The 1,059,894-nt window shown below is 46.5% G+C and overlaps 9 protein-coding genes across 22 annotated transcripts in view; 6 read left to right on the top strand and 3 right to left on the bottom strand.

Annotated features, from left to right (window-relative positions):
- DNAJC11 (DnaJ heat shock protein family (Hsp40) member C11) overlaps positions 1 to 36,947 on the bottom strand; it is a 50,623-nt gene extending 13,676 nt beyond the window's left edge. The window contains 7 exon segments of the mRNA XM_048519403.1: positions 17 to 88; positions 90 to 143; positions 938 to 1,066; positions 15,761 to 15,862; positions 20,165 to 20,238; positions 23,552 to 23,681; positions 36,829 to 36,947. Of these exon segments, the coding sequence (XP_048375360.1) occupies positions 17 to 88; positions 90 to 143; positions 938 to 1,066; positions 15,761 to 15,862; positions 20,165 to 20,238; positions 23,552 to 23,681; positions 36,829 to 36,903 (636 nt within the window). The 5' untranslated portion in view covers positions 36,904 to 36,947.
- Positions 36,948 to 85,822: 48,875 nt separating this feature from the next.
- On the top strand, positions 85,823 to 593,465 carry LOC125445459 (calmodulin-binding transcription activator 1-like). The gene is made up of 5 exons (XM_048518495.1): positions 85,823 to 86,284; positions 104,395 to 104,513; positions 307,853 to 307,920; positions 406,003 to 406,138; positions 593,284 to 593,465. Exons 1-5 carry the CDS (start codon positions 86,260 to 86,262, stop codon positions 593,428 to 593,430), a joined length of 495 nt encoding a protein of 164 aa, XP_048374452.1. The 5' UTR covers positions 85,823 to 86,259; the 3' UTR covers positions 593,431 to 593,465.
- Positions 593,466 to 782,831: 189,366 nt separating this feature from the next.
- On the top strand, positions 782,832 to 841,030 carry CAMTA1 (calmodulin binding transcription activator 1). Of its 3 annotated transcripts, XM_048518482.1 has the most exons (18): positions 782,832 to 782,966; positions 787,731 to 789,586; positions 793,655 to 793,781; positions 794,877 to 795,011; positions 814,251 to 814,387; positions 815,023 to 815,219; positions 816,076 to 816,154; positions 816,445 to 816,757; positions 816,930 to 817,444; positions 818,903 to 819,090; positions 819,808 to 820,054; positions 821,128 to 821,199; positions 822,191 to 822,211; positions 824,398 to 824,591; positions 825,249 to 825,323; positions 828,673 to 828,703; positions 833,582 to 833,650; positions 837,390 to 841,030. In XM_048518482.1, the coding sequence occupies exons 2-17, from the start codon at positions 788,075 to 788,077 to the stop codon at positions 833,612 to 833,614; spliced, it is 3,876 nt and encodes a 1,291-aa protein (XP_048374439.1). In that variant the 5' UTR covers positions 782,832 to 782,966; positions 787,731 to 788,074; the 3' UTR covers positions 833,615 to 833,650; positions 837,390 to 841,030. The 3 variants fall into 3 exon arrangements, with proteins under 3 accessions (XP_048374439.1, XP_048374438.1, XP_048374440.1); XM_048518481.1 differs by lacking the exon at positions 833,582 to 833,650; XM_048518483.1 differs by lacking the exons at positions 828,673 to 828,703; positions 833,582 to 833,650.
- Positions 841,031 to 844,199: 3,169 nt separating this feature from the next.
- VAMP3 (vesicle associated membrane protein 3) lies at positions 844,200 to 852,284 on the top strand. Its single transcript, XM_048518497.1, has 5 exons — positions 844,200 to 844,344; positions 847,715 to 847,796; positions 848,825 to 848,983; positions 849,697 to 849,748; positions 850,698 to 852,284. Coding segments are annotated over exons 1-5 (315 nt in total). The 5' UTR covers positions 844,200 to 844,342; the 3' UTR covers positions 850,718 to 852,284.
- An 805-nt stretch (positions 852,285 to 853,089) lies between these two features.
- Positions 853,090 to 878,422, top strand: PER3 (period circadian regulator 3). 6 transcript variants are annotated; one of them, XM_048518491.1, is made up of 24 exons: positions 853,090 to 853,214; positions 854,343 to 854,476; positions 857,026 to 857,372; positions 859,714 to 859,859; positions 861,205 to 861,317; positions 862,255 to 862,456; positions 863,094 to 863,142; positions 863,508 to 863,644; positions 864,356 to 864,434; positions 865,695 to 865,801; positions 867,084 to 867,240; positions 868,128 to 868,233; positions 868,404 to 868,532; positions 869,171 to 869,285; positions 869,521 to 869,653; positions 870,315 to 870,439; positions 870,994 to 871,197; positions 871,527 to 871,775; positions 872,324 to 872,569; positions 872,735 to 873,021; positions 873,369 to 873,558; positions 874,767 to 874,872; positions 875,891 to 876,041; positions 876,564 to 876,745. In XM_048518491.1, the coding sequence occupies exons 3-24, from the start codon at positions 857,122 to 857,124 to the stop codon at positions 876,684 to 876,686; spliced, it is 3,405 nt and encodes a 1,134-aa protein (XP_048374448.1). In that variant the 5' UTR covers positions 853,090 to 853,214; positions 854,343 to 854,476; positions 857,026 to 857,121; the 3' UTR covers positions 876,687 to 876,745. The 6 variants fall into 6 exon arrangements, with proteins under 6 accessions (XP_048374448.1, XP_048374447.1, XP_048374446.1 ...); XM_048518490.1 differs by lacking the exon at positions 876,564 to 876,745 and adding an exon at positions 876,758 to 878,422 and having other exon boundaries at positions 872,324 to 873,021; XM_048518489.1 differs by having other exon boundaries at positions 869,171 to 869,270; positions 872,324 to 873,021.
- A 1,557-nt stretch (positions 878,423 to 879,979) lies between these two features.
- LOC125445461 (urotensin-2-like) lies at positions 879,980 to 884,370 on the bottom strand. The gene is made up of 4 exons (XM_048518496.1): positions 884,149 to 884,370; positions 882,528 to 882,647; positions 880,933 to 880,976; positions 879,980 to 880,264 (listed from the first exon to the last, which is right to left on the bottom strand). Exons 1-4 carry the CDS (start codon positions 884,249 to 884,251, stop codon positions 880,160 to 880,162), a joined length of 372 nt encoding a protein of 123 aa, XP_048374453.1. The 5' UTR covers positions 884,252 to 884,370; the 3' UTR covers positions 879,980 to 880,159.
- Positions 884,371 to 891,980: 7,610 nt separating this feature from the next.
- Positions 891,981 to 924,393, top strand: LOC125445458 (coiled-coil domain-containing protein 50-like). Of its 4 annotated transcripts, XR_007246305.1 has the most exons (13): positions 892,192 to 892,473; positions 900,606 to 900,725; positions 905,471 to 905,533; positions 909,175 to 909,304; positions 910,014 to 910,104; positions 914,153 to 914,240; positions 915,346 to 915,464; positions 916,664 to 916,726; positions 918,603 to 918,731; positions 918,878 to 918,972; positions 920,119 to 920,216; positions 921,012 to 921,480; positions 924,382 to 924,393. XR_007246305.1 is itself a non-coding variant. In XM_048518493.1 (12 exons), exons 2-12 carry the CDS (start codon positions 900,677 to 900,679, stop codon positions 921,152 to 921,154), a joined length of 1,068 nt encoding a protein of 355 aa, XP_048374450.1. In that variant the 5' UTR covers positions 891,981 to 892,156; positions 900,606 to 900,676; the 3' UTR covers positions 921,155 to 922,320. The 4 variants fall into 4 exon arrangements, 3 of the variants coding, with proteins under 3 accessions (XP_048374450.1, XP_048374449.1, XP_048374451.1); XM_048518493.1 differs by lacking the exons at positions 892,192 to 892,473; positions 924,382 to 924,393 and adding an exon at positions 891,981 to 892,156 and having other exon boundaries at positions 921,012 to 922,320; XM_048518492.1 differs by lacking the exon at positions 924,382 to 924,393 and having other exon boundaries at positions 921,012 to 922,320.
- Positions 924,394 to 932,736: 8,343 nt separating this feature from the next.
- On the top strand, positions 932,737 to 940,883 carry PARK7 (Parkinsonism associated deglycase). Of its 3 annotated transcripts, none has more exons than XM_048519542.1 (7): positions 932,737 to 932,901; positions 933,984 to 934,109; positions 934,529 to 934,630; positions 935,511 to 935,570; positions 936,715 to 936,784; positions 939,106 to 939,192; positions 940,476 to 940,883. In XM_048519542.1, the coding sequence occupies exons 2-7, from the start codon at positions 934,020 to 934,022 to the stop codon at positions 940,634 to 940,636; spliced, it is 570 nt and encodes a 189-aa protein (XP_048375499.1). In that variant the 5' UTR covers positions 932,737 to 932,901; positions 933,984 to 934,019; the 3' UTR covers positions 940,637 to 940,883. The 3 variants fall into 3 exon arrangements, with proteins under 3 accessions (XP_048375499.1, XP_048375501.1, XP_048375502.1); XM_048519544.1 differs by having other exon boundaries at positions 932,872 to 932,990; XM_048519545.1 differs by lacking the exon at positions 932,737 to 932,901 and adding an exon at positions 932,967 to 933,101.
- Positions 940,884 to 958,249: 17,366 nt separating this feature from the next.
- Positions 958,250 to 977,495, bottom strand: ERRFI1 (ERBB receptor feedback inhibitor 1). 2 transcript variants are annotated; one of them, XM_048519420.1, is made up of 4 exons: positions 977,403 to 977,495; positions 963,206 to 963,400; positions 962,749 to 962,825; positions 958,250 to 960,933 (listed from the first exon to the last, which is right to left on the bottom strand). In XM_048519420.1, exons 2-4 carry the CDS (start codon positions 963,325 to 963,327, stop codon positions 959,738 to 959,740), a joined length of 1,395 nt encoding a protein of 464 aa, XP_048375377.1. In that variant the 5' UTR covers positions 963,328 to 963,400; positions 977,403 to 977,495; the 3' UTR covers positions 958,250 to 959,737. The 2 variants fall into 2 exon arrangements, with proteins under 2 accessions (XP_048375377.1, XP_048375378.1); XM_048519421.1 differs by lacking the exon at positions 977,403 to 977,495 and adding an exon at positions 970,725 to 970,836.
- Positions 977,496 to 1,059,894: the final 82,399 nt, after the last annotated feature.

Here is a 1,059,894-nt window from a genome sequence, read left to right as displayed (position 1 = left end):
ACACTGGTCTTCTCACCTCTCCCCATCCTTTGGCAGACGTCACCACCGCGTACAAGGGCAATCACGTTTAACCGGCACCGCTCCCATCTCCTCATGCGGAGGTTTCCTGACAGGATCGCAGTGTCCGTGGCAGTAAGCGGGGCCTACAATACAGACAGACCATCATTACAGATGTGAGCTTCAGATGGGACAATACTTTGTCAAGAGAAGCCCACTTCAGAACATCTCCAAGACAGACTCCACACATTCTCTGTACTTCACTCCAATGGTATCTCATCACAGTTTGGCCAGGTGCATGTGTGGGGCAGGGTGGGAAAGCTCACAGGGAATGAAGAGACAACAACTCTCCTTCAACCTTGGGGCCAAAAGGCTTCTAAGAACTTAAGAACATATGAAAGAACCTTGCTGGATCAGACTAGAGTCCATCTAGTCCAACGCTCTGCTACTCACAGTGGCCCACCAGGTGACTTTGGGAGCTCACATGCAGGATGTGAAAGCAATGGCCTTCTGCTGCTGCTGCTCCCGGGCACCTGGTCTGCTAAGGCATTTGCAATCTCAGATCAAGGAGGATCAAGATTGGTAGCCACAGATTGACTTCTCCTCCATAAATCTGTCCAAGTTCTTTTTACAGCTATCCAGGTTTGTGGCCATCACCACCTCCTGTGGCAGCATATTCCAAACACCAATCACACGTTGCGTGAAGAAGTGTTTCCTTTTATTAGTTCTAATTCTTCCCCCCAGCATTTTCAATGTATGCCCCCTGGTTTTAGTGTTGTGTATTCTGAAGCTTGGCCACCCAAAACAGGCCATCTGAAAACAGCACGTAAATCAAGAGCTGGAACGTCAGCATATGAACCCACGTGGGATCTCTTGGCGAATGGTCTGGCTCCAGTTCTCCCCACTGTTTGCTCACATAACACATGCACACATAGCTTACTTCAATGGACTGGGATATGTGCATTTTGTTGATTTCGATCTGGGGGAAACTGCTCCCGGACACATCTTCATAGTCCTCGTCATAGCGGTCGAAGAGGTCGGTGGCATCTATTCCAACGCTAATTGTCCCCTAGGAAAAGAAAAACAGCTTGGCATTTAAAGAGATCCCCGGATTGGACATGTATGGAGGCCCTTAGCTTCCTAACCGCCTCTACCTCGCCTCTGAGTATGCTAATTCTGGCCCCAGAGGATCTTCGTGGCATCTCACTCCCCACACCAGAATCCTGCAGTCCTCTGAAACTTTGAACGTAACTTTGTTGTCCTCACCCCCAACTAAAGCAATCATTGTATTGTCGAAAAGTCACAGCCAGATCATTTTAGTTAGATCGAACATGGGTGATTCAGGATCTGATGGTGGTAAAGCAACTTGCTTTTCTACCATCAGATCCTCTGAAGATGCCAGCCACAGATGCAGGTGAAACGTCAGGAGAAAATGCTACCGGAACACGGCCATACAACCTGAAAAACCCACAACACCCTAAAAACTCTCAATGCCCTCGACACTTGTGCATTCAAGCCCCTAGATCCTTCCCCCCCTTCCTTCTTGCCTTTGCCGTCTCTCTCTCTCTCTCTCTCTTTCTCTCTCTCACGTCCACAGTCCTTTCTTGATGACACTTAAGATTGCCAGCTCTTCCAGGAAGGATTCAGTCTCCCCCACCTTTTTTTTTTGCTTGCGTGTACTGGTGGAACAGCGTCAGACAATGCTATTAAAGTATAATACTGATTGCATACCCTGTTCTAAGGGCCATCTCTCTTGTGTCTCATGATGGAAACGTGAAGCAGAAACCTGGGCAGGTGGAACAAGTGGTCAGAAGGCCCAGCGAGGCCAACGGACCCTTGTATTTCTTCAAACATAACTCATGCATTCAGCCATGAGTCATCAAGAGCGGACTAATCAAACAACACCTACAAATCAGCCCTAAATGACTGGAAGTTGAACTGCATTCTAAGGAAAACCCTGTTCTGAAACTGTTTTATCTCTGATTGGATAAAACAGCGAAAGAGCTCAAAGGGTGGTTAAAAACCAGGACAATGTTTGAGCTGCTTGCCTTTGAAAGGAAAGCAGGTGGAGGACTGACAATAGAGACGTGAAGGCATTTTCAACAGGAGGTCACTAGTTATCCCTTTGGTTTCAGAAGTCTACCAAACCGGTTTTGACTGAGTGGCAAACAGAGCTAGGGAAGACCTCAGGACTGCGTGCCATCTTGAAAGAATCACTGCTAAAGCAGACAGGCCAATGGCCTGATGATATAATGCAGCTTCAGAGGCTCACAACTACATTTGTCACATTTGTCCTTCATTTCTCCTTTGCAGACAATTTTGGACGGTGAGCCCCATGGGACAAGGATCTGCCTTTTGTCCAGAATGCAACCCCCTTTGCACATTCCACAGGATAATGTGCAAATTATATTTGCTGCACAGAAACAAGTAGCCCAGTCACACTATATTTCAGAGGCAGACCTTGGCACAGGATAAGAAAAAGAAGAAGAGTTTGGATTTATACCCCACCTTACTCTCCTGTAAGGAGACGCAAGGTGGCTGACAATCTCCTTTTCCTTCCTCTCCCCACAACAGACATCTTGTGAGGTAGGTGGGGCTGAGAGAGTCCTGAGGGAACTGCAACTAACCCAAGGTCACCCAGCAGGAATGTAGGAGTACGGAAACACATCTGGTCCACCAAATAAGCCTCCATCAAATAAGCCTCTTCCACTCAGTTAGAAAAGTGGGGAATCAAACCTGATTCTCCAGATTAGAATCCACCTGCTCTTAACCACTACACCAGGCTGGCTCTCACCCTATCCTCCTGACCAGAACTGAAATACCACCTCCCATACACACCATGCAGAACTTTTATCTTTTCTCCATGTGAAATCCTTAGTGTTCCCAAATCTCACAATCTGCCCCCTCCCTTCCCAGTGCTTCCTTTGCTTCCTGAGACTGAGTTAGGGCATCCACAGTTTTGGAAACTGCCTGGGACAGAGGTCTGTTGAATCCATGCCTCTTGGAGGCAGGTAAGCAATCCTAAGGCTGCTTTCCGGGGAACAAGTCCCATTGAGTATAATTAGTGGCCTTGCTTAAGACAGCACTGCATGTCACACGAAAAGAGTCAGATCCTTGGAGAACAACTGACCAAGAGAAACATGCCAGGAATTAATCAGAAATGCAGTAGTTCTCACCAGGGTCATTTGCAGACCAGAATTCTGCAGGGGACACAGAATTTAGAAGAAGAAGAGTTTGGATTTATATGCTCCCTTTCTCTCCTGTAAGGAGACTCAAAGGGGCTTACAATCTCCTTTTCCTTCCGTTCCCCCCCTCAACAACAAATACCCTGTGTGGTGGGTGGGGCTGAGAGAGCTTCGAAGAACTGTGACTAGCCCAAGGTCACCCAGCTGGCATGTGTTGGGAGTGCACAAGCAAATTTGGTTCCCCAGATAAGCCTCCACAGCTCAAGTGGCAGAGCAGGGAATCAAACCCGGTTCTCCAGACTAGAGCGCACCTGCTCTTAACCACCTCCCATACACTCTCTAGCTTTCCCCAGCATGGAATATGGATTTCTTCGGCCCGCCCTGAGCATCATACTAGCAAAACTGGTTACTTTCACCCAGAACAGCCAAGCTCAGCAGAGTGCTTCTACTGGGGGCAGTAATTCACTTTCATCTTCTATTGAATATGCTTTAATAGTATTGTGGGGGGTGGGGGGGGGGAGCATAGCCAACTCCAGTAATGAGCAAGCAGAAACGGTCTTGGATTTTGATTGGGAATAAAGGCAGAAAGCTGCAGCCGCTGCCAAGGGGACGTGTGGAGCGAGATGCCACAAATTGAACTGTGGAGCTTGCCAAACGAGGCGTGTCTCCTGCTTCCGCAGACCTGCCCGCTATTCAGGCTCTTGGCAGAGCTTCAACCCCGTTTTGCTTCGGCCCACGATTCTGGAGAACACCCGCTTGTCAAGTCAGGGCATCGAGACCCTTTGGAAATAAAAACGGCTTCCTGAAAATGCAGTGCCTCTTAAAATGTTTATGTCCTGCCATTAAAAAAGAGGCAGGGATTTTGCAGCCTCTGGATTTCTGAATGCACATGGAGCTCCCAGATATGGAATATGGACCATTGGAACCTCAAGGTCAGCACTGTGTACTCAGTGTGGAAGTGGCTCTTTAGGGTCTCACCTCACCTGCTGCCTGGTCTTCTTTAATTGAGACCTTCAAGAAGAAGAGGAGGAAGAGGAGTAGGAGTAGGAATTTGGATTTATCTCTCTCTTGTAAGGAGACTCAAAGGGGCTTACAATCTCCTTTCCCTCCCCCACCCCCACCACAAACACCCTGTGAGGTAGGTGGGGCTGAGAGAGCTCCGAATTAGCTTGTGCACTCCAGATTAGCTTGTGCACTCCAACACATGCCAGCTGGGTGACCTTGGGCTAGTCACAGTTCTTCAGAGCTCTCTCAGCCCCACAACAGCACAGCCCCATGTGTTATCAGGTCAGCCTTGCAAGCAAGTCTACAAAAGTTACTACCAACAAAGTTCATCTAGCTGGCTTGTCCACATGTTCCTATGTCAGCCGCCTATGACACATCAGCAGCCTCAAATGGAAAAAAGAGTCTAATTCCCTTCCAGTTGACAAAGGCTTCCCTGCGCGCTCACCTGAAATCAATTCTTTCTCACCCCAGGTTCCCAGTCAAAAGGCTATTTACAAAGCCTGCTCTAGGCATCCTCTGCTGATGCAGTCTTTTTAACATCCGAGCAGCTGGAATGTTCATAAATATTCCATACCACCTCTGCAGTAGAGCCAATAACCAGGAAGGCTACCATCAAAAAGAGTTCTAATAGCCAGCAGCTATGGAGGTTTTGAAGACAGTGCTCTGCAGTGCCGTTCCTTTTTGTGACATTTCTCTGATTTCTGACCTAAGCTGCAGACAAACAGCATCTTTCATCAAATCACTGCACTTTAATCTGATCCCACGTTTGCCCCTGAGATCACATCAGCACTGCAAAAGGTTATTGGCACATAACAATTATCACTATTGGTGATTGGTACAATTCCGTTGATCTCATTTGATCGGATCCTCTGGGGCAAGCAAGAAAATTAGTGGGTCGTTTCTCCCTCCCCACCAAAGCCCTTGTTTCTTTCACTTCCTCCACAAGGGTTATTTCAGTCACATAGGTGCCAGGCAGGCACAACAAATGCCAAGGTACTGAGAAAGAAGGCAAAGCTACTCTTAGGAGCCGGCATTGGCCCTGGCAAGGAAACCTGGCTTAAGCCACAAGGACAGGAAAAAACAACAGATGGTAGGTGGTTAAAAATAATCCTAGGGAATGAGAGCACCCCTCGTGCCACCTGATGGTGGGGGATGGGGGATGGGGAGGCATTGCTGTCCCCTCACCCTCCTGTTCAGGGCGGAGCAAATCAAAGCTCCAAATGACAGAGGGGGCAAGGAAAACAAGGTAACGCATATCAACTTGGCACGACTCCTGCACCTTGTAGAACTCAGCAGGAAGAAGAAGAATTTGGATTTATATCCCCCCCTTTCTCTCCTGTAGGAGACTCAAAGGAGCTTACAATCTCCTTGCCCTTCCCCCCTCACAACAAACACCCTGTGAGGTGGGTGGGGCTGAGAGAGCTCCGAAAAGCTGTGACTAGCCCAAGGTCACCCAGCTGGCGTGTGTGAGAGTGCACAGGCTAATCTGAATTCCCCAGATAAGCCTCCACAACTCAAGCGGCAGAGCTGGGAATCAAACCCGGGTCCTCCAGATCAGAGTTGACCTGCTCTTAGCTACTGCTCTTAGCCACTACGCCACTGCTGCTCTCAGGAAGGGGAAGGAACCACCTTGGAGCAAAGCAAGAGCAGGAGGATCGCTTGGGGTTCCTTTGATAAGCCACACCAGGTTCAGTGCTAAAACGCTGAGGTCCATACTGCCGCACGCTGGCTAGGTTCAGCCATAAAGACAAACCACGGGTGTCATGAGAAAGAGTCTAGGCTGGCCCCATAATGGCACTGGGAGTGGCAAGCTGACTCACGGCAGAGTGGGGTAGCTGCCTTGAAAGGGTTTATCAGGCCTGCGAGCGAGCTGAGGTAACTCCTCCTTGTTCCCGATCTGAACTAGCGAGGCCAAATCGGGACTGGGGAGGAGGGAGTTGCCTCAGCCGGCTCACGAGTTTGATAAGCCCCATCGAGGGGTCATATCTGGCCCCTGGGCTGCTTGTTTCCCTCCAGGTCAGGCAACATTGTTTAAGCTGAACTCTACAGCACTACTGTGAATGCCTGGTCTTCAGCGGTTTGCATGGGCTGGTTTTGAAAGTCCAGAAGAGGTGGAGCGGGCAGGCATGTCACCAGTTGGCTTGAACAGGCAGTTTGGCAGAGATGGACTAAACACCCCCAGGAAAGCTACAAAGCGGGTTCTGGGGCAGCCTATTTTCAGGAGACAGATGATGATCATAACCCCAAAATTGCACATCCATTGCGATTTTTTCCTCTTTTGCTGCGCTAGAAACCTAGTCAAAGAAAGCTGCTTTTCACAGTTTGTTTTTTCCAAGTTTTAGCGTGACATTCCTAATCTGCTTAAAAAAACCCCTCTTAATTAAATCGTTTCACAAAGAATTGTTCGACAGATCTGAAGAAACAATTCCCACCACGGTTCCCCTTTCTTCCTGCAGAACGCTAGATGCTGCTAGAAGCCTCAAATGCCTGGACCGGCCAGGAAAAAACCTCCGTTTTTAGGAAATAAAGAGAAAGTCTGCATCAGGCTAGTCACGGACACAGGTCGAGGAACAAACAGACTGCTGAGGGTTGGAATGCAGTAATTGAGGGACAGTCCTTGTTCCAAGGTCACAGACATAATAAAGACAAGGGGAAGAAAGGAGGACAAAGGAGAGGAAGAGAAACATCAAAGCTGCAAACAACCAGCCCTAAATTAAAAGGTATTTTCCCACAAGGGCCAAAAGTGAGATTGTTATAACCGGAACGTTCGGGGGGGGGGGGGGAATCGGAGGCTTTGGCGAAGGCAGCAGCAGCAGCAGCATTTCAAAAAGGCAGAGAATGACTCCATGCCTGGTTTATCGGTTTGGTACAGATTAAAAGCAAAGTGATGATTATTGACAGATTAAGCAACAACAGAATAAATCAACGTCTCGGTATAGATAGTAGACCTAATGCAGGGATGGCCAACGGACTATCCACTGGCCACGTCTGGCTGCCAAGTATGGTTCTCCCCCCATCTCCAAATCCTATTGAGAGCCATAGAGATTGGAGCTATGGGGCGTGTTGGCAACCACAGATTCACAGACCTCTAATACGTCGCATCCCCAGGCCCCTAGAAACGGTAGGGTACACCCTTCCAATCTCTGCATACACAATTAAGCCAATATCCACCAGCAACCCACAATCCTGACTGTAACAGAATTCTTACCCACTAAGGCCTGGTCAGAGGTGTATCTAGGGAAAATGTAGCCTGGTGCAAAATCTGAGCCCCCTCCCCGTAATGGCAGCCGCCCTCCCCCAACATGACCAAACTTTTTTTGCATGGACCCAGGGGGAAGGAGGAGGGGTATGGGGGTGATTTTCCGGGGGGAAGGAGGAGGGGTGTGATTTTCCTCCTCCCATGTGACTAAATGGCCGCAGCCCGGGGACATTGGACCCCATATGTCCCCCTGGGTGGTACGCCCCTGGGCCTGGTTCATACATGCATGGTCAATGCCTGATGGACTGCAAGGTCAAGGTGTGGCTCTGCTCGTGTGAACGCACCTTACGGAGCAAAGAGACGGGACTTCTGCATCACTTCACAAACACAGCATTTCTGCAGCATAATCCGTTCGTACTTCGAGGGGAGAATCTAGTGTTGTGGGGACATACCTGAATCCGCCTTGGATGCTGGCAGAACCAAACCCCACAGCTGCAAGAATTAAAAGACTATTGCATGCTTGTGAGCATACACAGGGAGTTAATGTCGACAGCAAAGTCCAAGTGAGCACAGCCAACAAAAATGTCACTGTGGCCCCTCTGGGAATCTCAGTTCAGGAGAAGCACATCTTTCCATTAAACTAAATCCACTAGTGGTGGCAGAAGCAGTATTAGAGAGGTCGGTCAAGAAGATTTTTTTAAAAATGTCGATATAGAAGAAGGTCACTGTGCAATTTTCTGTTGCTGCAAGGAAACTCTCCAAGAGGTGCATTCCATATTACTTCTACCAACCTTTGTGCTTGTACACTGTCTTTCAGAGAATAGTGCTTTGACCATCAGAAATCCCCTTTTATTTGCACCAAACTGAAAAAGATAATCTCAGGGCCAAGCTAGAATTATGGCATCCGTGGGTCTGACATAAAGATGCTGTAACATCTAAATGGCTGCGTTATCTAAGACAGCTCTGGAAAACTGGGTAGGAGATATCTTCACTCTTTGCATCCAAATGAGAGTGAGAGCTGTTGGGAGTGGACCAGAAACGCACCCAAATGAAGCTGTGTTCATAAGCCAACCATGGCAAGTAACCTTCGCACGTAAGCAACCAACTGCAGTTGGCAGGACATAAGACTGGCCAGAAATTGTTGATTTTAGGGGACCAGGTTATTTTGCAGCCATACAGGCTTCCAAGAGCTCACAGGATATTCAAGGATGGCTGCTCTTTGCAGGGGCATACCACCCAGGGGGACATATAGGGTCAAATATCCCCAGGCTGTGGCCATTTAGTCACGTGGGGGACAGAAAATTGCTCCCCACACCCCTCTTCCTTCATCCTGGGGTGAGATGACCTGGTACAAAAAAAAATTGTTTGGCCGTGGTGGGGGAGGGCGGCCGCTTATACGGGTAGGGTAGGGTGGGGGCAGAAAACTCAGATTTTGCACCAGGCGACATTTTCCCTAAATACGCCTCTGGCTTTTTGCAAAAATAAAATGCAGAAGGGTGTGTGTGTGTGTCTTAAATGTACCCTTAATGAGTCACCTTGCACGTTGCAAGGACACAGGAACAAGGGAAGAAAACATAAGTTAGCGCTTGGAGGCGTTCAGTTGAAGACAGGGGAGAAGGCCAGGTAAGATTTCCAAATGCCACCTGAGGCAAAACGTCATTACAGGTTTGTTTGTTTGTTTTTAAAAAGCACTGCGTTCAATAGCACCCTAGATATATCTGCCTCATTGTAGAGGCACCCACATTCTGCGCACACCCCTACCCACTAAGTCCAAGCAAACTGCTACGGAAAGTCCTTGACCACTAGATGTGTTTGAGCAAAGCCCCCTTTCCAAAGAGTGTATTTGTGGAACTCATATCGGCACAAACACTCAGCTTGCCCACTGGGCAACAGTACGCAAAGCAGATGTACCTTCCTCCTAATCGGAATTTAACCACTCTCCTCACAGCAGATCACTGACTTCCTCCAACCTGCCAAGTGCAGCGTATCAAAACAGTGAAAGAGTTTTTATATATATATATATATATATATATATAAAATATATTTAATATATATATATTAAAGACCCAGACAACTCGCAGTCTGCCAAGCTGCATGCGTCTGGTTATTACTCCCCGTTTCTGGTTAGAAATGCTTACTTATTTGGAGCCATTTTATAGAACTAATAAACCGTTGGAAATTTTAAAATAACTTGCGTTCTTGTATGAAACGATCACAGCTGCGCTACCTAATTCCACAGGAACGCTGCCTGGAGAGGCATTTCCATAGAATGCCAATAAGCAATTGCTGTAAACACCCAGATGGCTGATTTTTATCACCGGATGCAGAGGCTCCAAGCTTTCCACGCGTCTCTCCTCCTTTATGTTCAGCCGTCACGGCTAAAATGCAGCCAAGGTGTTGAAAATGTCGAGTCCCCCAAAGCCAAAGGGAAAGAAAAGGGCAACAAAGTGCCCCATGCGCAAGCAGATACGGCAGACTAGGGGTGGATTTTTTTTGACTGCTGCAGAATTCCTTTAAGGTGTGTGCTGGTTTATTTATTTATTTATTTTTTAAACTTTTATACCGCCCCATCCCAGGTGTAAGGTGCTGCAGGCAGACATGATGAAGGAAGAATAAGAGTTGGATTTATATCCCCCTTTTCTCTCCTGTAAGGAACTCAAAGGGGCTTACAATCTCCTTTCCCTCCCCTGCTCCCCACAACAAACACCCTGCGAGGTGGGTGGGGCTGAGAGAGCTCCAAAGAACTGTGACAAGCCCAAGGTCACCCAGCTGGTGTGTGTTGGAGTGCATAAGCTAAATCTGGTCCCCCAGATAAGCCTCCACAGCTCAAGTGGCAGTGCTGACTTATGGTGACCCTGTAGGTAGGGTTTTCAAGGCAAGAGATGTTCAGAGATAGTTTGCCGCTGCCTGCCTCAGCATGGGCTGAGTGAGTCTGGAGAGAAGGGTGACTGGCTCAAGGTCACCCAGCAGGATTCATGGGAAAGAACGGGGAATCAAACCAGATTCTCCAGATTATAGTCTGCTGCTCTTAACCACTAGGCCACGCTGGCCCTCTGGCGTGGTATAGTGGTTAAGAACAGGTGGATTCTAATCTGGAGAACCGGGTTTGATTCCCCACTCCTCCACTGGAGTGCCGAAGGCTTATCTGGTGAACTGGATTTGTTTCCTCACACCTACATGCCTGCTGGGTGACCTTGGGCTAGTCATAGTTCTTCAGAACTCTCTCAGCCCCACCTACCTAAACTGGTGCTTGTTGCGGGGAGAGGAAGGGAAAGGAGCTTGTAAGCCACCTTGAGTCTCCTTACAGGAGAGAAAGGTGGGGCATAAATCCAAAATCCTCCTTCTATTTCTCTTTAGATGTTGCTAATTTGAATGTTAAGACAGACTGCATGACGAGAGAAGGTGGAAACATTCTTTTATTCAGAAGCATAGGAGGGTGCTTGTTGCTGGGGTTTGCATCTCGGTTGTCTGACAGGATGTACTTGCTAGTGCTGATCTGGGCAAGGGAACCTTTAACTGAAATTAGTATTTGTAAGCTTATGCAGAATTATTTATGCCTAATAAAGGTTTACTGTACTGTACTATTTGTAAGCTGCAATGCCCAGTCAAAAAGTTCTTCCATCTGCAGGACAATCCCCCAGACAGCCCAATTTGAGAATACAAAGGCTTGATCTGTTGGCACCCTTCCTCTCTTCCTTTCACCTGTTTATTCGTTGCTTAGTCTCTGGAGATGCTCACCAGTTTACAGTTTATAATTTAATTTTTCATTTTCTTTTCTCTTCTGTTTTTACAGCAGCCTTTCCCTTTTTTTGCTCCAACAGTGTTATTGCTGGAAAATTGAATTAAGACAGGTAAGGGAGCAATCCACCAAGTGCTACTGAGGCATGGAAACTGCTGAAATGAATGGCAAATCGAGTGATTGTAGGATGTGGTGGGTAGATCCCCTCACAATGGGTGTGGCTTGGTGTTCAAGACCTGCATCTGTTTCTGCTAGATCTTGGGAGCCAGCCACCAGCTTGTCACCTCTGGGATATCAGGGCAATCTCAATTAGCGGCAGGAGCAGCAGTGGCGTAGTGGTTAAGAGAAGGTGTACTTTAATCTGGAGGAACTGGGTTTGATTCCCTGCTCTGTCTGAGCTGTGGAGGCTTATCTGGGGAATTCAGATTGGCCTGTGCACTCCAACACACTGGGTGACCTTGGGCTAGCCATAGTTCTTTGGAGCTCTCTCAGCCCCACCTACCTCACAGGGTGTTTGTTGTGAGGGGGGAAGGGAAGGAGTTTGTAAGCCCCTTTGAGTCTCCTATGGGAGAAAAAGGGGGGATATAAATCCAACTCTTTTTCTTCAATCTCACCTGCAGTTCTGTTTGGGGCTTATTTCTGTTGCAGGTTTATTTTTGCAACATATTTGTTGTTTTATGAAAACTTTACCTTTTGGAACATTATGGATTGAATATGGATTTCAAAATGCACACATTTCAGCATTCCCAAGAAGCTGAGGGCACTGGGTCCAGACTGACACAGCCACATTGCCGACGTGGATATAGACCAAACCATTGACGCAGCCTCTTCAAAAACCAGGTGGCGAGCACCCCGCATTAACCCAAAGCCCAAGAGGCAGTTTCTGCCTGTGACCTTGGAAGGCTTAGGAGAAAATCACTGATGCAAATGTTATCTCTTTTGAACATCAAGAAGAAAGAAGTAGATGCCTTATTATGTCCAGATGATGTATCCCAGATCTTTGGATTGTGTGTATGGCTGGGAGCCCAGCACCAGAGACTCCCAAGACTTAGAACATCAGATCCCAAAGATAAATCAAGCCTCACACAAAGTGAGTTCACTTGGGTCTCAGAAGCTGCTTCCAGCGCAGAAGGTAACAGGATATGAAACACCAATATCAGCAACAGGTATAAATACCAGGAGCGTAGCTTTGTGATGGTACGCCTGTTGTACTTCAGAATCCAGCCCAAGTTGTGGAATTGAAAGATCCTGAGCTTAAGGCACTCAATTTCTCAATTCGTGTTGGGGCAGCCAAAGTCCGGCACACTGTAAACAATTATCAGTTGCTGAGTAGTACTGGGGAGAAGTGAAGCATCAGTTGCGCCTCTTCACCCCACCACATGCAATGTCATTGTAGAAGGGTATGTACTGGCACTGTGGGTCACAGCAATGGTGCTCTGCCACAGTTCCAGGGGTAAGAAGGACAGCCAACTGCAGTGCAACATGGGGGGAAGAAGAAGAGGAGAAGGAGGAGGAAGAGTTTGGATTTATATCCCGCCTTTCTTTCCTGTAAGGAGACTCAAGGTGGCTTACAAGCTCCTTTCCCTTCCTCTCCCCACAACAGACACCTGGTGAGGCAGGTGGGGCTGAGAGAGTTCTGAGAGAACTGTGACTAACCCAAGGTCACCCAGCAGGAAAGTAGGAGTGTGAAAACACACCTGGTTCACCAGATAAGCCTCCCCCACTCAGGTGGAGGAGTGGGGAATCAACCTCTGTTCTCCAGATTAGAATTCACCACGCTGGCTCTCATAACTGCTGATTTGAAGAGAAACGTTAAAACCTCTTTGGCCGTGTGCTTGGGCTCAAGACCTGCAGGGAAAGGGACTCTGCGTACTGCAGCTTTGTTTGTCAACTTGACTTCTTTAAAATACATGCGCTGCAAATACGAAACATGCGAGTGTATAGTTTCTCAAGCCGAGAACAGCATCATCCATAACCACCGACTGTCCCAAAAGCATTATGAAGTTTTCTCTCTCCCTTTCGTTTAAAAGGGCACTTGCTGTGCCTCTGGAAGGGTTCCAAAGTTTCTTGCGCTTATTTTGCAATTCTAAGTTAACTGCTGGAAGGTTCCCGCAGCACAGCTGGGGGCCCGCTCTGCTTCAAGGATGTCTCCAACTGCTGCTGCCGGAGGGGAGGGGCCCCCTCCTCAGAGAACTGTGAGACATTTCACCTGAAAGCTCTCCACGGCCTCGTCCCCACCTCTTCTCAGTTAAGAAGGAGAAAAGTTTGGATTTATATCCCCCCCCCTTTCTCTCCTGTACGGAAACTCAAAGGGGCTAAAAATCTCCTTTCCCTCCCTCCCCCACAACAAACACCCTGTGAGGTGGGAGGGGCTAAGAGAGCTCTGAAGAACTGTGACTAGGCCAAGGTCACCCAGCTGACATGTGTTGGAGTGCACAAGCTAATCTGGTTCCCCAGATAAGCCTGCACAGCTCAAGTGTGCAGAGCGGGGAATCAAACCCGATTCTCCAGATTAGAGTGCACCTGCTCTTAACCACTATACCACGTTGACTCTCCCCCAATCCTGCAAGCAAACGTAACTGGGGCAGCACCTCCACAAATCTCCCCCCTAAAGCCCATTATCACGGACCAAACCAAAGCCTAAACATGCACAACTGCGTTTTCTTTCATCCACCTCTTGCCTCTACCCATCCGCACCCTTTGCCTCTCCCGTTTCACCCCTCTGTTGTTTCCCCTGCTTTCTAAATTTGGACTGTAAGCTCCTTGGGGACAAAGAACTACCTTAAATGGTTTGGGAAAGAGGAGCCAATGGGTTAGGGTTTCCAGTGACCATTTGTAAATAAGCCACATGTCTTCCTAGTGATGCTTTTAGTCATCCATTTCTGCCAAAGCCCCTCTTTTACTCAGCCTTTTGATTCTGGTTGCTACCTCCTCTCTCCAAATCGTGACCCACATTCACCCATCTCCCGCTGCCTCTTCTCCTTCCAATTCCTCTGGAATCACCACTCTACAATCTAACAAGCCCATGTCTCCCGCCCGCCCCAGTTAGTCAGTATCATATCTCAATACATCTGGACAACTCTTGCTCTACCAGTTCTACCACCCTCAGCGGTCTGAAGGTGTCTAGCGGTTGATAACATTTCCACACACACACCCCGCTTGGTACCCCGTTGCTGGAAACGACACTTGCACGACGCTACTTCTCATTTTGTTGAAATCCCTCCTCAATATTCGCTTGCACAACACCTTGGATCCACCCTCTTTCACTAAAACAAAAGTGAAGTAATTTTAACTGTTTCCCTTATTCACGCCCCCCCACCTCACCCTGGATTCTACCTCTCTTATATCTAAGTTTGTTACAAGTGCTTAAGGGAAAGGACCCGCTTTCTTGTTCTCTGCAGAGCACTCTGGTACACTGATGGTGCTATGTGATTATTATAAATCCAGAAGAAACCACTGTACCCTGACTCAAGACTCTTGTGCAAACGTTTTAATAAAAGTGCAAGTGCAAAACAACGTGATAAAGGGCTAAGCGTGCAAATTATTATATACAAAACAGCAGCATAAATGTCTAGGAACAATCATTCAACACGAAGTCAAATAAGTTCATATATATAGACTGCCTAATCCGGGATCTCATTTCCACAGTAACTGATGTTACAAAAAGTTCATAAATGTTAAAAGAAGTTTAAAGGACCCAGTTCTCTCAACTGGAAAACTGCTATCCTTCCGTTACATGTAGGGAAATAGGAATTGAACCAACCAATAAGTTAGCATCTAGTAAAGAACGGATCTCCTGGTCTGTCGGCAATCAGGAATAAAACTGATCTCCTGGTCAGTTGGCACCAAGCAAAGCAGAACGTATTCCACAGTAAAGTCACATTTTCAGAATGCCTTTCTCTGCGATTATGTGGCTGTTGCCATCTTATTTCAGGGTTAAAAAGTAGAAACGATTCTCAAATCCCTGAGGCGGCTAAGATGCCCTTGCCATTTCGTGCTGTAGTGAAGAATTCTGGTGCTGCCTCAAAACATAACTCATAAGAACATAAGAAAGAGCCTGCTGGATCAGACCAGAGTCCATCTAGTTCAGCACTCTGCTACTCGCAGTGGCCCACCAGGTGACTTTGGGGGCTCACATGCAGGAGGTGAAAGCAATGGCCTGCTGCTGCTCCAGAGCACCTGGTCTGCTAAGGCATTTGCAATCTCAGATCAAGGAGGATCAAGATTGGTAGCCATAGATCGGCTTCTCCTCCATAAATCTGTCCAAGCCCCTTTGAAAGCTACCCAGGTTAGTGGCCTTCACTACCTCCTGTGGCAGAAGGTACTTTTAAGGCAGGGAGGTATATTAAGGACATTTAGTATAACCACGTGTACAACACTGCAGAGGTGGTTGTACACAAGCCTGCCAGAATGGCTTCCCCCGAAGCGCTTGTAACCCTCCGTGAAAACTTAACTTCACCCTCACCGTGCCATCTCCACGCTGCAATGGGAAATCACAGAAAATGTGGCCAACTTAAACTTAAGGGAGGTGGCAATTTCATCATCTATTTTCACACCTTTTTGCGGCTAGAAGATACAAGCGTGCGCGCACACACACACACACTCACAGCCAAGTGGGCCCCTCCAGCTTTTTACCTTGGGGTTAGTCCGCTGCTGAAGCCTTCTCTCCTCCCTCTCTCTCTGCAAGCGTTCGAATTCCTCCCGGATTTCGGCAGGCGTCCTCCTCCTCTCCACCACCTGCGAGAGAAGGAAATTGAGAATGAGAAGCTCAACAGCTGTGGGACAGCCAGCAAACAATTATGGGGAAATTTGATCAGGGATGCAACTGGAAGCTCTCAAGAGCTTCCCAGCCTCTGCACAGACTGGCTCCAGGGGGCTTTTCATTTCCCCTCCTTCGTGATTCAGTGTTCTCGCTCCTAAATGAAGTCTTGGAAGTTGAGGGTTATTTTATTCAGATTTACAGTCAAGGCTCCTGCCCGTCATCGGCGCTTTGGTACAAAAGACTACAATCTGATTACAAATGAATGCTCTGGGCTGCCATTTTAGCAGGCAACCAACACAAGCATCGAAAAAACATCGGAGCAACACTAAGGCGGTAACAAGATGAACGGTCTACTCCCCACCTGAAATGGATGATTGCTTGTGACTGGCTAGTCCCAGCACCACGATTAATTAATTCAGAGACACTTAGATTTATGGGCCACCCAACACCAGGAAGGTGGCGCATATTACAGTAAAAGCAAGTGCACATATGCACACACATATAGAGCTTTCAGGCCAGGGAACAGCCATGCAGATGACGGGCAGGGCTAAACACACAAGAGTAGGCTCCTTTATCAGTCATCAATGGCTGAATTTAGTGTCTATCATCAAAATGGGAGGATACCTTTTCTCTCTTCCTTGGGGGATGGCGTACTACTGCGTTCAGGGATGGTGACCTTGTGAAACCTGACACTGGGTGAACAAGGGGAGGGGAAAAAGAAATATGCCCAGGGCCCAGAGAAATGCTGCACACCCCAGAGTCATTTCAAAATCAGTGCAGTACAGTGGTTAGAACATCAGGGCTAGCATTTGGGAGATTTCAGTATCACTTTGCCGAGGAAGCTTGCTGGGTGACCTTGGGCCAGTCACGCACACTCACCTAGGCCTAACTCACAGGGTTGTTGTGAGGATAAAATGGAAACAGGAAGAACAATGAAAACTACTTGGGGTCCCTACTGGGGAGACAGGAGGGGCATGAATGAAGCAAACAGAAAATCAAATAAATATGTGTCTTCTCTACACCCACAAATCCTCTTCCCAAGAGGATTCTTGTCCAGAATGCAAACCTCTTTGCACATTCCACAGGATAATGTGCAAATTATATTTGCTACACAAAAAATTATATTTGCTACACAAAAAGAAGAAGAAGAAGAGGAGGAGGAGGAGGAGGAGGAGGAGGAGGATTTATATCCCACCTTTCTCTCCTGTAAGGAGACTCAAGGGCTTACAAGCTCCTTTCCCTTCCTCTACCCACAACAGACACGTTGTGAGGCAGGAGGGGCTGAGAGAGTTCAGAGAGAACTGTGGCTAGCCCAAGGTCACCCAGCAGGAATGTAGGAGTGCGGAAACACATCTGGTTCCCCAGAGAAGCCTCTGGAACTCTGGCACTCAGGTGGAGGAGTGGGGAATCAAACCCGGTTCTCCAGATTAGAATCCACCTGCTTCAAACCATTACACCACACTGAGAGCTTGCCATAGTACCTGCCTGGTCACGTTTGGTCTGATCCTGAAAGACAATTCTGAAAACAGCACAAACGCTCTCCAGCCCAGCCGAGGGCACCAGCAGATGAGGAGGGAAGAACACACCCACCCACGCCCAGTGTCGCTGCATCCAGACACCCTCCCTCCACATTCACCTATTACCAGCAACTGCGCTCATTTGAAGAGGAAGCCAGCACAGGGCAAGAGAGTTTAATGGCACTTAAAATACTGGCAGCTGTTTTAAAAGTAATACCCACTGCCTCCCCAGAGTGAAAGCTATTACTGAAGTGGGATGGGATTGTATATTAAACAATTCATCCAGCAGCTGCAGGAACACTCCTTGAAGGCTGCCGACGGCGGCTCCATAAAACGAGCTCTGCTGGTTAGATTTGGCTTCACAGTATAAGTAATGGGCTCATTTTATCTACAGCGCATTATCCCAATACAGTTCTGAGTTAATACCCGGGGAGGCGCTTTGTATGCCGCCCGCTAAAAGGCCGTTCCTTAATCTTTCGGCAAAGGCCTCGCCACGTGTTTTATCACCGTCATCATCAGAACTTCGGATACGGCTCCGATGCGGGGGAACGAAACCGGCCCGCTCTTGCCTCTTCAACCTCAAATCCAGTTTATTAAAAGCCCGATTTTCGAAAGAACGTTTATCAGCAACGAAGCGCTCTTTATTTTCTTGACAGCAGCACGTCATTTTGTAGTGGAAGGTGGTTGTGGTTTTTTTTCCCCCCAGGTTGCCAATTTGCTTTGCCCTTTGAAAAGCAACAGCCAGCTGCTCAATATTGGCTCGGGAGAAGGAGACGGTGCAGTATTCCTGGGAAAGTTGGGGGAGGGAGACTGTTTCGGCCCCTGACACTACTGCCAAGCTCTGGGTAGAGAAGAGAATGCCAACTCGTTTCTGTCTAGAGCTAGTGGATGGTGGACTACCTGTGGCCCATCCCCATATCAGAGCACATTTTATCATATAGAGCAGTGGTGGCGAACCTTTGGCACTCCAGATGTTATGGACTACAGTTCCCATCAGCCCCTGTCAGCATGGCCAATTGGCCATGCTGGCAGGGGCTGATGGGAACTGTAGTCCATAACATCTGGAGTGCCAAAGGTTTGCCACCATGGATATAGGGCAAGTAAAACCTCATGCCAGTCTACCCTCAGAAGTGCCCACAGAAGGTGATGCTGCCCAGAGCAGAATGATAGGTAGGTTCTTAAACAAGTGCAGACATTTTTCAACTTTGAGGGTGACACCTGTCATGGCTGAAGCATGTTTCGAAGCTTCTTATGGCAGCCAGGTAATCTTAAGCCAGAGCCAGGGTAAAATAGCAGAAAAAAGATGTGTTCTGAGCCAGAAAGGTCCTTTAGAAGAAGAAGAGTTTGGATTTATACCCCACCTTTCCCTCCTGTAAGGAGATTCAAGGTGACTTATAAGCTCCTTTCCCTTCCTCTCCCCACAACAGACACCTTGTGAGGAAGGTGGGACTGAGAGAGTTCAGAAAGAACTGTGAGTAGTCCAAGGTCACCCAGCAGCAATGTAGGAGTGTGGAAACACATCTGGTTCACCAGATAAGCCTCAGCCACTCAGGTGGAAAGTGGGGAATCAAACCTGGTTCTCCAGATTAGAATCCACCTGCTCTTAACCATTACACCACACTGGCTCTCAAATCTCAATCATCAAGAGGCCTTCAGCAAGCCTCTCTCTCCCTCCAACTCAGAAATATAGGTCCAGTAAGACTCACCTTACAATAGGGGTTACTGAGACAAGAAAATACTTGGAATGCCTGAAGGGTGCTATATAAACCAAGTATCAAACCAAAATACCATGTTTAAAGGAACCCTACTGCTGCAGTGCCTTTCAACAAAGATCAAAGGAACATTCTACAAAGGTCCCCAGTTCAAGCCCCAGAATCTCCAGTTAAAAGGATCAGACAACAAGCAATACGAAAGGCCTCTGCTTAAGACCCTGCAGAGACTCTGCCAGTCATAGAAAACGGCGACCTTGATAGATCAAGGGCCGGATTCCATACAAGGTAGCTTTGTCTGGTCCCCGGCCCACTGTAGACCCCTCCCCAGAAAAATAAAGCTGTCAATGGACCCTCAGGAATAGTATAAGGGTCCTGAAGAACTGGGGAATTGACAGGTCCCCACCCCCTCTGCTAAAAACACCCTGCTTTGTTGGATCAGTGCCAATAACAGGACAATAATGCTAACATAAAACAGCACGCCGCCAAACAAAACAGCATAAAATGAAAACAGCATAAAATCTTCCCAGCGTAAAAGTTAGAGCAACAGCTTACTTTGTAGTGGCAATTAGAATATCTTTTTATATAGCGGCAGGGGGGCAAAAACCCTTAGGAGTAGAGTTTTCACAGACTCTATGACTTCAGGTTGCAGGCATATTGGACAAAATTAAGACCCCACTTGACAGATTAATTTCTTTGTTAAAACTAAGGCTACTTGATGCCCAGGTTGGAGTGCCCGAGGCAAGATGGACTATTCCAGCCTACAAAATAGACTGTCAAGCACTGCCTTGCTCCTTGGTGATCTTGATGCAGGGGTCTGCAACCTGCGGCTCTCCAGATGTTCATGGACTACAATTCCCGTCTGGCAGGGGCTGATGGGATTTGTAGTCCATGAACATTTGGAGAGCTGCAGGTTGCAGATCCCTATCCTAATGATACCACTGCCACAGGGATACTTGAGTGTACATGGTGACGTATTAGAACATGAACAGCACATGGTGGGGGGAGAGAGGGAGATGAGGCAGGTTTCTTACAGATGCATGTTCCTTACCTCCCATCCTTCCATTTCGAGGCCTCTCTTTCCATATATGTCATAGATGGCTCTTGTCTGTGGGTCACTAAGCACTGAAAATTAAAACCAAGACAACATTCAGAGCCTGCAGAATTCAAAAAGAAGATTGGATTTATACCCTACCTTTCTCTCCTGTAAAGAGATCCAAAGGGGCTTACAAATGCCTTTTCCCTCCCTCTCCCCACAACAGGACACCTTATGAAACAGGTGGGGCTGAGAGAGTTCTGTGACTAGCCCAAGGTCACACAGCAGGGATGCAGAAGTGGGGAAACAAATGTGGTTCACCGGGTAAGCCTCAGCCGCTCATATGGAGGAGTGGGGAATCAAACCCGGTTTCCCAGATTAGAGTCCACCTGCTCTTAACCACTACACCACGCTGGCAGAGTTCAATCGGAAGCGCACCACACTTGTCAGTCCAGATCAACAAGAATCCACAGCCAGTCCTGGCTGAGCACCAAGTGCACACCTGTTTATAAACGCTTGTCATGTTCACCAATTTACTTCTCTGAGTGCGTATCCTTCAGTGCGTGACAGGAGCGGCAGGGTGAGGTCCAAGTGCACTCCTAGAGCCGATTTCTCGAATCCTCACCCATTTCAAGGTCTCCCTTGGCTTCGCCTCTCCCCTCTCAAGCTCATTCCCACACATCCCAAGGCCTAATTAAGAAAGCTGTAAATGATTCCGCCCACGTTCAAGCCTAATGGGAGGAAAGAAATGCTGACCATTCAGAAAACACCAGAGCCAAATTTCTTTAGCTAATCTCTGGGATTTAATAAGAAATCATTTATTCACCATTTCACTTTAGCTTCCCCTCTGGGCCAAACCGCTGGGCGACAAAGTCTGCTGCTGCTGCAGTTTTCAATACAGGAGAAAAAAAAATTCTGGCCCGTTCCTAATTCGCTTAAGTTTTCATTTGCTTCTCCCCAAATCTCCAAAAACGCAGCAAACAAACTATCAATAATTCACACGCATGCAAGATTCATTCAACCAAACCAAGATAACGGAATATAATCAGGAGGGCGACCGTTTCAATCAAAAAACCTAACGGAAATGCACTCAAGCCCATCTGCCTACGACGGCAGAACTAAAAATCTGGTGAGATCACATTATTTCAGCTACGCAGATTCATCACCCAGCATTCTCTGAGTTTTCCAGAGCCATTAATGTCTAAATTTTCAGCGAAAAAAACTGTAAGCCGAGATACAAGATAAGCTTTTATAGGAGATTGGAAAAGTCTTTATTTTGGAAAAGAGCATCTTCCTTGATACTTAGTTAGTCTAATTATAGGAGAATTGCACGCCGAGCTTTGCAAACAGCCTCTCGAATGAATTATAGCCCGTGCTTTCTCCGGTGGAAGAAAATCTCATCTCAGCTATAATCCTTCACCGAAAGCAAAACTGCCTTGATGGGAAGCACTTACAGTTATGACTCCTTTGGATGACAATTTCAATGCTGACACAGTTGGATCTTTTTAAAATTTCCTTTACAGATCATGAACTTCTGTCTACTCGATATTGAACAAACAAAAAAAAAAACACGGAGTCCCTGATTACACATCATCTTTGCATCCCAGGGCAAAAAAACCTCACCAGGGAGTCTGGCACTCACAATAAGACTCTGGCTTAGCAAGGAAGGATGCTGCTGCGCTTGTGGCACTCAACCGGGAGTCCAGAGGTCTTGATTTTCAGCAGAAACCCATGGCAGCATCCCTGTATCCACCTCAGAAATTTCTGCACCTTGCTTTTTTTTTTTTTGCCAAGGGTCACATGGAATCATTGCCAGCATTTTAGCTAGCGGTGGCCTCTGTGGTTAAACGTTCTCAAATATCCCTCGGCATGTTCTTTCTGCCCTTCTTATACGGACTCCCGTGAACACATCTCTTTCTGCCCTTCTTATACGGACTCCCTTGAACACATCTCTTTCTGCCCTTCTTATACGGACTCCCTTGAACACATCTTGCTCTTCTGCCCAAAGTAGGGCAGCTTTAGGCCTGACTTCTCTGCCTTAACCTCTGTCGGGTTTTCAGGCCTTCAGACCAACGCAAAAATCACTTTTTTGCTCAACAATCCCGAGGCTGAAACAACGGAAACTGTAGCCAAGTTTCTGCTGCGCGTTTTGGACTAGGTTCCCTTGGCTTCTGTTCACATTGCTCATGCTGTTCTTTACTAGATTTACTCCTATTCTTTGTCCCTATGTTGCATATGCTTGATAAAGGTCTCTGAATCCAACTGAATCTGAATCTAACTGGTTAAACGTTTGCAAATAGTGCAGAGGTCTTTGCAGAATACTCTTGACTAAATCACTTATAAACATGATCTGGCTGTGAAATTCTGCCACTGTGCATGGAGCTGTTATCCAGGAGGTGCCAAGAACTGGAAGCGTGTGAGAATAATAACCCATATGGCAAGTGACCAGTATCAGACCTTGATTTTACAACAGTCTTGCGTGGGTAATATTTCCATCATTCCCTGATTGCTGATTGGGGTCCAAGGCATGTCTTTGGCCTCTAATGGACACAGCCTTCTGGCTTTAGGAACTGCTCCAGGACTTTAAAAACATGCTCAGGAACAGAAACCTACATTTATGGAGGGACATGTAAAGAGTTCTGGGCTAACCAGCACAGAGGAGAGTTCTGGGGTTTTGTAGGATGAGGGGGCCAGTGACAGCCCGAATAGCCGAGGGGTTATCTGTTCCCTCGTTTCTGAGATTCAGTCGGTTGCTTCACCTTCCCTGGAGATGGTCCATGTTGGCCCGCAAGGAAGAGGGATTCACAATTTCCTTTCATATATTCCTAACAAAACCTGGCTAAAGTGTGGAATGTGAAGGCTTCCTGATAGCATTTATTGAAGCCCTGGGGCTACTGGACTGGGGGGCTGCCTCTAGCCCACATGCATCCAAGTTAGCAGCACCTGCATTTGAGCAGAGTCCAGAGAGTGGCCATTAAAGACACATCTGAACTGCTTCAAAAGGGTGGACAGCTTGAGTATTGCCTTGGAGGGGGGGGCACTTCTCCTCCTGCGCTTCTGGACTTCCATGACAGGCAACCTGGTCACAGGAAGTGCCTAGCAGACTTACAAGATGGTCAAGTCCCGGGTTTCTCCAGGTTGTAGTCAAAACACAATACCGTCCAATCAGGCTCTTATTTAATTGTGCGTCTGGCATCCACAAACACACACGTTTTCAACTCGTTGGGCAAATACTGATAGTTCAAGTATTGATTCTTTGGAATGAGAAGTGCAAAAAAAGGGGGGGAGGAGAAGAGAGCATCACCCTCTGGACTCCGAGACGTGCCAGCCGGAAAAGCCAATATCGGAGGGCGGGCGGGCGAGCAGACAGACAGCGGCTGCAAATCCAAGGCATGCACTGACCTTCATAAGCCTGATGAAGAAGGTTAAAGAGCTGCTCAGCCTGTCTTTTAAGCTCTGGGTCTCTGTGCTTGTCTGGATGGTACAACATGCACAGCCTGCGATAGGCGGCTTTCAGCTCTTCCTGAGAGGCCTGGGAGAAGAAAAGAAATCCAATTATAGCACAATCAATGCAGTTAAGTCACTATCATCTTCAGAATCTGCCCTGAAACAGGAACCCATCAGACACACTCCAGCGCATTTTGTGCTACTAAACGGGGAGCATAATGAAACGGTGTTTTAGTTGGGGTTTTTTTCCCTCCTCCCAGCATAGTGTAATAAAACCATCAGTTATGCACATTGGTATTATTATGATGCTTTTGCTCGGAACGTTTTAGCATTCAAAGCCATTCACATTAATTGCCTTTGTAGCGCTTTCAAGAGCCCCACTAGTGCAGTCAGAACAATGACTCCCTCCCCATGTTCGGGGAGCACCGAAGAAAAGCGTGGCTTGGCTTAAGCCAGCTCATGTAGATGATCTGTTACCTGTAAGGACCCCTAACCAGGTAAGGAAGCTTCATGGGAGCTTTTGGGAGGGGAAGGGGAGGGGGAGGGGAAGGTGCATAAAACAATTAACTTTTGAATCCGCCGTCAGGCAGGTCTAGAAACATTTGCCAATTTCCTTGTAAGGCTGATGCAGCAAAGTAAAGCTTGACCCAGGAGCTTCCAACAGATCATGCCCTGTCACCACAACATAACAGTCATTTTACTGACTGCTTTTTAGGAATCATCAGCTCAACCTGGGCAGAGGGGGGCAGCAGACCCTCTTCATGCTGGTTATTTAGCTAACAAAAAAAAGAGAGCAGCAGTGATGTAGTGGTTAAGAGCAGGCGCACTCTAATCTGGAGAATCAGGTTTGATTCCCCACTCTGTCACTTGAGCTGTGGAGGCTTATCTGGTGAACCAGGTTAGCTTGTGCACTCCCAACACATGCCAGCTGGGTGACCTTGGGTGAGTCACAGCTCTTCGGAGCTCTCTCAGCCCCACCCCCCTCACAGGGTGTTTGTTGTGGGGGGTGGGGGAAGGGAAAGGAGATTGTAAGCCCTTTTGAGTCTCCTTACAGGATAAATCCAAATCCTTCTTCTTCTTTTCTGTCTTGCAGCATCTGGAAGAACCAGGGAGCAAGTAGGATCGGATAGGAACTGAAGTATTTCACTGCAAATTCCAAGCACTCATGGGGGGGCTGTTACCTTGTGTCTCACCCCACCTCACAACAACTGCTTTATAAAAACCGAAGACAACTTTCAAAAACATTTTGAGATACAGGAAGTGCTGTGGTGAGGGTGAAATCTGGCATTAAGAAAATGTCAACATCCCAGTAGACATACCCAAGTCTTTGGGGTGCTCCTAAAGTAGCTCTCTGGGGCTTTGCCAAAATGCTGATGAGACAAAAACACGAAGGCGAAGGTAACCCATAACTAGCAAGAACGAGTCCCCCAACTGCCTGGACAAGGCAACAAGTCTGACTCAGAAGCTTTTACAGCAGTTAGTGTTTGATGTAGCAATGTCTAATGTGCAAAGGAACTGAGAAGATGACGCAGCAGAGGGCGCGCAAGTGGTCAGCTAGAGAGGCCTGTAAAGTCAATGACTCCTCCATCCTCTTGTGTCACCTCTTGTCTGTCCTTAGACTGATACTCTCATAATAGCTTGCTTCTTCTGGAAGGCAGCTGCAGAGACTCTTCCTAGCTAGCAAGGCAGCAGCATGCTACCGTTCCCTCTTTCCTATCCTAAATGTAGTTCATATTAAACATTTACCTTTTCCCCGTTTAATCAGTGTGTCAGCTGCTTCTCTGTGTGGTAAACCCCAACAGTCAGGGCCCACTTAGACCTAGTGGCTGGTCCCCATTTCCTCCTTTGGTTGACCTGCTGTTCACTGTTGCTCAGGGCAAGAGACTGTGGCTCAGTCAGAGTTGAAGTCTCAGTAGCCAGACACTGAAGACACCTCCTTCCACGCTCTGACTTTCAAAGGTCTCGGAAAATCTCTCACAGCAAGGTAGAAGGGGCCAGGGTGAACCACAAGGCTATAAATAATAGCTTATCTCAGTACCATTCAGATCTCATCTGGAATACTGTGAGCAGTTTGGGGCACTGCAATTTAAGACAGGCATAGACAATCCAGAACAGATTTGACAAAGATGACTGGAAGTCTAGGAAGCCAGCTATATAAAGTAAAGTCAAATAATCTTGGGTATGTTTCGCATGGAAAAGGCTGGCAGGGATTGTGGGGCGGGGGTGGGGGGGGGGGAAGAGAAGATCACATTCTTCAGATAATCGAAACCATGATTCACGGAAAGGGCACAGACTCATTTCCGTGGTACTCCAGAGAGCAATACCAGATCTAACACACTTGAGTTGCAGGAAGGTTGGTTTCAATGGAATATTAGGAAAAATTCCTAAGGGTGAGAGTAGAGAGGAGAATGCCTGGAAAATATGGGGCAACCCCCCCCCCCAAAAAAAACACTTTACTTTATCCATCCCATTTTTTAAAAAATTCTCCAATTAGAAAAGGAATCTTTTCCCATGTTCCATGGACCAGTTCCTCTTTTGGAAGAAATAAGGTGTTTTTAGACAAGGTTTCACTCCCTGGAAATATTTAGCATGGATTTTTAAAAATGTAACATAATTGTCACCACTAGATCATGAGCATTCCTATACAAACCTCGCACATAGACAAGATATTTCCAAGGACCTGTTTGATTGTTTAAATCAAGATAATTTTGATAACAGCTAACTGCAATGAGTTTGACGAAATGCACTATTAAGAAGTTCAGCATTTCCAGTGTTTTAAAAGTGTTATCTTGATATCCAAATATGCCGGCAGTTCTAGTGTGAACATGCAAGACTGTTCTCTGGCCAGATAATACAGTTCCATTTGTTTCAGGTTGCTGAAGCAATAGAATAGGTTTAGGTTAGAGTGAAAAGTAAAGTATCCCATACTTTAACATCTGCCCAAATTTCTGTACTTTTTTCCTGCCCCAGGCCCCCCAAACAAAATTTTCCATGGTTCAAAGTTTCCGTACATTTTACATCTACAGATCAGAATAGTCTGACAATGAAATCAATTACCGGGTTTTTGTTTTTTTTTGGGTGGGGGGGTTGCCCTTTGCCAGAGGTCTTCAAGCACAGGCTGGACTCTGATTTGACAGAAATGCTCTTCTTTTGGATCTTTTTAAAAATTGAGCAGAAAATTGCCCTCAATGGTATATGAAGCTCCCTTTCAACTTTATAACTCAATGACCTTAAGTCACAACCAATTTATGGTGACCCAGTAGGGTTTTCAAAGCAAGAGATGTTCAGAGGTGCTTTGCCATTGCTTGCCTCTGCACAGCAAGCCCAGAATTTCATTGGGGGCCTTCCATCCGAGTACCAATCACAGCACACTCTGCTTAGCTTCAGAGATCTGACAAGATTGGGCTAGCCTGGGCTACTCCAGTTAGGAAACTAAAACGTTAGGATGACACATCCATATTGAATTCCATTTTTCCTTCAAAATCTACACATACAGTAGCAACCCTGATTCCTTAAGTGCTAAGTTTTAAGAAGTTCAATGAAATGAAGATTGTTTGGAGTGAAATAGATCTGCACAAGGAGCTAAATGTGAAGAGGGAGGGGCAAGCAGTAAAAATGAAAGTAAAACTTTATTTCAGCAGAACACTCCACAAGCCTGGTAATCTTTGTGTGTACAGCTTGAGGTTTATCATATAATTCTCTCCCTGGAGGAGAAAATCTATGATGGCTGCAGGCTGTAAAAGAGACCCGGTTTGGGAATATTTTAAGGCAGTTCTCCTGCTTATGGATAAGGCAGCCATTTGTGGAAAAATGCAAACACTGCAATAAAGATATGCAAGACCTATTGGCCCGAATGAAACTGTAGACAGTTCACCTCACAATAATTTCATAATTATCTATTTGTGTATTTATAACAGTATAACCAAATTTAACTGTAAAACTAATCTGAAAAGTCATTAGTCTAAAAATGATACTTTCAGCTGGTTGAAAATATTAAGATTATACCAGCAAGAATTAATCTTTATGTCGAAAACCCTGGTTTAAATTGTGATTTAAATTGATTAGATCTAAATCTAAATTGATTAGATCTAAATCAAATGCACCCTTAGTGACATGCACTTTGGCCTTGTTCGAGTGAAGGGTTCCAAAGAGAGTACAAGAAGGGAGCACTCCAAAGGCAAGTTTAAAGGAAGGATTATAAAGATGACAGTGGTGCCATCGGGTGGGGGGGAAGAGGAGGAGAAGAAGAGTTTGGATTGATACCCCACCTTTGTCTCCTGTATGGTGACTCAAGGTGGGTTACAAGCTCCTTTCCCTTCCTCTCCCCACAACAGACCCTTGGTGAGGCAGCTGAGGCTGACAGAGTTCTAAAGAACTGTGACTAGCCCAAGGTCACCCAGCAGGAATGTAGGAGCACGGAAACACATCTGGTTCACCAGATAAGCCTCTGCCACTCAGGTGGAGGAGTGGGAAATCAAGCCCGGTTCTCCAGATTAGAATCCACACCTCTTTCAAACGAGGAATATTTCCACTGGAGAGTGAAGAGGAATGGTAAGCCACTGGGTTTTCCTTAGCAAGTTTGTGGTTTCATTCTCCTTCATGTTTTCCTTCTTCTTAGAAGGTGTAAAGAGGGAAGCATTCCTCTCAGCTCTGCCTCTTGGGGCCACCATTTTGGGTTCAGCTCCACCCCCTGTAGCAGCCCTTTTGGAGCAATGTTCACCATCCTCTCATAAAGTTCCAAAGGGGCCCACATGCTCACAAAGGTTCCCCCCATTATGTAGACAAAACCCTCCAGCAATTTCTCACATGCTGCTTCCTTTATGACCCCCACCCACCCAATACCAGCTAGTTTCACTTCCATCTCTAAGGCGGCTGCCTGCGGGGTGGCCCAGCTAGAATCCAGGGCATCTGAATTTCACAGCTCATATAGACAGTAAGGATGAAGGAAACAAAGCACAGTGGAGAGCCGCGAATCTTGGTAATACAAGGAGATTGGATAATGAGAGCGATTACCTTGCAAAGACAGAAGTATGAGCAAAATTTTAAACTGGGGCATTCCAAGAACTTATTTTATAGTTTTACAGCAAAAGAAAAAAAGAATCCCCGGAGTAAAGGAGGGGTCTTAATCCTTCCCATCAATGCAGAGGTTTGCCCAGCTGTTTATCTCATAAACAAAAGGTCAGAGTGATTCACATACAATGTTAATCCTCTCTCAAGAACAGAGTTTATGGGCAAAAAAATAAAAGGCAAGCTGTTGGCATGCCAAAACTGATGCTAAAGTGGGGCTTGAACCATTTCTGGGGACAAGTTCACGGCAACCTACAGCTTTCTTCTGCTTCTTATTTAGTTCTTACATCAATGTCAGAGGAACCAGGTATACTCGCCCAGCTTCCAGCTTCCCAAAGACACGTAGCGCAAAAAAGGAGTAATTTTTTAAAAACTCGCCGCTATCTCTTTCCACTTGCTTGGTTATTAGAATTAAAGTAGATGAGAAGGGAGTGGAATTTCCAGCCGGCAATGACCTTCTTTAATCAAGTTAATGATAAATGGCTTAATGTGCTATTGATTAAGTAATAGAAATGAGCAGTTCCATTTTTCACAAATATCATGTTCAATAAAACGTTAGATTGGGCCTTTCATCATAAGAGAATCACTAAGGTCATCGGTTCAATATTTCATGAGCGATAACCTCTCTCCAGCCATCGCAGAAAATACTGACAACATTTCAAATTGTAATGAGATATATAAGTCACTAATAATGATATTTTAAACCATATTCTTATTACTCAAACTCAAAGCAAAATTAAGAGGCGCGCCATCATGCTATTCAGGGGATTAAGCACATTCATTTCACATCTCAATCATCTAGTTACATCTTTGCAGGATGTACATCTATTACAGATTAAATGGTCACATCCTAGCAAATTGTCAGAGACCGGGTGTTAAGTGTCGTCCCCTTCCTCTCCCCCAAGCTCATAAAGTTTAGCAACCTATTATTTTCAAATTAGCCGGTGCACTTCAGAATTGGATTTGCCCTCCAAAAGCTTGAAGCTGTGGAAACAAAGATGAAGGAAGTCTGGTTTAGGATTGGTGAAAAATGCCTCAAGTTTTGACCCCAGAAATAAAATCAATTATGGTGCAGAATTCTTTGGAGTGCCTTGCTGTAGGACTCCCCAGCTGCTGAAAGGGTCTCCAAATCGATCCAAGTAGGGCCATCCTTCACTACCAAGAGACCTGAGAGGATTGGATGGAACAGAGGGATCCTACAAATGATACCATACCTACGAGCCAGTTTCTTTGCTCCAACACCTTAGGATACAAAACAACAACAAACAAAACTAGGGCAGGACTATGCAGGAGAAAGGATGGAACTATGCAGGTAGGACAGTCTCACTTGAACAGCTCCCACTGAGATATATAAGGAAAAATACAGCCCTGGCTCCAGCCTAGTGGAACAAATTGCCTGGTGACGGCAAGGGCCCTGTGGGAATTATGTCAATTCCGCAGGGCCTGCAAGACATGGCTGTTCCACCAGGCCTTTTCCAACTAGCCAGCCAGATTGTCTGAACGTAATAATATCTTTTCGATCTCCGGGGGAGTGGGAGGAAGGATGGATGGTGGGAAGGGTGAATGTATGTCAACAGTTATTATCATTACAGCGTTTATTTTAAATTTTTTTCACATTTTAAAATCATTAATTGGTTAATTTTAAATGAGGATTTATATTTTAGTGCCTATGGACTGTTTGGATTGTGTTGTGACCCGCCCAGAGCCCTTCGGGGATAGGGCGGGATATAAATCCAAAATAAATAAAAACATTGAAATGGCTGCCATTTGGACATAATGAAGGTGGGTACAAGGGAAATTTAATCACCGAGGGTGTTTTTCCCCTTTCTCCACTGATGCGCTGGTTGCAGCTTCAAGACACTTTATTATTTTTATTATTCTATATGCTACTTCTCTCTGCAAGTTAGTGAAGGGCAAAAAGGCTGCCTGGTTTCCCACCCGTTACAAGCAGGCCTCACATATTTCTAATCCCTTGGAAGGGATGTCCAGAGCCTAGCAGGCCAAGACTCATATCCCCATTGCTTTGTCAAAGCAGATTTCTTGTCAGCCCTGGGGCCCGCTCCCTTCGGTGGTCCAGTTGGGATGGGCAACCAGCACTTGTGTTAGGACTTTACAAGTGCCTGCTTGATTCAGTCAAGCAAGAGTTAACTGTTGAAGTCACACGACGAGAAACACATAAGCTTTTGGAAAGATCTGTTTCTTCTTCCAGCAAAAGAGACAGACACAGTGGCATATATAGACTGCACGGACACCCAGACTCAGCACTTGCATAGATAGTGTTTGCTGTTGCTATATTTAGTGTAAATTCATTTGTTATCTAGGAAAGTTCTACAAAACAACTCACTGGCATCCCTGCCCTATTATTTACTCTGATCATTCATTGCAATACAACAACTTGCTGTCAATTTCACTGCAAACAGATCAGTGACCTCAATCAACATCAGTTGCAACTTGCCAGCTTACAGCACAGACTCAAGTTTGGGGCCCAGGCAGAGGCTACAGATGAATCACACTGGACCATGTAAGCGGTTCAAAGTGACTAAAATGCTGCAGTTCAAAGGTTATTCGTCTCCTCCAAAGCTGCACACCATCTCAAGACAGGCCCTCAAAACTACTATAGCATTAACAAGAAAAATAATCACTTGGGTTTGCAGGGATTCTTCTCAACTATTTTAAAAAATGGAAAAAACAATTATCACCTGAAATCCCATCCCTGAACTCGCAATTCCTGACTAGAATTGCTTAGAAGCCGCCCACTGGCTCAGTCTTGATTTATGAGCTATCCAATTAAATGGTTTGTCATAACGCTCTTCTATTTTAAAAGGACAATGACAGGTCCCATTTCTCAGTTCTCATATATTTTCAGTTTCATGGTGGCAGACAAATCTTTTGGGAATCGTGGAAGCTACACTCATGTCTCCTCCAACAACACTGTTTCTCCAATTTAATAAGCATGGTTTTTGTCTTCTGAATTGAATTAAAATTGATAGCTATGAAGAGTAACACCTTGACGGAGCATTTTGCTGGCACATGCTCCCCAAAACTACAGCACTCTGGGAACTGACATCTTTTCTCATAAAGCTACAGCAGAACATGTCACGACAAAGTACACCCTTTCCTTGACAGCAATCACGTTCATCTGTTGCTCTGTCTGAAGATGCCCAAATTTTATAACAGCGATGTCCGGTCATGTTATCACTGACAGCTCAGCTGATTAATGAATACATGGCATCAGGTGATTGTCTAATGTACAGAATAAAAAGACGCAAACAGACACTACACAAAAGAACAAACTGACATTGATATTAAAAACCACAATGTTCATAAACAAGTAGAACATTCTGACCTTCCAGAACATACAATTACTGATTTAAAGGTTATTAGTCTCCTTCAAAATAACTTCACAAGTAAGATCAAATAACACAAAAGTGCTGCTGAGCTAGAATTCATTCAGGCTGATTCCGCATGGGCCAAAAACAGCAGTGTGAAAACGGTGCGAAAACAGTATAAACCCTTTTACACCATTTTAAACCCTTTTACATCATTTTCACACTGTTTTCACACTGCTGTTTTTGGTCTATGCGGAATCAGCCTCAGAGACTTAAAAGACAATGTAGCCTCAAGGGCTCAATGGGGAACTTGGATTCCTACAGGTATTAAATAGCTTGTCGATCCCATCTTCTAGGGCTGTCAGATCTAGGTTGAAAAATACCTGGAGCTTTGGGGGCGGAGCCTGAGCAGGGCAGGGAACATGGAAGGACTTTAATTGAGTATAATGCCATAGAGTCCACCTTCCAAAGTAGCCATTTCATCCAGGTGAACTGCTCTCTGACATCTGAAGATCAGTTGTAATAGCAGGAGATCTCCAGGTAACACCTGGAGGTTAGCAAACAGACTTACAGATGTTAATTGCTTCCACCATCTATTTCATCCTGCATCAGCTCTATTCTACTACTGTTGGTTGTGAATGTCTCCCACCCACTCTGAAAGTAGTGCTTGGATTGGCTGGATCTTGTTTTACATTAACTCTCTTTATAACACTCCCCACACACCCTTAACTTATTCTATCTACTTACAAAATTTGTTTGTTGCTATTCTGCCCAATCAGGGCCACAAAGGAGGTAAGCAAATGCCCAACTAAAAAAGGGGGCCAGACCAAAAAAGGTAGACTGGCATCTAGACAAAGCTACAAACTCAAAGGTGACCTCAAGGTTTTCTAAAAACAAGTTTCTGGCACACGGCACACCTGATGATGCTCAAATCACAAGCAACTTGTCAGCCTTTAAGGTGCTAGATAACTTGGGAGGAGTGAGGGAACAACAGACTAACATAGCTGCTTTTCTAGAATCAACTGGAATATTTTCTTGAAGCTTTTTGACAACAGATGGCCATAGATTTCTTTCAAAACAACAGCTTTCAAACAGAATTTTAGTATGCAAGTATACCAATAGAAAACTAGACTCAAAGTCCATCATTAGGCAAGTGGGTAAAAAGAAGAAGAGTTGGATTTATATCCACCCTTTCTCTCATGTGAGGAGACTCAAAGGGGCTTACAAATTCCTTTCCCTTCCCCCTCACAACAAACATCCTGTGAGGTAGGTGGGGCTGAGAGAGCTCCAAAGAACTGTGACTAGACCAAGGTCACCCAGTTGGCACGTGTTGGAGTGCACAAGCTAATCTAGTTCCCCAGATAAGCCTCCACAGCTCAAGTAGCAGAGAGGGGATTCAAACCCGGTTCTCCAGATTAGAGTGCACCTGCTCTTAATCACTATGTCACACTGGCTCTTGTTAGCTCACTTGAGTTACTAACAGTCATGAGCAGGGCAAAGAAAAGGCCGTTTGAGAAGTAAGAAGTAAAAAAAATGAGGCTTGCCGATATGCCCACAGAAATTCCTAACCCACAGTCTGTCCGTGCAAATAACTTCATGTTAGTCACTCATAAAACAGAACAAATAACTACAACAAAGCACCAACACATTACATTTACAAAAGCTTCTTAGTCTGGAGGAGATTCTTACTCGCCAAGGCAACCCAAGAGACAGGTCGACTGCCCTTCTGGGAAAAAGCAAGAGATCAAATAAGCACAAGTCTGGATAAAACGTCTTTCTGCTGCTCTATTTGTTCTGCCTGCCAGCGAAAGGGTGACAATTCTGCTTTTTAAAATTTAGCCAGCTACGCTTGTTAGCCGTTTTTTTCAAAATTCTAAAGCAGCGTCCAACAGATAAAGTTCATAAATCATAATGACTGTGGGTTTAAACAAAAAGATGGATTCAGCAGAGAATGAAACCATGGAATAAAAATGGCGTAAAAGCTTGATTGGTAGCTCAGATTAGAACAGTCATATCAGTTAAAGGCTGTGATAAAACAGGCAGAAGGCAAGAATGGGGAGATGAAACTAGACCAGGGGTAGGGAACCTGCGGCTCTCCAGATGTTCAGGAACTACAATTCCCATCAGCCCCTGCCAGCATGGCCAATTGGCCATGCTGACTGGGGCTGATGGGAATTGTAGTTCCTGAACATCTGGAGAGCTGCAGGTTCCCTACCCCTGAACTAGACCAAGGTCTGGAATAAAGTGTTCAACAGCTCTTGAGCGATTATGGAGGAAGTAAGAAGGGGAAGCCTCTCTGCAAGCAGCAAACTTATCCTCTCTATCCATTCTGTGCAAGCGAACAGGCAAAACTTACTGTTTTAATGAAAATTGAGAATTCAAAGGAATCAGTACATATGTCAGTATAACATTATATTGATATCATGATAATCTAGTGCTGATTTTTTAAAATTCCCCCAGAGGCAGGGGGGAATTACTGTTGTGGAGACAAAGATAGGGAAAATGACTGCCACATGGGTAAGAATCTGAATTTTCCCACCCATTCAGTAGCCACTCAGGCTTTACTGCAATTTCCCCCAAAATGCTGGAACAAACCTTTGAGAAAGACTGAAGAAAAGCTGGCAGGAAAAAAACCTGCTTCCCCAAAGAACTGAATCAAGGCAGATAACCTGTGCCAAAATGGTCACAATGGAAGCCCCTTTCAATTGGAAAACTAAGCCACCTTCCAATATCTTTTCAGATTTGTCTGAAATCAGCCTAAGTTTATTCATTCTTAGTAAGGCCATTATTTGTTACAGGCATAGATTCAGAGTCAGCATAAGCTCTCTTGTGATCAGCTTGTATCATTAGATCTTCGCCATGTGAAGCCCAGAAACAAACTGGGAGTTACTGTGGATGGCAATGAACTGGTCTGATATGGTCATCCAAACCAAGACCCAGTCAGAACTCTAGCTTTGTAGTAGCTGAAGTTTTCATATTGCATTCAGGAGTAATACCACTTGGAAGGTATTACAGTAGTCTAACCAGTGGGCCAGATCAATGTTCTGCTGAAACGACTGCAGCTGGTGTCTGCAATCTGACCAGGAAAATACTGCCTGTCCTTCCAGTGAGGCATCCATGAACACCTTCAAGCTACACACTGGTTCTTTCAGAGGGAGAGTAACCCCATCCAGAACAGGCCAGCAACCTACTCTTGTATAAGCCTTACTCCCAAATGCATAGCACTTCCAACTGGTCTGAATTTATTCAATCTCATCATTTCGTTGCTGCTCCCAAAGATGGTCAACTATGTATTGTCGAAGGCTTTCATGGCCAGATTCAACTGGTTGTTGTGGGTTTTCCAGGCTGTGTGGCCAAGGTCTGGTGGATCTTGTTCCTAATGTTTCGCCTGCATCTGTGGCTGGCATCTTCAGAGGTGTATCACAGAGGGAAGTCTGTTAAACACTGTGTCTGTGTAACAGATGGAAGTCTGTTCCACAGAGGTGAATCACAGAGGGAAGTCTGTTACACACCTCTGAAGATGCCAGCCACAGATGCAGACGAAACGTTAGGAACAAAATCCACCAGACCACGGCCACACAGCCTGGAAAACCCACCACAACCAAAGGTCAACTATTTCCACTGCCTCCCTGGTATTAGATAGAAAAGAGAAATTGAGCTGTGTGTTATCAGTGTACCAATGGCACTTTGCCCTAGATCTCCAAATGACTGCTCTCAAATATGATGGAACCTTAAAGTGAGCTGTAAACCAAAGGCTACAACAGAAGTCTCCCAGCAACAGCTCTTAGATGCTTCTCCCCAAAAAGACCAATGCTAGCAGAAGACTATACCAACCAGGCTCACTGACACAAGGTGATCCAGGAGAATATAATGGTTAATGGGACTGAATGTCACAGGGACACAGAAGACCTGCATAAATCATCAATCAGGATGACCCAGGCAGTTTCTGTTAGAATCCAGAATCTGTGTCATCCAATAAAATCTACAGTGTGCTCTGTCTTTTGCTAGGCAATAGTACTGCCTGTAAAAAGGCATCCTGAAATTAGCAGGAAAGGGGGTCCTGTTGAACATCAAGAGCACAGATCAGTTGACTGAATAAAAAGAAGCTGCTGAAAGGAAAAAGCACTGAATTGGCTTTCTCCTACAGCAGGAAACATTGGAGAACTGCTAGACCTGGCGGTAAAGAAAAACCCCTATACTATTGTCATTGGAGTCTGCTTGCCTCATTCCAACACTTTCTATCCTCCTTCGCTTTCTCTTCCATTCATACTATTCTTTTCCAAAAAGAACAGCTACATGTTCCCAATCATATTTCAAAGCAGATCAGGCTTTGGGATCGAGATAGCTAAATTTGAATTTTATCTTCTCTCTCTCTTACATCAGCACATCATTCATATTTTCAGGAAATCCTATTAAAAGAGTTCAGCTAATAACGGACAGGTGATTTTTCGGAAAGTGAACAGTTCATACAAGCTGTTATTTAGAAAAGGGGGTGCAGAACTCGACAGAGGAGATGAGCGCCTTTGAACCACAGAAGCAACGCAAAGCTTCTAATCATGTTTCTCAAGGGCTGTTAGGGAGGTCATTCGTGGCCGGCAGGCCCAGAGGGGAAGGGGCGCCCAAAAGTGACGCCTCATTCAGCAAGGCGAGGTCCTCCAGTCACCGAGGCCACTGCCCCCTTTGGATAGCATGGCGGCCTGATGACAGCATCCTCACACGCGGGTCAATGAAGCGCCGGCAGCGACGTCCACCCTGACCCTTCTCCCCGGCCGCCGCAACCAATCGCCCTGAGATGGGCCACAAAGGGCGAAAGAGCCGCCGTCCCCAAAGCCTCACCTCCCGCCGCACGTTCAGCAGCGAGTAATAGTCCTCGTTGTCCGGCACCTCATCCCCTGAGGAGGCGGCCGCCATCTTGCCGACCTCTCACCCTTTGGCCCGCATGCGCCGGGAAGGCCGTCGCTAATCGGCCGCCGTTGACGATCTAGGAAGAATGACAAACGCGAGAGACCTCGCGCTGTAGCGCCCTCTATAGGGAAGTCTTACGGTGGGAAAGAGGGCCTTAGAAAGCTAGTGCATGCGCAAAGCGAAAGGGACGCTCTTCAACCATGGGAAGGAGTGTGGGAGGCGCGTGCGCGGATTGAACAGAAAGTCTGCCCTGACAGATCTTCAGAAGAGGGTACGGCGAGCGTCTTACTGCGCATGCGTTCCCTTAATTATAGCTGGTCCGGTTCTTATCTTAGTATTTGGTGTCCTGGTAGAGGAGACGGATGGATGTTAAACAATGTAGAAAAGGGAAAGGGATGTGCAGCCGGTTATGGTTAAATAATCCAAATATAGAGGCTGTGCTATAATGTTAAATAAAAATGTTAAATAGTGCAAACTGGGCGTAGTTGTATAATTGATGTCAAACACTGCAAGTGTCACCGTGCAATTACTTAACAGACGCTGATTAAAGCAAAAATTTAAAAAGTGAACAGAGGTCTCTTATTTGTCTGTGTTAATTCTTTATTTGCTTAGCAGCCTGAATAGTCAATCCGTCAGAGCTTGGAAGCTAAGCAGGGCTGGCCTTGGGAGAGCACCACGCAAGACAGGTTATTTTGCAGAAAAGTGCAATGGTAAACTTCCTGTGCTGTTCTCTCCCCATGAAAACCACATGAGGGGTCACCAGGACTCGATTGAGCAAGGTGAGCGTAGAGCAATGACCCCCCCCTCCCCGTACCAGTTGCTGTTGCCTGTGTCTCTGTTCTCTCACTAAATGTAGCACCTAGAAGGGGTTCTGCACCCCTAGCCAGATGTAATTTATTTCTTTACTTCCTTTATAATCCACCTTCATCCCCAGTGGGGACCCAAGGCAAAATTGCTTACATCCTCTCCTCCCTTTTATCTTCACAACAACTTTGTGAGGTAGGTAAGGCTGAAAGTGTGTGGCTGGCCCAAAGTCACCTATTGAGCTTTCATGGTACACTGGGGATTCAAACCTGGATTTCCCAGATCTTAGTCTGCCACTCTATATTATGCCAGTTCCCACTCTGGTTTTTGCCCCTTTTAGGTGAGCATAAGAGAAAGAGACTCCTGAACTGTGTCATCAAGAAGGTCCTGATGCTACAGGAGAACTGAACCCCAAGCTCACAAAAGTGCACACTTCATTTTGAACTAATAAATTCAGTATAATCCCTGCTCCATCTGTAAGAGTCCACACGACCTACAATCACAGTTTTGTATGTAGTGAAAGAGTGGCAATGAATTTGAGCAGAAAGACAGGAAAACTATTTTTGATCGTAATTACTCTGCAAACATATTGATTTTATCTAATTTTATTATATATAAAGATTTTTTTTTAAAGACCGGAGGGCCACAAAAATTATAAAGAACAAAGCAAACAATTCATGACGCTCTTCGACTCCAAGTAAGATCTTGCCAAAGAATATTAGAATTTAATACTGAAAATTCATTTTAAACGGTGACCAGACTTCATTCAGCTTCTGAACACTCCTTAAAGATTTCCTATATGCCATTAACTTCACTAAAGTAAATATTTCCCACTCTTTAAGTATGGTTGGCGAAGTGAACGACTTCCAATATATAGTGTAAACATTCTGCTTGCCCGTACAATACTTAATTCATGCGGGAAGGGGGGGGGGTGGCAGTAGAGAGATACATCATTCTTTACAAAATTGAGGGGATTCTGGTTCAAATGGAACACTTGGTATTTCTCTAATCAGAGCTGCCTTTACTTTCCAGAATGGTGGTGGTGGAAAATGCCATCTAGTCCCAGTCAATTTATTGCAACCCCGTAGGGTTTTCAAGGCGAGAGAGCTGATTTGTCATTAGCTGCCTCTGTTTAGCTCCCTGGTCTCCCAACCAAGAACTAACCAGTGCTGACGCTGCTTAGCTTGCAAGATCTGATGACATCAGGCTAATCTGAGTCATTCATATTAGGATATGTTTCATCATGTCTGGTTCTGTTACTCAAGGATGGCTTCCCTTAAAGGATTTGGGGAATTGTAGTTGGTAGAAATCACTGACAACTCTGTTGAAGACACCTTCCTAGTTTCCAAAATTCCCAGAGGACAGTCAGTGGCTGTTAAATCAGTGGCCCATATAAGAAGAGCCTTCTGGATCAGACTGCTGGTCCATCTAATCCAGAATCCTGTTTTATATTGTAGTCAACCACTGTAGAGGGCCAATAGCACCTGCAGAATAATGAACTTTCAATCCACTTTCAATGCACTTTGCAGCTGGATTTTACTGTGCAGAATAGCAAAATTCACTTTCAAATAAGTGTGAAAGTGGATTGAAAGTGCATTATTCTGCATGTGCGGAAGGGGCCATAGAGTCCAAATCCTTCTCTGATATTGCCCCTTGGTGCTGGCATTCAGAGCTTTTCTATCTCTAAATGTGGAGGTTCCCTATAGTCACCATGGCTGGCAGCCTCTCATAGACCTCTCCTTCATGGAGCCGTCTGTGCCAGCATTCATCATTACATCCTCTGGCAGCAAACTCCATATCTATCCCAGAAAGACTGCTTTGTGGCTATGTGTACACACACACACACACACACACACACACACACACACACACACACACACACACACACACACACACACACACACACACACACACACACAACCAGTGCTACCCAGTTGCTCACATCCCTTCCATGGTTTGCTCCCAAACTTTTCACAACCCAGGAGGGTGAGGATTCAAAATTGCCACCACTTTGAAAGAAGACACTCTAGGAAACGCACGCTGTAAACTAGCCCTTTTTCCCATGGCTTGCTCATTGCCTGCAGGCGGCACCCTTTCCCTCCCCTTCAGCTGTGAATATCCAACACTTATCAACACCGTTCTCCGTCTGCCCTTCTCTGCAGATGGCGGAAGGTCTTTCTCATTACTGCCACGCATTTTATAAACACCTTTTCATTATTTGCACAGCTCACATGCTGAGGCAGCATCCGTTTTGTCTCCTTGCTTAATTGCTTTGGGAACGTTTACATACCTACAGTCCTATATTTGGAAAGGTGATTTTCATGTACGTTTCTGCCTCTCATATATATTATATGGCAAGTTCTAATTAATTAAATTGGGTGTCCTTCCTTGGGAAGATTACTTACAATCTCCCTGTTCTATAATTTATGCTCTGCAAATGTTGTGAGAAATTACACAGTTGTGAAATGGGGTTTGCTAACAGCCTGATCCTGGGTGTGTTTACTCAACGGCAACTGAGATTGTACTCTCAGTTTGTGCCAAAGAGTTCTGCAGAGGGTTGTCTCCCCCCCTCCCCCAGTGTTCACAATAGTCACTCCTAGAAAGCATACCATAGAACTTATGTTACTGTGTTCTAACTCCTGGTAGTTCCATGAACAGAATGGGATATCGCAGTGCAGACTGAGCTATTGCCAACCACCCACAATGGCCTGGACAGTGCCCAAAGTGCATTCTCCACATAAACATCCATGTACATGTAACCCCCATGCCCAGAATGGGTTGAACCAGTAAGGGGGTGGAGACTCAGAGCAGCAGAAAGGCTGCAGAGCTCTTTGGAGAAGACAAGGCTACCAGACTCGGACCTTGGTTGTATAAGCCCTTGACACCTTGTTAAGGTAAACTGCAATGTTGTTGGGAACTACTGGGAAGGTAGTTTATTTTTGCTATGTTGTAAATGTTGGAGTTTATTGTTTCAGGGCTTCTTTTTGTGGTTGTAATGGGTGAGAGTTCTCCTGGAAACCTTCATCATGTTGCATCCTGTTCATCAAGCCCTTGGAGTCTTCAGGAGCCAACCCACTTGCAAAGAAGAATTGGACTTGGCAGTATCAGTAGACTGTAACTACAAGGACTTGAAATGCAACCTGAACAGGACCTTGAGTTGTAATGTTAAATGTTGATGTTTAATGTTATTTGTAAAGAGAAGTAAACTGTTTTGTTTAAATTTGGTTCTTTGCAACTCCTTCCAAGTACTGCCCCACAGAACCCACAAGCTGAGGTTACATACATCTGAGGTTCCAGTCTGTACCCTGGCCATCAGAGGCTAGGCTGCTGGATGAAAAAAGCTAGGCCTTATCTGTTGCGGCTCCCATCCTTTTATATTCTCTCCTCAGGGAAATGATATTCTCTCCATCAGTTCCTTTTATTTGTAAAAAAAAATTGGGGGAACTTGAATGTTTTATGGTACCTGTTTATTTTATTTTATCTTAATATTATTGATGCTTTCCTGTTTTTAATGTTTTAGATGCATTTTATGCTTCTTTCTAGATGACAATCTGCCTTACAGAGTCTAGTTCAGGTTAAAAGGCTTGGACCAGTCAGATGTTCTTGGCCAAGTTTATTTCATAAGGTTGTTGGGAGGATAAAATGAAATGGGTAAGAATGTGGTCACTCATAAGCCATTTTGAGACCCTTGGGGGGGTATAAAAGTGGGATATAAGGTCAATAAAAAGCCGAGTATAAATGGACGATGTGCAGTGTGACTCTTGTGTCTCCTGCTTTTTTTCTGACAATGTGGCTTTAAAAGATTGTCAAACAGGTGGAAATTCCATAGGTCGAGCTTTCCACAGAAGGGTCATTTTTAAAATTCAGTCTGAAACACAACTGCACTTTGAAGCCTTCTCCACTGAGCTCAGAGGTGAGGCGTACGGAGCTCTGGTGAGGCCCTGATTTATACAGAGCCATAAATCAGCGCCTGGCACCGAGATACCATGATGATTCATTCTTGTTTGCTGTCCAGATTTTACAGGCACAGACTCTCCATTGAGAAAAAACATAGCAAAGTGTGGTTATTAAAGGGGTACAGTGAATGTACAGTAAGTTCCAGCGCAGATATTTTCTTGGGATGAAGTATTTATGTATTGTTTTCCTGCTTCCATCTTCCTCCCTCTTCTTTTATTTGGCAATGTCCTATTAACATCATGGTTAGTATTTGGCCCCGTGGCACAGAGTGGCAGTACTACAGTCAAAGTTCTGCTTGCAACCTGAGTTTGATCACAACGTAATTCTGGTTCAGATTGCTGGCTGAAGGTTGACTCAGCCTTACATCCTTCCAAAGTCCATAAAATGAGTACCCAACTTGCTGGGGGTAAAGGGTAGACAACTGGGGAAGGCAATGGCAAACCACTCCATAAACATAGTCTACCTAGTAAATGTCATGATGTGATGTCACTCTCTGGATCAGTAATCTTGGTGCTTGCATGGGGGATAACCTTTACTTTTAACAAACCAAGTGTGGGGGATGCCAAGCTTTCACTCCATTGCAATTGGAAGGTGCTGCATCACAGTGGAAGAACATCTGCTTTTCTCACAGAAGGTGCCTTATTTGGTCCCGGTCATGTCTGATTAAAGGGTCTCAGCAGTGACTTTTGGAAATCCTCTGCTCCAGAATATGTAGTAAGTGAATCCATATTGTACACAAATACAAAGAGAGAGGCTGTGCAACTCAGATACAACAAACAAATAATTTGCACAAAATGTGGCTAGCAGTAGAAAGACTGACTAATGTAACGGTTTACTAGATTAACAATGTGAGCCACATCTACTATGTGGCTATGATGCCTCTCATGCCCCTAGACCAGGGGTGTCAAACTCGTGGCCCTCCAGATGTTCGTGAACTACAGTTCCCATCAGCCCTTGCCAGTATAGCCAATGCTCATGTTGGGAGGGACTGATGGGAATTGTAGTTCATGAGCATCTGGAGGGCCGTGAGTTTGACACCCCTGCCCTAGAACATACTTGTTCAAGTATGAGTCACCAATCAACATTGATAAGATTCATAACATTGCACAAGATTCTCTAAACTGGAGTGACCAGAATCCAGTGTAATCTGGCTTTGAAATGAGTAAAAAAAAATGTGGCCAGAAGATTAGCAGCGCAGAGATAAATGTGGTCCCACTTGAACTGTATGGAACAAAACTGTTGAATTGTGGAAATACCATGAGACTCTGAAGGTTATTTTGAAGCCAGATGACACTGGATTCTGGTTGAGGAAAAGAAGGGTATAAATCCCAAACTCTTCTTTTTCTTCCTCATACTGTCACGCCAGTGGGTTCAAACACCTCTTTACAATGCCCACCAATGCTTGCTTTCCTTCTCTCTGCATATAAAGAACCGGTTTCTTCCAAAATACACCACAAGCTCCCTGCACTGCCTTCTTGCAAGAAGACTAGCCCTGCAAACGGCTGACACCAGAGCTTCCTACAGCTCAGGAAAGTGGGTTGCACAGTTCAACCATGTCCCAGGGCCGCCACTAATATCTGAGCTGGGGGAAAGTTGTGCTGCGATGCTCAGCCACACATTTGCCCTCTGCGTGCAGTTTTCGACTGGGGCACTTCAGAGCACTCGTACGCTCCAGGAAAAGCATGCCCCAAACCCAGCCAAGGCTTGTGATGTGTTTATTAGGGCTCCTTTCTCTTCAGGAGAACTGGCGACTTCGTATCTCTGTGCCAAACATCATTAAATTAGGTTGCGGAGGGAGGGGGGGAGGGGGGGAGGAGGAGAGGGAGAACAGCCATATACAATTTTGTCACGCACCTTCGCGGCACAACTCTTGGCAACGGCCTGCCTCACATTTTCAGCCCCTCCTTGCCAATTTCCTCCCGCCATTTTCTCCCCACCGAAAGCTGAGTCGCAAAACAATTTATACCACAGCAGCGAAGCAAGGTCTAAAAAAATCCATTATTGCTGGTACTTATCTCCAAACCGGGAGTCAATTTATCCGCTCTGCTCCCCACTTCGCAGCGACCCGGGCCGGTGCTCATCTAGGGGAGAAAGGGGCTGGAGGCTTTGTGTGGGAAATGGGCCCTTTTGTCGGTGTGATAAACTGGAACCAGCTTGTCCCAAAGGTCATTGGATCAGGTCAGGAACGAGAATGCTGCGGTTGGGAGGGGGGCCACTGAGTGTGCTCTGCATGCCACCGTCGAATCTGAGCCCTCCTCTATAATTCATAAGGAGAAATTACCTATAATCTTTTTATTATTCTCCTGTCATTGAGTCCGGACGAGGATTTAAGGCTATTTTTGTCATTTCCCTCACTGCTTTTCCTCCTGCACGCTCAGAGATCAGGCAGGCAGACAGGAGGGGAGGGAGGGAGGGAGGGAGGGCAGGCAAGCAGAAACTGCTGATCAGGGGAATTTCCAATTCACCCACATCAGGGTGTCTTGGATAAAGGCAAAATGGGCGGGATGTTGACCAGGGTGGAAAGGGGTAATACAAGGGAGCCCCGTCAAATTTGGGGAGAAACAGAGATTTCAGGAAGGGACCAGAAGATTTTCTGTGATATATAATTAGGAGCTCTTAGATTCAGCCGGGACTCCTCTTTAAGGTGCTTAGAGGCCAGGAACCAGATGTCAATTTGAGGGACCCGCCTCCTTCTTGGTGCACCTTCAATGAGGGTTGCCAACTTTGGGCTAACAAATTCCTGGTGATTTGGGGGCAGAACTTGGGAGTGTAGAGTTTTGGAAAGGGAGGTGCTCAGCACGGTGCCTTCCAGCGTGGTGTAGTGGTTAAGAGCAGGTGCACTCTAATCTGGAGAACTGGGTTTGATTCCCCGCTTTGCCACTTGAGCTGCAGAGGCTTACTTGGGGAACCAGGTTATCTTGTGCACTCCAACACATGCCAACTGGGTGACCTTGGGCTAGTCACAGTTCTTCGGAGCTGGCCTGAAACGTACAGTGTCTGAAACACTAAGGCTCCTTCTGCTCATGTAGAATAATGCACATTCAATCCACTTTCACAACTGTTTGAAAGTGGCTTTTGCTATTCCGCACAGTAAAATCCAGGTTCAAAGTGCATTGAAAGGGGATTGAAAATGCATTATCCTGCATGTGCAGAAGGTGCCAAAGACACACAATTGAAGGATAATGTATCCATGCCCCTTCCTGTTAGCGGTGCTTTGTCTGCACAACACATGTAACAATGCAGCTCTGTTCAATAACTGTATTTATTTAATTATGTCCTTTATTTAAAATATTAATACACTAATGAGACTTTCCCTGGCTCAGCCAGTTCCACTGCTTGCTGCTTTCTCAGATCTAATTTATGGGAACTCAAAGGGAATCTCAGCTTGCTTCTCTCCTTTGCCGTTTGCCTTGGATCCACCAGGGTGAGATCTCAGTCTTCTCTGCTTCCCCTGAGAAACTCTGAGTCGGCTAGAAGTAGATGGACAGATTTGCCCTCCCTCCTGCTTAGGTTGGTTGGTCTGTGTGGAGTCTGGACTCATTCACTGAGGCTCAGCTGGGTTTGTGAACAGAAAGGTGGTGCCCAGCTATCGGAGGGGGCGGGGTGAGGGGAAGAAGAGGGAAACAGACATAGGCATCTTTCAGACCTTGGACAGCTCTAAGAGTGGCAGAGAAGTTGCTCCAGTGGCACTACAGAGAACAGTTGAACAAATCCTGTAGGGCTTAAAAGGACTGTTCCATTTACTCCTATGTAGTCTCTAAATTTGTTGGGGCCTCAGGCAAGGACTTAAAGGGAGTATGGAGTCCTAGCCATTTGGCTTATGTATCTGAACTCTGCCCACTGAACTCCCGAGAACAGGGTTGGAGGGTGGGGGGGTCTTCTTTTGCCCCAGACTTCACAATTTGCAGTTCTGCAGAGAGAGAGAGAGAGAAAGAGAGAGAGAGAGAGAGAGAGAGAGAGAGAGAGAGAGAGAGAGGGTGGTGCAGTGGTTAAGAGTGGCAGACTCTAATCTGGATAACTCCTCCACATGAGTGGCAGACTCTTATCCAGTGAACTGGATTTGTTTCCTTGCTCCTACACATGAGCCTGCTGGGTGACCTTGGGCTAGACACAGTTCTTTCTGAACTCTCTCAGCTCCACCTACCTCACCATGAGTCTGTTGAGGGGGTGGGAAATAAAAGGAGTTTGTAAGCCGCCTTGAGTCTCCTTACAGGAGAGAAAGGCGAGGTGAAAATCTAAACACTCTTCTTCTTCTTCTTCTTCTTCTTCTTCTTCTTCTTCTTCTTCTTCTTCTTCTTCTTCTTCTTCTTCTTCTTCTTCTTCTTCTTCTTCTTCTTCTTCTTCTTCTTCTTCTTCTTCTTCTTCTTCTTCTTCTTCTTCTTCTTCTTCTTCTTCTTCTTCTTCTTCTTCTTCTTCTTCTTCTTCCTCCTCTTCAAGTATGCACAATTTCCAGTGCTGCCATCCCAGGGTCCATGTCTGAGTTGCTGCACAGGGCCCAGGATATTACTAGACCTGTATTTCAAGAACCAATCAGCCACATCCATGTTAACATGTTATTTATATAGAATTCTGAAAGACTCTTTCTCTCCACACACATAGGCAGTGATTTCAAAGTGACTTGATCTTTGGAAAATAGCTGAAGAAAAGAGACAAGAGATTAAAGTTCAGAGGTTTGGAATTACCATGGCAATGCCCTACATTTCCCATAAAACAGTGTCCTGTAGTGATGGTAACATTCAGTTTCCTTTTGTCGTTGGGCCAAGGGAATCACATAGCCTTGGCAGGGGGCAGGGAAAGTTGTGTCATGCCCCCTCACTGTCAGATCTCACCCCCAGCACAGCAAGCAAGCAATGGGATTGTCCCTCAATTGCTCGGTTGCTCTGGGAAATAGGGATTTTGTGTCACAGTTGGTGCTTTTACAAACATTTGCGGTTGCGTGCAAGAAATGGGACAAACTTGCACATGCCACAGCAGAGAAGTGATTTCTGACTAGCAGTCTTGCAGCAGCTGACATGCAGCCATTTAGGGCACATGCAGGGCACTGACTATGAATTGGCAGACTGGCAGCAGATGCCCGTGACTGAAGAGGACTTGCAGAAGCTCATTCTGGAATCAGTGTACTTAGCCTTGAATGTGCCTTTGGACTTCGGTTTTATTTTGATACAGAAAAGGATGATCAAAAAATGGGAGCACTTGATCTGAGAGAAAAAGGAAGAGGTTGGATTTATACCCCACCTTTCTCTCCTGTAAGGAGACTCAAGGTGGCTTACAAGCTCCTTTCCCTTCCTCTCCCCACAACAGAAACCTTGTGAGGTAGGTGGGGCTGAGAGAGTTCCAAAGAACTGTGACTAGCCCAGGGTCACCCAGCAGGAATGTCGGAGCGCGGAAACACATCTGGTTCACCAGATAAGCCTCTGCCACTCAGGTGGAAGAGTGGGGAATCAAATCCGGTTCTTCGGATTAGAATCCACCTGCTCTTAACCACTACACCGTGCTGGTTAAGGGGGCACACTATGGCCATTGATGTGGAGGATTTTGTCAAACTCATGCCATGGTATTCATTATTGAAGTCCAAGCATGCCAGGCCATATAGCTGAATTTCTTTCCATCAGACAAAATCCGAGGCAGCGCAGAGCTTATACTCTGGCTCTCTTTAATGCTATGCCGCCCAGAGATGCCACTGTTATCTACATTGCAATCACAGTGAGAAAGGAGACATGAATGGAGAGATTCAGTAACACAAAGAGGCCCCAGACATTAAGCACACGCTGACCTATGGATACTTTGGACTGCCAAAACTATCAGTAGAGGCTTCTAGGTCAAATCAAGCCTACTCTGTTTCTAAAAGCTAAAATGACTAATCTGAGGCTGTGGAACTTTGGTCACATCCTGAGAAGAAAAGACTCGCTGGAAAAGACAATAATGCTAGGAAAAGTGGAAGGCGGCAGGAAAAGAGGAAGACCCAACATGAGATGGACTGGCTCTAAAAAAAAATAATCACAGGCCTCAGTTTTCAAGACTTGAGCAAGGCTGTCGAACGGCAGGATATTTTGCAGGACGGGGATTCATAGGGTCTCCATGAGTCTGAAACGACTTGACAGCACTTAAGACACACAAGCAAAACTATTTCAGCTGAACAGATGGATCAGCCCCCTGGTTAAAAGGCATATGAACAGACAATGGAACATTTCAGCTGATTTCTGATCCTTCAGTGAGGGCGCTGCATGTTCGCTTTGCAATTGGCAACGGCACACGAACACTCCGCGCAGGAATGCCAGGCTCTGTTTTGAATCTCGGTGGCTCAAAGGGTTTGGCTTCCAGTCGCTGCTGAAATGGATCAGCTCATAAGCAGGCACAAGGCCGTCCTGCTGTCTGCTGGTTAAAAGCAAGTTGGAAAACCACAAATGATTGCCACAGTTTTTTGGGGAGGGATTTTTTGCTTGGGGCAAGCTCCATTTACAGCTGGGGACGCTGATAAGAGGGTGACGTATCACCACCTCCTTGCTAAGCAGTGTGTTTGTTTCCTAAGGGCTTGGGCCGGGCCACAAGAGGCCAGTGAAAAGCTGTAGCTTGGCTTTAAGGAAAGGACGTCTTTGGGGACAGCCTAATGTGGACAACTGCTGAATCGTGCGAGCGGACCCATGGCTGATTGCCTAGTTTAGCTGGCAATATGAGAACGTCAAAATAATCCTGCTGGCTCAGACCAAACTCAGGGAAAATAGTTGTTGGGTGTTTTAAAACCTTTTTGTATTAGTCTTGATCATTGAAGAAGAAGAAGAAGAAGAAGAAGAAGAAGAAGAAGAAGAAGAAGAAGAAGAAGAAGAAGAAGAAGAAGAAGAAGAAGAAGAAGAAGAAGAAGAAGAAGAAGAAGAAGAAGAAGAAGAATTTGTACCTCACCTTTCTCTCCTGCAAGGAGTCTCAAAGCAGTTTGCAATCACCTTCCCTCTCCCAGCCGCAACAACCACCTTGTAAGGTCGGAAGGTCTGAGAGAGTTCATAGGGAACTGTGACTAACCCAAGGTCACCCAGCAGGCTTCATGTGTAGGAGCAGGGATCCAGTTTTACAGGTTAGAGCCTGACGCTCATGTGGAGGAATGGGGAAACAAACCCAGTTCTCCAGATCAGGGTCTGTCAGCTCTAAACCACTGTAACCACACTGACTCTTTTAAGTATTTTCATGATGTTTTATGTTTTTGTCATATTTGACAATGTAAGCACATTTCTTAGAGTGGTGGCATAGAGGTTTCCGAAATAACTAAACAAGAAAAAGATATGCATTATGGAGAAAGTCAGACACCCTCCTGTTTTGCAGGGTCGTCCTCACAAGAAGAGAAGAAGAGTTTGGATTTATACCCCCATTCTCTCCTGTAGGGAGACTCAAGGTGGCTTACAAACTCCTTTCCCTTCCTCTCCCCACAACAGACACCTTGTGCGGAAGGTGGAGCTGAGAGTGCTGGGGGGAAACTGTGACTAGCCCAAGGACACCCAGCAGGAATGTAGGAGTGTGGAAAGACATCTAGTTCACCAGATAAGCCTCCGCCACTCAGGTGGAGGAGTGGGGAATCAAACCCAGTTCTCCAGATTAGAGTGCACCTGCTCTTAACCACTACACCACGCTGGCACTCAAGGATGTCTGGACCGCTTCCAAACTAAGCAGATGCTACACCACTGGGTCACAGCCTTTTCCCATCAGCTCTTTAGGTCTGGCCCACTTCACAAGTTACACAGTTCTTGTACGCATGTTCAGTACAAAATCTGTGCCACACCATGAGCTTCACATTAGTTTCTGCACAGAAGTACTTTCCAGGTGGGGGTTTACTAATGTCCTCCGACATGGCTGAAGGTAAATGGGATTAAGCCGGAGCGTCTATTCCCCACAGACCCCAAATGGATGATCATGCCTCAGTTATAAAGATAATTTCTCTGAATGAAACTGCCAATAAGAAATGAGTCCCTTGGGCAGCTATAAAGTGTTTACGCAAAATGTTGTTAAAAAGAAAGAGAGAGAGAGGAGCTTGGAAACAAAAGAGCTAGCAAGCCAGCGTTAACACTTGTTTCTCAGTGTGGTGTGTTGGCTAGAGTTTTGGGCTAGCCGCACCCAAGAGAGGGATGGGTTCAAATTCTCCCTTGGTCATGAAGGTCATTGGATCCCTTGGGCTAGTCACTCTCTCTGAGCCTGGCCTCCCTCACAAGGTTGTTGTGGGGATGAAAAGCTAGGAAGAGGCATGTATGCTTCTTAGAGGAAAAGCAGGGTTGAAACTTATAGACAGAGTTTTGGCAGACTGCGCAGGAAAGTGTCGAAGAAGAAACACGCACTATTTCGATTTATTTATTTAAAACATGGCAGTGCTGTGTTTCCACTCAAATAGGGTCCCATTTCACCTCCTGGAACCATAAGGAAAAATGTAGAATGGTGCAAAATGAGAGCATCACTGACTCACGTTCTGTCAGCGCCCTCCTGCGTGTTCTACTTTGACTGGATGCTTTCACTGGCTCTTGGCTGTGCCTCCCATTCGACATACTCAGGTCTATTCCGATTGGCTGTTCTGCTCAGCTTTCCACAATCCACACAGCTGGGGTTGCCTGAGTGCAGAACTATTAATTCTTTTGCACATGGCGCTCAACAAGCCCTTCTCAATCTGTCCATCAGTGAGCATTTTCTGGAGGGGGCAAAGGATTCCTCTGAGATTGTTTCTGTATGGAAGTTTAACTCCAGTTTGGTACTCAAATTAGAGCAGGGGTTTTTTTTGGGGGGGGGGCATCCCCATGACATTATCTCCCAATGGTCTAGGGTTTCCCCTTGTTTTGCTGCAATCTCCCCCAGACTTGGTTTGATAGGGGTTTTTTTTAACCGTTCCAGTGGAAACTCTGCGTAACTTTCTGTACACTTTAGACCACCGTTCAGTGACTGCTTCAATGTTTTGTGGTTCTTCAAAAGTAAAGAGGGTCATAGTTTTCTGTCAGTAGCACAGAAGAGGAGGAGGAGGAGGAGTTTGGATTTATATCCCACCTTTCTCTCCTGTAAGGAGACTCAAGGTAGCTTACAAGCTCCTTTCTCGTCCTCTTCCCACAACAGACACCTTGTGAGGTAGGTGGGGCTGAGAGAGTTATGAACCAACTGTGACTAGCCCAAGGTGACCCAGCAGGAATGCAGGAGTGTGGAAACACTTCTGGTTCACCAGATAAGCCTCTGCCACTCAGGTGTAGGAGTGGGGAATGAAACCTGTTTCTCCAGATTGGAATCCACCTGGTCTTAACTACTACACCACGCTGAGGTCATTTTCTCTCCTTTTCTGATGTTGTTTTGGACCACTGCGTTCCTTCAAGAGCAGTAGGAAGCCACACTGTTTTCTGATCACCCCCCACTATGGTGATGATAAGCTGGCATTTGCCCAGCTTTTCCCCAGCAACTGACAAAGTGCAATGCAAGCCCACTGAGGTTGTCCCAAGGGGAGGGACCCTTGTAGGGCTCGTGACTCGTGAAATGACAACTGGAGCCCTACAAATGTCCTATGATGTAAAAAAACCACTTAATTTTTTTAAACTGAAAGCGTGGGCTAATAATAACTCAGAAAGCCAGACTCAAATGTGAGAAAAAGGTTCACTTGCTCCGTACCGATACGCCACGATTTGGAAAAAAAAATTAAACTGTGGGGAGAGAAATATACTGGCCCTAAGCAGAAAAATCCATTTGCTCAAACTGATCTAATGTAGAGGATTCCCAGGAGGCCTGACAAATTTTTGGAAGGAAAGCAAAAAAGATTATATTTTATGGGAAGGGATTCAATAACCATTCTTTCCCCATAAAGCCGGGGATGGAGACTTGTCACAGATGCATAGATTGTGCACAGCTCAGGATCACCCTAACAGGAAATCAATAGCATCTTTTTATATGGGAAGAGACGTTATCTCAACAGACTTCTAATACCAGCAAGCAGGGCCAAAGTAAGACTTTACTCAAATCCATCTTGGAGATAGGGTAGCGGGCAGGGGAGAACTCCAGAGTTTCAGAGCCAATCCATTGTTAGAGAGGCACCTCTGCTATTCTATTTCTAGCAGGTGTACTGTCTGAATGTGCATGAATTTCAGTTTCTCCAAAAGAGTTGCAGAAGCAGATTAAGTGTGGTGTAGTGGTTAAAAGCAGGTGCACTCTAATCTGGAGAATCGGGTTTGATTCCCCGCCACTTGAACTGTGGAGGCTTATCTGGGGAACCAGATTAGCTTGTGCACTCCAACACACGCCAGCTGGGTGACTTTGGGCTAGTCACAGTTCTTTGGAGCTCTCTCACCCCACTTACCTCACAGGGTGTTTGTTGTGGGGGGGGGGGAAGGGAAAGAAGTTTGTAAGCCCCTTTGAGTCACCTTACAGGAGAGAAAGGGGGGATATAAATCCAACACTACTACTACTACTACTACTACTACTACTACTACTACTACTACTACTACTTCTTCTTCTTCTTCTTCTTCTTCTTCTTCTTCTTCTTCTTCTTCTTCTTCTTCTTCTTCTTCTTCTTCTTTTCCATAAATGCAGTAATAGAGCACAGTGGCATTGGGGACTTTCAGACAGTTTCCTCTGGATGACCAAAATCTGCTCTGGAAGGAATATCTGAAGCCTGCATAAGAATGGACAACAAAAACAGTTTTGGTTGAGTTAAACTCAGGCTATGGTCTCTGTGCTTTGCACATTGTTCCCAGATGTATGTGAGTTGTGGACTCTTCCCAATTCCCATCTTTGTGGTACCTGATTAAGAAAAAGAGTTTGGATTTATACCCAGCTTTTCTCAATGGGAAGGAGTCTCAAAGTGGCTTACAAACTCCTTCCCTTCCTTATCCCACAGCGAAAACCTTGCAAGGTAGAGAGAGTTCTGAGAGAACTGTGACTGGCCCATCAGGCTTTATGTGGAGGAGTGGGGAAACAACCTGGTTCACCAGATAAGAGTCCATTGCTCATGTGGAGAAATTGGGAATCAAACCCAGTTTTCTAGAGTCCACTGCCCTTAACCACTACAACCATGCTGTGCAGAAGGAATGAAAATATTAGAACTGACTGAGATGGCCAAGTTAACTTTGCTACTTAAAGAAAAGTACTTCATTAAGTTCATGGAACTTAGATCCTTTAGATAAAACAGGGGGAAAATGACAACTAGTGGTTTTGAAGGTTAAGGACTGTCAAAATGAGATCCAACAAGTTAAGGGAGACTTTTTATTAGAAATGATGTAAATATTTGATTTCCTCTTGATTCCTAATGGCCACATGCTGAAATTTTAGGGCTTAAGGGCTAACATTTGACACAGAAGAAACTGAAAATCTTTTTATAATTTGGTAAACTTTTGTCTAGGTGTATGCTTTTGGATTTTGATTTTGAAGTGCAAATAAAAAATGTTGCTAAGTTTATTTATTTATGGTTAATGACCAGTAAAACAACAATTCATTTTTTAAAATTCCAGATTGTTTACAAACTAAGAGATTAGAAAGTTGAAATATAAAGCAAAACTTATTTTAACATTCCTCTATAGGAATTAAGAGTCTCCTATCCATCTGCTCTCCTGCATATGTTTACTAAAACACAAAACCGGGCTACATCACTAGAAAATCTTTTGTCCTTGCCCAACAGGAAATAGTTCAATTTCCATTTATTGTCTTTTCCAGCCTGTTCAGTCAAAATAGGACTCAGGATTTCTTCTCTAAGGCCCCTTCCGCACACGCAAAATAATGCGTTTTCAAACCACTTTCACAACTGTTTGCAAGTGGATTTTGCCATTCCGCACAGCTTCAAAGAGCACTGAAAGCAGTTTGAAAGTGCATTATTCTGCATGTGCGGAATGAGCCATAGCTTGTCATATAGAGGGCTCTTAAGCAACTTATGTTCTAGCGAATTGACTTCTTCCAAGGAGCAACCACTGAGCTTCTGTTCATAGGGGATTTTCTTGAATCTACCCTCTAAGGCAGCTTTAAAAAAAAGAACGTCAGCCCTAAAAGGGCTTTTGGTAGAGTTTATGGAATGTGTGAAGCAGACCTTCCGTTGCCCACACACAAGCCACTGTGAATGGGGATCTCTTGTGCACTGTCAGGTGGTTCACTGGTATCTCAGAGTCAGGCAAGTGACACTCAGTGACCTCTACAAAGGCTTCCAGGTCTGGTTTGCTCCTGTGCAACTTGGGAGCTGTGCTGGCTACGAACCTGCGTGGCCTTCACTTTAACCCCCTCTGCCTTGCAGACACGCATCTTCCAGCTTAGTAGGAATTGCGCTATGGAGATGAACTGGAGACGCGCACAAACATGTGAACTGTCGTGCAATCCCCGCAGTTGTGCGAGAGAGAGCTTCGGTTGCCAGCTGTTCAGGAAAAGGGAATGCTTGGGTCTGCTTCTGTGGCTTTTGTCAGCGGCGCAGTCTGCCAAAGAGCAGCAGGTGAGGCTTTTTTCACAGCTGGGAGATAAAAATTACCTTGTGTTAATGTTTGCCAATGAAGCCGTTGTTACCCGCACGGGAGCGAGGGCCTGTAAAAAAGCTGGCATCTTGAGACAAAGTCACAATGGCTTTTCAGAGCTGCCCCATGATTGGTGCATAGGATTACAAAGGGAACAAATGGCGAAAGGGAGACCCTGGCTTGAAGAAGAAGCATCCAAGGCAAATTATACCTACTGGGGGTCAGCAGCCACCGTAGTCCTGTGGCAAGGGGATGCTGTTCTTGATCTATTTTGATGAATGAATCCTGACACCTCAGTTCTCCCCAGATTACAGGTTTTCACTCGGGAAGCCATGGAGTCAGCTGTGTCTCGGGGGCCGAAAGGTCGCCCGTGATGAGAAGCCACCCAATAATTGAATGGATTTTTTTCCTGCTTCGTATATCAAACTAGTAAATATCCTCCCTCCTCTGAAGATCTGAAGGCATTACAACGACAGAAAACAACCCCAAACCACCCCTAATGCACTGAGTGCAACATTACTAACGCCCTTCCAGCAACAAAAGCTGACATTCGAAAGAACAGATGTTTTGAACAGTAGAGGTTGCTATGCAGAACGTCCGACCACTAATCCATCTTCTGACATTGCTCCTTTGCCCGGAAGCAGCTCTCCAGGGTCTTGGGGAGACAGAATTCTTCTCTAGACCTTCTGCCGAGTTCTTTTTAAAAGCTTCAAGGTTCTGTGGTCCCTTCCATAAAAAGCTTTATGGCACCTGACATTCTTTCTCTGTGAGCACTTCCTTCGAGTGTGTTGAGGCTCAGTAAATAGACATCAGTGACCACTCTCTGCTCATAGCCAATCTCATTGGTCTTTAGAACAGGACTCACACTGGGCTGAGGGGGTTGCCCATTATCTGGCAAGAGGGAGAGTTGGCTTTTCTGGGCTTGCAGTCTCCCTGTTTGGCACCCATGTGAGAAACCATGCAAACTCCATGATGGAAGAAGAGTAGAAGAAGAAGAGTTGGATTTATATTCCAAATTCATTTCCTTTTCCCCCTCACAACAAACTCCCTGTGAGGTAGGTGGGGCTGAGAGAGCTCCAAAGAACTGTGACTAGCCCAAGGTCACCCAGCTGGCGTGTGTTGGAGTGAATAACCCAGGCTAGCCTGATCTCAGAAGCCAAGCATGTTTGACCCCTCCAAGTATGTGGCTAGGAATGCCAGGGACATGACGCAGAGGCAGGCAATGGCAAACCACCTCTGAACATCTCTTGCCTTGAAAATCCACTAGGGGGCACCATAAGTCAGATGTTATTTGCCAGCAAAAAAAGGGGGGAGGAGGGAAACTAACCTTATGAATCCAGTGGAGGGATGACTACATAGGAAGGGACGAAACAAAATTAATTGAGTCTGGGGCAGCCAATCAGCATGCTTGCTGCCAGTAGCTTTCAAACTCCTGGGGGAGCTGGAGAGTATCTCATTTGGGATTGCTGAAGACTGGTCTACCCATCTTCCAATGAAATCAGCGACAATTTAAAGGACATAACTACAACTGGATGATGATATCCACATTTGGATGTTGTGGAAAAATGCACTAAGAGGTTTTGGGCTGGCAGTAGTAGCCTCCAGGTGGACAAAAGCTGTTCCACTTGAGATTGCTGTTGTTTGCATGCATGCATGCTTCCCATCTGCTCAACCTGTAGATCTGTAAACAAACAACTTGCTCCCTTAAATCTCCCAAGGAACTATTCACCAAGAAACTAACTTTGCGTGCAGATGGTGAGACCTTCTCCGGCAAATGATTACACTACCACGACAGGCTTGGAAAATGGATTGGGCCGCAGCCCAATTTATTAATTATTAACATAATTATATATAACTATATACATGAGAAGCTGGGCAGCAAACGGGTCGCAACATCCTGTGATCCCCAATCTCCATTGGGGCCACCGCAGGAAGCCGGGAGCCCCAGGGGTGAATCCCCGGCTCAACACTTCCTGCAACTGCTGAGGAGGCGGGCGGCTGGCCTAACAGCTGCCTACCAACGCATCCTCCCCAAGCTTGCTGGGAATTGTGGGGCACCATTAAGCCTACCGGCCGCCTACCAAGCTGGGAGGCCAAGCACTCCGATGGGGTGTCAGGCACCGGCTAAGCCTACCGGCCCGCCACACACCCCGGCCCTTCCACAGGGCACAAGCATGGGAGAAGACCGGCCGGATGGCTTGGCTTCTCCCCAGATGTTGCGACTCCCGTTGCAACCGCCGGGCTGCGACAAATTCTGAACAAAACATAAAATCGTAAACATGAACTTTTAGGGAGGGTGTGTGGGCCACGCCGCTCCTGAGTCTCGGCTGCCAAGAAGGCCGAGCTCGGAATGAAGCATCACCCTGCTCTGTAAGCTCCTCCCGCCTTTTAGGGCTCAGGCCAATCATTGCAAAAACGCGATTGGTCCCAAGCAATGCCTTTTGCAAGCAACCCCCTTTGCCTCTTTGCTCACCACAGCCGCAATGGCTGCCCCCGGTGATTCGGTTGCTGCTATTTATAAAAGCTTGCCCCCAGGAACTTCCTGCCACTCGGGGATGTTGCAGTCCTGCCAGCTGCTTTGAATGAAGAACTGAGCCAATCCCATGCCCAGAAAAGATATCCCCAGATCTTTTCATTTTTTTTCTTTTCAGCAGTAACGATCCCTAAAATCTTTCCTTCACAGGGACTAGGGTTTCACTCTGTTTGAAACAAACCAAAAAGAGAGAGCAGAAGGCATTTTTCAGGACGCCACGAGATCCGCAAGATTGTGTGAGAGAGGCTATATTCCCCGATCACTTTGTGCAAATGCTCCGAGCCATAAATAATGCAAATTCCAATTCTCATTAAACAGAAGAGACTGATTACATGGGCTACACGCAGGATGCGGAGGTGCTCGGTGTCTCTACCGGCTTTGCTTCACCTGCCCATTTGGCCGTACTTTCTCGATTAGAGCAATATATCATCCCCATGTGGGCTGGTTGCTGCTCCTGAGACAGCAGAGAAGTACATTACAGAGCATCAAAGCAGGGAAGTCTCGTGTGTTTGACGGGACCTTTGCCAAAGGGGGGCTATGGACAGGTGTGTCCAGTTTCAGGTCTGAAGAATATGCTCTCCAATTTGGAGTCCCAAATCAAGCAGCTTGAACTGGCTGCTGGCTCACAAAAGGCACAAAGTCCCAGGTGAGGCCAGCCTGCAAATATCGATCCCAGTCTGGAGGTTTGTTGATGCCTGCCAGTCCCCAGTAGGCAATATTGAATTGCCGTATTCTGCTGTGCATCCCATGGAGCCCCAACTGGCTCAGAGCCAGCCTGGTGTGGTGGTTAAGAGCAGGTGCACTCTATTTTGGAGAGCTGGGTTTGATTCCCCACTCTGCCACTTGAGCTGTGGAGGCTTATCTGGTAAACTAGATTAGCTTGTGCACTCCAACACATGCCAGCTGGGTGACCTTGGGCTAGTCATGGTTCTTCGGAGCTCTCTCAGCCCCACCCATCCCATAGAGTGTTTGTTGGGGTGCAGAGAGGGAAAGGAGATTTGAGTCTCTTACAGGAGAGAAATGGGGATATAAATCCAAACTCCTTCTCCTCCTCCTTCTCCTCCTTCTCTTCCTCCTTTTCCTCCTTCTCCTTCTTCTCCTTCTCCTCCTTTTCCTCCTTCTCCTCCTCCTCCTCCTCCTCCTCCTTCTTCTTCTTGAGACTGTTAAATTTGCATGGCTGGCTGGTGCATCATGCTTCTAGTGCATGTATATGTAAATACATATGCATGAGCACTGAGGCATTGGTCCAAAATTCCATACAGTATGACTGCTGAGATACATTTTGACTGGTTGGTAACAAATGATAAAGCAGTTGTACTATAGTTTGAATGTATGGTAACAGATGATAAAGCAATTGTGCTATTCAGATATATCTTTAACCAAAATCCCAGAACACTCTTGGCTTTCATGCTAATCGAACATTAAAAGAACATCTGTAAATGCAATGAGACAGAATGGCTAACACAATGATACCTTTGATGTTCGGCAACATATATTCTCTCCAGCAGGTCCTGAAAGTTTCACTCTACATCAGTTTTACAGAAAATCATTACAGAATTAAGCATAATTGGTACCTGGTGCCTTCTGAGATCCAGGGTTTTGTACAAGATGCTTGTAGGTGGTATGGAAAGGCTATATTTACAAGTGGGATAGATCTGTCCCATGATCGGGTGGGGGGTAGTGAAAAAGAAGAAGAAGAAGAAGAAGAAGAAGAGGAGGAGGAGGAGGAGGAGGAGGAGGAGGAGGAGGAGGAGACGACGATGTTTGGATTTATACCCCGCCTTTCTCTCCTGTAGGAGACTCAAAGGGGCTTACAATCTCCTTTCCCTTCCCCCCTCACAACAAACACCTGTGAGGTGGGTGAGGCTCAGAGAGCTCTGAAGAACTGTGACTATCCCAAGATCACCCAGCTGGCATAAGTTGGAGCGTACAAACTAATCTGACTCACCAGATAAGCCTCCACAGCTCAGGTCACACTAATATCTGAATTGATATTCTACATTCCAATGAAAGGAGAAAGCCAATATGTACTCACTTTCCAAACAGTTTGTTTCCTTTTATTAACTTAGTTAAACCATTTCATATTGTGATTTCATAATTCTGTCAAGCTGTAAGTTCCTAAAATTCATAACTGTTAAAATGGGAGGGAACCCTTTTGGCATTTAAATCAATGCAGAATAAGACTGTTAATTTAAAACATGTATCTGCCACGTTTCCTGACTGTACCAAGCAAATGATGGAACAGCCATAAAGATGCTCCGGAAAACTGTCAGCAAGTCTACTTTAGGGAAGCGAGGAGAGGGTTAGGTTTCCATATACACTGAATAAAATAAAGAAAATAAAATATTCCCAAATTCTTAATGGAGCCAGTGCAGATGGTCAGCTGTCTATTGACAATAGCTGACTGATTGCTGTCCATGGTCCTGAACTAAAAAATGAGGCTGAGGGTATCTTCTCTCCAAGCTCAGTGTACCTAGTGGTGATGACAAATAAAATTGAAATTTTCTCCTCCAGATTGTGGGCTCCCAGCCCTTTCTGTGACAGTAGAGCAAGGTGAAATCTCTCTTATAGGTCAGCACAAGTTGTTTCAAATCTAACGAGGGGGTGGAATTTGGCAACTTTCTGAGTTCATACAGAATGCTTTCTAGGACAAGGGCAGACTGTATTGACCAAAAGCAATTTTAAAAATCACCCATCAGCTGCCACCAACTTAAAAAAACAACAACCAGTACACCTTGTTCTCATCTTCCCATTTACTGAGGCAATGAAATTCTGATATTAACAGGAGACAAACTTTAATGGCATAACTAGAACAGCCCTCACATAGGTAGGCAGTATGTTCATGCACAGGCAGAACTTTCTACTGAAAGGGTAAATGTTATTCATTATGATAAGGAAAATCAGAAATGTACATGGCATTTTAAATAGAGTTTGAAAGCAGAATGCTCATAAAAATGCCAAAGGAAACAAAATTGGAAAAGATATACACATATATAAATTCAGCCAGTGTTCTAAAGTATTGATGAATTGCAGGTTTCATCCATTTGTCTTAAACCACCTCTAAGCTGGCTGTGGGTTATGTGGCTGAAATGGAAAAATAGCAGGAAGTTCAGACATATTGTCTCCCAGATATCCCCAGAAGCTCAGAGACCCCTGCTAGGTAGCCAAGTACCTTTTACTTCTCTGTCCTTCCTTACCATTAAATTAGCAAAGGAACCAAACTTAAGTATCCGAGTGAACCGAACACTCGCTGCTGGGATTGGCTGGCTAGTATGTCCTTTCAGCTCAAGAGAGGAAAGACTTGGCAGCCATTTGCAAGGGACTATGCCCAGGAAAGCAATTCAGTCTAAGCATCTGCAAATGAATGAGGCCATCCGGCTGATTTAGATAGGTCATTGGCTGTTCCTGCTAGGGAATGTCTGGTGGAAAAGGAGTCTCCTCCAGCAAATTTTAATAAATTAGGAAGGATTTTTTTAGACTGCAGACATCATATACAAGAAAGATTCCACACTTATGAACCTGTAAACACTTTCCTCCCTAAACACAGAGAGATTCAGTCTTCCTTCCTTTCTCTTTGGAGGCCAGAGGAAGGAAGATACATCAACACACATTAATCTGCATATACTGAATAAGCCTCTTGGTCCATCAAAGACAGTATTGTCTATTCAGACTGGCAAAAGCTCTCTAGGGTATCAGACAGGGCCCTTTCTCATACTTTGCTACTAGATCCTTTAATTGGCAATGCTGGGGGTTGAACTTGGGACCTTCTGCATGCTAAACAGATGCTATACCATTGAGCCATGGGCTGAGTGACAGCCAGCATGGTGAAGCAGTGAAGAGCAGGTGGACTTTAATCTGGAGAACCGGGTTTGATTCCCCAGTCCTCCACTTGAGCAGCGGACTCTTATCTGGTGAACCAAATTTGTTTCCCCACTCCTACATTCTGATGGGTGACCTTGCGTTCATCACAGTTCTTTGCGAATTCTCTCAGCCTCACCTACCTCACAAGGCATCTGCTGTGTGGAGGGGAAGGAAGGGAGTTTATAAGCTGCCTTGAGTCTCCTGACAGGAGATAAAGGGGGGTATAAATCCCAACTCTTATTCTTCTCTTCTTCTGTTCTACAAGCATTTCCTTTCTCTGCAGACATACAGGGCAAGTGTAGGGTGGGACAAGGCCTGCCTGCGCTCCTAATCAGTCAGGACGAGCAAGAAAGGTAGAAAGTCAGAAACCCACTGAATGAAAAAAGCCAGACATTTCCCTCCAAATGCCACAGCACCAATTATTCCTGCCAAGGGACGGGCAGCCTCTTCAGTGTTCGTTAATCATGGTTCCCTGCGTAGATCTTACTTTTAATGGGAATGCCGACAGGTAAGCTGGGGATGAAGAGTCCCCGGGAAAAAAAAAAGCGCCCTGCCTTCAGTGGAGATATAATGGCCTGAAGAATCTAGTTCAGTAAACACAAGGTTCTGGTTGCCTTGCGCTTTCCCAATGAAGTACACACTCTGGGATTAATTAAACCCTCTTCTTTCTGCTCACCAGCATAACCTTTCTTTTATGCATTTTAGTGGGTATACAGTGGAAAAAGTCAAGTCTATTATCTGCATGACTCCAAGGAAAAGAGTTATGCGCAGCCTTGAAAGGAGCAAGGTGTTTAATGTTGCCTGCGCACTTAGCTCTAGATGCTGCTGTCAGACTGGCCCAGGTTAGAAGCACGTTGCAAGACAGCTCAACCACTAGCCCACGCAGCCCCCACAGGAAGTCCCTGGCGTCCTTCACATGCCCAACATCATCCTGGCAAGCCTTCCCTCCCCGGTTCTTCTCTTATTTGGACCACTGCTAAATTTATTTACTCATTTAATGAGACTCTTCACCACGCTGTCCTGAGGAGAGGAGAGGAGAGGAGAGGAGAGGGAGGAGGTGTATGAATTTCTTTAAGTTTTTTTCATCCTCCCTCTCTCCCCCCAAGTGGGAACTCGAGTGGCTTGTGCAGTAAAATCTCCATCAATATCTATTGAAGCTAAAAATACAGCACCCAAGAGGCCATGATCCAAAATTGCAAACAGCGGAGGACGGCAGCCCTGTCTTGCTCAGACCGGGTCATGGGCTAACAGCTGAGAGCTCTGCTGGATGACAATGAAAGTTCCTCCTCGGGGCATGTAGTCCCTGGGAAAAGAAAGAAGGGCTTAGTGCAGCTCTTCTTCATGCTTAGTGCAGCTCTTCTTCTGCTCGCTCAGAGGTTCTCAGTTCTCTGAAGTTGTTCCGCTTACCGGGTGATCTTGTTTGCACTTCATTTTCTATGTCCTTCCCTCTCCCAACTCCCAGGGAAAAGTAACCGCTAAGAAGAGAGATGACAGCAGGGAAAAGGGTGGTTTTAAAAAGCAACCAATAGTTTCTTCTCCATGGGATAGATGATTTCTGTCCTCTCTGGTGTAATGCTTAAGAGCAGCAGAGTTTAATCTGGAGAACTAGGTTCGATTCTTCACCACCACCACCACCACCACACATGAATCCTGCTGGGTGACCTTGGGCCAATCACAGTTCTCCACTCCTCCACCTGAGTGGCAGAGGCTTATCTGGTGAATCAGATGTGTGTCCGCACTCCTACATTCCTGCTGGGTGACCTTGGGCTAGTTACAGTTCTTCAGAGCTCTTTCAGCCCCACCTACCTCACAAAGTGTCTGTCATGGGAAGAGGAAGGGAAAGGAGCTTGTAGGCCACCTTGAGAAAGGTGGGGTATAAATCCAACCTCCTCCTCCTCCTCCTCCTCCTCCTCCTTCAAGTGCCTTGTGAAAGGGTGGTGCCCTTCACAAGGGCATGGCCCCAATCCACACCTCTCCTGACTCACATACGTTCAAGGCAATCTTGCAAATCACTTCTCCCTCTAGTTTAGCTGAGATGAATACCTTCACCCTTCAACAGGCACCTGCACTGAGATGCTGTTTGGTTTACTCAGCCTTATGAGCAAATCAATCAGCCTCTTTTTTTGGGGAAAAGACAGATAATTGAGTTAAACCCTTTAATTGTAAAAGAAAAATAACTCCATTTTGGTTTCAGATTCCTGAACGGGGAAAGGGGTGTGTGTTTTTTCTGTTGTTGTAAAAGGACCTTCTTCTTGTCAAAGCCTGGCGAGCACTTGGGGGATGATTGCGAGCCGGCCATCTGTAACGTTATGTTCTGGAAGATCCCTCGAAGACTTTTAATATGCATTCTTAGGTGTCAGTAAAACCATTGTGGGCTTTTGTTACTTTTTCCGCAACCCAGTCTGCCCAAATCCTTTTCAACAGCAGGGTAATTGTGAAGGCTTCCATTTCATCCTCTCCCCATCAATATTTGATCAGATAATATTTCTTCCTAAATTGGAATTCAGAACCACCACGGAAGCAACTTGTAATGGGAAACTTTCCCCTAAGGGAAGAACCTGAGAGCTTGCTGAGCCGAGCAGAGCCGAATGAACCCCAAAGAGTGAAGCAGAGAGGCTGTCTGCCTTAAAATGTCAGCCACTCCTTCAGGCTGCCCGTAGGTCAAAGGGAACACGAGAAGGCCACTTGCCTCCCTCCCTCGGTCTGGGCCAAATTTATTTCTCAACTCCTCTGTTAACCAGCATACTAGCAATGAATCACGTCCATATCACTGCTGCAGGTGGGAGAGAGATGCACTGGGTGCTGTTCGTTTCCAGTCTCTTGAACTGCTTGGGGCATCCACACTTTGTTACAACCCCTGCCAGCGTGGTATAGTGGTTAAGAGCAGGTGGATTATAATCTGGAGAACCGGGTTTGATTCCCCATTCCTCCACATGAGCGGTGGACTGATCTAGTGAACTGCATTTGTTTCCCTGCTCCTCCATATGAAGCCTGCTGGGTGACCTATGGCTAGTCACAGATTCTCTCTGAACTCTCTCAGCCCCGCCTACATCACAAGTTGTCTGTTGTGGAGAGAGGAGGGGAAAGGAGCTTGTAATCTAAACTCCTTCTCCTCCTCCCCTCTGCTCCCCTCCCCCTCCTCCTGCTCCTTTTGCTCCCCCTGCTCCTCCTGCTCCTGCTCCTGCTCCTCCTGCTCCTTCTTTTTTCTCTTCTTCTTCTTGACTTCACCAGTCGCAGATGTTTTAGGCCAATGGGAGCTCTTCTGCTTTGAATCTCAGACCAGATCCTGAAACAGAAGGAGACGTGCACACTTAATGGGAGATAGCACAGTCGTTGTTTGCATTTTAAGAAGAAGAAGAAGAGCTGGTTTTTATACCCCCCCCCTTCCTTGTCTCTACATTTAAGGAGTCTCAAAGTGGCTTTTGATCACCTTCCTCTCCTCACAACACACACCTTGTGGGGTAAGTGGGCCACTGCGAGTAGCAGAGAGCTGGACTAGATGGACTCTGGTCTGATCCAGCTGGCTTGTTCTTATGTTCTTATGTTCTTCTTAAGTGGGGCTGACAGACTCTGGAGAGAACTGTGACTAACCCAAGGTCACCCAGCAGACTTCATGTGAAGGAATATGGACACAAACCTTGTTCAGTAGATCAGAGTCCGCTGCTCATGTTGAGGAGTGGGGAATCAAACCCTGTTCTCCAAATTGCAGTCCACTGCTCTCAACCATGACACCATGCTGGCTCTCCAGCTTGCAACCTAGAGATTCACCTTATGCTTTTTGAATCCCCAGGGCCATGAATGCCGGCTGCACCTTTGTGCATATGTTGCAAGCTTCCAGAGAAAAATTCCCAAGCTATGTGCCAGTAGAACTGCTAGCACACCACAAGAAACGATTGCATTAAGTAATTATTGAAGGACCCACAGAGGAGGCTGCCCGCTGTGCCCCTGCATGATTTACTGCTTTTGGTCCTGAATTATCCTTTCAGCCAGCTTCCACTACTGATTGGTCATTCTTTTGCTTATCTGCATTGTGATTGGGTCATTCAGTCCCACACAATGCAAGAGAGTTGGCTGTCTTCAGAGGAGACTCTGTCTTTTTTGCCTCCCTGTATGAGTCAGTCGTTTAGACAGAGCTCAGTGGGATCGGCCAGTCTTAGAGGCTCAGCATGTGGCAGGCTGCTCTTGGGAACAGATTAGTTGACTCAACGAATCCGTGTGATGACCCAGCTAGAGAATTCTGACATTCTTCCAAGTTTGCCTCATGCATGACTTGGCCTGAAATGCGGGGAGAGCTAGCCACCAAAGAGCAAAATGTCCCCAAGCATGAGGAATTGCCACTTTTGTTTTTACAGGTATCTTTCACACAGTTGCCTGACACATAGAAATGAAGCAAGGGAAGATTTTCCCATCACTTGAACTTCCTGCCGAGAAAATCTTCACGAGGCAGATTTCTGCACATCCAGCTAAAAGCACAGGGTGGGAAAGGCAGCAATCGTGGCCTCTATAGGAGCCCCCACTCTTTCACGCTCCTGGATGCCCCCCCCCCCACAGGCCCCTCATTTTGGGACTAGCTACTTTCCACGCTGCTGTTCATTCCTCCCAGGCCCAGGGCAGCTGAATAATGGCTCCGATGTAATGTGGGCAAAGAGAAGTTGTAAAGATGGGTGTTAGAGTATTACCTGTCATCAGAGCCCAAAGCATCTTACCGTCTCCCCTAATGGCCTGACATATATCTTAAACAAGAGACAGAACGGAGCTTCGAGACTCGCAGGACTCATGATCCTGGGAAAAAAGGACAGAGTGCGACTGATACATAAACAAGGCCCTTGACTAAGCAGCCCTTATTTTCAAGGTCTTTTAACAACACGGGGGGGGGGGGTCATTCTCTCCCTCCCTTTTCTTTCCAAACGTATGAATTGCACAGGTAATAACCTCAAACAGTTTTCAGATATGACAAAGCAACATCAGGTAGCAATAGCTGTTGTAAAGGGAGGCAGATTTTTCCCCCATCTCTATTCTTCTCTTCAGTTTTGGAATTTGCTGACCGATGATTGATTGTCTACATTTATATCCCGCCTTTCTGCCAGTCACCTTGAGGAGGCTTCCAGCTTAAAATAGTAAGCAACAAAAGAGATGGAGAAAAGACCCAAACAGCAGCAGCAGCAGTGGAAGAGGAGGAAGAAGAGGAGGAAGAAGAAGAGGAGGAAGAGGAAGAGGAAGAGGAAGAGGAAGAGGAAGAGGAAGAGGAAGAGGAGGAGGAGGAGGAGGAGGAGGAGGAGGAGGAAGAGGAAGAAGAGGAAGAAGAAGAAGAAGAAGAAGAAGAAGAAGAAGAAGAAGAAGAAGAAGAAGAAGAAGAAGAAGAAGAAGAAGAAGAAGAAGAAGAAGAAGAAGAAGAAAGGGAGAGGAGAGTAGTAGTAGTTTGGATTTATATCCCCATTTTTCTCCTGTAAGGAGACTCAAAGGGGCTTACAATCTCCTTTCCCTTTCCCCATGCCCAAACAACAAACACCCTGTAAGGTGGGTAGGGCTGAGAGAGCTTGGAAGAGCTGTGACTAGCCCAAGGTCTCTCAGCTGGCATGTGTTGGAGTGCACAGGCTAATGTGGTTCCCCAGATAAGCCTCCACAGCTCAAGTGGCAGAGCGGGGAATCAGACCCTGGTTCTCCAGATTAGAGTGCACCTGCTCTTAACCACTGCGCCACTGCTGCTCATGAGCTGTCAGCTATCAGCGTAGGGTGGTGACTCCATGGTGGAATGTTGACTGTGAGTGCAGAAGCTGACTGGGTGACCTGGGGTCCATCGCTTTTTTTGGCCTGACCTACCTTTCAAGGAGGATGTGCAGACAGAACGTGGGAATGAGCTCTTTGGCAGAAGTGTGGGTTGAAAACGTGAGAGATAAACGAATGGCTTTTCAACCACACAAAGAGATCCAACTATATGGAATTATACATACAGAAACCAGTGAGTATGCCCGCACGAGTGCTATCAGCAAGCCGTGGGGAATTAATCACAGACGCAAGAGAGTGTCAGCTAGTGGCTTTGAATGCATGAGAGAAGAAAGGGAAAGAGAGAGCTGCATGCCGGGCTCTGAAGGTCATCAGCCCAGCTAGTTTATCTTTGCATTTCTTTCTGTTCTAACAAATAACCTACACTCCTTCCCTCGCACATCCACAGCCAGCTCTCTGCTACCTCCCTCTCTGCCTATTGGCTTATGCCCCTGTCTGTCATCTCTCCCACTCCTCCCTCCTCTCTGAAAGTGCTGATTGGCCCCAAGGAATACCTGAGAGTTCTTCCCATTGCTTTCATGGAAGAGTCTCAAATCCCGTGTCAGAATGCCATGCACCAGCAGCAATGGACTGGCCCCTTGAATGCAGCAAGAAGGTTTTCAGTTGGCCACTGTCCTGGAGGGTCACTGGTGGCTGGAGCAAAGGAAGGCGAGACTCAGGGACACTAGCACTGCCTGGGGCAGACCTAGCTTGCAGAGGTAATGACAGATGTAGGTTCACCCCTCAAGTCACAGCTGACATGGCAATCCCATAGGGTTTTCAAGGCAAGAGAAATTCTGTGGTTTACTACTGGCTCTGCATCATGACCCTGATGTTCCTTGGAAGTAGCCAATACAGCCAACAAGGGCTGGCCCTGCTTAACTTTAACGAGATCAGGTTAGCCTGGGGCTATCCAGATCAGGATGGCACCCGTACATACATTTGAAATCACATTCCACAAAATTATATCAAGCATCCTCCCATCATCATTTATTTACAGAAAACATTTATGTCTTGCTTTTTTGGACCACAACTGGCTCTTAGAGAGGCCTACAAAGAATATATATATATATATTCTTTGTAGGCCTCTTTGTATGTGTGTGTGTGTATATACACACACACACACACATACATATATATGTATATGTATGTATGTATGTGTGTGTGTGAGTGTGTATATATATATATACACACACACACACACACACATATATACACACACACATATATACATATATATATACACACAAAGAGGCCTACAAAGTATGTATGTATGTATGTATGTATGTATGTATGTATGTATGTATGTATGTATACACACACACACACATATAAGTATATACACACACATGCACACACATTTAAAATAAATTAACTGTGTTATCTGCATTATAACCAGAATCTAGACTCATAAAAAAGCAACACCTTAAAATTCTATTAATGCAGCATTGAGACATTGAAAATGGCAGAATATCATATGAGCTGAGACTCAATAGTTAATCCAGACTCCCTGTATATGTCATTCTCAGCTCAATAATATTCATTTTCTCCCTGTATTATGTCATATAAACATACAGGATCCTAAAAGTGACTTTACATAGATTCAGGTGACTGGTTCAGCTGGTCCAGCAGGATCTATTCTGATCGGCCACAGCTTTCCAAGATTTCTAGCCTACTACCTGAAATCCACTTAATTTGTCAGTCGGAGATGCCAGATGGGAAATTCTGCAGTCAAAGCATGTGCTGTACCCCTCAGCTCTGGCCAAACTTCAGCTGTGCCAGAGATAAACACAATGTACCTACTTGTGTCTGTTTCACCTAACAAAATTTGCAACTCTATGATTCTTTTTGAAAGTATGGGATTTTGCATTTAGGTTTGTAGTTGGGGATTCAACAACAAGAATTGATTGGGTATCCTGACCCAATTCCCAAAAGTGATTCACATTTTTTTAAGAATTGAAATTTGCCCCCCATTCTGTACATAGGAACCAATGCATTTAGGTTGCAATCCTAAAGACACTATCCTGGGAAATAAGCCCCCTTTCAGATGGGAATTCATTTATTTATTTGATTTCACTTGTTGACAGCTCCTCTGATGTGGCTCAGGATGCATCCATGCAAAACAGACAATACAACATCAACTGCAGACACAAACCTGAAAAGCAACGGTGCAGAAACATGAATCATACGGCAATGCAACAACATCATCACAAAAGCCCTCAGTCACCTTAACCCAAGGGTTTAATCCAACCAGCTTTTTGGCTCAGGCAGCAAAGGAGGATGAGTCCCCTTTGACCACCCAAACAGGCTTTGCTGGGTATCAAAAGCATCTCCATGAACAAAAAAAAAATACGTAGGATGTTTGTGCTGTAGTGAGGAGGGGAATATGGTGGGATTACAGCAAAATTGGCAGGATTCAACCCCGCTCATAAAACTCCATAGCGATGACACCTGCGAGCTCCAGAATTTGGAGCAGAATGTAATGTCAGGACGTCATTCTCCCTCGCTTGGAGCTTTCTGGCTTGGCTTGTCTTCCCACTACCTGTAGTTTGATGACCAGCTTGCCTTCTGATTGGCTGCCGGGGCTACCGAACAAGCCACCTGGCGAAGGAGAAAGGCTATGCTTGAAGGGTTTAAAAACTACACAGGATGAACGACACAGGATGAAAAGGGAGGCCAGGTGTTGGCAGGCTGAAGTAGGAATGGGGTGGGAGGGATTCTTCACGCTCGGTAGACTGCTTTGAAGCAGCGCCTGATCTGGACTGTTGCTAGAGGGAACAGGCTTCATATAAATGAGGAATAGAGGAGACTATGTTTGCCAGGTTATGGCCATTGCCCTGCTTAGAGGTGACTAACCCGGCTGCCCTAGGCAGGTGCCTTCATGTCTTTGCAGACAATCCCACATTTACAGCTCTGACACGGTTTTACCCTTGCTCTGTCCCAGGCTGAAATATTTAATATTTAACCATCTTTATTCTGTAAATAATTGATGCGCTTGTCTCAGCAACCAAAGATCAGCAGCAGGGTTTATTGTTGACAAGAGGAAAAAGGCTTCTCTGCCATTCTTAACTGTTTGTTACATAAAAAAGATGGAGCCTGCAGGTAGCCACACTGGTCCATAGAAGAGGAGGGGAAATCTCAAAACGGCCCCGTCATCCTTTTTTTAAAATTATGGCCGGCCAAAATGCCATAAAGCAATAGGTAAGCTTTTGAGTTCTCCAGAAATCTTTATCAGGGTGGTGGTAAAAAAAAATGGCATTAAGTGGGAGAATGGGAGAGTTTGTGCTACATCCTGCAAAAGATGGGGGAAAAAACCCCTTACATCTGGCCTGAAATATCCTACCCCCTTAAAAACATCCAGTCTGTTAAAGAGTGTTGTAGAACCTGGAAACTTGCACATTCCAAAGCATGCAAAGAGAGAGTCCTGAAGTTTAAGGGGTTGTTCAGCACCATTGTTTACAGAGCAGAATTCTGAGATGCAAAATGGTCTTCCGCAGCCTTTTTTGGTTTCTTGTTTATATGTTCAAGCTGCTGTCCGTTCAGCACTATGGCTCTCCACTGATTCAAGGCTTGCAGGACTTTTTTCAATTTTGAAGACTTGAAACACAGCTGGGGTAAATTGGCTCTTGCTGACTGGTTTTGTTTTTATTAGTTTGTATTCAATTTCTGTTTATTCTTCATTACCCCCCCACCCCCCCACACACACAGAGTACAGTCTGAATTCATATTTACTTTCTCCCTTCGCAGCCTGGGGCCCTCATACATTAGGGACCATCTCTCCCCTTATGTCCCAACTCAGCCTCTGCGATCTTCAGAGACAAATTTGCTGGTAGTCCCTGACTATGATGTGACTAGCCTCTACCGGGTCAGGGCTTTTCCTGCCTTGGCCCCTGTCTGGTGGAACGCTCTTCCTCCAGCCATCAGGGCCCTGCAGGACCTTGGACAGTTTCACAGGGCCTATAAAATGGAGCTGTTTCACCAGGCTTGGGGTAGGGGGGGGGGGCGCTGGTCCTTGATGACCTCTTCTTCCTCCTCACCTGCCACCTACCTCATACCATCGTAACTGGTTACTTCTATATTGCATCCAGTCCCCTCCTGGGAAATAGGAGGTTCTTCCAGTGCTATCTGATATCAGTTTTTTTTCTGTCTTGTTCTGATGTTGTATTTGATTGTTTTGGTTTTAATTATCCTATTTTAATGATGTTTTAATGGTTTTATCCTGTACACTACCCAGAGCCCTCCGGGAAAGGGCGGCATAACAAATTAATTAAATATAAGATTCTTTTGACCCAGCGTGCCCTTTCCTGGGTTGCATCCCTATTAGCAATTTCAGAAAGAAAAGGACTGGATGAGCAGCCCAGATGGGTAGGAGTGTATGGCCTGTCCACAGTGACTCCACAAACAATGGCCAGTAGGTGCTTACACATTAGTGTACCTGTACAATATATGTATATATTGTGTATGTATATGTATATATATATGTATATGTGTATATTTATGTATATGTGTATATGTGTATGTGTATATGTGTATGTGTATATGTATATGTGTATATCTATATCCAAAGGCTGTTATATAAGGTGGTGGAGTCTCCTTCTTTGGAGATTTTTAAACAGAGGCTGGATGGCCATCTGCCAAAAGTGCTTGGATTGTGTGTTCCTGCATGGAAAGGGGTTGGACTTGATGGCCCTTGGGGTCTCTTCCATGATTCTATGACCAACACCCCCCACAAACCCCCCAGCAAAAAAACAAAACCCTGAAGACGACACTCCAGAGCAAGTCATGTTATCTCTTGTTCCCAGGAAGATTATCTGCCTCTTCCCCACCTTGGCCTGAAAGGTAACCCAGAAAGGGAAACACCACCCTCATGGAAAGAGATACAGTGACTGGACAGAAAAAAACGAGCTAAAAGCATGCATTTATTGGGCTGCAGATTGATAGAGAGGAAAAGCTGGATGCTTTCTGTGTCGCTATCCTTTTCTCTGGGTACTTAAAAAGCCCCCTCAGCAGCAAGGGGGAGGGAGAATTCTCCTGAAATAGCCTTTCTCCGGAGCCAGGGGCTCATTATTTATAGTGGCATCTTTTGCACTGTTTCTCCCACACCGCAGAGAGATGTCTGCCATGTTCCCCTAAGTCTGCCGGGTGGAGGCAGAATCATTACCCAAACTGCACAAGGTGAACACACACACACACACACACACACACACACACACACACACACACACACACACACACACACACACACACACACACACACACACACAGCAAGCCGGGTGTGCGTCCCATCTTTGTTGTCACACCCCTTTAAACAGTACGTTCGACCTTGGTGCTTGTTTTTTTTTTAATGTGCGCCACAACCATTGTGGTTGTGAAATGTGCTGAATATCTGTAGCGGGCTTCGAAACGCACACTTTCACACTTCTGCTGTGTCATCACATTAACCCAATTAACAGAGCTCATCCTGCAGCTGCCACGGAATGACAATTGGGTGGGGGGGGGGAAGGAGGAATTATCTTTAAACTTTTTTTTTCATATTGTAACCTTTCCAAGGAAAGGAATTTACTAGGGGAGCCGGCTGCCAGTATATGCAACACACACTCACACACCAACTTCATTACTCATCTGGTGACTCCTTGCGCTTTTGACACATTTGAGCACTTAATTTCGTGTCAGTGGCAGGCAGGCATTCCTACAGCTGCCTCTGTAAGGTCAAAACAAAGCTGAGCCATCACTCAGATGCAAGAAAAATGCTAGACAGTCGGAACCTCGGGTTTTTGCGGGCAGAAAGTCACATTTTCAAGGCAGAAATCTGAAGCCCTTCCGAAGCGATCCAAACCTTGGGACCGCCGACTGATGGTTAAATCATCCTAATGGATCAATACCCTGCCTTTTAATCAATGCATCAGCTATTATTTATATGAGGCATCAACAGTGTCCTTCACTGAGTCTCCCAAGAGTCTCCTTGTCCCAAAGGCCTTCCAATCTAAGCATCGACAGGGAGAAAGTCAACTAATGGACGGGAAGAAAGGGAGATGCAATTGCACACATTTAAGGCTTGTGGCAGTTGGGGTGTCTGTGGACTCTCCATTGGGTTGTTAGGAAATAAGAGGAAGAGTTTGGATTTATACCCCACCTTTCTCTCCTGTAAGGAAACTCAAGGTGGCTTACAAGCGCCTTTCTCTTCCTCTCCCCACAACAGACACCTTGTGAGGTAGGTGGGGCTGAGAGGGTACTGAGAGAACAGTAACTGGCCCAAGGTCACCCAGCAGGGAATGTAGGAGTGCAGAAACACATCTGGTTCACCAGATAAACCTCTGCCACTCAGGTGGAGGAGTGGGGAATCAAACCTGGTTCTCCAGATTAGAATCCACCTGCTCTTAACCACTACACCATGCTGGCTCTGATGAGCTAAGAGTTCCTGGTTGGTCTAGGGAAAGATCAGGGCCAGAACCTACATGTGAACCCGTATAGCTGCCTTCCACTGGATCAGACCAGATCTTTGGTCTATGAACATCAATATAGTAAATTCCAGAGTTCCAGCACAGTGCTCACAGGCATTATGGTGTCTACCAACACCTTCTCCGGTGCCCATCAAGAGATTTGAGAAAGTGAGTCAACCTAGGTTGGGGTTTTGTCTAGCAAGACTTCAGGATGGTCACTGCAGACTTCATTGGCCATGCAGATTTTTTTTAAAAAAAAGTTCCTTTGGCAGCAGTTGCCACCACAGCACCAGGATCTTCACCGTGTGACTGAAGGAAAGCTGCAACAGCCATTTTGTGGCTGGCTCCACCTTCTCTGACAGCCATTTTGTGATTGTGCTCATCCCATTGGGTCAGAATTCCAAGGAGGGCAACCACTCACCTACTACCTGGTCCTTTAAAATGGAGATGCAGAGACTGAATCTGGCATCTTCTGGATGCAAAACAGATGCCCTTCCACTGAGATGCCGTTTCCCCCTGTGCTAGAACACAGGAACCAAAACAGCCTCGACAATCACCTGACCTGTCAGTTAAAATTGCCCCTTCCATCAACTATTTGACCTAGGGTACAATTCTCTCCCCCATTCACCTGGGTGTCAGTGGGAACCCAGTCTCTGAGCCCACAGGGGCTCCCTTCCGTGTAATTGCACACACAATTGGACTCTACAGCTTTAGTTGATTAATCTACTCGTTTTATCAGACTGAAGCTCGCCACCCGGCAAGTTATATTGGGATTCAGATTCTGTGTGTAGAACCTTTGCTGCAGAGTCAAATGACAAGGAAACGTTCCGGACACCCGGGTAGAAATCTGACTTCAAGTCACATACTGCATCACTCGGACAGATTGCGGTGCCATAATGAACAGATCATAAATCATGGTTTAATTGAATTTTATGCGAGCAAGCCCCTCTGCGTATCTGGCTCTGCCAGGACAGGATGGGGCGCAAGGTTGGCAAAGAGAGCAAGGAGGGAAGGGAACTTTTGCACAAAAACATGCCTAGGAGGTTTCAGGGAATAGATCGACAGAACTTCAGCTCCTCCAGAGAGAAGCAGAATGTCACACTGAATGTTGTTTGTGTGTGCCTTGCTTGAACGTGCCGTGATTCTCTGTTGGCCAGGCTTAGCAGAAGAACGGACTTGCAGGAGCAGAGCAAGTTCCACATGCTCTGGCATCTTGTTTCCAACCTTTGCCATTCAGGCCTTTCTAGGAAGCTCATGCTTAAAGTTGGGAAGGCCTCTCCTATTATTTGTCCCTTGCTTCTAGCATTCAAAAGCCAGCATGGTGTAGTGGTTAAGAGCAGGTGCACTCTAATCTGGGGAACTGGGTTTGATTTCGCGCTTATCTGGTGAACCAGATGTGTTTCCGCACTCCTACATTCCTACTGGGTGACCTTGAGCCAGTCACAGTTCTTTGGAACTCTCTCAGCCCCATCTACTTCACAAGGTGTCTGTCGTAGGGAGGGGAAGGGAAAGGAGCTTGTAAGCCACCTTGAGTCTCCTTATAGGAGAGGAAGGTGGGATATAAATCCAAACTACGCCTCCTCCTCTTCCTCTTCTTCTGTTAATGGAGGTTCCACTTCAGACTGCTCAGACCATCATTGGGTGCCGTTGAAAGCCAACTAAAACTGTGGTCATCTCATCTTGTGGCAACGAGTTCCATCAGCCCCGAGAAGCTGCTGAATTGCCCATCTCAGATTCGCTTATTACATTTGTGGGGCAAAAACTGAATCAGGCTTCCTTTTGCAGGCTGGAAAGAGAGGCAGAGTCTCCCCCCACCCCCGCAAAGTTGCTTCAGCCATTGGCAGCAGCATAAACCCGACAGGCCTCTCTCTAAAAGAAGCTCATTCTTCCAAGGAGTGAGGTGGGAGGGGGGATATCCCTTTTGAGCATTTAGTTACACACATCAAAGGAAACAACCGTTTCAATCTTCATTTGCATTGTGCAGGCATTAGATGTGGTCCAGTTACAAGGCTCTGCTTGAGAAGGCAGAATTGCCAGTACGTCTGGAGGTTTGATGGCAGTGGAAAGAAAAGTCAGTCAGGCAAATAGTATATCACCCTGCCAAGGCAGTTTCCATTTTTAAAAGGACAGGAGCAATTTAATTTGTTTCTGAAGGTCTTTTTGTAGCAAAAGTTCCTTGACATCAAGCGCTAGGTTAGCTGGACCCAGCATTGATCCTTGGAGCATTCTGCTCCTGAGTGGAAAGAGAAGATGGATGTCAGGTTGCAAGCCGATGAATTGCTACCTCGGTGCAGGTCCCTGAATCACAGTGAAAGGGGGTCTGGAAACGCTTTCACTCTCCTGAAAACACACATATACTTTTCCGCCCTGGAATACATTCTGTAAAATACACACTCAGCATCTTGCAGAGAACCTGGATGTGGTGGGTGCCCATTGGCAGGTGCCCGTGCGATCCCCAATGTGCGTGCGTGCGTGCATGCTTGCTTGCTTTAATTTATATTTCTATCCCACCCTCCCCAACAGGGCTCAGGGTAGCAGATAGCATAACACCATCAAACAAAATAAATCAGTAACAATAACAGCGACCATAACAGCAAAAGCAACTACAGATGGCAAACAACAACAACACCCCACCCCCAAAATTGCACCCATGGGAGGCCAATGATGATAGCGGTCATGCCAGCTGGCTAGATGGAAATGCCTGGCGGAAAAGCTCCGTCTTGCAGGCCCTGCAGAACTCATTCAAGTTCCTGCGGGGCCCTGATCGCAGTGGGGACCTTATTCCACCAGATAGGGGTCAGGACTGAGAAGGCCCTGGCCCTCATGGAAGCCAGCCGGACATCCTTTGAGCCATCCCTTTTCCAACCTTAACACCTAGGACCATTTTAAAAACACTTGTGACTCTTGGTTGAAAGTGAAGGCTGAATGAGTATGCTCGTTTAGGCTTTCTGGGAGGAGAAATTTCAGTGCTTAGGCAGCGTGTACTGTTGGCAGGCTACAGCAGAGTCAGGCGGTCCAAGGTCAAGGCAGGTAGCAGACAGACGCGTAGTCAGGCAGATCTGAAGTGGCAGGTACAGGCATGGTCAGAATGGTCCAAGGTCAAGAGGTACGGGAATTCAGACAGGCAGACGGACTAGAAATGGTGCTGAACGAGGAAACCTGGGGTGCTGAATGAGGAAACCAGGTGTGAGAAACTTTGTGGCAAAACATGCTTGTGGAACCCGGGCCAAGCCATGCCCCAGGCAGGGCTTAAGTAAGATGCCCATGCTAATGAGGTCAGGCTTCTGCAGAGACTTGGTCCTCTTCAGACGCAGATGCCTCTAGCTCGCAGAGCCTTTTGCCATACCAAGCAGCAATACGGGCACTTCTCCTTTTAAATTGTACCTGCAGCCTCTGTCTTTGTCTAGTTCCTTCAACTGGCTCTTTAACTCAGCTCAGGTTCCTGAGTGTAAAGAATAAGCTGGAAACAGTATGGCTACTACAAGGAAAATGACTCTGCCTGGCTAAACAAAACAGCATCAAAACTACAAACTTTAATAGAGACGATTAAAAGTACTATACCAAATAACCCAGATATCAACACTAGAAAAGAATACAATACATGAGTAACATATAACCGATAAAGGGATCCCAAAACATACTCAAAAAATAATTTGTTATATGTTATTCATGTATTGCATTATTTTCTAGTGTTAATATTCAAGTGATTTTCCTTGTTCTAGTTCCTGATGACTCTCCCGACTGCTCAGCATCAGGCTCTGCCCTGCGAGGACCCAGTTCTGGGTCCATATCTGCAGGCTTCACTTCTGAGTCCTTCTTACCCGGGGACTGGCTCATGACACAGTACTAGGTGAGGCAAATCATCCAACCCAGTTTGTATCATTGTTACCTCTGAGTTGCAGTCAAAGAAACAGAATTTCAACCCAGTTCTTGTCGGAAAAGGAGAAACGGCTCCTTTTTCAATACCGGGTCTTGTTTAAACTCCGACTCTACTTGTACGGTGCTTAGCGCATTTCAGGTGTCTTTGCAGGTACTAAATCAATGTTAGCCACTTGTGGCTTGAGAGCGGCACTTTCACATGCCCATTTTTGTTCTTCTTCTGATTGTAGCTTCTGCGGAGTTTGCTCTGCGCCTCCAGGCAGAGCGGTGTAGTGGTTATGAGCGAGGACTGTAATTGGGAGGATCAGGGTTGATTCCCCACTCCTCCACATGAGTGGTGGACTCTAATCTGGTGAACTGGGTTCGTTTCCCTGCTCCTCCACATGAAGCCTGCTGGGTGACCTTGGGCTAGTCACTGTTCTCTCAGATCCACCTGCCTGAGGGTCTGCCATTCATGTGGAGGAGGGAATCAAACTCGGTTCTATAGATTAGAGTCCACCTCTCTTAAGAACAAGGCACACTGGCTCTCTCACCTGTTTCTTATTCTGTCCCAGCTCAAAAGAGCAATTTAACCACAGGTCAGGTGATACATTCTGCTAAGGATCTGAAAGACCCTCATCTGGAAAAAAATGAATTGCACTTAAGTCCCCATCAAAATTGATAGGCATCATGATGCATGACACCTTTTTCCTTCGGATCAGAGCTATTAATTCCTCAGTGCTCCTGCCGGAGTCTGACCTCAGGACTGTCACTTTTGATCAAGGTTACTGAAATGGTGTTGAAATCTCCCCCTGCCTCAGTTTCCCACCTGAAAAAAACACCCAGCTTTGAATGTCAGTGGATATACAAGGATAGAGCGAATCCCTCCCAGGGCTGATTCTGGCTTAGGCTCATTGGGCCAATGATGAAGCACTAATAGCTTTGGATCCCAGAAGGACTTTTTCTTCTGCGCTGTCCCAAACAGAACTAGCATTTTTTTCAGTAGCCCTTTAAGAAGAAGAAGGTTTGGATTTATATCCCCCCTTTCTCTCCTGTAAGGAGACTCAAAGGGGCTGACAATTTCCCTTTCCTTTCCCCCCCCCCAACAAACACCCTGGGAGGTGGGTGGGTCTGAGAGAGCTCTGAAGAACTGTGACTAGCCCAAGGTCACCCAGCTGGCATGTGTTGGAGTGCACAGGCTAATCTGGTTCCCCAGATAAGCCTCCACAGCTCAAGTGGCAGAACGGGGAATCAAACCCGGTCCTCCAAATTAGAGTGCACCTGCTCTTAACCAGTACACCATGCCATAGTTGTTTTTTTAATACCCCACTTTTCTCTATTGAAAGGAGTGTCAAAGTGTCTTCCAATCACTTTTGCACCCTGTGAGGTAGGTGGGGCTTTGATGCATCAATGAGGCTAGCAGGGCAAGAAGCTTTTCAACGCCACTATTTTTTCCCTGTATCCATGCAAACCAAGGGAGCCAGAAGTCAGACATCTTTCATTCGAGCAAACACCTTCATCAGTCAGTTCAAATAATCCAGTTTCTGCCAAGTCTCTTAGCCTCCAACCCAACTACTGGGCCACGGCGACTCTGGCAGGTGCTGACTCTTCTTCGGAATGCCGTTATTGATAAGGCTGCCAAATAGTTCAGATTCTCCTGCATTTCAATAGATTCCTTTGCAAGCGAATGCATTTGCTCGCTTTCTCTCCCCCAGCTTGCAAAATCAGGCTGAGATGGGACTTGTATATGCCAAAGAAGGCCGAGAGCTCTCAAGGGCACCCTGTTTCCTCCAAGAGACATTTTTTATCAGGTTCATCAGCAAACGATAATCTCTTATCACAGGAAAAGCTATTTCTTGTGGCAGCGCATTGTTCTGCATTCCCTTCAGAGCACAGATTCTCCAGGAAGGTGAGGAGGGAGGCAGGATTATGACTACAGCAAGTGCATTTTTTTCTTTTGAGAGAGCCATCAAGAATTCACCAGGATTGGCTGCCAAGACGTGCAGCCTGTCCTTGATGCCTGCTGTGTATTCCAATGGCCGCAAAATCCTGGTTGGGCTCAGGGAGACTTATTCCTATTTAAATATGTTTCGGCTTGCATCACTATTCTGAGTTAAGGTGTCCATCTAGGACCGTGGTGGCGAACCTTTGGCACTCCAGATGTTGTGGACTACAATTCCCATCAGCCCCTGCCAGCATGGCCAATTGGGAATTGGCCTGGGGCTGATGGGAATTGTAGTCCATAACATCTGGAGTGCCAAAGGTTCGCCACCACTGATCTAGGACATGGGAAACGCAGGTTCGAATCCCCACTGTCACTGTGGAAACTTGCTGGATGACCTTGGGCTAGTCAGAAACTTTAAAACCCTGTTTCTGCCTAGTATGTTTACTTACTAAAAGAAATACTGGCTTAAAAATATAACAGAAATCCTCAGTGCATAGGAAGAGTTCATCAGACAAAAGTAGAGGCGAAAAAGACCAAAGACAAAGGAAAGATGCTGCTAACGCAGACACGGTTAATTTATGGCACAAACTGGCCACACCAAAGAATGACCAATGAACCAATCAAATACCAAGTTAGTGAGAACTGGGGAGATGAGCAAGTCACCCCGCCCTTTTTGAAACTTTCAATTAGGGCTCTTGCAGACAGGTTGAATCCAGCTGAAAATAACTGGAGATGACTCCATGCCTGTAATGAGAAATCTGACCTTGGTGCTGGTACAGCCTATCTCTATCTACAAACACCTGCAACTAGGCCATGTGAAAAACAAGAGAGACAGACAACAGGATTTTTAATAAGTTTCCCAGAAACTAAATGGAGTCTCTTTAGATCTAGTAATGCGCGAGCAAAGTGGTTATTCTCTTCACACTGATATGGTCAATGATTTCAATCAACCCTTTCCTTTATCCCTTCAGTTGTAATTTGGTAGTTAGGTGGGATATGAATATTTCAAAAGATAAAGGGACACTGGGCATCATACAGTGATAAAATGGAAGTGGGCAGACAGATCCCTGCCAGATTTTCTCAGCGTCACTGGAAGGCAGGACTCAAAAGGAAGTAGAAGTGGATTAACAGCTATTCTGAACAGTTACATCATCTAAACCCGGTGCCTCCAGAGGACTTATAGGGAGTCTCAGTGCGATCCGGGAGGTAGGGCACAAAACCATTCAGGAGGCAGCGTGACCACAGTGCCGGTGTGAACGGCACTTGTGTCAACATTAGGGTCATTCGTACGAGTGCAGAGGCATTTGTGCTGAGAGCGAGGAGCTGTCTAGCAGCCTGACATTCAGGAGCCAGCACCACCATGTTCCCCATGCTCTTCCAGTGCAAGAGCCCACACCAGTGTCAATGGCACTTTTCGGCTTGGGAATGCTCCCATTTGCTGGCGCAGATTTATGCCAGCAAAATTAGTGGCACAGTCCATTGAACTCCATCCCCCCCCCCCACTTTCATAGGGGAAGGGTCAGCGTTAGCATGGTGAAGTGGTTAAGAGCAGATGGAGAGCCGAGTTTGATTTCCCCATTCCTCTACATAAGCAGCAGATTCTTATCTGGTGAACTGGATTTGTTTCCCTACTCCTACACATGAAATCTGCTGGGTAACCTTGGGCTAGTCACAGTTCTCTCAGAACTCTCTCAGCCCCACCTACTTCACAAGGTGTCTGTTGTGGGGAGAGGAAGGCAAAGGAGTTTGTAAGCCCCTTTGAGTCTCCTGACAGAAGAGAAAAGCAGTGTATAAATCCAAACTCCTTCTCCTCCTCCTCCTCCTGCTTCTTCTTCTTCTTCTTCTTCTTCTTCTCCTTCTCCTTCTTCTTCTCCTTCTTCTTCTTCTCCTTCTTCTTCTTCTTCTTCTTCTTCTTCTTCTTCTTCTTCTTCTTCTTCTTCCTCTTCCTTCTCCAGTTTGCTGTCTGCAGCACAGCTGCACCATGATTGTGCCATCTGCGACCATGGTACATTTACCACCCCACTCCTGTGCCAGAACTTCCCGGTAACTCTGCTTAAGAAGGCACTTGCAATGGCATCATAAGGACACTTCTCTGTGAATAATCCCCACTGAACAGACTTGAGTAGGATTCTGAGTAGACCTGCTTAGGACTGTTCTCTAAAGTGCAGTCCGTAAGCCTTTCACCACCACCCCCAGCCCCTGTGTTCCCCCCCTTTTTTTGGCTCGTGAGACTGAGATGTCAAAGACAAAGCAGTGGAACAAATTAATATAGCAAACTGTAATTAATCACAAATGCTATATTGTATTTATTCAAAGAATTCAGCAAGATTTTAAGAATTAAACAGCTGCCCTGCTTAAGAAAAGAGAACAAACTTAATCTATCATTAAAATAATTTCTTGAATTGGAGCCGAGCCAGAGCTTTGGCTGTTTGGAAAAGGCCAAAGAATGATCTTGGGAATTACAAGCCGGTAAGCCTGACTTTAGAACCGGGTAAATTAGCTGCAAAAAAATAATTAAAGATGGCGTGATGCGATAGGGGCAAGCAGCAGGAAAGAGGGTTGCGTTTGCAACCTAATAAGATTCTTTGAGGGAGCCAGCAACTCAGTGGAGGAAACGGAGGGCTGGCAGATAAAATGTATTAGACTTCTCCAAAGTCTTTGATAAAGTTCCTCAGAAGAGGCTATTAAAAAAAACGAGGTAGGCGTGGGGTGAGATGTGAAGATCTGTTACGGATTAGGAGCGGGCTAAGAGATCAGGGAAAACAAAGCAAGAATAAATCATCACGGGAGAAACTTCATAAGAAAGTTCTCCAAGTGTCTAGACTTCTACTGTGTTCTGGTTGTGAACGTATTAATTTCCTACAAAAACCTTCACTAAAACTCTATCAATTAATACAGTATCAAATCTGCAGAGAAGCACTGTGCGCAGGGAACGCTTGCAGATCCCAGCTTTATGGAATATTATATCTGTAAACTTTACCGGATTCAGTTTGGCTGGATTAAAAAGCTCCAGGCTGGGGAGTTGTGCAAGATTCTTCCTCAGACAGAATTTCAGGCTCTCATTTGACTGAGCAGTACAACGTTCTGGGGGCAGTGTGTAAATGACGGTTTGTAATATTTGTTTTGCTGCCAGTGTATAAGCTGAGCAGGAAACATTAAGCAAGTATGTGGGTAGATGGTTTTAAAACTGGATTACCCACCCCCCTCTAAACCCTGAAGCTCCACCTCTTTGCAACTTAGAAGAAGAGTTTGGATTTATATCCCCCCTTTCTCTCTTGTAAGGAGACACAAAGGGGCTTACAATCTCCTCTCCCTTCCCCCCTCACAACAAACACCCTGTGAGGTGGGTGAGGCTGAGAGTTGTGACTCGCCCAAGGTCACCCAGCTGGGGTGTGTTGGAGTGCATAGGCTAATCTAGTTCCCCAGATAAGCCTTCACAGCTCAAGTGGCAGAGAAGGGAATCAAACCCAGTTCTCCATATTAAAGTGCACTTGCTCTTAACCACTACACCACTGCTGCGCCTACTGCAAGACATGCACCTATCTTAATAACAGACTAGATTTCAGTTGCCAAAACTGTTTCTTTTAATCCCCGCTGATTTGGGGGATGTGTAGTTACATGTATCCAAGAGACATTACTGCTCATGCTCAGGACGATACGGAACAAACAAGTTTCGTTGGGTTCACTGAACATTACTGCCTCAGAAGTGTGTTTAGGAAGGTTGCAATCCAGAGAGAAATCTAGCCAGCAGTGCTTGTTGAAGAAGCCTCTGCAGCTATTTAGTTGAAGAAAATGCCATTTCCTCACTTGACACCTATGCAGCTTTCCAAGTTGCACAAAGCTGTTCAGTGAGCATTTGATTCAATAAAGATATCTTCTAACCTATGGGGATGATCCAGCCTAAGTTATCACAATTATATTCATCTCTGGGATAAACATGGCAACAGTTTTTTTACTTCACAATAAAGATTTTAACTTATGAAGAAAGGGACTTCACCGCAACCAGGCTGTGGTGTTTTCCACTACATGTGATGACCAACTCTCAGACACCGAGTGGACATTTTTGCTGAGCCAACCATCTCTTCATTAAATTGACCCTTATTTGCTACACTATCGCCCACTCACTGAACTTGCCGAGAAGAAGAAGAGTTTGGATTTATATCCCCCCTTTCTCTCCTGCAGGAGATTCCAAGGGGCTTACAATCTTCTTGCCCTTCCCCCCTCACAACAAACACCTTGTGAGGTAGGTGGAGCTGAGAGAGCTCCGAGAAGCTGTGACTAGCCCAAGGTCACAGCTGGCATGTGTGGGAGTGTACAGGCTAATCTGAATTCCCCAGATAAGCCTCCACAGCTGAGGCAGCAGAGCTGGGAATCAAACCCGGTTCCTCCAGATTAGATATACGAGCTCTTAACTTCCTACGCCACTGCAGAGACCCTTTTGCAGCTCCTCGCAATCCACTCTGGTCCTTACCATCCTGAATAATTTGGGTCATCTGCAAACTTGGCCATTTTGCTGCTTGCTCTGATTTATAGCTCTTTTATGGACCGGTCCCAGTAGATTCCTGTGGTACCCCACTGCTTACTACTCTTTATTGCAAGAACTGTCCATTTACTTCTATTCTCTGCTGCAGTTTCTAATTTACAACAGCACTTTTCTGATGATGTGATTCAGTCACTTAGGAAACTTTAGTGAGTGTCTTGGACAAAAGCTATGCTATTGGAATACTACTTTGATAAGCCTCTCAAAAACTCCAAAAACATGACGAGCCAGAATGTTCCTTTAGGAAAGCCATGCTGATTCTTCCTCCGAAAAGCTTGTTCTTCTTTGCACTAAGTACATTCTCTCTTTAGCAAGTTTCCCGGGAACAGAAATTAAGCTTGTCACTGCAGAAATTTCTTATGGATCCCTAGTTAAAAATAATGCTGTTTCTGCTACTTCCCTCTCCCCTCAAGGGAAAAGAAGGATCAGATATGCCCTCCTGTAGTTTCGCTCGATTCTTAACATCAAACTCTGGCTATTCCTCCACTTAACTGAGAAACTGCTCTTTTCCAGTAAGCCTCTAAGTGCATCAAACTGCAACCCCAAAGTACTATATTATCTTTGAAATTTTATTTGCTTTATTATAGAGTTTAAGATATTTACAACTATCAATAGTAAAGTAAAAGAAACAGTAAACATCAATTGTAATTTCATTCGTAATATTGTCCTAGTTCTTCCTCGTCAATGTACTATATCATCTGTGACTAGAGGAATGCTGCCGGATAGGTGAACTTTCTTACACCTACTCGGTGCATATTTATCCTGTCCTTTTCTCCAAGGAATTCAGGATGGCATTCATGGCTCTCCTTTCCCCATTTTATCCTCATAACAATTCTGCTAAATAGCTTAGGGGATAGCAACTGGCTGAAAGATACCAATGCAGTTCAGGGCCACGTGAATATTCTTTCTTGCAACAGTCTCCCTCCTCACCAAATTCAGACCCACTTCTGGCCTCTTCCCTACATCTCCTGGGGAATTCTTTTTTCCAACCTGGCTTTTCTAGACTCTTGCTTCTTTAATCACTTATTTCCCGAGATCTTATGATCAGATCTGGAACTAGAACTGCAAGCAGAAGGCATTTGATATACTCATCCTTCCTGGGACAGGCTAGCAATTGCCAGAGACTTCAGCAACACTGAAATCTCCACAATATCCAATGTATAATAATTATTGTCCTAACGGTGCCCAGGAGGGAAAAAAGCAAATATCCTGCCATTTGTGGCTGAAATACTTAATAGTGAGTATACCAAACTGGGCAACTCTGACCGCACTTACAGTTGATGGCATATAGTACATCCTGCCACACAACTTCAGGCATCGTGATCTGCCCTTTGCTGTCAATAGTAGACCCCAAGCTTTGAGTTTTTATGAATTATAATATTTGAGTAATCCACTGCTGCCAAAAGCAGGCAGGACCGATAAGTCACTGTTGGAAGAACACTGTTAGCTTCACTGTAGATATCAGGCATGCTTTGCAAATTGATTATGGGTATTTCAATTAGGGTTTAAATATAATGGCACCTGGCACTGATGTAATCCTTCACCAAGCACCTCTATATATTTTATGGTTGCATCATAACACTTTTGGCTTAACATCATAGAGCCCGTTCACCTACTGAAATGAAAAATTGGATTATTTGACTGAAAGGAATGCATCTTATTTCCCCTCCCTTTGTTTTTCTCTTATAGATATCTTGGGGGCTTATAGATAGATCTTGAGGGAGATTTATCGTCTTACACCTTAAGGCAGCCGCTACCTCATAACCTGGAGGGAGTGGAGAAATTCGAACTTGGGTCTACAGACCAGCAATTTGGCTTCTAAGCCCATCAACTGCACCAGGCTTCTCTAGAAACAGTGATATCAACAGTGGCATCAGCTCATCTTTTCCTTGGATGGCCAATTCATTAAACGTGTCTCAAAAATCACAGTGAATTATGACACACACCCTCCGCCAGGGTGAGAAGTCTAGACCCTCAAGGAGCAGCCCAGGCTATAAGCCGCTGACTATAAGCAGGCACGTGGGATCTGATGGGACTGTCTGGCACAGTGGAGTCCACGGAACTCTCTGTAACATGGTTCTTTGCAAAACAACGGAGCAACGAAAAAAAGGCAGCAGGCGTGTGAGAACCTTCCCTGCGCGCCACCCGGATCCATCTCTCAAAGTCCACCTAGACTACCTATGCACCAACATCAAGGATTCTGAATCCACTGGCACTTCTGAAGTTGCCTACCAGCAGGTCAACTTAATCAGACCAAATCACGAAAGTTACAACCCACCCTTCATCCTCCACTCAGGGCTGCGCTAACTGATTTGAGTGGGAAAGGGGACACCCAGGAGCGGACCGCGCAGAGAACCCTCCTCCGCGTCCAATGAGCGCTGAGGATCCGCCACACGCCTCGATTATTGGCCGCCGCGCCCTCCTCCACCTCCTCCAATCCCCTCCTTTGTTTAGGGTTAACGGGGTGAGGAGGGGCGCGGTTGCCCGTCAAGGCCTCTGGCCAATTAGAGGGCTCACCTCCTCGCCGGCCTTTGGTCCCGCCCCCCTCCCAATTTTCTGTGATTCCTCTCCCCACCTCTCACTTCGGCGCTGCGCTGCTGCGACCCTATTCGCTGAGTGGCCATTTGCGTCACCACCTTCCTCGCCTCTTCTTTCGCTGCACTCTCTCTCCGTATCACGATTGGCTGTCGCGGCTGTCAGAGGACACCAATTGCCCTACCTTGTAATCTGATTGGCCACCCCCTCCTCTGTCAGCCCTCACCGCCTCCGTCCCTCACACCCCTCCCAGCAATCATGGCCGTTGGAGAGCCTCCGATACGCCTCCCCTATCTTATCCCGCCCACCCGCTGAGCCAGGCGCCCGTAGGCTGTGGGCGCTATCAGTCAGGCCCATCCTCTCTTCCGGCCCGCCTCCTGTAGCCGACGATTGGCTGAGGGGGGCGTCAGTGCATTCAGGAGACCAATGGAAGGCCCGGGGTGTGTGTGAAGAGGCGGCGCGCGCGCGGCGGCGGCCGGCCCGGTGGCTGTGGTAGTGGTGGCGAGGGAAGCGGCGGCCGCAGCAGGAGGGGCCGCGACGGCAGGGGGGTGTCAGCAGTAGCGGCGGCGGAAACGGAAGCAGCGGCAGGAGGAGGAGGAAGAGGCGGGCGGAGAAGAAGAAGAGGAGGAGGAGGCGGTGGCGGCGGCAACGGTCGCGAGGAGGAGGCGGTGGAGGAGGATGTGGCGCGCGGAGGGGAAATGGCCGCCGAAAACAAGCCGGAAGGTGAGCGACCGAAAGGCAGCGGCGGCGGCGAAAGCGAAGGGACGGGCTGAGGGCAGCCGGGGCGAGCACGCATGCGCCCGACCCCCTCTCCTTTTCACTGGGGGGCTCGCCTGCTGGGGGGCGGAGAGTGGCACGTTGGGCCGGGTCCCGCCGGCCCAAAGTTCCCAGGAACTGCCGGCGATATTGCCTGTCCCGGTGGGCGCAGATGCCCCTTGAGGGAGGGGCTAGTGCGGGGGGGGGCACTTGGGCGGGTGGGCGGTCCCTCCCCTGGCCCCTCCCCCTGCTTTGCATGTCCTCTTCGCCTGCCAGGGGAGGCGCGTGTGTGGTCGTGCCAAGGGGCAGCCCCTGCTGGGAAAGCTGGCCGTATGGACCTGCCTCACTATTAAAAGCGTGCCCAAATGCCCCTCCTTTGGAAAGGGAGAGCAAAAAGAGGGGAGGGGGTGAAACACCTGGGCACGGGAGATTGAGAGAGAGTCCTCACCTTGCCTGGTCTGTAGGGCACAGTGCAGTGGGGCATGCTCTGACATTAGGCTGGCTGGGCTCTGTCAGGATGGGATGGCGTGTTGAGGTAAGGTCCTGTGTTTCCAGAGGAGGGGTGCCCGGCAGCTATCACATGCTCGTATGCGCTCTTGCGCGCCAGAGACGTAAGCATCTGGTTTCTCTGTGTGCAGGCTATTGCCAGTAGGGCAGGTTTGAAAAGGCAAGGGGGCAGCGGGCCACCTGTTCTCGCCTGACGCTGGGAAGGTTTGGGAAAGTTGTGCCTGAGCGCTGAGAAAAGAGAGGAACATGTTGGTGCTTATCTAAGGGGGGAGTGTAGGCTTGTATTCTCCCTAGTCCCAGAAAAGACATCCTTAGTCTGTGTTCAGTTTTTTTTAAAAAAAGATCTCATTGAATTAGTGCTCTTTTGTGCTCTCTTTAATCACAGGGATCACAGAGAAGGTGGTTTGTCCCTTTGCACTACTAGGAAGTACTGGAGGAATTAAGCATTTAACTCATCAAGACAGAGATCTAGCTGTGAAGGCAGGCTAAGACAGGGGTGTGCATTGAAGTCACAAGCACGCATTGCATTTTAGTGCACTAGGTGCGTAGGTTCCTGCCATTCTCAAAGCTGGGAGGAAAGGGAATCTTTCTGTTGGCTGCACTGAAATGAGATCTGCGAAGTGGTGGGGTAAGGTGCAGGGGGGAAGCTGAGCATCCAATCTTTTTGATAAGAAGCTGGCTTTCTGTTTCCTCTGACCAAGGCAGAACCTAGGAACATAAACCCTGTTTTTTCCTTGGCACTCAACATGGACAGAGTGAAGCCCTTCAACAATTCACTTCTTGAATCTGTGGAAAGTGGTGGGTGTATGATTGCTTATCGTTTGGCCGTAGAGGTGCGGGCTGTGTCTTGAAAAAATAAGTGTATGGGGCCGAAAGAGAAAAAAAGAGAGCGTGCATATGCATGAGAGTGATTCTCCCTGATAATATCTTGGGCGACTCCTGTAATACGTCTGGCGGTGGACAGGCCATGTGAGAATATTCTGTTTGCTGCTTCCTTCTTAGAGGTTATAGTAGATCTTGTGAGCGATGGATCATTGTATCTCCTGGTGGCAAGGGCGTTGCTAGCTTTAGTCCCTTGGTATCGTTCAAAGAAAAGATTATATTGCTGATTGGAGTTGCCTGTCCATGCACAGTAGGCACAGAGAAGAGCATATGGAAGATCTGATTTGTAGCGTATCTGTGGCCCTTTATATGGGTCTGTATGGTCAAGCGTGTGGTGGAGTGTTCTGTGCAGATATCTATCAAGAGACATCTTTTCTTATATGGAAAAAGGAACACATTTAACTATGTTTTCTCAGGCTGTGTGCATATGTTTATAATTGGCCTTTGTACTGCCTTTTCTTATTCTCACATGTTTTACATCTGGATGGTTTTTAATCCCCAAAGGACAAGGACGCGCAGTTCAGCCATCAGCTTTTTAAAGTTTTGCTGCTTGTCTTTCATGGCATAAAGCCTTCTAAAGGAGGACATACAGTAAATGTGATCGGTCAACTCTCTGCCATTTTACCTTCATCCCTTGGTGCCTTTTTTGTTTTCTCATACATTCTCCAGTAGGTGGGTTAGTAGAAGGTAGCTTCTTCTTTGTAGATGTTCTCCACCCATCTTCTGTTTTTGAGGCGGGCAGGACCTAATGTGGTACACCTTCCATGGGGGACTAGTGGGTCATGGCAAATGTCACCTGGGGCTGCAGGCCATTGATAGTGGCAGGAGGATGGGCATTTTTAATGTCAGGTGAGACTCCTCAAAGTTAGGACAGCTGTTTGATTTGTTCGTCTTCTGTGTGGTGCGTATGTGAATTACTTATTCATCATAGTTTTACGTATGTATGATGTAGGGTGTTAGCACCCCCCTCCCCTCTTTAGTGAGCAGTCTGTGTAGAAGGCAAAAGAGCATGTAGAGTTGGCCAACCAGTGTGCCTGGTTCTCCATAGTTAATGCTGCACATTCTTTGAAAAAACATTGTTCTTCTCTTGCTAGTAGAAGATGTTGATCAGCCCCAATCTCTTGCTACATTTTGAATTTTTTCTTTGCCCTTAAGGGCCAGTTTTCATCTTTCTCACCACTATCAAATTGATTTGAGTATGTATACTGCATGTGCAAGTCATGAGTTTTGTATTAAGAGTTTAGTTCAAGTGCAGTATATTCCATCTGGTGGGGTTGCTCTCCAGATATTTTTCCTGTGTGCCTCTGCCCCCTCCCCCATATCTGTAGGTTGTAATGGATGTTTGCATTCTCATAGTGAAATGAGTGTTAAATTTCTTCAGTACCACAAAACAGATTTGGAACATGCAGTAGCTTCAAAGTGAACATTCACTTTCATTCTTGCTTGAATTACTTGAGAGGTGGCTGCCTTGTGGTGGCAAAGGTCAATTTTAAAAAATTAAAATTGCGGCGTAATATGTATGGTGTGTGTGTGTGAAATGTCAAAAATATGATTAGCTTTGGATGTACTCTGTGTGCATTGTGTGTTTGATTAACTTATCTAAACAAACTGTTTGTTGGTTTACGAGATAAGATGCTGCAGTTTGACCACATTTTAAATAATGGTTTACAAGGACAATCTAGTAAGTGCATCCCTTGAACGGATGGTTGATATAGGAATGTAGATGTCCTTTCTAAAACTAAAACAGTATGTTAAATAATGTGCCTTCACGTGTTCTTTTTTTAAAAAAGGGTAAATCAAATTGCTTTTGTGGTTGGATTCTCCATAAGGAATCGAGAATTTTGCTTGGCGTGACATAATAAGTAGTGTTGTTTCAGAGTGCCATTGTGGCTTGGAATTACTGAACAGTTCTTAATAGCTACTAAATATGAACTGTGAGTAGCGGAGTTGACAGCATGGGCATTCTTTGTGAAATTCGAAGGAAGAGAATTCGGTTTTAAAAATCAGAAGATCAAAGATAAGGCTTGTATTGCATATCCACAAGGGGGTAGTGATGTACTGTCTGAAATATTTGTAGTAGAAGCGTTGGCCGATCCCTTTAGAAATACATTAAATATACAGATCAAGGTAGTATATTTGCATTTTAACTTAACAAAATCTTTTAAAAATGCAAAAGTAAATATTTTAAAGAAACAAACACTCGGATTTTGGTTGGGTGGCTTTCTGGTCCTTTGACTAGTAAAGTTTTCTGCCCACCCATTCAGTGCCTATGCCCACACATTCTTGCTAAGGGAAACCTTAAAGCTGTGAAGTGTTTTTTTCCACGTAATTCTTCAGATGCCGTAATATGGAATGAGGGGGTGGGGAGAGAAGCCATTGTAAAACTTTAGCCATATGGATGTAATAATAGGTTCATTAAGACAAGTAGATAATTTTTATTGTTGAGGCTGAAGATGAAACCCCAAACAGTATAAAAAAATCCCATATGTAGTTGTTTTGTTTTCTGTTTTAGTGTTTTCCCCCTTCATTTACAAAACATAGTCAGAAGCATAACACCACATCTTATGTTTGTGTAACACCAGCAGGGCTGGAAATATATTTTAGATTACTAGATGTCCGTCTCATTTTTTAAAACGTGTGTTGTCAAATTAAGTGCAAGCTCTGCCCTACATCACACAACCTGGCACACATGTTCAGACTTTTCGGGCATCTTGGGACGTTTCCAGTCCAATGCAATGAAACTGAGACAGGCTCTTGTGGAAGCCCTTTGCAATAACACACGTGTACATAAAGGCATGAAGTACCTGTTCTGTTTGGTGCTCGTGCCACAGCAATGTGGAATATGCTATTGTTGCTGTGTTTGCTTTATTCTGCGGTAGAAGAGAATAAGCAATATGCAAAGCTAACTTTTTAAGGTGGTAGGGGAAAGAAACGGCATTTATTTCTTTAATGTGGCAGGGGAAAGAAATGGCTGTGTGTAGAGCCCCTAGTGCATTAAAAGCTCTCATTTGCAACTGTCCATATTCGTCTGAAAAACCTTGATGCCTTTTCTGTTACACAATCACTGTCCTGAGCGTCCGAATCCATTATTTTTTCATGTTCTGGTTCTTTGATCTGTGGTGAGGCCAGGGCATGTACATCACAGTAACAACGGCGATGTGCATCAGGATAACACAGATGAAATGGAGAACACCATGCTGGGCTGCCTTTTAAGCTTTTTTTGGTGGTTGTGCAACAGTGTTTTCCCACATAAATGTACATTTTAATGTGCTGTTCCATCCAAAATGTTGAAAGTGAGTGGATTTCACATGGATTCGTAGTTATTAAATGGTAACATTGCTTGAATTATGTAATAAACTTCCTTGCTTTAATACCTTCAGGAAGTGTGGCTTTTTCTAAACTTCTTGCATCTGAAGGTAGCTCTGACCCACAAAAGGAAGCCCCATGTGCTTTTCTCTTGCTATCCTTCCATCATTAGGTGAAGTTTTTTTTATTTTGGACAGCATTTAATATTTAATAATGGAGATCTTAACAAGCAGTGATTTAGGTTTTGTAGGTGCAGTTCATTGTAGTTTTGTTTTGTTATACTGGGTGGTTTTATTGCTTGGCATTAGATTTCATTGTTATTGTGTTGGATTTTATTGTATTTTATAAACCGCCTTGAATATGGACAATAGAAAGGTAGGATATGAATACTTTGAATAAATAAAGCTTATGGCGAAGTAAATTTTTCTTAGTATTTTGCGTGCCACTGGATTCCTTTTCTGTTTTGAGATGTAAACTGCTGTTATGTGTTGATCAAGGTAGCATATTTCCACAATCTAGTACGGCAGAAGGCCTACCTTGATCCTCATCCTGTGTTTTTGATTTGGTGGCTTTGTGCAGCCTTGTTTATCATGTGCCGGTGTCTCCTGATGTTTTGGTAATTTGAAATGATCCTTACATTTTGTTTTTCCTGGTAACTTATTAGGTACATGCCGGGAGTAGGTATGGGGTGGGGTATATGCATTACTAATGAACATTCCGCCATGTGAGCACACTGTATTCCAGACTGTGTGACTTTTGGGTAGAGCATCTTGTCTTTGCTAGTATGTGTTGATGCTCTGTGTCAGAGTGAAGTCAAGCTTGTATTACATAATTTTAAAATAGGTTACACTGTCCTTTGCAGAAACCCAGATTATTCTTGACAACCTGACAGTCATTTTTCCAACTTGGCAAATATTTGTTGTAGGTTTAGTGAGCTAGCTTCTTCTCTTCCTTTTCCCCCTCCCCCCCCCCCCCCCCCGTATTTTTCCGGGAGAGAAATGACAAAATATTCATTGGTTAATCACATGCTACTTAACCTCTGTCAGAAATATAAAGGGAGCCGTTTCTCTCCTTTTAATGATTGTACGAAGGCAAGTATCTCACTAGTGGTGTTAATCGGAGATGCTGTTCCGGTTAACTTATAAAACTTAATGTTTAATATTAATCTCTGTACTTAACTGTGTGTGAAATCAGATGGGCTGACCATCCTCAAGACTGCTGTTCTTTTTATAGATTGGATGGGTAAGACATAGTTGGTAGAGCTGTACAATATTCTGTAAATGTTGGAGGGCAGGTCATTCTCCAGCTCTATATGTTCTTTGTCCATGGAGATGGTCTCTCAGAGTGCTTCTGATGTACACTTTGCTTGAGTTACAAACAACATCTTATTGACAATCAACTGTTTGCTTTCCATTTTCCTTTCTATTCCAACATGTAAACGCTCTGGAAGATATCCAAGGAGGAATTGCTTCATCTTTATGGGGTGTGTGTGGGGGGGTATTTTTTAAGAGGCTGGCAGGACCGTCCTATACATAGTTATTCCAGTCTGTTGGCATGGACTTTGAGTAACTCTGCATAGGACCGCATTGTAATTATTCCAGTCTTTATGGGAAATGACACCTGTTGGTATGGTGGGAATCTTGGATTGGCCGTGGCCATTTGAGCTGCAGAAGCTGCTGGGCTCTTGATGTGCGCACACCGCTGGAAGAGGGCTGACATAGGTTGACCTTGCTGTGTCAGTGCTGGCTTTTTGAGGGCTGTGTTTTTAATGTCGGGGCATATGGGAAGTTTTGGTAACCTAGGATGGCTAATACTTAAAGCATCGTTTTGTTTTTCCATTTCCTCATCATGAATTGGCCCCTGTTTTGCCATCTGTAACAGGGCTGACTAATTAAAAGCAAAACATTTCCTTTGGAAGGTTTGCAGGGCTGTTCTTGCAGCCCTAGAGACCTTAATGAACTACATTTAGATCTACCACCCTTTATCTCTGTGCCCGCAGTTCCCTACTGCTGTTGTGGGATGGTATCCAAGTGTCTTGTCTCTTTTTGGTCAAAGCAGTGTATTCTATGGTCTGTGCTGAAGTTTATCAGGAGAGAGAGAGAGCTTTTTTAAAAAAAACTGTATACATCACTTAAGGTTATATTGGAGTACTTGGGACCAACAATATCACCAGCACAGTTCTCCACTGTGGTAGAGTAAGAATATTCCAGAACTGCTTTTTCCAAAGGTGTACTTAGATTTTGAGGCACATAATATTTAAGTGAATATTTATGCTAGGGTATAAAATTTGAAAGGGCGACAATTAGTAGTTAACAAGTGAGTCGAGATGGGTGGATTCTCTGGATGAGCATTGCATGGTTTTGAATTAGTTTACTGCTGAGTTACAGCTTGAAATAGTTGTGCTCTTATGTTGGTATTTGGACAGTTAAAGCAGGAGAAGAATTTAGATTGATCATAATGTTGCAGCACTAGGTACAAAACCATCGGTCTGGTCTTCCAGTTTGCTGACGATGTCTGTTGCAGAGCAAAAAAACCCTTTTTTTCAAATTATCTGCAGTGCTTCCTTTATTGTACACTTTGGACTTGTTTGGAGTTTAGGCTTTGGAGGAGATCTTTTGGTTTGACTATTCTTTTAGTGCTGATATACACAGCTGCTCTTAAAAGTTACAGTTTTATTGACTGGTCATAGGCTGTGGGCAGCAAGTCACCAACAGAAGGATCTCAGCTGTGGAATTTGCTGTTAGGCTATCAGAGCTTACCTGATTACCTTCAGGATTTGCTGGAATCCACAGCTGTCCTTGAGCTTCTCAGCCATGGCCAGACTAGGAGCTACTGCTGCTTTTTTTTAGTGTTTTTAGGATTGGAGTAATAGAGCCATGTCTGCAGAAGATGAGTTTGAGCTCGACTTGAAAACTGGAAAACTCCCTGCTCTTCAGCCCAGTAAGAAATGGTAAATAACACTTTATTCTGCTGACTTCTTTTAAAAGCTGCTGAGTGTAGTTTGACCTGTTGGGAAATTAGAGGCTCTGAATAAATGCAGTTGGGATTTTTTGGATTGGTATGCTACTTCTGTCAGCTTTTTATTTCGTGGAAATGTCATTTGGCATTTTGAGGCTTAGGAAAATGAGGGAACTCAACCCAAGTTTGCCAGCCCAGTCATCAAATGGGTGTGCAGTCTAGGTCTTTAGTATCTCATCTGTTCTGGCCACAATAAGGAAGCCTCCTGGTCTCTGACTCATGTCCTGATACAGTCTCAGTGCTCGCAGCTGTTCAGCTTTTAAAAAAGGAGAGTAAGGAAAAACTTGATAAGAGGTCTATACAACTATGTAAGGAAGAAGCTCTTCTCCCTCTCTTGTGATATTAGAACACGGGGTCATATTCTGAAGCTAAAGGATGAGCAATTCAAAACAAAGGGAAGTATTTCTTCACACAGCGCATAGTTAAATTGTGGAACTCTCTGCTCAAGGATGTAGTGATGGAGGCCAACTTGGAAGTCTTTAAGAGTGGAGTGGACATATTCCTAGAGGACAGGGCTATCCAAGGCTGCTAGTCATGATGCATTCCTATACTCTCTATCAGAAGGACATGCCTATTAGATTAGTTGCTATGGAGGACAGGTGGGCTAATGCTGCTGCAGTTGTCTTGCTTGAGTGCTTCCTAGATTCCCTTGGTTGGCCACTGTGTGAACAGACCACTGAACTTGATGGGCCTTGGGCTAGTCACAGCTCTACGGAGCTCTCAGCCCCACCCACCTCACAGGGTGTTTGTTGTGAGGGGGGGAAGGGAAAGGAGATTGTCAGTCCCTTTGAGTCTCCTACAGGAGAGAAAGGCGGGATATAAATCCAACTCTTCTTCTTCTTCCTTAGTCTGATTATGCTTGGCTTTTCTGATGTTCTTACAAGCAGCTTGCAAGACTCCTGTGACCCACTGATCTGTTCCTGTCCATCATTTTTTTATACAGCTGAATCAGTGCGTGGGCTTGCATGGCCTTGCAACCACCCCTGTAGATTTAATATAGGCCGGGTTGTGGGATGGATACTATATCAACTTGGTAGTATATTGCCTGCGTAAGTTTTTCTCCCCCCCCCCCCCACAACCTTTCGTTCGCATGATTCTCATGAGCATCCTGTTCGAGCACCTGACTAGGCCTAGAAGATTCTTCTTTCACAAGTTGCGGCACCCAGGTGATGGATGAACGAGGAGGGTTACTCTCCTTCCAGGATTTGAGGGTGGCTTCTGCTTAAGAGTACCATCTTGAACTTGATTATTGTTTTGGGGGTAAACAAGAGCTTTCGCTCTCTGGGATATTTCATCTACCTGACTTCATTTGCAACAGCCTTCTTTCTATTCTGAAGCATGGTTTGTTCTTAAACTGGACAAAAGGCTAGCATAGACTTTGCTTTTGAAAACTTAAAATGCAGTCCAGGGCAGGGGAGGCAAAAGCAGTCAGGGGGCAACGTGGTGATTCATAAATACCACTTGTTCTGGCATATGTAGAGGAAGCATTTGGATTTATACCCCCCTTTCTCTCCTGTAAGGAGACTCAAAGGGGCTTACAATCTCCTTTCCTCCCCCTCCCCCGCCCAACAAACACCATGTGAAGTGGGTGGGGCTGAGAGAGCTCCAAAGAACTGTGACTAGCCCAAGGTCACCCAGCTGGCATGTGTTGGAGTTCACAAGCTAATCCGGTTCCCCAGGTAAGCCTCCACAGCTCAAGTGGCAGAGCGGGGAATCAAACTCTGTTCTCCAGATTAGAGTGCACCTGCTTTTAACCACTTCACCAGTGCTGAAGGACCTACACAAGTGCTAAAGAGCAGTGTGATGCAGGAGTGCCAGCACAGCCACTGCAGCATCTCATGCTGGCACAAAGACAGGTCAGACCACAGGAGGTGCCATCACCCAACACAAGCCTTCAGCTGATGCCTTGCTTGCTGTTGCCACTTTCCTGGTCAAGGTGTTGTATCCATTTGCCATTTGCAAGGTAAGCAATTGGCCTATTGTGGCTGAATCCACCATGCGAGGGAGCTGCTGTGGTTGGTGCTAGAATAGCTTTCAGCTGGTTCTGACCTGGGTTGGTCAGCAGCTGCAACGAGGCAGCAGTTTGGAGATGGGCATCTCCTCAATAAAGTTTAGCTGTAACTTCTTCATGCCTTCATGTGAGGAAGGGAGAAGGACTGGAGGGATGGAGTTAGAGGTGGGAGGGGGACAGAACAGGGAGGGTTCTGGCAGGTGGCAGCCAGGGGCAGCAGAATAGAACAACTGCCAAGAGCTGAATCCTCCCCCTTCCAATGGCCCTTGTTATTTATATACGCTGATGAATTGATTGGGATGAGCTGTGGTGGCTACTATCATGGCGAAAGCATGCAACAGTTCATGCTAACATTCGTGGTCTTCGAGCCATCCTGCCTGGAGAAGACATCCGAAGGTTGGTCTGGCCAACCTGAGTGGGAAACGCACTGGGCCAGGGCCTGAGGGCATGCTTGGGCTCCCTCCCCATGTCGGGGCTCTGTGTCCCCCACCCCACCCTGTCATGTTTTGCTGCCTGAGTCTTATCAGACTTTTTCGTAAGGTTGCTACTACCCTTATACCCATGGTGGCAAACCTATGGCACTCCAGATGCTCATGGACTACACGGGCTGATGGGAATTGTAGTCCATGAGCATCTGGAGTTCCATAGGTTCGCCACCACTGCCTTATACTGTGTCCTTGAAAAATTATTGCCCATCATATTAGGAGAAAACAATAACACCTTCTGATTATTACAGGGTACTTGAGTATCTGGTACTTTAATCTTTTGTCTCTCAAAGGTTTGTCAATCCTTGTCTTTTAATTATTTCGCTCTCTCTCCCATAATTATTGTTAAAGTCAGGATCTCTGTCTCCAAAATGAATTTGTCTCGCCTTTGCGCAAGACTGAAGAATGAGGGCCTGGAAGCAAATTTAGTGACTCCAGGGCTTTATAGAGAAAAGGCTAGCTGGCTGTCTCATGGAGCAGCAAACTACACTGGTGTGTGTGTGTGTGTGTGTAGTTGCTTTGTTCATCTCCAAGAGCTTGTTGAATTTGCAGCCTGTCACCCAGATGGCTATTTTTAGTTCTACTACTGCTTTCCAAATTTTGCCTTCTATGTTAAAGCTTTTTTTGGTTGTTGTTAAAGATTAGTCTAAGATGTGTTTGATCTTAGGCAATAATTGGAGTCTGTTTACTCACTGCAGTTCATTTCATTAATTTGGTGTTTACTTCTGTCTGAACTGAATGGAAGCTTGCAGGATGACCACTTGGTATGTTCAGCAGTGTTTGCGGCGTGGCCCAGATGGTGCTGCCCATATTGCTCTATGATCTAACAGCCTCCCTTCACAGGGGCTCAGCTGCAAAGTAAAAGTGTTGCACACATAAAAGCAGTGTACTTTGAATAGGTTGTAGTTAGTTGTACAAGAGCAATTGCATCAGGGGAGTCCTGCTGCCAGAGATAACTTAATTGAATTAATCTGATAGTTTTCTTGTGTCATGTCCTAGGCTGAAGAAGTGACAGGATGCTCAATCCAGCGTTCTTTTTCAGAGCTTCAAGAGACACGTCTCAAACTGGATAATCATTATGCAGTGTGTTTCCAATGATATCTTTATACCCTTTCCCCACAATACTTTTCTCTGTGCTCACATTGCCTGGAGGTATAATCCAGCAATTCTGTTCATGAGCAGTAACTTTGTTAAATACTTTTCACTGTTCCCTTTTGTAGGTCTGCTGCTGAATTTGGCGAAAAGTTTCCTGCTGAGGCTCCAATCGCTTTGTGCCCAACACTTATCTCATGGGGCAAATTATTTAGCTCGAAAACATAAATTTCTCCCTGTTTGTGACCTTATCTGAGTGTGTGGGATAATAGGGGCAGCGAAAGGCTGGCGCTGACACAGCTGGTTTTGTTAGCGTTGGAAATGTTCTGAAAAGGGCGGCCAAGCAAGTACACAAAGGTTTGTTAAACAAATATAGCATCAGGAATAATTCATTTTGGACCGACTTAATCATTCCAACTCTTGCTGAGACTGGTATTGCTTATGATGCGGGCCTATCATAAGAAGGTACGGTCATGTTTGGGCAGCACATTTTAGCCTGCAAGTGGGGGTTCATGCGATTGCATGCTCTTTCGTACACATTCTTAGGCACGAATTTCCACTTGCAGTCTGAAGCCGGATGTTCTAAGAGTATCCAAAATGCTGAAGTCTATCCGCTGTTGCTTTAGGACTGGGAAGGTTTATTTATTTATTGGATTTATTCGCTGCCCTTCCCTTAAAAGGCTCAGGGCCTTTTCCATCATCCGATACAGCAATACATAAAATCATAAATACTTTAAAATTACACTCTAAAATATAATTTGAATTTAAAATATCTCAACCTGGATTCCTGCAAGCTGTCAGTTCAGTTTGCACATGGGTCCACCTTCCGTTGTAAGTTTACTAATGGGACTTCTGCAGAGGGATCGGAGGAAACGAAGAAAGGGAAGGGAAGGAAAGTTATAAAAAGGGGAAAAATAAAACAAAGAACATTGGGATGGTGAAAGCAAGGAAAGAAGGGGGGGAAGAGGAGGAGAGGAATAAAGGAGTGCCAGAACCAAGCTCTGTTTGTGAGTGTGCTTGCACATGTACGTGTGTACCTATCTCCAAAGCAAATATGCTTTGTGGGGTGGGGAGGTAAGGGAGCAACCTTTCATACAGCAACATTGAGCCAGGAATATTTGGTGTTCTCCATGACTGGGGGCTGCAATCAACATTCTTCCAGCCCCAGTGAAATTTAGCCGAGGTTAAGCCACGGCATCTTGTTTTTACAAAGGAGACTGAAAATGTTGTGGATAAACTGGGAGGCTAATCCAGGGCTTGCATGCCTGAACTTTCAAGCAGATTTAGCTGGGCTGTAGTTGTAACTGTCTGCTAGATGTTGCTAAGTAGGTCACAAAAATGCAGTGTGGGTACAGCGTGATGGGATGTAAAAAGGGTATATTTTGCCCCACTCTGCAGAAATTCCTAATTTATTTATTTATAGTTATTAAAATATTTATACCCCATTTTCCCCTTGTGTCTCAAGGTGACTCAGAATTTCAGGATCAAACACAGATCAGATGTAATAAAGTCTGATTAATCTGCCTCCTCAAGAAAGTGCCTGTAGTTTAAACTCAAGGCAAAGCCCTCATAGTATTTTCGAAGGCTTTCGTGGCTGGAATCAACTGGCTGTTGTGGGTTTTCTGGGCTTTGTGGCCATCAGCTGGTAGTTTTTGTTCCTAATGTTTCACTCACATCCATGACTAGCATGTCATGGTTAGATAAAGCCCTCATAAATAACATGGTTTTACTGGACCTCCCCAGGGCTTTTCTTCCCAATTCTTGTAGCCTGGTCCACAAGATAGGAGCTGTCCTGTAGGAGCTGTCCTGTAGAAGGAATGGGTTCTAGTAGATGCTGAACATATCACCTGAAGTAGGGGAATTAACGGAAGGTGGCAACGCAAAGATTACAGTTGGCCCATGAAGATGTACAGACAGAGACCATCCTTTGGTAGGATTTGTATTGGCAGAGGTATGAGTAAAGCTGTTGTCAATTGGTTTTAACATAATTTGCATTTTACCACTTTTTATATGCCATTAAAGGTATTGTATTTGTATTTGTATTTGAGTAAAGCTGTTGTTAGGGGTGGTCTCTGTTCACGTGGTGTGCCGAAGGGCTGGCAAAATTGGTTTCCCTGTAGTTAGGACTTTGCATGGGTACAATAATACGAGCAGTTGGCTGGACCATGTGGCAGTTGCTACTGTATCATATGGCAGCTGTGTGGAGCTTTCCTTGCTTGGAATCAGGGGACAGCAGTTTGGATGTTGCTCTCCTAATGTTGGCTGCAACATTTTGGCAGATCTGCTGCAAGTTTGATGTGATTGAATGCCTAGTTCTCTTCAGTCACAAGAGGCCTTCACACTAGTGCCCACACTGGAAGCTGTTGTTGCAGTGCTTAAAATGTACATAAAAAGAGCTGTGCTGTACCAAATCAAATGCCCCCAACTACTTCAGCATTCTGTTCACACAATGGACAACCAGCTGCAACAGCATTTTTCCACCCATGTGCCCCAGCAACTGATACAGAGATGCATACTTGTACTGGAGGGAGTAGATATTCATCATGATGAGTAGCTATCCGGCCTAGTAGCCACTGGTAGCCTCATCCTTTATGAGTTTGTCCACTCCCCTTTTAAAGCCTTCCAAGTTGTCCATCACACCATCCTGTGGCGGCAAGTTCTGCAGTTTAACTATGCACTGGGTGAAAAAGTATTTCCTTTTCGTCTGTCCTTAATCTCCCATTCTTCAACTGCAGAGGATGACTCTGGGTTTTGGTCTTATGAGAGAGGGAGAAGACTGTCCACTTTCTCCACACCATGCAACTTCATATTTGCTTGCTGCCCTCAGTATCTACCTTGTTTCCCCAAAAATAAGACCTACCCTGAAAATAAGCCCTATCATGATTTTTCAGGCTTTTTGGAGGAGGCTTAAAATATAAACCCGATTCCAAAAATAAGCCCTAGCGGTAGTTACAGATCAGGATGGTGTTATCCAGCAGGGTGCTTCCTGCCAATGAGGATGCAGCTTGCATCACACATGACAGGGAAGCAACAGGGCTGCCGAGAGCCCGCCTTAATGAATTGTGAAGGTACCGTATTTCCCCTAAAATAAATCCTATCTCGAAAATAAGCCCTAATGCATCTCTTGGTTCAAAAATTAATATAAGACCCTGTCTTATTTTCAGGGAAACACGGTAGCTTCTGGCATTCCATATAAATTGCAAAACTGTGAATGTTTTCTACTAGGAACTTTGATCACCAGAGGCCAGGAGTTTCAAATTCACCTTTTTGAATCACCAGAAGATTTAAGAACCAGTAAAAAAAAGATGTGGGCGGGGAGGGGGCATGGGTGTGTGATTTGCTGTTGTGTGCTTTTAAAATTTTATGGTCCATGTTGCCTCCTTTGGGAGGACGAAGCGCAAGGAATGTGAATGCAGTGATAAAATTACCAAGACTTTATAGTATGTAATTAATTCAGAACTCTTTATGGACTTTTATTAGTTGGCTTTTTTGTTTGGTTTCCATTTGAACTTTAGTATGCACGGAACAAAATGTATTTAGATGAATTGACTCCAGATCTTGGGGTGCACTCCAGTCCCACTGTTTTCAATAGTATAGTCTTTATGACCATTTAGTGTGTATGGTTCCTTGATACTTTTGTCTTAGGGGCCCAGGTTCTATTTGAGCCGAGTTACTTGTAACAAGGCTATGGTGGATTCCGCACAGGCCAGACACAGTGCCCCAGGGATGGTTAAAATGCCGTTCCTGGGGCGCTGATAGCACAGCTGCCACCTCCACGCCGAGGCAGCACTGTGCTTCCCCTGCACCCGGAGCGGAAACGTTGTTTTCCTGCCTCATTCAATGAATGAGGCTTTGGGGAAACAGCTTTCCCCTGCTGGCACTGTGCAACGGCACCAGGTTGGAGGCGCCACTTTTTGGCGCTTCCATTCCCCCCCCCCCACTTACCTTTTCTCTCTGTGTGGGCGTGCCTCCCTGTCCCTGCAGAGCTCCGCAGCGAGAGAAGGTAAGTGTGGGGAAACAAAATGGAGGCGCGGGCTGCGGCCACTCTGGAGCCGCTCGCACCTCAGCGTGCGAACGGCCCTGGGGCTCCACTGGCATCATATATACTGGTGAGAAGCCGCTGTAATGGCCCATGCGGAATCCACCTACGAGTTGTCCTGCCAGGCTGTGCTCCACACTCTCTCCCCAGAGCCGGTGAGCTATTGTATCTTTTTCTCGCTATTTATTTCAAAGTTTTAAAAAACATATTCTGCTTATCAGCTCGAAAAGTGTCTTGAGGCAGCTATTTGAAAATGAATTTAGCTGTTTGGAGCTTCTTTTCCATGAACGATTTATATTATCTGCCCAGCAAGGTGAAGATCATGCGGAAAGAGATCTAGGAGGCTAAAAATGCAGATATCACTAAGAGGCCATCCCTTGGTCCCTTCTATCATTAGGTCACTGTGTGGAGTTAATAGGCTTAGAAGCTGTGTGAATAGTGGTGGCTCTGTCCTAGTCAATGTGACATCTGTGTGCAATGTCAGTATCTGGCATAAAAACTAGAATCTCTCATTTTCTTCTCTTGCCACCACCTTCCCCAGCATTGTCTGCTTTTTTGGAAAAAACAAATGGTTTTAAATCACCCGGAGAGGGTTGATTCTTGTAAAAATATGATTTCTGTGCATCCAATGTGATTCTGTTGTCTATTGAGCCCATGTTGACTTTACAAACAGGAAAGAAGGATTTTTAGCTGACATATTAAAACTCATGACTGGTAGTTGTCTCTCAGTGGAACATGCAAGAGGTTTTGACATTACATAAGTTATGTGTGTTATTTTGGGGGGGTATGTGTATATGTTGCTGAGATTTACTTTAAGGTTCTTCAATATCTCTGTTAAAAAACTCTTTAGAAACATCAGCTTGTGGTCTAAATGTCACAGATGCACTATTCTAGCTTGTATTCTCAAATTTGCAAATAGAAGCTCCCTCCCAGTTCATTAGTCATGTTGATGGTAGAAGAATACATTTCCAGGTTGCCCATATTAAGCTCCTGTTTATATTGCATAAGTCTTAAATTTCCTCTGTTCATTAGTGAGAGAAGGGGTCCTCTTGTCCTTAACTCTGTCTTAGAAGATTTATGATGCTCCTTGAATAGAAGGTGTTCTCGAGTCGCTGAGATAAAAAGCACACTTGCTGCAGGCTTAAAAGCTTCCTGTGCCATCATCAATTGGGCTTGCATCTCTGCCTGTCAATATAGCACAGTGATCTTCTACCCATAGGTCAAGACCTTCAGGTGAGTTTAGGACAATTCTCTGCTCTGTCACAAGCCCTGGCGCAGATGCCCTTCCTTGCTACCTTTTGGCTTGACCTTCTACTAATGTGAATGTAGTGCATGCTGCCCATGACATGTGTGCTGATAGGGGCAACAGGATGCAAAGGTAAAGTCATTCAGTAGTGGAGAGTATTATTTTGAGCACAGGTGGTTTCAGGAAAACACTTCTTTGCTTCTGTACACATTTCCTGGGTTGGCCACCTGCTCTCTCTGCCAATGTTCTGTCTGCACTTTGCAGGATGGAGTTTTCCTTCCTTACTGTGATGTCATAACTCCAGCTTCTCATCTTCCTAACACATGACACATGTGAGAGTGACTTCCTGTTGTTTTCTTCCTTAGCTCAGAGCGTCACACACTTTTCCCTGGGTAGTACAGGTTGGCCCTACATCCAGAAAGGATTAAGACTGCTGGAAACCCTAGATTCCTGTCTGGCCACATGGTCATGGAACCATGGGTATTGCAAAGGCTCATAGGTAGACCCGGTTTCCAGTATGGGGTGTTCTTTGGTTGTGTATCTCCTGGCAAAGCTGTTGAGACTTTGCCAAGCATTTGCAGCATTCTTGACAATCTGTGCAGTGCCACTGAGTCACACAATATTTCAGATGCATATGGGGTTTTCTGGGCCTTGGTTGCCTGTGTTTGCGCTAGGAAGGACCATATATCAGCACAGCCCATTGGGGCAGATGGATGGTACCTTTGAGCTATGTGATACATGAATTTTATGAAAGTAGTAAATGGGGGAAATTGTTCTGCACAAGATTAGAACTGCCCTTGTGTTTTGATTTGTGTCCTGCTCTGTCTTGAACTAGGGCCAAAGTTGCATTGCTTTAATGTAGAAAGTATAAAGGTTTGTTATCCCATGAGGAACTATTTCCAAAGACTTCTAAGACTTGCTAGAATACTGAATACCCCTGTGCAAGGGACAAAGAAAATTAATACAATGAAGAGGCTACACTTATGTACTAGGAAGTCTCAAATGGCTTAACCTACTAAGACTGGACTTTAATTTAAGCTGTATTTGATGGTGGTTGGGTCGCAGACTGGGAAAGATGTCAGCCTTTTGTTTCTTATGTGCAGTTGCTGACCTTGTGGAATACAAAGGGTGAGAACATGATTGAGGCAAAAGCTTTAATTCTGTATTAGCTGCTGGCCTTGGGTTCCTTGTCATTTTGAGAGGGAAAAAGCATTAACATGACATTATCTCACTGAATGTTTTTGTCCTTCATGTGCAAACTGGCTTTCTTGTATCAAAGAGAAGGCGTACATCAAATAGTTTCAGTGTCTTGGTGTTTTTTTTAAAAAAACAGCAATACAGAAAAAGGATATTGTTCTCAAACCGTTTTTAACAATTAAAAGATGCATGCACTGGGTTTCTTCTAAGAGTTTTCTTTTCCAGAACATAAGAAATGTAGACTAAATAGTCTTGTGGTTGATGGAAGCATTTCACTTTTTCCCTCCCTTTCAGATGATCATGGGAACAGCAATGGAAGTCATGTAAAAATCTTTTTACCGAAAAAGCTGCTTGAATGTCTACCAAAATGTTCCAGTTTACCAAAAGAGAGGCACCGTTGGAACACTAATGAGGTAGCTAGATCCAATTTATTTGTTTTCAATGGTTTGTTTGTGTGAATCTCAGAAAATGGGGGTAAAAAAATTAGAGAGACCTATCTTGGTCACAACGTTCGTAAGCAAGCCACAAGGGATGATTTAGAACGGCTATTTTGAATGGTTTGGTGTTTTATTTTTAAATACAGACAGAACATGGACTCTCCATGTGGCAGGTGTTGGCATTTGTTTGCATCTCTTGCATTTTGCTTCCCTCCAAGGTATAGTTAAAATCTGTGTGTATCTGATTTAAATGCTCTTACACTTGTCAGGAATTAATGAAGATGTAGCTTTGGTGTGCCACTGTCTTGAGTGTTAATTTGATAAAGACAGAGGAGGAGGACAATAAAACTTCTCAACATCAGAGCAACTCTTGGCCCTGGCTGCACGATAATCTTTCCTGCTTTGCGAAACTGATTTACTGTAGCATCTTTTTGAGCATGCAAAAAATGAATCTCAGTCACACGTGAAACATTAGGCAATATCTGCGAGAAGCTTTCTGGATTGGGGCTTTGTGGGGCGGGGGGAAGTAGGCTGTTCGGGCTGTGAGGAAGGTAGTATTTTTGGAGCACATATTTTTCTGTTCTAAGATAAGTTGGGACGTAAGATTCGTGGGTACGTTTTTGCTGGATGTAGTGGGGGCATGATCCAGCCAAAGCTAAGCACTTCTGGATTCTGTTGAATTCAGCTGAGTCAGTCCACTAGTCTATTGAGTTTCTGATACTGGGCATGAGAAACAGGCATGGGAGTGGGTTTGTGAAGGGTTGCTCGGTATGTGTGTGGTGGGAGAGATGAATGGTTGGAATGATCCTCTCACGAACACCGTAAGACACCGGAAGTTTGAGCAGGCTTGTTTCCTTCTCTTAAACCGATGTTCAACTCCCCTTAATATTCTGTGATTCTTCCAGGGCAAATGAGCATGTTCAGCCTTCCTCAGGCTGTGTTTGGGTTTCTCAGGTTAATCTGTTCTGTGTGTTGGGAATGGCACCCGGCATACAGAAACACAAGCTTTTGGTTTGGCAGCTGGCCCTGGTTTGGCATCTTTCTCCTATTTTTACAAACACTGCAAAACTTGGCGTTGGGACTTGTCAACTGCTTTCCTAAAGCACACCTTAAGCTCTGCAGTGTAGTGGGAGGGGTGGGCTTGCCTGTAGAAATGGTGTTTGTTGAGGAGTGGAGTGGGCGGGGGGGGGAGGTGTTTACTGTTCATCTGGGAGCTTTCCCAAAGCACCATGACTGACTTTGGTGGTTGTACAGGGCAATTGTCTCATAGCTCGTTCAGAGGAGAATGACAGGATTAATTAGGAACAAGCAGCTTACTTTCCCCACAGCCGATGACTGACAAAAACTGTCAGCCCTGCAGTATTGTGGGTCAATTTCCCCATTACACTTATTCTATCTTACTCCTTTTTTGCTAACTTAGTGGTGTGAGGAAACCCCAGCACTTTTCTTGGGGTAGGAAGAACTCTGTTGGAAGACTAGAGAAACTTTCTCTCTTTTTTTCCCACCCCCAGCTGTAGCTTAATATCCTGTGTGTTGCTAGGGTTGTGTAGCAGCATAAAGGTGTCTTTCGTGCATACTGTGGTTCTTGTTTTGGGAGATGCTGGAGGGAGCCATATTTGTTGCACGTCTGGTGTGTGTGTGTGTGGGGTGGGGGGAGGTTCTCTACATGCAGAGATTTCCATCTTCAATATTCACGGTTCCCTCTATTGACTGGCATAGCCTCCAGCCCCTTACAGGTAGAGGGTCCAAGCTGAGAGTCTGCAAGGAACTGCTAGAGGAGGGGATTTGGAAATCTCTTCTTAGGCCTCTTCCGCACATGCAGAATAATTCATTTTCAATCCACTTTCACAATTGTTTGCAAGTAGATTTTACTATTCCGCACAGTAAAATCCAGCTGCAAAGTGAATTGAAAATGGATTAAAAGTGCATTATTCTGCATATGCGGAAGGGGCCTAAGAGTCTGTAAACTCCCAGGGATTCCTCAAATTGACAGTCACCTGCTCCCTGCATTGCATGATATCAGAGCATATTCTGACTTCCCCAGATCATTGGAAGGGTAGTTAGCAGACACTTATATTTTCATGGGTGTGTTGACTTCCCCGTGTATATAGAGGCCTTTACCTAGTCTGTAAAAGCCTGGTTTAGCTGATTTGATTGACACAAGTAACTGACGCTTCAGAGTGATATAGTGACAGCAAGGTTTCCATTGATGTACCTTGGGGATGAACCAGATTCCATTATTGAGTCCACAGGAGTAGAGTTTGAGGTGACTGGTGACTCCTTGGCTGGTGACTCCTTGGCTGTTGGTCCTGAGTGGCCAGCATTGAGGAAGTGGTTGGTGTAGCTCAGGCTTCACGGCCACCATGACAACCACGCAGCTGTCTGCGTGTGTATCCTGTTCCAGACATCTAGTATGGTACATGCTCAGGTAGTTTTTCAGATCTGATGATGGGGTGTGGGATCCTTCATTGATTTCTTATGGACAAATCATTGCCAGGTGAGAATGGGATGTCACAGCATTCTTCCACCTCTGCGCAAATGGGAGAATCCAGTAAGGTTGTTTTTCTTCTGGAAAATAGCAGATTTTAGAATGCTATACATATTCCAGTAACCTGTAATGGTTGTATCCTGTTTATGGAGCAGTGCTTGAAGACTGCTCGTCTTCAAGGGGCCGATGGGAATTGTTGTCCATGAACATCTGGAGAGCCGCAGGTTGCAGACCACTGAGCTAGTTAGACCCTTCTCAGGGTATCATTGCAGGTGGATCTGTGACTGGCCGTTGCCTTTCCCCCTAGTGTTACAGAATTCTCTCTGCCAGAAGACATGCTTTCTCAGTCACTCTTCTCCATTATGAGAACGGCACAAACTTTTTAATTCCCTTTTAAAACTTAGAATACTGCCTTTCCTATGTTCAAAGAAGTTCACAATAAAATTCTCCAATGCAGTTGCAGTGTGAACTGTAGCATAGGGATTAATTAAACAGCACAAACCATCAAATTACGGAGTGGCCACTCTCTTTGCCCAGTGTTGCATTAAAGAAAAATGTCTTACATCCCTAGTGAGATCTGAAAGGGAATATTAGAGCCACCAGAAATCCTGGTTCTTGCCACCATTCATAGTTGTCAGATTCCAGGCCTGGCAGAAGGGCTTGTGTCCCAGTCTCAGAGCGTGGACTCACATGGGGAGGGATTCTTTTTCCAGTATGCCCACCAAGGGTATTGAAAGTTAAAAACCAGCTTCTTGAATTGACAGATGGCCAATATCATAGGCATAGGACAGACTGTATAGGAGAATTTGGATTTATATCTTGCTCGTGTCAACCATAAGGAGTCTCAAAGTGTCTTACAAACACCTTCTCGTTTTGACCCACCATTTGGGTAACACTGCCCTGTGACACTAACAAGCTGTTTGGGGAGGAGAGAAATTATGTATTTAAACAACGCCTTTCTCATACCTGTTGCTGTCATCAGGTGTTTGGGAATTTGCTTTAGATTGTTCCATTGCAAATATAGGGTGTAGTCTAGCAGATTAGGGTGAGTGAAAAATAGTAAGATCTTACCTGTGGTGTTTAGCATCCATGGTAACAGGTTTATACGGAGGCAGGAAAACTGCGTTGAAAAAATAACACATGTCAATTGATATTTAATCATCTTATTTTTTTTCCTTCTGGTTTGCACATTTCATGCCAGAATTTTTATATTCCTTTTTTTTAAGGTGGCAGTTTTATCAATATTTCTTTTAGCAGCTGTCTTTTTTTCTTACAGGAAAAAAAAACACCTTATAAAATAATGTTTGGTGTTACCTTTGTCTATCTGTCTAAGTTATTTGTGATTGAAATGGGTACCTGCGATTTAGTCTTTCTCACATTAATGGGTTCCCTTTGCTAACTGTTACAAACAGAATTAGGAACCCATTCTGCTTTTGTTACTAGATGGAATGAAAGCTCACTTTTGGAACATAAACCTCTGAGATATTATCAGGTGTCAAACTCGCGGCCCTCCAGATGTTATGGACTACAGTTCCTACAGTTCCTATCAGCGTGGTGCTGGCAGGGGATGATGGGAACTGTAGTCCATAACATCTGGAGGGCCACGAGTTTGGCACCTATGCTTGACCTCTGGTCTTTTTGGTAGTTCAGAGGCTGTAGAAAAACCAATGTGGCATTAATAAAGATTTGCTTTATAAAATAGCCATTTATAAAGCATAGCTTCCTTGGACCCAGAGTATTCAGAGGTACTGGTGAACTGTATTCTTCTTTCAGTTTAGCGGGACAGCAGTGGAATTAAATTGATGAATACTACTTCTAAGATAAAGGTTAGATGGAAAGGCTGACCTTAATACCATCCACATGAGCATAACAAGTCATATTCACTGCCTTGGAGTATGGTGGAATCTCCTTCTTTGGAGGTTTTTAAACAGAGGCTGAATGATAATTTGTCAGGAGTGCTTTGATCATGTGTTCCTGCATGGCAGGGGGTTGGACTGGATGGCCCTTGGGGTCTCTTCCAACTCTATGATTCTGTGATACAAAGGGAGGTAAAAATGCTTTTACCAAATTTGTATACAGTATTGCTTATTAGTTCTCACATAAAGCAGAATCTTTGATTTGCCTTTTTGAAGGTCATTGGAAGGCATTTGGAAGCACACAGTGGGAACAGTAATAGGGATGTGCGGGTGGTGCCCAAATGCATTGGTGAGGCTGGTGATGGCAGATCTTAGATCCAGCATAGTCAGCATGAGTCTCTCCCAGAAGGACAGCTTGCAACATCCTGCGTTTACTTGTGAGTTGTGGGGGCATTATGTTCAGGAACCCACTACAAGTGCAGTTGAATGGCATGGAGGTTTTGTCGCAGCTGTGTTGGAGAGACGGGGCCTTCTGTGTGCAGCTAGCAGAATGAATGGCAATTGCAGTCTCTGCTGTAACTTGCTTAGTTTCTGGGATGGTGTTAATCACAACTGTACGTTCTGCTTTGGAATTACGTAGCATAAACAGTTGTGTGATCAGGCAAGAAGATGGTCTGGCTTTGCAGATGGTGTTCTTGATGTTGAAGATGGGCCTTTATTGAGAGATTAAAGCAAATGACTTGAAGCTCTGAGCTATAATTTCATCTTTACTGCTGCCTCTCACAAAGAGCACTTGGTTGACCATAGAGTGTATTTCTACCTCTCTGAAATGGGCAGAACAGCTGTTGGCGTAGGGTTGTTGAGAAAGACGTGGAAAGAAAAAGGAAAATGATGTTTTTGAGTTGGAGAAAACCTTTAGTAATGTTTGAAGCAGTGAGAAATGGGGTATCATAACATGTATACAGCTTCCTGCTGAGAGATTTGCTATTGGTGAACACAGCTTTACATAAAAAGCTTGTTGGATATATATATATATATCCTCTCATCAAAATGCTGTCTCTTACTAAATCACCTCTATAGGCTGTTTTTGTTCTGAAGGAAGTGTTCCTTTAAAAGAAAAAAAACTACTGGAGATGGTAAAATATTATTGATTGATTGATTTGATTTGATAAACTGCTCTACCCCCGAAGGGCTCTGAGCAGTGTGTAGACCAAACAGAAACAAACAATAAATAGCGAAAAGTACTAAAGGAAGACAAATTGAATTGTACATTTAAAAATTCAATAAAATCCAGTAAAATCAGTAGCAACAATATGGCCCACCCATAATTTGTCTGGTCCTACTCCCAGGAGGGGACCAGCAAATTATCTTCATTTCATCCCATCCATTTCATTAAGTCCTCATGTATTTGGAAAATACTAATGGGTCTACATGTCATTCATTGCAAGGGTGAAAGTTGGCATTACTGATTGCTCAGTGCTAAATTCTGCTGCCAATTAACTGGTGGCAGATGTAGTAGTTTACATGATACTTGCCAAGTTATGTGGCCTAAAAGAGTTGCATGGAATTTAATACTATTGCAGCATGTGAGAAGCATCAGCTCAGAAAGGTCAGCCACATTGTGCTGGTAGCTACAATTTTTCAGAACTAAACTTCCAAGCTGTTTCTTGAATGGCTCATTCTGAACCAGTCATTTGGTCAAATGCTGTTCCCCATCACTGGTCCTGCAGATAGCAAAAGCAGATAGGATGTACAGAAGTGTGCACATGCTCCTTTATAACTTCTACTAGTGTTAAAATCTGCCTCCTGGGGCCAAACTATATAAGAAGTCTCTGTATCTTTAATTGAGCCCATTTATTTATGTGCTCACTGGCTGAAGCAATTTAGCTCAAATGCTGCTATGGTTTGAAGGAGGGAAGGGGAAGTGTCAGCCATCCATGTGTTGACTGTGAACCAGCTCAGTCAACTCTTGATGTGAATGTATATGCAGTTTGAAGGAGAGGGAGGTGAAATGACCAGACACCTTCACATTATTGGCTGCTCTTACTGACAGTCATCGGCTCCAAATTGCTCTGTTTTGGGCTAGCCCTGGGTTCAGTTGCAAAGGAGAATCATAGAAGAGAATGGTGGGTATTCGCATTTGCATCCTTGCAGGATGTTGTTGGTAACCGAAAGGTTCCATGTTTCGATGTACTGGACCACTCAAAAACCAGGAAAGATTCTATCCCCTGTATATATTCAGTGTTTAGTACACTTGTGAGAAACAGGAAAGTTATACCTTAATTTTTATTAATGCCTAGTTACCAGAACATTGGTTGGTTTAGGTCCTGGAAGAAATTACGGTAAGCCCTACCCTGGACTATCTTTGCTGGATTGAATTGGCAAATGCCCGTCCAGACTTCATAGCCCCGTTGATCAGGTGGGTGTCGAATAGGTACCCGGTGCTAAGCTACTTCAGTGATGACATTCTAGCGCATCCTTTTTGTGTTTATTTTTCCGATGTGCATGTTTTGTGGCAGCGAGCAGATCCACTTTTGGCAGATCTCATAGCCAATATTTGCAAAAGGGAATATCCCGACTGTACACATCAAACCGGCTCTTTGTAACTGCCAGAGAACAAATAAGCAAATCGGGTGCCAGCCAATGCTGCACACCCTCTGACTTCAAAGACGCCTGCATGAGTCCCTCCGAAATGAATGGATGCATGCCACCTAGCACTAGCGCTTAGTGGTTTGCCTGCATTGAATGCAGCATAATTTAATAGCCACATGATAAAAAGTTACAGCATATTATAAATGCTGTCTGCTTAACTTTAATTTGCCTTTGGCATTATTTTTTATTTGTAAAGTACTCTGGGCATTAATTTCTTCTACAGTAAAGCGTTCTCGTGGAGCTCAACAGAGCAGAGTCCTTCCTGGCGCAGCTTCTAAAATCCCTTTTACCCAGGGACATCTTGGCCAGTGGAGCCTCTTCCCCTTCTTGGTAGAGTTCATTAAATTGACAGAAACAGGGGTCACCTGCTGTTAGTCACAGACGCAGCTGTCTGTTGTGAAGTCAAGAGATAGAGCCACAGAACGTTTCTCTTTCATCAAAGCCATAGACTTTCTGTTTGCTTAAGAATCAATGTATAAGCATGTGCATTTGCACACCTTCAGTTCAGCAGTACAAAAGACACCCTCCTGTGGACTGCTGTTGCCGCTGGTCTGTAGAACACCAAGCCCATTTGTACTGCGCACAAAAGAAAATGGCTAGATCAAAGTTTTGCCTCAATATTCTGACAAAAACTTGATTGCTTTCCTCATTTAGCTTACTCCACGAGAGATCCTCCGTTCTGACCTGGGAGTCTCATCTCCACTTTAGTTGTCTTGCGTTGTGGTAACTCTAGAACCTTCACAGCTTGAGTCCATGATCTGATATTTTAGTACAAGACTGACATGGGTGATCATGGGTACTTCATGGGTACTTCAACGCTACAGAATGTGATACATTTTGCAGGAAGATCTAAGAGTCAAGCATAACAGCCTGTTGTTCCTTCGCTGCCTCCTGTGCAAAAGAAATATTTTAGTCTTCTCACTCATGAAGGGGCAGCTGGAACATAGTGGAGTCGGCACAGTTTTAAAAGAAAACAGACTGAGGTTTCATAGCTGGCCCGTCTTAAGAGACAAAGTCTCTTATGGACCGACATGGTACAGGACCGACATGGGTACTTCTGCCAGATAAAGGGTTGTAAGGCAACTGCAATCTTGATGGAAAATGTTTGGCACTGTGGAGCATGCCAGAGTTGCTTTGTGGCCATTCAGGTGTGCCACACAGCTCTAGTCAGTCTAAATCCCGAGCGTGGCCGTCCTCTCTTCTCCCATTGCTATGAATTCATTTTGCCTGCTAAGTGTCTCTGCAGCAACCAGCTGCATGGTACAGTCAAGATGTTGATGGATCAGGCAGCTGATATAAACCCCAGAGGAATATTGGAAATGTGGGAGGAATTCTGCAGCGGTATCGGAAAGCTCAGATGGAGGTCAATACCTGTTTGTGAGCTTCTCAATCACCTGCCTCAATCGCCTGAGGTATTCATCAGCGGCCTCCCTTCCCTTCTAGAATGACTTTGTCTCTTAAGATGGGCCAGCTACGAAACCTCAGTCTGTTTCCTTTTAAAATTGTGCCGACTCCACTATGTTCCAGCTGCCCCTTAATGAGTGAGAAGGCTAAAATATTTCTTTTGCACAGGAAGAGGCGAAGGAACAATATGCTGTTATGCTTGACTCTTAGATCTTCCTGTAAAATGTATCACACTCTGTAGCGTTGAAATTGACTGTTTCCACCTGACCTAATGTGTTGGGAGTTTTCCTGTGATACAATAACTCTAGTGTTTTGGGCCTTGGTACAAAAATTTGCTAAGAGCAGCTCTCTATATAGAATGTACTAGTCAGGCTAGCTGTTTGTCCTTTTTTGATCGACAAAAGCATTCACCAGAACAAAATACGGGCACTCCCTCCCCCCCCCCCCAAGTCTGGTGCAAGGTTTGTTTTTTTAAAATGATGTATAAAACAAATGTTCTCTAATAATATTATTCAGAAAAGTATTAACTTAACTTTTGCTTGGTGTGAGATGGCAGATCTCAGATCCTACTGCACAGTTAGTTGTTTACCTTCAGGAGATGGATGGTGTCCTAAAAGGGATAGGAGAAAAAAGACATTGGAGGCCAGAGAGGAATTTATGGGGGCCCTTGGCTATGCGGAAGGGAAATGGAGGTCTGTCTCTTTCAGATCTTATCCAGGAACAGACTATCATTGCTCATGCTTGAGTGTTCAGTGCTGGCACATTAAAGGAAAGACCCTACCAGAAACCTCCTGCAGCCAGGGCTTGGAGGCATTGCTTCTGCCCAAGATTTTGGAAGTGATGCAGGTTGGCCAGGCCAGAAATCTTATTTGTCCTAAACCAGTTAGAGCCTGACTTAGCATGTTCCTTATCTGTTTCCTTATCTCTTTAATCCAACACTATTTTAAAGGGTTTTTTCCCCCTTGCTAGCGAGAAGTGACTGAAACATTTGGCTAAGGAAGAAGAAATGTAATAAAGTATATGATGGTGGTTTAAATATTATCTTCAGGCAGTTTCCAGGTAAAGCTTAACATTTGCTCCTATTGGGATACTTGTATATATTGGAATAAATGGTAGCTTTTAAAATGGCCAGTTTTAGTATGGCCAATCAGGTATTTGCAGGGAACTGTTTTAGCAGAGCCTTAACATGTAGTTGTCCAGTTTGACTAGTGTGGTATTCCATTAAATGAAAAGTCCATGCTTTCTGGCAGTTTTCTTCACAGCGTGCACAATAATAAATTATCTGTCTGTTTCTCTCTCCCACACCATCCCACCCAATTTGTTCCTTCACGTAGAAAACCAGTCAGTGTGTTTGGAGAATCAGTGTTAAGAGGCCGTGTAGACTTGTATATTAAATCAGGTTAAATCTTTGAAAATGAATCAATTATATATACATCATTCATAAAAGTGCCTGGTTTGAAATGCAATCTGGATTTAAACTTCATTTCATTTCAATTTTAACTTATACCCCGTCCTATCCCCGAAGGACTCAGGGCGGCTAACAACATAATAAAACAATAAACATTATAATAGATTAAACAATAATAGCAATAATAAATACATCAAGAACTAAAATTAAGAATCAAAATACTCAGATGTTGACTTAACAACAGCAACAGCAGCACTAGAACAATACATCATTATAGAATCCCTATCATAGCAATACATTGATAAACCAATATATCAACAATAATACAATCACAATAACAATATATTAGCATGTGAAAAATCAGTATATAAACAGTCAGTACCCTTACAATAAATCAATACATTTAAGACAGTATGTTCAACAATATATAAACACATTAAAACTACTTTGATAGGACTAAAACTACTTAAAACCTTTTTAAAATCCCACCTGTTTCCCTAGAAACCCAAGGTGATGTGAAATATAATATGCTGAGAAATACTGACTAGTCTGGTTTTCTGATGTTCTTCAAAAACTAATTTTATTCATTGTGCCAGTAGCTTCCATGGTGAAAACCGGTATCCAAAGGATGCAGAGAAATGCACCATGTGCATGAAGAATTGGTTGTAAGACTTCTGAGAGCTTATTGACCAATGTTCAGTAGCTGAATATGCTTCTTTTCAGGTAGAACAAACTAGAGCTTGAGTCCTTTAAGACCAACAAAGCTTTATTCTTGTGTATCTGAAGAAGTGTGCATTCATATAAAAGCTTATACCAAGAATAATTGTTGGTTGAACTGAAGACTTTTCCCCCCTGGCTGCTTCAGACCAAAACAGGTACCCAACCTGAGACTAAAGCTTGTAAGGAGTGGGGTGAGCCTTGAAAATCCCCTGGCTCGCATGAGGCTTGTATGCTGAAATGTTCCTAGTTTCCAATAAACCTAGCTTGTCACTTCATCCAGTTGGGATATTACAAAGGCCTGTGGTTGGGGGAACCAGATAGTAATTGATAAACATGATGGGAAGAGAGGGGGAGTGTATGAACCCTGTTTGATTCTAAAGCTTTTAAAAATACTCTCTGTGTAAACAGATGTCATTGAAAATGCTTCTGTTTTTAAGAAGAAGAAGAGTTTGGATTTATATCCCACCTTTCTCTCCTGTAAGGAGACTCAAGGTGGCTTACGAACTACTTTCCCTTCCTCTCCCCACAACAGCCACCTTGTGAGGTGGGTGGGGCTGAGAGAGTTCCGAGAGACCTGTGACTAGCCCAAGATCACCCAGCAGAAATGTGCGGAAACACATCTGGCTCACCAGATAAGCCTCTGCCACTCAGGTGGAAACGTGGGGAATCAAACACAGTTCTCCAGATTAAATCCACCTGCTCTTAACCACTACACCATGTTGGCTCTCAAGGCAGTGGACAATTTTGTTAAAGATTGTAGGAAAGATTTTGGTTGCATGCGAGTGTCACTGTGATCTTGGCTTACATGTGCAAATGTGCTGTGACTACATCCAGCAGGGAGATGCATGGGTGAATCTTTTGTGAAATGCCATCTAGATATACTCTTAGGATGTCTGAAGCAGTCTTCTGAAAACTCTCTTGAGTGATGGCGTCTTTCCCGGCACCTAGCCATTAAAGCTTCCTGGCTGAGCGAGGACTTGAACCAGGATCTCTCACATTCTTTGCACTGACCCTGCATTAACGATGTGTTTGTTTTTAAAAGAACCTTGAGGCAGAATTGAAGCAGAGTTGAAATCCCTCTGCGCAGTGTTGAATTTACATAGTGCAAAACTTGCCATTAACACTGCCCCGCTGTACGTTTTCCAGTCATATTTAGAGAATTAGCAACCATTCTGAGTAGGCTGAGTCATTTCACACAATTGAAGGGTTATCATTCTGGTTGACTTTTAAACAAGCAAGTATCGCTAAGTGGTACGCTTCCAAAGAAGGGGGAACAAACAGGGCTGTCTTTTCCCTTTAGCTGCTGCATGGAAAAATAGCTTTTTGGGAGGACGGTTGTGCTCTTCGAGCTGTATTATTTTGTTTTTAGCCTTAGGCCATTACAACTCACTGTACTTATCTAACATGCTGAAATCAGTCACGTTTCTACATATCAACGAATGTAATATTTAGAAGAACTGCTAAGTGAGTTAATATCCTTGTCGTATGTATTAATTATAACTTTTTCAAATGTGAGTTGAGATAAAATTATTGTTAGGAACCCTGAAAATTGCTTGCAGAGGGACCTTGAGATCACCTGTTCCAGTTAAAAGGGTGTTACTGTCCAGCACGTTTGCTGGAGAAGAGTGGCAAAAAGTAGGGCAGTTGCAGCAAAGAGACTGGCAGATCCCAATTGGATGGTTCTCAAAAGTAATTTAATAGCTATACTGAAACGAAATCAGCTTAGTTTACAAGAATTGAGTTAGGTTACCACTTGATGTGCTGTTTCTTTAGCCTGACAATTTGTTGTTTTTTTCGGCCATCAAGTGACAGTTGACTTATGGCGACCCTGTAGGGTTTTCAAGGGAAGAGTCATTGGGCAGTGGTTTGCCATTGCCTGCGTCCATGTCAAACCCTTTGTATTCTTTGAAGGTCTCCCATCCAGATACTTTCCAGGGTCAGGCCTAAGAATGTGTGACTGGCCCCAGGTTACCAACAAGTGGAGAATCGAACCTGGGTTCCCTTGGTCCTAGTCCAACACCTTAACCATTGCACTGTGCTGGCAATTCTAGACAGGATCTTTTGAGGGATACATATACAGCAGCAAAGTCTGCGTTTCTCATGACTGGGTCTTTCCCTGCCTTTTTCTGTTGGATCATTTCAGTTTACTCTGCTTCGGATAAATATTTCTCAGCATTAAATAGAAGTTTATGGAAGTGTTTTCTCTGATTTACAAATTGAGTTGATCTTCAGAGGAAAGGTTTGTATGATCATAACTTCACTGCCAGCGCTTTTGTGTAGTTGCTTGTAGAGCCAGTGTGGTGTGAGTGGTTAAGGGCAGGTGGACTCTAATGGGGAGAACTGGGTTTGATTCGCCACTCTTCCACATGAGTCATGTACTCTTATCTTATGAACTGCATTAATTTCCTTACTCCTCCCAAGGGTGACCTTGGGCTAGTTCTCTCCGAACTCTCTCTGCCTCACTGACCTCACAAGGTGTCTGTTGTGGGGAGAGGAAGGGAAGAAGTTTGAAAGTCGCTTTGAGGCTCCTTAAAGGTAAAGAAAAGAGGGGTATAAATCCAAACTACTTCTTCTTCTTGTGACCCTTGGGGATAGCTATGAACATGCTGGATGGAAGAAAGACATTGACAGCAAGTCTGCCTCAGAACCATTGGCAACCTTGCTTTTTGCTCTTGGAAATTTGTCTTTGTTCAGCTACACATTTCTCATGTTTTTCTTTTTCTTTTCCATAGTGTCAGTCTTTGAGGGTCTAACTATGGTATCTCTGTGTACTGCCAATGAGGCCTATTTGCCCTCAAGGGGACTGTTTCATATTGCCCATTTCATATAGCCCATTTCATATAGTACCTATTTCATATAGCCCAGGGGTAGGGAACCTGCGGCTCTCCAGATGTTCAGGAACTACAATTCCCATCAGCCCCTACCAGCATGGCCAATTGGCCATGCTGACCCAGAAACTGATAGGAATGCTGGACCCTAATTTTATCTGGAAAACATGCTGGTTCCCTGACTCTCTGATATAGCCCATTTATCCAGTATGCACTCTATTAAGCATTATTCCCGTTCCTTTTTCTTCCAGTATTTCTATATTGCTTAATACAGTGGTTCTCAACCTTCCTAATGCCGCAACCCTTTAATACAGTTCCTGATGTTGTGGTGACCCCCAACCCTAACATTTATCCATTTTACAGATGGAGAACAATGATGCAGAGTCTCTTAGGAGACCCCTGTGAAAGGGTCGTTCGACCCCCAAAGGGGTCCCGACCCCCAGGTTGAGAACCACTGGGTTAATAGTTCATATCTCTTGAGTGTATTTCCCTTTGTCTTTCATTACATCTATATGATCTGCCTATATTAACCTCTGTTGCCACCGTATAGTCCAGTGTCTCTGTCTCTCCCTGCCATCAGATCTATAAGGAAATGAGGAGACCTATTTCCTCTTGAGATTAGAGTGCGGTGTCCCCCTCACTCTTTTGGCAGGTGCTGCTTTGTAGAACCATATAACAGTGTTGCATATGGCTTCGCCCCCTAAGTTGTTGTGTTCCTGCATGTCATGTAGAAGTTTGTGTTCTTGGCACACTTTTACACACCCTAATTGCCTTACTGTATTCCTAATCAGACAGCCTGGTATTTAGTGCCTGAGAAACATAATCCAAATGGCATCCCTGCCAGTGGTAAAAATGAACTGAATTGACAATCTTTTATTCGATTTCGATTTCGAATACCTTTAATGGCATATAGATTGTTTAAGATTAGCTTAGCAAGATAATAACAGCCTTTACAACTTTACAATTTCTGACGAGTTAAAATAACACCATTTAAAAATTTAGCCACCGCTTCCAACAGCTCGTAGTTGTGGCTGTTTAAAGATATATAACCTTCTGTTTATCTGTAATGCCTTCACTTCCATGCAGGAAGGGGATTATGTGCTTCTTCCTACCTATCTCATAAAAGGGACAATCCAACAGCATATGAGATACTGTTTCCACAGAACCCATGCCACACGGGCATTTCCTTTCTTTATGTGGGATTCCAAGGTGGCGTCCAAGGCTAAAGGAAGAAGGCAGGGCATTACACCTAGCTAAGGTGATTGCTCTACGCCACCGGGCCTCAACCAGGAGATAAAGGTACTGGGCTGCAATTAGTCTATCCATAGGTATTCCCAGAGAGATCGGGGAACAGGTTTTATTAGCTTCCTCTAGCATCTGTTGAAACTCTCTGTCAAAAAGTCTCTTCTTGATAGCCCCATAGACCTCCTGCTCTGTTAGCATTAGCAGGTCCTCCAAGGAAATGCCCAACTCATTAAGTTTGGCTTCGATTTTAACCCACCACTGGGTTGTGTGGAGATCGTTCTTCGAGAGTTCCCTATAATCTGCCACCAGCAGTGGGAACTTTACCTGCCTACTGGTAGAACTGGCCCCGGTCAGGGTGGTAAACAGTTTGCTATTACAGGGTGGCCATTTCTACCATTAAAAAAAAAGATGTGGTCAACTGTATTTAATATATTAACTTTATAATGAAAATGAAAACAATCCTTTAATTACTAAGAGGTTTCATTCTACTAATTACAGTAACAAATTAATAACGGTCACAGTTAACTGAGTTAAACGGTGAAGAATTTAAACAGTGAACAGTGAAACAGTAAAAGAGTGAAGAGTTTTAAAAAATGTAATTAACTACATAACTTTTAACTGCGATGAACAAGGGGAGTGTTTCACAGGACAGTTACAGTTCTCTCAGAATTCTCCCAGCTCAATCTACCTCACAGAATGACTGTTGTGGGGAAGGTAAGGGAAGGCTATTGCAAGCTGCTTTGAGACTCCTTAAAGGTAAAGGTAGTCCCCTGTGCAAGCACAGGCCATTACTGACAAATGGAGTGATGTGACATCACAACGTTTACTAGGCAGACTGTGTTTACAGGGTGGTTTGCCATTGGCTTTTCCTGTCATCTATACCTTACCCCCAGCAAGCTGGGTACTCATTTTACTGACCTTGGAAGGATGGAAGGCTGAGTCAATCTTGGGCCGGTTACCTGAAACTGACAGTAGAGAAAAACAATTCTTCTTTTCTCTCGGGCTTTTATCCTGAAACTCGAGGTCCACAAAAATTTCAGGTTGTTTAGAAGAGAAGCCAGTTAGTTTCAGCCATCCGGATCTTCCTGTTTGGCCATCTCTTTGCATCTAAAAGATGGCTGAACATTCTGCTCCGTTGGTGGGCTTCCTTCTCTTGCAGGGCTTGGGTGCCAGCAACTGTCACTTCCCACCTTTGCTAACAACAAACACTGTCCTGAAATGTCTCAAAGAGGCAGTCAATTTGATGGTGGGCCCTGCCTGGCTGTTTCCCCTCCTTCTTTAACTCTACATGCAGAATAACTAATCTGTCTTTATTAGTGGTAACGAGTGGAGAATTTGGAATGGAAGTATGTGATCTGCAGTACGTTTGCACCGTTTCAAGGGCCCTTTCCTTAACTGTAGCTCAGTAGCTGCATCAACCCGCTGGTGTTTTAAAATATATGGCTAGCATCTCGAGTTTCAATCAGATCATCTTGCCTGTAAGGACTGTAATAATGTCGTGCCATAGAAGATTTTTGTCCTGATTTTTTCTTAGGCCTCTCTTCAATAGGTGACCATTTTGCAAACCTTGTGATTTCTCCCACTGCAGCTTTTCAGGTAGCCGTAAACAGCATTTCTGCTTGACTGCTTTCCTCATGTACAGTTTTTCTATGTTTGGGATATATTTAGAATATTGGGCTTTTGCTTGCAGGAGTTAATTCTTCAGTGTTCTTCCTTGGCGGGGCTCTCATGCATGTCGCTCTATTTTCCCTGTACCTTTTTGCTTTCTGTGTGAAATTGTTCCCCTTGGAAGCATAGACCACTTGACTGAAAACAGAACATTTCAACAACTTAGGAAAATGTAATATTTTTTTCACTCCCGTCTTTTTCACTCGATACAAACCAATTCATTTGCTTTTTTATTTTAGCCCCTTTTCAAATTGTCTTCAGAAAACAGCTTCCTCGTGAAATAATGTACAAAATGCCAGGAGTCTGTAGGGCATAACTCGAGACGCAGTTCCTCAAGTACTTTGTTTTCCAGATTCTGGGTGTTCTGTAGTAGAAGCCAATGGCTATTTCTGCCCTGCAGATAAGCAGGATAAACACTTCTGTAAAAAAATCAAACAAATGACTGCGCCGTTACAGATTTTTGCATCTTTTCTGCAGGTTTCATCACATTTTGAAATGTTTGTGTGCTGGAGGAGGAATAGAATAATGAGCGACTTCTAATCATTCTTGCAACATACTAATTGCTGGATCCCACTCTTGTAGACATCAATTTACCTAGTTGCTTGTGGCAAGTAGGAACAGCATCTAGATGGGGAAGCTTCTCATATAGAGAAGTAGAATTTCTGAAAAGGCCGCAAAGACTCCTGCTCAGCTGTATGTTTGTAAGGAAATCTGAAATCTGTTTAATACGCCTTGACGAAATCTAACTTTTGTGTAACGTTTTCAGGGTGAAACTACCATTAACTTGTGGTCTGCCTCATTAACAAAAAACAGAAACCCAGTTAGTCACATGAAACTATCTACCGCTCCCCAGTTTATGATACTGCTGTTATTCACATGTCACCATGCTAGTTAAAACCTCTGGTAGGGGTGGGGGGGATTTGTCCTTGTGCCAGCTCTGAGGCAGATGTTTTTCTGGTTTTGCAGATGGAAAGCTCGGCCTGTGAAATACTGACTTGGCCATGGCTTCAAATAATTCTATTGCAGAGATTAAGTGGTTTTAGTCTGCTAGATAATAATCTTTGTAACTGTGCGAAAACGGCCGCTCAGTTATTCCACAGATTAGTGTTTGAGGTGGAAAATGTAGTAGAATATTTGGCATTCTTGCACTCTAAGCCGAGAGAGCCAGCATTGTGGAGTGATTAAGGCCTCATATCTGGACCTGGGAAATCTAGGTTCAAGTCCCCATTTGTGCGGTGGAAGCCTTCAAGAGTGATTTTGGGCCAATTACATACACTCAGCCCTGACCTTGGCTGGTGTTTTTTTTAATTAATTTTTTAGTAAGGCTTTAAAGTATGCATAAAGAAAAAGCCCCACACAAACCAAAAAAAACAAACTAGCAAAAAAGTGCACAATAAATACATAAAAAACAAAAGTGCATAAAAAGGCCCCCTATTTCATCTGCACTCAATATATATATACTTAAAATTTTACAACTTGCTCCCTGATTACAATGATAAAATTAATTCTTAATTATTCTTGCTAATAATAACGTTCATACTTTTATCTGTTATTTCTGTTTTCTAGTTCTTCTGTTCCACAGATCTGCAAATAATCAATTCCTCTCCCCCCCATCAAAATGTGTCAGGGGTTTCCAATTATCTGTGAATTTAGAAAGAAATAATTCTTTCCTCTAATCAAAGAAGTGAGTTCAGCCATTTCTGCCTGTTCCAAAAACTTCACAAGCTATTCTTCTGTTGCAGGTATAGATGCTGTTTCCATTTTTGCACAAATAATATTCTTGCTGCTGATATCATAAATAAAACAAAGTTCCATTTTTTTCAAACTGTCCATAAGACCAAAAAGAAGAGCCCCTGCTTTCATTTGCATGTTATTTTTTAAAAATCGTCTGAGTTGTTAAATGTATTTGTGTCCAATTAAAAAAAACACTTTTATTACAAGTCCACCATAAACCATAAAAAAAACACTTCATACCGTCCACATTTCCAAAACACATTCAAAACATTATAAGTTTTGCCAATTTCCCTGGTGACAAATACCGCCATTACATTATTTTATAAAAGTTTTCTTTAAGACTGCTACTTAAGGTAAATTTCCCCATTGTTCCATTTGTATAATGTACCCAAAATCCGTAGCCCATTTTGTCATCCGTTCTTTCATTCATTCTTTTTTTAATCTCAACAAGAGTTTATACATTTTGGCTAGCATTTGGATGGAAGACCTCCAAGGATGGGAGACGTCCAAGGAATACATGACACAGAGTCACAAACCACCTCCGAATGTCTCTTGCCTTGAAAACCCCACAGGATTCCCCAAGGTCAGCTGTGACCTGGTAGGGGGGAAAAAAGAGTTAATATACATTAAAGTGATCTTGTACATCCAACTAGAGCACTTGTAAAGTTATGTATTGCATGCTTCCTTACAGGGATGTCCAGATACTCTTTCTATTTCATTTGTCAGCCTTCATGGTGAAGAGCAGCAGACTCCTACATATGCAGCCTACTGGGTGACCTTGGGTCAGTCTCAGAACTCTCTCAGCCCCACCTGCCTCACAAGGGGTCTGTTGTGGGAAGAGAAAGGAAGGCAGTTGTAAGCTGCTTTGAGACGCCTTATGGTGGGTTGAGAAAAGCTGGATATAGAAACTGATTCTTCCAGTTGTTTTGCCCATTTTTGATGCAGGTTTCCCAATTCGTTTTAAATGCCAATTTAACTCTCTTTTTGCACATTTTTTGTCCAGCTGACTGAAAGAGGTCAATTTTAACAGTTTCTATCAGATATTGAATATGGAGAACATATAATTAACATCCTCCTGAGCCTGCAGAATCCATATTGGAAACTGAGGGATTCAGATTAAGGTAGCGCATATGCAAACTTTTGTACACTTCCTGGTCTGTGCCAGCCTGCAATGAAAGTTGCTTAATCCATGTTTTTAATAGTATGATCAGGTATATTTGGCAAAATCATAAGACTGCAACAAGGTATGTTGAGACTGTTTACAGTGTAAACTGCATTAGAAGAAGAAGAGTTTGGATTTATACCCACCCTTTCTCTCTTGTAAGGAGACTCAAAGGGGCTTACAATATCCTTTCCCTCCCCACCCACCCAGCAAACACCCTGTGACATAGTGGGCTGAGAGAGCTCCGAAGAGCTGTGACTCACCAAAGGTCACCCAGCTATCTAATTCACCAGATAAGCCTCCACAGCTCAAGTGGCAGAGCGGGGAATCAAACCCAGTTCTCCAGAATAGAGTGCACCTGCTCTTAACCACTATGCCACTGCTGCTCCTTAACACATCTTTTGTCATCTTTTTGAATGAACAATTTCGAAATGACTGAGGTGCATCTTGGATGGGTGATTTCCCAACCCTTTTTCAGGGAAAAGTTAAGGAAATCTTCAAATTTAGAATTCCAGTCTGCTTTGAATTATCCTTTTAAGTCTCAGGCCTCTGCCCCATTCCCCAGGAACCCAATAGCAATGTATAAAATCAATTTGTTGCTGACATATAGCCTGAACTCCCCTCCAGAGTGCACGTGATGCTAATTATTGAGATGCTATTGCATGCAAAGCTGTTCTGACTTTTCAGTTTGGTGTTAGCTTGTAACCCTTAATGCCTTTCTGCATTTGTAATTCACTTTGAACTCCGGTTGAGGCTACGAATAATTTTTACCAACTTAATCAAACTGCTTCATAGAAAATGTTCCACCTCTCCTCTCATAACGATGCGATGCTTACTGAGATGAATCCAACTTTATCATGCTTACTCTACTTATCTGGTTTCTTACCCCCCCCCCCCTTCAAAGACTAGAACAATACAAATAATGCTGCCTCTGAAGGATTGTATGCTTCATACTGACATTGTGATGGGATATTGATTCCTTCTGTAACGTTTAAAATAGCTTGCATGCCTCCCAGCAGTGAATACATATGACAAATGCAATATGTGATGAGAATTCCAGTACAAATAACATGATGGTGGTTTACATTCCTGTCCTAGGGGGCTAGCGAAAAAAAAGAGGGTGGGGCCCAGCCTTTCTTTTGTAGCAGGCATCTAAGGCTAACTGGAAGTGCTTTTAATAAGCAGTTTAAAAGAAGAGACTGGTTCGATTCTTCTGTAGCTTGCCTGTATGTATTTCTTGTTTTCCGGAAGCTAAGAGGGTTGTATTTGAGGATATATTCTGATTTTGGTCCATTCTAATACCCAAATAAGCTGGAAAGGCAGCTACTCAATGTGAAGTGGTGTTGAATCAGACTAGTGGTCCATCTAGTCCTCTTTTACACAGAGACCTGAGCAGTTATGCCGAAAGGCTGAAAAACAAGGTAGAGGTCAAGGCTTTTCCCTAGTGTGGCCTCATAGCATTGATATTCAGGGGTTTGCTACCTCTGCCTCTGCAGGTTTCCTTCAGTCACCATGGCGGGCAGCCATCGATAAGCCTCTCCTTCATGAATCTGTCTAACCCAGGGGTGTCCAACTCTGGCGCCCCAGATGTTCATGGACTACAAATTGGCCATGCTGACAAGGGGCTGATGGGAATCGTAGTCCATGAACATCTGGGGCGCCAGAGTTGGACACCCCTGGTCTAACCCCCTTTTAAAATCACCCACAGTTTGAAAACCAAACCACAGTTTGCTGGACTGTGTTTTGGTGCTTGCTTGGAGTGGTTATGTGGCTCTCCCCTCCCCCATTTTAGGCTTATAATAGTTATGGAGGTGGGTCAGGCTAGGAGAGAATAGTGTGTGACGGTATTAATTTGTACTGTGTGAATCTGAAAATATCAACTCAGGTCTATACGTTTCTCCAAAATTCGCTAGAACTTTGCTTAGTACCTTTATTAGCTGATACACTGAGAAATATAAAGCTGGGAGCAAGAGCTGGGGTTTTGTCTCTGTGTTGCAGCCCAAAGATCGAGAGTAGGAAGGGGCTTCTCTGTGCTGGGCTGAATTTTGGAGAAAGGTACAGGATGACTACTTGGGCAGTTCCCAGTTTTCTTCTGTAGCATAAAGGAGCTGGCCTCGTCTCAAGCTCACCATAGAGGGCTAGGTGGGCGGGTAATGGTTATCATGGCAAGCGAGGCAAAGAAATGCAAGGACTCTGGTTTTGCAATGACCATTAAGTTACTTCATTGGTAACTCGTCACTCAGATCTGAGAAGTCTGCTGACCTTGCCTTGTTTTTAGATGTTTTGAGCTTACAGTTCTTAAGAGGTCTTTCCTCCCTTTTTGAGTATAATGCATTGTCAATAGAAAGAATGTTAAAGGGTCTTCGACATTTCTCTTTCTAACAATATCTTTCATAAGATTACAAAATATTCTATATTTCTTTGTTGGTTCCATTTCAGCTGGCATAATCTAAAGTGTTTAGTTTAAGTGCATAATCCAGCTTGAACCATAGAACCAGGTTTTGTAAGAGGTTTACTTGGCTGACTGTGTACTTGCCAATTTCTGTCATCTCTTTGCCAATCTGTTGAATAAAAACCTTACAGTTTGGAGTTTGAGGGCAATGCAATAAAGTGAGAAACGACCTTTCTGTTTCCTGTAAAAGGCATAAGATGATATACCGACTGTTCTTCAGTTCATATGTAAAAAAATTCCAATCAGTATGTCACGAACGGTCACCGTAATGCAAAAGTCCCTTTCATTCCTGAGTTAAGCTGGTATTAAAACACTTGTGGATCATGTATGTGTCACCATGTATATTTCACATATACTTCCTGAATGCATAATAAGAGTCTTACTGATGTCAAGCCAATGCATTGGGTTAGCTGGGGTGGAATTGGGAGGTTCTTTATAAATACTGTTTACTGTGTGCAGTTCTATTGGCATTGTTTTTAAATGAAAGGTTTGCTAACCCACTGTTTAACCTGCTGGTGTGATCAAAATAAGTATAGGTTTGTTAAATGTTTTTTATCAGTCACTTAGGTCATGTGCAAAGTAGTTCTGTGTGTGGCCTTTTTCTTGTTCTTGGATTTTAATTGAAGCGTACCTATAAAATCAACCTCAAAACCTATAATTTCTTTTCACAGAACAGTTTTTATTTAATTTATCCAGATCATTTTCTTTTCTTAAAGTTTGATTCCAACATGAAGGTGATTGTATATGTCGTTTTTTTAAAATAACTGATTGTGTTTTTTGTTAGTTTCATTTTCAGGAAATGTGAATTTGTGTAAGGTCTTAGTTTTTTACTTACTGTAGCTCCTTTGTTTTGCAGAGATCTTGATGCAGCCGCCCTTTTGGATTTCTTTTTAATAATGTGTGACCCTTCACCTTTGATCCCCTGACCTGCATTATCTTGGTAACCATTTCATTTTTAATTTAATTTCATTTTTTTACTTTGGTGTGCAAGCTTGTAACATTTCACCTTCTTAAATTGTAACATTCTTTGACTTCCCTTAATTATAAGTACTCTGTTTACCTGTAAATGTTGTAAAATGTTAGCCTCATTTTCTGTATTAAAATTCATTTCAGTTAAAAAAAAATGAAGTTCTCATTGTTTTTCTTTGATGTTTAACAGTGCATGTTTTATATAGTACATTTCTTTTTTATCCATGTGTTTAGAGCACTTATAAACTAACCCACCATTTTTTTAAAAAAAAGCAAGTTTAAAACTTGCACTTTCCACAGTACCTTTTCCTTGCCTGAGTTATACATTTTCAGTTTTTACTGATGATATAAGAAAAGTTCAGGGCTGTGTTTGGCACATATCTCACGTAATTCACTGAGTTAGCAACATCCACAAATGTAACTTCAGTAAACTGATGTGTAAGAATATGCTTTTTTTTGGTTCCCTGTTAATTTAATTTTTCCTTTTGTTTTAAATTAAACTGTTGTGGGAATATTTGTTTCATGTCCAAGAACTCCACAGTTAAAGATATAAGATTGTTACCTGATAATAACACCAGACCAGTAGACTAGGCTACGTTGGAAGTTTTTACTGGTGTTTTGCCTCTGGGCCTACTATTGCAGTTGCCCTATTGCTGCTGTGTTCATTCTCCATCGTGGACTCTGGCAATTTTCATATGTAAGAACAAGTTTGAGTCCAGCGGCACCTTTAAGACCAGTAAAGCTTTATTCTTAATGTGCACAAAAGCTTGTACCAAGAACTTTTCTTTTGTGCATGGACACAAAAGTTTATACTAAGAATAAAACTTTGTTCTTAAAACTGAGATGTTTTTCTGCTGCTTCATACCAGAATGGATACCGCCCGCCCCCCCCTCCAAATCTCTTTCAGAGCAGTTGACCTGTCCGGAACATCCAGTGGAAAACTGATTTATGCAGATAGTTCTGGGATTTGAAGGAAGAATTTCTATCCCCTGGAGCAGAGGGTGTTGGGTAGACTTTTCTTTCAGCTGTGCTCCATGCTTGCTTATGTAATATCGAGAGAGTTTGGGATACCAGCAAGATTCTCATTGGGGCCGATGCTGGGGAAGAGATGGCATATTCAGTCAGAAAGGAACTGAGCTTGCAAGACTCTGTGGGAGAGAGGTGGCTAATGGAGGTAGTATTAGGAGTTCTAAAAGGCTGGAGCATGCTTGCAAATCTCATTGATTTCAGTGGCGTTTGCTTTTCGGCAAGAGTGCTTAGGAGTGCATAATAATCATGGCACCAGTGACACAATTGTGCTCTGAAACAGATTACGGAATAATTGATGCCAAGAGCTAGGATCATCAGACTCTGTAGAACCACAGAGTTTCCATTTTTTTTAAAAAAAGGTGTAGATGCTTCAGGCAGTCTGTTAGCTTTGGACAATGGCTGTGACTTTGGTAGAAATCTATTTTTGTCTTACAAATGAACTGATGAAATCTGTGCTGAGCATGGCCCAGTGGAGCACAGATTATTTTTTAAGTGCCTCATTATTTTATTCTCTAACATTTAATACTGAAGTTTTAATTGCACGCAGCTGAAGCTGCTAAATTAGTGCTGAAAGGGTTTAGGTCCTCTTGGAGCTGCCTTTGTTTGCAAAAGTATTTTGTTCATTACAGCAACAAATGACAATTTGTGTTCAGTGTTGAGGGTCGTGAGCTCCTGTGGGCCAGAGTCCCCATCATACTTAGTAGAATATCTTTGCCCTGCAAATGTGTCAGATTTATTACTTTGTCTGTTGCGTTGTCAGTGGATATGGCCCCTTACAGAGCACAGGAGGATGGGACCTTGCCTTAAGAAGCTTGCTGTCTTTTATTTGGACACAAGAGTGACAACAAAGTGGGGAGGGATAGGCCCCAATTTCCTGCCCTCAAGTAATTGAGGAGCAAGACAAAAATGGCTCCCACATAGTGACACTCTAGGAATTTCCCCTAGTTTCTGTAATAAGTACCATAGAGCAGAAGTCCCAGCTTTTCGGAACCTGTGCACACTTTTGGAATTTTGACGCAGGGTGGTGGGCACAGTTATAAAATTGCTGCTGCAAGAGGCAAAAGAAAACCACAAAATGGCTACTGCAGTTGCAAAATGTCAGGGACTGAGTTTATGCATGAACTCGAACAGTAACTCTTCAGCATTTCAGGCATTTCATCCTCCTTAACAGGATGCTTTTTTTTTAAAAAAAGGAACATATTGTTGAAAAATATTGTCTTGTATACACACACTTTAAGTCACACAGTAAAGATCTTTGCTGCTGCTAAAACAACCTAAAAAAATCTGCACAGCCTTTTAGTTCTCCCGCAGCCAGTTGGAAGCCCCAGTGACCAACAGCCCCATCTAGTCACGTTCACTTTGTTTAAAAAAACACAAACTTGTCAGAGACCAGTGAAGGTGTTGAGGCACAACACTGGAGACTGCAGTAATAGAGTCTAGAGTATGCAGCCTAGGCAGTGGTGGTGAACCTTTGGCACTCCAGATGTTATGGACTACAATTCCCATCAGCCCCCGCCAGCATGGCCAATTGGCCATGCTGGAAGGGGCTGATGGGAATTGAAGTCCATAACATCTGGAGTGCCAAAGGTTTGCCACCATGGGCCTAGAGCATCATCCGGAAGTAACATGTTCCATGACAATCTCCATCCTCCCCAAACCCTGCTTTCCATATCCCCTGGTGTTTACCAGTGTTGGAAACCTTAGAAGGGGAAGGAGTTGGAGATAAATGTGGGAAGAATAAGCTGCTTATATGTGTTTAGTTTCTCTTTCTACAGGGGAGCAGATATAATGGGTTGTGCCAAAGGTTTCATGGAAAGGAATTGAGAGAATGAATTTGAAGGAAATTAGAGAGGCGGCACCACACAGATGTCTGGGAGAATTTATGCTGGACGGGAGGGTGGAATGTAAGGATCTAGGAGGAACATTGTATGGTGATGGTGTGAGAGAGGTGAATGTTGGGGGGGGGGGTGGTTGCGGTAGGAGGAGGAGTTTGAATTTCTTCCCCACCTTTCTTTCCTGTAAGGAGACTCAAGGTGGACTACAAACTCCTTCCCTTCCTCTCCCCACAACATACCCCTTGTGAGGTAGGTGGGGCTGAGAGAGTTCAGAAGGAAGTGTGATTAGCTTGAGGTTTCCCAGCAGGTTTCATGCATAGGAGCAGGGAAACAAACCCTGTTCTCTAAAATAAAGTCCACCACTCGTGGAGGAGGGTGAATCAGAGTCCACCGCTCTTAACCACTAAACCACGCTAGCATGCTAGATGCAGGCAAATGGGGTGAGGCGAGACAATAGAAGAGGAGACAGGATGAAGTATGGCCACAGTCTTTGCTGAAGGGGACAGGAATACCTGTACGGTTTTCAGCATCGTAATGAGAGAAGCCAGATGAAATAGTCGTTGGCTGAATAGTGAGGGCAAAAGAGGACGAAGTCAAAAGATGACTGTGGCTTTGAACTCGTTTAGTCGACTAGTGATGTGGGCAACAGTTGTGGGAAGAATATGAGGAAGGGAAGGTAGGGATGAAAGGTGAGGGAGTTCAGACTTAGACATACTGAGTTCGAGAAGAAGATGAGAAGGGGTGGGGAGCAAAGGGCCAAGGAGTAGAACAGGGTATCTGAAAGCCCTGGGATTTAATGAGGTTACTAAAGTACAGTGTGAAGCGAGCCAATCTCCGGTGCCAAATCCCTGGGGAGATCCTGGCGGAGAGAGGAAAAGCATCAGAAGGAATTCTTCCTATAGAAACACTGAATGTTAGAAAGGAAGAGAAGCAGCTGCAGGCAGATTCACGGAAAGCTCAGGTGTGAAGAGAGCTTAGTAGTAGTAGCTGAGAGCCCAAGGGGAATGTGTTGAAACCTTTGTATTTGGCTCTGGGGATAGTGGTTTTGGTGACGATGGTTTCAGTGGAGCGCAGGGGCCAGCTGGTGAGAGAAAGTTGGCGCTGCAAGTTAAGTGAATGGCGTACTTTAGGAACTTGGGGGCAAAGAGAAGAAGAGAATTAAAGCCATAGTTGGAGTGGATGGTAAGTCAAGAGATGGCTTTTTGAGAATGGTTTGAGGGATGGGTGTAGATCAGGGGTAGGGAACCTGCGGCTCTCCAGATGTTCAGGAACTACAATTCCCATCAGCCCCTACCAGCATGGCCAATTGGCCATGCTGACAGAGGCTGATGGGAATTGTAGTTCCTGAACATCTGGAGAGCCGCAGGTTCCCTACCCCTGGTGTAGATGGTTTCAACTGTCAGTAACAGAAGAGGCAAAATTTTGAATGGAGGGCAAAGAGAGGTAAGAGGGCATCAAGATTGGACAAGAGTCATGGGATTCCTCCAGTTAACGTGAATCAGGAAGGGGCTGTATTCTTGCTCTGACACTGAAATGACAAGAGAAGGAACGGGTGGCTTTTTAGGGGGAAATAAGCTGATAATTTTGTTCAACTCCCAAAGTGTTCAGCTGCATGGGAACGTGAATGGAGATGTCGAATGGGGAGAGCCAGTGGTACAAGATGAGGGAAATGGCTTCTTGGGAGATGGGGCATGGCCATTTGGTAAGGTCTGACCTGACTTAGGGTAGAAGAGGGGACAGTATGCCCAAGGATTCCACAGAATTAATGAACTGGTCATGGACTTTGGGAAAGTGAACTGTGTGCAGTGCGGAAGAAGGTTAAGTAATGGTCAGGCAGTCTTCTCTGTAGTAAAGAGGTCAGAGATAGAATAGTTATTGGGGAGCACAGAGAACAGAGCAAAGGTTCTGCAGAAGTCCTACATCACTTACTTACTCCATCCTTACTCCAAAAAATATGGCACGTACATTGGATTCTCCATTTTATCGATCCTATGAAATAGGTGGGACTGTGGAGAAAGAGCAACTTCCCAAGGCCACTAAAGTCTTGTACCAGTGAACATAACACACTGCCTATGAGGTTTAGATATCAGGGGAGGAGCTAATGGCTTGCATGTTGAAGGCTAATACTGCTGACAATTAGCCTGGGGGTATTTGGAACCTAATTCTGAACTCAGGCCGAATCCCTATCCGAGAACCAAGGCCCATTCACCTAGAAAACTAATACATAGCAATATTAATAATCTCTGGGCGTCATATCTCTGCCAATTCCCACTGTGGGCATTTTGAAATGGGTTTCTGCATCTAGATCAAATGCTCCAGCTCTTGAGTTTGTTTTCTCCCTCCTTTTTCAGTTGGTTAACAGCTGGATTCTAAGATCTGCTGAAGGCTCCATTCGAAAGCGTTTTGCAAATAACCTTCGTTGAAGGCAGTGAGCAATTTGCTTAAGTAAATGTGTTTTCAGTGTGCCACTTGAGCTGTAGGAATGCCAAGTCCCTACTGCTAATTGAGCAAGAGGTTCCCCTGCCCCCCCCCCCCCCCCCAGCTTTTAGCTGGAGAAACTGCAGCCTGCCACATGACGAGAAAAGGGTTCCATTTTTGTGCACTGGGAGAATCACTTACAAGAAATGGAAGTGGATACTTTTTACAGAGCTCGATGATCAGATTTGCCAGCAGTGCTGCCGAGTGTGTGTGTGTGTGAATTTTACGGTGTGACAAGCAAAGAACCAGCCGTACGTCTCCGAGTCCAGAGCGAGCTTTACAAATGTTAGAGGTTTAAAAAGTGATTTTACTTGTAGACGAGAGATGTTTTGCTCTTGAGCCTGTGCTCCAAAGGAATCTCTTTCCTATTTATAGCCACTTCGCAGGAGAGAGTGATGCTTTGAAAGCGGCGCTTGGAAAATATGTGCCGCGCTCGATTCGGCTTTCAGCCGACTCTTAATTCATTGAGCATTGCAGGTTGATTTTGACAGAAAGCTCAAGGCTTTGAAGGTCACACCTCAATGTGTTTGTGTTTCCCTTCACTCTTTTTAGATGTTGTTTCTGCTGGAGTTGGCCGCTGTTCTTAATGCTGAACAGGTTAAGCGTTTTGTTTTTATGTCCTCTGTGACCCTTTTCATTGTACTTCCAAAACCAACTAGCAGCTGCAAAGAGCTACACAAACATCGACACCCCCCCCCCCCCCCCGCATCCTGGACTTAAGAATTCTTTAATTTGATTACTTCTGCAAAAGAAACAGGTTTTGTATGCCTTGAATCCTCCACCCACCCATCCCACACTCTTCCCTTCAGGAGTAGTACGTAAGAGCAGTTATGCATTTTAGATGGAACCTTTTAAAAGTATTTTTCTTCCTTAGGTTTCTGTTCACATGACAGCATTAAAAACTTTCTTGTGAAATAAAGTGGATTGTCTCTCAGCCCCATTCATCCCACTTCAAATAATTGTGTGGGAAGGAAGCTGAAATAAATAATGGGAGGTGTAGAAACGCCATCCTGTTTTACCAGGCAGTCTCTCTAGTTTTCAGAAGTGATTTTAAAATTGTAAAAGGAAATAGGATGATTGACGGGAGCCGAAACTCCTGTCTCGCTGGTGACTTTGTGGGTGAGAGGCGACCCCCATCAGCGTTTGGAAGTAAAATGCTTTTTAATGTGGGTCATATTTTGTGGTAAAACAGTATAAGTGTCTGACAACTCTTTGCTCTGGTTCATTAGATTTCATTAGGCCTATCCAACTTGTGACCCCATGAGTCAAGCGCAGCCCTGCACCCAATATGGTCATTGGCCTGGGATTTAAGCATCCTGCTGCTATTTTCCACTTAAGAAGAGAAGAGTTGGATTTATATCCCCCTTTCTCTCCTGTAAGGAGACTCAAAGGGGCTTACAAACTCCTTTCACTTCCCCCTCTCACACAAACACCCTGTGTGGTTGGTGGGGCTGAGAGAGCTCCAAAGAACTGTGACTAACCCAAGGTCACCCATCTGGCGTGTGTTGGAATGCACAGGCTAATCTAGTTCTCCAGATAAATTTCCACAGCTCAAGTGGCAGAGCAGGGAATCAAACCTGGTTCCTCCAGATTAGAGTGCACCTGCTCTTAACCACTACACCACGCTGACTTCGCCCTTAGGGAGCAAACACAGTAGGTGGTCCAAATACATTCAGCTTTGCTTAGTTCCAGCTCAGACATAGATTGCTTGGGGGAGCTTGCAGTGCAATTCTTCTCTGTACAAAAACAACCTAACTTGATTGATAGATGTACAAAGCCCTGTTAAAAATGCTTCATATTTGAACTGATAAAATGAAAAGGTAAAAAATGGTAAAGAACTGGAAGAAAAATGTAGAAAAAAATGTTTTTTGGCTTTATCAGTCTTCTCTAGATAGCTATTAAAGGCTGACTGTAAGGGGCAGGATTTCTGGTCTTTCCTCTTGTGCGCCAGCTTTCCTGTCCCCCCCTCGCAAAAATGTACACACACTTTTTTTTTGCCAGGTTTGAAAATGCCCAGCTTGTTTAAGGATGATGTGGTGCCTTTAGACTGGAACCATCTCTGAACGTGTCTGAACGCCAAAAGTGTTCAAGAATGTGCTGGTTATTTGCCAGTTTTCTTTCCTGTTCTTGGCACCCTGTGTTACATACTGGGTAACAGAATCATAGAGTTGGAAGAGGCCACAAGGGCCATCGAGTCCAACCTCCTGCAGTGCAGGAAGACGCAGTCAAAGCTCTCCTGACAGATGGCCATCCAGCCTCTGTTTAAATACCTCCAAAGAAGGAGACTCCAGCACCTTCTGAGGCAGCGCATTCAACTTTCAAACAATCCTTACTGTCTGGAAATTCTTCCTAATGTTTAGGTGGAACCTCTTTTCCTGTACTTTGAATCCATTACTCTTTGTCATAGCCACTGGAGCAGCAGAAAACAAGCTTGTTCCATCTTCAACATGACATCCCTTCAAATATTTAAGCATGGCTGTCATGTCACCCTTTAACCTTCTCTTCAAGGCTAAACATATCCAGCTCCCTAAGCTGCTCCTCATAGGGCGTGGAATCCAGACCTTCCACCCTTTTGGTTGGTCTCCTCTGGACCTGTTCCAGAGGACATGTTTTTAATGAAAACATTTATGTCATATTTGGAAGTCTTTGTCCTTTGGGCAGCACTGTCTCCACCCCACCCATGTTGATTATCTGAGTTGGTTCAAACGGCTAGACAGAGGGCCTCCCTCCCTTTGAAAGGTTTAGCTCTGCAACTTCTTTGTTGCAACTGCAGTGACGAGGTCCCGAACTTAGCATGGGCTTATGTGTGTGTGAGAACAGTTTCTAGTGTATTTGGAAATCCTCATTAGCCAGTATCGCATGGGAGATGGTGGCAAAATTGGGAGGAGAGTCTGGGAATTCCCGTCTTGTGTCGTGCGCAATAACGGCATGATCATTCTTGTTTACACCAAAAAGAACTGGTTCGCCACAATAGCTCTAGGGTTTAAAATGCCATATGAACAAGATTCATTCAGCTAATAAGCTCTGAGCATTCACCCTGGGTATCGATATTAGGAAGAAAACAATTTTCTTCATTAATGCAGTATTAAAATGGGAGGTAGCGTAAATGAAGAGGTTTTTTCCCCCTCCAAGCCAGTTTGGAGAGAGCCATTATGGGATAATAAATGTTCATTGGTAGCTTTCTGAGCATGCCCTTCTGCATGGAGTCACAGGGTATGTCAGCACCATGCAGTCTTAGTGCAGCGCGTCCCAGCGTTTGTGAAGAGCTGCACGCTTTGCAACTCGTCCCAGTTCATGTCACAACCACAACTTCCATGATTCAACTGTTATATCAATATCTCAGTAAAATAAGTACTAGCATTAGTGTGATATCAGCTAGCTGGTATGAATGGTTCGGTCAGGTGTGCCACAGTCTCTTAGAGGTGGCCTTCCTAAGGCCATCAAGGATCCCTTTGGATCTGAGCATAATGCTCTGACCAGTTGTTTATGTTGGTGCCCTTGTGGGACACTATCTGCCTTGCAAAGAAGCTTTTTCTAAAATCGGTAAGACAATCCAGTTGATGCCAGTTTGAGTATTGCTTTGTCCATTCATGGCTTATGTAATGATTAAATAGCCATGTCCAAAATGGTGGCACACATATGAGACATAGCTATTGCCATCTTGGATGTGGTTCTGCACACAAAGCATGTGATTGCTGCTCTTCAAGGTAAAGGTAGTCCCCGGGCAACCACCAGATCATTACATCCCACATTTACTAGACAGACTATGTTTACCTCCAGCAAGGTGGGTACTCATTTTACCGACCTCGGAAGGATGGAAGGCGGAGTCAACTTTGAGCAAGTGAAACCGACTTCTGTCGGGATCGAACTCAGATTGTGAGCGGAGCTTTGACTGCAGTACTGCATCTTACCACTATTTACACTGCCTTTATGCAACCAAAAAAAAAAAGACCTGCCAGCTCTCTGACTTAATCTTATGCATTGCATTCAAACAGTGAAAGCAACCTGCCCCTTAAAATAACAAAAGAGTCTTGTGGAACCATAAAGACTAACTAATTTATTACAGCATAAACCTTTGCGAGCCTGAGCCCACTTTGTCAGAAGGAGTGTTACATTCAGTTGACAGATTATACCCAGAGCTTACGGGTAGCAGAAGCAGGAGGAAGTATGGGGACGAGCTATTAAAAAGTCATGGCTGAAGGGCCAGGTTCCCGGGGAAAAGTGTGTTGCGTTATGCTGCAGAGCACAGGTGAAAGCAAGATCCAGTCAAGAGTAAACCGCTTAGAGTGGGTGCTGTTTGGCACTTTTGTGCAATGAAAGTGAAAGTGCAAGAATATGGAATGTTGGTACATCCAGTGGGTTACTGACAAATTAGCAAAACCTATTGTCATCTGTGCTATAAGAGGGAAACAATGCAGCACATAAGGATTCAGTGACACTGGTAGGGGGAAAATGTTGGGAACTAGGAATATGTAAGCTGCACTCCTCAATATTTTGTGTGTTCAAGATTTGCCACTTGGGAGAGATTCTGTGGCACAATATGGTGCAGACTTTTCCACTCTAGCGATGGACAAAATGGCAGCACCAGGCTCTTGGGCTGTCATGGTCTTGATGGGTTTCCGGTTTGAGGAAAGGCCGTTGTATCGTGGGGGAGGCCCCGAGATGCAAGAACTCGGTTTATGAATTGTCGAAGGCTTTCACGGGAGGATTCAACTGGTTGTTGTGGGTTTTCCGGGCGGTGTGGCCGTGGTCTGGTAGAACTTGTTCCTAACGTTTTGCCTGTATCTGTGGCCGGCATCCTCAGTGACACAGGGTGTAACATACTTCTCTCTGTGATACACTTCTGAAGATGCCGGCCACAGATGCAGGCGAAACGCTAGGAACAAGATCCACCAGACCATGGCCACACAGCCCAGAAAACCCACCTGTTCAGTTCTGAGGGACAAAGGGAATGGGGGGCAGAAAGAAGGGAAACAGTTTCTTGGCACTCTGAGCTCTGGGATCACACACACACAGTTCTTGCCCCTCTAGTGGCCTTGCCAGTTCTTTTTTCCTTATGGGATTGAAGGAGAGACATTCACATTGGGATTAAGTAGTGAAGCACTTGAAGAAAACTTTGCAGTGGAAGCAAAACGTACCCAGCACCAGTGAGTGGCCCTTGATTGTAATACCAGCTCAATGACTGGCATGACTGGAAAATGTTTTAATTGCATTGAACAGTCACAGTTCTCTCAGGACTCTCTCAGGCCCACCTACCCCACAAGGTGTCTGTTGTGGGGTGAGGAAGGGAAAAGAGTTTGTAAGCCACCTTGAGTCTCCTTACAGGAGAGAAAGGTGGGGTATAAATCCAAACTCCTCCTCCTCCTCCTCCTTCTGGCTATGAGTCCTCTGAGGCAACCCCCCCAATCACTCCCAGATGGGGAGTGGGGGTTGCCTCAGCGGGTTTGTGGGCCCGATAAGCCCCCTCAAGGGGCCAGATCCGGCCCCTGGGCAACATGTTTGACATCCCTGCTTTAGACAGCTGTGGCAAGAGTGGTTAAGAGTGCCCCAGGCTGCTATGAAAGAGGGGGAGACTGTTGAGCCCCCAGGTCTTTTTAATCTCTGAGACAATTCTGATCTGGAGTAGGAGAATCATTATTGAAAGGGGGAAAAATGATTGAAGATGGCTCCTAACTCCTATCTCACAAGGGCTGTTTTTGAATTCACTGTTTTTGTTTCTCCAGGCCTTTTAATACATACATATAAGCAAAAATCCAATAAACTGTTTCAAAAAGCTTGCTCATTAGGCCAATTTCCTCATTCTTTCGCAATTCTAATTATCTGGTGGGGGGGAGTATCTGAATGGTATGTTGAAAATCAAATGAAGAATGCGAACGGCAGTAGCTTTATTGCTGGGGTTTTTTTTGTGTGGGTACAAACTTCTAATTGAAGGCTTAACTATTATGAGAAGGGGGAAGGGAACCTGTCCCACACTGAAAAGGCAATTTTAACATCTAGTTTCACACTTGAGTCGTACTGGCCGTGTGTAACTAGAGGCTCTGTCAATTTTGCTGCCTCGTTTCGCTAAGGTTAGATTGCACGTTTTGTCTTGGCGAAAGCTAAAAACCCAAGCATTACCTTAGGGAAACAAGAAACTTTAAATGCCCTGCTGAGTTTTCGGCTTGGTTAAATTACAGATAACAAAGTCCGCCCTCCCCAAATCCAACTGGAGTGCCTAGTGGTGGTTTCTGTGCTGTTCATCTGAAAGGCCAGAATGCGGCCTTATCTGCGGCCTTATCTGCAGAGCGCAGCTTCCGAAGGAACTTCCATTTTGTATATATAAAAACAGAAGTTTCTGGCCCTCATGGGTATGAAATGCATGCTTGGAAGTGAGTAGGCCATTCGTGCTGAAGCCTTAGAAGCCAGAAGTAGCTACAGGAGGTTTCTAGGGACTAGAGGCTGAGCTTCAGTGATGTGTAAAACGGTAACACAACATAAGCTCTGCAAAAATAAGATTTCGTACATAATTTATAAACATGGCTTTATGTTTTCTCGGTGTAGGTTTCACAGGGTTGCTTTACATTTTCTTGGTATAGATTTCACTGCAATCGTGCCTTAGTCTGTGATAGCAGAGGTGAGTTATGAGGGGAAGATTACTTGGAACCTATGTGTACCCTGAACGCTGATGGTGAGAGTTGCACATTGGGATGTTGTCAATTTGGATCTTGCCTCTTAACTCCCTAGAACAGGGGTCTGCAACCTGCGGCTCTCCAAATGTTCATGGACTACAAATCCCATCAGCTCCATGCTGGCAGGGGCTGATGGGAATTGTAGTCCATGAACACCTGGATTGCCGCCGGTTGCAGACCCCTGCCCTAGAAGGCAAAGGTAGTCCCCCGTGCAAGCACCGGGTTATTACTGACTCACAGGGGTGATGTTTGCTAGGCAGGCTTTGTTTATGGGGTGGTTTGCCCAGTCGTTCACACTTTCCTCCCAACAAGCTGGGTATTCATTTTACCGACTTCGGAAGGCTGAGTTTCAGACCCTGAGAAAAAATATTTGAAGAAATTTTGCCAATTATGTTTGAGATGTGCTCTGGCACGTGTTTTCCCCACGTTCACCCCCTCCAAAGATCTGTAATTGAAAGAACATCCAGTAGCAGGTCTGAGACAAAAATAATACTTTGGGAAACTGCTGCTTGCTGGAATAGGCTGCCCTCCAGGTGTTCATGGACTACGATTCCCAGCAGCCTATGCGAGCAGGGCCAATCGGCCATGCTGGCAGGGACTGCTGGGAATTGTAGTCCACGAACACCTGGAGGGCCTGAGTTTGACACCTAAATGTTTTCAATTTGTATTTCCATTCGTTTTCTTAGGATTGTTTATCTGTTGCTATATATATTGTTTGCCCTCTTTGTTCTTTATCCCAATTTTTGCCTTCTCATCCTGCTCCACAGGACGAACCCATCATGGTACTGACGGTTCCTTCTGCCCCAGAGTGGGAAGAACCCCCCCCCCCAAACCTACTCCCCATATTGAGGTATTCTGGGAGCACACTCCATCTGTGGATGTCGTGTACACCCAGAAAAGGGAGGAAACCGTAGCCAGAGGGACAGATAATAATAATGTTTGTTTTTAATATAGTTTTGATAGATATATACTGTTAGTAGAACTTAGGTTTTATTCTGGTTTTCTGTAAAGTTTCTCTTCCTGCTGTAAAATGTATCATTCCCTGAAACCATTGTCTAAGTCAGTGATGGCGAACCTTTTCGAGACCGAGTGCCCAAATTAAAACCCAAGACCCACTTATTTATCACAAAGTGCCAACACGGCAATTTAACCTGAATACTGAGGTTTTAGTTTAGAAAAAACGGTTGGCTCCGAGGCGCACGTTACTCGGTCGTAAGCTTGGTGAAGCAACCGTACAACACTTCGAATGGGTGAATCACGACCCTAGGAGGGTTTACTCAGAAGCAAGCCCCATTGCCAGCAACCGAGCTTACTCCCAGGTAAAGGATCATGCCCAGGCTAGCCTAAATGTGTGTGTGTGTGTGTGTGTGTGTGGGGGGTGATTTTCTGCCCCCCACATGATGAACTCTGTGCGCTTGTGCCCACAGAAAGGGCTCTGAGTGCCACCTCTGGCACCCATGCCATAGGTTCGCCACCACTGGTCTAAGTCACAAACTTGCTGAAACAAAAGATTAGATTATGCTAGAGGTGGACCCAGAGAAACAAGATGCAGACAGTTAATGAATCAGGCAAACCCCTTTTGCATTTTGACATATAGCTGCTAGTGGATCAGATGGCCTTGAGTGGTCTAACTCAGTGTTAAGCCAGCTTCATATCCTCACGTGCTGAAGGAAATAAGTTGTGTAAATTATTGGCTGATGAGATCTAGGAACTTCAGTTAACTGGGGAGAAAATAAATAGCATCCAACTTGTCCCATTCCTGTCGAAGCACTGGCTCATTAACTGATGTCCACAACGGCCTTTTGAAGCAGAAAAGTGCCATACAAATGTTGTGTTGCTAGTTTTAATTCGTTGTGCAAATGAATAGATGAGCTTCTCCTTCTAGAACTCTACCCTGTCAAGGCACAGCTGAATTACTGCCCAATCTAAAGCGCGATCAATAATGTAGACTCAAGATTTATTCTGCTTCAATTTAAAAATGATCTGAAAACCTGAGGATAAAGTATGGATCACAGCTATTGAGCAGCTTTCATTTTTGTGTCGCTGCTTTGTGCTGTGGAACACTGTGGAGGGATAAATAATTGCATGGCTGCTGTGCATTTAGGGTTGGTTTTTTTTAAAATACTTTGATAATTATAAACCTTTTGAACATCAATTAAAATTCTTGCTCCTGTGCTGCAGAACTGGATGATACCCTCTGTTTTGTAGGAAAAGAGGAAAAAATGAGGTTCGTATGGAGAACATATCTGCATTAAAGATTAAAAACAATTCTAATAGCCCATGTTCCTCTTCTCTTAGGTATTCCATTCCGCGCACGCTGACAGTTCTCTACTGCATACATTTGCTTTCTGCCTTCAGTCATGTTGATCTGAAGCTTAAATGGTTAATGGTAAGCAACTGGCGTAGGAGGTTAAGAGCTCATGTATCTAATCTGGAGGAACCAGGTTTGATTCCCAGCTCTGCCGCCTGAGCTGTGGAGGCTTATCTGGGGAATTCAGATTAGCCTGTACACTCCCACACACGCCAGCTGGGTGACCTTGGGCTAGTCACAGCTTCTCGGAGCTCTCTCAGTCCCACCTACCTCACAGGGTGTTTGTTGTGAGGGGGGAAGGGCAAGGAGATTGTAAGCCCCTTTGAGTCTCCTGCAGGAGAGAAAGGGGGGATATAAATCCAAACTCTTCTTCTTCCTAACCTGGATAGCCCAGGTTAGCCTGATCTTATCAGATCACAGAAGCTAAGCAGGGTTGACCTGATGAATATTTGGTGGGAGGTTTCCCAGAAATACCACGGTTATGACGTCGAGGCAGGCAGTGGCAAACCACCTCCGAAGGTCTCTTGCCTTGAAAACGCCACCAGAGGTCGCCATCAGTCAGATTTGACTTGATGGCAAAAAAACCCCTCTAATGTTTGCTGCTAACCATGGGTTTGATAGTGTCTTCAATCTTTGATTTCCAGGACTAGTTTATGGACTGGTGTCAGTATTGCTGTTAACCCTGGTTAAGGTTGAGGCTCCTGTAAATGGAAAGAAACCACACACAAGCTTGTCGCCTCCTCCTGGTCCTTCTCCATGGTAGATCACTCATTGGTTCTGCAATGTCTTGACTGCATGCTATACATTTGATATGTATTGCAGAACATGAAGCCCTTAATAGAACTTTCACCGACGGAACTCTCTTGTGAATTAGGAGTCAAAAATTAGCATGCAGTCGGTTCGAACATGCACACAGCTTAACAGTTTTGATTAGGAAATCTGGGGCAAGAATTGCCTTTTATAGAGAGACTTGGCAGAAAAGGCAGCTTTGGAAAGGAGTTCTTTAAGAGATATTATAATTTAAAGCTTTTCTTAAATATGGGTTTCCCACCACCCCCACCTTCTGAGAAGTTTAAAGAAATCCCTCCCTCCCTAAATTGATTACCTCTCAGCATCAGAGCTCTTCAGCGTTAAATACAAGCTAAGCAGCCGCCGTGCTGATTTGACTGTTCCTTTCTGTAAAAATGCAAAGCAGGTTTTTAATCTTCTGATTTAGATGTCTTAATAGAAAGGAAATGTTTAACTTGCTTTTGGTTTCAGCTGAACCTGAATTTAATCCACATGAACATTATTGAAGGAGGAAAAATGAAAACGTGGTTTTCTTTGAATGGAAATACCTTATTGCTGCTGGACTAGCCACTTTTAAGTTTCTCACTGTGCAAAAAAATACCAAGCGAGGAAGCCCCCCTCTGCCCACCGTTTAAAAACTGTTTAATATTTCAGCAATATCTCAAGAAAATGGTGTTGACACTACTGGTTTGGCCCAGGGTAAGTCAAGGTATGGCCCTCCATTTGAAGACCATAGAATCATAGAGTTGGAAGAGACCCCAAGGGCCATCAAGTCCAACCCCCTGCAATGTACTCCTGACAAATGGCCATTGAGCCTCTCTTTAAAAATCTCCAAAGAAGGAGACTCCACCACACTCCGAAGTAGTGCATACCAGTACCAGCTTAATCTGCATCTATGACCTCACAGAGTTTATTCTTTCCAGTCTCCAAGGGCTTCTGGTCATACTGGAGGCGGAGGACATCTTGTGTGGGTGTCTTCTCCACCAGTTGCAAAGAGGCAGGAAATTAGAAAAACTTCCCCATGTCACTTCCTGCCGAAGTCCCAGAGGCCATTTTAACCTCAGTATTTTTCCTGCCTCTGCAGGGAGTGCACATCCACCTAACATTTTATTTGTGTTTGGAGCAACAAGATGAAACCCCAAGCCCCTGTCCCTGCCTTACCCTGAGTCCGATCATGGGACTCTGAAGGGCACTATTATCTCCTGCGGCCATGACTGTCCAGTAGGGGCTCTTTCACAAAACCTGCTACCTGATAATTTGAATGGAGGTGTGCATGAGAAGGAGATACCATCCCATCTTCTGCATAAGTATTCTGCTGACAATGTATTGTCGAAGGCTTTCACAGCCGGAATCACTTGGGTGCTGTGTGGTTTCCGGGCTGTATGGCCGTGTTCTAGCAGCATTCTCTCCTGACGTTTTGCCTGCATCTGCGGCTGGCATCAGATCCTCTGAAGATGCCAGCCACAGATGCAGGCGAAACGTCAGGAGAGAATGCTGCTAGAACACGGCCATACAGCCCGGAAACCACACAGCACCCATTCTGCTGACAAATTCTGCATGAGATCAGTTAGGCGGGGACAAAGATTTAGAGTTCTTTGAAGTCAACCTCTTGCAGGCTGTAAAGCAGAATCCAGTGCATAGTTATGTCTGGCATAACTGCTGTTGGATCTGAGACTGTCTTTGCATTGCTCTATCATGCCTCCCCTTATGACGAATTACAAATAAAAACCCAAGGAAGACTGTAGGAGAAGGTGGGCGTGCTTGTGCCCTTATTCCATTTGTCAGACTTAAATTAAAAATAAAACCTAATAATTAGGCCTGTTATTAGTTTTGATAAGTTGTGCAAGGGTTAATAGGTTTAAATCTGCATATATATTGTACAGACTGGAATTAAATGCCTGTTTAAAACTAAGAAGTGTTCTGCCTTTATAGGTAATGCGCATGAATTTCATGGCAGGTGAAAAGGCCTTCGGAAGAGGCATTCCCTCTAAAAGGGAAAATATCAATGATGGCCAATGCCATATGCAGGGTTTTTTTTGGTCAATTTGTGAACTAAATATTTTAATTGACCTGATGGGTCAAATCTACTCTTTTAATCATTTAGAAGATTTAATTGATTCACTTAACCCATCTGAAGACTGACCCATGCTTTATTATTTGCAGTATTTCTCTCGAGTGCCTTTGCTTGGGCTTTAACTAGTCCTCGGAGAAGGAAGAATCAGGGTAATGAAGCACTTGTCAGGAACAAATCAGAGAATCGCCTTGCTGCCCAAACTTGCCCAGTGGATGAAAACGCTCACGTAATTGTCGGTAGGCCTCAAAAGATCCGGATGAGAGACACGTAGGGAAGAAAGTATTCTTGAGGGTATGTGGGACGCCGGCCGGTTAACACTGTATCGTTCTGTTAGGTCAAGGGAAGCAGCTGGTTTTCTTTGTTGCGCCCTACAAGAAGGAAACAGATGCAGTTGCAAGGAGCTCACTGATACTGGGCAGAGGGCTTGAGGTTTTTTCTGGTTTGTTATGGGAATTTTGACATTGCCATATAGAGAAGGTTTCAGATTAATTACCGAAGGCAGAATCTGCTCCAGCATTTCTCGTACTGCCGAAGCCGTTAGATGCTCGGGTTTCAGCAAATTGTCTCCCCGACAAGAAAGCTGCTGGCTTCTCCTCTGAGACCCCTCTCTGCAGAAGAAGATTGATGGGGCACTCAAAACTGTCTTTGATTGCTATGCTGCTTAGTTGGCCATGCATTTATTATATGCTGCTCATGCCTGAATTGAATGTATCGAGGAGTTGAGAGTTGAGCCCTCCAGGTCTTCGTGGAGAGCTAAAATGTTCGGCGAGATACTTTTTAGACCTTGTGTTGAAATTAAAAAGAAGAAGAAGCCGTCTTTTTGCTGTAGAAATAATTGCAGGAATTTAGTTGCCCTTAGTATTCACTGGGATTCTCATGGTGCCTGGGACTTAGCATTTGCACGTAAAGGAATGTCCGAAAGTTTCCTACGATGGGTGTTCCTCACCTTGTAAAGAAATTTGAAGAGGTGTCTTCAATCAGCTTGTGGAGCTACCAGCAAGAGCCAGAAGAAGAAGAAAAAGAAGAGTTGGATTTATATCCCCCCCTTCTCTCCTATAGGAGACTCAAAGGGGCTTACAAGCTCCTTTCCCTTCCCCCCTCTCAACAAACAGGAGCAGCAGTGGTGTAGTGGTTAAGAGCAGGTGTACTCTAGTCTGGAGGAACTGGGTTTGATTCCCCACTCTGCCACCTGAGCTGTGGAGGCTTTTCTGGGCAATTCAGATTAGCCTGTACACTCCAACACATGCCAGCTGGGTGACCTTGGGCTAGTCACAGTTCTTCTGAGCTCTCTCAGCCCCACCTACCTCACAAGGTGTCTGTTGTGGGGAGAGGAAGGGAAAGGAGCGTGTAGGCCACCTTGAGTCTCCTTACAGTAGAGAAAGGTGAGATATAAATCCAAACTCTTTTTTTTCTTCTTCCTTAATAGTAGCTGTGTTTTGAATGGTGGTGGAGGTTGCTGCAAGGCAAATTGAAGCTGCACAGCCCTGCCGTTTGCATTTGATGGGCAAAACAAGATAGTGGATACCTAATGTGCTTGTTTGGCCTCCTAGATAAGCTTAGGATTTGTCTAAAACCTGAGGGGGAAACATTTCAAATAATAATTTTAAAAATCCAGCAAAAACAAATTGTGCCTTTGATATATTTAATTGTGTCTGGCTTGACAGTATCAAGAATTCACTCTGCATTGTCCCCCGTAGATAAGAATGAAGGCATCGGAGAAAGCAGTTTTTGGTGTTTGTCCAAAGTTACTGAATTTAAGACTTCAGAACTATTAATTGATTGTGACATATTTCTTCCTCGTTTTTGCCTATGAGGTGTCATAAACAAGGCTGGATTTAATCATAACTTAAATTAAAATCCTGGCTCTCCCGTTTTCTTCTCGGCTGTCTCCACAATTTTAATTAATAGCAGAAAGCTGCACGCCGGCTTCAGCGAGATCTGCAAAAAGGTGTAGCATTTTGTCCTCATGTAGTGTAACTGTACAGATGGAATGACCAAGATGGGAGAGCCGGTTGTCTAAAATTAGGCCCTGTTTTCTGAAAGCATTCCTGTACTAATGGTCACTTAATATAGTTTATGGATATTGTGAGATTTGCTGCTCCCAAGACACGGTGACTTGCTGGCTGAGATAACTTGGAGGAAAGAATGACCCAGTCATGGAAGAGAGGTCTTTTGATGGCCATTGGCCAGGATAGTTAACCAGGGTGCTCTGTTTTCAGAGGCGGCAAATCTGTGGGTATCAAAGTCAGTGGGCCAAGGGAGGAAGCCTGCATGTCTTGCTTATGTTCTTCCCGGAAGCATCTGTCTGCCTGATTTATCAGCACATGTTTATGGGGAGGCTTAGAATCAAGCCCTCAGAAACATAAATGGCCTGGCTGTCTTCCAGTGCTAGGCAACCATGATGGAACCATTGGTCTGATTGCTGGGGAAGGTTACTTGGGATGACAGTCACTCTCCAAGCAAGTAAAAGTAACCCTCCACCTTTCTCTTCCAGTCCTGCTGTAATCTTCCCTCTAAAGAATCGGCGTGGTGTAGTGGTGAAGAGCAGGTGGATTCTAATCTGGAGAACCGGGTTTGATTCCCCACTCTTCCGCCTGAGTTGGCGGAGGCTCATCTGGTGTCTGGAGTTGTAATTCCAGGAGATCCCTACCTCCCACCTGGAGAGAGGCAACTGTGCTTGCTAGGTTTGCAAAAATATAATGCCGGGGAGGGGGGAACCCTTAAAAGAATGTTCTGAGAAGGACTTTAGCTTTCTGCAGGAAGCATGGGATACTGTGAGCCCTTCAGGGGGAGTTAAAAGGGATTAGGAGAAGGGAAACTGGTGGGCAGTCAAACCCACAATAGTTTACAGAACAGCCATTCTCAACCAGGGTTCCGTGGTACCCTGGGGTGCCATGAGCATGTCCCGGGGTACCGTGGCAACACTACCGCCCCCCCTCATTTTTGTGGTGTCTCCCACCGGTGCCAGCAAGGACATGGAGCTGGCCCATGGGGCAGGGCCTGCCACAAGGTCAGCAGCCCCCCAACCCAGTGCTTCCCTTCACCCTGGGAGGGGAAGGTGGGGAGTGTGGCAAGCAGGGGCAATGGGAGGGGAAGGTGGGGGGTGGCGGCAGGGGTACCGTGAGATATGAAGAGTGAGGTCAAGGGTACCCTGACCTCGAAAAGGTTGGGAAACACTGTTATAGAAACTTTGAGAGAAGAAGAGTTTGGATTTATACTCCTCCTTTCTCTCCTGTTAGGAGACTCAAGGTGGCTTGCAAGCTCCTTTCCCTTCCTTTCTCCACAACAGACACCTTGTGAGACAGGTGGGGCTGAGAGAGTTCCCAAGAACTGTGACTCGTCCAAGGTCACCCAACAGGAATGTAGGAGTGCGGAAACACATCTGGTTCACCAGAGGGAAAATCTGGCTGTGTAATATGCGAGAAAGCATCCCCCTCCCCCATTTCAACAGCTGTGTCCCTGACTTGTTTGCCTTAATGACAAACTTCATTGTCTAATTAGGGGCAGATGCAAACAAGATCCAGTCGTCTCGTCCCCCCCAAGAAACAGAGCCCTTCCCCTCCTGATATGCAGAAATCTATTTGTAAGTTACAGGCAACCCTTCCCCTTATCAACCTGATGAAAACACAGCAACTTCTCAATGGCTTATCTTCCTCATCTCATGTGTGGTTCCCTGTGGGCCCCTGGAAGTGTGTGACAGAAGAATCGGTTTGAACTGAAGAGAGAGGTGCGCTTTGTTCAGAGATTCGAGCACCCTGGAGCTTTTACATTAGTCGGCGAATGCGTTGTCTGTAACATGCATCTGCAAATTGTTTTTAGACAGATGAGCAAGATAGTTCAGCCGTTGCTGAAAGGGTTATGGTTAAGATGCTGATATTCCCATGCCTTTTCCCAATATCCATTTGTATAACAGGAAGAAAGCGTCTTGTGATGCTGCGTAAACACGCAGTCCCATGCCAGCGTCTTCAATCCCATCTCTGCAGCCCCACCAGCTTCACAGTTTTGATCACAACCCTTCTTTAAAGATCTGATTTCAATCCAGTGTGATATAAATTATGTATTCCTAGCATTATTACTGGCAGAGCATATTGAGGAAAGACCTGCATTTTGCTGCCACCTGCGTGAGAGGGTTTTGACCGGATCTTTATTACCCAGGCTACAAGCCTCGCTCATTGTAGTATTGCCCATTTATCTCTATCTGCAAGTAATATCACCAGTTTATTCTGGTCTGACCTTGCTGAGCATCGTGATAAAATATTCCTCAGATATCTTCCGCAGCCTGCTGAAAATGTTCAGGACCAGAGAATCACATGAGCCAGATTCTCAATGAACTTATAGTCACACGATCAGATTAGAATCATAGAAACGTAGAGTTGGAAGATACCCCCAAGGGCCATCAAGTCCAACCCCCTGCAATGCAGGAACACACAATCAAAGCACTCCTGGCAGATGGCCCTCCAGCCTCTCTTTAAAAACCTCCAAAGAAGGAGACTCCACCACACTCCGAGGTAGTGCATTCCACTGTCGAACAGCCCTTACTGTCAGGAAGTTTTTTCTTATGTTTAGGCGGAATCTCTTTTCCTTCAACTTGAACCCATTACTCCTGGTCCTAGTTTCTGAAACAGCAGAAAACAAGCTTCCTCCCTCACCAACATGACATCCCTTCAAATATCTATTATCCCTTCACCAAACTAAACATCCCCAGCTCCCTAAGTCTCTCCTCGTAGGGCATGGATTCCAGACCTTTTACCATTTTGGTTGCACTCCTCTGAACCAGCTCCAGCTTGTCAATATCCTCTTGATTGACTCATTTTATGAGATCTCATTACAACAGCTTGTTATCATTGCCAATTCAGAACACAAGAACGAGCCTGCTGGATCAGACCAGAGTCCATCTAGTCCAGCACTGTGCTTCTTGCAGTGGCTCAACAGGTGCCTTTGGGAGCTCACATTCAGGATGTTCCACGCTTGTATGTGGCTGATTTAGAAAAACCTCCCTCCCTCTGCATCCCCATAGATACTGTATTCTGAACCGAAGTCACCTCAGCTTCTGTCACCTCAGCTTCTGTCACCTCAGCTTCTTCCAGGGATCAGTTGAAAAGCTGTTTTAATGTTGAGCGCCAGTAGCTTGGTTCCTTTTTGGTTAAAATGAAACACGTCCCTTTTGTACAGACCTGCCTTGTCCCAAAAGGTTCCCCAGTTCCTAACAAATCTGAAACCCTCTGCCTTTCACCACCTTCTCATCCATGCATTGAGACCCTGTATCTCTGCTTGCCTAGCTCGCCCTGCACATGGAACAGGTAGCATTTCTGAGAATGCCACCGTGGGGGTCCTGGACTTCAACCTATTACCTAGCAACCTAAATTTAGCCTCCAGAACCTCCCGGCTACATTTCCCAATGTCGTTGGTGCCAATGTGGACCACAACTGCTGATTCCACCCTAGCACTGTCTAACAGCCTATCTAGATGAAGCGTGACATCCGCATCAGGCAGGTCCTCACACCTCTCACAAACCCAACTCTCTGCATTCTATGTCTGGATAATTGTAAATTATCCAGACGTGTCTTAGTAAAGGCCTTTCTAAACTCAAAATTTGATAAATCAGTAAAATAGGCCAAGCTTTTTATTTTTTGTAAGCCCCTTTGAGTCTCTTTACAGGAAAGAAAGGGGGGTATAAATTCAAACTCTTCAGTGGCGTACGAGGTTAAGAGCTCGTGTATCTAATCTGGAGGAGCCGGGTTTGATTCCCAGCTCTGCTGCCTGAGCTGTGGAGGCTTATCTGGGGAATTCAGATTGGCCTGTACACTCCCACACACGCCAGCTGGGTGACCTTAAGCTAGTCACAGCTTTTCGGAGCTCTCTCAGCCCCACAGGGTGTTTGTTGTGAGGGGGGAAGGACAAGGAGATTGTAAGCCCCTTTGAGTCTCCTGCAGGAGAGAAAGGGGGATATAAATCCAAACTCTTCTTCTTCTTCTTCTACTTTGAGACTCCTTACGGCTGACAAAAGCAGACTTCAAGTCGCAGCTGACTTAACGGCGGCCTTGGAGGTTTTTCAAGGCAGGAGACAGAGGTAGTTTGCCGTTGCCTGCTTCTGCGTAGAGACCCTGGACTTATTTTCTGGTCTTCCGTCCAAATTGAGATGTGACAAAAATCGGGCTTCGAGTTGACTTACTGACGTGCTATTGACGTGTTCTTGTTCCGTTGAATCATTTCAAATCTGCTCCCTACCTCTGTGCCTAAATCCGCTCTTGTTATCTGAGCAGAGTGATTAGGTTCTTTCCTCCCTACTGTGGCTGCTGTTGAACAACATGCAGATACCCAACCTGCTGAGCTTACCCTGCAGGCAAAATTTAAATGACCCATCAAAGATTGCAGCTGTAAGTGACTTTCTTTGCCCTTGTTTCTTTCCCCAGAGGATGCAGGCTAGAAAGCCCATTTCTTTGAAATGATATTTTGCCTTTCCTTTCCCCTCCCCACTCAAAAAAAGTGTTAGTGGTGTTGCAAAATATTCTATGGATTACCCGTGGTTCCCCCTCCTTTCCCTCTTTTCCTTGATTGTTCAGCCATTATTGAAAAGACTCAGCGGTTCCTGACCCATATAGTTTCCTCTTGAAGTAGTGGAAAAAACCCAGCATCTTCCCAGATGACCTATATATGCACACCATGTTATGAAAGTACCTAGCAGTTATTCAGTCGGACATCCAGACTGATAGTGTTAAAAGCAACTGAACTTTCAGGTGTTGTCTAAAGCATCTTGAAATGTAAAGGGTAGTTTCTTTCTCCCTCTGAGTGTAATAACTATAGTTGATTGTCCTAATACTTCCTCGTTGGAAATAATTAAACTCAGCAGAGCAGAGCCTAAACTAGTCTTATAAGTACTGTGGTCCGGGGAGAAATCCTTACTTCTGTACCTTGCAATTGCCCTGACTTTGAGGCATCGGTGCCCTATTTTTTCATCTTCTTGGTACCTGAAGCACAGTATCCAAGGTGAATGATGGGAATGGAGAGAGCCTGTAAGCGTTGCCAAGTGCACACAGATTTGATTTCTAACTGTTTATGAGAGCCAGCATGGTGTAATGGTTAAGACCAGGTGGATTCTAATCTGGAGAACCGAGTTTGATTCCCCACTCCTCCATATGAGTGGCAGAGGCTTATCTGGTGAACCAGATATGCTTCCACACTCCTGCATTCCTGCTGGGTGACCTTGAGCTAGCCACAGTTCTTCGGAACTCTCTCAGCCCCACCTCCCTCACAAGGTGTCTGTTGTGGGGAGAGGAAGGGAAAGGAGCTTATAAGCCACCTTAAGTGTACTTACAGGAGAGAAAGGTGGGGTATCAAGCCAAACCACCACCACCACCAGTGGTAGTAGTAGCAGCAGCAGCAGCAGTAGTAGTTGTTGTTCTTTTTCTTCTTCTTCTTCTTTGGAAGGCAGGGGGCTGTGCTCACCAGTACCCAAGGAACACCTGCATAAAATGGCGAGTGGAGAACATTTCCAGGTTCCGGCCTAATATCTTCCCTCTGAAGGCCTAACAGTGGGCAGATTAATCCTACTGCACTATATGAATACGTTCTGGACCTCCTATCAATCAATTTCATTGGGTAACCTCAACCCGGTATGCTATTGATAACACAACCTTCCACTATCATCTCTCTCTCCACACCCATGTCCTCAAGGCACCAAACAAAGATTTCTTCTTGATAAGCAGCCAGTCATGTTAGTAGCAGAACAATAAAAGAAAAGCGACCCTTCAGAGATCAGCAGAAGTTATTCCAGGATGAGCTTTTCTGAGTCAAAGCTCACTTCATCCAATGCATGATGCATCAGAGTTGTTAGACTGACTCATTATAGGTTGCTGTATTTATTCTTTAGAGAACAATCCAGAAAGCCCAGCAATATACTACTTGTTTATGGGACCAACCAAATAATTACCTGGGCAAAAACAAGCTTTTGTGATCCCTAGAAATCTTCATCAGGCTGGATGTTGAGAATAAACAGTGTGGGTGTGAAGCCAGGAAGAGATTTGAGGGCAAGACGGAAAAGCCCCCAGATCTGCTGTCTACAGCTTTCTTGAAGTGGATATGCATAAGATTAGTCCTTAGTAAAAATCTAATCAACTGGTTGACTTCTATATTTTCAGAGGGAAAGAGGGTAATTTTGGTTTCTTTTTCCTAAAAGATTTTTGAGATCTCTTTTGCCCCAGCAACATTGAATCCAACAAAGTCTTGTCTCCATTTCAAGATGGCCACTGAGGATAGGTGGGTTTCCCCTTGTGAGATTTCCCATTTATCCTGTAGACCCCCAAATGGTTCTGTCCAGAACAGTCACCTGTTCTGTTTCCTGGGCTGGATCAGCCCTGAAACAGTCTGTGTTGGATACTGGGGCAAGGAGCAGTAAAGAGGAAAGCACAAAGAACCTTAAAAAACAAACAAACCAAAACTCCTGTCAAGCTTGTAACAAATTGTCTGGCCTTTCTCTCTTTTTCCTCTGTGCTCCAGTAATTGCATCATAAACTTTGTGAAGTTCATAATGTCACTGTATTAAGTGCAAATTTGTTTGAAAGTTGGTTTATTCAAATCTCAAACATGATTTCCCCCTACTTCTTTTTGGGCTGCAGCTGCCAGTTACCTATAATTGAAACCTTTTTATGGCCCTGATCTTTCCTTTCTCCCATACCTTCATGCTGAAAAATACTGCTGGGCAAACAGGCTCCCCAAAGTCCTTTATAGCAAACTTTGCAGTTAAGTTTTGCACATATATTTCATTCAAAGTTAATTGTTTTCCCAATCTGATGTACAGCAACTCCACTCGCGGTGCGTTATGATAAATCACTTTGATAACTTTGCACGGAGAGAAGTCTGGGTAGCTTCCTCTGAGTAATTCTCACCTGGATTTCTCTTTCAGGGCCTTTGTTCACATACACGACAGTGCACTTAGGTTTGAGACTTGACCGGAAGTTGCTCTTCGGGGATGTGTATGGCATTATGACACGCGTGCTTCTAAAGAAGTCTGTGTCTCTGTCACACTTTGCAGTTTTAGGTTACCATTTAGATGTCCACTTAAAAGAACCCCAGGTCTTGCTGTTTGGTTTTGCCGCTAATACTTAGAAAAATGTCTGAAGTCTAGCTACTTACATGTTTAAAATTCTGCATTGGTCTTTATGAACGCATCCATCCATCCTCAAATTGGTTTAAAAGATACACAAATATTATAATCATACCCGTTTTATTAGCTCAAAGTCACAGCAAAACAATAAAAACAACAAACAAATAAAACAATACAATCACAGTATCAAGTAAATCCATAAAATATCCATTAGCAGATTCAAATACACAGTAAACATTTAGAATACAAGCTTTATAGCTAAAAGAAGCAATATTTTACTGTTCCTATAATAATGAGTCATAAACCAGGATAAACCAATTCATTGACCAAACTTGCATGAGAGGATTCTGACTGAATCTTTATTATCCAGGCTGCAAATTTGGCCAATTGTGGGATTGCCCATTTATCTCTATCTGCATGTGATATCTGGTCTGACTTCCTTCAGCATCGTGATAAAATATTCCCAAAGTCATCCTCTGCAGTCTGCTGAAAATTTTGGGGACCACGGGATCACTTGAGTGAGATCCAGAATGAACCTATGGCAGTGATGGCGAACCTTTTTGAGACTGAGTGCCCAAATTGTTTATCGCAAAGTGCCAACTTGGCAATTTAACCTGAATGCTGAGGTTTTAGTTTAGAAAAAACGGTGGCTCCCTCTTCCTCTGCCCCAACTGCTCGAGAAGGGGCCAGTCTGTTCAAGCCTCCAGCAAGTCCCACGCACACCACTCTGTGCCTCTCTAGCATCTCTGCCTCCTCTGCACCCCCCACCTCGGGCAGGAGCACAGGCACCAGGTCCGCCAGCCAAGTCCTCCCTGCTCACCGCGGTGCACGCACGTTGTGCTCAGTGGCCCAGGCCAGCCTAGAGGTGTGTGTGTGTGGGGGGTGATTTTCCGCCCCCCACATGACGAACTCTGTGTGCGCGTGCCCACAGAGAGGGGTCCGAGTGCCACCTCTGGCACCCGTGCCATAGGTTCGCCATCACTGACCTATGGTCACACAATCAGACTGACTCATTATATGGGGTCTCACTATAACAGCTTGTTATCACTGCCAATTGTAAATTATCCAGATGTGCTTTAGTAAAGGCCTTCCTAAACTCAAAATTTGATAAATCAGTAAAATAGACCAAGCATTGGGGAAAAAACCTTGCAAAACTGCTTTGGGGGCCAAGGGGAAATATCTTGTGGACTAACAATTGTATAATGGTTAGAGCATAGGTGTCAAACTCGTGGCCCTCCAGATGTTATGGACTACAGTTCCCATCATCCCCTGCCGGGATGCTGGCAGGGGATGATGGGAACTGTAGTCCATAACATCTGGAGGGCCACGAGTTTGATACCTGAGGGTTAGAGTGTTGGACCCAGATCTATGAGACCCAGGCCGGAATCCCCCTACTCTGCCATTGAAGTTTGCTGGGTGACCTTGAACCAGGTACATGCTCTCAGCATCCCCTACCTGCTGTGGGGATGAAATGGAGAAGAGAATGATTATATCCATTGCTTTCAGTCCTTGTGATACGATGTCAGCCCATGGATCATCATTGACCCTGTGCTTGCACAGCGGATTCACCTTTACCTTTACCTCAAAAGGAAGAGGTACTTCTCATCCCTGTGTCTGAGAGGGAGAAGCGCGGGTGGGGATGGATGGTTTGCTGCAGTTTGCAAAGTGCAACTCCTGTAATCTGAAAAAAACAGATTTTACTTTGGCATTTGAAGTCCCAGAAGGTCCATCAGCCAGGTAATTCTACACATCCATCCACAGAGTTCTGTTTGTTGCTAATTTTGGTGTCAGCCTGAGGAAAGGGTCAGGAAAAATGGTGATTAGTGTGTAGGGAGTTCTTTATTTTCCACTTGCTTTTCATTACCGCTATGTAACAGGTAAAATCCTGTGGGCTTTCTTGTCTCTTCCCTCCCCTCCCCTCCCCCCAAACCTTAAATAAAATGACATGTAGCTGTAGGGTGCAGCACAGAGAACAAAATAAAATTGTTCCATTTTAGACTTGTTCTACCCCACTGATACAGAAAATGAGGTTAGACTGGAGTTACTGCAGGCGGTGAAATAACCTTGCCAGTAATCTTTGTCGTATACATTAGGAGGTTATGCATTTTTAATTGATCTACTTAAATGGAGACAGGTAAAATAAGATGATTATTTTAAAAAGAAGGGAGTGTTATATCATGCTTTGGGGACACCGGGCTATTCTCTTTGGAGCTTTCATATAGCTCATCAACTGGAGCCATAAATATTCAAACGCATTCAGCTTTTTATTAAACAAAGGAGTCTGAAGCAGTGCTCTCCGCTGCTTCCCTCATTAAGAAAAAACAAATAAGAAATGGGCAGGGTTACAGAAAAGTGAGTGGGATCCTTTCCTTTGTGGTGCCTCTTGCTCAGATTCTGAAGTCGGTGTTTGCAAAGCGCTTTGTGTCTGCCCGTGCATCCTACCAAGTGAAGGGTTAATATTAATCAAGGCTGTTTGTGTTCTGCACATTACAAAATTTGTGCCAAGGGAACCCAAATATTGTATTCAGAAAACTTTTGGCAAACACAGACGGCAAACAGAGACTCGATGCTGGAGGGATAGCCTCGTCCGTCTGTTGTAACAACAACGGCGAAAGCAACCTACACAGATTGTGTGGCACTTCAAATACTAATAAACCTATCGTCGTAGGAGGTTTGTAAGTTAGAGTTGACGTCATCAGGTGCATAAATTGCGTTTTCAGCTGGCGCCAGCGCACACAAACACACAGTCTTGTGGTTGTGACAAAAATAACCAAACTATGGGATGAGCAAGTCGTGAAACAAAACAAGTTCAGAATGAATTACGTTTCAAGATGGTGTCCGAAACTGGCAAGGTCTGCCTCTCTAAAGAGATGCCAAGTGTTTAGAGGTGGCCCCTGATCCTTAACACATGACATGATATATGTTGTAAAAGTGCTTTTGTATGGAGAAAGTCCCAGGTTCAATCAGTGGCATTTTCAGGTAAAAGGACTCGGCAGACAGTGAATGTAAAAGGCCTCTACCGGAGACCCTGGGGAGCTGCTTCCAGTCTGAGGAGACAATACTGACTTTGATGGACCGGTTCAGGCAGCTTCATGACTGAGTAGATGCTACCACGATGTTCTGGCTAGACTGGGGAATTGAGGAGGAGGGACTCTACATTTCACATCTTCTTGAGCAATTGGGCTGCCAAGGCTCAGGTGGCACCAGATTTGTGACAAAGATGGCTGCCGGGTGGCCCAGTATGAATCTACAGCTAAACTGGGGGCCAGGCCATACATTCTTTCCTCTTCTTGAGAGCCAACGTGGTGTAGTGGTTAAGAGCAGATGCACTCTAGTCTGGAGAACTGGGTTTGATTCCCTGCTCTGCCACTTGGACTGTGGAGTGACTTTGGACTTTAGTCACAGTTCTTCAGAGCTCTCTCAGCTCCACCCACCTCACAGGGTGTTTGTTGTGGGGGCGGGGAAGGGAAAGGAGATTGTCAGCCTCTTTGAGTCTCCTTACAGGAGAGAAAGGGGGTTATAAATCCAAACACCTCTTTTTCTTCTAGTTGTATAATATGTTGACATGTTAATTATTTCTTTGGGGGGGGGGTACATGGTGGACTGCCACTTGTCCTTCCCACGTTGCCACTCTCCAAGCTTGCTGAAACTGCAGCGCCCGGGCCCCCTGCTCTGTTATTTTTCATCGTAAGCTTTTATTGACAGCCGAATGTGCAATACTAATTCAGCAGCATTCAGCCTTCTTAAAAATAGCCCAACCATTGAAGTCAATGCCAGAACGGCTCAGTCAATTTCAATTTAATTAAAAGGCGTCAGATCAAAGGATAACATAGCAAAGCCCAATAATGGCCGGGAGTATGGAGATCAATGTATAATGATGAGCGATTCGGATCTGAACCTCACCCAAAGGCAGCCGGATTGAACAGTGCCTGGAGGAGGGGTGGGCTGGCTTCCTTTGGAATTCCCTACCTCTGGGATCACATGGCCCACCAGTGAGAGTTGCTTGAAAAGGAAGCTTAGAAGAAGCACCAGACAATGAGTGGGGGAATTTCTGAAATCCTGTGTTGGTCATCTTTTCACTGCCCCTCCCCCACGCAACCATGTACGCACTGACAATGAAAAGAATAGTTGCAGAGAAACCTCTAAAGCAGACCTGGGCATTATACGGCCCGTGGGTCACATACGGCCCGCCGGATGACCCTGACTGGCCCCCCTGCCATGCTGGGGAGCGAGGCGTCTTTGAAAGCCCTGCAGAAGCCGGTTGCCTTGGCTGCCGGCTTCTGCGGGGCTTTCAAAAGAGCCTCGCCCCCCTGCCTTTTGGCTCGGGCCTCCACAATATTTTCTGTTTCTTCTGCGGCCCCATGGAAAAAATAATTGCCCACCCCTGCTCTAAAGACTGCCCAGTTGGATCTTGAATGGGCACATTTTCATGGTCCTTTGCGTGCCCAAGTCTATGCCTTTTCTTTCTGCAGTTTTCTTTGGCAACTTTAAATCAACCAGAAGCCTAGCGTCACCCAGAGAGACATGTTGAGTAAAACCTGTTTACCTGATTTGGTTTGTGCGTATATGCAACTCTCCTCTTCCAATAAGCTGAAACAATTTCTCTGTTCCAGCCGTAGGGTTCCATCTGACTTAAAAGCTTATTTTCCCTTAAACTGGCAAAAACTGTTTTCGAGCAAAGATATCATTTTAACAGCTTTGCCTCCCGAGCACTGAAAGTGCACAGTTGTGTAGAACGCTGTTTGCGAGATTTCCAATTCAATTGGCTGGCATCTCTGTGTGTATATCAGGCCTTACAGAAGATGGGAAATCTGTACTTGAGTCATCTCTGTCCATTTATAAACAAGGATTTAGCCCTGTAACAAGAGTATGTACTAGACTATGATTTCTCCTGGATAATATATTTCTTATGGTGCTGGAGTGTCGGATCTCCTTTGACATCTTTTCAAAATCCATTTTTGGAAGATCAGGCAATTGCTTCAATATAACCAGAGGAAGAAATGAAGCATTGTGGAGGAGGGGGGGTGTTAGAGAGAGACAGAGCGGTTTTTTTGTGAATGAAATTTAGGCTGAATTAGCTTTCAGTTTGAATATCTCTACACAAATCCTCCATCGTCTCTCCCCCCCCCCCTTTTGGTAGCATGTCACTGTCAAGAAGGTCACATCATCCCCTCGATCCATCTCACGGTATCCTGTGTTTTGCAAAATGCTGCAAACAGGGTCATAAACTCAAGAGGAATATTTAATAGTAGCATCGACTTCCTCACCTTTTTAACAGGATTTCAGCTATGCATTCCCTTGTGACTACAGAATTACTGACAAGGGTATAAAAGGTCATGTTTTGCTCCTCCAGTCCCAGCAAAAGAACTCCTTGAGACGCTCCACTTCCAGACATCTTTCTTTCCCTTGTGTTGTTCTCACATTCCATGGGAAACAGGGAGGGGGTTTTATGGCGGGAACTCTGAGGGGATAAAAGCAACTGTATGTTCATAGTCTGGCAGAACCGGTTTTCTGATAGCCAGCTACAAGCGGTGATCAGTAAAGACTTCTAATGAAGTATCCAGAGTCCGCTTATTGTCTCCAGTTGTCAGACCTGACATCCTGCAAGGTCCCAAGCCTGCTATTTTTATCTGCATGAAAATGCTGGAGGTGGTATCAGAAAAGTGTGATGGTGATGATAACCTTCCATACATCCCTAGGGTCATCAGTAAGCCATCTGTTGGATACCCTACAGCTTCAGCAGGCCCATCTGGGGGAAAGAGATAGCCCTTGCTTCTTCTGAGAACTAGGCCAAAATGAGCTGGATGGGATGGGATAGAAGAGATCTGGCCAGGCTGCCTGGTTCTCCTCCCTCCCTGGTTGGGAGGATACGTGACATGGAAGTAAGAAGAGAAAAGGCACAAATGCATTATGCATTCTTCCCTCTGTGCTTCTGGTGTTGTGTGAAAAAACGGGACCTTAACGCCCCTCACCAAAAGCATGACTCAGTCATGCCTTGCTATTGCTTACCAAGCCACAAGGCACTCGAAGAAGAAGAGTTGGCTTCTATACCCTGCTGGGAAGGCACCAGGGTCGCTTCTAGTGTAGCTACAGTTACTAGCATCAAAGGAAAGCAAAAGAGCAGAGAAAAATCCATTTACATATCAGAAGGTGAAGACAACTTCCCCCTCCCCATAGCCAGGTTTGAGTAAGTCCTAGTCATTGATGTCAGGAGGGGCACATCCTGACACAGGACCCCGCAGGTCAACTGGAAAAAACCCCAATGATCTGCCAGCAGTGCCTTGAGGACCATGCCCTCTACAAAGTATGAGAACCATTACACTATGATGCTTTCCAGTCCCAATCTGGTGATGCATGTAGAAGGGTACTATGGTGAAGGATATCAAAAGTCACATAGTGGTGGTGGAGAATTAACAGGTAGTGCTTTCCTTGGGGTGCTGTGGGGTTTCCGGGCTGTATGGCTGTGTTCCAGTAGCATTTTCTCCTGACGTTTCGCCTACATCTGTGGCTGGCATCTTCAGAGGATGTGATGGTAGTAAAGCAAGTGGAGTATTGCTTTACTACCATCAGATCCTCTGAAGATGCCAGCCACAGATGCAGGCAAAATGTCAGGAGAAAATGCTACTGGAACACAGCCATACAGCCCGGAAACCCCACAACGCCCCAGTGATTCTGGCCATGAAAGCCTTCGACAGTACAGTGCTTTCCTTGTTCGTCATCCAGTGCGTGTTGGCAACCAAGGCAACGTGGCAGTCTGTTTTTCAGCCTTGTTGATTAGGATCCAGATAGCCAGTGTTATCAAAACAACCCTGGAATTGGAATTCAATCCACAAGCTTGATTACCTTTGCCCAAGAATGGAATATTGAAAGCCAGTAAGATGTGAGACACAAATAGACAAGATTTTGCACATGTGGCTGCATCATGGTTTCTTCAAATGTCACAATGACCTTTCTGTTCTTTAATAAAGTATTAGCAACCTCAGCTGTACGAGTGGCCATGAGCCAGGCAAGACAAGAGTCGCTGTCAGAATAGTATCTAGAATGTTGGACTAGTGCAGGAAGGCTTGGGCTGTTGTGAGTACAAATGGAGAGGGGAAATCTGTGCATGCCATCACTGGCATCTTACAGGAAGGGCAGCATTAAAATGTTATAGATAGCTGAGATAGGCAGTGTCACATTTCCAAGTATGTTGTCCGTATCTATAGCACAAACAAAAAAAAATCCATCAAAATAGTGCTGACCGACATTGTTTAAGAAGAAGAGTTTGGATTTATACCCCGCCTTTCTCTCCTGTAAGGAGACTCAAAGGGGCTGACAATCTCCTTTCCCTCCCCACCCCCAACAAACACCCTGTGAGGTGGGGGGGGGGGCTGAGAGAGCTCGGAAGAACTGTGACTAGCCCATGGTCACCCAGCTGGCATGTGTTGGAGTGCACAAGCTAATCTAGTTCACCAGATAAGCCTCCATAGCTCAAGTGGCAGAGCAGGGAATCAAACCTGGTCCTCCAGATTAGAGTGCACCCGCCACCTGCTCTTAACCACTACACCACACTGGCAGTCTAAATCCTGTAAGAAGCTTTTTGCATTGGGCTCTGTCTGAGGGCTTGCCAAAAACACAGTATTCTGTCCAGAGGCAGAGATGGTAACTCAATAAAGTTTTCAGATTTCATTGTCGGGCTGCTGTTGAGGAGTCCGTCTTTATAACCTTCTCAGGTCTTGGTCACCAGAGAGAAGCCAAGGAATCTTGTGTCTTGCCTTGGAATGAGGACCGCAGAGCCAGGGCACGTTCTACTGCGGCTCTCCAGATGTTCATGGACTACAAATCCCATCAGCCCCTGCCAGCATGGCCAATTGGTTTGTAGTCCATGAACATCTGATTTGTAGTCCCTAAACATCTGAAGAGCCGCAGGTTGCAGACCCCTGAGGGTCAGAAAGAGAAGCCAGCCTCCGCTGCAGCACCTTGGACAGCTCCAAGGCTGAAAATACGTTCCAGTGGCCTTTTTAATCAGCAGGCTCTTTTATATGCAAGCCGGCTTTGCTTCCATAGGCTAATCAGGTTTATACTTGCAGACTTGGATTCTTATGGCCCTCCTGATAGCCTTCTGGTGAGGCTGGCAAATGATGCTTGGCTTTGACACTGCTTAATGGACTGTCCATCCGGAGGCTCCAGTTAACGGTTCAAGGATGAGGCGCAGGCAGGCCCCTCCGAGTGAGGGTGATGTGGCTCAGCAGCTGAGCATCTGCTCAACAGCTGTTCAGTCCCCAACATTTCTTTTGCAAATGGTCAGGGAGCAGGCAGTGTGAAGGACTCTGGAGAGTTACTGCCAGGCAGCATAGACCAGCAGAAGGCAGCGTCATGTGCTCAGCTGGTTTCAAGTTTTTGGTCTAGAGGGGTCATTCCCACTCACTTTTCCTCTGTGATCCTGAGAGCCAGCATGGTGTAGTGGTTGAGAGCAGGCGGATTCTAATCTGGAGAACCTGGTTTGATTCCCCACTCCTCCACCTGAGTGGCAGAGGTTTATCTGGTGAACCAGATGTGTTTCTGCACTCCCACATTCCTGCTGGGTGACCTTGGGCTAGTCACAGTTCTTCGGAACTCTCTCAGCTCCACCTATATCACAACTAGTGGGGAGAGGAGGGGAAACGAGCTCGTAAGCCACCTTGAGTCTCCTTACAGGACAGAAAGGGGGGATATAAATCCAACCTCCTCCTCCTCGTCCACCTCTTATTTCTTCTTCTTCTCCTCCTCCTCCTCCTTCTTTATTTAACTGGGCCAGGTATCTTGTGATAATTCTAAATTCTCAAATTTCTTTCTTGGGATCATTACTCACACTGTTGACATCATCCACACTATGCATCAGGTGCTAGTGATGCATGTGCACTAGTATTCCACAGATGAGCTGTGATTGCCAGAAATATTCTAGCTCATGTGGATTTTCTGAAATGATTAAATAATGTAGTGAGTGCTGGAAGAAGTTGCAGCATTGGCTTTAGACTTTGATTTCAAAGAATCAAGTTTCTTAGCCCTGGATGCAGGTTCTGACATCTCAGTAGCTGGAAGGATCAATGGGTGGTCCTTCAATACCCGGTGTTTGCCAGTGTAGTGGTTAAGAACAGTGGACTTTAATCTGGAGAAGTCAGTTTAATTCCAAATCCTCCACATGAGTGGCAGACTCTAATCTGGTGAACCAGGTTTGTTTCCCCACTCCTCCACACGAAGCCCAATGGGTGACCTTGGGTTCGTCACAGTTCTCTCAGAACTCTCTCAGCTCCACCTATATCCCAAGGTGTTTGTTGTGGAGAGAGAGGAAGGGAAGGAGTTTGTAAGCTGCTGTGAGGCTTCTTACAGTTCAGAAAAGCAGGGTAAGAATCCATACGCTTCTTCTTCTCCTCCTCGTGTTTGTGAGCAGCAAAATGAATTATGCAACGAGAGAGAAGAAATGGTGCAGATTTGCACATTCCATGCATGTTTAAGGATCCTCCTTTGGCAGAATCTGAGTTAATGGTGCAGATTTTTTTTTTAATCAAGGGTTTTTAGTGCACGTTGCACGCAGCCCTGCTCACGGGCTAAAGTGGATTAGTGCCTCCGCTTTGCAATAGGAGCAGTTTCTGGATTAGAATTGTTCATTGGGCTGAAGGAAGTTTTCAACTGGAGCCAGATCATTGGCAAGATAGATGACGCTTGGCTGCGGTAGGAGCCTGGCAGAGCAGCAGCATCGAGCTACCACTTTCTCAAGGATAAATCTCTCCCCCACTCCCCCCGCTCCCCGCCTCTAATTCGCAGGATGCATTTTAGGCATGAAAGCTATCAGTAGCTAAAAAACAGATTGTGAGCCCTTCTGTCTGCCTCTTCCTTACTTGAGTGGCCCGGTTCTTTATTTTGCTTCAGGTCAAGGTACACAACTGATAACCGCTGCAGGAAATGTTACTTTGCAAATGTCGCCCGCAAATGGAGATTCATAAAACGCAGCGTCACCTGAGTGGCAATTATGAGCGGAGCTATAAAGTTCTGAGAAGTGGCAAGTTGGTGAGTTGTGTAACAGGGCTGATCGTTGTCGCAGAGCCGCTTCTCGGGAGCGTATGTCCTTATCTATTTGCAGGCATCATCGTAAATATATGAGAATTGCCTCCGTGGGTCATTTAGTACAGCAGCAGGCAGCCAGATGGTCCCTGAGGGGAACTCACAAACGGAGGCAGTGCCTTTCCCCTACCCACCCCCGCCCCCAGCATCCAGTAGACTCCCTCTGTACACTGAGGCTTCATTTCTCTCTCAAAAGACCCAAAATTCAAGAGTTAATAATACTTCTAAAAAGCTACTCCGTTGGTCATGAACATGCCTCTTTTTATTGTTAATCAAACAATGCGATAGCTCAACGTTTACAGGCAAAAACCCACACTTCCTTTTACAACCCTAGTAGCATACCATCTTATCTTCAATAGAATGTTTTGCAGTAACAACACAGCATTATATCTTTCATGTTGTTTCTTAAAACATGGTTTTAATTAGTTTGATTGTTTCCCAGTTCGTTAATAACCAGACAGCCAGTTTTGTGTCCTTTTTCCAAAACCCTGCAGAGGAGGTGATTTGGTTGTTACCAAAAGGATTAACTGTAATACTCTTGATTTGCACATATTTTTTTCTCTATATAGTTTTAAAAGATAACAGTAAAGGATTGCAATTTAGCTTAATTTCAAGCATTTCTTTTGTTATTTTATCAGTTTTGAAACTTCTACACTTATCCTACATTTGAATGGAATCGCCTTTGGCCATCTTTTTATTATTTAGTAGTTTACCAAAAAAAAAAAAAGCTAAAAATTACATCATAAAATTGTGAGGCTAGATCCAAAATTATGTTTGAATAAAATATACAATGGTGTCCCATAGAAGTGTTAAACAGAAAGAGGAAAGGGGACCAGCAGATTAAACCCCTGGAACAAAATACAGAGAAAGAGCATCTGTTTTTTAAAAATCTCACAACAAAAAAATCCCTGTGTCTCCAAAGAGCGGATTCAAATCCATTACAGTTGGAAAAGGTTGATAGAAAGTGACCAGAGTCCTTCAAAAACAATTTTTAAAATTCCCCTGGAAGGCCAGCAAGGAAACTAAGCATGACTCTCCGGAGAGAAAATCCCACAGTTTAAGGGTATGTTGGGAGGGTCTGGCCTCTGATAGCATGCAGCATGCTTTTCAGCAAATTCCTCCATGTCCAGGTGGGCTCACCCAAGGATAATAGGTACCCTTGGCTTGCATTGCTATCCTAACCAGAATTATGCCTTGCTAAGCCCTCGGGCTTCACGTCCAGCATCGATTTCTGCTCTTTCAAGTTGTTCCCCCTCCGCCCCTCATGCCATCTTTGCCAAAAAAAAAAAAGTCTTAAAGGCCAACAACATTTTTCAGGGTACAAGCTTTCATGAGTCAAAGTTCATACCGTTTGACTGACAAAAGCTTATACCCTGGACAATGGTGTTGGCCTTTCAGTGCTCCTGGATTTGAGTTTTGTTGCGCGGTTAACGACAGAGAACGCTGCTCACCAGAAATTGCATCTTGGTTGTGCTGTAGGCTGTTTTCACATACGTTGGATAATGTACTTTCAGCGCTCTTTCACCATCGTTTGCGAGTGGGTTTTTCCGAGGGGGGCAGGAAAAGCCAGTTTCAAATGATCGCTGAAGTGCGCTGAAAGTGCATTATCCAACATATGTGAAAGCAGCTGCTGTTTGATGTACTGTTCAGAGCTTGCTTTTATATGTCGACTGACTCATTCTCAGGAGCAGTGAAGTCTTGAGGGTCTTCCCTGATGAGGCACAATCCTGAGCATCCACACCGTCTACTGCTGCTCCCAAATAGCTAGAGCTCAACTGTGACCTGGATATCTTCAGCCCGATTCAGCTGCTTTTCCAGCTGTGTCCTTGGCACATCTGGCCATGGTCGTTCGTTCACACTACTTAGATAAGACACAGTGCATATGTAGCTACCTTAGAAGAGAGCTCAGAAACTTCGGCTGGCGCAAAATACATTTAGCAGAAAGTTGCTAGAGGCAAGCCACTCGGGAGCACATTATTCCTGTTACATTTGTTCTGCGTTGGTTGTCAAGTTAGGTTTTAGGCCTATTTTAAAGTGCTGGTTAGAACCCATTAAATCCTTACATAGTTCTGGGCCATTACAGGGTGTTCCATTCCCCATATAGATCTGCCCAGGCACTGAACTCAAAAATGGAACTTACCATGAACGTGTGAAATCACTTCTTTGATGATTGATATATCAAGATCAGTGTTCTCAAAGAACATAAGAAAGAGCCTGCTGGATCAGACCAGAGTCCATCTAGTCCAGCACTCTGCTACTCGCAGTGGCCCACCAGATGCCTTTGGGAGCTCACATGCAGGATGGGAAAGCAATGGCCTTCTGCTGCTACTGCTGCTCCCAAGCACCTGGTCTACTCTGGCTGGTGGTGACTGGAAGGGATGGCGTTTGTCAATTATTTTCCTAAAAAGCAAAATCTCTTCTAGGTCACCAAGAAAACTCTGGGCATATGTGTAGTGCAAGGCACTGTTTGGTGACTAGTTAAATCTGGCAAAGTGGTAATTTTGCCATCTGTGAGCAAAATCAGGTACAGATATTTTTTTTAAAAGGACAAATTGGTGCATGTTTATGCAGAAGTAAGTCCCATTTGAGTTCAGTGATCCTTTCGTCCAGTAAGTATGCTTTGGATTGCCACCTTAAAGTTGTTATCCTGAGAGTAAAGCATTCCCACTTGGCACAAGCCAAGCCTCTTCTGGAGTAGGAATGTCAGGCTGTGAATTCTGCTGCCTTTTCACACACTTTGGTGAGACTAAAGTTGCAGCCATACATCACTGGATACCATGTTGTCATCGTTCTGCCGCAGTCATTTGCACCTGAATTTGCTTGTCCATGCAGGATAATCCCGTTCTGACTGGTTGCTATCATGCAGAGACCATTCCGTACCCAATTAGGTGAGGAGACTTGCACCAGAAAGGGACTACCAAGAGACACTAGGAGTTGGGGGGTCTGTTCTTGCAAAACACAAAAAATCACTCATTGCTGTCATTTCATTCAGTTCAATGGGGCTATGAATTTGCTGAGCAGGATGTAGACCATGCATGTAGCTAATGCCCCACAGGACAGAGTCAGAATTTAAAATGACCTGGACAGATTACAGAGCTGGGCCAAAACTAACAAAATTAATTTCACAGAGATAAATGTAAGATTCTACACTTAGGCAGAAAAAATGAAATGCACAGATATAGGATGGGTGACACTTGGGTTGGCAACACTACATGCGAAAGGGGTCTGGGAGTCTTAGTAGACCATAAACTAAACATGAGTTAGCAGTGTGATGTTGCAGCCAAGAAAGCCAATGCAATTTTGGGCTGTATCAATAGGAGTACAGTGTCTAGATTGAGGGTTGTAATTGTACCTCTCTATTCTGCATTGGTTAGACCTCACCTGGAATACTGTGTACAGTTCTGGGCACCACAATTCAAGAAGGATATTGACAAGCTGGAATGAGTCCAGAGGGCGGCAACCAAAATGGTAAAAGATCTGGAGTCCATGCCCTACGAAGAGAGGTGTAGGGAGCTGGGGATGTTTAGTCTGGAGAAGCGTCGGTTAAAGGGGGACATGATAGCTATGTTTAAATATCTGAAGAGATGCCATGTCACAGAGGGAGCAAGCTTGTTTTCTGCTGCCTCAGAGGCTAGAACGCAGAGTAATGGATTCAAGGGGCAGGAAAAGAGATTCCACCTAAACATTAGGAAGATCTTCCTGACCTTCAGGGCTGTTCAACAGTGGAATTCACTGACTCAGAAAGTCATGGGGTCTCCTTCTTTGGAGGATTTTAAACAGAGGCTGGATGAACATATGTCAGGAGTGCTTTGATTGTGTGTTCCTGCATGGCAGGGGGTTGGACTGGATGGCCTTTGTGGTCTCTTCCAACTCTATGATTCTATGATTCATCCTAGATGTGTCCCCTGCTCCTTCAGGACAGTTTTCAGTCAAAGTGGCTCAAAGTAGTTTGAACAGATCTTGAGAGACAGGACTTCTGCCCCAAATTCTCCTGCAACCAGGTTTAGGACAAGCAAAACAACTGCTCAAACAAAGGGTGGTACGATACAGAACACCAAATGGATATCTCAAGGTCACCTGACTTTAAGACCCCTGCGAATACCAGATACACACTCACTCCGGCTGCAAACTTATCCTCATCGGATATTAATAGCCTTAGAAGGATGCTCACTTTGGCCAAGGGTTTGAGCACTCCCTGCAGCAGTTCTGGCGGGCAGATTTAGAAATATTCCCTTTTCAGAAAACATTATGCCTGTCTCAGTCAGGCGAAGTAGAGTTGATGGAGCATGTGTTTTTCACCGTCCACATTTTAACGAGGCACATATCAAGTTTATTCGCCTGTTATTACAAAGGTTCCCAGGCCAGTCTGAAATGACTGGCTCCTTTCTGATGAGAACGCTCGTGTTTCATGCCAAGTCGCCAAGTTTTTTGCTTTGGTTTACAAAGCTCGCAGGTTGCAATTTTCAGAGAGCCACGGAACCTTCAGATGTGTTGCGTGAAAGACACTTTAGTCTACTTTTTGTATATCTGATCTAAATTATAACTCTTATCGCAATTATTGAATGTCTTAAAATGAAACTGCTCCGATTTTGCACAATAATTTTATTGTTTATTAGCAATGCATGGGTTTTTTAAACCAGTTTATGACTGTATTAAAAATCAAATTGAATAGAAAAAGATGCCTTCCTAGATTCCAAATACTTTTAACCTATCTGTTGTAGTTACTGTTGAAATTCTGTTTTTGTCTCTCTTAAAGAGACATGTCAGTGCCAGACATGGGGGAGGGAGTGCCAGTTCTTGATGCCCCCCCCCCATTGCAGTAGGCATCATCTGATACCTGATCCACTTATTGATCAAGTTACATTCCAGAGGGCTAGACAAGCAACTCTGGGGGTTTTTTTGTAGCATCATCGGCAGCCAGATAAGGTTAAGCTGCCCTTTCTCCCCCTCCCCCCCACGGTCCGCCTTTTGCTGATGCTAATAAAAGGCCAGTTGAAGATTAATTTTAGACGAGCGTTAGGCTAGAACTGGACAATACATAGAATGCGTGAATCGCCCAAAACAGCTGTCCTGCACCCCCTCCTCTTTGCTCTCCCAGTTATGTTTTCCAGAACACAACGTAAGGAGCAGTGTAGTATGGTGGTTAAAATGTCAGAGAACAAAAAATATAAACAAAGTTACTGCAGTGGAAACTGATAAAGAACAACAAACAGGACACACCGCACTCTGCCTTTATATAATGCCAATTAATACAATATGTAGATGTGTATAAATTTAATCAAAACAAAGTGTAGACAATTAAAGAATCACTAGTCTATAACAAAATCCAGAAGTGACCTCCCAATACAGTGAACCAAATCAAAGAAAAACACATGTGTGTATCAGTATAAGCATCGTGAGTGTCCATACAAGTTCAGAGACCGATTCCAAGGTAAGCACCAATTTTGTGGACCCATTTCCACTTCATCGGTGTCATTGTTCATGCTTGTCAATAATGGGAACACAAATTCTAGATAATGAGCTTCACATCAAATGAGAGATTCTCAGGTTCGAAGTCTGCCCTAGGCTAAACTACAAGCAGGATGGGACACTTCAAACCAGAGAATCTCTCATTTAACATGAAGCTAAATGTCTGGCATTTGTGTACCCGTTATTGGGAAGAATGAACGATGGTACTCAAGGAGTAGTCAAAATGCCAGACAAATCTCTAGGAGACCTGGATGCAGGGAACATCTCTGGGTGATCTTGTGCCAGTCACTCTTTCTCAGCCTAACCTATCTTATGGGGTTGTTGGGAGAATAACATTTTCTTCTGGGGAACGATGAATGTTACCCTGAACTATATTGAGCAGCAGTGGCGTAGTGGTTAAGAGCAAGTGCACTCCAATCTGGAGGAACCGGGTTTGAATCCCTGCTCTGTTGCTTGAGTTGGGGAGGCTTATCTGGGGAATTCAGATTAGCTTGTGCACTCCAACACATGCCAGCTGGGTGACCTTGGGCTTGTCGCAGTTCTTCAGAGCTCTCTTAGCCTCACCTACCTCACATGGTGTTTGTTGTGGGGTGGGGGGAAGGGAAAGGAGATTGTCAGCCCCTTTGAGTCTCCTTACAGGAGAGAAAGGGGGGACATAAATCCAACTATTATTATTATTATTATTATTATTATTATTATTATTATTATTATTATTATTATTATTATTATTATTATAATACACATTACAGCACAGCACAAGTGTCTGGAATTCATCTCTGAATATCGAGTCCTTCCCAAGGACCTAGGATATTAAAGGTATTTGCGTAGAATATGTGCAGTTCCTAGAAGTGCTGCTTTCTGCAGCATGTGGACTGATGTTCTGTCTAAGTTTAGGCTTTCCAGATGTTTTTCAAGATTTCTTGGGATTCCTCCTAGAGCACCGACTACTAGTGGGATTACTGTTGTTCTTTTTTGCCACAGTCGTTCGACTTCAATTTGTAGGTCCTTGTATTTTGTGATCTTTTCCAGCTCCTTGTCCTCTCCCCTGCTGTCAACTGGCACAGCAACATCTATGATCCAAACATGTTTTTTCTCTACCACTGTTATGTCTGGGGTGTTGTGTGCCAGGTGTCTGTCTGTCTGTATTCTAAAGTCCCAGAGTATTTTTGCTTCTTCATTTTCTGTGATCTTCTCTGGCTTGTGCTCGTACCAGGTCTTGCTACAGGGCAGGCCGTACTTTTTGCAAAGGTTCCAGTGCACCATTGCTGCTAGCCTACTGTGACGTTTGAGATAGTCAGTTTGGGCTATTTTCTTACAACAGCAGATGATGTGCTCCACGGTTTCATCACCCTCTTTGCAGAGACAGCACTTTGGGTCATTGTAGGACTTTTCAATTCGTGTCTTTATTGCATTTGTCCTTAATGCTTGCTCCTGGGCAGCAAAAATCAGGCCTTCAGTTTCCTTCTTTAGAGTTCCCCTTCTGAGCCACTCCCATGTTTTCTTGCTGTCAACCTTCCCTTCAATGTTCTTAAAGTACTGCCCATGGAGTGGCTTGTTTAGCCACTGCTCCTTTCGTGTTTTAAACTGTTGGACTCTATACTTTTTTGATTCTTTGGCTTTCAGCATCTCAGCCTTGTGGACTTCTTTCAATGCTGGCTCTTGACTTTCTTGGATGTATTCTGTCAGGCCTCTTTTCTCTTCCTCTACTGATTGCTTGATGTGGAGCAGCCCTCTTCCTCCTTCTGACCTTGCTAGGTAGAGTCTGTCTACATCACTTCTTGGATGCAGTGCTCGATTGATGGTCATAATTTTCCTTGTTTTTCTGTCCAGGATGTCCAATTCGGCTTGTGTCCAGTTAATTATGCCAGCAGTGTAGCGTACTAATTATTATTATTATTATTATTATTATTATTATTATTATTATTATTATCCGTGACTACCCTTGCCAGAGGGAAGAGGTGTGAGAGGGTATCAGCTCTATAGTATTGGGACTACGGAGAGTTATGAGATCTGTGCCTTTAAGAGGGGCAGAGTTAAGAGAACCTGAAAACAGAGGCCCGTTGAGACAATCTGGCGGGAGGATTTGGCTGTCTTCTCACATGTAAACACAGAAACATAAGGAGACAATACTTCGGCCCAACCACGCAGCTAAAAGGCCTGAGGTAAGTGTTCCATGAGTAATGGGTGTCTGTGTGATTTTGCCCTTTTGTGGAGGAAGTGTTGTGTTTGTTGTCATTGTGCAAAAATGGAATTTGTGGGTAAAGAGAGGTAAAAACCAGTAGCTTAAGTTGCTGTGCTTACTGTACTGAACTTTCTCCAAGCAAGTCTGACTGCTTCTGATGGGTTCTGGTAAGTAAGTTAAGTTAGGCACTGGCTCAAACAAACGTGAGCTGAGTACAGAGCCAGGGTGGTGTAGTGATTAAGAGCAGGTGCACTCTAATCTGGAGAATCAGGTTTGATTCCCCGCTCTGCCACTTGAGCTGTGGAAGCTTATCTGGTGAACTAGATTAGCTTGTGCACTCCAACACATGCCAGCTGGGTGACCTTGGGCTAGTCACAGTTCTTCGGAGCTCTCTCAGCCCCACCCACTTCACAGGGTGTTTGTTGTGAGGGGGAAAGGGAAAGGAGTTTGTAAGCCTTACAGGAGAGAAAGGGGGGGGTATAAATCCAACTCTTCTCCTCTTCCTCTCTGTGTGTGCAGGGCTTAGCACACCTTACTGTTTCTCTTCAAAATAAGTCTCCACACGCCATTGCGTCAGGATCCCAGCTGCAGGAAAGGATGGAGGGAAAAAAATTCATCCTCATAGTTCCATGAGCTTGCTGTGCAAGGGATAATGTTCGCCACTTGTAAAATAGGGGTCCCTTTGCCCTGTCTGTCTGCTACGTAGCTTGGAGATGCTGCAATCTTGGGGGAGGGTTGCAATCTTTGGAAATTTTATCCCAATTGGGTAATGGATGGGGTACAAAAATGAGAAGCATATTTCAATGCTTTTTTAAAAAGTACTGCATTACCCTTTGGGGATTTTTTTTTTGTTTCCTGTTCCTGTGCTGCAGGCAGGCAGGGCGTGGAATGCTATGAAGGCGTGGTCAGGTCCAGTCTGCTTGGTTAGGGTGAAGCGAACAAGAACAGTCAGAGACAGTCCCTACATGGGTCAGGCAGGCAAAAGTAGTCATGGGTCCATTCCACAGGTCATGGCATAGGACAGTGGTGGCGAACCTTTGGCACTCCAGATGTTATGGACTACAATTCCCATCAGCCCCTGCCAGCATGGCTAATTGGCCATGCTGGCAGGGGCTGATGGGAATTGTAGTCCATAACATCCTGGAGTGGGTCTCACTCCCTGGCTTATAGGAGAGAGATCAGGCAAACGGGCAGTGAGCCAGCATGGGAGATCAGGCTGACAGGCGTGAACCCAGTAGCTCAGCAGTAGACCAGGCACAAGGAAGTAGCAGAGCACATATTGCACCCAGAGGCAGAAACAGAAGCTCATGGCAGGCTGGGTATAGAGAGCCTCGTTCAAGGGGCTGGGATTCTGCAAGGAGTTAATCATCATCCAATGCAGAGACTTCTATTCTCCCATATCTTGCTGCCAAACTAGCACTACTTCTTTGCTTCTGCAGCAGCTGCCTCATTACTGGGTTCCCTAGGAGGATCTGCAGGCTCCTCCACCTGCACCTCATCAGGCAGGGAAGGGCTGGGCATTGGCTCTGCTGCCGGGTCTTCCTTGGGGCAAGCCACTCCTCTGGCTGCACTGTGTCCTTAGGTTCTGCCTCAGAGTCCTCTGTGTCCTGGTAAGTACCCAGGGGCCGGCTCATGACAGTTCTCTTGGTCTTACAATTTCAATTTGAACAGAGAAGCTTCCTTCCAACTGCTTGAAATTAGGAAGGAAAGATCTTTTTTTTGGGGGGGGGGGGAGGGGGCAGGTACAGTTTCCTGGGAGTTTTGAGCACTGAGTTCTGTGTCCAATGCTGAATGGGCTGAGAAGCATCAGCATTAAAGTCTGTATACAGAGGCCTTTGGCCCATATTCTTTTTTCTTAGAGACTTCTTTCCTGTGATAAAAACTGCAAAACAGTTACGAATGCCAAGTTACTTTTTCAGTCCCTCATTGACACTAATAGTTATAAGCAGCGTTGAATAAAAGTCCTGATATATTTGAGGAGAATTTTTTTAATTCCCATTCAAATAAATCAAGAGCTCAAACTGGCAGTGCTGGAGCTCTGGTGCTTGGTTTTTTCTCCGCTCCCTCCCCCAAACTGGAGCATCCTTCAGATCAAAGTTTTATATTTTCCAAGAAAGGGCCCTCATAAAGTTGATCCGATTAAGAAACCAGATGCCAGGAACTTCCTGCGCCCGGGAGGAGGCGTATTACAGGAAGGTTCTCCCTTTTAATAGAAGTGGGATAGGACGTTTGGCTTAGCTGCAGGGTGAGACGTGCGGTTAATTTTTGCACATTTGCCCTGATGACGTTTGGATGTCATTTATTTATATATTCGATTTCATAAACTGCTCTACCCCCCGAAGGGCTCAGACATGCCAAACAGGAAAACAATACATTGCAACTAAAAAGAAAGAACAAATCGAATAACCCCAATAAAATCAATAAAATCAGTAGCAACAATGACCCACCCCCTGGTTAGGTGAATTAGGCCATTCTAACCCAAAGAGGGACCGGCAGATTTTCAAATAAGCAGATGGTACATAGGGCAACAGGAAGGGGCGGACTCAGCAGCCAGCTTCCACCCAAAACCCGAAGGCGCTTAATAACCGTTTGCAGGCCCTGCGGAACTCCTGCAAGGTCCCGCGGAACTAACTGCTGAGGGGAAGAGCGTTCCACCAGGCAGGGGCCAGGGCCGAAAAAGCCCTGGTTCGGGTAGAGGCCAATTTACAATTTACAGGCAAGTGGTCCTTACCCAATACTTCATTTTACAAACTGTAGTTTCCCCGCAGTTCACTACCATTTGCAGATCTTGTGTGTGTGTGTTTTCATATGTGCATGTCCTGTTTTCTGAAAGACAGTGCTCTGGAAAATGGATAGATTAATTAACTGCAGCTTTAACTGATTGGTGGGTAAGGTCCAACTTTAATGGTTTATTGTTTTCAGCTGCCTGGGGAGGTGGTGAGCTCCCCCTTACTGGCAAACGGTGGCTGGACACAAACACATCTCACAGATGCTCTAGGCTGGATCCTGCATTGAGCAGGAGGTTGAATTAGATGGCCTGTTTGGCCCCTTCCAACTCTGTGATTTTACGCTTCTGCACTTTCCCATTATCCGGATTCCCTTCCAGTTTATGAAAAAGGCATTTATACTGAGCTTTTCATAATATGTAAATATATTTAAATGCCATGTACTTAATTGATGGGTTTAAAGGCAGCCGATCAATCAACTAAAAATTCTTTAATTGGTTTTGTTTTTGCAAGTTTGTCAAAATGGTATCTCTTTTACATTCACCCTTTTTTCAGAAAGGAAAAGAAGGCGAGCGCTTTTGACAATGCACTCGATTACAATCAAGATCCCTGGCGTCGTTTTCCAAATGAAATCCGATTGTCAGCCAGCCCTAGCTGCTCGATGAATTACCCCTATTGACTGACAAATGAATAATCCCCCGGCCAATCAGATTTGCTTACTCCTGGTAGGACAGTGATTTTGACTGAGGCAGTGGCAGGCCCGTCCCCTCAGCCAATAAAGGGACAGTGTTTTGGAAATAATGAGTCCGCTTGCCACTCTGCAATGCCCCTATCCATCACAAAAAAATGACAACATTTGCATCATTAATCTTCAGCTGCGAGCACAAAAAGAAAGGCAGGGAAAGGCACCCCAGAGAAGACCCGCTTGGGGATGAATGGCTCCCAGTTGCAAATAAATGCTCTGTTGTTGTTGTTGTTATTTTCCTGGGGTGTTTTTAATGTTTGAAAAATGCCCTGGATCCACAGTGGCTCTTACCTGGCACCAGGAGGCCATTATCCTGACACAGTGTTCTGTTCTATTGACATTCGCTCTTAATTGCATGCCTCGGAGCTCTAAATCGGCCATGCTCTGCCTGCGGGAAGGCAAATGGAAGGGCCTGTTATGCAGAACCGGTTGTCTGCCCTTTAGGCAGGGCAGTGTGTTGTAAAGCACTTTGGAGACTTGGGAGGAGTTGGGAAAAGGGGCCGATAAAGCCTGTCAACGAGGTAAATTCTAAAGCAGGACTTGCCACCCTTTTCTTTGAGGAGAGTTACTCCGGTGTGGGAAAGATGAGAGCCCTTGTGGGTGGGCAGGGCTGCCATTTCAGGTTTGGGCAACAGGACAACATGTCCATCCCTCTCTCTCAGGAGACAGTGTAGGTGCATTCTTCCAAATGTGTCACTTTCCTGCTGCTTGGGGCCTGCGTTCTTTCTTTAGTGGGGCAGTCTTTTCTGTTCACTTAACGATGGGGAAAGAGCAGTGTTCCTCAATCCAGCTGGAACGGGTCCAGAGGAGGGCAACCAAAATGGCAAAAAGGTCTGGAGTGGCTCTGGCATGTTGTTATAAGCCAGTGGTGGCGAACCTTTGGCACTCCAGATGTTATGGACTACAATTCCCATCCAGGCCTACCAGCATGTGCTGGCAGGGGCTGATGGGAATTGTAGTCCATAACATCTGGAGTGCCAAAGGTTCGCCACCACTATTATAAGCTGATCAGGTCATGTGATCATTGACCATTCACCTTTAACTGGGCATAGATTGGACCCTGGTGGTGCTCAGTGGCCATGATTTTGCATGCGGGGAAGCCGGCAGTTGCAACTGGGCGGAGAAACTCAAGCTGCTCTAGGTTCAGTACACAGCTATTTGCTAGAAGCCGTTGAGAAGGCTTGTCATTTACCATCTTGACAGCGTGGCTGTTATTCCCCCAAACGGAAAAGAGGCCATGACCTAATTGAACACGATTTTGATAACTTGCCATATATCACATGACTTTGGATTCTCCTCGGGCATCCTTGTATTGTCAAGCTGGGTTTTCCCGCTGTCCTGTCCCAATTGGCAGGATGCTTGTGTGTGTGTGTTTAAAAATATATATATATACTGATGGTGCATTTCACAGCTTAGAAAAGACCTCAGGAAAAAAACTCCACCTCTTTTCTTCCTATATCCTTGAGATCCAAGTCGGTGATTCCAATAAGGGCAAGGTCATACAGCTCCGTGCTGCTATATTAACTCCCCTCACAGATATTTCCTTTGCAAAAGGCTACAAACTCCATTCTGGCAGGTCAGGTAAGAGGGTAAACTAGCCTGGAGCAGAGGCACCTCCCATTCCAAGGAGCTGACGGAATAGCAAAGAGAGAGAGAGAGAGAGAGAGAGAGAGAGTACAATAAATTGACAGCCATGACAATTATCTCAGGTTCCATAGTGGGGCGTAGGGAGAAGCTGGACAGCAAATTTAAGTAATATTTCACAAAAGAAATGTAATCACCTCCCGGCAGCCTTCCCTCCGCCTCCCTTGCATTTCCCTGGATATTTTAGTTTGAAATAATTAAGTTATTGCTCAGAAAACTATTTTTACCACTTGCAGGAGGGAGCATATGGCGAGACAGCCAGCCTGGATTTATTTTGGCAAGTGTTAGAATCAAGAACGGTGAAAAACTCGACCGAAAATAATTTTTAGCAAGCCACGCTTTATATATAGCAAAGCGTTTCTCGAAAAAGGGAGGGAATCGGCCTCTTTTATCTCGTTCGGTGCGAGAGATGTTCAGCACTTTCGAGGAGAAACAGTTGTGCATTTCTTCCGCAGGAGGAACAAAACTGGGTCAGCACCGTTCTTGGTTCTTTGCTTAAACAGGATACTGCCTGGGAAGGATCTTCTAGGAACCCAGGGTTTTTCGAACCCAGGGCTGCGGGCTTGTCGCCTCTAGCCGCTTTGGAGAATGTGCAAGACCTCTTAAGTTGTGATGCTTTGCTGTGCTAGCTGCAAGGCTTGTTATGCAAGCAAATAGGCTAGCGTGCCTCTTCAGCAAGGCAACACACGCATGCTTCTCTGTCCGTACCTTGAAAAAAAATCGGTGTGTGTGTGTAATGTTTTGACCTGGCTCCTGACCAGATAGTAAGGTGGGTGCCAGGTAAGCCTCAAGGAGAGGGGAGAGCATCACAAATGTGAGGGGTTACCACCATGCGGAGTGACTGTGGGATTTCCTGAAACTTCAAGGGGCTAAAAATTCTCACCGTAGGGGCTTCAGTGTCCTGTATGCCTCATTAGCTCTTGGTGATGAGCAGCTACCTTCAGCAAACAGAAGGAAAAGAGCTTTGGAACACGTTGATTGCGGGATGTTTTGTGCAGAGCTGCAACTCTGATTCCCGGGGCCATGGCAGAGATCTCAGTTGCGGCAGAAGATGACCCAGCCGTGGGGTATCTTGCACATTTACTGCAAGGCTCTATGAATTTCCCTCCATGTCACTTCTGTGCCCTGAGTCCTTGGGAGGAATGTATTATTTTCTCTCTCCCTGTGGCGTAGTAAGCATAGTGGTTAAGAGCAGGTGTACTCTTATCTGGAGGAACCGGGTTTGATTCCCCACTGTGCCGCCTGAGCTGGGAAGCCTTATCTGGGGAATTCAGATTAGCCTGTACACTTAACACATGCCAGCTGGGTGACCATGGGCTAGTCACAGTTCTTCGGAGCTCTCTCAGCCCCACCTACCTCACAGGGTGTTTGTTATGAGGGGGTGAAGGGAAAGGAGTTTGTAAGCCCCTTTGAGTCTCTTTGCAGGAGAGAAAGGGGGGATATAAATCCAACTCTTCTTCTTCTTTTTCCTTCATTCGCTGCTTATAGGGCAGACCTTTCAAAGCCCATCAAAATATCACCCATTTTCCCTTTTGAGCTTCTGGGTCTCTTTATGTTTGATTATTTTTTTTGGTCCTTTCTACAAATTGAGTTTTTGTATGTGCTTTGCCTCCCCTGTTGCTTCCCTGCCTTTGAAATGTGTCTTTCGACACACACACACAAAAATAGAGGAGTTTGCTAGGGGTTTTTCCCCTCCCCTCTTGCCCTCTCTTTGAAATTTAAATTTCACCCTAGCTCAGCTTTCTGCTGCCTTTGCTTTACTTTGAAGTGTTCTCCAGCAAAGTTATTTGAGGAAACCCTTCCTCTATTCTTAGCGATAAGGTAAACCGGGAACCTCGGAGGTGAAAGCGGCTTCGGTTTCTTTCTTCAGCATCTTTTTGAGACCTGCAGTTGCTAATTATAATGTGCCGCCATGTTCATCTAATGCAGCATTTCAGCCTCTTCAGACAATGAAAAGGCAAAATGTGTTCAGTGGCGGGCCAGGAAGCATTTTTTTTCCCCATGCACAGTTAAAAGATAACTGGTGACACTCCAGGTCTCTGCGGGTGGCCTCAAGGCATGTATGAGGCAGCTAGTAACTGCCTTCCATGACCAAGAACCGGGCGCCTTCCAGCGGAAGCTGGCTGAGAGAAAGGGGGAATCTAGGACCCTGCAGAGTCCAAGTCACCTCTGGCCCTGAATATAAACGTTGTTTGGGTGAGCTGCCTGTGGCAGAGGAGGGTCTGCCAATTATTGATTTTTTTTTGCTTTATTATTGAAAGCTTTATTCTTTTATGCTTGGGTGCCTTGAGAGGCTTTTGACAGAGAATATTGTGGGACAGAAGTTTTGCAAACAGCCACTCACCTCTGGTGATCTGAGAATTGCCTGCAGGTGCCAGGCGAGGAGTTTTTTTTGAAGGCTTATTGTATCTCCTTTTCAGTGGGACAAGAAACCGATGTAGCGATGGAAGGGCATTGTGGGTTAGCATTTTTGATGGGTGGACTGGTAAGTGGGAGGGGTTTGATGAGGTTTAATGTTATAGAGCCCACCCTCCAAAGCTGCCATTTTCTCCTGGCGATCTGATTTGTGTCACCTGGAGATCTCCAGCCACCCGCTGGAGGTTGGCAACTCTAGCAGGGACCATCTAGTAAGACAGAGAAGGGGGCTCAAAATCCCCGCTTGTTGCATTAGCAGGGCTTCACCCATTTGCATCCAAAGCGATAGGCAGATCTCATCAGGCCTTGGAAGCTAAGCTGGGACAACCCTGGTTAGTACTTGGATGGGAGACCACCACCAAGAAGAAGAAGAAGAAGTGTTGGATTTATATCCTCCTTTCTCTCCTGCAAGGAGACTCAAAGGGGCTTACAAACTCCTTTCCCTTCACCCCCTCACAACAAACACCCTGTGAGGTTGGTGGGGCTGAAAGAGCTCAGAAGAACTGTGACTAGGCCAAGGTCATCTAGCTGGCATGTGTTAGAGTGCACAAGCTAATTTAGTTCACCAGATAAGCCTCCACAGCTCAAGTGGCAAAGCGGGGAATCAAACCTGGTTCTCCAGATTAGAGTGTGCCTGCTCTTAACCACTATATCATAGGGTTGCTATGCAAGGCAGGCAAAGGCAAACCACCTCTGCTTGTCTCTCGCCGTGAAAACCCTACAGGAACCACCATAAGTCAGCTGCAACTTGTTAGCCCTTCCCGCCATCATGTGTCGATACACGGATCATTCTCACATAGGTGTCAAACTTGCGGCCCTCCAGATGTTATGGACTACAGTTCCCATGATGCTGGCAGGGGATGATGGGAACTGTAGTCCATAACATCTGGAGGGCCACGAGTTTGACACCTGTGCCTAAATACATGGGGGGGGGGCAACGTACAGTGGAGCAAAATTTACATGCAATATAAGCAAGTTACCAGTTAGGTCCTCAGGTTATCGGGGCCTCTAGATGACAAAAAGAATACTGTTAGAATAACGCACTGTGACGTGGGGACCTCTGAAGATTAACACAGCTCAGGGCTCCAATGTGTCTCCTCCAGCCCTGCAAGTGCACAGAGCCCTGCGTGAGCATTGGAGCCCCCACCCCCACCCCTTCCTGGACAATTTGCTGCACACTTTATTTGCAGTAGTCAATTCAGCATATACTTCATTTTCAGCCTCTGAATCGGGCTCGTTATCCTTTGGCTTTTCAGCTGCATTGAAATCCTTCCTTCTGAGTAGCGTTGCCAGTCTGAAAACCTGCAGACGAGCAGCCAAGCAGATAAATGCCCCTAGAGCAGGACTCGGAATGGGTGTGAGCGCTCTAGTTTTTGCCAAAATGCATTCATTTGTACAGCGTTCGCTCCGATTGCCAGTGCGGTGCCCTAGGGTAGCATAGCAGACAAGGATCAGGGGCTCGCTTTAAATCCCCCCTCTGCCATGAAACTCCCTGGGTTAGGCTGGGGCAGCTAATACATCTCAATCCTATGATGGTTTTATTTATTTATGCCTATTATGTTTATTTATGCCTGTTGGAACTAGGAGAAGAAGACCCAACATGAGATAGATTGACTCAGTAAAGCAACTGAGTCTGTTGTGGGGAGAGGAAGGGAAAGGAGTTTGTAGGCCACCTTGAGTCTCCTTACAGAAGAGGAAGGTGGGATATAAATCTGAATTCCTCCTCTCCTTCCTCCTCCTCCTCCTCCACCTGGAGGCTGTCATCCCTATGGTGGCAGTTATCTGGCTGGAACACTGTCCAAACCCTTACTTGGTTTTCTGCAGTCTAGCAGCTCATCAGACTGTGCTTTGATCCAGGTGACTCCTGGTTCAAACCTTGCCGTTCTCCTGAACTCTCCTGGTGGCGATAGCATCTCGTTCCCTCTTCTAGTCCTTCGTCTGTGATATGAGGATGATGATAATAATAATAATAGCCTCCCACACTGCGCAGATGTTAGCAGGATTACATAAATAAAAGAGCGGATAGTCATGGTAACGGTGATGCAAGCCACAGACATGCTTTCTCCCTGCAGGAGAAGAGTTCAAGGTTCTCCTTCGCCTGTTGTTCTAGCCAGAAGGACGGCCTTGCAGATCCAACGTCATCAAAGCCCCAGGAACCCGACTGGCTTCTCGTGGCCCAATTTGGCAGGTTTTTGGAGGGAGCAAAGCGCAGACCTTGCGACCCTCACAAAAGCACGCCTCCGTGTCCCTCTTAATTTGGCCCCAGAGACTTTGCCTTAAAACGGACTCGCTGCCGAGCGGCAAAAAAAGAAGGGGAGGCGAGCCGCGATTTACAACGCCGGCACCTGCAGTGGAGAAAATGACGGATGAGGAAAATGTCTTTAATTATCATTCAGTGCCACATCCCTGTCTGCTCTCGTCTCGGGCGCCGCAGCTGTTGGCGCACACTTTATTTTAAAGCCAATGTGCTTATCTTAGAGGAGAGGCCGATCTCCCTGGGCAAATTGACTTGTGGGAGACGGGAAAATGGCGAACTCTGCGAAGAAGCAGCTGAGCAAATGCAGATTTGGGGTTGCGTTTGCTCCTGTTAATTGTCTGATCCGTTTGACTTCACAGCAACTTTCTCCCCCTTTGCTTTTTGTAAATAAAACATTTGCAGGGAAACAAAATCGAAGACCTCAAACCAAATTGCTTTGCATGGGAGGGCTCACGCTGCGTGCCAGACTCCTTCCGCTCCCCACCCCCCTACACAACCTCGCCACCCCAGCACGCCCTGTGAATAAATAAGATTAATGTAAATTTGCTTGTGTTGTATAAGCCTTCTTTGCAGTGCATGGGAGATTTATATTTTGGAGGAATTTGGATTTGTCTGTGGGGGGGGGGGAGGCAAGGAGCACTGCAGTCGCAGGAGAGGCTGTGTGGTTAGGGATGATTACGAAAGAGGTGATGGATAAACTCAGCAGAGAAGAATACAAGCATATAAGAACATTCGTATGGATCAGAGCTCTCTTTCGACCAGCATCGTGTTTCCCACAGTGGCCAAACAGATGCTTCCAAGAAACCCGGGGGGGGGGGGGGATGAAGACAGTAGCATTCTCGACTCTTTCCTTTCCATCCTGTGGTGTAGTGGTTTCCGTCCTGCATGGTGTAGTGGTTAAGAGCAGGTGCACTCTAATCTGGAGAATGGGGTTTGATTCCCTACTCTGCTACTTGAGCTGTGGAGGCTTATCTGGGGAACCAAATTAGCCTGTGCATTCCAACACTTGCCAGCTGGGTGACCTTGGACTAGTCACGGTTCTTCGGCACTCTCTCAGCCCCACCCATCTCACAGGGTGTTTGTTATGGGGTGGGGGGAAGGGAAAGGAGTTTGTAAGCCCCTTTGAGTCTCCTTACAGGAGAGAAAGGGGGGATATAAATCCAAACTCCTCCTCCTCCTCCTTCCCTTAACTGATTTTCACAGGTCAGATGCCACTGAGGTTCTGTTTATAGCCTTTTGTATAGGGCTTATTGTCTTGATCTGGACTGCTCCGGGGAGCTTGTCCTTGTCAGATCTCAGAAGTTAAGCAGGGTCAAGCTGGCGCTAGTATTTGGGTGGGAGACCTCTAAGGAATACTAGGATTGTGGTGCAGAGGCAGGCAATAGCAAGCCATTTCCGAACGTCTCTTGCCTTGAAAACCCAATGGGGTCGCTATGAGTCAGCTGTGACTTGACAGCACAGCCTCAAAAAGGCCCAACCTCTGAAGTCAGAGAAAGGGAAAATGGTCGTTTTTTATCCACTCTATTTTACCCCTTGTGTAGCTGAGGTTAACCCAGTCTCCCTACATTTCAGAAGCTAAGCAGGGTCAGCCCTGGGTAGAATTTGAATGGGAGAACGCCAGGGAAGTCCAAGGTCACCGTGCAGGGGCAGATAATGACAAACCACCTCTGAACATCTCTTGCTTTGGGAGATCCCATAGGTCAGTGATGGCGAACCTTTTTGAGACTGAGTGCCCAAATTGCAACCCAAACCCCACTTATTTATCGCAAAGTGCCAGCCCGGCCATTTAACCTGAATGCTGAGGTTTTGGTTTAGAAAAAAACGGTTGGCTCCCTCTTCCTCTGCCCCACCCGCTCGAGCAGGGGCCAGCCTGCTCTAGCCTCCAGCAAGTCCCTTGCGCACCTCTCTGCACCTCTCTAGCATCTCTGCCTCCTCTGCGCCCCCCCCCCTTGGGCAGCAGCCACCCAGAGCACAGGCACCAGGTTCGCCAGCTGAGTCCTCCCTGTGCACTGTGGTGCGTACATGTCGTGCTCAGTGGCCCAGGCCAGCCTAGATGTGTGTGGGGTGGTGGTGGTGTGATTTTCCGCCCCCCACATGACAAATTCTGTGTGCATGCCCACAGAGAGGGCTCCGAGTGCCACCTCTGGCACCCGTGCCATAGGTTCGCCATCACTGCCATAGGTTCACCATGAGTCAGGTATCACTTGATTGATAGCAGTATGTATTGGATAGCTCAGACTAGCCCAATCTCCTCAGCTCTGGGAAACTATGCAGGGTCTGCTTCCTAAGCCAAACTGGGGCAGTATCAGCAGCCTAGTTTTTCACTCGGTCCCATCATGGCAGCTTGCTGGAAGAGGCTGCTTCTGCTGTCTGTGGAGCTTCAACGCCAGCATTTAAGATGGTTACTGAGAGATATTGCAGTTACCTGTTCAACTGGGATCATGTGACAGAAGGGACCTATAGGAGTTCACTGGGCCATATTAAAGCTGTTTCTGGCTAGATCCTCAGGCACAGCCTGGCCATTCTCACCGGCATCCTTCCCTGCTCTCCTTCCTAGATTAACGGTCCATCTTGCCGCTCAATTCCCATCTCTGGATGAGATGAGTACAATATGGACAGCTTTTACCATCCTGGTTGAGCCTGTCCCCCTTTTTCATCCTCTGCTCAGATGTCCACAAATTGCTTCGTTTCCCTCCGCCGGTGTCGTTTACCGTGTAGAACCAAGGCCCCTCCCAAATCATCTTCCTTTGTCCCGGAGAGCCCCGAATCCTGTCAAGGAAAACAAAACAGATACTCAGTTCCAATTATCTCAGGAAACATCCCCTTTTTATCTGGTAATCATTGCGTGACATTCGAGTAATATCAACAGCAATTGTGATGATGTGCAGGCAAATATAATTAAACAATCATGTGGCAATAATTGACTGGAGTTGTTAAAAAGAGAGAGAGAGAGAGGCGCGCACGTTTGAGAGAGTGCCTTACAAATTGCATCAAGGTCAGGAGAGATGAAAACGCGGTGTTACGATGCTCATCACAGGAACCCCGCCATGAAGGAATTAACACGTCTGTTCTCCAAACTAACACAGAGGTACACATCCCTCCCACATTAATTTTTATTAAGCATTTTATGGTTTTAATACAAAGTCTACTTACAGCAGCCGTGTAAGTCCGGTTTGTTTTATATGGGCAATATATTCCGGCAGTTGTTTGGACTTGTGCCTACTTCGAGTTAGTGGAAATCGGACATTTTTGTGGTGCTTTAACGAGAATGGAAAGTGTTGGTGGATGTCCCTTTCAACCACAGGAATCTCTCCTGAGCTGCTGTTTGAACCTGAGAGGCAGGTGATGATGATGATGATGAGGAGGAGGAGGAGGAGGAGGAGGAGGAGGGAATGTAGGAGTGCGGACACACATTTGGTTCACCAGATAAGTCTCTGCCACTCTGCCACTCAGGTGGAGGAGTGAGGAATCAAACCCAGTTCTCCAGATTAGAATCTACCTGCTCTTAACCACTACACCATGCTGGCTCCTCCTCACCTACCTGTGGGTGGGGCGGGGATCTATGCTGAAAGGTGCTTTGGAAGGTGTTAAGCTGAGCTACCTGCATTTTCCCTAGAAACTAAAATGATTAAACTGAAGCTATAGTACTTTGGTCACATTATGAGAAGACAAAACTCACTGGAAATGACAATAATCCTAAGCAGTATAGAACTTTATGTATATGACGACGGCAGTAAGAACTTTATATGAGCAAAAATGGAGAGATAATAAGATACCAACAAAAGACGAGTGGAGTTTGAAAGTTACAGAATATTCAGAAATGGAGAAGTTGACAACATTATTCAGAGGCAATAGTTTGAACATTTTTTAAAAAATAACTGGCAACCTTTTACAAAATAGTGGCAAGCTTTAAAATTTAAAGAAAGCAGTAGATTTTAATCATTAGGATACGCTTAAGAAAAAACTAATGAATTAATGTTTTAATGACATAGGCATGATCCTAGAGATAACTTTTAATCAAAGATGAGATCGCTGGAAATCAATATATGATGTGTGGTGGGTTGTGTTTTCTTTGTATGTTTTGTTTGATTTATGTGTGAGAAAATCAATATATATATATATATGGAAACAACAATAATGCTAGGAAAAGTTAAAGCAGTAGGGAGAGAGGAAGACCTGACATGAGATGGGTTGATTCAACCCAGGAAGCCATGATCTCAGTTTGCAAGACCTCAGCAAGGATGTTTTGGAGGTCACATGGTTGGAAGGGACTTGGCTGTACATAACACATGCACACACCTGAATGTTCTCTAAGGGTGTGACATAAGGGAATGAAGGAGTTGAGAGAAGGAGGACCCTAGGATAGCAGAATAATAATTCATTGGTGGCTCTTCTGCAATACTATCTGCATCTGCTTCTAGATAGTTTCCTTCTTACCAAAATTGCTCATCAAAGAAAAAGCGATTCACTTTCCTTTTCAGCATTACAGCTCAGATCTCCTGTTCCAGGAACCAAAAAGGGGTGTGTGCTCCCAACTTCCACCCTTACTTCTGTCCACCCTCAGGGCCACATCTACCCCGTGAGAAAGGAAAAGGGAAATCATTCTCCTCACCCTTCCTCTTAATCGTCTGCATGCCCCCTTGGGTTCATTGACACCTGCGCTTTTCACAGCCAGATACTGCGATAGGATTAGTAATCCACTTTGTCACATCTGTCTGTCATGTGCTCTTCATGTCCGGCTGCGTACTTGCTGACATGGGTAATACATTGCTCTGGCGTTACAGTAAATCTGGGCACAAAACGAGCGATTCCTGGAGCTCCCCCCCCCCAATCCATCACGGTGTCTTCTGTTGTTCTTTGCTGACGAGACACGTTTATCTCCTTCCCCACCCCACCGTCGTTGGGTTCTCCGTACTCTTTTGTTTCGACTGTGCAGTCAGAGGGTTATTCCCAGCGTTGCAACAATAGAGGCTGTTCTGCTAGAGGCCGCCTGCTGTTTACTCTTGTCTTTTCCTGGACGACTAATCCAGTTGTGACAAACCCAGTTGTCCATTTTTATCATTGGGATGTACGGTTAATGCCAAACAAGCTACAATCATTCTTTTTTGGCTGCTGTCCCAAGTAGGGGGGGGGGGTAATTCTTCAGCAACAAGTCCCCAGGATGACCAAGATGCAAAGCAGAGTAGGACCAGTGGCATTTTAAAATTGAACTAGATTTATTCCACGGTAAGTTTACCTGGCCCTGACCTGGGTGACCCAGGCTAGCCCCATTGGTAATCTCAGAAGCTAAGCAGGGTCTGCTGTGGTTTGTACTTGCATGGGAGACCACCAATTCGTTGCTGTGCAGAAGTAGACAATGACAAACCACCTCTGACATCTTTGGCTTTGAAAGAGACCCTACAGGGTCTCTTCAAGTCAGCTGCAGCCTGATGACAGTTTCCACACAAGTCTTTCGAAGTGAGAGCTTGCTTCATCTTATGTATTGGAGTGTAAATCTATAAGGATGATTTATATACACAACAGACTGGTAGAGGGGGAGGTTTCAAAGAGAAGCCAGTGACTCACAGAAGCTTTGGATGGAATAGAATTCCGTGGTGGCGAACCTTTGGCACTCCAGATGTTATGGACTACAATTCCCATCAGCCCCTTTCAGCATGGCCAATTGGCCATGCTGGCAGGGGCTGATGGGAATTGTAGTCCATAACATCTGGAGTGCCAAAGGTTCACCACCACTGGAATAGATTGTTGTAGGCTCTAAGGTTGAAGAAGAAGAAGAGTTTGATTTATACCCCGCCTTTCTCTTGTGCAATGAGCCTCAAGGCTATTACAAACTCCTTTCCCTTCCTCTCCCCACAACAGACACCTTGTGAGGTAGGTGGGGCTGAGAGAGTTCCGAAGAACTGGGACTAGCCCAAGGTCACCCAGCAGGAATCTCAGAAAGCGGAAACACATCTGGTTCACCAGGTAAGAATCTGCCACTCAGGTGGAGGAGTGGGGGATCAAACCTGATTCTCCAGATTAGAATCTACCTGCTCTTAACCACTGCACCATGTTGGCTCTGGAACAGGGCCAGGAGGCACGGACTCTCCCTCACAAACAAGCGGTAATCAGTACCAGCCTGTCTAAATACTGTGCAGGGGACAGAAGGAAATGCTGGTTCGGTTTGTCCCCATTAGAGTCCACCTGCTGTTAACCACTACACCATGCTAGTTACCAGTGGACTCCTGGTTTATTTTGCTGCTGCAGATTTATACCGTTACGCATCTAGAGTTGTACAAAGCAAATGCTCTGGAATGTTGAGATTAGGACCTTCTGAGGTCACCTGCTTCTAGAAACTGTTGGGCTTTTGAGAATAACAGGACTTGGCTTCCAGGACCATGCCCACAGTGGTAGAGAGGGTTTTTTTGGATTTATATCCCCCCTTTCTCTCCTGTAGGAGACTCTAAGGGGCTTACAATCTCCTTGCCCTTCCCCCCTCACAACAAACACCCTGTGAGGTAGGTGGGGCTCAGAGAGCTCTGAGAAGCTGTGACTAGCCCAAGGTCACCCAGCTGGCGTGTGTGGGAGTGTACAGGCTAATCTGAATTCCCCAGATAAGCCTCCACAGCTCAGGCAGCAGAGCTGGGAATCAAACCTGGTTCCTCCAGATTAGATACACGAGCTCTTAACCTCCTACGCCACTGCAAAGGACCTGGCACTGACCACAGAATGTAGCTTCCTGGAAATCAGGTTTATTTTAAAAAGCGAGTTTCTAGGCCTTATGACCTGAGAATGTATGAACAATGCCTGGTGAATTCTGAAGCCAGAGGAGTGGATACCTAAGGTTTCCAATGCCCTGCGGCTTTTCGCCTCTCCTCACGATTGGCATCTGAAAGGATGCAGAATTGGGAATAGTGGCACAGTAAAACCAGGAAACGATGCGAGGCTTTGCACCAAAGTTTCCCTGGCGCCGTCAATACAGGACTCCGGAGTCCCAGGACGGGCACAGAAGGGGACAGCGAGCGGCTCCGTGCGTCAGGGAACGGCTTTCCAGCTTGCTGCGTCGTACAACAGCATCTCGTGTTCCTACATCTGCAGTAGGGATTTTAATGTGTAAAGCTGAATTTTAATCGCTGCCTCAATTGACTATTAAAATACAGCACCGCATCATAAAATCACTGTTGCCGTGCTGCGGGGATACGTCCCAGAGCAGCAAAGTGGCGCTCATGCAGTCTGTGAGCTCATGATTCTGATGATGGCTGCAGTTCTTGTCATCTGTCTTCCTCTCCTTCTCTCTTGGCTGGGATCCCTGCTTTCTTGCATCAGGGTGAGTTGAGGAAAGGCCCCAGTCTCCAGCGGTCGAACAGGCCTTGCAGCAGAGCTGCAGCCATTCCTCGCCGCGTGCCCCCAGGCAGAGGCATATCTAGGGAAAATGTTGCCTGGTGCAAAATCTGAGGTTTGCCCCCCCCCCTCGTGTGAGTGGCCACCCTCCTCCACCACGACCAAACAACTTTTTTTGCACCAGGTCTTAAAGTCAGTGAATGGACCTGGGGGGAAGGAGGTGACTGAATGGCCGCGGCCCGGGGACATTTGACCCCATATGTCCCCCTGGGCGGTACGCCCCTGCCTCCGCGTCTGACACAGCTGCTGTTAGAGTTGCCAAACCTGGCTTAGGAAATTCCTGGATATTTGCAGATGGTGTTTGGGGAGGGTGGAGTTTGAGGCAGGGAGGCTGGCCTGCTCAGCAGCTTGAGTACCGTTGTCTCTAACTAAGGCCCCTTCCGCACTTGCAGAATAGTGCACTTTCAATCCACTTTCACAATTGTCTGCAAGTGGATTTTGCTACTCTGCACAGTAAAATCCTGCTGCAAAGTGCATTGAAAGTGGATTGAAAGTGCACCATTCTGTATGTCCGGAAGGGAACAAAGGTGGAAGTAGAAGTTACAAGGGGCTACTGTTGAAAATGGAAACAGGGTTGCTTTCCTCCATGATTCAAGAGATTGTATGTCTGCAGTGGGATTGTGCATTGTGTGTAGGGGAAGGACCTGTCTCATGAGTCTGCATCCAGGCCAGAGTAGTGATGTGTGGGCCCTCTTGTTCAAGAAGATTCGGCAGAGCCTTCTGCAACACGCGGGGCTTCCGTCAGAAATGTTGAAAGGCTTCACCGAACACAGGAAGTTATCAGGACTCTGCTCCGTACGAGCTCCAGCAGTGTTTCTGCTCTGTTTTCTTATCCAGTCTGAGCAGACTTCCCCCACAGCATGGATCTGGTTCCTTGTGGCCATAAAGGCTTTCATTATTCTCCTCCTTAGAAATGGCCCAGCGTCTATTGATCCTTGTTTTCGGGTCTGGTCTTTTTTCTCCCCTCTCTGGCGACTCCGGCGGAGCAGCAGATATTTCAACCTTGTTAGCTCTTCTGCAGCCTGAAGAGCCGTCCACCTTCAGCTAATAAGCTCTTGTGCGTCTCTCAACCAGCGAGAACTTCCTGGCACGTGGCTAGAATGGTAGGGTTTGGCAGTTTTTGCTTCGGGGCAATGATTGGGGTGGGAGTTGTATCGGCTGAAGTTTGCATCATACCCCTTCTTGTACCAGTAATGAGAACCACATGCGCGCATGGGGGGGGCTCATCCCATTCATCCCTTCTCCATAACTGCCATGAAAGAATTATCCACAATCCTCTCTGTGCAGAACTGTGCAGAACTGTGCATAAACAGTGCAGCGTGGCTGTTATTACTCAGTTGATGTAGAAGAAGAAGAAGAGAAGAGTTTGGATTTATATCCCCCCTTTCTCTCCTGTAGGAGACTCAAAGGGGCTTACAATCTCCTTGCCCTTCCCCCCTCACAACAAACACCCTGTGAGGTGGGTGGGGCTCCGAGAGCTCCGAGAAGCTGTGACTAGCCCAAGGTCACCCAGCTGGCGTGTGTGGGAGTGTACAGGCTAATCTGAATTCCCCAGATAAGCCTCCACAGCTCAGGCGGCAGAGCTGGGAATCAAACCCGGTTCCTCCAGATTAGATTCACGAGCTCTTAACCTCCTACGCCACTGCTGCTCACATATGTTAGCTCTTCATATGTTAGCTCTTCTACTCCTGTGCATATGTGTAAAACACCCATATCTTGCCTCAGAGACCTACATTACTATCTTCAGGGAAAGACAACATACAAAGTGGCCTTTTATCCAGTCAGCCTGTTGGATCCAGCTAATTCAGCCTCGTTCCAGCCAGCCAGCGGCGGTTCTCTAATTTATTAGGCAAAGAAAAGGTTAAAAGCACTCACAGGCTCCTTCCCCACATGCAGAATAATACACTTTCAGTCCACTTTCACAATTGTTTGCAAGTGGATTTTGCTATTCCGCACAGTAAAATCCAGCTGCAAAGTACATTGGAAGTGGATTGAAAGTGCATTATTAAGATCTGTTCTGATCTGAAGTGCATTATTCTGCACGTGCGGAAGGGGCCACAGACACTCATTACCCACTAGCTGAGATTCTGTAGCTGGAAATGCTAATGATTGAATCTGGAGCATCAGATGCTTGATCACAGGTTGATTTTACATAATTTGTTTCCTTACTTCATTTACATGCCTCCTTTCTCACTGTGGCCAGAGGCGGGCTACGTTTATTGGCAAAGGAAAGGTTAAAAACACAGGCACAGGGGCAGGACGCGTTCAAAAGACCCACCTTGTTGTGATGCCTGAACCTCAAGCCACCTGCATTTTCTAAATGTTGTTTTAGACATTTCTGCCCTACTTTTCTCCCCAGCTGCAATCCAAATAGCCCAGCTTATCCCGGACTCATCAGAGTTTAGGAGCTCAGTAGCATTGGCCTCTCTCAGTACTTCTGTGGGAGACCGCCAAGGAAGTCCAGGGTTGCTATGCTGAGAAAAGCAATGGCAAACCACCTCTGAACATCTCCTGCCTGAAACAACCTGTGGTCTCCATGAGTCTGTTCCCACCCTGTGCCACCTTCCTTTTCTTCTTTCTCTCCCGTGGGAAACCGAAGTTGCTCGCAATATCCTTTTTAATTCATTTTTTATACACGATGTTAGGGGGAAAAAAAACCTCTCCCGCAAAACATTTATACGGAGAGAATAAATGTCACAAAAAGGCAATAATATAATATCAGTTTATATATTAGCCCATCTATCTAAGCATGACAACATTTCTATTTCTGCTCTTTCCTCTGGTTTTACATTGTTCTGGTAAGCAATAAAAGGTCTCCGTCTGTGAATAAACATTGCTTGTGTGGGGTTTTCTTTTCTCTTAATCGCCTGTACGTTATATTTCTGTCCGTCAGCATGATGATCCAACGCTTCCTAAGCTAGCTTTCCGCTGAGGGCACTTTCTTCTTTTTTTCAGGGGGTTTTCATCTTGCCAGACACAATCCAGCTGCCAATATGACGTTCCTTAACAAATACCCAGGTTTGATCTATACAGGGTCTCGCCGCCATTTAATTTTACACAGCGGCTCTTTAAATTTTATATACATCAATATGGCACACGCCATCACCATTATTCCTTTTGATTTCGTAAACGGAGCCAATTTTTTTTTTGTTCAAAATGGCTTAGTGGCCTTTACAATATCACCCTGAGCTTGTTTATGCTGGATAAAGCTCTTAATTGAAGATACCCAAAAAAGGGCATTTTCATCCATTTTTTCCTCTAATCTCCTCCCAGGGCCTCGTAACTCCTGTTCTGATAAAATCTTTAAATCTAGTTAAACCAGCCCGAGTTCTTTCCAGTTATGCCTTTGATATTTAACGAAGAATTAAAACATGCTAGAATACTGGATGCTAAGCAGGTTTGGCGTTGGTTAGTACTTGGATGGGAGACACCTGAGAAATCCCAGGGTGTTGTGCAGAGGCACCCTACGACAAACCACCCCTCAACGTCTCATGCCTCGAAAACCTGAGGGGTCACCATACGACTTGATGGCCAACCTTCATCATTTGCTAGTCACCCATCTCCACTCCACTCACATGACCGGTCTCTCCCCACCACCAGCAAGGAAGCTTGGGGGTTTGATCCTTTTATTTCCACCCGTGATAGAGCGGCCTTTCCGAAGACAACCATCTGATTCACGGTTTGTTGGCACAGTCTTTGGCTGTGTGTCGTATTTACTTTTTTGTTTACTGTTGGCTGTTAACAACGGTAATTACAGTATAGTTGTGAGATGAAAACATGACTAAATTATGACAGTGCTTGTGTAACAATCTCTTCCAACGGACTCCGAAGGCAACAGCTGTACAATTAGGCTATAAATTCTCTTAAATGAACTTGTCTCTGGGAATGGTACCTGCGTGGCAGCGTTTTGTAAGGGATAACTAGACTTAATGGGCTTGGCAAAGGAGGCCCCACAAATAGTCTGCTTGAAAAAAAAAGAGAAAGGGAGAAGATGAAAGAAACTTTGTTCTTTGTCACTAGCCACTTGTTCTCTTTGCGAAAAAACAAACGGCCCGGTGCCTCTCCTCGGCCTTGTTGTGGGACGACTTAAAAAGCAGAGCGTACCCTTGATGGGCACGGGGGACTCCTTCCCACTTCAAAGCCCCATCAGGATCTAACTGAAGAAGGGAAAATATGGGCCTTGGGAAAGGGATTGATGCTGCGGTCCAATCCAAAGCAGGCGGCGCTTTCGTCTAATCGTCTGCGGGCGCGATACAGTGGAGGGAGCGGTGATGCGACACAGAAAGAGCCCTGTTATTTATATAAACACACACATATATGGTAATTAAAAAGAAGCCGCTCCTGTTTTAATTAATGGCATTATATTTTAAAGCACTGATTAGGGGGTTCCAAGCAGCCTTTCGGAATTTTTTATTTTTAGAGGCCTGCAATCTCAGGTTGGTTTCAGACCAGGCAAAGATCATTCATTTCTTAAAGGCATTTGAAGGCTCAGAGGTGCAGATCTGGAGCAGTTAGAATGTGGATTGGTTCAGGTTTCTGGCCCTACTGCCGAATGGATTTGGGAGGCTAATGACAGAGCCGACATTATTCTTGCCACAACCTTTCTTCACGCAACACATGATTGGTGTTTGGAATATGCTGCCACAGGAGGTAGCGATGACCACTAACCTGGAAAGCTTTAAAAAGGGCTTGGACAGATTTATGGAGGAGAAGTCGATCTGTGGCTACCGATCTTGATCTGAGATTGCAAATGCCTTAGCAGACTAGGTGCTTGGGAGCAGCAGCAGAAGGCCATTGCTTTCACATCCTGTCTGTGAACTCCCAAAGGCACCTGGTGGGCCACTGCGAGTAGCAGAGTGCTGGACTAGATGGACTCTGGTCTGATCCAGCAGGCTCTTTCTTATGTTCTTAACCGGGCAGCTTAGTCTAGGCTGCATTCCTAAGTGTTCCAGCAAGGTTGGGGGAGAAATAGCAATTGAAGGGTTCTTTCTCAGGGGCATCCCTTTAGCGGGCTTAGCTCCGAGACCCTGACTTTACTCTGAAGCCTGATTAGCCCGTCATTAGCTATTGGTTTGGATCAATCACAGACAAAAGGAGACGGGGCTTTCGAGCATTTTTTCCTCTTCGCTGGGCTCTCTCTTCTGCAGAGTCACCTAGTGACATTCCTCTGAGCTTCATAAGACTTAGCACAGATTGGAATCTGCTTTTTTCCGAATCAAGGCCCGCGCTGCTGCATCGCCCCGGTTTCCTGGGAAGGACAAGACTGCTTCTCAGGGGTTGGCAGGTGGGTCTGGCAAGCAGTTCCTTTCTGCCTGATTGCCCTTTGGGGAATGGCTCTAACACATTGATCCTGCTTCTTGTGGTCCAGTATCGAAAATAAGCTGAGTGACCTGGTGTTAACAATTGAGGATCTAGCAATGCTTGCATAGCGGGGGGAGGCATTTGGTACAATTTTAAAAAAGGCTCCTTGTTCTGGAATACAGGAGACTTATGAACGAGGCCAACAAATTTTGCTCTCCCTCCTTTTGGGGCGTCTCATTCAACACCTTAACCATGCATATATATTTATATTTGTTAGTTGAGCCTAAATGGCGATGGGCAGCAGCTCTAGCTAGATGTAATGTTCTACCTTCAGCTCTTCGACAAGGGAGAAGACTTGGGCTCCTGCATCACGAGAGAAAATGTATTTGTGAGGTCGGTTGTGAAGAGTCTGTTCGACATGTTCTATTACTTTGCCCCTTGTACGCGTCTGCAAGAAAGAGCCGGTCTTTCAGCCCCCTTGTTAATGGACAAAGCCAAGACAAGTGACCCACAAAAATTATATTTCTTTTAAACAGCAGGAACAATGTGATCTTAAAGGCTGTGGGTGAATTCTTATGTATGGCTATTTTAACACAATCTTAATCATGTTTCTGTTTTTATTGAAATTGTTATTTTGATTTTTATGCCAATAAAGGTTATGAAATGAAAGATCCTTCTTCTGCTGCTAAGGGTGAGCTCCCAAAGGCATCTGGTGGGCCACCGGTGGGGCATTGGAAGGACCCTTACTATCAGTGGCAGCCTCGTAGTAAGCCCCAGTTTCCGCTGTAGACCTATGCAGTAGACCTCTCACAAAGTTACAATGCTGTCTGCTGTGGTTTCCTGGACTGACTGCAGGGATCGAGAGTTGGGAGATTTTTCTTCTCGGTGATTCTACCACTACCTTGCTAATAACTTCCAGAAGGCAGTGCTGGACAATACCGTACCATTCAGGTCTATACTGAGTGTATGAAATACTGTATTGGAAAACCTGTTATGCAAACAAGTGAATAATATCTATCCCGTTAGCAAGAGGTTTTTTTTTAAAATTGACCTAGCTTATATGTGTGTATATATATTGCTATTTTACTGATTGTATATATTTTTTTATTTCATGACCCGCCCTTAGCCCTGTGGGGATAGGGCGTGATATAAATTAAATAAACAAACCAGCGAGGCTGTACATGATGCAAGCCCTCAAAGTGCCCGTAGCAGCCAGCGTTTCCCTCGTCACATACTTTGTTTTAGAACTCAAAGCAGCAAAGAGCAGCTATAAAGGTGCTGCTCACTTGGCTGAATTCAGGACAATCCAGGTGGAAGAAGAGTTTGCAGATTGGCTGGACAAATGAGAGAAGGATGCAAGGGGGCCCTCTTGGCTGTTAGGGCTGCAAGCTGCTACAGGTCCCCAGAGGCATCTCATCGCGTTCCCGGTCTGCTGCATGAGCTAGGAGTTTACAGTTGCCCGTCTCATACCCAAGGGATGAGTGCCTGTTGTTCTAAGCGGTTTGGAGCAGTGAGAAAATTATGTTAGTGTCTTAGCAAACCATTCTCCTGCCTGGTTACTGGACCGGCTGTCCTTTCCCTTTATAGCAGTCCAGGAAGGACGGCAGAGCGGGTGCGTACGCCACCATTCACGAAAACAGCTCTCCTCTTTAAAGCAGCTGGTGCCAGAGCGTCACTAGACATTAACTTCTCTGACTCTGGGAACCTGCTCGCTTTCATGTATAGCATTTTTTTCCCCTCTTCCCCCAGAGATAAGTTGAGAAGCCTGAGCCATTTCCTCAATAGCTTGGCGTTTGAAATAAAAGAAAATGGGAAAGACGCATTCTGCCTTTCCGGGCGGCCCAAATTCCTGAGCGTCTCTTCCCTCCGTCCTACCGGCTTTTTCGTGGGAAAGGTGTTGTCGGCAGCAAAGATCAAAGTAACTAATCCAGTCGTTTTTCTTAATGGAAACCTGGAGTACAAAAAGCTGTTTTCACACAGAGTGGAAAAACGTTTAAGCTAATTAAATAAACTGTTAATTGCTGAGCGCAAAATGCAATGTAACACTCTTTGGGAATACAGGAACCTGGCAGATCCCTCTCTTCCATGCGAAACTAGTACAGCGCAGTGAGCATACTTGCCTCTGATGCGACGGGACTGTGTGTTTTGCATCTTTCCCCCTTTGAAAGGAGTAGGAGGGCTTTGATATAACTTTTAACTGGAAATACAACTATTCATTTGGTTACTGTAGAAAAGGACAGAGCCAGTGTGGTGTAAGAAAAAGAAGAAGAAGGGTTTGGATTTCTACCCCACCTTTCTCTCCTGTAAGGAGACTCAAGGTGGCTGACAAGCTCCTTTCCCTTCCTCTCCCCATAACAGACACCTTGTGAGGCAGGTGGGGCTGAGAGGGTACAGAGAACTGTGACTAGCCCAAGGTCACCAAGCAGGGATGTAGGAGTGTGGAAACACATCTGGTTCACCAGATAAGCCCCTGCCACTCAGGTGGAGGAGTGGGGAATCAAACCCGGTTCTCCAGATTAGAACCGACCTGCTCTTAACCACTACACCACGCTGGCTCTCAAGTGGTTAAGAGCGCTGGACTCTAATCTGGAGAGCCCGGTTTGATCCCCCGCTCCTCCGCATGAACGATAGAGCATGAAACCAAGTCTGAACACCCTAACCACTACACCTCACTGGCTCCCAGTGTCACATGCAATGTTTCCCACAAGATGCATGTTGTCAAAAATTAAAAATGGCAGGTGCCTTTGAGCATCAGTTTCTGGGAGACAACAGGAGGCAAAGACTGTTTGAGCCAGAAGACAAAATGGAGTTACTGATCATAGGTAGCCGAAAACTGGAACAGCCCTGGTAGGGTTGCCACATTTTAAACTGGTTTTTCATGTTGTGCCATTAAAGTCAAGTTGATTTGGAACAATTTTCAGAAGATGTTAGTTACTCACACGTTCATCCCCACATTAAGCCCTCCATAAAGGGGTGAGACATTTTTCTTGGGAGCAGTTGGGAACCTGAGTCCTTGGTAAGTGGGGCTTTCTGTACTCAGTGCAGCCACATTTGCCTGCCTTCTTGGGACTTCTTATCCCAGTAATACTTGCCCTCTTTGTTCTTATCACCCCCAGTGGCTACTGATCATGGTGACTAAAGGGAACCTCCACATCCAGAGGTAGTCAATCTTTGAATACTTATGCCCGGAGACAATATCAGCGGAAGGCCTTTGCCTCTATGCCCTGTTGTTGGAATTGGTTGGCCATTGTGTGAGGCAGGATGCTGGACCAAGTGCTCTGATCCAGCAGAGCTTTTCTTATATTCATATTCCCTGAATTCTGGATGCTGCTTTGGTTCCCACCCTGCTGCACATCTGACTTGCATTTTGATCATGTTGTTTATTTGCATTTTACTTTTTTGACAGCCACTTTGAGAACTCTGTTTCGAGGCTGGTTTGGTGATACAGCAAAACCAATAAACAATCACTGACGGCTTGAATAAGTTGCCCAATTGTAGTTTTGCACAATGGTGTTCAATTTGTGCCAATTCACCTTTTTTTTGTTTTTTTGCTAAACGAAGGTTTTCTGCCAAAGGACCATGCTCTCAGGAAAAGCTCAGCTCTGGAGATTCCATGTTAGCAGTGGCAGCTGCCCTTCCAGAACAGACTCTGCAATGCTATGGCTCTTCCTGCCTGCTACTGCGCTGGCTTCGACTTTCTAGCCCTCGGTTATTAATGGGACTGTGGCTCTCCCTGTGGAAAAATTCCCGGCTGTAAATAGTGAGCCCAGAAAAATATGGCACCCGAAATCAAGCTCAGCTGTCTACTCTTGGAAAGAGAAAGCTCTCTACGTCCCCCCATATATTGCTGGGGACTTTCCCTCAGCGCTTCCTGATTGCTGGCAGAATGCTAATTTACTGGAGCATAACTCAAAACAAAAAAATATATAAGTTCACTTCTGCGTTTGGAGATAATCCACTTAAATCTCGCGGAATGAAAAATTAAGAGGGCATCTATGGAGCCGTGATCATTCATCTCCCCAATCCTTCACCCCCTCCCTTTTTTAGAACGAGTGAATTGCAAACCGCTTCGTGGTTTGTCCAAATGCCATCGCTCACAAAGCACTCAACTCCAGAAGTCCTGCATGGCCTTGCATGCTATATTTCTACATCTTTGGAGGGCTCTCATAGGCCGGTTCACTGTTCCTTTTCTTTCTCTTCCTCATTAATTATTTTTAACAGTCTTAAATTGTGCAGCACCTAGTACTTTCATTTAATTTTTGCGTCCCTCCTTACAGGTTTACAACCTGCTGTTGCAAAACAGCACACGGAAGGCAAGACTGCAGCCAAAAGGGAACACTTGAGTCCATCTAACCCTTCGTTTTAATTGGAAATGTTGTGAGTTAGGTCACAGTTCTTCATTGTGTTCCAGCTACATGGTCTGCACTGTTTTGACGCACGAAGGAACAAAAAGGAAATGATTAAAGCCAGCCTATCCTCCAAGATCATGTAACTGCCAAGACCTTACATTATCACTTTAAAAAGGCCCTGAGGGCATACTAGACATGACAGCATCCACGGGGCCAACCCACGGATGCTGCCGCCATGTTAAATCAATGTTAAAATGCTATGAAGGCCCGATCCTGATTGGGCCCGCAGTGCGGTGTGCACCTTTTCAAGCACCAAGCAGTCACTGAGGGGGGGGGGGTATCTTTGCAGCTGTTTTTGCCCTTGCAAAAGGTGTGGTGGTGGAACAACTGTGCTCTTGCACAGAGGCATAGCAAGGAGGAAAAGCACCTGGTGCACTGGTGCATCCTCTACCCCTGTCCCGTCCTGCCCCGGAATACCCTCACCATGCCCCCACAGGGGCGCGCACCCGGTGCATCACCCCCCTGTCCCCTTGGAGCTACGCCTCTGCCCTTGCAGCATGTCTAAATTGGCCCTTCAAGCAAAGTTTTGGTGACATGAAGCAATGTGCTTCGTTTTAATCAAAGGAAAAGCCCAATGATCAGTCAGCCAGTTCGGGCCAACTATGGGGGATGGGGTGAGGGGAATAGTTACCAGATCTAGGTTGGTAAATACCTGGAGATCTGAAGATGGAGCCTGGAAAGGACAGGGAGCTCAGTGGGATACGAGGCCATAGAGCCCAACCTCCAAGTCAACCATTTTCTCCAATGGACTAATCTCTGTAATCTGGAGATGAGTTGTAATTCCAGGGGATCCCCAGGTCCCACCTGAAGGCTGGCACCCCTACAGTCAATATTGCTTTAATCTTTTTGCTGTTACTAGGAATGTTAGACTTAGAAGCAAAAAGCAGAGGCGGTCTCAGCCACGGGATTTCTGGGGCACTCTGGGAGTCCCTCAGCGTGGTGGAGAGCCAGTGTGGTGTAGTGGTTAAGAGCAGGTGAATTCCAATCTGGAGAATCGGGTTTGATCCCCCATTCCTCCACCTGAGTGGCAGAGGCTTATCTGGTGAACCAGATGCGTTTCCACACTCCTATATTCCTGCGGGGTAACCTTGGGCTAGTCACAGTTCTTTCTGTAACCTCTCAGCCCCACCTGCCTCACCAGGTGTCTGTTGTGGGGAGAGGAAGGGAAAGGAGCTTGTAAGCCACCTTGAGTCTTCTTACAGGAGAGAAAAGTGGGGTAGAAATCCAAACTCCTCCTCCTCCTCCTCCTCCTCCCCCCTTTTGGCAGCTATGACCTCACTCAGGCAGCAACTGGAGGCAATCTGTTGGGCCCACCTTCCTCTGCACCCACAGATTCTGTGGCTCCCCAATTACTAAAGCTGCCCTGGTTCAAAGGGCTGTGCAGTATGAGAAGTTACGCCCTGCACATTTGGTTGGCCCTCAGGTTGCTTGGGATGGTTCTCAACTTATCGTTGGCCAGCAGCTGACTGCATGTGGCAGCATTTGCAGAGCACAGTATGAGTGCTTGAAGCACATCACGTGCATCCGCCCAGGAGGTTTGCCATGTTGCCTGCAGTAGAACAGCAAGAATCGAGCCCTGTAATACCTTAAAGACCAACAAGGTCTCCAGGGTAAAAGCTACCAAGAATCAAAGCTCACAAAACACTCCGACAAAGGGATCTTTGACTCTTGGAAGTTTTTACCCTCCCCCCACCCCAAATCATGTTGGTCTTTAAGGTGCTACTAAGCTCAAATCTTGCTCACATATTCTGGTAATGCTGCAAGGCAGGCCAGATCGCCCTTCTCCCCCCTACACCCCCCCTTCTCTTGTTTTTCATTCCTTTCTCTCTTTCAACACCCTCTCCACCAGTTTTCAAAGGATCACGTAGAGGTCCCTCTACATATCTCCGTTGAGCAGTTAAGAGCAGGGTAATATGTGTCGGCATGGGTATGGGCATCCCTTGTTTGTTTGCTCTTTGGGGAAACTGATTGAGTTTGAGTTAGCGCTCTTCATTTCACAACCTACCTGGTGGTGAACATCTTTATGGTCCTGAAACCTCTTGCGAAATAGGGGTGGAAAGAAAGTTACAGCCACAGATGCCGACCAGACAGGGTTTATGCTTCCCACAGGGGATGTGGGTCATTGTAAGCAGCTGTTCCCTCATCCCCTGCCATGCAGCTGCCCTGTTGGAAATTCACTGGTACCGATTTATTCTTGCCATACTGGAAATCTGCAGCTTTTGTCCCCTCAGTTAGGGGAGAGGTCATGGCTCAGTGTTAGAATGCAATGGAAAACCTCTAGCACATAGGTGTCAAACTCAGGCCCTCCAGATGTTCATGGACTACCATTCCCAGCAGCCCCTGCTAGCATGGTCAATTGGCCCCGCTGGCATGGGCTGATGGAAATTGTAGTCCATGAACACCTGGAGGGCCTGAGTTTGACACCTATGCTCTAGCACCATGGTGGTGAACCTTTGGCACTCCAGATGTTATGGACTACAATTCCCATCAGCCAATTGGCTCTGCTGGCATGTGCTGATGGGAATTGTAGTCCATGAGCACCTGGAGGGCCTGAGTTTGACACCTATGCTCTAGCACCGTGGTGGTGAACCTTTGGCACTCCAGATGTTATGGACTACAATTCCCATCAGCCAATTGGCCCTGCTGGCATGGGCTGATGGGAATCGTAGTCCATGAGCACCTGGAGGGCCTGAGTTTGACACCTATGCTCTAGCACCATGGTGGCGAACCTTTGGCACTCCAGATGTTATGGACTACAATTCCCATCAGCCCCTGCCAGCATGGCCAATTAGCCATTCTGGCAGGGGCTGATGGGAATTGTAGTCCATAACATCTGGAGTGCCAAAGGTTCGCCACCACTGCTAGCATCTTCAGTTAAAAAGGGGGTGTATCTAGCCCATTAAATACCCAACCTGCTATCTTGTAGGACTGCTGCTCATCAGAGGAGAGGTAATACTGATTCTGTACAAATCAGGGTCATCGTAGCCGCTGCCTCTAACCTGCTGTTTTAGCAGCAGCAGAAGTTCCAGATTCAAATTCAGCATGAGTGGAGATGGTACTTAGCACTTTGCAGAGCACTTCAGAACGCCGCTCCTGTGACCATCGGAACAGTTGTGTAGAGCCGACAAACGTTTTCATGCTCCAGCGAAGAGATTTTGCAACACAGTTTAACCCCTTGAACACTCTGGGTGCCGTTTCCAGAAGAGTGAGGTTTTCTTCCTTTTTCTTCTTTTGTTTCATTTTTTTTGAAAAAAAATTATAATAAAATTAAGCAGTTATTAGTATTCACGAAAAACTGCTTGTGGCAGCCACCGCACAAGTAACGAGAAGCCACCTGCGGTTCAAAGCAGTACTTGATAATGCTGTAATTAGATTTGAGATGCAAAAAAGCTCATTAAAATTAAATAACATATTTGTCACTGTTTTAAGAGGTACAGATTGCTTAGAATCACGCTGGTCTCCTGACCTTGACGTCTCCTGCGCAGACCTTGCTGTCAAGGATTGAAAACTAAAGGCTGGCAATTCTGTGGAAGATTTCGGGGGGTGGGGGGGGGAGGAGAAATGAATGGAGTCCTTTTCATGCAAGATGAACAAAGTACGGAATCCTCTGTATCTGCAGTTGAAATATTGGGAGGGGGTGCTGTAGGCTGGGGCAAATTTTCACAGGAGAACCAGCATGGTGTAGTGATTAAGGGGTTGGATTAGGACCTGGGAGAATCAGGTTCAAATCCCCACTTGTGTCATGGAAGCTTGCTGGGTGACCTTGGGACAGTCACACATTCTCAGACATGACCCTGACTCAGAGGTGTATCTAGGAAAAATGTAGCCCGGTGCAAAATATGAATTTTCCACCCCCCCACACCTTGAATTTTCCACCCTCCCCCACCACGGCCGAACAACTTTTTTTGCACCAGGTCTTGAAGTCAGTGTAATACGCACTCGGGAAGGAGGAGGTATGAGGGTGATTTCCACCCCCATCGGGATCTTCAAATAAACACTAACCCGGGTGTTACATTTGACTCCATATGTCCCCCTGGGCAGTACGCCTCTACCCTGACTAGTATTCGGATTGGATGGAGACCTCCAAGGGATATACATAGGCAAGCAATGGCAAACCACCTGTGAATATCTCTTGCCTTGAAAACCCTACTGGGTTGCCATAAGTTGGCTGTGACTTGACGGCAAAAAAAAAAATGTGTTCAGCAACCTCATGTAGTTGGAGCACCGTTCCTATGAAGCTCAAGAGTTCACGGTACTTTAATTTAAAGAGACAGATGACTGTATATCAGATTAGGCATGGTACAAAAACTCTAGATAAAGAGTTGGGGTTTTTTGGCCATCTACCACAATACTATTTCAGAGGGGAATTCTTTCAGCCTGCTGTCTGCTGTTCTTTGCTGCCACCATTGCAGCTGGCCAGAGAAGTGATCAGGTGATTCCAGAGGCCAATGGGGTTTCCCATTCCTATAAAGCTGCCGTCATTGGGCTAAATCTCCAACTGGACCAGTTTGTTACTTGGAGGACATAAGGCTGGTGGTGGCAGGCTGCTGGCGCTCAGATGTTATGGACTGCTAATTCCCATCAGCCCCCCTGGTGGCCATGTTGGCAGGGGCTGATGGGAATTGTAGTCCATAACATCTGGAGTGCCAAAGGTTTGCCACCACGGTACTAGGCTGTTCTCCAACTGCCTACCTGTTAGGTCTCGAACCTTGAAGCAACAAATGGACTCTGTATTATTGATCAGCAGCATTTATTGATAGGCATCGAAGCACCCAGCTTGACAAAGCCAGTTCTGGCAAACCTGGCTTTTGCTACCCCTTTTATTCCGATTTTTCCAAGGAATGTGAGAAAGAGTTAGTTTGGAGCTAAGGTGCCCCAAGGTTGGCGATAGATAGAGATTGAGCCTGGCATCCTGCCCCCACAGGATAACGGAAACAATCCTGGTTCCCATGAGACCAAAGTGTCAGGGGAAAGCCTAGTTATCTACTCAGTGTGTGAAGCCATAAAGCAAAGGTCAAGGAAAGAATGTCCCAGAACGGCAGTGATAACATATAGCAGGTTGGTTACATATATCTTGTGGCAAGTATACTGAGCTAGCAATGCCTCTCAATCACTTAGATACAATTCCCCTGACACTACCCCTTCTTATCTGCACATTATTTCCTGACTCCCATGCCTGCCTTGTTTGGGTGTACTTGGACCTCTAGCATTGATGTTATCAGCAATACTGCCAGTTTCTACAGAGATGGCTCATCCAATATATAATAATACATTATACTTTTTAAAAAAGTTGTCTCTTCTCCCATTTTTGCTCAAGATGACTTAGCAAGCTAAAAAGAATGCCTTGACAATTTGATAAAAATAATCCTTTCATAAAAACCCAAGAACCCACCACCAACAAACCATTATAGCAGCAGGAAATAATTACGAGCGGCAATAAACAGCAATTAAGGAATACCTTTGGCAAAAAAAAAAGAAGTTCTTTGCTAGCTGGTGAAATGCAAGCTGGGCTTCCTGCAGAGACCGCACCACCAAGAGCAAACGGACCCCCCCCCCTCATTCCCTCAGCCCAAAAGCTGCACAGTAATTTTCCCCCTCTCAGATTTTGGAGGGCACGGGCGCACAAATCCTGCTCGTTCCTAAAGCAGGAAGAGTCAAGAGCAGCACTCTAGAGGTGAAGCCAAGGAGCATCCATTTGATATGGAAGGAGACGGAGAGCTAGAGACGCACGGAGAGGGAGCGCTAACTAATTGTCTGGATAGATTTGCTGTTGCCGGAATCCATACCGTAGCCACAGCAGGAGAGAAAGGCCGAGGGGAACTTTTATTTCGGAACCATTTGGACTGCTGCTGTCGTCTTTGGGGAGCTGCTTGTTGCTTGCCAAGGTCTTTCCGGCAGGGAAGGGCTGTTCAGTGGGGATACTGCAGTTCCAGCCCCTGCCTGTGTTTTGTGGCTGGGAGCTTTCCCTTGAGGTCACCTCTCCCTGCCCAGCATGCTTACTGAGCACTGGAGATCTGGCAGAGCTCAATAGAATCCATACTAGACTCAATGGGCGATGCAGTCAATTAAAATCATTTGCATCTATTATAAAGCGGCGTGTTTGCTTTCTTGTTCCGCCGTTTCCTCCACCTCCAAGCTACTCTAGAAATGTCCCTGACGGCTACAGATAGAGGCAGATGATACGTCTGTTGAATCCTCAGTCCACTTTTTTTTCAGCGTGCCCTCCACGTGCTGGCAAGGGAGCGCAGAGAGAGTGGGCGAAATTTGCTTTCGGTTGCTACAGAAAGGAATAGTAAGGACTTCCTAAAGTGTCGAGGGTTGGACGCTGGCACTGTGACTTGGACACATTGTGCTCACTCAGTGCACAGGAAAATAAGTTACACACACCCCCTTCATAGTCAGTGAGCATAGTAGTTGCACCAGAATGCACGGCAACCTAGCTGCAATCAAAGCAGTCGACCAGTAAACTCGAACCAGTGTGGGCCCAGTGGTTAGCATGGCTTAGCACAGGTATGATTTTCTACAGATGGTGGAGTAGCTTGCAATGATGCCAGTCCTAAGACATTCAGAGGCAAGGTTTAGGATTGTGCTGTGATAACCAGGACAATCAGGGTTGTTCTCCAGGAAAGTAAACAGCCGTTTTTAACCCCATCTGCATGAATTGTCAAAGGGACCTAAAAGGGTGAAAAGTGAAGCTTGGTTTCCAGATGGGGGAATTGATGAGGAGGCAGCAACCAAAATTAGGGGGTAAAGGATCCTTGAGTGGGTAGGTTAGCAGGTGGACTCTCCTTAACCAGGCTTGGGCATTAGACAGAAGATGGTGCTGCCCATGGTGAGAAGACGCAAGAGGTTTGCTAGGAACTGTGAGAGCCAGCATGGTGTAGTGCAGGGGTCTCCAACCTATGGCCCTCCAGATGTTCATGGACTATGATTCTATCATCTCTGCCAACTGGCCATTCTGGCATGGGGCTGATGGGAATCGTAGTTCATGAACATCTGAAGAGCCATAGGTTGGAGACCCCTGGTGCAGTGGTTAAGGTGTTGCACTGGGAACCCCAGATTCAAATCCCCACTTGTGCCATGGAAGCTTGCTGAGTGACTGTGGGCCCTCACATACTCTTAACCTCATTTGGATGGGAGACCTTCAAGGAATACCAGGGTCATGATATGGAGGCAGGCAATGGCAAACACCACTGAAGCTTCTTGCCTTGAAAACCCTACAGGGTCATCATAAGTCAGAGGAAGAAAAAGAAGAGTTTGGATTTATACCCCACCTTCCTTTCCTGTCAGGAGACTCAAGGTGGTTTACTCCTTTCCCTTCCTCTCCCTCACTGATACCTTATGAGGTAGGTGGGGATGAGGGAGTTCTGAGAGAACAGTGACTAGCCCAAGGTCATCCAGTAGGAATATAGGAGTGTGGAAACACATCTGGTTCACCAGATAAACTTCTGCCGCTCAGGTGGGGGAGTGGGGAATGAAACCCAGTTCTCCAGATTAGAATCCACCTGATCTTAATCACCACACCACATTGGCTCTCAGCTGTGACTTGGTGGCATAACGTGACCTATAGCAATTGCTTCCCCTCCAGGACAGAGGCCTGCCTTGCATCTTGAGAAGACCGCTTCTGAAAAACAGCAGCAGCAGCATTGATTCGGGGGAACCAACTGGCAATCTGTTGTGTGTTTTTTTTCTCAAGGCACGGGGTGGAGGGGAACAATGATGACGGCGAAGTCAATCTCACCTTGGGCTATCTTCTTGAGACGGTGTGGCTGGTGTTTGCACACAGAGGGCCCTATTTGCTTAATGGATTTTGCTCACACACTTGCCACGGCGCGTCAGCAAAATCTAGAAATAGTTTCATCCCGAGACATGACGGGAGGGAACGTCTCTGTTTGAGACGGAGAACACTCTGGATGGCACGGCTTGTAATTGACCTACATTGCAGTTTCCTTCAGAAAGTGCATTAGGAAAGATTGGCCTTGAAGCCCACCTGTGCCCTGCTCTTTTGGGACTACAGAGCCCTTCTTTCAGGCACGTTACTCTGATCTTGGTAGTGGGAGCCATAGTTGTTGTTGTTATTATTATTATTATTATTATTATTATTATTATTATTATTATTATTATTATTATTATTATTATTATTATTTATTAGATTTAATATACCGCCATATCCCAACAGGGCTCAGTTGTCTCTGCCCTTCCTGGGCTTTGGAAGCATTTTGCCCTGGGTCTTTTTGGTTTGACCTTTGAGGAGGCTAGACATGACCTAATGCTATTCATTCATTCATTCATTCATTCATTCATTCATTCATTCATTCATTCATTCATTCATTCATTCATTCATTCATTCATTCATTCATTCATTCATTCATTCATTGCCCCTCCCATCTCTAGCTCAGGGCGCTGTACAATCAAAGTGCAATGCAAAAAAACTGTTTCAACAAGAACCTATGATTTAAAACGAAACTGTACCCCGATAATAAACTACCCTACGGAGGCCTGAAAATCAGAATTTTAAAAACTGGACTACACTAAAAGCTGTAAAACCGAGTGGAGAAATAAAACTACTCGTGGACTAAAGAAAAAAATAGCCCCAGAGGAGACTGGTAGTCAAAGATCGGCCTTAACAAAATCCCTGGTGGAACAGTTCTGTTTTGCAGGCCCTGCGGAACTCTGTAAAGTCCCACAGTGCCCTGATCTCCTCTGGGAGGCTCTTCCACCAGGAGGGGGTTCTTGGTGTATGCTGTCTGAATTTGCCTGCCATTAATGGAAAATGGAGAGGGAGGGAGGTGTGATAGAGCCTGATCTTGTCAGATCTTTGAAGCTAAGAAGGGTCAGTCCTTGGATGGGAGACCATCAAGGAAGTCTTTGCAGAGGAAGGCAATTGCAACCCCTCTTTGCTCCTCTTTTTGCTTTGCTGGAGTTGCAGTGAGTCATCAGCAACTTGACGACACACACACGTGTAATGGCAAATGACTTGGATTTTGCTGCTGCCGGTTGAACATACTGTCAGTTCTCAGTGTTAGACGCTGTGGACCTGAAACTGAAGTCCTGCCTCTCAAAGCAGCTGTGCCAGTGTATTTGTTTCAATAGATTGTTCACCCTACAAATCCTATGCAGACGGGCGCTTCAAGAAAAATTGCTGTAAGGGGGTTAAAGGAAATCTATAACTTTATGGAAAAGACAATGAGCATGAGTGTAGGGGTCTTTGTTTCGGTTCTGTGATCGTGACTTTGTAATGAGGAGCCTTTGCCAAATGCAGCTGTTTGGGTGTGCAAAAGGACAACGCCTTCACTCTATGAGCCAGTGTAGTGTAGTGGTTAAGAGCATGTGGAGTCTAATCTGGAGAACTGGGTTTTATTCCCCCACTTCTCCACCTGAGAGGCAGAGGCTTATCTGGTGAACCAAATCTGTTTCCACACTCCTGCATTCCTGCTGGGTGACCTTGGGCTAGTCACACTTCTCTCTGAACTCTCTCAGCCCCACCTACCTCACCAAGTGTCTGTTGTGGGAAGGGAAAGGAGCTTGTAAGCCACCTTGAGTCTCCTTACAGGAGAGAAAGGTGGGATATAAATCCAAATTCTTCCTCTTCTCACATGCTGTGCTGAAAATCAGGATTATTTGGTGCATCTTGAGATAGTAATGACAGGGTAAAGGCTTCACAATGCACCTGACAACTGGCAATGACATTATATTAGGTAACAAAATGCGTTGAAAAATAAAGCCAGCCGAGGGACTCAAAGGCAAGGGAGGGGGTGGAATTGTGACAAGTTGATAAGGCCATTCGATTCAGCCTCTTCAGTCCCTTACTCATTTCAAAATCCCGAATTCTGTTTCCAGTTCAGGTGAGAATTGGGGCTAGATTTCCATGCAGCTGTTTATCTCCGTCTTTTCCAGCACCTGATGAAACGGAATCGGACGCGCTTGAAATGTCCTTCCGTGTTGCTGCCTGCGCAGGAACGGGAGTGCGAGGCGGTGGCGGCAGGCGCGGGGTCCATTAGCGAGGCTCCATAATTTTCTAAAATTAATTTTTAATGACTAATTTGTCTTGTTTTCTGGCATTACGGAAAACATCTATTGTTTGAGGCACGCTTTCTTTTTCCTCAACAATGTCATCATGAAGGAGAATTGGATTATCTCAGGATCTCCCGGCAAAGCACGCTTGCGCTGGAACCTCATTACCCTGTTTGTGCGAAACATTTTGAGCTGCTGAATAATTGTCTGTCACAATTAAATCAAAATAGTTGCGAAAGGATCCCTGCCAGATGCCAGACACAAATTCAGGATTCAAAACAGCAATGCTGAGTGACGTTCCCTTTGTGGCACAAGCCAGCTCTGTCTCTTCCTTGAGGACTGAAAGAGAAAGAGGAAACACACAAATGTACTTTCCCTCTGCCACTGGGTTTGCTAAAAACTTGGCTGCTTTGTTCTAGCTTGGCTGTGAGCCTCTGGGGGTGTGGAAGAAGGTCTGTGCGGGAGAGCTCAGCACACACATTCATTGTGCCACCAAGTTGTGCTGGAAACCAGGAGTTTTTGGTGCCCCTTGAGGTGACATGATAGCCATGTTTCGATATTTGAAGGGATGTCATGTTGGTGAGGGAGCAAGCTTGTTTTCTGCAGCTCCAGAGACTAGGACCAGGAGTAATGGGTTCAAGGTGAAGGAAAAGAGATTCCACCTAAACATCAGGAACATCCTGACAGTAAGGGCTGTTCGACAGTGGAATGCACTACCTCAGAGTGTGGTGGAGTTTCCTCCTTTGTAGTTTTTTAAAGAGAGGCTGGATGGCCATCTGTCAGGAGCGCTTTGATTGTGTGTTCCTGCATTGCAGGGGGTTGGACTTGATGGCCCTTGGGGTCTCTTTCAACTTTAGGGCTCATTCCACACATGCAGATTAATGCACTTTCAAACTGCTTTCAGTGCTCTTTGAAGCAAAATGCACTTACAAACAGTTGTGAAAGTGGTTTGAAAACGCATTATTTTGCATGTGCAGAAGGGGCCTAGGATTCTATGATCTAGATCTCTTTTCAGTAGGAAGGATTTGAGGCCAGTTGCTTCCCACAGCTGGGTAGATTCTGCCTGATTCCCCACAGAGCTCTGATGGTTTTGCCTGACTCTACATCTGATTAAGTGAACTCTGACTCATAGAATATTAGAGTGGAGAATTGGTCTGGAAAGTGGTACAGGACTTCTGCTTATTCCTGCATAGCTCTGTCATCTTGGTGACATAGGAGGTAGGAGACTGGCCCTGGCTCTTGGGGCACCTGGTTCGAATCCTGGAGAACCTTTGCTTTGCTGGCAGATTCAGTGTATGAATATCCCTTTATATACTAACAGGCACACACAAAACAGAGGATTCTTTGCCAGGCCTAACACATAGTGTGTCTTCCCTCCCCCACATAATGTTTTCCCTTTAAAAACAGTCTGGAGAACCGGCTACCGATTTAGTCAGAGCGGCCAGCATAACTTGTGACACGTCTCATTCCAGGGAGTATCAAGAAGCAAGGAAAGAAAAGGAGCGAGAAACCTTGAAAGTAATTAATAGAAGGGGGAGGGGAGGGAAAAATTCATCTCCAGAAAAAGAAACGCTCATAATGGCTGGGTTTCCCCCCCCCCTCTCCCCTTCCATTCTTGGTGAGTAATTACAGGGAGGTTTTTAAGAGTGGGTGTATTTACAAGATACTCCAGAGTTCTGGAGGGTAGATTTTCCTCCTCCGTATAAAGCCGAAAGAAGGTTCTGAAAGCGAGGTGTCTTTGTATTGGTGCGTCTCTGCAGCGGCTCGGATTCATCGGCCTTTCAGATCTTTTGTGAGCGTTTATTTTTCCGGCAGGATGTGAAGCACCTTCCTGAGCATCGCTGGTTTTGCTGCCGGAATGGATGATAATTTTATTTTTAATATATTTGGCCCCTGAAATGCGAGGTAGGGCAGCTTGCAAGAATTCGAGTGGAAATACAGTTAAATGCACAGATCAGACAAAAAAAAACCCTAATCCAAACATCTGAAGTGCAAAACAGAGAACTCTTTTTGATCCATGCCTGCTTGCTTTTTCCTCTCTCTCTCTCTCTCTCTCTCTCTCTCTCTCTCTCTCTCTCTCTCTCTCTCTCTCTCTCTGTGCTTTTCTAACACAATGGAAGAAAGAGGGGAGAGTTTTGAGTGCTGGTTGCCCGCCGCTTTGGGAGCTTTATGAAAAGTGGCTTGGAAAATTTGCAAATAAATAAATTATACATGGGAAATTTGTAACCTGCCTTCTCAGCCTGCGTACTAAAAACACCTCGGTTGATTTTCTTAAGTGGCTGTCGGCGGGCTGGTCCCGGAAATGAACAAATGGGTATACTGTGATGTATTTTTTTTTAAAAAAAATCAAAACCATGTTTGGTTCTAACGGAATCTGCACATTTCAGAGCCTTCCTCTTGAATAAGAATTCTGCATCACTCTAAAAACCTGCATGCTTCTTGGCCAATGGGCTGTATCCTGATATAGCCATACCCTGTGGTTTTGTTGTTTACCTTTCAGTGGAGGGATATATGGACAGCCCTATCAGTGTCAGACGCAGCCACCTGTGGGGCTAGAATCCAGGTTCATAGGCAAGAGTAGCATCTTTTCAACCATCTTAAAAGGATAATAAACAAAAAAAGTTACTATTCCAGAATTCTCATTGATTAACTGGACTGGAGCGATACATCCAGTGTCTGGAACCTTCTTAATGTCAGCCCTACATCAGAGGCAGGATAAGGAAGTCCTTGGCCTTCCTTTCTTGCTTGGAGACCTTTCAGGGACATCTGATTGGCTGCATGAAAGGGTAGCCCTGAATTGTCCCTCCACTGGCACTGTTCCTTAGATTTTTATCCTGCTTTCCCCAAAACAACCCAGTTCACTGGATGAGAGTCTGCTGCTCATGTGGAGGAGTGGGGAATCAAACCCATTTCTCCAGATTACAGTCTACCGTCCTTAACCATTACACCACACTAGCTCCTCTGGTGGCTGCTTTATCTCTCGCTGAGCAATGGCTGGCCTTCCCCTTCCTCTGTTTGACTTTCCTCGTGCCCCAAATCTCCCTGCCCTGCCAGCAATGCAGAGAAATGTACATAGTCATGTTGGCACTCTGGATGAGGGTTTACAAAAGAGATAGGCACGCAGAGCTGCAGGGGCGTAGCTAGGGAAAATGGAGCCCAGGGTAGACTCCAAGTCCCCCTCATGGGTCCCCATGCCAGCCCCCCGCATCCAACTTACTTTAGCTGGCAACAGGGCTGGGGGGGGGGGCAGGCAGGGGCACATAAAGCAGTCTCTGTTGGCCCTGGCAGGGCAGGGCGGGGCCAGGCAGGGGTGCCCAGCAGGTCTGGCGGGGCAAGGGGGAAGGAGGAGGGGTGTGTGGGTGATTTTCTGCCCCCCACATGACCCCAGTGGTGTCGACCTGGGGTGCCTGTCCCCAACCTTTCCCATGGTAGCTACGCCACTGCAGAGCTGCCATTTTCAGCAGCAACAATGCTGCTCTCTGGCTCAGGCTCCTTACTCTTTCTTCCATTGCCTCCCTTACCAGTCACTTGGAATCATCCAAAGGCTTTCATTGGAGTCCTTTGCTTTGCCCTTGGCTTCTGCTAGGTGCTCCCTTGCCACCTTCTGCTCCTTTGTCTCTACTTGGATGGAGCCATTCGAGTCATCTTTGGGAGGGGGAGGCCGGCATTAAACAAGCGTTCCCGAGCTCCTGGGAGAGAAATCCACTTAATCTGGGCACTTACGCCAAGGAACTGCAGCGGATGAGCGAGCCTCAAGTAAACAGCCTCCGTTCCTGCAGCCTCTGGAAATCCGAGTGACTTTTTTAGGCTTCCGAGCCCACGATTTGTATTCCGAGGAAGGTCATTTCAAAGGTGTAACGCGGTAAACAGCCATTATTTCATTTTGATAGTGGTAGTAAAATTATAGTGTTGGTTGAATTATTTTAGTATGGGACCATTACCATCTCCCTAAAACACTTCTAAGGGATTTTTATATCGGCACCGCAGTCCTGAAATTAGAGGAAAATTAAAAATCACAAGGCTGAGGGAGCAGCGGTAATTTTTTGAGAGCCTGCCTTGATTTTATTAGGGTCCCCTTTCTCCTGCCTCCTTTGTGCCTGTGCCAAGGGAGGGATGGGCATTCACTGTCTCTTGACAAATTGCTGTTGGTCCTCATACTGTTTCGAGTAATGGTACATTTTAGAGCGGCATGCAGAGGGCAAGAGGAGAACGCGTTGGTTCTGTGCTCAGAACAAGCCCGGTTCTGCTTTGCCCAGCCTGAGCCCTGCATTCTCTGCTCCTTCTTTAGAAAGACTTCAGGTTCACGTTAGAGGTTGGTTTTAGCTGTGCTCTTTATTCCTTCCTTTCCTAATGTGAAACTTTTCATGTTCGCAACCGTTGTAAGTGAAGTCTCATTCTTCCAAACGACTTTCTCAAACTGGTTGAGGGGAGAGTGACTTCTGGTGCCAAATATTTCACCACAAACAGTTTCGTGAAGTGGGGTCAGATGGGCGTAATGCAGCAGTCTTGGATTCTGGCCAAAGTATCGCTTTGGCCCCTTCCACTCATGCAGAATAATGCACTTTCAATCCACTTTCACTATTGTTTGAAAGTGGGTCTTGCTCTTCCGCACAGTAAAATCCAGCTGCAAAGTGCATTGAAAGTGCATTATTCTGCATGTGCAGAAGGGGCTTTGACTGGGCCAAAGGTAGCAAGGTTACCAGAACATGGCATCAGGCAGAAGTTTGGAGAGGAGGGAATGATGTGCTTGTATACTTGGAGGCCGGTGGGCTCTTTGGGAGATCCGGCTTTTACAACAATTATATATCTTGAATCGCAGAGTCACAGAGTTGGAAGAGACCCCAAGGGCCATAGAGTCTAACCCAGAGGTGGGATCCAACCAGTTCTCACCACTTCTCTAGAAGTGGTTACTAATTTTTTCTGAGTGCCGAGAAGGGGTTACTAAAACAATCTCCCTGCCCAACAGGGACTGGAGGTGCGTGTGTGCGGCGGCGCCACTGTTTGAATCCCACCACCATCGGAACCTGTTATTAAAATTTTTGGATCCCACCACTGGTCTAACCCCCTGCAATGCAGGAACACACAAGCATCTATGTTTGTAGATAAATAATAGAGAAGATTTCACATGTCCCTTGCATATACCTGAAGACCAAGGTGCTCTTGAGTTGGAAATGAGGTCAGTCAGGGGTTGAGGTTCAACCTACCTTGCCTTACGCTTGCATTATCCTTAAAAAGGAGGCTCACAGCTTGGGGTGCTGTTAGATCTGGATCTGCAACTGAGAGCATGCTTCTTCTCAGTGTGAGCACACAGCGCCCTTCGCCAGCTTCAACTTGGCGCCCCAGCTGCAGCAGTTCCTTGAAAGGCATGATTTTGGCTCATGTTATCCATGGATTGAGTATGGCCTGGCTGGACTGCTGCAATGCACTCTGTGAGGGGCTGCCCTTGAAGATCATTCAGAAGGTACAGCTGGTCTGAAATCTGTTAGCTAGGCTGCCAACAGATGTGACCTACAAGGATCCCAGTCTTCCCAGTTTTAAAAGCTCTGCACTTACTGGTCGTTCGCTTTGAGGCATAATTCTCAGTGCCGCTTCCTGTGATCCATGGTTGGTAGACATCAGAGATGAGGCCTTTTTTGTCGTGGCCCCCAAAGTTTGCAATGCCCTCCCCCACAGAGGTTTTCCTAGCACCAAATGCGAAGATCTTTTTGAAGCGAGTCAAAATGTTTTTATTTTTCCATGCAGGGAAATTTTATCAGCTGTGATCCGCTACTGTCCAATGCGTATTTTAGGAGAGGTCATCTGTTTTATGATCATTATTACAGATATTTTATCTCTCATGTTGATTTTTAACAGTTTTTATCTACTGAATTTCAGCTTGGTCTATGTTTTTTCTGCTATTGTCTTTTATGCTTTTAGATTGTACTGTTTTATCGCTTTAATCTGGCAAAATGTTGCAAACATATTTCAATATAGAAAGCAGTGTATAAATTCTACCGAAATACATGCATCCAATTCTATACAACCAAGAAAAAGCATATCCTTGCATTTAGATATCCATATATATATAAAATGTGGCAAACTCTATCTTCTAAATATTGCCGTTTTCAGTTGTTCATACCATATGCTAGGGAAGTTATTAGAGCAGATACCAAAGCAAGAAATCTACTGGATGATGATGTATATTTGGAGGTTAAACTCTAATGATAGAGATTTACTTTATTGATGAAAGCGTTTATGTCCTGCCTCTCCATAAAAACTCCCGAGGCATTTCACAAGAATAATAAATCATCGAAATCAGCTACTTTCAGTCAACACCAACAACAAAAATCAGCACACTTTGAAAGAGCCAGCACACTGGCTCTTGAGGGAATTGGAAACTTTTAGCTCAGGTCCTAAAAGACAAAACACTGATGTTGCCAAGTGAACTGCTCTGCACAGGAGGACATTTCTTCAGCAGGGTGTCACAGCTGAAAAGACCCTGTCCTCTGGATCATCTCAAACAGGGCCACTCGCTCCAGAGTTTTAGATGAAGATCAAAGCTAACTAATTGATTCTTAGAGAAAAAGCTGGTGAAGGGGTATGAATTTGTGCCATGCTGGTAATGGTAACAGACAGTCCACCCTCCAACGTGGTGTAGTGGTTCAGAGCAGGTGGCTTCTAATCTGGAGAATCAGGTTTGATTCCCCGCTCCTCCACCTGAGTGGCAGAGGCTTATCTGGTGAACCAGATGTGTTTCTGCACGCCTACATTCCTGCTGGGTGACCTTGGGCTAGTCACAGTTCTTCAGAACTTTCTCAGTCCCACCTGCCTCACAAGGTGTCTGTTGTGGGGAGAGAAAGGGAAAGGAGCTTGTAAGCCCCCTTACAGAAGAGAAAGGCGGGGTATAAATCCAAACTCCTCCTCCTTTTTCTTCTTCTGGCAGAGGCCTTCCCTGATGTTACCTACTGGCACTGGGGTTCAGCTTGCTGCCTTTGACTGTGGAGGCTCCCTTCAGTCATCATGGCTAGTAGCCATTAATAGTCCTCTCCTCAATGAATTTGTCTCTTCTATGAAAACCATCTATGCTCACAGCCATCGATGTTGCTGCTGGCAGCAAATTCCACTATCTAATTAAATGTTGAGTGAAGAAGTACTTCCTATTGTCTGCCCCGGACATTTTTCTTAACAGTTTCATTGGGTGTTTCTGACTTTTAGGATCCTGGGAAAAGGAGAAGAAGCTCCACGGTGAAAGGTTATTCTCTGCATCTGCCAGAGCGTTTTTCATACCGCTGCAGAATCACTTCCAAATATACAGGCATGGAAATCTCAAATCGGGTTGGCTCTTTGTTCGTTGCCAGGGGCCACAGAGGGGTGATGTGGCTCGGGGTGGTCGAGCCAAATGCTTGTGGACTGATAACTTTGGCAGACCTGATTGCAGAGGCTGACTGACATTTCTGACTAAAGTGGCATGAGAAGTTGGTGTGGAATCGTGGCCAGAGTATCAAACTAGATCCCTGGGTTCAAGTCCCCACTCAGCCATGAAGCTTATGAGATCAGCTTTGGTCACTTTCTTTCTTGCTCTCTCTCTCTCTCTCTCTCTCTGCCTTGCCTACCTCAAAGTGTTCTTGCAATGACATAATAGGTAAGAAGAAACCAAAGGCTGCATGAGCTCCTTAGCAAAAGAGCAGAAAATGAACAGATTGGTCCATTATTTATTCACTGTTGTTTACTTCATTTATACCTGTCTTTCTCCCCAACAGGGCCCCAAAGTGGCTTACATTATTCCTTCCTCCTCCATTTCATTCTCACAACAACCCTGGGAGGTAGGTTAGGTTGAGAGTATGTGACTAGTCTTCAGTCACCCACATTCTTCCTTGGCACAGCGGGGATTCAAATCAGTGTCTCCCATATCCTAGCCTAGTCAGATGCTCTCACACATATACCCCCTTAGTAGTTGTTATACGGGAAGAAGGTCTTCCCAGCTCATTTTTGTAGCTGCCCCACTGTGATAGCTGTCATTAGAGGAAATGCCAGAACGGCATCATCACACACGCCATTTCCACTAGCAGCAGCCAAGTGTGCTTCTTTCAGACTGCTCAGTCTTTTCAGAAGCTGTTTTTTTCCATGAGAGAACTGCTTCGATGTGGTTTCATTTCCATCACAGCTGGCAGAATAGCCAGACAGCACCCTGATATTATGCGCGAGTCCTTGCTTGTTCCCACTCGGGGATTGAACAAGAGAAAGAAACACATTTGCCATTGTGCCAAGATAACCAGGGGGGTTGCATGTGTGTGTGTATGAGAGAGAGAGAGAGAGAGAGAGAGACGCATGTCGGCTTAGGGAATTATCTTGGCAAACATGGCCACGAAAGCATGTGCAGCCATTTCTGGTTCAATTAAGGTTTTCTTGCCAATCTTTGTACCGGCCCCAAGTGTTTGTGAAGCATTCCAACTCTTTCGGAAGCTCTGAACACCACACGGGAGGCCGCATGGCTCTTTCAAGTGGTCTCCCAGAACTGGCAGATCAGCCAAGAGTGGAACCTGATTTGCAAGGCCTCTCTTCTAGGTGTGCCTGAATCCCCCAAAGCATTACGACTGTAGGATGGGAGAGAGAGGGTTAGGATTCAGGAAAGCAGCCAAGCAGAGGGAATTCACCCATTTACACTCCTGAGGAAGGGGAGAGCCGGGATGCAGTACGCAAGAAATCCTGTTGCCTTTTTTTATCGCCCCCTCCCCCTGTTCAGAATCCCTACGATAAAACACCAGGTTAATAGAATGAAAATAATTTCCACAATAACAGTTCCAGCAAATCTTAGACATGCCAGGGTGAAGGTGGCTAGACAGGGAAAGGCAATTACACCTATTATTAGTAGCACGTTGGAGGGGTTGATGTACTGTGGGCCACGCTGAAACAGGAGCCTTCAGACGTGGACTACATTTTAATAGCGGAATTCTCATAGATTATCGCTCCCTTCATTAACATTTTCACACCTCGCTGGCTAACAAATGAGGAAAAGGCCTTTCTGGACTAGTAGATTTATAACACTTTTTTTCTGAATGTTCTATCTACTTCTATCTACGCTGGGGCTTTAATCTCCCTTAACCTGGAGCTGCAGGAGATTAACTCCTTGTGTGCTCTGGATCAGGGAAATCCACGCAGGAAAGAGGGGCTGCGGAGAGCTGTACTTTTGGCACGGTGCCCTAGGGAGCATCTGGGGGTTCTTTGGAATCCACTGGGAGGTCAATAAGCAGACAAAGAAAACGCAAACATCTGGGCCAGTCGGGGACTACCAAGAGGACTACCAAGCAGGTCACAGCAAACAAGACACAAGCCAACTGACCTTGGACCCAAGCTACAGTTGCCACCCTCCAGGCATCACCTGGAGGTCTTCTGCCATTACAGGTGCTCTCCAGGCAACATAAATCAGTTCAGCAGTCATGTGATGGCCTCTGGAGTTGTAACTCATGGTCCATTTAGTGTAGGGTACTGATGCAGGTGATTCTGCCCAGTGAACTTGGTACTGTAGCAGTCACCTTGTGGGATAAGTGGCATGTGGGCTGAAGGTATTCATGGCCACCTGGGCATTGATTCTGTATGGAGAACCGTTCCCTTGTTCCTGCTTATTTGCACCATGGACTTACCTTGCTGTGAATCTGAGTCCTGGATGCACAGATGGGGTTAATGAGTAGCCCAAGGTCTTGACTAGTCCAAGATAACCCAGCAGGAATGTAGGAGTGTGGAAACACTTCTGGTTCACCAGATAAGCCTCTGCCAGTCGTGTGGAGGAGTGGGGAATCAAACGCAGTTCTTCAGATTAGAATCCACTTGCTCTTAACTACTACACCACTCTGGCTCCCTTTAGCAGCAACAGGCTCCAAACGCTCAGAATGGATGGGAGGCAGGAACTGGCCCACCCGACTGTTTTCCTGAGTCACCCGGTTGTAGGAGTCTTTCCCAAGGGCACCTCTCCATTGCCGTTTAATTGGCACATCCTGTTTCCAGCTAAAGAGTTGTGGCGTAGAATGTCTCCCACTGTCCCCATGACGATACTACCACTCAAATGGCAGCTTTGAAACAGGGCCTGTGAGTCACTCCATATCTTTTATTAGCTCTGCGTTCCCTCCTTCCTCCATCCAATGGCAACAGTATATGTGGCTCATCCTGCTAGTATAGGCATCACTAAACAACTTCGAATGTCTTTGGCATTTCAGCACCTCGGAGAGCGGCTTGCTTGCCAGTGTCGTTATCCCTTAGAAGTAAAGACAGGGAGCTCCTGTGTCAGGCGCTGTCCACTTAGTTGCTTGAATGCACACTTGCGTGCGAAACGACTGTGACATTGAACCTCCGTGAGGAGCTGAGACTTTCAGAGCGTGACACGTACAGTCTTCGTCAAGTGTTAAAAGTGAGTCGCTGGACACCCGGGTACCTGTCACCGTTTCCCATTGCAATGCCCTCGCCAGCTCTGCCTCTTGCAAAACAGCAGTTTGACTTATGAACAATGAAAGCAATCCCAAAATGGCACAGCGACGCTGCCTAGGTGGGAAAGGGGGCACTGATGAAAATGCATTTAATGAACTACAGCTGCAGGATGGTTCTCCAGACTTTCTGTAATCGCCCTGGAAAAACCCACAAGAGTCACGCAAGCCGCTCTTTTGTTTGCATCGTTCCCTGAAAAGCAGCTATCCTGCTCACGGGGTAGTGGTGGTGAGACAGCATGTTTGGAAGCAGAAAGCAAATAACAGTGTAATAGGGAAAGATCCTTGAATTTGGATATTCAAGCTATGCATTTTGAAAGGAACTTATTTCATTGAGCTTTGGCTGGGTTGTGTCAATGATATGAGCCAGGATTGTTGAGATTCTAAACAAGTGAAAGGGGAGAAAATGCAATTTTTTAAAACCGAAAGGCATACCTCCTTCTGCAGTCTCTGGCTGATCTCTGTGAAAGAGACAAAAGTGTGCTTCCTTATTTCAAAAGTATTGTCCCCCAACCTTATTGGCTTGGGTCACTGGGTGATCAGCCCAGGTAGCGTTGCCTCTCTCTCGATCAGCTTAATTCGCTATCAACACAGACGCAAATTTGATTGGCTACATAGTGTTGTGATGTCCTCCCACTGACAGTGTGATCCCTGATTGGCTGGAATCATTCTATGAATGCACAACCAAAGAGGGAAATAGCTCCGCAGCAGCAGCCAACTAGGGGAAAGAATGGCTATCACCTGGTGGAAAGGGGAGAACATCCTCCACTTCTACAACTGAAATAGAAATTCTGTACAATTCTGGTTTTGAGATCAACTGCCATGACTGTATGGCGTTGGTCTCAGCCAGTTTTATTTAAGAGGAGAAAAACAGAGGCATCATCATAGCTAAGCTTCTTTGCCTTTCATCGTTTTATAAAAGAGAATTTTAGCCTCAACAGCTTTTCTCTTTCATGACACGTGGCACTCACCTAAATTCCTGCAGGCCTTGTGCTATGGTGGTAAAAACCTCCAAGGAATTTGGCATATTCCACTTTGTGAGCAAATTCTTATGGAATCATCTGATCTTGTGTCCAAAGGGTCACGTCAAATAAAGGCACAGTGCATTTCTAAGAACACTTTCCTGAGAGTAAGTCCCACTGATTAGGACTTGGGTAGGACTTTTAGATCTGCTAACAATTGTTCTCACACAGTGTCAGCATAAGAAAGATCGTCACTGGTCAGCGATTGCATTTTAACAGTTGGCAGTGCCACACGGTTGCCGTTATGCAATAGATAAGGTTTGTCATTCTAAAGTGGCTGTGTTATAAACATGTTTCATGAACTGTGCTCCTGGCCATAAGTTATATGAAAAAGAACATTAGGATCGGAGGCCAGGAATCTGAGCACCGGAAAATAATTTGAGAATCTCTTCTGCTTTAACCGTGTGGCTGCCAAGTCATAATAAAAGGTCTAGAAGCTATGCTTCCCCTTCCACTCCTTCGGGACTCTGTTTTGTGGGAGCCCCAACCTTTAATTTAAAAAACATGTTTTGTTTTATTTGGTACTTGTTCATGGAAACATCGGGATGCAAATAACACAACAATATATTCATTCAAACAAAATTGCATCAAGAATGCCATGCATATTAAGCTGCAACACTCACATATCTTTTCGGAAATGTCAGGTCAGCCCCAATCTTTGATGCCTATATTTGATATTTCTGCTTCTTCCAGAAAATGGTATGTTTCACCTTGAAATCAGGCTATGCTTTGTCATTCTGGATCAGTACCAAATTCTTTCAACTTGAGGAGCTTTGGAATGTCCCATTATCGTCTGGGTCGGCTCTACCTGATGCCCTTTCATGACCCAAATGTTTGTTTATAGACAGTTGTTTGCATAATCTTTTTGCTGCCAACTCACAGCTTACTTATGGTGACCTTGTAGACTTTTTCAAGGCAAAAGGCGTTCAGAGGTGGTTTGTCATTGCCTGCCTCCCCATCACAATCTTGGTATTCCTTGGAGGTCTCCCATCCAAATGCTGGCCAGGGCTGAGACCCTTCTAAACTTCTTAGAACTGACGAGATTAAGGTGTCCCCTCAAGAATGGGTGTGCTCTTATTGTTTTAACGTTACTGAAACCGTAGAACATATTTTCTGCATTTGCCCTAAACATGCTTATTATAGACCTGATTTCTCCGGTATATTACCCTAGGACTGCCCTACAATATTTTGGGTATGTTTTCTTTTGGACAGTCGGTCAGCTAAGATAATAGAACTGGTAACTGAATTTTTAACTAATGTATAAATGAACTCATGGGGATAAAATGTTTTGGTCGGTTATCTAGCTTGTACTATTGATGCCTAGTAAAGGTCTGATTGATTGATTGATTGATTGATTGATTGATTGATTGATTGATTGATTGATTAGGCAGTCCTGGAATTATCCAGGATAAGGCTGTTTCCAAATGGGGACTTAAAAATAGGTGTGGCTGGACAGGGGGAAGGAGAAATTGCCTCCAGAATAGGCTGCTGCCAGAGATAAGTATCACCACCTGTTCCATATTTATTACGCGCAACAATTTGACTAACAGAGAATTTAGATTAATAACATTCAGCCCGGAGAAGTAATTTCCTTTGAGAGAACAATTTACTTGCACTCTGCCCAAAAGAGCCGCACCACACTCTCTTGTCGTGTCAGCTCAAATAATGAAGTTGAAAATAACATGGAAGGTTAATAGGTCCTACTTATCTCCTTAGAACCGAAAAGGGAGATTTACAGTATGGGGTCTCTTTTGCATATCTCTGTTGGAAATTGAAAGTTTTTTTAAACCCCATGGACAAGATTTACGAGAAACCCCTGGCTAAAGGGACCTGCTTCGTTATTACTCATAAACACGGCTGTAAACTCTTCATTTGCATATGCAGTTTTACATTGGCAAACATGCTGCTTTTTCCTCGTGCCACCAATTTGAGCCTTTATTTTTTTTCCCAGTCATTGATGGATTCATTCAGCTGGTATCAATGGGCCAGAATAGTATCCATAGTGTTTGCTTTGGAAAAGTTGTGCTCTGGGGTTATTCACTAGGGCAAGCCAAATTCTTCAGCAGCAGCAGCAGCAGCAGCAGCAGCAGCAGCAGAAGAAGAAGAAGAAGAAGAAGAAGAAGAAGAAGAAGAAGAAGAAGAAGAAGAAGAAGAAGAAGAAGAAGAAGAAGAAGAAGAAGAAGAAGAAGAAGAAGAAGAAGAAGAAGAAGAAGAAGAAGAAGAAGAAGAAGAAGAAGAAGAAGAAGAAGAAGAAGAAGAAGAAGAAGAAGAAGAAGAAGAAGAAGAAGAAGAAGAAGAAGAAGAAGAAGAAGAAGAAGAAGAAGAAGAAGAAGAAGAGTTGGATTTATAATCCCCTTTCTCTCTTGTAAGGAGACTCAAAGGGGCTTACAAACTCCTTTCCCTTCTCCCCTCACAACAAACACCTTGTGAGGTAGGTGGAGCTGAAAGCGTTCAGAACTGTGACTAGCCCAAGGTCACCCAGCTGGCATGTGTCGGAGTACACAGGCTAATCTGAATTCCCCAGAGCCTCCACAGCTCAAGTGGCAGAGCTGGGAATCAAACCCGGTTCCTCCAGATTAGAGTACACCTGCTCTTAACCACTATGCCACTGCTGCTTTAGTGTGTCATCTTCAAACAATCGTATGTTTACAGAGCCAGCAGTCACAACTGCTACAGACTGTTTCTAACAGCCAGAGTTTGTTTTAAACATCTCTCGTTTTCAATCATTATTCACTACTCATATGGTTGGATTTAGGGATTGTTTTTCCTCCCCTAGTGCAGGGTGCCCAACCCCACTTAGCATCCAAGATCTGATGAGTTTGGGGTTAATTTAGGCTATTTAGGTTAGGGCTCATTCATATAATTAAATCTAAAGAATTCGGACAGTGTGAAAAAGGTCTCCTACAGTTCTGCAAAATTTTGAGTTGAATTGATTTTATAACCCACTTTTCTTAACCTTTTAAGGAGTCTCAGGGCAGTTTATAATCGCCTTTCCTTCCACTCCCTACAACAGACACCTTGTGAGGTAGGTGGATCTGAGAGAGTTTTGGGGAAACTGGGGTGAGTCTGAAATCACCCAGAAGTCTTCTTGTGGAGGAGTGGGGAATAAAACCTGGTTCTCCAGATCGGAATCCACCGTTTTAACCACTAAACCAAGCTGACTGTGTGGAAGGGGGACGAATGCCAATCTTAGAGCTCCATTAAGTTGACTTAATTTTTTAAAAAGAGCAACTCACTCATCCCACTGAAGGGAGCTTTTGAGTCTTTCAAGTTTGTACATAGAATTTTTTTTTCATCTTTACGTTGCCTCTAGACTCAAATCTTGTTCTATTTCCTCAAGTTATATATGGGAGACTTCTGGATAAGGCAAGGCCAGAACAGAAACTCTCAAAGAGCTGCAACAGGTAGCCTCCTCTAGTGGGAGACAGTTCCATTTTTCTTCTGCAGTCGGGGTGGATGAATGACCATATTCAATGCAGAATCATGGAGCAATTACTCCCGTTCGCTTACCAGCGTTGGCTGATCGGATAGAGGCAAGGCCAGAACACTGAGTCTTGCAGGGGCTCAGCAGGTATCTTCTGTCATTTTGGATCTGGATTGTTTCATTGATTTCTTGTGACTCACCGTCTGGGAAATCCTGGCCAAAGCAGACAGAAAACACCCTTTCCCGAGCTCCTAGGAGTGTTGTGATGGGGCCAAGCGGAATTGCTGCCTCATCAGAACCTTTCTCTCCTTATTAGAAGACAGGAGTGACCTTGTGGGAAGGGAATTGCATGGAAGCCAACATGTTATCTCAGCAGAACGGAGCCTCTGGAGTTCGCTCTGCAATTGACCATTAAAAAAGAGATCCGTCTTGCTTAAGCACTAGATGATAACAGGATTCACAGGCGGGTGCAACTCCAGGGCTGGCTCTCTGCAGGGTCGAATTATTAATTATTATTGTTGCCTTATTTCTATTAAATTCCTAAAGGACCCGGGGCCCTTGGTTCTGCACTGTTGCGGGCATAATTTCATTTTAAACTGTTGGTTGTCCTTAGGTTATGTAGTCACAAATGACACAGAATTAGGATGTTACAGCTCCCCCCTCCCCCACTCCTGCCTGCTTTCTCTTAAAAAATGGCCAAGCAGGGTTTTTTTTTTGGTTGTTGTTGTGGATATTAAAAATGAAAGTCAGGGATTCTTGTAATTGGCCAGCACAAAATACATTAATTTTCAAAAGGATTGCATTATAACATGACATTCTGTTGCTCTAAGATAATGACAAAAGGAAAAATTGATTTCTCGTTTTAAATGGTTGGGTCTCCAATGCACTTTGCAAGGCTTAACTTAACCCCTCTTTGGCCACCACGGAGAATGGTAGGATTTTAATCATGTCATTTGCTAAATGGAAATTAAAAGTCTGAGAAAGACTCAATTTGCCTTGGGGCTATGCAGGGGAGGGAGAAGCAATTTCACTCCATTTCATTGCCCCAAGAGTGAGGGAGCTAGTTTCTGTTGGCATTTTGAAAGAGAAGAGATGTACATTTGCCCTCTAAATTGCAAAGTGGAGAGCCTGATTTTGAATAGCAAAGAGGCTGAAGGGTTAAATTCCCATCTCTTCCCTGCATGACACTGAGGCAAATTGAGTCTTTCTCAGACTTTTAATTTCCATTTAGTGAATGACATGATTAAAATCCTACCATTCTCCGTGGTGGCCAAAGAGGGGTCAAGTTAAGCCTTGCAAAGGCTTTTAGTGTAGGGACTGATCTTCATCCTGTCTGTTGGACTGCATCTTTTCAGTGCTTCTCTAGTGGATGTGATTCCTTGTGTTTGGATACCTGTAGAAATCCAGTGGTGTCTTTTTGGTTTGCGGTGTCTGCTGCATCTGTGCCCCTCTCATTCTCTCACAACCACCCCACCCATAATTTATGTATTCTTCTCTGACACATATGTAGATAGTATTCTGATGTTCATAATATGGTCCTATGCAGTTCCTTGATTTTAAGCCCATTGATTTCAGTGGACTTCTCCCAGCTTCTGGGTGTCTCCTCTCACCTGTAACCCCTCCACTCCTAAAGGCTTGTCTGGTGTAGTGGTTAAGGGCAGGTGGATACTAATCTTGTCTGGTTCAGTGGTTAAGAGCAGGTGGGTTCTAATCTGGATAACCAGTTTGATTCCCCATTCCTCCACCTGAGTGACAGAGGCTTATCTGGTGAACCAGGTGTGTTTCCACATGCCTGCATTCCTTCTGGGTGACCTTGGGCTAGTCACAGTTTTCTTTGAACTCTCTTAGCCCCACCTACCTCACGGTGCCTCTTGTGGGGAGAGGAAGGGAAAGGAGCTTGTAAGCCATCTTGAGTCTCCTTACAGGAGAGAAAGATGGGATATAAATCCAAATTCTTCCTCTTCTCCTTCTCCTCCTCCCTCATCACATGCTGTGCTGGAAATCAGGATTATCTGGTGCATCTTGAGATAGTAATGACAGGGTAAAGGCTTCACAATGCACCTTTGAGTCTCCCACAGGGGAGAAAGGGGGGATATAAATCCAACTCTTCTTCTTCTTCTTCTTCTTCTTCTTCTTCTTCTTCTTCTTCTTCTTCTTCTTCTTCTTCTTCTTCTTCTTCTTCTTCTTCTTCTTCTTCTTCTTCTTCTCCTCCTCCTCCTCCTCCTCCTCCTCCTCCCCCTCCTCCTCCTCCTCCCTCCCTCCCTCCTCCCTCCTCCTCCTTCTCCTCCTCCTCTCCCTCTCCTTCTTCTTCTTCTTCTCCTTCTTCTTCTTCTTCTTCCTCTTCTTCTTCTTCTTCTTCTTCTTCTTCTTCTTCTTCTTCTTCTTCTTCTTCTTCTTCTTCTTCTTCTTCTTCTTCTTCTTCTTCTTCTTCTTCTTCGACCTGTGTTGGCTCCTGGGTTTTTTTTTTCAACTTTTGCTCTTTTGTTTTGAGGATGATTTGACAAAACAACCTTCTGCTTCTGCAAATCTACTTATTTTGCATGTTTGTTTGCTCCCCATCTCTACAACCATCGTAAGCATCTTAATTGAGTATTCAAAGCTGCTGGTAACTTAACAGATTGTTTTTGTGATTACCCTGCTGTCAGTTGGTGGTACAGGAAAGCATATTTATTATTCATTATTATTTTATTTATATAAAACACAGTTTCTCCAATGTTGCTGAAAAGCCCCTCCCTCCCGGAACTCGGCTCAACTGAAAGTGTAAAAGAACATTTTTCCTAGAGCTAGTCAGATTCCATAGTACCATGTGCAACCTTCAGAGTTACACAGATATCCTCCCTAGTTAAAAAAAATGAAAAGATAAGGTGGAGGAGTCTGGAACAGTGATCATAGAATCATAGAGTTGGGAGAGACCTCAAGGCCCATCAAGTCCAACCCCCTGCCATGCAGGAACACACAATCAAAGCACTCCCAACACAAGTTCATCCAGCCTTTGCTTAAAAACCTCCAAAGAAGGAGACTCCACCACTCTCAGAGGCAGTGAATTCCACTGTCGAACAGCCCTGACTTTCAGAAAGTCCTCCTAATGTTTAGGTGGAATCTCTTTTCCTGCACCTCGAATCATTACTCCGTATCCTAGTCTCTGAGGCAGCAGGGCACGGAGCAATGGATTCAAGGTAAGGAAAAGAGATTCCACATAAACATTAGATGATGTTCAGCACTGTTGCCAGAGTGTTCCAAGGACTAACTCAGGGGTCCCCAACAGGGGTGCCTTTGGTTGCCATGGTGACTACTGAAACCATGGTGCCTGCTGAAACAAAATGTCTTCAGGAGGTTGAGGGCACCTGGAATGGCTTTTTGCCTAGCAAGGCTTCTGATTGACTATCGGAGATTTGATTGACTATATAGATTTTTTTAAACTGCTGTTTTGGCAGCAGCTGCCACCACAAGGCCTGCACTCTGTTATTGAAATTAAGCTGTGGCAGTCATTTTGTGGCTGGTCTCATCTCCTGCGGCAGCCATTTTGTGGCAGCCATTTTGCTACTGTGCTGTGTCTGAATTCCGAGCGTGCTCATAGGCTCAAAAACATTGGAGATCCCTCGACTAACTACGTATTATGTGTTTTCTTGCCTCCTCACAATCAGCTGGGTTTTGTGCTAGGAACTCAAATCATTCTTGATTCAAATCATAGACTTGATTTGGATGAGGAATGACTGGGGCAGTGAAGCAGGGACACACCTCCCTTTCAAATGCACATGGGAACGATCAATAGTTTCTGATTGGGGCTCAAATTCTCTTTACAAAGCAGAAAAAAGAAGTTAGAAGAAGAAGAAGAAGAGTTTGGATTTATATCCCCCCTTTCTCTCCTGCAGGAGACTCAAAGGGGCTTACAACCTCCTTGCCCTTCCCCCCTCACAACAAACACCCTGTGAGGTAGGTGGGGCTGAGAGAGCCCCGAGAAGCTGTGACTAGCCCAAGGTCACCCAGCTGGCGTGTGTGGGAGTGTACAGGCTAATCTGAATTCCCCAGATAAGCCTCCACAGCTCAGGCGGCAGAGCTGGGAATCAAACCTGGTTCCTCCAGATTACACGTCCAGATACACGAGCTGTTAACCTCCTACGCCACTGCTGCTAATATTAATGAAATATTAGGAAATTTGGAAAGCTCTTTTAGACAGTCTTAGTGATCCTGAAAGCCTGAGCAAAAGCTTAGGATAGGGGCACAAAAAATAACCAACCCACCCTGGTGTAAAGCAAGGGGTAGGCTTCATGCCACTTGACGTAGGCAGGGCCACTGTCACCAGAAACCAGATGCCCAAGCCCCAGAGACAGCAGGTGTAAGTGAAAGTAGGAGCCTGGTCTTCTTCTGGGGGGCAAGGCCATGGAAATGCCCAGGTCAGGATCAATAGAAGTCTTAACAGTTGAAAGACAGTAAGAGGCTGTTCCTCCTTGGACTAAGATGTGTGCACCAGTTTAATTGCTTTGACTACTTCTAAGAAATCCTTGCATTTTCTCAAGAGAGCGAACGCAGGCCAAAAAGATGTCCTTCCCAAGTGTGAAGAATTGTGATTTGGGCGCAACAAATGCCTCTGAATGCAGCCCATGTCTGCTCAAAGCGTGTCTCGGCTGTCCCTCAGACTGTCAAAGCCATCTGAGTCTGCCCAAAGGGCCGTCTCTTTTTTTCTCCTCTGTATCAAGTGAAAGGAAGTATTTTTTTTAAAAAAAAAATCATTGGCTTGCGTGGTTTGCTTGAGGTAAAAAACCTGTGATTCTGTTAGATGAGGTGTGTCTGAAGGGAGACCACTGCCCTTCAGGTAAAATTTCTTGGAGGAAGATGTTTACAAGATATTCAAAGGACCGTGCTTGACGACGGCCGCCTCAGAGGTTAGTGACAGTGCAATCCTGTGCACAGATACTCCAGTCTAAATCTGTTGAAGTCATACAGCTCAGACTAGAGTAACCCTGCTTAGGGTAGTACTATGAATATTATTTCAGGGCGTGTTATCAATTTAGTGGTAATGCGGACAGAGATGGTCAGTTTTTCCTGGATGTTTGTGCTTTTAGCACTCGCCTGAGATGAAGAAATTCAAGAGGCATGCTGCAGCCTTTGAGGTTTTGAGATGCAGTCTGCATGAAACGCTGGACCTGTTGAATTCCTGCATTCTGTAGCTGCTACGCTCACTTCGTCTGGGTGATGATGGGAAATGGATGCAGAGTCTGCATCTGTTGATGTAACAGAATGTGTGAAAGACCCCATCTTCTGGGTGGGCTGGATGGGATCTGCTTTCCTTGTGCCCTCCCAAGATGGGAGGGGGGAAGTAAAAGAAGAAGAGTTGGAGAAGAAGAGTTGGATTTATACCCCCACCCCTCTCCTGTAAGGAGACTCAAAGGGACTCACAATCTCCTTTCTCTTCCCCCCTCACAACAAACACCCTGTGAGGTGGGTGGGGCTGAGAGAGCTCCAAAGAACTGTGACTAGCCCGAGGTCACCCAGCTGGCATGTGTTGGAGTGCACTAGCTAATCTGGTTCACCAGATAAGCCTCCACAGCTCCAGTGGGGAATCAAACTCGGTTCCTCCAGATTAGAGTGCACCTGCTCTTAACCACTACATCATGCTGGTTTTCTAGCATGATGGGCAATAAGCATCTACAAAGCAATAGGAACGGAACACACCACCTTCGGCTCTCCAGCTGTTAATTCCACATCGCACCAGCGAATGTGATCTGGCTCCCCACGTCCCTTGCAAATCGATGAAAGGAGACTCCGCTGCCTGTTGCCGTGACGCCTCGCCTCGCTCTGAATGGATGGAGCCTGCGTTCTGCTTTTGAAACACACTTGGCATAACCTTCACCTGCCAGCAAGTGCAGGGATGTTTCAGACTTCACGTTGATGGAAGATGCAGCTGCCTGGCGTGTTTACAGGGATTAGAACAAGGCGGCATTGAAATGGCTGGCATGTGTTCTCTGCTGGAGTGTGACATCTGAAAACAGGGCGGGGGGAGGGAAGGATTGATTCAGTCCTGACCCCGGACCCAAACAGAACCAGGTCCCGGCAGGGCAAATCTACTCTGCTGCTCCACATTTAGAATGGAACTGGCTGTAGCTCAGTTGCAGAACTTCTGTTGTGCATGCAGAAGGCTGCAGGTCCAATATCGGACATTGCCAGCTAAGAAGGCTCAGGTAGCAGGTGGTGTGAAAGGCCTCCACCTGAGACCCTGCAGAATCACTGCAAATCAGAGTAAACAAAACTGACCTTGATAGGCAAAGGGCCGGGCACAGTGGAAGACCATGTGCATGGGCTCAAAGGGTCAGGTAGGACCGTACACAATTTTAGACCTAGAGAAAAAGTTTTTCTCTTTGAAGATTTTCCAAGTTAGAATAAAATCATAGAATCATAGAGTTGGAAGAGACCCCAAGGGCCATCAAGTCCAACCCCCTGCAATGCAGGAACACACAGTCAAAGCACTCCTGACAGTATGGCCATCCAACCTCTCTTTAAAAACCTCCAAAGAAGGAGACTCCACCACACTCCGAGGTAGTGCATTCCACTGTCGAACAGCCCTGACAGTCAGGATGTTTTCCTGATGTTTAGGTGGAATCTCTTTTCCTTCCCCTTGAACCCATTACTCCTGGTCCTAGTCTCTGGAGCAGCAGAAAACAAGCTTGCTCCCTCACCAACATGACATCCCTTCAGATATCTAAACATGGCTATCATGTCACCTCCTAACCTTCTCTTCACCAAACATATCGAGCTCCTTAAGTCTCTCTTCGTAAAGCATGGACTCCAGACATTTTGGTTGCCCTCCTCTGGACCCATTCCAGCTTATCAATATCCTTCTTGAACTACAGTGCCCAGAACTGTACACAATATTCCAGGTGAAGTCTAACCAATGCAGAATAGAGAGGTACAATTACATCCCTTGATCTTGACACTATACTCCTATTGATACAGCCCAGAATCGCGTTAGCTTTCTTGGCGGGCGCATCACACTGCTGACTCATGTTCAGTTTGTGGTGCTTTGCTGAGAAGGCTGTATTTATACTCGATGATTTAACATGACCATTCCAATCTCAAAGGTTGATGTTAACCCTTTTCATTCCTGTCGGAAGAAGTTGCTGAGGCTGGAGTTGGTGTGGTCCACAGTAGCTCCAGGCTCTGTTGCAAGGGAATCCACACGTCTGAGGACATATGCACTGTTCTTATTAGCAGTGCTGGATGTGAAATTCAGGTATGTGTTGGGGAGGGGCTCTTGCTAACCTAAGTTTTGAAAAGTAAAGTGCAAACAGTCTTTTACTTATCTGAACTTTGGGCGGGGAGGGGAGGAAATTACCATTTCATTTTGACAATGTGAATGTTATAATGCACAGTAAGTAACCCACTAAAATAATGGCTCTGATGAAAACGGGGGGTGGGGGGGGGGAGGTTCTCATAAGTATGTTCTTATCTAGTGCAAACTGTAAAATATTCATTTAGGATGGTTATTTCGCATTCCCGGGTAAGTGCAGGGGGAAAAAAAAGAAATAACTTTCCCTATCGCTTAAGGAACAATCCGACAATAACCTGAGCTTTTTAATGGATGAAATATTTAACATAATTTGCATACATTAAATGGCAGATATCAGAATCTAAGTGACGTATCAGTAGAATTCGAGGATTAAAACCAGAAGAAAAAAAATAGAATTACAAACAGAATTACTTCCATCCTGGACTCTAATGGAATTCAGTCGGGCAAGCAAAGCAGTTCAAAGCTCTTCCTGAACTCTCATTTTGGGGATAGTAGCAAAGCAACATTATGACCTAGATTTCAGAAGCTAAGCAGGGTCAGGCCTGGTTACTACTTGGATGGGAGACTATGATGAGGCAGACAATGGGGAGTCGCCTTTGAAAATCTCTTTCCTTGAAACCCCTATGGGGTTGCCCTAAATTGGCTGCAATTTTACACCCTTCCCCCAAAGTTAAGCAACACACGTACACGCACACATGGAGCTAATAAGCAGTCTCATTCAAGGGAAATGGTGGTATTGGGAAGAAGAAGAGTTTGGATTTATGTCCCACCTTTCTCTCCTATAAGGAGACTCAAGGTGGCATACAAGCTCCTTTCCCTTCCTCTCCCCACAAGAGACACCTTGTGAGGTAGGTGGGGTTGAGAGAGTTCAGAGAGAACTGTGACTATCCTAAGGTCACCCAGCAGGAATGTAGGAGTGCAGAAACACATCTGGCTCACCAGATAAGCCTCTGCCACTCAAGTGCAGTAGTGGGGAATCAAACCCGGTTCTCCAGGTTAGAATCCACCTGCTCTTAACCACTACGCCATGCTGGCTCTGTCCCCATCTGTCCTTTTGCTCAGCAGGGTCACAGCAGGAATTGTCTATCTGAGCAGCAAGGACTTGGCCTGGCAGCAGAAGTGCTAATGGTCCACATCCATTTTAACTCACTTTTGTGCCAATTATGGCAGGGAGGGGGGGGGGGGTTACCTGTCCTGGGTATAGAAAGGGTAGTTACAGAACCAAGGATAATAATTCCTGAACACTCTTGGGAACAGATGCAAGCCGCACACTCTTCTTAGCTTTTGGGAGGCAAACAGTTTGTGTCTCTTAGTGTCTGCCATGCTACACTTCTGAAATTTCCCTGGTGCCTCTTTCCTCGCATCAGCCTGATACCTTTCTTTAGCTGCCTAAGAGGAAAGGGAATTCCAGGGCAAATACTTCACAGTAAATATATTTTGAAAAATCGAACGAGTCGTCTGCCCCCCCCATCTCCCTGCCCGGAGGTGTGTAAATCTTCTGCAAAGGAAAAAAATGTAATTCTTAAAGCCTTAAAAAAAAAGACTTCTCGCCTGCCCCTTCCCAAGGGCTTCGAGCAGGTCATTATAGAAAAGCAAACACAGGGTCCCAAAGAGACTCAGGCAAAATGAAGCCTAAAACCATCACCTATTTTTGTTTTAAAAATATGACGGATGTTAGAAAGAGGGTCTACGTCCAGTGTTGTAGGGTGACGGATGACACGGCTGTGCCCAAATACAAACATCCTGGCAGCTAATTCTGCTTTCCCCCCCAAGAAGTCCTTTTAAAAACACAGAAGTGTGTGGTTGAGTCCAGCTGTTGGGATCGGCTCTTAGGATTCTTTCTGCATCAGCAGCCTCCTAAAACAAGTGGTAAGACTGCCATGTATTTATTTGTGATACCCCTTTCCAGTTAAAGATAGGTCTTGTGGGATCACTGCAGGGCACCAGAAACTAATAGGGAAGACTGATGGTTCTTGTTCATGTCATAGTGACAGATGCATGCCAAAGGGCAGCTTGGGCACTGGGAAGGAATTTGTAACATTTAGTCTTTTGTAAGTTGGACCCTGCTCTCTGAATGCTTTTGTGATGAACTCAGGAGTTGGGTGTGAGCCAGGAGGGAGGAGGCTGTGGCTCAATGGTAGAGCAACTGCTGGGCATGCAGAAGGTCCCAGGTTCAATTCCCCACAGCTCCAGTTAAATCTGTAGAAGAAGAAAAGGAAGAAGAAGAAAAGAGGAGGAGGAGGAGAAGTTTGGATTTATATCCCTTTTCTCCCCTGTAAGGAGACTCAAAGGGGCTTACAATCTCCTTTCCCCCCTGTGAGGTGGGCGGGGCTGACAGAATTCCAAAGACCTGTGACTAGCTCAAGGTCATCCAGCTGGCAGGTGTTGGAGTATACAAACTAATCTGGTTCCACAGATAAGCCTCCACAGCTCAAGTGGCACAGCAGGGAATCAAACCCGGTTCTCCAGATTAGAGTGCACCTGCTCTTAACCACTATGCCACTGCTGTTCTCTAGGTGATGTGAAAGACCTCTGCTTGAGACCCTGGGGTACCACAGCCTCTCGGAGTGGACAATACTGATGGTGATGGCCACTAACCTGGATAGCTTTAAAAGGGGCTTGGACAGATTTATGGAGGAGAAGTCGATCTATGGCTACCAATCTTGATCCTCCTTGATCTGAGATTGCAAAGGCCTTAGCAGACCAGGTGCTCGGGAGCAGCAGCAGCAGCAGCAGCAGAAGGCCCTTGCTTTCCCATCCTGCATGTGACCTCTCAAAGGCACCTGGTGGGCCACTGCGAGTAGCAGAGTGCTGGACTAGATGGACTCTGGTCTGATCCAGCAAGGCTCTTTCTTATGTTCTTATGTAATACTGACTTTAATGGGCCAAGAATCTGATTCAGTATAGGGCAACATCATATGTTCATGTATGTGAGTCTGGCTGCTCCCCTTGGGGTGCGGGTGTCCCTAGAATCCCAAAAATGAGATCTGAGAGAACCTGTCTGTTGGAGGGAAGGTTAAAGGAACAGGGTATGCAGAGCCTACAGAAAAGAAGATTAAGGGGGAAACTGGATAACAATCTTCAAATAGTTGAAAGTCTGCCGCAAAGAAGTTGGAGTTCAATTGTTCTCGGCTGCCACAGATAATCAAGTAAAGAGGCTTATATTTCAGGGAGGCAGGATTAGGAAATGCTGTCTGTAGGGGGTGGGGGTGGGGGACGCTTTCCAGCCACCAAAATAACAACATGGGAGCAAAACAGGTTGTCAAACTCTTCCGCAGATTTTTTTTTCCTTTTAAGAAGTGGTTAAACCATGTGTGGTATAGCTGGGAGGAGACAGCGGGCGTTTCAGGAGAAACCTGTCTGAGTTTCAGGAAGAGGAACAGCTATGGAGAACAGGTAGAGGGCAAAGGAGGTAGTGAAAAGAAGTGACTGGCAGGTGGAAAGAAGCAGGCCTGGGTGAATGTTGATGCATGGTAGAGGGTGCTGTAGGCAAGGGGCCTTCTCCCTGTCTCCTTCTGATGTGTGCAGAAGAAGAGAAGAAGAAGAGTTTGGATTTATATCCCCCTTTCTCTCCTGCAGGAGACTCCAAGGGGCTTACAATCTCCTTGCCTTTCCCCCCTCACAACAAACACCCTGTGAGGTAGGTGGGGCTGAGAGAGCTCCGAGAAGCTGTGACTAGCCCAAGGTCACCCAGTTGGCGTGTGTGGGAGTGTACAGGCTAATCTGAATTCCCCAGATAAGCCTCCACAGCTCACGCGGCAGAGCTGGGAATCAAACCCGGTTCCTCCAGTTTAGAGTACACCTGCTCTTAACCACTATGCCACTGCTGCTCCTTAGGTGCTGAAAGGTACTTATTGATTTATTGGTGTTGCAAGCAAGCCCCAAAGAGCTTGTGAGCTAAAATTTGGCAAAAGGAAGTGGCGATGGAGAGGAGGAAGAATCTGTGTACATTCTGTCTTATGCATTCAGTACAATGTTATCTGAGGCTAAGAGGGCACTGCATGAAAGTCAACCAGCAAACTTCATGGCTGAGTAGGGATGCGAGCCTGTCGGTCACCTGCTGAAATAGTCAGTAAAAAAAATGCCAGGAGATTTTGAGGACAATGTCTAGGGAGGGTGATGCCCAATCATTGCTGGGTGACAAGGGATTTCCTCTAGTCTCTATGGCAAAGACCATAGAGACATGGGGAAATTCCAAGGTATCACTCCGGAGGACATTTACCGGCCATTTTCCCTGCTGCTCCTCAGTTTCTTGAGGGCAAAGGTTTACCTGCTGGGGATGGCCAAATGGTAAGCCTGTCAGCAAAGGTTGCCAGCTCTTGATTGGGAAATACCTGGAGATTTGGGGAGTGGAGCCTGGAGAGTGCAGAGTTTGGAGAGGGTGAAACCTCAGCAGGGTATAATGCCTTACTGTCCACCCTCCAAAGCAGCCATTTTCACCAGGGGAACAGATCTTGATGGCAAGGACGTAGGTAAGGGGGGTTTCTCGGGTTCAACCCCCCCATTGCATGTCTGAAGCTCCACCACCCCCCGTTTGTGGTTTTTTTGTATTTTAAAATGTTTTCTGGTTTTTGGCCTGCAGGGGGCGCAGTTTTTAGGCTAGCGGCACCAACATTTCAGGGTATCATCAGGTGACACTCCTGATGATACCAGCCTAGTTTGGTGTAGTTTGGTTCAGGGGGTCCAAAGTTATAGACCCCCAAAAGGGGTGCCCCATCCCCCATTGTTTCCAGTGGGAGCTAATAGTAGATGGGGCTACCCTTTTGAGGGTCCATATCTTTGGACCCCTTAAATCAAACTTCACTAAACCTAGGTGGTATCATCAGGATAGTCTCCTGCAAATACCACCCAGGTTTGGTAAAGGTTGGTTCAGGGGGTCCAAAGTTATGGACTCCCAAAGAGGGTGCTCCATCCCCTATTGTTTCCAATGGGAGCTAATAGAAGATGGGGGCTACATCTTTGAAGGTCCACAACTTTGGACCCCCCTAAAACCAAACTTCACCAGACTTGGGTGGTATCATCAGGAGAGTCACCTAACGATACCCTGAAAGTGTGGTGCTGCCAGCTTAACAATTGCACCCCTGACAGCAAGCACCCTCCAAATTTCTCGAGGTTCTCCTTTTAAATCCACCCCCTTTGGAATGGATTTAAAGGGAGAATCTGAGGTCCCCAGATTAAACATTGGAAGTGATGCTGTTTCAGGATGGAAGATCCACTCCAAAACAGCATCACTTTCCATGTTGTTTTAACTGCGGACCCCAGATTCTACCTTTAAGATGGATTTGAAAAGAGAATCTGGGCTCCCTAATTTAAACGCCATTGAAAGTGATGCAGTTTGGGGGTGGATTTCAGCATCACAGCAGCCACCCATTGGGGGGGGGGCGGGGGGCGGCGCAAACCTCAGATTTTGCACCAGGCTCCATTTTCCCTAGCTACCCCTATCCCTGGAGGGGAGGGAGAAGGGACTGTTGGTTACCAGCTGGAAGCCCAGCCAGTGGGGGCAGTGGGGGCAGGGCAGGGGAGTCTGCCGTCCCTGGCCTTGGAGAGCTTCTTTTATAAGCACTAAGGCCAAGGGTGGGGCTTGGGGAGGTGTGGCCATGCCCCCGGGGGTGGGGGTGGCCCCGCCCCCGAACCCCCCCATAAAAATGTATATCTACGTCCCTGCTTGATGGTCTGTAGATCCACTGTAATAGCAGGAGATCACCAGATGCCGCTGGAGGTTAGCAACCTTACCCCCTACCTCACCACAGTGGCCCTCCCCTCTGGGGTTCCGTTCATTTATACTCTGCTGATTGGTGTATTTCTGTCATTATCAACCGCCTGACCTTGTTAAAAGAAGCCCGTTTAAAATATAGATACAGAGTAGGCCTTTTGAAAACAAATGTTCCTCTGATGGAACCTCTTGAGAAGACGGATGCAAAGCATAAAAGAATCCACAGCTGAGAATGCTCAGCTCCGTTTGTCAGAAACTCGTGCCTCACTAAAGGATAGTGCATGGAGCAGTTATGATCCCTGAACCTGAGAACCTGTGGAGGACTGTATGGGTGCTGGCAGGGGTGTACCGGTGAGGGAGACATATGGGGTCAAATATCCCTGGATTGTGGCCATTTAGTCATGCGGGGGGTGGTGGTGGAAAATCACCCCCACACCCCTCCTCCTCCCCCCTCGAGCCCATGCACATGTTATTTGGTCATGGTGGGGGAGGGCAGCCATCCATGGGGGGAGGGCACGACTCAGATTTTGCACCGGGGTACATTTTCCCTATATACGTCTCTGGGTGTTAGAATTCTAGAGTTTTTCTGGCTTGAATAGATGGCTTGAATGACTGGAACCTTGGATTAGGCCTAGAGGCTTCCCAGCATCCATTGCAAAAAGTGCCCATTGCTGGCTGAAGCATCAGAAGAGCAAGGAAACAAACATTTTATTTTGCCCCATATTAAAAGAACGAAAAAACAAACATTAACAAGCAAATACTGGTCATGCAATAGGTTCCCAGCAGGTAGCTGAAAATGCTGTTTTGTCTCTGGACTATAAATTGCAGTCCACAATCAAAACAGTGGCCAGACTGGATTCTCAATTAGGCCCAATTAATATGGGGGTTTTGCAGTTCATTTTCCCCAAGTGAAGTGCACTTTAGCAATTCATTATGCCCCTTCCCTCCTTCCTTTTTCTTTCTTTCTCTCTGTGTGTGTTCATAGCTGGCTCTTTGCAAATGATATCCTGAAATTAAAAGAATGCCTGGGAGGAAAATGAACTTGGCTTTTTTCAAAAATGATTTCGCAATGACTGGCTGGCATTATGCGTTTGATGGCGAGGCCGGGGAAGGCTTTTAACCTCCTGATTGCTACGATGCAGTGTTAGAAAGAAACAGAAATTATGTGGGTGAGTAGAGGGGCATATAAGAAAGACTGTTGCTATGAAAAGGAATTTGTTTCAGCCATCCAGGTTAGATCTGAAACAAGCTATTTGCAAATGTCTGAAATTTATCTAGCTTTCCAATTCCTCGATTCAGATTTTGAAGGTGCACTTTCAGAGTGGACATTCCACTGTGAATTTTGGATGCAAAGATTCGCCAAGAATCAATCCATTGCTATAAGTATGGTGGCATCTCTTGATTTTGGCAGGGATCAGATAACTGCCGACCGTGGAAAATGAAATAACCTTGCATGTCATCTATCAATTGTTGTCATGTACCAGACACCATGGCATGTCAATTTTCCAATGCTATTAAATGCAGAAATTCACAATAATCAGATATCTGGGGAACATCCAGCTGATATTTGAACATACATGACTATTCAGCCTCACCATTTGTGAAGCAGAGGGCATCTTTCTTGGGGGTTGAGTAGTTAACTGTCATAGCATCAAGCCTCAATGGGAACCCGAGTCACCGTCTTGAAGCAAGAGCTGAACTAGCTAGTTTTGCATCATGGTTTGTGTGCTGCCAGCAGGCAGGGGCATGGCCGGGTCTGACCCTGCAGGGACAAGTGGGCAGCAAGCACAAGCGTGTTTAGGTTACAGTCTAATGGGTCAAAGCAGGCGGCAAGCAAGGCGTAATCAGGTAACAGTCCAATAGGTCAAGGCATGAGAGAACCGAGGAGTAGGCTGGGAATTAACAAAGAACCAGGCACACAGCAGCGACAGGCAACACACTTGTTGCACCCAGGCAGAAACAAGCTCACACCAAGGCTTATATAGAGAGCCTTTTTCAAGGGGCTGGGATTCTGCAAGGAGCCAATCCTCATCAGACTTCTAATCTCCCATATCTTGCTTCCAAACGAGCACCGCTTCTGCAGTAGCAGCCTCTGCTTCTGCCTCCTCTGCACAGCTGGCTCATCACTGGCTTCCCTAGGACCGTGGTGGCGAACCTTTGGCACTCCAGATGTTATGGACTACAATTCCCATCAGCCAATTGGCCATGCTGGCAGGGGCTGATGGGAATTGTAGTTCATAACATCTGGAGTGCCAATGGTTCACCACCACTGCCCTAGGAGGATCTGCAGGCTCCTCCACCTGTATGTCATCAGGCAGAGAAGGGTCGGGCATTGACTTTGCTGCCTGGTCTTCCCCAGGAGCAGCCAACTCTGGCTGCACTGTCCGCAGGTTCTGCCTCAGAGTCCACTGTGTCCTGGTAAATACCCAGGGACTGGCTCATGACAGTTTGCATTCTTTGGCCAGTGGTCAGTAGGGGGAAAGGAGGAGTGGATGTTTGACTTATGGGTGTCTGGGAGAGCAGAACCAATATTACTAAAGAAAATTGGGTAGTACTCTGATTTCTTTAGAACACTATTTCCCAAGCTTTTTTCACTTGTGTACCCTTGGCAACCCATTTCCCTAAAATTGTACCCCACTATTAGCAAACCCATTACATAATTTTTTTTGCTTACCCCCAAACACTGTGGCATGTACCCTGGATGTACACATACCCGAGGCTGGGAACCACTGCTTTAGAACATGTATATGGTCTCTTTACCAGTTCCACTGGGCCTGCAAGACAGAGATGTTCCACCAGGCTTTCAATTGAGGCAGCTCATAAGTCCATTCTGTTCCATCTTGCTGGCCTTCCAAAATCTTTCATCCCCTCCTTCCTGCTTTGATATTTCAAAAATAGGAAGATGCAACAGGACAGGACTGAAAATAGACCATAGCCTATAGGAGTCTTTTGGATACCAGACAAATCACCATCGGTTACTGTTTATTAAGTTTTAATGGTTAAGTTTTTAACTTGTGTAATTGGGCCTGGGTTTGATGTTTTAAGCTCTGTGGGCAAGCCACCCTTAGCTCGACAGGTGGACTACATTGATTTTTTTTATTAATGGCACTTTGCCTTTGGAATACCTTTTCCCTTGAAGGTCACCTGGTGCCACTTTAATGTTCTTTGGGATGAGCCCCAGTCATTTCTCTTTACCCAGGCTGTTAAAGGAAGGCTTCCATATCCTTTTACAAGCTGTCTTTATGGTTTACTTCTGGTCTGAGGGCTATTTCATAGGTATCATTTTAGTTAGTGTTTACTTAATGTTGTCTCCATGGCATGTTTTAATATTGATAATTGGATGCTTTAAAAAAATAATCTGAGCAGGTCTCTGCAGGGGTGGCTTAAAACCTTTTCTAAATACAATTCCAGGCCTGCCAAAGCTTTTCTTCAAGAACAGCTGTATGTAGAGGGGCTAAATTTTAGAATAGTCTCCGCAGAGAACCAGTGTAGTATCGTGGAGAGAGCACCAGAATCAGATGCCGCAGGCTTAAATCAAAGCTCAGCCAAGTAGCTTACAGGGGACTTTTTGCCAGACTTTTTACCATTCTCACAGATTGGAGGAGAGGCAGGAAAAGAAATGGAACACAGCGGTTGAAGGGCCAAAGGTCTTCTGCATTCATGGCAGTTCCAGGTCCAAAGCTGGATCCAGCCAGCTATTTTCGCTCATTCTGACTTGGATCCTTATCTCGTTACAGCTTCTATCCCTCATGGAATTTGGCCATACAAGTCAGATGCCAGCATGGCCTTTTGGGAAGGTCAAAAAGGAACTCAACCAGAGGAGTATCTAGGGAAAATGTAGCCCAGTGCAAAATCTGATTTTTCCGCCACCTCCCCACCCCCTTTATCTGCTGCCTCTCTCCCCCACCATGACCAAACAACTTTTTTTGCACCAGGTCTCGAAGTCAGTGAATGGACCCAGGGGGGAGGAGGAGGGGCACGGGGGCCGATTTTTTAACTAAATGGCTGCAGCCCCGGGACATTTGACCCCATATGTTCCCCTAGGCGATACGCCCCTGAACTTAACCCTCCTTCCTTTTTCACATGCAGAAAAGCAGGTTGGACAAGAGTTTTATTTTTAAAAAAATGTTCTGATTTGGTGCTTCACGTAAAACTCACAGAGGTCAGGGAAGACTTTTTCTTCCAAGCTTGCAGCCCACATTTCAGAAAGGAAAAAACATCGTCAGCCCCCCAAATATGACTAACTTTTAAAAAAGCAAACCTGCCGCCACCCTTCTCCGTCTCTATGGACAAGCCCCGAGTCATGCAGACTAACTGCTCTGTGTTGTACCTTGGCTATTGAGCTCTCGATGTGCAATTGTGGGGTTTGATGTGAAGGGCTGATGGATATTGCCTTGGGTCAGAAAGCTGCCTGTCTTTTTGATAGCCTTCTGCTCCTTTCCAAAGACCATATGGAACTGGATAGTGAAGCTTATTCTGTCTCCTCCCCCACCCCCTTCCCTCCCATAGCTTCTGTTGACACGCTTGCTTTGCAAATTGCAGGTTGTGTAGTCTGAAGATCTGGATGAAAAAGCATTTATTTTCTCCCATTGTGATGAGGCAGGCTTTTAAATCGAAGACTGGATATCTCTCAAATCTAATTTCCTTGCGAATGGCGATATTAAAGCTGTTTTAAATTCCTTCCAAAAATTCTTGCAATCAGCCTCTTTGCAGGGCTTTGCTGAAGTCCGGTTCCTTCTCCCCCCCGCCCCCCCTTTTTTAAAATGAATAACGTGTATCTGTTGTCTGAAACCCACTTATGAAGTTTGCTAACTGGCTTCAAAAGAACAGAGAAGGATTTTTCAGAGAATGAACATTGTTGTCAATTGATAGGGTTTTGTTTTTAAAAAGTGCTTTCCGAAACACTGCTATCAGCAGGAGTCATCATTGTCTCTGTTTTTTTTTTAATTAAGAAGAAGAAGAGTTTGGATTTATATCCCCCCTTTCTCTCCTGCAGGAGACTCAAAGGGGCTGACAATCTCCTTGCCCTTCCCCCCTCACAACAAACACCCTGTGAGGTAGGTGGGGCTGAGAGAGCTCCGAAGAACTGTGACTAGCCCAAGGTCACCCAGCTGGCGTGTGTGGGAGTGCACAGGCTAAACTGAATTCCCCAGATAAGCCTCCACAGCTCAAGTGGCAGAGCGGGGAATCAAACCTGGTTCCTCCAGATTAGATACACGAGCTCTTAACCTCCTACACCACTGCTGCTCCTACGCCACTGCTGGGCTTAACATTCTTCTTTAGACCAACTAGGGTCCGGCCCAGTAATGTTCTGCCTCTAAGCATTTCTCCTCCGCTCTAACCAAGCTGATTATATTTTACATTGTACTTCTGCACCCCATGTCCTTTCTTTGCAACATCCCTTCCATCGTCTGATGAGGGTTACCAATCTCCAGGTGGGACCCAAGGATACCTCAGAATTACAGCTCAACTCCAGACTACAAAGATCGGTTTCCCTGGAGAAAATGAATGCTTTGGAAGGTGGACAATATGGCATTGTATTCCACTCAGGTCTCAGGCTCCATCCCCAAATCCCCAGGAGTTCTCAGTCTGGATCTGGCAACCCTACCCTTTGCTTTCACCTCCTGCAGGTGAGCTCCCAAGGCACCTGGTGGGCCACTGCGAGTAGCAGAGTGTGGGACTAGATGGACTCTAGTCTGATCCAGCAGGCTAGTTCTTATGTTCTTATGTACCCTCTGTTCTCCACCAATGGCCAGGAGAGATATGGCAATCCTACTTCTGCTTGGGATATAAGAGAGTCAGTGTGGTGTAGTGGTGAAGAGCACGTGGACTGTAATCTGGTGAACCAGATTTGTTTCCCCGTTCCTACATTCCTGCTGGGTGACCTTGGGCTAGTCACAGTTCTTTGAAACTCTCTCAGTCCCACCCACCTCACCAGGTGTCTGTTGCGGGGAGAGGAAGGGGAAGGAGTTTGTAACCCCTTTGAGTCTCCTTACAGGAGAGAAAGGCAGGTTATAAATCCAAACTCTTCTTCTTCCTCTTGTATGTACTCAGGCAGAGGAAGGGACCTTCACAATCAATGGACATCTTCCATGTGCAATCCAAACTCTTCTTCTCTTCTTCATTAGCATGCAGGGATTTCCATTCCAACTTGCATCTGGCAAAGGCATTTTGAAAGCTCATACCCTTAAACTCTTGTTGGTATCTAAGGTGCTCTTGGACTCATACCTAGTTGTTCTAAACATGCCTTACGAGGAGAGACTTAGGGAGCTGGGTCTGTTTAGTTTGGTGAAGAGAAGGTTAAGCCGTGACATGATAGCCATGTTTAGATATTTGAAGGGATGTCATGTTGGTGAGGGAGCAAGCTTGTTTTCTGCTGCTTCAGAGACTAGGACCAGGAGTAGTGGGTTCAAGGTGAAGGAAAAGAGACTCCACCTAAACATTCAAGGAAAACTTCCTGACAGTAAGGGCTGCTCAACAGTGGAATGCACTACCTCAGAGAGTGGGGGAGTCACCTTCTTTGGAGGTTTTTAAAGAGAGGTTGAATGACCATCTGTCAGGAGTGCTTTAATTGGGTGTTCCTGCATTGCAGAGGGTTGGACTTGATGGCCCTTGGGGTCTCTTCCAACTCTATGATTCTATGGCTGTCCTCTGAAATTCTGCTTCTCTAGGCAACTGGTAGCAAGGCGTTTCCTTGAGTGTTGGTGTGAGTTTGTTGAAAACGCCCTCCCGCTGAATCTTCCTCCTGCTTAGGGAAATGAGGAGCAGGGGATAAGTTACGTCTTACTGTTTGCTCTGTGATTGCGTGGACATTTTAATTAAAAAGAACTGTGCTTGCAAACGGTTTCTCCAAAACAGCGCCATCAAGTTACCCTAGTAGGCTTGCAGATTTATTTCAGGAGCTTGTTTTCTACCCAACACCATGGCAACTCATTGCAAACCCACTGTCTTTTAGGTACCTGCTTTGCAAGCATTTGCAGACCTTGGTGGTAAATGTGAAGGACTCCGTGTAAACACTATCCTGGGAGTTTAAAAGTGGACTGATTGTACTCTCAATTTCCATCTGTGAATGAGCAGAAGAATCTAGAGAGAAATTTCTTACCTTCGTTGCCCCCTCCTTTTGCTACGCTACCTGGTACATCAAACGAAATCAGATTAACTCTCCATCTTGTCCTATTTGTGATTTTATTTATTTATTCATTCATTTGATCCATTGTATTGATACTGCCTTGCTGCCAGTGCATTCAAAGCAACATAAAGGTCAAGGTAGCCCCCTATGCAAACACTGGGTCGTTACTGACCCGCTCCTGTGATGTCTCCCGTCTGGGATGTGGGATCCTCTCTCTGTTTCTCTAGTTTTCTTATTAGTTTAGCTTTCAGGCATGGGCTAGTCTGCTCATTAGACAACTGCTGGCTCTTGCACTTCAAAGCGTTGGAGGGTATGGGTTGTTTTGGTTTAGCGAAGGCCGTGCCGTCTCCTTCCTGCATACACTTGATTTTTCATTATATGTGGGTTATGTAATTCTCACATTGCACTAAACACAAGCACAGCTGCACGCGGGATTTAAACCCCGCCTTTATCCAGGAACTACTCCCTGGTGTAAGGTGAACATGCACTGGCTCTTTCATACAAATGGATGTAAGCATGGAAGTGCAAGAGATTTGTATGTTCACTGTAACAACTGAACAAGGCTTATGTTGTACTGTGATATCCTGTTCGCCGTGTGATCTCTGTTTGGCAGGGATGGCCCATAAAGCTATTTCAGGAAAACTCAACCGCTAGGGAAAACAGCAGGGTTAGAAAATATGGCTGTTCGGCATGATCGAGCTGGACTCCTTCACATACACAACACCCATGGTGGCGAGGGGTGGGGGATTCTCATAGACTCAACAGACTATGTTTCTCTTCCCGTATCCCACCGTTCCAGCAGGGTGTAGTAGTTAAAAGCAGGTGGATTCTAATCTGGAGAACCGAGTTTGATTCCCCACATGAGCAGTGAACTCTAACCTGGAGAACTGGATTTGTTGCCCCACTTTTCCACATGAAGCCTGCTGGGTGATCACAGTTCTCTCTGAACTCTCTCAGCCCCACCTATCTCACAAGATGCCTGTTGTGGGGAGAGGAAGGGAAAGGAGTTTGTCAGCCACCTTGAGTCTCTTTACAGTAGAGAAGGGCAAGTTATAAATCCAAACTCTTCTTCTTCCTCTTCTTGTATGTATTCAGCAGAGGAAGGGACCTTTGCAATCAATGGACATCTTTCATGTGCATCTCTCATTTTTCTATCCATGCCCTCCCAGCATAGAGCAAGTTACTTATGCTTCAAAGCACAAGTAATTTGTATTATGAGAATGAGCCATACATCCATTCACAGATGTTGCTCCCATGATGCACTGGCTCATTCCCATAGCATCCTTGAGGGAAACAGATTTACACCACTGAAAATTGAAACCGGTGAATATTTATTTGGTGCAGTTCACTGCTTCTCTTATCTCTCAGTAAGTAATGCATCGTTTCACATTTTGTCTGGCATCTTTTTAAATATTTGAAAGCTATTATATCTTTCCTTTTCTTCTATAAGGGAAACATACTCGACTCTTTCTTGCTTTTGTGGTTCGCCTTCTGGGCCAGGTAACTTCCTTGGAGGTCTGTTTTGAATTATTTACTGCATGTTGAAGTCTTCCTTGATCTCTTTTGTCCAGAACAGGAGGAAAAACTCTTTCCTAATAGTCTCACCATCTAGCCAATTATCCAGCAATCTTACGCAAGCATTTAGATGGCATTTTGTCTCAGTTTGTAGAGATTATCTTGCATTTTTAGCCTGTCCCCCAAAGCGTTTGCAGAGCTTTCTGTGCCATGTCACTGATGCATTTGATAAATATATTGAGTTGGTTCCAACGACTGAATGGGACTTTCTTCTCTCCCCCCCCCCCACCCCGTCCCCTTCCGTTGTAGACTACTGATTTCCAACAATGCTGTGCTTGGGCAGGGCGGGGGCGGGGTATGATATCTTTAGGGAAATCATGGGGGTAGTGTCTGCCAGGAGAAGGAGAAAAAATGGCAGAAATTGCCAGTTTAGTCTGGATCCAGCCCATCATATATTACTTCATCAAGGTTTTAAGTTGAAGGCATCAACTGGGACCCGATCCAAGACTGATCCAACGCAGCCTCTGTTCGATCAAAAATAGATCCATGAATTATTGTTCTCCTACAAACGAGTCTGATGCCTTCTAATTTAATTCCATTTTAAAAACTGAACAAGTAACCACAACGAAACGGAATGAAATCTGGGACAGTTACTGATGGAAGCAATTGATAAATCGCAAGCGGTTGGGAGCCATGGATATTAAATTGGCATCATCCTTATCCAATAAATGAAGAAGAATGACCGGGTTTAATAGTCATCAGAGGTAAATACCTACAGCTTCATTCATCATGTAGGAAGTTCAGATAGACACTTCCTGAGGCAAAATGTCCCCCTTCTTTGAGGATACAGAAAAGCTGCAATTACAGCAGCTGGGTTGAGTTTTGAGGATTCTTCCGAAAATTGAGTGGGGTGGGAATTATTTTCTCATCTTAATTCCAGGACAGGGAATCGGCTGATGCTCTGTATATATTACTTTTGCTGTTAATACCATTGGGGAGTTCTGGGCAGGATGTTCCTAGAAGATTTCTGTTCCAGGGATCAACCAGATATGAAACCTCCTTCCCTTTTGATCATGATCTTTTGGGCTTTATTTGGGCCAGAAGATCTGTCCCCCCTTCCTTCCAAAGCAAGTAAATCTGGTTTAAACTATTTGCTATCTGAATGGACACCTTTGTTTTGTATTTGAATGTATAAAGTCATTCACTGCAAGACCAGTGTTAAAATGGAAGATAATTAGAATAAGGAGCTCTTGTGAAAGCCTCCCTCCCCCTGCCTGTTCAAATATCAAGAGCTTCAAAGTTCAGATTCGGTGAACTTCATGGAAAGCAAGATCACCTGAGCGGGGCCTTTAAGGGCTATGATATGAAGAGATGTTAGGAATACAGCAGGTGTATCAAGTTGTACTTTGGATGTGAATATCAAAAATAATATTTTAGAGAGTTCAAGGGAGGTTGGCGTTTCTCAAAGGGCTCATTACAGCACAGACTTACATGCATTTTATCCCTGCTTTTAGGTACCATGTTTTTCTCTGCCCTACTCACAGCAGTAGTGACTGGCATTTCAGATCTGTCCTCTAGGATCTAGGGAGAGGCCAATACCTTCCCCAAGTATTTCAGCTGTTTGGGGGTGGGGGTGGGGGGTTCTTTCTGTTTTTAATTATTTTAATGATCCTTTGGGCACCTTGCTTTTTTGTCCTTCCTTTTCTTTTGAACAGGAGAGGATCAGGAAGTTTAAAAGTAGACTTGTGATAAGGCTAGAGAATTTTGGAGATTAATACATACAACAGTCCGAAAGATCTTAAAAGTGATTGTACAGATGAAACCAGAGGCTTTTTTTGCTGGGACTTCTGGATGGGACTTAGATCTTTGTTTTTAAATATGATGACTGGAGCAAGAATCCTCTACAGACACGCACACAAAAGGGAAAATCCAGCTATCCCAACAATAGAAGATCGGTGGGTGAAGTTATTAGAATTAGCAGAAATGACCAAGCTTACATCATTATTTAAAGAACAAAACTGAATATATTTTTTGGACAATTGGAAACCTGTTAGAATATAGAAATAAAAAAGAAAAATGAACCGACTAAAGGTTTCGAAGGATAATGGACTCTTAAAATGAAGAACTAAAAGAGAAAAGTATGATATTTATCAATTACAATAAATGTTTATAAAGATATGACTCTGGCCCGTCCCGCACGGACAAAGTACAGTGGGTTGCAGTCGGGGTTAAGCAATCTGATTTGCCCTCAGAGTGTCCGCATGCCTTCACGCAGGCAGTGAATGGAGCCCACAGAGGCAATGCGGGTTGCCGTTGCGCCTTTGCACAGAGGCACATCCCCCCCTCACCTTCCTCCACTGTAGCCTGGACCTCCACAGCCATGCTGCCATCCCTGTGCCCCTCTGTAGCTCCACAGCAAAGGTGGGGATTGAAAAATAAAGAGAAGCATGGCTAAGTAATGCGCTTCCCAGGGTAGCCATTCACTTGACCATGACTGAAATCCACAAAAGAATCACTGATAGTGCGATTCTTGAAAAACCTGGGGGAGGGGGAATGTGGAGCGGACTTGTGTTAGGAGTGGGATCTGTGTGAAGTTCCCCCCAAGATGGGTTTTATACCGTGGTTGGCCTGCGTTTATTGGCCCATGCGGGAAGGGCCTCTGTGGCCCTTTCCCCACTTTCCTTAAGCCCCGCGCTACTCTCCTCAAGTAGCGCGGGGTCCAGCTGCCTTCCCCACTTCAGGGGTGGCGAGAACGCAGCCGCCCCAACGCTGCCTCTCTCCCGCCCCCTCGACGCGTGGAATTCCTGGCGCCTTTTGAAATGGCGCCTTTTGACGACCCCGCGCAGAGTGCGGGGTCGTGGGGAAGCCAGGGCGCGCGCCGGGAATTGCGCACGCCGGGAATTGCCCGCAGTCACCCTCGGGCAAAGGTGAGTGGGGAAAGGGCCTGTGTTACCAAGAACAGAGGCATACTTAGTTACAACTAATACTCAAGGCAGACGAAGCTGGAAGTCCCTGTGATAAACATGCTCATCTACGTATTGTCGAAGGCTTTCACGGCCGGAATCACTTGGGTGCTGTGTGGTTTCCGGGCTGTATGGCCGTGTTCTAGCAGCATTCTCTCCTGACATTTCGCCTGCATCTGTGGCTGGCATCTTCAGAGGATCTAGCCCGGAAACCACACAGCACCCAAATGCTCATCTACATTTGTCATCTCTGTAAGTCTTTTTTGTTGTCAAAGTGTTTTTAGGTATAAATGATGTTTTTTTTAAAAAAAAGGGAAGTAAACATGGCCCTAAAGCACGCCAAGCTGCAGGGCCCCAGTGGGACTACAAAGCACTTCAGGGGGCACTCAGCTGCCCAGAAAGCGGGCACTGGTTCAACCATTTCCCCGTTGCTTCCTCCTGAAAACTGACATCTGTGCAGGAAAACACAGTTGCTGATATAGGGTCTCATGCGGAGCCTGAGGTGCTGGTTGGCGCTCGACTCTGGAACTGGCCTCCAGTGGTTTTCTAGGGCAGTGGCCCACCAAACACTTTTCCTGTAAGTTAAATGATTCCTCCCCAATTGCAATTGAGAATTGAGTCATTATTGCTGAATGCCATCTTGGAGGCCCACTAGGATTTGAAATGTCCAGTTCTTAACATGTTCCCATACTTTTCCCTCTTGTTCCAAAAACAACCCAAGAGCCAGTGTTGTGAACACCTTCATGGTCTTCTGGTCTTCCTAGCTGTCTCGTTCCTGGTCTGCTGGGAGTCATATAGAACCTCAGTTCTGCGAGGTATATTGGTGGTGGATTTCTCTCTCTCTCTCTCTCTCTCTTTCTTTTTTTTTGGTAATGGTAATGATGAATGGTGTTCCAGCCTGTCTGTGACAGTGAAAAATGTGACAGCAAAATATAGCAGGATGGAGCCCGGGTCCCCACTGAACTGGAACGGATCAGCTGATCCGGAGGCGTCTCTCTCGCTGCCGGCACCTCTTTGAATCTTGCCAGCAGCACTGGTGGACAGATGTTGAGGCAGGCCTCCTGCCCTCCCTTGCGATAATCAAAAGCAACCGTTTAAAACACGCAGAGAACCTCAGAATGTTTATCTAGTGCTTAACCTTTGGAAACTCTTCTTTTGCACGAGCTGTTGGGTTTGGGGCACAACGGAACAGGAGAGAGCTGCGAACCAGACTTGCAATTATTCTTGAGCTTACCTTCCTTGAGAATCCTGACTTGTGGGAAGGAAACGTGAGCAAAAGGCGCCCCTTTACTTCTTCTGCCCAACGTTCTGGGATTGTAATTTGAGGAGAGGGGTGATACAAAAATTATGCATGGGGTAGAAAATGTTGACAGAGAGAAATTTTTCTCTCTTTCTCACAATACTAGAACCAGGGGGCATACATTGAAAATGCTGGGGGGAAGAATTAGAACTAATAAAAGGAAACACTTCTTCACGCAACGTGTGATTGGTGTTTGGAATATGCTGCCACAGGAGGTGTGATGGCCACTAACCTGGATAGCTTTAAAAGGGGCTTGGACAGATTTATGGAGGAGAAGTCGATTTATGGCTACCAATCTTGATCCTCCTTGATCTGAGATTGCAAATGCCTTAACAGACCAGGTGATCGGGAGCAACAGCCGCAGAAGGCCATTGCGTTCACATCCTACATGTGAGCTCCCAAAGGCACCTGGTGGGCCACTGCGAGTAGCAGAGAGCTGGACTAGATGGACTTTGGTCTGATCCAGCTGGCTTGTTCTTATGTTCTTATGTTCTTAAAAAGGAGAGGTTTGTTTGTTTGTTTGTTGCAATACAGGTCCCAGTCACTGTTTTGTAATGCACGTGTTTTATTGTTTACAACCGGCTTAATTGTACATCACAGTCCCTGTTCAAAAGCAATGGTCAAAAGCCCAATGGACAAGCATGTGGTTTTGCACAGGAAAAGGCCCAGATTCAATCCCAGGCCTGCTATAAAGAGCCGGCTGCCATCCGTAACGGGCCTGGCATCGAAGGGTCAAGTGCGAAGGAGGACATTTGGAGGGGAGCCGCGAGCAGCGCTCCACACGCCTACCCACCATCATTGGCGCAGCAAGAGATTTATGGATCCCCCAAGTTCTCCCATGTGTTTTTCATAAATATGACAATTTTCTTTCAGAAATCTCGAATAATTCACAGGTTAGCAGGGTGAGCTTTCGGGTTGGGTAATTCCGGATGAAAGATCTCCGGTAAGCATTTCCTTCTAGGGAAGGCGAAGAAAGGGGGGGGGGGGTTCTTCCTCTGTGTCTACTTAAAATGAATGGCGTTGAATTAATAATAGGGGGCTGCTTTAATATTCATAGCCTGCTACTTACGCAAGCCAAAAATATTTTCACTTTTATGTCCTGCATGAAATTGTAAAAGAGAGGACGGTTTCATGGCAGCCGTGGGCGTAATGAGTTGCAGGGGAGCTGATCTTGTACATTAATCAGCATTTGTTAGCCAAGTTCTCCAAACCTGACCTAGAAGAGCCATCCTCTGCCTTGAAAATGAACATCTTCCGTTCCTAGTTGCAAGGATTTCCTGTCCACAATGTGCGGGGATGTTGGAGGGGTTCAGAAAGCAGCAGTCGTCTACCCCTTCCGGTCTTCGGAAGACTTTTCTTTTAAGCCTCGTTTTTAGGCAGAGCTGCAATTGCGGGGAACACCGGAGGCCAGTCTCGATGAGCTGCTGGTTTTTATTTTTAAATGAGCGAAGGACTGCACTGACGGCATAGGAAACAAATGCCTGCTTGGATCGGGAGGCAGGCTAATGATGGCTTTCCAGGACTGTCTCACAAGGCAGGCTAAGTGAAGGAGGAGGAAGAGGAGGAGGAAGAGGAGTTTGGACACTCACTTTTCCAGTTAAACAGACTTCATGGATCTTTGAGTAGGGTTTTTAAACCTGCTTGACCAGTGAGGATGGAAGTCAGTTGCCATCTTGAAGAACCTGCCCATTCTAATCTGTGCCTGGCACTTCTTTCCCCATCTCAACATGATGCCTCTCCTCCCCCAGCCTCCCCTCACTGAGTTTTTGCTTGAACCAGTAATAGAATGAAGAAGAAGAAGAAGAAGAGGAGGAGGAGGAGGAGAGGAGGAGGAGGAGGAGGAGGAGGAGGAGGAGGAGGAGAAGTTTGGATTTATATCCTCCCTTTCTCTCCTGTAGGAGACTCAAAGGGGCTTACAAACTCCTCTCCCTCCCCCCACAAGAAACACCCTGTGAGATGGGTGGGCTGAGAGAATTCTGAAGAACTGTGACTAGCCCAAGGTCACCCAGCTGACATGTTGGAGTGCACAAACTAACCTGGTTCACCAGATGAGCCTCCACAGCTCAAGCAACAGAGTGGGGAATCAAACCCGGTTCCTCCAGATTAGAATGCACCTGCTCTTAACCACTACACCATGCTGGCCATGCTCATCATGGTCTGGTTTAGTGGTCTGGGAGCATTTATCCATGGCATCGATAGTTAGTTGCTATGTCATGACATCACCTGTCAGCCCTATGATCTTGAACTTGATCCAGAACTCCACCTAGAGCCAGAGCAGCCGGTGGAGCACAAGCTGAATACGTGACTGCCACAAGGCTCTGATAAGAACCCTCACTGCTGCATTCTGGACCAGCTGGGGTTTCCAGAGCAGGTCCATAATCCAGCCTAGAGGTGGTCATTTCATGGATCACTGTGGCCCAATTGGCTTGGGGCAGATAAGGTGCCAGCTGTCACACTTGGCAAAGATGATAAAACACCACATGTGTGGCGTTATTCATCTGGATCTCCATTGATAAGGAGGTATCTAGGTGAACGCCTAGGCCAGTGGTGGCGAACCTATGGCACGGGTGCCAGAGGTGGCACTCAGAGCCCTCTCTGTGGGCACGCGAGCACAGAGTTCATCATGTGGGGGAAATTACCTCCCCCCCACAGACATCTAGGCTGGCCTGGGCCGCTGGACTTGATGTGCATGCACCTCAGAGGGCAGGGAGGACTCGGCTGGCAGGCCTGGTGCCTGTGCTCCAGGTGGCTGCTGCCCGGGGAGGGGGGGGCAGAGGCAGCAGAGGTGCTAGAGAGGCGCATGTGGGACTTGCTGGAGGCTACAGCAGGCTGGCCCCTGCTCAAGACGGTTATTCTGGTTAAATTGCCGTGTTGGCACTTTGCGATAAATAAGTGGGTTTTGGGGTGCAATTTGGGCACTCGGTCTCGAAAAGGTTCGCCATCACTGGTCTAGGCTCTTGATGAATGATGCAGCAGCCAGCGGCACACGTCAAGGGAAGGCTGCTGGCACCCTCCTGACGGTTCCTTTGGGCCTAGCCCCAGGACCTCTGTCTTGGCTGGATTGAATTTCAGCCAGCTCTCTTTCCACCATTCCATCGTGGCCTCCGGACGACTGGCCAAAGCAGCAGGGGCAGCAGCAGACTGATGACAACCCAGCCTGAACCTCGGGGGGGGGGGGGGGCGGGGACATGCCGGTTACCACTGAAAAGGGACCATAACAGCGAGCCAAATCTAGTAAGCAGTGAGGCTTGCAAGAAGAGCCAGCTTCGTGAAAAGGAGGCTGCTCAGAACCACACAGATCCGCTGAATGCAAATCAGCAGCAGGTGCTCCGACGGCTCGCCTTTGGAATATCTTTGCAGGCAAGCTGTTGCAGCTGCCGCTTGCGATACGCCGTCCCCGAGAAGCTGGAAGGATATTATAAGGCTAAAAGGTCCTTTTCAGCTTTGCTTTTCTATCTAACCCTTTCCTCCTCCTGCAGTAATGCTGGGAGCTTTGCAGAAATGCTAGCTAATTTGCTTAGGAAAAAAGCCTTTGGTTGTGCCCAGAGCTAGCAAGGGTGGTCTGTTAACACAGCGTATAAACTCTCTTCTGTCTCCCCGTTCCCTTATGCACAGGGAATTTCTGTTTTGGCATCCTTTCTGAGAGGAAGCTTTTTTTTTTTAAAAAAAGAGAGATTAAAATCAAGATCTTTTCTTCTGCAGCTCCTTCTCTCTGCTGCTTTTTAACTCAACAGAATTCCTTGACATTTACCCTGCAGGCTGTATGAGCCTGCCAAAACCAAGAGGCCTTTTTTTTTTTAATGGGCCTGTGTATATTTGGGGGGCTTGAAAAGAAAGACCTGATAAAGATGTTATTGTTGTCCCTTGAAGATGGGTGATTAGGGATGATCGGGGGGGGGGGGGGGGGAGATAACATCTGCAAACTGCGCAGCAACTCCGAAGGAGACGGAGAAAATAATGAGCAGTATTCGCGCACTGGAAGTCTTGGGAGTTTAGGGGAGAGATGTCAAAATCTACGGAAGATTTGAATTATGGTGGGAAGGCTTCAGAGGTTTTTGGACAAGGACCTGTTCTGGGCTCTTGTCCCATTGTGGAAATACTGCCTTGTGCCCTTTCCTGGCAAGGCAACTCCTGTGTATACTTTGCACAAAAAACTTGTATATTCTGCATGTAGCCAATCCTCATTCTGTACCCAGAAAACCAAAACCCGTGACCTGTAAGAGGAGAAGGAGAAGAAGAAGAGTTGGATTTATGTTCCGCTTTTCTCTCCTGCAAGGAGACTCAAAGGGGCTTACAAACTCCTTTCCCTTCCCCGCTCACAACAAACACCCTGTGAGGTAGGTGGGGCTGAGAGAGCTCCGAAGAGCTGTGACTCGCCCAAGGTCACCCAGCTGGCGTGTGTGGGAGTGCACAGGCTAATCTGGATTCCCCAGATAAGCCTCCACAGCTCAGGCGGTGGAGTGGGGAATCAAACCCAGTCCCTCCAGTTTAGAGTACACCTGCTCTTAACCACTACACCACTAGCCAGTTATGCATTAGCCCTTGTAAGAAGCTGCCTAGCAGTTAAGATCATTTTCAGAGGCCTTGTGCATCCTCATTGGCAGTTCGGGGTGGCTTAGCACCAGGGAAAGGGCCTTCTCTGTGGTGGCTGTAAGACTTTGGAACTCTTTTCCCATAACCTGTCAAGCACCAGACAAAGGCGTTTTTATTCTTCGGAGGCTGTAGTGTTTTGTTCTCTGGATCTGGATGTGGTTGAAAGTGTTCATGGATGCTGACTTATAATTTGCCTGCTGGTTTTAGATAGTCTTATGACTGCTAACTCGTGGTTTATTCTTTAGGCTTTTTATCTTTTGTTGCTGGTTCAAACTCTTGATGCATTTCTTCCACGGAACAGCCTTTCACGTACTTCTCCAGTCAAAGGATACTTGGTTCGGTGCATTGAGGGGCATGGCTCACTGGTATGTGTTTTGCATGCAGAACGCTCTAGGTTCGGTCCCCGACATGTCCAGTTAAAAAGGACCAGGCAGCAGTTGAGGACCAGGGAGAAAGACCTCTACCTGAAACTTCTGTCCGTCCGAGTAGACAGTATTGACTTTGAAGGGCCAATGATCTGATTCAGCATAAGGCACTGTCATGTGTTTGTGTGGTCATGTGACAGTTCCCTCTTCTTCATAAGACTCACTTGCCAGACCCCATTCCAGTCATCTTTGTTGTTGTTGTTGTAGTTTTCTGTTAAGTCACAGATGACTTCTGGCAAACCCGTAGGGTTTTCAAGGCAAGAGATGGTCAAAGATGTTTTGCCATTGCAATCCTCTGTGTCACACCCTTGGAAGCCTCCCATCTAGCCAGGGTCAGTGGCTGAGAGCATGTGATAGGCCCAAGGTCATCCAGAAAGATTTCATGGCACAAGTGGGGATTTGAACCTGCTATCAGGTCTTAATCTGACACCCTAACACTCTGCTGTCTCTCTACTTTGCTGCTCTTCCTTGAACATATTAAGAACATAAGAACAAGCCAGCTGGATCAGACCAGAGTCCATCTAGTCCAGCTCTCTGCTACTTGCAGTGGCCCACCAGGTGCCTTTGGGAGTTCACAGACAGGAGGTGAACGCAATGGCCTGCTGCTGCTGCTGCTCCCGATCACCTGGTCTGCTAAGGCATTTGCAATCTCAAATCAAAGAGGATCAAGATTGGCAGCAATGTGATTGTTTGTAATTTTTCTTAAATTATGGTGCCCAGGACTGGACATAGTACTCCAGACCAGATCTGACTACCTGAGTTGCAAGGAATAGTTGCTTCTCATGACTTGGATGCTCTGTTTCTGTTAAGGCAGCCTAAAATCACACTAGCCTTTTTTTTTTTGCAGCTGTCTCACATTGCTGGTTCATGATAATCTTGTGAGTCATTTGCTGGGTGCAACTTGTACCTCTTTGTGGTTGTCATGCAAGTGAATCATTCACACCCTTCTGTCTGGATTGTGAATCCATCAGTGCTCTGCATAGAAATCTAACAGGGTTTGAATCTTGAGCAGAGTGACGTTTATTCAATACTCCCCTTAAAAAGGCATTTGGGCCCAAAGAAATGTCAAAACGCTTTGCTTGGGTCAATGTGTTTCTTGCGCTTCTAGAATCTTTTTCATATGACTTGCTACAATCTCTTCAGTGTTCAACAATTTTGTCTCCCACCCCAAATCGACGATGGTGGAAAGTACCATCAAGTTGCAGCTGACTGATGGTGACCCCTTGTGGGGGTTTTGAAGGAAGAAACAGAGGTAGGTTGCCATTGCCTGCCTCTGCTAAGCTACCCTCGGCTTCCTTGGTGGTCTCCCATCCAAGTACTAGCCAGAACTGACCCTCCATAGCTTCCAAGGCCTGATGGAATGGCAAACCTTTGGCACTCCAGATGTTATGGACTACAATTCCCATCAGCCCCTTATGGCAGTCCATAACCCTCTGGCAGGGGCTGATGGGAATTGTAGTCCATAACATCTGGAGTGCCAAAGGTTCACCACCACGGGGCTAGCCTGTCCCATCCAGACTGTGGAAACTTTGTAGTTATATAACAATCTGCCAGACTACCTGCTGTATCACACCAAGCAGCTGTATCCTCCCCCCCCCCTCAAATGTCTGTTGCCATCATAAATGGGCCAGTTTTCAAGACACTGCAGGACTCCTTGTGTTTCCAAAAGGTTCTAGTGTGGAGAGACGGAGGCTAGCAGGAGTGTGCAGATCTGGGATCAAATTTGTATCTGGATATAAATGGGCCCTTTGGCTCCATTATGGCTCATCCATGTAAACAGCACACGTTTAAAAGCTAGTTTAATACCTGCTTATACAACAGCCGCTAATGGACCCTCCGTATTCATCAAATCTATCAAGAGCCCAGTATAATAGTGTGCTTTTGAAAACAAGCATAAAAACGGTTAACACCGTGGTTTCAGAGCTCTTGCGGTAAAACTCCGTGCAGAGATTCTCCTTCCTGTCTCCTGCCACCATCCCTAAAACAAGCGAGAACGTTAGCTTGGGTTAGAGGAACATTAATGCTCACAGCCGCAAGTGCTCATGGATGGGGACAAATAGAACTTTCCTTCCGTCCCCTACACAATATTTAGACAGGCTGGTATTGATTACCACTTGTGTGAGAGGGAGAGTCTATGTCTCCTGGCCTTGTTCCAGAGTCAGCGTGATATAGTGGTGAAGAGCAGGTGGATTCTAATCTGGAGAACTGGGTTTGATTCCCCACTCCTCCACTTGAGTTACAGAGGCTTATCTGGTGAACCAGATGTGTTTCCGCACTCCTACATTCCTGCTGGGTGACCTTGGGCTAGTCACAGTTCTTGGGAACTTTCTCAGCCCCACCTGCCTCACAAGTGTCTGTTGTGGGGAGAGGAAGGGAAAGAAGCTTGTAAGCCACCTTGAATTTTCTTACAGGAGAGGAAGGTGGGGTATAAATCCAAATTCTTCTTCTTGTCAGCATTCTGTGCCTTACGCTTATTGGAAGTGAGTGCATATTTCCCACTGGCTATGTCATTCCCCAGTTGAATGGAATAGCTCAGGCAAATGAGCCCTGCTTATGTAGAATCAGAAAGCGCCCCTCCCTTCCCAAATCCAGAGAAATGGTGCTGCCGTGCATGGAAATATTACACACAGCAACAGCCACTGGAACTGTGCTATTTGTCAGGGGGGTGGCTAACCATTTGGGTTAGACAGTGACCGAATCACACACGCGTCTGCCCCTCCCACTTACCACTGCTCAGAAAAGCAAAACCAGAGAAGGTGCTAAGATTAAGTTATGGAGAGTAGCATTCCAGAAAAAAAAATGCATGAAGCTGTGTTATATTGACCCTATTATCATAACAGTAAATGCACATACAGACCGCATATTTGTATGTATACCTGTTTGGGTGAAAGAGCCAGCATATGTTCATTTTGCAAATGGAACAGCTCTGACTGGTAAAGGTTCCCTGGAGCCTCAGGCAGAGAACTTCCTCACACTGGCTACCACCTGTTCCTTTTAACTGAGGATGCCGAGGATCGAACCTGAGACCTGACGCAGTCAAAAGCAGATGTTCAGCCCTGGAATCAAGATCTCCAGGTTGCTGCTAGGTAAATGGCTGCTGCTAAGGTGCTCCTGGTGTGAAAATGTTTGGTAACTTCCAGGAGCATGATTAATTGGAATTATGTCCTACTCTAGCATGATTTTGGCTGCTGCAAATATGCAATTCCATATCTGGGAGGGAGGGACGGATACCCAGAGCTCACTGGTCATGAGGGGGCCTTCATTTGTAGCTGTGAAGAATCCTGCCATCATCACTCTAAACATAATTTTGGCAGTGATTTAATGTGCATCTTTCTTTTAAAAAGCATTTTAATTCCCTGTTTGAAATGGGCGGGGGGAGAGGGGGGGAATCCTCCTCCACCATAAATCAGAGGCTGAATCTTTTAACATTTACAGTTTTAAATGAATTCCTGCCGAGAGTCTCTTAAGCCAGATTTATATCTGATTTTTGCATTGAACTGTGTCGTTATGTAGGCCTGAAAAAACTCATACAAAATTAGGCGTAATGCGAAAACATGCTGAAAAGACAGTTCTGCAGAAATGTGGAACGTTATTATGTTTTGGGGGATGTTGGAGGAAAGGATATGCAAAAGAAAAAAAAAGGAAGAAGAACAATTACTGCGGATATTTTCCTTTTAATGATCCTTGTACAATTCTTTGGCAGGAAGGTTTGCTGATGCCTCGTTATAGATAAAGAAAAATTGGGGAAGCTTTGATATCCGGATGATCCAAACAGTATTGGAACAAAGAAAGCTGGGCAATTGGAAGATATGTGTCGGCTTAGTTCAAAGTACTCGCTTGGATTCTTTCTAAGACCAAGGCTGGCTTGGGTCTTGCAGGGTCTGTTCTACTTGCTGTCAGAACCCCCAGTGGTCCCGTGGGGGGGGGGGGAATCAAATCTTGAAACAAGGTTTGTGTAAAGTGCCATCAAGTTGCTGCTGACTTACAGTGACCCCAAAGGGTTTTCAAAGCAAATGACAAACAGGGATGGTTTGCCATTAAGAACATAAGAAAGAGCCTGCTGGATCAGACCAGAGTCCATCTAGTCCATAAGAACATAAGAACAGCTGGATCAGACCAAAGTCCATCTAGTCCAGCTCTCTGCTACTCGCAGTGGCCCACCAGGTGCCTTTGGGAGCTCACCTGCAGGATTTGAAAGCAATGGCCTTCTGCGGCTGTTGCTCCCGATCACCTGGTCTGTTAAGGCATTTGCAATCTCAGATCAAAGAGGATCAAGATTGGTAGCCATAAATCAACTTCTCCTCCATAAATCTGTCCAAGCCCTTTTAAAGCTATCCAGGTTAGTGGCCATCACCACTTCCTGTGGCAGCATATTCCAAACACCAATCACACGTTGCGTGAAGAAGTGTTTCCTTTTATTAGTCCTAATTCTTCCCCCCAGCATTTTCAATGAATGCCCCCTGGTTCTAGTATTGTGAGAAAGAGAGAAAAATTTCTCTCTGTCAACATTTTCTACCCCATGCATAATTTTGTAGACTTCAATCATATCCCCCTCAGCCGCCTCCTCTCCAAACTAAAGAGTCCCAAACGCTGCAGCCTCTCCTCATAGGGAAGGTGCTCCAGTCCCTCAATCATCCTTGTTGCCCTTCTCTGCACTTTTTCTATCTCCTCAATATCCTTTTTGAGATGTGGCTTACCAGAACTGGACACAGTACTCCGGCGCGGTTTATCTACTGTTTTGGAGAGTAAGGGCATGACAATCTTTGCAGTTTTATTATCAATTCCTTTTCTAATGATCCCCAGCATAGAGTTTGCCTTTTTCACAGCTGCCATGCATTGAGTTGACATTCCCATGGAACTATCAACTAAGACGCCTAAATCCCTTTCCTGGTCTGTGACTGATAGCACTGACCCCTGTAGCGTGTATGTGAAGTTTGGATTTTTTGCCCCTATGTGCATCACTTTACATTTTGCTACATTGAACTGCATTTGCCATTTCTGAGCCCACTCACCTAATTTATCAAGGTGATTATCTCGAAGCCCAGCAGATGGACCTGGCCTGTATCACCGAAACTTGGGTGCGCGAGGGTGAGACCGTCGCCTTGGGCGAGACCGCGCCACCCGGTTTCGCGTGTTTCCACCGGTCACGAACACAGGGCCGGGGGGGAGGCGTGGCATTGTTCATCTGGGATTCCATTCCCTTCAGGGCTGCCCCTGTCCCGGAGATCGCTGGCATGGAGTGTGTCGGCCTAGAGTGGTTGGCCGCGGAGAGGATGGCAGTCCTCTTGGTGTACCGATCGCCTAGCGCGCCGAGGGACTGCCTGCCACGGCTGCTGGAGGTGGTGGTGGACTGGGCGTTGTGGTTCCCCAGGCTTATTGTCCTGGGGGACTTCAATGTCCATGCTGACGCCGCCTCATGTACAGCGGCTGTGGACCTGGTGTCATCCATGGCGACACTGGGCCTCTCCCTGGTAAATTCTGGCCCCACTCATGAGGCCGGCCACACGCTGGATTTGGTCTTTGGGTCAGGAGTTGATATGGTCGTATCCTCTACAGATAGAGTGCCATGGTCCGACCATTATGCCCTGAGGGTTCGGATGGACTTGTCGCGCCAACCCCGTCTAGGCGAGGGGCTGATTTATGCCCGCCCGCGGAGACTTATGGATCCACTTGGCTTCCTGAATGCTCTACGGGACCCTGAACCCGTTGGCACACTCGATGAGCAGGTGGAGGACTGGAATTCCCGGCTCTCCGATGCCATCGAGATTGTTGCTCCCCGGCGTCCTCTTCGCCCCCGTATTCGGCAGGCTCCCTGGTATACCGAGGAGCTGCGCCACATGAAACGGGCGCTTAGACGACTAGAGCGAGTGTGGAGGAAATCTCGTGACGACGCGGCGCGAACATCTTATAGGACGTTTATGAAGGCCTATGAGATGGCAACGAAGGAGGCAAAGAGAGCTTTCTTTTCCTCCTCTCTTGCGTCTGCTAGCTCTCGCCCGGCACAATTATTTCGTATAATTCGGTCTCTGACCTCCTTATCAGAGAGGTCTACAAATTATCGATTGGCGGTTGGCTGTGAGGCATTTATGAGCTTTTTTGCAGATAAAGTCACGTCGCTCCGCCAGGACCTTCCTGCCACGTTGTCTACAATTAGTGAACTGGAGGCTCCCTTGCCGTCTTCGGGCCCAAGTTTGGCCCAGTTCTCCCTGCTCTCCGATGCCGCTGTTGACAGGGCCTTGGCTGCTGTTAGACCTACTACCTGTCCTCTGGATCCGTGCCCCTCCTGGCTTATAAAAGCTTGCCGGGCGGAGCTACGACCCCATCTGTTGAATATCATCAATGGCTCCCTTGAGCAAGGAGTCTTTCCGGATGGGTTGAAGGAGGCAGTGGTCCGCCCACTCTTAAAAAGACCATCGTTAGATCCGAGTGATCTGGCCAATTACCGCCCCGTCTCGAATCTTTCGTTTCTGGGGAAGGTAATTGAGAGAGTGGTGCTGGAGCAGCTTCAGGGTTTCCTGGATGACACATCGGCTTTCGATCCCTTCCAGTCCGGCTTCCGTGCTGGGCATGGGACGGAGACTGCTCTCGTCGCCATCACAGATGCGCTCCGTATACAGCTTGACCGAGGCGGATCGGCGCTGCTGGTTTTGTTAGATCTTACCGCAGCGTTTGATATGGTCGATCACGACCTTTTGACCCACCGCCTGGCCGCCTCTGGGGTGCGGGGCACTGTCCTTCAGTGGATTGCCTCGTTTCTCCGGGGTCGGAGCCAGCAAGTGTGGTGCGGGGATGAAGCCTCCCGGAGGTGCCCGCTTCATTGCGGAGTGCCTCAGGGGGCACTGTTATCCCCGCTGTTATTTAACATCTATATGCGACCACTTGCTCAGCTGGTACGGAGCTTTGGGCTGATCTGTCATCAGTACGCTGATGACACTCAGCTCATTCTGTTGATGGAGGGGGGAGCGGTTGCCGCCCCTGTGGCTCTCCAGCATTGCCTGGAGGCGGTAGCTGGTTGGTTGAAACAGAGCAGGCTGCAACTGAATCCATCGAAGACGGAGGTCCTCTGGCTGGGCCGCGAAGGAGAGGCTGGGGATTTCCAGCCGCCGGTGTGGGAGGGGGTCTCATTGGCGCCGACCTCCTCCGTCCGCAGTCTGGGGGTCCACCTGGATTCGTCTCTTTCAATGGAGACCCAGGTGGCCCTTACAACCCAGACTGCGTTTTTCCATCTTCGCCAGGCCCGGCGGCTGGCCCCCTTTCTCTCCCAAACGGACCTGGCCACTGTGATCCATGCAACGGTCACCTCCAGGCTAGACTATTGTAACTCGCTTTACGCGGGCCTTCCCTTGCGTTTGATTCGGAAGTTAAAGCTGGTCCAGCATGCGGCGGCTCGCCTGCTCACAGGTGGCGCCTTTAGAGACCATATTCAGCCTGTGTTGCGCCAGCTGCACTGGCTTCCAGTCGAATTCCGAATCATCTTCAAGGTGTGGGTTTTGACCTTTAAGGCCTTGCGCGGCCTGGGACCCTCGTACCTTCGGGACCGCATCACCCCATATGTCCCCACTCGGCCTCTGCGATCAGCAGAGGCCAACTTGCTGGTGATCCCTGGCCCCTCGATGATGCGGCTGGCCTCCACGCGGGCCAGGACCTTTACAGCACTGGCCCCGGCCTGGTGGAACACCCTTCCCTCAGCTGTCCGGGCCCTGCGGGACCTTGGTGAGTTCCGCAGGGCCTGTAAGACTGTGTTGTTCCACCGGGCCTTTGGAGTGTCCGGCCGCTGATGTGGTGCCCCCTACTGCTCCTTATTGCCCTTGTTGTTCAGGGCTGTTACATCAGGGTCCCCTCATATTGAGGGGCCTACCGTCCCCCCCCCTTTTCTGGGGGTAGGTTTTAAATTTGAGGTTGGACGCCTGCTTTTTATGTATTAATTGTTTCCGCTGGTTTTAGGTTATTTTAGTGTTGACATGAGATGGAGCCTATGTATTTATATTGTATGTGTGTTTTGCTCCTGTTGTCTCTGAATTTTTGCTGTTCACCGCCCGGAGCCCTTCGGGGATCGGGCGGTATAAAAGCCGGGGAAAAAAAAAAGGTCCGCTTGGAGCTCTTCGCAATCCTTTGTGGTTCTCACCACCCTACATAATTTGGTATCATCTGCAAACTTGGCCACCACGCTACTCACCCCTACTTCCAGGTCATTTATGAATAGGTTAAAGAGCACTGGTCCCAAAACGGATCCTTGGGGGACACCACTCCCGACATCTCTCCATTGTGAGAACTTCCCATTTACACCCACTCTTTGTTTCCTGTTTCTCAACCAGTTTTTAATCCATAGGAGGACTTCCCCTCTTATTCCTTCATTGCTGAGTTTTCTCAACAGTCTCTGGTGAGGAACTTTGTCAAAAGCCTTTTGGAAATCCAAGTAGACAGTGTCCACCGGTTCACCCCTGTCCACATGCCTGTTTACACCCTCAAAGAACTCTAGTAAGTTTGTAAGACAGGATTTGCCTCTGCAAAAGCCATGCTGACTCTTTCTCAGCAGGTCTTGCTTTTCTACATGTTTTATAATTTTATCTTTAATGATAGATTCTACTAATTTACCAGGAACAGATGTCAAACTGACTGGCCTGTAATTTCCCAGGTCCCCCCTAGATCCTTTCTTAAAGATTGGTGTGACATTGGCCATCTTCCAGTCTTCAGGGATGGAGCCTGATTTCAGGGATAAGTTGCATATTAAAGTGAGAAGATCAGCAATTTCATGCTTGAGCTCTTTAAGAACTCTTGGGTGAATGCAATCTGGGCCAGGGGATTGGTTACATTTAGTTTATCAATGGCTGCCAGAACTTCTTCCTTGTCTACCACTATCTTCGCTAGTTCCTCGGATTCGCCTCCTAAGAAGCTTGGTTCAGGTGCAGGAATGTTCCTCACCTCCTCTTGGGTGAAGACAGATGCAAAGAATTCATTCAGCTTCTCTGCAATCTCCCTGCCATCTTTTAGCACACCCTTTGTTCCTTTGTCATCTAACGGGCCTACCGCTTCCCTTGCTGGCTTCCTGCTTTTGATGTACTTTAAGAACTGTTTGTTGCTGGTCTTGATGTTCAAGGCCATGCGTTCCTCATAATCCTTTTTTGCCTCCCTTACAGCTAACTTGCTTCTCTTTTGCCACCATTTGTGTTCCCTCTCATATTCTTCATCAGCCAAACTGGACTTCCATTTTCTAAAAGACATTTTCTTTTTTCTGATAATTTCCTCAGCCTCTCTTGTTAACCATGGTGGCTTTCTTTTGGACTGGGTGCTGCCTTTTCTAACCTGTGGAACACATTCCAGCTGAGCTTTTATTACTGTGTTTTTAAATAACCTCCAAGCATCCTGGACAGTTTTGACTCTCTTAATTTTCCCTTTCAGCTTCCTGCGCACTATCCCCCTCATCTTTGAGAAATTTCCCTTTCTGAAGGCGAATGTAACTACATTAGTAGTTGCCACTTGTTCGCATGCTGAGATACTGAATCTGACAGCATTGTGGTCGCTGTTCCCTATCGGCTCAACAACACTGACTTCCTGCACCAGGTCCTGGGTCCCACATAGAATTAGATCTAGGATCACCTCTCCCCTGGTTGGTTCCACAACCATCTGCTCTAAGCCACAGTCATTTAGCATATCCAGGAATGCTCTCTCCTTACTATGACCTGAACATGCATTTTTCCAGTTTATATGGGGATAGTTAAAATCACCCATTACCACTACATTTTTGTTTTTGTTGGCCTCTCTAATTTCTTTTTCCATCTCAGAATCCTCTTGTACACTTTGGTCAGGGGGACGATAATATATTCCTAATATTAAACTGTCCTTCACACCTGGTATTGATATCCACAGTGATTCTGTAGGGGAACCAGCTCCCCTTGCATTGTCTATTTTATGTGATACTATGCTCTCTTTGATGTAAAGGGCAACTCCACCCCCAATGAATTCCCAGGAGATCTCCAGCCTCCAGCCACAGCCTGGAGGCTGGCAAGCCTGTGTCTGATCCCACTGCACCCCAAGCGCTTGAAACCATTTACTTTCAGTTTGGCTGAACGGTGAGCAAAATGCTGGAAGGGGCAGAGAGCAGCAACAAGGTCAAGCGTGGGAATGGGGCAGGATGTAGTTATCGGTGGAGTCCATTTTGATTTTAAAAATAAACCATCCGTGAATGGGAAGCTGGCTTTCTTTTTACCCAAATGGAGACAAAAGCCGCTGGGAGAGTTTGCACTTCCGGATGTGGCTGAGTAGACATGGTTAAATCCCAAGACTTCAGAATGGGGCCCTCCCCTTCTGCGTTTGAGAACATTAAAGAAATTGTCAAAAGATCATGTTCTCATTTTTCATGCCACACAATCAGGCTTTTCTTTTCTTTTCTTTCTCTCTCTGTTACTGATTTCAGTGCACACATATTATGATGTCAAAGCAAATGCTTTCTATCATGAATGTGTGTTTGACATTTATCTCCATCCTCAATCTTTAGTGTCGCCTGCCTGTATTCCAGCATGTGTAGGCAAACAAGGGACCAGAATAGCCCACCAATAGGAAAACAAGAACCTGTGTGCTTATATAGAATCAAAGTCTGCCATCACCACCACCCACAGCTGATGGGTCTAAACAATCCTTTCATAGACAGACTCATCAGCCTTTGGGGCATGATGAGTAACTGTTGACTGGTCTGGTCCCTTTCACTTATGTTCCTGCTGAGTCATTCTGTCTCCATTCCTCCCCCTGTCCTGTTTCTGGGTAGGATCAACTGTTGTCAATTTTCCTATTTGGATTAATTATCATAACAATATTAAACAAATCCCTAAGTCTGCATTCTTGCTTACGAATATAAACAGGGCTTTATGTGATCAGACTAAATTCCTCCTCGTCCAGAATTCTTTGCAAGAATCTCAGCTACTAGCAGGTATTAGGTGGCATAGCAGAAATTGCCCAGTGGCCTTCTAATACACCACACTCTACCTTCTGTCTACCCCTGTAATAAATTATGCAGCACTATGATTGTGGGCGGAGAGGAGGTCTTTGTATTGCAGGAGTTTTTGGATAAGTATGCAGTACACCTCTATAAGTTCTGCCCAGGGAAAAGTTGCCAACACACAAATATACAGCCTTGTCTGTGGGTAGGTTTGGTTCTCCCAACACAAAATATGGTTCTTTTCCTCTCCATTGCACCATGTGAACATAAGAACATAAGAACTAGCCTGCTGGATCAGACCAGAGTCCATCTAGTCCAGCACTCTGCTACTTGCAGTGGCCCACCAGGTGCCTTTGAGAGCTCACGTGCAGGATATGAAAGCAATGGCCTTCTGCTGCTGCAGCTGCTCCTGAGCACCTAGTCTGCTAAGGCATTTGCAATCTGAGATCAAGGAGGATCAAGATTGGTAGCCATAGATTGACTTCTCCTCCATAAATCTGTCCAAGCCCCTTTTAAAGCTATCCAGGTTAGTGGCCATCACCACCTCCTGTGGCAGCATATTCCAAACACCAATCACACGTGTGGTGTCTGTTTTTAAATGGAGACACCATTGGAGTGGGTGGTAGCGGGTGGGAAGACAAGCAAAGCCAGAGTCTCACCCTAGAGTTCAACCACATGCTTGGGGCTGTTTTGCACATTCAGAAGACCCCACTGTATATCGCTACCAGTTTCAAATGTGATAGCTTGCTGGTTCGCTGACTGGTGTTGTGAACTCTGTGCACAAAGAGAATAAACATAGCGGGTCTTTCAACTGCTAGACTTAAAACAACAACGCGATAACGGGGAGGGGTGCTCAGGCACCAAAATGAAAAGGAGCCAGTTCGCTTGAGGTCCAGCACATCACCAATATTCGATATTGGATAACGGACCTGGATATTCCAAGTTCGCCTAATCTTGTTGGATCTCAGAAACTCACCCGGTTTGCACTGGGATAGGAGACCATCAGGGAAGTCCAGAGTTGCTACATGGATATATCCAGCGGTGGGATTCAGCCGGTTTGCCCCACTTCAGCCAAACCGGTTGTTAAAATGGAACTTGTAAACAACCAGTTAAATGATTTGAATCCCACCACTGGATATATCCAATGGCAAATCCACCTCTATATGTATCTTACCTTGAAAATCCAACAGGGTCACCATACTTTGACTGTGGTTTGATGGTAAAAAAAGGAATGTCAGGGTTTTTTTGGGGGGGGAGGAGGGGTTAAGATGGCCATGCTTCCCCTAGCCCTCCCCTCCCCCCTTCATTCTGCAAGGAGGCATTTAACAATCTCCATCCTCTTCCATGCTGACGCTGGAAAACCCAGAGGTGAGGTGGGGGTATTGGCGAGAGGGGAGTGTTGCTCACATTTGGCATCAGATTTAATGATGCTGTAGACAATGGGGTCAAAGTAAGCCAAAATTAGGGGAAACAAATAGTGTAATCTTCTATTTTACACCCCAAAACAAGGCAAAAACATGTAGACAGGGGAGAGTACAGCATTGCTTATTATGAAAAATCTGCAGTGCTGCAAAACAGCTCGAAGCTGGGAAGAACAGAGCATGCTCAGTCTTTCCAGTTGTAGCTGTTGCCCTTATGTGTCCATAGTGGCTATCAAAATGAGAGGCTGTCTCCCCCAAAAACAATGCGCAGGAGCACAGAGAAAACACCGATGCCCGTAATGAGACAGCTCAAAAGGAAAGTGAACACTTTAGTGTTCTGGTGTCTCCTATTTGCAAAAGATCACTGGCCTGGTTGGACAGTCTTCCTTTCAGACTCCAGAGTCCTATCTGACTTTCGAGATTTGAATTGAGTGCTCTCTTTGTGTGCAGTGCTGCTTCTTGCCTGGCACTGGATAAACAGGGAATTGCACATGGATCCCAGACAGGGTATTCATTTGGGGGGGTGGGGGGGATGTAATAGACAAAATCTTCCAGATAGAAAGCACTTTTGGGAAGGCTGTTCATTTCATGCCACATTTCTGTGTGTATTTGGTGGCTCAGCCTCTGAAATGCAAGTCTGGAAAGTCTTATGGGAAAGCCATTTCTGTTACACTCTCCTTTGGAGATGTACTCTCTGCCTACTTTTTATACCAATTACATTTTTTGATGCACCCACCTTCAGACAGAAATATCTACCAGTTTTGCCTGTTGGGAGAAAATGTTGATAGCCAGATGTTTCTGTTAGTGTGGCGTTCGATCTAAGGAATTCTCAGCTGCCAGGACCTGAAAAGCAGTGCATCTGAGCATGTATCAAGTATTTTCTGGCATGTCATTGGTCTGAACATTAACTACAAAAGAGAGATCAGGTAGGCCTGGCCATGTGCAAAGTGTGGACAAGTATCTCTTTGCCTATGTGAATAAAAATAATAAGAACCGATCTTACTGATTGGTTCCCCACCCTGGGACATGGCAGCATATACCCAAGTAAACTTTCCCTTCTCACTAGACACAGTGTATAACGGACTTTTCTGTGTGATACACCTCTGAAGATGCCAGCCACAGATTCAGGCGAAACATTCGGAACAAGATCTACCTGACCACGGCCACACAGCCCGGAAAACCCACCAAAACCAGTTGAATCTGGCCATGAAAGCCTTCGACAATACAAGAATAATAGACATTTTCCAAATAACAGGAGGTGTTATTTAAAAATATATTACCCTTGCAGATGGAGGTTCACTCATGAGCCTAATATACAGGACTGAACTTATCCTCTATCAGTTATAGACATTTTACAAACAGAATAACCCTTTGTTTTTCGTCACCTGTTTCTTTTCTGAAACATACCAAGTGATGCCTTGTATTGTGTTTTTGTCAGCTCCCATGAATAGTTCTTGTTATTGTTGCTGCTCAGTCTGCCTCACAAATGAGAAGCTTGAAATCTTAGTCCCACTGTTCTGTTTTGGCATGTTAAATTTCCAGTAGTGTGTATGAAATCGCAACAGCGGAGATCTTTAACTTTGTTGTGATTCTGCCTCTGGGACGCGGCAATGCAAGATCTGTACACTGGAAACATATTCTGACAGCACAAGGTCATTTCAGTTGCTCTTCCCATCAGAAACAGACTTCCACCATATTTTAAAATATGACTAAGAGGGACATGACCATACTTTATCAATTGATCATTTGTCTACTGGTAGCAGTTTTGATGACCGGTTCTTTTCTGTTTGCATTGACTGTCATAAACACGTCTGTCAGATTTGTCTACCAGTGGCATTTTTTTGATGAGCCGTTCTTTTCCGCGGTGCTCATTGTTGCTGTCTGAAAAATAATATCACAGATCTACAAACTAGGTATAAAGGGGCAACAAACAGGGTTATACCCTAAACAGAGTTATACCCTTCTTAAGCCCATTGATTTCACTGCAGAATACGCATTGCCCGGAGCAAATACTATATAAGCAAAGGCTAAAGACTTTCGCAGTCTTAAAGATGATAAAGCAAGGGAGCAATAGTGGTTTATGAATTATGATCTTTAAAACCCTTTATGACCAGGAACTCACATATATGGTGGGCTCCTTTATGGAACTCTTTCTGTATGTCCCTGTGCACCAACTTTTCTCTACGTTTAGAGAGTCTCCAAGTGGCTTACAAACTCCTTCCCCTTCTCTCCCCACAACAGAAGCCTTGGCTCATTCCGCACATGCAGAATAATGCACTTTCAAACTGCTTTCAATGCTCTTTGAAGCTGTGCGGAACTGCAAAATTCACTTGCAAACAGTTGTGAAAGTGGTTTGAAAACGCATTATTTTGCGTGTGCGGGAGGGGCCCTTGTGAAGTAAATGTGGCTGAGAGAGTTTGGAGAGAACTGGGTCTGACCCATGGTTTGGACGTTTGGATTGTGACACCAGTTTTTACCACTATGCTAGCCAAATGGGATATTGGCTTTTGTGGTGAAGTCTCTTTGCTAATGTCTTGTGAAACTCAGAGCAATCTCCTTTCCAGCCCAGCGCTGCATTCTGAGGCACGTTCACCTTGCAAGCTGATCCCACGGAAGTGCCACCAAGTTGCAGTCAATCTCTGGTGACCCCTGGTGGAATTTTCAGGGCAAGAGACCATCAGAGGTGGTTTGCCATTGCCTACCTCTGCATAGCAACCCTGGAGAACCAAAGTTTTGTGCTTGTTTTTTTTTTTTTCGGTTGGGCAGTTCTTTCTTCCTAGTGTTGAAAACATAATCTGGTGAACCAGATGTGGCTCCACACTCCGACATTCCTGCTGGGTGCCCTTGGACTAGTCACAGTTCTTCAGAACTCTCTCAGCCCCACCTGCCTCTCAAGGAGTCTCTTGTGGGGGGGCAGGAAGGGAAAGGAGCTTGTAAGCCACCTTGAGTCTCCTTACAGGAGAGAAAGGGGTGGTATGAATCAAAAACTCTTCTCCTTCTCCTGCTCCTTCTTCTAATACATTTTCCTCGCCCCCCACAGAGTTCTTATAAAAAAATGCACATACACACACACAGACACACACACACAATGCTACTGAGCTGTAAATGAAGATTTTGAAATTAGCAATTAAAAAAAAGATAATTACAACCAACACACAGTATTTTGATTTGACTAATTTGGAGCCACTCGCTTGCGTTACATAGCGAAAGAGGTTTGGAGACAGATGGGCCTTGCGGAAAGGTGAATGCCTTCCACCTCCTCTCGAGGGCTGTTGGTGCTGCTTATCGAACCAAACAAAAGAACGCTGTTTGTTCAGCCTTGGCTTTATGTTCACAGTAAGAGGGGTGGTTTTTTTTCCCCTTGGCTGGGGGGTGGGCGGGTGTTGGAGCTATGAAATGTTGTCCTTTGGAATTCTGTTTTCTATGATTTCTTAGCCAAATCGATTCGGTGACAGATTGCGAAGCAGCAATAACTGCAAACAAACGATTCCCACCTCCCCGTCCATCCATGTGTTTCCACACACCCAAAGGTGTCTGCAACGTGCTGTTAGCAAGGTGCACATGGATCCGGCCTGCGCTGCTGGGGACCTGCTGAGCCAAAGGAACATCTGGTGTCCTGCCAGGCGCTTGATCTCTTCCCCTCGCCTCCCCAATCCTCTTCTGCAGTTGCTGGCTAGCAGCAAAAGCCGGTGATTTATCAAGTCCTTGGTGGGCTGTTCTACGTAGCTGCGGGCTGCAACTCTAAACTGACTGCTAGTTACGCAGGCAAGCTGCGGCTTAGTTTCCCGAATCGCAGTGTGAGTCTGCGGCCTCGAGTGGAGATTGAGAGTGAGCTGGAGAGCCACAGATCTCAGGAACCTTATGCTACCTTCCACGTAGAGCTGGCAGGAGAAAGGGCACTTCTGCCATGCATCAAATATCCCCTGACAGAATTCATCCATTTACCAAAACAATATCCTCTGTAGGCATGGTGCAACAGGGAACGCTTACGGGTTTCCCGCCACATGAAGAACTTGCTGACGATTTGTGCAATTCCTCCACCCTTCAAAAAGAGCGAGGGTCTTGTAAAGAGTCCTCTCATATGGCCGCTGGCTACTGATAATGTTCCTGTTCATTTACCATACTTTTGGGCCCAATGAACTGGCCAGATCCTCACTGTTACTTGGCAGGATGATGTAGATGACCAGGAAGAAGAAGAAGAGGAGGAGGAGGAGGAGTTGGCTTTTATACCGTGCTTTCTCCTTCCTTTAAGTAGTCTCAAAGCAGTTTGCAATCACCTTCCTACAACAGACAGGTGAGGCTGAGAGAGTTCGGAGAGCCCTGTGACTTGGCCAAGGTCACCCAGCGGGCTTCATGTGTAGCACCGGGGAAACAAATCCAGTTCACCAGATAAGAGTCTGCCGCTAATATGGAGAAATGGGGAATCAAACCTGGTTATCCAGATTAGAGTCTGCCACTATAACCACTACACCAGGATAGTTTGATAGTTTGATTGTTTACTTGAGCTCTCGCACAGTATTCTACAGTCTGGGTGGGGGTAAATGTGAATGTCTGCATGTTTACAGTCCATCTTCTCCAGGAAGGCTGCATAGGAGAAGTGTGATGCAAAGGAAAGCACCCGCACGTAAGCGTTACACTCTCAGATTCTTATCTAAGCTACGGCGCACAGGTAGCAGCTTGATTCAATGAGACACGCACAGCCTCGCTGCATAGATAGCAGCCTGGTTTCGTAAGACGTGCAAAGCTTCTTTGCATGGGTACCAACCTGGTTTCCTGAGACATCCTGAGCTCGTTTGCACAGGTCCCAGCCTAGATTCACAAGACATGCATCGTTTCTTTGCACAGGCAACAGTCTGGTTTCATGGGACACCCACAGCTTCTTTGCACATGTGGTTAGCAGCCCAGTTCAATGAGACAGACAGGGCTTCTATGTGTGTTAGCATCCCAGCTTAAATGAAACACCGTGCAAGGAGGGCCAAGTCCCACAAATAGTGCCTTTGCTTTAATCAGAGGACCAGAGTGCAAGCTCCAACCACAAATTGTAGCCCACCCCCCAGAAGCCCCCTGCATCTCACCCCCCCCCCACTTTGCCCATTCAAAGCCCATTCCGCACATGCTCTGCAGCCCCTCCCATCGAGCACCCTCCTTTCCTTCTCCCACCCAAGTATGACTCTTCCTAGCAACACATCCTCCAGATCCTTTGGCTGGAGAGAGCTGCTCTGCCTGCTGCCTTTTCCCCAACAGCTAGTAACTAAGGTTGCTTTTGCAAAAGGAATCACGTTGTTTTCATTTGCAATCAGCTTGACTTCCTCTTGAAGGCCATAATGAGCTGAAGCGTGCAGAAGAAACTGATTTCAACTTTGAGAAGAAGAAGAGTTTGGATTTATACCCCACCTTTCTCTCCTGTAAAGAGACTCGAGGTGGCATACAAGCTCCTTTCCCTTCCTCTCCCTACAACAGACACCTTATGAGGTAGGTGGGCCTGAGAGAGTCCCAAAGAAGAAAAAGAGTTGGATTTATATCCCCCCTTTCTCTCCTATAGGAGACTCAAAAGCAGTGGTGGGATCCAAAATTTTTAATAACAGGTTCCAATGGTGGTGGGATTCAAACAGTGGTGCCGTTGCACAAACGCACCTCCAGTCCCTATTGGGCAGGGAGGTTGCTTTAGTAACCCCTTCTCAGCACTCAGAAAAAATTAGCAACCACTTCTAAAGAAGTGGTGAGAACTGGTTGGATCCCACCTCTGCTCAAAGGGACTTACAAACTCCTTTCCTTTCCCCCCCCCTCACAACAAACACCCTGTGAGGTAGGTGGGGCTTAGAGAGCTCTGAAGAACTGTGACTAGCCCAAGGTCACCAGCTGGCGTGTGTTGGAGTGTACAGGCTAATCTGAATTCCCCAGATAAGCCTCCACAGCTCCGGTGGCGGAGTGGGGAATCAAACCCTGTTCCTCCAGATTAGAGTACACCTGCTCTTAACCACTATGCCACTGCTAGGCTAAGGTCACTCAACAGGAATATAGGAGGGTGGAAACACAGCTGGTTCACCAGATAAGCCTCTGCCACTCAGGTGGAGAAGTGGGGAATCAAATCCGGTTCTCCAGATTAGAATCCACCTGCTCTTAACCACGACACCACGCTGGCTCTCTGTGTACCATTGTCTCTCTCTGAGTGTACCATTGCCTTCTACCAAGGTGGGTGCCAGTTCTGGGCACCTCTTCAGGCATTCCCTCCAAATGTAGCCTTGGCAGCATTGCTTTTACTGTTGATCAGGGCTTGGCATCCAACAGCCCCTCTTCGGCTGCCAGATCCTGCTTTCCTCTTTTACAAAGTACCTCCAGCATCTTCCAGTTCGTCCCATTTAGATTTTTTTTTATGATGGTGGGGGAAAGAAATTAAACTTCCCTTTGCTGATGATGTGATACTTAAACCCAAACGAAGCAGGAGAAAAGATTAAATTAATAATGCACAGCCTGCTTGGAGAATTGCTTTGGTTGCTGCTGTTCCAACATAAATTAACTTTACTGTATATTAAAAAATTTCAGGCCCAAAGAGCTAAATATTCTTAGTTTTGGATCCCTTGCTTGGAGAAGGCAATTACATCAATGAGATCGTAGCCGAAAGGTAACAAGCAGCTGCTGCTAGTCGAGGGATTCTTCCCTGTACAAGAAGAGGGCGGGGAGGCGGCTCAGCAGTTTCATAGACTTACAAATCGGGTACGGTTTCCGACTCTGTGTTTGGAAAATCCTGAAGATTGACCAGGGGTGGTGGTGGTTGTGGAGCCCAGGAAGGGCAGGATTTGGGGAGCGAAGGGTACCTCAGTGGGGTATAAAGCCATAGAGTTCACGCGCCAAAGCTACCATTTTCTCCAGATGAACTAATCTCTGTGTTGTAAAGATCAGTTGCACAAAAGACATTTTTCCTTCTGAATGACACCTTGGGTGCAGCTTTAGAGCAAATAGCTAGGTTTCTTAGTATTGCTAGAAGTAAGAGTTCCTAATACATTCTCTGCCTGGTTACTGTAAGTTTATGTTTGGCTACCGTAGCGTGTCTGTTCTCTTTTGTTTGATTGTATGTCATTAAAGGTTCTTGGCTTGAAGATCAGTTGCATGAAAACTCCTGGCCACACCTGCAGGTTGGCAACCTTATCCGAGATCCACTGGCCCCGTGCACACAACGCCACAGGCTGAAAGCCAAAAGGCTCATCTGTAGCATTGTCCAGGTGTAAATACCTGTAATAGGAGGGGGAAACAGAAGCTCAGCCCAGCTGGTATGTAGCTGTCTCCAAAAATCAACTCCTTTGCATAGAAGGGTCTTTCCGAGTGTGGAAAGGGGAGTTGCCAGGGATTGAAAATGTAGCCTTGCATGTGCAAAGCAGATGCTTTGCCAATGAGCCACGGATGCCCCTTCCCCCATTATGGGATTCCCAATGGGATTCCGGAAATGGGAAGGCATATGTGAGAAAATGCTTACTGCTCAACTTGTTGGATGAATCATAGAGCTGGAAGAGACCCCAAGGGCCATCGAGTCCAGCCCCCTGCAATGGAGGAACACATATCAGAGCACTCCTGACAGATGGCCATTGAGCCTATGTGTAAAAACCTCCAAAGAAGGAAACTCCATCGCACTCTGAGGTAATGCAATCCGCTGTCGAACAGCCCTCACTGTCAGGAAGTTTTTTCTGATGTTTAGGTGGAATCTCTTTTCCTTCACCTTGAACCCATTACTCCTGGTTCTGGTCTCTGGAGCAGCAGAAAACAAAGCTTGCTCCCTCACCAACATGACATCCCTTCAAATATCTAAACATGGCTATCATGTCACCTCTTCACCTTCTCTTCATCAAACTAAACATCCCCAGCTTCCGAAGTCTCTCCTCGTAGGGCATGGATTCCAGACCTTTGACCATTTTGGTTGCCCTTCTCTAGACCCGTTCCTGCTTATCAATGTCCTCCTTGAATGCGGTGCCCAGAACTAAACACAATATTCCAGAAGAGTCTGATAGGAGCCAGGAGCCAGTGTGGGACAGACATGGCAACTGACTCCAGGTATTGCCAAAGGAGTCTAGGAAGAAGTCACTTGTCTGCGGTGGCGGTGCCTTGTAAGTAAGGCCAAACAAATGTGGGTGTGTGTTGTGCTGTCAAGTTGCAGCAAGGGGCTTTCAAGGCAAATGAGAAGCGGGGTAGTTTGTCACGGCCTTCCTCTGCGGAGTCTTCCTCAGCGGTCTTCCATCCACGTACCAACAACTGCTTTGCTCCTGAGATCTGACGAGATTAGTAGTTCTGAAATATTTCCATTCATAACCAGTGAAGAGAGAAAGAATGTTTTTCTTCTTAAGGGATGATGGGCCATCTCACTATTGTCCCTGCTTGAAGAACTTGTGAAAGCTGTTTTGATTGGAAGATGACAGCAGGACAAAAGATAGAAAATCATGCCACTTTTTAATGCTTGGTGTGTGTGTGTTTTGTGCGGGAAAACTCTCACAAGCTCTCCAGCGTGGGGAGGGGTGGGGGACTGGAACCTGTGAATTTCCAGAAAGTTGTTTTGTTACTGATATTGCCATTATTGTTGAAAACGTCTTCATCAGCTAACCGGAGTTCCAAATTCCTAAATGTCATTTCATAATGTCTAATTAAGGTATCAGTTTGAAGGCATCATGTTATTTTAATTGAAACTGGTAAGAGTAATCTCTTCAATTTTTCCAGCTAAATTAGTGGTACAGACCTTTTAACAGACACTTAATAAGACTTCGTTATTAATGGAAACATCCCGCTGTGTGGAAATCTAACCACTCGTCTTGCTGAGTGAATGGGGAAGCTTGGAACAAACACCCTCCTCCCTCTTCAAGAGAAAGTAATTCTTGCTATTGGCATTTGTCCTTTCTGAAAGATGGTAGGCGGACCCCTGAGCTGCCGCTGTACTCTTCTGCAAAGAGACAAACTACAACAACAACTGGACTCTGCAATTATGAGGTATTCTGTCGCACTCTAGTGCCTCTCTGCAGCATTTCATGTCATGTTGGTGGTTATGTTGCTGGTTCTAGTCAGTGCTGTCTGCCTGAAGAAGAAGAAGAAGAAGAAGAAGAAGAAGAAGAAGAAGAAGAAGAAGAAGAAGAAGAAGAAGAAGAAGAAGAAGAAGAAGAAGAAGAAGAAGAAGAAGAAGAAGAAGAAGAAGAAGAAGAAGAAGAAGAAGAAGAAGAAGAAGAAGAAGAAGAAGAAGAAGAAGAAGAAGAAGAAGAAGAAGAAGAAGAAGAAGAAGAAGAAGAAGAAGAAGAAGAATGATGCACTTTCAATCCACTTTCAGTGCACTTTGCAGCTGTGCGGGATAGCAAAATTCACTTGCAAACAATTGTGAAAGTGGGTTGAAAGTGCATTATTCTGCATGTGCGGAAGGGGCCTCTACCTTAAGGAGTCTTGAAGCAGCTTGCTATCACCTTCCCTTCCCTTCCCCACAACAGACACCTTTTGAGACAAGGTGGGGCTGAGAGAGTTCAGAGAGAACTGTGACTGGCCTGAGGTCACCCAACAGGCTTCATGTGGAGAAGAGGGAAATCGAACCCAGTTTTCCAGATTAAAGTCCGCTGCTTGTGTGGAGGAGAAGTGAATCAAACCTGGTTTTCCAGGTTAGAGTCGGGACTCTTAACCCCATTCTGTCTCTCTGCCAGGTATGTGTGTTTTGGTCAATATCCTAGCCAAGCCCACCTTTTTCTTCTGGGTCCCCTTTTGTGTTGCTCACCTTCAGTTTTGCTCCCCAGCAGAGACATCAATATAAAAATTGAGAACCCGCAGCCTCAAGCAACCGTCCATTATGGTTTCTTCTGAGGATTTGTGTGTGTGTATGCAAATGAAGCCTCTGGGGTTGCATTATCTAGGAGAACAGTGCAAGGGGAAGGGAGAAACGTTTCCTCCCTTCTGTTTCCCCCCAGAAAAAAATCTATCTCTGAGCTGTTTTAACACACACCCCGCCCCCCCCATCCCCGCTGGATACCTGTAAGTTTTTCCTAGCAGGAGTAAAATCCACTCAGACAGTTTTTCTAGCAAGGAAACAGCAGGGGAGGAAAGGATTAAAGTTTCTCTCTGTGTCTCTCCCTGGCATTCTTCTCCTTGACAAGCAATTCTGGCAGCTAAATTTGGAAAAAAAAAGGGGGGGGGGGAAGTAACTTAAAAGGAACATAGAAGGGAGTGTAATGTGTAGTTGAGCCAGTCTGAATGGGTATGGGCAAGATCCTGAAAGGCATAGGACCAACAAGTGTAAGAAGTATGAGGAGAGCTTTCTGATGGCTTCCAGAGTTCTATTTTTGGTGTACTCTTCAGTTCTTTTCGGGGGGGGGGGTTGTAGGATAGGATGGGCTTCTCCTCCATGTTCAGAAAGTAGGGTGCAAACTGAAGCATGAGAGGGGGTCATGGTTAATTGATATAGTGACTTTGCATGCAAAAGGATGCATTGCTAGTTGGAGGGATCAGGTGATGTGAAAGACCTCTTAGACTCTGGACAGCTTCAGCCAGCCAGAGTAGGCAATGCTGATCTTGTTAGATCAAGGGGCTGATTCAGAACAATGCAGTTTCATGTGCTATCTTCAAGGGTCTGCCCTAAGGAGCAGTAGTGGCCTAGTGGTTAAGAGCAGGTGTACTCTAATCTGGAGGAACCGGGTTTGATTCCCCACTCTGCTACCTGAGCTGTGGAGGCTTATCTGGGGAATTCAGATTAGCCTGTACACTCCAACACACGCCATCTGGGTGACCTTGAGCTAGTCACAGTTCTTCTGAGCTCTCTCAGCCCCACCTACCTCACAGCGTGTCTGTTGTGGGGAGAGGAAGGGAAAGGAGCTTGTAAGCCACCTGGAGTCTCCTTACAGGAGAGAAAGGTGGGGTATAAACCCAAACTCTTCTTCTTTCTGAATGGGGGGATCCCTTTCCTTGGCTAGTTGCTGCTGCCTGTGTCACCAGAGAACGGGCTGGCTCTTCTTGCGGCGAAGACTCTAAATGAGTCAATTAGAGATGGTTTCAGATGTTGGTAATAAAAATCCCGCTTCTGTCTAATTAGGTAGGACATTAGTCGGTGTATCCTTCCTCAATTAGAAAAATACATTTTAAATGAAGTTTTAATTTATTTGTGCCTTTAATTCAGTCACAATAGGGGGAAAAGAAAGCAGCGATTGGGAGCGTGGTGGTCTGCATTGCATGTGCTGCTGCTGGGGTAGCAAAGCAAATCTTTCATGGGCGCAAACAACCGTCCTTTTTTAAAGGAGACGCGAACTCAGATTGGGGGTCTCGAGGGCTTTTCCAGACTGGTGGATGCTCCACTGTAATATCACATCTTCAGTTCTGGCATTAGTGTTAAACCTTTGTAACAATATCCCAGGAAGCCCATGGGAGTCGGAGGAAACCTGCAGGAAAAGGTGCCTGGTGGCTTTTGCCCCCCACAGTCCTTCATTAGCCCCCACATCAACCCAAGGATGCTCTCGACATGGTGATGTCCTGCTATCAATAAGTGTGCCATCGCGTCTCAACTGACTTAGGGTGGCCCCATTAGTTCCCTCCTGTGGGGTTTTTGAGGCACAAGATGAGCAGAGGTGGTTTGTCACTGCAGCATCTTCCTCGGGGGGTCTTCATCCAAATACTGACCTTGCTTAGCTTCCAAGCTCTGTCAAGAAGAATGATGCACTTTCAATCCACTTTCAGTGCACTTTGCAGCTGTGCGGGATAGCAAAATTCACTTGCAAACAATTGTGAAAGTGGGTTGAAAGTGCATTATTCTGCATGTGCGGAAGGGGCCTCTACCTTAAGGAGTCTTGAAGCAGCTTGCTATCACCTTCCCTTCCCTTCCCCACAACAGACACCTTTTGAGACAAGGTGGGGCTGAGAGAGTTCAGAGAGAACTGTGACTGGCCTGAGGTCACCCAACAGGCTTCATGTGGAGAAGAGGGAAATCGAACCCAGTTTTCCAGATTAAAGTCCGCTGCTTGTGTGGAGGAGAAGTGAATCAAACCTGGTTTTCCAGGTTAGAGTCGGGACTCTTAACCCCATTCTGTCTCTCTGCCAGGTATGTGTGTTTTGGTCAATATCCTAGCCAAGCCCACCTTTTTCTTCTGGGTCCCCTTTTGTGTTGCTCACCTTCAGTTTTGCTCCCCAGCAGAGACATCAATATAAAAATTGAGAACCCGCAGCCTCAAGCAACCGTCCATTATGGTTTCTTCTGAGGATTTGTGTGTGTGTATGCAAATGAAGCCTCTGGGGTTGCATTATCTAGGAGAACAGTGCAAGGGGAAGGGAGAAACGTTTCCTCCCTTCTGTTTCCCCCCAGAAAAAAATCTATCTCTGAGCTGTTTTAACACACACCCCGCCCCCCCATCCCCGCTGGATACCTGTAAGTTTTTCCTAGCAGGAGTAAAATCCACCCAGACAGTTTTTTTTGCCAGGAAAAAACAAGGGGGGGAAGGAGTAAAAGTTCTCTCTTTGTCTCTCCCTCGGACTCTTCTCCTTGACAAGCAATTCTGGCAGCTAAATTTGGAAAAAGGGGGGGGGGGAAGTAACTTAAAAGGAACATAGAAGGGAGTGTAATGTGTAGTTGAGCCAGTCTGAATGGGTATGGGCAAGATCCTGAAAGGCATAGGACCAACAAGTGTAAGAAGTATGAGGAGAGCTTTCTGATGGCTTCCAGAGTTCTATTTTTGGTGTACTCTTCAGTTCTTTTCGGGGGGGGGGGGGTTGTAGGATAGGATGGGCTTCTCCTCCATGTTCAGAAAGTAGGGTGCAAACTGAAGCATGAGAGGGGGTCATGGTTAATTGATATAGTGACTTTGCATGCAAAAGGATGCATTGCTAGTTGGAGGGATCAGGTGATGTGAAAGACCTCTTAGACTCTGGACAGCTTCAGCCAGCCAGAGTAGGCAATGCTGATCTTGTTAGATCAAGGGGCTGATTCAGAACAATGCAGTTTCATGTGCTATCTTCAAGGGTCTGCCCTAAGGAGCAGTAGTGGCCTAGTGGTTAAGAGCAGGTGTACTCTAATCTGGAGGAACCGGGTTTGATTCCCCACTCTGCTACCTGAGCTGTGGAGGCTTATCTGGGGAATTCAGATTAGCCTGTACACTCCAACACACGCCATCTGGGTGACCTTGAGCTAGTCACAGTTCTTCTGAGCTCTCTCAGCCCCACCTACCTCACAGCGTGTCTGTTGTGGGGAGAGGAAGGGAAAGGAGCTTGTAAGCCACCTGGAGTCTCCTTACAGGAGAGAAAGGTGGGGTATAAACCCAAACTCTTCTTCTTCTGAATGGGGGGATCCCTTTCCTTGGCTAGTTGCTGCTGCCTGTGTCACCAGAGAACGGGCTGGCTCTTCTTGCGGCGAAGACTCTAAATGAGTCAATTAGAGATGGTTTCAGATGTTGGTAATAAAAATCCCGCTTCTGTCTAATTAGGTAGGACATTAGTCGGTGTATCCTTCCTCAATTAGAAAAATACATTTTAAATGAAGTTTTAATTTATTTGTGCCTTTAATTCAGTCACAATAGGGGGAAAAGAAAGCAGCGATTGGGAGCGTGGTGGTCTGCATTGCATGTGCTGCTGCTGGGGTAGCAAAGCAAATCTTTCATGGGCGCAAACAACCGTCCTTTTTTAAAGGAGACGCGAACTCAGATTGGGGGTCTCGAGGGCTTTTCCAGACTGGTGGATGCTCCACTGTAATATCACATCTTCAGTTCTGGCATTAGTGTTAAACCTTTGTAACAATATCCCAGGAAGCCCATGGGAGTCGGAGGAAACCTGCAGGAAAAGGTGCCTGGTGGCTTTTGCCCCCCACAGTCCTTCATTAGCCCCCACATCAACCCAAGGATGCTCTCGACATGGTGATGTCCTGCTATCAATAAGTGTGCCATCGCGTCTCAACTGACTTAGGGTGGCCCCATTAGTTCCCTCCTGTGGGGTTTTTGAGGCACAAGATGAGCAGAGGTGGTTTGTCACTGCAGCATCTTCCTCGGGGGGTCTTCATCCAAATACTGACCTTGCTTAGCTTCCAAGCTCTGTCAAGATCAGGCTACTCTAGACCAGTGGTGGCGAACCTATGGCACTCCAGATGTTCATGAACTACAATTCCCATCAGCCTCTGCCAGCATGGCCAATTGGCTGATGGGAATTGTAGTCCATGAACATCTGGAGTGCCATAGGTTCACCGCTACAGCTCTAGACTATTAGGGCTTCTCCACCTCGAACAACAAACCACATAATGGCTTCTGATGAAACTTACATGGTATGTAGAAGCAGGGAACTGGCCAAGGTGCTTCTGAGGAATCATTGTACACTTCCTCTCTGTGGTGTTGTTGTTGTTGTTGTTGTTGTGGTGGTGGTGGTGGTGGTGGTGTGTGTGTGTGTGTGGTGCTCTGTCCCTTCTCAATGAGGATGACTATCTAAGGGTGACCAAAAAGAGGACGAAGTCCCTCAGAGCAGACGACGCCAATGTCAGGTCTTAGGTTGGAATCAATAAACAGGCTCTGGATGCTTGATCAGAAGTCTTTATTGAACGCAGCTGGTACCTGGCTCTGGCAAAGCTAGTTCTGGCGGCCTATAATAAAATGGTTACATTTATCCCTGTGGTTTTCCCGCCAGAACCTGCCCCTCCTATTGGTTCCCATGGAATGTGAGAATATTACAGTGGAAAAACAGTTGTTTGGGAGTCGAGAATCTCAAGGACAGTGCAGTGATAGTGTCCAGCCACCTTCCGCCTCCCCCTGCTGGGTCAGTGCCAGGGTTGCCTCTAGTTCAGCTACAGTTGTTAAGCATTACAAATTTATGTATTATTCTCATCATGTTCTCATCATGCCAGCTCAGTCTCATCATGCCAGCTCAGTCTATTGTCCAGAGACTAACTGTTGCTTGCAGCCCTTTCCTGTTCTCCCTTCAAATGGCTGCACATCTTGAATTTACCCCAAACAGCCTGGTTAGCTTCAGCAAGCCTTCTTCCAACTGCAGATAAACATGGGGAACCCTTGTGGTTGATCAAGAATCATGACCATCTCCAGGTGGGACATAGAGCTCTCCTAATTTAATTTAACATCAGTGCTCATCTTTAGCTTCCAAAAGTTCAGCCCCAAGGCCTCTCTTTGCATCCTTTCCCCCTTCCCCACAGGGGCCAAGGGGCCGTCTGAACTGCCAAAAACAAATTATGTTGAGGACAGACTCTCTTATGTTCTCTCCTGCGCTCCAGGGGGGAAACCTGGTTTGGTCTTTCCTGGTCCTCTTAGAAATGGGCGTGTGTGGGCAGTAATTTGAGTTGGTGTTTGAAATTCAAAATGGTGGCTCAGCCAACATCCTGGGCCATGTGCAAGAGAATCCTCACCTTATAACAAACAGACAAATGGTCAATGCCAACCTGTTGAATTCAACTAACCCCCTGAGCCCTAGTGGGTAGAATTCCAATCTTGAAGAAAGCCAAAAGCCAGACAGGAAAGCAATCCATAAACTGCCTATGTTGGCTCAATTAAAATAATTGCATTGGGGGTGGGGGGGTGGTGGAAGAGAAAGAAGTAAAAACCCCACAAAGCCTTGCTGTTTTTGGCACTGAGTGCTAAGTTTCCTCTTCTTGATTACTGGAATATGACAAGCCAGAGTTGAGGGGGTTCCTCTCTTCTTTTCTGTTCTTACCCCGTGCCATTTGGCAGCTACTTTCCAAAATGACCTCAGTGTTATTGGGAACTATTATTACCCCTGCCAGCCTTTCTCACACTTCAGCCTTTTGTCAGATACCTGCCAGCCAAGTCAAGGAGGAAAGACTCCTGTTTGCTTTGCAGAAACATGCCTGTTAAAAAGGCCCAAGGGTTCTTAAGGGCTGTCGAAAGACCAGCCCCAATTAGCTGGAGGCCCTTTATGAATGAGTTCTTTATGTGTTCGTTCGGGAGCCTCCCAACAGGTGGGAGGGGGGCTGTAGGTGTTTGTGGCATCAGGGCTCCTAGAATTTCACGTTGGGAACAATTTACAGCATTTGCAAATAACATACAGTTAGAAATGAATACCTCAAACACAATTCCAGGTTCTAAATTGGGTGTGCGTGGGAGGGTGAAGTGAGATGAATGGAGAGAATTGTGTACACTTCCTTGCAGAAGTGTTTGGTGGCAAGTGCCGTCAAGTCACAGCGGAGTTGTGGCACCCCCTTGTGGAGTTTGCAAAGCAAGAGATTAGCAGAGGTGGTTTGCTGTGGTCTGCGTTTATCCTAATAGTAACCCTGTGAGGTAGGATAGGCTGAAAATAGCCCAGAGTCACCCAGCAAGCTTCCATGGCAAAGTGGGGGTTTGAAGTCCTACATTTTAACCCCAGCTTTTTTCCTTCCTGGCCCCTTCTCTTCTGCATCACTTTTTAACTGCAGGCGAGATTCTCTTGAGTTTAACCGTCTCCCTTTGGCTCGGACCCTTTTTGGATTGCCCCGTTTCCTTTCTGCAGCAGACTCTTGTATTTCTCCTGCGCGCGTACGTGCACCCATATACATTTTATCGATAAACACATTATATCATTTTAACAGCCAGCCAGTCCTCCGGTGCTCACGACTGCTCCCTTTGAGTGCCTCTAGAGCAGCTCTCTTTTATGGCTGCGGAAGCAAGGTGCTCCGCAAGCAAGCTCAAAATAGAAAATAGCAGCACCTATAAATAACAGGTGAGGCCTCACTAAAGGTGCCAAAGCACAGAGGAGACCCGCCCCCCGATACAGACACACTCGCATGCCTTTGCTGCTGCTAGATAGACCCATCTCCAGCAGTTTCAGGTGCGAGCAACACCTTCTCGTCGTCCATATTTTTCTGGCAAACTTGGATTTCCCAGGTGGAGCAAGAGACGCTGAGCAAACCTATCTCTCCCTTCCTGTTTTGGGATTATTAAAAGGGCGGGGGATTTAATTCAGAGAACAAGGGGGGAAATACCACCTGTATGTAATGAAAAGCCAATGTAGAAATGATGACAGCCAGTCACAATTATTCATTTAAATAAGGCTTTTTGGTGTACATAAAAATTAAATTAATAAGAGAGAATCAGTTTGATGTCAGAGCTCCTCTTCAGTGTCTGAAACTGAGCTCTGCTGAGTCGAATCAAAGTAAGGATTGTCTGCTCTGACTGGCAGCAGCTCTCCAGCTTGTGAGCAAAGGCCCCTCTGAAACAGCAGGAGTAGAGATAGGTGACCCTGGTTTGCTTTCTTGATTTGGTTTGGTATCCCTTGAGGGAACTTTGGCACTACTGTTCAGCAAAGAAGGGGGGGTGGAGCGACAGCTGGATTTCCCTTCCTCTCTCCTTACGCTTTCTCCTTTTGAAGCTGTCTGCTGTTACTCTCCCAAATCAGGTGCAGGCAAAAGGCTAGTTATGACTAAACCCATTCGGAGACTTCTAAATGGCACAATTAACTCTTTGGGCTGAAAAGAGAACGGCGTTTTTCTTTAAACAAGAGAGACCAGTGGACCTAGCCTGAATGCCTTTTGTACTTTCAGTGGGGTAAAATGCAGCCCGAAGCATTTGTTTTCTCTGAGGGGATTGTTCAGGGTCATCAGGACAGAGTTGTAATTCTGGGAGTTCTCCAGGTGGCACCTGTATGTTGGCAGTCCTGAATTTATCATCCCAGTTGGTTCTGTATTGGGTAGTTGATTATAGACTGTGGGGTAGGGTAGGGTAGGGATGAGAGGAAATTGTATATGATTGCTGTCTTTAAGTATTTGAATGGCTGTCACTTATAAGAGGGCAGAGAGCTGTTCCCACTGGCAGCAAGACTTGAAATAATGGGTATAAATTATGAGCAGAAAGGTACCAGCTGGACATTAGGATTTATTTTTTTTACAGTAAGAGTAGTTCAGCGGTGAAATTGGCTTCCTAAGGAGGTGGTGTGTTGTCTTCAAACACTGGCTGGACAAGCACTTATTAGGGATGCACTTGGTTGATCCTGCATTGAGCAGGGGGTTGGACTAGATGGCCTTTATGGCCCCTTTCAGCTCTATGATTCTATACATTTAATTTTCCTGGAAAAAACAATAAAAATGTAAATAGGATAATTTAGGTTCAGCAATGTTACCGAAAGCCTTATTGGCAGAGCAGGCTGCAGCCAGCCACTTGAAATGGTGTTAGAGAGTTGCCAGTTTCCCAAACCCTGAGACTCATGGGGCAGGGCCGGGTGATGTCATTGGGCAGGATGTAGCCGCATTAATGACTTCTACCGCTGCCCCACAAGGAACTGTACCATGTGGTAACTGTCAGTGTGATGCAGTGACCATATTGTGAAATGTAGCTGTGTTCTTAGCACCAGGTTATTGTTTCTTATCTCCAGTGGCCAATTGGTGTGCACCGAAGTCATAGAGAAGAAGAGAAGAGTTGGATTTATATCCTCCTTTCTCTCCTGTAAGGAGACTCAAAGGATCTTATAATTTCCTTCCCCCCTCACAACAAACACTCTGTGAGGTAGGTGGGGCTGAGAGAGCTCCGAAGAACTGTGACTAGCCCAAGGTCACCCAGCTGGCATGTGCTGGAGTGCACAAGCAAATCTGGTTCACCAGATAAGCCTCCACAGCTCAAGTGGCAGAGCGGGGAATCAAACCCAGATTAGAGGTCACCTGTTCTTAACCACTACGCTAGGAAGTTGTTGAATTGGTAAGGAGGCAGCCTTGAGATTCCAGGAGCACATGAACCACAAAACCAGAATCTTGTGGCCAGAGGCTGAGATCTGGCAACCCTTAATGGAGCCATCCATTTCCAGAAGTTGGATGGACCCCTTCCTTCCAGTGGATCTGCAGGCAGGGACGGCTCACCAAAAATAGGCAGCCAATCTTCTCCCAGAGGCCTGTCTCTCTGCTTCTTTTACCAAGAGTCCTTTTGGGAGCAGTTCCTTTTCCTGTGTCCACCCAGCATTTGTGTTGGATAAAGTGGCTTTTTTGTGGGTTTCTCCCCAGGAAACTCAAACTGGTTCAAAGATGCTTTCTGAATATTAAGCCATTCTGGTCTGTCTTAATATTTTCACCTCCTCTTTGAGCAGTGACTGATTAATATGTATATTGAGAGAGAACCTGTCCAGCAGTGGGGCGGAGGGGGGGGGGGTAATATCCACAGAAATGAAAGCTGAAGCATTTTTTAATTAAAGGACTTTTTGGCTGGCGAATCCTCCCGTTTGGAAACAATGCTTTTAAACTGCTCTAATTGCCTTCTCTAGAGAGTGTCGACTTCTGCCCTTTGGATATTTTAGTTTGATATAATTGGAATCGATTCTTGGTATTAGGATGCGATTGTTAAACGTTTGTTTTAGATGTTAAAGGCCGGTCCCTGATATTTGCTTGCATTCTTTCCCCTCTTCCTGCTTTCTCATCTCCCCGTGGTCAAAATGTCGAATGTAACGTCCTTGGGACAGGGATTGCTGTGCTTTGTACAGGTGACGGGAAAGTGATTGGACTGGGAGAATGATTTTTTTTCCCCTTTCTCAAACCCATATTTGTATAAAGAACAGACGCGCCATTTCCAGGAATATACCCATGACAGAATAGAAACCTAAGCAGCGCAAGAAAGATCAGGCGGCTACAGTGGAATTGCAAGACTAAACAGGGTGGTGGGGAAGGAGGTGAGATTGCTTTTGTCTTGGGGGAGAGAAAAAAAAGCTGCGTCTTGCCGCTAGTTATTTAGACAGTCCAGCCACAGCCTGGACTTTAATTCTACGCCAGTTAACAAGAAGCCTCGTTTGCTATTCCCCTGTGTTCTGCCTTCCCTGGTGCTGGCGGAGCACTTCTCCTTTTTTGGAGGTTTTTGATTACTTTAGACCAGAGAGCTGATAAAATGAAATTGTGTTATTCTGAAAAAGTTGCTGCTAGGTGAGAGAGAGGGAGAGAGGGAGAGAGAGAGAGAGCATCCCATCCTTTTTGAATCAAGTGATGCCTTGCATGTGTGAATGAGCCATCACAGATGAATCTTGGCAAGGGGAAGAGCTTTCGTTTTTCCCTGTGTCAACTCAAAATGTAATACTTTTCAACGGTTATTGTTCACACTTTCAGCTGAGAGTCATCAGCAGAGGAAACGCTGGTGCTATCTCTTTAGATTACCTCTGAACCTCACGTACCTGTGTTAATCCAGGTGCTGCGGCTTTGCCTGCGCGCCAGGATCCCTTTGCTGGTACCTGTCCCTGATGAATGAATGCCTCTTGTGAGCAATTCTGACAGCGTCTTTTGTGGCTTAACTGCCAGCCCCATCCCTGGTTTTCTAACCATTCTATTGCACATACAAATGTGTGTGCATGAACACTAATGTAGTACACAGCCTCCATTTTATTCACTTCAGTGAGTGAGGTTCATTCCGAATTATAGATAACAGGCCACTTAGGTTCTTTGAGTCATAGGTGTACCAAGGGAAAAAAAAGATAATCCTCTTTGATGTTATATCTGTGCAGGACAAGCTGTGACAGAATGAAATGAACACAGCTTACCGAATTGAATAGGAAAGTTTATTGTAGGCCTTCACAATACAGGTACTGAGCAATAAAATGTTAGTTACACATTACAGATTAAAACAATATGCATCACAAGTCTAAACCATCACATCAACAGGGTCGGCTGGTGACTTTCTTTAAAATCTCTTTAGTTTGAATTGTCCTGGCTGCCAGGACAAAACAAACCCACGTCATTTTGTAGGAGATATAAGGGTCAGTGTCAGATAACAGGAAAGCTAGTTTGTCATGGTCAGAAAAAAAAGATGTGTCCTGGGAATGATCTTATCAGAAAATTTTCCCTAAGATCTGAATATAAGGGACAGGTCAGGACATAGTGAGGAAGATCCTCCAAGACGGAGTTCCCACATATGCAAAGACATTGAGGCAGTGGCGTTTAAGAGTATCGCCCACTGAGCATAGTGGATGACATTGGTTGAAATCGTAATGAGGCAAATGCCATTCTTAGGTGACTTATTTGCTAAATATAAAGCTCTAGAGCCGTGGTGGCGAACCTATGGCACTCCAGATGTTCGTGAACTACAATTCTCATCAGCCCCTGCCAGAATGGCCAATTGGACATGCTGGCAAGGGCTGATGGGAATTGTAGTCCATGAACATCTGGAGTGCCATAGGTTTGCCACCACGGCTCTAGAGTGATCTCTTTTAAGGTGATCTGGCTGCAACATCTGTCACCTCATTGATCGCCAGAGTTGCTTTGGCTGATCTGGCTGGCTGGGTGAGTGTCTTCCTAGAACTTATAGAGAAGAGCTCTTAGAAGTTGGGGGGCTGGGACAGCAGGAAGTGGATGAAGAGTCTGTGTTTTTATTTGGGTGTCTATCTTGTTTTTGCCCCACCTTTTCTCCAAAGAACACAGGGATGCCATATGTGACTTCTCCTTTTTATTTCTCCACAATCGAGACTGAGAGAGGGGAAACATCTGGCTACGGGTCACCCACAGTATTTTCATAGGCACGGGGTGATTTGAACCTAGGTCCTAGCCCAACATGCAGGCCCCTATGCCACTGTGATCAGCCCTTGGCAAAAACCCTCAGCCCTTTGTTCTGTCCAGCCATCTTTGTGGCATAGTGGTTAAGAGCAGGTGTACACTGATCTGGAGGAACCGGGTTTGATTCCCCGCTCTGCTGCCTGAGCTGTGGAGGCTTATCTGGGGAATTCAGAATAGCCTGTGCACTCCACAGCTGGGTGACCTTGGGCCAGCTGGGTGACCTTGGGCTAGTCACAGTTCTTCAGAGCTCTCTCAGCCCCACTCACCTCACAGGGTGTTTGTTGTGAGGGGGGAAGGGAAAGGAGTTTGTAAGTCCCTTTAGGAGAGAAAGGGGGGATATAAGTCCAACTCTTCTTCTTCTTCTTCTTCTTCTTCTTCTTCTTCTTCTTCTTCTTCTTCTTCTTCTTCTTCTTCTTCTTCTTCTTCTTCTTCTTCTTCTTCTTCTTCTTCTTCTTCTTCTTCTTCTTCTTCTTCTTCTTCTTCTTCTCCTCCTCCTCCTCCTCCTCCTCCTCCTCCTCCTCCTCCTCCTCCTCCTCCTCCTCCTCCTTCTTCTTCTCCTCCTTCTCCTCCTCCTTCTCCTTCTCCTTCTCCTTCTCCTTCTCCTTCTCCTTCTCCTCCTCCTCCTCCTCCTCCTCCTCTCATCCTTCTGGTTATTCGTTCAATGCTTGCTTTCTGCAAGGAAGTGCCCCCTCCCCCAATTTATCTGGCATCCTAGTCCACGATTTCCTCTCCCAGGCAATGTCTGGCTTGCTTCTTTATTGCCAAGCTTTCAAAACAGCAAGATCAAAAGCCTCACAAGATCCTTTTTGCAGAAAGTAGACTTCTAAGTGGGTAACGCCTGGCTAATATTAACGGCTCCTGTTTATTGCTTAATGGCTTGTGGTTATTTCTCTTTGATGCATTCAGACTAATCATTTTAACAAATATAAGACACACAAATATAAAAATAACAGCCCCGCTAACTAAAGTGCATCTCACCCGGAATGACAAAGTATAAATTATAGCACTAAAAGGGATGCCTGGGATGGGGCGGAGGATCATCGGCAGGCAAGGATTTTTAACATAAATTATCTAACTGCTTTATATTGTGTTACCGTTAGCCAATTAAAGGAAGCCTTCTTGCTCCGTTGGAATTCAGGCAGTGATCAGGAAGAACCACAAGGAGGAATCCTTGGCACAGTACCACCTCTAGATGTGGCCTTTCAGGGATGCCAGCCTCCAGGTGGCATCTGGAGAACTCCCAGAATGACAGCTGATCTTCAGACTGCAGGGATCAGTTCCCCTGGAGAGAATGTCTGCTTTCGAGGGTGGACTTATTGCATGATATGCCACTGAGATCTCTCCCTCCCCAAACCGCTCCATCCAAAGTCAGGCAGCTGGCTAGGGCAGGAGTCAAGAGATGTGGGCAGTGGATACAGTTCAAGGCCAGTCAGTCAATCTCTATTATGGTCAGAGACCAGCATAAGAGTCCAAGGACAAGCACAGATAATTCTGAATCCAAAGCAAGAGAGAGAAAATCCAAAAGCCGTGGTCAGGTCTGATCCAGAAGAGTCAGGTTTGCCAAGTACAATGTATAGAATGACTGCAAAGGCAAATACACAAGAGCCATGTTGTTCCCACACAAGGCTGTCTTCACTGTCTGTTTAAAGAGGGGATTACCTAGCTGGGACAGATAATCCAGTTGCAGTTAATTAAGTTGTTTCAGCATTCCCAGCCCGGTATAGTTCATATGCTTCAATGGCGCTGTCAGGGATTGATCTTCACTGAACCAGCAAACTTGCACGTCTTTGAGTCTCCTGAATTGCACATCTTGAACACTTCCTTCACTATTGTGGATGCTCCAGCGACCAAAAAATTAAGCTGCCTGGCTGGTGGGTGTTAGGCATTGCTTGAGTTCCTGAACTGGAGGACTGAGGGCACGGTACCACAGCTTCTGCCTGTCACCCCTCCCCTGTTACAACTTCTGCCTGGGAGTTCTCCTCCGGCATAAGCCCTGGGATGGGACTGACCTCCTCCTCCTCATCTGAGGAGGTGTCATCAGGCCAACCCATGACAGCCTCTTTCCCCAAGCTCCACTCCCAAATCTCCAGGGATTTCCCATCCAGGAGTTGGCAACTGGCATGCAGCAGGTTACTGACAGCAAAGAGGGCAGCTAGCTTTGGCAGGCAATGGAAAGGATGGTCCGAGGATACAGTCCAAGGTCAAATGCAGATAAGGCACAGTGCAAGGCACCAAACAGTAGAGGGCCAATCCAGAAAGCAGGGGTCAGGTCCAACACGGAAGAGTCAGGTTCACTGACAGTCTGAAGTGTAGAATAGTGTAGTATAGAAACAAAGGCAGCCACTGCAAAGATATCGACACTTTGTTTTCACACCAGCTGTTCTTTGCCATTTGCTGAAATAAGAAAGTAACTTGCTGGGGCAGATAAGCCAGTTGTATTTAAATAGGCTGTTCTTGCAGTCCAAGCCAGGTGTCATTCATTAGCCCTGCATTGCCTCTGTGTTGCTGAGTGATTTTTTCTCCTATTCTTCTCCAGATCCTTTGGCTTCTCCCTTTCCCTCTGGAACAAATGCATGCCAGGATGCCCACTGGTGGGCACCTTGGAATCTTCCAATGCTATGCTAGGGCTCATCGTACTAGAGAAGCCCCTCCTCCAGGCCGTAGCTCAGTGACAGAACATTTTCTTTGCATGCAGAAAGCCCCAGGTTCAATCCCTGGCATCTCCAGCTGAAAACATCAGATGGAAGGTAGTGAGAAAGGCCTCTACCTGAGACTCAAGAGCTCTGTTGGTCAGAGGAGACTAGACTCACCTTCATAGATAAATAGATGCGTTCGTATGTGGGTTCCAGTTTGATTTGGGAAATCCACCCATCTGTGCCTGCTAGCACTGCCAAGCTCTGGTGATTCTGTACCTGCATGGTGGGGAACTCTCTCTCCATCCACACCCTTGGTGCCCCTCTGGCTCCAGCAGCATCGACCGGCACAGGCCCCCTCCTGTGCTCGACGTGCCTGGCTTTGTGTTGCTTTAACGCCAGCACGCGGAATAACAAGCGGGTCCTCTCTACCTTGCATTATTTTTTCTGTCCGCCCCGTATAGTCGGAGGCTGGAACGGATGCATTTGCGGGCTGCATTTTGATTGCCTGAAATGAGGGCAAAGTGGCAGATGACAAAGCGCGATCGGCTCCAAACGGGCGGAGGGAACACCTGCAACGCCAGCCTCCTGAACTCCTCATTTTTAATGACTAATAGAAACGGCAGCGATGGCAAGAGGGGAATTGCGTCGCACCGTGTTCAGTCACATATACCTGCGCAATCCTTTCAGCTGTCAGAACCCATCAGAGCCTGCATTGGTGATGAAAGGGGGCAATTTATTGCAACCTGTTGCGTGACCATTTTCTGCCTCTTGCGATTCTCCGGTGCGTTCTTGCCTGTGCCCAGAAAATACCACTTGGGGAGACTTTCGGGGTGGTGAAAGGCCTCTGTGGTGGGTAGCAAACACTTTCAGTTTGCTGCCCGATGCGGGGGACTTGTGAAAATGCTCCTTGAAAATGCAGGCTGAGCAATGAGCATTTGAGGCTGCTCAGATTGGTTAGCTTGCTGGGACCTTGAACATCAAAGCTCTCAGCTCCAAGTTCACCTATGTCATTTTCTATATCTGGTATGAGAGTAAATTGGGGACAGTTTGAGTGCTTGGGGGCAGGGACACAAAGGACTGTCTAACTTCCTCCTCTCCAGTCCCAAAATCAATCGACGTTTGGGCAAAGTCCTCCCTTGATATTGACTCCACTTGGCTTTGCAGTGCTTTACCCATGCAACAAAACGAGGTGGCAGGGTGCTGATTCGGTAGCCAGGACTGTACCACATCAGACTAGGGATTACTTTTTTTTGAGTTCCCCTACTTTATTCATTTCTTGTATCTGGAAAACTAGTCCAGCAAGTGAAGGACTAAGCAGGAATCTTTGTCCTTGAAAGTGCTCGTTTTTTGTTCGGATGCAGTTTTTATTTGGAGGAACATTTGAAGCGCAACCCCATGCGCTGTCCCTTCTACCACCTCAAAATTCTACCACCTCCTCCTTACATGGGAATTCTGACCTGAGCAGCAGAAGGGGGAAGGTATCAAGAGGGTGCACTCTGGAGCAGGGGCGTATCACCCAGGGGATATGTGGGGTCAAATGTCCCCAGGCTGCAGCCATTTAATCATCGGGGGGGGGGATCACCCCTCACACCCCTCCTCCTCCCTCCTGAGTCCATACACTGACCTGGTGAAAAAAACATTGTTTGGTCACGGGTGGGGGGCCACATTTTCCCTAGATGTGCCTCTGCTCTGGAGGAATGATTCCTTGGCAAAGACTATTTAGGTAGTAAACTTTCTTCCCAGCCCTGACCTTAATGATGCAGTCTTATCAAATCTTTGAAGCTAAGCAAGGTTGGCCCTGGTTGATACTAGGATGGGAGACCACCAAGGAAGTCCAAGGTCACTATGCAGAGTCAAGCAACGGCAAACCACCTTTGTCCTTCTCTTAATTTGAAATTGTCTTGGGTCCTGGTCCAAACTTGGAACCACTACAATACACTAGAGTTCAGAAATAACACACTGAGCTGCTTGATGTGGTATGTAGTGACAGCTGAAGGTTTCCACAATGACAAACTACTGGTGCAGTTAAGCTCATCAGGCGTAATGCTTGAAAGATCTCTGCCCCCAAGGAGCATGCAAGCTAACTGGAAAGAGAACAAAGGCAGGGGGCGGGCCTAAGACAGCCAGTTGGCCTCGAAACAGACTGTCCTGCCCTTTTAGCAAAGGTTTAACATGCAGAAATTTGCAGTTTGGAGCTTTTCACGTTACATAACATCGGCCGATAATTGCTGCATGTCAGACTGGTCCAAAAAAGACAACAAGAGGGATCAGAGGAACCAGTTTAAAAGAAGGCAATTCCAAAAGGGGCAAGGAATTGGATGATCCTGTTCCGGTGAAGCCCCATTTCATCTCAAATTGGGGTTGAAGAGTATAGTGTTAAAGGTGAATAAAAGGGGCTGCTGACAGGGGAGAGAAGTGGCACCCGGTGGCGTCACAGGAGCGGTTCTGGGACACAATAGGCCAGAGAGGGAGGTTGTTTCAGAGACCTGGAGACCACGCACTATTGAGCTGCTTCATTCTTTGGGCTTCTGCTTTTCATTTCAATACAAAGCTTGAGTGGGAGCAAGTCACGTTGTGCAGGGAAGACATCCTACTCAGCTGACCTTGATGGTGACATCCTGGCTTTTGTTTGCAATATTGGGCAAAATGCAAGTGACAAATGGTTAGATAGGAGACAAATGCAAACAATGGGCTTGTCTGGGAGATACAATGGATGGGCTTTAATTGATTTTCCCCCTTTCTTCTTCTTTTTCTGTGTGTGTGTGTAAAGACATTGATTTGACCCTGCAAGACTCACTCTGGAGTCGATCATTAGGGGGGGGGGGGAACTTAATGCGCATTGAAATGTGGTTTATTATCACAGAACATTCTCTGCATGTGAAGCCTTTTTTAATTATGAGCATAATGACATCTTTGTTATCTCCACTCCTGCAAAATCTTTTGCCCCCTTCGTAAAGGATGATGATTGCATTTGCTGAGCAAATGAAAACTGGGAATGGAGCGGCGGGGGGGGGGGGGGGGGGTGAGAGTTGAGGACGGATTAAAAGGTCCCCGGGACTCTCGGAAATAAAATTTGTTTTATTTGTTTTTTTCAAATTCTGGCCCAGCTATTTCATAAAAAGGGGAAGGGCGGGATCTGGGGAGTGTAGAGTTAAAAAAAAGCATGAAGTCACAAAACATCAACATTCAGTAAGCAGATAGAACCTGATAAAACATACAGTACCAAAAGCTAGTTAACAGCCTGCAATCAGTGCATGCGATTTAGAGGGGAAACATAAAAGCCATAGAATGTGGCAGTGGCTGCTGAGGACCTTGGCATTCTTTCAAGCAAAACAACTTGCAAATCCGAGGCAAAGTTTGTAGTCTTGATTGTAGAGCTAGGCTTGAGCACGTCTAGATAGCGCACGGTGAAATTTTGGGAGGTAGAAGACTTTCACATTAAAGACTACACAGGAACCAGGACCCTGATCTAAAATGGAGCTTAATTCTGGAACTTGTGAAAGAATGTACCAGAAGAGATTACTTCTGACAATGCACTGAGTGCACTGAGTGTAACATGCAAGATGTCAGGATTTGGGGTCTCACAGTCAGAGGGCCTTTCCCCACTTCAAAAGTGAAGGTGGAGGGGACCCCTGCTTCGTGTTCGGCGTGCGGTTTCAAAAAGGTGTACTTCCGACCAGGATCCGAAATGACGCACGCTGAGGGGTGGGAGGAGCGGCAGAATGGGGGTGACTGCGTTGTCGCTGCGTTGTCACTGCTGGTGTAGTGGGGAGTGCTGCAGGACCCCGGGGTATTTGCCGTGAGGAGCGCGCATCTAATGGTGGGTGGGGAATCGACCAGAGGGTAACATTTTCCGACTTGAGCTCTGATGCACTTCTTGCACTTCTTCAACTCTCCTGAATTGCACATCTTGAACAATTCCTTCACTACTCTGGGTGCTCCAGCAACCAAAACAGTTAAGCTGCCTGGCTGGTGGGTGTCAGGCATCACTTGAGTTCCTGAACTGGAGGACTGAGGGCACGGTACCACAGCTTCTGCCTGTGACCCCTCCCCTGTTACAACTTCTGCCTGGGAGTTCTCCTCCATCATCAGCCCTGGGATGGGACTGACCTCCTCCTCCTCCTCCTCATTTGAGGAGGTGTCATCAGGCCAACCCATGACATCTTCTTTCCCCAAGCTCCAGTTGCAGTTCCCATGTACCCAATTTGGATTGCAACTGGGGCATGCATAGATGGAGGAGGTCCCCTTTCCATGCTATTTTCCCTGGATGGGCACTATTTAATTCCCCCTGAACCATTTCAGGTGGAGAAACGGTACAAGAGAAAGCTCGAGCCCTTTCTCCACGCACATGTAGTCACAGCTCAAGTCAGCCATCATGTGCACAGGCACTGAGCCAAACCCACAGCTCACTTGTGACTGATACACAGGGTGGGCACCCAGTCCCGACTCTGTAATGTATGAATTAGAAATCTGTTGCAGTAGGGAGGAACTCATTGCCCACTTTGGTCCTTTGCACCCAGGGGCTATCCAAAGCAGAAGAAATTACATCCTGCTGTAAAAGAAATTACAGGGTAAATTAGGACGCCTAAGAGAAATCGTGCAATTTTGCTTGATTTAGGGAGGCTGTACGGTGCAGCTTCCCTTTTGCTTCGAGCTGGGCTACCCTCTTGCCTTTTGTTTCCTGTGCACAGTCCTGTTAAGGCCCATTCCTCAGCTAAGACAGTCCAATGCACCCTAATTAAAAACACTCGACAAGGTCTCCTAAACACCTGCAGGGGGAGAACTGGGTGAGTCTCGAGAGACACGGAAATCAATTTATGTCTTATTTATTTGTTTGCTTATTTAGGTCATTTGTTGGCTTCCTCGGCAGATATTCTGCTCCAGGCAGCTCACATGCACACAAAAAAGGAAGTTTTAAATTAGCAAACAAGGAATAACAACAGAACAAGATAACTAAAACCTGAACGCCCATGAAACAACGATCAGTTAAGAACTAAACTATGATCAACAATGTGACAAGGTATTGTATGCTTATGCCCTTCAGTGAAAACTCCAGAAAACTCCAGAAAACACAAATGAACAGGATATTCCGTAAACCCACTTGCATTATGTCCTGCTGAGCTCCCTTCCTTCCTTCCCCAGACTCTGCCCTCCCCAGGTCCCAGGTCCCCCAAAGTCTTCAGGTGTTTCCAACCCACAGTTGGCAACTCAATGCCAGACCCCCAAGGCAACCAAATTCCTAGCTGCCCCACTCTCCACCCTGCCCCTCATGTTCTAAAATGGAGCTTAATTCTGGAATATGTGAAAGAATGTACTCAAAGAGATTACCTCTGAGCATGCACTGAGTGTTTGCTGGCACACACAAGATGCTAGGATTTGGGGTCTCGCGGTCAGAGGATAACATTTTCCAGCTCGCGCTCTGATGCACGTCTTCTGGGTTTTTAAAAGTGTGAGAGGCTTCGCGTTTTGAAGATGGAAACAAAAGATTGACCTTGTGCTCTCCATACCTCCAATTCTTTTCTACCAAGGGGCTTCTCCCAAGTGCCCCCTGCCCACAGCTGGGCTCTCGAGCTGAGTGGCTGCCACCAGTAGCAAAAACCCAAAGAGGCCATCGGAAAACAGGTGGGAAGTCCTTGCCCTCTGCCTCTGATCTACTTTGATCCACTCCAGGACCGCTGTGCGTTCTCTGGCCTTTTGAGGTTGCAGGGGGAGGGATGTGGCTTCCTCCCCTCCTCATCCCCTTCCTCCCAAATATTCACTAGCCTTCTTTGCTTTCTAGTCAGCTCTCCCTGGCCTCTGCTTCTTGTGCTCTCTTGAAAGGAGATGCCGGCGGCATGTTCTCCAGCAAGGCTGTGGAATCCTTTTGCTTGCGGTGATACTTACACACACATGCGCACACACTGTTCCTTTTCAGGTAGGGTGCCAAAGGAAAGAACCACATAATTACGGACTGAGGCTGGGGCTCGAGGATGGCTGCAGGGTGGGTCTTCGAAACAAGGCACTTTCTTCCCACGATCTGACAGCTCCCTTCCCAGTTGAGGCTGCACATGTTCATGCTGTGGGAATTGCTTTGAGGGGGCTGCAGAGCAAAGCCGAGAACGCTGCAGCGAGGGCTGGAAATTCTCATGCATGGGAAGGTATTGGTGTCACAGCCATGGGGGCCACCTTCTTCAAGGACCCTTCAGCTATCCCTGGACCCTTTGCTAGGTACTGACATCAGCAATGTCAGTGGCTAAACCATTGCTCCGCTTCCCTGTGGACAATCACTCTGCAGATGCCTCTGGCCTCTCTTGCTGTGTAAACTATATTTTGTACACCACTTTGGGCCTTAAATTGGGGAAAAAACAAAGTAAAAAAATACAGAAAGCAGGGATGAAATAAATAAGTTTTCTTTGCTTCAAGATGGGACTGTCCATTCTACAGGTTTAACTAATCTGAGGACTGACTTACAAGTCGAATCAGAAACAGCGCATTCTGAACAGATATATGATACAAATGGATGTCCAGCAATAGTATTGAACAACAAATACTTAACAAATTCCCCTGCTTTCATTCCCAAAGAGGGTGTCTGCCTAAACCCCCACCGTTTTATCTTTACAATATGTATTTATTGCTGAATAATTATTGAAGAGCAACAAGGTATATTTAGAATATATATTCCTGTCAAGCAGAGTAACGAGCAGAAATGTGGATTGTGTGGCACGTTAAATTAGAATAGTTATCTCTCAAAAGACCAGCTGTTTTACCTCAGAAGTTCATAAACATAAGGAGAACTTTAACTGAGAGAGAAAACATATAGAGTACAGTGGAACCTCGGAAATCGGCACCTTCGGAAATCGCCGATATCGGTTTTCGCCGGTTGCCTCCAGTTGTTAGAACATCTTGGATTTCACCAACAGTCTTGGATTTCGCTGACGTAAATTGCGTAATTTACGCAATTTGTTACGCTGTTTGTGCATGCGCAAATGACGCAGTTTCAGAAATCGCCGATTTTTTATTTCGTCGATAATCGCCGGACGGATTATCGGCGAAATCCGAGGTTCCACTGCATATACACATCAACAAAGTATCACATATATATAGTTACATGCACAGGTCATAGTTTGTTACAGTTTGGTTGCAATACAATATCTTTGTCAGAGCACTTTTGCATAGCATTTGGTTGAGCAGTATACAGAGCAACCTCTCTTCACTCAGTCAGGGAACAACAGAGCACTACCAACGGTTTTTAACTGTCACTTTTAGAATGTTTGCGCAGCTTCCCAGAATTCCTTGCTGCTTATGCTGTTGCTGCATGCAAACAAAGGCTGAATATTCCAACAATTATTACATTAAAAACTTCTATGCATTGCCAACAACATGACAGTATAACGAATAACTTATAATTGCCCATGTGTAGATAACATCTGTGGGTTCGGCCTGGGTTTTCCTTCAATTCAAATTCTAGGTTTTGAATTGTAAAAGGGTGGCCCCGATTAAACAAATAAGGTCGGGGGATTGTATTGGAGTTAATAACCGCCAAGGCTGCCCATCAATTGCACAAGAATTAATCAGAGGCCTCCATAAAGTTGAGCTTTGAATGGGAGCAACTGAGCTTCTGAAGGCTTTTATGGCTATTAATCTTGCTAAGCAGTTCACCCCCCCCCCCACCCTTTGGCATGAGCCTCTTTCTAATGTGGCAAAAAGAACATAAATTTCTCTCTCATAACATTGATATCCCTTTATAGTAGCCTCTTGAAGAGCAAAATCCCTTTATATGTGTTTGGTATAATATATGTGTGTGTGTGTTGCATCAGAAAGCTCCCTTTGATTGACTTCAGTTCTTGGAGCCGGTGTTGAGGTCCCAGGGCCGCCATAGGGCTGTTTCGTCTTGCCGGCTTCTTATGTTACTGAGCACTTTTTCTTAACAGGATGGAAAAGCCAGGACAGATTGTTGCAAGCTGGGGGCATGTGGCTCAGGGGCAGATAACTTGGAACCAACACAGATAAATACAGGGTTGTCCCAAGAACTCTTTCCAGCTGATTTGGAACCACCTGTCTCTTCCCCCAGCACCAAACTGGCAAAGGGCAGTCTTAACTGGGATTGTGCAAATGTGCCTTTGAGATATGGAGTGGTGCAGTGGTTAAAAGGGTTGGATTCCCTTGCCATCTGTGTACTAAATGGGATGTTTATAACAGCTGACTTTGCTAACTCATTCTGCTTGACCTCTTTCTACTGATCTATTTATGCCATTTGTACCCGGTGAGGTTGGAAGATGGTAACTTGTTCAGGGCTACCTAATGAACTTCACACTGGATTTTTCACGTTCAAGCCCTGTGCTGTAGCTATTGTTCCCAAACATAGTTCCTTGAGCCAGTTGTTGTCTCCCAGCCTATCCATCTCACAGATTTGCTATGAAAACAGAGATGGGGGAAATGATGTTGTAAGCTGCTTTGGGTTCTCATTGGGGAGGGAAGAGGGATATGAATACCTGAAACAAATGAACTGAAGTGCAGTGCAGTGCTGGTATCAGTAGCTCGTTGCTATATGTGCCAAAGGTAACCTTGTAATTCCTGCATAATAAGCTGTTACTAAAGAGTTGCATCTTCTGGATGCTAGGAAAGGAGTGTGAACACCTTTAAAGGTTGCCAATGCACCAGGAAAAGAGGCTGGTTTGCTATTGTGTATTTAACAACACCTTGGTATGCAGGAATTAGCAGATGGTACTTGTGCATGGAAACCTTGTATGTGGGTTCCGTGCCATCAAGTCGTTTCTGACTTAAAGAAGCCCTATGGTTTTTTCCAATGACCTCTGGAATATTCTACCATTAACATCCTTGCTTAGGTCTTTCAACCTAAGGGCTGCAGGTTCCTTGACTGAGTCAATCCATTTCATGTTGGGTCTTCCACTTTCCCCGCTGCCTTTGTCTTTTCCTTGCATCATTGTTTTTCCCAATGAGTCTTGTCTTTTTTATAATGTAACCGAAGCATGATAGCTTCAGTTTAATAATTTTAGCTCCTAGGATAGAGTTCAGGCTTGATTTGATCTAGGATGCACTTATTTGGCTGTAGAGGGTAAGAGCTGTGGACTCTAATCTGGAGAACTGGGTTTGATTCCACACTACTCCACATGGCCAACCAGCTCTTATCTGGGGAGCTGGATTTCTTTCCCCACTCCTACACATGAAACCTGTTGGGTGACCTTGGGCTAATCACAGTTCTCTCAGAACTCTCTCAGCCCCACCTGCCTCACAAGGTGTTGTGGAGAGAGAAAAGGATTTTCTAAGCTGCTTTGAGACTCCGTACAGGACAGAAAGGTGGGGGTATAAATCCAAAGTCCTCCTATTTTTGGCGGTCCACAGTATCTATAAAAGTCTCCTCCAACACTATATATTTCAAATGAAGATAAACCTTATCTTTGGCTAATTGCTGTGGATAAAACTGCCATTAAAAGCACAGCTGCAGCTTCCAGTTCAGTAGCGGGCCTGGAGGTGTACAGCGGTTGTGTGCCTCTTCCAGCAGGGATGGGCTGACTTCAGCCTGGCATGGTCTTTCTCTCTGCCTGCCCTCTTTTACTAGAGCCCTGTGGTCCACCAAAGTGTATTAAATTTATAAAGCATCCTCTTGAAATATACGACACAGCTGATCTGGGTGGAGTGCTCCCAAGTCTGCACTCTAACTGAAGAACATAAGAAGTGCTCTGCAAAGTGCCAGAGTCACATGCAAACCTACGTAGCACACCATTATTTGCAAAAATCACAGTCAAGGGGTGGTGGAGGCTAGGAAATCTAGTGCAGGAAATTGAAAAGAAGTCTACCTTCTCCTCACCCCTGTACTCCAGTGGTTCTCCTTTATGGACATATTTTCTTCTTCTCTACTGTCTACATTTTTTTTCCTTTGGGGGATACTTAATTTTTTTTTTGAGTAACATGTACACTAGACATCTTTTAGTTTCAGATTTCCCTTCCCCAAAACTTCTAGAAGTCCAGGCTGGAATCCCAGAAACACTAAGAAGTAAGAACCACTAGGTTCTGTGGGATTTATTTTTAATAAAATTATTCTGCCTATCTCAAGTGGGGAAAGAGGAAATGGATGCATCTTGGCCTTGATACATGAGCATACACAGGCCTGCACAATGGGCATCAACTGCCAATCCTACATTTTTTTTCCACATTAGCTATGTACCCATGTAGCAGATGCTGCAGAATGTACTGGGGTTGCACATATTCCATAGGTCTGCCCAGATCCATTCTGAGAACAAACATGCTGTAAGTTTTAAATCAGATATGCATTAGAATGCAGACGTGCACTAGAATGCAGGCGTTTTCCTTCTATCCTCTTCTCCAGAGAATAAATATTACTGAATGTTTGAGGCACAGCTTTTCTGTAATGAGCGCTCTTGTGAAAACTACAATTCTATTAAATAGTCCTTTTTTTGTAAAGTCACAGTCTATTTACCAATATATCTTGCTTCAGGACATGCTACAGGGGAGTTAGCAAGTGGGAACGAGTGGTCATCAATATGAAATGAGTGGGGGATTGAAACTGGGGGTCAAGGCAACGGTGTTAAGTTTTCCAGGTACTGAAAAATGCTCTTATTTTAATCTGTGAAACGTTGGCGGTTGTATGAAAGCAGATTGGAGCAACCTCAATTAATTCCTCATTCATTTTTCGGAAGGGAGAAATACAGTCAGGCTTACCCCTGTGAGATATCTTGTGTTTAAGAGAGGAGAGATAATTGGGATAGCCATAGAGTGTGAAAGCTCTTCATAGCGCTCTCTGTGTGGAGCTTCTGTGGTATGTCAGTGTGACAGTAGGTTAGGATCATTGGTGAGGAGAATCACATGAGGTTGGCCGTTGATAAGCCAGAGGAGATATTGGTAGGGCAGAGACTGTATTGTGACAGCCAAGCAGAAAGATCACCAATCATGCCTCTGTTGACAGTTGTGACTACAGCTGGAATAAGCATTCTTGACTGACCCATTTGGGATTTGTTCGCTTGCATTTTTGAAATGTATCCATCACAATCTGTCCTAGCATACGCATGGGGGGAGGGAGGGTATTTCTCTGCTTTGTCTCAGCTGATGCTGGAACAGCATCCCCCTCCCACTCCATTGCACAAAAGATTACCTAGAAGCTTGTTTACTTCTGAGACAGCTGAGTCAGCCAACATGGCATAAGTGCTTAGGGTAAGATCTGGAGACCCAGGCTTCAATTCCCCAGAGAGAGCCAGTGTGGTGTAGTGGTTAAGAGCAGGTGCACTCTAATCTGGAGAACCGGGTTTGATTCCCTGCTCTGCCACTTGAGCTGTGGAGGCTTATCTGGGGAACCAGATTAGCTTGTGTACTCCAACACCTGCCAGCTGGGTGACCTTGAGCTAGTCACAGTTCTTTGGGATTCTGTCAGCCCCACCCACCTCACAGGGGGGGAAAGGAGATTGTAAGGCCCTTTGAGTCTCCTTACAGGGGAGAAAGGGGGGATTAAATCCAAACTCCTCCTCTTCCTCCTCCTCCTCCTCCTCCTCGAAGCTTGCTGGGTTTTCCATGGGCCAGTAATAAATAATACCCTCATTGTAACTTACATCTCAGGGTTGTTGTGAAGATAAAAAGTAGGAGAAAGGAATTATTTATTAATGAAGTAAGTGATTAATTATGAGCAGAATCGCTGTTGGGTTACCTGCCCCAATAATCTCTGGACATGATTAATTGGGAGAGTGAACCAAATAGATGTAGCTTGGAAATGCACGCCCCCTTTGAGTACATGTATATACGGGAAAGAAGGTTGATGAAAGTTTGTACTATGGATTCTGTGAGAACTTTCTTTGCAGGGTAAATATGTTGCTCAGAAGTAATTAATATGACATTCACGCAGCTCTAATAAAGCACACAGCACAGAGATCTGGCACCAAAGAAATACCCAGAGGACGTGAAGTATGAGCCTTAAAACCAAGACTATTAGGAAACAAGATATTTTTGTGTCTCATTTGAGAATAATATAATTGCATTTTGTGGCTTAGCAGATGCCTGGGCCAGCTGGTTGAAGACATATAGGGTTCTTCCCCCACGCACCCTTTAGATTTGGTCCCACTCAGATAAAACCTTTTCTATAAAAAAACCTCACTTTAAAAATATGTTGAAATGTTTTGGTTACCTTCAGCATGAAAATCTCTGCTTGTGCTCAGTCGAGACTCCAGATAACAGTAGAAGAGGGCAATACCATGGTGACTAATTTCTGTAACTGAGGTAGTTTTGCATTTTAGGTTTGCCCCAGAACTAGCACTGGGATGAGTTCAGGAGGCTTGTGATCCTTTGCTAAAGCTATGATGTAGACATTTTCTCACATCCACACCCCTTCGTACTGTACAATGTTATGTTTCATACCTCTACTTTACTTCTACTCTGCCAACAGTATTCACAGGCTGAACATGCCTGAACTATGTTAGGTGTCAATGAATAACTGTAGTAGTGCCATCTTGAGTTTCCACACTAAGCATCTTCCAGTAAACTGGTTTCTGTATGTAGGTAATTATTTTTGCAATCGAAATCTGCAGAGGAGAATCGTACATCCCAGTGTTAGCCTCCTTCTTTAGCAACTGTTTGCCACTGAAATATTTAAAAGCATGTTTAGTTATGCAGAGGAAAAGCCACATTGCTGTAGTTTCTTCCAGCCTATCCGCCCCCTCCTGCTTCCTAGCTGACTTCCCATAACCACTAGCTGGGTGAGTGGGAAGGGATATCCTAGATTTTGCATGCTAGCTAGAAACAAGCTGCAGCTGTTTCCCCAAGCACAATAGTGGCTGCAATTCTGCACAGCCTTAAACGGGCCCAGCCTCGTGCCTCCGACCTCATCCATCAGGAAGGGGATGAACACCGAAGTCATGTATAAAGAGGAAAATAAAAATGTCTTGCGTGAAAAGTTAGAGTGAGAGTCGGATGCCGTTTCGGGATGAAGTGAGTTTGCCTTCCTATTATTCCGTATCTGGCTCCAACTTGAAGGCTTTCGCCTGCCTGCCAGCCAATAGGTTTGCTGCTCCCGTTCCCCATCCGTACAAACTGAGTTTGTCGTTTGTTACCGGGCCTTCAAGTGCCAGGCATCGAATAAAGAAAATTTGTGACTGAGCATGCCCTCTGCAGTTTCAATATTGGAGACAAATTTGGCCTGCGGCTGCCGTTACTCCTTTCAAATAGTGACAGCCGAATGAGAGATTGCGGCCGCCACCTGGACTTCTTGCCAGGCTGCGGGCATTCATCTCTTCTCATTACCTGGCCTCCACCAAGGACCAGCCTTCAAGTTCTGCTCAAGCTTGAGAGCTTCCAGGTGGCTCTAGAGGAGGTAGCATGGCTATGAAGAGGGGAACTTTTCCACGTTATTTCAAGCCTCCACACTTGTTCTGCGCCCCTCCATTTATCTCCTGGGTCCACCAAAGGGTCTAAAATTTAGGTGGGGGAAATCCTTGGCAGATCTGACCCTGTCAGAATATGCAGGCTGTCAAAACACTTCATTGACCTCCCTGTATAAAATAAGCCAAGAACCTCAGCCATATTTTATTTGTAACCCGACCTGAGTCCTTTGGGAGATTAGCGGGGTAAAAATGCAATCAATCAATCATCAATCAATCAATCAATCAATCAATCAATCAATCAAAAGTAAGTAAAATATCTGGATTTTATCTTAGTAGCATGACCAAAACTGTATATGCTATGCACAAGATTGTAAGCAGTTCGGTGCAATTTAATTTGTAAGTAGAGAATTGCATAAGTAAAGAATTGGTCAAGTTTGTAAATCTATTGGGTGTTCCAAAAGGCTCTCAAAAATGCACCAGTGCGTTATCCGCTTAAAATATTTTGATGCTGCTCTGCTTCAGATTAGAATCACTCGACGTGTTTTCCAATATCAATTAAATACAGTAAACCCAATTATGCTGTAGTAAACCCAATCAACAACGCAAAGCAGGACAAGTGTTTAAAAACAGACTAAAAACACTGAAAGACGAAAAACCCACATACGGCTACAACAGCCGTGAAAATAAGCAGGATTTCAAAAATATCGTTGTGGGCAGCAAACAGGCAGCAGCTTAGTAAATAAAGTGCAAGCTTTTAATAAATATTGTTAGTTTTAGGATGCTTGTGACTGTTTATTCCTGCAAGGTGTGGAAATGCTGCCCTCTGGAGGGAGGGTGATTTTCCTCACAGACTTGGTGAGTAGTTGCCTAGCAACAGGACAAGAGGTGGGAAGGGAAGAAAGTTGAGGTGTTTTTTCCTGAGGGAATAGTTCTAGGGATAAAGGAATTTCAGAAAGGCAACTTGTAGGACAGTTGACTGCAGAGAACCCATTTTCTGGTGTGGGCCTTTTGTTCTGGGGTATATGTGGGTCTTCTTTTGCTACTGTGAGGAAAGGTTGCTCCTCAGAGCCTCTAAAGAGGAGATATCTCACCTCACGCATCAACCAGGTCTTCCTGTATTTCATGAGTTAGAGCCCAGAGACAAGGACTTATTTCTCCCCTCACACTGACATTGGAATTATTTAATATATTTTATTGCTAATCCTTTGTTCAAAATTCCAAGTTTTACATCCCAGATTCTTCTTACTGTTCATTTAAGCAGCAGGGCAATGTCTAAATGAGGCCTTTTGTAACTTTTTGACCATCAACCTATTCATTCATTCATTCATTCATTCATTCATTCATTCATTCATTCATTCATTCATTTTATTTAATATACCGCCCTATCCCCGGAGGGCTCTGGGCGGTGTACAACATAAAATCACATAAAAACATCATAAGCATCCATAAGTTATATAAAAACAGCAGTTATAATATCCCAAGATGGCGTCCCATCTAGCCATTTTAAGGCTAAAAAGATTATATAGGTATGCATGAAATGAGTGGGTTCCAGACCAAATCTAACCTGAATTGTTCCTAGAAACTAAAATCACTAAACTGAGACTGTAGTGCTTTGGTCACATTGTGAGAAGACAAGACTCACTGGAAAAGACAATAACACTAGGATAAGTTTGAAGACAGTAGGACAAGAGGAAGGCTTGGTTTGACTCAATAAAGGGGAAGCCACGGCCTTCAGTAATATCTTTGCACAGATCTATGGTGCAGCCTTGTATGGGATACTGTACCGCATCTCAAAATGGATGGAAAGGAGGTGCAGAAATGTACACAAAAAATTACAAAGGTGGACAAACAAGATTATCAAAGGTTTGGAACAGCTGCCTAAGTGGGAAGTTTGTGAAGTTTGGGGTTCTTTAGTTTAGGGGAAAAGGCAGCTACTGAGGGATGTAATGGAAGATTATACAATTATGCATGGTGTGGAGAAAGTAAATGAAAGCTTTTCCCTGCTCATTAACCAGAACTCGGGTTGAGCAATTAAATTGTTGGGCAGTAGTACAGGACACCTGCTGATAGGTGTTGCACAAAACATAATTAATTTCAGAATTTGCTACTGCAAGATGTTGCTGATATGACTTTAAAGGGGAGTAGATATATTTGTAGGGGATAGGTCTAGCCAAAGCTGTTAGCCAGGATAGCCTAAAAGGGACATCTGTCTTCAAAAGCAGTATAATACTACTAGTTACAGGTACCTAATAACCTAAACAGGCTTTGAACCTTTGGGGCATCGGGTTGGCCGCTGTGTAGAATAGTGTGCAGGACTAAATGGGCTATTTGCCTGATCCAACAAGCTTTCCTCAAAACAGAGGAAGTTAAAAGGTATCCAGTATAAATGTCTTTCTGTGCATGCCTTTGTGTTGCTGACTTGAAATATAGGTCTTAAAAGGACATTCCTGGTCTATCTTTTAGGACCAGGTTTTCCAGTATTTGTACCCAAGGTGGTCTCTTCAACCCAAGCTATTTAGGGCTTTATAAGCCATCACATGCAATATGAACTGAGAATTGATAAGGCTGGTCATTCTAATTGCATGTCATAAGGTTGGATGAATAGATATTTAATTAGCTGTGGGGAGGAAGCTATGGTTTTGCTATCGTTCTGCTTTAGCTGGCTTGACTTAAAATTCCAAAGAACTGTCATTGCAACTGTCTTGACTGGGACAGTTTCTGTTGTACAAAAGAATTAATCTTTGCTTTATGTCTCGCTTGATGACAGGTTAAGACTTTAGATCTGACCAACGTGTTTGCAAATTTGGAAGCCCATCTGCACAAAGACTTTCTGATCATTCTCTGCCCCCACCCCCAGTTCCTTTATCTTTTATTTGCAGAGAAGCAGGGCCAGAGGAATACAGACTGAATTAACATACTTAATCACCTGCATTCATGTAGCGTTTCTATGAGCTCTTTCCTTACTAGTTAACATTTGCTTTTGCTGATTAAAACTGGCATTAAACGATGAATCAACTAACACCGTGGTTGATTAATCTGCTTATTAAATCCTCAGCCAAATAGGGACTTTAAGGTGACTTGAACCGCTGTTTTAGTATTTTAGTTCTTGTCCTCTTAAACCAGGGGTCCCCAAACTTTCTAAACAGGGGGCCAGTTCACTGTCCCTCAGACTGTTGGAGGGCCGGACTAAAAAAACTATGAACAAATTCCTATGCACAAATGATTGTAAAATGTTTGATTTCACCTTTCAGCCTTTCTGTCATGGTCTATTTTTAGAACAGTGACCGAAGTATGTCAAGTACAGGGTGGGCTCCAAATATTGTTGGGGAGGCTGTGGAATACCTTCCCCTGTAAAAAAAAAAAGCAGAACTTTCCCAATGAAGCATTCCATCTAACCCAGGATCAGGTATCTTCCTGGGTTCTTTCCTCCCTAGCAGCCAGCGAGCGATTCACCAGCCTGGCTGATGCCAATGGGAGTGAGGCGGAACAGAAAGCCTGAGAGCAACACATGGAGTAGCTGAGAGGGAAGGGCGCAGCAGGCGTTGCCACGTGTAAGGTTTCCAACTCTGGGTCAGAAAATGCATGGAGATTTGGGGGTGCCATCATGTAACTGCAATCAACGGCCGTTGGGGCCGGTTCCTCCTCTCCCTCGAGCCCCCACTGCACATGAATGGAGCCATCGCCGCCATGCCTGGCGGGCCAGATAAATGCCTTCAGGGGGCCACATTTGGCCCCCAGGCCGTAGTTTGGGGACCCCTGTCTTAAACAAAAGTGTTTGCAAACCAAAACAATGCATACGGAGTGCAATGTCTCCTATTTGTTCCAACCAGTAAGCAAGCCTGACCGGGGAGCCCTTTATGGAGGATCAGGAACAGTGCTTCCAAGGCTGCGGTGGGGGAGGAGAAGGGGAACATTTTCTGGAGATCCTGGTCCATGGGCAAATCATGTGACTTGTTTTCCTGTAATGTTTGGCTCAGGGTTTGGTAACAGGAGTGGTACTCAAGGTAATCTTATTTAAGGGTCCAGGGCCACTCTTGGCAGCTCTGTTCAAAGATCACTGTGGCTCTTCATTGCCAGGAAACTTTCTTGTGTGGCGTAGCTGCTGTCTTTTGTTTCACAGGTAGACTCACTGCTTGGCCTTTTTCAAGTTAGGCAGTTCAAGGCCTGCTGCAGTCTTGATCTCCAAAAGTGTGTTTGGAGGCTCTAAGCTGCTTGAATTGACAACGTTTCTAAAAACAGTTTTTTTTCCTCTTCCTTCTTGCAGGAAATTGCCGCGTATCTAATAACATTCGAAAAGCATGAAGAATGGCTAACGACCTCCCCTAAAACCAGGTAACTTTCCAAATAGCTCGCCTTGTGAAAATGTCCATTGATTTATTTCCCCCCTGATTTTACTTGACTTGCTAAATCAATTCATTGGTCACCAAGTGAAGGCAAAAGTATGGTAGTGGGGGGAACCAACAGCCCACCGAGTCATGCTTGATAGCTCATGACACCAAAGTCTCATTAATTGACTTAATGAGTATTTTATTGAATGAAATCAGATTGATTAAAACCAGACCATCTGCAGTCTTGACAGGTTAGAAAAAAAAAGTTTTCGCCCAATGGTGAAACGTTTAATTATATCTGTTGGGGAGGATGGATTCGGAGGGCTTGGCTGAGCGAAAGGGTGTTATCTGATCATCTGCGTGGGATTCTCAATTGTCACAAACTCTTTGGACCGGCAGTCAAAGACAAACGAAAAGCTTCCTGGGTAGAAGGAATGGCAGTTGGTTGACTGAAACCTGTGTATTCCTGCTATTTTGCTTATTGGGTTAAAGCTTTGCAGGGAGGGCAATTTGTGCAGGGGTGTCTGCTGTCAGCTGCAATTTCTTAGTGGTGCTTTCATTTGTTGTTTTGGTGTCAGCAACATATGGGGGATGAAAGCAAAGCCCCTGGGTATAAGCCAAAAGGCAAGAACCAAAGGTCCTTGGCTTTTAACCAATGGCTCATGTCCTGTGGCCTTGGACAAGTTGCCCATTAGACTCTGGACCAGCCCAAAGACAGAGTTAAATTTTGTCTCTTTTATTGTATTTTTATATGTTGTGCACTTCTTTGGGTCCCATTAGGAAGAAAAGCAGCCAATAAACGAATTAACTAGACTAAATCTTTCTTTTCCAAGAAAAAACCAACAGTGTGAAGACATGTTGTTGGCATTTGTCCTGTGACCAATGTTACATCTATCCTACCTCTGTAATTTTCAAGCCAGCAGAAAGGGGTTTACAAGTATTCTCTCATTTGAAAACATTGACATAGTTATCGGTGCTAAGAAACCTAGAAAATTTGTTTACTCATTTTTGGTTGTTTATACATTCTTTGAAGAGCAACTAGAGCTTAAATGAATGTGCCTGGCTTTGAGTTGATTTTGGATGCTTCAAAAGGAATCCATTTTTTCAGGTTGCCTTTTTGTCCAAATGACAAGGACAGAATATGGCTCCTTATCATGGAAGGTAATTTTACATCCATCGGCCCTTTAACATGTTTTGAGGATGGGACATCCACCTTTTCCTTATTTTGGCTACGTGTGGTATAAAGGGACATAGAACGGAAGTGAACTTTTGCAAAATTATTGGAACAGTCACATTTAGCTATCCAAAACTTCCATATGAATAGGAATATGACATTTTGGACCTTAGAATCTTGGGTGCTGTACATTCTCAATGAGATGTAATGGTTAAGAGCTGGTGCACTTCAACCTGGGGGACTGGGTTTGATTCACCGCTCTGCCACTTGAGCTGTGGAGGCTTATCTGGTGAACCCGATTAGCTTGTGTGCTTCACTAGCCCTAGCTTGTGACCTGGGGCTAGTCACAGTTCTTCGGAGCTCTCAACCCCACCCACCTCTCAGGGTGTTTGTTGTTGGGGGGAGGGAAAGGAGACTGTAAGCCCCTTTGAGTCTCTTTACAGGAGAGAAAGGGGGGATATAAATCCAAACTCTTCTTCTTCTTCCCATTCCCATAGGTTTCTCGCAAGGACAGCCAGTGTGTTTGGCGGTTCTCACTCTCCTATAACTGGCCTTTTCAATTCAGACTTGCTGCCATCTCTTGAGATTTGAGCAGGTGTCAAATATGAAACCTTCCAAACTGTCACCTGTCAAGTAGCACAAGCCACTCCATCTCTTCCAAGATATGGCTGTATTTGAACTCTCTGGTACTGAAATTAGATCTCATATGTTCCATACAAATATCAGTCAGGGAATGTTTGGGAAGTAATCAAATGTACAGAGACTGTGATGAATGTTCAGTATCATAATTTGCTGTGGATAATTTTTTTTAGTAGAATTTCAGGAAGCAAATTAATTTCAGCTCTAACTCATTCAAAATAAATGAGAATTGGTGGAGTGGAATCCCAAGATCACACTCATGCATGGGGGGTGGGTAGGAGGACTGTTCTTGTCTCTGCATTGTTGCCAAACCTGGACACATTTCAGGAAAGCAAAAAAACATCAGTGCAGATTATGTCTGTGATGTGTGAAGCCTTCTATTTAAAGGCACAGTTTTAAGAAGGAATTTTTGGCACCGTTTCCTAGGAAATTTTCAAAACCCTTAGCATTTGTCCAGGCTTATCCTTGGGGATATGAAAGCTCCTTCATTTAATTGTACCAGGTTATAGAGAGCAAAACATTAAAATAAATTTTAAACAGTAGATTTTGCAAAGGACATGGAAGAACAATGCTAACATGCAATCAGATTACTGGGGTGCTGTGTGGTTTCTGAGCTGTATGGCCGTGTTCTAGTAGCATTTTCTCCTGACATTCTGCCTGCATCTGTGGCTGAAATCCTCAGAGGATCTGATGGTAGTAAAGCTAGTGGAGTATATATACCTATGGACAGGTGTATGTACCCCACTTGCTTTGCTGCCATCAGAACCTCTGAAGATGCCAGCCACAGATGCAGGTAAAACATCAGGAGAAAATGCTACTAGAGCATGGCCATGCAGCCCAGAAACTACACAGCACCCCAGTGATTCTGGCTGTGAAAGCCTTCAACAATCAGATTCCTTTTAGTTTGCTGTCCACAGGTAGGGTTGACACATGTAGGGTTGAGATACACCTGGGAATTTGGGGGTTAGAGCTTGGGGAGGGCAGGGTTTGGGGAGGGGAGGGACCTCAGCAAGGTATAATGGAGTCCATCCTCCGAAGCAGCCATTTTCTCCAGGGGGAATTGATCTGGGTCACCTAAAGATCAGTTACAATAGGGGATATCTCCAGGTGCCATCTGGAGGTTGGCAAGCCTATCCACATAGGCAGATCCAACCAGGGCTGAACCCCTAGACTTTCAGGGACTTTGGCATTTCAGCCTTTCACTCCACTTCAGCTGACAGCCTAACCCGGGCACAATAGGTACTAGACAGCAGTATATAGCCCTATGTCATTTTGAGAGTCTCCTGAAGAGTTTTACTCACAATCTCACTCACTTGCACACAATCAAGGCCACACTAGGCCACAATCAAGGCCACACTAGACCACAATCAAGGCCACACTAGACCACAATCAAGGCCACACTAGACCACAATCAAGGCCACACTAGACCACAATCAAGGCCACACTAGACCACAATCAAGGCCACACTAGACCACAATCAAGGCCACACTAGACCACAATCAAGGCCACACTAGACCACAATCAAGGCCACACTAGACCACAATCAAGGCCACACTAGACCACAATCAAGGCCACACTAGACCACAATCAAGGCCACACTAGACCACAATCAAGGCCACACTAGACCACAATCAAGGCCACACTAGACCACAATCAAGGCCACACTAGACCACAATCAAGGCCACACTAGACCCACAATCTCACTCACTTGCACACAATCAAGGCCACACTAGACCACAATCAAGGCCACACTAGACCACAATCAAGGCCACACTAGACCACAATCAAGGCCACACTAGACCACAATCAAGGCCACACTAGACCACAATCAAGGCCACACTAGACCACAATCAAGGCCACACTAGACCAGTGGTGGCGAACCTATGGCACAGGTGCCTGAGGTGGCACTCAGAGCCCTCTCTGTGGGCACGGGCCAACAGAGTGCCCTCCCCCACATCTAGGCTGGCCTGGAACCACTGGGCTTGATTATTAGCATTAAACCTAAAACCCAGTTTTGGGGAAACAGTGTCGGTAACCCTGCTAAGCACTGTTAAACCCGACTGGTTTTCATGCAAAGAACTACAGTGCGATCCTTTACCTGGGAGTAAGCTCAGTTGCTGGCAATGGGGCTTGCTTCTGAGCAAACCCTCCTAGGGTCGTGATTCACCCGTTGGAAGAGTTGCCCGGTTGCTTCAAAGCAAAGCCACCGACTACTACCAAACTTACTCCTGAGTAACGCACGCCTCTGAGCCAACCGTTCTTTCTAAGCTAAAACCTCAGTATTCAAGTTAAGTTTCCGTGTTGGCACTTTGCGATAAATAAGTGGGCTTGGGGTTGCAATTTGGACGCTTGGTCTTGAAAAGGTTTGCCATCAGTGCACTAGACAGTATTGCTCATGGAGGTGTAATAAAGGAGGCAGCATGATGTCCCAAGCCTGACACTAGCTCTATTGTCCCTCTGTCTCCCTCTCCACCCATCCCCACTGACTCAAAACTAAAGCTCAGCTGACCAAAAGTGACTCTTGCAACTTGCTCCCAACCACCTCGCATGCTTGCTCAGTCAACACCTGTCCGAAAGGCCGAAACCCCAGGGCCCTGGTAACAGTGCCTCAGCAAAGCAAAACTGGCTAGCCTCTAGTCCAGGGGTAGGGAACCTGCAGCTCTCCAATTGGCCATGCTGGTAGGGGCTGATGGGAATTGTAGTTCCTGAACATCTGGAGAGCCGCAGGTTCCCTACCCCTACTCTAGTCCCTGCAGAGCCCCTAGGCTTCAGCCTGGTAAGCCTTATGGATAATACAGCCCTGAATCCAACACAAAGCAAGCACTATTTTTAATGATTTGCAAGCCTTGTATTCCTTAGCATGGAGGGGATTATAGCAAAGCACAAAAATACTATTGATTGTACCCAAAAAGTACAAATCAGTTTTCCTGGTGTTTTATAATTCATGCCTGTGGTGAAGGTGGGTCTGATGTCAAACCTAAAGAGACCCATCTTGCTTTTTTTTTAGGTTCTGTAAGAATTTCTGCATCAGCTTTTCCACCTGTCACACAGTCCATTTGCTTTAAATGTGCTTATATATGGCTGCGTGTAAGCTCATAGCCCATATATGAGTTTATGGTCCATCCTGTTTCATAAGAAGGTAGATAGCAGGCTGTTCAAAAGCACCTAGTTAATTCTTGGTTGGATGAGTTTTGTGCTTGCTCAGAGTCTGCTGGATCTCTCTGTCCTTGAAGTGAGTGACCTTCTTGGAAGACTGGCTCTTGAAGGCTTCTGTGGTGAAGAGTATGCAAAAGGATTCTACAGTTAATGAAGAGTTAATGTTTGGAGGGGAAGCCATTTGCCTCCTGGTGGAGTCTGGGAGGAAAAACCAGGAGCCAAAGATGGCTGCTAGAGTGATTGCTAGGAGGGCCTGTAGTCCCAAGTTATATAACACATTGAATTCTTTCATGAGAGGTTGATGGTAGCTCTCCAGAGAGCTTGGAGGATCTTTCTAAACCCCATTATGTAAGCCTCTCTCTCTACTCATTGGTCCTCGCCAGGTCTGGCCACCGACTGCCTCCTTGAAAATGTCTTTTCTTACAGCTGGCAACAGCTTCTTCGACCAATAGCTTTCCTTCCTTTCTTGGCCTGGATTCTTTCCTGAGCTCATCACGATCATTGAGATGCTTGCCTCAACAGAGCAGTTGTCCAATTCTGCCACCGCTTCAATATCTGCTTATTTATTTAGAAAATGTGTGTTTCACCTCTCTGGAGATCAGCTTGAGGCAGCTGGCAAACTAAAACAATACAATCAAATCATTTAAAAAACAAACAAGAGTACGGAAACCGCAGAAGTGATTACAACTCTAACTGGGACTGGAATGAGTTGCCCAATCCCACCTTCCCTACCTTCAGGGTAACTATTATGAGCCAATTGATCAATGGAGGCTCGATTTTCTGCTCCTACAAGGCTGGCTTTTGTGCCACTTTGGTAATACATGGCTAACAAAATTACGTGAGGGAACCATCCTCCCCCTGGGGTAAAGCAACCGTTGAAACGAAAACTTTCAACCTGACCTGGTCATCTAGTTTAGTTTAGTTATATGAGTTTATATGCACTCTTCCCCTCATGGGTTCAGACATTATTCGAGAAAGATGGGATCTTGGTACAGCAAAGCAGGAGCCCAGCCATGTAATTATGGTTACTGTCTTGCCTGTATTCAGATCAGAGGTGGGATCCAACCAGTTCTCACCACTTCTCTAGAAGTGGTTACTAATTTTTTCTGAGTGCCAAGAAGAGGTTACTAAAGCAACCTCCCTGCCCAATAGGAACTGGAGGTGCGTGTGTGTGGCGGCACCACTGTTTGAATCCCCCCACCATCGGAACCTGTTATTAAAATTTTTGGATCCCACCACTGATTTAGATGTGTAAAGATGAAAATCCTGGCAGGGTGGAGGGGTAAGGGCTTTGGCAGAGTCCAAACCAAGGAGAGTTTGCAGATCCAGGGTTGCAGGAGGAGAAGGCTGGGATAAGGAAATAATAGGTTGAGAGATTAGAGGGTGCTCTGACAGACAGAGATATCTGGCTATAGCAGCTAGGAAGAGATGCAGAGCTAGGAAGAAGTCCAGCTGCTGGCCATTACCCAAGTCTGATACAGGCTCATTTGTAGCCAGGCCAAGAAGAACCAGTGGAGTGGCTGACTTACCATAAGGGGTGTCAGTGCACAACCCAGGGGATTCTGACTCCAGTCTCCTGTTGATTCTGAGGGCCAAAGGAATTCCTGAAGAGTGTCCTTGCTTTCTTTTCATTGGGTGAAGAACGCCTGTGCCTGCTTAACAGGAGCCAATGCAGCGCTCTTGGGGAAATGCTGTTCTCCTGACCAGGGAGCTTGAGCGATATCATTAAAGCAGGAGATCATCGTCTCAGGCTTGTGCCAAGTCAGCCTATCGAATGAGCCAAAGTTATCGCGCAAAGTTAAGGGAATAGCAGCAGTTCTACTGTGCAAGCATCTGATTATGAATGTATTTGCAAAAGGGTTTTCATTTTCCTCTCTTGTAAATTTTGGAGGGTTTGTTTAGTCTGCTAAAGGCAAGGCACAAAAATAGCAATATTTCTATTAATATTACAATACGCTGCTCCTGTGTGTTTATACTTGAAAGCATAATGTCCCAGGAGGAAGAAAAAATGGTGTATGTGTTGTGTGCACAATTGCTGTTCAAGGACCTTAAATTACTTGTTTGAATTTGCTTTGGAATATATATAATATATTGAAATTAATTGCTGCAGTTTAATGCTGAGTTCATACAAACAGGCCTCTTGGTATTAAAGAATTAATGACATTGATCCTGCACTGGACTGGAACATTCGCCTATTCTTTTTGGGGATTTTTTTTCCCCCCTGCTACTAATTTTGTTTGAGAAAATTAATAAAAATGAATTGTGCTGCTGACAGTTCATAGAGTTTCTTAATAAAATGATGCATAGTATGAGCTGAAAGGATCCCTGTTGAATTGTAGGTCATAGAATTTATTTTATTTGTATTAAAAAAAACCCTGTTCCCCAATGATTTGCCCAACAAGGGTTCCTTGGGTGGCTTTCAATACAATTAAAATCTAATTAAAATTAAAATCAATTAAAATACTTTAAACAATCAACGCAGCAGCTGCCAGCCGAGAGAGCGAGAAAGAGAATGAAAGAAAGATCCAATACTTGTTTAAGTGAGAAGGTCTTAACCGGCCTTTGAAAAGGAACAACTGAGCCTGGCAGGGCTTCTGAGAGCAAGGTCTCTGCAAGAAAGGGGCTGCTACTGAGGAGGCCCTGTTACCTGTTGCCAGCTTCAGAAGGTATGGTTTCTTCAGGTTATTTTAGCATATTTGGAGGGAGATATAAAGGTAAAGCGTGCCATCAAGTTGCAAAGCACTCTCATGAAGTTTCACCTCATAAAGTTTTAAAGTCAAGAGATAAGTGATTTGCCATTGGCTTGCTCTGCACGGCAGTCCCAATTTTCTTAGTGGTCTCTCCTCCAAGTGCCAACCCTGTTCAGCTAAATGAATACTAAAATTGGCTGGTGGTGAGGAGTGTGTGGAGGCCAATAATCTGGTCAGTCTTCTGCCCTTTGCCTAAAATATCCTTGAAAGAAACTCTGGTGCTATAAATCTCCATGGAAGGATACTCTGCAACTGACTTAGGTGATTTGTTCCCCTGTGCTTAAAGCCAACATGGTGAAGTAGTTAAGAGCGGTGGGCTCTCACCATAAAAGGCAGGTTTGATTCCCCAATCTTTTGAATGACCGATGGATTCTAATCTCATGAATTGGATTTGTTTCCCCGCTGCAAGGGAAGGAAGAAAAGGCCATGGCAAGGCTTGTGGAAGAAGTTGGAAAAGCTGAAAATGGGAGAATAGGTAGAAAGTGGGGTGTATCCATGGCTGGCGCTGTAGAGGTAAGGGAGGCTGAAGGATTTGTTTTGTAGCATCTGTAGCATCCAGTCAAGTTATTGGTTGCCATCTTCTAGCTAAATACAAGCCTAAGTGATGAACCGCAGCTATTCGAAGATTGTATCCCAGATCTTCTATCATGGATTATTGTTTCTTATCACATCTGCTTATCACCAAATCAAGGAAGAAAGTGATAACTAAGAAAAAGCCCACTCTCGCAACTTTATGCAATCACAAAAATCCTGAGATAGGCACTCTGAGCATCTGGGGAACCGCCGTTCCATTGTGCTATCCAATGCTGCAAACCTGCCCTCAAAGGACAACATCTCTCAGAGTAATCTGTCTTCCTGTTAATATCGTCAGTATAATAAAAACACCCCACATTTGCAGTGTCTCCTCCATTCAAATGCAGATGGCCTGACAGTGTTAATAGCGTCGTAAAATAAAAAGATCAGAATTGCCAGAACACCCAAAGCTTGCAGCATGTTTCCCACTCAGATGCAGATGGACCTCTGGTGCTGAAACTGCTGTAGCTGTTCTTTCTGGTTGTTGTTAGAAAATATGCTAATACATGAACTTGAGTATTATTAAAACTAATTAAAAACTAAATGCCACATCAAGATAAATTAACAAACTACATTTTGTGATGTGCTCTCCTTGATGTTTTCTTGTAATCACATTTGTTTGCTTACAGTTTTTTTTTAAAAAAAATTGGCCATCTAATCCACAACAGAGCTGGTAGTCATTAGTATGTATTTTGTTTAAAAAAAGAAAAAGAAAAAGAAACACAAATAAATGAAATGGCTGTGAAGTACTGTCACGTCGCAGAAAATCTAAAATAATTTGTCATTTCTACACAAAATCATGGAAATTAATTAGGCGTTCTTACAGAGAACACACCCACACAAACACAAAAATCCAAGGAAAGAATGAAGGAAGGACTTAGCTTAGAGAATTCCAATCAAGTGTATAAAGTAATGAGGAAATCTGGCAAATGTCCTGAGTTCTGTACTCCCTAGACATTCTGTTTGGGCCCTGCGGGACCTTGGTGAGTTCCACAGGGCCTGCAAGACTGAGTTGTTCCACCGGACTTTTGGTGAGGCTGGCCACGGATTGGCTGTCCATGAGGCCCCTGCCATATTTTGTCATCTCTGGCAGTGCCCGTATTGGTTTCATCTTTGGGCACTGTCAGCCCCTCCCAGCCTTAAGACCGGGTGCCATTAACATGGGTTTTAGACTACTGTCATGTGAGTTGTTATGCTTCATATTGATTTTTAATTGTCTTCTGGTTGTGTTTTGATTCATTTATTGGTCATTACTTTGTATTGTGAATCGCCTAGAGCAGTGGTGGCGAACCTTTGGCACTCCAGATGTTATGGACTACAATTCCCATCAGCCCCTGCCAGCATGGCCAATTGACCATGCTGTCAGGGGCTGATGGGAATTGTAGTCCATAACATCTGGAGTGCCAAAGGTTCGCCACCATGGGCCTAGAGCCCTTCGGGGATGAGGCGGTCTATGAAATCCAATGAATGAAATGAAATCAAATGAAATAATGTTTTCTGTTGTCAGAGAATGCTGTTACTACTGGTAATTTCCCAGAATCATCCCTTGAGCAGGATTCATTGTATAACTTTTCTTCCTTGCATGGAAACATTGGGAATATCAAGGCTGAAATCCTCTCTCTATGCTTACCATGCAGATACCAAGACTAAATTGTCAATTTCCCTTCATTTCTCTTTTCCTCCTGCAGTGCCCCTCATGACATTTGTTGTGGTCCCCCTATCCCCCAACAGTAGCATTTCCTATAGTGATCAGTGGTCTTCAGTGTTTGAGGGAAGCAGGGAAGATCCACTCTACCATTGGAAGATTTTGTCTGGATCCAACCAACTGAGAATTCTGAGTCCTATATAGAATCAGGCTGGTAGTCTTGTGCAGTGCAGCTGAGGGTAAGACAAGGATAAAGACAGAAAAGATCATAGTGAAATTGTTAGTGTTGGACTACTAGGATCTGGGTGGCCCAGGTTCAAATCGTACTTTGCCATGAACACCCTTGATGACCTTGAGCCAGTCACTTTCTCTCAGCCCAGCTTATCCACAGGATTGTGGTGTGAGGGAACTTGGAGGAAATGGGAGGTGGGATTCACTGAATGGATAAAAAAGTGAAGTTGTATTTGCCACAAAGCCTCTTTTTGCCCAAGAGACTTTGTATTTTGTTTTCACTTCCCCTTCTGATTATATTATATGTTATTGCCTTTATATTGATAGTGATGGGGGAGATTTTGTGAAACTCAGTTTATGGTCTCCTGTTTCTTTTGTGAGATAACAACAAGCTAACAGCAGTAGAGGAGTCACCTTGCGTAACACTGGGTTTAATTGTCAGGGGCGATAAGCTTGCAGGTGTGAAGCCCATGTCCAGCTGGGCCTTTTCACTCCTCTCTGTTGACTTTGTTCCCAGTCATATAATGTAGATCATTTTGTTGTTCTGGTATTGGCAGTGTGTGTGTGTGTGTGTGGTGGAGCTGGACCATTTGGCCTAAGGAAACATCTTTGATTCTGCCTGGTCATGAGGGAGGGGGCATCTTAAAGATAATGTCTTCAGCAACTTTACCTCAATTGGGCAGTTGATATAATTGGCACTGAGATCTCACCCCACATGGGATTTTCTGAAAAAGCAATTTTAAGATACACATGCCCATGGCATGCTTTGTGAAACATTACAAACAGGCTGTAGCAGATTCCATGGACACATCATATGGTAAGAGCTACTGCCTCCATGTGGATGTACTCTGTGACTGTCAAAGAGTCGCCCCAGCCATACAAATCATGACAGCCCACAGGAAGGCAGAAGTTCATGCAACTTCCCAGGTTGCTGGCAGCAGGCCCCATGTTTTCCTTCAAGTGATAGAAGCACTTGGATTCTGAATCAGGCCTCCTTGGCTAGTTCCTTGAACATCACCCCCCACTTCCTCTTCCATGTGGCTTTGGTCAATCCCCAAGTTCTTATCCTGCATCCCTTCACTGCCCCCCCCCCCAAACCAGTTGTGAGTATTGAATGTGAAAGGCTTTCTACCTTGCAAAGCTGCAACTCAGCTAGAGGAAAAGGAGTAACTTCTTTTAAGGTTCACGTTTGCATGGCTGTCAATTAAGACCAAACCCTGGAAGTATTGCAAGATTCTGTTCTTTTTCTTTGGTTCTTTCCTTTTTAAAAACTCCCATTTGGAAACTCTGAACCAGGCAAGCTGTTGTGTAGCATTTCTAGGCAGCAGGACTTGGCAATGATTAATATTTCTGAATCCCCAAAGTTCTGCGGCACTGGACTCCTACGAATCAATAGCAATTTACATGCGGTGTCAGTATCTATTTGGGGTAATTTAGTTTTACTTCGGCTACCTCCTAGTTTTATTTTTAGCATTTTAATTTCCCTCTGCCAGGTTTTAGGAAAACAAGAGTCACTTTCCTCCTTCGGCAGATGAGGTCTATGAGATGCACATGCTGTCTTTTCCTGTTGATAAATTCTAACCTAATAAATCATGGAGCTTTTTGAAAGGCACAATGCCTAAGAAAACAGAATTTGTATATTTTAAAGGTCCTGTTCTACTGGTACTGGATGAGGCCTCTCTCTTCTCCACTGCTTAGTCATGGGGTCCTTTCATAAGTGGTACAGAAGTTGCTATTTTACACGTCTCTGTAACAATTTCACAAGTAGCTGCATCACAGACATTCACAATGTTCTTACCCTCTTTATTTCCTTATCTGTCTTTTAGATTTGAACAGTTGAGGGGAGATATTTTTACGCTGATTTACATCAGTGGCAGAGAATGGGGGACCATGGCAGGGAACTTGAGATGTAGGCAATGAGACTGCAAGATGTTGAAGACATTTGCAGGCAATATTTTGTGTCCAGTAACAGAAGGGCAGAAGCTGGTTTTATATGGAGAAGAGAGGAAGGTATCCTGAGGGCAGGATTCATGGCATTTAGAAATTTTACCTTAAATCTAGAAGGGTTTGTGTGCATGTGTACATCACTTTTTTTAAAAAAAATCAACCTTGAAGATGTTTCAAGTAGGCAAAAACCCACAGAGGCTAGATCTGAACTCAAAAAAGTAATAAAAGCAGCTGCAACAAGGAATTGTAGGATTCAGAGCAGGCAGTGGATAGATACATTGAATCAGACTGTAAATTAGCACAGAAATTCAAACAGCAAAACTATGTAACTAGGAAATCAGAACCACGGTCAGTGGAAAGAGCTGCAGCACCAAGGATAGCTCCATAGGAAGAAACAGCATTGCTTTGTCAACCTCCAGAGGGCAGTTGAGCCTCTGTGCTCGGAACCAGTTCTGCTTCTTATACCGTGTTTCCCCGAATATAAGACAGTGTCTTATATTAATTTTTGCTCCCAAAGATGTGCCATGTCTTATTTTCAGGGGATGTCTTATTTTTCCTGTGTTCTGTTCGTCGGGCATGCTTCCAAACAAAAACTTTGCTATGTCTTACTTTCGGGGGATGCCTTATATTTCACACTTCAGCAAAACCTCTACTATGTCTTATTTTTCGGGGATGTCTTATATTAGGGGAAACAGGGTATGAAGTTTCAAGAAGCTTTAAAAGGCTCCGGCACCTTGATGAGTAGCCTATTGTCACCTGTGATGCTGACCTTGAGAGAACAGCTTTGGCTGATAGGAGGATTGATACTCATAGGTAGCATACCGTGCATTTCAAATGCTCAAGATGCTTCTCATGCATTGTCTGAAATAATCCTTACAAAAGTCCAGTAAATTAAGGCCAGTATTATCATCCTTACATTTTAGGAGAGGGATGATGCTCAGGCTGAGAGAGAGAGGCTTGTTTTAGGGCACTTTATTTCAGACTGAGATGGGAGCCAGTGTGGTGTAGTGGTTAAGAGCAGGTGGACTCTAGTCCAGAGAAACAGGGTTGATTCCCTCTCTTTCACATAAGCAGTGGACTCTCCTCTGGTGAACTGGAATTGATTTTCTGTTCCTACACATGAAGCCTGCTGGGTGACCTTGGGCTAGTCACAGTTCTTCAGAATTCTCTCAGCCCCACCTACCAACAAGGTGTCTGTTATGGGAAGAGGAAGAGAAGGAGTTTGTAAGCTGCTTTGAGACTCCTTACAGGTGGGGGATGAATCCAAACTCTTCTTCTGACCTAAGAACTTCCCAATCAGTGCTTTAACCTGCACTCTTTCCCCAAACTCTTCATTACATAAAGTCTGGGTGAGTAGTTTGGGGTTCATAATCTAGAAATGGGCTGTTTCTTCAGTGAGGTCAAAAAGGCATTCCCCTTTGGAATGATTTTGCCAACGTAAGGCTTAGAAGGTCATGAAAACAGATAATTCTGGTTTGATATCCCTGTTGGATGACCTTGTGGGTCTGGAACCCACAATCAAGATTGTATCCTTTTTGTGTTGCTCACTGCAAAGGCTGTATCCATCACAGAAGGCATTTTGCTACTTACTGACAACCCCCCCTCCCCCAATTCAACCTGGCAATCAAAGACAATACCTCTTGCTCATTTTTTACTCCTGAATTAGTCGGTGCCGCTTCTGTTTCCCCCCCTGCTCCTGGGTGTTCTGCAGCCTCTGGCATTTTCAAATCTGCTGGTTAAATTCAATTCATTATGTAAAACGCAGTCTTGCACCTTGTGGAGGAGGAGCGGGAGCCATCCCACAATAAGATTTAGAGGTACCCTATTGGGATAATGATGTAAAATCACCATTAAGACTAAACTGCATGTAAGAGACTTGAGAAATGAAAAGAGAACGCCAAAAGAGAAAAACCCTCCATGGATAACACAAACCACCATGAGGCAATCCATTACTGCTGTTCCGGCAAATGTTGTCAGCTAACCGCTATTGCTCCATGACAATTGAGGAAGAGCACAGTGTTTTTTAGAGGGTATCTGAAACTGTCCTGGTTCTTATATTTCATTGAGATTGGATGAATATTTTCTACTTTCTCTGGCAGATTCTGACAAGATGGTATCTGTGTGTGTATGGGCAAGAGTTCATGCATGCATACATGTGTGAACCTTAATCAAGGAGAAGAGGAGTTTGGATTTATACCCCACCTTTCTCTCTTGTAAGGAGACTCAAGGTGGCTTACAAGCTCCTTTCCCTTCCTCTCCCCACAACAAACACCTTGTGAGGTAGGTGGGGCTGAGAGAGTTCCAAAGAACTGTGACTGGCCCAAGGTCACCCAGCAGGAATGTAGGGGTGCGGAAACACATCTGGGTCACCAGATAAGCCTCTGCCACTCAGGTGGAGGAATGGGGAATCAAACCCAGTTCGTCAGATTAGAATCCACCTGCTCTTAACCATTACTCCATGCTCAAAGAGGGTAGATGACTGCCGTGCAGGCTAAGCATGACTAAAAAGCACCACTCTCAAAAGGTAGGCCAGAGAATACTCAATAGGTAGGCCGGACTTTTCACAGGAAAGCTTTAAATGGCAAGCAACCAAGGATGCATCCAGTGTGGCTCTGTGATATGTAGACTGAAATACTTTGGTGCCAGGCTCAGATCCATTATTATTCCAAGGAGGCCTTAATCTAGGAAGGCTGTTTCCAAGGAGACCTTAGGTAGACTTCTTTTTTCCCTGTTCCCCTCACATCTCTGGGTTAATCCCTCCTGCAGCTTTCCTTTCCTTCCCTTCCTGCCTCCTCTGCTCCCAGGCCCCTTTCTAGAATTCTAGAAACGGGGCTGATAGTAGTCTGAGATCCTGAAAATGAGACTACTCAAACCAATGGTGTCCCAAGACCCTTCTGCTTGCCTCTCTGTGACATAAGGGCAGTGTGTCCAATCTCAGGCAGAGGCTGCAGTGCCATCCCCACCATCAACTTCCCTGAGAGCATTCTGAAGTATTTTGGTTTCTCATTCTGACGGGGGAATCCAGACCCCCTATGGAAACCCCAAAGTATGCAAGTAAGCACCGCTTAATTACATTCAATGCCACAGGGTTCTGCAGGTATGCTGAAATCTGCACAGTATATTCATTTTGCATTATATAATTAATAGTAAAGTTAATTGATGAATTATTCAATTTCCATGTAAAAATAGGGGCAATAAATATTAATAACTTATTTTATTATGGGAATTTCCATTTCCTGTGTCATTAACGAGAGATTAACCAAAGTTGGTTTTAAATGGAGATTGAAAACAATTGTGCTGTTGAATTAATTTACAGTGTTAAGGTCGTTATACCAGGATCATAACTTCTTGTGTTGAAGAGATTTTTTTTTAAAAAAAAGGACTAGTGACAATCAAGAATGCTCTCAGCTATTGGATCTTTTTCCTGCTAAACCACCCCCAAATCTTTGGTAGCTTTTAGATGTCAGTCTTAAATCAGTCTCTGCATAGCCAGCATGTGATGGGAATGAAAACACGTATTTTGGCTGGAATTCAAAGAATAGCTGAGCTTGTTCTGTATACCTCATATTGATAGTACTAACAATGGATAATGCCAACTGTTAGAGTCATCTTTAGAGGCCCTGCTTCAGGTACCCCTGCCTTCTGAGACGGGTTGCAACCTAGGAGAGAGTCTTTTTGGTCTTAACCCCAAAGCTCTGGAACTTTTTCCCCAGAGAGATTTCTCTGACCACTGAAGCCTTTTTTTTTGCTCCATTTGCATTCTCTCAATAATACCTCCTTTCTAACCAAATTGTAAAAAATGTTTTATATGTATTTTACATGTTCTTAATGAATTTTTAAGTCTGCTTTTTAACTCGTCTTAGAAATTGTTCTAATGAGGTATGTTTGGGAGGAGGGTTATTTTAATGGTGTTACAGTGTATTTTCTTCTGCATTTTAAATAGCTGGTTGCCCGTTTAAGGGTAGAAAGGCGAGATGTAAATCTTGTAAATAAATAAAATAGATGACATGTGGAACTCACTGCCACTAGCAAGTCCCTGCTTCAAGTCTTAACTCTTCTGGCAAGTCCCTGGTGCAAGTCTTAACTCTTTTTCAGCCTCCCTCCATTTCCAGTATGAGGCTAAATAATACTGGCCTATCTTACAGGAGTATTGTAAGAATTGTAGTAGATAATATATGCGAACGCTTTTGGAAAAGCTATACAAATGCTAGGCGTCTTTGTTAGTCGAGTGCAGACTGGGGTAAGTATGATGAGATGCCCTCCTCCTCATGAGGGCTAGGTGTCTGAGAGATAAGTTCTATTTTATCCTTCTGCTTGATATGCAAGGTCCCTCCCCATACCCCCGAGAAAGTATGCACATCTGAACAGTTTTTGCATCACGTAACTTGCTGTTTGTATCTTCCAATTACAAGTCTTCTTCCTAGACTGAGAAATACTTGGGTATTTTGAGGGTGGAGCATGAGGCTGGAGCATGAGGAGGGTTGGGGACTTCAATGGAGTGTAATTCCATAGAGTCCACCGTACAAAGTGGCCATTAACCCCAGATGTCCAGCTACCCCCTGAAGGTTGGCAGTGGCATAGTGGCTAAGAGCAGTAGCTAAGAGCAGGTGCATTCTGATCTGGAGGAACCGGGTTTGATTCCCAGCTCTGCCACTTGAGTTGTGGAGGCTTATCTGGGGAATTCAGATTAGCCTGTGCACTCCCACACACACCAGCTGGGTGACCTTGGGCTAGTCACAGCTTTTCAGAGCTCTCTCAGCCCCACCCACCTCACAGGGTGTTTGTTGTGAGCGAGGAAGGGCAAGGAGATTGTAAGCCCCTTTGAGTCTCCTACAGGAGAGAAAGGGGGGATATAAATCCAAACTCCTCCTCCTCCTCCTCCTCCTCCTCCTCCTCCTCCTCCTCCTCCTCCTCCTCCTCCTCCTCCTCCTCCTCCTCTCTTCTTCTTCTTCTTCTTCCTCCTCCTCCTCCTCCTCCTCCTCCTCCCTCCTCCTCCCTCCCTCCCTCCCTCTTCTTCTCTTCTTTTTCTTCTTCTTCTCTTCTCTTCTTCTCTTCTTCTTCTCTTCTTCTTCTCTTCTTCTTCTTCTCTTCTTTCTCTTCTCTTCTTCTCTTCTTCTTCTTCTTCTTCTTCTTCTTCTTCTTCTTCTTCTTCTTCTTCTTCTTCTTCTTCCATTCCCTTGCATCATCAAACTAAACAGGTAGCATCTTGTTTTAGACATCTCGTTTCCTCCCGGATGGTACATCGCCCTTCCTCTTCTCTCCTTTTCTGTGTTTTGTTTGCTGAAGAGGAAAAACTATGCAGAGATGGTATCATAGCCATTGATTTGTAAAGATTTTTTTTAAACAAAACCAGAACCTCACAGAGGTCCAGTAGAGTTTGGAAGCCGGTCATTAATCCTTTCAGTGGCTTGTTCCCCGTTTTTTGGTTTTGTTTTAAAAAATGCTCTTCTTGCAGAAGTACAGCAGCGGTCGAGATCAGTTCATTGTCTTCGACTACTTCATTTTAAATATGTTTCCCATGAATTATTCAGCTAGACAGCAGGTGAGAGTGGGCTTCCCCTGTACAGCTTGTTTTATTTAATACTTGGCTGGTAACTGAGGAGAGCAATATTGCTGTGATAGACAAGAGCTGCTAACTTAGGCAGATAAGGAGGTGTTCGTGTATCCTGATGCGGGACTTAATTGGTACAGATGTTGAGATTTCAGCTCTGCCCAAAATGCTGCGTCAGGCGGGTCACTGAATTTTAGAGCCAGACAGAGCAATCCTAGGCAGAGTCACACCGTTCGAAAGCCGCTGAAGTCAATTGGCTTGGAAGGCTGTAGCCACTTGGGATGGAACTGTAAGGCAGTTTGTGCATTAAACAATAAGGGACATGCACAGTATGTTTTTAGTACAAAGCAGTATTTCCCAGAGGGGAGCTGATCTGGCTCAACCTCACAGCCTCCTTCCAGGAGAACCAGCGAAGCAGCTTTCCAGCAAAGCTGCTTTCAGGAGGCCTGCCAATGATGTGGAATCACACCGTCAAGAGCCCGAGGGTTGAGCAGGAAGCCCTGCAGAGCAGACCAAGGCTCCCCACTCCCTGTGTTGTCAGAGCTCCTGATCACAGAGGGAACAGCAACAAATATCACAGACATACATCCAATCCAGGAGAGGCAGCTGTATGCTGCTGCTTACGGTATGCCTCCAAAATCAACATTACCCATTCAGTGGGGACACACTGTTTTTGAGTGATTCTCTTCTGCAGATGCAGCCAATCCTCCTGCCAGCTTCACTGTAGTTTCTTTGTAGTGCAGAGCTGTGTAATAGTAAAGGGTTCACAGAAATACCATCTTGCATCTGTGTTGTGCTACAGGACTGCAATAAATGGAAAGTTGTAGGGTATGGAAATGGGTGCTGCATTCTGAGCCCTCTCAGCTTAAAGAAAAAAGGCAGTTCTTAGACCTGATGACTGATTATGCATGAGCAATTTCAGGTAGTCCAAATAAGTTGCCCAGTATTTGGCAGGGGATTCCAGTTAACTTGAGAGCTCTTTGCCCATTCCTGTACCTTTGCAAGCGTACATTATGTACATTCATTTAATTTCTATAATTTATACAATTTACACAATCTTAGTGCAGAACATGGATTATCTGGCTGTGGGTTTGTTTGTCTGTTTGTTTAACTAGACTTACACTGTCCAAACTAGTGCAGACCTCCAATGACTGATTGAACAGGATGCAGGTTTCTTTTGGTAATGATTTTTTTTCCCGGTGGTTGTTGGAAAACACAATTGAACGTTGAGCAATTGCAGTGTGTTTAATGTTCCTTGATTAATGTCTTATGAAAAAGGGTGAATTGTCCACAGGAGAGATGTGATTCTGGATTAATTTTTTGGTCTCTGTTGGAGTTTGTGGGAGAAGATCTTCCTGGAGAAAAGTCAGAGCATTTCAGGGGAGACCGGGCAAACTCATATTTATTCATGATATTTAACTGGGTAATAAAATTAAAGACTTTGTGGCATTTTAAATGCCTTACAGCTTAATTTATATTCTGGCATGTTAATGAAGAACCAGCTTTTGTCCAGGAGGTGAGATATGCAAAAATAACCTTTAAGTTGCTCATAATTAACCTTTAATGATATTCCCTCCATTTTTGCCAATTTTGTTTTTGTGCAACAGGAAATGGAATGGTTGCCGAGACGTCCGTGGTTGAGGCCACTTATTTCTTCTCCATGGCTAGCAGAGCACAGCAGATTCGTTTTTAAAAATTGGGATTATTTACTTACAAAGTTTCTTCCTTCAGGAAATCTAGCACAAACAATACCAATGTTAGCAACTGGAGCCCAGTTTTGCAGCTACAATCACTTCTCCCGTGAATGGCAAAAAAATAGAAGAGTGTTATTAAACATGGGGCGAGAAATGTGGATGAATGAGCTTTTTGTGTTGGTTTAGGGCTGACCACCCCCCCTGTAATATTTACCCTGAATATCTATAATTTCTACAAGTTGAATTGCATTCAGATTGCTTTGCAAATACACACTTGCCCGTTTGCAGCATAGAACAGATTTTTTCCCCCTGCCCCTTGATGTATGTGCAAAAGCAGAGTTATTGATGGAGGGGGAGGGCTTGGAAGAGAAATGACAGTTTTAGAAATTGGTGGTTGCTTTATATAACAAGCTACAGTTGGCAGGAAGTAGACTGAAGGACAAGATTGGCCTGTTACAAATGGACGTTGCTTGTGTGAACGAGAGAGAACATGTAAAGCGAATGACTCTGTGAGGAGGGGTCAGGCAAAGGAAGGAACAGCAAGGCAAAGTCAGTGCACAGTCAGCAGTCAGCAGGCAAGAACCAATCTCCACTTTGCTCAGATCAGTAAGGAGGCCTTATTACCCAGAATCCTTTGCAGGAGTCAGGGAGAACAGCCTGCTCTAACCTATTTGTATTGAATGGAACAGAAAACCTTTTTTTGGCATATTAAAAGTATTGCTGTTATAAAACAGAGCAATACAGTGAAACACATCCAATGTTAACCCATTAAAAAAACATATTAGTCAGTGTTCATGATTTCAAGTGAAACAGAGGCTACTAATTCACATACTACTGGATCGGAACTATCCAGCAGTAAGCAAATTCTATATTTCCAACATGGCCATTCACTCAGCAGGACAGAATTACCAGTCCTCTGGCTTCACCTTTGTTTCCCTCTTTTCGTCCCATCCTTCTTCCCAGAAAGCTCAAGGAAGTTTGTTTCCCCCCCTGTTTCCCCCCCCCCCCCCCCATAATAACCCAGAGAGGTAGATTAGGTTGAGCAAGAGTTACTGGTTCCAGATCGTCCAATGAGCTTCATGGTTAAGCAGGGATATGAACCTAGGTCCTAGCCCAGTGTCCAAACCATTACAGCTTCAGCTGTTCAGATGTGCAGTGAATCTCACCATCAGATGGAGAAAAAGAGTTTGGATTTATACCCCACTTTTTCTCAACTGTAAAGAGTCTCAAAACGGCTTACAAATTTCTTCCCATCCTCTCCCTATAGCAGACACCTTCTGAGGTAGGTGGGACTGAGGGAGTCCAGAGAGAACTGTAACTAGCCCAAGATCATCCAGCAGGCTTCATGTGGAAGAGTGGGGAAGCAAACCTTGTTCACCAGATTAGAGCAGGTGGACTCTAATCGGGAGAACCGTATTTGATTCCCCACTCCTCCACATGAGGTGAACAATATAAGGTGAGTGACTCACCATTTCTGGAGATAAAAGGAGAAGACTAGAATGCAAAAGAGAGGGGAAAGAGTGGGTGTGGTTGCCTTTTGTGTGGGCTAGTAATTTCACTGGACTTGGGGTTGGACTTGTTGGCCCTTGTGGTCTCTTCCAACTCTATGATTCTATGATTTTATCGCTATAGCCCTTAAGTAGTGCTGCCTGTCTTGGAAAAGCAATGCCTTCTACACAGTTTAATTTCCCTCATGTGCTTCCTCCCCCTCTGTGTTTTTGCCCCATAATGCATTTTTTACAGTGAAGAGGGTTGCCATTCCAAATGAATCAGCCACCAACGGATGTACCATTTAATCCACTGCTCGTTGTGACACTTGTAAGCCTGGCAAAACTGCATTTAATTGGGTTGAATATATTTCATGACTAGGAAAGGCTTCATTGATTCTGGAGTCTTTTTGATGTTATCTGCAGAAGCATTAACATTTCTGAGAGATACTCGCCCCAGCCCCCACCCTGATTAAAGTTCCCGATAAACGTTAACAAGTTGCATTGCGTTATTTACGAACAAAAAGGTGACTGGCTTTGGGAGTTATGTCAAAGATAGCTAGGCTCGAGCTGTCGGGAATGAGGCAGGTTGTCCCACAACTGGCTTTCAAGTTCCTCCTTGCCAATCAGAGCTTTCTCTAATTACAAACTGCTACAGATTGAACTGGGAACTTCAGAGAACCTGCCAGTCCAAGTGGTTGAAACGCTCTGCCACCTTCTTGCCCTTCAAGTTCTGTGAACTAAAGACTGAAGCAGCTGAATTATGCAAGCTAAACGAATTGCTCTGAGAAATGCCCAGGTGTTGAAGCTAGAAGGTGGCAGGAAGAGAGCTATGGTTACATGTACAAAAGAAGAGGGACATAGGTTGGTGGCAGAGCAACTGCTTTGCATGCCGCGGGTCCCCAAGTTCAATTCCTGGCAGCATCTCCAATTAAAGGCAGCAGGTGTTGGGGGAAAACCTTTCTTTGCCCAAGACCCTGGAGAGCCATTGCCAGTCAAAGAAGGCAAAGCTGAGTTAGATCGGCCATGAACCTGATTTGGAGTGGATAAATTATACTTCCTTTTGTGTGTGTGTGTGTATGTGTATGTGTGTTTCTTACCTTTATTTAACACTCGGTGTCTCCTTTATGCTTTCTTGCATATCTAAACATGGTCACGGTTTCTTTCCTTCTTTCTCGTAAGCTGTTTTGAGCGGAAATCTTTGCCTAATTACATTTCGGGCTACATGATGATAGTATTATTTAAACAGCACCTTCTGAGTTTATAGAATGAGGTCTCAGTCATTAGGAGTTTTCAGGATGAAGTCCAGCCAGTAAGGAGACAAGAGGAGGAAAGCAAGAAATGAAGTTAGAGGTGGTCAAATATGGGCAAATTCATTTCCATGTTTGGTTGGTATCTTCAGTTTTAATCTCAGAGATATGGGTTGCTTCCCAGTCAAAGATAGGGCAATCAAATTACACTAGGGGTTTTGGCCACTACTCATTCCATGACATAAATTTCTCTGTAGGCTGATGAGAGCAAGTAAGCCACCCAAGCCAAGAGGAAGAGGTGGGAGGCCTTTAAGTGTTTGCCATGCACATCTTCTTTTAAATAGCTTATAAGGAGTCAGTGGGGGGGAGGAAAGAAAGTCACTGAGTAAGAAGGGACATGATAGGCAGATGCATGAATGTGTGAGAGCTCAAAATAGATTGAGGAAGACAATGAAGTTATCAGAAATTGAGGGGAGGCTGACAACCTTTTACAGGTAAGCCCCAAGGAGCAGAAGTGGCAGGTGGAGAAGGATGAAAGAGATGTGGCCAGAGGTAAAACCAACCCGTGACACAGGAACCCAATTGTTCAGTGGCCATCCTGACCAGGGGTTCTGGGGGAACAGACGCCATGTGGGTAAAGAGTCAATTGTTTGGTCACTCTTGATGAATAATCCAGTTCTGTATCGCAGTTTCATCCCTGCATTTGGGCTTCATCGGAGGATTCCATGGATTTAATGTGCTTCTCCCATGGGAAACAGTAACAGCATTCTTATTTCCATTTCAGTTATAGGTACTTAGGCCTGGCACCAGTAGAAGAGAAAGGTTAAGAGGTTAAGCTAAAGAGCAGGTGAGACAGCCACAAAGATAACACTGCAGAGGTTTGTTAGAAAGGAACTGCCAATAGAAGGGGCAGGAAATATTCAAGAGCAAAATGACTTTGGGGCAACTCATGTTGGAGGAAGAAACTCATGGACAGTTTTTCACATCAAGATGAGAGACCAGAAGGTCAGAACGGAAGGTTTTTATAAAGAGCTGTTCATTCCTCAGGAACTCCAGTTTCTCTGACCAGCTCACATCCTCCTTAAACACTATGACTGCATTCAAAGGTTGTGAACAAACCGCAGCTTCTTTCTCACAAGAACGAGCCTAGTTTATCTTTGAACTCTCATGCTTCCCCTTCTCACAAATGCAATTGAGATCAAATACTTCCAGGTTTAAGACACTATCATTTATGGCAGGGTACTAATTGGGATGCCTTAAAAATTGTCCATGTCTTCATGCGAACAAATTGTAAATCAGGAGTGTGGTGTAGAATGCTGATTTGCAGACAAGAAGCAAACCACAGTTTGTTGAAGTGCCTCCTGTTCTGTGATCACAATCAATTGCAATTTTTGGAAAAGGTTCAGCGAGTTTCTTTGCACGCTGAAGTCTGACCTGAGTAATTAGGGTTGGGGCTGGAGCAGTCGAGCCCCTTCTTAAATTAGAAATCCAGCAAGGGTTCCTTCCAGGACATCAACTTGGCGTGACTGCCCACTCGCTGCGCTTTGATCTCTTATTCCCCCCCCCCTCCTTTATGTTGCTTGTTTTATCATTGAGGTGTCTCTTCTTTGTCACTTCTTGCTGTGAGTTTTTAGCAGCTTTGTTGAGGATCTCAGCAGGGCGTTTGATGCCAGTCGTTCTAATGTTTGGGCTTTTGGCTCCTGCTGGGGAGATGAATGTTTAATGAAGGCCTTCCTCCATTGCCACTGGTTTCTTTTGCTTCTGCCTGCTCACCTGTGCAAATAAAAAGTCTGGTGCTTCTTGGGGTTCTGGATTCTCTTTCTCTTTTATTTTAAGCATCTGATACTTGGAAACTTGTTACCGGAACCTGCCCGGCTGGAGCTCCAAAGCCAATTTAAGCAGTAAGGGGGAAAGCTGGAGACATAATTTCAAGACCCATAAGCAAACAACTTGCAAGCAGTTGATGGGAAAGTGGGGGGTGAAATGAGCAGAGCGTCGCCTACTGAGTTTACCTGGAGAGAAACCATTCGTGCATCCCTTTATCTTGGCCTCTTAACTTATCGCATCTACTTTGCATTTAAATGGAAATATTTCCCATGTTTTTAATGCCGCATGTAGGGTTAAGCATTTCTTAAAGTGCACTCGGTAGGAAGACACAGAAGCACAGTGGGGGTGGCTACCTGTTGGGGGTGAAAGGAAGGGATAAGTTGGTAATCTCTGCAGAGCCTGTATGCGCAGTCTTGGATTGTAGAGGGCTGGATTAAGCGTTCTGCCCGATGCTGGTAGAGCCACCAATCTGCTCCAATCTCCTTCTGCATCCAGCATGAATTCTTTGGAAACTGTAGCATTAAGCTCTTTCCTCTCTTTCCTCTTTTTTTTACTAATTTTTCATCCCATCCCTCCTCCAAGGATTTCAGGACAGCCTATGTGAATCTCTCCTTCGCTGTTTTATCATCACAATAGCCCCATAAAGTAGATTAGACTGAGAGAGACAGAGTGACTGTCCCAAGATCACCCCGTGCGATTCATGACAATAGGGATTTGAATCTAGGTTTTCCAAGCCCTAGTTTGACACTTTAACCACTATATCACAATGACTCCCAGTAACGCTTGCTTAGGAATCACACCTCTCCCTTTAGGAAGCATTCCAGGTCTGAAATGCTAAATTTCAGGAATACAGTAATCTGTTTGCTTGAATAGGGCTCAGTCCATTCCACCCCACAGTGTCCACAGGGAAAACCTGCAGGTTGGCTCAGTCCCACCTGTAAGGAAATATTTTTGAGATGCCTTTTCTGAGCTGCCTCATAGATTCGTAGAGGCTTTTCCCAAGAGCTGATGGAAAGGCCTGACATTTACCTTTGGGTTCAAGCATTGTCTGTTTAAAAATTCATAGACATGGCTCTTCTGTTTTTAAATACTTTGCTTCCAATTTGCCAACCATCTATTTGTTCCAGGCAATTGTGAACACAATCGGTAAAGTAAGCATCAACTAAGGGTTTAATTGTTCCGCCTAATGGACAATGACTGATGAGATGGAAGCCCCAGCCGGGCTGGTACCTCTAACCGCACTAACAAGCTGCTCTCATGGCAGCTGGCTTATCAGCTTCGTCCCCCTCTGGGCTTAGTGAGTCTTTTTTTCTGCTTTTCCAGAGTCGGTGGTCCTACTGTTGACAGCTTAGTATCTCCAACATGAATGTATGGAGTTCACAATCCACTGATAGCCCCAAATCACACTCTAGGTGCACATCTCTCTCACACCATTTGAATCTTGCCTTTTTATCTGCCTGTCTGGGTGCTTACTCTTCAATTCCCCCCCCCAAAAAAAACCAAGAACTGCTGACATGTGGTTCCTAACCCAGCCTACTAATGGTATTAGCATCAAGACTGTTCCATATGTCTTCAGTCTTTGATGGATCCTTTATAGCAGTACAATGAACCTTTTGATTTTCCCACCAAAGCATGTGCTCCAAAGGGACAAAAAAAGAGAGCGTAGTGTAGAGGTTAAGAGCAGGTGGATTCTAATCTGGAGAACCGGGTTTGATTCCCCACTCCTCCAGCTGAGTGGCAGAGGCTTACCTGATGAACCAGATGTGTTTCCACACTCCTGCATTCCTGCTAGTCACAGTTCTTTGGAACTCTCTCAGCCCCACCTCCCTCACAAGGTGTCTGTTGTGGGGAGAGGAAGGGAAAGGAACCTGTGAGCCATCTTGAGGCTCCTTACAGGAGAGAAAGGTGGGATATAAATCCAAACTCTTCTTTTCTTTGTCCTTAATGCCACTGAGTCTCCAGGCTCAGCACTTTTCCCTGCAGAGGACAGTCCCAGCCATTCATACAGATGCAAGAAAATTAAGTAATATTCTCAGTCCTCTCTGGGTTCTCTCACTGTTTCTTGTCCATTGGTAAACTTAGCCTACCTAGCTCTTTTCCTTCACCTATGTATCCCAATCTTGTTTTTTTTTTTCTTGGCTGTACAACTATGCGACCCACAGTTATAAATGGCTTTTTAAAAGTTATTCTGTATATCTCCTTTAATGTTCAAAATGCCTTTGCATTTTATAATGCCTTTGCTTTTATAAATATTTAGCTATTTATAACCTGCTCTTCTCCCTGGTAGGGAATACAAAGCAGCTTACAAAGCAGACAAATTAGGTTAAGAGCTTGTGACTTGCTTAAAATCGCCCAGGGAGTTTCCATGGCACAGGAGGGATTTGAACCAGGGTCTCCTGGATCTAAGTATAGTGCTCTAACCACTTCACCACATGGACAGAGAGATGGCCATTTCTGTTTTGCCAGTGGGGAACTGAGACCACAGTCTTAGTCTGTGGCTGATAAAAGGTTTGATTCCTGGCTGTTCAGTGCCACCTTTTGTGCTTTGATCTGATATACTTTCCAATCTGGCATCCTTGGCGATTTGTCCTCTCCCACTGAGGTTGGGTAAAATTTATAGCAATTAATAATGGTGGTAAAAAACCTATTGCTAATAATGATTTCTGCACCTGCTAATTGTTTGATGCCCTGGACCTTTAGGGTTATTTCCAAACCTTGTTACAGCAGGAGTTTGGAGGACACGGGATCTGGAAGATGCCAGAGCTGTCCGGGACGTGGTGCCTGCATTCATAATCATACTGGTTTAATTGAAGTTGAATGCCTCCTTCTGGTCCCTATTGGACCATCAAGCGTGAAGGTAATTTGCGTTAATGCACCTTCCTTCCTTCCGTTTTTTAAGAGGCCTGCTTTGCTGCAACAAGGCCTTGTTTTACAGCAGAGGGCCGAAGTCCTGAAATTATCAGCTACAAGGACGTGCCTTTGGTGGGGAGGATTGCCCTCTACCAACCATCAAAGTTTGTTTCCTTAGGATGCCGGGCACCTCGTGCTTTTACTCCTTGGCCAGCACAGTCTCTGTCAGAGCAATTTAACTTCCACATCTGACAGGAGGCAGCTGGCCACCGATGAAGGCAGCTGCCTCCTGCAACTTGGTTTGCTTACAGTCTGCCATTTCTCGTCTTATCTTGTGCTGTTTGGAGCTTGTGACAGTTTGCTTCTCCCTTCTCTGAATCCTGTCATGCTCAACATCCCTTGTTACCCTTGCATCTCCCATTACTGCTCCTGAAATTTTATACTGTCAGCTCTGGAGTGCTCAGTCCCTCTTGTACATGTGAGTCTGCTCAGTCTCTCTTGTACATGTGAGTCTGCTCATCTTACCAAGTGCTCAGTCTCTCTTGTACATGTGAGTCTGCTCATCTTACCAAGTGCTCAGTCTCTCTTGTACATGTGAGTCTGCTCAGTCTCTCTTGTACATGTGAGTCTGCTCATCTTACCAAGTGCTCAGTCTCTCTTGTACATGTGAGTCTGCTCAGTCTCTCTTGTACATGTGAGTCTGCTCATCTTACCAAGTGCTCAGTCTCTCTTGTACATGTGAGTCTGCTCAGTCTCTCTTGTACATGTGAGTCTGCTCAGTCCCTCTTGTACACGTGAGTCTGCTCATCTTACCAAGTGCTCAGTCTCTCTTGTACATGTGAGTCTGCTCATCTTACCAAGTGCTCAGTCTCTCTTGTACATGTGAGTCTGCTCAGTCCCTCTTGTACATGTGAATCTGCTCAGTCTCTCTTGTACATGTGAGTCTGCTCATCTTACCAAGTGCTCAGTCTCTGCTGGCACATGTGAATCTCTGCTCATTCCTTACCAAGTGCTCAGTCTCTCTTGTACATGTGAGTCTGCTCAGTCCCTCTTGTACATGTGAGTCTGCTCAGTCTCTCTTGTACATGTGAGTCTGCTCATCTTACCAAGTGCTCAGTCTCTCTTGTACATGTGAGTCTGCTCATCTTACCAAGTGCTCAGTCTCTCTTGTACATGTGAGTCTGCTCATCTTACCAAGTGCTCAGTCTCTCTTGTACATGTGAGTCTGCTCAGTCTCTCTTGTACATGTGAGTCTGCTCATCTTACCAAGTGCTCAGTCCCTCTTGTACATGTGAGTCTGCTCAGTCTCTCTTGTACATGTGAGTCTGCTCATCTTACCAAGTGCTCAGTCTCTCTTGTACATGTGAGTCTGCTCATCTTACCAAGAATATTTGGTTGCCCCTAATATGGCATCCCTATGCTCTATGCCCTCCCCTTCCCTCTGACCTGATGTCACTGTGCTGTGCATTTCCCTGCTATTCTGCTGCATCAACAGCCATCAGCTGCACTTAAGGCAGGAAAATTCTCAGCACCATGATGTCAGAATACAGGGCACACTGTTCTAGTCTGTTTAAAAGGAAAATGATGTGTTATTTGCTGCTTTTAGTAGCATGTTCTTGGTAATGTTCCATTTCACCAATGGCATATCTTGGGGGGGGGGACATTTGACCCAGGAGCCATTCACCTGGGTCACATGGGGAGGGCACTCACCCCATTTTGGCCACGCACCCCATCCACCTCATGTTAACTGAACATGCAGCAATGTGGCACCTGCCTGCAGTGGCCCGCAGTGACAGAGACTTGCCAACCGATCCTTGGGATGCTGCCATCATAGACCTCTGCACCACCACTGGCTATCTGCCCGAGGGGCAACTGTGCAGATGCAGGGAGGGAGCAGAGGAGAAGCAGCAGTGGTGAGGAGGTGTGGCCAATTCATGTGCCATGACGGTATCTCTGAAGACCCACAGGGACAGAGCTCCACCCTGGCTGCCTCAGCCCTCAAAGGGCGGCTGGAACCTCTGCGGCAGAACAGGGAACCGGCTCCTCTCCCTCTGACTGGCCTGGTTCAGTGCTACCCCTGGCAAGCTGTGGGGCATGACAGACACACAGACTCTGGGCCCAGTGCTGTGTGGGGCATGGAAGGCATGCAAGACTCTGGGCCCAATGCTTCTGCACGACCAGCATTGGCAGAGACCCACTGTGCTGCCTTCTAGTCCTGTGGCAGCGCCTCCACCCACCAACCTGAGCTGCTGCCACCTATACTACCCCGCCATCACCAGCGTTCTCCACAGGTGGGTAGATGGGGGGGGGGCGGGGGCAATTACACTCTTGCCCCGGATGCTAATTACCTTAGATATGTCCCTGTATTTCATGCTCTGAGAAGAGTTATTATGTGCATTGATGAGGGTGTGCTGACAATGTTGATAACAGCAATAATAATCCCTCCATTGCCACACTTTGCTCAACTGAAGGTAAGTACAGTCTGCCGTAGTCAAGGCATTAGTGGGGTAGGGTGGTACCTTTGCCGTAATAAGTTTACAGTGTGCATCACTAATCAACCTCCCCCCGTCCGCCCTTCATGCCAAACCCTGTTGAACCCTGCTCAGCAGGCTCATCAAGCACAAGAATTTTGATTTCAAGATCCCATTTTCCTTGTTCGTTTTCTAGCCAGTATGCAGCAAAAACTTTCCTGGGGCATCACTGGCTTGAAGAAGAAGAAGAAGAAGAGTTTGGATTCATATTCCCCCTTTCTCTCCTGCAGGAGACTCAAAGGGGCTTACAATCTCCTTGCCCTTCCCCCCTCACAACAAACACCCTGTGAGGTAGGTGGGGCTGAGAGAGCTCCGAGAAGCTGTGACTAGCCCAAGGTCACCCAGCTGGCATGTGTGGGAGTGCACAGGCTAATCTGAATTCCCCAGATAAGCCTCCACAGCTCAGGAGGCAGAGCTGGGAATCAAACCCGGTTCCTCCAGATTAGATACACGAGCTCTTAACCTCCTACGCCACTGAGCATTCATTCTGCATCTATGAAGGCCAACAGAGGGTGAATCCAGTGGGGCTGCCATTGGTATCTTTTCTTTTCTTATCCTGAAGTTCCCTTCATTTTCCCCTAACCCCCCCCCCCTTATGCTTTCAGTAATTATATTCCAATTGCAATATTTTAGTGTTTCTCACTTACTTCTAGCCCCTACCTCTAGGACACATACTAAAAACAAATATATGGGTTAATTCTCTTTTTCCTTTGTGCTGCTAATGAGATTATACATACATTTTTGGCCTTGTTTTCTCTGCTTTATCTAAGCAAAGGCTTTCAAGCCATGGGCAAAGATAAGATATGGGAGCAGCGAGGCCTCGCGCCAGCAAATAGTGTACAAGTGGATAAACATTTTCTGGCCCTGGCTGGATTGCTCGGTAATCGATAAATATATATAGAACGGCAGCATAAATCCATGTGTCAAAATGATTTTTCAGCCCTGCGAGAAACAGATTTCGAAAGAAAGATCTGGCAAAACGGGGGGGGGGGGGGGGGTTTTCTTCAAGTTCCAGTTGGTTAGCAGTCTTGCTATGTGCTCTGTAACAAAGCTTTAATATAATTAAATTTAAAATTCCATGTAGAATCTAGTGGGTAGGCAGATGTACCGGTATGTTAAACTTTATGTCGCTTGAAAATGGTTTTCAAGTACATCAGAGGGAGACCATCCAGCTGTAAAATTATCTGCTTTATGATGGTGCATCACAGCTTTGGTCTTTTTCTTTTAATTAAAAAAAATACCTTTAGTCTTACAACTAAGTAGACAATCTTGACTGTAGCTCTCACCACTTCTCCCTCTTTCCTCTTCTGGTATTCCTCTTCTTTACACATGCAAGGATGTGCTCTAGTCTTTGGAATCCATGACTGGAATGGCAGTGGTTGGAGGCAGTGGCGGGATTCAAATGATTTAACAACTGGTTGTTTACAAGCACCATTTTAACAACCGGTTCTGCAGAATTGGTGCGAACCGCCTGAATCCCACCACTGGCTGGAGGTACTACTGGCAGGTGAATGATGGGTGGTGAGCAAAGGTGAAGTGTATGTGTATGTGTTGCGGGGGGGAGGGTACTTATGCATGGCATGGTTCTGTGCTAGTTTAGTGACCCCCGTGGCTCCGGAACTGTCATGTAAATCCAGCCATTACATGGTGGGCCTGCTCACTCTCATGTTGCACTTGGTGATGGCTACATCAGGGAAGGTTTCTGGGAGAAAGACAAGAAAACGTTGCTGACAGCAAGCTAGGAGCAGCAGACTGCCATCTGGGTTAAGCGTGCTGACTTTTCCTTGCATGTGGCCAGAGGCATGAAGCCTGGGACACGAGCTGAAGGACAAGAGCCAAATAGCTCTTGGTCCTTTTGTGCATAGTCTGTGGCTTGTAGCCAGAGTCCTTGAATGAAGCAGTTCCCAAGTCCCAACCAGCTCAAGTCAGCTCTGCTTTGTTTGTTGGGGGATTTTGTACTGTACTTTTCTTGAAGCTGGGGGTGGGGGAAGTTGGATACAAATAATAGAGCAACTGCTTTTCTATATCCCTGAAACAGTCCCCGGCAGCCCCAGTGAGAATTAGCAGAACTTGCTTTTAGGAGTTGTTTGACCAGCTCCGTGGTATCTATTGGGGCATGACGTGATGGGGGCAGCTCTGTTTGCAATTCTGCTACCTGTCAATGCAGCTTTCAGAGCCCCAGGAACCTTGGTAGACTCAGGCAGCCGGCAACCCCATTCACCCAAGTTGCCTTCAGAACGTTTAGGGGCATTCTTCATCTTGTTTGATCAAGGTGTGCATCATTTCACAGCAGCGGCTCTATGTTAATGGAGTTCAGGAAAAAGGGATATATGCCAGCACCCTCCTGTCATCAGCGTGAGACTTACACTGGGAGGGGGCTAAGAGGATCCTCCACCATCTGTATCTGGGAGCTCCTCCAGGTTCACAACCTCCCTGATCTTTGGATGTTGGCAGTGTCACTGTGAGCTTCAGTTGCTGCGTGCTCAGCTTCCTGGATTTGGGTCTTTGGGGGCATTCATTGTCTCTGTTGAAAGAACATCAGATGCCGATTAGTAGTTCTTGTGCCAAGATCTGGGGGTTTAGGATTGCCTCCCATTGAAGATAGTGGGCTTCAAAGCCTTTGACTGGCTGAATTGTTCTTCAAGTATACAAATGCAACACTTACTCAACACAGAAGCAGGAATCCTCCACTGCTAATTAGTCTTCATGGGCCGGTATTACACAGCCCATAGAGCCCTTCCTCAGCCTCTACCAAGTTGTATGGAGTAAACTGGATGCTGCAGGTAGTATTTGGCTGGTTCTGATGCTGCTCCACAACTTGTTAATGAGCTGGACTCCCCTCTGTATCATGCTGTTTGGGTAACAAGCTCAATTCCAGTGGGGTGCCAGTTTTCCCCATTTTGGCACATACCTTCATCATGAAGCCAGAGAACTTTTCAGTGCCAAGATACAAAACGATCATTGAAACAAGTCCAGTGCACATAGGATTATAGACACAACAAACTGACACACTGGAAAAAAAAAGAGCATCAGTTTCCTTGTAGGGGCTTTAAATTCTTAAAGCTCAGTATTCCAGACTGGTTTAAGATGCTGTGTTTTTTTCAACCACTGGATATCTTCTGCAACTGGCCAGGGATTGCATTCTTCCATTTTGCAGACCCAGGCAGGCATCAAAGCCAAGAGCTTTAACAATCTTCTGGAAGGTATGACTGGGGGTGGAGGGGTTGTGTCCTGGGCTGAGAGGATCGATAAAATTCAAATCTCCTGGGAGCTCTTGGGGTAGTTTCACAGCCTTCTTCCACTTATAATTAGATATTGTGCTAAGGCTGTGGTATGGTAGCCATTCATAACTGCCCTGTCCTGTATGAACAAGCCAATCCAGTTGCAAATGACTGTAAGAAATTAGCATAGTTCACGGTGTTATGATGGGAACATAGGAAGTGTTATGATGGGAAGTGTTATGATGGGAACATAGGAAGTGTTATGATGGGAAGTGTTATGATGGGAACGTAGGAAGATCCTCCAGGTTGCCCAAACAAATGATTCCAGCTACTCTGAAATACCAACAGGTTTTATTTATATATATTCAACTTGGGATTAGAGGCCCTAACTTCATCAACTCCAGCAGCCTTCTTAACAAGAACAGCCATAGCTTGACCGACCTAGCACCTCCACCGAACATTTGCTTTCAGAATTGCATTATCCTTTGTAACTCCTTACAACACAAAGGATCCAAAACATGGGCCCACCATCCATGACAGAGTTAAGGAGCCTTGAGCCTGTGTTGGAGGTCACGTGACTTAGAGATGCCACCCTCCAGGAGGGACCTGGGGAATCCCTCCGAATAGCAGCTCAACTCCAGGTTACAGAGATCAGCTCCTCTGGAGAAAACGGATGCTTTGGAAGGTGTGGCTTTGTACTTACTAAAGTCCCTGAGCTCCCCAAACTTCACTCCCAAATCTCCAGAAGTTTCTCAACCTGGGTTTGGCAGCCCCATCCCCCATCCCCTGCCTTGGGGCACCTGGCAACATAAACATGAAAGTTTGGTTAACCCACAGGAAACGCTGAACTACCCTCCAACATTTCGCTAATGAAAATAGGGACTTATAAATACCACTATTTTCATATAGAGCATTTCTGTGCTCACCCCCTGTGGGAATGCTAGGTCACATGCCCTAGAGGGGGCCCTCCTTTGTCTGAGCTTGTTGCCTGCTGACACTTCAGATGCTGGTGGTAGAAAATGAATGACTGGGGGAACGTTCACTTAAGTCAAAACTCATGGTACTTCACTGTTGGTAAAAAATATGGGGAATGGTCAAGCCTCATTTTACTATATGCTAAAACATCTAAAGATGTCACTTCCAATTTTTACCAGAAGGGATGTGTGCGCACAAGCTTAACACCAGCGTGATGGGCCTGCCCTCAGTTCTTCCCTGAACTCCTCCACTTACAAACATACTTTGCAAAATGCAGTCTACCATCTATGTATTGTGTTCCTTTGCTTTGCACTAAGGCGGTCTGGTCTTTAGGTGAAAGATGGCAGAGATGCAGAACTATCCTGCGGTCTGTCCGCAACATTTCATAGTAACGCTCGGCAGCTGCAGTGTGCGAAATGGGAGACTGTGTACTGGGTGGTGTTTTAGTGGTGATGCGTGTTTATTTATATGAATGTGTGCTATGCTCAAGATGCATCTATTCTGTGGAGACCTTGAGTGGGAGCAGGACCATAGCAATACTATATCTCCTATGATCTTTAAGGGACAAAATAGAAACAGCAATTTACCAGGAACAAATTCCGGGGGGTCGGGGAGGACCTTTTAGAGCATAGGAAATGTTTCTGACATAGAGTTAAAATGGTAATGTGCTAGTACTCAGTCTGTGGCTCAAGAGCCATATGTGGCTCTCATAAGCTTGCTAGCTAAGTGCCGCCTGGAAACTGGCAGGAGTTTTAAGTGATAAGGACATCATGTTGTGGGGGTTTTTTTGTCATCACGTCACAGCTGACTTATGGTGACTCTGGGTAAGAGATGTTCAGAGGTGGGGAAGAGATGTTCATTTTTCTGCCTCTCTGTCACGCCCCTGGTATTCCATAGAGATGTTCCATTCAAATGCATGCCAGGGTTGGAGTTGAAAGTATGTGTCTGGCCCAAGGTCACCCAGCAAATTTTCATGGCAGAATGGAGATTCAAACCTGGGTTTCCCAGATCCTAGTTTAACACCTTAATTACTACACCACACTGTATTGACTTCAAATTTCCTATTATTCTCCTCCTCCTTCTACTCCATGGTGGGGGGGAGGGGGAAGCCTCCCTGTTCCTTTCAATAGTGAAATTTCATTTTGTTGCTCTGAAAATGTATTTGGTTACATTAATAGTTATCTTTAATATTATTGGATGTGTGTGTGTTTGTTGTGGCAGTGCACAGGAGATACAGTTATATGACTTTTGGTTGGTAGTAATTGAGCATGCAGGTCTCTGGATCTTTGAGCATGTACCACTGCACAAAGGTTTTAGCATCATGCCTTTTTAAATCTTAAGAACTGCAAAGTGTTACCGTATTATGATGGAAAGCCTTACCCCTGTTCAGTTTTATCCCTTTATTTTTCTTTTTTAAATGTTTGGGTAACATCCCGTGCCATAAGGCTTGGAAGTCCGTGTTCCCTGTTTTGCAGACATCTTTCTAGCTCCCCCACCCACGTGAAAATAAGACCTGGAAACTTCCCCCTCCCTGTAAATAACAATGATAGTTTGGTCCATTAATTCTCCAGAGCCATTGTCAGCTGGGTTTAGGATTTGCCGAAGGGTGTTTGAATGAAACTTCAGAGAACCTTTGTGACATTTCCACATTTTAATTAACCTTCCAACAGCAGTGCAAATGTTACAAAGATGGAACCTGAATGTCAGTGACTATCTCCAAAATGCATAGAGAGGAGAGGCTGAAGTCTGATGGCCACAGCAGAGACCGACAAGGCTGGGAAGCAACCAAGGACCTTGCCTGGTATTGGAAGCTACTGGAGTGAATCTTTAATCTGTCACAGGCTGGGTTGTTAGGCCTGGACATTGGCAGTTTAGGTTCGCTCAACCATGAAAGCACTGTTTGCGCCAGAAAGAAAAATCAGGTCTAAATGTTTTGAGCCTGGTATGGTCTCTTTAAAAACAGGTTGTTTTTCACTTTTCGCTTGCATAAGGATGTGCTGCAGTCTCAGGGCCAGGGTGCAAAGGTGGCAGTGGGAAAGTATGCCTGTTGCCTTGGCAACCAATCCTGCTATGCAAAGTCCAGTCGCTGAGGCAATGGGGCAAAGCTTGAGAAGGTCACATGTGTGGTTGCCAGGGATCTGGGAGAGGTGGTGATGGAGCGCTATGTGCCTGCTGTTTAAGCCCTGATCAGGCTCGGTTGAGGAGAACCCCCTTGCTAGCTTTCCAGAGGAGGGCAGAGAAAGAATAATGTTAAGTGTTGGGCAGGGCATGCTCAGATGGCTGGAGCCCCTTCTCTGCCAGAGCTGGGGCCACAGTGGGGTGCAGGGGCCACCCAAGAAGACTCCTGTCCTAGTTCTGCAGTTCTGAAGATTTGCATGGTGTTGTCTACTTCGACTTTCTCTTTCTAAGACTGACTGTATCCCGGAACACATTGAGGGACACTTCCTCTGCATTGAGGAACACTGCTCCTGAGGGGTAGAGGGGGTGTGGCTTAGCAGCACCCTCTTCCCTCCATCACTCTCACCCAACTCCTCTGTTTTTTGCAGCCTTCTCTTTGAAGCCACTTCTTACTCACTGGAACTTCCTTGTGTTCTCAGGCCAGTTGAAAGCTGCCTTTTCTGCCCTGAATACATTTTTGTCTCTGATCCAGCTACCTTGAGGCTGTGGCCTCAGCAAAAGCTTTCAGCCAAATGACACTGGGTGACAGGGATCCCTGATATATCATTTAATTGCAAACAGCTGATGTGGGCTATGTGTACGTGTAAAGCATGGAGCAGGACCATGAAGGCGAGGAAGGCTTTATTAACTCCCCAGTGCCATTTGCGGCATACTATATTAGACCCACCCACCCACCCCACCCCACTTTTTGCGGCTAAGTTACACATTGGAGGATGCAGCACAACTAGTTGCTTGTCCCTGTAAAGTACAACACTAGTCTATGTCCGTCTTTAGGCTAAACATCCTCCTGCAAACTGCAGGGAATTGTACCCAATGGACAGACACTGGAAGCAATTTGTCTCTGCTGATTCAGAGTTCAAAGCTGCCGATGAAGCAACTGCAGGAATGCCGTAAGATGCAGTAAAGACAGTTCTGAAGTGCCAAGCCGATCTTGGCAGGTTGTCTTCTCCTCTTCTTCACCCCTAGTGCCCATCTGAGTGATATTCTCAACTCCAGGGGCTTGAATGGCTTGTAGGCCCTTGTCATTGCTTGCCCTGCTGCAGCTGGAGAGGTTGAGACTAATGCAAAGAAAGAGGAGATTGTTGCCTCGCGTTCATCCTTGACTTCCCTGTGTCTTGATATCCTGGAAAACAAATGCTCCCATATCCATCCTCTTTCCCTACAGATTAAGAAGAAGAGTTTGGATTTATATCCCCCCTTTCTCTCTTGCAAGGAGACTCAAGGTGGCTTACAAGCTCCTTTCCCTTCCTCTCCCCACAACAGGTAGGTGAGGTAGGTGGGGCTGATGAGAGAGTTCTGAGAGAATTTTGACCAGCCCAGGGGTCTGCAACCTGTGGCTCTCCAGATGTTCACGGACTGAAACTCCCTTCAGCCCCTGCCAGCATGCCCGAAAGGTTGCAGACTCCTGGACTAGCCCAAGGTCACCCAGCAGGAATGTGGCAGTGCAGAAACACATCAGGTTCACCAGGTAAGCCTCTGCCACTCAGGTGGAGGAATGGGGAATCAAACCTGGTTCTCCAGATTAAAATCTATCTGCTCTTAATCACTACAGCAGTAGCGTAGGAGGTTAAGAGCTTGTGTATCTAATCTGGAGGAACCGGGTTTGATTCCCAGCTCTGCCGCCTGAGCTGTGGAGGCTTATCTGGGGAATTCAGATTAGCCAGCTGGGTGACCTTGGGCTAGTCTCAGTTCTTCGGAGTTCTCTCAGCCCCACCTACTTCACAGGGTGTTTGTTGTGAGGGGGGAAGGGCAAGGAGATTGTAAGCCCCTTTGAGTCTCCTGCAGGAGAGAAAGGAGGGATATAAATCCAAACTCTTCTTCTTCTTCTTCTTCTTCTTCTTCTTCTATACCATGCTGGCTCTCATTAAAGATTAAAGGAACAAAGAGGCAAAACATGTTTAGGAAGGAGCAGGATTCCTTCACCAGCCGGACTAGTCCTAGGCATTGGCAATCCTATGTATTGCCCTCTTCTGATTTTTCATTTAGACTATGGATTCTTTTTGGATCTGCCATTCAGAGAAGAGGAAAGAAAGAGCAAGCCAAGAGCCACCATCACATGTCAGCATTGCCAGTATCAAATGGAATGTGCTAACAGGGCCCTTTCTATTCTATTCTTCAAGTATCCTGCTCACGTTTTCTTGGGAACGATCAGAAACCACAATGTTAGATGTAACTGAAAATGACTTCAAAGCTCCCTGGGTCCCCCTTTAGTCATATTTTAGATGCATTGCGAGTCAATGGCTAGAGCTGGTTTCAATGACCTTGCTTGCCTGGCTGCAGTGGGATGCTTCCTGGTTTTTTGATATCTGCCGGATCTTAGCTAACTGATGCTAGTAATCCTGGGGTGCTCTTTCTGTGCTTGTGAACCGTGCTGTTCTTCCAACAGTAAAACAATTAATTGCTACTTTATTGTAGAGGTAAACAGAAAGGTGGCCGTCTGATCTTTGCTTCTTTGATATGTGCAAAAAAAGCACAGTCGTGGCTGAATGAGTGGATTGCCCAGGAGGAGAAGATTATTTTATTTTAGGCATGTTTGCCTTCCTGAGCTTTTTTGTTTTCTTTCTTGTCACCTCTATTAGTTACCAACCTGTTGTCATTGCTAACATCCTATTTATACCCAGGTGAGCAGCCAGCTGCACCAGATCCTCAAGTGTTTATCAGTTTGTGTAACTGCATGCAGCAAAATTGCCAGTGGTTTGACTGCCTGGAGACATTTATATTTCATGGAAAGCAGAGATAGCCAAGTAGTGACCGTCGTTGTACAGATTCCCATTTTAGCAGCTGCGTATCACAACCTCAATATTTGACTTTTCAATTAATTGCTGGTGGGGGGGCAACTGTAGGAGCAGCATAGATAGGGTTGCCAACCTCCCAGTGATGGCTGAGGATCTCCCACTGATCTCCAAGTGACAAAGATAGCTTACCTGGAGAACATGGCCACAAAGAAGGAGGAGGAGGAGAAGTTTGGATTTATATCCTCCCTTTCTCTCCTGTAAGGAGACTCAAGGTGGCTTAAAACCTCCTTTCCCTCCCCCCCCTACAAACACCCTGTGAGGTGGGTGGGGCTGAGAGAGTTCCGAAAAGCTGTGACTAGCCCAAGGTCACCCAGCTGGCATGTGTTGGAGTGCACAGGCTAATCTAGTTCCCCAGATAAGCCTCCACAGCTCAAGTGGCAGAGCGGGGAATCAAACCCAGTTCTCCGGATTAGAGTGCACCTGCTCTTAACCACTATGCCACTGCTGCTTGGAAGATGGAATCTATGGCATTATACTCTGTTGAAGTCCTTCCCCAAATCCTTCCCTCCTCAAGTTCCATCCCCAAATGTCCAGGTATTTCCCAATCTGGAGCTGGCAACCCTAAGCCTAGAGAATACCTAAAAAGGAGATAGCATTGAGAGCTGGAAAGAGGCTAGCATAGAGGCAGAGCTATTTGGAAGGATGAGAGCTCGCACTTGCTGTTGCCTTGGAGGCACACACATAACTGCTGCATCTTCTAGACAAATAGGTCCTGCATGTTTTGAAGTGCTTCACACCCCTGCCAAATTTGTGAACAGTACCAGTAGCTTTGCATACACATGTATCTCTGCTGTGCTCCATTAAAAAAAAATCAATCTCAAATATGACCAGCTTGTCATCTTTGGGTGCTTTTACCAACTGGGTTGTATTTCTTAACCAGCCTGGTTTTTGTGCCTGTTAAGGACTCCAGAGCTTAAACCAGGAACCCCCATGACCTGGGGCTAGAACTTGGCTTGGCAAGAGACTATGATACAAATAGAGTGTATAAGTGGCAATTCACTCCAGAATCACAACCCCGGAAGGGCCGTAGAGTACGGTGGTTCGATGGATACAGTTCTTCTGAATATGAAATGACGGATTGGGACGAGACTTTTTCATCCTCGACATATTAACAAGAAGATAGTCAAAGCAGGAATGAGTCATTGTAATGAAGACAAGGCCGGAATGATATGTATGAATGACGGGAGATGGCAACAGGCAGGCGCAGTGTGACAGAACGCAGACCACCCTCTTTTTTCTGTTCGGCCTGGAGAGGTCGGCGGAAGACCTAATAGTGAATCTTTCTTCTAAACAGCTCACCCCACAGGAACGGAAAGTATTAAATTTGGGGTTGGGTTATGTTATAATGCCTCTATATGATCCCTATCAAACCAGGGTAGACTTATTCAAACTTGTCCAAGCTATTAAACTAAAGGTCTTTTTTGCGGATGCAACTTCGCAATTACCTATCTCTACTCCGGGTCAGGTTACTATGAAGTCAAAATTTATCCCTCCAATACAGGAACCATCTATAAGTACATTTGAAAAAAAGATATAGTACATGGAGAAGATGGTCCATACCACAACAACAAGAAGTGAGAGTATCATAACTAGCCCATAAGTTATGATACTCTCTAGTATCATAATTTTCGAAAGATGATTGGGCCATATTAAATAGACTTAAAATGGATCCAGAGATTGTCATCAAGGAAGCCGATAAGGGCGGGGCCATCGTGATACAGAATCGAGTAGACTACATAGCGGAAGCCAGACGACAACTGATGGATGTGAAGTTTTATAAAAAAACTTACGGGTGACCCAACGGATCATGTAGCAAGACTCATCAAGATTACGGTTCAGGAAGCAGAACTAGCAGGTTGGATTAATACACGAGTGGCCAATTTTCTCATTAACAAGTTCCCACGTGTGCCCTTATTTTATACGTTGCCTAAGATCCATAAAGAGGGTTTCTCCCCCTCCTGGCCGACCCATTGTGTCCGCAACTGAGTCCATTACAGAGCCACTAGCCCAGTGGTGGCGAACCTATGGCACGGGTGCCAGAGGTGGCACTCAGAGCCCTCTCTGTGGGCACGCGCAAACAGAGTTTGTCATGTGGGGGGGATCGCCCCCCCCCCACACACATCAAGGCTGGCCTGGGCCGCTGGGCTCGATTATTAGCATTAAACCTAAGACCTAGTTTTGGGGAAGCAATGTAGGTAACCCTGTTAAGCGCTGTTAAACCCCACTGATTTTCATGCGAAGAACTAAAGCACGATCTTTACCTGGGAGTGAGCTCGGTTCCTGGCAATGGGGCTTGCTTCTGAGTAAACCCTCCTAGGGTCGTGATTCACCCGTTCAAAGAGTTGCACAGTTGCTTCAAAGCAAAGCTAACGACTACCACCAAGCTTACTCCTAAGTAATGCACGCCTCAGAGCCAACTGTTTTTTCTAAACTAAAACCTCAGTATTCAGGTTAAATTGCCGTGTTGGCACTTTGTGATAAATAAGTGGGTTTTGGGTTGCAACTTGGGCACTCAGTCTCAAAAAGGTTCGCCGTCACTGCACTAGCCCAATATGTGGACTCCTTCCTACAGCCATTGGTGAAAGGCATGTCCTCGTATATTCAGGATTCTGTACAACCTTATTGGAAGGTTTGGATAGTCTGGAAGACACGGTGTTGGTGACACTAGATGTCACTTCCTTGTATACGGTGATCCCACACAATGAAATTAGAGCTATTCTGTATGATGTTTTGGCACAAAAATACGAAGACCCACCTGCGCATTTCTTGATTAGTTTGATAGAACTCATTCCAGATAATAGCTACTTTAAATTTTTGGACGATTTCTTCTTACAGACTAGAGGATTAAGTATGGGGAGTAGCTTCGCACCCTCAGGGGCCAACCTTTATATGGAACGATTTGAAAACAAATATATTTTGAATGCAACAGCTAACCCTTTCTTTCAGTCGCTACGCTTTTACGAACGTTACGTTGACGGCTTATTTTTTTATTTTCCATGCTCCATTTCAATTTAATGCATTCTTATTATGGATCAATGGATAGATATATGATTACAATTGTATGTGATGAGCATTGTTCCTTAATATATAAGAAATACCAAACCTAAATTGGCTGCCTAGTGGGTGACGTGTTTAATGTGTTAGTGCTTATTTAGACGTTACCTACATCTTTGTTACCTTTACTAAGCTATGGACACCTACACAGTCCTGTTGAGGAACAAAGGGATTTGGGTGCTGTGTGGTTTCCGGGCTGTATGGCCGTGTTCTAGTAGCATTCTCTCCTGACTTTTCGCCTGCATCTGTGGCTGGCATCTTCAGAGGATCATCTGAAGATGCCAGCCACAGGCTCTGAAAGCCAGCATCAGGAGAGAATGCTATATTCTACAATGACTTCCTAACTTTATACAGCACCCAAGTGATTCCAGCCGTGAAAGCCTTCGACAATACATTGAACAAAGGGATTGTTGTGGACTGGCCATGCTGGCCACCCTGGGGATAAATCCGTGGAGTCTGGCTTTGTGTCCTGGCATAGCCAACCCAGAGAGGCATGCTGTTCACTGTCTCAGTTACACCTTGAGCTGAATAAAATATACTTCTAGGCTACAGTCACCTATCAACCTGCTACCCACATCTTGGCATGGTTTGTTCCCAGTTTTGAGAAGTGGTGATGGTGTAGCTCAGATGCACTGGGTCCTGCTTTTGCTAAATCCCAGCAGGGACAATGACACTGAGTGATACAGATGGCGGAAGGACGGTGTGTTTACAAGTGAAATGAGGTTGTATATTTTAAGCCCTACTGTAAATAAGAGTGACGGGCCAGTGCATCAATGTCGGGGCCAGGTAGAGAGAGTCGGCTGGCAGCCTTGCCTATTGCAGGCTGATTTGCAGCTTGGTCTTCAGCAAAGAGGAGGATTATTTTCCCCGCCATCCTCTCCCTCCCTCCTTTGTGCCAGCTTCACATACCAACTGGATCCATACTTTTCTTGAATATTTTGCTGACCTTTGGATCTCTTCTGTTTTACTTTGAGCCTTGAAAATGCTCTCACCTTACTGCCGAGATGATGTATGAGCACCTTTGGGCCAGCTCTGACCTCCAAGCAATTTTTCTAGTATCTGTTGACTTTATGAAATTTTAATCACGACATATTAACAAGTTTGTCTGCAGATGGACCTGAAACAAAACGAATGACTTTTTTATTTGTAAAGAACTGAGCTACTAATGTTGCAGTCCTTATTGGATTTTATGTATGATTTGGTTGTAATACTATGTGTGAATATATACTTATGCTTCAGCACTTATTTCTTGGTGGGAACAACTCTTGTTGTGAAGTTGAGCTCCCATCTGGTAGCAAGATGCTATTGGAGTGCACTAAGTATGTTTTTATTGACTGTTCACATTTATATGCCACTTTTTAGCCACATTTTAGAGTACTTACAGCACTTAGCATCCAACACTTGAATATATAATACGAGGAAAACTTTCAAAGTTTTGTGGTGGGCATTTGTCCACCCTCTCTGTTGGCCCCTGTTTATTCTCTCTTGATCTGCCTGATTTTAATCACACCTCACCTAATCCAATGCCTGCCATTTTCTTTAAAAAATTGTGTTTTTTGCTGAGATTTCTTTGCAACCTTTGTTCATAACCTTGTGGAAGTGATTGACCTTATATATATGACCATGCAAACTAGACAACTACGTCAGGTTTGCAAAAACATACAGCTTGGTCTTGGGTTTATGATTGCTGTTTAGTTTATGATGCCTAGGGCTACTTGAGTGTGTGACACTTGAAGGCACAGATGGTTTAAGGCTCTGGACTCTTCTGGACAGAAGGAGGTAGCATAAAGTTGCTCTGGGCTGTCAACACCCACCGCTTTCTCCCCTTAAATCTTCTGCAAAGTTTGGGGGGGATGGCAGTTCAAGGGCGTTCCTTCTGCTGAATGCTATTTCTTCTTGGGGGCACCAGTGGTAACTTTGGCTGTCATATACCTCCCTTTGCAATGTCAGAACCAGAGCCTTGGGAGAAGAAGAAAAGGATCTGCATCTCTGCAGAGGTGGGCCTTTTTCAGCTAGCTGGTTGCATGGGGAGGCAAAAATTTAGTTTAGAGAGGCAAGTAGAGGTCAGTTCCCAAAAGACAGTGTGAAGTGGGAGAGGCACAAATGAGTGGGAGGAAATGAGAGTTGCAGGAAAATGCACACACAAAGCATTCTACACAAAATGGGGATATAAGAAACAAAAGTACATTGGTTCTACTTCAGAAAGAGGCCAGGTCATTTTGGAACACCAAAGTCTAGGGAGGAGAATTTCAAAAGCATCCTTCATTCTGACGAGTCAGTATCACATTAGTGTCCTAGATGAGGAACTTGCTGTTAGCCTAGTTAGGATTTCGTTTCTGTTGGCTCAATCGTATCAGACCCTACAAATATTACTAAGAGAGAGAGGGCTCCCTATGAAGTCCCTTGGGTAGTCCCTATCTCCACCCAAATACTTGAAAGGCAGTCATAGGTTCCTGCCCTGGTCAACTAGGAACAAGAGAGGGCTCTCATTTTAGGTGGGAGAGAATGGAAAGGTATCTATATCTGGAAAGGTATCTGTATCTATATCGACAGACAGACAGACAGACAGACAGACAGACAGACAGATAGATAGACAGATAGATGTGGGTGGGTAGATAGGTAGGTGGGTAGGTAGGTAGGTAGACTTAATCCAATTTCAGACATGTTTTGTGGCCATTTCTTCCAGTTAAAGGAACATGGAAACTATATCCAGCAATCCTCCATGGCCCCCAGTTCCTAGAGGCTTTGGTGACTGAACTGGTCTCATACTGGTTTCAGTTTTGTAGTATAGTTATGTAAGAGAGTGTTTGGTGAACCAGCCCTCCATGAACACAGAGTTCAGGATGGCACACTTCTCCTTTCCTCCATTTTACCGTACAAGAACCTCATGAAGTTGATCAGGTAAGAGAATCCAGATTACTTCAGGTTACCCAGCCAGCATCATGGCATAGTGAGGATTTGAACCTGGGACTTCCAGATCCTTTTCCAGCATACCATGCTAGCTGATCCACACGGGTTGTGATTCTCCTAGATGATGGATGCTTCCCTTCCTGCTTCTATGCATGCGTGTATTGGAAATTACATTCTGCCCCATGTTTACCTTGCCAGGTTTTCAGGCCGCTGTTCAGCATTGCCTTTAAAAAGGTTTTGCTGAGCTTCCAGCATGCTAATTGACTACATTTATGGAAAAATGTATAAGGACATTTTTTAACAAAGAATTTAATTCTGCACACACAGGACAGTCATTAAAAAATGTTTAATAGAGCAAGGACAATTGGACTCTTTATGGATGGCATGAAGCAATAGCTTTCCTCTGGGTTTTAAAAAGAACTGGAATGGATAAGGGAGGCCTAGGGTGACAGCTGCTCCCTTGTTGGGAAGGATTCAGCAAAAACCCCGCCCCAAGGAAAACCTGTACACCTGTTTGTCAGAATTGAGTTATATCTTCTCAAACCATATTCTTACTAGCAAATGCAGGACTGTGAACCTTTCTGAGGTTTTTTGTTTCCCAATGTAGTCATGGTGAGATCTTTTTTGTCTCAATCATTCTGTGCTGGTGTTTTTGTTCTGTTTTTAAATGACTGTTTATAATCAAAATGCCAAACTAGCATTAAAATGGCGTAAATTCAAGAGGAAAAATTCAGAGACCAAGCCAAAGATCAAGATAACTATCTCTGGAATTTGAACTCCCTTGGGTAGTCCCTCTCTCCACCCAAATACTTGAAAAGCAGCCATAGGTTCCTGCCCTGGTCAACTAGGAACAAGAGAGGGATCTCCTTTTAGGTGGGAGAGAATGGAAAGGTCAAAACAATTTGCAGAAATCAACAAGGAATTCACAACTTCCCACAAAGTGGCCAGTCACAGTTTTAAGAAGCCACTTCGGTACAAGCCATGCTTTGTTAGCATAAAGTATTCAGAGAAGCAGCATCCAGCCAGCCACTAGGACTGCTATGGACCTGTTAGAAAGACCTTTGATAGTCATCCATTTAGTTGCTAGTCCACAGAAGCAAAGCTCCCCAGGGTGCAGCTTAGCGCTCAGGAGACCAGTTTTGTTTGTCAAAGGCTTGGCCCTCTCCGCGGAACTGTTTCTGGGAGCGTCAGACAACAGTCACAATTCCTACTTGGCTATTCAAGCAGTGTCCTGCTGCCCCCTTCTTGTTGCAATGGCTCTCTTCAAAGGAAGCATTTTCTTCCTCCGCAGGCTGCAGTGATTGCTGAAAGCAAGGAGATTACCCTCAGAATGGACTGTTTTCCTACTTTCACTGGTTCGCAATAAGCCCCTAGCTGACAGCCCAGAGCCTGGAAATGTGCCAGGAGATATCTGTCCAGGGCAAGAAGGAAGTTACAGCTATCCAATGAGGTGGATCAACTGGCCCATTCCACCCAGCCCATAAGAGCAAGAAACAGCCCAGGGTGTGATTATGCAGATGAAGGTTGATACATATAGGGGTTCTGATGGTTGGCTCCTATTCCATTTTGTTGGACAGAGTAAAAGGATTGCAGTCTGTGGTGAAATTGAAAAGTGGCTGACCCTGCCCTTTTGCACCGGATCCAGCAGTTCTTAAAGGGCAAGGGAAAGAGTTGCTTCCCATCCCAGTGAAGTCTACTATGCCAGGTCTCATTGCCAGCTTCCCTCTGAATTATTTGAGTGATTTTGCTCAGTGCTCAGACACTCTCTGCAAGGCTCCTGAAAAACACTGGCTTTGCACTGTCACTCACTAACCTATGGTAATGATGGGCTTGCTGAACTGAAGGTAATGAATTTGTGGGCCAAGGAGATTGTGGGTTGATTCTAATGGTGCTGTGTTCTTCCTGGCACTTTTGCCAGTGTGAACTGCAACTGGTGTGGATGTGCTTTCAGCCTGTCAGGTTCACTTCCAACTATCTGATCCATACTACATAGGGTTGCCAACCTCCATGTAGGATCTGGAGTTCTCCCAAAATTTCAGCAGATGTCCAAACTACAGAAATCATTTTGGAGAAAGGGGCAATTTCAGAGGGTGAATTCTAAAGCATCAGACTGAGCTTCCTTCCCAACATCTGGTCTTCCTAGGCACCATCCTCAAATCGCCAGGTATTTCCTAACCCAGAGTTGTCAACCTGGTTTCCCTTTCCTGTTCCCTTTCCCTTCTTCTGGTTAAATAGGGGATCAGTTGTCTGTCCCCTTTCCACTTTATTGGCCTCCTCACTTCAGTTTGTTTGGAGATGACTGAATGCTAAATGGTAAGATTCTTTAATTACTATATACTTAATTTTAATTGTCTGTTTTTGTTGTAAGCTGCCCTGAGCCTGATTGGTTGGGAGAGAGCAGGATAGAAGTCAAATAAACAAACAAATGAATGAATCTGCACCCCATTTAGCTGGTGGACGCCTTTATGACTTCATAGTGGCCTCATTCTTGGACCCATTTCACAGATTGCGTGGCAGCAAAACTAGGCTACCCCCAAGAGTACAGGAGTGCAGAGCAAAGGAAGCAAACCTCATTGGAACCCCACAAGGTTGAGAACCCCCAACATATTGATTTTGCATTACCTAAGTACATACAGATCATGCCCACTCTTCCTTTCACCTTTGGACTTTAAGGACAGTGGCTTACAGAATTTCCCTGTCTAGTGGACCAGCACTCATGATAACTAGTGAATATCATCATTAAATATTACATACTAAGCTATGTACAACGTTTGTGTCAGTATCTTCTTGTATTAAATGCTGAGAACATTGGAGTGGGGATGGTGCAGGAGGTGGGCCCATTGCCCTAGACCAGGGGTCTGCAACTTGTGGCTCTCCAGATGTTCATGGACTACAATGCCCAAGCTGATGGAATTGTAGTCCATGAACATCTGGAGAGCTGCAGGTTGCAGACCCCTGCCCTAGACCCAGAGTGCTCTCTGTACACATATTACCATTATAGGCACGCGGTGAAAACAAAGTTCCTCAAAAACCCTGCAATGTGTGAAACATCCGTGAGTTGTCCAGCACACAGGGAGGCTCTCCTGGTGTGCCAGTTTTAAAATAATTCTTACAGATGTGGAAATATTGAAACATTCAAGCCCCCACCAGCTGCAGGTTACATGAGGCAGTGGCTGCTTGTAGGCAATAACTCTAAGTATCCCTGTCATTCTGCCACGCAGCCTAGCAACACAGAGTCCTCTTGACAGTGGTTGCTGTAGGAATGAGATGACCCAGGTTCCAGTTTTCTGCAAGAGAGGCAGACCAGCTCGTTTTTTGAAAGAACAAGATTGTGCACTGGGGAGGTGGGGGTGGCATTAGGGCTCTTTTCCAAACCAATTTCTTTCCTTTTGTGGAGCACGCCGGCAGTGAACCGGCATCCCTTGTCGCCGGCTTCCTGGGAAAATTCTCAGAATTATCATTGAAAGAGCAAACCGGGGACGGTGTAGCTAACGTGGCCCGACAGCAGTGAGCGAAACTGAGCTGTATTATAGAGTTGAATGACAAAATGGTTTATGCGTGTTGCCGGGGCGGCTCACTTGAAGAAGCAGCTGTGCTGAAGTTTGCTATTAACTGAGTTCCCTCTCAGCAATTCCTGCAGTGGCAAGCCTGACGCAGCAGGCTCTTTGGAGCGACAGGCAGATGATCTTTGACTGGTCATTAGCCAGGGTGATTTCAGAAGAACTCAGCTCTAGGTGGGTGTTAAGGGTTCAGAGAACTGGCGAGAGCTGTAACAACTGTTGCCTCTCTGAAACACCTTTGGCAATTTTGGGTCTAAGTCTGAGCAGGTAAACAAATGGAAGTAGCACAGTCGCACACAAAAGGACAGAATAGTGCAGTGGTTAATGTCAAACTCCCAGGCTCAAGTTCCCACTCTAGAAAAAGTGTTGGGCTCATTCCGCACATGCAAAATAATGCACTTTCAAACTGCTTTCAGTGCTCTTTGAAGCTGTGCGGAATGGCAAAATCCACTTGCAAACAGTTGTGAAAGTGGTTTGAAAACGCATTATTTTGCGTGTGCGGAAGGGGCCTTGGTTTTTATACCCTGCTTTTTCTCTGTCTTCAAGAAGTCTCAGTGGCTTACAATCATCTAACCTTCCCCACAACAGACACCTTGTGAGGTAAGAGGGACTGAAAGAGTTTTGAGAGAACTTTGACTATCCCAAGGACACCTAGCAGGCTTTAGGTGTAAGAGTGGGAAAGCAAACCAGGTTCATAAGTTTAAAGTCCACCACTCATGTGGGGCATCGAACTCAGTTCTCCAAATTAGAGTCCACTGCTCTTAACCAGTACACCACACTGGCCGTACCAATGAAGCTCACTGTGTGACCTTGGGCCAGTCACTTTCTTTCAGTCTAACATACTTCACAGAGTTGTTGTGCTGCTCCTGAAAATAGCATCCCAATGTCCAGCTCTTTGCAGCTTCCTCCATAGCATGCTATACAATTTACCAGGTGACCCACTATTGCTGCACTGAGTTGGCAGCAGCCAATAACATGAAGCATGCTAAAGTGAACACATTACTCATTCTTAAGAACATAAGAGCATAAGAACAAGCCAGCTGGATCAGACCAGAGTCCATCTAGTCCAGCTCTCTGCTACTTGCCGTGGCCCACCAGGTGCCCAAAGGACTAGATGGACTCTGGTCTGATCCAGTTGGCTTGTTCTTATGTTCTTGACTTCACTTGACATTCTTGTCCGGGTCAGAGCTATGTTTGATTGCATGCTATAGAGGGGAAGAACTTGAAGCAGGGAAGCCTTTTTCATCAGCAGCCTGATGTTTTGTGCAGCTCTATCCCTGAAGTTCCCTTTGGCCGCTGTACATGTGATTTTCACATCTGTACTGTGAAGGTGAGAATTGTGGTCCCCTCGGTCAGCCTTTCCTGGGTGATGCCAATGCATACATACATACTGGTTCTGGTGGGTTTTCCGGGCTGTGTGGCCGTGGTCTGGTGGATCTTGTTCCTAACGTTTCACCTGCATCTGTGGCTGGCATCTTCAGAGGTGTCTCACAGAGGGAAGTCTGTTACATACATACATACATCGTTTAGCATTGTGCAACTTTACCTCACCCTTTGACTTAGGCCCTTTCTGCACGGGCCTCTATGCACCCTCACACCGGCAAGAATTCTGCCGGCGTGGGGGTGGAGGCCGTTCGCATGCAAAGGCTGATGCAGGAGCTGGCCCCCCAGCAGGAAAACGGCGGCAGGAGAGGTGGCTCTGCACGGAGCCACCTCTTCCTCATCCCTTTCCCACTTACCTCGTCGCTGTCGTTGATGCATGCTGGCCTCCTAGCCCATGCAGCACCTCCGATCTCCAGGGGTGCGGAGGACAGCGGAGGCTCTTAGGAAGGACAGCGCTGACGACAGCGGCTATTCGTGGCTGTGAAGGCGGATGAGGAAACAACGTGTTCCAGGTGCTGTTTGCGCAGCGCCACCGGGAACAAAGCTGTTTACTCAAAAACTACTGCTTTAAACGCGGTGTTTTTGAGGGGTGGCCTGACTTGCCGCCCTGAGGGAGGAAGGGGGGGGAGCCAGGTTAGCGCTGCTCGCGTTTCAGCAGTGCCGCCTGTGCGAAACGGCGGCCTGGGGACGGCGTTTTTGCCGTCCCCAGGCACTGGACTTCGTTTTACAACCGATCGCGGAAAGGGCCTTAGCAACGGATGCTCATCTGCGGGTCATTTCATCCAGCCCAGGACAATGGCAAGCTCACAGAATATGTAATGCAGATTTCTTTTTTTAAAAAAAAATCTACCAGTTAACTCCCCATCAAATTGATCTGGCTCAATTTCTGGGTTTGTTTACTGTCTGGGAATTGCTACCATGGAACCGTTGACTGTTCAGCAAGATTTGAAAGAACCTGGGAAGGAGGCATCAATTGTGAGGCTGGTTATAAAGCCTTTGTGCAAGGCAGGTTAGAGAGGCATCAGATGTTTTCAGCTAGCCTAGCCAGGAGGCTGTGGAGAGCAGAACGCTGTCCTCCTGGGGCCAAGGTGTTCTTCCTGACTTCCATCATTTAAAATGACAAGTAATGAAGTTGCTTGGGGGCAAAAGAGGTGAGTTAGGTCTCATTAACTGGAACAAATGCAAGACACTTAATTTATCTAACTGAGCTCTGGAGGGCTTTTTGTAAATTCTGGGGAAAGTTTTCTCATCCCCCCGACCTTCCTAACCTTTTGTAGATAGGGTTGTTGAACAGATGAAAGATGGGTTGGCTTATACAGACCTGCCTGAGCAAAAAGAGTCTCTTTTCTCAAGACGAGAGAGAATCTGAGTGAGCTACTTTGCCTGAGGGAGATCAAGACGACTTATGGACAAGCCAGGTTTTTCTTGCTTTTCTGCTTCCAGGATTTCCAACCAGTCACAAGGAGAGATCAGTCAAGGCAACTCCTTGTCAGTATTCAGAACACATAGCAAAGCTCGCATTTTTTTTTCAGCTGATATTTGAGGGTAGCTTGCATCTGCTGTTTATTGCCGTTGCTACAGCTAGTGATTGTTACTCGCTGTGTTGTGTGGATGATTGTAGATAATGGTAATTGGATGTTATTATTTTATTTTGTATGCCCCCTTGAACTTTTTGGAGAAGTCATATATGACATGGGGGAAATAAACAATGCCATTTTCTCCTGTCCTTTATTTCTATGGGTCTACAATAGCCACCAGCCATCAGAAGCTTCCAAACAAGCAATGCCAGCAAACTGAGGCCCAACAGACCAAGCATTGCTAGCTGCTCTGAGTTTCCTAAGAAGCAAGCGCTTTCTCCCCTGTGCAACACTGGAGCCTAAATTGCTTCCATTTCCAGAAAATGGGTGCGATTCAAGGTTTGCATCAACATTTTGCACATTGCAGCTGCTTTTTCGCCCCTTTCCACCCAATCTCTCCCCGTGCACTTAGTTGCCAGCTTTATAATATAGAAATTATTTCTCAGTCACTTTAGAAGTCCTGGTTCATTAGGTTGGTGACTGTTTGGCAATTTGCAAAGTCACTTTCACAAGGTTTTTTTTTCTCCCCTAATATAATGCTGTCTGGTTGAGAGTCCTCATAATAAATGTATTCGATCTTAAGCGTGGTATGATTCAGTTTGGAGGAAGAGGAAGGGGGAAGAAATTAGGCTCCATAATTAGCTGTGACCTCAAGATAAGCCGGGCGCTCTCTGGGAGATTGTGGTGATTGCATGCCAGGAGCTTTCTTCGCGTTACATTTTCTGCAGATATCTTGAAACTGCTGTGATTACATCTCCGTCAAGCTGGAATTGGATCTGCACACTGGCAAAGATGGCCTTTCTGGCTGTATTTTTACACCGAGCTTGTTTGCCTCCAGTCTGAGCAGTAAACAAGTGGAAGTAGCACAATCACGCATCAAGGACAAATCAAATGGGGGGAGGGGTCGGACATGCCCTGTGGCTGTTGCAGAGCCCTGAGAAAGAGCTGGGCAGAGAAAGAAGGCTTACTTGGTGAGGGCTTCACCACTTCCACCCAGAAAGAATACCAGCAGGGGCAGACCAACCTGCCCTGAGCTGTCACCCCTCCCCATCAAGGTACCCCATAGTATAGAGCAGCAATCCCCAACATGGAGCCCACAGGTGACTGGGTGCTCACCAATGCGTTTCTTGGTGCCCACTTGCTTCTTGGACTCTTGGTGATAAAATCCAAAAGGATGTTAAAGGGCTTGGCCATGGATACAGACTGTCTCATGGGCATGGCATTTTTCTCCCTCTGGTCTTTCAGGGAACCCATTCTCTATTCTTTTAGACTGAAACCAAGCAACGTCTCTTTCCCAAAGCAATGAACCAGTTCTATCCCTCCTCCCCGTAGCAGCCGTCTGGTGATTGGTTCCACGCCAGCCATTTTGGATGGCACACCCTTTCTCAAAATTCCAAAAGTGCCCAGGGTTGGAGATCTCTGGAATCTTTGGTTAGAGATCTTTGGAATGGAGTAGTACAGAGGGAAACAGTAGAGGCAACTGAATGGGATTGAGTGGTGGTTTGGCAGAGACTGGAGGAAGGAGTAGTTTCGATGCAAGATCTATAAAGGACTCCAGCCCAGAACTGAGCTTTGTAGACTTTGCCTCAGCCTTACAACAAGGAAAGGATCTCTTCCAGGGGTGATTTTCTTGCTTCTAGAACTCCTTCAGCATTCCATGGTGGACTTGTTACAATCTCAGATGAAAGGGGATCAAAGAACAATGGGGACTTGGGCAATAGATCAGGTGGCTCTTCACAGAGCTTGGCCTGGCCTGCTGCTTCCTTTGTATCATCAGCTGCACTGTATTCTGTCACCTGCTCTCATGGCCTCTGAGTCCTTTTGGGTCAGTGAGCTTTCTATCTTTATGCCTATGCCTGGCTTGCTATCCAGAGGCAGTAGCACATCTCAAGTCTTATCAGTTTTTATCTTCTCTCAACCATTTACCCTCACAATGACCCTGTGAAGTAAGTTAGGCTGGGAGAAAGAGTAACCAGCCCAAGATTAAGCGGCGAAGTTGATAGTTTAAATGAGGATTTGAATTAGAGACCAGACTGTCACTCTAACCACTATACTTCATTAGTTCTTAATGGGACGAATCTCCTAATATGATGGTATTCTGATAGTTTGGTTGGTTTCTAAGTTCCTGGTTAGGACTAGGAGGTCAATCTGATTGGTAACAGCAAATTTAACAGCAAAATGAATTTTGACATTTGGATAAGGAGTGTGTTGCTGCTGATCGATGACTTTTAAAAAATGCTTAAGCTATTTTGAAAAGTTGAATGCTGAGAAAGTTAATTTTTTAATCAGAAACATGAGAATGGGTGGAGATCCAGAGGAACTCAAATATTAATGTAGTCTCAAAATGTACGGAGATAGTTCCTGACATGCCAACTCACCATTTGAGAAAGTGTCTGTCATGCCAGGTATTTCAGAAGATGCTCAGAAGACTGGACGCTGTTGTCTTGCATTTTGTTAAATCAAAGCCAAATAAACAAACAAACAGTTTAGTTATTTACATTTTACTCTGCTCACACAGGGACTCTCATGGCAGTTTATAGGCTCAGGAAAAAAAATCCACTTAAATAAAATGAGTTAAATCTGCCGATCTGGAGATCCTAGAAACAAACAAACAACATCTTTAAAAGCAATATTGAAAAGTGAGCAAGTCTATAATATCAACCACACATTTTTTTAAGGCAAACAAACAAGCCCAGAGTTAAAAGGGAAATAGATGCTGGGCAGTAAAAGCTTATCAGGCAATGTTCCAAGGGAGAAGGGCTACCACAAATCTCTTTTGCCCTTGTCTGAGCCTCTACAGCCAGACAGAGGAATCAACAACAGGGCCTTCTGTGAAGACTAAGGCTCACTCCGCACATGCAGAATAATGCACTTTCAAACTGCTTTCAGTGCTCTTTGAAGCTGTGCAGAATGGCAAAATCCACTTGCTAACAGTTGTGAAAGTGGTTTGAAAATGCATTATTTTGCATGTGCGGAAGGGGCCCTAGAGTAAGGGAAGAACATATAAGAAGAGGCATTCCTTTAAATATCCAAAAGCCAACTGTTCAGGAGTTTCAAGTTTAAAAACAACAACCCAGAATCCTGTAGTTCTTTTATGGCTTATGAGCAGTCCCTGTCAGCAAACGCATAGCCCCTGTAGAGCATGTTATTGCAGCTGGGTCTTAGGTCACCATTGCACCTCAGCAAGAAAAAAGTTGGTTTTATTTGTTAACTTGTTCCCCAAGAATCTGCTCCAGATGGCATGCAAAACCAATTAAAAACCAAAAATAACAAATAACCATCAATAACACTTTTGCCCAGGTAATCTGAGAGTGTTTTTTCTGGGCCATGCTTCTAGATGGCTCCTATTCCTGCCAGCTTTAGGTGGGGTACATCAGAGAATCCCTGGGCTTCTTCATGTGTTCTCTTGCAAGGATGTAATCAACTACACATTGACAGGAAGAGTGGGGATCAATGTGCCATAGGCCACCCTGTGCTGAGGAGCACATAGTGAGGAATGCATCCAACTTATTAATTATTCAAGTAATCCTTTAGCCTCTCTTGTGGCACACAGTATGCAAATTATTTCACAAGGTTTGGAAACTGGCTGCTGCTTCTTTTGAAAAAAGCTGTGGATCTCAAGATGCTGAATTATTTGTAACATTTCTGACTGCATTTTTCACTTTATGATTGGAAAGAAATGAACTACGCTCAGATTGAGGCCTTGGCAATTGTTCTAAGTGTGGCACTGCTGGGCACACGACGCTGGGTTATCCCGAGCTATTGAAATAAGGCTGGATTCTCCCTTCCCCCTTTTGTTTGCCTGATTTGTGGTTTTGAGCGCTTCTTACAACACATCAACTTCTGCTGTAACTAGAGGCGCAATTTATGAAGGAAATTACAGGGGGAACATTTCCTTCTTGTGACAGGTATTTTCTCAATCCGTGGCCTCATGAATGCTGAGATGAATGTTGAGGCTCAGGTTTTGATATGGAGAATTAAAGGAACACACGAGTGGCTTGAAAAGTTCTTGGGGTAACCTTGGAAAATGGCAGAGTACTTCTGGAGATGAGCTAGGGTTCCATGCTGGTCCCCATTGTTATCTGTAGCTTTCTTAGCACTTGGCACCCTATCAGCACCATCTAGTTTGGATGACTATCTTGCTGTCAAATTAATTTTTTTTTTATTAAAAGGGTTATCTCTCCAACACAGGAACATGAATCATTTTGTCAGGTTTTTGTGCTGACATGGTCTGTCTGAATTTCACTGTCAGGAATAAGACAAGTGGATTCAAACACCTGCAAGAGTAAGGAGACCCCAGGACCTGACCGCTGTCAGGTGCTCTCCGTTCACTTCAGCAAATGTCACCAGGAGCATGAAAGAAGGCAGTGTGCTGCTCCTTCTTTATTGGGCCAGGGACAAAGGAACCTCTCTTGTCAATGGGCATTTCTGAATCCTCTTCAGTGGAAATTCTGTCCTTCCTTTAGTACGTATTTTTATTTTACCCTTCTTCAAAATGAACTCAGGGCAGCTCACAGTCTCTCGTCCTCCACTTTTACCCTTGTAACAACCCAATGTATGGGTGAAAGAGAGACTGGCCAAAGGTAAGATTGCTAACTGCAGTTTCAGAAGATTTCGAGGTCACAGCCTTGGGAGTATGGTGTTTGGAGAGACGAGAGAGCCCAGCTAGGCTGTGATTTCATGGTCTACCCTCTGAGGCTGCTGTTTCCTCTAGGGCACAGGTGTAAAACTCACAGCCCTCCAGATGTTATGGACTAGCAACAGGTGAGGGAGCATGAAGCTGGCAGGGGATGATGGGAACTGTAGTCCATAACATCTGGAGGGCAGTGAGTTTGACACCTATGCTCCAGGGGACCTAGTCTCTGTAGTCTGGAGATGGGCTGTAATTCCAGGAGAACTCCCCAGCCCTACCTGACAGATAGAAACCTTAGCTGAAGTTTAACCATTCAGCTTTAGTTAGAGTGGAGAGTTGAAGTTAGATTTCCCAGATCCCAGTCCAATGTTTTAAGCATAAGCATAAGCATAAGCATTTTATTGTCATTGTGCACGCACAACGAAATTTACAGCAGCATTCCTCGATGCACACAATTTCAGACTCATACATCATCATCCTCCACCCATCCCTACACAGCCCCAAATACATCAATATGAAGCTTGTGCCGAGGTTTAGCATAGCCCACAGCTCCTAAGAGTAGAAGCTGTCTCTAAAACCTCTCTTTGTCCCTAGTTCACTGAGGGGCCCTGTAGCATGCGTCTGCCAGATGGTAGCAGTTTGTTAAAAGAGAGTGTGCTGGATGAGAGGCCGGGTCCCTCAGAGATATTTTGGGCTTTATTTAGGCTTTGGGCATTATAGATTTCTTCCAAGGAGGGGAGAGGGCAGCCGATAATCCTTTGTGCAGTGGTGATCACCCTTTGGAGCGCCTTCCTATTCGCCACTGTGCAACTGGAGAACCATACACAGATGCAGTAGGTTAGGACACTCTCTATAGCACAGCGGTAAAAGGAGAGTGTCCTAACCTTCTTTTATTTAAAGCATTTATTAGCTGCCTTTCTACCCACAGAACTCAGTGGCTTACAACATAACTAAAACATTACATTAACCATTACATTAATGCTGGCTCTTCTGTGGGTTTTGATCTTGGAACCTCCTGCCTGAGTCTTGAACTTTGCTTTAGCAAGCTTATCTAAGACTTTGGCTCATTCCGCACAAGCAAAATAATGCACTTTCAAACTGCTTTCAGTGCTCTTTGAAGCTGTGCGGAATGGCAAGATCCACTTGCAAACAGTTGTGAAAGTGGTTTGAAAACGCATTATTTTGCATGTGCGGAAGGGGCCATGGTGTTCTGAGCCCTCAAAGTTTACCTTAGATGCAGAAGACAATTGAGCATATTATTCTCCCCTGTGATTGGCAATCAGAGTAAAGCCTCTGGCTTGGCTTGGCTTGGTATAAATCCATGGAGGCTGGAATTAGTCCTTCTGCCCTTCCCTGACCACCAGAACGGTTCTGGGTCAATCTTGGAAAGTATCATGATCAGGAAGGTAGCCCAAAGAGATACACCCAACTGATCATACTGGAGAAAAAAACATGGCAGGTGTAAGATCTCCTTCCTACAATTAAACACAAAATGGCATCTTCATTGTTTAAGCTGGAATGTATGTGGGGTTCTATTAAGTCAAAAGGAGACAAAATTGGGAGGACAAAAATTGGGGGGACATTAGTCCCCTGCCATGGAAATTTGCTCTGTGAAGAGGCTGGAAATAGCTCTCTAAGTCAGGGTTGTTTCTCCTGCATCAGCATTTAAATGTTCGAGCTCCCTTACCTCTCTACTTTTCAGTTCTCTGGAGCTGCTCCCGAAATGGGACCTTTTGGAGCTCTTCACAATTTGTTTTTGAAAAAGAAAGAATAAGGGGGTTCCTGAAACTGCCTGAAGTCTGCACTGTTTGTAGAAAAAAAGGTGGTCCAGCAATCTTAAAATAAAATTAATAGAAAAAAGAAAGGCAGTGGTTGAAGCCATTGTAACAGCACATTAAATTACCAGTCATATCAGTTAATGACAAAGTGCTGAATGTATAAAACCACCAGATCAGCTCCAGGAAACGCCTACTATATCAATCCACTGAGCATCATAATGGGTCTGCATCCATTTATAGGTAGTGGTGCTAAATGATGCTAAGACGTTTCTCCTTCTCAGACTGACAGAATCAGTACTATATTTGACCTACGTCCAAATTCACCTTGAATTTGGAAGAGTCTGCAGGTGACAGGTGGGCAGCAAGTTTGACAGAGGTTTCTTAAGTTCCAAGAATTCAGTTGATCGCCTCTGATGCCTCCAAAGCTGCATGATGATGTCAAAGCAAATCAGCCGATTCTCCTTGAAACTTGAGGACTCTTTTGCTCGCTCCTGGCAGGGGCCTTCGGAATGTTCTTTGCCTGAAAAAGCAAGCCAGTTGAAATGTTGGGGTGAAATATGCTAACTTTCTCCTTTGCATTGAGTTTCTTGCTGAGCGCTTCAGGTAAGCAGCTCGTAGACAGTATCTTGTTTGAACAGTTGGACGGGCTGCGCCTGATAACGCAATTCCATTAAAGTGCTCCTATCTTTATCATAAAAGGCAACTTGTAAAATAGGGGCTGGCATTGTGGCAGAGCATAATCGGAATAAAAAAAATGCAGGAGAGAATATTTGAAAGTGTTTATTTCCTGGGACGATGCTTTGGCAAATGTCAGCACGGTGATGGATGCTGCATTCAGAAGTTTTGTCAGCTGGCTTTTTTCCCTTCGAAGGTTACATTTTCAGTATCTTTTCAGTGCTGGAAGTATGTGGAATAAATCATTATTAAAAATGCTGGACATCCTGAATAAATATCCGAGCTGCATATTGGAATATTTTGATTATGGCAAAGACGTTTATCTTATGCTGCTATAGCATGAGAGTGAGCAAAGGGAGGGAGATAAAGCCATTTCTGATTTGAAATAACTTTAGAACAAGCTGGAGATATTGTGCAATCTGTCAAGGGATGTGCCACGGCCGAGACAGGTTGAGGGGTTGTTCCCAGGCGCCACTTGTACATGTTGCGCTCCGACATAAAAGTACCGCATGGATGACAAATGGAGCCATGAGAGGCTCTCTGTCTTTGTCTGAGCTGGATAACTACTCAAAGAGATGATGGGGAGCTGGTTTTGGCTCTGGAGGGGAGGAAACATGCCCCCCCAATAGGCCTTAAGGGTCAGGTGACATATTTCAACACACCTGATTCTCTGCCATCCTTTGAGGGCACAGAGTGTGGTCTTTTCTTTTGTTTCTGGCGTCACTTTAAACATAAGAACACATGAAGTTGCCTTATACCAAGTCAGACTATTGACATATCAAGGAAAGTATTGTCTGAGTAGTTGCCCATTAGGGTCTTCGGTGTCTATGACCTGAACCTTTCAAGTGGAGATGCCAAGGATTGGAACCCGGGACCATCTTAGGCAAAGCTGATGTTCTTTCATTCCATCACTCATCCACACGCCCCAGATAAATGCAGTCCAGAGTGGGCTGATAGGCTCCTCCTTGGTAAATACTTGAAGAATGTCAGGGGAAATCAAAAGAGTTTCAGAAAAGTGAATGACATTTTGTATAGAGGGTTTCCACGCATTCATAGGTAGGGTTGATGAATGAAACTGCAGCTCAGAGGAATCTCTTGTTGAGGAATTGTAAGTAGCAGAGAGAGAGAAAAAATCTTTGTCTGAAACCCGGAATGCTGTTGCAAGTCAGAATAGATGGGCCAGGCAGTTTTGTACATCTCCAGATTTCACCTCAAGTGAATGCAGAAGTTTCTCAAAATATCTAAAGATTTCAGCAGGAGCGTTTCAATAAAATTAGCAGAAATGCTCTGAAGAGCAAGCATTGTCACTGCCTCGAGCTCAGACTGGCTCTAGATGTATTTAATGTTTTCAAACTGTATCTTAACAAGGGCAGCTTTTGCTGAAGACTCATTGTTTGGAACACTGTCATGCCAGTTGCTTTACCTGTTTTTAATTTACTTGCCATAAAGCTAAGGGACATAGCAAGCTGCAGAACCCTCATTATTTCCAGTAGGATGTCTATTCTGGCCATTCTGGCCTGCATTCTTTCTCCCAGCCCCCCAGCCCTTTAAATGCATAGTGCAGGTACAAACATTGATGCAATTGAAATGATTCTGCGCTGGCTGTCCAGCTTGGAGGAAGATTCTGTAAGGTTGCTTTCTGAAGAAGACCTATGAGTTCCTCCTTCACAGTGTTGCCTCCCTTCTAACACTTCTCCTGGGAATACTGGGTGCACTCCTTACCTTGAGTCTTAGTGGTGGCTCCAAGGTGAAGTGAGGGCAGCAGTCTCTCTGCCTCCTGGGTCAAGTGATTTTGTCCCATCTCGACCTCTGCGTTCGGCAGAGGCCAACCTGCTGGTGATCCCTGGCCCCTCCATGATGCGGCTGGCTTCCACCCGGGCCAGGGTCTTTACGGCCCTGGCCCCTGCCTGGTGGAATGCTCTCCCATCAGCTGTCCGGGCCCTGCGGGACCTTTGTGAGTTCCGCAGGGCCTGTAAGACTGAGCTATTCCGCCGGGCTTTTGGGGAGGCCAGCCGCTGATACCCCCTCCCCTCCCTTTCCTTCCCTCCTCCCTTTTCCCCTTCTTTTAACAGCTGGGACCCTGCTGACCCCCTCTTAGAGGAGTTTTAGCCAATAGGCGCCATCTGTTTGCCACTTTGAAATTTTATGTTATGATTTAAATGCTGTGTTTTAATTTGTACCGGTACTTATTGTGCCGCTGTATTACCTGTTATTAGTTGTTGTTGTTGTGAACCTCCCTGAGCCCTCCGGGGGAGGGCGGTCTATAAGTTCAATTATAAACAAACAAACAAACAAATAAATAAATAAAGGGGGAGGGGAGGGGAAAAGAATGCCGAAGGGGAGGGGAAAAGAATGCTCGGAAGAGCTTCTAGCAAGTTCCTCCCAGAAGCAAATCCATCTTTTCCATGGCTGGTCTGCACCTGTGCAGACCCATGTGTGCCTGCACCTAAGACCACTCTATGAACAACAGTTACAGATAAAAGCAACCTTCTAGGTGAAAATTATAGGGATACTTTGCTCTGCCCTTATCCACACTGCATGTGTGCCTAGCTTGCTTGCCTGCCTTTGTTCAGCAAAACCAGGTGGAGACAGTGTTGTTTTCTGAGAAATCATGATTCTTCTAGACTTCCTGGCTTCCTTTTAGTTGTTGCATGGGATGCATTGGAATGTCCTTCAGAATGACGTTTTGGTCTGAATACTCCTCTGTGTATGCAGGGGAGAGGTGTTACTTTTGCACGGACCCTCACCTATACAACTGGCCTGGCTGCATCTGCCTTGGTGGCTGATTTTTCCAGCTCTTCTTTGCGGTCTCATTTCTCTGAAAGACAAACACAATGAATTTCTGCACTTTTCCCTGTCTTCAGATGTGTGTCTTGTCTGGCTCGTCCTGCCGACCTTTGCATACAGCTTGATTGCTACATTTTGTTGGGACGGTTCGTGTAATGAAATCTGATTGGAAAGAGGGGATAGATTTCCTGCAAAAAAGAGGGGGGAGCATTCTTCGCCTTGCTCTCCCTGTCCAGTATCCCAATTTAATTGCTTGTCATCTCTAATTGATGTCTCAGAAGTGTTATAAATAAATAGACTAAGGTTCCTTGAGAGCCTGGAGACAAGGGAGAGAGGGGCATTCTTAAAAACACTGAGTCAAGAAGCCTACTGTGGGAAAAGCTCCCAGAATTCTCAAAATCAGTCAAAAGCAGGTAGGGATGCCAGTCTCCAGGTGGAACCTGAGAATCTCCTGGTATTACAGCTCATCGCCAGACTACAGAGATCAGTTCCACTGGAGAGAATGGCTCCTTTGGAGGATGGAGTCTATGATATTGGACCCCACTGAGGTCCATGTCCTCCCCAAGCTCCATACTCAAATCTCAAAGAGTTTTCCAACCTGGATCTGACACCCTACCCCACCTACCCCCTTTCTGTCCTGTGGGGACCTGGAAGCTCAAGAAACAAGAGATGTTTGAGGAACCATCTTGCTTTACTCTACAGGGAAGGAGTGACAAAGAGATGAATGAATGTTGTAATATATATTTTAAAAACCTACCTTTTGACTTAGTGGGAAGAGCTTGTACGTATTCCAGCTTCTTAAAAGCTGAAAGAGGGGTGAAGTGGGCCAGAGGGAAGCAAGATGGAGGTAGTCTGTAGACAGCAACAAGAATGCAGAGCAGAGTATTTGAGGTGCCCAAGAAAGGCAACCAACGGGATAATGGGGTTGGAGTGCCTGCCCTTTGAGGCAAGGTATAAGGACTTGAGCATTTTTAGTTTAGAAAAAAGGCAGTTGAGGGGTGGCATGAGAAGACGTCTACAAAATCTTCATAGTGTAGAGAAAGTGGGCAGAGATAAATGTTTCTCGCCATCCTACAGTTCTAGATGTTGGGGTTGCCCTGAAAAACTGATTGGCAATAGATTCAAGACAGACATATAGTTGGTGGGTGGTGATAGCAATTGGCTTAGGTGTATTTAAAATGGGTGTTGGATAAGATTCTGGAGAATAGACCCATTGTTTGTTGTTAGTCATGAAAGCTAAGTAGGACTCCCATGCACACTGGCAGAATATCTCTGACTAGCAGCAAAGCCCATTGCAGGGAAGATGCAATAGGCTCTAGCAACAGGTGGGGGAGCAAGCATGGGGGAACAGGCATTTCCCCCTGCAATGGGCTTTACCGGCAAGGGAGGGGATGGAATGTTGTCCTCCAATGGGTGAGTAGGACATACTTCATGAATCCTGCTCACTGATTGGTGGAGGGTTCGTCATCGCAACATTCCATCACTTAGGCAGTTAAGGGTTAGGACTGTCAGATGTTTAGGGCCAGTCAAAAAAAAAAGAATTGTTGCCAGTGGAGCCTTGCTTCATCTTTCCTGTGAAATCTGGCCACTGCTGGACACAGGATGCTGGATTAGAAGGACTGTTGGTCTCTCTGCCATCAACTGTCGCCCAATAGATTCCATGTCCTGACTTCAGAATGCTGAATATTTTCTTACTCCATCAATCAATAATGAAGGAAGCACACATCATGATGACATCAAAGACCCAGAGTGGACTGATATCAGATGGTAGAGATGGAGAAGGGGAATTTGATATGAGGCTACCATTCGGATGGCATCTCCATATCCATTGCAATATGCAGTCCTACACTCTGCGGTGCCTCCTTTCAGCAGCCCTCAACAAGCTACGGTGCTGGTAACGCAGGAAACTCTTCTCAGAAATGTCACTCCCCCAGTACAGAAACTTCATGCAGAGTTTTAAATGGCTATAAATAGCTGGAGTATGACGGGGGGAGCCTCCCCACCCCCGGGTCTGATTTACATGATGCACTGAACATCTCTCAGCCCTGGGTCATCCCGGATTTATGTATATAATTAGTATTAATCAACAATCAAACGAGAGCTCTTGAGTAAATCAACGTTTTTTAATTAGATTGCTGTGTTGCGTAAAATATTTTCTGACTGTGTGGAGAAAGGGGGCCTGCTGGAGCTCCTCCGCTGTGCCCTCTCCTCCCCTTGCCTCTTCATTAGTGTTTGGGGCTGGCGTGTTTGCCACAGCTTTTTGCTTCTGCTAATCAGGGAGCTGTGGCGCTGGCTCATCTGTATTTGCATCCGGCATGGCCTGCTGGGGTCTACCTTGTTCTCCAAAACAGGTCTTCCAATGTGGGAGGCTGAAGCATTACTGGCAACAGAATACAGAAATGGGATTGGGCAAACTTTGCCATGAAAGAAACAGAGGGAAGGAAACTGCTGCTTGATCTGAGAGGAAAATGGGAAGCCTCTTTCGATTCTGTGGACGGCAGCTTACAGGTCTTGGCAGAGCGCCCTCAGAAATCCCTTTTTGTCTGTCACAAAGTGCTACTGGCATGACAAAGGATTTTGAAGCATGTTCTACAATAGTTTACCTGTGATACTGGCCACTTTAGTTGGATCCAAAAATCAGAATACAGTCTCTGTACTATCTTGGCGTGTGTGTGTGTGATGTCAAGACACAGCTGATTTACAGTGATCCTGTAGAACCATGGTGGCAAACCTATCGGCACTCCAGATGTTCATGGACTACAATTCCCATCAGCCCCTGCCAGCATGGCCAATTGCCAGGGGCTGATGGGAATTGTAGTCCATGAAGATCTGGAGCGCCATAGGTTCGCCACCATTGCAGTGTAGAATCTTCAGTGGCATTCAGAGGTGGTTTGCCATTGCCTGCCTCTTCCTTGACTGAGAGAGTTCTGAGAGAGCTGTGACTGGCCCAGGGTCACCCAGCAGGTTAGAAGAGAGAAAGGGGAAAAAATCTAAGTAGAACTTGTTAAAATGTATGTTAATATATTTGCCTAAATCTAGTTCTGTATAAGTTAGTAATTCTATACACAAGGTGAAAACAAGACGGGGAGTCCAATCTTTTTTTGCTGTTTCTTCTTTCTTCTTTTATTCTGATGTTTATCTATTCTTTTAGACGTGGGTTATTAGTAATTTCACGAGGGACAAAGTTGACGCTATGTATTTTCTTTCCTGATTTTTTTCTATGCGGGGTGGCAGGTCCACCATGTTTGTTGTTGTTTTAGATTGTAAAATGTTTTTAAAAAATCATTTATAAGAAAATCACCCAGCAGGTTTTGTGTGGAGTGGGGAATTGAACTTAGTCCTCCAGATTAGAGTTCAATGTTCTTAACCACTAGACCATGCTAGTTCTTGATATTTTTCTTTAGGGCCAACCGTATGACACATACCAGCGTGACAGCCTATGTTTTAGTCCTCTAGCACACCTCGTGCTCTGTTGCAGCTGCAGACTGGGATTGCTGCTTTTTGAGAAGCCTTTACTGCTCTTTGCATTGAAGAACTGGTCCACATGCAACCCAAAGTAGTTGTTTTGGGCCATGTTGTGATTACAGTTTGGGGAGTAGGGATATGGGGGACAGATGAAAAATGCTTTTGGGGAGAGTTGGTCTGCCACACCGGTTATCAGTTGGCCATTGCTACCCTAAGCCTTTTCCTTCAACATTGCTGATGTGGTTGTGATGTTTGCATGTTGCATGATGTGACCACCAGGTATTATGTCACTCCCGTGGCTGTTCTAAGGCAGCAGAGAGCGGGCTTAGCTATGCAGTCACCTCTGCTCAAAGCAAAGTGCACAGATGATCTGGTCAGTGTTACTTCCTGCGTGGGACCAAAGCTGCTGAAAGTCATAATGAAACACCGGACAAAGGGTCGGATCTTATCCTGTCCCTACAGCTTTTCTACTCTATCTCATGTTCTCCTTTTCACTGCAGTTCCTGTCCCATGTGACTTTTTGTCAATGTGGGTCTCATGATCCTTAGCCTTGCATTTTTGGGTGCCTGAAAGGGTTCTGTACTTGTCCTTTTATTAGCAGAAAACCTGTTAGGACCCAACCCATTGATATTTTCTGGACCCTTTTATATGATACGCACACCTGGATATTATAAATAATCAAATCATATGACTAGCCAGCGGCAGGCTCTTACCGTTCGTTTCCTAATTTTTCCCTACCCCACTCTTGGCAGTCCTGTTCAAGCCCTTCTGCAGTAGAACTGAGCTGGCCCATTTCCATTCTAAAGAGAGGAAGCATCCCAGTGCCAGATGTGTGAAGTTCCGAGACAAGTGCCCCAAAGATGCGGCGGGGAATCTATGGGCCTTTCCCCACTCACTGTTTGCTGCGCGCTACTCTTGCCAAGTAGCTCGGGGTCCAGTGGCACTCCCCACTACAGGGGTGATGACTACGCAGCCGCCCCGACTGTGCAGCTCTGGCGCCCCCTCAGCGCGCGTCATTTCTGGCGCTGCTGAAAACGGCACCTTTTGATGACTCCGCGCAGAGCGCGGGGCAGTGGGGAAGCCAGGGAACACAATCCCCGCGCTGAAAAGGTCCACACCGGATGAAACCGACGTCATTTTTAAAAGTGGGGAAACGGCCTATATCCATGGTGGCGAACTTTTGGCACTGCAGATGTTATGGACTACAATTCCCATCAGCCCCTGCCACCATGGCCAATTGGCCATGGTGGCAGGGGCTGATGGGAATTGTAGTCCATAACATCTGCAGTGCCAAAGGTTCTCCACCACTGGCCTATATGGACAGTTCCTGGTCAGCTGTAATCGACCTAGAAAAAAACTAGCCTGCCTTTTTAAGGATAAACTGTGTGTCCTCAGTTATCTAGCATTAAAAAAAACCCCGGAGACTTTAATATAGGAGCAGTTTCAACAGAACTGGCTGTGGAGGTGGCTCAGAACAGATGCTCATTTTGTTATGTTCCTTTTAAAATAGATGCAATAACTTCAAGACAGAAATGAAGATGTACTTCCCTGCCTCAGCCTAACCATTCTAGCCCCTTTTAGATACATGCACCAACATGGTTATTTACCACCACCACCACCACCACCACCTCCTGCTCCTCACACACAAGGCTGTCTCCCATAGCAAGACATTTCCCTTCTCCACCCTGTGGGGCATATAGCTTGTGAAGTCCTGTCTTTGGCTGATGTCTTGAATCCTTTGTTTCGGGAGCCAGGATTGGCAGCAACACCTGGATATTGAAACAGCAGTCTGAGTGGCAGTTTGTTAGCCCTGCGTTTCATTGTTTAATCTTCCCAGAGCTGAACGGCGACTGCTTGGATTCCTTCTGAGGCCTCAACAAAGCCCGGGGGCAAATTGAGGTCTGTAATCTCAATTCATCCAGCCATTTTGTTGGCTGTGGCACAGGGAAGGCGTTCATCAGCTGTCAAAAATGTAATATCGGCTGGAAGTGCTTCTCAATTAAAATTTATAATTAACAAGTTATTATTCCATTTTCAAATATTTACTGACTTTATAATATCTCAAGTCATCTGCCAGGCACGACACCTTGTTAACGGGAAATCCAAGGACTGGATTACATCGTTTCCTTGGTTTCTAGTCGTGTTAAATTTCTGAGAATGATGCTGTGGCTGTTTTACAAATCTATCTTGTATTATAGACAGGGTCTGCCCCCTCCTCCCCTTTAAGGCACTGTTGTCTGTGAATATCTTTCTGCCTACATATCTATCATGGTAAAGATACAGGTAAGTATGAAAGTGATTTTCAGCCTGTCAGTAAAGATTGGCCCCAGAGACCCTGGCGAGTGCCCCCTTCCAGAGTTTAAAACTTGGTGGGTAGGCAAAAGAGGCAGAATTGTTTTTATATTAGAACCTATTCCCACCCCCACATTGGCTCTTCTCATTCCAACCTTCCTTCCATGGCTAGCTGCTGTTTGTTTCTGTTAACATAAGAACATAGGAACTAGCCTGCTGGATCAGACCAGAGTCCATCTAGTCCAGCATTCTGCTACTCGCAATGGCCCACCAGGTGCCTTTGGGAGCTCACATGCAGGATGTGAAAGCAATGGCCTTCTGCTGCTGCTGCTCCTGAGCACCTGGTCTGCTAAGGCATTTGCAATCTGAGATCAAGGAGGATCAAGATTGGTAGCCATAGATCGACTTCTTTTCCATAAATCTGTCCAAGCCCCTTTTAAAGCTATCCAGGTTAGTGGCCATCACCACCTCCTGTGGCAGCATATTCCAAACACCAATCACATGTTGTGTGAAGAAGTGTTTCCTTTTATTAGTCCTAATTCTTCCCCCCAGCATTTTCAATGAATGCCCCCTGGTTCTAGTAAACTCTAAACCAGTGGTTCCCAACCTGGGGTATGCATAATCCCAGGGGTACACACCAAAGTGTTTCGGGGTATCTGAAAAAATTATGTAATGGGTTTGCTAATACAAATACTGTTGATTTTGTGTTACTTTCCCCCTGTTCCTATTTTCTGACTCTGCTTTTGGTTTTATTTTTAACTGTCTATTGCAAGTTTACTAGATTGTGGCCACTTAATTTTTTTTTCTACACTTAAACATTTACTGGAAGTCACCTCGAGAGTGATACACTTAGGGGTGCATTATTTAAAACATTGACAAGTAGACACCCATACACTGAAGTAGGGAAATGTCTCACAGCAGTATTCAGAGTGGCTTAGTAAAGTGCTCTTGCTGTTCATCAGTGAGTGTAAGTGAAAGAATTATTACAATCCTATGTATTTATGTGTGTCAAATGCCTCCACAGGGACCTCTATTCTACCTCAGGGGATGGCAAATAAATATATAAAGTCACTAGACCTCAATGAGGTCTCTTCAACTGAACTCCAGGGCCTAGATGTTTCAGGGTCTGACAAATTCCATCAGCTTCTGTCAGCATGGCCACCGCTGGTAGGGGCTGATGGGAATTGTAGTTCCTGAACATCTGGAGAGCCGCAGGTTCCCTACCCCTGCTCTATCCAGCTACCCATCAACAAAAATAAGGACCGTTTACCTCTGGAAACAAATCCATCTCTGTATTGTCGGAGGCTTTCACAGCCAGAGTCACTGGGGTGTTGTGTGGTTTCCGGGCTGTATGTCCATGTTCTAAAAGCATTTTCTCCTGACATTTCGCCTGCATCTGTGGCTGGCATCTTCAGAGGATCCTCTGAACATGCCAGCCACAGATGCAGGCGAAACATCAGGAGAAAATGCTACTAACCCGGAAACCACACAACACCCAAAATCCATCTGTCTTTTTTGCTTTTTCAAACATACGGTACTTTTTCAAATAAAAACATTACCAGTTTTCCTTGGCCCTTATTCTAGGTCAGGGGTAGGGAACCTGCGGCTCTCCAGATGTTCAGGAACTACAATTCCCATCAGCCCCTACCAGCATGGCCAATTGGCCATGCTGACAGAGGCTGATGGGAATTGTAGTTCCTGAACATCTGGAGAGCCGCAGGTTCCCTACCCCTGTTCTAGGTCCATTGGATTTAAAAGAGTAAGTTTTGACTTTTTATTTCAGTTCAGGATTAGCATGATAACACTATTTATAAAAGAAGAAGGGGGGGGGACCCTCCCTGAAATGAATTTCCTCTCTTCTGCAAGTATCTGTCCCACATCCTGGGTCATAAATAGCAACATCTCTTGACGTGCTATGGTAGAGCTGCTCTTATCTCTGTCATGAGCTGATGGTTGTCCACACTGAGTCATGCAGAAGCATAAGTGGGCCATCAGGTTTTGCTCATCCTTTGCCTATAAGAACTACACTGAGATCCGAGAAGGAAGTGAGGTCAGAGATGACCCGGAAGAAAGTAGATAAGATCCATTAAGCATTGCAACTAGATTTAGAACCAATATATGTGACCAGTAGGTTTCACGTGATCTATCTGTTAGTGGAGTGCTGGCGAAGAATTGAGTGAACAGTCATCACATTTGGCAGCTCCTTGAATAAGCACAAAAGTGCCGTAGTCGGCCTGGTCTCCTCTCTTGACTCATTGGAATGTGCAATGAGTCAACCCTCCCACCCAAGCATTCAGATTTCTGTTCCCTGCCTACATCTTTAAGAACATTCGATTGCCAACTCTGAGTTGGAAAATTTCAGGAGATTTTTGGGCAGAAACTGAGAATGGCTGGGTTTGCTCTTGGAAAACTGATCCCTGTCGTCTGGAGATCAAATGTAATTCTAGGAGAGCTCCAGGCCCCGTCTGGATGTTGGCAACCTTGAATGAGAAGTTGTCTCCTATGCACATAGGAATTCCCCCCCCCCCCATTTTCCCCCCTTCTGGCTGCAGCAGCCAGGATAATGTGAAACTTTTCAGTCATATTGATAATCATAGCGTCAGTTGCTGTTCTGAGTTTCCTAACTAGGAAAGATAGTTATTTCAGCCTGAGCTCAGAAGTTCTAACAACTAATCCTACCCCAGCATGAATAATAATAACGGTAAATCCTAGGGCTGAGCCAAAAATATTGACTTTGTTTTTCTGTGTGTTTTCCTTAATGGTAGAAAACTGCCTTCTATTTTGGGTGATTCTTGGGGCTTGCTGCAAACACATCCCTGTTGGTTTGACGCTGTTCTTTTTTCTGTCTTTCTCTTTTCTTCCCTTTCTCCTCCTCCTTGCCCCCTTTTCCTTCTACTTTCCCTGTTTTTGTTTAATTTGCCCACAGTGTTAATGCCATTAGCTACAGTGAGCTGTATGAATTTGGCAGCTGATTACTCCACGCTCCATACAGGGAGATGGCAGTCAGATGCTTGTAAACAAAAGCATGTAGGTCACTACAGGTGTTAGGATTGAATGACAGCACAGGTGATGAGGCTGAGGTCTGGCCGGGAAGCAAAGGAAGATGATATCAAAAAGAAGCAGCTCTTATGGGCATAGGGTAATTGCTTCAGTTTATGACGTACCATAAATCTTTCTGCTGCATTGTGGCTGTAAAAAAGGTGTACGTGCAGAGTTCTTTAGCAGGAGGCGCTGATGTCCACACTTACTGACTTGCCTTCCACCAGTGAGAAATCACTTTGAGGTTTGGGGTAGGCTTGGATGCAAAGTTAGGGAACGACTATAGGAACATACCCTTAGGTTTCCAGTTTATTTGGGAAATCACAGCAACAAAGAGGGTGCGTGTGACAGTATGGATATGACGGATGGGGCTGATTGAAATTGATGGTATACATTGTAAACGTAGCCATGCAGGAACTCTGCATTGCTGATGTTATGCTACAGCACCCCAAAGAAGTTAGTGGCACTGAACAGTCCTGTTGTTTGGCTGTGTCAAGTGGGCTGCTTCCAAAGGGAAAACCAAAATAAGGGAACATTTGACACAGCCCTAGTAAATCTGCTCTTCTAAATATATGTGGTGTCCTGAACAGTGTTTTGAGGGGGTAAATCGTTGCCCTATCGCCCGTTATTCCTCTGGAAGATGGATGAACATCATCTTTCACTGCAAATGCTATCTCTTTCTCAGACTTAAAGATGATTCCTGCATATGATTCCTTGATACACGTTTATTGGTGTGGCAGGCATTGTTTCCTGCTGCGTCAGGGTAGTGGCTGGAGAATGCATTTCTTAAAACAAAACCAGCATTTTTCTTTCTGGAATGAAATTTGGAAACAAAATAAAATGACGAAGGTAGGCAGAGAATACATTTATCAGGGAAAGATTAAAAGACTTTCCCTAACTGCTCTCCTTGGAGCTTTTGGCAGTATTACCCAACACCAAATTGGGCTAATTACGTCTAAGTTGCATTCAAGCTCAGGAAAGTTGTACCTCACAGGTGGGAAACATACCAGAAGCAGGGCTTCTGCTACCACCATTGTCCTTTAAAAACCGGGGTATTTGAGTCTCCTGGGATGCATCCCATCTAAGAGGAAGCTGCAAGGGAGCTCCAGTCTTTACTAGAATGGGCCTTGTCAAATTATAGAGGGATTTCAAAACATGAGGGTAAACGTTTGCATAGTTATACAATCAAGTTCAAGATTTCCAGCTTAGTTCCCTTTGAAGTTTTTCCTTGGTTTACTGGAAACTGTTGTTTGGCCTAGTCATTAAAGATCCAAGTTCTGCCTCTAGATTCGTGTAAAATATTTCTTTCTGTATAATTTGCCCTTTTAGGAACAGTTGGTGGTAAAAATTGAAATAATGAGCAAAGGGCCTGAAGGTGGCAAGAGACTCAGACAATCATGATTTGTTATGTGGAGACTAGTTTGTCTTCAGCAATGCGGAAGTACAAAGCCCATGATGCTGTTGTGAGGCTAAACCATGTACAAAGACCAACAGGGCCTCCGTATTACAAGGATATTGTATGTTTGTGTACATGTGCACTTCATCTGCACTTGCATTGCATCATGGGTTTTGCAGCATTCATGATGTAATGTGATTAATTCACACATGAATAAAGAAACTGAGGGCCTGAACAGTGTTTAATATAGGATAAATGGCCACACACAAAGAAGCAGATGTTATCTAAATCCCTACTGGGAGCAATTTTGACTTATACTGCATACTGACGTCCCAGTATGGTTGCATCCAGATTTTACATTACAGGGTGTGCAAAAAATGTCACGTAGGCTTGCTCGATTGCCACTTTCTATTGTTGTTTCTATGTTCTTTTCCCAACTATTTTGAGCATTTCAATATTCTTTTATATTTAGACTGCCTCAAGGATCGATCCAGTGGGGTTATTAAAAAAAAAAGCACTTTGCTAGATAGAGACAAAACAGAGAAGTTCAACTGCTCTATCTAAATAATTTAGGATATGTACTGAGCTTTGCAGCATTTGCACAGAACAGACAGCTTTTATACAAAAAATATTATTAAATCTTGGCTGCTATTTTGTGCAAGAAAAATACTCTGGCAGGTACATTATTTTCTAAATTCCGTCCTTTGCCACTTTGATCCTTAAAGGATCCCTAATTTTAGCTCTGGTTTTCATAGAATCCAAACAAAGCCCCCAGTGAAATGCAAAGTTTAAGCCTTGTTAAAATAAGGTTTCTGTGCCCCCCCCCTTAAATTGGAACTCCAGGTTCTTGAGATAATGACTTGTTTCCATGGAGAGAGCAATCAATAACTCAAAACGACAGTTAACACAAAGAAAAGCTTTGGAAACCCTGTAGCTATATTTGAAAATATAGATCAAAGAGGCCCTCTCATAGGTGCACTAACAGATATATGAGTGATTTATACGAAAACAGTTTAAAACATTCACTTGCTGTAAGAACTAATTTTCAATAAATCAATCTGCATTCCCCATAGGAGTGAGAAATAAATGAGGGCAGGAGAAATTGCTGAAGGTTGTTCCGCAATAAAGAGATGGCTCTGAGTTCCCTTAAAATTATATTTAAATGGACAAAGTTGATTTAACTGTCTTTTCTCATGTCTTGCACCAAGATTTAGGTCTATAGCGCGTCATTAGAACCAGAAATTATTCATCAGCCGACTTTTAGTATTTCGTGTGCATTCTACTTAATGGCAATTTTAATATTCCCGGCTTCGGCCCTAAATCGTTATGGAGAGGATTCAAATTGCCTGGTGTGTGGAGCAGCCCATAAAATTGTTTCGAGAAAAATTCTTCAAATTGAGTGGCAAAGATGGAATTGTCAACATCTGATATTATCTAGTTATTTGAAAAAGAGAAGAAATGGCTATTGTGTGCTTTGTGGTGGTGGCACATGAGCCTCTACAAACCAGGCAGGATTCCTGGTTGCATGTTCATCCTCTACTGGAAAATGGCTCGGACCAGCTACTGACACATTGCCTTTATGTGGAACTGATGACAATAAGAATGATAACATTGGTAAGCCATGCTTTCTCAGGGGGACATAAGAACATAAGAACATAAGAACAAGCCTGCTGGATCAGACCAGAGTCCATCTAGTCCAGCACTCTGCTACTTGCAGTGGCCCACCAGGTGCCTTTGGGAGCTCACATGCAGGATGTGAAAGCAATGGCCTTCTGCAGCTGTTGCTCACGGCATGCTTGGGTGTCTCCTTTCTTATCCTTATAATAATGCCTAGCAGAAGAACACTCCATGTTTGGGCAGAGCTTTGACCTGGGTGAGTCTGCTCCATGCCCAGTTATCTCTCCTCCCACCTGCCCTGGTGGCTCTGAATGGTTTTATGTATGTATGTATGTATGTATGTATGTATGTATGTATGTATGTATGTATGTATGTATGTATGTATGTATGTATGTATGTATGTATGTATGTATGTATGTATGTATGTATGTATGTATGTATGTATGTATCAGATTTAATATACTTATTCATGTAACTAAAACAGTTTTGTGCTGCCTTTCTGCCCAACTTAGGAGTCCACAAAGTGATGAACAATCAAAACCACCAGGCCTTTGGGGGAGCTGCTCACTGACTGTCCGCTCCCCTGCTTCCCCCGCTGCAGTATTCTTCCCCCGCTGCAATATTCTTTTATGCCATCAGCCGATTGCTATATCTTGTCGCCCCCTCCTGGTAGGAAGCATAAGGGCTCTAGGGCGCCATCGAAAATTGGGGTTTTATCTGGATTAGATTTTAATGTATTTATTTAAGTTGTATGTTGGTTTTATTGTATTATCATTGTTTTGTTGTAAACCGCCCAGAGCCCTTTGGGGATGGGGCAGTATACTAAATTCAATCAATCAATCAATCAATCAATCAATCAATCAATCAATCAATCAATCAATCAAGCTTAACATGCAGATACATCTATATAAAATATTTAAAACAATAAAATAAAACCTAAGGACACAAACATCAAATCAGGAAGCAGGACCAACGAGACGTTAGAGGACCAGAGTGTTCAGGTAGTTTCATATGATACTGGGAGGTTCTTATCCCGGGCCCTAGACATATATGGTTTAAAGGTTAATACCAGCACCATGCATTGAGCCCAGAAGCAAATTGGGAGCTAGTAAAGACAGAACAAGATTGGTACCTGCAACCCATTCCAGTCAACATTCTGGCTGCAGCATTCTGTACTAACTATAGCTTCTGGAGAGTTTTCAAGGGTTGTCCCATGTTGAGTGAATTGTAGTAGCGTAACCTAGACTGTCCTCATTTTCAGTGGAGTTATCCCTCTTTTTGTCTGCAAAATATTGGATGTATATACTGAGGTCCATGCTACCCTACAGAGAATGCTCTCTTTCTTGCAAAGACTTGCACTTCCTGCTGGTCAAGACTGGCAGATTTGAGGATTTACTTACTGGTAATTGCATCAGAAGTTACAGGTTCTGGTGTACCCCACCAGATATACCACTATGTGCTGTAGGTTTCTGTTTCTTTGGCATCCATCTGGCTGAACTACATGTTTCACAGAATCATGTTGCATACCTAGATAATGCAACTTCAGACTGTTGGAAAGTGTGTATGTTGAGGGAGATGCCTTGCACAGTTCCATGCCAACTGAAATATAGCATCTTGTGGAAACAAGTCCACAGCCCTGTCTTCTGCTGCATGTATACAAGTAGTGAATTTGAAAGAGGTGTAAGGAATAGTTACAAGTGGTGTAAAGCAGACAGAATGGGGCTAGCCCTCTGCTGCTGCTGCTGCTGCTGCTGCTGCTTATACACATGTTGAATAGTACTATCCTTTCTTGGGCCCCTTCCACACATGCAGAATACTGCACTTTCAATCCACTTTCACAATTGTTTGCTACTGGATTTTGCTATTCCGCACAGCTTCGAAGTGCATTGGAAGTGGATTGAAAGTGCATTATTCTGCATGTGCGGAAGGGGTCTTGGTTAGCTTGGTTAGCGCCTGCCTTTTCTATAAAGTGAGTTTGGAGCAAAAGAGTTGACTGGATCCAAACTGGATCCAAACCGTAGAACAAACATCCTGCACCTCTTATGTGTGAAACTATTCAGGAAAGCAGTATTTTAAAAACACAGATAAATAAATACGTTTAGTGTGTTTGAAATTGACACCACATTTTACCTCTGAGAAGAGTAATTTCTCTTAGGGGTATGTCTAAGGAAATTCAAGTGGATAAATGACTGGTTTTTAATCAATTCAATTTACATAAAATTTGCATAGGAATAAAACAATAGTCCTGAAGGAGATCCACAGACTTTTGCTTTTAGATGGCGCAGGTATAGGAAGCAGCAGGTGCCATCGGAGAAGACATTTTCCCTCCCCTATCTTGGGGGCACCAGGGACCATCTGAATATTTCTAAAAACTGCAAAGAATTTTTTTTCTGAATTGATTAATCCAACCAATTAATCAACTAACCATGGTAGCCTTATTCCTGTTGCAACGCATGAGAACCAGTTTTCCTGGGCTGCTCCACTCAACAGAGGCTAGACTTGCCCCGATGTGCCAGTTATTCAGCTGTAGGTAATTATGCCTGCCTCGGATCAATGGCATTAGTTGTGCTGATGAAGCCCGGGTGTCTGCCGGAAAGAGGTGAGGATTAAGCTCCATGGCCTGCTGCTGTTCAGCAAAGGCACATCCCGGGCTCCAATTAATGTTTCCTTGATGGGATTACTCACTGCCTTGACTGCAACTCTGGATAAAAATTGCCACGTCTGTTACTTTGGGGCTTTAACTTTTTTCTAAAATATTGCTGACACGATAGGCATGCTTGCTTTTCATCTGAAATGCAAATTGGTTTTAATATTGGCAACACAGGAAGAGTTGGCGTATTTACATTGCGGTGTGCACCCGTGCAGGATTTATGTTGGTCCCTACACAGATAGAGAAAGATCTCGCTTGTAGAATCTTAATTTCATTCTGTGCGGAACCCAAAGACCAGGTAAGTTGTGGGCAGACATAACTCAAGCTTCCTTCATCCCTGACGCAGGCCCCGTGCTAACTAAAGGGAGCAGAGTCTTTAAGAGAAAGGCATAACTCAGTTCCCTGCGTAAGATGAACTGCTGCTGAGGCTCCGGCTCAGGCGTCAAACGCACTGGATTTGTGTTCAGTAGTTGTAGCAGGTGGTGCTCTTTTGTTTGTAGCTCTGCTACAAGAACCTGAACGTAAACTAAGATATTTTTCCCCTTCCGCCAGCAGTTTGAACAGAAACCATATCTCAAGGCTAAAAGGCAAGTGCTTATTTTGCAAAACAAACAGACAGCCGAGAAGTGATGGATTGTGTAGAAGGCTATGGCGGCCACAAGTTGTGAACGCAGAATTATATCTCTGGGTAGCTGCGTTTGCATTCAGATGGTAGGGTGTATGAATGGTGGCAAGATGGCCAGGATTGACCCCGATTCCTACTTAGCAATGCGTGTTTTGTTAGAGATATATTTTGAACTAAGAAAGGAAGAAGACAAGAAGGAGATTGGATTCATACCCTGCTTTTCTCAACGGTAAGGAGTCTCAAAGCAGCTTACAAACTCCTTTTCCTTCCTCTCCCTACCACAGACACCTTGTGAGGTAGGTGGAACTGAGAGAGTTCACAGAGAGCTGTGAGTGGCCCAAGGTCACCCAGCAGGTTTCATGTGTAGGAGTGGGGAAACAAACAAGCAGTAGTAGCGAACCTTTGGCACTCCAGATGTTATGGACTACAATTCCCATCAGCCCCTGCCACCAATTGGCCATGCTGGGAGGGGCTGATGGGAATTGCAGTCTATAACATCTGGAGTGCCAAAGGATCGCCACCACGGGATTAGAGTCTGCCACTCATGAGAAGGAGAGGGAATCAAACTCTGTTCTCCAGATTAGAGTCCACCTGCTCTTAACCACTTCACTATCCAGTCTGAGTCCTGGCCAACAACGTTTTGCACTGAGTTTTCTGAATCAAGTTTCTCTTTTGATTTTTTAGGTAAGTAAAGTGGGTGCTGCCATAAAATTACCCCACCCTCCACAACAGCTAGTCACAAATTGGCTGCCAGTGCTCTCCCAGAAACACCAAGAGACTTCACAAACTGCTAGGAGGTTCTGGGACAGATGTAACTGCTTATGATTCAGATTCAGAGACCTTTATTAGGCATATGCAACACAGGGAGAGTAAGGAGTAAATCCAGTAGGGAGCAGTAAAAGTAATATGGTCAGCAGCCAAGGGAACCTAGTTCAAAATGCATAGCACAAATTTGGCTACGATTTCTGTTATTTCAGCCTCGGGATTGTTGCGCAGGAAAATCATCTTTGCATTGATAGGAAGATCTGAGAATCCAATCCAACTGAGAGTCCAACCGAGGGTAAAGACAGAGAAGTCTGGCCTGAAGCTGTTATACTTAGGGCAGGAGAGCAAGATGTGTTCAAGGGAGTCAGTGTAAGTAGGGCAGAAAGAGCAGTGTCGATCATGCTTATGAATGGGATTCCCTTGCTGACGCAAAAGTTCGGGTGAAGGCGGGCCTCCTGCTCCAATGAGCAGGCTGAAAACGGGGATTACCTTTTTGTTTTGGACAAGAGATGCTGTTTGGTTTCAGTTTCTAAAGAAGTCAAGGGTTGTTCGAGTGCTTCAGGGAGAGGCTGCCAAGCTGAGATATGTAGAAAGTTGTATCTGTGACTAAACTAAAAGTGAAGATGCATCTACTGGGGTGAACAGCTCAGTGCTTTGCTGTTCAGCCAGCTGGTAGGGTTTGCTTCTGTTGTTCTATTTCCGCCAACATGGTCAATTGGCCATGTTGGCAGGGGCTGATGGGAATTGTAGACCATAACATCTGGAGTGCCAAAGGTTCGCCACCACTGTTCTATTTGAACTATCCCAAATTTCATAGATGTTAAACTGTGACCCTCATTTTGCTTATAAAAAAAGACCCCCTGGATAATTCCTGTGACCCTTCCCCCTATTTCCCATTAGAAGCCAGGCAGATGCCTACCAGATATAGAAGAAGAAGAGTTTGGATTTATATCCCACCTTTCTCTCCTGTAAAGAAACTCCAAGTGGCCTACAAGCTCCTTTCCCTTCCTCTCCCCAGAACAGACATCCTTTGAGGTAGGTGGGGCTGGGAGAGTTCTGAGAGAACTGTGACTAGCCCAAGGTCACCCAGCAGGAATGTAGGAGTGTGGAAACAAATCTGGTTCACCAGATAAGCCTCTGCCATTCAGGTGGAGGAGTGGGGAATCAAACCCGGTTCTCCAGATTAGAATCCACCTGCTCTTAACCACTACACCATGCTGGCTCTCCGTGGTTACATTCTGCTTATGGACTTCCCGGGGCCTGCCAGGAATGATCATAGTCTCTTTCAAGCACTAAGTGGAGTCTGTCTTTGCCACTTGAAGCTGCTTGTTGGAAGACTTTGCCAGGGTTTTCTGGTGGCTGGCCTTTTCCTTTTCCTTTCTGGCTGCTGTTTTTATGCTAATTTGTGTTGCTTTGTTTTTATGAATTTATGTATTGGCTGCTAACATCTTAAGAAAGGCAGCTTAGGAATTCTAATAAGTAAATACTGGCTCTTTCCACTGGGTGTCAGAGAAAAAGGGTCCAGCAAAATACTAATTGATCAATCTGTTGCTGGCAGTGCCCTTTGCTTATTGCAACACATCACATTTCATACCATGCCCTACATTTCTAGGTGTACCCCTAAGATGTTTTCTGTGTACTCCTAAAAAATTGAAGTGTGAAAGTGAAGTGCAGGCATTTGTAAAGATGTGAGTTCCACAAGAACACTTGTCAGGTGCTTTGACTGGCTTCATCTCCCAGCTGAATTTACCCTCAGTAGTCAAATGATTGTAAAGTGGCCCTAAGGTACAAGCAAAGGGCTCTTGAACCATTTTCATACTAGGGTAAGTAGCAACAGAACCTTTGGCAAGTCTCCTCTTGTGCCCCTTTTGCTGGTGTCCCAGTTTATTTACGGGACTCAGCAGCTGATTAGGTTGCACGCAAGGGAAGGGAAGGATTCAGAGGGGCAGGAATTAATCTTCAGGGAGCTGAATATCTAGCTAAGGTCAACCAAAATTGTTCTGGGCTTCGCCCTTTTCGCATAATTATATCTGTTCACACACAGAAAAGAAGATTGCAGTGTCCAGAGCTTGCTTTCTCCCTCATAAGAAATTGATCTTTTTGTGGTTCTACTGATCTTCCCTAGAAAAACTATAGAACTTTAGTAAGATGTTCTGTTCTACCAACTCCCGTACTGGAAGGTAGGTACAGAAGGATTTCTAAGTTAGACAGGTTGTGTCCAGGTGAATTAAGGAAACATTGAAACATGTCTTTCCCCACTGTCCATACTAGGAAGCCACTCAACTTAAGCTCATTCATCCACTTACAGATTTATTTGCAGACGAGTCTGAATCTGAACAGGTCGAAAAGCTCTTGTCTGACAAAATGCCCCAGGTGTCTACTCAAGTCTGTCTGTCTGTGTCTGTCTGTTTGTGTCTGTCTGTCTGTATGTCTGTCTGTCTGTCTGACTGTCTATTCGATTTAATAAACCGCTCTCCCCCGAAGGGCTCAGAGCGGTGTACAAGTCAATAAATATCAGAAAACAAAACATCGAATAACATCATTAAAATACATGATGTTGTGAATTTTGCACGTATATATACAAAGTTCGTTGCCATGTATCCACACAGAAATGTCAAACGGACATATGACACTGCATAAACTTAAAATACCTTCCTTTTAGATTTTTCTTCCTTTGCTAAGTTTGTGTTATGGATAATCTATATACAGAGAAGAGTTTTTATTCAGAACTTTTGTGGTTTTAAATGTAATTGTTTTATCTGTATGTCTAGTCAATGACTATTAATACATTAAATGACCTTCTCATTATGCTTATTAGCAGAGGGCTCAGTGCAAATCTGTTGGCATTACTCATCACCTTTCCTTTGGGACATTCACCTCTTTGTACTGCTTCCTTTCCCGTTCCTTACAGTCAAGTTTAGCAGTGGCTATATCATGTAGGGTATTGGTCTTCAACCCAGTTATTGGGATCCTCAGGTGAGTCATGGAGCATCACAGCTAGGTCACAGCTGCTGGGAAAAGTTGTGGGACAGTGTTGCAAGTTGACTTGATGATGGACAGGATTCTTCTAGTGCTCTGTCTATTGGCTGGTTATGTTATCTATCCCTGGTTTTCTTGTTTGCAGCTCATGATCATCCTGCCTTTGATACCAATTAGGTCATACTTCTGGTTTCACCTCTTTCTGCCAAGTGACCATGACTATCACACAGTGGGTCCCATGTTGAGTGGGATCTCCCAAAGGTACAGAGACAGGGTGAGGGCAGGGAACAGTTCCTTCATTCCATGAGCAACCACAATAGCTGCGCCCATTTGGAGCTCAAGCCAACCTTCCCTTAAGCAGATTGTTGGCTATACATACCAGCGGGTTCTACCTTGTGGAGAGCAATTGGCATCATAGTGGCTGATAATCACAAAGGCGATAAGACTGGTTGTTGCTGTTGCATTTTGCTGGACACTTTCTGACTTTAAAGCAGATGGAGGCCAGTCTGTTACCCAAGTTTAGTAGTGACCCTGGAAAGGCACTTCTGAGCACTGCAGTCCTTGGATATCAGCAGGCTGTTGGCTGAGGTTCCACTCGATTATTTTCTTTGCTTCTCCTCCTTTTTCTAAAGCAGCGCTGGAGAACAGAAGCCCAGAGTCCTTTAATTTATAACCAATGCCCAAAAGATTGATTCTGGTTTAGAAATGCTGCTTGTTTCATTTGTTTTACCTGCAAAAAAAACGCTGCTATTGTAATGTCTCATATGCATTATGCTCTCAAAAATAGAAACCGGTTCTCTTTTCTTTATTGTTTGTGAACTTGGTAGCAGTTGCTGTTGTAATACTCCCACAATGCATGTTGCTTCCTGACATTTGCCTGCTGCTGATAGCTGTGTGGAAGTTTCTCGGGGACTTTTCTTCCACCAAACATCGTTACACACAAATGATATGACACAAACACAGGAAGTGTGAGGGAGTTCTGGCTTCAGTGTTTTCTCTGCATTATTAGGGATGCTGCAGACGTTGTGGTGAATACGTTCAATAGCGTGTCTGAAAGCCGTTCAACTGAATCCCCAACCTGTTTGTTTATTTGTCCATAATCTGGCTTGTTGAACAGCTTTGCAGCTGCATGGTAGCTGTGGTGACAGAGTCTCATTTCCTTGCCCTGTAGGGGCATTTGCATCAACGTGATAGGTGAGATGACTCTATGCAGAGTCATGGATGCTCGGGCCGACTGATTAAATGATGAGAGGGAAAAAACTATACCTCCTGTAAGGCTGTGTGAACCTGCACAAAATAACATTGATAACATGGACTTAAACAAACATGAATTAGTAAGATCCTGTGTTTATTCGTACTGGATTTGCTTACTGTTATACAGTTGGCTGCTAGGTAATGTGTAGGGACAACAGCCGTGTGCAGAAGTGAGGGAGCACTAGAGCAACATTCACTGGGCTGAGTGAGGATTCACAAGTATTATTGCAGTGTTTGAGTGGGTTAAAAGTAACCCCACCAACAGATTTGAACTCAAAGAGCTGAAATGTCTGGCCAAAAAAGGCTCCCTGCTTGCATCTGGTGAACAGCCCATGAACTGAGTCAAGCATCCCTACAGGTAATTGACATCAGGACAGGAGATTTGTGATCTGGAGCAGTCTGCAACATGCCTTATAGTTGAGCATATGAATACTCTTGTATTTGAGGAAACCCTCTGGAACCCCTTCTGCCCTTTCTCTTGTACAGACCCCTATCTTATTTTTCTTGGACCTATAGTACAGGGGAGGAGGCCATGCAGGGGCGTATCTGCCAGAGGAACATGGGGTATCACATGTCCCTGGGTGCATGCCATCTAATCACATGGGGGCATTAGGCCTGGCCTGTGCTTGCCTGCTCCAGGCGGTAGACCTGGGTGCCGGCTTCGGCTCTGGGTGGTAGACCTGGGCGCCACGGGTGGGGTGGGGTGGAAAATTCAGATTTTTGCCCCGGGCTCCATTTCCCCCAGATACGCCTCTGAAGCATGGCTTGATATGAATTTCTTTTCTCTCTCAAGTACTCCAGTAGGAAAACCCAGACCCTAATTTCTGCCGCCTGGGAGGAGGTCACCAGAGAACAGGCCAGGATTGCTCTAGGTTACCTACATTCAGACACCACTCAAAATTGTAGTTAAGGCTAACTGTGGTTAATAAAGCAACTTCAGACCCTGATCTGAGGGAACTTAAACTCTCCATAATTACTGGCGTGGCTCATATTCGAACAATCACACTAACAGTGGGTCGTTCAATTATCAGCCATGACTTTACACAATGTCTGAACTGAGCCATGAACCTAAACCTTATTTCAGTCATTCAGAAAAAGGCCCCTACAATGAGATGGTGGTAATTTGCATTTTTTTTAGTTGGATGATGACTCAACTGTTTTTTAAGAATTTGGTAGCAGTATAAACCCACATAAGTTAATGGTGCCAGCACAAGGAGCAGGCAAGGGCCCCCCAGTTTTGCTCCACAAGGGTCTCTCTTGCTCTCCCCCTTCAGATGGGATATGAAGAGAATGATTCAGCTCAGTGATTTTTACCAAACCTTTATCTTTCACTGAGGCCTCCTGCAGAGACTCCGGCTGTCAGGTTCTGCACTAGCAGCTCTGCCCCTTGGGGGAATAGGAATTAATTGCCTTTGTATTATGATGCAGAAGATTTTAGGGGAATGTTTCTCCCCTGCTCCTGAGTTTTGTGCCAACTACTTGGAAACTGTAAAGATGGAACAGGCTGCCCAGAACAATGATGGTCAAATATTGTAGGATTGTCATGTGTCCCAGGTAGGGTTACCAGCTCCAGGTCAGGAAATACCTGGAGATTTTGGGGGTGGAGTCTGAGGAGGGAAGTGTTTGGGGAGGGAAGGGACTTCAGTGGGATCTAATAGAAATCCTCCTTCCAAAGCGGCCATTTTCTCCAGACAAACTGATCTCTGTTAACCTGGAGATCTTTTGTTACCCCAGGAGATCTCCAGCCACCCCCTGAAAAATGGCAACTCTAGTTCCAGAAGCAACACTTTCAGTAACTCCTGACTTCCATTTGATAAATAGGCAGACTAGGAGGTTGAAATGGCCCAGGAGTGAGCCAAGCTGTGCAGTCCCTGCAGTGCTGCTAGCCGGCCCTGCAGAGGCCACTCAATTCTGAGGCCCATTCCGCACATGGAGAATAATGCAGTTTCAATCCACTTTCAGTGCACTGTGCAGCTGTGCAAAATAGCAAAATCCACTTGCAAAAAATTGTGCAAGTGGATTGAAAACGCAAAATTCTGCATGTGCAGAAGGGGCCACAGCCAATCACCAGCACCAGCAACAGACATGCGTTTACCCCTCACCTTCTCCCACAGAGCAGGAATGATACCAATAGTCAGGGTCACTGAAATGTCCAAGGCAAGTAGCTCCTGTAGTGCTGGCAGAACTCCCAGATCTTGACTGCTCTGGCTCCTGGCCTCCAGCAGTTGTCCAGGTCAGTTTTCCAAGAGGAACTTCCCCCATAGCTTAAATCCCCAACTTCCCCTGTAAGACAAAGGAGGCTAGTAAAAATGTCTCTAGGCTAGGGATTTTTTTAATGGACTGATTTGCAAGGCTGATACGTTGCTGATGCCATCATTTAATAATATTAATGCCAATGAATGGATGAAAGAAGTTGAGACTGTATTAAGTCAAGTGTTGTTAGTTTGGGCATCATGTGAAACTATGGTTTATGGAAACAAACTACAGACTGAGTCACTAATTATGGTTAGTTAGGGAGCATCAAAGCAGAATCTAAAGCTAGGATCAGAAGCGGATTCACTAACGACTAACCAGAGTTAGTTTGAGTTTTGGTTTTGCATGGTAGGTGAGTGCATACAGCCTGGTTTAATACTGGCTTGCTCCCTAGAGACACCCTTCCAGGCTACAGACATGAGAATGTAACCAGCCTTTGTCAAGGCAAATCAAGGTTTGAGTGATGATCTGAATCGTAGTTTCACAAACTAGCTGTAGTTAAAATAAACCATAGTTTTGTGTAGTATGTGGCATAGGAGGTTAAGAGCTTGTGTATCTAATCTGGAGGAACCGGGTTTGATTCCCAGCTCTGCCGCCTGAGCTGTGGAGGCTTATCTGGGGAATTCAGATTAGCCTGTGCACTCCCACACATGCCAGCTGGGTGACCTTGGGCTAGTCACAGCTTTTTGGAGCTCTCTCAGCCCCACCCACCTCATAGGGTGTTTGTTGTGGGGGGGGGGAGGGCTAGAAGATTGTAAGCCCCTTTGAGTCTCCTACAGGAGAGAAAGGGGGATATAAATCCAAATTCTTCTTCTTCTTCTTCTTCTTCTTCTTCTTCTTCTTCTTCTTCTTCTTCTTCTTCTTCTTCTTCTTCTTCTTCTTCTTCTTCTTCTATTTGAACTGAAATTAATTAATAATTGGTTAATAGTGAGGCTCAGTTCAAATGTAATGTAAAACCACAGAGAGCCAGTGTGGTATAGTGGTTGACTTTTGTGGTGAACTGGATTTGTTTCCCTGCTCCTACACATGAAGCCTTCTGGGTGACCTTGGGCCAGTCACAGTTCTCTCTGAATTCTCTCAGCTCCGTCTACTTCACAAGGTGTCTGTTGTGGGGAGGGGAAGGGAAAGGAGTTTGTAAATCCCTTTGAGACTCCTTAAAAGTAGAGAAAAGCAGGTCATAAAAACCAACTCTTTTTCTTCTGATTGTGTGAAACCAAGACTGAGCTTATGTACAGTTTTTTTAAATATTGGTTTGCCTGAGCAGATGCTGTTTCTAGCACCTTTCTTCTAACCAGGAATCTCAGTGCCCAGGAGGATCAATGTGCAATGTCAGGAAACAACTCAAGACATCCATGTTCATACTATCATGAAATCACAGCTATACAGCCATTTCAGACCATGTTTTCAGATCCTACTTTGATGGACTCTAAATAACCATAGTTAGTGAGGTTACCTGCATTCAGAAAAGTGTACTAACTGTAGCTGCTTTAATAAAACCAGGATGTCACATTGTGTCAGGACTGAACCAGAAAATCTGAACATCTTTTAGATGAGCAGGAATTTCTTGAACGGAAACCTAGGATGACCTTAGCAAAGTACTTGCTTGGGGAGGGGGAGCATAAATGCTTTTCATCCAAATGAGGATATGATCGCGAATGCCTTCTGATCTTAGTGGTGTCTCCCTCTTTGAACTGCTTCCCCCCCCCCCATTTTTATGGCAATGAGATGCATTCTGGATTTCCTTCTCAGCAGACATCTGAAATAGAAGGATGGGATAGTAAAACAAAAAGGTGGGGGGAAGGGAGATCAATTTTAGAATTAAAGCCTGCCTCAAAGCACAATTATGTAACACTGCACTCCTTTGTTCCAGAAACTTGGAGTTGCTGTTAGTTTTTGCAATATTTACAGCAATCCCCAAACACCATAGCTGTAATGCATACTTTACAGCCAGCATGGTGTAAAGCCAGGATGGTGTAGTGGTTAAGAGCAGGTGGATTCTAATCTGGAGAACCTGGTTTGATTCCCCACTCCTCCACTTGAGTGGTGAAGGCTTATCTGGTGAACTTTCCTACACATGAAGCCTGCAGAGTGACCTTGGGCTAGTCACAGTTCTTTGGAACACTCTCATCCCCACCTACCTCACAAGGTGTCTGTTATGGGGAGAGGAAGGGAAAGGAGTTTGCAGGCCACATTGAGTCTCCTTACAGGAGAGAAAGGTGAGGCATAAATCCACCTTCTTCATTTCAATTATATGACTGACATTTACCAAATGTTTATGCCACAATTTAGATAAACTGGATCCATTGAAAAGCCTTATTAATCTTGCAGTAGCATGATTAGGGGGCTATCATGGTCATTGAGCTCAAAAGGGTTTGAGATTTACATCCTCAGGCCGAGAGGTAGCTCTTGACCAGCTGCTGTGGTTCCTGTTTACTGGACTAAGACGTGAATTTTTATAAGGGAAGTATATCTTTTTCCTCTAACTTTTCTTGAATATTTCTATTGCCATGTCCTGTGTTGATTATTAATTATTATAATTACAGTTGCCAAGACCAGTCGACAACATTTCAAAATAAAACATACCTTCCCTGTAGGAACTCAGTAAAAGAGTACTTGGCTGTTCCTTTAGAAATCTCCACGGTCCCAACCTATTCAATGCCTGCTATATTTCTACAAAGCTGCTGCATTGAGGGGTTCCTGGACCATCTGGTGAGCCCATGCTGACAAGCGCCAGTGAGTTTTCATCCTCAAATAAAGGTATAAGAGCAGAATCTCTGTTGGATCAGGTCAAAGTGAGTCCACCAAATCCACTGTCCAGCAGCATTTTGCCCCTCACTGATTGATATTCACAGGTATCTGCCTGCTAACTATGGAAAGCCAGCATGGTGTAGTGTTTAAGAGTGGTGGAGTGTAATCTGGGGAACCGGGTTTGATTCCCCACTGCTCCACCTGAGTGGTGGAGACTTATCTGGTCAACTGGATTTGTTGCCCAGATCCTACATATTTATTTTATTATTATTTATTTTTATTTTCTTAAATTTTTATACCGCCCCATCCTCGAAGGGCTCTGGACGGTGTACAACATATGGAAATAATATAAGACAGTTAAAACATTTAAAAGCAGTGATAAAACTGTAAAAATTAATTCTAATAATTATACTATAGATCCCAATAAGATGAAAATATGAGTGGCGTCCAGCATTCTAGTTTTAATATTCCCTCCCCCCAAAAAGGAGGAATGGTGAGTCTCATCGGATGACAAATGGCCCAGATGTCAAGGGCCAAAGGATATGAAGCATGCTAGGTGACCTTGGGCTAGTCACAGTTCTCTCAGAACTGTTTCATCCCCACCTACCACACAAGGTGTCTGTTGTGGGGAAAAAATGGGAAAGGAGTTTGTAAGCTGCCTTAAGTCCCCTTGTGGGAGAGAATAACTGGGTATAAATCCAAACTTATCTGTAAATGAAGGTTCCATGTTGTTATCATGGATAGAGCTATACATTAAAATATTATTGTGGCAGAGAACTCTCTCATTTAAGAACACAGAGCTGCCATTCTGGATGAGTTTCACACAGAGGCTAACCAGATCGATCTAAAAAGCAGATTACTGAGGCCAAAGCCTCCTTCTCTTGCTTCCTCCCAGCCCTGGTACTCAGAGGGTTACTGTCTCTGAATATGAAGGTTTTATTGAGTCATTGTGGAGAGGAACAGAGAAGTACACAGGAGCAACATATAACCATAACAGAGTTGATTGGTTAGGTAAGTAATCCCTAGGATCTGAAGCTGTGAACATGCTGTGAATTTCATCTCAAAGGAAATCAACCTTTGCTATTGGCTTTTTCTTTCTGCCTGCCCTCCATTGTGATAATAAATCCCAAATGCTGGCTGGTTAGTGACTTTGCCTATGGAGCTAATATATGGCCATTCAGAGGAGAAGAAAGTTTGTAATTGACTGGTCAAAAAATCTAAAGTTTTAAAACTTCCATCTAATTATGACTTTGTAGCACCAACTTGAGAGGTAGCATGGTATGGTGGTTAAAGGAAATGGACTATCATCTGGAGAACAGCATTTGATTCCTGACACCTTCACATGAAGCCTGTTGGGTGACTTTGGGCCAGTCGTGGTTCTCTCAGAACTCTCTTAGCCCAGGCAGAAGCAGGTGATGGCAAATGGCTCTTCCCTTGCAAACCCTATGGGATCTCCATAAATCAGCTGAGACTTGATGGCAAAAAACACACAAATAAAGCATCTGTCTCCCATTCCGAGGGCAATGTTTCATAGATATATGTTCCTTGTACATGGATTTGGGAAGGTCTCCTATATGGAATTGGCAGGGTTGAGTTCATCCTGCATCTTCTGTCAGGAAGCCGGGGAGATTTGGAAGATTTCTGATTCCGGGATTTTGTTTTGTTTGACTAAGGGTATTCTGCAGCCAGACACACTGTTTCAAAATGGGTTTTATTTATTTACTAAAGACGTCACGTTGTGCTTTTCCTAGCATTCAAAGTGACTTAAAATAACATGACAAAAATACATTAAAATTAAATTAGGTAACCATTAAATTGGAATGGCAGTAGTTAAAATGAAAAAAAAAATGTATCACAGCCATTTAGATCTGAAAATCAAGAATATTGGTACATACCTGCCAAGTTGAATCTGACTTACGGCAATTCCAGCCTCCAGGGGGCTTTAAAGGCAAGTGAGAAGCAGAGATGGCCATTGCTTTCCTATGCAGAACTGTCCTTGGTTGTCTCCCATCCAACTCTGCCTAGCTTCCACGATCTGATGCAATATAGCTGTACCATCTTACCTTCCCTCCCTAAACCAAGACTATATGGAGCAACAATGGCTTCCTTTATAGAGTAAATCCATCTTCCTATTTTTCTGCTGCTTTCAACTTTTCCTAACGTTATTGTCTTTTCCGGTGACTCTTACCTTTTCATAATACGACCAAAGTACAGCAGCCTCAGTTTAGCCATTTAAGTTTCTAGAGACTGTTCAGACTTAATTTGCTCTAGAACCTACTTATTTATTTTTGGCAGTCCATTGTGTCTGTAAAACTCTCCTCCGACATCGCATTTCAAAGGAATCTACTTTTGTCCTGTCAGTTGGGATGATGTATTGGTATCCAGCCTTGAGATGCAAAGAATTCGATATTACCACGTTCACTCTTCTTTTTTCATATAAAAAAGCTGCTTTGTATAGTGTTTATAGACACACACACACACACACGAATACATTTGTATCCCACTCAAGAAGCTCAGAATGGTATATGTGGTCCTCCTTTCCCCATTTAGTTAAACAAAAAGGAAGTTATGGAAAAAAATTCAATATTTCAGTAACTGGGATCGAACTGGTACATTTTCTGAAAAGCCCGATGGAGCTGACAGTTGTGATAAACAGAAGATGGGGAGATAGACATCTTAAATTTCATGCGCGCCCAGGACAAACAATCCTTTGCTTTGAAACCGCTCTTTGTGTCCTTCCCCCAGGCCCCAAATAAGGCGACAGAAGAGACGAACAAGCAGTTTTTAAATGCCACAAACCCATAAAAGAGAGGGGATTCAAAGCTGTCGTTTAAAGCTTGTCCTTAAAATATTCTGTGCCATTTCAGTCGCGAAAGCTGTTTGATGGCTAATAGATAAGGAACTGTCCCCAGTTCATACATTTGGATATAACAAGCTTAGGGGAGCCTCTGTAATCAGAAGCAGTGTACCACTGGCCAAGGAGCAGAGATTATGTAGAGCAGGCCAGTGTTGGAGACAGGATACTGGGCTTAGACAGACCCTTGGTCTGAGTCAACCAGCCCATGTTAATGGGCTCAATACTCAGCAGTGATGTTTGAGTCCTTCTGAAGTTGGGGAGAGTTGCACAAATTGTTCATGAGAAGTCCTTCTTTTTCTTCAAGTCTTAATCTGGGGGTGCCTCACCCCCTTTTAAAAACTGTGCATACTCAATCACCACCCCAGTTGTATTTCCAACTTGGAACTGGGAAAATTGCAAGGAATGTGGGCCTCAGTTTTAATTATTTTAAGCATAGAATAATAGAATCACAGGCTTGGAAGGGACCATATAAGCCAGTGATGGTGAACCTATGGCACGGGTGCCAGAGGTGGCACTCAGAGCCCTCTATGTGGGCATGCACACAGAGAGTTCGTCATGTGGGGGGCGGAAAATCACCCCCCACACACACACATCTGCGCGCACCGCGGTGAGCAGGGAGGACTCAGCTGGCAGGCCTGGTGCCTGTGCTCCGGGTGGCTGCTACTGGAGGGGGGGGGGCGCAGAGGAGGCAGAGATGCTAGAGAGGCACGGAGCGGTGCAAGCGGAACTTGCTGGAGGCTAGAGCAGGCTGGCCCCTGCTCGAGCGGGTGGGGCAGAGGAAGAGGGAACCAACCTTTTTTTCTAAACTAAAACCTCAGCATTCAGGTTAAATTGTCGGGTTGGCACTTTGCAATAAATAAGTGGAGTTTGGGTTGCAATTTGGGCACTCGGTCTCAAAAAGGTTCGCCATCACTGATATAAGCCATGTAGCCCAACCCCCTGCTACATGCAGGATCAGCCTAAAGCATCCCTGATGAGTGTTCGTCCAATCACTCCTTGAAACATGCGTAAGTGAACATTTACATAATATATCTCAGCCTCATCATGTTTGTACAACAGAACCTCCTTTAGAGACATGGAATGATAATGCATATCAGCTTATTGAAAATCCAGGGAACAGCACATGAGCTATCTGGCCTCCAGCAAAACAAGAACTTCATATTTAACAGCTGGGCATGTAGTGGCACAGTCCCTGTCCTCTGGATGTAGACTTTCCATCCTTGAAGGGTTTAGAGGAGCCATCAGAACAAGACCTAGGATGGTCTGGGTCTTTACCAGGCTACAGTGTTAACAGCACTGGGAAAAGACAGTAGGGTACTCATGGTAGCTGATAAGATTCTTTTCAACCTGTTCCTATAGCAGTGGTGGCGAACCTATGGCACTCCAGGTGTTCATGGACTACAGTTCCCATCAGCCCCTGCAATTGGCCATGCTGGCAGAGGCTGATGGGAATTGTAGTCCATGAACATCTGGAGTGCCATAGGTTTGCCGCCACGGTCCTAGAGCTTTCATGAGGGTGAATAACGGTTCGCCATATTCCCTATCAGAACAGCATAGAATATAAGGACTAGCTGCAAATGGTACATTTTCTGACTCTTCTCTTTTTGCAGTTCTGTGGTATTTAAAAAAACAACACCTGCTTGCTTGTCTCTTCCAGTGTCTTATTAGGGACCTGGGGGAAGGACGCGCAGTGGAGAAAGGGCTACATAAATAGGAAAGCATTCCCGTCCAAGAATCCTGACAATAATTGCATAGCCGCTTTGCATGGTTTAGCAGCCCAGTTAAAATAAGACTTCTGTGCAAATGCGGAGTCCCCCGGGTGAGTGCTTTTGCTTCAGCTGTGTCCCGTTCTAATCAAGCCGAAGTCTATAGTGTGGATGGGTGGCAGAGTGAGAAAGAGGAGTGTTTTAATCAGGGACCTCCAGATTCTATGGTCTCTGGCTTAGAGGGCAGGCAAGAGATGAAGTATTTGAGAGGGAGTGTTTGAGAGGGAGAGGGAGGCCAGCTGTGTACCCGGGCGGCAGGAATAAAAGCTCTTGTTTTGATTGAGATGCCAGTTCACCTGTGTCTCTTTGCATAGCTCAACACTGGATCCTGACTGGGGCGGAGTGTGTGTGGAATGTGCATAAGCCTGGTATGAATAAATTTCCCCACTCAGCAGAATAATATTTCTTTATCTTTCCCCAGTATATTAAAAGCTAATGGCCCACATGGCACTGGTGTTCCTCAGAGGGGCCTGAGGGTAATAATTCCAGATAATTTTTGCTTCAGATAACGCACCGTGGGCTCCCACCATTTGCATAGAGTCCGTCGTCCTCACAGTACTTGCACTCTGCCCCTGAAGGGACCCAATTAAATTGCTTGATTCCCCTCCTTCCCTTTTGGGTCTTGAGTTGATAAATGTCTTCTGGCATGATATTGTAAAAGAAAAGCTGGGCTCTTCCTTGGCTTGTCTTCAAGGTGATTAATGAACTGTTCCAGAAAAGGGGGGGGGTGTTCTTCAGACTCTCCCCCTAACCTTTTTATTAACTGTACGTTAAGGAGAAAGAGCATTTAATATTCAATGATAAACAATTTAATAATTCAATAGCAACAATGAGTCGATAATATATACCGTTTCTTCCTGGCAGCAACAGAGAAGGCTAAAGTGTGAGGGACTTCTGAAACAAAAGACAGCTGTGAAGGGGAGAAGTGAGGGGATTTGGGGAAGATTATGAAACTGTGACTGGTGAGAAGACCACAGGAATGAATGGATGTTTCTGTTCTGTGGGTTGTCTCTTTCCTGCATTTGACTCCACCTGCTTTATGGTTGAACTTGCAGAATTTCCAAAATTACTTTAGTGGTTGGTGTTTGCATGGTTTGCTGCTGTCACAAACACATAGAGGTTAATTAAATCACAGTCCCAAAGGAATCAATGTGATTCTGTATTTGCATGCTATTTAATTCTCACACAGGTTTTTTCAACCCATGCGTTTGTGTGCATCAGGAACCTGTGAATGAACAAAGAAGAATTGAACACCACAGCATACAACAGATATGTCATAGTCTAAGCAGAGTCTTGAAATTTTAAAAAGTAAGGACGGAAGATGAGTAATGCAATGGGAATTCTCAGATAGTATTTCAATCCATGTGTTTATGCATAAGAACTAAAATCTGTGGCAAACTGCACATGTGCTGTAGTCTAAACAATATCCAGAAATAAGCGAGGATCGGCAATTGCTAATCTAAGAATATTGTTCTGTGAACAGTTACCAGATCATTTGGGATCCCAAAATCTGAGAGGTTTCATTGTGGAGGACTTCCTAGTCATGTTTGGAACATTACATTAGGATGCATCAAGTGAAATTGTTGGCCATTGGACCCAAGACAGACAAAAGAAAGCATTTCCTTACAACATTCACAGTAAAACTCTGTGCCACAAATTGTGGTGATGTCTTACCTGGGTGACTTTTTTTTAAAAAAAAAAAGAACCTCAGAGGTAGATCTGCAGAAGAGGCTAGGTCTACTAGCAATGGCTCGCAGTCCTGATTTATATATTTGAAAGAATTTTTATGCAGCCTCTCCAGGGGACGTGCCCAAGGCAGCGTAGAAAACAAAACATGATAAAAACATAAAATGTTAAAAATGCTTTATTAAAACCCAGCATAAAATAGCCAGCCAGGGCATAAAAGCATCAACAGTTCAACATGTGTATCAGTTTCCAGACTAAAAAATCCTATTAAAATGATTAGTGAGTGCGGCCTGTCTGTTGTAAGGCAGTCTACTTCTGCTTGCTCCAAACTGAGCACACAGGAGAAATAGAGGTCATCACCTTGCTGCTGGTGAGCTTGTCAAAGCATCCGGGTGGCCACCGTGGGAAACAGGAGGATGCTGGTCTAGATCAATCAATCCATCATTTATTACAATCATTGACCAGCAGAATAAAACATGCAGCTGGACTAGATCAATTCAGCAAGGCTCTTTTAGTGATCTTGCTTAAGTTGGGCTAAGCAGAGCTGCTTCGAAAATCAGCCAGCGCAGAGGCCTTCCCCTATTTCCCCAAAATCTGACTGATATAAATTTAATGAGTAAAATCCCCAAAGGTAAGTTTACAGCCTAAACCTTTAGGTGAGATTGGGTTTTGCTTCCCCCATCTTTCCTCGTCATGTAGCAGCGGAGCCTTCAGAGATTTTCTATCCGATCTCGATCTGCTCAGCCTTGCCTCGGTCATCAATTTATTACTCCTGGCCGTGTTTGTGTTCTAGAGAGATAAGCACAGGAGACTATTTTCTCAACCTCTTTTCTCTCTCCCCCCACCCCACCCCCTCCATGCACACAACACAGAGAGAGAAATCTCTGGGAAGAATTTATATCCGGTTAAATTTGACCCTCATTTGTTACAACAATATCTAAGAACTGGCCAATGTCTTTGGGGCATTCAGCTAACTTGAAGGAATGTTATTGCAATTGGAGGTTGTCTCAGGATCTATAATCAGCTCTTTAAATCCCCAGACAAGAAGGTCATTTGATCAAAGCTGGTCAAGTATGTACAGCTGGGAAACAACACCTCTCCCCCCCCCCCCCCCCCATAAGCCTTGAACTGGCATCCATGGAGTACAGATGACGAGGTAGCACCCATTCCTGGGCCAGAAACCATCCAGAGATGAAAAAGACAGACTTTGTTTGCAGAAGGGATGTGTGCAGTTCTCAAGGGCAGGGGAGGGAGAGATAAAGAAAGTGTTCTCTCAAAAAGAGGGAGAGTTATTTCTTGGAGCAGCCCTAAACCTGTGTTTTGGACACTTAAAAATGTAGGTTGCTGATTACTGTGTGGCTCCCCTGCTTGGAGGATTGGCTGGTTATGGTTCTAGTGTTGCAAATATCATATAAGTGGTCTGCTGTTATCCAATTCTTAGGCAAAGACATTGAGAACCACCTGAGATTTTTTTCAGTGGAGATTGAATTGGGGGCTCCCCGGGCCTTGTCATTGAGGTATGGGCCCATCCTGTGGGCTGGTCTGATCCGTTCTCTAATATCCAGGCATGGTCATCTCTCACTTTAGTGGCCATCTAAATTTGAGGTTCCTTTCTCTCCTCCCTCTTTCTGACTTCTTCAGTTTAAATCCTGAGCACGTTTACTTGAACTAAGGTGCCGAAATGCAGAAATCTGTGAACTATCTCCTCTGTATCCTGTTTGACCAAGGATGCAAGGTCACGATGCTGATACTGTTGGGGGGCTGGGGCTACAATGTTAATTTGGCTTAGGTGTTAGGGATTTCTGATCTTGGCTGGGATTTATATGGGAGCCATTGCCTTAAATAAGCTTAGATTAGGCCTTTTTCTTTGTGAGGAAGAAGAGGTGCTGATTGTGGAACAACAGAGGCATCGTATTGTCGAAGGCTTTCATGGCTGGAATCACTGGGGTGCTGTGTGGTTTCCGGGCTGTATGGCCGTGTTCTAGCAGCATTCTCTCCTGACGTTTCGCCTGCATCTGTGGCTGGCATACTCCCAACAGGTATATATACTCCACTTGCTTTCCTATTATCAGATCCTCTGAAGATGCCAGCCACAGATGCAGGCGAAACGTCAGGAGAGAATGCTGCTAAAACACGGCCATACAGCCCGGAAACCACACAGCACCCCACAGAGGTGTCACTTTAATCCTGACTTGTGTTTAATTTATTTTAAAATTATTATTAATCATAATATTGTTCCAGCAGAATCTCTACAGAGTGGTGTTAGCAGAAGGAACACACTGCAACGCCAAGGTGACAGTGTATGTTTCAGCAGAGAGGTGTGTATTCAAAGGAAGGAAAAGATAGCCTGAGAAATACAATTGCCCATACTAATGATTCATTCTATTACTGGTTCAAACAAAAACTCAGTGAGAGGAGGCTGGGGGAGGAGAGGCATCATGTAGAGACAGGGAAAGAAGTGCCAGGCACAGGTGAGAATGGGCAGGGTTCTTCAAGATGGCAACTGACTTCCATCCTCACTGGTCAAGCAGGTTTGGAAATCCTACTCTGAGATCCATGAAGTCTGTTTAAGAGGACCAGAGAGTGAGAGGAGTATGCCTCCTGCAGGCAGGCTTCTGTCATATCACATGAGCTGTCAAAAGAAGAGGAAGAGTTTGGGTGTATACCCCACCTTTCTTTCCTGTCAGGAGACTCAGGATGGCTTGCAAGCTCCTTTACCTTCCTCTCCCCACAACAGACACCTGGTGAGGTAGGTGGGGCTGAGAGGGTTCTGAAGAACTGTGACTAGCCCAAGGTCACCCAGCAGGAATGTAGGAGTGTGGAAACACATCTGGTTCACCAGATAAGCCTCTGCCACTCAGGTGGAGGAGTGGGGAATCAAACCCGGTTCTCCAGATTAGAATCCACCTGCTCTTACCCACTACGCCACACTGGCTCTCAACTGCCTTTAGACAAGAGTTTCTTTTTTAAATAGCCACACTCCTATGTGGGCCTGTAGAAAAAAGTGAGAAGAATAGGGCCAGTTGAGGGGGGGGGGGATGACCAGCTCCCCCCTTCCTTTGTGTCAATTTTGTTTCCCTTCTACAACTTCCAGAGATTTTATATGATCAAATGCCGCCAACTCCAGCTTTTTCTCCAGAAGTTGTTTATTGCCGCAACTGCTGCTAATGTTGTTGTATTTCTTCCTGTTCTTGGTGTTCCAAAGCCAAATTACTGTGACTAATGTACTCCTATAAATTTTTGCAACCATCTCCATGGCTGCTGTCTGCAAATGATGCATGGTCTCTTCTTAGTGAATTCTGGTTTACTGGATTTTTTTCCTCTCTCTTTCAAATGTTGTACAGGAGTGGCATTTCCATTATATCAGTTTACCATATGGTAAGGCAATTGGAGATGGGGTGCATGTGCGTGCAGCTATGTACTAAATGCACAGTGACAGCTGTTCATTGGGCAAGCTGAGGCAGTGACTTAGCGGCCACCATCTGAAGGTGGCCAAAAGCATGCTTCTGAGAGTCAGGCTTGACGTCAGGATCTTTTGGAGATGCTGATAGCAGAGCAGAGTGCAAAGAAATAAGTCTGCGGTGCCGCTTCAGCCCTGACCTGTGAATTTTATTTATTTGTTCAAGCATTTTTAGGCCTCTTTTCTTCCTGAAGGGACCCAGAGCAGCTTACAAAAAGAATGACGTTTCCAAAGTACAAAAGCTAATATACAAACAAAACGCAAACACATCTGGGCTGGGTGCACCAACCTATCATCACAGATTCCATGTGGTGAGTCACAGGTGAAGACCCAAAGGGCCAAGAGCCTTTTGGCTCCTGCCCCTTGGCTCACACCTCTGGTCCCAATTGGATTAAATGCCTGCAGAAAGAGGGGGTGGAAAGTCATTCTAGATGGACCTCAGCTGCTGCTACCTTGCTGCAGAAGAATCTTCCTCTTTTTCCTTCTCTGCAAATCCTGGTTGCAGGGCACAACTGGATGCCCCTTTCTGTTTGATCTTCTTGCCAACATGTTTGTTCTGCTGTTGTGGCGAAGCAGCATCCTAACTGCCCAGAGAATGTGGTTTAAAAACTTAGGCAGAGAATCCTTTATAAAGCACTGAGAGCTCTTATGGGGCAGAAAATAAACTGTTTTTTTCCCTTCCGGTTCTCCCCTCCCACACACACCCCTTCACTCTCACCTTTGGAGGAGTCTGTGTATGCCTCACCTGGAATAAAATGGTAGTTTTCTGGATTGCGTCACTTTAGATTGCAGGTGCATGTAAGTGGCTATTGTTATTTTGGAAACTTGCCTCCTTGTTTCGAGTGCCTGTATCCCCTACTCTCTAAGTCATAAAAATGGCACATGTGTAGCAAGGTAGCATATCGGAGAGCAAGGTTTAGTGTTTCCCTGCTGTTGATTTATTACATACAGGTGACTTTTAATGTAGCGGAACATTCCAAAAAATGACACTCCATCACACACACACATGGGCACACACAGCCTTTCTGCCAACTAGCTTTTAGGACCTGTTCTGATTTTGCACACTTGGCAGGATGGGTAGAGCAGAGCAGCTTCTTCTGTACCGCTTGGTTCCCATCAGAGGCCTGGGCCACATGGATTTCCTCCCAGGCTAACAAGTGACATGGGGGCTCCTCCTAGGGATTTGAGTGGCTCTGGAAGGAGTTGCATAGCAGTCATTCTTATGCTACAGAGGTAAGAACAGGAGAGGTCTGAGGTGATAAATAGTCTGTTCCTACCCATGTCTTTATTTTGGAAGGGGAAAAAATCTGCTCCTCTCTGAATAGCATTTATATGGTAATTATGTTCAGTGTGTAAAGTACTTTGAGTAACTTTTAAAACAACTCTGTAAAGTAGGGCAGTGTGGCTGATTATTAGGGGGTGAGGTAGAGCGCAGTGGCTTATCTAAGGCCACCTAGAAAGTTCCTGACTGTGATGAAGTTTGAACTGAGTTTCTCCAGGGCCCTTTCCGCATGGGCCAATAAACACGGGTTAAGGGTGGGATAAAACCCAGGTTGGAGGGGAACTTCACATGGATCCCTCTCCTAATGTGAGTCTGCTCCACGTTTTCCCTCGCAACCAGGGCTTTGCAAGAATCGTGATTTGTGCGATTCTTTTAACGCGCCTCACAACCGCGGCCAAGCAAACAACCAGGCAGGAGGTGCGTTATGTGGATGGAGGTTTTTTTGTTTAGCTCCCAGCACCCATCTGTGGAGCCATGCAGGCCCTCTGGGGACAGCAAGGCTCTGGGGGTTCAAATGTGCCTGCCTGTGTAGCTGCGTGTCAGTGGGAGGTACGGGGAGGAGACATGCCTCCATGTGAAGGCGCATTAGCTCTGGGCAGCCTGCACAGAGGCTTGCAAATGGCCCAGACCTGCACCAGGCTCATGTACCCCAGCTGCACCCCGCTTTGTTTTGGCCATGTGGAAAGGACTCAGCACTTATTTTATGAGCTTAATCCCAGCCATTGATACTCACTCCTCATTTGGAGTAGCATCACCCCAACTGATGTTTCTTAGCTATGGTGCAATTAATTCATTAGGTACAATATTTACAACTAGAGTTTTTTTCTCAAGCTATGAAACATAATTAATCGAGTATGGATAAATTGCAGAAAGTGGCAAATCCATCCTTACCAAATCAGGAGTATTGCCTTTCTGCCGAGATGCTAATCTGGTTGCTGTCAAAGTTCAGATATGCCCAATTGCTTACAGGTGAACGGATGGGTCAAAAGCATTGCCTTTTTGGTGCCAGCTGCTATGGAAGTTTTGAAATGGCCACATGTGCAGATCTTCAGCCAACGATGTGTCAACTGGTCCCTGACTTTATGCTCCATATAATTGGGTTCCCTCTTTTCTTTCTTCAGGCCTCAGAATGGCTCCATGATCCTATACAACAGGAAGAAGGTGAAATACAGGAAAGATGGATATTGCTGGAAAAAACGGAAAGACGGGAAGACCACCCGAGAGGACCACATGAAGCTGAAGGTGCAAGGAGTGGAGGTGAGCCCATGAATTCATGACGTGACTGTTCAGGAGTGGCAATTGCCAAGTCCTCCTGAGCTTTCCATGTTCCAAGTAGGATTCCTACCAGCTGTGTCTTCACCGCTATTTTTTTTTAAAAAAATGCTACGTCTAAGGAGGTCTTTGCTGAAGGATCACCCTTTGGTTGCTTTTGTTTTTCATCTTCTATTTTGGTTTCTTTTCTGTGAGAAGTGAGATGTTGTGTTGGTACGGGTCATCAATGAGGTGGCGATGCTGTGAGGACTTTGTTGCTACTTGAGGGGCTGTATTTTTGAAATGCTCTTCCCCATTGTGCAGTGGCGAGTTGCAGAGGTCAAGCAACTTAGAAGTCAAGTGTTCCCTTACAAAGCTTTGGCAAGTTCTCTCACTTGACAGTAAGGTTGAAAGTTGCTAGCAGAGCCACTCAGAAATTTGATACTTGGACAGAATGGCTCCCCCCCCCCCTGCCCCCCATACCATACACTCCTAACATTCAATTTGGCAGTTTTGTATTGCCAAGAAGATGTGATCCTAAAAATGGAATCAGGGAGTTGTTTGCAAATCCATACAGCTTTGAGTCTTTTTTGCCTTTAATTTCAAAAATAAACAATTGAGGCATGTGAAGTTAGAGCTAGAGCAAAGGTATTTGTTAAAAACTGAATTTGTTCACATTTTGGGGTCTGGTACTATTGACAGAATGCATGATTAGTTTTGCTGTATGTTATTTGCAGGTTACTTCACAAAGGGATGAAAAGTCTTTGTTTTGATCCTCCAGTAAGTTTTAGTTTCTGCTAAGTTGAGCCAGTTTGGGCATTTTTTTAAAAAAAGGTTTTTAATTTTAAGAAGTTAGAAAAGCCTCACAATTCTTAAAAAAAACTCTAATAAGAGTCAGTTGGGTTTTTTTTTGTTCAGAGATGCAATGGCTAGTGGTGTTCGTCATCCCCAGTCCAAAAACAGAAATTGCTTTGTAGAATAATAAGGATTTGTAATGACCATTAGCCATTAGAGACCTATTTTCCCACTCCACGGTTAATAATTAAAATGTGACCAGAGATATCTATGAGTACATTGTGTTTGCAATAAGACTCTTGATTCCTGAGCATTCCTCCCCCACCATACCACCCACCGCCTGTGCAGTGAATGGTTGAAAATTTGCCAAGCTCAGAGGTGCCCAGGCAGTGCCCAGGTCAGATTCAATAAACAGGTACTCATGGTAGGTGGGATTGAGGTACTCATGGTAGGTGGGATGAATCAAAAGAGTGCCTGTATATTGTTGCTGTTTTGTGTTTTGGCCTTAGCTGGTTGACGTTCCGTCTTCATAATGGATGGATTTGCTTTGCCTGCTCTGTGTTTGACACTTAAGATGTTTACATTCTTATGTTGGCTTTACTATCAAAGTTCTTCTGCTGGTTTCAACTATATGGGTGTCCGTGTGGGGCATTGGTGTTATGGATCCTTCCTCAGTTCCAAACCTGGCCCTTAGTTAGTTGCTGACTAGGGGGTTTAGAAGGAACAGTCTTAAGCAGATCTATTTAGATCCCATTCTATTCAGTGGGGTTTACTCCCAGGAAAATGGTTTTAGGATTGCAGCCATAAGTCATCTGAGATTCCTTTGGGAAAGGAAGGGTGGGAGATAAATGTTTTAATAAACAAATAAATGATAACATCCTATTGTCTGGTTTTGGAACACAGTCGTTTACAGCAGACAGTGGGAGAAAGATGAAGATGTCTAATGAAAATCAGCAGCCAAATAAAAGATGCTTTATGCACAGTGGAGACCTTTATTATTGATGGGGTCTTTTTGATTCAGTCTTATTTGATAGTCCAGGAGGAACTAAAATGAATTGTGGAGTGCGGGAATTCTTAAGCAGAATCTTCTTGCAGCATCTCAAATTATATGCTACTTATTCATTTTTTTTTCCTGCTGTTGCCAATTATACATAGTGTTGACTATAAGGGTTTCAGAAACAAAGGATTTTAGAAACAAAACAAATTGCAAATTATCTTGATTTTGCTAAGGATATTCAACATTGCTTATAACTTTATTTCCAACATTTTTTTTTCATCATCAGAGCACATATTCCCAAATTCAGAAGTAAAGCTTCCCACCCCCGCCTCAATATATGTAGAATTTTGTTTCTACTCCCTGCTAAGAGAAAGGCTTTTAGGCTGGGCCATCTTTGTTTTTTGAGCTGCTTCTCTCACCTTGCTGTACGCAGCACCTTCTGTGTATTGTTGAGCTGACTTGTCTCTGCTTTCTAAGTACCCTTTAAAGCAGTGGTGGTGAACCTATGGCATGGGTGCCAGAGGTGGCACTCAGAACCCTCTCTGTGGGCACACGCAAATAGAGTCCCCCCCCCCACACACACACACATCTAGGCTGGCCTGAGTTGCTGGGCTTGATTATTAGGATTAAACCTAAGACCTAGTTTTGGGGAAGCAGTGTAGGTAACCCTATTAAGCGCTGTCAAACCCCACTGATTTTCTTGTGAAGAACTAAAGTGCAGTCCTTTACCTGGAAGTAAGCTCGGTTGCTGGCAATGGGGCTTGCTTCTGAGTAAACCCTCCTAGAGTCATGATTCACCCATTGGAAGAGTTGCACGGTTGCTTCAAAGCAAAGCCACCAACTACCACCAAGCTTACTCCTGAGTAACGCACGCCTTGGAGCCAACCGTTTTTTCTGAACTAAAACCTCAGTATTCGGGTTACATTGCCGTGTTGGCCCTTTGCGATAAACAAGTGGATTTGGGGTTGCAATTTGGGCACTCGGTCTCGAAAAGGTTCACCGTCACTGCTGTAAAGTATCCTGTATCCTTTTTTGATCCAGATAGCACTGCTATACTCCTTGTATGACATTCGGCCTTGGATGTTCAATTAGCTCAACTGACGTGTGCCTAGATAGCCTCTAAGGCACCTGTGTACTTTTTGTAACCAAGCTGGGCCTGGACACGGCTACCTGCCTGGTCACATCTGACAAGCAAGCACCCTGGCTAGGTGAGAAATCAGGGAAGTTCTCGTAGACGTCAGGCTTTTCCTCCCTCCACTGGCTTCCTTGTCCTCTGTGTACCACAAATAACTGGTGTTAAGTAGGTAGGTTAGCAGAATTTTGGGAACACAAGCACATTTTTGTAGACTTGTTTTACCAAATTGTGTTACTGATTAATGCACCCGTCGCTCTGGGTCTCCTGCTCCCTTATTGGATTGATCGAATTCCATTCTTTGTGAAAAATGGTTCATTTGTTGTCGATCATGAATGTCCATGTTTTTATGCTTTTGGACTTCAAACTTCACATTCGATGTTAGGAGTAGTTGTCCCGAGCAGCAACTTTACAAATATTATTGTAAGACACTTTTTTTTTGGGGGGGGGGGGGGAGGGATGGTGGCAGTTCAGCAATATGAGCAGTTTTGTGATGAAGTCATTTATGCATATAATGTGCAACAGCTGTTTAGATCTGTTGACATTTTTGTGTTGGACACGTGTCATGCAACTAAACCAGTGGTGGCGAACCTTTGGCACTCCAGATGTTATGGACTACAATTCCCATCAGCCCCTACAATTGGCCATGCTGGCAGGGGCTGATGGGAATTGTAGTCCATAACATCTGGAGTGCCAAAGGTTTGCCACCACGGAACTAAACCAACTGTGCATGCAGCACGCCATGATTATTCTGGTTCTGTGGTTGAGCATGCATGAGGAATATGACGTGCAATTATTTTCACTGTTATATGTGGCAGTCGTTAACGCTCCAGAAAGGAAATTCCTAAGCGCTATAAATAAATGTATATTAAAGTACAGGCAGTGCTCAAGTGAAGCACAACAATGCTTTAGGTTCATTTTGCAGAATTCATGAATCTGCCTTTGTCAGATACGTGCACCAGGTCTGTGATGCCAACTTATGGGAAGATGGAAACGTTCATGAAGATGGAAGGCTATTTTCCACGCATTGTTAGCTCTGAAATACCCAATTTTGGAGTTCTTGTCTGTTGGAAAAATTTGGCTAGGAAAAAGTTTCTCCAGTTTTCAAGGAGGGTGACTCAACAGTAGCCCCTGACCTGGATGGTGCAACCTGGCCCAAGCTCCTCAGATCTCAGAAGCTGAACAGGGTGGCCTTGGTTAGCACTTAGATGGGAGACCAACAAGGAAATCCTGGGTTGCTGCACAGAGGCAGGTAATGGCAAAGCCACTCTATTCAATTCTTGCCTTGAAAACCTTCAGGATCGCCAACATCAACTGTGATTTGATGATACTTTCTATTTCCAGCCCAACAGAATTGACTTTTTGTTTATTTAAGTATTTAAACAATTTTACTCCGCTTATCTCCCCAGTCTAGACCTCTTACAAACCACCTGTATTTAATTGCAACAAAGAACAATTCAAACAAAGGGAAAAAAATCCCAAAGTGCACAGTCAAATCCAGAGCAGACTGCGAATCCTGTGGAAAAGCTGGTAAAATGGGCATAGGCTGTGAATCACAGACCAGCTCCAGCCCAAGGTCTCATAGTGCTTGCCACACCCAGATATATACTTGCAGACCCACACCCAGTATATACTTGCAGACAGGCAGGAGACAGAAGCCGAGCTAGATGTTAGAGCCAGCGTGGTGTAGTGGTTAAGAGCAGGTGGATTCTAATCTGGAGAACCATGTTTGATTCCCTACTCCTCCACCCGAATGGCAAAGGCTTATCTGGTGAACCAGATGTGTTTCTTCACTCCTACATTCCTGCTTGGTGACCTTGGGCTAGTCACAGTTCTTCGGACTTCTCTCAGCCCCACCTACCTCACAAGGTGTCTGTTGTGGGGACAGGAAGGGGAAAAAGCTTGTAAGCCACCTTGAGTCTCCTTACAGGAGAGAGTCCAAACTCCTCCTCCTCCTCCTTCTTTTTCTTTTTCTTTTTCTTGTTCTTGTTCTTGTTCTTGTTCTTCTTCTTGTTCTTGTTCTTGTTCTTCTTCTTTTTCTTTTTCATTTTCTTCTTCTTCTTCTTCTTCTTCTTCTTCTTCTTCTTCTTCTTCTTCTTCTTCTTCTTCTTCTTCTTCTTTTTCTTTTTCTTCTTCTTCTTCTTCTTCATCATCATCATCATCATAGCTGGCAGAGCTGTTTCCCAAAACTCCCTCCCTGCCCTCAATTTTAACTCATTAGCGTCCCTTAGAAGAAAAGAATGCATTTCGAAAGCATTAGAGGGAAAGGCGTGATCATTAGTGGCAGTCCTCTAAGCTAGTCTTCCTGCCTGCCACCTCTCTGCCTATTGCCTTCAAAGTTAACATGATCCACAGTCTGTTTTTTAACAAAAGGTTCTGGTCATCGCCAGTAATGAGACTGTGCTTGGCCTTACTGTATTTATATTTCTTGGTGGATGCTACTTGAGATTCCCCGATCCATAGTCCTCCTTGAACTTCTAATTAGTTAGTATCCCTGGTGGTCTGTTCATAATCAATTTGCCATAATTAAAAATTTCAACCAATAAATAGAGGTAAAGCTGAGTGTTTTGGAAGAAGGTCCAGCAGTTGCTTTTGCTAGGCTGCGTGCTTTTTCCTTGTGAATGGATTCTATGGATGATATAAATGAAAGCAGAATAGCCTCCCACTTTTGAGAGTGGGAGAAGGAGGAAATGAAGAAGATGAAGAAGATGAAGACGACGAAGATGATAACTGGATTTATATCCCACCTTTCTCAAGGTGATTTACAAGCTCCTTTCCCTTCCTCTCCCCACAACAGACACCTTGTGAGGTAGGTGGACTAAGAGAGTTCTGAAGAACTGTGACTAGCCCAAGGTCACCCAGCAGGAATGTAGGAGTGCAGAAACACATCTGGTTCTCCAGATAAGCCTCTGCCGCTCAGGCGGAGGAGTGGGGAATCAAATCTGGTTCTCCAGATTAGAAGCCATTGGAAAGAGATTTATTAAAACCATTGGAAGAGATTTGGTGGAATGCAGAGGAAATCAAGAAAATGGAGGAAACAGGTATTTTAAATTTTTTTAATATGTAAGAATCTAGTGGTGTAGTCGGGTTAGCTAGCCATAATCCCAACATCCTGGAAGATTTATGAGAATAAACATGAATGCAGCATAGTGCCACAGGCTTGAGGTTAATCTGTATTGTACTTGTGGTGGCAAAACCTCTGAAATGGATTAGTCAAAAGAGTGAACGGAAGTGAAAGGAGAAGTAAGGTTGCTGAAAGAAGGGTGCAGAATAGGAAACAGACTTGTGGAAGAGGACCATGAAGGAAGGTCATGTGGACAAGAAAGCTGGAGGGAAAAGAACATATCTGGTCAGGAATGAAAGCAAGAGAAGGAAAGAGAGAGGCTCTAAAACAATGAAGCGCTTAAGATAAGGGAAGGTTTTTGCTGGAGGTGGGAGGGAGGAGAGTTCTGGAGGAGGGGCAAGAACTAGGGTGAACAAAGCAGCTGTTGACTGAGGCATGGAGCAGCATGGTAGAGTGGGCATGACCTCAAGTGGGGCAGAAGCACTGGTGATTCTTGGCTGGCTCAAGCAAGGGTGGGGCAGAAGTTGTGGTCAAGGAGTCAGGCGTAGCAGGAGATGGTTGTGACTCTCGAATCTAGCAGAGCAACTTCAGAAGGAAAGGGGCTTCAAGCCTTGCCTTCCACAGATGAAAACAAGGGGGAGGGGCTGAAACTCCTTTTCTCCCTTTGTATTCACTAAGCAAATGAATGCTTTTTTAAGGTGAGTGCCCCTGATGTACATGATCTGACTGCTAGTCCTCATGCATCCACGACCCAATGCAGTTGGGGGTATGTTGTGTCGTTTGGCCCTACACATGGACGTTTTTAGTCATGAGTAAATCCTTTCATTGAAAGCATCAGGTAGGAAGCCATTGCTGGACAGCTCTATGGTCACAACCCTGTTTATTTCAAAGCAGAATTGCTGCTGAATGTTGATTGGGGAGCAACTCGAAGTGAGTTTTGCAGTTTTGATAAGCGGGGCAGGACTCCTCCAGGGGGAGCGTGCATTTGTGATGTCACGGATTGGTCCAGAAATGGAAACTATCCTTCTGCAAATGTCAAGCCAGATTGGTTTCAGGGGAACTGCAGCTACATCCCAGAGTTCCTTTCAGGTGGTACTGTCAATATGTTGTCATTTCTTTCATCTTCCTTCCACTTGATCTGAATTTCATTAAATGAGCCTCTCTTGTGGATGTATTTGTGGAGGAAGGGCTACACAATAGTCAGTTTTAATATGCCAAATGTGTAATGACAGTCCCTTCATGTTATTACAGATTGGCCCATATGGATATGGATGGATTTTTTTTAAAAAAAAATTCCATTATTTTGTAAGCTCTATAATGTTGCTGTCAATTTTACAAAAGGCTTCTTCAGTGTTTTGGTTTAACTGTGCGGAATACCCAAACTGGATGTACTGTTGGCAGTATAACCTTGGTGATAATAATACATTATTATCAGTACAGCTTGGGAGCGAGGAAGGAGTGCTTGGGAACACACTGCCGTCTTTTTCTTTTCTTTTTTAAAAGCCATCCCATCTTAGTAAGTGACCAATGTTTTTTTTTTCTGGCATTATGTAAAGAATCCCTGGCCAGATCTGAAATTGCAAAAATATGTTCGCATTACTCAGTTCCTTGCAATTGTCAGCAAAATGTTCTCCTGGGTTTATTACCAGAGGGTGAAGCAACTTGTGAGACCGGAGCTATAATCTTGCAAAACTATTCCTCGGATGCTCTGATCTGCTTTAATTTAACATGGGTTTTGCTCTCCATCGGAGGTGAGCGGTGTCGTTTGCAAACTAATTAGGTTCATGTTGTTCAGACCGACTGCCTAATGTGTTTCAGCAAAATAGAACAGGAGCCACTTAGAGAAGGAAGGTGAGGTGCATTGATGCAGTCCTGCAGAGTCCATCTTCGGATGAAAAGTACATAGCTCCACACCTGAAGTCTTCCCTTTTTTTAAAAAAACAACAACAATTTGGTGCCATTGCAGGAACTCCCTATGTAGATACCATGATGAGCAAAAGCATCATTGTTCATTTCTGTGCTAGTTGGTCTGTTGATATGGCAGAACTGTCAATTCAGAGATCTGTTCCCCCCTCCCACCCCCGTCATGGGTCTGACTACATTCCCCCCAGAATCAAGCATCTGATCCTCTTCTCGGGTCCTCACTGGCTTGGGTTTTGTAGGGCAACTGAGACAAACTCCTGCTGATCAACATTTGGCGGGGTTCTCTCTGTTTTGCAGTCACTGTTGAAGCATCTGGGTCCTAAAGCTAGGACAGCCCACTCACGCCGGTAGAGGAAATGCCAGAATCTGGAGCACAGGTGTCAAACTCGTGGCCCTCCAGATGTTATGGACTACAGTTCCCATCATCCCAAATAATGATGATGGGAACTGTAGTCCATAACTTCTGGAGGACTGAGAGTTTGACACCTATGATCTGGAGCAAATGGCCAAAGAGCAGCTTTGCCTGTGCAGAGAGCAGAGATGTCCAGGGTAAAGTCTATGGAACCCAGATGTCCATACTCCCCTGGACTCTCAGGGCATGCATGGCAGCATCGGGACCTCAGACCCTGCTGGAACCTTCAGGCTATGAATGGGGCCTTCTTGGCTCCCTCACCTCCAGCCTGAAGTGGGTTGACCAAGAGAATGAACCCAAAATACTATAGGCATTCTCACTTTGCCTATCAAAAGGTGCAACGAAATTAAGAAATGTTCTCATGTTTATTAATCTGATGAGACTAATGGGGTCATTGACCTTTGGGGAGAGAGGAAAAGCAGGGGGTGTATACCTCCCAACATTTTGAGGCAGGGTTGATGGGGGCGGGGGATAGATATTTATTAACTGCAGAGACTCTGGCTGTTTAGTTTATTACAATCCCACTGGCCTATTATGAAAGATGTGTATATTATTTCTTTCTGTTTTAAGCATTTACATGACAGTAGAAGACAACCCTTTGCTTGTTAACTTTAATCTGTATAGCTATAAATTCTGCACCATCTCGATGATGGATGCGATAGGCAGGCATTTATCATGAAAAGTGGTTTTTTAAAGTTGACTCTTCAACAACTGATTATTTGGGATTTATTTTGGAAAATATTTGCGGCAGTGCGTGATATACTGACCTCACCGTCATTACTATTCCTTAATGATTCATGCCTCAAAGGCCGCAGAGGGAAATTGGAGTCCTCCTTTACAGTTTCTGAAGGGTGAATATGGATTATTATTAACTCTCAGATAGGCCTCCCGAGAATCTTTTTGGAAGGGAACCTGCAAATCAATAATCCCCTTTTTCTGTATTGGGGATCCTAATGTATTCGTGGGTTGAAATGAAATTAGAAGCTGACACTTTTCCTCTTGCTAAATGTTTCCGTCCTCCTCTCTAAACGTTCAAGATGAAATTCCTCCTGAGCTTTATCAGATATGTAATACCTGATACTTTCTTCGATGTGGTTTAGAGAGACAAAGGCCTCATGGGTCTTGTGAGCTACCCAATGTCTGCTGGTAAATGTTCAGCAGCAGCGTACTTCTGAAAATCAGCTGTTTGGGCACAAGCAACAGGACAACCCATTTCCCGTGTGTGTGTGTGTGTGTGTGTGTGTGTGTGTGTGTGTGTGTGTGTGTGTGTGTGTGTGTGTGTGTGTGTGTGTGTGTGTGTGTGTGTGTGTGTGTGTGTGTGTGTGAGAGAGAGAGAGAGAGAGAGAGAGAGAGAGAGAGAGAGAGAAGTGTTGGCAAGTTGCAGCCGACTCATGGCAACCCTGTAGGGTTTTCAAGGCAAGAAATATTCAGAAGTGGTTTACAGTTTGTTTGTTTATTTATTTATTTTTTAGACTTGTATGCCGCCCAACCCCCAAAGGGCTCTGGGCGGTGAACAACACAAGATTCAGTATAAAAGCATAAAACAGATATAATTCAACCACTAAATACATAAGTTAAAAACAGGAAATCTTACATAATACAACAGTGTGATGCAACGATGCCCGCTAAATCCCCCTTAAACCCTCCCAGAAGGGGAGAGAAGAAAAGGGTGGGTCCTACAGTTGGTGATGGACCCTATACGTAAGATAAGGAGGGGGGGGGGCACTTTCAGCGGCTGGACACTCCAAAAGCCCGGCGGAACAACTCCGTCTTACAAGCCCTGCGGAACTCACCAAGGTCCCGCAGGGCCTGGACAGCTGGAGGGAGAGTGTTCCACCAGGCAGGGGCCAGGGCCGTAAAAGCCCTGGCCCTAGTGGAGGCCAGCCGCATCATGGAGGGGCCGGGGACTGTCAGCAAGTTGGCCTCCGCTGAGCGCAGAGGCCTAGCAGGGACATATGGGTTGCCTGCCTCCTCATCTCAGTGCTGGTATTCCTTGGAGATCTCCCATCCATATACTTGCCAGGGTCGAGTCTGGTGGTGTATGACTGACCCAAGGTCACACAACAAGTTTCCATGGTAGAGTGGGCATTTGAGCCTGGGTTTCCCAAATCCTAGCTGGACACCTTCACCATTATACCACCCCGGCTCTCATTGCTGTCATATCCACTTGCAGAACTTTGCAGAGGCATCTAGCTAGCCACTTTTGGAAATAGGATGCACAGATGAATGGACTAGAGAGTCTTCCATTGTGACATTAGGGTTGCCCTGGGGGACTTGCCTGTTTGTTTACAAAACGACAGTGCTTTCAAAACCAGATGGAATGGCTTGATGGGTTTAAACAGCCCCTGCAGGGAAAGAGATGAAAATAAATCTGCAGAGAAGGAAAGGAGTTGCTTTCTTTTGTTTCCCTTTTGCGGTGATTTCCTCCTGAAACATACTGAGAATGGGCTGAATTATAAGCAAGCCAGAAAGCCAAAGGAGCTCGGAGGCAGGGAGAACTGCTGGTCCATGGGCTTTAACTGATAGAATGCAAAGTGAGTCTTTTTACACTCAATTAGTTCCCACACTGTTTGGAGCAAATGTGGGTTACAGAATGTATTTTGTTTGGGTTTTACATGATTAAGAGGGATGCAATGAAATACACTGCATGAATTACCCAATGTAGTGGATGCCTTCCAGCGATGCGCATTGCACATCCTAAGACTTGCAGAATTCTTGCAATCACAATCTTGATGTGGGGAAATTTTTTTCTAACTGAAGCTTTTGATGCAGTTTTAATGCAGTAACTATTCTCTTCAGGGAAAAGAAGCTTGTCTTCCATATTGCTGGTTCAGTGGGAACCTCTTCATAGAATCATAGAGTTGGAAGAGACCCCAAGGGCCATCAAGTCCAACCCCCTGCAATGCAGGAACACATAATTCAGTAGATATTAACTCTGAGATCCTGTGTGCGAGGTGGCTGTGAGATGGCACTGAACGTATAAAGGAATTGCCTTGGTAAATTAGAGTCCAGCTGAATTAGACCAGAGTCCAGCACCCTGTTTTCTGGGGCGATCAGCCAGAGATTTTGGGAAGTCTACAAGCAGGGTTTGAGATAAGAGCTAGGGTGGGTCCTCCATCCACTGGAATTCACAGATGTATCGGCTCTGAACAGGGAAATCCCATTTAGATTTCATGACTAATAGCAGATGATAGATCTGCCTTTGTGAATTAGTCAGATCTCCCTCTAAAAACTATCTTAGCTGGTGGTCGTGGCCACATCTTGTAGCAAAGAATTCTCTCAGCCTTCATGGACTATCTACTCTAGAATGTCCACTAGTACCGATTGGATAGTGCCAGTGATGTCACAGTGTTGACAAGATGCACAGTGTCTATAATGGTCACACAAAGAATGGTGTTGTTATATGTACAAGCCTCTGGGGTCTGGTGTGTAGGATTAGATGTACTGATCAAGTTAGCACACAGGAGACTGGTGGTTTCAGCAACCGGCTTTTAAAAATTAATCTACACACTTGGAACTACTGTCTACACCCACAGAACTAGAATTAATTGATGCCTCTTCCATACAGGCCTTGGTGGGGGGAAACAGAGGCCCCTTCCGCACACGCAAAATAATGCGTTTTCAAATCACTTTCACAACTGTTTGCAAGTGGTTTTTGCCATTCCGCACAACTTCAAAGAGCACTGAAAGCAGTTTGAAAGTGCATTATTCTGCATGTGCGGAATGAGCCAGAAACTAGTTTGTGAGGGCTCAGTTAAAGGCATACACATGGATACACATATATACATCACAATACATAAACATTTAATTCCATTTTTTTTTAAAAAAAAAATCTCTGGGTTGAGTGCTTTTGTTTTCACACCAGTGCTCTCACATCTTCTTTCACAGCGGGGGGAAAAATCTTGACACAAACAGGTGAACATTCTGCCATTCTGCCATGCAACATTCTGCCATTTATAGCACAGTTTGCTTCTTCTCTGTTCCTGTGACTTCTTTACCTTGACATTCTTTTCAAAATAAATTTGCTCCATAACCCTCCTTTAGCAAGGCAACTCCATGTCAGACGTGACTACTGCAGAGCCGTGGTCTATGTGGAGCAGGATGGAGCAGAGGAGCATGCAGTTGACACTGGTTGGAGGCCAATTGGAGTTGCTCTGTCTGGTTGCAAGCCTGACTTGGAGAGACGCAGAGGGGCCAAAGCTGTTTAAGATACTTCCCTAGCTGCAGTTCCCAGTTTGGCCAGAGCTGTGTGGTGGCGTGCACACTGAAACCCACTAAGGCCCCTTCCGCACATGCAGAATAATGCACTTTCAATCCACTTTCACAACTGTTTGCAAGTGGATTTTGCTGTTCCAAACATAAAATCCAGCTGGAAAGTGCATTGAAAGTAGATTGAGAGTGCATTATTATGCATGTGCGGAAGGGGTCTTAATGTTCCTTCCTATGCCAAATTCAGATCCTGCAGTCAGCTTCAGTCTTGCCCCTCCCTTCCCTGCACTTCTGTTGAGTAAGGGGTGAAGAAGGATAGAGGCTGCATGGTGTTCAAAAATACTCTATCCCTGAAACACAATACAAACCATTTGTCTCATTGCTTTTGGAATTTGGGGTGGGTGGGGGGTGCTGCCGTAACATTTAGGAAAGGGCACTAAGGGCTGGAGCTTTTGCACAGGCGTGTTTTAAAACTTCTGAACATTTTGTGTTCTGAATTTCACCAAAGGATAAGGAAGCTGAGAGGCGAACATCTGCTAGAAAACATTTAAGCAGCAGAAAAGTGTTTGTCTTGCAGAATATTTCAGGGAAGCGTATTTAATTTATTTTGCTTAATTATCTCTCCTTGCATTTTTAATGTCCTTTAATACAGTCATGTTAAGCACTGCAGTGTCAAGATACTTAGAGCCCCTTCTAATACATCCCGAACGAAGTGATTAAATTGCTTCTCTAACACGTATTTGCAAAAAAATATTGCTCATCGCAGGGAAGGGGGGAATGCTGTATCGTTCATTGAATCAGCCGAACAGGGTAGTCTTGTAAGCCAAAAGAACAGAAAAAAGTATTGTCGAAAAATAGTATACTTTCCAGTTAGGGATTTTTAAGCAGTGAAAATGACATAATAAATATGCATGTAAATTTGTGAATAATTTTTCAATACTAAGATGTGTACAAATTTTTATTAGTAATTTGTGTCTTGTAAACTTAAGTAATTTCTTGGGCAAATCCATTTTTAAACTTGTGAATTCAATATTGAATGGATTCCTGTTCCTCATTGTAAATATCCACCATGTGTCTTCCATCTGTGTTTTCAGCATGACAAGAAAATTATTAATAGAAAAAGAATGCAGAAGTGTTGGATAAAATATCCAGGCTCCTGTTTTTACTCACCAACATGCCTCAAATAAATATTGCGCTTTTTATGTTGCATCTAGCAAATGTTGTAGGCAGCATAAATTATACAACTCATTATCTTTGCTTTATAAAACTTTGGCTCCTGAATACTAACCCTGAATGCTAACATTTCTGATCATCTCTTTGCAATGTAGTTCATTACTGTCTCACCTCTTTATTATTATTAATTTAGTGAAAGAGTATCTGCGCCTTGTTTTCTAGAGAGCAAGTCACATTCCCTTTTGCATTTTCATTCTTTGAATGCTCAGTGTGTGCTGTTGCTCATAGTTTGTTCTTCTTTGGGGTAGGTGCTTCTATGTATGATTTTGCAGATCTGATATGCCAGCTACAAAACTGTCTACGGCTTACCTTCTGAGCAGAAAGCTTTTCTAGCCATTTTTATTTATTTATTTCTGGAAAACATTTCCATGCTACCTTTTCACCCAGTTCAGGGTCCCCAAGGCAAACATTAAAACAAAACATTAAAAGATTTCAGACATTACATAAAGTTTAAAATGCACACACACAAAATGTTTAAAACAATTAAATACAACATAGTACAAAATGCATAAAAGCACAGCATAGACAGGGAGAGAGGCTGAAAAACACACCAAATAAAAAGGGGGAAAAGGGGGAAAATATCATCACCGGCTGGCAATGGAAGACAATGATAGAGTGAGACAAACCACTTTGGATACTCTAAGAAAGGACCCGCCCTGACCTGGATGATCTAGGCCAGTGATGGCGAACCTTTTCGAGACCGAGTGCCCAAATTGCAACCCAAACCCCACTTATTTATCGCCAAGTGCCAACCTGGCAATTTAACCTGAATGCTGAGGTTTCAGTTTAGAAAAAAACCAGGTTGGCTCCCTCTTCCTCCACCCCACCTGCTCGAGCAGGGGCCAGCCTGCTCTAGCCTCCAGCAAGTCCCATGCGCACCGCTCTGTGCCTCTCTAGCATCTCTGCCTCCTCTGCCCCCCTCCCCCACGCAGCAGCCACCCGGAGCATGGGTACCAGGTCCGCCAGCCAAGTTCTCCCTGCTCACCATGGTGTGCGCACGTTGTGCTCAGTGGCCCAGGCCAGCCTAGGGGTGTGTGTGTGTGTGTGATTTTCCACCCCCCACATGATTAACTCTGTGTGCGCGTGCCCACAGAGAGGGCTCCGAGTGCCACCTCTGGCACCCGTGCCATAGGTTCGCCATCACTGATCTAGGCTGATCTAATCTCATCAGATCTCTGAAGCTAAGCAGAGTTGGCCCTGGTTAGTATTTGAATGGGAAACCACCAAGAAATCCTGTGCAGATGAAGGCAATGGCAAATCACTTCTGAACTCTTCTTGCCTTGAAACCCCTACTTGGTTGCCATAAGTCAGCTGCGACTTGATGTCATTGTACACACACACAAGAAGGGACCTCTGCTGCTTTTAGGAAGACTGACCTTACTAGCTTGAGATGGAATTGTATGGGTTAATATACTGTCTAAAATGCCATTCTATTATATGACTTTGCTTATGGTGACTGATTACAAGCAATAAACTAGTGCAGCCCTTTTCACCAGTGTGCCACTGATTCATCAACATCCATAGAACTACTGTCATGATCCAGAATCACTATTCCACTGTTTCAATTACATTTTTTCAAAGAGAATTGTCTTGGGGTGTGCCTTCTTTCCTCTCTTTTTTTGCTCAGTTTCACTTGAGATGTTGCAAATTAAGATTTTATATACCCACAAATCAACCCTCATCTCCAGGACTAAGCTGTCAAGTAAAATTAGAGCTCGTTTCCAAGATCCCTGTTGCTGACCTGAAATAAGGTTAGGGTGCAAAAAAAAATAAAAAAATAAAAAAGGAGCCATTGCTGGGATTTTCTTCTCGGGGGAATTCAAATCAAGCAAAATCCCCTTGCTTAAAAGCTGTTACTGTTCCATACCCATCAATGTATGGATGCTTTTGAGTATAGAGGTAGGAGTGTCTATGCCAAATTTCAGTTTTCCAGTGCAACAGGTCTGGGCATATCCAAAGGACAAATGAGTATGTAGACTCAAGAGCCATCATCCTAAAAATTGCTACAAGAACATCTTAGTGCTTCGGGTAAGCTGTGTCATAAGAAGTACTGGTAAAAAATATAGCATGATTACTCAATTGTTTTTGAAACAATGTGTGCTGAGGAAGGCAGGGAGGAGGGAAACTATTCTGCATTCTGTGCAAATATTTACACCCTCATCCCCACACATTATACTGAAATATACAGCTTCAGACAACCATTTGGTGCCAAGTCTGAACCATACAAGGCCAGCAAATACCTTGGATTCAAGGACAACCAGGAAACAGGATGGAAGCAAAAATCAGTTGGAACAGAACCATGGAGAGCTCCTTTGATGTGCAGACATTGATCCAAGACGAGCCAGTAAAACTGAGGGCTTCAACCTCAGAATATTGCACCTGGCACTCTAAACATTAGTGTGCCTTCCTTCATCTTGTATGGGAGCTTGCAAAGGAGTTTTGGTACATTATTGGGAGTGAACATTCAGGTTTCTTGCCATGGGTTCACTATGTCAACAGCGCTTGCTTGGAACAAGGCACCGGTGACTATTACAGATAGCATGAGTCACTCGCTCACTCACTTTGTTTCTGACCAGCCTGAGTACCCTGCGCATAGGAAGAAGCTATTCTTCTGTTCTGTGTAGCATACACTCTTGCAGCATACAATATTAGGAACTCTTGACTGCATGCTGGAAGGAGCAAACACATTCTTAGTTCACGTAGGAGGACCCACTATGAGACACTCCCCAAAACCACGCCATCTGCCCTGATAAGATGTGCTGGTACTACTGTTTAAGATTAAGGATTTGGCGGTGCTCCAATGAGCTCTGGTTCTGTCTTTCTGAGCCAGTGATGTCCATCCCATATGTGCTTACTGTAAGGAACTATTGCATCTGGATTTGCAGTTGTCTGGTGAGGACAAGGAGCCTAGCCTCTTCCTACTCTTCCTCAGCACTGGAGTCAGACCAACAGGGATCTCATGCTTACAACCAGCAGGGCAATAAACAAATGTTGAATTATTTATAATTGTGGAGATTAATTATGAATTGTAACGGTAAGGAACGTTATAGTGATGGATCTGCAGAGCTGAAATTGTTCTCATTAAAGGAACCGGGGGAAATATATTAGGGCTCTGGTGTTGTTTGGAAAAGCATTATTGTTGGGCCCCTGCATGTCTCAAATCACCATTTGCAGAGTGTCATTCAGTTCCCTTGGCTACAGATCACCAAAGAAGCCAAGGGATTGGGCAGCCCGGTCTCCTACTTGAGTCTTTCTCAGACTTCGGACAGCCAAGTTACTTTTCTCCCTAGATTAAAGCCACAAAACCGTGAGAAATTTCTCTCTTAGAACTGGTAAAGGTGAGAATGACTTCCCCTCAGTGGAGTCTCCCTGCTCATTTTTGCAGGAACTGGATCCTGATGTAGAAGGCAGATCTGTCTCTGATGTAGAAGGCAGCAAGGCCAAGCACTGACATTCGACAACAACAGGCCCCCTCCACAAAAGTGGATTCTTCCTTGTATCAGGAACCAACCAGATGAACCTGCCACAGTGACTGGTGGTGGCAGTGGGGAAAATGTAATATGGGGAGGGAACTAAATGAGGTCTGGCTAGTCATATATTCTGTGCAAAAAGGGAAAGGAAAAGAAGGGGGGAAATCAAATTCAGCTTCCAAGAATTCAGCCATCTGACAAAATACATCCATTATACATTGATTTACATTTACATAATTCTGGTTTTGCAGTTTGGAAACTCTGGCCACTTGAAGGCCAGTCTCTTCTGGACCCTGAATTCACCATTTATCTTCTAAGGCAATGGTTCTCAACCTTCCTAATGCTGCAACCCTTTAATACAGCTCCTCATGTTGTGGTGACCCCCAACCCTAACATTTATCCATTTTACAGATGGGGAAGACTGATGCAGAGAGTCTTAGGCGACCCCTGTGAAAGGGTCGTTCAGCCCCCAAAGGGGTCCTGACCCACAGGTTGAGAACCACTGTTCTAAGGTTTAGAGATGTTTTGTGAAAGACAAGAAATTAAAGCTCTGTTCCAACAAGTTCAACTGTGCAAGATTTTATATTCTTTCTCATATTTAGAGCAGTTGTGGACATGAGACGGTAGACTCACAGAGCCCTGAAGAGTATTTCTCCTTGCCTTTAATTCAGTATTAAGATTTGAGGTCAGCTCCTTGCCATCTTTGAAAGGACTATATGTGACTCCATAGTCAGCTCATATCTGCTATCCATACTTACCGTGCCACCCGAAGCAAAGTTACCCCTTTCTGAGTCCTGCTTAATATGGCACTCTGCTTAAGATGGTGCCATCACTGATCTAGTGGGCACTGCTGCACCAGGCATGCTGTTGAATCCATTATAGAATCCTACAGCGTTGACCTTCTTATATATTATCATGAGCTGAAGACCCCAAGTTGTCTCTGCTGTGACTGGCTGTGTAGCTGAACTGCATTGCCATCCTCAGCAGAGTTGTGCCCTTCTGAGCTCATTGAAGCCAGTGTGGTTCAAAGGGTTTACCCTTTCCTACTAGCAGTTGTAGTTTACTGCAATCCCTCTGTGAGATTTTGAGGCAAACGGGGAATTCTGAAGGTTGGAAAAGGATTGCGAATGTTCCTTAGTGTGTGGCTGGGGAGCAGAGGCCTTGACCTTTGTTACTTTGCCAGGTGCTTTCTGCAACTCCCTCGGTACTCAGCAATTTCCTGGTTGCTGTTGCTGTTCCTGGCTAGCTCAATGTCCTCTTCTGCATGGTGACAGTTTTTGACGCTATGGATTCCCCTGTGAAAGAGACATGTTCCTGCCGTGGGAAGGTGTGAAGTAATCTACTGAGCTATAATAGAGTGCATGAAACACTTGGTAAAACCTTAGGGTGGAGAGTTTAAAAGGGCATGCTAAGTCTCATTTAATCCTTTTACAATATTTAGTTCTTTGTAGTAAGTGAGAAAAACAAAGTGGGATGATTCATGTGTGCATTCTGCCTCTGACTAGGATCCCATCCATGCTGAAGGACAGTATGTAGGCATGATTCTCCTGGAAGAGTTGGTGTCCAAGAGCTAGATCACACACTTTAGCCTGGATCCAAAGAACGAGTCTACATGCCAAGGAAAGTTCGTGTTTCAAGAACAGCACCTCTCCCTTCCCTCTGTTCTGAATGGCCATCCCTTTTTGAAACAGAAGAGTTTGAAAAGCAACTTCTGAGACGGTATTGGAGGAGTGCTTGAAATCTGCTGTTCAGAGGAAGGAGGAATCATAAATTCTGTGTGATATTTTTGGGTGATATTTCTGTCTTCTTGTTTTCTGGCCTATTAGGCTCAAAGAGTGACTAACAATAGAAGGAAAATTAGAATGCATTAATTTACATCAGGAAGATTAGAGTACAATCTAACAGTAGCAGACCAGCAACTAACCCAGAATTGCAGAAATTGAAAGAAAGGAACCAGCAGTAACCAGACAACACAATACAAGATTACATTATTTGTGCTATCGGAAATAAAGGTGTTTTACCCACTTGTCTAAAACCCAAGAAGAATAGTGCAAAAAGTTTCTCTAGTCAGAAAGTTCCTTAGTCTTCAGTGCTGCCACTGAGAATTCAGTGCTGCCCCTGAGTCTTGTGAATCCACTCCTTGCACCTTTGAAATCAGAGGGAAATGGCCTCTCTTGATGACCCATTATCATGAGTAAATTCATATGGAAAAGATGAGCCTTTGAGGTTCTCTGGTCCCAAGCATCTCCACATTATTCAGCTTGGAAACCACCTGGGATACAATTCAGTTATTCTAACATTACAGCTGCCTTTTGACCAGTAATAGCTTCCAATCACTTTGCATAGACAGCTGCACAGAGTTTCAATGTTTAGATAAGAAGATCTGCATGAAAGCATGTCTAACTGTGGTCATCCTTCCTCTCCTGGGTAGGGTGCCATTGGTATATCAGCCTTCACTGATTAAAAGCTCCCAATCTTTGCTCCCGAATATATAACTGTTCATGAGCTGAAACTTTACCATCCAGCAGTAAGGCTGGACCTGGGAAACCACTCAGCTATGAAGCTGAGACTTGAGGAGAGAGCACAACCTATCCAGCATACCCGCTCCAGGATCATTTGTGTCATTAGCCAACAGCATATGTGCCTTGTCTAGACTAAGCTTCTGTTTGTTCACTCTCATCCAGCCTGTCACTGACTCCTGGAGCTGGTTTAGGCCTTCCACTGTATCCTGGGGGTTGTAAGAAACTCAGGCATAGAGCGGGGTGTCATCTACATACTGATGATAAAGCATCCTGTGACAAAGCATGCCATTCAGGAACCTCCCTTCTACGCTGGGGGTATGGAATTCCATCCCCAATACCAGGTACCATCCCTTCAGCTTTATTCTACCCCTTCCAACAGAAATAAGGCTACTTTTACCAACTCCAAGAGGCTCTGTTTAGTCTTTTGGAAAGGGAACTCTCTAGCTGAGCAATTCTCATACATTAAGGACTCCCCTTTTTATTTATTTTTCCTCAAAGGCCTTTTGATTTCTATGGTGGATTTCCCTTGCAGGCTCCCAGTGATCTGTAGACCTGAGTTTTAGAAATGGTGCTTTAAAGCATTCTTTGGCATCTCCCTTAAGGTTGCAGTTGCCAAGGATCTTGTCCTGCATTGATTTTCCAACGAAGGCTAACCAGAGGATTCCTCTACTTCTCCCTGGAGAAGCCCCCATGATCTTGCCTTTATTCCTGTGGATCCAAGCATGATTTCTTTTGATCCAGTTCTCACTGGAGCTGAACCCTGATGCATTTTTGCAGGGCTATAAGCATTTAAGACATTCAGAGCAGAGCATTTCTGACTATGTGAAAAGTATTTTTCCTTAAGACCTGGATTCAATCTCTGCTTCACCATGAAAACTTGTTGGGAGCTTATGACTTGTGGAAGTTGTTAAACAGTATATAATGTATTGTTTCTTCTTTTTCTTTGATTTTCTTTGATGCTTTCCTATAATACGATAAATATTATCTTTCTTGTTTTGTAATAGCTCTTTTTATATACATAATAAAGATACTTAAAAAAAAAAAGCTTGCTGGGTAGCCGTGGGCCAAAAAGTAGGAAAATAATGCGAGCTACTTTGGGTCCCCATTATGGGAAGGGTAGGTACAAATGAAGTAAACAAATGAAGTATTAATCATGAATATAGCCCCATATAACTGGGTTTGCAGAGGAGTACAAAAGATATGCTAGATCCGTGGTGGTGAACCTTTGGCACTCCAGATGTTATGGACTACAATTCCCATCAGCCCCTGCCAGGGGCTGATGGGAATTGTAGTCCACAATATCTGGAGTGCCAAAGGTTTGCCACCACTGTGCTAGAACTTGAGGTTGACTTGTTATTTTATTATATCCTGGCTCCAGTTATAAGAACTGGTTTGTGTTTGCAGAGGCCTAAATGGAAGGGTCTGGGCTAGCTTGCCGTCAGCTTCATTTTTCTCTCACTGTTTTTATTGGTCATCTAGAAAGGGCTTGGAAACTCCCAGGGGATCTCTTGAGGCTGTAGATTTCATTCACAAAATCAAAGGTCTTATTCAGTTATTTGATGACATTTACAGCATAAGGTTTTTGTTTATATGCTTGTTAAATCTGAATATTGAAATTCATAAGACAAACATCTAGAAGGCTTGATTTCAAACGGACTGTTCGCAGCGGTGCTGGGAATCAGATACTCTTAGTCTTCCTTTTAATTACCATGGATTTTCCTTTTTCTTTAAAAAAAATGTTGTGCTTTGGTCTGAATAAGATTTTTGGGGGAAGGAAAACTGAGAATGCTTTCAGTTCTTCTCGTTCTCTTTCAACACAAAACTGTTTATTTCTGTTTTGTGTGTGTGTGTGTGTGTGTGTTTGCCAGAGAGTAAAAGCATTTTGTCTGCATTCACTTTAATAGGAAGTGCTCGAGGGCTAGTAAAGTGACTCCAGCCAGATGGCTTGGGTCTTGTCTTTGCAAGATCGACGAGGCCAGAGGGCCAGTGGCTCCTAAACCTGTCACAAGTCTTCCTTGCAGGACTAAAGCAGCATCCCAGGCAGAATACAAAAGAGCAGCTGTGGCAAGAGCATTTCAGCTTAGAAGCGGGTGGCACAGTTTCACAGTCACATAAATAAAACACCTAAGCTACCCTCTGTCCCCCACCTGCTGTCTATTGCTGTAAGATTGCCACAGACCATATCTGCCCCTTTCATCTCCAACCAAAAACTCACTGATTCTTTCTCTTCCTCTGACAACTCAGGTCCTTTCCCCTCCTCATGGCCCTGCCTCCGGACCTGAGGGGATTGCTGAGTTGGGCACGGTGGTACACTAAAATCAATACCACCTGCCCCGACTGTCAAGGACTTTCTGCTAATGCAGGGAGATTTTCCCAACCCTGCAACTTGAGCTCTTTTAACTGAAAATGCCACAGAGACGGAAGAATATTCATATATCTATATCTGGCATTGGTAAACAGATGTCCTCCCTACCCCAGTTCTATCACTGACAGAGAATTCTCAGCGCATCACCAACTATGTTTCCCATGATGCTTTGAGAGATGCATTGGACTTGAATAGCAACACTGCAGGTTGTCAAGTTAGGATCATGGATTTTGTTCAGTTGTGGATAAAGGCTGAGTGGTTATAGGCTTAAATTAAGGCTTTTTTCCCAGGCTAGTTGCCACTGACATGGTGACCCCCAAACCTTTCCAAGCAAAGCGACATTCAGAGTTGGTTTGCCATTTCATTCCTCTGCTTAGTGAGTCTGACCCTGGTATTCCTTGGAGGTTCCCCATCCAAATACTAGCCAGAGCAAACCCTGTTTAGCTTCTGAGGTCTGATGAGATCAGGATAGACTGGGGCTATCCAGGCCAGGGAAAATTAAGGCATAGGTGTTACCAAAAAGAAGCTGGGAGTGGGACTCCTGGTAAAAGGTAAAGGAGAGGGAGATGCTGTCAGGCTAGTTGGGGCATTTCTGAATTCCTCCTAGACAGGAATCCTCCCTAGATTCTTCCATCATCATCTGAATAGCTATCTTGTGGAATGAAACTGCATCTATCATTTTCATGCGTTCACTTCTAGCAATTAGATTTTTAAGGGTAGGGGACATTCAGTGGATATGAATTCACATTATGGAAATGATATGGAAGTACAGATGGCAACTCATAGCCAATAAGCATAACACATAAGCAAATGTGAACTGTAGCGTCATTGTATATGGTGTTCACAGCAAATTTCCTTGATTATTGGAAGGTTGCTGAATCAAATGCCTGACACAGCAAAATGATAAAACAAGAACTGAACTGGTGGTGTCCATCCACTCCTCTTGCCAGTAGTTTGCGAAGGAGATCCAGGAATGGAGAGCAGGGAGAGACCAGACTTTGCACACGCCAGTCTGGTCCTTTCATTCTGAAATAGGCCCCATCCCTAACTGCTGGCCAGAAAATGATCAGCCCCAAGGAAGTCAGCCATTCCACATAGTTTTTCTTGCCTGCCAGGCACAGTGGCTGAGAGTGCCTGCTGTCTATAAGGAGAGTTCTGACATCCAAATGAAGTAGCAGCCAAAGACCACAAGGACACGAAACCAAGCCCCCTGTCACCAGAGTGTGAGTGCTGTGTAGATGGAGGCCCAGCCGTCTCTCCCCTGCAAAGCGTAATATTCATTGCGTGGCAGCAAGTTTGCAATAAAGGCGTTGATAATTGCTTTGTAATTGACTGCTTCACCTTTCCCCCCCCTGTTTAATAAATAGCTGGAATAAAGCTGAACCACATGTGGTGGGATTGTAATTCAAATCCCATTCACTAAAAGCGAACCATTTTTCATTTAGCATGGAAAAGCAGTTCTGATGTAAATTATTCCGAAAGGATCTCGGTAGACTAATGACATTAGTGTCTGAATGGAGTTGTTTGAGTAATTGATGCCAGAGCATGGCTGCATACTGTGCAAGGCGTGGGGGAGGGGGGTGCAAAGAAAAAAGGAGCCGGTGAGACAACTTTTTATCAGTTTTCCTAAGAAAAGGCTGGCTGCAGGTCCAATAGGAGGCCATCCACAATTGTCCATTTCTGAAGAGGTCCCAACATTTATCTCTCTAAGGAGCAGCAGTGGCGTAGGAGGTTAAGAGGAACCGGGTTTGATTCCCAGCTCTGCCGCTTGAGTTGTGGAGGCTTATCTGGGGAATTCAGATTAGCCTGTACACTCCCACACACGCCAGCTGGGTGACCTTGGGCTAGTCACAGCTTCTCGGAGCTCTCTCAGCCCCAACTACCTCACAGGGTGTTTGTTGTGAGGGGGGAAGGGCAAGGAGATTGTAAGCCCCTTTGAGTCTCCTGCAGGAGAGAAAGGGGGGAAATAAATCCAAACTCCTCCTCCTCCTCCTCCTCCTCCTCCTCCTCCTCCTCCTCCTCCTCCTCCTCTTCTTCTTCTTCTTCTTCTTCTTCTTCTTCTTCTTCTTCTTCTTCTTCTTCTTCTTCTTCTTCTTCTTCTTCTTCTTCTTCGCCCCATTCTTAAAACCTCTCTGATTTTACCCCACTTGAGGCTCATTCAGAGGAACAAAAGTGAAGTAAGGGATATGCAAATATGCACAGTGGGGCTGTGCAAGGAAGACCCTGACCTGGATGGCCCAGACTAGCCTGATCTCATCAGATCTCAGAAGCTAAGCAGGATCAGCTCCGGTTAGTAACTGCATGGGAGACCACCGACGAATGTTGTGCTGAGGTAGGCAGTGGCAAAACCACCTCTGTTGGTCTCTTGCCTGGAAAATCCTAAAGAAGAAGAAGAAGTGTTTGGATTTATATCCCCACTTTCTCTCCTGTAGGAGACTCAAAGGGGCTTACAATTTCCTTGCCCTTCCCCCCTCACAACAAAAACCCTGTGAGGTAGGTGGGGCTGAGAGAGCTCCGAGAAGCTGCGACTAGCCCAAGGTCACCCAGCTGGCGTGTGTGGGAGTGCACAGGCTAATCTGAATTCCCCAGATAAGCCTCCACAGCTCAGGCGGCAGAGCTGGGAATCAAACCCGGTTCCTCCAGATTAGATACACGAGCTCTTAACCTCCTACGCCACTGCTGCCATAAGTCGAGTGTGACTTGGCGACACTTTACACACACCTGCCAGTGTAAGAGTGTGGTGTTTGCGGAGCATCTTTTGCTGTTCGTGAAATGGGAGGCAGGCAAATGGAAAAAAGCCATAAGGGCCTTTTGAGAATAGAGGGTTCCCTGGTTGCTGGCTGGGGGTGGCACCTGAAACAAGTGCTGCTTTTTGGAGGGGGTGGACACTCCCAGTGTAGTTTTAGTTTATTCTCGTGGGTAAGTAACCTTCAAGATCCTTTTGAAAATCAAATAATAAACAAGCAAATACAAAGCCTTGGCTCCTGAGCTCTGTGAATTGCAAAGGGATGGGGGTATACCACAGGAGGACATTTTCCCTAACTCTTACTGTAGCTTCTCTGCTCTCCCTGTTGTTTTCCCCATGGGTCAGCACAGTATGGGATCAAAGCAAGACTTTGCAACAGGAAGGGGAAATCAGCCCAAAATTCCCCGTCTTTCCTCTTTTGCAAATAATACTGTGCTGTTGTGCCAATGAAAAACCCTTTGTGGCCCAAACCACACTCCCATCTGTCAGGCTGTTCCCTCTCTGCGTCCTTCATGTAATTCCTTTAATTTCTCTCACATAAATAAATGGCTGCCATTTACTCCTATGGCAAAAAGGGAAATGTTGCACATTGGGGGGGCAGTGCTATGATGGAGGCTGCTGTTCCTTCACATCTGGCAGCGGAGGAGGGAGGGATTGGTCTTTGATGTGAAATTCCCTGTTGCGATATAAAGAGAATCTTGATTTCTAGCATAGGTGGTGTTAAAGGTGATCATTAAATTGATTCATGGTTAAGAAATCTCTCAAAGGCTGTTATTAACCATAATCGTTCAATGTAGCCTCCAAGTTCACAGGCAGTGTGCCTCTGAAGAGCAGTTGCCAGGGGGCGACAACAGGCCTCCAGGGCTGGCTAAATCAGGTTGGACTATCAGGCTGGCCAGTGGAAGAGACAGAATGGCAGAGACCCCTTGGTCTGATCCAGTGGAATTCATCTTGTTTTTAGATGTGTGGCACTCTCCCCCATGCTTGAGACGTCCCATGTGGTGCTTCTCTCTGACCTACACATCATAGTGTTGTGCTTTTGTGTGTGTGCGTTTGTGCATTAGGTTACTAGTTCCAAAGAGGAAGTGAGTCATGACAGGAAAACTTAAATGTCCAGATTTCTTTAACTGCTGGAGGAGGAACGGAGCTGCGGAGCTTTGCATCCCTGACAGTTCCTTCCTGTTCCTTTTGAATAGGGACACGTCATAATTTGTGTACTTGCTGAATTTGTACCTGTTATTTGAGCTGACTGGCCAATTGTACTTATTTGGCTGGCTTGGCACTTGGGGGACTAAATGTCATTATTTTGCTATTGAATTCGTGAAACGTCAGTGTTTTTAGAGCAAGGGGGCTGCATAACAAACTTGATATGAATGAGCAGCATCAAATGAAATTGCTTCACAATGTGTCTTGAAAATACACTTCTAGAAGTGAGGGCTTGTGTTAGGGCCAGTAGCCCCCCTTCTTTGAGTCATGCAAACTGCCTAGATCAACTGCTTATGTTTCCTTGTGAAGAGAGTCTCCCCCTCCAACACATACGCACGATTGCCGCATTTCACTTAACGCACTATATATACTTGCGACGCACGCGCCGCGACGCCTTACTTGCACTTGCACTTGCATCGCCTTGCCAAACATCATCAAAGTTTGCTTTCCATTGCAAAATGTAAAACTTCTATTTATTTCTATGACACACTTCAAACCTGCAAAAAGTTTAATGCTGAGCCCAGCTTCCTCTTCATCTAGAGCACCCCTGATGGGAATTGTAGTCCATGAACATCTGAAGTGCCAGAGTTGGACACCTCTGATCTACAGCTTCCAAATCCTGCCCAAGATGTCAACCTTGATCTGAGATTGCAAATGCCTTAGCAGACCAGGTGCTCAGGAGCAGCAGCAGCAGGCGGCCATTGCTTTCACATCCTGCACGTGAGCTCCCAAAGGCACCTGGCGGGCCACTGCGAGTAGCAGAGTGCTGGACTAGATGGACTCTGGTCTGATCCAGCAGGCTAGTTCTTATGTTCTTATGTTCTTAACCATCTGCAGCAGTCAAAGTAACCCATGGTTTCCTTCCAGAAAGGGGAAAAAACCCTCTGGGATGGAAGGAAGTCCCCTGAGGGTTGATTTCTGGAGGGGGATTCCTCTGCTTGCCTTCCCACTGGAGGGCTGGTCTCTACTCGGAATTATCAAGGACTGTCACCCAGCTAAAGAACCCTCTTAGAAGCACCATGATCACACTTGAGCCATTGCAAAATAGAGAATTTGTCAGGGAGAAAATGTAGAAATTGGTTGAAGTTGTTCAGTCCTCTCCCCCTACTTCCTTTATGAGGTATATCCATGCCTGGAAGCCTCTTGCACTTTTACCTGGTTTGAAGCAGTTATCATGAGTCCACACAGAAAACTCCCCCCTGAAAAGTAGATGAGAAGTTATCAGTGTGCCAACAGAATCTCAGTCCTGCCCCACTGCACCTGCACCAGGTACACAAATGGTAACTGTGTGATGGTATGGACTAAGGCTCAGCCCTGCTCCCTAATCCATCACTGGGGCCAGGGTGAGGAGACGGATTTGTCCCTTGGACTTTCCATCTTCTAAGCAAAAGGACCACCAATCTAGCCCCCGATCCCTGTGGCTTTTCTCTCCCAAGGACCAGAGGGCAGACTGGAGGTAACCTACAGGTCTCAGGCCACTGACTGTCAAGAAGTCCCATTAAAGTTGTGGATCTGTTGACTGAAATCTTCTTATGTCTGTAGCTGGAAATAGTGACATTTTCTTATTGAGCAAGTCAGTACAAGCTTGCCCTTTATTAAAGCCCCCACGAATTGCTGCTGTGCTGACAATTGCCAGTCAATTTTCTATTGGAATTACTCTGCAATTAGAGATGTGGAGGAAATGGGAGGGTGGCATTCAGCAACATGGTGCTATTAAAGGCAGGGCATGGGACTGCCACTGTCACTTGTAATCCAGAGAGATGTCTGAAGCATGTCTTGGCGATCGGGACTTATTACTAGGGACACCAGGGAACAAATTAGTGCAGTTGACAGTAGAGGAGGGAAATAGCAGCACTACTGAACATTTTGCCAGCTCTGGCTGGTGTGCGGCGGAAGAGTAGAGATCTTGCTTCTGCTATCCCATGCCCTTTACAATGGGTCACTTGTAATCTTCTTCACGTGTTTCTGCCCCTGCAGATAGTTTAGAGACGTGAATTGATTCAGAGAATGACAGCCCAGTAGTTCTAGAGTTGTATGACTCTTCCCCTGCTTAATAGGTCCATTTCAGTTGCCTTTGAGTTCAATTAAAGGACTAAGATTTGACCTTCAGACCCCTGAATGGCTTGGGCTAGGCGTGCTTCAGACAGCACTTCCTTCAACATGACCCTACCCAGACAGCACTTCCTTCAACATGACCCTGCCCAGACAGCACTTCCTTCAACATGACCCTTCCCTCAACATGACCCTGCCTTCGATTCTCTGAGATTAGGTGGGAACTTGAAGTAAGACTATAGCCTTCTCCATAGTACAGATGTAACTGTGCAACTAAGCAGCACCAGAGAGCTGCTGAAACTAGTCATTGCACACTTTCAAGGGCAGCATGAAAATGTTCCGTAGTTCAGAAATAGCTCAGAGTTGGTTGTTTCAATTTTTAATTTTTTTTAACTCTCTGACTTTGTTAGTCAAGGTGAGGTTTGGGCTTTTTTTTTCCTGTAAAGACCTTCCTCCACTTGGAATTCCTGTGTCTGGACTCTCCATTTTTCCAGTCAGTTTCACTGGCCTTAGTATTTTCTACCTAAAGCTATTAAGCTTGGCCAGGACCTGAACTTCTTGGATGATCAAATTGAAGCACTGCTCTGCACAGTTCAGCTCCTCTGTATATGAGAAGTGCAAAGAAATTGTGGAGAAAGGTGTTTCAGCAGGTAGCATTTATGTAGGAACTATCTCACTGAATTCTGCCTGAAATTAAATTTGAGGCAAGTGTGGAGATTTCTCCTTGGGCAAAGCTTCAGAGAAATGTTGAGGGAAGGTTTCAACCTTCATTGAAACCACAAGTCTGTTCTGCACATTCCTAAGTAGACAAGTGCGTCAGATAAATAATATGATCTGATCCATTTTATGCCCTGTTTTATTGTTTTTTAACTTTAAAAGTTTAGCTAGTCTGAATGAACTTCCTCTGACTTTCAGACATAAACTAACTGCACTGATTCTGGCTTTTTCTCTGGTGCTATCATGATATCTATATTTGCACTCTGTTTTAATTTCCCCCTGCTGTCTTTCACCTACTTCCCTCAGAGAGTGACTCAGCAGATATGTCTGATAGACGCACTGTCCAACCAAAGTATTTAACTCATGCTTACACTGCAAAGCATCATCCCAGAATGGTGTTTCTATGCATGATGCTTCTTCAATCACATTGCTGACTCAGAGGCAGCCCAGAAATTCACACACATACACAGTGATGCAAAAGACATATCCAGTATTTCTGTGTGATAGTGTATCTGCCCCCACCTAAGAGCAGTCACGGGGGAACCTGGTTATGTTAGAATTTGCCACTTCCTCTGTAAAGCTGTGGATGGTCTTTTGTGTTCAAAAGAAGAGCTCTTGGCCTGAGCACTTCATCTCTGTAAGCTTTTTTTTTTCTTTGCAGTCCTACCTGCCTGAATGTTGGAAGGGAGGATCCATTAGGTAAGGGATGCAATCCCTGAGAATCTATTTCTGGTTTGTAGGGAAACAAACAATCTGGAAGGATGTGTTTCCCATTGAAACTGACCAGGGCCATCATCTGAATGCAGAATTGATTCTGAGCACGTAACATCCCTACGTTAAAGAATACGGTCAGAAATGTTAATGGACAAGAGGTAGTGAACCTGAATATAGTTTGTGGGCGTCTCTCTTCCTAAACCAATCCTGTAGAAGCCAGGCTCTTGATGGGTGGGGATTCACAGCCAAAGCTGATGCATCAACTCCTGCCTTCAAAGCGCAGCGTGGGAAGAGTTGGGCCCAAATACACCCTGACATTTATATTACCTCTTTCAGTTTGAAGGAATTTGAAATGAAATATACCTTTTGGCCTGCGCTCCGGAAAAAAAAAACATTTTACAGAAACAAAATCCAATAGCAGATCTAAAGATGGAGGGCCTGAAATGAAATATTTCCAGAATAAACGATATGGAGATTGGATTGTTGAATCTGTAGCCAAGGATCAGATGGAAAGGGAAGAGGTTTGCAACGGCATCATTTCTCAATAGTTTGCGCTGTGCTTTTTTTGCAATTTTGCATTTTAAAATGTGATTTCCCCTCTGGTGCATCTGTTACTCTCTCTCTCTCAATTGTTAAGAATCTATATATATTTTAATACACCGTACAGAAATACACGTTGAAACATGTTGTGCTGACAAAGCAAACGCAGATTCCACGTCAGATCTCTTGCATCCATTCTGAAGGCAAAAAGCATCTTGGTGGCAGAGGAAACTTCTGGGATTTGAACCAAGAACGTCTTGTCCCAGGGCTGTGGGTTAACTGTGCTCTAGCCTTATGACTTCTGTGGACGCAGGAGAGATTATTGGTGAGCAACCAGCAATTGCCAGACTGTCCAAGGACCGGTCAGGCCTGGTATACAGCCAAAGCTCTGAATGAGAATCGTTTACCTGATCCAAGAGAACACTTTATAACATTAAAAAAATGGGCACATGGTAGGCAAAGGGGTTGCAAGTCCAATGTTTTCTGGTGCATGTGCAGAGGTTCCAGTGTACAGCTGGAAAATTTCCCAGAATTAGGAGGAATCTGATGTATACATCAGAACCCCACTGAGCTTTGACTAATGTTGGCTGTAGGGAAGATTGGTGTTCTCCCCTCCCCCATTTCCACCCTTTGCCTCCGGGGAGGATTTATAGAAACAATATGTTCCTAGTCTGCAAGACTTAGCTGGCATTTAGGAAATATTCTTAAATCCTTTGTCTTAAAAATGTCGCGTCGAGTGGGTGATGCAGTGTCTGTGATTTTTGTGCAATTTGTCAGAAAACCTGTAGCCATCTATATTGCCAATGTCCAGCTGGGCAGAAAGATAGCTTTTTAAAAAAACTTGTACACCAGAAACATTTACTGAAATATGAGCATTAGGGTTCCTTTGGCGAGGAGGGATGAAGGCTCCCTTAACTTCTTTTCCTCACAGTAGATTAATGTTTCAGAAGCCAAGACATTATGAATGATTGACAGAGTGACAGAGCATTTTTACAGAGGGTTATGAGAAAAAAAAGGCAAGGTTTCTGCACCGAGATCCTTTAATCAGGGGCCATGTTACCTTGAGCATGTGCAGAGTGCCATTTCATTCATGCCATCAGAAAGACAGACAAAACATCTTTGGTGCCCATGGAGAACATAGGGGTGGAATAATCTTTGGTGTTCCAGCAGCAAAGAAATCCTTTTCTATACTGATGTTGTCCTTTAATAGCTGCAAACCAAGAGGATAAAATTCTGCCATTTCAGGATCAGTGAGAGCTCCTGCAGTCCCATGGATTGAGTCTTCCTTTGACTTGCTCCAGGGTGGGTGCTGAACTCTGGCTACGAGCTGAGCTTTAGCAAAGTACAGCTTTCCACATGCCACAACCACTTGTGGTCTATTTCCCCAAGCAGCATTTTCTGATTGCTGTTGGTCAGGTGAGCAGCCATGACCTTTTGTAGGACATGGGTGGTCTTGTCCAGGGGGCCGGGTTTTCTAGATTCACAAGAAGTGGCTCAACAGAGTTCAGAGACAGAGCACCAGACCCCTGTTTCTTCTTTTATTTCAAGATAGAACTTGCTATACTACCCTGTCTAAGCTGCAGAAGCATGTTGAACAGAAGCTGTGCCTGTTAAGCCAGCAGAAAGAGTCTTTGGCTCATTCCGCACATGCAGAATAATGCACTTTCAAACTGCTTTCAGTGCTCTTTGAAGCTGTGCGGAATAGCAAAATCCACTTGCAAACAGTTGTGAAAGTGGTTTGAAAACGCATTATTTTGCATGTGTGGAAGGGGCCTCTGGGAAAGGCAGCCAGATGATACAGATTTACCTCCAGAAACTTTTTAGGGGAGTCTGGTGGATGTGTGATTTGCTCAGAGGTCTTCTTTACTGGTCTGGCTTATTATCTTGTAGCTCCCTTCTTTGGCAAGAACAGAGTGAGGTATTCTCAGGCTGGATCAGTTCTGTAGGCTGTACTCCTTATAAAGACCCTTAGGCCACAGTTTCTGTCCAGAAAGACCAGGATGGGTGCTGTTGCTTTAGCACCAACTCTCCTTGGGTGCTTAGAATTCCTGGTGAATCACAGAGAGGTAGTTCAGCTGGATCAATGCAGAGCTACAGTTAGGAAATGGGAACCCTACAGCAGAAGGGGCGACTTGCCAGCATACATTCCCAACCCCTCTCTCCAGCAAGGGAGCCGTGCCCTACATTTCAACTGAAGGTAATTGCCAAATCACGTTGTTGCTGTATCATCAGGGTTCCGGCATCCCCCCACCCCCACACATAATCTCACATTAGTCATTTAAATATTTTGCAAAAGAACAAGGGTGTGTTTTTTTTTAAGTGTCTCTCTCAGACAGTACTTGGAGAATGGCTTTGCTGCGAAAATGTTAAATAAGCAGTTTAAGCACAAAGAGACTAATGAGGGAGCTGTTTGACCATGTTTAACAGAGTTGGCATAATGCTGGCGGTGTGATGAGGGCTGCTGGTGCTACGGAGGATGAGTGGAGTTTGACATTGATTGCATATGCTGAACTCCAAACAAGTAGGCCTGTGTTGCCTGTGAACTTGCTGAGTAGGGAAATAAAATGGAGATGGCACGCACGGGCTGCTACTCCCCCGGGAATCTGCTTCTCCATCGAACAGCACTTTTCATCCTCCAATCCCTTCAGAAGGAGCTTGTAAAGTGGCAGGATCAGCCCACAAACAAAGAAGCCAATGGATGAAAATGCCTCTTTCTTTTTGCATGTTGCTGTTCCATCTGTGCGGGCACAAATGCATTTTCACCCACTAATCTGGCTTGTGGGAGCCACTGAGGCCAAACCATCAGCAAGGGCTGCTGTTCCCTCAAAGCAACCGCTATGGGAAGCAGATTGGATTTGGTTAAAGGCCCAAGAGGTTCATAGAGAAGCTGAAAACCTGTGGCTAGGAAGGCCATGATCAATGCCTTTAGTCTGGGATATAGGTGGGTTCAAGAACTAGAAAGGAGGAGGCAGAGTTAGGCTAGCCTGGAATGAGAGGCAAGGCATCAGGACCATGGATAGATCTCCTGAGATCCTGAATGAAGAGGAAGACCTTTGAGTTTTGTTCCAGCACTGGAGCATTTGGGTGAGTTCATTTGTACTTCTGGTATGGTGCAGCAGTGAAGACCAAATGCCAGGGGGCTAGAGAGGAGACCAATTCCCCAGCAACATGTACTTCAGTGGTTGTATCCTGTGGTGGCCTCTGATCCCTACCCTTCCTATGAAAAGAAGCTTCCTAAACCAGAGTCTGGGCCCTGACAGCAGGTGCTAGGGGTGGTTGTGCTTTCTTGCATCTCCACTATGTCATTTTAAATGGAACTGAGTGGTGGAAAACAGCTTGTTTTGACTTCTTGCTTCAGGCCGGAAAGTGCCAGTTAATCAGTCTCTCTTTGCTAGAAGTTGGAAGTACTAGTGCAAAGCCAGAGGGCCTCCAAATCATCCACACTGTAGAAAAGAAAAGGTGGACTGCTTTAGGTTTTTATACAGGGGAGAAGAGCAACACCTGCCCAAATTCCATCTTCTGCTTACCTGTGAAAGGCTCAGGAGCTCCAACGGCTTCCTTTGCTCAGGGTTACCTTTAGCAGCTGTTCCTTCCATTTCCTTGGTGTCGCTTTATGGAAGAATTGTAGGGTGATCTATTTCTTCCATGCAGCATTTTCTTATTTCTGCCGCCACCTTGTGGATACCCGGTTTTAACTGCATCTGTGCCAGGCAGATCAAAATGCTCTTTTGAACTAAGCAAATATAGTCATCCCAGAGGTTTTCCTGTCCACAGACTGTCATTTCTCATTGTGTAGATTCTTTAATCTGGTGTAGACATGCAAATTTTGAAACCAGAAAAGAGGTGTGTGTGGAACCCACAATTCCCCCATTTTCCTTTTCTAAGTGCACATTTTGGGAAGTTGGAATGTATCCTTTTACATATTATCCTCTTATACCCTCTTATATATTATGTATAACTTAGCACAGAAAATTGTGTTGTTTGGTATATTAATGAAATTTTGGAAGTATAAATGCCTTTGTTTTATTAAAACAATAATTACCCAGTTTGGGAGGATGGGAGGTGCTGCAAGTGGTTTCACCCTTTAAGTACCTAAGTATAGATATACATTTTTCCCCCAGTTAGAAATAAATAAATAAAATGGGAGGTGAAAATTGAAGCTATCGACACTGTAGTCACCCATGAAAGGGTTCATTATCTGTGCTTAGGAACCGAATGTTGACTTGAGTATTACCCTGCAGAAACCAAAGTAACCTTGGGCGCTTTTTTATTAAAGGGAAATGCTTAGAAATATGCATTGCTATAATGTAATTAAAGAGAGACAATAAATTTGGATATTCTACTGCAGTTTATGCTCCTGAAGAGTTTAATGTTGTTCCAACATTCACAGTACAGCTGCAGACCTCTGCAGGTTTAAGTAGGGGGGGGGGGGATCCCATTGAATTCAATTCAAACTTACAGAAATCTTACGAATTGGTGTGCCGTCTAACAGAGCCATCCTGAGCAGATTTGCTCAGAATCTTACTCAAGTCTACTAGGTGGAGCTGACTTCCAGGAATGTATTCTTAGGATGGAATTGTGTGTTCATCTTTATGTCTCTTTATCAATCACATTAATCCTGGCCCTCATAGCTGTAATACATTGATCCTCCAAATCTTGAAAGGTGATTCTGCCATGACTAGCCTTGTCTAGCTTTTTTCATTTTTTTTATTTCCTCAGCTTACAAAAGAACAAAAAGACACAAACGCTTTCACATCACCACCACATCAATTCAAAACAAAAGTATGAAATACGAAAAGAAAAATGAGCACACACAAAGGGATTAACACGTGACTCATACAATAACCACATTCAACCTATTGCAACCCACTAAGCTACCTACCTTTTGGTATTTTGTGGGCTCTCAAGATGGGTGGTGGAGATAATTACTGTGCATGTGTGCATTGCATGTGCAGAAAAACACAAACAGGAATTCCTCCTGGCTGGCTCTGGGGGTCTCTAGAGAAGAAGGAAAGAGGCCACACCTATAACATGAAAGCCCCGGACCCAGAGATGAATGGAAGAAATGGACCAGAGTCCTGCAGCCTGCCTAAGTCACCTGCTTTGCTAGCCTTGAGAAAAAACTCCTAGGCTACACTGTCCTGCCCCAGGAGGGTAAAACCACTCTGGCTTTTGCCAGTGTCCCTGATTGTCACATTCTTGTAGTCAGAGCCACCAGAGTCTCTGGCAGCAGCTGTCACAACTGAGAATTGTGACAGGTGGGAAAAAGGTATGAGGCTTAAGCTTCCTCATCCTTAAGCTTGGTCAGAGATCCCACCTGTGGCCTAAGGAAATGCAGACTATTTTTGCAGAGAAGAAAAGGATACCTCGTCCCTTTACCGCTTGCATTGAAATCCCACCCCTTCTGTCCTTATTTGCTGTGCATGTTTTAAGACATGAGCCAGTGGAGCCAATGCTTTCCTTCAGCATCTAGGAGGCAAAGCCATTCCCCCGTTAAGGAACCAGAGCGGAGTGTTGCTAGATGCCAAAAATGGAGGCATCTGGGGCTGTTGAGAAGCAAGAGGAATCAAAACTGTGTGGTGCCAAAGGCCTTGTTTACAGGAGCAAAATGCTCAGTGGCCTCCCAGGCTGCCCTTCTGCATCAGACTCTTGGAGATGTTCTGTATTCTGTAATGTTTGGAAGTGTTTTTCCAGTGCTGAGTCCTTGGAGTGTTGCTTGTTCAGTAAGCCAGGCAAATGCAGCCGTAGCAGCTCTGTCATCACCAACATCCCTGCCTTTGAATCTTGGACCATCTAAGAGATTTGAAGCAGCGTGAATCGGCTGTAACAACATCATCTTAAAACACTGCTTTGAAAAGCAATTCATCCAACATCCTGGGAGAGAAGATGTTTTATAGAAAGGTTCCCCGCTCCCCACCCCCAATTGTCCTATTTCAAGTCTTGGGAACAATCCATCCCACACCCCCTGCTTTCACTCAGCAGGTTCTGATTATTTATCCCCAGGACTTTTTATATTTCTAATCCAACATTTCTTAAACTGGTACGGGAAGAATGGGAAGAAGTTAATTTGCATATCTTATTGTTTATAGGCCTCAAATGAATGAAGGCTGCTCTGGGCTGAGAAGTGTGGACTGTTTGCTGAATATACCAAATTCTGTGATGAGGAAAATCAAATTCTGTAACCTGATAGGGTATAAAAAAGAATCTAATTATCATGATATTTTATTGTGCATAATTTCCTTACCGTCTTTGCAATTTTGCATATTTCATCATAATTTTATTTGTTATGGAAAATGCAAAAAGCTATCTGGACATGTTGGGTTTTAGGGTTTTTTAAAATCATATATTGCCTATGCAAACCATGAGGGATAGAAACTTAATTCTTCAGCAGAGAAAAATCAAGTCTCTAGCTCTCATGGATCCCAGGAACAATCCTTAATATGACTAATTCCTTTCCAGTCTATTTAAATTTAACACTGAGGAGCTTTCCTCTGTTAGCTAGTTCTTATGGAACAGTCTGTGAAGGTCGGCTTTGGAATGTTTGCCCAGCTGGCCACAACACTGTATGTTGTTGTGGTCCCAAGTCAATTCTCCAGTGGCCACATTTCTGACAATTTCTGACCATCTCCAAGGGCAGCCCCATATAGAGGCATTAAGTAATCTAGCCTGGATGTTACCAAGGTACATGTGAGTCTGGCAATCCCACCAAGACTAGATTCCTGAATCAGCATTACTCACTACTCCTGAATCGCAGCACGTCCTCATCCATCCCTCATTGATAACAGACCCGGTTTCCATAGCCTCTCTGGATTAGATGGAAAGGAGAGGTAGAGATGGGTACGTCAGTACATCAATTATTCTTTCATCCATATATCTAGATGATCTCTTTGCATGCCTTGTAAAACAGCATGGGGGACAAGATGGATCCTTGTGGCACCCTACGGCCAAAAGGCCAGAGCACAAATCCCTCTTACAGTCACCCTTTGTCCTCTCAGAAGACCAGAGACAAAACCACATCTCTCAGGCGCATTCCACTCAGACGTTACAGCAGGATACCATGATTGGTGATGCTGGATACAGTGTAGAGGTTCAAGAGAATGAACAAATCCCCCCCCCCCATCTTTAGTTGATCAGTAGTTTGTCAATTAGGATGGCTAAGGTGGCTTCTGTACCAGAACCAGACCACAGCCCAGTTTGAAAAAGATATAAATAATCCTCCTGATTCAGAAAAAAAACCAGTTGCAACGTCACCGCTCTTCCAAGCACGTTGCCCTCAAATAGGCAGAATTCATGCTGATCAGTAGTTATTCAGACCATTTTTATCCAAGAACGGTTTTTCTTTCAGCAATAGCCTGATTGCTGCTTTTTTTAGAGGCCAAAGCATCACTTTTTTTTTGTTAAGAAGGCACCAATAATGAGTACCACCCCCCCACCCCCCGGTTTTTTTAGAAATACAATTTTTGGCACAACCTTTTATTAGGTAGCACTGTAGTAATGAGGGAGTCTGGATGGCCGGTGTCTCAGCAGCTGGGATTGTGTTTTGCTGCAGAAAACAATATCCTCAAGTTCACTCAGGATGCACAATAAACCAAAGCTGTAAAGCAGCAGCAACGGTGTTGCAGCTCATGTAAGGCCACTGGATCTGACATCCACAGTTCAAGGAGATGCACCATTCCAACATGGGCTGTTGAACCCAGTTCCATTGTACAAACTAAACTGTATATAATCTTTTTCTGTGCCCTTCATCAAAAAATGGCAAGGCCATCAGGTGTCAGGTGAAGTTGCCATATAGGAGGATTTAGCTCCAGACCTCCCATCATTGAAGAGTACCCCAACTCTCATTTTTGAATATATATATATACACACACATATATAGTGCTAGTGTGGTGTAGTGGTGGACAGCAAGTGACTCTAATCTGGAGAACCGGGTTTGCATTCCTCCACATGAGTGAACTGGGTTTGTTTCCCCACTCCTCCACATGAAGCCTGCTGGGTGACTGTCGAGTAGTCACAGTTCTCTCAGAACCTTCTCTGCCCCATTTACCTCATAAGGTGTCTGTTATGGGGAGAGGAAGGGAAGGAGTCTGTAAGCTGCTTAGAGACTCCTTACTGTTGAGATAAATAGGCTATAAATCCAAATTCTTCTTCATAATCATCAAGTTATCTTAAAGATTGGGGAGCTCCCAAAGGCATCTGGTGGGCCACTGCAAGTAGCAGAGTGCTGGACTAGATGGACTCTGGTCTGATCCAGCAGGCTCTTTCTTATGTTCTTCTCATGTTCTTAAGTTGCAACTGACATATGACAACCCCAGAATTAAGGCAAGTGAGAAGCAAAGGTGGTTTTACCACTGCCTTCTTGAAGAGAGTCATCCTTGGTGGTCTCCCATCCAAAAACTGAATCTTCATAGCTTCTGAGATCTGATGAGGTTGGGCTATACCACGCCACTTTCCTTCCTTTTTAAAATATACCCCTTAAAATAGGATGTTTGAATTGTTTCACTTAGCAGAGACCATCCCATATCTGTATTCTGTATTATACTGGAGTTGAATCAAAATTCGTTGTAACTTTGTAGAAAGGATGTACATTCAGATATTAGCTAACAACCATCTGAACCTGAAAAGCCTGCTCATTAATATCATTGTAATGAATAACAACTAATAATATTCAGGAATCTATGGATCTGTCTGTCACTCTGGCTTATACCTGTCTGGAGCACTGTTCACAAGGTGGGAGAGAGTAAGGAGGAAAATAACTTGGCCATATAAGTAACTAACAGGAACATTTTCCAACTGATAGCGTTCTACAGATCTTGCCACAGAGAAGATCTCATTTTTGGCTGACTAGCATGAGGAGAGCTTTGATTCTATATAAACAGTAACTCTGTTTGGGTTCCCTCTCTGTTTTCTGGTTCTGCACCTCATAAGCAAAGCCACAATGTTTTGCTTGCATACGCTGACATTCAGGTAATATTGCAGACCTCGCTGGGTGGTGATAGTAGCGGTGGTGGGAAATAAACTTAAATGCCACATCATCTCTCATCTCCTCTCAGTCTATTTATTCAGTTTCTTAGCAAGGTGGTTGCCTTCCATCTAAGGTCCCTCCTTCTGCGTGGCAGAAGCTCTTCATGAGAACAGAGGAAGAACATCTAATTTGCAAACCCACCAAAGTTTGAGAACGAAGGTCCCAACAGCCTGCATCCCCGCTGCTGCCGCCGCCGCCACCACCACCACAAAAAGGGTTTCACATTTTAGGACAGTGGTGGCGAACCTTTGGCCCTCCAGATGTTATGGACTACAATTCCCATCAGCCCCCGGCCAGCATGGCCAATTGACCATGCTGGCAGGGGCTGATGGGAAATGTAGTCCATAAGTCCATAACTCTGAACAGAACCGCCGACTAGAAAACCACCTTGTTGCTTGCCAGCAATTTCTTAGTTTTATCAGTTTAATCTTTGGATGAATTTAGAGGAGAAGGAAGCAACTTTAGCCAGATGTCTATGGCAAATAATTGTGCTGAATACCCCAAAACCCTTCTTCCAAAATGGGTTTTGCAAGCCAGGAATTGAATGCTCCTTCTAGGGCCTTGGTCTTGGATGCAGCTGTATTGCAGGGCTGTTCCAGCCTCCACAATAACACATGTGGTTGTAATTTCACCGGGATAATGGTGTCGTGAAATTGAACACTTAACTCCTCATGACCTTCGCCAACCTCCTGCAATCTCTTAGGAGTCCCTTGCCACGGATTCTGCTTCCACAGTTCCCTTTTGTTGCCTTGTTGGCTTGCTAGCTTTGTCCTTGTTGCTTGCTGCAACAAATATGTAGCATTTCTCCTCCCCCATAGCAAAAGGAGGGGGGCTCCTCTTTTTCTTTTAAGGGCTGCAAGATTTTACTGTACTATAAACCCTTTTTTGAGGATTATGTCTTCTCTCTTCCCTAAATACATTTCACAGCAGTGTGCTGGAATGAGCGTTTATGGGTGTACTTTTGCCATAATTTTGCATTGCTGTTGTCGTAAACAAGGAAAGTAGGGTTTTTTTAAAAAAAAAACAACCCAGCTCCAAAAAGATTGCATGACTAAAAATGGAAGTAAAAAAAAAAATAAAGTCTGTGGGTTGGATTCCATGGAACATTTCCACTGATGTATGGAGTTCTACCAGCAGTTTGTGATTTTCTCACTTTCTCCTACTCGCTACAGCCCCTATATGCTGTTCCTTTTCTACAGTGGGGCCTCAGTCATCCATGCTGGTTAGGTCATGCCTCCAGTAATTCAGGCAGGGCTATGCAAATTTCCTCAGCAGCGGGGAGGCTAGCTTCTCCAGTTTGGATAACCCTGCAGTTCAGATCAGAAGCTATTTCCATAGCTCGGAGGACGGTCCTGCTTTCTGAAGCAATTTTTAAAAATCTACATAACTTTGATCATAAAGGAAAACAAACCGTCCAGGAAGGCTTCTTTGGCCCAGATCCCTAAAAAGAAAAAAGAGCACAAGGTCAAATCAGATCGAACTCCATAGGTGGAGGTTCTTTCATCAGTGAAAACACTGCATGGGATGCCACCCTGTATCTGCCTACACAAGTCCATGAAATGTGTGTGGTGCTATTCTCTGTTCAACAAAAAGAAGAAGAAGAAGAGTTTGGATTTATAGCCCCCTTTCTCTCCTGCAGGAGACTCAAAGGGGCTTACAATCTCCTTGCCCTTCCCCCCTCACAACAAACACCCTGGGAGGTAGGTGGGGCTGAGAGAGCTCCGAGGAGCTGTGACTAGCCCAAGGTCACCCAGCTGGCGTGTGTGGGAGTGTACAGGCTAATCTGAATTCCCCAGATAAGCCTCCACAGCTCAGGCGGCAGAGCTGGGAATCAAACCCGGTTCCTCCAGATTAGATACACGAGCTCTTAACCTCCTATGCCACTGCTGCTCCAATTGCATTTGTGCATGCTTTGTCGGAAGTCGGAGTGGTGTGCGTCCATATTGCAAAGTAGCTCGATTCTCTGGAAGCGTTATAAAACCTTATTGAAGTGCCGCTTCTGTCGAAACTATTATTATCTGTACCAGGAAACGTAGCACTTTGATAAAATAGATGTATATTGCTCCGGATGCTTCTTATCAAGACCTCCCTTTTTGTAAAGTTGCACCTGCCATTTTCTTTTCTGTTCCTGCTGTGGGAAAGAAAATGGAGGGCACAACTGTACAAAAAGGGAATTCTCAATTACAGACTAATTCTAATCTGAAGGAACCGGGTTTGATTCCCCGCTGTGCCACTTGAGCGGTGGAGGCTTATCTGAAATTCAGATTAGCCTATCTCAACACATAGCTGGGTGACCTTAGGAAACAAGATCCCACAGTTCTTCAAGAGCTCTCTAGGCACACCTCACAGGGTGTTTGTTGTGAGGGGGGAAGGGCAAGGAGATTTTAAGCCCCTTTGAATCCCCTATAGGAGAGAAAGGGGGGATATAAATCCAAAACTCTCCTTCAGACATCCAGAACAATACAAATTCTAATTTATCAAAGTGCTATATTTCCCAATACAGGTAATAATAGTTTCCATGGAAGCAGCACTTAAATAAGATTTTAAAATGCTCCCGGAGAATCAGAAGAGAGTGTGAAGACAGGCACTAGGACCCGGTGGAGCATTCAACATAAAGTAGACCCAGGAAGACGTGGTGAATTAATTCATACATCTCCTGAGTTCTTTACGTTGAAAAGGGTATGGCATTGGCCTGGATTGTGCTTCCAATTCTGTATCTGACTTGCAGCACTCTGTGTAATTTGCACTGTCTGCATGCTTGATGCAGGGCATGATCCCTGGCAAATGAAGCTATTTTTGACATTTCCTGATCAGCAGATTCTTCCTGCCCCTCCAACTGTTCCTTCTGCTTTTTAAAGAATAATTTCAGCATTTGGCTTAAGAATGCAGCCACATGGAAGCCCTTTCAGAACCGGTGCCTAGCTTTGTTGAAGCTTCCCTTGACATTCCTCACAAGCTTCTGCCAAGTGGGAACCTCCCAAATTCTCCTTCAGACGTTCTTGGAGAAGACATCTTGTGCCAAGCCCAGTTGCAGGGCTGTCTAGAGTTGTCCCCTAGGCAGAGAGGTTTTTTCATGAGTTCTGAAGTTCCCTGCTGATTAGAAGCCAAGGGTGGCCTCCACTGTGCAACCTGACAAACAGCTGGCCTCAGTACTTCCTGTGGACGTATGTGGAGCCCTTCGGAGAAATGACTCCTGTCTTCACAACATTTATTTATTGCTTCCTTTGTTTGTTCTAATGGCAGCTCTGCACAGTGGCCTGTTTCCCTCCCAAGAATCCCTCTATTGAAACCCCAGATTCTTTCCCAGGCTTCACTCCCAAATTCCAGGAATTTTCCAACCAGGAGCCAGCAGCACTAGTTAAAATTATAACTGAAATGTAATGGATAAATATATCCATCCTCTGGAGATGTAATAGCCAGCAGGTGCAGCCTGGATTATAATTTACTGTTCTGCAAACCTGGGAAAGCCCACAGGCTTTTCTACAAACCTGGGAAAGCCCACAGGCTGGGAAAGTCCACAGGTTTGCACAACCCACCATTCTGTTCAAAAGAAGGGTACTCTACCCCCCTCCCCCAAACAGGAACATCAATATCTGTACATATTAGCATGAAGAGGACAAAGATTACCTGATGGGGGAGGAAAGAGCATCTGTGGACAGGGGGAGCTGATGGGAGGAAAAGAAAGTGGATCTGGGGCCCGGGAATGTTGGGGGGACTGGAGGAAGGAAAGGAGAATGTGATTTCCCCCCTCCAATAAATATATTTATGGAATTGTTTTGGAGCTTGCAACTGCGTTTGGTAATAATGCTTTTAAATTGAGTAGATGTGGGGTGGTTTCTTTGAAGTACGTCACAAGATGAGAGGGAGAAGAAATACAGCAGATGCAGCCATGTAGGACCGGGTGGAGTGGTGGTGATTATCCCAGGTGGGAGAGAGAAAATATGAGGAATGGACGGGGTAAATACCCTGTTTCTCCGAAAATAAGACATCCTCTGAGAATAAGACGTAGTGGAGGTTTTGCTGAAGTGCTAAATATAAAGCATCCCCCAAAAGTAAGACGTAGTAAAGTTTTTGTTCGGAAGCATGCCCGTCGAACAGAACACCAGAGCATGCAGCTGTGGAGTGGAAAAATAACACATTCTCTGAAAATAAGACATAGCAAAAATTAATATAAGACACTGTCTTATTTTCGGAGAAACACGGTACGTGAGGGAGTAGTAACCCCTCTGAAGTGGGTATACCTGCCTGATGGACCTGGCAGATTTTAGAGAGCAGGATAAAGCAGGATTTGGATGGGTATTATGGGTTAGGGCCCAAATGGTGCAAAGCAGTAAACTGTCGTACTACAGTCAAAGCTCTGCTCATGACCTTAGTTCAATCCTGACAGAAGTTGATTTCAGGCATCTGGCTCCAGGTTGATTCAGCCTTCCATCCTTCTAAGGTTGGTAAAACAAGTACCCAGCTTGTTGGGGGTGAAGTGTAAAGGGCTGGGGAAGGCAATGGCAAACCACTCTGTCAACATAGTCTGCCTGGTAAATGTTGTGGTGCGACATCAGCCCAAGCATCAGTAATGCCCTGGTGCTTTGTGGTATGAGTGGTATGAGTGGTATGAGATAATGACAAGGGGATGGAAATCAGCTAAAAATGTAGGTGAATATTGCACGGAATTTCTTGCCTGGTCTTTGCAGAAAGTCTGTATTTTTTTCTTTCTCTTTCCCTCTCTTGGGGTTTTGCTTCCAACTTATGAGCTGCCCTGAGACTCAAGATAGGACAAGATAAAATCCAAACTGGTAATTCTTTTTTTTCACGGTACTGTGTGAGTAGTCTGTTCCAATCCCAGACGTACATACCTCTCCTTGACTTACAGACCAATGGTGGAGGTTGCTGAGCGTAACTCCCCCCAGCGCCTCGCTTTCCAAATGAGCCGTGCCCAGGGCAAAAGCAATGTTTATTGCTGTCACCGAATAAGCAAGAGTGCCTCTCTCCCTGATTGGTACCTGCTATCCACAGCTGAGGAACTAATTACTGTTTTTGCAAGTTTCCTCTGTGCTGCAAAATTGCTAACTGATTAGGAAAATTGGTACGTCTTCCCGTAACCCAGTTCGGTTTGTGTGTGTTTTTTTCTTGGCAACCCTTTATCAAGTGCTGGAGGGGGGGGGGGGTGTTGCGCAGCTTGGCTGGTGTTCCCCCTGATATTTCCATGGCCCAAACCTGCAGGTGCTGACCTTTGGGGAAACACCCACTTCCAAGTGCATGACTCAGTCAGTGAACAGCAGCCTCTAGAGAAGAGCAAAGGAGCCGAAGTCTCAGAGCAGTTGCAGCTCTTTGAGTAGAAAATCGGTGATCAGTGTTATCCTTATAGCATACAACATGGATTGGGCTTTGGGTATTAAGCTGTCATCCATCAAATACAGTTCCTGCCGAGTCAAGACGACAGGGTTGGATGCAGTGAGGTAGTAGTGGGGGACAGTGCCACCTAGGGGGTTAGAGGTGACAGCGGACATGGTCAGGTTTAGCCTATTCTCGGGAAGATCCCTTGCAGGCACCTGCTCTGGGTTCATGTTGTGCAAAAAAAAAAAGGGAAACTTTATCTGTGGTAGGACTGATTAGTTTTGACTTGGAACCGGATTTCTAGTCTTATTCTTAACTTCATTTCTACCCCACCTTTCTCCCCAATGGGGACTCAAAGTGGCTGATGCAATTCTCTTCTCTATTTTATCCTCACAACAATTCTGTAAGGTAGGTCATGCTAAGCGTGTGTCTGGTTCAAGGTTGTTCAGTGGGTAGATGAACCTGGTTTCCAGAATCCTACTCCAGTGCTCTAACCACTACACCTTTCTGGCCCCTGAGGACCCTTTAGCAAAGGAACTCTTTGCTTCTTTTCTATTTGCCATCATAAAATGCAAGTAATTGATTTCAGTTAACACTGTAGAAGTGGGGGAGGGGAGTTGTTTCTGTGTTTAGCATTTGTAAAGACGGAGCATTATTGAGCAACAGTCTGCATTTCATGGTTGTTCTGTTCATTATGCAGAGGCAAAACCATACTTGCCATTGAGCCTTCCAAAGATGCCTCTTCTAAATCAACCTTTTTCTTCCTCTTGGCCTGATCTGACTGCAAGAGAGTCACAGCTCACTGTGGGGACTCCCACCCCCCCATTTTGACTACCTGTGGACCAGGTGCTTGCTTTGCAACATCAAGGTGCAGGATTATAAGACAGGTCTGCCTGCAGCAGGACTTCTGGACATTTCACCATTGATTCTTTTTCACCTTGCTAAAACCGGCTGTACAAATCTGCCCTCTTCCATTTCTTTTCATTTTTCTATTCATTATTGTGATCCTATTTTTGTTGCAAGTATTCCCAATTCACTGGTTTCTTTTGCACCGTCTTTTACACTTTATATATTGCAAATACAAAAAAACCCCTTACATTTAAAATATCATCCATTTAAGAGGGGTGAAAATTGACACAAAAAAACCAGAATAATACCATGAAAAATAGTGCATGGGTTATTTTTGTGTAAGAGGGAAGTAAAAACAAGCGCAGGATTGTAGATTGGGATGACACTATGTTTTGAGCATCCCTAAATGCAGATAATTTTGTTCCACTGGGCTGCCTTTTTTTTCTGCAGTGACAAGTTTACATCCCAGGGTCAGACTGCACCCGAGTCTGCTAGTATTGTTCACAATTGTCATCAGAAGCTACAGCGGAAGGCCCGGGCTTAAAAATAGCAGCTCCCTTGGCCACCTGTGGTGAGTTCGAACCACCTCCAAGGCGATTAGGCATGGAAGTTTTAACAGAAGTTGATGCTTTTCAAACAGCAACTTGCAGATATTACAGCAGGTTATTTGAGCCACCCTGGGCTTTTGAGAAAGCCCCGCTCCTGTTTCTCTTGGACTAGGCTCACAGACTTTGTAATAGAGTTTGAAACATCAGCGAGTTTCTCTCCCCCCACCAACCCCAATTCATTGTGTGACTGTGAAGCACTGGTGATTGTTTCCTTTGTAACGCCTTAATAGAAATCAATGGTGTAGCCACTCTGTGCGTGGCTGGCATTGTCCCGTTTCCAAAATGGGTATAATAGAACTGGGAGAGGGGGTGGAAAAAAAAAGAAGAGCAATTACGATCAAGGATATGAGATGCCTTCCATACAAGCGAGGTTTGAAAAGGGGTCAGGAAAGCAGTGGATCACCATGGAAAACAAAAAAGAGCAGTGGGATAGCCTTGGTTATGGTTTGAAGAGTTGTGAAATTAGCATGCGGAGGTCTGAAATTGAACAAAGGGGAATCCTTTCTGCCACAGGTGCAAACGCAACACAGTGAGGGCCGGTTATATAGGTTCAGGACCAAACTGTATTTAGCCAAGACTTTGATTGCATAGTAAGGGAGAGCTTCCTTCCGTCAGCAAATGGCTTTTGAAAGTACAGGAGCTAGTTCTTATGGGGAAGCTTTTGATGATGGCATCTATGAGAACGGGAGACAGCTATTAATGGCCTTACTGTGTTGTTTTGGGGATAATTGGTAGGACTCTCAAGGCGATTGTCACTTGTTGAATTCCTCACTACATCATTAATGATGCGGCTGAATTGTGACTGTCTTTATACAGTCTGGCTTTTGTAATTATTTTTGGTTACAGAATACCAAGGGAAAGGAGGAAATCCCTGAACGAAATGTGGTTAAAAAAAAAAAAGACAGTGAAATGCTATTCTGCTAGGCATCACAGAAGTTTGTAAAACAGGCTTAAGATGTTAGATGAGGCCTTGCAGCGCTTATGGGGAAACAATGCAGAATAATAGGTTCCATTTCTTCTCTTCTTCACTATCCATAATTGTTCAGTTTTGGAAATGTTGGTTTGACTGTTCACTCGGACTGAGTTGGTGGGACCTTTGCTTTGTTGATGGGACTTAGAGATATGGCTGGAATTTGACAGCTCCAGGAAAAATTCAGAGCAGGGGATGAGTGACCTGCAGGGTTGTTGTTCAGTTTCATCGGCATGTACTATTAGAATGAAACCAGTCTAGCAAGTGGACATTTAATGTAATGATCAGTAGGGGATATATGGTATCCAAGCTAGAAGGGACATAATGGTTGCTGTAGGGATGAGCCCCGCGAACCCAGCAGAGCCTCAGAAAGAGCGCAGGAATGCCTGTGCCATCTGTGTCCTTCTGGGCGCACATGCTCACCCATCCCCCAGACCCCCCGTGAGTCACAGGTCATGAACTACCTGACTCACAGTCACCAGGTGTCCCAGACAAAGGGACAACAAAGGGGCGCTTGCCCCCAGGTATGGATTAGACCCAGACGCGAACGTTTCCTCCCGCACGTAGGCAACCCCATGATGTCATGTATCATATGATATTCTCCCGCTCTCCGGCTCTCCCGCCTCCCATACGCGCCCCTATTGTAAACCCTAATAAAAGCTGCCAGGGACTAGCACACAGCAGAGTTGCCAGATCCGTAGAGTTGCCAGATCCACGGATCACGCTTCCTGCTGCTGGCTCTCTCCACCGGATGATATCTCCGCGTCTCGCCTCTTCCTTGCGACCCTCGCGGGCCGACTTCAGGTTGCGAAAGTTCTTGAGATTATTTTGGAAATTCCTCCACATTCCTGCGTGAGCAGAAGCCTCCAAAGACACCACTGCTTTCATTGGAGGTTGAGTTCGGAGGGGCAGTGTGCCAGAGTTATGTTTCAGGATATGCGTGGATCCCTGCTGAGTGAGATTTTTTGAAGCTTCCCCTGAACTTCCCAGGGGTCTCACTGTAGCAGCACGTCTCAAATTTCTCTGAAAATAATCATCAGTGGTAATTCGTTCTTATGCAAATGTTGACAGGTAATTGGCTTTCCTGGAGAGTTCTGCTCTGTTCCCCAGGACTAGATCCTTGTTTCGTGGAGTTGCTCGCTCATCTTCAGAGATAAGGCTTCCTACTGAATGTCGATGGGGTTCCCTTTGATTCAGGCACTCTGTCTGGAGGGGAAAGTCTGGGGGTAGTCAGGGTAATTTTGCAGGTACAGCCTCCCAAGAAGACCTTCATTGGAATGTCCTTCCATCAACAATTCCCTTCATGTTTCCCATCCTTTACCCTGGGCTCCAGCATATCTCGCTGGGGATCCAGAAAAAAGAGTCACATTGGCACCAAAGGCAGTCAAGCTTTCAAGTTAACACCTTTTTAGTAAATTTATTTTGTTTTAAAATACCCCCTGGTCCAAAAATAGGTTAATAACCATTCTGAGTTCTTCTGTATATTTGTAAGCAGTTTCAAGAATGATTAAAACAGCAGCAGCAACCCCGGTCAAAGCAGCTTAGCCTAAGCACCTTTTTCATTCTATTTTTTACATAACTTTCTGAATCAATTTGATTCCATTGTGCTATAAACCTCTAGTTGACATAACCACCCACCATAAAGCTCTCTTCCTCTGGTCTCGCTGCTGAGGAGATGCAAAAATGGCCTTTGAATTCCAGCTGCAGTTCCCCAGTGTCCTTTGGAGGTCAGCATCGGATGTTCACCCCTGGGCCATGAATCTTCAGCAGAAATTCCCCTGTGGCCTCTCTTGAGCCCAAGTGGGATGAGATGGTGGCTATGCTTGTTTGGAGCAGGCAACTAAAGGGCACAAGGCTTACTGAGCCGTAATTCACCGAAAGTACTTTGTGCTTATTGTATGTTTGACACTTCTAATTACCTCAATTGCTCATTAAAAATATAATTGCTTGGCTTAGTAATATGGTGAGTAGAGTAGGTTTTGAGTCTTGGATAAATACGTATTATATGCATCAGTATGGATGCTCACAGCCCTAGCTTGGATGGGCTAATTACAGGACAACTATATATATATTTAAAATGTAGATTATGGATGACTATTGTAGCATTTGAACAAAAGATGCTGTCCTATACTTGAAGGCACAGGCAGTGCTGGAAAATCATAAGGATACCTTCAGATGCCTTTCCCAGGCCAACAGCTCTTGACAGTTCAGGAATTTCATTGCTTAGGATCTCTGTGTGAGCTGTTTATCTAGTCCCGAGGTCTGCAACCTGCGGCTCTCCAGATGTTCATGAACTACAATTCCCATCAGCATGGCCGTGCTGGCAGGGGCGGATGGGAATTGTAGTTCACATGGCTATCTGAAGAGCTGCAGGCGACCCTGGTCTAGTCAGCTACTCTGATTAAGAACTCTGGCGTGGGAGGTTAGCAGAGCTTCCGTGTATCTAATCTGGAGGAACCGGGTTTGATTCCCAGCTCTGCCGCCTGAGCTGTGGAGGCTTATCTGGGGAATTCAGATTAGCCTGTACACTCCCACACATGCCAGCTGGGTGACCTTGGGCTAGTCACAGCTTCTCGGAGCTCTCTCAGCCCCACCTACCTTACAGGGTGTTTGTTGTGAGGGGGGAAGGGCAAGGAGATTGTAAGCCCCTTTGAGTCTCCTGCAGGAGAGAAAGGGGGGATATAAATCCAAACTCTCCTCCTCCTCCTCCTCCTCCTCCTCCTCCTCCTCCTCCTCCTCTCCTCCTCCTCCTCCTCCTCCTCCTTCTCCCTGGTGCAAAGGTGAGAAACTCTGTCAGAGCTGTCTTACTCACCATAATCTACCTTCTTCACCTGAAAAGTAACCAGAGCAATTATGCCTCCAGCCCAACTGAGAAATACTCTACTTAACACAAATCAGTGGACCTTGGTTCAAGGCTAAATAATGGTGGAGGATAGACTTGTCATGCTCAAGCCCTCTAACTAGGAACCCTGAACCGTTCTGCTTGTAAATAATTGTTCTCTGAGCTGAAAAATCCAAATGACTCCCTCCCCATGCAGGTGGGAGCTCAGTTCTTTAAAGGGCACACAAGTGATTGAAGCAGGAAAAGTGCATCCTTGTGCTTGAGGGGAAAACCAGCCAGAAAAAAGTGGTGGGAAATAGAAGCGCAACACGTTTTCACACTGAAGTGGGGGAAATCATGTCACAGCTCTATTAGTTGCATATCTGTGGTGGTCTGTGCATAGTGTCCTGCGGCTGCTCTAGAATAGAGGACTGGGAAGAGATGAGAGCAGTCAGGGGTATAAGCAACGTGTATAAGCAACTCTTCACGCAACGTGTGATTGGTGGTTGGAATATGCTGCCACAGGAGGTGGTGATGATGGCCACTAACCTGGATAGCTTTAAAAGGGGCTTGGACAGATTTATGGAGGAGAAGTTGATCTCTGGCTCCCAATCTTGATCCTCCTTGATCTCAGATTGCAAATGCCTTAGCAGACCAGGTGCTCAGGAGCAGCAGCAGCAGCAGCAGCAGAAGGCCATTGCCTTCACATCCTGCACGTGAGCTCCCAAAGGCACCTGGTGGGCCACTGCAAGTAGCAGAGTGCTGGACTAGATGAACTCTGGTCTGATCCAGCAGGCTAGTTCTTATGTTCTTATGTTCTTAAGCAGGAGGAAAAACCACCACTACTTCCCCCAGGGTGGCCATAAGTTCTATTTGAGCCTTAGCAACATACATCACATGTATGTAATCTTCAGCTTTTGGTGTTCAAAGCACTAACAGAGACTCCCTTCGCTCACACCTCACTGCTGAAATTGACGATCTGGAGTAAATTCTTAATGTTGCTTTTCTTCATTCATAGTCAAGTCAGGTCTGGCCTGGCCTGGATTTCTCCCATTATGACTGTCATCAGCCATCTTGGGTCCCATGGTATGGGCATGTGGCTGGCAGAGGATCTGGGAGGGAAATCTGTCTGTAATTCCTGCTGACATTCATGATTGTCCGGGACTTGATCTCATGGCCTGAGGTTTGCAACTGACACAGAGAACTTCAGCAGGGTGGTATGTTCTGAATCTGCAATTGGCAGACCATTTGAAGTCTCTCCATTGGCTAAGCATGGTGTTAAATCCTGAGATACTGGCTTTTCTGCATGCTCTGGTTCCCGGAGCAGAGCCTTCTGGTTGCTGCACTTCAAGGGCTGATCCTAGGTGGCTTTCCTTTTGGAAGACACTTCTTCAAAGCTGGATTTGGATGCTTACTTACTTACCCAGCATAACCTACCTTCTTCACCTAAAAAGTAACCTGAGCAATTGTGACTAACTGCAGACTGCCCCTGCCTTGAGAGATATGGCAGAACTGCTGCTTCCAGCTAAGAAAAAAATGACTGTGGTCATCTTCTCTTTTCTCTTCCCTTATGAAACTGCTTAGCCCTAAATCCCAGGGTCTGTACTTGTTTGCAGGATTACATGCTAGTCCCACCCTGACTGGTTCTGGACTGAGCCGGCAACAGGAAGGGTCATGGGAAATCTTTCTTCCCTGGAAAAAGCTCTTTGCAAGCCATGATTGCTAACTCGCCATTGCTTGCTTTGTCTCAGAATGGCATTATCAGTGATATTTTAAACTCATTTGATATTGTGCCTCTTCCCTTTTGCTGAGGCCTGTCTCATTCTGATGAGTAAATTTGCCATTGGAGTCTGTTTTAAATGTCCACAGGCAGAGGCGTGGCAAGGGGGGAAAGCGCCCAGCTCACTGGTGCATCCTCTGCCCCTGTCCCGCCCCAAAATGCCCTGATCCTGCCCAGGAATGCTCCCGCCACGCCCCCGGAATGCCCTCCCCATGCCCCCACAGGGGTGCACGCCTGGTGCGTCACTCCCCCCAAAGCTACTCACCTTGTGTTGTGCTCATTTTGGGGATAGCATTGTAAAAATGACTTCCATGCCCAGCAATTTTCAGCACCGTGTCACAAGCGTGGCTCAAGGCTGTCCTTCATTGCTGCCCACCAAGTTTGATCGTTTTGCTGTTTGGATCTCGACTTTATCAATGGTGGCAACCTGTGTGGTGATTTTATTGATAGCAACATGTCATTGTGCCATGACGACATCACAGGACATCACAGATCAACAAAACCGCATGAGTTGCCGCTGCCAGTGCAGGATGTGAATATGGAGGAAGATGGAAGCAGTGCCAAAGAAAAGTAACAGGTAGCGGAACAGAAATACTTGAAGCAGCAACAAAAATAAGTAGGTGCCTGGAGGCTCCTTAAAATCTAGCATGATCTTATTCTAGCATGATCTTTCATGGATTTGAGCCTGCATTGTCAAGTGCAAGGCCTACTGAGAGCCCACTACATTGCATCTGACAAAGCGAGCTGTACTCCACAAAAGCTTTTGCTGGAATAGCAGCTTGTTAGCCTTCAAGGCATTAGTACTGTTTGTTTTTGTTGCAACAAACTGACATGGTTTGAAACAGCACCGAGTGTCAGATTGTGGCAAGTGTTTGGGTGCAGCTGTTTTGCTGGTTGTGGCGCAAATGTCAAAACTGAAAGAATATTGAGGCGCAGGATTGCAGAAACAACAGTGGGAACCGTCCAAAATCGCGCCCCCTCCCCGCTCAAGATTTGTCAAGAGCCAAGCTGGCCACTTTAGGCAAGCTACCCTTTCAAGAAGGTCAGCGTTCATTCCATAGGATCAGCGGGCACCGATATTGTTTGAGAGAGATAGATTATCTGTCTTTCCTAGAGGAGGGATGGAGGGTCTTTGGAGGGCAAACGGTACACATCAAACTGGCTGAAAGGCAGCGCGAGAAGGTGGACACGTCGCAGAGCAAATCCCCAGCTCCTGAGATCAGAAGTTGCTCGACATGTGCTTTGTGTTCCCCCCCCCCCTTCCCTGTGACTTTGTTTTGGTACAAATATGTTGAAGCGCTCTCAAAATTGGAGCAATACAAGAGGGAAATTTTGAATGTCAAAAGGGCTGCTGATGGATTGTCTTGATGTTGTCAGACCTAGAGATTTGGATTTGAAAAGTGTGAGAGTTCAGCACTGGGCAGTTGCACTGAGTGAATCAGAATCCAGCATATGCTCCCTCTGGCAAGGAGAAACAAATCTTGCAAGTTAACGGGGTGTGTGTGTGTGTGTGTGTGTGTGTGTGTGTGTGTGTGTGTGTGTGTGTGTGTGTGTGTGTGTGTGTGTGTGTGTGTGTGTGTGTGACACACATACAACATTGATGATATTTACATTACAACCTTGTGTGCTGATACTGAGAGTCTCACATTAAGAATATTCCTAGAGACGACATTTGTAAATGAAGAAGATAACTTCCATCAAAGTTCCAGGATTGGCTGCAGATGCCCACCCACCCCCACCCCCCAGTTCTCATTTGGCAGATCCAAGCCTACTTCCACATTATGGAGTTTAACCAGTCCTCTTTCCATATTATCATTCTGGCAAGGAGGAGGAGGAGGAGGAGGAGGAGGAGGAGGAGGAGAAGGAGAAGGAGAAGGAGAAGGAGAAGGAGAAGGAGAAGGAGAAGGAGAAGGAGAAGGAGAAGGAGAAGGAGAAGGAGAAGGAGAAGAAGAAGAAGAAGAAGAAGAAGAAGAAGAAGAAGAAGAAGAAGAAGAAGAAGGAGAAAAAAACAAGAAGAAGAAGAAGAAGAAGAAGAAGAAGAAGAAGAAGAAGAAGAAGAAGAAGAAGAAGAAGAAGAAGAAGAAGAAGAAGAAGAAGAAGAAGAAGAAGAAGAAGAAGAAGAAGAAGAAGAAGAAGAAGAAGAAGAAGAAGAAGAAGAAGAAGAAGAAGAAGAAGAAGAGGAAGAAGAAGAAGAAGAAGGAGAATAAAGGAAGGAAGAAGAAGAAGAAGAAGGAGGAGAACAAGAACAAGAACAAGAACAAGAACAACAAGAAGAAGAAGAAGAAGAAGAAGAAGAAGAAGAAGAAGAAGAAGAAGAAGAAGAAGAAGAAGAAGAAGAAGAAGAAGAAGAAGAAGAAGAAGAAGAAGAAGAAGAAGAAGAAGAAGAAGAAAGAGGAGGAGGAGGAGGAGTTTGGATTTATATCCCCCCTTTCTCTCCTATAGGAGACTCAAAGGGGCTTACAATCTCCTTGCCCTTCCCCCCTCACAACAAACACCCTGTGAGGTAGGTGGGGGCTGAGAGACCTCCAGAAAGCTGTGACTAGCCCAAGGTCACCCAGCTGGCGGTGTGGGAGTGCATACAGGCTAATCTGAATTCCCCAGATAAGCCTCCACAACTCAAACGGCAGAGCTGGGAATCAAACCCGGTTCCTCCAGATCAGAGTGCACTTGCTCTTAGCCACTACGCCACTTCTGCTTCCTGTATTATTTTATGCATGAAAGACTGGGTTTCAGATGCGAGTGCCGCAGGCTCGTCTTGCTGCATATCATGGTGCCAGGCTCATGCCACACGTACAGCAAAGCAGACACACGTCCGGCCCCTACACTTGATGATCGGTATTATCTTTCCTTTTACAAAGTGCTGTCATTACACATGGATCAGTCTCTCTGGTATCTCCTTGGTGCATCCTGGACACTTTACTGCTTTTTTTTTCTGTGTCAAAAGGGCTGTTGATGGATTGTCTGAGTTTTGTCTGTGCTTGAGATTCAGAATTTGAAATGTGTAGCATTTGGCAGCAGTGCAGGTTAAGCTGAACCCCTTGTGCTCCCTCTGGTGAGGAAACAAAATTCTAGCAGCCGCAGGGTCAATTGGTAGCACGCTCAAGTTTAGAAATGTGGACTAAGGATGATTCTGGATTTCTCATCCCTGCTACTTTGACACCCCCCGCCCCCTGCCCAAATCCTCACTTCCATTCTGCTTTTCCCTTCTGTGAATTGAACCTGTGATTCTTATTTTCATGCCGTTTTTCTTGTTCCTCATGTCAGATTTTCCACATAAAAGCGTGCGCATTCCTCAGCGGTACCTGTGCATCCGCGAATCAGCATTTCACATTACATAGGTGCATATATAAATGATATACATTGTACATATACCAGGCTTATAAATTACCCATGAAAGCCATGGAAAGTACATGACCATGTAAATAAATCTGCAAAGCCAAAAGAGGGGGGGGGGGGGAAGGGAAAGGAACAGAAAACTATTAACAGTCGGCAAAAACAGAAATGAATATTGTAGGAAATGAACGTGAGGGGAAAAAATCACTCAACCTTATGGAGTCGTTTTAATTTATCAGTTAACAATGAATTCCCAAGCAGAGTCCCATCCTTCTAAAGCATAGGTGTCAAACTTGTGGCCCTCCAGATGTTATGGGCTACAGTTCCCATCATCCCCTGCCAGCATGTTATGGGCTACAGTTCCCATCATCCCCTGCCAGGGAGAAAGGGGTTCCAATCAGGCAGCTGACTAGACCAGGGGTCTGCAACCTGCGGCTCTCCAGATGTTCATGAACTACAATTCCCATCAGCCCCTGCCATCACGGCCATGCTGGCAGGGGATGATGGGAACTGTTGTCCATAACATCTGGAGGGCCACGAGTTTGACACCTGTGTTCTAAAGCCATTGAAGCAAGCAGGCTTCAAAGTATATGATTCTGTTAAGGATTGCTTTGTAAAGGGCTTTGCAGCCCCAGCCAATGGGCAGCTGTGCTGGCCTACCACTCCCATGGAGTCTTCCCAGCAGTGTGGGAAGGCTTCAAATGCAAAAAAAAACCCGCTGCACCACCAAGAAACTACCACTGGGGCTGGCATAAGTCCAAAGCCCTGGCTGCCGGCACAATGTGGGCAATGGCTGGATGGAAGCCCGCTAATGTTGTCTCCTACCCCAGCCATGATCCTGGACTTCCCCCATTTCACCTGCGACTGCAAGAGCCCTGGGGCACTGGCACAGCATCTGGCATGGCACCCTACTGCCAGGGAGGGCTCCAGCAGCTGCCCGCTGGCAGATTTGCCCTTCGTGGTGAGAGCCTGGGCATGGTGTAGTGGTTAAGAGTAAGGTGGATTCTGTAATCTGGAGAACTGGTTAGATTCCCACGCCTCCCACCTGAGTGGCAGAGGCTATCTGGTGAGCCAGCGTAAGGTGACCTTGGACCAGTCACAGTTCTTTCTTGAACTCTCTCAGCCCCCACCCACCCTCACAAGGTGTCTGTTGTGGGAGAGGTGGTATGAGCTTATGTAAGCCACCTTGAGTCACCTTACAGGAGAGAAAGGTGAGATATAAATCCAAACTCTTCTTCTTCTTCTGCCAGGGCAAGTGCCTGGGGAGGAAAAACCCGCCAGAATTCACCAAGCAAAACTACCACTGGGGCTGGCATAAAGTCCAAAGCCCTGGCTGTCCACAATGTGGGCCTTGTGGCTGGATGGAAGCCCGCTAATGTTGTCTCCTACCCCAGCCATGATCCTGGACTTCCCCCATTTCACCTGCGACTGCAAGAGCCCTGGGGCACTGGCACAGCATCTGGCATGGCACCCTACTGCCAGGGAGGGCTCCAGCAGCTGCCCGCTGGCAGATTTGCCCTTCGTGGTGAGAGCCAGCATGGTGTAGTGGTTAAGAGTAGGTGGATTCTAATCTGGAGAACAGGTTAGATTGCGCCTCCCACCTGAGTGGCAGGAGAGGAGGAAAAGCTATCTGGTGAGCCAGATGTGTTGGGTGACCTTGGACTAGTCACAGTTCTTTCTGAACTCTCTCAGCCCCACCCACCTCACAAGGTGTCTGTTGTGGGGAGAGGAAGGGAAAAGGAGCTTGTAAGCCACCTTGAGTCACCTTACAGGAGAGAAAGGTGAGATATAAATCCAAACTCTTCTTCTTCTTCTGCCAGGGCAAGTGCCTGGGGAGGACAAATCTGCTGGCGCTGTGCCATTCCCACCAGTGGATTCACACACACACACCCCTTTGGATGGGACTGTAAATCTGAACTAAGAATGCAAACCTGAGTACCTCCTTCCCATAGCAGGAATCCCAATAGGAAATATTTCCCTGGTGCATTTCACTTGTCTTCAGGCACTGCAGGGAACATCAAGAGGCCTTGCCAAAGGAGAGATTTCTTCTCTATCTGCATCTAGTGTAATTGAGAGAGCCATCTCTTCCTGCCCCCCTCCCACCAAATTTCCTCCCGATTCAAGCAGTGCCAGGGTAATGCTGAACAGCCTCTTCTCTATTTATTTATTCTCCAGTGAATCGTCTTTATTGCTATCTGCTTGGAAGCTGCTTGGTTTGCCTTCCTTGCTGTCTGTTTGGAAGCTCCGTGGGGCTTGGAACTTTATGTAAGAGACGTGTTGCAAAGGTTTGTGGGAAAAGAGGAACGACCCCCCGGGGGCTGATAAAATCCAGGGGATAGAATCCATTTACTGAGGCTTTAGTTGGCAGTGGCACAGGTGTACGTGGGGGTGATGAGGCTGGGAGTTACGTGCCCGCTGAGGATACACACTTTGCTTGTTGGGGTTATGAGTTTCTTGCTGTGAGTTAAAGCAGGAGTCCAAGGTCTTTTTTAAAGTGGCCTGTTTATATTGCTTGGCGCTTGCAAGAGCAAAAGACCTTGAAGGGGTGCCTCATCCTTCATAAGAATTTGCCATTGGATTATATGTCAGCAGCTAGAGATCCTGTGTGGTGTTGCGCGGTATTTTTTTCCTAATCACTTTCAAAGAAGGATGAGAGCAGCTGGTTATTCTTTCCACAGCAAATGTGTGTGTGGGGGGTGGGGTGGGGGGTGTTGGAAATTGGCTTTGGAGATCACTTGTTGAAGCTGCAGAAACTCCAAAACACGGAGCTGGGAACACAGCACTCAGTTGTGGTGTTAGGACAGAGTCCTTTGGGCAGACATGCATAATTAAAAGCCTGATAATGAGCAATTAACTTAAAGAAAGAATTAAAAACAAAGACTACCCAGAGTTGAAACTATCGAGATCCAATTTCCAGTATCAGCTAGAATCAAGCAGAGAAGGGCTGGCAACATTCCTTGAAGGACATAATGCAGTTCCAAAGTTCTCTGCCCTCCATTTGCTCCACAGTGGGGAAAGGGGGGAAACGCTATGCAGAAGTTATCTGTGGAAGTTATGGGAGATTTGATTTTTAAGATCTCTTGAGCCAATGAAACATCAAACGGGTGAGGAAATTGGGACTTGGTTGCAGAAAAAGAGAGACAGAAGTTGGCTTCATCAAGCTAGAACCCTGTGGAACCACATAATCCAGTGATATTTAACCCATGGGTCACAGCTCTCAGGTGGGCCACGAAGCATAACTTGCTGGGTCACATGCCACATAGAGGATATGATTGAAGTCTACAAAATTATGCATGGGGTAGAAAATGTTGACAGAGATAAATTTTTCTCTCTTTCTCACAATACTAGAACCAGGGGGCATACATTGAAAATGCTGGGGGGAAGAATTAGAACTAATAAAAGGAAACACTTCTTCACGCAACGTGTGATTGGTGTTTGGAATATGCTGCCACAGGAGATGGTGATGGCCACTAACCTGGATAGCTTTAAAAGGGGCTTGGACAGATTTATGGAGGAGAAGTCGATTTATGGCTACCAAACTTGATCCTCCTTGATCTGAGATTGCAAATGCCTTAACAGACCAGGTGATCGGGAGCAACAGCCGCAGAAGGCCATTGCGTTCACATCCTACATGTGAGCTCCCAAAGGCACCTGGTGGGCCACTGCGAGTAGCAGAGAGCTGGACTAGATGGACTCTGGTCTGATCCAGCTGGCTTGTTCTTATGTTCTTATAGAATCACCAGTTTTTTTTTTTGCTCCCTTTTGGAATAACTTGCTGCTAGTGTGCTTGTGCAGATAGCAAGTTAAGTCTCTTGCTTCTCTTGGCACACACTTAAAGTGGAACAGCAGGATGGTGAGGTCATGTCAGTAGCTGAAGAGGATTCCTCCATTGTTCTGTTTCTTGGCTAGTCCATTTCTATGGTACACCTTGTGGTACTGGGCTTGTGTTTCCTGCACTAGTTGTCTTGGTCTGCTTCCCAGTATCTTGGCCTGAACACAAGTGAGGTCATCACTGGCTCATCTTCCTATCACATGACTGATGTCTTATGACTTCCTGTCAAACATGTGCTGCTCAGTAGGTCTCAAGTCTTGAAAAGTTAAAAATGATTTCCCTAGGTGAAAAAGAGTGGAGCACCAGTCCCAGCATCATCTTCTGCAACTTTTCCTCTCAGAGAGATAAGCAGCACAAAAGGCTGCTTCCTATACTCTGTTCCATATAAAGATGATAGTAGATTGTATTTTCCTCTGCCACAGAACATAGCATGCCAGATCTGAAAGCTCTGCATGGGTCTTAGTGCCTATCTAGTCCTGCTCCCCCTATCCGTTTGAAAGTAAAAATAAATTTTGGCAAAAATACTCTTGTATCCAAGTACCATATTCAGTAATGCGCAAAGTAATGGTTTTGACAAAAGCAGAGTGTAAAAATGAACAATAATTCTCATATTCGTTTGGGACAATGTTCTAATGTGGAGGCATGAAATTTTCTCCACCGCTGTGCCTCAGCTGACCAAACTATCGTCTTTTTACGAAACAGAATCTGGACTTATCTTGGCTAGGCATTCTCGAAGGATACCATGCCATGATTAATGGATACACCTTCGTCTGCATTTCAGCTTCCCAACGCTGTATAAATGAGAAAGCAGAGGAAAAGGAATCTGATCTTGCAGAAATCTCCCCAAGACTCTTCCACTGTGGTTTGAAGCTCTGTTGTGTTTCTTCGTAATCTCCTAGTAGCAGGTCTCAAGGATATGGCCAGGGGAAGGGATCTGACAAGTTCAAGTGAACCATGTAGGTGGCTTCCAGCATCATTTATCACCCGTTACAGGCTGTCAAACAAGCAGAATGGGAAACAACTTTGTTGCCTGTCCTCCCAGCAAGTTTACTTAACATTCTGGTTTTTGCACACATGCACACAAACGTATACGCAACGACTGAGGGAGGATACACAGCTGAGGTCTCAAATTTAATTCTGCCGCTTCACATGTGGAAATCTCCCAGAAAAGATGAATTATGATGGGTCCCTGAATAAACCAGTTGTCCTTTTGAAAACTGTCATACCTCTGGTGACCTTTAAAAGCTACAATACAACCTAATTGCATATCATCTTGTACAGATCTGATAGTAATATTCTCAAACCCGCTGCCTGCTTGGGACACTGCTGCATCAGCAACTATATTCACATTGGCAGAAGAAAATCACAAGTTCCCTAGGCAATTTACCGCCTAAGTGATGCCAAGTTTTGTGTCCAGTGTCTGCTGGAAGGTAGAGAGGGAACAGGGCTCCTTGTGAGCAGGGACTATGATTTGATGTGGTGCTTGTAGCTGCTTCCAGACATGACTCCAGGTTAAGTATCCACATTATGAATCAGGTCTCTGAAAATGCTTTGAACCAGCAAGATCCTAGCCAGGATCAGGGGACTTTAAGTAGCTCACTCTAGAAAGAAGCAGGCCGATACTTGTTTGTCCATAGCCTCTGGTACTGAGTAAACTGCCTCCAAAAATCGAGGTTCCATTGAATTATCATGCCTACAGTCATCCTTCTTCATATCATGAACCACATTGTAGTGTTTTCTGTGTCCCAAATGGGCCTTCTTTCTCCATGATGCAGAGAGCCCCTTGCTTTTTAGGAGGTTAGCAAAGTGAACAAACGAAGCTATGTTTTCTTCCCAGAGCCCTTTGATGCCCCCTGTGCACAATTGGCAGGAGTTCTGGTTTGCTGAAAAGAGGGAACCATCTTGAGGCTGGTTTAGCACTCTCGTTTAATCAGTTCTCCCTGAATGATAGTTCATCCTAGGCCTTCCAGTTGATTTTGGCTTCATTTTCTCGGAGCGGAATTTGCATTCCAAATGAAGACATCTTTAATCATGCCTAGGACAAGGGTATGGATTTGCAGAAAATATGAAGCAATTATTTAATCAGTTTGATTTGTGCTAATTGGTTGTTTTGGCTACTGGGGCCATGAGAGCAGTGAACGATTTAGTGTTATTTCCTTGTGGTTGTTTTGATGGGGATGAAAGTTAGAACTGTTCAGGGCTGTTGTCTGAACTGCAGGGTGATCTGGGAAAGGATGTCTGCCCGCCTTCCGTGAGGATTTTATGTGGGCTGCAGACATGGCTTCACTGAGAGGCAAAGAAGATGGCAGACTGAGACCGATTTATGCTACGATGGGGCACAATTCGTTTGCCCAGCTTTCATTCCTTTCAGTGAGAAAAGTAGAGTCATGAGGGCTTTCCCCACTTACCATTTGCTGCGCGCTACTGCGTCCAGTGGCGCTCCCCACTTGTGAGGGCGGCAAGCACACAGCCGCCCCGACGCTGCCGCTCTCCCGCCCGTTCAGCGCATGTCATTTTTGGCGCTGAAGAAACAGCACCTTCTCTGCGTGGGGGGCAGTGGGAAACACAACCCCGCGGCAGAAATCACTCGTGCCGGGAGCGCGCTGGGAGTAGCGCGCCGCAAATGGTAAGTGGGGAAAGCCCCATGAAGCACATTTTCCAGTTTCCGTATTTCAGATAGAAACTATCATTCAACGGAGATTCCTCCCACTCTCATACCCTTCATGTGGGTATTCATCTTTTTTCAGGCCTGTTCAATACCCTATTTTCTCCTGACTGCTACAGTTTCTTCTTTCTTTGGTTAATCATGTGAGTGATCCCAGCCAGATCAAGTTCAAGGTTTTGGTACTTTCCTAAAAAGGCCTAAATCGTTGATGTTAAACTTGCGGCCCTCCAGATGTTATGGACTACAGTTCCCATCATCCCCTGCTGGCATCGTGCTGGCATGGGATGATGGGAACTGTAGTCCATAACATACACTCATCTGGTTCTGGCTCCAGCCTGGTGAAACTCTCTGTCTAGTGAGACCCATTCTGCTGCATGGCTCAGCCCAGTTCCAAAGGACTTGGAAGACAGGGAGAAATCGGGCAAGGGACTGGTTGGAATGTGAGGGACACATTTCCAACCCTTAGTGAATTATATCAAAGAATAGATTTATGATTTTAAATTACACATTTTTATATTATAATGTTAAATATGTTGCATGTTATTATGTTGTAAAGCCAGCTTTCCAGGAGAGGGCAAATCTAATATACTAAACTAAATTAAACCGTCAGGGATCAAACAATGAACAAAATGTCACTGTACCATTCCTTAGCCAACTGGGATTGGTTCTGTAGTGATTTGACAGAGGTCAAGTAATAGTACTGTGAAGTGCACATTTTCATATGGAATGCAATGAGAAGGGAAGATTTTTTGGCACTACCCAATGAAAATGTTCTTTCAAAACAAAACCGAAGGACTCGTTTTGGCTTTGCTTTAGGAGGAAAATCCTGTTGGATTGTGTCTGGGTTAATTAAGGCATGGAGCTGCCATGTAGATTTTCCAGCTCAGGCATCAGGATGTCTTAGGCCATCCCTGAAAAACAACAGTAGAGATTTAGAAGACATCAAAGGTCAGCAGCCCCTGAAGAGTTGTTTACCTTGTGGTCATTTTAAAAGCAATGGAAGTCAATGCTGGCGTTTACCCGGAACACTAAGGCTGGCTTTAGACGCCACATCATTTACTCTGTGGTTTTGGCATCTGCCAGATAGTAAAAATAATTGTGTCTAGTAGACGTTATGTTTTTTCATCACCATTTTGTGTTGGAGGAGACCAGCCGTTGTCTCCTCCCCCTGTCTTTGTCTACCACTTAATGATGATTCCGCAATGTGGGTTGTGTTGACAAGATTTGCTAAGCTTCCTGTTTCTGGTCCTCCAGCAATCGTAAACAAACCACGCAGTTCTTCAAGTCATCTTTGTCATAGGGGATGACTTGGAAGCTGCGTGAGGACCGAGAACTGAAAAGCAATGGGAGTATGACTGCCCCATTGTTGATAGCCCAGATCGTCTGTTCATGGTCAAGATCACAGCTTGTGAAGACAAGAGTTGCTCACCCCTGAGAAGGTGTAAGTGCTGATCATGGTCTTCTCCAGTTCCCCTCCACACACCTTTCTTCCTCCTCAATCCCCGAATCATATTTCTCAAGAAGGCATGAAGTAAACTTCCTCAGGAGCCCCTTGTGACCTCTTCAGAGGATTGAGGTATGAATTGCAGAGCTGGCTCTATGACGAGACAAGGTCTTAGGCGGCAAATGTAGGAGGGGGTGGCAATCTTCACAGCCACCATTGCCTCACTCCTCTCCACCTGCTGCCTTCTCTCCATTTGAGAGTTGGAGCAGCTGATATCTCTGGAGAGCCAGCGTGGTGTAGTGGTTAAGAGCAGGTATACTCAAATCTGGAAAACTGGGTTTGATTCCCTGCTCTGCTACTTGAGCTGTGGAGGCTTATCTGGTGAACCAGGTTAGCTTGTGCACTCCAACACACGCCAGCTGGGCTAGTGACCTTAGGCTAGTCACAGTTCTTCGGAGCTCTCTCAGCCCCATCCACCTCACAGGGTGTTTGTTGTGGGGGAAGGGAAAGGAGATTGTAAGCCCCTTCTCCTTACACGAGAGAAAGAGGGGATATAAATTCAAACTCCCCTTCTTCTTCTTCTTCTTCTTCTTCTTCTTCTTCTTCTTCTTCTTCTTCTTCTTCTTCTTCTTCTTCTTCTTCTTCTTCTTCTTCTTCTTTTTCTTCTTCTTTTTTTTCTTCTTCTTCTTCTTCTTCCTCTTCCTCTTCCTCTTCCTCTTCCTCTTCCTCTTCCTCTTCCTCTTCCTCTTCCTCTTCCTCCTCTTCCTCCTCCTCCTCCTCCTCTTCCTCTTCCTCCTCTTCCTCTTCTTCCTCTTCTTCCTCCTCCTCCTCCTCCTCTTCTTCTTCTTCTTCTTCTTCTCCTTCTCCTTGTTCTCCTTCTTCCCTACTCCATTGTGTGGCAACCCACGCATGCTCAAAAGGCCTTCCCAAACTCTCCAGGTGGAAGCGATGGGTCACGGCAGTGAGAGGCAGACAGAGATGGCAGTAGCAGCCAGGGATGGCGTTTATCCTTGAACTCCTGCTGAGATTAGTATGCTTGAGCATCGAATCCTCTGCAGAAATGTTGCTTATTGAACCTCTATATGAGTCCCTGAAAATTTAATTAAACAGAAGCCTCCAAATTGGCTTCCAAATTTGTTTTAGGGAAAGCTGTCTGGGAAGCCCATGCTCTTCGTATCGTGAGCTGAGGACCTTGAACTATGATCGCTATATACAGTCCACCCCCCATTTTACTCTAGGTTTTCAAATCCAGGTATTCCAATAGAAAACATATTTATTTTATGAATGACTTCAGGGAGGAAAGAATAAACCCCATCAGGATACTCTCAGGGAGGCTGCTTCATATCCTATTTTGTCAGCAAAAAAAAATGGGAAAAAAGGGCAAGTTTAATACTTGTGTGGGTCCTGTGGGATTGTCCTGACTAATGTAAGATGACAGTTGTCACAACACTCCATATAAATACAAGGCTGTTTGCAGAAATCTGTTCTATTTTTAATGCAAGCCCCACAGAACTTGCTCTGGGGGGAGACTGTCTAGGGAACTTGTGGTGGTATCTATCATTCACATTGTGCTGTCACTTATAAACATTTTTCCCCTTTTCACTTTTATTAGTTCAATGAAACAACTGTTAATCAGGTAGTTTATTTCCTGTGTGCAGCCTTGACAATCTGAAGATATTTAGCTCACAGTTCACTGGAAAGTGTACGATGGGTGCCATCAGGCAATGCTTTACTCATTTACAGAATAGACAAGGGTGTCTTCTTTAGATCTCCATACCCTGTGCCCAGTGGTTCAAATAGTTTAACAACTGGTTCCAGTGGTGCAATTCAAATAATTTAACAACTGGTTGTTTACAAGCACCATTTTAACAACCGGTTCTGCCAAAGTGGTGCAATCCTGCTGAATCCCACCACTGTCTGTGCCCCCACTTGAACAAATTTAAAATTACCCCAGTAATGGATATTATTAGACAGATAGCAAATTTTTTTTACATTGCCAGCAGATATTAGAATCTTTTCCATTCCTTCACTTTCTTACACAGGCACTTTGGCTCTTAGCCTTCAAAACTGGGCTAAAGTAACCTAATTAGGCACAGTTCACACATGCATGTAAATCAGTCATTATCTCCTCGCTTGCTTTTATGCAGCTGAACATGGAAACTGGCTGCTTTGGCAGGAAGTATGAATTGGTGGGGAAGTTATATCTGCAGGGAGGAATGTGTGGCTCATTTATACATGCAGGTCACCACTTGGTGCTGTGCTCATCAAGCAATGAAAATGCATGGGTGAGCAGGCCTCTTGAGGGAAATCTCTGAGGGATGAGATTTTTACCATTGTGGATTAGCGACTGGAAGCACACGTTTGTGCCTTAGCTTTTGGGGCTTAGTGAGAGTAAGTATAGATGCTATAGGAAATTCTTGGTCAGCCTTACACCCATCATCTTGAACAGGATGCACGTCATAGGAGCCAAGATTCATTAAAAAAAATTTAAGATGGCATCAATGCATACATGGAAGGGCTCAGCCAAAGCAGGCCCTTTTTATTAATGTTGGCCTGCGTTGCAAATGGCCCTCTGGTTTTTCAGTACATGCCAAGCTTGATGGGGAGCACAAATGTTTTCAAGGAAGGAGAGTGCCTTCCCCTCAATGCCCATTCTGAAAATGGACCAGGTAATGAATTTGGCTCTATTTGCCTTTGGTGATGTCGTGCAGCCAAGTCTGATTGGCTGAGTGCTTTAAGATACCATCAGGCTAGCCACATGATCCTGGAGTGGCTAGGGGCCACTCCATGAAGGAAAAGAAACCCTAAGCAACAAGAAGCCAGCGTGAAAACTAGAGCAGGGAAGTGAAATGATGACTGTGAACAGTGTTGGGGGTGGGACGGTGAGTGGGAACACGCGGGATTGTGCAAACATTCTCAAAGCACATCCTTTTCTCACACATCCATTGTTGGCAAGTGCACATTTGGTGACTCTTTGGCCCTTTCCGCACGGGCCAATAAACACGGGCTAAGGGCAGGATAAAACCTGGGTTGGGGGGGAACGTCACTCCTGAAGTGAGTCCAGCCTGGGTTCCCCCCCTCCCAACCCGGGTTTCACAAGAATCACGATTTCTGCGATTCTTTTGTTGTCATGTGCCTCACAGCAAACAGCCGTGGGTGCGAGGCACGTTATGTGGCTGCACTTTTTGTTCTGAGTTCCTCCTGGCTCCCATCTGCAAAGCCACACAGGCAGTTCTGGCTCCAGGATGGCTCTGGGGTAGCCTGTGTGCCTGCCTGCGTAGCAGTGAGTTTTTAAAAAGTTACTCAAAAAAGTGCCTCTGCGATGGCACGCACCCCAGCAGATGCGCTGGCTGACCACAGGACAGCCAGCCATACAAATGACCTGGGGCTATGCTGGGTTCGTTTATCCCGGTTGCATCCCACTCAGAATTTGCTGTGTGAAAAGGGCTTCTGATATAGGGAGAAGGTATATAATGATGTTAATAGCGTGGGGCTTCCTTGGGTAGCATTTCCTGCATGCTCCATTTTACGACTCGGTTGCAAACACTATATATTTTGTTGTGAATTGTTTTCTTAGGAGCAAGGCTGTCAAAATGTAAAACGAGAAGATAGAGATGGATCTTGTGCCTGCCTCGCATTTTCCCACCAGAGATTCTCGTTTTCAGTGGTGTTATTACTTTACCAAACTCTAATCTTGTGGTCTGCAATTGCCATGCCTCGGGTCTGCCTCAGGCTGAATAATGTTTTTAGAAGATTAAACTAATGTCTGCCGGCCTCCTGGTTTTGATTCACTCCCACACTGTTTGGATACACTTTTATGGCACTTCCTGTCCTTTTAAAATCATAACTGAGGCATCGAATTTATGATACATAACACAATATTTTTTGAAAAATAGTGAAGTTGCTAATATATATAAATAAAAACATGGACTTCTGAAAAGAACAGCCTCTGAAGAAAGCAGAGTGGCTGCCAGAATACAGAACTTTCCTGTACTCTGTTCCACATTAAGATGATAGTAGCTTGTATATTCTTCCACTACAGAACAAAGCATCCTGGACCTTTGTTGTCGAATGCTCCTTCTGGGCATTCCTAGCTCTGCTCCCCTCAACCATTTGAAAGTAAAAATACATTTTGACATAAATGCTCTTGTATCAAAGCACTGTGTTCAATAATGCACAAAATAATTGTTTTGACAAAGGCAGTGTGTAAAAATGAGTGATAGTTCTCAAATTCGTTCAGAACTCTAATCTAATGTGGAAGCATACGGTTTTCTCAACCCACGCACCTCAACTGACAGAACTATCATCTTTCTGTGGAACAGAGTAAAAGCATTGATTTGGCTGCTGTGATGCCCAGGGGAAGATGGCATTAGTCCAGGGGTCTGCAACCTGCGGCTCTCCAGATGTTCATGGACTACAATTCCCATCAGACCCTGCCAGCATGGCCAAGTGGTAGGGCTGATGGGAATTGTAGTCCATGAACATCTGGAGAGCCGCAGATTGCAGACCCCTGCATTAGTCGATTCCTGTACAAGAAGTGTGCCCACAATTCACTTTGAAATTTCACTGTATGGGAAACTCAGCAGCCAGTGGACATTTAGTGTACTTTGAGAAACAGTCATAGTTGTATGAAGTTATTTTGGTTCAAAACTCATCAGAGGTTTTGCTAATGCTTTTAAGTGCATGCTTTTTAGCAGTTCTCAATACCAGCAGCCACCATGTGGAGCTGGGATGCTGGCCAGAGGAGGTGCCTGTATCACCAGAGTACAATGATGAGATTGACTTTGTCATGGAATACCACCACCCCATCTGCCTGGGCATGCTGAGCCTAGTATTGGACAGCGATTTCCTCTAGTAAATAAAACATAGGTGTAATTGCCTCAGCATTGCTGTGTGTACATTTGAATGGATGTTGCAGGAGGAGAGGCCATTTCTTTTATTTGCATTTAAAGAGAGGAGAAGATGGAAGGCAGGGATCCAACTTCTTCTCAGCAGTCAAGGTATTAGTTTCCTGTGCAGTTGACCTACCTAGGAGTTAAAATGACAGATAAAACTCCACCAAGGCTGTGTGGCCTTGGACCAGTCACCCCTTCTCAGCCCAGCCTCGCTCACAGAATTGTTGTGAGAATAAAATGGATGAGAGGAGAATGAGGTAATCTGTTTTGGTACCCCATTGGAGAGGAAGGCAAATGTATAAGTGAAGTAAATAAATAAGAAATATAGCTGAAGATGGGGGTGGATAAAAGTTGTTGCATGTGAAAGAGAGAATGAAAGGAAAATTTAAGATATTGGGAGAGTCATGTTTCCCAAAAGGCTGGGGTCTGTCCTGTTTAGTGTGGGGGAATTAACAAGGGGCGGACCAGGCTTAACGAGAGGTTGGGCAAATTTGGAATCTTTGTTGCCAACTTTTACGGAGGTCAGTCTCCACAAGAAATCCTCAAGAGAACTTTGTGATAGTTTTAACAATTTTTTTATAAAAGTAAAAATAATAAATGTATAAGCACACAAATCAAGCAGCAGATAATTCATCCAGTCCTAGGATATAGATCAGTGATGGCGAACCTTTTAGAGACCAAGTGCCAGGGGCAGAGCAAGGGGAAACTGCTTCTGGGGCATGCGTGCACCCTTTGCCCCTGCCACGCCCCCATATGCTCCCACCCTGACCTGGAACACCCCCGGAACGCCCTGAAACACCCCTATCATGCCCCCAGAATGCTGCCACACCACCGCAGGGGTGCACACCTAGTGCGTTGCACACCCCTCATCCCCTTGGCACTATGCTACTACCAAGCGCCCACGAAGAGGACTCTGAGAGCCACCACTGATATAGATAGTGTTGCATGGATAGGTTTAGAGATAGGGTTTGGGGGATTTTTTTAGAGGTGATACTTTACTAGATCATGAAGAGGCTTTGGGTCCAAGAAGCAGAATCCAGTGACCCTCACCGGGCTTCAAGGAAGCAGGGTGAAAAGCAGATGCCATGCAGTGCAACTGAACTAAAGGTTATTTCAGAAATACTGGGCACTGACTGTCAGCTGGATGACTATTTTATAGGAAAGATTGGACCCTCTAGCTCTGCTAAGAGAGCTTAATCTCCCAGGACAAAGGAGACTCTGGCCTTCAAGAGGAAAGACAAGAGAAAAGCAGTTATCTTAAGTATTGGGTAGTTAAACTAATGGTTTGAGCACTTGGCGCTAATGGGCTAAGCTCGGGATTGCCAACGGTGGGGAGGAAGCTGACTCAATCACAACTTCTAGTCAAAGATGACGATAATGAAGGTGGTCTTGGAGAGAAGTTAGTCGAAATTAGAAAAATTAGATTAATATAATTGGAGGATGGCTGGCAGGGAACTCCTTGATGGGATCACATTAGCATGTTCTTTATCTCAGGGAGACGGATAGACCAGGGCTGGAGGTGGGAACAGGCTTTTCCAGCTGAAGGCATGGTCTTGCCTTAATCCCTTTAGGAAGAGGTGAGACAGGTGTTTTGCAAGGGAGATGTAGGCAAGAGCCAGTCCAGATAAGTTTTTCTGTCCTTGTAGGTACACTGAACCAGTGCAGGGAACGGGCACCCCATTTTGGCACTGCACTGCTAGGCACCCCAAGGATTGGCAGGATGGGTAGAGACAGGGCTCTCCTAACCTACCACAGCTCAGTCTAGTAACAGGAGGAAAAGAGAAAATAGCATGGGATGTGGGATACAGAGAAACATGAGGGACCTCCAGCAAGTCCTTGTGGGTTCCCCATAGCACACCTGGCAGTGGTGTAGCGCCAAGGGGATGTGGGGGGGCAATGCACCAGGGGCAGGCCAGTGCGGGGGCATGGGGAGGGCGTGGTGGGGGCATTCCAGGGAATGGCGGGGTGCATGGCGCACGTGTACCCCAGGCGTAGTTCCCCCTTGCTCTGGCCCTGACACCTAGGCTATATGGCTGGCACTGAACATCTTGCCCTTAGTTTCCCAGGAAGTGAAGGATGGGAGATGAAGATGGGAAGGGGGAAGATGGATAGAATTGCTGGTGGGTGAAAAGGAGAAAAAGAAGCAGGAAAAGGCTATTGAGGTTTTCAGGAAACAGTGAGGCATGGGAAATAGGATGCAATCTGCAAATCCTTCCCCCCACCCCCCTTGTCTGTACTAAGTTTGTGAGCTGGCAGCTGGTTGTCCAAACTGGTGTGTGAGAGTTCTCTTGCAGAGCCGTTGCTTACTTATTGCTTAGGGTGCAGAGAGGGAATTTTGTTTCACCTTATCTTCTGTTCACCCCCACCCTAAAATATAATAGTTTGGCATTACTACCTACCCTGCTCATGCCTAAAAGAAATAAAGTGCCAAATCACCAGCTTTGTGTTGGAGCTGTTAACTCAATAAGGAAATCCCAGGATGCCTCAGAGCCAGGAAGTCTCTGTTCACCCTTGCATGAAGTTTGATAACAACTTTCACTTGCGCACACACACACACACATACCCACACACACACACAATGTTCTTTGCATCCCTGTTGATTGTATAGTAGAAGAAAATGAGCAGAGTCAGCTACTGTACAAGTGAATGGGCCCAAATGCCAGCTTTTACCCGGAGGGAATGAGTTTGCTTTTCCTCTCCTGACGTTCCCAGGAGATAACCTAATTAAAACTACAGATGCTGAGTTTTTTAAAAAAAAATATGCTTGCCAGATGTTTGTTTAAAATGACCTAGCATTGGCAGCTGAAAAGGGGGGATCGTGCCGTAACCTTTTTCTGTAGGCTGACATTCCGCATGTTAATGAAGCACAGCTGAATTTGAATGGCTGGCCTCGCAAGCCATAAAGCAAAAGGCTTTTTGAGAGAGACGCATCAGTAATTCTTATCACCTGGCATCTGGAGCCACCCGTGCAAGCTGACTTTGTAATGAGAACATGGCTTGGCGTGACTCGGGAGGAAGCTCCCATTTGGCAGCTAGCGTAAGCTAGTGAGGGTTGGCTTTACACCGGGCAAGTAGCCTTGCCTCCGGCCAAGTCCACCAGCTGCAGAAGGTCTTGGAAAGAGGATTGTCAAGGCCCTGGGCTCTACTCTGCGAGCTTCCCACTTTGGCCCTCCAGTACTCTAAGCTGCTTTGCTAGGCCTGTGACTCATCTGATCCTTTCTCTGTTCCTGGCAAAACTTCTCCTGCTTCTAGCAGTTGTGGTCTGTGCAATGACACGTTTCCTTTGTGCAGCTTGCAGGCTGAGTGCTTTGCCTTGTTCCTGCTTTGTTCCTCTAGTGGCAGTCTGCTATCTATGATTTCAGTTTGTCTTCTCAGCTGTGAATATTCTTAGTCCCACTGGCCCTTTCTGCAGGGCCAATAACAGCGCCCTAGGGACGGCAAAAACGCTGTCCCTAGGGAGCTGTTTGTATGAGGGGCGCAGCTGCATCGCAGCCGTGTCACCCTTGCTCCCCCCCCCCCAGCGGTGCGAAGCCGCTGTTTCCAAACCTCACTCCCCGAGCGAGGTTTTCGGGAAACAGCGGCTTCTAGCCGCTGCCGTGCCATCCCCCCCTTTCCTGAATGATGTACCTTCCCTGCGACCTTCCGGCGCGTCGCCCAGGCCTGGGGACACGCCCCCTGCCCTGCGACTCCAGAGCTGTCGTGCAGGGCAGGGGGGCATGTCCCCTGGCCTGGGCAATGCGCCGGAAGGTCGCAGGGAAGGTACGTCGTTCGGGCGATGGCCCAGCGCTGCGCCGTCTTCCCTGCCTTTACCAGGACCGTTCATGCAAGCGGTCCCGGGGGTGTGTGTCTGCGTTGTATACGCCGACGCACCCCCCCCAGTGTGGCTGTGCGGAAATGGCCAGAGCTAGATGAACAGCCAGTGTGAGGTTGTACATCCAAACAGGATCTGAAAGACCCAGATTTGAACCCCCACTTTGCTACGGAAGCTGACCATGGGCCAGTTATTCTTTCAACCTAACCTACCTTACAGGACGTTTGATAACAGCCAGCATGATTAAGTGTTATATTGTCAGAATAGGATCTGGTAGATCCAGGTTCAAATTCCTACTCTGCCATAGATTCTCTCTGAGTGACCTTGGGCCAGTCACACATCCTAAACCTAACCTTCCTTATAGGAGGATAAAATTGAGAAGAACTGTGTAACAACTTTGGTTCACCATTAAAGACCAAAAGGTACACAGATATATAAGTAAATGTCCAGTTTTCTCACTTTTTGAATTAGGCCATGGTGTTGGGCAGCCATAATCTAATTTTGATCCTGAATAATCTTTACTAATCAGCACACTAAGCTGCTTTGCACTGAGTCAAGACTTGTGCAAGACCAGTCACCCAGATGCACCTTGTGCAAGACCAGTCACGCAGATCATTTGTCTATCAAGGTAAGTTCTGGCTGCTCTGACTGGCAGCAGCTCTCCAGAGCCTCTGGCTGAGGTCATTCACATTACCTGCTATCAACGTGCACCAATGAGCCATGACCCCTTTCTTCCAAACCAGCATCTCTTGCCTGTAGAGTTTCAGCTGACACTTTTATGCAGAAGACTACTGCTGTCTTGGCCAGACCAGGAAATATGTTTATGCCCAGTTTTACCAACCCACAGGCTCCATATTGTCTGCCAATTGTAAGAGACAATGTTACATGAAAATCACTACCTCCGAAAAATACAACTCAAGAACTAACAACTCAAAATACAGCTCAAGAACTAATAGCTCAAAATACAGCTCACGAACTAACAGCTCAAAATACAGCTCAAGAACTAACAGCTCAAAATACAGCTCAAGAACTAATTAACTAGCTAGCTAACAGTTCAAGAACTAAACTAACACCACCCAAGGGTGGGGGGTTCATCTTCAGCCTCAAGACTGCAGAAATGATTCCTGAGAGTATAGACTCTGGGCATTCACTTGGGAGGATCCATCCAAGAATTGCAGCATGGCCTTCTACTTAAACAGCAGAGGCCTTGCTTCTGCAATTAATATCAAAACACCTTTGCTAGTTCTTTGACTTGGAGCATATATCACCAATAGGATGAAAGGAAAGATGGCAGATGGGACGGCTGGCATCAGCTGTTGCACAAGCTAAACTGATAGTTTAGCAACAGCGACAACAACCACCACAACAAAAAAAGTTCTCCTGAAGTTATTGGTGAAACATATAATTGCTATTCAGTCCCAGTTGTTTTCCGGTGAGATGATGAATATAGCACCCTTTAATCAATTTCTTTTAAAGTAAATTGACTCTCACTTTCCCTTGGACCGACAATTTATAGGAAACAAACATCTATTGGCACATTTATCAAAGAAAACATGGAGGTTAAATTACAGTTAAACTAGCAGCTAGCTGTCAATAGCTAAGGATCTCAAACTATTTTTGTGGCTAACATTGGGGCAGCTTTCTTCGCTCCCATTCATGTGAGATGTCAGATTATTGCTTTGAAACTTTATACATTAAATGGGAGGGGGATTAAAATATTTATTGTGGTGGACATATATCTGGCTGCCAATCAAGTGAAATGTCAGGAATATTGCTTTGAAACTTTATATATTAAACTGGGAGGCCGGGGTGGGGGAGGGGGGTAAATCTTTATAGTGCTATGTCACAGAGCTGTGTGCCCCCACCCCTGCATGCTAGAGACAGTTGTCTCCCTCCAGCCAGGCTCAGGTAATGGAATCTTAGAATCATCGAGTTTGAAGAGACCCCAAGGGTCATCAAGTCAAACCTCCTGTAGTGCAGGAACACACAGTCAAAGCACTCCTGTCAGATGGTCATCCAGCCTCTCTTTAAAAACCTCCAAAGGAGACTCCACCACACTCCAAGGTAGTGCATTCCACTGTTGAACAGCCCTTACTGTCAGGAAGTTTTTCCTGATGTTCAGGTGGAATTTCTTTTCCTTCACCTTGAACCCATTACTCCTGGTCCTAATCTCTGGAGCAACAGAAAACAAGCTTGGAAGTAAGAATTCTGGAAGAAATGCAAGGTAGGTTCCAAAACAGAGTAGGAGTTAGCTCCCCTTTTCCTACATACTCCATTCAAGTGTTGCCACTAGGACAAGGCAGTGTGTAAAATGCTGTCAAGTAACAGCTGACTTACGGTGACCCCAGCAAGGGGCTTTCAAGTCAAGTGAGAAGCAGAGGCAGTCTGCCCTTGCCTTTCTTCAGAATCTTCCTTGGAGGTCTCCCTTCCAAGTACTGACCCTAATTAGCTTCCAAGATCTGACAAAATCAGGTTATACCATGCTGCTTTTCCTCCAGATAGATTCCATACAATCTGCCAAATTGTTCCTTTTCTTCTCAGTAGAAGACTCCTGTGACTTCCAAGCCATGGTCATGGTTGCCTTCCATTCTGGGGCACCAGGTCAACTTGCTTCCAGCCTGCTTTCTGCTTTGCCACAGCATCAAAAGGGTAATGTTGCATGGTCTCCTCTGGTTCTCATGATGGGCCTGAAGTCTTCATCTAGTCATCCTACTATTTTGGAGTGAGGCTCCCCCTGACCTAGAACACTCTCACTCACTGGGGAATCCTGAAAAGCTCTCAAGCACTCTCAGATTTATACCAGCTTTGCGGTGCCTTTGTTCCATTGGTTGTTCATTTCTTCAGTTTCTAAGGTGCTTATCATGCAAGATGCCAGTATGATTTACACAAACAGTTATCATTGATGTCAGAACAGTACTAAAACAACAATCCGAATAACAAAATTCAAGGCAACATTTGTTGAAATGGATTCCCATTCAGTTACAAACCTGTGGCTCTCTGCTAAACTTCCTGCAGGATAGATGTTCTCTGCCAAAGAGGTTTCTAAACCAGCTTTCTTCGGATGCAGTGAGAACTGACTAGGTCAGCTACCTTGGACAGCTCCTTCCAGAATGAGGTGGCTCTGTTGAAAAACTATGAACCTGCCAACCTGTTGCACAACTCCAGCAACCTGCCTGAAAGACTGTACTGCAGAGAAGGAACAATATTCATTCCAGTAAGAATGTGAAACAAGTCTGCTCCCTGGAATAGTTTAGCTCCTTCATTGACAAACAGTGATAAAGTGTTGAAGGAGGCTTTCATGAGGCCACTTCGTATAGAGTTTGTGCAGAAGGGAAATATAGATCAGTCTTCTGAGTTGTTGCCTGCAGTACAATCTTAAGCAGAGAAATACTGTTCTAAGCCATGGGTTTAGAAGGGTCTAACTATGTTTAAAACTTCACTGTAAACTGATGGACTATTTCAGGACAACCTAGCGAGATTACCCCTGCATTATGTAAATACATCTCAAATAACTTTTCAATCTTATGAATCTCATTTGGCACTGGAAAAGCCGTCCCAGTCATTTTTACTCCTTGTTTAGTCTGCACTGAGCCACGTGTTCAACCTTGGTTGTTTTATTGCCCTGTTAGTCATATTGCTTGGTTCCTAAGAGGGAACGGAAGAGTGTTGTCAGATGCTGGCCCAGGCAGGCTTCCCCTTAAGGCCCAAGTAACACCTGCTCACCGCATGGCACCAGGATCTGCAAAACATGTTCCTTCATTTTCATGGATATTTTTGCAGTTCCACATGACGCGTCGTGTTTTTAGAAGTTTAGGCGCAAAAATTGTATGCCCCAACTTCAGTGCTGTGTCACAGAGCTGTATGTCCCAACCCATCACCCCACTGCATGTTAGAGGCAGTTGTCTCCCTCCAGCCAGGCTCTGGTAATGGAAATGAGAAGAATTCTGGAAGAAAAGGAGTACATCAGGGTAGGTCCCAGGACAGCTTCCAATGACTTTTGGGTGCATGGTGTGAGTGAGTTTGCAGTTGTGCATCATTTGCCCAGTAGCTTAATTCAAGTGGTTTAAACTCTCATCAGGACTACTCAGTGGTCACAGGATTAGATTAAGAAGAAGAAGAGTTGATTTATATCCCCCCTTTCTTACAAACTTACAAACTCCTTTCCCTTCCCCCCTCACAACAAACACCTTGTGAGGTAGGTGGGGCTGAGAGAGCTCTATAGAGCTGTGACTAGCCCAAGGTCACCCAGCTGGCGTGTGTTGGAGTGTACAGGCTAATCTGAATTCCCCAGATAAGCCTCCACAGCTCAGATGGCAGAGTGGGGAATCAAACCCGGTTCCTCCAGATTAGAATGGACCTGCTCTTAACCACTATGCTACTGCTGCTACTGCATACTACATTCAATTATTGGAATTTTATTTTATTTTAAAAATCATACTCGCAAACCTGCTGCCACTCTGGAATGAGGATCTGTCACAGTGAACTTGCAGTTTTGTTTGTTTGTTTTTTAATTTGGGAGTGGAGGAAAACATAAATACTGTATTGTTGAAGGCTTTCGTGCTGGAATAAACTAACGATTGTAGGTTTTTCAGGCTGTCTGGCTGTGAAATAGTAGTTTTATCTCCTAATGTTTCACCCGCATCTATTGCTGGCATCTTCAGAAGCATGTCTCAGTAAGATGTGTTTCTCTCCATGACACACTGTGTGCCTGGCAGATATGTGGGCAAAACATTAGGAGCTAAAAACCACCAGACCATGACCACACGGCCCGGAGAACTCACAACAGCCAATTGCATGCACAGTTAAAATGGATTTTTTTTTAAAAAAAGTCATTAGCTATTTGGCTGCAGAGATCAGGTTTTAAAAAGATGATTGATGGCCACTGAGGCTGCATGTTGTTAGGTACTAATGGTATGCACCTCAGTGAAAAGCAAATAGGGCAAGTTGGCATCTCTCAGTGCTGAAAGAGCTTTCCCCCAAACAGGGGCGTAGGGATGATTCCCTTCACTGAGATCATTCAGTCTCTGGGCTTAGGAAAGAGTAGAGTTTGTGTTGTGATCTGAACGGCCTGCAGAACCCTCCGCCAACAGGAGGGTGCATGGAATCAATAACCAAACCACAAGGGTCCTGATTTCAGTCCAACACAATGATTTGGCTTGGAGCCGTGAATTTTGCCTGCTGGTACAGACCCATCTAAGGTGCTGTCCAAGAATCATTGTAGCTTCTTCCAGGATTGGAAGAGATTGGAGAGACAGCCAGATCACGAGGCAGACTGACCAAAGGCATTTTTGCAATTTAGGTGAGCCAGTGGCTCAATTTGAGAAGGCTTCTCTGCCAATCAAGGTATGACGGGCTGGCTGCGGACACAGAGATCCCACAAAGGCGCATTTGGCAACTGTGATGCAGAGCGAGATGCCTGCAGAGACTGTGGGATTGTTCTCTTTTCTCATCACCGTAATCTGTGTGCATTCTTTTCTGACAGCCTCCGCTCTGTCATTTGGTCAGAGTCCAGCACTGCCTCTGCAGAATTTCCAATCAGCTTCATCTCAGCCTGGGCTCCTTTCTTTTCTTCCCCGTGGAACATAACAAGAACACAGTAGAAGCCAATGTTGTGCTCTCTGTGCTAAAAGCCAATTTGGACAACACCATATCAAGAGGATATTGACAAGCTGTCAACAAAAGGGCCAAAGTTGTGTAGTTAGGTTTAGTGGTAAGTGACCACCTGCTGTGTAGAGATCTGGGTTCCCCAGAGGTAAATTACATTAGAGTTGTACTTAATGAGATTAGAGCCAGCTTGAAAACATGCAGGTGTTCAGGTATACCTTCCCATCTTTCCTTCATCCTGCTGCCTGTGGGTTTCCTTGCTGGCAGGGCTTTGATACCCTTGAAAACAACACAAAGTTTGATAGGAGCAAGTTTCCATCTACCTGTTCACCTGTTGCGTTTTATAACTGCTGGCTGATCCACTTATTCAGTTTTACCAATCCGGCCAAGTTTTCCGGCAGTGGCTTCTTGAGGAAGAGAGTGGGCTTGGACTAGAAGACCAAATCCCCACTCAGCCATAAAGCCCACTAAGGGACTTCAGGCAGGTCACCACCTTAAGGGCCCCTCCGCACTGTAGGATTCGACCTTAGTTCGACATAGGTCCGACCCGGATACTCCGCACAGCTGTAGTGTTCGACTCATGTCTGTCTCGGCTCCCCTCCTCTCACTGTTAAATTTTTGAGCTCGACTGGGAGGTACAACTTCCTGGCAAACTTGGGTTGCACTCAAGCCAAAGCTGGCGGAGTGCGGAATCTCCCTCGCCTTGCCTCTGCCAGCCAGCCAATCACAGTGCAGTATTTTCGGTCATGCGCAGAACGGGAGACTCGTGGTGGCAGCGAGAAGTGTCCCTTTAAAAAAAATCCTCCTACGTAGCTCCTACGCTGGTAAACGACAAAAAGGGACGCGCACTTACATTTCCCACCATAGAATGGCAGCCAATTGAGAATGAGGAGCGGAAGACACGAGGAGGTAATCCTGCTCTCTGAACTCGGCTCCAGAGACACGAGTCAGCTGCTGTGCGGAGTAACAGAGGAGTCGAGCTCAGGTAACGATTTCCGAAGACACGAGTCGAACCCTAGTTGCCTCTGCTGTGCGTAGGGGCCCTAAGTTAACCTGCTGCACTGGATAAAATACTAAAACTGTCCATACACTGTGCTGAAATCCTTCAAGGAATTATGGGCTAAAAACATAGCTGATAGATGGAAGGTCCTTTCCGTAATTTCTGTTACAGGAATGCCTTCCTGACTAGAAAACTAGGTACTGAAGAGTTTGTTAACGTATGTTGCTCATGCACTGCTGTTTAAGTGCATAGCTCACCAGCTCTCATGCAGCTGTCTTTACATGCAGAAGGTTCCAGACTCAAACTTCAGCATCTCCAATTGAAAGGTGGTAACTGATGTGAAAGATCACTGTCCTGTAATGCTGTTGCTAGTCTAGACAGTACTGACCTTGATAGACCAATGGTTTGACTCAGTAGCTTCATATGTGAGCCCTCTGCTCAACCCTCCTTAAGTTACTTAAGAAAAGGAGGAGAGTGTCCACTCTCAAAATTCATTTTGGGCTAGTTTTTGTTCCACAGTGCTACACTCTTGATCCTAAATGATGTCGGAGGGTGAGCTCATCAAATACTGTGTCCATCACAGCTTGACAGAAACTGTACCTGTCCCCATAGTGGTTAGCCAGATGACCTGTAGAAACTCACAAGCAGGGAGACAGCCTGTGGGCAGTGTCCATCATCTTATCATGCCATAATTGATGAGTGTTATGTGTCTGTTCCAACAGTTCTTCACAGCCCTACTATGACATCAGAGCAGACCAGCCAATGAGATCTAGAGAGCTGCATAAGCAGTTGAGCAAAAGTCTGCCAGAGGATGGAAGAGAATGAGGCAGTTTGGGGGGGGGATTCTGTGGGGGAATGAGCATACCAACAGTCATATTAAACAGTCCTTAACTAGTGTAGAAATGCACAAGGAATATCCCCTGTGTGGATATCCATATCAAAGATCTTGGGAATTTGTTCAGCTAATTTTGTTTCCCTTCAGAGAGCTAACAGCACTTCTAGATATACTGTACTTCTTAGGAAGTTTGAACATCCTCATTCTTGTGCTAGTACTCATCTCTGGTTGTAAAACAGCCACAAAAGTCACAGCTCAGAGAATTCCCTCACAGGGACCTTGTTTTATTGCTGTTCTGCTTTTTGGTGACCCTTTAGCAGTCTGTTTTCCGATAACTGAAGAAAAGGCAGTTGGCAAATTTGATCAGGATGAACACAGTACACTTTCTGTACCCAGAGGGATGGCTTGCAGTGATTTCTTGGAACTGAAGGGACCTAAGAAAATGTTATTTTTCCATGAGGGCATTTGTGAGGGAGGGGAAGGGGCTGCCATGACCCAACTGACACTATGGGTGACATATACAAATCTAGGCCTGGGCAGTATAGATAGCCTGGAAGCAGTGGGGGCATGAGGCAACTTTATATGGTAACCTGAGATACAACAGACAAGTGGTGTTTCAAGAAGTAAGCAATCAGATGTCTTTCTACTGGCTTGACCAAGTATTAAAGCTATTTAAGATAGCAGCCACCACTTCTGCGTATCTGTGAAGGACTTTTCTCTCTCACAAAACTACTGCCAATCCCCTTACAGTCCATTTCTTCGTATGTTTAAAAAGCAGCTCTTAAGCTGACAAGCATTTCTGGTTTTTATAGCACCTTTATACTGGGACATTCTTGCTTCATTTTGTAAATGACTAGTGTGTGCATTGAGGTCACAGGCGACCACTGCTCGGCCATTGTGATACCTTCCCCACCCCAGCATCAGGCTGCTTGCATTCTTACTACGGGCACTACTTTTACTTAATGCTTGTAATGAAGGTTGGCAATCAGAAAGTGGCTGAAACCTTGGACATTGGGGTGGGAAAATATGGCAAGATTAGTCCATCTGACATTCAGTCAGCCTCCTTCCTTTTAAACCCCACTTAGTTTTGTTGGGGAAGGAACAGGAGAGTGGCTTTGGCAAATGAAAACAGGCTTAAGAACCTCGGGGGCGGGGGGAACGAAGAGAAAAGCTCTCCAGAATCATCATCAAGCACAAAGCATATTAAGGTTTTCACAATCAACTCCCTCTTAATGTTGACAAATGAAGTACAATCCTTCTCAGGCCATTGGTAATAAACATGCAAGCAACAGAATCAATAGCGTTGAAGCCGTGCACATTTGCAGAGTGAGAAGAGTCGAGGAAAACAGTTGGTTAGGTTGGAATGGCACACTGCTGGCATACAGGACAGGGCAAGATTGTTATCTGCATCATCTTGTGTCCTTTGAGACGGGTAGCTGTCTTATTCGTTTGGGGGCACGAGGCACAATCCTGGGTGTCATGGTGGCAGAAAAGAATGTGACAGTGGCATGCAACTGCACCACCAAAGTTAAGAAACTTGGCAAGCAAGTCTGGCGTGGCTGGCAGGCCAAGCCAAGATCAGAAGCAAGGTTCACAACACCAAGGACAGCTCCACATTAGTGGAGAGTTCTAGAGGATGCCTAATCTAACTTCGCTTCTTCTGGATAGCCATGGAAACTTGTTGGGTGACCTTGGTCCAGTCATACTCCTTTAATGTACCCTACCTCAGAAGGTTGTTCTGAGGATGAAATGGAAGAAAGGTGAATAATGTAACCTCCTTTGGGTCCCCACTGGTGAGAAAGGTTGGATACACATGAATTATATTCATAAAGTAAAATAGCAGGAAGGGTTTGGAAGCAGCACTCTTGGACCTGGGAACTCAGCACCATGACTCATTGGGATACTTGCAGTCACTGGCTTCACTGGCAGGATCTTCCTCTGTGTCCTGTTTCTCCCAGCCCATGCTCTCTTTCTGCTTTTTTGTAACTTCTCTGGATACCCATTGGTTGAGGCTGTCAAGTTAGAGCTGGAGGTAAATGACACCACCCATATTCAACCTCATCCACGAGTCCACAGGCTTTCCATTTTTCACCATAGTAATAAATTACCTTTTTGCTAACATTTCCACCAAGGATAGACAAGCCTTCTCCTCCAGCAATGGCGTAGGAGGTTAAGAGCTCATGTATCTAATCTGGAGGAACCGGGTTTGATTCCCAGCTCTGCCACCTGAGCTGTGGAGGCTTATCTGGGGAATTCAGATTAGCCTGTGCACTCCCACACACACCAGCTGGGTGACCTTGGGCTAGTCACAGCTTCTTGGAGCTCTCTCAACCTACCTCACAGGGTGTTTGTTGTGAGGGGGGGAGGGCAAAAAGATTGTAAGCCCCTTTGAGTCTCCTGCAGGAGAGAAAAGGGGGATATAAATCCAAACTCCTCCTCCTCCTCCTCCTCCTCCTCCTCCTCCTCTTCTTCTTCTTCTTCTCTGCTGCAGCAAAACTTTCCCCCCTCAAAAGCTGAGGATCTAAAGCAGAGTCACGCTCACCTGAGCCGTCATTCAAATAATCTGTATGCACCAGTCATTCTGATCCTAAATAGTACTTTGAATCGATACCAGCTTATTAATTGGGATTGTCAGTTTTGGTGCACAGAGATGGTACAGTGACAGGTTTCTGTTTGCACCTACTGGTCTGTGGGATGCAAGAAAGAAATGTCGTTATAGCATATGGGGGAGGGGAGGCAGTACGTGCTTTGCAGGGAGACTGACTCGGAAGTTGGCACAGGGGAGGCTGGGAGCCATTTTTCAGCTCAGTTCCTGGCTGATGAGCTGTTGAAGGACAAAAGGTCAGGCGGGAATGTTGGCAGACAGAACCTCGGGCTGGTGAAGCAGCAGCTCATCTCTCTCTCTCTCTCTCTCTCTCTCTCTCTCTCTCTCTCTGTATATGTGTCTCTGTGTGTGCCTCATTGCAATGAAAGTTGTCCAGAATGTAGCAGAAAAGGGTGAGAGATGCTGCCCCAATCCAATTGCATCCCTATGTCTCTGGGAAACAATGTACAGGTTTCTTTATTTGTGGTGGTAGCTCACCAGAGTACTGGTGTGGGATGCAGGCACAATCCTCTTCCTCTCAGGCACTGTTTGATCGTCCAAAGAAAATTGCCAGTGCACAAGCCATCCTGACTCGGGGCTATGCTTCCTGTTAGAGAAACCACCTCTCCCCCTAATTCTACATGGTTTGTGATTGAAGACAAGGCATATTCTGTACCTACTATCCAATCAGTCATAGTATTAGTACATCACATTCCTGGGCATCCAAGAATAGGCTAAGTGAAGATTGCATAGCGGGTGAAGTCTAAGGACTGAACCCAAATACGTGAAAGCTTTGGTAGGAACATAAGAGCATTAGAAGAGCCCTGCTCGACCTGGGCAGTAATTCATGTAGTCCAGCATCCTGTTTCATACAGTGGCTCAACAAACAGAGCATGGAAACCAAGGCCTTTCCCTGAGGTGTCCTGCTGCCACTGGTATTCAGAGTGTGTCTGCCTCTAGTTGTGAAGGTTTAACTTAGTCACCGTGGCTAGTAGCCATTGATGGACCTCTCCTTCATGAATTTGTCTATTAAAGTTTAGGCAGGGTGCAGTGGCAGGGCAAATGCGGTGACCTCCGAGAAGCGCAACTTTGGGCTGTTCTGAGTTCACAGCATGAATCCTTTCCTCCCATCCAACAGGTCTCCAGTTCAGATGTGATGACAGCTCTAGGGCTTGTCATAATGAGCCCTGATCACTGGGCTTTACCATGAGGAGCAAACACTCTGTAAATAGTGGGGTATGAAGAGGTGCAGCCTTAAATGAAATAACCCCTGTATAGAAGGAAAAGATTGAGAGCATGAATGTGAGACTGGGAAGAAGGAATTGAACAGCAGGAGGGTGTGGGGAGGGCAGGAAGGCCAGGGATAACCAGGCAAAGTGTGGAGCCCATAACAATACATTCCTCAAGATGAAGAGCAGCAGAAGCCCTGGAGGCTATGCAAAGTGATTACCTAACTCCAGGGGTGGGAAGTAAGGCCAGAGGCCTTTGCTGGCTTGCATGATGTGTCCGGAGTTCCCATCTCCACCCATATGTCCTGGTGACGCAGGATTCATAAGTAGCAAATGCTGCTATGTTATCTCAAAAGGGGGCCAAAGTGAAACATATTGATTTCATAGGTAGAGTTGTGCTTAAGCCTTTCCCACTCACAAATGCTGAATATTGCTCAAAGTGAGTCTCTGTGTGCGTAAAGGAGTGTGCATTCTGAGGGGTGACAATGGATGAGAAGAAGGTAAGTGGAAGTACCATTTACTTGTGTTTGAAAATCTTCCCATTTCTTCCCCTCTTCATGGACTGATGGCACCAGATTAACTGTGCAGGACTTTGGAGTAGGACTTGCATCTGTTCTCTGGAAGAAAGAGCGTCTTTTATCCTGTTCCATTAGCTGTTGCCAAGATAGGACCCTGTCGTGTCTCTGTTTCTGTAGATCTTAACAGCTGTATCTGTTGGAATATTTTATTCCATGCAGCGGGGTTGAGACAACAAATTGTAGCTGTGATATCAACTTAAAAGCCATTAGCATTCCATGCTTGCGCATGTTAATGACACCACGGAATAGCGATAATTAGATGAAGCATCATTTAACATCATTGCCGGTGTACTTTACATTTATTTATACACCAGTTCCTACACCCCCCCCCCCCCCCTCCCGAAGTCAGCAAAATCAAAGCCCTTCATGGCATTCAATAAGGAAAATATCCCATGGCTGCTAGTTAATTATGCCAGCTTATTCGTGTAATAATTCTCCTTATTGCATTACCGTCCACTTAGAGAACGATCTGGGGAGGCGACCCTGGACCTGTTTTCCTCCCTAGATCTTTTCATTCATTGCTTGCACTTTTGACAGATGCTTCCATTCCTGCTCTCTCGGTTGCAATGAACTGGCCATTGATATCCTGGGGTACTATCTTAAATTAGCAGCAGGAGAATGAAAAAGCAGAGGAGAGTTTTATTGCAAAAGGCATAAGATGCAGGAGCTGCGCAGGGCGGAGCAGGGGCTCCATTGTGGAACATCTGCTTGGCAAGCAGGAGGTTCAAGACTCAAGCCCTGGCACCTCCTATTTGAAACCAGACTTTTAGAACCTGCAGCCGCTTTTGGAATTGTGACATTTGCATCCCCAAAATGGCTGTCAAAAATAGCTGCCTCGGGAGGTGGAGCCAGCCGCAAAACAACTGTCACAGCATGCCTGTAGATACACAGTGAAGGTCCTTTTGCTGTGATGGCAGCTGATGGGAAAGCCACATTTTTTAAAAGATCTGTACAGCCAATCAAAACTCCCATGGCCCATTGGAAGTCTTGCTGGGCAACAGCCCCATTTGACCTCACCTACTTTCTAAAAGCACTTGGTGGACATCAGAAAGTGTGTCAGTGGGTACCACGGGGCCCATGAGCACCACGCTGAGGACTTCTATAGTAGGTGATGTGAAAGACCTTTGCCTGAAACTCTGCCAGTCAGTGTACCAGGGATCTCCGACCTATGGCTCTCCATATGCTCATGGACTATGATTCCCATCAGCCCCGGCCAGCATGGCCTTTTGGCAGAGCCGATGGGAATCATAGTCCATGAACATCTGGAGGGCCATAGGTTGGAGACCCCTGGTGTAGACAATACTAACTTTGATAGACCAGTACCTTTATTCATGGGAAGGCATCTTCTTGGAGAGATCTATGAAAGCCTGGAGGAAGTGTTAGTTGCAAACTGTAGTCTGAACCAAGAAATTCATGGGAAAGGGTTAGAACTGGGAGACCCGGTTTCAAATCCCCACCGTGCCATGAAACTCTTTGACTGACTTTGGACCAATCACGCACACTCAGCCTGACCTAACTCACAGTGTTGTTGAGTGGCTAAAAAGGGTAGGAGCCATGTACACTCAAACTCCAGGCAAAATTCGGTCGGAACAATTGCTTAAGCATAGTGTGGCACCAGGGATATATAAAGGAAAGGGCAGCACCCCACAGTGATAGGTCAGCATGATGAGGAGAGTGAAACCGACTGTCTGAGCAAAGAAGTCTGCCTGCTAGTTAGTTGGGACTGGTGAGGTCCATTGTCTGCTGTCTTTTGGACCATTCTAAAACAGCTTTGAGGTGTGCAGTGGTACTGTATAGCCCCATGGTGGTGAACCTTTGGCACTCCAGACGTTATGGACTACAATTCCCATCAGCCCTTGCCAGCATGGTCAATTGGCCATGCTGGCAGGGGCTGATGGGAATTGTAGTCCATAACGTCTGGAGTGCCAAAGGTTCGCCACCACTATAGCCTAATCTTGCCCAATCTCAGAAGCTAAGCAGGGTCGGTACTGAGATGGGGGGGACCACCAAGGATGACTCTGCAGAGAAAGCAATGGCAAACCACATCTGCTTCTCGCTTCCCTTGAAAGTTGATTGTGACTTGACAGTTTTTACACATATAGTTTTGCCATTTAGGGCAGTTTATATCTGCTTGTTCTCAGACGTCCATTCACTTGTCTTTCTTTGGTCTTACAAAGTTTGCAATCACTATTGGAAAGGGGCCTATAGAGATTCTTGGGAGGGAAAGTGCTGAATTCCCAGCATCCTTCTTTAATCCAAGATGGCTCAACAGCCTTTTTTTTCTTAGTGTTCCGAGAAGTGTTTTACATCTGGCAGATTCCACGTGAAGACCACATCACATCGTTCATATTTGGACTGAGAGCAGAAAGCAGGTTGGAGGAAACAGCTCCTGCCAGCATGAATGTTTCTCTCTTTCTTCAATGTAATCCCTGGAAAGTTCATTACATTTTTCACAGGTATAAATCCTCAGGTGCTTAGAGGCTGCATTGGTCAGGCAAGCGTGTGGAGAACTGGAAAGTTTTTTGGGAGGGTGTATCGCTGTGGTCCCTGTTTCAATAAGAGCTTGGCTGTTCTGTAACAGGTGATTGAGACATTGAAGCATCTCTTGAGGTTTTTTGACAAATGCCATCCTGATGCAAATTCCTAACTGCCTTGCCAGCTCAGTTGGTGTAGTAATAGTTAGTGAGGCACCTGATTAGAAGTGTAATAATCATAGCTCCAAAACCCAAAGGCGAGGGACCAGAATAAGATGTTCAATCTTAAAATAAGATGGAATTCTCTAGGGCTGAGGGAATGAGAAGACTTCTGTGGTGGTATTCAGCACTGTTCAGAATTGTTGCTTACATGATCATCATTCAACAGCAGCAACCTAACATACTGCATGCATTTCAATTGTCCTCACTGAGGTGAGGGCAAAGCACTGAAAGATACAAGACTATTATGGTAGGCAGATTCGGTCCCCTGTAAAAAAATCAGCCATGATGATATCATTCTACCCAACCTGTTGCCCTCATTAAATTTCTGACCAAGCGTATATCTCACTTTTCCTATACCATCTTGAAGATATTGTTAATTATTCCATATTTAAAATGATATTGTTCCAATCACTGGGACTGTACTGAATGATCTTTGATGCCCATTTTGCACCCCACCTAAAACTGGTCTTCCTTGTTGCAGTTCTGATGCAGTTGTAGGGGAGTTCAGCTCATTTCTGAGCTTCTGATAACATTTTGTCCTTTGGAGCAAGATGACCCAGAGTATTTCCTGGTGTTTAACCACCCCCTTTCTCCTCCTCTTCCTTCTTCTTTGCTTTGCATTTTTGAATTCTAGAGAAATCCCTCCCACATGTTGCAAGATAAAATGCAACAGCCATACATTATTTTGCCTTGACATTTATGGCACGTCTAAACAGTGTGTTATTACTGCCAAATCATCAAGCCCAGGCCAGGGGAGAAAGGCTAGTGTGGAGAGGAGGTTTTATACAAAAGAGAACAAAGTGATGCTCTCCAGCTTTTAATACTGCCGGCTATAAAACAGAAAAGCGAAGAGCAGAAAATTGAAACCATCATGAAAGTGTCAGGTCCAGGGGCATCTGAGACAATAGCCTTCGCGGCTGGAAGAAGAGGCATGGGCTGGAAATACTTGGGGGGGGGGCTCCCTCCAAAATTTCTCTCGACAACTCATTGGGGCTGTCATGGCAAGCAGGAGGGTGAGCCAAAGAGTAGTTTTGTAGCGTGTGTGTGTGCGCGTGCGTGCGCAGAGCTGTCAAGTTGCAGCAGACTTATTGCGACCTCGTAGAGTTTTCAAGGCAAGAGATGTTCAGAGGTGGTTTGCCATTGCCTCCCGTTGCATCACACCTCTGATATATTCCTTGGAGGTCCTCCATCCAAAGACTTGCCACAATTGAGGCTGGGAGCGTGGGACTGGCCCAAGGTCACCCAGCAAGTTTTTATACAATAGTGGGGATTCAAACCTGGGTTTCCCAGATCCTAGTCTGACACCTCCATAGGCCCTCCAGATGTTATGGACTACAGTTCCCATAATCTCCTGCCAGCGTCATGCTGGCAGGGGATGATGGGAACTGTAGTCCATAACATCTGGAGGGCCGCGATCATTACACCATGCTGGGTCTCGTGTATTCCCACCCAATTCTCTATTGAGCTCTTTTCTTTTTCTTAGCTATGGTCCAGCCAGTAACACTGCTTCAGAGAGGTAGAAGTGAAAGATGCCTGTGTTATGACAGAGCAGAACCCCACTTGTGAGCTGCTTTTTGAACGGGATGATTGCTTGCCGTGAAGACGGGAAGTAGATAAAATTAAACCCTTCTAAGCCCATTGACTTCAATGGACAGAGAGGTGCAATTGCTTTGAATTGCACTGTAAATGACTTGACTTGCATTCTGAGCAACAGCTGCTTTTAAATATGATCATTCTGAAATGAACACATGAAGCGAGTCAGACCAGTGATGCATCAAGGTCAATATTTGTAAGCTCTGACCGGCAGTGGCTCACCAGAGTTGCAGACATTCAGATAATCCCTCTGGTATGCGAGCCACACTTTTGACTTGGGCAGTCATTCACTATATAAGAGAGCTTGTGGGAACTACATAGAAATGGCTGCAAGGAAGCCTAAGATCCATGGTAAATAGCTCCGGTCCCTCGTCACTGAATGAAAATCCCAGCCAGCACCTTCCAACGATTCGCTGTTTAGGGTTCTCTCCCATCCTTGTCCCTTTTGGGCTTGTGATAAATGTTTAAATTAATAGCGGCACCGGGGCTTGCTAATGTATTCCATGGTTAAATTTAATATGAAGTGGAATCCTTTGCTGGTTTCTGTTCATGTAGTTAGAACTCCTGACTTGACAAATGAGAGGTGACCTTGAAGCAAATTTGTCTATTATCTCTAAGTTATACCAGCAGATATTAAAATTGGACTTCATTTATTTTACGAGAAGTCGGGGCATGTCAAGCTGCTCATAATTGTTAATAAACTTATCTTTGCTTGACTACTTTTCACACTGTTTGTATATATTTTTTATTGATCTTGCCATGTCTGGGTAGCAATCATCTTCAGATGGCAGCAGCGGGATCATCTGATCAACTTCAGATGGCAGCAGCGGGATCAACTGGTGTTCTGCATGCTTGGGGTGGGGATTCCTTCTCTTTCATGTGATTGACACCCTTTCCCAGACCCTTGGGTTGATTTTGATAACCCTTTGATTAGAAGCACTAGTCAGCTTTTGTAAGCCTGCAACTGTCAAATGGAAACTGGAAGCATTCGTTTCTTCCAAATCATAATTTTGGACAGGCCCTTCAAGTATAGACAGCCATTCTTCCTGCAAGCTCACCTTCATAGGGCTCCTCCTGAGACCTTTGTTTTTTCATTTATTAATTAAAGCATTTGTATCTTGTTTTTGTTGTGTGACATTGACTTAAGAACACTAACAGCGCGATCCTAAAAAGCAGTTACACCCTTCTGAGTCGGTTTACCCTCTACTTATAATTTATTTATCTATTTATGTTTATTTTATTGAATTTATATGTTTCCCTTCTCCTTATGGGCTCTGAGCAGCTTCCAACAGATGATAATACAATAAAAACCACACACTTAAGTAAGCAATTGAAAACCACGGGTGACAACTAAAACATTTAACCCTAAGAAACTAAAATTCTTATCCTTACTAGCTTTCAGAAGTGCAAAAGGAAAGGTGAGACAGAAGGGATGAGGGAGGCCAAAGTATGAGACCCATAGTGTGGTATTTAAAAGTATGAGAACCATAGTGCATGATGCTGGCAGGGGATGATGGGAACTGTAGTCCATAACATCTGGAGGGCCGCGAGTTTGACACCTGTGCGCTAGACAGAGTGTTCCACCAAGGTGGGGCTAGTGCCAAAAATGCCCTGGCCCTGGTCAAGGCCAGCCAGCCATCTTTCTACTTCCAGCTTGCTAGAGCAAGAATGAAACAAGCAATGTACAATTCATGCATTTTCTTTCCTTTCTTTGGCCCTGTCATCTCTTAAATATAATAAAATATAATCAAAATACATGACCAGCCCCATGAGAATGCCAGGACCGCACTGCTGAGTTAGGCCCAAAGTCCATCAATTCTAGTTTCCCCCTGCAGCCTGTTCGGAGCTGCTTCTAGGAAGTTCCTAATCAGGACTGTTATTCATCCCCTCTTGCTGGGACATTTTTATGTATCTCTTTGCAGAATTTTGATCCAACTTTTTCATCAGGATATTTCAAAGCAATGTACAAAATTATATTACTTAAACAATGTGTTTATTTAAAAACTGTGTTTAAAACTATTTTAAACATCATGTCAATAACAGTGCTAAGATCTTGGACAGGAAAACATCCAAGATAGAAAGCTACAGGAGCAACTGGCCATAATTTCTAAAGGTCTCCCAAAACTGATGTGCTTCCAATCTGAGAAGGCCATCAGAAGTGGATTCCGTACATTATAAATGAGCTTGTTTTCTTTTTTTATAAATAGAAAATGAATTCATCTATTACAATTGCAGCTCTTTATAAACATGCTGTGCCAAATCCACTAGAGATGAAGTCTGAATGCCCTGCTGATGGAAAGGGAACCCAAAAGCTGGTTACTGGTTACAATCTTCATTAAAACCCCTGCTCTGGGTGTGTTCATCTGATCACATGATGAGTGACTACAGGAAATGGGGCCTCTTGTGGCACCTCAGCTTTGGAACTCCCTACCCCCAGGCCTTTGATGACACCTGCAGTGGTAGGATCCAAAAATTTTAGTAACAGGTTCCCATGGTGGTGGGATTCAAACTGTAGCATAGTGCCAATGGGGCTGGGCGGGGCACGATGGGGGCATGGTCGGGCATTCTGGGGGCGGGGCATTCCTAGGAGAAGCTGTGGCAAGGATGCAGCCGCTGCACTGGTCCTTGGGTGGGAAATGAATGCACACAGGCGCAGGCTGCCACGCACACCGGTGCACTTCCTGCTTCAAGTTCTGCGTGCTGAGAGGAGGGGCATAACTAAGGCAAAAATCACGTGGCAAAATCACCAATTAGTAACCCCCTCTTGGCACGCACAAATAATTAGTAACCTACTCTCGGGAACCTGTGAGAACCTACTGGATCCCACCTCTGGACACCTGGCACAGATTTCCTTGTTCCCTGGTATATTCGGACCCTCGGGACAAAATCTCTGCTTCGTTGCTTTGTATGCGTGTTGCTTTAGTCTCTACTTTTGGATGATAGTTTGCTCACAGTTTTTAGAAGATTAATGCTTTTGTTAGAAACCTTGGTTAGAAATCAGTGGTTAGAAATCAGTAGAAATCAGTGGTTTAAGAGATATTTGTTTTGCAAAGAGAGAGAGAGAGATTGGATGAAACTATGCTTAAAATAAATCAGTAATTCTGGGGCAACAACTGGAAAACCCCTGCTGCTTGTAGAAATAATTCTTACCCCAGAATGAGTTGACACCCAGAGCGGATCTGCTCTACTCCTCTAATGAAGGTTCAGTCAAATTATAATTATCTAGAAATGCTCTGGTAGATGGCTACTCATAGACACAATGTCTTTCCTTCTGGCTTCACCAAAGAGTGGGCCTTTTAGGAGGCTTTTAAAGCACAGTTGGTTCAATGAGCCCAACTTTTCTACCACTTAAGCTTGGGATTCCATCCCATTCACTAATTTCCTAGTAAACAAGGCAGGTGACCTTGAATCTATGGAGAGGATGGCTCGGTACAATCGTGTTTGTCTTTGCCATGAGTCAAGCAGGGCTTCAACAGGAGACTCTCAAAAACCCAATAACTACCCAAGCACTTCCTAGGGATGCAAATACCCCATGAATCTGTGGGGCTAGACCCAGTTCCATTTGGCTACTGTGGCTCGTGGCCATTGATGCAGCGCTCCTCCTTCCGGTATGCATCTAATCTCTTTCATAAGCTGTCTGCGTTTGTGGCTCTCAGTATATCTGGGGGCGAATTCTTTTAGTTAATTATGTATTATGTGAAAGAGGTAAAGGGCGATGCTCCGTTGATGATTTAATATCGTGGTTACTAAGTGTACTGACAGGGTGGTTTTTTCCTGTGAAGATTTATAAGGATAATTGTTTTTCATGGACAAAAAGACAAAAAGAAAGAAGGGTACCCAATGATGAGACAAAACCATGGGAGGTGCTGCAGAGAGAATAGACCCTTGATATTGTTTCGATTTACCTAAAATGTTTATTATCGTGACATCACACACACACACACACACACACACACACACACACACACACACACACACACACACACACAGTCCCCTAATTAAGAACCTCCTCATTACCTTTCTCATATGCCTCAAATTCTCAAATCAAGGATCAAATCAAGGGTCAATAACCTTTTATAATTAAAGACCCACACCTTGACAGAATTTAAAGCAAGAGCTCTACAAAGGTCCAGCATAAGATAAACATAACATAAATGAAACTATACAATGTAATATTATTAATACTGACGTGTTGATTAGTAATCCATAAAGTTTCTACAGCCCAAACACTGGCTGTTGGGAGTCCTTTATTAGGAAGTGGCAAACTTGAGGTCTCACAGTCAGTCATAAATATGTGCAGCAGCACCTTGCATGATTGTCTTAGCACAGTGCCATAAATATATACATGGTTCACACTTGAATTACTGGCAACTGTTCACCTCGTATCATTCCCCTTTCTGTAAAACATCTCTGAAAGCCTTTTATTTACATCAAAATCTTTGCCTGCCATGCCCTTTATATATTGGCTATTCAATATCCCACATATTCCTCCAATATACCTTAAGATTCTGTTTTTAAAAGAGCTGTATTTAGTTCTGTAGCTCTGACCTGCATAGCCCCGGCTAGCCTGATCTCATCTCAGAAGCTAAACAGGGTTGGTCATGGCCAGCATTTGAATGGGAGACCTCCAAAGAATACCAGGATTGTGATGCAGAGGCAGAGAATGGCATACTACCTCTGAATGTCTCTTGCCTTGAAAACTCAATGAGGGCCAGTGTGGTGTAGTGGTTAAGAGCAGGTGGATTCTAATCTGGAAAACTGGATTTGATTCCCTACTCCTCCACCTGAGTGACAGAGGTTTATCTGGTGAGCCAGATGTGTTTCTGCACTCCTGCATTTCTGCTGGCTGATCTTGGGCTAGTCACAGTTCTCTCAGAGCTATCTTAGCCCCACCTACCTGACAAGGTGTCTGTTGTGGGGAGAGGAAGGGAAAAGAGCTTGTAAGCCATCTTGCGTCTCCTCACAGGATATAAATCCAAAACTCTTTTTCTTCTTCAGTGGGATACAGCCAGATAATGGCACCCAAGGCACGTACTAAAATTGCATCCCTCCAAGCCCTCCAAAATCACACCCTCCCCCCCAATTGCATTCCTACCTCTCCAAAGCAGCGGGCAGGTGGGAGAGTGAGCAAGTAGGTGGGACAGTGAGACAGCAAGCAAGGGAGTGAGGTGGCGGGTGAGGAAGCCAACAGGTGAGTGATCAAGGTGGTGCATGAGAGACCAAGGCAGCAGGCAAGAGAGTGAGAGGAGAGTGAAGCAATGGGTGAGAGAGCGAGGCAGAAGAGCAAGGTGATGGGCAAGAGAGTGAGGCAGTGGGTGAGAGGCAGTGGGTGAGTGGCAGGGAGGAAGCAGTTGCAGCACAAGGAGGATGGGCAGGCAGGGGGACCGGCTCAATGTGCCCCCATTTGACCCTTGAAATTGGTGCCTGGGTCGTTTGCCCCCTCTGTCCCTCCCTAGATATGCCATTGGGAGTCATCTTACATTGACTGTGACTTGATGGTAAAAAAATTAATTTGTTTTGGCTCTGGAGCCAAAGATTGCAGACCTTTGTCTTAATTTTTCTATGGTCTTACCCTACACTCTATTTGCATTTTACTGCCCGATGCTCCCAGTCCCTGCCTATGATTCTCACTTCTACAGATCTCCCACTGTCATCCATCCCAAACTTGCCTTCTTGACCAGCTCTGTCCATGATTCCTAGAGCATCATTCTCAAACAGCTCTGGGGTGCCTCCTTTTCCTTCAGATGCAGACTCCACCTTTGTGATGAAACTCTCAGCCTAATGTTTATAGTGCATCTCTTCCAAAGGGCTCCAGGTAGTTAACTACATGGTAATAGTTTGATCTCATCCCACCCTATCTGTAACGCTGCATATCATAACCCACAGAGGCTTGTAGAGAGATTTGCTAGTAAATACAGTGTCAATAGTTCTTGGCCTGGGCCTGCTGAGGCCAAGAAGAAATATCCTGCGGGTTCTCAACAGACTATCAAAAGCCATAATTCACTCATTCCACTCCTCACAATCCTCCTAGCTTCTCAGGGTATTCTGAATTCCATACAAGCTTTCTGTGTAATGAAAGAAAATGAGTTGTGAGTCATGACACGAAGTTTCTGGATGTATAAAATTGGGCCTTTCATTCCTCTGGTTTTATTGTTTATGGAGTTGTTATTTTCTTGTCCTTGTTTTGAAAAGTTCCCTTTCCAAGTTGTGGAGTTTGGTTCCAACTTGTCTGTTTTATTTGGGTCTTTAAAATAAGCTCTGATAAATTGTCAAAGCAATGCTCTATTGTGCCACGTGTTAAAAGAGGGTTAGGGTATCTTTTGGAAAGCACAAACATGTGAACCACATCATATACCTTTCTCTTCTCGGGCAGGGAAGTGATGGTTCTGGTAGACAGTGCAACTAGATCTGTCCAAAGAGGGGAAGGGACGATTCCAAAAACAAGAGGCTACATTCCAGATAGGTTTGCCAATTGTGTATTAGGAAATCCATGGAGATTTGAGGTAGAACCTCCAGAGGGCAGGGTTTGGGGTCAGACCTCAATGGTATACAGCCATAGAATCCACTCTGCAAAACAGCTGTTTTCTCTGGGGGAACTGAACTGTGTAGTCCAGAAACCACCCCCCTTTTTCTTTCTTACAAGATGACTGACTCACCTGACTCACCTGGCTTTCTTACAAGATGACTGACTCACCTGGAGGTTGGCAACTGCCAGCTATATACTTATTGATTTAAAGAATACTCCCTGTTTCAGATGTTCCTACCTACAACTGTGAGGTGCAACCCATCCCTTGCCAGTAGTGCATCTCCATGAAACCACAGACCATGGTCAAAGAAGCCAAAACGTTCCTGGTGGCACTACCTGCAAAGTCAGTTGTTCGCCTCGAACCACCCCGTAGATCACCTCCAACATCTCTGATCTCTGTCCACTCTGTTTTTTACTGGTTGTGTTTGTGCCACGAGGGTCCCTTCCACACATCAAAATAATGCTCTTTCAATCCACTTCCAATGCACTTTGCAGTTGTGCGGAATAACAAAATCCACTTGCAAACAATAGTGAAAACAGATTGAAAGTGCATTATTCTGCATGTGCGGAAGGGGCCTCGGATTGGCCTAGAATTTTTTTTACAGTTTTTAATTGTTGATTTTATGATATTTATTGTCTGGATGATTTATTTTTGATCTTATTTGTATTGTTTATGGTTGTAAACAGTCCCAAGCTCAAAAGGGGCAGGGTGGTATAAATATCTAATCAAATAAATAAAGTACAGGTTTCACAGACGAGGGAAGGAAGGAACACTAGAAAGATGTTCTGCAAGGGCAATCCAAAGTGGCAAAGGGATGTATTTGGAAATGAAGATGAGGAGATGTGGTGAGGAGGCAAAGTCATGAAGGACTCTGTTGAAAGAGCCGGGGCAGGGCATGGAAAAAACGCAAGCGTATCAATTTGTTTAAAAAGTGAGGCAGAGCGAACGACTGCTTCCTTGACGAGGTCCGGCAAAATCTCTATGTCTTCATCACTGCTGTAATTCATCTCTGTTTGCAAGCTGGGCACTGGAGGTTTTCCCTCCTCCCTCCTCTGCAAAAGGAAGTTTACTGCAGCAAGTAATAGGGTCATTTTCCTGGGGCCATAAATCCAACTGTGGTTTGCTGAGACTGGGATGGAGAAGAGCAGAGGCCATTGTTAATGGGCCCGTGCCACTGAAAAATGTAGCCACCCTTTTCAAGGCATGTGTTTGGTCACAGGGAGTGATTTTGCCTGCCTGCTTCGCAGGGATTGCTTAGAGGAGGACAGAGCAACAGAGAGCCTCTTGACTGTCCTCCCTGTACATCTTCCAAGGCCTCCTTGTCATCTCCTTGAACTGGGATTCGAGAGAGAATTCAAGAGATAAAATAATTTTGAAAATCTTTATCTGTAAGAGAGGGAAGAAAATTGGTTTTCTATATACTTGTTAGTTTCTGGATCTCATGTCATACGGATTGCTGCAACTAAACAGGGACTTTCCCCTTTAGATTGGATTGGGCTGTTTTTCAGCCATGAAAAATGGAAGCAAACCAGGGCAGATTTAGAAGTATTGTCGTCTGACTAATCTGCGATTTCTACCTAGAGGAAAGGCAGTTAAATATACAATCTCTCCTCAAATTTTTATTCCAATCTTTTATTCAATGGAATAATTAATAAATCACTTGAGTTAATGCAACATTAATTGGAATTAATATTAAACAGACACAAGTAACAACAAACTAAAAGCAATATGCTATCTAAAAATAACCGAATTACTGATCATCTTGGATCTCTGGTGGCCCTTAATCTAATTTTAGCAACAGTCTGATCAACTTTGAGTTTATTAAAATAGCAACATTATTCTCTCCCTACTTCTCTGAGCACCAGGAAAGTTCAGGGGCATTGCAACCTGGTTTGTTTCCTTTTAGAAGGGAAATATCGTAGCATTTTTTGCAATATATGTTTTATTTTCACAACATGCAAGAGGAACACAGGCCGCAGTTCCTGGGCTGCTACACATCAAATCCCCAGAGGGAGACAGAAGGAGACAAAAGGGGAGATTCTATTCTTTCAAGGTGCTTCAGCAAACCCATGACTTACTGTCTGTCTTCTGTTTCTTTCCAAACCCAAACTTTCTCCTTTACTGCTGCTGGGAGGAGTCACCTTCCCCAAGTAATTATGGATGCTTAACAGAGCCATCAGGGCCAGGGGACTGTCTCTCAATGAGTGCCCATTGAGGAAATATCAAACCACTATTCTGAGCTGTCAACCTTGCAGAAGAATCAGCAGCTGATGTCCATAGCCAATAATATATAGCTTTTACATGTTCTGACTGTTTGGATATGCTGCCAAGTCATGAGTCTTGGCTTACTTGCCACAATTCTTGTCCAGTTTTTCAGCAAATTGTAGTTAGCCACCATAGTTTTCCTGGGGTACCAGAAACTGGAAACCATAATGTCTCACCGTTCGGTTTGTAAAGTGTGGTTTGTCCAAAGCTTAATATGCTTGACTAAAAAACATAAGTTGTTTCCTGCTGAAGTAGACTATGTATTCCAGCTTCCTTTTCATACAGAGGTCGGTTGCTCTTTAAGGCCAACAGCAAAGCCATTCCCTGATGTTGCTTCCATGCACTAGTATGCAGAGGATTGCTTCCTCTGGATGTGGGCATTTCCTTTAGTCATCTTGCCGGTGGCCATTGATGGACCCATCCTCCATCCAGTTATCTTTAAAATCCATTTACATCTGCGACCATTATTATAGATATCCATGGGCAACAAATAACATTTCATTAACCATTGAATGAAGACTTACTTCTTTTTGTCCCTAAATTCACATGCTCAATCAAAGTTATTTGGCAACCATGTCTGAAATTAACCAACACCTTTGTCATTCTTATAAGATCTCTGCAAGGTAGACTAGTGCTATTGTTCCCACTGTGCAGATTAGAAGGACTGAAGCCGAGAGGTGGGGCTTTCCTTAAAGGACACTGTCTGAAACCATAAAAAAGGCAACATTTGAACCGGAGTCTTCCTGGCTCATTGTCAGTGTATTAAACCAGGCCTATTGAAAATACAAAGACATTTACCATATCAGGTCTTCCATCCTAAACTGCTTCTCCAAACCTATCTGAGTTTGATGCAACTTCTAACAGACACCTGCCATCACCTACTTATGAGTTATGCATCAAGGTTGTGTTATAAGCATCCACTCCCCCCCCCCTTCTCTTGGATACACCTGTAGGAGACCTTGAACTGTAAAATCATATTTCATCATCTGCATAGAAAGCCAGACAACTGATGTAATGTTAATGTCAGAGAGGTTGTTAATAAATAATGAATAGCAGAATGAGCCAAGGATTGACCTTTTGGAGAACACCATCTGTCACTTGGAGCTTCGCTTGATCTTTAGCTTTAACACTGATTTCCAAGGGTGGCGATATTATTTCTTTCTTTGTTCCCCTCCAGGACTTTGTAGCTTTCAGTCTGGTCTGTGGCTGTGCTTGAATTCCAAAGAACTTTAATGCGGGCAGTGCACAAGGCATGCATTCAAGGAGTCACTTTAAACATTTACGTTCAATTTGGAAAAGCTGCTCTTTTAAAAACAACAGTAACAACAAAGCTGGTTGGATTGTTCTCAATGTGGTGCCCCCAGGTGTCATGGTATCCAGCAATGTGTGTCTTGATGCTCACATACCTCTGACCTGGATATCCCAGGCTAGTCAGATCTCAAAAGCGAATCAGGGTCAACCCTGGCTAGTATTAGCATAGGTGACCTCCAAGGTCATGATGTGAAGGCAGCAGACGGCAAAGCACCTCTGAATGTCTCTTGCTCTGAGAACCCTGCAGGGTTGCCATAAATCGTCTGTGACTTGATGGCAAAAAAGTCCCTCTTCCCCAGAGCAAAGAACCGATCTTGGCTTCCTTTCGCCTCTCTAAAAAAGGAGGTGCTTCAGAAGAGAACTTACCCTGTCCAGTCACCGCCCCCAAATGCCCAAGTATTTCCCAAGCTGGGCTTGGCAACCTTTTCTCAACAGCCAGAATTGACAGGGATGGGCTGGCAGATACTCACAATAATAGAACCAGGGGGCATACATTGAAAATGCTGGGGGGAAGAACAAGGACTAATAAAAGGAAACCTTGTTTCACGCAACCTGTGATAGGTGTATGGCAGGGATGGCGAACCTTTTTGAGACCGAGTGCCCAAATTGCAACCCAAACCCCACTTGTTTATCACAAAGTGCCAACCCGGCCATTTAACCTGAATGCTGAGGTTTTAGTTTAGAAAAAAACGGTTGGCTCCCTCTTCCTGCGCCCCACCCGCTTGAGCAGGGGCCAGCCTGCGGTAGCCTCCAGCAAGTCCTGCGTGCACCGCTCTGTGCCTCTCTAGCATCTCTGCTTCCTCTGCGCCACCCACCCTCGGGCAGCAGTCAGCTGGAGCACAGGCACCAGGCCTGCCAGCCGAATCCTCCCTGCTCACTGCGGTGTGCGCACATCATGCTCAGTGGGCCAGGCCAGCCTAGATGTGCGTGGGGGGGAGTGATTTCCCCCCCACATGATGAACTCTGTGTGTGCGTGCCCACAGAGAGGGCTCCGAGTGCGCCATAGGTTCGCCATCACTGGTGTATGGAATATGCTGCCACAGGAGGTGGTGAGGGCCACTTACCTGGATAGCTTTAAAAAGGGCTTGGGCAGATTTTTGGAGGAAAAGTCGATCTATGGCTACCAATCTTAATCCTCCTTGACCTGAGAAATGCCTTAACAGACCAGGTGCTCTGGAGCAACAGCCGCAGAAGGCCATTGCTTTCACATCCTGCATGTGAGATCCCAAAGGCACCTGGTGGGCCACTGCAAGTAGCAGAGAGTTGGACTAGATGGACTCTGGTCTGATCCAGCTGGCTTGTTCTTATGTAGAGAAGCAGTCAGGTTTGGCTTCCTTCTTTTGGAACAGGATAAATAGTATTTGCTATATAATAATCCATCCACGGAGCAGCAGCCCCCAGTGATTTTCCAGCAAAAGGTTAGCAGCTACCTTGGGTCAGGGAAGCAGCCCTTAGTAGAGAAAACAAGGTACTGCTGGAACAAGGACAACATGTAATTCCGGAGTAGAAGCCATGGTTGCTGCAAATATAAACTGTCTTGTGACACTTTAAAGACTAACAGGATTTTATTCCTGCAGAAGCTTTCATGGACTCCAGAATTTTTTCCTAAATGGTATCACAGCAAACTTTTTTAAACAATTGTTTTCTTCAAAAGAGTTACATCGATTTAAAAATAAAGGCACTTGAAGCTACTCACACACAAAGTGCTATTTTGAGGGATGGAATTAGATTGTGAAATCTGCCAGGCTTTGCGACTGGCCTTCAACCTTTACATAGCCCTTCACTGTTATAAAAGCAGGTTGTGGACTGAAAGGAAGGACTCTCTTGAAAATTTTCACTTATGAATTTCTCTCTGGATTTTGTAATTCTAAATTAGCTGCCCATTTTTCCAAAGCAGAACTGGTAGATTATGGTTCCATTTTTTTATTTCTGAATTTTGTACAGAACTCTGTGTATCAACAATTGGGGGAGGGGCTTCTGGGTTTTTTTTAGTTGATTTACATATCTCCCCGATAATAATGATGCACTGATAGAATACTGCAAAGAAATAAGAAACGTGAGTGTGATTGAGCATATAGGTTTATCAAGATTTGTTTTGTGTCATGTTTTACTAATGGACAGGAATACATGTGGCCATCAGTAAATCACCACACACATTAAAAAAAGGTCTTGATGCAATCTTACAAACACGTTAAGATTGCTTTCTTTGCAGTGTTTTCTCAGTGTGCACATGTGTACCAACTGAAGAGGGGGAATAGATACAAATAAATGAAAATCTGCAGCAAACAAAACCTATGTGCTTGATTCTGAAACTAAATTTAGAATTTCCCAGAGTTAAACTGGAATTCTTAAAGAGAAGAATGCAAGGCAGAGTAAAGCCACGGATCGAAGAAGGAGTGAAAGGGACGGGGGGGGGGGGGGATAATGCTTGTCTTTAGAAAAGGCGGAGACCCGTCTGAATAAATTACCTCCACAATACAGACTGGCTTCAAAGTATTTGGTTAGATCAGGGGTAGGGAACCTGCGGCTCTCCAGATGTTCAGGAACTACAATTCCCATCAGCCTCTGTCAGCATGGCCAATTAGCCATGCTGGTAGGGGCTGATGGGAATTGTAGTTCCTGAACATCTGGAGAGCCGCAGGTTCCCTACCCCTGGGTTAGATGTTGCAGTTTCCACCTTCATCAGGATCAGTCAGAACAACAGTTTTAAGGTTGTCGAAGGCTTTCACGGCCGGAATCACTTGGGCGCTGTGTGGTTTCCGGGCTGTATGGCCGTGTTCTGGCAGCATTAGAACACGGCCATACAGCCCGGAAACCACACAGCACCCAAGTTTTAAGGTTGCTGAGGACACAAAAGATTTTGGAACCAAGTGAATGCCAGAATGGTTTTAAGAAGAATTGGAAGCGCTGATGAAAGGTGGTAAAAAGGTTGTCTATTATATCTCATGAAAAAAGTTCATGTTGCAGTAAACAAAAACTTGCCTGTACTCTTGCCAGACATTTTCATTTAGATGGCCACTATTGGGAAATAGGAGGAAAATTGCCCAGCATGAGAGAATAGACTGAGGACGCTGACAACTCCGCAGTCTGAATTTGGAGGATAAACTTTCACTTGTCGTCCTATTTCTCCAGCACTGATGCCCACCCTGACAATTCTGTGCATCTTTGACATTCTTCAAAGGCTCTCCTTGTCTCCAAGGACCTGGTTTGAAATCTAGCCATATTACTGAGGACGGTGGAAATTGTCTGACTAAATAATTTTGAAGAATATTTCTGTTTCTGTCAGTCACTCGTGGACAAGCAAACCTTTTGTGATTGGCGGTGTCCTGCTAGGATTTGGAGCCTCCTTGACTGCAGCCCCATTCACTCGCTTTCCAGATAATCTCTCACTTTAGGTCCCTGGCTGCAGATCAGACCTCTTTCAATTTATGCAAAATGTAACCTTTGCCTGCCTCTCTCTTCCCTGCGTCCCCATTTCTGTCCTCTTGTGACAATCTTTTCCTCTTTAAGGGGGGGAAAACGCTGACAGGGTCTTTCTCCCTTGTCATTTTGGAAACTGTCAACAAATTCTATAGAGAGGTGACCTCCATTATGAGAAAGAAACCCGCTCTTGGACGGCGCCCAAGCTCTGTACAGGAGCCCCTCTTTGAGTGGCAAGGTGACATTGTTTGTCATATCAGCATTCATGACCAGCTCCTTGCTCCTTGGAGGGTAATTATTTCTTTCTGAAAGAAAGGTCCAATTTGCTGTAAAGAACAGAGCCCCAGGTGAGAGGGAAAGGAGCCAGTGAGCTCCCCTGATAGGGGAAAAAAAGGGCAGAGAAAACGAACTTTGTATCACCCTGGCAATGCCGTTTGACTTCCCGCATTCTTCTCAGCTCTCCTTCTGCCGGATCACATTAGGACATCATCAGTGTGTTCCTTTGGTGCAGCATACAGATTGGTTGGCGGAGATCACCAGAGACTGGCGGTGTCAATTTGAACCCCTTTGAAAAAATGTTGCTGGCCTTATCAGGGCTTTTTGCTTCCTTGAGAACGCTTCAGAGTCTTAGCAGGCGAGGCCATATTGACTTCAGAATGCCTGGTTCAGTGGCATGTGGTCCAGGGGTCTGCAACCCGCAGCTCTCCAGATGTTCATGGACTACAATTCCCATCAGCCCCTGCCTGCCAGCATGGCCAATTGTGATTGTGATTGCTGCAGATTGCACAATTGTGATTGCTGCAGATTGCACAATTGTGATTGCTGCAGATTGCACAATTGTGATGAGAACCAGTTGGCCATGCTGGCAGGGGCTGATGGGATTTGTAGTCCATGAAAATCTGGAGAGCCGCAGGTTGCAAACCCCTGGTGGAGGCTATAAAAACCCTAAGAAATAGTGGCACTGTTACTGTTAGGATTGATTTTTAAATACTTTAAAATATATATGCACACACTATGCCAGTGGTGGCGAACCTTTGGCACTCCGGATGTTATGGACTACAATTCCCATCAGCCCCTGCCAATTGGCCATGCTGGCAGGGGCTGATGGGAATTGTAGTCTAACATCTGGAGTGCCAAAGGTTCGCCACCACGGCACTATGCAGTTGAATGTGATGCTTCTACATGGGCCAAATAGTAAGTGTAGGTTGAAGGAAGTAATGGGAGATTTGACAATGTCAGATCTCCCGTTACTTCCCTCAACATGCACATACTATTTTGCCCATTCTCAAGCATTACATTCAACTGCATAATATTGTTCTTGATGCAGTGCAGTGTTAGCTCTACCATACTGGATAGAACCCTCCCTCTTATGTAACTAGCAATAAACCTGAGGCCTTTTACTTTCAAAAGCCTTCCAGTGGATTGACTCCCACTGTCTTTTGAACTTAGCCCTCTTCAGATAGCCACACATACTGGGTGCCCAGCAATTGTGTATATCAGGGGATTGTCTGTGTGGAAAACATGTGCTCAGTGGTGGGATTCAGCAGGTTCGCACCACTTCAGAAGAACCGATTGTTAAAATTGTGCTTGTAAAGTTAAATTATTTGAATTCCACCACTGCATGTCCTCCATCACTGAGCCGAGGAGTAGTCCTCCTTTCCAAAATGTCAGACGTGACAAGGATTTCAGCATTTCCCTTTCTCTACTATACTGGGGAAGCTATATGTTAGAGGGTAAGGAGGGCTGAGTTTATGAAAGCGCTGCAGGATCGAATTTATATCTCTGCTATACTCCAAAATCAATGGACAGAATAGAGCCATTGGTGGTGAGTTGGTGCTTGTGTTTTAATTCACTGTAACTCCCTTTGAACTCTATTGGGCTTTTTACTTGTTAACAACTATTTTGATGCAATTTAGGATTAAGAACCTATTTGGGATAGCCCCAGGCCTCGTTCTGAGATGATTTCTTTGCCAAGGAGGAGACTGCCTGATACTCCACCTTCCCTACCAATTGCTGCAGCTCATTATAGATCCTGGCATCTCTCTTGAGTGTGTATTATGAAATCTCCAGATAAGAATTGTGTTATTTTTGTGATTTGCTCACCGCCTAGCACAATGCTAGTATAAGAAATATATTTATCAGTGAGATGTTTATGCCTATGCAAACAGAGATGGCTGGGGGGCGGGGTGACATGATGAAAGCCTGCAAAATTAAGCATGATATGAAGAACATGGATGGAGCTAAACTTGCCTCCCTTATCAACAGAACTGGTATGCAGGTTCACCTTATGCAACTGATTGGCAATAGATTCAGGACAGCCAAGAAGTATTACTTCACATAACAGGTAGCTGACTCCTGGAACTCACTGCCACAAGATGTGCTGGTGACCACTGGCATGGGTGGATTTGAAGGGGTGTTGGACCAATATATTTAGGAGAGGTCCATCACTGGCTATTAGCCATGATCACTAAATGGAACCTCTCAATACAGAGGGAAAATGTCTCTGATTGTCGGATGCTGGAGAGCACTCAGCAAGGGAAAGTTGTTTGTGTCTCCTCTGTGGCATCTGGCTGGCCCAAGGCTGAAAACAGGATCCTGCACTTGATGGAGCAGTGATTTGCTCCAAAGGTACTGCTGTTATATTGTTATGAACAAGTCCAGAGGAGGGCAACCAAAATGGGAAAAGGTCTGGAATCCATGCCCTACGAGGAGAGACTTGTTTAGATACTTGAAGGGATGTCATGTTGGTGAGGGAGCAAGCTTGTTTTCTGCTGCCCAGAGACTAGGACCAGGAGTAATGGGTTCAAGGTGATGGAAAAGAGATTCCACCTAAACATCAGGAAAAATGTCCTAACAGTAAGGGCTGTTCGACAGTGGAATGCACTAGCTCGGAGTGTGGTAGAGTCTCCTTCTTTGGAGGTTTAAAAAGAGAGGCTGGATGGCCACCTGACAGGAGTGCTTTGTGTGTTCCTGCATTGCAGGGGGTTGGACTTGATGGCCCTTGGGCTCTCTTCCAACTCTATGATTCTATGAGAGTTTGCATTAGGGATGCTGCAAATATCCATAGTTTGAGAAGCTCCGTCCAAATATTGCACATATGATTTTGCGCGCGCGCACGTGCGCGCACACACACACACACACACACACACACACCCCAAATTAATCTTAGATATACAGTGTCCTGTCCTGGATGGCCCAAGCTAGCCTGATCTTGTTAGATCTCCAAAGCTAAGCAAGGTTGGCCCTGGTTAGTACTTGGATGAGAACCACTAAAGAATAACTTAATGACACTTTATACACAGATATGCATCGGCTTTATATATTAAAAAATTCATTGGGAGGAAAAAGCAGTGACTCAGTGCCCAAGTTTAACAGCTGCAGTGGGAAGTTATAGAAAGTACCTCCTCCCCAGAGTTCTCCTGATTCAAAATGCATCTCCCAGCAGAGCTTAGACTTGTCCCCCGATGGGAAACATGAGGCGGTTTTGAGTCACTTTCACGTCACGTCCCCCAGTGGTGTGCATATGTCTTAAGATGTGCTTCCCAAAGGGGGACACGATTCTGCTTTGAGCCACTTCGCACTCCTAAAACAATTCTGAATGTCCCCCTCCCATTCAGAAGAGTTGATGCTGTGCTTAGAGCTTTACTTCCTAATAGGGAACATAATGCTACTTTAAGCCAGAGGGTTCTTTCACATGCTTGCTGGTGCTTCCAACGCACGAAAAATACCTTTCAAAACATGAATATGCCAAGATTCAAAACCTCAGACCATCACATGGATAACTGTGGCCAGCAGGAGGGAAGGAAGAATGATCTGCTCATTCTGGAAGACACACATCACCCATTTTGTTAAGCTATACATCAGGGGTCCCCAAACTTTTTAAACAGGGGGCCAGTTTATGCATGGCCAGAGCCCAGCCGGGGGCCGGACCAAGTGCCGCCCGTGGGGGGGGCGCCATCCATCCGCCCTCGACCCGCCCCTGGCCGAGCCCCCCACCCCCACGGTCCCCTTCCAATCTGGCCCTGAAGCTCCGCCGCCTTTCTCTCTCCCCCCCCCTTGCCGCATTGGTACGGTCCCCTCCGGCCGCTTGGAATGAGCAGCGAGTCGCCCGCGCTTGAGGCTGTTTGTAAACCTGGGGGTCGGGGTGCCAAACTCCAGGCGGCCCCTGGAGTTTGGCATTGAGCTCCCCAGGTTTACAAACAGCCTGGGCGACTCGCTGCTCATTCCAAGCGGCCAGAGGGGACCACACCATTGCGGCAAGGGGGGGAGGAGGAGAAAGGCAGCTCTGCCGCCTTTCTCTCTCCCCCCCTTGCTGCATTGGTACGGTCCCCTCCGGCTCTTGGAATGAGCAGCGAGTCGCCCGCGCTTAATGCTGTTTGTAAACCTGGGGAAAAGGAGATAGAGAAGGGGGAGATCCGCTTCTGCCCAGCGGGCCGGATAAATGTCTTCCGGGGGCCTGATTTGGCCCCCGGGCCGTAGTTTGGGGACCCCTGCTATACATGGTTTCAGCTTGGATCCTCCTAGATTGAGCCAGGGAATCTAGGGCTGATTCCTCATGGGCCAAAAACAGCGGTGTGAAAACAGTGTGAAAATGGTGTAAAAAGGTGTAAAAGGGTTTATACTGTTTTCACACCGTTTTCACACCACTGTTTTTGGCCCATGCGGAATCAGCCTAGCCTAGTGAACATCCTTGGATTATAAGTGTTTTAGTTGGAAGAGTCCTTTATTGTAATTTCCTGAGAGCCTGCATGGTGTAGTGGTTAAGAGCAGGTGGATTCTAATCTGGAAAACCAGGTTTGAGTCCCCACTCCTCCACCTGAGAGGCAGAGGCTTATTTGGTGAACCAGATGTGTTTTTGCACTCCTACATTTCTCCTGGGTGACCTTGGGCTAATCACAGTTCTGTCCGAACTCTTTCAGCCCCACCTGCCTCACAAGGTATCCGTTGTGGGGAGAGGAAGGGAAAGGAGCTTGTAAGCCACTTTGAGTCTCCTTATAGGAGAGAAAGGTGGGATATAAATCCAAACGCTTCTTCTTCTGATCCAGATTTAGGCAAAATAGAAACTAAGGGTATGATGCTCCCCTGCCCAATGAGAATGGCAGCAAGATATCTCTGGCTAACCTCAGTTCTTCTATCATTTCCTGGTCAACAGAAATGCATTTTTTGGTATGCTGCTGGCTGGTCTCCACATCTGAGCAGTGGTTGTAGGAATCCAAGGCCGAATAAGAGTTGGATATGGAGATTGGTGGAGTAGATGTTTTGCATGCAGAAAGTCACAAATTCAGTCCCCACTAGCACCTCCAGTGAAAAGGATCAGGTATGATATGATTTGGAAGACCTCAGTCTGAGGCCCTGGGGAGTCACTGCCAATCAAAATGGACCATACTGGGCCTGATAGACCAAAGGTTGGACTTAGTCTAAGGCAGGGGTCTGCAACCTGTGGCTGTCCAGATGTTCATGGACTACAATTCACATCAGCCCCTGCCAGCATGGCCAATTGGCCATGCTGGCAGGGGTTGATGGGATTTGTAGTCCATGTACATCTCGAGAGCCGCAGGTTGCAGACCCCTGGTCTACGGCATCTTCAAGATGCATTCCAAATCCAGTTCTTTCTATAGACTAGTCCTGACAGATTCCTAGCACGCTTTCCCCGCTCCCACCAAACAACTCCAAATTGTGCAGTTTCCCGAAATGACACATTCCACATTCCATCCTTTAGGCCAGAAGCACTGTTTTATTTCATTCACTGCATTTGGGGAGATTAAAAAAAAATACGGAGAAGGCAATTGACTTAAGGATGGCATAAATGCAGCTCAGATATTATGGCGTATGCTAAATTTTAATGGCATTTAGAAAAAGCGTTTGTGGGGTAGAAAATAGAAGTGAACCTATCAGACATCCAGTGTGCTGTAAGCTTTATAGAGCAGAACACTTTTCTGCTACAATCCGAAGGCTTTAAATGCAATAAGGTGCATTGGAACCCCCCCGGGGTTTTTAAATATACGTTTAAAAAATTGCATATAAAGAAGTAGAATAAACGGATCCATTTTCGGTGAAGGTAGAATTCAAGTGGGAAGAGGGAGCTTTTAAGCATTTCATGTTTCGCAAATAGTTATTTATTGAAAAGAGTTATTAAAATATTACTGAGTTAGGAAGAAAAAGGCAGTCACTGGCTGAGTTTTATTCCTGTAATTTTGCACATTGGTTCTTATGGCTTTAAAAAAAACCACCCTCCTACATTTCTTTTCTAACTTAAATGCGGTGAATTGTCAAGTGCAGAGCTTGCCACGGATTCAGAAAAGGGACTCTGGAGGACGTCTAGGCTGTTAAACTCTCACTTGAAAAATGAAACAAACTGAAGCATTCGTTAGCATTTTTGACCTGAGCGGTAGCTGCTAGCACTGCCTCAGTGTGTCCAGTTTTAAATTTTTATGCCTGCCATTCAGGCAGTAGCACTCTTTGTTCATGTGAAGGTTTACAGGCTTCCTTTATAGTTCAAAAACACTTTCCAGGTCATTCCTCACGTGCGGCATCAGAGCAGAAGACCCAATCAGGGCCCTGCTGCTGAGGCAGCTGCCTCATAGAACAGCAGTCATTTCAGTTTTCTTTGGGGGAATGGCCCTGTACAAAGCGCATCCCCAGAAAGCAGTGATGGCCGCCAGGTAGACAGGAAAACCCCAATTTTCCCAGTCCTGCCCACACAGCAGCCATTTTCCTTTCCCCAATCCCCCAGTGGCTGGTTCATACAACCACCAGAGGGATTTTTTGAGGTTTTTTAAGTTGGCATTTGATATATAAACATACTGATATAAGATCCTTGGTGGTGCTGTAGGAGAGCAACCACTGTAGATCAGGGGAAGGGAAAATATGGGATAACCCATTCTCTGGGTTCCCATTGCTGCTGTGCTTCCATGGCAAATGCATTGATTTGTAGAAAAGTCCAGAATTCAGTGGCAGGAACTTTGCAAACCTGCAATTTTATCTCACAAAGGAAGAAGGCCAGCGTGGTGTAGTGGTTAAGAGCAGGTGGATTCTAATCTGGAGAACCGGGTTTGATTCCACAGTCCTCCACCTGAGTGGCAGAGGCTTATCTGGTGAGCCAGATGTGTTTCCGCACTCCTACATTCCTGCTGGGTGACCTTGGGCTAGTTACAGTTCTCTCAGAACTCTCTCGGCCCCACCTACCTCACAAGGTGTCTGTTGTGGGGAGAGGAAGGGAAAAGGAGCTTGTAAGCCACCGTGAGCCACCTTATAGGACAGAAAGGTACAATATAAATCCAAAATCTTCTTCTTCATTCACATCAGCTGTTTCTTCCCCTCTCTCAGTGGCCACCTCCATTGGCTAGTAGATGGAGCAGAGAATGTCTCCAAAAGGGTACCTGCCATGTTGCTTACATACAATTGCTTGGGGATCCATTTTGGGGTTACCAGTTGAATACTGGCAAACACTGGCAAAGCTTTGCAGGGCAGAGAGCAACATCAAACAGTGATATGGGACATAAAGTAATTTGGCTGTTTGCTGTGATATTTTTAGAGGATTCTTTGTTAGCAACAATCTCTCTGATACACTATATCTTGGATTCCATTGAAATGTCGATTGGGCATTAAAGTAACACTGCCTGCTGTTGATAGACTCAGACGTGTGTTTTCAATGGGCGCTGCAGAGCTTCTTGGAGTTGTGAAAGCCACCACCTGAAAATTGGATCTCTCCTGCTCTTGGCTTGTTAATTCTTGCCAAGAGAATCCCCCCCCCCTTTTTTTCTGAGTGTGAATTGTTCCTTGGCAGAAGGAGATTTTCCTGGCTCTTTAATGGAAGGAATTATTAGATTACTGCTGAAGAAGTCAGCATTACCTAAAGACTATTCAGGTAACTAGAAAGCAGTTTCAAAATTGCCTTTCTTGGGGGAGATTATTGAACAGGAGCTGGCAAAACAGCTTCAGGTTTTCCTGGGCAACACATTTGCCCTCGCCCCATTTCAGTCTGGTTCCAGGCCCAGCTTCAGGATATTTGTTGCTCTGAGAGATGACCACCCTTTGTAGATGGACAGGAGCAATTTCTCTCTGATAATTCTGTTAGGATTGACAGTGGCCTTTGATACCATGAGCTAGTTCATTTTAACTCATTTGGAGAGTGGAGAGATAGAAAAGGGATGGTTCTAGTGACTTCAGTTCATTTTGTTCCCGTGAACAAAAAGAATTGCCATTGGAGAGGTCATCAGTTCCTTGTAAATTGAGGCTTTGGGGTTGTGCTCTGTATTTCATTAGACAAATTTCTGGAAAAAAGCCATCCCTGTTCTGGATTTCAAGTCTGGATGCCATGACCTGGTGGCCAAGAAGGAGCCATTTGAAGGTGAATCCAAAAAAGACAAGGTGATTCTGGTTAAAAGTGTTGATTTCTGTGGGGAAATGTACATTGTGTAGTTCTTGGCAATGTATGAGGTTAGAGGCACCCTTGGACACGAATCTGCTAATGGATGGACATGGTGGTGCTGGTTACTTCAGCTTCCTTCTTACAAATTTCTTCTTTTATTAGCCTGGGAAAGAACTTGGTTCCTCCCACCAGCTTTATCTTTCAGTTTCCTCCCACAAAGGTGCATGCTCTGCAGCAAATAGTCCCAAACCATCCTCAGTGGGTTTTTTTTAAATACTGTAGCAAAGGCTGCCAGTGGAGATAGGAGCCATTGCCTCTTAGCAGTTATCAGGAGACACATCCTTATTCTGCAGGGGTTTTTGTTGACTCTCTTTTCTTCATGGAACTTAGGGGTGATGTACTCAGTCCTCCACTTCACCATTTCATTCCATATCACTGAGGGGTAGCTCTGCCCTCATTCTTTTGTATTATCCTCAGAACAAAGCCCCTCTGAGCTACATTAGGCCAAGAGAGTGTGACTGGTCCAAGGTCACCCTGAGCATGGGAGGGAGGGGCCCCAGCAACTGGTCCTGGCCCACCCACCCTTAGGGAAATAATAGGGAGGGGGCCACGACCAGTTGCCGAGCCTCCTTTCTCCCGTGCCCAGGGACCTAGTGAGCTTTTATGGCAGACTGGGGATTTGAACCAGGATCTCCCAGATTCCAGTTCAGCACACTAACCACTACGCCATACTGGCTGTAAATTGTGGATGTAGATTCAAGCTGCTATTTTATTGATGATGCTCTGATGTGTTTGTTATGGTGTTATTGTTCTATTAGGTATGCTTGTATAATGCCTTTGTAAACGGCCGTCTGTAAACTGAGACCTATAAATATTTTAATAAATAGATTTTGACTGAAATGAAATAAGAATGAGGAATTTGTCCCCCTAATATGACAAAATATGCGGATAATTTTGAAGGCACTTGTCAAAGCTCCAGTGAGAACGGCAGCATTTTTCTGGGGGAAGGTAGAAGAGGTTCATGTACCATTAATTTAGGGATCCCCCATTTTGATTGCCCTGTAGGCTTTTTTGGAATTTAAGAGCATGTAGTAGATGTCATCACAAAATGGTTGCCAGAACAGGGGCGTAGCCAGCCACAAAATGGCTTCCAGGAAGACTGGGGCCAATCACAAAGTACTGAGAGGTTCCAAGGCACGCATCCACTGATCATGAAAGCAGTTGTTTCTGAACAGGGGCTTCCCATAAACTCTGTCTGCACCGGGCTTTTTCCCAAACAACTCCTGTTCCAGAGAGGGAGAAAAATGGGATTGGCTGTTTATTTGGGGGAAGAGAGGCCTTGTTAAAGAAGCAAACAGGCACCAGGAAACTTATCAGTGGGTACCAAGGGACTGGAGAGTGCCATGCTAGGGATCACTGCACATACTTATTGTATGAGGAGGCCAGACTGCTGCTTTCATTGCTCCATACATCTAATGGAAATTCATTGTTCAAAGCAGATTCAAGGATCAGGACTTGTACAATTGCTTTGGTCCCAAATGGGGTGGGGGGTGGTGGGGGGATGAGCATTCAATGTCAGTAGACTGGGAAGCTGCAGATCTGCCTTGGTTTGTTTGTTTGTATCAGAGCCTTTCTCTTCATTTTAACGCAAGCGCTCGGCGTCTCTTCGGGAGCCAAATTTTGCAACATAACTCATGGAGTTGTACAAATACCCTATCAACAGTGCAGCGGCTCATTTCATTGTCCTCAGTGCATGGAATCTTCATTATTTGCACTGTTGATAAAAGGCAGGGTTTCCTAGCAGATCTGCGCTACTCCATTTAGTTGAGAACAGTGATTTATTCCCCCCTCGCTATTGGACATCCTCTGTTTCCTTGGGTAATAAAGAACTCCCACACTGAAGAGGAGAAAATGGCTGTCTCTTCTCTTGCTGAAGGTGCAAGAAGTACAGGCCCAGACAGAGCAGGCTGGAGGGAAACATTTAGGATTTCTGTGTCTTGAGGTATTCTCAGAGATTTAGCCTTCTTTTCAGGGTCTCCGCAAGAAGTAAAAATTTTTATTTATCTCAAACCAGAAGTAAGGGGGCATGGCTGAGTGCCACAGGCCCTGTCTCCTTTTCTCTCTTGTGGGAGAACATGATACGACGGCAGGCATTAAAACAGACATCCTAAATTATGTCGATAGAGAACAAAAACCTTGTACCAGAGAACAATTAGGATGAGACAGGCTTCAGACAAATATTTTTAAAATTACTAAGTTCTGCCAGTGCTGCAAAAGGCCCTTCCCTTGAGCTTTTAGGCATCTCTATCTTGGTAGCCCCGGGCCGGCACAAATTATGCACACCAGCTTGCTGGGCAGCACTACATCGCCTTGTGCGCAGACTGAAATTTTAAAAAAAAAGACAGAAGTAAGAATGACTGGCCATGATACTGCCTCTATTTGGAGGAGTGTGTCAGATGTGTGTGCGTGTGCATGCTGTCATATCTCAGATGACTTATGGTGACCGCATAGAGATGGTCAGAGGTGGTTTGCCATTACGTAGGAGGTTAAGAGCTCGTATATCTAATCTGGAGGAACCGGGTTTGATTCTCCGCTCTGCCGCCTGAGCTGTGGAGGCTTATCTGGGGAATTCAGATTAGCCTGTACACTCCCACACACGCCAGCTGGGTGACCTTGGGCTAGTCACAGCTACTCGGAGCTCTCTCAGCCCCACCTACCTCACAGGGTGTTTGTTGTGAGGGGGGAAGGGCAAGGAGATTGTAAGCCCCTTTGAGTCTCCTACAGGAGAGAAAGGGGGGATATAAATCCAAAATCATCATCTTCTTCTTCTGTGTGGGCTGAGAGAGTTCTGAGAGAACTTTCTGGCCTCAGATCAGCCAGAAGGCTTCATGTAGAGGAGTGGGTTTGAACCCTGTTCTTTAGATTGGAGTTCGCTGCTCTTAATTTACTACATCACTCTGGCTATGATAAGAGATGGGGAAGGGGCAAGGAAGGCAAGGCAAGCAGATGCCTGACCTGAGTATGAGAACCTGGGGTGCATCTGCCTGATTATGTTGGAAACAGAGTACTAAGATCCTGGTGGGTTAATTAAAATCAAGGCAATTTAAATCAAACTTCTGTCTTTCTACTTTGTGTGTTTCCTGGGCAAGCCTATGTCCACTGCTACTTATTTTACATATTTACTTTACATATGAAAGCATACCCATTGGCAACTCAATTACAATTTTATTAGATGGAGGAGTATAATCATTATATCTGGTTATGAAGCCCATGTGCCTTTCATATAATGGTCTGTATATCTTTTTAAGGTAATCGATGTAAAATTAGGGATTTCTTTTTTTAGTTCTTTTCACCTATGCAGCCTTCTCCTCCTTCGGGGGGGGGGGGGGGGGGGGTCATTGCTGGAGACCGAGTCTAGTATAGGGTTAGAGTGTCTGACTAATCCCTGGGATACCATGAAGCTCATAGGATGACTTTGGGCCAGTCTCTCTCTCTCTCTCTCTCTCTCTCTCTCTCTCTCTCTCTCTATCTATCTATCTATCTATCTATCTATCTATCTATCTATCTATCTATCTATCTATCTATCTATCTATCTATCTATCTGCCCACAGATACAGTGGCATACCTGCAGATAATAGCGCTTGGGGCACCACTGAAATTATGCACCCCCCCCAAATTGCAACAGCAAGTTGGGGGGCCAGCTCAAAATGTGGGAGGTGGGCGGTGTTGGAACTTGTGATGAGCCTGGACAGCAGTGGTGACGACCGAACGGCTGTGGTGAAAAAGTGGCAGGCGGAGGCCAGAGCATGCATGAAGCTTTGGGTAGAGTGGCCAGTGCACACTGCACCCCCAGGGTCCCCGCAGTGGCAGCCGCACCAGCCCACTTGCTTGCCCAGATTGTCCCTGGCTCTCCTCCATACCCAAGCAGAGGTGGCAAGTCTCAGGAAGGCATTCAGGGTGAGGGCAGGCGCTAAGAACAAGCTGGATTTTCATGGGAGGAGATGAACGCAGGGTGGTGGAGAAGGGCCAGGAGTTAGCACTTGGAGAGTGCAGCCATGAATTTTCTGCCTTGGGCTCGCACAGAACAGAGTGGAAGCCAAGCACTATATATAGTCCAGTCAGGAGCCGTGTGCTGGGCAGTTGCTTCCTTTTTCTGGGCTGCACGTTGTGCAGAGCTACATGTGGCTCCTTTCTCTGTCGCATGGCTGCCTATCTTGGAGCACTCCATTTATCTGGCTGCTGCAAAAGATCTTCATTTTGGCAACTTCAGCAAGAGAAAGCAGAAGCTCCCAAGCCCACCCTCCGGCACACCTTCGCTGGTGCCTCCTACCTAGAAAGCTAGGCCAGTGGCATACATTTACAAAATGGGAGGGGTAGTGCAAGTGCCCCAAATGTGCCCCCCATGTGATCCAGGTGAATGGCACCTTGGTTGTATTACCCCTCTTGTCCCCCCCTAGATACGCCATTGGACGAATAAAACAGGGAAAGGAGAACTATATATGTTGCCTTGAGCTCCTTGGAGGAAGAACTGTGAGTAGCCCAAGGTCACCCAGCAGGAATGTAGGAGTGCGGAAACACATCTGGTTCACCAGATAAGCCTCTGCCCCTCAGGTGGAGGAGTGGGGAATCAAACCTGGTTCTCCAGATTAGAATCCACCTTCTTTTAACCACTACACCATGCTGGTTCTCAGAGCGTGAGCAGAGATGGCCTGCCCTAAGATATATTGCCTCTAGAAGCTGAAAATCCAAACCTCCCCTCACCATGTATTGCCATGGTAATTAAAGTAAGGAATATGTGACATTTTGCATTTTAATGGTACCCCCCCAATCTGCAGCTTGATATGAATTGCCAGTCCCTGCCTTAACAGCAGAGACTGTTTATACATGGAAGCTCTCTGTGAGGGGTGGGAAGGGGAGTGCTGCCAAGGTCCTGTGTACCTGGAAAGAATAAAAGGGTGGGTGGCTCCATCGAGCTGTCGTCTGTGTCTTGTAAAACTCAATGGAATGCCCTGAGAACCAATCTGGCTTGTTACTGCATAACCTCACCCTTTTATCTGTCCAGGAGTTAGAACACAGGCATGGACTTCAATCATTTTAGGAATATTGGTGTGGGGGGGATATGAATAAATTGTTCCTGCATTCATAGCACAAGGGCCTGGTACATGTGGATTTCCACATCTGGCCGTTCTGCCTGGCTTTCCATTTAAATCCCCCAATTCATTCATGCTGCCCCCTGCTCCCACTCCCAAGCGCCAGTATAGATAGCCACCTTCCCTTGTCTACCCAGGCTATAAAAATGCTCCAAGTAATTATGTCCCTGGCAGGTGATACTGGAGAGAGAAAGGGAGACCCTTTATCTACGTGAGCAGAGCAGCTCTTGGCAGACTTTTATCAGTTGCAAGCAGAAGGGATGAGGGGGGAGGCTTATTCGTCCACTGATAAGGATCTGGGCTGTGCAGTAGACGGAGAGACGCAGAACTTCATCACTTGGGGACACACCACTCCCCCAACCAAGATAGATTCTTGGGGGGCAGCAGATTGGCCATGCACATTCTTTGGGGAGGGGAGCACATTGGCATGCTTGCAGGTATAGAAGTGTCTGCTAGTGCTGCCTCCTTCTTGCAACCTCTGCGCAACTGTATTAGTGTAAATAAACAGTGTTCCACACCTGCTTGCAGTCCCTCAGCTGTTGCACCCTTGAAAAGGCCTCCCTTGGGTGAGTCTTGACTGCGGGCGGCTGGATGTATACAAAGGAAAAGTAGGAGACTGTCAAAGTCTTCTGTGCCTCGGAGAAAGGAAGACGGACATCTTTGGATTATTATCTTTGTTCTTTGTGCTATTTTAGCAGCTGAGCCAACAGTTTGTTTGGTATTTAGGAAAGTTAATAGGGAATACTGGATAAATAATTTAAGGTCATGGATAGGTTCTGAGGAGCTGGGGCTCTGATTTTTCTTAGCATGTGTAATATGATTCCTTTGCTCTTCAAAGCAGAGCATTTTTAAAAATGTTGGCAGTAAACCTGAACCTTTCACAGTGATTGCACTGGCAATGTTAACCTCAGCCAGTGGGCGATGAAAAATGTGAGCATGTGTTTGCCTTTCTCTGATGGTGGGTGTGAAACTTCCCACTACACTGTATGCACACCTTCTTTATCAGTGACGGGCATGGGTAATTGTGAGCAGTCTTGAGTCAGAGGAGACCTACCCTGCAGGTGCGTCTGAAGCCTGTTGGCTAAATTGGTTGACTATCAGGGACTCCAGCATGATGTAGTGTTTAAGAGCAGGTGCACTCTAATCTGGAGAACTGGGTTTGATTCCCTGCTCTGCCACTTGAGCTGTGGAGGCTTATCTGGGGAACCAGATTAGCTTGTGCACTCCAACACATGCCAGCTGGGTGACCTTGGGCTAGTCACAATTCTTCGGAGCTCTCTCAGCCCTACCCACCTCACAGAGTGTTTGTTGTGGGGGGTGGGGGGAAGGGAAAGGAGATTGTAAGCCCCTTTGAGTCTCCTTACAGGAGAGAAAGGGGGATATAAATCCAAACTCCTCCTCCTCCTCCCCCTCCTCCTCCTCCCCCTCCTCCCCCTCCTCCTCCCAAGTATGAATCTCAGGACCTAAAATCTAGGCTTATCGTAGTAAGTGAGCTCTGTGGTGTGGTTTATACCGCATCTTTGTTGTTTCCAAGTGCATGAGGGACAGGGATATGGCAGTCTGTCTTTTCCCAATCAACAAAGCAGTACCTCTAGCATGTTGCCCGATTTCAGTCTGAACCACTGGCACCTAAAGTAGAAAGTCTAAGATTTTAGGATGGCCCATCCATGTCCCTGGCTAACAGTGATGTTATTTTCCAGTTTCCTCACCCACATTCTCTGTTGCTCTCAGCTCATTTTTTGCCAGTATCACCTACCTCACTGGGTTGTTGTGAGGATAACATGGGAAAGGAATAACTTTCTGTATCTTTCTAAGCTTCTTGGAGGAAGTTTGCATTAAAAAATTGATAAACAGAGACTTGAAACTGCTGCCAATGCCTGTAGTCAGGTACAGTAGTCAGGTACAGTAGTCAGGTACAGAGATCTCCTGTAGCTTTTTGGCCTCCACCCTCTAAGCAAGATCCAATCACTGAGCTGGACTTTTGGAGAGAGTGTCAGAAGCCCCGCCTTCTTCGGCTGCCTCTCAGTTTCTAACCGCCTTTTGCTTCATACTTCTACGTTGTAAAATGCTAACCTAAACATCTGAACCGGCATCATGTGCCAAGGAACAGATTTGTTTCAGCTTGGGTCCTGATTCATTATTGTTTTGCTGGCAGAGCAGTGGATCGTTATCGTTACGGGATTCCTCTGTTTGACCATATGGTTTTGTTGGCTGTGCTGGATTTCTCAGCCAGGGAGCAGCGATGGAGCCATCTGGGTGGTGTTTGCCCAGTTCCTTGAAATAGCTTCTGGAATGCAGGCTTGTATGTGAGCATTTCTTCGTTGTCATGAAGAAATTGTACCTTTTTTTCCCTTTGACTCTGATGAAGAGCCTAGGAAACCCCTTATTTTGGGCGGGAGTGTTCAACCCCCATCCCTCTCGCGTTGTTTTTCCTTGCCCCTTTTCTTGTTTCAGCCTCCCCCTCTGCCACTCAGCACCCATCCCATGCTGCCTTTCATACATTGCCTCACCCCCTCCTAAACGTAGCATCTAGGTCAAGTAGCCCATCTATCAGAAAAACAGCCCCCTCCTTCTCTTCCCCTCTCAAAGCTAGACTTTTAGGATTGGGTTGGGGAAAATATGCACTGCTGTCTCCTTCCCAACAGGGTCATCACTTAGATGTATTAGGAAATGACTAAGTTTTATTCTGCATCTCTCTGGGCAGAAATGGAAGGGGAAGGCAATTTGGGCGGGACCTTCACAAATGCTACCAATCTTGATCCTCCTTGATCTCAGATTGCAAATGCCTTAGCAGACCAGGTGCTCGGGAGCAGCAGCAGCAGCAGCAGCAGAAGGCCATTGCTTTCACATCCTGCATGTGAGCTCCCAAAGGTACCTGGTGGGCCACTGCGAGTAGCAGAATGCTGGACTAGATGGACTCTGGTCTGATCCAGCAGGCTAGTTCTTATGTTCTTATGTTCTTATGCTCCACTTCCCATCCATGGGGTCGGCAAAGACTCTTTGACTGCAACCTTTCCAAAAAGGTGATTTCAAAGCAGGTTTGGGAATGACTGCTGCAAAGGAGGGGAGAATCCAGAAAGCGGGACGTGGAAGCCCCCAACCGTTAAAAAAATCCTCCCGTTAGGATGCTAAACCAGGACACAGTTTCTAGATGAAAGCAACCCAGTGCAATAATTGGATGCTACAGAGGATTGTCTGGGCACACAGTTCAAGCCATGATGCAGGGGTGGTTGTTTTTTTTTTTCAAATTGCTATTGCATGGCTAGCAGTTGTGTGAATACACCCTAAAGGATCAGCAGGGGACCCTTGAGTATTGACGCTCCTTTCCTTCGTACCCTTTGCAATGAAGGTTTCAACCTAATCTAACACAATGGGGACTCATCGTTCCATGTTATTTGTCAGGATGTCAGAAATTGCCCCGAGGTCTTGCATTTATGTTCACAGCCTTTGTAAAGATATTATTTCCCATTGCAACCTGGTTTTTTTATAATGTCAATATGCTCAGATCTACTCCTTGGAATTGTGTTTTATACACAGCGCTGCACTCTTGATGCCCCAGAGAACACATGTGGTGGAACTTGGCTTTCAGGAAAAAAAAAACCAGGCTGTTTTCAAATCGGAGCTCGCAAGAGACCTGGGCTTTTGGCAGCCAAGGGTGTGTTTATTGTGGTCTGGAGTGAAATGTGCAAAGGATCCTTAATTGAAATTCACCTTTATAATTCAGAAACCTCCCCCCCCCCTTCCACTTCTTTTTATTACTGTGATTTGAAATCTACTGTGGAGGATGATTGCCGCCAGAGGCGGGTGGGCTGGGGGAGGGGGGGAGGCTTTGCTGACAATAATACACATACACCCAAATCCATGGTAAAATTACTGGCCACATCTTGTTTATTGATTGCAATAGCAAAGGAGCGAAGGCGCAGCATGGGGATGGATGCAGTACCAGGGTGGCACACCTGCCGATCCCCCACCATCACCCCCAGCAAGCCTGCTTGGGAGGACCCATTGGGATAACATTGGGACCCTGGGAGCCCATCTGGGGGGGGGGGGTGGCCTCTACTTGGTACTCCCCTTGCCCATGCCTGCACCTGTGGCATAGCAGCCTTCTCACCCTCAAGCCCTTCATGGGGCCCCCAGATCATTTTAGAGGAATAGGAACTCGCAACAGACCTGGGCTTTTGGCAGCCAAGGGTGTGTTTATTATGGTCTGGATTGAAATGTGCAGTGGATCCTTAATTGAAATTCACCTTTGTAATTCAGAAACATTTCCCCCTTCCACTTCTATTTATTACAGTGATTTGAAATCTATTGTGGAGGATGATTATCGTCAAAGATTAACTCTCCTTGGGGAGGTTACTGCATTGGTTTTGTCGTTGGAAAGGCTGAGAGCTCGGGAGGGAATTTATTTCAAAATCCTTGTACTCAGTAAAAAAATAGGTGCTGCCTCTTCTCCAAGACCTCAAAACCTGCCCCATTTGATCAGACTGATAGCCTTCTGAGCTCAGCAGACTCCCTTCTCCCTGTGTTTGTGGCTTATTGGCAAAACATCTTTTTTGTTGGCAGAAGGGCTTGGGTTCAGTCTCTGTCATCTCCAGTTAAGTTCAGATAGCAGTTGATACGAAAGACCTCCCTCTACCTGAGATCCTGGATAGTTCCAACCATGACATACCAGTGGTTTAACTCAGTGCTTAGCAGCTTTATGTGTTCATGTGGTGCCAGCCAAATATTTCATCTGGTCTTGATGGCTTATGTTGTTAATGCAAAGCATCCCCACATTCCTGTAAACAAACGGGCCTCTGCTGGTTGCTTGCAGCATATCAGTGGAAGAAAAGCTCCAGCTTAAAAAACCTTCTGAGTCAAGTCACTTGTCAGTGTATCTCTTCTGAGATTCCAAACACACGTCACCAGTGACTCTTGAAAAAAATGGAGGCTCCTTTCAGGCCTGGTAATTCTTATTTATTCGTGCACCAAACATAACACCTTTCAGATTCACTGCAATGTAAACCTGTGCCTGGCCCTTCACCACAATCATACATCCTACAAGGAGTTCCACAGGGGAATTGTCTGCCAAGAATAATTTCAGAGCTTGCAAGGTGTAGTGGTAAACAGCAGCGGACTCTAATCTGGAGAACTGAGCTTGATTCCCCACTCCTCCGCATGAGCGGCGGACTCTTCTCTGGCAAACTGGATTTGTTTCCCTGCTCCTCCACATGAAGCCTTTGGGCTAGTCACAGTTCTCTCAGAACTCTCTCAGCCCCTCCTACCTCACAAAGTGTCTGTTGTGGGAAGAGAAAGGGCAAGGAGCTTGTAAGCCACTTTGAGACTCTTTACAGGAGAGAAAAGCGAGGTATAAATCCAAAATCATCATCATCATCATCATCATCATCATCATCATCATCATCTTCTTCTTCTTCTTCTTCTTCTTCTTCTTCTTCTTCTTCTTCTTCTTCTTCTTCTTCTTCTTCTTCCTTGTGTTTTGTTTTAAACTTACCCTCTGCAAGTCTGGCATCACAGATATCTTGGCAAACTTTGGACTCCATCCTGAGGGTATGGAATGTTCACATAAGAACATAAGAACATAAGAACATAAGAACATAAGAACAAGCCAGCTGGATCAGACCAAAGTCCATCTAGTCCAGCTCTCTGCTACTCGCAGTGGCCCACCAGGTGCCTTTGGGAGCTCACATGTAGGATGTGAACGCAATGGCCTTCTGCGGCTGTTGCTCCCGATCACCTGGTCTGCTAAGGCATTTGCAATCTGAGATCAAGGAGGATCAAGATTGGTAGCCATAAATCGACTTCTCCTCCATAAATCTGTCCAAGCCCCTTTTAAAGCTATACAGGTTAGTGGCCATCACCACCTCCTGTGGCAGCATATTCCAAACACCAATCACACGTTGCCTGAAGAAGTGTTTCCTTTTATTAGTCCTAATTCTTCCCCCCAGCATTTTCAATGAATGCCCCCTGGTTCTAGTATTGTGAGAAAGAGAAAAATTTCTCTCTGTCAACATTTTCTACCCCATGCATAATTTTATAGACTTCAATCATATCCCCCCTCAGCCGCCTCCTCTCCAAACTAAAGAGTCCCAAACGCTGCAGCCTCTCCTCATAGGGAAGGTGCTCCAGTCCCTCAATCATCCTTGTTGCCCTTCTCTGCACTTTTTCTATCTCCTCAATATCCTTTCTGAGATGCGGCGACCAGAACTGGACACAGTACTCCAAGTGCGGTCGCACCACTGCTTTATATAAGGGCATGACAATCTTTGCAGTTTTATTATCAATTCCTTTTCTAATGATCCCCAGCATAGAGTTTGCCTTTTTTACAGCTGCCATGCATTGAGTTGACATTCCCATGGAACTATCAACTAAGACGCCTAAATCCCTTTCCTGGTCTGTGACTGATAGCACTGACCCCTGTAGCGTGTATGTGAAGTTTGGATTTTTTGCCCCTATGTGCATCACTTTACATTTTGCTACATTGAACTGCATTTGCCATTTCTGGAGCCCACTCACCTAATTTATCAAGGTCCGCTTGGAGCTCTTCGCAATCCTTTGTGGTTCTCACCACCCTACATAATTTGGTATCATCTGCAAACTTGGCCACCACGCTACCCACCCCTACTTCCAGGTCATTTATGAATAGGTTAAAGAGCACTGGTCCCAAAACGGATCCTTGGGGGACACCACTCCAGACATCTCTCCATTGTGAGAACTTCCCATTTACACCCACTCTTTGTTTCCTGTTTCTCAACCAGTTTTTAATCCATAGGAGGACTTCCCCTCTTATTCCTTCATTGCTGAGTTTTCTCAACAGTCTCACAAATGGGGAGAGATGCAAGGAGCCAAGGGGTGAGAGCCTGGGGGAAATAGTCATCAGGAGCCCCCATCAGGGCTTTTGATCTAGCTTCTAACGTATTCACTTTCCCCTGCTTCAACCCTCTCTCTTTCTCTTATTCCAGAATAGTTTCCATGCTGTTTGTTTCCACCTATTTTCCAACCTCTTGCAAAGATCCCTAGTTTTCTCCTGTCTTCAGGGGCAAAATAAAAATGATGGCTCGATTACGAAAGGGGGATTGTGCCTGAATGCTCAGCTGGAGTCGGGCAGTTCCTAATCAACTGCCCTGACTTGGGTAAAATTGGACGGTAATGTAATTAATTGGATTGTGTCTCTGCTGGGTATTGAATGGCTACTCTGGAATGTGAGGCACAAATTGTGTCTTACAATCCAGTTAAGAAAACCAAATCCGACCATCTTATGTTTTGACATGTCTATTATTTATATGCAAATGCACTCTTTCCTCCAGAATTTCCTTGAAGATAAACTTTATTAAGAAAGTTAAACAGAGGACACAATATGTTAATGGAAGATAATCAACATGTGACTACCAGTGACTTTGGGAACAGGCTTTGTGTGGAAATCTGCAGAGAAAGGGTATATATTCTTCTATAGAGGCTACAGAGGTATGGTATAGCCTTGTCAGAAGCAAGCTCACCAAGGAAGACTCTGCAGAGAAAGGCAATAACAACACACACACACACATCGCTTCTCACTTGCTTTGAAATTCCCTTTCTGGGGTTGCTAAATGTTGATTGTGGCTTCTCCCCCTGTGTCAGTGATGACCTTGTGCTAGCTCAGAGGACTACCTTGACCTAGAAGCCTGTGTTTATTGGAGGAAGCTGAAGCTGTCACAAACCTAAATTCTGAATAGGCTATGCCAGTGATGGCGAACCTTTTCGAGACCGAGTGCCCAAATTGCAACCCAAAACCCACGTATTTATCGCAAAGTGCCAACACGGCAATTTAACCTGAATAGTGAGGTTTTAGTTTAGAAAAAATGGTTGGCTCCGAGGCATGCATTACTCGGGAGTAAGCTTGGTGATAGTCGGTGGCTTTGCTTTGAAGCAACCATGCAACTCTTCCAACTGGTGAATCACGACCCTTGGAGGGTTAACTCAGAAGCAAGCCCCATTGCCAGCAACCGAGCTTACTCCCAGGTAAAGGATTGCACTTTAGTTCTTCACATGAAAATCAGTGGGGTTTAACAGCGCTTCACAGGGTTACTTACACTGCTTCCTCAAAACTAGGTCTTAAGTTTAATGCTAATAATCGAGCCCAGCAGCCCAAGCCAACCTAGATGTGTGTGTGGGGGGGGGGGGACTCTGTTTGTGTGTGCCCACAGAAAAGGCTCTGAGTGCCACCCCTGGCACCCGTGCCATAGGTTCGCCCAGTAGCCATTTCCAAGTTGGGAAATTTTTTGAGATTTGGGGGCAGAGCCTGGGGAGGTTGGCGATTAGGGAAGGGAGTGAGCTCAACGGGGATGAGATGCTGTGAGGAGGGCACCCTCTGAAGCAGCTATTTCCTCCAGGGAAATTGACATGTGAAGTCTGAAGATCAGTGATGACTTCAGGAGTACTCCAGGACCTACCTGGAGGTTGGCTACCCTGTGCCCAGGACATGCACTTATATGGAAGGGGTTTTTTTTAACTTTGTTGAAACTGTGAGGAACCTTCTGGGGGAAACAAGTTTGGGCAGAGCACTGATCTGCACCGGGGGCGGGGGCGGGGGTCACCTATCCAAAGTCTTGTCCATATCTCTGCATCACAGTTAATGCAAAGGTGACTTCAAGGAGATGTCCGAAATTCACTCACCTTCCTCCTGGGAGGAACTGTGTTGGTTGCACAGGCCTTGTTGGGAAATTTAATTTGAGAAGAGGAAGGGACAGATGGAAGGGAGGAGTCTCGGCGATCAGGCAATCAAGCCTTCTGTTCTTTCCACCTCCAAATTAATTTCTTGTAATTGTTTTGCACTTCCAGAACTGTGGCAGCTTAATAATGCATCAAGAATGCCTTGTCTTTTTTTTTCACGCCTTTGTGTCTTTTTCCTTTAAGGCTGAGTTTTGTGTTGCCTGTAGGATTAGGCATCGAAAGAAAAGGGGTGGGGGGAGGGAGAGAGAGAGAGAGAGAGAGACGTTAGTGGTAATGATGCAAGCTGGTCTGATGGTGTATCTATTCCATGTAGCCAAAGACCAAGCCAGGAGCACTTGTAAAAAGCTGTGTTGTATTTTCTGTGGACGCCCAAAGTGTGCAAGAACGTAGGAGCTGAAGAGCATACAAATAACTCAGTGTATCAGACCAGGGGTAGAGCCTGAAGGCCACCTGAGTGTCAGTTGCCAGGGTGTGCCTTGGCCACTGCCTCTGCTGCACCTGCCATGGGTCCATGAACGTACCCTTTATGAGCATGTCTAATCCCCTTCTAAAGCCACCTACACTAATGGCCATCACTACATCTTGTAGCAGTGAGTTCCATAACTTAATTGAGAGTCACCTCTTTGCATATTTATGATTACAAAAGTCCGGGCTTTTGTCTGTCCTGATTGGTCTAAGTATAACCTTAAGCATATCTGTAGTGCTTTATGAGTTTTTCACATACATTATGTGAGTGACGCTTACTACAAGCCTCTCCTGAAGCTGGGAGATTCATGGTGCTCAAGAGCAGCAGCAGCAGCAGGCCATTGCTTTCACATCCTGCATGTGAGCTCCCAAAGGCACCTGGTGGGCCACTGCGAGTAGCAGAGTGCTGGACTAGATGGACTCTGGTCTGATCCAGCAGGCTAGTTCTTATGTTCTTATGTTCTTATGGCTTGCCTAAGGTTACATAGAAAGTTTGTGGGTGAGGTGAGATTTGAACCAGGGACTTCTTGAGTCAGACCTCACATTGAAACTGGCATTCTGCCCCACCCCTGACAAAGAGCCAATGTAAAGTGCACCGTGAGTCTTACCAATAACTTCTTCTAAGTTGTCTCTTTTATTTCTTCATCTTCTGTTTCCTCTGTCTGCTGTCTGAAGCATGGTGTCCCAAGGGAGCCGGATGAGGAAATGCACAGTGGAATTGGAGAGAACACTAAAAAAAAAGGATGGGGTTTTTACACTCATTTTCTGCCTGTCTCTTTCTCTCTGAAGTTGATGACCAAGACTTGGATGAAAAATGGGGACAATTTCAAGAGATCTATTGAAAAACTGAGATGTTCTTCAGCAATAGTTAAGCTGATATTAAATTGTTCAACTCAGCCCTGTCCTCCATCACAATCTGTTACGTTACTCATTACACAATGCCTGGTGCTCTTGTACTGTAGACATTCACTCAGAGTAACACTGCAGCATGGGATCTGTAGTCTTTGAGATTGGCCCCGCAATTTACTACAGATAATGAAAACATAGCCTAATTATTCAATGAAAAAAAGGCTTACTTACAGTCGGGGGGGTATTTGAACCCAGGTGAGGGGAGGAGGAGGGAGGGGTGGTATGCAAGGGAGAGGAGGGAGTGAGGGGTGGCATGCAAGTGAGGGAAGGGGAGGGGACCCGGCATCTGGACATGGTCCACCCACCCTAGCGGAGGGAGGGGGAGGGAGGGAGGGAGGGGTGGCATGCAAGAGAGGGGAGGGAGGGAGGGGTGGCATGCAAGGGAGGGAAGCCGGTATCATAGGCTTACAGAATAACTGTTATGCAGTTATGACATTAAGGAAGTTTCCAGATGCTCTGCAGATCCAGCATTCCACTGATGCATCTGCCATAATGTTTACATCTAGATTTGGATTTGATGGAACCTTAATATTGAATCCCAACAACCCTGCTTGAACAGATGCTAGGAAAGTATGGCAGAAAGATTCCTAAAGAGCCTGGTACCCTCAGGCCTGGTGCTTGCCTTTTTGTGGTTCATCATGGTCCTTTGTCCTTATGTACATTTATTATTCATCTTCAATGGGAAACTTCAGTCTGGTTTCTTCTGGAGCTGAGAACGTTGCTCCTGTGTTTGCTGGAGGCTCTTTACTTGCTGGTTTGAATATATTTATTTCAACTTAAAAAAAAATTCTCTCCTTCTCTGGAGGCATGTTGCGAATGTTTAAAATTTCCCATCATAAGCAAAGCCTGTTAAGTGAAGTGAAACAGAAAGAGACATCTCAGGGAAATAGTTCGCCCAACCAACTCCTGTTCGCATGCAAAAGGGAGCCTCCGCTGAGCCTTGGGAAAGGAGGGATTGGAAGGCATGGAGCAAAAATGTTTTCAGCTTTTAATAGACAGGGGCTGAAGGAGAGGCTGGGAATGAGTCAGATGAACACTGGCTGAGTCAGAACCGGGTCCCATCTAGCTGAGTCTTGCCTCCTCTGACTGGCAGTGTCCCTCCTGGCCATTAGGCAGAGGGGATTTCCCACAACCTGAAAAGCAGCTTACTGGCGATACTGGAGATTGAACCAGGGGCCTTCTGCTTACAACATGGATGCCCTTCCACTGAACTTGGATCTCATGCCTTTGAGGCTGAACGGGTACCTTCCCTGGAAATCACAGATTTGGAAGGCTGAGGTAGGAAACATCTTAGCCAATGTAAACATTATGCTGCACAACATGGGGTTGGTGGTAAAAAAAATCTCTCTCTCTCTCTCTCTCTCTCTCTCTCTCTCTCTCTCTCTCTCCTCCCCCCCTCCCTCCCTCCTGTCCAGTGGAGGAGGGTTCCCCCATGTTGTGTCATCATAGCATTTGCATTTCCCCACCCCACCCCTCTACATTCATTTGAGTGAAGGTATTTCATTGATGTCCTTTGCTTCCTGTGAGGTCCCCCCCCTCCCTTGGTTAACCCATAAAACCAAGGTGTGGCTTGGGAAGGGAAAAGGAGAGAACTCCTCCAGACCAGCTTGCCAGAGTCCCTTTCTCATTGGTTCAGTGTTCACCATCCTTATCCATTACAATGATGGAGAGGAGACTAAGGGTAGCTCTGTCCTTGGCAAAAGCAATCTCATTATATATGCCCGAGCAGACATTTGACAATTAACGAATGCAGAGGAACTGGGTAGAATAGGAGCCGGTATCCATCTTTTACTCCTCACTGATCTCTAACTATTCTTACAAATGGTCTGGAAAGTAGGGCATTTAACTCAACATGGCAATTATTTTTCACCTTTTTTCATTTTGAGAGAATAGATTTGCTTTGATATGGAGCATTGGCTGAGCTAATAGTATTAATGGCGGGGGCAAAAGGATGAGGCAGGGAGAACAGCAGGTTTGGAACACAAATTGGTTTGTAATCTGCATTGGATCAGGATCAGCTTGCAGAAGGAAGGAGAGGAGGTATCTGCTTTTTCACCTTTCGTAGGAACTCCCTGTGGGCTCCCTTGGGCTGTCGTTGCACGGGACTCTTCAGGAGGGATTCGGGGTGTGCAACATCAGCCCCTGAAGTTGGAGGCAGTGCACATATGCACTTGAACCTCCCTTATACTGAATCAAACCTTGGGTCCATCAAGAAGAAGAAGAGTTTGGATTTATACCCCACCTTTCTCTCCTGTAAGGAGACTCAAGGTGGCTTACAAGCTCCTTTCCCTTCCTCTCCCCACAACAGACACCTAGTGAGATAGGTGGGGCTGAGAGAGTCCTGAGGGAACTATGACTAGCCCACAGTCACCTAGCAGGAATGTAGGAGTACGGAAACACATCTGGTTCACCAGATAAGCCTCAGCCACTCAGGTGGAGGAGTGGGGAATCAAACCCGGTTCTCTGGATTAGAATCAAGGACATTATTGTCTTCTGAGACTGGCTGTGGCTCTGCAAGGTCTCAGCCAAAGCTCTTTCACTTCACCTGCTACCCAATCCTTTCCACTGGAAAGCTGGGGATGGAATCTTGGACCTTTTTCATGACAGGCCGATGCTCTACCACTGAGCTACAGCTCCTCCCAAATATAAAAGCCTCCAGGTTGACTGAGCTTCCTGTAAAGGGAAATGGTTTGCAGATTCGACCTGTGAGATGATGAGGAAAAGCTGTTTCCAATTTTCCTAACACTGGGCTGCATAGCTGCCGGCGTTGGTGTTGTATAAGAAGCGTAAGGAATCAACAGTGATGGACAGGTCCTTTTGAGGTCCACATCTGCAGCTAGGATACCGACAGTGGCACGAACGGCGGGTGTTTTAATGCATCGTATGTGCCGGGCAACTGATTTTGTTAATTTCAACTTGCAGAAAGAGTGAGAGGAAGAAATTGTGGCAGTGTCCTGCTGCAATGTACGGGGCTGGAGAGGCTTGGGGATACCCGGAAATTGCTCTGAAACTCAAGGTTTTACTCCTTGGAGAACAGGTTGCCTTTTTTGCTTCTGGTAATGCAGGAAATAAAAAATGCAGCTGTTTCCTTTGAGTGCAAACATTCAGAAGGGGTCTGCTGCATGGGGGCCAGGGCAGTCAGCACAAGGGGGGAGGGGGTGGCCTCTTTTGTCACATCTAGAAGATGAGAAATGAAAACTGGGGCTAAATAGAGTTAATCCACCTGTTATAGCGACAGCTGAGATTTAAACAGCCACAACAGGATTTCCTTCCTCCCCTCCCCTCTCTCCTCCTTCAAAGAACAGTGAATTAAATTAACATTTTTGGTAGTAATCATTGCCATCCCCCATTTTATTAGCTGCTAAATAACTTTTATAGGCACATATAACTGCAGAAATAATAATCTTGTTACTTTTCTCTGTTGCCTGCACTTTCCTTTTGTGCCTGTTCTGTGAGGAGTTCAGGGTTCAAATTCTAGCAGACACGTTGCACCTGTCAAACAGTCAGAGTACGGTTCAGACCTCTACCAAGAAGGTTTGTAAGGTGTTTCCTCATGGGGGCAGGCTTGTGTGGTTTTGCTATTGCTGCCAATTTTTCGGTGGCTGCCAATACCATAGGCCAGTGGTGGTGAACCTTTGGCACTCCAGATGTTATGGGCTACAATTCCCATCAGCCCCTGCCAGCATGACCAATTGACCATGCTGGCAGGGGCTGATGGGAATTGTAGTCAATAACATCTGGAGTGCCAAAGGTTCGCCACCACAGCCATAGGCAGTAGCAACAGGGTTTCTATGTTGTAGGTTCCATGCTCCACGTCCCTGGCTAGTAATCTTCCATACCCACATCCCACTTTTACAGCGTTTTCCAAATATAAATTAAACATCATTCTATTATAAAGTTACAATAGTATGCATATCATGGTCCCATTTTCATTTGTTTAAAAACGCAAATCTCTAGCAGCCCCTTTCATTGTGGAGATATAAGGGGAAAGGCAAAGAAAAGGGGATAGACACTCACTTCTTTTTAAATCTGGGAAATCAGAGAACCTGGCAGGCACATCATTATAAAATTATTGTGACATGAAATATGTGGCTGTTGATTTTTTTAAAAAAAAGCTGCTTGATGGCTGCCGGGTGGCTGAATCAGGCTGTTGAGCAATTAAAATAAGTGGCAGCAGCTCTCCAAGGTCTATGGCCTTTCTTTCTCATCACCTGATCTCTTTAAATGGAGATGCCAGGGTCTGAACCTGTATGTAAAACAGGTACTCTGCCCCTGAGTCACAGCCCCTCCCTAGAGGAGAGAGAGAGAGAGCGAGCTGCCAAACAGACACACCCTCAGTGATGGGGACCTTGGAGAGCAGCAGCCAAAGGAGAAGGGACGGCTGCCAAATGGACTAGGAGCAAGCTCATTCTACTCATTTTTTTGTTTTAAGCTGAAGAGTGTCATAAGCCAGCATCCCAAAGAGGAGTCGCCTTAATTGAAATGGAAGGGTTCGCTGCTTGAATGCTCCTCGATATGAGAGAATGAGGCTTCTTTGATAACTGCTAAAATCTGCTCATTACAATCAGTGGGTTCGGAGAGATCGAGTTTGACGTCTCAGACAGACAACACACTCCCCCCGTTCCAAAGCCGTCAAGAGTGGCACGGAGACGGCTTTCTCTCTCCAGGTTGTTCTTGAGCTGGTTTGCCCACGTCCACCTTCTGCGGCGCTCCCTGTCCAATGGGACGGTGCAGGTTTATAACTTTTTTGCAGCTCATTGGTGCCTGGCCAATAAAAAGCCAATGTCTAGTTTCTTGCCGGGGGGGGGGGGAGGAGAGCAAATGGAAGCTAGTTTGATAGTTGGCTCAGTTTTAGCAGTGAACACACAGGCACATCCTGGGGAATGGCGCTAGCTCATCAAAACTTTTGGCTGTGCTCTCGATCCCTCTGCTGCTGTCGGTAGCGCACACCCCTTCATCATTTTAGAGATACTTCTGACACACTCCTGATCCAGATTTCCTCCTGCATTTTGGAATTCCAGGTTACTCGGTCTCATTGCCAAAGTAGAACCAAAGCATTAGTGTTTATCCCTTTCATCCTTACAATGATCCTTGGAAGGTGTGCACGAGGTGAGAAGGTTGCTGAAGGGGCTGCTGAATTCCATCTACATTCCGAGGCCAATCTGGAGCCTCTTGCTTGGAAGAAGCATCCAAGAAATTTCAAGGGAAGTCTAGCAAGGAGTCTAGGTGGGAGGATAAGGGATGTTTATGTGCCTCTGTCCAGAACCTGCAGCAACTATTAGTGAAGCCCAGCATGTCACATGCCTGCCTCTTCCACCCACAATGAATGACCTACTGAGGAATCCAGACAGAGCTGGTACAGAAATCAGACATGCACCAAAAGGGAACCACATGTATCAGGATTGGTTCTGAAGATTCCTAAATTACTGATGCAGGATTGTACTTCCTTATAGTTGGATCCCATGCTGTCCCAGGACGATCTGAATAATGCACAATGTATGGAATGTCAAACCACATGAGAACTTCCTCGATCTGCATAAACAATCAACCAGAGTCCTGCTGGGGGAATTTCTGTAATCTGGAATCTCTCTTGATTCTGTCTTGAAAAGTTTACTTAAGTGAAGCTTAAGGCAGCTGTGGGAAGTACTAGGCACCATAAATAAACCTGTCGGTCTGCCATTGTTACAGTTTTACAGATAAGAGTGGTGACTTGTGCAGGGTTATCCAGAGAATGTCTGGACCAGACATGGCTCAAACCTACATCCCCCTTTAAATGGCATGGCTGTTAGGTAACAAGCCATTGCCTTCCTTTAGCTATACGAGCTGCCACCATTTCAAGGTGGCTGGAAGGTGAGAATTTCTGTTTGCACTTCCCTCCCCCAACTCACCAAACGGTTTTTCAACACTGTATAAGAAATCAGCCGACAAAAGCAAAATAACAAAGCATTTTCAATTGTCTCTAATGTACATAAATCTCAAGTGAGAATTAACTGCCTTAATTAATGATCAGCATAAAACAAAAGAGTTTTTTTAAAGCATGACTAAGATCTCAGGTAACCCGAAGTAAAATAAGGTGTGATGTTATCTACGCCAGTCTGCAGGGGCTGTCTCAACTACTGCTCTTTGGGAAAGTTCACACGTGGCTTGTCCACCTTACAATTGCTTATTTCTTGCTCATTCAATATATGGTCACTTTGAACCTGTGAACTGATGCCATTGGAAAGCATTAGGCTAGTAGTTCTGCAGGTTTCTAGCCTGTATCCTACCACTCAGATCAAACTTTTAAAAACAAGGTATCCTACATTCTGCTCTTTCTCTAATTTTGTTTGTAGATTTATAAAAATCAGGAGACTTTGTTTCCAATCTGGGTGCGGTTTACATGTAGTCTATGAACCTTATTTTTAGGAGAATATCACTGGGAGGGAGACGAAAGATGTGCAAAAGTCTCTCCAGGAATTTTATTAGTCTTATGGTTTTCTTTGGAATCTCCCAGATGTTTTGTCTGTGGGACAACCCCCTAAATTCATTTCCATGGATGCTTTAAGTGAAATCTGGGTTACGAAGGACTGTCCTCAGATGTAGTGCTGTTTTGTATCAAATCTTCTTTGGTCTCTCTCGAAAATCATTGAATCCCAGGGGTGGGATTTTCCAGGTCTATTTGCCATGTCACACAAAACTTCAGTGGCAGTGATCAACCTCTCCTCAGAAAGGACAGGGAAAGTAAAAAGGAGGCTTTCGTGGTCAAAAAGATGGGGAGCCCCTTTAAGAAGAAATATGCTTGCCTGATGGACATCTAATGGGGTAACTTTCCTCTTTGTCATAAGGCATCTGTCATTAAGGGTGGTGTGTGTCTGCCTCTTCACAGATGTGTACGTCTTAGCAGAGATAAGAGAGGTCAATATGAATGCTGCCTCCCTACTGAGCCAAATCTATTCAGGTGGTATTGAATGAAAAGGAATTGTTTCCACAGATCGGGTAACCAGATGGGTTTTTTTGCAGCTGGATGATGTAAATATCAAAGAAGGCAATTCAGCTCCGTTGAAACGGTTTGCTGTCAGCTCAGAAAGGACAAGGTTCTCTGAAGGGTACTATGAACCAGTTACGTTTTTCCTCCCTTTCCTAGTGCAGTCTGTGTCTTTTTATCTAGTTTCATTTGCACAAGTGATGCCCCTTGCTGCAAAAATCCCAACTTTCCATCTGCAGGGATGGGGGCTGAAATAGCAGAGACTGCAAGGAAATGGGGATGGGGAGAGAGGAGTGATCTCGGATAGACAATTAAAAGCATAAACTCATTATGAAGGAGCAGTGGAGAAAAAGTTAATTAACTTGTTGGGGATTATTAAGGAAAGGTCTGAAAATAAAACCCAGCATCGTAATTCTTTTATGTAAGTGGATGGCACAACCGTACCTGGAATACTATGTATAGTTCTGGGGGCCCATCCTCAGAGAGAATATCCTGGAGTGAAGAGGTTAATATGTTAAAAATAAAGAACTAGAACCGGGGGGGGGGGATTATACTGAACATGCACTGTAATAATCTGGGGAGGGATCATGCCCCTTTCTCATGAGAAACGTGTTGAGGCTTTTTACATCAGAATACAGTATTGGGGAAGAACATGTAATGGGAGAAGCTCCTAAAATTGTGAACATCATAGAGTGAAAGAATAGAGTTGTTCCATTTCTTTTTTTATTTTATTAGTAAAAATTAACACATTGCTGGTACAAAAGAATCAGAGGCCCCTTCCGCACATGCAAAATAAAGCGTTTTCAAACCACTTTCACAACTGTTTGCAAGTGGATTTTGCTATTCCGCACAGCTTCAAAGAGCACTGAAAGCAGTTTGAAAGTGCATTATTCTGCATTTGTGGAATGAGCCGAAGGTATAGTATCATTAGAAGAATACGTTATAAACAGATTATCTTTCATATCAGATCTGTCCTGGGACTGACTGGCAGTAGATTCAGGTCACAAAAAAGCAAACTCTTCTTCACTCAGTGTATAAGATGGCTTATGGAACTCACTGCCCCAAGATGTAGCATTAATGGAGGAGAGTTCCATTGGGTGTCCAAGATAGCTTAATGGAACCTCCATGATCAAAGGCAGAGTGCCTCTGAATACTGGTACAGGAGTCACACTATGGAAGGGAAGATGCAGCCACTTTTTACAGGTAGCTGGCTCATCACCATTAGAAACAGGATGCTAGATTTCATGAATCTTTGGCCAGATCCACCACGATCTTCAACATGAGCATATCAAGTTTAATGTTAGAGTGAGCCTTGGTTTTAAGAAAAGATGTACTTCATACCTTTAGGCAGAAGAGGTGAACTAATTGTTCAGTTGCTTCCAAAATGACTATCGATCTCCCCCCCACCCTAAAGCCCTCTGCTTAAAACAAACAGCCTGCACATGCACAAAACTGCCTGGTTGTAATTTAAGACAACTCTGAATGGGCTGAGAAGGGAGGGAAAAAATCTGAGACAAGTGTGCAGTCTGGAAGATATTTTCAATATGTAGGAACTATAGCCATTTCAACATATCAGGTTCCAGCACAATTCATTCTATACCTACCAATAGGATGGGGGCGGAGGCTCTCATGCATTTAGTACACAAACTCCTCAGACCATTTTGCTTAAAACTTGTGGGTGTATAAAGAGCAGTTTAATGCTTGAGGGAAAACGCTTTTGAGAAGGAACATAGGGGAAAAAATGAAGGTGAGAGCGGCTTGCATAGGATACAAGGCTCATTCAATCTTCTTTTGGATCGAAGAGGAAAGAATCTTTCCGGGCCTCCTACATTTTTTGTATAGAACCTACTACCTGTATCATGTGTGTATTCTGACTCTGAAGATGTTGAAATATCTTCACATAGGCCTGAAGTGCAGACTGCCTGACCAGTGAGTCATTCTTTTAATGGCTTTCAGTTGTATTTCAATGGCCAGGTATGTGGTTTAGTAAATAAAAAACCCCGGAAGGTTGCAAACCCTTAAAAATCACCAGAACACTTATTCCGTGTGATTTACATGCAAATGTTGAAAGGTAACAAAATGCTTCTCTGAGATGCCTTTGTTAGCATGTTACACTTTGTTGTTCAGCAAGAAAATTTATTCTGTTGTTGTTGTTTTAATTAGTATGGGTTCTCTGCCTACATTATTGTTGGCGATACATTCTTGAATGCTGTAGAATAAGTTTGTCTTCTTTGGTTCATCGGGATAAAGGGGCAGACCTCTTTAAAAAGAGATCATTCAAATCTGGAACTATTAGAGCAATCAATAAGTATTCTCAAGGACCAGAGCTGGTGACCTCATGTCAGTAATTTCAGTCAGTTTTAAGAATGGGCCCCATACTTCACCCTTGACATAGAAGCATGCCTGGTTTGAATTAATTTTGTGTGCGCACGCACCACTGCCACCATCACCCAGTACTGGATTATTTCTGATGTGGGTGTTGTAATCCAGGTAGGGAACCAAACACAAACCTGATGGGGCAAATATAATGTTGAGGTCAAAACTGGTGACTTTGGCCAATGGGAAATTTCTCCTGAATAGGCAGTGTTTTGTATTCACTTCATTCTGTTCCTGTTTGGCTTTGTTCTGTCCTTTGGCTGCTGTTTTATTGGCATGTTCCTCTTCTGGGACCTTAGTTGTACAAAGCAGATGTTCTGCCACTGAGCCATGTGTCTTTTCCAGTGTCCTTATAGAAATAGGTGGCAGAAGAAGCTAGCGGTGCCTTTTCCAGCTTTGCCTTATTTGCCAGCTGCAACTATTCTTGTGTGAAGCTAAGCTCAGCTGGTCATAGCTGTGCATGCATTAGTACCATCCAGATTAGATAGCTGCTATGCATGCTGCGTGAGGCTCCCCTTGAAGACAGTTGAGAAGTTTCAGCTAATTCAGAATACTGCAGCTAGAGTCTTTACTTGAACCTCTCAGAATAAACACCTGACTTCAAGTTGCATAGGCTTCCAGCTTGCTTCCGGGTCCAATTCAACCTTCTGATTTTGACCTTTAAGTCTACAGTACCTGAAAAGAACTGACTCTTCCCATATTAACCTGCCCACGCTCTGAGATGGGGTTGTCCTGCAGAAACCTGCCTTGTCTAAGGTAAGATTGGCAAGAATTTGAGAGTGGATTTTCTGCTAAAACCCCCAAGCTGTGAAACTCCTGGCTTCCAGCAGATGAGGCTGGCCTATCTTCATGTCTTTTGGAGAAAATTGAAACAGTACTATCTTAGAAGGCCTTTGAACCAATTGCCTGCTGATAGTACCACATTCTTCTTCTGTATCTTCTCACTGTTTTGAAATGTTTTCAAAAAGTTGTTGCAGGCTGCTCCCATGGGAGCTAAAAAGTGGCATATAAATTAGTTAAGTGAATCAAATTACATATAATTTTAAAAAGCTTTTACCCTGCTTTTCTCCCAGCTATCACATGAATGAGTAGAGCTCACAATTCTATCCTGGCTTCTTGATCTAAGCCAGGGGTGTCCAACTCTGTCGCTTCAGATGTTCATGGACTACAATTCCCATCAGCCCCAATTGGCCATGTCAGCATTGGCTGATGGGAATTGTACTCCATGAACATCTGAAGCGCCAGCGTTGGAGACCTCTGATCTAAGCAGTTTAGCACCCTTTGAGCTCTGCCTGTCCGCTTAGTTCTTCGCTTATCCCCAACCTACCATCCACATACATTTTCCCACCAGCCTCTGCAAAAATAAACAGCACAAGAACAGGGAGGGTGGGGGAACACTGCAAAAATGAACAAAACAAAACCAAAAAGATTGTTTTTATTTTTGAATTGTTTATTTTTGAATTAACTGTACACAATTTCCTGTCTTTTTGAAGAGAAAAACATTTCACATGCCCATTTTAATTCATAAGCACCCAAGCGACCACGTTCCACTTTGCAGAGTCTGCTTCTCCCCAGGGAGGTTAGCAGAAGCTTGACTTGGGCCTGGAGCGGACGCCTGCGCTTGCCTGGAGAATGCAATGACTTCATTGGCCACCCATCACCGTAATCTGTTCCTGATTGAGATTAATAGAGAAAATATTTTGGGACGCGTTTTCATTAATCTATGTTCGGGAAATTAATCTTGTGGGGCGACCTGTGAAAGGTGTTAATTGCGGTTTCACATGCAAATCTATCAAAAGTTTGGGAGAGGCATGCTAACAACTGCAAAACAACAGCCTGCTGTTCAAAGGGAAACGCCACGGCTCCCGGGCACGTCTGTTTTGTGCCAATTAGGAACAGAAAGGACTTCCCGATGTGGCACAAATCTGGTCCTTTTATTGTAGAATGGATGCGGTTTTCTTGAATGGCTGCCTGAAGCTGCCTGGGGAATGGTGAATCTCCACATTATTTGCTTTATTCGGCTGCATAAAATATAATTGCTCGTTCCCTGTAATGTACTGTAACACGGCCAGGGACTCGATCGGGCAACTTGCAGCTGTAGCCATTTTATGGCGCCAAGCCACACCAGCTGCCCACCGCTTGCTCTGGCCACTGATGTTGCTGACTTAAAAATAAAACAAAATCCCAAACGAAAAGAATGCAGAGGGGCACCCCAGTGATGGCTGAGAGTCCCTGCAGGATCCTGAAAGGGCCCTATCCCTCATCTTTATGGCTATAACTTATTAGAACTGAGCCAAAACTGCCAGCTTTCTTCCAGATGGGGCAGCCACGTCAGATGCCTGGCAGTGGGAGATTTGACTTGTATTGTCGAAGGCTTTCAGAGCCAGAATCACCTGGCTGTTGTTGGTTTTCCAAGCTGTGTGGCCCAAATCTGGTAGCCCGAATCTGTATCTATGGCTGGCATTTTCAGAGGCTCATCACAGTGAGATGCCAACCACAGATGTAGGCAAAACATTAGAAGAAGAAGAAGAAGAAGAAGAAGAAGAAGAAGAAGAAGAAGAAGAAGAAGAAGAAGAAGAAGAAGAAGAAGAAGAAGAAGAAGAAGAAGAAGAAGAAGAAGAAGAAGAAGAAGAAGAAGAAGAAGAAGAAGAAGAAGAAGAAGAAGAAGAAGAGGAGGAGGAGGAGGAGGAGGAGGAGGAGGAGGAGGAGGAGGAGGAGGAGGAGGAGGAGGAGGAGGAGGAGGAGGAGGAGGAGGAGTTTGGATTTATATCCCCCTTTCTCTCCTGTAAGGAGACTCAAAGGGGCTTACAACCTCCTTTCCCTTCCCCCCTCACAACAAACACCCTGTGAGTGCAAAAACTACCAGATCAGGTGCAAAAACTACCAGATCAGGGCCACACAGCCCAGAAACCCATAGTAGCCAGAAAATGTGACTCTTGAAGGCTTATATTTCCTAGATCAGTAGGAAGCGACTCCACTCCAGATACAGGATTGCTATCAGCCCCTGCCAGCATGGCCAATTGGCCATGCTTGGCAGGCTGATGGGAATTCAGAAGTTCATAACATCTGAGTGCTGCACCGCCACCACGCTCCCTGACATTTTGTTGGCGTTTAAGATGCTACTAAACTCAATACGAGCCTCTCCTCCTCTCTCTCTTTACTTTTTCACCAGCACTAAAAGCCATTTTAAGCAGACTTGTACCCTTCTCTGTCTATTCAAGTCTGTGAGCATAGGATGATGTAACTCTGTTCAGGATTGCACTGTCAACGCCTAAAAGGAGGATTCTGTCCCCAAGTAAATTGAAAATTTCCCCACTTACCATCTGCTGCGCGCTACTCTCTCCAAGTAGCGCGGGGTCCCGCGGCACTCCCCACTACAGGGGCGGTGACAACGCAGCCACCCCGACGCTGCTGCTCGCTCTCACAAGGCCATTCTGGCTCCTCAAAACAGCACCTTTTGATGACCCCGCACAGAGAGCGGTGTCATGAGGAAGCCCGGGAGCGCGCCAGAAATGACGCTCTCTAAGAGTAGGGCACAGCAAAGGGTGGTCGAGGTAAGTGGGGAAACGACCAAAGTTTCCTCTTTCTTCCCAACTTTAGGATTACGCTGATACAGCACCTGCTGACCAGCAGAGGGGGCATTACCAGCTAGAACAGCGGTTCTCAACCTGTGGGTCGCGCCCCTTTGGGGGTCGAATGACCCTTTCACAGGGGTCGCCTAAGACTCTCTGCATCAGTATTCTCCATCTGTAAAATGGACAAATGTTAGGGTTGGGGGTCACCACAACATGAGGAGCTGTATTAAAGAGTCGCGGCATTAGGAAGGTTGAGAACCACTGAGCTAGAATCACTTGGCCCATCTGTTTCCACTAGGAAACAGGAGGTTGCTCCAGAAGTTGCTGTGGTGTCACCAGGATCTTGAGAGGGGTTTTTTCATTACTGTTTAGAGAGACCCAGGAGAGAGCTGACTCTCTCTAACTTTAGTTCTGCCCAGATGTGTGTGATACATAGGTTGACAGATAACAAAGTGGTAGTGGTTCATTTAGTAGAGTTACTATTGGTATGCAACTTGGGAACCAGGGTAGTGTTGTGGTTAAGAGCAGCGGACTGTTATCTGGAGAACTGGGTTTGATTCCCCACTCCACAGTAGACATTTGGTGAAACAGATTTGTCTCCCCACTCCTACATTCCTCTTGGGTGACCTTGGGCTAGTCACAGCTCTCTCAGAACTCTTTCAAACCCACCTACCTCACAAGGTGTCTGTTGTGGGGAGAGGAAGGGAAGGAGTTGAGACTCCTTGCCGGAAAGAAAGGCAGGGTATAAATCCAAAATACTCTTTCCCCACCACCAGCCTTGCAGCTCTGTCATGCTTGTGCAGCTGGTAGTTTCCCCCTTCCTGTTTCAGGGAGCTCAGCACGGAATTGATTTGTATTTTATGGTTCTGGCACTTGTACAACTGGTGGGAAACTTTATACGATAAGAGGAAATAGGCACAAGGAAGTGCCAATATTTGGACTAAGCAGGCTGTGTACATATTCTCCAGTAGACTGTGTGCAGAATATTCCCACAGGCTCCACTTGCAAGCTAAGCACAAACCTAAAGTGTGGAGGGGGAGTGGATTGTGCTCATCTCTGCCGGCATCCTCAGAATTAAATTTTTGGCTCTGTCGCTCTGCAAAAAGTTCAAAGTTACTGCTTGTTTCCAGGGTGAAAATCGCTCTTCGGTATTTCTGTCCTTCTGGGACCCAAGAGGAAGGCCTCTGGTGGCCCTGTGCCTTTAAGAACAGGGGAGTTACCTTGCTGTCAGATTAAGAACCGTCTAGCCCACCAGCCAGCCAGATGTCTCAGGAAGCTAACAAACAAGGGCATGAGAGGATATATCTATAATTGGTGACTGCATCTGGAATTCAGAGATGGAAGGCCCGCAAATGTGTGGGTCCCTTAGAAGAAGAGGTTCTGCAGTTGACATCAAGCATAAACAAATAACCGTTAGTGCATCATGATCGCGGGCTGAACATCAGGTTCAGCATTCAGAACCAGTGCATGAATTGCTGTTTAAGATTATTCCACAGTCTGTTCCCTTGCGTGACCGTGGGCCCCAGTCAGTTGTTGTGGCTGTTGTTGCCACAGAAGTCAGAGACGCAGAGACTGTTAACAAGCAAGAGATGGCTTTCCCACATAATAATTTGAGGGGGAGGGGGCAGCAGCACAGGAGGAGGTGAAGAGCAGGACTCTTGCCGTGCCGTCATTTCATCTCAGATCTGTCCCACTGTAGTGCCTCCCATGCAGCAACATGGCCCTGGCAACAGCACTGAGGGTTTGCTTTCCTTCTGAGCCCCTCTCCAGCGGCATGGATCAGAGAGACAATTACCCACCATCTCCCCAGCCCACATCTCAATTTCCTGGGAAGAAAGCTCCACAGTTCAGGGAAGTACTGGCTGCTTGTTGTCTTCCTAAACTACGCTTGCTGGACCTGCTCAGAATGGCAAACTGTCTGAGTAGTTAAACAGTAAACACGTCGTAACAAAATCTTTCTGAACTCCTCTAAGGGAAAAATGAAATCATAAATAAACATCCCCCCCCCCCCCAATTCCCTTTTGCTTTGCCTTTTGTTTCTTGACTTTTGTTTTAAGTCACTCATGGAGAGGACCATTTTATCTTTTGGAATGTTAGTCATCATGAAGATTTTGATATACAGAGAGGCTGGTTTGCCAGTTGCTTCTGACCATAGCATCTGTTTGTTCTCTATAGGTCATCAACTTATTCTCTCTAGGTCCCCCAGCCTTGTGGTAATCCGAGCAGGGGAGCATTCTCCAGAGACTTCCATCAGCCCCTTCCAACATGGCCAATTGGCCATGCTGGAAGGGGCTGATGGGAATTGTAGTCCATAACATCTGGAGTGCCAAAGGTTCGCCACCACTGCCCTATGCTGACTAATAGAGTGCAGGGACCCTATGCAGCATGACCTTTGTGTTTCTTCAGCAGCAGTGCCATCCCAAGTTGGCGGGGAAACAGAAACTACCCTTGTCACACCGGGCACCTGTTACTACTTCCTACTTCCTTTAATAGGGGCTGCTGGGAGACTTGGCCAAATTTCTAACTAATTTCTAGTTAGCAGTGTGGGACTGAGAAGTTGATCCTGGCTACCTTTTTGTTCAGAGGACTTTTCTTGAGCATGTTTGGGGTGACTGTCTGTTGTTGGCTGTTATTTATTGATAGTAAGTAGTAGCCTTACTGCCTACTGGGGATTCAATATGGTTTGCATTATTCTCCTGTCCTCCACTAAATGAAAGCATTCTCAGTAACTGGCTGTTGTGGGTTTCCCAGACTGTGTGGTCTTGGCCAGGTGGTTTTACCTCCCACCGTTCATCCCATCTGTGGCTGACAGCGGGTGAAACGTTAGATGCTAAAACCCACCAGACCACAGCCACGCAGCCTGGAAAACTTGCAACAGCCAGTTGATTCCTCAACCATGCATTCTCGGTAAACTTCTTGCAACCTGAAAAATAACAGGCAACAATTGATGAATTGACTGGGTGCAGAAACCTGTGCTATCTCTGGACTCGTTTTTAATGACGGTTTTGTTGTTATGTTAACACACTGCTTATCTTTCTCTCTGGGATCTGAACAACCTGAATCTGAGACAAACCCAAGTTAGCTTGAAGGACTGAGGAGAGATTGCCTTTTTGATTTACTACAGTGAACTGCCAAAGGAAGACTCGGCAAGTGGTCGATCTCTGTAAAGTATTTTCATTTGACAGTCATGAGGCTCTCGAGTGTCTCTTCCAGCCTCTTTACCTGAGATGCTGGCAGAAAGCTCTTTGCAAAAAAGGAGCTCCCTCAGTGCAGTCGGGTGGCTGGCTGGCTGCAGAGGTCTCTTAATGCTTGTTGCATGCAAAAGCGATGGTATGCTTTGTGCTGTTAGATCTGGGCTGTGAATGGTGGGGAAGGGCCAGTGTGTCAGGTGGAATCCCTAAGCCACCTTGACACGTCAGTCTCTGCTCTGTCCATCCAAAAGGCAGGAGGGCAGTTCCCTGCCATTGTGGGCCAAAGTTGGCCACTTGAAATATCCTCTCTGAACTGCTGCCACCACCACCACCACCACATCTGTTACCCTCCCGCCTGCAACATCTGTTACCCTCCCGCCTTCATCCAACAACAGCTTGCTATTCTAGTGGCATCGTCTTTCTCTAAGGCCTCACAGAAGAACAAAGGTTTAGGTATTCCAGATGCTAATTTAATGTGCAGCTGAGAACCTGTGGGATGAGGGATGCAGGGAGGAGCAGGGGAAAGAGTTGCCTCTGCAAAAATGTTCATGGGGCAAGGGAGCAGCAGTGGCGTAGTGGTTAAGAGCAGGTGCACTCTAATCTGGAGGAACCGGGTTTGATTCCCCGCTCTGCCACTTGAGCTGTGGAGGCTTATCTGGGGAACTAGATTAGCCTGTGCACTCCAACACATGCCAGCTGGGTGACCTTGGGCTAGTCACAGCTTTTCGTAGATCTCTCAGCCCCACCCACCTCACAGGGTATTTGTTGAGGGGGTGGGGAGGAAAAGGGAGATTGTAAGCCCCTTTGAGTCTCCTTACAGGAGAGAAAGGAGGATTATAAATCCAAACTACTACTACTACTACTACTCTTCTTTCTTCTTCTTCATACTACCCATCACCACTCTTTTACAAAAATTCTCCCCCTCCCTGAAGCTGCTTGTGTTGTCTAAAACTGGCTTTTGAAGTTCAATGCACACCTTGGCAAGTAATGAGCAGAGCCTAGTCTATGTCCCCTAACCCCTGTTTTCATGAATATATGAAAGGTAATTCCATCATCCCCTTTAGGAAGGAAGCTGGCCACTCCAGCACACATCCCTTGTTGCAGATAGATGTCAGGTGTATCTAAGGAGTTAACCAATCATTGAAAGCACACTGAAGTGCGCTCCATGCTGGCTTTGCAATCAGAATGCAAATGTGGAAGGAAATGGGGAAAGAAACTGTACTGCCTGGCTTGGCAGGGGACTTCCAGGCAAGAGATCTGCCCATCGTAATCAGCCCAGGCTTGACAAAGGAAGGTTGTCACTAGGAAGGGCGCAGGCTGGGCTCTGTGTGTGAGATGTATGTGGGTGACCTTAGGAATACCATCTAGTATGGAGAAGGCTGTTATCAGCCCAGCTGCTGATGGCTACTTCTGATCTTAGCACGCAGCACTTTGATCCTGCACTGCCAAATGCATCAGGAAATGCATAGGGTACTGATGGGATCCCTTCCGCTGCTGACCTGAAACATCCCTCAGCTGACTGGTGTTTCCAAGGACACATTTTTGCATTTCTTCCACTTAGGTGGATGGTTGCCATTCACTGCCATTGGAAAAGGCCAAGCAACGCATTTGTGTCAACATGCTGAGACCACTTCTGACATTGGTCTGGGTTCCATTGGCAAGAACCACCTGGGCATGCTGTGCACGTTTCAGTGTGCAGAAAGCACCGGTGTATGTTTACACCTTCCTTATCCCCCCCCCCAATACACAGTAGGCCCTCTTCCTCTCCCCCCCCTTCTTCCAAAATATGCACAGTTTTCTGCAGTTGAAGGACTAAGTCTCATTTTATAGCAAAGTTATACTGGTCCTAGACTGTTCAGTGTTCTGGTACTTAACCTTTAACCCTCTTAACACCCCCACTGTCCATTACACAAGATAATCATTGAAGGATCCACATCAAGCCACAAGTGAAAAAAAATAGAATATGAGAATAGTATTCCAGCCAAGGCAATTTTATTTGTATGGGCATCTTCCAGTGTAGTCCTAAATAGAACTGCATCCTCCTAAGGGCATTTATTTCAATTGATGAAGGAAGGATTGCACTGTTCATCATATATGCATATGATACACATATCGCAGACATACGTTGCAGAAGACCTTTGTGCCTGTTGGCCGTCTGTTAATTGTTAGGTTTGATCCCTAGCTGCTGTGTGCCATTTATTTAAAGGTGTGGGGCAGAGGTGTAGCAAGGGGGGGAAAGTTTCTGCCTCGCTAACCACTGGGGTGCACCCTCCCCCCCGCCCCCATCCCCTGCCCCTGGTGAATCGCCCCCTGCCCCACCTCCACTGGAACGCCCCTGCCATGCCCCCAGAATGCCCTCGCCACACCCACAGAGGGGCGCACACTCAGTGCGTTGCACGCATCACCACCCCCGCCCCCTTGGAACTACACCTCTGGTGTGGGGAGAAATCTGGGATTTAATCTTCAGGGTGGAGTGAACAGTATAAAACAACCCACCTCTGATAGCTTTCAAAAGCAACTGTGAATGGGAATAAGAATAAGAATAAGAAGAGTTTGGATTTATACCTCACCTTTCTCTCCTGTAAGGCGACTCAAGGTGGCTTGCAAGCTCCTTTTCCCTTCCTCTTCCCACAATAGACACCTTATGAGGCAGGTGGAGCTGAGAGTGTTCAGGAGAACTGTGACTAGCCCAAGGTCACCCAGCTGGCGTGTGTGGGAGTGCGGAAACACATCTGGTTCACCAAATAAACTTCACTCAGGTGGAGAAGTCGGGAATCAAACCTGGTTCTCCAGATTAGAATCCACCTGCCCTTAACCACTACGCCACGCTGGAATAAGAGGCTGCCCAATATTCTATTTGCCCTCCCCAGTTTCTGAATGCTTCCTGAGATTTGTCGATCACCCTCGGGGGCAGGGTGTGTGTATGGTCCCACGAAGTATCACTGGTTTCACGCTTTGAATATCTAATTGTGATAGATGGACCTGTCCTCTTTCATCCTCTTTCATTCATGTGCTCTTTCATTCATCCTGTTTCATTCATGTCCTCTTTCATTCATGTAAGACTTTGGGAAATGATATGTTCCATGGAATTGTTTAAAAATAAAAAGCTGCTGTTGGAGGCTGCAGTTGGGAGTGAAGGATTCTTTTTTTGCCTCAAGTCACAGTTTACTTGTGGCAACACTGTAAGGTTTCCAAAGCAAGAGACATTGTATTTCCTTCCCAAGTCACACACACACACACACACACACACACACACACACACACACACACACACACACACACACACACACACACACACACACACACAGAGAGACCATAAAAAGCCTCAGTTTGCCTCACACTGGAAAAGATGCCAGTCCTTGTGTAACTGTGTAATGTGTAGCTTGTCCCTAAGCTTGGCGTTGCCTGGCTGGGCTGTGACTTTCCCTTTTCTCCACTAATGGATTTCCAGAAAGATTGGCACCCTCTGATTGCTTGCAAGCAGTAGCCAAGGCCTGTCTGCAGCTCTGGACAGAAATGGAGAAATCAGAAAAGGCAGGTTCATTTCAGCAGGAACTGGGCACCATCTCGGAATATCGATTTACCACCTGAGCACAAAAGCCCTGGAATAGCCACTGTTTTTTGTGCGGAAAGTGCCAACGCAGCATTCTAGCTGCGATCCTATTACTGCTTAAATAACTGTATTGATTGGATTGATACTATTAGTTAGCATTGTCTTTTCGTTATAAAACATAAGAGGTTGCTTGGAGGATGTGTCATGCCTGTCTCCCCTCCCTCCCCCCTCCCACAAGCTCATATGTTAGATTAATTTGTATGCCTGCCAGCAGGATCCACAGGTTCCTATCCTGCCAGGCACTGATGGCAACAGAAGACAGCCCCCCCCCCCCCCGCTCCAAAATTTTTTTCTCTCTGCCTGGGATAGCAACTCAAGAACTCTGCTGACTTTCCATGCGTTGCTTTTCCCTTGCTCAGCAGTCACCATGTCACAAACGATTACGTTGTCCCAGACAACTCCTGAAGAAACAAAGCAATAATTTATGGGATTTTGGAGATAAGGTTGGCCCAAAAGACAAGAGAAAGGGCTCTGAAGTCCTGCCATTTTTCATGCAGCCCCAATCGACCGGTGCCGTATATCTTGTGGGAGCAGCTCTCCAGCGGCATTTATTATCTCCCATGAAAATGAGCTTTTCAGCCTTTGATAAAAAATTAATACAAGTAAAATGTCGACCTTTTTCGCTGCTTATTGAATGTCAAGAAAGCTGAGCACGGTGGGCTCCTTGTGAACTTTGGTAAATTTGGCCGGACTAATCAGGACAGATGGAGGCACCCCCCCATTTTTGTGGGGGGGGGGGCATGAAATATTTATTAACTGATTGTGGGCAATGTAAACTTGGTATTTTCGTGGCTGCCTGTCCAAAAAGCCATTCGTAAAAGACAAGCTTACTACTGGGGCTCCAGAGGGCCAGTATGCTATAGTGAAAGGCCAGGTGAGTTTTTTATTATTATTTTAAGTAGGAACAGGCAGATTTAATACTAGCCTACATAATAATTGGCTTTAACCTGTGTAAATAGTATTCCATGCAGGGAGGTGTCTCCAGACCTCTCCACACTGAAGGGCAGCAGAGGATTTGTCCTGGGTCCTCCAGATTCTCTGTTGATCAGAGTGGGGAGAAGGACTTCGGTCTGTTTATGTGACACTGGTTGACTTTGACTTTGCTATGTGTAAGGCTGTTTTGCACAGGCTGAGGCTTGGTTTAAAAGCCACGACCCGGAAGTTGAGTGCGTTCACCAGGGTCATCTTTAACTCAAGCCCTAAGTCAGCAAGGACAAGTGGACATAGGGTTGCCTACTTCCAGGCAGTAGTTGGAGATCTCCTGCCATTATGATTGATCTCCAGGCAACAGCAATCAGTTTCCCTGGGAAAAAATGGCCACTTTGGAAAATGAACTCTATGGCATTATATCCTGCTGAATACCCTACCTTTTCTGGCTCCATCTCCAAAATCTCCAAGCAGGGGTGTTCCGCACAGGGGGACATATGGGGTCAATTGTCCCCAGGCTGCAGCCATTTAGTCACGTGGGGGCGGAAAATTGCCCCCCACACCCCTCCCTCTTCCCCCTGGATGTGATGGTGACTTTGAGATGACCTGGTGCAAAGAAACTTTGTTTGGTTGTGGTGGGGGAGGGTGGCCGCCCATATGAGGGTCGGGGGACTAAGATTTTTCACCGGGCTACATTTTCCCTAGATATACCTTTGTCTCCAGTATTTCCCAACATGGAGCTGGCAATCCCGGGGGACAGGAGTTTTGATCCTAATCCAACCTCCATGTTTTTCCACCTGAACCTGACCACATTCAGGAGCAGCAGTGGCGTAGGAGGTGAAGAGCTCGTGTATCTAATCTGGAGGAACAGGGTTTGATTCCCAGCTCTGCCATTTGAGCTGTGGAGGCTTATCTGGGGAATTCAGATTAGCCTGTACACTCCCACACATGCCAGCTGGGTGACCTTGGGCTAGTCACAGCTTCTCGGAGCTCTCTCAGCCCCACCTACCTCACAGGGTGTTTGTTGTGAGGGGGGAAGGGCTAGGAGATTGTAAGCCCCTTTGAGTCTCCTCCTTAAATCCAAACTCTTCTTCTCTTCTTCTTTTCTCTCAGGGTGGGTTACATATGACCTTGAGGCCCCACTGGGAGAAAAAATTACTTTTTAAAAAGTATGCCAGGTGGATCAACTCCTCTCATCCACACATACCGTTTTGTAAAGCCTTCCCCCCCCCAGACCCCCCAAGGCTTAACAGAGATACGATTCTGCAACTGTCATCCTTAAACACAGAGTAGGGGGGTTGTTTCAAAATCCTAAATTGCCTCGCGCAAGGAAGAACACAAATAATTGGAAATGTGAATGTAACACATGGAAGTGTGATGTTGGATGGGAGAAATAGTCTGTGTATACTGGAGGGGGCGTCTCCCCCCACCAGTTCATCCTGCTTTTGTCTATAATAGCTTCTCACACTGAGGAGTTTAAATTGATCACACCCAGAGAAGGCTTTGAGTAGAGATAATTATTAATTCTCCAAAGCGTAATGACTTCCTATCTTTAAAGATAATCGAGGAATAGAATGAAACCAGGGGCCATCAAAAGAATTTGCTTGCAGCCAAGTTGGATACATTCCTTTTTAATTTTTTTTTGGTCAGGGAGTGATGGATCATGGCCAAAATTGCCTCCATGTGAGTCATGAACATTTCACAAAAGCAGGGATTTCCACCCCTCCCCACCCCGTGAGGGGGTTGAGGCTCCCGATTCCCCTTTTTATCACCCTCACTGCTCACCTTCAAGGCAGGCAAGATCTTCCTCCTTTTCATTTAAAAAAAAATCTAGATATTTATATCCATCTTTTCTCCTCAATGGAGACCAAAAACCGTTTACATTATTCTCTCCTCCCCCATGTTAACTTCACTCTAATAATCCTGTGAGATAGGTTAGGCTGAGAGGGACTGACCCAAGGCAGCATGCTTCCATAGCAGAGAGGGATTTAGAATCTAGGTCTTCCAGATTCTAGTCCAAAACTCTAACCACTACATCCCATATAAATGGCCATTCATGCAGCTATTGCAGCTGGATTTACAGAGCAGTCATCCCGGTCCTGGGCAGTTTGAACATATAATTAAAAAAGAAGTATCCTGATCATTGACACCCATTTAACTGCTTGCCACGGGAATGCCATCCAAAATGATTCCCTGGTGACAAAGCAGCCCCGTAAAACAGGTAAGAATGCCCTCTGCATGGACTGGGACTACAGTGTTCCCAGGGAAGTTTGTCAGCATCCTGGGAGACCAAGCCAGACTGAACTTGCTCTCTGTTTTGCTTCTGGTTGTGGGCAATGTGGGGGCACGGCAAGGGTGTGGCAGGGGCGTTCCGGGGTGGGACGGGGCGGAGGACGCACCGGTGTACCGGGCGCTCTTCCCCCTTGCTACGCCTCTGCTTACTACCAAATTGACTAATCCTATTCCTTCATTCTTTCAATACTGGAATGTGAATCTAAAAGCCGAATTTCAGTTTTTAAAAATTAGAATACCGAATTTGTACATCACAGTGTGAACTGTGAAATATAGGTCTAATTTTAAAAGGCAACATTAACGGGAAGAAACTTGCATATAGACTGCATAGTGAAGAGAACAATGTGAGTTGGATTTCCAGTGGGAGGAATCCATTTAAAAAAATTATTTTCCCAAAATGTTAGTGATTCAACCTGATACTAGCATCATTTTAAACTTGCATGTCTGCTCAGCACTTGATGGAGATGTTGAGAAGACAAGATCTTACAATCATGCCTTGAGATGTCTATTTTTTTAACATTCAGCCAGTTGAAGAGTTCTGGAGAACTCAGAAGTCTGCACACTGTTTTGCAATGTTATGGTTGATGCTAATAAAAATAATATGTGTTCTTTATTTTACTTTACTTTTTACTTATTTTACTTTGGACCAAGGTAAACAACTGCTAATTAGCCTGAAATGTTTTGATAAAACGTAGGGCCCTTTCCGCATGGGCCAAAGGGCGCCCCTGCACCGGCAGGAATTCTGCCGGTGGAGGGGTGTGGGCCGTTCGCACGAGAGCGTGCGAGTGGCTCCCGGTGAGGCCGGAGCAAGAGAGGCGGCTCCGCCTGGAGCCGCCTCTTCCCAATCCCTCTCCCACTCACCTCGTCGCCTTTGTCACCCTGCTGGCCTCCTAAGACCCGCCCACGCTGCCCTCCGACCTCCAGGGGTCAGAGGACAGCGAGGGAGGGTCTTAGGAGGCCAGCAGGGCAACGAAGGCGACGAGGTGAGTGGGAGAGGGACGGGAAAAACAGCGTGTTCCTGGCGGTGCCGTTCGCACCACGCCGCCGGGAATGCGCTGTTTTCCAAAATGCACTGTTTTCCGGGGTGGCTCTTGGGATGGATGGGCCCTGACGCCAGCCGAGTGGGAGGGGAGCTGCGGTCGGCGCTGCTGCTTTTTTCGCAGTAGCCGCCAGCTAAGGCTCCCTGGGGACGGTGTTTTTGCCGTCCCCAGGGCGCCGTAAATGGCCCGTGCAGAAAGGGCCTAAGAGAGGACACAGCTCCTTAAGAGTCCACCTACATGATAACAAAGCCAGATATATGACCCTGTAACATTTCAGACTGCTGAGAGTGGAGCGTGCAGGAGTCATATGATTAATAACTCTTTCATGCAAACACTTCTTATCCAATGATGGAGGAAACAGCCATCAAGTGACAGCTGACTTACGCTGATTCCCATGGTTTTCAAGGCAAAAAAAAGTTCAAGGGTGGTTTGTCATTGCCTGCCTCTGCAAAGCAAATCTGGGCTTCCTTGGTGGTCCTCCATACATGTACTAACCAGGGCTGACCCTGCTTAGCTACTGAGCATGGTCAGGTCTGGGACACCCAGAGCAGGGCACTTCATCTTTAAGCACAGCATAATAAGGAAAAAGCTAGGCTAGAACTCTTCTTCCAAAGATGCTTTCTATAGGCAGGAAGGTTTTAACAGGTATTTACATACTTTCTCCCCCTACTCTCTCAAATGGTCCAGTCCAGGGAAGGCTACGCCACACGATGTTTCTGAAGGTGTTCATTTATAAGACTCTCCAATAGGTTTTGCGCCCCTGCCAGTTATTGAAGAAGGAAATGTAAAAGCTGCAAGGTTGGGGCGTTTGAGCGGCAGCTCTAATCCATCTCCTGTTAACCAAAGAGCGCACAACTTGGTAAGAGGTACATTTTTTCTCCCAGGTATGACGATTTCTTACCTGTCGTCACAAGGTTAGGAGACTTGTGGGCTGCAGGAGTAGGATGGGGGGAGATGAGAAATCATGCAACGCATTAAAGTCATCTGGAAATATTGCTGCGAAGCAGAGAGCTATTTCATATTTATTTTCCTTTTGCAGCCGTTATAAAAGGAATATAATGAGGATGTTGCAAATTAGACAAGTGTTTTTCCCCTCGCCCGACAATAAAAAAATACATCAGAGCCAAGCTTGAAATCCTAATATAAGGAAAAATAATGTTGAAGCTGAAGTGTGACAGGAGTTAATGAAGATTTTACTAGAAGGTTTTCATCAAATTGGCAGCAAAGGCAGCGGAGGGGAGGGGGGTCAGATATAAACTTGCAGAAACAAACTGGATGTGGCAGCAGATTGCTTTGGCTGCAAGTGGAAAAGGAGAAGACCCATGGTGAAATCTGTGGCCAATTGGCCATGGTGGCAGGGGCTGATGGGAATTGTAGTCCATAACATCTGGAGTGCCAAAGGTTCACCACCACGGATCTATGAAGACCCTGATTTTCTTCCCAGTGGGGACTCAAACCACCTTGCAGCATCATTCTCCCCTCTGTATTTATCCTCACAGCAAACAACCCTGGGATGCAGGAAAGACTGAGATGGACTCAAGGCCATCCAGAAAGCTTGCATGGCAGATTGGAATTCAAACTGGAATCTCCCAGATCTTAATCCAGGGATCCTCAGCATGGTACCCTGGGTGCCATGGCACTCACCAACACCTCTCCTGGCACCTGTCGAGTGTTTTTAGAAGGTGGTTGAGGCCAAATAGGGCACCTGCCCTGCTATCACACCGACCCATGGTGGGATGGGGGAACCCTGTTTTCCAGCTCTTACCCTTCCTGCCAACTCTTGGGGTGCCTAGCAGTGCAGTGCCAAGTTGGGTCACCCCTTCTCTGCTTTGGCTAGTGTACCTGCAAGGGCAGAAATCTTTTCTGGACTTGTCCTTTCCCATATCCGCCTTGCAAAATACCTGCCTTGCCCCTTTCCTGAAGGGATTAAGGTAAAACAATACCTTCACCTTTGGAAGCTGTTTCTACCTCCAGTCCTGGTCTATTTACCTCTTCAGGACAAAGAACATGCTAATGTGCTTACTCTAAAGCATCCTTGTCAGCTCAATACTGATCTTAGTTTTTTCCTTTGACTAACTTTTTCTCTAAAGACTATCTTACTTGCATTGGCATTGTTTTATAGCTGTAATTCAATCAGCTACCTTCCCCCTTCCATGCACTCCCTGACTTAGCCGCTGAAGTCAAGTGCTCAACCCATTAGATTAACAACACCACTTGTTGATGTCCACCCCTTGTCTTCTCCCCAGAAAGGCAAGGCTCTCCTTTGTCTTGGGTGGTCAGGGTCTCTTTGTGTCACCAGAGGGCCCATTACTCCCTCTCCCAGCAGTCAGTATTCAATACCTCTGGACACCTCTCGGTCTGTTGCTATTGGCCCCAGCACACTGTTGTTTCTTCTACCAGACTTTGCATGGGTCACTAAGCTCTGGACATTGAACCTAAAGCTATTTCAGAATCTGATAAAGTATCACTGCTAAAAACTCCTCACTCCATCTATCTCCAAACCTATCCACTCAACCCTACAGCAGCTCTCCTTGAACTCCTTGACGGTAGAGAAAAAGCAGGGTATAAAAAACCAACTCTTCTTCTTCAGATATACTATTTTATTTTCAAATGTTTGCCAGATGTTGAGCAAATGTTTTTGCTTGTATTTTTTAGTATTTTCAACAGCTCATGGGCAAGAGTGTGGGTTTATCCTCTGTTGTTTTTTTCCCGTCCTAGGAAACATGAGTTTTGCCTTTCACTTTAGATCTTAGTGTTTGACATTGCAACAGAATTGACTGACACCTGACTGCTTATGGGAGTTCCTGTGTAATGCCCATTGAAGAAATCAATAAATGCGAAAAGTCAGTGATAACTATAGAAGAGAAGAAGAAGAAGAGTTTGGATTTATATCCCCCCTTTCTCTCCTGCAGGAGACTCAAAGGGGCTGACAATCTCCTTGCCCTTCCCCCCTCACAACAAGCACCCTGTGAGGTAGGTGGGGCTGAGAGAGCTCCGAGAAGCTGTGACTAGCCCAAGGTCACCCAGCTGGCATGTGTGGGAGTGTACAGGCTAATCTGAATTCCCCAGATAAGCTTCCACAGCTCAGGCGGCAGAGTGGGGAATCAAACCCGGTTCCTCCAGATTAGATCCATGAGCTCTTAACCTCCTACGCCACTGCTGGCGTAGGTGAATTTCTGATATTCTTTGATGTTTTGTATGGGTTTTGTTTAACAGGGGTCTTCCTCCCGCTCTTTGATAGCAAGAGTTATCCAACTTCACCTTTGTTCTGATCAATTTCTTGTCTGACCTTATTGGAACAGTGTCCTTGACAGTTAAAATGAGGCAGGGCTCTGCAAATGGTGGCTTCTGTACTCAATCTGTCCTTTTTTCTGTTGGATTCTGGAAGTATGGAGGAAACATAAGGGTGGCTAAAGGGACCCATGGGTTGGGTTTTGCCCTTGCCCTTCTTCTTCTGCACTAGAAGTGTATCTCTGGCTGCCTGAGCCTTTGATCTCCTCCCTTATTTAGTCTGGACCATCCAGAGTGCGATACACACATTGTCAGAATTATCGCTGAGTTTCCTCATCAATTGCTTGGACAATTGCTTTCCTCCACTTGGACTTAATTATTCCTTTTGCCTTGGCAGTGATTGATATCTCCTGTCAGGGCAGCAAACACCACTCCAGCCAGGTTACCGTGAAGTACTTCAGGTCTGATATTTTTGGCATGGCTGATTCCAGCCTGTTTTTGCACAGGCTCCTAGGAGACTGGGTGGGGTCGTTGCTTTTAATGCTTCATTGGGAATATGCAGCTTGAGAAAAGGGTCATTTCAGATCTCCATCACAGCCTGAAGCCCACAGAGAGAGGGAGGAGGGAGGGAGAGAAATGGGCTGTTCACCAAATAAAATTTTATGCCCCAGTCATTCCAGGATAATGTGATCCTTCCAATTTACCTGAATACATGGAGCTGCCGTTATACTGCATCAGACCATTGGGTCCATCAAGGTTATCATTGTCTACTCTGAGGCCCCTTGCACACATGTAGGATAATGCAGTTTCAGTCTAATTTCAATGCACTTTGCAGCTGGATTTTACTGTGCAGAATAGCAAAATCCACTTGCAAACCATTGTGAAAAGTGAATTGAAAGTGCATTATTCTGCATGTGCAGAAGGGACCTGACTTTCCCTGGCTATTCAGAGTCTCAGGTAGAGCTCTTTATCATCATCTACTACCTGTCAGGAGATTCCTGGAATTGAACATGGGGCTTTTACAGGTATCTACCACTGAGTCACAGCCCTGCTTAAATGTGATCTTTCATAAGAACATGAGAACAAGCCAGCTGGATCAGACCAGAGTCCATCTAGTCCAGCTCTCTGCTACTCGCAGTGGCCCACCAGGTGCCTTTGGGATCTCACATGCAGGATGTGAAAGCAATGGCCTTCTGCGGCTGTTGCTCCTGAGCACCTAGTCTGTTAAGGCCTTTGCAATCTCAGATCAAGGAGGATCAAGATTGGTAGCCATAGATCGACTTCTCCTCCATAAATCTGTCCTTCACCTTTGTTCCAGTCATTTTCTCCTGTTCGACTTCTCGTGTTTCCACTTAAATTCCTCTGGAGCACCCTAACAATCCACAGTATCCATGAGTCTGTAGGCTGGACAATTCTGATAGACCCTGCCAAGGCAAGCGATTCTATGCACCAGTGCCTTGATATGGGAAGCATGCTCATGGAAAAAGTAGCCTAATTTTCAGACCTCTGATTACCAGGATCTTGACCAAGGAAAGCAGTCACTCTGGTTTGGGCTCTCTCACAGGTGAAGAGCCTCTGATAAACCTGGGACTGATCCGTACCTGCCAAAGAGCTAGTTTGAGTGCTCCTAATCCTAGTGGCTTGGGCATGCCTGGTGGGAATTTGGGCTTTTTTCACTTTGCACAGCACTGGAGGTGAAAATAAAATTCTTACTGAAACTCTCTCTTGGAGGCACAGGGACTCAGAGGAGAAGATGAGAAGCGCTACTCTACCCAAGAAGCATGGGAGAGGTCATGGCCCAGTGGCAGAGCATCATCTATGCATGTAGGAGGACCAAGTTCAATCCTCAGCATCTCCAATTAAATGATCATGTAGGGGGTGATATGAAAGACCCCCAACTTGAGACCCTCGAGGGTCACTCCTAGTCTAAGTAACACTATTGAGCTTGATGAAGTATACATTTCAGCCAGGAAGGGGAGGGATTTGTAAGGAAAACTCTCTAGCCTTTGTGCCGAGAATGCTCTTGCCTGGGAATCTTCCCTCCAACTCCCAGGAAATCTTGTCCCCAAAAGTCCAGGTGCTCAGGAGCAGACCAGGTGCTCAGGAGCAGCAGCAGCAGGCCATTGCTTTCACATCCTGCATGTGAGCTCCCAAAGGCACCTGGTGGGCCACTGCGAGTAGCAGAATGCTGGACTAGATGGACTCTGGTCTGATCCAGCAAGCTCTTTCTTATGTTCTTAAGTCCCCAGTCTCCCCCAGCAGAAATTCAGCAACCTCCCCGCCCCAAGCATCTCAGACAGAAAGCTGCAGAGCAGCCCCTGTGGCCCAATTCCTGCCTTGACGGCTCTCGCTGTTCGTCTTTATGCTACATCCAATTTCCTGACTAAAAAGTGAGGCAACAAATATGAATATGTATTAACAAAGTGTTGATTAATTATGCTGTTCAGCGTGGATACATCTTTTAATGATTATTTCCCTTTTTAATTAGAATTTATCTCTACCCCAGCCACAGACAACAGGATTAGAAAGGAGACATTTTGAAAAATTCTGCCATAAATTCTACACACATACACACACACCACACACACACACACACACACACACACACACACACACACACACACACACAATACTGGCAGGATTTAGAGTGAGTTCTTAAAGACATCAGAGGTGGGGTTTTGCTCCCCCCCCCTTCTTCCCTGTGGTCAGCAGAGAATCTAGCTTGGGCTGTTCTTTTGCTCTCCTCCTATTGTTCACAGCTCTTCTGCTTTTGATTTTTGTTTGTTGTTCTTGTATGAAAGAATAGATGCTAAGAAGCTTCAGGCTGATGGAAGTTCAATTAACAGTCATCTTTGCTGCAAGGTAGCTTTTGGCTCTGACAAAGACTCTCTTCTCAGATTGAAAGGGCAAGATTGAAAGGGAAGCACCCAGAATGGTTGGGCAGAACAGCTGTGATGGACAGTGGGCACCGTCATTCAATGCTGTGTTTTCCAACACAGCTCACCACAGCTCCAAGAAGCCATTGCTTGAGTATTTTGTTAGAGTTATGCAGTGTACACCTGTCTCTGTGATTGTAACAGGACCCACAAGGCATATCAAACTACGAAAGAATTTTCCCAGTTTATGAGTCCCAACAAAACCAAGCTAAGTGTTAAACTGATGAACACAACCAAAGCAACGAACACAATCCCCAAATCATAAGAATCAGCTGTGATGTGTTCATTAACATCCAAGTTGCTGACTCACTCAAAATATCTTCTGAAATAAAAAACATTTTGGAGAGAAGAGAGAAGGGATACTGATAGGCTTCCCTTGGGATAGAGTTTCACAGTGTGGATATCTCCACGGAGAAAGCCTTGTTCTCATAATAACCAATTTACCTTAAATGGGTGGTGTCCTTCAGTGAGGCCTTGCAACTTCACCTGGATCTGTGGCATGAGGGGAGTTCTGATGAGTGAAGGCATGCCCTTGGAATCAGACCCATTAGTGACTTTTAAAGAGTCTTATCAATACAACCTGCAAATGGGTCTTATCAATACCACCTGCAAATGAACAGCTGCAGCCTTTTAACACCATCATAATGTATTGCCTACAGAATTACTTAGCATGCACATTACAAATGCATTACATTGTCTGATCAGTAGCTGTGACCAGCCTTGTGCAGAGAGTGCATGGAGGTGAAAGGTGTCCAGTTCATGTACGGCAGTGGACATCCCTTATGACTTGGAGCTGACTATGTTAACAGGCCTGGTGCGGGGTATAGAAAGGGTCCTTTGGATGCTAAATGGTAAGCTCTCATCACCTGGGACAGCTCCCAGTAAAACCAGTCTATGCAGCTTCTTGTGCTGTTCACAGGGAGCTGTCCAAGGTGCTGCTGACTGTGGTCCTTGAAACTTCTTTGACCTGCTTTGTCATCGCTGCAGCTTTTCGAGGCCCAATCTGCCCAGTCCATATAAGCCACAGGAACATCTCAAAGGCATCTGGGGTGGGGGGCACTCTTGGACACCACCCACCCACTGGATAGACTTTTGTTTTTATCCAGTAAGTCGATTCTTGTGTTTATTCCACTGGAGCACATCAAAGAATGAGCTTTGCTTCTGACTTGGCTGGTACAATCACTTCCCATTCTTTTCGTTTCCTTCTGGGAGTCGCTCTAATCCTTTTCCATTCTTCCACTGCTTCCTCCTCATCCCTCTTCAATCCGTGTACATCAAAGCGAGAGATACCTCTGTCTGTCCTGTTCTCATTGAGACGGCGGTGATTAAGCACTTAAATTGATTAATCAAATTTCCTGTGATGAGAACTACTGTCATTCATTAATCGGAGCCAGATTATAAATAAGAGATGGTAGATACAGGAGACAAACATGTTGACAGGGAAGACACGGTGTCTTGAATACCAATTGGCACCTTGCATCCAGCAGGCTTTCGCGAAAGGCAGCCGAGGGATGCGGCTTCCCCAAAGATAAAATTAGACTGAGATTAAAGTATCCCCATTTTAATAAAGAAATATGCTGGCGGTGTCATTTGCATACCAAACCTAGACTCTCTGTCATACTAGGAAGTGCCTGTCTGGTAGTTACGCAATGCGTGGAATTTGCTGCCAGTTATAACTCAGTGAAGATTTCACAAGACTTGATTTGTCCATGTTGATATGGAGGAAGGAAGACCAGGAAGACCCCACATTTGGAAATACCCTCCCTCATTCTCTTCTTTTTTTTCGGTCGCCGTAAGTGAACAAGCAGGACCTGAAGCAGATGTTTATAGCCAAGCTCCATCTGAAAGCCTTTTACGAGGCAAAGGTTTGAACAACATGTGTGGAATATTTGAAAATTTCACACGTGCCGGCCCCTGTCATTGAGAACTCCCTGTAAGTGACATTGCAAGAAAGGCTAAACCAGTACCATCGTGTGCTCCTTTTCTCCCAGTGTTGGCAACCTTGCTATCGTTTATTTATTGGAGCATTATTGGAGCATTATTGAGGTGCACTGTATTCAAAACAGCTGACAGTGAAATCTGCAAGACAATGCAATATAATAATACTTTGGGGGGATTGAGCTAGTAGTACATTTGTGCTCCCCCACCCCTGCTGTCCTCTGTTCTATTTTTCATTTGAAAGTGGCTGCGACTGAGTGGTAGAGCCCCTGCTTGGCATGCAGAAGGTCCCAGGTGCTCGTGACAAAGGGAATGCCTCCTGGGCTATCTCTTAAGAACATAAGAACAAGCCAGCTGGATCAGACTAGAGTCCATCTAGTCCAGCACTCTACTACTCACAGTGGCCCACCAGGTGCCTTTGGGAGCTCATAGGCAGGATGTGAAAGCAATGGCCTTCTGCTGCTGCTGCTCCTGAGCACCTGGTCTTCTAAGGCATTTGCAATCTCAGCTCAAGGAGAATCAAGATTGGTAGCCATAGATCGACTTCTCCTCCATAAATCTGTCCAAGCCCTCATGGGGGATAAAGCCAGGAGTGGCTCTGTTCTTTGGGGAAGAAGCAGGTGCGTTCCAGCAAACAGTGGCATCCTGTTTCTAGGCACTCACTTGCTTCTTTCTATGGGGCCGTCAAGCGCCACCTTGGGTATGCGTCACTGAGTAAGAGGGTGAAATCTAGCAGGCTAAAGGGCCTGCTCTTTTGTTCAGGGAAGAACAGAAGTCCTCGGCTCCCAGTATTTTCTAGTCTGGCCAACGCAGAGAAACCTTATGCTTGCCAGCTGTCAGAGCACCCTGTTCTCTTCTGTCTCTAAAGGGGCCTTTGGAGTCCCAGTAGATACCTCAATGGGATCCAGCTTGCAGCTCTGAGGTTCTTGGTTCGGATCCTGCAGCCTCCCAAAGGCAGCGCACGTTGGCCCCCATTGGTGAACAAACGGCTCATTGGTCCTTCCTTTCCATTTGTTTCCCAAGGAAGGGCGCCCTGGGAAGTGGGGAGCATTGCTGAGCACACCAAGATTAAAGCTATCATTTCTCGCCAAGCAACGTGCATGCCTTATTGTCGTAAATATTTAAAGAACTCTTATTAAAAGAATTACCATCGTAAAAGTTTAAGTGTTTGATAGATGAAAGCCGGCTTTGGGTGTTGCCATTGTGCACTGAGTTGGGGGGGAGAGGGGAATGAATGAGGTGAGCCAGCAAATGGGCTTTTGGTACAGAAAGCACATCCGGAGAGCTTTTTCCTTGGGCAATTCTTCTCAACTGTTCCTCCTAACTGCAGTTATATTATCAGTCTTGGGACTCAGCCCTCCTTTCTGCCTCTGTCTCTGTAGGTGTCTCCAGCTCTCCGAATTTGCCGTTTTTACATGGATAGCATTTGGAGCTGTGTCAAAATGTAGTCCCGCTCCCCAAATGTAGCCCTGAATTAGGATTCGGTAGTACTGTACCACCGTGTTTTGCTGGCCAAAGAGGTGAGCCATGAAGTGCAGGAGGGGTGTTAGATTCTCTTTGATTTCAGCAGGATTTGAATGTTTTTATTTTGTTCGCAAGTACTCAGTAATCTAGCAGGAGGAACAGAGTTGGGGCCAGTGCACCTAGCACAGTCCTGTGAGGCAGTTGCACATGTTGGGGATCCCATGTTGAAAATCAGGGCTGATTGCAGCTAGTTATCACAGTTGCCCCTCGAGGGGAACTCAAGATCTCTGACACATGATGTGTGAATGGAAGCAGTAGTACAAAAAGCTGGCGAGTCCCAGCCCTTTGATGCTTCCAGTAGTGAGAAGAACAGTTGACAACCTGAGTCTGTTTAGGTGTAGGGTATCTCTCCGGTTTCTGTGAGAACTGAAGCCCCATGGCTCCCCCTCTGCCCCAGAGTTACGGCCTTGAGAAATCAAGATTGATCGGGCCTGTTTGCTTGTGCATGGCACTGGCAGGGGAGTCAGGGGGATTTTATAGCTGCATGTTGGCTTTTCTCACTGAATTTTGATTAATGGAACAGGCTGGAAGTGCTGATGTCTCCCAGCTCCTTTAGCTGACAGGAATGAGGGTAATCTGGTGTTTAAATGGATTTTGGAATGTGTCTGTGGTTTTAGACTCCGAGTCCTGAAGGAATGGCCATCTGCTGCGTGATAGCCCGTTCTCAGAAGGCACCATTTGGGGAGCCTCTTTGAAAAGGCTGATGACACTTTCATCAATGGGATGGTCTGTGATTTGGGTGGGTGTTTTGTTGTTTAATTAAGATAATTTGCTAATTTGCACTGGAAGGCTCCCTCCTAGAAGCCTGCCAGCTTTCTTGTCCTTTTCAAACGTTCCCTCTTCTTTCTGACCTTGCTGATGGTCAGGATTCTCAAGGTGTACTTTTGCCAACACGGGGAAAACCCACTCCATTTTTGCCACTTGTGGTGGACTTTGGTGCTGCTCAGCATATATCTTTTCTCTTTCATGCCGAAGCAGATCAGTGGAATAGTAAATCAAGATCTGTGAGTAGATGGAGCATTCAGAGCACCACTTGCGTAGTGTATGTTTAGTTCAGGCTGACCTAAAAAGTTCATAAAAACTGAGGAATGAGTTGTTTCACACAGCAACTATGCACATGAGCGCATATACATCCCTGTGCATTCTGCATACGTTGGTCCATCCCAGACCAGTAGGAACAGTGTCAGAGTGGAAGGGACAGAATAAGATTGCTGAATGTAGCGGTACATTTTTTTCGTAAGGAATTAATTGTACTTCAAAAACTAACCTGGTGTAGCGGTTAGAGTCTCAGACTAATTTCTGGGAGACCTAGGTTCAGATCCCACCCTCTGTCATGAAAACTTCCTGGGTAAACTTCAGTGAAATATAATATTTTTAATTATGAACTCTGGAATAAATACTTATACACCATGGTGATGTGGCATCAGTGAAATGTCATAACATTGGGCACATATTTGACAGTTGTTTTCAGTTTGAGTTATTTCACTGACTGGGAAAGTCTTAGTGAAACTGGTACCCAGAGAGGAGTTATCAGTCCACTTCTCAGGGTATGTTTCTGGAAGGGCGTCATGTTAAAATGTGGGGGGCAGGGAGATATACATAATGAGCCACATTTGAGATTTCTTCCTCTCCCAGCAGAAGGTACCATACTCTCTGTAAGTATCATGGAAACAAGAGCAAGAGAATTTGCAGCATATTGGGTGCTGTGTGGTTTCCAGGCTGTATGGCCGTGTTCTAGCAGCATTCTCTCCTGACGTTTCGCCTGCATCTGTGGCTGGCATCTTCAGAGGATCTTTCTGGAAGATGCCAGCCACAGATGCAGGCTAAAACGTCTGGAGAGAATCAAGTTAGAAAACGGGCTTCTGCTCCTTAACTATTCACACAGCACCTATGATTCCTCGGCATTAGCCTTCGACAATACATTTTTGCAGCATATGTCTGGGAGCTAGAGGCCTAAGGTTTTCTACAGACTACACTTGCAAAATTAAGTCCCCCTGTTTGAAGACTGGCTGCTCATATTTTAAAGCAGCTGCATTAAGTTGCAGGTGTCAGAAAACCTGTTGTGTGTCAGGCAAAATGTGTGCCCCATTCAGCCTACCCACCCTTGCTTGTTTCAAAGCACGGCATTTCATCATCTCCAGCCTCATTTACAATGGAGCCAATAAGATCAAAGAGCAAGACTAACAGCAAAACCTGATACAACCCAGTTGGAGGGGGGGGGAGCGTTAATTTCAGGACCCTACCCTTGCTACTATTAGTGTCTAGAACAGGGGTAGGGAACCTGCGGCTCGAGAGCCACATGCGGCTCTTCTGTCCTTGCACTGCGGCTCCACAAGCCGAGCCACCAGCCCCATCCATGCCCGCCCTGCAGGCAGCAGGGCAGGCGCACCAACTGCCCACGGCCGGCTGGGCTGCGCTTTCCCTCTCACCCACCCCATTGGAGCGGGGCGGGCGCTTTCCCGGCGGCCGGCGAGGCCGAGCCACTGGCTTCACCCTTGCCCTCCCTGCAGGCAGCAGGGCGGACGCATCCATGCGCTTCTCAGAATGAGCAGAGTAAAAGGTAAAAAAACCCAATATATACAGTGTTATCTTTATTTTAAATGTCAAAAATTATTTGTGGCTCCAAGTGTTTTCTTTTCCCGTGGAAAACGGGTCCAAATGGCTCTTTGAGTGTTAAAGGTTCCCTACCCCTGGTCTAGAATCATCTCTTCCCAGGAGCTTTGTTACATTTGCACAGCAGCACATTATTATCAGGAGGATAGCAAGAAACTATATCTGGGTCATGTCTGGAACATGATTCCAAGGGAACTCTGAAAAAATAAAGAGTAGGAATCAAGCTCCAGGCTTCAGGTGATTGTGAGTCTCTTTGTGAACACTCTCTCTCAAAGTAAGCTTTCACCCTTATGGGGCTGAGCTTGCTGAAATCCCCAAAGTGCCTTTCCAATCCAACCCATCTGTAAGAACAGTCAGAAAGACTAAATACTCTCAAAATAACCTAGAGAGGTTTAGGAAAGCGTAGGGAAGCCAGCAATGATGTAACGGTTGCTGATTCAACCATAGGCCTGACGGAACATCTTAATCTTTACAGGCGCTGCAGAACCGAGCTAAATCCTGAAGAGCCTGAGTCTCAGTGTGTGTGTTCAAGTTGCTTATGACTTAGGGTGACACTGAATTAATGAGCTCCAAAACATCCTATCATTAACAGCCTTGCTCAGGTCTTGCAAACTGAGGGCCGTGGCTTTCTTTATTGAGTCAATCCATCTCATGACTGGTCTTCCTCTATTCCTACTGTGAAATGACCCTTTTCTGAATGAATGTCCGTATTAATTCCCCAGGCTGCTTTGAACCAACAACTGGTCAGCTGGGCCATTAACCAAGCCCGGCCCTTGCTGTAGTGCTGTTGTACATGTCGTGCAATCTTTATATCCCATCCTAGCCCTCTTGTTTCTCCGAAGAGTCAACAAATGCAGTCGAGCCTGTGGAATTTACACCCGGAACCTTTGGAAATCAACAGCAGCTGCCCAGCAGCAGTGCTTGGGGGGCAGTGCTGATCTATTTAGTGTCTGATGATGCACAAAACACAAGATCTCTCCTGCATATTTTGTGTTAATGAATATGGATCATGTGCAGCCTCTGTTCCCCACAAGTGTTGATACAACCCAGAATTCCTAACACTGTCTATAAACATGCCTCAAAAGAGTGGGGGGAATCCATCTTGGGTTTTTGCAGTGCTTTAACATTCACAGAAGTGTCCTAAGACCATCAGTAATAATCAGTGAGGCTTGGGCCACGGATGATAGAGAGTGAAAAACGCCCCTGTAGTCACTCATATCGTTGATAAACCTGCTCTTGGTCAAGACTGCATTCATTGTCCCTCCCCACTGACTGCCAGAGCCAGGCTTTTTAAGTACTAAAGGCTTTGACCGCTTCAGGAAGGCTGTACAGAAGGCACGTGATCCTGTCACTCTTAGCTGTTCTTCCTCTTATGCCTTTCTCCATCCATTAGCTACTTCTCCTCAATCAGCCACTCTTTGCCTAGCATCTGTTTAGTTTAACCATTAAGGGAATTTCTCCTCCTCTCCTCCTGAGTTGGTGATGGATCTTTGCAAAATAGATTGCTTCATTGAACTGTTGTTATAAAGAAGTTTTGGATTCTTCTTTTTTTTTAAAAAAAAAAGATCCAACTCTTCACTAATCAATGTCTGTTGTTTAGAAATTGCTGTGACTTTGTTTATTAAGAAGTCCATTCGAGTAAAGATTTCAGTCCAGTGTAGTTACAACACCCTCTAATCCTTCCTCTTTTTTTACTATCAGGTTAATTCTCCTGTCTTTTCTCCTACTTTTGGGTAGAAGGGAGTTAGGCCTGAGAAATTGGCTGTCAAGAGCAGGGGAGAAAGAGGAAGCAGAGAAGAAATTGCCTGTCGAGTAAGAGGTTGGGGGAGACGGTTGTGGATGGATGCTTGAATGCTGATACCATGTGGAGAAGGCCACAACGACCAGACCCATTTATGCAGGATTTCCTCAGCTGTGCATTTCAGTATAATGCTACACATGTTAGAGAAACATTCTAGGCAACAAAGGAGCACAGAACATTAAGCAGGTCAGGGTGGGAGTGGGTTGACTAGAGTCTAGACCAAGACTGGGACTTGCGCAGAGACCTTCTCAAACTTGGTAATAGAGGGTGGGAAATAACTCCTCAGAGTTCCCGTGTACTTGGTCATTTAGAGTATAAAAATACTGCTTAAGATACAGTGGGCTTTTGGTGGGGGAAGTTTTTTAATACACCCAGTTGCCAGGTTAAGGGTAAAAGAAGAAAACATGGTGAGTCTTTTTAGATTTGACCAGTTCAGTGTGTACAAATGACTGGCAAAGGTGAAGGCAGATCTGCAGTGAGATCCATTGCCACCAAGAATTGCCTCAGGTGTCAAACTCGTGCCCCCCCCATATGTTATGGACTACAGTTCCCATCATCCCCTGCCTCATCAGGTGTTTGGGTCTGTGGCTTTTCCCCTGTCTTTCTGTTCATTGGCAACTGCTGCCTGGTGACCAATAGGTCTCTCTCTCTCAAGCTCTGGGTTCAGGTCTTATTGGGGAGTTTGGTTTCTAATGCTACCGTCAGTTTCAAGTGTGCGAACAGTGAGTCCGGCTATGCAGTGTGAGTAGGTTCAAGTACTGCTTCACATACTCTTTGAATGCTGCACACTTGACTGCGTGTGAGAGAGCCAGCTCCTTCAAAACCCACTGTTTGACATGATCTGGAAAGGTTGTGCTGTTAGATCTACATGCATCACTTGGTAAAAATGATTGTGCTGTCTAGGTCAGGGGTAGGAAACCTGCGGCTTTCCAGATGTTCAGGAACTACAATTCCCATCAGCCCCTACCAGCATGGCCAATTGGCCATGCTGACAGAGGCTGATGGGAATTGTAGTTCCTGAACATCTGGAGAGCCGCAGGTTCCCTACCCCTGGTCTAGGTATAGTCTTCTAGCCCATTTTTTTCCTGCCCTTCCTCCAAGAAGCTCAGAGTCAGGTTCATGGTTCCCCCCTGTTGCCTCACAACAACCCAAGAGGCAGACTAGACTGAGAAAGGAGGAATGGCTCAAGATCAGCCAGCAAGTGGGGATTGTCCAAGATCTTTGCCATTACATCACATGGTCTCCCAGTCCCGAGCTGACTCATATCAACCAAGAGGTGTGGATTATGCACACTGATGCTTGGGTGATCAGCAGGCACATGTGAACCAGCCCTGTTAAAGTGAGCTTTCATTGGAGGGTGAGAACAAATGTCCTCCCCTGCTTCATGTCTCCAGCCTTTACTTGTTTCAGCAGCAGTGGCGTAGGAGGTTAAGAGCAGGTGCACTCTGATCTGGAGGACCCGGGTTTGATTCCCAGCTCTGCCGCTTGAGTTGTGGAGGCTTATCTGGGGAATTCAGATTAGCCTGTGCACTCCCACACACACCAGCTGGGTGACCTTGGGCTAGTCACAGCTTTTTGGAGCTCTCTCAGCCCCACCCACCTCACAGGATGTTTGTTGTGGGGAGGCGGGGAAGGGCAAGGAGATTGTAAGCCCCTTTGAGTCTCTTTACAGGAGAGAAAGGGGGGATATAAATCCAAACTCCTCCTCCTCCTCCTCCTCCTCCTCCTCCTCCTCTTCTTCTTCTTCATGTGGGACTGGTTGTCTTCCTTTGTGAGAAGGGCTTCCATTTCCTGTACTGGAAACTCCTCAACCAACTTCCTTTTCTTCTGCACTTCTGAGAGCCTTACAAAATGCCTAACGGAACACGTAGATCTTGGGATCATAATTTATCTACATATACACATATAAAGTTTTTAGAGCAGAGGTTTGTATGTGATTTGTTCTCTCTAAAGATTGATTTAGCTTCTTATTAGGGGAATTGGGGGATTGAGTGTAGAAAAACTAAACCAAATCCAGAAGGGTTTGGGGGAAAAAAAAGATTTTATTTAAATATATATTTCTCTCTCTCCACTGGCGTAATTCAGCAGGGAACAGATTTCAAAGCTTGTCCAACCTGAGCTTGAATTTCTGATTTCCTTTTCCTTTCTACCTCCCCTAAGGTGGTCTCATTAAAGGGAAAACACCTCAGCATTATTGCATTATTTTTAAATAAGCTGCGGTGACTTTGTGAGTGTATGTGGGAGGGGGTGGTTCTTGAGAACTTCCTGTAATGCTTTGATTTTCTTTCCCCACCCTGTTCTGTAAATTTGATCTTTTGATCAAAACATGCCCCGCAGCAGAAGTATCCTTATTGGGGATTTAGAGAGGACCTGGACTACCTTATATTTCAGACCATGGGGCAAGATTAGCTCTTGGGAGCTCTGTTCTTCCAACTAGGGCACTCTCTGCCTTGTCTTATTCTTTGGTGAATCCAGACACACTTGTCATCAAGACAGGGTCTCCAGCCTCCACGTCATTGTGGGAGATCTCCCAGGATTACAACTGATCTTAAGGCAAGGGAGATCAGATCACCTGGAGAAAGGGGGCACTTTGGAAGGTGGACTCCACATGGCATTATGCCCCCTTTGTCCTTCCCCTCCCCAGACCCCGTCCTCCTCAGGATCCACCCCCCCCCCCAAAAAAAATGTTCACATATTTCCCTTATAGCCATAAGCCGTGCTTACATCTCCAGCACTGACCTCACATTGCTGCACTGTTGTTTAGGCCGAAATTTGCTCCTGGGTGCTGTGTAAAATAGACTGGTTGTCATCACAAATGCCAGTAGTTGCTTACCTCTGCTTTGAGACATGTTATGTAGTCTCTTTCCTTGAACCCTGGCTTGGTGACTTGTTTGTTTTAAGAGATATTCAGCAAAAGGAGAATCAGTACTATCAGGGCTGCAGCAGAAATCCAGACCTGCATCTTAGGGCTCAGCATGGACTTCCCCAAAGCAGCCTGTAGGATAGAGTCAGGATAGAGCACAGAGGAGATCCAATGGAGCGGGAGATCCATGCAGAATAATGCACTCTCAATTCACTTTCAATGCACTTTGCAGCTGGATTTTACTGTGCGAAATAGGAAAATCCGCTTGCAAACAATTGTGAAAGTGGATTGAAAGTGCATTATTCAACATGTGCGGAAGGGACCCCAGAAACAGTGTCAGTTCCTTACAGGTCCTTACTCTCTGACCAATTTAGTTGAGCCTTCATAGTTCTGATTTTACTACCCCAGGAAAATCCTGCCTTCCAAATGTCCCAGTTCTAGCACTACAGTACCATTTTATATATTTGCATTACATTAGTGTCTCAGGAAGCGAACATAAGCAGGTAGCTTCTATTTTATCATTGGTGCTTACTCCCAGAAAACTGTTCTTAAGAATGAGGAGTAATATCTGAAGCATACTGTAAGCATCACAAATGAGATTCATATGTTCCTGTAGACAGGGCTGTTAAAAGAAATGCAAACTAGAGGGAGAAAAAATTGGTGACTTTAGGAAATAATGTATCCTGTTTTCCTATAATGTTTTGGTTAGATTAAGAATTATATGAGGTGAGGATAGTGAGAGCAGCCCTGCCTATAATTTGATACCACCAAGATTATGGTGACACCCAGAAACAACATCTAAAACTGTTGATCACATAATTATATAAGTTACTGAGGCATGCAAAGGAACTGACATCAAATATATTGTTTCGAATGAATTCGCTGATTTGTTTTCCCCCCCTCTGAACTTTCCTCCCCAAAAGCGTCAATGTTTAATGCAAATGAGATGCATTTCCTATTGGCTGTCGGGTTGGAGAAGCCAGATAAGGGGCTGCAGCAAAGGTTACCGGGGACAGGAAATAGAGGAGGTCAGGTAAAGTCAGTGAGAGCTAGTAAAGGGCAGTGTGGTGGTTAAGAAGTTAGACTAGAGTCTGGGAACGAATCCCCACTCTGCCTTGGAAACTTGCTGGATGACCTTGGGCCATTCATGCACTCTCAGCCTGGCCTCTAGCAAGTAACTACCTCTGATTATCTCTTGCCATCTTAATTTGTTGATTAAACATTGAAATGGGTATGTTTTGAAACAATGAAATTGCTTTTTTCCTGTGCTGAGAGTTTGCTTTTAAAAACCTTATTTTTATACTGTGAAGTGGCTGAGATGAAGGAAGCGGGGTGGGAGGTGGAATCCCAAACATGAACATTTTTTTCCTGGAAGGGAAAGGATTATGGGCTCAGCACTTACCTTGTCTGAGATTCAGAGGCAACCTGACACCAAATAATGCATCTGAGGGGAGGCGGAAGGGGAAGCCACAGACATTTAATGATGAGGCAGAGGTGCTCTGTGCATAACCAGAGGTGTTCCTCTTTTTGGCCTCAGCTCTAGATTTGAAAACTGTTTCTTGAGCTAAACCTTTGTGAGCCCTTAATACAGATTAATTAACAATACAGTGCCCAACAGAGTTATACTCATCTAAGACCATTTGCTCCAATGGATTTAGATGTAACTCCATGTAGAACTGCTTTGTAACTCTGGCTGGGTGTGGGGAAAATTGAAGGAGAACTAGCCTACAATGAAGGGGTATCTCTCCTGTTTTTTTTCCTCAAGTTAAGTGGGAAGTGGATTCCTGTTAGAGAAAAGCAGAATGTCTGTGATTTTCCGCACACGCAGAATAATGCACATTCAATCTACCTTCACTAGGACTAATAAAAGGAAACACTTCTTCAGGCAACGTGTGATTGGTATTTGGAATATGCTGCCACAGGAGGTGGTGATGGCCACTAACCTGGATAGCTTTAAAAAGGGCTTGGACAGATTTACGGAGGAGAAGTCGATTTATGGCTACCAATCTTGATCCTCTTTGATATGAGATTGCAAATGCCTTAACAGACCAGGTGCTTGGGAGCAACAGCCGCAGAAGGCCATTGCTTTCACATCCTGCATGTGAGCTCCCAATAGCACCTGGTGGGGCACTGCGAATATCAGAGAGCTGGACTAGATGGACTCTGGTCTGATCCAGCTGGCTTGTTCTTATGTTCTTATGTTCTTACAATTGTTTGAAAGTGGATTATGCTATTCCGCACAGTGAAATCTAGTTTCAAAGTGCATTGAAAGTGCCTTTGCTGGTACAAGTTAGCTGATGGTTTCAGTGTTTAATTTCTAACCAGTAGTATGCTCGGCTTTAATCTATGTGGGAGATACACCATTGCTCCGTAACTCTTACATGTAGGGAGACCAGTTCAGTTCTGAGTGGAAATCACATTGCACATGCCCAGTTTATTATTATTATTACTAAAGTGCTATTTCTACTTAAGAAATCTATATTGCACATTCACTGACTGATGTTGGGTTTGGCCTTTTATTGTAGTATCCCAGTGTTCCCCTGTTGTGAAACGGGGTCAGTTTGTTCCAGGTGATATATATGCAATTTAAGGTACACGTGTGTGAATTTCTCTTGTTCCAAGAGTTGCCTACTGGCAAGTAGTTTTAATTCCTCCTTTCAGCTGGTATCCCATCAGACTCTGTCTCATCATGGTGTTCCAAACCAGGCCACTAAACAGACTTCCCTCTGTGATACACCTCTGAAGATGCCAGCCGCAGATGCAGGCGAAACATTAGGAACAAGATCCACCAGACCACGGCCACACAGCCCGCAAAACCCAACAGAACCAGGCCACTAAACTCTGCCCGCTCAGGCACAGACATGTCCCTGTTTGCTTCTGCGGCATGTTGGAGGATATGCAGGCTCAGGTTGTACCAGGAATCCAGACAGGAGAGCACTGGGGCAAAGATGTAAATGGACAGCCGATCTGATAGAGAAGTTGTCAAACTGGGAGGAAAGGAGCAGAGAGGTTGGGGGAAAGAAGAGGAGCTGGTATGTCAGAAAATGCTACCTGCCAGATTTTGTCTCTCAGGGGCAACAGATGTGACAGGTAGCATTTTCTGATTCCCCACTCGCAGAGACTCCTTAAACCAGACAGGGGTGAGAGGAGCAGAGTCTAGTGGTATAGCCTGGCCAGAGCTGCAAGGGTTGGGGGGTCTTTCTCATTGGAAGAGTCCCCCCCATCATAAACACCACTGCTTCCCCCTCCCCCAGTAGATTTTCCCCCTCTTTCGCTCATGTTAACAGAAACCCACGGATGTGGTTTGAAGAGGAGGGTGATTCCTCCCGTCTCTGTCCAGCCCATTAATTCTGCATGCTCAGGACAGAATTAACCTTGGCAAGCTTTCTAGAGGGGAGAGTAATTCTAACCATAAAAATCTGCTGATTGAAGCTGGTTTTAGGAATTCGATTTCACTTAATGCCTTGGCTGGCAGCCCAGCTGAGCATTAACATAGCCACAGACACACCAAGGCTCTCGCTTGTTCAGGGTTTCTTTTTCTTTTTTTTTTACCTCTCCAATTAAAAAAAAAATCAAGCTAATGAAACCCCCTTTGCATGTTTTAAGCAAGAATTCATTTTAAGAACTCCTTTAACCGAGTGCATTTAAAAAAAAACACAACCCCAGCTGCCTTCTGGTTGTGTTCCGTATAAAAGTGAGACGAGAACTCACACCTGTTAGTTGTGAGTCAAGAAGGGTCTTTGGCTCTAGTCTGGCAAGATGGGCTGCGTGGAAAAGAGGCACTGACAGCGAGGGTGAAGGCAGGGGAGGGTGGGGGGTGGGAGAGAAGGCACTGGAACTCTTTCTAGGAGATGAAGGACTCTGCCATTTCTGGGGACATTCAGACTCTGCACACCACCGCCTTTCAGCTTTTCAGCAAGGCCACGCTGAACAGCCACTCCTTTTGAAATTGGCTTTGATATCATCCCATCTGACAAAGCCAAGGTAATTACTTTAAAAAAAAAAACCTCAAGTCACCCAACAGTCATGCTGTTCCAATCCTCTTCATTGCCCTTTCCTTCTCTAGGCTGTTCCATTTTGTTCCTCTTTTGCCCTCACCTGGCTATTTCTGCACAATGATTCCCCTCCCAACTCCCCAATGTGACCTAAAGCACTATGGGCTACAGAACGATCCTTGGACTGTTTATCACATTTTAATCTCACTTTTCTTCTGAGGAGTTCAGAGAGGCATACATAGAAGATGAAGAAGAAGAGGAGTTTGGATTTATATCCCCCCTTTCTCTCCTGCAGGAGACTCAAAGGGGCTTACAATCTCCTTGCCCTTCCCCCCTCACAACAAACACCCTGTGAGGTAGGTGGGGCTGAGAGAGCTCCGAGAAGCTGTGACCAGCCCAAGGTCACCCAGCTGGCGTGTGTGGGAGTGTACAGGCTAATCTGAATTCCCCAGATAAGCCTCCACAGCTCAGGCAGCAGAGCTGGGAATCAAACCCGGTTCCTCCAGATTAGATACACGAGCTCTTAACCTCCTATGCCACTGCTGCTCATATAGATGTCCCATGCTCCGTTTATGGGACATATAGATGTCCCATGCTCCGTTCATTCTCATACCAACTTTGTGAGGCGAGGCAGGTCAAGCTGTGAGAGATGGCCCAGAGCCATCCAATGAGATTACTGGCAAGTGGAGAGCCCCCAGGCCTCCCTGGATCTAGGCTGATGTTCTAAGGTGGGCACTGTGTCACACGAGCATGGAATCTGCCCAGTGATGTGAAAGGTTTCCATGCTGTTTCTCAAATCAGCAGCTACTCAGCCCACATGGTGGGACTTGGGCATAGTTATGCATTCACTGATCACGTCTGCCATAGACTACTGTAATGTACTCTGCGTGGGGCTGCCTTTGAAGGTGACATAGGACAGTGGTGGTGAACCTATGGCACTCCAGATGTTCATGGACTACAATTCCCATCAGCCCCATGCTGAGAATTATAGTCCATGATGGGAATTATAGTCCATGAACATCTGGAGTGCCATAGGTTTGCCACCACGGACCTAAGACTTCCAGTTTAAGCAGAATGCTGCAGTAGAGTTGCTGGCTGGTTGCAACTGCAGAGATCACATCTTACTGGGCTTGCAACAGCTTTATTGGCTTTGTTCTTCCATATATCTGTGCCCATCCTTTAAGACTTGTGTCTGAATCCATTCCTTGGAATGACTTGATATGGGGGTGATAGAATGGATAGTGCCACTTCATACTGTAGAGGGGGGGGATGCATTTTCATTGCTTCCCCCATTCTAAAGATTCCCTGCAAATAAAAGGTCCAGACTTCGGGGAGAACTATTCTGCCCTAGAATTTCAGCTCCTCTGCAAGTTTTCTATTGGTGGGAAATTATTAGTGGAGGGGAATGTTTAAAAAGTGCCATTTCTCCCTCCTTGCTGTCTGAAGCAGTATAGTCCATTCTGCCATCTCCGCCTCTGCCACCTCATTACTCTGCCCGAAGGCTGCATATATAGACCAGGTCTGAAGTCCTGCTCTGTCTTTCTAACAAATTCCAGAGTGCCTAACTGCTACAGAGTGTGGGGATTTGCTTGCTTCTCACATCCTGTATTTTCTTGATGCCACACAGAGACTTGGAGACCTGAAAGGTGCCTTAAGACATTGGGTCTTTACCTTGACCTTCTTGAAATGATGCCTGTGACTCTTCAGATGGTGGTCTTTGATGACTGCAAGCCCCATCCAACGCCACCCCACGCACACTTGCAATTTGAGGCACTTCAACACCAGCGTCTGCCTTCACATCCTGCTTGTCTGGAAGCTGTTCCCCTGATGCCATGCTGTCATTTATGGGTCAGAGCACAGAAAATGACAGCATGGCATCAGGGGAACAGCCTCCAGCCAAGCAGGATGTGAAGGCAGACGCTGGTGTTGAAGTGCCTCAAACCGTAGCTCTTTGCTCCGTGCATCTGATTCTCTGTAGCACTAATGAGGTGAACAGGCTAAGCCTGTCTAAAGGGGGCAATCTCTCTCTCTCTCTGCTTCCCAGCAGATATGACTGCACTTTTTCCTGTGCCAGGAACTGGTGCAAAGCAAGGGAGTTTCCAGGGCTTTCAAATGTGACTCCTCTTCTTCTGACATTAGGTTTGGGCTTGGAAGGAATCCATGGCTCTTCAGGAGACCCCAGCTTTTGCAAGAGCAGCCTCCCCCTTTCTTTCCCACTCTCCATCTTCACTGGATGGCAAGTTGCCCAAAAGAACAAGCTACATGACACAGGGGCAACAGATGCACAACCCTGTTAGAAATGTACAAGTATTAGAAGCAGCTGGCTGTGTTGGGACGTAAACAGCATATGCAGAGTAGCTCAGAGTCCTCCTCTCCTATGGGAGGAAGAGCTGGGTCCAGCATTCCCACATCTCGTTCCAACAGCCTGACAGTTTGGGGATAACCTTCATTAGAAGACAAAGTGGTGGTGATGGTGATGGAGAAAAGACTAGTTATATTGGTCCATCTGAAAAGATCTACATAAATGTACAAAAATAGACCTACGAGCCAGGATAGTTGTAGTATTAAGAGTGCTGAATTAGGATCTGACAGACAAGGGTTCGGATCCCCACTGTGCCCTGAAGTATGTTGAGTGACCTTGGGGCTGGTCACACTCTCTCAGCTTAGCCTACTTTTCAGGACAGTTGTGAGCTTGAAATGGGGGGTAGCCACGTTCATTAGAGGCTGAGCAGGATAGAAACATACTAAATTGGGGGATGAAGCTTTCACCAATCCAGATCTTGCTCAGTACAGTCTGTTTTGAGTAGCAGGTGTTCTCCAACACCCCAGTCAGAAAAAAGGTCTTTCCTGACCTCTGAGCCAGTGTGGTGTAGTGGGTGAGAGCAAGTGGATTCTGATCTGGAGAATCGGGTTTGATTCCCCACTCCTCCACCTGAGTGGCAGAGGCTTATCAGGTGAACCAGATGCGTTTCCTCACTCCTATGTTCCTGCTGGGTGACCTTGGGCTGGTCACAGTTCTTCGGAACTCTCTCAACCCCACCTACCTCACAAGGCATCTGTTGTGGGGAGAGGAAGGGAAAGGAGTTTGTAAGCCACCTTCAGTCTCCTTACAGGAGAAAAAGGTGGGATATAAATCCAAACTCTTCTTATTATTATTGCATTTGTGAGTGCCATTAAGTTGCAACTGTCTTATGGCAACTCCAGCAAGAGGCTTTCAAGGCAAGCGAGAAGCGGAGGTGGTTGCTATTGCTTTCCTCTGCAGAGTCTTCCTTGGTGGTCAACCATCCAAGGGCGGACCCTGTTTAGGTTCAGAGATCTGATGAGAATGGGTTATCCCGCTCCCCCGCCCCACATTTCCAACTTTATTAGGACCTGCCAGAGTTCACATGCAGGCTCCCTGTCAACTGGCATGACTCATGCTGTCTGCTGCCTTCTTTAAGGATGACTTGCAAGGAATTTATGGTTAGAATTGCGATCTAAAACTGAGATCAAGAAAGCTAATGCTTCTCTAGGGATCACTGGGGAAAGGCAGAGCACGTGGAGCAAACTCTACTCCAAAGCTGATGGACCCATCCCTTCTCTCCGAGGTGGCCCTCTGGGTGTCTATTGAAGCTGGTCCCTCTGAGAAGCAGCCCTGAAGGACAGCTGGCTCAGGCTCCTGTTGTGAGCTTGAGGATGTGGAACCGACTGTGAGAATAATTAAATCCTCTTCAGGGAGCGCAAGCATTTCCATCGCATCAGGAGGAGCTGGGCCTCTTTGCAAGCGTTGTCGGTGAAACAGAAACCAACAACTGGGGGGGACTGATTGAAATATTAAATTATGGTAAGCAGCGCTCTTGCCAGGAGGTTTTGCACAAGCAAATAGCCATTGATTTTTTAATTATATGAAGGCCTGGGTGGACACTGCTTTGCTTCTGTCTGTTCGTGTGGAAATGACTGCAAAGGGACAGGAGGTGGGGGAATGGGAGCAGATTTACAGCTGTCTGGTTGCCAAAGGAGGCCGGTTGCAAACTGGCAGGTGACAAAAGAGGAATGTGATAGTTTAAGGCACATCCTCCTGCAAAACAATTTGAGCCTTACTGAAGCACCTTAGGAATTCTGTGGAAAGCATCATGGTTCCCTCCTGTAAGAAAGGCTGTTCATTCAATTTTGGGCAGAAACAGACGATGGATTTATTATTTAGCTATAGTTATACCCTGCAGCAGTGGTGTAGGAGGTTAAGAGCTCGTGTATCTAATCTGGAGGAACCAGGTTTGATTCCCAGCTCTGCCGCTTGAGTTGTGGAGGCTTATCTGGGGAATTCAGATTAGCCTGTGCACTCCCACACATGCCAGCTGGGTGACCTTGGGCTACTCACAGTTTTTCAGAGCTCTTTCAGCCCCACCCACCTCACAGGGTGTTTGTTGTGAGGGGGGAAGGGCAAGGAGATTGAAAGCCCCTTTGAGTCTCCTACAGGAGAGAAAGGGGGATATAAATCCAAACTCTTCTTCTTCTTCTTCTTCTTCTTCTTCTTCTTCTTCTTCTTCTTCTTCTTCTTCTTCTTCTTTTTCTTCTTCTTCTTCTTCTTCTTCTTCTTCTTCTTCTTCTTCTTCTTCTTCTTCTTCTTCTTCTTCTTCTTCTTCTTCTTCTTCTTCTTCTTCTTCTTCTTCTTCTTCTAGCCTGTTTTTTTCTGTGTCCAGTTGGGACCCAAAGGGTCTTTTCCCTTCCTCCATTTTAGCCTCACAGTAGCAACCAATTGGATGGGTTAGGCCAAGAGAGTGTGTGGTTTTGCCATCAAGTCAAAGTTGACTTACGGTGACCCTACAGGTTTTCAAGGCAAGAGACGTCCAGTGGAGGTTTGCTATTGTATGCCTCCGCATAGGTTGAGAGAGTTCTGAGAGAACTGTGGTTGGTCCTCCTAGGTCACCCAGCTGGCTTCACGTGGAGGGACAGGGAGACTGAACCCGGTTCTCCTTTTGGAGTCTGCTGCTCTTAACAACTGCACCAAACTGGCTCTCAAAAAGATCCTATCTACAGGTTATCTCCTGCAAGCTGGCCTATGGCATAGCTAAAGTGCTTCATGTCAGAGATGGATGCTCAGTTCACAGAAAATGGTGATGTAAACATCAACACAAATGATGTTGGAGTTCAGACTTATTGCACTCTTACACATGAGTCAAGGCTAAGGGATCTGTGTCTTTAGAGAAAATACAGTTATAGACTGGTCAATGAAATTATGCACAGAGAAGAGGAAATGAATGAGGTAACTTTTGTTCCTGCCCTGTCGCGCTAAAAGTACCCTTGAGTACCCTTATGAAGCTTTCGGGCATTAGCTTCAGAACAAACAAAAGGAGTTTTTTCTTTATATGTAGAGTAATTAATTCACTGCAAGCAGAAGCATTTTTGGCCATCATCATAGATGACTTAGGGCTTAGACAAATATGTGGACAATAATTTTGTTTGGTTCTGGTCATTTTTCCGAGCTGTGTGGCCATGGTCTGGTGGATCTTGTTCCTAACGTTTCGCCTGCATCTGTGGCTGGCATCTTCAGAGGTGTATCACAGAGGGAAGTCTTTGTGTAACAGACTTTCCTCTATGATACATCTCTGAAGATGCCAGCCACAGATGCAGGTGAAACATTAGGAACAAGATCCACCAGACCACGGCCACACAGCTCGGAAAACCCACCAGAACCAGTTGAATCCGGTTGTGAAAGCCTTTGACAATAATTTCATTGTTGGCTTTTAGCTGCAATGATTAAATGAAACCTCCATGGGCAGAGGCAGTAACCCTCTGGATACCGTTGCTGGGGGAAAGCAGCATGGGCTTGCTTTAGGCTCCATGCCCTGCTTGTAAGGCCTTCCAGGGGCATCGGCCACTGCACAAACCTACATGCTGATTAGGTGGAGCACAGTCCTGCTGTTATGTTCGTATGAAGCTGCGGGGGTGTGGGTGGGGAAAACAGTTTCCATGGAGCAATGAGAGAAGTGTGCATTGTTCCAAATCCAGACAGTTCCTTTGCCTCTGCCATTAATCAAGCAGTCATAAGGGGGAATGCCTCACTAGCAGTCAAATGTTAACGGTTTGTGTTCTTAAGCAAAGAGCAGATGGGGAGGCAGTGGTGGGGTAAGACAAGCCCACAGGAAATGAGATCATGCATGTGCAATCAGCTTTTTTGCACCATTAAACATACGTTTGGGGAGGGACTGTGGCTCAGTGGTAGAGACCCTGCTTTGTATGCAGAAGGCCTTGCAGGCTCAGCCCCACAGCATCTCCAGATTAAAAAAGGATCAGGTGTTCCCAAAGCATTCTGGGATTGTTCTGCAGAAGTGCTGGGTCAGAGGAAATGCTTTTATCTGAGTCTCAGCACAATGGGCAAAGTTGCCAAGGAATGTAAACACAACACAACTATTTTGCAACCAAAATTCAGGGTGGTTCTGGTGGGTTTTCCAGGCTGTGTGGCCATGGTCTGGTGGATCTTGTTCCTAACATTTCGCCTGCATCTGTGACTGGCATCTTCAGAGGCATATCACAGAGGGAAGTCTGTTACACACTGTGTCCGATTTCCACCTACCCCAATGACACAGTGTCACCAGACCACGGCCACACAGATTCACCAGACCACGGCCACACCGTCCAGAAAACAACCAGAACCAGTTGAATCCAGCCGTGAAAGCCTTTGAAAATTCAGGGTTCCCCCTCCCCAAGAAGATAGTCTGCCTTTTAGGCAGCACTTTGTGGAACCTAATGTTAATTCAGTGGAACCCTATCTTCCATGGCCATAGCCATTAATCCATGGATCAGTGAAACTAATTCATGTTTTCAACTATGAAACCAGGGAACAAGAGTAAATACACCATCTGCACTAATTGAGCCAGAACAAACTTTTGAAAAAACAATGTGGCCTAAGTAATGGAGATATCATGGGACTGGGGAGGAAAAGTTCCCATGTGCAATCTGAAGAAGTGTTATTGGTAATTATGAATCTGAAATGGAAGATACTTTTACCATCTTAAATGTAGCAATCAATAAAGCTATAATTTTATACTTGCTTTTATTGTATTACTTGGCAGCTACAATAGAACATTTCCTGCTCAGAAAAATACTCTTGTGTTCATAACACTTGGCAATTCCCATTGGGAGGTACATAAGAGTGGGAAGGGCAAGGCTTGTAAGTCTGTGTTCAACATTAGTTCAGATTCATCCCTTGTCAATCATTGCTCCCTCTACCATGATTCCTTTTGCCATTTAATTCAGTATGTCATGGAAGGCTTGTGATTTCAAATGCCACGGCAAACGAACACCAGCCAACCACATGCAAATGTGCCTTACCCCGCTGTAAGGTGGACAAACACATACCCCACTACACAATCACTCCACGCTGTGCTATAGAGAGAGACACATCTCACTGAAACATGCCTCTGATGATGCCAACCGTAGATGTGGGTGAAACGTTGGGAACAAAAGCTACCAGGCAACAATCCGGAAAACCCACGACAGCCAGTTTGTCTATGCCCTTTTTTAAAAAAAGCCATATAAGCTAGTGACTGTCACCAAATCTTGTGGCAGTGAGTTCCATATGCATTAAAGTCAGAACTGGCACAACCCACCAAGAAGTTCTCCTGCACAAGGCTCTTGTACCATTTCCATTCATTTCAACTGGGCTTCCACTGGACACTGTTCCAATCAATTGTGCCAGTTGTTTCTACGCTGGGTACCTCTTAATGTCCCTCTGAATGTATCTGGCAGGAGGATGCGGTGATGCGGGTGATCAGTGATTCTTTCAGATTGACTGGAAATCCAATTTTTCAAGTACGGCTGCCATAAACAGAGAGATGCATTCATTTCCCCTATCATTAATTCATTGTGATAAACTGATCATAATCAACTCATTTAGCATTAATGTGGGTGTCATAAAAAAGTAACTAACAGCTACAACTTCCTTTGGAAGTGAACCAAGGCTTGAGACGCCTTCTGCTCCACAGGGTCCTAAAGCAGTTTTTTTTCCCTGTTTCTGAAACTGTCTGGGTTTTCTGTGCAGTATTTCATTAGGGGCAGGCAGGCTGGTATGAACTGCTTCCCTTTGTTATGGCCCCATATTAGTGGGATGGGTTTGTGGCTGACCCTGTTGTTTTTTTCTAGTTAGTTGGCACCTGAGATGGGTTCCAATTTGAGAAAGGCCCATTTGATTGGTCCTTTCAATATTGTCACAGTAGATGTGTTGCAGCTGCTGGGGATAGCAATCCGTTGAAACAAGACCCATGCAGCTGCATGTGTGAGAGTGAGAAATGGAAAAAGGGGGGTGGGGGTGGAAGGTAGCCAGAAGTGTCACCAGGACTAAATTTGGAGGGGGCTCTTCTCTGTAGAAATGTCAGTTTTGAGATTCCTCTCCCCTCCCCCCAAAAACAGAAGATGAGCAAACTTCCTCTGTTAGATTTTGTACATTGCTTTGTTTGCCACCACCTTGTGTGACATTCAAATTGAATTTGAAGGTTTCTTCTCAGTGAAAACATCTGAGGGGTTTTGAAGAGGGCTGAGACCAGAGGAATTTCTCAGGGGAGTTTGCTCTGCTTGGGAAGAGTGAGGACTTTGCCCTTCAAAGTCCTACAGGGCTATGGGAAGGAAGTCAGTGCAAGATTGATGGGATGCCCCCCATGCCCATCGCCACCCCCACCCTCCAGTTTTTCCTTTCTTCCTCAAGCTGGGATAGTTATGGAGGTTGTGAGTTTCTTCGGCTGAAAAGATACTAAAAGAGGCAACTGAGATATCCAGTTTCAACACACACGCCCTTCTCTCTCTGCCCCTCTGCTACTTGAGGCAGGTCTGCTCTCTGGGCCTTTCTGTTCAACCAACCTTTCCCAAGAACAAAGCCTAGAGCCACCGGACACTTAAATTCATTTCCCCAACTCCCTGATTTCTTTAAATCCAATTGTAACATGTTATCAATTTTTTAGCTGTTATTTCACTTTATAGCCTTTAATACATTATTAATCTTGGAAATCCCACCTCATACCCCTCCAAAAAAAGAAAGAAAGCTCCCCCCCCCCTTTTTTCTCCCAAATTGATGTCTTCGACATGATTTTTATGTCTTTTTATCTGGAAATGCATTTAATTTTTATTGCAGTCTTCACTCATGTCGTCTTTATTCCAGCGGCTGGATTTATTAAGATTTGTTTCCTCTGCAGCTATTCCTCCTCTTCCGACTGTGCAAAGTCTGAAACAAAAAGCTGAAATCATACAGCTCGGGGCGAGAGCCTCTCCTACGGGGCACAGTCAGGCAGCCTGTAGATACAGGCTGCCCAGCATCACTGGGGGACCCGCCACTGCACACTCTGTATGTCAGCAGTATGTGCATGGATAGTTTGACTGCTGGGGTGCTAGGAGGTGGGGAGAGAAATCAGGGAGGGGTGAGACATGGGGGCAGACATGGGCATTTACAGATGCATAGAGGATATAGCACTTACTGCTCATTTAGGTCTGAATGAAATTATTCACTTTTCAATTATCTCCACATTCCTCCCTGAAAGGAGGTAACCTATTCCAACATGAGTTGTGGAGCAGAACTGTCTGTATGTTATTTTCACCAGTTTTTCCATTGGTGGAGCAGTACACCTGGTCTATTCCTGCTGCTATGTATTATCATAGTGGAAGTATAGACTGCTACATGCATAGAAAACATATAGAACACAGTCTTAAAGCTGAAATGCACGGAAATTCACAGTGGGTCCATTAAGAAAGAGCGCCAGTGTGACGTAGTGATCGAGAGCAGTGGACTCTAATCTGGAGAACCAGGTTCGATTCCCCCCTTTTTCTACAGGAAGCTGCTGGGTGACCTTGGACCAGTCAAAATTCTCTCAGAGCATTAAGCCTACGCAGAGGCAGGAAATGGCAAACCACCGCCAAATGCCTCTTGCCTTGAAATTCTTTGAGGTTGCCATAAGTCAGCAATGACTTGATGGCCACACACCATAAAGAAATGCAGAAGAAAACACTTAATGTATAAAATTATGGAGCGAATGTAGAACAAAGCAAGTTCCAATTTCCTTTTGATATTTAAAACAGCTCTCTTTAATGTTTGGAACTCAAAACTGATTTTGGCCAGTATTTGAATGGCGCCATCTCTAGAAGAAGAAGAGTTTGGATTTATATCCCCCCTTTCTCTCCTGTAGGAGACTCAAAGGGGCTTACAATCTCCTTGCCCTTCCCCCCTCACAACAAACACCCTGTGAGGTGGGTGGGGCTGAGAGAGCTCTGAGAAGCTGTGACTAGCCCAAGGTCACCCAGCTGGCATGTGTGGGAGTGTACAGGCTAATCTGAATTCCCCAGATAAGCCTCCACAGCTCAGGCGGCAGAGCGGAGAATCAAACCCAGTTCTCCAGATTAGATACACAAGCTCTTAACCTCCTACGCCACTGCTGCTCCTTACGCCACTCTTAACCTCCTACGCCACTGCTGCACTAGAGCATAATCATGTCATACCCTATGGAGAACTGTCAATAGAAGTGCAGTAGTGCGTGCTGGCCTCGACTATTGTGGGTCACCTAATCAGAAAAGCAGGTATCTGAGATGGTGGTAGCCATGATATGAGTGCTCTGGGATCACCTTGAAGTTGAAGGCAGATGTCCTTATGCTATGAGTACACTGTTGCCACTGATTCAAGATGTTTTTCTTCCATAACAAGTTTCTTGTGTCAGTAACAGAGTACAGAGACAGGAGAAACCCACGGGAGCCCTTCAATTTCCGTCCAGTACCTTTTTGTCTTTCCCTTTCTCCAAGGAGCTCAGGAGAATACAATCGCTCCCTGCTTTATCTTCACGGTAACTCTGTGAGGTAGAATAGACAGAGTGAATGTGTGTGACTGGATCCAGGGTACCCAGCAAGCTTGATGATAGAATGGACATTTGAACCTGAGTCCAATGCACCAACTGCTGTACCACACAGACTCTTGTCTCCCTGCAGAACTTGAGCTACCAGTGCCACCACTGTGGATGTCCCTGCAGAACTTGAGCTACCAGTGCTGCCACTGGATGTGTGGCTGCTTCAATCAGTGGTTATACTTTTAGTGATTTGTGTTCTGTTTGCAAAACAGGGCCTCACCCTCATCAGATGTATACTTTCTTGAGATGATCCAGCCCTTCCCACCATGGAGAAGGGGAAGTTGGAGGTTCTTGAATCAATAGAGTACTGAGGGATTCAAGGCCTAATTTGTCAAGCTCCTTCCTTTTTCAAGGTAGCCACCAAGCTGTGCCACCCCTCTTCATCCTGCAGCTACAACCACGCATAGCATTCTCTGATGATTCCAGTTGTGATCCCTTCCCCCTCTTTCCATAGTTTTGCAATCTCCACAGAGCTATTAATCTTTATCCTCCAAGGGCAGGCAGGGATAATCTCCAGTGCCCCACAAAGGGGTTCTGTCCTGCCTCCGATTGAGCTTCCACTTGCCTCTTTTTACCGGACACCTTCTTTATTTCCTTTGCTCCAGCACTTGACTTCTATCATGGATTAGTTGTATTAGGTACTGTGGGATTTCAATTCATATTGTGGGACTATTCATGTATTCGACCCATATGTCAAACAGTCAGGATAATTGTCTCTGTGTAATTTGTATGAATGAATAGACACGGTGAAGCTTTTTCAAAGGATCTAAAAGGGATTCTGTATTAGAAATGTCGATTACAGCTAGCCAAGTTCAGGCATGAAAAGTGTATTTTTCAGTCCTTGGTCCCTGATGATGGGGACCATCAAGAACAAAAGGCCCCCAGTATTTCTGCCTGGCTTGGCCAATCTAAAATCTCTTCACTGCCTGCAAAGTACATGGACTGATTCCACACACCTCTGTTCCCTTCTGAACCTGGTGTGTTTTGAGGTCCCAGTATGTGTACTGGTTAGGTCACCAGACTGGGTTCTGGAACTTAGGTTCAGTCCTCCCGATCTACTGTGAAGCTTGCTGGCTGATTGGGATAATTGCTCTCTTTCAGCCAACCCTACCTTATAGGGTTGTCGTGAGGATAAAACAGAGGTGAGAGAATTATGTATGTGCCTTGAACTCCGTGGAGGATGGGGTAAATGGATAGGCATCTCATTGAAGTAGATTCCTATCTTCAGGCTGTTTATTTGAGCAGCTTTGGATTCTCTCTATGAAAACCATCCTGCCATTTGTGGTGCTGATGTATGTGACAAGCAGAATTCACTTCCTTTTCCCTTCAAACAGTAGGATTAATGTGCTACAGTTTTCTTTGAATCATATTATCTGCTTCCATTTCTTATTCTTTTTGTTGGGGCAGTGGTGCCGTTCCCCCCCCCCCCCCAATGTATTTGAAAGCATCATTAATCGTTGCCATTTTGTGTTTGTAAGAATAACTCTGTGACAGAAGCCAGCAGCCTTGAAAATCCTTCTTAATTCACGCCAGTATTGTGAGTGATTATCTTGAGCAGCAAAAGCAGCATCTCTCCTTGGTGTGTTCCCTGATAAGTGTGTCCTTTTTTAATGACTCACCTGAATTGACATCTTTCCCCTCCTGCTAATCCTATTATGGAACCTGTTAAGGATGCAAAGCCAGAAATGCTTCTACTGTTTTAGTGTTTTCCAAGTTCTTTTCATTTCCAGAAGTGTCATAGGTGCTAAATAAATCAGAAGCAGTGGAGGGGAGTATTTTTGTGATAATAAAATGGTTAGAAATCCTACATTGGGGGGAGGGTACGGTCTGGAGGGATTTGTGCTGAGACTCACAAGAAGGTGGGAATTGAGAACTCCAAGCTTGGGTCGGCTCAGTCAAAAAGGAAGCTGAGTAATACATTAGCTGGTCCCTTTCCTGGTAGGATGGAACTGTTGCAGTGATGGGCAAGATCCTGGGAACCATGGCTTCAAGCAAGAAGTCACTCGGTTATGTTGGTTACAAGTAACTGGGAGGCAGTAATATGAAAGATGTATAGGAAGCAAGGTAGAGCAGTGAGATCTGCAGGACCACGGACAGTTCCAGTGCATAGTCAACTTGCTCCATACAGAACACAATTAAGCCTTTGAAAACTGCACAGTTGTCTGTAGCAGTGGTAACAACACTTGAAGGCTTGGGTTAAAGATATGCACTCTTAGGCCGTTCCATTGCTTCCCAGTATATCATATGGCCTCTCTGGTGGAAGTTCACAGGGGAACAAGAGGAATGACTGTTAAGGGAATTCCAGAGCCAGTTCAGGAGTCCAAGGCCACCGAGGAAAACTGAACAGTAGACTTCCTTTTCATGTAGGTCTAGGCTTTCCCTCTTCAAATGAGAGATAAATGCTCAGCTCTGACTCCAAGTCTGTGGTTTGTATCTTCCCAGCTTTTTTGCAGTCCCTGGCTTAGAATCATGATGGTCCCAAAATCAACACTCAGCCTCTTTGGAATCCACATGGGAACCAAGAGGCCCTCCAAGAATTGGTGTCTCCAAAAATTTCAAACCATCTGTTGAAGGTTTTTGACATCAGTTTGAGTTCAGGCCCGACTGATTTCAGCAAGGAAGGCAAGGGAATGTCAACATCTTCCAGAAACATGAATCTGCCAATCCATGAGTTGGACCTATCGATGTGGAATGACTGCGGGGACACAATGTGCGGCATCAGGAAAGTGTGGCACAGAGGCCCCAGGAGCCAAAGGACAAAAGTATGAACGATGCTTTAGGTCTCTCAGACTTACCCAAAAGTTGGGATACTGGAAATAGCTCTGTAATTTTCAGCTTTTGCATTTAAGAAATCACAGATTCACTGATGCAGTGTCCTGAACAGGACACATCAGATCCAGGTAGGTAAAGGCAGTGACTGGATGTGCTAGCTAAAGTGCAGTTCAGTCATGTGTGGATAATACCCAGGCAAGGCACGGCAGTGACTCAGGGCTGTGTGACGCTGCTCTGAGAGGCGACTAACTCTCCTTTTGAATGAGGTGCCTGATGTGCAATTAAGCTGAGCGCGGATGGTCTTTTGCATGCCATGCACACCTCTGACTCAGATCTGCATTGCAAAAAAGTGCACATCTGCTTTGGAGATAAATGTCCTGCCAGTATTTGGGATGGTGGAAATAATCACAGAAATAAAGGGACTCACCCCTTCCATGGATTGTGAACAATGTCCCTGGCCAGAAGTTCTGCTGTGATTTCCAGACACAGGGATAACTCTGAATAGCATCCTTATTGCCAATGGGAGATCTTAAGCACCCATAAGGAACTCTGGTTTGCGTGCATGCGTGCGTGCGTGCGTGCGAGAGAGAGAGGGAGGGAGGGAGAGAGAGAGAGAGAGAGAGAGAGAGAGAGAGAGAGAGAGAGAGAGAGAGGCTCATAACTTATTCAGCTGGGGTATTTATTTCAGTGTTGTAGAAGCCAGGATGCAAAAGTTCTGCTTTATCTGAAAACTGCTTTATCTTAATCCTCTGGTTTATGGCATCCGGGTGCTGCTAATATTTACACGGAGCAGCTCGTTTTAAAATATTTACAGTGTATATAGCTCTTAATAGCGTTAATATTTTAAAATGCTTTGGCAACTGAAGGTTGTGAAACTTGCTTGCCGAGGCAGTATTAAGAAAAGAGCCCCACGTAATAACTTGGAATCCAGAGCGGTCTCTCATGTTTCCTCTCTTGAATTACAGAGAAATTCTTTCCTCTGTAATTCTAGGAGCCAATTTCCCCCCTTTGAAAGGAAGTCTCCAACCATCAGTCTGTCTTCCCCCTTAACTACTTCACTGTTGCCTGAAGGAGAGTTCTACTCAGGAACAGAGAGCACCCATGGTATCAGCAGCCAATACTCCAATACCAGAACTATCAGCTTGTCTATTGACATGTCCACATAAAGATGTTAGTTTGCTCAGTTGAGAAAATTGTATGCTTCAGGACTATAGAATATAGTCCTGAATGAATATGAGAATTCTCATTCATTTTTACTCACTATTTTTCTCAAAACAATTATTTTGTGCATTATTGAACATGGTACTTGGAAACAACAGCATTTTGTGCCAAAATGTATTTTTACTTTCAAACTTTCAAACAACGGGGAAGGGAAGCAGAACTAGGTAGGCTCTAGGACCCAGGCAGAGCATTCTACAACAAAGAAGATCCGGCATGCTTTGTTCCTTGGCGGAGGAATATACAATCTACTAGCGTCTTTATATGAAACAGTATAGCAACCACCACATTTCTCGTTAAGGGGGCCTTAAGGTGGCCAAACGTAAAATGCGTCTTGGTGACATGGCGCCAAGGATAGACTGGGACAGAAGGGAGAAAGCATCTGTGTGGAAGTGGACAGAGGAGAGGGTCCCAACAGATGGGCAGAGGGAGGGAAAAGATGGATTGACGCCTGCTAGGAAGGCAAGGGCCAGCACTTGCTCACCCACAGCCCATTTTATCCCCATATTGCCATAGATAGTGGTCTCTCCCTTATTGTTCAGCCTTCAACTTCTTAAGTGCAGCTAGAAAGGCAGTTATTTCACTTTTCCATCATCACCTAAAAGCCCACCTTTTCTGGACTGTACCACTTTAGGTTGCGGATAAGGGGTAGGCATATCTGGTTGCTCACCTGTGAACTTTCTGCACTCAGGAAGACAGCAAGTCGGCCCTGGCTGCATTTTTTTTTCTCCCGGATGCAGCAGATTTCTATGGGTAGATAATTTCTTTTCTTCTTAGATTTCTAGCATCCAAGGAGAAGGAAAGCAGTATTGCTTTTTTTTTTTTAATAAGAAATGCTTTTGCGGTCTTAATCACCTAGGAAACTTTAAAATTAATTTTTACTAGTGTTTTCCGTCTTTTCTCCCAACTCCCCTGAACAATTGCATGTACAAATATTAATCCATTGAAAAATCCGATTCACTGCTGGCTCTGGCATTTACATTTGCGAGTCTTTGTGATTCTCACTCGTATTCAGCGTCTGCGACCCGCCGTTGTGAGCTAAGGTCATAATTACTGGTTTTTAGGAGAACTGGGCAAGGAACCTTAAAGATGTTGAGGGACTCGTCTCATACAGCACTGAATCTGCAGTAGCGTTACCTTGTACTTGTTGCTCAGACCAATGAGGAAGCTTGGCCAAAGGGGTTGCATAGACCTGTTTTGACCCATTGCCCTTAAGGAGCTTTTTTTGCTGGAGCAGCTGGTTCTCTTGTATTCCCTTCCAGAGAGAAAGCAGTGAGGAGGAATCTGTAATGCCACCGAGTCCTGCATCCTGACGGTCTGCTGATAGTGTGCGTGTAGTGTGCATGTAGTCCATTGTAGTGTGCATGAGTGGGGGGCAGGATGTATGAAATTCTTACCCTCTCTGGTAGAGGAGGCAAGAGGTTGTAGAATCTACAGTGTGTTATTATTCATGCTATTTCAAAATTGAACCTCCAAAAATTGAATCTCTGATTACCATGGTCCAAGGACAATGAAAAGGGACCGTTTTCTCTCCTCCGTGCCTTCTCTGTGAACCTTCCGAGATATCTCACTGGCTTGGAAATGCAAAGTGGATGGTCCTTTTTACTACATGTGGGGAATGGGTAGAAAGGCAAAGAAATATTAGAAACAAATAAATTCAGAAACTCAGAAAAAAATAAAAATAATTTTTTATGGATGCAAAAAGTAGACAGTTTATTGCCCAAAAATTTCAAAAGAATTGTTTCAATATATGGTAACAATGGCTAGAATCACACTTGCAGCAAAATGTAAAGCAGAAGAATGTCCATATTGAGAGGACTGGGGAAGGAAATTAGCTGAATATGGCAAAGCTAATGAACTTTGTGAATAGGCGACCAATTAAAGAATTCCAAGATAAATGGAAAGCATAGTACTTATTCTGTTCTTTAAAAATGAGGAGCTGAAAAAGAAGTTTGATGAAATGATGTACATCAATTATCATTAATCTTCATGATAAGTTGTATGGAAAAGGACTCCAAAAACATCTACACATATTAATAGATTACAATAATATAATAATATGTTAATTTTTATTTTGGGGAAATATCTTTAGATACCTATAAGAATAATTATTATTGTCAATCATTCTCATCTATTTTATTTTGATATAATTTATCATATAGAACTGTTTCATATTGGTATCAAATATTGTATAGAGTATATTATTATTTTTGTGAGGTTAATATGGTAATCATTGTTCCCTGTTCGTTATTATCCTATTCTGTATACTTTTTCACAGCTATTATCATTCATTGTTTATTGTTTATTAGAATATGGTGTGTAATATCTTTTTATTTTTCTTTGCTGATATAATTGTAATGTTGTGTTGATTTTCCTTCCATTTTTCTCTTCTGTTTATATCTATTTTTTAAAAAAAATTAAAAGCGAATAAAGGAAGATCTTCCCGGCCATAGTAGGTTCCACTTTGATGTCAAAGTGACAACAAAGAATCTTTCTAGAGTCTTTGGTAGAAGTTCTTCAGATCACCTACAGCCTGATATCCTTCTAACCAGAGATACCGGGGATTGAACCTAGGGCCTTCTGTAGACAAAGCAGATGCTCTAACAATGAGCCATGTGGCCTTCTCCTTCTGTAGTGCTAACTGGAGCAATTGGATCCACAGTGACTGCATCAACTCTCTGGCAACTTTCTAACTTCCACTTTCTTCTCTTTCTCTGCCTTCTAGTGCCTCTATGGCTGTTACGTCCATTCCTCGATCATCCCCACGTTCCACAGAAGGTGCTACTGGCTTCTTCAGGTAAGAACACTTTGGACTTTTATCATACAACAAGTGGTTCATTACAGGTTGAAAGTTGATTTGGTTGGCTTTTAGGACGGTTTTGACCTTGCTTTCTTGTGATTGTAGAAGGAATGCATGCGGGTTCTTCTGTCCTGAATGGGTATTTCATTGGCAGCAGTTCAGCGAGCTTCTCGGGTAATAAAATCACGGGCTGAAGAGGAAATGTCTGTGAATGAGATGTGAGAAATCTAGGCTGATGTTGCTAGAAAGGTGCAAATGCCTGACAATGAAGAGCAGAAAGGAAAGTTGAGCAGTGGTATGCAGTCACCTGGCTAAAGGTGCTTGAATTATGATGATGGGGGGAGTCAAGTCTTTTTTAACACTTTGCTGCAGTGTCTCTGGGCAAAAGGGATGCAAAGATCTCCTCCAGCCCCTGATTGATTAGAGGAATATGGTGAGTTGAAAAAAGTCAAGGTCTGGAGGAGAAACAGGCAAAGCAGAGTCCTCAACTGGGAGGCAAGTTTGATTGGGAGTTTATGTAGCAGCCAGGGCTGTCATCTGACTAAGTTATACCTGCTGTGGTTGAAATATTTCCTTGTTGGTATCACTGCTCTTCTTGCAGTTCCCTTTTTTGGCCAGAGCTGAGTGATGGGGCTCAAGTTTCATCCATACCTGGCATCTTGGGTCCAGGGGTCGAAGCCCTGTAAAATGGATGGCATATTGGCACAACTCCATCTCTGCCTACTTTCACAAGTTTATCCAGTTTGCACACTATTGACTAAGATTTGGGGGGGGGGGTCTCTTCTTGTTCTGATCATTTTCACAATAACAAACTTGGGGGACTTATTGCAAGTAGAGATTGCTTGCTATAAGGTGTGTGTGTGGGGGGGGGGGGACGACAATGACCCTAACATCTTATCTTCTGGTGTGGATTCTCAAGCAAAAATTGTGATTGCATCCCTCTGGTTTTGTGTTGCTTCTTTGTTTGAAATCTGTTTAAAATGGACAGTGTGATCCCAGTTTAAAAAGAGATGTCTTTGTAAGGAGGTTTGCGCGTCACCCACTGTTTGCACTAGATAGGTTCTGAGTACTTGAAGGAAATCACCGGAACATTATGGGGTGCATGACCAGTGATGCTGATGGAGCGTTGTTTTGCAAAGGGTAGCAAAATAAGCAATGCTAATTTCAAAAATCAATTATTTGAGGTCTGTGTGGACTAGCTTTCAACTTTACTTTGTGTTTTCTTCTGATTATTGATTGGTACCTTCCTTGAAAAGAAGAAAGACATTGTTCAACATGCAGAGAAAGTAGGCTTAATGATTTCTTCCCTGCACCTGCTATGCTGGAACCCATGTCCTGCTTACCTGGAAGTGAGATCTTCCGAAATCAATGGATCTACCTTGCTTTTCGTGTTGCCTGCAGCTCAGTGCCTATCAGGAAGCTGGCACTGCTGGGGAAATGCGACACGTGGCCAAATACAGAGAAGTGCTGTGAGGCTGTTGTTTGAGGTTCTCAGCCCGAGGATCTCTAGTTTTAGGAGTGCCACCCACTGGAGCCCCTACCAAAACAGATTTGTATTGATGTCAAGGCTGGTTAGGAGATGTTGCAGTCCAGTTTTGTGCTCCTGAGACTGATAAAATGCTAAGTCTTTTCTGGACTTTTTGGACTTCTGCTTCCCAAGCCCACTCTCTCTCTCTCAGCCTCCCATCATCCCTCCTGCCTCCAAAACCCCTGAATTGTCCTCATTTGCTTCTTTGATTCCTCAACAAGACAGCTCCGTAGGGGAGCCAAGGACCCCAGCTGTTCCAAGAGATTTTGGATTCTGCAAAGGAGAGGCATGAATCACTAGTCCTAGGTTCAGAGGCTGCTCTCCTCAGCAGACAGAGGGGGCCTCAGGGACCTCTCTTTCTCCACTGTGCTCAGCTGACCTGGCAGCTTTGCTGGCTGCTCCGGCTGTCCACCTCCGTGTGAGACCTGGAGGTCTCCTGGAAGGACAGCTGGCTTCCAAACTGCATGGATCCGTTCCCCTGGAGGAAACGGCAGCTTTGAAGATTGGACAGTGTGGAATCAGATTCCTGTTGAACTTTCTCCCCTCCCCAGACTCTGACATTGCTAGGCAACACCCCCCCCCCCACACACACACACACATCAATCTCCATCAATTTCCCAAACCAGAGTTGGTGACTCTAGTTGCTACCTAGGAGGCCACTTCCTTGTTTTCAAGGCCTCAAAGCCCTGCTGCAATGCAGAGATTCTTGGTAGTGGGAGGAAGGATTGAGATTCCCACTCCTTGGCCATATTCTGTAGCAGCTGATCCTTAGCTTAAGAGTTCTGTGGTGTGATACCTACAGTGACCACCTTGAACCTTTATGAACCCAGATGATGAAGAAGAAGAGTTTGGATTGATATCCTCCCTTCCTCTCCTGTAAGGAGACTCAAAGGGGCTTACAATCTCCTCTCCCTTCCCCTGCCCCCACAACAAACACCCCGTGAGGCGGGTGGGGCTGAGAGAGCTTCAAAGAACTGTGACTCGACCCAGGTCACCCAGCTGGCATGTGTTGGAGAGCACAAGCAAATCTGGTTCACCAAATAAGGCTCCACTGCTCAAGTGGCAGAGTGGGAAATCAAACCCAGTTCTCCAGATTAGAGTGCACCTGCTCTTAACCACTACCCCACGCTGGCTGTCCAGATGCAGCACCCTCCTGAGAAATGTGGACATCAGAATTCAAAAGTCCAAAATGAGCCAATACCTCAAATCCATCTGTAGATGCAATAGACAGATGAGAGGTAGAAGGGAGGAAATCAGCCACTGTGTGTGCACAAACACCTTCATTTCATGGAATGTCCCAGGTCGGATTCAGCTGTTCTCTTGGCAGGAAAGGCATGAGAAGCTTACCGTAGCATCCTGCACACTGCTTGCATTGAGTGGGTGCTGCAAAACTTTCATGAGTGTCCAGCAGGCTTGAGGCAATGGACAGCTGTATATTTTATTGTTAAACTCCCATCTCTACTGCTGCCCGTGATGGATGGGGTGACACAGAATTCTGACTGCAATTCCAAATGTAATCTGCTCTGTTGGTACAAGGCATCCACAGAATCCACAGAAGTCTTCCCCATCTTCCCTGTTTCTTCTCTCCGGCTCCTCTTTGAGTTCTCCTCCCCCCTCCCAAAAGGCACAAGCTATATTCTCATGACCAGATTCTGCCTTCAGTGAAATTTAAGGCAGACCGGTAGGAATTTTCCCAGGCAGAAATTTTGTATGGATGAGCAAAGTGTCCTTTTCCCAAGGGCACCATGAAAAGTTTTCAACGCAAGTCATCTGTGCCCCCGCTTTCAGTTTTCCAAGATGACACAGACCCCCATTATGTTCAAGCATCCCAAGAGGCAGTAAAACTGTTTTTGGACTTTGGGACATGGAAGCTTTCATATGGTTCTATGCTTCCTGCCAAATAAATTAAGAACCAGCCAGGTGACAACGTATCTGACATGCTAGTTTTCTATGTAAAGGGAGTGATGTGTGTTGAAAAGTGCCCAGTGACAGTAGCTATGAGTTCCCCCCACAATATGCGTATTGTTCTGACCCACCTTAAAGCACTGCCATAAGGGCTACATAGAGCTAAAATGATATTCAAATGTGATGTCCTTTTAAAAAAATTGGCCTCTTTTTGAAATTGCTTCTATGCCTCCTTGTACTTGCAATAGCTTCCGCTGGCTCCTGCGCATTCCATCCGTGGATCCGTAGTTCCCCTCGTGGAGCTATCTGCTCGACAGTTCCTTCGACAGATCTAGAGGAACTGTTTGTGATTCAGGCAAGCCAACTGGAAGCCCTTTTCTTTATGAGCCCCCATTCATAAGAGATGATGCTTTAATCAGCCGCAAGGACAGGTTGTGCCTTCATTGTGTTGAAGTAGAAGCCTGTGATTCATACAACTCTTTTCCCCAGTGGAAACAGGCGTCCTTCAGTGGCATTCTCAAGGTCACAGAACTCTGAAAAAAAGAGGAGAAGAGAGGGGAAACGATGGCCAAGAATGGATAATCCTCTTTCAGATACCTGCGCAACGCATCCATTCAGCTTCAAGGGTGAAAGCGGGAATAAGAAAGACGGAGAGCTCTTGCCATGCCAAATGAGGCACTTATGAGCGGAATCCTTGCTGCGGTCTCTATTTCAAAGTGGTGACAACGGGAAGGGTTGGACCACACAAGCCATCCTTGAGCACGTCTTGGTCATATGTCAGTGATGGCGAACCTATGGCACGGGTGCCAGAGGTGGCACTCAGAGCCCTCTCTGTGGGCACACACAAACAGAGTGCCCCCCCCCCCACACATCTAGGCTGGCCTGGGCTGCTGGGCTCGATTATTCGCATTAAACCTAAGACCTAGTTTTGGGGAAGCAGTGTAGGTAACCCTGTTAAGTGCTGTTAAACCCCACTGATTTTCATGGGAAGAACTAAAGCGTGATCCTTTACCTGGGAGTAAGCTCGGTTGCTGGCAATGGGGCTTGCTTCTGAGTAAACCCTCCTAGGGTCGTGATTCACCCATTGGAAGAGTTGCACGGTTGCTTCAAAGCAAAGCCACCAACTACCACCAAACTTACTCCTGAGTAACACACACCTCGGAGCCAACTGTTTTTTCTATTCAGGTTAAATTGCTATGTTGGCACTTAGTGATAAATAAGTGGGTTTTGGGTTGCAATTTGGGCACTCGGTCTCGAAAAGGTTCGCCATCACTGTCATATGTCATTTCGAAATAGGGTGATTGTGGCCACCTGTGCCGCTTTTGGGTTGGGGGGGGTCTAATGATTCCGGAGCTCAGCTGGTGTCAGACTCAATGGGAGTCACCACTATTCTGCTCCATTCCCCTGGGACAGGGCTGAAGAGGAGCTTGGTGCGCGTGGAGAGTTTGCATACGGGACCAGTCAGCCTAAAATAAACGCACCAATATTTCCATGCTTTTGTTTGTGCTCTTGAAGGACGTTTTATGGTCCTCCCCCAGCCCTTTCCAGGACTGATGCCAACCCAACTATTTATATGCTCGGTGATCATTCTTCTCTCTGTTCAGACCCGAGAGCCTAGTTCATCATAGCAACTGCTTGTTTAAAATTAGAAAATCAGTAAAAATTTATGGGGACTTCTTTTTTTTGCTCTTTAAAATCTGAAATCTAGCTGATTTCTTTTCTCCCTTTGACCCATGAGCAGCTTCCACTGCAGGCGTGGGAGGGGGTTAACGGTCAGCATTGCCTTTCAACCCGCAGGCTCTTTTCCATGAAGCAACTTCCTTTAATGCCTCTAGACAGACAGTTTAAGTTCATTCACCTTTTGCAGTACGGTCAGGTCAGGCCTCTTGATTGCCCCAGAGGCACAGAGGTTGCCTGGGGTGTAGAATTGGCCGAGCTCATCAGTGTAAAGCAAGGGACACATGTCCTTTCAGATTTTTGTCCCCGCTGTGTTATTCATACCTGAAAATTGCTCCTCTTGTTGGGACATTGTGACTTTGTCAGGGGAGAGTGGGGTTCAGGCTGATGCTACCAAACAAAGTCCCAGTGGATGTTGGAATTGTGACCTTTGAAGCTGGATGTATGGATGAAAAAGGGATTGTATGGAAGGCAGTGTCTAGTGAGATGCGCCACCTCTTTAGACCTGTGATGGAATTTTCGTTCATTCAGAGCAACGCCTGATGTTGCATTTGTTAGGGGATGGATGTGCATTTTGTGAACTGGCCCAGGTCATGCTGTGTGCAACTTACACAATTTGGTGTAACGTTGCCTCCCCCTCAAAAGATGGAGTCCATCTGGATACTTCTCTTTGCCTCACACAAGCCTTTCCCAACTATACCATCACCATGTATAGGGTCATTTGAGTAATTCTTGACTGTACTTCCATGACCTTAATGCAGAGTTCATTAATTTGGTGTAGAAGAGAAGGCCCCCGAAAAATCCCAACCTTGTTCTTTTGTTGTGTATTTCATGCCCATCTGTATCCATTGCTTCCTCAATCTGCTGCTGCTGTCCAGCACTTTTGAAAAATACTAACAGCCTTCTTTGCTGCATAATCTTAACCAATCAGGGATTGCCTAGTGGAATGCAAAATCCTCCTTTTGGTCTCCCTATGAGATAAGGGGAGCACAGAATTCATCCAGAGTGCCAGGCAACCAGCTAATCCTCCATGTCTAGCAGTTTCATTCCCTACTAGCACTATATAGGAAGGATTTCATCATAACCAGCACTGGTTCTAAATAGTTATATGTGACTAGCTAGAGTGGACCCTGGATTGATTCACACACCTGCATGTCTGTACAGAAGCACATCCCTTTGAAAGTAATATGGTGTAAATGAGGAGAGGCTGCACTTGGATGTGCCTCTTGGTTTGGACGCTGTCCTGATGTAGTGGTTAAGAGCAGGTGCACTCTAATCTGGAGGTTTGATTCCCCACTCTGCCGCCTGAGCTGTGGAGGCTTATCTGGGGAATTCAGATTAGCCTGTACACTCCACCAGCTGGGTGACCTTGGGCTAGTCACAGTTCTTCGGAGCTCTCTCAGCCCCACCCACCTCACAGGGTGTTTGTTGTAAGGTGGGGGAAGGGAAAGGAGTTTGTAAGCCCCTTTGAGTCTCCTTACAGGAGAGAAAGGGGGGATATATATTCAACTCTTCTTCTCCTTCTCCTTCTCCTCTCCTTCTCCTTCTCCTACTCCTTCTCCTTCTCCTTCTCCTTCTTCCTTTCCTTCTGTGTTCCGTTTATGGGATGTTACCAAATGCGTACCTGGTTCCAAATTCTGTTCCAACTGGATAAATACAAGTGGCTAGATCACTCAGGAAATGAGGAGAGTCATCCCCTCACCAGACTCCCAGCTTCCTTGCCAGCATTTTGCATGCTCTTAAAGGGAAATGGGGTGTTTCTCAGGTGCAGACAATGCCCCATTCATCATTAATGTTGGAACTAGTGAGTCAAGGCATTTGAACTGAGAGTCCAGAACTGTGCTCAGCCATGAAGTTCCTTGGGTGAGCTTGGGCAAACTGTCCTCATCCACCTAGCCTACCTTATAAGCTTGCTTTTGCCCTGATTGTCTATTTGAATGAAGATCAGCATTCTAATTCAGTCAATATTAACATTTCAGGAAGATAATAGTTTCCTTGTGGATTTTTTTTTTTTAAGATACGAATCATTTTCTCATTTCTAAAGCATTCCTAAACACATGGCTGTCAGAATGCTTTCGGCAACGCCGCCCGAATGAAATGCCCTTTGACAAAAGGTCAGTTCCAATTGAACTGTGGTTTAAGACTCCCCAGCTTAATCTGGAATTAATGAGGTAATCAATTAATCATTCCATATTAATGTTTTAAGCACCATAATTCCCTTTTTTCATAGGACAAAGGGTGGCGATAAATGCCTGGACTGAGCTGGAGGAATCGTTTAGCTGGAGAGCTTGATATGCCAAAGTAGCTGCCTTCCGTGGTACCCTCTGGTGCCGAATGGTTGCCACTGCAAGTGGAGGATCGCATATCTATTTGCAAAGGCTCCCCTAGGTTTTATACATGAACTCCCCACACAAATTGTTTTTGCCTACTCTCTGAGGGGCTAGTTACCTAAGGAGGGGTGTGCCGCTGTTGTGCCGTTGTTGTGCTGGGTACAGCGCCTTGCCCACCCCAGGCAGTACACAGATATTAAACTGCAAGCAATGGAATTTCCTCCAGCACACCAGACGCTTAGAAACTCTGCATTGTGTTTGCCTCCGTGCCTGTTGTTTGTGTTGAGCGTAACCATGCGTTCGTCTGGGGGCCAGTGTGGGTTATGGCTCGAGGATGCTGAATCTGTAACTAAACGACGACGCACATCCCATCACGGCTACATGCACACGTTACTCATATCTCCTCCCACGTCATTACCCTCCTCAATGTGGTTCACACACACCTCCTACGTTGCCTCCCACTTCTTTCCACAGTTTTCTGCATGCACGGGCTGAAATCTATCTCAATAGAACAAGTGAACCATTTGGAAGCCCAGGGGCACATTCAGCTTTGCTTGCTCCTGTTGCAGTGTTTTTTTTTTCAGATGGGGTGGTCACTTACCTTGTAGCAAAAAAGGGAGTTTGTGTGTGTGCGAAAGTAAGCTTTTCGGCGTCTTTAACAGCGGGCATTTGTGTGCGTGCATGTGTTTCTTGGACCCCTGAGTTCACTCTTGCCAAGTTCAATGTTGTGCTAAAATGTCGCAGTAAGCTGCATATTATGGAAACAAAGAAGACAGACGTGCTTCCAGACACCTATGCCAATGTGGTGGCCAGAGGTCATTTCTAAAAAGAGAGATGCTGGGACTCAAATATAGGAAGAGAGGGCTGCACCAAATCAAAAATTGCCACTGAATCTTTAACATGAAAACCCAAGATTTTTAAGTATCGTGTTACTGGCTGTTGTGGGTTTTCTGGGCTGGGTGGCTGTGGTCCGGTGGTTTTAGTTCCTAATATTTTGCCTGGATCTGTGACTGGCATCTTCAGAAGCATGTTAAAGTGACATGCCTTGGAAGATGCCAGCCATAGATGCAGGCAAAATGTTAGGAGCTAAAACCACCTGACCACGGCCACACAGCCCAGAAAACCCACAACAGCCAATTGATTCTGACCATGAGGGCCTTTGATAATACATATCATGTTACAGGGGCAGAGCGAGGGGGAACTGTGCCTGGGGCATGTGTGTCCTGTGCCTCTGCCACGCCCCGTCTGCCACTGCCCCAGAACGCCACGCCATGCCAAGCCCTCACCACGCTTCCACAGGGGCACATCCTGGTGCATTGCGTGCCCCCCCGTCCCCTTGGTGCTACGCCACTGTCATGTTACTATTTCCTCCCCATCCCAGTCTGTAAGAACAGCATATACCATAGATAAACATGTTCTTTAACTTTCCCAGTTCAGATTAGGGAGGTCTGGTGACAGGTTGGAACAATTCCCCTTGAACAAATTATGACCTGTGGAAAACCACATGCCCAGGAGAAAGCTAGTCCAGAGTCTGAAGATATCCATAGGCTGTCCTAGACCTCTTAGTATGTTCTGATGTCTCTAATAGTTTGATAGCTTAAGCCTGTGCTTTGACTGGCTTTGCAGTGTGTCAATTACCTTGGGCATCTCCACATACCCCAAAGGCATTGTGTCACACAATCTGGAGTTTTGGCAAGACAAAATGTAAGCCTTTAAGGGCCATGGCTAAATGTTAAAGCAACAAACCTTGATAGAGCAATGATCTGACTCAGTATAGGGCAGTGTCATATGTATGATACCTTCCACGTGCACACACAAACACACACACACAGAAAACTTTGCCAGAGCAAAACTGCTGACTTCCACCCAGCTCAGAAACTTGTTGAAAGTTCTCCCATTTCTGAGTCTCACGGCCCATGGGATAGCTGTGTCGAATCCAGGATGCAAAATCAAGCCCTCTCCCCCTCCTTTGAGGTCTGTTCCTCTCTCCAGTTATTTATAATGAATCGGAACGTTAAACAATTATCTTCTTGTGCTACAGGACAGCAGTCTCATTGCTGTATCACTACCAGCCAAAGTTGAGATTGCTTCTCTCTCTGGATTTGACTGGTGGAGGTTTTGGCTCTAGGCAGTCGGTGCAACAGCCAGCAAAAGCAGGAAAGCAGGAAAGCAGGAAAGGAAAGGAAAGGAAAGGAAAGGAAAGGAAAGGAAAGGAAAGGAAAGGAAAGGAAAGGAAAGGAAAGGAAAGGAAAGGAAAGGAGGGAGGGAGGGAGGACAGAAGGAAGGGAGGGAGGGAGGGAGGAAAGGAAAGGAAAGCAGGAAAGGAAAGGAAAGGAAAGGAAAGGAGGGAGGGAGGGAGGGAGGGAGGGAGGGAGGGAGGGAGGGAGGGAGGGAGGGAGGAAGGGAGGGAGGGAGGGAGGGAGGGAGGGAGGGAGGGAGGGAGGAAGGAAGGAAGGAAGGAAGGAAGGAAGGAAGGAAGGAAGGAAGGAAGGAAGGAAGGAAGGAAGGAAGGAAGGAAGGAAGGAAGGAAGGAAGGAAGGAAGGAAGGAAGGAAGGAAGGAAGGAAGGAAGGAAGGAAGGAAGGAAAGCCTGGTGTTGAGTGTTAACTGACAGCAGTGACTTCCTCAGAGCCTGGCTAGGTGGTGGAACAGCCTGCTGGGCACACAGATAGATGTACACAGACGAGCATCTGTCATAAACCCAGTTAGGCTCCCTGTGCTCCTTCCCCCACTTTCTGGGCAAAATGTGCAGTCGGGCAATCCAGAGCCAGTGCTGCCCACCATCTAAGGTGCCCCATCCAGGGAGCTGTTCCATGACTGACAAGCAGAGAACCCTTTTGCGCTGGCCTGTTGTTACGACTCTAATCAAGAGTGTTGGCTCCTGAATAAGCAATCACTTGTAATCGACAAAGCCCTTGACGCTTGCAAATTCCATTTCTCTTTAAGTTTTGAAGCTTACTTTGTTTGCAGAGAGACTTCCCCCAGGTGAATGAACCTTCCTCAAAGCTCTCTTAAATCTTAGCCAGACAGCTTGTGTTTTCTCCCCATCCTCTTTTGTTAGCAAAGGGACACGGCTGTTTGCCGCAGTTTGTGTCATAAGTTAGCGCAGTTCTGTCAAGCCAAGAGGGCTTTGTGTCAATGTGCCCATTCTCAACAGGTCCCACAGCATCTCCAATGAAAAGTTTTTCCCACAATGTGATTTCTAACAATGTATTTTTAATCTTATCAGATGGCTCTGCTCTTGAGATGTTACAAGGACAAAGCTTTGCAACTGTAAGGTGGTAGAAAGGGGTTGGATCCTATCAGCCATCAGTAGTCTGTCGATTTTGGCCAAATTCCTTTGACTCTGAGAAGATTGATTTCCCCAATCAGGGGACCCATGTGGACAAAGAGATCCATGGGTCAAAGGATGCAGTAGGGACTGAGAAGGGGCAAACCACCCATTCTATCATCTGCAAGCCCAAAAAGGAGGAGGGGAATATTGGCACATCTTAGAAGAAGGAGGAGGAGGAGTTTGGATTTATACCCCACTTTTCTCTCCTGAAAGGAGACTCAAGGTGGCTTACAAGCTCCTTTCCCTTCCTCTACCCACAACAGATACCTTGTGTGGTAGGTGAGGCTGAGAGATCTGTGACTACCCCAAGATTACCCAGCAGGAATGTAGGAGTGTGGAAACACATCTGGTTCACCAGATAAGCCTCTGCCACTCAGGTGGAAGAGTGGGGAATCAAACCCAGTTCTCCAGATTAGAATCCATCTGCTCTTAACCACTACACCACGCTGGCTCTCAAGAGTGTTGGTTTACTACAGCCTTCTTTCGGACAGTCATTTAGGTCCCCTGAACTGGAGAAGGGGGGTAGCAGTGGGTCAGAAGGCACAGCTGGGAAAAAGGAGGGAACAGTATAAAAACTTGCATCTTGCTCATGCCTTTTGCTGACTGATCACGGGACCCAGCCCCAGCCTTTTTACAGTCAGGAGGACCAGTTGACAGAAAGAAGTTACAACCGTACCATTTTTTGCCACTTGGAAAAAAAGCATTAAGAGCCCTGCCCTGTTTGTTTTGGAGCTTCTGTGATGCAACCTTTTGCAGTCTTCATTGCATCAAGCTGCACTTTGACGTTGAGTTTCTTTTTTACTTAATCCCTGCCGTTTTTATAGTTTTTGTTGACTTGATATTTTTATGCTTCCGCCATGTCAGAATGGATTCCAGGCAGACCCGCTTTAAAAAAAACACTGTCCAGATTCTTCACATCCTTGACATCTAAATTTGCCCTTGCCTCTCCCTTCCCCAAGAAAAACCTGTCTCCTAACAGTCACGGTGTTGACAGGGACTCCAACGTTTCTGTGCAGTGGCATTTTGCACTGGTTGGGGTCCTGTAAGGTCGTAGAATCTCGGTGAGCAAAAGGGAATCCATTCAGTGGCTTCATTCAGTTATGAAATTTACTGCCAGTGGACATAGAGATCGTCATAAGCACAGATCAATGGTAAAGGGAATTAGACAATCTTATGATTGTCTAATTGTGTGGCCCATGGACCCCATGTGCTGTGGTCCATGTGGCAAAAAGGTTTCCCTTCTTCTGTAGAGTGGTCAAAATGTTCTCTCACCTGAGAGGTAGCATTTGGGCCCCTCTCCAGGTCCTCTTGGTCGATCTGGGCCTGCCTTGCCACCAGGTGCATTCTCTACTGAGAGGATGGTTTTGGTAGTTCTTTCTGCATCTCACTCTGCCCCTAATTTAGATGTAGGAAGGCAGGCTGAAAAAGACACCCTGCTTGCTGTCTCACTTGTTCTGCGGTTCCAAGATGGGCAATAGAAGCCACAGATGACTAATTTTTTGGCACTCCCTCTTCTTTCTGTAGAAGGAACAGGAATCTCTGCCATGTTCTATCAATCAGATGGAGGAGCCTCACCTCTCTGGATACAATCACATTAGGTCCTTTTCAAACTCTCAGAAGGGCTTCCATTCTTGTTTGTTGTGACTGCACTGCAAGCTTTGTTGGACAAGGCTGTGTGTGTGTGTGTGTGTGTGTGTGTGTAGGTACACAACTGGGTGCTGTATTTAAACAGCACCAGCTTTCCAATAATGGAAAACAAGTCTGTATTTATGGCAATTAATACAGCCTGGAATGTGAGTTCTTTGCTGTCAGTGTTGGCCCAGTTCTGTGGCACAATTTCCCTTCTGCTACTGACAATTAGCAGCTTGGGAGACACCAACACAGCTGGTTGTTGGGGGGGGGGGAAATCAAAGGACTGGCTGGTGCTTTCCAAGTCTTTACCTACATTTTTACCCAGGTAGCACTGCTGTCTCTGTGCCGTAGTAGAATCCGGACAGACAGTCAGTAATTCAGTTGTGGAATCTGCTGCCAGTGGACCTGGTGATGCCCATAACCACAGATACATTTCAAAAGGGGTTAGATTCATGAAGGAGAGATTCGCCAGTAGTTATTAGCTATGCTGACTAAAGGAAACCTTCATATTCAGATGCAGTAAATCACTGAATGCCAGCGCTAGGATGCCAAGTCAAGGGATAGCCTTGATCTTTATGTCCTGTTGCTGGCCCTCCATAGTAATTGACTGAACCTGTTTTGTGATTTGCTGTGAACCAGTGGCCATGTTGCCCCGTCCTAGTTGGACTTCCATTGGAACTACTGGTGGGAAAGAATGGGTCACACCTTGAGTGGGTCTCATACAGATGCAAGATCCTCAAAGAAAATATGTGGCACCCAAAACTGGAGAAAGCATTTGTGGCACATTCTTCAACAGCCAAGATGGTCAAATCATTGGTATCACATTGAGAGGAGCTTTGAGGCAGAGGTCAGTTTGTGGGAGAAATCCTGATATGGTGAGTAGGGGCACATGCCTCAACCGGGTAGGCATGGTCTGGCAGGGTCAGGAAGCAAGACCAAGCAAGATGCAGTTGCTGGTGACTTGGGGGCTTCTGCTGGTAATGGAGCCAAGAAACAGACAGGATGTTTTTCAGCCTAATTTACACCAGGGGGACACTCTGTATGATCTCCTTGGAGAAAGGGTAGGGGGGAAAGCTACTAGTTCAATTCCTGGGGAGGCGGGAAGCTCTCCTTTCCCTTCCAGTCCAGGGGATTGGGAGGACTTTGCTTGCTTCCGTTCTGGTCCTTGAGAGGCTGTTTTCTTATCTGATGGGCATAAGTCCATGCTGTCAATGACGAGTGTTAATTTCCGGCCCTTTGGGAGCCTAGTACATTATTGGGCAATAAAAGCAGCCGTAAGTGTGAACACTTGCTCTTTGTTGTCCATAAATGTGCCAGAAATGCATGTATGTGTTTGCGGGGTTGGGGAGGCTTCCATTACGATCACTCGGAACCTTCCCCCTTGAAATCATGGTTAGCAAGTAGGCACCGGTCATATATGTCTGCCTGATGTATAGGAGGGTGTTAAAAGCTCTTGTGAACTTGGCCCGTGGCTACATATTATCCTTTTATAACAAGGTGGAGAGAGCTTTTCAAATTGGCACCTTGACTGTAAGTGTTGACTTCACAGTATCTTAAATGGAGCTGAACTATAGAGTTTTGTTCCCTTCACATTTCATCCCTTTAATTATTTGTCTTTTCAAAACTATCTTTCCTGCTTGCTGCACTCAGCCGATAAGGTGACGACAAAAGTCATAACAAAGGGAGGTCAGTAATACCTTTTTCCTTGACAAGAACATGGGGCAGCCAGGCTGAGGAAATGAATTGCTGAATGTTCATTCAGATAAAAAAAAACTCTCCCCAGTTGCCGGGAGCATGTTTGCGATTTGATTTGACCACATCAGGGATCTTTTATTTTCGAAGCAACAAGGTTTGCAGCAAGCAATAGTGTGTTGCAGACGCTGGCGCAGGGATGAATCTATCCTGGAAAGGGTTTCAGCACGTTGGACAGCGCACGTGGCTGATTGGGGCTCTCACCATGGGATAACGGCTGCGGAGCAATCATTTCGCCATGATTTATATTGACTTGGTTCGAATTTATCCAGCTCACTTTGCACAGCTGTATTGCAAATCAAGCATCATTTCCCTAAAAAGTTCTCCTCCAGAATGGGAACTGTTAACAAGATTCTGTGCATGCACAGTCTGTGTTCGGCAACCCAGGCAGCCAGAGTCTGGGCGGGCACATGTTTTCCAGTGTGAACTGCTCACTCTCAAGGAAAAACACGTTGTTTGCTGTTGAGATTCATTCATTTTTTTAAAAAAAAATTGGGCATGTGATTTACAAAACAGTACCATCATGTGTGAATGAATAAAATAGGGCCTGAGCCATGAATGTGGTACCTGATTGAGCTACGTTCTCAAAAGAGGTAGTGGGTTCAATCGCACCCGCATGCGTGAGCCAAAGTTGTGACATAGGAGAGGATTCTCCCAAAACAGATGAGCTTTTTCTGAATGAAAATGCCAAGAAATGCCAAAGAAAATGTCAAGAAAATGCCAATGAAAATGCTAAGAATGCCAAGAAAGCTCATAAGTAGTGACCCAAGAGGCACCCACCCATCCTTAGACTCCTCCTGATATTGCCTTAGAGCAGTGGTGGCGAACCTTTGGCACTCCAGATGTTATGGACTACAATTCCCATCAGCCCCTGCCAGCATTGCCAATTGATGGGCTGATGGGAATTGTAGTCCATAACATCTGGAGTGCCAAAGGTTTGCTACCACGGCCTTAGAGCATGGGAGGGATAGCAGTGGGCATCCTTCCCAGGTTACTCTGGCACATCAGAAGCCTGAAACCCCTTGGTAAAATCCAGTCACATGGCTCTTTCCCACACCAGCATTGTTACTTCCTTTTCCATGTACTGGAGCAATATCCACCAGCCCTTCCCATGGGATCTTGGACTTCAAGGGTCCCAGAAATAGAAGGATTGTGACATATGGCAGCATCTCCTGGGCCACTAAAGTCCTGGGATTGAGGAAGATGGAGAGATTGAGCAAGACTTTGACAAGGGAATAAGACTTGAAAAGGAAACATTGGACTGTTCTTCCAACCTAATACAAACACCCCCTCCTCTCTCTGCCTTTTCATCTTAATTTTGTCTGTCAGTCTATATTTCCGATTAGCCAGTCAACTGATCAGGGCTGCCAGGTTTGCAATCAAGTACCTCCTGGAGACTCCTAGTCTATAGACTTCAAAGAGTGCTTTGCAGAAGGGTTAAAAGGACAGCTGTGTTTGTCCTAGGTGACAAAAAGCACAACGTTTTGTGAGGGTTGCTCTGTTTCTTCTGGTTGGTTGATCTGCAAGCTGTAGGGTTCAGCAGACCTCTCTGTTCTGCTCGGGGTGGGGGCCGATTCAAGCATTAGACTAGTCAAGATTGGCAGGTGGAAAACCCAAGAAAAGAATCATCTGGGTGGTCAGTGGTCTGTTGCAATTTCATTGGCAGGCCTGAAAAGGGGAGGGGCTTTGGCGAGGCAGTAGCTGCAGCCTTACTGTTGTTATGAGTTTCAGAGACTGGAGAGCTTGGGCTGGCCATTGGGGCTTATAGGACACCAGTGATCCTGATCAGTTGCTAAGTCAGTCTTCCCATCTCAGTTAACACTTAACCGTACCACCTTTCAGCCACCCGGCTCAAGGGCCCTGGAGCAGCAGGTTAACTGGCGTTCTGCAGCACCAGCAGCTCTCTCTTCTGGTAGAAGAAAAAGTTGCAGGCAACTGCATTAGTCCAAAGCAAAATTCAGAAATGAAAACCACACCATACCTTTTATTAGGACTCATCAAAGTGACAGAAGCCGGTGGGCAAGTTTTTAGATATGTATACCTGCTCATAACTGCAGACAGGAAGTTTATAATGCAAAGTCATAAGATCGTGGCCTGAGATGTCTTGTGTTTATTTGTTTTTGTTCGTTTGGAGGTCGTGGAATCATACACATTGTTTTGAGTCGCTTTGGTCGGCACTAATACAAGATATTACATCTCGCAGTCCTGATCATGCGGTATGTGAGGTCGTGCAGTTTTCCCCCTGTTGGCCCAGCTTTGAAACCCACGACACCTTATGTCCCTTACTCCATGGAAGCTGCTGTCAGACATTTCTGTAGGGCACTGCTGACGTGCAGTAGAGCCAGTCCTGGATAACCTCACATGTATAGTGCACAATGATAGATAACTGGATTATAGTCCTGGGAAGAGCTGGCAGTGCCTCTTGAATGCAGAATGCGTTGCATTCTTAAGCAGCTTGCAAGCGTCTGTTGTGAAAACGGCATGTTTGTGAATCTGCAACTGCACCAGGCAAGAAGGAAGAAACATTCCCGGGATTCAGGGGCAGCCTTTCCTGCATCCCAGCCTTTCTTTCAGGCAAGCTGCACCATTTGTTTACTCCGGCGATCTACAGTCGTCCATCATAAGGTGGAGGACCTGACTGTTAAGCCCAAAGATAAAGCGAGGAGACAAAGGGAGGCTGAAGGATATGCAGCATCCTTAGAGATGGAAATTATTAATTAGACTTATTATCCAGAGCTTGTCAGTTGGCTAATCCTTTGCAATGCGCGGGGCTTTGTGCCGCTGGTGCCACGTTCTGTCAGCTTTGCTAAAGAATTGCTTTGCAACGGGAAGCGCTAAGCTCGATACCTTTGCTTGCCGTCTTTATTTGTCAGACCAAACGAGCTCTCTCGCACACGGTCGGGCGGAAAGCAAACCCGCAAAAGAAGCTTTACCTGCGTTCCAGGGAGACCCTTTGGTCAGCTGATGCTTTTTCCCCCAATCTGGTCAAGTTTGGGCAGAGAAGGCAAAAGGGAAGGGAGGGGAGATGCCGATACTTCCTTTGACGCTGCCTACCACATCCACTTCCGAAAATGGAGAAGTGGAATCTGCCTTTTGCCACTTGAGAGTGAAAATTGAGCACTTAAAATAAAATCCCATAAAGACAAGCACACATTCATTGTGGTAAAACAACTTGGCCATAGCCTTTTATTAAAAATACGTTAACAACACATTGACTCAAGGAAACAGAAGCATAAGGCGCAGCATGGGGGTCTGATCTGATTGCTGGACAGCTTAATTGCTGTCCCCCAGCAAATAAAATTTTCCTCGAGCCCGCCTGCTGAGGAAAATGCACACACACACTGGAGCGGCGATGGGAAGACCAGATCGGCAGTTGCCACTGCCTGGAGATCCCCTTTTGCTGCTGGGGGCACAAGCCATAGGGGCCCATGTCTGGGCAACCCACACCATTGGCTTGCTCCACCCCAAACCTCTTATGGAGGTTCCACCAAGAGCGAGTATTTAACCCACTTACACCACTTACAGATCAGTCCCCCATGCGCAACCTGCAAAGGCTATGACAAAGACAACATTTCAATAACCTATTGAAAAAGGGGAGAGGAGGGTGGGGAAAACCGTCCCAAGCCGCTGCAAACAGAAAGAACAGGAGCCCAGGCCAAGCCTTTTATAGGCACTGGCTGATGCTCTTTGCTGACGTCCAGGGATCCCCTGACGTCAGCCCCACTTGTTACTCTGCGCATGCGCGCATAGACCACCTGGTCCCACGAGCCTGGTGCCCGGCTATGAGACCAGGAAGGGGGAGAAAGACACTCCCCTTTCCCCAGGGCTGCAATGGCTGCCGCGGTGAGTTGCAGTCACGTATTTACACAGCTACACACAACACCCGTGTCCTCAGTGAGAAATGGGTTGGGGGGAGGAAGTGGAGTGGTGAAGAACAAGGAGAGTTTGGATTTATACCCAACCTTTCTCTCCTGTAAGGAGACTCAAGGTGGCTTACAAGCTCCTTTCCCTTCCTCTCCCCACCAACGAACACCTTGTGAGGTAGGTGGGACTGAGAGAGTTCTGAGAGAACTGTGACTAGCCTAAGGTCTCCCAGCCGTAATGTAGGAGTGCGGAAACAGATCTGCCACTCATGTGGAGGAGTGGGGAATCAAACCCAGTTTCTCCCAATTAGAGTCCACTGCTCCCAACCACTACACCTCGCTGGAGAATTACTTTACTTCAGGCACCAGGTGAACGCATTCCTTTGTACCCAAGCTTTTCACTAAGGGTCTGTATCTTTTTAAAGCTGCTTTATAGCCTCTGAAGTATAGCATTCACACACGTCTTGCATGTTATTATTCATTGCCAGGCATCCGGGGGCACGCTTGGACAAGGGGTTTCAACTTTCCCTCTTGCACCATTTTCTTGACCTGCAGTGGTCCCAGGGGCTCGGTCTTTGGCCCATTAGGGAAACCCCTGTATACACTCAAGGGTTTTCTCAGTGTGTTGGATAGAGTGCTCCCCCCCCCCATTGTTTCCAGTTAGGAACATGAGGGGGCCGGCAGGACAAGAGGCTGAAGCCCTTCACTTGTGCTGTGGTTACTGCCCAAGGTGGTCATTGCATGCATGGGAATGGAGCAGATTCTGCAAGTCAGGTGGGAACCTGAATGGAAAACCCAAATCCATCCTTTGTACTTGGTAATACGTGAAGAGAGATGCATTCCAAGTTGCCTGCTCAGGCACGGAAATCAGCCACAGCTTTATAAGCTACCTTTGCAGCAACTGTCAGAAACATGCAAGAGGAATCTCTCCCTGTCACTCCGAGAGAGGTTGGCTGCTGCCCATCTGCTCTTTGTCATCCTCTCTTTCCATCATGCCTCTGCTTCTGCCTGAGGCACATCAGCCCCTTCGCGTCTCCATCATGAAAGAGAGGGGGAAAGGCGGTCGACTGTCTGCAAGCACTCCTGATGGGCATTGTGTGTCACCCTCTGCGACAGCTGCTCTTATTCTCTCTGATACGCTCATTCACCGCCTCTGAAAAGTTTGCCTCTCATTTGTGGCTGCTCAGACCTGAGCCAAAGGAGAGGTTTGCCAAAGATTGATTTGGGTTTCCTTTGAAAGAATCCAAGACGAGGCTTCCTTGGAAGCCGATAGTCAGACACATGGAGACATCCACAATAGAGGTACCTTGTGAAACCCCCATTTGGAGACAACTGTTTCCAACGTGCAAAGCCAGCGCACAAGAAGGTGGAAATGTCCCCATATAAAGAGGCAGGATGTTCATACCCTTCTTCTGCCCCTTCCTGACATTGTAGTAGAGGCCCTGTTAGTATGCCAGCCCACCCATCTCCGTGGGTCTTATACTGTGTTCTCCTCCCTGCACGAGTCGACAGACAACAGCATGGCTCAGTGGGGAACAAAATCAAACCAAAGGCAGCGCGATTCTTTTTTTTTTATCCTGCCATTCTTGAACAGCAAAGATTAGCTTTCTTTTTTTCCCCTTCTTTTTTCCGGTGACACTTAAATTGAATTCTAATGCTATTTTGAGACATTGTGCACGGTAAATTGACTCCACCTCGGATCTGGCATAAACGGTTTGTGAAACGGTGGACTTTTTGCGAAGCCAATCCCTGCATTCTGCTGGGGGGTTGTTAAACTTCAAATGGAGGGTGATCTTTCACATTCTTTCATGCTCCTTCTCCCTCCCCTGTGCCTTTATCGGAGCAGCTGCCTGTGAACATCCCGGGATGCCCTCAGAGCCAGTTTGAACAGGAATTCTACAGAGAGCAGAAGCCGTGCAAATTCCAACCAAATCAAACCCCTCAGGGATTTATCTTGTGCACTTACATTCCAGCTTTAAGGCCCCTTTTGTCTCCAGAGGTTTTTAGCCAATTTTGTCACACCTAGCTAATTTCAGCCCATATATGATCAGGTATGTATCCTTCCGAGAGCCAGTGTGGCGTAGTGGTTAATGGGTTGGATTAGGATCTGGGAAATCCAGGTTCAAATCCCCACTCTTGCTGGGTGATCTTGGGCCAGTCACACACTGTCAGCCTCAACCCTGGCTAGTACTTGGATAGGAGACCTCCAAGGCATGATGCAGCAGCGGGCAGTGGCAAACCACCTCTGAATGTCTCTTGCCTTGAAAGCCCCACCAGAAGTCGCCATAAGTCAGCTGTGACTTGAATGGGGTGAGGATGTGTCCGTCAAGATACTTGATAAGGTAACTCTAAGTCAATTGTCTGTATCAGCAATTGGACCACATTCACCGTTAAATAATTCTTCTGCTTAGTATAGCACAGTGCTCCACAGCGTGGGGACACCGTATTACTCACCAATGTGATTCTTCATACCCACTTCCTTCTTCCCCCAAACAAAAAGCCAAATTTTAACTTTCCTTCACCTGTTTGAGGTGCTTTGAAGTGTTTCTGAAATGCAGAAGAGGTATCACCCTTTTGTGTGAGATCTCCATCGTAGGACAACACTTGGCTTGCAACCTTCCAAAATTATGTGCTTGGTCTCTGCACCCCATGACAACCACTACGTTGTTGGCCCCAGCCTCCAGAGCAGCCATTTTATGGTAGACCGCTGTCCCCATGGCAACCATTTTGTAATGGCACTCAATGTCTGTTCTCGGAATTCCAGGAGTGTACAGAGGCAACTTTGGAGACGCCAAGTGTAGCACAACAGTGTTGCTCATAACAACTGGGCAACTTAATGCAGAGGCAGACTCCAATTAGGGAACAGCTCTGTTGGAATGTGGGCAGCTTGGATTTCATGACTGGCTTTATGATTTTCCCCTTCTCAAATAAACATGGTTCTACCTAGCTTTTTATAGGTGCGTTGCCTAATACTACTTCAGCTGGTCAAATTGACAGGACAAGTAGACCAGAGCTCAGTGATAAGGTACATGCTTTGCAAGCAGAATCCAGAGGGATCCTGATCAGAATAGAATCAGATTGTACTGGTGAAGGCGGACCAGTGATCTAAGTCAGCGCATAAAGTAGTTTTTTGTGTTCATAAGCATTGGGGGGGGGGGGGGAAGCACAGAGAAGGTCTTTCGATATCTGTCAGCTTGCTAGCAATGAACTGTGATTGCCAGGGGCCCAGGTCGGTAAACATTCTGGAAGCCTGTGATTGCCAGAAGCTGATAAGCTTCTACAGATGGATCCGATAAGTTTCTAGAGGAATCAGTGTTTATCACTGAGTCGATATTTGTGGACCAATAACCATCCTGGCAGAATGAGCCGCTCAGATCAGGACTGTGGTGTGGAAAAAACAGATTAGCTCTGTTTTCTGAAGCTCAAAAAGAACACGGTGGCACAGTGGTTAAAGAGCTTAAATCCAGGCTCAGTTCCACGCTACTTCCACAAAACTCACTTTGTGACCTTAGGGCAGTCTGACTCTCTCCTCCTCCCCTACCTGATAGGGGTGTTGTGAGGATAAAATGGGAAAGGAGAGCCATGTACCCCCCCCCCGCCCCGAGTTTGTTGTAGGAAGCACATGATAAAAAATGTACTGAAGATGTACATAAATAGCTCCCTCGAATTGCTAACAACATACTTTCTTCCCCTAGTGGTGCAAACAGCTCTTGAGGGTAGCGCAGGAGAGTTAGACTTCTCCCCACAGCTTGGTCTGAACCCCGTCCCTACATCTGGCAGGAAGAGCCCTCAGTGCCTTAACAGACCAGGTGCTCAGGAGCAACAGCCGCAGAAGGCCTTTGCTCTCACATCCTGCATGTGAGCTCTCAAAGGCACCTGGTGGGCCACTGTGAGTAGCAGAGAGCTGGACTAGATGGACTCTGGTCTGATCCAGCTGGCTTGTTCTTATGTTCTGATGTTCTTATGTTCAGTGTGCAGAGCCAGCATACCTCTGGATGTCCGATTCTGGGAAAAGATATTCACACATAAAGCATCCACAAAACACTGGACCAGTTAGTCCTTGATCGAGTCTGACAGGAGGCTACAAAGGAGAGCGGGGTTTCATTACAAACCTTCACCAGGCAGTCAAGAAGTGGAGAGACGCCATGGAAAGAACAGCAACCAATCTATATTTTTGGGCAAAATCTCTCTCTCTCTCTGCCGTTGATGCAAGCAGAGCGGGAGGAGCCCCTGCATCTTTGGGCAGCTTCTATCCTGCTAGAAAGCTATTCATGCCGAATATTAGGCTGCACTGGTTTGCCCTCACCCAGGAAATCTCCAGTGATCTTAACTCCTTTTAAATTATATATTGCAATACACACTGTACGTGCGATGTAAGCACCAACAGAATACAGACTGCACATTTTCCACGTGCAAGAGAGGCCTCCCAGGAGCTAGTGGTCACTAAGAGGGACCTCTTTGTTCAGAATCCTCAGAAATACTAGCTGTGGGAGACAAAATTGACAGAGGCTCCTGAACACTGCCGCACACAGAGTGCTGGAATAGGTGGACATAAGAACATAAGAAAAAGCCTGCTGGATCAGACCAGAGTCCATCTAGTCCAGCACTCTGCTACTCGCAGTGGCCCACCAGGTGCCTTTGGGAGCTCACATGCAGGATGTGAAAGCAATGGCCTGCTGCTGCTGCTGCTGCTGCTGCTGCTGCTGCTGCTCCTCCTCCTCCTCCTCCTCCTGCTCCTGCTCCTGCTCCTGCTCCTCCTCCTGCTCCTCCTCCTCCTCCTCCTCCTGAGCACCTGGTCTGCTAAGGCATTTGCAATCTCAGATCAAGGAGGATCAAGATCAGACCTTTGGTCTGATCTTGCAAAGCATCACTAAACTCACCCATGGTCTCGATGGTGAGATGTATATCCAGTGAAGGTGGTGCTTACAGGACTCAGAAAACAGCCTCATGAATGAGCATGAAATGCTTGTTCTGAACAGGCAGAGCTTCTGCACAGTTAAGCTGCAAAGCCGTACAGAATACTGATGGGGATGAAGAGGGAGCCAGGAAGACGCTTGCTATCTGGCCATGGGATGGGCAGAGCATTTGGCAGTGTGGGAAATTCTGTGCAAGTGACCAGGTGAGAGCAGGCCTCTCTCTGCCAGTCAGCCACTTGTGGGCAGAGTTCATCAGCTAGCCCTTCACACCTGTGCCAAGCACGGGGAATAAATCCAGGCTTGGACATCCGTGCTGCCTTAAAATAGACTCTGGAATTGGTCCTTGCCTGCGAGGGGAAGATTCTCGTTAAAAGGGCTCTGCTTTTCGAGAAACGACGACGTCACGCTGGCAGGGTTTGAAGCGCTGCTACTTGCTCCAGAGCGTGGCAAAGACAGGAATAAATCAGATATTTTTTTCCTGTGCTTAGCACTACTAAAAAAAAAACCAGACCTGCCCCCTTGGCTTCTTGCAACACAAAAGGGCTACCTTTCTGAAAAGGCAGCTCGCCAGGATATCCGTCTGGTTTGAAAGCGTCTGAACTTACCAAAGTGCTACGGTGTGCATGTCGACCGATCATTCAGTATAGGATAATGGTGTGGTTTTAGGGGCTGGAGAATGGGCCAAGGACTGTAGACGTTCCCTTGCTAGAAGGGGAAAAGAAATTTGCCTTCAAGGATTCTCCTCGGCAAGAACTGGGGAGGGTTCGCACACATTGGGAGGTTCTCAGAGGGGGGCAGCGGGAGCCTCCTCCTCATAATTTTCAGGCTAGTGCACAAGGCAGGAGAACTGTGCCGGTCAGCACCAAGGGTGTAATTGTCAAGCAAACTGACTGCGGAAAAGGTCAGGATTGCAATCCGTTGCACTGTGCTTACTGGGGCGCTTTCAAAATCTATATAAAACTGTCACCGTTCGGAAGGAGATGTAGAATCAGAATAAAACAGGGAAATTTGTAAGAGCATCTTTGATTTCTGGGCTGTGGAAGGGGGGGGGTCAGTTCATTAATGAACATACCTTGAGGGTGGAAAGGGAGTAATTAATTTTAGATGCTTTCAAAACCAGAGGAATTAAAGGAAGGGTATATTTTAAAAGAACAGCAACAGATCTCTGAAAGGAATGAAAAGCCACTTAAAGGGAGATGCTTCTTTTTTTTTAAAGCCCAGTTTAAGCAAATATAATTTTGCTGCCACAGCATCCTTTTATCTTCTGCTTTCAAGCAGAGTAATAGCATTTTGAAAGAAACCAGCCATGTGATTTTTTCTGAACAAAAGCTGTGCAGTGTGATGGGCAGATATTTAGCCATGGTGATTTAAAGGGGCACAGGGAACCTAACAGGATGGCCTCGAAGATTCATCTCCGCTCCTTTGTAAAAAGACCAAAACAGAAGTATGATATCAGGGAGAATCCTACTGGATCTTCGAAGATCAGGCTTTTCTGGGTGCACACAAGCTTGGCTTTCGGAAATTTCTCACCTGCTTTCATCATACTGCTGCCAGCAGTGGCGTAGTGGCTAAGAGCAGGTGTATTCTAATCTGGAGGAACCAGGTTTGATTCCCCGCTCTGCCGCCTGAGCTGTGGAGGCTTATCTGGGGAATTCAGATTAGCCTGTGCCCTCCCACACATGCCAGCTGGGTGACCTTGGGCTAGTCACCGTTCTTCTGAGCTCTCTCAGCCATGAAACTCACTGCTGGCTGACTTTGGGCCAGGTGCTATCTTTCAACCACACCTTCCTCACATGTTTGTGAGGAGCAGCAGTGGCGTAGTGGCTAAGAGCAGTGGCTAAGAGCAGGTGCATTCTGATCTGGAGGAACGGGGTTTGATTCCCAGCTCTGCCGCTTGAGTTGTGGAGGCTTATCTGGGGAATTCTTTTCGGAGCTCTCTCAGCCCCATCCACCTCACAGGGTGTTTGTTGTGAGGGGGGAAGGGCAAGGAGATTGTAAGCCCCTTTGAGTCTCCTACAGGAGAGAAAGGGGGATATAAATCCAAACTCTTCTTCTTCTTTATAAAGAGAGAGAAATGATGGCGGAGAAAGGGCAGCAGTATTGGAAACACTTTTGGTTATGCTTTGCAGCAAGGGCAATAGAAAGTCTACCTAAGGGCTCCAGGCCTGGCATGATGTGCTCTAGCCTCAAACCCCTTCAGGCACAGAGGTGGCCTAGCTGTTTAACACAGAGAGAAATATCCAAGTGGGCTGGTGCCTGACGAGGACCGCTGGGCACTAAGAGCAAGCAGAACCAGGCCCTAGCAACTCTGCCAGCACCTCAGGGTCTGCTTGACTTGGAACTTGGTGACAACAGCCACAACTGGTATCAGTTCACTGGTTCTCTCTTCCCATACTGCTGCCAGTTAGCAGCAGGAAGTACTTGGTAAGCCAGTGCTTATTGCTGGTGCTGCAGAGCTGAGTGCCACTGGATTCAAGTACAGCCCAGTCACTCACAGCTTGGCTTGCTGCTAGGGCTGTTTTTCTTCCCAGTGTGGCCCCACACAGAAGTCAGTCTGTGGCATAGTGGTTAAGAGCAGGTGCATTCTGATCTGGAGGAACCAGGTTTGATTCCCCACTCTGCCGCTTGAGCTGTGGAGGCTTATCTGGGGAATTCAGATTAGCCTGTACATTCCAACTCACGCCAGCTGGGTGACCTTGGGCTAGTCACAGTTCTTCTGAGCTCTCTCAGCCCCACCTACCTCACAGAGTGTTTGTTGTGAGGGGGGAAGGGTAAGGAGTTTCTGAGCCCCTTTGAGTCTCCTACAGGAGAGAAAGGGAGGATATAAATCCAAACTCTTCTTCTTCTTCTAACATGAGATTCCCTCCCACATCCAATTAGAGAATCTGAACTAAACATTTTGAAAGGCTTTGCCAGTGCGAAACTGTTTAGCAGCAGAGTTCTCCAGGATTTATCTATTTAAGGACGATTATCAACCTTTAATTATGATAATACAAAAGAGGAAGGGGGTGAGTTCAGTTCTTTAAGCCTTGAACAGCAAACCAGATGAAACCTGTAGAAACTTTTATCTTTTACTGAGATAAGAAAATGTTCTCTTTTAAACAAGACAGGAAAAAAAATGCAAGCAGGAAAAAGTTAACCCTTCAATTGCTGTGAAAATAAATGCTAAATGTATGAAAGCTCCCAGCATTGCTTAATCGTATTATACTATTAGCTTTAAAAACAAATCAGATTTCAGCTTTTTGTCTCACTACTTTCAGGAATTATCAAAAAGTCAAAGTTATGCTCCCAGAAATCTTACCTAGTCTTCTGAAACGTCTACCCAGAAAAATCTGATTGCTTACCACAGTAGTGTGTATGTATATAAAAAAATCAATCTTATCTTTCTCTAAATCTGCCCTATCATAATCATGTGATTATTATCTAAATAACCAGTTGTTACTTTACTAAATATGAGATAATCAACATGTGAATACAAGCCAGTCAGTATGTGCGTATGAGTTTGCGTCTGATATAGCAAGATAAGAAGACCAGTTTCAACTCTTAACCTCTGTTAAAAAGCAATAATTTAACTTCCCTGTAACTATTTCAATTAACTGTCAAAGATGAAAGTAACTCCAAGGTGACAGTTGTGAAGTGCTTGAACTCCCAGGTAGCATGCAAACTTAGCAAGACAAGATTAGTGATGCCATAGCTACCGCAAGAAGCCCCTGCCCCCAACAGGCATATGGGGGTCTCTAGATTGGCTGTAAACATACAGCAGTGATCCACTTCATATTTGGACTTGGCAGTAGCTGTCGACTGTAGCCCCAGTCTGGCTTCCAAGAACAGGAAACCAAAGCTTGGCAGACTCTTCACTACCTTCCTCATCCTCATATCCAGTGTGCTGTGTTCAGGTATTGCACTAGGAGAAAATGTCAAGTCAGGTCACTGAGTCCAGCCACACTCTGGTGTAGTGGTTAAGAGCAGGTGCACTCTAATCTGGGCAACCAGGTTTGATTCCCTGCTCGACCACTTGAGCTGTGGAGGCTTATCCAGGGAACCAGATTAGCTTGTGCACTCCAACACATGCCAGCTGGGTGACCTTGGGCTAGTCCAGGGGTAGGGAACCTGCGGCTCTCCAGATGTTCAGGAACTACAATTCCCATCAGCCCCTACCAGCATGGCCAATTGGCCATGCTGACAGAGGCTGATGGGAATTGTAGTTCCTGAACATCTGGAGAGCCGCAGGTTCCCTACCCCTGGGCTAGTCACAGTTCTTCGGAGCTCTCTCAGCCCCACCTGCCTCACAGGGTGTTTGTTGTGGTGGGAGGGGGGAGTGAAAGGTGATTGTCAGCCCCTTTGAGTCTCCTTACAGGAGAGAAAGGGGGGATATAAATCCAAACTCTTCCTCTTCTTTCAGCTCATTCATGACGCTGCACCAACTCTAAATAAGGGGTATGGAGCCTGTTCACATCCTTCAATGCCTTTCTTGCTGTCTGGGCAGCAACATTGCAACTGTGGGCTTTTGTTTTTGTGCTGCTCTTCCTGCTGTCTCCTTTTCTCCACTAAATTCGAAACATGGAAGTTTTCTGTGTTTTAATCAGCTGTGGGGGGTGGGAGGCGATGATAAAGAAGCAGTTGATATTCTGCAGGTGTCGTCGTCTGCTTCGATCTCAGGTAGCCCCCTGCAGGTTCGAAAGAAAACAAAAACAGAGAAGAGACTGGAATGTGGTAGCCTTATGAAATGGAGCGACCGGGCAGGGCTTTTTCCTCTCTTCCGTGTTTTTTTTTAAAATGAACATTTGACAGAATGAAGAATTTTGATGAGCTTGAAAGCTTGCCCAACATTTTGTGTTATTTTGGTTAACCCCGAGTCCACCTTTCTCACTGAGACTCAAGGCAGATAATACTTTGTAAATCAACGCAGCCAATAGGATGCGACTTCTGATAAGCAATGTAATCAGATTAGGGTTACAGAAGTTTGAAACAAAGTTCAGAATATTGGATGGGGTGTGCTAACAGTGCAGAAGCAAGAACAACTGGAGATAAGTGGATTCCCCAAACTGGAACCCAAAGACTCTGTGTTTTTTGTATCTATCCTTGTTCTAAATCTACCCTGAACCTCAAATCAATTTCTCACTGCTGGTAGCCAGTCAATAGGTGTGAACCCAGGTACCTCCTTGCAAGGAACTACGCTTTCCTTTTGTTTTCTGTTCTAGTGTATCAGCAGGGTAAAGTACTCACATAGCAACCACTGCATTGTGCGTAACAGGCCTTATTATTTATTTATTTATTTTTATTTATTTCTTAGATCTTTATACCGCCCTATCCCCGAGGGGCTCCGGGTGGTGTACAACAAAAAATCAATACTATACCAAACAGGGGAGCAAACTATACAAATACACAACAACAAATGACATAGGCTCCATCTAAAATAGGCATTAAAACTTACTAAAATTCCATTGAAACAGCGGTTAATACAATAAAAGGCGCCCAGTAAACCCATATTTAAAACCCTCCCCAAAAAAGAAGGGAACGGCTAACACCCTCCATAGGAGGGCTATCCAGATGTAAAAGAGCAGGGAGCAGATTATTAGCCACATCCAAGCAAAGGGCACAGATGCCCTGTGATGAAACTGTCTTAGTCTGAGCCAGGAAAACAGCCCAGCTACTTTATCACAGACTCCCTCTCTTACAGGTATGGGGATCATCCTACTCGAAAAGGCTTCCAGTACTTGCTCTCCTTTAGCTCTAGGTATCACCTACACTGGTAATAAGGGGGCTCAATACCTGCACCAGATAACCGTGCCCAGGCTCCGTAGAGCAATGATGTTGGCCCATTGCAATGCCCTTCCATCAGCCGTATCAACAGGGAGATTCACTAAAACCCCTTACCGCCAAAGGCTATGCATATGCAACAGGAACTGTGTTGATTCTATAGACCATATTTTACTTTATTGTCCACTTTACACAGGACCCAGAGTCAAATACCTGTCACCTCTGCTACTCAAAAAAGAGTATGCATCTGACTTGCAAAAGATTACCTTTCTGTTGGACAGCTCCAGTAGTGATGCAAATGATGCAGTCGCCAAATTTTTGGATTTGTATATAAAACAGCGCTTTAGGAGCAAATCCTGAACATCAGCCTTCTCTACCTGTACATTTATTTTAGCTTCCCTCTACTTGGTTAAGTGGATCTGTGTATATAATGTTGTTATGCCAATAAAGGTTCTTTGTTTGTTAAAAGCTATGGGGATTGGACTAGAACAGGGGTAGGGAACCTGCGGCTCTCCAGATGTTCAGGAACTACAATTCCCATCAGCCCCTACCAGCATGGCCAATTGGCCATGCTGGTAGGGGCTGATGGGAATTGTAGTTCCTGAACATCTGGAGAGCCGCAGGTTCCCTACCCCTGGACTAGAAGCAGGGAGACCCAGGTTCTAATCCCCATTTTGCCTTGGAAGCTCTCTGGGTGACCCAGGGGCAAGTCAGCCTACCCTACTTCACAGGGTTGTTGTTAGGAAGGGACAATCGTGTACACCATACTGAGTTTCTTGGTGGAAAAACAGGATACAGTGTCAAGCAGGAACTGGTTCAGAGCCTCCTCTTCCTTGGCACTGAGGAAGGCAGAGTGAGCAACTCCATCCATCTCAGGCAAGGTGCAGCAAAACAGCCTTGAACTTTTCAGCTGCATTTGGCGCCCGTACAAATCACTTGTTCTTCTTTCAGTTTTATTGAACATTAAATCCATCACACACAAAGCGAGAGAGGGAGGAGAGAGAGAGAGAGATGCAGAAAGAAAAACGAATGCAACATCTCTCAAGGTCACTTGCGTGGATTTGCAGTGCACCATCCTGGTTTTCAGGCCCTAGTGGAATAAAGCTGCATCGATTCAGCATCAGGCTCCTAAGCCAACAGTGTAAGCTCCTAAATGCATGGAACTTTTTCTAGATCTGAGCCCTGATGAGGGCTTATGCGTCCTCCCCACAAGACGGGCAGCCTCTACTCTATCATTCCTAGCAACTCTCAAGGTGCCATCTCCCAAGAACCATCCCGCAGGTCTGCTAGTGCCACAAAGACCCCTTCTTTAACCTTTAATTCCCCAAACTGTCACTATTACGGCCCATGTCAGAGAAGGCTGTACTGCAGAGAGGTGTGTCTTTGGCAGACCAGGGCCAGCATGGTGTAGTGGTTAAGAGCAGGTGGATTCTAATCTGGAGAACCGGGTTTGATTCCCCACTCCTCCACCTGAGTGGCAGAGGCTTATCTGGTGAACCAGATGTGCTTCTGCACTCCTACATTCCTACTGAGTGACCTTGGGCTAGTCCCAGTTCTTCAGAACTCTCTCAGCCCCACCTACCTGACAAGGTGTCTGTTGTGGGGAGAGGGGAAAAAGTTTGTAAGCCACCTTGAGTCTCCTTACAGGAGAGAAACATGGGGTATAAATACAAACTCTTCTTCTTCTTCTTTATAGAAGTTGTGTTATCCTGAAACAGGCCATTGGATTAATCCAAGGTTAGCATTGTCACCTGCTCAGAGTGGCAGCAGCTTTCCAGGACAGGGTCTCTGGTCAGAAGTCTTTCATGCCAAAACCTCATAAATGAATGGCTTACAACACCGATGAATATGCAAACCATTTAAAGAATCATGTGATTTCCGAGGAGGCATGAAAATTATCTCCTGAGGAATTTGACTGGTGGCAACCATTTCACACCTATGAATCATGGAGCAATGAACCTGCTTGTGTGAATCCAGCTTACAGGCAGGGGCCCGTACCCACGACTTCTCAAAGCTCTGCTTTGACCCCTGCATCTGTTTCCCAAGCAGAGCCCCCTTTTTTTGTCGCTTAATGCAGCGGTTTCAGAGGAGCTGGTACACTGAATTTATTCCCTTCATGAAGTTCTGACTGCTTTTAGGACCCAGTGGTTCTTAATGAAATGCATTCAATAAAATTTGATGTGGCACTGTAGCTCAGCAGAATCATCTTTTTAAGGATTCCACCTCTAGAGTATTTTTCAGTTTTTAGTGCATCCTTTTCTACCGCAAATGAACTCTTAGCTTGTTAACCAGTTTATGAAGAAGCCTCTCTTCTGTCTCTCCCTTTCTCTCTCTCCCTTTCTCTCTCTCTCTCTCTCTCTCTCTCTCCAAACTTCTGTCTGTAATAATGTGCCCCCCAGAGTCATTTGAATGGTTTATCACGCAGTACTGTTGGGGGCTCGACCTGGGGGTCACAGGGTCTATGACCTGATTCAGTCTGGCAAAGTATCCCAGGCTGTCTTCTGCCCTCTCTTCATGCACAGAAAAAAAAACTGAAGCGATGCTACAATAGTTTGAGCAGTTGTCAGGAGGCATGTTGTGTATGGTCTGCCCGGGCTGGGAATAAACCCTGGGGGTCAGCCCTTCTGGCCAGTAAACCAGACCATCTGGTTGCCCACCTTCAGGCTTTCGTTCAGATACTGAAGGTGAGAAAGTAGTGCTCCAGGACTGGATTTGGAATAATAGACTGTCCCATATTTCCACCTGTCATTTTTTAAAAATCCCAGCCTTTGTCCAAGGGGTAGAGTCCTCTCTTCCTCCCTTTTATCTTCCCAAACTGCCTTGTGAGGTAGGTTAGGCTGAAAGAGAGAGAGTGAGAAAGAGTTGCCCAAGACCAGCCAGTGAGCTTTATGGCTTGGGGTGGGGGGTGGGGTGGATATGAACACGGATCTTAAAAGTTTTAGTCCTAGATTCTAGTCATTTACCTATACCACGTTAGTTAACAGTGCTCGCAATGGTGAATGTCACCCACTTCTGTTCCTACCCAGCATTCCCATGGCTCCTTCCATTTCCTTGTAGGCCTGAAGGGCCTTGCAGGGGCTACAAAGTTATCTTCAGTGGTAGGAACATGGCCTGCAGGGAATCAGACCCTCCAGAGTGAGGGAGCAGTATCAGATAGGCCCTTTCCGCATGGGCCAATAAAAGCAGGGGAAAGGCGGGTTATATGAACCCGCCCTCATCCCGGCCCCTTTGCACAGCTGGCTGGGGCACGAGCCTTCATACGAAGGTGCTTTCCCCACACCTGCTCCCCCCCCCCTCGCCTGCCTGCGAAGCACAGCTTCACAGGCAGGCAGAGTCTCTTCAACCTCACAAGCCTGGATCAATGCAAAGCCCCCACTGGGATTTTTTGCCGGTGTTATCCTGGTGTAATTGGCCCATGTGGAAAGGGCCATACGGCTGCAAAATGCATCTGCATCTAGTTTATATGAAGTTGTGATGTCTGTTGAGAAGCAGAAATAAATTTGCCAGGCTTTAGTGGCAGAATATGTACTATACTTTGATTTATCGCTGTCTGACATTTGCTTAGAAGGCAAAACAAAAATCCATTGGGGGGTCCTGGAATGCAGAACAGCCAGGAGGTGAGGCTGGAAAACTGGGAGTGTGCCCAAGAAGTTTGGGATGCTCTCTCTCTTTTTAAAGATGATGGATCTGGCCCCTGACTCACCAAGGGAGCCTATCCTCTTCAGTAACACTCATCTCCACAGTCACTTAAGACAGAAATCAAGTAGTATATTTTAGACTAACCAAATTTATTTCAGAATACGCTTTCGTGAGTCTGACCTCTCTTTGTCAAATGCATACGGCGAAATGAAAATTTCACGCCGGCATTTATAATGACAGTCCTCATCGTTTGTCAGTGGTGTGCTCATTTAATTAGTTAGTTCAGGATACCATTGTATTGTGGCCAAGTTTTAGCTCAAGCTGACTGTCATTGCAGAAACTTTCTGGCATCCTGACCTGGCTGCCCTTTGCCAGAAGGGGACAGAAGGACAAGAGGCAGCGGTGCTATCTGGGCCAGTTTTTAAGGGAAGAAATCCAAGGCTTCTGTTCGCATATTCATTGAAGGAGGGCAAAGTTGTCCATCTAAAGCTGGACCCTGGAGCCCAGAGTATAAAATTACCTGACTGACTGTACCCCTGGTTCCAAGTTTCTACCGTGGCTATGAGGAGAATGTTAGCCTGGGTGTGGGCAATTTGCGTCTCTGGCAAGGTAGCTTCATGGGTCCCTCTGAGGTGAAGAGCTCAATTATCCATTATGGTTTGGATCCCATGGCCAATCTCCCATGGGACCCAAAGCATTTCTGTCATTAGAGTGAACTTCTTTGCCTTCCTCCTTTCACTTAATCCCAAAATAATCCCCAAAATGCTTCTCCTGAGGAAAAGGAATAGCATTGGATAGGAGTCAGAGGTCAGGGAAGGGGGAATTGATGAAAATCCTCTTCCATTAATGGATTTTTTCTGAATGTTCCAAACACATGGTTCTTTTCCTTCCTTCCTTCCTTCCTTCCTTCCTTCCTTCCTTCCTTCCTTCCTTCCTTCCTTCCTTCCTTCCTTCCTTCCTTCCTTCCTTCCTTCCTTCCTTCCTTCCTTCCTTCCTTCCTTCCTTCCTTCCTTCCGATTGCTTTATCCAGGAGGAAAATGGTGTGGGAAGAAAGAAACCCTAATTTTTTTCCTGGAAATTATCCCCCCAGTTCCTTTTATTTCTTCTGGCCAAATACAGGCTTGTGTGTTCTTGTTGTTATTTTGATTTTTGCCAACAGGATAAAAGCAGCCTGCAAGTGGCCCTTTCCAATAAGAAAAAGGCAAAGGGTTAGTTAGTCCCACTGACCTCTCCCATTCCATTCTTCTCCTTGATAGAGTGATTTTGGAGGTTGCATTTTCCAAAGGGAAAAAAAATTGTATAAAATAAGCATATCATAAGAGGCTGCACTGGGATAGGTTAAGTAGAGAGGGATCTCTTCCCTAAACTGGACTTCTGCCGTACATTTTATGTAATCCACCCTTTCCTCCGGTGAGCCTATTCACATTTTCTTTGCCACAATTCTGTATGGAATAGTTTAGGCTAAGAGAGAGAGAGACTGGCTGGACAGCTCCCAGAATACTTTATGGTCTGGAGGTAAAATTAGGGAAGGTTTTGCGCCTCCCTGATTAAGACGATGCCTGGACAGAATAGAACCCACTGATCTGGGAGCCCCTCTTTTGCCTCCTCCTATCTCGTGTGGTTTCTTTGCTTCACACCGAAGAATTATGGAGACGTACCTGGTGCTGCAGCAGACATTACCCAGCTGCCTCGCTGTATTCATCACAGCAAACAGCCAAGGCTGACTGCAGAAATGGATCCGCAGGCCATTAGCTGTGGGAGAGAGACCCTTTGCCTCCCCACCACCCCTCGGCCCTGCTATATAACTCACCTCTTCAGGGGGCCTCAGCTTGGTGACTGATTTCCAGGCCTTGCCTCGAGGGGACTGTTCTTCGGCTGCCTCACAAGCCGGGCCATTTTCTGCACAATTCGGGTCATCTTGAAGGGGTCCCCAGCTGCCCATCTCCTCAAGCTGTTATCAAAGCAAAGTGTAGACTTATCAACGGTGGAAATAGGGTTTGATTGGCTACTCTGGATTGACTACTGCCTGGGCTGTTCTTGTACGGCCATTTATTTCTGGAAGGAATAAGTTCCCCCTGGCTAAGTCAGACTCCTGCTCTTTAACATTTTATTTTATACTAGCAAAAAGGCCTGGTGCTGTACTGAGCAGTACCATATGTCTACATCAGGGAGAGCTGTATTTGACTGGAACCTTACAGGTCCCTCAGGGAGCAGCAGTGGTTAAGAGCAGGTGCACTCTAATCTGGAGAACTGGGTTTAATTCCCCGCTCTGCCACTTGAGCTGTGGAGGCTTATCTGGGGAACTAGATTAGCTTATGCACCCCAACACACACCAGCTGGGCTAGTCACAGTTCTTCCGAGCTCTCTCAGCCCCACCTACCTCACAGGGTGTTTGTTGGGAGGGGGGCGGGGAAGGGAAAGAAGATTGTAAGCCCCTTTGAGTCTCCTTACAGAAGAGAAAGGGGGATATAAATCCAACTCTTCTTCTTCTTTTTCTTCTCCTCTTCACACTCCACTCTCATCCCAGGATTCCCTGCAGGTGATCCCCCTTTTCCCCTGCAGCCACCTGTTCTTTCTTGCCCAAATCTGGTAAAGGCATAGGAGCCTGACCAGGAAATGATGGCCACCCACTTTCCCCTGGGTGCTGCTAACTTGAAGAAGAGTTCAGCTTTACAGCAGACTTCATGCAGAGGCAGGGAGAATCGAATCCAGTTCTTCAGATTAGAATTCACTTCTCTTAACCCCTATACCATGCATACACCTGAAACTCCCTTATTAGGAAGGGAATTGATCCTGCTGCCACTTGGATGGGACCTATATGCTCTAAGTCCGTGGTGGCGAGCTTTTGGCACTCCAGATGTTATGGACTACAATTCCCATCAGCCCCTGCCAGCATGGCCAATTGGCCATGCTGACAGGGGCTGATGGGAATTGTAGTCCATAACATCTGGAGTGCCAAAGGTTCACCACCACTGCCTAAGTTCAGATAAGATTCCCTGACAACACCATTCCCAACTCCTCCTTCAGGGGTCCTCCCTTGATAGCAATTACACTGACCTGGCAAACCTGCTGAAATTACCTTCTCCACCAGGAGCTAGAAGGGAATCCCCATTTTGTGAGCATTTTTAAAAAAGAATATATTACAAATGTTGTTGTTGATAGTATGCGAGTTCATGAAACCCTAATGAATCCCTGTGAGGCCCAAAGTGTCCACACAAGCACACAATTATGTCTGACCTGATACTCAGGTGTGCAAGTTAATGGTCCTAGGAAGCTCAGCTGCACAAACTTCTTATTCCTGCCACCTTTACCCAGGCAAACAGAGAGCTCTTCTCCCCACGCCTCTCTCTGCAGCAACTGTTCATACTGCAAAAAGTGGGCACTGGGAGCATCCTGATTCCCAGCACCCAATTCTGCTCGTTGTCGAGGGTCTTTTGCGTGGTGGAATTGGCCCCCTCCACCGGGGGCTGGCTGGTTTCTGAGCATTCCAGGCACAACAAAATGTGTCCATTCTGTAATTTTCAATTAAAATGCTGAAGTGATGCTGCTTGAGCTCAGCAGGCCACAGAGTGCCCGGGCAGCTTATGTTGCCGTCTCAAGCTGGCTGGCCAAGGTCATCTGTCAAAAATCTTTTGCCCAAATCCACTTAGATGATTAAGGCAACGTTTGACGCGACGAGGGTGGGTGGGTGGAGCCATCGTCAGTGGATGCACTGCTCACTGTTTCCTTTTACCTGTGGTGACGTTGCAGTGTTTTCTTAAGCAGAGGCTACGACAGTTGCTCAGTGGAGGGGCTATCAGTGGCTATCAGCCATGGGGGTCTCAAAGCAACTTCCGCACTGACTGGAATAAACTTCTGAGAACCAGAAATTGGGCCAAACAGCAACAGATGCTCAGGAGCGGCAGCAGCAGAAGGCCATTGCTTTCACATCCTGCATGTGAGCTCCTAAAGGCACCTGGTGGGCCACTGCGAGTAGCAGAATGCTGGACTAGATGGACTCTGGTCTGATCCAGCAGGCTAGTTCTTATGTTCTTATGTTCAGATAAAAGCCCTGTTCGGGTTAATTTCCAGGGACACCTGGCTGGTTGCTTATTTATTTATTTAACTTCCTATACCGCCCACCCCTGGAGGGCTCTGGGTGGCATACAATACAGAATAATTCAATAACATAAAACCAATTAAAATATCATAACACCAATTAAAAATTAGTAAATAGCAGCTGATGGAGTCAGAATGCCAAGTTAGATGGGGACTTTGGCATGATCCAACTAGGTAAGCGTAGGCTACAATACAATGTACGCTTTCTTGGGAATAAGTCCTGTGGACCTCGGCGGGATTTCCTTGTAATGAACATGCAAAGGACCAGGCTGTAAAATAATATTAGTTTGGTCTGAAACTGTTTGGGAAATCTACCGTTGTTTTGAGAGAATTCCACTGCCATTTAGGGACAAGAGAACTTTCCCTCAGGACAGGAAATGAATTTGTTTTCCCACCCTGCCTCCGTGAATCTCACAACAGCCTCCCCAGTCCCTCCCATCATTTGGTGCTCGCCATTTTAATTGCTGCACCACACCAGCTGTCTGGAGGAACGGAATCAAATGGGGGGAAAGTATCAGTGCTGCAGTCCAGAATTTTGGATAAATGCAAAGATAGCAACAGCTAACTTATTCCACCAGGCCTGTAGCGCCTCTTCTCCAGTGGCAGAGAAATCCCCAGATTTGCTGTCTGAGATCCTGTAAGTGGAAACTGTCCGCCTAAGATATTTTGCATGTAATGTGGAGGCTCTGTAACTGAGCATAACCCATACTCGGATAAATCCCAGCCTTTGGTGAAAAGGCTTCTGGCTCATGGCTTGCAAGATCCCCTTTATGCTTGAGAATCAGTGGGGAACAGTAGCTAGAGTGCTCTGCCATGAAACTCACTACTGGCTGACTTTGGGCCAGGTGCTATCTTTCAACCACACCTTCCTCACATGTTTGTGAGGAGCAGCAGTGGCGTAGTGGCTAAGAGCAGTGGCTAAGAGCAGGTGCATTCTGATCTGGAGGAACCGGGTTTGATTCCCAGCTCTGCCGCTTGAGTTGTGGAGGCTTATCTGGGGAATTCAGATTAGCCTGTACACTCCCACACATGCCAGCTGGGTGACCTTGGGCTAGTCGCAGCTTTTCGGAGCTCTCTCAGCCCCACCTACCTCACAGGGTGTTTGTTGTGAGGGGGGAAGGGCAAGGAGATTGTAAGCTCCTTTGAGTCTCCTACAGGAGAGAAAGGGGGGACATAAATCCAAACTCTTCTTCTTCTTCTTCTTGTGTGGGAGTAAAATCACAAAACGAGAATCATGTATGCTACTTTGAGCTTCCTGGATAAAAATGCATGATAAAAATACCCTAGATCAGGGTTCTACTCTGGCCCTCCAGATGTTCATGGACTACAGTTCCCATCAGCCCCTGCCAGCTTGGCCAACTGGTCTCCTTCAGGTTTTTCTGTTCCGGGGAAAGCTCTGTAGCTCTGCTTGGTTCACCTTGACTACCAGGTTCAAAACTCATTTCTTCACTTTATGACTATCAATTCAGGGCTCAAAATAAAGGAGGCCCCTGGTGATGTTTCTGCCCTCTGTTGCGCCTCGGGGCAGCTTAGACTTGTGGTTCCCAAGCCCTCTTTTGGTCTCTTATTGTCATGCGGAACATCTCTACCTTGCTTCCCATTTCAACTAAATGCCTGTTTTCAAGCCCCAGCTATGCCAGTTGGCTGTTTTCCCCTCTTTTTTTTGACAGTGGAGGTAATTTCCTTCATTAAGAGTGCTTAGCTTTCCAAACACAATCCATCCTAATTAGATTTTGCATTTAATTTCTGGGAGTGTGTTTTGACGGGGATGCATTACTGTTCCTAGATGAAAATATTTGTTAATACGTTTTCTAAAAGTGGTTTCTTTTCTCTGAGGACTGTGCCCTGCTTCTCATTCCAGAAGGTGAAGGCTTTTTTTTTTGGAAGAGCTGCCTGTGACATCAATGCGGCTCCCTTTTCTCCCAGCCTTAGACAGGACTGTGACTTGTCCTTTCTCTGCTCAGGACAGGTCACCAGTTCTATGCCTCTGCTGCCCTTCCTCCCAAAACCATCTCCTGGGTTGTTCTGCTCAGTTCAGGGGGGATATGATTGAAGTCTATAAAATTATGCATGGAGTAGAAAATGTTGACAGAGAGACATTTTTCTCTCTTTCCCACAATACTAGAACCAGGGGGCATTCATTGAAAATGCTGGGGGGAAGAATTAGGACTAATAAAAGGAAACACTTCTTCACGCAACGTGTGATTGGTGTTTGGAATATGCTGCCACAGGAGGTGGTGATGGCCACTAACCTGGATAGCTTTAAAAAGGTTTTGGACAGATTTATGGAGAAGTCGAGCTATGGCTACCAATCTTGATCCTCCTTGATCTCAGATTGCAAATGCCTTAGCAGACCAGGTGCTCAGGAGCAGCAGCAGCAGAAGGCCATTGCTCTCACATTCTGCACGTGAGCTCCCAAAGGCACCTGGTGGGCCACTGCGAGTAGCAGAGTGCTGGACTAGATGGACTCTGGTCTGATCCAGCAGGCTAGTTCTTATGTTCTTATGATCAGTACAACACGGGATCAGATTTGCTGTTGAAACTCCGGGTTCTCACAGCTTGGATGCCTTCTGATCTGTTGAGCTAAATATCCACCAGTAGCTGCCAATGTACTCCTTCCCTGCCAGCAGGGCAGATGAAGAGCTACAAGCATGAACACATGTAGTTGTGATATGCTGAGTCGAACCACTGGTCTACCAAGATCATTGTTTACTTTGACTGGCTTCTTCTCTCCAGGGTCTCTGGTTAAGGTCTTCCACATCACTTGCTGCCTGATCTTTTCAACTGGAGATGGCAGGGATTGAACCTGGACCTTCTGCATACAAGGCATGGCTTATTGGGGCTATGTGCTTTCTGTCCAATGGGTCCCACACTGCCACTAGGGGGCGTTCCCCACTCACCTTCTGCTGCGCACCGCTCTCGCGCCCCCTCAGCGCGTGTCATTCCTGGCGCGCTCTCGGGGTTCCCAATGACCCCACGCAAAAGGTGCCGTTTCTTCAGCGCCAGGAATGACGCGCGCTGAGGTGATGCAAGAGCGGCAGCGTCGGGGCGGCTGCGTGGTTGCTGCCCTTGCAAGTGGGGAGCTACTTTCCCGGAGTAGCTCGCAGCAGAAGGTAAGTGGGGAAAGCCCCTAGGATTTAAAGCGGGACCCCAGGACTGGAAAGAGTGAAGGCTTAGGGAACACGGCTCCAATTCCATTCGTCAAACATCTGCCGTCATTGAGAGTCCTGCAGATGTTCCCTGTGAGCGGGGCTTTGTAAATTCACCTTGAATTATACCTTAGGTGACATGTGGTGAGAGCAGAAAAGAATCTGTTGAATTTTGCTAATCTTCTCACCGTTCTCGTAGCATCCCCTGGAGCTGCTTCAGATGTTCTGACCTCATTGGGACCCTCCAGATTTAACACAATAAAAGGGGAGAGGGGAGCGGCAGAAAACATCCTGTCTCCCTGTAATGTTGCTTTTCTGAAACTATCTGATTTTGCTAAGGAGGTGATGGCACGAAGGGAGATCAGCAGAGCAGAGCGAATCAGCATCTGACCTGACTTTAAGACTGAGCGCCGATCCGTTGTTGTTTTTGTAGCATCTCGGCATCCTTTTAAAGATTTTTTAAAAACAGGTTTCCGGCAAACCTAATGGAGAAAAACGGATTCTGGGACTCTTGGGTCCTGACTGCTAAGATGAAGTATTGCATTTCTGTGTTACAGTCTTTTGGATATCTCTTAGCAAAAAGCTGGAGGCCCAAAATAGCCAGAGCCTTTTAGTAACCTTTTGTGATAAACATGAGTCTCCAGTAAGTAAACAATCGGTTTTCTTTAGCCATTTCCCCCATACATTTAAAGAAGAGTGCATTACAGCCCTCTTGCAGGAACATTGGTCATGTCAACCCAAAAATGTTGATTCTCTCCCCCCCCCCCCCACCTCGCTGTTTTGCCTGATCTTTTACAGCTGCTCAATCAGCTACTTGCTCTAGCAATACAGCATCAAGGGAAACAAAATGGCAGAGAGCTGGATAAAATATACCCGCATTCTTGGCGAAACTGTGTTTTTATTGTGCAAAGGTCTGGGATACAGTGCATTGTGGAATCCGGTATGGTTTCCAAATTGCTCTCCGGCCCGAGCCTTATCGCTCACAGGCTCAAAGGCCATTTTTTTTGTTCTGGTTTACTCTTTTTTAGCCGGATTATTATCCATAAGTTTTGAAACAGCAAAGGGTTCCTGAGTGCTTTATAAATTAGGGCTGTGCTGTAGCTGCACCCAACAGCGCCACTATATTTTTAGACGGTGTCAGAGTTTCTATTATAAACCCCATTTTTCAGAGCTTTATAACTTGGCCATAAAACTTTCACTGGATGCCGAGGCCCGGAATAGACCAAATGCATCTCAGACTTCGGAAAGAAAAAAATAAAAATCTTTTAGTCATGTAATTGGTGCATGGAGGGGGTGAGAGAGAGGGAGAGAGAGAGAGTGATTTGGTATATATATGGCTGTGCCACGTTCCGGGATGTCCTTTGATTTCTGAGCTATCGTAGAACCCCAGTTGGAAGTCAACACTAAGTGTTTCTCAGTACCCATTTAATATCACATCAGAAGAATTTTTCCTTGAAACCACGCCTGTCTGAAAGCGACAAAAGTGTCTGATCCACGCGGATGCTTTCATTGTCATGTTACATTCTTGATTATAAAGTGTGACTTTAACAAACGCGTGCATTCAATCACCTGTCTGATAAAGACGCACGTATCAGTGAGCCGCTGACGGTTTGCTAGCTGTGGGTTGGGAAATACTTGGAGATTTGGGGGTAGAACCTAGGGAAGGTAGGGTTTCGGGAGGGCACAATGTCACCGAGTCCACCTTCCAAAGCAGACATTTGATCCAAGGGAACTGATCTTGATCGTGTGGAGACCAATTGTAATAGCAGATCTCCAGGTACTCCCTGGAGGCTGGGAACCTAAATGAGATTCTGCCACCTTTTGGTAGCTTAAGTCTGAGGCTCCGGCTGACGGCTTAAGGTGGTGAATGGCCGGGAGGAAGCCAACAAACATCAGCTATGGCGGCACTGGCAGGGACACTGGCACAGTTTCCAGCACCACATCCCAATGCCGGGGAGGGCCATGGAGGCTCACACCAGGAGACTCATCTCTCTGTCATGGCAAGTGCCCCAAGGAGAGCAAATCCACCAGTGCAGCAGTTCTGCTCCCATGGACACATCCCCCCCTTTTTGGATGGGACTACTACGCTTATACTAGCAATTAATTTTAGTTTCTTTCCCCCTGCTGCTGGAAGCCAATTTGCACTGTTATCTGATTGTATTTTCACTGCAGGTACGTGTCTGTGGGCAGCCTTTTGTTGTTTTGTTTTATTTATTTACTTACAACATTGCCATCCTGCCATTCTGCCCGGCCTGGGCCACTGAGGCAGCTACCACCAGTGACAAGAAGTGTTATGAAAATACACCCCCCCCAAAAAAATTAAAAAACCAAGGATAAAACAACATGTGTATATATCAAAGAGGTTTTTATAGACACACTTTTAAATGAGGGACGTAAACTGTCTTGTACATTTTTTCCTTGAAAGTGGACAGGTGAATAATACATTTGGGGGGGAAAAACTGCCTGCCAAGTTTTGCCCACCCTTTCTCTAGTCCAGTGGTGGCGAACCTATGGCACGCGTGCCAGAGGTGGCACTCAGAGCCCTCTTTGTGGGCACGTGCACCATGATCCCAGTTTGGGCACTTGGCAGTGGCATAGCACCAAGGGGACGAGGGGTGTGTCATGCACTGGGTGCACGCCCCTGCGGTGGAGTGGCGAGAGCGTTCTGGGGGCGTGTTTGCGGGTGTTTCAGGGCATTCTGGGGATGTTCCAGGTCAGGGCAGGGGCGGATGGGGGTGTGGCAGGGGCACAGGGTGCACGCGTGCCCCAGAAGTAGTTTCCACTTGCTCCGCCCCTGGCACTCGGTCTCTAAAAGGTTCGCCATCACTGCTCTAGTCCCATTGACCCCATTCCTGAAATTAAAAATGCAGTAATGGGAGTGGGGCATTCTGGAAGGTTCGACTCTTTGTCTCCTTTGAAGTTGGGTATGATTGGAAGAGACAGGAAGTGGTTTATGATAAGGAGGCCTCCCCCCCCCCATTGCAGATTGGGGGCCAATGAAGCAAAGAGGACTGCCCCAGTTTTTGCCTCCCGTCATGTGTGCATATGATGGGATGGAGGAGGAAGAGCCTGATTTCTCTCTCTCTCTCTCTCTCTCCCATCCTTCTTTCTACCTGGAAATGCATTTGTCTAACTTTATTACTTGGAGTGCTGCATTCATTTTGCCTCCAGAATGCTACCTTGTAAGAAACACCCTATAAAATTTCGTCTCAGGTGCTGCAAAAGCAGCAAGAATCCATTAAAACTGGGGTTTTGTTTTATAAGTCATATTGAATTATAGTCTGCAGGGAGTACATTTTTACCATCTCTCCCCCACCCTTCCTTGTGCTGCCCAGTATTTTTAATCTAAGACCAGCCCTAAAGAGAAACACGCTGTGGCATGCATTATATGAGCAGTGGCTGACATTTTGCTGTATAATGATGCAGTGTTTGCACAGAAGCCTCACCCTTCGTCTCAAATCACCTGGTCCCAAAAGACACTGGCGCTGCCCATAAAGACCCCAAACTCAGCTCTATTAATCATTGCCGGATCGTCTTTCTTCTCTTAATAATGGTTTTCAAGCGAGATGTATCACAATACACTTTCTCGAGGGAGGGAGTCCTTGCTCAGGGCTAGAGCATCTGCTTGGCACGAGGAAGGTCCCGGGTTCGATCCCCAGCATCTCCGGTTAAGAGGGTCAAGTAGGAGGTGGTGCAAAAGAGCTCTGCCTGAGCCTCTGGAGTGCTCCTGCCTGGCTACGATAAACAAGTAGTCTGAATCAAGTATAAGGCAGCTTTGTATGCACATATGTGTGTATGTCCCTTGCTTTTTAGAGTCACCGTCCAATAGTGAAGAGGTTCTTATTAAAGACCCAGTTTCCTGAGTCACTTCTCCCCCACCCCCCCCACCCCACCCCCATGACAAGCACAGCAGGACCAATGATGTGGAATGGTAATGCCGGAGAAACGTATTTACAGTTGAATTATTTAACTATTTACATCCCTATGGGGCACGAAGTGGGTTGGCTTACAACATTGTTTCCCACTTCTCTATTTTACCCTCACAACCACCACCCTTCCAAGGTAGGTTAGGTGGACAGGCAGTGACTAGCCCAATGTTAATTTTTGAACTTCCATGGAAGAGTGGGGATTTGAATCAGACTCTCCCAGGCCCTAGTCCTGTGGTGGCAAACCTATGGCACTCCAGATGTTAATGGACTACAATTCCCATCAGCCCCTGCCAGTATGGTCAATTGGCCATGCTGGCAGGGGATGATAGGAATTGTAGTCCATGAACATCTGAGCGCCATAGGTTCGCCACCACAGCCCTAGTCTGACACCCTAGCCACAGTACTGTGACAACATGCTCGATCTGCAACATGCAGAATATTTACAGTTTTGGACAATGAAAAGTTCCAATAAGGTTCTCAATGTTCTGCCACAAGGAACAGCTGAACAGCTGAGAATTCGCCAGGTTAAGAAGTGTCAATCCTATTTGGACTGGGAGTGGGTAAGACCTCCTCCTGCCTCCAGAACATAACTAAGAAATCCTGTTTTTAAAGATCATGCCAACTTTAGGAGCTTGAAGAAGGGAATGTCACAAAAGGCAGAATTGCAACAGAACATACTGCTGCTTCCACGGACCCCATGAGCAGACCACTTCTGGTCGTGGTCCTGGGATGCCTGTAATGTAAGTGGCCTTGGCCCCACTAGAATGGCTGCTTCTCTTGCTGGCATCTTGTTCCTTTTGGAAGTCATCTGTTCCCTCTCCTCCTCCTCGTGATCTTTGGGAATTAGGGAAATGTACCAACCACAGAAATACATGTCGGTTGTTGCTGTAAAAACCAACAGTGGTGTGTGTGTGTGTGTGCGTGTGTGTTTATGTATGCGTGGGTAGCTTTCCTGCCTGAGAAGCATGTTAACTACCAAGCTCATTAGGTCTCCCCTGGGTCCAACAGACTCCTGTGACAACTTGGGTCTCATAACGGCTCAGAGCCTGTATGAAAGATTTTGCTCAGCAGTCACTGACAGCACAGAGGGGACTTCGGATGGTCAAGATCTGAGTTCACATCTCAGCTCTAAAGGTCTTGGTGACATTATGGGCCTGACGAGTTTTCTAAGTCTTACCCCTCTGCCAGGGCTGCTTTGAGGCTTGTATGGGAAGAGACCCGTATGGTCCATATGGCCTTTTGCAAGGGGGATAAAATATTGCAATGGTGGAATTATTAAAAACATCATGAAGCAAAACCAGGCCAAGTGCTTGGATGGTGCAAGATGTCATCACTTGTGTCTAGACCTTCCTTCCTTTTCTTAAATAAACTTGGAATGAATTTATGGAAACCAGGCCGCTCTCTGTCAACTCTCTCTTTCACCTACATTTATTGACTCAGAGTTTCTGCAACAGGCATTAACAATGCAATCCCAAATAGTGTTAGACCTTTCTAAATCACATTGCAGCTAATGACATTAGAACAGTGTAACTCTGCTTTGAATTCCACTATAATTGCCCGGTGCTTGAATTAAAGAATCAAGTTAATCTGAAAACAAACCCCTTGGTTTCTCTCCGTGTTCTAAAATGGGGATGGGAACCGGATTCGTTTTGCATAGCCCAGGCAGACAGTCAGGTTTGCTGAATTCTGGTACATTTTAATCTTGGGGGAATCCATTTTTTTTAATTGTTGCTGTACATGAAGAAGATGGAAATGCTTCATTAGGAAGCAGCATTGTGTGTTATCTGGAGGAGATCCTGGAGGACTAAATTAGGAGAGAAACATCTGTTGCTTTCTGCATTTTGTTTTAGTGTTCAGTCTGCTGATGATTCTGGCCTTTTGTGCCACTTTTAATGCATCCCCTTGTCCTAAATATTAGATGTGTTTTGTTCATTAATTGCTGTCATGTTACAACCTTCTGGCAAAGTTGACTCAAAGAGCAGCAAGGGGGAAATTGGTGCCTTCCCCCCCCCCTTTTTTGCACCACAGCTAAGAACAAAACCACTCTGGGAAACAGGGAGTACTTCAATTCTGGGAGAATGGAATGAGGGCCATGGCAGTCTTCCCTCCTCCTGTAAGCAGCTTATGCTTACTAGTTCATCTGCTCTTTTTGGACAGGGTGTGCACTGCTGGGAGCCCATGACTGGCCCTAGCTTGGGCATGGAGGGGGAGCATGCTGCTAAGAGATGGAACTGGAAGGAGGAGGAGAAGGGGGAGGAGACTCAAATGGGCTTACAATCTCCATTCACTTCCCCACCCCCAACAAACACCCTGTGAGATGGGTGGGGCTGAGAGAGCTCCAAAGAGCTGTGACTAGCCCAAGGTTACCCAGCTGGCATGTGTTGGAACGCACAAGCACATCTGGTTCACCAGATAAGCCTCCACAGCTCAAGCGGCAGAGTGTGGAATCAAACCCAGTTCTCCAGATTAGAGTGCACCTTCTCTTAACCACTACACCACACTGGTCCTAGGAGCCTAGGGTTGCAGACTCCAGATCCGGACATTCTTGGAGATTTGGAGGGACAGTGCTTGGAGAGGGCAGTTTGGGAATGCGACAAAGCCTTGTGAGGGTGAGATGTTACAAAACCTGCACTTGGAAGCTGCCATTTTCTCCAGGGAAATCTATCGATGTTGCTTGATGGTCAGCTGCAATTCCAGGAGAATTCTACGACCTTCCTGGAGGGCAGCTTTACTGGATAGCCAACTCACACCTCCGCCATGAATTTGCTAGGTGGACTTTTTGGTCACATGCTCATGCACACATGAATGTGCCTTGTACTGAGTCGAAGCCATGGTCTAATAAGGACAACATTGTCTGACCAGCTGCACCTCTCCAGGTTTTCAGGCAGAGGTGTTTCCGATCATCTACTTCCTGATCCCTTTAACAGGAGATGTCTCAGGCTCCTCAGCCCTCCGGTGCAATATGGAAATGAGAATACTTTGTAAGGGTTGCAGCAATATTGTTTTCTGTATTGCCGAAGGCTTTCACGGCCGGAATCACTTGGGTGCTGTGTGGTTTCCGGACTGTATGGCCGTGTTCTAGCAGCATTCTCCCCTGACGTTTCACCTGCATCTGTGGCTGGCATCTTCAGAGGATCTGATGTTGGGAAAGCAAGTGGAGTATATATATCTGTTGGAGTGTCCAGGGTGGGTGAAGAAACATTGTCTGTGAGTAACAAAGAAGGCAACCAGGTCAATAGTTGAGGGCATCTGAATAGAAGTATGAGTAACAATGAAGTCTATAGCATGGGAGTAACAATGGAGATAGCAAGGTCACTGGTGGGAGCATCTGAATAGAAGTATCCTGGCCTTTGTTTCCTTTGTCTATAGTCATCCTGTGTTTGTGTGGAGCTGGTTAGACACTGTCTTGACTCTAGTATTTTTCAACACTGGCAGCCAAGTTCTGTTCATTTTCATAGTTTCTTCCTTCCTGTTAAAATTGTCCATGTGCTTATGGATTTCAATGGCTTCTCTGTGTAGTCTGACGTAGTGGCTTTCAGAGTGGTCCAGAATTTCTGTTTTTTCAAATAATATTCTATGTCCAGGTTGGTTTATCATGTGTTCTGCTATTGCTGATTTTTCTGGCAGAAATATTGTTTTCTTTTTATTGATTTAAAATGACTTCTATTTCTACATGTCAAGTGAGTCCCAGGTGTAGGTAAAGACCTCTGTCTTAACTCTGGATTGCTACATGAATGTGCCTAGAATGAATGTGCCTTGTACTCAGTCGAAGCCATGGTCTAATAAGGTCAACATTGTCTGACCAGCTGCCCCTCTCCAGGTTTTCAGGCAGAGGTGTTTCCGATCACCTACTTCCTGATCCCTTTAACAGGAGATGTCTCAGGCTCTTCAGCCCTCTGGTGCAATATGGAAATGAGAATACTTTGTAGGGGTTACAGCAATATTGTTTTCTTTTTATTGATTTAAAATTGCTTCTATTTCTACATGTCAAGTGAGTCCCAGGTGTAGGTAAAGACCTCTATCTATCTGGGTTGCTATATGGTGCGGCTTGAACTCAGAAGCGGTCCCGATTCAAGAACCGAAGAGACGTTCGGATGTCTTGCTCAATTTTGTAGGTCTGCCCTTCCTAATGGTTTGAAGGAGATCTTTATTTGCCTAGGTGGCACTAATGGCACCTGGTGGGCCACTGCGAGTAGCAGAGAGCTGGACTAGATGGACTCTGGTCTGATTCAGCTGGCTTGTTCTTATGTTCTTATGTTCTTAGGTGACCAGGGAAATGTCTGCTCACAAGTGTGTCAGTGGTCACCTGCCTCCGAGGGGCCATTTCTCCACATAAGGCCAAAATAAAATCAGGCTCATTCCTGAAAGTCCCATGAGAAGAGCTTTCCTTTCCTCTCTCAACTCCAGAGATGCCTTCAAGCATTTAGTTCTGTTCTAGTTCTGGTGGCCACACCAGTTTGTCACCCCCAAAACAAAGTGAAAGGTTTATTCTGCTCCGTCTGCCGTGAATCTCTGGCAAGTAGGCTCATTGTTTCCACATCACATCAAATAACAGTCTGAGGCAGAAAGCGAGGAGGATTATAGAAAGAGAGAGAGAGGAAGAGTCATGAAGGTAATATAGAGATGTTTCCCGTCGTTATAGCAACGGAATCTAAACAGTTGACATGGAGACAAGCCGAACAGTTGAGAGGATCGCCCCTCGCTCGCTTCTGTCACAGCCATTCCAGGACTTCTGCAATTCTAATGAATTTGACAAGGGATGTCGGCACTGCCGCCATCGCTTCCGTGAGGCAATTTTCTTCCCAATCACCAGGCAGCTGACTTTCTTCTCTTTCCCTCACCTTGTTTGCGGGGAGATATGCCCAAGCAACTGAGACCAGTTGTGTTTCCCTGTGATGAAGTCTTTTGCCTCTGCCGCTGTACCGTGAGACGGTGGGCTGATGCTGCCAATTTTTCGGATTGGTGCCTTCCACTTCCCTTCCTCGCTACAACCCTTCCTAATGGCGCTCAGCAGAGGCCAATCTACTGGTAGTCCCTGGCCCCTCAATGATGCGGCTGGCCTCCACTCGGGCCAGGACCTTTACAGCCCTGGCCCCTGCCTGGTGGAACACTCTTCCTCCAGCTGTCCGGGCCCTGCGGGATCTTGGTGATTTCCGCAGGGCCTGTAAGACCGAGTTGTTCCGCCGGGCTTTTGGAGTGTCCAGCCGCTGAAAGTGCCCCCCCCCCTTCCCTTCCATCCTCATGGAAATTTGGGTTCATTATCATCTACAGAACCCACCCTTTCTTCTCTCCTTCCGGGAGGGTTTAAGAAGGATTTCAACAGGCATTGTTATATATTAATTGCTGCATTTTAATTTATATTATTGAGAGATTATTGTATTTGATTTTATGTTTATTTGTATTTGAATTTTATGTTGTTCACTGCCCAGAGCCCTTCGGGGATTGGGCGGTATATAAGTTTGAAAAACAAACAAACAAATAAATAAATAAATAACCACTGTGGTTGTGGCTCAGCCGCACGGCCTCCCAGGGCACATATGCTCACTGCCCCGGAGCTCACCATGTGCCCTGCCCCCTGTCGCAATTACGGCCCAGTTGATTCTGGGGCCATTATTTGCACCCAGATGTGGTCTCCCAATAGGGGTCCCAATCCCTATCTGCTGTAACTTTTGTTGTGGCTAAAAGTGATCCTTCTGCCCTCTTTTACTAGCGGAAAAGCAAGTAGGATAGAGTCACAATGTTGGCTTGCAATGCCCGGGCTACGAAGCAGTAGGGATTTTTCTTTGAAACACACACAGAGACCCTCAAATTAACAACCAAAACATGTCAGAAGTGTCCACAGCTAATTATTCATTAGGTGTATAATTAGAGTTGGATGATCATGACATTTTAATGTTGTTAATTTTTATACCGTAACACGAATTAAATTAGCCTGCAGTCTCCAATTGCCAGGTTCAACTCCACACCAGAGGATGGTCTGTGGTGACTGGGAGGAAGGCATTTTGGCAGCCAGAGGTCAGGAGCCAGAGTCTTGGGCCACCCCATTTATGCTGAGAAGGTGAGAAGGCTTAGGTTAAGCTCCATGTCCTTTTCACATCTCTCCATAGTGACGGTGCTGAGTTTAGAATTGGGGTTTGCCTGTGTTCGAAAGGCAAGCTCCAGTATTTTATTTGTTTGTTTAATTATTTGTTTATATCACTCTTTTCTCTGCAAGGGGACTGAAAACAATTTATGTCCCCTCCTTCATTTTATTCTCAAAACAACATCCCTGCATGACAGAATAGGCTAAGAGAGGGTGTGACCAGCCAAAGGTCACTCAGCAAGCTTCCATGACAGTGTAGGTATTCAGACTTGAACCTCTCAGATCTAGACCAGGATTCATATCTCTACACTACTCACCCCAAGACCAGGTTGAGCCCAGCAAGGACTCCTCTAGAATTCACACCTAGCTTCTATCATGTTGGCACTTCAAAGAGCATAAGTGCACCACCCTTCCTTTTCCCTCACTCAGGGGCTTAAAGGAAGCAGATACGGGCTGGTAAGAAAGTGCCTAAAATGGTACCTGCCATGTTTTGCTTCAAACCCTCCAAGAGAAGCAATCCCAGTAAGAAATCCAAGTTCCTTTCACCCTTGACCTGGCCCAGGTTTACCTGTGAGCCACAGCTGGAGTTTCCTTGTAATCCTGCATGCTGAAAAGTGAAACAGGAAACACTCTTTAGGTAACAGTGGATGTGGTGTTGTGTAGTCCTGAAGCCTGAGACAAAAGCTGTAGTCGCAGATAATTGGACAGGTTTCTCTGTGTGTCTAGGAGGTGAGCGATTTCTGTAGTTCAGTGATAGCACAATGACAGCACGACACAACCAACCTCGCCTTACCACCTCCCCAGTGTAAATTTGATTAGGGGTGCATTATAAACTGGGGGAACACTACAGTTCCTGCGAGTGATGCTCATAAACTGATACAGATTTAGTTGATTTGGCAGCCATTAACAAATCCCAAATGATGCAGTCATAAGACACATAGAGATATCGAAGTAGTAAGTATGATCTCAAAATGCCAGCTCCCCCCCCCCTTTTAACAATGTGCTTTTTAACAGTTGGAGGCAAGTCATGCACAGTTGTCTTTTCCCCTCAACTAAAAATATTCCAGCTGTGTGGATGTTTAGCTCCGATGCTCTCTGCCTTCGAGCAGATGTGAGCCATCCTGGTGGGGCAACTGGGCTTCCCTAATCACAAAGGCACTTCTTGACAAATGCATTGATAGCATAATTCTGTGGTTGAACTCTAGGGAGATGCTTAGCCCTCTCTCCTGTTTTTAAGGAGGCAGAGTTTGAAGAGAGGTTGCAAAGCGTATTGAAGTGCAGATTCTGAATCACGTCCTTTCAAAATCTGAGCTTTATTGCAAACCCTGCTTTTATCATGCTTGGCAGCCTTGTGGGAGGGAACAGAAGCTGGGATGGAAGAACCTGAAACAAATTAAAATAGTCTGAGAGCCAAGGGATTAGGGACTCTTGACAAGTTAATCCTGGAGTGAATGATGGCCCGTTCTGACATTGCAAAACTTTTCAGGGAGGTTTTTTGACAGCCCGCAGAAAATAGTGGAAGATGCTGTTCTGTGTAAAGGTCCAAGTGGAGAGGGTAGCCCCAGTACATCAGCATGTCCTGGGGAGATGCAAGGCAAGCTTTTGCAGAAATGCAGTGCTTCTTTCCAAAATCATCCAGTTTGAGACAGAATTGCGGCATTCTTCTCCCTAATCATTCACAAGAACATTGCAGTTCTTCAGCAATGCAGGCAGTATTTTTAAGAGATAAGAAAAGACATTCTTTAGAGCCAGAGCGGAAACTAAATCACTATGGCCAATAGGGCTTACTCTTAAGTAAGCATGCCTAGTGCTGGTAAATTTACAGTGCAATCCTAAACTGAGCTACACCCTTCTGAACCCATTCACGTCAGTTGATTTAGAACTCTGTTCAGGATTGCATGGTCAGTCCGTTAATTTGCTGACTTTGCTGAAATGGACTTGGGGGTATCAGTTGTAACATTTGCAAACAAAAATATTGTGGGGGGGGGAGATTGTGAGTTATTGTGTTGCAGCTAATTTTGATAAGATCAGTTTTGGATGCTGCTTATAAAACAGTGCTCTTGTGCTTAGGAGAACAGAGCCAGACCTTGAAGCTCTGAAATATCAAGGTCGGTTGTCTTCATTAAAAGAGCAGCTTGAAACCAGCAAAGAGCAACAATCTTTAGTTTTGTTTATTTCAAGACTGGTGAATCGTCTTTTCATTTCCTTGGGAGGCGCTGAGATCAGGCCTGGGAAGTAGCCTGCTGAGACCAAATGAACAGCTGAAATGGGAGCTGATTGCCATCCAATTAGTGGCCTGGGTTGCGAGAGGAGTGGGAGAAGAGGCAAGTCCGGCAAAGCTAGCCAGGGCCAAAGCCGGCAGGTTTTCAGTCACCCCAGAGTAGTGGGGAGAGGGGTGGGGAGGAGAAGTGACGAGCAAGTTCATTTGCCTCAGCCGGCATCACATTTAAAGTAGGCCTGTCCCTGAGTTGTTCTGAGCAGGGCCTCGGGGCCATTTGGTCCTTGATCAGGTTTGCGACCCAAAGGCAGCTGCAGCCAGCTGCGACCCTTGACAATCATTTGCACCATCCTTGGTTCATGCATGGTTCATGCATGGTTCATGCATGTTTATGTAAAATCTTTTCCTACAATTCCATGGTCCAGCTGAAGTAGCTGCCACTCTGCAAGCCACTCTGAAGTAGCTGCCACTCTGCCACTCTGCCCTCGTGCTATATGGATTCTGGGTCCTGCCAGCAGCAAAGCAAAACATGCACTAAGACCTCGAATGAAGAAGGGCCACATTAGTCATGCATGGAAAGCACCAATCTAAATGGGGAGCGGGCAGGCATACCACAAAGGATTCTGGGGCCACAATAATTTCCTTTGTCACTCTGCAAGTTATTCTGCAAATCTGCCAGCAAGACTCCCCAAGGAGTCTTTGGCTTTGTATTGTGGAAGTCATATCAAACAGCATCACCTAAAATGGGAGTTGACCCCCATTTCCTGTTTCTCCAGGAAACATTCTTATCCACCAAGATGTCCCGATACTGTTGTTGCCTGTGGCGACCGCCTTGGAACTTGCTCCTAGGTTCTAACCATCAATCCCTGATACAGCAAGCAGAATGCAACGCTGTACCAGGGGAGACGGACAGGCTATTGGCCCAGCCTGCCAATTTCAGTGGCTGGTTTTTTCTCTTCCGTGCTTGAAAAACCAGATCAAGAATAGTCCCAGGCTCCTGGTTCACAACAGTTCATGGTCAAATCCCCACTATTGTCTTAGCCAGGTTTCAGAACACAAACTAACCAGGTTTGAGGTCGTTTGTGTTCTGAAACCTGGCTAAGACGGTAGTGGGGATTCGACCGGGGAGGTCGTCCCTCAAATCTGGTTAGTTTGTGTTCTGAAACCTGGCTAAGACGGTAGTGGGGATTCAACCCATGAAACTGTCCCACAACCAGGCCACTTCTTTGTATTAAGAGATCAGTTCTTTCCACATTGCTTGGTGCAGCTGGCCACTTGTGCCTGCCCACAATAGGACCATCGCTTTGACAGGACTGACTGATAGATTCTCCAGCTTCCTTGATGGCTTCCAGGATGCTGCTAATCAGCTGTTAGGATAATAATTTGCATACTGATGAAACTCTCCATTGTTTTTCACCAGAAGACTACAAAATAACAGTCCTCTATGTCTGAGAGTGGGGGGAGGGGGATTCTCTTTCTCAAAAGAACAATTCCTCCGCATGCATATTGCTGTCTTAGTAATAATATCCACTCAGCCTCTGGCAGCAATGAAGTAAATGTGGAGGAAAAGGAGCTGAGTTTAGAGTTATCAGTGTAATGATTTTTCAAGCGTTATCACAGTTGGGACAGAGAGGAGGAGTTCGTTTTGCTCTGGATCTGGTGATTTTTCTAGGTGGGAAAGGCATAGATGGATTTCAGGGGCACCCCCAAGCAAAACTTCAAGGCGTTCTTCAGGTTTGAGCAGAAATGCTGGATTCCAACAGGTTCCTTGTCTTGGCAGCTGCAACGCAAACAGCAGAATGGCTTGTCTGTCTATCTCTTACAATTGCATCATGCAGCAGTGGCGTAGGAGGTTAAGAGCTCATGTATCTAATCTGGAGGAACCGGGTTTGATTCCCAGCTCTGCCGCCTGAGCTGTGGAGGCTTATCTGGGGAATTCAGATTAGCCTGTACACTCCCACACACGCCAGCTGAGTGACCTTGGGCTAGTCACAGCTTCTCGGAGCTCTCTCAGCCCCACCTACCTCACAGGGTGTTTGTTGTGAGGGGGGAAGGGCAAGGAGATTGTAAGCCCCTTTGAGTCTCCTGCAGGAGAGAAAGGGGGGATAAGCATCCAAACTTCTTCTTCTTCTTCTTCTTCTTCTTCTTCTTCTTCTTCTTCTTCTTCTTCTTCTTCTTCTTCTTCTTCTTCTTCTTCTTCTTCTTCTTCTTCTTCTTCCTCTTCCTCTTCCTCTTCCTCTTCCTCTTCCTCTTCCTCTTCCTCTTCCTCTTCCTCTTCCTCCTCCTCCTCCTCCTCCAATGGAAAAAAATGTTTGTCCTTCCCTAACTGTACAATGGAGCGGTCACCCAACAACATGGGCTTTGCAGGGAGAGACTGAGGGCAGACCAAAGGACGTGTTACTCTCCACAGCACAGAAATGCAATTCACTGCTAAGGAATAGATTGAGAGGTGCTCGCTTAGATGTCTTAGACAGAAAACATCATTATTTGTAAAAATGTTGGTCAAAGGGGAGAACCAGTGAACCTTATTGAGGGAAACAGCATATCCGAAGAACATCAGAAGCCTCCGGAGCAGCGGCCTCCCATGTTTCCTGCCTGTCTCCAAGATCATTCTAATTGGCCATTCTGTTCAGCAGTCCAGATCATACATATGCAGCCTGATTTTCCACCAGCCTCTTAGCCGTGTGAGGCTTATGATGCGTCTCTGTTCTCTCCATGGCCTGTGATGTGAGAGTACTGAGAATGAAGAGGCAGTTTGCCTCTGAATATGGAGTCCAGAGACCAGTAGCCACCCATGTGCCAGGTCCCAGCTTCCATCTAGAAGTGCCTTCTCTCCTGGCTTGGCTCAGCCTTGGCTGAGCAAAGCATGTCCTTTCAAGTTTCTGTATAGTTTTGTATTATGCAGGGTCAAGAGCTAAGGTCTGAATTACTCTTGATCTCTCCCATTAGATAGACTTCCAATGATCTCACTGGGAGCCTCTTCCAAATGCAACTCTGAAAATTAGCACAATGTATTGAAAACATTAATTCTGGAGACATTTGGAGCTGAAAAAGAAGGCTTTCGCAGAGGAAAAATTCTCTCCAATAAATGCAGCCGCTGCAAAACTAGGGAAATGGTTCCAGCCCTGTCTTTACCTCTCACACTGCCCTTTGTGTGACATTTGTCTGATGGGTTGGAAGTGTGTGGTGTTTGAAGGGAACTATCCTGAGAGCGCCTTGGGAGGGCACATTAGCTGTTTCCTGCAAAGTGATTCCTCTGTCTGCTTTTAGGGGTATACTCAGGGAAGAGCCAGCGTGGTGTAGTGGTTAAGAGCAGGTGGATTCTAATCTAGAGAACTGGGTTTGATTCCCCACTCCTCTACCTGAGTGGCAGAGGCTGCTTATCTGGTGAACCAGAAGTGGTTCCACACTCCTACATTCCTGCTTGGTGACCTTGGGCTAGTCACAGTTCTCTCAGAACTCTCTCAGCCCCACCAAGTGTCTGTTTTGGGGAGATTAAGGGAAAAGAGCTAGTAGGCCACCTTGAGTCTCCTTACAGGAGAGAAAGGTGGGGTATAAATCCAAACTCCTCTTTTTCTTTTTAATTTATTGCAAAAGGGAGTGGTGACTCAAACGATACCACAGGGTTTTTTCCACTTATTACAGCCAATGATTAGATTGGGAGAAGGTTGAAGGTGCTACTTATCGTACATGGGTTCTGCTTTTGCCTGTAAAACACAAGAAAACCTTGCCACATTTGTTTACCTAGAGCAGTGGTGGCGAACCTTTGACACTCCAGATGTTATGGACTACAATTCCCATCAGCCCCTGCCAGCATGGCCTGATGGGAATTGTGGTCCATAACATCTGGAGTACCAAAGGTTCGCCACCACTGACCTAGAGCTTTGGCATTTACACAGTATCTACAGAATGCAAATATCCCAAATACAAGAGAGTTCCAAATGTCCCATGTTGTACCGTGTCCAGCCAGTATTCTTTTAAAGCTATTTTCAGTAACCATGGCATAGTTAATCAGTCCAGTAGGTGTTTCTCTAAGGGTACTCAGAGTTATTACACGCCTCAAAAAAAATGTCTCAGCAACGTTTATTTGCAATTTAACAATTAGCTAGTTTATCAATCCGGCGCATGATAAAAGAAGGTGTCTTCAGACTCACCAGAAAAAAAATCCTAATAATGTTCAGTTTCATAAGACTAGGAAACGCCATTGGAAAGATTGGGTGTTACTAAACATAGATTATACGAACTAAGTCAAACAGCACACAGTCTCTGCAGGATCCCAATGCAGGATATTGCGAGCTTTGAAACAATGCAAGAGCCAATTGGGTCAAAGCTTGGCGGGGGTGGGGGCGGGAGAGAGATTCACTGTTGTAACATAGACAAATACATTGGTGGAAGCAGCTTGATTGGCATTTGCACGACCCGGAACCTGCAGACCATGTACTCATCACAATGCGATGTTAATCAATTTGGGAAGGGCATCTTTTAGTAGGCCACACTGTTGAAAAATGAGCTTACAACAAGGAGACTGCATCCTTCTGGCCAGCGCTCCTGGAAGTCCTCATGATGGTCCCTGATGTTTAACATTCGGTGTCAGTCCTGTAGCCTTCTCATGAGCAAGACCACCATAGTTCTTCATACTAAGCTGTCAGCATTCATCCGCTTGGGTGCTTTTTCTTTCTCAGTGGGTGCTGGAATGGCATTAGGCAGAGGTAAGGGAGATGCGCAGAAAGCTAATACGATCATTTTTTATTCTGCTCAGCCACAAACATACACCCCATGCTCAGGAGAACCGCTCAAGCTGTGATAACAGAAAGCTCTAGTTGAAAAATTGAGAATTATTAGAATTGTTCCAGGATGGCAGAGAAGAGTAACATTTTGGCTGCTGTTGCATCTTAGGGTCAAACCTGGGAAGCTTTGAGAGCCGGACTTTCCTCTCCAACGAGCCAGGAGAAGAAGTTTATAGGAAATTAAAAGGTCAACTATTGGATAGAGAGTTCTCCACCCTAATCCTAACCCTAACCCTAATCACAGCAGCCAAGAAAACATGCTCCCCCCTGTATTTTTCTCTCCCATTTGAACGGGGCCACTTGGCACACTACCTGTATTGCTTAATAAACCCTGTTCAAAGGAGAGCCATAATGCTCACCAGGTTTAATGTTATGCCTTCTGCCTTGTTACATGGCAGATTTAATAAGCAAGAAAAGGCTAAAAGATTTTGCCCATGTAACGATGGCTCAGTTGAATCTCTGGCCCACCAATTACTTCACTGTCTCAGATTCAAGGAAATCAGATCCAAGTATGTGAATCTCACTCCTTTACATTTACCCGATCTCCCCGATTTATTTAGATTACACTACTTGTTGGACAACCCTGATCCTTCTCTCTGTATGATAGTGGCAGACTTTCTCCTGGAAATTACTAAATGCCAGTAGATTTCCTTCGTCCTAACATGTATATCCTGTATTGTATATGCTTTTTAATCTGTTTTTATTATTGTTGTACTGCTGTCTATGCCAATAAAGGCTTGCTTCTCTCCAACGAGCCCTTGTATTTTCAGCCTTGGACAGTATCCTTGCTAATGGGCAGCTCTGGTCTCTCCTGAGCTGTTAACTTGAAATGGACTTATTATTCACACAGCATAATGAGGTGGTATGACAGACTATACCACCTCAGACATAAGGACTGCACCACCTCAGACTTGAGAGCCAATGTGATGCAGTGGTTCAGAGCATCAGACTCTAATGGGGGGACCTTGGGCTAGTCACAGTTCTCCCAGAACTCTCTCAGCCCCACCTGCCTCACACAGTGCTTGTTGTGGGGAGAGGAAGGGAAGGCGATTGCAAACTGCTTCCAGACTTTTAAAGGTCAAGAAAAGTAGGGTAGTAAAAAAAACCCCAACTCTTCTTGATGTGGTGATGCCATTTTTGAGGGGGGAAATGCTTTGCAGGGAGAAAATAGAACCAGGCTTGGAATCTTCATCACTGAGGTGTTAGTTTTCTTCTTGCAGGTGGTCTTTTACAAAAAAGGAAAGTTAAATAATGGTGTTCCCTCTTACCAAGTTCCAAGACTAGGCAGTCTTTTTACATGGAATATTGCAAAACAAAAAAAACCCCACAGCACCTACCAGGGAAGATGTTGCAGGGCAGTCTTATGGAGAGTTGCTCCTGTCTAAACCCACTAAATGGAATTAGACTAGAGTAACCCTCTTCAGGATTAAATAGTCAGTATGCCAGCAAACAAAAGCCAGGGCAGATGATTGACCTTGGCCAGAAATGCCAGGGATAAAGCTGAGCTGCACTGGTGGCGAAGTTGCCTTCTGTGCCGGGTAAAAACGCTCTGGCTCGCATCTGTGCAGCTCATGTGCCAGAGGTGGCCTATCCCTGCTCTGCCATCTCATTCCACTTCATCTCTGTGCTAGGGGAGCAGCTTGGAGGCTCCGACTGTCAGGAAAGCCACTTGGAACCATTTAAATGAGTTGCAAAGAAGCTCCAAAGTGATTAAGAACCAATATAATTTTTAGGAATCCCATTAAGTCCAGCTACTGCCTGCCAGCATTGCGCACTGCTCCATGCTGTCTGGGAAGGCGGCGTCCCAGGGCCCCATGACATACGCTGCAGATCATACCAGCCTTCTTATTTTAATGGTTTCATCTTCAAACAAACAAACAAACAAACAAACCAAAACAGCCATGTGGCCCAGGGCATGGCAAGGAACATCACGCTCAAGAGCTTAATCATAAACAAAACAACAGACTGGGAATTCATTGATTCTGCCGGAGCTGGATTCGTATAGAAGCGCCTTTCTTCCAAAAACGTAATAAAAGAGATAAATTGCAGCGATGTGCCACTGCTTTTAACGCCGGGACTTTGTTTGTCTAGAAACAAGCGGCTCTGTGTGGCACTGAGATGATGGGAAGAACAAGGGGAAAAAAATCCCAACTCTTTTGTTGCTTGTAAAGACAGCCATCCTGTTGGCATCTGGTGCACTGAAGCTGAAGAAAGGCTTTGGGTCTGTGCCAGCTGCCTGGCCGTGGTATATTCAAAGCACCAGCATGTCAGACAGCCAATAGCTGATGCTTCTGCTGCGCCTTCTTCTCTTCCACCCCACCCCATCACAAACAGTATCAACTGTGTCTGGTTAATGTTGATGTTTTATTCATTTAAAGAAATCTCATTGAGAAAAAAAAGAAGAAGAACTGTAACATGGTTTTAAAGCCTCTGTGTTCTGGCTTGCAAAATCAGTCGGACAGTGTTTGCTCTTTCCAGCGTTAGTCTACTGGCCGTCTGCCCTCTGCTTGTTGCTGACAGCAGAGCTTGGATGAGATGTGAGTTGATCCGGAGGGTCCTTCCACCTGTCAGACAGGCCATGTTATTTGCTGATAATATATCTGAGCAGAAACAGGTTAGTCGAAGCAGCACATGGTGTGGGCCTTGCTGGACTGTACCAATAAAAGGATGCCGTGTCGAAGAGGGAGCAAGCTTGTCTTCTGCTGCCTCAGAGGCTAGGACATGGAGTAATGGATTCAAGGTGCAGGAAAAGAGATTCCACCTAAACATTAGGAAGAATTTCCTGACCGACAGGGCTGTTCGACAGTGGAATTCACTGCCTCGGAGAGTGGTGGAGTCTCCTTCTTTGGAGGTTTTTAAAGAGAGGCTGGATGGCCATCTGTCAGGAGTGCTTTGATTGTGTGTTCCTGCATGGCAGGAGGTTGGACTTGATGGCCCTTGGGGTCTCTTCCAACTCTATGATTCCATATTTCAAACCAACAAATGGAAGGAAGGGAAGGTTTTAGCGGAGGGAGTGCTTCGATTCATACAAAGCAACCTGTGACCTACGGAACTAGCACATAAAATAAACAAACGTTTTGGGCTTTCCAGGCTGTATAGCCGTGGTCTAGTAGTTTTTGCTCCTAATGATTTGCTCGCAGCCATGGCTGGCATCTTCAGAGGTGCATGTCATGGTAAGATGCATTTCTCTACATGGCACAGATAGAACTGTGCCATGTAGATGCAAGTGAAACTTTTAGGAGCACAGCCACACAGCCCAGTAAACCTACAACAGCCAGTTGATTCCTGTCAAGAAAGCCTTCAACAATACATTAAAACATTTTATTTATTCACTTATTCAGGACATTTCTTGTTCTGCTGTTCTCTCCAACAGAGGGCCAAAGCAGCTTATGGAAAATACCAATACAATTTAAATGAAGAAGAAAAACACAACATGTACATTAAATATTTAGGTCTAGAGTAGAATCCACTGGAGCAGTCCATCAAGGCCAAAGGTTTTCAGCTATGGGCCAAAGGTTCTTGCATTGTGACTTCGTGCCAGAAAGCTCCTGCCTGTGGCCCCATCTAGACTTGAAGGATACAGGAGGAAAACCAAAAAATCAGTCTAGATCAGTGGTGGCGAACCTTTGGCACTCCAGATGTTGTGGACTACAATTCCCATCAGCCACTGCCAGCATAGCTAACTGGCCATGGAATCAACAACTTGGCCTGTACCAAACCGGAATTTAACTGCAAGGACTGGAAGATTCACCTTTCCTCCACCTCTACCCTCTCCAGCTGCCTTCTTGAAATTAGCTTTTTCCCCAGGTTCCCTGGGACATGATTCCTTACCTAATTTGCACTTGCTGTTTACGTCTGTACACAGCTAAAATTGTCTGTCTCTTTATGGCACAGTGAGACTGTCCATCCAGACTGCGCTTGTGAGGTACCATTCCAAAGCCTGAGGCTCCCTCTCACAGACAGGGCTATTAATTTAACCCACAAGGTGTGCCATGGACTTTGAAATACATATTCAGAAGTTTCTCCATAAGCTCTCCGGACAGGCCAGGGGGCCTGGCGCAAGGCCAGCTCAGCCGACTCATTTGCCAAGAACTGCGTAGGTCCCTGCTCGGGGCAGGTCAGACAAACGGATCTGAAGAATCATTACAGCCAGTGAGACTCGCAGTCCATGAGGAGATTATAAGAGAGAGTGATTGTGTCTAAGTACTTTATGTTTAAGACTGGGCCTTAAATGCTGGTGGAGAGGGATGTGGAGCCAGCAGGGGGTTGGATCTGCACCACTCACTACCCATCACACTGATAGGCCCTGAGCCAGTACGTTATATATAAAACATATCTATTATATGAGAAACAGAGCGTTTCCTTCGGGCCCTGTGCTCCATCAATACATTGGGAAGTGCAAGAAGGACCTCGGGGAAATCAGAGAAAAGAAGAATCAGATTTTTCCTGGCATTAATCTTAATAAATGTCTCTTGTTCAGGAAAACAATAGTTGGTGAAAAACAGGCCTGCAAATTAGAAATATTTCTTACAAATAGCCTTCCATCCAAGTGCAAGATCCGCTGTTGACATATAGGGAAGATGTATGGAAACTTTTAGTGGGGAAAGGAAACAGTTTGCATAGTTTTCACTATGCCTAGTTTTCACCCAAGCTAGAGGGGAAATCTTGATTGTGGAAACAGTGGCTTGCTTCCAACAGTAGTATTTTGTTTTAAGGAGGCCTGTTATTGTTTGAAGTGCATTTTATGGAGGGGGTACGTATAGAGGGAATGTTGATTTCAAGTGCTAGGGCAGTTGGGATCTAGATGCATTTTGTAAACGCTGCATCATTTTAATGCTCTTGGATGGCCCTCGCTGGAGGAACAACAATATTTAAAGTGTGTATTTTGAAAGCTTCTGATCCCCGATGTTCATAAAATCAGTGCGTGTTTGTGTGCACTTAGTTTTGCATTTGTTGATCAAAGTGACCTGCCACTAAATAATTAAATGAATTAAGATGCTAAAGCAGCAGCATTTTCCCAGTGGTCGAATGAGAGCTGCGTTGAAGAGGGAAGGGACTGCACACAGTTAAACATTTGCCACCAGCTGGAACAGAAACCCAGTTCTTTGAACCAAAAGCGAACCTGTCAAAGGCTGGATTCATCTCCCTGTTCAGACAGGAGAGGTGTCAGAGGAAATATCAATTGGGAGGGGCAGCAGTTTAACAGTACGTCTGATTTGAGACCCAGACAGACAAGGGTGAAAGGCCTTTGCAGGTTATAACTTTTGCCATGGGAGTTGCGTGTGAGTTTTCTTCCATGCGCAGAAAACATGATAAGTGCAGCTCCTACAAGGACTCTTTGGAGGAATCTCTTCTCCCCAGTCTTGCTGTCCTTGTTTTTCCTCTTTTCTCTCCCTAGCAGCATCTACACCCTCTCTCCATCTACAGCTTTTCCTTCTCCTCGCAGCCCCTTTCTTCTCTCCCACATACCTACCGTATATACTCGTGTATAAGCCGACCCGTGTATAAGCCGAGGCACCTAATTTTACTGCCCAAACCTGGGAAAACTTATTGACTGGGGTATAAGCCGAGGCTGGGAAGCCAGGAGGCAGAGGGAGCTCCTTATTTGGGCAGTGACTCCCCCTGATGTGACTGCCCAAATAAGGAGCTCCCTCTGCCTCCCGGTTTGAGGAAGCCCAGCCAGCCAGGGTGCCTCAGGGTTCCCCCCTCACCCTGGAGGAGGGCAGCAACAAGGGGCTTCCGGGCAGCAGGGAGGTTGTCCTGGCCCACCCCCAGCCTGCTTGCGATTGATAGAAAATGGTGACTAGGTATAAGCTGAGGGGGCTTTTCTCAGCCTTTAAACAGGGCTGAAACATTCGGCTTATACACGAGTATATAGGGTACCTTCTTTGTTCTGTTTCTTCCCCTGGTGGGGAATCCCCCTATTTTCTGTCCCCCTCCCCTGTTTGCAGCTGTCTAATGTTGGTTCCTTCAGCTTTATCTCTCCTCCCTCCATTCTTTTACTTTTCATCTCTCCCCCAAATTTCAAAGGGGTTGACCCTTCCTCTGAGTTTTTCTGCATATTTTGTACTCTTCTGCTAGCTTACAGGATCCCCTAGGCTTGTAGATAACTGTCCCTACTCTTTTCATGGCCCTGGTCCACATATTTAAGTATCCACAGATGTAATCAACTTGAGAATCGCATATATTGATGATGGCACCCAGCCCTGGGTTGTGTCAGTCAGGAGGGGTTGCTTCAGTGAAAATGTGGTTGGTATAAAAGAAACAAGCCACCTTCAACAAGTCCTTTTAAATATCAAGGGAGTTCTAATGCTTCCTTTGTGGGCGGAAAGAGTTTGATGTTTTACTGAGAAAAGCCCAGAAAGCTCCATAAAACAATAGTAAAGAACAAAAGGAAAGCCTGTCTTCTTCCGAGCCAGTTCCCTCCATGAGCCTGAGACAGAGGCCATTGGGTCTTGCAGGGACATCTGAAGGTCACCAACTACAAAAAGAAATTGATGGGGGAAATCTCACATCTTTTCTTAGATCATACACATGAGCCATTAACAGGGGAGACTCTGAGAATGCTTACCTCTAGATTTTGCATTTAAAGTACTAGGGTTTTTAAAATATATATATATATATAAAAAGCGATTAATAAGACATGCCTTGAACTTTGATATTGTTGAGTACTCAGAAATAACACCAGTCCTTTAAAGTTTGATGAGCTGGGAGCCTTGAGGGGATCAAAGGATTCTGAAACGGAAGGTTACCATGTGCATTAACGAGGCCTCTTTGATGTGCCCAAGACCAGCGCCTGTTCACAAGACCACGGAAGAGCGGATGCTCTGGTGCAAAGCCCTTGCTCTGACAACAGGGATGCCCCTAAACAGAAATGGTTGTAACCATGTCCAGATTATACCAGTGGGTGAATTGTGGCTGGCTCTCAAGGCAATATGCTATTAAAAAGCCCCAAACTTGCAGCTGGAAAATGTTCAAACCTACACCATATATGAACTTTAAGGCCCTTCGCAACCTGGGGCCCTCAAACCTTAGGGACCATCTCTCCCCTTATGTCCCTACTCGGCCTCTGCGATCTGCAGAGGCAAACTTACTGGTGGTCCCCAGCCACTCAATGATGCGACTAGCCTCTACCCGGGCCAGGACTTTTACTGCCCTGGCCCCTGTCTGGTGGAACGCTCTCCCTCCAGCCATCAGCCTGCAGGACCTTGGACAGCTCCGCAGAGCCTGTAAAATGGAGTTGTTTCATATGCTGGGGGGGTGGGGGTGCCATCCCCCTCATACCATCATAACTGGTTACCTCTATATTGCATCCAGTCCCCTCACAGGGAGCTAGGAGGTTCTTCAAGTGCCATCTGATATCAGGTCTTTTTTGTCCTATTCTGATGTTGTATTTGATTATTTCGGTTTTAATTATTCTATTGTAATGATGTTTTAATGGTTTTATCTTCTGTACACCGCCCAGAGCCCTCTGGGGGTTGGCGGTATAATCAATTTAATAAATTAATAAAAAACTTTCCGAATATACGTGGACAAATTAACAAATACTGGATTGCATAAAATACAAGAAGCTGAGAAGGGAAGGCTGTGTAATCTTGTTCTTTGTGCCTGCAACAGCCACCCTCCTTGCCGATCATAAACAATGGCATCTTAAACAGAGCTAAGCCATTTTAAGTCTATTGAACTCATTGGGCTTAGAAGAGTGTGAGGATCATATTGTAAACCGTTGCAGTTTTTGCTTCTGAAATCATTTTCTTTCATCTCGATTTAGAATTCATAAGCTTCCCTGAGCAACTGATAAGATATCGATTATAGATACCACAGGTGAGATGCCTGTTATAGATATGTTATATATCTGTAATATCTCTCAGGAGCTCCTATTTTTACAGAAGCTTATTTTGGAACCTCAAATGAAAATTGCCCCAACAGACCAGCCCACGGGGCCATCTAATCTAGCCGGGTCTGGTGTAATGCTTCTTGTCCAATCCTATTTTAGTCAGGATTTAAACAGCAAAAATAAATGTATAGAAAGGGAACAGATAATTTTATCAACAGTAAATATTATCAAGGCATTGAGGAAGACTTCAAAGCAATGGCAAGTTAATCTATTAACATTCAGAGGAATTGGGGTGCTGTGTGGTTTCCAGGCTGTATGGCCGTGTTCTAGCAGCATTCTCTCCTGATGTTTCGCCTGCATCTGTGGCTGGCATCTTCAGAGGATCTGATGGTAGGAATGGACAGCAAGTGGAGAGTTTGTATTTTGTAGCACCTTTGGCACTCCAGATGTTATGGACTACAATTCCCATCAGCCCCTGCCAGCATGGCCAATTGGCCATGCTGGAAGGGGCTGATGGGAATTGTAGTCCATAACATCTGGAGTGCCAAAGGTTCGCCACCACTGATATATACTGTTAGGTCAAAAGGTGAGGCCATCTGAATAGAGTGGCCTGGCATGTGAGTCACAGAGAAGTCTGTAGCATGGGAGTAAAAATGTATAGACCGAAGACAGTATTCCAGATGTTCCATGTTGTTTCCATTTTTGGTGCTGTTTCATTGGGTAGCAGTTACCAGACGTACCACTGTTAAGACAATTATAACTGGTTCAATATTGACTAGTGGACCACATCATATAAATAGCTTGGTTGGAGTGCTTTAAGCTGCACAGGGCGTGTGTGTTTCTGCGTCTGTGTGACCACCACATTTCTAGACCACTTTGGATTACAGGCAGGGCTCACGTGAATTCAGTGTTCCTCCATATAAAACAGTTCTTTACACATAAAAAAGATGTGTATGTCTGAGAAGGCCCACACACAAGACACAGCCTTAAACTGAGCCAGACCCTTGTTCCACCAAGCTCAGTGTTATCTACTCTAACTGGCAGCTGCTCTTCAGAATTGCAGGTGAAGGTTTCCATATCACCTATTGCCCTGACCTGGATAGTCTAAGCTAGCCTGATCTTGTCCATTCTCAAAAGCTAAGCAGGGTCCAGCCTGGCAAGCGTTTGCATAGGAGACCTTTAAAGAATACAAGGGCTGTCATGCCGACGCAGACATTGGAAAACCACCTCTGCACATCTCTTGCCTTGGAATCCCTGCCAGAGGTCTTCATAAGTCAGCTGGGACTTGACGTCAAAGAAGACCTATCTGATCCTCTTAACTGCAGGTTCTGGGGAACGAACCCAAGATTCTCTGCATGCAAAGAAGGTGCTGTGCCACTGAGGACTCTTCAGCGTGGTGTAGTGGTTAAGAGCAGGTGGATTCTCACCTGGAGAACCGGGTTTGATTCCCCACTCCTCCAGCTGAGTGGCAGAGGGTTCTCTGGTAAACCAGATGTGTTTCCGCACTCCTACATTCCTGCTGGGTGACCTTGGGCTAGTCACAGTTCTTCGGAATTCTCTCAACCCCACCTACCTCACAAGGTGTCTGTTGTGAGGAGGAGGAAGGGAAAGGAGCTTGTAGGCCACCTTGAGTCTCCTTACAGGAGAGAAAGGTGGGATATAAATCCAAAATCATCTTCTTCTTCAATCCCACCCCCGGTTCTAGAAAAGTTCTAACCAAGTCTCTGTCCTGAAAGTTTTGTTCTCACTCCTTTGTGTGAACTACGCCTCCATGCTTTTCCTGTGATACTTTAATTCACATCTCCTGAAGTTGTTGCCAAAATTCAGCTAAAGCAAAATTTCAATGCAAATTTGATTTTTCTGCTTTCAGCCAGGCATCGGAGGAATTACAAGTTTATGAGTTTCAGTAATATTTCCCATGTGGGGGTCTCACACATCTCTGTCTACTAATGAAGGCCCACAATCCCATTCCAAGGATGCCAGGATGCTTATCTTTTTTCCTGGCTAACCTCTGTCCTCCCACCATGCCCCGAGTCCTCTGCCTTGAGCTGCTGTCGTTTATCCGGCACTGGTTGGTGTTTCAAATTTCCGATAGAGACCGTGTTTGTCAGCAGCAGGCTGAACTTTCCTGTCACCCCTAATGTGTTCTTGTTCTCTGTCTTTCTCTCTCTCTCTCTCTTTCTCTCTCTCCCTCCCTCCCTTCCCCTGCCTCAGTCAGTGGCACAGCAGAGTAATATCTGCCGATACTGAGCCATATATCTTGGTGGGTGACAAATCACTTTTTAATTGCCTCTCAAGGAAGAAATCCATTAGTCTTGCCTTTACGTGAGGATCATAATAACATTCAGCTAAATGCAAGATGGATAGGAGTCTTGAGCCAATTAGGTTATATGAACAGATGAAGCTGCCTTATACTCCGACGAACTTTGGTCCACCTAACCTAGTATTGTCTACTTGAGACTGGCAGAGTCTCTCGGTGGTCCCTCCCCAGCTCCGCTACCTCGGACCTGTCTGACTTGAGTGTGAACATTCCACATGGAAAGTGCGCGTTCTGCCAGTGGGGTCTGACCATTCCCAGCTCGGTCTGTCACTCTATTCCGTTTGCATTGAAAGCTCAATTTGGGGCCTCTGTTTTGTCATTGGAACTTGATCTGGATCCTGGCAGAATTGCTCATCTCAGTCACAACCTGGCCTGGCTTTGGTGACTTGGGCGTTAAGCTCCACCTGGCCAGACAATTGGGCTGGGATCCTAGAAAACTCTTGAGCATTTCTTCAATTGCTGTGGTCCCTTTGGGGGTGGGGCAGAGACGTGGCTCCAAGGGGGAGGGGGCGTGACACACCGGGCGTGCACCCCTGTGGGGGTGTGGCGGGGGCATTCCAGGATAGGGTGATCAGGGTGGGACAGGGGCAGAGGACGCACTAGTGCACCAGGTGCTTTTCTCCCTTGCTACACCTCTGGGGTGGGGAAACAGTAGGCATAATTGCTCGCCTTGCTCGGGCATCTCTTTAACACCCAAGAGAATCTTTGTGATCCTTTCACTCACAGTCTGTATCATCATACTGGCTGAGTGTCTGTCTCTTTCTCTTCTCCTGCTGCCTGTCTTTGCCTTCCCTTTGGATTTTCTATCTGTTCCAATGGACCCTCTTCAAACTGGTACATTCCACCACTTTGGCCATTCCCACTCCCTCCATCGCCAACAGGATTTGATCCTGACAGGTGACTGACATCTTGCAGGAATCAACACCAGTGACTAACAACAGGGGATACCTCCAGTACTGATATGTGTAACCATTATCCAGTATGGGGTGAATGAATGGCCTGATCCCACCATCTTGGAGCAGGAGCTAGGCTACATCCACAACTGGCCATTCATGTAAATTTTCCTTGACAAGGGTGGAGAAATATTGTTGCCAACCTCCAGGTAGTAGCTGGAGATCTTCTAAGTGGATTACAGCTCATCTCCAGGTGCACAAATCAGTTCACCTGAAGAAAATGGCCACTTTGGGAGGGGATGGACTGGACCGTAGTAGAGGTGAGTAGTTCAATTAGATCTTGTTTTAGTTCTCAAACCCGGCTCTTAGATTCCCCCCCAATATATATATATTGGGGGGGAATCTAAGAAGGGCAGGGTTTGGGGAGGCAAGGGATCTAATTGGACTATAATTGGACTATATATAATTGGACTATATATATATATCCCAGTTTTTCCTAACTCAGAGCTGACAACTCTGTGGAGAAAACATGGTTAGGGAATTCCACTTTACTTTTGGTTTAAAGCAAAATTTCCAGAAAAAAATTGCATTTTCCTGAATAGGTTTTTAAAAAGTCTTCAAGAATTTTATTACATCTAGCAACTTTTCTCAGCACATTGCTGGAACAGCATTGAATTCCTGCAGATTAAGCTGTGGCATTTACTTGGATGCTCTGTTTTTATTTGGATGTTCCGTTCTAAAAAAGTTAAGGGCACTGAGGAGATTAATTCTCAACAATGAGGAGCAAACCCTGTCGGAGGAGTCAGGCTGCATCAGACGGCACACAGCCGATAGTTCGTCTCTATAATAAAAAGTATGCAGCTACCTGATGCTGTTTTCTTAGGGGTGAGCGTGCCGCTGGGCCTGAGGACATGAGAAGGTGGAAGGTGTATGCAATGGCCAACTCCAGGTTGAAAAATTCCTGAGAATTTGGAAGTGGACTCTGGGAGGAGCAGGGTTTGGGGAGGGGAAGGACTAGGGTTGCCAGGTCCCCCCGGATATTGGAGGGGAATGGGGGTGGGGGTGGGTACAGTAGCCAGGTCCAGGTTGAGAATCTTCTGGAAATTTGCAGAATGGAGCTTAGGGAGGGCAGGAATGCTGTGGAATCCACCCTCCAAAGAATCCATTTTCTCCATGGGAACTGATCTCTATAATCTGGAGATCAGTTATAATTCCAGGGGATCCCCAGACCCCACCTGTAAGCTGGCATCCCTAAGACAGACCCCAGCAAGGTTAATGCCATAGAGTCCACTCTCCAAAGCAGCCATATTCTCCAGGGAGAATTGATCTTTGTGGTCTGGAAGTCAGTTGTAATTCCAGGAAATCTCCAGGATCTGCTTGGACATTGGCAACCATGAGTGCTCTGCATCACACGCAGTCCACACCAGTCATTTCATCAGCATAACTTGGGCCTAAAGATTCTGAGATGTCTGTGCCGTCTGTGTCTGCAGAGTAGAAAGAGAAATCTGGGTTTGTTCTCCTACCCTGCCAACATCTGTAACTTCCTCTCCCTCTCAGATGCGCCTGGGAGCTCATTATGTTTTGAAATATAGGACAAATTACATTTTTTTTAGATAATTACCTTAAATGATTAGGCTTATGATACCCCTGATTAGTCAGAAATTTAGGAGGAATCATGAATTTTAGATATGATAATTGGAAACTAATTTTTCTCTTGAAGATGATGAACAGAAGATTTTTCTCTTCCTTTTAAAAACTTTTTTTCTTTTTTTTTTCAGAAAAGGAATAAATTTCCACCATAATTTGTCTCGTCGTGGTGCCCAAATTTATTATTTGTGGCATTTGGCAGAATAAACAATCCAAATATAAGAGAGAGGAGAGATTGAAATTCTACACGCGTTGTAGAGCCAGCCTGTTTCTTTGGATATTTGCCCAAAGCACAGGACCATTTGGGGGGGAAAGAACCTACTTTGGGCCCTTTGCCTTCCTGCCAATACATTACAACCCCCAGGCAGCAGTTTTGTTCTAGAACAGAAGGCCAAAAATCAGGGAGTTTCTGTTTGTTATTTCATAGCTTAGGTCTCTGTGGGACATTTGCAGTCTTCCTTTCTTTCCTAATTCTTGGGAAATTGATGGACGATCGCTAAATTGGTACACCTCAGTCTTACCAATAGAGAGTCTCACTTTCTGAAAATGTAGAAAAGTGAACCAAGGTGGCTATAGGATGAAATAATCCGTTAGGAAAATTCTGAAAAGAAATCGTTTGAATAGTTTTGCACATGTGTGGCCCTGTAATGAATGAAGCGTGACATCTGCAAAGCCTTCTTCCTCTCATGTGAGCCCCGAGGGCCTCGTGGTGGCATACAGGGGGAACTATCTATTGTTGCCAACTGCAGCTTGGGAAATTCCTGTTGGGGCCTGGGAGAGATGGGAACTCAATGTAAATGTAATGCCCAAGAGTCTATCTTCAGAAGCAGCCATTTCCCCTGTAGATCAGTTGTCATCTTGGGAGAACTCCGTTCCTGATCTTGAGGCTGGTAACCCGGCCTAGAACAATTCCATTTCATCTCCCCAACATTTTCCAAGAACTAGCGCTCTTTCCTTTTGCTGGTCTTTCCTTCAGCTGCACAACTTCCAGAACTCTCCGGAGATATTTGACCACTGACTCGCATGGTCTGTCCTCCAGCCCCTCAGTGTGCACTGAAGGGGGAAAAGCCATTCTTAAGCCTCTGCCGCTCAGGTGGAGGAGTGGGGAATCAAACCTGGTTCTCCAGATTAGAATCCACCTGCTTCTACCCACTACACCACGCTGGCTCTCACCACACTAATGTCAGTACCTACTCTAAATCTCGGCATAGATTAGGAACCCTCGATCAAAAGAACCATTATGACTGTCTTGGCAGCGGAAGGAAGGAGATGTACCCTTTCCTGCATCTTTTGTGACTGTGGAGGGAGTCCCCATGCAAACCTCACCTCAGATGCCCACAGAGCCAGTCTAGGCATTACTCAGAAAATGATGGATTGCAGGCTTAGCCCTTCCTTACCTACATGTACAATTACTAACACACAGGGAGGGGATCGCATAGTTCTGTCCAAGTCCCTGAAGTGCTTATGTTCTGCATGCAGGGTGGTAGTTATGTGGGGTACTATTCAGGACATTCAAGATTGCTCTATTGTGCTTAATAATAATAATAATAATAATAATAATAATAATAATAATAATAATACTATTATTAACATTATTAACATCTGAATTTAACAGAATAGTAATTCAGGCTTTAATTGCCTTCCGTGCGCAGCCCGCACATCTGTTGTGCTCCAGAGTGTTTCCCCCTCTTTGCATTTGTCTTTCAGACTTTCTGCATGGGAGTTCCTCCTCTGCAGTTTGCGTTTGCGGAGATCTTGCCGCGGCGCCCATCCCAACACAAATGTTTCCGATCGGGTTCCATTCCTCACTGTCTTGACAGCGCCTTCCCGCAGCCTGACGCCTGACAGGGCCCTCTCTGGCCACCCTTCTCTCTGGCTTATGGGGCCAGTCAGCTGAATGCACATCTGCAAGTTAAATCAAAACCTTTGAATGCATTATTGATGCAAACAAATGAAGGTTGAAATTCGAGACAATACCTAATGAAGCTGACTCAAGTCAGGCTGTTCCCACTGAAGGGTGCCAGGCTGCAGGGCAGAAAGATGGATGCCGGTTTCATCCCTTAATTACCTTGTGTCTTGCACTCTCTCCTGGGGTCTCTTCTTTTTTTCGGTGCTTTCCTTCCGCGGCACAAGCCACTGCAATCTGTAATTAATTATCAGAAAGCCTGCTGGCAGCTATTTTTGAAACAAATATGGGGGGCGGGGAGGGGTGGTGGTAGAGAATGTGGGCGGTAAAATTGGATCTCAGACCAACAGTGGAGGGAGATTCTTGGTTTCCTTTTGTTCGTTTTCCTGCTCAGTTAACACGCTCCTTCCTTTTTCTCTTTCCCCCCCTTTTTGTCCTTTTTTTTTTTGGCCAATTTTTTTGCCAATGAGGAAATGAGCTTTTTCACCACAGGATTTGACCCGTGAGCCATCATGGTGTTGTGGTCACGAGCAGGTGGACTCTAATCTGGAGAACCAGGTTTGATTTCCCATTTCTCCACATGAGCGGTGGACTCTTATCTGGTGAACTAGATTTGTATCCCCGCTCCTACACATGAAGCCTGCTGGGTGACCTTGGGCTAGTCACAGTTCTCTCCGAACTCTCTCAGCCCCACCTATCTCATAAGGCAGGGGTAGGGAACCTGCGGCTCTCCAGATGTTCAGGAACTACAATTTCCATCAGCCTCTGTCAGCATGGCCAATTGGCCATGCTGGTAGGGGCTGATGGGAATTGTAGTTCCTGAACATCTGGAGAGCCGCAGGTTCCCTACCCCTGTCATAAGGTTTCTGTTGTGGAGAGTGGAAGGGAAAAGCAGTTTGTAAGCCACTTTGAGACTCCTTACGGGAGAAAAAGGTGGGGTATAAATCCAAACTCCTCCTCCTTCTATATAAACGTTTGGATATTCATTTTCTCAGTATATTTTTATTCCATACTAGGAGCTCAGGGTTGTATATATTGTTTTGCTCCTCCTCCACTTTTGCCTTGCAACAATGCTGAGAGGTGGACTCAGCTGAGAGAGAATGGGTGGCTCAAAGCCATCTAGCAAGCTTTGTGACAGAGTGGGGATTAGAACCTGGGCCTCCCATATCCTACTGCGATTCTCTAACCTGTACACCCACCAGCTGGTCAGGGCCAGACATGGAATTTGGAGAGATGTGAGGGAAGGCCCCTGGGTGTTGCTTTCTGTCCTGCCACATGGGTACCTGCATAATTTTCAAAGCATTCTTTATGCACTTGTTCGTGTGTTGACTGACTTTTTGGAGAGGGATTGAGATGATACCGGTGCACCCCAATCCTGCACATTTATCAGAATGGCCTTGTGGCCTTTCCCATCAGGTATTTTAGTCTATGGTGGATTCCACACGGGCTAAAAACAACGCCCCTGGAATGATAAAAACACCATTCCAGGGGCGCTATATGCATGGCTGCTGCCTCTGCATCGAGGCAGCGCTGTGCTCCCCCCCCCCCCCCCACACACACACTGGCTTTTCCTTTTGGGGAAACAGGTTTTCCTTTTGGGAAGCAGCATTTCCCAGCTGGTGCCATGCAAACGGCACTGGGTTGGAGGCACTGCTTTTTAGAGCCTCTAAGTTCCCCCACACTTACCTTCTCTCCCTGTGGAGCTCCGCAGGGACGGGGAGGCATTCCCATGCTGCTCTTCAATCCCTGGGGCCGCTCTGGGGCTGCATGGCTGCTCTGGGGCTGCTTGCATCTCAGCATGTGAACAGCTTCGGGGCTCCACTGCTGTAGTGGCCCGTGCAGAATCCGCCTGTGTGCATACATTTCCATATGCATCCGTTGAGATGTCTCACTGAACAGCATCAGGGATGTGGCTAACAGGCTAACAGGCAGGATCCCTGCCGTTCAGGGAACTGTGCAGACAAAGCTCCAAAGATGCCTTGTTTTGGTAACATTTCCTGCTTCCATCAAACCAAGAAGCACCCCAGAAGGAACTTTCTCTGGGCTCCTACTTTTCCGCCCCACAAGCAAACTACATTACCTGCTGGTGGGTTCCCTGTGAGAAGGGTTTCCAGCTCCAAGCAGTACAAACGATTCCAGGCTGGGTTCTCTTTTTGGCCTGACATCTTATCTCTGTTGTGTCCTCTGGCGTGTCTTTGGTGACTGCTCTCCTCCAGGCCAATTTCACTGCGGCGGCATGTTTGCTTTCTCTGTCCTTCAATCTTTTCTTCAATTTACTTTTCTAAATGTCATTAACCTGTAATTTCAGGCTCTTCTGAATCTAATAATGTGTTAATGCCTGCATAATAGGTCAGCCGGACAGAATTAGGGAAGGTGAAGGGGGCAAGTCGGGGAGGGGGCCTGCAAAGCTCACTGACTCCTGAGAATCCGTCTTCTTGTTCTGCTGGCGCTCTTGGGCTTGAATGAACAGGCCCAAGGGGTGGAAGGCTGTCACTAATGACATGGCTGCTGTCAGGGTGGCATCCCACAGTGACTCATCCTTCCCCAAGGTGACAGCATCCTCCCACTGATAGTCTTTAGAAAGGACAGTGAAGCAGGAGCAAAAACCCGAAACAGTTCCATTCACATTCATGGGAGGACTTTATGACCTGGGCCAGTGTTTTTCAACCTTTTCAATGTCACTGTACCCTTGACCTCACTCTTCATATCTCACGGTACCCCTGCCATCCTCCCCCCCCACCTTTCCCTCCCAGTTCCCCTGTTTGCCACCCCTCAACGTGGGGGGTGGGGGGAAGTGGCTGCTGATTTTGCGGCAGGCCCTGCCCACTGGGCCATCTCCATATCCTTGTTGCTGCCGGCGGGAGACAACAAAAAGGGAGCGGGCCTGGTAGCATTGTCGCGGTACCCCTGGGACATGCTCATGGCACCCCAGGGTACCATGGAACCCTGGTTGGGAATCGCTGACCGGGGCATTTGGAGCAGCAGTGGCGTAGTGGCATAGTGGCTAAGAGCAGTGGCTAAGAGCAGGTGCACTCTGATCTGGAGGAACCGGGTTTGATTCCCAGCTCTGCCGCTTGAGTTGTGGAGGCTTATCTGGGGAAGTCAGATTAGCCTGTGCACTCCCACACACGCCAGCTGGGTGACCTTGGGCTAGTCACAGCTTTCCGGAGCTCTCCCAGCCCCACCCACCTCACAGGGTGTTTTTTATGAGGGGGGAAGGGCAAGGAGATTGTAAGCCCCTTTGAGTCTCCTGCAGGAGAGAAAGGGGGGATATAAATCCAAACTACTACTACTACTACTACTACTACTACTACTACTACTACTCTTCTTCTTCTTCTTCTTCTTCTTCTTCTTCTTCTTCTTCTTCTTCTTCTTCTTCTCCTTCTTCTTCTCCTTCTTCTTCTTCTTCCAAGACTTTGGGGGAGAAAATCTAAGCAGCAACATAAGAACACAAGAGCATAGGAACGAGCCTGCTGGATCAGACCAGAGTCCATCTAGTCCAGCACTCTGCTACTCGCAGTGGCCCACCAGGTGCCTTTGGGAGCTCACATGCAGAATGTGAAAGCAATGGCCTTCTGCTGCTGCTGCTCCTGAGCACCTGGTCTGCTAAGGCATTTGCAATCTCAGATCAAGGAGGATCAAGATTGGGAGCCATGGATCGACAATGATCAGCTCCTTAGTCTTGGATCCAAATCCCTGCTCAGTAGCAAATACCAAATACCACAGTTAATTTGGCTTGATGTCTCCTTGAGTTTCAGTGAGAAAGGCAGACGATAAATGAAGTAGCTGAAATTAATAAAATAAAATAGAAATAAGCAAGACCGCAGGAAGATGTTTCAAAAACTGGTATATTTACTGTACTGAACTAAGCAGTTCGTACCTTTCCAAACCCACTGACTTTCTAAACCCAATGGCCTTGGAAGAGTGCAATTCTGCTTAGGATTGCCGTGTGAATCATGAAAGATTATCCTTTTTTAATCTGTTATTTCTTTTCCCCAAATCCCTCTGCTGCAGCCAGTTCACACAAAGCCGCAGACTTAGTAACACCCGCTGACTTGTAACTAAGGAAGAAGGCTAGCTCGGAAGGAGCTGGTCTGTAGGGTACAATATCCAGCACTGAAACTAAAAGTTTAATGGTGCAGTCCTGTGCAGAGGTCCATCAACTTAAGCCCAGTGCTTTCAAAAGAAGGCTGGACTGGAGTAACTCAGCCTAGGATTGCACTATAAATGCAACCTCAAGGTAAAATGGACAAAACAAGACACAATGGAAGAAACCTTCTGCCGCTTGAGATCCCAGAGACACAGTTTGTGTTCATAACCAACTGCAGCAAAAAAAAAAATATCTTAGTGCAAAATACTTGTTACCGTGGGCAAAGCTGTGGTCTCCTCTTCTGTTCCCCTTTGCATGAATGGAATAAAAATGAACAGCAGCACACTGGAATGGCTGTGTGGAGGAGGACTGTAAAGTGATAAGGATGAACCAAAGCTGCGGGGCTGTGACATTATAGGGCAGTAGTTGTGGACCTATGGCACGTGTGCCAGAGGGGGCACTCAGAGCCCTCTTTGTGGGCACGCACACCATTGCCCCAGTTTGGGCACTTGGCAGTGACATAACACCAAGGGGGTAGGAGGTGCGCAACACACTGGGCATGCGCCCCTGTGGGTCATGGCAGGAGTGTTCCGGGGCAGGGCGGGGTGGATAGGGGTGTGGCAGGGACTCAGGGCATCTGCGTGCCCCAGGTGCAGTTCTTCCTCGCTCAGCCCCGGCACTCGGTTTCTAAAAGGTTCACCATCACTGTTATAGGGGATATTTCAGGGGCCTTTTGGTGTGGGAGGACTGCAGTGATGTCAGCAATACCTCTTTGTAGAGAGTGATTTGGGGATATCTGGGGTGGGAAATGAAACGAAACCCAGAGTTCAAGAAGAATTACCCACCCCATTCCCAATATAATTAGCCCCCTTCTCTTCCGCCTCAGATATAATTCTGCTGCTGGCTGTGGACAGGGCACTCTAAACATATGAAACTGCCTTGTACTGAGTCAGAGTCTGTTAAGGTTACTATTGTCCACTCTGACTGGCAGCTGCACTCTAGAATCTTACCCAGAAGTCTTCGCTACCTGATCCTTTTAACAGGAGATGCCAAGGACTTAATTTGGGACCTCCTGAACACCAAACATAATGCTTTGTCACCCAGCCACACTTCTTCCCATTCTCCAGCCTCTAGAGATCATGGCAGTCCCAGGGGGCAACAGGAAGGGTATCAACATTGTTTGCCTCAGATGTTCCTAGGTCTGCTGTTAGACCACAGTAGCTAAGCCAACAGACAGCAAGAAGTCATTTCAGTCAAACAAAGCCGGCCAATCATCGCAGCCAATCACTGCCAAAGTTTCAAAGACCGCAGTCTGCTTTAAATTCTTTCTCTCTCTTTTGTTGAGTTTATCTGATTTTCGGGTTAAATTGACAAAAGCATTTATTCTGCAAGTCTAGGCATTGTGTGCTTTAGCTCGGTAACTCATTTGTCTCTCTACAACCTTATTAAGCACCCCAAAAGATTATCCAAAAGTGGCTTTGATTGCCCAAGTAGATATATAGATTCAAGTTTCAGACCTCAACTATCGAAAATGTTCTTCTCATAACCTTTGCTCCACCTTAGACAATGCCCGGCAATTCCCTCAGCTGGGAGGAAAGATGGATTTTTAACTCATTGTTGGTTTTAATGCTGTTCTTTTTATGGTGCTGACTTTCTGCAATCTTAGCGCAATGGCAATTTTTGTGGTTTTAATTTATTGCAATTGATTATAGGGGCCAATTTTCAGGATGGAAGGGCAGGATATAAATTAAATGGATTCACCACTGCCTGTTTAAAGAACAGCTTACAGTTGAGACAGAGCAATGCATACCAGTGATTGCATTCCTTGATTTGAAGGTCTGGGCAACCAATCCCCTCTAGAGTGCTATGGAAGCTCAACAAAACATTCCCTGCCAAATATTTTCAATGCAGAAAGAAGGGCTTTGGTAAGTCTTCCCCAGTGTGTGGTTTTTGTTTTGTTTCGCAGAATTGTAATCCTTCTTCCTAGTGACAGTCGTGTCACACAGCCAATCAAATGGGGCTATACAATGAAGCTAATTTAGAATGAGGAGGAAGAAGAAGAAGAAGAAGAAGAAGAAGAAGAAGAAGAAGAAGAAGAAGAAGAAGAAGAAGAAGAAGAAGAAGAAGAAGAAGAAGAAGAAGAAGAAGAATAAGAAGAAGAAGAAGAAGAAGAAGAAGAAGAAGAAGAAGAAGAAGAAGAAGAAGAAGAAGAAGAAGAAGAAGAAGAAGAAGAAGAAGAAGAAGAAGAAGAAGAAGAAGAAGAAGAAGAAGAAGAGTTGGATTTATATTCCCCCCTTTCTCTCCTGTAAGGAGACTCAAAGGGGCTTACAATCTCCTTTCCCTTCCCCACCCCCCACAGCAAACACCCTGTGAGGTGGGTGGGGCTGAGAGCTCCAAAGAACTGTGACTCGTCCAAGGTCACTCAGCTGGCATGTGTTGGAGTGCACAAGCTAATCTGGTTCCAAAGATAAGCCTCCACAGCTCAAGTGGCAGAGTGGGGAATGAAACCCGGTTCTCCAGATTAGAGTGCACCTGCTCTTAACCACTACACCACACTATAGAAGGCATTAATATTACATTTCTAAAAGACTGTAACCTCGCTAAAATCTTTACAGTTCTCAAGCGGAATATCGAGATAATAAACATGCATTCTAAGTACTGAAAACAAACCTGCCTAAGGCCTGTGATAGGTATGACTTTTTGGAGAGGGAGAAAATGAGATTAGCAGAGAATAGGGAACGGAATCTGCAGGGTTGGTCCCGCTGTGTCTGCGTGCACAAATGGTGCATGAGTGGAATGGATGCCAAAGGGGCTGCTATGCCTATCGCATGTGAGTAGTAGGAGTGTGTGAGTGAGAGAGAGAGAGAGAGAGAGAGATTGGGCACAGAGACTTCATTACAGATGCAATCCACATCTGCCTTATTTGAGTTTACTTCAGGAGCCCAAGCATAGATGGATAATCACTAGGGCTCGATGTAACTCCTTCCCTTGCTCTATGCTACAAGGAAGGTTCCGAAAAATTGACCTGCAAGAGCGGAAATGTCCTCATTGTATCACAGCGATTCAAACCATGAAACATATATTGCTCGACTGCCCCAAATACGAGGGATCTAGGACCAGACTTTTTGCTCTTTGTCCTGTAATCTTTAATGAATACTCTACTGCGGGGAAGATTACATTTCTACTAAAACAATTCCTCCTCTCTAGATCTTTTAACTTTGTAGCTAGGTTCCCTTTTAGAAACCTTTGAAATGATTACAATTCTTAGATGGTTCCTCATGTATGGGATACTTGTTTGGACAATGTTGGCTGTTATATGGATTCATATGCCCTATGGGGTTTATATATGTTATATGTGCCTGTATATAAATATGTATATATATGTATATATATATATGTATGTGTATATATATATATGTATATATATGTATATATATGTGTATGTATATATATGTATATATATATGTAAGTGTATATATGTTATAAAGGTATATATATTTATAGAAGATATATATATATATATATATATAAAAATATATATATATATATATATATATATATATATATATATATATATATATATATATATATATATATATATTTATATATATATATATATATATATTTATATATATATATTTATATATATATTATATATATAATATATATATAAAATCCACATCTGCCAACATTTGTGAGGGTCCTCTTGCCTATCATCTTCTTTTGCTCCCCTCATTCAAGCATTAGTTATTGCAGTGAGTACCCTGAAGCCCCAAGTTGAGAAATATTTAGTGATTTTGGAGTGGGGCCTGAGGGAGAAGACTTCAGCAGGGTAGACTGCCATAGAGTCCACCTTCCAGAGTGGTCTTTTTCTCCAGGGTAACTGGACTCTGTTGCCTAGAGATCAGTTGTAACAGAGGCCCTTTCCCCACTTTCCTTAAGCCCTGCACTACTCTCCTCAAGTAGCGCGGGGTCCAGCTCCCTTCCCCACTTCAGCTCTCCAAAACCCAGCTCTCCAAAACCCAAAACCCGACGCTGCCTCTCTCCCGCCCCCTTGACGCGCGGAATTCCTGGCGCCTTTTGAAATGGCGCCTTTTGACGACCCCGCACAGAGCGCGGGGTCGTGGGGAAGCCAGGGCGCGCGCCAGGAATTGCGCGCCCCAGGAATTGCCCACAGCAAACCTCAGGCAAAGGTGAGTGGGGAAAGGGCCAGAGAGAGATCTCCAGCCACTGCTTGGAGGCTGGCAACCTTGTCTGAAGCAAAGGACAATCCTTTGTTGGTGGAGCCCAAATCGCTCTCCAGAGCTGTCAGCTCAGGGGAAAGGGGATACTGTTTTGGAGACTGGGTTTTGGAGAGCTAGGTGGAATGGATCTGGAAGGGAGGAACAGGTGTAATGTTTGGCACATAGGGTTAAAAAAATCAACGCAAAGAGGAAGGTAAAAGCAGGCTCAAAATGCATCTGTAACCGCTTTCTTCTGTCCCACCCCACCCCAACTTCATAGAAACACTAATGCACTTAAATGAGAACGCAAGCAGGGTTTTCTGCATCAAGGTGTAGAATTCAAATTTTCATTACGAGGCACAAGAGCAGGGGGGAAAGTGATGGCTACTTTTTGCTTCAGGGCTTTTTAATAAAACAATGCCTCCTACTTGTGTTACATTTATCAGATTTGAATCCACTGGAGGCACATATCAGACCATCTGTGTCAAAGAATGGAGGGCGAGAAGGGGAGTGAGCGCTTTTGGAATTAATACTCTGATTAGCGGTTTTGAACTGTGACAAGGAGAATTCTTTCTTGTGCTTAGAAAGCTGGGGGGGGGGGGATCCAGCAGTTCTCTTTTGGAAAGGGCCAGACGTGAATAAAACAGGCCCGCTGCGAACCGTGCTTTTTCAAGAGGGATTGGAGAAACGGTCTCTTTACCTGGGAATGATAGGTTTAAATTCATTTGCGGCAGAGAAATTTTCATTAAGCTTGAACTTTTGTCCAGAGGAGACGAAGATTGCAAACCATATTGGTTGCTTTTTTAAAAAAAAAAAACCCCAAAGCAGCAGCCGGTGTAATTTTGTTTGTTTGCTTATTCCTAACCAAATTGTCACAAACGAATGAGCTAGTTTTCAAGTCCCCACCATCAACTGTCTAAATGATCTGTACAAAAAAAAGGGAGGGGGGGAGAGAAAGATTTTTCAGAGCATGATGGAGAAACCCCCAGTCTGCAGTTTGTAGTGCCTTAAAATAGACTATAAGGACATGCTGTAGACTGAATTAGATTAGGTGGTGCGAGACACCGTTTGCCCTACGTACCATGCTTCCTGGTGTGGAACAGTGCTCTTTTGGGGGCAAACAGCCTGAGCAGAAACGAAATATGACAGTGAACTGGGAGATGAGCTCCTTGCTTTCAATCTTACCTCAGACACAAAGTCACGACATGGTCTCTGGCAAGTGTCAACCCAGTCCAGAGAAGCTTGCCATAGCTGCAGGGTTTGCGCTGCTCACCTGGTGTGGGGGTGAAAAATGGAATAGACCAACGGGAGGTTTGTGGGGGCAGGTGCAAGGAAGGACATGTTCAACGAAAGGGGCGTCAAGAGCAGCGACAGTCCATGCTGTCAGCTGCTAACCGACTGTGCGTATTCATCCCATGGTGGCTAGAGCTTTAACCAGACAGACACAACCTGTTAGTGTACATGTGTAAAACATCATGTCTGATTAGGTCCTTCAGGCGACCATGATGTTAAGGGCTATATCAACCCGCAGGCCTGAAAGGTGTTCATTCTAGGAAGCCTATTTCCAAAATCTGTGAGCATACAGGGTCTGAGTACAGGGTAAAAAGCTTGTTATGGTTTGGCTTGGAGTTGCCACAGAATTACCCACAAAGGGAGGTTTTAAGATGAATCTGGAGAGCCCTTTTCTGGCAAAAAAACAGGAGGCATTTTGAGGGAAGTGAGAAAAGGAGGTCTGATAAACTTCAACACATATCTGAGGGTGGGTTAAGCCTGGGTCCACAGAAAAGAGAGCGCGTGTATGAAGTATAATCATAGCATCAGACTAGGCTCTGGAAGAGCCAAGTTCAAATCCCCAGTCCGCCATGGAAGCTCACTGCGTGATTTTTCTAGTCAATCTTGGTCATCTTAATCCGCCTCAAAGGGCTGCTGTTGTGATGATAAAATGGAGGCGGGGAGAATGATCTTGTGAAGTGCCTGACTGAGGGACTGATTGAGGAGAAAAGCAGAATAAAAATATGTGTTTTTTCATAACGTTTTATTCATATTATATACTGCCTCGGCTTCTGCAAGGGAGAACCGTTTAAAATAAAAAAAATGTAAATATCTAATTACATAATAAAAAGCCATGATTTGAGTATTATTCAGTGTCTCTTCCAAGCCTTGGATATCATTTGGAAAGTCTAGGATTGGCAGAGATGTTCTCTGTAGGGCAGGGTTGCCAATCCAGGCTTGAGAAGTCCGTGGACATTTGGGGGCAGTGTCTGGATAAGGTAGAATTCGGGATGGGGAAGGAACTCAGCAAGGAGGCAATGTTGTGAAGTCCACCTTCCAAAGCTGCCTTTTCCTCAAGGGGAAGTGATCTTTGTAGAAGAAGAAGAAGAGTTTGGATTTATATCCCCCCTTTCTCTCCTGCAGGAGACTCAAAGGGGCTTACAGTCTCCTTGCCCTTCCCCCCTCACAACAAACACCCTGTGAGGTAGGTGGGGCTGAGAGAGCTCCGAGAAGCTGTGACTAGCCCAAGGTCACCTAGCTGGCATGTGTGGGAGTGTACAGGCTAATCTGAATTCCCCAGATAAGCCTCCCCAGATAAGCCTCCTTGTAGCTAAGAACAACTGTAATTCCATGAGAACTCCAGGCCTCACCTGGAAGTTGGCAACCCTAGAATATAGTAGGCAAAATTGTTGCCAGCGTGGCTGAGAGTTGCTCACAAATTTCATTTTGAGCACAATTTGAATTGTGGAGTTCCTGTGTACCAGAAGTGTCTAGGGGATTTCGGGGGCTGCTTTGAGATTTGCAGTCTTTCTCTGGGAGATGCATTATTTTAACACAGCCCCAGTTTCAGTGGGAGAAGCACTATCTCTCCTAGCAGCAGGAGCTAACAGGTGTGGAAGAAAGTCGCATCAAATTAAGCTGATATGCAGTGGCAAAGGGGCCTGCGTGCTCCTCCTCTCTTCCACCTTGATAGTTAGAGGAACAGCCCTCTAGAAAGCCATAAGTTACAATCCAATAACTGGTGAACTTCTGCAGTGACCTATAAGGCCTGCCACGTATGAAGTGCAGACTCTGGTTTTCACAGCACAGAGTGTCAAAGTGATTGCGTTGGCAAGGAGCAGCTGGAATCTCTGCCCTCTTTTGTTCTAATCCTTGCCTGCGCCAACCGGAATCCGCAGCCTAAAACTGCTCCCCCCCTCCCCCCAGTCTCCCTTTAGACCAGTCCCTGGTGCAGGTGGCAACCAGCTGGCCAGTTGGTAATGAATAATGTATCAGGTTAAAGGCCGCTGGGGGACACGTAAGTGGTCAGAAAGGTCACATAAACTATTGTTCAGGCCTAAACACTGAGCGCAACTTTAGCGAAGTGATTAATTGACTGGATCATATGAGGGTTTTTTGCCTACCTCTCGGAAGTTTAATGAATTAGTTGATTAGTTACAGAAAGTTGCGTCTCTGCAGAAACTCTGGGAAGGTCATTGCTCTCTCGAAAATAAGCCAGGCATGGAGAGGCTTGGCTTTGAGCCCCTGACGGTTCAGCCGGCGTTAACCTCCAAACCTGGATGCGACGGCAAACCATCCACTCTCAAGAAAACGCAGCAAGAGAGGAACATGGCGACCTTCAAGTGGGGCTTGACCTTCGTTTGCATGTCAGCATCATTACGCTGTCATGGCATTAATTTATTTCTTCATTACTCTCTAGCTCTTTGCCTTTTCTGCCTCTTTTCTCCCCTCTTCTTTTCCTGTTTGATTTACCAGGGAAAATTCATATTCTTCCTACTGACCTTTTTTTTTAAGGGTAAAGGCAGATATAACCTTTTCGAAGCAGCAGAGGTGATACCATAACCTTCCTGGACAAACCTGGAAAAATAGTTTCGCGTATTTTCAGCGTGGTTCCCCTTGAGCTGAATAAAAGCCAGCTGTGCTGGGTGGATGTTAGCCAGTGACTGTGACGTCACTCACATATCTCAGAACTAGAAATGGGGCGGAGACCCACCCCAATAAGTATCTGGGGCTTCGGTGACAGCTCTGGTTGAGGCAGAAGGTTTTTCAGAGCCAGTCCAGGTCTTAACACTTTCCTGATTGAGTCTATTTTAGAAATGCAAACACAAACAAGCACAAACCACATCTGGAGACTTGTAGAGCTATAAAATAGTAGCTGTGTTGCCCGCCCTCCCATTAAACTAGGAATTTCAAGAGAAGGCTTAAAAGAGCTCAAGAATTCATCTTGGGGCCTCTTCTTTTTGCTCTGATGTCTCTGTGCAGAAGGAACAGACCTGCAACCCTTTCCCTGTTCCTTCTGGTTGGCCCCTGAGGGTTGGAGAAACCCAGCAGCTGTCCCAGGTTTCAGCTTGCTGATGCTGCCAGCCCCATCACTCCCCAGGGAGACCCCTAAAATGAACTACTGTCCACCTGCTGCCTCCAATTACTCTAAGATTGTATCCTACCAGAAAGAGTGACACATCTAGTACGCTGTACCTGTGTTGCTGTGTAAAGGCTTGTTCTGTTCAAGCATTTCAGACTGAGCAAGGAAACAAAGAAAAGATGAGAACACATAATCCTCTTTTCCCAACTCTAGGTACTTCCTGAATGGTGTTTAATTGAGGACAGGCTAGCATTATGGGGCGTTGCAGAAGTTTTAAGTTCACCCTTGCCTTAGCTGTCATGGTTGGGTCTTCTCCCAATTGTCCCTTGCTAGGTGGACAAGATGGAGTATAAGCTAAGGGTAAGCTTAGTCAAGCAGGGCTGGTGGAAATGGAAGAATACAAGCAAGAGCATACAAGTAAGAGGTATTCTTCCTTATGTCCTGAGAGTTTATAATCTACCTGGGGAGTCCATGTCACCTGGAGGTCATTTGGATATTCTTGCTACTGAAGAAAGAGTTTACTTTCTAGCCATCTGGCTCTTGGCAGTCTCTGTCCCTTTTGAGTCTGACCTGACAGCAGGGTTTCAGGTAGTCGCCCACTGTTCTGCTTTAGTCAGACCCTTTAGCATTATTAAGAGTTTGAGTGCTCTGTGTTGGGTACCTCCTCATTCAACCTCCTCCTTTCTTCTCCAGCTGAGTCCCTTGTACATGAACAGAGAGATGTCACCGTAATTGAAATATTGGAGTGAATTCTTGGGCAGAGGGCATTTCTCCATGGTCCCCAACAGCTGTGGAGTGGGTTGCAGATTCCATTCTAGATGCCACAATCAAGCCCAGAGCATTGGCAGAGAGGAACAAGTTCATTCCATTTTCTGCCCTTATTCACTCCCCTCACAATCACCTCCAACCTGCCCTCCGTAGCAGACTGGCATATTTGTTTTACATGAGCTGATTAATGTTTTGTGACGTAAAGTATGAATGTTGTTGTTGTTGTTGTTGTTGTTTAGTCTTGGTAGACCGCCCAGCCCCCGGAGGGCTCTGAGCAGTGTACAATAAATGTAAAAGGCAATTACAATGTAAAATATCATAAAATAGTGTACCAACAAAAAACATTTAAAATACATTATAGCAGCAGTTCATATATTTATTTATTTATTATTTATTTATTTCTTCAATTTATATACCGCCCGATCCCCGAAGGGCTCCGGGCAGTAAACAACATTATCTAAATATCAGACAGGAGCGGTCATACAAAATATAAATACATAGGCTCCATCCCATAAAATAACTTAAAACTCATAAAACAGCGAATGGCAGTAATACATAAATGGGCAAGAGGCGTCCAACCCCAATTTAAAACCTACCCCCATGAGGGGAGAGACGGTGGGGCCCCTCAATATGAGGGGACCCTGATATAACTGGCCCAGGGCACAGAGCAGTAAGGGGGCACCGTATCAGTGGCTGGACACTCCAAAGGCCCGGAGTACTGTACAAGTACTGATGGTGCTCGGACCAAAGGCCAGGAGGGTCAGCATTGCCCAAAAATAGATGGAATCAGTAACCAGTCAATGCTGGAGATGGCAAGTTATTGTGTGCTTTTGAAAGGAGCACAGATATGCTCCGTTAAAGAGAGGCAGCAATTTGGCGCTCGGGGCCCCCAGCTAGCTCAAGGGCTGAGACATCCGCCCCATCACCTTTATCTTCCTGTGAAGAACTGACTCTTCAACGTGCCACTTAAGGATGACCCAAACAAACCACTCTCTGGTCATCTGATTAAAGCCTCATTATGTGCCCAAAGTGGTCTTATCGACAACAATCTCTCCCTCGGAGGGGGAAAAAAGAACCCGCAATCTTTGTCATAATTATCGATGTGGACTGTTGTGGGGGCCAAGAGGAGGGCTTGATAGAATGGCCACAGGCCTTGATTTGGTCAATAGTTGCAAATTGGTTTAAGTGAAACCAGCGTGACGGTCTTGAGTGTGTTAGGGAGAATAAAGTCATTTTGATCAGACGTGAGCACAGTGCAAATCCCAATTTGCTGGAGTTATTGCTGTGGGTTATTGATTATGCTAAGCCCACACATTTTTCCCAATTACACATTTTATTCAAATGTAATGCGTTAAAAGAATTACTTGTTTCCGCACGGCAGTGACAAAGCGGAGAGCTGTGCTGAGCAAGCCTTAGGCTCGGCACGAAAGCTTCTGCTTCTAATTTAACCTCTTGTAATTCCAGAACTATCAGTGGTACGGTGGGGTGTTTTTGGACTCTGGACCCAGTAATCTAAGGGGTCCCTTCCTCTTCACCATTAAATTCAGCTGTTTTGAGAACTACAATTCCCAGAGTCCACTCAGTAGAAGAAAGATGGAGGTAAGCTAGGTGGAACTCAAGCATCTCAAGCTACAGCCTGAATTGGGAGGAGGAGCTGTTGAGTCAGGGTATCAACAGCTCCTCCTCCCAGATTTTTGCCCCAAAGTCAGGCCATGCAAACACCTCTGGTTTTGGGATAGCCTGTGTGGAGGAGGAGGAGAAGAAGTAAGGAGTATTAGTCATCGTTGTCATAGTTTGGGTTTATATCCCACCTTTCTCTCCTGTAGGGAGACTCAAGGTGGCTTATAAGCTCCTTTCCCTTCCTCTCCCCACAACAGACATCTTGTGAGTTAGGTGGGGCTGAGAGAGTTCTGAAGAACTCTGACTAGCCCAAGGTCACCAAGCTGGCATGTGTTGGAGTGCACAAGCTAACCTAGTTCCCCAGATAAGCCTCCACAGCTCAAGTGGCAGAGCGGGGAATCAAACCCAGTTCTCCAGATTAGAGTGCACCTGCTCTTAACCACTACACCACACTGGCTCTCAGAGCAGCAGGGATACGTCAGTACCACGCGCCAAAGTGCCTTGGAGATGAAGGACGAGTTTCACGCTCCCAGTACCACCAGCAGCAACCTGAGAAGAAAGCCACTATCTTTTTCCTTTTTGTTCTGCTTTCCCAGCCCAGCTCATCAGGTATTCTGCACCTTGGCAAAGCCTCAGATGCTTCCAGCATACATGGAAGGTGTCTGATACCAAATTCCTCCTGGGCATCGTTCTCATAAGAATCTAGCCAAGCTGATCCATTTGGAATTGACAGTTTACAAGCAGAAGGAAGAAACAAAATGTATTCTTACTGTGGGGGATGGCATTTCAGAATGGAGTGTCCCTGGCTCTCTGCCCGCCTTGCCATTGAAAGTGGCTCATTCCGGCTGGAATTCTAGCCTATGATTTATAAAACGAACTGGATGAATGCAGTTTCGGGGAGAGGTTACTAATTATGCCTGGAGATGAACTTTCAAAATGAGTTTCCGTACGTAGCTCCAGTCCACGTCCCCCCCCCCCCCACTGCTATGAAAAGGCCCCTGGACTAACATAGCACCTCAGGGGGGGGCAGGAACCTCCCCCCATTTTATTTTAATGGATTCTTGTCAAATTACTGATCAGAATAAATGCGGGCTCTCCCAGAGCTTGAATATTTCATGTGAAGCTCTCCAATAAAGAGCAGGATTGATTTGCAACTGTCACTTGTGATTTAAACACTTAAGCAGCAAAAACATCAGGATATAATTAGTGACGGCCCATTTTTCTTTTCTTCCCCCCCCCCCCTTTATTCCTGTCCTTTTTTTCTGCCCTCCACTGGTGGTGTTTCTGCTTAGCAAATTGAAAGCAAATTGAAACTAGTTACTGGGATAATGCTGCACAACTTCCATTGTCTCCTCCTTATCATAGTCTCTAAGGCAGATTTTTCTTGGCTTCATAATAGTATCTGACTTTTTCATTGTGCTTTTTTTCAACCCACTATGCTTATATTATCACAGTAATCTTTACCACAGCCCTGGGAGGTTGGGGCCAAATTGCTGCACCAAATTGCTGCCCCTTGTGCCAGGACAGAACCCCCATGAGGTGGGTTAGGCTGGAAAAGGATAACAGACTCAAAGTCATCCAGTGAGCTGCAGTAGTAAAATGTTGGTTCAAAACCTGGCTCTCCCAGATCCAAGTCTGCCCATCTAACCAACCCCTGCACCCCATGTGTTCAGCACACAGGGGCAGTTAACCATGCAACTAAGATGAGTCGCTGAGGTGCTAGCATTACTGACAGAGCTTGCTCGTTTCCAGTATGTCTGACCAAATATATCACATCTTCCCTTTCATTTGCCAGCATCTTTATAGGCACATGATACTTTTTTTTCCCATCACCTGGGCCAAAAGATTACCTCCCTTGGACCCACTGTGTTGCAACTTGCTTCCCCCTTTTCTCTATCTTCTTGCCGGTTGCCTGCCAGCCTACTGCCTCCCTCAAGTCCTTACCTGCTCTTGGGCCGGAACCCCCATTGGGAGGGCTAAGTATGGCAGGACCACAGAGGGTTAGACAAGAATGGGAGTCAAAAGAGATGAATGGAAGCTTGGCTTCGACTGGAGAATCAGCCAGGGGCTTCCCAGAAAATGTGGCTTTTGAAGGCAAAGAAGAGAGCAGGCGGCACGAGATCATTTTAATGGAACTCCTAGAAATAAGGGTCAGCAAAGGAAAATGGGAAGCATCTGGCAGAGACTTCCTTGGTGGGTAAATGGAATCAGGGGGAGAGGAATAAATTGATGGCGAGAGCTCTGGTTCTGTCAGTTCAAGCTAGTTATCAAGTGAATTCTGCCCCCTTAGATCTGTGAAAGAGAAACAGATGCAGGAAGAGGATTTTCTTGGAGCTTGGATACAAGGACTCAGGGATCTTCGGTCCCATTTGTATCTGACAAAGGGAGTGCTGATTCTCCTACTCTAGAAATCTGGTTGGTCTCTAATGTGCCTTCTTTGGGAAGTATGGAGGTGTCTTTTGATGCCTGTATTTTTCATCTGCGGGTGTGGAATGAAAGCCACCATGAGTATTTGCATAAGCACCTGGCACCAAGCAGCTGGTCTTGATCTTCTAGTGCAACCCAACACAGCTGCCCTTTTGAGATTTTAGTATTTGCCCTGCAGGGTTGTTTCCCCCTTAAATAGGATTCAACCTGACAAGTGATGTGAGCATCTCCTTCTCCGTGTTTTCCATTTCACCTGAGATGAGAAGATACTTGCTCAAGACTCCCTTAACGAATTTCCGATCTCCTGCCTTTGAACAGCGGACTTACATTTTTGCTCTGCATCTATCATTTGCTGTCAGATTCCAACCCACCCCCTTTTTCCTAATGGGGTATCAGTTTTTCACACCCACACAGTGGTAAAGTTATCTCAAATAATTTCTCAGAAGCCTTTCTAAACAACGGCTCCAATATTTCCACGCTTGTATGTGGTCGCTCATGGCAACTGGTAGAAAACACAGCTTGTGAAAAAAGAGCTTGCTCTGGCTCTCCTTTTCTTCAAACGCTGCCCGAAGAAATTAAATGAAGGTGCCTCTCGGTTTGGCTTTTGACCAAGGCCACAGGAGTGGAAGGAAGGCATGCACTGATTGGTCTGCTATTACAGCCTACTGTGGCCTGATCATTTGGGCTTTTGTTATGCCATCTTCCCAAGTTCTCCCAGAGGGCAAACAGAAGTGACCCTAGCTCATTAGCGTCTCTTAATTTGTGCATAGGTAAGCACATTTAAAATGGCCGCCTTGCTAGCCTTGAGGTCCAGCTGCAGAGCAGCCAGGGTGCAGAACGGACATGTTGAGCCAATTTAAAGGCAAAGCTGACCAGATATTTTTAACATCTGGCTCTGCGCTCAGTGCTGCTGCAATAGAACAAGCCTGAATTCAGGTCCCAGAAGCAAGCTGGACCTGGGGAATCTGTCAGATTTATCTCCCTGATTCTCCTTTCTCCTTATATTTCTACCTTTCTTCTTCCTGATGCTCCTCTGGAGACAACCACTGGGTTGCGTCTGAGAACAGGGAAGGTTGTTTGTGGTGGGCAGGTGTACAGATAGATAATCTCCCTCTTGTTTGGTATTGAACAGCCTCTTTTCAGGACTCCTGCAGTATCTTTGCTTGAAGACATCTTCTGCTGCAGCCTGCTGCTCGTGGGGCTGTTGTAAATTAGGGCTCCGCTGAGAAGATCACAGTCTGCTCCCCAGATCCCCTTTCTTTTCCGAAGTGCGTACGAATGGAGGAAACAAGCAAAGAGAAGGAGCCTGGGGAGTCTGACCCACACAGCTCTATTAGGCTCAGTTTTGGAGTCTGCAAGGAGGGAGGGAGCCATGCATCTTTAAGGGGAAAAAAGATCACCTCTGTGTCTAATGTTGGACGGGTTTTTCCTTTCCTTTCAGAGACAGAGGGAGCAGTAATGAATTGCAGCAACTCCCCACTGAGGTGCAAAGAATGAGTTCAACCCTCTCCGCCTCTTGAAGTTTGACTCCCAGTTCCTTTCCTCTAAGGAAAGTCATTAAAATGTATTTAGGGACATTTGCTCTCTGCCTACATTTGCATGTACAGCATTACCCTCACCCGTGCTGCAGGGTGCCAAGAGCATTTCCACGTGGGAGGATTTTATGAGTATCTGGTGCACCTGCTGGCGGCCTCTGGTATCCATATACCACCATGAAGACAGTGTGCTAATCCATGTTCATCCTTCAGCCAGCAAGCGTAGGGCTATTTACGTGTGTGGAATGTTACTCAACATTACACCTTGCCAAGGGCATGTTGGAAGGGCCGTGGCTTAGTGCTTGAGATGGTGCAATACAGATAAAGGACCGGTAGAGATCATGACTCAATGGTAAAACATCTGGCTTGCATGCAGAAAGTTCCACATTCAGTCCCTGGCATTTCCAGTTAAAACTGACATAATAGTAGTAGTAGTAGTGGTAGTGGTAGTGGTAGTAGTAGTGGTGGTAGTAGTAGTAGTAGTAGTAGTAGTAGTAGTAGTAGTAGTAGTAGTAGTAGTAGTAGTAGTAGTAGTAGTAGTAGTAGTAGTAGTAGTAGTGGTGGTGGTGGTGGTGTTGGTGGTGGTGGTGGTGGTGGTGGTGGTAGTAGTAGTAGTAGTAGTAGTAGTAGTAGTAGTAGTAGTAGTAGTGGAGGAGGAGGAAGAGGGAAGAGGGAAGAGGGAAGAGGAGTAGTAGTTTGGATTTATACCCCATTTTTCTCTTCTGTAAGGAGTTTCAAGGTGGCTTACAAGCTCCCTTCCCTTCCTCTCCCCACAACAGACACCTTGTGAGGTAGGTGGGGCTGAGAGAGTCCCAAAGAACTGTGACTAGCCCAAGGTCACCCAGCAGGAATGTAGGAGTGCGGAAACACATTTGGTTCACCATATAAGCCTCTGCTACCCGGTTCTCCAGATTAGAATCCACCTGCTCTTAACCACTACATCACGCTGGCTCTCAGACCATACATTCTTTATGTCTTCATGTGTTGTTTTGTGTCGTGAGATCTCACTTGCTCGGTATGACTTCTTGCACTTCCAGTTCAGTGCTATTTCAGTGCGCCATTTGGACGGGCTGACTGTATCACGGTGTCCCTGGTCAAGCAGCCACGTGCCTAGCTGATGAGGGTGGTGGCGTGAGACCTAAAACCTGATGTGTGGGCCTCGTGTTGCCTATCCTCCTGAATTCCGAGCTGCTCCGTTCATCACTGGCCCTTCTTGTTTCGCAGGTTGAAATTAATGTCCTCCGATACAAAGCCAGGCAGCAAAACAATACCGTCAAAATGAGAGAGTAATTTTGGTCGCTGTAGTCATTAAGATAAAAGGCCCACTAATGAGCAGCGCCTTATTTGGTTCTGGTATCTTAATTTAATTGAATTTGAAAGGGGGGGAAAAAAGGAAAACCAGAGGAAAGGAACCCCTAAAATCCTTTCCCCAGAAAAGGAAGGCTGTTTATGCCTTTGTAGGGAGACGGGGGTTCTTATACAGATGGGAAATGTTTGCCTTTATTTACAGGGAAATATTTATATGCCCACCTTTCTCCAGAGCATCTTGGGATCCAGAATGGGTGACAGACCATAAAACTGTGCATAGTCACAGAAAACATTAAAAACAACAAACGTACATAAAAACTTTATTAACACCGAGATCTAAAAGCCTCTTATGCCTCGTTAGCATGAGTGTCTGGCTTTGGTTGCCCCAAGAACTGTTGGGAATTTTTCTGTTTACAGCCTCGCTTGCAAGCCAGGAGGGTAGGAGGCCCCTTATACCTTTCCCAGGAGGCTGCTCCACAGGAGCACCGAAAAAGACCCAGGTGTTACAGAACTTGCTTTAGACGAAGGGGAAACTTGCTGGGAAGGATGAAGCTGTGGGGACATGGACAGAGTCCTTCAAGTATGTGGACCCCAGAATAACGATGTGCTTTGCAGGTAGTTTACCCAGCGGCAATTTCCTTATATGAATCTGCTTTAAACCATCAAACCCTTGCGGGAGTGAGTGATACATCTGGGCTAGCCACTGATGGACCTCTCCTCTAGGAATCAAATCCCTTTTGAAACTGCCCAGCTCTTCAGCCTCCCAGCCCCTTGGCCGACTGATTTCCACTTCTTCGGCTGCTGTCAATAAACCCCAAGCTTTGCTCGCATGAACTATGTTCCTTGCCTCAGCCTGCCATGCTGCTTCCTCCCTCCTGGCCTTCGGACCCTGATTCTGTTATCACTTGGAAGGCTGATTCAACACATGTTTGTAGCAAACACTAACAGTCCCTTCAAGTTCAAAGCCATTCCACTGAGGAGGGAGGCACCTCCTTGGTTTCACTTCAATCTCAGGAAGGCTGCTAAGATTAAAGCACAGTAGCTGGGAGCACATGGCAGCTCAGAGGAGGATGGGACCGTTCCCCGGACAAGGTTTAGGTGCTGTCAAACCATCCAGGCCGAGACAGGAAGGGGGGCAGTGTCTCTGCCTGCCCTGCTTCCATAGCAACATTGCCTGGCGTGGAACAAACAGGCCTCGTTTCCAGAAGAAGGCAATCCATCACTCTCCCACTGTCTTTCTACTCCAGGAGAAATGAAATGTGGGACAGAAAGAATTATGATGTTGACAGCTGCTTGGTGCCAGGTGTTTATGCAAATATACATGGTGGCTTTCGTCCCACATCTGCAGATAAAAAATGTAGGCATTTGAAAGACCCTTCCACGCTTCCCACAAAGACAGGCTCAGGGCACTGGAGGCTCCAGACTTGCCGCTGCTTCTATCCACGTGGTAGCAGACTTAATGGCCACATCCTATGAACAGCCGGTTTTCAAACGTTCTGTCACACTTCAGTGAGACTGGAAAACAGACACAAACATACATACACACTTGGGGCAAGGTTACGCAGACAAAGTGATGGTCAAGTCCTAAGGGCCACATCAGGGGCCTGAAATAAGGTTTAATCGCGCAGATGTTCCCTGTCTTGTATTTCCAAGGGGAAAGTCAAGCACTGCATGCAGGTCACTGTTTCAGGGAATTAAAATGCTGTCCATCTCCCCTGACCATTCCCTCCCCCCGCCCCACAAAATGCTGAGCTTTCAATTATAGGGGTTCTGCATTGAGTGCCACATGTGCCTGTACACTGAGGACAAAGATGCACTGAACACACACACACCCAAGGTCCCTGCAATGTACTGACTTCCCTTCTCCATGCACATATATAGCTGATGCATCAAGATGGCAGTAATTTTCTCAACCACAGCAGACCCTCAGTGACCAGTGGTGCAAACTAGGTGCTGTGCTGGAAACTTAAGTGTGGCCCGAAACTTTTTCCTCCTTTCTCCCTGTACTGTTTAGGTACATTTACCTATCTGGTGGCACCTCCGGCTGCTGCTGGTTCAGGGAGGGAAGTTGGAAATATGGCAGCGCTATGTGCAAAGTATGATCCAGTTCCTCTGCAAAAAAAATGCAGTTTAGACTGAGGCTGTGCAAATGAGGGGGCATTTCTCTCATATTTCAAATAAACCCCTTGGACCACAATCAGATAATGTCCATATAAAGGGCGGCTGCGGCTTGACCACGGCCCGCCATTGCGGGTCTGCCAGGACCCGGCTCGAGCGGCGTTTGCCCTGCTCAGGGCAAAGGCGCGGCCCCGGAGCACGGCTTGCGCATGTGCGGTGGCCAGGCTCTGATTGGCTCCACGTTCCCGCGGAGCCAGCAGGCCGCGTCATTACCCACTAATAAGTTGTCATTGGGGTCAAAGAGTTTATTTGGCTTGAGCCAACAGGTTCCCGCCTCGGCCCGCAAAGAAAGCGTGGCCTGGATTCTCAGTAGGAGCAAAAGAAAATATAAATATGCATTGCATTTAATTGATAGAAAGGGGTTTTAGAAGAAGAGTTTGGATTTATACCCCACCTTGCTCTCCTGTAAGGAGACTCAAGGTATCTTACAAACTCCTTTCCCATCCTCTCCCCACAACAGACACCTTGTGAGGTAGGTGGGGCTGAGAGAGTTCTGAAGAACTGTGACTAGTCCAAGGTCACCCAGCAGGAATGCAGGAGTGCAGGAACACATCTGGTTCACCAGATAAAGCTCCTGCTACTCAGGTGGAGGAGTGGGGAATCAAATCCAGTTCTCCAGATTAGAACCCACCTGCTCTTAACCAATACACCACCCTGGCTCCGCTTTACTTCATATTCTGACCTGTGGTAGCTGAGTTTGATACAGTTGTAGAATTTATGGTTGTTTCCATAGGAGAGGGCAAAAAATGTGCCCTGGCTTCTGTGAAAAGTGGCACGTCAGAAAAAGAATCTCCATCTGGAAGGAAGCTAGCCAACTTGCATCTGTGAGGATCCAGTCTACCTTTTGGTGACATTATTGCTGGCTCTCATTTTTCCCTTTATCATATATCCCGTTCAGTTCTTGATTGGGATTATGTTCATGTTCCATGGCAGTTCATGTCCTGCAATGGAGTGTTACTGTATTGGGAAGTTTTCTGGACGAATCAGAGGAAAGTCCTCAACGAGTGCATAATCCAGAGTCTGATTGTGTTTCAGTACCTCTCTGCGTACAATATTCACCAAACAGATTTCGAGTCTATTGATTCTCTGCAATAAATGTTTATATCTTTTCTTTGGTCCTTTTTTTTTTTTTGCACTATCTGTATTGAAAGCCAGCTTCTTTTTTTGTTGGATTTTATTGCTCAGGAGGCCAGAGGACACACGCCATCCTCAGGGGGGTGGCAGAGCACAGCAGTAGCAGCAGCAGCAGAAAGTGCGGCTTGCCTCCGACCCTGGGATTGCATCCTTGGACCTGTAGCTGCTCTATGCCTTGGGACCACCAGGTCCTCTAAGCTCAGTGTCACGGCAGAGATCCTCTCCCTGATCCATCCTGCTCAGGAAATGTGCGGGTGTCGCCAGCAACCTCTGCCGTTTTTTTCCTTGGCTTGCAAACCGCTGGCTTCGACCCCTGAGGGGGAAGCGTGTCTTCTGACACTAACTGTGAGTGATTCCCAGAAAACCACATGTCAGCTTGATGAAAGGGACCGTGAAGCCAGGAACAGTGACGGCGAGCAACAGGGGGAAAATGTTAATGCTCTCCTTCTGGGAGCAATTCAGCATATGGATAGCGCTGGGGCCTGCGTCACCGGCAGGTAGCAGGCAAACACTATTAATACATCCCAGCACAGTGGCTGGATCTCACAGGCTGGCCTGGGAACGTAATGATTTATGACAAACGAGGCAGGCAGCCCAAAGTGACTGGAGTGGCAAATGGGCAATGTACTCTTGGCATTCCCATTGACACCAGCAGAGGGCTCTGCACCGGCTACTAGCTCTGGCCCCAGAAGCCTCCAGTCATGCTTCATGGTGCCAATCCATCCTTCAACGTTAATCCTGCGACTTCTGCGGATGCGTCCTCTTTTCCACTTAGATAGGAATGTGGTGACCATGGAAGGATGCTACTATAGTAATTAATTAAGCAGGTTCCCAAGTGAAAGCTGCAAATCTGGGGAAGACGCTGGACCACGATGCCTTCCTGAAGATTGCGCTGCCATCTAACCCTGCTCTTCCCCTTGTCGAGGAAATCTTGTAGCACTTTTCACGTTTATGTAACACTTTTCAAAGCATCTTGTAGACAACCGCCGGCCAATGCTCATGATGATGATGGGTGAAGCTGAGATCGAGAGACTGTGGCTTGGCCAAGACCAGCTAGAGTCGTGGGGAGATTTCATGTAGGGACTTCCTGACTCACAGTTTCACTTCTTACTGCCAGGCGGCACCTGCTCTCAGTTTACCTGGGGCATGCAACCAGCCTCCTGATAGCACATTTTGCAGCTGAACGTCAGGCCCCTTGGCTGCCATTTGCTCAGCTGCTCTGATTTCAGCTTGTTCCTATTGTAACCAAATGTCAGTCCCTTGACTACCATTCGCTTGGCTGCTCTGATGTCACGTGTTGTTCTCTTGGTAATTGAATGTTAGGTCCCTTGACTGCTATTTGCTCAGCTGCTCTGATGTCACAGAGAATCTTTCCCTCCTCAGACCACATATCTAGCTGCTCTGGAGTGGACTTTCTGCTATTCTGCATTCTAAGCAGCAGTGGCCTAGTGCTTAAGAGCAGGTGCACTCTCATCTGGAGAACCGGGTTTGATTCCCTGCTCTGCCACTTGAGCTGTGGAGGTTTATCTGGTGAACTGAATTAGCCTGTGCACTCCCACACACGCCAGCTGGGTGACCTTGGGCTAGTCACAGCTTCTCGGAGCTCTCTCAGCCGCACCTACCTCACAGGGTGTTTGTGGGGGGGGGGGAAAGGAAAGGAGATTGTTTGAGCCTCCTTACAGGAGAGAAAGGAGGGGAATAAATCCAAACTCTTCTTCTTCTAAGCTACGTGGGTGACACTAAAGAACACAATGTTGCAGAGAGTGCGTGCATCACTTCAGTGGATTTTTGTCCCGCAGACTTTCCTGCCTGCTTGCAAAGCAGAATCTAACACCAACACAGTGTGAGAGGTCACACCAAACACAAAATGCCTGTCCTGAAAGCAAGTAGTTTGCACTGTGCAGCAGCAGAGTGAGACGATGAAGGGCTTTGCTAAATAAACTATCCCATGTGAAGGAGCGACGTGGAGCCTGACCTTGAGCTGGCACCATGAGGAATCCCTGGTGGGGGTTCAGTCAGGGCACCCTCATGTCGTTCAAAGCTACAGGGCAACCAGGCTAGCCAAGTCAGCATCCTGTGAGGCCAGGCCCAGCCAGGTGTCTGCACGAAAGGCTTCAGGGGAGCCCTTGCTTGCCGGTTGCCTTCCCAGGAGCCAGGGCTGGAAGGAAGCCTGACAGATGGGGAGAGTAAGTGGAAGGGCAGTGGAAGAGGAGGCACCATGTCACTGAAGGAACCATAAAGGTTTGTCAGGAAGCCAGAGGACGGGTGACATTGTCAAGGCCAGAAGCCGCAAAGTGATGCAAAAGCATGTGAAGGATGAGGGTGACAAGAGAGAGAAGTGATTCTCGGTTTGTTCCTTCGTTCGTCTGCCTGCGTGGCAGCTTCCTGGATGGAAGGGGCACTCCCGCTTCCTTTACGTTGCCTTTGGTCCTTTCTTGCCTTAATGACAGGGAACTGAGCACAGTGCTGTGCTGAAAGAGGTGCTTGCTGCTTGTTTACCCTTTGTTTACCCTGTAATCTCTCCTCAAATGCTGTGCTGGAAATTCAAGTTGTGCCCTTTGCTCCTTCCTATAACTCCACCTCTCTCTCTCTCTCTCTCTCTCTCACACACACACACACACACACACACACACACACACACACACACACACACACACACACACACTTATACTCTGCCACCCCAGGAAAAGCCTCTGACAAGGCCTGTAATAGAAACATCTGGCAAATGTAGCAGTGTGCCCGCTCCCCACACCGAGTCCCCCCCCCCCCGCCTGCTCTTTAGACTCTCCCAAGGATACATGTCAGTGTTGCGCGCACACTTGAAAAATGTCCTTGCTGAGTTCTGTTCTTAGGCAGGTCCTGTCTCCCATAATGAGCCTTTGTCAAGTGGTAAATGAACACAGGGATGGAACACCTGACTTGAGACTTTACAAGTGATTAGCAAAGAAGGCCGCCCGAGAGGGAGCGCGAGGGAAAGAATGAAGGCTCTCTGTCGAAATGGCTTTCCCTCTCTACCGGCTGCCTTGCTAGGAACATCACCTGTGGCCTCCGCTCGGCAGCACGTGTGGAAGAGAAGCTGAGCTGTTGCTTGGGAAGACGGCACAGTGCATAGAAACTGTGACTAGTGGCTGCTGTGGGGTCTTTACCCTATGGTAATACTAGAACCAGGGGGCATACATTGAAAATGCTGGGGGGAAGAATTAGAACTAATAAAAGGAAACACTTCTTCACGCAACGTGTGATTGGTGTTTGGAATATGCTGCCACAGGAGGTGGTGATGGCCACTAACCTGGATAGCTTTAAAAGGGGCTTGGACAGATTTATGGAGGAGAAGTCGATTTATGGCTACCAATTTTGATCCTCCTTGATCTGAGATTGCAAATGCCTTAGCAGACCAGGTGATCGGGAGCAACAGCCGCAGAAGGCCATTGCGTTCACATCCTACATGTGAGCTCCCAAAGGCACCTGGTGGGCCACTGCGAGTAGCAGAGAGCTGGACTAGATGGACTTTGGTCTGATCCAGCTGGCTTGTTCTTATGTTCTTAAGGCTGATCATGTCCTTGGTGTGGAGAAGGTTCCAGCTTCAACACATGGAGTCACCGAAGTCTTGCTATTTAGAATATTTGTGTGCTGCCTCTCCAGAACCGGCTGAAAGCAGCTCACAACTGAAATGACAGAGCAAAAGAAGCGATTAAAAAACAGCAATGAAAAACAAAACGTGTTATCAAAACAGCATGAATCAATATTGAATGGCCAGACATAGCAGCTATAAAGCAGGCTATTGGCTAGAAGCCGATCATAAAGCTTTAAAAAAAACGTGACTGCTTAGTTAAAAGCCTGGGTCAAAAGAAATGTTTTGGCCTGGAGCCTAAAGATAGGCACCAAGCACTCCTGCAGGTGAGGGCATTCCAGATAAAGGGCCATCACCGAAAAAGCCCTGTCTCGGGTCCCTCCTGCCTCATCTTTGCAGGCAGAAGCTCAGAGAGCACGCCCCAGAAGGACAACCTTAACTATCAGGCTGAACACAAAGTGTCACATCCACTCGAGATGAGAAACCTCCCTATAAAGAGCCAGAGTAGCATTCTGGACCAAAAAGACCTGGATTCGAACTCCTTCTCAAATGTTAAGATTGCCAGCTAGACCTTCACCCCATGTTCTTTGGAGGGGAGAGGGAAGAAAAGTGATCATCGCTATGGATGTTATCTGCTGCAGTGGCTGGGGAGTGGGAGGCCTGGGCCCTGATCCTGCAGCCTCCCCTTTTTCTGCAGAAAATGTTTGCAGCAGTGGCATAGGAGGTTAAGAGCTTGTGTATCTAACTGGGTTTGATTCCCAGCTCTGCCGCCTGAGCTGTGGAGGCTTATCTGGGGAATTCAGATTAGCCTGTACACTCCCACACATGCCAGCTGGGTGCTCTTGGGCTAGTCACAGCTTCTCGGAGCTCTCTCAGCCCCACCTATTTCACAGGGTGTTTGTTGTGAGGGGGGAAGGGAAAGGATATTGTAAGCCCCTTTGAGTCTCCTACAGGAGAGAAAGGGGGGATATAAATCCAAACTCTTCTTCAAACTCTTCTTAATGCCTGTGATTTGCATGCTGGAGGCTCCTAGTTCATGTTCATGACATCTCCAGTTAAAAGCATCACAGGAGGGCTGGGGCTTTGGGGAATTGCTGCCAACTGTTACTGGGCTGGCGGAATCAAAGATCTAAGTCCAGAGAAACAGGATGAGGCAGTGTCAGAGGGCCGGACGCAATCAGGAGAGGCAGCGGCAGTGAGATTGCGGCGGATTCCATTTAGGTCTTCGAGAGGAGTTGTGTGATGATGCCTGCCGGGCTCTGACTAATGGCAGGTCGGAGGGCTCCTGGGGAAGAACCGGCTCCTTTATTTTCTCTTAAGCAAGTTTATAGAGTACACTCAGGACTCTTCAATAATAACAAAAATAATGGTTCTTTTGCCGACCGGAGAACATTTGGAGCTGTACAGTAAGCTCGATCTTTACGTCAAACCGGTAAAGAGAAGAGGAGATTAAGAAGTCTGATCCTGGTGGTGGGAGCAACATGGGTCAGTCCCAAGGATTCGAATGCACAGCTGGGCTTTTCTAGCCAGATTTTTCACTCAGTCCTGTCCAACTTTCCTCTTTTACCCATAGTCCCTGTACCACATGGCTTTTATGCATACAGGTTCCATGGTCTTCAGGATAGAAGAGTTAGGAGGAGGAAGAGGAGGAGGAGGAGGGGGGAGGAGGAGGAGGAGGAGGAGGAGGAGGAGGAGGAGGAGGAGGAGGAGGAGGAGGAGGAGGAGGAGGAGGAGAAGGAGAAGAAGGAGAAGAAGAAGAAGAAGAAGAAGAAGAAGAAGAAGAAGAAGAAGAAGAAGAAGAAGAAGAAGAAGAAGAAGAAGAAGAAGAAGAAGAATTTGGATTAATATCCCCCTTTCTCCCCTGTAAGGAGACTTAAAGGGGCTTGCAATCTCCTTTCCCTTCCCACCCTCCACAACAAATACCCTGTGAGGTGGGTGGGGCTGAGAGAGCTCCGAAGAACTGTGACGAGTTTAAGGTCACCCAGCTTGTGTGTGTTGGAGTACACGGGCTAATCTGGTTCCCAAGATAAGCCTCCGCAGCTCAAGTGGCCGAGCGGGGAATCAAACCCGGTCCTCCAGATTAGAGTGCACTTGCTTTTAACCACTACGCCTTGGAGGGCTGCAAAAGAGATCCTCTTTTCTTTTTCACCTACAATAACCTGTCTGGGCACAACCCCCTGTTTTGGGTTTGGGTGAAATCATAGACTTGTAAAATAAGATAAGAGCATTTCATCCCTGGTCCTGTGCACCTGGGGATGCTATTGAGCTGCCTTCTTTTTAATCGCACAGTCTGGCACAGTGCAGTTGGCACAAAGATTTGCTCTCCTGGGTCCTGATCAGAATTCTTTTCCTCGGGCTGCTGCCAGAGATGTTTCCAATGGTGGATGGAAACTGGGACCTTCGGTATGTAAAATCCTCCTGGATTAAGAAGGAGGAGGAGGAGGAGGAGGAGGAGTTTGGATTTATACTCCACCTTTCTTTCTTGTAAGGAGACTCAAGGTGGCTTACAAGCTCCTTTCACTTCCTCTCCCCACAACAGACACCTGGTGAGGCAGATGGGGCTGAGAGAATTCTGAGAGAACTGTGACTAGTCCAAGGTCACCCAGCAGGAAAGTAGGAGTGCGGAAACACATCTGGTTTACCAGATAAGCCTCTGCCACTCAGGTGGAGGAGTGGGGAATCGAACCCGGTTCTCCAGAATAGAATCTACCTGCTCTTAACCACTACACCACACTGGCTCTCATATCTGCTATGGCCCCACATCTGCAGTTATGTGAGCAATGACTACATTTCAACTTTCCAGGTTATCAAGATTACCCAGAGAACTGCTTTAATACCCAAAAAGTGCTCTGTTGGTAAGAATCATGGATTATTACGACTCAAATTCAACAGTGGTAGAAGATTATTAGTACAAAAAAACCACAGCCGGTTGCTCTCCTGTATCCCTTGAGAATGAGTGTTCTTCGCCAAACTCAGGGAAGCTGCACGTGTTCACAGAGCGATCTTTCCCACTTTGTGTCTAATCCTAAAACTAGTTCACTGGCAGCATAGATGTCTATGGTTTGACTGTTCAAATGGGTACCATGGACAGTTCCCCCCAGGGCAGAGCTGGCTATTGTAGGCTAATCTATATCAGAGAAGTGTGTAATGCAGTGTGCAACAGACTTCCCTCTGAAGATGCCAACCACAGATGCAGGCGAAATGTTAGGAGCAAGATCCACCAGACCACGGCCACACAGCCTGGAAAACCCACCAGAACCAGTATATCAGAGAAGTGTCGTTCAGACTTTGCAGATGAGTGGTGGGTGTCCTCCTCAACCCTCCCTCCCTCCCCCAGCAGCTTGGAAGTTGCTTAATTCAGTCCCAGTTTGATTTCGCTCTTCAGCGGCAGCAATACGAGGGGAAGCGGCGGTAGTTTGGATAATTGATGCTCTGGTTGCCTCAGAGACCAAAGAAATTCTGCCGCACCATCAAGCTGACGGAAGAGGTTTGCTGAGCTTTGGAATGCAGAGCCCCCCCCCCCCCACTGGCCCTTCCCCCTCCCCTCTCTACCTGCGTCTTCCTGACAGGCTGGTGTTGTTCCCCTGTCATGTTCGTAACGCTCCCCAGCAACGCTATCGCCTTCCTTTCGGAGATGTTCCCTCCCATTCGGGGGGCGGGGAGGGGAAGAAACAAATATCCGATGTTGTTTTCCTCTGCTCTTTTGATGTCTTATCTAGCTTTGCTTTGGCAGAGAGAGAGAGAGAGCGTGCAAGAGAGAGCCTGACATTGCAAGTAAAGAATTGCACGATGAGCCTCTCGATTAAAATTAGGGCTGTCAAAGGAGAAAGAATTGTCTGTTGATTAATCATCTGCTTTTTAACTGATCGATCTTGTTTAAATATATTTGCATAGGACCAAACTCTCAGTGTGGGCAACTGAGGGATACAGGGGCTGAGTGCTCCGTAGACCTCTGGTGGAAGCATGTGCCATGTCCGGCCTGCCATTTTTGGAAGCCTGTTTTGTAGTGCTTAGTTTGGGAAGGTTGCTATAATAGTCTCCCTCCAGCTGTCCAGACCCTGCGGGACCTTAGTGAGTTCCGCAGGGCCTGTAAGACTGAGCTGTTTCTCCAGGCTTTTGGTGAGGCTGGCCTCTGAGGGCGCCCCTCTTCTCCTGCTTTAGGTGTTCCCTATTACATCTATGGGACCCACCGTTCCCCTCTCCAAGAGTGGGGTTTTTAGATTGTTGGACGCTATCTATAGTTTATTGCTGCATTTTAAATGGGTTTAGTTATTTTAATGTAAAAGCCGTTCTATATTTCTATTAATTTTTTTTTTGATCGAGTTCTCTTTGTTATTTTGTTTTATGTTGTACACCGCCCAGAGCCCTCCGGGGGTGGGCGGAATATAAATTTAATTATGAATGAATGAATGAATGAATGAATGAATGAATGAATGAATGAATGAATGAATGAATGAATGAATGAATGAATGAATGAATGAATGAATGAATGAATGAATGAATGAATACTGGTTGTGATCCCATGTTCCCAATAAGTGCCCTTTGAACTGTGCTGGGTTGCAGCCATTAAAGCAGAAACGTGAGGCTTAGACCCCACCCCATAAACTTACCCACATGCCCCAGGGGGCTCACACCCTGAGGAAGCCATTCCCCTCTAGGTAGGGAGTCCTTCAGTGGTGGGGTCTCAGCCAAAGTACAGTAGGCAGAGAGGGGAACTCTTGAATTGCCCTCCTAGAAGTTATTGAGCGAATAGTCTCTAATGAGCAGCGGTTATGATCCTGCAGGGGCATCGTCACTGAAAAGGCCCTGCTGTGTTTGACCCTCACCCTCCCTCTCTCTGTACAAATCAGGGTCACTCAACACTGCTGGCAAGATCTTGATGCCCACCTCACAAGCATAGCGGGCAATTGCTCTCTGGTTTGTCCCTGGTCTCCTCACCTGCTTAGGACATTTTTCAGTGTGCATTGACTCAGCTATGGAGCTCGGTGTGCTGAAGCTTTGTGTGATGGTTCCATGATGGTCCAGTCTGACAGGCAGTTCAATACTGGGTGGTTTGATATTCAGGAATGACCAAGTTACTGTGGACAGGACCTCATCCAGAGGTGGGATCCAGCAGGTTCTCACAGGTTCCCGAGAGTCGGTTACTAATTATTTGTGTGTGCCAAGAGGGGGTTACTAATTGGTGATTTTGCCACGTGATTTTTGCCTTAGTTACGCCCCTCCTCTCAGCAGTAGCACGCAGAATTTGAAGCAGTCTAGCAGGAGGTGCACCAGCATGGGTGGCAGCCTGTGCCTGCATGCATTCGTTTCCTGCCCAAGGACCAGTGCAGCAGCTGCGTCCTTGCCACAGCCCCACACAGGAATGCCCCGCCCACAGAATGCCCGGCCACGCCCCCGTCACGCCCAGGCCAGCCCCATTGGTGCTACACCACAGTTTGAATCCCACCACCATGGGATTACTGTTACTAAATTTTTTGGATCCCACCACTGAGTCCTCATCCTCTCAATAAACCTTTCAGGGCAAGGAAGGGCTAAGAACCTGACACCATCAGGCATTCCTAAGAGCACAACTCTCTTCCACCCACATTCTTTCACCCGGCAGTTTTGGTTGTGTGAACCAACTCCGATCTGGTCTGCCTCCAGAACTGACCCCAGTTTCTAGCTACATTCTTGTCCAACCATCCTGTCTCTTGCCCTGTGCATCCTCTTCAAACATGAAGGGGAAGGGGAGAGACCATAGCTCAGCGACAGGTCACCTGTTTTACATGCAAAAGATTCCAGGTTCTCTCTGCAGAGTCAGCGTCAAATAGAAGGTGAAGTGAAATATCTCTGTTGTGTCCCTGGCGCTGCTACGGCCAGTCAGAGTAGACAGTGCTGCACTTGACAGACTGATGGTCTGACTCAATATAATGCAGCTTCATGTGTGCGAATCACAGTCAGCTCCACCCGGCATTGCAAAATGTGACTGTACAGCTTTTCCAGGCATCCAGGTGAAAAAAAAATGCTTTTCAGTTGGAGGGAAATCCCAACCAGACAGCAGGTATTCCAGGTGACATCAGCAGCAGCAACTGACTACCATGTCACATTAAGCAGGGGGAATTGTTGCAACTTTCCTTTTTGCTTGATGTGTGTGTGTGTGTGTGTGGTGGGGGTGGACGGACACATTTCTATCTCTGAAATAGCCACTCCGAAGCTAAGGCGCCTTCTTCCTTCTGTGCTGTAGACAAAGTCACAGCGCCCTCTGCTGTCCTTCAGCAGCAACGAACCATCTTGTGAGTCCGGGATAGTGTGTTTCTATGAGCAGCAACGAAAGCAGCAGCCCCCTGAATATGCATGCCAGTTTCATACCCTCCTCCCCCCCCCCCTTACCCCACCCAGCATGTGTTTCAGCCTTTCTGGCTGCTGTCATTTCTCTTGCTTCTCTTTCGGCCCAGTTTCCCTCGGTCAGTTCCCCTCCCTTCCCTTTCTTTCTCTGGCAATAATCACCAAAGATAGATGTGCAAAGGAAGGAGCGGGGTGTTATTTTTGTCAATAGGAAATGACTCATCTGCTGGTCAGGGCTGAGAATCCCTTCCCCCCGCCCCCCTTGTAGTGGCAAAGCCAGCTGCCAGGTGCATAGATTGGCATGCTGCCGATAAACCAGATTGGCAGAATCGGGAGTCAGGAAACACAGCATAGAGCCCAGGCTTGTGATTGGCATCAAGAAACTTGTGATGAGGGACGCAAAATCCTGCAGAGCTACCTCAGGAGAAGAGGTCTCCCCATCTCCCAGCCTTTTGAGAGACTTTGGGGGGCTACTCATCATTCCCTTAAAGCCAAGCCTTCACCCTGTCACCTTTTTTTAAAAAAAAATTAATCAGATCTGTCACCTCTTGTTATTTTACCCTTCCTCCAAAGTGGAACACACAGTTTTCCCACCTTCCCTTTTTCTTTACAACGACCCTGTGGTGTAGGTTCAGCTGACAAAGAGGAACTCGAGGAGCTTTGTGGCAAGCCAGGATTTGAACCTGAGCTTCCCTAGTCTGACATGAGAAGCACTGTGCTTTCACCTTTATCCACTGCATTTATTGCGTGTGCCTTACCGCTGTTTGGACTCAGCTGATCCACGTTTTTCGACATTTCTAGGCTCAATTGTTGCAAAGTGCTTAAATGGAAGCCATTCTTGAAGAACTCCCACCATTCTGTTTTACCCTGTAGTTCTTACAGCAGGTTCAGAGACCAGCCCAAGAGTTTCGTGCATCCTAGGAAGGGAGGGGCCTGTTGCCAACATGCCTCCCCGCACCCTGTGTTCCAGGAACCCACAATCCTCCCCTCCCCCACCCTTGAGAAGAGAGATGAGAGCCTGCCCCCCCCCCCACACACTCCAGACTATCTTCAACAGTTCTGCACCCACCGCACTGGTTGTCTAGGCCTTTCCAAGTCAAGGTGCTGGTGATAACCACTAATGTGCTATAAGACCAAAGATGTATCTCCCTGGCAGCTCCCTGGTGCTTGGTATGTCATCCATGGCAATTACATCCATGCAAATCATGCCCAGCCTGGTCTTCCTTCATTATGGGAGGTCTTCTTCAGGCCATGTGGTGTATTGGTTGAGCAAGGAGTGCGGAGTCCTGAGTCTAAATGACCCCTTTTACCATCCAACTTACTGGGCAACTGGTCAGTCATTTTTTTTCTCCACGTAACCAACCTTGCAGAGCTGTTGTGAGAACAAAATGGAAAGGACAGTCCTGAGCTCCTTGCGGGAAGAGTAGAGTAAAGACGCATGAGATGGGTTTTATTGCAGCGGCATCAGGCACAGAGAATGATCCTGTCCCTCCCAAAACAAGACAGTCCAGCTCCTTGGATATTTTAGGGAGGAGCTAAAAAAAAGATTGGGCTTCCAGGTGTTCTGATTAGTGCTTGCTAACTGCTATGAACTTGTAATAAAGTGGTACTTTTAGCCAGTGCTGTGTTTTCTTGATCTGGGTTGTTTTGTTTTAATGTTTTGATCTGCTTTTCTTTCACTCTTCTGCAAGATGCTTGGAGCGTAAGAAAACACAGCCTCATACTGAAAGCGCAAGATAAATGCTGAGCGTTACCTGTGTCCTGTTTAAGTAAATCAGTCATTAAAAATAGCCCTGTCTATCCTCCGCCCCCTTCTCTCCTCAATCCACCACTGCAATCCGTACCACCAGCGGAGAGAAGGCGTTAGCAGCGCTCGTTCTCTGGATGATTCAAGCAATCAATACTCTTCCCCCTCCCTCCAAAAAATGCTACGGAAGTATGACAGAGGCATTACATGTATAAAACCCCATCAGGGTCATGTGACGCCACCTTCGGGGATCAGATTTGGAGTAAAAGGGCTCAAAGCTCAGTTTTTCAAGCCATGTGATTTTGGGGCTCCAGCCAGACTCCCCGAAAAGTCTCAAGCAGCTTGGATTAAAAGAGCTCCAGGGATGTTTGACCTTGCCAGGCATCTTTTTGACTTTACTGGATGCTGACTGACACCAGCCAAAAATTGTTTCTGGTTGACTGCTGTAGGTCAAGGTATTGCCAACAGTCAGCAACAACTGTAACAAAACCGACATGCAGCACCGGAGAATGTAAGGAAGGTTTTCTTGAGGATCCACACATTTCTTGGGTTTTAGCATGAATGTCTTGGCTGGACTTGCGATAGAGCCTTTTTTCCAGCTCAAAAGGGGGAGGGGAGGGGAGGGGAGGGGAGGGGAGGAGAGGAGAGGAGAGGCTCTCTGAGGCCAAGAGAAGGTCCTTCCTTCCTTCCTTCCTTCCTTCCTTCCTTCCTTCCTTCCTTCCTTCCTTCCTTCCTTCCTTCCTTCCTTCCTTCCTTCCTTCCTTCCTTAGATTTTATAGACCGTCCAACCTCCAAAGGGCTCTGGGCGGTGTACAGTAACAAACAGTGCACAATAAAATACAAGTTATAAACGTTTAAACATTTAAACATTAAAATCCCTCACAATAGCAGCATTATCATAAAACCCACATTGATTGGTGGCATCCGATCCTAAGGCTGGGAGGGGACCAGCAATGCCAAAAAAAAGTAAAAATATACTCAGGCCAAAGCCGGAGATGGCATAAAGTTTAGTGCGGGGGCATCAAGAGAGGGCAGGCAATCCATGGCCTCCTCATGTAACCCTAGCTCATAGTAGCCTTGGCTCAGGATCTGAAAGAGGGTGCATCAAATGTTTATTTGTGTTTGCTGGTTGTTTATTTTCACACGTTCAGATCCTTTATTCTGCTTTGTGGTGGTTGTTTCGGTTGGTTTCGATGATGTCCTGTACAAATGATAAATAAATAAAATGTTTCTGGCAGAGAATTTTCCAGCAACGGGGGGGGGGGGGGGATTCTCAGGGACTGTATCCCTTTGACATGGAATCACAGAAGGCTGTAATAATCCTGTCAATGTATTTGGCTGAAATATTGATCCAAAAACACCTTCTTTTAGAGAGCAAGTTCTTGGTATTTTTCATATAGCATGCACACACAAATACCATGTGTACTCTGAGGGCTGCCGTTTCTGATGGGCCTAGATCAGCTCTGAGTGATCTCGTTGGAGCAATCAGCTCTCCATAACTGCCCAGTCCATGTCGGAAATGTTAACAGCAAGCCCGGTTCAAATCCAGCTCCGTGGGAGCTCTTAGGCAGGCTGGAATCCCCGTTCAAAAGTAATAATGCTGACCTATCAGGCAAGAGTTGTCTGGGTTCCTAAGACAATATGCGTGGAGGGAGCAGTTTGAGCTCTTAAGAGAAGAACAACATAAATACCAAGTATGATGCTTTTATTGATTAAACCAACCATTCTCTTTAGAACAGGAGCACCTGTGTTTCCCAGCATGCTGTGCTGCAAACTACTGGTGCATCTGTACAGTGGGTGAGGGGAGCAATTGCGTATGTTTCTTTCGGCCCGTCTCACTGGTGCCTTTAAGATATGACATTTGTCACTCTCTGTCACAGATAGGGGCCTATCAAGTCCAGCCCTCCCAATGAAGATGGGCAGCGAATCACTAAACAACCAGAGCCCATCGTCTCTGGCAGAACAAATTGATAGACCTGTCTGTTTTGCATCTGCTACTGGTGGGTTCACTGCCCTCCCTGGTGACTCCTTCCCCTAGGGAATTCTTTTTGCATCCATGAAAACTTTGTGTTTGGTTCAAAGGGAAGCCAGAAGCGACAGTGTGGCCACTGTTTCTGCGAGAGGAGGGGAAACGGAGGGAGATCCCAAGTTTTCAGGGCAGTTCTCTCCTCAAGCCAAAGCTACATGGGGTGTTTCTGCAAGTGAAGCTCTCTGCAGACCTTGCAATGCTATATCATTCATGTATTGTGGGAGCCCACCGGCCCTACACTTTGCAAAAGAGATTTGTGTGATCCCATAATGTGGGAACTGGGCAATGTGTGGGTCTCCCTTGTGTGTACAGTTTTTGTTCATGTGAATGAAAGTGGCACCTGAGTGGAGAATCCACACATTGCCCAATTCCCATGTTACAGGATCACGTGTCAGGTGCATTTGGGGAACTCATGCACTTCCTGTATGTGCAACTGGCAGTCTTCTGCAACACGTAAATGAAACCCAACAGTAACATCTGCAGAAGGCTTGGCTAGACTATTTGGAAAGCCCCATGTCAGTGCACGAGTAATTACACATTGAAAAAGTAATGAATTATTTATTTTTATTTTTACATTGTTCATTCTGAACGCCAAGTGGATGAAGGCAACTGTTCGTTCTAGACATTTGGTTTTTCCTTTGTATTGAATTGGGGCGCCAAAATTATAGTTTGCCTACAGCGCCAGAAATGCTTGCTTGAGCCCTGCATAACATAGTGGCTAAACTGTTGGACTAGATTCTGGGAGACCCAAGTTCAAATTTCCACTTTGCCATCCACAAGCCTTGGGCCATTCACTTTCTCTCTCAGCCTGACCTACATCACAGGATTGTTGTGAAGGTAAAATGGAGGAGGGAAGTCTGATGTATTCTGCCTAAAGCTCCTTGGGGAAAGAGGAGCTATAACCAATAAATACAAATATGCGTTCCAGTGCTAAGCTAATCATGCTTATTGGGATTTTGGACCAGCAGATTATTTGCAAGATGCACAGAGTAGTCATTACCCTCTCTTGCAAGACTGGGCTCCATGTGGATCTCACCATATAATTAGGATTCCTTGCCCCCATTAAAAAAAAAGAAAAAACCAAAACCACTGCTCTATTGAAAACAACCTATAGCACAAGAGCCCTCCGTAGACCTGCCTGGGGAAAGAGGTCGAAAATACCAGGAGAATTGAAAGTGAAATAAGTGAAATAAGCAAAGCTACATTTCTGCCCAAACAAGACCTCCACACAAGGCGAAGCCAGGAAGCCGGGGATCTGAAGAGCGGAGGATTTGTGCTTGTGTGTGAGGAACCAGCTTAATACGTTAACCGATAAGAGGCTTCATCGATTGGGCCCTCTGGAACATGCTCCACCGCTGCAAAGAGCCTTTGTTCATTACACCCAAACCACAGGCCTAGTTATTTCCCCCCAATCATCTTCCAGGAAAGTGTCTGTAATTAATAACCGCTAAACTTAGAGGCAGCCCGGTTCATCCTCAGATCACCCCTCCGGTCTCACCGCAGATTTCCAGCTGCTCTCCAGCGCTGCACTTTGCACAGCTAGCGCCGTACAGGGGAGACGCGTTATTAAAACACACTTAAGGCCAAGCAGCATCAAATGGATGAGGCTCTGGCCAGCTACATCAAAGACTGCTTAGCTGCCAGAAGAGAAGGGATGATGAAGTGTGAGGCTGTTTACGGGCTTGGTCTGGCTAGGCAGGGATGTGCTTGCAATAAAGAGCTAGGGGTGGGAGGGGAGGCACTGTGGGATACTGAGGCAACCATCGGGGGGGGGGGGGGGGCACAAGGAATGATGGGAAGGCTGTTTGTATCTGCCTACAATAGAACAGGCGACTCTGTTTGCAGGGGAGCAAATGGCAGCCATGATCTTGTACTGGGCAAAACCAAAGGGGTGCTCTTCCCAACAGGGCGGGAGAGTTGCCTGACCACTCTCTCCCTCCCGTGGCCCATCTCCATCTTTGTACCATAGCGACATCTTGGATGAACCTTGGGGACTTTCTGCATTACATGCAGACTCTATTGCAGCACGTAACCTCCTAGATAGTCTAAATTGCTCAGCACCCAACATGGGCACCTGCATCCTGTTTTCCTGAGGAAAGAGCCAATTCTAGCCTTCATCTTCGACATAAGAGCAGACGGTACTTCAGGAGAGTCCAGGAAGCATCACCTTTGTGTCTTCATGGAACATCCATTTGGAAACCAATGTCTCCATTTCAGGAGGATGCTTGGGTTGGAACCTTCCAATATTATATGAGCAGTAGTCTTATCAGTGGCACCAAAGAAAAGGGTAATTTCTTTGTGATCTGAGTGGTGGCTCAGAATTTCTGGAGTTCAGTATGCCTCCAGTAGTTTCACAGTTTGTAATTCATGGGCCTCTAGTCCTTAAATCCGAGGAGTGGGGTCCCTTTGGGATTTTCGTGCCAGGTTTTCGCTGCAGCCTGGCTTTTAAACTGCATCAGTTTCCCCATTCTCGTACATGCAGTATCAATTGCCAGGTGGATTCTTGCTCTCTGTTGTTGTTTTCCCTAGTTTTTCCCCGCGTTTTCCCTGTGTTTTTCTCTCTGGGAGAGAAAGGAGCAGCAAACAATACTGTATATCAGTGGAGTCAGAGGGAGAGATGTAGTTAAGAAGTCAAACTGGAGAAAAAATCTGGTGTGGAAAACCCTTTCAAAAGATGGAGTATCCTTGTAACTCCAGTTCTCCTTATTTTGGTTTGGTCTTTGGCAAATTTCATGGCTTCATTAAAGATCAGAGCCTTTATTGTTACCTTCTGTTTTCTCATTCACTGTTTGCTCCACCAGCTCCGTTGACTTTATGGAGGGCTTTGTGATTTTCTGAGTTTGTGTCAAAGTGTTGGCCGCTGGGAGCCATTTCCTTGTACCAGCAGAAAAGGGAAGCCGTAAGCTGTAAAAATAAGTGGGAGAGATGATAGCCACATCCAGTTGTCCCAGATATCACAAGGAAAACAAAAGAGATGCAGGAACAGGAGGAAAAGAGAACAAAGCAATGCAATTTGGAGAGTCATTGATACAACAGAGAAGTTCCTAGGTCTGGAGCCGCTTGCAAACACTAAGTCCTGGCTTGGCCGTACAGCGGTGGGTGGTGTGTAGGATTATCAGGCTGCAAAAAAAAAATCTGAATTCATATCAACCTCTTTTTTTCATAGCCTATGTTTAATTAAATTAGATTTAGGGAATGATTGCCACAGCTAAAGTTTCTTTTTCTTTTCTTTTTTAGTGTTTAATTGCCACTTTTCTCCTATTAAGAGTAGCCAATCAGTTGTCTCCTTTTTTGGCATATCCATTGCTGAGAGCCCCCCACTCTTTTTAATCTTTATTTGAGTGACCTCCCCTCACTTCTGACAGGTCCCAACTTCCACGCTCCCAAGCTCTCCTCACATTATTTATCAACCCTGCTCTACGCAGATGACTCTGTTCTGCTATCACGTTCCAGGGTGGGTCTAAGGCGGCTCATGAAACAATTTTCTGAGTACTGCAACACCAACAAATTAACAATTAACTATCAGAAAACCAAAATCATGGCTTTTGCTAGATCCTGCAAAAAAATATTTCTGGAAACTAAACAATGTTCTTCTTGAGCAAGTTTATTGTTTTAAATACCCTGGCATCACCTTTTCACACAATCTTTCCTGGTCCTTGCACCAAAAGGCAGCGCTCACTGTCCTCTCCTAGTATATCTGGAATCCTTCTATTCTTTTATAGCAGAGGGCACTCATTTGTTCCAGCTGCATTAAAGATCTTCAATGCAAAGGTTGAATCCCAACTACTCTATGGGGTCCCCATCTGGATTCAAGCAGTGAACCAAGCTCTGAATGTCCCCCCATCCAAGTTTTTCCATCAAGTAATGGGAGTTCCAAACTGCGTCCCTTACATAGCCCTGTGTCTAGAACTGTGGCAAAACATAAAGCTTGGCTTGGAGCCTTCAGATTTTGGCTCCACCTTCACTACCTGCCATCCGAACCCTCCCTTGTCTCATTGACACTACAGGACACAGGCTAACCCCTGGTTCTCTCTAATCAAGAGAAAGATTATTTCCATCGGCCTGCCTATTGAATCACTCTACCTAATGTCCTGGTCAGAAGCGTACAGTAGGCTCAGAGATCGGCTTTTAGATCTAGAATTTGCAAATGTACATCTAGCAGCCAAACGAACCTGCTCTCCAACACAACTCCTAATTCCATTTGAGCAGAGACGTATGGCCTATTACCTCCATACTTTAATGAACCCACATGCAAGGAGAGCCCTTACCATTGCGCGATTTAACGTTATGCCCTCTGCCCTATTAAAGGGTAGGTTCAGCAATTTAGAAAAATCTGCAAGGCTATGCAGTTGCAAACTTAATGTGGTTGAAACCCTGACTCACCAACTCTTGCACTGCACCAGCTTTGATAACATCAGATCTAAATATACCAACTTACATTTTTTTCTTCCAATCTGGGCTGCCTGATCTGACTAGGTTATCTCTATTGTTAAACAACTCAGACCCTGGTCTTTGTGAAGAGGTCACCAATTTCATTGTGGAGATAGTTGAGAGCTCTCAGTAGAAGGTACTTGTTGTGCTCCCCGTGGGGCCTTTTTATCTATCATGTATTCATGCATTTGCTCCTGATTTATGTATTTGTTTCTGACTATGCCAATAAAGGCTTATGTATGTATGTATGTATTGCTGAGAGCCAGTGTGGCATAAAGAACAGCAGGCTCCATGTTCAGATTCTCATATATGGCATACAAGAAAACGTGCAGTACACTAGCTGGCAGTTACTAAATATATTGACTCAAAGGTTATTTACAAATACATCTATTCACAATACATACAATTCGCAATACATCTATTCACTAAATAGCCATCAATTTCATGAGTGACCCTTTGGGTTGCTCCTTTGGGTTGAGACATTCCAGTAGATTTGGGAGCGGAGCTTCAGAAGGGTGGGGTTTGGGAAAGGGAGCGATCTCAGAAGGGTATCATGCCATGGGGTTCACCCTCTGAAGCAGCCATTTTCTGCGTGGGAACGGATCTATTTCATCTAGAGATAAGTTGTAATACCAGGAGATATCCAGCATGCAACTGGAGATGGGCAGCCCTAGTTACCACGAACCATTCATTGGCCATTTCTGCCCAAGTCACTGAAAACATTTGCAAAACATTTGCAAAACATAAGAACATAAGAACTAGCCTGCTGGATCAGACCAGAGTCCATCTAGTCCAGCATTCTGCTACTCGCAGTGGCCCACCAGGTGCCTTTGGGAGCTCACATGCAGGAGGTGAAAGCAGTGGCCTTCTGCTGCTGCTGCTCCAGAGCACCTGGTCTGCTAAGGCATTTGCAGTCTGAGATCAAGGAGGATCAAGATTGGTAGCCATAGATCGACTTCTCCTCCATAAATCTGTCCAAGCCCTTTTTAAAGCTATCCAGGTTAGTGGCCATCACCACCTCCTGTGGCAGCACATTCCAAACACCAATCCCACGTTGCGTGAAGAAGTGTTTCCTTCTATTAGTCCTAATTCTTCCCCCCAGCATTTTCAATGAATGCCCCCTGGTTCTAGTATTGTGAGAAAGAGAGAAAAATTTCTCTCTGTCCGCATTTTCTACCCCATGCATAATTTTATAGACTTCAATCATATCCCCCCCTCAGACGTCTCCTCTCCAAACTAAAGAGTCCCAAATGCTGCAGCCTCTCCTCATAAGGAAGGTGCTCCAATCCTTCAATCATCCTCGTTGCCCTTCTCTGCACTTTTTCTATCTCTTCGATATCCTTTTTGAGATGTGGCGACCAGAACTGAACACAGTACTCCAAGTGCGGTCGCACCATTGCTTTATATAAGGGCATGACAATCCTTGCAGTTTTATTATCAACTCCTTTCCTAATTATCCCCAGCATAGAGTTTGCCTTTTTCACAGCTGCCATGCATTGAGTTGACATTCCCATGGAACTATCAACTAAGACGCCCAAATCCCTTTCCTGGTCTGTGACTGATAGCATTTTCAGTCTTCTCTGTTTGTCTACACTTACCCCCTAGAAACAATCCCTGGCCTCCATTTTGTGATTCTCCCGTTTCATTTTGTCTTCTCCGTGGATTTGTGACTTCAGTGCTTCAAGAATTCATGCTGCAATTCTCCAAACTTTTGTGTCTTTATAGCTTCAAAGATATCACCTCCCAATTCTTTTTTAAAAAATGATGGAAGCAAACAGGCAAGAAAGTCCGAGGACCGCAGAGACTTGTACAACATTGTAAACAGATATTCCCAGCAAGTGAAAACGTTTTGAAAACGCTTTCAGAAAAAGAATCACTAAAATCCAGTATGCATATCAAATGTTTTGGGCTAAAAACCATGCGGAACTCCTTGGAAGAAACGTTTCATTTCCTGCCTCAAAATGTTTTATTTTGGTTGTGTGGAAAGGGCCATCCTCTCTCAGCCTCATAGGACAGGATAAAAATAGTGGATGGGAGCTCCTTGAAGAAAAATAGAGTCAAACCCTGGTGATAATAAATAATAACATATTATTAACATCTTCTTATAAACAAGCAGTTCTTGTTTAGGGCACTTGTATCAGTCTGAAGAATCATTACCCACAGGTGTCTTAATTGCACATGACATTTATCATTGAAAAGCACAGAAGTTTTTTCAAGCAACTAGCTGGAGTGGCTCAGAATAAAAAAACAAAAAGGGGGGGGTGCAATTTGCCCCAGCTTCTGCAAAACATGATCTCCCCCCCCCCCCGCCCCAGCTGTGATGCACAATTGCCCCCTGGCTGCATTGCTCACCAGAATTCTTGACATAACATTTCAGTAAAAGAGAAATCAAATGAGAATGTAAGATGGACTCTGGATTTCAACATGTCATTGGGATATAGTGGGGACCTGTTGGGCAAACCATAGATGTTGCCAGGATAAGAAGTAGCATGCAAGCCAGTTTGTGCATTTGGACCAGGCATAGTAGAATTTTTGCATGTGGCCCCCCACCTTTGTACACACTCAGCAGGAACAGCAGTGGCGTAGTGGTTAAGACCAGGTGTACTCTAATCTGGAGGGACCGGGTTTGATTCCCAGCTCTGCCACCTGAGCTGTGGAGGTTTATCTGGGGAATTCAGATTAGCCTGCACACTCCCACACACGCCAGCTGGGTGACCTTGGGCTAGTCACAGCTCTACAGAGCTCTCTCAGCCCCACCCACCTCACAGGGTGTTTGTTGTGAGGGGGGAAAGGAGTTTGTAAGGCACTTTGAGTCTCCTTGCAGGAGAGAAAGGGAGGTTATAAATCCAACTCTTCTTCTTCTACACACAGAGAGATCCTGTGTAGATCCTACACACTTGTCTTATGCTGCATAATCCCTCCAGATGGCATGGGGACTGGTACCTTACAGACAAAATTTGGCCCAAGAAGTCATTAATCAGTCATAGGCAAAGTTTCCCGACAACCACTTGAGATTACAGGGTGGTAGTGATGATTAAAAAAATTGATAACGAATTTTATGTCTGGGGGGCTGGGAAAGCCTTTGACAATTTTATGTCTATCACATACATGACTTGGTGTTGGGGAAATGAATATCAGGCCCATGTTTAAGAACCAAGGACTAAGTATTATAAACCAATTGCCTGCCTGGGATACTTACTTGCAAGAACAGGTGTGTGTCCTTTCACACGGCATCTGGGAAGTCTGTGATGCTTAACACATCCCTGACTTCTTCCTTTCCTCTGCCCAGCCCCTGTCACCCTTATGCTGCATCTCTGGATGGACATTATCTGTTCCTTGTTGTGCTGTGAGAGCTGACAATCCGCCAGGTTTCGTCTTCTTTGTCAATGAACACATCATCCCCTGGCAGTTTGATGCCTTCCTCTTGATAGCAGCGCCTGCTACTTTGGGCGTATCAGAGGTGCGTTGGTCCTGGAGCGTCCCCCTCCCCTTTCCCCTCTAGCTGATAACCGCCACAATCTCATTTCCTCCGATACCATTCGGAGGTCAAGCGAGGCTGGTATCTCCATTTTCCTGGAGATTAACTACCGTATTTTATTTCAAAGAGGCTAGGGTGCGCAGGAGAGGTTTTTAAAGAGGAAAGAAGCCCAGCACCCATACATTCCGGTTCTTTCATCTGAGAATGGGTTCTTATCAGGGCTTAAATAAATGCGAGAAAGCACTTCACAAACTCGGTCGCATGATAAGGCGTTTTCTCTCTCATTTGCTATGTGCTAAGGAATGTCCCTGGATTTAAAAAAAAAATACTTTATTGTAATACAGGCTTAGTACAATAAAATTTATAATATTACAAATTTAGGTGTAATAGGAAAAAAAGTATACTGAGAATGGTGAAGAAAAGAAAGGAAGAAAGAAAAAGAGAAGGAAAGGAAGAAGGTGGGGGAAGAAAAGAGGGAAAGAATGTCACTGGATCTTTGCATACAAAATGAGCAACCCCAGTGCTCAGAAAGAGGAGAGAATGGATGGGGAAGGCGGGGGGGGGGGGGGGGGATTTGGTTATACCCCATTGCAGTGGAAATTGATTTTCAAGAGAATGCTTTGGGGGGAGGGGGTTGTGCCCTACAAAGAGACTCACCAATTTATATTTTGTGTGTGTGTGTAAATGTTTTTGGTCTCCCCTCTCTGGCAATCTTTGGGTTTTTGCACAAGCAAAAAAATCACTTTCAGTTCAATCCTGTGCTGTTGCTCCAATCTGAATGCACTGATTCCAGTGGGCTTAAACTGGAATCACTTTGTATAGGATTGCACTGCTTCCTCCTTGCATAACTGTCCTTTTCAGGGACACTCTTGCCTGCAGTGATATCAGCCAAATTTAGTCGGCATTTTGGTGCTCTGACAACATCCTGTTGACCATGCATGTATGGGTGATGTCACCTGATTGAGGGGCATCTCGCAATACTAGAACCAGGGGGCATTCATTGAAAATGCTGGGGGGAAGAATTAGGACTAATAAAAGGAAACACTTCTTCACGCAACGTGTGATTGGTGTTTAGAATATGCTGCCACAAGAGGTGGTGATGGCCACTAACCTGGATAACTTTAAAAAGGGCTTGGACAGATTTATGGAGGAGAAGTCGATTTATGGCTACCAATCTTGATCCTCCTTGATCTGAGGTTGCAAATGCCTTAGCAGACCAGGTGATCGGGAGCAGCAGCAGCAGCAGAAGGCCATTGCTTTCACATCCTGCAGGTGAGCTCCCAAAGGCACCTGGTGGGCCACTGCGAGTAGCAGAGAGCTGGACTAGATGGACTCTGGTCTGATCCAGCTGGCTTGTTCTTATGTTCTTATGTTCTTATATGCCTAATGAAGAAGAATAGCAACTGTTGTTGGAAGGAAGAGGTAGCAACTTGAGGAACATGGTGCCAAAAAAGGTAGATATTTGCATAATCGAAACATTTTTTGGGTAGGAGGGGTGACAAATTTAATAAATTATACTCTTGGAATTCAACAATAAAAATACAAATTAGAATTGTGTGCCAAAAGGAGCTGGAATCTGTAGTCTCTATGAAATAAGTAAATATTGAGCACAGTGGTACAATTTTGGTTTTCCAAAATGATTATTCTGATCAGGACAAGGGGCTGAGACCTATCCTGGGCACTGAAGCCCCTCTCTTTGGAGTCTGAAAATCTTCTACAACACTCTGTTGACCTTTTAGCAGTCATTTAACCTTCATTCTTTCAAGCCTGCCTAGCCGAAGGGCTAGAAACCTGGGTTTTTGGAAATAACGTGAAAGCTGAATTCTGCGTGAAGGACCACTTTCTGCAGCTATCCTGTGCTCCTCCAGAGGGTGACTGCTGCATTCGTGCAGCCTCTATCTTTTCACTGTTGCAAGTTTAGTGTTCGAAGCATGATTTTGTGAGGCTGGCTGGGTGCCACCAGGGATGCCTCCTTGTTCCCCCTTGTCCTGATCGGATTGTGAAATTTGATGGGTGTGCTGTACACTTTGGTCAAAAATGGACAAGAATGCATAAAGCCCACCTGGCTGTAAATGAGTTCTCTCTCCCAAGTGCTCTGGTGCTTAGAGGCCCCTAAATCATATCACTCTGAGCACGGGTTACGTTTGCCCCCCCCCCCCCCCACGGCTCAGCGGCTTCTCTTGAAACATTAACTGTGGAGTGCGATTCCTGAGCCGAACACCCTTCAGAGTTATTTAAGAGCTTCTCTCCCTTCTGTGTTGATGATCTGTTTCTAAATTATACATTAAACTTATCAGGGTGACTAATGCTCACAGCTTCTTTGCACCAGGCCTTGTGGTGCTTTGTCAGCTCCCGCTCCATGTTTACATGAAGAAAAGACAAAGGTGCTGTTTCCCCCTGACACAGATAGTCTGGCTTGCCAACCACAATGCTCCCAGACCAGCCCTTGGCCTTCACAGGCCACCAACCATCCAAGGAGTGTTGAGTGCCAATGGTACAAAGTCTCCACCAAGAAGAAGAGGAGGAGGAGTAGTTTGGATTTATATCCCCCCCTTTCCCATAAGGAGACTCAAAGGGGCTTACAATCTCCTTTCCCTTCCCTCCTCCCCCCCACAACAAATACCCTGTGAGGTAGGTGGGGCTGAGAGAGCTCTGAAGAACTGTGACTAGCCTAAGGTCACTCAGCTGGCAAGTGTTGGAGTGCACAAGCTAATCTGGTTCACCAGATAAGCGCCCACAGCTCAAGTGGCAGAGCGGGGAATCAAATCCAGTTCTCCAGGTTAGAGTGCACCTGCTCTTAATTACTGCTCCACTTATAATGACCCCTGGTGGGGTTTTCAAGGCAAGTGCTTAAGCTTCCTTTGCATTAGCTTCCTTTGCAGCGTCTTTCCTGGAAGTCTCCCTTCCAAGTACCAACCCCGCTTAGCTTCCGAGATCTGACAAGATCAGGCTATACTATTCCATTGTACATGCCTTTCTGGGCCCATTACAGGATGCAAGAATGGGATGGGGGAAAACTGAAGCACTTTCTCCTTGCATGCTGTGGTCGTGGTCAGCATCATGTCGGCCTGTGTCTGGGAGGTACAGAAATCACAGCACATGTGATACAAACTTCTTGTGCTGAGTTGGGGACTTTGTGATTAGCCTGAATTAGTTCCAGAGCAATGGCTGACATTGTTGCCCTGCAAGAGATCCTTAGCAGGGATGGATGGCCCATTAAAGAAAGTGGGAAAAGTCCAGGGCGGATAGTAGCCTGGAGCCCACCCCTCTGACCTGAATGGAACAAGGGCAGCCCTGCCCGAAGCAGGCAGGAGCCAATGGGAACTGACAGCCCTCCCTTTGCTCAAGACGGACAGGCACGCCAGAGGCCATCACCGCATACAAGGTGGGCAGGGGGCATTGCAAGCCAGGGCGTTTCCCCACTTACCTTTGCTGCCCTTTGCTGTGCGCTACTCTCAGCGCACGGCATCTCTGGCCATCAAAAGGGGTCATCAAAAGGCGCCGTTTCGAGGAGCGCCAGGGATGCCACATGCTGAGGGGGTGTGAGAGCGGCAGCGTCGGGGCGGCTGCGTTGTCACCGCCCCTGTAGTGGGGAGTGCCAGGGGACCCCGCGCTACTCGAGGAAAGTAGCGCAGGGCTTAAGGTAAGTGGGGAAAGGGCCCCAGTGGTCCAAACTTTCTGCATGCTCTTCCTTACTCCCTCCCCTCTTAGTATCCTGAAGTGATACACCAGTGGCCAGTTTTTTTTTAAAGCTTTCTGGTGGTGCCGTGGGGACACTGGTCAGGGGCAGGGGGTTGAATCAAGGAAAATGGAACTGGTGTCGGTGGGACCTGCAAATACAGCCTCATTCCTACTCACACAGCTTGCAAATGTATTTTGACTGCCATGTTCTCCAAATAATCGTATCAAACCAGATTTGGGAAAAGAGCATAGCAAAAGCAGGGGGAAACCTGGACAGAAGATGGTTCGGGGCAGCAGCTTGGATACCAAAACAGAGCAAATGGAAGCAGCCTGGATGGTCTCTCCATTCTGACCCATGCCCTAGTTCATAGGTGTCAAACTCACAGCTCTCCAGATGTTATGGACTACAGTTTCCATCATCCTGGCAGGGGATGATGGGATCTGTAGTTCATAACATCTGGAGGGCCACGAGTTTGACACCTGTGCCATAGTCAGTGCCCCGAAACACTCATCCAGCTGGGAAAACTGAGTGAGTATTAAGGTTCCTACCTCATTGTTTTGAGTCGGTTTAAGCGTGCACAGGACTTCACATGTTACCACCTGGGGAGCTGGAAGATCAAAAAGACCTAGCAGAAGTAGTTCTTCTTTTTAACACTGCCTAAAAACACTGTCCCAGAGACCTGGAGCAGGAACTTAAAGAGCTCAGCCCTTCCCATCCTATTAATTTGAGTCCATCATCTTGAGCAAGGGGTAGGGAATTTGCCCACCTCATAGACTGCTTCTACAAGCATTCTCGCTAAGACTATTTCTCCCTATCCTTTGATGAGAATTTCCGCACAGGGACTTCAGATACTTGCTACCAGTGCAACCGAGCCAGCTGGAATCCCTGCATATAGATCCAAGCGTTCCAAACTCACTGCTGTCCTTAGCACCGGTCCGCTCTGTCAGTGAATAGAGAGCCTGGCCGGAGAAATGTGGTCCAGTACAAAACCTCTTCTTCTGGATGTGCAGGAAGAGGAGAAAGGCAGCTGTGGCCAATCCAGCGTGATAAATTTTTTTAAAACGAAAGCCAAGGTCATGTTTAATTGCCATTCTCCTACCAGAAGGAATCGGAGTGGGAAACACTATAATAGAGTCTATTAATGAATACATTTATCTAGGACAAATAACGTCTCCCCATCACAACCTACTCCAAGAAATTAAATGCAAAATCTAATTAGGATGGGGTGTGTTTAGAAAGCCAAGCGCTCTAATGAAGGGAACCATCCTCCCCATTAAAGAGAGAGGATTTGTTCACCCAGAGTGTTACGACTTGTGCCTCTGACACATTTTGTTTTTGCGTGCATTTTATGTGTGGACAAGAAACTTGCAGCTTAAAAACTGGAAGGGTCCAGCCTGCTCTAAGAAGCGTGTATGCTCAGCAAGTGTTATTAGACATGGTGAAGGGGGCAAATAGATCAAAAGGATGCCAGAGGTAGTGCACAGGAAAGAAAGGCTTCCAACTGGCATATGCCGGTGGTGGGTAAGCCCAGGTAGAAGATTCAAGCAGGACTCTGAGTGTAGCGTAATTCCATAGAAGCTTAGAAAATGCTCAGAAGATGGTTGAGATACAAAACCAGCTCCTCGAGGGTATTGGTTTCCTTTCTTAAAAACTAGTTCTAGCCATGCAGTTGCAGAACTGTGCTTTAAAGTACTTCTGAGCTTGAGCAGAGTGCCTTTTCCTCAGCACTAAGCATCTATGTATTGCCTCTACACACGGAGAATGAGGGATCCAGACTTCCTCACAAGGCAGATCAGTAGATCCCACGAAGATCTGAGCCCAGCACCGATTAAACACGCCCCCCTCCCTCCCTTCGATGACATTCTGAATGGAAGAGGCTGAGGTTGATGGAGGGCAGTTTGGGGGGGGGGGTACTAAAATTGTTTCCATCTCTTCCCCAGCACCACCTTTCAGGGCTTTCTCCATCATTAAACAGTTCCTGAGCACAGCAGCTCTCTGTAGAGCGGTTACAGACAGGAAAAAAGCAATTCAGAGGACTGCAGTCTGGGAGATCTGGGGGGCTGCTTTTGTTCCTTCCCCCCTCCCCCCCCACTTCCCTAGTACCCTTGATAAGCTGATTTCGGGTATGTGGATGATGTCAGTAACATTGGCCTCACATGGAGGGGAGGAGGGGGAAAAATCCTAATAGCAGCTTTCTTGTTCTGCCATGTGGCATTCCTTCAGCTGGGGCTCTAAATAATTCAGTCCCCAGGATGCTTCTCGAGCTGCCGCCTTCCCAAGCCTGCCCCAAACATCAGCCCCACCTGCCAAGGCTCTCCGGTTTGATCTTCCTGCTTCCTTCGCCACATCAGCAGCTTTGTCCGCCACTGTCGATGCTGATCTAAGCATCCTCCTTGCTTTTAGGCTGCACTTTCCTCTCCTCTGATGTGTAAAGGAGTTGGTATCGATTGGAGGGGGCTGGTAATTCCTGGCTGGGCTCCTTTGGCCTCTGCGGAGGGGCCAGAGGTGCAACCCCAGCTCTTCCCCTCCTATACGGGTCTGTCTCAAGACACGTTCCGGCTGGAGCTGTTCCAGCATGACTGAGTTTCACTTTCTAGGGCAAGACACAGCATGTTTGCAGCGAAGAGAATCCCACTGTAATTAGGTGGTGATTTCCCCTGCCAAGAATCAGGTACATTCTGAAAGGAGTTGTCATGAGGACTCTGACAGAGAGCCTGAAGACACTGTGGAACCAGAGCTGGCTCCTCTTCTGGCTCCTCCTCTGGCTCCTCCTGAGGAGATACAGGCAGCAGAGTCAGCTCCAAGCCCCAGAAGTGTATCTAGGGAAAATGTAGCCCAGTTCAAAATCTGAGTTTTCCACCCCTCACGTGACTAAATGGTTGTAGCCCGGGGACATTTGACCCCATATGTCCCCCTGAGTGGTACGCCCCTGCGACCCCATATGTCCCCCTGGGCGGTACACCACTGCCAAGGCGGAGCCTGATGCTGTGCAGCTCGGAGAGCCATCCGGAATTTCCAAAGAGCCAAGTAACGAGTCAGCTGCATGAAGGAGACAAAGGCAGAGGCTACAGCTGCAGAGTCAAAGGATAAGTGCTTGCACTACTTCTAGGTATGGCAGAAGGCTGCACAAGATGGAGGTATCTGCATCTGCGGAGGACTGAGCTCTTGCATGATCCCGGCTTCATTAGCCAAGACTTCCTGTATAAACCCTGCTCTTGGGCTTGGCTCTGCCTGGCTGCAATGAGCATGCTTCCTGGTAAGCTCCATGTGCCTAGTCGCCCTTTGCCCATCAGCCAGCCAGCCTGCCTGCCCTGACTCTGGACTGTTTGACTACACCTCGCTTGTTGCCTGCCTTGACTCTGGTCTACCTAGCTAGCACCTGCCAGCAGCACAGGAGTGTAGTTTGCTGGTTATTGTCGTCAAAAGCAGCAAGAAACAAAGTGTTGTTGTGAGGACGTTGGTGGCTTTTGGAAGAGGTCCCATTGGAGCCTGAAGTTTGGTTCAGGTGGATCACCCAGATTTGATTTTGCAAAGACCGGTGATTAGAAAGCTGTTTGCTCAAGCTAGGCAGTGGTGGCGAACCTTTGGCACTCCAGATGTTATGGACTACAATTCCCATCAGCCCCTGCCAGCATGGCCAATTGGCCAGGGGCTGATGGGAATTGTAGTCCATAACATCTGGAGTGCCAAAGGTTCACCACCACGGAGCTAGAGTATGTCAAGTGTGACCAATAGGGGAAAATATTGGGAACTGACCGTCAGAGGCACGGAGAGCTCTTTCTACTTCTCTTAAACGTCAACGTTGCAATGGCCTCTCTGCGTCCTTTGGCAGGAAAACATGTTACTTTTCCTGCAGGTTCCAAATTCTGACAGTGCTTTCTCTTCTGGGTGGTAGTGAGTTAAAGGACGGGAGAAATCGGGCTTCCTCCAGTGTCGTGACGCCTCCTTTCTCTTAGTCCAAAAGGAAATCCAGATTGCAAAGACCACATTGAGCCAGATCTTCTGGAAAACCTTTGGGGGCTACTGGTCTTGCTGTTTTTGGTGGGGGAGGGGGGGTGCATGTATCTGCGTAGAACCCAGCCCCCGTCTCAAAATGACAAGCTTCAGGGGAGATTCATTTGCTATTTCAGTCCTTTGGAAAGTGCAGTTGCGCAGAAACGAGGTTCTCGGGTCGTAACGAAGTTCAGATCAATTAAAACAATTTACTTTGTTGCTAATGATTTCAGACCATTGTAATTTATTAGTAAGTAAATGACTTCAAAAGTGCATTCATTCGGCAACAGCACAGGGGGAATCTTAACAAGTTCTCGGATAAATTAAGCCTCGGATTTTGGGAGCGGTCTTTTATCGTGAAGCGTTGAAAGCTGGGCCTGCCACTCTGCTTTATGGCTTCAAAGTTCCTCGAAACAATTAAAACTTCTAATCAGTTCTTGTGGGGGATAGTTAAATAAATGCAAAATGACAGAGGCTGGGTTTGGTGGCGGGCTGGTTGCAAACAAAACCTTTCTTCTTAGCTGGAATCACACCAAGCTCCCATCCGTGAATGTCCCCCTCTGGTAAGACATGGTGCTTCAGAGGACTCAGTTGTGGCATGGGGAGGGGTGGAGGGGAGGGGGCTGGAGCTGCTGGTTCCCTGCAAGGCATTGTTTAAGATCCCTTGAAGTTCCTTCCCTCTTTGCGATGGCCTAATAAGGGCGGACAAGAAAAATCCCATCGCTGGTTGTTTGCCTCCCCAAGTGACTTCCATGTTGAACATTTATCTTGACTTTGTACATTTCTTCTCTCCCCGCCACCCCGTCCCGACTGGTGATTGCTTTGAACTGCTAAAAGGCAGCACTGCTTGAGCATTGTAGAAGGCGTGGGAGACGTGGCAAGAGACTGGAATGTTTTCCTTTCGAGACCTGGGTAAGAAGAGCGCCTAGTTCAGTGGCAGAACAGGCGACTTCTCTGTGGAAGGCTCCACACCCAGTCCCTGACACCCAGGCAGAGGCGTAGCTTCAAGGGGATGGGGGTGTGACGCACCAGGGGCACGCCCCTGTGGGGGTGTGGCAAGGGCGTTCCAGGGCGGGGCAGGGGCAGAGGATGCACCAGTGCAACGGGCACTTTCCCCCTTGCCACGCCTCTGCACCGAGGGCTGCAGTTGTGCCATGGCCCATCAGTGTTCAACCCTCCTATCTGCATTCAGTGCTTGGCTCCATCCTGGAATGTATGCAGAAGAAGAAATTAAAGCAGCCAGGAGCTTGCAGAGAGTGCATTTTCCTCTCAAATGAGTGACCATGGAGGACTCGCATTCATCAGGAATTAGGGGAAAGGGTTTCCAGACGCACACATATGGCCCAGAAATTGAAGTTGTAGTAGTTTAAAGTTCATCATTACCTTCTTTCCTATGGTTTAATCTTCTCCTCATTGTCCCTTGCTGCATGAACAAGAATAGGTGTCAAACTCGTGGCCCTCCAGATGTTATGGACTACAGTTCCCATCATCCCCTGCCAGCATCATGCTGGCAGGGGATGATGAGAACTGAAGTCCATAACATCTGGAGGAACGCGAGTTTGATACCTGTACAATAAATCTTAGGGTATGGTCACCTGGATCTTCACTTGGATCTGGGAGAGTCAGCGCAGTGTAGTGGTTAAAAGCTGTGGACTCTAATCTGGAGAACTGGGTTTGATTTCCCACTCCTCCATATAAGCAGTGAACTCTAATCAGGTGAATCAGATTTGGTCCCCCCCCCCTTCTCCATCTGAAGCCAGCTGGGAGACCTTGAACAAGTCACAGTTATCTCAGCCCACCTCATAGGGAGTCTGTTGTGAGGAGAGGAAGGAAAGAAGTTTGTAAACCACTTCAGACTCCTTATGGTTGAGAAAAGCAGAGTATAAATCCAAAGAGTGTACTTCCTAGCCCCGTGGTGGCGAACCTTTGGCACTCCAGATGTTATGGACTGCAATTCCCACCAGCCCCTGCCAGCATGGCCAATTGGCTATGCTGGCAGGGGCTGATGGGAATTGTAGTCCATAACATCTGGAGTGCCAAAGGTTCACCACCACTGTACCTAGCCATTTAGCTCTTAGCAGTCTCTGTCCCTTTTGGGTCTGGCTCTGGCAGCAGGAAGTTAGGAAATCAGCCACTGTGCTAGCTCTGCCTAGCTCTGTGCTGGGAGTTTAACAGCTTCTCCTTCAATCACCTCCTTTCTGACAGCGACTAGCCTGCAGCTGGGTTCCTGTACATAGACAGAGAGCAGTCATAATGACTGAATTACCATGGTGAATTCTTGGGTGGAAAGCACTTCCCCATACCATTTTTTTTAAGAACCATATTTTTACCTTACAGATTTAGCTGCCAGGAATTTTTTTATCACACAGGGAAACAGAATGGGGAGACAGGGGCCCTTTCCCCACTTACAATTTGCGGCGCGCCACTCCCAGCGCAAGCCATTTCTGGCACGGGGTCGTGTTCCCCACAGGGCAGTCAGAAGGTGCCATTTCTTCCAGCGTCAGAAATGACGTGCGCTGAAGGGACGTTGGAGCGCAGAGTCGGGGCAGCTGCGTTGTCGCCGCCCGGACTCGTGGGGAGCACCGCTGGACCACGCGCTATTTGGGGGCAGTAGCACGCGGCAAACAGTAAGTGGGGAAAGGGCCAGGGACACTTTAACCCTTTCCTCCCTTGCTGATTTATTGCTACTTCTCAAGCTTATTTTGCCCCATTGACAAAAAAAAACGTTGTTACCTGTTTGTTTTCCTCAGCAAGAGCAAAAGCAGCTTGGTGATGACGTTTTCCAGTGAGAAAGTAGCAGGGGGGGAAAGGGTTAAAGACCCACCCAATCGCAGTGTTCCGGTCCTTGATAAAACAATCCTGGGAGTTAAATTTACAAAAGAAAAAGAGTGATTTTAAATAGTTTTAATCGGTGTGCTGGTTTTTAATCCATGCAGTTGTTTTTAATCCATGTGTGTTTTTAATCCTTGTTTTTCATTTGTATGACTGTTCTTTTCCCCGCCTTGCATTTTTGTTTTTATCCTGATAATTAACTTGCTTTTTTTGGTGTTTTGGCAACCTATTGCTGTAGCATCAGCCACCTTGAGTGGAATATGAATGCTTTAAATAATGAAAGTAAACAAAAAAGAAACACGATAAGATATAGTTGCACTCTGAGTCAGAAAGTTCCGCTCCATCCCTCTGCATATATTTCAGTTGGGCTCAAATCTGTTCCTCCTTTGTCCTGGCAAAGGTTGTGCCAACTCTAGCTCCAGAGCTCAAATGCAGCCCCCAACTGTCCAGCTGGTTCCTCCAAATGTGTGCTGTGGAATTTCCCCCAAATCCTTTTCACCTCTACTGCACTTTCCCCTATGACTTTCTCGAGGCTTCCCAAAATAAATTAAGAACCACAGCTTAGCCTGCCTGGATTGCCAATTAGAACCTCTGCGTCCTGCCCCCACCCTCCCCGGCCGCCAAATCTTTCAAACTTCTCCTATGAAAATACACCTCTGATAATAAGAAACTTCCTGTGTTGGGAAGAAGAGGAGCTGTTGCCATCTGTGAGAGCAGAAAATTGGGGAGCCAAGACCCTGCCCTTAATTAGCTCTCCGCAGGCCCTCAGACGGCTCCTCTGCAACGCAGAACGTGGAGATCGGGGATAAGAGTTGCCGGGAGTTGAGTAGGCACACTATGCCTTCCTAGCATTTTCCGCAACAGAAAAAAATCTACAAAGCCACTGAGGCTAATCACACTGTCACCGTGCACAGGTGTCATTCTTGGAGAGCAGGTGTAGGATGGAAGGTGCGCTGTCTGTGTTCAAACTCACTTTATTATTGCTTGCCAAATGGGAATTAAGGAGCAATTAGTGAGCGATGGTTGGGTTGGATGTTAAGTGGCCGTGGTTAGAAAAGCTACCCTGAGTGCCTAATTACTTCAACAAGAGGGGCTGGGGCTCAGACTTGCCTGTGCAAACTGGCCCCTCTGCCCCCCGAAGCCAGATGTGGAAGTCGGTGAGTCAATATAGCTGTCACTTCACGGACACCAAAAAAATTCCTTTTCAAACAGTGCTTATTTCTAGTCTAAAGCTCAGTCTCAGATGATACTGGCAGGACAAAGGAATTTACTCTGTGATGTTGCACACACCCTATATCTCCGGCCCCTGCACATATGATGTCAGTGTCTCAGAGATAGGCTGTTTGGGGGGCAGACATTGGGGGGGACACAGGCAAAATCAGACAGGTAATTCTTTCTGTCACATTGAAAACCCTCCTGAACTTCAGCAGTAGAAGGAAGAAAGGAAAAGCTGGGGCAGGGGGGAGAGACAGGTGAAATAAAGGCCCCTTCTGTACATGCAGAATAATGCACTTTCAATCCACTTTCACAATTGTTTGCAAGGGGATTTGGCGATTCCGCACAGCTGCAAAGCGCATTAAAAGTGAATTGAAAGCGCATTATTCTGCATGTGCAGAAGGGGCCAAAGATGCTGCAGGCCAATTTGAGGAAGTGCAGTTCTATATATTTGAGCAGGGGGAGGGGGCAGGAAGAAGGCTGTGAGGCTGGACCATATGAGCAGTTATAGCTGCTATGTTGAGTCAGGTGACTGATCCATCTACTCTGGCCGGCAGCTGCTCCCCAGGGGCTGGCAAAAGTCTTTCCCTACACTTGAAGTCCTTTGACTGAAGATCATTTATTTATATACATCTTGCCTTTCTCCCCAGTGGGACCCTAAAGTGGCTCACATGATTCTCCTCTTTTCCAATCTATCTCACAATAACCCTGTAAATAGGTTTAGGTTGAGAGGGTGTGGCTAGCCCAAGGTCATGCAGCAAGCTTTCATGGCGCTATTGGGAAAAGAGTTTGGATTTATGCTCCCCTTCTCTTCTGTAAGGAGACTCAAAGGGGCTTATAAATTCCTTCCCCTTCCTCTCCCCACAACAGACTCCTTGTGAGGTGGGTGGGGCTGAAAGAGTTCTGAGAGAACTGTGAATAGCGCCAAACAAAACTGATTCCGTCACTCATGTAAAGGAGAGGGGAATCAAACCCGGTTTTCCAGATTAGAGTCCACCTGCTCTTAACCATTACACCACACTGGCTCTCAATTCATTATTCTTGATCCATCAGAATCACACCTAGCTAGCACTGATAGAGCCGCCCCCGTGAGTGTCCAGAGCCCATTGCATGGTAGCTCAATTATCCTTTCTGAAAATGGCAACCCTGTAAGAAGAAGAAGTAGTAGTAGTTTGGATTTATATCCCCCCTTTCTCTCCTGCAGGAGACTCAAAGGGGCTTACAATCTCCTTGCCCTTCTCCCCTCACAACAAACACCCTGTGAGGTGGGTGGGGCTGAGAGAGCTCTGAGAAGCTGTGACTAGCCCAAGGTCACCCAGCTGGCGTGTGTGGGAGTGCACAGGCTAATCTGAATTCCCCAGATAAGCCTCCACAGCTCAGGCGGAAGAGCTGGGAATCAAACCCGGTTCCTCCAGATTAGATACACGAGCTCTTAGCCTCCTACGCCACTGCTGCTCCTGTAAGGTAGCTTGGTCCTCATATTTAAGAAGGTAAGATAGCTTGGTCCTCATATTTAAGAAACTGCGATTTCATTGGCTTGCTGAAGGTCATCTGAAGAGAGCAGTTTGAGACTTTGCAATTTGTAGCTCTGTGTCATGGGTTCCAAGCTGCTAATCTACAAACTGTAGGGCTGGCCACTAGTCACTGCAAGGAGCTCTCCTGGAAGAGCTAGCCTCCTGCATCTTTCCTTTCCTTTCATGAGGCAGAATTCTCCAGCAAGCACAACACACCACTTAAAATTAACCATCCATGCTGCTTCCTCAGGGTCATCCCAGCCACGGACACATTCGTGTCTCAGCTTCAATTGCCCCTGGGTGAAATTGAGTGTCAGCTGCCAGGGCCATTCAGATCTGTCAAGCGCCTCCTGCCTCCCCCTTTATTACTTCTATTGGTTTCATTGCCTGGCTTGAGCTATGAAGGGTGAGGGTTGTTTAGTGACAGGCGCCTCGGAAATCCTTCAAGTTGACAGTGCTTTTTAGATCCCCCCCCCCCTTCCTGGCTTTCTCCTGATGTTTATATCTATTTTAAGAGGGAAGGCCTACATGACTCCAGAAACTCGCGTGATGTGCCACAAAGTTCACTCATTTCCCCGCCTCCTCTCCAATTCCAGGGGCTGACGTTCAAGAATCGAGGCATACTAAGGGAGAGAGGGCCCCTGAGCATGTGAAGAGTGAAACCCCCTCTCTGAATGATGACAGAGGTTGCTTCCATGTGGGCATAATTCCCTCTTGTGAATTCACAATGGCAACAGAGCGCCTACATGGGCAATTCTCTGGTATAAATTTTTCAAAATGAAAACAAAGAAATCCCTTCCAAATGAATCTGATGGCTGGACAAAAACTTATCTGCACCCAGAGCTAGTTCTAAAGGTGTTTCCATTTTTCTCCTTTCTATGTTGCAGTGGATTGCAATTGCTGTTATTTGTAACATAGAAATAAAAACATTTTAACATATGTTTTGAGAGGCACAGAGTTAGGTTTGAAAAGGCTCACTTTGTTTTTGTTCTGACTTCTTTTGAGTACATCCTGGGAGCAAACCTCTGGATTCCAACTGCAGGCATTCCACTCCGGACAATCACTCTGGTTGTGCTGAACTTCAGAAGCCACTGAGAAATTTGTCAAGGGAGGATTTGTTACGCTTTCTGAGCTAAAACCAGGCCTGTCACAAGAGCCGCCAGGTGTGACAGAACCTCTAAAATCTGCACACAAGAGAGGATTTTGACAGATGCCATTGATCAGGATGCAATCAGAACTTGCGGGGAAGGTGCCATTTATCCCTCGATGGAACCACAGGGCCCTGTTCTAACTTCTTCTCACAAATAGGGTTGGCTGCACGAAAGGACTTAAGTGCCTCTAAGAGCAGTGCATAAGGGGGAACCCAACAAGGTACAGCTCTGTTGACCATGCTGTGATGGGAAGATGCTTTGCCAGTGTGTAAGGCTGAAAGATCCCCGCTGGAAGGTCTTGCCTGTCTCCTAAAATGCTGTGAGGCAGCCTCCACAGAGGATTGCTGAGCCAGACTCTCTGCCTAATTCTCAAGTGCATTTGTTCCCAGACTAGCTGTGACGAGCCACGGGCTTCAAGGAGTCCCAATAAGTAATGACTTGGTGTGTGAGTTCAGCTCCTGGAAAAGAAACAAAGCACTATGGGCTTCCTCATTTCAAGCTCTTGCCTGCCAGAAGCTAATCAAGGACAGCATATCTAGGAAGGAAGGCTAAAGTTAAAGGGAAGTTTTAGCAGTGGGTTTACAGTTCCCTGAAGATTACCAATAAACTCAGCTTAAACCATAGTCTTCCTTCCTAAATGTGTTACCTGTTGATTAGCTTCCAACAGGAAAAGGGAAATAGGATTACTCTTCTTCCCACGGAGACTTATTCTTGGCAGATCTCTGAAATTGCATGCCTCTTTACAAATCCTTTGGAAGAAGGCATTCTAAATGCTTGAATTATTAAACAAGTTGAAGAACAAGCCTTGCTGAGGAAGCATGGCTTCTGCAACATTTTTGGTTTTTTGAGAGTGTCAGCAAGCACATAGGTAGGGATGATCCTACAGACGTCAAATGCAGACTTCCTAGAAACTTATAGCACAGGCTCCTAGGGGAAACTTAGAAGTTGTGGGATAAGAGGATGGGAACTGGTCACAGGCTTAAAAAAAAGCAGGGAACAGAGTGTTGGAACATGGACTGCTCTTACAGTAGAAGGAACTAACAGTAGTTCTTTGTTGGGACCAGAATTGTTTCACTTGTGCTTAAAGGATCTGGAGATAACAGTGCCGTAGCTACATTCATGGGGGTCACCTGTTGATTGAGAACAGAAGATGTGATCAAGTGACTGAGGCTCCAAGGGCACCGGGGGATCTCCCCAGATTGGGTGAATTTGGGCCATTCAGATACATGATCAGCACACGATGCTGAGTTGCGTATCGTTCTTTCCTGATTTCTTTTTTTTTCTTTTTACAAAATGGAAGCCTTGAATGTGGAGGGCAGGACTTTTCCTTTCACAGGGGGGAGCAGATACAGTATGAAAGTGGCAGGATATTGGAATAGCGGGATCCTTGGTCTGATCCAGCAGTGTTTTATTTCAGTTGTTAGGTTCATGTGGGGTGATGAAGAGAGGTGGGTTTTAATATGGTTTGTGCTATGTGCTTGCTTTTTAAACATGTTGTTCATTTGAAGCCCACTAGCTTAAGTATGTAGTTGCAAGTAGCCATGTTGGTCCAATAACAAAAGAAACGTTATGCTATCTATTGTCGAATGACAGAATCAAAAGAGTTCAAAGTGGCCATGCAGGCCATCTTGTCCAACTCTCTGCTCAGTGCAGGGTTAGCCTAGAGCATCCCAGACAGGTTGTTGTCCAGCCACTGCTTAAAGACTTCCAGTGAGGGGGAACTCACCCCCTCCCTGGGCAGCTGATTCCACTATTGCCCAACTCTTAGGCCCCTTCCGCACATGCAAAATAATGCGTTTTCAAACCACTTTCACAACTGTTTGCAAGTGGATTTTGCTATTCCGCACAGCTTCAAAGAGCACTGAAAGCAGTTTGAAAGTGCATTATTCTGCATGTGTGGAATGAGCCTCTCTGTAAAAAAAATATTCCTAATATCCAGTCAGAACCTTTCTGCCTGTAATTTATACCCATTATTGTGAGTCTTATCCTTTGCTGCCAACAGTTCCTTGCCGTCCTCTAAATTACAGCTGTTCAAATACTTAAAGAAAGCAATCAGGTCCCCCCTCAATCTCCTCTTCTCCAGAATAAACATTCCCAAGTTCCTCAGCCTTTCCTCATAGGGTTCGGTCTCCTGATCACTCTCGTAGCTCTCCACTGCACCGTTCTGTCTGCATCTTTTTTTGAAGTGAGGCCTCCGGAACTGTACACAATACTCCAGATGAGCCCTGACCCAGGCAGTATACAACAGGACTATGATACCTTGTGATTTGGATGTTATGCTCCTGTTGATACACCTTATCACGTTAGCGTTTTTTTTTGTCACTTCATCAGACTGGCTGTTTATATTCAGCTTACAATTAACCCTTATCCCAAGGTCTTGTTCACGTACTGCTACCCCATCTAGTATGCATGTTTCTCATTTTTGTTGCCCAGATGCAGAACACGGCACTTATCCTTGTCAAACTGCATCTTGTTCACAACTGCCCACTTTTCTAGTATGTTCAGCTCTTGCTGAATTCTGTCTCTATCTTCTGGAGCATTAAGACCAAAACCCTGGGCGAGCTTTGGAGTTCTCCGGAACTCTTCATGAGGCAGTATGTTAAAAACAAAAGCGGGTGGGAGGCAGAAATATTATTCAGGCCATGATCTTGTTTATATCCTACACAGAGTCCCAGGTATGAAATGGCATGTGGATGAATGGGCTCTGGGCAGCAGCTCGTACCAGCTTGTATCCTTATGAAAAACAAAGTGAAAATCACTGCCTCCACTTTGCAAATATAAAAACCAGCAGCTAATCAAATCTCTCTCTGACACCAAATGGACCTCACACGTCCCTTAAAAGGCTGACAGCAGAGGGGAAACATGGTAGTCATTATGTAATAAATGTATAGGTATAATTTTAGCTTTTACACTAAGTGAAGGGTCAGTGGAAGTAATATTGTGTGTCAGTTGCCTACACAGATACCCTGCTGGCTTTAGACTACTAATTCTTAGACTCCGAGCGGGAAAGAAGCTGAGGCTTTTCTTGAAAAACAAAAAACCACCCTGCCGAAGGTGCTTGACAAGAGAAGGGAGGTTGCTTGTTGTTATTGACCTGTTGAAATGGAAGCAAAATGGCGCCCTCGTTGGTATCTGCACCAGACCTAGACAGCTTCATCTGGACTTAAAAATGGAAATTGATCGATAAAAATCCGTGTAGCACAAACAGCGGAAGAATAAATCCCCAAGTCAGCCAAGCAATCCCATTCCTAGCATCTCAGATAGGATTTCAGCTAACACCTGCAGTTCTGTTGCTATTAAACATTTATTCACAGACAGTCAGAGTTGGGGGGGTTTTCCCCCTAGCATTGAAAATAGGCCAGAATGGGGTTTAACACTATCACTGCTACAGCGCTTTCATTACAGAGCAGGATGGGTGGAGAGGCAGACAGGTTTGTTCTCTTTTACACCCAACCTTTCTTCTCCCCCTCCTCCTCATCAAATATAGGCACTTATCCATGGTTGCAGAGCAGAGAAGTGCAGGCGTTGTCAGGGAACAGCAAAGGCTACGGTTAGTCATCCCTAAATGTGAGTGTGAGAGCCAGCACAGTGTAGTAATTAAGAGCAGCGGACTCTAATCTGGAGAACCGAGTTTGATTCCCTGCACCTCCACAAAAAACCTTCTGAGTGACCTCTCAGAACAATCTGGAACAGCAGTGGCGTAGGAGGTTAAGAGCTCGTGTCTCTAATCTGGAGGAACTGGGTTTGATTCCCAGCTCTGCCGCCTGAGCTGTGGAGGCTTATCTGGGGCATTCAGATTAGCCTGTGCACTCCCACACACGCCAGCTGGGTAACCTGGGGCTAGTCACAGCTTCTCGGAGCTCTCTCAGCCCCACCTACCTCACAGGGTGTTTGTTGTGAGGGGGGAAGGGAAAGGAGTTTGTAAGCCCCTTTGAGACTCCTACAGGAGAGAAAGGGGGGGTATAAATCCTAACTACTCCTCCTCCTCCTCCTCCTCCTCCTCCTCCTCCTCCTCCTCTTCTTCTTCTTCTTCTTCTTCTTCTTCTTCTTCTTCTTCTTCTTCTTCTTCTTCTTCTTCTTCTTCTTCTTCTTCTTCTTCCCCTTGCAGAGGCAGGCAATGGCAAACCACCTCGGAGTGTCTCTTGCCTTGAGAGCCCTGTGGAGCAGGGGTGTACCACCCAGGGGGACATATGGGGTCAAATGTCCCTGGACTGCGGCCATTTAGGCATGTGGGGAGCAGAAAATCACCCCCTGGCCCCACACCCCTCCTCCTCCCCCCCCCCCGAGTCCATACACTGACTGCAAAAAAAATTATTTGGTCGTGGCGGGGAGGGAGGCTTCCCATAACGGGGGGGGGGGGGTCTCCATAAGCCAGCTATGACTTGGCAGCCCTTTCCACCACCAAGGAAGACTCTGCATAGGACGGCAAAGGCAAACCCCCTCTGCTTCTCACTTGCTTTGGAAGCCCCTCGCTGGGGTCACCATAATTTGGCTGCAAGTTGATGACAGTTTACACACACACATATTATCTGCTTGAGAAAGACTCTGGAACAACCCATCCTCACAGGCAGTATCTCCCCCTGCTGGCAAGTGAATGATCTGAGCAGCAGCTGTTGTGCTGACCTCATCCCCACACTTGAATTGCCTTGCCAGCATCCTCCATCCATTTGAAATAGCCATCAGGGAAGGTACAGGCAGGATGTAGGCAGACAGCCTCCAAAGATTGTTTTTATTTCTTGTTGCAGCAAAGGGGCCAATGCAAAATGTGTAACAGATGGGGGCGGTGGGAGAGGAAGAAGCAATGAAACCTCTTACGGTGTTTCTAAATCAGGGGTGTCAAACTCGCAGCCCTTCAGATGTTCATGAACTACAATTCCCATCAGTCCCTCCCAACATGAGCATTGGCTATACTGGCAAGGGCTGATGGGAATTGTAGTTCATGAACATCTGGAGGGCCGCGAGTTTGACACCTGTGTTCTAAATGTTTCATGGGCCTTATTCCAATAATTATGCCAACAGTGCTGTAAAATTGGTCAGTGTTATTATCCCCATATTATAGACGAGAGTAAATGAAGAGTGGCAAATTTGAGTCAGGGCTTTTCCAGCTCTCCCTCTGAGCCAGGTTAAGGCAGCTATGAATCCAGTTCTTAGCCGGAGGAAACCGCAATGCTTGTTTTGGCCAATCACGTACTTGGAGGTTGTCTGGATTTCCTCTCTTATCCGGAGCTCTGACTTTCTCCCTGCCATGGAGGGCAATAAATTCCCCACCCATACCTTTTCCTAAGGGGCCCCATTAAGAGCCTGCTCTCTGTGTCCTTCCTACCTTTTCCCTCTGGGAGGTGTCAAGAAAAGAATTTAAAAACCAACAGATGTTGTTTCCCCTTGTCTTGGGAGAAAAGAAAATGCTAGAGTGGAATATTTTCCAGTGCTTTGCATGTGAATAAGCCCGTTAAGAAAATTAATGTCAACATTAATCCAGTCCCCAAAATATCTAATTTACATCAAGATGACAGGAAACATCTCGCTGGTGTTGGTCCGGTGGGAGGATGAGTGGCTAGGCTGGCTGGTGAGGAGACTTCAGGGCCCCCAAGACATCTTCTGACTTCTCCACTCAGAAACAAGCAAGAAGAAATAGGCAAGGGTGTAGGTGACTCCGGGTGGCAGTTCTAATCTATCTGTGACTGAACACACTGACTGCCATCCAGTCCACAATAAGACTTGCAAGGAAGTTTACAAATATCAAATTACAGAATGCGTAAATGATGATGGCCCATGACTTAGACTGATTCTTTTTAAAAGGGTAGACGATCAACTGCCATGATAGCCCAAAAGAGCCTCCAGCTTCAGTGGCAGGGTATCTCTGATTACCAGTGGGGAGTTGCAATGGAGGTCTATTGCCTGCATTCTCTGTTTGTGGGCATCCTGGAAGCATCTAGTTGGCTGCTGTTTTAAACAGGATGCAGGTCTGACCTTGGGGTGGTCCAGCAAGGCCATTTGGGGGCTAGCTTAGTGATTCTGAAGCCCATGGCAAAACTTGAGGTTGGGCCCCCAGAATCATTGGGGAGGGTGATCATCTGCAGAGCAATGGGCCCTGCATTGGTCTGTAGCTGACAGCCCTTGCCTTCGCTGCAGAGTAGGGGATCCGCTGTAGTTTGTAGATGTTCCCCATCATCCTACTGCTGATGGCCTCCTTCCTTGTTTACATCTTAGGCAGCACAGATCACAGCAGGGTCTTCAAGGCAACAACATCTGTCTGCAGGGTGGAGGGGACTTCTGCTAGGCTGCCTTAGCACAATACACAGAACAGCTCCTCCGAATGCCCATGGCTGACCTCCCCGGGGCCATTCCAATGTTTTCCTGTTGGATATGCAAGCAATTGGGTTTCACAGAGCTCTGTCAGGTGGCCTACCTGGAGAGGGAAGAGTTTTCACCTTCAGTTGTACTGTGGAGTGTAGTAATGCTTTCAGGCAGCTGTGGAATCCTCTGAGTTACCTGTTTCTCAGCAGCTCCTCTGGATTCTGCATAAGCCTAAAGGAACCTTTGATCTGTGCTCAGCCTTCCTTGTGTTCCTCCAACTTCAAACGCTCACTTGTTAAACTTTAATCATCCCCCCCCCCCTCCACTCTGGGTTCAGCACTTACTGCTCCATTTCTGGGTTATCTCAATGGTTAGCAGCTCTCTCCGCTCCTTAAGTAGCTGAATGGTCAAATAAAAGGGTTGGGGGGGGGGTGTTGTGGTATTTGATGCCTGTGGTATTTGATGCAGCATTTTCTCTTCTTGGAATGGCCTCCTTTCAATACAAGCCTGCAGAGTGATGCTTTTTAAAACAACAACAACTTGGTCATTCTTAAGATTTTTTTAAAAAAAGCAAAGCATACAGAGCAAGAAGAGTTAAAACAACAACTGAGACAACGTACAACAAAGCAGGAAATAATTGCGCACAACTAGAGAGGGCAGATAGCAACGAGGAGAACCCGGACAGATTAATTGACTTGTTACCAAGGGACAAATCATATTCCTCCTTACATGTATAATTCCATTAACTGATACCAAATCTTTCTTACAACAATAAGGCTTTATATTAATTTGGGATTCTATAACAATAAGGGTTTAGCTGAATGTAAAATAATAACAGAAGCCACATAGCAACAAAGTTATGTGCATCTGTTTAGCCTTTCAAGGATTTAACTAGCAATAGTCAACTGTGCCATGGTGAAAACATGTACCATCAAATTAAACGAGGCCTACTCATCTACACATCTGTTACTCTTTCAGCAGCACTAGTTTGTGTGGCTGGGAGTAAATGGGCAATAGATTGTGGGTAAATTCTGCAGTCCGTGTATTTAAAAGTGCTTTTTCAGAGTCAGGTATGCAAAAATCTCCAAATGTTTTACTAATCTCGGTAAATATTAATTGCCCAAACAGTTCAACTGTCAGGAAGTCCCCTGTGTGTGAATCTTGATGCCCAATCTGTATTAGCAGGGTTTTTAAAAACTATGCTACATTTTTGTGCTCAGTCTGTTTAAAACTTCAGATTGCCAAACCCTAAACTGAAATGCCTCCTTCAGAAGTTGAAGCAAAAGCAGTTTGCAAATCTATCGCTAAATGAACCAATAATAATAATCGAAAGTGACCACTTATTCCTTTCGCCTTCGCTCGCGAGAACCACAATACCCTCAAAGATGAAGAAGTGTCTCCTAACTCTCAGCCTCCCCAAAGAAAATTTTCCCTCACCAATTAATCAATTAAACCTTAACACTTAATCAATTAAAGCTTTAATTGATTAATCTACCAATTAAAGTTTGCTGCCCTAGAAATTGCACATCCATGCTGGATGCTGCCCTGAAACATTTTTAAAGTGTTTGACGGAAGGTAAACATGGCCGGCCCTAGTTAGAACTTGGATGGGAGACCACAGGAAGTCCAGGGTTGCTACACAGAGGAAGGCAACCACAAACTACCTCTGTTCGTCTTATGCCTTGATACCCCTACAAGAACATAAGAACATAAGAACTAGCCTGCTGGATCAGACCAGAGTCCATCTAGTCCAGCACTCTGCTACTCGCAGTGGCCCACCAGATGCCTTTGGGAGCTCACGTGCAGGATGTGAAAGCAATGGCCTTCTGCTGCTGCTGCTCCTGAGCACCTGGTCTGCTAAGGCATTTGCAATCTGAGATCAAGGAGGATCAAGATTGGTAGCCATAGATGGACTTCTCCATAAATCTGTCCAAGCCCTTTTTAAAGCTATCCAGGTTAGTGGCCATCACCACCTCCTGTGGCAGCATATTCCAAACACATTGTGTGAAGAAGTGTTTCCTTTTATTAGTCCTAATTCTTCCCCCCAGCATTTTCAATGAATGCCCCCTGGTTCTAGTATTGTGAGAAAGAGAGAAAAAATTCTCAAGGTAGTTGTGAGTTGGCTGCAACTTGGTGGTGCTTTCCATCACGAATAAGAAGTATGACACATGCTTTGTTCATGTTTTTGGAAACCAAATCTGCCTGTCAGTCCAGGTGCTTTGCTGCCTTGGAATGTTTCTGCCCTCTCTTTCCTCTCTGTCTTTCTTTCAGCCTCTTCAGCTTTTTCTGGAATCTGAAAAGAAGGGAGATGTCCCTCTTGGTCCCCTCTAGGGAAACAGCTGCCAATTTGGACTCCATTAACCTTCTGACGTAAAAACCTTTTTAAAACAAAAACAAAACCCTCTTTGGGTTCCAAATGGGGAAGATCCCCAAGGACCTGACAGAAGTCAGACAATGGTAGCTATTGGGTTGGAGCAGGTTGCTTATGAAAAACTGCATTCTTTCCCAAGATCTGATTGTAGCATGGATGCTCACGCTAAAGGGAAATCTTTCCAGTCTCACCCATATGGAAGTGGACAGACAGATGTGGCTGTTGGCACATGAGTTGAAGTGGGGTTTGTGGGAGGAGAAGAATCCTTGATTTTGTGGCTTCATAGGGTAACTGGAGGGAACAAGCAAGTCTTAGTCCCACACTAAGACCTCCCTCCCACCATACTCCCCAGAATGCTGCTCAGATAAACAATCTGTAGGTCACACACGTGGCAAAGCTTTTCTGAAGTGTCAAACTCCATCAACTATCTCCAGGCTCCATGGTCCTGTGGTGCAAGATTTTATTTATTTATACATTTAGACCTTTCTTTTCTACCCACTGGGGATCCAAAGTGGGTTACAATATAATTCTCTCCTCCTCTCCTCCAGTAAAAACCGTGTGGGGTAGATTATATTGAGGCGAGTGACTGATCCAAGATCACCCAGTAAGCTTCCAGGGCAGAGGGGAGGTTTGAATCTGGGTGCCCCGAATACTAGTCCAGCAGTCCAAACACAATAGCACTCTGAGCACATATAACAAATACAAAGTAATCCATAGATACTGGAGAGAGTGGCTTTCAAATGTACACACACACACAGAGACCCCCTGTCCAACAGAAGTGTTTCAAGCATACACTGTGCCAGAGGATCTGAGTTGCTCCTTCTCCACCCCATCACATGGTAGGTTACTACACTCTGTGCTTTACACTATTAAGTTGGCTTTCCAGTCTCACCCATATGTGAGCAGCAGTGGCGTAGTGGTTAAGATCAGGTGTACTCTAATCTGGAGGAACCGGGTTTGATTCCCCGCTCTGCCGCTTGAGCTGTGGAGGTTTATCTGGGGAATTCAGATTAGCCTGTGCACTCCAACACACGCCAGCTGGGTGAGCTGGGGCTAGCTAGTCACAGTACTTTGGAGCTCTCTCAGCCCCACCCACGTCACAGGGTGTTTATTGTGAGGGGGGAAGGGAAAGGAGTTTGTAAGCCCCTTTGAGTCTCCTTACAGGAGAGAAAAGAGGGATATAAATCCAACTCCTACTCCTCCTACTCCTTTTCTTCTTCTTATTTCCTCAGCCAACCCACAAAGCTCTCTCTTTTATTTTACAGTTCTCTTCACCTTGCAGTATATTTTAAAAAATATTTTGGGGAGGGCAGAAGGGGTTGATGCCGTTAATGAGAGGAAGTTGAATTCTCCAGGCCACGACAGATGAGAGGTGGCCAAAAAAAATCTGAATTCCAAAGCCCGGTTTTCCAGCGGCACCCGCTGTTGATATAAACCTTAAGAGCACTTGGTGAATGTCAGCACAGCTTTGAAATTAAAATATCTCCTGTTCTGTTGCTTCTGTTGTTCTGTTGCCTCCTTGAGGTAGCTGGGGAAGGCAGGAGAAGAGCCACTTGGGGCTCGCTATATTGTGCCGGCGTTTCGAAGTGACGGGAAGGATAGAGAGGTTACAAACTTCACTCCATCTGTTTGAAATGCAAACTCAGGATTCTGTCCTGTACTTCTGGCTGGTGGTCAGGAGGTTAATGCCTGGCTGAGTTGGGCAGACAGAAGGCAACTCATCATCGAGTAGGCAGGCTGAGAGGTACACCCAAGCAGGGGCATGAAGGCCAACACACAGGTCTATTAGCAGTCTGGTCTTCTTACTGGTTTCCTAGCAGACTGTTCTTCTCTTGTGTTGTTCTGACTGGCGAGACTCTGTAGGGCCAGATGAAGCTCCACTGGCTATTTATATATTTGTTTGCTTCATTTATACCTGGCTTTTCTCTCCATAGTGGCTTTCTTCATTCTCTATTTTATCTTAATAATAGCCCTGTGAGGTGGGTTAGGCTGAGAGTGTGTGACTTAGGGGCTTTCCGCACTGACAGAGTTGTACTGGTTTCTATCTAGGTTCACCTCAGTGTATCCCAAGACTGCAACCGAAGCTCAACGCTACTTTGTCTCAAATCCCTCTCCTTAATTCTCCAGAACCGCGGTATATCCCTGTCGCAGTTATGAACTTCACCTTTCTGCTGGAACGAGGTCGAGCACCGCCTGGCTTTGAAGTGCGCACGATCAAAACGGCTAATTTCATCCGCTCAACCAATCAGGAGCCGCTTTTGTGGCATGCCAGAACGGGAGAGTCGCGGGCGGGCATGCAACTGTAAACCGTAAAAGAAAAAGAACGCCCCGCTTCCCGTGGTAACACAAGTCTAAATCACCATCGGTGAGCCAACAGGCACCAAGCATTTATCCTGCCCACTTATCTCGGTTCCAGGGGGCCAAGTAAGTTGCTGTGCGGACAGCCTGGAATCGCCCCCCACTGAAGGGAACCGAGTCGACCTTAGCTCCCTTCTGTAGTGCGGAAAGCCCCTTAGAGGCCGCTGTCTGTTCATTTGGGTAGAAATGGCCCATGCCGCTGTCTGTTCATTTGGGTAGAAAAGTTGCTGGAATCCTCACTCTGGGTATCTGAATACTGAGGCTTTCAGGACCCCTTTCTGCCTGGCGGCCTGCTTATCTGCTCTGGGTAGTTGCCAGCTGTCAGATCTCAGCACTTTGCTGCTCTGAGCTGCCTTGGTGGACTTTACAGAACAGCAGCACCTCCATCCAGGCTGTGGGAAGGAGGCATAGCTGATGCTTCTGTTGGGAAGAAAAAGAAGAGTTTGGACTTATATCCCTCTTTTCTCTCCTGTAGGAGTCTCAAAGGGGCTTACAAACTCCTTTCCCTTCCCCCCTCACAACAAACACGCTGTGAGGTAGGTGGGGCTGAGCTCTGAAAAGCTGTGACTAGCCCAAAGTCACCCAGCTGGCATGTGTTGGAGTACACAGGCTAATCTGAATTCCCCAGATAAGCCTCCACAGCTCAAACGGCAGAGCGGGGAATCAAACCCGGTTCCTCCAGATTAGAGTGCTCTTAACCACTATGCCACTGCCGCTCCTCCAAGAGAAGAAGTTGCCTCCAAGTCCGACAGCACTTAAAGGGTCCACCCACTCCCCCTCAAAAAAAAGTTGTATTTATTGCTGCTTGTCTTGCACACATTACAAAGTCAAACTCATATAACATGTTGTGCTGCAGGCACATTGGGAGTGATGCACTGCAAAGAATACATTATCTGGGAGCGCCTTGTTCTGCAGCCATTCCTTATGCAAATACGGCGGAGGGCCCAAAGAGATTAATGAGACCTTTTTCAATTAGTGTGTGGGGAGAAAAGGCAAGACTTACAATCGCTGTCTTATCTTCCGGGTTCTTTATCCAAATGAAGGATGAAAGGCAACCCGTGTGCCAAAGGGATTTTTTGCGCGGAGTTAAGTTGTCTAAGAAGGCTGTAGTCTAGCAAGCAGGCCGTGGGAGTTCTTCTGAGCCTTCGGGCTGTCAGAGGTGCCGAGGACTTGTCAGCTTGAAAGGTCCAATAAGAAAGACCTTGTTGATGTGGCTTCATCATTACAAGGTTTCCATGATGGTATAGCCTTTTCTGCACTGCAGAAATTGCCATATGCTGCAGAGTTTTGCCTAAGGCGAAGTTTCGAGGTGAACTTGGAAGGTCCCTGCTTCAGAGAAGGATCCATGAAATTTTGAAAGAAATATGAAAGAAAAAGTTTGGATGAGACTCATGGAATTTCTCAAGGGGTTTCCAGTGGCACTCAGATTTTTTTGAACTATGACCCTCTACTAAACTTACCGGCCATTTCAGAGCCCAGTTGCAAAGTATCTCCATGCAACTTTTCCTCTTTCCAATGTAAAACATAAGAATCTCACATCGGTTAACACTGACTATATTTATTGTCGAAGGCTTTCATGGCCAGAATCACTGGGGTGAAGATGCCAGCCACAGATGCAGGCGAAACGTCAGGAGACAATGCTACTAGAGCACGGCCATACAGCCCAGAAACCACACAACACCCCACTGAATATATTTGTTCTTCATATTTAGTCTTTGCAAATATATACCATTATTGAGCAACAGGCTGAAATCCAAACTTTTCACTGAGTGACAAAGCCTCCCCTTCCAGATAAAGCAGAGCTTGATGGACCATTACTGACCATTAAGGAGAATCCTTTTGGCTCCTTCTGCACATGCCGAATAATGCACTTTCAAACTCCTTTCAATGCTCTTTTAAGCTGTGCGGAATAGCAAAACCCACTTGCAAACAGTTGTGAAAGTGGGTGCTGTGTGGTTTCCGGGCTGTATGGCCATGTTCTAGCAGCATTCTCTCCTGACGTTTCGCCTGCATCTGTGGCTGGCATCTTCAGAGGATGAAGATGAAGAAGATGAAGATCTTCAGAGGATGAAGATGAAGATCCTCTGAAGATGCCAGCCACAGATGCAGGCGAAACGTCAGGAGAGAATGCTGCTAGAACACGGCCATACAGCCCGGAAACCACACAGCACCCAAGTGATTCCGGCCGTGAAAGCCTTCGACAGTTGTGAAAGTGGTTTGAAAATGCATTATTCTGCGTGTGCAGAAGGGGCCTTTGTTCCCCATCAGCCTCACAGATGCCTTGAAAGAGAAGCTGTCCTTCCTTAGCACATCAGAATGCTGTGGGTGTAGCCATATATGATAGGGGAATCTCAGGATGAAGCACTAACTGTTTACAAATAAATGAATGGCTCTCTGACCTTTTAATTTTCAGGCCCCACCAGGACTGACTGTTGAACCAGCAAAATGCTTATGCTTTGATCTTCACTCTTCTCACCACTAATGCATCTCCCTGACCTTTTTATCCTTTAGGGAGCCACACAGGTGTGCGTTTGACTTTGTAGAAGCAGGCTTTGAAACGATGCTATATAAGGCAAGTGTTTTCTCTTCCCTTCAGCCTGGCAGCTGTTAAGGTTGCCAACCGGCTAGGAAGAACACGCCGTGTCCCTTTGGCGATGGTGGAAAGGGCTGTCAAGTCACAGCTGACTCATGACGACCCCTTTGAAGGACCTTCGCCAAAGCATCACGGCTTTCAAGTCAGTGACAAAATATCCTGGGAGACTGAAATGTTCTCCCCTCAGATTTTCTGGGCGTTACCATCTTTTATGTCAAATTTGCATTCATTTACTCGTTTGGTGAAGAACGGCCTCTTTGTCTTGTACAGATAGCAGGAAGTAGTTGACAGACGATTCTTGCATCTATCCTGTTGGAGGATGAGCAGAGGAATGCTCTGATGGTCTGGCTGACATTTTTAGGTTCTGTAAATATGATGTCTGATATGGGAGACAGGGTTTATGTCAGCAACTGAATCCTGAGCTAATATCTCTGCTGGGCAGTCTGCCATAGCAGATAATTGTTTCAGAATATTGTCTGTAAGTAAAGAAAGGTCCACCATCGAAGCCCCGCAAGAAGGAAATATCCTTGTCCAGGATGCTGTGTAAAATTCTGATGATAAATTGATTCTGTCTGGGAATGGTGGCATGGACAGGGGCAGTTTCCATGAGATGAAGGTCCTATTGTGTGGGACCACAGACCCAACCTGTAGATTCACATCACAGACATGTACAATTCGTGTGTGTTCTCATCTATTCCCCTGGATTCTGTTCCATTCAAATAAGGCATCAGTGAGGCTGAATGTGGTATATGCAGAGGGTCCTATGAACTCAATGTGCACCCTGGAACACTCCCCAGATATCTTCGCAAGGGTTTCTCAGAAGGCAGAAATTACAACAGGTGACCATCTAAGATGCTTTCCATCCAGAAAGGAAAGGGATGATTCCTATTAGGTTAGAAGTTTGTTTTCCTTGGGGAGACTGAGATACAGATTCAGTAAATACAAGGACCTTTGTCCTATTTTGATTACTGATTCTTATTTGTTTGTTCCAAATGTATTGAGACTGTTCCTGTGGCTTTTTGCAGTACTGGATTAGTAACAAAAGCAGTGTATGCTATAGACCCCACATTTTCAAGGACCTGCACTAAATGTTTACAAGCTAGCTAGTGAAATTGGCATCTAACCATATTTGCACAATCTGGCAACACTGTTGTTTACATGTTAGGAAAACTGCATGCTCCATGGTAAATGTTGTGCGTGCAAGTGTGTGTTGGTTCCTAGCTGCGTCGAGTCCTTCGTGCTATCCCATTCTCCCTAGCTGCTGCAGCATGCGCTGTTATGTTGCTGAAGGGTGCACTTGCGCCACCCTGGTGAATCTGGGACAAGGAAGGGCCCCTTCATAACATATGTTTCAGGCCCCGCACTAGCTTAATCTAGCCCTTGCTTTTTGATATATTGGTGTCCCATTGAATTATAGACTTGAAAAGAAGATAACAAACAAGAAAAAAATAGTGTATTTATTAAGGTAAAGTTTGTTTAACTCATGTGCACAAATCACACCCATTATATAAAGAGAACCAGGGTCAATCCCCTTTTGAGTGTGCTTTATTACATTTTCTAAAATATCTACCTTTCCCCTCCAAGCAGAGGGGAATATCTACCTAAAATATCTACCTTTCCCCTCCATGCAAGCCAGGATTCCACATAGCATGTTGAGATTCTCAGCTCCTTTTTCCATGGCATCGCGATCTAGAAACATAAAGAATCTTGAGTTCTTCTTTTGGGCGTCCCACCACCCAGCCGCAGAGTTGCAATCTGGCATTAGCATCTCCCTCTATTTCAGTGCTTCCTTCTACTGACAACAACTCAGCTCCGTGGGGCTCATTCCAGCAGCTTCCTCGGCTTTTCCTTTTTATTATTTGCACTCCTAATTTACTGCCTTTTTACGACAACAGTAAAAGGCTACACATCAGGGGACGCCATCCCGAGGGGAGGCGATGCCCCCTCTCCTCGTCAGCCCCGGTCGAACACTTGCAAGTGACGTCAAACCTCATGGCTCCGGGGGGCTCCTCTCCCTTGAAACTCGCTTCACCTCCCATTAGGAGGAGATAATTACAAAAGCATCCCAATTTCCCAATGTATTATGCTGAGCTGAGACCGCATGCCACCGCCAGTTGCCAGTGGGGAGCCGTCCCTGTGATCAGCATAAGGAGCTCTATCCATTTTCCTTGAAAGGCTGTTTACTTTTTAGATCTTCTGTTCTGTTCCTTTTTCTTTCTTGTAAGAGTTGGGGAAGGGGTTGGGCAGTTGCTAGATCTGCATTTTCAACAGGGTTGCCAGAGGGGTGAGGGGGCAGGGATAGCGTTGCCTGGGGAAACCCCTGGAGATTTGGGGGTGGAGCTTGGGGAGGGACCCCAATGGAGAACAATACCATAGAGTCCAGCATCCATTTTCTCCAGGGGGATTGATTTCTGGGGAATCCCCGGTCCCCACCTGGAGCCTGGAGCCCCTAATTTTCAATTGGGGCTCAACTTACATGGGGGCTAAAGAAGGCAGTACTCCTGCCTCCACCCACACCCCAAAGGGAACATGCGTCTGTGATGTAGCAGCTATCGGTGTTTTGGATAGTGCATAGACTCTGCTCTGTGGAGGCTAACTGCAGCCATTCCATAGTGAAGAGCAGGAACTCTAGGCACATAGAGTTAGTGCGTGCTATTACTTTTTACAGCTTTTATTCATTACTTTTATTTATTTGGGTCATTTGGATGCTGACTTTCGAAGCCATCTGGTTGCCTCCAGGCGGCTAACGACTCATAAATGAAAAATAATATTCCACATTAAAACTTCCAACCTTAAAACATTTTCATAAAGCCATTCCATAGAAAGGAGGACAGGGCACTGTCCAGTACTTAAGCCAAGCCTTCCAGAGGCCTGTGATGTCTTTCTGCCCTTAATACTACTGTAGACCCCATACCCTTGACACTTCTGAGATTTAGCAACAACGGCCTTCTGTAGACATAGGACAACAGTCTTATTCCATATCAGGTCATCAGTACATCAAGGTCAGTACAGTCTAGTCAGATTGGTAGCTGCTTTCAGTGGCCTCAGGCAAAGGTTTTTCTCATCGCCTAAATCTGATGGAGATGACAGGAATTGAACTTGGGACTTGCATGCTTGCCAAGCAGATACTGTCTGAGCCACGGCCCCTCCCCATTGGGTGCCAAGTCCTGACTCCTGGGTTCTGATTTCTGCACTTATCACTGTCCTATCACTTTCACTGTATGCTTTATTTCAACGTTATTTATGTGTCAATAAACCAAGCATTAGATGTTTAATTTACAATGCAAGTTGTACATATAAATAAAATATACATTGCCTATAAAAACTGAAGAGCTTGCATACAGAATCTACAAAACCAACAACAGCAAAAGGCAAGGAACTGAAATGGTTGACAAATACATCAAGGATTGTAAACGGAATTGAAACAGGGACTGTTTGCTCATCCCTAGCTTGAACGACTAGTCGTTCTGACACTGACTCTGGGTTCGATATGTCTGGTAGCCTCTCGCTTCTCCTTCCCCTACAGGCTTTCAACTGATCGGGATTGTGAATAGCTGGTGGGAAGCTGGTCCCGCCCCAAGGGACTTTTAAATAAAAATTTAATGACCAAATTTTTATATAGGCCTTTAAAAGACTGCAGGGAAATATTTAGGGAAGAAAATGAAAACGTCTTCACTTCTTTAATTAATTGATATATATCAATACACACACACACACCCCTCACCTTTCTTTGTAGCTCAAGGCAGCAAACAGTTCTAGATTTAAATTCTACTCAATACAGAAAACTCCATTAGCCCCTCTCCCAAAATGGCTGCAGTCTAGATTCCATTTAAAACCCCAGCAATTAAAACTACTTTTGGCAAAAGCATAGTCTGCAAATTTTAGAAGAAGAAGAGTTTGGATTTGTATCCCCCCCTTTCTTTCCTGTAGGCGACTCAAAGGGGCTTACACTCTCCTTCCCTTCCCCCCCCCCACAACAATCACCCTGTGAGGTAGGAGGGGCTCTGAAGAACTGTGACTAGCCCAAGACCACCCTCCTGACATGTGTTAGAGTGCACCAGCTGATCTGGCTCACCAGATAAGCCTCCACAGCTCAAGTGGCAGAGCAGGGAATCAAACCCGGTTCTCCAGACTAGAGTGCACCTGCTCTTAACCACTACACCACACTGGCTCATCTTTAATTCCACTTGTCCTTGGCTGGAGTAAAATTTATTTATTCACTTGCTTGCTTTCTTCATTTATAGTTTGCTTTTCTCCCTAGAGCAGTTTATACCATTCTGTTTTCCTCCATTTTATCCTCAGAATAACCCTGCGAGGTAGGTTTCATTGGGAGTGTATGAATGGCCCAGGATCATCCCGCAGCCTTCCATGGCAGAGTGGGGATTCACATCTTCAACTAAGGGTTCAAAGGCAGCGCGGTTGAAGCTTCTGCCAGTCAAAGTATTGCCCACAACCAAACACGGACCAATGTACTGATGCCTTCTAAGGCAGCACGCCATGTGTCCTAACAAGCCGGATTCTTTTGAAACTTCAAATGGTTCGACAAGAACTTACATCTGTCCGATGTTTGCTTTTCCCACCCTCCTGTCCGACTATGTTGTCCTCTGACTCGGAAGGCCCTTCTCCAAGACTGCTCTGTAAGACGTGCTGCGATGAAGCCAAAAGGGCAAGCTGTGGAAATGGGAAGCGCTTTCCAAGTTGACTTCCTTGGCAGCTCCTGGGGGCTGCCTTGGCTTTCCTGGCAAAGTCACCAGTTTGCTATCTCTCCCTGCAGGGAGGTTAGAAGGACAAGCTCAAATTGTCTGGCGCTTGCCGATGTTTGTCAAGAGAGCAGGTATGCCACACACGGGGTTCATTATGTGGAGGAAGCTGACAGGTTATCAGCCAGTGCCAGGAGTGACTGGAGGGAGAGCAAAGATAAAGAAGGATTAAGGAGGAGGAACACACAAAGGCAAATCGGTTCTTTCCTAATCCAAGCCCTGCCCTGCAGGGTCGCTGTCTCCGCTGCAGCCATAAAATGTGTAGCATCACAATGACTTCTGCGATTATGCTTCCTTTTGTCCTACCAACATATTAAAGAGGAGCTGGGGAGCACATTAAAAAAACATACAGCTCCATTTCATCATGATTCCCTTTAAAACAATTGCAGGGAATCATGCCATTACCACGGCGCATGCATAAAAATCGCTCTGCAAAGCTCCACAATTCATTGCTGGCAGCTCCAGTGAGCGGCAGGTTTGCCCAGGCATCCATAAACCCCGCTGAACAGAAGCAGCGTTCTCTTGCTGTGTTTCTGGGCCGGGGGCACAAAGGCCGGCCCAACTTCATGCAAACAGGGGCTAAGGCAGTCTTTAAAAACCTGGTATCAGGTGGTGGATGATGGGATAGAGATCTCTGCAAAGTTGAAAGGCAGAACCGAGGTGCGGCAAGCGTGGTTAGTATTAATTACTTCTTTGAGTTCCTAAAACCACCAGATGCTGTATAAAAATCAAATGGGTCCTTCTTGCCGATTTGCAGTTTAATCAAATGTGTTTATGAGGGCTAGCACGTTCAGCTTGACACACGCACACACACACGTGGTTACCTTGACAAGCGTCTGAATTGTGGGAGCGTGGACGTAGCAGGGGGTCTCTCTAATCTGTGCATGCCAAGGGACCTCCGGTAGCAATTTGGGATTGTTCCTCTCTGCTTTAGACCTTGGAGAGCTGCAGAACAACGACCATTAAGTCCTTTCGTGGAAGGCCAGGCACCGGCCATGTTGCACGTCTCTCAATAACTTTCTGATCGGTTGACAGCGAAGTGGATTGCACGGCACACTTCCAAAGGCGGTTTTGGTTCAGAGTGCAGTAGCGGATCAGTGTTTATAATTCCAAAAATCGCACCAACAGTTCTGAAGGCTTCCTGCTGGTTTGCCCGTTGGCTGGTTTCCAGGCTGAATTCAGGAAGATGGTTTCAATTTATTCCAATATTACCCCGCGCTTCCTCAGAAGAGTTCGGCTCAGCAGGCATGGCCCCTTCCTCCCTTCGCTCTCCCAAGAACATGGGAAGCTGCCATATGTTGAATCAGAATGTTGGTTCATCAAGGTCAGCGGTGTCTGTTCAGACTGGCAGCCACTCCTTGGGGTCTCTGGGAGGGGTCTTTCATGCCCCCTTCTGCCTCATCCCGTTAATTGAGGGTGATAGGGATTGGATCTGGGATTTTCTGCATGTGAAGCGGATGCTTTCTCATTGAGCCACAGCCTCATCCCTTAAACCAGGGCTCCCAACGTGGTGCCCACGAGTGTCGTGGTGCTCACTGACACTTTTCCAGGCACCTGCCCAGCAGCTGGGCTGAGCTGGATGGAGCTTTTGCCCAGCAGGGCTTCTTGTTGGCCATTGGAGATCTGCTCGGCTGCACGGCATGAGGATCTTCACTGCATGATTGAAAGTAAGCTGGATGCATGCAAGAAAAGTATGTTTAAACAATGTGTCCATTTTGAAAGGCACCCTGTTGCACAGAGCGCCTTCCCCAAAAAGCTGAAGAGTTGTTGCTGGAGATGTGTAGCCTCACTTCCTGACCTTTTGCGGTTGGCTCCGCCTCCTGTGGCAGCCATTTTGTGGTTGCACCTACCACCCTGGGTCAGCATTCCAAACATGCCCATAGGCTGAAAATCTGGGGGGACCTCTACCTTTGGGAAGTAGGTTGGGGTGAAAGAAGGTCATCAAAGATTTCTTTTTCATCTGGGCCTTTCCAGTCCAAAATTCTAAACCCGATTCCACAACAGTTCCCAATGGTGTGCGGGCTGCGTGCCACAGAGAACCCTATCAATAGTGCAGTCTACTCATTTGGCCCAAAACTGGGTATCCACTGTAACACAAGTTAAACTGATGTATGGGAGGGTTTTTTCCCCCACATAGCATCCTCTCTTTGGAAACAACGTCCTCCAGATGGCTGCATCCCGGGCTTTTCCCCTGATGATTATCAGGATGCTGGTGAAACTGGTTTGTTTTACTTGAGCTACAGATGGCAACAGTAAACTAGAAATTCGGGGATTGGTGCGTGGGTGGGCAAGGAGACTCAAGAAGAGCTATCTTAATATATTTGCAACCCCTGTTGCCGCCGCCGCAGCCGCAGCCGCCCCCCTTTCTCAATGGGGTGCAAATCCCCTGTGAAAGCAGAGTTGTAGGAACCAGGGATGAAGCAGAGCCAATTTCAAAGCAAGGCAAAGGCAGGCGGCAAACGTCCTGCTGCGCTGCTGAAGATCATTACGCAAAATGTAGAGCCTAAAAATAGAAAAGGTCCAAAGAAGGGCAATGAGGATGATTGGAGACACCGAGGAAGTGGCTGGGTGGGTGGGTTGGGTAGGTGGGCTGATGTCTTTTAAGCATCTCGGGAGAGTTTGTTTGGATGGGGAGAGAAGCCAGAGCAGCATGGTGCAGACATACTTGGCAGGGAGGTTTGGGGAGGGGGAGGACGGGGCGGTGGTGTTTTATTGCCTTTTCTCCTAACTCGGTGACAAAGAGGGTTAGAGATGCTGTTTAAAAAACGATTTAGCTTATGCAATAGGCAAAGCTGGTAGGGAAAATATGAGCCATTTGTCCAAGTCGAGGCAGTGACGGCAGCGGAGGCATTACAGTCAGATCTCCTTACGCTTTGTTCCTTTCTGCAAGGTTAGGGCTCACGGCAGGTGTGCCTGGTCTCTACCCAAGCCACCCTGAGTGTTTTTAAGAGGACGTAGCACTTAAATGGTTTGGCTTCATTCTTGCAAGGGAATCTAGAGGCTCTCTCTCCTTTCCTGCTGCTGGGATTGTATGTGTGTGCACTGTGGCTCTACAAAGGAAAAGAGCAGCCACAGCTACCAAATTTGTCTCCCGGTGAATCCCCCGTTTCAGCTGAAACAAAGGTTTCTAGTCCTCATGAGTGCACAGAGATCCTTGGAAGCCGTTCATCAGCACCGTGTGAGAACTGGAAGGAAGGCTGCGTGGGTTCCTGCCATCCAGCACTTAGAGCAGGGATAGCACTTCAGTGCTCTGGTCAGCTAATCATCCTCCTTCCTGCCACCAACACGCTAGCAGAAGCGAGCTCTGTTCGGCACAGTTAGAGAAAATAGGCAGTTTTGCTTCCCTTGAATTATTAATTTGACATTTGTGTAGGGTGTGGGTTGCCTTGGAACCAGTAGCAGTCGCTGAGTCCACTTGGTTGGCAGGATAGGGCTATGGTCAGGCCCAGACCTGTTAAGAGGTTCCTTGGCCAGGCTGTTAAGTCATGACACTTGGCACTCAGGCCTGCCCAGGTTAGGACCAGAGTCTGCACATGTTCCCACTTTCCAAGCTGGCTGGGCCTATGCCAAAGAACAGCATATACCCTGTTTCCCTGAATATAAGACATCCCCTGAAAATAAGGCGTAGTAGAGGTTTTGCTGAAGTGCGAAATATAAGGCATCCCCCGAAAGTAAGACATAGCAAAGTTTTTGTTTGGAAGCATGCCCGACGAACAGAACACAGAAAAATAAGACATCCCCTGAAAATAAGACATAGCACATCTTTGGGAGCAAAAATTAATATAAGACACTGTCTTATTTTCGGGGAAACACAGTACTTGGAGACCTGTGCCACTTACTCCTCATTTCACACATTATAGGGTACAAAGGTTGGGGCTGGTGTAGCCCCCTGTGTTACAGTCATCTCCTCAATCCCTGTGTGTTCTGTACCCATTTTGAATCAGGACCATAACATGCATAGAGAAGAAACTTCCATCTCCACCACCACCCAAGATATATTTTCTGACCCAGAATAGTTCCAATGGGTAATTGGCCCATTTGGGAGACACCAGATCCTTCTTAGGTCAAGAAAACTGCAGGGGGGAGGGGGATTGAAGCCCCTTCTCTATATGCAATGTTGTCTTGGTTCTGATCAGTTATCCCAAGAAGTGGGGTTTCCAACTCTGGATTGGGAAATTTCTGGAGATTTGGGAATGGGACCTGGGAAGGGCAGGGCTTAGGGAAAGGGAGGGACCCCAACAAGCTATGAAGCCGTATAGTTCACCCTCCAAAACAGACGTTACAGATCTCTGTAGTCTGGGGATCTGTTGTAATTTTTGGGAGATCTCTAGACCCCACTTGGAGGATAGCCTGCTTAGTGGAAACTGCGGAAACACACACACACCCTTCCCCATAATTCACATCTACCATCAAACTTTACATATGGCAGTCCAGCTGGGGACTACAGGAGGATGGGGAGGTCACAGGCAATAAAAGCAATCCAGCGGGACAAGAAAGAAGCAGGAAGGAGTCGGGGGCAGGGAGTGAGTGAGAGGGAAGGCGTGCAAAGCAGAGCAAGGGAGTGGGAGGGGGGAGGTTGGGTAGGTGGGCTGTGGGTGAAGGGAAGATGTCCCAGACAAAGCTGTGCTCACTGGCAAATCTGTCCCACGGTGGCTGCAAATAAAATTTCAATTGTGCTAGAAGCGGTCTCACTTGCCACGGAGAGATTGGAAAGTGAAGCGGGGCTCAAGGAAATACGTCCGTACAAGAAATCTTGCTGCAGTAGACATTGGCCCTGACCGTGCACCAGACATCTTGTGCATGATCAGTCAGTCCATGGCTAATCACAAATACACTCTGTAATCCCCTGTTATTCTTCCTTCTCTAAGCTTTTCTCTCTGGAGTCACTATTTGATGGGTGGCTTCCTACCCGCCCCCACCCCTTGGCCAAAGGTCTTTGCACTATAACTCTCCAGAACGAGAAACTACCAGGAAGTGTTTGCAATTCCCGAAGCCACTGCAGCAGCTGATCTGGCCTTTTGTTCATCATGTATTCATCCCCTGAGGAAGTGCTCCCTGGCAGGTCCTGCCCTCTCGTAAAGCCCAGGGGACCTTCAAAGGGCATCTTGTTGGTCTGAGCCTTTGGGGGCAAAGCTCTTTCTTAAATGACACAGATATGCAAAACGGACTGGGGTGGGGGAAATGAGCGGTGGCTGATTTACTCGCCTGCTTTCCCCAAGCAGCCCAAGCTGTGCCGTCTGGGCGCATGCGTCTTCCTGCACGCGGCGCCCGTGCTGGGAGGTCCACAGCGCCATTACAAGCCATTATTACTTTCTGGATAATGTATACATTTTCACTATCACCCAGCCTCTCTCCTTCATTTTTCATGAGAACCGGCACGAGATTAATGACGGAGCTAGAGAAGAAACGTAACGCCACGCCAGCTTGATTTATTGACCACTTAGCATTGATGAAGCCGCAACCACGAGTCAAACAGCTGTTGCAGCTGCATTTTTCTTTATCAAAACGAACAGCTTTGTGCATTTTTAACCACTTCTTGCACCCGGTTTCTGCTTACTGTGCATAACCAAGGAAAGGAGTCGCAGCTGAAGATCTAGCTCTCTTTGTCTCGAGCTATCTAGTTCCAGTTGTGGAAATGTTTGGTTCAAGCTAGCCTCTGAACCCATTTCAATCCCCAGAGCCTTAGCCTCCTGCCCTGTCACCCTTTTGTGTTCTCTGCATGACTGATGTTACTGTTTATCTTGGGGAAATTGTTCACAAAAAAATAAGGTGTTATCCTGAAAGAGATCAAGTAATAACAGGCCTCTGAGCATGTGAAAAATATCCTCCTCGCCCCAAATTGCTTCCATGCGTAGATTTTGCTTCATGTTCTCCCTCAATTGACAGCATTTTGGGAGGGGGTTCCTCCATGCAATTGTCCCAATTTTGTGTTTTCCCTGCTACCGTCCTAAAAGGCAGATTTGGGGGGCAGTACAGACTGGAAGGTATGGATTCTCCACTCACACTGCCAGGCATTTAGGCAGCTATTTTTAATCAGCAGTAGCTGTATCGGCATCGTATCGTTACATAATAGTGATGTGGCTTCTACCTTTTTTTTAAAAGTAGGCAAAAAAGGCAGTGAAGGAGTTCAAATGACAGGCATGAGGGGCCGCTGCAGGGAATGCCCCTATGAAGAAGCTCAGTTGCCACGGCCACTGCCTTTGCAGTCATTGGGCCGCTCCCCACTCACCATAAGCCCCGGGGTCACCTCTTTGAAAGACACGGGGATCCTTGACGTTCCCCACGTCACCAGCGCCCACTGCGCAGCTGCCCGGAATTTGCCGCTCTCCCACCTCCTTGCCGCGCGGCAAATTAGGTCCTCAAGTAAGAGCAGCATTTTCAAAAACCCCACGGCAAGGAGGTGGGAGAGCGGCAAATTCCGGGCGCTGCTGGAGCTGAAGGTGCGGCTGCTGGCCCAGGAGGAAGCCGCCGCGGCCAGACTCAGCAACAAGCTGAGCTTAGTGGCGGGAGAGGAGGAGGACGGCGACAAAAAAGGTGGCTCTTTGCCGGGAGCCTCCCATGTCGCCCGGTCCGGCGGCCAAGCCCCCCCGGCCGGAACTGGCGCACCACCAGCGCCTGCGCCTGCGGTCCGGCACGCCTTGCCTGCTGCCCGACGTGCGGAGCAGCCACAGGACCCCCGAGTGCCGGAGGAGAGGGGTGAAGGGCACCGCTTCGAAGGCTTCGCGCTCCGGGAGCCTGAGCAGTGGGAGACAAATGTCTCGGTGGTCAAAAGCCACGGAGGCTTTTCTAGTGGGGTCGCTGCGTGGTTGCACACAGAGGAGGTAAGTGGGGAGTGGCCCAGTGTGGCAACAAACAAATTGGGGAATCGTCCCTGTGTGGAAGCAACGACTACTCAGACTGAAAATCATGGCTCGCTGGGTAGCCATGTGTGATGCTGCTGACTGGACTGGCTTTTGGCCAGTGCAGAGGAAGCATCGGGAAATAGCTTATAGCGGTTGCTTGGGGTCCGCCCAGTGTGACCTTCAGCAGCCTCGAGTCTGATGTATGCCTTGACCACTCATCCAGTTACTCCTTCCCAAAAATAGGAACCTTACCCAGGCAGCAGGAGGAGTTGTTGTATATACCCCACCTTTCGCTCCTGTAAGAAGAAGAAGAAGAGTTTGGATTTATATCCCCCCTTTCTCTCCTGCAGGAGACTCAAAGGGGCTTACAATCTCCTTGCCCTTCCCCCCTCACAACAAACACCCTGTGAGGTAGGTGGGGCTGAGAGAGCTCCGAGAAGCTGTGACTAGCCCAAGGTCACCCAGCTGGCGTGTGTGGGAGTGCACAGGCTGACCTGAATTCCCCAGATAAGCCTCCACAGCTCAGGCGGCAGAGCTGGGAATCAAACCCGGTTCCTCCAGATTAGATACACAAGCTCTTAACCTCCTACGCCACTGCTGCTCAAGGTGGCTTACAAGCTCCTTTCCCTTCCTCTCCTCACAACAGACACCTTGTGAGGTAGGTGGGGCTGAGAGAGTTCTGAAGAACTGTGACTAGCCCAAGGTCACTTAGCAGGAATATCGGAGTGCAGAAACACATTTGGTTCACCAGAGAAGCCTCCACCACTCAGATGGAGGAATGGGGAACCAAACCCAGTTCTCCGGATTAGAATCCACCTGCTCTTAACCACTACATCATGCTGGCTCTCAGGGTACCAGCCAGAGACTGGCTTTTAAATATATGATTGATCCTTGATTTTTTTTTTTACATGCATTTAAATGCATTACATCTTGCTGAGAATCCTCAGGATAAAAACCAAAAAGATGTGCCGCACAAGATATCCTCTTGGGGGGTCTGATCCGTGCACTGATTTGCTTTCTTCTCCCACAGCCTCAGCTCCCATGATTACTGAGAGGTGACCTCCCCAGCCATATATCTGGGCTCCAGTGACACTGTTATGGCCATCTCCTGCGACCCAATAGAGCAGATCTCCACGGCTAGTAAATGCCTGGGGGAAACCTGTAAAATGTTTGGATGATAAGTAAATGCATAAAGATGCCAGGGAGGGATTTATGACAAACTGGTCCTTCTTCCTACCCAGGTTTATCAAATCATTTGGGCAGGGCAACCCTGTGTGAGGGGTAGTTGTGCCACGAGCAGAGCTGTCGGAGCCACAGCGCAGCCGTGCTGCCGCCAAGAAAGCTCGCTGCACCACGGACAGCAAGTTGAAAGAGACACTGCCCCCTCCCCCATGAAAGTGGCCTGTGGCTCTCAATGGGCTGCGCCACTGATTTTGCTGGCGAAAGTCTGTGCTGGCAAATGGAGGCATTTCCTGGCCAAAAGGGCCCAGGGAGCCCAATAAAGTCACACACACACCCCATGAATGCCCCTTTCAGTGCTGGCATGCGCTTTTAAACTGGAGGAGCACTGCCCCAGCACCAGCATAAGTGCCTCTGCACCTTCATAAATACCCTTTAGGCTGGCACAAGTGGCATTTACGCTGGCACCGGGGTCATACCACTACCTTAATTGTTTCACCCTTTTCTCGGGATTGCGTTGCAAATCACCCAGTTGGCAGCCCACTAAAACATAAAAGGCTCAACAAGTTGGAGGTGCGTAGGTGTGGTGCCTGTCCTTAGGGATAAATTGCAGATTAGTTGGGAGGTTGCAGATTAGTTGGGAGGTTGCAACAACATGTAGCATGTAGGAAAAGTCTACTCCTGAGCTGTAACTGTGGGTATGGGGGGCCTGTGCCCTTTAAGAAAGGGATCATAAGGTGGGCAGAAGGGTGCCCAAGTGAGAATCATACAGAGCTGCCCAATGGAACGACTGATATCAGTGACTCACCTGGCTGGCACTCCTGCCATATCACAATGCCCACCGATAATGTGATCCTCCAGTGATAGCTTAGTGCAAGGGTCTGCAACCTGCGGATCACCAGATGTCCATGGAATACAATTCCCATCAGCCCCTGCCAGTATGGCCAATTGACCATGCTGGCAGGGGCTGATGGGAATTGTAGTCCATGAACATCTGGAGAGCGGCAGGTTGCAGGCCCCTGGCTTAGTGGCTGCAGACCCTTGTTCCTTTTGAAGGCTGCTGCTGACCTCACTGGAGCAGCCTAATTTTGTCTCGGTCCATGGTAGGACACCCCTCAATTGATAAAAGAATTTGTAGTTCATTAATCACCTGCCTTTTAGCTGGTTAATTAATCAATTCCAATTTAAACCAGGCCCACTGTTTCTGATCCTCTCTTCTAGGATGACTGTCCAAAACATCCCTAGCAACACAGTTTGAAAATAAATGGGCTTTTAAGAAAGCGGGGATGCATATGTATGTTTGGAAAGAATGTATGATTGCATATTTATCCACCCTGGCTTCATCTAGTCCAGTATCCAGATTCCTAAAGGGACCAGGCCAGATGCCCTCGGGACATGCACGAAAGGGCTTGAGGACAGCTGTTTTCTCTTATTGTGTGTCCCCATGAGGTCACAGTTGCAGTGAGACTTTGTTATGTCAACTAGATAGCTATGTTATTCTGTAGAGCAGAATAAAACAAAGACTCATGAAAGTTCCAGCTTTCATGTGTCAGAACGGACTTCATTGTATGCTTTGAAACATCAGTCCATTGCAGCCATCCTTTTACGTTCATAACAGAGCAGCACAGGTGGGGCAGGAGTGATGTTAAAAATGAAGGTTGGTTTAAATCTTGTTTCGATTTAGATCTGGTCTTTGTAACATCTACACACAGTCACACACACACACACGCACACACATTGCACCTACATTCCTAACTAGATCCAGCATGGGGTAGTAGTGGTTAAGAGCAGGTGATTATAATCTGGAGAACCGAGTTTGATTCCCCACTTTTCTACCTGAGTGGCAGAGGCCTATCTGGTGAACCAGATGAGTTTCCGCACTCCTGTATTCCTACTGGGTGACCTTGGGCTAGTCACAGTTCTTTGGAACTCTCTCAGCCACACCTACATTACCAGGGTTCTGTTATGGGGAGAGGAAGGGAAAGGAGCTTGTAAGCCACCTTGAGTCTCCTTACAGGAGAGAAAGGTGGGGTATAAATCCAAACCTACTCCTATTCTTCTTCTTCTTCTTCCTCTTCTTAATAAAATGTACAGCAGGACATCCCTAACACATGCAGAAATCTGACAGGGGGAGCATTCCCTATAGTTTGAAAAGATGCACCTGTTGAATTTTTGGCTGTCATCCAGCTATTAAAAGATGCAGAAGCCTGCTGGGAAGGAAAAGTTAGCAATTCTGATAGCAGCAGTCTGGACTGTGGACAAGAAGTCTGTAATTATCATGAGCGAACCTTTTAGGCGGAGGGGGACTCATAGCTGACCAGATTGTCAGACAGGCAGTCAAATAAAATGCTCATGGTGGGAGCATTACTATGCTCTGGAGGTTCTTTTCCATAATCTGAAGGAAGATGCAATCACAGAAAGGTGTTGCATATATATGGGTGTCTGAGTGAGAGAGAGAGAGAGAGAGAGAGAGAGAGTGTCATCACATACATAAATAATTTTTGTGGTCACATACGCATGTTTTACTGTAGAAGCATTACCCTTTTCCTGTGATATATATGTTGTTTGTTTACAATCAGTTAAAAGCGAATAACAATAAGGAAGACCATTTAAAAGGCTGGAGCTCAAAGCAACCCAGTGATAAGCAGCCTGTTGAAGCCCAGGATTCATTAAGCTGATTGATAATGTTTTTCTGGTGCCGTTGCAAAGGAGGAAGGCCTTGCGCTGATTTCTCAAATGGAGGAGGTTCAGGGGGAGACAGATGTTAAGGCAGGTGCATTTTGTGTGTTTGTTTTACTAAGGATAGAAGACACCGCGTGATGGGGCTTGATTCTGAACTGGAATAACTGAACACGTGGTGGGGGTGGAGTTGGTCATGTCATAGCAGTAACATTAGGATTACCAACCTAAGGGCACGGGCTGGTGTTCTCCCAGAATGGCAACTAATCTACAGGCTATATTCAGACCCCCTACAGAAAATGGCAGTGTCAGAGACTGGAATCTATAGCATCATACACTGCCGAGCTCCTTTCCCTTAACTCCATCATCTCAGGCTCCGTCCCCAAGTCTCTAGGAATTTTCTCACTCAGAGTTGGCAACTCTAGGTAGTCTGCAAGGCATGAACTGAGAGACTTGTGCGAGAGTTGCTTAGTTTGCCTGCAACTTAGCTGGTCCTTGTAAAGCCGGCTTATTGTTAGTGGTCGAATCCCCACTTGAAATTTGCACGCAGATCCAAACCTGTTCGTTGTGAAACCGTGTCCTCTTCATCAGAGTTTCTCCCTCCCCACCGCAGCGAGCACACAGCAGACGCACCCGGTTGCAGAACTCTTAGCAATCCCCACTACCAGGCGAGCTCGCTTCGCCAGTCTCCCCTGATTGGCTGGCGTGCCTTGATGGGGCGGGACCTTTTCCCACTGTGGAAACGTACATTGTAGGGGCATGATTAAAAAAACCCAGCGTGTAAAAGTTTAACGTTTAACTGTTTATCTGTGCAAACAATTAATCGTTACCTGTGTAAACCATTAACAATTTAAAGTTACACGTTTGACTGTTTAACGTTTGCGTCCCCTTCTGCTGGTTGATTGCAAAAGCGGAAACAAAACCAAGGAAAGGCTGCACGCGCATCGCAGCACTGATTGGTTGCCCGAGTTCCGCGTCACACTCCGGGGCGGGAAACAAGTCAGGGTTTCAGCCCTCATCCCTCCCCTCGGATCAGCTCTGAAACGTGTTAATGGAGTCTATGGCACTTGCAACCAGGTCCTGCCGGAACAGGGAAAACGAGGGCTAGAAACGGAATCTGCCCCGCAAGCAATGGGGAGGTCATCCCTCAAACCTGGTTAGTTTGTGTTCTGAAACCTGGCTAAGACGGTAATGGGGATTCGACCAGTGTTGACTCCTTAATTAATGGCTCCCTATCTTCATCTGGAGCTCTCGGAAGAGAGTGGAACGGGGCAACGTTTCCTTCTCAGAAGAATCACATCATAACTGTTCAGGTCTGGATAATTAGGATCCTTCTCTCTTCCTTGGCTTTGGCATCTTTCTCGTGCTGTTCTGAGGCTCTGTTGTCATAACAGTCACACATTCCCGAACGGGTCCAGAGCCAATTCTGTCTCTGGTTGCAGTGTCAAACCTTTAGGCGTGACTGCTTCTTTGCCAGGATCCTGCAGAAAATTGCAGAATGAGACTTCTGCTCCCCAAGACTTAGCCTATGGGATTTCTCTCAACAAAATAAATGATTAGCGAGGTCGCAAAAGTTTGAAAACAACACTTTCGAGGCAGGAATTGACCCAGCTCCCAGCATTACAAGGAAAGCTGTCTCTTGCTCATACTTTCAATCAGGGCTGAAGCAGAGGGGGTTCTTTTTAACGGCTTTTTTTTCCACATTGTGCATTTGTGCTAACGTGCTCCTGTAGATAGGAAAAATAATAATTAAAAATGCTCCTCCCCCACAACATCGCTGTTTGTTTGCTATGCTCCTTCAAAAAGATTTTTAAAGAAACATTAATTCCAAGGGGGAACTAAAGACAAATGATAGAAAACCACTGCGCTACGAACAAAACATGTATGCCCGTTTTGGAGCTGTTTTAAAGATCATCAGTTGTGTTTGCAACATACAAGGATGCATGGAGTCCATCTAGAGGAAAACCCAAGAAAATATATAGATAGTACAAGAGTTATGACTCTTGTACTGTCTATATATTTTCTTGGGTTTTCCTCTATATGGACTCCATGCACCCTTGTATGTTGCAACTCTTGACTGGTCTGAGCGATCGAATCCAATCAGAATAAATACTTCTGGCCTGACACTTTCTGTTGGTGGGGTCTTATTCCAGCTCCCAAGAAACAGCTGCTGTCGTTCCACACATTTTTCACTGGTGTCAGTTCTGCCTTCCCAAGGGTTCCTGAAAAGAATCGGTTTTCTCATGAGCATAAATGTTAAACGTGTTAAGTTTCCAGAGTTCTATCAATGGTAATAGGTTTCATTTCCAAAGTTTGCCCAGTAAAATCCTTCCTGTGACAGTTAACAAATTTGTCACCAAATATCTGCACCCGGGCCTCTGCAGACCTTTCTAAACATTGGGTTTCTGTTTGAAGGTACGTCTATCCCAAATCGTTTTCCCTTTGCAACTCATAACCCATTGGTGTTAGATGTAACCAGTCCCAATGATTGATGTGGCCACTGGATCATATATCTGTTGAAATGTCTGGATTGTTTTCAAGGGGTGTCATCTGTAGAATAGATCATGATAATCTTGTTTAGATGTTTGCCCTGACCTGGATGGGCCAAGGTGGCCTGATCTTGACAGATCTCAGATGTTAAGCAGGGTCCATCCTGGCTAGTTCTTGGAAGGGAGACCAACAAGTCCAGGTTCACTCTGCAGAAGCAATCAATGGCAAACCACCTTGAAACCCCACTGGGTTGCCATAAGTCAGTTGCAACTTGACAGCACTTTACACACACACACACACACACACACACTTAGATATCTATACCTCAGTTTTCTCCCTGGTCTGGACCTAAAGTGGTTTGTGAAATTGCTGTCCCCCTTTTCCTTTGGTTTTATTTAGCTTGATTTTTAACAAACTTTAAAAACTGCCGTCTACCTCAAGTCTGAAGTCTGTGGCAGGTGACTCAGCTCCCTTTTTTTAGATCCCGAAATGCAGCACTGTATGCAAAGAATGCCTTGGGAGGAAAGGAGAAGACTTATCCACATAGAGGATGCATTTGGCGATCATAAAAGCTGATTGGGGTGAAGTCCTCGATGGGCTCTGGAAAATAACTGCATTTAGGGCAGGATTAATTCACCATAATAGGACAATAAATATGATACATTTCTAATAACACCCATTATGGTAGAATGAATGGAAGCAAGCAAGGGGATGAGAACTTCTCTTTGCCTTCGGGAACTCTCCCTATCATGTTTAAGCGATGAGTTAGTGATTGCTTTGTCTGCATCTCTCTCTCTCTCTCTCTCTCTCTCTCTCTCTCTCTCTCTCTCTCTCTGGTGGCCTCACGTGGGGATCATTTGCTCAGTTCAGTATCAGAAGTATCCTCCGTTACAAGGCAACACTCTCTCCAGAAGTCTTTCCAATGTCCTTCAAGAGTGAACTGGGTATCACAACGGGACTTGCAGCATCTGACATAGGGAAATATTTCATGCCAAATCCCCTTAAGATTTAGAGCCAGCACTTAGATTGCCGATGTTCTAGTGCCCCAGTGTATAATCAGTGTCCTTCTCCTCACAGTCCTCCACCCAATGAAACCCAAATGACTGCTTTTTTAACTGTTCTGAGTAGCCTTGAAACCCAGCCTAAGCAGCCAGCATTAGTCTAATCTGGACACCACTGAGGTACAAATGGTTATGGCAGCATCTTTTTGTTCTGCTAACAGGTGTAGTTGGTGAATCAGCCAAAGCTGATAAAAGGCACCTCTGAGCGCAACTTATCACCTGTGGTTCCAGCAGTAATGTAGGACTCAGAAGGACCTCCGAGCTATTAATCTTTCTGGGCGAGCAAAACCCCATCCAGAAAAGGCATTTCCCTTGTGAACCAATTTGCTGAATCCCTCACTATCTTTATCACTGTCTTGTGTGGATAAAGCTTTGGTGCATTCGCTTTCGTCTCATCCACTGATCTCCAGACACCTATTCAGGACTGGCTGACTCACCAGGTTCAGATGAAAAGGAGAAACAGTGATGGCCGTCACCAGTGTACTGATGGCACTATATCGGATGACCCAACTGCTCCACGTGGATATTAAATTGCGGGGGAAACAAAATTGGACTCCAGGGGAATGAACACAATTATCCCCATGGAGATGAAAAGTCAACCCACACAGCCTTCTGGGATGTACCTACCAGAAAAGGCAGAAACCACCAGAAAGCAATGAACACTAGCTCCAACTCTGCCATGCTGGCAGGGGCTGATGGGATTTGTAGTCCATGAACATCTGGAGAGCCGCAGGTTGCAGACCCCTGACTGGGGCATCAGCAATTTCATGCATATTTCTGAAACTATAACTATAAACTTTAGTTTTAAGATAAGCCTGGAGACTTTTGGATTCTAATGAGGAGGCGCAGTCTGCCCCAAATAGACTACGACTGTCTACGTGGGTACATATTTACACACATCAGGTTCTTCCTAGATGAGGAGCAAAACCTAATTTTTTAAAAAAAATGCTTCTGAATTGTAAGCGTCTTTTTCTGTAATTTTTTTCTGAATGGCTCGTTTTGTCTCTCGCCCTCCTGCTCAGAGCAACCAAGATTTGTTTATTATTTTTATTCAATAAAATGACTTTTATGGCGATTGCCCCAAGAAAAGCTATCTGGGCCCGCAGGCAGCCAATGCCAAGTCTTCCATGAGGGCCACATGAGGGGAAGTGCATACCTCCCCAAATGTTTATCCCTTGCAAGGGCCGCTGTCCTTTGGTAGGAGTTTCTCCTACTCCTTGCCTGACTCAGGCCCCTTAAGTGTGTTTAAACCTATCTGAAGGACAAGCAATTAATTGGCTCACAGCGTATATTCATTAGTAAATTTTTCTCATTATGTGGGAGCTTATTTGCTGCTCTGATACTTCCACCATGATACTTTTTCGTGAACAAATGCCAGCTTGTATATCCTGTCCTCTCCCGAGCCATGCTCTAACAGCATTAATGGAACATTAGAGTTTTAATTACACCATTATCCTATTTATTTTTATAAATAATTCCAGAGCAGTCATTAAAGTTTGTGAATTTAGGAGTAAATGACTTTAGGGAGAGAAATCAAGTTTTCAGTCTTGGTGTTATCTACCATGGGGGCTGTTTCTTGGTCATCTTGTTGTTGTTAAGATTATCCATTTATCTAATGCGTAATAAACACTCAAATTGAACTTTCTTCCTTGGAAAGTTTGCTGAAAAGGCTTTGCGGTTGGGCAGTTCTTGGAGGACTTCAACGTCTGTTTGCCCGTGTTGGGATAAGGCTCATTGACTTCTGGCAGGGGGCCTAACACTGCCGACACAACGCTCAATCACCTCCTTGTGGAAGATCAAATTTGAAGGTGTGCATCTGGACAAAGTCGATTTTATAGGTACTTTCCGCAAAACGCTTTATCCAGAATATGGGGAAAGGAGGAGGAGGAGGAGGAGGCACCCCCCCCCCCCCCCACCCCCCCCCCCCCCCACCCCCCCCCCCCCCCACCCCCCCCCCCCCCCACCCCCCCCCCCCCCCACCCCCCCCCCCCCCCACCCCCCCCCCCCCCCACCCCCCCCCCCCCCCACCCCCCCCCCCCCCCACCCCCCCCCCCCCCCACCCCCCCCCCCCCCCACCCCCCCCCCCCCCCACCCCCCCCCCCCCCCACCCCCCCCCCCCCCCACCCCCCCCCCCCCCCACCCCCCCCCCCCCCCACCCCCCCCCCCCCCCACCCCCCCCCCCCCCCACCCCCCCCCCCCCCCACCCCCCCCCCCCCCCACCCCCCCCCCCCCCCACCCCCCCCCCCCCCCACCCCCCCCCCCCCCCACCCCCCCCCCCCCCCACCCCCCCCCCCCCCCACCCCCCCCCCCCCCCACCCCCCCCCCCCCCCACCCCCCCCCCCCCCCACCCCCCCCCCCCCCCACCCCCCCCCCCCCCCACCCCCCCCCCCCCCCACCCCCCCCCCCCCCCACCCCCCCCCCCCCCCACCCCCCCCCCCCCCCACCCCCCCCCCCCCCCACCCCCCCCCCCCCCCACCCCCCCCCCCCCCCACCCCCCCCCCCCCCCACCCCCCCCCCCCCCCACCCCCCCCCCCCCCCACCCCCCCCCCCCCCCACCCCCCCCCCCCCCCACCCCCCCCCCCCCCCACCCCCCCCCCCCCCCACCCCCCCCCCCCCCCACCCCCCCCCCCCCCCACCCCCCCCCCCCCCCACCCCCCCCCCCCCCCACCCCCCCCCCCCCCCACCCCCCCCCCCCCCCACCCCCCCCCCCCCCCACCCCCCCCCCCCCCCACCCCCCCCCCCCCCCACCCCCCCCCCCCCCCACCCCCCCCCCCCCCCACCCCCCCCCCCCCCCACCCCCCCCCCCCCCCACCCCCCCCCCCCCCCACCCCCCCCCCCCCCCACCCCCCCCCCCCCCCACCCCCCCCCCCCCCCACCCCCCCCCCCCCCCACCCCCCCCCCCCCCCACCCCCCCCCCCCCCCACCCCCCCCCCCCCCCACCCCCCCCCCCCCCCACCCCCCCCCCCCCCCACCCCCCCCCCCCCCCACCCCCCCCCCCCCCCACCCCCCCCCCCCCCCACCCCCCCCCCCCCCCACCCCCCCCCCCCCCCACCCCCCCCCCCCCCCACCCCCCCCCCCCCCCACCCCCCCCCCCCCCCACCCCCCCCCCCCCCCACCCCCCCCCCCCCCCACCCCCCCCCCCCCCCACCCCCCCCCCCCCCCACCCCCCCCCCCCCCCACCCCCCCCCCCCCCCACCCCCCCCCCCCCCCACCCCCCCCCCCCCCCACCCCCCCCCCCCCCCACCCCCCCCCCCCCCCACCCCCCCCCCCCCCCACCCCCCCCCCCCCCCACCCCCCCCCCCCCCCACCCCCCCCCCCCCCCACCCCCCCCCCCCCCCACCCCCCCCCCCCCCCACCCCCCCCCCCCCCCACCCCCCCCCCCCCCCACCCCCCCCCCCCCCCACCCCCCCCCCCCCCCACCCCCCCCCCCCCCCACCCCCCCCCCCCCCCACCCCCCCCCCCCCCCACCCCCCCCCCCCCCCACCCCCCCCCCCCCCCACCCCCCCCCCCCCCCACCCCCCCCCCCCCCCACCCCCCCCCCCCCCCACCCCCCCCCCCCCCCACCCCCCCCCCCCCCCACCCCCCCCCCCCCCCACCCCCCCCCCCCCCCACCCCCCCCCCCCCCCACCCCCCCCCCCCCCCACCCCCCCCCCCCCCCACCCCCCCCCCCCCCCACCCCCCCCCCCCCCCACCCCCCCCCCCCCCCACCCCCCCCCCCCCCCACCCCCCCCCCCCCCCACCCCCCCCCCCCCCCACCCCCCCCCCCCCCCACCCCCCCCCCCCCCCACCCCCCCCCCCCCCCACCCCCCCCCCCCCCCACCCCCCCCCCCCCCCACCCCCCCCCCCCCCCACCCCCCCCCCCCCCCACCCCCCCCCCCCCCCACCCCCCCCCCCCCCCACCCCCCCCCCCCCCCACCCCCCCCCCCCCCCACCCCCCCCCCCCCCCACCCCCCCCCCCCCCCACCCCCCCCCCCCCCCACCCCCCCCCCCCCCCACCCCCCCCCCCCCCCACCCCCCCCCCCCCCCACCCCCCCCCCCCCCCACCCCCCCCCCCCCCCACCCCCCCCCCCCCCCACCCCCCCCCCCCCCCACCCCCCCCCCCCCCCACCCCCCCCCCCCCCCACCCCCCCCCCCCCCCACCCCCCCCCCCCCCCACCCCCCCCCCCCCCCACCCCCCCCCCCCCCCACCCCCCCCCCCCCCCACCCCCCCCCCCCCCCACCCCCCCCCCCCCCCACCCCCCCCCCCCCCCACCCCCCCCCCCCCCCACCCCCCCCCCCCCCCACCCCCCCCCCCCCCCACCCCCCCCCCCCCCCACCCCCCCCCCCCCCCACCCCCCCCCCCCCCCACCCCCCCCCCCCCCCACCCCCCCCCCCCCCCACCCCCCCCCCCCCCCACCCCCCCCCCCCCCCACCCCCCCCCCCCCCCACCCCCCCCCCCCCCCACCCCCCCCCCCCCCCACCCCCCCCCCCCCCCACCCCCCCCCCCCCCCACCCCCCCCCCCCCCCACCCCCCCCCCCCCCCACCCCCCCCCCCCCCCACCCCCCCCCCCCCCCACCCCCCCCCCCCCCCACCCCCCCCCCCCCCCACCCCCCCCCCCCCCCACCCCCCCCCCCCCCCACCCCCCCCCCCCCCCACCCCCCCCCCCCCCCACCCCCCCCCCCCCCCACCCCCCCCCCCCCCCACCCCCCCCCCCCCCCACCCCCCCCCCCCCCCACCCCCCCCCCCCCCCACCCCCCCCCCCCCCCACCCCCCCCCCCCCCCACCCCCCCCCCCCCCCACCCCCCCCCCCCCCCACCCCCCCCCCCCCCCACCCCCCCCCCCCCCCACCCCCCCCCCCCCCCACCCCCCCCCCCCCCCACCCCCCCCCCCCCCCACCCCCCCCCCCCCCCACCCCCCCCCCCCCCCACCCCCCCCCCCCCCCACCCCCCCCCCCCCCCACCCCCCCCCCCCCCCACCCCCCCCCCCCCCCACCCCCCCCCCCCCCCACCCCCCCCCCCCCCCACCCCCCCCCCCCCCCACCCCCCCCCCCCCCCACCCCCCCCCCCCCCCACCCCCCCCCCCCCCCACCCCCCCCCCCCCCCACCCCCCCCCCCCCCCACCCCCCCCCCCCCCCACCCCCCCCCCCCCCCACCCCCCCCCCCCCCCACCCCCCCCCCCCCCCACCCCCCCCCCCCCCCACCCCCCCCCCCCCCCACCCCCCCCCCCCCCCACCCCCCCCCCCCCCCACCCCCCCCCCCCCCCACCCCCCCCCCCCCCCACCCCCCCCCCCCCCCACCCCCCCCCCCCCCCACCCCCCCCCCCCCCCACCCCCCCCCCCCCCCACCCCCCCCCCCCCCCACCCCCCCCCCCCCCCACCCCCCCCCCCCCCCACCCCCCCCCCCCCCCACCCCCCCCCCCCCCCACCCCCCCCCCCCCCCACCCCCCCCCCCCCCCACCCCCCCCCCCCCCCACCCCCCCCCCCCCCCACCCCCCCCCCCCCCCACCCCCCCCCCCCCCCACCCCCCCCCCCCCCCACCCCCCCCCCCCCCCACCCCCCCCCCCCCCCACCCCCCCCCCCCCCCACCCCCCCCCCCCCCCACCCCCCCCCCCCCCCACCCCCCCCCCCCCCCACCCCCCCCCCCCCCCACCCCCCCCCCCCCCCACCCCCCCCCCCCCCCACCCCCCCCCCCCCCCACCCCCCCCCCCCCCCACCCCCCCCCCCCCCCACCCCCCCCCCCCCCCACCCCCCCCCCCCCCCACCCCCCCCCCCCCCCACCCCCCCCCCCCCCCACCCCCCCCCCCCCCCACCCCCCCCCCCCCCCACCCCCCCCCCCCCCCACCCCCCCCCCCCCCCACCCCCCCCCCCCCCCACCCCCCCCCCCCCCCACCCCCCCCCCCCCCCACCCCCCCCCCCCCCCACCCCCCCCCCCCCCCACCCCCCCCCCCCCCCACCCCCCCCCCCCCCCACCCCCCCCCCCCCCCACCCCCCCCCCCCCCCACCCCCCCCCCCCCCCACCCCCCCCCCCCCCCACCCCCCCCCCCCCCCACCCCCCCCCCCCCCCACCCCCCCCCCCCCCCACCCCCCCCCCCCCCCACCCCCCCCCCCCCCCACCCCCCCCCCCCCCCACCCCCCCCCCCCCCCACCCCCCCCCCCCCCCACCCCCCCCCCCCCCCACCCCCCCCCCCCCCCACCCCCCCCCCCCCCCACCCCCCCCCCCCCCCACCCCCCCCCCCCCCCACCCCCCCCCCCCCCCACCCCCCCCCCCCCCCACCCCCCCCCCCCCCCACCCCCCCCCCCCCCCACCCCCCCCCCCCCCCACCCCCCCCCCCCCCCACCCCCCCCCCCCCCCACCCCCCCCCCCCCCCACCCCCCCCCCCCCCCACCCCCCCCCCCCCCCACCCCCCCCCCCCCCCACCCCCCCCCCCCCCCACCCCCCCCCCCCCCCACCCCCCCCCCCCCCCACCCCCCCCCCCCCCCACCCCCCCCCCCCCCCACCCCCCCCCCCCCCCACCCCCCCCCCCCCCCACCCCCCCCCCCCCCCACCCCCCCCCCCCCCCACCCCCCCCCCCCCCCACCCCCCCCCCCCCCCACCCCCCCCCCCCCCCACCCCCCCCCCCCCCCACCCCCCCCCCCCCCCACCCCCCCCCCCCCCCACCCCCCCCCCCCCCCACCCCCCCCCCCCCCCACCCCCCCCCCCCCCCACCCCCCCCCCCCCCCACCCCCCCCCCCCCCCACCCCCCCCCCCCCCCACCCCCCCCCCCCCCCACCCCCCCCCCCCCCCACCCCCCCCCCCCCCCACCCCCCCCCCCCCCCACCCCCCCCCCCCCCCACCCCCCCCCCCCCCCACCCCCCCCCCCCCCCACCCCCCCCCCCCCCCACCCCCCCCCCCCCCCACCCCCCCCCCCCCCCACCCCCCCCCCCCCCCACCCCCCCCCCCCCCCACCCCCCCCCCCCCCCACCCCCCCCCCCCCCCACCCCCCCCCCCCCCCACCCCCCCCCCCCCCCACCCCCCCCCCCCCCCACCCCCCCCCCCCCCCACCCCCCCCCCCCCCCACCCCCCCCCCCCCCCACCCCCCCCCCCCCCCACCCCCCCCCCCCCCCACCCCCCCCCCCCCCCACCCCCCCCCCCCCCCACCCCCCCCCCCCCCCACCCCCCCCCCCCCCCACCCCCCCCCCCCCCCACCCCCCCCCCCCCCCACCCCCCCCCCCCCCCACCCCCCCCCCCCCCCACCCCCCCCCCCCCCCACCCCCCCCCCCCCCCACCCCCCCCCCCCCCCACCCCCCCCCCCCCCCACCCCCCCCCCCCCCCACCCCCCCCCCCCCCCACCCCCCCCCCCCCCCACCCCCCCCCCCCCCCACCCCCCCCCCCCCCCACCCCCCCCCCCCCCCACCCCCCCCCCCCCCCACCCCCCCCCCCCCCCACCCCCCCCCCCCCCCACCCCCCCCCCCCCCCACCCCCCCCCCCCCCCACCCCCCCCCCCCCCCACCCCCCCCCCCCCCCACCCCCCCCCCCCCCCACCCCCCCCCCCCCCCACCCCCCCCCCCCCCCACCCCCCCCCCCCCCCACCCCCCCCCCCCCCCACCCCCCCCCCCCCCCACCCCCCCCCCCCCCCACCCCCCCCCCCCCCCACCCCCCCCCCCCCCCACCCCCCCCCCCCCCCACCCCCCCCCCCCCCCACCCCCCCCCCCCCCCACCCCCCCCCCCCCCCACCCCCCCCCCCCCCCACCCCCCCCCCCCCCCACCCCCCCCCCCCCCCACCCCCCCCCCCCCCCACCCCCCCCCCCCCCCACCCCCCCCCCCCCCCACCCCCCCCCCCCCCCACCCCCCCCCCCCCCCACCCCCCCCCCCCCCCACCCCCCCCCCCCCCCACCCCCCCCCCCCCCCACCCCCCCCCCCCCCCACCCCCCCCCCCCCCCACCCCCCCCCCCCCCCACCCCCCCCCCCCCCCACCCCCCCCCCCCCCCACCCCCCCCCCCCCCCACCCCCCCCCCCCCCCACCCCCCCCCCCCCCCACCCCCCCCCCCCCCCACCCCCCCCCCCCCCCACCCCCCCCCCCCCCCACCCCCCCCCCCCCCCACCCCCCCCCCCCCCCACCCCCCCCCCCCCCCACCCCCCCCCCCCCCCACCCCCCCCCCCCCCCACCCCCCCCCCCCCCCACCCCCCCCCCCCCCCACCCCCCCCCCCCCCCACCCCCCCCCCCCCCCACCCCCCCCCCCCCCCACCCCCCCCCCCCCCCACCCCCCCCCCCCCCCACCCCCCCCCCCCCCCACCCCCCCCCCCCCCCACCCCCCCCCCCCCCCACCCCCCCCCCCCCCCACCCCCCCCCCCCCCCACCCCCCCCCCCCCCCACCCCCCCCCCCCCCCACCCCCCCCCCCCCCCACCCCCCCCCCCCCCCACCCCCCCCCCCCCCCACCCCCCCCCCCCCCCACCCCCCCCCCCCCCCACCCCCCCCCCCCCCCACCCCCCCCCCCCCCCACCCCCCCCCCCCCCCACCCCCCCCCCCCCCCACCCCCCCCCCCCCCCACCCCCCCCCCCCCCCACCCCCCCCCCCCCCCACCCCCCCCCCCCCCCACCCCCCCCCCCCCCCACCCCCCCCCCCCCCCACCCCCCCCCCCCCCCACCCCCCCCCCCCCCCACCCCCCCCCCCCCCCACCCCCCCCCCCCCCCACCCCCCCCCCCCCCCACCCCCCCCCCCCCCCACCCCCCCCCCCCCCCACCCCCCCCCCCCCCCACCCCCCCCCCCCCCCACCCCCCCCCCCCCCCACCCCCCCCCCCCCCCACCCCCCCCCCCCCCCACCCCCCCCCCCCCCCACCCCCCCCCCCCCCCACCCCCCCCCCCCCCCACCCCCCCCCCCCCCCACCCCCCCCCCCCCCCACCCCCCCCCCCCCCCACCCCCCCCCCCCCCCACCCCCCCCCCCCCCCACCCCCCCCCCCCCCCACCCCCCCCCCCCCCCACCCCCCCCCCCCCCCACCCCCCCCCCCCCCCACCCCCCCCCCCCCCCACCCCCCCCCCCCCCCACCCCCCCCCCCCCCCACCCCCCCCCCCCCCCACCCCCCCCCCCCCCCACCCCCCCCCCCCCCCACCCCCCCCCCCCCCCACCCCCCCCCCCCCCCACCCCCCCCCCCCCCCACCCCCCCCCCCCCCCACCCCCCCCCCCCCCCACCCCCCCCCCCCCCCACCCCCCCCCCCCCCCACCCCCCCCCCCCCCCACCCCCCCCCCCCCCCACCCCCCCCCCCCCCCACCCCCCCCCCCCCCCACCCCCCCCCCCCCCCACCCCCCCCCCCCCCCACCCCCCCCCCCCCCCACCCCCCCCCCCCCCCACCCCCCCCCCCCCCCACCCCCCCCCCCCCCCACCCCCCCCCCCCCCCACCCCCCCCCCCCCCCACCCCCCCCCCCCCCCACCCCCCCCCCCCCCCACCCCCCCCCCCCCCCACCCCCCCCCCCCCCCACCCCCCCCCCCCCCCACCCCCCCCCCCCCCCACCCCCCCCCCCCCCCACCCCCCCCCCCCCCCACCCCCCCCCCCCCCCACCCCCCCCCCCCCCCACCCCCCCCCCCCCCCACCCCCCCCCCCCCCCACCCCCCCCCCCCCCCACCCCCCCCCCCCCCCACCCCCCCCCCCCCCCACCCCCCCCCCCCCCCACCCCCCCCCCCCCCCACCCCCCCCCCCCCCCACCCCCCCCCCCCCCCACCCCCCCCCCCCCCCACCCCCCCCCCCCCCCACCCCCCCCCCCCCCCACCCCCCCCCCCCCCCACCCCCCCCCCCCCCCACCCCCCCCCCCCCCCACCCCCCCCCCCCCCCACCCCCCCCCCCCCCCACCCCCCCCCCCCCCCACCCCCCCCCCCCCCCACCCCCCCCCCCCCCCACCCCCCCCCCCCCCCACCCCCCCCCCCCCCCACCCCCCCCCCCCCCCACCCCCCCCCCCCCCCACCCCCCCCCCCCCCCACCCCCCCCCCCCCCCACCCCCCCCCCCCCCCACCCCCCCCCCCCCCCACCCCCCCCCCCCCCCACCCCCCCCCCCCCCCACCCCCCCCCCCCCCCACCCCCCCCCCCCCCCACCCCCCCCCCCCCCCACCCCCCCCCCCCCCCACCCCCCCCCCCCCCCACCCCCCCCCCCCCCCACCCCCCCCCCCCCCCACCCCCCCCCCCCCCCACCCCCCCCCCCCCCCACCCCCCCCCCCCCCCACCCCCCCCCCCCCCCACCCCCCCCCCCCCCCACCCCCCCCCCCCCCCACCCCCCCCCCCCCCCACCCCCCCCCCCCCCCACCCCCCCCCCCCCCCACCCCCCCCCCCCCCCACCCCCCCCCCCCCCCACCCCCCCCCCCCCCCACCCCCCCCCCCCCCCACCCCCCCCCCCCCCCACCCCCCCCCCCCCCCACCCCCCCCCCCCCCCACCCCCCCCCCCCCCCACCCCCCCCCCCCCCCACCCCCCCCCCCCCCCACCCCCCCCCCCCCCCACCCCCCCCCCCCCCCACCCCCCCCCCCCCCCACCCCCCCCCCCCCCCACCCCCCCCCCCCCCCACCCCCCCCCCCCCCCACCCCCCCCCCCCCCCACCCCCCCCCCCCCCCACCCCCCCCCCCCCCCACCCCCCCCCCCCCCCACCCCCCCCCCCCCCCACCCCCCCCCCCCCCCACCCCCCCCCCCCCCCACCCCCCCCCCCCCCCACCCCCCCCCCCCCCCACCCCCCCCCCCCCCCACCCCCCCCCCCCCCCACCCCCCCCCCCCCCCACCCCCCCCCCCCCCCACCCCCCCCCCCCCCCACCCCCCCCCCCCCCCACCCCCCCCCCCCCCCACCCCCCCCCCCCCCCACCCCCCCCCCCCCCCACCCCCCCCCCCCCCCACCCCCCCCCCCCCCCACCCCCCCCCCCCCCCACCCCCCCCCCCCCCCACCCCCCCCCCCCCCCACCCCCCCCCCCCCCCACCCCCCCCCCCCCCCACCCCCCCCCCCCCCCACCCCCCCCCCCCCCCACCCCCCCCCCCCCCCACCCCCCCCCCCCCCCACCCCCCCCCCCCCCCACCCCCCCCCCCCCCCACCCCCCCCCCCCCCCACCCCCCCCCCCCCCCACCCCCCCCCCCCCCCACCCCCCCCCCCCCCCACCCCCCCCCCCCCCCACCCCCCCCCCCCCCCACCCCCCCCCCCCCCCACCCCCCCCCCCCCCCACCCCCCCCCCCCCCCACCCCCCCCCCCCCCCACCCCCCCCCCCCCCCACCCCCCCCCCCCCCCACCCCCCCCCCCCCCCACCCCCCCCCCCCCCCACCCCCCCCCCCCCCCACCCCCCCCCCCCCCCACCCCCCCCCCCCCCCACCCCCCCCCCCCCCCACCCCCCCCCCCCCCCACCCCCCCCCCCCCCCACCCCCCCCCCCCCCCACCCCCCCCCCCCCCCACCCCCCCCCCCCCCCACCCCCCCCCCCCCCCACCCCCCCCCCCCCCCACCCCCCCCCCCCCCCACCCCCCCCCCCCCCCACCCCCCCCCCCCCCCACCCCCCCCCCCCCCCACCCCCCCCCCCCCCCACCCCCCCCCCCCCCCACCCCCCCCCCCCCCCACCCCCCCCCCCCCCCACCCCCCCCCCCCCCCACCCCCCCCCCCCCCCACCCCCCCCCCCCCCCACCCCCCCCCCCCCCCACCCCCCCCCCCCCCCACCCCCCCCCCCCCCCACCCCCCCCCCCCCCCACCCCCCCCCCCCCCCACCCCCCCCCCCCCCCACCCCCCCCCCCCCCCACCCCCCCCCCCCCCCACCCCCCCCCCCCCCCACCCCCCCCCCCCCCCACCCCCCCCCCCCCCCACCCCCCCCCCCCCCCACCCCCCCCCCCCCCCACCCCCCCCCCCCCCCACCCCCCCCCCCCCCCACCCCCCCCCCCCCCCACCCCCCCCCCCCCCCACCCCCCCCCCCCCCCACCCCCCCCCCCCCCCACCCCCCCCCCCCCCCACCCCCCCCCCCCCCCACCCCCCCCCCCCCCCACCCCCCCCCCCCCCCACCCCCCCCCCCCCCCACCCCCCCCCCCCCCCACCCCCCCCCCCCCCCACCCCCCCCCCCCCCCACCCCCCCCCCCCCCCACCCCCCCCCCCCCCCACCCCCCCCCCCCCCCACCCCCCCCCCCCCCCACCCCCCCCCCCCCCCACCCCCCCCCCCCCCCACCCCCCCCCCCCCCCACCCCCCCCCCCCCCCACCCCCCCCCCCCCCCACCCCCCCCCCCCCCCACCCCCCCCCCCCCCCACCCCCCCCCCCCCCCACCCCCCCCCCCCCCCACCCCCCCCCCCCCCCACCCCCCCCCCCCCCCACCCCCCCCCCCCCCCACCCCCCCCCCCCCCCACCCCCCCCCCCCCCCACCCCCCCCCCCCCCCACCCCCCCCCCCCCCCACCCCCCCCCCCCCCCACCCCCCCCCCCCCCCACCCCCCCCCCCCCCCACCCCCCCCCCCCCCCACCCCCCCCCCCCCCCACCCCCCCCCCCCCCCACCCCCCCCCCCCCCCACCCCCCCCCCCCCCCACCCCCCCCCCCCCCCACCCCCCCCCCCCCCCACCCCCCCCCCCCCCCACCCCCCCCCCCCCCCACCCCCCCCCCCCCCCACCCCCCCCCCCCCCCACCCCCCCCCCCCCCCACCCCCCCCCCCCCCCACCCCCCCCCCCCCCCACCCCCCCCCCCCCCCACCCCCCCCCCCCCCCACCCCCCCCCCCCCCCACCCCCCCCCCCCCCCACCCCCCCCCCCCCCCACCCCCCCCCCCCCCCACCCCCCCCCCCCCCCACCCCCCCCCCCCCCCACCCCCCCCCCCCCCCACCCCCCCCCCCCCCCACCCCCCCCCCCCCCCACCCCCCCCCCCCCCCACCCCCCCCCCCCCCCACCCCCCCCCCCCCCCACCCCCCCCCCCCCCCACCCCCCCCCCCCCCCACCCCCCCCCCCCCCCACCCCCCCCCCCCCCCACCCCCCCCCCCCCCCACCCCCCCCCCCCCCCACCCCCCCCCCCCCCCACCCCCCCCCCCCCCCACCCCCCCCCCCCCCCACCCCCCCCCCCCCCCACCCCCCCCCCCCCCCACCCCCCCCCCCCCCCACCCCCCCCCCCCCCCACCCCCCCCCCCCCCCACCCCCCCCCCCCCCCACCCCCCCCCCCCCCCACCCCCCCCCCCCCCCACCCCCCCCCCCCCCCACCCCCCCCCCCCCCCACCCCCCCCCCCCCCCACCCCCCCCCCCCCCCACCCCCCCCCCCCCCCACCCCCCCCCCCCCCCACCCCCCCCCCCCCCCACCCCCCCCCCCCCCCACCCCCCCCCCCCCCCACCCCCCCCCCCCCCCACCCCCCCCCCCCCCCACCCCCCCCCCCCCCCACCCCCCCCCCCCCCCACCCCCCCCCCCCCCCACCCCCCCCCCCCCCCACCCCCCCCCCCCCCCACCCCCCCCCCCCCCCACCCCCCCCCCCCCCCACCCCCCCCCCCCCCCACCCCCCCCCCCCCCCACCCCCCCCCCCCCCCACCCCCCCCCCCCCCCACCCCCCCCCCCCCCCACCCCCCCCCCCCCCCACCCCCCCCCCCCCCCACCCCCCCCCCCCCCCACCCCCCCCCCCCCCCACCCCCCCCCCCCCCCACCCCCCCCCCCCCCCACCCCCCCCCCCCCCCACCCCCCCCCCCCCCCACCCCCCCCCCCCCCCACCCCCCCCCCCCCCCACCCCCCCCCCCCCCCACCCCCCCCCCCCCCCACCCCCCCCCCCCCCCACCCCCCCCCCCCCCCACCCCCCCCCCCCCCCACCCCCCCCCCCCCCCACCCCCCCCCCCCCCCACCCCCCCCCCCCCCCACCCCCCCCCCCCCCCACCCCCCCCCCCCCCCACCCCCCCCCCCCCCCACCCCCCCCCCCCCCCACCCCCCCCCCCCCCCACCCCCCCCCCCCCCCACCCCCCCCCCCCCCCACCCCCCCCCCCCCCCACCCCCCCCCCCCCCCACCCCCCCCCCCCCCCACCCCCCCCCCCCCCCACCCCCCCCCCCCCCCACCCCCCCCCCCCCCCACCCCCCCCCCCCCCCACCCCCCCCCCCCCCCACCCCCCCCCCCCCCCACCCCCCCCCCCCCCCACCCCCCCCCCCCCCCACCCCCCCCCCCCCCCACCCCCCCCCCCCCCCACCCCCCCCCCCCCCCACCCCCCCCCCCCCCCACCCCCCCCCCCCCCCACCCCCCCCCCCCCCCACCCCCCCCCCCCCCCACCCCCCCCCCCCCCCACCCCCCCCCCCCCCCACCCCCCCCCCCCCCCACCCCCCCCCCCCCCCACCCCCCCCCCCCCCCACCCCCCCCCCCCCCCACCCCCCCCCCCCCCCACCCCCCCCCCCCCCCACCCCCCCCCCCCCCCACCCCCCCCCCCCCCCACCCCCCCCCCCCCCCACCCCCCCCCCCCCCCACCCCCCCCCCCCCCCACCCCCCCCCCCCCCCACCCCCCCCCCCCCCCACCCCCCCCCCCCCCCACCCCCCCCCCCCCCCACCCCCCCCCCCCCCCACCCCCCCCCCCCCCCACCCCCCCCCCCCCCCACCCCCCCCCCCCCCCACCCCCCCCCCCCCCCACCCCCCCCCCCCCCCACCCCCCCCCCCCCCCACCCCCCCCCCCCCCCACCCCCCCCCCCCCCCACCCCCCCCCCCCCCCACCCCCCCCCCCCCCCACCCCCCCCCCCCCCCACCCCCCCCCCCCCCCACCCCCCCCCCCCCCCACCCCCCCCCCCCCCCACCCCCCCCCCCCCCCACCCCCCCCCCCCCCCACCCCCCCCCCCCCCCACCCCCCCCCCCCCCCACCCCCCCCCCCCCCCACCCCCCCCCCCCCCCACCCCCCCCCCCCCCCACCCCCCCCCCCCCCCACCCCCCCCCCCCCCCACCCCCCCCCCCCCCCACCCCCCCCCCCCCCCACCCCCCCCCCCCCCCACCCCCCCCCCCCCCCACCCCCCCCCCCCCCCACCCCCCCCCCCCCCCACCCCCCCCCCCCCCCACCCCCCCCCCCCCCCACCCCCCCCCCCCCCCACCCCCCCCCCCCCCCACCCCCCCCCCCCCCCACCCCCCCCCCCCCCCACCCCCCCCCCCCCCCACCCCCCCCCCCCCCCACCCCCCCCCCCCCCCACCCCCCCCCCCCCCCACCCCCCCCCCCCCCCACCCCCCCCCCCCCCCACCCCCCCCCCCCCCCACCCCCCCCCCCCCCCACCCCCCCCCCCCCCCACCCCCCCCCCCCCCCACCCCCCCCCCCCCCCACCCCCCCCCCCCCCCACCCCCCCCCCCCCCCACCCCCCCCCCCCCCCACCCCCCCCCCCCCCCACCCCCCCCCCCCCCCACCCCCCCCCCCCCCCACCCCCCCCCCCCCCCACCCCCCCCCCCCCCCACCCCCCCCCCCCCCCACCCCCCCCCCCCCCCACCCCCCCCCCCCCCCACCCCCCCCCCCCCCCACCCCCCCCCCCCCCCACCCCCCCCCCCCCCCACCCCCCCCCCCCCCCACCCCCCCCCCCCCCCACCCCCCCCCCCCCCCACCCCCCCCCCCCCCCACCCCCCCCCCCCCCCACCCCCCCCCCCCCCCACCCCCCCCCCCCCCCACCCCCCCCCCCCCCCACCCCCCCCCCCCCCCACCCCCCCCCCCCCCCACCCCCCCCCCCCCCCACCCCCCCCCCCCCCCACCCCCCCCCCCCCCCACCCCCCCCCCCCCCCACCCCCCCCCCCCCCCACCCCCCCCCCCCCCCACCCCCCCCCCCCCCCACCCCCCCCCCCCCCCACCCCCCCCCCCCCCCACCCCCCCCCCCCCCCACCCCCCCCCCCCCCCACCCCCCCCCCCCCCCACCCCCCCCCCCCCCCACCCCCCCCCCCCCCCACCCCCCCCCCCCCCCACCCCCCCCCCCCCCCACCCCCCCCCCCCCCCACCCCCCCCCCCCCCCACCCCCCCCCCCCCCCACCCCCCCCCCCCCCCACCCCCCCCCCCCCCCACCCCCCCCCCCCCCCACCCCCCCCCCCCCCCACCCCCCCCCCCCCCCACCCCCCCCCCCCCCCACCCCCCCCCCCCCCCACCCCCCCCCCCCCCCACCCCCCCCCCCCCCCACCCCCCCCCCCCCCCACCCCCCCCCCCCCCCACCCCCCCCCCCCCCCACCCCCCCCCCCCCCCACCCCCCCCCCCCCCCACCCCCCCCCCCCCCCACCCCCCCCCCCCCCCACCCCCCCCCCCCCCCACCCCCCCCCCCCCCCACCCCCCCCCCCCCCCACCCCCCCCCCCCCCCACCCCCCCCCCCCCCCACCCCCCCCCCCCCCCACCCCCCCCCCCCCCCACCCCCCCCCCCCCCCACCCCCCCCCCCCCCCACCCCCCCCCCCCCCCACCCCCCCCCCCCCCCACCCCCCCCCCCCCCCACCCCCCCCCCCCCCCACCCCCCCCCCCCCCCACCCCCCCCCCCCCCCACCCCCCCCCCCCCCCACCCCCCCCCCCCCCCACCCCCCCCCCCCCCCACCCCCCCCCCCCCCCACCCCCCCCCCCCCCCACCCCCCCCCCCCCCCACCCCCCCCCCCCCCCACCCCCCCCCCCCCCCACCCCCCCCCCCCCCCACCCCCCCCCCCCCCCACCCCCCCCCCCCCCCACCCCCCCCCCCCCCCACCCCCCCCCCCCCCCACCCCCCCCCCCCCCCACCCCCCCCCCCCCCCACCCCCCCCCCCCCCCACCCCCCCCCCCCCCCACCCCCCCCCCCCCCCACCCCCCCCCCCCCCCACCCCCCCCCCCCCCCACCCCCCCCCCCCCCCACCCCCCCCCCCCCCCACCCCCCCCCCCCCCCACCCCCCCCCCCCCCCACCCCCCCCCCCCCCCACCCCCCCCCCCCCCCACCCCCCCCCCCCCCCACCCCCCCCCCCCCCCACCCCCCCCCCCCCCCACCCCCCCCCCCCCCCACCCCCCCCCCCCCCCACCCCCCCCCCCCCCCACCCCCCACTGCGGCTCTCCAGATGTTCAGGAACTACAATTCCCATCAGCCTCTGCCAGCATGGCCAATTGGCCATGCTGACAGGGGCTGATGGGAATTGTAGTTCCTGAACATCTGGAGAGCTGCAGGTTCCCTACCCCTGCCCTGGGCGGTACGCCCTGGAACCATTCTGCTTTAGGGAAAGGTGCACTTGGAGCTAAGGTCAACCTTGACAGATGGTGTCTGTGGATGAGACTCATCTCTCTATGTCCCAGACTACAGCCAGACATTGAGACCCGAACTAGCCTGGATCACCCACCCTGGTCTCTCATTTTTGGCTTGACTACTGTGACAAAGAGCCTTGAAGACTGGCTACCAATACAGGGAGTAGCTTAGTAAGCACTGGCAGATTTCTCTGCTGCTCTTTCTGGTTTTCACAGTGACGGTGGATCCCAGGTGTGTCACAACAAAGCAGGTGCTTGACTTTTGCTGACGCTGGATTCGGGGCTTTGCAGGAGGCTGTAAAGAGGCCTGGAGATAGGCTTGGAAGAAAGGAGAGAGAAATTAACAGGTCCTCCGACAGGAGTCAGGAACGCTCCGCCTGGCTCTGCTCAGCACTTCGCCACTTTGTGTGTTTGGACTGGAGACGGAAGGGAAGCAGCAAAAAGCTGCAGAAGTGATGAGCAAAATGGCATGTTTTGTCAGCCTGGGAGCAGCAATTGCCTGCTGTGCATAAGCAAGAGTTGGCTGGGAGATATTATTTTCAGGAATATGCACCTTGCGTTGTGCTGCCTTAGTTTGATCAGTGAGGGGGGAAGAAGAAGAAGAAGAAGAAGGAGGAGGAGGAGGAGGAGGAGGAGGAGGAGGAGGAGGAGGAGGGTTTAGATTTATATCCCCCCTTTCTCTCTGGTAAGGAGACTCCAAGGGGCTGACAATCTCCTTTCCCTTCCTCCCCCACAACAAACACCCTGGGAGGTGGGTGTGGCTGAGAGAGCTCCGAAGAACTGTGACTAGCCCAAGGTCACCCAGCTGGCATGTGTTGGAGTGCACAAGCTAATCTGGTTCACCAGATAAGCCTCCACAGCTCAAGTGGCAGAGCAGGGAATCAAAACCGGTTCTCCATATTAGAGTGCACCTGCTCTTAATCACTACGCCATCAAGGTGGAAATTGGTTCATATGAAAGTATCTGGGCCCAGAATGAATTGGGCTTGCGGGCTGTTCCTATAGCAGGTCTCTCCAATGTAGGATAGCTTACCTGCTCTTGTTCAGTTTCTCCCTCCCTTTCCCATGGGCCCTCCAACTCTTTAGCCCCAAAGACTGACAGTTCTTTTCCCCCTTGTTTCCCCATTTCCTTCTCCTGACGCTGCTGTGTTTTTCCAGAGTGGCTTCTTCCAGTTTGGAAAACACCCCCCTGGAGTAATTTGCCCCTGTTGAAAAACCTCTTGATGAATAACCATGTATCTGAAGATAGAACAAATCATTTCTGACGTTTTTAATAAGCTTGGAAAATTATGGTGGGGGAAAGCTAGACAGGACCTTGAATGCAAATGATCTGGGGAGGGAAAATATAAGAAGGGGGGGCAGCTGCTTGGGAGGTGGAGGAAAACAGAATCCTCTGTGTGTCTTCTGCACTCAGGTGGTGGCAGGGAGTAGCTGTTTGCTTCATGAGATCAAATCAAGACTGTAATTTGTAAGATCGGGGCAGGATCCCAATTTTAGATTTTCCCATGTCTCACAAACCTGTAGGGGACAGGATACAGGTTCTTACTGCTCACACAGACTGCTCCAAATCAAAAGCTACGGTGCCGCTACTGCCAACCAGAAGCCTGTCACCTCCTTCGTTAGTATGAAGTCTTCTTCTAGCCAAAAGAGCCTTCCTCCAGCTTTAGTCACAGTTCCTCTGACAGAACAGCCATTTAGGCTGGAGGAAGACTCCCTAGATTGCAGGAAGTTCTTACAACTTAAGGCAGGATACTGCTCAGTATCCCAGGCCTCTGATTTTCCCCTCCCAACCAGCACTATTAAATAACTGAACAGGTTCTCCAGCATTTAATCTTCCGGCATAGGTCAACATGGAGCAGCAACAGGATCATTCTACCTACGCTCACTATCATATGCAGAGTAAATCCCATTCAAGTTCATTGACGCTACTAAGCCAAGACCAGAGTAACTCTGCATAGGAGTCACTGGGCCTTTCCCCACTTACCTTAAGCCCCGCACTACTCTCCTCAAGTAGCGCGGGGTCCCCCGGCACTCCCCACAACAGAGGCGGCGACAGAGCAGCCGCCCTGACGCTGCCGCTGTCACTGTCGCGCCCCCTCAGCGCGCGCCATCCCTGCCGCTCTTGTAAATTGCGCCTTTTGATGACCCCGCGCAGAGCGCGGGGTCATGGGAACGCCCCGGCACGCAGCATGGGGGGATCGGGGAGAGTGGGGAAACGCCCATTGTAGGCCCCCTGGCAAGCTAGATAGTTTCTTTCTTTTTCAGTTTCCACCTTGGTTAAACAGAATAAAAGATAGCATAATTTAGTATTATTATTTTATTAACTGTTATAGTGACAGTATTATTTTAATAACTGTTAGTACACTGCATTATTGTTGATGTTTGTTTTGGATCTCTCTTCGCCCTCTTCTGCACATGCAGAATAACACACTTTCAATCCACTTTCAATCCGGTTTGAAGCTGGATTTTACTGTGCGGAATAGCAAAATCCACTTTCAAACAATTGTGAAAGTGGATTGATGTGCATTATTTTGCATGCGTGGAAGGGGCCTTCAAGTTATATCCAGGGCTTAATCTCCTCCATTTCTTTGCTGTAATTACAATAGGAGGTCAGTTTGCCAGGAATTCTGTTTCTTATGGGGGTTGAAAGCAGAAAGCCTTCAGAAATGAGCTCTGAACTGTCTCATAAGATTCTAGACTCTGCCCCCAAAACCGAATCTTACCACTTGATTTTGAATATTTGGTTTTAGGCTGAGGCAGAGTACTCATGCTAAGAGTAATTACGGGGTGATTTTGCCTGTATATGATCCAGGAACATCTCATACAATTCCATCCGGGATGGAAACGCACACATTCCTCTTTGAAGGGAGTACAATTCTTCTGCAGTGTTCCATGTGATGTTCAAACAGAGGGCTTACTTGTGAGCAAGTCTATGGTGGATGAGTCTCCAGATGGTGTGGTTAGTCTTACTGCACTTCTCCAAGTGGCAAGAAGTTCCAGGGGCTGCACATAACCGGGGTTGGTTCCCTTTGGAAGAAAGAGCCTTGTGGCATTTGTGTAACATTTACTTGCCAAATGTTCTGCAGCGCAGCCACTCTGTATCAGATTTCCAGAGATGTTGGATATTGATCACAGCATTCATTCACCATGGGATTGTCTTGTCTGCACTGGGGGAATTCAGTTGCAAACGACTGCCAGAGAGAGAGGGAGATCCTGCCACCCTCAAGGTGTCCCAGCCCACCTGCAGTTGTCTGTCTAGCTCTCTAAACTCAACCTGACACACACCCACACCCTCTCCATTTGCCTCAGCTTCTCCAGAGTCTGACAGTTATTTGGCAGAGCTATTGTGGGGGGAGACATCCCTAGCAATTACCTTCCACAGAGGAACATTCTACAGATTTTGTCTCCACCTGGTGTGGCATTTTAGTCCAAGCCCCTAGCAATACACTCCTTCATGGTAAGCAGGCAGCAAATCCCACTGCAGAATTCATGTGCGCCTTCCCATGGGATCCTGCCCTTCTCACTGGGTTTCTACATTCCCCTGCCAAGGGAAGCGACACGGGATGGAGCTGAGAGAGAGGGAAACCTGTGCCACTCATGTAAAACAATCACAGCTGAGAGCTGTTAGCAAGATGTTGCTTCTCTGCGACGGGGAAAAGCGCTCGGACAGAGCTGATGAGAGCAGTTTAATGGAATTACATCGCAGGCACTGTACCTTCAAAAACAGGCAGCTAATTTTTTTTAAATTGTCTTTCGTAGTTAATGGAAGTGTTCCGCCATGTTTTATTCCCATCTGCAATTTAGGAGCAAATGGACTGGTTTCACCTGAGTTGGTATCTAAGGGAACGTTTCCTGGTGGAATGCATTCTGGCTTTGGTGAAAATGAAAATATTGCATAAATCGGCGCAATTAAATAATGATGTTGTGGGGAGGGGGCTCAAATTGTCCCCGGTCTTAACAGGGGAATGCACCAGAGATGTTTTGCCGGCCTAGCCTCTGGGAGGGTGGTGGACACAGAGAGCTAGCATAGGAAAATTGAATTGCGCGTGGGTGTCTGGGTCTGAAAAGATAAATCTAATGAAAATTTCACCCAACTGAGCTGAGAAAAACCTGAAGTGAGGCCTTTATTTCTGTCAGCGTGCAAGGGGCCGTAGGGGGGTGGTGATAAAGGGGCAAAGCTGCTGTTTTAAATGGATGGTCTCCACGGAGATGACAGCCTTCTCGTGTCTACAACCAAGAAACAAACTGGGGGTGGGCTTTGAATTCTAATAATAGGGAGAGCTTGAGAGATTTTTTTATTTCCAAGAAAAAACAACGCCATGGAAAGGGAAGGAAAGAAAAGTGTGGTGCGACATCATGGCCAGGAATCAGGAAGGCCCAAGTTCCAAGCTCATCTCAGGCTGGCTGCAACTCACCTACCTACATCTGCATCGTCATGGGGATAATGTGACCAAACTCCCTAGCCCAGGCTAGCCTGATCTCATCAGATCACAGAAGCTAAGCAGGGTTAGTCCTGGCTAGTACTTGGATGGGAGACCACCAAGGAATACTAGGGTTGTTATGCATAGGAAGGCCATGGGCAACCATCTAAATTAGTCTATTAGTCTCTTGCCTTGAAAACCCTACTGGGTTACCATAAGTCAGTTGCAATTTGATGGCAATTTTACGCACACACGTGGCCCAAGTACCTTACAAGGTTGTTGTATGTAGTGCAGTAATTTTTGTGAGGTGCTTTGAATTCTCAAAACGGTCTTGCCCCCATTGATCTTTGCAGGAGGTCTCAGGCTTTCCCTTGTCCTTCACAAACCTCTCTCTCTCTCTCTCTCTCTCTCTCTCTCTCTCTCACACACACACACACACACACACACACACACACACACACACACACACACGCTCCTGATAATTAATGGCAATCTGGAACATGCAAAGGAGAATTTCTTTGGTCCGAGAAAGGACATTCACTCAGAGAAACTGTGATCGGTTTTATGGTCCCGAAGGAGCAGGTGGAGAAAGGAGGCAAGCCGTGCTTGGTCCCTTGACTCACGGGCACCTGGTTCTCCCTACCATGAGCATGCTTCATACATGTCATATCCCCAAACAATTCTGTTGCCTATCAATGAAAGTCTTGGCAAAACTAAAATAGCCATTAATATTGGTGGGAGGTGCAATTTGGATGTGAATAGTTGAAGGGGAAAGAGCCTATATGTAGCTGAATTCCTTTTGTTTGGTCAGCTAGGCCCTTCCCTTCTCCCAATCGAGACGATCCAGTAGCCCAGTTTGCTGGTACCTGTCATTAGCATCTTACTTTCCCTGAGATTATGGTGCTGCCTTTAGCAGCTGTTGCCACAGTCACAAATCTTCTAGCCCCCTTTTCTGTGTCTCTAGAAATTAAATCAAGGGGTTATCGGAGCAGTGACTCTGGTGCACATGTGTGGAAACTGCAGGTTTGGGTTTGGCTGAGGCACCAAATATTGTGCATTCTTCAGCTGGTGGGTTTGTTTTGAGCCTCTGGCACATTCCGCACAATAAAAATGAAATGTTTTCAGGTTGCAAAATGAAACGTTTTGGAGTGGAATTGCACACAGTTTTTCCATGAAAATGTTTGCAAAACATTTTATTTTTCATGAAAAAGATTATTTTGAAAATGTTAAAATCAGGAGTTTTTTTCCATGAAGTCATTATTTTAAAAACGTTTGCAGGATGTTTTATTTGTACTGTGCAGAAGGAGCCACTGATAGGATCGGACAGCATTCTGTTTTTCTTGTAGACTTTTGGGCCAAAAGAACAAACATCCTCTCGCCTTTTAAATCAGCACGGAACAGGCTGTTGCAGAGTAAATAAGCAGATGGAGATGATGATTCTTCACTGATGGGGGGTATAATTCAGTTGTTTAAGACATGCTTTGTGTGCATATGAAGTAAATGATCTCAGGTAGCAGGTGTTGGAGAAAGCTTCTCTGCGTCCCACAGCTTGGAGGGCCTCTGCCACTTAGGGGGCACAATACTGTTCTAGATGGACCCCCAGAATGGCAGCTTCCTATGTTCACGTGTTGAATATGATATAGTGTAAGAACGCAGCTTGTGATCCTTGATACTGAGGAATGGGGTGTTCAACGTAAACCTCTGTTTTATTAAGCCAAATAAAGGCTTATCAATCAATCGTAAACCTCTGTTTCTGGCATACAGAAGTGTGTTACAGACTTCCCTCTCTGATACACCTCTGAAGATGCCAGCCACAGATGCAGGCGGAACTTTAGGAACAAGGTCCGCCAGACCACGGCCACACAGCCCGGAAAACCCTCCAGAACCAGTGGAATCCGGCCGTGAAAGCCTTCAACAATTTATTGATTCCATTTTCACAGACAGGGAACTAAATGTGGGCTGCTTGAGATTGTTCGGTGAGGCTCCCAGGCCTACATATGGCAAGGTAGTCACGGTTGCCTTCCCCAAAATTATGCTAGATCTTTAAATGCTGAGGGCACTTTCATGGAACTTTCCGGCATCCAGCGTAATTGAGACCTCCAGTGTCCTAGACCAGCCCTTGTGAGCAGTCTCTTTCACACTCTAGCCTTTCTTGTTTGTTTACCTCATCCCACCTCCATCTTTACAAAAGGATGCGCGTTGAGGGCTGTCTTCCAAGCTCTGGGTCTCGGAAAGGGGAAAGAAGCAAGCTTTTCATGGGGTTTATTGCAATGATGGATCTTTCGAGGATCCCATTTGGCTCCGGCTGCTTTATTTTGCCTATTTATTTATTTGTCAAATTCCCACATTATGACCTCAAATGGAATCCTCTGTGCTTTCAAAGCTGTTTTGACATTTCAGCCTTTAAGAGAGGGGAGAGGGGGGGGTGCTGTTTTATTAACCTTGCCTCCATAATGCACTCTTCCCCCCTCCTCCCTTCCCGCTGATTCATTATGTGTCAGGAAGCCGAGCGTGACATGTTAAAAGCCATCTTGATAGTATTTTATATTCAGCGCTAACAACTCACTGGCTCAGAGGAGGTTTTCTTTAAGGGGGGGCGCTGCGCAAGGAAAGCGAGACAATCTGCATATTGGATGTGCCAAGACAGTCTGTAATTTACATTAAGCAACCCGAAATTCTCTCCTTGCAATCTGTCACCCTTCAGTGGCTTTTCATTTTATAACCTTCACAACAGAAAGAGGAGCAGCGACACCAACACCAAGAGCCGGTTGGAGGAACTGACAACCTGGCTTGATATCAGAATTGGGGCAGGGAATCAGTAGCCGGAAGGGAGGGGGCTCCGCAAACAGGCAAGGTATTACTTAATCTATATTATTGGGTTGGGATCGCTGTCCATGGTGGGCGCGCATATCCCACTATTTCCTCTGGTTTTATAGCTTTCTTTGGTGCTTCAGAATAAAACTGGCAAAACTTATTTGGCCACGGCCAGAAGCAGGACAAAGGGAAAGAAATAATGCTGGTTGTCGCATTCACTCTCTTCAAAACGTCTGGTATCCAATCCAGAAGATACAGCCAGCCCCAGAGATGTATAGCAGAAACATGTTTGTAAAGTGCGTGTTTGTAAAGTGCCATCAAGTCTCATGTTTGTAAAGTGCGTGTTTGTAAAGTGCCATCAAGTCGCATGTTTGTAAAGTGCCAACAAGTCGCAGCTGACTTATGGCAACCCAGTAAGGTTTTCAAGATACAGAAGTGACTTGCCATTGACTTCCTCTGCATAGGGATCTTGGTTTTCCTTGGTGGTCTCCCATCCAAGTGCTAGTCAGGACTGACCCTGCTTAGCTTCTAAGATCTGACGAGATCAGAGTAGCCTGGGCCAACCAGCTCAGGGCACAGACACATAAATACACACTCCCCCAAGCAGTAGCAACAGCAAAGTGTGATGCCTCCACTGGCGCCAGTTTCCCAGAAAAGCTCCTAGATATATCTGCCAGACCCTTCAGTCAGCTGAATCCAAGATCAGGGGTCAAAAGCCAGGAAACCAGTTCAAAACCAATAAGCATCATGTGCAAAGGACCAATCAAGTGAGAGCAGAATAACAAGGAGCAGAGAAAAGCTAGGATTCCTCGAAGCATATGTTGCACAAAAGAACTCTGATCACAATATATTTGTAGACCCCAAAGGTAGCAGTTCATGCATCTGGTCTAGTGGGTTCTGGCCTCCAGATATTTCTGCTGCTGTAAATGGCTTAGAATGTAGGAAGACTATTACTTTGTGCGTATCGAACGAACATTTCTTACCCCCTCCCCTTGAGCATCCCTCCCTTCTTCATTACTGGCATCTATCAATGAGGGATCAGCCAGGCTAGGTCAAAAGCTATCATACAGCTCAAACAGATGAGGCAAAGATTGCACATTTTGTTTGCAGGTCTGTGCAGCTTCAATTGGCCACAGGGCCATGTGAAGAGGAAAGATGTTTACGGTGCAGTCCTAAAAAGAGTTACCCCTTTTAAAGTCCTTTAAAGCCAGTGAGCTTAGAGTGGAGTCACTCTCCATAAAACTATGCTGTTAATCCTTCACCCTGAACTTTGTTGGTTTGTCCGAAATCAGACCCCATGCTTTGTGACTGCCGTTTTAAAGGACAAAAGAGATGTCCTTTAAAAACTGGATCCATCTTTGCCTCTAGCGTACTAATAACAAGGCATCCAGTTTCAAATAGTGAAGCCGAGTGAAAGATTTTAAATGCCCTCTTTCTCCCCTACACAACCCTGAGGCAAACTGAGGCTGCAGGAGCCTGCAGCTTGCGTTTATGGGGAAAACAAGGCATGTGGATTGCATCTTGTTTGTCAGCGCCTTGAAGGGGAGGGAGGCTCATTCTCATGATTCCACATAGTCCACACACAGCCTGCGATCTGCAAGAGGCCGGGAAGATTTGTTCTGGCTTCTGTCTCCCCTTCGGGCCTAGCTTTGGCCTGCTGCCTGCTCTGAGCTCCCTGACAGGCCCTTCTGTCATTCTCTCCACAGTTCACGGCATCAAGTGGACATGCAGCAATGGGAACAGCAGTTCGGGGTTCTCAGTGGAGCAGCTGGTGCAGCAGATCCTGGACAGTCACCAGACCAAACCACAGCCTCGGACGCACAATTGTCTTTGCACTGGCAACTTAGGTGAGCAGCACAAACTTTGGGGTTGGGACAGAAAGCACCAAGGAGTCACAGCGAACTATGTCATTCTTGACTTTTCAAGGTTTTGTGGAGTTCTGCAACACCTTGAGTGTTGTGAAGGAGGAAAAGGAGGGTTTGTCCAGCCAGGTCTATTGGCCATGGTATGGAGGTCTATTGGCCTTCGGGTATGGAGGCAGCATACTTTGTTAAGAAGAAAAGCTGCTGGGTTGAAGTCAGTCTTGAAACACTGCCTTGGGTCTATAGTTCTTCCCCATAATACTTGAAATACTTCCTATACTTGATCAGGGATCCTTGAATCTGTTCGTAATCTAATATGTTCTGGGGCTGAGAACTGGCACTGCAGACAGATACTGGGGCTGAGCCCCAGGAGTCTCTTTTTGCATGCCAGATGTTGAAGATAAATAACAGGGGACAGTCTCTCACCTGTGCTTGGAGCCCTTTCCCCATCCATCATCTGACTGGCTACAGTCAGAGACAGGATGCTAGCCTAAATAGACATTATGGTCTGATCTGGCAAGATAACCCAGGTGCCTTAACTTGGTTCTGCTGCCAGTCAGCAGTGTCTTGCCACACCAACCATTTTTCCCGATGATTATGCAGCTGGTAGGCATACTCTTCTTTGCTCCAAAATGAGGAGTCTGAATCCTGAAATGGTCCCTATCTATCAGTATGCCCCCAGGCTTAGCAAACTGCACAGACCCAGTGAGAATGCTCTTGGGACACTGGCTATTTTCATGGCCTCCTGATGCGGCCCCCATGACCCAGTCTAAGCAGTCAGCTCATCCCATAGGAAAGTTCTTCCTGAACTGTAACACTACAGACTTAAAGTGAGGAATGGTTTGCCTGACCAGTTGTCCCAGGGGGAGGGTGTGTGTGTGGACACAATCATCCTGGCTTCTAGTATTCTATGTATAGAGAGGTTTTCCCATGGGGGAATTATTCCATCTTGCTTGCAGTATAACTCATGAACACTTCCATCATGTGTTTAGATGGGGGGGGGGATCCATAGTGGGAGAGGGCTCTGTTGAGTGCTGTGGAGCGGCAGTAGGACCTCAGCAGATTAGATACCTTCAGAACATAAGAAAATCCCTGCTGAATCAGACCAGTGGTCCATCTAGTCCCAGCATCCTGTCTCACGTAGCGGCCAGTCAGTTCCTCTGAAAGTTCAACGGGAGAGAAAGGTGGGGTATAAATCCAAACTCCTCCTCCTCCTCCTCCTCCTCTTCTTCTTCTTCTTCTTCTTCTTTCCTTTATGAATCTAATTCCCTTTTAAAACTTTCTATGCCTGTGGCCATCACTTGGGCTCCTTCCACATATGCAAAATAATGCACTTTCAAACTGCTTTCAGCACTCTTTGAAGCTGTGCGGAATAGCAAAATCTACTTGCAAACAGTTGTGAAAGTGGTTTGAAAACACATTATTCTGCGTGCGTGGAAGGGGCCTACATTTTCTGGCAGCAAATTGCATTGTTCAAAGGCATGGCTGAGAGGTGAGAAATGCAGGTTGTTCTGCTCACACAACTGTGATTCAGAATACTCATGATCCTTGGAAATGATGCTATTTCTTCATCTAAAATTATTTCCTCCCCCCCCCCCAAAAAAGAGGTCCAACACAATTTATCTACATGCATCAGAATAATAACAGATAAGGAATAACCCTTGATTAGGCATCTAACCCCAGGGAGGGGCCACGGCTCACTGATGTATCATCTGCTTGTAATCAGAAGGTCCTAGGTTCAGTTCCCAGCATCTCCAGTTAAGAAGCTCAAGGCCTTGATCTAAGATCCTTGAGAACTGTCGCCAGCCAGACGAGTCAGTTGACTGACCTTGATAGACTGAGTTCGTAAGTGTTTGCCACACCAGATGAATCCCCAAAATGGAATAGAATACAATATCAGCGGCCAATATTACAGGTGAATTTTGCAACGGAACCTTTGAAAAAGAATGCCAAATCCCAGTTTGATTCCCTGCTCTGCCATTTGAGCTGTGAAAAGAAAACTAAGCCCTTCCATTATGTGTGCAGAACAACCTGCATTAAGAAAACCAAGCGCTTCCTAACTTCCCTCTAATAATCTGCCAAAATTCACAGAATCTGCTGTCAGGTGGCTAACTAGTCTCTGCTTTAAAAACTCCAAAGATGGAGAGCCCACCACCTCCCCAGCACACCTGTTCCAATGAGGAACTGCTCTAACTGTCAGGAAGTTAATCCTAATGTTTAACCAAAAAATTATATGATTTGATTTCAACCTATTGGTTTTGATCGAACCCTCTGGAGCACAGGTGTCAAACTCGCGGCCCTCCAGATATTATGGACTACAGTTCCCATCATCCCCTGCCAGCATGATGCACCACCCTATATATGACATCCCTTCGAGCACTTATTTATTTATTTATTGCTTAAACTTTTATACCGCCCCATCCCCGAAGGGCTCTGGGCGGTGTACAACACAAAATATAAATATAAATAAATTATTAAAACCATCATAACACCTCTCAATCATCTCTTCTCCAGGCTAAACATACCAAGCTCCTTCAACCTCTCTTGCCCTCATCATCTTTGTCGCCCTCCTCTGGACATGTTCCAGCTTGTCTATATCCTTCTTAAATTGTGGTGCTCAGATATTTTACAAGAGGTCTAACCAGAGTAGAGTAAAGCAATACCATCACTTTGCATGATTTGGACGCTATTGTTCTGTTGACAGAGACCAAAATGGTATGTGCCTTTTTAGCTACTGTATCATACTGCTAACTCGTGTTCAGTGTACTGGCCACTAGATCTTTTTCGTGTATACTATTGCCAAGAGAGGTCTCCCACATCCCATAATTATGCATTTGATTTCTCTTACCCAAATCCAGAACTCTGCATTGATCTCTGTTGAAATTAATTTTAGCTTTAGCCCAGTCTTCCAGCTTGTCAAGATCGTCCTGTACCCTGTCTGCGTCTTCTGCCGTATTTGCTACCCCCTCCCCATTTAGTATCGTCTGCAGATTTAATAAGCATTCCGTCTATTCCTTCATTCAAATCATTTATGAAGATGTTGAACAGCACAGGTCCCAGGACAGATTGTCACTCAACTCCAAGTGGATGAGGAGCCATTAACAAGCACTCTTTGATCACATTAACTCATGTTAGGCAGTTGGCTGCACATGAATTTATAAACATGTATAATTTTGAGCTAGGAGAAGATCTGGTCAGGCAGTTCTGTTTTTCTGACATGCCTTTAACCAGACCCCCAAAGACCTTTGTGGCTTTTATATGCAGTCACAGAGTCGATTAATGCAGCAGACAGTGGAAAAGCATATAATGTTGCCTCCCTCCAGGGCGGGGCTGGGGAGGGGGAGAGATCAGGCAGCACGGGAAGAGAACTGGGGTATATCATTATTTATCCACACATACCATTTTATCCACAATCTTATGCTCCCCATCCTCAGATTGTATTCCTTACACCTGTATTTGTTGTCATATCTGGGAATTGCATGGCCTCTCCCTGTAAACGGTTTTTGTCTTTGCATGGAATATAGAATATTAAACAATTTTTGTCTTTGCCTGGAATATAGAATATTAAACAATTTTTGTCTTTGCCTGGAATATAGCATTTTGAAAATTAAAGTAGGGGTAAGTTTAAAAAAATCATAGCCAGCCCTGTTAGTTATTAGAAAAATCCAAACAGTACCTTTATTAGGACTGATCAAAATTAACAAAACAACGAGCAACCTCTCAAGGTGCACAGAAATTCCGGTTGGATATCAAAAGCAAAAAAGAAAAGGTATTTCTTGGAGAAGGGATGCTAGAAGCCCCCTCTGGCACTATTTGTAATTCATGGGTACCTTGCTAGGTAAAAAGGTAACGGTGCAAGCACCAGGTCATTACTGAGCCGTGGGGTGATGTCACATCATAATGTTTACTAGACAGACAATATTTTTGGAGTGGTTTGTCAGTGCCTTCCCCAGTCATCTACACTTTACACCCAGCAAGGTGGGTAGTCATTTTACTGACCTCAAAAGGATGGAAGGCTGAGTCAACCTTGAGCTGATTACCTGAAGCCATCTTCTGTTGGGATTTAATTCAGGTCGTGAGCAAAGTTTTGACTGCAATACTGCAACTCTTGCCTGAAGTACTACCCTAGACCGCAGAAATTAATAAATACACAGTAGTCCTGAAGTCTGTGAAATTAGAGGTTGGAAAACCTGAAATACCCTGGGGCAAACAGAATAGACCTGGCTGGAATAAATGAATAAAATATGTAAATAAAAGCTTCCATGGGGGATCAAAATGAATGACTGGAGAAAGAGTCTACAAATATGTAGAAGGAGTACCAGAGTATTATACATTGACAAACTATTAGATTGAAACGTCTCTGGCTGCAACATGATAGAGAATAAAGGGAAAGGAAACACACAGGTTTCACCTGGCAAGGGCAGAAGGCCAGCCTACATACCCAGTCTAGAGGCCTCAAACTGCCCATCAATTGTAGGAAGGTGAGGTTTTGGAGGGCTGGGAACACCCCATTCAGTCCCAGCATCTAAGTAGTAGTTCAAGCCCTGCAGCTCTTTGTAGCTTGATCTCTAAATGTGCTGTGGGCTTCCTCTAACATTGATACTGCCAAACTTAAAAACACCAGGCTGCTTTGACCCAGGTTATGTATTTACCTTCTGGGGATCAGTGACACAGGCAAACAGCAATGCAATGTTGGTCCGGTTTTGTGTTCCAATTAATGAACCTGGATTTGTTTTCCTCTCCGGACAGGCGCAGGTAGCAGCGTGCACCACAAATGCAATAGTGCCAAACACCGCATCATATCACCAAAGGTTGAACCGAGGTCGGGCGGGTACAGCGCTCACTCCGAAGTGCAGAACAACGACGTCTCCGAAGGCAAGAATGAGCACAGCCACGGCAAGTCCTCCAGCAGGGAGAAGAGGAACGGCAAAGTGGCAAAGCCGGTCCTTCTCCACCAGAACAGTACGGAGGTCTCCTCAACCAATCAAGTTGAAGTTCCTGACACCACTCAGAATTCTCCTGTGTCCATCAGCAGTGGATTGAACAGCGATCCAGATGTGGCCGACAGCCCAGCAGTCACTGGGGTCTCCAGCATGGCAGTGGCCTCCGTGATGGGCAACTTGTCGCAGAGCGCCACGGTCTTCATGTCGGATGTCACCAGTGAGGGTGTCTACACCATGTCGCCCACTACTGGCCCGAATCAGCACCTCCTTGCCTCGGACACCGCTGCGCAAGGACTGGTCCTGGCCGTGAGCTCAGATGGCCACAAGTTTGCCTTCCCCACTGCCAGCAGCTCCGAGGGTCTCTCCATGTTGCCTGCCAGCGTCTCTGAAGAGCTGGTGCTCTCCACGACGCTCGACAGCAACAGAAAGATGCCAGAAACCACCATGAATTTTGACCCGGACTGCTTCCTGAACAATCCCAAGCAGGGACAGACATACGGAGGAGGGGGCCCCAAAGGAGACGGGATTGGCGCCAACCTCAGGCAGTCGCCCACGACGGAACGTGGGTTCAACTTCAGCGCGGCCCTCACCAAGGAAATCAAAACCGAGGACACGTCCTTTGAGCAACAGATGGCCAAAGAGACCTTCTCTTCCTCCTCGTCGTCCAACTCACTCACCCTGACAACTGGTTCCGGTTTGCTTCCCTCCGGCGGAGGACTGAGCCCAAGCACCACCTTGGAGCAAATGGACTTTAGCGCTATTGACTCCAACAAGGATTATTCCTCCAATTTCAGTCAGTCTGTCCAGAGTCCCCACGTCCATCAGACCCCGTCCCCCAGCTTCTTCCTACAAGACACAAGCAAACCTCTCCCCCTGGAACAAAACGCCCACGGCAACTTGAGCGACGCAGGCGGTTCCTTTGTCAGTCCTCTAGGGCTCCCCAACGTGAAGACGGAGGCCTCCTCGCATAACACCTCCAACTGCAATGGCACAGTGGAGGCCCGGATCGAGTCCACCTCTTCGCTTCAGCTCATGCAGTTCCAGGCAAACTTTCAGGCCATGGCGGCAGAAGGGGAAGTTCCCATGGAGACCTCGCCGCAGGCAGAAGGGAACGAGAACCTGCTGAAACCTGGAGACCTCCAGACCTGCAGCACAGAGCACTATATGCAGCCTGAAGCCAATGGCACCTTGAGAAATGGGAGCAACCTGCCCATCCTCCAAGGGAACATGGTGCAAGGCCTCTACCCTGTCGCCCACCCGAGCTTAAACAACTCCTCCAACATGGAGCTGAGCTTGGACCACTTCGACATCTCCTTCAGCAACCAGTTTTCTGACCTGATTAACGATTTCATCTCGGTGGAAGGCGGGAGCAACACCATCTATGGGCACCAGCTGGTTTCCGGGGAGAGTGCTGGGCTGTCGCAGCCAGAAGACGGGAGCCGGGCTTCCTACAGCCAGGCAGAGATGTGCATTCCATGCTGCAGCCCCCAGCAAGCCAACCTGCACCTCAGCAGTGCAGAGAACGGGGCTGGTGCCATGGCGTACATGCATGTGACGGAAGTGGTGTCAGCTGCTGCCACGCAAGCCACGCTCGGGATGCTCCAGCAGAGCGGGCGCCTCTTCATGGTGACAGATTACTCACCAGAGTGGTCTTACCCCGAGGTAAGCTCTGGAACTGGTTTAGCTTTTTACTTCTTGCAGAGTTCTTATCTCCGGGAGTCTTTTCCCTTGGGAGAATGTTACTTCCGCTAAACCATATTAGCACAGGCTAAGGTCCAGTTCTCATGTTCATCTCTGACACAGAGACAGTGGCTCAGGGAAACATATGGGGTCAAATGTCCCCAGGCTACGGCCATTTAGTCACGTGGGGGGTGGAAAATCGCCCCCACACCCCTCCTCCTTCCCCTGGGTCCATTCATTGACTTCAAGACCTGGTGCAAAAAAAATTGTTTGGTCATGGTGGGGGAGGGCAGCCACACATATTGTGGGGGGGGGGATTTTGCATCAGGATACATTATCCCTAGATATGCCACTGCATAGAGATACATACAGCTGCATGATGAGCCCATCGCCTGCACCTTCCCACAGAGTGGTGAAGAAGACCCTTCCGCTCATTCAACTTCTCTAGGGTTTTGATTTGCCAAGGACGAGCATGGGAGGATCCCCCTCACCATCTGCCAGGGCAGCCCAGGTAAAATGGGAAGACAGGCAGGCAGATTGGGTGACCAAAGAGCTACTGGGTGCTTAGAACATCTCCATTTGTTCCAAGGAAGGAGGGCAGGAAAGCAAACCTTTCCATTGGGCATTCCAGTCTTTTTAAAGTGTTGCATGAAGTTAGGGAGAATTGCCTCGAGCCTTACTAAACTTGCGTGTGTTGACAAGATCTCCACTGCCAAGCCTCTCAATCCACACAGTCTCCCATGCTGGTCAGATCTTTGTAGCACAGAGGGAAGCATCCTGACTTGTGGAAGTTCCAGCGACAGCACAATGCAGGATACTCAGCTTCCATTCAGGTTTTGTCTCGCTGGCTTTCTCGACCAGCTGAGGACAATCATTCTTCCAGTGCCCCACTTCCTATCAGTGGAAGCACTGCTTTGGTTCTCGCTCTTTTTGCATAGCAGGTTTGGCGCTCAGGGCTGGTGCCGCCGCTGGAAGAGTTGTGTTTTGCATTAAGCCAAGCCTTCTGGTGAACTATTTTGAGAGCATCCTTCTGACTTTCTGCCACACGAGGGCACCAGAGCTGCAGCAAATGCAGTTAATTCTCTGGTTGGAAAGCTATATCCTTCACTGGTGCATTTTTCTATTCAACAGAATGCCAAGGGAGCACACCAAACCGTTTTGTCCAGAGATGGCAGAGGAACACCCACAAAACCTGTATATACAACTTAGGTAGCAAACCTCCCTGAAATCACACTCTTATTGTCTGTTTCCAGCTGCAGACCATCAAACAATTTTCTCTCCTGAGAGTAAAAGTAGATGTAACCTCAGCTTGTGGGTTCTGTGGGGCAGTACTTGGAATGAGTTGCAACAACAATTTTTAAACAACAAAATGGTTTACTTTTCTTTACAATTAACACTTTTAAAACATCAACATTTAACGTTACAATTCAAGGTCCTGTTCAGGTTGCATTTCAAGTCCTTCTATTTACAGTCTACTGATATTGCCAAGTCCAAATCTTCTTTGCAAGTTGGCTGGCTCCTGAAGACTCCAAGGACTTGATGAACAGGTTGCAACATGATGAAGGTCTCCAGGAGAACTCTCACCCATTACAACCACAAAAGAAAACCCTGAAACAATAAACTCCAACATTTACAACACAGCAAAACAACAACTACCTTCCCAGTAGTTCCCAACAATATTGAAATTACCTTAACAAGGTGTTAAGGGCTTATAGAAATCAAGGTCCGAGTCTGGTAGCCTTGTTCTTCTGCAAAAGAGCTCTTTCAGCCTCTCTGCTGCTCCGAGTCTCCACCCCCTTACTGGGTCAACCCATTCTGGGCCAATCCATTCAGGGCATGTGGGTTACATAGACTTTAGGTGGGAGACAGAACTCAGAATCTCCTGGCTTCTTTATAATCCATGGCCCCTTCAGCACATGCAAAATAATGCGTTTTCAAACCACTTTCACAATTGTTTGCAAGTGGATTTTGCTATTCCGCACAGCTGCAAAGAGCACTGAAAGCAGTTTGAAAGTGCATTATTCTGCATGTGCGGAATGAGCCCATGTGAGACTACACAGCTGAGTGCAGTAACTGGGGTGGAGGGGCTGCGTCGCCGTTTTCCCTTCAGCCATTTGTCAACCCAGAATCAGTCTTTGCTTTTCTACTCTAAGGAAAAACTAATATAGACATCCGTAGACAACGGTATCTTTTCTCCACAACTGGAAAAGTACAGAATGGAAGGACTGAATGGGTTAAAAAAACAAGCAGAAAAACAGCTAGAGGGGAAATAATCCTTTCCAATTTCCCACACTGTTTTCCATGGTTATTTTTCACATTTAAAAAAAAATATGAAAGTGAGAGACACAGAAGCCTGTTGCAGTAAAAATAAAAAAAGAATCTTGTGGCATGTTTCAATGACCAACAGATTGGTTGAAGAAAATGAAAACTGGGATTCTTTGTGGAAACCCTCTCCCTTTTTCTGAAGGGACATTGAGTAAGCTGGTTTTCCCCTCCCCTCCCTTCCCCCCAAATATATTGCAGTCACCATTGATATGTCTTGATGTTGCTGTTTGGGGAGTGGTTTTCAAAATGGTTTAACTGTAAGATAATTTAGTTGAAAGGAACCTCGAGGAGGCCTTCTTGTCAGGGAAAAGGCGGGTCTCAGAAGGTCAGACCAAAACCAACAAGTTGAAATTAAATCAAGAGAGTTTTCAGCTAAACATTAGGAAGTACTTTCTTGACAGAGCAGTTCCTCCGTGCTTCTTTGGGAGATCGCAGACTCCCCAAAGATTTTTAAGTAGAGGTTAGATAGCCAGTTGAAAGCAGTGTTGATTTTAAAACTCACTAGGAATTTAGGCAGATCACGGGAGGAAGGGGGGGAAGAGGTAAGCCAGCGCTCAGCTCTTGTGGCTGTTCCTTATGCACCCAGGAAAGTGCCAATCATCACTTTGAGGTCAGGAAGGAATTTTCCTCCAGGCCAGATTGGCCCAGGGATCCTGGAGGTTTTTCCTCCTTTGAACATGAAGCTGGAGTCACTGGGGGAGTAGGGGAGAAGGTATTTGTAAATTTCTTACATTGTGAAAGGGGTTGGACTAGATGACCCTTGGTGTTCCTTCCAGCTCTATGCTTCTATGTACTCATCTCATTAATCATTGATTATTTCTGCTGTCACAATTTTTCAGATGGGCAACTGAGGTGAATAGGCCCTCATCTAAGGCAGAGAGTAAATTGAACTTTAAACCCTGATCGGCCAAATATAACCATAATAACGAGAGCCAGTGTGGTGTAGTGGTAAAGAGCAGTGGACATGAGTGGCAGACTCTTATCTGAGGAACTGGATTTGTTCTCTCCACTCCTCCACAAGAAGCCTGCTGGGTGACCTTGGGCTAGTCACAGTTCTCTTCGAACTCTCTCAGCCCCACCTACCTCACAAGATGCCTTTTGTGGGGAGGGGAAGGGAAGGCAATTGTGAACCTCTTTGGCCCCTTCCACACACGCAAAATAATGCGTTTTCAAACCACTTTCACAACTGTTTGCAAGTGGATTTTGCTATTCTGCACAGCTTCAAAGAGCACTGAAAGCAGTTTGAAAGTGCATTATTCTGCGTGTGCGGAATGAGCCTTTGAGACCCCTTGCAGGGGGAAAGGAGTGGGGTATTTAAAAAGCCAACTCTTCTTCTTCTAATCTTCTGAAGATTATCAACAACAAGGGGAAGCCTGAATCTAAATATCTAAACTGTGAATAGTCCTCCACACTGAATAGCATAAAGACCATTACATAAAGTCTGTGATTGCCAGTTCCTGGTTGAAAGCCATTATTTGCAAGTCTCTCTTCCCTTACTTTTCCACAGCAATCTTCCCTATTTCCTTGACACTGGTTATCCCACTTTCAAATTGGGATCATCTTGTTATGCTGGGAGCCCCACTGGTGAATTTCTCATGTTTCCCCCAACATCTTATGTTAAGCTTGCAGGGCAGGAGGGACTCTTGGTTGCCTGGTCCAGATGGCCGCACAGCCCCTCACGTTCTCCTTTGCAACCTGACACCATCTACTCTGTTTTCTTTGCAGGGGGGCGTGAAGGTGCTTATCACAGGCCCATGGCAGGAAGCCAGCAATAACTACAGCTGTCTGTTTGATCAGATCTCTGTGCCTGCTTCACTAATACAGCCGGGGGTGCTGCGCTGTTACTGCCCAGGTGAGGAATTCTGATGCATTTGGGCTGAGAGGAAAACATCATTTAAAAAAAAAAACCTCTAACAAGTTTCCTGTATATTTCACAGTTTCTGTTAAATGTATGTATGTATGTGTGGGGATTCTTTTGCAACGTTGTAACCCCTGCTTGTGAACACAAATAATTACTTTCCTGATTATCCAGCTCATCATCTGCTTTTGAACAGCCGCCAGCCACATGTTCTGGGAAACGAAAGAACCTTTTTGTTGTTAGTCTCCAGCATTTGATATTTGATGGTATACTGCTTTTGATCATGGAGGTTTGGTCTAAATGGCATGGCTGTAGCTCTTGTGACACAAATCAGAGAAACCTGATGCATGCTTATGAGGAAGAAGGTTATTGCCTGCCAATGGCCACTCATAAACGAGAGTTTTGTCATCGTTTTTTACATGGGAGTCTCAACTCAACAGATCTTTGTTCTCTTAAAAGTACCCGGCTCAAGAGTTAAGAGATTCAAGCCATGTGAAGTTGCACCAGCAAAAACTGAGGAAATTCACTGCTAGGAGATGTGACCGCAGCTATTGCCTTTGGAGGATACTATTGCAAAGATGACTCGATAGAACCTCTATGTACAGAGGCAGTATTCATCTGAGCAAGCAGTGCTGGAGAGGAAGATGGAACGCCCTGTTTAGGAAGGTTGCAGTTGGAGACAAATTAGATGGCCTCTTATGTTCTTCTGGTGTCTTATCTGCATTCCTGTTCATTTTGCTGAGTGAGGGAATGCTTATAAGAGCAGAAAAACCCACAGAATAATTGAGGTTTCTGTAGTGAGATTTCCCTGTCAAAGATGAATATGCCAACAGGCCTTTGATGTCATGGTTCCAGGGTACTTTTTTGGTGCCACAGATTTATATGCCGCAGTCTCCCCATTCAGACAAGGACATGGCATTACTTTCTTGATGCACACTGCTTCTAACGCCATCTCAGAGTGCAAGACGGAATAGATTGAACTCCCCAGCCCACACTTCCCTTTTGGAAAACTGTATTGCTGGCAGGCGCTCAGTGGCAGGTTCCTGAACCCCTCCCCTTTTTATTCACCAGGTTTCCCTTGTCTTTCAGCTCACGACACCGGGCTGGTCACTCTGCAAGTTGCCTTCAACAACCAGATCATCTCCAACTCAGTGGTCTTTGAGTACAAAGCGAGGGCGTTGCCAACACTGCCTTCCTCTCAGCACGACTGGCTGTCCCTGGATGGTAAGAAGGGCAAACCGATATCCCCTCAACATCCTGGGGGTGGGGGCTGCAGGTTGGTGAGGAAGTCCTTGCTTACTGCTGGCATATTTCCACTTTGGTGATGTTGAAGAAGAAGAGTTGGTTTTTATATCCCACTTTTCACAACCTTTAAGGAGCCCCAAAGTGGCTTACAATTGTCTTCCTCTCCCCACAACAGACATCTTGTGAGGTAGGTAAGGCTGAGAGAGTTCTGAGAGAACTGCGACTGGCTCAAAGTCACCCAGCAGGGAGGGAGGAATCAAACTCAGTTCTCCAGATTAAAATCCACCTCTCCAGAGTAGAGTCCGCTGCTCCTAATCACTACATCACACTGGATGCACACATCAGTGCAAATCCCCAGTAGAACAGAAAACAATTGCCAAGAGGTCTGTCTTGAAAAGATTTGGTGCTGCATTTTTGTTGGATGAGATTACTGCAGCATTAAGTGATGTTTGGAATGAGCAAAAACGATCCATTACAGATCAAAGAACTCTTCATCTTTTTAATGGATCCTGTCAAGTGAAATACTTGCACACATGAACAGGCCTCAGATGGGAGGGCCAAAAAAAGTTGTGGCATTGTGATTGGATCTTCCCAACGTTTTAAAAACAGCTACTAGCGGGTGCACAGGCCCCATGGCATGTTGGGAGAAAGGGATGAACCCTTCTTCTCCTGAATGGTTTTGACTGCTGAAACTGACCTCCTTCTGCTCTTAACCTGGGAAGAAAACAAAAAAGTTCCAAGGGAAGGTGGCTAACAAACAGGTGGGAGAGTTCAATTAACAAAACTGTTGAAGAACCAACCCCCTTCTACCTCACAATCTGTTTGCGTGTTAAGCGCCATCAAGCTGCAGTCAAGAAGAAGAAGAGTTTGGATTTATACCCCACCTTCCTTTCCTGTAAGGAGACTTGGGCCCCTTCTGCACATGCCAAATAATGCATTTTCAAACCACTTTCACAACTGTTTGCAAGTGGATTTTGCTATTCCGCACAGCTTCAAAGAGCACTGAAAGCAGTTTGAAAGTGCATTATTCTGCATGTGCGGAATGAGCTTTGGTGTCCTACAAGCTCCTTTCCTTTCCTCTCCCCACAACAGACACCTTGTGAGGTCGGTGAGGCTGAGAGAGTTCTGAATGAACTGTGACTAGCCCAAGATCACCCAACAGGAATGTAGGAGTACGGAAACACATCTGGTTCACCAGATAAGCCTCTGCCACTCAGGTGGAGGAGTGGGGAATCAAACCCAGTTCTCCAGATTAGGATCTGCCTGTTCTTAACCACTACACCATATTGGCTCTCACCTGCTTTTAACCACTACACCACCCTGTCAACTTATGGCAAGGTGAGAAGCAGAGGTGGTTTGCCTTTGCCTTCCTCTGCAGTCTTCCTTGAAGGTCTTCCTTCCAAGTACCAGCCCTGCTTAGCTTCTGAGATTGGGCTATACCGTGTCACCATCCCTCACACCATCATACTATAGGCCTGCAACAAATTGGGACCCCAAACAACCATTATTAGCTGGCTTTCGTTGGGCTCATTCCGCACACGCAGAATAATGCACTTTCAAGCTGCTTTCAGGGCTCTTTGAAGCTGTGCAGAATGGCAAAAACAGTTGTGAAAGCAGCTTGAAAGTGCATTATTCTGCGTGTGCGGAATGAGCCTTGGTTTTCTAAACTGTGTGGCCGTGGTCTGCAAGTTTAGCTCCGAACATTTTACCCGCATCTGGCTGGCATATTCAAAGGCATGTCATGGCAACATGTACTTTTCTCTGTGGCATAGTCATACCTCTAAAGTTGCCAAGAGTAGATACAGGCAAATGGTCACACAATCCAGAAAATCCACTCCAGCCAGTTGATTGGGGATGTGAAACATTCAGCAAAACAGATATTCGCCTTTTTTTAATGCTGGGAAGAGACCATCACAGATCTTCTGGTGTCTGTTTTGGGCCTCACAGTTAATGGCACACATGGATGTTGTTAAATTAATACAGTAGAAGATAGAAGACAGCCCTTTTCAGTGGATGGTGGGTCCCAGCTAGTGTTGGTTATATGTTATGTAACAGACCTGTTTAAGCAAAAAAATATACTAAAGATGCAAACATGGGGAACTCGTGATCTTACAGTGCTGAAGAAATGTCTCCAGCTCTTTGTTTCAAAAGAGAAGATGCTTAATCTTGGTTAGAAAACAGATCCCAAGAGATGCATAGAAAATTGAATGTATGATCCTCTTCATGGGTACAGCAACACCCACAGAAGACTAGATTGCCACTGGGGCCATGAGACCTCTTCTGTCCCACCGCACAACCTGTGTGGGGGGCAGATCATTGTTCCCAGTATGGTGCAGTAGTTAAGAGCAGGTGGACTCTAATCTGGAGAACTGGGTTTGATTCCCCACTCCTCCACATGAGTGGTGGACTCTTATCTGGTAAACTGGATTTGATTCCCTGCTCCTCCACATGAAGCCTGCTGGGTGACCTTTTGCATAGTCACAGTTCCCTCTGAACTCTCTCAGCCCCACCTATCTCACAAGGTGTCTGTTGTGAGGAGAGGAAGGAAAGGAGTTTGTAAGCCCCTTTGAGTCTCCTTACAGGATAGAAAGATGGGGTATAAATCCAAACCCCACCTCCTCTTTCCTCCCTGTGCAAGATGGTAGAGGCATTCCCTCTCTAAGACTCTCCTGCCTGGCTATTCCTTCTGGAAATTCACCAAGGGGCAGGGCAGGGCAGCCCCTTTTCCCATCATATAGCAGGATGAACAGAAGAAGAGATTCTGATTCCCAGGGTGCAGTTGGCCCCTGGACAGAACCCCCACTCCCAACCTGCAGATTTTTTTCAGGGTCCCCTGCTAAAGATGCCACCATGCCTTCAGCAGCATCTTGAGAGGCTGCACTGAAACCATGGAAGCCCCTTGGAAAAGGTTCCCTTGCTGAGGGGCCCAACTAGATGAGGCAGCAGAGATCCCACATTTGTAGAAAGTAATTGGGAGGGGAACTAATTCAGATCCATTCAGAGCTGGGTAGAACCGATGATTTCCCCCGCCCCCTGCCCCAGTCATTTTTGTGCCAAGTCACATTCGTCTCTGAGTCTATGTCCTTCTCTCAGTCTAACAGTCCAGGTGCTCGGGAGCAACAGCCGCAGAAGGCCATTGCTTTCACATCCTGCATGTGAGCTCCCAAAGGCACCTGGTGGGCGACTGCGAGTAGCAGAGAGCTGGACTAAATGGACTCTGGCTTGTTCTTATGTTCTCTCAATTAGCCCAGACCTTCTAGGCATTTGGCCTTTGTTAACAGCATAGAAGCCATTAGAAAAAGGTGGTGATCTGTTTAATATATTTTATACACAAAGAGAGAGGGAGAGAGCAGGGTTGTGTTGTGTTTCCCAAATTACCGCTGGCCGTTAGCAAGGGAGGCAAGAGGGCAACAGAAAATGCCAATCTGGTCCTGAAGCCCAGGAGCAGCAGAGAGGGCAGCTTCATTGCCCGCCCCCTTTCCCTTTCAGCTTTGGAAGAAAACACGTGTCCAGGACTAGTTGTGGAGCTGGGGGGGGGGAGGGATGTGCCTGCACACACAAGCATGAGAGAGAGGTGTGGTGATGGAGATGAAGGAGGAGGGAGATTGCAGCTGTGAACAAAGTAGGGCATCGCTCACACAAACCACACACACAACCGGAACAGCTGCAATGCAGAGGCCTTCTAAGGGGAAAAGGGTGGAATAATTATGCCATCTTCTATACCTCTGCGGCTGGCACGAGCTTTGTGCTAAAAATGCTGCAAATGTCCCCGTTTGCTCTTCCTGTGTGTACACAAAAAGGAAGCCCAAACTTGCAGGTTCTTATTCGTGAGCAGAGCCACTGGTGGCAGGGAGGCGATTTCCCCTTCCTTTCGAATACCCGCATCTCCCAGATGGATGCGCCTTTGACAGAGTGCCACAGCAGGTCTGCTGACTGAGAGGGTTTCAATTCAAGTGCGGTTGAAGGCGGTGGGGTGGGGTGGGGTCAGCAGGAAGAACCATTCAATGCCAGCAAGTTGTCACTTTTTGTTCATTGGTATATGTTGAGCGTCACGGCGGGGAGTGGAGTTTTCTGCTGCAACCATCTCGTCCCCATCACTTCTACTTAAGAGTAAGGAGCCCAGCCTGCCACTCAATCGACAACCACGCAAGTTGCCAAAGGAGGCTGAGGGAGCCATTGCTGTACTCCATTCAGTCTCAGATATATTTCAGAAGTGAGACAGCTTCATTTGAGCTGAGCCGGCTCTTAGGGGTAATGCAACACAGGGGGGCTGTTGCTGGCAGTTTAGTTCTCCCACAAAGGATTGTGGGAATTGTAGTGTGACAAGGGAGCTCCCAACAGAAGTGCTGTTGTCAGGAATATCTGACAAAGCTGCAAAAACTGAGAGGCAAAATTCTTGTGATGCTGTATCATGATGAATTCCTATAGGAAGGGGATTATTTTAAGAACAGCATGGTCAGGGAGGAGTAGGGAACTGATGACACACACACACACCCCACACACACACATGCACACATGCACTTTCTTACACCTAATTCCCACAACAAAAGCCACAGGGTAATGTTCAACCAAACAAAATGATATAATACCATGCACAGATTGCCTACAACTTTTTGATCGAGCTGGATTTTAAAACAGTAAACGTGTGTGTTGGGAAGGGATATTTCAAACAATATTTTTGAGACCTTACTCTTGAGCATATTCGTGATCTTATTCCATAGGCTGCCTATGGAAAGCCTCAAGCCTTGATACATTTTTCCACCCCCTTCATTCGTTTGCTTTTTAAACAACACGTGCAGCTTGATAAACAGTACTGGAGAACTTGGAAGTTTGTGGTTTTGTTGTTTTCAGCTGTTATAAACAAAAAGGATCGCGTGGCTTATTCCTGAGTTTTCCCTTTGACCTGCACAGCTTCCTGTAGGCAGGAGGAGCTCCTTTAGCTAGTTTGGGGTCTTCCATATGAATGGGATGAAGGCTCTGGTTATTGAACTAGTTTGTCCTTCATTGCAAGATCACATGGGGCAGTATAAACCCTCAGTAACTCATAGAGACTTGCCTTAACCACAAGCATTACGGATACAAGTTAGGTTTAGGTTCCCTCGTGTGAATTTTGAGAATCCTGTAGCTTTTCAGAGGCCAGTACAAGAGACCTTTGTGAGTGCAATTGGGACATAAACTCTGAACCTAAGACTGGAAGGCAGGAAGTTTTGGTTGTTAATTTCAGGGCACCAAAGAGAAAAAAAAGTAAATGCTTGTAGAATGCTGATATGGGAAGCAGCTGGTGTTTCCATGCAACCCTGGAAGTCCAGTAATGTTGGAGCCATGCAGCAAAGTAGTAGCTCCCACACCCCTCAGCTAGTGTTGTGCCCCAAGGGCTGATGCAAAGAAATGAAACTGTAGAGAAATGCTCCATCCCCAGTGGTGGGCGATGGGGCTTTTCTCCTTGCAAGAGAGGCTGCTGTGACTTCAGTTCCTTGAAAGAGGAAGGAACACACCAGAGACCACCTGTTGGCAAACCATCACATTGGATGGGATTAACTTGTCTGGCCCATTTCAGTCTGTTTTGGGTTAGGGGTCGGGAGGGGGTACTTTCTTGGTAAGCATGTGCAAATCTGTCACTATATTATCAGGCGTGAGACCCATTTTCCCAGCTGTCCCCTTCTGGGGATGGCTGAATTGCGTAAACCAAGTCTTGCTGAGGAGTGACTTGCTGGGTGGAAGAAAATGCTAGGGAAATACATGCAGGGGGAGCTGGTCAGTTGTCGGGGGCAACACTTTCCGCTCCTGAAGAACCAGGTCCAGAGAGGAAACAATTGGTTATAAAGCACAAATGCAAATCTGCACTCCGGGTGACGCACCCATGAGGGCTAGAAACTTGCAACATGCCGAGAAGTGCTTCTGCGCTAGAAACTTGCAATATGCTTTTGCGCTGTCCTGCGGGTTTACTCGGAAGTCAGTCTCGCGGCGCGCGTTCGGACGATCCTTGGCAGGCGTGGCGCGGCACACAGTGCCGGAGGCAGGTCTGCGGGGACCAGAGCCGCACATGCCTCCCGGCACGGGGGGGGGGGGGGGGGGGGGGGCCGCCGGTCCTCCCGCCCAGCCGAGCTTTGTCATAATGCGGAGCGCCCCCCTCTCCCGACGGCTGCATTGCGGGCACGCAGCGGCAGCAGGACTCGGTTCCCTCCGCGAACGCCACCCGCGGCCCGGCGGGGCTGCCGCTTCGGAGGCGGGAAGCGCGTCGGCGCGCCCGGCAGCACCGACCCCTCCGAGGGGCGGCATCGCTGGGCCGGACGCGGGTCTGGCCGGGCATGGCCCCGGCTTCGGTGCAGCCGCGCTCGGAGACGGGAGCGGCGGCTGCAACAGGCAAGGAGCCCCAGCGGGGGAAGCTGCGGAGCGGCAGCCCGGTGGGGGGAAGGAGCCCGGCCCCCAGCGGAGAGCCCCGGGCGGCGATCTTCCTCCGGCTGGGCCACCACCCGGGCGCGCCTCTCCGGCCGAGCCCCGAAGCGCCGCACTCGGTTGAGCCACCCGGGCATGAGCTCACCCGCCGGCTCCTCATTGGCTCCGGCGCGCGTGTAAACAGTCCGCGTTCGCCAATGCCGGTGTGGGGTGATGTCACTTTCCCGGGCGGGGATTGGCTGGCGAGGAGCCTGCCTGGAACTAGGCGCGAGCTGGAGTGGCAGCAGAGGAGGGGCTCGTGGGGGGCTCGGTTGCCTGTTGGGTTCACGCGGTGTTCGGGTTTCTCTCCTGGGCTGCGGGCGGTGCGCGAGGCTCCATGGGGTTGGTGCCCAGGTAAGTGCGCCTCGGACCCTGCACGCTCGGTAGCGGTCAGCGCTTGCCTGGCCCGTTTCACACGTGCATGGAGGGTTGCTTGCTTTACTTGACTGTCAACTCAGCTGAATGTGTGAACGGACTCCTGTGAACGAATCGCGAGGAGATGGGGGTGTTCCCATAGTGCTGGCGGGGATGCGATTGCCCATGCACACAGGAAAGTCTTTGCTTGCCCCCGCGGTCATCAAGTGATGAAACCCTGGAGGGTGAGCTACTCATTATGGACAGAACCCTGTTAACACTGGTGGTGGTAGGGTAGAGGAGGAGGAGGAGGAAGGGTCAGGTTTGAGTTGAGAAGTTGAGAGGGGTGATTGATTTTCACTTTGCTTTGTATTCCCACTCCCTGCAACTTTCCAGCAGATTATGAGAAAAAAGTATTTTGGACGAGGGGGGTGAACCACAGGCAGTGCAGCTGAATAGAGCATATCCCCCCTTTACTGTTTCTTCACTCAAAAATTACCCTTCCCAAACATGCATTTCTTCTGGAAAAGGAATGAGATAGTAATACTGGTGCTTTATTTACATAGGTTTGTACACACAGGACAGTTTGTTCCTGATAGCACTTTACTTGTTGGGGGGAGGGGCATCTATGTTAATTTCAGAAGTTTCTCTTTGCACTTCAAAATGTAAGGTGTGAATTGAACTAGATACACATGCATTGCAATGTTGTATATGTCAACAAGTTGGGTGCAGCTTAGTTGCAAACCCTGGTTGGTTGCCCTGTGATGTCTGAAATTGGTCCTCATGAACACGCCTTTGATTCTCTTTCCAGCCCTGCTCACAAGTTACAGTGAATGTATGCACAATCCATGTACCGTATATACTTGATTTTTCTTTGTAATTGTGTTGAGTAATGTTCATGTTACATGCATCATATGAACAGTTGACCATGTAATTTGAACCTCAGATTTATCCAGGCACTGATCCCCAGCTTCAGCTGGAAAGCTAGCATGTTGGTTCTTCTTTACAGAAGGCATGCACCTGCCAGTCACGTGTGTTCACTGTTACATATGAACAGTTTCTCCTTTGTTTGTGTGCCTTGTGGATGGTATTAAGGAGCCAGTGAACATGGAAGACAGACCCTTTGTAACTGAACGCACTTTCCAGCTAAACCTCTCCACTTGTTCATATATTATGTTCCACCACATAATTCAGAATATTTGGGGAGAAAACAAGGCGCTTGAGTGCACGAGTGAACTGACTTTTTTTCAAAACGTGAAGCAGAACCTTACTTTAGCTGCTCCTTAGCAGGTGAATGAATCCTATATGAAACTTTTGCATCTCCACAGACTCCGTGCTTTTCAGTGGAGTCCATTCACACGTTCACCTTTGCCACAGGTACAAGGGATGCATGTGTGAACTAGGTTGTACTTTCTAGGGTATTTCTGATGCAGTGCAGGTGTGAGTACTTTCACTGGTCTTCCCTGCCCCACATACAGGTGTGGGTCTTCTGTCATGGTGTTCAGATTAGGCCGTCTGAGAACAGAAGGGTCCATGGTTGGGAAGGAACCAGGTAAGCAGAGGCCAGGGATTAGAGGCAAGGAATTGTTGGCAGAGCAGGGCTACTCACGTGTTCAGGTAGCAGAGACCTTTACAACTTCCAGTGGTGGGAGATGTGGCCTGAGGTCTGGATCAGGAAATCCAGGCAAGATGCACAGGTGGGGGCATAGTGTAGTATTCATTGGGTCTGAGATTTCTACATTTCACATTGCTTTTGTTGTGTTCCAAAGTGCCCAATTTTAATAAATACTTTGTGTGATATTTTTATGATTATAATAATTTAAAGAACTCTGGAGAAACAAAGAAAACAATAGCCCTGTTTCTGCCTTCCCTGCCCAACAAAAATATCCAGAGGAGAAATTCGGCCATAGCATTCTCCCCCTCCCCCAACGTGTGTTCAGGTTGCCACCATTTTCCATAACCAGTGAAGTAAGGTTTGAAGATGGACCTTTAAAAGATATTTCAAAAGGAAGAGAGATGAACCAATGAGAAAACTTGACTGAAAATACTGAATTACAACCAATCCCAAAGCATATATATGTTCACATGTAAATAACAGGTACATATATATGTATATTAAGTTCATTGTACAGTCAGTTAGTTATTCTTGCTGATCTGCTCACCAGAGGCACCCTGGTCTGCACATCTTATCAATTTCCCTCTCCCTGACAAGTGCAGAGGACTCGAGAGAATGGGCATCTCTTTCAACCTGTGCAAAAGCCAAATGCAAAAGGTGCTTACAGAGGAGATGTATTTGTGGGATGGCCGGCATCTGCTGCTGAATACTGGTGGATGTGAGTTAAAGGAGCACAGTAGAGCCAGGGTCCGATGGGAGGGCATGTGCGTTGTCTGCAAAAGGCACCAGGTTCAATCCTGGACATCTAGAGAGATTGAACCTGGGACTTCCCTGGCTGACAAGGGAGTTTGCTTCAAAGTTCACTGCAACAGGAGAAAAACCTTTCCTTGTGGAAAGTGAGAATTATTATGCACTTGGTAGAGTTGGCAACAACATTCTGGGAATTCTAGTAACTGGTGAGCCAAATGAAATATGTCTTCATTCAGTGCTTACTCCAATTTCTTTGGGCAGGAAGTTGCCAGAAGCCTTCCTTCCTCATCAAGAATGTTCAGCTGTCAACAAGCAGAGGTGAGGGAGCAGGACCTGACTCCTCCAGCTAACAGTGGAATCGTCCCTTCCATCCCCCACAAACACCAAACAGGTGTCTGAGGGCAGAGGAAGAGTTAGGATTTATATCCCATCTTTCTCTCCCATAAGGAGACTCAGGGTGGCTTTCAAGCTCCTCTCCTTTTCCGTCCTTTCCCTACAACAGACACCTTGTGAGGTAGAGGTGGAACTGAGAGAGTCCTGAGAAAACTTGACTGACCCAAGTTCACCCAGCAAGAATGTCAGAGTGTGGAAACATCTGGTTCACCAGATTAGAGTCTACCACTTCATGTGGAAGAGAGGGGAATCAAACCCGGTTCTCCAGATTAGAGTCCACCTGCCCTTTTGCCACTATAGCATACTGGCTGTCAACTTCCTGCCGCAAGATTAATTTGGGGTGAGTCGTGTCCACATGCTCCATGCGAAAGACTGCCAGGCTGGCAGCTGGAGCTACAGAACAGACAGGGCTCACCAGAACCTCCTAACTGAGAGCACTTCTACCCATGTGGCCCACCTAGCCAAAAATCAAGTTCTAACCCCTCCCAGCCCCCTCCATCCTTCCCCCCCCCCCATCGCAAACGTTAAGCCAGGGCCAGGTTGCTGCAGCTGCATCCTTGTTAAAACACACACACACCAAAAAAACTCCAAGTGAGCAGCTTGCCCTGGAGGAGTCAGGGCAGCCAACAGGTGAGGGAGGAAGGCAAGCCAGCCAGGCCACAGGCAGGTAAGTACCATGTTTGCTGCTCCTCCACTCCCCAGTTTCACTGGTGTCACTTGCAGTTCAAAGTGGCAGGTGGAGGCTCTGATGCTCCAGCTCTCTTTCCCAAGTTTGTTTTGGTCTGCACTCGGGTCACACGGGCTCTTGGCTGCCACCTGCCAACACCTCTGGTTAGGGACTTGCAACCTTTTGGGGTTTTTTGCCTTACCAGCATTGATTTGTTAGTGCCTAACCTGCAGAAGGTTCTAAGCCTCCGAGCAAGCCCCACAAGGGGGGGCTTTGGCAACCGCCCTTTTCCTCTTGGCCTGCTGAGTGTCTCTGGGCACGGGGCTGATTCCAAACATCAAGTCTCCCCATTCTTCCATCCACCCTTCCCCCCTGCCCAAACACCAAGCCAGCCCCCGCCCCCTGCCCCAACTCACCACTTGCTTACCTGCCTGCTTATAGTCCTTTGGGACTATGTTCTACTGTGGAAGCACGCACTTCTGCTGCACCACTACTGACTGCACTTTTAACTTGCTGTGAGACAGAGTATAGCGCCCTCCAGAGCTTGCAAAGTATTTCAGTTATCTTTACAACAACTCTTTTCAACAAATTACATCCACCAGTAGGCGTAAGAAGTGTGATATGAGGTAGTCCCCCATTCCTCCCACAAGTTTGTACAGTATGGGGGAGTGTGCAACTGGTAGTTACAGCCAGCTAGGTAGCTGAGACCAATTTTGTGAGTCCCACTCAGGTCCCAAGTTCCCAATCTGTTTGGGGTTCAAGGCTGGTAGAAGGATGGAACAGATTGGCAATGAATAGCGGAGGATGTGTTACAGTGGAATCAGTGCTAGCAGATGATGAGCTGGGTGTGGTCCAGGAAAGACTGGGCTACGATTTATTTTATTTTATTGCCATCCATGTGGAGATCCTGTACGGCAGGATAAAAGTTTTCCAGTTAGAGCATAAAAAAACAAAAGATGTAGATCTTGTGCAGAGATCAACATGCTTTATCAGACCTCAATAGCCAGTTGTGCTTTGTACTCTCCACAATTTTGCTGCCTTAGAAAGAGGACTGAGGGTCTTGTTTAAGACTGTGCCAAATTTGAGGGCAGGGGTGACGACAGGGGATTGAGAGACGCTGCCTTCCTCCTGAAACCTGAGCTAGAGAACAGGGTGCTTTGAGATACTTTGAAAGCAGCGTGGCTGTTTTCTGAACATATAAAGGTACACTTCCATCCTCCTCCAAGATCCTGGGGAGGAAAGGTCTTCTCATCAGATTAAATATGCACTTGCTAGTGATGGGTAGTGAGTTCTTTTGTGGACTAATGGTCCTGGGGAGGCTGCAGTTCCGATCCTGGGGAGAAGGATTCAGCATCTCTTGCCAGTGTGGTGTAGTGGTTAGGAGCAGGCGCAGTCTAATCTGGAGAACTGGGTTTGATTTCCTGCTCTGCCACTTGAGCTGTGGAGGCTTATCTGGTGAACCGGATTAGCCTGTGCACTCCAACACATGCCAGCTGGGTGATCTTGGACTAGTCACAGTTCTTTAGAACTCTCAACCCCACCTACCTCACAGAGAGTTTGTTGGGAGGGGGGAGGGAATGAAGCTTGTAAGCCCCTTTGAGTCTCCTTGCAGGAAAGGGGGGATATAAATCCAAACTCTTCCTCTTCTTCAGCCTAGAGCCTGAACTTACTAACTTGAGCAGTGTGAAAAATCACATGCACTAAATATCTTCTGGAGTATACTAGAGACTTTCCTCCCTGCCATCAATTACCTGCAGACATTTTCTACTCCACATTTGGAATCCCCAGTAGAGAATCAGCTTAACAATGTAGACTCCAGTTACAGATCTGTGATCCCCAATTCTTATTGTGGAATCTTACATGCTGAACTACCTCAGAGTGTTTCAATTTAAAAAGGAAAACCAGGAGAGATGAAAGCATCAACATCCTTTTAGACCATTTAGAAAAGATATCAGGAGGTGAATGTGATTCACCTTTTGTTTTAGTTAAGAATGTGACTGATGCATTATCATTTGTCATTCAGCTATCCCTGAGAATACAAAGGTCAAAGTTAACATCTTTACAATCAAAGGCTCCTTCCGCACACGCAAAATAATGCGTTTTCAAATCACTTTCACAACTGTTTGCAAGTGAATTTTGCTATTCCGCACAGCTTCAAAGACACTGAAAGCAGTTTGAAAGTGCATTATTCTGCATGTGCGGAATGAGGCAAAGTTAGATTGGCACCCTTACAGGTAGCATGTTCCCCAGCATGTGAGACTTTTTTTCCTACTATGAAAAGCCTGTTTCCAAAAAGACTCTTGTATGTTGGATTTTTTTACTTCAGGGCTCTTCAGACCTGTGGGTCTGGGCTTAGTGGCAGTTTTAGAGTCATCCATTGGGGAAATTTACTCTGAAGCCGCCCTTTCAAGTCCCTGGGTCAGCGGCTCTAGGCAAACTGAACAGAAAGGGAATAACAGTTGAGGTTGAGACACTCCTTAACTATTACTACTTTTCAGGGCATTTATCTGGTGGGTTGGAGGTGTACGGTGTACTAGGGATGAGATATCTCCACCTGTGCTTTTGGAGTTGCTTATTTAGTTGATGTCATGTATATTTCAGGGTCAGATTCTATTTGTCAAAAGAGTGTCTTTTGTCATTGGTGGGACCTAGTAAACTTCCCGGGACTGGGGTCGGGCTAGAGCAGGGGTAGGGAACCTGCGGCTCTCCAGATGTTCAGGAACTACAATTCCCATCAGCCTCTGTCAGCATGGCCAATTGGCCATGCTGGTAGGGGCTGATGGGAATTGTAGTTCCTGAACATCTGGAGAGCCGCAGGTTCCCTACCCCTGGGCTAGAGCCTAGCAGGCTGTGGATCTCATTGGAAGATTACTTCGGAATCCTATGGAATGTCATCTACCTTGAGTTCCATGCCCTTAATGTGCTGGCACAACAAATCAAAGGAGCTTAAAGATTGGCTGGCTTGTACTTTTCCTTTGGTCAAAGAAGTTTGAGCAATACTTTTTCCAGCAGAAACCCTGGCTCCTGGCACTTTTGCTACAGAGCATTTGTCCTTAAAGAAAGAAACTCACGGCTAAGGTTGTATATCAGTTTTATTTGTGAAAGCAAGCTTGAGGCCCTTACAGCTGTGAAAATAAATGGTTAGTATTCAGAGAAATCTCAGAAATGGGAGGAACTGCTGAATAACATTTGTCTGGCCTTGGGACTCAGTGCTCCTTCTCGTGACATGCAGTGGAGACAGACAGAAAAGTTTGAAGGTAACCCATAAACTTTCAGCTTGTGTGCATCTTTCCAAGTGGTAGTCTATATAGGCGGATACCAGGTGGTCATTCAACGACATTTATAAATCTCTTCCTGGCAATCACCTGCTCTAAGTTTTTGACACAGAAGGAAAGACCTTTCCTGTCTTCTTTGCACACCATTTTTGCCTCCCCTTTTCTGCATTTCACACGTGGAGGGAGTCTTTGGCACAGGTAAACTGTGCAGTGTGGCTGATTGCCATGGGCTGGAGAAACTGGTTCTATTTTACTGTGCACCCTCAAAGCCAGGAAAAAGTGCAGTGATGGCAGCAATTTATCTGTCTCCATTCCCAATTTTGATGGCTTTGGATGTTCTGTCAAAGTCTACCCTGCAAATTGTGAATGTTTTAAAGTCTTGCTTGGGGCTACAAGAGACAGGCAGGTACCAACATTAGCATCCCCATCTTACATTGTATGCCCCTACGTTTCAAGCAGGCACTAATGAAGGGTGTAGTCAGTATTATTATCTATGGACCAAGACAAAGTTCCTATGTGTACAGAATATGTAGTGAATTCAGATTACCGCCTCCATGCCCCTTCTTTTGCTTCTCTTCCTCCATGAAACTGCACATGTTAGACACGGATGGAACTGGATAAATAAAAGCAAATAGAAATTGTAGAGCATCTGGTCTGAAGCAAGAATCTGCCCATGAAGGAAGCCGGTAGTATCCCAACAATTTTCCCTATATCAGAAGAAAAGCTGAGCTTGGACGTGACCTTTCCCATGCAGGCTGACCAAACTTGTGATTTCCATCAGCCAACCAAGAACAGGAGCCTCTAAATGGCCTCTGGTACCCTTCACCATATTTCTGGGCTTGAGCTTGGGGGCCGTTAGGAAGCTGAGAGTGTTCCACCCAGCTTCTCATATGAGGTTACAAGCCAGGAGGGATCTGGTAAGGATATCTGCCTTGGCAATCCCCTGCAGGGTGTCCTTTCTGGTCTAAGCATTCCATTTTTATCATGCCATGCAAGTGGTTGTCAGCATTATTATCTACAGACCAAGACAAAGTTCCTACTTGTACAGAATCTGTAGGGAATTCAGATGACCGCCTCTGTACCCTGTCTTTTGCTTCTGTTCCTCCATGAACCTGCACACATTGGACATGGATGGCACTGGATAAATAAAATAGAAATTGTAGAGCAGTTGGTCTGAAGGGTCCTTTCTGGTCAAAGTATTCCATTGTTATCATGCCATGCAAGTGGTATCCTAAAGCAGCTAACAGCCACAAAAGTTTTGAAAGTAAAGCCCATCATCAGTCCCGGAAAAGAACAGTGTTCCAAAACCCATGCTGGAGCATCTTAGCTGCAATAGGGGAGAGATGATACTTTTTGTACTTCAGTCTATCCCCCAAATAACAAGCGGCAAGAACAAAGTGATTTATATGCTGAAGAAGACTTTTTTTTCGAAAACGCATATTTTCTGCAGAAGGTGTTTTATTTCTGCATACCTGCTGAGCACCAGGAGAGTTGTTCTGAATACCTCTTAATCTCCGTTTTGGAAGCTGGGCTTTGGGACTTGGTGAGCCTTTATTGACCTGCCTTTGGGCATAGTTCGTGGCATTTATTCACTTCCACAACACCAGCCTCTAATATGATATTTTGAAATATCGATATAAAGAGAGGTTGGAAATAACAAGTCTCTGTCCTCCAGCATCAGCAGCAGGAAGTGTTGTGTGGAGGGGAAAGTGGGGTGGGGAGAGAATGTCTGCTCTAGGACAGTCCCCTTCTTTAGCAGCCTGTGGTCCAGGGAATTGCTTTGCATCTTTCATGGGGGGGGGGTTACTTTTGGAACAGTAATATTGGCATAAGTGCAGCTTATAGGGCAAAGCCAGCAGTCTTCATTACTGGGTAAAATGAGATCTGTGCCTTTAAGAATCACTTGATGAACCAGGCCTAAAGATCTCTCTGCAGAAAAATTCTGGAGAAAGGAGGGAGTGCCTGCTCATATGTAAACAGAGAAATGTGAGGAGAGCCCTTGGCAAGCCCACTGCACAGAGAAGAGTCCTGAGATAAGTGCTCCAAGCCTGATAAGCCTATGTAAACTTAGATTGTAAGTTCCCTGGGGCAGGGAACATCTGCCAGTCTGTCCACTGAGAGTTGTGAAGTCAGAACTAGTCTATGTGCCGCTCTTGGTAGAGGTACCAACTCTGTCTCCCTGATGAGTTAAACATGCAAACGTATATAACTTTTTTCTTTTCATGAGAAGCAACTTTGGGAAGCTGCATATAGGATTAGAAAAATGTGGGGTGGGAAAGAAGTTCTCGACCCTTTTGTTGTTGACTGTTTGTTTGTTTTTAAATTAAAAACATCCTTCCTGATTATTCTCCTTCCTCCATTCCCCAATATATGTGTGGGTGTGTGGGTGTGGGTGTGCGTGGGTGTGCGTGCATGTGCGTGCGTGCGCGTGTGTGCGTGTGTGTGCGTGTGTGTGTGTGTGTGAGAGAGAGAGAGAGAGAGAGAGTTTGTGTAAGGCTTGGATTTGGGAGACCCAGGTTTGAATCCCTGCTGTTCCATATAAACTTGCTGGGTGAGTTTGGGTTTGTCTCACACTCTCAGCTTCACCTACCTCACTGGGTTGTTGTAAGGATAAACTGAAGGAGAGGGTGTAAGTTGCTTTGGTTCCCCACTGGGGAGAAAGAAAAGGTATAAATAGATATCAGCATCTTTTCCCATGTGGGGAAAAAATATCTGGGGATTAGATTTTGAAATGTGAAGTGGTGAGCCAGCAGAGTGAAATAATTCCTCTGCTCCTTATGGCCACTTCCCAAGACTGCTTTTTATATTATAATCACCAGGGAGGATCCACACATTTACTTGTAGAGTATAGTTTGGCCCTCTGCCTTTATGTGCATGTGTGTCTAATTTTAACCAAGACTAGCCCAGCACTGAATGTGAGACAGGTGGCTGTTCATGGAGTGGTCAGGTGGGAGGGGGAGGCTTCACTGAAGGTGCTGGTGTCCCTTACCTAGTTCAGGCTGTGTCTCCTGCAAGGTGGAGGCAGCCATGTTTGAAGGGATGATGTGAGAAAGAGGCCAGCCTGTCAGTCTCTGCAGTGGACATGCTCTGCATAGGAATGGGGGGAAGGAGGCGGTGGCAGTGCTATCAACTGCACTGCAGCAGCAGCTGTACCGCTGGTAGAACAAAAGCTCTTTGGAAAAACAGCAGAGCAGAAGCCGTGTACGGCAAACCTGTGCTACTGAGAAGCTGCAGCTGATATCCCGCCCTGGTCTCTTAACCCACAGGAAGCTCTGCTTGGCTAAATGTCAGGTGTGAAGCAGGCAGAGAGGGCAAACAGAGACTCATCCCCATCCTCCCACCCTCCAAGAACGGAGTAAGAAGGTACACAGGCGGCACTTTCAGTCTCCTGCAGTTGATTCAGTAGGGTAGAGCTCTTGAAATATAATTGCTAAGTGTTGACAGTGCGATCCTAGGCAGAATTACTCCAGCATAAACTCCACATCAACCAGCGTGATATATGCAAATCTTCTGTCAGCAATGTGTTTGTCCTGTGAACACTGGACAGATAATCTAGGTACTTTTAACACAGAACACTGGACAAATAATCCAGGTTCCTTTGAACCTGGTTCTGGTTTTGGTGAAGTTGACCCAGCATTCATTTTAAACTCTCTTTGTAAACCATCTATCTAGTTAGATGGTTTAGGGTTTATTCTCCAGAGGTGTTGATTAAAATTCAAGACAGCAATGTAAATCCATACCTGTAACTCCATAAACAAAAACTTCTCCATAAATAAGAAACAAGGACTTGAGATTGAGGGAGCCCACAGGTTTGGCTGTAGTCAGGAACCTGTATGGTGTAGTGATTGTGGAGTTGAACCAGACCTGAAGGCACCAAGTTCAAATTTCCACTCAAACATAACACTTAATGGCTGAACTTGGGTCTTAATATTCTCTGTCAACCTAAGCAATTTCATAGTGTTCTTGTGAGGATAAAGCCAAATGTGTAAATAGAATAGAACTTGGTGGGATGACCATTTGTCTGACCTCCTCAAGTGTTACGAATGGGGCTGTCATTTTTCTTAAAGACTAGGATAGTTGGGGCTATGTGAGGGCACATGTTAACCTTTTTTGGTGCTAGGGCCTTTGGCCTGACAGCTGAAGGGAAGCTCCACTTCTTGGGGGGGCTTTGGGCATCCTAGAACCGTGGTGGCGAACCTTTGGCACTCCAGATGTTATGGACTACAATTCCCATCAGCCCCTGCCAGTTGGCCATGCTGGCAGGGGCTGATGGGAATTGTAGTCCATAACATCTGGAGTGCCAAAGGTTCGCCACCACTGTCCTAGAACCACTGCGAACATAGGGTCTCAAGCACCTGATCAAGTGCTACAGTGAATGGATCTTGTGGGATGGACTTTTGGGCTTTTGTACAAAAATGTCACAGGCTGGGCTGTATGTATTTTATGACTGTTGGGCCTCACTGTTCATTGATACACTGCACCCAGGTGTATAGGTGGGTGTTTATTTATATATTGCGTCAATAACTTCCATTTACATGGAAGGCACTGCATGTTCCTGGTGGTGGTTTCTCAAATTGGGAGAAGCCAAAAGTTCGGAATGTTCGCAGGCTATGACAGTTAAAGAAAATTTGACAGTTGAAGAGAAAATGGAGGTATTTTCTTTTCCTGAAGGACTGGCAGTCCTAGAAAAGTCAGTCTGTATAGCTGTGAGGAAGGCAGTTGACTGAAAAGCAGCTCTCTTCTGACATGGACCTTTTGTTTTGAAGTGTTGTGTTTGTATTGATTTATTTAAAGCCGTGTTCGTTCTACCTTATCTACTCAGACCCACGGCGGCTAACAATGCACTGCCCAGGTTGCAAGGATACAGTATACCAATTAACAAGGCTTATTTATCAAAATGCTCAAACTGTGAAGTTAAAGGGCATGCACAACTACAGTATTCACAGTGCTGTGAGGAAAAGTTGCTTCTCGGAGCTTGCAGAGAGCATATACCGGTAATTCATCAAGGATCCAGACCATCCTGGAGCGTATGGCGAGACAAGGGTCCAAACTAGATGTGACAGTATCCGTCCGACCACCCTGAGGACATCGTTGCTATTTTAAAGGGATTTCAAAATGTCACACGGGCACAGTCCTGATCGGCCCCACAGCACAGTGCTGTAGTTTTCCTTTCATATCTTTTCAAATGCTGAAACCGCTCTGAGGAGGAATAGAACCATTTTGGCATTTGATAAGGCACAGGGAAGAGGGATAAGAGTCCCTCGGCCTGCCTGTGTGGCATTTTTAAGTCCCTTTTCCTGAAGGACTGGCAGTCCTAGAACACATCTAGTTTGGCCCTTATTCACTAACCCCGGATTTGTGACTAATCGCATATATGCTGGTTTAATGGTATTCTAAACTCCTGATTTTATACTATTGGTCCCCCCTCCAACCCTTTATGATAAAAGCTGTTTGTTTAAGCAGCAGTTGGGTTTGCATGAGGCATCCACAACTCAGCAAGCCTCTCTCTCCCTCTCCTGCTTCAATAAACCTATATTAAATCTTTAAGGTGCCATGAAACACCTTTTTGTGTTGATTTTTGGGTCAGGGACCACCAGTAAGTAACACTTTTGGGAGGCGGGTTATAGCTGGTCCCACCTGACTGATTAACCCAGCTTGGGAATGCTTTTTTGTTGGGTCACTGTCCAAGGGATAGTACTCTCACACACCCTTTCCCTGTTTTGATGCAGATAACCAGTTCAGAATGTCTATCCTGGAGCGGTTGGAGCAAATGGAGCGAAGGATGGCCGAGATGACTGGGACTCAGCAGCACAAGCAAGGAGTAGGCGGGAGCAATGGCAGTGGCAATGGAGGTAGTCAAGCACAGGTAAATGCTCTGTCCCTGGTTTTGCCCTTCCCCTTTTAGTCCCCAGATGCTTTGTGGAACCCGATGGCCTCTTGGGACATCTTGCCCAACGTGTCTTAGGGCATTTCCCCACTCACCCTGATCCCCCCTATGTCGCGTGCTGCTCTCAGTGCGCGGCATCCCTGGCGCGCGCCCAGGCATCCCCACGACCCCGCGCTCTGCACGGGGTCATCAAAAGGCGCCGTTTTCTCCAGCGCCAGGGTTGCTGCGTGCTGAGGGGGTGCGACAGCGGCAGCTTCGGGGCGGCTGCGCTGTCCCTGTCCCTGTCCCTGTCCCTGTCGTGGGGAGTGCCCTGGGACCCCGCGCTACTTGAGGAGAGTAGCGCGGGGCTTAAGGTAAGTGGGGAAAGGCCCAGAGGCTCTAGCCTGCTGCCGGTGGTGCCGCAAACCTGTAGGAATTTAATGAAAAGCCTTTTAGCAGCCTGAATAGCTCGGAGTAGCCAAAGTTGTTCAGAGCTTGGAAGCTAAGCAGAGGTCAGCATGCTTATTTGGACGAGCGATCTGAGTTGCTGTGTAGAGAAAGAAAGATCTGAATGGCTTTGCAGAGGAAGGCCTTCACTTCCCCTCCTGTTTCTGAGCTTTGCCTCTCTCTCGCAGTGTGTCTCAGGGGCAGCCAACTTAGGGAACTGCTTTGAGAGCCGCGTGGTCGTTGTGTGTGAGAAGATGATGAGCCGCGCCTGCTGGGCCAAATCCAAGCACCTCATCCACTCCAAGACTTTCCGGGGAATGACCCTCCTGCACTTAGCAGCTGCCCAAGGCTACGCTACTCTCATCCAGACCCTCCTCAAGTGGCGGTAAGCCCTCGACCTCCTGTGGGGAGGAGGGGAAAGAATGGAAGTATTTTGAAATGGAGTATTATAGGAATCATGAAAAGTGGGCTCAGTTTTGTGGAGGAAGGGGAGTAATAAAGATTCAGTTTGCCTCGCAATGGGTTTGCCTTTGGTGCGGAAGAGCAGGGGCAGGCCCCTCGGCATTTGGGGCTCTGCTGGTGCCAGCTGGGGGCCTGATTGAGTGTGGGGACAGGGTAGAATCCACTTTTTTCTATAGTGTCATAGCCTGTCACTCCAGGGTTGGATTATCACACACACCTTCCTTTATGCCCACAAATGAGACATGCTCTCACCTGAGATGTCCTTAAGTGTCCAGGGCAGTGTTTCCCAACCTTTTCAAGGTCAGGGTACCCTTGACATCACTCTTCATATCTCACGGTACCCCTGTCGCCACCCTCCACCTTCCCCTCCCATTGCCCCTGCTTGCCACACCCCCACCTTCCCCTCCCAGGGTGAAGGGAAGCATTGGGGGTGGTGGTGGCTGCTGACCTTGTGGCAGGCCCTGCCCCATGGGCCAGCTCCATGTCCTTGCTGGCACCGGTGGGAGACACCACAAAAATGAGGGGGGGGGGTAGTGTTGCTGCAGTACCCCTGGGACATGCTCACAGCACCCCAGGGTACCACGGAACCCTGGTTGAGAATGGCTGGTCCAGGGACTGTGTGACGTTGTGGCATTTCCCCTGTGGATAACTTTAAGCCCCAATGTTGTGATTCCTTGCATTTCCCTTCTGCCTGAGATGGTCCACTCCCCACCTCCATGAATTCCAGCTTGCCTTCAGGCAATAACCTAGAGTGACTCATCTCCTCCTCGTCTCTCTAGCACCAAGCACGCTGACAGTATCGACCTGGAGCTGGAAGTTGACCCCTTGAACGTGGACCATTTCTCCTGCACTCCTCTGGTAAGTGGTGGTGCCTTCTTAGCCTTGCTGGTGTGATCTTCACTAGTTCGTGAAGACCAAAGATTGGATGGCATGAGATCCATGTTCAGAATTATGCACTGGTTTCAAACATGCAATTATGTGCAGTGCCTGGCAGAGCCCTTTGTGTGCATACATTATCCTGCTATGATCTGCATTCATAGGACTTGTCATGTTTCCAAAATGTGCCAAGCCTGAACACTGAACATTTAGAGAAAGGGCCTGGAAATATTCGGTGATAGACCTTTCATACGTAACCCTCTTTCTTCCAGATGTGGGCATGCGCCTTGGGCCACCTGGATGCAGCCGTGGTCCTGTACAAGTGGGACCGCCGTGCCATCTCTATCCCCGACTCCCTTGGGAGATTGCCCTTGGCTATTGCCCGGTCCCGGGGCCATGTGAAGCTGGCCGAGTGCCTTGAGCAGCTGCAGCGGGAAGAGCAAGCCCAACTCCGACAAGACCCCCAAATCCCCTCCCCTTCAAACGAGACCGGCAGTGAGACCTGGATCACGCAATGGCACAGCGAGATCGTTGCCTCTCAAGAGCCGCACAAGGGAGTCACCGTGATTTCCAATTGCAATGCAGGTAAAAGCCATTTTCCCCAGCTAAACTCACAGAGAGACATTCAGGGAACAGGTCTTGCCCTTCGTACCCCACTCCACAGGGACTCAAACAGGCATATCCCTTTTGCAGAATGAATGCCAGTCATGTGTCCCAGAACCAGTTCAGCCCTGATTTCTGTTCTCTTTGGTTTCAGAGTTGAGACGGCCTCGGTCTGAGCCCTCCAGTTACTACAGCAGTGAAAGTCAGAAGGATTACCCAGCGCCCAAAAAACACAAACTGAACCCCGAATATTTCTGTGCTCGGCAAGAGAAGCTTCTTTCCACAGCTCTCAGCCTGGAGCAGCCAAGTGCCCGGAAGCTAAGCTCCAGTTCTAAGCAATCCCTCCCTGAGACAATCGGCCCCAGGCAGGGGTTGAGAGACTATGCCCGGGAGTTTGTCCCGGATGTGGCCGGGTACCGCAGTTCCAGTGGGCAGGCAGGGATCAAATGGAACCCAAAGGATGCTTATGGTGGTGTCTCTGCCGTGCAGATGACAGGCAGCCCAAAGGGGCTGGTTCTGGGGAAGGACTTGGGGGCTCAGCAGTTGCGTCAGCGGGAACAGATGAGCATGTTGATGATGGCAGACCGGGAGATGGCCGAAGCAGAACTGCTCTCCTTCAGGAATAGTTCAGAAAGTGAGGACTGCTTGCACCACATGGACGATCTGCAAGTAAGTCCCTGAAGCAGGGGTGGGGTGGGGTGGGGTGGGGTGGTACGTACCATCTAAGTCAGACAGAAGTCTGACTGTAATGGAAGTCTGCTCTGTAAATCGCTTTCTGCAAAATGTTTCCCTTCACACATTATGGAATCTTTCTCCACTTGTATTTTTGGGATCTTACCTTTTTTTGTCTATATGCTATACACAAACAACTTGCTGTGTGGAGAGATTAGCTGCATGGAAAGATTTTAAGGAGCTTGTACGTGTGGCAACCAGCACTTTGGGACCAAACTTCTATGGGCTGTAAAACACGATTTTCTCTGTCTCTTAAAACTGAAGGACCACATTGCTCTTGGGCTCCCAAAAAAGTTTGCTACCAGTTTAAAGAACCATTAATACCGCAGTTGATTCAGCTGATTTACGAAAGTGCAACTGTAAACTATTTTAACTTCCTCCCCATACACATCAGGCCCGATCCATAAGCACTTAAACCTTTCAGCACAGTCTTCCTCAGAAGTAAGTCTTTGGCTCATTCCGCACATGCACAATAATGCACTTTGAAACTGCTTTCAGTGCTCTTTGAAGCTGTGCGGAATGGCAAAATCCACTTTCAAACAGTTGTGAAAGTGGTTTGAAAACCCATTACTTTGCGTGTGTGGAAGGGGCCTTATATATTTTGATAGGATTGATTTCCAAGCATGCCTCGAAGCAGTACACCCTGACAAACACCGATGATCAGTTTTTCACTATACTTTAATAGAAGACAGTACTTTCTCTTTCACATATTTCCAAGAGGAGAGTGAATCCACAACTGTGTCAATATTGATAACAAGAAAACCCTCTTAGAAGTCTGGTTCTTCAAACATCAGTGAAAAACTATGGGTAATTGTAATCAGAATTTCAACCTGTTAACTTTAGAAAGAAATTGCTGCAAATATCACGAAAACATTGTTAAGCACCGTAAAATCTTTACATGAGCACATGCAAGGGATGGTGGGCTAAGCAAGTGTCTAATGGTTCCCTATTAGATGTTTTGCTACATAGAACTAGGATTTTTCCCTTCAACTTGCTGTTCTCACATGCCCAGAAGTGAGTTTCAAGGTCAAGCCCACAGTGGGTCTTCAACAGGAAACAAGATTTTGTCTGTGCACCACTACTCAGTTCCATCCAAAGGAGGGTGGGATTTGCAGCAAGATTTCTTACACATATAGACCAATGTGTGACTCAGTGGCGTCTGTAAAGGCGTCTGGGTTGGTCTTGTTCATTGGAGACAAACCATCTTTGCCTCATGGCACCTTTGGCTTTGTCTCACCTTCGCAGGAGGCAGATCTCAGGCAGGAATGCTGCAGTGGCTCTGGGGGAGCGCGGTATAAAAATGTAACAATAAATAAATAAAACAATAAATAAAATAAAATTCCTTTTGTGGGATTGAGAGAGACATCCCCTAACTTCTGTCTCCCTTCCTTGCAGGTGACCATGATGACTCTAGCAGAGCATATCATTGAAGCCACACCAGAAAGGATCAAGCGGGAAAACTTTGTGCCAATGGAGACGCCACTGGTGGAGAGGACGGAGAGTGCTGCTCTTAGCACCTCAATGAGCTGGCTGGCCAGTTACCTTGCGGATGTTGACCATTTACCAAGTGCTGCTCAAATAAGGTCTGTGGTGTTCATTCACCAGGACAGATTGGGCTTCTGCTTCTCCTGGGGCAAGCTCTGAAAAAAATTACTTCTATGGATTTTCAGCTAGATTTAATATATACTGAGAAGAACTGTGGCGGGCACCTATTGGCTAGTACTTGTGCCATTACCAACATAAAGTGCACAACAGTTCTGCTGTTCTTAAAATATTTGTGACTTTTTAAATTAACAGATGAGTATATACCCATGGTGGCAAACCTTTGGCACTCCAGATGTTATGGACTACAATTCCCATCAACCCCAATTGGCCATGCTGGCAGGGGCTGATGGGAATTGTCGTCCATAACATCTGGAGTGCCAAAGGTTCGCCACCACTGGTATATACACACAGATACTTAATACTGTTAACTATCCTGTTCAAAACAGAGAGAGTAAAATATATTTTCAAGCATATACTTAAGAATCTGTATTAGAAACATTAGTTTCTCTCCTCCTTGCCAAAAAACCCCCTAAGTTAGCTGATATATTATGCTTCAAGTGTTGTGGAATAGCTGCCAACAAGCCTACAAATGAAAATATTGATATCTTAATATAAACTATCTTAGTAATAAATGTTGAATTCTGTGGGAGAAGAGCCCACCTTTCTTGTTCTTAGAAGACCATGCCTCGTCTTTGGCCACTTCTGTCACAGAACACGAGGTGTCTGATCCTTGTGACTGTCCCCTCTCGTTGCAGAAGTCTGTATAGTGGAACCCTGACCCCTTCTTCCAACACCAGCCTGAGCCCTGCAAGCTCACCAGTCAATGAAATGGCTTTTGAAAAGCCCAGCCTCCCTTCAGCGACTGACTGGTCGGAATTCCTAAGCGCCTCCACCAGTGAGAAGGTTGAAAATGAGTTTGCACAGCTGACCCTCTCCGACCACGAGCAGAGAGAACTCTACGAAGCTGCCAAGCTCGTCCAGACAGTCTTCAGGAAATATAAGGTGACGAGCAAGAAGACCTCATCAGGGCATATGTAAAGTTAGGAATTTTGCCCCAGTGTCCATTGCTTTACGTGTACATTGAACTACAGACGCCACGTCATCACCCACTTGTCCAGTTTAGAGAGAGCCTTCAGGAAGCTCTTCCCATTCTACTTTGGTTTTCATCATGACGCTGGACTATTCATCTCCAGACTTGCCCATTTTGTTAGTCATCCCTCAATACCGGATAATTTATGAACAAATCAAATAGCACTGGTCCCAGGACAGTTCCACTGCAGGACCTCACTGCTAAGTTCTCTCCATTTATTCTTATTCTCTGTTTCCTGTTGCTTAACCAGTTGCTAATCCTTGAAAGGGCCCATCTCTTACCCACAACTTGGGAATTATTTTATTTTTTGCTGTCAAGTCACAGCTGACTTATGGCTACCACACAGAGTTTTCAAGGTTGTCGAGACAGGGGGCCTTTCCCTACTTACCTTAAGCCCCGCGCTACTCTCCTCAAGTAGCATGGGGTCCCCCGACACTCCCCACGACAGGGGCGGCAACAGCGCAGCCGCCCCGACGCTGCCCCTGTTGCGCCCCCTCAGCGCGCGACATCCCTGGCAATGGAGAAAACGGCGCCTTTTAATGACCCTGCGCGGGTTGTGGGGATGCCCGGACGCGCACCAGGGATGCCGCGCACTGAGAGGAGCGCGCGGCATAGGGGGGATCCTCGAGTGGAGAAACGCCCAGGATTTCCCTTTTGTAGAAGCCACACTGATTCTAAGTCTGTTGAAATTGTATGTGTTTAATAATTCTTCCTTTAAGAACAGCTTCCACTATTATACCTGGATCATATGTCCGGTTAAGTATTCTGTAACATCCTCCATCCCCCATGTGTTTTGTCTCTGGGGTGAAGACCAATTTTAGCAACATTTTTGTTAGGAAATCAGTAGTTTCACATTTGACTTCCTTATGAACACACAAGTGTACATCTTTCAGATCTAGGGACTTATTATTTTTTTGTTTGCCCCACACCCCTCATTAATTCCAGTCTACAGTTCTCTGTATTATAATTCTCTTTTCCCTTGCAGGGACGGCCCCTCCGGGAGCAACAGGAAGTGGCAGCAGCTGTCATTCAGCGTTGTTACCGAAAATACAAGCAGGTGAGCTGGGGATTACTGTGTTGTAGAAATGGTGGGTAGCCATCCTGGGTCAAGGTCATGTGTTAGTTCTGGTCCTTCGCTCCACTCAGTCTTGAGGGAATTAAACTTTCAGTTCTTTGGGTTGGTTTGTTTCAACAGAGCTGCAACAATAGTGGTAACATTCCACTCACGCTGCATCTGGGTTCTATCTCCTTCATGTCGACTCAGACAGAAAGGAGAGGAAACACAGCCCTTCTACTGGATATCCAAAGTAGCCTAGAGCAGACAAATGGCTCACTGCTTGGTGCAGCTGTTCTAGATGGCTCCACTTCAGACTGCAGGCAGCAGAAACAATCACATGACTTAATCTTCCCACACATAAGGCAATTTGCAATGCAATTCTGTATAATTGCTCCAGTCTAAGCCCGTTCAATGGGTTTAGACTGGAGTATTCTGCATTGGACTGCACTGTTGGGTAACTAGATACCAAAGAAGAGGATTCCAGCCTAGCCTTCTCACTGACATGCTAAATTTCTGAGTACATGGATTCTTTCCCAAGGGGGAAACATTCCATCACACCATCCTCCATTTGCAATCTGAAACAGAACCGTTCAGGAATAGTTCTACCATAAGCTCCGTGCAATACACATTGTCATGGTCTGGAATCCAAGTTTTAGTCTGAGTTTTCAGCCACAAGAGAAAGAGCTTCTGTAGGCACAGTGACAGAACTCTTCTGCGCCATTTGAACCACCATCCTCTCAAGACTGGCTATTGGAGCATTGAGGTCTGATGGCAGCTGCCTACTGTTTAGTTCCCAACAGAGAATTCCCACCCCCAAAGCCTAAAATTGCAGTTGTTGGCAACACTGAATTCAGCAGGCCATCCTTAGTGTCTGATTCTCCCTTGAGAGTCAACCTGAGACCTGCTAGGGGAGCAGCCAGCCTTCCCTCTCTTTGCTGATGACCACTTCAGATGAACGTTAATCTTGTATTTTCTGTTTCTCCCCCCCAAGCTTACTTGGATAGCCTTGAAGGTAATGAATGCAATACACACCATTTGGGCTCACCAGCTTCTCACGTTCATTGCAAACCAGGGAAATCCTCATGTTTTGCTAGAGATACTTGATCATTGCATCCTGCACTGGACAGTGCATGCCCGCAACGCTGCTTTGTTATGAATGCAAGCCTGTACTGTAGGCAGGAGACTAGTCTGTTCCTCATAGGCCTGGCTGGAGCCAGGAGTTTTTCTGAGGAGGGGCATCACAAATCCATGCAAAACAGAACACGTCTACTATGTTTCATTCGATTACATTGCGAACGTTACCGTTAATAATAACAATGCTTTAAAGTGCCTGAGCGCCTGCCACTGAGTCCAGTACCTTGGCCTGGAGGTGGGCAGTTGTCCTCTTACTGAGCAGCTGGGTAAAATCCTGCTCCCATTTTTCTTTATGTCTCCATTAGTACAAGGGCTAGGAGTTTTCTTTTAAAACAAAAGCTGGAAATTCATGGAAGGGGCTCAGATTCTCCCAAATGAGCCACCCCCCTGTTCACTTTAACTCTCAGCTGGTTAACTGGTTTATGGAACTGGACCAGGAAAGCCAAAGAAAGGGGGCTGCATCTTCCCAGGTCCTTTGAGCTCACTAAGCTACTCAGCACGTGAAGATCCAGTTTGCCTTTTTGACCAAGGAGAACGTGCACAACTGAATCACAACACCTTTGCTCTCCTTTTTTTATCTCTTACACATTTTATAGTGGAGAGAGGAGTTGCTTTTGGTGGTGGAGGAGTGGGAGTCCTTCCCTCGGTCAAAGACAGCAGCTATTCGTGAAGAGTCTACCAGATGCTCAATTGCTCTGGATGCTTTCTCGGTTAATGGACTGGATACGGCAGTGAAAAGGGAGGGGGGCGGCATCTTGCCATTGTCATGAGCTTCCCAGCTATTGGTCAGCATGGAGATGGAATCCAGGAACAGATCAGCCATTGGTTTACTCCAGCAAGTCAACCCTTATTTCCTGAGCAGATACAGAGTGTAAAGCTCCCATTTGGGGCTTTGACCTATTCACTGGAAGGGAAGTAGTTGGACCGTGCAGGAGAATGAGTCACTGTGTCCAACAAGGGGAAATTGCCCTCTGGCCTAGGTCTAGAAGAGGCATGGACAGATGTCAGCCCAAGCTGCTGCTACTAATTTCCTTGCACTGAGTGTTGGGGTTCTTTTGAAGATGAACCCATCTTCTGCCTTTCCCTTTCTTGGCCCTTCCATGGCCCAGGTTTCTCAACCTTTCTGTATGGCATTTGAGGTGCATCTTATTTACACTACCCTCGACCTATTCCCATCTCCTTGGCAGAGTTCACAAGTTCTTTTAGTCCCCAGTGTTCACAGACCCGTGCTCCTTCCAAGGGCCACCTAAAACACACCAAGCTCAGCCAGTGTGACTCAGTGTCATTCAGACTGTTCTTATGACACCCCCCCCCCCCCCCCGATTCTCTGGCTTAACAGCTTTGTGGATCAGGCTGTTGGCTTCACCCATGCAGGCTTCTTTTATTATGCATTTTTCATGTAAAGTCCTTCTTATGGGAATTTATCATGCAAATATGCAGTTTCGTATTTTTAAGTATTTTTGCTGAAGTAATTTTTAAAACAGACTTCTTCAGATTCTTAAACAAGACCACTTCTCTGCCAGCAACCAAAATTTGCTTCAACGTTACAGTGAAATAAGGTCTATATTTTGGCCTAGTTGGCAGTGATATCTACCCCATCCCCTCCTATTTCCAAATTGACCAATTTAACCTTTGGGGAGCTCTGAACTGGTTCACACATCCAAATTCATTACTTGGTCAGCCGAACATCGAGTGATGACTTGCGTGTGTGAATGTGCCATCATAGATCTAAAGCCTGAGGCAGAACATGCCTGTCACTTCAACTGAACCAGTGGTGAACATGCATGTATGAATCACCTCTCTTTGGAATTTCCAAGATGACAAAGAAGAAACAGGCAGGGGCGGAATAATGTTCCCCGATTCCCACCCACCCCCCTTTCCTGTATTTTTCTGACTCCCAAAGGAATAACGGCTTCCACTATTCTTGCAATGAAAACAAACCCTCCCCACCCTGCAAGCACAATTTGGTCTCTGGTTGGAATAGTAGTTCTGGTCTTGCCTTTGGAATCCCTGCTAACATCTAGAAGATTTCAGCCTTCCTCTCCATTGTCTCTTCTTTTGTAGTATGCACTTTATAAGAAGATGATTCAAGCTGCCATCCTGATCCAGAGCAAATTCCGAAGCTATTATGAGCAGAAGAAATTTCAGCAGAGCCGGCGAGCCGCTGTGCTGATCCAGCAGTTCTACCGCAGCTACAAAGAATGTGGCAAGAGGAGGCAAAGTCGCAGGACGGCTGCCCTTGTGCAGCAGAAGCTCAGGTGGGCTTGCTAGGGGAAGCCAGGCCAATGGCAGGGGCGGTGCTCTCCGCCAGGGATACCCCAACTCCAAATGAGTTCTGGGGCAGTCCAGACTGCCCCCCCCCACCCCCATTTTGCCTTCCTGGTCCATCCCTGTGCTATTCCTATTATGTATGTTTCTATCCAAATAATGCACTCTATTTTGGTTTATACAAGTTGTTTTCTATTTTTAATATTGTTCCCTTGACACACACCTAAGATGGCAAAAACTAAGATGCGTGTGCCAAGGTAGCATAGAAAACACCAGTTTTCAGCTCTCTCTCTTTCTGTAAAATTTTGGCCATATGCGCAGTTTTGCTTGGGCAAAACAAAGGCATTTGTATTTCTGAATTCCATAAGGATGTTAAATAGAACAAATCTGATCTGCTCACTGAGGTATAAATTATGTATTTTATATTGCAAAACCTGTAAAATACATTTCGGCTTGATAAGAAAGTATGGCTTATATTCCAATGTTTTCCAAAATTCATATCCCCTCTCCACAAAAAATCTTTTTTTGGCTTTAAAATGTTCAGAAGTTTTACATCTTTGTTAGAGAAATATTCCCCTCAAGGGTCTCCTTGTTGCTGCCTTATGATTCTGACAAGCTCCCTGTTCTCTTTTTCTTTCTTTTCATAGAAGCAGCTTGCTCACCAAGAAGCAGGACCAAGCTGCTCGCAAAATCATGCGGTTTTTACGACGCTGCCGCCACAGGTAAGGCATCGCCTGCATTCAAGCTTTCTGTGGTGCATCTAGCGATAGATTCAGCTTGAAATTTGAAAGCAGTGGCGGTCATTTGGGTGTGCTGCGAACAGCTCCACGAAGGAGCAAAAATGCGGGAGTGCAGCAGACCATGGACTAAGTTTTGGCTTTGGTAGGAGGCAGCAGAGCAAGGACAGCGCTTGCTGCCTTTCCCTTGGGCATTGGCCATGGGATGCCCTTCAGGACTGGACTTCAGTGGACCAGGGAGAAGAAAATGTGCTGCATTTCTGAGGGAAGAGAGTGCTAAGTCTCAGTGGAGAAAGTTGCAGCAGAAGAAAGTTGAAATCTGAGGAGGAAACCATGGATATAATCTAGCCTGACTAAAGGGACAAGAGGTTAAAAATCCAGGCCCAGTCTCTCCACTGATCTCCTATAGTACTAAACAGGAGAATTGGGGAAGGTAACGTTCCTTTAGGAAGAAAAGCCAATTTCCTAGCATTTTAGCATTAGAGTTTCTGGCTCTTGCTAGGTTAGCAGCACTCCCTAATTTGAACAGGAGACCACAGCCTATAGGTTGGCACAGATCTCCTGACCCTGACAGGTAGCTGGCTTGCTGATTTAGCATCCCTGAATCTCGCAAGTCCCTTTTCCCACACACATCTGGAGGCTCCATCGGGGTCATCAGAAACTGCAGCGAAGAAAACTGATGAAGTTGACTTTGGGGTAAGTGTAATAATAGAAGCCAGCTTCCTGTTAGACAGAAAGTCTGGATAGTGCTGTCATTCCACCAGATTTCTGAGTCTGGCTAAAGAGCAGTTGTTAATCCCATCCTTGAGAAGTGCCAGCTTTTGGCCCTGTGCCCAAAATAAGTGTTGCTCACTAAACATTGGCTAAATATTTTGGAGCTGGGAAACACCACAGCTGCCCCAGGGTCAGAGCTGAACTTGGACACAACAAGATATTTGTGTTCCCTTAATCCCAGCAGCCCTGAGCTTGTCTGTACCTGACTTGATGTACATGCGTGTGGTTTCTTTTATGCTGGTTTAAGAAATTTCTGTGCTGGCTCTTTTTACAAGCCACAACTTGCCAAATGTAGTTCAAAAGCCACGCTGATTGCATGTGTGAGGGGGGTGGAATTGGACTATGCTCTTAAGAATTATCATAGCTCTTGTCAGCTACAAGCCAATATGTTTTAGTTGTTGTAGCTGAGCAGTGGGCAGATTTGCTTAGGAAATGTACACATTTGCCAAGTGGGAAAGTTAGCTTAAAATCATAATTTAAATGAGTTGTGTGATAATCTGAACCAGTTATTTAAATGAGTTACCCAGGTGCACATACTACAGTTCCTTTGTAAATCAAAGTTAGGCAGCTGTGGGTTGCAAACCCTGGTTACAAAGGAGCCTGATCTGCTACGGTGTGCACGAAATATGGAATCATGTTTAGCTTAAACAAGGCAAGACATTTCTTCCAAGTGGGGAGAGGGGGGCCGTGAGAGTGCAGTTCCTCATCCTGGCTTCTCTGTGGGGAACATGAAAAGAGTCCTGCTGGGTCAGACCAAAGGGGGTCCATCTAGTCCAGCATTCTATTTTTGGCAGAGATCAACCAGCTTTATCAAGTAGGCAGGTCACAAAGGCTAGCCTGCCGGCTCCATTCTGTGTCAGCAGCTGAACAACCTTTGAGAGAATTAGAAGGTGAAAACTGCCACTTTCTCCTGCCCTCTGCTTCCTGTAGTCTCTTGCTATGACTGCTAAGGTGACCCAGGAGGCTTTGGTGAGGGGCTTGTCCAGAAGCTTTTTGGAAGTCCAAGAACATAATACCTTCCAAATGTACATTGTCGAGACATTCTAGCTTGCAGCGCACCACTGTTGCATCTGCACCAGACCTCTGTCTGTGAGTTTTACTCCATTCCTCCCCACCACACACAAACGTATGCACACAGCAGAAGATAACAAAACTCATACTGGTAGGGTACCAACAACTAAAGAGCATGAGCAAAGAGAAGAGGCAGTCTTTTGGGCTCAGGGCAGCCCCTGCTGTGTGAATGTTGTGTTTTGTTTCCCCTTTGCAGCCATTTTTGTTCATAACTCAGTTCAAGCCAGTTCAGTGCTAGAATGCAGCTTTGCCATTGGGGGAACCCTTCGACCTTACTGCTGATGTCTTCTAGGATCCTGTGTAGTTTAGACACCAAATCATCATCAGCGTCCCTGATGGATCCCTATGCAACTATGTATTGAGCAGCAGAATGCCACCAACAGGCAAGATAGGGGTTTCTACAGAAGTGGACAGAATGTTCAGATATGTAGAAACATGTGAAAGAGCACCCCCACCCCCACCCCACCCCCTGATAAGGGCTAAGCACAGTCTCTATCCTCCAATATTCACACTGTTGAGGGTCTAAGCCCCAGTTTAAAAATACAGAGGGAGAAAGGAAAATGTTTTTTCTGCAACTCATATGAGCACACACTATCATACAACAGGAAATGGGGGGGGGGGATTCCAATTCCTTATCATCTCCACAGTTCTCTGCAGCCCCCAACATGTAAAGTATTACTGTATCTTTGCACAAAAGATCTGGGAGTCCATTTGGGCATGTTGGGAAAGAGAAGCGAGTGGAAGGGCATCCTTTGGAAAAGCGAAACACGGTCATTTGGGGCTCTCTCTGGGAATAAGTGGCATAGTAGTGATTATGGGAAATAGGGATTAAAATTCCCACTCAGCCATGATGCACATCAATTGGTCTTGGTCCAGTTATTCTCTCTTAGCCTGGCTTGTCCCACAATGCTGTAAAGACAAATTGTGTATGGAGAGAAGCACATATGCCATCATGAGCTCCTCGGAGGCAGGGTGAGATAAAAAATATATACATGAATTAATTGGAACTTGGAGGTCCCTTGTGAAGGTCGCAGATTTGTTGAAGCACAGTAACAAAGATCTCAGATTTTGATCACTGTTGGTTGTTACTTTACTCAATTTCTAACCCTGTGTAACCCTGGGGGCATAGATAAAGGACCACGTTTTTTATACAGGGATGGTCATCTGTAATGTTCACATAACTCCTCTCTGTAGCTAGCAAACCCTGCTTTCGTCTTAGGAGTCACCTCAAAATGATTTCTTTTCCCCCAGCCCAGTATTTTTGTCTTAATTTTTGCTCATGGCCTTATATTGCTGTGTGACAATGCCAGTGCACACCTTGGTACCTGCAAAAGAAAGGTGATGAAGCTCAATTCCTTCTCTCCCCACCTTACCTGCCTACCCTTCTCCCAGCCAGACAAGTCCTCTGTTGATCTGAAGCTATTGAATACGATCTCTGTTAACGGTCTGTGTGCTAATAGCTCTTTGCTATTGTTTTGCTCATCTGAAGCCCTCTGGTGGACCATAGGCGGTACAAAAGGGTGAGTTTAGCTGCCTGCTGGCCCATTTCTCTTCCATTTGAAATATATCTATATATATATACCTATATTAGCTCTCCCTCTCTATATATAGATGTATATATCTAATTTTTTGCTTTCTGCTTGCTTGCATGGGGCTGCAGCTGAGAGAATGCCACTAAGTTTCATGTCCATTGAATTCTCTCTGAGACAAATGATAGTGCAAACTAACTCTGTTGCGGTTACTAACACTGCCGCGTTGTACAGTCTACAGTAGCTGTTACAGGTGCATGAATTGGACGGGAGGGGGTAAGACGATGGGGCAGTTCTATCCATTCATCATGGAGCATGCTGACATATGTGGGGGCCAGAAATTGTTGACTGTTCTCCCCCACCCCAGTTGCTTCAGAGCTTTCTTGAATCTCTGCCTAGCACCGTGATACAAGGAGAACATCTGCTTTTCTCCCCTAAGCAAAAGAAAGTATCTAGCAACAAAGTCTTGGCACGCTCCTAAGTATTTGTTTCGGTATATTGAAATGGGTTTTCACTTCCACTGCTGGGCTGTTGAAATGAGTGTTTCCCTATTATTGACCTAGGGGGCACTCACTGATGGGGATTCCAGGGTATAAACCAGAACTAAACATGCAGCTCCAAAATGGGGCAAATAACATCACTTAGGGCCATTTTGGCTTGGAAAAACAGTGCAGGGGGAGGAAGAAGCTTCTCCCACCCACCCATCCCTCAAACATATACATTGTGGTTATGGCCAAATCAGGCTTCCGCTGTGCTTTACAAAGCAGTCCCCTGCAGCTGCTGTGTGGCTTCAGAGAAAGTGAGTCTGGGCAGGTTCCCCAGATATGTTAACAAACATAGCATGTTGTTGGGCCCCAGATAATAACTGGGGACTGTCCATGCTGATGTTCCAGTCTCCTCTCCAGAATGGGGTAGAGGGAACAGTATCAGCCCCTGTGATCAGCAGGCTGCAGGAAGCCTCGGGAGTTTGCCAAGCAAGGTCTGTCTACTTCTTGCTTCTGATAATAAATACACACGCACACAAATTGTGTATGCCTATTACCTCTCTATTGCCTTTATGGAGCTGTCACCCAGTTCCGTTCTTTCTAACTGGCAGATACCGAGAGCTATCTGGATGGGGGTTTCATAACTTGCTTATGAAACAAGGATGGAGCCATAGTTCACTGGTACAGCACCTGCCTAACATGCAGACCATCCCAGGTTCAATCCCTGGTAGTGTCTCAAGGAACAAATGGTTGGAGAGATTTATGTTAAAATGTATGCCTTCTTGTACTGTCCTCAAGAGGCACTCATAATCTTCCTAGCCAAATACACAGCGTGAAGATTACTGAATAAAGTTGCTTCCCATTGAGCTCTGTATGTGTCCCAGTTCACCCACACCATCACTACCACCGTGGGCATAATAGCAAAGAAAACCTTTGGCAAGTTGTGAAAATACTACAGAGATACCTGAGACTATGTCTTCCTGGAAGAAGTCTTCTAGTTGTGTTAGAAGAAGCAAGTTTGTATATTTGACCATTTTTAGAGCTTGTCTGTACTGCAGACTTAAAGCTTTTCTGTCTACCCAGAGAACCCGAAAGTTGGAGTTCGGGGGTTGGAGATTAGGGATTGAAGATTTTCTCAGCTCTGTCTCCAGCTACACAAACTTTTAGTCAGGTCAGTGCTTTCAGGTTGCCCACCAGGAACTCAGTTCCCAGGTAAGCAAGGCAGGAAGATCTCATATCTTCCCCTGCACCATTTTTCTGACTCTCAACCATCCTAAAGAGTCCTGTTGGTTAAACTTTCAGGAATCCCATCAGTAAATATGGAACCCGCAGTGGGGCAAATACCATCACCCAGGGCCATTTGAAATTGAGAAAATTGTGCAGAGGGGGCTGAAGCCTTTGCGTGCCATAGTTCCAATCCAGATCAGGCTCTGTGTGCCTGTGAATTTAGTTCCCAGTGAGGAATTTGCAAGCCCATGTGGCTTGAATGCATCTGGGACCATATGTTGCAACACCTAGGGTTCCTTGGGGTAAGCAATAAGGTTTGTAGTGTGGAAATGCCTTTATTAAATCCAAACCATTGCAGAGGTCACATTAAGAGCAGCATCCTGTGCAGTAGGAATTTTTTGCATCCATTCCAGGCCATTGTTGATGTTTCCCTGATGAGGCTGTTTGGATTGGCCAAGGATGCTGATATGATGGGGAGGGGGATATTCCTGGTATGCCTGCAAACTGATGCGTGGGTGTGGGGGATGGGGGTGGGGGAGGTTTGACCAGATCTTGGATGCAGATCTGGCTGGCAACTGTATAGATCTTGGTAGTGATGACTAACATAGGCCATACCCGTTATTTTTTCCTACACCACTGACCGCAGAGAACCAACTACAGTAACTCTCTGTGCTGAGCGATAGTCAGACAGACAGATAAGATTCTAATACTTTTATGAAGTTATATTAAGAAACCATTTTTTTTGCCATTTACTGCCTGTTCTGAATCTTCAGTTTGTTTGTTTTATGTTTTGCTTGATGTCTACCCTCGTCCTGTTTTCCAGACCTGAAATGGCTCTGGGACACTATTTGCCCCATTGAGGTCACCTTTGTGTGCTCATCAGTAAACTTGGAGCCCACTAATAGGAAGAAGAAGAAGAGTTTGGATTTATATCCCCCTTTCTCTCCTGCAGGAGACTCAAAGGGGCTTACAATCTCCTTGCCCTTCCCCCCTCACAACAAACACCCTGTGAGGGAGGTGGGGCTGAGAGAGCTCCGAAAAGCTGTGACTAGCCCAAGGTCACCCAGCTGGCATGTGTGGGAGTGTACAGGCTAATCTGAATTCCCCAGATAAGCCTTCACAGCTCAGGTGGTAGAGCTGGGAATCAAACCCGGTTCCTCCCGATTAGATACACGAGCTCTTAACCTCCTACGCCACTGCTACTCCTTTTTGAGAGCCTTAGGTAGGGGTGGAGTTTTTCATTGGCTTGTCAGCTTCAGGAGAGGGCAAACGCAGCTGTATGTAACCCTGGGCCATGATTTGCAAAGCATGCCCTGTGGAAACAAATGGAAAGTGTGGGGAATGCAACAGGATCCCCGAAGCCTCCTAGTAAGCTGTGCACAACTGTATCTGCCCAGGCCTTTTAAATGATGTGTCACAAATCAGTGATATGTTTATGGGGAATTTTAAACATCAGCGAGATGCACAGACCAGGGGAGCCGTTGCTTGCCTCATTCTTTCTTTCAGCATTTTGCTCCCAGCCCACTGTACTTCCAGGATCACAGACGGGTTTGGAGGAATTACTCCAAATTACTCTGTGTTTAGAGAAATGGCAGGAGGGGCTTGGTGTCACCGCTGTTCCTTGCGTGCATGTTCCATTGTTTGTTTGTTTTTTAAATTAGGCACAAACTGTGAACTTATGTGGCAGGACAGCCATGGTCATTCTATATGATTTGTCCCACTCTGCCATGCAACATGTTGTCTTGGGTTGCCAAATGCCTCTCTTTGTGCCTGCTCTGCAAGTGAGAATTTTAATTGCATGTAAAATTGCAACCCAGTCTCCAGTCACTCTGAAATTTGGCAGGGAGGATCCTTTGGGTAAGGGGTATGTTCCCTGACCATTTATCTCAAGGACAGGGTTTCTCACAGAAGCTGATAGAAACTGGAAACTTATCTAATAATTCAAATACTAACCCAAAATTTGGAAAGGTTGCTCATCCCTAGCAAACCCATAATTGCGCTAAGCATTTTTAGCAGTGTGGGAAGGAGTACAGATTTTTGGCCTTGCTTGTCTGAGAAAAGATCTGTTTCAGTTGTGTAGCTGTGTAGCAAGATGTCCCTTCTACATCAGAGGGGATGGCTGATTTCTAGCTCCTTGCAGAAAAGTTTGACAATTTCCAAGCCAGGTGGATTGAATTTAATGGGTTTTGCTGTACCTGCATTTTTGACTTTCCATATGCATATGAAATGTTGTCCTTTGGGAGCTGAACTTCCCACAGAGGTTCTCTGTGGCTTTTTAGTATGAATGGGAAAATGTCCTGCACCCTGAAACCACCCCAATCCTAGCCTCATTGTTAGAAGTAGTATAGAATAATTTGAGGTATGGTCAGGCACTACACATTGTGGTAAGTATGGCTGTCACACTGTCTGACCTGGCAGAATTTTTGTTTTCTTCTGAAAACTGAAGGCTCATCAGAGGGCCAACTGCTGTACCTCTTCCATGGACAGGAGGGCTGTCCGGCTGATCCTTGTTTGTCAGGCTTTAGAGGGTCTGTGAGGATCAGGGCTTGTGATGAGTGGGAATCAGATCTGGGAAGAGCCTCCCAGCGAGATGTATTCATAGCCAGGAAGACACATGCAGGCTCATTCTGTGAGTGCTACCTAAGCAGGAGAGTGAGGAGTAGGTGATTGGGCTAACTGGTGGGGAGGCTGAGGAATAAGGGAGGAGGCCTGAAAAGGCCATTGAGTCAGGAAAGCAATGAGTTAAGCAAATGGTTCATTGCCAGGGCAACACAATGCTTGGGGAGGATGGAAGGGGCCTGGGGTAGCCACATGGGGGCCTCAGAGGCCTCTGTTTTGTAAAGAAAGAAATTGTTGCTCTGAGAACGGGGCTGCAGATCAGCTCCCAGACGGTTCAGGACTCAAGATGACTCCGCAACCCTGCAGCTGTCAGTTATGATGAAACCTGGCCTGGAAAGAAAAAAAAAGAACACACGATGGTGTAGCGTGTGCCAAGGGGGCTGCCACAAGTTGCCAAAGTAATGTTGTTCCGTTTGCCTCTTTCAGGAGCTGAATGCTTTCGAAGCACAAATCTGTATGTTAAGTTGCAGGCCGCATGCTCTGAGGTCTCTCTCTTATTGGGCCTCTTTCTCTTTTTGTTTTGCAACCCAAATGAGAGATCTGGAAAGAGGAAAGAGCCCCCATTTCCTAAATTACTCACGAACCATTTCTGCTCTAAGAGCAACAGGTAACTGCTTATGAAGCTCTGTCCTGGGCCTTGACCTTCACCCTCTTTTTTTGACCCACCGATTCTGCTGTCAGTTTCATCCAGCATTTCTTGGCTGGGCATTTTGAACAAGACAGCTTTGCAGCGTGCTTTTACTCACAAGCCATTGCCCTCCCTTTAAAATCTTTTTCTCTAGCTAGACCAAACTCATTTGCTCACTAAATTCTCAGCTGAAGTTTGGGGGGGGGGGATAACGGGAGAGGCTGCCGCTGGCTTTTCAGGGCTTTTGCTTATTCCATTGCTTTGACGTGTAAGGCCACTTTGCAATGTTTTGAACTGGCAAAGAGAGTCCCATGCTTGTTGTGGTGGGGTGGAACCCTTACAGGATGAGATGGCATTCATCATTCTTTATTTTATTAAAACTAATAGCGAACTAAGTGGTCCAAAAGCTAGCAAGTACATCAGTGAAACAAGGCCAGCCTCAGACAAGGTAATGAATTTCTGTATGCTGGAGGGGGAATGCTCTATAGTGGAGGGGGGAGCAAACCAAAACACCCTCACGAAGACTGAGCATGCTCATTACCCTCCAGGAGCATAGAACATTGAGAGCAGATGGACCTGAAAGAAGGGGGGGGGGAGTTAATTGTCCTACCGAGATATTTATAGTGGCTTGAAATCAAGAAACACAAATGGATGCGTTCCAGAATCTCAGATTCTTGTAACGATTCTGACAACTTTGAAGTGTTTCCTCCCATTCTGATCACACACAGCCTTTCAGCTACAAAGAGCCATAGATTCAAACAGCTTACTTCCTGCTGACAGGGAACACTCCTCACGCTTTTGAGTGTGCTGACTGGGAGACATGTTCTAACTGGCAGTCATTACAAAAGTCTTTTGTGAAATGCAAGGGACAAACCTCTGCATTATCCTTTTAAGACAAACAAGAGGTGACGGATGTGTTCTCAATCTTCTCACTGTAGCTGTAGTTTTACTAATTCATAGCCATAGAAAGGACAGTATTTTAAGGTGGCATGCTATAGCCTGATCTCATCAGAGCTCAGAAGCTAAGCAGGGCCAGTACTTGAATGGGAGACCACCAAGGAAGGCTCTGGAGGAAAGCAGGGGCTAACTACTTCTGCTTCTCACTCGCCTCGCTGGGGTTCCCACAAGCTGGCTGTGACTTGACAGCTAGTTTTACACACCCAACGTTGTTTCTAACAAACCAGTGTTTGAAACAGGCACTCAAAATAATGAGATTGGAATTGTCCGTCCAACTCAAAGGCCTGATGCAGCTCTAGCAACATTGTGTGTGTGTGTGTCTTTGGGGATATGGATCCCATGCATATCAAATGTGGCTGTTAAATTTGGTCAGTGAGCACTATGACTTGCATCAGCTGCCTTTGTAACTCTCCACTGCTGGATCCTAAGGCCGAGAAGCTGGACTCATCTGAAAGTCCATCTCTGCACACCCATGAAATTTGTGCAGGCGGCCCCAGAAATTGCACCGACTCTGAAATCTTAACGGTTTTTCATCCAAGAACTGCTATAAGGCTTACCAATATGCCAAACTCTGCAACATCTTCCTTAAAAATCAGGCTAGCTGAGTGTTTGAGCTTTGGTATGTCAGCAAATCAACAAAATAACTCGAGGGGGGTGGGGAGCAAAAGATTAGGGCCTGAGAAAGGCGTTGAATAAGTCTGCAGACAACCATCTGTACTCATGCAAATGTGGAATGTTGCAGGAATTGGCATGCGTTTTCCCAGATGAGAGCAACCAGTCTGCACCAGTACAGACCTTGCATGCTGGTGACAGGTGGCACTAGCCAAGCATGACTTGCATTTTGCCCCCAGCAATAGTGTTCTGATATCATGGACCTTGCATGATTTGGCATGTGCCAGCAAAGGGACCGCCAGCTTTAACAGATCATGCATGTTCTCAGTGAGAGATCCATGACAGGTGATTTTCTATGCAGTGAATGGATGCCCAAAGGGAAATGTGAGCATTGCATGGAAGCGCATGCCTCACATGCGTTGCTACTCCTTTTACTTAACATCTGTATTGCCTGTGTGTTAGGTACTGTTTCCAGGGTCATAGCTGGGGTGGGAGTGGATCTTAACAATGAAGCTGTGTGGAGAGTGTCTTTCTCATGAGTATTTTGTTAGCATAAAAGACAGACCTTTTTAGTTATACATGTCTTCATCCAGCAGACAGGAAAGGTAATTACTAGTTTATGCATTGGTCAATTGATCTGTATGCCTTTTTTTGAATCAATGCCTATGAAGTCCGAAAAGGTGGGAGTTAAGGCACTGGCAGTGCAATCCTAATTAGAGTTACACTGTTCTAAATCCACTGAATTCAGTAGAAGGCCATAACGCTCCTTAGGATTGTAATGAAGCACTTTGTTATTGGTATGATTATGTTATCTGACATGTAACATGCTTAGTCACCTGAAGTTTGTTCCTGAGATGAAGACTTACTGCAGGATCGTTTTTTATAGTGCAGTCCTAAACGACACAAGCGGTCTAAACCCATTGGTTCAATGGATTTTAAAGCATGTGACTTTGTTTATGGTTGCTTTGGGGCTGCAATGTCTTATTTTTTAAGCAGGCTGTCTGAATACACCCAGAAATAAGTTTTATTTCCTGTATTCAGAAGCCTCCTGTCTATACTGTCTCACAAAAAGCTGCTACGCTTATCTTGTGGGAAAAGTGATATAAATACAAAGGCCTGCATTGGCTGGGCAAACAGCAGGCCTTATCTACCTGCTTCCAGGCTTTCCAGGAGTACGAAGGAAGCATCAGAAGTAGGGAAGCAACTTCTGTGCTGCTGTGATAACATATGGAATCTTCTTGGATAAGATGCAAGGCAGCAAAGAATCTGTTCTTGATGGGAAGATGTCAGGTGGTACATCAGAAATGAATCAACGCTGTGCACACCTGCCTGTTTTTCTTCCATAAGTCCAGTTCCCTAACAGCCATCACAGCAGTGTTCTACTGGTGGTAATTCTGAGTAGTTCCTTCCAGGTGATATCCATTTGACTTGAAAGCCTGAGTGTTAATTGTATAACAAAACCAGCAACAAAAAGGACCCTTGCTCAATACATTAACAAATATGCATCCTAGAAAATCTACAACATGTTCAATATGTAACATAGATCCATATATGCAAAAGAACAGTCAATAACAAAGTACATTATGAGTTCCCCAAGTTTTTGAGGGTGCATATGTGAGTCTTTGTTAGGTGTGGGACACTTTTGTATAATGATAGGGGTTTTTCAGTACATATTTGTTATTCACAGTATTGGTTTAGAGTCTTTTGGTTGTTGTTTTTTGCATCTTTCATAGAGGACCTGCTGGGGTTTTTTAATTTTTTTCTCAAGTGTTAACTTGACCACCAGAAGAGATAGTAATGAAGTGGATCTGCCTACCAAGTCGAACAAATACCTTCTGAGGGCTTGCCCATTATGTCCTTCAAATACATACATGTGTCCCCATCCCCCCTCCCCCAGATGGCAAATTAAACTATGTGATTTCTCAAGCCTCAGATGGGCATCCAACGGTGGCAGGTACCGCAGAATGGCTCACAAGTTGTGCAAGTCTTGTCTGAACCATGCAGTTCTGCTTTAACTTCTGTATAGAACGAATGTTTTGGCAAGAGTGATACATTTTGCAAAATCAAATGATACGCAAATGAAGAATGTCTTTCTTGGCCAAAGAACTCTGAAACAGAAACCTCACACACCCCTGCTTTGTTTTTTCAGAGTGAAAGAATTGAGAAGGGCCAAGGAACCTGAAGAGAGAGACGGCAGCATCCCGTAGCAATGTGACATTGCTTTTCAGACTGTTTTCATTTTCTGTTTTTAGCAGAAACATGCAACAACAATTACAGAATGATTTAATTATTAAAAAAAAAAAGAAACTGACTGCAGGGCCGAGGTTATCGGCTGCAGGATTTTAATAGTAATGTTTAGTCATTACATTTGCACTTTCATGGACAACTTTTAATTTGTTCAGCAAGACATCTTGGAACTCAAATCTTTGGTTGGATCATGGGGGGTGGGGGAGAAAGGTGACACCGGAAGGAGTTTTCATGAGTTGCTTCGCACCGCTCAAAAAAAAAAAAAGAAAAGGAAAAAAAAGAAGCAATTAATTATCCTTTTCATATAGGGCTGTACTAAAACAAAACAAAAACCATGTGGAACTGTACAAATAGTATACCAAAAAAAGCAAAAACCCACAACCCAAGAATGCTATTCCTGCTCCTGCCGCTTACCTCCAAGATCCAGAACCGTTGGGATTCTCCGTGGAGAGGCTTTGATCACCTTCCGTCTTGCTTGCGTCCATCCCCTCCTCCATTTCCTTGCACATCTGTCTTTCTGTTCTTCATCTGAATCTCTCTTTACAACTCACTCTAATGCAACTTTTTAGATCTGCTGGTTTTAAATACATCCCGTGGGGGTTTTTCCTGAAAGCCGTCAAGTGTTTTTAAGGCAAACGGGTATTTGCAGGGGGGTGGGGGTGGGGAGAGAATGGGTGAGCAGCTCAAGCAAAAAGTTCCTTTTCTTGGTGTCTTTTTTTCCCCTCTCTAGGGCCTTCAAGAATATCAACTGCCATGCACTTCTCATATTAGGCACTTTATTTTCTGGCCTTACTTCACGCAAGATTTTTACTTATTTCCTTACAATAATTTGTAAAGCATTTTAGTAACCTGCAGACCTCTTGTGTGACCGAAAAGTCATGTGCAAATAAGCTGACTGGACATTTATACCACCTAAGGGGGGCAGTGTGGTGCTGCATTCCGGCCAGTAAATTTCTTGTTTTGGCTATTTCATCAAAAAAAGAAAAGAAAAGAAAATTTAGGCAGTTTCTGTATATAGAGAGAAGGTAAAAAAATGGAAATGAGAAATATTTGAAAGGGAATATATTGATTAATTGCTAAATATTTTATTCACAAAAGGGTCAATAACTTGGTGAGAGAAATTTGATTATTTGTATAGTTTTGTCTGAATGAAACAGCAGAGTGTGGATGTATTGTTTGTACATATTGTATATACTAAAACAGATGTGCATGAATTCAAGGAAAAAAGAAATGAAAAAGCAAAGCATTAGTGGCTATGGTCTGTAAAATGAAACAAAAACTTTATTTCACTATAAGAAACTTTATTTTAAATGTTCTTTAGAAGAACATTTTGCTAAAGCATGACTAAAACTGCAAAAACAAAAGAGCTAATGTATTTAGACTTAGGAAAAAGGCAAAGTAACATTACTTTTTCAAAGGATATGTTTACATTTGATTTTGGCTACCAGGAGTTTATTTAAATTTTATTTTAACCTTCTGGGTTATTTTTCTTTTCTTTTTAATTTCTCCTTTTTTGCCAATGGTGCCAAGTAAAGTGAATGCTAATATTGCTTAAGAAAAAAAATTAAGTTATTTTGCAAAGCAGATAATCATAAGAATACAAAACTGTATCTAGCTTAACACCATACACACACTCCAATAAAGAACACTTAGAATGAACATAAACTTAAAAAAAAAGAAAATAAAAAGAAAATAGTATTAAAGTAGAAAAAAAATGTTTCACATGTCCATATTTCCTACTGGAAGTCAGACAATGTACTAAAAAATTGCACAAAAATTTTAAAAAAATTAAAAATTAAAAGATGCAAATAGGTTTGTAGGGGTGTCATGGTATATTGCTATTTCCACATAGAGAGGAGCCAAAGAAATCCGTTTAAAATTAGCCGTTTCAATATTGAAGCTAATGTGAAATGTAGACCACGGGGAGGGGGCAGAGCCTGATTTTTAAACCATACTCTGCTTTGCCTGAAGTACTTTGGCTTTTGACTTGATGTAGCTGAGGTCAGAGGTGGACACTGCCTCCCCCCCCCCCCCACATGTGTTTCTTGCTAATGTTCCAAGTGGGTTGATAGATCTTACCTTTTTAGATGCTTACTGTACAAACACTCACTCTTGCTTGACCCCAGCCATCAGGTGAAATGTTTAGTCTTGCTCAAAAGGCTTGTTGTGAAGCCTAAAAATACTCACAATTCTGCGAAGCTTTTAAACTGGTGTCTTTTTAAAAAATAATAATAATTAAAACACAAAGATAGTGGCAAAAAACCCAACCTGGGGTCAGTGCTCTTGGTGCCTTTTCTATCATAATTGTATCTCTTTTAATTACCTTCCTTTCACTGCCAGGATTGAGGGAAAAAAAATAACCGTTATGTGTGCTGAAGCTTGTTCTCAGAACTCTGTATATGTGTTAATTGCTGCTGTCTGGCCTGATTCAATAAAAAGAAAGATGCCAAAGGGATTTGGCTCCCATGCTGTGGGCAGAGGCAGCCTCGAACCACACAAGGATTTTATTGAACAAGGCCCTTGCACAAGAAGTATTCCACTAGTGGGAATGAGAATCTGCGAGGAAGTCCTTTGGAATACTCTGACAGAACTGACGTTTGACAATGGTACGCTCTCCGTCTTCTTTTGTAGTCGCTATGAGCAGAGATCATTGCTTTTTTTTTTTTTAACCTAACAAGAGTAATGACCCCAGTGGAAAATTTTGGTCCCGTTTCCGTTTCTCCCGAGGGGTTTCAGATTTAGTGCGATACTGAAGTGTTTTCACCATTGACCCTTCCAGATCCACAGGTTTGGTGGTGCATCGGCCCTCAACGTGCTGTGCCGGAGCAAATCCTGTAGCAGAGGATGCAGCTTGTCCCAGCAAGGCAGCTTGAGGATCGCAGCCATAGTCCCTCCCCCGGTTTCACGGAGAGCTCAGGGGTCCGGCCACCTGTGTGCTTAAAGCTTGACATGTGCCAAAATGCCTTGCTGAATTGGGGCTGTGACCTTTTGCCACATCAGTGACCTCTGGCACATTCCTCTTAAAATCACTCCCCAAATTAGTATCAAGTATTTCAGCCTGCCCTTACCTTGGTTGTGGGACTTGGTTAGCTACAGCAAAAAAACCCCAGTTGGTCATCCGGGATAACAGGGCTTCCCAAGCAGCAGGGCCCAGCCTCCTTTTGTGTCTCCCAAAAAACTGGAATTGCTCCTTTGTGTGACATCACCTGTGAGAAACAAACCATACTGTGTGAACGAAATAAAGAATATAACATGAACCCCCTCCATGGTTGCACGCTTCATGGCAGTTCCACAGAGTAGTCGGCGCCCAAACAGAGGGGAGGGGGGGTCCCCCAAGACTTGCATGTCAAACTAGTATAGATGTCTCTTTTGTAAGTTTTATTTTTGTAACTGCATGTAAAAGCATCACTGAATCAATGGATCTGTTGAAGAACTCAGCTGCTGGAACCATGCAAAATGTTTTGAATTGCCCTTAAAATATGGAAAATGTTTTCTGAATGCTTTATATTCTTTCTGCTGTAAATTAAAAATGAAGAAAATTTCCCCATTTGAAGTGCTTTTTTAAAAATAGTGTCGTTCCTATTTTTATCTGCAAGGCAGCCACGAAACTAGGGAGTGGGAGGGAACCAGCATTGGGCTTTGGTATATCTTGTCAGCAGTACAACATGGATGGCAGTAATAATTACCAATACTTAATGAGGGCAGTAAGCTAGGCACAGTGGCATCCTATCTCATTGGCCCTGTGTCTGCAGACAAACACTGTTCATCCCATTCAGTCATCTAATATGGCTGGTGGGGGAACATTAAAAGAACTGACGCAAGAGAAGACAGGGGTGGGGGCACAACAGCTTTGCAGCAGCAGTCTTTGCTCAGTAAGAACTTGGAATTTCTCAAGTCTCTTTCAAAAATCCACAGCCATTCTAAATTCCTCTCTATGATCCAGAGGATTTTCTCACGAAATATCAGGAGTGCTTCCACACATGAGGTCATAACCCCCTTTGAATCCCATTGTCTTCTGATTGTGGTAATCTGCTTGCTGTCTGTGTGGAGGAGCATGACAGACATTTGTAATACAAGTCAGTATTCTGGCCAATGCTGGTTTTGGCTCATTCCGCACATGCAGAATAATGCACTTTCAAACTGCTTTTAGTGCTCTTTGAAGCTGTGCGGAATGGCAAAATCCACTTGCAAACAGTTGTGAAAGTGGTTTGAAAACGCATTATTTTGCGTGTGCGGAAGGGGCCTTTATGTTTGCATTGCACAGTGATTGAGGCAGGAGCCCCTTTTAAGCCTTGTGGATGAAAATGCCCATAATACTTTTGCAGCCATACTAACGAGCTATGCACCCACGAGCCCCATATCATTTCTGCCAGACAGTTGCTGTTTCCCCTAAACCTGCAAGAGTAATCCTTACTGGACCCACCCCCAGATTCCTGTCCTCTTTAGGTAGTTCTTTCTTCACGATTGCTACCATTGCTGCAGGTGTGTGAAACTGCCCCAAGTTTCAAGACCTACTTCCAAACATTCCTATAATCAGCTCGGTAGATGTAGATTTCAAATCCTGTGAGCTACTCACCCCAGGAATAAAGATCTGGAACTAACTAAACTTTTAAGACCGCTTGGGTATGGTGAAAGTACCAAGACATAAGGGCCAACGCTGTGGTCTGTGGCATTACTCTAGTGAGTACCAGTTTGGAGAACCAGCTCATATGCAGGCAATAGCCACAAACTAACCCAGGCACAACTTCAAACTGAAGTAAAAGAATTGGGGGGACGGGACACTATGTGTTATCCCCAGCTGTCTGTGTGAGAGGCTTTTCTAACACCAATGCATGGAAGATCCATGTCGCTGCTAATGGATATGCGCAGCAGGCTATGCTTGAAGCTGGCGATCCCCCTCCCTTATCTGTGTGAGGTCTATAGTGTTTTACATCCTCACGTAGCAGAGTGGAAGATCTAGTCAGTGTTTATATCCCACAATAAGAGCAGCTCCAAAATGGCCAAGGACCAAGAGCATCAAATATAGTGGCCTGAGCTCACCACCGAAATATGTCACTGGGAGGCTATACTGGTACTTAATTCTACATCCACGCAAGTCCACCACACCCTGCTGCCACTCTTTCTGGTTCATGGTCTTGTAGCTGAAAGTTCTCCCTGCACATCTTCCAACTCACCACTGCTGAAAGCTGTGCCACAGTCTACCATTTCTGCCCTAAACACCACCTTGCGTGGATTTACTACAAAGCTAGTTGCATTGGCACAAAAGGGCCTGTGCACAGCAGTGTAATTCATGTTTAAATTATGCACTGAAAAATGTACATCCTTCAGCAAAGCTTAAAGTGTACAGAGTAATTCATCTGCACAGTAAAACAACAAACTTTAAAACACCAACAGATCAAGAACTTTGCCTTAAAAAACACAACCCTAGATCAAGAGGAGTATTCCAAGTCCTTGCCAGATGACCTGTTGGATCAGAATTATATAGATCAACCAAAAGATTTAAAGAGTTTAGGATTGCAATGGCAACTATCCCAGCATTAGATAATCTGTTCAAAATCTAGATGCAAGTCACATCAGCTAGCAGGTCCTAAAACATAACCTTACCAGAAGCACAGATCACAGTGTTAGGTTAACGTATAAACCTGAAAGACCACTGAATACTCAAACCACATTTGAAATAATGCCACTGATTTCAGCTGCAAAGATGATCCCATGTTGTTTGTCAGGTGCCATCAAGTCACAGCCGATGTATGACAAGGCAAAAGACAAACAGAGGTGGTTTGGCAATGTCTGCCTCAACATGGCATTCCTGGACTTCCTTGGTAGCCTCCCATTCATGCACTAACAAGGACCCACCCTGCTTGCCTTCTGAAATCTGACAAGATCAGGCTAGTTTGGACTATCCAGGCCAGGAATCAGGTCACGTGAAAGATGGTTTATACAAACAATTGGAGTGTCCTCACACCAACTTTTGCCAGGGAGAGATGGAATAACAATACAATGCAACACTTTTGAATGCTTCACATTCCCATGCCTGCCCAGTCCTTTATGTGGTGCATTTTTATCCCGCTGTGTTCATCCAAGGCGGCATACCTCGATCTCCCTTTTCCATGTTATCTTCTCAACGACCTTACAAGGTATAGTAGGCTGAGAGAATGAAGGGCCTAAGTTTGCCTACTACAATTCATAGCAGAGATTTGAACCAAGGTCTCCCCAGTCCAAGTTCAGCACTCGGGCAGCTACATCACATAGATTCCTCCAGGTCATAGAAAAGTAGCTCTTGGTAATTATTGGTTACCTGAATTATGTTCAGGTCTGCAACTCACCAAGACTGCCTTCTGCTCCGTCCCACAAACTCCTGCCTTTGTCTTACGGCAGTCACTACTTTTTTTTTAATTTTACTGTTATTTTAACACTATTTTTGTAAGCCTCTTTCGTGAACTTTCAGGCTAGGGAAGAGACATCGCAGTGCATATACCCTAACGGTAAATGTCCCAACAATGACAGCAAATTGGCCGGGGAAGCCGGCCTCGATCCCTTCCCCTCGATTTCTAACTTTCTACGGACAAGGAACTCCCCACCACCACCATCACCTATCGAGCATTCCAGCAGTAAGCAATACAGCGCAGGGCTGCAGGCGACGGCGTTTCCTCCTCCTCGGAAGTAAATACTGCTGAGTGCGGACTCGAACGCGCCGCTAAGCATGCAAAGGGTTACTGCAGCCTGGCGGCGCAAAGTTTCCTGCCCGGAACCCCGCCCCGGCAGCCCTCCGGCCAGTGCAAAAGGGCCCGGGCTGTGCAGGAAGTCGTTGCCGCCTGTTTGCAAGAGAGCCGGAGCACAGCCGCCGCCAGCAACATGTGAGTCCGGCCGGGAGGGGGGATTTTCGGGGCAAGGCCCAGGCAGGACCGGTGGGGCGCGCTTGCCTTTGCGCGCAGCCCCGCCGGAGTCCTGGGCGGCCGCCTTCTTCGCAGCGTCGTCCCTGTGAGGAGCCCGGGCCGTCGGGCAGCGCCCCTGCTCGGCGGCGGGGCTTGGTGCCTCCTGGGCACGGGCTGGTTCGAGGGCTCCTTGTATGGCTCCTCCGAGCGCAGCATGAGCAGCGCCCGCCAGGAAGGAAGGCTCCGGGTGGCTTGAAAACAGCCCAGCCCAAGTTGGCTGCTGCAAGCCAAAACAGTCCATTTTTGCCAGGTTTCCTTCGGGGCGTGGCCTTGAAAGTCCCCCTTCCTCTGTACTCCAAGCCGGAAGACTTCTGCAGAACTCTCAAGTTTGCGCAAGGGGGGGTCTAAAACGTACTACGTGGGCTTTGGCGTGAGCCCGTCAGGCTGGCAATGTGACCGGGCGAGAGGCGAGAGCTGAGGGCGAGAGCCTTTGGTGCCACTGTTGAAATACTTGGCCAGTTCAGGCATCATCACATTGCATTCTGCCCATGCCTTGGTTCTTTTGAGTTTTAACCCCTGGTGTGAGTTTCCAGTTGTAGCCAGTAGGCCAACCTGGCCTGGGACCTGCTTTCTCTTTCCATCTTTACTAGCTGCCCTGGCCTGTGGAGGCAGAGCAAAGGCCATGCCAAGCCACAGTTGGCTGTTGCATTTTGGCTCCTTGTGTGGTTGCAAGCTGTGGTTTATCGATTCAGATCTCCCAGTGACCGCTGTTACACTTAGTTCACCTCCAGGCTCTGAATTTCCCTGCTGATAGGAAAGTTTGGGAGGGGGCGACGACTTGCATTAAAAGTTGGTGCAAATGAAGACTATTCAAATTAGTTGTGCACCACTTCCGACGGCCTTGCGGCTTGCATCCTTCTTTGAAAATTGGCTGTGTGAAAAGGGGCAAGTACTGTTTCCTGAAATCTTATTCTGTATAAATTAAAAGGGTTGAAGGCTTCCAGATCAGCAAGCTGGAACCCTGGATTTTGGGCCCGCTTCAGTATCTCTGAACTGACAGGCCAGGGCTTAGGAATTAACATAAGCAGGCAGTTGGCAGCAAACAGACCCTAGTATTATCTCCACACCAAATGATATACATTCTTGGGAAGGTGTTACATGAATGAGGAATCTATGAGCAACTAAAGAATCCTGCAACTAGCAGCCCTGAAATTATATTTGTTGCACGTCACTTTCACTTTCAGTACAGAGCTACAGTTTCCCAAAGGGATCGTGCATATGTTTCTTCAAGGTTCTGTCTTTTGGTATCTGATGAATTATACCCAGCCTATGTCTAGCTGGCAAAAAAAAGAAAAGAAAAGAAAAAGAAATCATTTGTAAACCAGGCTGTGGTATTTAAGTAGGCTTGAATTCCCAGAAGCAAGAGGGGTTTGGAATGGAATTCCAGGGGGAGCAATTACAAATTGCTGCTAAATCACTGGTCGCTTGGCAACTTCTTTTATTTATTTATTTATTTTATTAAACTTATAGGCCGCCTTATCCCCGAAGGGCTCAAGGCGGCTCACAACATGGCTGTTAAATCAAACAGCAAATCGACACATAAACACTAAAATCATTAAAACCGAAGCAGCAGTTTACAACAATAAAAGCTATAAATTAAACAGCCCGACTTATGGGGCAAAGTTGTTTAAACAGGCGCCCAATCGAAGGCCAAAGGAAAAGGAGGGAGGAAGTAGGCAGGGCCTGTGATGGAATCAATAAATAAATAAGGCCCGGCCATAACAGGATGGAAATGGCAGTCTCACTTTCGGTTTTGAATACAATTGCTGTGGCTTGACTCTTCTTGGAGTGGTTCACCCCTTTTAGGAGCACCAGATTGTCACTGATTTGTGTCGTATCTTCTAATAGGAAGCTGGATAACCCAGACTAGTCTGATCTCGTTGGTTCTCAGAAGCTAAGCAGGGTTTGCCCTGGCAAGCACTTGGTTGAGAAACCTCAAAGGTATACCAGGATCATGACCTGAAGACAGGCAATGACGAACCACTTCTGAAGTCTCTTGCCTTGAAACCTCCAGCAGGGGTCACCATAAATGATATGTGACTTGACTGCAAAAAAAATGTCAGGCAGTGTATTGCGCATTTACAATTGATTTTTTTTTGTCAGCTAGACATAGGCTGGGTATAATTCATCAGATACCAAAAGACAGAACCTTGAAGAAACATATGCATGATCCCTTTGGGAAACTGTAGCTCTGTACTGAAAGTGACGTGCAACAAATGTCAGGCAGTGTATTGCGCATTTAGGCACAGGTGAGGCTGCTTTCTGGAATACAGGTGCTTCTGATTCTTCATCCAGCTGTCTCTAACAGCTGGTTCCTTTCGTGGAGCCAAAGTTATGACAGATGGAAGTAAACCAGCAGCTGTGTGATGAATATACCGCAATGTTATCTTGCTGGGATGGGGAGAGTAAGTGTCTCTGTGTTGATCTAAATCTCTGGCTGTAAGCCTGCCCTCGAAACAGACAAATTGGCAACTGCGCATTCGCACGCATCCTCTGTGGTGGCTCCTATATTGGTGCAGTGATCTGCCTAAAGTTATCAGGAAGGCCCCCGTTCCTCTGTCATTTCACAAAATGTTCAAACAAAACTCAGGAGAGCTTTCTTTTAACACAAGAAGCTGTGCAGAAATGGTTCCATTCAGGAGGTGACTTTTATTAGGGATAAATGCCTTCCTACACTGATTGTCTTGTTGCTATAAACAGATACCTTTGCATGCATTGTTTTGGTCATCGTCCCCCCCTTCTACAATCTCAATCCCTCTGCATGTTTTGTCTTTCTGGACATCTTTGCCATTAGATTCAAACACGATAATGTTTTAAAATCTACTTATAGACTGACTAAAAGTTTTTTAATTATACATCATCTGCTGAGTCCCAGTGAGAAAGGTCAACTGGCAACGAAAATAATGAGTTCTTTTGGAACCAGACTAGAAGAAGAAGAGTTTGGACTTATATCCCCCCTTTCTCTCCTGCAGGAGACTCAAAGGGGCTTACATTCTCCTTGCCCTTCCCCCCTCACGACAAGCACCCTGTGAGGTAGGTGGGGCTGAGAGAGCTCCGAGAAGCTGTGACTAGCCCAAGGTCACCCAGCTGGCATGTGTGGGAGTGTACAGGCTAATCTGAATTCCCCAGATAAGCCTCCACAGCTCAGGCGGCAGAGCTGGGAATCAAACCCTGTTCCTCTAGATTAGATACATGAGCTCTTAACCTCCTACGCCACTGCTGCTCCTAGTGTCTTGCTGTTGCCTTGAGCCTGTACAGTCCTGATTAAAAGGAGTTGGCTTCTGTACCGCAGGTCTACCAGTGGCCCCACCAGGTCCGGCCCTGCTTCTGGGAACAACCGTCACCTTCAGCAGGCTCAAAACCAAGTCAATGAGGTGAGCTTGTCTCTCATTTTACTTTGAGTGTACAGGGATAATAACATTGGAACTATTTGTCTTCTCCTGTGATGAATAGTTGGTGCAGTCCTCAGTATTTTTTTCTCCCTCATTTCTTTATGATACCAAGCTGTAACATGATTTTTTGCTGTATTGAATGTATTGTGGTTTGACTGGGAGAGCTGTGTATTGTGGCACAAGAAGAGCAACTTCAGACATGATGTAATCATTGTACCTGTGATGCTGTGGTGTCTGTTTAGGTGTCAATCAAATTGCATCTTCTGCTGTGTTTTGTCTGTCCTGGCTTCAGAAGATAAATGCTGGTTGGATAGAAAAACATTGGTACTTCTCACTGTCCCCCCATCCTGACTTCAGAATTAAGATTGTATATTATTCCACTTAACAAGTTTGTGCAAACATTTTGTTTTGTTTTCAAACACAGGATAGGATTTTTACATGCAAGCTTGTAATATTATAGGGAGGTCAAATTTCTACACTGTTTGAGATGATTGACCATCTAAGCTACGGAAAAAAGAAAAATAAGAGTTTGGATGTATCCCCCACCGTTCTCCTCTGTAAGGAAACTCAAGGTGGCTTACAAACTCCTTTCCCTTCCTCTCCCACAACAGACACCTTGTGGAGTAGATGGAGTTGAGAGAGTTCCAAAGAACTGTGACTAGCCCAAGGTCACCTAGCAGGCTTCATGTGTAGGAGCGGGGAAACAAACCCAGTTCTCTAGATCACAGTCCCAAATGTTTAAATCTCACTGCATGCTGTTGTTTTACTGACTTGGAAACAGTCTGGATCAACACAGGTTTTAGAATTATATCCTGAGTAAGCCATTTGGGATAGGTTGGAGAGACAGGCAGGGTTTCATAATCCTGGGGAGAAATGTCCAACTCCAAACCATCCTTCACCTATCCAGGTATCATATTAACACTTATGTGCTGCCTTTGCGGCACTGCAAATGCAACTGTTTTCTATCCAGAGGTGTGACCAAACCCTTACTGAGGGCTGTCTGGTTTTAGGTGGTGGACATAATGAGAGTGAATGTGGACAAGGTTTTGGAAAGAGATCAGAAGCTGTCTGAGCTGGATGACCGTGCTGATGCCTTGCAAGCCGGAGCAGCCCAATTTGAAACAAATGCTGCCAAACTGAAAAGAAAATACTGGTGGAAGAACTGCAAGGTAATGCCATCGATGTGTGTACTTGAACTGTCAAATATGTCAAAACTAGTTGATGGATCCCCTCCAACACCTGGGAATGATATAAGCAGTGGGTTTCTGTTTTATCATGAAGACCTGTGGGTGGGGAGACCAACGAAAGGGGAGACCAACTGGTTTCACTTAATATCAACTAATGCTTACATTTTCTAGATTTGAAATAACTTGGTCAACTGATTGTGAGGACTTCAAGGTTGCATCCGTAGAAATTACTTTCATTTCCTTTATTGTTTTGTGGCATGAAATGACCTTCAGTGGGTGCATTGTTCATTTTCTTAAAGGAAGCGCCAAATCTCAAAATGCTGCTTTGCTCTGGGATTTGGAAATCACAATGTTTCTCACTAGAAACTGATAATGTTGTCATCTAGTGAAATATTGGTGGATTCCAAAATGACTTTCAGCTAGTGGGAATATTGAGAGTGATTTTTATTTAATTATTTATTTATTGCCCTTTGGTGCTCCCGAGTGTCCCCGTCCCTTATGAGAGGCATTTGGTGGGATGGGGGTTGCAGGCAACTCAGGAAAGTTTTCTACTGGTTGAAGTGTTTTCTATCAGCAGAAAATGACCTTTGGATTCAGGGCTTTTAAAAGTTCACAGTACTGTAAAAGATAAAATTAGAGTATTAGGTTAAATTTGCAAGTTCTAAAAGAATTAAAAATATTTTTTTTCTTACCAGATGTGGGCCATATTGATAACAGTTGTTGTTGTTATCATCATCATCATCATCGGTAAGTATGCAGGTGTGGACAGTAAACCAAATAAAAGTTCCAAATTTGGAGCCTCTCTTCCGTGTTCATTGCACATTCATTACTTGGGATCCAAGGCTATGTGGCCCAATTTTGTAGCCCTTGACTTTTGTCTACAATCTAATCCACCATTTGTCATAGTAGGAAGGCATCAGATGCTCCATTTGGAGGCTATATGCCTGCTGGTGGGTCTCTTATGGTTGAATACTGTAAACGAATAGGTTTCTGCATAGACCTCCTACATATTCAGAAGAGTTATAGTAGAGGTTTATAAAATGACGCATGGGTAAAGTAAATGAATAGAGCTTTTTTTCTGTCCCATAATACTGGAGGTTGAAGGGCACCCTGTGAAGTTGTTGGAAAATAGCTTCAGACAAAAGGAAATACATCATGGGAAGGGCTGGGCCTCCATGCTCGGTTTGGGCCTCTATGCCCTGGAGTAATTGGTTGGCCTGTGTGAAGCAGGATGCTACACTAAGGCCCCCTTCTCAATATTCAGAATAATGCACTTTCAATCCACTTTCAATGCACTTTGAAGCTGGATTTTACTGTGCGGAATAGCAAAATCCACTTTCACAAACAATTAACAATTGTGAAGGTGGATTGAATGTGCATTATTCTGTATGTGCGGAAGGGGCCTAGGTGAATGACTCTTCTGATCCAGCAGTCTCTGGCCCCTTCCGCACACGCAAAATAATGCGTTTTCAAACCACTTTCACAACTGTTTGCAAGTGGATTTTGCCATTCCGCACAGCTTCAAAGAGCACTGAAAGCAGTTTGAAAGTGCATTATTCTGCATGTGCGGAATGAGCCCCTGCTTATATTCTTACTCTGCAAAACACACTTGGTTATTTAAGGCTGTTCTGCTATATTATTCCCCTAAAAGGCAACAAAATTAATATCCTCAAAACCTCTGCTTTTTAAATTGTAGTTTGGAGTGTATCTTCATGAGCTTCTGAAGGAAACCCTGAATTTGACAAAGCTGTTTCAGCAAGGAAACTCCAGTCTCTTACGTCAGACTTGCTGTATCGCCAAGCTTCATGTGGTTGCACAAATCAAACACTTTTTTGATAGTGGAAGTATTAACTTTTATGTAGATTTATGTGCCTTTGTATAAATGAAACACTCTAATTTGTAAATGCTGTTAAAACTGGCTGAGTTAAGATGTGTGTAAACCCAGGAGGGCGAAGTTTAAAATTTCAGAATTTTATGATTCAGACTATTCTGACAAAAATTACTACTTCTGGAATGTATTTTAAAACATTGTCACTACCTCGCCTCCTACATGATATATTAATAGACTGAGAACCAGCTCTTATTTGTGCCTTCCTGGGAAGAGGTTTCTCTTGCCCACACTGGTGCCATATTTGAACAACTTTTGCCTTAATCCCTTCTCACCTAGTTTGGGAGGGAATATGAACTACTGTACAGGCACTATGCTTTTGAAATGAAGATGCTAAGTCTGAGACACTGAGCAGTTAATCACAGTAGTGTATGGAAAGTATTTGGAACAAAAGTATCATCTGCCTTGCTTTCAATCATCATTTCTTGGTGCCTTTATGCTTAGCCCTTGAAGAAGCCCCATAAAGTGTTTTTAGCTTTTTAAAAAAATTCTGAATGTCCAACTTTATTCTGGCTAAAAAAATCTAAAGCTACAAGGAAGTATTACCAAGGAGAAGCGTTGTTAAAAATAATTTCAAATGCATTTGGACTTGCTTTGCATCTTTCCTGTTTGGATTGCCCAGGCAAATATACACGTTCAACCTTTTTCAGATAATGTAGGGTGAGGTATTTAGGACAGGTTGGTGATGAAACACTAGTGATACACAGTAGGTGTATCAGTCTTCTGTATGAACTAAGATCGTGTGCCTTTCTATTACCTCACTTTCACAGCAGTGTCGAGTGGGTAGTGTTTTTTCCCCCTTTTGTACTCCTGTTTCAGGGTTGTTGTTTTTTATTCTGACTCCCTGGTCCAAACTACAGGCAAGGATGGCTCTCCTGCAGGGCTGACAAATCTACCCTACTAACATGGCCAAACTTGTATAGTACAACTTTTGCCTTATTTTCCATCTTTGCCATGAAAAGCACTCGAGCATTTTTGGCTTCTTAAAGATAGTGACGGGAAGGGAGCTGCAGATGGCTTAAAACACTTCACGCACTCCAGGACAGTTTTGTGAATGTACAAGTGCCACCTTTCAAGTTGTATTGGATTTACGCTTCATATTTGTACCATCAGCTGCTTTGTACTGTTTCCTTAAAGCACAGTCTATATATTGTGTAACTTTAAAATGCTGTCCTGTAATAATAAATGATTGTTCCCAAGTTTTTGACTGTACGAAAGCACTGTTTACTAAATAATTGCCTTACGGCTAAAGATCTTCTCCAGACTCTGAAACAGAAAGGAATTGTCACGGGATTCAAAGCACTCCTCAGCTTTAAAGCCTGGCTTCTTAAGTGTGGCTGTTCTACAAAACGTCCCTGAAGGGCTGTAATTGTTTAATAAAAGTGCATTATACCAGTCTGGTGTGTGGTCCTCTTTTTACGGGGGTTGTTGATGTGAAAGAAACACATCCTTTATATCGTAAAGGGTAAAATTACACTGGTTGTGGTGGGTTTTCCGGGCTGTGTGGCCGTGGTCTGGTGGATTTTGTTCCTAACGTTTCGCCTGCATCTGTGGCTGGCATCTTCAGAGGTGTATCACAGAGAAAAGTCTGTTTCTCACTGTGTCTAAGTGAGAAGGGAAAGTTTAGTGTGGTATATTGTCCGTGTCCCAGGGTGGGGAACCAATCATTAAGTGTTTGGGTGGAACTTGCTATGCAAAGGTGTGGTTGAGTGCATTGTATTGCGGGTGGGGTTATCAGTCCATTTTTTAAGTACTGGGAGCCAGTAAAATTACAGTCAACTGATACAAGCAACTGGGAGGACGGACAGAATTCACTCCAAGACCGATCCTTGTGGAGGGAGCGGCTGCTGAGGGGGATTGAGAACTATCTGAGGGGGGCGAGGCGGCGGTTGGCTTCATTTTGACAGACGGACGCTGACCTCAGCGTTCGAGGCGAGCCAAAACCTCCCTATATGTATATGTTTGATGTATGTTTATGTATAGGTTTTCATAGTAGACGTTCTATACTACATTAGGGAGAAAGGCGGGGCCTAATCGCGCACGCGCAGGACACTAACAACAAGCCCACTTCAACCGAAACGGCACAGCTGTCCAACCGTCTTCCACAGCCCCGCCCCTCGCGCCTAGCCGACCAATCGGCGCTTTCCCGACCGCTCGTGAGCCAATGACCGCGTGGGGGCGGACCTCGTGTCACGTTGCGCGGATGTGTGAGGAGCTGAGGCCGCCACGGGCGAACCGGGGCCGGCGGCGCTTTTCCCGTTTTGGGGAGGCAGCCTCGTATGTGCGCGAAGGTCCAAGGAAGCTGCGTTGTTGGCGGGCGGAGATGTAAGTCTTCAGGGCTAGGCTCTTGGGGGAGGCGGGAGGTCGCGGCTGTGTCGGTGACGTGGGTGGGTTTGTGTTCGGAAACTCTTGCGAGACCGCAGGATTCGAATCCAAGCCCAACAAGATCCAAGCTTTCTCGAGTTCACGCTCCCTTTAGCTTTGACGAAGGGAGATTGGACTCTCGAAAACATACACCCTGGAAACCTTGCTGATCTTTAAAGTTCTTCTAGGTTCCGAAGTTGCCCTTCTGCCACAAACCAACACGGCTACCCTCACCCCCACCCCACCCCGATACCATGCGAGGGGTAATCTGAGCAAACAGGATATGCTCCATTTCCTCTATGGTGACTTGGGAGTGAGTTGTCTCACTTCTGTCATACTATGTAAAATTTAGGACACAGCGGGGCACTTTCGCACATTACACTTCCTGTCCACTTCCAGTGCGCTTTAGTGATGCTTTCCAAGTGGATTTTTGCCATTTCACACAGAAGAATCCAGCTAGGAAGTGCCTCAGAGTGTATGTATGGTATTGTATTATTTGATTTGTATACCACCCTCCCCCCAAGGGCTCAGGTGTGAAAGTGTCCATATCCTCACCTACTACTTCTTACTCTCTCCAAGTCCTTCCTGAAATCCAGGCGAATCTTCTTCTCCCCAACCCTGCCCCCACATGTCCAGCATATCTATCTCTTCCCCTACCCCATATCCTTTCCCAGCCCTCCTTGTTAAAGAGGGTGTTCAACACTTTAGCATAACCGCCTTTCATAGGTCAATATGTAATTTCTCGTTTTCTACAAAGCTGTTTGGCAGTGGGTTGGTTTTGCTTCAGTCTTGGCTTTTTCTCCAGCTGCTTAGTACTACAGTTGGGGCCACTGGGGATGGAAAACTCTTAATCTTATTGATTTCTTCCTCCTTTTGGGGGAAGAAGGCGTATAAAATAACGTCTTAAGATCTCACCATAGATTGTTATTGTTACTGTTATTTGTGCTAATACAATGTTGGGTTCTAGGGTTGGGTGTACCCTGGAGTTGAATATTCTCACTTAATGCTTAGCTTCTAAATGAGTTCTGTTTTCCGCACTGTAACAGACTATTTCCTGAGACAAAGAGTAGTCATTTAGGTTATTATCAGTGTTCTTTAGGTGCTTCGCCATGACATGCGCATCAAATAGTGGAGTAATTTTTATGCCAGTCTTCACTGTTGCTGGGGAGTTCCAATTATTTGGCCATACATAATTCAGAAGAGCTGTTGGAGTTACCCTTCAGGTCAGTTCCCAAAGCTTACTAATGTACAAAACTTACCTTGACCTCACTGGAGGAGATAAAATAAACAATGTGACGCCAGTCCTGTTTTTCAGGATGCTTGCTATAAATAGGTAGCTTGGAAGTGTACGGCAGGGCTTCTTTGACTTTCAGAGGAATTGATTTAGCATATGCTGGATTAATTTCCGTGGCCCTTAATGTGAGAATTCTTATTGGGGCACTTGTGGAAGATACTTTTTTTTAACTGGAGCTAAACTTTTTTTTTCCTGTTGTGTGGATGTGGGATAAGGCATCTTAGTGGATAACCAGAAGGAAGGTTCATGTGAGGGGGCATTTTAATTTCCATCTGTATTTCACCCAGTATTTGAGCTGGCTACTGCACTGAAAAGTTGGTTTAATTTGAGGGCAGCCCACATAGTGTGGGCCAGCTTACAGAGTCATTCGGAATTTTTCCCCATACATCTCCATGTGAGTTTTGTAGGTGGCCCACTTTTTTTCAAACCACCCCCATTGGAGGCAGGAGTTGAGGTACCTGCATTTATGTCATGATGTGTTTATACTGGAGTACTTATTAACACAGCTTCACATACTATCAAAGTGATTGCAAGGGAAACAACTCAGACAAGACCTTACTTTAAGTGCTTCCTTTAAAAAATTGTTTCTATTATACTGTCAGTGGATTCACTTTGCCCTTTGTCCTACTCAGAAGCTTATAGAAAATTAAAAGGTCAACTATTGGATAGAAAGTTCTCTACTCTAATCACCGCAGCCAAGAAAACATGCTCCCCCCTGTATTTTTCTCTCCCATTTGAACAGGGCCACTTGGCACACTACCTGTATTGCTTAATAAACCCTGCTCAAAGGAGAGCCATAATGCTCACCAGGTTTAATGTTACGCCTTCTGCCTTGTTACATGGCAGATTTAACAAGCAAGAAAAGGCTAATAGATTGTGCCCGTGTAATGATGGCTCAGTTGAATCTCTGGCCCACCAATTACTACACTGTTTCAGATTCAAGGAAATCAGATCCAAGTATGTGAATCTTACTCCTTTACATTTACCCGATCTCCCTGATTTATTTAGATTACACTACTTGCTGGACAATCCTGATCCTTCTCTCTGTAGGACAGTGGCAGACTTTCTTCTGGAAATTACTAAATGCCAGTAGATTTCCTTCCACTTAACATTTATTTCCTGTACTGTATATGTTTTTAAATCAGCTTTTTTTACTATTGTTATACTGTTGTCTATTCCCATAAAGGCTTGCTGATGGAAAAAAGTGCTTCCTTTACTGAGGAATCACAGTGGTGGATTGATTGTAAGGGGCAGATTTAAACACCGGTTGCACAGGTGTCTTCTTTGTTTCTACTGCTCTGACAGTACACAGCTCAACTGCCTAGTCCTCTGACTGTTGTGGGTTTTCCAGACTGCGTGGCCATGGGCTAGGAAATCCACAACAGCCAGTTGATTTCGGCTGTGAAAACTTTCAACGATATATTGTCTGGCCTTTTGTTTTAATGCCAGCTGATAACTCTAAGGCAGTATTGTTGGTCAATTAATCCTGTCTAAATATTGCCTTTTGACTGTACGTCTGCACCCAGAAAAATCACAGTTGCCAGTGTAGCTTAGCCTGATCAATAAAAAGTTAACCTCAAGGAAAAGTTCTGTGCGACTTGAAAGCTTCTTTCACTCCCCAAAATGTGATAATGTAGAGCTATTACTTGACCATTTTGCTTCTCTCATTGTAGCTTAGTTAGCTTCAGGTTGGTGTTGCAAACATCCACAACCTTGTGCAGTTCAGAACACTGTGTTTCTTTGACTGTACTGGTGCAATGTTTGGGTTTGGCAGAATGGCAATGAGCCAAGGAGTGGAATTTCAGGTTGTGAGTTAATGACGGAACGCGCTTTAGACAGTTACATAACCATGGGTGGAGTTGGGGGGAAGTGGGAAATTGAGGACAGGAGCATTTGTAAGAAAGACTATTGATGTAGTTTACATTGTATGATAGGCTACACCAAGGGTGTCCAACTCTGGTGCCCCAGATGTTCACAGACTACTCTTGCATGATAGCATCCTTGCTTTTGTTCTGAACGTGAGGGGCTTTTGGGGACTCGCTTAGATCCTTGTGTCCAGATCAGGTAGCTGATTGTGTACAAGAAAATGCTAACATGAAATTCACCAGATAGTCTTTTGACTAACTTGTTGCGGTCATGGGAATGGCAAGGATTTAATATCGATTCCTAAGAATGTTCAGATTGGCGTGGTGGGTAGTACTAGTTCTGCAGTGGGTAATGCTGCTCTCTTAGCCACAATGTTCCTTGTTGCTTGCATATGTTTGTTTGCTTGGACTGAAACAGTTACCATAATGCGCAGAGAAGGAATGTGAGTCAGAGGAGCCTTGAAGAAGAGCGCATGGAACAAAAAACAATATAAACCTGGAAGTAGCTCATGTTCAGATACAAAACATGCAGTAATTCTTTGAACTGTGCCCGTTGATGGGTATGTTAAAAGTGGAATCAAAGGGATTGATTGCTTCTGTTGGATTCTTGTAGCTTTCAGCCTAATCTAGGGAAAGAGTGACCTGAATTTGAAAATGGACCAGGCAGTGACGTTCATGAACTGTGTCCTGTAGTCGCTTGCTGCTCACCATGAATGTGAACCTGCTCCGCAATGACTTCTTGGACCACCAGCCTGTAACCGAAGCTGGCAAACAGCAAGCTGATGGTTTGGAGGATCGGGATGACACCCAGCGAAAAGATGCAGACGTATTTTGTGGCAGCTCTGGAAATGACTTTAATGGGTTGGCATTCACCAAGGCCAGTTCTCACGGCCTTGAATCTCACAGCCGCTCAGTCAGAAGTGCCAGTGTTCAACGCAAATCCCACAGCAGGAATAAAAGGTAAGTCTTCAACTTGCTGAAGCCGTTGGTTGTGTTATTCTTGAAATGGGGCTTGAACTGCAACCAAGAAATGAAACCAGAGATCATTTGGAGCCACACTTGAGCCTCAGGGGCCTTGTAGATGTAGATCTTTGGAATGTACGCTAAGTAAAGTCAGAGATCACCTGGAGGGGAGAGTGTGAAGGAGGGCTGAGATCCGCAGGCTGTTGGAACCATTTTTCCCCCCCAGCTGTAAACATTGAATTCCCCATGACAGATTATCTTTGCTGATCCGTGTTGGAGTTCTGGTGACAAATTTCTTCTCAGTAAACCTTCATCCCATCCTGATTGGTGAAAAAACAGAAATCAGGAAGAGCTGCTAACTTTGTTTTAAGAAGATTCCCTCTGGGCGATTTTAGGGGGGCGCTGGAGATGCTGACTTGGATCCAGATTAATGTTCCTATAGAAGTGAGGATTTCTGTCTGGACGGTGACTTTTCTGTCTACCACACATCCCAAAATGCCCCTCAAAATCCTTTGGAGTGCACTTTAGGCTGTGCAAGTCAGGGATCACACTCCAGTGGTCTGAGGGAATCCATGTCTTCAGGAATCCTTATATCAGCAGGAATACTGCTCTGCATCCAAACCGCTGTATTATATTTCTAAATACCAGATTTGTACTGATCCTAATCTGAGCCAATCCATCTGCAAATATTCCCAAAGGGCAAGCACGAGATACTGCTTCCCATTGTTCTCTATTATATTATTATGGAACCACACTGATCTTATCTGTTAAGAGCCTAGATGCTTGAAACCACTGCATTCACATTGTGCCTTATGAAATTTGACGTTTGTTTAAAGACATCGTAAAACTATAGTGACCATAGAAACACAGAGTTGGAAGGAGCAATACAGGCCATTTCGTTCAACCCCCTGCTCAAAGCTGCATCAGCCTAAAGCGGTGGTGGCGAACCTATGGCACGGGTGCCAGAGGTGGCACTCAGAGCTTTCTCTGTGGGCACGCGCAGAGTCCCCCCCCCCCACACACACACATACACATCTAGGCTGGCCTGGGCGCGATTATTAGCATTAAACCTAAGACCTAGTTTTGGTGAAGCAGTGTAGGTAACTCTGTAAAGCACTGTTAAACTCCACTGATTTTCATGCAAAGAACTAAAGCGCGATCCTTTACCTGGGAGTAAGCTCGGTTGCTGGCAATGGGGCTTGCTTCTGAGTAAACCCTCCTAGGGTCGTGTTTCACCCATTGGAAGAGTTGCACAGTTGCTTCAAAGCAAAGCCACTGACTACCACCAAGCTTACTCCCGAGTAACGCACACCTTCGAAACTAAAACCTCAGCATTCAGGTTAAATTGCCGGGTTGGCACTTTGCGATAAATAAGTGGGTTTGGGGTTGCAATTTGGGCACTCGGTCTCGAAAAGGTTCGCCATCACTGGCCTAGAGCATCCCTGGCAAGTGTTTGTCCAGCCACTGTTTAAAGACTGCCAGTGAGGGGGGAGCTCACCATCTCCTTAGGCAGCTGATTCCATAGTTTCACAACTCTTACTGTAATTTTTCTCCTTTTATCTAGTTGGAACCTTCCTCTCCGTAATTTATACCCAGTATTGTGAGTCCGATCCTCTGCTGCCAAAGGAGTAGCTCCCTGCCCACCTCTAAGTGACAGTCCTTCAAATATTTAAGGAGTTGAAACATGACGTTACGGACAACAAATAAACAAAATCTAAGCAGCGTATAGATGACATCATTCTATACAAAAATAGAGCAAATAACTTTTACAGTCCTTCCAGGAAGTAGTTCCTGTTCTCACCAGGGAGACTGTTCTAAAGACTTGAGGCTATCTCAGCCAATGTGTCCTTATTACATTTAGCAATTGTAATTTGCATAATATGGAACAACGTCCGATCCTTAAGCAGCCAGAGGGTGGACTTTAAGGGTAAACACTAACACTTTCAGTTGAGTTCAACAGATGTTCTTTAAAGAAGGGAGAATTTAACCTTTTTTTAGCACCCAGTGCAAGAAATATGGTGAAATTCAAGTTGTTTATGTATAATGGGGTTGTTGCATTCCCTCTTGAGCTGAAGTAAGAGGAACAATGCAACAAACAAATAGCATGGCATGCACTAGCCATGCACAGAGACCGCTTTTCATTGCTCCCTACTATGCTGAAAGTATTCCATAGCCTGACCACTGCTGCAAGTACAACATAGCATAGATCCTTCTAGGAACACAGTTGCTACCGCTTTGCAGGCCAGCGCTCTGAGCATGCCCCTGTCCAAAACAGATGTCTTGCAGGAATGGCTGTTTCTAATGCTATTGACTTTTTAATTGTTGGTTTCACTTGCAGTGAGCAACGGAATCGGAACCAAAGTCATGAGGAGCTTACAATGATGATCCGGGAAATGAAGCGGCACCTGCCGAGGGAGAGTTGCACCAAAACCAGCACCCTTAATGCTCTCAATTACGCTTTGAAGTGTGTCCAGCAGGTCCAAAGTAAGTGGGTAGAGTCAGTTAATCAGGGTTCATCTCAGTATAGTGTGGCAGAGAAGTAGAAAGCAGGAGAAGACAGCGTAGATCACTGGTGGCGAACCTATGGCACGGGTGCCAGAGGTGGCACTCAGAGTCCTCTCTGTGGGCACGCACAAACAGAGTGCCCCCCCCCCACACACACACACATCTAGGCTGGCCTGTGCCACTGGGCTCAATTATTAGCATTAAACCTAAGACCTAGTTTTGGGGAAGCAGTGTAGGTAACCCTGTTAAGCACTGTTAAACCCCACTGATTTTCAACTGAAGAACTAAAGCGCAATCCTGGGAGTAAGCTCGGTTGCTGGCAATGGGGCTTGCTTCTGAGTAAACCCTCCTAGGGTCATGATTCACCCATTGGAAGAGTTGCACGGTTGCTTCAAAGCAAAGCCACCGACTACCACCAAGCATACTTCTGAGTAATGCATGCCTCGGAGCCAACTGTTTTTTCTAAAGTAAAACCTCAGTATTCAGGTTAAATTGCGTGTTGGCACGTTGCGATGAATAAGTGGGCTTTGGGTTGCAATTTGGGCACTCGGTCTCGAAAAGGTTCGCCATCACTGGCGTAGATAGAAGTGGGCTTACTAGGACACAGATGCACATTGTGTTGGAGTAGCATGACAGGTTGTGTGAGTCATCTGGACTTTGGTTCCTTTTTGTTCTCTGAAAGGAATCTTGAATAATGTTCAGATCTGAGAAACGTTAGCTGTGTTTTTTATTACGGCTGAGAGCGATGCATTATATTTTGGAAAAGTTTGGGATTTAAAGTTTGTGCAACACAAACAAATCTTTTTCAGAATGCTTTTTACTCTGTTGATTTGTTGTTGCTTTCTGCCATCGAGTCACATCTGACTTGCGGCGATCCCTGGTGGGGTTTTCAAAGCAAGAGATGTTGCCATTGCCTGCCTCTGCCTCACAAGCCTGGTATTCTTTGGAAGTCCTCCAACCAAATACTTTCCAGGGTCAACCCTGCTTAACTTCTGAGATCTGATAAGAATCACGCTAGCCAGGAACTATCCAGGTCAGGTTTTTTGACCTGCATGACCAGATAAATATGTTCCGTGGGTAGGAGCCCAGGCTTGTATATTCACTGAGTTGGGATGGGAGGTGGGGGTTGAGGGTCATCGGGGAGCACTCCATCCTTTCTCTTTTCACAAGATTTAATATGTGGAAAATTTAGTGGAAAACTTTGTTCTGCCTGTCGCTTGTTCTTTGAGTTTTCTTTTATGTTCAAGTTTGGAGAACTGACACCAGCTATGTCCAGCCTTGTTGTATCAAGTCTTCTTGGTTCCCTTGTTTTTCCAATTGGCAGACAGCAAGGCTGTTCGGTTTGGGGGGGACCGTGGATCATATCAGACTGATGCCAGTGTGTACAGCATTGGGGAGTTGGCAGCCGTTACATCTGAGCACACTCCAAAAAACACAGTAAGCATTCCCTACTTTTTGTCTGCTGTAGTTGTTCCATTAATTGTTTTTCCGAATACCGACTGAAGGTCATACAGTAGCTCTATTCTCACTGGATAAAACTTAATTTAGCTGCTAGGGAGGACTTGCTAAACAAATGTAAATAGTGTCTCTTTTCTATTTACCCGAGCCTGAGGGTAACAAATACAAGGCAATGGTTGATCTCCAACCCAAGACAATAGAGTGCTGTAATATTGCTTTGCAGCAGTCTGAGGGGTGGCAAAATTTGGATAGCTTTTGAAAAATATTACCTTTCCCTTCTGTGTCTGCTAAGAGTTGCCGGAGGCAGGGCTTCATATAGATTCTCCATAGGATGTGGTGCCACGTTGAAAGGCGTCATCCTAGCCAGCTGTGGCTTCCTAGTGGTTTATTTACTTAGCTAATAAACTTTTATTCTGCCTTTTATGTTTCAAATCTCCCTCAATGTGAAACTCAGCGGTGGTTTCTTGGTGCTGGAGTTCTTCACTCTCAGTTCAGACTAATTATGCAGGTAGCATAAGGTGGGGAAGGACGAGTGTTGGATTTCCCATTTCCAGCATTCTAACCAAACATTGTTGAGTTGTTAATTGGCTTACTTCATAATGGTGCTGTGTATTTACATCCCTCTCAACAGACAGCTGCATAAAATCGTTTACTAAAAAGAAAATGCAAAAACTGACTCAACTGGTGAAGGTCTGAATATATAACATATTGTGGTTCCAAAGCCCAGGATTCCTGAGAACTCAGAATTAGGAATTCTTTGCATAGCCTTTCCTGCACTGTTTAACATGTATAATGAAACTTATACAGAACAGTTCTGGATACAGAACTTTTGTGACTTAACCAGGCACTTAGGACTTCTATGGTATTTGTCCTGTTCTTTGCAGTACATTTAACTGAAACCCTGTCTGTGTTCCAGGACACCTTTGTGGCTGTCTTCTCCTTGCTGTCAGGGAAGATGATGCATGTCTCTGAGCAAGCAGCCTCCATTCTGAATTGTAAGAAGAAGCTCTTGGAGTCTTCTCGCTTTGCTGAATTGCTGGCACCTCAGGATATAAGCATCTTCTACACTCATACCAATCCTTCTCTCCTGCCACTTTGGAACACAAAAGCCCAAACAGGTGACTTGATGAACATAGGAAAAACTTGCTTTCAAATTAAGGGGATTTAAAAATATTTTTAGAAATCAGTAAATTAAAAGTAAGGTGTACAAAAGGAAAGCTTGACCAGTTTTACCCACAGGCTTTTTAAAAATGTGGGCTATGCAATTCCCCAGTTGGTTTTGTGTCTGCACAGACACTTGTGAAATTGTGAGAGTGGATTGAAAGTGCATTATTCTGCATGTGCAGAAGGGGCCTTGGAGAGGCAGAAGGTGTGTCAACCTCGGCTTCTCTATATTTTGCAGAATTGATTTTAAAGTATTCAGAATGTGACTGTTCCTGGAAAAGATAGATTATGAGCTATTCCTGCACTATAGAACATTGTATCTTGGGGAAATCTTGGTATATGTCATTTGCAGTGTATCTGTGCCTAATTGAACTTACAAAGGCAGCTGGATTATAAATTGGAAAGGCTCTCAGAATGTGTCACCCAGGGTCTGTCCTCCTATCATTTAAACTGGGTGTTTCTTGGAAAGCAAATTCAATTTTCATAGTAGATGTTGGGGAGGGACATTATTCTGTTATCAAGCTGGACACTGTGAGGGGAGGAAGATCATTAATCATTAAGCTTTATCATCACTTATTCTTTTTTTTATAGCATCTGTTTATGAATATGCTCAAGTGAAGTCCTTTTTCTGCAGAATCAGGTGAGTTTGATGAAGGTTTAGTACACCAGGTTGTTGCAACAAGTTATTTTCACCATGTTTTGTCCATTTTAGGGTGAGTTTTTTCAGAATGCCATTTTTTTAGAGATAATAGGGTACAAATGTTTCCAAAAGGTATTCAGGTCCTCAGCTAGTCTTTGGAACCAGCATTTTCCTGGATTTCAGTATAATAGTTTTTTGAGTACCAGGAATGATAGAAATGAGAGAAGGAATGGAGCAGCAAAACTGACCAATAAAACGTTATTCAAACAAGGAGATTAAGTGTGTCCAAAGACTAACAAGTCAGTGTCTGGAGAAGATTCTAAATAGTTTCCAGGAACTTATGAATCAGTATATTTATGTTGCAGAGTGGGTAAAGACCAAGGGAAGCTCTACTGGCCATTCCGGATCACCCCTTACCTGGTTAATGTCTGTTATCAGAACCAGCGTGAACCAGAGCCCTGCTGCCTCGCTGTTGCTGAAAAAAATCACTCTGGATATGAAGGCAAGTCTTTGAGAACCCTGCTGCGAAAGAGGGCCAGTAGGGATCCCAGCAGTGCATCTCATCATGGTTTTTAATGTGTTTTAACTAATTATTCCTTGTGATTTTTATCCCCCCGTTCCCCGGAAATTGGGACTCGGGCTGATTAACAGCATAATTACAAAACATAAATAAAAATACAAATATTCTATAGAACGATTTAATACTCTGGCATTCTGATCAGAGAAGCTGATAGTAAGCTCAGTAAGATTGCTTCAGCCTGGAGGAATAATCTTCAGCCCCATCAAAGAGCCAGGTGCCCAGCTGTGCCTGGCCACCGCCCCAAAGAGGTTTCCCAGTGGTGTGGGGAGACTTGAAAAGTGAAAAAGCCTTCCTGCCACCAAGAAGTCTCCATGAGGCTCAATAGACTTCACACAAATGTTTTGCCTGTGTGTGTGCAGCTTTGTGTAACATTTCTTTTCATTCCCTCCTGAAGTAGTAGCTAATTAAGGAGGATAAAATACCATGAAGCATTTCAGATTTTCTAGCCAGGATGCAAAGAATCTGAAGAGCCACTGAAATTCAGGAGTACCAAAATGCAAATTTAGTAATACGGCATGTGTATGAGCCATTTTAAAAAAGAAATCAGCTGTTATATGTTTAGCATGGCTCTAATCTCAGTCCCTGTTGACTTATGTTTTGTATTCCAAATATTGTTTTTTTCTTTATGGTCAGCTCCTCGAATACCATTGGAGAAAAGGATCTTCACCACTGCTCACACCCCAGATTGTGCATTTCTAGAGATTGATGACAGGTCATTATTTTGCCTTGCTCTCATGTGTGAAAGAGAATGATATAACTGGTGCAAAGGAAAATCTCCTTAGGAGATTCCTGCTGGAGACTCATGCAATATGTATCATGTTGATAGCAACCAAGAGCCTTTCCTGGCTGATTTTAGGTTGAATTATAGGATTTAAACAACCATAGATCACAGCTGGGAGAACTGGACAGGGAGAACTGGAAACTCCACTTCCAAAACAATTTGCTTGGGTTGTCATTTAGCGAAACTCATTGCGTAACATGCGACAGGCAAGAAATAATAGGTGTACCAAAAAGTAATGTGATGAATCAGGCTACACAGCAGTTCCTTTGCGAAAAGCAAAGCAAGTCAGATGCTTGTCTAAAATCTGCTTCTGTAGTATAGCAACAGAAACTGTGATTTAAAAAAAATGAAATTCTGTATATATACTCTGTGAGATTCGCGTTAAGGTAGGGAGGTACTCCTAAGACTCTCAATTCAAAATGGAGCTGATCTAACTATTCTTGTTCTACATAATCGCTTCAACTTAGCAGACATTTCCCTGTTCTTCAGTCTATGTTCGTGTTAACTGAGTCAACACATTCTATACCATTGGACCTTGTCATTTGCTTCTGGGTAGGTGGCACATGTGTCATTTTCTGACAATAATAGAACTGCAAAATTGGGGACAGCAATTTATACCAATTATTTGAAGTACCTTAAATTGTGTTTTACCAGATTGCCATTGTTGATACTTTCAAGTTTCCTATAGTATTTTAATAATTTCAAGTGAACTGTTGTAGCAATAGGAGGAGACCAACTTCTAGCCTCAGAAATGCAGCAGAAGTGAGGTTTGTTTGTTGGTATATAGACATCATTTTTAGTTAGAAAAATTAAGTGGCTGAAATGAAAAAAGCTGAAGATAATTTCTTTAACTGAAAAGTGATGCCCACCTATCAACAAAGCCCCTCTGTGACCATTCCCAGCTGAAACAAAACCTAAGGATACCTAGCTGCATTTCCCCAGTCACCTCTTGGAACTCTGATTTTTTCTTTCTCTTTGGCTATTACCTCAGTGGCAGCAACTAAGAATGTAGCTGAAGCTGGGTCCTGGCCCAGTGAGGTGAAGCTCGGCCACCAGTTGAATTTCGTCATGTTGTTGTGCTTGATAGAAGTGCAAACCATTTTGCTCTCACGGCAAGAAGGGGTTGCTTGAAAGTGTAGCATTCAGTGTTGTTCCATCTGGTAACAAGCATACATCGGTTTTGCTTTTCAGAGCTGTTCCTCTGTTGGGATACCTGCCCCAGGATTTGATTGGAACATCCATCTTGAAGCACCTTCATCCTGAAGATCGTCCTTTGATGGTCGCAATTCATCGCAAAGGTGAGCTGGAGCTACTGGCACTCTTTTATCTGAAAGCTTGCTGCCCAGGTACATTCCACCATGGCTGCAGGAAAGAGACAAAGCCTTGGAGCTTGCTGCCCAGGTACATTCCACCGTGGCTGCAGGAAAGAGACAAAGCCTTGGAAAAGGCAAGGTTGTATAGGATTTCCTATCCAGTCTCTACAGTGCAAGAGGACACTTGTGGAATCTCCTTGAAGAGACAGCCGGACACAGAATGGCACAAATTCTTTTTTCTTCTCTGCTTTAGACCCATGGAATTAGTTAACAGAGCAATCTGACAGGGATGACCTGAAGTGCTGAACACCCACGGATCTAATTTTTCTCCCCACCACTAATACACCTGTATCTGTGGAGATACGTGTTGGTAAAGCAGCTTCCTCAGCCGTGGTCAGCATAACCATTTCTCTTGGTCCTACTCATTTTTTTCTTCCCTTCTGGGTTTTATTCTGATTTCTTCTTTATTTTTCATAGGGGCTTTTATAAAAGGAGTAGGATTGTAGTTTTGATTCTGCAAAATTTTGATAGTTCTTTCCTCCTTTGTATTGCTTATTTCATTGATTATATTTTTTAGTCCATTGTTTCCTAATGTAGTAATCCCCTTCTACTGGACTGTTGAATGGATTATACTGGTCTTTGTTGCATTGTTTTCTAATTCTGCAATCTATTGTCAGTCTTAATTTGAAAAGGAATAAATAATCATGTTCATGAGGTTGGGTCCCAAAACTGGACAGGCATTTCTCATAGACAGGAGAGCCAGTGTGATGTAGTTGTTAGTGTTGGACTGGGATCTTGGAGACCCAGATTCCAATCCCATGGAACTCTGCCATGGAAGTTTGCTGGGTGACCTTGAACCTGTCACTTACATTCATCCTAACCTACTTCACAGGGTTATTGTGTAGATCATAAAATGGAGGAGAAAAGAAAGGTGCAAGTCGCTTGGATTCCCATTAGGAAGGAAGGTGGAATACAAATATGGTAAATAAGGAGAAATGTCTAGCAGATTGTGCTGCCTGTGGAATGGGGAGTTAACCCTCACTTACCTGCTCAGGATGATAGAACTTTGCAGCAAGTCTTAGTTTTCCATGTAAGTGACATATTTTTTTCCTCTTGGTATGCTTCAGAGGGGTGCAACAGAATTATCCTGTCAGTTCAGCCTTAGCACACTCTTCCTTCCACCTGTGTGTTTCAAAAAGGCAGTCATTTCTTTTGATCTCAGCATTTACGGTGCAGTCCTGTTTTCTTGTCTCCAATTTCCATGCAGTTCTGAAGTTTGCAGGTCAGCCTCCCTTCGAACACTCGCCCATCAGATTTTGTACTCAGAACGGGGACTACGTCATCCTGGACACCAGCTGGTCCAGCTTCGTGAATCCATGGAGCCGGAAGGTTGCATTCATCATTGGACGACACAAAGTCAGAACGTAAGCTTAAGGAAGCCACCGCATTTTGCTTTTCTAAAGTTTTGCTCCCTGATGTGATCCTGAGCCAGAAGAGGACTGGATTGGACCTGGCATCAACTTCTGCCTCAATCTTAGGATTACCCCATTTCCCAGGGCAACTAACTGGCACATATTGTCCTCCATCAGTAAAACTGCTTACCTTTCTGAGCTGTTCTTTGCTCAGGAGACCAGGAGACATTCCATCATCGTTGGAAAAGCTTTTCTTTTCCAAGTGCAGCTTCTTGGGGCAGCTTTGTCTGACAAAAAGAGACTTTGACAGGAGATAACCAATATTCTGTTTACCCAGGTGCCCATATTTATCTAGTGTCTACATGTCTTCTGCTGTGACTGAAAATCAGTTCTCCTGGCTGTTTTTTATGGTAGCAGTAGGCACAAATTGAATATACAAGTTGGCTTTTGGGAGGACATTTCCAATAGGGGTTCTAATCTGAACGGTCCTTGGTTATTCTTCTTCCATACCTCTCATATCCCAAGCAGGCTATATAAGCATTCCCCATTCTCCAGCTTCTCTCTCATTCAGGATCCAGTTCTTATGCTGAGAAGCTCCTTATATGAAGAGGCTTTTGTTTGTTAAAGTGTTACCTGGGGGCAGGGAGACACAAACACTCATGTTGCTTTCAAAACCGGCCAATAAGACCGGTTTCTTATTTCTAAAGAGTAACATTTCCTTGGGTTACGCCAGCGTCATGCAGTCTGACTTTGTTCAGTTGACAGAGTTCAAGTTAAAGTTAAGAGTAACAGAGTTCAGCATTGCTTCCTGATCTCATGTAGTAAATACCATTCCTTTAACAGCCCACTCTATAATCTTGTTACACAGACCTTTCTTTATCCGGCTTTGTGTTTTTCAGGAGCCCTCTAAATGAAGATGTCTTTGCCCCAAGAAGCAGGGAGCGGAATGGTGTTGACAAAGAGATCAGGGAATTGCAAGGACAGATCTACAGGCTGCTTCTGCAGGTAAGGGGGAAAAGCATCTAGCAGGTAATTCTTCCTTCAACCTGAAGCATGTAACTGTAAGGTGCATCAAACTTTCTACATGTTTAGCCCTAATGTCACTAACAAGAATGTGGGATTCATCCTGTGCTTTTCACAGTAGAGCACTGAAAAACTGCCTTGTTTTTCTGCAGCCGGTTCATAACAATGGGTCAAGTGGTTATGGAAGCCTTGTTAGCAACGGGTCTTATGAACATTACATCAGCGTAGCGTCTTCCAGTGATTCCAGTTGGAACTGTGCGGAGGAAATACAGAAGGAACCGGTAAGTTCTTGTGTATATTACTTGCCGGAGTCAGTAGACAAACAGTAACTAAAAACAAACAAACAGCCCTGGCTTTGTGTTAGTGTGGAATGCAGAACTCTGCACATCGCACGTGAACGACACAGGAAGATGAAGCATAAGGCTTGAATTTTGAATGGTTAGATCAGACTGTCCTTTCGGATTTTTAAAACTTGTCCGAAGCAGTAAAGCAGAAGTCGACAAAAGAACTGCAGATGCCTGTTCAGTTTTTGTGCAATGGCTTCTTTTGCTGAACATGAGCACTCTACGCAAAATGGAGAGATGTTACAATTGCAGGATGTCCTGTAGATGTTGCATTTCAAAACTCTTGCTTTTGCTGGACATTAAAATTGTATATTTCCCTCACACACATCTGCAGGTGTTCCACCACTGAGCCATAGACTGCCACCCCAGTGTGGCTTTCCAAACCTCTTCCCTCTTTGTTACGTTGCAAAGAGTGAAACAGAGAATGCCTTCATGGACTGCCACAGCTTGCTCAACGTCTAGGCTCTAATGCGGGATAGTTAGGTGCATCGTAATACATCGTATCACAGTTTCAGCGTGTGCTTGGGTTCCCTCCCTGTGACATTCCTAGTTTTTGAATCTTCTGCCCCCCACAGAAGGCTTTTGTGGACATCAACAGACTAAAGAACGTCGGTCAACAGTTGTACATTGAGTCACACAGTAAGCATCTGAAGGAGAGAGGAAGATCTTCAGATGGTGAGCTGCTAAGAGGTGAACTTTAAGACCACAGAGCTGTGTGTGGAGGAATGAGATCCTTTGTATCAAACTATGTGTAGAAGTCCAGGGTCTTCACAAAAAATAATTAAGCAGTTCCAAAACACAGTTAGGATATTAGAATCATGAGAATGAAACCTGAAGTTGTGAATGGTGCATCTGTCTAATGATCCTTTTCTTCTTTCAACTACGTCTTTTTATAATGGCTCCCATTCACTCCTGCTCTTTCTAGGTAAGCAGCACACAACCCCTGGTTTGAGCAGTGTCAGCACTGGAGACGCACCTGTTGCACACTGTGATGATTCAAGCGAAGCGCATTGTACTCTGTCCTATCAGCAAATTAACTACATGGATGGCATTATCAGGTAACAAAATGCAGTGAAAACATTTCCGTGCCTGTTGTTTAGCCAGGATAGATGGAAGGAAAGCGTTAACATTTCAGAAGCTTTTGACTTCCCCAGTGGTTAATGAGGTGGTTCTCATCGACACGTTTTTAAACAACAGCGATCAGTCGTCTTGTGGAGAGAGAAAGAAGAGGGGAAATTCATGCCTTTCAGCTTCTTTAGCGAAGTCTCAAAATGTGCTTTGGTTTTCTAGTGAAATTTGAACATGGAAGGCCCACTTCCCTATCAACGTCAACTTTTTCCTGTCCCCGCCAGTGTAAAATTGTGTGCCGGGAAAAAAATGTGTGTGTGGTAGGGGGAGATACCGGCAACATTTCAACATTACTTCTGAAACTCGGAAGTGATGTCAGCAATGCTCTAGGAATCTTCCCAATCTCTCTGGGTTCTGGCTAGAAGCTTCAACAACCATTTTGTGGCTGACAACCTCCTGTGGCATCGATTTTGTGGCAGCCATATTCTCGGTGCACCCATCACACTACATCAGAACTCCAAAGATGCCTGAGAAATGAAGTAGTCTTCCTATGTAGCTTTGCCCTGTAGTGTATATTTCCTCAGTGGTTCAAATGGTATCTGCCCCTGAATGATAAAAGCAAGATCACAACTGTGATCTGTTAATCAACAGGTACCTGGAGAGTTGGAGCGTTCCCGCCCTGAAAAGGAAGTCCGAGTCCACAAACATTTCCTCTTCATCTTCAGAGGATGACAAACTGGTTCAGCTAATCCAGAAAGAAGCACAGGCCTTGGAAGGTAACAGGAAACGCAGCAGCGTTTTTACAGAAATACTCGGTTTCCAGTGGTGAGCGACATCGCTGATCCATGCCTTCAATGTACCCTGGTGTTTCATATGGATTTGTAAACCTTTTTTGTGGCAACAAGCCACAGCTGACTTATGGCGAGCTGTGCTGGGGTTTTCAAGGCAAGAGACATTCACAGGTGGTCTGCCGTTGCCTGCCTCCACATCACGACCCTGGAATTCCTTGGAGGTCTCCGATCCAAATAATTGCCCAGATCAGGGCTGTGCGTCTGGCTCAAGGCCACCCAGCAAGTTTCCATAGCATGAGTGGAGATTTGAACTTGGGTTTCCCACATCCTAGTCTGACACCTGCGCCACCACATCATGCTGATTCTCTTTAAAACGTTAGAGCCTTTTTTCCCCCAGATTTTTTGGCAGTGAAAGTTGGTCGGTGGGCTTGTCTTGAGCAACAAAGATCCTTGTTGTGTTTCTGTCTTCATGTCGGTCCCACGGCAGCCTTAAACCATTTGTTCTGCCCCCTTGCTGAGGTTTACTCTGTTGCTATTAGATACCCCCGGATTGTCCTCCATTGCTTCCCAGCCATCAGTAACGCCCGTGCCAGAAGGGGCCACAGAGCCACCGGAATCAGCAGCTGTGGCAAGTCCTCCCATGACAGGCCTGGCTCTGCCTACCAAGGCCTTGAGCGTGGTGTCCATTACCAGCCAGTGCAGCTACAGCAGTACTCTTGTGCATGTTCCACACCCGGAGTCTGGTAGGTTGGCATTTGCAAATTGTGTGTGTGTGTGTGTGTGTACTGTGAAGTTACGATTGATTCATGGCAACTCCTTGGGGTTTTCAAGGCAAGAGACATTTGGAGGTAGTTGGCCATTGCCTGCCTCCAAGTGGGCTGAGAGAGTTCTGAGAGAACTGTGGATGTCTCAAGGCCTAGTTGGTCCCACTGCATTCAGGAAGTAAAGGAACTGGTACAGTTGAATGCCTGATTCTGATGCTGTTAGTCTGACTGCCTTGAGTTGCCTTGTTGCTGACGACGAACAAGATCCCGAGGCACCTTGGTTGAGGTGTCTTCCTTTCTTCCTGCAGAAGTGGCTGCCACAGAAGAGGCCGCTTTGCAGAATGAGCAAACGGAGCTTCCCCCTCCCAGTGCTCCGGCTGCAGCCCCAGAGGAGATCAGACTGGTCGGGCTGACGAAGAAAGTCTTGTCGGCCCACACTCAGAAGGAGGAGCAGAACTACATGGATCAGTTCCGCCAGAAGGTGCTCTTGCCCCACTACAGGTCTTACTTCCAGCAAGGACAGGTTGGCAGCAACTGCACCGGTTCACATAATCAAGGTAGGAACAAATCACCCCATGGGTGAAGGAGGCAGGGCTGGGGCAGGTCAGCTCTTCTTGGGAAAGCTGCAAGCTGTTTGAAACTGGTTAAAGCAGGGGTGTCCAACTCTGGTGCCTGTCCTGTCAATAGGATTCTAATACTTGAAGCCACTGTAGACTGAACCTTTTTACAACACTGCAATAGACTCTGTCATGTCAGGATTTGTGGCCCATTTTGTTATTGTTGGACTGTCCACCTGTTTGATACTGAGGAGTATTTTCTTTCCATAATTTGTACCCCCAAGGAACAGCTAAGCTTTGATAAACTGTCTCTAAGAAATGTAGGAAGAAACTGTTATCTTGCCTGGAGTCCACCAAAAGAATAGGCCAGGGAGAGTGTTAAGGCTTGTTGGGTGAAAGGAGGGACAGTTTTAAGAGAGCAGTGTATTGTTGTTGCCTCTCTAACATCGCTGGGCTTACCTTGATACTATAGGGCATTGTATCCTGAGCAGCAGCCGTTGGGACTCTATCTTCTCTTTACTTTATCTGCATTGTTTTGTCCGCTTTAGGAGACTTCGCTTCCAAAAAGACCAGCCCAGAAAACTGCAAAAGGAATAAACAGGGAACATTCAAACACCCCAAACTGCCAGAATCTTCAAGTAAAAACTGCTCTTATAAAAGTGGAAACTGTGGGGAAAGAACTGCTGCTCAGAAGCCATCCTGTGCTCTTTCGGAGGGATCATGGCCTGGTCCTTCCAGTGTGATCCACCATGCCGATCCTTACTTCATGCCTGGTTTTCCCTTGGCCACTTCAGGTGGGGACCACACCTGGCCTTCAGGAGGGGCCGTCCCATTTGTCCCATCGCTTGTACCCACACAGCCCGTCCTAGCGTTTCCCACTCCATGTATGGCCGGTTTCACAACTGTGCTACTTCACAACTTTCCAGTGCTCACTCCACTCCCTCAACCTTCCTTCCAAGCTCAGGAAACCTCACCTTCTAGGCCGTACAACTCGGTGATGCCCCCATGCTCCCCTCCCACAATGCCCTCAGCTGCAGCACCTGATCCATTGGAGCCCATTTCGCCACCTGCCATGTTTTCATCTGCTGAGGAAGAGCAGCAGGAGCCTGGTGACGAGCAGCCCCAGCTATTCAGTAACTCACGGAGCAGCTCCCCACTGCAGCTGGACCTGCTTCAAGAAGAGATGCCCAAACCATTGGAGCTGCCCTGCGTAGTGCCAGCCAAGATACACGTGGAGACCAAACGTGTAAGTCCCAATTCTTGCTTTACAGAGACCAGAGGAATGCAGACTATTGTGGCTTCGGTGCCTTGCCCAGTGGAGCACGTTGCTGCTTCTGTGGCTGTGTGGCGTCTTCTGGTGCTGCACAGGGACACCAGGGATGCTTGCTAAGGATTTAAAGTGTACTGTTCATATTGGGCTTGGCTTGGCTTTGTGGCTGGAATCTCTTCAGGTTCAGAGCCATTCGCCCCCTCATCCCAGTTGATGGGAAGGGCTAAGTCTTGTGCTCTGCTGCCCATTTAAAGCAGAACAGCCTGCGTTTGAATCGAGACGTGACTTGTGTGGTTGGATCTGTTGTCCCATTTCCCTTGCAGGATCAGGATGGGGAGGACAGTGGCAATGACGGCCACTCGGGTTCCAGCGAACTGTATGACCTCTTGCTGCATGGGGATTCTCACTCAGGAACAGAGTCGGCAGCTTCAGGCAGCGGGTCTGCAGAATCCAGCTCCTTAGCGTTTGGCTCCAGCGGCTCTAGCTCCAACGGAACATCTGCTGGTGGCGCAGGTAGGGCAGCCTTGCTAGAGGGGCTCGATGTTACCCTGCTGCTTAGATGTGGAGGCCATGAAAGGGCATGCGAATTGTGAGCTGGGTGGCTCTGTTTGTTGCAGAAGTTTGTTAGTGGATGCTTTCTATAGGCACAAGCCTGCTGATACCTTCAGTACTGTGTTTTGACATGGTGGCCGCCTGCTTCTTTGAATACTGTAGGCTACCAGTGACTGGCCTAGGTTACACAAGACAATACAAGGAATACTTACAGGCTGTACTGGAGAATCTTTCTTGTCTGTCCTTCTGCAGCCCACTTCTTGGCTTGGCACACTACAAGTAAAACCAGCCCAAGGTACATGTAGGTTGCAGGAGCGTCACCTCATTGCCACAGCATATTGTATCCTGCTCTGGACTTGTCCGGCAGAACATACGGCTCCCGTTGATGTAGTAGCGCCCTTGAGCTGTGTACAGTTCACCATGAATCCCAATGGCCTTTTGGCCTTTCCCCCCATCTCTCCCCATAGCAGGAACAACCCACAAGTCCATCCATTCAATGTACAGAGCTTTGTTTGGATACCAAAATCACTCTGATATTCCATTGTGGAAAGGACCTTGTATCAATATCTTATCAGAGAAGCAGTGGGAAGAAAGCTCCAGAAATCGATACACAAAAACTTTCTATAATGTATGATTAGCTTTGGGGGGTGGGGGGTATATAGCAGGGAGCAGAGTAACCCTTAGGATGATAGAAGCTTGTGCTTTGATTTTCTTGCAATGAACAGGCCAGAGGGACTAACCAACAGAGGCATGTAATTGTTCTCCGTGCTTCTGTTCTGGCTTTTGCGGAAACATTTTTTTTTTAAGTTTGGAGAGGACAGCAGCATTGATCTGCATTAGAAGATCTATATTAGCGTCTTGGAGAACCTTAAGCCCCTTCCGCACATGCAGGATAATGCACTTTCAATCCACTTTCACAATGGTTTGAAAGTGGATTTTGCTATTCCGCACAGCTGCAAAGTGGATTGAAAGTGCATTATTTTGCTTGCGCAGAAGGGGCCTAAGAGACTATCAGGATTTTATAAGCTTTCAGGAGTTAAACTTCTGACAAAGGCAGCTTTGACTCTCAAAAACTTCTACCCTGATAGCTTATTGTCCTCTAAGACCTTCCTAGACTCTAACCTATCTTTCTTTTTTTTAATCCACCTTACCCGTATGGATGTCTCTAGCAGGCAGTAGAAACAGCAGTAAATATTTTGCCAGCAACGATTCCTCGGAAGTCTCCAAAAGAGGGAAGAAAAACCAAGAGGAGGGAGAATCTTGTCAGCCAGCCAGGTTGGTGTGGATGATAAGTTGTTTGCCTGAGCCAGACGTGATGACTTACCAAGTAACAAAGTGTGAGAAGGAATGCATTTTTGTTTTGTTTGTCACCAGAACTTGGCAGATCCAGAGATCTGATTCCTTTAAGAAAGTAGGGTGGTTGTTAACACTCAAAGGAGGCTCGTTTACAGCTGATGCGGGGGCTGAAGAGAGAAGAATCGTTCCTTAGTTTGGGATTGAAATTGACTTTTAAAGGAGGGCTTTTGGCAGCTTTTACAGAAATCGGTCAAAGGCTTATGATTGAAGAACAGGTGCCAAATTCTCAGAAAGATCTTCCATTCTCCTTTTTTTATTTAGGAAGCACACTGGTATAATTTTCCCAAGGCTTGCTGAATATGATACTGTGTCGCTTTGCATGTGTTTGGAAAATTCAGAACTTTTAATAAAAAGGACTTGGCAAATTGACTGCTGGAATGCTGGAGGGGCTGCGTAGGGCTTCCCTTCCCTCAGTCTCTCCAGGAAACCAAGTTTCATGCCAAAACTAGATTGCTTACTGGGTAGCAAATGGATGAATATGGAAAACTGAACATCTTTGCTTTTTTAGTGAAAGGAATTGCCAAGTCTTGGTGGTTGGTGTCAGAACAGCAGTACTTCTGTGTGCTGCCATGTGTGACTAGCCCTAATGCTTGCACTGGTCTTATCTTGAGATGGGGATGAGGTCCCCAAAATATATCTGTGCTATTGCCAGGGAAGTCTGGGACTAACTAAAGCTCCAACACCCCTTTTTTCCTTTGAAGAAACGCCACCTTAAGGGGCAGGCGATTTGCAGCGGAGCGGCGGGTAATTATGCACATTTCCACGTAACATTAGCCTGAGATTTTGCATTTCCAGGAAAGAAGAAAGACACTGACACACTTTTATCTGACTGGCTCTTGGTGGGGATCCTAGCTTGGGTTCTTGCAAAATGTCTTGCAGGAAGTGATGAGGTTAAAATTTCAGCTGCGCTTCATGTCTCTGCCTTTGTCATGGGCAGGATTAAAGAGGAGGTGCTGAAAGGGGACCTGGAGAAACTGGCTGCCATGACGAAGCAGCAGCCCCACTTCACCCAGGGGCAGAAGGAGGAGCTAGCCGAGGTACACCCTTGGATTCTCACCCAGACTATCCCGCAAGAAATAAACACGCAAGTAAGGGCACCTGCATTCTTATACCGTCCTTTTTAGCTCACTGGGACTGTGTCGTTTGCCTGTTTCTATCGGTATGGAAATTCCAGAATCTAAACTGAATCTTTTAAAGTCTAACCTTTTGAAGATCTGGCATTAGTTGTAATTTTGGCACTCATTACAGTTACATTTGTTTTAAAATATAGTTCCCTTGCCATGGGATAAGGTGGATAGAAGTGGCGTAGTGGTTAAGAGCAGGTGCATTCTAATCTGGAGGAACCAGGTTTAATTCCCCACTCTGCCGCATGAGCTGTTGAGGCTTATCTGGGGAACTCAGATTAGCCTGTGCACTCCCATACACGCCAGCTGGGTGACCGTGGGCTAGTCACAGTTCTTCTGAGCTCTCTCAGCCCCACCTACCTCACAGGGTGTTTGTTGTGAGGGGGGAAGGGTAAGGAGTTTGTAAGCCCCTTTGAGTCTCCTACAGGAGAAAAAGGGGGGATATAAATCCAAACTCTTCTTCTCTTCTTCTTCTTCTACGTGCAGCTTTTTATCTTTGAAGAGAATGGTGTGCCAGATGGCTTCCCAATGGCTCTACCTTTCTATCAAGGGAAACCTGGACTTTTGGAGATCTGGCAGGATGCTGATAGAAACAGAAGGATGACCTAGACAGATCTACAGTCCAGTCCTGCAGGGCTCTTCTGAGGCTCTTGAATGTTAGTGACTTTTTTCCTCCTTAGGGATGCGTCACCTGCAACAACAGGAATGCCAACTGCAAGGTTGCAGCACCTGATGATGAAGGCACCTGAAAGGAAGGTTGCAAAGAATACCTCTATTACAGTATGCCCCATTGCTGGCAGTGACCTTGGCCTTTTGATGCTGGATACCCCACAGAATTTCCCTTCACGGTGGTAACAGATGGATTCCAAAGTCATTTTTTAAAAAGTTGAAACTGTTGTAAATAGTATTTGATTACATGTTCAGAATGGTGCAGTGAGGCACTTGCTTATAATTTACTAGCATTGCCAAAGCTCACATCAGCTTCTGTAGCATTGCCAAGAGCCCCTCTTCCCATCTGCCCCAAGCTAGCGTTTGCCCTAAACGGAAACATTCTTGGTGCCAGTAGAGTGATTGTCTGTCAGGGTGAGAACTCGCTTGCTTGCTCGCATTCCTCTGATCTCTAAATGTGCTTTAACCCACACTTCTGTTCTGTATCCAGAGTGAAACTCGCCAGCCTTCTGGTTCTCAGCTTTGGAGCGTGTTTGTGCCTGGATTGATGCGATGGGCTCCCTAATTGGTTGGGCTGTTCTGTATTTAAGTCGGAGCAGAGAATAAGTGGTATTGATTATCCTACTGCTATAGCACTGACCTGACTTTCTGTGTCTAGGGAGGAAAAAAAATAGGGTGTTTTCCCCCTACTGTGCTGAATTCTTACCTGGAAGAGTTCCTAAGCTGTGTACAGACAGCCTGATACTTGCATCATATAGAATAAAGCAGTGCAGCGCTAAGCGGATTGGTAACTCTCTGTGGGGCTGGTTGGCGATCGCCGTTCTTTGCCCCAACATTACTTCTGAACCTTAGAATTAATTATAGCTAAAGAAAAGTGCTGACAAGGACCTATCTGATGGAGGGTCTTCATGGGGAATAGGAGGGCCCTGTTGCATCTGTGACTCTGACAGTGACGGAATCTGTTCCTTTTCAACAGAACAGACCTTATGATAGGAGGCTGCTAAGTGGGGCTATCTGTTGCATATGTTTCTTGCTCGAGGTGATCCTTTGCAACTGGCTTGAGCTGCATGCCTTCTTTTTCCCTCAGTTGATAATCTTGGCTTTGCAAAGATAACGCTACTTGTGCCATCGCGTGCCGCACTGGTGTGTTTCTTGCTCCCTGTGGGAGCGTCAGGGAATTGGAAAGGTGGCGCAAATGGCTCTGCAGAGAGTCAGAGAGGCAATTACTGTGAAGGGCAGCAGTGGGCAGCACAGGCAGATATGACCCTTGGGGAAGTAATTCACTACCAATTCACATTCCTTTCAGTGGAGTGTGCAAAGGTGGATGGTGCCTAGTAGATCAGTAGAAGTAGCGGGGGCTGGGATTTAATGCTTTAGGGCTGGCCTTGGATTGGCATGCATATAACTTGATATTCAAATAGGGCCATCTGATACTGAATCTACCACCAAGGGCAGGTAGTGATGGTTCATAAGGAAGAGAAGGGCACTTTGCCTATAATAGGGTAATTTTTTCCCCATTGTTTTGCAGCAGGAATGTTCTTTCAAATTAAATATTTTCATTTTAATTTACAAGCTGGCTTGTACATACATTTGTATGACGTATTTTAATGTGTATTTTAAAAGTTGTCTCAATCTGGTTTTGTTTTCTCTTTTTAATAAAAACAGGGGGGAAATGACATTTATGGACTATATTGTTAGACTGCTGGGCACTACTGAAGGAAAGGCGATAGTTTCTCAGTCTCCTTAAGAATTTCAAAGTAATAGAAACTGATTATGTATTCAGGCCAGGTACTCTGCATCTCCCCCCATTCCGAGTGACAGAGACAAATTCAACACATGAAAATCTGTCCCTAGAAAAGGACACCCTTATTTGAAAAGAACAGGTTCTTTTTTAAAAAAATGTTTACCTGTAAAGGGACAGTTCCTGCTATTGGACTGTTCTCAAAAAAAGCCTGGACTTTTATAGAGGGTAAATCTACTCAACAGTGTTTTTTACTGTGATATATCGCCATGAGGTGAAAAAAATCTGCAGTGTTTGTGGTTATTTTTGTTGATATCCTTCAGCTGGTGAGAGGGCGCCATGGGTAAAGAAGTGTCCCTCCTGTTTTCTGTGTTGTTCCATAATTAGTATTTTAAAACCGTTCAGATCATGAATCAGGGATTTTGCCTTCCTGCCACTCCCTTTGAGTGGAGAAAATCTGTCAGTATCAACATATGTCCTGGTTGCTGGTTGAAAAGATGAGGATTATGTTAATCCTTTAATAAATATTTAGTAACCACTTTGAATGTGGTCTTGGAAGAAGGCAGGAAAACTCTTAAGTAAGTGGCACGTTGCTGTCTCCCACCTAGTGTAGGAAATGTCCACATATTGCCATAGGTGAAACAGCCATTGGCTGACACTGAGTTCATGGTTCAGAGCAGCCTCCAGTGGAACTCATACTAGAAAAAAAGAAGCATTGAACTACAATAAGAAATCATGCCCCCAACATGCATATAGCAAGCATAATGTGCTTTGACCCAAACAACCTCTCTGGGCAGTTTACAGAAACAAATAAAAAGTAAAGACTTCATTAAAAAAAATAAAAAGGAAGAGCCATTCGTTTCATTCAAAAACCTTCAGCTTTTCTTGCTGTCTCTCTCCTGCAAAGCCGTGTCCAGCTCATTTATTGATTATCATGAGGATTTGTATGATGCCTCAAAAATATGTTCTGGCTGTTGGTTGAAGCTGGCTTTTTTTTTTTTTTGAGAAGCATCAAAATTGGATGTGATTTATAGAGTTGGATCGCGGTGTCTAAGATAGCTAGATGGAGATTTATGACAGGCATCATCGAAGTGTCTTCTAACCCATATCTCAGCACCAGTTACAGCATTCGTTAGAGGTCAGATGACGGGTAATCTCGTTTGTGCCCCTGCACCATGGGTTTGCAGCAAAAGGACAGAACTGGGGAATAAACATGCTGGGACTAGTTTGACTGGCATAAAGGAAAAGGTCAGTCTGGAATGTGCCAACTCAGTCTCTCCCTTACCTTTGTACCCAACTTTGCCACCTGAACAAAAATGAAATAACACTGGCCTTACTGAAATAGGTGGTTTGAAAGGATGCACAGGGGAAAAAAGCAGCAAACAGTGCATGCTAGAAGCGTGTGGAGAAATGATTGATGTTATCCCCTGCTTGGAACTTTTTCAGCTTGCCCTGCTTGCGTACAAGGTAAGAACGCTTCACTTACGCAGTCTTTGCAAAACAGGATTTATTCGTCTCCGAAACACCAAGGAATAGGGGGTGGGGGGTGGGGCGGCATTGCCAATGTCACATTTTTTTTTAATTGACGTTTTGTATACAGTCATTCTCAAGAACATCTTCATAAATTAAAGAAAGTGGAGTCTGAAGGTGGAGTCACTCACTCACAGCTGATTTACACACAGTATTTCCAGAAACATTCGGAGAGGCTCCCCCGTTTTCTGTTCTTCACCAGTAAGCGATTCAGCAAATCGTTCTTGGGTAGGTTTCCAAAGAGACCCTAAACAAGCAGACAAGAAGCAGGTTCAATCAGGGAATGAAAAGTGGATGACATGCCCTGACTGGAGAGGGATGAATGACCAAATTCTATGCAATATATCAGCTATTTGAACTACCTTTCAGTTCTGCAATTTTTCTTTGGTAACCATGCCTTCAGTGTGATAGGGAAGGGGGGAAATCAAAGAGCTACTCAATTTCTCACAGGTTTAATGATGGGCTTTGCAGATCAGTGTTTCTGCGTGGCTCAGCTAATAGAGTGCTAGATGTTTAAATGGTCTGAAGCTTGAATTTCAGTTCTATGGGGGGCGGGAATCTATCGTTTGAGCCTCCCGCCTCTGGGAAGGAATGATAGCCCAGACAAGGTGCTATACAGGCAGAGAGTTCTATCCTCAGTGAAGAGGGTCAACCCCACCAGGCAATTTTTTATTTCCTCTCTTTGTCCTTTTCTGCTTTGTTTCTGAGCAGTTGCAGCTTTCGAGACTGAAGGCAATTCAGTGTACACAGCATTGGACACATGTCTGCTCTTTTGGTTGTGCTTTGTGGCTGTCCCTGAATATCTCTTGCCTTTACATCTCCCCTTCCCACCCGTGACCTTTCCCCTTGTGATATCTGTTTAGCCCTGAACTGGGATGCAGGGAAGAATCCATGTTCCATTTGCTGCTCTCTTACCTCTTTGACACTTTCTCTTGAGGTGAAGCTGTTGGGTCCCAGACCTGGAATAACAACACAGGTATGTTGGAAACGCTGTAAATTGGATTCCCAACCTTTTTCGGCCAGCAGGCACCTTTGGCATTCTGACCCACAGTGGTGGGCATAGCCACAGAATGTCAAGAAGTGAGGTGATGAGTCACTCTGATAGCAGGTCTTCATCATTTCAGGCCGAATCTCTGTTTAATGGGATGCCTTTTAAAGTAAACACATTGTTTTGAAATACTTTCTAGCATAAAATAAGGGTAACTAAGAAACCTTTATCCGGGTGCATTACAAATATCTAATCTACGTTCACTAAAAGGAAAAGGAAAAAACTTGGCTTCTCCTGGTCATCCCTTCACAGCAGCCCTTCTTTCACAAACCCAGCTATTTTTTAACCTGCAGAAATACTTCTAACAATGGCTGATTATACACTGGCACTCTGCCCCGCAGTGAGCATGTGGTTCCTGCAGGACAGAGGTTCTTGTACTGATGTGATTAAAGTTGCGCTGCCGGAGATCCTTGCTGCCCCGCCGATTGCGAGAGTGGGGAAACCATGAGGTTTCCCTCCTGCCACAGGACGTCCCTCCTTCTAGTTGGCACCAGAGGCAAGATTGAAGGTTGCCTGTTTTGGTTTTTAAAAGCCTTTTAAAGGTAATATTGATATTGCTTATAGTGATATTGTGGAGGCTGCTTTTGTGGCTTTTGCACTTTAAGAGAAATGCTGTCGATCCCTGAGAGGAGTCGGGGAACCATGGGGCTAGGAGCACCGTAGAAAGTTCTCCTTGCATAATGGCCAGTCTCCAGGTGCTGATGAGAGCTGCTTACACACCTGTCCAGTAAGAGAGAGATTCTGGCCAGATTTTGATAGGACCATAAATGATTTTTGAAAAGTAAACAAAATTTAATGTACCTTATTACCTTCTAATCGACTTCCACTTGAATTACAGCAGTACATTAATACTAGGAAGACATGGTGACTTCAATAGAAGTTCTAATTAGGGACATTAATAATTTTGGTAATGCAACCCAAACTCTTGGCAGGTACTGGGAAAGGCTGATGATAGCAGATGATATAGTACCTGTGAGCATCATGTTGGGGACTGCTTCTGTAAGTGCTTGACTATCCGGTACCCAGGTTCTCACAGGACTTGCTTGGGTGCCTTTCTAATTCCATATCCTAGACTGGAACTCTACAGTGGTTTGCAAGAAAATCAACGGCAATATGTGAGGTTTTGCTTTGCTTGGTGGTACCTGGTACTCTCCTTCGTGTCAGTGTCATCACTAGTTTGACAAGGCTCTAATCTTGGGAGTGAGACTTCTCTTCTGTCGGTCCGAAATTGATGGACTGTTTCCAAAGAGGAGTGATTAACAAAACTCTTCTTTACTAAGAACTTTTCAGTTGATGTTCTGAAGATGTCTGCAATGTTTGGTGGGGAGGGGGAGATTTGATGGAATGCACATTTGATCTCTACTTGAGGGCAGGATAGCCAGTGCAAACCCCTAGACCACGCAAGTAATAATTTTGTGTATGTCTGTGTGTGCGTGCGTATGTGGGCAGAAAGTGCACTCACCAGATTTGCTGGGTTGACTGTCCACCTGTGTGCTGAGTAACCTCGGCAGAGTCTGTCGAAGGGAGCCCTGATTCTTGCCACGCAATGCTTTCAGATTTAACCCTGCATCTTCCCTGGGTGCTGTGAGAAATATACAAGACAGGCATCAGATGCACAGCCTAGAGAAAACTTGTCTGGACAACAAGTACATAGTGGAAGATAGAGGTCTAGCAAATTAATCAGCCAGTTAACTGGAACTTTTCCAATTAAGCACCACAGTGTGTTTCTAAGAAGGATACTTTTGTCCTGTCCAAGAAGAGGCATATAAATTCATCCTTAATTTGTAGATAGACTAGACAGAGAGGGCTAGTATCCCAAGGTCACCCAGTGTAGCTCTGTGGCGGTGTGACAATTTGAACCCACATTTCATAGATCTTATCCTAACACTATAATAGCTATACCACATTTTATCTTGGTTTATAATATTTTGTGTCTGATGCATGCAAAAAATCCAAAATATCAAGAGATGTCAATGAGAGGACGTTCAAATAGTGGGGGAGGGGGGAACCCTCACTTTCAACATTCAAACGTGGGATTTTGCTCCAGAATGATTCCTTCTAAGATTTGAAGGACAAATTTCAGCTGTGCACCCCTTTTCATTTCAGATCAACAAAGAGGTTGGCTCACCTGCCTTTTGGTTTAGGAATCAGGTATTTTGAGAGAAGATACCCTGCTGGTTGGGGGCTGCTGAGCAGAGGGGAAGGGGACTTTTGACATTACACGGGTGCTCCTCTCTGCAAACAAATGTGTGCTATATCCCAGATCCAACACAGTTAATGGCGCAAGTCATTTTGATGTCTGAGATGCTTATCTCCCTCCTCCCACTGGTGATAAAAAAATTAGTAGGCTAAATAAAAGACCCTTCTCTGTCCTTCAGGTACACCCCGATGCTGCTGGGTGAAGCTGATCTCTTTGCAGCTGCAGAGCTGCTGTCCAAAACATTCTGACTTCTTCCCCATTTAATTTCCCCTCATTAGCTGATATCAGCTTGGAACGCTGCTCCAGACTACAGTCGCTGTTCTCAAAATTTTCTCTTTTCATTCTAAAGAAAGGCGTCTTGTGAAGCTGAGAAGTGACATTTCCTCACCTCAGACAGACCCTTGCAGAAGTGAATTGATTTTTGTTCTTTAATGATTAGACTTTAACTGGCACCAGGAACCTTTTTGTGAATAGACTTCCTTTCACACGTTATTCATTTCAGACTCTGCCAACTGTGGAGCTCATGAATCATTTAACCTACCTGGCTTTCTACTCTCGGTGCCAAGATTCAGCTACAGAGGCCGGTTCACACATGCAAGATCATTCCTTGAGGGCTTGCTTGCATGGGTGAATGGGTCCTCACAGGCCAAGCAGATAGATTTCTCCTATTGCTCCTAAACACAGGACATTCCAACGGGAGTCAGTTCACACATTCCTTTGTACCTGTCATTAAGTGATGTGTGAACTAACTTTTCTGTCACTGAACTTTGAAATGTGCTGTCCTTTCACTGGTAGTAAAACCAGGGAGCTCCTTGAAGCAATTTCTCGTCTGCTGAGTCACTTTCTGTGTTGCCTGAAGAAGTATGACTAAAAGAGATCTTACCTGAGATCCAGTAGGCAATCTCACGGGAACTGGCCACAGGGAAAGCCCAGAGGGGCCCAGACAGGCTGACCAGAAAGAAACAGCTCCAGCCCAGCTTCTCCATTGCGTATAACTCAAGTGGCCACACTTGACCTCCTTAGTATAAAATTCTCATTCAGTTGCTCTGCCTCTCCTTGCTGTTTCGCTTGAGTCGCGCACGTGTGTATATATAATATACCCACCCATGACCTCACAGCGGCCATTGTCTCCACCCTGCAAGGATTCTCCAATGAATGTATTGCCGGAAGACGCTCACCAGAAGCCCATTTTTTGCATTGATGTCATCTTACAGAGTTCACGGACCATAAATTTACTGTCTCATTGCCTGGTGGACAGACCGAATGTGATATCAAATGGGTGTGTGTGTGGGAAGGTGGGGGGGAGAGAAGTTTATAAATTGGGCATAAAATAAAAGAGAGCGCCTTTCGGTGATAAATCACAAGCTGGCAAACAGGCTGGACGTCATTTGAAATGGACTGAGAATTGAAATGGCTGATTTATTAATCACCGCAGGCCTGACGCAAGGCTCCCAACGGGGAACGTGCTCCCTGCCTCACCCAGCCTTATCAAAGCAGGACGCGTGAGGTGCCCTGTGGTGTTTGGGGTTCCCATTCCAAATGGGAGAGTGTTTCATTTTTATTCTTTTCCCCACCTAAGGGCTGCCTTGGGTTAGGGGTTTCTGACTTTCATCTCAGGCCAATAGAATGGGGTGTGTGGTTGGGTGGGGGGGGAGGTTCATACGATTGCTTTGTTACCAGATGTGTTAATGCATAGTGTCCCTGCATGATGCAGGACCTGGTTAGTTCAAAACTGGCATGGTTACCCCCCCCCCCATGCCAAAACGTCAGTGCCAACTCTGGGCTCCCTTATCAGGCTGGAGACCTGGGAATTAACCACCTTATCCATTTAGCAAATTATCCATGTTCTCCTTGCTTCATGCGGGTTTTGTGTATGTTTGCCAAGGGCAATTGGCAGCAGAGCTATGTATGCATAGCGTCGTAGAAATTTATCTTTTCCAATTACTATTCTGAGATTAGATAGACGTCATGCAGTGAAACTCCCGCAAACCAGTCCACCTTTCAAAGTAACCCCCAAACTAAGATGTTTGAATGGAATCTGCTGTGTTGTGGAGGGTGAATTAAGGGGTTAAAAAAAAAGAGAGATCTGAGGAAAGTTCCAGGCAGGTATGGCCAAACTATCCTTGCTCGTGATGGGCACTCACATCCCTCTGACTTGTGCTTTGAAAAACCTGCACAATCTATTCAGCCAGAGAATACACATTTAATAGGCTTAATTGCTGCACATGTCCATTAGTAGTTGAGTTGGTTAATTGGTGGAACCTAATTTTAGTCAATGAGGCTGCATGTTAAAGGTATGGTCGTTTATTGGGGGTGGGGGGGGAGGTTCCAGTAAATTCTAAGAGGGCAAAGTATTTTTAAGTTCTTCACTTTGTGAGGCATCTTATGCTTCAGGGGGTCCTAATGCTGAGGTGCTAGGAATGTATAGGGTTTCTTACGTGTAATTTCTTACATGGGAGGTCAGAAAGGATTCTGGTTCTTCTCTTCTAGCCTCCCACAACAAAACTAACTCCTCTCTCCAAGCTATTATTACCCTTGGAAGGAATTTAGAACAAGAGAGTTTGGAAGAAGAATTTGGATTTATATCCCCCTTTCTCTCCTGTAAGGAGGCTCAAAGGGGCTTACAATCTTCTTTCCTCCCCCCCCCCGAACAAACACCCTGTGAGGTAGGTGGGGCTGAGAGAGCTCAGGAGAGCTGTGACTATCCCAAGGTCACCCAGCTGGCATGTGTTGGGGTGCACAGGCTAATCTGTTTCACCAGAGAAGTTCCCACAGCTCAAGTGGCAGAGTGGGGAGTCAAACCTGGCTCCCAGATTAGAGTGCACCTGCTCTTCACCCCTACACCATGCTGACTGTTTACTTGCCTGCTCCCCCTTCTGGATGGGCTATTTGCCTCTCTCCCCATTCCCTCCATCTATCTATCTCATCTCTCTCCTTTTCTGTGATAGGAAAAGAGCCAGGCTTGGTGACCCTCCTTTTTCTCTGTCTCTGACTCATGCCCATCATTTCATTCCATTGCTGCCCAGAGTAATCATGACAAGTTCTTTCTTCTCCTTCGAGAATGATCGATGACAACTGGCCATCGACATTTCTCAGGGCTGCTTCTATGGAAAGCTAATCAAAAAAGCCCTTTTTCCAAGCAGTCACTATAATGGCTCAAGAAACAAAGGGGTTGATGCACCAGTGCTCTTGATTACTGCGACTCGCATCAAAAGTGCAGTCGCTTTAAAGTGTTTCTTTAGCCGTGGTTTGAGCTTATTTGGCTATATTATACTTTGCTTCTTCGCAGCTTCAGTGCTTAACATTGGATTCTTTAATCTGATTTATGTGAGGAGATAATCGTCCTATATATGTTTTGTTAAAGGTGATTGAAAACTTGTATGTTTGTATGTGTTTAATACATAGTACTTTGGTACTTTTAGCAGATTGTTCTTGTTCTCCCTGTCAGTGAGAAGGTAGGCAGATATGTCCAAGATTGGGGTGGGGGCACTTACTCTGCGACTTCTTGCCTTTCGTGGGTACCTTGTTTGGCCAGTGCCAATTCTCTGCTTTCAACATTCAACAGCTGTCCAAGACCAGAGGTGTCACTCTAAACAGGGAATGTATTGTCCAAGGCTCTCATGGCCAAAATCAGCTGGCTTTCTAGGGCATGTGGTTGTGGTCTGGTGGTTTTTGCTCCTAACATTTTGCCCACATCTATTGCTGGCACCTTCAGAGGCATCTCTTGGTAAGATGTGTTTCTTTCCATGGCACAATGTGGAGTCTGAATGGGGGTGTTTAAGAAACAGCTCCAGCTATCTGTGGGGAAGAAAAGACTAGAGCGGTTGGAGGGTAAACCTCAGTCAATAAAGTTACAAGCCACCATATCTATGCTGCTGAAGATGTGACCAATAAACTATAAAGTGTCAAGTGCTTTAAAGTGCTGAAGTGCTCGAAGTGAGAGAATTGCACAGCACAGTGCATAAACAACAACAGCATATGCCCCTTCTATAGATTTCGCTTATGGCCAGTATGTGCTGTCTAGTACCATATATAAATTACAGCTTTTTCAACAGTGTGGCCTCACAAATGAATAACAGTCTCCAAGTTCAAATCACAAGTAGACTGAAACCACTTTGGAGACGAGTGATGAATGACAGTCTCCTGGTCAGCCAGCCAGGTAGGTATTACAGGGCTTGGTAATTCATTTTCTCCCGCCAAGTTGGTAAGTAGCAAGAACGCTGTCCATGGTAATCCTGCGTTTTCAGCAATCTTCATCAGTTTTTACATCTAGTCATGCTTCAAAATATAGGGGTTTTGATAAGAATTACCTTTGAGATTCCCTTCCCTAGCATAGACTTCACATGCAGTGCCTGTAATACCAGACTGGCTGATTGTAAGCACCGTTGAGATTTTTTACGGTAGAGAAAAGTGGGGTATAAACACCAACTCTGTGTTTTCTTCAGGGCTAATGTTGGGGTATTCCTGGCTTGTAGTACCTTCTCTCAAATGGAGCCCTGCTGGGCTGGCACATGCCATGCAAGGCTTCCTCTGGTTTAAATGCAGCCCTCTGAGGTGCCCTTTCAAGATCCCTATCCATCTGGTGCCAGAGAGTTTAATGATCGCAATCCCCCCACCACCACCACCCGTTCAACACCAAGGACAGCAAACCTGGCATGACAAAAACCTGGCTCCGCTACACAGGCCAGCTCTACCCTCCCTCCGGGGAATTGTTTCAACCATTCTGGCAGATCTGCTGGGAAGAACTTTCTGTGTTGCACGCATGGGTGCCGCTACAGCCCTCCGATACACATCCATCAAATGGAATCATGAGCCTCTGACTCAAAAGGATGCCAGAATACCTATCCACTCAGAGTTTAGTTGCTTGCTGTGTCAGTAGGAAAGATGGCTTGCTAGCCCAGAAGAGACACGTTATATATGTCAATATAATGATAGTTTACATGTCATTTTCCCCAGCAGAGCAAATAGGAGCTCTCCGGGGTTATTGCAAGTCAGAAAAATTAAGAGAGGGTTGGGGGGGAGACTGCATCATATGGACCTCATCCAACTTGCCCCAGCAAATACTGGGAAACTAAGTTCCCAGCAGGGAGCTCTCAATGCACATATGATAGAATCATGCAGTCTTTCTAGCGGATTGGCCCAATTTAATTAGTCATGGCACTGATACATTTAGTCAGTGCTGGATTTACCTATAGGCTTGGCAGGCTGAAGTCCAGGGCCTCAAAATCTAGGCAACCTCCAGCCAAGGTGTATAATTGGCCCTGCGTACAGATGCTTTCATAACACACTGTAGCCCCTAAACAACCCTTCAGCAATTTCCCTTCATTTCAGAACAGTATTGTCCTAAGATGACAACTCTGTACTAGCACTGATTTCCACACTGATTTTGTCCTTCCAGAACTTCACTGAAGTGGACCTCATCTTCCTCCAGTTGTGAGGGTGGTGGATTGGGAGAGGGCTTCTCTGAATCTAATCTGGCATTGCGTATAGCCTAACGTGGTCTCCTCCAATTGGCAGCGGTTCCACAACAATTTTTCCAGCCTTGAGATCTTATTGAACCTAGCAGAGGAGGACTTTGGTGCAGTGCCAGCACAGCGTAGTGGTTAAGCCTAGCGGACGCTTAACTGGAGAACTGTGTTTGATTCCCCACTCCTCCACGTGAGCAGCGGACTGTTATCTGGTGAACTGGATTTGTTTCCCCACTCCTAGACATGAAACTTACTGGGTGACCTTGGGCTAATCACAGTTCTGAAAACTCTCAGTCCCACCTACCTCACAAGGTGTCTGTTGTGGAGAGAGGAAGGGAAGGAGTTTGTAAGCCGCTTTGGGACTTCTTATGGTTGAGAAAGCCAGGATATAAATCCAAACTCTTACCTTTTTTCCCTTCTTCATTGCTATAGCTTTTCCGATCTGGACTGAGGCATTGTGACTTCACTCCTGGTTTTTAAGCCTCAGAAGAAGTAGTTCTGTAGGAGAGATCTAAGCACCCATAAGCCAGCTACTGGTTTAGCAGCAACGTGGCTGGAAACCACCCCTCCTGGGCTCGCAGTCTTTCTCAGGGTCCCTAATATGTTAGCCCATTGGGGCAATGACATTGTTTGCCCCAAGAGCCCTCAGCTGTGGTGAGCCAGAGCCTGTCCTCAGTTTCATAAAGCACAGGCAAGGGCACAATTTTGGCTCAGATAGGGATATTTCCAGGAAGAAGAAAAAATTCTGTGAATGGAGCAAGCTTTGTACCTTACAAGAATGCCGCCAGGGACAGTTAATGACTCATAAGTGTTAGTAGACACAGGCTGACGTTGGGCTGGTGTGCTGTGTTTGTGCGTCTTGCTTTAGCAATGGTCAGCAACAAATTATTGCTTCTTCAGTCAGTGGTGCATATTGATGACCTTCTGTGCCAAACAAAATCTTTTTTAAAATTTACAAGCGTTATTTTTCCCCTGACAATGCTTAAAAGGAATACACGAGAACATGAAATAATTGGTGCATGCTTGTATACAGCTTTCTTGATTTACCTGAACATCAGTGACTGGATGCTGGCCAGGTGAGTGGAGTCTGTTGCAAAGCACTTCTGCATTTTAAGAAATAAGGAATTTCCCGGCCACAGGTGCCTTGACACATGCAAGCATCCAAGTGACGAACATACCCATTTGAGCAACCGTCAAGTTCCTCACATCCACACTTAACTGCATCAGCACTAATACAAATAAATTTGCACTTCCCCCCCTAAACAGCACATTGCAAATGGTAGTGTCTGGATTCTTAAGTCTGCTCACCCTGTGTTTTGTGGTTAGTGTCTGTTGGAGTGGGAGCAGGGTAGGAAGATGTGGTGATGTGTACCTTTTAAGTGTTTGAATTGATGGGCAGAATTAAGAGACCTGGGAAAATATGGTGATATGGCAGCCAAGAAAGCCAATGTAATTCTGGGATGCATCAATAAGAGTATAGTGTCTAGATCGAGGGAAGTAATTGTACCACTCTACTCTGCATTGGTCAGACCTCATCTAAAGTACTGTGTTCAGTTCTGGGCACCACAATTTAAGGATATTGACAAGCTGGAACATGTCCAGAGGAGGGTAACCAAAATGGTAGAAGGTCTGGAATCCATGCCTTATGGAGAGAGACTTAGGGAGCTGGGGATGTTTAGTTTGGAGAAGGTTGAGGGGGGACATGATAGCTAAGTCTAAATATTTGAAGGGATGCTATGTCAAAGAGGGAGCAAGCTTGTTTTCTGCTGCCTCAGAGTCTACGTGAAGTAATGGATTCAAGGACACTTTTTGACTGTCAGGGCTATTGGACAGTGGCATTCACTGCCTCAGAGAACGGTGAAGTCTCCTTCTTTGGAGGTTTTTAAACAGGCTGGATGAACATGTGTCCGGAGTGCTTTGATTGTGTGTTTCTGCATGGCAGGGGATTGGGACTTGATGGCCCTTGTGGTCTCTTCCAATTCTATGATTCTATTAAAAGCAGTTGGAACTGAGACCTGGGAGAGTTAAGACTCAGAGCTTCTGCTTAGCTGTTAACTGGCCTATAGTTCTTATTGTTAACCTTAAACAAACTTATTTAAACCACCGAAGGTCATCCTGTCATCCATCCCAACAGCCAAGATCTTAAGTTCTAGAATGGGTTCAGGCTTTTCTTTGTTCAGTCACCAAATCGCTGATGCGTTGACGTCACCCGATTGCAAATAAATCATTTGTCTTACAAGAGAAAGCTGAAAGTGTCATTTTATTCATCCTGTTTGAGCCTCCCACATCAAAACAGATTTCTTTCTCAAGGTGCTGTTGCCCTTGGAAGTACAAAAGAAAAAGGCAGGCTGGTAGAATTTATACCCTGTTTTTTCTCAACCATGAGGAGTCTCAAAGCAGCTTACAATCTCCTTCCCTTCCTCTCCCCACAACAAACACCTTGCGAGGGATGTGGGGCTGAGAGAGTTCTGAGAAAACTACGACTGACTCAAAGACACCCAGCAGGCTTCATGTGGGGGAGAGGAGAAACAAATCCAGTTCACCATATCAGAATCCGTCACTCATGTGGAGTGAGGAATCAAACCCGGTTCTCCAGAATGGAGTCCACCAGCTCTTAACCACTACACCATGCTGGTTCAGGAGAAGGAGGTACCTCAGCTGTGAGTATTCCATCTTGTGTGACTCTGCTAGAAGTTTAGCCTCTTGACAAAGTCTAAATCCCTTATGTTTTTTTTCTCTCAGCTTTGCTGACAGACCCAACCATTCATATATTAGGATGTGCACCCAAGAGGGGGAACAGTCCAGTAATATTTATGAAAATCAACCCAAATGGGTACCAAAGTGTGCAGGTTTTTGAGCACCAGCATTTCTATCAGTGCAGAATTTATAAACCAACAGTGCGTTCCATGCCAGACATTTGATGCACCACTCTTTTTAATAATGTTCTCAAGTTCCCCAAAGACCAATCCATTTAGCACCCCAAACCTGCACGACACTGGAAACAGAAATGGAGAAGAGATCGCAAGAGGTTTATGACCTCCAACAGCTGCAGCCTAACCCAACTCCCCATCCGGAGTTTGGTGAGCCTGCCAGCGTCAGCCCCACCCCCTCTCATGTTTAACAGGGTTATTACTTAAACTGGCCTACCCTACAGGACTGTACTAAGCATTGCTGTGATCTATACGAACCCGTGCCAGATCCTCTCTGAGCATCGTGCGGCACGACATCCGTCACGCTTCCCAACGACTGAAATGCCTGGAGAGGGGAGGATATGCGCTATCTTAATCTTAACCCAAACGCGGGTCTTTGCTCCCCCTCCAAGGAATCAATGGCGGCCATTTGCTCTGAAGGAAGAGAAAGAGACGGGTCGCCGGGTCCCACCCTGCTCCTCTCCCAGCCGCTGAGACGAGCGCAGCCTCGGAGGTGGGTAGGCACGGATAGCCCCCGGGCATGTGCAGAGAGGCGGCTGAGGGGCGGTCGGCGGCGCTGCGGCAGAGCGCTCGAAGCTCGTCCCCGCCAAGGCCTCTGGGCGAGCCCGGCCTCTTTCCCGGCCGCCCGCCCGCCGACCTCTCTTGTGCCATGGGAAGGCGGCGGGGCGGCCTCTGCTTGACGACGACGCGGAGCAGAAGCCTCCGGGCCGGGGCAGGGGGCCTGGGCGACCGGCTGAGGGGACGGAAAGAGCCAGCGGCGGGCGGGCGGCCAGGCCCAGTCCGGTCCCCCGTCCGCGCTGCGCCAAGCAGGTAGGCGGCTGAGGGGAGACGGAGCGGCGGCTCCCTTCAGGTGAAAGAACCGCCTCTCGCTCTGTTGGGGCCTCTTCTTTCCCCCCCCACGAGGCCCCAGAGACGGCGGCCGTTCACCCTTTTTCTAAGGGGGCGTCGCCTCGAGTCCGACCTCACAACAGCCCTGTGGGGTAGGCGCGCCCCCACCCCCCGCTTGCAGCCTCACCCCGTTCGTTTTAATGATGCATTTGCAGATTCCGGGGGGCGAGGGGTTGAGACAGTCCGCGGTGGAAACCTTGCAGGCAGCCCCTAGGCCATGCATAGGGTGGGTGTTGGCAGGGTTTTTGTGTGCAAGCAGCCACAATGGCCCCTTTTCTTTCTCCCCCTTCCCCATCTGGAGAAGGGCGGGCTGGCTGAGCCTGGGTGTGGAAGGCGGCCAGCGTTTGTGTGTCTCCTGTTGCGTGGGCTCAAAGAGGCAGAAATTGCAGGAAGGTCAGGTGCTGCGTTTGTTTTCCACGCTTGCAGGACGCGGGGCCATGTGCAGAGTGCGGCGTGCTGCAGATCAGAACAAAAGTGGATTGTTTTCAGTTTTAGCCAGTAATCATTCACAGCTAGGTGGACAGGTGAGATCTGATTAAAAAAAGGTAGAATCGGGGGAGGACATTGGCTTTTTTGGGAGCAGCTTCCCATTTATTGAGCAGGTGCAGGATGCTTTGGATGCACGTGAAATGGAAAGGCCAAATGCATGTGGGAATGGGTACCTACAGGTGTCTTGGCTGTCAGTCCACAATGTGGCAGCCGGGCTGAGCTCAGCATTTTGAACAGAGTTCTCTGGTTCGGAAAGACACCACTAGGGTTCTGGACATAATTCAGCATTCCCAGTGCAGCCTTTCAAGCTCCAAAAGGACTGAGGGACTATTGAATTGCCTAGCCCAGTGATGGCGAACCTTTTCGAGACCGAGTGCCCAAACTGCAACCCAAAACCCACTTATTTGTCGCAAAGTGCCAACACGGCAATTTAACCTGAATACTGAGGTTTTAGTTTAGAAAAAATGGTTGGCGTGCATTACTCGGGAGTAAGCGTGGTGGTAGTCGGTGGCTTTGCTTCGAAGCAACCGTGCAACTCTTCCAACAGGTAAATCATGACCCTAGGAGGGTTTACTCAGAAGCAAGCCCCATTGCCAGCAACCGAGCTTACTCCCAGGTAAAGGATCACGCTTTAGTTCTTCGCATGAAAATCTGTGGGGTTTTACAGTGCTTAACGGGGTTGCCTACACTGCTTCCCCAAAACTAGGTCTTAGGTTTAATGCTAATAATCGAGACCAGCGGTCCAGGCTAGCCTACGGGGAGGGGGGGGGGCTCTGCGCGTGCCCACAGAGAGGGCTCTGAGTGCCACCTCTGGCACTCGTGCCATAGGTTCGCCACCACTGGCCTAGCCCTAGACCTTCAGTATCAGTAGGGTTGCCAATTTGTGCTTGGCTGTGCTTGACTGATCAGTATGCCAAACGTACGCTTCTTGCAGACTTTTTTGTCTTGCAGACTTTTGTGGTGTGAAGTAAAGGACCTTTTTATTTGTGAGTTTTGTTGGGGGGGGGGTAGTGTAAGATGGAGAATTTCTGGAATATAAGTTCCTGTTGTGCTCAAGGTTTTCTGTGTGAAGAATGGGAAAAGATACCTATACAAATTCAAATCACCTTGAATGGCATTCATTCAGTTTGCATAGATAAAATTGAATAAAAGGACACATGCTAAAATTTTAAAAAGTTAAAAATTCAGCATGTACAAGTTTCTGTTGAGATACCTATGCTAGTAAGGCCTTTAGATACTTGATTTCTGAACACTGAGCACCTTGGCTTACTGATGCACCACAATTGAGCAGGAGGAACTGTAATGCTTCTGCTTTTCCCCCAAAGTCGAAAACCCCCCAAAGTTTATTTGCACACACATACCAACTAAGCAAGCTCAGCTGCTGTGTATGTCCTTACTTGGTAAAAGTTGCTTTTCAGTTGCTATTTCCAGAAGGCATCTGCTTAAATTCCTCTGGGAAACTGCAAATTTGGCAGGAGACCATGTTTAGTTGGGGAGGCACCTAGTTTAAGCTTTTTGTGATGGATGGAACAGGGTCTTCATTTAGGGGGCGGTTTGATGTTTATAACCCTCTTCTGCTGAATCAACAGGACTCAGAGCAGAGCAGGGCAATGTTAAATTTGAAATGTTAAATTTAAAAAACAACAACCAATGGTCTAACAACCAATGCGAGGAAAAGGAATCAAGCCACAACCTCTGCCATCAAAAGCACATTGATTCAACTTTTGATGCAAGTGGTAGAGGACTACAATTTAAAGGGCGACGAGAGGAGAGTCAGAGATTGCCTTGTTGGCAAAATAGTTTCTGGAATTTCCCTTAGATTGTATCACCTCTCAAGCTATCTGTTTATATACAGTGGAATAATGTTCAGGGTATCTGTTGATGGCATCTCATTCTAGTTTCTCTCTATGGTACTTCATTGGTATGGCTCCTTGTAATCTCTTGATAAAGACAGGACAAGGGTGGAAATTCTGCATCCTGTCAGGACAGCGAAGAGGCGGCAAAGAGTTGAATTTCCAGAAATAACCGAGAAAGCAGAATCTGGATGAACAGGATCTAAGGATTTTTAAAACCTCAGTGATTTTTGTTAACAGAAATATCCACCTTATCATAAAATATGTTTCTGTTTTGGGAAATTACCAATTAAAAATTATCAGTTTTTTTAAAAGATCTAAAAGGAGCCCAAGAAATTGCAGACCTTAAAGTATCCTAGGTGAATTGTTCTGATTTTTGTTAAACATATAGAAGAACAAGTCTTGCTGAGGAACAATCAGAAAGGCTTCTGCAAAGGGAAGGCTTCAGACTTGTCAGACCCTGAACACTAGTTGCTAGGGGAGGAACAATAGTAGGAGAAGCTACAGTTATCTTGCCCTATTTGTGGGCTTTCCAGAGAGATGAACCTTTCTTGTTTCACTTGGTGATTAACCAAGTCCCTAACAGGCTTATAAGCAGGGAATAGAGGCCCAAGCTCTCCCCCAGCAATTTAAATTCACAGCTACTACTGAAATAGTTAAAAGATTTGAAAATTAAGCTGCCAGCATCATAACTGCCACTCTATTTTTAATTAAAATCTTTATCTTTAAGAAACGGGCAAAGGTACTTACAAATTGTGATCCAAAACATGTGGAAATCATAAATTAAACCTGCCACCTTGTCTTCTGGGTCATATGAAGGCACAGACATTGTATGACTTGACATTTTCACATTTCTGTGCAACTTTGGCATTACCCAGTTATATTTTCTCTTGTTCATGTCGCCTAGTTCTCTTCCTCAGAGGTAAACCACTCATTATGGAGTCAGTGCTGTGTATGTGTATAATTAAAGCTTGGTTACATGCTGACAATGTTATGAAATACCTTTAGAAGGAATAGATGTAACAGCAGCTATGCCAGTTTTAGGGTGGAAGAATCTAGGGCCCCTTCCGCACACGCAAAATAATGTGTTTTCAAACCACTTTCACAACTGTTTGCAAGTGGATTTTGCCATTCCACACAGCTTCAAAGAGCACTGAAAGCAGTTTGAAAGTGCATTATTCTGCATGTGCGGAAGGAGCCTAAGAAAGTGAGGGAAACTTTCACTGCATGGAGCCAAAATTGCAAGGGAGCATGAAAACGTCTTTACTGCTCATGCAGTGTGGAAGTTAAAATGTGTTCCTTTAACTAAGGCTCCAGGGATATGGAGGGTTATGAATTGAGCTAAATAATTTCAGACAGTGGTTAAAATCTTCTGGGACGAAGCTTTCTGTGGCTGTCTCCGCATGGGTGATTTGTTTGTGGTTCAAAGCTGTTGGGAATTGAGTTGTTGTTTTTCTGTTTCCCCACATCATCTTGTCCCTTCCATGCACCACCTAGTTTGTTTTGCTGAAAGATTGCAGCATAGCCAGGCTGGGTACTTTGTAGGTGGGGAAATCTGAATTGTCCTGGTGCTGCCCAGCCACAGCCATTCCCCCCCACCCACACACCCACACACCCAGTCTTTTCAACAGACATTTCTCCCTCCTGCATGACACAAGGGGGCTTTAGCGGTTGACATGTCAGTGTAATGGCATATCAGTATGTCTGTACCGGTTTCAAAAAAAGAATCTTGAAAAAAGTGCCACCTTCAAGTGGCTCTCTTGGGGCCCAAGGTGGGAAAAGCTACCTTCTGGGTGCCCCATTAGCTGCTGCAGGGAGGCCGGTTCTCCCATAGGAAAGCATTGGAAAAGGCCAGCCTCGTAAGGGGGCTCCCAGTACCAATTAAGGGCACAAATTGATTCAAACTACTGCACTTTGCTGTTCAAAAAGGTGCCCTCCGCTTGCTTCACTGCCCCAGCTCTGATTGAGCCTGATATTTTTTTGGTGCCAAATAGGGAAACACAAGACCAGTTAGTATTAGTGAGGAATTGTTGGGTATGGGCAACCGCTTGGCAAATGCCAAACTCCAAAATCTTCTCATGTCTCCTGCAGGTAGGTGTGCCTGCCCTCCCTCTCCCATTGGTCTTTTCCTGCCTTCTTTTTTTGCTACTCCTTTATTTGTTGTGTATGTCTAATCAATTAGCATCTGAGGAAGTGCTTCTCTCCTAAGCCTAATTAACTTCCTTTCCAAGATACATTTAGCTTAAAACTGATCAGAGCCCTTAAAAGCTTACGGCATTCTAGGTGTCAGAAGGCCAGACAGCGCCAGTGACACTTTTCTAAGCCTGTTGACTACAGCGGAATTAGAAGGGCACAGCTCTGCTAAGAATTGAACCGTAAGGCACCAGACCAGGGCAGCTCTGCTATTTCTGATGCGTTGTGGTCTCTAAAAGGAGGAACAAAGATTCAGACCTTGCTCCATAAAACCCTGTTGTCAGGAATAAGAGCAAAAGAGGATTGGCTTTTGCGTTCAGAAGGTCCAAGTCCAATCTCTGATCATGAAAGACCCTTTCTGCCAGCCAGAACACACATGAATTCTCCCACCCAAGATCCCCTAAAGGCAAATTTCCTCTCCCCCTGCCGTTAGACAGTATCCATGCTTCTTGGAGAGCAATGAGCATGCTTAGTCCGTTTTTAAAAAATAAGGAGAATCTGCAGATTAATATTTTTGAGCACTCGGAAGTGTGTAAAGCGCCCAATTTCTCTGTCCTGCTAATAGGTAGGCTTTCAGTTCAGGTCATTAGTCGGAGCAAGCGGAAGTGCGGACAAATATTACCGTGTATCTCTTGCCTGGAACAGAAAAGAAATCCCTCTGTTTTTCCACAAGGCAGGGAAAGTGCAGGAGAATCCTCCAAAGCCTGTGTTGGGACGGATAGACGCTTGTTAGGTGAGGGGGCAGTGCTCAGCGGGTGGAACAGCCGTTTCTCATGCAGAACAGGCCCAGTCTCCTGCATCTCCAGTTAAAGGATCAGGTAAAAGGTGACATGAAAGACCTTGACGCCCTGGAAAGCCGCTGCCAGTCTGAGTAGACAATAGCGACTTTGATGGGCTTATGATCTGAGTCGGCATTAAGCACTTTCATGTGACTCTTTCTTTGCAAGTTGCTCTCAACCTTTGAGAAGAAGAGGAGTTTGGATTTGTACCCCACCTTTCTCTCCTGCAAGGAGAATCAAGGTGGCTTACAAGCTCCTTTCCCTTCCTCTCCCCACAACAGACACCTTGTCAGATAGGTGGGGCTGAGGGCTCCAAAGAACTGTGACTAGCCCAAAGTCACCCAGCAGGAATGTAGGAGTGTGGAAATATAACTGGTTCACCAGATAAGCCTCCACCACTCAGGTGGAGGAGTGCGGAATCAAGCCCGGTTCTCCAGATTAGAATCCACCTGCTCTTAACCACTGTACCACGCTGGTTCTAAGACAGCTCAGGAGGATATCACAGTTGACATCCAGAAACAGGGCCTTGTCTATTGCTTTACTTTCCAGACCAAGACATTAGCTCAAGGTTTTATCTGAGTCCTTTTTCCCCCTATACACATTTGTGTTTTTAAAAAATCCTTTGCCCATTTCAATATTTTGTGTGTGCCGCCAGGTCACAACTGATTTATGGTAACTCCACAGGGTTTTCAGTGCAAGAGGTGTTGAGGGGTAGTTTGCCATTGCCTGCCTCTATGTGGACTGAGAGAACTGTGACTAGCCCAAGGTCACCCCACCGGCCCCAGTCGAGATGAGTGAGGAACTGAACCGGATTCTCCTGATTAGAGTCTTCTGCTCTTAACCATGCTGGCTCTCTCTAATATTTTACTACCTGGCTAATGACGTATTTATCATTCTGTGTTTTTTAAAGTCTGTTGCATAGTTTTGGGGGTTGTGCCTTTTTATCCCCGTCGGGCATTTATTTCTGGCGTTTTATGCCAATCCAGGTCATTTTAACCTCCTGTTGTTCCACTGAGTTGTTTTTATAATGTATTGTCAGCTGTTCTGACGGTTGGCTGATCGTGTTACGGTTTTGTTTGTTTTGCTTTCCTTGTGAGGTGGTCTTGGGCAACTTTATCCTGGAGAGGCAGCAAAGAAGTGAATCTAAATAAATAAACCCAGCTCTGACCCTCCGGGGCCTTTTAAATGGGTCAGCGCAGAAACAGAATATTCATAAGCAAATAGACCCCAAGAAACTGGCATCTCACATTTATATACCACCGTGATTCAACCAACCGTTATGCCAAAGACCTCAAATCATCATATGTGGGGATTTCTCTCTTTTGTCCCCATAGCAACACTTATGGGGTACACTGAGCTGAGAATGAACACTGGCTTTAAGTTAGGTCATCCTGTAAGCATCATATCCGATGGAGAACGTTAGCTTCTTTTTGCCATCGAGTACAGCTGATTTACAGTGACCTTCTAGACTTTTCATGGCAAGAAATGAACACTGGTAGTTGCCTGCCCCTGTGTAGTAACCCTAGACTTGTTCATAATCGCCCGTCCAAGTACTAACCAGGGCTGACCCTGCTTAGCGTCCAATATCTGATGAGATCGGGCTAACCTTGGCCATCCAGGGTGGGGCAGTTCTAAGTCCCACACTCTATCCATAGCAGGGGTCCCCCGTCTTTTTGAGCCTGTGGGAATTCCTACCCAATGGGCACAGTAAAAAAAAAAGGAAGGAAGGAGGCAGAGCCAGACACAATGATTGCCACAGCTCAACTTCAGTAACGCAATGCAGATTGTTGTGCTGTTGTGGCAGCTGACACCAAAGCAACCATTCAGAAGCCTTGCTGGGCAAAAGCCCTATCCGGCTTCACCCACCTCCTGAAAATACTTGGCCGATCCCAGAAGAGGTGCCAGTGGGCACCGTGGCGCCTGAGAATCTCGCACTATGTTCAGGCCCCTTAATCTACAGGAATCCAGGGTCTTTGGGATCTTCTAGAAAAGGTGCAAAGCTTATGTTGTTGTTGTATCTGGCTGCTTTCAAACTGAGAGGCTGCTTTTGTAATCAAACACTGGGATTTTTAAAAACTGTTGCTCTGTTGTTGTTGTTTTATTTATACAGGTTTCATCCACTGAGCCACTTATCTAGTTCCTTACTCCCAGTGAAGATTTGGACTTGTATTTCTTGACAAACAACTCCCTTCCTCCACTCCACATATCTTGAAATGAAGGGAGTTTCGTAGGCAGTTTGTTCCATGACTGGGGTAGGAGGAAGGGGGGTGTCTGCTGATCAAAGGAAAAAGTAAAAATAAAAATTCCAGTGGGCACACCCAGTGGTTTGGGTGCACCTGAACAAGCTCTTTTGATTTATTTTGAATGCGTTGCAGACCGCCTTAACTACACGGGGAGGCAGGACAAAACTGCTTTCATCGGATAAAGTCCTCTTCTCTCTTTAGTGTGTTTCACAGTTAATGAGCGGCCCCACTCAGTCCTGTAGGAATATGGAGAATATTTTCCTGTTGTTGTCCATCTTTCACTAGGAAGATCATTTCCTCTTGCCGAGGCCCGAGGCAAAATCTTTTGGAGAAGCGCTTTGGGATGCCAGAATCTTCAGGACTGTCTGTCTCGGCAGCTTTCAGGAAGTTTGCGATCTGGGCTTGTGCAACGTTTAACCCGTTGCCTTCGGCGTCTTTGAAAACCGCGCAGGTTGTCATTGTAGAGTCTTTGTGACTCACTGTACTTCTTGTTGCAGGCTGTCTTCACGCTCTCAGGAGTGCATGAAAACTGCTCAGCGCTGAGACAGCAAAACACCAGGATTGGAAGATGACTGGAGTTCAGATCGACAGCTCTCGACTGCCTCCAGTTCAAGAAGGTAAGTTTTCAAACGGGCTACGTTCTGGTTGAAGTCTTAGAACAGGCCGTTTTTATTTTTGCCTAGCCTGGACTGGCACCATGCTGGCAGGGGCTGATGGGAATTGTAATCCATGAATATCTGGAGTGCCATAGGTTGGCCACCCCTGCCCTAGAATGCAAATCTGTATAGCGCAAGAAGCCAAAAATCGTTGCTGTTACCAGCTTGCTCTGGTGAATACAGAGGCTGCATATTGTCGTCAAGACCAGTGGACCATGAGAATGTCTAATCCTTGTTTAAAGCCACCAAAACTAGTGACTATGTCTTGTAGAAGTGAATTCTTCAAGAATTACTCTCTGAAGAAACAGTTAGTTTCATCCTTCTGGAATCTGTTTCCAATTAACTACATGTGGCATCTTTGAATTCTAGTTTATGAGTGAAGAAAAAAATGCTTTTTCCACTCCATACATAATTTTATAAATCTCTGCCATATTCCCCAAGCCATATTCCCCACTCTAAATGAGTGGTTCTTAAACATTTTAGTGGAACCACTTTATAAACAATAGGGTGACGGTATACCACTCCTAGATAAAACTCCTCTGACCTAAGGAACCTTCCTCCAACTGAAGTGGCTGTTTCATTGGAGATAGGCCGCGTTGGCTGAGGAAAGCTTCAAACATTTGCCCAGCGGAGTGGTAGGATACAGGCCGTTGTACTTTCTCAAAACCACGACCAAAGTAATTCTATTTTATTTTCATCATTTCTGGCGTTAAATTCAGGAATCTCACCTCCTTTAACACCCAACTTAATATTTTATTTGTTCCTGTTTTATTTTTATAAATACTCAAGCAGAAGAATTGCACGTCCCTATTTCCACACCATCTTCTTTCTCTCCTTTGCTGGTTCTTCTCTTTCTTTCCACTTTGGCTCACCCGGCAGTTGCTACTCTTTCCCTGTTTCCTTTCTTCTCTCCTTTCTCTCTGCCGACTTTTTTCTACCCTCACAGTTTTCAGCTTTTCTTTCAGTCCATCATTCCCTTTCCTCCTGCTTGCCGTCCCTCCCACCTGCCTATTTTTTAATCCCCCCCCCCTTGACCATGTTGACTGACATTAATTGTGACGTGGAAGCCTCTGTAATATTGTTTGCGGTGGCCCAGCAACCTCAAAAGAGATCTTGCAACAGAGATCTGACGAGATCTCGCTCTGTGTTTTTCAAAGCTTTAATGATTTGGGGGTTTTACCCTTTAAAGATTCAGGTTCTTCTGCAAATCTTGGGTTTCTCAGGTTTGCTCAGACTCCTCTTCCATCTGTAAAATCCATTGTGTGGATTTTTTGATCCTCATCTTATGCTTACATTCAGACATTGATATAAGATAGCGTTGCTGAGTAACAGGCTGCATTTCAGGATGGTTTAACACACTGATTTTCCACATCCCATCAGTTTTCTGAAATGCTGGTTAGATCTATGTTCTCATATGACATCAAGCATTCCAACTCTCCCATTTTAACCTAGAATCTGTATATAACACCTGTCATCTATTTCTTTCCACAAGTCCCATCAGCGTGTGTGTTCCCCCACCCCCCCAGCCCTTTGATGTCCTTAGATGGCTGTCATCGCCTGGCAGACCCTCGCCATCAAATTCTAGCCCACCTGCATCGAAATTAATAAGCCCTTATTTCCAATGGCTGGTTTGGTTTTGTTGTTTTAGTTGTGGGCTGCCTCAAGCAGATGGTCTCTATCTCCTGTTGATTCCCCCTCCCCCATGAGTTAGTTTAAAAGCTGCTCTGTGCCCTTTTCTTTTATGCTGAGTGCCAGAGGTCTGCTTTGATTTCATTTCAGGTGGAGCCTGTTCAGACAGCTAGTGTGGTGCAGTGGTTAAGAGCAGGTGGATTCTAATCTGGAGAACCGGGTTTGATTTCCCACTCCTCCACCTGAGCGGGGGTTGCTTATCTGGTGAACCAGATGTTTTTCCTCACTCCTGCATTCTTGCTGGGTGACCTTGGGCTAGTCAACAGTTCTTCAGAATTCTCTCAGCTCCACCTACCTCAGAAGGTGTCTGTTGTGGGGACAGGAAGGGAAAGGAGCTGGTAAGCCACCTTGAGTCTCCTTACTGGAGAGAATGGTGGGGTATAAATCCAAACTCCTCCTCCTCCTCCTCTTCTTCTTCATCTTCATCATCATCATCATCACTTTGCACAGGTTTGGCATGCCCAAAAAGGCTTCCCAATACTTAACAAATCTACACCCATCCTCTCAGCACCGCTGTCTCATCCACTCTGCCATGACCACAGTCCTCTAACTGCTCTGTTGGCTAGCCTTCACTCTAGACCAGAGGGGGCCAGCCTAGACTCCTTTGAGTAACCCCTGGGTGATTGCAATATATTTTGTAGCACAAACTGACCCCTCCTGGCTCCACTGAAGAGTTGGCACTAGCAATCAGAAAGGGCCTCACAGGCAAGCCCTTGGCTGCAGCAGTGTGCACTGCATCCAAAAGAGAAATGTAATAACGTTCCAACTTGAAAATATTTTTTTTTCCTTTCGAGTGAAACGGTGGGCAAACTCCTTAATATCTTGGTTAAAATTTGGCTGAGCCACGTAAAGAAGCCTGCTGGAATTGCTTGGGGCTTCACGGGACTTGTGCCCCGCCCCCTTCCACTTGGCCACCACTATGCTAGGCCAAGTGAGGGCTAGAGTGGTGAGCTTTGGGCCTGCAGTAATCCCCTGAAGTGTGAGGAACTCCCTATTCTCATCCCTCGGCTTCTGTCAACAATGGGATAAGTCCTGTGCACACAGAGAGCACTTTCGACACATAATCAAGTTGCAGCGTCTCGCCAGCTGTGAAGCCGTGGAATGCAGCCATGGTGGTTGGGGGGGGGGGGAGGGGGCGGTTGGCGGTGGCAAGAAGCGCTGTTTTGTGGAACACACCCATTTTTTGGCAGAGGTTCTGCAAGGAGGTGCCCGTTGATTTTAGCAGGCAAATTTCATTCTTGGCAAGGGTGTTCGTGGAGGCGGAGTGGAGTTGCTGGAGACCATGTGGTAAAAAAAATATGGTTTTTTCCCCCTTCACACACACACTTGCTCACTCTCTCTTTGTGTAGTACCTTCTTACCCCCAGGGAGCTCAGGGTGGCATGCATGGTTGCCCCTCCCCCAGTTTATCCACACATAGCTACATGGGGGATTTGACCCTGGATCTCCCTATATCTAGTTCAGCACTCTGACCATCTCACCTGCATTTTTACAGTGCAGTATGCTTCCATGTGGATAATATGAGGTGTGGGCTAGGAAGTTCTTTGTTCAAGCCTTCCTCTGCCATGAAAGTACTAGGTGGTCTTCAGCAGAGCCCTCTCTCGAAGTTTCAGTCCCTTTCCCTCTTTGTAACATGGAAGTAGTGATTCCTAACTATCTAGTGGTGCTTTTGTAAGCAGCATTGAGAGGATTTGTGTGCTTTCAACACTCCAAAAGCACAATAAAAATGCTTGGTGGTGTAATAAGTGCTTTCATTATGTTTCCTCCCCGTTCCAGTTCTGCTTTCGTCAATGTCCTTTCCAGTTATAGAGGTGAAGGAACAAGAGCCTCTTTTTATTCATTCAATAAAATGGTGAAAGCAGATGTATATAATATTTTTAAAGCAGCAGAGCCAATTTGAAAGCTCCCTTGTTGCTTTCAGAGCAAGCATAACTTTTTCTGTCCTTGAGAGAGCTCTGAAATTCTGCATCCTAGTAGTGGTGGAAAGCGCTATCACGTCACAGATGATTCATGGCGATCCCAAGAGACTTTCAGAGGTGGTTTGCCATTCAGTGGTGGTTTGCCATCAAACACTTCTGCTAACCCCTGGTATTCCTCAGAGGTTTCCCCTCCAAGTACTAACCTTCCCAGTTCAATAGAGCTTGAACTGGAACGGGTTTGATCAAACAAAGGGGGAACAACCAAACAAAATAATATTGACCCCTCCACACACAAACCAACTTTCCCTCGGTAAAAAGCTCCCCGCCCCCCGGGTCAGGTCTGCTGCAGTTGCTCTTTGACAAGCCAGTTCAAAGAAAAGAAATACAGGCAAGGGCCTCTAGTTGGACATTTCTGGGTTTAAAGATGTTTCTAATTAAATGCTGTTGAGTCCAGGGTTCCCTGCATCTAGAAAGCAAGCACGGTGGGGCAGAGGTTTGCTCAGAAGTCTTCTTCCACAAACCCTTACTTACAGTGTATTGTCGAAGGCTTTCACAGCCGGATTCAACTGGTTGTGGTGGTTTTTCCGGGCTGTGTAGCCGTGGTCTGGTAGATCTTGTTCCTAACGTTTCGCCTGCACCTCTGAAGATGCCAGTCACAGATCCAGGCAAAATGTTAGGAACAAGATGTACCAGACCACGGCCACACAGCCCAAAAAAAACCACCACAACCTTACTTATAACTTTTGTTGAATTCTGGCCGCTACCCTGCCTTGTGCAAGGAGTTTCTGATATAGGAAGGTCTCTACCCTGCCTTGCAAGGAGCCACTTGTAAGGAGTTTCTGACATGGGAAGGCAGTCACTCATGTTAGCCCTCTTGTGCCTTTTGAAGGAGGGATATTTTTCTCTATCCTTGTGCTGCCTCACTCCCTCCACCCCAGCCCTCTGCAGTTACACACCTTGGCATGTGGGGCTTGCTGCTGGTGAACAGGTGAGTGGATTCATGGAACTCTTACAGCAACAGCTTGTCTGATAAGATGACCGTCAAGGCAACGGAGCCCTTTCTTGATGAATTCTTCCTTTGTTCTTTTTTTCTGTGCAGTTTGTCGAGATTTTGCGGTCCTGGAAGATGGCGCTTTGGCCTACTGTTTGCAAGAACAAGAGAGTAAGAGCGGGATCCTGGGGTGATGGATCAGGCCGCATTATCATTTATTTATTTAAAACGTTGCTTTGCTCAAGGCAGTTCGTGATATTAATAAAAGGTGTAAAATAGGTTACATGAATATCATGCAACCAAAATGTAAAATCTCAATTTAGAACGGCTTCAAATCGAAATGCAGTCCTAAATAAAATCGTCATCAGTTGCCTCTTCAAGAGCCAAAGTGAAAGGGCCAGATACAGATCCCTGGAGAGATTGCTCTGTAAGGGTGGGACTTCGTTCTAACCTTCTCTGGCCAGCGTTTTGGCTTTTACTGGCTGTTTTTCTTCCTGGTGGGAGCAATGGCCCATTCTTCCAGCACTTGAGAGCCAGCGTGGTGTAGTGGTTAAGAGCAGGTGGATTCTAATCTGGAGAACCGGGTTTGATTCCCCGCTCCTCCACCTGAGTGGCGGAGACTTATCTGGTGAACCAGATGTGTTGCTGAACTCTTACATTCCTGCTGGGTGACCTTGGGCTAGTCACAGTTCTTCCTGAACTCTCTCAGCCCCATCTACCTCACCAGGTGTCTGTTGTGGGGAGAGGAAGGGAAAAGAACTTGTACACCACCTAGAACATAAGAACAAGCCAGCTGGATCAGACCAAAGTCCATCTAGTCCAGCTCTCTGCTACTCGCAGTGGCCCACCAGGTGCCTTTGGGAGCTCACATGTAGGATGTGAACGCAATGGCCTTCTGCGGCTGTTGCTCCCAGTCACCTGGTCTGTTAAGGCATTTGCAATCTCAGATCAAGGAGGATCAAGATTGGTAGCCATAAATCGACTTCTCCTCCATAAATCTGTCCAAGCCCATTTTAAAGCTATCCAGGTTAGTGGCCATCACCACCTCCTGTGGCAGCATATTCCAAACACCAATCACACGTTGCGTGAAGAAGTGTTTCCTTTTATTAGTTCTAATTCTTCCCCCCAGCATTTTCAATGGATGCCCCCTGGTTCTAGTATTGTGAGAAAGAGAGAAAAATTTCTCTCTGTCAACATTTTCTACCCCATCCATAATTTTGTAGACTTCAATCATATCCCCCCTCAGCCGCCTCCTCTCCAAACTAAAGAGTCCCAAATGCTGCAGCCTCTCCTCATAGGGAAGGTGCTCCAGTCCCTCAATCATCCTTGTTGCCCTTCTCTGCACTTTTTCTATCTCCTCAATATCCTTTTTGAGATGCGGCGACCAGAACTTGAGTGTCCTTACAGGAGAGAAAGGTGGGAAATAAATCCAAACTCTTCTTCTTCTTCTTCTTAATGCTAGGGGATGAATCTGAAGTGGCCCAGAAATGGGTTCCGAGCAACCGACTAATCAATAAGATTTCCAAACAACGCCTGGGATGCGTCTGTCCTGCTGAATCAGTCAGGCAAACTTTGGAAGTACCCTTTGTTGCCAGAGTATGGGATGCCTCTCACACTCTGTCCCATTTTTTTAAAAAAAAATTATAATATTCAGCTAATTAAATGGAGTCCAGAACTTCAGTGTCTCAAACCTGTAGATTTTAATGAGGCTGCTGACGCAAATCTTGTCAGAAGATGTAGTATTTTTCAGGGACGTTCTCAAGGTTGCTTGTTCAGGTGGCTTTTCTTGGCAGCTGTTCATGGGGAATTGTCCCTTCCACAGTCCAGAGGTGTTGTCTTGTTCATCCCATAATTGTTTTGGCTGCCACCATGACTACTAATGAATCGTTTCATGACGTCAAGACTTCCCCACAACTGTAATGAAGGTGATCAATGCGCTGATCCTTCCATCCCCCAAACTGCCAGGGGCCGTGATGGATGGCAGTTTAGATCAGGCTGCTGTGTATGATGGGAAGTTCGTAAATGGCCTGGCTGTTGGAAGCACGTGGCCAACCAGACCCTTGTGGCATGCTCCAGTGAATGAAGATGGCGTGGTGACGCTTTCCATCATTCTGTGCTCTGTCTCACTAGCCACTGGAGGGGAAGCCAATATCAGTGGCTGCCCAAAAACTAGTTAAAATCCATTTGCAGAAGATTGCAAATGGCAGAGCCTCCACTGAATATGTCTCAGGGGCAGAAGGGCAATGTTTCCCATTTCCTCAGGCTTCATTTCCAAGGCTGCATCCACAGGGAGATGTTCTCTGGATCACCCTTGTTGCTGCAGCAAATGCACCATCGTTTATATTGGTGATAGGGTACCCTCACAGCAGACTTAGCCCCCCCACAGCTTATCTTGTCTTAGCCCCCGCGCCCCCCCACAGCTAATAACAGAATCATAGAGTTGGAAGAGGCTACAAGGGCCACCAAGTCCAACCCCCCGCCATACAGAAACACACAATCAAAGCACTCCTGACATGTGTTCATCCAGCCTCTGTTTAAAAACCTCCAAAGAAGGAGACTCTACCACTCTCCGAGGCAGTGAATTCTACTGTCAAACAGCCCTGAGGTCCTTCCTTATGTTTAGGTGGAATCTCTTTTCCTGCACCTTGAATCCGTTACTCCATGTCCTAGTCTCTGAGGCAACAGAAAACAAGCTTGCTCCCTCTTTGACATGTATTCAAATATGTTTGACATCCCTTCAAGTATTTAAAGTTAATTATAGCAATAATATCCCCTCCCTCTTCTATTTTTAATAAATTGGAATTGCTAGATAGAAGCTGGGCTGCTGACTCACATCGCTCCTCAAGCTGCTTTTTGTGCCTGCAAACATATAAAGAACAACGCAGCCTCTTTATTATTATGAGTGGGTGCTACTCCTTGTCGTGGAAACGGAAGAGGTGGGAGACAGAGCGCTAGACAGTACCCGAGACATTAGGGAAAGTGAGTGTCAGAAGAGTTGTGGAACACACGGTTTGCTGAAAAAAAAGGCTACGTAAACAGCTGCTAATTAGGTCTTTGCTTCCCGTTGGAGAAGGCTACTGTTCCTGAAGACTTTCCTGGCTGGAGTCAGGCAAACTGAAGGGGCAAATAAGCTTGCTGGTTTGCCCATCCCTTTGGAACCATAGCTGACCTGTGGGCCCTGCTTCTAGTCCTTAAGTGCTAGCCAGTTGGAAAAATGCTTCTTCCAGGCCAACCATAGAAGTAGAATGCTAGACATTGGAGTGGCCTTGACAGAGTTAGCATTTCGCAGTGAACATGTGTGAATGAATCAGATTCTTGGTCCATTGAGGTCCCCCTTTGGTAGCAGGATACCTGAAGCTTCACAGGTAGAGGTTGCAAAGGTGTTTTTTTTTTTGCACCCTGGTTGAACAGATTGCCTCCCCCTGCTTTAGAACAGCTTACTGTTCTGTGTCTGTTGGCCTCATCTTTTGCTTACAGCAGTGCCTAAATTTGTTTTAGGCGCAGCACAGGAACGAAAGAAGAGTCCTGTGACATTATGCAGATTAACACATTTTTCCTTACTGACGGCGGGTTCGTTTCACGGCGCCTGTACAGTGAGCGCAAACCCACAAAGCGCTTATGCTACAATACCATTTGACATGTTTTTGCTAGAACAGGCTGCCCTGCTGGAATCAGTGCTGTTCCGTTTGCCTTAAAAAGACAGTTCTCTGCCAGAAGAGTCACAGTGTATGACTGTCTGAGGCAGTTGGGAGAAAGAAGGGACGCACTCGGTGCTCGCTGAGAGGTTTCCCTCTCTTGTGGTTTTTCCACAGATGAACAGCATTACACCTCCAACATCCAGAAGAACCAGCTGGTTCAGAAGGACATCCAAATCGCCAAGAAGCTGCAGGGCATGGAGGATGAAGAGAGGAAGCTTCACAGCTCTGAGGAACAGAAGCAAATGTAGGTCTTGCCCCCTTTTGATCACTCTGAGAGCCAGCGGGGTGAAGTGGTTAAGAGCAGGTGGATTCTAAGCTGGGTTTGATTCCCCACTCCTCCACCTGAGTGGCAGAGGTTTACCAGGTGGACCAGATGTGTTTCCACACTCCTACATTCCTGCTGGGTGACCTTGGGCCTGGTCATAGTTCTTGGGAACTCTCTCAACCCCACCTACCTCACCAGGTGTCTGTTGTGGGGAGAGGAAGGGAAAGGAGCTTGTAAGCCACCTTGAGTCTCCTTTTTCTTTTTCTCTTCTTTTTCTTCTTCTTCCTCTTGGGCATATGATGCACTTCGGTTTTGGAAGCAGTGCAAGTGAATTACGGCCACGTTCCTGGGAATATGGCGTTTTTTAGGTTTGGGTGTCAAGTTAGCGACGGATCTAGAGTGCAAACTTGGGGCTGCTTTGAATACAGGCAAGGTTTAGGTAGAGGGCAGTGTATAGGGTTAGAGTCTGTGCATAGTGAGATACTGAGGACAACTGGTTGCTTCTGAAAGACACTTTCTGTAGTGGGTTTGTACACTACTGAGAAGTAACACCAAACGAGAGTTGCCAAATCTGACCATTCCCAACTCCAAACGGTCATCTAGTCTGCTGCTAATTTTGTACCCAGCCGAGCAAAAAACAGTAGCTCCAACGGCTTCTTTTCTTCTCCCTTCCTCCCGCTGCGTGCAGTGAAGAGAGTGACTCTGAAATTGCCCGTGCCATCCAGGAGGATATTCAGAGGAAAGCGGAGGAGAGTCGTCAGCGGGAGGAGAAAGACCAGGTATGAGGACGTGCGGAGCCAAATGGGGTTTTCAGACAGTTGGAGCAGGTTTCGGCAAGCAGGGAGGTGGTTTTTGCCAGCCAAGTTATTTCAAAGTTGCTCTAATAATACCCTGCGGCAAATTGACTGGTTGCTTAGAAGTTCTAAGTAGGAATGCCAGGAAGAGTTGTTGTCTTTCTGCTGTTCTTTTTTTTTTTTTGCAGCATCCAAGGCAGACAGTCTTTACCAGAGGCACAGAATATCAAGCGTTTTAGGCCTGTTTGCTGCTGTTTGAACCAGTTGGGAATAGGGAGGTAGAGCAGGGGCTGCATGGTGTAGTGGTTAAGAGCAGGTGCATTCTAATCTGGAGAACCGGATTTGATTCCCCACTCCTGGCAGGGGCTTATCTGGTGAACCAGAAGCGTTTCTGCCCTCCTACATGCCAGCTGGGTGACCTTGGGCTAGTCACAGTTCTTCGGATCTCTCTCAGCCCCACCCACCTCACTGGGTGTTTGTTGTGGGAGTGCGGGAAGGGAAATACCTGACTTGCTATACAGAGGCAGGCAATGGCAAATCTCTGTTCATCCCTTACCGTGACAACTGTGTAGGGTCACTAGCTACCTTTAACTTGTTACAATCATCGATCAGCCAGAGCCACATAATATTTTTATTTCAGTAGCACAGACATAATTAATAAGACTTAACCTTGTTAAACATGCCAGGGTTGCCGTAGGTTGACTGCAACTGTTGTGTGGAGAGGAAGGGAAAAGAGTTTGTAAACTGCCTTGAGCAAAGCCTCTGCTCAGTGAAGAGGCTTCGGGGCAGTTCCAGGGATTGCTGAAATCTTTACTCCAGGCTGCTAATTAAGGAAAGGTGCGCAAAACGCACCTTATTCCCTCCAGACAGGAAGACATAATAAACGTTGGCAGCAGGATTAAAACAGAGCTGGGTTTGGGGGCTGACGAACCGATTATGGTTTTATTGATGTCTCAGCGTGAGAGCTGGCTGGTTCGTACTAGACTCCAACCTATTCCAGTGGTTAATGGGAAAGGCAAGCTGTTATTATGGGATGTTACTGGAAGCCACTAAATAGATTCGGTTCTAAAACCACTGCCTGATTTCCAGCCCCACCACCACCACCCTATAGTTAGTGGCTGACCACAGCCGGTTCTAAAATGCCTGCCGCTGCTGCGCTTTGCTGTCCTGTTTCAAGGATTCCATTTTGGAAGGGGAAGATGGTGACAGAAGGAGCTTGTAAGCCCCCTTGAGTCCCCTTATAGCAGAGAAAGGTGGGATATAAATCCAAACTCTTCTTCTTTCCTCCTCCTTCTAATAAAAGAGGAAACCAAAACTGGAGAGAATTTGAGATTAAATCAGCATCCAACGATCTGTGGAAAATAAAGCTCAGTCCCTGGTGGAAAATGGACTTCAGCCCATCCCAAGTTTAAGCTGGTGCTTCTGTTGTTGATTTTGGAGAGCCAGCCCAGCCTTGCGCTCTAGTTGTCTGACTGCTTTGAGCATTAAATGTTTCGTCAGTGACTTGGGGGGAGGGACCCGGGTCTTTGCATTCCTGCCACATTCCATAGTTTTTATGCCTGTGAGAAGCAGATAGCGACAGCAGTCTGGAAGTGCTTCTGTACTAAATTGCTTGCAGGGTAGACTTCTGGGCAGCCAGCTTCGTGTTACTTTTGTCAAGTTATTTTTCGAGTTATTGATATCGTACCGATCGTGTGTTGTGGCAAAATAGAGCCCATTTTGAGGCAGGACTGTATTCAGAAACCTCATAGCGGGGGTAGATATGCTGGAAGAGAAGCTGCAGTTGTAATAAGAAGTAACCTACGTGTGAGCAGTCCAACCCATTTGGACATGGTCAATTATGATCTCTTGGCCCACCGCCTCCCTGATGCTGGGATCTGGGGCACAGCTCTACAATGGCCGGTCTTGTTTCTCCAGAATCGGGGACAGCAGGTGTCACGTGGCGGGGAGAGGTCCAGGAGGCATCCACTTCTTTGTGGTGTGCCACAAGGGGATATTCTCTCCCTAGTGTTGTTCAACATCTACGTGCGGCCCCGGCACAGCTTGTTCAGAGCTTTGGGCTAAGTTGTCACCAGTACGCTGATGACATTCAGTTTGTTCTGCCGATGGATGGCCGCCCCAGATGTTTTGGCTCCGTGTCTGAAGGCCGTAAGGCTATTATCCTCTATTTATCCTGCCCTGACTTGGCTACAGCGATCCATGCGACAGTCACCTCCAGGCTAGAGTACTGTAACTCGCCTTTGAGACTGACTTGGAAACGTAGCACTGGTCCGAAATGCAGCAGCCAGACTCCTCACCGGTGCATCGGTGAGAAAGCACATAACATCAGTGCTTTGGCAACTGCATTGGGTTGCCAGTGGAATTCCAAATCAGGTTCAAGGTTTTGATTATAACCTTTAAGGCCCTGAGCAGACTGGGACCATTGAATCTATGAAGCCGCATTGCCCCATATTGCCCACAGAAGGCGCTGTGGTCAGCCGACAAAAACCTCCTGGTAGTATTTGGCCCCAGGAACATGCAATTGGTCTTGACCAGAGCCAGGATCTTTTCTGCCCTGGCTCTGGCCTGGTGGAACTTTATGATGGAACCAGGGCCCTGCAGGATCATAAACAGTTTTGCAGGGCCTGCAAGACTGAGGCTCACACGTGCAGAATAATGCACTTTCAATCCACTTTCGCAATTGTTCACAAGCGGATTTTGCTATTCCACACAGTAAAATCCAGCTGCAAAGTGCATTGGAAATGGATTGAAAGCGCATTATTCTGCATATGCGGAAGGGGCCTTAGATATTCTGCCAGGACTTTGGTTGTGGCCTCTCGGGCATCTCGAAGCCACCACCAGCCTCCCAACAAGGACCAACGCAATTCCAATACAGTGCCATCTTATAGGATCCCCCTCCTAAACCCACCCATGCCTGGGCATTTTAGTAAGGGTTCATGTTCCCAAACTGGGCTGGAGGAGATTTTATACATGTAATTGTTTGCCATCTTATATTTAACATTTTGTTTTATTGATGATTGGTATAGTTGTAACCTTTTATGTATGAGTATATTGTTTTAAACATGTTGTACGCTGCCCTGAGCCCAACATTGTTGGGGAAGTGCAGAGTATAATCAATCAATCAAACAAACAAACAAAACAAATATTGTGGTTAAAATAGGCTTGGTAGAAACTCTACTTTCTTTGTTGAGCGCTTGACTCAAGGATGTTTGTGTAGTGTCTGCTGCTCCCTAGTGGCAGAGACATTCCCCTTGTATCTTTTCGTTCATGCCGTCATTGGGAAAAACCCAGATGTTTTAGGATCCGCTAGCAGCAGGCCCTCCAGGTGTTCATGGACCACGATTCCCAGCAGTCCCTGCTAGCATGGCCAGTTGGCCTTGCTGGCATGGGCTGATGGGAATTGTAGTCCATGAACACCTGAAGGGCCTGAGTTTGACACCTGTGCACTAGCTTATATTTTTGGCTAAGCTAGGCTGTCGAACTCCCCAGAGGTTTTCTGAGCTGCTGTTGATTTCTTTGGCTTCTCTGTCAACAAAACTGTTGATTTCTTTGGCTTCTGGGTCAGGAGTTGTGTTCTCTTCCTTTAGCTAACCTGCTTGTGACCCAATAGGACATTCAAACAGTATTTTAAAAATAAACAAGGCCACACAGTTCTGCTTACTAGGTGTCTGGTGTACTTACTGCTTGCATTGTCCTCAGGTCTGTTGCCTGGCAGCCTTTCCAAGCAAACTGTGTCAGGCCCCCAGGCTTCTACAGGGCATGCCAATCAGATCAGGCAATGTCCGCTCCCACCTGCTCTACTTTTGGGGGGTTTACCGTACAGCACACACATTATTACAGTGGTCATAATAGCAGCCTTCCTTGAAAAATTGTGTCTTGCTCGCAAGGTAAGGGCAAGAGACACGATTGGGGAAAGGCCATTTTGATAAGCGTTTTTGAATTATTTATGCCATGTCTGTCTTCTATTCGGCTTCCAGAGCAACTCACAAACATAAAGTTGTCAACACCTGTTCCGGTTGTTTGTCATGTGCAGGAGCTGGCCAAGCAGTTGCAAGACTTAGAAGAAGAAGCGATCCGGCAAAAGAAGAAGCAGATGTTCGAGAACTCCAACGGCGAAAGAGGTAACCGGAGTCCAAAAACGAGCATCCCGCTGGACAGTCTGCTTCTCTTGTACCGTCCAGGTTGCCAGAGCAGAGTCAAGGTGGGAGGAAACAGGTGCTGCTCTCAGGCAGGTGAAGGATGCTTTGAAAGAATTTGTCAATTGGTTTTATGAAAAACATCCTGAACTAGAAGAGCATTCTCAGGAGCGACTGCCACATTTTGCAGCAGCAAAATCAATTTTGCTTGTTCTTCTGTTCCTTCCCCCCCCCCCCACCTTTATGGTGCCCTCTTTGAGGTGGGGCAGCCAAAACTCCTCACAGTATTCTGAATGCAGCAGCATAAGAACATAAGAACATAAGAACAAGCCAGCTGGATCAGACCAAAGTCCATCTAGTCCAGCTCTCTGCTACTCGCAGTGGCCCACCAGGTGCCTTTGGGAGCTCACATGTAGGATGTGAACGCAATGGCCTTCTGCGGCTGTTGCTCCCGATCACCTGGTCTGTTAAGGCATTTGCAATCTCAGATCAAGGAGGATCAAGATTGGTAGCCATAAATCGACTTCTCCTCCATAAATCTGTCCAAGCCCCTTTTAAAGCTATCCAGGTTAGTGGCCATCACCACCTCCTCTGGCAGCATATTCCAAACACCAATCACACTTTGCGTGAAGAAGTGTTTCCTTTTATTAGTCCTAATTCTTCCCCCCAGCATTTTCAATGAATGCCCCCTGGTTCTAGTATTGTGAGAAAGAGAGAAAAATTTCTCTCTGTCAACATTTTCTACCCCATCCATAATTTTGTAGACTTCAATCATATCCCCCCTCAGCCGCCTCCTCTCCAAACTAAAGAGTCCCAAACGCTGCAGCCTCTCCTAATAGGGAAGGTGCTCCAGTCCCTCATCCCAGTCCCAGATCTGCTCAAGGAGACTGTGATACTTTTTGTTTTCTTTTTAGCCCCTTCCCCTCATCATTCCTAGGGTGGGTTTTGCCTTTTTCCAATGCTTTTAATGTGCTTCTACACCCAATGATGCTTGCGGCCCTGCCCTGCTCCACAGAAAAGGATGGTCTTCATCTTCTGAGTTGCCCTGCCTCTTCTTCTGATGTCCCTATATTTGTCTCCCTGTGTTAAGGTGATGACACCGAACCGCTGCATTGGGTGATAGCAAACCTGGAATTACAGACTCTGGAGCAGCTTCGGCAAGATGAAGAACTGGCTCAGAGGCTGCAAGAAGAAGAGCACACGTCTATCGTGAGTACCTGACCTCACCTTTTCTATTTCTGAATCACAAATTCAATTTATTTGGTTAGCTGCAGCATCTAAGGAACTGTTAACTGATGAAAGAGTTTGTGGATTTAACTGCTGAAAGTGAGCGATGGATTTCTGGTAGGCATGGGGACTGTCTAATGTCTTGCATCCCTATTGCAGTGTTTGCGGGCATTACACACTCTCCAAATAGGCTACAGGGAATAATCAGTGTCTTGGTATATACCAGAATCACTGGTTTTGAGATGTGTCATTGTAAGGTCATTTGAGAACCAAAGTTAGGTTACGAGAAGATTCCAAAGCGTAGATCTTCCAAGACATCATACTCAGTAATGCTGATAGAATAAACGTCTATGCCTTAAGAGCAGTTAATCATGGAACCAGCTAAAGCTGGAGTTGATCCCCAAATGATTTTTCTGCATGGTTGCCAGGATTTGAGAGCCAGCGTGGTATAGTGGTTAAGAGCAGGTGCACTCTAATCTGGAGAACTGGGTTTGATTCCTCGCTCTGCCACTTGAGCTGTGGAGGCTTATCTGGTGAATCAGGTTAGCTTGTGCACTCCAACACATGCCAGCTGGGTGACCCTGAGCTAGTCACAGTTCTTCAGAGCTCTCTCAGCCCCACCCACCTTACAGGGTGTTTGTTGTGGGGGGAAGGGAGAGGAGATTGTAAGCCCCTTTGAGTCTCCTTACAGGAGAGAAAGGGGGAATATAAATCCAAAGTCGTCGTTGTCCTCTTCTTCTTTTTTTTCTTCTTCTTCTAAATGTCAGTGGTGTCAAACCATTTGGGAACCATGATCATGGGGTGGGTTGTTTAGGGTATGTTTCTTCAGCACAGCTGACTTGTCTCCAATTAAAGAATCTCAGGTAGCTAGTGCTGTACTGTTGACAGCTCCCACCACTCAGAGAAGAGACAGTGACCTGGCTGGATTGGCCTAGTCAGTGAGAGTTTTAATTGATTCCTTGGTGGTTCATCTGAGCAAAGCTTTCAGCTCTGGCATTAGATCCAGCCTGGCATTGAAAAGCGTAGCATAAGCTTTGCAGTAAATGTCTATTTCTACATGCTCGGGTGGCTAGAAAGGTACACGCATGTGCTGCTGCATGGAAAAAGGGCAGTTCTGACCCTCTCTGCGAAATGTTTGTTTTTTTCCGCACGCTTATTAGCTTTTTGACCCTTTTGTGCAGAGAGCCAGAAAGAACCGGGAGCGTAACGATGACTACAGAGCTGCCCAGGTGGCTCAGGATGAGGTAATGCTCCAGCTGTGGCCTGCTCACCACACTCGTGTTTGTTTCTCTTGGCCCCACTGCTTGACTCTTGTGTGCATTCAGGGTGTGGAGATGAGAAGGGCGTGCTGGGGGAGGGGCTGGCATCAAAACCGTGGCTTCCCAGTTCAGTGGGAACGATATTACCCTTCCGTAAAAGCTCCGATCTCTTCTTGGAATCGGACAGAAGAGCCGGCCAAGCCTGGCTCCGTGTGGCTTACCTCTTGACACTCAAGAGGCAAGGGGGAGAGGGGCCACTGCCAAGCATGAGGCAGTTCACGTGGGTGCAGCTCCTGGGAAGCAGAGCGTAGGTTTGTTTTTAGAGTTCTTCTTTGGAGAGAGGACTCATGGCGTGGTCCTCCAAGCTCTGCCTCCTGTACGGGTTGTTACGAGTTGCAAAAACAGTACTGGGGGAGAGAGAGGCTTTGCCTCATACACTACTTTGTTGCCGGCTTGTAGAGAAGAGAAGAGTTATGATTTATACCCCACCTTTCTCTCCTGTAAGGAGCCTCAAGGGGGCTTACAAGCTCCTTTCCCTTCCTCTCCCCACAACAGACACCTTGTGAGGCAGGTGGGGCTGAAAGAGTTCCCAAGAACTGTGACTAGCCCAAGGTCACCCAGTAGGAATACAGGAGTGCAGAAACACATCTGGTTCACCAGATAAGCCTTCGCCACTCAGGTGGAGGAGTAGAGGATCAAACCTGGTTCTCCAGATTAGAATCCACCTACTTTTAACCACTACATCATGCTAGCTGTCCAAGAAGACAAGAGGCTGCCTTGTCTTCAGGTGGCCCATGATGGTTTTTAGATTTACACTTGTGCCTTCTGTTCCAGCAGGGGTGCTTTCTCCCACTGCCAGTTATGGGTAGGCTTGCTAACTCCATGTTAGGAAGTTCCTGGAGATCTGAGAGTCAGCCCTGGAGAGGGCAGCAGGGTTTAGAGAGGAGAGGGCCCTTAGCCCGGTATAATGCCTAGAGTTCACCCACCACAGGAGCCATGTACTCCAGGGGAATTGATCTCTGTGGTCCAGAGGTGAGCTGTAATTCCAGGAAATCTCCAGTCCCTAACTGGAGGCTAGGAACCCTGGATATGGAACTTCCTCCTGGTGTGGATACAGCCAAGTCTGATCCCTAACCTTGGACGCTGCAGTTTGCTACAAGTCTGTCTGCACTTGTGCTGAATAGGCAGAGCAGCTATTAGGCAAGCCGAAGATTGCAGCCGTGGCAGCCACCTCAAACCTCAACCAGGCAGCATCTGTCACAAGGGTGTCACAGATCCAGGGGCCCTTTAACCTACTGGGAAAGTTCCCACAGTCAGAAACCACCTGACTTTCTCCCCTCCCCCCAACTGCTTTTCAAATAGCCGCACAGGAGGTGACGATGGGCAATTCTTTCCCATTGTTGCTGCTGGCTACATTCAAGTCAAGTCACATGACACGACCCTTCCAGTGGTCACTCAGCTTGTACCATTTAAATGTTCCAGTCCACTCCTGCACAGATCCTGTCCCCAGTGACCCTGTCTGTCTGAAAAGGTTGACAAAATAAAACTGTTACTTGTGGAGAAAGAAGCTATATGATGCCACAAGAAGTCAAGATCTTCCCACCCAAATCTCTCTAGCCCCGTGGTGGCGAACCTTTGGCACTCCAGATGTTATGGACTAAGCTACTTCTGTCAGTTTCGCCAGCATGGCCAATTGGCCATGCTGGCAGGGGCTGATGGGAATTGTAGTCCATAACATCTGGAGTGCCAAAGGTTCGCCACCATTGCTCTAGTCTCTCTGCCCTCTCCGTTAGTGGATTGCTGTTCATTGTAGCTCTTCAAGTTGCATGATTTGGAAAACTCTCTCCCTCTCTTATTCCAGGAGATTGCTCGATATATGCAAGAGCAGGAACTGAAAGCCCAATGGAGATCCTCTGGCAGGGATGGAGAAGCTGAGAGCAACAAGGAGGCACGCAGCCTCTCTGAACGAAGGCGGAGCCAAGGCATAGAGGTAATAGGCAGAGAAGCCTCATGTTACCTGCGACCCAGAAGCAGCCTCTTACCTGTAGAGTCCCCTTTCCAGCTGCAGCCACCTGGCCCAAATAATGTCCTCCTCTCTATTCCATTTATCCTTCTGCTGTCTTACTCCCTTAACAGGAGGCCCAGCTCGGCTGTGGAGCTGCATCCCCAGCCAAAGTTCAGTCTCTGGAAAGATCAGATGTGCCCTCAAGTGCAGGCCACGCAGACATGAGGTCAGTGCTCAGACTGGTAATTTGGTGAAGTATGTGTGGGACCTCTTAAATTATGCAGCACTCAAAAATAATAAGTCAGATTTTGAAGGCCATTTTCTACCCCCACTATTAGCCACCAGTTTTGGCCTCGGACAGGGGAAAATAATGCATGCTCGTCAATGAGGAGTCTGTAACTATCAGTTCTTTGGGTCCGTGTGCATAGGTGACCTTTTTGGAGCATGTCTTTGATCCTTCTCCCTCCCTTTCCCCCTTTTCTTCCTTCTACTTCCCTCTCTTTTGTTCCTTTTCACTTTATCTCCCTTCCCTCCTTCCCCTTGTCCTGTGTCCTGCGGAGGTCGTTAAGAAGATGGAGCTATTGAGCTCAGATGAGACTAGAACATACTGCTGAATTTCTAGCTTTCAAATTTTAATGTTAAGATTTTAAATTGTTCATGTCGTATTTTCTATGACTCGTTTTGTAAAAGTTGGAAACTGATCTGAGCCTGAAAGGGGAAGGGCAGTATAGGAATTGCAGAATGAATGAATGAATGAATGAATGAATGAATGAATGAATGAATGAATGAATGAATGAATGAATGAATGAATGAATGAATGAATGAATGAATGAATGAATGAATGAATGAATGAATAATGCACTGGGAAAACCTTCAAGCCAGTGGTCTCTGCATCTTCTCAGAATGGGCTTCTTGTTGACATTACCTAGGCAGAGATGATGTTCTGTGCTCTGAACTGCCTTCTCTTTCTGCTGTCTGTCATAGTTTTATCCTGCCCTTCCACCACAAAGCTCAGGTTGGCATACAGAGTTCTTCCCCTCCCTTGTTTTATTCTCACAACAATCCAGCCAGATATCTTTGGCTGAGAGGCAGTTCCACACCTAGGGTCACCCAGTGAAATTCATGGCTTTGTAGAGCTTTGATGCTGACTCCTCTTGGTTGTTGTCCCAACACTGCCACCAGTATATCAAAGTGGTTCTGCACAGACTGTGTATCAAGCGCCACACATAGCAAATCACTGTTCTAAAGTAAGTATTAATGTTTTAGTTGTAGCCGATTAGAAACAACGCTTCGCTCAGGCACAGAACCCCTGTGTGCCGTTGCCATTCAAAGAGCAGTAGCTGTATGTCAGCATCCTACTTTTGTCCCTTAGGCCTCAGCTTTGCCGGAATATCGCCGAAGATCTGGACCCAACCTTTAAAGCCAAAAGAACGGAGCCACCCCCTGATGTGAGCGGAGTCTGCTCCCAAGGTAACGTGTCAGGTTGCAAGTGAGAGACTGAAAGCCCCCTGAACTGAGCAGAATGGCCTCATACTTTGGAAATGTCCATCCCTCACATACCTTGTGTTTTCAGGATCTTTTAATACTACCGGGCGGTTGCTTGCTTGCTTGCAGCTTACACACAAGCAGTCCCATTAGTGGACACCTTCCTTGACAGCTCATTTGTGATCTTGACATTTTAGGGAAATTTTCAAATGCATAGGTAATTTCTGAATTGTTCCAATGTGTATGTATAGACAGATGTACAATATATGATCCTGATCTAAAGAAAGTTACATGTGTCCCATTGAAACCAGTCTGACAAATTGATTGTTAATGTGAAAAGAGAGCCAGTGTGGTGTAGTGGATAAGAGCAGGTGGACTCTAATCTGGAGAACTGGGTTTGATTCCCCACTCCTTCACTTGAGCAGCAGAGGCTTATCTGGTGAACCAGATGTGTTTCCGCGCCCCTACATTCCTGCTGGGTGACCTGGGGCTAGTCACAGTTCTCTCCGAACTCTCTCAGCCCCACCTACCACACCCAGTGTCTGTTGTGGGAAGAGGAAGAGAAAGGAGTTTGCAATCCTCTTAAGTCTCCGTACAAAAGAGAAAAGTGAAGTACAAATCAAAATTCTTCTTCGTTTGAAGAGAAAGTGCTGGGGATTGGAATGGGAAATGGGTTGGATGACTCCCTGCTCTGACAAATGGGAAAGATTCTGTCGGTGCAGTTAAATCTATTTTTCTCTCTCTCTCTTCCCCCTCCCTATTCTTCACCTGTGGACTCAGTGCGACCTGTTCCAGTGGATGGCCTCTTTGACTATATGGACGAGACTTCGGAACCCACCTTCGTGTCCCCAACCAAACGGCAGCCAGAAAAGGCGGGCCGTCAGAAATCCAGAGACAAAAAGGAAGGCTGCAAGCAACAGTGAGCTCCTGGTTATCTGTTCCCCCACACTGCCACCGAGAGGGTTTTTCTCCACCGGGATTGCAGGCTCTTCCTTGTACCTCACCCCCAGGGAACGGGTCTGCCACGCTGCGGTCCTTTTCCTGCTCAGGGCTTCCTCTGTTGTAGCACTGAAGCATTTGATTAGACGTCAAATGGAGCAGATGCAAAAGATGGCCAGCGCGGCCACCATTTGGGTTTCAGAGGGATTGAAAATGGCAGCAGCGCAGCTGAAACGCAGTATAGCCCTAGCCCATTCATGGGGAGAAAATACAGAAAGCACAACGTGTGGCAGTTCCTTTTCCCCTTGCTGTGAAGAACCATGTTTTCACCACATAGCAACTTTGCAATGCGCTGTTTGTCAGGCGACTAGAGACAGAAGCCAACCACGTGAATGCTGCATTCAGCCCCATCCAAGCAAAAAAACTATTGGCTGTAATTTTCTCACAGCAGAGAACAGAGTTGCAGCCCTCTTACAAAAGTTCTCTGGCAACAGTTTGGGCTTTTCCAGACACGTCCTTCCAGGGAATCGGGTTTGGGATTTTTAGGACGTGCCCTTCTGGGGATCTTCAAATAGGAAATGTGAACAAGAGATTTAAAAAAATAGGCAGAGTATTCTATTCAGCGCTTTGTGTTTCTACAATTATATTTCTTTTACGCAAACATGTGATTTGCTGGCAGTGAGCAAATGAGCGGCCAAACGCACGAAACGCTTTCAAGGTAGATTAGAAGCTGATCTTCCACAGGCCACCCTAGTAGCAAGCGGACGAGCCTCTCCTTTTTCCCCTTCAAGTATTGGTTCCAACGCTACCGGTCTCAGACTTCAAGATGTGCAATTTTGAATTGGTGCTAAATGTGTTAATTTGCACTTTTCTTTTTAAGAAAAAGAAATAATATGCATGTGTATATCTATATACATATCTATCTATATATCTATATATATATATATATTAAAAAAAAATCCCTCTGCACCATGCGCAGGCCCTGGTAGCAGGCAGATATGCTGCTCAGCAGTTCCATAGCAAAGTCGTCTGGCTAAAGAAAAAGCCAGTTCTACATGGCTTCCTTTTGAATCGGTGCATGTGTGGCGTGTGTATATAATATATACAAATGAAATGTGGTATCTCTTTCATTAAAGAAGTCCTTACTCAAGTGTTCGGTGTAAATTGAGTCACTTGTGAAAGTGCATTGAAATATTGAACACCTGACTGTCCGAGACCCTTAGAACTCCAAGGTGGACCCCGTAGAATTCTGGTAGCCAAGATAGTTTTGAAGAATCATTCAGAATCATTGATCTGAGGTTGCAAATGCCTTAGCAGACCAGGTGCTCGGGAGCGGGAGCAGCAGCAGCAGCAGCAGGCCATTGCTTTCACATCCTGCATGTGAGCTCCCAAAGGCATCTGGTGGACCACTGTGAGTAGCAGAGTACTGGACTAGATGGATTCTGGTCTGAGCCAGCAGGCTCTTTCTTATGTTCTTATATCTTTGTGTGGCAGGAGGGCAAATTGCTACATCCTTCGTACACAGATGTAGCAGCTCTCTGTGGAAGTTCAAGTGGCTGGAGGCCTGCAAAGATGCTTTCCCTGTTGGTGCTTTGCACCTAGTGTCCAGAAGGGTTACATAAACTGAACATCCCGATTTAAACATTGGCAGATGTTCTAATGCTTTATAATAAGGCAGGGTATTAATGAATTGAATACTACGTCTTTGAATGTTTGCAGGAAGGGGGTGCCCCATCTTTTCTTTTTTTTAAAGACTAAATCTGGATTGTCAGTATGATTAGAATCCATCCACCCAGTGTAGTGTTTTGTGGAAATCTGTTAAATATCTGTCCTGTCGAGGAAAACACTTAATATAGAAAATACATGAAGTAGGTTCCGGTTCCGGCTGCCGTGCTGATCGGACACTATCTGCAGGGCTCCTCCACCTTTTTAGATAAGTTTTAAATATCCTTTTCATTATTGAGTTTTTATCTCTCGGTATTTCTTTTTAATCTCTGGGATGAGCCTTTTAATATTTGTGCGTGGAGCTGAGCGTCCTTTTTCTCACTGCCTGATTCAGAATGCTTGCTGATAGCGAGGCTTGAATTGACTGTGTTCTGAGTCTGATTGCAGACAACTGAAAGGCTGTAATTTGTGAGCCCCTTGTTTTAAACCTTGTTTTAACCAGATTTAAGCAGGATTTTATGGGCTTTTCAGAGGCATTTTAGCAGAACTAACAGATTTTAACTCACCCCAACTGGGACGGTTTTCAAGATAGCGACGGGACTGGACTGGTGATACAGAAGATACATATTCAATAATAGTGATAGCTCCCCAAAGCTAATTCTGGTAAATGGTCTTTATTATTATTTTTTAAGCTCCCAATTTGGGGGGTATATGTAGCTTCCAGTCCTGCTCACAATCCTGCTCTGTCACTTCCCAAAGCTGACTCTTTCTGTGGGATGTTTTTTGGTGCAAATATAAGAGAGACAATAAAGAAGGAATCATTTGAGGATTTTGCTCATTGCCTATTAAAAGTGCTGAACTACATTGAGCTGGTTTCTGGGGTATGTCTCTAGAATGTACTGTCTATCAGCTCCCTCCCAAATGTGACACCGGTTGTACGCGTTGCAAACTCAAAAGGCTGTGGCTCAGGGGAAGCAAATTTAACCACTGTGTATATTAAGCCACTGCCCTTTTTTAAGGTGTGACTTTGAAAGTTCAAGATTCACTCAGTGTTTCCATACCCGTTTCTTGGGCGTACAAATACAGAAAGCCTCCCTATAGATCAAAAGCATATGTCAATGGGCCGGAAGTACACAGCCGTAGTCGTCAGGTGAGGCACAGATATCAACCACAAACTTATTACAGATGTTCCCAGTGAGCCTGACTTCTAATACTGATGAAATACTGCTGACGGAATGTTCATTCTTTTAACAATTTCTCCCATCATGCAATCAGCAGGTTCCACAGACTTCAACGGATTGTTAGCAATTAAGCCTTCCTCCACACTGCCCCTCTAGACCTGATCTAGGCAGCACACAAACACAAGAAGCAGACATAAAAACACATCCAGAAAACAATCTAATCCAATAAAAAAAAAACTGCCAATAAACCTGGGTCAGTAAAAGCAAGCCAGGATATAAAAGCTTTAAAAACGGAGCAGTTGAAATTGATATTCCATAAAAGTATCTCATAGCCGTTCCAGGGATGTACTTCCTCCGAGTGTCAGAGGGATCTATTTGCAGCCCAGGTTGTGTTTTGTGTGCATTTTGCATAGATTTTGCACTCCAGAACTGCAGCTGACAGGTTTGCTGTACATATTGCTTAGGGTGCTCATTGACTGACACACAGAGGAAGTTGAAAGGTTTCATAGGCTAACATCTGTGCCAGAAAACGAAAATCAGGACCAAAACGATGAGATCCTACTTGGCAAGAGGGAGAGAAGCGGGATTTAAAAGTGGGGTTTTGCAGGGTGGAAGGGCAGAAATTCAAAATGCTACTTTGTTTACTGGGGAGAACTGATGTTGGCAAGGTTCAGATTAGAATTATTGTTATTATGAATATAATAGAGCTGCCTCTCTATCTAGAGTTTCCGTTACAGCCACCTAGGCCAAGGGCAAGGGAACTCTTCTCCCCTCAAGCCAGAGGGAAGAAAGAGAGGCAAAGGTTCCCAATCACAGACAAAAGTCTTACTCAGAATAAAAGCAGAGTTTATTTCTAAGCCAGCACAGATCCCACCTAAAATGAGAGCTGCCCCGAACTGGTGAAAGGTCCAGGGTTTTAAAGGGTCTCTTTAGGGTACATCAAAGCAGAGTCACATACATTGCAAAGATTTAGGGTTGCAACAAATTATCCCGCGTCAAACATTTGGTGCAAGTTCCCAAGCAGTGCATCTCTAACCCAAAGTGAATATGAGAACAGTTATCTATTGCATCCTGGCTTCTCCGGCGATCACCGTGTTTATGGTACTTCCTTGTAACAACGATAAAGGTCATCAAGTTTCCTGAGAGGCCGAGGGAAAACGAGGACGGGGTGTTTAGACATTCAGGTTGTTTATGGCTATCTCTGCATGGCGGAAAGGGTTATCTTCAATATATAACAGTAAATTAGCCCTATGGGATGGGGGGCTCCTTGTCTGGGTAATTAACTAGGAATGTAGTGGCTAACCTAAGAGCAGAGGAGAATCTCTATATAAGTAATGCTACTATATTGATATCATATATTGTATTTCTTTTAAACATAATTTCCAGTTCTTCGGCGTGGCTCACAAAAATCCCCTTTTGGTGTGCCTGAAGGAACCTGAGGGGCACACTAACACTGAAGGCAGTTCAGTGTTGCGAAGCATGACGAGGTAGAGAACAATCTTAGGACCCACTGTGGAAGGCTACTGGGGAGGCGGCACTGAAGATTGTTAAGAAGTATTCTACAGTAATGTTTTCTACAGCACTACCATATATTTGTAAAGAATGAGTGGGGACAGGGGCGACAGGTGAGGAAGACTAAGTAGGGTGCAATCAATAACTGTGAAGCGGGGAGTTCAGAAGGGGGTAGGAGCATATACATGAGGGCAGCTAGAAACTGGATCAAAACACAAAGTAAAAAAACAAAAAACTTTAAGTATTAATGCAGTTCTACTCAGCCTCGTTGGTGGTCCTTTCCAGCGATGTCTTCCAGCGGGGAAGTTTCGTGGGCTGTTGATTGAACACAAAATATAGTTCAGTGTCACAGGACACGGGGTCCTCGGAAAGGAAGAACCGGACTTATGCCTCTGCACGAGGTAGGAGCTGTATCAGGAAAATACTCAACATTAGTTTAGATGTGTTCGTTTCCGGCAAAGGTTAGGGCTTTGCGTCAGTTTCGTCCTCACTTCAGCTTCAGGTGCCGGGGAGGTGTTTCACAGTGGGCTGGCCTGCGGAAAACTTGTCGCCAAATCAGATCCCAATTCAGCAAACCAGATGTCCCTCGTCACGAGCACGCTGTTTCTCTAGCTTCCACAGGGGTGAGATGCGTGTTGTTTCGAGGCGAGTGTGATGGACCCAGGTCTTTACCCTCCGACTTTCACCGAAGCGGTGGCCGGAGGGACTTGAAGGGCCTTTCACCAGAATGGGAAACTTTCCTTCTTGCTTGGCCTTTGATGTAGACCCAGTCTCCCGGCACGAAAAGGATGCAGCCCGGGGCAGTCAGTGCTTCTAGTGGGATTCGTTCAGTGCAGATTGGCTGGCCGAGACTGAGGCAAATGAGCGAAATATAATTCGACGGATTCAGCAATACCCACCTGGCCGTGTTGGGATGGAGTGGTCAGGATAGAAAGGAGTAGGGTCTCCCCTTCTGGGGCCCGGTTGGGAAGGAAACGTTTGTGGGTTGGCAGAGAATGTTTGGTTTTGTAATTGCTTCTGCCTGTGCTCTGACTTTGGCTCCGTAAAATATAGATCAAACCATTTCATCAGACCCTGACACTGATGTGAAAGGTGCACCAATGTGTAGGTTCTTCAAGATCTGAAATACCAGCCTTCCAGGCACGAGATTTCACTTGCTCTGTTTACCGTAAATTCTCCAGTCCAGTGCAATTTGATTCACTTCCTGGTGTGATTGGGTCCTAAGTCCTGTGCTGCTGGGATGAGAATCCTGTTGTGGCAAGCATAGTGCCGTGTTCCATACCTCATGGGCCCAGGCTGCCCGCTTCTAAATATATATTGCCTCCATTTCCTCCCAAAAGTTTTTCTAGGTCTTTGTAACCTTTCAATGAGGGCTGCAGCAGCTTCCATAGTAGTGTAAGTAAACCTGCTTTCCCCTGCTGCACCACTTTGCGGCGGTGTCTGCCAACTTCTGTTACCCGGGCCGGATGGAGTCCCTGTATGTCCCTTGCACGGTGTACAATTGCAAGTTAAGCTTCGGTCTGTCTATGGCCTCAGAAGGCCCGCACAAGAGGCATGTTTGATTGCGATCACTTTAGGAGTTATTAAACCCCTTTGTTTCCCAAAGTTCCCCAAGCGCTAATGCCCAAAGAGCATATCTGGAGTCATATGGTGCCCGCTGGCCTGTTGCCAGGACCAGCGCTCGCATTCCCAACCATGGTTCCGCAGCCTGTGCAGGAATAATAGCAGGAGACAGTGTTCTGGCTTCTATATTTGGAGTTCTGGTGACGACTGCCGAAGCCGAAAACGCTTCCCTCACTATATGGCTGTCCCATCTGTCAGAATTCTACCTCTGGGTTTTCTAATGGCTGATCCTTAAGTCTGCGGGCAGCGTAAGTCATGTCTATGAACAATACGTCATGCAGAAGAGGACTCTCATCAGGCAGAAGCGTAGCTGGGTTTAGCCTGGTGGAGACTCGCCTTTACCCTGGGCTGTCAATTAGGATGGCCTGGTATTTTGCCATCGTTGCTGGAGTTAACCAGTGGCCCCCTTTTCGTTCCAATACGGCTAAAACTGCATGGGAACATAGACACTCAGGTCCCAGCGTAAATTTCAAAGCATCCTCTACTAATAGACAAGCAGCAGCTACGGCATGCGGTAGGCAGCGGGCCATCCCTTAGCTACCGTCAAGTTGTTTTGATAAAGTATGCTACAGGTCTCTGAGTGTCAGCAAACTCCTGGGTCAGGACTCCTTTGCTATTCCCTTCTGTTCATGCAGGAACAGAAAAAATTCCTTCGTGGAGTCAGGGAGGCCCAGCGCGGGGCACTGATAGAGCCTGCTTTACTGCCTGAAAAGCGTTAATCTCCAGTGTTCCCATTCTATTTTGCGGAGTTCAGGCCCCGGCAGCATCTCATACAGAGGTTTTGTTAAGGTAGCATAGTCTGGGATCCAGTTGTAACCTGCAATTCCCAAGAACTTCCTTAAATCCTTCCTGGTCTCGGGTTTGCTTTATTTTGGTTATCATCTTTCTAGATGCTGTCAAAGGCTCTCTCCACCTTTTTAATTGATAGCAAGATAGAGCACCGATTCCTGGGTGATTTGGGCTTTTGCCTCTTGGACCGGAACCCTCCTGTGCCAAAAAAATTAAGAGAGAAATAGTGGCATGCGTGCATGTAAGGGCATCAACTGCAGAAAGGAGAAGATCATCAACATACTGGAAGGTTAAGCCCCTCGAGAATCCCAAACCAAGCCTGTGTTCAGAGCAGACCCAAAGAGTGGGGCTATTCTTGAAACCCTGAGGCAAGCTGGTCAAAAGTTTGTGTTTTCACGGCCATCGGGGTCAAGACCACTCAAAAGCAAAAATATCTCTACAAGCAGGATCTAGAGGCATGCAGAAAAAGTATCCTTCAAATCAAGGCAAAGGCAAATATGCATGATCGGCGGGAATTAAGGTGAGCAAAGGTGTAAGGATTTTTTTGGACGGCTGGATGGAGAGATCCACCGTAATTTGGTTGATATGCGAGGAGGTCATGGACCATCGCGAAAGGTTTACCCGTCCTTCTTTGGGACTCCAATGATTGGAGTGTTAAAGGGAGAGGCGCCTCCTCAAATGCCATTTAAAGCAGGAGGCGATCAATCACCGGCTGTAGCCCAATCCGCTACATGTTGTGCAATGGGATACTATTAGAGGCGAGACGAGGAGAGAGGTGCGGCTTGTTGATCCAGCGGCTGTTCCTCAGAGGAAAGTTCCGGCACATACCGGTCGAAGCCGAGTGCTTCCCTGCGCTCGGCGGAGAGTGCCAGTAGGATGTCTGCCAGTCCCTCAGCTGCCCTAATAATTCTAGCTAACTTCTCAATTTCAGCTTGAGTTTTCCGCCCGTTACGCGCAAAAGCTTCCCTGGCTCTCCTGTCCTCCAGCTCGAGCTACTGGTTGGAGTGCTTCCCCTGCCCCTTGGCCGCCCAAAGTGCTGAAACCAATTCCTGAGCCTGATCCTGAGCTTCGGGTGGCGGAGTGGGAATCAGCGGGACATACCGAGGCGAGAATGGGAGGTACAGCTCATCGAGGAGGAGGCAAAGATCGAACCCGAGTGGCGGGTGAAGGAGGCCAGTCCTGGCTGCGGCCCGGTCTGCTCCACCAGGGATGAGCCATCCCAGGAGATGAATGACCATAGTTGCGGGCACACTGCTGATTTCCATAAAAGTATGGCTTTCAAAGCTGCCCTTGCTGGGAGCGTTCGAGTCATAAGGACCTGAGTAGAAGATTGAATAGTGGCGAGATCCAGGGTCCCCTCCGAAGGCCACGGGCACCTCCGTCCAAATAAAAAAGAGGCCATTCCTTCACACACCAATCAATCAGTTTCTCCCTCTTTCCTCCAAATCTTGCATTTGAAGTTTTAATTATGCAAAAATACAGGCAAGAGCTGAGTCCTCAGACTGGGGGCCCCCTTCATCCTTTGCGCGGTTGCTAGGCCAAACCATGGCCCGGAATCAGAGGAAGGGGGGGTTTCCACAGTTCTTATCAGCCTGTTACAGAGTAATCAGTACCAATACTTTAACCCGTCTGTAAAACAAACTAGCCGCGGGGACCTCAGGCGTCTGGGCTTTTATCTTAAAAGGTGGCCTAGGAATTTGCCCCACAACACAAAACAAGGCGTAAGCTTTATTCAGACCAGACAGAAACAAAACAAACACAGATCTCTGCCTTACAGCTGCAATAGATCGGAGAGGTGTTCTTGCAGAAAAACTGGGCGTTGTCGAAGAAAAAGGAAGGGGAAAAAAAATAGGAAGCCCGGTACCAATCAGCTGGCTGCTTTCGGATCCAGTACAGCACAAAGGCAAAGACACCCAGGCCTAGGACCTGATGAGCCCTGAGCCAAAAACAGGCAGAGAGTATCCCACCAGGCCAGGAAGGGGCAGAGCCAGAGGGCTGTATTATTTAAATCCGAGTCCGGCACCAATTTTTGTTGGCAAGGTTCAGATTAGAATTATTGTTATTATGAATATAATAGAGAGCTGCCTCTCTATAGGGTTTCGTTACAGCCACCTAGGCCAAGGGCAGGGAACTCTCCCCTCAAGCCAGAGGGAGAAGAAGAGAGGCAAGGTTCCCCAATCACAGACAAAGTCTTACTCTGAGAATAAAAGCAGAGTTTATTTCTAAGCCAGCACAGATCCTAAAATGAGAGCTGCCCGAACTGAGTGAAAGGTCCAGGGTTTTAAAGGTCTCTTTAGGGTACATCAAAGCAGAGTCACATACATTGCAAAAGATTTAGGGTTGCAACAAATTATCCCACGTCAAACATTTGGTGCAAGTTCCCAAGCAGTGCATCTCTAACCCAAGTGAATGTGAGAACAGTTATCTATTGCATCCTGGCTTCTCCGGCTATCACCGTGTTTATGGTACTTCTTGTAACAACAGTAAGGTCATCAAGTTCCTGAGAATTGAGGAAAACTGAAAGAACCCGAGGTGTTTAGACATTCAGGTTGTTTATGGCTATCTCTGCATAGCGGAAAAGGGTTATCTTCCAATATCTAACAGTAAATTAGCCCTATGGGATGGGGGGGCTCCTTGTCTGGGTAATTAACTAAGGAATGTAGTTAGCCTAACCTAAGAGCAGAGGGAGAGATCTATATAAGTAATGCTACTATATTGATATCCTTATATTGTATTTCTTTAAAGCATAATTTCCAGTTCTTCAGCGTCGCTCACACTGACACCTTTGGAGGACAGCTCAGATTGCAACTCTCTCGATGCGGCCTTGAGATCTGTGCACGTCCAAACCACAGGGCTGTTGAAAACAAGTTTCTTGGACTGACCCAGCCGATTTTCAATCTAATAGAGAGAGGAAATTAATTCAGGGCACAAGGTTTTATTTTAGCCCCACGCTGAACCAAAACAGCGAGACTATTTTATGTTCTAGATAAATTCAGACAATTCTTTCAAGCGGGAGGAGGAAGGGCGGCAGCAGCCCCCTCCCCCCCATGTCGTTATAACGACGTGGGGGGGGGGAAGGGGGCTGCTACCGTTTTGGAAAAGGCATCCCACGGGGGCGGGGCTTAGCCTCCTCCACCGGAAGCCAATAACGGGAGCCGCACCCCAGCGCCTTCTGGCCAGTAGCCGCGCCTTTTGTCCGAGGCAGAGCGCCGATTGGGCCGTCGCCCTTCCTCCTTCTCCCGCTTGATTGGGAGAGCCGACCCCTTTCCACGGTCCCCGCCACCACGCCACCTTATAACGATGGCAATGGCCGTTATAACGATCGTTATAAGGATGGCAATGACCGCCTTTACGGCCCCGCCGGCCAATCAAGCGGCAGGAGGAGGAAGGGCTGCGGCCCAATCGGCGCCCTCTCTCGGGACTCGTCACCCCGGAGGCGACGGGGAGGGAGGGCTCCCGTCATTGGCTTCAAAGCCCCCCCCCCTTGGCCTGGCTCCCCCGGGACCCCCTCCCCCCGTCCTGATCGGGTACCGCAGCTGATGAGAATCTGCCCCACAGTGCTCGGGAGAGCCCCCCAGTCCCTCCCCTGGACCACTCCACGCTGACGGCCACCTTCGCACGAGACCGCACGTGGATGTTATTGGGGGGGGGGGGGGGATTCCGTTATCTTCCCAAGCCTCTTTGTGCTTGGCAGCCCGTTAGAGCAATGTAGCCGAGAGCCCCTGGGCGCCACCTTCGCACGAGGCCCCACGTCGAGGTTGTGGCGTGTCCGAGCCTCTTTGGGTAGGGGAGCCGCTGGGGGTGCTGCTGCTGCCCTCCAGTGGCCAAAGGTGTGAAGTACAAGCGCAACCCTTCTCCCCACCGCGGCATTTCTCTGGCTATAGTTGCTATAATGTGGCGTGTTGGGGCCTCTTTGGGAAGGGGAGCCGCTGCAGAGGGCTGCCCGACAGAGTGCTAAGGCTGTCTGAGAGCGTGCTAACTCCGCTGGAGAGCGTGGTAATGGCAGCGAAACCACGCTCTCAAGCAGCGTTACTACGCTCTCCACCAGTTAGCACGCTCTCAGACAGAGTTACCACGCTCTGACAGCCTTAGCGCGCTCTAGGACTGTTACCACGCTCTCCGGCAGAGTTAGCACGCCCTCAGACAGCGTTACCACGCTTTTCAGCAGAGTTAGCGCGCTCTCAGACAGCCTTAGCGCGCTCTAGGACTGAGTTACCACGCTCTCAGACAGCCTTGGCACAATCTCCAGCAGCCTTAGCACTCTCTCGGGCAGTCCTCCGCAGCGGCTCCCCTTTCCAAAGAGGCCCCAACACGCCACATTATAGCAACTATAGCCAGAGAAATGCCGCGGTGGGGAGAAGGGTTGCGCTTGTACTTCACACCTTTGGCCACTGGAGGGCAGCAGCAGCACCCCCAGCGGCTCCCCTGCCCAAAGAGGCTCGGACACGCCACAACCTCGACGTGGGGCCTCGTGCGAAGGTGGCGCCCAGGGGCTCTCGGCTACATTGTCCAAAGGGGCTGCCAAGCTCCAAGAGGCTCGGGAAGATAACGGAATCCCCCCCCCTCAATAACATCCACGTGCGGGCTCGTGCGAAGGCGGCGGTCAGCGTGGAGTGGTCCAGGGGAGGGACTGGGGGGCTCTCCCGAGCACTGTGGGGCAGATTCTCATCAGCTGCGGTACCCGATCAGGACGGGGGGAGGGGGGTCCCGGGGGAGCCAGGCCAAGGGGGGGGGGCGGCTAAAGGCACCAATGACCTGGTGCAAAAAGAAGAGAGAGCGAAAACGGGTGGCAGGAACCCGAATAACGCGAGATGCGCAGCTAACACCCCATGACTAGCAAGGAACGGGTTAAAAGGGGCGGGCACTCCCAGGACTGGTCCATTCTGGGGGGAGGAATCTACTGCAAAGGTCAGCCGAGCGCGCGGAAAAGTGGGTCGGCGTCCTCGGCTTTTGCTTTGCACGTAAGAACGGTCCGGGGGCGGGGAAGTGCTAAGGGAGGCGTGCATCAGCAGAGCCCGCTCTGTGCGCGTGAGGTTTTGGGGGCTGCATGGCAAGTCGTGCGAGGGGGCGTGTGAACGGGCTTCAGGGTGACGTGTTGCACAAGCCCGCCCTGCCGCCCCCCTTTCCCCGGCACCAGGGGCGTGGGTGCTCAGCGGTTGTGGTACGGCTCCCTCCCTGGGTGGGCGAAGGAGAAACCCCCTCCCTTTAACCTGTGCGTCACTAGCCCCGCATGTGCGGAGCTGAGACGCATCCGAGAGCCACGCGTGTGACTTTTCAGATGCTTGATATGTGGCTTGAAGCTGCTTCCCACCGAAGGCTGCCCTAGCACCCACCCGCTCGCTGGGTCTCCCCGATGAAGGCCTGTCTGGTCCCTCATCCTGACTAGATCCCAAAAGAAGGTCCCAACTGCTGCTTCCTTTAGGACAGGGGTCCCCAACATGGTGCCTGTGGAAAGCCGTGGCACCCACCATTACTTTTTTGACACTTCAGATAAGAGGGGCCAAAGTCATGAAAGGCTCTGTGTGTGATAGCCAATACCTCAGATTATGTCCAGTAACATATGGGCATAATGAGGTGATATGCCCAGTCTGTCTAGTTCCCAATAGTAGCCAAGCTGTGCCATTCTGCACCAGTTGGAGATTCAAAGTTGATTTTGGGGGGAAGTCAATTATTATTATTTTATTATTATTATTTATTCAATTTGGTATACCGCCCCATCCCCGGAGGGCTCTGGGCGGTGTACAACATCAACATAAAACACAATAACAAGAGGGGCGAGCAAATAACAACCAATAAATAATACCTAACATCAAGAACTCAGCCCCATAAACTCTAAAATATTAATTTAATTTAAAACAGCGATTGCTACATGAAATTGGTGTCCTGCAATGCACAGTGCATTACTATTTGAGAAGCCGTGAGAAAAGTTGAGGAAAATTGAAAAAAGAAACCAAATGCCATTGTAAAGAAAGTATGTTATTTACTGAGGCTAGTATTGTTTGGTGAACCATCCTAATAGTTTCTCCTGGCTCTTACACCCTAGTAAGGAAGTGCTTTTCACCCGACTTCTGCTTTCAAAATGGCCTCTAAACGAGCCCTGGTGATTCTTGCGAAAGGAGCCGAGGAGATGGAGACGGTTATCCCCACAGATGTCATGAGAAGGGCAGGCGTAAGTATATGGAGCTCAAGCACCAGCTACTTTGCAGGAAGACGTGACTGGCGTGCCCTTGTGAGCTCTCAAATAAAGGTCTGCAGGGAAGCAGAACCACTCGGGGGTTATTCAAGAAAGACCCTTGCTGGATCTAACCAGTGGTCCATCGAGTCCGGCATCCTATCTCGCACAGTGGCCAGTGAGTTATCCTAGAGCAAAAGTGTCAAATCCACGGCCCTCCAGATGTTATGGGCTACAGTTCCCATCATCCCCTGCCGGCATCATGCTGGCAGGGGATGATGGGAATTGTAGTCCACAACATCTGGAGGGCCGTGAGTTTGACACCTGTGTCCTAGAGGGCCTCTCCAACCCATTCAGTGCCACATCCAAATGGTGACCTTCTGTCCTTCCCATAATGTTGTTTCTTTTCTCACCAGATCAAGGTGACAGTAGCTGGCCTGGCTGGAAAAGAGCCCGTGCAGTGTAGCCGTGACGTCGTCATTTGCCCTGATAGGAGTTTAGATGAGGCCCGGAAAGAGGTTAGTCTTGCTGAACTATGTGGGGTCTGTCTTCCTCATGAATCGTGTACTGCTAGCCTCTGACTGCTCTGTAGGCTGTAGGCTTTACCATCCTAATCAGAATAACATGCCATTTATCACACTTTTACCGTGCAACATACAAGTGGCTTTAACAAAAAAAACCCCGCACAAATAATGTTGTCAACTTCTCCCCTTTTGGGCCCGATATCGGAGAGGCTCATTGGTATCAATAACAAATATAAGTTAATATGTCTTCTAATGGGAGTTGATCTTAATACAACATTGTCAGTTGCCAGATTTTGTTTATATCTTTGTAAATTGAAGAAATCTGAAAATAAGAATTAAAGGGTCCAGTGATTTTATTTAAATAGACTCTGACAATTGTCATCAAAAGTTCTTGCCATCTTGGTCGTACTCCGCTGCTGCTGAAATGCAGAAAGATTAATGTTTTAAACTAGTATTTTATATTAGTTATTTAAGATGGTTTTTAAAGTTCTCTACTATTTAAATTATATTTCAAATGTTTGGTCTAAGACCATAAATAAACTTGTACTTGTCAGTTTCCTTGAGGGCTTTTTTAAAAGCAGAGGAGTGGGGAATGAATGCCGCAAACAAACAATGAGTTGATCATAACCAAAGACAAGCAATGTGTGAGATTAGTTTGTTTGCAAAGATTCTTTACTTTTGCTTTGCTCATAGCTTTGTTCAGTGAAATGGGTCCTTTCCAGTGGTGGGATTCAGCAGGTTCGCACCACTTCGGCAGAACCGGTTGTTAAAATGGTGCTTGAAAACAACCAGTTGTTAAATCATTTGAATCCCACCACTTGTCCTTTCCTCTGGAGGTATACTCTGTCATTATGGACGCTCTTCCTTTTTTTAGGGGCCTTATGATGTGGTGGTCTTGCCAGGAGGAAACTTGGGAGCTCAAAACCTGTCGGAGGTAAAAACCTGACCAAGTGCAAAAATGCTGGAATTCCTGTCTTTGTCGAAAGAACATCCTGAACAGGAAAAGATGATTGGCAATGCAATCCTAAGTAGAGTTACTCCAGTCTAAGTCCAATGAAATGAATGGGTTTGGACTGGTGTAATTCCCCTTAGGATTGCACTGCGGGTCTTGTATTATAACCCTTTGCATAAGCATAAGCATAAGCATTTTATTGTCATTGTGCACGCACAACGAAATTTACAGCAGCATTCCTCGATGCACACAATTTCAGACTCATACATCATACTCATACAATTTCATACAATACAGACTCATACATCATCCTCACTTCCCCCTTCCTCCACCCATCCCTACACAGCCCCAAACACATCAACACGAAGCCGCGGAGTTTAGCATAACCACAGCTCTAGAGTAGAAGCTGTCTCTAAGCCTCTTTGTCCTAGATTTGATAGTCCTGTATCGTCTACCAGATGGTAACAGTTCAAAAAGAGAGTGTGCTGGATGAGACGGGTCCCTCAGAATATTTTGGGCTTTTTTTAGGCTTCGGGAATTATAGAGTTCTTCCAAGGAGGAGAGAGGGCAGCCGATAATCCTTTGTGCAGTAGTGATCACCCTTTGGAGTGCCTTCCTATCTGCCACTGTGCAACTGGAGAACCATACACAGATGCAGTAGGTTAAGACACTCTCTATAGCACAGCGGTAAAAGGACACCAGGAGTTTTCCATCCAGTTGTTGCTTCCTTAAAAGTCTCAGATAGTACAGTCTTTGCTGGGCCTTCTTAACCACCGCGGCAGTCTATATGCCCCAGGTTAAGTCCTCTTTAATCATAACGCCCAGAAATTTAAAACTAGCCACCCGCTCTACTTGATCTCCATTTATAGTCGAGGGCTGAATTCCTGAACTATTCCCACAAAAAAAACCCCTGCCTATCCCATGACAAAGGAGGCCCCTTCTATTGCACAAATGGTAGAGTTGTAGCACTTGACTGGGATACTATAGTATTTGAAAAGCTTTGCCCTAGAAATAGTGTTTCAATGGGTAAAAGTCTAATAACTGGACTGTTTGCTTTAATCCTTTCTGTGGACACAGCCAGAGGTAAACCATACCTTGATGAAACCCAACTTTAATTTTCTTGCAGTCTCCTGTTGTGAAGGATGTCTTGAAGGACCAGGATGGCAGGAAAGGGCTGATCGCAGCTATCTGCGCAGGTGCTGGATCCCGTTGTCTTCCACTAATGTTTACCTGGAGGGGCTAAGTTGATATACCTTTGGTTGGGTCATTCCTTTTGGCTTACGAAGGCTTTTCCTGCGGGCTGAACAAGCAGCATGGTGGAGATCTCAGCAAACCAACATGAAGGGGACTCTGTTCGTTGAGCATGCTGAGAATCACAAAGATACCTTAAGTCCTACCCATGGCGTAGGCCAACTCAAAAGTGATGATTGCCATGTTGGATTGAAAAATCAAGGCCCTTTCCGCACATGCAGAGTAATGCACTTTCAATCCACTTTTGTAATTGTTTGCAAGTGGATTTTGCTATTCCGCACAGTAAAATCCAGCTTCAAAGTGCATTGTAAGTGGATTGAAAGTGCAGTATTCTGCATGTGTGGAACGGCCCTAAGATCAAAAGCAAATGCAGAACTAGTTGTCGTCGTTCCCGGCACACATCCTGCCTTGCTGTGCCCAATTCCTACTACTTTCTTGTGCCCACTGTTTTTCCTGTTCGAAGGCCGAGTGGGTCTGTGTCCAGGGATGGGGAAGGCCATTGAATCCTATTGCAGCTTCCTGGAGAAGAAGCAGAATACAAGCATGGTGTCAATTAAATTCTAATGTGAATAGAATGTTTTCTGGGGGGATTGTGTCACTTCTAACCTGTACCTGATGGTATGGTGTAGCTTGGTAAATACAGCTTAATAGTAGAGCACCCTTCCCACGTCCCAAAGCTATTTTAGCATGGCTTACTCTGAAGTAGCCGGGTATTTGTTTTAGGCTGGCATTCCAGATCCTCTGCCAGTTAGCAGCTAGCTCCAGTTCTCTTCATTGCTTGCTCGTTCTCTCAGAAACAGTCTTGTGCTTGCCGTATGATTTATTTTTTAATTTGACCTCCAGTTGCCACTTGGCCTTCAGACACTCTGAGGCTAGAATTACAAGTCTCATGTTGATGACGGCGCTGCTTTAACTGATCTTGGCTGAGGAGAATTCCCGCTTGGTAACTGGATCTTTTTTGGCCACTCGTGTAAAACATATGTGGTGCCCCAGGCTTGATGTGGAGCTGGCTTGACTGCTGTGAAAGAGGACGAGAAATGAGGGTCTTCTGTCCACCACGAGCCCTCCGAAACCAGAAGGCGTCCCTGCGTCCTCTTAGACCAGGAGTCTGCAACCTGCGGCTCTCCAGATGTTCATGAACTACAATTCCCATCAGCCCCTGTTGGCATGGCCAATTGGCCTTGCTGGCAAGGGTTGATGGGAATTGTAGTTCATGAACACCTGGAGAGCCGCAGGTTGCAGACCCCTGTCTTAGACACTGCTCTTGTACTGTTGTCTAATTGTGTGGAGGTTACAGCACTGGGGCAGCGGCCAAGGGCCAGACTTCCCAGCAGGCCCCACTGCTACTGTCCTCCTTGCCTATATGGCTGTAGTGCCACCTGGCTGCACGTGCTTCCTAGCACCACTGAGCAGGTGATGCACATGGCTGGGAGAACAGGTGGTGGGAAAGCATACACATGGTTGGACAGTGGTTGAGGGGCACACAGTTGGAGAAGCAAGGGTGTGGGACGGGGTGACGTTGGCTGGCAGTTGGAAGGAGGCCTCAAATTCTTTCTGCCCAGGACCCCCAAGATTTGGAACCAGCCCTGCGTGGAGTTTCCTGACTTTTGTGATAGGCCCCCACCCCACTGATTTCTGTTTGCTGATTCCTTCACCCTCTTTGCGCCATCCATTGTGTGAGGATGCCTGCTGTCCCTTCTCAGAATTTGAGAAATTCCCCGCGCTTAAAAAGGTTGGGCATCTCTGTTCTGCACCTCCAGCGCAGTAGACATGGAAGAAATAACAAGTCTTCTACCCTTTATGAAAAGTATAGTTTTAAGATTTCAGCTGCAGGTCCTCAACCCTTTCGCTTTCCCTTCCCCTTTTCTTTACAACATCTGTGGACCCTGCCGTCCCCCCCTCCCTCTCCCCTTCTCTCTTAGGGGATTATTAGTAGGACGCCATCGGTACATTTGATATTAGGATGCTGCATTTTAATGGGGTTGTTTTAACATATAGAGCCATATTTAATGATTATATAAATCTTGATATTATGGATTTTATCATGCTCTATCTATTTGTCTTGTTCACCGCCCTGAGCCCTCTGGGGGAGGGCGGTTTATAAATATAATTAGTAATAATAATAATAATAATAATAATAATAATAATAATAATAATAATAATAATAATAATAATAATAATAATAATAATAATAATAATAATAATAATAATAATAATAATAGACCATGGACAGAGGTGCCTAACATGATACCCTGTTGCTTCCTAGGGCCCACTGCTCTGCTGGCACACGGCATAGGATTTGGAAGCAACGTGACAACACACCCTCTGGCCAAAGAGAAAATGATGAATGGGGGTAAGCACAGAAAGGGGCGAAAGTCGGAGAAGGGGACCGCGTATGGAAAGAGGCAGTCGGATTCTGCCAAAGTTGAAAGCAGAAAAAGGCCCTGTGCTTGAGCGAGCATCCACTTCTGCTCAGACAGATCAGTGAAACTCCAAAGCTCTCACAACTCTAAACTTTTGCGTGGCTTGACAGATTGCAGCTGTAGCCACCGGAATGGAAAGACCCCCTTCCCTCAAAGTGCCACTCAGTAGCGGTACAATAGAAAGAAGACAGCCAGGAATTTGAGAACGTAGCGAGTGGGAGACAATGCTGTGGGCAAGTGGAGAGAATTATATCCCTCTTTTCTGGCAGCTGTCTCCCAAAGGGTCCAACGCAGTTAGGGACACCTGTCCTAAAAGCCACACACTATAATGGTAGAGAAGGAAAAGACAGAGAGTGGCAGCTAGTCTAACAATGGCAGAGTGCAGTAAATGTTTACGTCCAGTTGGAGTTAAGGCAGGGGTGGGCAATTATTTTTGCCATGGGGCCGCATAAGAAACAGAAAATATTGTGGAGGGCCGGGCCAAAAGGCTGAACTCAATTCTGCATAATAGGGGCTGATAAGTGACAGACAGGTGCACAGATCAACTTGGAATCAGTGGCTACAGTTCTGCATACAACACTATTTGGCACAAAGAATCACAGGCTTAACCTACCTGCTTAGTTGTACACTGTGACAATCAAGCAAGTGGGGAGACTTAAGTCCCTTGACCTACTTTTTTCATCGACTGGTGCTTTTGAAAGCCCCACAGAAGCCGGTTGCCTTGGTTGCCGGCTTCTGCGGGGCTTTCAAAGGCGCCTCGCTCCCCAGCACGGCAGGGGGGCCAGTCAGGGTCATCCGGCGGGCCGGATGTGGCCCGCGGGCCGTATATTGCCCAGGTCTGAGTTAAGGGGATAAATAGGATTCATCCTCCCAGCAGCCTGTCTTCTGGACCTGGCAAGGAGCCTTCCCCTTGTTTCCTGCCCATAGATTAAAAAACGAGTGCTTCTGCTTAAGGTCATGAACTTGGGACTTAAAAACTATTCTCTCTCTCTCTGTCAAACCACATGCAAAACGGCCTACCTGGAGGGCTATCTGCAATTCAGTTTTACATCGTAGGCTCCAGAACTGAATACTCCCATGGTTAGCAGTTGGTGAGGACAATGTAGTGCAAGAGCATTTCCTAAATAAGAGCTTGGGTCTATTTGGCCAGTCAAGTTGACTAGTCTCTGTTATGCAACCTGTTTCCGTCTCTCTTCTCATTCTTCTCCTGAAGGTCACTACAAATATTCTGAGAATCGTGTGGAAAAGGATGGTCATATTCTCACCAGTCGGGGGCCGGGGACCAGTTTTGAGTTTGGCCTGGCTATTGTGGAAAACCTACTGGGGAAGGAGGTGGCCGAGCAGGTGAAAGCTCCCCTGGTCCTGAAAGATTAGAGAGCGAAACTCCGCGCCCGCTTATTTTTGTGTTTCCCTTGTGGAGGTAATGGGAGTTTGTTCACTCGGCTGTTGTGAAGCCACCGGTTGTGTTTTGCCCCAGAACCAAAATAAACAGTTTGGGATCATAGCTGTCATCTTAGAATCCCTTAGCAAATGCAGCAATAAAAACATCCTGATCTGGGTATCCCTCCTGTGGTGTCTGCCTTCCTGAGATCACCATAAATAAAAGAAACATTTGGTTGCAGTTGTCTTGTGGCTTTATTTTTTTTGAAGGGGGGATACTGCTTTTTCTCAATGGATGCAACGTTAACAACTCCACAAACAACAAACGCGCTGCATCAACCGCTGCTTTATCAATTGCGCTAAGCCCACATATAAAGTGCAATATATAAAGTGCAACCAGTGAAAAGTGCAAACAACATCAGAGCCTAGACTCTTACAATACTACACATATCACATTACTTCTACTGACTTGAATGCAGTATATGCAGCTATTGATAAGTGATTGATTATCTTCAAAGAAGAGGTCCCGTCCAAGTACCTATACGGACGAAGACATAGGACCGAGTGAAGAAGACATCGTTTAGTCACCTTGACTATGTTGTAGGGTGATGTGATATGTGTAGTATTGTAAGAGTCTAGGTTCTGATGTTGTTTGCACTTTTCACTGGTTGCACTTTATGTATTGCACTTTATATGTGGGCTTAGCGCAATTGATAAAGCAGCGGTTGATGCAGCGCGTTTGTTGTTTGTGGGGATACTGCTTTTCCTGGTCCCCATCCTCCTGCCTGTTCTTCAGTAAACCTTTGTGTGTGTGAAGTACCATCCAATCACATCTGACGTTATGGCGACCCCTATGGGAATTTCAAGGCAAGAGACGCACAGAGATGGTTTGCCGTTACCTTCTTCTGCACTGCAACCCTGGTATTCCTTGGTGGTCTCTCATTGAAATACCAGCCAGGACTGACCCTTCCTAGCTTCTGAGACCTGACAAAATCGTTCCCTACCCTGCAATCCAACCATTTTCTCTGTGGACGCTGATCTTGGTCACTTGGAAATCAATTGTAATAGCAGGAGATTGCCGAGTGTCGCCAGGAGGTTGGCAACTGTCAGGACACAAGTAACTGGCCAGGGCAGGGAGTCAAAGCAGCTGCCCTTCGTGTCATGTCCGAGCAGTGGATGCAAAGCAGCTTGTTTGACCTCCATGTAAAACTCGAGAGGTTTGCATGGGAAATGAACTGGTTTGACTGTTCAGCCCATGCAAATACGAGGCCAGCAATGATCCGAGGAACGGTCATTTGCATCCGCAGATGTATTCTTGGCTTCGGAGCAAGAGGGTGTTTGGGCACGGCCGGGAGACATTTTTCATGTTGGTTAGGCACAAATCACGCCTGATTTTAATTTTCCTCCCATTTATATGCATTAACAAGGAAGAGAGAGAGCGGGCTGCGGATCGCTGCTTTTGTCTTGCTGAAATGCACATTAGCCTGGAAATGCAAAAAGGGAGCTGATTGCGGCTTCTGTGTCGTTCGGTGGCTTCTTTAAACAAACTCTTGATCAGGAAGACCTCGAGAAGAGTCACGGCCGTCTCTGCTGAATAGAATCCAAAATGCTCAAGAGAGAGGGCTGCTTTTTCTCACAATCAGGTGCTGTTGACACCACCGGGAGCCTTTCGGGGATTGGGCAATATACCAAATCATCATCAATAATTAATAATAATAATTAATAATAATAATTTGTCTGTGGTATTCATGACCTGTGCAGAGAAGCAAGCAGAAAAAAGCAATCCCAGGCCAGTTTAATAGATACTGAATAGACAATGCAATTTCCTGGCGTCTCCTTTGGAGGTTTTTCAGCAGAGGCTAGATGGCCATGACTGTGAACTTCGGCAGGTCATGAAAAGGAGGGCAGGAATGGATGAGTCGGCCCTCGACTGTTGTGCTTTCTTGCCTGCCCAGGGTCAGGCAAATTGCCACTTCAGGGCCCTGAAGGAATTTTTCCCCAAGCCAGACTGGCCAGGGGTCCTGGAAGTCCTTTGCCTTCCTCTGGGCAGATATTGCCTGCATTGTGCAGGGGTTGGACTAGATGTCCTTTGAGGTGCATTCCAGTTCTATGTTTCTATGCGCCAGGGCAGTGCTCCCTCAGCTCAGTGTGGCATTGGATCTGTGATGAGGCCAAGCGCAGCTCCCGGAGCAACCTCAGAAGTTCCTGGGTCAGGTCTAGCTGCACACACAGTGGAAGAGGCTGTACTTCTAGCTCCAGATGGGGTGGTGGGGGGGCAGCTTTTTAGTGTTTCTCCCAGTGTGAAAATTTCTGGCACATTAAAAACCAGCAGGTGAGGGAGAGCAGTACGAGCTGGGCCATTGGCATGCTTTGTATCCTTTGCCGTCAAGAGTGGTCCAGTCAATTCTCCTGCTGCAAGCCAGGGCGTCAGGCACAAATGTAATCAACGCTCATGGGAGTTTGAGACGTGCCTTTTGACTACACTGAGTGGCCTCTCAAGAAGTTCCAAAATAGTGTGATAAGATTAACGCAGCATAACAAAGCTAGAAACAAACAATATAAAATGGCGACATGAAGCATTTTTTAAAAAAATCATCTTTTATTGAAGGTGCTGCATTGCAAAGTCACCCGAGCTTTTTTTGAGAAATCAGGTCTTCATCTGTGTCCTGAGGACACAAAGGGGGAAACGAGCAAGAGGCCCGCAAAGGGTTCCAGAGGGTTGGGTCTCTTGTGGCTTCCTTTCCTGGGGTTTCTGCTGCATCTGGCATCGCAGTGGCCACTGGGCATATGGCACAGTTGACTAGTTTAGTAGCACCATGATAAAAACAGTCAGGGGGTTAACTTCCACTGCTAGCACAAGAGCTGGCCAAATGGTCACTGTGCCTCATGCCCGGCCCGCTTCCCAGAGAGGGGCAAGAGAGCTGCCAGTATGCATTCCCTGGTGCACTTTTGGTATTGGGTGGCTTACTGGACAAGTTAGCCGCAGGGCCTTTGCTGGGGTGACCCCTTGCGAAAAACGGGCTTACTTGGCAGAGTTGCGAGTGGTGGTCGTGTAGGTCTGGATGCAGGTCTGGAAGTGAGCGACCGTGTTGGCTTGCGGCTTGAAGAGGATGACGTAGCATTTCGGGAGGAAAAAGGTGCACAGGATGGCATAGATGCTGGTCTGCACGGTGAACATCTGAAGGGTCGCGATCTGCTTCCCTTTGCCTTCCGTGGTGGTATAAATGAGCATGAAGCAGCCCCAGGCCATGAGAAACACCAGCATGCTGACCGTCTGCAGGCGGGCTTCGCTGTAGTTCTTGGGCAAGTTCCGCCCCCAAAAGGCAAACACGAAGCAGGCCCCGCACAGCACCGTAATGTAGGTCAGCACGCCCCCCAGCCCAAGGAAATGGCCCTCGGAGCACCGGAGGAAGACCTCCTTCTTGCTGACCACGTCTCCGTGCAAAGACGGCGGGGAGAAAAAGAGCCAGAGGAAGCAAACCACGCCCTGCACCCCGGTGCTGATGCTGACGAAGAAGAAGGTCCCGTGGTACTTGATCCAGTACCTGTGGATCGTGGGGAGCTTGCGAGCCATTTTGAAGATGAAGATGATCTGAAAGGAGCGGACCAAGAGGCAAGACACGCACAAGGTGAAGCAGACGGCGAAGATGGGCTGCCGGATGAGGCAGGTGAGCCAGGTGGGCCTCCCGACGAAGAGGCTGGTGGAGGTGCAGCACGCCAGCAGCGAGCCCAGCATGACGAAAGCCAGCTTGCCTCCCGCTGCTTTGACCACGGGGGTTTGCCAGTAGTTGGCGAAGATCAGCAGGCAGCCGAGGAGCAGGAGGAAGTCGAGAAGGGTCAGAATCAGCAAGGCGGAGATGATGGTGTCTTTAACGTCGAGGAAAGTAAGGGTGGGAGGGAAGCACCGTTTGCTTTTCTTTGGCGACCAGGTGCCCGCTGGGCAAGGGAGGCAGACATCCAGATCTGGAAGGGAGAGGGAAGAGGCAAATTAGCTTAGAGCTGTGATTTGCAGAGTTGTGCTGTGGTGGCTCACAGCTGCGCAGGGGCGCACCGCCCAGGGGGACATATGGGATCAAATGTCCCCGGGCTGCAGCCATTTAGTCACGTGGAAGGCAGAAAACCCTCCCCCGTACCCCTCCTCCTCCCCCCCAGGTCCATACACTGACTTGAAGACCTGGTGCAAAAAATGTTGTTTGGTCTTGGTGGGGGAAGGCAGCCACCCGTACGGGAATGGGCGGCAGAAAACGCAGATTTTGCACCAAGCTACATTTTCCCCAGATACGCCTCTGGTGCTGTGTTTCCTGGCACCCGCTTGATGCTTTTCCAAAACAATGAGCCAGTCTTGGCTTTCCTCCAGCTCCCTGGAGCTCCTTCCCCAAAACCCAACAGTGTTCATTTCGAAACAGATGTCACTATTATAGGAGGCTCCAGCATCCCGTGGCAATCATTTTACAGTTGGGTGCCTCTCCCCTATCAGCCATGTATCAGAGGTGCTGGCTGCGTGCTCTCTAAATGCAAAATATTGTCCAGCCCACCAGTTAAGATTTGCCTCACAAGCTTTGTTCTCTGCTCTTCCTGCAAAGGTAAGGCAGTGGCAATTATAGACAGGGATTTTTCGGTAGGGGCACCTTGACTTTGGAATTCCCTTTCCCTTGAGGTTCCCTTAGCATCTACTTCTCTCTTTTAATCCCTGGGCCAAACTGTTTCCGTTTACTCAGAATGTAAGTTTACTTATTGATATATTTCATTTATACCTGCCCTGTTCTTTTCTCCATGTTCTCTCAAATTAGAAGAAGAAAAAGTAGAGTTTGGATTTATATCCCCCCCTTTCTGACTGGTGGTGGTGCTATGAATTTTGATGCCAATTTGAAAGAAAACTATGATTCATATCAGTGCAAAAGTCTCTGTGCTTACGGTGAGAGTCATACTTTTCGTTCCTGAATAAATGTCCCAAAGTCCTGCACAGATGCAAACACAGAAGACTGTTCAGCTCCCCAGACTTTGTTCTTACATGTTTTATTTGGGTAGGTCCCCTCCAGACAGTCTTCACAGCGACAAGAGCATTCCTCCAAAGTTTGCCTGCTCTGGATCTGGCCTTCTTCACATACTGTGATGCAAACTGATTGTGGAGCCTAGAAAGGAAGCATTTGGTGAAGTGCATACATTTGTTGGGGAAAATATGATGTGGAAGAGGGTGCACTACAGGCTGATAGGGTACATGTTGCCTTGATGTGCAACCAACTAATTTCTCAACATGAAGCTCCATTCCAATTAATAGTACTTGGCCATTTCCACACAAAGCTTTTAAAATGTTTTGCACATGTTTTGAAAATAATCGTTTTTGTGCCCATAAAAATAAAACATTTCAGGTGAAAACAGTTTTTTTAAAAAACACCAACGTGTGGATTTAATGCTACAAGGACTCGAATACATGCCGATTTTCCTGTGGTCTGATTGGATGTCGTCGAATCTATGTAGCATCTAATCCACAACACACAAAATTTAAAACCCCAGCATGTTCGCCTAATCGGTAGGCAATAATTAATTTATTAACGTACAGCGATGATGGAAATGGCAGGCAGCCATGATAGCAGTTGAGAAAACATCTGTAGGAAACTTTAGAAAATGATGGACAGCCAGGGAATCCCGCAAGCAGAAGAAAATGGTGGATGGATACAAAAATGAAAATAGCAGAGTAGAAGTGGGGGACATGGAGCTGCAAATTCGGGTGGAAGAAATAAAATTGCACAACCAAGATGTTTTGAATATGTTTCTCAAAAAAAGCTAAAAAAACTGGATCCAAATAAAACGTTTTGAGCTGGAAATAAAACATTTTCAAAACATTTTTGGCTAAAAACTGGGGGGGGGGGGGCGACTCCTGGAGGAAATGTTTTATTTTCCTGCCTCAAAACGTTTTATTTTGGCTGTGCAGAAAGGCTCTTGTAAGAAGGCACCTTTCCAAAGTCACCTGCCTGCATAGAGATTGATATTTGCTGCTTAGCCACAAATATGGCGATTGTGCAAAAAGCTGGGGGAGGGGGGGACTCCTGGAAGAAATGTTTTATTTTCCTACCTCAAAACATTTTATTTTGGCTGTGCAGAAAGGACCTTGTAAGAGGGCACCTTTCCAAAGTCACCTGCCTGCATAGAGATTGATATTTGCTGCTTAGCCACAAATATGGTGATTGTGCACACTCATTTTCTGAACAAATATATGAATATTTGACAAGGCTAATTAAGGCATGACTTGACACTGAGCAGCTTCAGATATTCATGATCTGAACCTGTTTTGGCCTGATTACCTTTTCTGAGATGTTCATGTGGTTTTTACCTGTCCATCTGGCGTTGCCCATCTAAGTTGGCTGCTAGCTATGTTCAAGTTTTCAGAAGTAAAACTGCCAATTGTCTTGGGATCAAACGTGCCATTTGTCCAGGTCCAGGTAAGCACGTCATAGCCAAGGAAAAGATCTCCTTGTGAATTGAATTTGATGGTGTTGTTCTGCAAAGAGAAGTTCACTTGGGACAAAAATTCATAAAGCTGCAAAAAAAGAAATAACAGGATATCTGATTTGGCTCCTGGAAATAGTGGGCAAAATGAGAGAGGGGACAGTACTAAACAATGAAAAGAAGAAGAAGAGTTTGGATTCATATCCCCCCCCCTTTTTCTCCTGTAAGGAGACTCAAAGGGGCTTACAATCTCCTTTCCCTTCTACCCACCCTTACTACAATCACCCTGTGAGGTGGGTGGGGCTGAGAGAGCTCTGAAGAACTGTGACAAACCCCAAGGCCACCCAGCTGGCATGTGCTGGAGTGCACAAGCTAATTTGGTCACCAGATAAACCTCCACAGCTCAAGTGGTAGAGTGGGGAATCAAACCCAGTTCCCCAGAATAAAGTGCACCTGCTCTTAACCGCGACACCACAGGGAGGAACCCTATGAAAAGTTGGTGTAACCTACAGCATTTATCTTGTTTTACTGAAACTACCCAAATTCCCTCACTCACTTGAAAATCTTTATCTTCAGACGTTGCCTGAATTGGGCCATAGGTGAGGAGTTGCTTTGTTAACTTGAAGTTTAGGGCAAGTAACCTCCACGTGGATATTTTGCTCCACCACAGTTTCCATACCGGAGCCTTGTTTTTAGCCTCCATATGATGTTATCCACTAATTCTCCACTTACCAGATTTTCCTCTGTTCTGCTCTCCTATTTCCCAAATCATCCTTGCTATGATTTTTAAAGAAGAATATGATTCAAGCATGTTGGCACACTATCCGGATACAAAGGTGCACATTTCCAATGGTCCCACCCACAATGGTGCCTTTTGCTTCCATTACCCTCTCAAGTCTGATATTTTCCCCTTTCTGAAGGCTTTTTAAAAAATTAGTCATTGCTGTTGTGCTATAGATACAATAACCTAGGCCAGGGGTGGCCAACCTATGGTGCTCCAGATGTTCATGAACTTCAATTCCCATCAGCCCCTGCTAGCATGGCCAATTGGTTGGCCACCTCTGACCTAGGCTGATTATGCAGACAATGTTTGTTGCATGGTGGAGGCGAATGTCCTCCGCAGCAAAACTTCTTGTACGGACGCATTTTCTCTTGCCCTGCTTTCACTTTTCACTCTCTCAGTGGCAAGCAAATCTGCTAAGCTGAGTGTGAAAGTACTAATGCTGCCATTGAGCTTTGCTGCTTCACACCATTATGCAAATTTCCTCTGCTTATTCTCCGGTGATTTTGCACAGGCCCAGATACATTCGCCTTCTCTTTGCTGCCTTTTCACATACCTGCCAAGGTTTGAACTCCTCATCTCCTTGGCATGCTCCTGTATCACACCTGAGGCGCCTATGAAGAGCCTCTGCTATAGCATAGATGGCAGCATAACTGTAGAAGGACCAGTGCCATATGGAAGACTCTAAAACATCAGCTAGATCCTGGGGCGACAAGTGACAGTCATCGCACGATTGGCCGCAGCTTTTGGTTCCAGCCAGTTTTTTGGACTCAAACAGCAACTGGTTGGTTCTGTTACTCAGCACACTGCAGTCTATGGCTCTCTCAACAAAACCTGTGAACTGAGGTAACTGAATGGGCTTGATTGTCAGGCCAAGAACGGTGCCAGTTTTCCCGATGTCCGGTATCGAGGCAATCAAGTTAGATAAGATCCATGTCTCCGTCGCAATCCAGACTTTGCCCATCACGTTCAGCTCAATCACTGTTAGGAAGAATTTAAGGGCGGCGTCTTCTTCCCCATAAACAACTGTGACGTTGGTTTTTGCTTTCACGGTGTTCCTCACAATGCTCCGGAGTTGGGTCTTTGAAATCTTGTCATTCTCAGACATTACCCCCTGGTAGGAGACGCAGATATCCCTGGCCGTGGCTTCAGCAATCAATGTCTGGATTGCTTTTTGGCTGGATTTCGTGCCGCTGCCCACAGCAGAAACCCACTTCCAGTCAAAGGCTTGTATCAGGGAAATGAACCCATAGATCTGATGGTTATCGTTGGGCACCATACGGAACAGTAGGGGGAAAAGATTCTGGTCAGAGAATTGCTGGTCTTTGACACTGTAGCTGATCTGAAGAAGAAGAAGAAGAAGAAGAGTCTGAATGAATTAATACCCTGCTTTTCTTAACCGTAAGGGGCCTCAAGGCAGCTTATAAAATCCTTTTCCCTTCCTCTCCTCACACCAGACACACGGGACTGAGAGAGTTCTGAGAGAACTGTGACTAACCCAAGGTCACCCAGCAGGCTTCAGGTTTAGGAGTGGAGAAACGAACCTGGTTCACCAGATTAGAGGCCACTGCTCTTAACCACTATACCAGTGGTGGCGAACCTATGGCACGGGTGTGGGCATGCGCAGAGTCCCCCCCCACACACACACACACACATCTAGGCTGGCCTGAGCCACTGGGTTGATTATTAGCATTAAACCTAAGACCTAGTTTTGGGGAAGCAGTGTAGGTAACCCTGTTAAGCACTGTTAAACCCCATGTGAAGAACTAAAGCGTGATCCTTTACTTGGGACTAAGCTCGGTTGCTGGCAATGGGGCTTGCTTCTGAGTAAACCCTCCTAGGGTCGTGATTCACCCGTTGGAAGAGTTGCACGGTTGCGTCAAAGCAAAGCCACCGACTACCACCAAGCTTACTCCTGAGTAACGCATGCCTCGGAGCCAACTGTTTTTTCTAAACTAAAACCTCAGTATTCAGGTTAAATTGTCATGTTGGCACTTTGTGATAAATAAGTGGGTTATGGGTTGCAATTTGGGCACTCAGTCTCGAAAAGGTTCACCATCACTGCACTATACCATGCTGGATGGACAGATGGGAGAGGAGCACCCACCTCCCACATATTAGTGTAGGATATCCATATTTTAAATGAAATAAGAAGTACACACTAGATTTTTAATGCTAGGTTCGTTGCCATTTTGACAAACAAGACTGTGTGGATCACGGCAACATGCACAAAACAGAGGTGACGGTTACACAAAACCATGTAGGAATTTCACTAAATTTATTTAACCAAACTGTGGGCTGAGAGCAGTTTCACTTCTTTGCTTCTCCATGGTCTTATTATCACATATCAGATCTCTTCCTGATATCCTGGGGAGTTGCTGCTAGTCAGAGCAGACAAAATTGATCTTGATAGACCAATGGTTTGGCTCAGTAAGATAACTTCATGTATATAGAGGGCTAGGCAGCCTAGACTCTAGAAGCAAGCTGAGTCTAGAATTCCAAGGTTCCCCGGAACTTTCTGTAACTTTTGTTCAAGGAGATTGCATCATATGACTTTTTTTTAAATGACACCTTTGTGGTATCAATCCCTGATGATAGACTCTGTTGCTGGAAATGAACAGACAAAGTTTGCCTTTTAAGTATGTGATAAGGCTCAGATTTTCAAAATGGTTCAACTTTTGCCCATTGTGAGTACACGATAATGGGAAGGGCAGAAAGGTTACTTTTTCTTTGAGGGAGAAGTGAAAGATTTCAATCCTAATCTGCCTGGGTCCTGTTTTATTTCCAATAAATCACTGTTTTATTTCCAATGAATCACTGCAAACGCACAGCTCTAAATGCTAATGTCAACCAAGAACATTATTAATGTAAGGGGGTGAGTATGTCCCTATTTTAATTACTTGAAGACACTGTGATGCTTTATATTTATATTTTCTTTTGGTTTATCGAATATGTTTGTATTTATGTATTTATCTATCTGAGTGGGAGGTTAGTTGCCACTCACATAAGGGGTCTTTTGGCAGCTTAATGACACTTAAAACAACATAAGTAAGTTAAGAATCAACCAAATCAGATAATACATATGAAATATTTAAAGCAACCAATTTAAAGGAAGTTAAACTATCACCTTCTCTCAGAATACAGAACACAAACTGGGGTGGAGCCTGCTTAACACTCAGAGGCGCAACAGCACCGCCCACTGGTAGGAATTGTTCCATAAAGCATCCCTAGACCAACTGGAGCAGCGACTTTGGTTGCTTCTGAGAAGCACAGCTAGATCAGTCACAATTTCAGCTCACCCAAGGGTAGCCCTTCTAAACCTTGGAAGCTCAGGTAAAATGTTAAAGAAAGCAACACAAAGGAAAATAGAAGCAGGAGACCATTTTACCAACTCACCTGTGGAAGACGATAAAACGTGAGGATCCGGGAGGTCAGGAGTGTCATGTCGATCTCATCTGGTCCCACGACAGCAACCACTTTGTTCGAAGAACCTTTTTGATCCCGTGGCAGCTGCAGAGCAGCTTGCAAATAAATATTCTCGTGGCAAGTATCCCATATGTGGTACCCCAAGGTGATATTGGGGAGCACGCTGGATGAATTGTTAATTTCTTCCACTGCCAAACGCATTGCTTGCAGCTGGCTATAGCCCCATGGATTTAACCTGTGAAAAATACACACGGGGCAAAAAATTCAGAAAACAGAATGGAAAGGTTTGGAAAATATGCATTTATTACATGCATAAGCAGAGTTAACAAAGCCCAGTCATTCCTACGCAGGACTGTGGGGTGAGCGTGTGCAGACAGGTAGCTCCCGAGGAACCATCACCGTATGAAGTCTGAGGCAGGAAGTGGAAGGCTGCCTCCCTCTTTGTCTGCTTCGGTGCCCTTATCCGTACAGCAATGCACTGACTTTTGGTTGTCTGGTTGTCAGGGATTGCACCTAAGTGATTTAAATGCACACCTAGCCCAATGTAGCTGTTGCAAAATGTACTGGCGGTGATTGTATCTAGTTGATTGAGATGCATTCCTATCTCAATGTAATCGCTACAAGATATACGTACCCAGCCTGCTATATGTTACCATTGCTGTAATGGGACATTCTTTCCTTGATCTCGTCTTTATGGCGTCACATGCTTCGCAGATAACTTGGCTTACCCCTGACACCTTCTGCTCCCTTGGGGAACAGGATGTTTCCGTTACTCTGTGGGGGCAGCAGGCCAGGTGGCTTTATCTCTATCTGTCGCTAATCTTGGAGAGCCTCATCTCTGCATTCTCACATTCTTTGGGAAAACCGGAGGGGGGATTGTTTCTGAACAAAGGGGATAGCAAAAGCCAGGTTCGCCAGAACTGACTTTCCCAAGCTGGGTGCTTCGTTGCTTTCTAATAAGCGCTGCTGATCAACAATACAGAGTATTGATTCAAGGTCTGAGATCTAACACTGGTCCACCAGAACTAGCAGACAAGTGACCCCCCCCCCCAGTCCAACCCAACCTGTAAATGGGCAACATTAACCACTTCCCATATATGTGCCTTCTCTGTTATGGTCCCCACCTTATTAGACAGCCTGCCTAAGGAGGTCAGGAAGGCTTTCTGGCTTTCCACAAACTTTGCAAAACTGAATTATTCAAGAGGGGTTTTCTGCTCAGGTAATAGGGCTGCGCTGCACCAAGTGGTTCATTTGGATAAAGGATGAAGATCTTTGACCTGTACTACTGTAAAACATTTATTTCGCCATAAAGTCACAGCTGACTTATGGTGACTGCATAAGGTATTCAAGGCAGATGTTCAGAGGTGGTTTGCCATTTCTTGCCTTCGCATCATGACACTGGTATTCCTTGGACATCTCTCATGCAGATACCTGCAAGATCACTGCAAAATTGTGTAAACAGGATCCTATTTATTACTGTAAATTGGTTCCTGTTGTATAATTTTGCATCCTTTAATGTGTCGTGTTAAAACTTCGGCTTCCCTTCAATTCTGTTTTTAGACTCCTGGTGGGTTGCAGTCCAAATCCTATAGCATTGTTTGTTCGATGTCCCATCCTTTGACTTTCTCTGCAGGATCTGCCTTCAATCCTGGTGAGAAAGGCAGGCTAGAAATAACATAAACAAACAACATCCCAAAACCCTCTTCCTGGAATAGAAGTGCTCACTCACCCTGTACACAGGGGCAGCTCTGGTTCCAGGGTCCCCTTCCTCCGCACTGTGTTGTGATGAACTGGAAACAGACCCCCAATAATAAAGTCTCCGGATAGGTTGAAAAAAGTTTTGCAAGGGTTAAAGGCACCACCATGATGCAGAAGGAGGACAGCAGTCAAAAACCACATGGCCGTGGTCTTCTGGGTCCAGAGATAAGCTACACGGTTGCAAGGAGGTGGTTGTGCCGTTCCTTAGGTTGAAGACTACTCACTATCGGACATCGCTGTCTGTCTTAACCTCTGTCGATTTGCCCTGACTCTGAGTACCGCAAAAGGGCAGATTTGTGCCGTATGGAAGAAGCTGATTTGTTTGGCTAGAAGGGGAAGAGCCTCTGTTTTCCGTGAATCTGTAGCTGCTTTGCTTACAGCTCAGCCATCCAAGGGATGCAGATTCTGAGGGAGGCAAGAAAACTGCTCTAATTTCTACAGAAACCTCATCAGAAACACAGAGGCCCGTTCTGCACATGCAGAATCATTTTAAATAATGCACTTTCATTTGGAAGCTGGATTTTACTGTGCGGAATAGCAAAATCCACTTTCAAACAATTGCGAAAGTGGATTTGTGCATTATTTTGCATGTGCGGAAGGGGCTTAGAGACTCTCTGGCTGCCATAGCAGCTGCTCTCTTATGGCTCGAAGGAAGGCTGTCTCCCATGTTCTTTCATGCGTGGTGTGGTCGTTAAGAACGGGTTCACTCTAATCTGGAGAACTGGGTTGGATTCCCCGCTCTGCCACTTGAGCTGTGGAGGTTTATCTGGTTAACCAAATTAGTTTGTGCACTCCAACACATGCCAGCTGGGTGACCTTGGGCTTGTCACAGTTCTTCAGAGCTCTCTCAGCCCTACCTACCTCACAGGGTGTTTGTTGTGTGGGAGGGGGAAGGGAAAGGAGATTGTAAGCCCCTTTGAGTCTCCTTACAGGAGAGAAAGAGAGGGATATAAATCAAAACTCTTCTTCATCTCAGAGCCACAATTCAGTAGATATAGGGTTGCCAACCTCCAGGGAACCCATGGAGGTCTCCTTTATATTCCACCCACTGGTCTTGAATCATATACACACCACAGTCCCAGGCCTTGATCAGACACTGGATCTGGTTTGCTTCAGCTACTGTGCCACATGACTTCAGACCATATTCTGGCTTGTTTAGGGAGGAGGAGAAAACTGAAGGAGGTTAAAGATAATTTATCTAGATGCTGCTTTCAAAACGCAGGGTTTCTCAGCCCTGGCAAGTCACACCCCTGATGATGTGAACATCAAATCATTTTTTTAAAATGCAAAAGATCTTGAACTGAAGCTCGATCCACTGGTCCAGGCAAAACTTTCGTTTATTTTTTCCCCATCCTTGCTTTTTCCTCCTTTTACCGATAATAAATGCTCCAAGGGAACATCCAAAACTAGTTTCTACTGTATACCTACCCACACTGTCAGACCCGGAGATCAAAGGTTCACGTTTTCCGAGAACATCTATCAAAATTTAAACTCCAAGGTGGAGCTTTCAAACATCCAAAACCCTAGCCACAATCTGCATTTCCTGCCTCCCGAACAAAACTGGTAGCCCAAGCGAGGGCAGGGCTAACCGCCAGGCCCAGAAAGCGGGTAATTACAGAGGTTGTTAGAGCATCATTTAAGAGCACTCTCCGCCGACAGTGAAGGTGGAACCGGATGGCCGACATTAGCAGCTTGTGGTTCAGGTTTGGCAAAAGGAGAGGCTGGATGATTAAGGGAACGACAGCTTGGGTTTGCATGGAGGTACAGAGCCCAGGAACTCTCTCTAGAGCTGCTAAATACAGGCATGCCCCCAACGTGTTATTTGGAAGATGGGGGGTTATCCAACCATACGTCAATTACGTGGCTGGGGAAATTGGCATTTCGGCAGGGCCAGACAAGGCTCAAATTACCCACGGGGTGATTCACGTCACGACAATCTGTTTCACATAAAGCTGTTAACTTGCTCAGTTGAGGTGCAAAGGTTGGGAAAATTGTATGTTTCCACATTAGAATGTAGTCCGGAACGAATGTGAGAACTATCATTTCTTTTTACTCACTGCCTTTGTCAAAACCATGACTTTGTGCTTTATTGAACATGGTGCATTGATACAAGAGCATTTACAGTTCATTGAACAGCTGCCGTCAAACTTGGAGGGGGAGGGTTAGGTAAGCACTAGAATCCAGATGAAGCATTCTACAACAAAGAAGGTCCGGCACGTTGAGTTCTGTGGTGGAGGAATATACAAGCTATTAACATCTTTTTGTGAAACAGGGTATAGGCGGACTATGTTTACAGGGTGGTTTGCTATTGTCTGCCCCAGTCATCTACGGTTTACCCAGCAAGTTGGGCACTCATTTTACCGACCTCAGAAAGATGGAAGGCTGAGTCAACCTTGAGCCGGCTACCTGAAACTGATTTCCACCAGGATCGAACTCTGATTGTGAGCAGAGTTTTGACTGCAATTCTGCAGTTTACCAATCTGCTCCATGGGGCTCACCAGCAGCTGAATACGTGAATATAGGGTTACAGGCTTAGCAGAGATAGGGTTGGAGTGGTGTTGGATTATTAGAGTGTTGGGCTAGGATCTTGGAGACACAGGTTTGACTCTTCACTCTACCACAAAACTTGGTCACTAGGTGTCCTTTGGCTATTGCTCTCTAAATTCTGGTCAATAATAAACAGGACAAACTATCCCCAGGGACCACCTAGGACAGATATCACCTTAGAGAGATGGGGTGAGTACTTCTCAAAAGTGTTTGCCGAAACCAACTCCAACGAAGCCAATGGCGACAGCAAAATCCCAGTGGGTCCAAGCTGGGATTCGGTAAATTGTCAAGAGATCATCCCCTTGATACAGAACTTAAAGTCAAACAAGGCTCCAGGCAGCGATGCCATTATCCCCGAAATATTGAAAGCAAACCCACAATGGTGGGCAGACTTGCTCGCAAATCTCTTTACAAGGATCAACGAAAAGGGGATAATGCCGAAGGCATTGACTTCCTCCGTGCTGGTCCCAATATTCAAAAAAGGTGACCAAAACGATCCAGCAAATTATCGACCCATTAGCCTGCTCTCTATTATAGGGAAGCTATATGCTAAGCTTCTCCTGACTAGATTAGAGTTATGGGTCAAGCAAAGCAAGCAAGCTATTGCTCTCTTTGTCTAACCTACCTCAGAGTATGGTGACAATAGGCTAAAATTGAGGAGAATAAGAGAAGCCATTTTGGGCCCCCATCAGGCACAAAAGAGGACAGCCCATGTGACTGTGGCCAAACGTACATATGGCTGCCATTTTGAACATCTGCAAGGTTCCACTTACTGAATGGCTCAATGGAAGAGCCTCTGCTTTGCATGTGAATGGCCGCAAGTTCAATCCCCAACTTCTCCTGTTAAGAGGATCAGGTAAGACAGTGACCTGAAAGACCTGCCAGTCTTCAGAGACAACACTGACTTGGATGGTCTGATTTAGTTTAAAGCAAGTGGCCATGTTCATTTCATCACTGTGCTGAGGCAGACATCCACCACCAGACCTGCCGAGGACCGTCTTCCTCCTCTTCACCTTCCTGGCACGGCCAAGCTCAGCCCTCTGTGCTCTCTAAAGATCTGAATGTGTAATCAAAGAGCTCTCTTGCACAAGCCAGATGGGACGCCTTGACAAGTCACGTTGCATACCAGAGGGAGAGCAGAAGGAATCTTCCGCCCGTCAGTGCCCGAGGGCCTCCGACAGCTGAAACGCAGGAGACAGGCGCAGAGATCAAGATTGCTGTGGCATCAACGTGGGCGGGCTGGCCAGAACATCAGCTGTTTCAGGAACTCGCAGGAGAGGCTTTGATAAGTTGCCAAGACCTGGTGCCTCGGGAGAGACAAGCCCAGCCCTTCCCACCTGAATGAACCTCAATAGTTCCACTGCAGGATTCTCTTAAGTGGCAGGCACCTTGTGGGTGGTTGGCTGGACAGCTGAACCACTGAGATCTTTTTCTTCTGTTATAATTCTAGAGTTCTGGCAGGGGGTGCAAACAAAAGGAAGTATTCCTTCTTGCAACAATTCTGTAATTTGCTGCCGGAGGATGTAGCAGGCGGCACTCCTATGCATTGCTTTAGAAGGGGCTTAGACAGATGTATAGCTGACGTCCATCAAAGGCTACAGGCCATGACTGAAGGGAAGCTCCACATCCAGGTGTCATATACTTCAAAATAGCTATGCTAGATGGCAATCACAATTGGCTACTATAATGCGCGGCTTTGGCCACTGTGCTCACCATAGGGCCACCCCTTGAAGATGGTTCAGAATCTTCCCTTAATTTCCTGACTCACATTCCTTCTTTAAGCCCCACTGCTGCCTGGTTTCCTCCAAATGTTCAGTCCCCCTCCTTTGCTGGGCCCGTCTGTCTGGATTGCTCCCCTGTGTGATTAATCTCCACCAAGCGTGGTGTAGTGGTTAAGAGCAGATGGATTCTAATCTGGAGAACCGGGTTTGATTCCCCACTCCTCCACCTGAGTGGCGGAGGCTTATCTGGTGAACCAGACGTGTTTCCGCACTCCTGCATTCCTGCTGGGGGACCTTGGGCTAGTCACAGTTCTCTCAGAACTCTCTCAGCCCTTCCTACCTCACAAGGTGTCTGTTGTGGGGAGAGGAAGGGAGCTTGTAAGCCCCTATGAGTCTCCTTCCAGGAGAGAAAGGTGGGATAAAAATCCAAACTCTTCAGTAGGAACCACAGATCCTTAGGAGCACAGCAACGCCAGCAGCTCAGCCCCAAAGACTGACCACCACCCAAATCATGGCTCACAGCACACGGTAATGAACAATGGGTTAACCTGCACATTCCCAGCCCAGCCTGCATCCATCGTGAGCTCAGCAGGGTAGAGCAAATACCTTCTCCCATCAGAGTTTCGCACACTGCCTACCCACGCCGTGGGCGGCGGAAGCATGCAATAATGCCAGCCTTCCCAATCTTGATAAAGCTGTAGCCTGATTTGACAGAGCTTCTGATTGGCTAGCACAGGAAGCCAAAAGACACACCCAAAATTACGCTATGTGTTAAAGAGAGCTGGCGCTCAAATGTTGTTGGCAATGTAACCATGGGAGGATGCGGGGCGAGGGTGGGGGTTATGTTTCTGCAACGCTATTACCATGAGGGGTGGTAGACCGGGAAGATCCCGCTGCAGCCTGTCAGTCAACACAAGAGGTGCTGCATTTTCATAAATAAGTACATTTTTATTAAATTCAAGACATGACAATATCCAAAAATAATGAAGTGAACGTCGTCCTTCCTCCAATACTGTACACCTGATGCCTTAAAGTCTCAGTGCATTTATTTCTAGAACATGTATGTTACCTTCATTTAGTGTTTTTACTAGAACCCAGGAAGCTTCCCGGAAGTTGTGGGGGGAGGGGCGGGAGACAGGAGACACAACTTCCTTTTCAACAGTTTTATTTCGTTTACTGTAAACAGCTATTTCTGCATGTCATCGGGAGACCATGACCATGGACCTCTGTCTGAAAGCACCTTTCCCCCTGCGCTGGTTTTAGTGTGTGGGAGGGGCCGCGAGAGAATTGTGTGGAGACAAGCGTCCCCCTTCTCAACAAACCCTCAGATGTCTCAAAGAGGCCCATCCGCCATTGAGGTTCAGAAAACAGAAGAATTGGTGAACGTCAACTCAAGAGAGGAAAAAAACTCAAGAGAGGAAAAAACTAACGATCTGACTTAACAAAAACAAGTCACCTCCTCACACGATACAAAACAGGAACCAGACCCCAAGACCAGCTTGTGGCCCACTTCCGGCTACCACTCATACTTCCTGTCTAAAGAACAGAAGTTGGTCCATTTTTTTTTTCTTTAAAAGGTCCTCTCCGCTATTCAATTTGTCTTTTTCCGTCTCAGTTCCCGCAGCAACGGCTTTACCCACCGTTGCCCCACCTGACAGACCAACACCAACCATTCATTGGGATTTGTGAAGAATGTGGTTGTGGGTAATGGCTGGCATTTATTGGTCCAAGTCAACAAACAATTGACAGAATCCTGCCAAGAGCTTTTGAGTAAATGGGCAGGGGGGTTTGCCCCGGAAGAGAAAGCCCAGCCAGCAAGATCTACATTTCTCCCAAGGTTGGAATCCAGAACCCTTAACCCTTACCCAAACCCATGATGGGCTTACAAAGTCAAGAAACTGGTACTGGTTTTGCCAGTCTCTTTCCTCAACCTCCCCCCTCCCGCCCCCCAACAGTAACAAGGGCATTTCCTGGCAAAGGAAAACCAGCTTGTGCCAGGCAGAAGAGAGCAGGAAACATGTCCAGAAATTTTTTTTAAAGTGTCGTGGCCGTCACGCTGAAAGTCCTCCGATAAAAATACTGAACCGCCCTTTGTTCTCGGCTTAAGTCACTAGTCTTGTTAGCAAGACTGCATTCTTTTTTCTACTAATGTGAGTTTCTAAAAACATATATATTACTCTAGAATATTGAATAACTGGCCAACCCGATGCACACTGAAGTGTTTCACTCCAAGTCCTTTCATTCCAACGAGAATGGTCTGCTTGGTCCAGAGCAATGCAGCACCAAGGGAAAGCTCTATCATTGTTCTCCGTGATCCTCTCCCTGACAGTCCAAAGGGAATCTGCCATACTTGGCCCGTGGAGAACTGCTTGCAATCACAGTCGGTTAACTCTTCCTGTCCAGTCCTCTGGAATTCTATGGAGAAACTACACAAGACAGATGTTTGCGTTTCACATGGCCAGCCACATCTGCCTTGACTTTCAAGTCCAGCTTGGCCGGGCCAGGGTCCCCGTTCCAAGGCTGCCCTTCCCCACTCGAGCTGGTCTCTTCTGCTTCCCGGAAGAACTTCTCGTATTTGTCCAGATACGGTGGCCTTTCTGGGAGCAGATAGTAATGGGTCGAACTAACCTTCTTGCCGTTCTCGATGATCGGAAGGATGCACGGGGCCTTAATGGCCGAGCCTTCGCTGTGCTGTCTTTGCAGGGCTTTGCTGCTGACGTATTTCGGATCAGGGGCAAAGCTTTGAGTAGGCGGCATGATGCCGTTGATGTAGAGTGGCAAGCTTTTGGGGCTCGGCGTTCGAGAATTGCTCCGGGACAGAGGCTCCCTCGGGGGAACTTTGGGAGGTTTATCCTCGTCGCTGTAAGAGTTGGAAGCCACTTCGGCCGACCACCTCCGATAGTCCGGCTTGAGCGCCCTGGGAGGAATGGGAACCCTGGGGGGAACTTCTGGTTTGTCGTCGTCAGAAGAGGGAGACGTTCGGTGGAAATGGCTCGATATCCTCACTACCGGCTTATTGAAAGACCCAGCGGGCCCAGAATGTGAGCGTCGCAACCGCCGGTGCAACTGATGCGGTGGAGGAGGAGGGGGGCAGGCGCTGGCTGTGCATCCGCTTTGGACAGCTGCGGAGTGGGACTCTTGCGATTTAGGTCCTGCTGGGGCATCGAAGTAGGCATAGTTGATCTGCCCACAGCCCCTAAAGCTCCTTCTGCCGTGACCAGTGGTTTTAAAAGCAGGGTTGCCACAATCTTCTAACAAATAGTCCGTGTCCGAACTGGTCAGGAACTCCACTTCCCTGTCCACGTCGTCATGGAGGAAGTCCTTAGCAACAGGCAAGGGAGGCAGAGGCCTGGCGCCACGCTCACTAGAAGGCGTGGGAGGGAAGAGAAGCATCCCACTGATCATTGGCGTGTGGGGAGATGTCTCACCGCAATGGCTGCTTGTGTTTATCGTGAGTCTGCTGAAGCTGGGAATAGGGTCGTCTTTGGAGTTTGAAGCTGGCCTTTCGCTTTTGGGGCTGAAAGGAAGCGGGCTTGATTTCTGAGGCAAGGCCTTGCTGCTGTTCTCTGCATGGCTGTGGCCATTTACTGGATCTGGATTTGAACTGCGCCCTAGAAAGAAACAATTGAGAGTGAGCTTATAATTGGAAGAGATGCGCCATGGTCTATCCATTTAAACAATTGGTCAGTCCTGCTGGAAAGGAAAGAATCCCATCAAGACTCATGTTGAGTACTGAACAGTGGCTCGACAAATACTTTCAAAAGATTTTGAAGATTCCCTCCTTGTCTGTCTTCACCTTCCACCATTCAAGAACAGAATCTAGAGGTTTGTGTCTAAGAGCCCCTGATAAATTTGGCCTGATTCTTTCAATAACCATCGGCTATCGTCACATATTGCTGTGGCAGATCCCTTGATCTTCTGTCATGAAACGATGCTATTTGTCAAGTAATGCAGAGTACATTCTATAGGTTTTGTCGGATTCTCCCATTTCCCCACCGTAGTTCTTTTTTTTTTTCTAAACTAGGAGGACCTAAATCATTCAGACCTCCTTCCAACCAGAGTTAGGCTCTGGGCAGCTCACATAGTTTAAAACATAACTATACAAAATATAAATCACTATAGCTAAAACCCTGGGATGGTGACAGAGCGAATTTCCAAACTGCCAAAATAAAACCAAAGGGATCAGCACCCACAATCAAAGAAACATAAATGATAAATACGATTGTGACAATAAAGCTGGATGGCACTAGATCTGAGCATCAGCTTTTTTGTTGCAGAACATAAGTCTGCAGAACAAAGCCGACTTATGCCAGAAGTTTCCCATCATGTCCTAATGCTTTTTCCCTTTTCTTACTTTAATTTTTTTTTTGTAACATCCAGGTTGAAGAAAAGTGCTGGAGAGTTTTATTTATTTATTTATTTATTGGTTATATTTCTATACCGCCCTCCCCCGAAGGGCTCAGGGCGGTGAACAAAAACAGAAATAGAGGACAATAGTTTGGAGGCTTCTACATGCTTATCCGTCATTGAGCTGGTCCCAGTAAAAGTTATCATGTGGACTGTATTCTGGATTTTTCTTCTGGACCAGCACAGCCGTCAACGCCATCAAAATCTCAACTTGTCAACCACAGGGCTAAAGCCCAACGCTAGGGGGCAGGCAAAGATTGCTGCAACTGCGAATAAGCCTTCAGTCTCTTTCTTGTTACAGAACCAAAGGCCAGGGCCTGGTTTTAGAGGCGCAGCCCAGCTTGCTGACTGTGCACACAGAAATTATGGTAGGGAAAAGAAATGTGCACGTAGGTTACAGGTACAAAACCATCATAGGGCCCTTAAAGAGATTTACTGCAGCAGAACTTTCGAGGAATACAGCCCACTTAAATGAATGAAATGTTATCCTCGACTGACATAGTACACAGTTGATGAGTGCAGAGAGAAAAAAGGTAAACAGCGGAGCCAAAAGGCCAGGCATTGCATGAATTGGTGATATTTCCATACAAAGATACGAACGGGGACTATTTATAGCCTTTCCAATGAGCTTCCAGCAGTTGTGAATGATTCCTGTTCTCCTCTAGTTCACAGCTGAGCTTTCCCTAGAAATGTCACAGGCCTTCTGTGCCATATCTGTATTTCCTGGCCTTTGGCCCCACCACTGTTTACAACCGTTTTCTTTATTCCCATGTATGTGTGTCAGTGGAGGAGGATAGCCACTTTGCACATTTCACAAAAGGTTCTGCTGCAACCAAATCTGTTCGGTCTTGAAGGTGCTACAAGATTCCTGTTTGTTTTGCTTCCACTGCAACTGACTAACACGGCTACTCCCCCGCTTCCCACCCCCAGAAGAAAATGAGCTGTTGCTTTGAAATGGTTTCCTCCAAACTAAAACACAACTGAGCTCTCAACCCACCCTCAGCCTCCCACGTACATACCAACAGATGCGCAGTGATGTGGAGCAGATGAATTCAGATTGTAGGCCATCGTCACGGGGTCCATGCTGAAAAATGAACTGGAAGAGAGGAGTCTAAATTAAGCCAAGAACCCACAAACCCCATTTGCTGCTCCCTCTCTCCACTCCCCCGCCCATCAACACACATTTGGTCAAAAATTTCAAGCAGCCTCAAGAAGAGAAAATAGGATGTAGAGGTCTTATCTCTTCTTTTTATTTGGCCTTGAATTCCATCAGGGATTTCTCCTTCCTACCTTACGTTTGAACAGTTTTAATTTTTGTGTTTGTCTTCTAGTTTGGTTCTAATTGTTTAAATGATGCGTTTGTTAGATTTTAACACTTTTCCAGGTGAGTTTTTATTGGGTATGCTTTTAATCTGTCAGTTGCCTATGTGGCCCAGATGAGTGCAAATAGGTGAGGTAAAGAAATGCACGGCTTACTTTTCAAACCCACTGTGGCCAGTCCAACAGGTCTTCAGGCTCGGTATGCCTTGCCCATTATGGAGAAAGCCACTCTTTAAGGGGACTCTCATCTCCTGCGCTGCAATTCCTGCTGTTGACATGATGTCCCGGTTCCTGTTCTTTAATGTTTCAGAAGTCCACAGTTCTTGCCAGGTAACCCGCAACTTTTGCTCCCTTGAAGGGGGGGAAGAAAAAGAAAAGGAGGATAAGAAACGTCAAGTACCACATAGCAAAGATGAAGAGTCCACTGTAACTGCAACCCAGCTCCAAGGCTAACAGCAGCCCCTTTGTTGAAAGGCCTCAGTGCTGGCTGGCAAAGAAAGAACAGACTGATGTGGCAATTTTGCATTTGCAGATTAGGGACTCGCAGGTCTGTTGTTGGAAATCTGTTTATAGGGACAAGGTTTTCCATGTTTCTACAGAGGAGGTGGCTAATGGGAAGTACGAGTCTGACAAGACACACAACTGAAGAGCTACTCAGGGGGAAAAAAACGCTTCTGGGGAACAGAGTGCAGAATAATATCCGATTACAAAAAGTTATTTCCTCTTCAGCTCTGACCAATTAGCAGCCCGTTCCCAGGGCCCCCAAGTATTATGATTCGCTCCACTGCCGAGATTTCCCTGTGACCACACAGGCCCGAGAGGCCTACTGAGTTAAACGATTAACCACACAATGAAAGCTGATAATAATATGCCAGTATAACTTTCATTTTGTGAGAAAAAAAATCTAGACATTGATAATAGTAACCACCCAGTGTTTTTTTTTAAATCTATTTTGGATTATTAGAATTTACATCAATAATGGCCATTTAAAATATACAAAATACTATATGTATAATTCTGTTTCCTTTCAGTCTCTAGAACTGATTGTAACTCTAATTTGATTATATTTTCTTATCTATTTAACAGAGTTTTACTGAGGATTTTAATTCGCCACAATAAAAAGCCAAAACTTGTCTTGAACTCCATAGTCTGGAAACCAAAAGACAGTACACTACAGGTCCAACCAGATGTGGCCTGCAAGTCCAATGCTGAGATAAGCTCCAAGCACACAAGCTCAGATGAAATTGGGATCTTGGAGGCAGGGGAATTAAGCTGCCTTTCTGTGCCATTTTCTTGACCTGAAACGACACTGGAGAGCTGCTATTTGACCTGCTGGTGACACTTAAACTCCTTTTCTCCCTGCATACCACAGTCCTGATCTGAATTGGGCCCCTGTAGGGCTGAGAACTGAGCTGAAATACAGACGATCATGGCATGCCTCCAGTCGTGGTAGATCCGCAGGCCTCAGAAATGCATACTGCACCCACGGCACCCACATTGTATTGTCGAAGGCTTTCACAGCCGGAATCACTGGGGTGCTGTGTGGTTTCCGGGCTGTATGGCCGTGTTCTAGCAGCATTCTCTCCTGACATTTCGCCTGCATCTGTGGCAGCCATGGATGCAAGTGAAACGTCAGGAGAGAATGCTGCTAGAACACGGCCATACAGCCCAGAAACCACACAGCACCCAGGCACCCACATTGTCTGGTACAGTTTCTCCAAGATCACTGGATTTCTAGAGTACTAACTGTACGAAGGCTGGCTCCCAAGGTGGTCTTCATTCAGTGTATGTAAGCATTCAGACATTTATTTAGGATTAGCTCAGTCTTCCCAAACGAGTCTACTCTTACAGACAGCTGTTTTTTCTATTTAGCAGAAAGTTGTTACAAGAGCAAATGCAGGCACAACATCCGCCACATCTGACCCTCCCAGGAACCCAAGACAGCACGCATTGTGGTTGTTTTATTTTATGTTGCAAAGGAAGGTGGGCTCTGTGTGTGTCAACAGCCCAAGGTCATTTAGGTTGCTCAGAGCAGCACCGGGGGATTCAAAGCATGGTAGTCTGGCCCTATGCCAGTACTGTCCACGACAACACACTTGACGCAACCTTGTTTTTGCATCGAAATAAGGAATGAGGTGCTGAGCTGGAATAAAATGGTTAAATCCCACTTTTCTACATGTTAATCACAGCTAAATGACCTGCTTTTAAGTTTACAGAATCGAGTCAATGAGGCTCTGGAAACAAAAGATGTTCTCGGTTTGCGTGTGTGTACGTTTTAAGCGCCGGCTTATATAAATAGATCTTTCCTGGAAGCAACTTTTTAAAAAAATCATTCTATTGGCTGATAATATGAGACAGAGATAAGAAACAATGGCTGGAGCCCTTCCTGCCCTATCAGTCTCTTCCGTGCTGGACAAGGCTAATTGCTCAGTGAGAAGAAAGACAACAACCAGCCGATAAGCTTTCCACACAGCTCATGACAACTCAACGGTTATGAAACAGGAAGCTCGGAAGAACCCTTACTAATGCCACACAAAGAGAGCTGTGTCCATGCGCAGAGACACTCACTTCATTGGCAAACCCTCTTTACATAGTGGTGAACGGCGTAGTTGCTACCTCCTCTGCGGTTACTCCCACACCAGTCCTGATATACGTCAGGCTTCCCCTGAGATGGACCTCGTGAGTCCACAGCTGTTAAACTAGCACCTATATCACACAAGAGAATCAACACCAAAGTCGCAGGAGGTCTACACCAAGTGCTGACTGGTGGTAGTACAAAGGGGTCCAGTGTGCCAGGTATTCTTGTGACTTAAACACCACATTCTTGTGACTTTACACACCACATTCTGGGGGACATCATTGTCAAGTAGGTCCCCGTTATAGAATGACTGGTGAAAACAGCCATGTGGTAGAAAAGTCTCCGCCCTTTGCAAAACCGAGTCTTGACCTACACAGAGAGGTGTTCAGGGACTAATCCAATCCCATTCAGTTTGCTAGAAGAGCAGCACTTGCTGGGAGAAACGAAACGTCCTCGCCACAGGTTCTGTTCATGCAAAGGCGACATGGGATTTGGAGCTGCAGTCTTCCAGCATCACTTCATTATAGTTCCAATTCAGTGAGCTTGGGAGGGAATGCAGCCGCCTTGAGTCTTTGGAGATATGGAGGGATATAAATGCAAGAAATAAATAAATAAAAGTGCAGAACCTGCCCAGGCCTGGACACCTCCAATTAAGAGGACACACCTGTGTAAGAGTTCCCTGCCTCACGAGCAGACACACTGGTGCACTGGACAGGATGATCCAGCTCTGTAAGGTAGTTCAGTGCTGAACCGGGGTACAGAAGTTCCTGGCGTGCAGAACACAGGCGCCGTTTTGCAGGACCAGACCAGAAGGGTCCCTCCAGCTCAGCATCCCAACGACACCAAAAGTTTGCCAGATGCCTCCGGAAGCTCCCCACTAGGGCGCAAGGCAACGTGACTTCCCCTGCTGTCTGTACTCAGCTACCTGGTGTTCAAAGAGAGATCTTCCCTCTCAACATAGATCATCTGAGCTTTTCCCCATAAGTATGACTTGAAGCCATCAGTGATGAGTTTCACTAACTGACCCAGAGCCTAGCAGAGAAAAGAAAAAAGCATCTATTTGGATTTCAACCGGGCGGGGGGGGGGGGGGGCATTCTGCACTATTACCATGTTTCTCCAAAAATAAGACAGTGTCTTATATTAATTTTTGCTCCCAAAGATGTGCTGTGTCTAATTTTCAGGGGATGTCTTATTTTTCTGCTCCACAGCTGCATGCTCTGGTGTTCTGTTCGACAGGCATGCTTCCAAACAAAAAGTTTGCTACGTCTTACTTTCAGGGTATGTTTTATATTCAGCACTTCAGCAAAACCTCTACTATGTCTTATTCTCAGGGGATGTCTTATTTTTGGAGAAACAGGGTAAGAGTCCCATTTGGGAGCAAAGTTGAAATGTTTTTTGGGAGGGGAAGCAGGGTAGCAATCATTAAGTCCTCCTGATGGCAAAGGAAAACAGATTTAGACAGCGCGCTTGATTTATCACCTTTTCCAGCCGGCAAGATCTGGCAAGATCAAGGAGGAGCGAGCATTTGTGTGGTAATGCAGAGGAGAACAGGAAACCTTGAAACTGGCTGGTGGCGCTCACACAATCTCTGTTACATGAGACACTCTCTGTGGATTCCAAGAAGCCAACCCCCACATAGGTCGAAACCTGTGGCTAGTGCCAGCTCCCTCACACTGTCTCGGTACCACTGTGCCACCACCCCTTGCTTCGGAATGTGGAGCTTCCCGCACAAGGGAGAGGAAGTGAAAGGACTTTCTAAGTATATATATATATATAAACCTTTATTAGGCATATAATCCATATAACAGCCAACACTGTCCAAACAAGTATCCCATACATGAGAACCATCGCAGGTAATCATTTCAAAGTTTCTATAAGGAACCTAGCTACAAAAGTTAAAATCTCGGGAGGCGGAATTGTTCAGTAGAAACGTAATCTTCCCCACAGTAGAGTATTCATTAAAGATTACAGGATAAAGAGACTTTCTAAGTCATCTTGAGTCTCCTTACAGGAGAGATGGATGAGGTACAAATCTAACATCATCTTCTTCGTGGCAGGCAAACAAGGCCATTGAGTGGTGGGTACCAAACTTCCCTCCAGCAATACCAACACTGGTTGTCTCGTGAGCCCAAGCAAACAACAGGTTTATAATCACCCAGCCACTGGGAGGAAAGTTAATTTTTCCTGTAACTGTTCTCCAAGTGCTCAGTTCGGTGGTTCATAATCTTGATTCCACCACTGGGACCGAGAATGCAAAATTGTCACTGAATACCCCCCAAGATGCAAGTAAAAAGAAGGTAATAAACAGCACTCCAATCAGGGTGACTTTCTACAGGCACACTTGAGACATGTGTGTGTGTTAAACAGATCTCAGGAATATGTTGAATGACACCCTTGTGCCCAATCGTCATCAGTCAACTCCTTCATGTGAAGTTTGACTCCTAGTTCCTGTGGACCACTTCAAGGGCCTGGGAGCGAAATCTAGGATTCAGGACTTTATCCTTAGGGTGGAATGAGAAGCATAACATAACTCTTCCCCACTGGCTTTCAGAAGCCAATGCAGACGGGAAGAAGGCCTGCTTACTATTCCAAACATATCCCCCAAAGCTGTATGGCTCCCAAGATTTGTAAGTCATCAATCTAATTCAAACAAACCAGGGTCATTTCAAACACACTGTCATAAACAACTAGTCTTTTGAGAGACAACCAAAAGGCCAAAGTGGAAGCCCAGGGGTCCTGTACATTAATGGATAAGGCAGCTTTATATAAGATGGTGACAGGCAAGAAACCACAAAACAGGTGGTCTATAATAGAGGGGGTGCATGCACAGACTGAAGCTCCCCCCCCCCCCAAGCCCATAAGAACTGCATTCGACCCTCCTTCCCCTAGGTCTCCCCACTGAAGCTGCAGGTGACGCACAACTATGCAAATTCCACTCCGAGCAAGCTTATTAAAACAAGCCTTCAAACAGATGGCTGCAGAAATTCTCACTCTTTTTATTAAGAACAAACCAGGGCAGGGCAAAGGCGAGAATAATTGCTAGCTGAGCGCATGTGACATTTGGTCCTCAGATCTGCTGTCTTCAGACTGTGGGTCAGGATCCAGAACTGGGTTATGAGGCCAGGAAGCAGAGGAGAAAGAACAACGTGAGGGGACAGGGAGGCTTGGTGGGAAATTGGTGTCTGCCTCTGCATCATGTGTGAAGCAGCCATGAAGCACAGCCTGCCGCGTATGTATGAACGTGCTCCATGTTAATTGATGTGAGATTCTTGCTTTTTTACTTAGGGGACAAAAGCCGCGTGGAGTTATTTTGCAAACACATCCCAAAAGAAGGCCCTACTGCATTGAGTACAAAAACCACTGCCTTAGACCGTCAGCACTGAAACTCAAGCCCCTAGAAATGTCTAGTAGCTGAGTCTACCTTCTGAAGTTTATACAAGGGGGAGTAGCAGTGGTGGGATTCAGCCGGTTCGCACCACTTCGCCAGAACCGGTTGTTAAAATGGTGCTTGAAAACAACCAGTTGTTAAATTATTTGAATCCCACCACCAGAACCGGTTGTTAAATTATTTGAATCCCATCACTGGGTAGTAGAAACACCTTTCAATGAAATTCAGGATTCTTTGGAACTCTCTGAACACCACCACAGTGTGGCTTTTCAGTGCGGATGTAGAACTGAACTCATTCCCTGACTATTACAGTGCAACGGAGTAATAGCCTACTCTGTCCAGCATCTGTGAGTTGCTCCAATGTAAGGTTAAGAATGTGACAATAACCAGCAAAAATCTCTGCCACTTATTTTATGACCGCATGTTTTTAAATGGGCCTCCTTGTACCAGAGAACCCGGTGGCAGCCCCTACTCAGAAGAAGCTGAGTGAAACTCGCTTTCCAAAAGACTGAGAGTTCACCTTATGTCTCAGTTGTAGCACTGCTTTGAGTTTGTTTATATTTTGCTGCTTTGAGTTTGTTTGTATTTTGTTATTTTGCCATTAGTTCTTCTCCCTAGAGCAAATGTATTAGTTTCTTGGAAGTGAAGCAATGGGTACAAACTTAATAAATATGAGGCTGGCTTGCCACCATCTCCTTCACCTCCAGCATGGTGTAGAGGGGAAGGTATCAGGCCTAGGTTCTATGAGCTCCTGGTTCAAATCCCCACTCTGCCAGATGATCTTTAACCAACTGTTCCCTCACTCAGCATAAGTGTAGGTTGCAGTGTAGCTAGTCTGGAGGAGAGGAGAACCATGTATGCTGTCCTGAGCCACTTGGTGGAAGGGCGGGATAAGAATGTGCCAGATAAATAAATCCTCCCGACTCCCTCTGACGTGCAGCTCAGAACAGACATCATGATTCTATCACCCTTAACCATGGTTAGATCTAAGTTCCGTGTTGTGCCTTATTTCTGGTTTCGATGTCAAATGAAAAGGAAAACCCAGGCTTAGTTTTCTGAGCTAGTCCTGGAGGGTGTTTACTGGGAGACAACTGTAAAACCAGCATGTCATTTATGAAAGCAAGCAGCAGGGACTGGAGGCCACCTGACAGGATAACCAGCATGACAATGGTCGGTTAAAGTGCTGGGTTAGGATCTGGGAAACCCAAATTCGACTCCCCACTCTGCCACAGAAACTTGCTGAGTAACCTTGGGCCAATCCCACAGTCTCAGTCTAACCCACCTCACAGAGCTGTCGTGAGGATAAAGCAGAGGAGAGTGGAGGAGGATGCAGGCCACTCTGAGCCCTCACCGAGGGAAAGAACAGGATGTAAACAAACACAACATGCAGCTTCATGTTCAAGTTTACAGCCAGTTCTTAACGCTCTCCATATTCAGACTCAATGTTTAAGCACGGATGAAGGATTACGCCAGCCCACGAAAAAAGGCAAGCACAAAAACTGCAGAGAGACCTGTCACGGAATCTGCAGCAAGAGGTTATGACCGAGCTTATTTTCCTGGGTTGGAAGGAGAGGACGTGCCATCCTCCAGCAAACACAGAGCAGCATTTATCAAGCTGATTTTTCCCCCCTTCCTTTTTGGAACAGCGAGGAAGCTTCGGCCAGCCTCTCCCCTCCCCTCTCCCCAGCAGCAACCTAGTTTTGCCTACCTTACAGTCACGTATCATGACTCAATCTCCAAAGTGACTCAGAGCGGGAGGTGGAGGAGGAGCAGAGGTGCATTGCTACCGACCGAGTCATCAGCCCAGCTCTGCCGCCCTTCCCTGTTTGACAACTACGTGATGTCATTTCCTCCTTTAAAAGTGGCGGAGGAGGCGGGGAGCCTTCTGCTTATTTGGGGATGACTCTTACCCTGTTCTGCTACTTTTAGCACTCTTAAACTATTGTAAGTCCCAGGGATGAAAAACCCCGAGGGCAGGGAAAAAAAACCCAAACCATGGACTGTTAGCACGTATAATCTGCTTCCTGGAACTCATGAAGGGCAGTATTTAAACTCTGGGCTATTACATAATTTTAAGTGGTGCCTTTCTGCTCCCAGGTAGATGACAGGAAACCGGGATCACCGCAAAAAACAGGGACCGATTGCGACAGACCTCTGGGTTTTTACAACAGGCTATTATTTTCTCTGCTGTACTATAATTCAGCCACACTGATAAGCTTTGGTTCAGAAAAAAAATTAATAGCCTGCCCTCCTACACAGAGTTCTGCGTCATAAGATGGCTTGAGCAGGTGGGCCTGACAAGCTGTTCAGCTGGAAGAAACAGTTTCTCTCCCTGCGCAATGAGACGACTCCAAGGCGGCTCTGGCAGAAGGCAAGTACATGCAAGCCGAAGTGGAGCCGCACTAGCGCCGCTACAAACAACCCGACAGGCTACTTTCCCCATTTGCGGGCCAGTTATCCTTTCCTTCCACAAAGACTCATTCCCACAGCCAAATTTTATCTGCTCGGTCACTAACTACAGCCTCTCCCCTCTGCCAGGCTCATATATAGTCACTTGCTGACTTGTTTGGGGCAAGTCATTTCCAGAGAAATGTGACTGAGATTTGCAAAACTAGAATTGAAATGGCTAAGAAGGTAGAAGGGGGCGGGGGGCGGGGGTATCTTTCAATGTGCTCCTGAAGGATATGTGTCCAAGCAAGCTGGTCTGGGAACTTGCACAGGCTTACTTCCACAGACTTACTTCCACCTGATCCCTCCCAAAATCCTTCCTTGACTGGCATAGATTTAAGTCCCGTGGATAAGGAATCCTGCTACAGACCGTGCAACTTCTCGCACGCAGGAGCCCCTCCTTATTTGGATTCAGCTCTGGTTCAGTTTACAGTTTAAGAACAAGTCGCACACTGTGTCGAGAGCGGCTGGAAAATAGGCCAATGTTTTCACGCTGCTGCGAATCTGTGCTTGCCTGTCAACAAGGTAGAGACAGCTGATGCGTTATTTCCTCGCCACAAGAATTTTAAAGCGTCTGAACTGGCTCTGGGTTCAGGATCAATTCTGGCAAGAAGAACGGTACAGCTGGTCAAAATGCAAAGGACTTTAGCTAACCCTGCTCAAATGTTCCTCCCTGGACACAGTAGGATTATGGCACTGTCAGCTCCCACCCTCTGCACATATTCAGTGCCCGTGGATGACCAGAGCAATTGCTCAGGGGTTTGTCCACAAAGGCACCAGCTGCGTGACTGCGCACGACAACATACAACGTGCAGACTATGCAAATCAAACCTGCGCAAACAAGCTTCTTGCACAAACAAACCAATGGTACCTCCAGTGGAACGGGTGTTGCGCCCCCACAATCCACAATCCTTCCCCAAACACATACTGAACATCTGCCCAGGATTTGACCATTCAAGAGAAAGCGGTCCAGAAGGTCACGGTTGGGTATCCAGGAACAAATAGGACAGATTGAGAGGGTAAGCTAAGAAGAATCCAAGAACCAAGGTGCAAAATTGGGAAAGCAGACTGCAATAGCCACTAGGGAAATGCTGATGTTTTGAAAAGCAATCTTCTGTGCCAAGATAATCAACATCCTGCAACCTCCGCAAACGTGGCAGTTCCTCAAAATTGTATTCAGAGCCTTATTTTGCATAATTCAACCTTGTGCTGGTTATTGCAGGAAGGGGGCAACGAAGAACCCCCCCCCCCCTCAGAAGATCTAACTGGCTTGGTCGTTTCTCCATACAATTCACATACTTTCAAGCCTATCTTGAGATCCGCAAGGGCTCACAAGTTTGTTCTTCTAAACAGCTAATATTCTCGGGATGCTGCGCCCAACACCTACAGTTCATGTTTTTACTTTGTGAGGAAACTCTCAGCCACAGAAAGAAAAACAGAGGTACAGGAGAAGAGACAAAAAACGCCTCCTAAAAGCTTCCCTCCAAGGAAGAGGAAAGGAGACAAATCATGAAGACACGGTTTGTGTTCAGGCTGACACGTCCCTAGAGCAGCCACGGCTAGCTGAAGATTTTAAAATGGCCAGCCAGTAGAGGAACAAACTGCTGGCACTTAAACAGAAGGGCAGCAAAACATAGTTTTTATTTTTGAAGGCTGTGAAGCTCAGAGAGCCACGCTGCTCACCTGTGGTCTGAAAACGAAGGCCAAAAAGAAAAAAAAATCAGGCTATTCAAGATTAACAATTTCTCACTCGGAGGAAGGAATGAATGTGACGGAGGTAGCAGCAGGGCCTCGCTTGCCAAAACCTACAAAAAAGGACTCATGACCCTGAACAAAGAAAACCTGTCGGTACACTCAGGGCTGGGGGGGGGGGGGAGTACCCAACATAGCACGTAGTAATCTTATGCAGCTCTACTCTAGCCTAAGCCCACTGAAATCAGCGAGCTTACACTGGAGTAACTCTGTGTAGCAGTCTAAGAGGTTGACCTTGAACCAGACAATCTCTGGTTTAAATCTCATCAGTCCTGCAAACCTATGAGGGGTTCCTTAAAGGCCACCTATTGACAACACAGAGCTGATACTGATCTACCTTACAGGGCTGTTGTGACCCAAAGCTTGCAATAAGAAAACATGCTGTAAGCACCAAGTATCAATAATACTTGACAGTATTAGACAGCTAGAATGTAGTGATCGGGCCAGTCACACATGCTCAGTCTAACTCTAACCTACCTCACAGGGTTGTTGTAAGGACAAAATGGAAGAGAGGAGAACGAAGCAAGCTGTTTTGGGCCCCCACTGGAGAAAGGCAGGACATCAGGTAAGTAAATAAATAAGAATGCCAAGGCTTGCCCTTCAAACCACTAAGGGTTTCTGAACTACAGTTCAGGAGGTAACCTGCTTTGCGGAAGCTCCCAAGGCACAATTCACAAGACAGTTTCCATGGAGGCAGGTCAGCAATCATCTTGCCAGTTAAAAAATCATGATAACGTCTCAAGGAAGCAAACATGGAAGAAGCAGAGTGCCAGTGTTTCTTTCCAGAAGTTACAGCTCAGTGGCCTATCATCAGAATCAGGTCACAGTATGTAGCAGCTTTCACAGAATTATTATTATTATTATTATTATTATTATTATTATTATTATTATTATTATTATTATTATTATTATTATTATTACTACGCCCTATCCCCAAAGGGCTCAGAGCGGTGTACAATAAAACCAACAACAGACAATATAACCTAGTAGTATAACCAAAAAAAGTGCATTACAATCCAATAAAACAGTAGCAACATCATAACATCATCTGTGGAAGGGGCCATACAGGCCATCTAGTCCATCCCCCTTCTCAATGCGGGATCAGCCTGAAGCATCCCTGACAAATGCTTGAAGACTGCCAGTGAACTTTACAGGTAACTTGAGAGCAGGGATAACTGTGTGTTAGCTGTGGCAATGAAATTCAACAGGAGTCCAAAATACCACCTACAAGATTAACAAAATTTATTCTGAAATTTATACTGGGATTAATTTTGTTAGGCTTCAAGGTGCCACTGTTTAATAGTAATTTGAGTCTCCATTACGAATCTGATAACTGTAATTTGGGCGGGGGCATTAAATCCTTCGTTAGAGATTCCAAGCGTCCTCTAATACTTCCCCCTGCTTCAGTTTCTACGGAGGTAATGGCTGCAGCATATTTATGAAGGGTGCGGGGTATTTCTGTAGGTTACAAAACTGCTCCCCCCCCCCCCCGGTTTCCGCAGGGTGGTTGAGAAGAAGATTCTTTTGTGCCTGCATGTTCACAGATGAAACAGGGCTAAAAACTCTCTCCAGTACTACTGACAAAAGCAAGATGATAACATTCCAATGCAAGCCAGCCTATTAGAGCTGCCATTTTGACAAGCGTTGAGGCCAAGATTTATTAGCACTCCCCTCCTCCAAAGATAGCACTTTTTTCTTCCTCCCATAGAAGGGCATAGATTTGCCAAATGCCCTTTGCTTATTTTCACCTTAGATGAGAAAAAGGACCACACACAGGAGAATTATCACACAATTCTCAGCTAGCACGCACTTCATCACATGAGAGGCCATGCTCACATCTGTATTTTAATGCCATTGATGATTTTCTGCCTGCATTGATGTCTCAGACCAGGAGGCTGCTCTTCCTGGATCTGAATCACCAAAGCTACTCAGCCTGTTTTGCCTTTCTAAACAGGTCAGTCCATTGATGCAGGAATCAATTTGTACATCAGGTAAAACTTAAGACTACCAAGCAATAATAACAATTCTTAGACGATCAATCCTAAGTGTTCACCAGTTATACTAAGACAAACGAACACTCAACACAGATGCCTTTTTAAGATGACCTTAAAAGCTGAATGCAACAATTTAATACGTGAAAGGCTCCCACAAAAAAAGGCAATATTTAAAATTTTCTCTTGGGTTTCCACTTACCCCAGAAACAAAATCCTTGCCAAAATCAGAAAGAGTCCCAACAATCTACTAAGGTCACCATCACTATTTCAAAGCTATCAATGAAACACTCTTAACACTAGCAGACACCACACCATTATTTCTAAGAGGAAACGGCACAATATTTTAAAGGGGCAATTATGACTACACTAGTGGAACCCTACCCGGAACGATAGGATTCCACAACTCCACCTTCATGGCGTGCAACTACACAACCAGAAGTGCTTGCTACTGTCACCACCTTTCAACAAACCAGAAGGTACATGGAAAGGCCTGTTTCAAGAGACCACAAAAAAGAAGTCTCTGGATCCCTGCAATTTAGGATTAAACAAAGAAAAGATGTGGAGCTACAATTCCCTGTCCGTAGGAAGTCAAATAAAGCTCCCTTGGACAGCATTTGGCAGAGCATCTTTAATGCTGCAGAAGTAAAAACCAACTTTATTTTGGGTCTTGTGGTGCACTTAAACAATGTCGCCAGATTGAGAGGCGACAGTGATGGATAATGGGTACCGTTTACCCCAGCCTGGCAAAAGTGCCCCAGAAGGGCTTGAGGATCTTTTGCCAAGCAAGCATCACCAATATTTCAGTTATCAGGACTTGGGAACAGAGGGCAGCCTTGACGCATGCTGCAGCAAATTAACTCCATCCTCCTTACGTAGGCGCTAGCTTCTAAGTCATATAAGCCCTCATCAGCAAATCACACAGCCAAGTGCAGCCTGTTTGAATTGCGTTGGAATGCCTAGCACATAAGCATCTGGAAAGATCAGATATCTCTGGCAGGCATCTGCCTCTTCCCTTTGCAAACGTTTCTCCTGCTCCGCGAGGCTTTGTAGTAGGTGCTGAGACGGCTAGAAAGGAAGATCTAGAGAACCCTGAAGGGGTTGCAACTGGAGCTAGCTGCCAGGCTCTGGAGTCCCGACATGCACAGTTTGGGGAAGTGACTCACCCGCCTCAGCCACCTAGCATTACCTGAACAGCCCTTCAGGATGACAAACCTTTATAGGATGCACGTGAAACCACTTAAAGCAGAGACCTGCGCTTAATGTTCAGTGTCAGCAAGCTTCAGCACCAGTTCCTGGCAGCCAGGCAATTTCAATGACTCCCCCTACAAGTATAGCAGAAGGCGACAGCTCTGCTTTACAGAAGGATCCGGGCCTAGCATCATTTACACACCAGGTAGAGGCGACAGGCAGGAGGAACCAGTTCACCTTTCTCAACCCTGACAACCACTGGGTGGCCGGGCCTGTGCTACCTGTGCGGCAGGTGCGCTCCAAAATCGACAACCGGCTCCTCAGGAGCCGCCGTCCCCGTCCCTGCCATACTTTCAGGATTATGACTAATGCTTGATTCATGATGATTATTATCAGTGGTTTAGAAGGCTTGTTCCTGCAGAGCGGTGTCGAAACAGCTGGCGCATTAGAACATGGGCAGAGCTAGAAGAGCAGCACACTGGCAGGCAAGCTCATGACAGGCCGGGGGGATACTGGAGGGCTGAGCACCGGGGTCCAGCACCCTAGCTGCAGAAGTCATAGCCCAATTGCAAAATATACCCCTTATCTGAAGCCTTGCCTTCTGACACCTTTACACTGAGAAACAATATCCCCCACCCCATACACACAACCACGCCACACCTACACAAACGCAGAGATAGCAACACATAATGCAACTGCATGCTTGTGAACATGCAAATTTTGACATGCTATCTTTACACCAGCATCTGGATGGCATGCAGACACCTCTCCACACAAATCACAGCTCACGCCTAGCATCTCTGTTGGCATCCCCAGAGCATCCCCATGGCTCCTCTAGTAGTGACATGCACCTTCCAGCTTTGTTTCAAACGTGCACTCCAGGAAATGCGTGTCACACGTACACACGTACACGCTGTCGCTCATTTCTGACACCCCCCCTCCCGGGTTGCTATGGAAACGAGCGGCACAACAAGCTTCCCTTCCCGTTTAAGGGTCCTCCTTACCCAGAGGGTAGCGCCACGGCTCGGCATGACAATTCGTCCCTCCCTACCCGCAGTGCGCGTGCGCCAACTCTCCGCTCGCTCTCCAAGCGCAACTTCCCAGGTAAATGGTGGCGAGCGCGCGCTGCAGACTCTTTTTATGGTGGGCTGGGCTCCGGCAGGCGGGCAGGCAGGGGAAGCCCGGCCCTTTTCCGGGACACGCCTCCCCTGCCAGTTTTAAAAGGGCGATGCCACTAAAAGGGGAAGAGGCGCCTTAATTAACCGTGCAATCCTATGCAACGTTACTCCTGGCGAAGCTCATATAAGTGAATGGGTTTAGGCTGCCGGAGCTCTCTTTAGGATTGTACTATCGCTGTAGGATCTTAATGCAGGGAGTCTACTCCGGCCGAAAACTAGAGACTGCAGAGATTCTGCACGGATTGTATTGTAATGTACCCAGGTTGAGGGGGCAGGCGCTGCTCATGGGAGTGTATGAAAAGCTGGCCACGGGTTTACACCAGTTGAATACCCCTTTCCAGAAGGCTCAGTGCACGCTTCCCCGGAAATATTCCCGTTTTCAAACGACGTCCGAACGGTCAGTATCCGTTTCCAAGGGGAGTCTCAGTCCCCTGGCACCGATTCACAAATGCGCGTTCATCAGCTGGTGCCTTGCGTGCATGAACTGGAGGATCTTGGTGCCCAATGCTCCCCTTCAACGGATATAGAGGAGTTGGTTCACACGTTCAGTTGCTCGTGCAGTAGTCGAGCGTTCAGACGTGTGCGCGAATCAGCGCCACAGTGTGCTAGATCTTCGAGGGCATGGAAGGGTATGGAAGAGTGCAGATGCAGATATAGCTGTGGATCTTATTGCAAATGCAGCTGTAAATGAACTCCAAATCTGCCTCATCCCCCCCCCCCCACCAGAGGGGACATATACCCCACCACACTGTCACTCCACACTGTGCCACAGAGATGAACAAATCGTTCTGGGACCTACCTCCGAAGATGCCAGACTCTGAAGAAGCTGGCACAGGGCAGAGGCAGGCACCCATGCATCCACGGCAGAGCAAAAAGGCAGCAGCTGCACGCTGTGAGCCCTGGACAGGCCTTGGAATGATGCCTTTGTTGCTCTCTGCCCAGGGTGGAGATGTTGCAGCTGGGTGCCTTTGAGGGGAGTTTTGAATGCCCAGCTGCATGAAGCCAGTGGAGGATACTTGCAGACTGCAGAGGAGAAGATTGCAGCGTGACCCTCCCCTGGGCAAAGGAGGGTCAGGGGTGCTCCCATATGAGCCGAAAGGAAAACCAGAAAAGTCAGCCTTGCAGCAAATGCAGGAATGCTGACTTGCTGTGGAGCTGCTTGTCAATTCTAAAACACTGTAATTCATTCATCGAAAGAGCTAGCCTGCTGCAACAGTCAATGCTATGTATATTTCATCCTCCTTTCAGGACTTGGCCTCCTCCTTTCCCCTTGCTGATTCAGGTGCCACTCCAGGGTGCTGTGGACATTTGGCTCATGGCTTCCACTCCACCCCCAGTTTTCTGGCCCCTTTTTCATCCCCCATCCATCAACTTGGACTCCCTGCCCCCATACCGCTGGGGACTGCAAACATAGGCCTTTCTGAACTAAATGCATGCATACAGGGAACGTTGGTGTGTGGGGGTGGGGGGGGGGGAATGTGCACATAGCTCCTGTTGGCCAGGCAACAGGAAAGGATTTTGGTTTTTAAGCTCTTCAGTCTTCATAGCCCATGTAACAGCTTTTATTAGGACCAACACAAGTGTGTGAGCTTTTGAGCTCACCAGAACTCTTCATCAGGCCAAGTGTTACAATACAAAAAGAGGGGGAAAAACACAGAATTTACAGGTCAGAATGTTAAGACTTTGCCATGTAACTTTCCCTCCCTTCATGTCATTTTTTGTAACTGTAGCATCTGGCTTGCTGAAGAGTTTCAGTGAGCTCAAAAGCTAGCACATTGTTGTGTGTCACTGGGATGATCTGAATAAAAAGGTATTTCATGGATTTTCTTCTTGGCTTTTTCTTTTAGACTGATATGGCTATAAACAATTGGGCTTCACGTTTATAGTGCCAAGCTATGTAGGGTTCTACCCTTTAAAAACCATTGACTTCAATAGGTGTAGAAGGCCGTAACTCTGTCTAGGATTGCACAGTTTAAGATTTACACAAGGCAAAAACAGCCTGCAATGCTTCTTTTTTCCTACTACATTGAGGTAGTAGATTCAGGTAGGGTGTTTCACTGACCTTGACAGTACCATTCACCTATATTTCCTTTTCCACTGCCACTATCACAGTTATTCCTTAAACCGAGGATGTAAATAGTTCTAGAGCTACCCTAGGCTACTTCCACAAAACATAAGCAGGAATCTTGTTGCATCTTAAAGATGTAATCTTTTATTCCAAAATATCAGAAGAAGAGTTGGTTTTTATAGCCCACTTTCCTCAACTTTTAACGAGTCTCAAAGCGACTTACAATCACCTTTCCCTTCCCCTCCTCATAAAGACACCCTGTAAGGTAGGTGGGGCTGAGAGATCCTGGAGAGAACTGTGACCAGCCCAAGGTCACCAAGCAGCCTTCATGAATAGGAGGGAGGAAATAAACCTGATTCACCGGATTAGAGTCCGCCATTCATGTGCAAGAGTGGGGAATCAAGTCCAGTTCTCTAGAACTGAGTCTGCTGCTCTTAGCCGTGCTGGCTCCAAGCTGTTGTAGACTAGACCTTGGGCCAGTCAGTTCTCTCAGATCTCTTTCAGTCCATGCAGAGGCAGGTAAGGGAAAACTACCGCCAGATGTCTCTTGCCTTGAAAGCCATGGGGTCCCCATAAGTCAGCTCTGACTCGATGGCATGCACGCACACACACACACACAGACTGGACTCCATTACTTCAGATGTAATGAGTAGATCTTAACTCTGCAGACGTTTTATGTAGGAGGATGAGAAAACAACAACGGCCACAGGATCAAGAAGCCGTGAAATATAAAACCTATGGGGCAAAATTATTTCCTATTCTGCTCCTGTTAAGGGGATAATAAATGCCAGAGACTGGCCAGATACTGTCAACTGTTTCAGTTTAACATTTTAAATAATCTATTATGGAAAAAAAACTTTTTCTCCCTTGGTGCCACCCCGCCTGTATGAAGACTGTTGATTTTGTGATTATTATAGCATCCGTTTTGCAGAGGAAATTTATCTTACAGAGTGAAGTGATAAGTGAATAACACTAGAGTCTGGATTCAAATACAAAGAAACGCATGAGATGAAAGTGGAACAGATTGATCTCCGTCTAGGTTGCTGAGAAAAACTGATTCAAAAGCCCTGGACACATACACACTTTTCTCGTTCCAAGAAGAAGAAGAAGAAGAAGAAGAAGAAGAAGAAGAAGAAGAAGAAGAAGAAGAAGAAGAAGAGGAGGAGGAGGAGGAGGAGGAGGAGGAGGAGGAGGAGGAGGAGTTTGGATTTATATCCCCCCTTTCTCTCCTGCAGGAGACTCAAAGGGGCTTACAATCTCCTTGCCCTTCCCCCCTCACAACAAACACCCTGTGAGGTGGGTGGGGCTGAGAGAGCTCCAAAGAACTGTGACTAGCCCAAGGTCACCCAGCTGGCGTGTGTGGGAGTGTTCAGGCTAATCTGAATTCCCCAGATAAGCCTCAACAGCTCAGGTGGCAGAGCTGGGAATCAAACCCGGTTCCTCCAGATTAGATACATGAGCTCTTAACCTCCTACGCCACTGCTGCATGTGAAGTTGTCTTCTTTTGTGAGACAGTGATCTATCAAAGGGACTAGTGTCTGCTCTCCGGGGTTCCAGACTTTAAGATCACCAACTACCAGATCCTTTTAACTAGGGACGTCAGTAACTCAGCCTGAGCTGAGACCTTTTTGCAAATGAAGATGCTCTAACACTGAGCCACCCAAACACAGTAATCTTAGACATTTCCACAAACTGTCATGCTCAAAATAACCACTTTTTGAAAAAACCAATAACATAGCAGAAGAGTGTTTGAACAGTGCGATCCTAAGCAGATTTGCACCCTGGTCAATCCAATGAAGTCAACGAACTTCAAAATCGAAATGAAAGTCAAAAGATGTCAGCATCATGCAGGTACTCTTTGAAATTATCTATCAATGTTGAATTTCGCATCCTGACGTTCTCAGCTGTCGAATGGATCAAGAATCCCAACGGCGCAGGTACTGATCTACCTCTTTTGCTGATCAGATGGGACACCCTTTCCCATGTTGGTTTCTTTGGGATTTGGGACAGGTCTACACTGTTTGCACTGAGTGCTGAAACGAGTCGTTGATTGTGGCTGAAGTCATAGCTGTAATGGCAGACACACAAAGAAGCCATCCAGTTAAGCTGAGAAAGGTAAAACTAGCAGCGAAACAGCAGCGGACTGTTCTTGTGCCCGCCAAGCTCTCCTCCACAGCAGCCTAACAAGATTTTCAAATCACATGGCTGTCAGCAGCATTCTTGATGCCATGTGACCCCCATTACCCCTTTCCTCTCCCCCAGGGAGCGGAGCTGGTTTCTCCTGAATTCTGAAGAAATACTAGAACTGCTAATAACCTTTCATTGAATACCAGTCTCCTAGGACAGTTTTTCCTCTCGGTGATGTAGGGGCCCAAACATGCCTTTGCCCAGATCCTGGCTCACAAAAATATCATTCGAGAATCAGTGTTGGTGTCACAGTTAAAGGCATCAGACTTGGGTCGGGGCGGGGGTTAAAAAGTAAAGTTAGTCCCCCTGTGCGAGTACCTGGACATCACTGACCTATGAAGAAGAAAAAGAAGAAGAGTTTGGATTTATATCCCCCTTTCTCTCCTGCAGGAGACTCAAAGAGGCTGACAATCTCCTTGCCCTTCCCCCCTCACAACAAACACCCTGTGAGGTGGGTGGGGCTGAGAGAGCTCCGAAAAGCTGTGACTAGCCCCAGGTCACCCAGCCGGCGTGTGTGGGAGTGTACAGGCTAATCTGAATTCCCCAGATAAGCCTCCACAGCTCAGGAGGCAGAGCTGGGAATCAAACCTGGTTCCTCCAGATCAGAGTGCACCTGCTCTTAGCCACTACGCCACTGCTGCTCACCCCTATGGGGTGATGTCACATCTCAGCATTTACTAGGCAGACTTTGTTTATGGGGTGGTTTGTTGTTGCCTTCCCTGGGCACCTCTGCTTTACCCCCAGTAAGTTGGGTACTCATTTAACCAACCTCAGAAGGATGGAAGGCTGAGCCAACCTTGGGCTGGCTGCTTGAAGGCGACTTCCATTGGGATCAAACTCAGCTCGTGAGCAGAGCTTGGACTGCAGCACTGAAACTCACCCTCCTGTGCCACAGGTGTAGAAGACCCGAGTTCAAATCCACCCACAAGCAAACACCATGAAGCTCTTGGGTGACCTTGAGCCTGTCACTGTTGCTCAGCCTAAAATGGGGATGGGTGAATCATTTACACCACCCTGAGCTCTTTGGAGGAAGGGTGGAATAAACTTGCAGGAGACAGGCAGACCGTATAATAATTATGAGCAATGTTAATGATCCTGGCCCTTATCTTATAATCGCATAGGTGGAAAGGACGGTGGAGGCACACCCTTTGTTCCCAATCCAGGGACTCAACCTAGCGCATGTGGTGTGAATCAATGCCAAGGAGGACACGCATGCCTTTTCTCCTTGCCAATTACAGTGCAGGACGTGCAAAGGTTCCCCCTGTCCATATACTTTCTCCCCTGCTTGCAAAACCTGCATCAATTCCTCTTTGGCGTTCGGTCCCCAAAGGGCAGCCTTACACATTGCAGGGAGGGGCTTTCCCAGCATCCTAGAGGGTGGCGGCGGCAGGGGGGGGCACAAAATGGGACTGATGGGTGACCTCCAGCAGGAAGCCTCTGCGTTTTCATGGTATGTAGGCGTTTTTGCTGCCTGCTCATGCTGTGATGAGCTGACCAGCTTGCATTCCAAAGGGACAGCACACACACGCCCCCAACACGTCTCGGTGGCGCAAGACCCACACGGCTGAACGTCCCCTGCAGCCAGTTCTTCCAGCTGGGTGGGAGGGCTAAGAGGAAGTGACATCACCTTAATGGCTGGAGAAAAGGGAGTGGGGTAATTTACTAGGACACCCTGGACTGGACATAGTCTCCTGTTACCAAGGCGACAGGATAGCCCCAGAGAACACCATGAGTGGCTCAGAGGTTTCCCTCCATAACTGGGTTTTTCTTGCTCTTGCAAGTCTTTGACCCGGCTCATTTTGAAGCTCTTCTGTTTGCTGTCCCTCAGGTGGTTGGATCAAGCCCAGTGAAGGACTTTCAAAGACCCACTGCTTGCGTGCACTCTTCTATTTCCTTTGGCAAAGCATCTTTGCCCTTACCTGGGTGTCTCAGGTGAGCCTGATCTTATTGCATCTCAGATGCTAAGCAGGGTCGGTCCTGGCTAGTTCTTAGATGGGAGACTACCAAGGAATTCCAAGGTCACTGGGCAGGGGAAGGCAATGGCAAACCACCTCTGAACATCTGTTGCCTTGAAAATCCTACAGGGTCGCCATACAGGGTTGCAACCTGACAGCACTTTACACAGACCATGCCTTTTCAGATTGATCCAGGAGCTTTGCTGCCTTAGAGTGGGGCAGAAATGACCTGGAGCAAAGGTGAAGGGAGATTTAAGAACCCCCTTGGACATTGCTGAGGGCTCCAGGTCCACGGGGACATGCCAGGAAAGCCCAAATCTGCATCCCAGTCTCTGCCCCTTGAACTTTGCTGCCCAGGGTAGCTGCTGGTGCCGGCTAGTCAGCATATTTTGTCCAGTTGGCCCTGCCTGTCATCATGTACCCTCATTTCCTCACCCGGCCCTGGTGTTTTTCTCATATTAGCCAATTCCTGGTGACCACCTGGGGCCTGCTGTTTCTGGGGTTCTTGCAAAGAATGAGGGATGAGATAGTAATCTCTCCCAGCCCAGCAAGATACTGCTAAAGCAAAAGTGCGTATTCAGGATCAGGCAGTATACTGGTTAAGAAATCCTGAGTATGCACACTTGCTCTATAAATGTAAGAACCACACACAAACAGAGGCGTACTGTAAGACACACCCACACGAACATATGGGGTCAAATATCCCCGGGCTGCGGCCATTTAGTCACGTGGGGGGCGGAAAATCCCCCCCTTTCCTGCAGGTGAAATGACCTGGTACAAAAAAGTTATTTGGCCGTGGCAGGGGAGGGTGGCCACCCATAGGGTGGGGGGGGGGGGGGGCTCAGATTTTGCACCAAGCTATATTTTCCCAAGATTTGCCTCTGCCCACAGATCACGAGGATTCAAGTACAAATAAATTAAACCATGTAAAACAGATGTCGACCTATGTAAAACTGCCAACTATAAGTACAGAGACAAAGAAAAGGACAAGAATAACCTGGTTTTCCTAAAGGTAGATACCTCCTTCCCCAGATAGTTCCTTGAAAACCCAGCATTTCCATTAGGTTTATTACCTGATTCCCCTAAGCCATACTTCTAACTAATATAAACCCTCTGCATGAGTACCGGTGACTGTTCCTGTTGTCTCCTCATATCAGATATTCAGCTGTAAACTCCTTGGGACAAAGAACTTTCAATCAGGTCGCTCTATATGGTGGTTCAGGTACCCCTATAAAGCCTTGATGGTCAGCCCAATCTCATCAGAGCTAGGAAGCAATTGGCCCTCGTTGGTATTTTGGATGGGAGACCACCAAGGAAGTCCAGGGTTGCAACTTGCTTCCTACCTACCTACCTACCTACCTACCTACCTACCTACCTACCTACCTACCTACCTACCTACACACCCACCCATCCCTCCCTCCTACCCCCAAAGGGTTCATGGCAGCTTGCAGGGGTGTACAGTCTAAAATCATACATAATGTGGAGGCAGGCAATGGCAGACCACCTCTGTTTGTCTGTTGCCTTGGAAACCCTACTGGGCCGCATAGGATCACCATAAAGTTGGCTGCGACTTGACTGCACTTTCCACCACCATAAACCTTGGGTGTTGCCAGAGGTGTGAGCTGAGTGAGGGCTCTTGGACCTTGGGCTCTAAGTCTGTGGCATACAGCCAGTGACTTCAAGCCAGCCAGCCAATGAGCCCATCAGCTACATGGCAGGTGGGTCCTGTTTATTTGTTTACTGGTTTATTTTTTTTGCTGCGGATTCAATTGCCTGGGTCCCTCCAGGTAAAAAAGTGGAATATAAATACTGAAACATTCATTTATTGATCCTTTTTTAAACCATTATGCTGCATGAAATTGTTATCGGTTCTCATCTCAAAATAATGTTTGCTGTTTGTATGAAATTCAGCCCTGAGAATCTACCTGATCAGGAACACAATTGGACCACATTTCAGAAAATTCCCAGGAGGAATGGGTAGCGGATGGCAGCTTTAAGTGTTTGTCGTTGCTACCCCCTATCTCATAGGTGTCAAACTAGCGGCCCTCCAGATGTCATGGACTACAGTTCCCATCATCCCTGCCAGCATGATGCTGGCAGGGGATGATGGGAACTGTAGTCCATGACATCTAGTATGAATTGGCTACCTGTCTAACTCTGAAACTGGTTTTGTGCCTACCTCAAAAAAGTACCTCCGGCTTTTCCTTTGCTAGTTTGGGCGTTTCATACGAAGGCGGAAGCTGGCGAATCGGCGTTCTGACGCCCGACCCGGCAACGCTGGACGCGTCATATGGGCCGGTCCTGGAAACAGCGGGCAGCGGCAGACGCCCGGTAGCCCGGCTAACCGGCATGTCTCGAGACCTCGGCGATGCGCCCGGAGGCCGGGGACAAACAGATGCGGTGGGGAAGCGCTGCTGTTAAACCGGCAGCGAAGTATTTCCCAAAGAGTGCTTCAAAAGCTCTGGAAGCGCCCGGCCAGCGGCCAGACGAAGCGGTCGCGAGAGCGGCGACTCGCGATGCAGCTGTGCCTACAATGCGAATAAGCGGCCTGGGGCAGCGTTTTTTACCGTCTCCAGGCCGCCATTAATTGCCCGTGCGGAAACGGCCTTTGAGTTCTTTCAATAATGTTGATTCTCATTTTAATCTATCATTTAACCAAGAGCAAGCAATGAGCTCTTTTGGTAAAAAAACAAAAAAGTTAAATGGCTAAAGGGGAGCCTCAGCTTCAAAAAGAAAAGGCTGATGTCTGACTGAGCCACAACCCATGGAAGTGGGAAGAGGCAAGAGAAAGGACAATGACACCAATCAAGTTATTTCTGCATTTAGTCCTTATCTGTAAAATGTAAAATGTATAGAGGTTTTCTGGATTCTTAATTCCTGCACTTTGTAGTCCATACTGTAGCTTCCATCACAGAATGTGGTTTGGCTCACTTCCTCAAGTGACCTGTGCCACTTGGGCTTTGAAATCTCTACCATGTTTCCTTGATCTGCAGTCCTTGCTAACAGGAGCGTATTACACAGTTCTTTGTACACTTTCTTAAACAAGCTATAAAGATGGTAATAAAAACAAGGACTATATGGGATGATCATAAAAATGACCTTTCCTACAAGGATGACATAAAAAAGACTGAAGCTATATACGTGAAGGGTTTTCCCAGCCATATAGCTTATTAACAAACTCCTATAAAGCAGCGGTGAAGTTAATTGTCATTGGTGTTCTCTTCCTGGGACGGTTGATGGAATTTTATGTATTGCTTCAAAAAAAAATGTAGGATTTGTTAAAAACCCTTTGGTTTAAAAGAAGAATTGGGGCACTTTCTAATGTGTTCTTACACCAGGAAGTACAGACATTGTAAGTGAAGTCTCTCTCTCTTCTCTCTGATGACATGATAAAGTAAGGACTGAGGGAAGGTGCGGGTGCCACCTGGCATTTTAAGCAAACTCAGTGTCTGTGAGGGGTTGGGGCAAGGTGGAGGTCATGATTGAATTTGCAACAGTGCCGTTCTAAGCAGGAATCTCAGCTGTCTAACTCCATTGAAGCCAATCGGCTGGGAAGGTGTAACTGCTTAGGTTGGCAATCCAAGTGCCTGAAGCGTGTTTTGATCCTTGAATAATCAATAATAATAATAAATGCGGAGTCATGGATGATGTCTACAGGGACGTCTGAGTCCTTGTCACATTAACTTCGTCATAGTTTGCTGTGAAAAAACAAAAGTGGGGAGGGGGGGAAATTCTGATCATCTATTCAAGCTCACTTCCTTTTCGAATATACTGTAAAAAGAGTCCCGCCCTGTATGGCAGCTGGTGATTCCAGTTGTTCGCGCAACCACCATCCTCAGCAAGAATGTTTGCAAGAAATTGTAAGTTTGAAATCTGGTGGTTTGACTAGCTATGGCTGCTCTCTGTCAGCCTTTGTATTTATGGTTGCTTATCTAGTTGGGTGGGAAGGAAGGCAGGGTGGTGTCGCTTGATCTCAGAAGCAAAGCAGGGTTGGGAGACCACCAAGGAAGGCTCTGCAGAGAAAGGCAATGGCATGCCATCTCTGCTTCTTACTTGCCTGGGACACCCCTTGCCCGGGTTATTTGAAGTTGGTTGCAACTTGACAGCACTTCCACACATATCCAGTTGGAACTCATATTCCCAGTTTATAATGCTCAATTTTTTTCATAATGAATTATGATGTTTCTCTATACGACTGACATTTCTTGTGTGGCTTTTAGCAGTAAACTGGAAACCTGTAAACAGGTGGGACACATACCCTTTTAAAAAGCCAGTATGGTATAGTAACTGGAAGGTCAGACTAGAATCTAGGGCTCATTCCGCACATGCAGAATAATGCACTTTCAAACTGCTTTCAGTGCTCTTTGAAGCTGTACGGAATAGCAAAATCCACTTGCAAACAGTTGTGAAAGTGGTTTGAAAACGCATTATTTTGCATGTGCGGAAGGGGCCCTAGGAAACCCAAGGTTGAAGCCCCACTCTACCAGGTGAGCTTTGACCCATCAGGCTTTCAGTTTAACCAACCACACAGGGTTGTTGTGAAGGTCAAACGGAGGAGGGAAGGATCTGTGCTGTCCTTTGCTCCTTGGTGGAAGATAAAAACGTACTCGCTCGATACAATTAAAAGAGAGAGAACAAAAATTTGCAATGATTAAGCACAGCACAAAGCAGCTGCAGTCTCCATCACCACAAACTGGTTAGGCAGGTACCTTTCAGGGTGGGTCTGGGTATAGGATATCCTGTCTGAGGACAGAAGGTTACGACTGGATGATTCAAAGGCTGCCATCTAACTGTGTGGTCAATATTTCATACCTTTGTTTGTAAAGAGGCTCTGGCCTTCTTGGCAGAACGTCTAGCTCCTTGCGAGTCCTTTCCAAGAGAACAAATCTTCCCACTCGCCCAAGAATAGATGTTGTCCTTGAGGGAGAACTGATGATGGATCCCTAACCTAGATTCGAGCGCTTAGCTGAGGAAAAGTTCACCTCAGTGACAGACTGGAAGGGCATTTGTGTGTCAAACCTCCACTGGGAAGATTCATTACATGAAGACAAAGTGTTGGGATTTATGCCGCACTTTTCTCAACCATAAGGAGTCCCAAAGCAGCTTACAAACTCGTTCCCTTCTTCCCCCACAACAGACACTTTGAGAAGTAGGTGGGTCTGAGAGAGTTCTGAGAGAACTGTGACTGGCCCAAGGTCACTCAGTAAGCTTCATGTGGATGAATGAGGAAACACTCCTACACAAGACCATATCAGTACAAGGGACTCGGGAATTCCTAGTTTCCTATAGTTTCCAGCTTGTTGACCCACCAGGAATCTTACTTGAAAATCTTCTACTCCTCTCTTACATATTTACCACTACTGGAGTAGGGCAAGGGACTTAGAAGCATCTGTACAATTGTTGTGCACTTATAGCAAACTCTACAGATTTAAGTGAGATCTTTAGGAACCTATCTAAATATTTTGAAAAGAAGGAAGAGAACGAGTGGGTGTAAAATGCATGCTGATTTCAGTTTTCATTCTTGGGCAACCTGCCCACTCCATGACTTCCGTAGAGGCTTCTGGAGCGATCTCTAGGCTTTCTCACAAACCACTAGGGTGCACTCTCTCTCCTTTCAGGGAACTATCAGTTCTTCAAAGCAACATTGAAATCAAGTGGCACCTTTACGACTAACCGAGTTTATTCCAGCGCTGGCCAACCTAAACAAATGAAGTCAGGCCTCACTTCTTCACATGCATGCGACAGCCTTGAAGGTGCCACTTGATTTACGCTTTACTTTTGCTACAACTGACTAACCCTTTTGACATAACTGCCACTTCTTCAATAACGGCTTGACGGTGGTAGATGAAGTGTGAGAGAATCCAGCCCTCCAAACGGGCAGAGCAGTTTCGCTTGTATTTCTCTCTGGATAAATCTTAAAGATCTTGGAGCGATGCCCATGTCTTGAAGCACTTTCTTAGACGCTTTGAGGATCTGCTATGGAGTTCCTTTGTGCGGAAGCAAGTTCCATTCCATTTGGAATTGAGGACAGGGTCGTCATAAGTCAGCTGTGACATAAATATACATAACATATAGACATGCAAGAAGAAATAACAAACATAAGCACTTTCACAGCTCACCACTCCTGTACAAAACATAAACATGAAATGCCAAAAAAAGATAAAAGAAAGATAAAAGATAAAAGAAAGCAAGGAAGTATCCAAACAGTGACTTCCCACTGTCTCACTAATGAATTCTAATCCATTCTAGGTTCATGCATCTAATTAAAATAAAACATCTTATCAGTTACACTCTATATAATTTCTAATATACTATTTCAGTCTTTTTCCCCTTTTAATTCTCAAATCCTGCCATTATTTCTCTCTCACCATATTTTCTCAATAGGTAGTCCATAAAAGGTTTACAGTTTTCTACAAATTTCTCTATATTACTGTCCTTCATTAAAAGTGCTAGTTTTGCTCTTTCTGAATATTCTGTGACCTTCTGTATCCAATCTTCCTTGGATAGTACTTTTTCTTCTCCTCATTTCTGGGCATACAATGGCCTTGCAGCAGTACATATATACATGAAAAGCAGTCTATGGCTCATTCCGCACGTACAGAATAATGCACTTTCAAACTGCTTTCAATGCTCTTTGAAGCTGTGCGGAATGGCAACATCCACTTGCAAACAGTTGTGAAGAATTGGTTTGGCATTATTTTTTGCGTATTGGAGGGCCTTAGTTGAGAGTCGGCTGTGATTTGGCGTCCCTTTCCTGCCATGTATCAACCAAACGGCCATTTCTGGTACTTCTGCCCCTTCTGCACATGCAGAATAAAGGCATTTCAATCCACTCTCACAATTTGTTTGCAGAGTGGATTTTGCTTTCGCTGTAAAATCCAGCTGCAAGTACGATGAAAAGTGGATTGAAAGTCAATACTCAACGTAATGCCAAACATTTCCAAAACACTGAGGCACTACTGCAGAGTCATAATCCCTGTCCAACCAGGATACTTTCATCTGCACCATCTCATAACTTTGTTCCCTAGAGAAGTGTGACAGCGTTTGTTTGCTTGCCTAGCTACCAAACCATCTCCAAACACACCCACCCTGTCTCCTCCCCTTTGTTATCTCTCCAGTATGGATTGCAAGCGATAGGGACCTGTTGCTGTTGCTTCTGTGCTTTTGTAAAGTCCAACGGTAAAAAGCAGTAATGATTTCCCAAAGCCCAAGCGGCACCCAGGTGGAACCTAGACAAATCTGGTCAAAGTGAATTTTGCCCTTCAAAGGCAGGATGAAACCAGGGTGAGAGTTGTGGATAGAATCTGCTGTACTTTGAATGGAGTCTTGCCCAAACAGAGGCCCCTTCCGCACACGCAAAATAATGCGTTTTCAAACCACTTTTACAACTGTTTGCAAGTGGATTTTGCTATTCCACACAGCTTCAAAGAGCACTGAAAGCAGTTTGAAAGTGCATTATTTTGCATGTGCGGAATGAGCCAGACATTTTTTAACTCTCCTACCCCCACTACTCACCCTGTTGGTACCTGACAGTTTCACTGATCAGACCAATAAAATGCCACGTGGATGGGCAGTTTAATCTTAACAGGTCTCAAGTTAGCACAAGCCTTGCCCAAACTGCTACCTCAATACCCTGAATCGACCCAAGAGCCTCAGACACTGCAATGAGTCACAGACTCCTGCCCCGCTCTAGGACGTTTGATCAAATACATTTTCCCAGCCCCTTTCAGTTGACGCTGATCCTCCGCGGGCATTTATTAGCCAAACACATTAATCAGCTTATTTAGGTCAAATGCATCAGCCGTAAAGAACGCCCAGAGAGAGCGAGATTAGAAATCGTTTTTAAAAGGCACACATGCTGCTACGTAAGTATAAAAGGCAATAAAACCTTTGTTCGCTTGAAAGAGAGGGAGAAAGAACCTTTGGTAATTGACCAAATTGCCTAAGTCAAAAATGTCATGAAAAAGGGGGCAGGGCTCCTACTCTGTTGGTAAGGAAACTCACGTATGAATTAGGAGAGTTTCTGATATTAAAGAACGCAAGAGATGATTGCTGCGGAGGATGTCTGAAAACAGCAGCATCGTTTTTTTTAAAATTGCTATTATGCCAAATGCTATGCAAATGAATTCCTTACCTCCTCAGATTTAAAGGCATTTCTGCAGAGGAATGTAGCCAAACCTCTTCCACCAGATCACATAGCCCTCCTAGAGTCACTGCTAACAAAGTATCGGATGCAATAAAAAGGACTAAAAGCTATAGGACCCCAGGTAGAAATTTTCCCAAGAAATTCAGTTATGTTTATCACATTATCTGTTCTGTACCTCTGAGACCATACAACCTGGATTTTAGATTTCACAAAGGATCAAAGCAGCTACCAAACTTTTAAAAAATAACTTTTTGTTAATTTTGTGTTTAAACAATTAACAAAATATAAAAGTAGATAGGTAGGCCTTTACCGATAAAAAATATTATACGATTACATGTAGATACCTGACTTTTTTGTCTACTTTGGGGATACTGGAATTTGGCCAGTAAAGAAAGGGATACCTGAACTGGATGGCTTCCATTTTTGCTTCTTCTTCCCAGCATGCCAAGGGAGCAACCTGATACCAGCTACACCCTGTCTCCATCGAAGTCAGCAAAGCGTTCCATACAAGATGCTGACAAAGAGATCTTGAGATAATGTGCTGAGATATTTTCATTTCTCCCTCCATCTCCCCTTCTTAACATCCATCCTGAAGAAGAGTCCTAGAGAACTTAACGACTGGCTCACTGTTTGGTGTTATTTGGACTGTTAGTTTGTTTGTTTTTTCGATTTATATACCGCCCTCCCCGTAAGGGCTCAGGGCAGGAAGGGTTATTAATGAAAGGCAGAGCCCTATGGCACAGCATGGCAAATTGCAGTACTGCGATCGAAGTTCTGCTCACAATCTAAGTTCAACCCTAATGGTTATAGGTAGCCAGCTCAAGGTTGACTCAGGCCCCTTCTGCACATGCAAAATAATGCACTTTCAATCCACTTTCACAAGTGTTTGCAAGTGGATTTTGCTATTCCGCACAGTAATGTCCAGCTTCAAAGTGCATTGAAAATGGATTGAAAGTGCGTTATTCTGCATGTGCGGAAGGGGCCTTAGCCTCCCATTCTTTTGCGGTTGGTAAAATGAGTACCCAGCTTGCTAGGGGTAAAGTGAGGATGACTGGGGAAGGCAGTGGCAAACCACTTCATAAACATAGGTCTGCCTAGTAAATATTGTGATGCAATGTTACCCCATGTGCTTTATGTAATGACCCAGTGCTTTAACTTTATCTTAATGAAATGTATTATAGGGCTTATGGTTGGTCTCTATTATCTGGAGAGCTTATATATACATCAGCCTTTTTATAAGGATGGAGCATTATTGACTGGAGCAAGATTTCATTGGCAAAATTATGGGAAACCAGAAGCATCCTCAGTACACAGGTGTGGGAAATCCTGACAACAGATAAAGATTTCCTCCCAGTTTTAGGAAATTCTTCACACACAATTCTTCTATATCAGGGGTAGGGAACCTGCGGCTCTCCAGATGTTCAGGAACTACAATTCCCATCAGCCTCTGTCAGCATGGCCAATTGGCCATGCTGGTGAAGCTGATGAAGCGGATAATTTATCTGAAGCCCTATTATATTAACAGTCACCAGCAGTGCATTCCTATGTCAGCTTACTCAGAGTCTATTCTATGGGGCTCATTCCTAGGAAAGGGTCTTTTGGACACCAATGTGAGATGTTTGGCAAAGAGCTGCTAAGCTCTCCTATATTTCTATTTCAGCCCTTCAATCTTTACATGCTATGCCAGATGGAACAATAACTATTAGAGGAAGAATTTCTAGAGGTGTAGAGGTGGATTCTTGGTGCTTAGGGAGCTGGGTCAGGTTCTGGCTGCCTCCTGTCCCTGGACTGGATGAACATATGTCGGGAGTGCTTTGATTGTGTGTTTCTGCATTGCAGGGGTTTGGACATGATGGCCCTTGTGGTCTCTTCCAACTCTGATTCTATGACTGCTTTTCCCAGAGTTCCTTAGGCAGGAGAATAACCACAGAACCCATTTTGTTCTGGTGTGTGTCTTTGCTGTCCATGAAAATCAAGCTTTTTAAATATATTCACGGAGGGGAGTGAGAACACACCAGCTAGTTCACACTGGCGACACACTCAGCTGAACATATGCAGTCAGCTCTGTGCTCAGACAAGCAAAAATTCTTCTACATGATTGGGAAAGCTGCAAAAAGCAGCCTTGCCGATTGTTATTGAAAAGAATTTACTTAATGCAGCACGGTTCAGCTGAACAGGCAGGTAGAAGGGGTGGGTGGGACCAACCGGTCCATTCCTGCTTCCCCGCTCTACACGCATAGTGTATTTAAGCTTTTACATCTGCTCAGGGCTTTAGACCTCAGGTATCAAGAAGGAAAGCTTACTGCTGCAGAGAGATGGCCTTTTAGGAACAGAATGAGGTCATGGACATAGTGCTGTAGGCCCATGCACACAGTCTTTGACAAAAGACAGAAAAGGGAATTTTAAACTGGAATGTTGTATGGTTTCTGGGATGTATGGCCGTGTTCTAATAGCATTTTTCCTGACATTTCGCCTGCATCTGTGGCTGGCATCTTCAGATGATCCTCTGAAGATGCCAGCTACAGGCTTCAAAGTGAAGCCACCTGGAAAAAAATACTTATTTAAAATTCACGACAACAACTGAAAATACAACACAGTGATTCTGGCCGTGAAAGCCTTCGACAATACATTAAATTTTAAACTTTTCCAAATGTTACAGGTTGGGAGAAGTACTTTGGGAGTAGTATGGGATTATCTTCTCCACCACATTGTTAATAAAAAAAATTACTTTTCCCAACACAAAAAAAGGAAAAAGGAAAATCCATATACCACTATACACCCCCACATCCCCAGTTATATTAATACAAAATAGAAATACAAAATACAAAACCGCAGGAAAGAATAAAACTCAAATTTGACAATATCTAAACACAACCAATTATGGCTTGTCAACTAAACGCAGACATACCCATACAGCAACTTCCAGCTATATCTAATCTATTATAGGTTTGTGCATATATTTAAAATAAAACAATTTATCAAATACACTCTGTATCATTACTAATATTCTACTTCATTCTGCTGCTTTCTTTTAGATCTCAAATCCTGCAAAACCTTCAACCCAGGATTGTGCAAAAGGTTCGATGGTTTAGCAATTTTCGAAAATCCCAGGTTGAGGGGAGTAAAACGGGTCAAACTTGTTTTAGACAGAACTACAATGCAAAGTCCCCTCCAGAAGCAGTTTTATATACATTACCACATCCGTTATATTTGATCTGTGCGGATTCCACCTGACAATACAATTTTTTTAAAAAAAAAACGAGTTTGTTCTTTTCTCTGGAACTTTTAGCAACCAAGACATAAATGCATAAATCCTCTTTGAACAAAGAAAAGGATCTTTTTATTGAGCAAGACAGAAAAATGTAAAGGCAAAAAAGAATTCACCCCCCAAAATACTGTTGAAATGAGTGCTAAAATTATCAGCATTCCTTGCATTGCTAAATCATATTGTACCTAATTATAGTTTTATATCAAATGATGTTTCAGCTTTTGTCTTACTGCTTTCAGGGATTATTTTTTAAACAAACCCAGATACCCAAAATCTCAGCTCTTTGCCCTCTGAGACTTCCAGCTAAATAAATCTAATTTGCTTATCACAGGAATGCTAATTTATAGAACAATATCAATTTCCTTCTCTGTTTGATTTCCCACAATCATGGGGTTATTTCTAGATATCTGGTTATCACTAAATAAGAGAGAAACAACAAGTCCAAATAGCCGATCAACAAGTGCATATATGATCATCTGGTACAATAAGATAAGAAGGCCAGTCATAGCAACTCTTTAAAAAAACAATCTTTTTTCCTGTAACTGTTCCAGCCAACTTGTAAATTCAGCGTAAAAAAAGGAAGTGGTATCATTACAGAGCAACAATGGTACCCTTTGCAATGATGCCATAAGCAAAATCCAATGGATGACCACTGTCACTGCTAGCCATGGGGTGTTTATCACGGCCAGGCTTCCAACTGCAATGAGAAAGCAACTTTTCCAACCATGTTAAGTGTCTTGGAAGTAGTAGAACTAAATTGGATTGATAAGGGCACCTGGCATGTAAAGGAGCACAAAATAAGTACTGCAACACACTGGCAGTTATTATTTAATTAATGTCAGATATCTATGTTTTATCTGTGAAATTATAAACACGTTTTCAGAATGGTAAATGAAAAAACCCAGAGGTGAGGCTCAGTGCGGGCAACAGGCCAGGCAGAGTAGCAACTTGCCTCTTAAGCTTAACTACTTTCGAGGCGCTAACACGACATGGCATTTGGGAAGGGCTTTGGCCCGTTGCGTTGCGGTGAAGGCGTTGGGCTTTCCTTTCCACATTCGATTCATTGCGAGCGGAAGAGGCCAGAATTCGTAAATGGCATTGCGGCACCTTTCTGATTGCTGGCTGCTCTGGGACGGGGCAGCTCTGGGGATGTATTTTTAATTTATTTGCGTGGTGGTTCTCAGAGCATGAGATGGATTTGAAGCCTGTCCTGAATTGTGTAGAAAATGGACAATTGATCTGTCTTTGGCAGGATTGTGCTCAGCATAAGCGGTAACAAGGCGTGCCTGCAAAGAGCAATACAACTGGCAAAGTCAAACATTCCTCATGCTGTTTTTTGGGATACTTATCCTGTTCCTGGTAATGGTTGGGCCTCAAAGGCAGAGTTTCCAGGGAAGAATGACTCAGGAACCAATTCACAGGAGGGGGGAAAGGGAAAGCCTCTCTCTGACCTCATCTTCCTTCATGAAAGAAGCATCTCTGGTATTGCTCATGGCACATGCTCTCCACGATGAAAGGTGCGCACACTCACTTCCTGTGTGAGCCAACGATTATTCATGCGCCTTTTCCAGGTTTCTGCCATGAAGACTGCCCTGAGTTGGCCTCTACGCTATTTGGCCTGAGTAAAATATTCAACTTTGAGCTGAAGCAGGGGAGGTGACGTTTGTTGGAGTTACGTGACTTGGTGGGAGTAGCTCTGTGACCCATTCCCTCCCGAAAGGGAGAGCCAGCTGCTGGACGCTCTCCAGCTCTTCCAAAAGCTTGGCCAGCTCAGACAAAAACCTGGCTGTTGGAAACCAACAATGAAATTTTTTAAAGGGCATATGAACATTATTTGGTGCAGACGAACATTATTTTGTAGCACCAGATGTGTTTCCGCACTCCTACATTCCTGCTGGGTGACCTTGGGCTAGTCACAGTTCTCTCTGGGGCTCTATAGCCCCACCTACGCCAAGGAATTATCTGTTACGCTGGGGGAGAGAGGAAGGGAAAGGAGCTTGTAAGCCACCTTTGAGTCTCCTTACAGGCAAGAAAGGTGGGGTATAAATCCAAACTCTTCTTCTTTTTTTAGTTGCCTGGAGTTAAAGGAAATAAAATGGAACACACACCATGCACCTGGCTGGCCCAGGCTAGCCGTATCTTGTCAGATTTTGGAAGCTAAGCAGCACTGGGCTGATTAGCACTTGGATGGGAGACCACCAAGGAAATTCAGAATTACATTATGAAGAGGCGAACAGCGACGAGTACCTGTTCATTCACTTGAAAACCCAACCGGGTTGCGTTAAATTGTCTGTGATTTACTTGATGGGACTTTCCACCACCATGTGCAAAAATAAGCAGGATCGTGAGGCAAGCCACATTCTTGCCTTCTTCTCCTTTTGATTCCGTTGCAGGCTCCTACCGGGAAACTGGGGGCGGCTCAGGAACCTTGCTCAGCATGTCAGCTTCCAAGTTTTCTACCTGAGGAAACCTTTGTAAACTGACTGGCAACCTGGAATGTGAAGACAAGTCACCTTCCCTCTGTTTTCTGTCTCTCTTGCTGCTCGTGTGGGTTGAATGGGCTGGTTTTGGATGCAGAAGGGCTGGAATCAAGGCCTCCGGGATCCGAAGAAGACAGATTTGATCTCAATCTTGTGTGTGTAAAGTGGACTTACGGCAGCTCAGTAGGGTTTTCAAGGCAAGAGGTGGTTTGCCGTTGTCTTCCTCTTCATTGCGACCCTGCTGCTCCTTGCAGATGTCCCATCCAAGAGACTTAATAGGCTGCCCTTGCTATTAATCTGAGACCTCTGCGTGATCAGGAGGTAGCCTGGCTAACGTGTCTGAGACCATTCACTCAGATTTGTTAAAGGTAAATTTTTCATGCTACCCAGCCTGGTCACTAGGACGGCTCCTCTCAGAGCATGGCCTGATCCTCCTTTGGATAAGCTTTGTTTGTTGACATAGAAAAAATAAGGCATAAATTCAATCCGTCTTTTATTATCTCTCTTCTGCACAGAAGGGGTGCTTCCACAATTTGATTTTCAGTCTGGAGAGGAAGGGAGGGTAGAACTAAACATTTCAGGAAAATTTGATTGCACCGGGGGTGAGGGGGAAGGCCCTATGTTATCCTCACTACCCTTCCCCGGAATGTATGCTAAAGCTCACTCCTTGTCCTAATATAATTAAACAGTAAACTAAAAGTTTACTGAGAAACAGCCGTAAGCTCTTCATACCTCACTTATTCACTTACTGAGTTCAGCTGGGTTTTGTTGTTTTTTAAAGAAAGTTTACAATCAAAGATTAAGTAAATTTGGGGAAAGGTCAATATCATTGACTAAGAATCAGGATAGTGAAATGGAACATCCATGTACTGGGGCAGCAAATCTGCACACCAGATACTGTGGACAAACAGCAGGGGAGAGTTATCCCCCCCCTCCTCGCAAACACAAGCCAATAGGCTGTGACTCTTATCCTCCAAAAGGCATTTCACTGGCTGATGCCCTATAGAGGAAGCTTGCCTAGATAATCTTGGTTCTTAAGTGAAAAAGTCCCTCGTAAGGATTAGATTAATTATTTCCCAGTGGCTGCTTATTAGTTCAACCTCAACTGCTCTGTTTTGTGACCTCTTCCAATTGGGCCTGTGTTGGGAGGAGGTGAACGGCTGGGAAGGCCCCTCATTGCTACAAGCGGGACTGCTGGGGGTCCTTGTTGTTGTGTAAACAATGTAATGTGAGAGTTAGCATGGTGTAGTGGTTAAGAGCACTAATCTGGAGAACCTGGTTTGATTCCCCACTTCTCCACCTGAGTGGTGGAGGCTTATCTGGTGACAAGGTGTGTTTCCGCACTGCTACTGTCACTGTCACAGTTCTCTCAGAACTCTCTCAGCCTCACCGACCTCACAAAGGTGTCACAGTGGGAGAGAAGGAAAAGGAACTTCGTAAAGCCACGCCAGAGTCTCCCTTACAGGAGAGAAAGGTGGGGTATAAATCCACACTCTTCTTCTCTTGTAATGCAAGGATCTCAGGGCTATAGGTTATTTTTGTGATTGGGGGGAAGGGGGGCCCTAACAATAAAGGAAATGGCAGATGTGAGCAAGCAAGGCCTCTGTGCTGTTTGTGTCCCATCCTCCCCCTCCTGGAGGCAACTGGGTGGTCACTGGAGAAACAGGATGCTGGACTAGATGGACCACTGGTCTGATCCAGTAGGGCTCTATTTTATCTTCTTATGATCAAGTACAGTCAGTTACAAAAAGAACCAGAGAACTGTCTTAAATTAAGTTTCCCCAGATTCCTTTAAATTGTACTTAATTGGGAGCCTCACCATCTGGATTGGGGAAGAAAATCAGAATCCAAGGTTGCTGTTGCTCATGAGTACAGAGAAGGCACTCTACATATGCCCAGAGAGGTACTTTTCTTGAATCATATAACATTGTTAAAAAAAGAATGGGTACTAACAAAGATATGTGTTGTTAAAGAAGGATTACGGAGGTTCTTTGGTTTCATCTAGAAGGCAGTTAATATGTTCTGCGATAGGGTCTTCTGCTCCCTTTTTGATGAACACTGCATGGCACAGCTTCTGCACAAAATGTACACAACAGATATGCTTCACAGCAAGGGGGAAAATGAGCAGTTATTGTATACTTAAGGACTGCAACCTTTAGCCTCCTGGGGGAGAGGAAATGTGCTAAGCATGGGCATTATTTTAGCTTCCGTCGGAATCCCTCCAATTCCAATTAAGAACCTTCAAGTCTGCCCTGGAATTTAGCTTTAAGTGAAACTCAGTGGCAAGGCACATACCTGATGGGAGATCTTGCTGGGAAAATATTTTCTGCGCACTGGGGGAGTTGGGGGGAAGAAGGACAGATAGCAGCTCTAAGCACCAGGAAGAAAGAATGACTTTCTAGTGGTTTTTGGAACGCCCTTGTAAAAATCACATTTCAGTCAAAACATGAACGAGCCCACTGTTGCGAAGACCGGGACTAATCTGGAGTTCTCACTTCTGTCTGCGAGGTCCCTCCTGACTTTTAACATGTATGAATTTATCCAAGGACTGGAACCAAGGCCAAAAGATGTTTGAGTGGGAGCAGCCACAAGACCCGGTTATGTGGGTTGAAGGAAGGGAAGGAAGCAAAAGCTGTGAAACCAGTATGAGATAAAACAACGGATCCCCGTGGGCTGTGTAATTTGCATCGCTTGGACAGGCTTTATTGACAGGCTGCGCAGTTGAGTGGCTACCACGATATTATTGTGGGAATATTTAGGGGCCTATATGAAGCAGGGTGTGGGGAAAGGGCATCTTTCTCTGCAGTTTAAAAATAATGTTGCAGACCACTATAAATTTCCCTGTCACTCCTGGGCAAGTTAATCTTGTCTGTCATTTGAGTCTTACAGGCTAATCTGCAGATGTTATGTTCTCACGGTGATTTTGTGCTTTTTTTCCCACCAGTCCTCAGGAGTTGGCCTACATGACCCCACAGTGCCCCTTTCTCTTCTCTTTTGCCTGGTTACAGGGAGAAAATCTCCACCAGCTTCCAGAATATTTTAAGCACATGGGACAACAGAGGAACAAACATGCCAGGGATATTGAAAGGAGGGGCCAAAGCAGTTTAAGTTCCTGTTCACTATGGCCCCTTCCGCACATGCAGATTAATGCACTTTCAATCCACTTTCAGGGCACTTTGCAGCTGGATTTTACTGCGCGGAATAGAAACATCTGCTTTTAAACAATTGTGAAAGTGGATTGAAAATGCATTATCGTGCATGTGCGGAAGGGGGCAAGTTCCACAAAGTCCAGTGTCAGGGAGAATCTGCCGGCCTGTCATTCTGTGCAGGTGGCCCAGCAGGTTAATGAGGCGATTCTCCTCAAAGGCATGACTCCGGAAATTTTAAAGTCCCCAAGCACGTTTTCTCCCCGCGGCAAGCACAAGTGATCTACAGCAATACATTCATTGCTGCCCTGCCATTGGGTCACTTCTTTTTCTTTTATTATTGATGGCAGATATGCAGGTGCAGCCGATCATATTGTGAGACCATCGGCATGGCTGTGGGGGTTCATTTCTGTACAGCTGTGCAGCTACTCATGTGTTGCAAAAATTTTTTAAAAAACAGAGACGCTTCTCCGTGCAAAGGTGTGAAAGCAACCCAGGTTGTTTCCATGGGCTCCAATTGCTGCCTGAATGGCACTGCATGTGTGAACAAAGAAAAAAATGGGTTCGCTGCATAGCGACTCCAGCCCATTATCGTATCGTTGCACATTCACGCTTTACTTCCTGATGACAGCAAAGGGGCATACAGGTAGGAAGGAGGGAGGAAATGGTGTAGTGGTTAAGAGCAGGTGGATTCTAATCTGGAGAACTGGGTTTGATTCCCCACTCCTCCACCTGGGTGATAGTCAGTGGTGAGATCCAAAAATTTTAGTAACAGGTTCCCATGGTGGTGGGATTCAAACTGTGGCGTAGCGCCAATGGGGCTGAAGACACACGACGGTGGCGGGCATTCGAGGCGGGCATTCCTGAAAGGCGAGGGGGCTGTAGCAGGATGCAGCAGCTGGTCATGGCGGGAAACAGTACCGCGAAGCGCCCAGGCACCTTACGCCGCGCCGGTGCACCTCCTGCTAGACTGCTTCAAGTTCGTGCTACTACGCTGCGGGAGGAGGTAACTAAGGCCAAAAATCGCATTGGCAAAATCCGCAATTAGTAACCCTCGCACACACAAATAATTAGTAACCTACTCTCGGGAACCTGTGAGAACCTGCTGGATCCCACCTCTGGTGATAGTAAACCAGATGTGTTTCTGCACTCCTACATTCCTGCTAGGTGACCTTGGGCTAGTCACAGTTCTCTCAGGACTCTCTCAAGCCCACCTACCTCACAAGGTGTCTGTAGTAGGGAGAGGAAAAGAAAGGAGCTTGTAAGCCACCTTGAGTCTCCTTACAGGAGAGAACGGTGGGGTATAAATCACAAACTCTTCCTCCTCTTTCCAGAATTTAGGCCTTAGCAGTGGTGGCGAACCTTTGGCACTCCAGATGTTATGGACTACAATTCCCACCAGCCCCTGCCAGCATGACCAATTGGCCATGCTTGCAAGGGCTGATGGGAATTGTAGTCCATAACATCTGGAGTGCCAAAGGTTCGCCACCACGACCTTAGGGGATGGGGCAAGCAGACCACCAGGCAAGGAGCCAGAGTGGCAAAGAGATGCCCCAGCATAGAACATGACATCGATATTATCGCTTGTTATGGGGAAAATGCCGTAGCTCAATAGTCAAAGCATGACTTGCACATGGAAGGCTTCTGGGGTGTTCCTTGGCAGCACTTCTAATTAAAGGTTCTCAGGTGATGAGAAAAACTTTCTTTCACCTGGCGAGCCACTGCCAAAGTAGACAGTACTCAGCTAAATGGTCCGTGGTGTGAACTGGGATGAGGCAGCTTCCTCTATTCATCAAGGATGACTGCGAAAACATTTTTACCGGTGAAAAATCGTCGTCTTTAAAAATAAATCACCGACGTGCCCAAGTGAATTTATTTTTCATCCATCAACGTTTGCGATAAACAGGCATATTTATATAAGCCAGCTGCTGCTGCGTCTCTTTGTCATGCTCCGGCATCACCAAGAAATGCAACAGAGGTTGGAGTTATACGGATGAATGGGGTGTAGCCATGGAGGCAGAATTATCAGTGGTCGGCATTAAAAACTGATATCCATTGGCGGCATCCTGCTTAACTTTGCATGAGATTGTGTTGTTGTATGAGCAAATAGACTAGCGGGAATGTCAGAGGCAAAGCTTTCTCTCCTAGAGTCTGGCACCATCATGGGCAAGCAGGAAAGATTTTATCTCACCTAAGAGATATCCTCTACTTTAAATGAAGGAAACAGTGAGGTCCTCCATCGAGCTTCTTTACTTCACCAGTCCATTTGCCTGTTACTGCCAGGGCCACTTACCCAGTAGCTGTTTGCTTTGCAGTGTGGTTTCCCCATGCTTTTCTGTTTACGCAGGGATTCTCCTCCTGCGGAGTGTCCCTAGCCAATCCAATCCATCGTTTTGCCCTACCGCTATTTCCTTGAACAACTTCCATTTGGGGAGGTGGCCTGTTACTTCCCTCCCCTCCCCCTGACCCCATCTTTGGTCTAGTGCAGGGGTCTTCAAACTGTGGCCCTCCAGATGTTCATAGACTACAATTCCCATGAGCCCTACCACTTGGCCATGCTGGCAGGGGCTGATGGGAATTGTAGTCCATGAATATCTGGAGGGCCATAGTTTGGAGACCCCTGGTCTAGTGTTACTTTGCTATACCATGTAAATTTCATGCCAATTTCAAATGGTCTGCCGCTCCAGCAATAGACCTTCAGGGTCAAAATAAATAAAAGAAAGCCCTTCTGATTGTTCTGAAATGGTGGCCCAAAGAATGGGAGGAACTGCTGTGTTGTGGGCAGGGGAAATCAGGAGGAGGGAGCAAACCTAAAGCAAGCTTAATGCATGGTGATCTCCTTCACTTACCTTGTGAAGGGAGAGAGGAAAATCTCACTTTAAGAAGTTTCAGAAACCACGGGGAATCTCTGATCTGAAGGCAAGGTTGCTGACGGAGGGTGAGAAATTTCTGGATAACTGAGAATAAAACCCAAAGGAAATGTGTGCTGACAGCGTAAAAGACCAGTATTGTCTGCTCTATAAGAGGTTCTCCGGGGTGTCAGGTAGAGGACTTTTGTACCGTGTTTCCCCGAAAATAAGACAATGTCTTATATTATTTTTTTCTCCCAAAGATGCGCTATGTCTTATTTTCAGGGGATGTCTTATTTTTCTGAGTTCTGTTCGTCGGGCATGCTTCCAAACACAAACTTTGCTACGTCTCACTTTCGGGGGATGCCTTATATTTCACACATCAGCAAAATCTCTACTACGTCTTATTTTCAGGGGATGTCTTATATTCAGGGAAACAGGGTATCACTTCCTACCATGAGCTTTGAAATGGAGATGACTGACAATTGAATGTGAGACCTTCTGTGCTCAGAACAGTTGTTCTACCTCTGAGTCACTCCCCCATCCCAGACACTTTGAATGTTGTGGTTCTTCCCATTCATTTAACCTGCTGCTTATAGATCATAGGCCTGTTATCAGCCCCCACATACTTCCTCCTGGGTCTTTTCTCCATTCTGCAGGCTCCCCAAATGCTTTAGGAGCAACATCGCCCACAGATAATATGCCGTCAACCCAAGGGGGAGGACCATAGATGCCACTGCGGAAGAAAGACAACAGGAAAACCACCTGGCTGACTCTGGGAGGAAGGCTCTGAGAGGAAGTCAGCTGCCTCTTTGTCTCCGCTTCTTCTCCCACACATTATAAATATTCTGCAGGCTTAATGGCTTCCTAGGGAGAAAAACCCATCATAGTATCAAGGCCTTAACAATATTAACAGTTCCGTTCTCCCAAACTCCCCCCTTTTCATCCCTACATTCTTGGGCATGGGAAATTGTTCTCTGCACCTTTCTCTGAGTGACAAGAGGCCTGGTTATTTTGAAAAGCAACTCAACAACCATTCTTTTATGCCACTTCTACCCAGGATGCTTCTTTCTGGGAATATAAGCTGCTTTAAGCGTTGGATTGTGCACTTCCTAATTTCCATAACGATAGGATAGGTTTCAAGGGACAGCTTTTCAAAGGTTGTTTCCTTGTGAGGAATGAGGCTGGCAATGTTTTGATGACCTCTGTTTATTTTAAAAATGCCAAACAGATAGCCGGACAGAAAGGACTGGTCTTGAAACAGCTTCAGATCCTCTTGCACAAAGAAGTAACACACACTATGACTGACTTCTACAGCTAGTGGTCAAGCAAGGGGACTTGTGGTGACAACAAATCTTCTTCTGTTGGCAGCCAGCCCTGAGCTGCCCAGAAAAAATGTTAACTTACCCCCTTCCCCTTCTCCAAACACTGCACATTGCAGAGAATTGGCTTCGTAGTGGGGATCTCACACATTTCACTGTGTTTGTGATGATTAGAGATAAACCAATCACCTGGTTTATTTGGGTTGGCACCCAATGGCTAGAATGCCTGCCAAATGCGTTTGCACTGGATTTATTTTTCAAAACTGCGCATGCGCAAAAATGTCAGTCCGAACAGACCAGCCTGGAAAACTCACAACAGTCTTAAGCAAGAAACTTCTCACTGGCCCTTTCCCCACTTACCGTTTGCTGTGCGCTACTGCCCCCAAATAGCACGTGGTCCAGTGGTGCTCCCCACGAGTCCGGGAGGCATCAACGCAGCCGCCCCGACTCTGCGCTCCAACGTCCCTTCAGCGCGCGTCATTTCTGACGCTGGAAGAAACAGCACCTTCTGACTGCCCCGTGCCTGACTTCCCCACTGCCCCCGCAGAGCGTGGGGCAGTGAGGAACACGACCCCGTGCCGGAAATCGCTCGCGCTGGGAGTGGCGCGCAGGAAATCGTAAGTGGGGAAAGGCCCACTGTTGTCTAAAGCTGTGATGCAAGGACTGGGTACTGTAGGAACAGGGATATTGGGATACCCGGGATATTTCTCCACAAGGATGATCCCATTTTGGTCTCACTGTCTTTTGCATTTGCAGTGGTAGTCAGACCATTATAGAGGATTATTCCCCCATTATTTTCACTCACACCTTTCCCCTACTGCCACCTCTGGAAGGCATTTAGCTATTTTTTTCTTTAGAGGCCACTGTGTATGTGGTAGGATTCAGTGGTGGGATTCAGCAGGTTCGCACCACTTCGGCAGAACTGATTGTTAAAATGGTGCTTGTAAACAATCAGTTGTTAAATTATTTGACTCCCACCACAGGAACCGGCTGTTAAATTATTTGAATCCCATCGCTGCCCGGGCTATTCTGATGTCATCAAATCTAAGCAGGGTTAATTAGCCCTTGGAGGGCAGACTCCAAGGAATTCCAGGGTTGTTACGCAGAGGAAGGCAGTGGCAAACCACCTCTGAACATCCCTTGCCTTGAAAACCCTGCTGGGTTGTCATAAGCCGTCTGTGACTAGACAACACTTTACACTCCCACAAGTACGGTTGAATTGTTTCAATCTGCTACCGTGTTTGGGTCTGCAGACTGTACCGAATAAACCTACTTTACTCAATCTACCACCAGCAATTTTTTAAAAAGCTGCCCAAAAGTCTGTCAGTGAGGAGTGGGCAGGAAATGGCAGGAAGGGGGAGAAAACAGGTGCTGGGTGTGGTGGGAAGGAAATTCATACCTTCCCTTCCACACCTTTCTGAAAGCAGCTTTGGGTAGAAGAATGTAACAAAGAAGGTTTGAGAAAACCTGTGGCGGAGCCAGGAGAGAGAGAAAACTAAACAATCATGTCACGGAAAAGCCGCCCCCCCCCGCCCCCCCCCTCAAAGAATAGCTGCCATTTGGAAAGCAGAGCAGAAGCAACAGCCCTCCATGAAAGCAACATAGGCCGTTTCCCCACTTTAAAAAATGACGTCAGTTTCATCCGGCGTGGACCTTTTCAGCGCGGGGATTGTGTTCCCTGGCTTCCCCACTGTCAGCTCTGTCTTGAGAGGTCATCAAAAGGTACGTTTTCAGCGAAGCGCCAGAACTGACGCATTAACAGTAAGCGGCTTAAGAGCGGCAGAATCTGGGCGGCGGCGTTGTCGCCACCCCTGTAGTGGGGAGTGCTGCTGGACCCTGCGCTACTTGGCAAGAGTAGCATGCAGCGAACAGTGAGTGGGGAAAGGCCCATAGATGTTTCCCCAGCAGGAAAGAAGAGCAGCTTGTAAGACTAAAGAACGGTAGTGCGCCCCGCGATTTCTTCTCTTCCAACAGTTTTATTCCCTTGGAAGGGATTTGATTGTGCGCCCTGGATTGCATTTTCAGTGAGGTCTTCTTGTTTTCAACATATTTTATATTTTTATTTTATGTTTATCTGGGGCAGGAGCTACCATGGCTGTTCATGGAATAGGGGAAGATGGCCTATGAATTTTCACTAAAATGAAACATATTACACTATTGGAATGGAATTCTTGACAGCTGATCATGTAAATCCCTCTCAGCAGCGGCAATGCATTCTTCATACGAAATCCTCCTCAGCCAGTTCCAGGCTCGGGTGGTTAGAAATCAAGCCATTGCAAATAGTTCTCACCTCTTCAGTTTCATTGTGTAGCACCATCTACCCAAGCGCTTTTATTTGATATCTGAGGGCTCTTGAAAACCTAACTCTGTCTCATGAACACTTCATGTTGCCTTATAGTCAATCAGGTCTGTCTACTGAGACAGGCAGTGGCCCTCTGGGGTCCCCAGAAGAGGCCTTTCTTATCATCCTTTTTACATTTGAGATGCTGGGGGCGGAACCCAGGACCTTCTACATGCAAATCAGATTCTCTGTCACTGAGTCACAGTCCCTCATAACAGCAACTGGTTTCCTGATGGTGGAAGGAAACATCAACTGCCCAGCTTACAGCCTGGAAGCTACATTTTCTCATTTCCCCCCTAAAATCTCAAAATGTAGGCAAGAGATAGTTTGTAGGTGGTGAAGACATCAAAAGAACAGGATAACTTGGGATTGGTATATAAGTGCCATCTGGAGGCAGACATTTTAGTCCAATTAGAGGGAAGAGAGACAGCAAAAATGTGGGGGCGTAGTAGCCCCGAAAGACTTTGCAGTTCTGGCACCTTATTCAGAAAAAAATAATCCATATTAGATTCATAGGATCTAATATGAAGCAGGGATGTTTGAATACAAGATGTTTTGGATCATGTGCTGTCCACCAGTCACGAACAAGGAGCCAGATTTTCAGTTTGTCTGTTCGTGAACCTGCTTTTGGCTGTTCAGCGGGTTGCTTCACCAGGTTCTTTTCTGGGTGCAGAATAGTGTGCATTTTTACGCTGCCTGATTAAGTTATACTCTCCCTCTCTGGCGGCATTCTTGCTCCCATCTACAGGAAAGTACTTTAAATAGTTAAATTGTATCAATCAATCATCAATCAATATTGCGTTTTTAAAAACTCCACCATTCATCTACATAGTCCTTGGTGGTGGGTGATGGGAAATGCTGTCAAGCCGGTCGCTGAGCCCGCCCCTCGTGTTGTCCTGCGCACTGGCTATCTATTGGACCATCTGCCAACCCCCTCCCCTCCCAGGGTTTGATCACTGGGGCTGGGTGCCAGACGTCTTCTATTATTAATTAATTATTTATTGAAGGCTACTGCTGCTGCTATAGTTTTGTATATTTTAATTGGGGCTATTTGATTTGTTTTATTGTATTCCTATTTGTTGTACACCGCCCTGAGCCCTCTGGGGGTAGGGCAGTTTATCAAATCGAATAAACAAACAAGCAAGCAAGCAAGCAAGCAAGCAAGCAAGCAAGCAAGCAAGCAAGCAAGCAAGCAAGCAAGCAAGCAAGCAAATAAATAAATAAATAAATAGCTGACTTTCAAGGCAAGAGATTTTCAGAAATAATGTGACATTCCCTTCTCCGTATAGAGACCTGACTTGTTAGTGGTCTCCCATGCAAATACCATGCAAATAACCACAGCTGACCCTGCTTAGCCGCTGAGATTTGATGAGACCAGATTAGCCTGAGCTATCCAAGTCACGGTGAGTCTGCAGGCAAAACGTTAGGAGCAAAAACTACCAGACCACGGCCACACAGCCCGGAAAACCCACAACTGCCAGTTGATTCCGGCCATGAAAGCCTTCGGCAATAAATTTTCTTACTTCGGTTGCACAGATGCAAGATCTGTTTATTCTGGTTTTTACCTCTGCGTCTCTGGAGAGTCACAGCAGACAGGAGCCTCCCATTGTGAAGCAAAAGGTCTATAATTCATCCCAATGACCGGTGTTGGGACCTGCCAGCGAACTCCATTCTGCATCCTGTTTCCAAGGCGCTGCAGGACACATCCACCAACCCCTCTGGGGCATCGTTCCTGGATGGTATTTACAGATGTCCGTTTTTGGAACAGCATTTCCCGAGCAGCTTCCTTCACCTCTGGACATTTATGAATTGCATCAGATATATTTTATGTTATACGCCATGAAGCTGGTCTCTGGAAAAATCAACCAAAATGCACCCATCTCTGCTGTTTAAGGAGAACGCAGCATGTTCACAAGAGAAAGGAAAGGGTCAGATTGAGAGAAACACCATCTTTCGAAGAAGAAGAAGAAGAAGAAGAAGAAGAAGAAGAAGAAGAAGAAGAAGAAGAAGAAGAAGAAGAAGAAGAAGAAGAAGAAGAAGAAGAAGAAGAAGAAGAAGAAGAAGAAGAAGAAGAAGAAGAAGAAGAAGAAGAAGAAGAAGAAGAGTTGGTTTTTATACCCTTCTTTTTCTCTACCACAAGGAGTCTCAAAGCGGCTTATTGTCACTTTCCCTCCCCACCCCCACCAGCAAGCATCTTGTGAGGTCAATGGGGATGAGAGAGTTCTGAGAGAACTGTGACTACCCCCATTTCCGCCCCCCCCAGTGGGGACCCAAAGAACCTTATGTTATTATCCTCTCCTCCATTTTATCTCCACAAGAACTCTATGACGTAGGTTTAGCTGAGAGTGTGCAGCTGGTTTAAAATCACCCAGACAGCTTCCACAGCAAGTGCAGGGATTTGAACCTAAGTCTCCCAGAACCTTATCTGACACTCTAACCACTACACCATACTTGAGGGGCCCTCAGACCCTACTTGATGATGTAAGGATGCAGTAGGGATTAAACTGTTGGATCCACGTCTTACTCCCTTTGGGAGCTGTCCTAGGTGCTACAATATTCTTGTTGGTCCCTGCTCCTGTAACTTTCTCCCAGCTTCATCCAGACAGCTGATTGCAGAGACTGATGTATAGATGTGTTCTTTACCTTGCCTATAAGGGGCTGTGGTCCAGATAACAAGGCTAATGCTGGGGGCCAGTCTCTGGCTAAGATGGTCCTGGTTGAAGCTCGAGAGCCTTTGAAGTCATCGTAGGGGAGGGGCTGTGGCTCAGAGGTATAGCATCTGCTTTGCATGCATTCCAGGTTCAGTTCCTAATACCTGCTGCTGGAAAAGGACCAGGTGGTAGGTGATATACCTAAGACCCAGACCACTCCCCATCAGAACAGGAAATACTAACCTTGTCAGATTTGACGCAGTCTAAGGCAACTTCATGTGTTCATCTGACCCAGAGAGTCGCACCTCATCCTGAATATACAGAATCACATTTGGGGGGGGGGGGGGGGGAGTTTAATTCCAGATGAGTATCTGTGTTAGTTTGTAGAAGCAAGACAAAAGCAGGTGTCCGGTGCCAACTTAAACACTAACAACACTGACTCCAGAATAAATGTCATGAGTAAGAGCTCCCTTTGTTAGATGCACTGGAGCATACATCCACTAGATCGATGCTTTTAACAACACAAAGAAGAAGAGTTGGATTTATATCCCCCGTTTCTCTCCTGTGAGGAGACTCAAAGGGGCTTACAATCTCCTTTCCCTTCCCCACTCTGACACAACAAACACCCTGTGAGGCGGGGGCGGGGGGGGGCTGAGAGTGCTCCGAAGAACTGTGATTAGCCCAAGGTCACCCAGCTGGCATGTGTTGGAGTGCACAAGCTAATCTGGTTTACCAGATAAGCTTCCACAGCTCAAGTGGCAGAGTGGGGAATCAAACCCGGTTCTCCAGATTAGAGTGCACCTGCTGTTATCCACTACACCCTGGCAGTGGGGGAAAGGGAGATGCTACAAAGAGAGGCCAGTTTAAAGCCAAATCGATTAATGAGGGCAGTTAGCTCCCTCAGCTTTGGTGAGAGCCTCTCCCAGCTGTTGATTGATAAGCAAAGCAGGATTAACCTATAATGTAACGCAAGGCAATCAGGCATAATAAGAAGTTACAGAGGGATTGCTGAATCGATTGGAATCCATAAGAGATGCAATATGCAAAACATTAACAACTGTAGTGAATGAGGAATTCCAGATCCCTGTTAAGATTTGAGGGCAGAGGGACTTTAATACATGGGTTCTTGGGGTTATTTCCTGAGTCAGCTCAACCTGGTATAGTGAGAAGGCAACAGTTCTTCTCCAAGTGATCAGCCTATGGAGAGTGGGAGTGGAAAATTTGTCCTGGCAGGGCAGGCATGAGGAACGGAAGGGGTTAACAGCAGGCCGCACCTGTGGCGTGACGATTGCAAAACTTCCACACAGGCCCCTGGCCAGGAAATCCTGTATTTCAGGTCAGGCTGGAGTAAAAGAGAAGGTTGTCAGAAGTGTCTTTTACACCTGTCTGCTCCCTCCCTAAAATAACTCTTATGAAATCAAAGTGTCTGTCTGTCTGAGATGGAAAACTCCGAAAGGCCTTGGACTGTCCAGCAATCCAGCCCAGCAACAATGAGGTGAAAAAAAAATCAGCCATTTGGTCATTGGAATCTGCTCTGCTATCTCAAAGCGTGGGTGGGCTCCTGTCCACTGATTCCTGTCCGCATGCTTAAGGGAACCTGTGGGTAGGATTGTGCTGAAACTATCAATCGGGCCCTTCACACATACCTCGTTGTATGCAAAGAAAGGAACTTCCCCCACTCACATATAAAGGAAGCCCATACCATTAAATGAAATCAGTGGCGTAGCTTCCAGGGGACTGGGTGGGGATAGGCGCCCTGGGCGGCTGCTGTTGAGGTAATCTGGGGGGGAATCGCCCCCGCACCCCTCCTCCTTCCCCCCTCACCCCACCCCACCAGGCCTGGGAGACCCTACCAGGCCGACGGAAGCCATTGCGTGCGCCCCTGCCTGGCCCCGGCGAGCCAGGCCCCATTGCCGACTAATGTAAGGGGGGCGAGGAAGGGGGACATATGAGGGGCAGAAAACTCAGAGTCTGCCCTGGGCTCCCGAGCAGCAGTGGCATAGTGGCTAAGAGCAGTGGCAAAGAGCAGGTGCACTCTGATCTGGAGGAACCGGGTTTGATTCCCAGCTCTGCTGCTTGAGTTGTGGAGGCTTATCTGGGGAATTCAGATTAGCCTGTGCACTCCCACACACGCCAGCTGGGTGACCTAGGGCTAGTCACAGCTTCTCGGAGCTCTCTCAGCCCCACCTACCTCACAGGGTGTTTGTTGTGAGTGGGGAAGGGCAAGGAGATTGTAAGCCCCTTTGAGTCTCCTTGCAGGAGAGAAAGGGGGGAAATAAATCCAAACTCCTCCTCCTCCTCTCTTCTTCTTCTAGCTACGCCCCTAAATGAAATAAAAATAAAATCAGTGACAGACAGAACTACTTACTAGGCAAATGTGCTGCAAAGAGGTAGCTAATTAAAAAGACATTGCTTTTTTGTGGGAAAAGATGACTTTTGTCTAAGGCAGCTCCCCTCTCTCCTGACCCCTCCCCACGCACTCCAAGCTTGCAGGAATCAAGTATATCTGGAGGAAAGGCTTAACCTGTTTCTCCCAACAGGCCATTTTCTTTGTATGAGAGAACATTTAAAAGTATGGGGGGAAACACCCACATGAAGCCTGAAGTCCTGTGCTTTTAAAAGTTCTAGACAAGAAACAATGGTTGACCCTCCGACAGCGTATGTGCAAAACATGTGCTCAGTCGTAGAACTCCTAACCCCCTGCTAGGATTTTACTCAAGCTCCAACTGATAGCAAATGTTCATCTAATGAACGGAACAGCTGCAGCTCCCGGCTCCCGTTCGGAGCACTGTAGCCCTTTGTGGATAGGGCGTGACATCTGGCCAGCTGTTCCAGTAGGTGGTTTTGCTGTATCCTGTGACTCACTCATGAGCAAAGCGTAGAGTTCTCAGGCAGTCCTGCAGACACCGAGAATCCGGTATGCATGGACTCGCAGGGTCGTGGGAGAACAGACAGATTACCAAGGGAGAACAAAAAACAGCTGAGAAATTAATTCCCTTCCAGCTGGGTCACGGAGATCAGCACCCGGTAGCTTCTCCTCCCTTTGGTTTGGTTTTGGTCGAGGTTTCCGGAAGGTATGGGGCAGCTTCACACAGGGTACATTTCATTCTTCATTCTTCATTAGCAAATCGCCCGGTTGTAGAGATAAAACCAACTACGCTACTCTTTTTTTAAAAAGAATTTTTTTGAACACAATAAAAGTAAGGCAAGATACGCAAACGCAGAAGAATAGCTTTATCATCAGGATGAACTCTAAAAGGAAGGATTCTGCACTTCAAATGCAGCCAGGAACGATTTGAGGTAGAGCAGGCAAAGAAATAATCTGCCTAATAAATTCATTCCAAAATTACTTGTGGGAAGAGATAACAAATAGGAGCGTAAGACATGCCCTGAAGGATGTAAGCCAAAGATATCCATCACATTTGAATCCTGCCTTTCCTTCAAGGTGCTCAGAGCTATCATGCATCTATTTTGCCTGCAAAAAAAGCCCTGAGAGATAAGTCGTGCCGGGAGAAAGCAGTTGGCCCAAGTTTACCTGATGATCTTCGAGGCTGGGAAGGGCGGCGGGAATTTGAACCTGGCTCTCGCCGTTCCTTGTTTGACACTCGGACCACTATACCACATGGATCCGTGTAACTTTCTTCCACCCAGGACAGCCAATTAGCTGCAGAGAGGAATAACAGTTGGGTGCTGTGTGGTTTCCGGGCTGTATGGCCGTGTTCTAGCAGCATTCTCTCCTAAGAGGCCAGCCACAGATGCAGGCGAAACATCAGGAGAGAATGCTGCTAGAACACGGCCATACAGCCCGGAAACCACACAGCACCCAAGTGATTCCGGCCATGAAAGCCTTCGACAATACAAGAAATAACAGTCTTGGGGGTCAAGTGAGGATCGCATCTGTTTTCCTTTGGCAGACAAAAAAAATCCATCGATTACATATACTCAAAAATAGACCTGCCTGCTCCATTTCTGTATTTTATCTTGTATATTTTATTTTATTGCATCTCTTTTTTTAAAATGTGGTTTTATGCTCCGTTGTTAAGGCCTGTGGCTGTAAAGCTAAATAAATACTTACTAGTTGTACAGTGTGATCCTTGAAGTCTGAGTATCTGATAGCAGGAGACGTGCTGCCATCTCCGAACATGGGGCAGGTTTTCTTGCTCCAGTTTATTACACCCTGTGCGATTTTATTGCGTGGGTGGAGCCCTCCAATCGGTTCATCTGGCTAGGAAACAGGAGCAGACCACATGGAGTCCGTATCAGCTTTTTCAGGCCCCGGCCCAGACACCGGTTCATTCCTCCCTTCTCTAATCAGCACCTTGATAGCTTTATTGGCAGTGTAACCTTTGCGAGGAGACAGGCATCCCCCGGTCACAGTCAAGCTTTATCAGAGAAGAGGAAGATTTTGAACATTGAGCATCATTTTTTTTCCCCACTATACCGGTTTGAACTGCATGGAAAGAATGGCAGTTTTGCCAAAAGGAAGGTGATTAATACCTGAACAATCGGAAATGAAAGACAATTGTTAATGGCTCCTAGTGCAATTAAGGACAATTTGTCTTTGGGCTACGTGCAGAACTGGAGGGGCAAATTTCAGTGTTTCTCTGCCTCATACGAGATGTGATAATGTTTGATTTAACAGTCCGGCTAGTCAGCTGTCATCATGGCTGGGAAGCTAAGCAGAGTCAGCCATGGTTAGTATTTGGATGGGAAGCCCCCAAGGAAAACTAGGGTCGCTATGCAGAGTCAGGCAAGGGCAAAACCCCGATCTGGTCATCTCTCTCCTTGAACACCCTATGCTCTTCTTGTGGTGGCCATGAGATGGTTGCAACTTGATGGCACACTTATTAATGCCTAATTGAGGGCAAGTTCCCTTGTACATGTGCAGCACTTGATGGCTTTATGGTTAGACAATTTTTGGCATTGGGTGTTATGTGGGAACACCCTCCCTCCCAGGTTGGAAATAATGGACATTTCATGTCTGCCAAATTCTCTATGAATCTCAGCTTGGCTTATCAATAAACCCAGTCCTTTCAGTGCTCCTCCCCCACCCGTTCCTTTCGATAAACATTTCCCCTCCAGCCGCAAGGAAGTGGGTGAGGAGAGGTCAAAGGTAGAGTTGCCAACTCTGACGGAAAATGGCGGAAGATTTAGGGGGCGGCGCCTGGGGAGGAAGGAAATCAACAGGGACATGAGTGAAGGCACAGAGTACACTCACCAAAGCGGCCATTTCCTCCACAGGAGGCTATTAACGTCTTGCAGAAGAGCCACCATCTTTGTTCTCTTGGCCCTGCTGTGACTCCTCCCCTCAATAGACTACGGCCGGCCAGCCCACCTGTCACTTCCACCTGCTGCCTCTGCCGTCTTGTCCTCCCCATCCCAGCATTCCCACAAGCAGCCTCTCCATGCCCACTTTCTTCCCAGAGGCCGAGACCTGCCGTGCTCCAAGAATCCACTGAGCAATGCTTTGCCTGAACGGGCCATTGACCCGATTCATTCCACCTGCAACACATCTTCAGGCACTCTGATGAGCTGAAAAGCTGGGTCAATGATAAGACCAAAACCACAACCCACGAAGCTTACAAAGTAATACAAATATCTTTTTGTCTGTTTAAAGGTGCCTTGCATGTGTCTGTTCTACAGTTGCTCTCAATACAGGGCAGTACGTTCCATTATGTAGAAGTTGACTCTCTTGTCTACTCTTTCCACAGAAGAAACCAGTGGTGGGATCCAAAAATTTTTAGTAACAGGTTCCCTCACCAGCCTGCCCTCAGCAAAGGGGGCAGAGGCGTACCTAGGCAAACCTGAGCCCTGGACAAAACCTCAGTTGGATGCCCCCCTCCATGGGCAGCCACCCCACCACGACCCCCCAAAATTTTTTTGCACCAGGTCATTTCTAAATCATCATCACATTATAGAAAATGCCCCAACTCACAAATCTGAACACAGCAATGGTGAAACACACAGGTTCTTTGATAGAGACTGGTGAGATAAAAGGTACGAAAGGCTGAAAATCAATGAATTGCAGTACCTGAAAGGGATTAACCCAGTTCAGGGAGTTACATTATTAGTCGCATTTGCTATATGGAACCTTCACGTTCAAAGGCAGTATGCCTCTCAGGGAGGCGAGGGCGTGGAGATGGAAAAGCGGACCCAATTAGTAACCCCCTCTCGGCACACGCAAATAATTAGTAACCCACTCTCGGGAACTGGTGAGAACCTGCTGGATCCCACCTCTGGAAGAAACCCATAGCATACAACATTTCCCCCACTTATTACTCATTATTACTCACATGACACCTTTCACAGAGCCTCAAACAAACTCCTGGCTTTGCAAGTAACCATTTCTTATTAGCCTACAAAGTCGTAAAGGTGAGGGATTTGTTTATTTTTGCATTTGAACATGGGGAGGGAACAGAACACGGTAGGCACTAGGATCCAGTGGGAGAATTCTACCACAAGAAGGTCCAGGAAGTGGCGGTGGATGAATTCACAATTGTACTCAGATCTTTTGGTGGAAAAGAGTATAGTGTAGCGCAATCTCATCAGATCTCAGAAGCTAAGATGGGTTAGTACTTAGAGGTAAAAGAGACCTCTAAGGAAGATTCTGCAGTAGGAGCTGATGGCAAACCACCTCTGCTCTTCATACACACACACACACTCTCTATATATACAGATGCTTCTCCTCCACAAATGTCCTGTTTTCCATAAGGATAGTCATTTGGCTTGCATTAACCTCCACAAATGGCAGTGGAAAGATTAATATTTATTCTGCATGTGCAACAGGAACCACCTTGCTTGGCCTGTCAGTGCCAGGCTGAGACCGCCCTGTCGCCTACAGAATACTTTATCAAAGGGTTGTATTCACAGACACGTGGGGAGCAAAGTCCTGGACCAGCCATCGTCTTGTTTATGTGATTCTTGGCAGAATCATCTCCCTGAGCTTGGAGTCCAGCGTATATGCATAAAGCTGAGAGCTGAACGGGGAAACAAGGCAATCTCTCTGGCAGTCTTCAAGCAGGGGCCGGATGAACACTGTTCAGGGATGCTCTAGGCTGATTCTCCACTGAGCTAGGGCTTGAACTAGGTTGATTCCCCACCCACCATTAGATGCGCGCTCCTCACGGCAAATACCCCGGGGGTCCTGCAGCACTCCCCACTACACCAGCAGTGACAACGCAGCGACAAGGCAGTCACCCTGATTCTGCCGCTCCTCCCACCCCTCAGCGCGCGTCATTTTAGATCCTGGTCGGAAGTACACCTTTTTGAAACCGCACGCCGAACAAGGAGCAGGGGTCCCCTCCACTTTCACTTTCCCCACTTTCACAAGTGGGGAAAAGCCCCTAGATGGCCTGCTCTGTTTCACTTTCCCTGCACAGGCTGGCGGGAAGGGGAATCTCACTTTCCCCACTTTTGGAAACCACCAGGATTATTGGATTTGCTGTGTATACGGGGTTTTTTTTGGGGGGGGGGGATCTATGTGCAACAGAAAATCTGCCCCAAGGGGAATGTAAGCTCACCACGGGGCAGACCCAAAGTGCATAATAGGCCCATGATTCTACAGAAAGAGAGGGCTACCTTGAACCAAATGACCCAGTGAGCATTAGGCCTGGGCTTGCCGCCGTGTTAATGTTAAGAAAACCCCACCTGCAAATGTAACCCCCATGCTCAGAATGGGACCCAGAAAGGGGTGGAGACTCAGAGCAGCAAAAGGCTGCAGAGCTCTTTGGAGGCGACAAGGCTACCAGACCTTGGTTGTATAAGCCCTTAACACCTTGTTAAGGTAACTGCAATATTGTTGGGAACTACTGGGAAGGTAGTTGTTTATTTTTTTGCTATGTTGTAAATGTTGGAGTTTATTGTTTCAGGGTTTCTTTTTGTGGTTGTAATGGGTGAGAGTTCTCCTGGAAACCTTCACCATGTTGAATCCTGTTCACCAAGCCCTTGGAGTCTTCAGGAGCCAACCCACTTGCAAGAAGAAATGGACTTGGCATTACAAGACTGTAAATATAAGGACTTGAAAATGCAACCTGGACAGGACCTTGAAATGTAATGTTATTTGTTAAGAAAGTAAACCATTTTGTTTTTAAAATTTGTTGTTGCAAACTCATTCCAAGTTCTGCCCCACAGAACCCACAAGCTGAGGTTACACAAACACCCACAAATTTCCCAGCTCAAAGTTGGCAACCCTACTCATCAATGAATCAGTTAAGTCTTGCCTATGAATTACACTGATTAACAGTGCCAATCTAAGCAGAATTCCACCCTCTGCCATTCACTGAAGTCAATAATCGAAGAAGGGCAGGAATCTGCTTGGGACCGTACTGTAAAATTTGCAGCACATTTGTTTTTAATTATAATAACCACAGCAACAACTATATCTTGTGCCACCAATGTACAAAGAGCAGAACAGCTTTCAAAAAGAAAAGCATACTATCCCAAGGAGATTACAATTGAAATTTCAGCAGCGTGGCAGACTGCAGCGAGGGAGGATGTGAAGGAAGGTCCCTGGAGTGAATATGGATGCTAAAAATATTTTTCCGTAAATTCATTAGCACTTTTTTCCTAAGGTGTTCCAGACCATCCAAGGAATCGAAGGCACTGAAAAGGTGTATGCAGCCCCAAGCCATAAGCTTAACAAAGGAATAATTCATTGACTTTCTATCTATGGTCTCCTGTCCTTCTTTGCTAGCCACCAAATCTACATTTCAGGACCTGTTTCTCCTTTAGCTGTTGGAGGGATTTCTGGTGGCATCACAGAACACTAGGAGTCTTTGTCTGGAGGAGGGCCGGTAATTTCCTTTTGACAAAGGGTGGATCTGTCAGATCAAGTGACTATTGAACACCCCAAATTGCTCCTGGGGTGGGCGGGAAATTAAGAAACCAAATCCTGTTTGGCTCAGGACCCACACCTGCTTCCTAAAAGCAACTAATTGGAGCTGCGGCCTCAGCATTTCAGAGTCCTGCCTCGCCGTTGTGACAACACGCAAAACAGAGCCAGGGTTGTTGGAAGCCAGTGCAGGATTTCAGGGTGGCGGGGAGGCAGTTCAGCTATAGCAACACGATGCTCTGTTTTGGGGAAGTTTTCTTGTTTGCCCTCCAAGATACGCAGGAAACGTCTGGCTGAAAACCAGCAGGGATGGGTTCAAGTTACTTATGGGGGTTTATTCAATCCAGGCTAACAAATATTGGCACTTAAGACCAAATACCCAGCAGACTGCAACGTACAGGTTAAGAACGTGCTCTGCTTTTCAATGTCTCGCCCTCAGATTTGTTCTCTATAAATACTGGCAATGGCACGTTTTCCTCAAAAACAGACGTGCAGTTTTTGCCATGATGCCATTTTGGCTGTTTTCAAAAGGACAGCTCTCTCGCCTCTCTGTAGGTTGAATTGATTTGCTGGTTCCTGGAGGTGAAGTCGTCACGTGCGACGCAATGAAGAGACGAGACGCAGCGATATCATCTGGTGGAGAGAAGCCAGCGGCTAATCTGCCATGCTCTGGCCCCTGGCACCTTTTATTAGGGTTTTCGGGAGGCGGGTTGGAAGGCGGGAGAGCGGAGAATATTGGGCAATACATTAGTCATAGGGGCTGCGTACCTGCGGGAGGAAACGCTCCTGTTTGGGCCTAATCCATACCTGGGGGTATGCACCTTTTGTCCCTTTGTCCAGGACACCTGGTGATCCGTGAGTCATGGGGTCTTGTGATGGGTGAGCCTGCTTGCCCGAGGGGTAACAGATGGCACAGGCATTCCCGCGCACTCTCTGAGACCCCACGAGGTTCGCTGGCTCACCCCAATATGGAGGCATTCCCTTTCTGATTTTCTCGACTTGTCCTGGAATTACTCATCGGTTTTGGAACCCTGATGCACTTGTTCTTAGAAAATTGCAATATTTATACTTAAAGCATATTTTTCTTTTGCCGGCACACAGCCTGCGGCGTGCGTCTCAAACTGACTCAGAAGTGAGCAGCCCGTGACACACAAATGTTATTCAAGGGCACCCTAAAATGAATATTTTATTGAGCCATCTTACATGATATGTGGATGTGACTCAGCCCTTAAGCTGGAAGAGAATCCAGGTGTAAATCTCCAGTGTCTTACTCTAAACCAAACATAGCTAAAATTAGAAAGCCACGCCTTCTCGCTTTATACTCTCCTGTTCTTTATTGATGGATGCTGAGTAAATAAGATATCAGACTCGAGTCATATATGCTTTGGTGACTCAGATTCCCTATGTCTCCAAAACAGATTACTTTACCTAATATGGAAAGGGAGAAAGAAAGGGAAGGGGAGAAAACCTACTCCAATGGTTGAGTTTGAAAAAAATAAATAATAATTTTATTTTATTATACTTATTAACCATACACCAATGAACAAAATGGCAGCCATTTCCCCACTTGCCATGCCCCCCCATGCCGCGCGCTGCTCTCAGCGCGCGTCATTTCTGGCGTGCGCCCGGACTTCCCCACGACCCTGCGCAGTCATCAAAAGGCGCCGTTTTGAAGAGCGCCAGGAATGACGCGTGCTGAGGGGGCACAACAGTGGCAGCGTCGGGGCGGCGCAAGTGGGCGCTTGTCACCGCCCCTATAGTGGGGAGTGCCGGGGGACCCTGCGCTACTTGGCTACAGTAGCGCACAGCTACTGGTAAGTGGGAAAACGCTCATAGAGAGAATATTCCCTACATCAATTATCATGCCTCCAATTCAATTTAAAAAGACCCATTCTCTTATCATTTGTTACATTTACTGCTCCTAATCATGTACTAATAAATTTGTGCCTACTCCTGTCTAATTTATTTTTCGAATAGTCTTTTGTTCAGAATTTTCGTTCGGCATGCCAAATATCAGATTGATAACATTTTCTAGATTATGATGGAGGACAGTTGCTTACTTGGTTCTGATTCACAAGCATCGAAACTGGACATGCATGGAAAATCCACCTGATTCCATTTCGCCTGAGTGACCACGGGTGTCAGGCTGCAGCTCAGGAATGGCACGTTCCAGATAAGGGTAATTGGCGGGCTCTCAGTTCACATGGATCTAACATATGAAGAGAAGAAGAGGAGGAGGAGGAGGAGGAGTTTGGATTTATATCCCCTCTTTCTCTCCTGAAGGAGACTCAAAGGGGTGTACAATCTCCTTTCCCTTTCCCCCAGTGGTGGGATCCAAAAAATTTAGTAACAGGTTCCCATGGTTGTGGGATTCAAACTGTGGCGTAGGGCCAGTGGGGCTGGGCGGGGCACGACGGGGGCATGGGCGGGCATTCCAGGGGCGGGTCATTCCTGGGCGGAGCGTGGCAAGGACGCAGCCGCTGCGCCGGTCCTTGGGCGGGAAACGAATGCACACAGGCGCAGGCTGCCACGCACGCCGGTGCACCTCCTGCTAGACTGCTTCAAGTTCTGCGCGCTACTGCTGAGAGGAGGAGCGTAACTAAGGCAAAAATCACGTGGCAAAATCACCAATTAGTAACCCCCTCTCGGCACACACAAATAATTAATGACCTACTCTCGGGAACCTGCTGGATCCCACCTCTGCTTCCCCCTCACAACAAACACCCTGTGAGGTGAGTAGGGCTGAGAGAGCTCAGAAGAACTGTGACTAGCCCGAGGTCTTTTGTCTCTCACATCTTTCTTTGCAGATTCCCCATTCCCCCTCTCTCTCTTGAAGAAATATGCAGTAGCCTTTCTCCCACTAATGATTCATCAGTTCTCCCTCTTAACTGAATGTTGCTACAGACCCTTTCCAGGCCTCTTTATGATTCATAAAGAGCTGTTAGAAACTCAAAAGTAATTCACCATTTTCGACTAAAAGATGGGGCATTGCCAATTGAGGAAGTGACTCGTGCTGTTTGGATTTTTGCACTTGGTAGATAGTTTCCATCATAATCAGATTGGTTTCATTACCCACATGGTTTTTGGGTCTTAGGTTGTTTTGTGAAATTTGCATCTCAAGAATGGCATGTTCCTGGTAAGGCCACCCAGGAGACCGCAACAATAAAAACAAACCGGAATCCAATGGTATCTTAAAACCTCAAAACCCAGAACAAACCTTTGTGGATTACAGCTAATATTGCCAGCTCCAGGTTGGGAAATACCTGGATAGTTTCAGGTTGGAGCCTGAGAAAGGTGGGGTCTGGGGAGGGGAGGGGCTTGAATGGGCTGTAATGCCTTAGAATCCACCTTCGAAAGCAGCCATTTCCTCCATTTTCTTTCTTCCGCACACGCAAAATAATGCATTTTCAAACCACTTTCACAACTGTTTGCAAGTGGATTTTGCTATTCCACACAGCTTCAAAGAGCACTGAAAGCAGTTTGAAAGTGCATTATTCTGCATGTGCGAAATGAGCCCAGGTGAACTAATTTCTGTCACCTGGAGATCAGTTGTAATCCCAGAAGATCTCTAGCCACCCCCTTGAGGCTGGCAATTTTAATTACAGTCTACTTCATCAGATGCAACGAACCAAGTTCTCATTGGCTTTTAATTAGCTTAGGTCGCTTTTAGGGGCATGTTTTATTGATCTTCCTTTATTTATTAATTCTGCTGACTTGGCTGTTTTATCAATTTGATTTATGGTATGTGTAATTTTATCAACAATTGGCATGGTTTCGTTGTTTTAGTTGCAAACTGCCTTGAGCATGTTTACAGAGCATATATCTGTTTGAAAGTTTGAAAGTAAAAAATACATTTTGGCATAAATGCTCTTGTATCAAAGTACCACGTTCCATAGTGCCCAAATAATAGTTTTGGCAAAGGTAGTGCTTAAAAATGAACAATGATTCTCACATTCGTTCAGGACTATATTCTAATGCAGAAGCATACAATTTTCTCAGTCGCTGTACCTCAACTGACCAAACTAACCTCTTTTTGTGAAACAGAGGTTGATTCCGCACTTGCATTATCAACCTAAGTTCGAGCTGCGTTCGACCTAAGTGCTCCACACAACCACTGGGATCGACGTGGTTTTGTACCAGCTTCGCCCCGTGTAACGGTCAAATTTCCGACTCCAGTTGGGAACTACCACTTTTTCAGGGAACCACGCTCGAACTCAGCTCGATTCCAGTAAAGTGCTGAATCTCTGGTGCCAGGAGTCCCCCATTCAGCCAATCACAGCTGAGTGTTTCGGGCATGCATTCAGCTGGTCAATCAAAAAATGCCACCTTCGTCCCTCCATTCCTGTGGCAGTTTTTAAATAATGTGTGTGGGGATAGACGGAACATGGCCGTAGAACAGCAGCCAATCGGAACGGAGCGGCGAAGAGGCACAGGATGATTCCGCCCTCCGAGCTGAGATCAAGCTGGTTGCAATGGGGAACAACAATGGCTTCGACCTAGGTTAGTACCCTTCTCAGGGAACTGGGTCGAACCTATTTTACTCGTGTGCGGAATTGCCCAGAGTATAGTAAATGTCTTAGGCTAACTGTATTGAAATTCAGTTTTCCGGGAAGTGTTGAAGTACAAAACAGCTTGGGTTTTCTATATATCTATGTATTGTGGGAAGATATTCAGGGCATTTTGTGGAAAGCTTCATTGACCTACATTAATTGATTAGAATTCAGTGAGGGAAAGGGAAAGGATGGTCCCATTTTTTAATTATTTTGAATAGTGGCTCTGTTTATCTGATTGTATAAATACACAGGCATCTTCATGACTCCATCAGCAAGTAAAGTAGCTAATTTATGTCAGCTTTACAAAAGGCACTCACAAGGAACAGTGTCCCCCTTGTGCTGAAATTAATAGAAACGACAGCAATCTAGGCAGCAATTGCATCTAGGAAGATATTTAAGCACTGTGTTTGTCCAAGGGAAGAGATCTGGAGTGTTTGCTTTTTTATCTTAGGATGCTTTTGCCATTCCTTTTCTGTTTGCTCTGAAATGGCTTTTTCAAGGGTGGCCAAAAGGTCGGCACCAAGGAGCAATGCCGTGGGGTCAGGGCCGTTCTATTATCCTGCCCAGAGCACAGCTGGAGCAGAGAAGAAGAGAAGAAACCAGGCCGCTAATCCTCTTTTTATGCATTCTTGTCAAAACAGTCCCAAGCTTGCTGCGATGGCTACGGGAGTGCTGAAGTAGGCTGGGACGGTTGTCAGGAGGGTTGTCAGGAGTGTTAATTTACTACCTGGTGTCTGGGCTGGCTTGAAAAAGGAATAAGAAAGTAAAACAAAGCAAGGAAAGGGGAGGGAGGGGCGAAGGGGCAAAACTCTGGGAAGCCACCGTGATCTCCTGCTGAAGTCTTGGACAGAGGTGAATAGCGGAATGAGAAAAGCCCCCTTTTGCTCTGAGGGAAGGCCTTGCTGACCCCAAGCTTCCTGTTTGGTGGTGAAACAAAAAAGTAAACATTTAATTGAATGTGGCCACAGGGAACAATCGGCTGCATTGTGAGATGAATGCCAGGCCCTCCCCTCCCAGCATAAATTCTCTTCCCTGGTGACACTAATAGTGCTGCTTTGGGGAGAGCGGAGAAAGCCCGGGCTTGTCCTGTTGGGTAAGGTCTGTATTTGGAGTCAAAAAGGACAAGCGCAGCGTTGTTGCACAAACATCCTGTCTATGAAAGGTGGCATCTGTGGGCCTCTCCAAAGAAGAAGGTGCTGTCTTTCCAAAGGCTGAATAAATATATCGGCTGAATAAATATATTGTGGCCGGAGGCCAGTCAAGGCCAGGCGAAGATAGCTAGGTGTCTGAGGCAGAAAAATGCACTCATTTACTGGAGGCCCAATCCACCAGGAAGTTTTCCGATGCGAGCCTTGCTAAGATAAACAAGAGCTATTCAAGGCCATGGCAGCCTACCTCCCATTTGTGGACTTAATGGCAACAAAAAAAATCCCTCGCCTGAGGTGACTGCTTCAGCATAGGGCAGTCTTTATGGCACTTGAAGAGGAAAGGCTGCCGTGTGTGTGAAGGGGAGGCAATTTCTGAACCTTGATTATTTCTTTGATTAGAAATGATTAGAGTTTCCAGCACTGGGTTGGGAAATTTGTGGAGATTTTGACGTGTTAGAGCCTGAGAAGGATGGGGTATGGCAGGGGTGTCAAACTTGCGGCCCTCCAGATATTCATGAACTGCAATTCCCATCAGTCCCTCCCAACATGAACATTGGTTATACTGGCAAGGGCTGATGGGAATTGTAGTTCATGAACATCTGGAGGGCCGCGAATTTGACACCTGTGGGGTATGGGGAGAGTCAGAACCTCAGAGGGGTATAATACCATAGAGTCCCCCTTCCAAAGCAACCGTTTTCTCTATAAAAACTGATCTCTGTCACCTGGAGATCAGTTGGTGGCTCTCCAGCCACCCCCTGGAGGATGGCAACCTTATAAACAATTGCTATGTTTCATTGGTAAAGCGAAATTAATTAGTCAGAGGGTTTGATTTCTGAAGGCATCCAGTCTTTACTGGGCAACTGAGACAGTCAAATCTTGCCTATGCCAAAAACAGAAGTGACGCAGCGGAATGTAAAGAGACAGGATCACAGTTAAGATATGTACAGAAATCCACCATAATTTCCTGTGAGTGCCAAATATGCCTCTCAGTCACTTTGGGATTAGTAGACTGCTTGGCAAATACCTCAAGTGCAGCTGTGGGCCTGAGCCCCAAACTCCAGGAGAAGATGCTGAGCTCAATATAAGACAGTTTAGGGGGTGGAGGGTTATGATAACAATAACTGTCCTCCATCAAATTGCAACTAGCCAGCCAAATTCCAATTAGCCAGCCGGTACTAACAACTCCTCTCGGCCTCCGGAACAGGGGGGTGGGAGGGGGGAGGACGAGACAGTCAATTTCTTTAAGCCGCCATCTGCTTTTTATCAACTATTTATTTGTTTATTGTTTTAGTATGTTTGTAGGCGTTTTATAGTTTTAATGTTTAACATTTGTATTGAAAGGTTTTATTGTGTTTTAACAAATAAACTGATGCATGTGATCTTCAGGACTCGGGGGTGTGAAGGGAAGAGATTAGCAGAGGTGGTAGTTTGCTGTTGCCTTCCTTTGCACAGCATCTCCAGTCCTCCTGGGCGGGGTGTGTGTGTGTGTGTGTCTCACATCCAAGTACAAACCATGGCCAACTCTGCTTCACTTCCAATCTTCCGATGCTCTGTTCTACAGAAAGATGATAATTTGGTCAGTTGAGGTGCAGCGAATTATACGCTTCCACATTAGAATGTACCTCCAAACAAATATGAGAATTATCACTCATTTTTATGCACCGCCTTTGTGAAAACCATTATTTCGTGCATCATTGAACATGGTTCTTTGATACAAGAGCCATTATGCCAAAGTATATCTTTACATTCAAACAGAGTGGGCAGGGCTAGATAGGTACTAGGGCCCAAGTGGAACATTCTACTACAAAGAAGGTCTGCCATGTATTGTTCTGTGGTGGAGTACTATAGAACCCTACTATCACCCTTCTATGGATATTTCGTGGCAGTATCTCCAAAAGAGCCTGGCAGCTTTGGCCATGTTTTGATTTTTTTTTTCACAATTGTCATGCTTCTCATCTTGAGCAATATTTATTTATTTTGCAGAACAATGACTCTGGGTGTCATGCCTGTGGGTCATCAAGACTTCAAGCCCAGTTTTTGTATGCCAAGTCCGTGAACAAAGAAACAAATTATCCAGAAACTAATCCTAGATGAACCAACATGAACCTGTCATGTGTTACTGAGTCATAGTGCAACGAGGGAGGAGGAATGGTGTTGTCATGAACGTGTTCACCAGATTTCTTGGGACAACACCAGACGTTACCTGCTTGCTGGGGTGGTGGCAGTATTTATAGATAAGGATTTATCACATACGTAGGCTTGGAAAAATAGCAAAGATCTACCTGTATGTTCTAGGATCACTTGTGCCTGTGGAACGAGCAGACTGATGTAACAGCACATTACTCTGTCATTTGTTCGGAACAAAATTAAGTAGCAGAGTTTATAATACAGAAAGGATATGCTGTGGGCTAGATAGATTGTGAGCTGATTAATGCTAAAATGATAACATTATTGCTGGTTTAAATAGTGGCTTTATTAAATGCCATGTACATCTCTATAAATTACCAGCATCACCTGTTGTAATCTCCACAATTATCGGACAAGACGTCCTGAAATACTGATATAATGATGCCTGTGGAAGGAAGGGTTCCTTTGAATCTGGCTTCCCTCAAGATTCTTCCTTTTCTTCAGTGGTGAAAAAAAAAATCAAGTCTGAATTGCCTACCAACTTTCTCTAGAGCAGGGCTGACTTTAAGTCTACGGTCTTGCTTAATGGGGGTTGATACCATTTCCAAGCTTCGTTTACTGAGCTAGCCATATACAAGTTGTCACTTATCAGAGCCCTCTATTTTTTTCAGGATAACTGCAAAAGCCGTTTGCAGTCTCGGACCTGCATACATGAGGGACCGCCTCTCCCCATATTGCCCCGGTAGGCCCCTCCGCTCCTCGGAGGAGGACCTACTCGTGATCCCTGGCCCAAAAATGATCAGGCTGGTCTCAACGAGGGGCAGGGCCTTTTCAGCCCTGGCACCTACCTGGTGGAACAGGGAAATCAGGGTCCTGCGGGACTTACAGAGTTTCCACAGGGCCTGCAAGACGGACCTATTCCGCCAGGTGTTTGGCCAGCCTGGTTAAAAATACATCTACCGTGTCATCTGGCCTCCCATGGGCACAAGGGGGGGAAGGGGGGAGCCAGATGCCGTCCACATTTTTAAATGGGTTCTGTTTTTATGTAATTGGTATTTAAATTATGTTTTAATGTATGTTTTAACCTGTTGTGAACCACCCTGAGCCCTCAGGGGGAGGGCAGTATATAAAACTAATAATAAATAAAAATAATAAATAAATAAATATGTTTAATTACTGTGGTGTGATCTGTTCTCAGTATCTTCTATTTTTATGTGCAATTTCCCCCTCAGATTTCTGTACTCTGCTTTTTCTCTTGGGCCCTTTCTGCACAGGCCAATAAAACTGGGGGAAAGGCGGGTAACATGAACTCAGCCCCGCCCCTGCCTGTTCACAGGGCTGGCTGTCCTATGGACAGTCAGTGTGTTGGCCAGGGCACACACCTTCACATGAAGGCGCATCTTTTTTTTCTTCTCTGCCTACCTGTGAAGTGCAGCTTTGCAGATGGGAGCCAGGGAAGGGTATTTCGAGAATCGTGATTCTCTTGTTCGAACGCGTCTCGCAGCCACGGCCATTCGCTTGGCAGTGGCTGCAAGGCGTGTTAAAACAAAAGAATCGCGAAAATCACAATTTTTGAAAAACCCGGGTTTGTGGGGGGGAACCTGGAGTGGATCCGTGTTAGGAGCAGGATCCATGCAAAATTCCCCCCAACCCGGGTTTTTTACCTGTGTTATCCCGGTGTAATTGGTCCGTGCGGAAAGTGCCTTGGACTTTTAGATACAGTTCCATGGCTGATTCTGCTATGGAAAAAAAGTCTTTTAAATAATTTCTTCTATCTCCCCAAGGTGCTGCTGCATGCGATTGAGAAGTGCTTTTATTAAATCTCATGAAGCTCAAAATAAAGTTTTGTTGGTCTTCTTCTGTAGCAGCATTACTGCTTGCAGATTTCTCACCTTTTGTTGGCTCTGCCATGTTGTCTCTTTCATTTTGTACGTATACATTTTTTTCCCCTTTGGATGCATTTGCCAGGAAGAAATGTGTCAAGTTTTTTATTGAGTTGGAGGAACCCTGGGATTTTCACCATTGGTTTTGCGCATTTTCTTTATGCTTTTCAGCCAGTGCAAGTCAAAACAGTGGGGTTGAATAGGGAGCATGGTTCTGAGTTGTCCACAGCCGTTTGCTTATTGCAGTTCTCATCAAAGCAGTTATTCTTCAACTGTTCCAGAGATCAGCAATGGTCTCGAGCTCACTTTTAGGTGGTTTCCCCAAGACCACGGTGAAAGCAATAGAAGAAAATGCTTGAGGGCCAGAGGTTTTTTAAATGTTTTCATCACATGCTGATGAAACAACTCGCTCTTGAGACTAACAATTGAAATTTTAATCTGGAAAGCAAGTATGTACATTCCAGTGGATAAACATTAAAAAAACCCCAAAAACCTTGTAACCCACTGGATGTGTGCATAGATCCCCCTTTCCCTCCAAGCACATATACATTTGCACGGTTGCAAATGCAGGATGAATGCAGCAGCTAAGGTTAATTCAGAAGAATTTAGAGCATGCTGGGATGTGGTGGGCCCCCCAAAAAAGAAAATACTGTGATTTGCAAAGAAGCAGCGCACCAGGATTAGGGTCCTTCGGACCTCTGAGTTTTGAAACCAGATTTATAGTTATTCTATCAGAACAGTGGTCCTTCTCTAGGGAATTAACAACTCTGTTTAAACTGCCCATTGGAACTCACTGTGCCCACAGCTTCCGGACTTTAAAAACAAGAGTTACATTGTTTTGTTTATATGTAATATAAAACAGAAAATGAAGGGTTTTTTTTTTAAAAAAAGGAAGTCAATATTTGTTCTGGGTTTCTCTAAATGAAATCGTTCAAGGAACGACTTGGAAAGGACTATGTTGGGTACACAGTTCCCATTTTCATGTTTCCTTGGCCTCCGGATGACCTTCAGCAGAAAAAATGTTGCGGTAACATTAAGGACAAAGATACGAGTGTCAGACTTCCTGCTTCCCCAACTTGGAGAGAAAAAGCTTCAATGCAGAACATGTTCCAACTGTGTGGGCAGATAACCACTGGCGCTCCAAACTCAGGTTGTGTAGAGGAGTTGTGATGCCTTTTGAAGGATGTTTTCACTTGGGACAGAGCCTTAGATCCGTTTTCCTTTAAAGCAGAATTGTAATGCAGATGTGTGTTAGAGAAAATATACACCAGCCATTTACGCACAGGGCTTCTCTGTGCAGCCAGCCTGTCTTCTCGTTGGGGCAAGTTCAATTCCCCACTCCTCCACATGAAACATGCTGGGTGATATTGGGCCAATCGCAGTTCTCTCAGAACTCTCCCAGCCCACACAGAGGAAGGCAGTGGCAAACCACCTCTGAATGTCTCTTGCCTTGACAATCCTAGGGGGCATCACAAGTCAGCTGTGACTTGATGCAAACACACAGAGAGCCTTATCCAAACACCTAACTTGCCTAAAAGTCAGACCAGCCTGAGGAAAAATAATGGTTCTCCAGAACTATTTTAGATTGGAAAAAACTATTGTGATGGGAAGACTTAACACACACACACACACACCTTGCTCCATTGTGCTTCACTCTGGATCCAAATTGAAAACCAAGTTTTAAGCACAGAACTCCCAGTGAACAGGACCAGAGCAGCAAAGTACTAATTTTTTTTGAGTAGCAAATACTGAATACTTTGCTATAAGCAAAATGCTCAAAGAAACCTTGGAGAACCTGCTTTCTGGTCAGCAGTTTTCGGCCTGATGTTGTTGTTGGCATGCTTAATGAATTTATTTTTATTTATATTGGCTTCTCCAAAAATAACAAAAGATCCAGGAAACTTTGCAAGAGCAGCTGCAGGATTCCCCCAACCTCTTTAAGTTACAAGTGAAGAGTTTTCAGAGGTCCAAAAAGACACATCAGAGACCACCGATCTCCATCAGTCTGCATGTGAACACAGTCATGATTTGGATTGGGACTATGCAAGAAGGGAAGAGGAGATTAACCTTCCAGCCCTGCTTCATTCTCATTCTCATTCTCATTCTCATTCTCATTCTCATTCTCATTCTCATTCTTCTTCTTCTTCTTCTTCTTCTTCTTCTTCTTCTTCTTCTTCTTCTTCTTCTTCTTCTTCTTCTTCTTCTTCTTCTTCTTCTTCTTCTTCTTCTTCTTCTTCTTCTTCTCCTTCTCCTTCTTCTCCTTCTTCTCCTCCTCCTCCTCCTCCTCCTCCTCTGCTGCTGCACATCAGCAGCAATAAATACATCCTATAAAAATCACAAATTGGCCATAAGCAACATCCCACCCCCTAAAGGGTGGGAGACAGTGGAAAAGGAGAAAGTATCATAGCTGCCACAATCATATGCCGGATGGAACTGCTCTGATTTACAGGCCCTGTGGAACTGCCTAAGGTCCCACACGGCTCTGGTCTCATTGGACAGAGTGTTCCACCAGACGGGGGCCAGGACCGAAAAAGCTTCTTGGAACAAGGCTGCCAGCACTGGGGATGCCAGCTTCCAGGCGAGAACTGGGAATCCTCCAGAATCACAGCTCGTCTCTCTTAGGCTCATTCCGCACATGTAGAATAATACACTTTCAAACTGCTTTCAGTGCTCTTTGAAGCTGTGCGGAATAGCAAAATCCACTTGCAAACAGTTGTGAAAGTAGTTTGAAAACACATTATTTTGCGTGTGCGGAAGGGGCCTTAGAGAACACTGATACTTTGGAGGGAGGACTCTATAGCATTGTATCCCACCGAGGTCCTCATCTTTCCCAGGCTCCATCCACATAACTCCAGGAGTTTCCCAACCTGAATCTGGCAACGCTACCCCCTGCAATCCACTGCCAGTCACCAGGGGGATCTAGCAACCTTTCCCCGCACAGTTAATCCCCACTTCAAAGGAAAGAATGTGTATTTGAATTGATTGGGTATTTGATTGGGTTTTATTAGCAAAATCATGCAGCAGTAAAAGAACTGTTTCTTCCCTTCCCACACAGCCATGATACACTTGCCTGCAATTTACATTTTACCAACTGATTATGATCCTTTCAGTATATGCTTTGTTAACATATGCTGAATCCAGGAATCCAGGATCCAGGGATATTGACACTGCCTTCCCCTGCAGAGTGGGTTGTGCATGCCTATGTTTTAGTGCTACCAACAAGTTTATTACCAATTATTTCACTGTGTGTCGTCTTCTAGCAGCTACTGCTGCCTTTTCCGCAGGAAACAATTATTCAAGCAATTATTGCACGGAGCAAAATACCTCAGACGAAACTCAGCAATGTACACCTGCCATTACAAAGGGAAGCCCGTTCAAGATACTCTTGTCTATTCAATTCCTAATTAAAAACGATTGGGTTGCTTCACATTCGCTCCACTTATAAATAAATGTAATGTCTTATAGCTAATACCCAGGGCCAAAAGCTGTAATTAAGAAGGCGCCGGTGGAAGCTCCAGAGTTCTTTCGATTCAACATTGTGCTTAAAGAGGCAATGAGCCAGCAAGCCATCTGATGCGTGAACTCTATGCTGATATTATCTTCTGCTTCTTAATACTATCTTTGAAACATTTCCAGAATTTCAGTTTGGATTCTGCGATATACAGCCCAAACCAGATGGGGAGGCAGAACGGGCACAGGAGGCAGTGTGGGCTCACACCAGTGTGTCTGCCCTCCCAGCATTTATTAAGTGGGATTTACATCAGTTGGGAGGGCAAATGGGGAGACAGGCGGGTGCTATGGTGCCTGACTCACCTCTGACTGCCACTTCCGGGCTGTGTTGGCCTAACTTGTAGGGCGGTGCAATGGGGGGCATCTCGGGTTGGCTCTCACTGGGGTTTCACCCCAGGAATGGCAGCGGTGAGGAGGATGAACTTATGCCACCCTCCATTTTCCCCTATGGAGGGCTTTCAGGAGGCCAGGGAGCCTTTTTGGTTCTTCTGCCTCCTCCCACTGACTGAAAGCCCTTTGGAGGTGGTAGGGTGGTATGTGTGCAGCACCATCCACGGCCATCTCTGGGATCTGAATTGCACTGACACTCTGCTTGGGGTGCCATAGAATACCTCTCTCTTTCCCCCCACTTCCTAGCAGCAGTTTACTCAGGAGAATGGGGTGGCATGCTGCACAACCAAAATCTCTGCTGGGCAATTGAGTTTCCCCCACTTCCTAGCAGCAGCTTAATTGAAGGAACACGACAAGCGCATGGTGAAGTGAACCACCTCTGCTGGGCAAGTCAGCGTCCCCTGCCTCCTAGCAGCAGTGTACTTGGGAGAAGGGGGCATGAGCCCTACAGAACAAGCCACCTCTTATGGGCAAGTGTGCCACCCCCACCTCCTGCCACTCGGGGCAGCTGCCCTCCCCACCCCCTAGATCTGGCAAGACTGTCAACGATAGGAAGTTTTGGAGGTCATTTATTCATATGGTATTGCTACGTTTTATATTGTATTGTTACTGTTTGCCTTGTTGCTTTAACTAGTTATTGGTTATATGTCGTCATGAAGTTTATATTGCATATTGATGCATTGATAACACTGTTGAGATGTATCAATATAATTCTATTGAATATTGTATTGCTACTCTGATGTTGTTAATCTATTGATTCACTGTATGTATTGCTTTATTTTTAAAGTATTAGATATTGTGTGGATTTAGCTGTATCTTATTGTTAATGCTGCTGTTTAGGTCTTAGAAGTTGTATAGCCTGTAATATCAAGTCGCCATCTGAGGTTATTTAGTTATATGTATTTTACTATTGTTATGGTGTATCTCTGTTATATTGCTGAAATGTATTGCTTATCGTGTTAGTTGCTCTGAGCCCCTCCGGGATGGGGGGGGGGGGTTTACAAATATAACTGAAATGAAATAAGTCAGAAGTGACTTGATGGAACATAATGTTCACAAGGTGCCGGCATTTTCAATGGGGTTCAATGGGGGCATCACTATATTTTGTATGTTTTTAATTTTAGGAATCATAAGCCCCCTTGATCTGCAGAAGAAAGACAGAGTAAAATATTGGAAGAAATAACATTGATGTGCTCTGTCTTGAGATCCTATTCGTGGAATATAATTCTTTGAAAGAATTATAAGAAATAATCTGTTAAAACTGGACATAAGTCAGCACACTTTAACAACAGATGAGAGCTCTGTTCCATTCTGGTCGCCAGCTTGGTCTTGTCTGAAGCATAACATTAATAGGAAAGCTAACAAGTTTTAAATGGGCTTTAAGTTAAAGTTGTGTGGAGATAAACACTAAACATTTTGCTTTGAGGACATTACAACGTATCTGCCAACCTCAGGGCACGTGTGATGAATGTATGCAACAGAACCAGAAACCAATGTGCAGAAAGGGCGTCTTTCCTATAAACCTTCAGCTATAATCTCATGGCAAAGGCAGAAGTGCAGAGAACTCAATAAGGCATGATAGCAAACTTCACCAACTGGTTAGTTTAGTGTCACACAACCAAGTGAGGCATAAACGAAGGCGCAGAGGGAGAGACAGAGAAGAAATCAGGATCAACTCTGAAACCACCTTCCTCTCCTAAACGGTGTAGGACCGCCTGACAAGATGTTCATAAGCCAGAGACCACGTGATTAAACAGAGTAGAGCAAACAGACAACATATCGTTAATGAGACAAAAGACGTGATGTTCGGTACACAGTCCTTCCCGTGACCAGTGACCTGTGCAATAGGCTAAAGAACAAGGACAGGGATACCTTCCAATAAAACAGGTCCACTCATTTGGAAACGGGGGACCTTGACCTGTGACGAATGGACCACAGTGCTCCCTGGTACACCGCCAGATGGTTCCAAAGACTCTGATGGAAGGACAAGAGGAAAATGCAGAAGACCTTGAGGTTTCTTTGAAGTTTCCAAGGGAAACTTATTTTCCCCATTTAAGTTGTAAATGGGGAGAGTAATCAAGTATTTACATCTTACATGTTTCATGCTCATGTGCTATTTTCGTATATATAGGGGTTTTTTTCCCACTGGGAAGTATTCAATTGTGTGCCCCCCACCCCACCCCAGGTCTGCTGAAAGGTAATCCAGACCTGTCTCCTTGTGGCATATTTCAGAACATGTAATGCTGCCATAATAAATGCATCATGCAGTTAATAAGTGGCATTTAATATTAAGCCCACTAATGACTACAAATGCTGATTCATATTTTCTATATATTACTCTATCAACTACTGCCCTGCAGTTCAAAAGTGAAAGGGCAGAAGGGCAAATGTTCACCAGTGTTAGGCATGAACCAATATATTGCAGGGGAGGCTACTAGAGACTGGGGTGCTGGACATTTCCCCCCACCCATTAAGCACCAATAAGAGCCATCCCATGTGAAACAGTACAACCGGCAAACACCTCTTCTCTTGGTTGCGTGAATGAGGTCTTGGATCTCTTAAACCAGTGATGGCGAACCTATGGCACGGGTGCCAGAGGTGGCACTCAGAGCCCTCTCTGTGGGCACGCACAAATAGAGTTGCCCCCCTCCCATATCTAGACTGGCCTGGGCCGCTGGGCTCAATTATTTGCATTAAACCTAAGACCTAGTTTTGGGGAAGCAGTGTAGGTAACCCTGTTAAGAGCTGTTAAACCCCCTGATTTGCATGCGAAGAATTAAAGCACGATCCTTTACCTGGGAGTAAGCTCGGTTGCTGGCAATGAGGCTTGCTTCTGAGTAAACCCTCCTAGGGTCATGATTCACCCGTTGGAAGAGCTGCACAGTTGCTTCAAAGCAAAGTCACAAACTACCACCAACCTTACTCCTGAGTAACGCACACCTTGGAGCCAAACATTTTTCCTAAACTAAAAACTCAGTATTCAGGTTAAATTGCCGTGTTGGCACTTTGTGATAAATAAGTAGGTTTTGGGTTGCAATTTGGGCACTCGGTCTCGAAAAGGTTCGCCTTCACTGTCTTAAACAGTCACTGACTGGGGAATTACAGTTTCCTTGACTACCCTGTCCAAACTACTTAACCCACCATTCAGAGAATCAGATGATGGGGCTTCCGAAGGTCATTGATGTGAGTCCCTCACCACCCAAAAACTGCAAGTGAAGGCACTAGCAATTTTCCACAGGATCCATTGGCACCTTCACCTAACCGCAGTTCCCATGATTCTTTGAGGTAGGCATTATCATTTAAATGGGTACGCAATAGTCTCAAGTTGCTAGTGTAGACATGTCTCTGAAATATAAAGGTATAAATAAATGCAGCATTAAACAGGTACACTCGGAAGCTTCACTGCAGAGTTCCTCTCTCACCTCTCTTCATAATGAACCACCAACCAACTCCCTTTCCCTCTTCCTTTCTTGGAAGTGCAAGTGACATTCTTTGGTCTTTACTACACTCGTATTAAGATGAAACACCCAATTAAAGAGTGAAGGATTTGGGGGCGCCCTTTGAAGACCGTACATCAAAGCTGTTTCAGTTTGAGATCTCTCCTCCAAAAGTATCTCTTCCACAGACCACAGAAGGAGGAAAGTGGCTGCAGGGAAGGGGGTGGCAGGAGAAAGATTATGTTTTACCCATCAGTTGCAGAACCGGGAAAGCAATATGACTGCGGCTTGAATCACTTCCTACCCAGCAACAGGGTCATCTTGGTAATCGGCTTGGAGCAGAAGGCTGTAATTTTCCAGCCAACAACATGTCTCCCAACAGCAAGCAATCAGGAGCACTTTTTGCATCACCCTGGTGTCCTCAGTGGCATCTAATATTTGATTTCCATTTCCTGGAGCCTTCTGTGTACATATATTACACCAGTGTTTGCACTGCTCCTTATGTTCCAACTGCTTGGCAAAACAAGCAGCGTTTGTAATGCATCGGACTATTGATCGGTCTAATCCAGCGTTGCCTACTTTGAGTGACAATGGCTCTTTCAGCACTGAGACAGGGGAATGTCCTTTTCTCAGCTTTTAATTAGGGATGGCAGAGATTGAACATGGTTTTTTCTGCTTGCAAAGGATTTGCATGGTCACAGAACTAGGGCATTTCCCCCCAAATTTGCAAGCACTTGAGTCCCTTAGTATGAAAAGGTTGAAGCCCAAGAGCTATAATTTAAATGCCAACGAAGTCACAACTCTCAAGGACCCTGCATATGTGCTGTCAAGTTGCAACTAACTTATGGTAATCCCCGGCAAGGGGCTTTCAAGGCAAGTGAGAAGCAGAAGGTAGTTTGCTCTTGCCTTCCACTGTAGAGTCTTCCTTGGTGGTCTCCCATCCAAGTACTGACTCTGCTTAGCTTCCAAGATCTGACAAGATCGGGCTATAGAAGAAGAAGAAGAAGAAGAAGAAGAAGAAGAAGAAGAAGAAGAAGAAGAAGAAGAAGAAGAAGAAGAAGAAGAAGAAGAAGAAGAAGAAGAAGAAGAAGAGGAAGAGGAAGAGGAAGAAGAGGAGGAGGAGGAGGAGGAGGAGTTTGGATTTATACCCCACCTTTCCCTCATGTAAGGAGGCTCAAGGTGGCTTACAAGCTTCTTTCCCTTCATCTCCCCACAACAAACACTTTGTGAGGCAGGTGGGACTGATGAGAAAGTTCAGAGAGAACTGTGACTAGCCTTAGGCCACCCAGCAGGAATGCAGGAGTCTGGAAACACATCTGGTTCACCAGATAAGCCTCTGCCACTCAGGTGGAGGAGTGGGGAATCAAACCTAGTTCTCCAGATTAGAATCCACCTTCTCTTAACCACTACACCACGCTATTCCATGCTGCCTTCTTAAAGTATGGCTTCTAGAGTCTCTTGCACGAAAAAAATTGCAATAGATTCTGTTGTAACTGATCTCAAAATATGGCCAGCTTGTGTATTGCTCACTTGATGTTAAAAGACAGCAACAGCATACAAACTCGGTGCTTTTTACGGCGTGACTGAATTTTTAAGTGCCACACAGGGCCATCCTAAGAACACATTGCTGAAAGTAAATCCCAGTGAATAGACCTAAGTAGGGAGCACAGGAGTGGAACAGAACTTGCCTGAAACATAAAGCCAAGGTTAAAAATTAAACTCCTTCAAAATAAAACTCCTGTGTGCCAGATTTTGGGGGGTTGGAATGTGGGCGCCCTGATTAATTGTTAAAAAATAACAAAATACCGGCAAACCTAAACACGCAGATAACTTCCATTGAGTCAGTGAAATTCACCCTCTAGTATATGTGCTTAGAATCGAAGCCATAACAGTTTCATTTAGAAGATGGTTCAAAAAGTATTGTGTTGTGCTAATTTACCACCGTGCTTCCATGCAGCTGTACAACAAAAGCATCAAATAGCCACCCTTCCTTAGAAGTAATGTGCTTACAAATATAACGTGGTTGGTTCCTGTAAAACTTGATACAGAACCATTGCTTTCAATCTCCCTTGAGAAGTATGACATCAGTTCCAGATCAACCCCCCAGAAGTGATAGTACTCTGTCACCAATAGTGCCAATGTCTCCACACCACTGGCCTTGCTCCAATGGCCTCAATATACACCCTATCTCAGGGATTGGCCACTTTTTATCATTAAAGAGCTGAACTACACAAGTATGGCAAGAGATCAGCAAGTAAGCCGATCTCCATAACTGAAAATTCCACACATACAGAATAATGCACTTTCAATCCACTTTCACAATGGTTTGCAAGTGGGTTTTGCTATTCCGCACAGCTGTAAAGTGGATTGAAAGTGGATTGAAAGTGCATTATTCTGGATGTGTGGAAGGGGGTCTTAAACATGATGTGTTGAGATACCCATAAAGTTTCCACAGCACAAAAAGTAGCTGCTCAGAGTCCTCTAGCAGTACTGACTTAATTTAGAGAATCCCGTTTGCTATTTTGCCTCCATCGCAGAGAAATTGTTCTTTTGTGAGATACCAAAGCAAGGATCAGGAAGCTGGGGTGACGATTGTCTTTTCCAAGTCAGGTACTTTATTGTATAGGGTGGCAGCTGGCTGATTAGGTAAGCTGCCTAGTATTGAGAATTATTTAAAACAGTTCAACAAAACGAGCTCCCTGCTCATGCATTTCAACAAGCAGTCAGGCTTAAAAAGGAGCATTAAAAAGTCTTAAACATAAAAGTGGGCCACAGAAATGTCGTCAACTGGAAGATTGGGGCAAGATCGATAAAGGTAAAGTGTGGCCCCAGCTGAAATTGTACTGCCAGCTAGGACAAGGGCTTCCAGATTTGACTCACTGTACCAAATAATACCTCCCCAGCTTTGCTCGAGTGTCACCAGAGGCTGACTGTTGACAATTATGTCATTGTGTTTCATGGGCCGTTCAGCTGCCACGGAATTGCTCACGCCCTCCTGGGCAAACAGCTTCAACCCCATTCCTAAAGATGTCATCGTTCAAACCAAGCGGTGACATAATGTTCTGTAAAGTAGCCTCATGCAAACAGGGGCCCAAATAAGCCCTGTGCCAAGTTTTTTATTATTATTATTTTCACGTAGACAAATATTCCAATTATCAGTCATCGGTTCTAATCTAATCTTTGCCTGGTTAGTAAACAGGTCACGGAGAGGTTCTGTTTGCAGTTTTCTTATGAAACTTCTATGGATCTTTTTTTGTTTTTGTTTCAGAGTTTACATGGACAACCTTGTATGAGGTCACGTGACTGCATCTCGCGCAGGGCCCGGGCTCTGACAGATGGATTACTGAGGCATAACATCCTACAGAAACGAAATCACTCCCATTGCAAACATGGGATAGCAGTTCTCAAGGGCTGCTGTTTTTCAGGCAACCAATTTTTCAGGCAACGACATTTGCTTCCACGCAGAAGGCAACTTGCAAATAACTCCCAATTTAAAACCCAGCAGCTTCCTGCACTGCCTCACAGCTACATGCCCAATCTGTACTAGGCATAGTGATATTTTCCTGCTCTACGTGCTGAGGTCCCAAACTGTCTTAAATGTAAGAGTCCTTATAGCAGTGGCGTATCTGTCAGAGGAACATGGGGGGTCAATTGACCCCGGGCACCCCCATTAGATCATATGGGGGCGCAAGGCTGTCCCGCAGCAGGCTCCCGGCTCCACCAGGCTGCTCCTGGTGGGGTGTGGTGGGAGGGGGGGCGCCTGGAGCAGGTGTTGCCACAAGCACCATTTCCCCCCAGTATGCCTCTGCATTATAGCATAACCAAAATAATACATACCATTATTTGTGCGTGCGTTAAGTGCCATCAAGTCGTTCTAGTCCCATCTTTAATGTTAACAGCCTCACTCAGGTCTTGCAAACTGAAACTTCCTTTATGGAGGCAATCCCTCTCATGTTGGGTCTTCCTCTTTTCCTGCTGCTTTCGACTTTTCCTAGCATTATTGTCTTTTCCGGTGAGTCTTTTCCTCTCGCAATGTGACCAAAGTTTGATAGTTTCAGTTTAGTCATTTTAACTTCTAGGGAGAGTTCAGGCTTGATTTGGCCGAGAACCCACTTATCTGTAGTTTAGGTGGTCCATGGTATCTGCAAAACTCTCCTCCAACACCACATTTTAAAAAAAAATTAGTTTTCTAATGGTGTGTGTGTGTGTGTGTGGTATTTTTGTTAGAGGACAGAGAGCCAAGGTGGACTGGAGGGCTTCAGACAGCAGGGAAAAAGGATTATATTTTCAAATTTCCTCTAGATTAATGATTCCCTTTAAGGGGAGAATTAACACAGCTTGAAAGGATAGAGACTCTCTGTCTCCAATGTGCTTTATTTGATTTGCAGAGATTTCTTTCCCCAAGAGGGGAATATTAATTATGCAATTCCCCTCCTCTGCAGCCTGAGGTGGTACAGGCCACTCTACCATCTCAGAATGTTGCCCCTTTATTCCGCTACCCATGTAGACCAGGACAGAGACGCTTTAAAATCACAAGGATAAAACTGGCTCATGATACCCTTGCACATCATCTGTAAGACCATGATGAAAAGAAAAGGCAATTTTGCTAAAAGGCAAATTGGGCTGATGACTTTCAGCAAGCCTTAATTTGGGGGGAAATTGACCACTGGCGTTTTCTGCTGGGGGTCCCCATTCATAACTGATCACTGGGGAAAACTATCCAGCCAGGCATTTGACACATGCCCAGACCCTTTGCGTCTTACCGCAAGCATTTGCTGAACCATACCACGGAATGCTGGGCGCATGCCGGCAGAGGGGATTATCCAGTGTCATCTGCACAGTATGCGGGAGAGGGGATTAGCTAAATAAAGACAGATGGCAAGAAGATTAGCTGCAACACATCTTCATTGCAAAGCAAATACAGCCAGTTTCTCTGCTGTATTTATTCTGCACATTAATTGGTTACTTTTCCTGTCTTTTTTTTTGAAAAAACCCGCAGAACCTAATTTGCAACCAAGATCAGTCATAATTAAGCGACACTGAATAGTCTAGGGACACCAGTGGCAAGGAGCTGGTCTAGGGTACCACCCTTATCAGTTTGCCATCTACTCCCACGCGACGGAAGTCAAACGCCACTCTTCTGAATGTTGTGGCAAGCGGGGCGAAATTGCCTTTCAGTTGCTGACAGCAGGTGGCCCAACTGGAGAAGTTTGAGCAGAGACCTTCATACCCTGTATTAGTGGTCAGACCAGTTCAAGGATCTCATGGGGCAGTTCTGAGGATGTTAACACCTCTCTTTGTTGTGTGTACCGTGCGCATAGGGCGAATATCTGGTTCCACATGGCTCCAGCAGGGACACAACTCAGTCCAGGCAGAAGTCAGCTGACAACCATGGAGGTTGACTCAATACTAACCTCATTATCCCTCCCCACACCCTGAATGGAATGCAAGCGTTAGAGCAATGGGTCTCCTGCCAGAGGCTACTGATCCAATCAGGACTGCTGCCCTCTTTGGAAATGCTACTTGGATAAAGCTATCACTGACAACCTTCTTGCAGCACCCATTCCTCAACAGAGAGGGCCTTCGTGCTTTGTCCCACCTTGAAACCATTTCCTAAGAGACTGAGTTTACATCCAGCCACTTAACGGCTGTTTCCACACGGCAAAATTATACCTGTGTGCCACCTGGGTTTTTTTAACCTGGGTCTATTTTATCCCGGTTTCTCCCTCCGCATGGCTGCCCTTTTCTTTCCAGGAACCGAGTTAGGACCAGGAAGTAATACTCCAGTTTGTTCTGCACGACCCCAGGTCTTTTTGCAAGCGCATCCCTGCATATGCAAACCTTTGTAAATGCAGCACCTCTTGATTGGTCGACCCAGAGCGGCGAGGTGGGAAAAATAAACCGTTTCTGCTCTCATGGTGTTTGCATGGCAGTGCGGTCACCCCAGGATATTTGAAAAGAATCACCAATTTGGCAATTTTTGAAAATCCCGGGCTGAGGGAAATATTGCAGGGCAACATCAGGGCAGGCCCGCTTAGCACCAGGAACCGTGTGGAATTCTTGGCTGCACGGGGATATTTCTCTTGCTCAACTCAGAATATTTTGACCGTGTGGAAATGACCAGTGTGTCTTTTCATCCACTCTGGAGACTTCCCTCTAGAAGTCCCTAGGAACAGACATCATTTTCCAGTTTCTGCCCTTTCTGCATGCAGCACCTAGCAAATTGTAGATACAGAAGATTTCTGAATTAGATTCCTACTAGCTGCAGTGCCCTACTTTAGCTCTTATACAAAATAACATAATACAAATTTGCAAAAATTGCCTAATGTACATAGACTGTCAAAGTCCACTTTCCTTAGAGAACGCCAAGGCCACACAGATTTAGTTCAAGTTCAGCTGGAAAAGCACTTAAAGATAGGATCCACGCATTGTTGGATATTGCATAATGACTATCATAATTGTTACTGTAATCTCAGTTTTCCAGTGTGGACAAGAAAATCCAGGAGGTGACTAGTTATGACAGTGCAATGTAGATACGAATGCCTGGAGTAGGGGTGGAGACCAGAAAATCGCACATGGGGGTTTCCTGAGAACTACCCCCCGCCCCACCATTATTTTTCAAATGAAAAAAATTGGAAATGTTGGCACACAGGGAGAGGGGGGAACTCTTGTGAATTTTAAACATATATGTAAGTTAAATGCTTTTTGAGGTGAGGTTGTTCAGTCTTTGCAGTGATTATTTTTATGCATGGATGGGATGAAGTTCTGTGAGAATTAAACCGCTGGTTTTGGCACTTGCTTAAAGAATTAGCACCATCTATAGCAGTGATGGCGAACCTATGGCACGGGTGCCAAAGGTGGCACTCGGAGCCCTCTCTGTGGGCACGCACACATAGAGTTCGTCATGTGGGGGTGGAAAATCACCCCCCCCCCATACACACACCCCCATCTAGGCTGGTCTGGGCCACTGAGCACGATATGTGCGCACCGCGGTGAGCAGGGAGGACTCGGCTGGCGGGCCTGGTGCCTGTGCTCCGGGTGGCTGTTGCCCGGGGGTGGGCGCAGAGGGAGCAGAGATGCTAAAGAGGTGCAGAGCGGTGCACGTGGGACTTGCTGGATCCTACAGCAGGCTGGCCCCTGCTCGAGCAGGTGGGGCGGAGGAAGAGCGAGCCAACCATTTTTTTTTCTAAACTAAAACTTCAGCATTGAGGTTAAATTGCCGGGTTGGCACTTTGCAATAAATAAGTGGGGTTTGGGTTGCAATTTGGGCACTCAGTCTCAAAAAGGTTCGCCATCACTGATCTATAGCAAGCTGTCTGTATGGTGAAACAGCACTAAACTGAGATTTCTTTTCGTGTGTCCTTTCCTGTCCTTCTGTGCAACATTCTTTAATTTTAAATGCCAAGGATTGAATCTGAGATGCAAAGTGGGTGTAGTCACTATAACTCTTCCCTTTCACAAATGCTAGTTACCCATTTACCTGGTTTTTTAATAAAAAGATTATAAGGTAGAAAAGGCAGGTATGCAAGATAATGGCTATCAAGGAAGACAATCCAGATCATCCATCCAAAACAATCATGGGCTGTTTAAGCTTGAGGAACTAGCTTTCCAGCAACCACCTTCCCACCTAAAAGTGGAAGCGGAGCTCCACAGGATCATAATGGCTATGGGGGTGGTTATGGATTGTGCCTCCTTCTCCTCGCCCAGGTATACTTCTCTAATCCCAAAGTCCCTATTCATATATGTGAAAATCTACTGCACCTTCTTTGCCTTTTCAGTTAAATCTCACCTCTACTAAAACGATCCAAATTATTTTTTTCTTACAGGAAATCCTTCCTACTGTCATTTCTCTCCCCCCGCCCCTCACTTTTTACCTCAGGCCAGGACGAAGATCACATCCCATAATACTGATGCAACATTCCAGTAATTAGCATCACAACTGGTGATTTATTCTTAGTCTGTGTAGGACGCTTAATAATTTCCCATTAAATGTCAGGTTGATGATTTTATCACAACGCTCACAATTACTGCGGATTTTATTAAAGCCTGAAATTGCAGGACTTGGAGACATTATCACAGGATGTACGTTTTCTGGTTTTAATTTTTATCGCACAGGATTGCTGGACGGAACTGGGAAAGCGATTTAATCATTCGTAATGTCACATTTCGGGGAAGGCATGACTCCTGCCGTTTAAAATGGGAGTTGGCAACTATGGATTCCGCTTGGAGCAGTTTTATGCACTATTGTACGTTTTATACACTTGTCAAACCGTACCCAGGGCCAGGAAACAGTGCCGGACCAATTTATGCAGAAGAAAGACCCTCACTATTTGTGGGTCCATGATATGGCGAGGTCAGCTGTTCATGGTGTATGGCCCTGCCTTGTGATGTGGTGTGAGTCTTCTCCCTCTAATTATGGGGCTGAAAAGAAAAACCAAGGCAGCAGGGGGGGGGGGGGGGAAAGAGGAGTGGGGGGGGGAAATGCACATCTCCTGCCAGAACAGATAGGAACTGTTCAGCATGTGCTTTTGTGCTGTTGTTTTTATGCAAACATTTTTTAGTAGACAAGCCTTTATTGGCTTTCTAAAATACAATAAAACAATTGTCCATAAAAGACAGATAGATACAACAGCCATTCAGAGTCTTATCAATAGTTTATTTATTTTATTATTTATTTATTTATTAATTAGGTTTATAGACCGCCCTCCGGAGGGCTCAGGGCAGTGAACAATATAAAGAGCACAATCAATTAAAATACAATATAAATATAAATTAGGATGGCTCTGATAAAAATAAACCTTACTCTATTAAAATGCAGCATTAATAATTTAGTTCCAGATGGCGCCTACTATCATTCCCACAGAAGCCCCAGAGTGGGGGTTTATAGGTCTTCATGATGTCAAAGAAGAACAAGAAGGGAGGGAGGGAGGGGGCCCCTATCAACGGCTAGTCTCCCCAAAAGCCCGGTGGAACAGCTCAGTCTTGCAGGCCCTGCGGAACTCAGCGAGTTTAGTCTAAATGGACTCATCAAAAGTGCCATTCCTATACACCTCTCCACAGGCCAGACTGAAAACCCATCAACAGAGCCCAGGCATCACAACAGCATACAGTATCAGCACTCCACTATAAAACACAGAGTTTGTTAGAGTGGCACCTAACACAGAACAAGGGATAGGGGGCGAGGAAATAGGCAAACAATTGATTCGACTCCCATAGGTTGCCACAGCCTTCAGTTGTCACTCCATCTGGCAATCAATAACAAAACTACGACATCTCTCAATGAATCACCCACAGGTTATTTGACTTTGGGTGACCGTGAACCCAAAGGTTGCTGGCAGAGGTAGGCACTGTATACCAGTAGCAAATAGTTAATGTAAGCAACATTGTTGTTGTTATGATGATAGCAATCTAATGCTTATATGCAAACATTTGGGAAATTTTAATTCATCCTCTTATAAACTCATATATAATTTTATCTGGCCAGATAATTGTAATATACTTATTGGTTTTAACCCACTTGTTACTAATACAATGGCTAAATTTCATGCCTTAGCAATAAGACTGAGAATAACAACTGTATTCATTAAGCTGATTTTAAAGTTTTGTATTTAACCCTTCTATGCCAAGAAAGGTAATGATAGCATCTTAAAAACAATATAGTTACGAAGAACCCCATATCCTACTCTGCAGGGAGGCTATTACCATTCTTTTCCGTTCTCTCTAAATATGGAGATCAGCAGGCATGAAATGCTAGTTAGCACTTTATTGGTATCACTGGATTGTTTTTAATCCCATGGCATCATCATCATTACAGTCTCATTGTAACACTCACATTTCATAATGGTGTTAGTTTTGTGACTAGGAGGCTGCAGACTGTCCACAAGTATTTGCCAATTTCACCATTCATGTGATACTGGGAACGAATCCCTTCCCAATCGTGAGTCTACTGTTCTCGGGGCAAGAGGAATCTTCCCGGGCAGAGGTGAATACAAAAACCTTTGCACAGTTGGCCATGACTGACCACTTGGAAAGTTCAAAGGAGAGTCTTCTCAGTCCTACTTGATAGGTTCTTGAATTTCTGATCAAGTACAGAAATGTGACAAGATAGCCATGTTTAGATATTTGAAGGGATGCATGTTGGTGAGGGAAAGCTTGTTTTCTGCTGCTCCAGAGACTAGAACCAGCAGTAATGGGTTCAAGGTGAAGGAAAAGAGATTCCACCTAAACATCAGGAAAAACTTCCTGACGGTAAGGGCTGTTGGACAGTGGCAGTGGTGGGATCCAAAAATTTTAGTAACAGGTTCCCATGGTGGTGGGATGCAAACTGTGGTATAGCGCCAGTGGGGCTGGGTGGGGCACGACGGAGGCATGGCCAGGCATTCCGGGGGCAGGGCATTCCTGGGCGGGGCTGTGGCAAGGACGCAGCCGCTGCGCTGGTCCTTGGGCGGGAAACGAATGCACACAGGCGCAGGCTGCCGCGCACACCGGTGCACCTCCTGCTAGACTGTTTCAAGTTCTGCGTGCTACTGCTGAGAGGAGGGGCATAACTAAGGCAAAAATCACGTGGCAAAATCACCAATTAGTAACCCCCTCTTGGCACACACAGATAATTAGTAACCTACTCTCGGGAACCTGTGAGAACCTGCTGGATCCCACCACTGGACAGTGGAATGCACTACCTCGGAGTGTGGTGGAGTCTCCTTTGGAGGTTTTTAAAGAGAGGCTGGATGGCCATCTGTCAGGAGCGCTTTGATTGTGTGTTCCTGCACTGCAGGGGGTTGGACTTGATGGCCCTTGGGCTCTCTTCCAACTATATGATTCTATGATTCTAAGTGAGAAAATGCCCCTACACTGGTTTGGGAAATACCTAGCGATTTTGGGGGTGGAGCCAGTGGAAGGTGGAGTTTAGTGAGGTTAGGGACTTCAATGGGGTCAAATGCCACAGAGTCCCCCCCCTCTACAGCCGCCATTTTCTTCAGGTGAACTGATCTGTGTTATAATAATGGAAGATATCTGGCTACCACTTGGGGGTTGGGTTGGCAGCCTTATCCTCCACACTTTGGCAGGCATGAACAACAAGAAGTCCAGGCTGGTTGTGACAAAGGCATGCCGCTGGCAAGTTATCCACTGCCCTAGGCTTATGAGGCATACTATTAGGTGAAGGCCTTTGAACGGAAATGTAGTTTAACACACAGCCGAAATTACCCTTGATGGCGCGTTACCACATTTCCGAATAGTTTTTTTAAAAAATTAGGCTTTGAGCAAGGTTTTTATGTAACCTTAAGAATTAACTCTTGTGGACTGAATATTAGTTAGCGATCTGAAGTATCCATGGAATACACTGGATAACTTAACCATTTTATCCCTCCTTTGTTTTCTAAGCTTCCTAAATTGAGAATAACAGGCAATGAGGGGAGAAGGGGGTCGGAACAATAAGAATATTCATTTAAAAGCTTTGCAATTAATTTCAAACTAAGAAGATTTGCTTGGGAATGTATTTCTCCAAATCCCCTGAGCCAAGGCCTTCTCATTCATTGGCATTTCTGTTTCAGTAATTCATAGACGCTTTAAGTTATAATGTGAAATGAAGGAAGCAGCTGACTCAGTAACTTGGGCTGGTGGATGTTGACTTTGGTGATGTGCAATCCCCTCACCTCTGATAAGAAAGAGCAAGCTAATCAGAGGGCTATTCTGCACAAGTCGACGAAAATGTTTGCAGAACGTTTGCGAAACGTTTTCAATCCCCGCCCCCCCATTTGTCCACACTCACCCCCTCAAAACAATTCATGGCTGCCATTTTGTGTTGTTTCTGTGTGTTTTTTATTTTCCATGGAGTTGATGCTTTGATGCTTTCGTGCAGTGGTGGCGACCCTTTGGCACTCCAGATGTTATGGACTACAATTCCCATCAGCCCCTACAATTGGCCATGTTGGCAGGAGCTGATGGGAATTGTAGTCCATGAACATCTGGAGTGCCAAAGGTTCGCCACCACGGCTTTAGTGCCTCTTGCTGCGATCCTCCATAGCTCGTGCAATTGAAGCTTCAAAGATTTTACCCCTCAAAATTACGACAAACAAACAAACCCAGATGATGATGAAAATAAACAGATGAGAAGGAATGGAGTGAGCTCAGTGATGGAATTGAAAATGGGGCCAAGGAGGATGTTCAGGGATGGTAGAGAGGCGTGGAAAACTTTTTTAAAAGACTGCACAGACATGAAAATGTTTTGAAAACATTCCAGCCCAAAGAAGCATTGTGAAACAGTGTGCATTAAAAAACCTTTCCAGGCTGGAAATAAAATATTTTCAGAATGTAAAGGAGGGGAGGGGAGGGGGAAACAATGTGATACTTCATTTCCTGCCTCAAAATGTTTTATTTTGGTTGTGCAGAAAGAACCAGAGAGGCTATAAAACTGCTGCATTAAAAGAAGACATCAAATACGTTAAAAGAAGGCTGAAAGCGATTTCCGTAGAAATCATGCAGCACAGCATGTTTTGCAGTCAGGTCTCCATTCCTTTCAACTGATTCAGCCTTCATCAAGGTACTTGTGTTTATTTTTACATAGACATATATATATATTTGTGTGCGCAACTTGCTCCTTTTGCCAAAGTGCTTTCTTGTGTCTCGGTTTATCTCTAACCCCACACTTATTTATAAATCCTGAAATGTAACTTGCTGTACAAAAGAAGAGAGACGAGACTAAACAAAACTGAAGTGCCTTGTGCCTGTAATGGTCTCTTGTGAAGAGATGCTGCAGTTTGTCAAGTTAAGAGGGGCTGTTGCCAAGCCAAACCTGGTCTTGGTCAAGGAAACCAGGGTGCCACCTTTCGGTTACAGTCGTTCTGGCATCCGGGACTGAATGCTTCTGAACTTTCCCCCTCCTTTCCCCACCTCTAAAGAAGCTTTTGAACAACATTTCAAAGTGTTCCTGGACTTGTGCACATGCTTTCATCACATGCTCAGAAGTTCTTGTGGTGTGCCCAAGCTTGCTGTACCAGACAAAGGCATGTTTGAGACGGCAAAAGGAGTTGAGCCAGGCTACCCCATGGACTCGTTTGTCACCTACCCCATTGACCATAGGAAAGCATGCTTGCCGTCTCTCTAGAACAGTGGTTCTCAAACTTCCTAATGCCGCGACCCTTTAATACAGTTCCTCCTGTTGTGGTGACCCCCAACCCTAACATTTATCCATTTTACAGATGGAAAACACTGAAGCAGAGAGTCTTAGGCGACCCCTGTGAAAGGGTCATTCGACCCCCAAATGGGTCCCGACCCCAAGGTTGAGAATCGCTGCTCTAGAACACAGTTTCTTATGAACATTACTTCTTTGTTACCTGGCCACACCTTTGCTACATTCAAGATGCAATCTCTTGCTTTACCGCATTTTCCATTGGCCTAATGTTATGTACACCCTCTGTGAGCCATTATGTGGTTTTTAAGAGTAGCATTTTTCCTACTTAAGATGGCTGATGTCCAATTTTGAACCAGCAAGGATGTCTGAGCCCACTGATTTCCATGAACTGTGCTGTCTGGAGTAAATCTGCATAGGATTTATCTGTTATCTGTTAACTTCATATCCTGCTTCCTTTGGCAGTGAGCTGCTACCGGGATGAGGAAAGGAGGTGCTCAGTAGTTCATTAAAATTCCAGACATGACAATTGCATAATACTTTAGAAAATTAGTGTCAACCAAAATATCACAAAACAGTGAGTAAGCATTCCACAGAACTTCTCAATTGGAAGTCCTGCACAAATAAAGGGGGGAAGGGGAGAAAAAGATGTTTCAGGATGTGGTGGTTTAGTGGTTAGAGTGGTCAGACTATGACAGGAGACCTGAGTTCAGATTTCCACTCAGCTACGAGACTTGTTGGGTAATCCTGGGCCAGTCACTCTCCTCCAGCCTTATTTCCATTATTGTGATGAGGATAAAGAAGAAGAAGGAGAAGGAGAAGGAGAAGGAGAAGGAGAAGGAGAAGGAGAAGGAGAAGGAGAAGAAGAAGAAGAAGAAGAAGAAGAAGAAGAAGAAGAAGAAGAAGAAGAAGAAGAAGAAGAAGAAGAAGAAGGGCAGAGACAGTAGATAAAGAGAACTTTTTCCTGTTCTCCCAAAATACTGAAAATTGCAGCACCCAATGAAGTTGGTGGGCCACAGATTCACAAAGAACAAAAGGAGGCGCTTCTTTACCTAGCACGTGATTAAAACGTGGAATTCACTGGTAGAGGAGCTAGTGTACAAAAGCATAGATGGCTTTAAAGGAGGATTGGACACACAGGTCTCTTGAAAGCTGAATGCTTAAAAAGTCATGCAATTAACACAGCTTGTACTTAATTTTAGGTGATGCAGTGCTAGGCAAAGGGTCCATAGAAACCAAATCAGATAAATATCCCCTAGTGTTTGGAGGACAAAGAATCCTCCCTGAGCAAAGTTTAACTTAAAGATCAAATAACAAGGATCCATGCCACTAATAAAAGTATAGTCTTAATGGTGCTTTGAACCATTGCAGTTATCTACAACCATGGCCTTTGAAACAAATAAGTGATGCTTTAGGCTGGGTTCTAGGGCTCCTTCTACAAATGCAAAATAATGCGTTTTCAAACCACTTTCACAACTGTTTGCAAGTGGATTTTGCTATTCCGCACAGCTTCAAAGAGCACTGAAAGCAGTTTGAAAGTGCATTATTCTGCATGTGCGGAATGAGCCTAATGAGCCTATGACAGGGGTTGCTTTGCAGTTGGCTAGGAGGGAAAAGTCACACCCAACATGGATGTATTGACTGCTCCCTGAAAACCAGCCATTTTTGAGAGGCAGCTGGAGGTTGCTACTTGCATAGATTGACAGTTTCTGAAAAGATATGGGTGTTTGCTGGTCCGTTTCCCAGAACACTTGACAGAAAGGAGACAGCTATGAAGCTAGATTTTCTAAAAATAAAATTTGCCAAAAAAGCTGAACTGTAATTGAGCAACAAGATGGCTGAAGGTCTCGTTGATAGCAAAAACGTCCGTTTGAAACACTGGTTTTTCTTTTGTTTTAAAATGCAATCCACTTTAATGGCACGGATATACCAGAGATAAAATGCGTCATAGGAAAATGAGTGGGAAGGGTGGGTTTTCCCCCCCTTTTAACTACACTAATTAGGGAAATTGGGCAGGTTTCAGATACATTTTGCTTTATTTTGTAATAAGCAAGGGAGTGTCGGCTCTGTCAAAAAAAACCCCTTATAATTAGAGCTACGAGCAGTAGCACACTGCAACAGAAACCCTGGAGGGAAAATTCCGCCCCTGAAATTCGGTTGCCAGACTCAGAAAATGAAAGATGACCCTTAAAACACACACTCAGCAATTCCTACCATTACAGACAAAGATGATGGTTTTGTTCTTCACAGACCATCCCATTTTCTTACCTTACAGTCCCCACTTGAAAAGCACCTTAACTCCTTCTGAATGGAAAATGTGGGCTGTATTTTTATCACGGTGCATTGGCACGTAGTGCCTTGATGCTGTATGGTTTATGTCAAGATGAAAGAAAATCTGCAGAAAAAGGCTTCCCGGCTTTCATGGCCACAGTGGGAATAAAAGCAGGCATTTTTAAAACTGAATTCATAGTAGTAAAAGAAGAAATTAAAGACACGTTTTGGGTAGGCATAAACATGGTTGCTACAATGCATTACCTATACTTCAAAGCAAACGTTTAAACTGCTGTGATTCACCCATTTGAAATCAGACCCTCCTTAACAATACAATACAATACTGGGGATAATTAGGAAAGGAGTTGATAATAAAACTGCAAGGATTGTCATGCCCTTATATAAAGCCGTGGTGCGACCGCACTTGGAGTACTGTGTTCAGTTCTGGTTGCCACATCTCAAAAAGGATATCGAAGAGATAGAAAAAGTGCAGAGAAGGGCAACAAGGATGATTGAAGGATTGGAGCACCTTCCTTATGAGGAGAGGCTGCAGCGTTTGGGACTCTTTAGTTTGGAGAGGAGACGTCTGAGGGGGGATATGATTGAAGTCTATAAAATTATGCATGGGGTAGAAAATGCGGACAGAGAGAAATTTTTCTCTCTTTCTCACAATACTAGAACCAGGGGGCATTCCTTGAAAATGCTGGGGGGAAGAATTAGGACTAATAAAAGGAAACACTTCTTCACACAACGTGTGATTGGTGTTTGGAATATGCTGCCACGGGAGGTAGTGATGGCCACTAACCTGGATGGCTTTAAAAAGGGCTTGGATAGATTTATGGAGGAGAAGTCGATCTATGGCTACCAGTCTTGATCTGCCTTGATCTCAGATTGCAAATGCCTTAGCAGACCAGGTGCTCAAGAGCAGCAGCAGCAGTAGGCCATTGCTTTCACCTCCTGCATGTGAGCTCCCAAAGGCACCTGGTGGGCCACTGCGAGTAGCAGAGTGCTGGACTAGATGGACTCTGGTCTGATCCAGCAGGCCAGTTCTTATGTTCTTATGTTCTTAATACAAAATTCCCAAACATTACAATAAAATCACACAAACAATGTAAAAGCCATAAAAACTAACCAAGGCAGCATAAAAACAGCATTACATCCAGCTGCTTAAAATGATATCCATGAAAGCAACCCATGGAATAGCTTTTAAAAAGATGGAAGCTCTTGGTTAAAAGTCTGATTGTTCAAACAAAACAAAAAAGTTTGGGTCTAGTGCATCAAGGAAAGTCAGGTAGATAGCCAAATGAGGAGAGGGTTCTGAAAGTACAGTGCCACAACTGGAAAAGTCCTTTCAAAGCTTGCCTCCTGCCTTACCTCTGCAGCTAGGGGGAATGGAAGTAGGGCTTTGGAAGAAGTCTCTAACTGGACTAGTCACTGCGTATGGAGGGTGGAGATTTTAATCAGGAAAACTATGGCCCATTCCGTACAAGTCTCTGAAAATGTTTTGCAAATGTTTTCAAAAATGCGTTTTCAAAACTCACCTCCTTGAAAACACTTCCTGACCATCATTTTGTGGTGGTTCCATTTTTTAAAAAAATTCTTCTTGGATTTGTAGCTACGAAGCTTCAAACCCTCATCTTGTGATTCTCTAGGGGTTCTGTCTATGTCGTTAAGTAGACATGACTCCCCCCCACCCCAAAATTAAAAAAAAACTGGTGGAAATACAACATGAGATGGCCAGCATGAAAAAATGGCACTGACAAGAAAGTCCGGGGACAGCGGAGAGGCGTGGGAAACTTTTTAAAGAGATCGCACAGCAAGTGAAAACGTTTTTAAGATGTTTTCACAAAAATAATAGCTAGGGAACAGCACGCAAATAAAATGTGTTGAGGCTTGAAATAAAGTGTTTTAGGCTAAAAACCATGCAGAACCATGGAGGAAATATTTTTTTTCCTCCCTGAAAATGTTTTATTTGCGTTGTACAGGAAGGGCCCTCGTGTGTGTGTCTGTAGTGGGGGGGAGGGGGGTTAACTCCTCTGCTCCAGCAGTTAAAACCAGAACCTGAAATTTGCCTCCTTCTTGCGGCCACGTTTTAAACAGAAAATATTGGAATAACCAGTTATGGGTCCGCCACTTAATGTTTACATTAACCCTAAATTGAAAGAATCCTATCCCGAGTTGCCTCTGAAACAGCAGTTCAGATCAGTTGTCAGACCGTATTATTACGGCGTGTAATTAAGATAATTACTCGGGGTTTACGCCAAGGACAGGCTGCAAACTGAAGGGCTGGCTCCTAATTGTTTCCTTGGGCTTCCACTGTCACGCTGAGCCAGACCAATCATCCTCCACGAGAAGTTTTTTCTCTCCTAAAGGAAATTAAAGACTCTCTTCTGGAGGAGGAGAGGCCAAAAAAATTGCAGACTCTCGCCTTGCATGGGCACTGCTTCCGATGACTTTGGTAGTAATTAGGTTTCAATTACTTACAGATGGTTATTTCTCAAAACGTAACTCGCCCCCTCCATATAGAATCATACTTCCCTTTTCCCAAGAAAATACTGTTTTGTCTTATGTCAGCTGCGAGAGTGTACATAGTTGGGAACTCAACCAACCCGGTGCACAATGTTGCTGCTTAATCTCCTTGTTTCCTTCGGAATTGTTGTGTCGGACAAATACTTATTTAGCAGAGTTAATGCAATAATGAGGCAGAGACCAGTTGCTTTACTGAAATAAAGTTTACTTACTACAGGGAAGGGAAACTTGGAAGAAAAACAATAAACATCTTTCTTACTAGCTAGCACCAACAGCCAGCTTGCTGCTTAGACTATTACATGGCTACTAAGCTATAGACTGAACTCAACTGAACTGAGCGGACTGACTGACTGACTGAGCACGTGCAGAGTACAACACAAAGAAGATATATCTAAAGCCTACGTGCAGACCTGCATGTAGCCCACCCAACCAATAGGTATCAATTACCTGGTCACTGACTTCTGACCTCACTAACTAATTAGCATGCAACAATTAACTCCTTCATTACTGGATTGTGTGACTGGCACTTGCCAAATCCCATCAGGAATTATACAGGCGTCCCAGGCAAAAACCTCCAACGTCCACTTCACAACTTATTTCTGGTCTGTCTAGGATCGCTCCCTATGATCCTAAACAAATGATTAAAAAAACCACACAAAAAACCAAAATGGTGGCCATGAATCGTTTCGAGGGGGTGAGGGTGGACCAACAGGGGAGATTGAAAACATTTTGCAAACATTATGCAAACATTTTTGGTGACTTGTGCAGAATAGACGTTTGATTAGCTTGCTCTTTATTATCAGAGGTGAGGGGGACTGCATACCGCCAGAGTCAACGTCTGCCAGCCCATGTTACTGAGTCAACTTGGGCACTGTGTGCCTTTGGTGAATAAAGGTCATGGTTTCTACCACGCAACTGATCCATGCTTCAGCTTTGTGTCAAGAGACTTTACACAGCGGTGTTTACTTTACCCTGCAGTTACCTGGAGATGGGCGGCCAGTTCGCCTGCTGACTGTTGACCTTCTCTCCGTAGCCAGCTGTTTACCTTCACAGAATGTCCTGTCCCCATTTTCTTATGTGCAATTTTTCTAGGAAAAATGACTAGGGAAAAACACACACACAACACACTCATTCTGCTCTTTGGACAGACACAAAACTGGCTTTGCTGGTACTTTGCAAATGACTTCTATTGGAGGAAGAAGTAGCTAATATTTGAGGCTTGAATTTTTATCATTTAAGGGACTTTTTTGCCATCAAGTCACATCATGGTGACACCTTGCGCCTTTGGTGAATAAAGGCCATGGTTTCTACCAAGCAACTGATCCATGCTTCAGCATTGTGTCAAAGCCTTTAGGAGCAGCAGTGACATAGTGGTTAAGAACAGATGCACTCTAATCTGGAGAACCAGGTTTGATTCCCCACTCTGCCACTTGAACTGGGCAGACTTATCTGGGGAACTATATTAGCCTGTGCACTCCAGCACACGCCAGCTGGGTGACCTTGGGCTAGCCACAGCTCTTTGGAGCTCTCTCAGTCCCACCTACCTCACAGGGTGTTTGTTGGGGCGGGGGGAAGGGAAAGGAGATTGTAAGCCCCTTTGAGTCTCCTTACAGGAGAGAAAGGGGGGATGTAAATCCAAACTACTACTCCTCCTTCTTCTTCACACAGCAGTGTTTACTTTATCCTGCAGTTACCTGGAGGTAGGCAGCCAGTTCGCCTGCTGACTGTTGACCTTCTCGCTGTAGCCAGCTGTTTACCTTCACAGAATGTCCTGTCCCCATTTTCTTATGTGTAATTTTTTCTAGGAAAAATGACTAGGGAAAAACACACACAACACACTCATTCTGATCTCTGGACAGACACAAAACTTGCTTTGCTGGTACTTTGGAATGATTCCTATCGGTGGAAGAAGTAGCTAAGGCCGTTTCCGCATGGAGGCGGAAACGGCTAGGTCGGCGCATTTCATGCCGACCCGACGACGCTGGGACCATCCGCATGGACGGTCCTGGAAACAGCCGGGCAGCCGGCGCCGTGGAGCGCCGGCGCCCGGCCGACCCGGCATGTCCCCGGGCCTCTGGCACGTCGCCGAGGCCTGGGGACACGCCCCCCTGGCCCTGCGCGCCTGCTCCAGCGGCGACGCGCCGGAGGCCCGGGGACAAGGTAAGTGCCGGGAACAAGGCGGGGATGGAGGCGTCGTGAAGCCGCTGCCGCTGCCGTTCGCTCGGCAGCGGCTTCACGGCGCCGTTTAACCGAAAAGAGTGCTTCCAAGCGCTCTGGGGAAACGCCGGCTTCGGGGCAGGCGGGCGGCGCGAGGGCGGCACGGCTGCGATGCAGCTGCGCCCCCTGTGCGAATGGCGGCCTGGAGACGGCGTTTTTGCCGTCTCCAGGCTGCCATTAAATGCCCGTGCGGAAACGGCCTAATATTTGAGGCTTAAATTTTTATTATTTAATGCACTTTTTTGCCATCAGGTCACATCATGGTCACCCCTGATAGGGTTTTCCAAGACAAGAGGTGGTTTGCCATTGCCTGCCTCTGAGAAGCGACCCTGGCATTCCTTGGAAGTTTCCCATTCAATACCCCCTTTTCTTTCTGGATCAATAACGTTAAATACAAAGGGTATACACCTGTAAAAATCCTGCTTTTAAAGGATTAAAAATATAGGGGAATGGATAGGACACCGAATTGTTACCAAATTTCACATATGCAAAAGGAAGGAGGGTCTTTCAGATACATGGCTGTGGTGGTCAATCAGTGGTCAAAAATAGCAACTTGAATTGATTCCAGAAACATGATGCAGTCAAGTTAACTGAACTAATAACACAGCTGAAGCAACTAGATCCCATCAATAGATGGGAATTTTCCCCCCAGGCAACTTCACATCTGAATTTGACTAGCAAATTTCTTTAATGCCTCTAGAAAATGTGGAAGAAAAATGACAAGATGATCAAACACAGTCCATTGTGTGGATTGAACTGTGTTATGTCCAGCCCAAATAGTTCCCAGTTATGAAAGAGCTTCACCCCAGATGTATTACCTCAGATAGAGGAATGAAGTTTTGCTAGCAGTAAAGTTTATGAGGGCATGGAGAAATGCTCACGTTTCTGACAGCTAGCCTTTGCAAGATCCAAAGCCAAGTGCTAAGCTGGGAGACATCACCATGTTCATTTCACAGCCAGATAGATTGCTAGATAGCTAGGTAGATAATTAGTTTAAAAGTTCCCTTGTGATCCATCCTTCATCCACCCTGATCCTTTCCGATAGTGACCGGGAGGCAAATTTAGATTTATCATGCCATTTGTTCTTGCTGATCTGGTGAGGTTCAGAAGTGCTAGAAGTTGTTACATTTTACAGATCCTCTGAACTCCCCTGCAAAAGTCCCCTGGGGGACTTGATGCAGTTCCGCAAGGATTATAAGACAAAGTTGTTCCACCAGGCATATGGTTGAAATAGCTTTCCAGGTGCCATAAAGTTAGAAGATTTTAATATTTTTAAGTGTGTTGAATGATTGTAATGCTTTTAAATGTATTTATATTGGGGTGTTGTGGGGTTTCCGGGCTGTATGGCCGTGTTCCAGTAGCATTTTCTCCTGACATTTCGCCTGCATCTGGCATCTTCAGAGGATCAAAGGCTCATTCCGTACATGCAGAATAATGCACTTTCAAACTGCTTTCAGTGCTCTTTGAAGCTCTGCGGGATAGCAAAATCCACTTGCAAACAGTTGTGAAAGTGGTTTGAAAACACATTATTTTGCGTGTGCAGAAGGGGCCAAAGCATTCGACAATGTCTTTATATTGTTTTTAAATGTATTATATCAGTTACGTAACATTTGGTCATGCATTCAAAATGTTGTGTGCTGCCCTGAACCTGTTGGAGAAGGGCTGCATACAAGACTAATAAACAGACAAACAAATAAACACACATTCCTCATTTCCATAGAGCTCTTCCAGCAATTATTTGGGGAGTTTTTTATCTTTACCTTTCCCTTTAGGCAAAATGGGGGGGGGGGAGCTCATTTCATATCAGTTCTAGCATTTTCTGATCCCTTGAAGGCAGAGGATTTACAGGAACACCTGCTGTGCTGCTCTCTGGCTGTTCTCCTGCCACCTCCGGGACAGGGAGAGGCCGCCATCCCCTGCCTCTCGCATCTGGCAGGCCTCTTACAAAGATGGAAGAGCCTCCAATTAAACCCAGAAGTGGTCTTGCAGGTTTTTCCGGCAGGCTGGTGCACGAACAGCCTCGGCACGGCAATTAAGTTAGTCTCCGGTGCGTCCCATCCTGTGAGAGTACCGAGATGACAATCAGAGCTGAATTTACACATCTCCTTGGCTCAGAAATCCAGGGAAAGGAATGGAGCTGAGCTTCATACAGAGGTTTTTACACATTGTTGCCAGCACATTGTACTGAAGATTCGGACTGTACTGAAGATTTGGAAGATTCGGACTGTACTGAAGATTCGGAACAAACTGTCTCAGAGCAATCTTGCTGTCTCCTTTCACAAAGCAACAAGTGTTGGGTTTTACTGAGCGGAGAAGCGGTTTAATGCACCGATTAAAAAGGGTAAGAGGTAAATGTTTCTTAGGGAATTACATTTGGGATAGGAAAGAAGAGAAAGATAGGATGCTGCTCCCTTTCTACTAGGAACAATTTCTCACACTAACCTCTGAGAAGAAACATAATATTAGACCTAAGAGTATCAGTGTAAGGACAAATAAGAGATGTCAAAGAAAGATGGAGGGTCACTAATCTTAAAGAAAAAGAAGAAGCAGCAGAAGAGTTTGGATGTATAGCCCACCTTTCTCTCATGTAAGGAGGCTCAAGGTGGCTTACAACCTCCTTTCCCTTCCTCTCCCCACAACAGACACCTGGTGAGGTAGGTGGGGCTGAGAGAATTCAGAGAGAACTGTGACTACCCCAAGGTCACCCAGCAGGAAAGTAGGAGTGCAAAAACACATCTGGTTCACCAGATAAGCCTCCGTCACTCAGGTGGAGAGTATCAAACCCAGTTCTCCAGATTAGAATCCACCTGCTCTTAACCATTACACCACGCTGGCTCTCACTAACCCTAACTCACTAACCATTTGTCTGCCCCCTGCTGGGTCTTCTTCTCAGTTCTTTCACACATTAGACCAGAGGTATCAAACTAATTTGTTAAAGGCTGGATATGACATAAATGTGACTTAGTCAGGCTGTGCTGGGGGTGGGGCTGCCTTGGCTGGCCCCAGAAAGGCGTTGGGTAAGGGGTGCCTGGACTGGCGAACCCGCAGTGGGGTGGGGGTGACTGCCTTTGATACCCCTGCATTAGTCATTGCTACATCCAACAACAAGGTTCAGTACATTGGAAGAAGATAGTATATGAACGTCAGGAAGGCGTGTGGCCTATTCTCACCAATCATGTCGCAGTATCAGCGATGAAAGCAAAGCTATTGCTAAGTGGGTTGGCATCAGCAAGATGCAGGAAACATGGGTAACTGTCATTGCCACTAGAAACATTAAGAAGGCAGAGGTCTATTTTCTGGCGTGTGTAGTGCAACTCCTACTGAAATCTGCGGCAAAGACCCCATTCACTGCTAATGAATCGGAATTTCAGAAAAGGCATACTCTGGGGCAGTGAAAGAGGACAACAGTAACGCTATCCACATGTAAACCTTGCCGTTGTTGCCAACATTATGATGCAAGACAAAACCTCTGAAATCAACCCAGGAGGCAACTTGATTGCTATCTCTTCGGTACCTGCACACAGGATTCCCCAGAACACACGGTTGCTCTGATCTGACAGACACTGCCAAGACTAAATTTCAATGAATAAGGACTAGGCACATTCAAACTTGAAAATACAAAGACAGGCAATTTTTTTCCCCTTTGGAACTTTGGAAACAATTAAAGAGATGTGCCAGGGCTTTTTATTGCTTGAAGTTTCTGACTGGGTATCTAAGAGATGAAGAGATAAATTTATTGATTGATTCTGCTGCAATACACCTGCTTATTACTTGGCTAGGAGCCTCATCAGCTGAGGCTAGGCCCAGAAAATGTTTGGGATTCCAGATGCTCAGGTCTCAAAGAGCTCTTCCAGGGGCATGAGAGAATAGCGGCATGAACA

This window comes from Sphaerodactylus townsendi, linkage group LG16, assembly GCF_021028975.2.
Source record: "Sphaerodactylus townsendi isolate TG3544 linkage group LG16, MPM_Stown_v2.3, whole genome shotgun sequence".
Taxonomy (NCBI): domain Eukaryota; kingdom Metazoa; phylum Chordata; class Lepidosauria; order Squamata; family Sphaerodactylidae; genus Sphaerodactylus; species Sphaerodactylus townsendi.
The sequence above is the reverse complement of the archived record's forward strand: the minus strand, read 5'-3'. Positions and strand labels throughout refer to the sequence as shown.

Excerpts from the sequence above, each read along its gene's own strand:
- PER3 (XM_048518484.1), top strand. The coding sequence starts at position 857,122 with ATGAATGTGAACCTGCTCCGCAATGACTTCTTGGACCACCAGCCTGTA. Across the intron at positions 868,234-868,403 it reads TCTACAGGCTGCTTCTGCAG|CCGGTTCATAACAATGGGTC; the intron begins GTAAGGGGGAAA and ends GTTTTTCTGCAG. Across the intron at positions 869,654-870,314 it reads TACATGGATGGCATTATCAG|GTACCTGGAGAGTTGGAGCG; the intron begins GTAACAAAATGC and ends GTTAATCAACAG.
- VAMP3 (XM_048518497.1), top strand. Across the intron at positions 847,797-848,824 it reads CTCAAAACCAAGTCAATGAG|GTGGTGGACATAATGAGAGT; the intron begins GTGAGCTTGTCT and ends GTCTGGTTTTAG. Across the intron at positions 848,984-849,696 it reads ACTGGTGGAAGAACTGCAAG|ATGTGGGCCATATTGATAAC; the intron begins GTAATGCCATCG and ends TTTTCTTACCAG.
- ERRFI1 (XM_048519420.1), bottom strand. The coding sequence starts at position 963,327 with ATGTCAACAGCAGGAATTGCAGCGCAGGAGATGAGAGTCCCCTTAAAG. Across the intron at positions 962,826-963,205 it reads GGCCACAGTGGGTTTGAAAA|TTCATTTTTCAGCATGGACC; the intron begins GTAAGCCGTGCA and ends CCTCTCTTCCAG. Across the intron at positions 960,934-962,748 it reads ACATCACTGCGCATCTGTTG|GGCGCAGTTCAAATCCAGAT; the intron begins GTATGTACGTGG and ends GTTTCTTTCTAG.
- LOC125445458 (XM_048518493.1), top strand. The coding sequence starts at position 900,677 with ATGACTGGAGTTCAGATCGACAGCTCTCGACTGCCTCCAGTTCAAGAA. Across the intron at positions 905,534-909,174 it reads CTGTTTGCAAGAACAAGAGA|ATGAACAGCATTACACCTCC; the intron begins GTAAGAGCGGGA and ends GTTTTTCCACAG. Across the intron at positions 916,727-918,602 it reads CCCAGGTGGCTCAGGATGAG|GAGATTGCTCGATATATGCA; the intron begins GTAATGCTCCAG and ends CTCTTATTCCAG.
- LOC125445459 (XM_048518495.1), top strand. The coding sequence starts at position 86,260 with ATGGCCGCCGAAAACAAGCCGGAAG. Across the intron at positions 86,285-104,394 it reads CGCCGAAAACAAGCCGGAAG|ATGATCATGGGAACAGCAAT; the intron begins GTGAGCGACCGA and ends CCTCCCTTTCAG. Across the intron at positions 104,514-307,852 it reads ACCGTTGGAACACTAATGAG|GAAATTGCCGCGTATCTAAT; the intron begins GTAGCTAGATCC and ends TCCTTCTTGCAG.
- LOC125445461 (XM_048518496.1), bottom strand. The coding sequence starts at position 884,251 with ATGGAGAAGCTGGGCTGGAGCTGTTTCTTTCTGGTCAGCCTGTCTGGG. Across the intron at positions 880,977-882,527 it reads CAGTCAACCCAGCAAATCTG|GTCTGGGACCCAACAGCTTC; the intron begins GTGAGTGCACTT and ends TTGTTATTCCAG. Across the intron at positions 880,265-880,932 it reads CAAGAGAAAGTGTCAAAGAG|GGTCTCTTTGGAAACCTACC; the intron begins GTAAGAGAGCAG and ends CTGCTTGTTTAG.
- CAMTA1 (XM_048518481.1), top strand. The coding sequence starts at position 788,075 with ATGGCAGTGGCCTCCGTGATGGGCAACTTGTCGCAGAGCGCCACGGTC. Across the intron at positions 795,012-814,250 it reads CGACTGGCTGTCCCTGGATG|ATAACCAGTTCAGAATGTCT; the intron begins GTAAGAAGGGCA and ends GTTTTGATGCAG. Across the intron at positions 816,155-816,444 it reads ATTTCTCCTGCACTCCTCTG|ATGTGGGCATGCGCCTTGGG; the intron begins GTAAGTGGTGGT and ends TCTTTCTTCCAG.
- PARK7 (XM_048519542.1), top strand. The coding sequence starts at position 934,020 with ATGGCCTCTAAACGAGCCCTGGTGATTCTTGCGAAAGGAGCCGAGGAG. Across the intron at positions 934,110-934,528 it reads ATGTCATGAGAAGGGCAGGC|ATCAAGGTGACAGTAGCTGG; the intron begins GTAAGTATATGG and ends TTTTCTCACCAG. Across the intron at positions 936,785-939,105 it reads GATCGCAGCTATCTGCGCAG|GGCCCACTGCTCTGCTGGCA; the intron begins GTGCTGGATCCC and ends GTTGCTTCCTAG.